We start from the raw sequence: 1104874 nt of genomic DNA on the forward strand, positions 1-1104874 counted from the left end.
CATGTGGTGAAAAGTCCAGATGAGATTGATGTTTAGAAGTTTGAGTATGAATTTAAATTTCTTGCCAACTGAGATGAAAGATGGACAAAGCCATGACACTATTTTCTGGGGAAATCTTTACATTACAGGGAAATGTGAAAAAAGTAAGAATGCTTACATGCTTCGAAGAAATATCAGATGTTTAAAAATGGGCTCATTCCTAAAGAGTTAGGAAGAGTCATTGTAAAAAAAATCAGAAACATACCTGAATTGATGAGAAAATTTTATTTTGCCATCAGTGTTTCCAGTGGATATTATCAACAGTTTACATCAAAAACTGCAATAGTAAAGGTTCCAAGTACAGATGCCAGCCACACAAGGCTCTCAGTTTTGCTCCTCTTGAAGGCCAGACATTTAAAACTTCTCTCAAAAGAAAATATTATACCATTGTTCTGTCTCTGCAGGCGAGTAGTACTGGCCATAACTGGTGAACTCTTGCTAATAGGTAAGACGGGTAAAGTAAGCTATTAACTACAAGCTACAATTGAATAAAAAAAGGGCAACACAGTTTCCATCTTTAGATGTTTATTCATCATCAAAATTTTTACAAAACATTATCTGACAATAATATACTCAAATAAGAGCCATATTTTTGCGCTTGGACCAGGTCTCCACAAAAATGCTTTAGGTCTGATTACAGTAAAAAAGGAAATTAAAAAGAAAAAAAAGAAAAAGGAAAAAAAAAATCAACAACAAACCAACTACCAAAGAAAACAATGCAGAGCATATTTACAACCTACAGAAGTTGAAGCTGTCTGCAGGATATGAATGAGGGGGAGACGGTGGGAATCAAAAGATTTATATGGAAAATATTTTAAGAGGCAACAAAAAAACATGGGAAAGGACTTGGGCCTGCAAGGAACACAAAGACTAATTATGATATTGCTTTCTTTCGAGCTCCTCCTTCTTGCTTTCTCATTGCACTGTTAACTGCAAGCGAAGAATGCAGCACATTTAAATAAAAAACATGCTCTCTGCAGTGCCAACATTAAATCCAATTAGGGGTGTAAACGGGCTTTGTCAGACAAACGAAAAAGTGTGTTTCCCCAACAGAGGTTAATGATCATGTCTTCCTTTTCCGTGTCCCCGCTGACATGAGCAATGGTAGAAAAACAGAGTCAGGACAATGTAGGTCATAGGTTAAAGACTTCTTGCTAATGTAAAAGAGAATGGAACAATAACAATCAATGTGGCCCGGGTTGGCCTGAACATCAGTAATGGTAATGCTGGTTCAGAGGAGGTAGAGGAGTAGGTGCTGCTATAGATACACAAACCCACACACACGTACATACGCACACACGCGCGCACACACAGAGGCCCTCTGGGTACATGCGGGGAAGCTAAATTACTAGCAACACTTCCAGTCTCTCTTTTGCATCACAGAAGTTATTGATTCTGTATAAACACTAATGACAGAGTAACAATAACAGGAACGCAAATCTAGAAATTGCAAATGAGGAATATTACCATCATTCTTTTTTTTCTCTCTTTATTTTATTTGAATTTTTTTGTTTTTATTTTATTTTTGTTTGTGGAGTGAGTGTGCGCTATATGGGAACGTCCCAGCGCTGCTTACTAGAAAGACACAAATATATGGCAGAGGAAGGAAAGCTACAAAACCATGTCTGGCTTGAAATTAAATTTTCAAATCAATTTGTCAGGTAATGGATTAGAGTCCACTGTACCGTTTGATGAACTGGAATGGGGGTGTCAAACCCTGCTGTACCTATATTATCCTTTTATTAAGCACACGTGTCTTTTTATGTGTTTGTACATCTCCGTCTGTGATTGTTTCTCCAGCAAAGACTAAGAAGTGGATTTCTGGTAATAGTGTAAATGATAATTCCTTTTCAGATAAAGTGCATCTTTGTATGAGCGCATGCATAATACATACAGTTCAGAGGATGCAAATATGTCGTAGCTTAATCTGTGTGCCATATGTGCCTCTACAGAGTACAGACTGCATGTGTGTTGCAAGTGTGGGAGCATGGCTGAAGCTGTTTGTGTCATTTCTTACAGTGGAAACAAAGCTGCCCTGGAGCATTCAAAATATATCACAACGCTTTCCTTGTAACAGAATAAAATGTCCTCGCACTTACCCATTTGTCCCTCTATGTTCTCCCTATTAAACAGCATCTCTGTCTACCCTTCTCTTCTCCCCTGCTTTTCCTGTCCCCTTGGAGATGTGCGTTTAGCTTTTCCTCTAAGCATAAACACTGAAATATAAAAGTTTTTTACTGCAATTCTTCAGACCTTTATTCACCCCACCCGAAGCAAGAAGAAAAAAAGGAGAAATTTGAAAAAAAAAGAAGAAAAAAACTTTTCCCAATGGGGAGTTGAGCCCGAACACAAAGAGTGATGGGGACTGGGGAACTCGGGTAGTATAAACCCACAAACAAATGAAGCAGAAGAGAAAACAAAGCCTACTGGCATTGCAGGGCTAGCACAGACGGTCCTGGAGTTCAGCTCAAACATGCATCATTAGCATGCACCGCTTGTGCTTCCAGCTCTCTGATGGCAAAATAAATGGACAAAAGACTGAATAATTACTGGCAGCAGAATTCAAACATTCCGCTGAACATATCTGATTTTATCTGGGAGGTAGTCATGATCAATTGATCATTTATTAGTAGCTGATTTAATTGTGGAAATACAAAGATGGTATTTGCATTTTCTAATTACACATGAGAGCAAAGAAGCTTTGATCTTTATGTTCAGACTGAAATCAACTATAATCACTGTTCTGAAACCTGCATTAATTACTATGCGTAGGGTACTAGGCTTAACAGGAAACTATTAAAGGGAATGCCTGTCCCCGGTGTGAGTGCTCGACACAAACCTCTTTCTCTATTTAACAGCCTACAGTGCCAGGGAATTCTACTTTAGTCGAGACAAGGGCATGAATGGGTCAGCAAACAAGATGCTTTAAAAACAGTGAAGTTGTCCATGACATGTGCTGCCGGTTCTAGGGCACTCCGGACAGGAATTATCTCCCGTACTGTTTGTCTCTGGTTCAGTGCTCCTCCCTAAATGGGCACAGTTTCCTAAAATATCAGCATGCAGACAGAAATAGAACATTGTTAAACAGGTTCACCCGAGTCACCAAGCAGCAGACATGAAATTCAGGCCAAGGAGTTATCAGGGGTGATAATACAGCAAGGCAGGACAATACATGGATAGAATTGAGAGAGCTCCCATTTTAAAGACATTGGCACAGCTGCTATTACAAAGTAAACTCCACCAGCACTATTAAGCAACCGTACTGAGCGAATCAACTGCTTTTTTTAAAAATGCAATGTCCTGTACATGAAGGGACCGAACCCTTCTTAGTTGTGATATCATGAAGCATTTTGGGTTGGTTGTTTTTTTTTTTCTGTTTTGTTTTGTTTTTTGATAAAACATTTAACAAAATAATGGCACATTATAAAGAACATCCTTCACAAGTTAAACTCTTGGTATAAAGAAAATCACACTTCTCCCCGAGTAGACCTTGAAATGGCTGATAGTGTTAAAATTCTTGAACAAGAGGAATGGATGTAACTAACAACACGTTATTTGATTACCACCTGTGAGATGGCTTCTCCAACATGCCTGATGGCAGAACAGAAAATATGAATCTCTGTCAAGTTTGGCGCTTGAAGTACATCACAATAACAGGGCTCAGAATCTTCCCCTCTTCACGTTATTGAGTAAAATGACTGGATTTGAGAAATAACGTCAGTAACATATTTTGTTTTTAATGGTAGAGTGGTAGAATAGTGACGGGAGCAGATAGAAAAATACTTATCATTGAAACAACGAGAGCATTACAGTAGGAACCTCCTCACCGAGTCATCTTAGTAATATATTCCCACTGGAAAGTGAATAAGGCTCCTCTTCTGTTCACAAGCAGTTTGTGTTTCAGAAGAAATGAAGTTCATACCTTTTTTTTTTAAATCTTTAAAGACTCATTATTTACACCATAAATAAGTTCTATTTGATTTTGTCCTTTTATTCGTCTTATAGAATTTCTTGACATCATCTTTGAACACCTCAAAAATTTTCAAGCCAAAAAATATAATACCAAAACAAAATAAAACAAAAACAATGCATATTTGTTTGAATATGCATCATCTTTCTTGGGAAATGTTGGCCCCTTGCAGTTTCATGTGTGGATCAATCAGTCTCTCTGTAGGAAGATCAGGCGTAAGTTCCACAGCTCCCTAGAGTATGACCACTGACATGTAGGAAACTGGTGCACTGCTTGAGTTAAACTGAGGACATTGTTTGACAGGCCATGCAAGCCGTATCGGAAATCCTCAACAACTCCATAAGTCAACGAGCAGCAGTGCTCAACATGGTGGCCAAAGGTTTACTGATTAGGAAAAAGAAAAAAAAAAAGAAAACATTCCTTAATTCCGGCTCACTTTCTGGAAAAAACTGAGATGTCAGACAATACCTCCTGTATAGTCTGTGGGATCATATGCAGGTCAAAGAGAAGTCAACGTGCTGGTTCAACATGCCACCACTAGGCACCATTATTCTCTGTGGTGGAAGAGCACATGGCCTAAGCCTGGCCAACCCAGCAAGATGGTGCTCTTCAAGTAGTCCAGTTAATGAAAGTCAAACATTGACTCAACAATGTTTCAAATGACTGTTTGGGGCAGTGAGAGTGGTTTGACCTTCAGTGAAGTAGACCTTTTCAATAATATGTACAATACATTTCATTCAAATGTTCTTATTTTAGTTTTTCCATGATTGCCTTTTTTTTAAAGCATAGTGAATTATTCAGCTGGGATATAGTCATATACGGTACAATGACTTGTTGTTCATCTGTGTAAAGGGTCTTTATATATTTAATACATTTATGGAACATACAGTTTATGCTGCTTTGAATTATGTTTTTCATAGCAACACTAAGATCACAAGAACTGACTTGAGCTGACGTTGGGAGGGCCAGGTGTGATATCTCATTATGATAAATACTTTCATAAACTGTCAACATGATGACCCCCTTGATTATTCTATTTCTTTAAGACAATTCTAGTCCATTCGAAATCATCGGGGATCTAGTGGTAATTATAAATGTGAGCTGGCAGAGGCTAGTTCAGTGGAACATCTGACTTTTAAAAATCTCCTTAGTTAAAGTACCTTATGTGCAAAAAGAAAGAAAAAATATTAGTAAACTCTTTGGTTTAACATGCACATTAATGTAATTCAGTACAAAATATGACACCCAAAGAAACAAAATATTTATGTAATTAATGAAATTATATGTTACCTTTCTTAATAGTTAGTGAGTAGAAATTGTAATGTTAATCACAGTAAGAAGCCTTCTGCTCTTCATATGCTCTATCTCTTCGATCTTTGATGTTACTGCCCTCACTTGTCGTGAATGAAAACTTGTGTTTATTGCACTTTCCCTTTCACTCTTGACTCAGAGTAAGCTGGCTGCTGCTGCTGTGAACAGATGCCCCATGATGCTGACATGGGATATGACAAAGATCAGATTTGGAAATAAGGTAATTCTTTATGGCATATGCTGAATTAACCTCCCTTGAGTCAGAGACCCTTTTTTTTCTATGAGTTGTTTTGGAAAAGAAAAACAAAATGATCACCCTACTGTATATGGTTGAGACTGTGTGTGTCAGATGATAAATGCCTCCAGGCGTAATTTGAAAATTTTGTCCTCTAGTTCACATCCCGATGTTCTAAGAACAAGGCCCCACTGAATAACCAGCTCGCCTGCCCCTTCATTTCAAAGTCATGGTGAATGAGAGGCCCTTGCCCCACTTCTAACCATGCTCGCTAGCGTCCAAATTTGAGTGTGCCAGTACGCTCAGAAGTAGGAAAAGGACTGCTGATGGGACCCTCAGTTGGTGGTCTGAGGGTCGATGGAGGAGAGCGAGGTCCTGGAACAGGGGCGCCTATGCTGGCAGCAGAGGGCACGGCTGGCAGTGCCACTGTCTGTATAGTGCCTCTATCACATGGCCCAAGGTCCTCCAGGCCCTCCAGGCCCTGTGGGGGTCCCTCATAACCCATGTTTAGCCGCAAGGGTTGATGGGCCTGGCAGTAGTCTACAATAGGCTGTTCATAACGGTAGAAGGTCAGTGCACCCATTTGATGAGGGACCTGTTTGGTAAGAACAGAAGGGGTGATGGAGGTAGAAGACATATGGGATGATTACAGGAGAGTGGAAGAAACAAAGGAAAGAGAATGGAAGAAAAGAGAAAAATAATTAGCCACATAGCTTCAAAACAAATTCTTATTTATCTGTATCACAAAACAGAAAATGAAATTATATCTGTCAACTGAAATATTTCTCCTTTTATTAATCCTGGATATGACATGCTTATGTTATTGGACCTTCAGCCAATGTAAGAATAAATCCTTTCTGGCACTTCAAACATTAAAAAAAAGGGTAGCTTATATGAACACAAGTCACAACAGCCACAGCTGTTTAATTTTTGAATTAATATTACATACTTTTAAGTGTTTAATTTTCTGAAGGATGTAATTTGTTACACTACATTTCATTGTGCCTGTGTGACTCAAAGCCTATAACTCAGTTAGTTTGAAAGCTCACTGCTACCTCTTTGTAATCATTCTCACATGGTGACCACCTGAGCCTTCCCTTGACCAAAACCTACTGGCTACAAAGACTCTTTGAAACATGTTCTACAACAACTGCTGTTTATAGATGTGAGAAGCATCTTAAGTTAAGTCATAGTACTCTTCCAAACCGGCAAGTTGTAATGAATTGCTTATTGACTGTCAGAAGAATAAGAAGCTCTGGATTTGTAGTGATAGACACATATCTATATAACACAAAAAGCTGGGTGGTTTTGTGCTCAGCCTTTGGGAGAACATAGCTGGAGAACATAGGGTCTGTGCTCTCTCTAGTGCCATGTCAACTGTGTCAGAGCCAGAAGCACTCATCACATTTGGCCATGTGTCTGGTCTTGTGTTCCCCCCACAAACCTTAACACAGTGCCAGACAAACAGATGAGACTCTTGTGACACTCTGTCTCCCTAACTTTAGCTCACACACTTATTCACCAATTAAGAGATTTCTAACAAGCCATGAAAACAGCAGTGCAAGATGGCAGCTGACCTGGATTAAACACCCCAGCCTGACAGAGCGAAAGATCATCAGATCTGTACACAGAGGCAATAAGAAACACACAACTTCAGCTACATGATACCTCACCAACACGGAAGACATGAATAATACAACCCCTCTCTCTGAGGCGCTGGAAGCAGAGCAAGTGTCACAACTGTACTTTCATTCAGATTCTTGATGTTTTATTTTTAACTTGTTCCAGTGATGGGAACCAGATCTTAAGAACATGATATAAACCTGTGCTTGACAAAAATGTCATTTACAGGAGGGAGACACTTCTTAAAAAATTCATCTTGGCACCGTCACTTTAGAGTAAAAATAATACGACAATCTCCTTGCGACTAGGAAAAATTTGTGGTTGCCTGGCGATTGCTATTACTTTTTTTTGCTGTTGGCAAGTACAACTAGTTGCGACCTGTCTCCAAACAATCGTGATCCACCTCAATGTGACTGCAATCACTCTTAGACAAATTGGCAAAGGTTTGTAAATAATACTACTTGACAGCTGTGCCCTCAACTCGACTCAACTGGTTGTCATCAGACTGTATTCTAGGCTTTATTCCTATGTAATCGCAAAGTTACCAAGTACCAGTGTCATTTCACAGCTGAATTGAAAATCTGCAAAAATAACATCATTTCTCAAGTTCTCTTTCAAATCTATGTGATTCTAACTGAACTCTCAATGTCAGTAGTTAATACAAATTTCTATTCAATGTGAATTTCTGTGTATGCAAATGGCAACAGATTTGCAATTTTTGACAACTTAGCACAGTTAATTACCACAGTATAACAAACATGCGCATGTAATTTCCAAATTGACCCCATTCAATTGTAAACTGCTAGCAGACAGAGAGCAGGCAGAGTCTGTCATGTTGCTGTTCTACCACTGTCTTGATACTCTACAGTCACTCAACTGTTTGGGAGTGGTCAAAGACCAGGTCCCCATCTTTGCAATTTCATTGCACACACTCACAGAAAATTGTGTGTTCCACAGTTTGCAACTACTGTTTTACAACTCAGGCAGACCAACCTGTTTTTTAATAATAAAGTAGTAATAATAATAATAATAATAACAATAATAATAATAAAAATATTAATAATAAGTAGAAGAAGAAGAAGAAGAAGAAGAAGAAGAAGAAGAAGAAGAAGAAGAAGAAGATGAAAAGTCCTAAAAAATGACTGACTGTCAAAAAACTAACTGTATGACACTTCAAATGACAATGCATTATGTAAACTGCATTGCTACCAATGCAGATTAAAAATATCATAATAATATAAAAAAGACGGTTTTGAATGACCAGGTCAATAACTATGTCTCCAATATGCATGTACCTATATTTTCATTTGAAACTTAACATTCAAAGGAGAAAAAAAGAGGCATCATTCTTGATGTAATGTCAGAGAAGAATTTGTTTTAGAAAAGCAGATAAATGCAGGCTGAGAAGAAAAAAGGAAAAAGAAAAACAGCATGTGTTTGAGCATGTGTGTGTGTGTGTGTGTGTGTGTGTGTGTGTGTGCATGTGTGTGTGTGTGTGTGTTGTATGTGAGCAAAGGATTAGGGCATTCTAAGCCCCCCTGAAAACATTTACACCAGCTTTCTTTCAGATAAATAAATAAATACATACATATTTGGGCTTTACTATAAAGCATTTGATGCAGTGGATCATTACAGTTAGCAACTGCAGAAAGTTGTGGTCACATTGAAATCTGAGTCCTTGTTTATCTGGTCTGGTAATGCTATAGTTACCAATGTTTGTACTTTCACAAAGTTTCATTTCCATAACACACTTTCCTTCCAATATGCCAGTACACCAGTAGAACCACCTCCCCACTTACTTTCTATAGAGCCTTCCTCCTCAAATGGACTCCACTAAGTGGGGCTGATTCATTACATTACAGGCACTCAGTGGATTACTAGCCTCATTCCCCTTTCACTTTAAACCCTTTCCCAACTTTGCTTGTTTAGAACACTTTTTAATGTGTGTGTGTTTCATATCTATCTATCTATCTATCTATCTATCTATCTATCTATCTATCTAGATAGAGATGTGTGTGTGTGTGTGTGTGTGTGTGTGTGTGTATTCCATTTACCATTGAGGTATTTATTGTTTAATCTTTTTTGATAGTCAAAAGGAGTTTGATAAAGGTTATTTTTATTTTATGTACTAAAAGTCCTTTGCAGTCAATTACTGGCTTAAGTGAACAACACATGGAGATCACTAAATGCTGTTTCCTCCTTTCAGATGCCCTAGCACAACTTTGCTATAGCCACCAGTTGTTTCTTGTTTGTGGATCTCTTTATGATCATTTTTGTGTTAGTAACTGAAAGACATTCTCTGTTGAATTTACATTAGGTGACTGGTGATTCAAGAACCATTTCTTTTTCTTTGCATCAAGAAACTCTTGGATTCCATAGATTAAATATGAGCAAAGAGTAGAAACCCGTATACTTCAGAATATATTCTTCCCCTTCTGTGAGCAGTCAGTAAGTGTTCACTAGTGTTTACTGATTATCTATTTTATATGTCCAAAGATTTTTTTTCCAGATCTGGGCAGGTTCTTTTAGATTTAGATAAGATATTTCCTGGCAAAGTTCAATCTGACCTTCCTCTGGTAACCAGGTTTGCAACTTGGAGAAACCCTCTGTATTAACATTCATGATGGCGTCTTTTAAATGTAAACTTTGACATCTACTTCCTTGAAAATGGTCTTCACTTGGTGAGATGTGATGGTATTTTTTTCTCCAAAAGGAAATAATTCTGCAACTATTTCCTTATCTTCTGTGAAGAAAAAGAAATTAAAGGCTTCAGCTGGCCATAACAATACTTCTTGGTCAATTATCCATACTCTTTTGATTCTGTGAAAATGAGGCACTACATATAAAACTTGTAATTCCTGTAATTCCTAAACATTTCATGAAATACTTTTGTTAAACCTCTTGAATTAAAACTGAAAGTCTAAACTTTAATCACATCTTGATTGTTTGACTTAAAATCCACCATGCTGGCGTCCAAAATCAAAATGTGTCATTATCTATGGAACATCCTTCCAAGTTATTACTTGCGGCACATGTAACACATGTAGCAAATTGGCCCAAAGTGCTCCTTATTTCCGTTTTTGTGATAAAAAGAGCTATTTATATTCATGAATGATCAACTTATAAGAAATGTATAGCTTACACAAGAGAAATAGTATCTGTTTTCTTTGTTCCTCCCAAATCAGTAATTCCTCACATTCAATAGTCTGTTGACAGAAAAAAATCATCAGTGTGTTAAACCTGGTCAGACTAACAAATATACAGAAATAGACTCTTCACTCTACTTGCCAAAAGCCTTCAAAATGCATCGTGGGTGGGAGTGAGAAGCATTATTAAGCGAGAGCTTATATATCATTGTGAAATACTTCCTGTTTTTTAAAAAATGCTTTTATTTATTTATGTATTTTTGCTTTCCCACATAATGTATTCAAAATTCATTCATATTGACTGCTAAAATCCTTTATCTGCTGGTTAGATTAGCATCAACATTTTTTTTTAGTAAGAAAGTTGCAACAAAACATGCTGATCCTTTTGAAAAGAAAAAGAAAACCACATCTCTGTTAACTTGCTTGACAAGTTATCTTTTTTTAAATGATAATTTTGTTATTGGATAACAATTTAAAGGGAAATACTATGCTATATATAAACTATGTGGATGCAAAAAACAGTTTTCTAGTTAGAAAACAGCGGTGCAGTAGAAGAATTTGGTGTTTTGTTTTATTTCATGCTAATTTACAAATCAACTCAATAGTGAGATGATTTATATTGCTCTATTTCAGCATGATTATAGTATACAACTGTGACTACCCACTTTTTAACATTTCAGTAAGTAGCATTCGGCTAGTTTGTTTGCATTTTATTCCATTTGCCTTTGTATTTAGCTGCTATGCTCTATCTGTGACAGCAGGCGATCTCACTTAAAACCTAAGGACATAATTTCCTTATTAAAACCTTGAGTAGATATTCCAGTTTTGTGCCTGTGAAACACAGTAAATACAAAACAACAGTTAATGCTTAATACATTGATGGTTTAGCTGTAGATCTTACATTTCAGCATGTTTCTGTTTAGAGTTATTTTCTGTGTTTTCAGTGCACCAGTACATTTAAAAAGAAAATCAACTGGTCAAGGACTTTTGAATGATGAATTTCAGCTTTTTCCTTATTCTTTTTTCCTTGTGTAGTCAGGTTTCTGTAACCCTATTTACAGTTGCTGTTTGACTGAAAGGTCAAAGCTTCCCAAACAATGTTGAGTCTAAAACAGCTTTAAAAGTGGAACTCATAAAGTACCTTTGCTACAAGGTTAGGTGTGTCTGCTGAAAAACAATGATGGAGATTATGTTGCTGATTACATGTGAGAGATTTTGTTTATGTAGGTCCACCTTTTATTGTATATCGTATACTGCGGCTTGTGCCTGTCAGAAGGTATTAGCATAAAGAAAAATGGATCTTTCCCACCATTACCTGCATGTGTTTCATCTGACAATGACTGGCATCCTGCCTCTTAGTGGATCTTTATCTCCATATGCTGGAACACAGCATAGAGTGACCTTAGATGGAAGAGCTTTAGCACAGTTTCCACAGAGATTAAGCCATACAGTCCAGTGTAATCTTTGAAAATCTTTTCTTTAATTGCCTTTGTGTTTGTGTTACTTTTTTGTGTGTGTGTGATATTCTGTTGATATTGTAATTTTCAAAGCTGTCCTTGAAATGAAGCCATTGTTATACTTTGTTGGGACATTTGTCAAATTAGCAATGCATCTCATGCCTTAGCCACAGAATGTACAAACATGACTGTAAAACAGTAAAACCGCTCCTTCTGTAAACAATTAACTCTTAGGTTAAATTATCGCAACAGGTTTAATTTGTTACACGAAACAAAACCCATAAATTTATTTTTCCAACATTCCAGTGCCTCTTAGAAGTTGTGTTTCTTTTTGCATTCATGCTTTTATGAGCAGCTAAGGAGGCAGTAACAGTGCCACAGGCAGACAATGTTAATGGCTCTGTGGGCTTAAGAAGCATTATGGTTCAAAAGTCTGCCGCTATATCGGCCATACTCTTTGATCTTCTCAAGTCACTATATTGTGTCACATGGAAGCACAACAAAGTGAAGAGGAGGTGCAAAAGACTCACACTAACATTTATATATACCTTTATATACAAAATTATATACCTCATATATATATATAATTTTGACTGTAAAAAGTGAGTTAACAGGTAGTCTTTATGCTGAAGAATGATCAATAAAACAAATCAAACAATAATTGTTTATTTTTTTTAAATAACTACAAATGTATTATCATATTAGAGAAATGCTGCAGGTTACTTGAGACTGTATGTAAGAAGACCAGAATGGTGGTTACCCTGTTTAACTGTTTTTATCACATACCAGGTCTAATCTAATAAAGGTCACAGTAGAAGAAGTAATATTTGCGGTGGTAACTGTAGTGATAAAAATGAAAGAAAAAAAATAGTGAGATTTAATAGTGGTAAGCACACATTACTCAGTGAATATATGTTGAATGCAAGGTGTGTAAATATGTGTATAAAAATAATACACATTAGGATGTATGTTTTTCATGTTTTGAAGAATGTGATTGTCTGAAATGAAAAAAAGGCAAACTCTAAAAACAGTTAAAATTTCAAAACAAATAATCCACAGAATCTCCAAATTATGCTTTTGTGAGTGAACACAACATAATAGTTGCACACACGTTCTTTCGCGTGTATGTCACAGGGCATCAGCATGTGGGTAAATACTGTCTTTCAAATGTAGCTGCTCTAGTAAGTGTTGAAAGTCAGCACAGATGTTACTAGGCGGGCATCAATGACGCAGAGCCCACCAGTCAGGTTTCAGCAGAGCGGTGTGCATGGACCTGTCTGAGGAGGTGTGAAGCTAAACACCATCAGTTTGTTTTCAGACAGCATATCCCGAGAGGAAGACTCCCCAGTTGCTTGTCTTTTTATTTGTAGTAGTGTAGATCAGTAATGTTAACATTTATGGTAATTCATGTAATTGTCATGTGTTGGGGTTCTTGGTCTGAAATATTCATACTGCATGTTGTCTCCCATACATGTCAACATAAGTGCTGACCTTCAAGGATGCAAAGTTTTATAGCGGAGCGCTGCATTGTAACAAAATTAGATCTTTATCAGTTCACCTGTCAGTTAATGTTGTAAATTATCAGAGTATATATGTGTGAAAGAATTTCCCAAATCTGAGATATATAGACCATCTTGTTGCATATTTAAGTGGAAGTGGAGATGATGTATTTTAAATATCAGCATGCAAAAGAAACTGTCTGTATGTGTTAGGTAATGAATGCCCACATCAAACTAAAATCTCTGAGCAGTTTAATCAAATGTTTACTGCAATTTAATATTGCCTTCACAGTCAAAATGTGTACCTCATAGAAGGTAAATGTTCCCATTGTCATTTTACTATAAGATCATCCACATCTTGGGATTCACAAAGTCTCACAGGACCACTGTAGTTTTAGAGGCATAAGGGGTCAGTTAACTTTAGAGGCAGAATGTATAACCTTGACTTTCCCTCATAGAGCTGTGTGAGAAAATGAGCCCACATGTCCACATTTTAAGCTAATTGATTCTCTAAACAAGCCGTTAGCCTCCCACTAATTCCTTAATGACTGGAGGTCCCTTTATGTGCAGTGACTCTTGATTACAGGTCTCTGACACCATACACACACACACACACACATACAGACACAATTACAAATACATGCACAACTCTGCTCAGAAAACAGGAAGAACAGTACGGGAGAAATCTAGGGATAGACAGAGAAGGAGAGCGGGACGGAGGGCCCCTTCACGCACCAGTGAGTGCCCACTGTGGGCTCATCACAACCTCCTCCCATTCTATGGTACATACAGTAAAGGAGCTTCTGCAGACCACAGCAAATGGGCCATGAAATGTTACTCAATGCTCAACACGTTCCTCAGTCTGGCTTGTTTTCACACAAACATCTAGCGCAATACACAACTACAATTGAGTGTGTGTGTGCGTGTGCGTGTGTGTGTTTGGGGGGGGGGGGCTGAGTATCTCTCAAACAATGAAAATTAGAGAGCTTGCATTGTCAGTTGTATATGCTAACTGTTAATTTTGGACTCTCGGGTTGCTTTATTTTTGTTGGTACAGATCAGGGATGCAACTAACAATTACTGTTATTCTTAATCTGTTTTTTATGATTATTATTAGTCTATCAAATGGTAAACCTTTGTTAATGACAAGGTTAAATTCAGAATTCAATAGCTGTCACCAACAATTTTTAACTGTCATAGCATAGATGGGCATTATAATTAGCAGACATTAAAAACCGCAGTGGATCATGATTATCACTTTTTTATTTATTTGTGGTTAGCACCAAAGAAAGTCACCTAACATATAGCTCACTGGCAAAAAGTAAATATGTGAACCTTAATACAACATAAGACCAACAGCAGAAACCTTGTCAAGCTAAAGCCACATACATAATTTTATTTTATGTCATCTATATACATGCAAATGCTCAAAGCTGTGACATGCTGATGCTATTTCATGGCCTAACAAACAACCCTCAACTGCCTCCAGCACCACTTATACAGTAAATCTTCTGCACCCATTGAAGAGTGCCCGAATGCATATTAAGAAGGCAGAATGACAGGTTATGTCAAAGGGGAACAATTTGTAGTTCCATTTCTACTGTCCCATAATGAATTCAAAGTTCCCAAATCTCTTGGCTGGTGATGTCTTGCATTATGTGCTGCTTCCAGTCATGGTGGCACTGGCAGTGTGTCTGAGTAATGAGCATGACCCAACATAAATGCTGTGTGGCCAACTTGGCTCTTCACTGGGAGCGTCAGTTGCACTTTAATCAGGGATATTGGGGAGGAGTGTGCCTGGGAAGGTAGGCTGAAGCTTTTAAAGACCTGACTAATAAGACATGTCAAAGCAAGCTGGCCACCAGCCAGAACTGATATGCAGACCTTCCCTAACTGCTCCCGATCCTGCCTCGCCGCAAACAGCCTCAACTGCACTCGGACACAGATGGCCTTTTAACAAAGCTGGATACTCACTGATGCAAGCAAACAATGCAGTGCATCTCAAAGCAGCATGTGGCACCAGGATTAATCATTTTCTCTCTTTGTCTCTTAGCTTTGTGCAGAATTTTTATAGTTGTCTCGCTATTAAGGGTAAAATCTTGTCAAAATCTTAAGGCGTTTCCCTTGTATTAGAGTTGTGGGTAGCAGTTAAAGTGGGCTGAAAGATCAGAAACTGTGTGCTCCTTCAGTTAATGAGTAATTAAATCTGATAGGTAGGTATGAGTATATCATTACTGAATTATCACAACTAATTATTACTGATTTATTCATTTATTTTTTTAATATGTAGCATGTTAAATATATGTATGCATTTTTTAATTTTTTATTTTTAATAAGCTACAACCTGATGATGTTTACAGTGATAGAAATATTTGCTCAGCGATAAGAAAATAATGACCTTCCATGGCCTGCTTACACCTTGAGGACATTTTTTTCCTTCTCATCCCTGTAATGCGTTCATGTTTTGATGGAAAGTTGATGTCATGGTACTTAAGCATCTAGCTAGTTACTGAAGAGGAACGACCATAAATGGAGGAACATTTTTTAAATTGTAAGTTCAACTGCAGCTTTTTAAGGAGCTCAACACATATATAAACACAAAAACTTATTCTATGTAGTTTGTCCCAAAATGTGAAGGAAAATGAGAAATTATCTTCAAAGATAAGGAAAGGTCATCAAGTGAGGTTTAATACTCGAATTTTAAATCTTATATATGAAAATATCAGGCAGGTTAGTGCGGGCTAAACTGGTTAATGATAAAGTGTACAGTCATGGACTACACTTGCTTGGTTACATTTGGGGTACTTATGATAGGTTCATGAAATGTACCTATCATAAGTACATTTCATAAAAAAAGCTAACAAAACAAATTATGTGCGTTATTTCTAAGTAATTATTTTACCCATCTTGGACTGCTAAATCTGATATTAAGGTTCCCTGATGTATGCAACTCCATTCAGGGCCAACACAATGCAATTACATACTAGCAAGTAACTTAAATCAGAGCAAAAACAATAACTTATTTGCCAGTAATCATGATAGATATGGAAATGCTGAATTAGTGAAGAGGCGTATGTTTTCAATTGAATAGGTAATTAGCCGCAGGGCTTAAGTAATAGCAAGAAAATCCATGTCGTTACAGGCAGTCCCCGAGGGGACAGTTTTGCATGCACTCGCAGCAGAGCAAATCCCTCAAGAGAGAGAGAGAGGACCTTTCTACTGAGAAACTCTGACCTGACAGTTCCTTTGAGAATACAACATCTCTAGTCTCAAATTTAATAAGAAACAGTACAAATGAAACTGAAACGTCATCTGGAATTGAAAGAATTTGTCACAAATAACCCCTTTGATCACGTCACCATTGTTTAACAGAAACAATGGGTTGGTGCTTGTTTCATCATTAATTTGACACACAGGAAAAATGGCTCTGTATCTAGCTATGTTTGTATCTATGTGCTTTAACATTATTAGAATAAATGGCAAGACTTTAATTGAGTTCCATAAATCACTTGTCCACATTCCTTACATCTTCACATCCCACTTCATTCAGCCAGGCTCACATGGTGTTATGTCAACACTATGGTTTTCTATGTTTTCCCTCCTGTATTATTACTTCCCTCTAGTTTATTGGTTCTATATTGTAATTATTTTGTAGTTTTGCCCATATGAGACTCAACGTATTTGTCCTTTAGGCGGAAAAAGTGTTTTTCCTTTTGTTTTTTTCCTTTTGAATCAATCTGAATCAAACATCAAATTATAACTGTTGTGAGTTGAGACTGTAAATGATTTGAAAAAAAAAACCTACTTTACATGATTTAGACAAGCTCTACCATGAGGCATCATAGGCAACTAAGAAGCGTTTTAGCTAATGATAGACTTCAACTTGTAATGTATACTAACATGCAAAAATATGTTGCTGTAAGCAGAGACAAGCAAACACAGAATGACAGACCTGTTGGTGCTTGTGTGCTGCCTGTTTAAGAAATTGTAATTAAAACAGCCTGAATCCTCCAATCCCTGATAAATATTTCAGCAGGTGGGCTCTGGCTGGTTGCTATTGTAATGTAATGTAATGTGTGTGTGTGAAAACAAGGCATCATGTGAAGCCCACATTTTTTAAAAAAAGTATTACAGTTATATTCTCACTTTCAAACCGTAAAATGACTCTTGTACCACCTGAGGAATTTTTATGCAGGGCTGCTGCAGGATTTCATAGCACTACTGTTAACAGATGAGATGTTACACAACCAGAATAGGCTGGTCTAGGGGGAATCCAAACCTGACAGATTTTTTTTTAACAACAAAATATCCCTGTCTGGTACACTTTGACCAGCAATCTGTCCAAGCCTAAAGCAATATGTTTCCATGCACTGTCAGGTTAGATGATACTGTATCTTGCCACAACCCTATGTCTCTGTGTTGTCACCATTTTATTTATTTATTTATTTTATCTCTCATCTGTAAATGCCCCTTTTACTGTGCTGTTTTCTTGGTCTGTTCAAGTACAGGATGCAGACTGAAATCAATTTAACATTTCTTTTACTTATCTTTTTATTCAAACGGAGACACATTAAAAATGGTCCAAATTACTAAATATTAAATTCCAAGTGTGTCTAAGTGTGTTTAATTTGGGTATAGGAATCAAATGGTTCCATATCTAATTCCCATGTGACAAAGATACATGTATCCAACTATCTGTTATTTTCCCTGTCTAACATTTATTGGATTGCTAAAATAAATAAATAAATAAATAAATAAAAATAAAACAAAAGCACTGCTGGTTATGGACTATTTCAAGTTTTAATATTGTGAATCCAAAAATAGACTCATTTGAGTTGTTTCAAGGGGCAAACATTAAAGAATGAAAACTTAGGACTAACACCTGCAAGAAGTGATGAAGTATATCCACAATCGACCTACCATGGCTTAACCTGTAAAAAGTGTTGTGTTTTGTATGAATTCTTTAAGACTATACTATACATAGTACATAGTCATGCGTCTGAGTGCACCAAAGGTCCAAGATGAGACTATTGCGGATACTTAACTAGGAGATAAGTAGTTCTCATGATTTCGTTTTCTGAACGCAAAGAAATTTAGGAGAACTTTGTCTATTCCGACAATTACGTCTATCTTCCAGAGACTGCAGACATAACAATAGCTCTGGTAAGAAGCATAAATATCAGTAGATGTAGTTGTAACACTTGGAAGCAATAAATAGTTTGGATGTAGTGTCTAGATGGTTTTCGGTGGTTCTGTGAACACAGTTTTCCCAGTCAGCTGTGTCAGTCCAAACTAGATTGTCTGTAAGTCATGTTTTGTGGAAAGAGCTTTATAAATAAATATTGCTTGCTTGCGAGCTTGCCATTTGTCTTTAGTTCATTTTGCTGATAGTAGCAGCAACCCTGCCAGTGCACAAACAATCAGGCAATAATTCAGCCAAATTGAAAATTCTCAAAATATTGTAGATTAATATACTTTATAGGCATACATTGTAATGTGTCTGTCATAGTGGATTTCAGACTTGCATTTTCTCTTCTAAACAACAAAATGTGGTTCTACTGACATTTAAAAGATTGGCAGATTCCCCAAGACAAACACAAAACTAGACTAAGCAGTCAGGCTTAATTTGTATCCTGGCATGTACCTCAACAGATTTTAAAACTAGCAGATGTAAAATAACTGTCCAGCTCTGCCCTGACTACCAAATCAAACGTTATCCACATCCGTTTTACTGTGCAAATCTGCATGAACAGGACTAAATAAACTAAGAGAGAGAGAAAGAGAGAGAGAGCTATGTGCTATACACCTTATGCACTGATTCTGTCCTTTGTATAATCAGTAATCTGCCCACAGTTATATTCCAGACAAATGCGTTGGCTTGTATTGTTTACACATATCAGGGAAAAGTAAAGAATTTAACCTTCTTGGTTTAAAATAGATGCATATTTGTTATAGAGCTCCAGTTTCAGTTTAAGGAAGTACTGATAATTATTATCTTATATCTTTTCCCTAATATCACAATCTATTCTGCATGTTGACTTATAAACCGGTATTAATAAAATACATATTTAGTTGAAAAAAATACAGTCAGAAGTTATGAAGGTCCGTTCTGGGATTTAAAAGCTCCAAAGCCTAATCTGCTACAAAAAATATACATAATGGACTGGACAGAATGTGTCAGATTCATGTCAGCTAGACATATCACTTTGTTTGAATCAGCCCCTTATCGAATGCCAGATACTGGCTCTATTTGATGTGCAAGCTGCTGGTGTACATGACATGCCATCTACTGATGATGTTAAAAGAGTCTTATCACATCTAAAACCCTCACAATGCAGCACATTGTGATATATGGATAAACAAAAGACTGAGGACAGTTCTTCCAGTCTCCCAGCCTCACTAATGCATGTCAGTGTAGACATGAAAGCAGCCTGATAGCTTTTGCCTTTTTACTGCGTCTTTCCCAGGGTAATTGCAGTTTCATCTTTACTTTTAAAGCCCTGCCAGTCTGCCTGAACTAAATGACAGGCTAGTCGTAACTGAATTACAGAGAAGGGAGGAAGCCAAGAATCACCGTCCACTAACTTGCTTGCTAAGTGGTCTGATTGCATGGTCAAGTCCTGGGCATTAAACTGACTGTTTCCATGGCAATTCCTCCAGACACATGTTGATGTAAAATCCACTCAATTAATGCAAAGTTTTTTTTTTTAATGAATCACAGTATTTATATGCATTCAAATCACCAAAGTGTTACACACATTGTGGAATCTGGATGATTAACCCTATTTTAAAATCACCAAAATGGGACTGAAAATGGAGAACACGTTCTTGAAAAATAAATGCTAAAACAGTAGTGTTCATTTTGAATGCCTGGAAAGAAAATATGCAAAATTGTTAGGAATGTTTGTTATTGCTTTTTTATTGCAGTGTCATTTGTAGAATGGTGTTTGAAGTACAAAAATTTGCCATCCTGGATTAGCTGTCATTATTACACTGTTTATGCATAGTAAGTCAGTGTAAATGTTAAAATATCACTTCAGTATGCTTCAACAGCAAGAGACTTCTGAAATGACTATAAGATATCAGGTCTTCATATTAAAAGAATGACTAAAAATCACTGTCTTAGGGGGTTTACGTAGAGAGTTTAATGAGCTCATTTTTCCTGAGAGATTGACAATGGAATAAAATATTTCTTGCATTATTCTTTTTCCCATGATCAGCTGTTTAGTAAATACAGTTAGTTTTGGACTGTGGATTTAAAATCATACTCATATGACTGAAATGCAGACTTTGAGCTTTAATCAAGGGGTTTAAGTGGAGTCTTCTACTATCTGTTCAAGAATTACTGCCATTTTATACATATTAACTCATTTTCACCAGCTTGGAAGTAATTGGGCAATTGACTGACAAGCAGTCCCATGGCCAGGTGAGGTCTTTCTCCTCATTATTCCATGCCAAATTAGCCAGATAAAGTATCTTGACTTGACTCTAAGTATTGAACTTCCATTCAATAGCTTTTCACTGGAGCTGTTAGTATGATAACCAAAGTGAATTCCTTAGACTTCATGGCTTGATTTGTGCCCTGACATGCACTGTCAACTATAGGATAGTATATAGGCAGGTGTGTACTTTTCAAAATAATGTCAAATAAGCTGTACAGGTGGAAAGTTCTGACAGATGATGTATATGTATATACATATATGTATATACGTATTCACAGCCATATATATGTTGCTGGGTTTTTTTTGTTTGTTTGTTTGTTTTTTAAGCTGAAGAATGACTTTACTTTTAGTTTTACTTTTTAGTTGAATTTTGGAATAAGGCTGCAACATGAGAACATGTGGAACAAGTGAAGTGCTATGAATGCTTTCTGGATACACTGTACAACAAGTTGTAAATCAGTGGTTACACTGAACAGGAAGCCCAGATGATCTGAAAAAAAAAAGAATCAATCTTTTGACAGATGAAACCAAGAGCAGACTGATGGGAAGACAAAAAATATGGAGAAGGGCAAGAACAGCTCAAGATCTGAAGCATACATATCATCTGTCAAACATGGTGGAAGCAATATTGAGGGATAGGTATGGATGACTGCCAGTGGAACTGGGTCACTAGTGTTTACTGACGATCTTTCAGCTGATAGAAGCAGCAGGATGAAATCTGAAGTGTACATGGCTATAGTCTCTGCTCAGATTCAGCCTAGATTTAGCAAATACTGAAGAAAAGACCAGATTGGCCTTTACAGTGCAAGTGGATAAAGGACCTAAAGCACAGTACAAAAGCAACCCAAGAGTTTCTCAAGGCAAGGAAATTGGATATTCTCCAGTGGCCAAGTCAGTCACCTGATCTCAACCTAGTAGAGCATAATATTTATTTACTGAAGGCAAAAATGAAGGCAACAATTCTTATATTTAAAATTATGTGAGTTTGTCCAATTTATTTTGAGTAATAGGGGACTATGTATAAAAGTGGCTGTGATTTCTAAACCATTTAGGCCTAAACTCCTGGGTCTAAGAAGCTTGGAAAGAAAAAAGCATCTGGACTTCTTAATGCCCACTCACATCCTGGGCCTTCTGACCTCACGAAATCACATGATAGGGTGGGGCTAGGTTTCACAATGAGTTCACCCGAAACCTTGGCTCATTGTGACCTACACCCGTTTATTAAAGGGTCCATTTCCCCCCTTGGGGGACACTCCCATAGGGCTTAAAGCTGGGACTCTCCACCATTTGACCTTAGAACTGAAGAAGCTTCTGAGATGAGAGGTGACACGTCTTCAAGCAACTTAAAGAAGTCCAGACGCTTTTTTCTTTCAAGCTCCTTAGACTACAATGACCTGAATGACGGAGAACCTTTACAGACTTAAACTCCTGGATTTACAACTAAATGTCTGCAGGTCACATCTGAGGTGTTTTATTTAAAATTCAGTGGTAAATATCACAATATTTCAGTGTAACTACCTCCAACCAGTTGACAAGTAAGTACTGTAAGACATCATGGAGATTTGGTATGTCACACTGCTATGTCACCTATTTGTGTATATACTGTAATATGTTGCTCCCCTTGCATTAATGTGCATTTATAAGAAAGACTTTGTGTGGATATTTTTGGATTCTTGCCATGAAGCAGTGATTTTTTTTTTTTTGTCTTGTTTTTATTAGTTTTTATTATATATGCATTTTATTATGCAGCACATAATTCACAAGGCTAGAGAAAATGAAGCTAAATTAGATCAGGAAACCAAGAAAATTGCAGATTAGACAAGCATGCCAAAGGCAGCACAATTTAAATTTAAAAATGGATTATTGTTGTAAAGGCCTTTGGGTATTCTTAGTAATTTTCTCATTTTTAGTTGCATTTTTTCACTTAGGTGATAGCTAAAGAACCTCATAGCAGCATTTAACCATAGGTCACATTGTGTGGTCATTGGGTGCATCATTATATCACCATATTTACTAAAACACAAAATGCAACCAGTCCAAAAACTGTTTTGAGATATAGTAAACCACACCTGTTTTTATGCCTCATTCAGCACATAAAGGCAACTGGAAATATATAAATTACTACAAACAAAATTTGAGTTGGAAGATGAGGTTGATATGCAGAGTAACACAAATAAAACAGAGTGACGATAGAACAAAAACACAAGGTAAGATAACAGAATGAGCACAAATTGGGAACGCTTTAAAGAACAAGAGAAATGCAGGGAGAAGGAGAAAGGAGGGAGAACAAGAGGACACATGAGAATACAGTCGTGTGGCTACTGAGCCGTACTGCTCATGGCTGGGCTGTGGAACTCATTATTGATGTAGTAGAAAATTTGCGCTGACAGGAAACGAAGCTGCCAGCTGTCTCACCCCCACCACGCACACCCGTACACCCCTATTATGACATTATCTCAGAAGGATGGCCAACAGTGGCATTGTATCCTATCACCCGAGTTGCCCCCTGGCATGTCAAGAGGAGATCTAGTCCCACTGTGGACATGGACATGTACACATGTATACATAAACAGAAGCTATGACATGGAAAGTAATTTGAACATTAATTTGCAGAGAGATATATAGAGTCCAGGATCTCTCTCTCTCTCACACACACAGATATATGTACACACACAAAACAATACTTGATAAATCTGAATTAGAACAAATTGCTCTGAAATGCAGGCTGTGATGTGAAGCTATAACTGTAATGCTGTTATTAATGTAGTGAGCTGAAAGAAGCAGAACTGGACATGAGGCACATAGAGAATTTGCTGTGTCTAATGTGCTTAGTCCATAATGTCCCTCCAGTGTTCAATAAATATTGACTGTGAATTCCATGGTTGCAAAATTTTGCACACATAGAAAAAAAAGGCAAGGTGAAAGAAAATGGTAAGTGACGTGCGTTTGGTTTAAGGCTGTTATTCTTTTTTATATATATAAGAGTTTGCTTGAGAAACAAGTTTTGAGAAGGCTCTTATCTGTCTCAGAGTAGGAACATCCTGTTACACAAATTGAGTGTGGAAAAGCTTGAAGGTATATTGTGTAGCAACAGATGGGCACTGTTACAAACCCAACTTTCCCAGACTTGGTCCCTCCTCCTCAAGAAACAGTGAGAGATAGAGAAAGCAGAGGTGGTTCAGAAAGCAAGAGAATTAATGCTGAGGAAGCTGCACTGGTGAGAACAAATCACTGACTCAGAGGAATACATTATATTTCTGAATGTTAAGACCAGTTACATTCTAAAGCACAAATAAATATGCCCAAACCTCTGCACAAGCCATGAGGAAAGGTGCTAGATTACCATATTCTGTGTGAATTCAGGTGAAGTGCACACTTCACCCTGTTCATTTCGGGCTCTGTGCTCTGTGTGCACTCGTGATATAGATAGCAGAGGAGGGAAAGACAGCGAGCCAGACTGGTTTGCGGGTATCTGGAGTCCCATCCAGATACCCCGCACAAAGTTATTGTTTACAGCCTAATGCTCAGAACATAGCAAAATAATATGTGATTTTGCAGAAGAATCAACACCTCCCACTTCTACCGTGTCATATATACTTATGTAAAGCAAAGAGTTCCAGTACAGTCAAAAGAGAACATAATCCAGAACTACAGAACAAACTGAAAAAATGCATGACACATGTAATACTACTGAGAATTCAACAGGAGGATCTAACAAAGGACAAAGCAAGAGGCAGTTCTATATATAAACAAGGGACTGATGATACAGACAGACACAGCTGGGAAGAGGGCGAAAGTGAGACAATAAACAGGTGAAAACAATGTGGGCAGGTCAAAAAATTATAAAGCTGGGAAAATAAAAGAAAGCATAACTTCAGCTAGACACAAGAGAAAACTAACTTTCAAAGTAAGTCGGGAATTAACCAAAAGATAAATGCCATTGAGACACGAAGACTAAACTAAAGATGACAGAGACAGGGGAACACGACAAAATGAAGAACACTGGAGATACTGGAGTAACATTTAATTAAAAACAGGATCCACAATGCATCTAACAAAAACAACAACAAAAAAAGCAAGAGACAAGTTACAAAGTTTTTGAAGCTCAAAAACATCACGATAACCTGGGACCATAACATGCTTAGTCAGAAAAAAAACAAAACAAAAAATTACAGTGGACTAAATAACCCCAATGAATGTGTATATGACTCAGTGCCATACTTTGTTTTACAGTTTTCATTAAACATTTCCAGGTGGTTTTGTAAAGCTGTTTTCTCCAGGTTAGCTTCTCATGAAAATGAATGCAGCGGGTCAGCCTCATGTAATTACTTCAATAAACTATACTCAAAAGCACTGGTTGTCTACTTTAAGGAGCAGTAGGAAGCCTGAAATATAGATCATACAGGTGTCATTGGTAAACGCCAAGAAACAACCCAGTTTGACATTTAAGTACATAAAGACGGAAAAAATGCAGATTTGCGAAATCTAATGTTCTCAGTCAATGTTCCTTTAGAGCAGTCATTTTCAAACTGTAGTACGCGTACCACTGGTGGTACGTTGGCTCCCTCTGGTGGTATGCGGGAAGTCTCCAAAAAAAAATTTAAGATTAAATAATATACCATGTTCTGACTGAGGGATTTGTGAAAAATTAGAAGTACAGCTCTGCTATCACTTCCGACATAAATGAAGACAGAAAACTAAATAGCAGTGACATTTTTAGGGTTACTGAAGTTGGGCTAGCTGGTATAAAATGATATGCTACGTGGTGGCTAGCGACACAGCTATGGTTAGCATAATATAAACACAGCTGGAGGATGAATGCTAACTTTTTTCCTTTCGATAAAAGTTAACCAAGGGTTCCCAATGGTTAGGGACAAATGCAATCGCAGGATGCTGTAAACAGACCAAACTTCAGTCAGGAGAACAACTGAGGCAATCCATCCACAATACGAGGTTAGTCATTAATATACTGCTGCATGGGCTGGGCTGTAGTTACATCGTAAGGTTTTAAAATCTGAGCTTTAAAACGTGAGCGAGACCGACAGTGATCACTGACTCTATTTTTACTGGCTTGTTCAGATTAAATAGAACAAGATACAAAGCATTAAAACTTGTTAAAAACACAACAGCCTTAATAAAAGCAGAGTAGTTTGGACCCGGAAGCAGGCTTCATACGTCATCACTTGAAGAAAGGATATTTCACCTGCTGTGAATGTTTTAATGCAGTACAGTTGTTATTATTATTATCACTTGGCACATCCTGTTTATGACAGTTAAAATAAATAACATTCATATAAGAAATAAAATTGTCTCATGTAAACTGTATGTGGTTTTAAATAGGCCTGTACTACTGTACTTTAATGTCGGTCATAAGGGTGGTACTTCAAGAGCCATATATTTTATGAGGTGGTACTCACTGTGAAAAGTTTGAGAACCACTGCTTTAATAGATAATGACATTCTGTGGTTGAAGTACTGAGACAATATGAATTTGAAAAGATCAAAGCGACTGAATATGTGTGCCATGCCGACACAAAGTACAAGCAATGTTAAGATCTTGCAACAAATTGTGGCTCACTCTGTTATCATGTTCAACAGATAAAGCAAAAATCTACAACCATTTCTACATCAATACAAGGGGAAATGAAGTGACAAAAAATAGGTTTCTAAATTTTAATAATATATAAGGAATATATTGGCCGAGTAAGGAATTATATGCACATAATAACACCACCTTGGATGGAGGGACAGCACACCATTTGTACATCTCCCTCCACCTTATGTTTTATGCACATACTAATGAGCTTCCTCATGCCGAGATGGTGAAGGTGATGTGTCTGTTTGTGGGCTGGCCTCATTAAAACAGAAAGAGAATGGACTTTTCTGGTAGTGCCTTGGCAGCTTCTGTTACATTCCTGCAAACACTTGCAGGTATAGCTGACATCTTGTAGAGCTGGAGCTACCACAGATGTGCCACATCTTGATTTCAGCTCTGCCCAGAACCAACATGCACTGCAGATTCAGTGGGCAAATTCGCTTCTGGGCCAGGAGACTTCACCCAACAGGACAGATGTTTGCATAGCCACATGTTTTTCTTAAAAATTATACGTTATTAAGACCCAGCATTCTTAAATCCAGATTAAATGAGAAATTACACATTAATTTAATACTGTTCCCTGTAAAGAAATTGCTAACAAAACCTTTTTCTCCAAGTTTTTTTGTCGCTTTGACTACCACTGAGTCATCAACCAGGGAGACGAGGAAGCATTTTCTCATTAAAATTTCTCACTACATCTACAATGTCATGTAGTGACTTTTCAAAATATCTTCACTGCACTGCCCAGTGAGACCAGAGAGTTATGCTCTTAAGTGCAAAATCTCGTCATCACTGAACGAGTGAAAGTAGTTGCTGACCTCTGTAGTGTGAATCCCTCTGGTACAATACAAGGCTGTCAGCCTGGCTTACACCAAAGGAAACACAGAGGCACACCATGAAACTCCACCATGTAAACGCAGACGCAAGCAAGCACGCACACACATACACACACAGGTCCAGCTCATAACCTCAAGTTTTTCTTTTATTGATGGGACTTGCAGTATATTGGCTGATGTGCATTTTTTTCACCCCATTTTCAGATAGAAGCTATTTAAATGTGCTGAAAAGGTCTTAGTATAGTAATAAGTTCACTCAGATCTAAAGAAATAATTCACTGTATTTCTGTATTTATTTTCTAATTGATGTCTATTATGTGGTAGACTATAATCAAGTTCCTTTGTTGGCACTGATACTGTAGATTGCTCCAGCCTCTGTATATTACATTGTGCAGTTTAAAATTTAATCACTTTTATTATATCTGAATTATCCTCTTTAGAGGTGAATATTGCATCAAATTTTATTGCTGAATTAATCTTTGAAACTTTAATTAATCAGATGGTAAGACAGCTCCTCATGACTAAAATATCTGAAGATGTATGAACTGCCACAGAATGTTGCCCTTTCATTGTCCACAAAGAATGAAACAAAGGATGAAAGTGAAGTTTTGCCCCCATCTTTTTCTTTAGCATCATCAAGAAATAAACATTTTACTTGATTAATATCTTGTTAGTTGAACATGTTCGTCTAATTGAAACCAAAATTAAGATTTTAGTGCCACTGTTGACATTCAATATGATTAGGATTAGTATGACTGAAAGAAATGTAGATTTATTCTCTAATGCCATAAAATAACATGCGTGAGCCTCTCAATTGTTTTCAATTTTACAAAAGAATTATTAGAATACCATTACTGTTTGTATTATGTAAAACATTTTTTTCTTGTGCCCTGTATCCTGTGTTCACTGCATGAAAAAAATCAGCCTCTTAAGGATAAAAAAAAAAGTTCTGCCTCCAGAGTTCCACTAGCTATCCAAGGTCAGTAGGAGTTTTTATTAACTTGACAGGTCCCTTAACCACTTGATTTAGGGGGACCAACTACCTTACAGCCACTGTTCTGTATAGCCACCTCAACAATGGAGTTACAGAACATGATCCACTCGTGCTCATTATCCCCAGCTTACTCGTCTGCCAGACACCCCAGTCCTCATACACATTGGGGCACACCAGGATCCTCCCCTAATGACTGATCTAACTCACCATCATGTTGTGATGGGTTGACAGCACAGCTCCTCCAAGACATATGGTTGCAGATCTGATCAATGATCAGCCTATGACCGAGTGGGTTGTGGTGCCAGGTGCAATCTTTATGCTTAAACATAGTTTGCTATGGACAAATTATGTTTAAACATGATTCCAATAGTGCAACGCCAGTTGGATCAGGTAGGCCATTCTTCCAAATCACATTACTCCAGATCTCACTTTTATTGTCCATTTGAGCACTGAAGTACTAGCAGAGCAATTAAATCCCCAGATGGGGCATCTTTTTGCACAACACCGAGAAACACCAAGAACGCCAGGTTTTCTGATCTGTCATTAGGGAAACGCATTGTTCTTAGTAACAAATGAAGTCCAATAAGGTAGACTGTCATCTGCAAAACACATGAACCCATTTCATTTGCTGAATCTGTGAAAAATGCAAAAGATAATATAGTCTGACAGCAATAAAATAGGTTTTTTGCACAACAAGGTGATTTGTAAAAAGTGGTTCTTGGTATGGAGTGCAGTGTATCTTTATAAAAAAAAAAAAGAAAAAAATGAGGAAACCGGACAAGTGAAGAAAAACCGTGGCAGGTCTACAAAACTATCTATAGCAGCTGAACAGTATGCAAAGGTTATGTCCTTAAAATAGGGAACAAAAATCTAGCGAAAAATCTGCTCATTCAATGTTTACTGTTCACCAATGCCTCGTCAGAAATGCTCTCATTGGAAGGATGGCTATCAAGAAGCCATTCTTAAGGATGGTAAACAGGCAGAAAAGGCTGAGCCAAATTACTCAATAATTAGACTGAAAATCAGTGGCAACAGATCTCTGATAAATACAATTTTAAAATTTCAAATTTTCTTCAAGTCTTTGTCAATCATTGAGAAATTCCTTTCAATATGAATGGAGGAAGTCAGGAGAGAGGCACAACTGTGAGCGTCTACAGCTGTCTATGGTGGAGGCTCTGTCATGATTTGGGCTGCATTGAGGCCAGCGGCATTGAGGCCAGTTTAACTGAATTTTGAAAGCAGAAAGGTACAGTCAGATCTACCATCTAATACTATCTAGAAAGTTTCTGTTTGACAACAACTTTATTTTTCAGCATGACAATTATCCCCAAAGTACTGCCACATCACCAAAAGCATACCTAGATAGAAAAAAACACAGTAAAACAGTATCAATCATGGACTGGCCACCCCAGAGTCCTGACCTCATCATTCTTAAAGTATTGTGTGATCATCTTGAGAAAAAAATGGAACAAAAGCCAACCATCATCAAAAGAAGCACTTTGGAAGGTCATCCAAGAAGCCTGGAGAACTATTGATGAAAACTACTTGAAGAAATTACAAAAAAAAGCTTCAGAGTTGCCTTATATTGTCTAATAGTTTAAACTTGTTTGTGCTTTTGTCTTTAATCACTAGCTTTATTAAATTGCTGTGCATTTTCCTCGCAAAGCATAAATAAATAATGGCTTGTTCGACACCTTTGCACAGCACTATAAATGGTCAATCTTTCTAAATAGAATTACATTGGATGTATATTTGGTGGTGGTGGCAATGGGGTGGCTACCCTATTATTCATCTGACATATGTTAATCATTCTGTTAGTCGTCCCTATAGTTACATCGAGCAGTAACTGCTCAGATGTCACATTCCACACCAAAGTTAGAGTGTGGATTATGAGACTCGGTTCATAGTAATAATTCAAGCGCAATAATTGTTACAACAAAGGGTCGATTAGAGGGTCATACTAAGAAAAAATTACAATGCCAATATATACCTTTCAGTCACACCGTTTCTCTTTTGTACATATTAAAAACTGGCTAAGAGCATTGTTAAATCTGTCCCTTATCCTATATATGTGTTTGTGTGTGTGTGTGTGTGTGTGTGTGTGTGTGTGTGTGTGTGTTATGTTCCAGTTTACCTGAACACATCAATAATTGCTTCAAATACTTTGAAAAACAAAGAAACAAAACTAGAGAGAGTGAGTGGGAACTGTCTGGTTTCAGTTCTGTTGTATAAAGAAATCCTTCTCACTTTTTACCCCCCTGCTATTGGGCAAGTTTCACATGGACTGTTTTTGACTCTCTTTCAGTCCCACGATGCACAAGAGTGCATTCTGGAGGTCCAATGAATAAAAATGCCATGTCAACTAGGAAAGAAGAAAGAAAATCTCCACCCAGAGCTGTCAGTGATTTTCTCTTCTTGCCTTTACTATGGAAAGCTAGTAAAAAGTTCACCTTCCTCCCATAAATTGGCTGGGAGATTTATTTCTTCCCTGACATTCTCTCTGGAGATGCCACCAGGAACCTGGGCATCTGCTCTTTGGAGAGAGATGACAAGGCTATTGTTAGGTGTAGTCGAAAGCTATTCTCTTGTCTCATCCCCTCTGCCCCTTCTCCATTTCTTTTCCTTCTCATTCTCCTTTCTTATAAAACCTGTCAAAAAGCAACAGCAGCCACTTAAAAGGTAAAGGCCAACGCTCCCATCTGTCTCTTTCACCTTATTAATTTCAATATCATTCTGCTTTATCAAATTCAAAAACCTTTTAGACAATCCAGTCAAGTCACTGGTGTCCATTGTGACAGATGGCAAATGTGACACTCCCTGAGGTTCAAACTACTCTGAAGAGCGATTATCTCGCTCTACCTACCACCAGTCTTCTACTTTCTCATCCTTAATAAAAATTACATTTAGATCATATATAAGAGGGAAAATCGAGAATATGCAGTAATCCCTTTATTTTGAAGGAATGCAGAGGCATAAGAGCCAGGCATTCACAGACTGAGCCGCTATTGTATTCAGGAATCTGGCTAACCAGGTCAAACTGAGATTGTTACTCCTCCAGGGCAGCTGAAGCCTCTGGGAAGACGGTGCGGGTGTCGAGGCAACTGGGAGACACATGCGGATGTTGGCATGGCCAGATTAGGAGAGTATGACAGGGCAGACCCCTAATCCATCATCTGGGAGATTACAGTAACATGACACAGTGCACCACCAAATCCCTTTAATCATCCAAATGTTCCATTCTCAGCCAATGGCAGTATTGGAAGAACAATAAGGGCTCAGGGGAGAGAAGCTGTCGCAGAATATTTTCTCCGGGGCCTTGCTGGCTTGCCTTATGACACTCACAAGCAGCTTAGTTTTCAGTAATATGGAAGAGCTTCTCTGGATGGGCCAAGTCAATTAAGACAGACCAGTGTTTTTATAAGTAGGAATGTTAAACAGACAGTAAGGTTGAGCAGACGATGCTTGTCTTTGATGTCCCGTGGGCTCTTGCAAATCCCTCTGTTGTAGGAAAGGGCAATTAGTCTGATGAAGTGGATGTGTCATCTGAGCCAATCTTATTACACCCTAAGAAAACAGACTGTCTCAATCATTTTTCTTCAAGAAAAGATATGGTTTGTGTGTTACTTCAAAGCAAGGGATTGTGTTTACGTAGTGTAAAAGGAAACAGGAACAACAGAAAAAAAGGAAAAAAGATTTAGGACAAGTTTCAAACATGGATGATGAAATGTTGTAGGTGGTTTTAGTAAACAAATACTAAGTTAACGTTTTGATACCTGAAAAATATGCCAGTGGTGTACTGTGGTTTCCTAATATATATAGTTTCAAACATAGGTGGTGACATGTTGTGGGCATTTTAGTAATCAAATGCTCATACTAATAAATACTAAGATAAAGTTTTGAAAATATGTGTTCATGAGATTTCCAGATCACTGCATTCTTTTTTTTCTTTTTTCTTGAAATTGGGGTTATTTATTCAAACTAAATCTCTTCTGACCTTCAGCACTAGGACTGCTCTGTCTATGGGATCTTACTTTGAAAAATATGCAAAACGTACATTATCATGGACTCTTTACTCTTATTCTTTCTCTAATATACAGCGTATATTCCTATAGATAACTTCTAAATAGAAGGTAACAAATACTGAGAAAAATATATATTTTCTCCTCTCAGTTTTAGTGCTATTTCTGCATCTGTTTCCAGATTAGGAATGAACTCTAGCTTCAATTGTTCATAAGTTGAAGGTTATCTCTAATTTAACACCCATGATCCACTAAGCTCTGTTACAAATTATATGAATCATGCGTTTGTAAAGCTGTAATGTACTGAACATGTCATAAGGTTAGCCAAATTAATGGCAAATGTTTGAATATTATCACTTGTACGAGTGATATATTTTTCACATACTCTGCCTTTGTTTGGAAGTCAATTAATGCTTTATTTTTATCAAATAAATGCATTTAAAGATATTTTATGCCATGACAATGATCATCTGTTGTAAAATTTAACAAAAAGATTGTATCCTGTGTATTTTTTCTGCATCCTTATGATTGCACATTATTGTTGTATCTAGGGATGGGTATCGTTTAGGTTTTATCTGATACCGGTGCCAAACCGGTACTTTTGAAACGGTGCCGGTGCTTAAACGGTGGTCAAACCGGTGCTTAAAGAATGGAGAACACAAAATTGATCCAAAAACCTCTCATGTTCAGCTGGTTTTTTTGTAAAAAGATAACAATGTTAGCCTTTTCTGCAGCTATAGGGCATATATGGTCTCACTCTTGGCTGGAAGCAGTGCTTAAACAATGGAAAAAAACACAAACTTTGTCCCAAAACCTCTCATGTTTAACTGTTTTTTTGTAAAAAGATAACAATGTTAGCCTTTTCTGCAGCTTTAGGGCATATATGTTCTCACTCTTGACTGGAAGCAGTGCTTAAACAATGGAAAAAACACAAACTTTGTCCAAAAACCTCTCATGTTTAACTGTTTTCCACTTTTTCTTTGGTCATTTTAGCCTTTTTGGCCAGGGTGAAGGGAGTATCTGCCATCAAACAAGAAGACAGCCGCATGTAACTACGACGGTGTTTGCTAGTTCACCTTACATGCATTAATGTAATAATGTGGTTAGCCTACTCAACGTAAATTACACACGAACAACATGAAGCTATTCACCCAGAGAACGGCTGCTGCTGCCATCATCATCCGTCATCATTTCTGCTACGCTGACAGGGCTAGGGGCCAGGACTCTACTCTTTTGGGGGGATGTTGCTAACTCCGGGTCCGCTAACAGGCACCACACCCGCAGTAGATGTGCACGGTGTGAGGTCTCCAGCAAGCTATCAAACACGGCAAATTTCTCGGCTTTAAAAAAAACCGCTATGCGTCGCCAGGTGTTTCATCAGATTTGAGGTGTTACCTCCTTTGACAGTATCACAGTATCAGCTTAAAGCACTTGTTGCAGGCTGCTGAGTTTGCATCTTTTGCTGTGAAGTACAGCCAGACTTTTGATCGCTTGGCCTTGGACATTTTTAATCTGTAGCTCTGCTCTGAAAGAACGTACGTACCTGGCCCCGCCTACTATCCTCGGAAACGTAAAATGATTGGCTAGAATTGGCTCAGGAAAAAAAAAGCACCGAAATAAAGCACCGAAATGTGCGCTGCTTTTCGGTCTGGTTACTACCGTTTATGTCAGAACGGCACCGGACACCGGTACCCATCCCTAGTTGTATCCATCCAACTTGTATCCATTTACATATCCAATTGTGTTAAATTAAAACTTTTATACTGTGTATGAATAGGTAATACAATTTTAGTCAGTTGCTTGTCAGTTTCACACACGCACAGACGCATGGCTCAGGCAAGTTTGATCAGACTCAAAGAGGAGTCCTATTAATGAATCACCCAGCACTTTGAAGCTATGCTGCAGAAAAATAGCAGACAGACAACTATCTAACACTTGTTTCTCAAAATGTTGGTGTGCCCTGGCGGCATTAATTTGAAGTGAGCATATACTATTTTTCAAAATGAAAGGACATTTCTCAAGTTCAACATTTGTTATGGTTTCCTACTATTTTTAGAAAGTAAATAGTTTTAATTGACTTGAAAATCAGTGGGTTCTATTTTAATCGGCAGTTTTCACAGTACCCCTACTTTTCAGGCGGAAAATAAAAGCAGGAAACTCTAAATAGTGCATGGTGAGTGTGACTGTTTAGATCAAATCATATTCTTTTATTATTTCAAATCCATGTGCTTTTGTCTGACACAATATGTTTTGGTCATATTTAAAAGTTCCTTGGCCTAATAGGCCATGTGTGGCACCATTGTAAATGTAAGCTGTCGGAAGTCTGCACTGGAGAGAAATGCATTCTCTCACTCTGGCTTTTACAGCTATGTATATATATTTTAAATGTACATAAAATCACATAAAATATCAGAGACGGATGATACCATCAGCTGCCTAATTACCCAAATGGCATTATGTGTTATGCTGTATTACTGTGTTTAAAATATATCTAATAGTGATTCAATATAATAACAGATTAGTTTGCTGAACTATTATGCATTTATTTATTTATTTAAAGCCAAAGTTCAGTTCAAACTTGTGCCTTTTTACTACAGATATCAAATATGTCTGCTTAGGACAGTCTGTATCCACACAATTAACTGGTGCAATCTGAGGAAGAAAGTGTGAAAGGATCAGTGCTCAGTTTGTGATGGACTGGAGTAGTGCTGGGCGATATGACGATATATATCGTGTGGACGATAGAAAAGTTTCTATCGTGCCATTTGTCTTCTATCGTTTCTATCGTTTCTAACCCGAATTTTACAAATTATTACATAAAATATATCATTAACCCTTTAAAACCGGTCGGAGCAGGCAAACTCCGTTTTCCCTAACTATTTTTAAATCCCTGTAGAACTGTAACCACGTAAGGTAGCGCAATAATGGTTTTTTTTGCATATGAAACGGTAGGAGTTGTACTTACATCTTATTCCATTAGCTTGCCCTAGGTCACGGTTTCCTTCCACACATAGCTTTGCAAAAATTGCATAAAAAGCACTTCCAGCAACAAAAACATAATATTCCAGACTTGCAGCAACAAAAACATAATATTCCAGAAACAGGTTTTGCCGATCCGATCAGCTGTTCATAACACTTCCTACGTTGGAATATAACTCAGCGCGAACTATCGCATGTCCGCCATTACATGTCCGAAACCGGAAGTGATGTCATTTTCGCGGAAAATGTAGTTTTTTAAGCTTCAAAGCCTATGTTGGTGTTTTTAAAAGTCATGTTTGACTTTATGTTCTTCTGTATCGTTTCTGGGATGCTTAGAAGTCAAATTACACTGCTGTAAATCGTTTATTTTGATGCACATGCTGTGTTTTTGCAAATTTGCATTTATTTATTTTCATTTTTCCTGTAGTATATAAAAATTTGTGTATCTCAAAAATAAAACTATGAAGACACTCAAAATAAATCAATTTTAAGATGAGCTCTGGCGGACTTGGTTCTATGGTAGGTCTTAAAGGGTTAAATAGCCTGTGGCAAATATATTAGTGTTGTCTTCTCACTTTACATACTCTTAACTTTATGCAAGAGAAAATAAAGTATAAAAAAATGACATTTTTCACAAAGAAACTCTGTCTTGTTGTTTTGCAACATGGTGCTGCTTTACATGCACCCGGATTTGCGACATGCTTTACAGTAACTCAAAACAAAGACTGCACCCTCTCCACTCGCTGTTTAAAGACTGCATACTTTCCAGATGACCACAGGTCAGGTGGTATATCGTGATATATATCGTTATCGTGATATAAAATAATTCATATCGTGATAAATATTTTTTCCATATCGCCCAGCACTAGACTGGAGTTACACTTTAAATTCTCCTTGAAATAATTTAGAGTTTGTTCTACAGGAGTATAAACTAGAACTGTGATACTGTATACTGGTATCTGACTGCTTTAAAGAAAATCTTTTCTTTTTTTTCCTTTAATTTGGAGCTAACCACAAAATAAACCCTAAAAGAAAATCTATAAAGGTTGGGTTTCAGATTAAGCAGGAATGAAAATAGATCTTGAACAACAAATGTTGGTAAAGTTATTAAGGAAGAACAAAGAACAGTGAGCCGCCCCGACCTGCTGAGAGAACCGAGCATGAACATCTGAGATAACCGCATCTGGGGTCGCCTTGGATGGATTTCAAGCCAAAACATGTTCAGATTACAACACATCACCATTTACCTCGCCTCTTCTCCATGTGTTTGTGCAAGAGAATGTGGTTATGTAGGCACATGTGAGAGCGTGGGTGTATGAGGGACAGAGAGGAGAAAGACAGATAGAGACAGAAGAAGAAAAAAGTGAAAAGAGAGAGAAGGTTAAAGAAAACAACAAATACATGTATGCCTTCTCCTGGTGGTATGAAGCCATGGTTCCACATCTTTCCACAGGAATAACATGTAATGGCTAAGCAAACACAGACACACACATTCAGATAGATAGATAGATAGATAGATAGATAGATAGATAGATAGATAGATAGATAGAATGTCAGTGTGTATATAAATGACCTGATGGTAGTTTAAGTAATGGAGAATAGCTTGTGTGGGCCCTGCAGTGCCATGTGACAAGGGAGAATCTGCACACCTGTGCTCTCATCTGCTCCTCCGTGGGAGGACTGATATTAAGTCATTACTGCAGGCGCTGCCAGCATACTCTGATTGCGCACATGGCTGCCAGGGTGAGTGTGCTGCCATTGGATCATATAGGCTGTCTTTTTCATTTGTCCAGCCTCCTGAGCAAACAGTAATGAAAACAAAACTGCTGAGCACAAAATGTGCTGGGCCTTTAGTAAAGGAGGGGCCAAAGAACAGGATATGTATGCTATGTTGTTACCGATTTAGTCTCTTTTTTTTTTCTGCATTGATAAAGGGCCAGGTAAGGTAGATTGATTTTCAAAAATACACAAACATTGCCCCTAAAATGTGCATGGTGGAGCTTACTACAACAATGAACTGGATGCAATTAAAAAACGATGTAATCATTACTGCAAGGGAATCACACGTCACCTATCATACAAATAAAAAAACCACCCAGTTAGTGTGAATGAAGAAAAAAAAAGATCCTGCTTTCAACAAATGTGCTGTATGTTAACTACCCAAAACACTGCACTGGAAGGCATACACACGACTGAAAACCCCCCCCAAAAACTGAAACACAGCAAGTACTAGCTGCCCTTAGGCTAACGATTTCAAGGATCATGATGACACCATGATGCCATACCTCTTCTCTCACAGATAGATTACACAACCATCCATTGAAAAGAAATCACTTTAGGGATTTTGCTTCAAAAATGTTTCACAGCAGGAAAAGACTTTGGGATACGGTAATGTTTTCAAGGGAGTTTCGTGAGTAACAACATACATTTAAAAAGGAGATTTAAAAGTGGGCATACACAAAGCGCTTCTGCTTTAGCTTCCAGCCCCCCCTTTAGAGACGTGTTCCTTATGTTTACAGTAATTGTGTTCCCATTTCCAGGATTCAACCTCTGGCCATACAATGGTTTATTCATGAGATGGACAGCAGTTTGGAAGAGATGAAAGAGAGAACATGACACATAAAGTAGGGGAAGAATTCCTAATAGAGATAAAAAGTAAACACAATCTCTTGCAATTTGACTATCAATCAGAGCACATGTCTCTGGGAGATGGGACCTAATTACAGCCCAAATGAACATTGACTGTTTTCTAATGGAATTATTCAGACATCCGATGTTTGTATATGCCAGTCCTTTATTTGCTATTCTCATTCATTAAGACTGCACATTACACTTTGGTGGTCTTTGGCAAGCAATATTTTTTGCATGATACAGAAGACAAATCATCCTCAAAGAGGACCACCCTGTTAACGCCCTCTTTTTTCTCTCTTTTCCCCGGATGGCTTTGGCAGGATTGACCACCATTATTAATGGTCTGATGAGTTAGGCAGAGGATTATGTCTCTGTCTCCCACTCATCGAGGAAACGGTCCTCAATGAGTGAGTTTTTGTCATAATGCGGCTGGGGTAACGGAGAGTATGCTTGTCCCATGGAGAAGGATTTAGATGTGGAAAATGGGGTTGAAACTAGGTGCTGTGCAAGAGTAAGGGACATCTTAGTAGGGGATAGGGAAGCCAGAAGAGGAGCTACGCAGTGTGAACATTAATGAGCTGAGGGATGCAAGTAAGAGTTCGAATCTGTAGACTTCTGTCACCATCACTGTAAATTGTTCTAGGAACCAAACCTGGAGAGAGATGGCAAGTTGTGGATATGCGCACAAATGACAGAAAAAAGGAAGAGGAAGGGACTGAAATACAATATCCCAGGCCTCATTTATGCTTTTGGACTCCCCGGGCCATTGCTGCCGACTGAGTACATCTATTGTGCATACAGTATCTTCACTCTGCAAAATGACCTCCATTTGAGTTATTTCAGGAGCAGTGGTATGGTTCAAGGTGGCTTCAGGCCATGTTTCACTAAGTCTTTTGGGAACCATGTTCTTCCAGTTTCATCTCAGAGTCTTTAGTGGTGTATCTGGGCGTCAGGTTTTGCACACTGAGCAACACGACATCCGTGTTTGGTGTCGAAGGGGCTTTGTGAAGCTTGATGAAAGTCATCATTAAAGTTGTATAATGCTTCTTGACTGCCAACGACAATAACTTATGACATCTGTCTCAGTGTTTCATGTTGGCTGTCACAAGCAGTTAAGTGCCAGTTCTTGCAGTAATCACTGCAAAGATGGATTACTAGGGATTTTGGAAGCCACTCCTACATTGTTTGCTGTCATATGGCAGGAAGATTTAAATATTATGAATAGAAAGGTAACACTGTCAGCTTAGTAAGACACTGGCAGAGTGTGCAAATACATTTCTGAACAGGCTATTTTCACACATTTTCAAATGATGCATAGACATGATATTTGAACATTCATGGTTTGTTATAATATTGCTTTCTAAGGAGAAAACAATAGGAGAAAAAATATTTACAACTGAGTAGTTAACATATACAAAGCAAGCAGAAGCCTTCACTGGTTAATATGCATATTTCTTTTAAAAAGTTACAAAAGATTAATGGTACCTCTGAGATCTTACAGATGGACTATTATTTATGTCACTCCTTCAATAAATGCTTCTCTCAAGTTCACCATGATTCTAAAGAAAGCTAGGCAGTCACAGATGAAAGGCTTGGGTAGGGAGTGAAAAACATACCCAGAAACAGGAGTAACATACCCAGACTTTACTATGGGGAAAGGTAAATCTATTTACAGTGACAATGTCTTGGGAAATAGAAGGGGAAGTGAGCTGGGGGAAGAAAGACTTTAGGAAAGATTTCACCAATGTACAAGGCAAACAAACAAAACAAAGAACAAGGAATTGAAAAAACTTCAAAGTCTTCTGGTTGATTTTCAAAAAGAATTTCATTAACAGATTGTGGACTGAAGGACATAAAAAAATTGCATGATGAAGCCAATTACAGCAAGAGCATTGGTAGTAATAAAATTAGCTTATACTCTATTGATAATATTAATCAAGCAGAGGCTAGAGGCTCATATAGAAGTAATATGGCAGTGTATCAGTAAGAATATTCTGAGCTTTAAAAAAACGGAATTCAAATGCAGATGAAGCACATGAGAGCCATTTAGTAAAATTATTGGCACTATATTGAAGAAAATGCCTAATGCTCACTGACTGAAATACAAATCATTTACTCTCCCCTAAAAATAATTAAAGACTGTCACATCCATGAAGACAAATGGTACAAAGAGATGCTGCCAGGGTTATGGTCTGAAACAGCAGCATGGCTGTGTTTTTCTCTCCGAGTCTGCAGCGTCTCAACCCTCTCGCACTCCATACTGACTTCACAGGCCAATATGTCTCATTTTAGCACCTTTCCGATGTGTTTCTGCAAGTGGTGTGGATATAGTAGAGCTGTCTTCTTCTGTTGGTTACACATCTTAACCCTTGCGGCTTAGTAAATTAGGGGGTTGAGAATGGCTGTATGCAATTTCACTATGTTGGACAGATAAGAACCGGGACAATCACAACTTCTACCATTTCCAATCTTGAAATTAAATGGTACCAACTCTTCTGTGAAGCACCTATGCGAGAAGTGACTCTCTAGCATTTTGGCAGATGTCTTATTCAGAATCTATCAGCGAGTAATATCCCAGAGCAACTACAGTATATCTGATAACTGACGGTGCACAACCCCTCACTTCCTCCTCCATTTCCTGAGAGGAAACCTTCAGAGGGAGTATTGCAGAGCTGATAAAACTCAGACAACCTTTTATTTGCCCGGTAAAAGATTACCAGACCAAAGAAACATTGTATAAATGGATGACTTTCGTGGCACTGCAGCAGATGTGAAATTTCTTTGCTCACCTGGAAAGGAGACTTTGCATTGTTTTTTCAGGCAGTGCACGCTACAGTGAAAATAATGAGATGTGATGCATCCCACTGCCACATTTTCATGGCCAGCAACACACTTTTTACACTCCTGATAGTACCATAGCCAAGTGTAAAATTCAAACACAAGCAGCCACAAACAGAGACATCTATTGTACACCATGCTTTCAAGTACATGATACAGTGTGAACATTAGCAGATTTAATATGTATCCACTTGAGTCGTCATTGCTGGCTGCTACTGTTAACTATTCTTTGAGGGAGAGAGAAAGGTCTCTTGCAGAATAGATGACAGCGGTCTGTGTGCACAGTGCACAGGAAGCAATTTTAGATGAAAACCCACACAGGGCAAGGCGTTTTCTTTTTCTGTGTGCTACATTTCCCTTTGACATCTTAAAAGCCATTAGTTCAGCAATGCACACCAATGCTTTACACAAAAGGACTTGAAATGCTGCCTTTTAGACATTATATGGGGGCAAACAATGGGGTACATGCATAGGGGAATGCACAGAGAAGACTGAAATAAATATAAAAGAATTCAGAGTGAAATGACTGAGGAAAGAAAAAATCTTTAGAAACACAAAAAGCCTTGAGATTTGTCGTATCCAGCCAAATCCATTATCTTTTACAAAAAAAGAATATCGTGGGACAATACACCTCATGAAATCTGTAAACCATGATCACTGTGCTTATTTACAGTGGCTTGCAAAAGTATTTGGCCCCCTTGAACTTTCCCACATTTTGTCACATTACAGCCACAAACATGAATCAATTTTATTGGAATTCCACGTGAAAGACCAATACAAAGTGGTGTACACGTGAGAAGTGGAACAAAAATCATACATGATTCCAAACATTTTTTACAAATAAATAACTGCAAAGTGGGGTGTGCGTAATTATTCAGCCCCCTTTGGTCTGAGTGCAGTCAGTTGTCCATAGACATTGCCTGATGAGTGCTAATAACTAAATAGAGTGCACCTGTGTGTAATCTAATGTCAGTACAAATACAGCTGCTCTGTGACGGCCTCAGAGGTTGTCTAAGAGAATATTGGGAGCAACAACACCATGAAGTCCAAAGAACACACCAGACAGGTCAGGGATAAAGTTATTGAGAAATTTAAAGCAGGCTTAGGCTACAAAAAGATTTCCCAAGCCTTGAACATCCCACGGAGCACTGTTCAACCCATCATTCAGAAATGGAAGGAGTATGGCACAACTGTAAACCTACCAAGACAAGGCCGTCCACCTAAACTCACAGGCCGAACAAGCAGAGCGCTGATCAGAAATGCAGCCAAGAGGCCCATGGTGACTCTGGACGAGCTGCAGAGATCTACAGCTCAGGTGGGGGAATCTGTCCATAGGACAACTATTAGTCGTGCACTGCACAAAGTTGGCCTTTATGGAAGAGTGGCAAGAAGAAAGCCATTGTTAACAGAAAACCATAAGAAGTCCCGTTTGCAGTTTGCCACAAGCCATGTGGGGGACACAGCAAACATGTGGAAGAAGGTGCTCTGGTCAGATGAGACCAAAATGGAACTTTTTGGCCAAAATGCAAAACGCTATGTGTGGCAGAAAACTAACACTGCACATCACTCTGAACACACCATCCCCACTGTCAAATATGGTGGTGGCAGCATCATGCTCTGGGGGTGCTTCTCTTCAGCAGGGACAGGGAAGCTGGTCAGAGTTGATGGGAAGATGGATGGAGCCAAATACAGAGCAATCTTGGAAGAAAACCTCTTGGAGTCTGCAAAAGACTTGAGACTGGGGCGGAGGTTCACCTTCCAGCAGGACAACGACCCTAAACATAAAGCCAGGGCAACAATGGAATGGTTTAAAACAAAACATATCCATGTGTTAGAATGGCCCAGTCAAAGTCCAGATCTAAATCCAATCGAGAATCTGTGGCAAGATCTGAAAACTGCTGTTCACAAACGCTGTCCATCTAATCTGACTGAGCTGGAGCTGTTTTGCAAAGAAGAATGGGCAAGGATTTCAGTCTGTAGATGTGCAAAGCTGGTAGAGACATACCCTAAAAGACTGGCAGCTGTAATTGGAGCAAAAGGTGGTTCTACAAAGTATTGACTCAGGGGGCTGAATAATTACACACACCCCACTTTTCAGTTTTTTATTTGTAAAAAATGTTTGGAATCATGTATGATTTTCGTTCCACTTCTCACGTGTACACCACTTTGTATTGGTCTTTCATGTGGAGTTCCAATAAAATTGTTTCATGTTTGTGGCTGTAATGTGACAAAATGTGGGAAAGTTCAAGGGGGCCGAATACTTTTGCAAGCCACTGTATTTTATTTTTTTACCCAACTACCTTTTAGAGAACTTTTACATGTAGACATCCTTACCATACCTTTGTGTGCTTTCAGAGTAATAATAAAATAATTAAATGAATGAATGAATGAATGAATGAATGAATGAATGAATGAATGATAAATAATAACCACTAGGAACAGTGCAGAAACTTTTACATTTGAGAATCTTCTGACATATGACACATTGAAAATGAGCAAAGTCAGAGATCAGACGTGCGGACATATTGTTGTTGGCAACAATAAGTATTCAGCACTAATTAAAAGCTACTTAAATCTTGAACCACTCTCATATTTTGAAATGAATAACTTTTGTTTATCTTATTTTTTTCTGAATGTGTCTTTCTTCCTGCCTCTTTGTTGTGTGGGTATAAAAGGATGCCCCAGATAGGGATTACTAACACTAATAACATTTGTTTTTCCATTTACTGATACTGAGTGAGTCAACACAACAAGCGAAAACCAGGAAAGAACTTTGTTTTCTAAGGTTCAATTGTGTAAGCAGTTATGCAATATCAATTTCTGATTTCAAAACAGACCAGTGCAGATTTATTAGTTTCATCCTGCAGAAGAAATCCAACAAACAATATTTACATCACATTTGGAAAAATCCTTAATACCTGTAATAATCTTGCGGTATCATTTTTGGTGATAGGAGGAAGACTGATGAGTGACATTGCCATGGGTGCGTGTTTGGTGTGCATAAATGTTAAAGTGGTTGGTACATTCAAGTAATGTCCATTGTAACAACCCTTTTGGGTTATAGCACCACTAGAGGGGGTTGCCCTACTATTGTAGTAGTTGTGGGAGTCTCCTAGTGGGTGTGCTGTTGTTAGCGGCAGCCATTCCATGCTGCTCATGTTCTTTTCTCTAAAAGGAAAACCTTACCGTTGTGACCAACTGGCGACGGCGACTACCGATCCCCGCACATGTATGTACGGACAGAGTAGAGCTGTGGAGACCAGGCTTGTATGGTCTTATGTTGCTGTCAATGAATAAAGGTCTGTTATTGGATTTAACCGACTGGCTTCGGGTATTTCAACTAACCTCCACACCACATGCCTGCTGGACCTGCTAGCCGCTCCCGCCTCGCCAGACTGCTGTTACACCATGTAAATGCCACAAACCAAGATTTTTCAGCAAAACAAAATAATCAGTGTTCATTATTTGTCAGTGATTTTAATGCTGTGGTGGATTACTTTTTGTACTTCTTGTACTACTTTTCTTTGTCATTTTATTGTTCCTGATTGGATAGATACAATTTCCACAGATCAAAAGAAACACTATAAACAAGCTAAATTAGTGTGGAAGGCCCAGTATTGTATTGTCTAATATAAGGCTGTTTTAAAAGCATCCTGAAAAGTCTTCAGTGGATCCAAAAGATCACAGTGAGAGTACTAATGGAGACTAGCAGGAGAAATCATATTTCTCTCATATAAGCTTCTCTTTACTGGCTTCCTGTCACATCCGGAATTGAAATTAAAATCCTTCTCCTCACATACAAGAATAATCAGGTGCCATCATATCTTAAAGACCTCATAGTACCACATTATTCCAACAGAGCAAAGTCTTCAGCTATCAGGCACCTCCCTTGTGGACCCAGTTCCCAGCTTGGATTCAGGAAACAGACACTCTCTACTTTTAAGACTAAACTTAACATTTTCATTTTAGATAATGATTACATTTAGGGCTAGATCAGGTGACCCTGAACCATTCCTTAGTTAGACTGCTATAGGCTCAAGCTTCTAGAGGACTTCCCACAATAAACTGCATTTCTTTTACCCTCCTCTTTTTTACTCCTCATGTGATTGTATCTCACTACTGTATGTCATTAACTTTTGTGTTCTCTCTCACATAGTGTGCCCTTGTCTCTGTGATCTCTTTTTTTTTTATCTTCTCTTTCCTCTCATCCTTCAACTGGTTGCAGCAGATGGCTACCATTCCCTGAGCATGGACGTGCTGGAGGACTCTTAATGTTAAAAGGGTGGTTTTCTTTCCCACCATTGCCAAGTGCTTGCTCACAGGGGATCTTTGAGCTAGCACTTGTGAGCTCTGATTGCTAGGCTGTACCTTAACTGTATAATCGCCTTGAGGTTTTTGTGAACTGGTGCTGCATAAATAAAATTGATTTGAATACTGTTTCTAAACAGATGCATAAGAAATAAGCTGAAGGCATCCTAAAAAATAAACTAAATTTAATAAAAGGATATCCAAAGGACAGAGTAAAGTTATAGCCATGTAAAAAGATTACCACACATACCCATAGAGCGGGAGAGAGAACGATTTTTGGATTTGTAATTTATTTAATTTAGGATATGCTCAACTGAGTATTCAGCAGTGTTTTGACCAGGCAGCATCATTTGATCAACACTTAATGGCACTTAACACAATCGCTTCAAGACTGCCCTGCTTATTAAAAGTGGAACAGATGTTTTACAAAAAGTGATCTTGCAGTTTTAATTAGTCACTGACACTAAAATGCATTAGCACTAACAAACGGGGCCATTTGAAATATAGCCATGTAGAAAATGTAAGGAGAATCCATGGAATTACTAAGACATAGGGAATAAAAGAAAACCACCACTGGAGGTTGTTAAAAGACTAAAATTGTGGGTGCTGTCACAAACAGTGATTTGACCATATACTCAGTCTGTCATCCGTGGGTTGAGCTGCAGTTAAGAAGATTCATAGCCAAATCTACACCACTGAAACATCTGGTGGTTTATCTATGGAATGGGGCCCATGCTGTGGGTGCGAAGAGCATCTCTAGGAAGGAAACAATCACCATCTCTCTCCCCATACGACCCTGTTTAACAGCACCATATTGCATTGGCAGTAATTCATTCAAACAGGTGTGCTCATGAGCCCAGTTTGAAACTCAAGAGTACAGATGGCTGCAGCTGAAAGAATAAAAAACAAGTATCATTGACTGCAGAATTGGAAACCTATAGCTCAATGAAAACAATTCCAGAAGCCCATGACACCACTAGGTGCCATACACTCAACACTATCAATTTACAGTTGAGAAATATTGACCGGTCTTATGCTTGACACCGAGACTTTATTCTAACCACAACGAATTCTGAGGGGATTTTCCAATAGATGTCTGCTGAGGCTATAATGCCAGTCCATCTACAGCAGCACACTCCAGCTCCCCTGAAAGCAATTCTCAATGCCATACACAACTCCATTCTCTGACTGATCCCCATTTTCACTGGTGCAGGAGTGTCTGCATCATACACACACATGTGCACACGCAAACAATGGGAGCACACAACTGATTGCCTTTTGTCCACCCCTGAAAGGCTGGCCACCTGGACCCTGCTCACCTTCAATAGGATTCATTATGGTGGCTGTGCACCCATACAGCTGCTGCTTAACACTAAAGACATGGATCTGTCTTTCTGCTTCCACTGCTGGCTCTCCTGTGCTCATACAGCTCCAAACCCTTCACCTTGTGTTGGCCTGTCATGCCACAAAAGGCCCCAGTATTCTTTCCAAGCACTAACTGCCTCACCTCTTGTCTCTACTTCTGCCCCCAAGGCTACATCTTCAAGTAACATCACAATAATAGCCATCCCTCCTCGTCTAAGGATCCTTAGCTTGGTGTCTGTAAATTATATATGGCTGATATTAGCCGTCCTCCTTTAAAAGTGACGGAAATGAATCCCCTGATAGAGATTACTGTGGCATGTAACAACTCTCAAGCAGTGTGGTTTAGAAGGTTTAACAAGGTCAAATGAATGTGCTGGGATGGTTAGGGAATGAGGTGAACAGGGTTGCCATGGGACGCAAGAGCGAAGGGTATGGGTTTGAGTTTTGTTGTCTGAATTTGTAAAAGCATGATGATGCATCATGAGCCTTTATAAACTCATAAACACCCCACCACAGGCAGTAAAGTCAGAGCGACAGGGGAACAACAGTAAATGCAGCATAACAGACTCTGGGTTGTTGGCTGTCCTCATGTAAAAGCAAACATAATAGAAAGCTTTTAATAGGAAATGTCCCCACTTAAACATTAATCTACCAAAGCATAGCATTAACCAGATCTGGTAATGACTCGAAAATGGTCATGCTGAAGTCACATCATGAACAGGACAAAAAGCTGCAAAGCCCCTCCCATGAGTTCACTCGGGTCACTCACTCACTCAGTTGATGTTTTGGTCATTGTCACTGAGTATCTCTCCCCCCCCCGCTTACAGGGATTAGAATACTTAAACTTGAGTGACAGAAGAGAAATGCAGATTTGAATTTGCATTTTCTGATGTGGTGTAAATAGAAACATACCTTGGCCCCTCCGCCAGTTTCTCTCTTTCCTTGTTACTCTGTCTCTCCTTTTTTGTGCACACGTTACCCAAACAGATAGAAAGAAGCTTTGTCTTTTTTTTTTCAATAGTTTCTTTAAACAAATCACTAGGACACCTTAAAATATTAAGAGTGCTTTCACAGGCCTTTCTAAGAAAACCATGCTTTTCACAGGCTTACTCAGACTAGCCTAAAGGAGGGATAAGGATGAAATAAATTAGTTTCCCCTTGTCGTCACACTGTCACTTCCTTTAAAATAAAGCTTATATTATTATTCATGAGTACGCATTCACTTTTTGTATGTTATTTAAGCTGAGCTTTGAAATGTGTCCAAAAAAAATAAAATAATAGTAAGTAAATGTACTGTATATATTTCTTAAAATATAGACGTAAAAGCACAATATTCTAAAGACAGAGAGATAATCCCCTAACATCCCCAAAAAAACAAACAAACAAAACATTGTTGGAGTCAGAGTGTTTGCCACTATGTGTGTATTTTTCTCCGGAGTGAAGTCAAATTGATACTGTGTGTGTGTGTGTGTGTGTGTGTGTGTGTGTGTTTGATGGGGACTGTGATTGTATTTTCCTTTCTCCTGTCCCCTCAGGAGGTGACATGGTTGGTATTGTAATTCCACTCTCATTTCCTACGTTGCAGCGGCGACTGCAGACTTGTCACTCAGGAGGTGCAGAGAATGGGCCTGTCAATCAGTCAAGGACCCATTACCAGAGCAATGTCTGAAAAGGCTGCATTTGCCCTTCTCCTTGTTAGCATAACTAAATCTTAACACTTTGTCCATCTGTGCACACCACGATTAGTGAAATGGACAACTTCAAGGAAATAATTGGGGGGGTAAAGCTGTTAGAACAGAGAGCCTGATGGGGGTAAAGAAGTACAAAAAAAGGGTTCTTATTAGATTACATTGTCTTTCTCAAAAGACAATAGTGTAGAGAGAAAAATGTGAAAGTAAAATTTAGAAAGTAAAAATAAAGCCCTGTGAGCAAACTGAAGACAGTTTACAGATTTATAACCACAAAGAGTATTGTATTAAGATTTTGCCTAGTGATAAAACGATAACAACATGTATATGAAAAGAATTAAATTAATGGCTTGTCGCATGGAACCATCTGAAAAATTCAGGGGAAATGTGTGAAAAAAAACAGTCACTTTAAAAAAAAACTTCACAGCTAATTGGATGGGCCACCTGTTTATTGTTGTCTATCTCAGGCAACTTTAAATAATCAGGTTAATAAACCTTATGATGCAGTATGATAGTACCAACAAGAAAATCCAGAATTCGATTTTCTTGTTGGTACTATCTTTTCTTGTTAAATCCAGAATTGAATTCAAAATCCTGCTCCTCACATACAAGGTCTTAAATAATCAGGCCCCATCTTATCTTAATGACCTTGTAGTACCATATCACCCTATTAGAGCACTTTCCTCTCGCTCTGCAGGCCTACTTGTTGTTCCTAGAGTATTTAAAAGTAGAATGGGAGGGAGAGCCTTCAGTTTTCAGGCCCCTCTTCTATGGAACCTGTCACGGCCAGGCGGATCAGCTGCACGCTGATCAGCACTCTCTCTCTTCCTCTCTCCTCTTCTCTCTCACCGGGGCGGAACTCACTGTGGGTTCACGCCCTCGGCCCACGCCCTCGGGAGATGAGACACCTGGGTCTCGTTAAGGTGATCAGCACTTAAGCCAGGAGGTGACTGCTGTTCGTCGCTGGATCGTTGTCTACCACGCGTTAGTGAAGCCAAGCTACAGCAAGTTAGTTAAGAGTGTTTTCCTGTGTGCGTCGTACTTAACCCTGTCTCCCTGTCTACAGAGCTGCCTGGATTTTCCCCCCGTGTGATTCCCGTGTGGCAGTGTCGGAGTGTGAGCCTGTGATCGTGTGAGTGGATATTCTGAAGAACGCGTGCTTTCCCCTGAACTTCCCTGGAGACCCCTTCTCCCCTCACTCAGCTGTATATAGCACCCCCCCGCACATTCTTGTATATACACCTGGTGCATTGTAAATAAACCCTTCTTGTGAGCATCAGAACCGGAGTCCTGCGCTTGAGTCCTCCTCCAAACCGTAACAGAACCAGCTTCCAGTTTGGATTCGGGAGACAGACACTATCTCTACTTTTAAGATTAGGCTTAAAACTTTCCTCTTTGCTTGTAGTTTCCTCTAAAGCTTATAGTTAAGGCTGGATCAGGTGACCCTGAATTCTCCCTTAGTTAACACAATAGGTGTATGTTGCTGGGAGACTCCCATGATGCACTGAGTATTTCTTCTTCAGTCACCTTTCTGACTCACTATGTGTTAGTAGACCTCTCTGCACTGAATCATACTTGTTATTAATCTCTGGCTCTCTTACACAGCATGTCTTCTATCCTGTCTTCCTTCTCTCACCCCAACCAGTCGCAGCAGATGGCCGCCCCTCCCTGAGCCTGGTTCTGCTGGAGGCTTCTTCCTGTTAAAAGGGAGTTTTTCCTTCCCACTGTCGCCAAAGTGCTTGCTCATAGGGGCTCATATGATTGTTGGGTTTTTCTCTGTATGTATTATTGTAGGGTCTACCTTACAATTAGGGATGGGTACCGGTGTCCGGTGCCATGATGGCACCGGTTCTGACATAAACGGTAGTAACCAGACCGAAAAGCAGCGCACATTTCGGTGCTTTATTTCCGTGCTTTTTTTTCCTGAGCCAATTCTAGCCAATCATTTTACATTTCTGAGGATAGTAGGCAGGGCCAGGTACGTGCGTTCTTTTAGAGCAGAGCTACAGATTAAAAATGCCCAAGGCGAAGCGATCAAAAGTCTGGCTGTACTTCACAGCAAAAGATGCAAACTCAGCAGCCTGCAACAAGTGCTTTAAGCTGATACTGTGATACTGTCAAAGGAGGTAACACCTCAAATCTGATGAAACACCTGGCGACGCATAGCGTTTTTTTTTAAAGCTGAGAAATGCGCCGTGTTTGATAGCTTGCTGCAGACCTCACACCGTGCACATCTACTGCGGGTGTGGTGCCTGTTATTGGACCCGGAGTTAGCAACATCCTCCAAAAACCCAAAGAGGAGAGTCCTGGCCCCTAGCCCTGTCAGTGTAGCAGAAATGATGACGGATGATGATGGCAGCAGTCGCCGTTCTCCTCTGGGTGAATAGCTTCATGTTGTTCGTGTGTAATTTACGTTGAGTAGGCTAACCACATTATTACATTAATGCATGTAAGGTGAACTAGCAAACACCGTCGTAGTTACATGCGGCTGTCTTCTTGTTTGATGGCAGATACTCCCTTCACCCTGGCCAAAAAGGCTAAAATGACCAAAGAAAAACTGGAAAACAGCTAAACATGAGAGGTTTTTGGACAAAGTTTGTGTTTTTTCCATTGTTTAAGCACTGCTTCCAGCCAAGAGTGATGCCATATATGCCCTATAGCTGCAGAAAAGGCTAACATTGTTATCTTTTTACAAAAAAAAAGCTGAACATGAGAGGTTTTTGGACCAATTTTGTGTTCTCCATTCTTTAAGCACCGGTTTGAGCACCGTTTCAAAAGTACCGGTTTGGCACCGGTATCGGATAAAACCTAAACGATACCCATCCCTACTTACAATATAAAGCGGCTTGAGGCGACTGTTGTTGTGATTTGGCGCTATATAAATAAAATTGAACGGAATTGATTTGAAAAACACGACAAGAAGCTGAAGCTGAGCAAATGTTTAAAGGTCAGTGGTTCTCGCTGTTTGGACCAGCTAGGCCCTATGATTCTTATCTAACAAATCACAAGAAAATCCAGTTGTCTCACAAGATACATGGATTGGGACTTATATAACATTTTTCTACTTTGTTTGACCACTTTCTTACTTCACTCCACACTCACCCATTCACACAAATGCTTTTCTTTCTATGTCCAAGCATTGTTTAACCCAACATTCACGCAGTAACACTCCAAAGGGTGCTTCCGGGGCATTTCAGGCCTCTGTATCTTGTTCAAATATGGGGAGCAAACCATCAACCTCCCAAGTTCGCCAACCCAGCCTTAGCCATAGTTGCTCAAGGTAAGAATCACTGTGCAGTGTAAGACAATAATGGACTGTCCCCAGCAGACATATAAACAGCATAAAAATAATGCCAGATGAAAGTGGAAACCCAGAAAATGATGTAACACTAGAGAATATTACTTTCAAGCAGAAAAGGCAGTAAGAAAAAAATTAAATAGTAATGAGTGGTGTGACCAAGGTACAGTGTGTGACAAGTAAAGTGGGAGATGGTAAGGTGTCTGCTCGCTCTAAATAAAACAGAAATCAAAGTTGGATACCATCCATCAAACAGTTATTAACAAGTGTGACATGAGAGGCAAAACCATCCCATGTACAACATAGCACAAAGCTAAATTCAAAAACAGCTGTGAAAAACATGATCTTAGATATAATAGAAACCTTAATCTGTTAGAGCCCTTTTCTGTTTCTTCATGGGTTCTGTTTGCATTTGTGTTGCTTAAAAAACTGCTATTATTCTGTCTGGAAACCCATTAAGTAACATGATGCCCTAAATTAGTCATATACAACAGTATGTCATTAAACAACCAAAATCATTTAAATGGTGGGTGTTTACAATTCATGACATAAACTCGTGTGAGCCGTGGGGAAAGTGATTGTTTAGCACTGAAAGATGGTGAACAGTTTAAACAGTTATTTTAATGGCATTGTTATGCAAAATAAGACAAAACAACACTTTTTTTTAGCACTAACTGCCAAACTGCTTGTTGAACAAAGCACACCAGTGTTAATTGCTCAAAAGGCCCAACAATTATGATTTCAGTACTGTAATGAAGGCAAGATGAATGTTGTTTCTGTGTGTGCTGGACTGAATGAGGCCACATGCTATGAAGTCCCAGTTTGCTATACTGTAAAGTACAAACAAGCCAGTGTTGGGATGGAAAGAAGAAGAAGAAGAAAAAAATCAGGTATCAAGTGTGTATCTCCCAGGATTTTAGGAGACAAGATACAAACTAGCCTTTTTGAGGAGAAGCCTCAGGAGCCATTAGGTTGAAGAGCTGCAAAACACTTAACCCTTTCATCTGCTGGATCTCATTCATCGCCTCCATCCATTTTTGTATTCAGCTCCCATCTGTGGTTCCCTCCCTTCACATCATCTCTCCCTGGAGGGTTAGTCCCTCCTCTATTTCTCCTTTGTATGCTCTTTTCTTCTCTATTTCATTTTTCTCTCTTGTTCAATTTGTCACTGTAACTCTGTCTTTCTATCTCCCCTTATCTGCTGTTTCTAGCTCTCAGAGCAGCAGGCTCCATTGGGGACCAGTTATCGATTGAACTGAGTCAGCTATGTCCACTTTAATTCATTAAACTCCCGCTGTCAATGCTCATTGGACAATTCCAATAATGTAAAGGAACGAGGCAGAACCTATGCATAGGGGTTATGCATAGGGATCAAATGAAAGCAATATAGAGCAAAAAGCACACTGGTGGAAGAATTAAAATAGATATGTTGAGGCATGGAAAGCAAATCTAATAACATTTTTTTCTGACTTAAGGGGATAACAATAACTCAGCTGAATAAAAAAATGCATATGATAATTTTACATGCAGCTCTCTGCTTGTACACATGCATTACAATTCACAACTACGCCATACAGATTAAAACAATGTATTCTTTTTTGCTGAAATTTAGTTAAAAATGTATTGAATGTATTATTATGCAAACATGTCAGTGTTTTATGGGAGACTTTTAGTTGGATAGGCAAATCAAAAAGTAAGAAGAAGAAACGGAAGTATAAAAAAGCCAACATAAAGAGCACAGCAAAGCTAATCTGAGTGGATTTATCTTCAATCAGGATGATGCTCTGTTTTATCTCTTTCTTGCTTAAAAGGGCGAGTGGTATCACAACCACTCTGATCCCTCTCACAAGCTGCTCTTCCTGCTGTGTGAAAAAGAATCTCAAGAAAATAGAAACAGAGCTGCCTCCATGCAATCACATTACACACTTGTCAGCTTAAAAGGTCAACATATTAGTTTAGAGCAACTTGAAAGCTGCATTTTTAAGTCATCATGCTGACGCGCCACTCTTGTTTTCAATCTTGTGAAAACAAACCAAAAAAAATGGACGTGTTTTGCATTTTCTAGGAGTATCTGATGGTATTTACTATATTTCATTGTTTTTTGTCAAGGCAGTGTCAGCAGGAAAAAAACAACAACAAAAAATCCCAAACGCTGAACCATTCTGAGCTTCGCCTAGCTTTCACGCAGACATGTTTAACAGGCATTTTGACACAGGATGTGTCAGTGAGTAGAGTGTGACAGCAGCAATCCAAAGAGGGCATCACAGCAAGCCCTCATCCCTACTACTTCCAACACTCCAGATCGATAGCAGAAGCAGCCACAGTACGTGTGAACATTATGTATGACTCTACTTCCATCTGCATTGGTCAATACGAGGCAGCATTCATCTTTCTCCATTACTCTCCACAGATGAGTCTCCTTTGCCTGAAGTGCCACCTCTGGAGGCGACACATCTTGCTACACTCGATGCCTGACTAATATAAGCCCCGTGCTGTGCACACTGCATCTGCAATCTCACTGTTCTTTCCCAATCCACATTATCAGTGGGTTCTGTGCTTGACATGTGAGAATGTGAAAGCTCTCTTGTATTCACACTGCCCACCCTTGCAGCTCTTGTGTGGACAGTAATGGCTTTACAATGCAGGGAAGGATTTCACTGCTGGCTATGTCTGCCAGCTACTTAATTTACCATTTATAGATTTACTTTTGAAGTAATTTAATATCTAGAACACGTCCAGTAGTGTAGCTTTATATCTTTATAAAATGTAGACATGGGTTTTTATAAACCCAACATCGTTCTGTGTACACTAACATTAATACACACCTACGAATGATTTGTGCCTCCACCTCCCTCTGTATACTTTGTACGCATGTGGCTGAAGATCTGTGAATGTGTGTGTTCAGCTACCCTGGAGGATGAAGCAGTGGTATTCAGCAACCCTTATTAAAATGCCAGTCTGGCCTAACAGAGTTGGGGAAGGCACAGGCGGCTGTCCTTGATTTTTCCCATCACCCTTCAACCCCATAGACACATTCACATGCACTAAACTTTCACACCTATGCACTCACACACAACTCCCCCAGCATTCACTTTACAGAAGGCCAAGACCTGATGAACTCTGTTGTCTTCTCTGTGTGCCCACTTCTGTCTCTCTATTGCTCTCTTTGTCATTGTCTCCCCCTCAGTACAAAACAAGAAGGTGAAAAGCTTGCCAAAGGGAATTAATGGGCCTGTTAGATGCATTATATATAGTCTGCTGTGATTCCAACATACTTAATTTATATGATAAATGATTAATTCAATATACATTCATCACTGGTACCCCTTATCTGTCAAATCAGTGGCTTAGTTTACATCTACACTAGTTTATGAAAAATTTAAACAAGCAACAGCACGCTCATATAAAGACAGCTGAAATTTTCATTAACAGTTTTTGTTTATAGATGTGTGCTAAGAACTCCTTTAAGGGGAGCTACTTTTATTAAATGAAACTAAAAATTAATTCATTTTCTGTAAAGCTTTCGTGATGAGCGTGGTGGCTATCCCTTTTCTCAACCATTTTTATTATAGTTATCTTTATAACACATATAAATGCAAACAAGTGAAGTGTAACTAGGGGGCTCCTCCATGCCATCAATTTCCATTTCCACAAATGACCTCTAATCCCAATTAATTAAAATAAAAATGAAAATATAATGGGTGACTTCTCTTGGGATTATACTCTGTTGGCCTATATACATATTTACAAAAGTTAAGCCAGACAGGGGTACATTCTCTGGATTCATGTTTTCTAGAAAAAAAAAATGTTTTCCCAGTCTGGTGTTTAGTTTTTTCCTCAGTGACTGTTTGCTTTTGGACAGTCTCTGTAAAAAAGTCAGAGATACTAACAGATACTAAAATTGTCTGGCTGTACCTTAATTCTCAACAGCAGCTAAGATAACTGCCTTTTATCACACATACACAATTAAAATGTGTCCAAATATGAAGTGCAACTTGTCATCTAAAACACATAGTTTACATATACAAAAGTGTAGTGTAGTGCATTAAGTATACAAAGTATTAAATTAAAAATGCCTGAGCAAATACAAAGCATATGCTAGCCATTTGACACTCGTTCTGCATAACATTCTGGCAGTCTATCTCTATTTGTCAATTTACTTGCACAGAGGAAGACAAGACCATTTAAAGCACCACATCCTTTCACATAGAGCTCACCTACATAGCCTAATGAACATGTTGAAATTCAATCAATTTTAATTTGCCTTCATATTAGGACAAGGGGTAAAAATGAGAGAATTTACTACAAAGAAAATTGAAAAGAAAGGGCCCCCTGTTGGCTTCATGAATGTTCTCCATGAAACGAACAGGAAAGAAAGAAAGGGAGAAAGGAAAAAAAACAATTAGCTTTGGAGCTATAATCTCTATCTTAATGGATGGAGAGGTACTTAAATGGGAGTCTTAGCTTATCTTTCTTATTCAGTTCCTAAAGACAAAGAGGGAGAAAGTCTAAGTGACGGGAAGAGAGAGAGAGAGAGAGACAAAGAGAGAGAATCTAAAAGTAGACAGCAGGATTTTGATGGTGGTGACATTTTTATTTTACTCTATTCATATATTTATTTATATGTTTTTCCCCACAGGGTTATATTTTTTTGAAACGATGCTCTCCAAGGAAAAACAAGGATTCTACAACAGACAGAATTTGACAGGAAACTGCCTAAAACACTTAAACCGCCCGATACAAAACGTGACTTTAATTTGTGTGTGTGTATTTTTTTTCTTTTCTCCTGTGGTTGTCATTCTTTCGCTACATGTTTTCTGCATCTCTTTACAAGACATCATTCATATGTGATGTTAATATTAACTCTCATCCTTGACAGAACTAATGGTAATGCTTTATAACAACCATGATTGATAATAGTTGTTACTAAGTAAATTCATCAACTTATTTTATTAGTGTGGAATTGCAAGCACTGTTCTGAGTGGGTGCGATCAGCTCCAGTGCCCGCAAGCCACACTAATGTGTGTGTAGTTAAATATACTTTACTTCATGCACAATGTACCGATGATGCTGAGGCTGCTGCCTGCCTAAATACCTTACAAGTTTTTTCAAACATAATTTGCAACATTACAATAACCATAATACTTAAAACTCTAAACTTAAATTGTTTACAAATAAGCTAACAAAACCAACCAATAAGTAACTAATAAGTACACATTAATTAGCTTTTCATTTATCAAAATAAAAATAAATGAACCATCAACTTATCATTTATTTATTTATTTATTGTTCATCAAAATGCTCTGTAAACATGAGGACAAAACAAACAGGCTAAAAAACACAATGTCCCTCATCTGTACATATAGAGGTTTCAGATATAGTAGCATCGTTCTAATTAACTACTGGCCTAGTAATTCTACATTCTACAGTTCTGTCAATAAAGCTCCCTCTTCCTCCAACACAAGCCACGGGCTTACCCTGGAAGGATATAAGACATTTTTGAGCACCCCACTTTACTTCTACATGGTAGCACCTCTCAATAGTATCCCTGCAAGGAATGCAAGTGGTACAAGTAATTGTTAAACCAGAGAGGATATCAAGCTTAATCTGCAGAGAGGCTGGGCTGCAGGTAGTAGTCTGTCACCTGCTATAAGGCAGGCTTTGTCACTGGGGAGTGTCAGCATGAATCCTCACCTGTGAGTCACATCCATCATGTGTAACTATCAGCCAGAGTCAGTGTCTCACCTCCTCCTGTTGCCAACTTCCTCTCCTGCCTTACTGCTTTTTGGAAGTTGGGAAGCGAAACCAAGTGCAGGTAAGATGCATACAGTCTTGCAAGAGATTTCTCGTAAAAAATTTCTGCTGAAGCATACTGATGTGTAGTAGCTTATTGCCATGATCTAGTCATTCAGCATATTTATCTGCACCATACATCTATCATGTCTTTGCAAAAACCGGGTAAAAAGGCAGAGCAACTCCACAGTGGAAATGGATATAGTAATAACTTGATTTCAAGAAAGTTTTGAAAAGACAAAATATGTATGATTTTTTTTTTAAAGTGCATTTGAAGTAAGATAAGATTTCATTACATAGCATCGCATGTTACATGTTACACGTTACACTGAAGACAATAATTGCAAATAACTGGTAGCTACTTACTGTGTGTTAGGCGACAGAAAGATTAAATACAATACTAAAAACAATTAATACTCTCTTGTGCCTTTAAAACCAATTACTTCCTGAAGCTGTCATTTTTCCCCTCTTCAGTAGAAATGTAGCTCTGTTTCTGTGGCAACTCAATTTTAAAGCAGCAGTGCCCGTTGCCAGACATTGCAGAATAAATGAAGGTTATGTAAGTCTGATGTCCAGAAATTATTGCAAATTGAAGACTGGTGGGCAGAAAACATACTAAACAAAACAAAACAGAAAAAAAAGAAAAAACATTAAAACATCCTGATGACACACAATAAAAACAAAGTGGAAACAACTATACATGTGTCATAAAGAACAATCACACTGTTTTACTCACTATGGACCCATATTTGATTTATCTTGGTGAGGGCTGTACCCTGATGACACCAAACTCCTCCTATACCTCGTTCTTCTTCTCCTCCCTCACCATCCCTTCTTTTTGTAGGAGTGAAGCAGTCCTCCCACACATCACACAGCCCTCCCTCTCTTGCCCTGTTTGCTCCTCACCCACTGGTAAACATTTCATCATTCCTCAAGGAGAGCCATAAAACACAGTGGATATCAGTGGATGATGTGGTCGGAATCCACCTGCGCATAATTTTCTATTTAAAGGTGGAGCCTGAATAAATTGGTGCACATTTAGGTACCAAAAACAAGAAAAAAAAAACATTTTTTGCAAACCTTTAATTTTAAAAGTAATACTGAATGTTCCCTGAAGCGAAAGAGAACAAGAGTTAGTGAAAGAGATGGAAGGAGAGAAAGGGAAATGCTATGTGGTTCTCTTGTTGCCTAGATACAGGAAAAATGATGGTCATCTCATCTTACTGGTATCTAATGCTTAAATTGAAATGCAATTCCCTGCAGAAACTGCTCACACAAGCGTACTTATCTGCTTTAGTTGTGGGATTACCTTCACATTTGTATCAGGCCTACAAACCCTATTAAAGATGGTATGCCATCTTTAATAAACTAATAAACTGTTGTGCTACATACAGTATGCCTACAGTATCTTCATATACTTTTATAAGGTGGTTATTGTTCATCAAAATAGAGTGCAAGATGCTTGTACAGATTAACACAACTTCCACAAACAAACAATCTAACCCCCCCTCCCCTCCCAAGTCTCTCAATGGTACATATTTAGAGTGGGAGTCTTCTTGCATGCTGCTCTCACTCATGTGTGAAGTGCTGATTTCTTGCTGCTGAGCCCAGAGGAGAAAGGAGCTCATTACAAACTCTGAAAGATTTACGAGCTATTACAGAATGACTCTAACTGTTCATTTACTTAGATGCTTTTATTTGTTTACTTCTGTATTAAAGCATGGATTAACGGATTAAAACAAAACATAATGAAGGTTGCCGTTTCTCTCTGTGGGGGAAAGAGGACTGCTGTGTACTTCTGTACCTCGGGTTGTAAGGGACTGGGATGTGGAGCCAGCATGACAGCTTTATGGTAGAAGTAAAGCTTTACTGAGAAAGGGAAATCATGTGCTAAGCAGTTAAATTAGCATCTAAAGTGGCCAGTCTTAATTTTTCAGTGTCAGATGAAAATGTCGAGAGTGATGAAGTATGTGGAATCTCTGTGGAATTGACTTCTTACCTGACTTACTTTGAATTACATCTTGTTTGTTGGAAAGCTGGTCAGACATCTGTTTTGTAAGCGGAAACAAAATTGTACTGTAATTTGCTAAAAAAATTTGAATACTGATAAACTGCTTTGTGAGTGTCCACAGGGAAGTTGAGTTTTATGTGCTATAATTGTTTCTCACTGATACAGAAACCTGCTTCAAACAGGTCTTGTGGGATACCCAATCGTTGATTAGGTAGGTACAGTCTGAAGTCTTTGAGGACAGATTTAGTTCTGAGGAAAATTGGAAACAGGGAAAAAAACTGTACGGTACTAATTATGCTTCTTTTTTAATATATTAACAATAACAAGAAAGAGAAGAAGAAGTTTGAGAGAAATCATTGTCCAGTGACTAGTCCACTGTTTACTACCAGTTACTCAGACAAGTCTTATTAGAAGTAAATGCTTTGACCTGTATTCCACTGTGAGTCAGATCATACCACCGCAAGATGACCAGATGCTATTTAAAAAATTCTACCCCTAGAATTCTAATATTAAAGATCCAAAAAAGTAATCAACCTTTTATTTGAGTTATATTTAAGAACACCCATTTTTTTTCTTTATGAAGAACAAGTATAATATTTTGTCAACCTATATCTGGAAGCACTACAGAATGACTTCTCTAGTGGGGAAGCCTAGAAAATAAGACTTTGTTGTGATACCCATATACTGCACACTGCTTTTATCATTGTTTTTCTTTATCTCACCCATATCAGCAGATTTGAAACTATTCAGTCAAAATTGTATTACAGTAATTAAATGTTAATAGTCACCCTAATAGCTCTATGTTTCATGTCATCCAGTAGCTTGATAAGCAGCTTACAATGAAAGTTAAAAAAAAAAATTACAATCGTATGATGAGAGGAAAACAAAATCAGACTGGAAAAAGTAAGCTGAAAAGGGTAGAAAATGAACAGAGAAAAGGAAAAGCTGTAAGAAAGGAGAACGAGAGGGTAGAGAGAAATGTTATAACTCAGACCTGCTCTCTGGGGTAAGGTCTGTAAATTACAGTGAGATGTGGACAGCTTGTCAATGTTGAGTCCTGGGCCAGAGCTTCCTGAGCTACACCACACACACTACACTCTTTTTTATAAGCCTGCCTGCATACCTTCCTGTCTGTATGTCTGTCTGTCTGTCTAATATCAGTATGTCACAACAAAATGCAACAAAAGCGTATCTGTATTTATTCATGCAGGTAACACCCACATATATCTACTGATGTAGAAAATTGGTTGGTCTATCCAAATTCCAAGTGTTGCAAAGGTTTTCCTGACTCACCTGGATATGGTTCATCAAGCTTTTATCTTAATAGTCATCCACAGCCATAGTTAAATCAAATGTGTTAATATGCTTTAGTTAAGTTTCCATAATTTGACTGTATAGACACATTCAAATGAGTGCATCTCCTAACAAAAATCAATTTTAAATCCAACCTCAGTGTACGGGTTCAATGAGTGCCATTTTTTTCCATTCAGGCAGCTTACATTAAATCAATAGGATGACCTCAGCATAGACATTGTGTATCTACTGCAAATTGAAATGGATATTGGGCTTGGATCAGATATTGTTTATCAGCATTACTCATGTCGATATTTAAATATATATTGAAATTGTGATGTAATCCTCTGATTCAGTGAGTTTTCAAAACATCTATTTAAGAATAAAAACATGGCAGTCCCAATGCCACAACTGATGAGAACATTTATTACTTTTTCTGAAATGTTTTATTTCAATGTAACTTTTATTTATTTATCTATTTTTCTCACCTGCAAAAAGCAACCAGGAGGGTTTGTGTATAAGAAGAGAATGAAGCAAACCTATAGAAGTGCAACCTTTGCAGTGTTATTGCAGTGAACACCTAAAATAGACTTTTTACTAAAGGCCTCTTTTTTGTGTGTTTGTGTGTGTGTGTGTGTGTGTGTGTGTGTGTGTGTGAGGGGGGGGGGGTAACACTTCTTCCTTCACTTCTATCTTCAGTGCAGAGTTGATAATTTACCAATCACCATTACAAAACAAGCAAAAAAAAAAAACCCTCCAAGTCCAATGATGTAGACAGAAAAAAAATAATTGGAACATATAATTTAATACATGGCTGAGTCTCCTACTGTGTTCAAAAAAAGACCATCAGGCCTTGCTGTTTTGCTGCAGGTATACATCTCTATTTGTTCAATAATTCATCAACTGAAATGCTTTATTTAGTAGAACCCTTCAGCTCCATCTAATTCTTACTTCTGCCTTTGGAGCTTGGAGACAGTATTTATAACTGCAACAAAAACTCCCTACACCCAGGGTGGTGGTGATGGCGACTCACAGCATCCACATGTTTATGGAAAAAAACAAAGTGAGAATTGACTATCCGAGTTCGCACATTCTCTGCCAAAACATTCCAGCAGTATTCATTATTTCCAGGCTCAGTAGAGAAAAACAGTGGTGGGCTGCTGCCCTGTCGTTTCTTCCAAAGCCAGCCATCAACCAGATGGAAGACAGTCAATTAGCCTGGCACCCCCCTCTCTCAGCAGGCTCCTAGTTCCTTTAGTGTCAATCAATGTAGATAGCTGTCAGTCTCAGAAAGAGTCAATGATGACAAAGAAAAAAAAAATCCTGAAGAATCCCATAATACCCCTGCTGTGGCTAAAGGCAGCGTGAATGATGGGAGATGCTGAATCAGAGCGTCTAAGGCCTATTGGCGCCTTGCCTCAGCCAGCCTCCACCATTCTATGCCTGCGAGTCTGCTCTTATGCTCTTTTACAGTCAGCTTGTGTTGTTTTTTATGTGGTCCATTTTTTCCCAGCCCTGACACAGGCTTCCGCACTGGCAGCCAGCTCCCTCAAAGAGGAGTTAGAGATGGATACCTGCTGGGTCAAGCTAAGCTCCTCCATCACCAGCCTGCTGTACCATAAAAGACCACAAAGGACACCCGGACCCCATAGCTGCCTCTCAGGGATCAGACTCTGTTGTTTTGACTAACAAGAACAGACAGGACACACAATTTCTAAGTCTGAAAAGTTGGAAAGAATCTTACTCTACAATAGTTTTATTTGAAGAAGTTTCGAGCTTTAGAAAAAAAGGATGAAGATGCAACAGATGAAAATATTTCATCCTGCATAAGGTGCAAACAAGGTTTAGCTTTTTTAGACACCAATCCCAAAATGTTGGGACATGATAAATGTACAAAAATGTCAGATACAGTAAAACAAATGTTCTTTCTGTGTTAAAGTTCACACTTCTGATTGTGTAATAATTCTATTCTTTCTACATTTTTATTTGCCTATATCTGCTTATAGTACTATCTACTTTAAAGTATCTACTTATTTCATTTACTCAACTATAGAACAATGCACACACCTACACACACCAGTGTTTTCTACACATTACTTTAACTGGATGGGATGCCAAGGGATATTATCTGTTGACTCACTTTAGCATATGCTTATTTTCATCTTTTTATCTAAGACAGCACGGAGAGCAATGTGATTTACTAGTTGTCAATGTCCTGGCTTTTATTTCATGCATATTTCATGCTATCCAGCTAGCCCAAGCTCTTAGACTGCCTTGGATTGCAGTTGCTGATGACTGTCCTTGCTCTGGTTCACTACAAACAGAAAGGACCACAGCAGGTGAGTTCAAGCTAGAGTTCTGGTTAGAGAAATCACAGCGGGTGGGTCTCTACATCAATGGGGAGCAGAACAATGAGCTCTAGCTCAAGACAAGGTATGCTTTTACTAGCCCAAGGGTATTCTTTACTACAGTGGCACTGTGTTTGCAATCATTGTCGTCCTGAAAAATGAAGCTGTTGCCAATCAGACATTTTCCTCTTGATATTACATATTGAATCAAAATATGACAGTACTTTTCTGCATTCATAATTTTATAAATTTTGAAAAGATCTCCAACACCACTAGCTAAATGCAGTTCCAAATCTTGACTGAACCTCCTCCTTCCTTCCTTCCTTCCTTCCTTCCCTACCACTGGGACCATTTCTGAAGAGGCTTTGGTGAACAGTAGATTGATCAACTGAAAGGCCATGAGATGCATCTCTCAAGTCCTGTGTCAGAACTCTGGTGGATTATTTTCCTATTTCTTATGGATGCAATTTTCATATATTAAATATATGACTTCTTCTGTCCTCTACTTGTTTAGTGTCCTCAGTGTTTTAAGGGAACATTGTAAACGATGCTGAGATATGCCAGATTATATAGGTAAATGCTCCTTGGTGCAAATCTTGGCATTTTTCATATATTTAAATGAAGGAACAGGAAGAAAAGATTTGCTTGTTCAACAGGCTGCAAAGTGGCAACCTAAAATTTTTGCACAGTACTGTAAATAATTTTTTGATGTAGTCACAATTCAGTTATGTTTAGTGCCCCTGTTGATGAAAGTACCGTATTTTTCGGACCATAAGGCACACCGGATTATAAGGCGCATTAAGCGAAACAAAACAGTCAGATAAGTCAAACTTTACTCAACTCATTCTTCTTGCTTCCTCCACTTCTGTACAATTGATTCATTAATGTTGAATTCTGTTGCAGCTGCTCTATTCCCCTGTTGTTGCAGTATATTAATGACTAACCTCATATTGTGGATGGATTATTTCAGTTGTTCTCCTGACTGAAGTTTGGTCTGTTTACACCATCCAGCCATGCGATTGCATTTGTCCCTAACCATTGGGAACCCTCACTTTAACTTTTATCGAGTGGGAAAAAATTAGTGTTCATCCTCCAGCTTCACTGTGTTTATGTTATGCTAACATAGCTGTGTCACTAGCGATCACATAGCACAGTCTTTCTCAAACTGTGGTACGTGTACCACTAGTGGTACTTGGGCTCTCTCTGGTGGTACGCGGGAAATCTCCAATTTACCACTGTGGAGGTATGCAAAGACGACATGAGAGTTTCCAAGGCTGCTCTGGGAGCTGGAGTCAACCAGAAAACGTCTCCCCAAGCATGAGTCCTGAATGAAGAGTAGCCTTTCCTTATCGCCAGTGGTCGCAGCCGCTACAGAGCGCTGGCTGGCTCGTTTCCCTGGGCCTTAAAACTGCAAAGGTGGCACGGCACGCTGATGGCGCGGGAGATGCCGTTGGTGAGTCGGGAACTATCGCCTGGATGCCGAAGAACTGGTAGCCAGGAGAATGTGATCCGCTTCTTCTGCTACTCCCTCTCTGCATCAGAGAGGGAGTAGCGCCGCAGCCGCAGCACCTTGAGAGCGGTGTATTTCCCTTGGGTGGGGGGATCCCGGAGAAGGGTCATCACACAGCAGGTAGACAGCGGATCCAGCGAGGACACCACATGATGGTATTTCGTGTTGTCGGCTGAAACGCCACACCATGAACCATGAAGGAGGGTCGTGAAGCCAAAAATCCGGCAGCTTAACCGCCACAGCAAAAATTAAAACATACAGCTCTGCTATCACTTCTGACCAGTGTTGGGTAAGTTACTTTAAATTAGTAACTTAGTTACATTACTAGTTACTTCTCTAAAAAAGTAACTCAGTTACTTCAAGTTACTCGTTACTTTCAAAGTAACTAGTTACTAGGGAAAGTAACTTTGGTTTTACTCAGAATTCTCTTGTTAATGTGTTGCTTCCGTAACTGGATACCCAGCCAGATTGCCAGTCTTCTAGCTTGCTTACTTGCCACAAGTGCACTGTGCCACCTACCAACAGAAAGGAAAAAATAATGTGCACATTTCCACGAGAGAAATCCCACGCCTGGACCGTCGTTAACCGCCGACATGATTCTAGCCTGCTTTTTACATCCAACACAAAAACTGCAGTCGTGGTGCTTTTGATTGTACTCAGAACTTGGAAATTCTGCCTTCTGAATAGGAAGATGTAGGTAACACCAGACTGCAGATGAGCTGCATACAGGGCTGGACTGGGACAAAAAAATCGACCCGGGCATTTTGACTAGAGACCGGCCCGCCATTATAGGAAAAATCATAAAGCCTTTGAATGAAAATAAACACTGTTGTGACAGTGATGTACACTGTTCTGATGGTATATATGTATCAATCTATCAATTGTTTGTTGTAAGACTCAGATAATTTTTTTTTTTTTTAAAGCGAGACATTTTAAATGAGAATAATAAAGAAAAGTATTTCCTTGTCCCCCCCTTTCCCTGTTAATGCCCTACCTGGCCCCCTGGCAACACTTGGCTAGACCCGCCCCTGCACAGTTACCAGCTGTCAGCTACTTAGAAAAGGATCCTGGTGTTATTTGTCTCTCAGAAACAGTTCATAACTTCCCTTCAAGTCATTCATGTCACCTAAAAGGTAAACCTGTTTCTACATCACCTGTTCAGCTGTGATGATTCAGTAAGGACATCTCCTGGTTTCATCTGCATGTTTCCCTCTCACCAGATAACCAAACCGATATCATGACCAGCAGCTTTACAGCTGTGGCTCCAGCAAACATCAGCTGATACTAGAAATTAATATTAAATAAATTCTAACAACAGCTGATCAAGCTTAAACGTGCTGCTGTTGTTTAACGCGACATCCGCTGGTTTCCTCTTTCTGGCGCAAAGTGGGCGATAAATAAACAAGAGAGAAAAGCCGATCAGCTGATCATTGATCAGTTTCGTGACTGAAGTAGAAACAGGAGAGAATGAGAGAAGAAGAGGCAGCTGTGCAGCTTCAGCTTTGTGTCTTTTTCATTGTAGCTGAAGTCCGGGACAAACTGTGTTCCTTTTCACCTCAGTACGAAACGCGTAATATTTTCTCTGAATACCAGACGATTCTGTTTTTTAGGGGACGGTTGGCAACTCTAATAATTAACCGTATGAACAAAATAAAGTTCAACATCAGTAACATAGCACCCACACAGCTGTATAGAAACTCCGTCATGCTAGCTAGCATGCAGTACGAAAATGTCAGCATACCGAAAATAAACTCCACCTAAACTTGGTTTATATCTGACTCAGATAGACTGCAGGTCATAACTTCTTACCTGCCGCTTCGGGTCTCTCCTCTTGCCTCTCTTTTCCTTCATCCACCTGCTGGCTTCCACCACTTGCTAATGTTATTGAATCTGTGGAAGCTCCGCGATATCCACCACACGAAGTAACGAGTAACGAGCCTATCTAAATCCCAGTAACGAGTAACGCGTTCCTGGTTTTGGCATAATAACTAGTTACCGTGCTCGTTACCACAATAATAACGTAGTTACTGTAACGCGTTACTTAATAACGCGTTAGTCCCAACACTGCTTCTGACATAAATGAAGACAGAAAACTAAACAGCAGTGACTTTTGTAGGGTTACTGAAGTTGGGCTATCTGGTATATAATGATGTGCTGTGTGGTGGCTAGCTACACAGCTATGGTTAGCATAGCATAAACACAGTGAAGCTGGAGGATGAATGCTAACTCTTTTCCACTCGATAAAAGTTAACGTGAGGGTTCCCGAAGGTTAGGGACAAATGCAATTGCATGGCAGGATGCTGTAAACGGACCAAACTTCAGTCAGGAGAACAACTGCAATATAAGGTTAGTCATTAATATACTGCTGCATGGGCTGGGCTGTAGTTATATCATAAGGTTTTAAAAACTGAGCTTTAAAATGAATAGTGATGATAAAAACCGAGACAGGTCGACAGTGATCACTGACTTTTTTAGGGGCTTGTTCAGATTAAATAGAACAAAATACAAAGCATTAAAACTTGTTAAAAACACAACAGCCTTAATAAACGCAGAGTAGTTTGGACCCAGAAGCAGGTTTCATCAGGTCATCACTTAAAGATTGGATATCCCACCTGCTGTGAATGTTTTAATGCAGTACAGTTGTTATTATTATCACTTGTCACATCCTGTTTGTGACAGTTAAAATAAATAACATTCATATAAGAAATAAAATTGTGTAAACTGTATGTGCTGTTAAATAGGCCTGTACTACTGTACTTTAATGTCGGTCATAAGGGTGGTACTTCATGAGCCATATATTTTATGAGGTGGTACTCACTATGAAAAGTTTGAGAACCACTGACATAGCACATCATTATATACCAGCTAGTCCAACTTCAGTAACCCTACAAAAGTCACAGCTGTTTAGTTTTCTGTCTTCATTTATGCTGAAAGTGATAGCAGAGCTGTACATTTTAATTTTTTCAATAATTTCTCAGTCAGAACATGGTATATCATATTTAGGTGGAAACTAGCAAGCTAACTTCCTGCTAACTTCTAACTCCGTTAAATTTAATAAATTCTGTTTTCATGGATGCCTGGATGTTAAACTTAATTGTTACACCTGGTAAAGCAGCAACACTGATCATTTTTTTTTAAAGATGAAAGAATTTAGACAAAGGAACTCTCAGTGATGCTGAAGTGTTCGTTTGATTTTGGGACCTGAAGCGAACGGAATTTTGGACCCAGATTACTCTGAGTCCGCGAGGCTCCTGACTATGGTAGCCATAATGCTCCGACAATCCATCAAGTGTTGCAGCTTCGTAGCTTACCAAAGTCGTACTAAAACATTTTTTGACAGATTTTTGAGCGCTGTGTACCACATAAAATCGGTTCGAGGTCAGTAAGCACAACCACAATTCATACATAAGGTGCACTGTCAATTTTTGAGAAAATGAAAGGATTTTAAGTGCACCTTACAGTGAGGAAAATACGGTAATAAGTTGGCCCCGTTGCTGAATAAAGAAAATATTTAGTTGCAAGTTTATCATAATGGCATGCCAGGATGCATTTAGATTCAAATTATAAACCTATTACACTATTGTCCTTTATTTGTGTGTGTGTGTGTGTGTGTGTGTGTGTGTGTGTTAAAAGAACCGAACTATGGACAGTCTGTCCATAGTTCGGTTCTGCCACTATGGACAGTGGCAGAAGGAAGAAATAAGAAAACCATAGAAACGACATGAGCTAAATGGCATAATCTTTGCATAAGAAACAATTCCTGTGGAAACAGTAGGGAGAGTAAGGTGAATGTGAATTGGGAGTAAGGGCTATTAAAAATGTCTGAAAGAGAGAGAGAGAGAGAGAGAGAGACATACAGATGCCACCACATTGCAAGTTGCCATGCACCAATATGTCTTCCCATCTATTTATAGATTGAAAACTGCAAATTTTGTTGTGTTTAGAATAGGAACGGTCAGCTGAACAACCTAATATGTTAGTTGCAGCCTCACAAAATGTTAACTCACAAATTAACCTCAGAGCATTTTTCTTTGTGAGTAAGTTTTTGTTTTTTTGTGTTTGCAATTCTAAAAAAAAGTGTTTTTAGAATTGCAGGTGAAAAGGGAGTGGGAGGGGATCCTTTTCATACAAGCGCTTATTAGATACATCAACTTTGTGCCTGTCATAACTGAGCAGTGTACCTTTCTACAGCACCAGGGACGCGGGGCCTACACTGTTTACCTCACACCTTGCTAATGGCCATCTGTGGTCATTATAGCCCAACAGTGAGTCATAACAACGCTCCTGAATGGAGCCTCTGCTCCTCCAGGGCCAGTGGGTCTCTCCACAACACTACAGCTGCCACTGTTGCCACTGTTGTTGCTGTGTACTGTAGTTGTTATTGATGTTGATTCTCTCATTCTACCCCCTCAAACACATCGTACTGACCCACCAGTATGCCTGCAGTCATGCAAGGCGTTGTTTATCTACCAGCAAGATGGTTGAGATATACACATACACAAGCCAAATATGGGCTCTCTAATGGAAGATCCTCTCACGCTGTTTCTCCTCAGAGAGTATATCCTTTTCATTCCAGTTCAATTCCTCGCTCTTACTCCACATCTCTTATGTTCAGCTCCTTCAATCTCTCTGTCTCTCTGCCCTCTCGCTAGTATATCAGTAGATGTCTGTGCCCAGCTGGATTAGATCACCATGGGTAAGCCCATAGTGATGTTCCATCAGGCCCAAGAATGGTGGGACATTTCATGAAAAAAACTAATGCACTGTAGGCGAAGGCCCAGCTGTGCCAGGACCGGGATATGTGGATTCAACTACTGCTGCCCCCGATAACACCCAAGCAGTCCAAAAAAAAAAGAAAAAAAGAAAAAAAAACAAGCCATAAACGGTAGTGGGGGGAAAGTTATCGGGCTGCAGCCTGAACCAATGGTGACTTTATCTATTTGTGTGCAGAGGTGGACAGCTACATTTCCACAGTGTGTGTCTATATGCCCCACTGTTTGAGGATGCATTTATATGAGTGTTTTTCACTATACATTGTGTGTATGGATAATAGTGTCCAGTCGTGTCTCAACATCAGTGCCTATACATGCATTTTTTCCTTGAAAGTTTGTTTATCAGCTCTTTTGCTCGGGTTGATGAGGTTACCAAATGGCAGCATGTATTTCTCTTCCTTCCCACCAGTGGGCAGCTCCCAGCAGCCTTTCTACAAAGTCTAAAACCCAGCTGCCTCCCTGTGGCTTCCATAATTACACCACCCATCAGGACAAAGAGAGATGAGGAATACCAATGAGTAAAGAGGGTTAGAGTCCATGCTGCAACAACAGCGTGGACTCTAATTTATATGTGTGTGGACAAAGCTTCGTCATGAGCGAGGAGCCAGCTCCAAAGATGAAACCACTCATGGCCAATGGAATACAACAGCTATTCCATACAAATACAATTACACACTATTCGGCAGTAGGAGGTAGACAAGGCAAAAGACCCCCATGAAGAGAAAACTGGATGTCAAATTAAATTTTATAAACAGGACTATGTTTTTAAATCTCTTTTATACTGCACAGATTTCTCATTTCAGCTCCCAAATTGATAATTGTGGCATGTTGCCAGTTTTTGGCAGCTGAAAATACAAACAGATATTGTAATGCAAGATGACTGTGAGGATATATCTAGTCAGTCATTTCAGCTCAGAGAGGAACTATATTCCAAGCAGAGGAAACCAGAAAAGAGTGATGAGGCAGCAATCATACAGAACGTCCATCTGAAGCTGCCAACTTCAAGCGCCAAGGCCTGTTGGGAGAGTGAAAGACTCATCTGAAGTCTTAGACCATTATCTGGACGATATTCTGTAACCTTAGGGCAAGATGTTCAGTAATAGGTCCATCCCGAAGGAAAATAGTAAGACAGATAGGAACGGAGATGTATAAAACTCAAAGAAAAGAGAAATTTGAATCTCTTTTTGACAGAGGTGATACAGAGAACGAGTCCTGTGTTTTCATTGATAAATGGTTGCGGAGAGTGAGTGGGCATTGTGCCTCACTCTATCATCCAAACAACAGTATCTCTCTCAGGGAGTCCTTCCGTTTCCAAACCACCCCTACTGGCTGTGGCTTTGGACAGATTTGCCAAGCCTTCTCGCGTGTAGCCGCCAAACACAGAATTATCCATTGCCTGTCTGCTCTTTCCCTCGTTCCCCTCTCTTCTTCCCCTTCCTATTTCTCTCCTTTAGTGGAATGAAGCCACTGACAGGCAGATGGGCAGATGGGGATCGACAGTGTTCTCTGGGCCGAAAGCTAATTGGGAGAGACTGGGAACGGATTTGGATCTGCTGAATGGTCCTGACATGATGAGAAAATCGATGCACACTTCCAGTGTATTTGCATCATGCTGAACTGAGAGACCACGGTCTAATGCTGTCTCTGCTGGTAGTCATTAAGAGTTTTGTTTCAACTCTGACCCCTCAATGTGACAACTCAGCTCAAGACTGATTGAAACGAGCGCATCAGTCCATGTGGGAGATAGGGCAATATACCCAGTGTTTCTGTCCATTTCTTATGACAGCCAAGTGCCTGGTATACTTGACTTACTACACTTACTGTAAAATGACCTTCTGGGCGTCTATCCATAACAACCATAAAAAAAAAAGTACATGTCATAAAATCATGACTTGGCAGTCCAGTGTGTAGTTTTCTCCCTATGCCTGTGTCAGTTTTCTCTTACAGTCCAAACACATGTTTCTTAGCATTTCTTCTAAAAGCTGATCAGAACAGCAATCTCAGACACAGGTTCTTCCTGTACGGCTGGCTTAACAATAGTAAGAAAACAAATAGCATAGGACAATTGTCATTTAAAAAAAAAATGGAATTCCTTTAAATGTGATAGATAGAAACAGAAACTGATCAACAAAGTTTCAACAGCAAGGAGAAATAAAAGGCTAAAGTAAGGGTTTTTTGGTTTTTTTTTTTCAAATGGGTAATGCTTTGGCCTCACTTCAGCTTACCCTTGGTTGCCTTAGAAAGACTTAGAAAACTTTCTTGGCAGAGAATACATTAATTACAAGTACATTTGTTACCTTCTCTTTGTGTTTTCACAAATATCAGAGTATTGATGTCTTGAAACAAATAAATCTGGTTAATTGGAAAAGATTTTAGAAACAATTTGTATAATTATAAAATCGTCCTTTATAAGAATATTGATAAATTTCTGCTGTCAAGATGTGAATCACATGTGATTAATAATAATAATAAATGGCTCATGTGTAAATGAGTGTGTCGCATATCACTGCTTGGTCTCAGTTATCTACAAGTTGCAAACATCTGAACAATGACTGCACCTAAAACTAAAAATTCTGATGAGTTACAGTTATAGGATGTGATTCATCATTGAGTTCATATGTCGTTGTAAATCTGAATGCCCCACTGAGGTTTAGAAATGTTATGTAATATTTTAAATTGTGCGCATGTGTGATATTCAAGAAAAATTTTCATCTTCAACAAAACACAATATATCTATGTAGCACATAATTTGCTTCACCGAAGGTGATATGGACCTCCGATATTACAGATGAAAACAACCTGCGGTACTGCAGGTCCGTTCATACTTTGAGAAAGAGTGTTGGGGGGAGAATGGAGAGTAACCATTCTGTGCTCAAGAAAAAAGCCCACCTGCAGTTTCTAAAATGAGAGATGGTGGAACATAGCATAAATGCAGTGCCTCAAAATCTGTAAGCCTACAGGGGACTGTCTTTCCCTGCATGGAGCAGATTGCCCTCATAATTTTCCAACTGTGAGACAATAGAAAAGTGGCCACTGATTTTCCTAGAACTCCTTTCTTCTTTTGTATCAGGTCTGATTGTATACTACCTAACAACATCTCAACAATACCTGCCACACAATACCTTGTGTTCTGTTTATTGGAGATACAAACTGAATCTTTGCAATCACTGCCAGACAGTCTGTGATAGAAACTTGTCATAAATCTCATAAATCCTGACCCCACTCAAAGTGGCATATTTTTGTCAGCGACCGAACATATATTAATTACACACACACAGACGCACACACACACACACACACACACACAGACATATATATATATAGTAATTCATAACACTTGTTGTTATATTACTGTCTTGTCCATGAAATGACCAGAAATGTATTGTCTCATAATTACAACTTAACAGTGTCAAGTTTAGGCTACACACCAACACAAATCTCTATCCTAATGAGAACATGTATACAATCTCTATTTAAGTGTTTACATATGAACACAAAGTCGACACGACAATGTAAAGTTCAAAAGCAGCCCAAAGAGATTTTTCAGTGATCGTCACAGTAATTCTACAGTAGAAGCATGAACATGTAGACATGGAGGTTACAATGCTGCCAGCCTGACTTTAAATCTCTGCATTTCTTTACCGGGGGAATTTCAGGGTCTGGCTGCTGGGCTGGGGTCAGCATCACCATCAGCTTTATCATCACGCTGAGTTTTTGGCTAGCTGTGTGTATCATGCTGTGCAGATACTTCCAAAGAGCCAAAGTTGTGTCAGCAGCATAATCCAGTTGTTTCTGTCATGGACGCACACACCCAAAACTGCTCTTCACAATTTAAAAACCTAGATGTACAGTTACATTATAGGCTACTTTCTAAGGAAGGTGAGAGCCCTCTAGGGGGTGAAACTGAACTGTGTTACATATTCCTCCTTATAGTATTTAGATGGTGAAATAAAGGTCAGAGTTGAACATCACAAACGCTCACCCTGTGACGCCAACATAGACTGCATGGATAGACACAGAAACATTTTGTGGCATGGGTTAGCTGTTATATGTGCCCCAAGTAACGATAATTTTGAGCAGATGGGTTTAGGATGTGACTTCTTTTTTGCAACATTTATTAAATCACTCAGATGAACTCAGTTACGGCAGTGGGAGTATGCAGTCTCACCTTATCCAGAATCACACCTGTGATACATTTGATCCTTGGGATTTTGTGGATAGTGCAGTAAATGTCATAAACATGATGGCTTGTTCTTATCTTTATAGACAACCTTGAGTTCTTAACCTGTGTATTTGTTCTGTTGGACAAAGTAAGATTTCCAGTGCCCCTTTTTTCAGCACTTAGCAAAAAGACCTGGCAAACTTGGGAGTGTCTAAGGATGTAAGACTGAAAACTTTGGCCAAGATGTTAAACAAAGATGTTAGCTATTAGAAGTACAACAGACTATAAGTTTACCCTCCCTCCCATTGCTTTATAAGGAACAAGCAAGGGGAAAAAATAAAAGGTGCAGAATTTCTTAGCAGCTGAGAGTTAGAGATGAAAGATACAATGCTGCTATCGCTGCAAGGACAGAACGAGTATCCCTTTCATTTATGGCATGGACAGAACAAGTGTCCCTCTCACTTATTGCTGTGTAGGGGGAGCAAGTGCTTGCATAAAGGTTTTATCCCAGGCAACAACTCAACATTAATCAGAACAAGGGGTAAAAATTTCCCAGTTGTCATGGAAACATCCACTGCCCTGGTAACATTGCCCTCATTGTGACAGGCACTTCTTTTACAACGACAGGTGAAATGAAAAACAGCCAAGTCTCATTCTCTGCCAGTCAGCCATTATATATGAACCCTGCTCTCCCCCTCTCTCTCTTATCCATTTCACATCTTTTATTTGTTGCTCCCATCTTAGGAAGACAAACCTCCACGTCTACCTTCTTTTTGCTCAAAGAAAGCCAACACAAACTCAGAAGTTGTTTATAGTGCACAAACAGCTTGCTCCTGGGGTTGTGGTGTCCCAGAAAGCCTTGCAAATGAAGTGGGAGATTAGCTTTCTTAGATCCCCCCCAACCCTTTTTTTTTAAATTCCATTCCAAAGACAGAAGAAATGCATGCAAATGTGTGAATGTTGATGATCACTGTTTCTATGAATTTTTTTCCTTCTGTGTAACAAACCATTTAAAGAGAAATACTGAAGTGCCTCGAAAGAAAATAAGGAATAGCATTTAGGTCAACAGGTGATGTATATAACTGATAGTGCTTACCCAGACGCTTGTTCAATATAGCCAGGATGTCTTTCTGCTACCTGCCTTAACTTAACATAACATCGTCAATGAGGATAGGGAGTGACACCAAAGTGGCTATCAAGTCAGTTAGTTAACATAGCATTTATCAATCTAGCCATCACATGAAAGGAATGGTGTTGGCAGGATCCAACAAATCATAAATATGGATTATATTGGTGACAGAATGTTTGATTTTTCAATAAATAAATAAATAAAAATAAATCATTTAAGGAAAATATGAAGTGGAAAAACACAGCACACATGGTCTAACAACACAGCTGCTGTAGACAGATCGGAGGTATGAGTCTTTAGAAAAAGAAGGAAAAAGCACTGTTCACTGGTATAATATTCAAACCAGGGTGTAAATGTGAGTGTGCTTTAAGCACTTAAGGTCAATAGTGCTACTATATACAGTATGAATAAAGTTTCTCCTAAAGTTTTGCAGGGAAGGAAAGCTAGCAAAAAAGCTTACTGTATAAGTTAACAAACATACAACAATCAAGACTTACAAAAATCAAAATTTGATGGATTATAATTGTTACAACTAGACAAAGACAAACTAATTCTTAATAGAGCAAACAAGGATTAAATTCAAGCAAAAAATTAAGGAAATTCTCAATACTCTCACCACACATTGAGGACTAATAAGGGGAATGGGGCAGGGAAGAGTAACAAGGTACATGTGAGTATAATCACAGGAAATGACTGACATGAAGTAAAACTAAATTAAGACACAAGGAAATAAAGACTAAAAAATACAACAGGAAACAATAAATGAATAAATAAATGATTGGAATTGATAACTGGGAACTCAATTAAACTAAATAGTAACTAAACTAGCCTAATACCTAATACTGCACTAACCTAATAAAAAGTGGCACCACTGAATACTAGCTGGAACAAGAAAGTAAATAAATAAAACACCAGAAACTAATAAATTGTACAGTATGATGGACAAAAGGAAATCTCTAACTAAATCACAAACTACAGGATAAAAATCAGGAAACAGAATTCCTAAAAGAATAAATTTCAAAACTCAAAACCTACACAAAGCCATAACAAAATTATGATTTGGGTAAAAATAAGTTTTAGTTTTTATTCTTTTAGCTGTCCTCTAATGAAGAGTCGCATGAGAAGTTGCATCTAAATATCTATATTTATGCCTGATGTTCATCAAGGAAAGGCAAACTATTAAAAAACTGTACTTAATTTTTAATGGTTACATTTAAATACTTTAACCCTCCTGCTCTCTGCACTCAGAGGTCCAAATAATCTTCCAGGAGTGGTGTCACTATTTTCTGGAGAAAACAGCATTGGTTCATCAAACTGGTCAATAGGTGGTTATTTCATAGCTGCTGATCTCTGATTTGGAGTATTATCCGCTTAGGAGCAAGTTAAGTCTGCAATATAAGTTGTCATGGCTATGTATCCAGGTAAGAGGTGAATGCCTTCATAACAGGATTAACCCTGAAGTTAGCTGGATAAGCTCAAATCCAGTTAACAGCACAGGCCACTAGTGAACAACATTTACAGTATACTGAGAATAGTATTTGGCTTATAATCAGTTTAAAAGCCTGAACAGGAAAAATAAAAACGCCATACAAAGAAACACTAAATAAAAAACAGCCTCAAGTGAAATGAAATTTCAAGCCACTGATGACAGATATATGCAGCTTAAAAAATACAATAGCACCATTTTAATGAAAGTTGGGTTACTCCTGATGCACAACAATGCCTTATATGGTGAAAATATGAGTGGAGGATGAAGGAATTGATACCACTGACAGGCCTCCATGGTCTTATTACCTAAAAACTAAAAGAACACGTCTGGGATATTATGTTTCGGTTCATCTGATGTGATTGTTACAAGAAGAAAAAATACATTGACCGACTGTATCCTTCAGTTTCTCATATCACACAGTATCAGACCACATTAAGTCACGTCCCATCTACATTGTTCATTTAAATCTTCAATTATTTCAGTCTGTCAAAATCAAAAATGAAAAAAAAAAAAACGTGTCTGTAACTCCAGCCATAATCTTGACCTCTGTCTGTCTAAGGCAGGGGTCCCAAACTCCAGCCCGGTGTCCTGCAGGTTTTAGATCTCACCCTGGGTCAACACACCTGAATCAAATGATTAGTTCATTACCAGGCCTCTGGAGAACTGCAAGACATGTTGAGGAGGTAATTTAGCCATTTGAATCAGCTGTGTTGGATCACGGAGACATCTAAAAACTGCAGGACACCGGCCACCGGGGCCTGGAGTTGGGGACCCCTGGTGTAAGGTATAACATAAACTAAACTAAAAAAAATAAGTAACTTTACAGAACAATGAAAGGAAACAGATTTTATATATTTTGAAGAACTAAAATTCAAAATAACTTCTTAAAAGCACATCAAGAAATAAACTCAGTTTATATTGGCATAGCTGGAAATCAAAATAGATGTACTTGTGTCACATATTAAACTTACATGGTTCATTCAGTACGTTTCTAAAGCACTAGCCGGATCTATAAAACCAAAGATTTGCTAAAGTAACTTATATTTTCTATTGTTAAACTTGTGTCCAGTGACAGTACTGGATTACTAAAGATCTGTAGCACTACTAGTGATACAGAAGTGTCCTAATTACATCAGCGTATTTCTTTAAACGAAACAAGCTCGTGTAATTACTACATTAGGGTCTCTCTCTTTTATACTTTGTTAATTCTTTTAACCCAGCAGAGGTGTACACTTCCTTGGTCAAGTTTCTGAAGGCAGGTGTGGTCCTGCATAACATGTATTACACAGATCAGGCCTTAAGTAGATCAGTTCATTCTGGAAAGTCCACTGTTAACTGCAGCAAGGGAACTGTTTAGTGTTCAAGTGTCTACTTGTGGGTATTAACCAAACCTCATATGGAAAGTAGGCCATGCAAATGATGCCGAGCAGGCCTCTGGAAAGAGAAGGCTATAGAAAGACACAGATAGAACCAAAAACCCACACAGAAAAAATGGGCCACACTAAACCACTTAAAAATAAAATTAAATAAAATAGGAAAAAAACCCACCAAAAATATTCCTCAAAGAGAAGATACAAAGCCAATGAAATAGAACAAGAAATGCGGGATAAAAAAAAACTGTAAACTGGAGCAGACTCAGAATAAACAGATTTATGCTCACTGCTCAAGGAGTGTAATGGTTAAGCCTGCAGACTGCAGTGTAGTGGTGACTCACTACATACACCAGTTAGAGCACAGAGCCTTGAAAGCTCCAAGATCTCAGGCCCACACAGCCTTGGAGTAACCTGGGATTACAGACGAGGGTAAGGAGCTAGAGGCTCACCAAGCTGTTACACAAACCACCAAAAGCTAACAACAACTGTGTTGTCCACATTTTTCCTAAAGAGGGATCACCCATCCACTGGTTTCCCAAAGACCAAGCTACAACCAGTATACACCATAATATTTCTAAATTAGACATGTTAAACTACATTGTTGAAAATGTTCATATCAGTAATAAACCTTTATATTTCCACTTTAAATTTAAAGAAAGATTGTGCCATCCAAAATAAGCTGCAGGATTTTAAATCTAATCTGAAAAGGAAGTTCATAGGAAAATGCCAGCCAAAGCCTCATCTAATATGGTGACTAAGGTTTGACATTTGAAGCGTTATTATGAGGAGGGCATGAAAGTAAAGGGGATTTTTAGCATCTAGAATTCAAAGGACATCTTTACATCAACCCTTTCATAGTCTACATACAAACTATCCCCTCCAATTTGAAATAACTGTTAAGAAATGGAAATGCTGTATCTAGCTTTATATTTGCATGTGTGTGTGTGTGTGTTTATATATATATATATATATATATATATATATATATATGGGTAAATTGCTAGGGATGAATTGAATTGAATTCAAAGACACCCTGAAAATGAAATTGAATTTTGCTGAAAATTCATTTAAGCAGCTCAAAATGATACTCAGTAGTTTATATGGCCCTCATATCCTCTGTCTGTTGCAAAAACACATAATTTCTTCCCGCTGGTTTAGTTAATCTACAAAAACAGATAAGAGATAATTTGACAGGCATAAAATAATATATTTATGCCTGTCAAAACTTTTTTTTAATAAATTTGGTTCTTTGTTAGTTTGGGGGTGTATTTGAATTTTGAATGTTGAAAAGAACCATCAGATTTTGCCCTGCCATGCAATACCATGGCCATCACTCATCAGTTGACCTCCCCAGAGCCTGCACCTCAAGATTTTTGAAAAAGTGTGAGATCATTTTGACAAAGAAGAGAACAAAACACAGCCAACATCCAAAGAAAAGCTTTGGAATGTCTTTTAGAAGTCTGGGGAAACTTCTATTGCATGTTGCATTATATTAGTGCAGTTTCACGTTTCCCTCTTCTCTGTTGCTCTCAGTTTATATATATATATATATATATATATATATATATACACATATATGTGCGCATATGTGTGTATACACCTTTGAGAATGACAAGAGAGAGGGGTGGTTTGGGGGAATAACGATTAAAGACATGGAGAGAGTGAGAAAGTAAAAACTGGCAAGTGGTGGAAGTGCCGCAGGGATGCAAGATGACCTTGATACACAAATAGTCCATCTTTACTTGTGAAAAAAGGGAATTTGATGAAAATCCCTTAAGATATGTATCACCTTATGGTCCACTGTTAGTAAGGTAGTTCTGTTTCAGGTAATTTTCACCTTTAAATCAATCACTTTTTCATGTCTTTTCTTTTGAACCTGATGAAAATATGGGAAAGGAACTGACTATGACACATGTGCACTATTAACAAAAACCTCATTAACTTGAACTTGAATTGCTTTTAGGAGTACAGTACAGTGTATAGTAAGTTGTGAAGCAAAACTGAGAGACAGTTGAAGAGACTGATGCCTCTTTATAGTCACTGCATACTATATCTGGTTCTACTTATCATTTCAGCAAACAGATTTTTTTCCCACTTATCCAACAGAAAGAGCTCAATAGTAGCATAGATATGGATATGATAATTTGTTAAACCTGTTTTAAATTGAATATTGAGCACAGTTTTAAGATTTAATTTAGTTTCCACAAACTCCTGTGTAATATATTTGCCTCTTGCCAGTTGTATATTCTTCAATAACTATAGTCCCCAGTGTTTAATTCTTACATGTGGACAGGTGGTGTACAATTGGAAGGGTAAAATTTGAAAAAGTAAATGATAAGAGAAATTGTACTGAGAATAACAACAACAACACCACCAATAATAATAATAATAATAATAATAATAATAATGATAAAGCCAAGAAGACGTAGACAAAAAACACTAGTCTACTGCTTAAAAACAGGATTATTTTCAGTTTTATCAAATCAAACAAAATCCAGTGTTTTTGGTTAATTAGATACATCAATGTATGAATTTTGCTTTGTTGGTAAAAACAAAAACGGATAACGTAATTATACAGCTCATTATAAAATCAGCATAGTGCATGAGAATGTCAACAGTTAGTCTTGATCAGTATTCACAGCACAGTCATTTTGAATGGTCATTGCCACTAGTGGAATAACTGTCTCATTATTCTGGGCACAGAGCGAGTGGGCTGGGTTTCGTTGCCCAGCGTCATTAAAGTCAGCCTCTTTGGTTACAGTTACTGCCATATTCAATTTTCCAACCAAGCTGGAGGGATGCATCCAGTGCTCCTCTGTGCCAGTGTTTGCAGATTAGGGTTGTGATCTGCAAGCAGGAGGTGCATCGTTTGGGCTATTGTCCCAGTCATCCAGTGACCACCTGCATTGTGAGACACTACATGCAGTACATCAGTACATAAAGGTGTGCAGGCAATCTCTGCCGCCTACAGGTGTCAATTTGTATGGTCCTCTAGTGGCGACACAGGCAACAGCAGAGACAACCGTAGCTTTGCCTAAGCTGCACTCGGCAGCACCATGTGTTTGCTTATCACCTCGGAACATACTGCCATTCGATGAAGCCTAAAAATATGGTAAAACAGACAGAGCAAGAGACAGCAGGAGAAAGTGACAGAGAAATTTAGATGCAGCAAAAAGAATAGACAGCTTATGAGGAAAAAAAGAAAAGCAAAGAAGGAAAGGAAGCATCAGAAGATTGGTAGGTACGTCATGGATGGGAGAGGGACTAATTAAGGAAGGCTGGATTAATTAGGCTTCCAGTCTGCCTCCCTCTCATACTCCCACCGAGCTTCATGCCAGCTCAGGCCCCAAACCAACTCCCAAAAGCAAGGCCTTGTATTGTTCCACAGATTTCCCATTCATTCAAAGGAATGTGTGTTTTCACTCTCAGTGAAGACCACCTTGGGGCTTAAAAATATTCTGGATATGTGGTACATTACAGTAAGCACCTAAAAAAAAAGGACAGAAATAATCTCTCATTAATTTTACTTGCATATCTACATAAAATGTGTTGGAAGCCACATTTGGTTACCTTAAATTTCAGACACACAACATATCTTAATTAAGCCCCCAGACACACACACCTAGGGACAAAAGGTTGCTAAGAAAAAAAAATGTCCTCCCTGACTGATTGGCAAGTGGCTGCTGGAGGTTGGAAGTTGCTAGGTGAAATTGGAAAGAGGGTACTGCACCAAAAACCTCCTCCTTGTGATTGCTTTGGCCACTAGGGGATTGCCACATTCAACTATAGTTTACATAGAAGAAATTGGAAATTTACAGCATTTGCCTTCAAAATAAAAGTTGTGTCTCACAGCTCCAGCAAATAGTGTTTTTTTATTGCTCTTTTCACAATTTCACTACTGTTCGGGGAGCATTTGGTGTGTGTTTGCATAAACATCACCATCCTCTATGCAAACTGTAGACAAAACTGGCAATCTGTTAGTGACCAAAGTAACTGCAAGGAAGTTATTTGTGTACGACTGTGTAACAACGTGTGATCAATTTCACCTTGTAACTGCATGCAATCTCTAGCAACCATTTGGTGGATGCACATTTTTCCCAAGTGACTTGTGGTTGCGAGGAGGTCACTGACCACTGGCTTGTGGATTGATTGATTGATTGATTGATTGATATAGTGGGGCCAAAAAGATGTGTCCTGTAATTTGCAACTATACCACAATTTTAATATTTGTATTAATATTAATATTGCATGAATAACATATCTAATAATACTATTTGTATATTTTATATGTATTTATATTTTTACACTCTTTAGAGATTTAATATCTTTGGAGACTCTCTTTAATCACCCTTTAATCACCATCTAATAACATATCTGGAGTAGGTGGCACTCATAGGGATCATTCTTTCCGTGGAAGAAGAGGCATGTTTTTTCCCCTTCAATGCCTGATGCCACATTTCAGGGCTGGCAGAGGCGAGGGCTGAGATCTTTAAAAGAACTATTCATTGACGGCACGTTTGCCTCATTTGAACAGCTGACTGATAAATACAACTTACCCCCCTCTCATTTTTTTAGGTATCTACAAATACGACACTTTCTTTCAGGCTCTATCCCAGGGTTCCCGAATAAACCCCCCAATGATGTAATGGATGACATTATGTGTTTTAACCCAGTTAAGAAAAAGGCCATATCATCAATACTTGTTCTGATTTTGCGCCTGGGTTCTTCTTCTATGTCTGTAATTAAGCGATCCTGGGAAGAGGATCTTAGAATCTGTATTACTGAAGCAGACTGGGCCAATGTTTTAAGTAATATCCACTCGTCCTCCATGTGTGCAAGACATTGCCTTCTGCAGTTTAAAATAGTGCATAGGGTTCATCTCAGCAAATCAAAATTGGCAAAGCTGTATCCTCAGATTGACCCAACGTGCGAAAGATGTAAATTGGCAGAGGCCACCTTGATCCATATGTTTTGGTCCTGTCCCAGAATACAAAAGTTCTGGACGGATGTCTGTGGGGCTTTGTCATGCATATTTGGAATGAGAGTGTCACTCAATCCACTTTTATTTTTATTTGGGGTCAATTCCGATGGTCTGGCGCTACCAGCAGGTGGTCAAAGACTTGTTGCCTTCTCTACACTATTGGCAAGACGTCTAATACTTTTGAAGTGAAAGGACGCAGCCCCGCCCACGGTTTCGCATTGGGTTAAGGATGTATTATTTCATCTTAAATTAGAGAAAATTAGGTTCGTTTTGAGAGGCTCTGTAAAGAAATTTAATAAAGTCTGGAAACCCTTTTTCATATTTTTTGACCAACCATCTACACAGGTTCAGGAATGACCTTTATTTATTTATTTATTTTTAATTACATTTGTTTGCTTATTTTTTCTTCCTTCTTATTCTGTATATCTTGGCTGGTGTTATTTTGCACTGATTGAAAGTTTTTTCCTTTTAAACTTTTGATTACTTGACAGCGAACAGGGGTGTTGTTTGTTAGGGTGGGTTTTTATTTTATTTTTTCTCCCCTCTTTTACTTTTATTTGATGCTTTGTTTTTTTGTATTTCATTGTGAAAAATAATAAATATATTAAACACTAAAAGCTGGGTTAGCTTAACAAGTTGATAACGAGCTTTGTGTGACTGCCTATTCTGATTGCCAATGTAAGGGTAAGTGAATCCAGATACGAGAAAGATACCCTGGCTATTTTGAACTTGCTTTGTAGTATAGGGCCCAGGTTAGGTTCCAGAGACAGATATGGAATCACCGTTTACTGATTAATTTGACCAATTATTTTTTAATAATTGGATGCAGCTCAGAGAATAAAAAACTAAAACAGTTTCTTAAAGATTAATTCAATTAAATTCTTGATTAAAATCCATAAGATTCTCCCGTGTCTTAAGATACAGTTGTGATATCATAATTCTGTTAATTTCTGTTAAAGTATGACTGGTCAGTTGTTGCTAACATCGAACCTTTTCATGTGACCAAGCTTGCACATATATAGTTAACCCAGGGTTTCCCAATCTATGTTTCACACAGATGCATGTTCTTGCACACAAATTAGAGTAAGCCTTTGTAGCCTAGTGCCACCCAATACCAATGACATTCCCTTCCTTTGAACTGACCTTAAACTTCACAAGGCCAGTTTCACAAGGACATGTGGAGCTCCTGCTTCATGTGTCCTCTTTTTTTAATTAACACATGTTCTTGTTGCATGCAGAACATGCAAAGGTTGATTAATTTCTCCCAAGATAAACACACATACAAACACATTTCCTTCTGTTCTTAATGGATTTAGCTAGACTGCATAATACAGTATACTGTATATTATGTGTTGTTTTATCACCCCTTTGATGCGTTGACTTCACATGCTCTGTTTGCAGTGGAATAAAATTTAGTGTTTTTTTCATTTCATTTAATAAACATTCACTGATTTATCTTTCTATCCATTCATTTTAAAATGGCCCCAGTTTTTTAAGACTATTTTTTGAGACACCATAACACTTAAATAAACATAACTCTAAAAACATGAGTGTGACTTGAAGGAGCATTGCTTTTCCTTCAAAATGCATTTGCTGGTGTGTTATTTGACATATTGAAAACAAACAAACAAACAAAAAGCAGACTCACAAATAGATAGAAGTCTTTACACAGCTACTGGTCCTAAGAGAACTTTTGCATGTTGTGCTCATCTTTTTTCTTCTCCCATTCACCTGTTTTGCACATTGAATTAATTTAACACCTGCTACTCATGATATTGAACTAATGTACAAAGTGCTAAAAGTAAGCACAAAGTTCACGATCCAAAGTCAATATGAAAATCATAGGTGTGGTGGGTGTGTGTGTGTCTCTCTTAGTGTACGTGTTCTCAGCAATACATCTCTTGATGTTACCCCTAAATTCCAAACTCCTTGATGTTGATGACAGAGAAACCCTCTCCAAGCCAGAATGTAATTAAAATCTGCCTTTAGCTTTCCTTCACATCACATCCTTGGCTCCTTCTAGGATGGAATATGATGGGATGAATATTTATTGTGGGTCTTGTCTCTGAAGGGCTGCATGGAGAGGCTTGAGTAAAACAAAGTGGGGAAAAAAGCTGGTTTTGCCATTTCTGGCCTGATTGACGCTCCAGCTTGCAGCAAGTAATTCATTCTTAGAGGGAGGCACAAGTACCCCGCTCCTTCTCCCAGCACAAGTTTATGATAATCCTAATAAATTATGATACGCTGCACAGACATTAAAAACTGTGATTGGCACTAAATCAAACAGGCTGTGCCTCTCAGGTCAGAGAGAGCTGAGTGAGTGAGTGTGTGTGTGTGTGCCCTGCTCCCCCTTCCAACTATCAATTTTTCTACGTCCTTAAATCCTACATCACTCCTAGTCCACCTACCGATTTCTCTCTCTTCTCTCTTTTTGTCTAATCCTGTCTTTGGCTCGACTTGTAATTTTCCATTGCTTTTCTGTGCCCTTTCAGTAGCACACCTTTCTTTGCAGCTGACTTGATAAATCTAGGTGACAGTGTAAAATGTTCCACTGGAAAAGAAAAAAAAAGTCTGAGAAATAGAGTACCGCCCTCAGTACCCTGGGAGTGTGTGTTACTGTACCTTCTCCGTATTTGTCATGATTCCCTGCACTGCTCTGTATGTACCTTTATCCTTTCTGCAGCTGATTTAATTCATGGTTGAATGGATAACCAGATTGACACCCACTACTTTAATCTTAGTCAAACACTCATGTGCACTCTGCAGATTATTCTACCTTCATCAGCTATAGCGGTCATAGGTCCAAAACATCAATTTGTTGACGCAAATCTGGTTAGCCTGATGTTGATTACTGCCCTGTGCTGGCCCTTATTATGAGGAAATTGAAAAAAAAAATCTTCCACCTGCCTTGATTAAAAAGAGCGAGCAAAAAAAAAAAAATCTGCTTAACTGTTTAATTTGTGGGTATTTCATCACTAGAAAAAATGTGGGAATGTAAAATTTCATTAGTATGGGTCAAGTACACAACTACTTCTGTAATGGTTCTCTCCTCTGAAAATAGCACTGCTAAAAGTTGATTATGTCACATGCGAGAAGCTGATCAGACAGATAGTTGGATTTAGATTTATATATATCTTATGCATAAGTTCAAAAAGGAAGAGAATCACTTATCTGCTTGCTTTCCTGCTGCTTTTCTGTTGTTTACATGTCTACCACTTTCCCACGCTGTCAATTATAATACTGACATCATTACAAGCCTCAGTCTTCATCATCACCAACACCAGCCTAAATATGTTAATTTCTCTATCTCGATAAATCATGTTGAATTCTTCCAACTGATCTCGCGGATGCTATTATCTATAGACACATACAGACACATAGCTTAAGTGGATTTTTCTAATCATCATCAAGATCATCATCGTCATTACCTGTGATCATTATAACATCTGAATTGACATTTGAATACAGGCTGGGGCGGTGGTTCCTAAGTAGCGTTAGCAGCTTCATGGCACAATCAATCTTTAACATATCCATTGTCGGTTTTGTCAATAAGGTGCTTTTATTATCTTGCTAATGTGATCGATAAGAGGGACCATTATATTTTACAGTCCTGCTGTTTACTGCTGAACATGACCTCAAACTACATGACATTTGATATGTTGACCATGCTGTACTGTAAAGAAGCTTTTGGATGGACTTGGTGTAATGGGAGCAATGTTCTCTCGTTCTCATTTGTTTTTCATAAATGCCTTGATTTGGACTGGGACCTATTAAATCTCCCTATTAAAGACAAGAGGCAAAGCAGTGCAAAGAATTACATATCAGTAGGTGGGAGTCAGTAGCCTACACTGGGAAAGAGAAATCAATACATATTAGCATGTGCACTATTGAAACATTTGGATAAAAAATCCTGATTTCATCTGGGGCTCCTAAATTGCTAAAACTGGTACTGGATGACGCTCTTTTTGTGTTTACATGATTTTCTTTACTGCTTAGAAATGTGGGGTCAGAATACAAAAGTGAAGCAAGAACAGAAGTGCTCACTCATGAGAGGTGGACATTTTCATGCAGTAGAAGACAACTTGATTCAGGATTAAGCAGTAAGACCACAGTGTGGGATGCTGGAGGATGACAGAGACAGGTAATTAACTAAAAATAATATGTGCTTGACACAGCAGAGAAAAGGTCTTTAAAAGGAAACAGGAGACACAACGGAATGAAACCTCAGAGAATAGCATAGATGAAGGTTACTTTTGTATGTCGACATGAGTGGATGCAAAACATGCAGGCAGCCTTCTCAACCACCTACATGCTGGAGAAGGATCAGACTTGAAAGGAAGAAGAAATTTCATTAGATTTCCACATCACTATATTTCAGCTACCCACACCCCTTCATGTACATTTTTTATGTAATGTACAGCATAAAAAAAACAGCAGTACATCACAGAAGCATCAGGAATTTGATGTTTGATTGCTTTTGCTACCTTGTTACATTTTTGATGGTCTGGTGCAACAGGTAGAAATGGAATTGCACTTACATGTGCACATGCCCTTTGATTTAAATTATGCATGTAACATGATTTGAGTGAACTGAATTTGAAAATGACAAAAAGTTAAATGTTCAAGTGTTCAATTTATTTATTTAGTTATTGATTTATTTTATTTATGTATTTATTTTTATTTTATAAATTTATTTATTTATTTCTTTTTTTTGGGGGGGGGGGGGGGGGGGGGGGGGGTGTTCTGATCATAATTAATATAGGCAATGTTTATTTAGTCTTTTGGTGAGCATACTGCGCTAATTGTACTGACTTTAGCATTATTTACACCATCTCTCTACGTCCAGCAGCAAATTGCATCCACTTTTTCCAAACTGCTTATCTAATTTAGGGTTGTGAGTGGGGGTGCTGGAGTCTGTCCCAGCTGCCTCAGGGCAAAAGGCAGGGTACATCCTGGACAGGTTTCAAGTCAATCACAGCCAACACAGAGAGAGACAATCATTCACGCTTACATTCACACCTGGTCATCCATCCATCCATCCATGTATGGTCACTTTAGAATTACCAGTTAACCTGGCATGTATGTCTCTACACTATGGGAGAAGGCCTGCATAGTCAGAAAGAACACAAAATCGTTTCAATCTCAGTTAAACAAAAAATAAAAAAATCCAACTTTGCAATGCAAATTCTGTTCCAAAGTGCCCTTTAATATAATAAGGACATGGCCACTTTCCTAAGTGCATTGAAAGTTTGATATGGCCACATGGCCTTAGGTTGGGTCTTGTACTGGACTTACTTTATTATGTTCAAAAAAAAGAAAGAAAAGTTTAGAGCCATCACTGATCAGAGGATGGACAGCTGTCGGTGGACAAAGGCCTGTGTGTCTTTGTGGACACACGCCTGCCAATCTAGCTGTCAGGTCTGGATGACTGCCTGATTTCTCTGGCTTTCTAACTGCTTCTCCTGTCTGCCTGTCGATTGCTCCATCATGTTGAATGTTCTTCTCTGCCAGGTTCACTTGCCCACCTGTCTTACTCCACTTCAACTCAGAGAGCCTGCCTGTTCTTTTTGCCTGTTGAACTTGCTGGACTTTAATACTGTCATCACCAGTGAAAGCAGTGGAGAGACAAGATGTTTGGTTACAATAGCTTTACCCCATCATTGGTTGCAGGTTGAAACTATTGGGATGAATATTCTTACCACATCCATTCAAACTGAATCATGAGCTTATGTTTCATTGCATGGTTCATAGGTAGCTATAAAAGCCCTACACAACAATACAAATATTTACTAAGAAGTACAACAAAAATACCCAGAAAGACACTTACATTTAATGGATGCACAGACCTGTGTGATTTTTTTATACTCTTACTGTAATATGCTCTTAACCCACACCACACTAAAAAGATAAAGCCTCTCTTTTCATTATAGCAGTTAGTTAATTAGGATGAACTGTAATATCATATAACAACTCTTTCAAGAAGTATGGAATTGAGACTTTTGTTCCTTGAAAGATGCAGTTTTAATTCCAAGTAATATTCTTGACACCAGGCCCCAAGAAACCTATTAACACAAACTATATAACTGACTTTGGAAAGTTAAAATATTTTCATCTGACAGCAACGTTATGCTACGATGACGGCCTAATTATACTTGACTTATTGTCAATTCATTAAATAGGACATCATTTTCCAGCGAGAGCAAACTAGCCTGCATAACTTCTGCAGAAGTGGTTGTTTGAATGGAGATTGTTTCGAAGAAGAAAGAAGAAAAGAAAAGAAAAGAAAAGAAAAGAAAAGAAAAGAAAAGAAAAGAAAAGAAAAAGTAATTAAATATGCCCATCACAGAGTTGGCTTGGATGGTTTTTATTTCTTCATTTTAAAGCATTTTAAGCCTGAACAGATGTTCCACTGCTGGTACTTAGTGGTCTACTTACATGCAGATCCATGGATGAGTCATCTTCATTTTCATATTACCTGACCCTAACTGATTTACAAAAAAAATAAAAATAAAAAAAAGATTTGAATTGAGTTACTAACAGGCAAAGTGGTTTTGGGTTTTGGGGCAGTTCAACCTAACTGAAAATGATACTATTGATTAGAATTTTAGATTGATTTTTTTGCTTGTTTTTTGTTTTTTACAAGTTGTTTGTATAGTGAAATCCCAAAATAAGTGTAACTACAATATCTCACTTCTTTCAGTCCTATACTGTATCTGAGTGCTGAATGAAGATTCACTTTTTCTGATAATAGTGAAACAGCTTGCCCTATGTTTAAGAAACACACAGAAAAAAAAAAATACTCATTAGGCCTGATGGATAAAATCAGCTACTAATATCATTATATGTTTTATATGCTATGCAAAGCCACAGAAATCACCAGAATCCAAATGAGAAGAAATATACCCTATAGCAAAGTGATCAAATTGGTTGTAAGGTTATGTCATACCATACTGCATACCAGTGTGACAGTTAGTAGATAGGAGTTTAACTGTATAGAGTCAAGCTAATGATTGATTGATCTTGTTAATGTAGAAGTCTTAGAAACTACAGCATGAAATGGTTCAAATGGGTAAATATGGAAAAAGGGAGAAAAAGTGTTTTCAAAGTGTTTTACAATATTATAAATATAGATTAGATTTATGTTAATTGCTGCATTTCTGTAGCAACTGAACTGTTTCTTTAATATGAATAGTTATCGATATTGCATGTTTTGGGCTCAGAAACAGTATGTGCATGTATTGGATAATAGTTACAAACTTTAGAAGCATTTTTTAAATTGATGTAACTGAAAATAAACATTGATAATTTTGGGATGTGATATTACTTGTTCTCTTCTAAGTAAATTGGCTGGACTTTATAAAGCAGGCCATTTTTCAACCACAGAGGAGTGAGGTGATGGTGTGCAGGATGGTGGTGTCAATAGCAGAGGATAGTAGTAGCTGGTAAAACATGCAAGACACTTCTGTAAAACAAATGAGCTCTGCTTTGATAAATGGCTTTGAAAGTGAACGGACCAGTAGGAGGAAAATAATAATAAATGCTGTGCAAGAGGGCACAAAGCAAGTACATCAGATCCAAATTGTAAAAGATTTTTTGATGAGTTTCACAAAAAGAAGAAAAGATAACAAAGGCAATGTATCAGGAAGCTTAGCATTAATGATGCACTTGGGTTGCTTTGTAAAAATTGTGAGGAAAAGAAAAGTGGCTTGCCTCTTTTCCAGGTAATGTAATTGCTATATTGGTGCTCTAACACCCTCATTAAGCATGGATCAAACAGCAGCCGAGAAAGCAGCAGCATGGAACCAGAGTGTGAAACAGACAGGATTAGTGGATGAGAGAGATGTTCTCTCACGCGCAGTGCATGTTTGAAGTCTCCCACATGGCTAATTGTAGACGGAAGACACTAGCATTGAGAAGTTCAGCCTCCCCACTGAATCACAGATAGCTCACTTGCCCTTGGCTAGCCTCCCAGTGTTTGTGTTGATTTTTTTTTCTGAGCAATTAACAATCTGACACCATAACCTCGGACTGACAAGAGAGGGAAAGAAAACAGGGAAGGTACTTCTTCCATTTCAGTGCAGGATCTATTAGGACTTTAACCTCTGAAATGTTGACATATTCTAAAGGAAAAAAAACAAACATTTAATTTTGCAGCTTTTTAGTATGCTCTCTAAGACTCAAATATTCCACAGAACACCAGCTATAAAAAAATATTATAATCATATTACAGTGATTATTATAAAGTTCAAGAATGCAGTGCATATAATTAACATGTGTCTAGTATTGATTTAACTCTCGGTTAATCCTATATAATTGGCTACAGATGTTAGATAGTTGCCCTGTAAGAGGCTGTCCAGGGTGTACTCCAAGTTTAGGCCAATGACAGCTGGTATAGGCTCCAGCCCCCTGCAACCCTAAATTGAAAAGCAGCTAAGAAAATGGATGAATGATGGATATGGTTGTGCTTCACTATTCCTCAGGTCTGGACTATATCTTTTTCGTTTGGTTGGTTGTTTCTTTTTGTACTTGATCACAGTTGTTGTATGAATTATGAATTATGAGTTCTTAATAACTAAATGGATTACAGATTATTAATTTTCTTAATTTTCTTTATTAATTTTTACTTAACCAATTGTTTAAAACAACTGATAATAATTATTAATAAATAGATTTAAAATATTTTCAAAATAAGTAAATATCATAAAAGATAAAGTAAAGAAGAAGATATCATATAATTCTTTTAATTTGTATTTTTTTTTATTGTCAAATATGTCTGGGCAAAACAAAATAGTAATGCAGTGATAATCAGCCAGGGTGACATTATAGTAAGTGGGTAACTGTAGTTTGGAAAAGGTCACTAGAAGTATCAGAAGAAGGGATGAGGAGGGTGAGTCAAAAGGGCATGTAGCACTCCTGGTACCAGGAATTAGTTTCAGAAATTGCTAAGAAAGGGAATGCATGAGGTGTGCTGGTGGTATAATCAAAATCTGTATCTAAGAACAACTTTGTGTACCATGCAAAAAATGTACATATATGTTGTTTACTTGTGATTTTCGATGGGTCAGCAATGCAGAAAAAAGTGGCCAGATCTTGATGTCAGACACTAAAAGCAGAGTGAGCCACTGCCAAGATTAGTGCTGCCATGGATGTAATCCACCATGCATGGTCTGCAAACCTATTGGTTTGGAGATGCCATACTTATGATGACTACTAAATATGATAAGCTACCAGTGAATCTGATGGAGAACCCTGGAATACTATGCATAATACTATATAATACTATGCTCAAACAGTAGTGATTTCTCAATCACACCCTAAAGCATACTGTGCTTCATCCTCTATTCTGTTTTACAAAATAAACACGCGCATTAATGAATACCATACTCATCTGAATATTTTTACTTAAATGATCAATCAAGTGAGAAGTACATAGAATGATAGCATGGAACTCTAATAGAGTAATATGATATCGAACCTCTTTTTAGCACTTTAAGGCACTTTCATATTGATTTTTTTTATGTTAATACATTATCCATTTTTATATACATTCTCAGAGTGCAGCTAGAATGGAGGAGCTCAAAGTATGTTGGAAAATTGCTATTGCACCATCTTCAGGCAATTCACTAAAAAAGCTCCTAAGCTCCAATTCGTGTCAAGTGGACCTGGAAAATGATAAAGGACAATCATGTGAAGAGGTCCTTGGTTACTATATAGTGATGGAATAGAATCAACTATATAACAGAAATGTTAAGAATAAAACAGGAGGAATAAGGAATGCCCCCACACAGGAAGGATGAACAGACATGAGTTGCTATATCCTCAAGCCAGAGAAGAGGAATTGAGGCTGCAAGGTGGGCAGAGTGCAGCTGTGCTGCTGTGTTCTGGCAAGTGATTTATGTCTATGCAAAGGCAACAAAATGTAGAAACAAGATTGGAGCACATTCTGAGATGAACTTAGGACTTTGTGGATGGCTGACTGATAGTTCCTGTCTCCACTCAACAATGTTCTAAGATAGCCCAAATAGATAAGGCTGAAGGGAAGGCATTTTAAGTATAGCTTAAAATTGTTTAAACAAACAGTTCAAACTATTTTAAGGAATATAGCTGCAGCTAAAAAAGCTGTAGAAGCCTGAGGCCAAAATGGAATAATTTGACATTAACTATTCCCTATAGGTGTGGCAAGTTAATTAGGAGAATCTAGAATGCAGCAGCAAGAGGCACTGAGGAAGGTTTGAATGGAATATAATTAAATAAATGCACCAGTAGACACTGGAAATGATCACAACAAGGAGTCTATACTGTTACATATGCTACCTCTTCATATACCTAGCTTGAATGGGATATTTAGATCTGCATGTTCTAAATCAATTTTTAATGAATAATTTTAACATATAGTTAATATTTTTTAAGTAACTAGTATTTAAATTACACAAAGCAGCAACAATAACACCAAACTACATGAGATCCAAAACAACCCTATAATAAATGTTAACTCTTTAAACTGAGTATTTCAGTTTGGGTTGAAACCGTAAAATGGTTCAAAAAAACGCAATTCAAATAAATAAATGTAATAAAATTTAATACATTTAAAAATAACCAGGTCAAAGTCAATATAAATCAGTGTTATAGAATGAAATGCGTCAAGGGGAGGTCAGGGACAGTAACAACATGGCAGCTGCTCTTCTTGTAATCAAACCCTGAGAGATACCTGCAAGAATCACATGTTACCAAGTGACCTGCATCCAGGGAAGCCAGATAATCAGTAAAATAAATGAAAAAGAATGTGGATGATCAAGCCCATTTACTTAAAGTTGAAAACTCTGTATAGAGTCATTCAATCAGAAACAACCTGCAACCCACTGAGTAAAAATATTATTCAATGGAAGAGCCAAGAAAAAGAAAAAAAAGTGCTAATAATGTCACAGTGTAAAGAATTAAGCTATCTCCTGCACAAGATCACCCTGACACCCATCCTTAGCCATATGTTAAAAATGCCCTGGTTAAACAGTCTTTGAAAATACTGTATATTTCAAAGGAAGCTTTGCTTCTGAAGAGAAATAAAAAAAGTTTAACCAAGAATGATACCATGTGTTAGGTACTCAAGAGTGTTGAAGCTACAAGCAAAAGGAGACGACCAGCATTCCCATACTATTATAGTCTGTAAATACTGTTTTGAAGAAATTCACTTGCCTGTGTAAAAGAAAATTCAAAGGATTCTCACTCCTGTTGGGACTATCAAAGGCTGTTTTTTTGTGTGTGTGTCATTTTTTTTCATTGCCTGTGTGAACTGAAGTGTGAAGTATGCATATGGTTTATGCATGACTAATCAATTAAGCAAAGGAGTAAACAAGTGAGTAACTTCAACAACTCAATAAGAAAGGAAGGTGGAAAACAGAAGTTCTCTTTGGGGACAATAAGATTAAGTATTTTCCACCAACCTCTCAAGTCATACAAAAATGTGAAGTCACCAACTCAAGGAAAGCTCTCTTCAGTGACAAGAGTCTCTATTAGCATTCACATCCGGTGTCCATAAGTGAATCTTCCCACCATTCGGCTATTCTCTACTCACAATACTTCTCATCAAAAACTGAATAAAGGTAGAGCAAACACACAAAGCAGAAAGTCTGTGATTTGCAAGCAAACAACTATCTAAACACGTACAAATGTCTAACCACAAACAGCGTAGCTTAATCTCAAGATTACGAGGAACAGGGTATGTAATCAGTCTCATTTATCTGTATTTCTGTACCATTCTGTGGCAAAACAAACATTTGCACCTCAGCAGAGATTATGGCTTAAGCAAATACACAAACAACCATGTGAAAGCAAGAGATAACTTCTTATACACACAGTAATGCTGAAGCCATCTCTTTTCATTCAGTAATAATCCATGGGAATACAGTATTTACTAAACCTACTGGGTTAGGTTAAGTAATCAAGTACCAGACTAATTTTTTATTAAAGCAGTGTAAACAATTACCTCTGGTCGCATCATTGTGGACCGAGTGTTTTTTTAGGAGTAGTGGCGGTGGTGTGGGTCATACCTCGCATTCTCGAGAGCCTGAAATGGTATAGGTGCAGGGTCCGGTCCCATTGACAAGCACATCCATGGCCTCAGAATTGGTGGGCTTGTAGTCCACATAGTACTCCTGCAGGGGAGAGCTCAGTGTGCGCTCCGTCTCTCTAGTTTTCTTGCGACGTTTGCGAGCTGCTGCCGAATGCTCCTGCAGTTGCTTGACACTGCTAGGATAGCGCTTCCATGATACATATATTACTAACAGGATCATCGCAACAGAAAGAAATAGGGCAACACTTCCAGCCACAATCTTGTGGAAAGACACAGGCTCCAAGTCTTGCTCTGGGGGTAGTGCTACAGGTGGAGTAACTGCTGAAGATGTAGGACCCCTAAGAGATCCCTCACCTCTCTTTCCAGAATCAGTGGGTGAAGCAAGGATAGCTGGGCGATGCTCAGTTTGGGCAGGGACACTAGATGGGTTTGAAGGAATACTCACTGTGAGTGTTGTTGCTTGGTTTGATTTACAAACACCAAAAGCTTCAACTGCATCCATCACTTTTTCACCCTGGGCTTTCTTCGGGGAGGCGCAAATCATGGTGGTTTCCTTTGCCCCTCTAAAGTTTCTCAACCAGGCCACCAATGGGCAGATGGCAGGGCCACAATCCCATACATTCCCAGCTAAGCTAATCATAGTCAAAGAGATCCAGGCATCAACAACCTCCTGGGAAACATTGGTCAGCTTGTTGGAATCCAAGTTGAGTGTTTGCAGGTTGGGTAAGCATTGGTAAACTGCAGCATCTACTTCTGTCAGCTCATTCCCCGACAGATCCAGTTTCTGGATGGAGGCCCAGGTCCAGGTCAGGCCCTGGTTCATAGAGCGAATCCGATTCCACTGCAGGTAAAGAGCCCGCAGATTGTAGAGGCGAGGAAAGTGAGAAAAATTGATCTTTGAGAACTGGTTATGCTCCAGATGCAGCTCAGTGAGTTTGACCAGGCCGGAAAATGCATTTCGAGTGATACTGCGCAGACGGTTGTAGCCTAAATCTAGGAACTCAAGATTTCTGCAATCTTGGAACAGACGCATTGGAATAATTTTAAGAGAGTTTGAGCGTATGTGAAGGCTGAGAAGCTTCCGTAGGCCCTGGAATTGTCCAGGCTGCAAGGCTTGCAGTTTATTATACGACAGGTCCAAATTACGCAAATTAGGGACAGGGTGGAATGTGGTATTGTGGAGAGATGTGATCTTATTGGAACTCAGGATCATTTCTTTAAGTCTGCGGACCCCCTGGAAGGCCATTGCATCCACAGATGCAATGTAATTATGGTCCAAATAGAGCCAGATGAGGTGGTTGAGTCCTACAAACTGGCCTGCACGAAGACTGGCGAGGCTGTTGTATCGTAAAGACAGGCCCTCACAGCCTCCTGAGAGGTTCTTGGGGACATCACGAAAGGCGCTTGACTCACAGTAAACAATTTTTCCATCACAGCGACAACTCTTGGGGCACTGGCGCTCACTTAGAGATGGATTTGCTGCCAGCCACACCTGCATCAGGAGTTGGACCACTAGCCAGCGACGCCGCAGAGCAGAGCCTATAGTGAGGGAAGGGAAAGGGACAAAACAAAATGGAAAAGAAAAAACAAAAAAAGATGGGGGGGGATATAAAGAAAAGACTTAATACAAATTCGAAAACATTTAAGCCATATTTTTTAATTAATTTGATAAACAAATAAATTTTTTCTTTTTGTATGAGTGGACAGAAAATCTATTTATTCACACCCAGATGGCTTTTTACCCATGAACAGGGGCCACAATCTTAGCAGTTTTAGCAACAACTTCTGATGAAGTGTCCTCAGGTAAACAACAAGTGCTGTACCTGCACTTATACATTTGGATGACTATTTTTACTTATGAAGTCAGTATACTAATACAAAAACGGAACCTTTTGACCTCCATAATAAACACAGGAATTGTTGTGGATGCATCTGAAGGAAAAGTCCCTCACAGTACAGCAAAAATATTTAAAAAAGGTTAAAACCAACTTCACCAAACAAGAAAGTCAGGACAAAGCATAAGTGCTGTTAAGGATGAAGGATCCATTTTCTTAGCCACTCATCTGATTTACAATTATGCAAAAACAACCTCAGATGAACAATAACACTAAATGTTATTTCTTTAAAAGCCTAAATGCTGTGCAGACTACATGCAGTGGAGAAAAGTACGCTCTTACTGCTTCCATAGATTTCAAGAGGGTAAATTGCTGCCACATGCTACTAATCGGCAACGCTTGATTAATTGATATGCATTGTAATTTTCCTACCAAATATTTGGATAGCTGATAAAAAATGTGCGAGTTTGGGGTTTCAGAATTTTGCCTACGGACATTACAATATGCAGACTGGAGAAACCCGACCACTGACCTTTGGATTAGTGGATATTCCACTCTACCTTTTAACCTTCTCCAATGATGTAGGAAATATTTTCGTAGCACATTTTGGGCCCATTACTACCAGTTATTTATCACGTAAATGCCACAGCTTGCCTGCGTATTGTTGCTGACCATGTGCATTCCTTTATGGCTGCAATTTTCTATCATCTAATGACTACTTGCAGCATAATAATGTGGACCATGTCATGACCAAAAGTCATTTCACTTCAATGGTTGACAGTGAGTTAAATGGATTTCAATGGCCTTTCCAATCAGCAAATTATAATCCAGTAGAATACACCTTTGGGGTGTGGTACAATAGGAGATTCAGGGCTTAATGTGGATGTGCAAATCTGGATTTTATGATACAACAATATCACCGTGGTACACAATCTCAAATCAACAATTATTTTAATGGACCCCCACATTGCATTATTGTGTTCCTAGACAACTGAATAGTGGATGCATATCTTTGCAATATGCTGGCTTTAGTACAGAAGCACCTTCCTAACACAGCACCATAATTTCTGAGCTATAAAGGAATAGCAATCTATTTTCAAGATCATTATCTTAGCTTCTACTATGAGATTAAAATCTGAAAAACACATAGAGAAGAGAAAAGGACAAATTTCAACCTTTCAACCAAAGAATAATTTAAGAATGCACTGCCTTAAAATCTACTTTTGTTAGGGATTCCATTATCAATAAGTGATATAAAGAAATGTTATTTACTTCATGGATATATAGTTTTGATGTCATTGTCTCTGCAAGTTTACAGTGAATACACACTGAAAATCAATGTCCAGAGAAGAAACTTTACACAATCATATCTTTATCTGCATTTATATTCCATTGTCCTATAAGCAGTCATTGTACTAAATGCAGGAACAGATAAGTCATGAAAGGGAGCCCGCAAAGAATAAATTAACATTCAAGAGCTTATGGTTGTGTATGCAATCCTGGAGGCGTTTCAATTTAGACTCCAGACATTTCATTTTTAACCAAACAGAGCAGTACAGATTTAGTGTGAATCATCACTTCTGCTTTCCACAGGTCCAAATATAAAAATCTGAATTAACCCCATGGGAACACACAGCTCACCTCTGGTGTAGAAAACAACCACCTGAAATCCAAATGTATCTGTGGAGAATGTCATGGCCCGCATGTGAATGATGCATAGAATTCTTAGTTTTTAAATAGTCGGGTGTTGTGAATGCACAGAATTCTTGGTTTTGGGGTTAGATCTTCTGTTTTAAAAACTAGTTCAAAAGTGAAGAAAAGGATTAAGTTCTGTGATATCACGCCTTGTTCTGTGATGTGACCGAGTTCTTTCCAGTACAAACATTCCCCTTTACAGAGCCAATAATGATCTGTTGTTAAGATACACTGATTTTCTCTTTGGCGAGGTAGTATGAGGGAATTCACTTCTTTGTGTTTCTCAAGGCAAGATCATCAAGTGTGGACTTGATAACAATCATCACAATGAAAGAGGTTATTATGTCAGGACGGAAGTTGTCCATGGTTTTAAAATGTAGAATATGTCTATATGGCATAGATGTGTTAAAACATGGAAGACTTTGGGGATAGCTTTGGTGTGTTGGTGATTTAAATTTTGTAGTTTTTTTGTAATCATAACAGGATTTGTCATAAATGAGTGCCTGACATAAAGTGGCTGAGAGGCGTCATGTAGCATATGGTATCTAACATAGCCATTTTGCTCCTTGCCAAGCATCTGCCGATCCCATATGGGTATGGTATGTGTATTTGTCTGTGTCTAAGAGTGTGATGGATAGAGACACATTTATTGTTTGTTTTCAAAAGAATCTTTCATCATTTCTTACAGATGGAGGGAACCATAGAACACTGCAGATAATTTGTGCTGGCTATTGATTATACTAGCAGATACATCAATCATGTTTCTTCATCTTGGATCTTACTATTGTGATAGGTAAACATAAATACTGCAGAGAGAGAAAGATGATGATCACAACATGCAGTATTTCTAAATGCAGACAATTTGGTTTTTCCTTTAACGTTTGTGAATGTAACTTTCACTTGTCATTACTGTCATGCCTCAGAGGCAAACAGAAAAAAAAAGACTGGTAAAGTAAATAGACAAATACTGATGTACAAGAATACTCATGTGTGATGTTTCATGTGCATTCAAAGGTATTTTAATAGACAACACTTTAGACTCGGAGGTTATTGAATCTATGTTTTCTAAATTATGCATTTAAGCATAAAGAAGCAACCCCCACTGTTTTCCTCTCTCATGTGCATAATATGTTTACTTTATTAGAAGAGTCATCTCTTAAAGACTAAAGCTGCCTCACACAACACCCTTTTCCCCTTACTGACACTGTATGTGGTTTAATGAGAGCTCTATGCTCTAATGCCTCTGTAAGTCATCTCCTTCCTCACTTTACTCATCTAATCATATTCACAAAGGAGCACAAGTCACCCGTTGAGGTGTCACTCAAAGGATTGGTGTTTCTTTTACATCTAACCTGATGTTCCCCTCACTATTACTGTTCTTCTGCTGCATCAAGATGAACAATTTCTCCTTTATATTCCATCGTGTTTAAAATATGCTGGTTTCACATGCCCTTGAACCCTCAGTACCATAAGAATGTATTTATAATGTGCCGTCCATTTTATATATGTGGTCAAAATCATCCTCTCAGCCCTTTTCACTTCCCTGCTTGATTTCCATTTTCACTTCCTAGCCATGTTCTTTTTTCTTTTTTCTTGCTTGCGTTGAGAGTCGCCATTTATGATGAACATTGTTCTTGGACAGAGTTTATTGTTCTTTATAATGTATATATCTGCGCTTATCATTTTTCTCTGTCACTCTGAGAAGTTTTATCTCAAAATCTAATGGAGATGGATATGTCACAGTTAAAGTTTGTCCAAAGGCATGTGTGTAATGCTTAGTTATGTAGCAGACAGCCCTGCTGTCCTCAGCACGAGAAGATAGCTATTTCTGCCTCTCAACCCTAACACATAGAGAGAGTAAGTGCACTTTACTGCTGACCTAAAATAAAACCAAATGTAGCTTAATAACTTGGCAAATGGACTCGCTAACTGGTGCACTTTGAGTGCACACAAGTGGTTCATTGCTATTTGCTGCCTGTCATTGACAAAACTGCAACCAGACTAAGTCTTGACTGCGCACAGAGACTGGGGAGTAGCCTAAAACATAAGGAAGGACGTCCCCAAATCAGCCTAAGCCATCCTATTAGTCTCCAATTATCTTTGAGATGATAGCAACGCCTGCCAAGTTGGACCCATTTTAACAGTTGTTGGAAAACATTGTGTCCTTGTAAGCCTGTCTCGTGTTTGTTAGAAACCAAGTAGAAAAGCACTGGGGGGAGTATTGTCAAGAATACCGTGTGCAAACAAACACACATAGATATGCGTATATACTGAGACAAATAGACCGAAAAAGAGAGAGAGAGACGGAGTAAGAGAGAGAGAGACGATGTTTTGTTTTTGCCCCTTGTCTGATTCCTGATTTCCCTTGGTGGCTATAGTTCCATGAAGGTAGTCGGAGAATAAGTAATCAGTCCTCTCTATTCACTGCAGTGCAGTGGAGTAAGTCTCTGGCCATATCAAATTCCTCTCTGAACTCCCTAAAGTGCTTTTCATTATGGTTACTGTAACAACACAACATATTGCTGCAAGTAACGGCATGTAACCAAAATTATTGTGGTTGCAGTGATATTTTGAGGGCAGCAAAAAACTAGTAATACAATTTCTGTTTTAAGTTCAATACAAATTTCCCTGTAGCCTCATACAACACTGTGCTTTCTATCATCTTTTATGTCATCTTAACATAGCTTGTATGGATTAATTGACAACCAAACAAGGAAAAAAAACCCCCAAAAAACCAAGCTCCACACATCATATTTTTAACCCATTACTCCAGTAAGGTTCCTTAACATGCTTTGTATTTGTCACTATTAACCTAATGCAGCAGTAGAAAATATACCCTTTTGCACTGATTTAGCTACCTTAATATCATCAATAATAGTTCATTGTTTTGATGTACCTAGGAGAACTTAGCTCTGTCGACTGGCATTCTCACATCAAAACATTTTTTTTTCCTCTTTTCCTGTTGAAACTTTGTGCAGCAGCTGTTTTAAGTGCCATCTTCATAAACAATCAGACTGAACCACATGGGGTCTGTAACTTTCTTTTCATTTCTGTTTGAAATTTGGCTTGTGAAACAAAACAATCATGGCTGACTTTGTGTGACAATTGTCTACAGTTCTAAGCACAAGAACTATCTCAAGCTGTAGTCAACCAATGCCTACCATAAACAGGTATTGATATTGATACTAGATGTCAGATCAAAAGTCCATCCTGCCATTGAATTTTTTCCTTTTTAAATTGCAAAATCTATGGTGTTAAAGAACTGCTGCCCTCAAGGGCCTGTGTAGCCTCTCTGTTTACCTGATTCACCTGAAGTGCACAGGTCCAACAAATGTCATCTGTTGCTACACTAGATTACTACTTGGAACTTGAAATCAAAGACTAAAATATAACACAAACTAACAGCTAAACAATTTTATTTCTTGTTTACAAGGGCAGCTGTCTTTTTTACTTTTTTTTTGTTTTTGTTAATGGAGCTCTAGATAACCATATGCAAAAGGTTATCTAGAGCTCCTTAACCTATCTTAAGCCCATGCAATTCCATCTCAAGCGGTGGCTTTTAGCTGTCCCTACCCCACTGTTCCCTTTCCGAAAGTAGATCTCTAATGATATGGTCCATGAAACATAAGTACATTGCATGCTGTTAATGAAGAGCATCCCAGTCAGCTAGACTGGTGGATGAGTGAGACTACAGTGCCATGTAATCATCAAATAATAGTGGGCAAAAGTATGCTATGTGGTTGACACTTTGTACAAGAATTTCTGAAATGCATTATTAAATTAACAAAAAAGGAAATAAAACAGATTTATTCAATTAGTACATCAGTACATCTAATGCACAATGCCGCTGAGCTCCTGCAGCCTTTGTGTGCTCTTGTAGAATATATCGATGTGGTGCAGTACCCTACTGTGGGTTGATATATCATGTGGTCTCACAATTAATGGAACAGCCTTACCAGTGATCTTGTTCATCTGTATGGTAGTTAAGAATGTGGACTTTGCCTGCTTCTGATAATAACATCAGATGGAGGAAATGCACTAATGGCATTTGAGGAATTGTAGTGACGTGGAAAAGAATGCAAAAATCTAACTGTTAAATTCCAAGAAATGGACAAATGGAATAGGAAGGAGTGGGTGGTGGGTATGGGTTATGAGCGTGTAACTGTGCGCAGGCGTAAGGGGAAAAAGAACAGGGAAAATGGTAAATTCTAATCAGAAGTGAGAACAAGATGGGGAAATATATGTGACTGTGCATTAGTGAAGAGGGGGAGACAACGCGCACTCTCTCTCTCTCTCTCTCTCTCTCTCACACACACACACACACACACACACACACACACTCAAATACATAGTAGGCTACTGATACACAGACATACAGCCGTATGCCCAATTTGGAGATTCCCTCTTCATGGCAGGTTCACAATACCGGTTGTCTGAATGGTTTGCAAGGAAAAATCAGCAAGACCGGATGGACTCTGATTAGAAGAGTTTTGGGGAGCAGTGACTGCGACTGGACAATGGGCTCCATGCATACAGATCAGACAAAAATGATTATGCAGGACCACGCTTTATAAAGTTGACTGTCTTCCAACATTTAGCGTGATTAGCATTCAGGTCCATGTCAATGAGCCAGCCACTCTAACTAGTAAGGAAAACAATGGACAGTCATCACTTGGGCAAACATGTTTAATTACTTTGCTCTGATTACTGCACCGAATCTTTTATCGTACAGTGTTGAAAAATACGAATTAACTATCATTAGTCTGTAATAAGCCACACCGTCAGGAAATGGAGGAAAAGCACACTGCAGCTCTGCGACTAACAGGCAACAGCACGGGTTTCAACCACATTCCACAAGCTTCACGAACCACTTAATGAACGGCACCATAACGCTTATTGGATGTTAACACGCTGCAATTGAAAAGACATGCGTTTTTAAACGTCAGATTCAGAGCAGGTTCTATTCTGGAAAAAAAAGAAGAAGATAATTGTGGTCTGTATTAAGAGGAAGGAGAAAAATGAGTGTATTTCACATAAACTTACGCTATCGAAAAGACTGAGGCATAAACAAACTTACCCATATCCGCTTATCTGTTAGCTCCAGCCTACAGGTTTTAACGGCTTCTAGTGCGCGACATCCGAGTCCGCATGACGCGCTCTCCACAGTCAGGTATCGTTCTAATCCACTAGCCCTGTCTCTCCGCGCAGCCGCCGACTCCAAAGCGCACCTGCCCTTTACTCTCCCGGACCTGGGTGCACTATCCGGTTTAGTTCTGCATCTCTAACCGTGCAAATCAACCGGGGCGAATGTCATTTACTTCCAACTCCGAAATAAAGGGATATAAATCCGGGTTCAGAATTCCTTATCCATCTCTTCGATGCAAAGGATCACTCTCTTTTTTTCAAGTAACAGCCAGAAAGAGTACTGCATTAGGTGCAGATAATACCGAAGCCACATCCGAGTAAGTCATGTCAGTCTCACACATGCAGATTTTGCGAATATCCAGGTAAAAAAAAACTTCACAGTTACAGTGACGGTGTGCAAAAAAATGCGGGATGTAATGTTCCAGTAGACTCAGCCGGCCCCCAGATTCCTAATAAACCTCTGCGTCTCTGTTCTCAGAGATGCTCAGTACGATCCGCGCATAGCGCGCAGGAAAGTAAGGCGAGGATATCCCCAAGTCGTTGTAAACGCTGTCAGCGAGTATCACCGGATAGTCAAATCTTCAAATATCCACCTTTTTGTAAACCTTTGATTCTCGTTGTTGCTCGGTTTGAAATGCAGCATGACGCTGTTGTTAATCACGTCTACATGTCAAAGCAACTTTGTCAGGCAGAATCGGAATGCCCTCTTCTGGTGAGAGAACGATTCAGGAGCTCGTCCAGTGTTGCATCACGATCACGATCATGCTTTGGTGGCATGATTTTAAGAAACGGAACGAAACATCGCAGTGAATCAAAAAAATAATGTAACATAATGTTTTAGTTTATTCAACCGGCCTAAAATATATTTTTTACTAAATATCACCACAACTCCTACAGTACTATTATTACTTATGAAAGCCAGTTCACACTGATAGTTTGTACTGCTAGATGATAACTAAATGGAATGAATTTTAGTATTCATGTTTCATGTATGTGAATTTTGGACTATATTCAGAAATGGTTGTTGGTTAGCACTTTGCTTTAGTTGTTTTAATTATGCTTGAGATCCTTTCTAGGGTTCTTATTAAGTTTGTGATACGAAGCTAAGAAATGCAAGTATCCTATACATATATACATAACTATGAGAGAATGGGCACGTTGCAAAAGCAGCTCTAATATATTCCCATACGGAGGATGCAAACTGCTGAATGATGCTGTCCATGGTGCTGAATTTAAAGATTGATGTTTTGTTGCTAACTGATGCCTTTCTAGAACTTTCAGGACTAAACTCTTTTATCTCAGTTGACATGCAACATTATTAATATTATTATTATTATTTTGCTTAATATGTTACAGGAAACGTGTCACCCCAAAATACCAGAATTCTTAAATACCACTGCATTTTCAATAATTTGCATTGAAAATGCAGTGGTATTTAACTGACATCTTCTCCCTCTGCATGACCCCGGTGGCCTTTTAAAGCTTTTGTGTGTTTAAGAAAGAAATGGCCAGCTGAATTTTTAATGTCCATTGCATCTGCTCTGGGTTACTAATACATGGTTGCCCTTTCTTCAGACATAGTTAGCTGCATTCTTATACTGACATCAACTGCTTTAGTAACTATTCTGACCCCAATTTTCTTTTGCACACTGCATTATAGATTTAGTTTTACTTGAATGAATAACATATTTTCATATAAATTTCCACCTATTAACCCATGTCACACTAACATATTTTTAGGGAGATTTTACATTTTTAAAAATACCATACATTTTTAATATCAAGATATTGACAAAAGTTCTTGGCCACCTACACATTGCACCTACAGGAACTGCTTGACCATGGAAAACCAAGCTATGCAGATTGTGGTGCAGTTTTTGTATAGATGTTAAAGCCAGAGGAGCTGGAACTCTGCAGTTATCGAGTCATGAATGCTGATCTTTGGTGACATATGCAACACCACTCTGTAGCATTTGTGACCAAGTTGCTAAATACTAAATACTAATACTTTCACTTTACAATAACACCACTTACCCGAAATAATACCACTAATACCAGTTAATGGTGGAACATCTAGGAGGAATTTCACAAACTGACTGCAATATTGCAAGCTTGTTAGAATGGCCCATTCTTTCAAAAATGTTTTCCAAGGAGACTGCATGGCTTTCTACTTTTGTCTTTATAGTGTATGTTTTGAACTTTAATTCAGACCTTCATTTGGTCTAAAACACAACACTGCTTTTAGAAGTCAGTGGTGATGCGTTAAGAGTGTCTGTGACATACCGTAAATTCCAGTGGCACCTCTGTTCCTGTTTCTTTGCAGTAACCCTTTTCTGCGAATTTGAAATATGTCATGATCCCTACCCACAGTGTTTCATGTGCCAGTTAGATCTTTGAAAAGGATCCACTTTTCCAATTTGTAGTGCAAGACAAAATTTAAGTTTAACTCTTTATTGTCATTGCATAGTCATGTGTTGTAAATAGTACAAAGGAATTGTAGTGCTGTCCCACATCAGTGCTAAAAAGGGCAAGCAAAACACAATAAATAAGTAACATATATACCGAATGCAATATACAGAGATGAAGAGGTCATGTAGATTTAATTGTGTTTAGAGAAAAGGGCTATGGTACTGTCATAAAGATTTGGAAAGAAATTGTCAGATCTTACTTTTACCAGTTTATTCCAGCTATCATGGCTGGAATTAATCAGTAAAATTGAGATTTATTGTGCCAGATTCAGATTTATTGCTATGCTCTACACCTGTTTTCAGGATATCACTTAACATTTCCAGACAACCTCCAATACCATCTTAAAATTAAGCATCTTGCACTGTGGTTCGGCCACTGTATCTGCGCCCATGCAATTTGGCTGATGACTTTACTTCTGGATTCAGTTCAACAAGCAGAGGCCATTCTGCTGACGGTGCTGAAACAATTAATACCCTGTGAAGTTATGGAGATACAGGCTGTGCCAGCCCATAGGCTACAGCTGTGATTTCTCTTCTAAAGAACTATAACTGTAAAGTTTACCTTTACCTCTTTACTCTGCCAATGAATCACGTGTTGATTTATGTGGCTATTGGATAGATAGTATTTGACAAGTAAAAAAGGTGCAAAAACAGAAGAAGGAACTTGAGTTAGCTGCTTGGACAGAAACTATATCTTATATTTTGTTTTCATGTAAAATACTTTTTATTTGTTTTGACAATATACAGCCAAGTGTAACCGTTCACTGCCATGGGAAATTGTGGCAACCTGGAACAAAATGTAGTTTTAAAGGTAAAATTTACCAAAACATTCAACCATGGCTGTAACTATGTTTGTTGCCCAGCAACATTCACACTGAACAATTTTTCAGGTCGTTAAATGTCGAGGTGATTTCAATAGCACTGCTTTTTGAGCTCCCTCACTATTATCCTTCACATTCTAAAGAAATGCATTTATCACCCTCTTTCGAGATTAGCATTATCCATATAACATTATAAAAATACAACAGGATCTCAGTGTTCTGGTGTGAAATATTCAGTTTAATGTGAGTGTATACTGTACACATTCTAGTGATATTTGACACAGGAAATGACTTGTCTTATAAATGAGTGAATGCAGATGCAGAGGTAATCTTTATTGCCCGAAAGCTGTCTGTAAGCCTATAAGTTAATCTGCTGGAAAACAAAATAATACAGAAATATGCGTACATGCTTATCTGTATATACTTAGTTTGACTGAAATGGCACTTATATAATTCTACAATAATTCAATACTAAATATTAAAACGAAAGCTATTTTGCAGGGATTTGAATACAAGATGGATTAAATGACTGTGGATGGTTTGGTGACCTACCTGTATGGGTAAAATGTGTGGCCCTAACTTGTGCACTGTGTTCTTTCTAAGTGATTCTGACAACAGAAGATATTTTCAGGCTCTCTCCAGGGTGAGAGACAGCGCCGTCCTGTCCTTCCCATGTTCACATTAGACTGGGACTTGTTCTCTAGTGTTCTTTTCTTTTTCCATTTCCTCTGATCTTAAGCCTGGCAGAATCATCTTAGCCTGCCTCAAGGCAATTTTCAACCTGACACTGAGTTTCTCAGGTTCACCTATGAATGTGAATCATTGAACAAATATCCAGGGACAGCTTATATGGTGAACACTGAGCCTTTTGAAAATAAAAGTTTTTATTGTAGCCCCATATTTAAAAAAATGTTTTTGGTACAAAGAATGTTACATTGCCAAGGTTGCCACAGCAGATGTTGAAAATCTCTGTTTTGCAGGTTGCTTCCATTAACCTTTACCCCAAGCTGGCTTCCAATCTGGAGTGCTGTGTTTCACACACTGCAGTTCAGGTTGGAGCTGACATGTTTGGGCTTGAACGTACATGATACCAGACATAGGTAAAGTGTTTGAAGCATGTAAACAAGCAGGATAAAAGGCTTCTATTTGTATTGACTGCACAAGGATAGATCGAGTTTACATGTTGTGCTAATGTTCTTATGTTCTTATGGTTATTAAAGACCGTGTCAGTGCTGGAGCATGTTCCAGGCTACTGACTATATACAAAATCCTCTATATATCCTGGTCAACCATTTTCCAAATCATGGCTCTGTCTTTTTGAAATGCATGTACATTTTATCCACCACATGTAGGCATACATATGGTACTAATTGGGAGGCTGGTGGTTTGATCCCATGTCCACATGTTAAAGAGTCCTCAGGCAAGATATTGAACCTCAAATTGCCCTTAATGCAGCCATTGTGTGTGTGTGATAGATAAAAAGTGCTTAAAGTGCACAGAATAAAGTGCTTTATGAAGGTGAGTGAGAATAGGTGAATGTGGCTTGTAGTGTAAAAGTGTTATGAGTGCTCAGTAAGAGTAGAAAAGTGCTATGTAAATACAAATCCATTTGCCTTTAATATCTGTACAAAATGAACATTCATTACCAGTGAACATGAAAATGAACATTACATTTTTTTTTGTTCTATTACTATTAATATTTTTGGACTGTGTGAGTAACTTGTTACGAAGAATGTGATTTAATTTTCAATTATGACTGTTGAAATCATAATTACTTTTTGGTTATTAGCTTCTGCATTTTTCTGTGTAAAATTAGGTCATTAATACCAGTTTTTAGTAAATGTTCACATTCACATTGCTTCAAATCAGTTTAGATTTTCATTTTTCAAAAATGCAAATATAGGTTTGCAAGTTAAAAAAAAGAAAAAAAAAAACTATACCGGCTGGTGTTGTGCTCCATGTTCTTCTAAGACTTTTAAATTGCAAAGGATAAACTCTGAGTACTCCAAAAATGTAAAGTATACCTGATCATAACTGAAAAGGAAGTGTCTGCATAAGCATTCACATTTTATTGAATTTAAAAATTCAGATTATTTACACTTTTAAATCAATTTTCCTTAACAGTACTTTCACACACAAAAATAATTGCATGGTGCTGTACCAGACGTGACAACAGTGACGGTACGAAATTCTGCTGATTAGACACACTACAGCTTTGCACTGTTTCAGTGTTTCTCCCCAGATTTTGTTCCCTCAAATGTTTGATTCCATGCCTACTTCATGTGTTTTGTCTTGGCAAAGATGTGAGAGATAAGAGGTGGGCATCTGTGTATGGCAGTGCCTTGCCATCTGTCAACTGCCCATGGGGTCTCTGTGGACATAAGCTCACATGGGTAGAACATGGGTAGGCAAAGAGAGTCTCCAGTAATAAAAGAAAATATGAGAAAAGATAGAATTAGAAAGACAAGAAAAAGAAATACAAAATTCAATATAAATTCAATTGTGCAGAGAAGATAAATGTACACAAATTACCCAAGTTCACTTTTGCAAGTACACCATATGTTGTGAATTTTGTAGCCATGATTTCCTCTATACCGACAACCTTTTTACAACTATGTGGGGTCAAAAGCAAAGACACAAGGGTGTCTTTTAATGCTCTGCGAGGAGGAAAAATTTACATAATGTGAGATGATAAGGATCAATAAACCCAGCGGATCAATGAGGTCCAATTACAGGCCACTGGAGTTTCTTATCTGCTTCAGTTTAACTTTGTGCTGCCTGTGGTCCTCCACTTTCATTAAATCCCCAGTGTGATTAGACTGGTTGATTGGCACAAGTTGAAGATTATCGCAGAATAGGATCACTGTTTGCCTGCTTACTTTTGTGTTCAAAGACACAAGAAAAGCATCCTCAAGGACACATTTTATGTTAGTGACAAATAGTACTCCTGTTTCTGTAGAGGCAATATCATTAAGCCATTATTATATTGTATCTAATTATTTTCTGTAATTCCATCAATGTTAATGAATCTTTTATACTTTTGACCTTTTGAACTCTGTCCATAACTGTAACAGAAAAAGGTTATTATGTTTTTTTGGTTTCTCCTCATCTTGCAGGTTTTGGGGACTGCACCTTTTTTAAAGTGCGTTCACCTGTGACAGAGCCAAAGCCATTGAAGGTTACAGCCAGGAGACAAATGGGGAAAAACTGGCTTTTTTTAAAAAAAAAACATGTACACACACAAACACCTCTACGGATTTCCTGAATAGTCCAAAACACTTTTTTCATGCCTCTCTTTCATCTACATTTGTTATTCCAGGACTTGTGCACTGTAGAGTCATTTTTATTGTCTGATGCTTCCCATTTGACTTTCATCTGAGCTGAATGAATAGTACTTGACAGCTGACCGAAAAAAATCTTTTCATCTTTTCCATCAACTTTATTGTTGACTTGTGGATTACAGACTCAGTGCGAGCATCTCTTTGGTGAAGATGAAGTAGACAGTGTTTCCTGCACATGGTGTTTATCGTGTCATGGTGACACTGTAGTAGAACACAGATTAGTAAGCTTCACAAGAGCGCTTACATGTGACTCAGCATGTTTGGCCAATTACTCACCATGCTACCCGTTCCCTTGACACACCCACTTTGTGCCACATTCCAACAGCAGTGGTAGATCGTCTGACTCCGTCCCCTTATCCCGCTCTCTCCCCTCATTCCTCTATTTTTGGCATCAGACATTCTGGGCACGTAGGCCTCAGCACAATGTAAATTATTCAGCCTGGCTTGCCAGAGGCTGGGAGCAAATCATAAATCGCAGATGGTCTCAGGCTATTTCATACGGGTGACTGTGGTTAAACACCAATGCACAGAATCATTTTCAAACCCACACAAATATAAGGTTTCATTACTTGTAGCTCAGTGAGAGAGTATTTGATTTTGAACTCACACAGCGTGGCCTTTTTGTTGTATTCAAATCTGCACTGTGTGCTCGTAGCATGTTACACGTGGAAAACCTCTGATTTTTGGCTTGACTTCAAATAAGATTTCTGCAGAGGTTACTCAACCATCAGGGAATGCAGAATATGTAAGGTTTTTCCAAATGGCTTTGTTGCTTTTTTATCTTTATAGGACGTCAAAAAAGCTTTACCACAATATTCACACGTGCTGTTTCCTACGTCTTTACAGTGAGGAAACTGGTTAACAATGACGATACAAACAGAAACAAAAGATCTGTAAATCAATTCCCACTACTTCAACATTCACCATTTAATTGTCCCTGAAAGATTTTTTTCTTGTCTTCTCTTTTTTTTTTCAGATGATAATAATTGTAGCTCTACCAGACAAAGTAGTCTACCCAACAAGATCTCAAGACATAGTAACACTCAAATTTGTGGGCTAAACAAATTCTTTCTTTCTTGAAAAATATAAAGATATCTGAAACGAGTTGGTAGCTGAGTTTTATGGAATGCAAAAGAACTAAAAGAATTAAGAATACATCATGTAATTTCCAATTTCATTTTATTTTTAAGGAATACATAAACCTTGTCTTCAAAGTCTGCTCTTTGCTGGCATCTATTAACTGGCACCTCAGAGGTCTGGCAAGCACATTATAATTAGGTATTTTGAAATGTGTTACTATAGCTGGAAGCAACAAAAATGAAAAAGAAAGCTTTTCTCTGTGTTGTCCAGCGTTCCTAACTTGTAACATGTCAGGCTGATGCAGCATGTAGTAGCACTTCTCCCTTGTTTTGTTTGTTGAGTTCTTTGACAGTCTGAGGAAGGCCATGAAAAATGGCCGAAGGAAGCCGGTCTGGTGTCAGGCACAGATGCCAGAGCGAGGAGGTGCTCAGTAGGGCAGCACCATGTTTAGTGAGGCAGTTTGCTGTTTAATTACACACTGTGGGAGTCACCTTGCTCAGACCTCTGAGATCACAGGCTTAGGCCAAGGGCACAACATACTGGCTTTTATGACCTAGATTTGGATGACATGGGGATAAACACCACAGATACACAAAGACAAAAGCGCATAAAACAGCTTAGCATACTTTAAACAAATCATTAACTTAAATTCATACCCTAGGTGATGTCAAAACCTCATCTTCACGTTAAACCTGCAACCTCCTCTAAAACAAGCTGTAAAGGCATCAGTGATATTGTGTTACGTTTAAAGGTAATGACAAACAAATGCCTGTTTGCACATTTAAAAGAGCATTTTCCCATTTTAGAATCAAATTATTGTGTATCACAAATGTGTCCATAATACAGTCTGACTTCGACACTGCCTCATCAGTGTGTGTGTGTGTGTGTGTGTGTGTGTGTGTGTGTTATGTTCTAAAGCATGTCAAATACGAATTCCACTAAGATAATATTGGCATGTTTCTTGATAAACATTTAATTTACTGAAAGTGTGCCCATAGTTTAACAAGGAAACATAACCAGAATATTTTTTTTTCACAAAATTAGCCCATATCTCAACAAGACTATTTATGCAGACATATATTTGTATGAATTATTCTTTCAGCGATACACTGTTGTTTTCCAGTGTGGTGGCTCACCACAAAGACATGTCCTAGGAGGAGGAGGAGAGGAAATCATTAAAGGAAATCATTGAACCAATAGTAAGACTTTAAGGTACAGGAGTTTCCCCCCTGGAGCCCATCCCTGCATTGTACACTCACATTATGGCCTAACGTCTCAGAATTATATGATTAATCTAGCCGTTAAATTCACACATTACAGTACATCCAAGGAATAAGGAATAATAATACTTTCCTAAAAAAAGAGTCATATGTGCTTCCATATGAGCACTGTTCAATGGAATGTGTGTTTCCACGCAACAAAACACAAATAAAACGAATTAAAAAGAAAATACAGTAGGTGGAGTGTTTGGTATTTTCTGCTTTAGTTCTCATTCCTCTTTCTCTCCAGTTCATATAATCACAGCATCACTGCAAGGACATGCAGCGACATAAAGTTCCTTTCCTGACAAACCTTAAATTGATGTTTTACAATCTGACAATGATCACTGTGGTAGCAGACTATGAAGGTGCCTTTAAAGAGAGTGGCTACAGTGAAAAAGCATTGTCACGTGGTGTCCAGCTACCACTAGAATCTTGCATTTTATATTTAGCTAATATTAGAAAGTATTAGGAAGTATATACAAGTATTGTAAAAATATTTTTTTCACAGGAAACTATGCAGTGTTGTGAAAACAAAACAAAAAGCACACCATCTAGTTGTGGAGCCATAGGACCTACTCAAAGTTCTTCTAAGAGTTTTGCTGTGTTACAGGAGCTGAGCTCCTCAACATCCCACCATCTCTAAGAAGAAGCCCAGACACCCTTCAGACGAAGTTCATTTCTGATTTTTTTCACAATTCCATTTTATTTTCAGTCACTACCATATGCTTGTGACCATAAATGAGATCTGGAACATAGATCAACCTATCAGTCAGCACCTTCAGGGTCAGCTCTCTCTTCACCACAGCAAATTGGTAGTGTGTCCACATTGCTGGAAATGCCACACCAGTCCGGTCAGTGTCACTCTCCCACTTCATTCTCCCCTCACTTATGAACAAGACACAGAGATACTAAAAGATCTCCAATTGGGGCAGCAACTCATCCTTGACCTGGAGTGGGCATGCCACCCCTTTCTAGCTTAGAACAATGGCCTCAGACAATAGTGGGCCTAATTCTCATTCCATGTGATTTACACTTAGCTGTAAATTGCCCCACTATGTTTATGTTAATCTATGTTCCAGACCTCTATGGCCCCACAATCCCAAGATCACTGAACCTTCTACTATCCACACTCTGGCTGCACCTACAAATTCTGTTCATAAATTATGAGATTATGAGAATAACCATTGGACCAGTTCCTTCAGCCCAGTCTGGCTTACTGTTGGCAGCGTTAACCAAGCTCACACTATGACTGTACAAAAACCAGAAATTATTAAAAACAACTAAAGCTATTCAGACACAACAGGCAGTTATATCACCCAATTTGCCTCGTGCTATGGTGGTTGTCAGGGCATGCTGGCATGTTACAGGACAAGCAAACAGGTGCTACCTTCCTATCTGTGATTCATGAGGAAAGATAACACCTCTGTGGAGTAGATCTTCCAGCTGTGCACTGGAGAGTCAGCAGGTGGAATTTTCCTCACTTCCAGGAGGGTCATTGCTGCTCAGATTGGGGCTTGTAATGTAGCAGTATCAGCCCTCCTTTTCATGTGTGGCATGACCAGGGCATGCCCTAGTTCTTTCAAGTACAGTACAGTGACATCTCTAGCGTTCAGATAACTTCCAGTCTGGCAAGCTCGTATCCAGATGATGGAGACACACAGTGTGTTACTTTACTTTAATGCATGAATCATGGCAAATGTTAAGTGAACAAATAGTTTACTGGTATAGGTGGAATTGGGTCCTACTTTTAGCAAATATTTGAAAGAAAGTCAAGACTATAAGATAATAACTTCTTAAGTTTTAAGTTTTTAAGTATTGTTATGTATTTACTAATAATGACATGTTTACCTCCATACTCAATTGAACCCCTTTTCCTTTTGCACTCATAGTCACATGTGGCTCATTTGTTTTGGAGAATTCACTTTGGGAGCACTTCTCAATTTTTTTTTTAACACATCATCCACACTCACTCCATCCTTGTTCATGCTAATTTCCACTAATGATTAGTCAAGGATAAAGAAACGATGGGGCTTTTCACACGTTGCTAACAAGTCGAAGGCTCTTACCCCACAAAGATTAAGGGCAAGCTCTTTTGTGCACTCTGGAGTGAAGCCCAATAAATCCTCATTGATGTTCCAGGAGTGTAATTATCACAGGACCCAGAGGCAGAGATCAAATCACTGAGTGCTATTGACAGTGTAGCTTGATACAAACAGGTATGTTAGATAGGGCCACCAGAGAAACCACTGTGGGGTTTATCAGTTTGACATATCAGTCCTTGATACCTTTAAAATCTCACTCCTCTCTTTTATCTGTCTCTCTGGGGTTTTGGCATATCCATTGTGGCCAATTGAAATGAATGATCTATAAATGTGGAAGAGATATGATGTGTACAGCAATCCACAGAGACATGGTTAGTTGAGAATACAAAAATGGTGGCTATCCAGGGAAACGTACTGCTGGTAAAGTAGGTGCATACTAAAGTTCCACATTAACAGAAATATGGATTTTATCTGATGCAAGAAACTTGCAAGTGTAAAACTATGTCACCCATCAAGCAATTGAATGTATTTGTTTGCTCTTATTTTCCTGAAAAGTAAATTTATTCTTTTTTTGTTTGTTTTGTTTTATCTTACTCTACATCTCACGCTGTCATACAACATATAACATAATATCAGCTGTTATTTTAATACTGTAGAATATTTATAAAAACAGAGCAAAAATGGATGACTGCTTTCAACACAAATCCCAGCTTGATGGGGTTTGCCGCTGTGGAAGAAGAGGAAAACAAGATAATCTTTGAATGGCATGAAGCATTGAGGGGTTGGAGAGGCAGAGAAAGATAAACAGCCAGAGAAAAAGAAAAAAGGGAGACAGAGAGCAATAGAGAGAGTGAGATTCAATTCTTTCCTCGTCTCATTCTTGGGATGTGTGGGGTGTCTGCTCTGTATGCATTTCCGTGCCTCCAGAAGGACCGGTGTTTGTATGCACACACTGATGATTTTGACAGCTAGGCTGTATCAGCAAAACAAGGCCTTATAAATTGCACTGGTTTAGATGCTCCGTGCAAGTATTGACTGTTAATATCTTGGCTCGGCCTCTGTGGAATAGCACAAGAACAAAACAGACACATAGAAATATCGGCTATCTCAGAAAAACACTGTAACTCTACAGGAGACATGCTGTATGTGCGAATATGCTTGAATGCAACAAGCACATACACATACATACAAATAATATATACCTTAACACCTTGTGGATACAACACTTTTCATAATGTACAGTATATGTTCATACATACTGCATGCCCAAGTACTTGTGTTTGTTTGAAAGGCTTTGTGTTGCTGAATGTGAAATATTAAATTGAATACAAATTACCACATTTTCACCATATTTGCACATTCACCAAGGCTTCACACTTTGCAAAACAGGAAAACCTTAGGGAATGCTTAATAATTTGCTTTTTTGGGTGATTGGCTAATCCACTTATGCAGTGCTTGTAAATTCACAACATCAAAATCAATCATTATTAAAAGGAAACACAACAACTATTCAGGAAAAAATGCATCTTAGTAACGAATGTATTTTTCGTCATTGTGATTGTGTGCTACGAAGATCTAAGCACTAAACCATGTTTACTACTTCTTCAGCCTTTGACAATGTAGAAGCTGATCAGATAAATAATTTCTATAGTAGTCATGAATATATGTGTACGTTGTAACAAAGTAAATATAAAGTCTTTGCTTGGCTCTCCTCTCACCTCAGCCACTCAAGGCAGATGGCAGCCCTCCTTTAGCTAGGATCTGCTGCGGGTCTCTTTCTGTCAGAAAGGAGTTTTTAACCAGACTGTCATCACACACTAGGTTAGGGGCAGTCATTGGCTTTCTCTCTAAGCTACCACAGGGTTTTATCTTATTGTTGTTGTGAGCTGGTGCAAGCTGAATTGAATGTGACACAATTATTTTCCTACTTCTAAAAGTTATTGGCTATTTTTCTTTCAATAGCATAACATAAGCAACATTATTAATACTAGTACTACTAATAATAATAATAATAAAAACAACAACAACAATAATGATAATAATAATAATGATAAGAAGAAGAAGAAGAAGAGCAGGAAGAAGAAGAAGAAGAAGAGCAGGAAGAAGAACAAGGACTGGATCTTTCTGGGTAGCTGCATACACAAGACCTGTCAGCAGGGAAAGTAATGAAAATCTCAGTGACATTAAATAAACTGTATTCACCTTTAAATCCAGTAACAGATACTTTTAAGACCAAGTCAAGTTGAGAGGCTGCAGATCCAGTCCATGTTGTGGGGATCACAGCATTTCAAGACATCTATTAATTCTCATTAATGGGATTCTCACAGGCTTAGGACTGAGGATGATCCCTTCTAGAGGATGTTGCTCTCTATCTGCAGCCAGCTTGGCCGACCAATGAGTGGATGATGAAGCAAGAATATTGCCAAGGCAGTTCATCAGAGGCTTGGCCAACATTTGAAATTTGTTATTATTAGACAGAAATACTTCATGGAGTTCTTTTCATTAAGAAAATTTGTGGTGTTACTGCAGGTTGGCTTGATTTAATTTTGAATTCTATGGGTGTTGTCTCCAAACACACCGATACGATTCTGTAAACTCTTAACATCCCTTCTTTCTGTCTCAATGTAGCTATCTAACTTGGCCCTATGTTTAGTTTCTGAATATAGGGATTTTAAAGCAGAGGAAATACAGTTTGTGCCCTATTTTTGTGCATAGTGTCCTAAAGCTGGCCATTAATTTTCATTAAGTGCTGTCAGTAAGGACCATTAACCAGGCAAGAGAATAATCACCTCCCAGGAGTGGTGACCCGTTTATGGCACAGTTAAGGGTTAACTGAAACAACCCACCTTAGATGTACCAACATAAGACTTGCAGTACAAAACACAGTAAACATTTAGTTATGAACCCTTTTTCAAGATAAAATAAAATTAGCACCATGCTTGTAATGCTTGACATTGTGGAAAATTTACATGTTCAAAATATAATTCTCTGACAAACAAACGGATCATAGATTTAAGTCTTACAAAGGTTAATATGTTGACTGTATGGAGCATTATGTGAATTTGAAAAATGTGTCACTCTTTAAATACTTAACCATGTTGGCACATGCCAACACCTAAAAGCCTGACCTTAATCTACTACAGGATCAGAGGATTATCTCCTGTATTTCACACTACCACGAGGATTAAATTAAGCATTATTTGACCTTTTTTGTGTCAAATATATATTTTCATTGTGTCATAGTCCAGGCTGAGTGTCAGGTTGTGAATAGTGTTTTTGCGTTCCTGCTCCTGAATCCAGGTTCCACCCTGCTGGGCGGAGGGAGGATGACGACACACCTCTGTGTCATCAGCTCCAATTTTGTGCCAACATTTAAGGACCAGCTTGAGCCTTTATTCACCACCAGATTGTCTGTTACCCTTTTATGGGAAATTAGTGCTCATTTTGCAACCTTGTTGTTCAGCCTTTCTTTGTGTTAACTTTGGAATCTCTGTCTTCAGTTGTCCGAAGCCTAGGCTGAGTATCCACATCTTACCTGTTTACTTACCTGGTTTCTCGCCTGGTTCTTTGACGAGAATCTGACACTCACCTGCCTGTGCTCCTACTCATCACCATTCTCCGGTGTTTGGAAAGGACAAAACTGGGTTTGGCTCCAAACTCTTGCTCCACTGGACACTCACCTGGCTACCTCTGTTTCACAAGTAAGTCATTCAACCCTTCTCATTCTTCAGCAAAACATCCTCCATACTCACTAATACAGAACAAATAGATTAACCCAGTTCTCCTCTCTTTCAGTGAATCTTTCCCTTGTGAAGCTCATGCCTCGTGATTACCTGTTACCCAAGTTTCTCATGATAAATAAAGTCCTTGCTCTGCTCTGATTAATCTAGTGCCTGTTTTCTGTTTTTGAGTCCAAAACTTGGTATCGGCTTGACACATTGTCCAGACTATAAGGTCATACATTTGTTTTTCCTGCCTCTTATTGTTCATCTTTACCTTGTTTGAGACATATTGCTACCATCATAATCAAAATGACCTCATGAAATGTTTCAGTTTCTGTTTAAATACACGTTTTGAAGGTTACCAGTTGGTTTCAAGTGAGTGGGTCTGAACATTTTGTTTTCTATGTTTTAGTGTTGGGAAACTTTAACCAACAGCTCTAATGTCCCTAATAAACACAAAGCAAACACTGGATATAAAGAGTAGGTAGGTTGCAGCATTACATAGACAATCTGGTACATTAGAAATAGCTGTATCACCTATGTTTCACAGCTGGAAATATGGCAGTTTATCAGATACTTAAGAAATGTGATCAATTTGAGTACATTCTACTTTATTTATAGATAAAATAAAGTCATCAAGAACTTTGAGTTTAACTGAAAAGAAATACAGATTTAAAAAAAAAACACCTTATTTATTTTTGGGGGTTGGGGTGGGGGGTTGCATCAAGTAGGATTTTTGTGAATAGAAAAAAAATTGAGGTTGCCAAGCGCAGTATCATAAGGTGATCCCAGGAGGCATCTCACCTTTCAGTCTAAAAGACTTGTGGCAAGTTGTGTGACACACATATTGTGAAATTTTTTTATATAAAGCCTTTGGTTTGAGGGGAGGTGACATCTTCTTTATACTACAGTAAGCTGTCAAGCCCGAGGCTGTGTAAGAATAGGTTCTACCATTTTAATGCGTTTTTCCTGCAATCTTTTAGGAGGACAAGACTTTTTATTTCGGTGAACATGACAAATGTTTTTGAATTTTTATCGTTATCCTTTTTAAAAAAAAAAAAAAATCCATGCTGTAATGCTTTTAATCAAATGCTATCAGTAAAATAAAGTGAAAAAGGAAACTTGGAAAAATAGTTTCATATGATTAAATCATGCCAAGAGTATATAACAGGTTTGTGAATATTTTCACACTTAAGTTCAATCGTTCTCAGTCTTTGCAGTAGTTTCAGCAGCAGAATCAACTTCAGAGACCAGGACCACCCCAGGCTGCACCATGAGCTCTCCCAGGCCAATCACTTAGTTCTCTCCTCAGCAGTCCCTGTGTAATCCCAGATCAAAGGTCTCAGAAAATCAGGACAGATTCTCTTGGGTAACACCCACATGAGTGATATGAAGCAGCATTTTTACTCATTCTCTTGCAGGTTATTGCTCGATAGCTGGACAATATTAAATATTTTTTTCCTTTTCTTTTTCATTATGCCCAAACTTTTCACTCTATATATAAGTCAGCATTTACTTACAATTAGTAAAGTGACATTTAGTCCCCACTGTACAAATCTTTAGTGTGAGGTTTTATAGACATTTTGTTTTTTTCCACTTCCCTATTAAAGGAATCTGTGTGGTGTGGGATGTACTCAAACCTCTATAACTTTATAACGATGTCACTCTTTAACATTACTGTCACTGGGTTCAGCAGGAGGCTTAGAAATGTCCTGCTGAAGTCAGGGCTCCTGAGAACTGGGGAGGTACACAGGTATTTCAAGGTACTGAAAGGTTTCTCAGGTTGCCCTTTTGATGTAACGCGGTTTCTATGGTTCTTACTGGTCAGAGTTGTGATTGGGGCTGCAAGTGTTGCAAACTGCGGCACAACCAACAAGTCCTATGAAGGACTGTACCTCATTTTTTGTGATTGAACCTCCTGGAATCCTCAGACTTTTTGGTGGCCAAGGTAACCAGCCTAGGTGAAGGTATATGTAGTTTTTATTGTTTAAAGGGCCTAGAACATTTCAAGACGATTTCTGAGTCATCTTGGTATTCATGTCTATATATCCTGTAAGATGTTTTAAACCAATAGGCATCATAGATAAAAAAAAAAATGTATGATGTCTATGAAATGTAAGAAATATGTGATTATAAATAAATGATTAGATTTTCATTTTTTTAATCTATAAATTTAGTGCCTTCACATTAATAACCTAACAACTGAGCCACTTACTGTCTGATTCACTGTCTCTTTATCTGTTGATTAGAGGATAAAAACAGTGAGTAGTTTGTCAACAGTTCAAAGTTTTAAATATGTGAGTGGGTGGAGAGTGGCAGTAAATAGCTTCTTTTTGCCTATCACCAGATTCTCCTATGGCTCTGAGCAGATGTGCCATGCCGGAGCTGTTTTTCTTAACTTGGGAAAAGGAATTTGACGTTCTGCACAGGAAAGTCCTGAGCTTGCCAAACACACAAACACGCACCATCCATACACACACAAACCGACCACCATAGCTTGTTGTGTTGTAAATCATTGGCCTCTCTCTGGTCTATTAAGATATGGAAAGCACCACATGGGATTTATACAGTCAATCTATTTTACTAGTCTTTGGTCTCAGTGCTGCCATCAGGTTTGTTCCTTAAATGCCTTATCAGTTAAATGCAGCTGTTATCCTATGTATTCAACCAGAAATATGAATGTGACTTCAGTATGAATAGAAAGCTATGTATACTATATTGCATTCCTACAGGTATAACATTTATACATTATGATTATATATATACTATCTTGAATTAGTTGTAAAAATAACGATAAAGGTCATGCATCTGTTTTTATATATGAAAAAAATGATAATATATTTATTTCCAATTTCCTTTTTCCTTTTTATTTTATTTTTATCTTTTGTCACTATATTGTTATTGTTATTATTGTATCTTTATTTCAGACATACAGAAAAAAACGATATATACAAGTACATATACTTGCATTTACATGTACAAATATGAATATATATGTAAATACACACATGTATGTGCTCAGACAAAACAAAAAAAGAAAATAAATAAAATAAAATAGAGTCTAAATGACATGAAATTACAATTATTAAGTCTGAAATGGAGTAGGAAGAAGTATAACATACTTATTAGTCCCTACCCCATGCTCAACATTCTATTGAATCCCACTATTCATTGTTACCCCTAATTCCAACATCACTTACCCCACACAATAAACAAGGAATGAGGGACATGTATTAACATAGCTACAGTGAATCTAGCGTAGTTACATATACAATTGGTGATCAACTTCATAAAAATGTTTCAAAAACTGCTTTTGGAAGAATATGAAACTGATGAACTGACTACTGCTTGAACATTGCTGTAGGTCCACATGAAACCTGTTCCACAGTTTTACCCCACAAATGGTAACACATAAGGTTTTAACCTTTGTCCGTGCTTTAAGAATCTTCAGATTTAATTTCCCCCTCAATTCATAGTCCCCTTCTCTGTCAAAAAACATCCTCTGTACATTTCCTGGTAACATATTATATCTGGCTTTGTACATCATTTTTGCAGTTTTATACTTTACAAGATCCATAAACTTCAGAATTTTTAATTTCAAGAACATAATGTTAGTGTGATCTCTAAATCCTGCTTTAGTAATCATCCTGATTGCTTTTTTCTGAATTTTACATAATGGTTGAATTGAACCATATATCTGTCACATCTGTGAATATAAACTGTGTTGAAAATAGATATAGGTTTTATATCACACCGTAAATATATAATATACTATAATAAATATAATTATATTATATTATATTATAATATATAAAAAATATATAGTAATACATGGACTATACCAGCAGCAGCCTACCTGTCAGAGAAGAAAGTATTGTGATTTGTAGGGCACTAAGAGCAAAACAAACTTTTGTTGATGTTAGCATATTCGTGTAATGAATGTAAATTAAAATTGCTCCTCTCTCATTTACACAGAAGGATGTTCTGTTTTTTTAACAAATCTGATCTTTTAACAGTCTTTGCTAAGATAATTTAGTGAAATCATTCTTTTTATTCTCTTGGAAAGCTGCTGCATCTCACTGCAGCTTCAGTGATAAATATTATGTTGTTAAGGCAGAAGAACTATCACATTCTTCTGTGATTTTGTGAAATATAATACATTTAGTTAAATATAATAGTATTACTATATTAAGGGTAATAATTATATTACTAATCCAAATTCCAGTGTTATTGCTTGAATAGCTGTTGGACTGCACAGTTTGGTATTTGTACTCGTACAGGTTCTCAGTTTAACTGAGTAAATCCAATGAACCCTAAGTGAGCTCCCAGATCACTTTAAACTCAAGATTAGGCCTATGTGAACACTTCTGCATACAAAGACTAAGAGTAAACTTACATAAAGAGAAATGTCTGTGCCAATTTCACTTAATACGAACATCAATAAATAAAAAGCTCTATAAATTTGGCAAATATTAAGCCCCACTTTCTGCTGGTACCATCTCTTTTGCTTTAGAATATCCATCTGTTCTTTCTCATAATACAATTTGGAATAAAAATCAAATTATAAACCATACTAGACTTTTCAGGTGTGCTTCATGGATTTCAGAGGGGAGCACTTCACAAAATCTTGCATACATCATTGATCCAACAAATGATGTCACCATGTCTGCATTTCATTTCTTGTCCTCTGCTGGCTGCTCTGACCAAAACAGCTTTATGTGAGGCATGACATTACAGTCTGCTGGATACTCACTCTGCCCTGCTTATACAAGGTCTGGTACTGTTCACTGTTTTAGGATATTTTTTTTACACATCCCGAAGAAGGCAGCTGATGTCCATCCACCCATCCAAAGTTTTTCTACTGCTTATCTGGGGTTGGTTCATGAGCCACCAGCCTAAGCAGAGAAGTCCAATCCTCCCTTTCCTCAGCCATCTCCTCCAGCATATTCAGGGGAACACCAAGGCATTCCCAGACCACAAAGAAATGTAACCTCTCCAGAATGTTCTGCACTCTAGTCAAATACCCAAAACACATCAACCCTGTATCTAAGAGAGTCCAGACACCCTTCAGAGGAAGCACATTTCTACTGCTTTCATTCACACTCTCTAATTTCTTTGCTTACTAACCAAAGCTCATGATCAAAGGTAAAGGGAGGAACATACACAGACCAGTAAATTGACAGCTTCACGTTTGCCCCAGCTCTCTCTTCACCCCAATGGATTGATACAGTTTCTACATCACTGCAGGCACCACACCATCTTGTCTGTCAATCTCCCACTCCCTCCTCCACACATTCTTTAAACTCTATTTCAGCTGAAAAATATGGCCTCAAACTTGGAAATGTTAATTCTCTTTCCCCCTGACTCACACTTGGCTGTTAACCACTCCAGTGTGAATTGGAGGCCCAAAAAGCCACCAGAACCACATCATCCACAAAAAGTGGAGACAAGATCCTTTGACCACCAAAGTGGAAGCCTTCTGCCACTTCTCTCTGCCTAGAAATTCTGTCCATAAAAATTATGAACAGAATAGGTGACAAAGGGCAGCTCTGGCAAAGTTCAACACCCACCAGGAATGAGTCCAACTTACTGCCAAGAATGCGGACCAAGCTGTCTCTGCAGCTTTAAAGGGACTGAATGGCTTGCAGGAATGGGCAAGATACCCTCAGAAATCTCACAGGTTCCCTTTAGGTACATGGTTGAATACCTCTTCAACTCCACAAAGCCCATGTAGACTGATTGGGCAAACTCCCCCACGCATTTGAATACAATTAATTTGCGGGTGTGTGTCCAGACAGCTAATGTGTGTTAAATGTATGTAGTTGCCTGTCTGTCACAGGGCTATCACGAAGAATCACACCTTTAGTCTATTTAGATTCACCACTTAACCTAACCCCATGCGTGGGTTTTGCATGGAACCAGTGTATCAAAGGGAACCCACACAGACACTGGAAGAAGATGGAAGCTCCACACAGAAAGACTACAGACTGGACTTAAACCCATGACTTTTTTGCTTTCAGGTGATATTACTTTTCAATTATCCACCATGCTGCCCTTTTTTATAGCATTATATTAATTCTAAATGATACAGAATATTTTGATTTTCAATATTTTCTTTGCAGTTAAAGTATTAGTTTAGCATTTTCCTTAAGGACAAAGACACAGGAATGCATGTCCTATTTCTTCATCTTCTTGCCACTGTGGCTGCTTTACATCCATCTAATCCTGTCACTTGCATCTTTTTCTTTTCTACATATCCTAATTCACAACATCCATAAATCATCTCTGTGGGTTTTTTGTTTTTTTTTGTTTGCTTGCTTTCGTTTTTGCTTTTCCTCCTGCCTGGTAACTCCACATTAAACATCCTTTGACTAGTATATATTCTGTCCCTCTGCACATGTCCAAACAATCTCAATCTTGTCTCACTAACTTTGTCTCTAAACTACTCAACCTGACCTTTCCCTGTGATGTATTCATTGATAATCCTGTCCATCCTGGTCACTCCCAACATGAACATTAATCCTGCCTACACTCTATTCTTCATCTCTCTTGTGCACTGTCTGTTGCTTTACATGGTTAACCCCAGGTATTTAAACTCATCCAATTTCATTACCTCTACTTCCTGTATCTTCACTATTATAACTGCCTCCCTGTCATTCACATGTATATTCTGTCTTTCTTCTATTGTCCTTTATTCCTCTTTATACTTCTCCAGGTTCTTTTCTACAGTAGCTGCACTTTAATCTCATAACAGATCACAATGCTGACTGAGAACATCATAGTCCATGCTGTCTATATTTTCAATAGTATTCTTAAACTAAATATTGCAGCTATAGTGATCACAGCCATACTTTGCTCACTGAGTATCACCTCGTCTTAACCCTAGCTTTGGCACATCATTCATATTATGGCAAGCTGAGGAATCTTAACAACAAAGGAACCACACAGAGATTGAGACTGTTATTCCACCCCAAGCAGGAAGGAGGAGCTCTTTATTGAACACCTTATTTTGCTACACTGTGCTTCCCGCGTATAAACTCACTCATGGTGTAACATCTCTTTGTATCAAAACAACAACTATCAGTGCCATAACAAATGCAAATACACAGTTTAATCGTCTTAAATGGCATCACATGTTCCCTAGGCATGATGGGAGATAACTAGCCACTCCCAACATGCCACAATATTAACATGCTACTGCTTTAATTTTAGCAGCTTTAGCACCTGTAGTTACTACTACTTTGTACATCACCCTTATTCTTGAGACTTATTACGTGTCCACTTCTCCAATCCGCAGGCATCTTCGTATTGTGTTAAAAAATCTGATTAAAAGGTCCACTACCCTACCAGTTATAAACTTGTATAGGCTGCACAATCAGTTCTCCATCCCCTTCTCAAAGTAATTTTTGACCACCTTCTTTCAGTCTGTATATAACCACATATTATTGTAACTTTACATTAAACACAGGATAGAAAGTGTGTTGACTGTATCGAAGCCCGTTTCTGCCACTAAAAAAAAAAGTATCCATAACTCAAAAATTCAAGTTATCTTTCTTGAAATTTCAAGCTATTTTCTCAAAATTTTGAGTTATTTTCTCAAAATTTCTACTTTTTAACTTGAAATTTTGAGAAAAGTCACTTGAAATTTCGAGTTTCGAGAAATGACGTAATTTCCTTTTTACTCGGAAGCTGAAGCCCTCAGCTACAATGCTACAGCTAAACTACCAGTATTACAGACAGTCATGAATGCACAAATTGCTGAGTATTTTCAGCGTGGCTTCACAAATGATGAAATCCTTGTGTTATTAGCTGAATCACATGGCATTACTATCAGCAAACGTACTCTTGAAAGCGCCAATTTGTTGCAATCCGGTTTTGAGTGTGCATTCCTCTGCGCCATATCCTTCCGGGTAACAAGAAAATGACGTCATTCACGTAGATTACTAGCTAACTCGAAATTTTGAGTTCTTTCTTTTTTTTTTCTAGTGGCGGAAACGGGCTTCCATATATACTGTGAAAATAGTATTTCTATGTAATAGAGAATATATATATTCAAAAGTGAGTCAACCAGGGGAAAAAAAGAATTCCAGTCAAATCACAAAGGTGCGAGTATCCTTATGAAAACTGGATGTCATGCTGAAGCCATTGATCACATTCCCCCATGCTACGAAGTCAAACTTATGAAAGCTCCCATTCCTGTTTTCTCCTCAGATGATAAACTGAGCTGAGGACAAACAGAATGGAGCCTGAATCAATACCTCCATTTACAACATGAAAATTACCTGTGAAGAGAGAGGGTGAGGAAAAACAAACCGATAATCTTCCAACTGTCATTCCCCTTGTGCAAGGAGAAATCAATCACTTGTTGAACTCCATACAGTGTGCACCTTGGAAACTACAATCTTTCATCACAATATGTACATGCTGAGTGGCGTATGATGGACAACAAACAACACATACAAAAACTTTCTTTGTTGCCTTCCTCTTGATTGACTCATTGAAATTCAACTTTTCAGAAAGTACAGGAACCAAATGAAAACAAATGCATCTTTCCTTTTCATGCTCGAACAACCCTATCAAAAGGTTGTCAAGAAGTAAAAAAAATAGAGCTTTCATTTGTTTGTTATGTATCCTTACAGATCTAACAATGATAAAAAATAAAAATAATGACAATAAAATGGGGAAAAATGATTCAGTCTGGATTTTAAAGAAATGTAAAAGGGTGTTCATCGAGACATGAAACCATTCTGCAGTTCATTTTCTATCGTTTCTCTTCTCAACTTAAAAGACATCAATTGGTCTGGTGTATAATCAACAATGCATTTCTTTCACCCTGAATCATAACCTGTTTAAATGTCTTTTCTATTCTGCATTCGGTCATAATTTAGAAAAAGAGTGATATGTTGCATAAGCTAAGGCTTAAAACGAACAGATAAGCTCTTTGGAATCATAAACTCCTTAGATAAATGTTTTCTGTGGTCATACTTTATTTTCATCTTTTATTTATTTATTTACTTTCTCCCCAAACATAGCATTGGCTTCCCTTTTGACACACCCATCTTTTATATATAGTCTCTTGGTGTTTCTCCTAATTGTATGACAGTTGTATTTCCATTAGCAGCTAACCTGTTACTTTGCTACCTGATTATGGTGACATGATATAAGAGTTGAAGAAAGTGAGGGCTCAGACTGCAAAGGAGCAGAAAAGCCTAAAATAAATGGGAAATGTTGCACAAAAATAGGTCACTATTTATCTTTTGAAAAATGTATATTTTTTTTTACTATAATTTGCATATTCCTAATTGTTTTCATTGGACCTGAATTATATGAAGTAAAGTCTGTTTGATGTGGAGGAGATTGACTCTTGCATTGTTGTTGCTGTAGTTTACTTACATGCTGTGCTCAATGCCTTGTCATTCTATTTGTCACATAGTGTTTGTGTTACATAGACTGACAACCACATGTGCTTAACTATTCCTGCTTAGAAGATGTGGTTTAAGCTAATATTTGCATGTTGGGACTATATCTATATGACAGGATAGAGGCAATGTTTTATTTAAACATGTGATATTGCCTGTTTTTTTGATGTAGCAATTAACTAATCCAAGATCATTTTTCATATAAGTAATGTTATCTTACCTTTGTGTTGTTGCTTCTATACCTATAACAAACATTGAGAAGTTTGTTGTAGCTATCTGCCTGAATTTTAATTCTTTCTTTTGTCTTTTGTCTGGTCTCTTTAGGGGTCACCACAGCAGATCATCTGCCTCCATCGCACCCTATACTGGGCAGACTGATCTGTCACACTAACACTGTGCATATCCTCTTTAACTATATAGTCAACAATAGATTTAAAATATAACTTTTTACCACTGTAATCAACATGCTTTGAAATGCATGAGTTTTACCCTGAAGTGAAACTGTCTGTCTCAGTTTGACAATGAAAGCTGATAGTATTACACATAATTTAGTGATGTGTGAAAAGACAGTCAAAGCTTTTACACCATTTAGGCAGCACTACTGCTGAAGAGCAGGTGTACTCATGTCAATAAATATTTTAATTAAGTCCGACAGTATAGATATCACAGATACATCTTTGTGGCATTCCAAAATCGTTTTAGCCAGCACTAAAGAAAAACCACACAAAGAAAAAAGCTTGAGAACAAAAATTCAACCACTGTGCTGTTGTGTGTTTAATCAAACCCATAGCACCACATAAACTTAGCTATGACCTCTTTGACTTCCAGCAGCCAGCTCTTCTCCTATCCACAGCTACTATATTTTACACATACACACCACACCAGCCAAGTAATGCTGCACTGTTCTGGCTGGGTCAATCTTTTATATTGTTCATGATCTGTACTCTCTGCCAGAAACCACCTTAGTTACAAGCCAAGCTCTCCCAGTGGATTTATCAATTTTAATATACAGCATTGCTATTGTTTGACGCCTTTACATTGTGTCGAGTGCCATATTTCAAAACCAGTGCAGGTCCATTTAGGATGGACATGGATAGAATCTCTGAGCTGCTGTTCCTGCTCCACTAACATGTTTCTAACATTACACGTTCACTGCTGATCCAGCGTAAGAATGCATTAGATGCGTATTGTGACTTTATTAACTTATGTTTTATTATGCTGAGCTTCAACCTGAAGTTTGAACCTGTAACTTTTCACCTTAGACTTCTAGTTTACTAATAAAGACAATGAACCACATCATTTCCTTGCTGTGTGATGCGTGGTTTATGTGAATGTCATTGTGTTTTATGTTCTTCAGTGTACAAATCATTGCATAAGAAAGCATCATATCTCAATGTTACCCTCTGCCCCATGACTCAGAGTTGCCCGGTATCAAGACTTTAGCTTGAGGGCCAATGTCATCTTCAGTGCCAGAAGAATAGATGTGGCATGCCAGCTTCATACACCTCCCACTCACCATGCTTCACTAGTATCTCATCCTACTGTAACTTCCCTATGAATAATGACCATGCTCCTGTCTGGTCCATGTATGTATGCACATGTGTACATGCCCACACACACAGAAAGAGACAGACAGGGGAGACAGTGTGAATGTAAAGCTGTTGAAATCAGTGTTCTTTATTTATGCAGCAGTCAGATTTAGGAGACAGTTGCAGATAACAAATAGTAAAAAGAGAATGTAAGCTGACAGACTTTTTCTTTGTTTTGTTTTTTTCAATTTTAAGTTCAGTTTTATCATCTTTCAGTAATATACAACTTAAATTGATTAGTACACTTCACAGAAGTAAAAAAAACAAAAAAAAATCTCTTAGGAATATTATTTCCAGCTGGGATAGGCTCCAGCACCCCTCACAACCCTGAAAAGGATAAGCGGAAGCGAATGGATGGATGGATGGATTATACATTATTTTGTATTTAACGTCTTGTATTTAGATCACCAGTGTGTTTCAAATTTGTCTTTGCTACTAATTAATATGACTATTAACTTAGAGCAATAGACAGTGCACAAGAGAGGTGAAGAAAAGAGCTGAAGCTGAGCGGAGGATCGGAGACAAGTGTCAGTGGTGATTTGTGAAAAAAAAAGATTGCAGCAAGGGTAAAAGACAAGATTTACAAGATGGTAGTGCGACCTGTTATGATGTATGGTATGGAGACAGAACCACTGACAAAAAGGCCAAGCTGGAGGTGGCAGAGCTGAAGAATCTAAGATTGGGAGTGACCAGGATGGACAGGATTAGATATGAGTACCTCACAGGGACTCCTCAGGTTGGAGACAAACTTATAGACTCTAGACAGTGAATGTATTGGATGAAGTTTGTTGAACATGGAGCTGCCAGGCAAGGGGAAAAGATCAAGACCACAGAGAAGATTCATGTAGTGTTGAGGGTTGGTCTGAGGATGCTAGGAATTGGGTAAGATGGAGGAAGATGATCCAGTGTGTCACCCCCTAAAAGAAGCATATAAAAGAAAAATAAAAGCATCTATAACATGATGAAAAGGAAATTTCACACTTTTTCTCCGATCTCAGCCTGTCAACAGTGCAATACCCCTACATGACTATGGCTTTGACTAGGATCTTGCAACTTGAACAGGTGATTACAACTGACTTACTACAGACATCTTTAAAAGTTTGTTGAGTGAATAAAATGACAGTTCAGGCGGTCTGTTCAAAAGGAAATTCACTGAGCAAAACCCAACTGTTGCTGTGTTGATATACTGCAAAACTCAGTGATTTATCATTGAATACATATAGATTTCTCAGATTTCTGCAGAAGCATACATATGTTACTGCTGGTATTTACTGAACAAACACACAGCCTTTTTTTGCTCCCATTCTATTCTGTTTTTAAAAAGGCAAGTTTGAGATATGAACTCCTGGTGTACTGGGATGAGGAAAAACAGGAATGAGGAAAATAGTTCACTATGGTTGAGATGATAAAATGAGGTGCAGCTTGGCAAAAAGAAAGTTGATAAAATAACATGTGAGGTTGCGATAAGTTATTTCCTTCAAACAAATGTTAGACCCTTTACAAAACTGTTTTAGTTGCTCCATGTCTGCCATTGCCATGAGAGGTTATATGGGATGAATTTTTCAACAATTTTGTAAATAGAAGCTCATGATTTAGCTGTTCGATATATTTTTTTCCTAAAAAGACAGCTCATCAAGACAAATAACTCACAAAACACTTAAATAAAGTTAAATACATAATTCTAAACTTACATTCAGAATTAGATTTGATGAATATTATGAATTCATACAGCATTTTAGAGTGACACACAAACGGCAGCAATACCAGCAGCAGGAAGTGCTGTTTATGTACTTGTATTTGTGCTATTCTCTTATACTCACACATTCCAAATAGCCAAAATTATACCAAAGCATGCCTAAATATAACTTAATCACTTTCTGCTTTCTTGTTGCTAGCCAGCATTTATGTATGCCACTCACATCCAGAATGGGCATAATTGCTCACAACAGTTTCTCTCTAAAGTTTTTCTGTGTGAAATATTCTGAACACAGTCTAAATAAACTACTGAGAAGTAGACCTTCCTCCACAGCATCCAGGCATTTTTTCCCCTTTTTTTTGTTTTGTTGTTTTTATGGTCAGTCTGTGCTTATATTTATTATGTTCTTATAACCTGTCATTCACACCAACCACTGTCTTAAATAAAATTTATAATAGGCTCTGTGTCAGTGATCTTCCTGCTCTTGCTCAGTTCATGTTTCACCCACTTACATCCCCATTAAGCCTTTTCCACCTGGTACTCTGTATCGAACTGACTTCAAATGTCGAACTAGGTAAAATCTCCTTTGGGAACAAGGAGAACTTCTTTGACAGTGACAGTAGAGAAAGCATTTTGAAACTGAGGGAAGTTAAATGTCATCATGAATATATGAATGTACCCTGAGTGCTTTCATCAGTCCATCAATCTCCTGCTCGTTTTTGACGCTGTTTGACGCACTGCTTGTTGTGTCTCTTGTCACAGTAATAATCATTTTTGTCTGTTTTCCTCATTGCAGTGTCATATGCAGCTTGTCTTATTTCTTTCTAGTAATGTCTTATTTACCTTGTATATGGCTGCACCTTAAGGTGAAATAAACTGATAAACTAAACAAATGTAATGAATTGAATCGTGCCAGAAATGTGAACGCTGAAGTATTCATTTCTTATATCAGATTAACAATTACAAGCTGTAATTACAGCTTTACAATTTCTTTTAAGTAATCATTTGCATTGCGCTAGGTAGTACCTTAGAGAATGTCGAGTCCATTGAAATTTGAATTACAAATACACTTGCTTGCACTTATAATTCAATTTATTATGTCATATTTGGCCAAACTACTACCCACACTGTTGTACTGAGGCCATGTGAAGACTTTTAAAGCTCTAAATAGAGAGAGAGACTTCATCATGTTTATTAAGTTTGCTTGGCTTCATGTGCAGAATTGTGCTCTGTAGCAGCCTACAGGAATGGTGTAGCATGAAGCTGAGTAGATGTGAAATGTGGGCACAAGCTGTGGGCGAGATCCACTTCCTCTGTCTCCGTAGAGATGACAGGGAGACAGGAAGGCCCTCTGCACACTAGCCCATCACTAATTCAAGATGGCATCCACAGTCAGAAGAGCTGGCATCTAATGATAATGTGTCTGAGGAGGTCAGTGCTGGTGACAACAGTGCAAAACATCTGTTTGTAGCTACTATGCGAAATACCTTGTATCATTTTCTGCTTGATGGAACTTTGTCCTCTGCCATCTGTCCATAATCTAACATTTATCAGTCATACACATTTCGGAAAAAACAAATAGAAATTGACCATCTGCTTATGAGAGAAGGTCATTTACTTTTACTTCTTCTTTATGACAATAGTTTTTTCACTGCAGTAGTGACTTTAACTGCTTCTACCAAAATAAAAAAATAAAAAAAATCAATAAAAATCTGTCACTTAAAACATGCTTTTTTTCATAAATAGGCATTGACTCACTATGTAATAAGCACAGTTCAGTGATAGCAATCACTTTGTCACTGAGTGGCAAAGGAGGAAGACGGGTGTTGGGACATCAAAGTAAGTGCTTGACAGATCTTCAAACAGTGTGTGGAACTATTTCCCCCCGAAAGCCTTTGCAGTACTGAAACTGGTACTTTTTGCAGCTTTTCAAATTGGGTCTCTGCGTGTGTGTTTGTGTGTGTGTTTGTGTGTGTGTGTGTGTGTGTAGGTGTGTGTGTGTGTGTGTGGAGGGTGGTGGTGGTCTCATGAATGTTTTTTCAGCTGACAACATCAAAAAGTATTAAAGATGATATCAGACTAGGTTAATGGCATGCGCAACCTGTCCCTAAACCTATAAGATGTTGTTTGGGGGGAGTTGGCATGTCTGGGCTCAGTGGAGACAACATTATTCACTCATAATTAATACACTGGGAGAAACTAAACATGGCGTTGTCCTAATTTGCTCATTCTCACATGTATCATACAGAAGCAGATAGTACTCCTGTTTCTGTGGGGTCTTTACCTTACAATACAAAATCCCTCGAGGCAATTGCTGTTGTGATTTGGTGCTATATAAATTTCGTTGAACCGAACTGACTATACACCCGACCATTACCTGTCTATTCTCAGATGACCACAGTCAGACATCACAGGTCTTCAACCTGTCTACTCCGTCTTACAAAGCCTGTTTGTAATTTCTGATTACACACTGCATTATATATTTACATTCTCAAATGTATCTCTAAGTATTATTTAGGACTGGGCGATATATCGAGTTTTTAAATATATCAATATATTTTTATATGAGATATGAGATGTGACAATATCGTTTATATCGATATAGTCTATGTTACGTTATAATTATACTTGTGGAGCCGCGGGTTTGCCTCTCTTTTGTCCACTTTTGTCTCTACACAACGTTACTCTGCCTCGCCTCTCTCCTTCACTGAACACCACTCCCCCTCCCCCATCGCTTCACCTGCAGGCAACGACCAGATGGACATGGCAGCTATCAAAGAGGAGCTGGTCGGTTAAAAGTAAACATTTGGAGATTACTATTTTAGTGCTTTTAGCCTTAATCTTGTTAAAATGACGTTAACGCCATAACTGCGGCAAATCTTCGTTAATGAGTTACCGCGGATCGCCCTGTGCGTGGGGCTGGACGGGGTCAACACGTTAACGAGCTAACCGCGCTAACGCGTTGATGCCATGCAGCTCCACACACGGGGCTGCACGGCCTAAAATCCTTTCATTTTCTCAGAAATATGACAGTGCGCCTTAGCTATGAATTCTGGTTGTGCTTACTGACCACGAACTGATTTTATGTGGTACAGGGCGCTCAGCAATCTGTCAAAAAATGTTTTAGTACGACTTTGGTAAGCTACGAAGATGCACCGCTTGATCGATTGTCGGAGCATTACGGCTACCGTAGTCAGGAGCCTCACGGAGTAATACGTACTCTGCTTCAAGATAATTTTACCGTATTGTGTGTATAAGGACCACAAATGGCACCTGTTAAGAGACAAGGTTACGAAGCGGATTTCAAACTCCAGGCTGTCAGTCACGCAGTAGAACTTGGGAACAGAGCAGCTGTGAAATCTGTCTATGTTATTATGCTCAGCGTCTTTTAGTTTACATTTGACTGCACAATTGTGAGCTTTTTGTTATGCACAAAAACAACATTGTTTTCTTTTATTTATGGAGCATTGTTATTTAATAAATGCTGATAATTTATTTCTGAGTAAGTTTTTTCATGTACATCTACACTGTATGTTAATAAAAGTGCCTGTGTGAGATCTGGGACACAGCTTTGACTAAGAACTCTCTTTTTGTTCTTACTTTATGGCTTTAAAAAAAATATCGAGATATATATCGTATATCGCCATCCAGCTAAAGAATATCGAGATATGAATTTTGGGCCATATCGCCCAGCCCTAGTATTATTTAATGGTACCTAATAAACCTACATCACAGCTTTTCAATTGCATAGCAACAGATGACAAAAAAGAGTTACATGGGCAGGATGACTGACAAACAAAAAAGGTAGATGCAATTTCCCGTAACTGGGATGTAGCTAAAATGGTTATGCAGTATAAAATTAACATTTCTGAACTGCAGGTATATGAAGATAGACTTGAACTGGAACTAATTCAGGAAATGCGAGGGCAGGATTCAGTTGCATAGCAGCTGCTGGGAAGTGTAACGTTGTGAGTGTGACACCCTGCAGTGAACCTGGCTCATCGTGGACCTGTGTTCAAGGATAGGGTGTCTACTTTTATAAATGGGCTTTTCCACTCTCACTTGTACACTGCCAACTGTTCTCCCTGAACTCTACTCGTCTTTGTCTCCTGACTTCAAAAGCCTAGTTTTCTCAATAAGACAAGATCAGTCAGTGTATGAGTTGCTTTGATCTTTATGTGATTCCTGTAGGGAATAAAGCTTGGCACTCACACTGCCTATCAGCATGTCAGAGAAGTGTATATTTATGTGCTTGACCTTAATAGCTGTGATTGGATACCCTCCATTTAGCCCTCTTCCAGCATCCTGTCAATAAGTCAAGAGTGAAAAGATAATGGTTTGACTGTTTCAGTCCAAAGAGGCCCACCACTGGGAATAGAGGAATGGAAACACTCTGTGAGTGACACATCTTTTACAAATCCTTTTAGTCAAAAAGCGCTTTAACATGAGTCATCAGAGTATGTGACGGCCTCAGTCGATATTGAGCCAACATCATTCACCTCTAACTGGTGGAGCCCTGTTTTGTGATGCTATTCTTGTTATTAAGCCCACAGAAATAAGGAGACACGCAAGAGAGAATGGAACATAAGAGGCACTGACTTGACTTGGACTGTTTTCTCTTTGGTAATCCAAAAACAGGGAACAACAGAAAAACCTGATTTGATCCATGCTAAATGAAGGTTTGAGGTCTTTAACTGCTTTTATTGGTTTAATTTGATATAAAGTCAACTTGGATACATATTCATCAGTTAGTTAACAAAGACAAAATAGATCTACATAATTCCTTACTGAAGTGTATCACATCCTTTCAGATTTCATGAGCTTTTGTTCATTCTTCATGATTTCATGTATTGATACTGTATATATTGCATTTTGAACTCATTTTATATATTTATTTTTCAAATGTTCTATCTGAAATTAAAAAGGACCAATCTTAAAATTATTATAAGTTGTATCCTACCTCACACAAAGTAGAAATTCATTGAAAATCCAAAAAAGTCCTTTCATAAAGGGCAGTTCCACTCTTATTAAATTGGATAGAATTCATATGAATATATCTTGAAGGCAAAGTTGCAGTTGACTGGCTAATTTAAGAGCCGAATGTCAATTTCAGAACTATTAACGGAAAAGAAGAGCTTCATTCACCCTTTTTGAGCTATGCTGAATCTAATTTTTAAACAAGAGAGCATGATAAAAGAAGTGCCGGCAAACACCTTTTCTAAAAGGAATGTTTATGTTCAGACATGTGAATTGCTGAGTGCAACCACAGAAATTTATGGTTCACTGTCATTTCATTTCCATTACAGCTGCCTGCTGTGACTACCATTTGTGGAAAATATTGTTAAAGAAAATTGGATCTGAAATTTGGTGTCAGGACCCTGAATCAGAGGTGTGTTTCTTGATGTTGATGAGCAACAAGACTTGCAAGAGAGAGAAAAGGAGACAGAGCAGTAAGCCTCACAAGGATACATTTTCTGTTCACTCCTCCTTTGTCTTTTTATTCATATTCTCTCCTTATTTCCCTCAAATGTACACAGTTCTTTGCTTCATAGAGAAGAATAAAAGAGCAAGGCATAGATAGGAGGCCACATAGCAACATTTTTATCTGTGTTGTGCTGACTCGGCTGGACTCTCCCTCTGAGAGGCTGATGAGGAGGAATGGCCTTGTGGAGGAACCATCCGGGTGCATCCATAGCTGTCATCATCATCTGAATCCAGGACTGCTGAATCTGCAGCTTTGGCCCCCTGCATGGATGGGAAATGACCTGTCTATGTTCGCCTGACACCCTCTTCTTCTACAATGAAACTTCTCATCCTGCTCCCACAAAAACACACATCTCAACGCAGACTTGTCAACATGGGTCGGCAAGTTCTTTTTAATGCAAGCATTGGCGTGTCATGCCTTAAGACCTTATCTTAATTGTTCATCCATGCCTTCCGTGACAGCCTCCATGTTCCCTAAGGAGGGAAGTGTGTATCTTTTTACACATATCTACAAAAAAATAGAAATAAAAATTCTGTGTGTGTACAATCTCTGGACCACTGACAGTCTTGTTCTATACTCCGCTATACAGTTCTCAGCATAATTTAGCACTGTATTCCCTTTCTCATGATAAAACCACTAATCAGCTTAAAAATATAAGCCATTCACCTAGCTGTTAGCCTAACCTCATCAGACATTATACACACTAGGATTTGTTACAGTATGTACCAGCTAAATAACATCCAACATTGCGTGCTTGACACCTTTCTAATCTAATGCCTGTTTAGCTGTTCGGACTTTGTTCAACATCAACATTCAACATGAGTAAACTGTGCACTGATACTGCTGCTGGTAGAACCTCAAAAATTTCTTCATAGTCAAACTCAGTCCATCATATAGTGACATAGTATGTGTTAGAAATCATTTTGGAAACACTGAAAGTACCTTAGTTGTATCTGCCATGTCAGCTCCTAGCAGCTTTAGCTGTCACCATTCTGGGAAACCAGTGATGTAATTTCAGGCTAAACTGGACACAACACAGCCTCTCCAAGTCTGCACATCTGAGTTAGACATAATCATATCACTGGTTCCTGCTACAGGTTCCAGAAAGTCACAAAATGCCTGCAGAATCTGAAGAGAAAATGTGCCAGAGTAATTATTGTGAATGTTTAAATACCCCCAGACTTGTATGTAAATTAAATGCATGAATTACACAAAGCACAAAAAGCCAGTGGAAGAAGAAATTTTAGTTAGCAATGAAGAATAAACTAATTAATGCTGTAACAGAAAACATGCGTTTGTAAATGCCAAGAAACATTTGTATTTAGAAGAGAGTTAGATTATGTGGAAGTCTAAGTGTTAAGAAAAGGATTGTATAGATGAACAAACCAAACAAAAAATCATACATGCCTTCAGGTCCACAACTATTTAGATAGTTATGCAATCTTTGTAATTATGCCTCTGTTCACCTCCACAGTGGATCCAACAATCAAGATGTGACTGAAATCCATCTATGGGGTTTAATTCAAGCGGTATAACAAAAAGTATTTTTCTAGTTATACATAGCGCCCTGTATTCCAAGGTTCAAACATAACTGGAAACTTTTTACTAATTTTAATTTTATGCAGCAAATAATGTCCTAAAGTCTACAGCTCATTTTGATGTTGTGCCAAGTCTTCACCATGGCTACCTTCAGTTGATGCTTTTTTATGCGTCTCTCTGCCTTCGGTTTGTCTTCAGTAATTGAAAAGCATGCTCTATTGGGTTGAGATCAGGTGGCTGACTTGGCCATTGAAGAATATCCCCTCTCTTAGGCTTCAGAAACTCTTGGCTTACTTTTGCAGTATGCTTTGGGTCATTATCCATTTGGACTGTGGAGCTCTGTCTGATCAGTATTACAGCATTTGGCTGAATCTGAGCAGAGTGTACAGGCTTGCACACTTCAGAATTCATCCTGCTACTTCTATCAGCAGTCACATCATCAATAAACACCAATGGCTAGATTCCACTGGCAGCCATACATGCCACAACATTGCCTCTGACATGTCTGACAGATGATGTTGCATGCTCTTTTTCTTCTACATTTGTTTTTTCTTGCCATCATGCTGGAAGAAGTTAATCCATCCAAAGACTTTTTTGTCTGGAAAAGGCAAGCTCTTTTAGGTGCTTTCTGGGAAAGTCTAATATGGTCTTCCTATTCTTGATTGTAACCAGTGGTTTTCTCATTGCTGTAAATTCCCTTCTTCACAGGGTTTTACACTTTTACAGTGATATGCCTATCTCATTCGCTGGATATTTTACAGAGTTTAACTCCCCTAGCTTCTTTGACGAATGTATTTTTTTTTAGCCTTTCTGCCTCTTTCAGTTGCATCATCATTCCTTTAGACTTTATATTGAGTGTTCCAGTGAACTAAATGCAACTGCAACACTTGGATTCAACCCCCCTCCCCCAAAAAGCATTTTTATTTTGGGGGGGGGGTTGAGTGCATGTGTGTTTTATTGCCTGCCACAGATATACAGACTTTTCAGTGAACAGAGTAGTGCCATTAGTTGTTATTCATTCCTTAGTTTGTTTATTTATTTTCTTTACTTATTCACCGGTCAAACTCAAAATGCAAAATAACATCATCTCTCCAATTACAACCTGGGGGCAGCACCGAAGGGTATAACTCTGTTTACCTAGTCACAGACAGTCAGTCACAAATTATATTTAAATAAATGTAGAAGTGTCCCTCAAGCTCACTATTTCACAGTTCAGTTTAATTTCAGTTTAATTCAGTTGTATTAATATAGTACCAGTTCACAACAACAATTGTCTCAAGGCGCTTTAACTTGTAAGGTAAAGACCCTACAATATTAACGACAGAACCATAATACTCAGACAATCCCCTATGAACAAGCCTTCAACAACAGTTCCAAGGAAGACTGTTGTTATTTTCTCACAAAAGGTTGTCTGCCTGTGGTCCATCCCAACAGCATTGTAGATATTAGTTTCTCCTTGTCTAGCTGTAAGCAGACGGGTTTGGTCAAGACAAAAGCATTACAACTGCGTCATACAGCCATAAGACTGCACAGTTTTGCAGTTGAGCTTAAAATATAGGTACATTTTAAAAGACCCCCCCCCATCATTATTATTATTATTATTATTATTATTATTAAGCAGTTATATAATTTTAAAGAGGTCAGTGTGTGGTCACAATCACAAACACTGATATACATTCAGTACGCCTTTGTCAACACCTACATCTCTCAAGTTCTGCTGTGTGCAGAGCCCTTTACTCTCTTTCACTCATTGTTCAAAAATTTAGCACACAGCTTGACTGCTCTGAACTTTCCCCTCGCTTCGGTGCTGCAAAGCAATGAGGTTACAGACAGGTGAATTTGTTGCTTTCTTTTCTTCACTCATACACCTTTTATAACCACCTTGAAGGATCATACCGGTGTTTTTACATGCTTTGTCGTGTTTACTACAGTTGATTTGAAACATATGCTGCAGGCTGTGACTTTGTAGCTGACATGCTGGTGTGCTGCAGTGTCATCACTTGGTGTAGGAGAATCTTATTTCTAGGACTTGTTTTGCTGATCAAAGAACACTTTTGGGTCTTTTTTTTTATAATAAGTTGCTGTTTTCCAAGCCTGCACTTTTGAAAACTAGTACTTCAGCATTGCATTAGGATATGGATCTAAAACTGTGCACAGTATTTTCAGCTCTGGCCTGCTCTTACAGTAAGCTGTAGTTTTATACAAATTACTTTGTTTGTATGATTTGTTGTATTATGTGCTTGTGTACCCCATTGTTCAATCTTTCATTTCAAAAGTATTCTGGGTCATTCCATATGGAAAAAATATCACCACAAATCACCACAATGATTATGATAGAGGTTTGAATGATTCATTTTGTATGTGGCAACTTGCCCCTGGTAGGGTCTCCCGAGGTGAACTGGTCCTCAGTGAGAGGCCAGATATAGTGTTTACCTTTATAAAGAGCATATCTAGGATTCAAGTACCTCCACCTGGAGCAGGGACACCAGGGCCTGCCCTGGATGCACACCTGGAGTAAGGTCTTGTTGGCGAGTGGCATGGGCATCTGGCCAGGATGCTTCCTTGATGCCTCCTAGTTGAGGTATTCTCGGTCTCGGTCAGCCCTGGAAGGAGACCATAGGGCTAACCCAGGATATTCTGGGGAGATTATTTCTTTCAGAGCTTGGGAATGCCTTGACGGCTGGGAATGTCTTGACACTCCACTGGAACAGCTAGAGGAGGTGGCCGAGGAGAGAGAGGTCAAGGCAACTCTGTTTAAACTGCTTTCTCCCACAACCAGTAAAAGAATGGGTGTGCAATAATTTTGGGATTTGTTAATGCTACGCACAATTTTAACTTCATACTATAATAATTTTCTTAGTTACAGGCATACATAGCGGTGTGTTTAATTAGCTTTTTCAGAACTTTGGGGGTCATTAAAACTTCTTTCAAATTTTCAGGGCTAAGAATAATAATTGCTTAATTGCTTCCTTGTCAAAACAGTTTTCTAATAGAATCATATTTTAACAGTTGGTAACATAGGTTATTGCTGTTAGACGAAGAAACAACAGTGTTCACAGTGTGTAAAAATGTGGACATATCACACCAATCAAACTACATTAAATCCTGAACATTTAATTTTTCTTTCTTTTTTTTCAAAATCATTGTAATTTCAGCACTCAGAATGACTATGGCTGTTTTTATTCTGAGTTATGACAGACAAAAAAATGCTGACTAAGTGTGGCATTTCAAAGAAACTGCATGAACTTAGTTAGGATGGTTTTATTCATTTTACTAAAGTTGATGTATCCAGTGACTAGATATTTTAATCATCCATTGTCTTCCATTAAGCCTAACCTACCTCTCAAGGGGTGTAGCCTGCAAAAGGCAGAAAAGCCTGAGGCTAGATTTGAACCCAGGACCGTCCTTCTACAAGTTGCCAGTGCTAACCACCATGCCACAAGGAGTATATATAATAAAATCAGTTAATTCTGAAGTGAACAATAGAGCAGCAAATCCTAATAAAGGGCCATTTTTAATTAAAAAAATATTTGGAACAGGATGATACAGTCAAACACAAGGAATAATAACTGAAAATCAAGATGAAAACTTTATCTTAACAAGGTTAAAATATATTATTTTTTCTTGCACAGCTAACTCCAGACATTTTTTGATCCATGATGCTTTCATAAACCCAGTTGGATTGAGCCAGTGGAAGCCTTAGCTTCCATCTGCTTTGGGCCGCCAAGCTGGCAGTTACCTGAGATCTGTGGGGAAGCAGGAGGTGGAGAAGACAGGTGGCTGCTTACACACCTTTATTAAAGTGTGTGTGTGCAGTCGAGAGAGCAGATATGTGCATGAATTGGTATCTATGAATGTGAGTGTTTTTGTACTAGTTGTGAGTCTTTGAATGTGTGTTTGGGCAATGATATAACAGCTTATTCTGTGAAAAATGAAAAGCAATGAACTAAAGTCTAGACTCTTGGGAAGGTTAAACTAGTTCAGACACCCAGGAAAGTGCTCATAAGGAGAATGTGCAGACTTTGTTGCTTGGCCTATTTACAGTACATATTGTTTGCCACTGAAAAAAACATTTTTTTAAAGAGCAGATGAAAAGCAAAAGATTAAAGCACATTTCTGCAGGGCTCTGTATGAAAAAATACAGATAACTTAAAGACAGTGAGAGCTCCCACAGATATACAATGTGCATATGTATTGACTATAGAAAAATAAAAACATATGATTTGTGAATCTTTTGATTGCAGTTTCAGTGCCCCCTCCATATGAATGTATAACCAGTATCACTCCTATTTTAAGCAGAACTGTGAATCAAATGTTGTCATACTGAAGCTCATTAACAGAATGCTAAAAAAAAAAAGGGAAAAGCCCTACATTTCATCAAACTGTGTGTCAGTAAATGGCAATAGTGTAAGCAATGTCAGTGTTATGAGACTCAAAAATCAAATCTCACTGACTCACAGGATATATGACGCTATAATCTATTAACCCTTGATACCTCTTATTCCCAGTTTCCTTTTGGTCAGTGTAATTTTTCCATTTCTTTGGTCATTTGATGATTAATGAAAATGCTTCTTTTTAGCTGATCATGCAGTTTTAAATAACAGTTACACAAACTTTTCTACACAGGAATGGAACAAAAGGTCCCCCCAGGCAAAAAAAAAAAGTTTCTTATAGTTGAAATAGTTGCATTTTAGTGCTCTGTTGTGGTCATAAAAGTTAAGGAAAGGAAGGAAGCAGTGTATGACGGCATATTAGGGCCACTAAAAGTAGGAAAAAAATTAGGGGCAGCGCGTAGAGGGGGGTATAAAATTCTGAGAAAAAAACTCAAAATTTTTGACAATAAAGTGGCAAATTCATGAAAAAAGTGGTGCATTAGTGTTGTACTGCCATCCCCTGATGTTGACTTGATGTGGATTTGACACACTATACCATGAGGATTGACTACTGTAATAATCTGTTAGATTGTGTCCTGCATATTGCAAATCCCATTTGACTTGCTCGGAGATGTAACCAGCGATATCCTTGTGTCTGTCCAATGTGCTGTCGTTCTTGATATACAAGGGCTAACACCTCATTCAAATCAGTGGGCTGTTTTCTTCTGAACAAAACTAGTTCATGACAATGTAACCCAGCTGGAGAAATGAGATAAAATAAGATACACTTTGTAAGTTATTTGTTTAGTCATAGAATCATTCTTTTATTTTTTATTTTATTGTCACAAGAAGTGATAATGTGAAAAAATGTGTTTTAGTTCCGCACTTCCTGCTGTGCCTAGCAGGAACTTTTATTTTGAAGGTTTGCCAGAAGTTGTGTGTTAACATGGCGTTGTTACCATCCATTTGAAGGAAAAAGAGAAAGCGAAAGCTGTCTTGATTAGCAGCAGAAACTGCCTCGACAAAGCTTAATAAAAGTATTCAGAAGATATTCGCTAACATCTCAGTAGTGAGGTGAATGTTAGGCAGGGCTGCCGAAATCAGCAGAGGTGGCGGCTAAGTTAATGGTGTTCCACGTGTCTCGGTAAGCTAACTAAGGCTACGTCCACACAAATGAGTCTTTGTTTGACAACGCATCATTTTCTCTCCGTTTTAGCCTCCTGTCCACACTGAGATGGAGTTTTCCTCAAGGAAAAACACAGCGTTTTGGAAACGCTCTCGAAAACGCATACATTTCAAAACGGAGCTGTCCCGTCGCAGTGTGGACGCTCGAAAACGCAGACTTTGTAAAACGATGACGCATTTTAGTCATGTGATGCAGTCATGTGACCAATTAAACAAAGATAGCAGAGTGCATTATACAGCAGTTGTTTTGATTGCTCTTGTGAAGGGATATTTTACTGTTATTTTATCATTGCATCAGAATCATATAATAAGCATTGCATTAAAGCATTTATTGAAGCTATTGACGTTACATTAACGTTTGTATTACAGTGATTGTTATAACCTCATGTTAATCTTCTATTTACAGGTGTTGGTATAATCATATAATCTTTCATTACAGGTGTAACCATGATCATCTTTATACATATTGCCGCTTGGTGCTTATTATGGAGTTGTGCTCACGTCAGTAAGGGTTAAAAGCTACAGTCAGTGGGATGTCTGGCTGATCTATTGAGGGAAGTGACGCAGAGCGTAGAAGGCCGCACATGCCTACAAGACACTTACATCATGTTATTTTATGATCCTTTATTTAGATATAACTTTTGTTAACCTTTAAGTAGTGTGTATTGGCAATAATTACTCATTAGTTCATTTATGTATCACCATCATTATTAAGTGTTACTTCATTAGAGAATTTCTTTAGGCTGTCGGCCTTATGTTACAACTTGTATTACAGGTATTGTCATGATTCCATATTAACATTTTTCTATTACAGGTGCAGTGATAATCCTTTTGTATACACATGCGTTGTATTTTTTGTGCTTGCCAATGAGGGGGGCTCGGTCAACTAGTGGAGGGTCGGAAACTTTGTTCGGCGCGAGGACTGAACAATCTATTGTGTTAAGGATCTTGAGCTATAGAAAGAACACGCTTACAAAACACATATATCATGTTATTCATCATTATCCTTTATTCATTTATACTCTTTTTATTAAGCTTTGAGTAGTGGCATTTGATTAGAACATTTATTCAACATATTACATGTATGGTTTCGGTTAGGTTATTGCACACATGCAGAGTTGGCCTCTGTCCTTATAGACAGAGTGAATGCTGAGGTCGAGGCACACACACACACATACAAGCAGCAGTTAAACTCATGTAGAGGGGAGAGTTCAAACATTTAAATAATAGTTTGCAAGGCCTTGTAGCTGTTTGATTATGCTTGCAGGAGAGACGGCATGTTCCAGGGGATAAGCAGAGTTAGTTGATTACTGGGAAGGATCTGGCCTCGGGAAGAAGAAGATGTTCTTTTAATGTGTTAAAAGTTGTCAACATTGATTGTATTGTACCTACTTTACGCATGAGGGGGCGTTCTAATACCCTGATGTTCATAAAAACTATTGTTGTGTGGTTTTCGGAGAGAGATCTGGTGCTGTCTGCGTACAGTGTCCCATCTCCCACACGTGTGCATTAAAATCATCGTTTGACTTGACCCGGCCGGACCAGTGTTGTTATTTTGGTTTTCCTCCTGTATCCATCCCCAATATTTTGAACCCGTGACACTCTCAATTTTGACAGCCCTAAAAAAGATTAATATCAGTTTGTACATGCTCCAGAAAGCTTTTCTTCAAATTCTTTAATTCTCACTCACTTTTGCTTTTGTTATTTTCTTTTTGTGGGTTGCAGATGTTACGTCTGATGATAGTTGATGCATAAAATGCTGTTTTCTACTGTATCTGTCAATGATGAGTGCTTGTGTCATGAGGGAAAAAATGCAATTTGATAGTTGTTGTGCAGAATTTAGTGTATGTTCTAAAGAAATTTTAAGCTACGACATTTGTATTTTATTTGTTTAATTCGTGTTACGTGTGTGTATCGCAAATATATTGGTTAGGCAGAAGTTCTAACAACAGTTACATTTCATCTGTTAACTGAAGGGTACCACACATTTTCAGGATTTAAATAAGTAAATAAGTTATTGTTTAATTGTTGAATTTATGATTCACTTGAATGCTGAAAGAAGTGATAGATCAGAGACTATAAACCTGTTTCTAAATACAGGTCAGGTCTTTTAGTGAGCTATGAGTTCCATGAGGAAAGACCAGTGATGCCAGTTGATGGCGAGCCTCCCACTGTGATTTCCAGGATCCAGATCTGCACAACCAGTTAGACAGCCAATGGTTTATCTGATTTCTGGTAGGATTCCACCAGTCATCCCGGCTGGCAACAGTGAACAGACAAAAAGAGTGCACTCTAGACTATAAATAGACCAGGCATGAAGCTTCTCTAGACTTGTGAGTTGCTGACTGACAGATAATTGCAGACCATTCCCTCACCTGATCCGTGCTTTGACTTGACTGACCCTCTACTCTATAAAACTCTGAGGAACAAACTGAAATGTAAGGTTGCAACCTCACAAAATACCTTCAAAGGGACAATTCAAATGATTAAGGACAATGCATTTTATTTTCATTTTATTTTGTAAAGGGCCCTGGTTGTTATTTTTGTTGTGAAACTGTTACCTGTTTAAAACTAAGTCACAGGTAACTGAAATTCCTCAGTGGTATGATTATCCACACTCATGTCCAGCTCCTCCCCAAACCTAGAGTGAGGTGTACTTACCCAGGGGTGGGTCACAACAACATCTCATCAAAGTTTGGTGGCTTATGACAAATTTGTGATAGACTATGTGCACCTTAGCATATGCTACTTCCGGTGGGGAAACTCCTGTATAGTGTTTCGTTTCCGGTGTGATATTCGCTCCTTGTTTACGGTTGAGTTTTCCACAACAAGTAAACCAAATGGATGAATCAAGAGGCGATTTACATTTCTCAAGATGTCTTGGGCTTCTACCGAACATATCTGTAGATGATGTTCATCGTCTTGTCAATATTTTTTCCCCCGCGCCTCAGAGCAAAAGAGAGAAAGGATTCAAATTTTATATTTCTCAGTATTTGTATACAGTGGTCCCTCGTTTATTGCGGGTGTTATCTTCTAAAAATAACCAGCGATAGGTGAAATCCGTGAAGTAGCCAGCTTTATTTTTTACAGTTATTTTAGATGTTTTAAGGCTGTAAAACCCCTCACTACACACTTTATACACTTTTCTCAGACAGGCATGAATATTTTCACACTTTTCTCTCTTGTTTAAACACTCACAAAGTTCAAACCTTTGTAGAAAAATAATAGAATGAAACCAAAGATTAAACCCTGTTTTCAGGTCCAGAACTTGGGAATAGAGCAGTTGCCAGAGAATTCAACATTAATGAATCAATGAATCAGAAGTCCAATTTTTTGTGTGATGGTTATCTTCCTCTGCCTTTTGGGTGCTACCGCAGGTGTCTGTGACGGTGCAAAACGTTTCGTCGACATTGTTTTTGTTGGGGAGAAAAGTACAGCAATTCAGAGTCACACTGCTAGTGATCGATGTAGCGATTCTGTACTTTGAAGGAGAGACAGCACGGAGGCGATCGACAATGGCCTACAGCCGATCAGGATGCAGAACACAATGCGCTGTTAAAAAAAAAAAAGCATGCAAAATTGCACTAAAAAAAAATCCGCCAAACAGCGAGGCCGCGAAAGGTGAACCGCGTTATAGCGAGGGACCACTGTAATTTTGAAGGTAAGTCACAACATACCCTTCGTAAATACTAATATATAGAGACGCTTACCAGCAATCATTCATTTATTTTTTTCTGTGGCTTTTTTTCACGGTTTGTTCACATGCTTTGTAGGTGTGTATTTGACTAGCTGATATCGACATAACAGGGGAAACATCTGGCTTTGACTATTGTTCACCTGTAGTTTAAATGCTGAACATTTGCCTGTTTAACTCATAAGAACTGTCACTATACAGAGATGTGCTTCTGAATGTGGACGATGTGTCTTCCGATTTTGTAATGCAGTTCTGCTTGTGTTGAGTGATGTAAACAACCAATCGATCTACACTCTTCAAACATCAAAACTGATCATTTGATTTTTTTATGACACAGTAATGGTGAGTGTTCCCACCTTCTGCTCTTTGTAACTTAACGTGATCTTTCCGTTTTCATGTTTTGGACATGATTTTGGAGTCCATCTTCACAGTAGCCGATTGACCGCAAAATAAAGCTACCAGAAATATACAACTCTACATCCGGTCTTAAAACAGGAAGTTAGCATTTTCTTGTGCACAGGGTCTATTTTGGGTTAAAATCACAAGTATTCATTTGCTGCTACATCCAATTGAAAAGCATAATTCAATTAGCTAATGTTGTCATACTGCACAGCAAACCCGACGTCAGTTTGTTTGACCCAAAAAACTTATTTTCCAAGTTCCTCCTGGCAAATTTGTAATTTCTGTTACAAACGTGCAACTTTTTTTCTAATAAATTTGCCATTTCAATCTCAAAGATTTGAAAAAAAAAAAAAATTCTCCAAAACTTTGTTCTCACGTTAATGTTGAAAATTTGATTTTATTCTCAGACTGTTATATACCCCCACCCCATGCCCTGTCCTGCCCCTTATGTTTTTTCCTACCTTTTTTGTTTGTTTTTGATGAATTGTGGTGGGGAGGAGAGGCACTATCAAAGGAAAAAAAAGGTTTGCACTCCTATTCAGATGAACTCTCTAAGAAGATTATGAATTAATTGTATACCTATAATTAATTCTAGAGATAAAAACCAATAAAACCTTTAATCTTGAAAAGCTATTTATAAATGTTTGCATTGAAGGATGCATTTCATAAACAATCAGCATTTTGCAACTGATCAACTGAAAAATAGAGAGTTTCCAAAATACAAAATTACCAAGGATTTTCTGTCGTCACTAAGTTTTATTCCTATTCCTTACTAGATCAATTTACAATTAAGATAAATTATTCAGACCTCTGCCTTACAGAATTATTGCAGTGTTGTAAATGAGCTGGAATGATATTGATGCCCATCCCCCCATTAATCCTTATCAATATCTTCAGTTACTCAGCATATCCTTTCAAAACTAACTGAAACATGTCATGTGCTATCATGTGCAGACTATGATTTGAATTTGGAAGATGAGAGGTTTCATTCAAACTGGAAATAATGGAGTTAGTCTTTTTAAATATATCACATTTGCGCTATTGTTTAGCTCACTGCTTTTCAGAAGTTGTGCAGATTTTGTCAGATTTCTAAAGTTCTATTCAATAAAGCACTCCTAAAGTTTGAGGATTGGACAGTTATGCATTATTAAAAGGCTGAGTATTAAGAACACGGTGACTAACCATCAACTTTACTACTTTATAAAATCTGTTTGATATCACCAACAAACTTCATTCCCAACTGGTTCAATTGTTTACAATCTCAGGCAAAGAAAAAAGTGTTTCCACCAGGGACAAAATGAAAGTCTCTTCAATGACTGAACCTGCACTTTAAAAGGTTTTTTTTTTTTCTGTTTTTATTCACAGTCTTCATCAAAGCACAAGCGTCAGAATTTCATTTCAATCAAATACAATGCAAAAATTGTTTTAAAGAAATTTGTAGCAGTTTGAAGAACACAGAACAGACTATATAGTTTTTGATTCCAGCAAATGTTGCATCTCCTGGAGCAAAAAAGTATAAACCTATTGGTCCTGACAAAACATATATACAAGCAAGAGGCAAGCGTCATGTCGGAAGGTATCACCTCAGAAAATAAGAAGTTATGACATCCTGTCTGAAAGAAACCAACGTAGAGGTACAGCTAAAATATTAGCAATGAGTTTCTGTTATTGTGGTGTTCTTGCTGTTTTTGTCCTAGGTAAAAGTGAAGCATATGAAGCCCAGCCAGATGAAAAAAGGTGAGAGACCGGCTCTCCGATTCTGCAAGATCGAACTGGCTTAAACAGTTATCAGCTCAAAGATATTGATGTATTTCACCTGGGCACAACAGACATGACATGATTCACTGAGAGCTGCACACAACGCTTGTCACTGTGGCATTATGAATCACAAGTTGAGCATTACTAAAGTTGCTATAAAATAAAACATTTTGATATGTTTAATCGCATAATCATGTATGGTTTCTGGATAGAATAAATTAAGCAATGGATGACCTCAAATTCTGAATGACAGAAAAAAAAATCTTATTCGTTTTTAGTCTATTTTTCTGTTTAAAAAAAGTCAAGCTCACACTGGTGTATTCATAAGAGTTCAACAAAACCAGTATTAATTATATTAGCTAGAGTGGATACCATAAGTCACACACACTTGTCCATGACTTAAAAGAGTATGAGGAGGCTAACTGATATAAGTGATGCTGATCGAAATAATTGCTCTCTTTTTTTCACGTACTTAAAAGGAATTTGCTCATGTTACTGGTTAACTTGTTAAAAACCAGGGGTGGATTTGGTAATGTGTTACACCTGCGCACACTGCGTGTTAGCATAAAAAAGTACTCTTGGTATTTACAAAGACAGCACAGTGTCAAGATTGAACTGATTTTTTGGGGGGAATGACCTTTTTTCATATCAATTTCTGGGAGTTCCTTTCTCAAGGTGCAAAATACAGGAGAATATTTAAATGAAGTGTGCAAACTGATTTAATAATCCATCCAACATGCAATTTACTGCTAATTGCGCCAAGAGTTGATGCCAAAAAAAAATTAAAATCATGTTTTATTTTTGGGGGAGTCACATGGAAGAGCTGCATGGAGGAGGCATTGCGATTTTAGTGTACGCTAGATGAGTGATATATTTCTCTGCACATGTCAATTTATTTTGGATGCCCATTTTTCACTTTTATGTTTTGCATTGTTTTCACAGTTTGATCAAAACAAAAAGAAACAGCATTTTCAATGGGTTTATGTTAATAAACTTTAAAAACACATTTTTCCTTAATAAAGTTTTATTAAACTTAGATAAACAGTGAAATATTAGATTAATTAAACCGTTATAATTTCAGGGCTAAGGACCGCACACATGGTTTTTGCAGGTTTTCCCCATAATCTCATGAACTCTGCTATCACACGTGACTGTTTGTAGAGGTGGATCTACAAAATTCAGCAGCATGCAAACACAAAAGTCACTCATGAAATATGCAAATCCTTTTTTTAACTTATATATATATATATATATATATATATATATATATATATATATACAAAAAGCAACATTTTACAACTTCAACCTAAAGCGCTCTATCTATGCAAGATAGCACAGGGTGCTGTGGAGTAAAGTCAGTTTCAGTCCACTTCTATATATATATATATATATATACACACACCCTGTGAGCACTAGGAACGCTTTATACAACTTGCCTCATTCACGCAAACACTTTTTTCTATGTAAGCGCTTTCTACATTCACATACAGTCATAATCCTGTGGTTTTAAAGAAGGCCCAACAGCGTCTCCACTTTCTGAGAATCCTCAGAAAAATGGACCTGAAGAAGGAGCTGCTGACCGTCTTCTACCGCTGCTCCATTGAAAGTGTGCTGACATATTGCATCAGTGTGTGGTTCTCCAGCTGCACCACAGCACACAGAAATGCACTCCAGAGGGTCATCAATATGGCCCAAAAAAATCACTGGACATCCTCTTCCCTCCCTGAAGGACCTGTACAGCACTCGCTGTCTCAAGAGGGCACGCAGCATCCTACGGGACTACACACACCCAGGACACCGGGTGTTTAAGCTGCTGCCGTCTGGCAGGAGGTTCAGGCTGCTGAGGTCCCGAACAAATAGACTCAAGGACAACTTTTACAACAGGGCAATAGCCTTAATCAATGCAAATAGCTGACCTGACTGGCTACCTACCTGGACTTTTTGGGAGGGGAGGTAACAACGGTAAAAACAGTAACAATAATAATATTTATATTTATAACAAGGTGCAATAATAATTAATGTGCAATAATAACAGTGTGCAATACAAATACACTTATTCTTCTTTTTTATTACTAAGTTATTATACTGTGTTGTGTTGCTTGTGTTGCGTTGTGATGTGTCGTATCGTGTCGTGTTGTGTTATATGTAGTGCTGACGTAGGACAGTTTTCCAATTTCATTGTACTATTGTACTATGTATGACTGTGCAATGACAATAAAGAGTTATCTTATCTGAATCCGAGAGCAACTTGGGGTTAGAATCTTTCCCAAGGATATTTGGCAAGCAGACTGGAGCAGTCAGAGATCGAACCACCAGCCTTTCAATTACCAGATGACCTGTTCTATTTCCTAAGCTACATCCATTTCCGGTTAACTTTATCCCTTGAAGGGAAGAAAACTGTCTTATGCCAAAAAGTCTACAGAATGTGAAAACACTGTCCTATGGCATACTGAAGCCTATTTCAATTATACTAACTCTCTCTGCCAGACTCCACCGTAGGCCTATATTTAATGTACACATGTATGACCTATATTTCTACAACTTTTGGATTACAATTAACAGGCTGTCATGATAGTAAATAACCCATAGCTTAATGTCATTTCTTGGTTTGCATCCTTGCAGTTTTCAGCACTATTTGGGGATTGTGGCACTCACAAGCTGGTTTCTCCTGTTTAGTAAATGTGAATATTGTGAATATTTCTGTCTTGCTATTTGCTCTATAGTAAAGATGTGCCAGTTGCCTAGTAGTCATTTCTTCTTGTGACATACATGTTACTGTGTAAAGGAATAAATATTTATTATAGCTGTATTTAGTTATTACTGTCAAAAGCATTGTTGTGATATTTGTGACATCACCTAAATGTTGACAAGATCCAGACCCTGGTCTGTTTAGTTCTGAATACACACAGATATAACTAACTAAATGCTTATGTCTAACTGAATTACTTTGAAATAAACATTTGAAATACATTGTCACCAAAATGAGGACTGGGGATTTTGTACCTTATCACTTACAGCTGAAAAATTGTGGATGGAGGAGATTTTTTTTGTTACTTTATGGTGTTACATTTTAAAATAAGCAAGCAAAGTGACACAGAAAAGTTCAAATGAACCAAAGTTGTGTTTTACTGCTTATGAACTCAATATTTTAGTTGTAAGAATAGATTTATTTATTCATTTTTTTACCAGTATTAATAAAAGAAAGATCACAACAAAGGTTGAATCAGTTTATGTTTGAACAGCTGACTAGAGACTGTAAGGGAATTAATAATCAAAATGTTAAACCCTGACACCTCTGGGATCCCAAAAGATATTTCAAGGATGTTAAAATTCAACACTTTAAATTTAAAAAAAAGAGAGAGAGAAATCCCACCTAAGGCCAGTTCCCTTGGCACTATCTGTATTTCACTTGAATGTACTCCTTGGATGAAAATGAATATTAATTAATGAATACTGCCTATTAAGTGGACAGCCCTTTTTTGTCAGCCTTACTCTCATTTTCCCTTGGTGCCTGAAGTGATAAAAGCAGAAAAAGAAGTGTGAATAAGAGGGAGAACTTATGCTCGGAGGTCGGTATTTTAATGAGAAAGAAAAAGTTGGATGGAGGTGGCAATGAAGGTGCATAATGTAAGAGAAGTCTTGTTTTGGATAAACATGCAGCACACAACAAGTAACTTTTCTGATACTGTTCTCCCTTTTGTAAACATGTGGGAGGGAGTCCAGCAGGAGCGGCCAAAACTGTGATGGTAGCCCTCAGTGTAGAATGAGATGAGTGGAGCAGATGGTGAAGAATTCTCAGGGTTTATTTCATCAGAGTTCATCCTTTACGGCTCATATCCTGACTTAATTATTAGACAGAGGGGATAGTGAAACCCTGAAAGTAGGATATAAAGAAGCAAGGAAATCTTCATTAAGCCCATAAGGAGAGACTAGCATTCATTAAAAGGACTTTGCCATCTCATCAGCACCACTGTAGAGGGCAAAAAGTGTAGCGATAGAAGTACTAAAACTGGGCAGAAATATGTCCTTATGCAAAAAAAAAAAAAAAAAAAAAAATACCAAAGACTTACAGTTACATGATGAGGAAACGAAATGAATTCTAAAATAATAACAATTTTAGTAAACTCAAGTTCTTCATTTGCTTGTCTTTGGTTTGCATGTATATTACTTTTGCTTTGATTTTAGAATTGTGTGAAAGGTTATCCATTCAGGAATAATATTCAATAATAGTATATATGTGTGTGTGTGTGTGTGTGTGTGTGTGTGTGTGTGTGTGTGTGTGTGTTTATCTAATAATAATACCCAAAATGATTGCACAATGCAGTATAGCTGCTGACTTTGCTAAAAGTAAAAGACAATTATTCCAATCAGCCTAGTCTTTCACTGAGAAAATACTTTGATGCATTTCAGATGTAACTGCTCTCTGTTGAAGAAAATATACACTGTTAAGAGAATATTTTCAGGATTGTAACAAAGTCTACTAATTAATAAAGAATTGTTGTGGAAGTTTTCCATTTAAATAAAGCCTGCAGACGAGCGGTGAGCGGTAGCTAACATTCTTTAATCAAAACACACAAAGAACAGACAACCAAGCTTGGTGGAGAGCCTACATGACCACGGGGCAGGTCAGCAGAGTCTCACTGAGCCTAGCATGGCTCTCAGTTAAATACCTTCTCCAGGAACAAAAGGCAGTACAAAGCTGTTTCACACCTTAAGGTTCACACTCCCTTGGTACCTCCCAGAGTCCTCAAAGAGACAAAGGACTGGAGTTGTCTGCTTCCCCCAACTTCCTAACTAGACCCCCACCATTTGTCTTACAGTATTGGTGTGAGACATGTTAAAATCCAGTGGCACCAAGGCATTATACAATAAAATAATGTGATTAATACATAAGTAAAAGAAATTCCTATACAGAATATCAAAGAAAGACTCCCTACAGTCCTTGCTCTTGGACCATTCTTTGATGAAGAATGCACATTCTGTTACTACTTAACCAGAGGTTTGAATCTACATGAGACTGTAATGTCTGTAGACTCTGTCTTATCCCTAGTGTGTTTGACTCTTTGATCGCATCATCCCATGATGTTACTGTCACCTCCACTACCTGTATAAACATCATCCCTCCTTATATCATCCCTTCCCATCTGTAGAAAAGTAGGGAGCATGCTTAACCAGAACCACCTTTGAACAGGTAGATGCATGGTTTTGTACCTATACAATATACCTATCCATGAAAAATTGCCATGTCTAGCAATTCATTCCTGCTTGCTATATTATCATGCTGTTCCAGTTTGCTGTCCAGATCAGGTCAAAAGCATTCTCCCCTAGCTGCCACTGAAGTGATGTCCACCCATGTTCATTGCACAATAGAAGTGCCCCCACAGCTGTGATAGACTCCAGTAGGAGGTCCATGTATATAAAAAACTCTGTGCTGAAATATAAGTTAAAACTGCTAAACACTAGACATATCTTCATAAAGTCTTCCTCTACCAGTCCAAATAAAATAACACTTCTAGTGAGAATATCTCAACCACATTAGGATCAATGCAAAAAAAACCATCACATCAATCAGTGTCATCACACAATCATTACATCAAATGGAGTTGAACCTTAACAATGTTTAGAGTGTTAACAATGTTAAGATGATGACGACGACAACAACAACAACAACAACAACAACAACAACAACAATAATGATGATAATGATAATAATAATGATAATAATGATGATAATGATAATAACAATGGTAATACAATTATTATTACCTTTTAAATGCCGCTGCTGATATTTTATTCTTAATACTCTATCAATTATTTGTACCTGCTTGGTATTTTTTTTTCTAATTTGTATTTAAGGTGACTGGTGTGCTGCTGGAAACACAATTTCTCTGAGGAGACCTCATCAAGGGATTAATAAAGTTCCATTCTATTCTATTCTATTCTATTCTATTTTATTCTATTCTAAAATCCTACCCAAGTCACTTACAAAAGTCTCTGTAGAGCAAACATAATATTGATCATAACTTGTATCTTGTTTCTAATGCAGTCACTGGGTGTCAAGTACTTAACACTTTAAAGTGTTAAGTAGTCAAACTATTTCAGGGCTGCCCTGTTAAATGGGTCATGGTGGCTGTAATCATCTTACGTTTACTCAAAAATTCTGCAAGGTTAGCAAATGCAAATGTGTCAGCAGGTCTCTTGATTATGCAAAAACCTCAGAGATTCAAGAAAGTCTAGATTAAAAGAGAACTGGATAAAGAAAATATTCATACAAGCAAAAGATGCACAGGGAGTTGGAGAAGGTAAGTGAAAATGGTGGACAGCTTTGGTGTAAGAAATTTCAGTAGTGTCTAAGAACTGCTTATTTTGTTTATTCAGTGGGAGAATAACTTTTCTCATAGTTTTTTTGTAAAATTCCTGCTGGTAGATGCATGTTGCTGACAAAAATACGCACAGCATCTTACTTCTGCAGTCTGGCTGTGTCTTTGAACTTCTGAACAGAAACAAACTTAATTGATTTTGTGATGGGTCTATGAGCTGCTGGACAACTGGTCTCTTCCATCCTTGCTCTCTAGCTCATCAATTTGTCCTCTAATGTCACTCTAATTGTTGACAATTCCTCCCCATAGGAGTGCAATTACACCTGGAAGTCACTACTGGTGGTGACCTGAAACTAAAAGGCCATAAACCTTGTGAGTTTCTTCACTCTTGTGAGTCCAGAGTGAAACTTGGATCTAAGTACAAAGGCTCCACAGACACAATGAGTTCAAAAATTTTACTGAAAATCACACAGTGGGGTACGAAGGATAAATAACAGACATATATGTATAGACATGTGTGTGCGCGTGTGTGTGTGTGTGTGTGCAGTGTTGGGAAGGTTACTTTTAAAATGTATTCCATTACAGAATACTGAATACATGCCCCAAAATGTATTCTGTAACGTATTCTGTTACGTTACTCAATGAGAGTAACGTATTCTGAATACTTTGGATTACTTAATATATTATCGTGCTGTTTACAACTACGTGAATGTACTATTGCTGTGATTTATTACTGTTACTGAAGGTCCGCGGCTCCGAACAGTAGTAAAGGGACCTCGGGCTAATACAGTGGGTTCCGTGTCGGGCTGGTAGCCGAAAACTAGCTTTACTTTGTTGTCTGGGTCAACTTTGCTTGCCAGAGACAGAGAGAGGCGTTGAAAGGCTGCTCCAACGGAACTTATTTTTTCCGGAGGAAAACACGAACACAGTGTACAGTCGAGTCTTAATAGCTTACTTACAGCTGGGCTCGTCAGGCACTCTTCTTGGCTGCAGTGGTTATTATTATATTTACATGCTTCCAGCTCCCGTTTTTGCTCCGTGACAGCTCGGACTTTTCCTTTCTCTCCCTCCCTCGCTCACAGACACATAACGTGTATGGCAGTCCATTCTCGCTGCATGCTACATTCTTTAGGGCCATGCCTGTAGCATTCTGCCTTTTAGCTTAGCACAACAACAACAACAAAAAAGCGCTCTCTCACCCAGGAAACACGCAGAGAGAGAGCGCGTCACCCTGTAACCATGGCAACCGTAACGCTGCCGCCTGGAACAACAGAACACAGCTGTCAAACAAACCCAAACAGTCCTGACCCGCGACAATATGAAACAGGGAAGTACCGCCGTGTAATCCATTTATTTCACCAAAGTAACTGTATTCTGAATACCACCCTTTTAAACGGTAACTGTAACGGAATACAGTTACTCATATTTTGTATTCTAAATACGTAACGGCGGTACATGTATTCCGTTACTCCCCAACACTGTGTGTGTGTTAGTGTGTGTAGTTACCCAGAATGGCTAACTGAAGACCGGACAGTCCTGAACACAAGGATCCCCAGAAGGGACTGGTCCCATCCAGCTACTGGCCAATTACCTGCCTGTACCACATGGAAGCTCCTGTCAGGCATCATAGCAGCTAAGATGAACAGGCACATGGCTCAATACATGAGTCGGGCACAGAAAGGAATTGGCAGGAAAACCAGATGTGTGAAACACCAGCTACTGGTAGACAGAGCAGTCACCCAAGACTGCAAGACCAGGTTCACCAACCTGTGCACTGCCTGGATTGATTAGAAGAAGATCTATGACTCGATGCCCCACACCTGGATCCTGGAGTGCCTAGAACTGTACAAGAGCAACGGGACCCTAAGAGCCTTCATCAGGAACTCAATGCAGATGTGGCGTACAACACTAGAGGCCAAGTTCAACCCATAGCACAAGGCGCCATCGAGTGTAGAACCTACCAAGAAGATGCTCTGTCTCCACTGCTGTTCTGCATAGGCCTGAACCCCCTCAATTAGATCATTGCAAAGTCTTGCTATGGATACTGGCTACGGAATGGAGCAATCATCAGTGACCTCCTCTACATGGATGACATCAAGCTGTATGCCAAGAGTGAACAAGACATAGATTCACTGATCCACACCACCAGGATCTACAGCAAGGACATCAGAATGCCGTTCAGATTGGAGAAGTGTAGTCGGATCCTGACAAAGAGAGGGAAGGCAGTCAGAACTGAGGGGATCAAACTACCAGAAGGCAGCATTGCAGACATGGAGGACAACTGCAAGTACCTCGGAATCCCACAGGCAAATGGGAACTACAAAGAGGCTGCTAGGAAAGCTGCAACCACCAAGTACCTGCAGAGAGTAAGGCAAGTCCTGAGGAGTCAGCTGAACGGTAAGAACAAGATCTGGGTTATCAACACCTACGCCCTGCCCATGATCAGGTACCCTGCTGGGATAATAAGCTGGCCAAAGAAGGAGATAGAAGCCACTGACATCAAGACCAGGAAGCTCCTGACCATCCCGGGAGGGTTTCACACCAGGTCTAGCACCCTGACACTGTACACTAAGCAGAAGGAAGGAGGCTGGGGACTACTCAGTACCACAGTCCAGGATGAGAAAACAAACATCCACGAGTACATCAGGAAGATGGCCACCACAGACTGCATGCTCAGTGAATACCTCAGGCAGCAGAAACCCAAGAAAGAGGAGCAAGAGGAGGAGCCATCCTGGAAGGACATCTCCTATACCAGCAGCAGATAGAGGAGGTGGCTGACATCCAAAAATCCAGAAATCCTACCAGATAAAGAGCAGCCAAAGCTGTACTGAAAGACAGCACAGAGGCACTAATCATGGCAGTACAAAAGCAAGCTCTCAAGCACAAGATCCATAGAGGCTGGGGTCTATCATGCCAGGCAAGACCCCAAGTGCAGGCTGTGTAAAGACACCCCTGAGACAATCCAGCACATAACAGCAGGGTGCAAGATGCTAGCAGGCAGGGCATACATGGAACACTATAACCAAGTGACCGGCATAGTATACAGAAACATCTGTGCCGAGTATGGCCTTATGGTCCCGAGGTCAAAATGGGAGACCCCCCTCTAGGGTGGTCGACAATGACCAAGCTAAGATCCTGTGGGACTTCCAGATACAGACAGACAAAATGGTGATGGTTAAACAACCGGACATTGTAGTGGTGGACAAGCAGAGGGAGATGACCGCAGTGATACTGAAAAACATTAACACCAGGAAGAAGGATCACAAGAAGCTGGAGTAATACCGAGGGCTCAGAGAAGAGCTTGAGAAGATATGGAGGGTGAAGGTAACAGTGGTCCCAGTGGTAATCATTTACATTTCTGCCATCTTGTGGTGGCAGTGGCCTATTGTCACTGAAAGTCTTTCTTATTTCATCTCATAGTAAAGTGTAGTCTCTGAGGGTGTGTCCATGTCTGGTTAATAATGACTCGAGCGCTTTTTTCTGTTAGTTTATGCATGCACATTGTGGATGAACTACTGGTCTTTGATGGTAAACAGAGGGAAGACCAGAGTGGGAGATCAGTTACTAGCTGTGTTTAATAACTCCTTTAGCACATTAACAAGGAAAGTTGTGGCAATGAGTAAGAGGGGACTGCAGCCCTGACCATGTACAATCTAATAAAACAGGCAAGTTGAACAGGTGCAGGCTCAGCCAGGACTTTAAGTTTAACATCTATGAAATTGACTGAATGTAACATGTTTAACCAACTGTTTTCCCAATACTCAGTCTTCATTTGTCATTCATATTTCAATTCCCCCTGGGGATATTGACAGTTAGCCAAGTCACACAGTACACAAACAGCTTCACTCTGGCTTCCGTTCATTTCATAGTACAGAAACACCTCTAGTAAAAATCACTAATGATCTTCTGCTTGCAGCTGTCTCTGGACTCATCTCCATCCTCATTCTCCTTGACCTTATAGCAGCTTTTGACACTGTCTCCCACCGCATCCTTCTTCATAGATTAGCATCTATTGGCATCAATGGTACAGTACTCGCCTGTAGGGATGGGTACCGGTATCCGGTGCCAACGGTAGTAACCAGACCGAAAAGCAGCGCACATTTCGGTGCTTTATTTCGGTGCTTTTTTTTCCTGAGCCAATTCTAGCCAATCATTTTACGTTTCCGAGGATAGTAGGCGGGGCCAGGTACGTACGTTCTTTTAGAGCAGAGCTACAGATTAAAAATGCCCAAGGCGAAGTGATCAAAAGTCTGGCTGTACTTCACAGCAAAAGATGCAAACTCAGCAGCCTGCAACAAGTGCTTTAAGCTGATACTGTGATACTGTCAAAGGAGGTAACACCTCAAATGTGATAAAACACCTGGCGACGCATAGCGTTTTTTTTAAAGCCGAGAAATGCGCCGTGTTTGATAGCTTGCAGCGAGTCCTCACACCGTGCACATCTACTGCGGGTTTAGCAACATGCCCCGAAAACCCAAAGAGGAGAGTCCTGGCCCCTAGCCCTGTCAGCGTAGCAGAAATGATGAGGATGATGATGGCAGCAGTCGCCGTTCTCCTCTGCGTGAGTAGCTTCATGTTGTTCGTGTGTAATTAACGTTGAGTACGCTAACCACATTATTACATTAATGCATGTAAGGTGAACTAGCAAACACCGTCGTAGTTACATGCGGCTGTCTTCTTGTTTGATGGCAGATACTCCCTTCACCCTGGCCAAAAAGGCTAAAATGACCAAAGAAAAAGTGGGAAACAGTTAAACATGAGAGGTTTTTGGACAAAGTTTGTGTTTTTTCCATTGTTTAAGCACTGCTTCCAGCCAAGAGTGATGCCATATATGCCCTATAGCTGCAGAAAAGGCTAACATTGTTATCTTTTTACAAAAAAAAAGCTGAACATGAGAGGTTTTTGGACCAATTTTGTGTTCTCCATTCTTTAAGCACCGGTTTGAGCACCGTTTAAGCACCGGCACCGTTTCAAAAGTACCGGTTTGGCACCGGTATCGGATAAAACCTAAACAATACCCATCCCTACTCGCCTGGTTTACCTCTTATCTCTCTGGCCACTTACAGTTTGTTGAATTACTCACTAACAGATCACGATCTACTCCAGTTAATTCCGGTGTACCCCAAGGCTCTGTCCTTGGTCCTTTACTTTTTATCATTTATCTCCTACACCTAGGTAATATTTTCAGGAAGCATAACATCCGGTTTCACTGCTACGCAGATGACACCTAGCTCTACCTGTCCTCCAAACCCATGGCTACTCTCCCACCCACATCCATTTCTGACTGTTTAAGTGAAATCTAGGTCTCGTTTGCTAACAACTTTCTTAAACTTAATGGCAATAAAACAGAATTCATTTTAATAGGCACTGAACTGAAAACTGACCCAAGTCCCAACCAGAAGTCTTTCATTATCCATTGATAACTCTGTTGTCACACCCTCCCGTCAGGTTAAGAGTCTTGGTGTCATCCTTGATAGCACTCTTTCCTTCACAGCACATATAAATAATATCACTCGGTCTTCCTATTTTCATCTCCGTAATATTAACTGCCTTCGTCCTTCACTCACTCCAAACGGTACCGCCATACTTCTCAATGCTCTTGTCACATCTCGTTTAGATTACTGTATTACTTACCTCATAAATCTCTCCATAAATTGCAGTTAGTTCAAAATACAGCTGCTCGTATTATTTCCAGAACTAGATCTATGAACATATTACACCTGTTCTTAAACAGCTCCATTGGCTTCCAGTTCACCTCCGTGTCAATTTCAAGATCCTGCTTCTTACTTTCAAAGCGCTTCATAACCTCGCTCCTCCATATTTATCTGAGCTTCTCCATACATACTCACCCCCTCGCTCTTCTTCAGCTTCCCTTCTGTCTGTTCCACCTGCTCGCCTGACTACCATGGGACTCAGAGCCTTTAGTTGTTCTGCCCCAAGACTTTGGAATGCACTTCCACCAGATCTCCGGACCACAAACTGTCTCACCACTTTTAAATCACGTCTCAAAACCCATCTATTCAAAATTGCATACAGCTGATTCTGTCTTAGTCCATTTTTACATTGCTCAGCTTTTAGACTTGCTTCATACTTTCATGCTTTTTTTTCTCTTATGTCTAAATTTTATTTTGCCATGTTTTATTATATTGTATTGTTGCTATTGTTCTTGTGCTATTGTAAGGTGACCTTGAGGGTCCTAAAGGCCCCTATAAATAAAATGTATTATTATTATTATTATTACTCACCCTTTTTTAAATTAATCTTAAATATTAAACTTTTTTTTTAAATCAAGATGCAGGCCTGTGTTCCTGAGCTTATGAACAACTGATTTTTATTTTTTTTTAGTGTAAAAAAGTATGTAAGTATATAAAATTAGCTTAATTTTAAACAAATGCAGCAGTAATTTTAATCCATTTAACACATTTTTCTGCAGAGCAATTCAGTCAGCATCTCTCCTTGCCTTTTTGTGAAAGTCACCACACCCCACTGATACTGGCTTATGTGTTGAGGAAGCAGGATATACTGATGAGAAGTGGGTTCCTGGGACAGGGCATCCACGGACAAAAACTGATAACATGGATATAATGCAATGCTACTACAAAATTTACCAATATTGCATTTTTTTCCTAGCTCGCAGAATTAACTCACCCACAGAGTGCTAACCATGTTAGGTTGGAAAGAAATCCTACCAAAATCTATTTGTTGTGTATTACCAAGGTGGCCTTCCTTAAGGCTGTACATATTTCAAACAAGTCAGCAAATTATAAGGTTTTCTTTTATTCTGAAATCAGATAAAACCTGGACATTGTCTAGTATTGATGTGTTCATCACTTTAGCCAGCATACTTCTTAGCTCAGTAGCTAAGTAAGCCACCCCACTGCCTTAAGGTGCCTATTCTTACCACCAGAGTGTTTTCGTTTTTTTTTTTTCCTTAGTCGCTGACTCACGACTATTTTTAATATATCAGAATATATTGTTTTGTTTCCCAGTGGGTGCAATCAGTGATGGTATACACATAGGATGCTTAAAACCTACCCTCCCCCATCTAAACTGAAGTGCATGTAGCCGTCGGTCTCTCTTGCAGATTTAGCCTTCATCAGATAGCTTCCTAAAAGTGCTGAGCAGCACTGCCTCAGACAATTACTGCAAGTTAACGATGAAAAGAAAGGTCTGCCTGAAGAAATTTCAGATGATGTGCTACGCAAAGAAGGGAAAAAAAGCCAACAGAGAAGATTAGATGACTTATAAGATGAAGTTATTTTAGTGGATAATATAAATAAAGTAAAAATATTCACAGAGCACCACTTTAACTATGAAGTAACACTGAAGCAAATGGTTAACTAAAATTAAAACAAAAGGCAGTAATGTTTGTAACTTCATCTTCATAACAGATATTTAGCATATTCAATATGAAAAAGGTTAACAAAAGTAGTATAATATGAAAATTTCTATAAAAATTTCCATTAAAAAAAATGCCTGTCAATATAATGTACTAAATTAGGGTACAGGGTTTATTTATTTATTAATATAAAATATACCAGTAGTTAAAATTGTACTTTAAGCTTAAATTTCAAAACTTACATTTTAACTACTGACTTTATCTACTGCTCTGATTTTATCTACTGTTCTGATTTTATCTATTGTTTTCATTTTTGATTTTAAACACTGTTTTGTTTGTTTGTTTGTTTGTTTGTCTTAATCAATTTTAGATCATGCTTTTTATTTGTTTTTGTTTTTAATGTCTCTGTAAAGCACTTTGAATCACCTTGTTGTTGAATTGTGCTATATAAATAAACTTGCCTTGCCTTGCCTTGCCTTGCCTTACTTTCCAATTTTAAGACAATAAAAATTATAATGATTTCATGCAGCAGTTAGATTTGTTTCACTTTTAAAGTTTTTGCATATTAACTTCTGGGGAGAAGCAGGTTGGCTTATTTTCCACAGCTGCCCTCTCTCTCATGTAGCACACGGCAGGAAATAATCTGCCTCAGATGCATTCACACTGCTTTGAGTGGCTTAGATGAAAAAGTTGCCTGGGTAGAAGATACAGGAGGCAGGACACATGACATCTAGTTGCTAACAATAAATGTACCGGACTAATGGGTTAATGGTTAGACATCGGTATATGTTGACATTACTCTTTGTCCTAGGGAGGTGGCAAATGAAAGACTGGTTAATGTCTGATGTGAGTATGTTAAATATTTGTATTCTCACTTGCAACTCAGCCTCATAATAATAATTAAGGGCTGCAGGCCATGTATGATGTGCCTCACTCTGTGTGAATGTGCATGTCCATCTGTGTTTCAATTACAGATAGGAAAAGCCAGCAAGAAATATTATATACATATTTTATTTATCAGAATAATTGCAATCCTACAGCAGATTTTAAGAAAAAAAACAGGCCAGCAATTACTTGCTTATCCTGTGCATGTAGGTTCTTCTTCAAGGGTGGCCTTACTTTCAGTGGAGGCTCTGTATCACTGTAAAATGATGCCTGATGCCCCATCACCTTGAGGTGAATTTGCTAGGGCATTTCAAAGTTGCAAATAATCTGTTTCACTGTAAAATGATGGACTTATTTGGATATGGCCTTATAATCTTGCCCATTGATGGCCAAAAACAACTGTTTGTTTAAGGTCATTGCTGATAATCAGTCAATCTACTACATTTGATTAACAGCAAAACCGTAGAACTGAAAGAAGGTGCAGTTTCTTTTCCTGACTAGAATATTTTATAGGCTTTTAATTATAGGTTACTAAAGTCTGTAATTAGCTTTCCAACAGGAGCATCCAATAAATTACCGTGTATTCTTCAGTAAGTTAATATTTCACGTGACAGCATAGCACAGACTTTAAATGTGTCATTTCATTTGAGTAGTTCACTCTCATAACATGGATCATTTATTTTTAATATGAATTACCATAATTATTCATTTGAAAGTTGGGTTAATTGTTTAACATGTCAGCATTGTAAGTGGTGGTTTTGTTGTTGATATGAATATTTAACAGGTGGTGGAAAAAAAGTAGAGTAAATCAATTTCACTGAGAAAATTATATCAATAAAATAAAAAGCCAACCACTGTAAAGAAATTCTTGCTATTCCCAAACATGCTTTCATTTGAAAAGTATAATTAATTGTGTCAAACACAGCCTCACAATCAAAACTGATGTTTAAACTGCTTTTGCAGTAGTCAGCATTTGCTCAACTTATGTTTAGAATGGGTCTCTGTATTATAGAAATTCAAAGTAAAATTTAATTATATCTAAATGTAATAGCTCATTTTTAATTCCTTAATTAGCCTGAAAAATGCAAGTTCCCACACATTGTGTCCAGCTTTCTAAACACTAAATTCCCTTACTGTCCCTTAGCTTCTGTGAAAACTGTATATATAAAAAAAAGTTAGGGTTTATTTTGTAATGAAATCTCTGTTATTCTATTTTTAATACCTTGCCATACAGTTACAGCAATGTGAATATAGTATAGACATTGTCATGACAACTAATATTTAATGTATGTTGACGTACAGGTCTGTTTTGGATCATTCTTCTGCATAACCCAAGTATATTTGAGCTTCAGGGCAAAACCTGATGGCTGGACATGGAACCATGTTGGAATTCATGGTTCCATTAATTATGAAAAGTCATCCAGGTCCTGAAAAAACATTGCAGTCCCAGACCATAACACCACCACCACCATGTTTGACCACTGGTATGGTGTTCTTTTGGTAAAATACTGTAACATCAGATGTAACAAAACATAAACCTTCCAAGTTCATCTTGTCTCATCTACATAACTTTTTTCTCAAAAGTCCTGGAGACCAAGTTTTTCATTCGGAAATGTTAAATGAGCCTTTCTGTTCTTTATGGTCATCAGTGGTTTTCGCAATGGAATGCTTCCATGGGTGTCATTTTTTGCCCAGACTCTTTTCTTTTTACTGTTAAACCATAAGTGCTGGCCTTAAATGAGACAAGTGAGGTTTCCAGTTCTTTAGATGCTCTGGGTGTCTTTTGTGACCTCTTGGAAGAGTTCTTGATGTGCTCTCGGAGGAATTTTGGTAGGCTGCCCACACCTCAGAAGGTTCACCACTGTTCCAAATTTTCTGCGTTTGTGGATAATGGCTCTTGCCATGTTTCAATGGAATCCCATTATTTTTTTTCTCAAGACCTGGAGCTGCAGTCAAATAGTATGTGTTATGTGTAGCACAATTCTGCACTGTTAGTGCTTGGAAGATGGAAAAAAAAAAAAAAAACAATACTTAATTTTGAAGCCTTAATATGAACCAAGAGCACCATATTTTGCCCCTCACTGGAATTTCTAATTGATATATTTCATGTATTTTGATATTGGCGTATTGGTGTTAGTACTTAAAAATAAACTCACTGCATTTATTTTAAAGAAAATGTATTTAAATGGTTTTTGTTTTAAAGCAAGCTTACTGAAATAGCAGGTAATATGGAAAATTATATATACTCTGATACACTCTTCTTGTCTATTTACTTATACAGCCCAGTCTCAAGGCAATTAGTTAAATAATCACAAAAAATAGTCTTTTTTGAATGTTCATTGTCATAGAATATGACTTTTATGTGTTAGCTAACACAAATTTGTAACAGATTTATGTAGGACACATATTTCATCAGTAGTATACATTTCTTTAGAGAAAGCAGGGAATTGTCACCATTGTAACTAAGAAAATAACGTTAAGCATATGTAAAAAGAATGTAGTCTTTTATGCCTAACACTAATCACTTAGTTTTTTAACTCATACACCTAACGGAGCAACATACTTAATAATTAATAACATATTTATGCGTGATACATATGTTATGTGAAAAACTTTGACATGACTAGATGGCATTTATGACTCAAACTTGGGTTTCTGGTATCAACGTCAAGATGATTTGGTGCTCCACCTCCCCTCTGATTATGGACTTTTTTCCTTTTAAATCGGTACCTTACACTTGACAATTGGACTGATGTGTTTAGGGACATGCTAAGGAACACAAAAAAAAGAAAAACGTTTATGTACAGCAACATAAATCACTCGATTAAAGTTGGTAACTAAATCACAAACTACCATGACAGCAGGTTGACCTATAATACTTTTTAGTTCAACAATAAAAGTTCAAAGAAGAAATTTATTTATTTAGTGAATCTTTAATACAATGAAGATCAAAAAAGACTAAAAGAAACTCCAAAAGAAGGATAGTTAAATCATATTCAGTGCCTGTTATTTATTTTTGGAGGGGCTCAAATTCTGCTCAGTTATTTATCTAGCAGAGCAGACAACAGTTACTCACTATGATATGTCAGGTCAGTGTTCCCTTTAACTTCAGACCAAATGCTCTTCAGCATGGCTCACTCTCTGCCATTACTAGAGTGGACAGTTGTTGCACTGTATCATCTTGTGCTCTTCCTCTCGTTTCTTTTTTTTTCCTACTCATTGGGCTTGCCTTATAACATTCACAGTGTCATTTGTACAGTACATATGGGTTGTCAAACCAGATACTCTCAGCTAAAACAGAGAGTATCTGGTTTGACCTTCAGTTTTTCACAAAAATAAAAATAAAAATCCTGCAGTGTAACAGGAACAACACACAGCATGCTCACTGTGACAGATTTCATAATTAGCAGTGTTAAGATATAACAGAGACAGGAACAGCAAATGAGTTTGTTAGCAGTGGGATGTCCAGCTTTCTCTACAGTGAATGCTTGCTCCTTTTTTTCCCAGTTCTTTGATAAGATCATATTTCATGTTCAGCACAGAGTTTCCCAGCATTATATCTGTATTGTGGTCAAAGGTTCAGCCTCACATTCTATTCTATCTAGTGTGAAACCTGATAATGTTTATGTCTTTCACTTTAATATACAAAACATACCTTGTATACTACTGGTGAGGTTATCATTGCACTTAATATGGATATTGATGTTCTCTGTGATCACTTTGGTAAAATAATGCCTGCCAACACTGACAATTTCCCCACCACCTACATTTTGAGTCATTGCATACAACTTGAAAACTCCACACAAGATTTCAATAACTGTAGAGTTGCTTGCTTCCTTTTATTTATTTTTTGGGAGAAAATTCACATTTTTCCCTAACATAAACACAGCAATTAGCCTTGCTTCTGCACCTCTCCCAAAGATGGCACGCAATAGGAAGGCTGAGACATTACTGAACATATTGGGATCATCAATCTTTGTGTAACCCTTATGTTATTGTCAACTTCGTAGTAGTTATTTCCACTAGTACTAGTCCATTTTTAAATTAAGATTAGTGATTAGAGATAAGATTTAGTTTAGATTAGTCCTTGTTGAGACATGTCCTCATAATGTAACAAATACTGTTAAACTAAAATGATGTAATAATTACATATAACCCAAAATATCAAAATCAGTGCAGTCATTGAAACGTTCTACATATCATAGTTTCAGGTGTGTTTATGTGGACAACTGAAAAAAAAGTGTTCTCAGTATCTGTCTGTTGCACTACTGTCAGTTATGTACGCTCTGAGGTGCTAAATTGAAAAGGTGTGTCTGTTAGTCTCTTTAAATGGTGGCAGAAGATAGGCAGAGTGAGTACTTTGCTAAATTTACACAACTGTTCAAATATAGTACATTTCAAATATGAAACGCTTCATTTGCCAATTGACTTGTCCACTCATTTGGCTGGTATTTAGAATTCAAATCACTCTCACAGTGGTCTATTAACTAGCAGTTGATATGGGCTGAGTAAGAAGATAAGAGTCACCGAAAAAAGAAAATGTCATTACACAAAATTAGCTGCTATAAATATCACCAAGTGAGTTCACAACATAGTACCTTCCACACAAGCAGGATAATGATTGCACTATTTTTGCATAGTTATATATTGGACAAATCTGGACTAGTGTGCTTTGGCATTGATTGAACTGATAAAATTAAAAGACCATGCTTTTGTTTATTTCCTTTCAAGATCACTGCGCAAAGACATGTATGCTGACAAAGAGAAATTTTGGGTTTTTTTCCTATGAATGTTTCCACTGGTGTGAGGAAGAATTCTTGTTGTAATTGTAAAGTCAGGAAGCAGAAACTTGTATTTCAAAATAGATGAATAAAAACCATCTTAACACTATCTTAACTATGTCTTTTAAAAAAAAGACAGATGCACTTCCTATGAAAGGCGACTCTAGTGTGTGCTTTTAACTCTAGTCATTTTGACACCTCTTAATGCAAGAATGTCACACTTATTACCCAGGTAGTTGCTGTTCAAGCATATAATGCCTATCCAAGTGAACTTGATTTGCACTTAGTGGAAAAATTCACGTTTACTCTGACAATGTAAAAAATGCATGTTAACTGCCTTAGGGCTAATGGATGATAAAGAAAAACAGATGTCTTATCTGATGAAACATAGTTTATTTGAAATGGAAATTTGTTTCTGAAAAACTCAATGATTTATTTATTTATTGTAGATCATGATCAAGCATTGTGAATTTCTTAATTCAGAAAAAAGCCTACTGTAGAACTACCCCGATTTTATTCTCTTTTCACTGGGTCTCAGTTGATTTGGATTTGTTTTTAAGTTCTCACACTGACATACAGAGCACTAAATGGGCAAGCCCCAGACTACTTATCTTAACTTCTTGTTAAGCACACTGCTGCTCGCTGTCTTCACTTACAAGGTCAAAGTCTATTAGTTGTATCTTAGTTGTTCCTAGTACTATACTGAAGACTACAGGGGAGGCAAAACTTTTCAGTCTGTGGCACCAAGGCCCTGGAATAGTTTACCAGTCCTGCTCCATTTCGCTGATTCTGTGAAAGAACAAACAAAAAAACAGTTAAAAACACTTCTTTTTAATGAGGCCTTCTGCTGACATTCATTTGTTATTGAATTTATTTGTATTCCATTTTAACATGGTTCTCTTTTGGTATTATGTTTTATTGTTTGTACAGTGATTTGTTACTTAAAAGTGCTATATAAATAAACCTTACTCTACTTGTTCTGCCTTGAGTTTAGTGCCCCCTACTGAGCCTTGTAAATTGTTGTTAATGTGACATGCACTTTGACCCAGAACAGGAAGTCGGCCATGTTAGTTGGGGTAAGCAGGTTCACATACTGAAGAGTTCTTTAGTTATCCAATCCAGCAATCCTATTTCTTGTTTGTGCCTTCGAAAGCATCATCTGTGAGTACTTGTTAACTTAAAGGTATAGAGCAAAATTTTAGTAACATTTTGGTAGGTTTGTGTTCTAAAGCCTAAGTTTGTGTATTAGTATATTGCTAATCTAACTACATGCTTGTATACATAGGATGACCTATTATATGAATTTGTCTTTGTCTTTTATTGCTAACCTTGACTTGCTGTAGAGTAGATAAGGGAATTTGAAGGCGCTTTCATAATGGTATTCTTATATTTAACATATTACAGCTTCACTTCTCTTTGCTTTAACATTGTAGTAGTAGCTATGCGACCCAACTTAAACATTCCCAAACAGATGCATACACAGTTTTAATATATCATTATATTAATCACCTTACTATTGTATTGTTTGTTTTTATGATTTGGTTTCACTCTGATTCAATGGCGTATGGCAGTGCAATGTAAAATGCAGCACCTGAGCTTGGACGCTATATCCTGACTCCCATATTCTCTTGAATGGAGTTTGGCTGGGTGCTGAATTGTGTACCTACATGCACATGCACACACACAAGGAAAGCAGTACACTACTTTTCTTACTTAAGAACTAGTTACTGTTATCTGACTTTCTAAATGTGCATGTCGTAATTTTAAAATAAAATGGTTTGTCATACAAGCCGTGCATATTAAATTGAGCACAATAATATTATGTCATGCTTCAAACATAGAAGCAGGGCATGTTATTATCTTATTTTTATTATCATATTTGAATATTGTAAAACTGTTTTTATTAAAACATATAATAGTAAATTTGATCAGGATATTCATTTCCGAAACTGCTTGTGATGCCTAGACATGAGAACCTAACAATTACAATTAAGGTTGTTTACATTATTATTCAATAAAAAATATTATGATATAACCTTACAGAAATAATACAGCTTTAGCAGAACCTTGTTGATCAAGTAGACACAGTCTTGGCTTACAAATCAGCCCCCTGAAGGCAAAAGTTCTCTGTTTAGCATCACTGATCCTGTCATTATTCGAATCGGGGAGTCTGTTGTAGTGGAAATGATTTCACATACCTTGGCTCCAAAATCTCAAGCACAAAGATCGCTGCATCTGATGAGGGTGTTACTCATATCAGCAAGGCAGCTTGTGCTTTCACTCACTTCCATTGGTGCAGGTGATCTAGCACAACCACCTCCCTGTGAACAAAAATGTGAGTCTACAATGCAGTTGTTATTATGACATTTCTATATGGTTCTGAGTACTGGATCCTGGTGAAGGAGGACATGGACAAGCTTGAAGCTGAGGTGCCTGCACTAAATCCTAGGTGTCAGTCTTCTCAGTCAGTTCACAAAAACCTATATCCATCAACACTGTGCAAAAAAATCAACTGTTGAAACTCTCATTCAACAAAATTGAAAGAGTTGGTATGGGTATTTCTACCTATTGGAGCCCTGTCACTATGCAAAGCACTTGCAGATAGAAATGTCCATAAAATCTGAGTGGAAAAATCAGATTTTAACTGACCCTGCATCATCCCTGACATAAGTACATCAGTTTCAACAAAGTGTATAAAATATCACACCCGATGGAAGCGATGCCATTTGTCGTGACCTTAATTCAATTCAATTCAATTTTATTTATATAGCGCCAAATCACAACAAAAGTCGCCTCAAGGCGCTTTATATTGTACAGTAGATAGCACAATAATAAATACAGAGAAAAACCCAACAATCATATGACCCCCTATGAGCAAGCACTTTGGCGACAGTGGGAAGGAAAAACTCCCTTTTAACAGGAAGAAACCTCCGGCAGAACCAGGCTCAGGGAGGGGCGGCCATCTGCTGTGACCGGTTGGAGTGAAAGAAGGAAAACAGGATGAAAGACATGCTGTGGAAGAGAGACAGAGATTAATAACAGATATTATTCAATACAGAGAGGTCTATTAACACATAGTGAGTGAGAAAGGTGACTGGAAGGGAAAAACTCAATGCATCATGGGAATCCCCGGCAGCCTACGTCTATTGCAGCATAACTAAGGGAGGATTCAGGGTCACCTGGTCCAGCCCTAACTATATGCTTTAGCAAAAAGGAACGTTTTAAGCCTAATCTTGAAAGTAGAGATAGTGTCTGTCTCCCGAATCCAAACTGGAAGCTGGTTCCACAGAAGAGGGGCCTGAAAACTGAAGGCTCTCCCTCCCATTCTACTTTTAAATACTCTAGGAACAGCAAGTAAGCCTGCAGAGCGAGAGCGAAGTGCTGTAATAGGGTGATATGGTACTACAAGGTCATTAAGATAAGATGGGGCCTGATTATTTAAGACCTTGTATGTGAGGAGCAGGATTTTGAATTCAATTCTGGATTTAACAGGAAGCCAATGAAGGGAAGCCAAAACAGGAGAAATATGCTCTCTCTTTCTAGTCCCTGTCCTTAGGGGTGTCCAAATTCAGAGGCTGCATCCTCCTGAGGACTCGGCCTTCACGGTCTACGTGGGCCAGGTCCTCCGAAGGCCGGGTAGGCCGGAAGTGAGCGGCTGTGAAATTGGACAGTCTGGCCTTCAGTTTTGCATCACCAGCTGTCTCGATGAAGTTTAATAAACTCAGCCGTCTGCTCCTTGCTATCTAAAATATAACAGGACACTGGAGTAAATTCTCCATCATCTCACACTTCTGTTTAATCAGTTTTCCGTTTGATGTTTATTCAGCTGTAATCTCAGCCAAACCAATTTACTCACGAACAAATGAAACGCTGAAAAAAGCCAAACAATAACATTTTTAATTTATCTAAGTGACTTATATATCATGTTTAACCTGAGTAGCAAAAGACCGTGGGGGGTTTGAAAACGCTGTGCCAGGAGTTCGCTGACCGGGGCGAGAACAACGATCGAGCTGGTGGGTAACAGACGTCTCCGAAAACGTCGGGGCACTTTTGCAAATATGTGATGTCTTGATAAACCAAGCAGATATTTGAAGTTTACACAGCTACATTCTCGCCTGAAAATATCTTAAAAGTTTATTTTGTGACCCAGAAAGAGTAATAAGAGTAATATTAAAACTAATTAGCTGCCGTCATTGTTGGAAACTGGAATTGGCTGGGCTGCGTTACGAATTCTGGGATATTGTGGGCCACGAAGGACACATCCGACCTATCCTTCAAATTTGGGGAAAAGGAGGACGCATTTGTCGGCTGCATTTGGAGGAGTCTACAAATTTGGACAGCCTTCGTCTCGCCGCTGTGACGTAATCGCTCTACAAATGTGGCCTCAGGAGGATGCAGCCTATGAATTTGGCAGTGTTGGGCAAGTTACTTTGAAAAAGTAATTAATTATAATTACTAGTTACTTCTTCAAAAAAGTAACTGAGTTACAATATTCTAAAAGTAATTAATTACTTGAAAAGTAACTATTGCGTTACTTTAAAAAAACGTTTAACCCTCTGGGGTCCAGGGTATAATTGGCCATTTTTAACTACTTTTGATTTTCCCTCCACATTTCACCTTTAAAAACTATTTACTTTGCCTTGTTTGGTATCATTCTTTTCAGCACAACCTCACGTGTCTGAATTTACAGTTATGTTTTCATTTTGACATACTGTATTAACACAATTGATCTAAAATCAGAAAAAAAACATAAAATCAGAGTAGAAAAAGTAATATTTTTTACTGTAACAACCACAAACATGTTTAATGAATCATATTTCATAACTTTAAATGCAAATATAAATTGTCAATTTTAAAATCATACGCACAAGTTTTGCAAGCAACAAAGTTATTTGCATTCATTTCCCTTTTACCTTGATTTTTTAAATAGCCATTTCAAACTACTTAAAGAACAATCAGCTGTTCTTCAATAAGATGCCACACAAATTATTTGTGCCACTCCAAAAAAATAATTTCTGCCCACTATAAAGGAGAACATCACAGCCTGATACCTGCAGGTCTGACAGCAGCAGGTGTATCACTCCTTTTTCTACCTGGAGACAACAGTCGCCTCATTGTTCTGACACACTATCCACAACACTACACACTAACTACACAAGATAACACATTAACTACAAACACTACAAACACGCTAAACGTCACAAATCTCTCACATCTCAAAACTCGCTCTCTCTCTTTCTCTGCTCTCTCTGTCTCTCACCGTCACTCCTAGAACTTCCCCTGTTTTGTTTTTTTTTGTTTTGGTCATAAGCAGAGAGTGCTTGCTAGCGCTGTCCTTAGACAGTAAACGTGATGAAACTATTGAGGAAAAAACACATGTATATATTGTAGCGGGCCAGGGCTGTTCGGCGATTTGTTATGGACATTTGTGTTCTGTTTTGCAGTTATGTTTGTTTATGTTGCCTTGGTGACAGGTGACGCCCTCTCGCTGCGACGAGGTGGCCTTCCGGGGTCAGAGGGCGCCCTGTGTGTTGTTGTTGTGGTTGCAGCACGGAGCGGTTTGGCTAGCGGCAGTGCTCCTGCGCAGTTTTAAATAAACGGCTGTGCTCCAAAGAAACCTTGTCTCCTCCGTGTCTGAGCTCGCCACATTGGTGTCAGAAGTGGGATAGCTCACCCTCGCCGGAATGGAGAGAGACACTCAGAGGCTGGAGCAAGCCGTCGAGGAGAGTATTCGCTGCTTGGGAAGGGGGCGATTGAAGAGAGAGGAAGCGAGCGGCCATGTAAGTCCCCGACGGGTCCCGACGGCGCGAGCGCACCGCGTCAGCGGTCCGTGGCGACCGACGCTAGGACAATGCTTCATGGGCTGCTTTTGTCGACCGACATGCCGGGCCCCTGACAGCGAGCAGTGATGCCTGCAACGCCAGCTAAGGTACCGAAATATAATGGGCTAACCCCGCTAGAGCCCTACCTCTCACAAGTACGGCTAGCCGCGAGACATAATGGCTGGAGCGACGAAGAGGCTGCTACACACCTAGCGCTAGCATTGGAAGGAGATGCACTGCAGGTACTCACCATAGCACTCGAGAGGCGATTTGGGCAGCGGCACTCCACCGATCAGAGCAGGGAGCAGCTGACCAACCGGAGCCGTAGGCCGGGGGAGAGCCTGGGCACCTTTGCAGCGGATGTGTTGCTGTATGCTCGTCGTGGCTACCCAGAGTTCCCAGCAGCAGCCCGTGAGGAGCTTAGCCTGCATGCTTTCCTGCGAGGACTTTTTCCAGAGCGACTACGCCAACACGTCCGCCTGGCCATGCCTCAAACTCTCCGTGAGGCACTCCTTGAGGATGAAAGGGCCGAGCTGGTGCTCACCTCACCACCTAACCAGCAGGTGCCCCCCCCAAACTACCCTCAAATCAGAGCCGCAGACTACGACAGGGAGGGGGAGGTCCCGGAGGTATGCCAGCTGCAGCCCTCGGTGCCCTGGAGGCGTCCCCGTCGACCGACCGACCGCTGCTACCGGTGCAATGAGCCTGGCCACATGGCGCGCGACTGCCTGGCGCCCGCCCCAAAGGCCAGAACTATGTGGCCTCAGGGGGATGGGAGGGGGAGCGGTACAGCGAGGGGACCACCGCTCCAGCTTCCTGCCCCCCTCCAAGAACGATGCACGGTGGCGGGCCTAGTCGGGCATCTCAAGGGACTCTACCTGAGCTGCTGTGTTGAGGACCAGCCCTGCCAGGCCCTGGTGGACACGGGGTCCACCATTTCCCTAATACGACCTGGTGTGTTTCCTGGAACATCCGGGCCGCTTGTGATGGGTTGGTCACCCACCGACACCCAGCTGATGACAGTGACGGGGGAGAGAACTGACATGCGGGGGAAGAAACCGTTGCGGATCCGAGTGAAGGATCTGGAGCTGGTGCACGACTTCTGGCTTGCTGACATCCAAGAACAGTGCATCATCGGCCTTGATCTGCTGACCCGCTGGGGGGCCTGTGTTGACACCGCGAAGCTGGCTATCACTCTTGGTACAGAGACTCTGGCCCTCCAGTGCGGTCAAAAGCAGGGAACCGGAGACTGCAGGCAGACTCGGCTGGTTCAGCACACCACCGACACCGGCTCTGCTCAACCCATCTGTCTGCGCCCACGCCAGCTGCCCCTCTCGAAACAGCAGGGAGAGCGGGCCCAGGAGGCACGGGGCGTGGCTACTGCTCAGGCCACAGCCGGCGGAGGGGGATGGCTCTCGTTGACCATGCAGCAGCTGAAGCAGGAGCAGGAGGCTGATGCAACGTTGGTTCAGGTGGGGGCCTGGCTGGAGGCAGCACGACGCCCAGGCTGGACAGGGGTGTCAGGACAGGGGCCCGAAGTGAAGGCCTACTACTCCCAGTACAACAACCTGGAGACCCACGACGGCCTCCTGTACCGGAGATGGCGGGCCCCCGGGCAGGGCAGAGATCTCCTGCAGCTGTTGGTGCCTCGGACGCTGCGGTCGCAGGTGCTCGAGCTCGTCCACGGCTCGGTGGGGGCCGGCCACTATGGGAATGCCAAAACTCTCCGCCGTCTCAGGGGACAGTTCTACTGGCCTGGTTGTCGACGGGAAGTGGAACTTCATGTGCACTGCTGTGACACCTGTACGGCACGGAAGGGCCCCACTCAACGCTTCACTGCCCCCCTACAGCAGCATCGGGTGGGGGCCCCGATGGAGAGAGTGGGAGGAGACGTCCTAGGGTCTTTCCCCGTCCCCGAGGCAGAGAACCGGCGCGTGTTGGTGGCCAGGGACTGCTACGGGAGGCTGAGGGAGCGGCGCCACGCCCAGGTCAGTGCCGGAGTACGACAGAAAAGAGCCTGCGACACCAGGTGCCGAGGGGGAGCTTTCGTGCCTGGCAACAAGGTTTGGGTGTACTGCCCGGTTCACAAGAGAGGAGTGTCCCCCAAACTGTGCAGTCACTGGCAAGGGCCGGCGGAGGTCGTGGAGCGGCTAACGGAAGTGTTGTACCGTATCCGCATGCCGGGCCCGGGGCGCATGGTGGTGTTGCACCGGGACCGGCTTTCACCGTACCGACCGCTCGCTCCGGCAGACGCCGGGGCAGGGGATGCTGGTGACACCCCAGGTTCTGACCCGAGTGACTTTTCCCCGCCGGTCGGGATCGGCCGGCGCGCCAGAAGAAGACGCCTGCACATCTGCAGGACTTTGTGTGGGGTAATGGGGTCGTCGGGGACGACTGACCCCTTAGGTGGGGGCTATGTAGCGGGCCAGGGCTGTTTATTGTTTATCATGACTCTGGTTTTACGTGGCCTATCAACACAATTTAAAAACTGGTATATATCACCTTGTTGCTTTGTCATCTTAAATTGGTCATGTGATTGGCTTACCACGACTACTTTATTCTTCCTCAGTCAAACAGCAGCACTCATGCAATTGTTTTGCCCCCTTAGCTCCAGGTGTTGTGCCAAAAAGTGATCGTGATTACCGTCCGCGGGAGCGCGTAGCTGCTTAAAGCTGTAGCGTCCAGATTAGTTACAGCTACTTCCGTGCAACTGATATAAAATCCGGTAAGCTGAACACAGCTTCAACCGTCTGTTTGTTGAAAAATAGTAACGAACCGCATTTTCTTGTTAGTAACTGTAACGGCGTTGTAACGATAGGAATAGTAATTAGTTAGATTACTCGTTACTGAAAAAAGTAACGGCGTTTTGTAACGCCGTTATTCCCATCACTGGAATTTGGACACCCCCCTGTTCCTATGAGAATGTGGAGATACTATGTCGAGGACATTTACACAATAATGAGATGGACAGAAATTGAATGATTTTACAAGGGTGATGTTTTTCAAATGGGGGTTCTGTACCCAAAAATATGCAATTAAATACAGAATATTCAAATAAAGTTGTTGTAAAACAAATTTATTTCAATATTTCAGTATAAGTTGTTACTTTTAGGTTCAAAGTTGATGATTAGTGTGTCATAAATGTACTTAAATTTCTATTCTTGTTCTTCCTTGATTCTTTTTTTTTCATCTAAGATTTCCCTATCATTCAGTAATTGTGGTACATTGTTATTTTCTGATATAAGCTATATGTTTTCCTAACATAAAACATACAACAGTGTTTTTGATTTATTATTTTTAGATTTCCAGTATTCTCTTGTAATCAGCCTTTGTGACGCAGTAAACCACAGAACATTGATTGCATGGATTGTGCTAAGTCAATCCTTCCTGCATATCCACCTATCGTTATTAACAGCTGTTCTCCAAAGTACCATAGACACAAACAAGGCCATGCAATGTTGCCATAGTAACCAGCAGTTTCACTCTAATGTCTCTTTGTTAAAATGCAGTGGGTGGGGGGATTAAAACTAGAGTGACTCCAGGAAGGCATGACTGCTTTTGTTCAGGTCTCATCACATTGTACACGATGGGTGTCATCCACGTTTGTTTTAAATCTTCTAGTCTTAAAATGACAAATTGTTGAAAAAAAGTAAGTGTGTGTGGTGGTGGTGGTGATGGGGGGGTGAAACCAGCCTTACAGTTTCCTAGAGAAGTGAAGACATTACACTGTGACATTTCAAGCATCATGTTCAGTCATACACTTTTCTGTCCTAATGGTTATTTACTGTATACTGATAATGGAAATGAACTCTGTCACATGATAAGCAGTACAAAGACACCACAGCTTTCAGATTTTCCTCCCATATCAAAAACAATAGTTTTCAAAATTACCGTGTTCTATTCTTATCAGTATCTCAGGAGTTCAATTACCTACAATGGCACTGACAAAAGCAATTGGTGATGTAATCTACACCAATCAGCCATAGCATTAAAACTCCTGACATGTGAAATAAATAACATTCATCATCTTGTTACAATGCAGTGTATTGCTGGGAAACCTTGGGCCCTGACATTCAATTGGATGTTACTTTCTAATGGCACTCCCAGACAGTATCCACCCTCTAACACAGCAAAAACTACTCAGCAAACATGACAGAGCCCACATTATCCAACTTCCGCACTCCCTAGATACAAGTCTGATTGACTATGTGTGAAATGCCAGTACAAGCCCAATCAACAAGGCCCCAGCTTCCAATCCTAAGAACCCAAAGGATCCACTACTAATGTCCTAGTGCCAGACACACATGGGGGATTTTCACAATATTAAACAGTGTCAGTTTTTAATATATGTTGATCCATGTAATTGTTGATAGCAAAAAAAAATAAATAAAAATAAATAAATAACATATACACACACACACACACACACACACACACACACACACACACACACACACATATATATATATATATATATATATGTATGTCATACTGTACTTGAATTATCCTATGGCATATTTGTCCAATAACCTGGAGAAATAAAATTATTATCTAAAACCCATGGTTCCACTCAGCAGCAATGATTGCTTTGTTTATTTCTTAAAAGCATGATATAAGTTTTTTTTTTTATTTAAAACATTAAGAAGTAATCTAAAGTCATCAACAGGTTGTTAGGGATAAACATCATCCCTAACAACATGCACTGGCTACCAACATCCCAGAATTGAACACGTGCTCAACAAACTTTGATTAACTGATTGTTTGACTGTTTTATTTTGAAGATGCAAATATAAATAATAACAAAAAAAAGAGAAATCATTAATAACAAAAAAAAAGTAAAAAGCTGAGATTGGATGTTGCTGTGTGGTAGCAATGTCTGGCACTGGTAGGCACGAATACTAATTGCACTGTTAATGCTTTGTGTGTGGGTGTGTGTGTGTTTGTTTTTGTTTGTTTGGTTTTATGGATTCGAAAAACGCTAAAGGACAACACACAAATTATCGCTGTGACTGAGTAAAAATGATAGTTTCAAGTGTATCCTGCAGTTGTTTAATGATTAAGCTTTACAAGCATTCAGCAAGTACAGGGAGTGCAGAATTATTAGGCAAGTTGTATTTTTGAGGAATAATTTTATTATTGAACAACAACCATGTTCTCAATGAACCCAAAAAACTCATTAATATCAAAGCTGAATGTTTTTGGAAGTAGTTTTTAGTTTGTTTTTAGTTTTAGCTATTTTAGGGGGATATCTGTGTGTGCAGGTGACTATTACTGTGCATAATTATTAGGCAACTTAACAAAAAACAAATATATACCCATTTCAATTATTTATTTTTACCAGTGAAACCAATATAACATCTCCACATTCACAAATATACATTTCTGACATTCAAAAACAAAACAAAAACAAATCAGCGACCAATATAGCCACCTTTCTTTGCAAGGACACTCAAAAGCCTGCCATCCATGGATTCTGTCAGTGTTTTGATCTGTTCACCATCAACATTGCGTGCAGCAGCAACCACAGCCTCCCAGACACTGTTCAGAGAGGTGTACTGTTTTCCCTCCTTGTAAATCTCACATTTGATGATGGACCACAGGTTCTCAATGGGGTTCAGATCAGGTGAACAAGGAGGCCATGTCATTAGTTTTTCTTCTTTTATACCCTTTCTTGCCAGCCACGCTGTGGAGTACTTGGACGCGTGTGATGGAGCATTGTCCTGCATGAAAATCATGTTTTTCTTGAAGGATGCAGACTTCTTCCTGTACCACTGCTTGAAGAAGGTGTCTTCCAGAAACTGGCAGTAGGACTGGGAGTTGAGCTTGACTCCATCCTCAACCCGAAAAGGCCCCACAAGCTCATCTTTGATGATACCAGCCCAAACCAGTACTCCACCTCCACCTTGCTGGCGTCTGAGTCGGACTGGAGCTCTCTGCCCTTTACCAATCCAGCCACGGGCCCATCCATCTGGCCCATCAAGACTCACTCTCATTTCATCAGTCCATAAAACCTTAGAAAAATCAGTCTTGAGATATTTCTTGGCCCAGTCTTGACGTTTCAGCTTGTGTGTCTTGTTCAGTGGTGGTCGTCTTTCAGCCTTTCTTACCTTGGCCATGTCTCTGAGTATTGCACACCTTGTGCTTTTGGGCACTCCAGTGATGTTGCAGCTCTGAAATATGGCCAAACTGGTGGCAAGTGGCATCTTGGCAGCTGCACACTTGACTTTTCTCAGTTCATGGGCAGTTATTTTGCGCCTTGGTTTTTCCACACGCTTCTTGCGACCCTGTTGACTATTTTGAATGAAACGCTTGATTGTTCGATGATCACGCTTCAGAAGCTTTGCAATTTTAAGACTGCTGCATCCCTCTGCAAGATATCGCACTATTTTTGACTTTTCTGAGCCTGTCAAGTCCTTCTTTTGACCCATTTTGCCAAAGGAAAGGAAGTTGCCTAATAATTATGCACACCTGATATAGGGTGTTGATGTCATTAGACCACACCCCTTCTCATTACAGAGATGCACATCACCTTATATGCTTAATTGGTAGTAGGCTTTCGAGCCTATACAGCTTGGAGTAAGACAACATGCATGAAGAGGATGATGTGGACAAAATACTCATTTGCCTAATAATTCTGCACTCCCTGTATAAGGCTTAAATATATATTATAATACTATATATACTGCATACTATAAATATGAAAAAAATGGCCTTCTTCAGATTACAGCTAATTTTAACCACCTGCAAATTTTTCTGTTTAATTTAAAACTGATAACAAAATGGATCCTCATAATGAGATCTGCAGGAACACAGTATGAGTTACAGTAGCTCCTCAGTGAGACTTGAGAGATTTTTAAGGTCATATTTCTGATACAGTTTTGTTTTTTAAATTAATGTGGCCCTGTGCATCAAGGTTGCTAGGTAAAAATAATTTACATGTGTAAATTATATGTAAATAAACATAATTTGCTCTGAGGGCTTTTTTTTCTTCAAAAAAGATCTTAATCTTTGAGGTGTCAATGTCACTTCTCAGTGAGACTGCTCAGAAAGAATCCAAAAATGGATTTACTAAGAAAGTTCATATACAGATTAATTTATTATAGAAGAATATAATTAGAATTTGGTCTCTGTGTAGGCATATCCCCAATTTTGCTGTATCTCCACCACCTCAGCTTCCACTGCTGGTGGAAATAGCAAGTAGCAATGCAGGTCATCAGCAATACTGACAAAGCAGAGGAAGAGATAAGTAACTTTGCAGCTTAAATTTTCCATATTCTGTGTTATTCATTGTGTGTAGAGTGAAGCAAGTGGCTACAGTATGGAACAGGCCAACTTGAATTGCCTGCCTGCTATGCCTTACATGCTTTGCTCACTTTAAAGCAACTGTTACAAGGTTAACATGTGGGAGGGGGCAGTTGGGGAAGGGGTAATGGGGGTGGGGGGTCAATTTGATTGTGACACTTAAAGAACCAGGCAGTCTCAAAGTTAAACAAAATGTAAAGGTTCATGTTGAGTCTGTTTCTGTGACAGTCTGGAGACAGACCTGGCTGTTGGCTCTCAATCTCATCCTTCTCTGGGAGGTGTGTGACAGAAGACAGGGAAAGCAGACAGCCCTCTGAGGCAGGTCTCTGTGGTGTTCTTCTAGAAAGGTCACTTGTGCTTTCAGATAAATAAAACAACACCTGGCTCTTAGAGAAGCTGCCGGCTCCACGCCAATTCCTGCAGAAAGACAGGGGTCCCAGGTGCCAAGCACAGCAACCACTTTGAGCTGCCTGAGGCTGAACATTACACCTTTATCCTTAGGATGGGCTCACTACACATACACCTGACAACAGCATTTTATATTTTCACTAAGTGAAAACAAACAACAGAAAACAACATTAAAATTACAGAAGCAGAGATCGTTCATGAATGCATAACGTGAAAAGACACAAACGCCTCAACATTCACCTGTGTTGTTGGGGTGCACATCATATGTGATTCAGGGGATTTAACGACTCCTTTTCAATTGCTGAATGGTATCATAAAGGAACTAAGCCTATACATTATCGAGTAAAGACATGCCGTCCAGAAAGCTGCGTGCACCACAAGTGGGGGTATACCTACATTTAACAATTGCACTAAAAAACACTTGTCAGCCTTCTGAGAGGCATTGTCTTTGGTTCAATTGCAAAAAATAATAGAAAAAATACATTCTATATAAATGGAAGTTATTAAAATTTCCTTCTTTGAAGAATGCAAAGTCACAGTAGTCTCAGTTACTAGCTTTTCACTATTGGCTTCTCATGAAGTTGTTTGTGGGATTAAAAATATCTACACTAGACATTTGTAGATATGTATTATTGATACATCTTAGACAGTTGTCTAGTATTTTCATATTGCAATAAAATTCAGCAAAAGAGTTGCTAAATTAGTTATGAATCCATGAAGAAAGACTTATCAGATTAGGATTTTTTTCTATTTTCTTTCTTGGCTTGGTTTAATTTGGAAAATTGTAAAACCTACTAAAGGGGAAGGAGAGACAAAGTCTAGAGCAAGAGAAGGAGAGCTGCTTATAGAAAGCGTTCAGACACGTCAATTCAATTCAGCTGGTCTGTCAACCCCATCATTGGTGCCGTCATGCATGTAGAGGCATCATTCCTTTGTGTGCAGTCATTCCTCTGTACAAGGCAAAAGCAGCCATGTTTTATTTATGTATTTATTTAATTTTATGTATTTATTTATTGTTACAAAAAATTCAGTGGATGGATAGGAACTAAAATAATTATTTCAAGTTATCAAAACTTTTTTAATATTATTTTTTTAACTTTCTCTTTCTTTGTGGGCTGTTGTTTAAAGTTCATTTCTAAGCAATAAAATAATATCATTAGAAAATATGCAATTCCGTGCACCTACTTATCTTTCTAAACTTGGTAAAATGATGAAACATAATTCTTCAAATGAGACATTTGCTCATTTGAACATCTCCTATAGAAACTCAACTGGGTTGAGACCTGGTAACAGCAAAGGCCATATACAGTGGCTTGCAAAAGTATTCGGCCCCCTTGAACGTTTCCACATTTTATGCACACCCCACTTTGCAGTTATTTATTTGTAAAAAATGTTTGGAATCATGTATGATTTTCGTTCCACTTCTCACGTGTACACCACTTTGTATTGGTCTTTCACCTGGAATTCCAATAAAATTGATTCATGTTTGTGGCTGTAATGTGACAAAATGTAGAAAAGTTCAAGGGGGACGAATACTTTTGCAAGCCACTGTAATACTGATTAAGTCATTCAGTGAAACCTTGTGTGCTGGTAATACTCACTGTTATTCTGAAAGAGAACATTGTTTGTTTTAGCAGCATGCAAATGTTTCTTTACAGAGTAAAGTTGTTGTGGATGTATGATAGAGGTATAACCTGAAGGATGGTAAAAACAAAGGCCAAAAAAAGATAAAGAAACAAACAAACACTCCGCAATAGTTGCTCAAAACTTGTTTTCAAATTTTAATTATAAACATGAAAATCTAAACAATATTGAACAGAAGGAAGAAAAACCCGTTTCTCACACAGACATCTTATTGACAAAATGAATTACAGCATGGTTCGGAGGATTGTGATTGGTTAAGGTTGTGAGTGATGCAAGGACAGCAGCAGCTGTGTGCTTAATTTAAAGAACTGAAAAGAGAATTTATCATGCACTGAAAGGACAAATTTGTAATAAATTTATTCTTTGATTTTCACGACAACTAATCAATCCTCATCTGCTCTATTGCTCCCTCAGTACCTTTTTTCTGCCTGCACATGCACACAAACTCATACATCCTCTATGAGCCATATATATATATATATATATATATATATATATATATAATGTTGGGTAATGGTCATGCAAAATCCTTTGTTTCATTAGATGGTAATCAAAGCAGCTTTCAATACCTTTCCTTTAATGTGAAACACAATCATGATGAAAAACTAGGAATTTGGTTCATAATTATAAGGTAGGAACCAGGAGTGGAGTTTGAAAATTAACACATAAAAAATATAATAATAAAAAAAAAAAAAACCCACATATTTTTACTTTAGAGGGATACATCAAAAAACTCATCAGCCTTTTTGTGCTTTTTTCAAAAATAGAAATACCAGTGATATACTAGATTTCTATTTAATTTGAATTTCTTAATAAATAAATAAATAAATGTTTGTTGGTTTGATGTTTTTTTACTAAAGGTCAAGCTATGTAGTTTGATCTGACATAACCTGCCAACTTCCTAGTGCAAAGTCTGGATCTCCTGTACAATAATTTTCTTGACCTTATCCCAACAATTTCTGTAGTTTATGTGAGAAAATAACTTCAGAGAGGTACATATTGCAGGAAACTGCACTGGGTTGACCTTCAGGACCATATGACAGTAGATATGAAGGAGGAGAATCTGCTTTTTGATTTGTCAGCTTGAACACCCCTGAACTTTTGCTCTTCATGGTTTATTGTAGTATAAAGTGTGCACTGACCTGGCAGTTTATTAGATGCACTGAGCTACAGCCAGCATATCCTGCCTTCAATAAATCCTACCTTCATGAGGCTTATCAGGTGTTGTTGACACTGTGTCAGAGAGGTGTTGATTTAACCATGTGGTCAAGTCTGTGGAGGCTTTAGACCAATTTGGTGGACAGTTTGTCTCTGAAATTGCTTAAATTCATACATGGGACAGATAGTATTTCAATAGAAACACTAACACAAATGCAGTAAAATATACATTCAGGCCAACCACTTTAAATATGGGAGTGTGCTATATGTTAGCAGTTGGCCATGTATGATCATAATCAGGCGATTTAACAATCTGCATGACATGATACAAAGCATGATCACCATGACCACGATCTGTTTATAAGGTTGGGGAAACATGCAGTCAGCTGAGACTTAAGAAGTTATTTGGATGAGTGACAAAATGTTTCTCCTACTGAAAATGCAAATTAAGCTTACGCACAAGTTCAATAAGAAAGATCTGCATTCAATCATCTCTCTGCTTTCCCAGGTGTGCAGCTGCTAGTCTATTCTTTACATCACTTCCACTTTCTCGCACTGTAAAACTCAATGCAGACATCAATGCTGTTACTGTAGTTCAATCATATTTCTGCCCACCTTCTTCAACCCAATCAGCCTCCACTCTGCATACTTTAAATTGCACTGCTCATCTTTCATTCCCTGCTGCAGACTCCTTTGCGCAACTCACCTCCTCTTCTTCTCCACCTCAAGAAAGTCACTCCATCTAAGCTTCCATCTTATCTTCACCACCACCAGTATCTACACTCTGGGGAGTCTAATTGCCAAATAAAATAATTGAACTATGTATATCAATAAATTATGTTCACATCCTTCTAATGAACTCTCCTTTTAAACTTCCAGATGAACAGAATCAGTTTTTTAGGACCTCCTTACCTGGGTGATTGAGCATGCATCAAGACATGATAAACCATCTTGCTTTAGCTTTAACCACAGAACAGCTGCTTTGAGTCTGGTGACCCAAGAGATGTAGTGAGTGAGTGGTTAAAAGCTCTTAGACAAATAAAGGCAAAACCTTTGATTTCCATAAAACCAAACAGTAAAATCTAAAAAAAAAAAAGTTTTTCGAACTTAATCTGTGTAACACATTTTTATTCACTGAATTTAAATAATTTTAGCACGTAGTAATAGATGCTATTCTATTTATTAATGGAAGCTTGTACAAGATTACACACTATTATTAGTACAACTGTAATTTCATATGACTTTAAATTCAGTGCGTTCATTAAATGTATTAAATGGTAAGTGGACACAGCAGAGAGTGGCCATTTACCAGTTCTAATAACTGATGATGATTTGTGCTTCTTGTTGTGCCAAGAATGTCAAAATACATCATACACAACTCCCAATGCCCTCAACCCATAATGCATTATGATACTGTTATACTTTCCCTGTGCTGGAAAAAAGGAGACAGACTCAGCAGCAGAAAGAGAAACAGAGGAAACAGTAATAGGTATGTCAATAAGACCATAGAGCGAGCTGGTTCACTTGGGATCCAACTAGCTCTAGTTCTAGAGAGCACTTTCAGCCAGTTGTGGGAAACAGCGCCTGTTAAGCACCTATTCTTTATGATGATGTATTTGCAACACATTCTAGGTTTACATCTGGGCAGACGAAGGCTAACACTAACACAAGCAGTGTAATTGGAAAGGTTATATTTTAATTTGTTTGCTTTGATAGATAGCATAAACAGAATGCTACTTGCACTGTGCAGTGGTTTCCGAGGAGAAAAATAACTGGGGCTGAAATGATCACACCCTGTGGTTTATTAAAACATACTGTATCACTGAAGAACTCCACATCATAAATAATGCTGTTGAATTTTAACAATATGCTCCATTTGCCATTGGCTTCCAGGCTTCATGAATAGCAGAATCCAGCTTGGGGCCTTGGCCTACGCTGAAAACTTTAATATAATAATTCACAGTGAACTTAACCGAGATCTACAATGCAAAGGGACACTGATAGTTACTCAAGTTACATCACCTTCTGCAGTAAACTGCATATGTTACAAATCATCCTACTATAAATGAAACTATAAAAGGCTTGTTTATCCTAATCGTGCACTCTCATTGACATGTGATATAAACAAGGACAATGGATAACTTTAAGCAATATAAATCTAAAGGTATAAGAGCATAAATCAGTATCATGAATGCAAAGTATAATAATCATATACTAAGAATCATTTACTCACAAAGCAACGCTGTCCTTTTTTTCTATAAATCAATCTAGAAAAATATAAGTGGATGGATAAGTTTTATGTGCATAGTTATTTCACTAATATTCGTAGCATTAAAAGCATTAGGTATTGTTTGGAGACCTTGTTGATTTTGCTTGGACATTTGGTTTTGAAATTTCGATTGATTCATGGGGATTATGGCCAAACAGATGAAGCCAGTCTTGGCATTCACCTTTGAACAAAACACAATTGTGGTAGTGTTTATTCAGAGTTAAAATTACTGTCGAAAAAACAATAACAAAAAAGCTACCCTTGAATCTAACCTAGATAGGAATTACTACAATATATTACTTTTAAAACAGTATTAATAAATAGCACTAGCTGTATATGTCACGGCTGCGGCGGCAGTCGTGTGGAGTTGAAGGGAAAAGGGACCAATCGCAGGCACTGACGATGCAATGAGTGAGATTTATTTACATGAGGTGATAATACAGACACAGCAGAGATGGGACGGATGGAAACTAAGAACAAACCTAAACTGGGAAAATCTAACCAACAAATCTGAAATCATAACTCACAGGAAAACATACAGTGTGGAACACGGGATGACACGTAGAGGTAACACAGACCAACCAGTAACAAGCAGAAGAAAACACAGGGCTTATATACACACAGGAGCAATCAGGGAATGGGAGACAGGAGGGAAACACAGCTGGGAGAAATCAGAGCTGACGAGACAAGGGGAAGCAAAATCAGACACACTACACACAAGACAGGGACTATCAAAGTAAAACAGGAAATACAGACGCAAGCTTAACACAAGACATCAGACATGGCAACAGGGAGGGAACACACGGGCAGACACAAAACAGAGGAAGCACGGAACCAATACCCTAAGAACTAAAAAGTCTAAACCCAAATACATAGGCAGAATACACTAGAACACAAGATCATAATAATAAACACCAAATGCTGGGTCAAATGACCCAGGACCATGACAGTATAAGAATGGTAATTTTGGTTAAGCAAAGTTAACACAGTGATAAAGCTTCGATACATGCAGAGCAGCAGCACTGAATGCAGTTAAATCCACACTACATGGACAAAAGCACTGGGCCACCTTTACACCTTAGAAGCTGCACAGCCATGGAAACCGATGCCTTGAAGCTCCTTGTTGCTGCGTCGATGTTAATGGCAGAAGAGTTTTGGAACTCTGGAGTTATTTCATTTGCAGAAGGCTGGCAACTTTTACACACTAGGGAGCTCAGTAACACTCTTTGTAACATGGTTTGCCACTTTATGGTTCCCAAGTTGCTATGGTTCCCAAATTGTTCTACTCTGCAATAATACCACTTAGGCTTGATCATAGAATATCTAGAAGAGATGGAATTTTTCAAACACTGGCATCCTATTACAATACCAAGTTGAATTCAGTGAGGTCTTTAGAATGACCCATTCTTTCACAATTGCTTCTAGACTATAGGCAGGCTGCATGGATACAGGTGCTTGACATTTGTGTTGCAATGGGACTGAAAACACCTCAATTCTGACCTTTGAATTCTTTTGCCAATCTAATGTAGCTGACAACATTATTATGTTTCACTAGGAATGTTTACTTGGCATCAGCTTCTTAACGGCACCCAGTAAAACACAGTGATTCTTAAATACATAGTACTGATTTTAGGCAATATTTGGTTCAAATTTTGATGATATAACATGTTGATGAGTTCACATACTTAAATATAAAGGATTCTCTGTATTCTTCATATGAAGTACCAACAATTTCCCCTGGCATTCCAAAATATATCAAAGCAAAAAAGATGTGCAGCTGAGAAAGACTTTAACCACTCCAACTTTATTTAGAGAGAGGCAGTGAAAAGAAAGCTTCTTCATTTACTGTAAAAACATAATTTTCAATATGCTGGAGTTCTTTATTTATTACACCTAGATTACTATGTAATTGTGTACAGTTGTGGACATCTGAGCACTGGGTAAAGTTTTCAAGTATTTTTGGTGGCAGCAGATGGAGTGTTAGTGGAGGACTTACACATTGTTCTTAAACAATGTAAAAGCTTGTATTTCTTCATTTTAAACTTAACATATTCTTCTTGGCTTTCAGACATGGTTAACATGTTGGTGTGTTCTTCATAAAGAAGTAATTAATACATATATTAATGTAATAATTAATATTATGTTCTTGGAAACACAAATCCAGCAGTCATGGAATTCTAACCCAAAATAGAAAGGTCAAGCAAAGAAACCCAAACAGAGTTCTCTGGCTTTCTCTGAGCTGAAATATTAGAAATGTACTGAGCTGTCAATAAAAGATTCAGCTTCAGGTTAAGGTTTTCTTTTCAGGGTTGACATCAGTGGTCATGTAACACCGTGATCCACGTGGTAGACAGAGTCACCACAAAGATAATGTGTTTGTGCCCTGGCTCTACTCTCTAGCTGAAGTGAAGTTTTATTTTGTAACAGCAAGTTCTAAAGGACCCCAGTGGAGCAGTGGCAGATCTCCCAGAGCTTCTGCATGGTTGATATAGGGCTAGGCTATTTGCTCTGACACATCCTTATTAAAATCTAGTGCGTTTGTCCTTATTCTTCCAACCCTCATCTCTCCTCTTTCTCTTTTTTCCCCACTATTCTCTCACTCCACCTCAACTATAACGCCAGAGTGGGGGTGGAGGACTAAGAGGACATAAATTCACTGAGCTGCTCCAGGCAAGGTCTTCATCAGTAACTCATTTCTCATCATTTTACATAAAGTCAGCAGAATGCCCATATAATTACACCAGATTTTAGTGAATACATCTAAAGCAAACCTGTGCCCATTCTCTATTGTTACGTTATTTTGCACAGTAAGGGTTCTAAAGAAAAAAAAATCACTACGTTGATCTGTGACAGAGGAATTGCAGCTGCAAAGAATTGGTAGGAGAAGAAAAAGTCTCTCCATTGCATTAAACATGAAATGGTCCCATTATGTAAAGTTGTAATAAATTATGAAAGTGGCATACATTTACTGTGTAAAACATACTTTAAATACTGCATAACCACCAAGACACATGCATTTATAAACCTGTCTGGACTAAATCTTTGCTCTTAACTTTAACAGAGCAGATATATACGTGTTTTAGCTACATTTGATATTGATGAATAGTAAATTAAAGAAAAATGTATGAGCGCTTCCCCTCTGGAGCTGATGACTTTGCAATCCCCCTTTGTCCTTGTTTCATTAGTAATTAGTCTCCCACTGAAATATTAATTTTGTCTTTTTAATCAGTAGTCGTTAGAGACTCGGGTTATGATGCTCTGTCAAAAAGGTCAAATCAGTTGAACAAATACTAGTGACCGAGACCATGGTTAGATATGTTTACCTAAATCGGCTCTCGCTCTGAAGGACAAGTGTGTGTGTGTGTGTGTGTGTGTGTGTGTGTGTGTGTGTGCGTATGCACACGTGCTCAAGTGTGACTTTGCAGTGATTAATGTCCTACGTCCTCACTCTGTGAGAGGGAGATAATACAGAAGGCTGTGGCCTTCGTGTTCTTGGTTTGTGTTAATGCCTGCACCTATCAGGAGATTTCAAAATCCCTAAAGAATCACATTTACAAGGATAGGTTTATAGATACACTGTATTGAGCAAGAGCAAGAAAATGGAAGAACTTAGGTCTTATGTATGAATAAAATGTAGAAAAAAATCTTTATTCACTCAACCTACTGTGTTGCGCCTTTTTAGATCATACATCACATTGGAAAGTTTATATGCAGATATTGTGCAGTGTTTTGCATACAACGCTATCTTAATTTTTTTTAATTACTTCAGTTCTGAATAAACGGTCATATTAATGATAATGTAGTAATTATCATTACTATATTTTTTTTACAACCTGCATTTTTCTTTGTGTGACATATATATGATATATTTGTAATAGGAACACCTGGGCTTTGGTGCGGCTATGATTTTTTTAAAATAACAATTGTAAAACACTTTCATCATGGTTACAGATCATATTTTTCATAGGCAATGCTCCTAAAAAACTTTATTCCTCTTCTAGGGATAATAAATGCCAACATGAGTCATGATCTTAAATCTCTAGACAAGTTACATTTTTGTTATGGATGAATTATTAAATTATGTATCTATTTCATGCACTGTAGTCAAGTGTATTTCCCTAAATGTTATTCTTCTATCCATCCATTTTCCTAACTGTTCATCAAACTTAGGGTCACAGAGGGGTTAGATCTATCTTAGCTGACATAGGGCGAAAGCTGGAGTGCACCCTAGAGAGGTCACAGTCTATCACAAGACTAATACAGAGACACATACTCTCACATCCATACCTACCGTCAGTTTAGAATCACTCACACCTAACAAGCATGACTGTGCTCCTATGAACCATTACCATTAATCTACACAGAATAAAATTCAAACAATAAACACAACTCTTTTATACTATAAATAAATGAGTATCCACAATCATCTGCCAGCACAATTCTGTACACAATGGATTTTGACAGCAAGACATTGTAGCCCTTATTTTATGTATTTAGCTATTTATTTTCTCACAGTGTAAAGTATTTAGTAAATACAGTCTCAAAACCACCAAGTTAAAGAAGCGGGCATGGGTTTTTTGTTTGTTTTTGGTGTGTGTGTGTGTGTGTGTGTGTGTGTGTGTGTGTGTGCGCGAGAGAGAGAGAGAAAGTGAGAGAAAGAGAGATTTCTGGGTGTAAATTCCTTAGCAGTTACGCCTACTGAAAGCAAGCATTTCTGCTTGCCTGACAAATGTGCAAGAGAAAAATTAAATAAATAAATAAAAATAACAGTCACTGTACAATACATAGCAAAACAATGCACAGCAACAAAATGAACACCTCCACATCCCAAGAGGAGTAGGAGAGAAGAAAATAAAACTTTATCAGAGAGAAAACCTCTCTGTATTTCCACTGCCATTCACTCAAGTAAACAAGTACAGCTGGCTACTGTGATAATGAGGGCTTTTACAAATAGTGTACACATGGGGACATACTGTATGACAATTTCATTCCTATGAATAACACTTTAACAAACACTGACAATTAGTCTAAAAGTTACTATGTAGAAGTAAAAAAAAACCCACAGATACCACAAGAAATAGGATGTAGGTGATTGTACTGTAAGTCTGTGTCGGTACATTGTCGAAATGGGTTTATTTTCTTTACATACAACTGAAAGTAGCATTGCTTTCCAAGCATTTTGTATTCATGAGGATACAAGCAGAAAGAAAGAAAGAAAGCCAAAACATTCTGGTAGACCAAATCAACATACTGTAAAGTCAAACAGTGAGACCTGTAATATTTTCTGACTTCACAGGAAAACATTCCTGTGAACATTCCCATTTGGCAAAGTGAGTATCTGAAGTGTTTGTAACGAGACACCCCCCCCCCCCAAAAAAAACCCCAACAAAAACCAAAACAAACGTGAAAACAAAATGAATACAGGAAGGAAATGAAACCAAAAAAAGGAAAAATTGAACAAAGCAAAAAAAATGAACAAAGCAAAAAAAATGGACATGAATGAAAAATGAACAAAAGACAAAGAACAAAAAGATTCCAAAGTTAGAAAATTATGAACTGAAACTATTTCTCTGTTCAGAAAAACAGAAACAAACTATGCTATGCAAAGTGTTTTTTCCTGAGGTAAAATCAAACCCCCTCAGGCTCCAGTCTCAGATGTAACCTCCTTTTAAGGTGTTGCAGTGCAAAAAGGTATATTTGAAAATATTCTGTTGTGAGGGGGGGTGCATTTCTGCAAAATTTAGCTACAACATATTGAAATTTCATTTCAGTTACAGTTGTTGCAGCCTTAACTGAAAGAGATTTGATGATAGAATTCAATACATTTAGTAATAAATTATCAAATTTTACAGACTTTAGCTTTTTTCCCCTCCTACATTTCTTTCTGTAATACTCAGTCAAGGAAATATAAACTGAGTCTATCCTTTACAGGTTTTTTCACATTAAAATGTTTATTACATTGAAAGCGCTTTCAAAGCTTAGAGATTTCATAGACTATTTGGCTCTAATTACAAATGCTATATGTAATTACAACTGTTGCACCATATTTAAAGCCAAATACATCACAACGTTAAAGCTTTTGGTTGAGAATTTGTTGTAACTGATTTATGTATCCATAACAATTAAAAAAAAATATACATTATATTTACACACAACTTTACTTACAAAATGTTCTGGCTAATCTGTCTGACTACACTAGCATTATGGAGTGCCATTGTGCCACTTGAGTTATATGCATGCAAAGCACTTGCTCATATTAAGTGTTAAAAAGTCCTCCGGCCAGGGCATGCGTTACCTACATGGGAGGAGCATGGTTCCCCCAGAGGCCAACAGCCAATCACAGTGCTCACCCGTTCTCTCCTTGCTGTGGCAATTAAAAGTGTAGTCGGAGAGTAACGCTGCTGCAGGCAAGTTGTGGACTTGAGTTGAATCGGACTAAGGCGGGCAAGTGTGCGTTCATAGAACCAGTAAGTCACCAGTAAGGAATGTATTTTATTTCTGTTACTGTTAATGTACCAATGTAGACATCTGTTACTATTGCCTTGAGTTAGCAGCTATGCTGTGGGAATAAGTAAGTAGTAGCCTGGCTCCACAGGATATTCCTTGGTTCTAAGTTGTTTCAGTTATTGTGGAGAGTTAATGTTCCCCAAGAGTTTACCTGTTGGAGTTACTAAGTTAGCATACGAATCCGTTCTTGTTTATAAAGCCTGCATACACATGGCAGCCTTTGAGTGAGCAATTGTGTCCACTAGAGGGTGCTGTTGACTCACAAATGAAGGAATTGGCCTAAATTGATTATGATTCTGTGTTTATGCCATCCTGTTATGTTATTACTCTAAGCTCTGTTTCTGGTATTGGGATCTGCCCCTTTGTAATCTGGTATGGTGTTCTCTGTAATACTGAAGTATGAGAAATGCTAGACAAGCAAGAGAGATGTTTATGTTATTTCTTATTTGTATTAATTACAGAACCACATCCTTACTTGCCAGCGAGAGTGTGTGTTCGATGTGGGCTCGTGGCAAATAAAGTTCTTCCACTCTGACATCATTCCCCGTCTCTGACCAGACGTTATTACCAGGGAACAGTATCGAATCACGTTTCAGAGATAGTGGTCCAGGGCGTCCGCTATAACAAGTGGTCCTTCGAGCCGGATTTGATCCCTGTAATAAAAGCATGGAAGAACAGCGCGCCAGGAGACACCAGGTTCTTCCTGCCCCTCTTCGAGGATATGACTTAAGCGACTATCTCCCCCGGAGTAGATCATCACTTCCCAGATCAGCTCACACTCCCTCGCCACGTCTGAGAGACGAGGAGGAGCCCGGTGGGGCTCATGGATCTCCTCGATCTGAATCTCCTGTCACTCAGGATAGTTTCCATTCTGGATGGGACATCAGAGACCGATGGGAAGAAGACACCGAAATGTTGCAGCAGGAGAATAAAAGATTGAGAAGCTAGCAGGAAGCCTTGCTGGAGGCATTGGACCAGTTGTGACTGCAGAATGCAGAGCTGGCTAAAAAAAGTGACCAGAGAATGGGCCAGCTTCACCCCCAGGCTACAAATGAGACAGAGCAGTTACGTGAGCAACTCAGCCATCTCAGCAGTGTTATTACTCAGTTGCAGAGTGCATATGACACACGACCTCCTCAACAGTTAGAGCAGAAGGACCAGTCTGATAAGCTGGATCGGCCCGGCAGTCCCGGCCATCACAGTGGAGCGGAGTCTGATGGTGGCAAGAAACTGCATGCCGCTTCAATCCGAGGAGTTAAGGGACACATTCTCCTAGGACTTGATATGACAATGCCATATGAGGGGGCTCTGCGGGAACCTGTTAGACAGTCAGATTCAGGTTGTCAGCACCCTTTAGAACATACAGCAACACGTCGGCATTCTCCCGAAAGGTACGCTGTTCGCCCCAGACACCTTACCTGTCCCTCGGAGAGGATGGCAGCATCGGTATCGGACACCCAGCACTCTCGACGTAGAAGTTGTGATTACTTACCTGAGGGTTTCACCTTGTCAGAGAGAAAACAGCATGCAGCATCATTGTGTCACCCTCGCAGTTGCATGCAGCATCATTGTGTCACCCTCGCAGTTTGGACAGGGATTATTACCGTTTCCCAGAGCCACCAGCTGAAGGTTGGGATGGCCCCCATCGTGATTATGGGTCCCATTACCAGCCCCCTCCAAGATCCGTGCACTCGGAGTACTATTCGTACTCTAGATCCCGACCGCCGAGCCCGGTGGGGGGTCAGGAGCGCTACTATAGGGGGCCAGCACCTACGATCCCAGATTTTGTACACCCAAACCTATGAGAGTTTGCAAGGCTGAGGATCGCATTGGAAAATATCCTCCCAGCAGACGCAACAGAACGGTTCAAGTTCCAGATACTGGTAGACCATCTTAAGCTGGAGGAGGCCCTGCTTATTGCTGACTCCTATAGCCATTCTAGGCACCACTATACCAACACAATGGATACCCTCAACCAGGAGTATGGACAGCCGCATCAACTGGCACTCCAGCGGATTGCAGAGTTAATGGACGGGCCACCTGTTATGTCAGGGGATACCAAGACCTTCAGGATGTTTGCACTAAAGGTATGCTCCCTGGTCAGCATGCTTGCACAATTAGGAAGGAAAGGAATTGTGGAGCTGGAATGTGGGTCCCACGTGTCAAGGTTGCTTGAAAAACTGCCGCATGATTTGAGGTCCAGCTTCCGTCGATATATTCATCCTCAAAACATTCCCATTCCTACACTGACTGACTTCTCACACTGGCTTGAATATGAGCTGCAGGTGCAAGTCGACACGGCACGGTTCAGCTCAAAGAGAGCAGCGTTTCCGAGAGGAGAGGAAAGGAGGAAGTTCACCGGTAAGACAACCACAATACTGTTGAACACTGAGCCCCAAGAATCTGGTGCCCCTCCAGCAGCAGCAGCCAAACATAATGGGAAAAAGTATTGTCCTTATTGCAACAGCGTTGATCACTCTCTAAACAACTGCTCCAATTTCAGACAGCTACACAAAGCACAAAGACAGCACTGGATCAAGAGTAACAACCGGTGCTGGCGCTGTGGGAGGACCCACCATGCTGCAGAATGCGATCTAAAGATGCGCTGTAAGACATGCAACCAACGACATCTCCTTGTCCTCCACGAACTCAATGACAGGTCCGCTAACAATGTGCAAGCCTCCCAGGCCTCTTCTGCAACAACAGACTCAGGTACTACACGAGTGGGAGAGGAAGTGTTGTACACTGACAAACCACTAGGAGGATGTAAAGTCCTATTGAAAATCAGCAAAGTTTTACTGAGGAATGGCGATCAAGTCCTAGAGACTTATGCTGTCTTGGACGACGGGTCTGAGCGGACCATCCTTCTCAGCACCGCTGCGCAGCAGTTAGGGTTAAAGGGGCAGCCCGAAGAATTACCGCTGAGAACCGTGAGACAAGATCTCCATGTCCTCCAAGGGGAGGCTGTCTCCTTCAGCATTTCTCCTGCTTCCCAGCCGAGACGGATTTTCAAAATCAATCAAGCTTTCACAGCCAAGACACTTGGGCTAGCAGAGCACACTCACCCAGTGGATGCCCTTAAGCGGAAATATCAACATCTCAGGGGTCTGGCGCTGCAAGAAATTGACAACGCTAAACCAGTGTTGCTAATAGGATCAGACCACCCACATTTGGTCACCCCAGTGGAGCCAGTCCGACTCGGTCCCCCAGGTGGGCCTGCAGCTGTCAAGACATGTCTTGGCCGGACTTTACAAGGGCCAACTCAAGGTGTAGTGCAGCAATTGAGAGAACAACAGTGCTATTTCACCACCTGTCAGTCCCCAGGTGTAGATTTGCTTCGAGATGTTGAGAGACTATGGCAAATGGATGTGCTACCCTGGCGCAGTGCCAAAGTCGGCACCAGGTCACGACAAGACCAAGACGCTATTAAGCTTCTCGAGACTAAAACGGAGAGAGTAGAGATCGGGGGAGTTCAACGGTATGCAACACCACTCCTATGATCTCCTGACATGCGTACCCTGTCTGCGCCTAAGGAAGCAGTACTCCCTCTGCTCCGCAGCACAGAGTGGAAGTTGTTAAAGTCACCAGAGAAGGTCCTTTGCTACACAACTGAGATTCAGAGACTACAACATGAAGGTTTCGTTGTCAAGCTTGAGCCCGGAGCTGACAACACTCCTGCTAGCTGGTATATTCCACACCACATGGTGCAGCATAACGGCAAGAATCGAGTTGTGTTCAATTGCTCATTCCAGTTCAAGGGGCAGAGCCTCAATGACCACCTCCTCCCTGGACCTACTTTGGGGCCAACCCTCCTGGCAGTGCTTTTGAGGTTTCGACAGCACCCCATCGCCTTCAGCAGCGACATCCGTGGGATGTTCCATCAGGTCCAACTACTAAAAGAAGACCAGCCACTCCTCCGATTCCTCTGGTGAGACTGTAAACGTGACGACCCCCCTTCTGTCTACGAGTGGAGAGTACTCCCTTTCGGCACCACATGTAGCCCATGCTGCACTATCTTTGCCCTACAAAAGCACGTGCTGGATCACAGCAACCCTGGGGAAGACGTCCGTGAGACTGTGATGCAGTCATTCTATGTCGACAACTGCCTCCGGAGCTCGGCAACAGAGGCAGAAGCTAAAGTACTTGTGGACAAACTACAGAAGCTTCTGGCTGATGGAGGTTTTGAGTTAAGACAATGGGCCAGTAACCAGCCCTCAATCATCAGCCACCTCCCGCCAGAGCTTCGATCAGACAGTGCTGAGCTCTGGATCACACATGGCAAACCTAATCAGAAAGAAGCTGCACTAGGGCTCCATTGGCACTGCTCATCAGACAGGCTGTACTACAAGCTCCGCACTGTTGACCATCCTCAAGTGACCCTGCGCACAGTCTACAAGGTGCTAGCAAGTCAGTACGACCCACTGGGCTACATTGTGCCATACACCACAAGAGCTAAGATGATCGTTCAGCAGATGTGGGCTTCACGGACTGACTGGGATGACCCCAACCTTCCTAAGGACCTTCTCCAGGCCTGGAATGAATGGGAGCAGGAACTGCCCCAGCTGCAAACCATTTCTCTAGCTTGTTGCTACACCAGTTCCAGCACTGATTCGAGCACCTGCCAACGTGACATCCACATATTCTGTGATGCCTCTGAACGGGCCTATGGATCAGTGGCTTACTTGAGGAGTGCGGATGCAAGTGGCACTGTGGAAGTTGCCTTCCTGACAGCACGTTCCAGAGTAACACCCCAGAAGCAACAGACTATACCCCGCTTGGAATTATGTGCAGCATTAACAGGGGCACAGCTGGCACAGGTGCTCACTACTGAACTAACAGTCTCGCTTCGCCATGTCACTTTATGGACCGACTCTACCACAGTACTAACATGGCTACAGTCAGACACGTGTCAATTCAAAGTTTTTGTCGGGACACGGGTGGCAGAGATACAGGAGCTGACAGACCGGGCAGCCTGGAGATATGATGACTCAGCCAGCAACCCAGCTGACGACATTACACCCGGGAGCCATCTGTCAGACTTAAGTGAGTGGAGCCGATGGTGCCGAGGTCCTCCATTCCTCCAGGAGCCTCCAGTTCGGTGGCCCGAGAAACCACGCCTCCTACCTGTGAATGATGAGGAACTACGGAAGCCATTCACCTGTCTATACATCATCACACCATGCAGCCCACCTTTACCTGAAGACGATCAATTTCAGACATTCAAGGACCTTACAAGCCATCACTAACTACAGGACGACATCACCTGCCTGTGATGGTGACGGCTCCCTCCCAGATGCGCTGAACAACTTCTACGCTCGGTTCGACAGGCAGAACGACGTGGCGGCGAGGAAGTCCACCCCTCCTCCGAACGACCAGGTGCTGTGTCTCACTACAGCTGAGGTGAGGAAAACTCTACGCAGAGTCAACCCACGTAAAGCTGCTGGACCAGACAACATCCCAGGCAGAGTGCTCAGAGAATGTGCTGAACAGCTGGCAGATGTTCTCACCGACATCTTCAACATCTCTCTGAGCAGTGCCGTCGTTCCCACGTGCTTCAAGGCCACCACCATCGTCCCCGTGCCCAAGAAGTCTTCTGTGTCCTGTCTCAACGACTACCGTCCTGTTGCACTTACACCCACCATCATGAAGTGCTTCGAGCGGCTCGTCATGAGACACATCAAGACCCTGCTGCCCCCCTCACTGGACCCACTGCAATTTGCGTACCGCCATAACCGCTCAACGGATGACGCCATCTCCACTGCACTCCATCTTGCCCTCACGCACTTGGACAAGAAGGGCACACACGTTCGAATGCTGTACATAGATTTCAGCTCAGCATTCAACACGATCATCCTCCAACAGCTGATTGGAAAGCTGAGCCTGTTGGGCCTGAACACCTCCCTCTGCAACTGGATCCTGGACTTTCTGACCGGAAGGCCTCAGACAGTACGGATCGGGAACTGCACCTCCAGCACCACCACACTGAGCACTGGGGCCCCACAAGGCTGTGTGCTCAGTCCTCTGCTGTTCACACTGCTGACTCATGACTGTGTAGCAACACACAGTTCAAATCACATCATTAAGTTCGCTGATGACACGACCGTGGTGGGTCTCATTAGCAAGAACGACGAGTCAGCGTACAGAGAGTAAGTGCAGAGGCTAACGGACTGGTGTAAAGACAACAACCTGTCTCTGAATGTTGACAAGACCAAAGAGATGGTTGTCGACTTTAGGAGGACACGAGGCGACCATTCACCGCTGAGCATCAACGGCTCCTCTGTGGAGATCGTTGACAGCACCAAATTCCTGGGAGTCCACCTGGAGAAGGACCTCAGCTGGTCCCTCAACACCAGCTTCCTGCACAAGAAAGCCCAACACTGTCTCTTCTTTCTGAGAAGACTGAGAAAGGCCCAGCTTCCACCACCAATCCTGACCACCTTCTATAGAGGAACTATCGAGAGCATCCTGAGCAGCTGTATCACTGTCTGGTTTGGGAACTGTGCCATATCGGACCGCAAGACCCTACAGCGGATAGTGGGAACAGCAGAGAAGATCATCGGGGTCTCTCTCCCCTCTGTTAAAGACATCTACAACACACGCTGCATTCGCAAAGCCACCAGCATTGTGGCTGATTGGACACACCCCTCTCACGCACTCTTCACACTCCTGCCATCTGGAAAAAGGTACCGAAGCATTCGGGCACACACATCCCGACTGTGCAACAGCTTTTTTCCACAAGCCATCCATCTCCTCAACAAAAAGGGACTGGACTGATAAACACACACACACACACACACACACACACTCTATCACTCAGCTCAACTCAACTACCTCAAAGCATCAACCTGTAAATGCTCTTTTTCCACAATATTATTATGTTTACTGTCCAACACTACCTACATACCAAGTATGTTTACTGTTACCTTTGCACTACCTACCTAGTTAGATAGTTAGTTTTTGTTTTTTGTTAATTTATGTTGTAATTTATGTTAGGTCAGTCTGTCCTGTCTCTAGTTAGCTAGTTTAGTGTTTTTCTGTTAATTTATGTTGTAAATTTATTTATGTTGCATGTAGCACCTTGGTCCTGGAGGAACGTTGTTTCGCTTCACTGTGTACAAACTGTATATGGTTGAAGTGACAATAAAGCCAACTTGAACTTGAACTTGAACCTCCTTAAGGCTACAGCGCAAGTTCTGCGTGGGCCAGCAGATGCCCCTCTGACTGCGGAGGACTACCAAAGAGCAGAAACCATGCTGCTGCAACAAGTGCAGCAAGAGGAGGAATTCTGGTCATTCTTTGTCCCATTCTCCTTTGCTCATTGAGGTTTGTGGAAATTCATTTATACACAGCTCTCTCAAGGTCCTGTTACACCATTTCAGCCATTGTGTTGAAGATTTGCTGGTATGGTTTAGATCTTTGTTTGTTGTATTGTCCAATTTCTTTAGCTGCTTTAGCTTAGTTTACAGCAACTGCCACGTCAGGTCCTGTGGTTACAAACCAAGCCCTAATCATTACTCTTCCATTTCCATGCTTGAGATGTTTGTGCTGATATATTGCTTTATTTATTTAATCATTATTATTATTTTGTTTGCTTTTTTGTTTGTTTGTTTTTTACCAAATGTGCACTTCTGTATTAGGGCAGATGCAATTCTGCAAGCCTAAGCCATGATGCCATGCTCTTTTTTTCAAACAAGTCATATTTGTTTATTTTGCTGTCATGAACTTTAACATTTAACATGCTATCTGAGGTCTCTAGACCTTAAGCAGAAGAACTGTTACTTTTATCCTTGTAATGGATATTGTTACAATTCTATTTGACTTCGTACAAACTCACTTGTAGAATGCTGGCATAGGCAAAGTTGGAATTAGGAACAAGATAGGAGTCTTTGGCAGGTGACCTTGCTAAGCGTTTGATGCATACAGCAACAGAAATGCAACAAAAACACTGAGTGGGCAATGCTGTACTAGTTTTAAGAGTGTCATTTAACTCAAAGTGAATGCCTAAGTACATGTGAACAACTTTTAACAGAATTTCTTTGCAAACAGAATCCCAAAATAATTAGAAAAATGTCTTCTACAACTGGGATGGGAGAGCACTAATCAGACGCTTGAGCAGAGATGACAGAAAAAGCCTTTCCTCTATTACCAATAGCGGTAATGAATCTATTATGGTGCCAGAGTATAATTTCGTAACACTTAATAATTTGCCATCTGTAATCATTCCCATTTGTTTGAAAAGGGATTAAATCACTTAAGTTTGGGTACATTAACATGACACCTGATTAGGATAGACCGATCTATTTCAGATTTAAATTAGGAAAATACAGCATTTTAGTGGTTTCAATAGTGAAATGTCATGCCATACAATAGCAGAGGACAAAAGGCAAAACTGTGTAAGAGGTAGGCCATAGCTTATTTGAAAAAAGAGAGAGAGAGAGAGAGAGAGAGAGAGAGAGACAGAGAAGAATAAGGGAAAGAAAACCCAGGGAGAATCTGTTTTGGAAGATGCTAATAGAATCTTAAAATGTGAATGAGTAGAGGGTACAGTACCCAAATGAGAATTCCACATTGATCCTGACACACAAAGGCCTTGCGGGACAAAAGAGAGACAAATATAACATGCAACAAAAAGGAGGAAATTAAAAAGTCATTCTCACAGGGTTGTGAAAGGCGAGGTTTATAAGCCCTTGTCACGTACTCCCAATAGGCATAACCCCATTTTCATATACAACTAATTTAATCAAGGTGACTTCTCCTTCCTGCCTCTCTCAGGATAAAGACTGGAGTTTGTTGTTCCCTTGTGCCCACAAGCCAGCATATGCTAAGATTTCTGTCTGTGGTTCATCCTCCATAAAAACTCAGTGTGGCATAATCTGTACTGAGGACAGCTCCCCCCTCCTTTGTTCTCCTTAAAAACCTTAGTGTTTTCATGACACCCTGAAAACTTTCCCTATGCCATGTTCATTATCATTTGGGAGTGAGAAAATGGGTTTTTACTTAGTTGACATCATATGAAACATTTATGAAAAATGCTCTGCTTTAATGGTTATATTTAACATTAACTGCTCAAAAAGGAATATAAACGAAAACATACAACCTTAGTACTTTTGTTTGGCTCTCTATTTTGAATTGTTTCTGTACATATATGTACATTTATAGGAAATCAACTTTTTTTCCATCTGCAGAATATTTAATCTTCATAATCAATGCCATGTATAAATCATCTGTCTTCCTAACTGTTCATATTTTCATGTCGGTGCATTCCTGTTTAGATCTTCAAAGACCTATTTTGAGACACAAATTAGCTGTGACAGACTTAACCATGTGACAGAGAGGAAAGAGAGCAAAAATAAAATCAAAGTCTGCTGTGTCAGAGAATGCCGTACTGGGGTTTGTGGTCTTGTACAATTGGCTTGGTAAACAGCTGCTTCTCACACATCAAAGAGCCAATCACACAAGGGTAAAGAATGTTTGAAAGAGGAGCAAAGATCTATTTCTTTATCCTGACTTAACCTGACAGGGCACAGAAAAAGAATGCAGCTCTAACAGATTGATGACCCACCAACTAATGCTCTTTGATATGATAAATACGAGTGTATATTGACTTATTGTCTGCAGCTAAAGCTGAAATTAAAATGGATTCCTGGATGTACTAGTGCGATACTTAAAGCCAAGACACAGACAATTGTGATTCATGAAGCTGATAACTGAGGCCAAGGACATAACCTGATCAATTATTAGATGGTCACTTAATTAATGGTCATTTAAATAATATAGCAGATTTCTTTTTTTCCTGTGCTATCAGCTAGTTTCTAAAATTGTGGGAAAAGCTTTGTTTTGTTGCCATAGGAGCCTAGTGCAGTGGTTTTGACAGTGACATTTAGATATTAACAGCAATGGCATTTCCATGAGCTACATTACAAATATTAGCATGCCAAATTAACATAGTGAAAATTAATTATATACTGCCTACTAAATATATGATAGTGTTTCAGTGCACACTCAGTAAGCTCTTGGAAAAGGTGTAGATTCGTGGGTCTTTTATTATTTTTAAGTGGTTCAATCAGATCATTATACATAGACAATTTGCTGATATATATTTTATTTTAAATTGTTGAAAACATTATCAACAGAATTTTTTTGCCTCCCTTAAACACCTTCATGTTGTAGAGAAAAACTAAGAGTAGCAAGAGCAGTAATGAGGACTTTATTTTGTCCATTTGGGAAACACAAAGATCACTCCACTAATTATTGTGATAGGTTTGTTAATGTATTACCCAGTGTCAATGCCAACATGTAAATTTTTGTAATTGCATATTTCAAATTTAAGGTCAGTTTCAGTTTAAATGTTGATTACAGATATATTTTATACTGGTGTTTATACACTCAGTCTACTTAGCAATTTTCAACCTGTTCTTATAGTAATCACTTATTCCTTTGTGACACTTGGTCAGATACCATAGTCAGGAAGATGGGCTGACATCGAGATTAGATAAAATGAATAAATTATGTGCATAAAATCATAGGCATGCAAGTCTTTTAGTCTTTGTACTTTCTCCCAGGGGAAGGTGGAGACGAGTGCAAGATTTGAAATTTCAGGCATCTAACGCTCTGATGCAGTTTCACCTCAGGGGACCTTATTAGTCAATGGGTCACTACACACTGCACCCCTAACAGAACAGACTCCTGTGCCCATGCCAGAACTTGTCTTGATTAATTATCAACAGAGGCCATATCCAGCTGCCACAGGCGAGAACAGAGACACAGTGAAAGAAAGAGAACATAACTACCTCTAATAGTACCACTAATGCTGCTGCTGCTACTTCTGTTCCTATTTGTGATTTGTGTACTGTCTCTCAAAGCCAATAATCCAAGTTGTGTTGCTTAAAAGAAATACGATTAATAGTAAAATAAAATGACGAAGTAGCTATACAATTTATTTGCCATTTTTGTATAGTTTAAATAAACAATCATTTTTATAAGCTATTTGGTCCGATTAAGGTTTCTTTCCAATGAAACTAGGCTATGTGGAATGAAATTATCTTTTGTTTCAGTTCCTTAATAGCAGTTTTATGTTTCACATTAACAGAATGTGAATTTATCCCAAAAAGGTATGAGAATAAGGGTATACAAATTCTTGCATTTCCACAGATACTGTAGCTTGCATAAATACCCATAGAACATTTTTAGTTTACTTATAATTGCATGTTCAGGCAGTGAGCACTGAGCATTGACCAGTGCAGGGAATAGTTTGCATTTGAAATAAATGGAAGCAGGATCCAGTCCTAAACTTTGGCTTTATCCTGTCTGAATGTGCTGTTTTAGATCTGAGACAAACTATTACATTTTGTTTTTGCCTAAACATAAGACTCAACCCACTGAGGATTTCCTATTTTTCCCCATTAAGCAGGTTTTGTAGGTATAATGTTGGTTTCTATCTTTCAGACTACTCAAAATGAACACTAAGCTTGAGCAGTAAACACTAATCAAAGCCTTTAAATCCATATTCTAATGTCAGAGGTTCTGCATCCAGGTTGTCCACTTGGAAAACAAGTATCAGCCCTTGTAAGAGATGGATCAACCTCCTCCATGTGAACACCAGGAGCTTCCTGTCAGTTCTGTTCAGAAGTCTGTATCCCCAAGTGCAGCAGCTGACCCAGCTTGACTTCCCCCTTGCTGCATGCTGCACTGTCATATTCCTTCAGTCTCGTCTTCTAAAGGCATTTTCACACATACAGTGCAGCCTTAAACTAAAAAATGAATTAGAAATAAATAAATAAATATATTAAAGAATATTTGTTGGAGTCTTTATCCTGCGAGGTCTTACTACTTGTAACAGGTGTAACAATTAAGTTTAACATCCAGGCATGCACCAAAACAGAATCTATGAAGTTTAATGGAGTTCGAAGTTAGCAGGGAGTTAGCTCGCTAGTTTCCATTTAAAGATGATACACCATGTATCATCACTTCAGACATAAATGAAGACAGAAAACTAAACAGTAATGGCGTTTGTAGGGTTACTGAAGTTGGGCTAGCTGGTATATAATGATGTGCTATGTGGTGGCTAGCTACACAGATATGGTTAGCGTAATATAAACAGTGAAGCTGGAGGATGAATGCTAACTTTTTTCCACTCGATAAAAGTTAAAGTGAGGGATCCTGATGGTTAGGGACAAATGGAATTGTATGGCAGGATGCTGTAAACAGACCAAACTTCAGTCAGGAGAACAACTGAGGTAATCGATGTTAGTCATTAATGTACTGCTGCATAATGTACCAGTTAAACCAGTTAGAAGAATCGCAGATAATAGTCCCACAGAGCTGGTGAGACAGTTGCCCTTGCTTAAACCACATTCTCAACATTTTCAGTGGAGAGAATATGTCGGACATGACCTATGTACTGCATGTGCTACAATTAAGAAAAGATGACTTTGATAAATATAGAGACTTGGTTTGCTTTCCATCTACATGATTGATAATAAGTCTGGCAGTTTAAGACTAAACTGCTAACAGCATTAGGTATATATTCTCCAGAGCAACTCAATTAATTAATTTTGATTTTTGTTTTTTTTAAACAAAAAACAAAAATGTTCATGTTCTGGCATGAACTATCTAGGAGTCAGTCATAAATCGACCTTTAGCTTTTCCCTCACAGACAGAGTAATTTTGAAGCCAGGGAGTCCATCAAACAGCCTAAACTGGTTATTGCTAGGCTAAAAGTACCAGGTGAAGCATGAACATGGTGAAACTTAAGCTACTAACTTGTAAAGTGTTACTACCAAGTGAATTAAGTTTTTTTTTTTTCCAAACTGTATAAATTGTAAATAAAACAGAATGCAATGATTTACAAATGTCATAAGTCTACATTTAACAACAACAGAATAGAGAAAATAAATGTCAGATATTTTACTATTTCATTTTTTTTATTCCAGCAGTTTACCAAATACTTGTATGAGTTTTTCATTGGACACCAAGCTTCTGACATTATACTGTTCATGAAGAGTGGTAATCACATTTCATTGTGCCACATACAGTACTGTTAAAAAACACATTAAATTTGACCATGACTACTGCTATATTTTGTCAAGTTGAAACTAAGACACTCTAAGGAAGTACAATTTATGATAAAAAAAAAAAAAGCAGCAGGTATCAGGTAACAGGTCAATGAGGTTCCCAAGACTGTACCATGGCACAATCAACTGTGATCAAATTTTTGATGCAAGCACAGCATGAGCAGGATTTCATCCAAAGAACAACACACACAGTAATAGGTGTTGTTTACCTCAATGATGTGGCAGGGATGTGCTTGTGATGTTTATATATACCTTTTTAAGAGTTGTTGTGCTGGAAAGAATGCAGTATTTTTCTCTCATCAGGTCTACCATCAATGTGTATTTGCTACACAGCTGGTGGTGTATAAGTTCATAAAACACAGCTGAACCATTCTGGAGAGAGGGCTGAGTTTTGACTATGTATTAACTTACAGAATAAAGGATTTCAAATAACTAGGAAGAAGCTACAGATATACTTTATGACTGCATTGTAGTAGTGACATAACAAAGAAAATAGAGAAAGTAGTTTCAAATGTTCATTTTATACATACAAGAGCCATTACATAGCTTTTTTTTCGGGCTTACTCTGACTGACTAATAGACAAATTCTAGTTGACTAACCTGTCTGTAGAGTCTATTGTATGACAAATGTGTACCTCCCAATTGTTATCCACTGAGGGCTTTGCTATGCTTATAGAAATGTAATCTTTTTTTTCTAATATAATGTATATATGTTTCTTTTTTCTTCCCAGAAGAATTTCCATTTACATATTTGATCCCAGAAGAAATTATCCCCAGTCAAAAATAGACATTATGTGCTGAAGTTTCTTATAGGTGCCCTCTGTATACATGCTTAAAGCCTGACTGACCTTAGCTATTACAGTCCTCTCTAGAGGATGGTTCTGCAAGATAGAGGTTGGCTGATGCTGAAATGGGTCTGACTTAAATTGGACTTCAGAAATACAACATAAAAAAGCTGCCTGCATCCCTCAAGGACCTATGCAGCTGCCTTGGGCAAGATGAAGATTGGGAAAAAAATGTCCGAGCATAATAAAAAAAAGGTAATTAATTTCAACAGAACAATAATTTAGTTACTAACAACATACAGCTATGCAGTATTGACAAAATAATTATTATTCTGAATTATCACTAAGGTGCAGTATTATTGTTATTATCATTATTATTATTGTGTGGATTTTTAGTATATCTTCATGTTCCAATCTTCCGGTTTGCTTTGCCAAGCTGTCAGCATATTCTATTCTATAAGCATCATGTTATATGGCCTATGATCTTTCTACCCACGCTCTTTAGATGAAGTGGTTCTTTAATGCTTTCAATCCTGTAATTGCCCAATCAACAACTTCTCCATTACTCCCATTATCTCCAAGCGCTGTTGACAAAGCTACTTGCACTGAAAGGGCAGCTGAAAAAGCTACAAGCTGTTATTAGCATAGCTAAGCTTCTGCAACAGTAAATATGTTTTAACTCTAAACAAAAGGCTTTTCAGAAAACATAAGCTGCAGTATATGAATGAGCATTAAATACTTAAATGTTTTTCTTTAAAAAAAACAATCATAACATGAATCATACATCATATTATACAGGGAGTGCAGAATTATTAGGCAAGTTGTATTTTTGAGGAATAATTTTATTATTGAACAACAACCATGTTCTCAATGAACCCAAAAAACTCATTAATATCAAAGCTGAATGTTTTTGGAAGTAGTTTTTAGTTTGTTTTTAGTTTTAGCTATTTTAGGGGGATATCTGTGTGTGCAGGTGACTATTACTGTGCATAATTATTAGGCAACTTAACAAAAAACAAATATATACCCATTTCAATTATTTATTTTTACCAGTGAAACCAATATAACATCTCCACATTCACAAATATACATTTCTGACATTCAAAAACAAAACAAAAACATATCAGCGACCAATATAGCCACCTTTCTTTGCAAGGACACTCAAAAGCCTGCCATCCATGGATTCTGTCAGTGTTTTGATCTTTTCACCATCAACATTGTGTGCAGCAGCAACCACAGCCTCCCAGACACTGTTCAGAGAGGTGTACTGTTTTCCCTCCTTGTAAATCTCACATTTGATGATGGACCACAGGTTCTCAATGGGGTTCAGATCAGGTGAACAAGGAGGCCATGTCATTAGTTTTTCTTCTTTTATACCCTTTCTTGCCAGCCACGCTGTGGAGTACTTGGACGCGTGTGATGGAGCATTGTCCTGCATGAAAATCATGTTTTTCTTGAAGGATGCAGACTTCTTCCTGTACCACTGCTTGAAGAAGGTGTCTTCCAGAAACTGGCAGTAGGACTGGGAGTTGAGCTTGACTCCATCCTCAACCCGAAAAGGCCCCACAAGCTCATCTTTGATGATACCAGCCCAAACCAGTACTCCACCTCCACCTTGCTGGCATCTGAGTCGGACTGGAGCTCTCTGCCCTTTACCAATCCAGCCACGGGCCCATCCATCTGGCCCATCAAGACTCACTCTCATTTCATCAGTCCATAAAACCTTAGAAAAATCAGTCTTGAGATATTTCTTGGCCCAGTCTTGACGTTTCAGCTTGTGTGTCTTGTTCAGTGGTGGTCGTCTTTCAGCCTTTCTTACCTTGGCCATGTCTCTGAGTATTGCACACCTTGTGCTTTTGGGCACTCCAGTGATGTTGCAGCTCTGAAATATGGCCAAACTGGTGGCAAGTGGCATCTTGGCAGCTGCACGCTTGACTTTTCTCAGTTCATGGGCAGTTATTTTGCGCCTTGGTTTTTCCACACGCTTCTTGCGACCCTGTTGACTATTTTGAATGAAACGCTTGATTGTTCGATGATCACGCTTCAGAAGCTTTGCAATTTTAAGACTGCTGCATCCCTCTGCAAGATATCTCACTATTTTTGACTTTTCTGAGCCTGTCAAGTCCTTCTTTTGACCCATTTTGCCAAAGGAAAGGAAGTTGCCTAATAATTATGCACACCTGATATAGGGTGTTGATGTCATTAGACCACACCCCTTCTCATTACAGAGATGCACATCACCTAATATGCTTAATTGGTAGTAGGCTTTAGAGCCTATACAGCTTGGAGTAAGACAACATGCATGAAGAGGATGATGTGGACAAAATACTCATTTGCCTAATAATTCTGCACTCCCTGTACATGATATTTTCATCTAAATATCATGTATGTATGTACTACAGAAGGTTGTGCGTCATTTTTCCTTGTTCATCTAGTGAAATTCACTCTCAACTAATGTCATACGTTAGTTTTTTGGATACCCCTTTAACCTCATTTTATTTTATTATTTATGTATATTAAAGGTAGAGGTTAGTAGAGAAATTTAAAAATAAGTCAATTAAGTCCTAAAATCGATATCATGGGACTGTAGCCAGATGTTCTGGTGGTACTGCTGCTGAGGTCATTAGTGCTGTTAAGGAATCATCACAGTGTTAATGATGAAAATGGAACAGAAGCATTTTACACATGGGAGAAGTTTGTATTTTAAACCAATCTTATTCCCACTTAACCTGTAATACAGGATCTGTATACCCTAAACTCAAAACTGAAAATGAAATATTTCTAGGTGAATGTCACACTTCCAGTCTCCTCATCTGTTTTTTTTTAACTAGTGCCCAATCAACAACTGCATCTTGAGAAATCAACAACATGCCAGAAAATGAAAAAGGGATACACAGTACAGTACAAAACATACCAGCCTAGCCAAGCTTATTCTGATATAAAATCAAAAATCAATCACAAATAAGCTTAATAATAAACAAAATGCAAAATGCAAATAAGTAGCTACTGTGTACATACACATCTAGCAAGTACTCAGTACACAGCAGTAATAATCAGGCATTGCTGCTTATGGTTATATGTTTACATCTCTGCATGACTAATAATAAGTTTAGAAGACTAAACTGCCAACAACAAATTGCCAACAAGATTCAAAAAGCAGGTATATTTCTGCAAGCAGGTTTAACGAACTTGTTAAAACTCTAATGGGAGTAACTACAGGAATTTTTTTTTTTTTAAAAGATGTCTGACAGGCTGTTTCATTTCCCAATTCAATCCCCATATAAAAGTGTACACTGTATTACAGCATATTAATCTTCTAATTCCAGATGAGACTGTATGAATTCCTCATTAAAAATAACATGTTAAGTGAACAGCAATATGGATTTAGACCAAAAAGTACTAAAATACAGGCACTAATAGCATTTGTTCATAAAGTAACAACTGCAGTTGAAAATAAGGAATATTCCACTGGGGTGATTTTAGATTAAAAAAAGCCTTTGATACTGTTAATCAAACATTATTAATAATTATTGTTTAAAAAAATGCATATGTATGGAACTACAGTGGCAGTATTATCATTTTAGATGACGCCACCCTAATGGGCTGAGGCAATGACTTCATGTAACTTATAACTTCATGTTTGCAAAATCCAATTAAAGATATGGTTTCATTATAAGAAATTGACACAAACCATAAGTCAAGCCAATGTTTGAAAATTACTCACACTACACCAATAAGAAAATTACAATTAATAATGAATTACAAAACGTTAACTGAAATTAAATTAACTACTTCATAAATAAAGTATCTAAATTTATTTGTGTACTATATAAAGTAAAATTCCAAGGAGCTTGGAAACAAAAACGTCTGGACTTCTTTAAGTTTCTTAAAGATGTTTCACCTCATCCGGGAAACTTCTTCAGTTCTAAAAACAATTGGTGGAGAGTCCCAGATTTTTAAGGCCTATTGGGAGTATCCCAAAGAGGTTCATGGACCCACTATTGTTCCTCTGCCTAATCACAGGAGCCAAGGTATGAAAACGGCTGTGGGTCATGATCAACCAAGGTTTTGGGTGAACCCATTGTCAGACCTTGCCCTACCCTATCATGTGACTCAGGGATCTCAAAGCTGGATTATAGATGGCAGACAGTTGGTGTCAGCACCCGCTCTGTTCAAAGATGGTCATTCACAGTGGACATAGATGGCTTCTTTCACTCCTCTTTCAAACCATCTATCTTCTCTTTACAAAATGTGAACATTAGCATCCTCGAAAGAGTGACGTTTGTCCTTTAGATGCATATGTACAGCTGAGTCTTGTCCTGTCGATGTGGCGCTTCTATGCATTTATGAAGTGGCTGTTTGGTCTCTCCAATGCAGAGGTCTGAGTCTTCCTCGCTGGACTGCACAGCATATAGAACTTTGTTAGCCTGTGTTTGGGGGTTTTGTCTTTCCATATTAAGGTTAGCAATGTGAAATAAAGTAGCTTCTGTAAAACATAGTATGTTGTTTTGTATGTTTGTTTTTATATATATATTTTTTTTTCCATTGCACTTTAGCTATTATTTATTTCAAATATAAAAAAATGAACAAAAAAATTGCAGAAGTTTAAGTTAGAAGAAAACATTTAAAATCTCAGCTGGACAAGATACACATGAGATATGACATTGATTGCATATCTCATAACAGTGCCAAAATACCAAAATACATCCATGGATACAATCCATCCATCCATTTTCTTCCATTTGTCATTATACACTATACACATCTATACACTGTGCATTACTCCGCTGACATTAACATAATTGTTGCTCAATAACCCTGTCTAATACATTTGACATCACTGTAGCTAATACTGTAAATTAAAAGGAAGAAGTAGAAGAAGGAGTAGCTGAGGCTGATCAGTTAATAATTGATGTCCCCTTTGACAGCAGCTTTGCTGCTGATTTGGATATACTTAGTTATTATGTAAAAAGTCTAAATGAGGAATGTAGTAGAAATAACTCTAAAAGCTTTACTGAATAACATGCATATAGAAAACTCATATCATTTAAGGCCTATATTTAAGCATATTAAGATTCTCCAACTCTGAAATGCACCCTGATGTTTAACCTATATAGTTCTTCAACTGCAAACTGCCAAAATCATTCATGCTTGATCTATTTTTGCATCTTGAGTTGCTGGTTACCCCTCTTTTTCTCCTAGATAAATTTAAGAGTTATATATTAAATATAGAGTCAGATTCCAGCACTTTATCATCCCTTAAGGAAATTTAGGTCTGCTAAATGATACATGAGTGGACTATGTACTTGAATGAAATTTAAGTGTTAAACTCTAGAGTCTTTTCTCAAATCCAACTGAGGCTCATTAAATGTGGCTGTGTTTTGTGTTTATAAATATATATTCTCACACATGCATATTTACAGTACATTAAAATGGAGCCTTTGATTCTTATAAACCTATTGTCGTGGTGAATTTAAGTATTTTAACTCCACTGATGATGGCTTTTCTAATTCATTATAAATGTTCTTAATCAACAGTAAACATCTTCCACACTAGTTGATAGAACTTACTGTCAACAGCTGTTATAGAAATGCATATATTGTTTTTCTGTAAACAAAACATTTATAGAATACAATTCAAAAGTGATTTGTGGTGCATTCTTGTGAACAGAAGTTATGGCATTGTCAGTGTCATTCACCAAAATCCATTGTGTTTATGAAGAAAAGTGATGAATGAATGTCATTCCCAAAAAAACCCAACATAGGTTTAAAACCAGCTATTTGCACACATTATGTGAATTTTGTTGCATTCCTTGTCAATTGTACATATGCAGCTTGTGCTATTGTCTCTTAACATAATGAAACAATGTGTGTTACATTAGCTGTATGCAAATCAAATATGAATGTCCTTATGCATACAATGTAATTTCGCTCATGGGCTGGTATCTTTTTTTAATATTAAAAATATTTTTTTTGTCTCTTTAACATATTATGGGTACATTGGATTATATCCTTCTTATTTCAACACTGATGTACTGTCAATCCATTAATGTAGTAAGCCTTAGGATTGCCACAAGGCAAGGTAGCATATAATAAAATTATACATTCTTTTCAGTTACTAATCAAAATTTTGTCCTACATAGCAGGACAAGTTTAGTCAACATATAATGATTTGCTCTGCTGTGTTGCTGTGGTCATAAGTACTCTTAACTGTCTGCCTTGGGTCTATAATTAGGTATCCATGGGGCACCGCACCATTGTGCATTTTCTTATACTCCTTCACTGCTATTCTCTAAATTATTGAAACTGTAACAACCTTCCTGGCAACCATGTAGAATTATTCATGGACTGCAGTACAATCAATGGCATCAATTGATGGAGTTTTTGCACTGCTCTCAAATGAACAGTCATCTTATACATGTAATCACATGTTTGGTGACCTTGAAAAGGGGCAAAGATGTAAAAGAATGTAAGTAAACAAACCCCTGGTTTTAATCATATCACCTTGAACAACTGTGCATCCTCAGAAAAATCAATTTCAAGAACAGAAATGGTACAACGGGTCAATGCCCTTTGTGTGTTACCTGCTGAGTAACTATTAGGACAGCATAGCCTCCTGAGGCTGGCTCCAGTAGGGAGGTGACTGGGTCATTAGTGATTCCACAGAGAGAGTGTGGGTGCACTGTGGAAATGTTCAAAAGCATCCTAGGTGTGTTCCCAAGGGTTGAGGATGGAGGTCTTGAGGGGGATTCTCCACACAGCGTTCAGCATGTCTAATCTCAGCAGGTAGACCCTTGTATAAACACGTGTCTGTCTGCAGGGGGACACAGCCAGGGAGGATGGAAAAGAGCAAATGCAAACCTTCATTATGTAAAGAGTGGTGTATATTGATGAAGACAGAAACAACAGAGGCAAACAGCCACCACACAATCCCTGGATGACACCGACCACCCAGCTTGTCTTATTGTCATGCATGCCCTCCTCTGAGTAGTGATGGGGCACTGGGACAGTGGTAAAAGGCAACATAATCAATCAAAGCAGGCAGCCTGACATTCAACATAGCAGAACATTTCAAAGGGGAAATCACAGCTACAGCAGTTTATTTTCAATTTGTCTCTGGCGTGCACAAGTGGACAGCAAACATACTGGTCACTTTCTTTCAATGTTCAGTTGATTGCCTGCATATAATGTTTCCTTTTCCTTTGTCAAGAGGATTATGATTAATGTTGATCTCTTATCATGTCAGACAATAAGTACCAGTTTCCATAAATATAATAAGTACAGAACAGCCAGATGCTTTTCTGATTTGTTTGCTTGTTTGTTTGTTCTTTGATAAATGAAAAAGGTAAGAAGTGGTGCATTTTATTTAACATTACAATTAAGTTATATCTTGGACCGACATTTTTTGTTAGATGCTGACGTCCACTCTCAGCAAAACAATTTGTGTTTTACCCTTGATAAAGTGTTGCTGTTAAGTTACATAGTACTTTTACTGTATGAACAGGTCAGAAAAAATACATGGCTTGACAACCAACTTTCCAGAAGACTAGTAAAAGAAAAAAACTGCCAAGTTATAAGTAATAAAAGCATGTGTTTCAACCTACATCGTCTGAACTGCTCGAGGGACACACACATCCTCTGTCTGGGAAACGGCTGTGCTGTGTTACTCTTAATCTGTGGGAAAATATATTACATATGTATGGACCTGAGATAAAGAAATTAGATTCCAGTGGTATTTATTATTTAAACCTGACTGACTTACTCCATTACAGGAAAAGGGAAAAAAACACCTAATTTAATGCTCAGATTGAGAAACTACCTAGAACTTGGCGCAGTAACTGCTCTCTGATACTGAGGATGGGCAAAAGAACAACCAAAACCTATATTTCACCCTCTTTATATCCCTGAAATTGCTAGACTCAAACCAATTTAAGAGATAAAAAAAGAGCATGAAATAGGAACAGGGTTGGAAGAAAAAAAATATTAAATGTTCTGAATGTATTACATCCCTGAAGAAATTCATAGACAAGACTTGACAAGACTAGGTTGTGTGCATAACTGTCATTTGGTTGTGTGAATAGCTTTCATAAGTTAATTTACAGATGTTCCATCAGTTTCTTTTGCAGCTCCAAAATGACCTTTTTACACCTACTTGTCCCAACAGAACTTCATTGGTAACAGACGACACAAGCTGAATACAAACTGCATCTAGTTCAATTAGTGCCCACCATTCAAAGGAAGCCTTTGAATGTTTTTTAAACTCTACATCTTTAAAGTATGGTATTACTCTAAAGATGAGAAGACATTTAATGCTTTCCTCAGCTTGCACACTTTTAGCTGAAAAGCTATAATTTGAATGCTAATATAATAACAGATGTTTCTACTAAAGCTCTAAAAATTAAGTAAATATCTAAAGAAGTTCAGCTTGTTTGTTCATGTGCTTGTTTGTAAACCTGGGGCTTCCCTTGCTCTGTCCTCTGCTCGACTGACAGCTGTTCAACCCAGCAGGCCCCTGAGGCAGAACACGAAGCTCCATCTGATGTCAGTTTGTCTGGTGTCAGCAGGCCAAGACACTTTGTTTTTCCATCAGCATCCTCACCTCTGGGGCAAGAGCATCTTTGGTGGTAGACTATTTCACTATCAGTAATGAGACATACTGCATGGTGGGAGTCATCCATGACAAGTTAAACAAGTCCACACATAGTCACATAAGTTTTCACCTTTCCAAGTGGCGGTGAAAATTCTCTATATTTCTGGTGCTGAAAAATTGGCATTGACTGCTGGGATTAATGAATCGCTCTTACTGAAAGTGTAGGTGTACTTGTCAGTGACACTGTCCAGGCAGTAAGTGTTCCTGTCAAGTGGAACACAATTCTGTCACATACCTCAGCCTTTAATTATAGTCCAAGCTCTCGTCATCTTGGGCATTTATTAAAATAGAGCAGGGTAGGCTAAAATGGAAGTCTATAGAATTGACTGTGACAAAAAAGTGTGATAAGTCAAGGTGATTTCAGTTTATAATCAGTGATGTTGGGTTTCTTGATTTTCCCTTGGCAATATGTTCTGGTTTCTTACAGTCTCTGCTCACCAGTGATGTGCACTGATGAGGTCAAGTTTGTCTTCTAACATAGACAGTTGAGGCTTTATTTTATGGGATAGTTTGGATCCATCAATCTCTTCCCATATTCATTCTAATGTTTTCAAACTGCAAGCCTTAGTGTCATCTGATTTGGTTCGTGCATGGACCCATCAGCTTCCAGTAATAGGAGGATTTCCTGACAAGACAAATTCATGGAGCTAAGAAGGACTCACAGAAGCCTGAATATTTGAATAACTGATAATCATATTATGAATTAAAGAGAAGGTGCATTGCAAGGCCAGCTATCTGGACTGAGTTGTTGTTGTGTGTCCAAAGATAGATTTTTATAAATAAAATAGTACAGTTGAGCTATTCTGTTCACCAGTAATAAAGGGAATTAATGAGCTAAAATTTTATCTTCAAATGATTTAAATAAAGTGGGGAAAAATGCTACTAATGTAATGACTCTGTATTTCAATGTAATTCTATTAGACTGCTCCGGATTCTTGAGAATCTGGGCATGGTCACATGTGAAGCAGCCTAAGCAGAGAAGCCCAGACCTCCCTCTCCTCAGCCACCTTCTCCGGCTTATCCAGGCCAGTCGCAAGATATATTTTCTCCAGCATGTCCAGCGTCTGACCCTTGGGCCTCCTCCCGACAGGACGTGCTCAAAGTACTCCCCCAGGAAGTGCCCATCCTTATCAGCTGACTAAACAATCTCAACTGGCTTCTTTTGATCTGGAGGACTACCAGCTGTACTTGGAGCACCTTGAGTATAACTGAACTCCTTATGCTGTCTTTAAGAGAGAGGCCAGCCAACCTTCAAGAAAAACAGTGCTATGACTGCTAACATCCCCTACGGATCATAATCAGTCACACCATTAAAGGTGACTCAAGGGTAAAAATGTAAAGTATTGCAAAATATTAAATTGACACTTTTTTAAAAATTCTGATTGGATGTCAGAATTTGAATGTGTTGTGTGTGCAATCAAATTGTAATGTCAGACAAAAAAATGAATTCATTTTTTTCAGAACTGTTTTGATTCAGCCAGACTATAGGTTTTAAAATGATGAATGGTCTGTTTAATACTAGAGCCGATTTACAAATCCCGTAACTCTGTTAAATCATCTCATATTTCATGACTTTTCCTAAAATGGGCTTAATAATCAAATACTAAAGTTTGGTGCATGTGTGATTTAAACAACAAAAAAAAGTAAATACATCAATTTAATTTTAAAAAAAAGAAGAGAAGAAAACGAAGAGAAGTTATAGCCTAGAACCACCGAGAACGCGATTTTAAACCCACTGAAATCAGTGTAAACCATGACTGCGCCACACCAGGTAGCCTTGCAACACACATTTATGTGAAGGGTACTATAAAATGAGGGCACAGCTATTCAAGTGTAATAAATAAATATACAGGGGTAGTTAGGTAAAAGTTAATTTTTACCATGGGGTAAAAATTATGGGGCGATCGTGGCTCAAGAGTTGGCAGTTCGTCTTGTAATCGGAAGGTTGCCGGTTCGAGCCCCGGCTCCAACAGTCTCGGTCGTTGTGTCCTTGGGCAAGACACTTCACCCGTTGCCTACTGGTGGTGGTCAGAGGGCCCGGTGGCGCCAGTGTCCGGCAGCCTCGCCTCTGTCAGTGCGCCCCAGGGCAGCTGTGGCTACAATGTAGCTTGCCATCACCAGTGTGTGAATGTGTGTGTGAATGGGTGGATGACTGAATGTAGTGTAAAGCACTTTGGGGTCCTTAGGGACTAAGTAAAGCGCTATACAAATACAGGCCATTTACCATTTTATTGGTTTTTTTAGCCATTCAGACTTGGTTTGTTTTGGATCATTGTCTTGCTCCTTAAACCAAGTATTCTTGAGCTTCATGCCACAATGACCAGATATTCTTCTTCAGAATTTTCTGGGAAAAGCAGAATTCATAGTTCTGTCAATTACTCTAAGTGATCCAGTTTCTGGAGCAGAAAATCATGCCCAGACAATCATGCTACCTCCAAAATGTTTGACTGTTGGTATGGTGTTCTTTTTATAAAATGCTGTGCTAGTTTTACACCAAATATAGCAGAACTCATCCCTTCCAAAAAGTTCAACTTTTGTTTTGTCAGTACATAGAATATTTTCCCAAAAGTAGCTAATTAAAGAATAAAGAGGAACCTAAAATGAATGAAATAAAACAAATGCCTGTGCAGTTTTAACTGTAAAGATTTTCATTCAGTATAATTCCTGTTAGGCTCCTCTCAGCTTGATTTTCTCAGCTTTAGTCTGGTTTCCTGATAACCAAGTTCACAGGCATGTACCTGGAGCAAGGATAATGTCATTTTTGATTTGAAATCTTGACACAAATCCATCGTCATTTTTGAAGTTGCAGAACCTTTTATAGCTTTTCTTTTCAGGGCTGCAGGTGTTCAGTCATGATACAGCCTCAGGGTTATGAAAAAATAGAAAAGTGATTTTTCTATCTTCTATCTTCTATGGTTCAGTTATTACATCAAATAAATATTAATTTTGCTGTGATTGCTGTGACATTTCATGGTTCACACTGTATTTACCAGACTGTTTCAAAATATCTTTAGGACATAACTAAATATTAAAAATATCTAAATAAAAAGCTTATTTCAATTTCAATTCAATTAATTTTACTGAAGTAGGATGTATATTTCGCAGAGTAAAAATTCATGTGAATGAACTCTTAAAGGGGTAATGAGTAATAATCTGTATGAGATATTATTGTGGAAGAATGGCAAAGTCATTAAGATTATCTTTTGAAACAAGCAGATAACAGTCACACACTTTACAAGGGTTGCTGACAAAATCAATTTCTTGTTTAGTCAATTACAATGCAGTAGGTTGTGTTAGTGCTATGTTTTTATGTATTTGTGTTGTGCTGAAAAGGAGTCATTACCAAGAAGATCACAGTATGTAGCCAATACTGTAAGGATGCTTTCTACCTAATGTCCTCAGCACAGCTATTAAAGTCCACCCAACAACTCAGCTCAGCCTCTATCTTCCAGGTCTGATGGCTCCTCTGTGGTCATTTATCAGTCAGAAAGTGTTACAAGGGAAATACAAGGGCGGCTCAAGGAAGGGACAACCCTGAGTAGAGGCAACTGTGTTTTTTATCAGCTCTCTGCCAAACTTTGAAAACAAGAAACTTGGAAAGTTTAAAAAAAATGTCAAGGGCAGTGCAACATATTATATGTGTCACTGAAGTAATTTTCAATTTAATTTCATTTATATAGCAACAAATCATAACAACAGTTGCTTCAAGGGGCTTTAAATTGTAACCTAAAGCCCTACCATAATAGAGAGAATGCTTTAATCTCCAAAAGTTGAATCTGTTCATCTGGACGTAGCGTTTTTTGTGGGAGAAACGTTTCGTCACTCATCCAAGTGACTTCTTCAGTCTCAGCTGACTGCAGGTTTCCCCAAACCTTATAAACAGTACATTTGCATAATGACTGAAACCAGCCCACTGAAGGAACAATGGGCTGTGAGGTCAGTTCCTTAATCATAATTATGCAAATTCCCATGACCATTGATCAACAATCACCGACCAAAACCCACTGATCAAAGAACACTGATCAATGGCCACGAGTACCATTCACAGAGAGTTGGGGAATGGCTGCAATCACAGCGTTGTAAGATGGCGAAAGATGTACCCTTAGGCCCCCTCCTCGATTCAGAGATGGTCTTTCCCTCTTCACGTAAATGGCCTCCTTGACTCCGGGCAGCGGTTGTCCTTCTCTCCTGGACAACCGATGCCCAGGCGAAAACCTGTAGTGATCCCATATGTGTCAGGAGTATCGGAACAGTTGAGACGCATTTTTTTCTAAACACCGTGTCTCTGTGGCTTTTAAACCCCAAAATACGCTGCGCCAAAAACTGGTCCACCCCAAGGATCATAGTGTACGCTGTTAAGTGCCAGGAGGATTGCCAGGATTTATACATCGGGGAAACCAAACAACCTCTAGCGAAGCGGATGGCACAACACAGAAGAGCTACCTCATCAGGCCAGGACTCTGCAGTCTATTTACACCTACAGGCCAGTGGACACTCTTTCAATGATGAGGATGTACACATCCTGGACAGGGAAGAACGCTGGTTTGAGCGCGGAGTCAAGGAGGCCATTTACGTGAAGAGGGAAAGACCATCTCTGAATCGAGGAGGGGGCCTAAGGGTACATCAGTCACCATCTTACAACGCTGTGATTGCAGCCATTCCCCAACTCTCTGTGAATGGTACTCGTGGCCATTGATCAGTGTTCTTTGATCAGTGGGTTTTGGTCGGTGATTGTTGATCAATGGTCATGGGAATTTGCATAATTATGATTAAGGAACTGACCTCACAGCCCATTGTTCCTTCAGTGGGCTGGTTTCAGTCATTATGCAAATGTACTGTTTATAAGGTTTGGGGAAACCTGCAGTCAGCTGAGACTGAAGAAGTCACTTGGATGAGTGACGAAACGTTTCTCCCACAAAAAACGTTACGTCCAGATGAACAGATTCAACTTTTGGAGATTTACTTTCCTGGATGATTGAGAATGCATCAAGAAGAATGCTTTAATCCTAACCTTAAAAGTAGAGAAGGTCTCTGTCTCCCAAATCTGTGGAACTGGTTCCACAGAACAGAGGCCTGAACGCTCAGGGCCTCTCATTCTACTTTTAAAACAGCTAGGATCCACAAATAAGACAACAGTCTGAAAGTGAAGTGCTCTGTTGTGGTGATATGGTACTATGAAGTGTTTAACATAAAATGACACCTGATTATTCAAGACCTTATATGTGAGGAGGAGGATTTTAAATCATGTTCTTGATTTAATAGGGAGACATAAACATATATGTTGTTTTCATTAGATTTTATCAAGTATAAGGGTAAGCAGCTAGAGAGAACATCAATTCATCATGTTCATCAGTAAACAACTTTTTTTTTCATGGGCTTCTAAACTTTTACTCACAACACCAGCCAGTTGCCCAGAGTGTCTGCTTTTAAACAGCTACTGGAGGCCAAAAGGAAAATCTAAGCCATAACAACAAATATGGCAATATACCATAGCATCACATTTTATTTTTATCAGAAAAAATCTTGATATAAATAGGTGTTTGACTCATCACTTTGTTAATAGCGAGAACTGCTCAGCATCTAGACATATCTATACTTATTCTGGGAGGTGTGTTGATCCATTGGTCAAGGCTCATTGTTTTCTTTTAAGGGGAGGGGGGTGAGTGTGTGATATGTTTTCAGGTGCATCATTAACATCATAGAAAGAAATATTAAGAGCAATCCCTAAACTGATTTGGTGTGCACTGCGTAAAACCTGAAATTCATATTTGCATGACACCACAACATTACTTGTATAACAGAGTGGTGTATGTCAGTGGTATCAATAATTGTTAATGAGCTTAGAAATCCAGTCGTACATCTTGATGTAAAAACTTTAAAAATACACTAAATTTATATTAATGGCAAAAAAAGGGAAAAAAAACGTGGCACAATTAAAAGGCTTGAGAAGTTTCTGATATGGTTAACTGTCAATATCTAGTAGGGATTATTAATTAATTAAATATTAATGAAAAATAAAGGTGTGGCAAAACAGCTGAATGAATTACATTCAGACCTTCTCGCAGATGCAAATCTAAATTTACTGGTTGAGCCTGTGCCTGGTCACCTTGCCTGTTTTATTCGACCGGACGTGTTTAGAGCTGCCATTCCCACTCCATCATCGCCAAAGCTTTCCTTGTTATTGTAGGAAAGAAGTTAACATTTTTTTCACACTCCATCTTCTTTACATCACACATGTTGTTAGGTGTGTGATGTAAGGTGATTAGTGAGAGGAAAGTCATGTGTTACCATGATAAGATTCAAGATTTTTATTTGCCATTTGCGCACAGGACCAACAGTCCGTGCATATTGGAATTCTTGTGCAGAGCTCTCCAGGTCAAGTTACACTTTTTACAAGATAAAGACAAAGCAACTAAAAAAAGGAAAATAGAAATAAAGCAAGGAATGGATATATATATAACAACACTGTACAGAGAGGGTGGTAATACACTTCCTAGTATTAAGGAAATATCACTGAAGCTCATTTACTTGCTAATGCTAGCTACATTTCCACACAAAACACAGACTGTAACTGATCTCAGACCAGTCAAAGTACACCCAATGGCAGCTTGCCTTGCTAGCGCTTTCCCATCAGTTTTCCTTGAAAGACCAGATGTTTACCTACAATACACATGTGCAAACTACAAGAAAAAAGCTGCTCGCCTCTCAGGTTGGCCATCTCCAGTCATTGTAAATGGGAGGCAGGAAGAATTTTGATTCCATTATCAGTATCACTTATTGTACTCACTAGGTTCTCACTGGCTCCGTTTTGAGAGTGACCGCCATCACTGAGCAGCATATCAAAGACATTGCATTCGTGCAAACTAATTGAATGCTTTGTGGTCAAATGTCTCTGCATGTTGGAGGTATTTCCCCTCTTTGTGATCAGTGTTGATTACAAAAAATAAGTAATGTATTACACATATTATACAGAACAGTGGTCTTAAAAGTAATGCTGTATGTTACTTAATTACTTCCAGGATAAAGCAATTTATTACATTTTGTTACATTTGTTACATTATTATCACATTTCTGAAGCACATTGTTTCATATGTCTGTGTAGGGTCTCAGTCATCCATGTCATGGTAATGTAAGGAGCTTAGAAAGAAAGCAAATTGACTGCAGTTCCCTGACTTCTTTCAGTTTCTCATCCGAGAAACTTCTTCAGTTCTAAAACCTAAAAATGGATAGTCCCAGGTATTTACAGTAATCCCTAGTGGGAGTTGTTCCTTAACCCTGTAAGACCCAACCCATCAAAAAATAGCCAGAAAATTCAGATTTTTTGGAACCGAGATGTTTATTAACCCTTTATGGCCAGTCGGAGCAGGAATGCTCTGTTTTGCGTAACTATTATTAAAGCAGAGTAGAACTGCAACCTCATAAGCTAGCGCAATAATTTTTTTGGGATATGAAACTGGAGGAGTTGGACTTGCATCTTATGCATTCAGCTTGTCCTAGGTCAGGGGTCAGCAACCTTTAAGACCCAAAGAGCCATTTGGACCCGGTTTCCACGCAAAAGAAAACACTGGGAGCCGCAAATACTTTGTGACATCTAAAATGAAGATAACACTGTATATATTGTTTTTTTTTTCTACCTTTATGCTTTGTGTGAAAAACTAAGGTGCGTTGCTTATGGAATCCATGAAGTGCTACAGAGAAAATTACATTTTATTTATGCAATTATCACATTTTGAACTCTTAAAGAAATATAACAAAAGGAAAGACACCCAGCTGAACTAAAATGATCTATGTAGCAAACAAAAACTGTTGTGAGCCGCCACCCTTATATCGCCTTTGGGCTTTTGGAGCCTTGACCTGACTTTTAAAAAATAATTGGGAAAAAAGCACTATGCTGCTGAAAAATGAAAAATAGATATTTTAGGAATTCTGCCTAAATTTGAATTTTACCTGGTTAATGTGTGTGGCGGGGCGTGGTCTGCAGTGCCGCTGCAAGGGAGGCTGACACACCTGAGCGGCACCCGCAATCACGCCTCGCCGCCTTAACGTCTGTGCCATTTTTGCTGTTCTGTTGTTGTCGGTACACATACAAAAATATGCTGGTGTTTTTAAAATTCATGTTTGAGTTTATGCCTTTCTGTATAGTTTCTGGGATGCTTAGAACTCAAATTACACTGTTGGAAATAGCTTATTTTGATGCACATGCTGGGTTTTTTTGCAAATTTGCATTATAATATTTATTTTCATTTTTCCTACAGTATATAAAAATTCGTGTATCTCAAAAATAAAACTATGAAGCCACTCAAAATAAATTTCCTGTGGTTGGAAACTATTTTGTGCAACTTTTTTGCATTTACAGTTTTGAGGGATAAACCTTTGAAATTTCTCTAACTACAAATATGTGTAAAAAAAAAAAAAAAGCGATTTGCAATTTTGTTGTAGTCTATTGCATTGCAATGTATGTAGTTACAATGGACTTAATGTATACGATTTAATCATATAATGTATATGATTAAAATTTGGGATATAATGGTTGTATTGATGTATAACAACTTGAAATACTCCCCAAAATGGCACTACAGCATGTAAAAATATAAAGATAAGCTCTGGCGGACTTGGTTCTATTTGCTATATCATGTTGTTTATAATATATTTTTATAATATATTTATGATCTATTTTTTGTATTGCATTTGATACATTGGGCATTTTTGGAAACTTTTTGTTAACAACAATGTTAATTTTAGACAAAAAAAGAGTTTGGTCCATAACATTTTGAAATTATGGAAAGTATTGATCATGTTGATAAGATAGAGATCTCAGAAACTCATGTAGCAAATATGATACAAATGGCATTATAGGGTTAAGAGGGTTGTTGACCCCAATATTGAACATGTGCCTCACCACATGAGCCAAGGTGTATTTAAAAAAAAAAAAAAAAAAAAAAAAAAAAAAAAAAGCTGGGCCATTATTAGCAGGGGTTTCGGGTGAAACCGTTGCGAGACCTTGCCTCACAATCAAGTGACCACTGCCTCATAATTACCGTTGCATTCCAGTGTTTTCTAATTTCTGCTACATAACTTTGCACTTTTGCTGTAACAAAACAAATTTCCCACCTGTGGGACTAATAAAGGCCATCTTATCTTATCTTATCTTTAATAATATGAACCTTTAGGCTACAGTGCCACAAAAATCTCTATCCTAATGAGGACATACAAATGAGCTTTCCCTTAGTATTTAGGGTTTGAACACAAAGCCAACAACACAAAGCAAAGATGAAAACCAGCACAAAGCGATCGCCACAGTGATTCTGCCTTAAAACATGAACAAGTAGAAATGGAGGCTGCAGCTTGACTGCTCATCACTGCTTTTGTTACCTGTTGAAGTTCAGTATGTGGCTCCTGGGGAGCATCCGTCTGCAGTCAGTCATTTTTGGCTTCATTAATGTGCATTATATGATCAGGAACAAGGAACTAGCGATTTTTGCAAAAGAAATGTAAAAACATGACAAAAATGGCAATCATAGTGGTGGATATGAGATCATTTTCAGGAACTACAAAACCGACAGCCTTTTTCCTAAGTTTTGTTTACAGTTTCAGGGAACAGCTACAAAAAAAGAAGGATTTGTGTCTTTCAGTGTGTCTTAATCACGGCTGTGGAAAGTTACCAGCTGAAGGTGATACCTCATAACTCAGTGTATTGTCCACAGAATATGGCTCAGCTTTAACAAAACAACTACCACAGATATGATTCATTTTCAAGGCAAAATAAGCACACTATGTTATCCGAGCTGCTGCCAAGAAATCCCTCCTCTCAGCATGATGATACAAATTTGATGCACCTGTGTACCATCCGCCCAAAATCAAGGTTGTTCTTTATAATAATTCTTCATATATATGTATAGCTATGTCTCAGCATTATCTGTGTCACCTTCTGTTCATCAGTACACAATGGTGATGTATACACAAACAAAGCATGCATGAATTCATTTTGTAAGCTCAGTTAGAAGGTTATTCCTCTTTTTGGGTAGTGTTCAAACAACGTAAGAATGGTGTAGGTGGAAGGAGTTCTGTTTGGTGTTGTGTGGGTGTAAAGGATGCGGCTCAGTGTCACAAATCATTTTAACATCTGTTACCTTATTCTGTTACATGTGGATGGCTGGTGATTAATGCAACCTTTTTAAATGCCCTGCAGCAGTACTGTGGTCTCTGGCTAAAACTAGTATAAGTTTGAATATTACTGTTTTAATCTTCTGTGACTGTGGCAATTAAGGAAGGAATTAAAGAACAATGTCTTTGTTGTCACCAAGTACATTATAAGACCAGGTCAGTTATTTAGTCTTCAAAAAGTGAAATAATTAGATTTTTTTTTATTTGTAATTACTATTTTAAGTGTTTTTTCGTGTGTATTCTTTTCATACTATTTGTATAAATAATATTCCCCAATACTCTACCATGAGGGGCCCTAGGGTAGACCCAGAACACAGAGATTTCATCTCTTGGTTGTTTTGTGAACGCCTCACTGTATGCCATTGACAAGTTGGAAGAAGTGAATGGAGAGAGAAAACGGCTAAATAGAAATGGATAGTGTATTTTTAATGTAATTTTAGTGCATTTAATGGCATACAGGGAGTGCAGAATTATTAGGCAAATGAGTATTTTGTCCACATCATCCTCTTCATGCATGTTGTCTTACTCCAAGCTGTATAGGCTCTAAAGCCTACTACCAATTAAGCATATTAGGTGATGTGCATCTCTGTAATGAGAAGGGGTGTGGTCTAATGACATCAACACCCTATATCAGGTGTGCATAATTATTAGGCAACTTCCTTTCCTTTGGCAAAATGGGTCAAAAAAAGGACTTGACAGGCTCAGAAAAGTCAAAAATAGTGAGATATCTTGCAGAGGGATGCAGCAGTCTTAAAATTGCAAAGCTTCTGAAGCGTGATCATCGAACAATCAAGCGTTTCATTCAAAATAGTCAACAGGGTCGCAAGAAGCGTGTGGAAAAACCAAGGCGCAAAATAACTGCCCATGAACTGAGAAAAGTCAAGCGTGCAGCTGCCAAGATGCCACTTGCCACCAGTTTGGCCATATTTCAGAGCTGCAACATCACTGGAGTGCCCAAAAGCACAAGGTGTGCAATACTCAGAGACATGGCCAAGGTAAGAAAGGCTGAAAGACGACCACCACTGAACAAGACACACAAGCTGAAACGTCAAGACTGGGCCAAGAAATATCTCAAGACTGATTTTTCTAAGGTTTTATGGACTGATGAAATGAGAGTGAGTCTTGATGGGCCAGATGGATGAGCCCGTGGCTGGATTGGTAAAGGGCAGAGAGCTCCAGTCCGACTCAGGCTCCAGCAAGGTGGAGGTGGAGTACTGGTTTGGGCTGGTATCATCAAAGATGAGCTTGTGGGGCCTTTTCGGGTTGAGGATGGAGTCAAGCTCAACTCCCAGTCCTACTGCCAGTTTCTGGAAGACACCTTCTTCAAGCAGTGGTACAGGAAGAAGTCTGCATCCTTCAAGAAAAACATGATTTTCATGCAGGACAATGCTCCATCACACGCGTCCAAGTACTCCACAGCGTGGCTGGCAAGAAAGGGTATAAAAGAAGAAAAACTAATGACATGGCCTCCTTGTTCACCTGATCTGAACCCCATTGAGAACCTGTGGTCCATCATCAAATGTGAGATTTACAAGGAGGGAAAACAGTACACCTCTCTGAACAGTGTCTGGGAGGCTGTGGTTGCTGCTGCACGCAATGTTGATGGTGAACAGATCAAAACACTGACAGAATCCATGGATGGCAGGCTTTTGAGTGTCCTTGCAAAGAAAGGTGGCTATATTGGTCGCTGATTTGTTTTTGTTTTGTTTTTGAATGTCAGAAATGTATATTTGTGAATGTGGAGATGTTATATTGGTTTCACTGGTAAAAATAAATAATTGAAATGGGTATATATTTGTTTTTTGTTAAGTTGCCTAATAATTATGCACAGTAATAGTCACCTGCACACACAGATATCCCCCTAAAATAGCTAAAACTAAAAACAAACTAAAAACTACTTCCAAAAATATTCAGCTTTAATATTAATGTGTTTTTTGGGTTCATTGAGAACATGGTTGTTGTTCAATAATAAAATTATTCCTCAAAAATACAACTTGCCTAATAATTCTGCACTCCCTGTATTTATTAAGTCTGTTACTTATTTCATTTTGGCAGTTTTTGGTAAACATGCTAGTTCTTAACATACTAGTGGAAGTAGGTATTTCTATTTAATGGTGTTTCATCCTCTCTGTAAACTGTAATCTTGGAAACACCAAAAATGATTTATAGCACCTACAGGCATTACAGAGCTACAACACACAGAGAACTGACCTTTTCCAGTTTTGACACTCGATGAGTTTTTTCTCTTGCCACTTTAATCTTTGCTGACAACACATTACACTAACTCAGGGAAGTTAATGACCCCCCCAATGTTTTTAGCTTTTGAAAAATAATATTGATAAAAAAAAGATTTGGGATACGAGCTTAGATTCCATTTACATTCCATAAGTTTCACATTGGATGACTGAATTCAGAATTACCATATATGGGCTGGGTGTATTTGCAGAATAACAAAGTGACTGCAATAAATTTGGTACATTTAGTTATCTATAACCAAAGTGTAATTGAATCCAGTCTGAGCAAGGTCAGAAAAGACATTTGCCCTTCAACAATATTTCCCTGGGTTTCTGTTCATTAAGGTTGTTGCTGAGGTTGATCTCCTCACTTAGGTCGTCATGCAAACATAAAGCTTCACCAAGGGCAACATGCAGAAACAAGGGGGCGAACATGAAAGCAGGAAAAGTGCTTATATCATACTTTCACAAGGCTCTGTTCTATTTTCTTTGAGTAGCGTTATAGTTCAGGGCCAGTATCAATTTTCATCCCTCCTTTTTCCAACCCAGGTGGTCTGCAGAGATTCCATTACTCTGTCTGTAAAAAAAAAAAAATTTTTCTTTCCTGGCAATGTCATGCAAAGTTATGGGTTTTTTTTTCTTCAGCTAGCCCAGTTGCTGCAATTTAGACCTGGAGCAATGACAATGACTTGACATCCTAACTAATTCTCAATATAAAGGCAATTTATTTAGTTTATGTTCAGTATACTGTTAACCACCCAACCAACAGTTTATAGGCTCCAAAGTACAACATTGTGCAAAGATGCTTTATATCCACCGCTCCCTTAAATTAAACTAAAAAAGGGCCCTTTAGGATATCAGCCAAAAGGTTTTAATATATTAAATTGTGTACAATCCAGACCACCTTTGCTCTCAGCGTATCCCTGCTGAAGCCTCTGCCTCTGCTTCTTTAATCTGAGAAAAAGATCCCAATAGCCAAGCACTTTTCATGGGGTTAATTGTATGTGACATCATATAACAGCTTTTGCCAATTTTTATCTTCACGTGGATGGAGAACTTGTTTCACTCTCATGGTAACTTCTTAAATCCTTTCTTTGTATGCAAGAGAAATAACATTAATAATAGAAAAGCTCATTATGCAGTTGTTTTACAAAAAAGCAAATGCCTAATCAATTCAAGATAGGCTATATTGATTAATTTGACCTTTTGAAGTTGGTTACCGTCACAGAAATTATGATACGCTGCTAACATTGTGATTAATACTGATTAGAAAAAGTGAATTCATTATGTTTCTTTGACTTCTAAAATTAAGGAGGCTTGAAAAAAGGAGTGGAAGAACAAAATATATATATGTATTTACAGAAGCTGACATTTCACTCACATACGGCTTCATGCATCACTTTTTTAATGTTTATAGAAAAGAGGGTTGATGATGCTTTCAATTTAAAGAAGATGCCATTGCTTTGGTCTCCACATTGTGCTGGTTGGCTGAACTGCTGTACTAATGACGAGACTTCGGGAAGGCAAACTCCCACAGCTATCTGTGTCCCTTTTATTAAGATGGAGGGGGTAGACAAATGCAGCTGGGAGAGGAACTGATCGGTTAAGCATCATCCTCCAGAGGAACTTTATCTGCAGCTTAGAGCTACAGTAGTACATTTTAATTACCACTCTCACACACAGTACAATATAAATGTGCACACTTGGTACACACCTGTTTTCTATCTATCTGAATTACATGAAACAAGAGGACTGTGGTACAGCTTGTGGGTGAAGTTTATTTCCTCTCAAAGCAGTAACATAATTGGGTCAGTCTTAGACTCGTGGTCACTGGGGCTGCTCTGTAAACCTAAAGTATTACTCCCATTAGCTGCAGTTCTGTTCCCTTGGGCCATGGGGGACACATAGAAGGTAATTACACAACATAATGTTATTAATTACTCTGAGCACTCACGTTATCGTTTGAGCTGAACTCGCTGTAGATGAGATTTCTTAAGTCATGTGGCCACAGAATAATCCCAAAGGTTAAGTGCTCCTTGGATCACTGTCACTGGATGTGGGAAATTGTCTCGACTTTTCTATTTGTTCTGCACCAAAGAGTTTTTTTTCTTCCTACTGTTGCTACCATCAAGCTAAAAAAAAAATTACCCACAGTGGTCCCCTGCAGTCATTTGTGCCCTTACAAAACACACAGACAGGAACAAGAAAAGTTAAGACAGAAGTATAATGTATGTTCATCTTGCTACGGTTTTATTATTATTATTATTGTTGTTCTTGTTTTTATTGTTGATTTTTCTGTGGCTAATGAGACTCCCCTTGTATGTCAGTATTATTATAAACAAATTTCCTCCTGATTAAGGGTGTGAAATATCTCACCTCCGGCATATTCTCCCTCCTACATGTGGAGTTTATATATAGCATAATTTAATCTCATTACCCCAGTAAACCATATGCATGTTGGTAATAATGAAAATATTTAAGTAGACGTTATGTTGTGGTGTAACTGGAAAACCTTGAGCTGAGTCAAGATGTTTATTTATTTATAATTTTCGACTGGGAATTATAATCAACAGATATTTACATCTTTTACATCATTATAGAAGAACAAATTCTTATTCTGTATGTCTTTTGTTTAGGCTGACAAGACCTCATACATATTTAATGAAATACATGTCCATGTTATCTGACAATCAAAGCATTTAAGTTAATCTATTTGTTGCCACATCAATGTCAAATTCATAGCTGTTAAAGCCAAATGCAGCCATTAAACTGCTTGTCATTGCAGCTGTATTGAACTGCATAAAACAGTATGTTAACAAAGCCTTTTAAAGTCTACTAGGGGAGAGGAGTGATACCTCCTTTTATTCACCTGAGACTCTTTGGCAGTTGTGATACATTTACTTACTTACCTGCACAGGAATCATGTTCTTTCATCTCTGTTCATGCCTTACAGAGGATCAGTAAGATACATCTACACCCGTTTGAAGTACTGTTACCTGGAGACATGCTGCTGGGCCACCGTACTGAGCTTATTTGATATACTGAATTTTATGTCAACTGTGGCAATCCACTCTATGCATCATGTCTAGTTTCAAGAGTGGGTAGCGGATATAACAATATGATAGTGCTATTCCTTAAAGCAACATATGCCAGCCTGCCTATTGTTACAGGGAGCAAGGAGGACAAGTGCAGGAAACCCACAGAGATAAGGCAAATATTAGATAATCATTAGTCACATTGTCATTGCATTATGACAATCATTGTCAGGACCATCTGGAACCTAAACAAAATCAAAAAGCTTTCAGCTGTGATCAGTAACACAGTTTGTTAATATATTATGGGAAATATGAGAAATGACAAACGAGCACTTAAAACATCTACTTGTCTTCTACAGTTTCATTAACATTTTAGCTACTTGCCAAACTATTAATATTCTGTTGCTATTATAACTCAAATGCCCACTATCTAATGCAAATAAAGCAATCTAGGTCCTGCTTAGCTCAAAGAAATATTAAGCTTAAAGAGCCAAGAAACGTCTTTATTTGCCTTTGGTTTTGCCTCTGTGGCAACAGACTACATATGGCACCCTTAATTCCCTATTTGTGGGGCGTGTTAGGGTTTTAAAGAGCTTGACAGAAAGCTCCAAAGACACTAACCTGGGGTGAAAAAAGTGTGCCTTCTTCTGCATGCTTTTGGAAAAGAATGATTAGAGTCTCAGACATTTGGTGTTAAATTGTAGCTTGCTGAATTTTTACATTATTTATGTTTTACCTTTGTTGTCGTTTATTTTTTTATTTTAAAAAAGTTAATAAAATAATAAGTAAATAAAATAAGTTTTGCTTTTATTTTTTGCATCTGTGAAACAGAACCTTTAACCTGTATTAGCAGATTTTTACATGCTCGGGGGTAGATTGAACAGGCTGCAAACAAAAGACTGTAATTTATCATATTTCTAATGGTTAGGTTATTATCCAACACTTGCAGCTTTGCATAACAACAAGCCACATCAGTATTAATTTTACTGTGTGTTATTATGTGATCACCAGGTTAATATAAGTTAGACATTAACTGACTTACAAGTTGGCAGAATTCAAAATCGAGTCCATTAGTTAAGTGGAATAACTTGCTGTTTCTTGTATTGGGGAAACAATTACAGATTTAACAGCCAGCAGAGCTTGTCTTCTGTTGTAATTCTGTCATTCTCAAGCTTGTGTTTTGCATTTGGATTGAACGTCACCCCAGGATACCACAAGAACGTATGACCTTATACGTAGGCCAGATAACAGCAGTTTTATTTGTTATAGCAGCACTTTATTCGAGTGAACTCAAAGTGTCACACTCAAGTGTCTAAGGTGTTTGTTTGCTAACAATGCTTAATGTTTCAGTACCTGATGACAAAGTATTGTTCCCTATTGTCATGTTCTACTCCACCTTCTTGAAGCCATTATTTATTTGTTTTCAACCAAGGTAGGTGTTAAATAGTGTGAAGATGAAGGATGAAAGACAACTGTGAAAATGATTGTAACACAGCAACAGCAAAGGGGAGTGCTTGTACTGGAATCCTAATAGAGTTTTTCTATCAGTAATTTATGTTTTGCACTTGTTCCCTTGCTTTACTTAAGAACTGCAGTGTCAGAAATCTATTTTTGATGAAACTGCAAGGCTACAGGCTACAAGGTCAGTTGGGTAATTAAAGCAAGTTGTTAACAGGCCCAATCTCATTTTCATCTGATACATAACATCACTCACTTCACAGCCCTCTTGGAGCTTAGATGTCAATACCTTTTTTTGCATATTTGTAAATAAAATCACGACTCTTCACTCCCTGGAATAATTATTGCCATTGCAGGTCCACTCAGCAAAAGAGGTGAGCCTCAAAGGTCATTTTGCTCTTCAGCTTTGTACCTCAATCCTTGGCAGGTTTATTCTCCAACAAAGGGGCAATGGAAGAGCAGAGCATTCTTGGTGAGAGCCAATTAGGGCTTGTTTATTTCCCTCCCCTGTCTAATAAACGTCACTTTCTACTTTTAATGGCTTGAAGAGAGAGTGTGATTAAAATTTAGACCCGCAGTGTGACCAAATGTGAAACAGAGCCACATTTTCTGCTCAAGCCCTTCATCGTGTACAATGGCTCTTGGCTCTGCATTGTTATGGAAGGTTATGATAACACAAATATTTATAATACCCTAGTGACCCGTGTAGTTGTAGTACAATTGCTACTGCGAGGACAGTCTCTTCTCAGGTAAAAGCAGATAAAACAAACACACCATGTTACACACCTTGTAATTTTTAATATTAGAATTGTAATAAATGTATATGTAGATTTTACTTTTTCATCTGTACATGTGCTTAGTAACACAATTCAGGAGTATGCTAGACTCCAACTGGAGTCTCAATATAGTGTCCAGACTTCAGGTGCTTTATTTGGCAGCACTGCAATCTAAATGATGACTAGCAGTGAAACTAATGAATATAAAGAAAAGTAAATTAACAAGAAGCATAACTAACAATGTGCTGTGTGGAGTATAAACATCATATAACTTCTATAAATTCTGCATATAGTACAATGATTTGAGTAGCTAACCTTGGAAAACAAAGCTAGAAGCTATCGACCTTCTTGAACGCTTCACAAACTCAACGATATACAACACGAATACTGCGGCTATTTATAACAACGGTCTGTGCAAAACTAATAGTTACAAATGATGCTCTTAATGGCATAAACAAAAGAAAAAGAAATCTGCAGAAAATGGTTACTGGCAAATTCCCAAGTCCCACATTCACACATTCACTGACTTTAAGGTGCACTCCTGCTAAGACAGCAAAGGCTTAGGGTTATCCTACTTTAAAATCATGAAGTGCCTGAGGGCATTAATGCAGACAGTTTTAGCCCTTGAAGTACACTTTCCATAATTTTCCATTTCTGCAATCTTTGACTTTCTTTGCCCAGAAATTTACTTTCCAATTTGCTGCATTGTGTCATCAACTCAGAGTTACCAGGGGATTCCCATCAGCAACTAAAAAAAATAAAATAATAATCAGTAAACAGAAAACTTTGCAAGGAACCAACCATGCAAAAACGTTTACATGCCATTTAAGCAGAATATGCATAATTACTTACCAAATTTAGTTAATTATGTTGTTGAATTTTTATTTAATGATGCCATTTATGCTGTTTAGACTGTTATCTGGTTAATAACTTAAAATACTTTAAAAGTTAAGAAGACATTAATTCAGGCAGGCATAAAATACAAAGTCCCAAACTCATGAAAGTATTCAATATATTTTGAGAATAAGTAACATCACATGATTTGCAACATGCTGTCTCATTTCTATTAATACCATTTAAAACACTCATGAACTCACACAGATTTAACTATGCGTACAGACTCCTTTATGTCTGAAAATGTAATGATTAGGCTCTCGGGTGGCCCTGGGCCTTAAAGACTTTTTAGCAAACATGTGGCAACCTACCAAAAACAACTAAGAAGACTTTTTTTTGCTCTGTGTTTGTCAAAAAGTGCTTGTCAAAAAAAAAAAGAGTAATAAGTAAAAGCGGCTTACCGGAAATTATTATTTTTTTCTTGACATGAGTCTCTTTTCTTAGTAACAGATAAATTTGTGTTTCTTTCTGGTCTCATTATAATTGTTGCTGCTGCTGTTGTTTTTCATCAGTGACATTTAAAAATGCTAATAGAATCTACCATTTCGAAAACGTGTGATAATTTATCATATGATGGTCTCATGTCTATTGGGAGTTTTTTCTTGCTCAGCAGTTTACTTTGACACATTGTTTTGTTTATTTTTCACTTCAGATTCAACACTTCACTATTAGTAGAGCAGAGTTACAATTGTATTCTTTACTATATAGTGAATAAAGATTATGGGTGGAACATACCCCCGCGGTGTACAATTGTGGTCTCCCATTGTCAGCCATCATCTATCTTAATACAGTTTCTTTCTATGGCCTAAAAAGAAAGAAGAGGGCTTCTTCTTCTTCTTCTTGAGTTCGACAGTCATTGTGTAGTAATACTGCAGATCACTGGGAGACTTTGAAAGAACCTTGTTCTCGTGCCAAAAAAGGTACATAATTTCCATAATTAAAACAACGCACAGGGAAAGTGTATAATGTTAATCATCTTGTTGTAATGGAATATTTTGCTGGGAAACTTTGTGTGCTGACATTCATATGGATGACTCTTTGTTGACAATTTTTTTTGTCAACAAAGTGCACACCTCCAACATAACCACTTCCCATCACTGCAGCAGCCTCTATCAGAAGGACAATGCCCCCTGCAATGCAGAAAAAAGTAGTCAGAACCAAAGGTGCACACTCATCCTATTTAAGAAGTGGATGAAAAAAAGTGTTCACTTCGGACATTAGCTCTGTTGAAACTTCCCACGTCCATTAAGCCCATTTTGTAAATTTTAGTTCTACATTACAGAAAGGAGGATTTTCCACTGACTAAGAATGTGACATGTGAGCCAACTGGTGTCTGGTTTCACAGACAGACCCATTAGTTGCTCGTCACATAAGGATTCAAAACACTAAAAGGGTAATGGTGTTTTTCATCTTGAAGGTAAGGAACAGGACTCCATAAACCAATGGGTTGCATCAGCCACTGGGCTGGCTGTAGCTCAGCTGGTAGAGCAGATCATCTGCTAATCGGAAGGTTTGTGATTCGATCCCTCCAGTCTGAATGCCAAATATCCTTTGGCAAGATATTAACCCCAAGTCGCTCTCCAATGGTCCCATTGGAATGTGAATGTTAGATCAAAAGCACTTACAAAAAGTGTGCTTGGGTGAATGAGGCAAGTTGTGTAAAAGTGCTTTGAGTGCTCAGATAGAGTAGAAAAGCTCTATATAAGAACCGGTCAATTTAACATCACTATAGATGATGGTAAACACCAGCTAATAGCAGATAACACTGGCAAGAGAGTAAGTGACTCAGGGATAAAAACGTAAAATATTTGACATGTTCTTTTTTTAATACCCAATTTAGTGTTAAGTGTTAACATTATTGACATATGTCAAAATATAGTGACACACACACACATAACTGTTTGCATTATAAGTAATTATAAAATAGTAAGTTAAACTTAAAACTGTGATTTATTTTTTCTTTCACTAACAGTATAAGTACATGTAAAATAAACACATTTTCAGGCATTAAATACAACAAAACAACGGTCCAATGTTGTGTTGTCTTACAAAGGAATGTGAGAATACATGATAACAGATTTGAGCCTTTTCCACATGGACATTTATTTATGTATCACAAAGAGATAGACACCTTCATCAAGTGTTGTGACATGACCCACATGACTCATTCTAAATGTCACCAAAACACCAGACGCAGTCCTGACCCAAGGTAAGTGACCATCAGTCAACAGTTATCAAAAACGCTCCACCCTTGTGTCCTTGTATAAATACTTGGGCATCTACAGCCAATGAGAGGAAAGAGCAAGAGCACCAGACCCCACTTCATGGGTTCCCGTTAGAATTGTTTGATCAGAATCCCAGCATATTCTGGCAACCTAACAGTGCACCTGAAAGCAGGTTTGTAAGCATGCACAACACTGCAATAAAAATAATGGGGAAAAGGACTAGATACAGGGTCTGTTTGAACAGGCAGTCATGAAAAAATGATACTAGACCTTTGAGACTCTGGTTCTGACTATGAACCACTGCCATTACGATGATAACTCAGGATGCCAAAGTACAAATCAAAGAGATTTAAGCTTTTATTTGTTACAGCATCCATCGAGCTGCTGAACTCTGAATCTTTGTTCAATAGAGCAATGCGAAACATGTACACAAGCACCTTAGCACTTTCATTCTGAGAGCGTTTCTGTAAGGCTTTGTGTTGTCAGTGTGAAGAGGTCAAATATTGTATTTCTAAGATGTGAAGCAGCTTGATAGCATCAGGTTAAATACTTCTTATCTTTCAATAGGTTATATATGTAAAGCATCGGAATGTAACACTGTACACAAGACACACTTCCCCTGGGGCAATTCAGGCACATTTGCCCCTATTTTCAGTTTGGTCTCAGGAAAGACTAAATATACATGCCCTACTGTGTTTCAGTAGATAAAAAGGTAAATAAAAAGCCAAGTGATACAGCAGGGATAGTAGAGAAGAACCCCCGTAGGTGATCAGTGAAAGAATTTGTGACATTTACTTTATAACGGGGGTACACACTATAGGTCTAATATGGTCACATCCATTAGATCTAAGTAAAAGCCCAGTGTAGATAATGTAAAATGGTTGATGATAAAATGAGTCTCAGTAAAACACTTTCCAAGAGCTGTTATTCATAACAATAAGCCGGTGATGTACTATCTGCAAAATTAAATGATTGTATTCCAAGCCAGAGTGAAAATGACCTCAAAGTCAGTGAGAGCACCACTGAATGCTTAATTAGGCAGTTAGTGTTGGCAAGTGCTGTGCCTAAATAATGGTGATGGTGCAGATCCAAAACAGAAGCAAACATTTTGCTGAGATTTCAGCTGTAAACCTTCCACAAGCTGCCAAACCCCCCTATCCCAAAGAGTCAAAATGTTGGCCATAACACAACAACTACATCTCTGCCCCACTCATGCATGCTGTCTCCCTCTCTTTTCCTCAGATCAGTTGAGCAAGGCTTTGCTGTTGTAATGTTTAGTTAAAAACATGTGCAAGACACATAAAAATAAAACTGCAAGTTATTAAAAGAAGAACCTAAATAAATCAATATACATTACAAATGCACATTGTTCAGGGCATGACATGGCACAGATTGGTCTGAATATGATATGATTAAAACATAATGTTAAGCAGAATCAAATTAATCAAAAATGACTTATTATATGCTCAAGTCATCTCTGGGTTACCTGGTGTTACTGAGCATAACTGTGGGGTTTTGGCGTTTGGTATCTGTGAATTTTCACAGGAAGCTATGACTGCAAAACAGAATTTAGAATACAAACAATATCTAAACACTATATCTAAACAATATAAATATAAAAACAATATATTCATATATATATATATATATATATATATATATATATATATATATATATATATATATATATATATATATATAAGTGTAAATAGATTTAAAGTGTGTAAAATGTTAAATATTTACTTGACTCAAAAAGGAAGCTATTGTAATCACTGAAAATATGTTCATAGCTTGTACAAAAGATATCTACAAGGCTCCCTCATGTTGTCTAAATCTGCAATAACAGAAACACTTGTCCTGTCAAAAGTTAAGTAATAAATAAAAGAAGCGTAGCATGTTTTAAGCTTTAATTGCTAATACTAGGCTGCTGGCAAGTGAAACATCATCTCTTATTTACTGTTTCACACAAACACCATTGTAAAATGTCACCATTGCTTATTGCTTGAGTAAAGTGGATTGTTCCTGCCAGTACTGTGTGATTTTAGAAACTCTTTAGAGGATGAGTTTAAATGCCTTCCCAAATTTGTACACAATTTTGCCAAGACACAGAAGACAGCGTCAGATACTATAAACTTTGGATTTCCTTGTTAACAGTTATACTTGTAGTATATTTGCTATTAGCTTTTTATTTGTAGTCAAAATGCTGTAGATTTATTTTTTTGTTGTTTGTCAACAAGTTTTCATATCAAGTCTTTGACCCTTAAATGTCGTGTAAAGTAATATAGTGATGTTGCATTTGTGTTTTATATTGCCTAAGAGACTAAGCAAAATCTAGGGGTTAGATTATCATGTTTTTTTCTTGCCCATGTGCTCAGAAGAAGGAAAATTCATGTACAATGAGGTTCAGAAAATCTGGAAGAGCAGGGATTCATCTTCAGTTAAACTGAATCAGACAAAATAGCCCAATTTTACTCCTATTTCTGGGCCAAATAAAGGCCATAATTTGGCAACTAGATTTATCCCAGACAATAATGCCAGTGGCCATCTTGTACTTAGTGGTGATTTTTCAGTAGAAAGGATATATAGGTCTGTATGAAAAACTAACAAACAGGCAAAACTTTATATCCAAAGTGGTAGTAATGGCTGTTAAGAGCTCAGGATGTAAAACAATCTCGATCATTCCATGTGCTTAATAGCAGAGTTAAAGTAATGCAGATGTGAATTTGGATAGTCACTAAATCTGTGTGTTTGCATACGCTTTTATATGCGAGTTATTTTTTGCATCCCACATGCTCTGTAGGGAGCATTCCTCAATATGTTGCTGGTAAGCCTCTGTCAGCTGGCTGGAGCTGCCAGATAAGGGCTGTTATATGTTGTGTAGTTAGTAGTTAAGTATTGGTGTTCTCCACAGCCCCCCCATGTCACTGTGTTATCTGAAGGGTCCCAGTGAGCTCCTCAGGCTCAGCTCTCCAGGTCGCAGTAATGAGAGAGGATAATTGCTGATCACACTTTGCAAATGGAACAGCGGGATGACAGAACCAGTCGAATGAATCACCGCCCCTCTCTAGCCCAAGCAGAAACATACTCACATATTGAATCACATATATACAACTAAGTGTATAAGAATGACACTGAAGCAACTTTGTGTGTCTTTAGACTTTAACAGCAAAGAAATCAGAATCATACTTGTAAAATGATCTTCTACAAATGTGTTACTACTACTTCACAGGTCTTCTTTCAAATATATAGAGGATGCGATTAGTGTCTAGAGTTTGATATACACCTAGAACAATTATATGATTCTCAAGTGTTTTATCCTCTACTAGTGAGGTTGTGAGTGCATGTTTGAATATACAAACAATGTGGCTACATTCCAGTAGCATCCAGTAGCAGAGTAACCCTACAAAAACACCTTATTAGAGTTTGGAGCAGGTCAAATTTTTTATTTATATTGAAAAATGTATCTTGATGAAATATCCTGTGCATGCCAGATTATTTATATTGCTTATTAAAATTGACAAGCAAATGGTTGCTTGATTTCAGTCAGAAAATTGGTATTTTCTTCGTTACAGCAGCTGACGACTAGAATAATGCATCTGATTGAATATGTCATTTTAAGCCAGTAATCTGATGACTGAGGAAGAACTGAATGAGAGGAGAAAGCAAAGACCCTCCATTTTAAAATCAATGCCCTTCTTCTAAGGATGAGGAGCTGACGTCCTAAAAAAGCCCAGGTTTAAGTGGTGACACCGAGTGGCCATCCATATCACCGCAACTGCCCTTGGATATGATAGGTAAACCTATGGAGAAGTAGGTCAAACAGGAATTGAGGGTGATTGATATTAAGGCATTCAATTTCTGCCATCTATTTAGGATGGATATGATGTTAGGAAGCAGCTATAGAGGACTTGTGGTCAAAAGAATAGTCTCCCATTTTTGGGGATAACATTTAAAATAATGCACTACATATAGATAAAGAGACCCAAGGTATATCAAGGTGTTAAGTAATAAGTTTGGCATGGCAAGTGAGGTGCAAAGCCAGAAACAATAAATACCAGTGAAGTCACATTTACAACCTGCAACCTGCAACATTTATTTAGACAGAAGTGTCTAAATAAATGTTTAAATACATGCTTACACACAACTGAGTCAAAAAAGAGACTATAGACACTCTAATCTTAAAACAGAAGAAAGGTGGGAGTTCACAAGACAATACTCTTCCTAAGTCGCTGACAGAAGTTAGTGAGTAGGCTGCTATGGTTCTTGTTTATCCTATTGTGCCCAAAGAGCAGAGGAGTAATTAAACAAAAAAACTACAAAAAACCAAAAGACAAGCAAACAAACAAAATCTTAATGAAGTTCCTTTTTGCTATGTGTGGACAGTGCAGTGTGAAAGTCTACAGTTGGTTTGTTGAAGGCGTATGTAGCACAGTTCTTTGTTTTGGTAAGAAAATGTCTGCATGCGGTGCTGTTTTGTAACGGTACTCTTCTGAATTTTCCAATGCATTCCTGCATCATTTCCTCCTCCTTACAGTTTGCATGCATAGCTTCATTGTTGTTGGCTTTGTAGTTTCTGTGGCAGCTTTTACTTATTGGTGTTCAGCTTGGGCTTGATTGTTTCCATTTCTTCAAAACCCTGTCAGCATTAGGTTTTTGGCAATATATTATCTTGGTCTCCTGTATAGCATTTCTGTGCATTTTTAGTTCTTTTGGAACTACAGACAACAAGGGACCAATGCACCACTCTTTCCAAACATTGTGCCCTGATAGGGTAAGCTGTAGCAACAAATTTGCTATAGTCTTCTAAGTTTACCTGGGTTTTCTTTTTTCACCTACAAACAACAGAAAGATAAGGAAACAATTTTATTTTACCAGAGCTCAATAATAGTACTTGACATCTACTGCTTAAACATAAGCAATTATTTTCAGCAAACCAGAACTATACGTTGCTGTACCTACCAAACCCAGTGACATCATGCTTAACATTGCTGAGAGGTACAACTGGTGCAAATGGTAGCCTCATAGTGTATAACTATGTGGCTGAGACAGTGCTGGAGTAAACCTTCACACATATTTGAATACCACATTTGCAGATATGCCATGGCAGAACGGTAGTAAAGACTCCAAATCATCCCAAAGAGAACCACCAGTTCTTGGAGGAAAACACTTTTCCTTCATGAGTACTTATTTTTGCATTTGCAGATTTCTTTAACTGTTCACAGATCGGTGCAGACACTATAGATGATTTATTTACACATCAATATATGCTAGGACCCTCAAGCTCCCAGGCCTCTCGTAGAGGACCTGAGCTGGAAGGATAGACTGCCCGCAGGGGAGAGAGTGGAATTTATTTTAAATATATATATATATTCATACTATATAAATGTTATATTATAATATAAATGTATACATTTCACATATATGCAGTATGTATGCTGTATATTCTATACAATCACTACTGTTACTGTCATGGTCCGGAGTCTAGTGACTCTGTGTTAATATTCATTGATTTAGTGAGTTTTCTGTTTACTTAGTAATTATTTCTAGGGTTTAGGTGTTTCTATGTCTCAGCTTTCTCGTTCCCAGTTTTCAGGTTTCACGTTGTTTTCTACGTTCCTCGTGTTCTTTTGGTTAGCGTCTCCCAGTTTAGGTTTTCGTTCGTGTTTTTCATCTCCCCTTCGCTTGTTGTGTTGTAGAGTGTTCATAAAGCCATAAATAAAGACTCGCCTTCAGTTAAAACCTTCCTCGGCATCTGTGTCTGCATTTAGGTTCCTCATTCTGTCATCTCCAAACAGTCTGCCTTTGCACATCGTGACAGTTACACTACATATAATGCACTACATGTTCATTAGTCCTCCTTGGTTCTGACGCACAGTTTGACACTGGTTGACACCAGTTTGAGAATGGCATTAGTCCCACTGATCGTGTTGATTAACTAATTGTTAGTCCTCCCTGGTGCTAATCTTTATTTTTTTTTCAGTTGTGAATTGCTTTTCTTTTGGAACTGTGCAGGACAAATTATTCAGGTTTGTGGAGTGGGCCGATTAAAAGGGTTAGACCTACTGTAGAACAAAAAAGCACAGAACATTTTAAAGAAAAAAACAAACATTGGTGACAGATGAGCAACTTATGTTGTTTGTTATTTCTAATTAGAATTTTTTTTTACTAACTTACTTATTATTATTTGCATACATGTGCCTTAACTTAACTTAAGTGTTATGTCAGGTACAAAAATAACAGGAAAACAAATATAACCGCTTTTCAGGTACTGGTGAATTAAGTATTAATGATTGTTTTGTAAAGTGAATATTCTACAAGAAGGATTTTACACAGCCTTTGACAATTATAAAATTTTTGAATATTATGTAATTATAGCCATTACCCTAATAACAAGAACTGGATTGTAAAATTGTTATGCCTTACTTACTTACTTACCTCTTAGATTTAATTTATAACCATAAAATTACGATAAAAAAAAGAATACAAAAATGAAAACAAGTATTTGACCTTTAGCTCATCTCACATCTGCAATAACCTTCTCTTGTGCCTCTAAGCTGAAGACAAACATTTCACAAGGCCAGGAAAAAATAAAGGTAGAGGGGAAACAGAAGACTTTGTCAGATCAGCTAATTGAGTATTTGGCCCAAAGCAGGAACCATTTATAAGACCCTTCTTCCCTTTAGGCCTGCCTAACTTACTCCCATTCTTCTGCCACTGTCCAGCTGTGTGCTGCTGTGACACAAGGTTTTGTCACCCCTGTTCCTGTATACTCCCTGACTCTCTCTCATTCATCACTGCAGAGTGATTTCTGGGTTTAAAGGAAAATGATAAAGTTGCTTGCAGGCTCACTGTGGACACAGCAGGACCCTCAAGGCTAAAGTGCTCTCTGATCAGTCAAAAGGCCTTCTGGGTCAAACTGCCCTTCTGATATCAGACGCAAGGTAACAAAACTACAGGTTAAAAAAATAACAACATAAAATGTTGATCTAGATCCCTTACCCATATCTCACACACACGCACGCGCACACAAACACACACACACACACATCATCATCAACACATACACAGACACACACACACACAGGCAGACAGATGCACAAAAACAATTTTGCCACCCTTGAGTTTGCTACTAATCTCAATTGTTGTACCCGTTTGGACAACAGAAGTCTTTCATTATGTTTGTTGCAGCAGGAAACTACTTCATCTTTTTTGAAGATGACAATTAAGAGCCACCAGTGTGTAATCAGAGCGAGTGTCCCAGAATGATAATAAGCGTCTACATCATCTCCCACCCTTTCCCATTTGAACAGCTGTGACTCCAGCAGTGCTATTGGCAGGCTCCAGACTCTATTGCCTCATTTAGTTGCAGTCTCTGAAGTGGTTGTTTGGAACATTATGGACCTCAAACAACTGAAGATATTTGTACTGTTGTTGTTTTCTAAATTATTGTTTCTTTGGGCTTTTTGACCCCCACTTAAGCCCCAAATAAATAAATAAATAAATAAACAGCACTCTTTACTCTCTTAGTTTTTTGATCTGCACTATTCATAACCATTTTATGCCTATCTTCCATTAGTTATTGCTAGTTAGGAGGAAACCCCTCACTCTTAAATATGAACAGAAAGCATCTCTTCGTAATGAGGCGCTAAGGACATTGTGTTTTTGTCTGCCTTTTAACTGTCTACATGATAATCCTGTTTTGTGGGTGTGCAACAGCACTGACAAGCTGTTTCCTCCTTTTTGTCACACACTTTGGCATGTTTTCTTGCAATTCATCTACTTTTTCTCATTTTCACATCTTGATGAACAAATAACATGATAATCACTACATTTGAATAATGATTTGTAATTTAATTAACATAATTGCTCATACCATAATCTCAACATTTATCACTTTAATTAACCTTCAGCTTCCGAATCATCTGAATTGTAATTTTTTTTTTATATATATATGCGTTTATATCTAACTGTTCCCTGATGTCATTATCAAAACTTTGTTGCTCATTTTCCTTTTCTTTTTTTCTTTAGTCAGTAAAGAAAGAATAGTCAGTAATAGTCAGTAAGGAACAGGAAAGACCTAAGACTATATATTTTGAACTGTAGGCAGTCAGTCCATTTCATAAGCCAAATCTTAAACATTCAGTGAAACAATTAGTCAGTTATGCCTACACAAACATGCTGTTACAGTAGTGCTCAGAGGGATCACTATGAAAAAAAATATCTTTTATCCTTTGTATTATCCTTTGTATCCTACAGAACTGTACTGAATTGAAATGAAAAGTTAAATAGACCTCCGTGGTGCTAAAGTGCACAACCAGGATTACAGATTTTGCAATTGCATAAATGGTGGGCCAATTATAAAGAAAGTTCAGATAACTGTTATTATCCTCTGTTTTCTTCAAACCAATAAAGTACATCTTTCTATATTCATATTCTAAGCAGTGGGACTCTAAACTCCAGAGCTGTCTTATGAAGTCTAAGGTTAAAAGCACATGCAGGTGACTTTGTTGCCTAATATAGGCATCTGAGGACTGTGGGTTTTTTTTAAGTATTATCTAAATATAATTATTACTATACTCTTGACTAACTGAGCACAAGAATCACAGGGCAGCCATATTTTCCTATCTCATTAACAGATACTTTAGCAGATGTTTTTACAGGCCAGAACAGTGCAATGTCAGTGAATGTGCCTGTGGAAGAAGAAAAGCTTCCTCTCCTTGAGAACCCTGAGGACATCCTGTCTAATGAAATGCTGTCAAGGTCCAGTGAGCTGAGCTGCCAGAAGAAAGCTTCACAATGAAGAAAAGCCCAACAACCAGCACAAAGCAAGAGGCATATGTCAACTCTAACTCCTCATACACTTATTACTTTTTGGGAGCCGCACAGGCAGATAACAGTGGGATGCCACCTTGTGCACACAAAAGGAAATTTGTTGCTTTGTCCTGGCTTGATACATTATTTATTTTGCACTTTAACCCCAGCGACTGACAGCAGTAATTCATTTAGATAAAGCAACTGCAGTATCCTCTGAACTGAAGTAGCATGTCCACTGAGCTCTTGGAGCAGGAGAGATCAGACTCACATTGTATTAGGGATAAAGCGATATGAAGCGACAACATCACGCCATTCATATCAGTTTGTGAGTGAAGTTATTTGGTTACTGTCCATAGTTTCCATGCTCAATACCTAAATAAAAACAGCAGTAGGTGTGCACAAATAGTAGAAAGAATTAGACAAGTGGTAATACAGAACTGTACGGTCAATTTAGTACTCCAGGGCGTCTATCACAAACTTATAAAGTTATATGGAGGGTTCAACTGCATGATATGAGTTTAAAAAAATGACATTCTGACATTTTGACAATAACATTTTTTTCCGGAGGGGTGGGGGAAGTTCATGTCTTAGAGAACTGGAAGCTCTGGCTATCTGGACAGAAATAACCATTCAAACAAACCACAGTCCACAGATGCAGCAGGAGTGTATTTCATGAGCTCCACACCTCACGCTGACTTTTCCAGCTAATTAAACAAGAAGCTGAAACCGACCGAGAAAGATGAAGGCTGTGAGGTAGGAAACAGCCTGCAGCTGGTGTAACAGAAAAAAAAAAAAAAAAGATTACTCTGTCATAAAAGTGAGGGGAAAAAATGCTGTTGCTTTTGTTTATAACACTACCTTAATCTGTTGCATTTGGTAGGAAAAGAAAGACTTTACAGGATGGTGGTCAAGACTACTGTTCCACAGCAAGGAAACATCACCTACGGTGATGGCACTGATTTATCTATCACTTTTTTCACTGATATATTTTTCTATTTCAGGTTTAAGCAGATTAGAGAATAGTGCAGCATGAGGGGGCTGTGGTGAAATCATTTTCTGGGTAGGTCTGAAAAAAGAACAAAAAAGAAACCACAGAAAATGTGTCGTGCCATTTCATCTCTAGCTTGGAGTATTCAAAAGAAAAACTCTTTAGAATATAGAGGATTTGATTTGTTGGATGAGGGTGGATATATGGATGAATTTGACATTGAACATACTGTATGCTGTTGGTTGGCTGCATTAGTTATTTTCATCCATTTGATGAACTGTGTGTCAAATGTGATTTGTTTGAAAAAAAAAGGAAAAAGAGTGTTGGATAGCTTTCTCCATGCCCTTTCATATGATATATTACTTGGTATGGTTTCTTGAATTTTTTTAAGGTCAACTTTGACCTTGGGTGCCAACAGTGAAGGTCAAGTTTAAATGCTTAGCCAAACTGTTCCACAAGACCTAGTATATTTTTGTGAAGGCTGAAGACATTTCATTAAAAAAATTGTGGGTATTATAAAATTTTTTACTGATTTTCACATTTAATGTTACCTTGACCTTGATGTGATTTTCACCTAAATTAAATCATCTCAAGCTTGTTTTCAGTTTCAGTTTTCAGTTTTATTTGTCATATGCAAGTTAGCACAGGGTCAAATGTATCCACCATTACAGGAAATCTGAAAATTATATCTTGAAAACTGTGGACTCTAGACTGCTAACAAACCAATATCCATGAAAACAGCAGTGGAAACAGGTTGATTTAGAATTTAGTGGAAAAGTTCTTTTAAGTAAAATAATTGGTCTGAATAAACCCTAGTAAAAATACAATATTGGCTTAAGTTCACAGCCTGAAAATGATGAGCATAGGGCATGTTGTATGATTAAGACTGCAACACATAACCCCAGAGGAGTGGATGAGAAGTATGTTTGGTTTCTTCATCTTACAGTTGTCTTCGTTAGCTAGATTGTCTGGTCCAGTGCATAGGATGATTACAGTTCTCATTAAGGATGGACTCAGGCAGTGTAAATCCCAAGACAGACTTATGAACAAGGAGAAGAACTGACAGAGCATGCCTAGAAGACACACTGTCTGTACTATCTGTCTCCAGAGTTTAATGCCATGATGAGAACAGACTTGGTGAAAACATCTTAATTTCAGCGATATAGTCCTAGTGCAAATGAGTTTACTGTAAAGTGTCATCATGGAAAGTAAGTATCAAGTGAATATGTAATATGTGTGACATCACTTGTGAAATGAATGTAGCTCTAAATCACTCAGCTGTAACTGTACTGTTTCATTTTACTGCAAAAGACATTTAAACAAATTAATCAAAATTGGCAGAAAAGTACATTTAACAACTGTTAAAGATTAGCATGCCACAGGGGGAAACTGTTGTTAATTGGGCAAAATTAGAATATATCTTGAGAGAAAAGTTTAAGTTGTGTCATTTACACACTTGAGACTTGCCCTGAAGATTGATTGCAATTATCTTCCTTCTGGCAGACTCGCAAATTCATAACTTGGCAATTGTGGAACAGCACTTTGGCCATTCTCTTTCCTTATTTTAACAGAAAGTTATATTTTATGAAGGTAGCACTGATACAGCAGGTAGAGAAAGTAGTATTTCTATGTCTGTGCACTATTTTAAATACATAGATTGCAAATAAAAACAACTGCACACAGAGCATGAAAATATTATGCATGTCAAGGATAAAATATTTTTAGGCATGTAAATTTAAAGGTGAGACCTTTCAGTGACAATCAAGCACCAGGAAGTTGTACTTGATATATTAAAAATAAAATTAAAAACTGGTTGTTGAGAATGTTCTTATGATAATGTGGACTCTAACAGGATAATATGCTGTAATTGGTACCAAGGGTACTCCAAGAGAAGAAGGAAAAGCCTTAACCACATCATAGGGTGTTTAGTTTTTCTACTTCAAAGTATATGACCCAATCTTTTAAAAATTATAAAAGATAATTTCAAGAGAAATCAAAGTGGATTATTGGCTTTTGATAAAGTTGAACTTTTTTTGTCTTTGCATATGCTCTACCAAACTTTAAAAAAAGTGTGTAGTGTCCATTTTCTTTCTCATCGCTACATGACAGTTTCTTGTTGTGAAAGATCTGATTACTGAATAAAGTATTTGCACAACTATTAAATACTATCACAGTAGTTTACAATAATATTGAACCATGGTTGCACAGTAACAGAAAAATGACATTGATCAATTTAGTGTATACCAGGTAAACAAATCATCCCAACCAAGCCAATGGCATCCTCAAAGGAAAACAAAACAACTTAAGAAAAGAGAGGATGCTCACCTTAAGTAGGCAAAAAATAAAACACTTTCTATCACGAACTACAACCTAAGCAGCATGTATTGGTTGTAGGGCTGCCACGATTAGTCGACTAGTCACGATTACGTCGACTATTAAAATCGTCGACGACTAATTTAATAGTCGACGCGTCGTTTGAAGCTTTGTAAGATCCCAAAAGACGCAGGAATAAGTAGTAGTATTTAAGAGTGTAATAACGGACTGAAACAGAAGATGGCAGTACTGCATGTACAAGGATGCCAGCTGCCGTTAAACCCCGAAGAAGAAGAAACTGTGTCCCAGAATTCATAGCGCGGCCCAGCGCAGTTGTCAACAATGGCGGCAGCTAGTTAGTTTTAATATTACTCTTATTATTCTTTCTGGGTCACAAAATAAACGTTTAACATATTTTCAGGTGAGAATGTAGCTGTGTAAACCTCAAATATCTGCTCAGTCTATCAAGACACCACGTATTTTCAAAAGCGCTCCGACGTTTTCGGAGACGTCTGTTACCCACCAGCTCGATAGCGAGCCGAGGTTCTAGGCTCATTAGAGTCGGTGAGAACACCGGACTCCCGGCAAATCGTTTTCAAACTCACCGCCGTCTTTCGCTACTCAGGTTAAACATGTAATATAAGTCACTTAGATAACTTAAAAATGTTATTGTTTGGCTTTTTTTTAGTATTTTATTTGTTCCTGAGTAAATTGGTTTGGCTGAGAAATAAAGTTATAGTTTTTGCACAGATGAATAAACGTCAAGCAGACAACTGATTATCAGAAGTGTGAGATGCTCGAGAATATACTCCGGTGTCCTGTTATATTTTAGATAGCAAGGAGCAGACGGCTGAGTTTATTAAACTTCACTGAAACAATCTGCAAATTTCATTAAAAGTGTAATAAACTATCATCTTGTCTTTATTTTTAGTTAGCACATACCTTAAACACTTCAAGCTGTAAGCTAATGATAGTTATATAAGAGCAGACGCATGCTGGTGCAATAAGCTGTACATTTTACGTCCAATGGATGCATGATCTGATTAGTCGACTAATCGCAAAAATAATCGGTGACTAGTCGACTATCAAAATAATCGTTTGTGGCAGCCCTAATTGGTTGCAAACCAATATTTACCTGTTTATTCACTATCAGCACCCTTTCTTTCACTCACTGATGTAATATCTGTCTGTATACAAAAACTGATGATTGTGAAGCTACCTGTTTAAATATCATATAAATAACGAGATGCAATGTGTTTAATTATTGACCTATACAGTGGTCTTGGACACACCAGTGTGCCTTGGCATAGGATGTGGGAACCAACAATCAAAACTAATTAAAAAGTTAGTGCCGTATTTATATTGTTTAATTAAGTTATCCTTCTACTATAGCCTTAGAATACACTAAATTGATATATAACTTTGGACAAAAATGTCAAGAGAAAGTTTTTTTAAAGTTCTTTTTAAAATCCGATACCCAGGCCCTCTGGGCTGGCAAATAGCTTCCTGCCACAGAAAAAAAGTTTTCTGTGACAATTTTGTAACAAGACAAGAACAGGAATAAAATGAATACTGTCAATCCACCCCCCTTATTTATTTTATTAAAAAAGATGAATCAAATATGCCCCAACTGCTCAAAAATAAAGCATCAAAATTAGATTATACGATACACCATGAGACTTCATTGCTATTCTAGAGAAAATAATTATTTGAGATTACTGTCTTTAATATAGCCATGCCTCATTCAAACGGGTCACTATAGAGACAGAGCAATGAGATAATAAAGATATGAATGGCTTAATTTTTTGTTTCCATTTGCTTTGAAATGAGAGTTTAAATTCACAGTTAAAGGCAGAATGCTAATTACACTGATGTTGAAAGTGGAGGCTGCTACACGTCAGGTCTCGCTTTTGACCCTCAGTTAATTTCAAATGAGGCTAAAATCCAATTAATTGGAATCTAGCTTCAGGGTTGGTAATCAGTAGGTTCCTTCTAATGAAAATTACACCTCAAAGGATAATCTATTTCGGGAGTATATTATAACCTTACATAAAACCCTAGAATATAGGTTTACTTCAGTTGATTGCTACTATTTTCTAAAGCAGAATCTATGTTTCTTGAATGGTCTTGGATTAATCATCCAGTTAAATAGTTTTTTGCAGCTTAGTGATTTCTGAGTGAAACGAACTCCAAGCCCTCAACCCCACCTTTAATATTTGGACTTTTTAGAAGCAAAACCGATAGATGATATTATCCAACTTATGACTGACTCACAGTCAACCATCTAAAATTCAATTCAATTCCTATAATTTAATTAACAGAGGGATTTCATTTTTTTCTTCTCTCTTTCTTCTATGATGAATTTCTTTTTAATGAATGGGTGAAGGACTATTTATTCTCAGAATGAATACAATGGGGTTTATTTAATAATGTGTGAGTGTTTTTTGTTTGTTTGTCTTTTTTAATCCTACTGACAGCTCTGCTTTCAAGAGTATAATGGAATCTTGGCTGTAATAGTTTGTTGCAGAAAATGCAAGCATAATACAGAACCGCATCAGGACCCTTCTTTTTAACTTCTATCTCTTTAAAGCAACATATTTACTGAGTGAAAGAGAAACAATTGTAATAGTCCACAAGCACAGCTGATTTTTTTTTTCCCACACTGAGTGAAAAGTAAAGTAAAGGCTGGGTTATGTAAGCAGAAACAGAAAGATCATGTCCATCCTCTTTTGTTAAATTCACTTATGTGTCTATAAAATCTGTACCCAGTACCAGTCATTCCAGCAGTACACATTAAATGTAGGGAATAATGTGATGAGTGTGAAATTTTATAATATCATTTGGTAGAAATACTAATGATAAAGAAAATCAAAATCCATTGAATCAATCAATCTTCCTCAGGTTCTATTAAAAGAAAAAAAAATATTCTAGACTTTAATGTGAATAAAATTTTATTGACTATGCAAGTGTTAGAAAACTGATTTTCTTTCTTTATATCTTTTTCTTGTTCTTTTTCGCAGTGATATGACAATAATAATTTGATAATCTAATGATATTGTTGTTTCTTGCCACCTTAATACATTCATGAAAATTGTGTTTAATTTTACATTCTCAGACAATTTAGCATATATTTATAAAGTATACCTTGTCTCCCATCACAAGCAAAAATCTGAATAATCTAATCTGGCGGTTGCAGCTTTCCTAGTAGCCTCTTTGTGGTTCTGATTTACCTGTGGGATTCCAAGGTTAGCCTTGGTGGAGCTGTTCTCCCATGGTTCCCCTAAGAGTACACCTTGAACAGTACAGTTCTTGGTTTCTGTCTCTCTTCAAGGAGTTAGCCAAAGCTGTGAGTCTTTGCTTTGCAGTTTCTAAGGTCTCAAGTATGGACAGCTTGTTGTACTTTTTAGGCGCCCTTTCTTTATCACACCTTTCTGCAGCTCTGATAGCTGGCTAGCTTGCTTCCATGCTGCCTTGATCTTGGCCTCTAGTCTTCTATTCCATGGAGGGTAATGACTCTTGTGGCTGTTGTTTATCTTACAGCTTAGCAATGATCTTAGCAATGATCTTCTCTTTCAGATCAGCTGCTCTGGTATTTATCATACCAGTTGTTTTGGGGCTTGGTGCCCAGTCTTGGAGTGTAAGAATAATGATTCCCCCCCCCCGTAGCATTTGTGTTGTATCCGATCAATCTCTAGTTATGACAGCAGTTGTTTCTTGCATATGTTGGAACACTGAGCTACTAGTTGTTTCAATATTAGTGCAGATGTTGGCTGTCAAAGAATCCCAAATCCAGAATCTCCCTTTCACTGGAGTTACATGTGTAGTGACTTTCCAACAGTTCCCTATTCTCATCCCATGTCCACTTATTCCATAGCCTTGTTCCATTAGCCCACTTCTCATCATTATTTCTGGTTCTTCAACATCTGACACAAACCTTAGTCTGGGCAACATTTAGGCTGACATGGCTTCAAAGATGCCCCTGAGACAATTCAGCCTATAATATCAGGGTGCAAGATGCTAGTACGCAGGACACAAATGGAACACCATAACCAAGTAGCTGGTATAGTATACATATATCTGTGACAAGTATGGCCTAGAAGTCCCAAGGTCAAAATAAGATACAGTGGTATAAGTATTGAATGTGTGACTAATTTTCAAAGTAAATATATTTCTAAAGGTGCTATTGACATTAAAATTCTCATCAGACATCGGTAACAACCCATCCAATCCACACATACAAAGAAATCAAACCATATATATCCAAAAATTAAGTTATGTATAATAATGAAATATGACACAGGAAAAAAGTATTGAACACATTTGCAAAAAAAGCACGGAAAGTCATGATACCAGCTGAAATCTATCAGTAATTAGAAAGCAGTCCTGACAGTTAATGCAAATTAATGTCAGCTGGTTCAGTCTTAACTGATGGCCAATAAGAAGCTGTCTCATTACCAATGTGTCACCCAAAAAACTTCTCATAATGGGTGAAACAAATGAGCTCTCTCAAGACCTTTGCAACCGTATTCTTGGAAAACATATTGATGGTTTTGGTTACAGAAAGAATTCTAAACTAGGTTCCAGTGAACACTGGGCCATAATCCGGAAGTGGAAAGAACATCATTTCAGGTAAAGAGCATAGTAAAGGGCATCTAAAAATAAATTACTAATGTTCTAAGTAATTTAAAGTAAATCAGATAATTTCTGACTCTATTCCAAGTATTAGCAACTTCAACTTTGCTCATAAGGAAATTAAGAATGTATACATTATGTTGTAGTGACAGGCTTGAATGTGTCACTCTGAACTACCTCTCTGTGGGCGGATGATGAGCAACTATCTTCAGCACTTCTCCACAGGAGAAGCAGGTCTGCAGGTTGTGGCAAGCTTTTCGATTAGCCTTGCTAGAGTGGACAGAGCAGGTTCATACTCGCTCAGCCATGAAATGTTTGCTTCTAAGGCAAAAAGTAGTCTGCTGATGTTGATGCTTTATCTGTTGATGTTGATTTAGAGTCTGAATTTTTACTACACTGGGCTTCAGAGCATGGTTAAAAAACAGTGTAATCTACAGTAATAACCATTTCTCTTATGAATTATATTTCATCACATTTGAGGTGATGTCTGGAAAGTGAAGAAATTTAGATTGGTTAATGATATTCTGATACTTCCAGGTTACTTCAGTACCACAAATGTTGCCTTTTTGTGGTTTCTTGGTGTAAAGAAGTGTTATAATGTGTAGTTTAGCATTTTTTTTTCTCTACACACTGTGATACTCCAGTCTTTTCACCTATTAGCAGGGCATGGTCAAGATAAAACTATTTGCTTTTGCATCTGATCTCTCTCAGGAGAGAGACAATATATTCAGTTGGCCCCGAATCTGTTGGTTTGGGGTTTCCTGTCATGCTGTGGGTGACTCTGGAGTTCTGTGAACTCTCTCTACCACAAGGGAGTCAGGAAAATTGTGCTGACCCAGCAGCTGCAGGGATCAGTCTCTTAATAAAGATTCTGATGGCTCAGGGATGTTAAACATACAAAGGCTTTCAATGAAGTTCAGCAAGGCTGAAGTTCACCCTTTCTTTGGTGAATGCTGTCCTCCAGTGCTCGGATTTAAATCTCAGCCAGTCTAAGTGTTCACACAGAAAAAGGTCCACAAGATAAAACAGCTTTGGTTTTATAGAGTTTCACTAGTTTTGAACAAAGGACATGTTTGAGAAGAGCAGTGAGAAACTACTCCTACATCACAAGAGAGAGAGCTATTTTTCTACGTTTGTGTGATCACAGAATGCCACTTCATGCATTCACTTACATACCTACTCTCTATACTTCCTGTCTGTGTGTTTTACTACCAGTTTTATTTGTTATTTTCACCAGCCAGAGCCTCAATGGTTTTAAAAATAGAAGACAACAAAGTTAGACACATGTTTATGGTCTAACTTAAATATTGGCTGTAGAATTCAGTCAAAATTATACAAAAGCAGATGTCTTTTTTATGTCCAGAGAGAAAACATGGGGATTGTCTGACTTGAGTCATTTACACAAATTTGACCACTGAACAGCCTGTGTTTGTTTGCAGCCAACTGACTACACACACATTTAGCAATTTAGCACGGAGTTCCCTAAACAAAAGAACAAAGTGAGACAAAGGAAAGGCAAAGTGTGGGTGTCTGTGTTTCTGCTGAGGTCTATTTAACAAATCTTTAAACTTACCCCAAACACTGTTCTTCTTGATTTATCCCACTGTTCTTGTTGTTCTTTTTCCTTAAAATAAGGAAAACAATTTCAGTGGCTGAGATTTCAATCCAAGCAAGATGGAAACATGTTTTAACTCAACACATAGTTTTTGTCAGAATTCAAATATCACTTCCTTTTTCACTCTAAACGGAGCATATATAGCCATGACACTGGTTTATTGCTGCACTTCTGTACATCAGTGACTTAAGCTAGATAGCATACTTAGTGCCCAGTGCTAACAAAATGTTATTCCATAAGTATTTTGTTTACTGTACTTTGGTTAGGAAAATTGGTGCTGCAGTTTTCTGCCTAAACTATATGTACAGTTTTTTTTCTTATATGTTGTTCTTCAGCATCACCAGACTACCTAATGGGACAATCAATTACAGCTGGTATCATTCAAGCCATTTAGGAATTTTGCTTTTTTTTTTGTAAACAAGTACTTCAACCCCTCTTCCCTGATTTCCCAATTTGTCTGCATCTCTGGCCATCCACTTTGATCCTGCCTATGTTCTGTCACAGCCACTATGAGGCCTGTACTACAAAGCAGGATTAGATGCTTAGCAGGATAACTGTAGGTGTAACTGCATTGGTTTACAGTGTTTCAGAGGTGGTCCACTTCTTACAGATGTGCCTTGCTATGACAAGTTACAGACCTGGATTGCTCTGAAGCTGGTAACATTCAACATAAGACATTATTACATAAAGAAAAGATAATCTATTGAACAATCAATCCTAAAGATAATAGCATCACCAAACCTATAGGTTATATATAGACTATTTAAAGGTTTTTCTTCTCCCCGATGAGCTACCCTTGTGTAATTTGGGACATGCCAGCCTTTTCACCCCATCTGGTTCCTTAATAATGGGCTCTTAACACGTTCTTGACTTCTACTGAGGCACTAGATGGATCAGCTGAAGGGCCAGATGCATATTTCAGGTCCAGTCAGATCTGGATCTTTTTCCCATTTCTTAAGGATGTGACTTTCAAAAATGGTTTGCTGTAGATTTTTATACTAGTTTTTATACTTACTGTTTAAAGACATACTGCACATGAAGTTGATATTCCAAGTTTTCAGCTAATAGCGCTTTGGGAATCATCTTGTTGGTACAATAATATCATTTTCTGCCTCTCAATCTTTGGCATGGCAGCTTCAGCTAAAGAAACTGGAACAAATTATGTGCGTTTCGAACAGGCTGCAAGTAAGAAAGTCCCTAAAGATAACATTTTGGGCTCTTGGTAAAATGTTAATGGCAATGGTAAGTTGCCCATTATCTGTAGACACACTGGTCGATCCCTTGAGTTAGGTGCATTTTTTTGTCCTTGAATCATCAGTGTCAAATGGTTTAACAAAAAAGAAGGAAATAAAAGAAAATCTTTGGATAATAGTGGAGTGTTTTTTTTTTGTTTTTTTTTTTTTTATGTATGTGCTTCTCTAATATTTCTTTTTTTTCCCCTTTTCTTACTCGTATGTGATTGTTATAGCTACACTGATAAACCTTGGGTCGACAACTGAATGTCTATGGCCGCTTGGTAAAGTGAAGTTAGACAACGATAAGAGAACAAAAGTATGTTCAATTTGTTTCCTCTACCACCACTCTCCCCTCACCTAGCTGTTGTCTTTGTTCAAGTTACCATGCTTTCTGTCAGCAACTTCCTTGCTGGTCTGACTTATTCATTTGCTGGCTTTCCTCTGCTACAGTAATCAACCATCACCTTGGAAAACTCTCTAGCCTCTGTGGACAACCTCACAACATTTAAACTGACAACACTAATAACCTGTGCATCAGACTAGTAGTTGCTTAAATAAACTGCTTAGTTAAACTTAGAAGCTGTTTGTGTTAGTATTCTGCATTCATGCTTTAGATCCGCAACCAAGAGTGGGCTTTTCCTCTCAGGGCCTTAGAGTAATTCAAGTGGAATATGTGGTGTACTTAAGGAAATTCAGACACATTACAAATTTACCTCCATTTTGACTTCCATGCTGCCAGCTGGATCACTGGTTTTCACATTGCATATGTTCATCAGCATGCAAAATTCAAATTATATGATGTCTGACCATGATATGCACTTGTGCATCTGGTGCTGGGCTTTGCTCAGCTCTGCTGCTGCACTGTACAAGATACTGGAAATAAAAGGCTGAAATGTTTTTTAGGTGTGGACCAAATCTCTAAATTCCCCAGAATTCCAATGTACATCATTTTCAGTATTTAGGTCAAATAAGGTCCAACTGCTGTAAGCAAAGCAGTTGAACCTTAACTGACTCTTTGGATGTTATATAGTTAACTAACTTACATGTTAAAGACAGGGGAAAAAAATGCAAGTTCCACAGCTTTGACAGCAAATCTTGCCCCCGTGTTGGATTTATAAAATTGTGAAACTAAGTCTGAAAAATAACACACAATCCAATTTTAGCACAGTTCTATCCTGTACTCCATCAATAAATAAATAAATAATAATAGCAACATGGGTTGCTGCAGAAAACTAACATGTAGCAAAAAAGAAGGAGACTATCTGAACCATGAGGAAGGATCAGCTGTTCCCATAGTTCAAGCTCAAAGTGAAGTGAGTTGACCCTAATTTATGTTGATGGAGAAGCAGAACTGTTTCATCATCTTTTGAGTGTGCGCTAGTCCTGTAAGTACTGTATACTCAAATAATGTCCACTGAGAATTTGGCCATTGAGCACACACTCTCACCTAAATGTTACAGCTTATTGATAAACTTAAAGGGAATTTAAGAGAATTTTTGTTTCATAATGTATTTGTATAGAGCAGACATGCAAGTTGTGCTTTTTCTCACACACACACACACACACACACACAGACACAAAGAGAGAGAGGGAGGGAGAAAATGGCAGGATCACACAGGATGGCTGGAGGACCATGACATAAATTGTTTTATAGAGAACATTAAACGGTAAAAACTATTGATTGCTCATACATTAGCTAAATCCAAATCAAAGGTTCACCACAAGTCCAGATATTATAGTTAGACACATGTGTTTTGAAACTCGTTTAATAGTTTTTTGTTTTGTTTTGTTTTTTTTAATTCTCATTTCACAAGAAGAAATGCCATCACCGCACCAGATGGGATGGTTCATAACACTTGAAAATGAAAATACTGGAGTAATGCTGTATATGTAAGAGAGAATGTCAGTACATACTCAGCAAAAAAGATGAGTTTAATGTACTGTAGATAACAATTCCTTTGTGTTTTTTTTTACATAATATTCTGAATGTTTTACTGTAACTATAATGATATTAAAATAGTATCCAATGACTTTCATAACCATAGATGCATAATACTGTTGTGGGTTTTGGTTTCTCTTTAATCACTTTCTATTTAATATTGTAATATTGTCCTTGGTTCTTCATTCATTCCTGTCAATTTTGCTTTCACACATTGTTTATTTTCCAGCTTTTTTTCTTCCACATCTGCATCCAATCCGTAATCACTCTTCCTAGTGTATGTAATCCAATTTCCCTTTGGCAGTATAATATTGTCTCAGCTTTCTTTGTGCTTTTTCCATTTTCAAATAGATGACCTATTGGGATTTTTTTTTTTTTAAGACTTCACCTTTTGCATGCTCCTTGCCTGATTTGTTTGCCTTGGTGTCTTCAGCACTGGGCCAGTCTTTAGAAAAAGGAAAGCAATATTACTGTCCCACAACTCATATCAATGTACTGTAACTGACAAGTAGCGCATCAGTGAAATGTTAACAATCTGATGCCATAGCTTACTGATAGATTTTCTAAGTATGTCTAATCCTAAAGTAGATGTTAATCCTAAAATACTTATTGAAAAAAACAAAACTTTTGTGTCCAGTAAAAACTTTAGGAAAAGAAGGTACAGTACAATTTCTGAACAATTTGACAGTACTCTGTTACTCCTGTTGAATCTATTGCACAACAAACTCATGGGTGAAATACAGATTTAACTTTTAATCAAATCAGGTTATCTTTTATTACAAAACCTTCATCAAATTTATTGGTTTAATTAGAGGTAGTTATATCCTTATCAAACTGATGGTTGTTATACTGCTCTTCTGTTTGTACTTTGTACTTCTTAATTTCAACCTACCCTACCAGATGAACCTTTGCCTAATTGCCATTAGAGAAACAAGTGTGTGTGTGTGTGTGTGTGTGTGTGTGTGTGTGTGTGTTATGTCTGCAACAAATAATACAAATAAAATAAAATACAAATTGAGTGAGGCAATAATTATAAGACAGTTGAAAAAAATTTCTAATCAAGTTTACACTTTTGTCCAGAATAACTTTCACTCCTTTCAGTCTAGATAGCAGGAGGTCATTAAATCACTGGCTTCAAAAACACAAACAAGGGGGGTCATAGTTTGTCTGTTATAGCAAATATCAGCGAGAGAGAGACCACCCTCATATGACTTACAGTATCACAGCAAGGATACCAACATCCAGCAGTGCAATCAGGCCGAGCTCTCTAATGTCTGATGTCATTCACTCTTGAACACAGAGGCTGTGCCACAGAGGTAGCTTTGATAAGCTCCATACTAAATTACATCTAATTAGTTACACTGCCAGCATTGCCTCTCAGTGATCATAACAATATGGCCAGTGAACAACAAAAACAGTTTTGGTGTGGTCTTGTGCAGTTAGGATATTAGGAGTCCTTTTTCTGAAATGGATAGTAATGACACTTTCAATACTCTCTGCATTCATATATTTATTTTAAGCATCATTTGTGACTAGAGATATCTATTGGTTTGTTTAAAAGTAGGATAACTGATACTGTTACCTGTGACCAAGGTACAAGCAGTGTAAAACTAATGTAAAGCATTCAGTTAACTATATCTAAAAAAGGTTCATGAAGTTGTTTTAACCAAAATACAGGCCTGAATAGCTGAAAGTCTTATCAATTACATAATTGTTGTTGTTGGTGCATTAGCACTGATGCATTAAGGCATAAGTAGCATATTAGATGTTTTAATTTATCGGCTCCTAAGCTAGGAGTTCAGCTTCCAAAAAAGATGTCTCTGTATGTGTTGCTGACACTTCCCAAAATGAATTTTAGATCACTCTGGTCCCATAGGAGAACTTCTGACCTTAATGTCCTTCATTTCAAATTACTCCAATTTTCCCAACTTCCTTTAATATGCCAAGATGAGTTTGCTGTTCAAACAGCATCTGTCTAGCAGAGCTTTCAGCTCCTCAAGGCTTAAGCCTATTTCTAATTAATTTGTCCCTCTAACAGCAGCAAGAGTAGGTTAGAGAAAGGACTGAAGGTGACTGGAGTTTGGTCTTGATGTGTTTTGATGAAAAACTTTCTTCCTTTTCTTCAGTATGGTAAGCCAGGTATTTGTAATTGACTTTGTGAAGTGCTTAATTTAGTTAATGATCTGTTCAATTTAGTTGTGTTAGAAATACTACAGCTTGAATGGCCTGTACTCATCATGCTTAACGTCTTCACTTTCTTGATAAACACCATCACTGTACATTTTACATTTGCAGTTCCAAAAGCAATTCTAATAAACACACCTACCCCTTCTGTGTTTTTGACAGTTTTTAAGAAGCATTGCTTAATTCTGATCAGTGCTATGGTTTCCCATATTCTAAACAAACTTCTGTACAAGGCATAAAAAAATCCTGCTCACTGGGCAGGCGTAACTGTTTCTAATTTCCCTTGTCTGTGTAGCAAATTTATTAGAAAGAAATACAAATGTAAAATGTCAATACAATTGGTAAAATATGAAGATACAAAAAAATGAAAATAAAGTAAATGCATTGGTATAAGAGTTTTTATTTTGACAGGATTTTTAGGCAGAGATAGTCAAGTTTGACATAGGTAGGTTGTCTTTGGGACCAAGTCAACAGTGTCAACAGTGAACTGCCAGCAAGCAAATGCAGCCCAAAATTGATAACTAACATGACTTGTATACAGTAGCGGTTTTAGATACGGGCGACACGGGCGGTTGCCCGGGGCGGCATCGTGATGGGGGCGGCATCACGGGCATCGGCAAAAAAAAAAAAAAAAAAAAAATGCTCGTACTCATGCTGCCCCGACGGAAGCCAGCGCATATTGGGAATGTCATAGGCACCAATCGGTTTTCTATCGCCCATTTGCTGGGAGTAAGGGCGCCCTCCGTTTGCGAGGTGCGCCTGCTGCTTGCGGCACAGGGAGGAGAGGGCGGGGCAGCGGGGGATTCTCTGGCTGGCTGGAGCAGCATTTAATAACCAACTCGCAAAATAAAACAAAATAAAAACAAAACAACAAACACGAAAACACCGGACATTATGATACAGACTTATAATTTGCACCGATGTTTTTTCGAAATTCTATACACGAAAAGTGAGCGCGAGAGCCCTCGGTGCGTCTGCGCGCTGCTGAAGTCAAAGTAAACTTTATTGTCATCTCCGCTACATACAGTCCAGCATATAGAGAGACGAGACGACGAGGCTCCAGTTACAGCAGTGCAAATAAACGAACAATAAATATAGTAGAGTAAGAAAATAAATATACACTTTAGGACTCGGGGTAAAGGGATCAATAACAATTTAAAATTTATAATTTACAGTTTGATGATTTAAAGTCTCACACACAACCCGTCGAAAGGGGAGGGAGACCTGCTGCTTCCAAATAGAGCACATTTCATTCATAATGTTGTAAATCCAAGCCCATTATGTATTCATGATTTGAATCCTGGGTTGTGTGAAATCCCAGAAATACACCCTAGACAAAGTTAATCTGTGAACTAAGGTGTAGGTCTATTAGGTTATGTTGTGGTGATCCTCTGGTTGAGGGATGGGTGTTCATACTGGAGTGCAAAATTAAAACCAATGGAAGATGGACAAGAAAAGTTCAAAGCCATCAGGTGCTCAGTTTAGAAAAAAGAGAAAAGAAGAGGAGGAGAAACGAGCAAATGATACAGGTAAACAGATGTGTCATTGGATAATGGCAGGTCATCCTGAAACAATCAGAATCAGAATACTTTATTAATCCCTAAGGAAATAATGTGGGTTTTAGTTGCTCCAAGAAGAAATGGTAAAAATAGTAACAGTAACAGACTAAACTCCAAACAATACATTATGTTACAGATGTTAATATTAATTAGTCATTGTCAATTGTTGATTTGTCCTGTTCTCATTGTATGACGAATTATGATGGCTGTTTGGTAGCTGTTTGCATACTATGCATACTCTCTCTCTCTCTTCATATGTGTGTGTGTGGACAACAGTTTTATGTTAATGTACAATCCTTAACATGTTTTGTGTGTGTGTGTGTGTGTGTGTGTGTGTGTGTGTGTGTGTGTGTGTTTGGGGGGGGGGGCGCCAGACCGAGTGTTCGCCCAGGGCGCCAAACAGGCTAGGACCGCCACTGCTTGTATACTTACTTCTGTTTCATTTCATTCATGTCATTTACAGGTGAGGTAAGCAAGCAAAAGATGCAGAACGAGGTACCAGTGTAGAGTAGGCAGCCAGGTGACTTTTCCAATTAAGTTTGAATAAGACACAAACTGCTTAGGTTTACAGAAAATCCTTCCATTGTAGGTGAAGAACAAAGTAGTCTTGTGAGTGACGTGAGTCCAACCAAGGCACATAACAAAGAGAATGAGGAGTAGAAATAAGAGAACAAGGTCATGCATAAGAAGATACAAATGAAAACTACTCACGAGTTACCACCACAAACGTAGCAACAATCTGACAAAGAGTGAAGGTTACAGCTGGCCTTTAATTCACATGAGCTAATCATAAACAGGAGCGCTGGCTACACTGTGGGCATCAATACCAAGGCCCTATCCCATCAGATGGCAAGGAATGGCAAAAAAAAGAGAAAGCACGAGAGAGACATGTTTGTGCCTAGTTGGTACCAGGAATACTTTGTAGGTTCCTAGACATGCTTATTGGTGAATCTATTCATATTTACTTAACCTGCATTAGTGGTCATGATTCTTAAAGACAATTGTCTATAAGTAAAATTACACTGTAAACATGGCCTTGATTAAAAATACTTGATGACCAGAGACCTTCAAACATCGACTGTAAATAGGGAGCAATTAACACACAGGAGAGATGGCTGCTCAGGCAAGGATCCTACCTGATATTAGATTGATGATGTATTATTTGGCCAGATGGCAACCTAAGATTGTATCCAGTGGAACTATGATGGTAAACTCATTATAATAATGATCATGTCTCTAAAATCAATTCTTAGTCAACTCTTTACTAACATGCTGCTCCAGCTCAAACTGGGTTTTGCCATTAAAAACAAAACAAAAAAACAAAACAAAAAAAACACAAAAAAATCTACTGTGTATATTTCTAAAGCGAGGACAGTAACTATATTGCATGTAAGAGGTGGCAAATCAAAGCTTTTTGCATATGCATGTCTGGGAGAATCTTTCTCAAGGTGGAAAATATAGGGAGGCGAATATTTGAATCAAGTGTGAAAACTGATTTACTAGCATTTGCAACATGCAGTTTACTGCTAATTGTGCATGTATTTGATGCAAATAAAAATAATTTATTATTATTTGCATATAATATGGTTATTGCTATATGGAGAGTGCACAGCAAATTTAAGAACATGTGCTAGATGAGTCACATATTTCTCTGCAGATGAAGACCTATATAAAAGAAAGAAGACACTTAAAAAAAGACATATACATTTCCAAACCCCACCTACTTATTAATTTGCCCAATGAACTCAGCGAAATCTCCAGTTAAAAGGAGTTGTACATTACCAGCGGCAACAAAACTTCTTACTTTTCAATTTTTGGTTTTAGGTTCTTTTCAACATACTATCTTTTGTGGCATGAATTTCACAGCCTTCACAATGGGGTTCAAAGTGAAATGGTTCAAGAATGGAGAGAATGAAGGGATGACAAAGTTGACTTGGTCTATTATCCTGAAAATGTTTTTTTATATATATCTTTATTCTAATCAATCAGTTTCATTAATAAACTCTAAAACCCATTTCCCTAAAAAACTAAAGTTTTGTAAAGAGTGTAATAAAGTTTTATTACACTTAAATAAACAGTGAAATATCACATTAATTCAATTTATAATTTCAGGACCATGGGCAGCATACATAGTTTTCATCATGGCCTTATCAGCTTGGATTACATGTTTGTTTTTAGAGCTAAACCTACACAAAATCAACTGTATGCACTCAGGTGGTACAGTTAACACTACCAGTTGCAGAAAAAATAAAGTTTTTTCAATCAAGCATTTCCGGTTCATTTCATCCCTTGAAGGGATTTAAGTTGTCTTAATACAAGAATGCTACAGAACACTGTATGAAAATGTTTTCATCTCTTGTTTACAACCTTGCACTAACTTGCACGACTCTTGGCAGATTGGGCATGCCATGTTAAAATGAACTGAGTGCACCTGTGTTAAAAAAGAAAAAGCAGTGCAACTGTAAATAACCCATAAAACTAATGAAACCTATCAGCACTATAGGGAATTACGCTCACACATTATTTGTCCCATTTAGTAAATATAGTCCCTAAGCATTTAATCAATGATAAGATTTTAACTTTTAGACATATAGACCTCATTATGTGCACATTTTCTCGCAGATAATGCTACACAAAAGGAAAATACAGTATACTGAACTGACTTTGTAAATGCTTTACAATTTATAGCAATATGGTCTTCATACTGTAATGTTATATAGCAGGTAAAATATATTTTTATTATATCCTTAATGTCACAGATTACAGTTTACTTTGTCATTTAGTTATGGATACACTCTAAGACCTCTCGAATATTACACACTCAGTTTACCATTATATCATCTGATATCTTGGTCTTGGTTGTACATGTGATAACTACATTAATATGGATGTCATGCTAATTCTGCCCAGTGAAACAATACTATTCTTCAGCAAGGATATATCAGTATGACACATACACAAAGTTTCCCTCATTATATATTATGTGCCCGTTGAACAGCATAATTGCTGGAACCAAGGGAGCACTAGCCAACTTTTCTCACTAAGTGTTCATCCACTCATATGAAATGTAACAGCTCAGTAGTACCTGCTGCCATCCTTTCATTTCTAATTCATGTTAATAATATTGCTCAAGGCCAACTCTGGGGAATGTCATGACACTGAGTGTAATGGACTTCTCTCTCAAACTAAATGTAGGTGTGGAATATTGATTAAGTCTGTATCATCTCATCACACACAGATTCACTAACTTTTCTTTCTTTTTTTTTCTTCCTTGACATTTAATTCAATTTGCTTTTCCCCAGAACTCTACATAATAGCTTGACTAATGCTATTTTATTTTAAAATTTTAAGTCTGATACTAAGACTATATTTGACCTAATGAAATCAATGCATTTTATTTATACTGAACCTTTGATGGGCCAAGTCACAAAGTGCCTGACACCAAAAGCAAAAACAATGAATAATTAAAAAATAATAATAAAAACAAAATTCAGTTCAGTTTTATTTATATTGTGCAAAATCCCAACAGTACTCTCCTCAAACAGAGAAAATCCCAACAATCAGATGACCCCTTATGAGTAAGAGCTTGACAATAGTGAGAAGGAAAAACTTTCTTTTAACAGGAAGAAATGTCCAGGAGACCCAGGTTCAGGGAGGGGCAGCCATCTAAAGTAACCCTTGGGGGTAAGGGAAGGGAGACAGGTCAGAAGACACACTGTGGAGACAGAGGTCAATAATATCTATTGATTAAATACAGAGTGGTTTATAAATACTGTACAGAATGAAAAGAGGTGAGTGAAGAAGAAATGTTCAGTACATAAAGCGAAGCCCCCAGGCCTGGGTCTTTTGCAGCATAACTAAGGATTCAGGGTCAAGTGATCCAGCCCTAACTATAAGCGTCATGAAAATGCAGTATTTCAAGCCGTGTCTTAAAAGTAGAGAAGGGTGTTTGTCTCCTAGATCCAAACCAGGAGCTGGTTCCACAGAAGAGGGGCCTGAAAACTGAGGGCTCCTGCCAACCATTCTACTTTCAAAAACCCTACAAACAACAACTAAGTCTGCTGTGTGCGAGCAAAGTGCTCTATTGGGGTCAGGGCTGGACTGGTAACCTAGCATAACCAAAAATTCCAGTCCCAATTTTTTGTCCCATTCCAGCCTTGGATTTTATGGTACTTCGCAGTTATGGTGTTATTTTTGTGCCACTATTCTGAGCGCATGTAAAAGAAATTTGAGCGCATGTAAAAAAACATTTGCAGGTGCAAGTGTCGCATTTTGAGGAAAAATTTATTTTGAGCAAAGAAAAGCTAAATTTGAGTGAACAAAATTCATTGCTGTGTGCAAAAAATGTATTTCAGTGTTTGCTATTATCTATACACACACAATAGCAGCCCCTCTCGCTCAGTTTTTGCATTTGCGCTTGCTCGCAATGTGTTGCTTGCGCTCTCAACATTTCTGCCCATACGCGTTCAACTCTTTCTGTACACCGTTATATTTGTGCCACAAAGCCAGCCAATCACAGACTTGGATGCAAAAAAAAATCTGATTGGCTGTTTTGGTCTCCAATCAGATCGAAATGCAATATCCCAGAATCCATTTCGTCCAAAACTCAAACGAGGCAGTAGCGGAGGAACACAGAGTGGCGGAGTTTGAAATATTACTCTTTCTGAGTCAGAAAATAAATTTTAAAGATATTTTCATGCGAGAATGGTGCTGTGTAAACTTCAAATGTCTGCTCGATTTATCAAGACATCACATATTTGCAAAAGTTCTCTAACGTTCTTTTTTTTTTTTTTTTTTCTCAGAATTTAACTGTAGAAAATTATCATTTAACCAGGACATGCTGACAGTCAAAAAGATATGCAGATGAGCAAGTTTAGAAAGCTGGTTATGTTGACCCCCACCCTCCCACCAAAAAATAAAACAAAACAGAGCAACAGAATGTAAATGAACTGTAGGATTTTTGTTTCTTCAAAGTAGCTGGTACCTGTCCAAGAGGTGACATGTACTGTGTCAATGGCATGAATCCTGTTATGGCTCCCTGTGGTACACCACAATACAAAACAGTCTTTTTCTGGCAAAAAAAAAAAGAAAAAAAAGAAAATTATGGACAAAGAGCTCCAAACCAAGCCAATCTCATTCAGATCCAATCACACCCATCACCCAGTGTAACATCAAAAGCTGAACTTTGGTCTAAATGAACAAGAATTTAATTAAGAGCAAAACTGCCACTATCTGAACCCATTAGTAACCCTAAAACAAGCAGCTGAACAATACAATACTCAAAATTATAAATGAAATTTCTCAAAAATGTTAAATCTTTCCAAAAAAGACACATGCTACCCAGCAACGTGGGAAGTCAGAAGAAATTGGAGATACAAGTGAAGGAGATTTTAATGTGCTGTAGCTGGCATAATAACATGTAAATGTGTATACCTTGTTATGCACATATTTCAGTTATTTTGCTGTTTTTGCACATACTTAAAGTGCTTTTTTCCTCTTAATTGTCAGTGGCCTTTGACAGTTTGGGCTATTATGACAAATGATGGGAAAATAAAAAGTACTTCCACATATGTTTATGTACTGTACCATAAGCACTCTAACTCATATTCATGATAAATAGGTTTACAGAGGGGAAAAAATAGTGAGACTTGGCTATCACTACTATTTTATGTACTATTGTATAAAATACAGACGACTGTTTGTTGAGACTAACTCGAATGTTTTCATTCTTCACACTTGATAAACACTCATGTATGCATAAACAACTCCCACTGCATTCTTGCAGCATATTGATGAGACTTGATCTGTGTGTTCCAAGGAGATAGCTTAAATCTGATTTAGCTGTTTAGATAAGCTAAAGTCAGACTCAACAGTTTAATGGTATAATGGATTTTTATTTTTGAACCTTGAGATGACTCAGATTATGAAGCAAGTTATTCTCTATAGATTAAAATCATACGAGTTGATTGTTTTGTAATCAAATGAGTTTTAGCAATTTGATTAGATACATTTTAAGCAAATCAGAATATTCATATAGTCACAATGATATAAACTTAGTAAGTGAATTCTCTACCAATCCCAAAACCTTATTGTACTATTGACTGTTGTTTGGTGTTGTTTATTGGATTGTGTAATTAAAGTCTGAAGAAACAAGACATATTGACAATAAAGTAATGTATTTGTTTAACAAAGTAGCATGCGGAAGAACCATCCATAGTCACAACAGTCTGGCCCCTACTCCTCATGCTGGTCACCAGCTTGGTCACACACTGCTATGGAATGGCATCCCATTCTTCAATCAGCATTTGCCGCAAGGCAGTCAGTGTGGATGTGTTGGTCATTCTGGTATGAACAGCACACCCTAACTGATGCCAAAAATGTTTAATGAGTTTGAAGTCTGGACTGTAGGCAATTTCCATTCTCTCTATTCCCAAATTCTGGAAGTATCTCTGATAAGCACTGCTCTCTGGGGTCGAGGATTGTCATCTTGGAGGACCGAGTTCAGTCCCAGACTGGAGATATGGGATTTCCATTGATTAGAAAATCTCATGTTGATGTCTCAAAGCATCGACATGGCCTCTAATGATAGCAAGCCTTGTTTTTCCAATGAGGGGAGATACTTCTGCACATATGACACTGCCTCTACCAAACACTGTTACCCTATTGATTCAACATTGTTTGCTCTTTTTGACTGGGTAGAGAGCCATATTGTCCTGCAAACCTTGACTGCAAATCTTCTTTGGAGACCTGCTTTGTGACCTGTCTCTGACCTTCAATTTGGAAATGGTACTAAGGCTCACTCTGATAATACTGCAACTTAGTTTTGCAGAACACCAACTTGAACTAGCTCTATGCAAGGGCGTAGATTTGGTTTTGGCATTGGTGGGGACGGATGATTCAACCACCGAACCCCGCCCAGTTTCTTTTTTTTTTCCTTTTTGTCTTTGCTTCTTGATTAAAAAAAAAAAAAAAAAGGAGAAATATACTTGCCTACATGTGCTATTCTACATGCTTTTAAACCATTTAAAATTACAATTCATAGTTTTATATGTGAATTATATAATGTTAAATTACTATTAAACAAATGACTGATTTTAGACTTTAGTTTACTTCAGCCATATTCCATATAAATCAGAAATCATACAAAAATAAAAAAAAAAAGCTTCAAATAGAGTCATGACAATAAAAGAATATGACTTTAAGGACTTAACAACATTACTTCAGTTATAGTACACCAACATCTCTTACACATTAGTACTAAGGGAACACTGAATGACCTGCTGGTTTTTGTCCATAAAACTACTCATCTAAGATTACCACAAAGTAAAAGATCTCTCAGCAAAATTATGCAACATTTTAGGCACTATTGCCCCGATCAAATTAGTGACTTTTTATTCTAAACATGAACTACTGTTACAGCAACAGACATGGACTACTGGTGCTCCACACAACAACTCAATGTCCACTATGTGAAGGAGTCTATACTATACTGTCTATACTATACTGTCCTGGTGGACATGGCAACACGTTTTTCATGGTTACATACAGTTTTAGACTGATGTGGGCCAAAGCCTAGCACATACTTGCCAACCTTGAGACCTCAGAATTAGGGAGACATTCAAAGGGGGTTTTACAGTGTTTACTTATCGGAAAAAAATAAGTTAAATGTCACCGGCCTGTTCCGGGGGTGTCCAAATTCAGAGGCTGCGTCCACCTGAGGACCCGGCCTTCGCGGTCTAAGTGGGCCGGGTCCTCCGAAAGCCGGGTAGACCGGAAATGAGCGACTGTGAAATTGGGGGGTCTAGCCTTCATAATTACGTCACCTCTGCCGTCTGCTCCTTGCTGTCTAAATAAAATAAAATATAACCGGACGCTTGCGTAGATTCTCGACCATCTCACACTTCTGTTTACTCAGTTTTCTGTTTGACATTTATTCAGCTGTGTGAAAACCCCGGAGGAACCCTCCCGAGGGATTAATAAAATTTTATTTAATCTAATCTAATCTAATAACTTTAATCTCAGCCAAACCGATTTACTCACGAACAAATAAAACACTGAAAAAGGCCAAACAATAACATGTTTAAGTTATTTGAAATTTACACAACTATATTCTCGCCTGAAAATATGTTAAAAGTTTATTTCGCGACCCAGAAAGAGTAATAAGAGTAATATTAATACTAAATAGCTGCAGTAGTAGTAGCCATTGTTGGAAACTGGAATTGGCTGGGCCAATAAGACATGGTTTTTCAATTTTGTTGTCCGGGTGGAAAATCGGGAGAAATTGGGGAGAATGGTGGCTCCGGGAGATTTTCGGGAGGGGCACTGAAATTCGGGATTCTCGCGGAAAAATCGGGAGGGTTGGCATGTATGGCCTGGTATTGCCTGTAACGTTATTATGACGGACACATTTTATGAGTGAACTTGACTTTAAGTGACTTACAGGTTTCTTTGAAAAATACTTTCTTATAACCAGGTTCTTCCTTTTTGCTGCCATCCTCCTCTCCTCCTTGCAGGTCCTCGCAGCGCAGGATTGCTGCTGCTAAAACTAAACAAAGCTCCCTGAAAGGCACAGCCAATCACATTGGCCATATTTGTCACATGAGGTAGGACTCCAGTAGAGAACGTAATTTAACTCTTTCTGCACCGCTGGGTGAATGAGACGTTGACAGATCTTTTTTTTCTTTCTATCGGGTTTGTTTTTCTTTACTCGAAGAGATCAAATTATTGGTGGGGACAATTCAATAATCGCTGGATATTGGTGGGGACATGTCCCTTCCGTCCATGCCAAATCGACGCCCTTGGCTCTATGACACAGGCCGTATTCAAATTGGTAAACATGGCATGCTTGGAGCACACACCCTCTGACTGTCCTAGCATGGTCCATTCTCACAAGTGCTGCTAATCAGGTACCAATTACTGACCTGATTGGCGGCGCCTGGGATCCTAGAAGCTTAAAACAAGAGTCAAAAGAAAAATAAGCTGTTTTACATTGACAGCGAAGGTTTGGGAAGTTTTTCATAGGTGCAACCCATCCACTCAACTCTGCTGTTAAACCTACAACTGCATTTTTCTTACATATGCGACACCATTTAAAGGAAAAAAAACAGGCTTTCCAATGGTATAGTATTTTTCAGTTTTTGAAAGAAAATGGATTCTGGGCTTCTGTGGTTTCACAGAAATGTTTCATATTAATGGGAAACTACATTCATACATGTAAGACTAATCTGAATTTGTAAAATATATTTTAAAAATATTTTCTGCCTTATGGAAAACCAAGCTGTGAAATTTCATTTAAATCAAAATTATATGCAGCCTTAACAAGACTTTTTCTAAGGAGTGAATAACCAAAGACATACAGTTTGAATCTGCAAATACATGAAGCAAGGATGGAAGATGAGTCATAAATAGGATACAGATTGAAGCAAGAAAAAAAAACTGAATTAAAGTGACATTAGCAGCAACCACAAAACAGCTATGAAGGGAGGATGATTTACATCTAATTAACTTCTAAATAGACCCTGATCAATACATTTTTCTTCTTAATCCAAGTCATCCAATGAATGCCAATTGAAATCTGCAAAACAGTGCAGTGAATAGTGAACTCTGCATGATGCTTTTTGTGAATATGTGAGAAAATCTTCAGTCATCTAGAGCATCACACCATACTGCTAAACTGTGTTTTAACATAAATGTGGCTTCATATTATATAACTTTCTGGAAAACATTGCACAACTGACTAAGACACCCTTAACCAAAGTAAGTGCAAAACCAATAAATTACTCTGAGGAGGAACATAAGTTTTGGCAGGGAGACTCAACTTGCACGTCATTTCCAACTCACTGTGGGAATGCAGCTAATTATTTCACAGAGCTTAAACTCAAACTTCACGTCTTGCTGTTCACAGTCTCTTGTCATTAAAGGACTTAGCCCCCTCCACCTTGCAACCACTGGGAGGTTGCATTTCAAAGTTTCAGTGAATCCGGCTTTTCCTATTCCAAGAAGTCTATGTTGTCAAGACACAGGGGGTCTGTTTACTCAGTTTCTTTGTGTGTTTGCAATTCTTTAAGGATTGTATCTCTTTTACCTCTGGGATACAACAAGTTGGTCTTATGGGTGTAGGTTTTTGTAAGACTTTATTAAGAAAGCCCCCTCCCCACCACCACCAGCCATGCCATCAGCACAACTAAAAATGACAGAATCACAGAGTAAATAGGCTAGTATTTTTGTAGTGCTAAAAGTCTATGAAAGAAGCCTATTGGTTTCTTTCAGTTTTTTACTTCAGCAATCACTGCTACATAACCATGGCAGCAATTACTTGATCAGTTTCACAAAATAAATATCCATACCTCTAATCAAAATGTTACATTTTATCTATCGTTTTATCATTTAATCTTTATCTGACAAAAACTTTACCATATTTCTGAATTTTAATTTAGAAGTTTTTGCATGTATGGAGATATGATAAATGTACAAAGACACACATGAAGAACTTTTTTCATTGCAAGGCTAGTTTCAAAACACTGTAATTTGTGCAGTATTTCAGCTGAGTCTAAGTGCTGGCAGGGGAAAGTAGAAGTTCTGTATTTAATGAATACACAAAGGAGTGACACAGCCCATGGCAAGCCAAATGAGACACCTTTTGGTGAATTTCCTGGTCAAATATACCTTCCTTCCTCTCTACAATCAAAAGTAGAGAGAGACAGTGGGAAAAAAGTCATTTTGCTTTATATATGAGTAGGCCAATGTAACTGAATGAAGAGCTAAGTGACAGCTTCTGAATTTGCCGTTGTGAGAAAACTGTTTGGTGGTCAATTATTAAGGAAACATTTTTAAATGATTGTCTATTATTAGTGGTTAGTTTACATAATGAAAAAAAATGTAAAAAATAAAAAATATATACATAATCCTTTAATTACAAAGAGTCGCCACAATAGACAGCTCTGTATATTTGATTTGACAGATTTTTACAAAGGGTGCCCATACTGGGATATCCCAAAAAGATTTGTGTCTAATCTCAGGATCGAATAGAGGATCTTTTCCTTGTCAGGCTATTGTGTAATCTACTACATAATGAAGTTACCCATACTTATACTGTAAAGTACTGTAAAACCTACATCTGGCTACTGCTTTATTCAAAAGGCTTGACCCCGTTGGGTTTTTCTGCATATTTGATTTGGCAGATTTTTATGATGGATGCCCTAACTGAGGCATCCCACAAGAAATTTGTAAGATCAACCCAGGGTTCATTTGGTTGTCAGATTAATGTTTCAGCTTTAGTGGTCATATGTAAGTTAACCTCTTGAGATTAACCTCAAAGGGTCAATGAGATGGCGAAATGAAAAACAAGTCACTCAGAATCAAAAGGTTTCACAAGATTAAAAAAAAAAAGTAAACCAATATTGGTTTATAAAGTAAAATCAAAACAGTTGACAGAAATAAGGTAATATGATTTTACTGAGGGGTGTGCGGTATGTGGCATGTGGTAAATGCCACATAGCTTGACAATAGAAACTACTCTTTAATATGGCAATCTGAGCAGCCATACTCCTGTATTGTCTGCCTGATGGTAACAAGGAGAATTGCTAGTGTACTGACCCTTAATACTATGGGCCTTGCTAAGGCACCACTGGAGGTAGATGTCCTTAGTGGTAGGAAAGCTCTTGCCAGTGATGCTCTCTGCCAGCTCTACCACTCTCTGTAATGATCTCCAGCTGTTGGCAGAGCAACTCCCATACCAAACACTCACACAGCCAGTAGTGAGCTTTTGAATGTGCTCCTCTAAAAGAAACTTCCTAAGCCTCTTTAGAAAGTATATGCATTGACAAGCCTTCATGGCCACAATGTGTGTGTGTGTGAAGACTTAAGGCAAGAGCCTCAATAATGTTCACACCAAGGAACTTGAAACGGCTGAACCTTTCAACTGGATGGACTAGTGTCCTTATCTTTGTTGTTTTCTGTAGTCTACTATCATTTCCTTTGTTTTGCTGACAGTGAAAGAGAGGTTATTGTCCTGGCAAAAGTTGTTTAGTGCCTCCAGCTCCTCTGTAGGCTGTCTTATCATCGTCTTTGATAAGGCCTATGATGGTCATCTCATCTGCAAATTTAATGATATAATTGGAGGTGTGCTTAGGAACTCAGTAGTGAGGAATCAACTACGTAAGGATACCCATACATTTTTTTATATATTTTTGTCTTGATTAGATAGTGGAACAGTGAAGATTAGACAGGTATGAAACCTCATTACCGCCCTTATTGTTTTCTAACACCAGTTCCTCTAATAAATGGATCAGTTGTAATTTTATTGTTAAACACTCTCTAAACATATTAAGTCAAATCAGGAAATCTCTTAAATTACCTGACCTCTCAGTAAGAATAACAATAACACACAACCATTTGTTTAAACCAGGAAAAATGGACAGGGTGTTTTTAGAGTGGGGGGGGAAGGGGTTGAAACATATTGAGGACTTATATATAGATGACAAATTTGCTTCTTTTTTTCAACTCCAACAAAAATTTCAGTTACCTCAATCACAATTTTTCCGCTATCTTCAAATAAGGAATTTTGTTCAACAAAACTTTTCAGACTTTCCACTGAAACCACTAAATCATACTTACCTTGAAACAATTCTGAAAGCAAACTCTAAACATCTGATATCCCAGTTTGTTAAGTGCTTTACAATTCCAGCAGATTCTGATCGAATCAGGAATACATGGGCTGAAGACCTCGGTGTCCCTCTGTCTGAGGACCAATGGTTAAACTGCTTGTCCAGCATTCAGAAAGGCTCAATAAACGCCAGATACAAACTAATCCAGTTTAAAGTCATTCACAGTCTACATTTTTCTAAACTCAAACTTAACCGGATTTATAACTCTGTATCCGCCCTATGTGATACCCAGCCAACATTTATATGTGGGGCCCATATGGTTTGGAAATGGGCTGAAAAATGGGCCCCGTATAGGATTGTCCGCGGGTTCCGTAATGGCCCCATATTAAATGCCCATATAGGTGTTATATTGGTAAAATCTGGGAACTAAATGGGCCCCAACTGGGCAAAGTACACAGAAACCCACCTGGGCCCCATCTTTCAAGTTTTTGTGGGTACCATGTGGGTACCACAAAGGCTAAAAAGTGGGTTTTAAGTGGGATTGTCCGCGGGTTCCATAATGGCCCCATTTTATAAGCCCATCTCGGTGTTATATTGGTAAAATCTGGGAACTAAATGGGCCCCAACTGGGCAAAGTACACAGAAACCCACACAGAAGGGAACCTTCATCAGCGTTACATCTATAGATGTAACGCTGATGAAGGTTCCCTTGCACATCTATTTTGGCACTGCCCAGTCTTGAATGCTTTTTGGTGCCAAATTTTTACATGGTTTTCAAACCAATTTAGGAAAAAAGTACCACTTGGTGGTACACTTGCTATACTTGGATCTTCTGCCTCAATTGAATCTTTCTCCTGTTCACAAAAACAGATAATCACAATGGGTATGCTTGCTGCAAAGAAACTCATTCTTTTGCAGTGGCGGTCCCCTTTGGCCCCTTGTTTTAAGAGGTGGCTTAATGAGATGGTATCTGTGGCCAGGGTGGAACAGATAAGATTTGACAGGAAAGGAAAAACGGCACGTTTTTGCATGATTTGGCAGTCATTTCTAAAATTCTTAAAAATTAATTGATCTTAATCTTATACCTCCCCTTCCCTGTGCACCTCCCCATTTTATTTATTTAATTATTTATTTATTCATTATTGTTATATACACATATATTTATTATTTTTTTCTTTCTATTTTTTTTTTACCTCCTCAGTTATTTTACTTTTCATTTATTCATTTTTTTGTCCCCATGCTTACTGCAGTAATTCTCTACAATTGAATCTGCATAAGCATGTTGTGTTCAGTTGTAAAAGCAAAATCAAATATATACAAAAAAGATTAGACAGGTAAGGGGGGGGATCTGCAACAGTGGGCAGCAGGTCAGATTGAAACCCAGGCCACCTCATTTTAGGCATGTGGCACTTACTCAACTTGTGAGCTAAACTGGCATCCCATCCTTACCTATAGTAGCGTAGAAATGGTAATATCAAATTTAGTGAAACAAATGTCACTATTAAATGTTTTTAAAAATTAATAATTTGGAGGCCAGACATGACTAAAAATACTACAATTAGGCATTGAGCTCAAACAAATGTCTAATGCCAACTAATTATTTTAGTTTTTAATCTTAAATCTAATATTAAGAAAATACATGTCTTTGTATGCTAACTTAGCTGTCCTTTTGAGATAATCCCTAGATCAGGAGAGAGCCTTGTTTGTCCTTTGCCCAAAAACATTAGACAAAAACTGCAATTTAAAGAGTGTGGCATCATCATCATCTACACTGGGTTTTTTTGTTTTATTTTAGTTTTTGTGTAATTGCATACTTTTCCGTTGTGTGCTTCTACACGCTATCTAAAAATTAAAAAACATAAGCCTTCCTACACTTTTCATTGTGTTGATCACATTGTCAAAAACACCCCAGCGAGCAAAGAGAAGGCGAAGAGATTTGTTTCAACAGAGCTCAGAGTACCTCATTATGTGGTGTAGAGGGAGATTTGAACTGCATTACTAATACTCAATTTACTGTATATTATATGTACTTCCACATGATTCTGCCCACAGGATGTAAACTCAGTGGGAAGAAAAGCCACCAAATATGCAGACCAAATTAAAGCAAACATTTTTTTTTTGAAAGGGAGTTGTGCTTTGATGTCTCTGCATTTATCCATGACCATTTTACACATAGCCCCAGACCATTAAAAGACTGAGCATTTCTTGCCCTCAATTAACCACACTGAATAATTTAAATCATGCTGAATTCTGCAAGACCAGATTTGCTCATGAGGAGATGGATAACACTAAGGAATTTGGGAGTGTAATCAATAAACTATAGAGTGTATAATTATAATTTGGTACCTTTGATCTCATTTAGACACAGATATGTGCCCATTTTCAAAGTAGATATAGCCAGTAATGTGAATGAACATTGCTGCAAGAAACTTCTGGCAGAGACATGGCTCTAGCTAGAATTATTGTGGTAGACATTTGAAAGACTTAAATGTTCAAGTTTATACTGAGATGCATTTATAATTACTACTTCTATCTTTTTTCTTATTTCTCTTTTTATTTCATTATTTTATTTTTATTTAATTTTTTTTTAACTAGGCCTTCACCAGAAAATCCATCTCAGTCCAAAGAGAAGCATAACACTGATCTATCTGAGGAGACAGCAATGGGAGCATGTCCTGTGAAAATGGGTGCAATTAGTGTCCCTGTGCTAGTGCAGCTGCGGGACAGCAACATTCTTCAAAGATGCCCCCCAAGGTCTGAAAACTGCAAATCTAAAAAAAGACAGTGGAGAGTATTAACTACCACAATTATTGCACCAAAAGAACCACATTGTGATAAACAGGTGCAAAGGTATTTGTTGGGGCCATTATCCTTCAGCAGCTTGCCTCTTCTCTTCGTGAAGAGAACAAACTCAGCAAGAGATTCTAGATAAAGTTGTTACTTCTCAAGTGACAGAAAGGAAATGGATACAATGAACTGTGAAGCTCAGCTTGAAATGAGGTTGATATGAGCTATCCTAGCCTTGAAAAAGTCTCCAACACAGCTTAAAGTGTCAAAGTCAGATTTTTTTTGTTGATGTGTTTTTTTTTGTGTGTTTTTTCTTTGTGTTTTATATAATTCTTTTAATTTAAATATTTTCCAATATTTAATTGTAATTTAAATTTATCAATTGTCTCTGTGTAAAATACACAGCCATTTATTAATTTTACATTATCTTGAACCGAGATTATTCTGTCCCTCCTGTTATTTCTAAGGTATGTTTTTTATAAGTTTGTTATATGGCGGGTCATAATCTTCCGTTCTGTAATTAATTGTAGCAACATGTCAGAAAATATGTTTATTCCTGATCTTGTCTGGGCAAAGCCTGCCATCTAGTGGGTGGACAGGGTAGCGCCATGTTAGAGCGCAAGCAGTGGTTTTCTCCCAGCGCTCGACAGGGAAGGTCCATTTCTCTGTGTCTCTGTAATTTCCTGCATCTGGCGCCCTTGAAAAGGCATAATCTGTAAGTGTGGCAAAACGATTGAGTGTTCTCACTTGTTAGTACCTTGTTCAGCAAAGTAATGAGTTTCTTGTGTCTTTAGCGAGTTTGTTACATTACTAGCATAAGCTAGCTGTTGGACCGTTGTTTAGCCTGCCAGCATGAAATATACCAGCATGTGGTGTTAGCTGTATCTCTTGAAATGCTACGCGGGTGCAGTGTTGATACTGAGATTGTGTAGTGACTGTTTACATAAGTCAACAATATTTAATGTAATCTTTGTGTATTTGTATGGAGAGTGAATACACTGTATTCTGTTTCTGTTATTACAGTTTTACAAAAGGAAAATAAGGATCAGTAAAGCTCTGAAGAATGCGTTACGGTCTCCTGAGTGTTTACTGAAGCCATTAATGTTTAGCTCTCTGCATAAGCTGGATACAGACATTCAGCTGAGGGCAGAAGAGTAAAAAGATTGTCTACGCATCAAGTGCACTGCCAGGATCCTGAGACACTCCACTCCAGCGACAGCAATCATGTCCAACCACGGAGACATCTTTCAGCTTTCACAGCTGGAAGTCAGGTCAGAATGCAGATCAGCAGCATCACGTCGGTCAAACAGCTCAGCAGCAAGCCTTGCTGCAGCACGAGCACGAGCTGACGCCGAAGCTGCTCGAGCAAGAGCAGAATACGCCAAATGCCAAATAGACATGGAGGTCGAAAAGGCCCGGATGGAGGCAGCGCTAAATGCTCTGAAGCAGGAGGGAGAAGCAGAAGCAGCACTTGCAGCCGCAAGGGTCCTAGAGGCTGCAGTTCTGGACCAGGCAGAGTCTGTGAAGCCACCAGACATTCCTGCGGCCGTCAGTCGCACTCAAGAGTATGTAGATACCAATTTCCACAACAACACTAATATGGAAGGTGAGTCAAAACAAAGTAGAGAGCAAAAATGTGACTTAGACAACACCCACACTACAGGGCCGGACATATCAGCAGCTGCGCGTGGGTACCCCCTCAGTTCTCCACCCGTTTGGCAGCCCAAATTTCCACCTCCCCATTGGTCCAACCATGTTGGAGCAGCCACACCACAACGACAAGCAGATGTATCAGACCTCGCTAGCATGGAGATCTATGTTTCACAATGCCACTGAAGATTTAAACCTAAAGTGCAGTGAAGAACTTGATCTGCTCACTAAGTGGCTTAGTGGGGAGTCTCTCCAGCATGCTCTGAGAATCAGGGCTGTCCATGTTAACAATCCAGGCTAGACAGGATTTATGGCTCATCGGAAGTTATTGAAGCTTCTCTGTTCAAACGCCTAGAGAACTTTCCCAGAGTTACTCCGAGAGACAATCACCTTCTTCAGGAACTTGCAGATCTCCTCCTGGAACTTGAAGCAGCAAAAAACGAAGGATATCTGCCAGGCCTCAGCTTTCTCGACACTCCAAGAGGCATAAACCCAATTGTGGAAAAACTCCCACATGCCCTGCAAGAGTCATGGATCAAACAGGGGTCCAAGTATAAGAAAGAACACAGAGTGCACTATCCGCCTTTCTCCTACTTTGTCCAGTTCGTGAATAGCAATGCTGAAATGAAAACTGACCCCAGCTTCATTCTACAAAATTACAGCACTGGGCACATGAAGATAGAAAGGCCACTGGTGAGACAATCACATTTTAGAGCCCCGCTAACAGCAAACAAAACACAGGTTGGCACACCCAGCAACAAATCTAACACTCACTCTCTTGATCCCGACAAACAGTGTCCAGTACACATGAAGCCCCATTCACTTGCAAAATGTAGAGGGTTTAGGATGAAAACACTGGATGAGTGGAAAAGTCTGCTCAAAGAGCTCTCGATCTGTTACAAGTGTCTCTCATCAACACGACACAGGGCCAAAGACTGTAAAGCTGATATTCATTGTCTGGAGTGCAATAGCGATGCCCACATCTCTGCCATGCATGCCGGGCCACCCCCTTGGACAAGTGGGAGCTCTGATTCTACACCAGAGGCACACGGCGGGGAGCCAGACATCCCGAGCTCCACAGTGACCACATCTAACTGCACTGAGGTATGTGGACAGGGACAACAAGGACGGTCTTGTTCTAAAATTTGCATGGTGAAAGTATATCACAGCACAGCCACTCAAATAAAAAGGAAAATGTATGCAATTTTAGACGACCAAAGTAATGTGTCACTGGCTCGTTCTCCCTTTTTTGACATGTTTAATGTACATGGTGAAGCATTTCCATACACAATGAAAACATGTTCTGGCACAACCAACAAAACAGGCCGTAGAGCTCACGGCTTTGTTATTGAGGGTTTTGACGGAAAGGTGTCCATACCACTACCAACACTGACAGAGTGTAATCAGATTCCTGATAACAGGAGTGAGATACCCACCCCAGAAGCTGCAGCTGCTCATCATCACCTAGCTCACATAGCCGCACAAATACCCCCACTTGATCCAGAGGCAGATATTCTCCTCCTCTCAGGCCGTGATGTAATTCAGGCTCACAAGGTTCGACGCCAGGCAAATGGGCCCAATGAAGCACCTTACGCCCAAAAGCTTGATCTTGGATGGGTAATTGTTGGGGATGTTTGCCTCTCGGGAGCTCACAGACCCACAGTGAACTCCTACAAGACTAACATACTGGATAATGGCCGCCCCAGTTTTCTCTCTCCCTGTGGCAACAGAATCTACACAAAGGTGAAGATCACAGAAGAATGCCCCCTTTTTGAGAGCACACAGGTCAAAGATGAACTGGGCAAACACATCTTTCAACAAACTACTGATGATGACAAAATGGCACTCTCTGCAGAAGATAAGTCGTTTCTGAACATTATGCACAAAGAGTTTGCTAAAGATGATGCAAATAACTGGGTCGCCCCCCTGCCCTTTCGTCATCCCCGACGTCGCTTACCCAACAACAGAGAGCAGGCTCTCACCTGCCTCATGTCCCTACGGAAGACATTAAAGAGAAAGACGGAGATGAAAGATCATTATGTGGAGTTTATGAAAAGGATCTTCGACAAAGGTCATGCAGAAAGGGCTCCCCCTCTCAAACCCCACCAAGAATGCTGGTATCTCCCACACTTTGGTGTTTACCACCCCCAGAAGCCAGCAAAAATCAGAATAGTCTTCGATTCAAGTGCCCAGTTCGAAAATGTGTCTCTGAATCAAGTGCTGTGTAAGGGCCCAGATCTCAATAACAGCCTTGTGGGTGTGCTTCTCAGATTCCGAGGTGACCCACATGCTGTGATGGCCGACGTGGAGCAGATGTTTCACAACTTCATGGTCAGAGAGGACCATCGTGATTATCTGCGTTTTCTGTGGTTCCGCGATCACGACCTGGATGGAGAAGTGGACGAGTTTCACATGACAGTCTATGTTTTTGGGAACTGCCCGTCCCCCTCAGTTGCTATCTATGGACTCAAGAAAACTGTTGTGGAAGGAGAGAAAGAATATGGCAGGGATGTAAGGGAATTTACTGAGCGCCATTTTTATGTAGATGATGGGCTAAAGTCATTTCCCTCTGAGACCCAGGTGATTGACGTCCTTCACAGAACACAAAGGATGCTGGCTCAGTCTAACATCCGCCTTCACAAGATCTCAACCAACAGCCCTGTAGTCGTCAGTGCCTTCCCAAGTGAAGATCTAGCCACAGGTCCGCAGGAACTCCAACGTGGACAACACGCCCCACTCATGCAACGCAGCCTTGGCTTAGGCTGGGACCTGTCGACAGACCAATTGTCATTTCAAGTTGAAATCAGTGACAGGCCTTTCACCAAACGTGGTGTATTGTCAGTCATCAACAGTTTGTATGACCCACTTGGCTTCGCTGTGTCAGACAGCATCGAAGGCCGCTCCATTCTGAGAGAGATTTCTATGGACATTAGCGAATGGGATGCACCGCTGCCGAGGGAGAAACAGGACAAGTGGCAACAATGGAAAGATTCCCTAAGGCACTTACAACAGCTCAAGATCTCCCGCATGTATACATCCATCTCACTATCTGAATCTCAGAGAAAAGAAATGCATGTTTTTTGTGATGCATCCACAAAAGCTGTTGGAGCCGTAGCTTACCTGAAACTCACAGCAGGCAATGGGCTCAGTGAAGTTGGGTTTCTTCTTGGAAAGGCCAGGCTGGCTCCAAAACCAGACATCACAATTCCAAGACTGGAACTTTGTGCTGCTGTGCTGACTGTAGAAGTGGCGGAAATGGTCCAGCAGGAGCTTGACACTAATATCGATGAGGTGAACTTCTACACCGACTCGAAGGTAGTCCTTGGATATATTTTCAATGAAAAAAGAGGCTTTTATGTGTATGTGCATAACCGTGTGGAGCACATTAGGCATTCTACCCAGACCCACCAATGGCATTACGTACCCACACAGCTAAACCCAGCTGACCATGCCACACGAGCATTGCCCGCTGAGCATCTGTCTCACTCTACATGGCTTAGCGGACCTGCCTTCCTTACAGATTCAGGCCAACGCCAAATACAGAAAGAACCTTTTGACCTTGTTTGCCCTGAAAACGACACCGAGCTGCGCCCAGATATCGTATCCTGTGCCACTTTTCTGTCAAAAAAAGAGCTCACTCCTGCCATGCTACTCACATAAAAGGTCGGTGCGCCCCCAGTAACACCGGGTCAGTTCAACGATCAGGACCTGTTTAGAGCGCAATGGAGACGTGTACAGTACCTGGCCAACGTCTTCTGGGGACGATGGAGGAGAGAGTACCTCAGCGGACTACAGGGTCGTCTCAAGTGGAGGGCACCAAAGCCCAATCTACAAATTGGAGATGTGGTCCTGCTCAAAGAGGGACAAGAAAACAGGATTCACTGGCCACTAGGGCTAGTCACAAAGACCTTCCCCAGTCAAGATGGCAGAGTAAGGAAGATCGAAGTCAAGATCATCAGCAGTGGCGAATGTAGAGTGTACCTGAGACCCATCAGTGAAGTCGTCTTACTGGTACCTAAGAGCTAAGTCTGAAAGACTCTTAATATCCTTTGTAATAGTGGGATTCAGCTTTAGTTGGTGTGACGTCCTGCAGACGTCAGGCGAGGAGTATTCTGTCCCTCCTGTTAATTTCTAAGGTATGTTTTTTATAAGTTTGTTATATGGCGGGTCATAATCTTCCGTTCTGTAATTAATTGTAGCAACATGTCAGAAAATATGTTTATTCCTGATCTTGTCTGGGCAAAGCCTGCCATCTAGTGGGTTGACAGGGTAGCGCCATGTTAGAGCGCAAGCAGTGGTTTTCTCCCAGCGCTTGACAGGGAAGGTCCATTTCTCTGTGTCTCTGTAATTTCCTGCATCTGGTGCCCTTGAAAAGGCATAATCTGTAAGTGTGGCAAAACGATTGAGTGTTCTCACTTATTAGTACCTTGTTCAGCAAAGTAATGAGTTTCTTGTGTGTTTAGCGAGTTTGTTACATTACTAGCATAAGCTAGCTGTTAACCCTTTGTTTAGCCTGCCAGCATGAAATATACCAGCATGTGGTGTTAGCTGTATCTCTTGAAATGCTACGCGGGTGCAGTGTTGATACTGAGATTGTGTAGTGACTGTTTACATAAGTCAACAATATTTAATGTAATCTTTGTGTATTTGTATGGAGAGTGAATACACTGTATTCTGTTTCTTTTATTACAGTTTTACAAAAGGAAAATAAGGATCAGTAAAGCTCTGAAGAATGCGATACGGTCTCCTGAGTGTTTACTGAAGCCATTAATGTTTAGCTCTCTGCATAAGCTGGATACAGACATTCAGCTGAGGGCAGAAGAGAGATCTTTAACCTAAATGTGGTATAGATGATTTTCAAGAAATCAAAACTGAATTGTTACGAGTAGCAGGTGACACCAGAGATTGATTTGACCTTTCAGCAGAAGCCTGATAGAAGATCAACAAAAAACTCTGCAAATTTCAGGAAAAAAAAACAAAAAACAAAACAACATCTTCCCTGTTGCCTCAATCTAGTGTGCTGCTGCTCTGTTTTGCATCAAAGAACTTTCTCTGATCTTGTGAGTTGCAGACTGCTGTATTATTGTTGCTTTTAGTTTCATGCTGATTCTAAAATCTCACTGGAAATTGTGCCTTTGTTGAAGTCAGTCATGAAGCCTTTGTAAGTTTTGGGGAGTTATTAAACACAGTACAGGCTTGTTTTACGTAAAGATCAAGGTGGGTGTTTACGTTTTTCTGACTAGTTTTGAGATGACTTGTAGAATGGAGCAAAAGATTTAACTTAGACAGTGCAAAAGAATAGTAAACATGAATGACACTGATGGAGTAGCAGGCTTGACTGAGTTGATGAGCCTATACGGTGAGCTAATAATTTTTCACATGCAAGTGCATCGTATCTCAGTAGGACAGCAATCCGGTCTTTAAGTGATGATGTGACGAATCCTACTTCCGGGCCTAAAGTAGTCTGCGTTTAATATGGCTTTTGTGTTGTTAACATGTTTAATGTTTTGTATTTTCTTCTGTTTAATCTCAAAAAGCTCCTAAAAACAGTCAGTGATCACTGTTGGCCTCCCTCGGCTTTTGTTACCGCTAATCATTTATTTAAGCTCAGTTTTTAAAACCTTACGATGTAACTACAGCCCAGCCCATGCAGCGGTATATGAATGACTAACCTCGTATTGTGGATGGATTATCTCAGTTGTTCTCCTGGCTGAAGTTTGGTCCGTTTACAGCATCCTGCCATGCGATTACATTTGTTCCTGACCACTGAGAACACTCAAGTTAACTTTTATCGAGTGGAAAAAAAGTTAGCTTGTTTATATTATGCTAACATAGCTGTGTCGCTAGCGGTCACGTAGCACATCATTATATACCAGCTAGCCAAACTTCAGTAACCCTACAAACGTCACTGCTGTTTAGTTTTCTGTCTTCATTTATGTTGGAATTGATAGCAGAGCTGTACGTTTGAATTTGTTTCCAAAACCCCGCAGTCAGGACATGCTATATTGTATTTAGATGGAAGCTAGCAAGCTAACTTCCTGCTAACTTCTAACGCCGTTAAATGTCATAAATTCCCTTTTCATGGATGCCTGGATGTTAAACTCAATTGTTACACCTGGTAGAGCAGAACACTGATGATTTTATTAAAGATGAAAGACTAGACAGTTTTTCAACTCTCAGTAATGCCACAGTGATTGTTTGATATACGGACCTGCAGCGGAGTTTAGGCCCAGAGACGGCTAGTGACGTCAGACTTAAAGACCGGATAGAGATGCAGTGCCTCTTCTATGACAATTTGCACACATCAAATACTACTGGGAACATTTTTTTTCTCCAGACAGCGATGTAACAAGGTAAACATGGCAGTGACTATTGTTGTTGCAATAAGCACATAGTTTAGATTTACAACAGATTATGTGGCTGCAGACACAAAAGGGCTAGTGTATATTTTTCTTAGCTTGCTGCATCCACGATGCTCCCTTTTTATCCAGATTGTTCATTTTTGCAGCCACTGATTGTTTGGTTTTGGCAAAGGCATGCTGTTAATTCTTTGTCTTCACTATGGATCTGCTTATCTGCTCCATGAATCCCACTACTCCTTGTCTACTTGATGTGCCTCCTCTCTTCCCAGAAACTTATTCCTGTTTTCATATTTTCAGAGCTTCCCTTAATCAGCTAATTAATAGGACTTTTTCAAACAAAATAAAAACAAAGTGTGTGGTAGTCAGGTATATTCAGATTATGTTTACAGATACACCTACTCAATATTGCTGCTTTCAGCCAGGCAGCCAACTGTCAGTTCACAGTTGCCTGTTGGCTTGGGTGTATCTACTTTCCACTATAAACACAATCCTTTCACTCAATTGCAGAGTGTAGCCAAGCTATGGTGCTTTTTTCATAAAAACTTTGACTTGGTTAGTTAGCTATAGATGATTTTCTCAGTATTATTGTAGGATCTTTGCCTTTATAATAAAAAGCACACTGAGGCCAGTAAATTAGAAGACTGCTAACAAATGAAGGCTATACAACTATGTAAATTCCATAAATTTAAGGTTTTCCTACTTGATATTCAGTTTTGAAACCTTCGATTTGTTTCAAGGAGGAGAACAGATGCTCTCACAGTTACCCCTAGATAAATTAAAAAAACAACAACAACAAAAAAACCAGATATTCTGATGTTGGAGTTTTCATGAACGTAGTTCTGTGCTGAAAACTGTTTCTCTGACTGAGTCAAATAGAAATCTTCTGGATATTTTTAAGTTGCACTGTTTTAAATTCAACATGATATCACAAAGTTCGCAGATCTATTAACAAGAATTTTAGTCACATACTCTGCGGTGCCTACTTTTAAAAATGGGATTTTAATAGTATGTAAAAATCTAAAAATCTTTTGTGATTAATTTTATTAAAGGATAAAAACCCAAATTATGGAAGTGAATTAACTTATATGAGCTCTGTGACCCCGGGTTGATGCACAAGACATTACCATTGGTTTTCATAAAGGGTACTTAGGGGCATTAACATTTCTGTGTTCCTGTCACATGTCACAGGCGGGGAATATCATTACAGTCACAGATCAGCCGGCAATCAGTCAGGAATCCACCAGGTATCCATCATGGCCCTGTCAGGTATGAGGCAGTCATTTGGCTGTATCTGTAATACATAGAGATGGTTATGTGGAAAAATCTCAGTAAAGCGACAGCTTCTGAAATACTCAGACCAGACCATCCAGGACCATGTCACTTAACTCATAAGTGACAAGGTAACTGATTTCATTTGCTAGTTTTGCATTTGGCTAGGGCCAGTGTCACTAATGGCAGCATGAAGTGATACTTGAACCTATCGAGGTTGCACAGGCTGCATCAATATGTGCCATTGCCTGAAGGTTTGCTGTGTCTCCCAGCCCAGTCTCAAGAGCATGGAGGTGGTCCCAGGAGACAGGCACCTTCTCTAGGAGAACTGGACAGGGTTGTAGACGGTCCTTAACCCATTAGCAGGACCAGTATCTGCTCCTTTGTACAAAGAGGAATAGAATGAATACTGCCAGAGCCCTCCAGCAAGCCACTGGTGTGAATGTCTTTAACCAAACAATCAGAAACCTTATCTTTTTGGATAAGGTTGATGGCCCGCTGTTGTTTAGTGTGTCCTGTGCTCACTGCCCAGCACTGTGTTTGCAAACTGGCATTTGCCATAGAACAGCAGAATAAAGTAGTTGTTTGTGTTGTTGTAGTCAAATTCTTCCAAAATGGAGTAGGCTCCATTCAACACTACTCACCTTTAGAACTTCAGGTTGGTGGTTTGACTCCCAACCTGGGCATGTATCCAAATTGTTGGCATACAGCTTGATGTCATCCATGTAGAGGAGGTGGCTGACAATTGCTCCATTCTGTAGTTGGTATCCGAGGTCTTGTTAATGATCTCACTGAGGGGGTTCAGGCCTATGCAGAACTGCAGCGGAGACAGAGCATCTCCTTGGTAAATCTCAGTGGTTCATCTGCCACTGAGATTGGACAGGTCTGTGGAGAACAGCTGGTTTAGTCTCCTGCCTTCTTTTTCTCTGGTATGCCAAACAGCTTCAAGCGGCTGGCCAAGGCTTTGAGTCTTTGCTTTGCAGTGTCCAAAGCCTCAGGTATGGACAGCCTGCTGTACTTTTAGGGAGCTTCTTCATTGCACCTTTCTGCAACTCTGAGAGTTGGCTAACTTCCCTCTGTGCTACCTTGATCTTGGCCTCGAGTCTCCTTCTTCATGGAGGGCACTGCTCCTTGTGGCTGTTCATCTTATAGCCAAGCATCCCGCTGATCACTGCTGCTGTGGTGTAGATCAGCTGGTTATTCTCGGTAATGGTCGCAGTAGGTATTGTACATAGTGCTTCATTCACACCATCTAGTACATCTTCAGATGGTACTTCATGCAATCCTAGAAACTATCTACGGAGGGTCCAGGTTTCAAGCTTCGCCATGATCCTATCTTTCAGATCAGTTCCTCTCGCACTCAACTCTCCTTCTTCCATCACACTTGGTACCCAAGCAATTGTTTCGCCATCAGCCTGGATGCTGGGTATCGAAGATTCCATAAGTCCCACATCCTATTCGTGTTGGCCCCTCTGCTTGCATAGTAGCATTCCAACAGCAAACCTGTTCTCATCTCTTGCCCATTTGTGCCTTCTTGTTCCAGTAGCCCACTTCACATCAGTGTGTCCTGGTTCCTCAACACCTGACGTGGACCTTGTTAATCCAGGCAACGTCCAAACCGGTATGGCTTCAGCCTACCTCACATGGTCAGCATGGGGGGTCTAGCCGAGGGTATCCAATCCCTTATTGGATACAGACACCCTGGTCAAGAGTCAAACCTCTGACTCCCCCTTCCAAAGGCTGGTACTTTGGAACTCCCATTCCATCCAGCTGCTATTACATATATATATATATATATATATATATATATATATATATATATATATATATATATATATATATATATATATATATATATATATACACACACACACACACACACACACACACACACACACACACACACACACACTATATATATAGTGTGTGTGTGTGTATTTGCAGGTCTAATCTTTCAAGTCCAACCACAAAAGAAAGCTTTCCCTGTTACTCTATTAATACCAGAGATTGCTTGTGCAAATGCTGTGAAGAAGTATGTTGAAAAGGCTATTACAGCAGTGTTTTCCAAACTTATCAAAATGACAGGAAATGATTGAATATTAGCCCATTCAAGTGAGTCTCTTTGTTCAGCCATGTGCACTGGTGTACAGCAATGTCTGACTTATTAGCTTTTTAATACTGTGCATAAATCCATTTACAGGGTGTATGTGTGTGAGAGTGCGTGGTTGCATTTGAGAGCAATTCAACATCCTCACCTCTGCTAGACCCACAAAGTCTTAGGTGATGCAACATTAGAGACCAAAACTAACAATATATTATGGAAAAAAAGTAAGCTATAAAGTAGAAAGAGGTGTGAAAATCTAGAATCATAAGAATTGAATTCATACTGGAAGGTTTTGTACATCAGTACGCTAGATATCCAGAAAGTAGCATGTTCTTAACATAGTAAATGTGAGGATGGCCCATCACATATTTAGTTAATGCCATAACTCAATTCCCATCAGAACACTGACTACTAAAACAAAAGTTTAGTTTTCTCATCACCAGCTGTTTAAGATGTAACAGTCTTTCACTACCCTGAGTTACTGGAGCAATAGAAAATGTTACCTGATGTGGCAATAAGAGATAAATCTTTGCATCATAGAGCTAATTAACTTTCATGTTCTCAAGGTTTTGAGATGGTCTCCCTTTGCCTTTCTCCCACAGTCCAAAGCCATATATCTTAGGTCAATTGCTGATTGTAAATTGACTGTAGGTGTGAATAGTTATCTGTTTCTCTGTGTCACCCCTGTGATAAATTGACAGCCTGGGACCTATGACAGCTGGGATAAGCTCCAGCCCAAATGTGACTCTGAATTGTATAAGCAGAAGAAAAAGATGGATGAATAATTATCACTGGTTCTTCTTTACAATATCACAAACTTTTAAAGTGGGGAGGGGCAGAAAGACTATCAAGAAAACAATCAAATGCTGGGAATTCCACAGAGGCATTTCTCCCTTTTGTTGGGTCACAAACAGTGAAATCCTGAAAAAGATGCAGATGTAGTCATCCACATCTAGTGCAGTCTCACAGTGTGCTATATGAATGCATATGTAATCATATAGGTATGACTATACAACTATGTATGACCCTATGTGTATTCTATTTATTTATTTTTTTAATTGTATGAAAAAATGGATCGCCTTTCTTCAGCCTTAATTGTGACATGGCATGATACTGAAATCTGAGGACTTTTGTTCTTTTGTCTTGACATATAAAAACCAAAAACAAACTTATTGTGACAATAGTACATAAACATTTTCTTACAGCTATGGATTGGGCTTGAAATGAAAGCAATATTTTTAGTGAGGAATTTTTTTTTTCATAATATGCAAAATAGCTGCAATTTTCCTAAAATAAATTATTGTTTTTTTTTTTCCTCTCTGGGATTAAAAACATAAATAATTTTGTTTTGATAGAAAAGAATTGAACGGTTTTGCTCTAAAGGTTCCCTCTCTCTAGTTTATTCTTGAGTAACCCATGGATCCTTGTCAGAACTATTATTATCTCATGTTTCCTAGAACAAGCAATAAGTTAAATGATATTTCAGGATCTGCCTCAGTAATACTTGTACTGAATGTGACTTCACTAGTCCATCAGCACTCTCATTTTGTTAAATGATTATTTTTACAAGAGACCTTGGTTATGTATTATTTGTATGAGACAGACTTTAACTTATTGACAATGTCTAGACAATAATTTTCCAGCTTACTGCTGAGACATTAAACCCATGACAGCCAGAATTGAGGAACTAATTGGGGAATTAATAAGATGCGATGAGGGCTGCTTTTACATCATTGGGTGGTGAACAATCTGTTTAGCAGACAGAAATCCCAGTGTCTCAAGACTCCATCTTCTACTTACTTATTTATGATTTTTGCACATTATCAGCAGTTATGAGATATTTCCTAAGTGATTCAATGGAGAACACAAAGTTTTTGTGGAAATTTGGCCTTGTAACTGGGTCAACTCCATCAGCTTCTACACTCAGGACTATTTGGATTGCACCTCTGCTATTCTTGAGGGTAACCAAATCTACTTACTTAAGGTAAACTACAGTAAAGTAACTAAAAAAAGGTATAAGGCCCACTACAATAATCAGTTTGACTTGTGGCCTGTCCAATAAGGTGAAGACAGAAATTAGCCAGAATGGGAGGCACTTGCTTTACCAAACGATCTACCCTAAAATAACTAAAAGTTTCCTTTGCAGGGCATCTAGTGGTCATCCTTGGAAACAAGCTGCAGAGCTCAGACATCCAGAGGGAGTGCCAAACTGAACCACAGCTCCTCTGTGTCGAGAAGAGACAGATGAGGTAGTTTGAGATGGCTCCTGGAAGTAGGCATTTCTGGCCAGCAGGGAAAACAAAAACCTCAGGGCAGAATCAGAACAAGCTGGGGCGATTATGTTTCCTGTCTGGCCTTGGGAAGACCCAAGGCATTCCCAACATGGAGAGAAGACAGAAGGGTGGACATCTTTGCCTATCATGACATGAACCCAGATATAGCAGATGAGCTAAATCCACCTTATAATAATGACATTTCTAATGTTTAACTAAGCATAATGTGTTAAAACACAAGACACCCTGGCTAGATATCATATGTCTAAATCATGTTGACAATGTTTTTCACTTGCTGTCATCTTAAATTTAGGATGATCACAGCTCCAGCTGGTGTGATGTCAGGGCACAAAAACAGCATGACACTCTTGATCGTGAACTTAATTGTTAATGTCAAGTTCATAATGCTAAAATTTAGAGCAATTACCTTTGTGTGTGTGTGTGTGTGTGTGTGTGTGTGTGTGTACCTTTGCAAAGAATACATTGGATTTAGTCGCTTGGTGATTAAATAGATTATTGTTCTCTCAGGGATTACATTTTTTAGCAGCATTAATCATCTGTTAATAATGATTCTAATCTGTTTATTCCGAATAATTCTGGGCTGGAGTGATAACTATTCAAATCTTTTTGATCAAAAACCATGCTCATTAATGGAAATAAATTTTCTATGTTAGTTCTTAAATTGTCACACAGCTAAAGCACAACCAAACTGTGTTGTTTGTTTGTTTTCCCTTTTGTAGCTGTTTCTTAAAAGGCAGGCATCTAGACCATGTTATGGCACCTCTGAGAGAGAGATATCTTTCCCTCAGTACCCAAGCCATGTGTGGGAGCATTATTCTGCAGTGGCCTTGTCATTTCTGGCCTCCTGTGGGCAGTTCTTCCTGCCTTGAACAGATTGGTGGTGGCGCAGGCCAACAAACCTTATCACCTTTTCCTATCATCTGCACTACAGTTGACTGTTTTCCCATTGACAGATTTTTATCACTAGTGGTGTCAGTGTAGTATGCTCATGGAGCAGATGTCTGAGCAATCCTTTTGTATGAGCAAAAGGTGTGATAATACTTGTGGTTACAAGTGGATATGTGCATGAAAACAGGGTCTAGGTCAAACAAATAATATTCTGCCCTAACTTGATTCCCCTGAATTACTACACACAGTTGGATCTATAATTTTTTGAACATTGGCAAGACTTTCATATTTTTGCCTGCATACACCACCTTTAATTGAAGGGGTTTAAAATAAAAGTATTGCATTAACTGTTTAGGAATTAGAGCTACTTTTACATATTATCCCCCAATATTATGATGCTCAAAAGTAATTGACACAGACAAGCAGTTTCATTACCAACTAAAGTCTGTTTGTCCTTTAGTCCAATGGCAAATAACGCAGATTAAAAAAAATGTTGTGTTGATCTCAAGTGTTGGACTTAAATTTGATATCCTTTCACTATGGGGTCCCCAGGGATTTCCACGCAAGCGCAGGAAGCCATCATAAGGCTGATGAATAAATAAATAAATGCATACATAAATAAACCTACAGAAAGCAAGAGCCAGATCTGTAAAACCAGCAGATCTAGAATATCACAGAAGATAACTAAGTGGCTGGTTAACAAAAACCCTTTCACAACATCTAGCAAAGTGAGAAGCATTCTCAAGGAAATATATGTATCAGTCTCAAAGTCTACAATCGAGAGGTGACTGAGGAAGAAAAAAAGGATTAACTCGTATCATGATGATGTAGACAAAACTGTATGTCAAAGAACAGAAAAAGTTAATGATTTAAAGTATACCACAACATCTGGTGGCAGTGTTATTGTATAGTAACCAGTGGAATTACGTTACAAATGCTTATTGTATTTAAAATTATATTATTTGTCCAATAGTTTGTCCAATAGTTCCTAAACAGTCATTTCAATAATTAATATTTAGCGCCTAAACAGTTCATTCAAATTTTTAAGTTAAGGTCAGTTAAGGTCAAATATGACTGTTCCATTAAGACTTAACATAAAAACTATAATAATACATATGTCATCACTACTTGTTGCATTAGATGATTTTATTCAAGTTCTTGTGAAGTTTTGCGCATCTATTTGTTAAGGGGAAATTATCAGATAAACATAGCAAATTGTTTATCACAGACTATGTTGATTCAAAGTTACCAAGGACATTTGTTTTGAAACCATTTAAAATTTTTTACAGTCACAAAAAGTAAAAAGTAATGCCTGTTGGCTCCCCAGTCAATCTTCATTTTATTTGTGTACAAAAGATATTGTCCCAAAACTACACTTGCACTCTGACACTCCTGACCAAGAGTGTAGGAGGTGAAGAAATTATCACATGTCCGTATGTCCTTAAGATCTGCAGTGATCACTATGCATTTGCTTCTTTTCAGGAACACTGTCTGCAGGTTTCCCAGCATGAACCTGCATTTTCCTGGTATATAACTTGTCCTGGTATGTTCACATGTTAACATGCTCCCCATAGCTTTAGGCCATAAAGATATGGGGATAAAGCTTGCTTGGCATATACTGTTTGAAAGGGCAGCACCCCCTAAAAGTGACTAGACACTCATCCACTGTGACATTTGGACTTGCCTTAAAGATAAGTGGCAGTCACTTCACTCACTTGTCCCAAAACTCTCTGATTGCCTTCAGTTTGTCTTGTTGATGATGGCCTGGTCTTGTATGATGTGACAACATGTGAAATTTATGGAGTGACACGGTGGCCTAATGAATTGTCTGACCAGACTCTGCATCCCATAAACTGCTGGTAGATTCATTTCTGGATCTGTACACACCACTCAAAATCAAGACTGATGTATGCGTTGATGTCTTTCTGGGTTACCTCCTTTCCCCTCCAAGTTGGTCATGTTCACCACCGTGGTGCATTAAGTCTGTTCAAGTTCAAATCAGGATTTGATGTAATCAATCTGGAATACGGCACAATTTGTGTGTCCTCTGGTCATCATTCTGATGACCTTTTCAGATTAAAGCCTTCCTTGATCTTTAGACAGCGATAAATTCCCATTCTTTGATTTAAATGTAACAGTGGTTTTAACATGGCCATCCTCTTCATCCCTTGATTCCTCCTCATCAGTCATTTCTTGGTCTGGATTATATTCTGGGTCATCTTCAGCTTCTGACACTTCCAAGTCCAACCAATCCTCACTGCCAGTTTCCTGGGCTCTCTCTATTCATCATCATGTGTTGATCAAATATTCAAAAGCCTCACTTAGGGTATATCAAGCTGTCATTGTGCTGCCACACAATGACCTGTATGCAGGGGCTCAAAAAAGCATTATAGACCAATACTACAAAAAAAGTTTAATGTTAGTGAAATAATTTGCAATTTTATGTGAGAACTGCCAACATAGGTGCTGTTCGGGTGGGAGAATGGCTCTGTTGGGCAAAGTTTTATGGTTGCCAGGGAACCCAAGGTATATGTGTGCATGTGTGTTTGTGCATGTGTCCGTCTGACAAATGAGGATTTATGTGAGAACCTTTTTTTTTTTTTTTGCACTAATTGTTATCTTCCACATTCATTTTTAATAACCAGATCTTCTTTTGACCAGGAACACAGAGTGTACAAAGATGTTAAATAAAATCACAAAATTGTATGTAAAGGAATACAGTTGATTTTGAAATGCTCTTTAAAAAGTGTAAATAATTTGATCACATTGATATAAGATTCCACCACTTTGTGCACAGAGATAAAACCTAAACCAGTCAAATTTGACTGGAATACAACATCAGAATATAAATCCACTTTTGTGGTGTACAGTACAAATATGTTTGCCCAATATAGACTTTAATTTCAAACACTAAACTCTAAATGTTTAGAAACTCAGATAAATGAGTTTATCAACACAGATATATTAAATCAAAAAGCAATAGTGTCCCTAGATGGTCTACTGATTTAAATGTTATCCAAGTGTGATGTTTTCTAGTGCTCATCTTTGGAAAACAGAATCTGCATAGAAAAAACTTGAATACTGTATTATTGTTATTATTGTTCTGTATTGTTGTTGGGTCTATACCTTATAATATAAAGCACCCTGAGGCAACTGTTGTTGCTATGTGGTGCTATATAAATAACACTGAACTGAACTGAAGTGAATTGGAAGAATGTGGAAATTTAATCATTTTATGGATGTCAAACCTGTAAGATCTTCTTTTCTCTATGTGTGTCTAAAGGGACATTTTGGTCCAGCATAATTTACTAGCCTCAATATGTTTCTCTACAGGTTTGTGTGTGATACACAGAATACAGCAATAATGCAGACCCAGTAACATTAAACCATAAAGGACAGAGCAACAGTAGGGAGAAATAAATACATAGATTTATGGTTTGTGGTTCTTCCATCTTACTGTCCTGCCTATTAGTTAGCACCGACAGGCTGATCATGTTGTTCAGGGCACTTGCCTCTCCATGGAAAAAAAATCCTGTCTGACAAAGACCATCTGGCATCTTATCAGCATTCAGAGCAACTCCTAGACCCCCAGGACAAAGCCTGCCTGTCAAGTAATGCTGAGTGACATGAAAAATTACAATATAATGCTAAATACTTTAGCAAATAAGAGCAGAACATTTCAGAAACCTTAGCAGCTCTAATTTGTGTCTTATTTTTAGTAGAGGTGCAAAATTACAATTTCTAAATTTCTCTGCTATAGAAAAGAACATGCAATTTCAATGGATAATACCCAAGACTGCACTGAGACTAAAGGTTGGAGGATCAGAAACCATTATCTGCCTCTTGCAGCAGATTATCTGCTCATATGATCTTGATGTTTATGTATCTATTTACTCTAGATGTATTCCTCTTTAGCTTCAAGAGCAGACACATCACTTATGAATTTCTCTGTTCACTTCCATTCTTAACATTTTCGTCCATGATTTAAAAATACATTTTAATTTACTTCTCACTTTGCACTCGGCTATCAAAAAAATCCTGTTGCATAGCAGCAATAATGACTAATGGTACTTGTGGTCTTTGATTTCTGTGGTCCGTCACTTACTTCTAACATTTGCAACTGTGCTTTACATTTCAGCAACCATATGATCACAGCCTTATAGTCAGCAGTCCCACAAACAAGCACTAGGCGGGCAGAAAATGAACAGAAAATTTCATCTGATGGCAGCATGTTTCCCTCATTATACAATGCTATCTCTTAGGGAACATCTACAATCAGTTTGCAAACAGTGATACTGTTAGGATAAAAGTTTGTTTTGTGCTTCTTTCCAAATCTCCATCTGTTTATTTTATAATCATATATTTGCAGTTTGTCTAAAATTTGTACTGACAGGTAAATATGCATTGCCTTTCCTACCTTACGTTGATTTAATGTTCACATGAAAAAAATATTAGCATGTGTTCAGATGACCAGATTGAAACTGTATTAAAACCAAGAAAACCCCAGTTCAATTAGACCTACTGCTAGAGAGGATGTTGCAAGAAAGAGATTAAAGCACAATCAGTGGTCTCCTTCGTGTGTCCTTTTCACACAGACAGGTTAATGGTGTTCAGAGGGAGACTTTAGCATTAGACTCCTCGTTAACAGCTGACCTACACTGATCTGTCTGGAGTGTGAGTGAAGTTGACGAGGCAGTGAAATTCAGAGATGTTTTAATGATTCCTTCAATACTGTGTTGAATGTTTGCTGAATCTGAGCCAAAACACCCAGAGTTTGATTAGTAATCTTAAGGATTTATCAGGCTTTAGAAAACCTTACTTGAGGCCAAACATATGATCACAGATGCATGTTCAATTTTTCTGTCCTGACTTACTTTTCCTTCTTCTCATTATTAACTGACAGTTAAAGGTAGTAAGTTTTATTTTTCTGTAATGATGAAGTTATAAAAATAGTTATAAAGTTAAGAAAAAAATCACTTTAAATTTTATAAACTATTTTTTAATTAAAAGAGAAGCATAAAAACACAGTACTAACAGTTGTTGCTGCTTTACCAACATCATAAACATAACACAAACGTGCGTGTGTGAAGGACAGAGAGGAAGAGAGATGGTTACAAAATTAAAATGACAGGGCTTACATCTTTCAGTTTCACATGGAAGGTACTGTCATTTTACTTAAGTTGCATTTAAAATCACTGTAAAGCCATAACCTTTAGACCACAAGGCCGGGATATAACATAATTGTACACTTCATGAAGACAGGTGCTATGGTGTCACAGTTCTCAGTGCGTATGGCAGATCAGAGATGAAGAGAGCAAAGAGGGAAACAAGAGATGAAATCTACCAGAGTCTACTTTGATCAGGGAGCACAAACGTTCTGCAGCATGGCAGCCATGCCTCACCCATCCTTAATCTCTGCTGTGCATGGGAGGGAAAGCAAGGTAGTGCTTGCATTTATGTTGTGTTGAGTGACATGAAAGTTAAAGACATACAAGATTTTTGTCAAAATGTTTTGTCAAAGAGGAAGCAGGTCAGAGGCAAACACATCACACTCAACAATGATTTTGAAGATTAGACATTTTGACAGTTAGGAGGCTTAATATAGTCAGCTCTATGGAGCATTTTATGTTTTCCTTTCATGGCCCATAGCTTTATTGTTTTGCTTTAGTTTCATCTCTATTACCAACTTTTTTTTGCTGCAACAAGCGACTGTTTTAAATAAAGAAAAAAAAAAGCACCATACAGTATAAGCTAACTGATGAGCAGCAAATAAATGCTAAAAAATGTAATAAGGTGACAATATGCCAGTGATGTGTTTGCAGCTTGTTTTACTGCTTTAAAGCATGGAAGAAGCAAAACAATAGCCCACAGTTAATGGACAATAGTCCATAATCAAATATTGACTTTGATTTATGATGTTTTGCACATCAGGAGGGGTGGGATTTGTTACCCTGGTGATCTCAAAAATGAATAGCTTTCTAAGATTGTTTTTGGTTTTGTAAAATATGAATCCAAACCATGAACTTTAGATAGTAGGAGGGTTTTCAATTGAAACACTGCTGCTACATATGTTATTTCAAGAATGAGTACATGGTCTTCCTCATATGATAAGAATAAAGGAGCAATATGAGTTCTAGGACTTAATAACTGTAATGTCAAACTCAAACAGTGACATAAACAAAATGATAGGTTACCACTTTTGGTTAGTTGCTGGGAAATGACATTACTGTATTTAACTATTTTGAAGGGAAATTAGCTTTATTATGGAAAAATAAAATCAGAATAATTAAGACTAACCATTAAACCACTGCAAAGTGACACAGTCTGAGAGAGTTAGCTAAATTGTTGACTTTCTGTAGATATCACAACCGGTCAGTGGGACATAAGCTAGTCACAAGCTGTGGCTTTCGAGGTGAATTTTACTGCAACTGCAAAATGTCTTAAACAGCCATATTCCACTCAGATGTAAACACTTTAGTATCATTTGATACCAAATGTTCTCAGTTTATATTTGATAGTTATCAGTGCAATTCTAAACTATTTTAACATTGCATATACTAAGAAATGTAAAAGGAAACATAATCTTAAAATTTCAAACAATGAAAAACGTTACAAAGTCATATTATTTTTGAAGGAGAAGAGGATAAGCAGAAGAACCAAAAAGTTGATTCTGTTCATCTGGTCATTGCGTTTTCAGTGGGAAAATGCAGGTCCCACTGCAAGCACATCCAGATGAACAGAATAAACTTTCTGGAATTGCCTTACCTGGATGAATGAGCATGTATCAAGATGAGCAGAAGCGAGACATAGTGTGTCTCTGTGAAATATAAAGTTGCGGCTAACTGTACAACCATGTATAATGTATTTCAGTTTTTGAGTGAACTCTTTGCCTCAGTTGAGCAAAAGGTTTTTCACAAGTCACATACTAATATACACTGCATTTCTTCCTTCTGTTTCGTTACCATAGTGGTGGTTAGTGCTTTTGCTTCACAGCAAAAAGTTACTGGCCTTGAATCTACTTTTATGTGTGGAGTATTTTATCCCTGTCCCTGGTGGTGTGCATCAAAGAAACCTCTCACAGTCCAAAGACATGCATGTTATGTTAAACTGTAGGTGTGAATGTGAATGGCTGCCTTTATATGTTAGCTCTGTGATAGACTAATACAAGCCTGTGCAGAATGTACCCTTCCTCTATTTCATGCCGTCACCTGCAGAATAGATTTTTGGTGGACAAGAGTGGCTATTAATCCCCCTTTCCACCATTCCTCTCCCTGAACATCTTGGTTCAAGGAAAGGAAAAAGGATGGGAGGAATGGAATGGCAGCCTGTCTCTTTGTGAAAGACTTCTTTTTCTCAGAGAATGCAAGAAAATGCTGGCCTTGAAGAACAACGTGTCTTGTGTTTATTAAAAATCTGTTTGAAAGCAATTCCATTAAGAAAAGTTTGACCACATGACATTAATCTTTTTAAATGAAAAGTATATTTAGAAGCCCATCAGCTGAAGATAAAGTAGATGAAAAAGCAGTTTCTCACCTCAAAGCTCCAGGTAGATAAGGCTTACACTCCAGAGATGAAAAGCACATTCAAATATCCTTCAGGCCTTCCAAATCACTCTCATGGTTACTATTTGAACTGGTGACAAACCCATGCCCAGGTACTCCTGGGCAGGTGGTATGTGTCAAAGTAACTGTCGTGAATCAATGTGATTTCTAGAAATAAGGGATTGCTATCAGACTCTAAAAGTCAGGTTTTTGATAGTGATCTGGCTATTCAACACTTAAATCTCAAAAAACAGTTACAGAGATGGCACTGAGTCTGTCTTTAAAAAATATTATTGCTGACCTCAGGAGGATGGAGAGTCGATTGGGAAATTTTAATTATGTACTGCGTGAATTTTCCAAGTGTTTCACAAGGTTCCCAATAAGCACAAATTATCATTTTTTTGTTTGTTTGGTTTTTAAGTTGAAGAATATTATCCTGTTTTAATACTAGAAAAAGTCTTGTTTTGTTTTTTTGGTTAAAAAAAATTACCTGTTTTGATTAGTCTGAGTCGAAGGGAATTGGGCTTATATCAGCATTTTTTTTCTTTAGGTGTCACTGGAATACACCTAAAGAAAAAAACGGGTATTCCACCAACAAAGTTGGTGATTCTAAATTGCCCAAAGGTGTGAATATAAGAGTGAATGGTTGTCTGTCTCTGGTGGTTATCTCCCAGTCTGTCTCCCTGCAACATACTGGCAACCTGTCTAGGATGTACCCTTTCATGCTATGGTAGGCTGGTGAGAGAAAGAGAATGGCTGGATAAAATACAGTTAACAAAACTAACATTAACTGCAAATGCTAAACCAACTCAGATATGTTTCCATAGTGATTCATATTATTTTAACCATCATCTTGATTCTTTTTTTTAAACATTAAAATAAAAAATGTATTTTCACTCACTCCAGTCTATATAACTTCAAACACATGAGTAAAGAGTTGCTTTCATATGCTGATATTGGAGTGTGAGTAAAATCAAACTGCCTAAGGCCTGTGAGTCTAAACTCCTTTTTGCTTTTATCCATTCCGATATCCCCACAAGCAGTACATATTGTGGAAATGAAATGGTGAACTCATTAAAAAGCAAATGTGGAAAATGTGTGTAAAACATGCTACTCAGACATTTCCTCATTGTAAATCTATGTGTTTTTAAAATTATTTGGTTAGTGAAAAGCCAGTTGTTGAGTATACTGAATATTTCCAGCGCTACTCGCCTTTGATAGCTAAGCAGGTGTTCCTGAGTTTTAGTGGAATGAATGAGGTTGCCCTGTTCTCAACCTGGTACTGCAAGATGGATGTTTAAAGAGAAAGGGCAAAGTTCAGTGCTGAAGCAGGTCACAGAAGACGATCAAAATAGTTCTAGTATACACACAATTTTATGCTTCATCGTTTTACTCTGTTCAAGTTACTACCCAAGGAAAAATGTAGATGCTCCAACACATATTTCACTGCCTTGCCTTTACGCAGACTTAGTTGGTCCACTTTTTCACTTCACTCGGTGCAAAAATTATACAAGCAAAATTAGTCTTTTACAGTCGAGCACAATATGCTGATTAAAGTACAGTATGCATAAGGGATGCAAAACAGTGTTATTGTTTTCTCCACATCTTTGTATATTACTTTATTTCTTTATTTCTTTATTGTAAGGAGTACAATCCTTTCAAATGGCTTCCTACAAGTCCTTGCATCAGATTGACTTGCTTGAGAGCATTCATGAGTATGGCTGGATGATTGTCAGAGTAAGATTTGGTTTACAAATGCATTATAAAAGTTTCTCTAGCAAAGTTTTAAAGAGAAACTTTAATTCAATTTGATTCATTTTCATTTATATGGCACCAAAGTTGCCTTGAGTGACTGTTACTGTGATTTGCCATGACTGAAACTAAATACACTGAATTGAAAATAAATCTATTTAATATATTTTCAATTAGACATTGAAAATACATTGAATATATATCAGGTACAAGACTGTGTCTATCCCAAATTGTTACCCAACTAAAATTTGGAGTGTCATTCTTAGTAGTCCAGACCAGGAAGAAGGAAGAAATGTAAAATTCTAAAGATTATTTGCAGTTGTGTTTAGAGTAGAATTAAGAATAATGAAACATTAAAGAAGAGAAGACTAAAAGAAGACTAAAAGAAGACAAAATGAAGATGCCACACCTCACCCAAACTTTGTCCAAAATGTTTTTTTAAATGTAGAATAAGAAATTTTTAATTTTTAATCTTCCTTTGTTTCCTTTGTGCTAAAATGTTAGTGTCTTGACTGAAGTACTGAAGGACAACTATATAGGCATGTCATGTTATATATACGTCATTATATTCAAGGTACATAAAAATCACTCTACAATATACAATATATTATTTTTTTAAAAGGCTAATGCATTTGTATAACTTGATTAACGGTCCTGCAGTGTAGAGCTGAATCAATGTTAATGAGCACCACTTAGTGAATAAACTGCATATATGCTTTTCTTGCTGAAAAACTTTAGCAATCAATTCTTTTCAATCATTAAAAAAGTGGAGTTTGTATTCTCTGTAGAGCAGTTACAGATGTCCTTAATTTTGAATGGTGTATTATTGATTGCAGGACAGCTTTATTGCATACACAGACAGCCACAAATCTATTTCATCAATCTTGTGTCCTGATATTTCATAATTTTACAGGTTTTTGACAGAAAGTCAGTATTTTTTTCTTTGTTTTCAAATCTGCAACACTGAGCGCAAGCCTGTGACCTACATGTGACTGTATCAAGAAGTCTAAATCCTAATTCATATCAGCAGTGCTATGTCAGTGGGCAATGAGGATTGTAGGATGGATGTGACATCCCTTGTCATTCTTACACAGTGCAGGGGTTCATTTCTGACATAGCTGTCAGGTCAGATTGGTATATAGGTCATATACTTTGACAAATATGGCCAACTATCAAGAATAATTAAATAAATAAATAACACAACAATAATCAAAAATAAAAATAAAAGTTGAAATAATGGTGCCAATGACTAATCAATAGTCAGTTTAATATATTTTTTGATGCTGAAAAAAATGCTTTTCAGTCTGGTGCAAAGTAATATACACCAAACAAAGAAAATTTAGACAGTGTACATGACTGCTGCACCTGTACAGCTACTCTCAATCTCTTGAGATTTACACACCCACCTCCGACCTTAATGAGAGTGCTAATCATCCAATGCATGGGATCGGCCAGCCAGACAGTACTTTGTCTTTCCTCGGGGTATAGACATGAAAACAATGATTCATTAATTCAAGTTAAGAAGGGTATGTGATTAAATCAATCTTTTTATAGAGATATCCTCCATCTGAACCATCTTTGGCAAACTAACTTTCCCTTACATGGTGTCTTGTTTTCCTTGACTCTGTAAATTTATATACTAGCCAAAAATGATTGCTTATAGATTTAGATTATCAAACCCTAAACCTTGGTTCTGTTTTGTGCATTGCAAAATAATTTGATGAAATACATAGTTCTGTTCAAATATGATACATAGTTTCCTGTTATTAAAGTATAGTGATAAGAAATCAGGTTCAACTAAAGTTGAAAAACAGGGCTTTCTATAATAAATAATAAGAAAGTTTTTTCTATAAAACTTTCATTTTCCAATGCTGTCAGTCCCTTTCATTTTGACAGCACCATTATATAGCACAGCAACTCCTTGGGTTATCACCACCTTTTGCATCTAGACTCATATGCATCCTCTCTGTGTGCCAAAAGGTTGATTCTGTTGATTCTTCAGTCTGAAGAAGTTACTTGGATGAGAGTTTTTAATGGGAGTTTTCAAAGGGAGAAACGTTTCGTCACTCATCTAAGTTGGATGAGTGACTGAAAATGCTACGTCTAGATGAACAGAATCAACCTTTTGGGATTCTCTTACCTGGATGATTAAACATGCATCAAGACATCCTTTCTGTGTCTTCTGTCTTTTTTGGCCCATGTTTAATGGGACCATTTTCCATCGATTTCATTATCAAATATTGTTATTGCTATTGTAAGAAAAATCCAGTCTGCCAGTCAGTCCACTTCCTTTATTGCAACTATTTGAGAAAATGTCATGAGATTGATTTTTAAAATGAAATTTACAAACTTTCAGGAAGCTTGGAGGATGACACATAGACTGCTGACCTTGGTAATTCCCCCTTTACTTTTAGTATCAATGAGACATTGACATTTTGGATTTTTAGTAAGAGGCACTACAAACTATTAGATGGATTGGAGTGGTGACCTGTCCAAGGTGTATCTACTTTTAATGAAATAAGATTTGGGATAGGCTCCAACTCCAACTTATACTGAGTTGGATAAGCAGCTAAAACAAAAACAACAACAACAAAAGCAGAGAGTTTTTGCAGTTACTAAATTCTTTGTAACATTATACATTTTTTACATTGTAGATATAATTTCTATATACAACATTAAAACAAGCAAAACAAGCTATAAAAGGTATAAAAACACTCCAAAACATGCACGTAAAATCATGAAGTGACAGGTAATCCTCTGCAAGACACATTGTAATGCATAGTATGTATTGTGGCAAATGCTATGTTTGGTGATCCTTAAAGCTTGCCCTTTACAGATTCAAGCGCCAGTGCACCTTTTCAACTGTGTTACCTCTCTTTGATGCTACAGGGGTGGCACTCTGTGGCCAGGCTCTTTCAAAAGGTGATAATATTTCCAGTATTTAATACAAGACTAATACACAGATCAGGGCAGCAGCACAGTGTAGCAAGTGAGGAGAATTTGAGTCTAAAAAAAACTTCTATCAGAAACCATCCAGATATCTGTGAACAGTACATTAAATCTTATCAGCTGCCTCTGCCTCTCCACCTTACCTCTCCACAGCTTACAAAGGAGACAAAAAATGTGTGCCTAACAGGGATCAATAAAGTATTATATGAGTCCTAGGTAACTTCTTCCTAATGTTTTCAAAAGTCACAGCGTGGCTTTGTTGAAAGTCAAACAGATGATGTTGGCAAGATATAGGCAGTAAGACGATTAGATATGAAGTGCATGCACAATTCTCTATCCACTTAATGGGTCAATCACACTACATGGCTACTACATGGATATATCTGTCCACCCATCCATTGTGTTTAAATTCAAGATTTGTTTTAAAAAAATTGAAACAAGACATTAATTGCAAAAAAATTTCACTCACTTTTGCTGGTCGTGCTTAGTCTCTTGATAGCTTATGCTACAGTCACATTAGGGGAAATAGTGGTTGGAGACTGAGGTACAGCCATAATTACAGTGAGCATGTGCAATGAAAAATGAAAAAAGGAGTAATTTTGCTAGTTTCAGGACTTTTGCATGCTAGTAGTTTGATTTGTATGGCTGAAATGAGCCAACAATTTTTCAGAAGTCTGCTTTGGAGATACAATGCATTGCTTATGAATTTTGAAATATGACTGGCTTGGTACTATTTCTAAGATGTTTGTATTGTTGTGTTTCTTGTATTTGATTTTTAAACAAAAAATGTAAGCATGTCTTGTCTGTTTATGTCTGTGTTATATGATCACTTTTGCATCATGATGTAGCAATTAACACCTAAAGAAGTAAAGGGCATTTTTTGGTTTTTTTGGGTTTTTAGAATTTTTTTTTTACAGAGATAGCAGGATCTTAAAGAGTGACTGCTTTCTCCACAGCACTCCATCCATCATGCCCCTATTGTACATTGGCTAGACAAAGTGGCTGCTCAATAAAGAGCCCTGGACAGCTTGCCTAGAGTTTGCCAAATGGCATCTAAAATGACTACAACAGCAAGGGAACTCCACATTCATTGGTCTTTTTAGACAAAAAATGAATTATTTGGTCTGAATGCAGAGTGCAGCTGACAAAACCAAAAAAAACACAGATAACATTATGTTTATCCTATGTAATTCAATCCCTGTGGGGAAGACTTACAAAATAACTCCAGAAAGCAAGGCTGTTCAGTACAGAGTTACTTTTTGCTTGGAAATACAAATGGTTTTCTTCTTGCTGGTGAGCTTCGGAGTCCACCCCTCCTCCGAACGACCAGGTGCTGTGTCTCACTACAGCTGAGGTGAGGAAAACTCTATGCAGAGTCAACCCACGTAAAGCTGCTGGTCCAGACAACATCCCAGGCAGAGTGCTCAGGGAATGTGCTGAACAGCTGGCAGATGTTCTCACCGACATCTTCAACATCTCTCTGAGCAGTGCCGTCGTTCCCACGTGCTTCAAGGCCACCACCATCGTCCCCGTGCCCAAGAAGTCTTCTGTGTCCTGTCTCAATGACTACCGTCCTGTTGCACTTACACCCACCATCATGAAGTGCTTCGAGCGGCTCGTCATGAGACACATCAAGACCCTGCTGCCCCCCTTACTGGACCCACTGCAATTTGCATACCGCCATAACCGCTCAACGGATGACGCCATCTCCACTGCACTCCATCTTGCCCTCACACACTTGGACAAGAAGGACACACATGTTCGAATGCTGTACATAGATTTCAGCTCAGCATTCAACACGATCATCCCCCAACAACTGATCGGAAAGCTGAGCCTGTTAGGCCTGAACACCTCCCTCTGCAACTGGATCCTGGACTTTCTGACCGGAAGGCCTCAGTCAGTACGGATCGGAAACTGCACCTCCAGCACCACCACACTGAGCACTGGGGCCCCACAAGGCTGTGTGCTCAGTCCTCTGCTGTTCACACTGCTGACTCATGACTGTGTAGCAACACACAGTTCAAATCACATCATTAAGTTCGCTGATGACACGACCGTGGTGGGTCTCATTAGCAAGAACGACGAGTCAGCGTACAGAGAGGAAGTGCAGAGGCTAACGGACTGGTGTAAAGACAACAACCTGTCTCTGAATGTTGACAAGACAAAAGAGATGGTTGTTGACTTTAGGAGGACACGAGGCGACCATTCACCGCTGAGCATCAACGGCTCCTCTGTGGAGATCGTTGACAGCACCAAATTCCTGGGCGTTCACCTGGAGAAAGACCTCAGCTGGTCCCTCAACACCAGCTTCCTGCACAAGAAAGCCCAACAGCGTCTCTTCTTCCTGAGAAGACTGAGAAAGGCCCAGCTTCCACCACCGATCCTGACCACCTTCTATAGAGGCACTATTGAGAGCATTCTGAGCAGCTGTATCACTGCCTGGTTTGGGAACTGTGCCATATCGGACCGCAAGACCCTACAGCGGATAGTGGGAACAGCAGAGAAGATCATCGGAGTCTCTCTCCCCTCTATTAAGGACATCTACACCACACGCTGCATCCCCAAAGCCACCAGCATTGTGGCTGATCGGACACACCCCTCTCACACACTCTTCACACTCCTGCCATCTGGAAAACGGTACCAAAGCATTAGGGCACACACATCCAGACTGTGCAACAGCTTCTTCCCACAAGCCATCCGTCTCCTCAACAAAAAGGAACTGGACTGATACACACACACACACACACACACACACACACACACACACACACTCTATCACTCAGCTCATCTCAACTACCTCAAAGCATTGAGACTGGACTTACACATCAATCTGAAAATGCTCTTTTTTGCACAATAATTTTTATGTTTACTGTTCCTGCACTACCTACATACCAAGTATGTTTACGGTTTCTAAAAACATCTTTGCACTACTTACCTAGTTAGAATAGTTAGTTTTAGTTAGATAGTTAGTTTTTGTTAATTTATGTTGTAATTTATGCTAGGTCAGTCTGCCCTGTCTCGAGCTAGCTAGTTTAGTAATTTTCTGTTGATTTATGTTGTAAATTTATGTTGCATGTAGCACCTTGGCCCTGGAGGAACGCTGTTTCGCCTCACTGTGTACAACTGTATATAGCTGAAGTGACAATAAAAGCCAACTTGAACTTGAACTTGAACTTGAGCTAAATTCAAAAATATACTAAACGATATAAGTCAGGTCTCAGTTGGCAAGTCCCATTATGGCAGCTTGGCAACATTTTGATGAAAAGCAGGAGCACTAAGGGTATACCAGTTCAAACGTTTGGATTTACATTCAATTTTATAAAAAAATTTAATGGCAGTCAAAAACAAAAAGAACTTAACAAAACAAAAACAATAAGGTAAGGCTAACAAAACAATTTGTGAATGGCTTTTTAATGAGAACACTGAAATCACTACCAGTATTTTTAAAGTATAAGAAATAAAAGATAACCAGAATGAGTAGAAGTTGTTTCACTAAATAAAAATGTATAGAACAATACATAGAATTACTAAATAATATACAACAGTAAGTAAATCTGAAAAAAAATACTTGGGAATGAAAATATATTTTCTCTAGGCATCAGTTAGTCCACACACAGCATTTTCTTGTTTAATAAAGCAAATTACAAACAGTCATCATCAGTATCAATATAATAATGTACCTTATAAAGACTACAGTTATTTGCGTAGATGAAAAAAAAAAAAAAAACATTTTCAGTCCTAGGAGAAAAAAGATGTTCTGTGTGCAAATGCATACTGGTGACATTTAGTAAATTGAACACCATTTTCTTGATAGCACTGACATTTCTCTCATAGGCACGTGACATGTAAAATGAAAAAAAAAATCAAACATAAGTAAAATTTCGACATGTGGCTCAGTTGTTATTCCTTGTGGTACATATTTTGACTATGCAATAATACAAGCTAGAGCAACTGCATATGGCGAAAAAAAGAGTTTTATTAAAACAAAAAACAGCATTATCCTGCTAATTTTCACTCATGAACGATTGAAGGGTTAACTAAGAATGCAGATTATTCCAGTGCATTCCAGAGTGTTACAATATTTTTTCACAGACACAGAAGGTTGTTTTGTTTTCTGCTCTGAGGTGTTTCAAAGTTAACTGGCTGAAAGTGCCCTCCAGAATGTTAGTGTATGTTCAGTTCAATAGATAAGCTCATCTTAATTTACACACTGAACAGGGACCTTTCCATGTTTATTCGTTTACATTATAGTCTCGTAGTGGGTGATGCCACTTCAGCTCATTTGGTTGAAAATAAAATGTGCAATCACAACAATAACCATAGCCTTTAGCAGACATGCACTATGGTATTTGGTTAGGCTCATCAGATTGGTGAACAACTCATAATACAAACCTCATCCTATTCGATGAATGGACTGCTGTGCAGTACTCTCCACATTTCAGAAGGAGAAAAGGTAGGTTCATTCCAAGTTTTAATTAAGGACATCTCATGTGTCCTCCTCCCACCTTTTCCACAGTGGACGTGACTATTAGCTGTGAAGTAATTAAAAGTGGCACAGACATATGAAAACCTTACTAATGAATCCATAAACCTTTCATTTGGGGGGCTATCAGCTGCTCACCCAAGTGTAAGAAGTTCATTGTGCCGTACTGCGAGCTCAAGAGCTGGTGAAACGGTCAAACCACTGCCCAGGAGGCAGAAAGAGGATTATTAGCTGTAGACTAAGCCATTCAAAACACTAAGTTGAGTGGTGTGAGAATGAAACAAAATCCCTTTGCCTTTAAGCTATTTTGTTTACTTTACTGAAAGTAAATTTCCTGAATATATATAAAAATACAGACAGAACATGCATATAAATGCAAACTAGCAGGCCAGCATTAATCCTCTGTACCCCCAAACCAGCCTGGCTGCTTTGCATTTCCCTGTAACAGCTGAGGATGGCTAGCAAATTTCTTTTACTTTCTATTTATTAAAAAAATGCATACACTATGTTTTTATATATTTCATGAGAGACAGTTGACTTGTGCTTGGCTTATCTGGTGCTAACAATGAAGAAGTATGACAATATTGGTAACAAGTAAGCATGTTTATACATGTTTTCTTTTGTTAGAGCTCTGGCTTAAGTTTAGTTTAGTGAGGAGGAAGATGAGGTGAAGATGAGGGAGGAGAGAGCAGTGGAGGAAGAGAGAGATGAAAAAGAAGAGGAGGAACAAGAAATCATGAAAAGACATGATGATATTATCAATGTATAACTCTTAAATGGTCATATATGGTCTGACAAAGCTGAAGCTGAAAACTAAACTACTCCTTTAATAAATATTATTAATTATTAAATATTAATAAATATTAATTCAGAATGAACTAATGTACTATTAAACCTGCAGTAAGAATGCCTTTTCTAACTGTAATAACATAGTGAAAAATATTTTATATATTCTGCTATGTTCTGTGTCTTGTTTCGTGGGTCGTGGGAATTGTCATATAATATAATATATTATAATATGATACAATATGATACAACATCCACCAACTACCTCTACTACTGTGCTTTTTTCCCCATCATTCTCGGGGGCTGAATATTTGTTGTTGTAATCCCGTGTTCGTCCTGTTCTCCAGTGTGTTTGCATCTGCAATTTAAATCTACACATACAGAAATGTGTATGAAACTCCCTTTTATGGGTGGTTAAACGCTTACACATTTATTAATATTTTAATCCCAAATTTAACATTCTAAATGGACTCTGAAAAGCTATTAAGATTTCTTAAAGTCTGAAAATTTAACTCCAACTGCAAAAGGTTAAAAGGCTGCATCCATCCACACATCCATCCATTTCCCTCACTGTTTTTCCAATTTTGGATTGAGTGGCGCAGGAGACTCTTACAGATTAAGAGGCAGGGTACTGCCAGCATGTCTCATGGCTAACACAGAGAGAAAGACATTCATTTATTCTTACATTTACATTTTTCATATCACCAGAATTTTATGTATTTATTTATTAGTCACCCATATGGAGCAAGGTTTGTGATTAAAAGAGACTGTAACCTGTAAAAGTTAATTTTGGATTTATGTTTAATACACAAACTGTAAAGGATACTGGAGCTATAAACCAAACATATTTTAGCCCGACTGGTTCCTTAAATGGTTTCCTTTTACTGGGAAAGAGCAAGGAAAGAAGTGGTCTGTTTATTACTAGTGATAACAATATGCTTTGCCATTGCCCAAGCTTTGCTTCTCACTGAAAAATCTTTACTAGTTTTGACAGATAGCTTTGAACTGTGATAGATCTGTACACAGTTGTCAAAGAATGATGTTGGTGTTCTGTCAATTTTCTTCTAGTAACAACATCACAAGGTTGACATTTATGATTTTCATTGAATTGCATATCTAGTTTCCATGTGGAGCTTGCATGTTATGTGTCTGCCTGGGTTTCCTCTGGGTGCTCTGGTTTCCTCTCACAGATCACAAACATACTTCTTAGGTTAACTGGTGATTCTAAATTGGCTATCACTCTATCGTCACTCTCTGCTAGCACTTGTACACATATAGGCCATTTCTTTCCAGACAGATGTGGTATCAGCACTTATTCTAAATTTATAAACATAAAAATTGTCACTTTTTTTTCATCCAAGTATTGAGTGAGTGATAGCTGTCTTAAAGTTCACAGTGTTGCTCAATGTTTCATCATCTCAATGATCCCCATGTTATTAGGCCAATAGCCCCCTTTAGATGAGGTAACTATCTGGAAAATCTCAAAATCCACCAAAATAGACCACAGACTCTGCTGTCTGCACTGGAGCATCAGCATCTCACATCAAAATAATAATCTCCCTGCTTTGCACGTATCATTTACAACCTGAAAGCTTTTGTGAATAAAAGCAAGTCTAAAATAAATAGAGAGATCAAATAAAATAAAATAAATAATACAGTCACAAAAGGAGCTACTTCAACAGGACACATGTATTTACCATTGTTTTGCTTTGTTCCTCTGCTGTGACAGGAGCAGCTGAAGAACTTAGCTAAAATGAAAATGGCTGCACGCAAATCAAAAGAAACCGAAATGAAATACATTTTTTGTCACTTGGTAAATGAATGCTCTAGTTACCAACAGATTACTAAAACAGTGTTATGTCATTACATTGCCTGTGTCAGCAGAGCAGCAGGTACTGTTATCCCAGTATTGCCTCGATTAATTACTTTAGAGCAATGGTTGTAGTTGTGTCTGCAATGGGTTGATAGGAGTGCAGACTGGATGGCAATCATTTTAAAATATTCACTGCAAAAGACTTTAAAATTAGACCTTGTTAGGAAGGCAAAATTTCATTTAAGCTGGTAGTGGACTGTTGCTAAAAATCAATTTTCTTGCATCTAAAGGAATTTTCAAAAATCAATAATGTAGAGAAGAGCTATCTCATGTGTACCCACTTACAATATTTATTCCCTGTCTAAAAGAAATATTTAACTGACACCTATGTTGGTGCAAACCTCACATTATGCATGCTGCTCACTGCCTGTCATCCACTCTTTGACTCAAAAACATCAGTGTTGTCCGTTTACACTCTCCAGTCTTGATTCCAGAAGTGTTCCAACAATTATCTTTAAGCAGGCCCTGATTATTAAAGTTATCAAACTTTTAAACGCAATACACAAAATTATTCCTTATTAATATGTTAATACCCTGGCATGGCTGTAAATATAATAAAATAAAATAAACACAAAAACAAAAAAACCTTCTGACTCTTATCGTTGGCCTCTCCTTTCTGTCATCATTAGAGCTTTTCTTGATCTTTTTCTTATATCCACTTTCACAGAGATAATTGCTAATAGGCTGAAGTGAAGCACCCTACTGAAAAGAACAAAAAAGCACTCCAAAGGTCAAATATCAAAAACTGTTACAGACAGTTGTCCAGAAATTATTTCATATCCTATAAAGCCAGGTGTCCTCAACCACTAAAATGTTTCACTCTGTCATAACAAAACTGTGGCTGATGATGGATTCAGGACTCCTTATTCTTTTTCCATGTTCTCTATGATTTTGTGTATATTTGGAGAAGGAGAAAAAGGAGAAAAAGCTCCAAATTGTAATTATACTGAAGAGAAATATAGACAGTTTTCATGTTGCCCTGTCTCAGCAGCATACTCAGCAGCATACAGCCTTTAGAGATTGTATATGCTTACTTAGATGTGCAACTGTATGCACAATCAAAGACAATGAGCTCATTAGCTTTTTCCAGTGCCTTCTGTTTTTTCCTATTCAAAGGTAATATCAATATAGCATTAATGCAGTTACACACATAAGCTTAAGCATGAATGAAAGTTTATAGCCAGATTTGGTCATCTATGAAAATCAAAGTGTTTGAGAGAGAGAGAGGTAGATGGGGTGACAAGATTGCAAGGCAAAAAATAATATTCATTATTTAAAAAAATATAGAAAATTCAATAAAAAGCAATATACATATAAAGCAGGGTGATGTAACTGAATAGTTTGAAAAGAATAAAAAAAAAAAATCAATCACATGCTATTCTCAGTGCAGTCATCCGATAAAAACCCAGTTGAAAATTTATGGGAGATTTTTGGCTGACATGCTTGACAGCCCTCTCCATCTGCTTCCTCTCAAATTTCCAAATGAGGATAAATCTTTTTGAAGAATAGTGTGAAAATCCTCTAGTAGAGGAGCAAACAATAGGATCAGAGATTCTTTAGAGGCATGCTAGACAAGTGTAAAGTATTAATTTACATAATGCCTAAAACGGTGTAGTACCTGCTGTGCAAGATGTCAGATATGTTAATGCTAAAATCTTTCCAAACCAGTCTCTCCATTTAGATTCTACCATGTAATATATGTGTGATTTATATGTTCTGTGCATTGAAGAAAGAAGGTCCAAGCTACTCTGAGATGTTTATGTTCTTCTTGTGTTTTCTCATGCACAAGTGATCCCTAATTCACAGTCAAGAGTTCAGCTAGACTCTTTGATCCATAATCCGGTGATTGATCATAGCACTTTAACCTAGAGGGCTCCACTTCTCCTCAAGTGACCCTCAGTCATCTCCGTCATATTCACTTAAATGAAGGGATCCTCTTGCTGTGAAAGGGTGGAAGGGTGTCATGTGGAAGAGAGGCAGCCCCTATACCACTGCGCCACACACAGTGCACTGTAGTGGATGCAGGCTGTAATGGATGTAAGAGGAAGGAATATATTAAACAAGAGATATATTACTCCTCATGTTGCTCATTCACTTAATCAGCCATAAGTGGAACGGCTCTGAATTTTCCAACCTGATATGTTTTTATTAGGTAAAACACACTGGTAGAACATATTTAATTTAGCTGTCAAGAGGAAACTGAAAGTTCATTTACATTTGTTTTATTCCCTCTGCTGCTGTGCATGTTATTTCCTAAAAAGCTGATATTATTCTGCACGGTCTTCTAAGTGTGTTGAAAAGCTGGAAAAAAAACATAATTCTTCCCCAAAGGTATGCTAATACAGATTCTTATGGTCATAGAAAGAACTGTGGATGATTCTTTTTGTTATACAACCTAAAAGTATTATGATTTATGCTCAATGAATAGTGGACTGAACAAGCTGTATTTGATTATCCATTTTTTGGCTGAGGAACACAACTCACTTACAATACAACTTAAGATAGTTTTCAGTAGAGTGCCTGCATGAAGCAAATTTCTGCACTTTGATCAGTGTAATTAGTTTTCAGTGCAGCGTCTTAGTTAACCTCATTTAAATGGAAACGATCAACAGTAAATCTTCTGTTATGATTTATTCATGATATCATATCCCACCATACATATGGAGTGTGGAATCAAGATGCCTAATGATTGCATAATTTAAAGCAATAGTACTGTCTATAATCTACTTAAACTTCGCATGAAGTGAATGATGCTAAAATATTGTTGGAGTAATATGTTCAACATAAGAGTACCGGGTATATGATCTGGCTGGATATTTGAACACTCTTCTTGGCAGAACTGGTAATGTTCATTTTCATGTTTATTGGACTGGGCTTTGGGAAAGGTAGAGGTTTAATGTTAGCCTACTTCATCTATTCCAAAACCAATTTTGATGTGTGTTTGGGATCATTGTTCCTCATAATTGTGTTTAAGTTTCAACTGTCTAATTGTTGAATTGTGGAGAATTTAAAGAATTCAGAGGTAATCCTTCTTCTTCACGATTCCATCCATTTTGTCCAATTGCCGGTACCACTAGCATCAAAACAGCCCCAGAGCATGATGCTCATCAAACTTGATATCTGGTACAGTGTTCTTAGGTTTGAGAGCCTACCCTTTAATCCTCCACCTCTTATAATTGTGGCCAAATAGCTCAAGTGACGACACATCCAAAAACATATATACTTATATAATTATATACAGTTTAAATGGATGATACTGGAATCTGCAGTTGTTTAGAAATAACTCATTAAGCTTCTAGAATGGATTTCATCAAGCCCTGACCTCAACCCTATTTAAAATTTGTGGAAAGTGCTTAAAAGCACCTACTCTAAAAGTCAGTTACAAGACATTAAAACCTTCAAATTATCATGACGCTTATGTGAGAGTTCAGTAAGGAAGCTCTGTAATCACTCATCTGCCTGCTTTCCTGGGTGTTCATCTGTCAATCTCAATACTGACATCATTACTCTACTCCAATTATCTTCTCGTCCACCTTCTTTGAGCCAAGTCAGCCTCCACTTCTCATGGTTTAGATCTGTGTTCTCTCTCTTTTGTGCAAACCACCTCTTCCCCATCTCCACCTCAGAGACTTCAGCCAAAGCTCCATTCAAGCCTCAGTCGTCATCTTCACCACCACCACCAGAGTCTAGACTCTGGGTGGTCCTGTCCTAAATCCTATCAATGGTGGGATTCTGTTCTGCCATGATATGTCATTGGACTCTAAGTGTCAAATACATTAATTTCTCTATCTCAGGAAATCCTGTTCAATTCAAGTGATCTCTCCTTATTGAAATGACAGCCGTGGGTGTGTAAACTTTTGACTATAAGTGTGTCTTTCACATAGATGCGCAGCAGGAAATATCAAAAGGTAAATTCTAGGGGTCATTTTTTTGTTAAGTCGATTTTTATATTTACACAAGTCTCTTTTTCCTGATCTCATATGGAGGTAACCTTGTTAGCATTTGGTTTCTCTTTTAATAGCGATCCCTTCTGTCTGTAAAAAACACAGAAATACAGTATTTCTCCTTAACTGCTTAAAAGGTTAGTGCAGATCTGTTTGGTGCCAGGGGGTTTAAAAAAGCCATTCTTAATCATCAGCCCACAACTGAAATTGTTGGAACCCCTGAACTGTGAAATCAATGTGGTCATGGGAGATGGCACATCATGTTCGTATTTGTCCTTTGATTATCATAAATGGCAGAGATCTTAAAATATCTTTCCAGGGAAAAAGAAAAAAAAACAATGGTACAACAATGGTCATTTGACCAAACACATTGTTATTTGCCTGACAACATGAAAACAGGTAGCTTGCGGTCATGTGAATAATGACTGTTGTCTAGCAAAAGAAAACGTTTAGGAATATCAAACTCCTTTTATCTTTATCAGAGGGCCACGGTGGATGATGTGCAGAGGTTCTGGCACTGAAACCAAGTGTCACGTTTAACCATCATCATAACTGACCTTAATGGCCCAGAGTTTCTTTGTTTTTTTTACTTAAATCGCATAACAAAATAAATGTTACATATCCCAGAGGACTTACAAACAATTTAAGGTTTCTTCATAAAACAAGACGCACTGTTACACTATTAAAATAATGCAGTCAACTCTGTATTCACCAGAAAAGTTGGAATAAACTGGCAGAAGAAATGTGCCTTGCATCCATGATATGAAAAAGAAAGGGATGTTACTTTTCGAGAAATAAACCTTCGTTTAAAAAATTCTGCATTGTAGCTCTAAACAAAGAACAAAGATATATTTAATTTATTATTATTATTATTGTTTTCACAGCAAATTCTCTAAATATTTTTTCTCTTCTATTTCTATTTCCCTTTAACACCAAGTAGAGATTCAAGTAGTTACTGTATATCTTACTTTTCCCTGCCACTTCTCTCGCCTTCTCATGCTCTTCACACAAATTAATGTTTCCCTTTCAATGCTTTAACTAATTTGTCTGACAGTGTATTCTCAAACAGGGGCCCTCTTCTATGATAATGATGGCTCTGTTATCCAAGGAGCACAGTCACATTTCAGGAAAGGAGCCAAGATGATGTTGGAAAAATTCAAGTGGATTTAAAGTACTCTCTTGCGTTTCATTTAGCTTGGACAATGTGAACACCTCCTGTTAGAATTGTTGATGAAATGCCGATGCTCCTCTATCGTGCCGCCTTCCCACGGGGAAACTTATAAGCAGCATGTTCACCATGGGCATGGGCCAGCAGCCTACTGCCAGTAACACTTTTATGATGTTTTTTTCCCGGTGCTCAACAAGTGGATGCAGGCAAATTGAGTGTTATTCATGGACACATATAACTACATAACGGGTGCCTTGAGAGATGTTACCATGGTAATTTTCCTTCACACCAAGGCTTTTGCCAGGAGCACTTCAGCACTGAGTAAGAGACATAATACTAGAAACTGTATTTAATACATTTTTTTTTTTAAAGTATGATTTATAGCTTTACAGAAAGAATGCTATATTTTTTAGAGAAATTGTGTTTTGCTTTTTATTCATGGTCAGTTTTTTAAATAATAAAATTGAGTTACTGCCTTGTGATTGCTTGCCGGCCAAATGTGCATCCATGTTTGTTCAGACTCATACAATTTATGTAAAATAAAGATTGTGGTTTTAATAGATTCTGCCCCTCTGCTGAGCACCCATCGTAGGCACACACTGGTTTCACATACACCTCATGGTACATCCTGGACATATTGTCAGTGATGTACAGGTGTATATCACATTGTCAGGTACACCAGACACCCTCTCCCTGGAAAATCAACTGGGTTGATCAGGCCCGAACTTGTGTCCAGGTAGCATGCTCTGCCACACATCATCCCTCTTCGGTCAGAGCCATCATAGCATTAAATTTAAAAGAGAAATACTTTCTACCTGTTTTATGAGGAAGGAAGTCATTCTGCATATTTTCTAAAACTCTGTGGTATACTTAATTCCATTTAAGGAAAAAAACTAAACAAAAAAAACTCTAAATTTGTGTTTCTTTAGATAAAAAACCCATAGAGTTAAGTTTATTAATATAAAAAAAACACTCCAAAGAATATCTTTAAAGTGTCTGTAATTGACATTTAAGCAAGACCTGTAACAGTGATGTTTAGTGCAAGAAGCTTGTGTATTCTGTATAATCAACAAGTTGATTGCTGTGACTCTTGAGGTAGAGCAGGGTTGCTCACTAGTAACATGGGAGATGGTTTAGGCCTGAACGCCTCTTCTCTGTATGTCTGTGTTCTTGAAAAGACACTGAAACTAACCTTATCCCTGATACTAAGGGTAGTACTGTGTGTAGTCACTCCTGCTATCAGTACATGAATGGACGACAGGGTAAGTGAGAGACAACAAAATGTAATTATGATTTATATTTGAACAAACCTGTCCATCCTTGACTGATTGTTACCTAAATTGATGGCTTAAGATCAACACTAGAAATGGTTGCTAGTGGCTACAACCTGCATAAACATCAAGCTGGACCTGAGGTGAATCCTCTTGATTCATTTTACTGTTATGAACGAGTCCCAATACTGCATCAATATCATCTAGCTATGTATATTTATCATAAATCCACTAATCTACTGCTGAGTGAAATGCAGAGTTTGTGTTGCCAATTCCTAAAAAATAAACTTTCTGTGGATTTAAACTGGCAACAATGGTAATTTTAGGGGTCAGCCATCTTTAAGAAGTAGCCTCTGAGAAAGAGTAGTTTCTATTCCTTGCATGTCTGGCGTTACTTAGACCCACCCCTAAGGAGCTCTCTGGGTCCCTTCAGATAACACTGTGACAGGTAAAGTAGGCTGTGGCGTGTCCAGCGGGGTGGCCTGGGGGGGCACAGGCCACCCCCCCAACCAGACTGGCCACCCCAGGTGCCACCCCGAAGCCGAAACAATAAAATCCAATGAAATATCAAATGTACGATTATGTTTTCACAGTGAAGCTCAGATATCCGAGTGTAAGTGAATGCAGCATCGGCTTCTGCGCTATGAGCATCATGTTAGCAAAGGTAGGAGAGCCAAGCACGAAAGACAGCACCACAGAAAACAGTTTTTCGGCGAAAGATTAACAGTTTAACATAGCTGGACTGGCCATCGAGCATGGCGGAGCTTCCACGGCGGCTAGCAGGTGGATGAGGGAAGGGTAGGCAGGAGGAGGAGAGACCCGAGGCGGCCGCCAGTCCGAGTGTCAGGTGAACTGAACTTCAGGTAAGAAGTTATGACCTGCAGTCTATCTGGGTCAGATATAAACCAAGTTTAGGTGGAGTTTATTTTCGTTGTGCTGACTTTTTACAGTCAGTTACAATAACTCCTACTGCATAATAGCTAGCATGACGGAGTTTCTATACAGCTGGGTGGATGCTGTGATGTTACTGATGGTGAACTTTATTTTATTCATAAGGTTAGTTAGTAGAGTTGCCAACGGCTCCTTAAAAATGGAATGGTCCCTCATTCAGAGAAAATATTACACGTTTGGTATTGAGCGGAGAAGAGACGCAGTTTGTCCCGGACTTCAGCTAGAATGAAAAAAGAAACAAAGCTGGAGTTATTCTGTGTCTTTATGCTGCACAGCTGCCTCTTCTTCTCTCATTCTCTCCCCTCCCTCTCCTGTTGCTACTTCAATCATGAAACTGATCAATGATCAGCTGATCGGCTTTTCTCCCTTGTTTGTTTATCGCCCACTTTGCGCCAGAAAGAGGAAACCAGCAGATGTCGCGCTAAACAACAGCAGCACCTTTAAGCTTGATCAGCTGTTGTTAGAATTTATTTAATAATAATTTCTAGTATCAGCTGATGTTTGCTGGAGCCACAGCTGTAAAAGCTGCTGGTCATGATATCGGTTTGGATATGTGGTGAGAGGGAAGCATGAAGATGAAACCAGGAGATGTCCTTACTGAATCATCAGAGCTGAACAGGTGATGGAGAAACAGGTTTACCTTTTAGGTGACATGAATGAGTTGAAGGGAAGTTATGAACTGTTTCTGAGAGACAAATAACACCAGGATCCTTTTCTACGTAGCTGACAGCTGGTAACTGTGCAGGGGCGGATCTAGCAAAGTTATGCCAGGGGGCCAGGTAGGGCATTAACAGAGAAAGGGGGGCACAAAGAAATACTTTTCTTACTTATTCTCATTTTAAATATCTAGCTTTTATTAAATAATTATCTGAATCTTGCGAACAAAGTTTTTATCTGACATAAAATTTATAGAAATCATACATATACCAACAAGACAGTGTACATCACTGTCACAACAGCGTTTGTTTTCATTCAAAGGCTTTATGGCTTTAATACCTGGTGGGCCGGTCTGTAGTCAAAATGCCTGATTTTTTGTCCCAGTCCAGCCCTGCAGGTTAATACTGGCAGTGTCACCATGCCAGCTGACTGTATTTCATCATCAGCCAGTGTTGTTCTTTATACATCAGTATTACCAAAGTTTACCATAAGGCAGCATAGAAAGTATTTACTTGCTTTCAGGTTTCATTCAAATGTTAGTCTTTTCATTTGTTTCCCCACTTTTTTCCTGCTTCAAAATCAAACACCAGTTTGTAAGAAGATTATCTTCTTTTTTTAATAGGCAGATTAAGTTTTGCATTGGCTAATTTGGCAATTGTATGTTAAAAATGTTTGTATTTTAATATTCAAAAATGTTTTTGCCCAAAACATATGTGCCCTATATGTCAGTAAAAATACTATGCAAATATTGCTGTCCTTGAATGCTGAGTAAACACTGACAAAGCACTGATTGTATCTCTTGTACTTTATCAACGCAGTATCTAAAAACTTTGCACCGTAGTGCAAAACCTCATTCTAATAAGAGTCAAAAGCAAATTCAGTTATTAGGTTTACAGGGTTATTGAATGATGGTTAACTGTTGGTAGATTTTTTTTTTTTAACATTATCTGCCAATTACATCTGCCACCCTTCTCCAAATCTGTGCCCCTACCTGGCCCCCCCAACAAAAATTTTCTAGACACGCCACTGAAAGTAGGGGAGAACACCAATGGCAAACCTGGAACCTCACAATGCACTTCACACAGCAGCCCAGTACACTGCACATCTCCACTACACCTAACTGTCCTTATCTGAATTCTCCAGCCAGCCCTCGGAGGCTTGCAAAACACATATCATGGAATATTCCCTACTGAATTAGAGCGAGTGCATGAGAGTGCACATATGCTTGCAAACTAACACAAACACCATAAATGCACAGTTGTGTGGTGGTTTACTAATTTGCATTTAGATTTCAGAATTTCATTTTCTCTTATTTTCTTTTAACCCCGTTAGGCCCATCAGCTATTTTATCTTTATATTTTTATTTAGTTTTTGCACTCAGACTGGAGCAAAATTTGACCCAGCAGGAACCCAGATGATATGAAGGGAGGTGAGTTTAAGCTTGTATAATGTGATCATTTAAACTTTTACCAAACTTGGGATGATTCAAGAAAATTTAACTGCTTTATAAAACTGCAGTATGCAGTAATAAACTGTGTAATGATTATGTAATACTAGATATTAATAACTTGCCAAATGAGATCCTGCTTCACTTAACCTGTGTTACTGCACAGAAGAAAGATAAGTTGCAACAAGATGCAGTTATGCCAGAACCAGGGTGATTCTACAAACATCCAGATTACAGATCAAACATTTATAGGAGAGCTGCTTGGCACTTTGCATGCCTGAGATATGCTCAGATCAGTGCAGCTAATTGTAGTTAACCCTTAGTTGATCCTGGACATACACCTAACAGATCATCTGCAGAGGAATGGCTTATTTGAAGAGTTTCAGTCAGGTTTCAGAGCTCATCACAGCACAGAAACAGCTTTAGTGAAGGTTACAAATGATCTTCTAGTGGCCTCTGACAGTGGACTCCTCTCTTCACTTGTCCCACTAGATATCAGTGCAGCTTTCGTTACTGTTGCCCATAATATTCTATTAGAGCGATTAGAACATGCTGTAGGTATTACAGGCACTGTGCTTCGGTGGTTTGTATTATATCTATCTAACAGACTCCAATTTGTTCAAGTAAATGGAGAGTCCTCTTCACACACTAAGGTTAATTATGGAGTGCCCCAGGGTTCAGTGCTAGGACCAGTACTGTTTACATTATACATGCTTCCCTTAGGCAGTATCAGTAGAAGGCATAGCATATATTTTCACTACTATGCTGATGACATACAACTTTATCTATCCACGAAGCCAGATAACACACACCAATTAGTTAAACTGCAGGAATGTCTTAAAGACATAAAGATTTGGATAGCCTGCAATTTTATGCTTCTAAATTCAGATAAATGTGAGGTTATTGTACTTGGCCCAGAAAATCTTAGAAATATGGTATCTAACCAGATTCTTACTCTGGATGGCATTACCTTGGCCTCCAGTAACACTGTGAGAAACCTTGGAGTAATTTTTGATATTTCCTTAATGCACATATTAAAGAAATATGTAGGACAGCTTTAGTGGACTGCAATAGGTGTATGATGCTGGGCGATTCCCATGATGCATTGATTATTTCTCCTTCAGTCACCTTTCTCACTCACTATGTGTTAATAGAGCTCTCTGCACTGAATCATTGTTATTAATCTCTGGCTCTCTTCCACAGCATGTCTTCTATCCTGTCTTCCTTCTCTCACCCCAACCGGCCGCCCCTCCCTGAGCAGGGTTCTGTTGGAGGTTTCTTCCTGTTAAAAGGGAGTTTTTTTCTTCCCACTGTTGCCAAAGTGCTCGCTCATAGGGGGTCATATGATTTTTCTCTGTATGTATTATTGTATGGTCTACCTTACAATATAAAAGGTTGAGGCCACTGTTGTTTTGATTTGGTGCTGTATAAATAAAACTGAAAGTGAACTGAATTGAACTGAATTTGTGCCTTTCCAGTTTTGTTTTGTTTTGTTTTTTCTATTTCCATGCTATATTGGCTGTGCTGAATGAATATAGCTCATATTTGTCAGAGGATTTTTTTTTTATTTTAGAATTGTTGTCTCAGTTCCTTAAATTATCTTAAAATGGCTACATTAAACTACATTAAATATGTCCACCAGGTGGCACGTCTTTTTACTATTCAAAGGATGCGGCTAAATTTTAGACTTTTTGCTGTTTTCATGTTTGTGAGCATGTATGTGTGTGTGCACGTGTGTGTGTGTGTGTGTGTGTGTGGTGTTCAGCTTTGAGTCCTTTTTTCCTAGAAGGCCACACTGTGTTATAAACTAATTCAATAACAGTAAATGATGAGCAATCTTTCAGAGTTTCAAAGATGTCTCAGTAGCAAGAACCAAAACAAAATTTGACTATATTTTGGTTCTCGCTCTCGCTCGTTTATGCAGATGCTCTCCAGCCATGGTTAGAAGTATGAGCAGTAGTATACTGCATATTTTGGTCTCCCACAAAGACTGCAATGCTCTGCTACATCCCGGCAGCCAGAAGTTTGATCCCCTGATCTGCACACCATGCCACCAGCTATGCATAGCTATTGATGGATGAAATCCTGCAGCAAATCCTGGCCATGACAGACCTGCATTGGAAACACTCAGTGGCTTATGTGGAGACAGAGGAACTGCAGGCTTATGCAGAGATGTTCATTTTGGACAGTATTTACAGGTCAAAAAATTAATCAATTAAAATCTGCAGGGTGCTGCTACAAGCCCGCCTCATCAGCAAATGTAAGGGCAGTATGACTTTTGTACACACAGAAATAGATGCGCTGGCAGCGCCACGTGGGAAGCTTACATGCAAAAAACCCCAGCCTGTCTATTGCCACCTGAGCTGGAGTCCCTCTTCTTTAAAATCCAAAAACTATCATTAATATTTAATAATTATATTTCATTTGAAGTGGAAAAAAATATTACAGCATAATACTTTTACAGCCATTTGTGGGAAGGTGGTATTATTTTTGTTAGGATGAATTTTTTAGTAAAATAATCTGACACTGTATGAAAATTAAAATCATTTTTCTTGCTAATTATTGACCCATCTTAGTGCCTAATAAAAATATTCCTTGAAATGTATTTTATGCAAATTATTTTTGTTTTTTGTTGGGTTTTCTTTCTTTCTATATGTAAACATACTGGCCTTAAATGGGGCTAAAATCTCCAAAATATAATTTATATGATATTTATGGTTAAAGACTGCACCATTTAAAGCTGAAAAAAATATTACTCTATAATTATTTTACAGCAGTCTTTGGGAAGCTACCATTTTGTGTCCTTGGGATCACGAGTGTCATTTTTTTTAAAAATTGACAAAAGAAAAATGCATGCAAATCAATTTCACTGCCAATTAACTTATCTGAGGGCCTAATAAAATGATAATCACACACTCCTTGTATTGTATTTTAATTTCTCTAAAATGTATTTTAGAGAAATTATTTTTGTTTTTATTTTTCTATAAAAATCAGTGGCATTATGTAAATATACCGGCTCTTAAAGGGTTAAAATAAAAAAAATATATATAATTGATATTTATAGTTCAGGCTGAAGTAGGTTGAGTCATTTAAAGTGAAAATAAACCACTATATTATATTTTTACAGCAGTTTGGGGGCATTTTGTGGCCTTAGGGTAAAAGGATCATCTAAGGGTTCATTTGGGATATTCCCTATATTCCCTGTCCTATTTTAATCTTCTGGTGATTCAACAAATACTGTGCCACCATAAGAAATGTGTTGTATATCCCAGTGCCGTATCAGGGTACTTTGCCTCAGGGAGTGTTTGTTTTAAAAGATTTTGACTTCAAACACAGACTCTCAAATAAAAGGATACATATCAACTTAAATGCAAAAAATATATGAGCAAGATTCAAGCCCAACATAAAAATAGAGTGAACAAGACTTATATTGGATTTCTTCATTAGCTACACTGAAATATGACTAAAAATGAATGATGATGTTTCTGCTACATATACATAAGTAAATCAGTGTTTTCCAAATACAGTAGCCTTGATAGTGTAATAGGGAAAAAACATCTCAAGGTTGTGTGCCAGAAATCAGAATTGACTAAACACGACTTTAAACAAGAAGTAATAACTGAAAGAAAGATACATTGTGCCTTACCAGCACCAAGTTTTTCTATCAACATACAAGATGTTTTGTTTAATCATGGATTTATGATTAGAGGCTTTTTTTTAAACAATTCCAAGACTTCTTGCCAACATTTTATTAATTTTGCTCTATTAACAAATTGATGACAAAAAAGTTCAAATAAACTGCCTCTTGATTATTTTATAGAAATTTAAATCAGGGACCTTTCATATATGTAAAAAGCATTCGCTTTGAATGAAGTCAGACACACTCCCGACAGTAAATCTTCCTGGCTCAAAGAAGCAACTAGGTTATGTTGCAGAGATCCGAGTCTTTCAGATGATAGAACAGTTCCACAGATCCGTGCCTGCAGGCTGGGATAATTCCAGTGCCGATTGAAATCTTTGACTCAAATCCTGGCCCTGTTTGAAGATGCATGCCCTCTCACTGTGCTCGCATTTTCTCTGGGTTGCAGGTGTCTGGTCATGATACCGTCCTAGGAAGGAGAAACAGATAAAGTTAACTATTAGCCACAATTTGATTGAACTGTCAACCTCAACTTGCTCTTGCTCTCTCTCGCTTGCTCCCCCTCTCTTTTTTGACAAAGAAGAACAGACTCTTGCTGTAATGGCCTTGGGGATTTAATAAAAAAAAGACATTTCCTGCATCTGCTACATATATATATATATATATATATATAGCATGTTTGTGTGTGTGTGTGTGTGTGTGTGTGTAAAGATTTAGGAGGATTGCTGTTCATCAGCAACAATAATGTCTTTTGTCCATAACCCCTCAAGAATTTTTAATGGTTGAAAAAAAGGTACTATTATAGATGGGGCTTTAGGTGAAGAAATGGTGAACTGTGCTGAAGAACAACAGAAAAGCATATACTGACTGATGTACGGTGTTTGCAGAAGTAAAGCCTACCCTTAACAATTTACACTTTACAGATTGCAGTGCTGAATGGAGCATAGGCCATCAGAAGATCAAAGCCAGTTTTCTCACAGTAGAGCTTGAATGTCCTTTTAACTCCATCCAACAGACCACATGAAAGATAACTTTCCTTTCAAGGAAATAAAAACTTTGGAAGGACTTTAAACCTCTGGAAAGGTGTCACATGAGTTCTTTCAGGCATTTGGTTCATTCTGATGCTCAACAGCTTTTCGGTGCTTCCTGAGTCTGTTTATAAATGTATCTGTGCACATGAACAGGTAGTTTTGACAAGGCTACACAAGGCAGAGTACTTGGGGTTACATACATAGCTAAACACTTAGTCCCCTGCAGATCTAATGGAAGACAGCTCCATTCATCTTCATTCCCAGTACTGATCCGGTGCACTTTTTTCCACCCCTTTATCCATAAACATCACAGTAAATATGGAATCCTGCTGTGAGGCAATTGATTTTTACAATCTGTGCAGCTTCTTGTAGAATCCTCCAAAGTACAAAATGAAATTGGAAAGCCATTAGTGATTTATTTCATGTAATACACACATGCATAGAAAGCTGCACTATTGCAGTATTTAAGGCAGCTGTCTGATGTACAGATTGAAATTCAGTAACTAAAAATGTGTTTCAAATTGCTTTATTTATACAGTTTTGAAAATCCAATTGGGTGTTGAACTCAAAAGAACAGAAAAGCTCGAATTTTTAAATTCAGCCTACCAAACATGCTAGCAAATGCACCTCAGTAAGGAGAACACCTTAAAAACTAGTTTACAAAATAAAGCACAGCCTTGGGTACCGTAGAATTTCAATCCAATTGAATGCTACAGATTTAAACTAATATTACCCTGAGATTGTTATACACATACGTTATACACAAGGTGCACATGTTGATATCTGGGTGATGTGATGTCTGATGTGTTGCCAGCACATAGGTGAGCTTCTCACAGCTAAGCTGTAGGATTTGCAGGAGAAGAACACAGAGCATCATATACCATCAGAGTAATACTCATACTGCAATATTAAAGTCACTGTAACTGAGGCACGTGCATAAATGTGCACATCACACCAGGTGCTACAAATCTTTATGAAACCCAATATTTCATATAGAAAGACTGCAGCATTTTGACACAATTTTCAACATGTATGTAACATGTAGTTCTGATACTACAGACACTTTAAGAAAACCTATAGCTTTACATATGTATACATATACATAGCTGCTTGTGTACTGCACTGCTGAGAAAGGGCACACAGAGACAACTGCATATAAATATGTGATATGTAAATGTGATGAATATAATAAGGTTAGACTCAAAATTAACGGTAACTGTACCTTCCAGTTGCAAAACTGACACTGTGTCTATTTTTAATGTCACAAAAGAATTTTGCACAGACAGGCCTTTAAAGACTATGTGTTTAGGACGTGTTCTTGTAAATACATTTTTTACATGTATGTTCTTGATAACATTCTTGTTTTTATTTGTTTTATTTGTTTTTTTAGTTAATTTTTATAGCTGTCACACAGTTTTTTTTTTGTTTGTTTTTTGTTTTGTTTTGTTTTGTTTAATTTTATTTCAACCAAAGGTCTTTTCCTTCAATGTTACAGCACATGTTATACCATACATGTTTATTCACATATTGTATGGTTATTACCACTGGGGCAAATGAACACCTGTTGAGCATACCCACGCTGTTGTCTCTCACTAGACATACCATAATGGGCTTTCTGAATGTGTTGCCCTCTTGAGAGCATCTAATGTCTGATGTATTCTAAAAGAGTAATGGCATACCATCTGTTATGAGTCTTATGTAGTCCTTCCTGCTTCTCCAGAGGATTCATGGTGTGTTTATGATATATAATACAGAAAAGCTAGAGCACTGAAGTCATTTTTTTTTCTTTTTTGCTTTCAGTGATCTGAAATAATAGTCTATTTTTATTTAATAGTTAAACTTTATACAATCACAGATAAAAGGGACAAAGGCTTATAATTATAGTTGGCAGATAATACTTGGACTTATTCATAGAGAAGGTTTTGTTTCCTGCAGAAAAATTTAAATTTTTAGATTTACAGTAGGACCTTTGACCCAAAAACAGTCTTGGGGAAAAAGTTCCTGAAAGTATGATAGAAAGGTCTCAGAACATATATAGTGCATCAAAGCTTGAGAGCCCATGCTGACCCTTGTCTATCACCAAAAGCACCAAAAGTACAGTGGGCAGATCATTGTCCAAATGGGACCAGACAGTAATGGAAAAAGAGTGCCTTGATTTAATAAGATAGGTTTTCTTTAAGTCATGTGGATGTGGATGTATCCACACCCTGAAGTGAAGATATGGCAGCAGTATGCACTAATAAGAAAAAAGAAAAACGTAAGCTTGTAGGAAGAAAGCTGTGTGATGCTCTGGAATATGTTCTTCTGTGAAACCCAGGGTTTTTCCATTCATGCAGATGTATCACCCACCTAAACTATGCAAAAGGCCATATACACCTTTTCATGTCAACATGTCAACATGTCTACTCACAGTTATGTTTACTAAATTTGAACTGAAGTGAAGTGTGTAGCCTTTTTAACACCACTGGTCAAGTTGAGTTATTAGTAACTCTAAATTTGCTGTAGATGTGGATTTGAGTGATAATCCTTATTTGTTAGTGCCATGCACCAGCAATCTGGTCAGGTTGTGCCCCTACACTAAATGTTTAAATAAGGGGTTAAGAAAACATGTGAAAAGCCGGGTGTGTACAATGGCATTAATATAGTATGTTTGCACTGTGCCAAATCATTTCAAAATGTCACACACCTACTGGGTGACTGTCATCAGTGCTTTACGCTGCTGGCGTCCATTCTCTTTTGTTTCAATTTGTTCAGATTAAAATTGGACTGTTTGTTATTCAACTGTTATCAGCAGCAGGCGTTATAGCTTCCTCACCCAACCTGCTAAATTCAAGCTGGGTATGGTTCCAAATCCATGTATTTAATACTGATTCCTGATGGAAAAGGTTTTATGTCAACTCAAGTAATACTGTCTTCACCATACTATTCTCTTGTCAGCTTCACACTGACTATGTGTGAGTCTGTATGTATTTGTTGGTTGAGGTTGGAGAAAGTATTGGGTTGACATAGATGAGGGAGGGGTGGGGTTCTACTGGTAAAGAAGCCTGCGTGGTGGTCTGACTGAACTTTGACATGGCACAAGACACACTACTTAATTGAATGCTAGAAACGTTTTACTATAGTACTGAATAGTTTACCACTGCACTCAACCTTTTCTTTATAAAACAAAGTATACATTATGTGCAGAGTTTTGAATTAAAATGTATATAAAAGCATTAACAGGATAGAAAGATTATTGAAGGACATAGTGCTTGATTCAGTCAACTCATACAGCAGTATGTTCACAGACTATCTAGACCCATTTTATTGTAAGAGATAACAGCTTGGTAATATGTATATTTGTAAAAGTTGGATACATTTGTAAAACTTCATAAAAGAGCACGGCCCTCCAAAACCCTGCATATGTTTAGTTTAACATGTGAAAATGATTTTGAGGTTGAAAGTTCCCATGGGTGTATTTAATAAGTTAGAAGAAATCTGAGCCTGAGGGTGGAAATTATTCTCCCTTTTCATTAAAGGAATTTTATCAGACTTGACCAGCAATCTGTGCTGTAATTGGCTGCAAGATACAAACAAACTCAGGCAGTCTTCATGGGCCTTACTTGGTAAGTGTATCCAGAGGCTGTATTGAAATCCACATACCAGTCAGTATTGTATCAGTTGGATATGGTGAAGCCAATATGAAATGTTATATATCCAGTACTTCCAACAACCATTTTGAGGTTTATCTGATTGGACATGCTGCATATGCATGCCCTGATAAAGAACAGCCCTTCAGCTCACAGAAAATACTCCAGAGAACTTAAAATATGTTATGTTCATATGGTGTTTTAAATTACATAAACATTATTAGCATTTTTATTGAAATAATGGCTATATGTAACTGAGACACAACTTGCAGTTTGTGGCTAATCCTGGAAATGTGTTTATTGATATATGAAGTTTCAAATATACAGGATTGATTGATTAATAAACTTGCTCTTGTAATAATACAGCCAGGGAAAATACAGAAAACATCATGCAGATTTACGTGACTAATAAATTTCAAGTTGTTTTCATTCATCATTTTCATCACACAAAGAGCTGCTGGCAGCTTTATTGTTTATGTTGCACTTTTTTCTGTTCCTTGTTCTTCTGCCTTCAGGTTCTTTGGGATGTGAACTTGGTAGATAGCTTTTAGGTTTTGTAAGACTCAGGAAGAAAAAAGAGACAAAAGACAAAAACTGTTGCTTATAAGAACAATACTAACATAAAACTACAGGTTTAAATATTAAAAATTAAATAAATTAGAAGACAAACCAATTGATTAGCGTTGTGCAATTTTTTATACTTTTGTTATTAATGCTTTATTATCATTGTTATTTGCTTTATTTATTTATTTTCATTTTTAGTTGTTGGAACTATGTTTTCTTAGCTGATATGCTAAAGAACAAAATAAGGATAAGGTTTTAAATTTTCCTGTTAAGTTGACTAAGATTAAAATTTATTTGTCAGGTTAAGATGACAATAAAGATTCATGCTTAATCACAAAAAAGTTGATGGTTGTCATATCAGATACTAAAGAAGAAGATAACAGCTATTATTCCAAATATTTAAAGGCTTTAAAAATGCATTAACCTTCTATGCATTTTAGTTATTATACTTGTATTATCCTATTACTATTAATATTTTTTTAATGTCACACGACATGTCACTGCAATAAAATGAAGAGTAAAAGAGAATTTGACCTTTGACCTGGAGATCAAGTAATTGTTTTTCCTAAGAAGCTGGGACACAGCAACAGGAAATGCACTACTACTCCTACTTCTTCTACTTCTGAACTCTATTCATCTTCGGAACATCAGGTCAGATGTTCCAACACACCTGATTCAAATGTTCATCCTGTTATCAGACATCCACAGCATTTAATACCCAGCTGATGATTTGAATCAGCTATGTTGGAGCATGTTGGACCGTAGTCATCAGGATAACCTCTTTGTTAAACCACTGAGGGCACAGATTGGTTACATAAGTAGTCAAAACATTCATTAACATGATCTTATTCAAATTTACAAGAAGAACAGAAGAACTTTTTTGGTGGAGGAAAAAAATATAATCAGACTGTAGGATCATTCCCTCTGTCAGTGAGAACAGTTAACTTGATGAAAGTTTACTGTCCTCAGTTAACTGAGGAAGAGTACACCCCAGAATCAAAAAAGTAGAATTAAATGTTATAAGATTCAGGGGTACATGTCTATACAGGTTGGCTGTAGCTCAGGAGGTAGAGCAGATCATCTACTTGGTTGGTGGTTTGATCCCTGGCTCTCTCTAGTCTGCATGCAAAATCATCTCTGATGCATGAAAGTGTGTGAATTAGTTAGTAAGTACTTAAAAAGCATAGAAGGAAGTGCTTGTGTGAGTGGGTGAATGTTGCATGTTCTATCAAGCGCTTTGAGTTCTCCGGGAGAGTAGAGAAGCACTATATAAGAATCAGTCCATTTACCATATGAGGGGACAGAGAAATACGGAGGAATAAATGCAAAGAAAATTCTATCTATTTGTAAATTGCATTGGGTACATTAATCAGGTGATAAGCATGTTTAGAATAGATTAACAAAATATTTTCTTTCCGTTATCAACAGGACATGAGCTGTGAATATTTTTTGCAGGGAAAAACGGCAGGGGGTGCCAAGGGAATCAGCAGGAATTGGTAATAATAGAGATGTTTTGAGAACTGGTGAAACTCTCATGGGCACTGTGTTTCATTATTGCAGTCATCAGTGTATCCTGATGTGATCTTGTCTTGTAGCTTTGACAAAGCTGAGGCTGAGACTACGCAGAGACTCCTAACTGGGGAATTAAGTTGGGCCTCAGCCCAGTTGTGTGAGAAGAAAGCATAAAAACATAGACCAACAGTTGAATAACAACTATTGGAGAAGGTACAGCAGAGCATGCGTGATGTATGCTACTGTGAGAGGGTGTTAAAACATAATGTCCATAATGTAAAACATAATGAACTCAGTCCATAACTGAGCTCAGAGATTGACATAAAGATGTAATATAGAGAGACAATATTTAGTGGATATGGATAAAGGATGTGGATCATGTGGTCATGTGAAATATAATTATCAGGTGATAACTCTAGGTAGTACATGAAGAGATACCTCAGGAATACCCACTAAAGCAATCGGTTACATAGAAGGCTTTGCTCCAGGATCCAGCTCCCATGAATCCTAAAGTCACTAATGATGGCACATACCATCTGGAAATTCTGAAGGCAGAAAACAATGAGGATTACAAAGTACCCCTAATTTATGAGGTGTGATTGATCACAAATGTCAAACTCAATACCTTTCTATTTTAAAATCTCTTTTATACCTTAAAACATTTTTTCTGTTGTAAGGGATAAATGGATTACAGATAGATCTTATATATAATGGTTGTGATATTAACCATGCCTCAACCTTCAAACAATGCACTGAAATGCATTCATTTTTATATTTAATTTAGCTGAACAAGGTAAATCATTTTATTAACAAGTGTAAATTCATTTTAATTAGCCAGAGTCATTTCAAAACTGTTGACTTAAGGAAAAGCAGCTAGCTTGAAATGCACAGAGCACTACCCGTGATGTCACAGAGGAGAGTGAGAGGAATCCTTTGACAAGGCTGATTCTTTTCATTGCCTGAAACCTTGCTCAGTTGATTCAAACAGGTTGGAAACCCGAGTTATAAATGGAGAAAGGCAGGCAGGAGAAAGAAAACTGAAGGCAAAAAAAGTGAGGTGGTCATGTGGCAAGCCAAGAGAAATGGTGGTAGGTATTGTAAGAAAATCAAAGTAAGCTTACAATATGTGGAGCTCTCAAAGTTGAAATATATATTTCTAAAGTGCTCACTTCAACATGTTCTAGTGAGCCATACAAAAAGGAAAAAAAAGTCAAAGTAAAAATTGAATTTGAGCAAGGCTTGCACAAACACAAAATGTCACTTCTTTGACTGTTTTTAAAAAGAAAGGACATCGACACATTTTCATTATTTTTATGAACATTTATTGTGGATTGTTCCCTCATCTTTGATAATCATTTCCACACTTATTCTTGTACACTGAGTAACTTGTCAGGTCGGGATTTGTATAGTCATATTGATCAACGAAGAAGCTATTTTGCAAAGAATGCTTTGATGTAAGGACCCAATACAGACAGTGTTGCAGATTAGTGAACATTTATTTACAGGGTGCTTTCTGTCCAAACTTTGGCCAGAGTCACTTTTCAGCCTTCCACTCATGCCTGTACAATCCCCTCCTTCCCCCTTCAGGTCCCAGTGTGCTACAGAAAGAGGAAGGCACAATGGAAATAATGAGCCTCAGCTGCCAACCATCCTCCCCTGACGCTGCCCCCTGACCCACTGCTTCAACCTTCTCCTGCAGTCAAGCCACAAACCACACCCTGCCACAATATACTTGTATTAATTTTTAAAGTAATTAGCAAGTACTTATTTGCCATTTTTGTATTTTTTTTCTTAATCTAGACATATATGAAAGATTATTAAGCTACATATAACTTTAAAACCACTAGGAGGTCCATCTCTGCCATCATTACGAGTTATATGTTGAAAAGTTTTGCAAACTTATTCACTGACCTGCAGGCATCCAATCAGTTGAGTAAAAATAGAAACAAGTAACTGCAAAATAAAAAAATGTGGCGCTTTTGTTCCACACTAAACCTGCATCATCTTGCAATGTGTTGTGTTCCTGACAGCAGTGAAATTTCTGTGCATGTACATATATGACAGCAAAAAAAAAAAAAAGGCTGTATCCATGTTCATATACAATACCAGTTCCAAAAAATATCAATATTTTATTAACAACATGATGGATAAATAGTGTTTAAATTGAGAAATTTTGCTATTTCATCAAAAATATTAGAATTTAATTGCATTAACACATCTAAAAAGGAGTAGGACAGCAGCAACTAAAGTCAGAAAAGTAACAGGTACTATAAAGAAACAGCTGGAAGAACAGTAAGCAGCTAATTAATTGGCAACAGGCCTTTAACATGATAATCATAAAAATAGCACCTGACAGAGGCAGAAGTAAAGATGGGAAGAGGTTCAACAATTAGGAAAAAAAAGACATTTTCAGCATCGTGCTGAAAGGTACCTACAGGTTTTAAAACAACATTGGCTCTCATCTAGATGGCTTATTTTTCAAGGAAAGCCTTGAATATTGCAGCAAGACAATACTAAACTAAATACCAACAACAAAAGACTGTGTTTTTTGAGATGTGTTACTGCCACAAATTCAAAATGAGCTAAAATATTTCATTTAATAGGAAAACGTCTCCTTCCTCAACGAGCTCAACAACTTTTATGCTTGTTTTGAGCGAGGGAATCCAACAACTGCAACCAAAGCAGACGTGACTCCGGACCACCAACCACTGACTCTCTCCCCCACCGATGTAGGAGCGGTGCTGAGCAGGATTAATGTCCACTAGGCTGCAGGTCCTGATGGCATCCCCGGGCATGTTCTCAGAGCGTGTTCTGGGGAGCTTGCAGGAGTGCTGACAGACATATTCAACCTGTTCTTGGCCCACGCTGTGGTACCGGCCTGCTTCAAATCCACCTCCATCGTCCCAATACCCAAAAACTCCACGACGATTACCGCCCAGTAGCCCTAACCCTCATCATTACAAAGTGCGTAGAGCAGCTGGTCCTAGCACACTTCAAATCCTGTCTCCCCCGCACCCTGGACCCCCACCAATTCGCATACCGTCAGAACAGGAGCACAGAGGATGCAGTCTCCATCGCACTGCACTCTGTCCTCTCACACCTGGACAATAACAACACCTATGCCAGAATGCTGTTTATAGACTTCAGTTCAGCATTCAATACAATCCACCCCTCACAACTCATCAGGAAACTGACAGACCTGGGCATCAGTTCCCTCATGTGTAACTGGACTTCCTGACCAACCGGCCCCAACATATCCGGCTGGATAACCGCTGCTCATCTACAATCACAATGATGAGCCCTTTCCTCTACTCCCTCTTCACCCACGACTGCAGACCTGCCAATGGTTCCAACACGATCATTAAGTTTGCAGATGACACCACAGTGATTCGCCTCATCAATGACAACAATGAGGCCGCCTACAGGGAGGAGGTGGATCGTCTGGCTGAGTGGTGCGACACAAACAACCTGCTGCTCAACACCGAGAAGACCAAGGAGCTCATCGTGGACTACAGGAGGAATGCTGACCCACATCCACCCATCCACATTAAAGGGACGGCTGTGGAGCGTGTGAGCAGCTTCAAGTTCCTGGGTGTCCACATCTCCGAGGATCTCATCTGGACGACCAACTGCTCCAAGCTGGTCAAGAAGCCTCACCAGCGCCTCTTCTTCCTGAGGACTCTGAGGAAGAACCACCTGTCCTCAGACATCCTGGTGAACTTCTATCTCTGCACCATCGAGAGCATCCTGACCAACTGTATAACAGTCTGGTACGGGAACTGCTCTGCCTCGGAACGGAAGGCCTTGCAGAGGGTCGTGAAAAGTGCCCAGCGCATAACCGGAGCACTGCTTCCTGCCATAAATGACATCTACAGGAAGCGGTGTCTGAAAAGGGCTGGGAAAATCATCAAAGACCCCAGTCACCCATCACATGGACTCTTCAACCTCCTGCTCTCTGGGAGGCGCTACAGGAGCCTCCGGACTAAGACCACCAGGTACCGGAACAGCTTCTTCCCTACAGCTGTCAGACTCCTGAACTCTGCCTCCTGACATCTGACCCACATTAAACTCATGGACTGAACATACACACACCCACAACCACCTACACACACACAATGGCCAAAAACAAACAAATGGACAACTGTACCCTCATACATACAATAACTGTGAAAAGATTTTGTTTATTATTCAAATATGCTTTGCTTGTGATTGTGTAAACTCTGATTGACGATTCACCCTGATAAACATGAAGCCTTGCCTATGCTTATCAAATGCCTGTGAAGACAAGTTCCTGTGTAAAGAGGAACGGAAAGTGCCACTTAAGCAGACGTTTAGTATAGTACGGACAGAATGTTTAGTAAGATATGCATTTGTCAGTTAAGCAATCTATATTCTGAGAACAGGCGGAGACTGCCTCCGTCTGCTGTGTAACCTACATGCCTATATAACCTGCAATAAAGAAGTGTACTGTGTGACTCTCTCTCGAGACGTTCACCCATGTACATGTGATTGATTATATTGTCTCACTGTGTCTCTGTTTCACTTTGGCAGCCTTCTATTTGGGAAATTTCCCCCGACAATAACACTTTATGTAGCCTCTGTAGAAATTATCCACATATTTCACTTATCTTAACTGCACTACTTTAAATGCTGTATAGACAATAATTCTGTACAATACGATAATTATAATTCTACAAATGTTTACACCTGTTTAAAACTGTTTATAACTTGCATAGTTCATATTTCTGTATAGCTTTTTATTTCATATTTCTGTATAGTTTTCATATTTGTATCCTGTTCATAGCCTCTACATAGCTTGTACACCCACTACAGCCTGTACATACTTTTAGTTATAGTGTATTCATAACATACCTTCATATCGTGTACATTGTAACATACCCATAATAGACCCATATTTTGTACCCTTATACCTATGACAGACCCATTTCTGTTTATGTATTTTTGCTGTCATAGCTAAGATAACGGATAATACTAAATTCAGTTAAAGTTAGTAATAGTTAAACTGTCATGTTGTGCTGGGGTAGGCAGGATGAAGGACCCAAACGCAGGACTTAGAGACAGAATAATTAACTAAGGGAGGCAGCTTTATTGCTGTAGCAAAATAATCCAAAAATAAGAGCACTAAAATTCAGAAAATGAGAAACTAGAAACATGGCACTAAACTGGGAAAACTAGAACTAGGACTGTTCAAGGCACACAGAGGAAAACTCACAGCACGGTGAGGGTACGACGAGACAACAAGCAGGGGAAGACTGAGGACTAAATGACGAGAGGATGGGGAACGAGTGGAAACACAGCTAGGACTAATCATATGTAACAAGACAGGGGAAAAGCAAAACTCAAAACACTGAACACAGGACACAGGACAGGACTATCAAAATAAAACAGGAAACACATGACAGGCACAGACACGGAGCACAAGGACAGGAGTGACATGGGGAACAAGCAAATAAACATGAAGACAGAACTAAACCTACACTAAACATGAGGGGCACAGGAAAAAAACTCAAGAACTAGAAATCAAGAAATCAAGAAAGACCGATTTACAACTTAAAACACTCATAAATATTGGGTTTTACATCTGATTGCCTCAAGGCCTTATATCATTCTCCACACTATGCACTTGAACATATAAAAGTGATGATCACCTCTGTCACTGAATTTTGAGTGTTTTAAATCAACCTTGTTACATCTGTGGTGTTCCCGGTCAAAAGTGCCCACCATAGGAAATGAATGGGAATCCACACAATGCCCCCCACCCCATTGACTGAACGGCCCACTGAACTGACTTTGGTGGTGAAAAATGTTTGTTATGCTAATTTAAGAGTTGTTAAAACAGACCAGTTGGGCTAGAGAACTTAGAGAGCTAGAAATACAAAACAGAAAACAAAACACTAACAGTGATAAACCATGATGAAATCAAAAAACTAATAATAACACAAAACACAAAACACTGGGTCACCGACCCAGGACCCTGACAAAAACTTTGGGAAAGACTAAGACAGTCATGATATAAGCAGTTACACATACTCACCCACACAAACACACATAAAAATAAAATAAATTAAATAAATACAAATTTTTAGTTCACTTGAAATTCCTGTCATGACCAGTTTAACTCATATTATTTTATAAAACTGGTATAAATAGACTTTGATTAACAGTGCAATGTTTATATTTATTCTTTATTCAGCACTAGATATAACCATGAAAGACTTATTTTTATAATAAATCAGTGTGTTTTCCTTTCATTTACATTTGCTCAGTTGATTTCCAACACTGGTGTTACAGCTCATCGGAACCACATTTTAACACTTTAATATAAGCATCCGGTAGAGGAGGAATTTATTTTTGTTATGAGTCATAACATATTATAGTGAGGATTTTAAAAATAAGCATGACAGGAGTTATTGCTAAAATCCCCCAGGACTGCACTCTTTTGATATTACAATATTCAAAAATGAAAATAAAAGTAAATAAGCAAAGTGAAGGACCTGATGTGTTGCACACAGGGACCATTAGTTACAGGTGATCATTTCTAATGCTAATGTTAACATTTCATTTTAATTTCTTAAATCCTTTGTCCTATTATATTAATGAATATTTTATATTAATTAATTCTCTAACCTACACTGAGCCCCTTGTTGAAAGAACATGCAGGCCTGTATGTAGAATACAACCAAACAGCATTCACACACAGATATATCATATATAACTTACTAGTTTCCTAGCCTGTCTATATTAAAAAAAAAAAAATGCTGACATTGTATCAAAGACAAAATAGCTAAAAATATATAATTCAGTTTAGTATGAGGTTATGCCTCCTAGTTGAACCATGTATTGTTCTTTCATTTTGTCACACTGTGTTGTTCCATCATTGTTTCCGCTATGAGCACATAAAAGAGGTAAACTGCTTTGTTTGTGAATACCTTTTATTAAAAGGTAGAAAGGTGCAGTAAATGTCATGTTGCAAGATGAGTATCCCCCCAAAAGCAAAACCCCATTAAATCCTTTTCAAAAGGTTACACTTTTCATAGAAGTGGCCTGAAGGAAAAATCAAAATCAGGGATAGTGATTCCCATGGGGTCCTCTGGAAACTGTCACCCTCTGATTAGTTCTTGTGCCTCTGTCCTCTGTGCCAGACAAAGCTTCCCTGCTGTGAATAATTAAGGTGTGCAGGCACTCTGCTCTTGTATTTTTGCTAGAAGACCACTACAACCAGCTTATATTTTCTTTGCAATTGTTCCAGATTTTACTTGCTAAGATTGGAGATGTCGAAAGAAAGGACAGACATTAAAGTCATCTCCAAAAGCAAACCTTGTTCAGTCTACATGCTTATAAACAATAATTCTACTGAATTTGTTTTCAGAATCATACCTATTCATCTCAGCCAATCGGTGAAAACAATGACAAACCTAATAAATAATACATATATAAATTACACTTTGGCAATATATGACTATTTGTATGGAACATGATCTTTCAAGAACCTCATATGTAGCTCATGACAGATCTATGCAAACATATTAGTGTCATACTGAAAACAGCAATGATAGCAACATAGCAAAATCTTATTTATTCAGTACCCCCATCATTTTTTTCTGAAGAGTGACTAATAACAAAACATGAACTAGAAAGTGAAATATTTACATCATGGATATCACCAGAACTGACACTTTTTGTTGCCAAAATTTTGAAAGCTCAACATTACTTATTACTTTTTGTTTGTTTGCTTGTTTTTTTCCAGTACTATAGGTAGCATACAGCAAATATAACAAAGAAAAGATTGTCAAAGAAAAGGATATTGGAATACTAATCAATATTAAAATTACTATTAGATTAGGTACTCATTTGCAACAATTGATACCAAAAAGTAATGCCTGAAGTTGTCAGCTCTTATGGACTGACACCTCAGCCTTTATGACAACTTTTGTGAGGTCAGTAAAGATGCTTTTTTAACAACATTTTAGTATTGAACATTTACGTAACCTGGGCAGTGCAAACATTATTGTTAGGTGCTTAACTATTAGCTATTACCCACGTTAGCCATCATGTGCATTGCACATAATTCTAATCTAGCAAAGGCTATAATTTCTGTCTGTCTGTAATGTTAATAGACAGCATTAATTTAATAGGATAACACAATTATTTGTTTCTAAAAAAACTGTTACATTTTATGTCTAAAGCTATCTAGAACTAACAGACTAACAGCAACTAATGAGAAACAGCAGCAGGGTCTTTATAAACTCTCTTTGATCTCTCAAAAATATGGTTCCTAGTCACCAGAAGCACAGGAAACAGTTGCATGATAAATGTGCATGAACCAGTAATGTTCCAGTCTCCATATAAAAAATTAATTAATTCATTTAGTTTTGTATTCTTTCCCCAAAACATTGAGTACTTCCCTAGCTTTTGGTATTGAGTTTGAAACTCCTACATTGTGACATCCGTTATCTGTTGTGCAATTGAAAGCAGCATGAAGACAGAGTTAACCCAAAATTGTAGCTACTTACTGTACTTTGTTGTTGTTGTTGTTATTATTTTCAACTATCTGCTAAATTCTCCTAATATGTGAGCTATTACAGGACTGAAGTCATACTGTTAAATTATGTCAGTGCATTATTTTACAGAACTATTATTTATGCTGCAGCAGTGTAAATGTATAGTTTTGTCACAAGCGCTGAACATAATTAGGCCAGTAGGTGAAGTAAGGAAAATAGGTCATAAAGACTGAGTCTAAAGAATTTATTGGAACGTCACTCAGAGTATCTCACTTTTTAAGCGTTCTGCATTTTTGGGAGAACATGCCCTAGCACTCTGTTTAAACATGTACAAGTCAGTGCAGAGAAATGCCCTCAGTCCTTCAATTTTTGCCCGTGTTCTACAGTGTGATGAGAGCTTTTGCTGTACAGAAGTAAAAGTGGAAAACAAGTCAATAATGATGGTATTCTTCCTAAACTCTTCTATCTGTACCGAAGAACAGCAGGGTACATCCATGCAATTTTGTTTTGTCCTACGTTAGTGTATTTATTCAAGTGTTGCTAGTGGAGTATGAATCATTGATGGAGAAATCACTGATGTTCCTCAAAGTGCAACAGACATTCCAGTTGTTTTATACATCTATCCATGCATCCATTTTCATCTGCTTATTCACGGGAAATTACTATTATTAATAATGGAAATTTTAGAAAATGTATGTTTATTCTGGAACCAGGCCAGTTTCTGCTGAGTATTAGTAGGATATTTTTAGTATAACCCCATTTCCCCCTCAAAAGTTGGGACACTGTGTAAAGTGACAGCGTTTGTTATGCTTCTCTTGCCTTGGGCTTCCCATGTATGCACAGGGAAGGGCAGGAAGGTGTACTGTCCTCATGTTATTCAATATGCAGTTAGAAGAGTAGGGAAATAGCAGTACTGAGCCACACCAAATACACATTACTGTAGATGGGGTATGTTTTGTGGCTGAGCTGCAGGGGAGGGGTGGAGCAAAAGGTTCAGGGAACAGTGTCAGGAGAGGCTGACCGACACACCTGATTTTCATCATAGTAATCACACTTTATCCTATTGCAGTAGTATTGCAGTAACAAAGTGTTACAGTGACCCCCGACTTACCAGCGCGACATGTTGAACCCACTTCCCATATCCTGACGTGTTTCAGGCTATGGCAGATGCATGCCAGTGGCCTCCAGATGAGTGGGCATTGTGACTGCTGCTCTTCTTGTCAGGAGAAGCCCAGACGGCAGCAAGTGTTGAGGGGCCACTACGCGGATGTCCGCAGGGCCATCCTGGATCGGGTCTCCCCAGAAGACCATCATCGTCGGTTCCGGGGTGGCCGCATGGGAGTAAAGGGCTGGCCCTGGTTCGGCCAGGGGCATTGTTGGAGGCACAGTGTCAGGGGATGCTGGCCGACACAGCTGATTTTCATCATACTAATCACGGGCTGAAAGCAGACTGCGGACCAGAGGTGGGCTGAGCAGGAGAGAGATCCAGAGCTGACCAGAACAATTAGCTCTGGACAGTATGTAAATAAACATCAACTAAAATTGCAAATGAGAATTCTGTTCGTGTGTGTGTGTGTGTCATGTGAGGGTCAGGGTAGCAAAGTGTCACAGAAAAATAAATTCATAAATTAAAATAGCTTGTTAAAAGCCACAATTCATCATGGTATCAGTCAGAATGATCAGTGTTTATAGCATATGTAACTTTGTCTTATGGTTCAGTGAGCTTACAGATATTTCTTTGATAGAATAGAAGAAAAGAATATTAATAAGATTATGTATGTTATACTTCTTCCCCATGCAATCTTTCAAAGAGTACTGACCCCTCTCTGAAAATGGGGGTTTGAGAAAAGCACTAGAGGTAAAGCTAATCATCATGAAAGGTGCCCAGTTAAATATTTGTATGAACTTTTTTGTTTAAATATGCAATTGAAGCAATATCTATTTTAAATATGCATCAGTTTGCATTTTCAAGTAGAAATTCAAACACTGGGTAAGGCATTTAACTTTGTTTTATTTTGCTGCCACATTAGAGTCAAAGGTTTTAAAACTTGACAGTGCTTTTTTTAAATTACTTTACAAATCAGAAATTACTCCAAACATACACAAAAAAGTTGTTTGTTTTTTTTTTTAACAATCTTTAAGAAATAAAAATAATCTTTAAGTCTGGCTGTCAATAATTTAAGAACAAATCCATCCAAAAGCAGAGTACATTCACTCACAAGCCACTCCATTACTTACACCCTACTAGTACTGGGTTGGACGCCCTGTTGCCTTCAGTATTTGTGACATAGATTCAAAAAGGAGCTGTAAACATTCCTTAGAAATTTTGGTTCATATTAACATGACAGCATCACACAGTTGCACAGATGTCAATAAGAATTTATTCTTCTTCCTGCTCCTTTTCATGCATGGAAACAGTGTTACTTTAATTGTAAGGAAGGTTGTGTATGGGAAATGAATTACTGCTGTACCATGTGTGAAACAAAAATAAAAATGAAATAAAAATGAAATGAATGAAATGAAATTACTCAAATCTCTCAATCCATCACATCTCAAGGGTGACCTGTGTATAGTCAGATTGGGATCTGGTAACTGTTGAGGCCAGAGAACAGTAAACTCACCGTCATGTTCAGTACAATAGTTTGAAATGATTTAAGCTTTGTGACATGGTGTGTTATCTTGCTGGGAGCAGTCTTCAGAAGATGGATATACTGTGGTTATGAAGGGATGGACTTGGTCAGCAACAATACTCAAGTCAGCAGTGGCTTTTAAACAGTGCTCAGTTAGTCTAATGCCCCAACATCCAAGAAAATAGCCCCAATAATATTACAACACTACCAGCATCTAGAACAATTATTACAAAGCAGGGTGCTTTCATGCTTAATGTAGTTTAGGCAAAAGTTTTTGACTGTATTGTAGTCTTTGTTGGCTTTATGTTAAGATGAGCCTGGACATGAATTTCTGTTAATGTAAAGGCATCTTGCTTATTTTTGGTATGGTGTGTGACAAACAGTTTCCTTAAATTGAAATACTTCTATTTCGGCAGCATGTCTCAGCTCACTACAGTGACTGTTGAAAACAGCTATTTTCTCTCTGCTCATCAAATCAGTCTTACATTTTGTATTGCTGTGTGCTTAGAGGGGTGCAGCAGCTCCCTTTTCAAACCTTCAAAGGCTTACTGTATGCAGTGTTATAAGACATGAGTCAGATGAGCAGAATCAAAGGGCACTGACAGTAAAAGCTGTTCCATGGTTTGTGGTCTTGTTTGAATTGTCCTAGAACACAAGTGTTCCTCAGACATCAAAAGGCTAAAAATGCCAGGGTGAAATGTGCTAGAAAATGTGTAAGGTTTTGTTTTTTCCCCCAAGACTTCGGGGAGGAGGATGGCAAAGTCATGGGAGATTTACGAGCTGGTGTTCACTGCTCTTTAAAAGGATGCATAAGGGAGTGTGCTTAATGATTTATTACCTCATGCCACCTTGGAAATCAAAATGGATTTTAGAATCTGCTCAAGTCTTAAATGCAGACCTGGAGAAATGTGATTTATGTAAGTGATATCAAGAGCCCTGTATGTTCCGCTGTGTGTCTTAGCAAGCATGTGTGAAACAGCATCTTGGCCTCATTAAGCACATTGAAGTTGTGTACAATGCAATGTGCCCCCCCGTATTACAGCGTTTCACAAAATGCAACAACTCCAGTATTATTATGCAGTTTAACAAGGATGGATCACTAACACATGAAAACATAAACATTGTCGATGAGCTGTATGCCAAGTTTTTAGTTATTTTGTCATGTTAATTGTTGTTTTTTCATTTAATCTATTCTTTAGTTGTACACTTCTATGAAAAGTGTAACCTTTACAGTTGTATGACAACTGTCACCCCTTTTTTTTCTGTTTCCATTTGCCATTCAGCACCGCATACGACCGTATGTGTCAGTGCTCAGGTGAGCCATCCATCCCTGAGCCTGGTTCTTTCTGGTTTTCCTTCCCACTGTTGTCAAAACATTTGCTCATAGAGGTTCATCTGATTGTTGGAGTTTTCTTCTGTTTTTTCTGTATTATTCTGTAGGGTCTTTAACTCACAGTATAAAGCATCTTGAGGCAACTGTTGTTATGATTTGGTGCTTTATAAATAAAATAAAATTGAACTGAATTGAATTTTTCTTGGTTTTGTTTGTTATATTTGGGCACTTTAAGCAATGAATGTTTTGTTTTTCTTGTGACTTGTTGCATTATCATTTTCTTATAAAACTACATTACAACTATATGGTAAATCTTCTTCCAGTGTGAATAAACTGGTACTTCACAAAAGTATGTTTTCAAAGTAGTTTCCCCAACACTGGTTATTTTATTTTGACCAAACAAAAACTGCAAAGACACTGAGGTCAGGGACAACTCTACCTTTCAAAGAGATGATTTAACAAGCAGAGTGATTAAATCTATTTTTGTTTATGGTTAAGGTTTAGAAATGTTCCCAGTGTTTTGTTTTGGTATTTTTGTTCTTTTTCTTCTGGGCCCTCTCGTTTGAAATAAACACCTTCCTTCTGATTTCAGACACTCCATTCAAACAAAATATCACCAGGAAATGTTTTTTTTAATCCAAGAATTCTAATCTATAGTCACTAGTTTTCATTGAAATACCACTGAACCCTTGCATATACATTCATCCCTTGCTCATCCCTACACACACACAGATATATATATATATATATATATATACATATATATACACACACACATATATATCCTTCCATTCCAAACACATAACTTTGGGTTTTGGGATTCTCTACTTTTTCTCAGCTAGCACTGCTAAGTAAGTTAACTAACCTTTAATGTCAAAATAAACAAAGTAAGAAAGGTGATGTTAGTGGAGGTTACATCCCACTAAACTTTGGACGTTACTAGACGTGTTGGTCATGTCTATATTGGGTCTGTTGGTCCATGACCAATTCTGGACATCTATACGACACCCAAACTTTGTCCACAATTTGATAGCCTATTGATTTATTCAGTACATGTAGGTTTTTATTTATTTTTTGTTATTTTATATTTTCCTGTTTTTCTTAAACCACTTTGTTTATTTTAATTAATCAACTTATTTGCTTGTAACCAGGTTATAATTTTTCGTATAGTGCCTGTGAGAAGCTGGGGACATTTATGCTCAAAATCCAGCATGTAGCCGCTCACTTTTGTTTTAGCTCAAAAGCCCACACCATCTTGGAGATGTCCGCTGATCAGAGCGTCTTGAGGTGACTCAAGATTTGGAGCTGTATAAATAAAATTGAATTGAAAATGAATTGAATTGATCACGCTGCATTTCTTTACACTCTTTCTGTACAGAAATCATACCCTCAACCTACTGGAAACATGGGACTACAGAGCCTATACATGTAGAAGCATTATAAAAACGATGTCTAGTTAGTGTGTAAGTTTGACATTGACCACATTTGGACTACAAAAAGCCCATGCACGGAGGTCTTATGGATGTCAGTACTAGAAGTTCAATATAATTAGAAAAAAAGCTGGTGCCTTGAATTACAAAACAACCCCTTCAGTGAGCCAAAATTGTACATACAAAAATGACTTATAAAACATGTCACTCCAACGTCACTTTGCACAGTGGGATTATTCAAGTGTTGGGTTTGTTACGCAGCATTAGAGTGGGGTCCAGTGGGATCCCATTAGGGAAGTCTGTTCTCTCCTACTATCATTTCAGGTTTTGTACATTGTTAATGTTGTTGTTTAAAGTTAGCCAATCTTCAGAGGCCCCCTACTTGCCTAGGACTGCAAGCAGTTGCCATGGCATGCCTTGTGGAAGTTGTACCTCAGATTTTTGCTAAAAGGGTTCTCAGTGGACTCTTAAATCAAATGGCTGTCACGGAAATCATATACTCTATAAGGGTATGACAATCTAATCTTTTGGGCCATGTGCAAACCATTTGCCCATGATGATGGCAGATGAAAAAAAAGTCAGAGGTGTGGACTCGAGTCACATGACTTGGACTCGAGTCAGACTCGAGTCATTAATTTTATGACTTTAGACTTGACTTGAAAAAAGGTTGTAAGACTTGTGACTTGACTTGGACTTTTACACCAGTGACTTGGGACTTGAATTGGACTTGAACCTGTTTACTTGAAAAGACTTGATATTTTACCCAAATCTAAAATTTAACATACATATTATATAAAAAGTGCGGACCATTCATTCACTTTATTCATTCATTCATTCTTACCACACTCCGTATGTATGTGAGCGTGGGCTGTAGCACAGCCAATCAAATTAACCAGATTTGAAAAAAACAAGAACAAAAACGCTCGAGCCAAAAATGCTTCCAAGAGTAATTTCTTTCGGGTACATAAACTACGAAGTAGTCAACAAAAAACGAAATGCAATATGCAAAACATGCAAGAAGAGAATCACAGACGGAGATGGAACAACTTCCAACTTTGTCCGACATTTGAAGTTGCATAAAGAACGGTAGGTGGTGCTTTTTTTTTTCTTTTTGCTACGATGAGACAGCTGACTTAGCTAACTTCATCTTATTAGCAAATGTTCTTCGGGCTACGTTGATGATACTGTTTGGCTTTAACAGGTATGATATGTTTGTCATGCTATTTTAAATCCGGTCCTGCAAGCGCATCCAAGAATAACATGCAACTTGTTAGCTCAGAATTGTCGGTGAATGGTGAGCAGGGTCCGTTTCAGAAAGTGGGTTCTGTAGCTGTACTCAGTCTCTCTCCGTCTCCTCCCCATCATTAACCCTGTAGATTTAACCCAGTTTAGACTGACAAATATTTATTTTACCATCACATCACAATTCAAAATCACTGTGTTTAATTTGCAATTAGTGTATGGTCGTGTTTAACTTTTGCATGTCTGAGCCAGGGAAAATTTTTTTTTTTGGTTAGAAAATCTGGCCCACCTTAGTGTGTAATTGAGTAGTCCTGCTATACATGGCCTTTTTCTTCTGTCATTTATGTCAATACATCAAATAAAATACTTTGATCTTATATTATTAGCTGTTGTTTATTTGCAAAGGTTATTCTCAACAGGGATGCTAGACAAAAATGGCGTTTGCTACAGACAGCCTAGCATACGCTCTCCACTTGCGAGTGAAAAAAGAAAAGAGAGAGAGAGAGTGAGACATTAGTGACGTTTAGCGTGTTTGGAGGCTATAGTTAGTTTGTTGTGTAGTTATTGTTTTGTATTGTGTGTCGGTTAGACTGCTGAATTTCATATTTGATCTAAAAAAGCTGTCAAAGGCAGATTCCAGTGTAAACGCTGACTCCACATAGAAAACTGGACTGTTGCACCTCCAGTTGTCAGACCTGCAGGGTTTAGGCCTGTGGTGTTCTCCTCTGTCTTATACTGAACACAAACTACATTTTTTGGACTGGCACAAATAATTTGTGTGCCTTCTTATTTGATGCAGCACACCTGATTGTTCTGTAAATAGATTTAAATGGTTATATAAAAAACGCCTGAGGCCTTGGCTGCATTTTTAGGTAAATAGTACCATATAACTTTGTTGTTTGCAAAACTTGTGCATAATTTTTAGAAATGTACAATTTCTATTTGCATTTCAAGTTATGAAAATGATTCGTTAAACATGTAAAAAAAAATATAACTTTTTTCTACTCGGATTCTGAATTTTTTGTCTGAATTTAGATCAACTGTGCTAATATAGTATACCAAAATGAAAAAAATAACTCAAATTTCAGATATTTGAGGTTGTGCTGTAAATAATGATACCGAACAAGGCAAGAAAAACATATTTTAAAAGTGAAATATAGAAGTAAAATCAAAAGTAGTCAAGAACGGCCAATTATACCCGGGACCCCAGAGGGTTAAAAAAAAGACTTGAAAGGACTTGAAATTCAAAGTTTCGGACTTGGACTTGACTTGAAAGTTGTCTGTCTTGACTTGCGACTTGACTCTGACTTGCTTGACTTTACTTGAGACTTGACTTGTGACTTGAGGATAAAGACTTGGGACTTACTTGAGACTTGCAAAACAATGACTTGGTCCCACCTCTGAAAAAAGTCATATTATAAGAAAATGCTGAAGGGATTTCATTGCACACCTGGTCCGGAGGTCCATGTGGACTCCCCAAGGTGAGTTACAAAGAGCTGAAAATGGTTGCATTTGCTGTTCTTTTACAATGGTATGTAGCACTGTGATCCCAACCTACATAAAATTCACAGATGAATGTTTCTACATTTAGTGAAGCAGTATGGTGATGGGCTGAAAAGCTGAGAGCCTGGCAGGGATGTACAGGTGCACCACCAAAAGGCATAGTATAAATCCACCTATATGTATATTATATATACATATAGTATATGTAATGAAAATATAAGTTGCATTATTTTTGATTATTTCATTTTGCTTCAGTTATATTTTTGATTAGATTAGCTATAATGAAAGATTCACATTCAGGTATATGCACATATATGTTTTATAATCATAATTAAGTAAAGAAAGACAAATATAAGTCAAACACATATTTTTACTGACACACATACATATAACATTTAAAGCCCTTCTTTAAAGTTTTTTTTATTTTTATTATTATTATTATTATTATTTCTATATGAATAGAGTCACAATTCCACAGTGTGATAGGGATAAACCCTGCAATATCTCCTTGAGTAAAGAGTCAATGATGCTCCACCTGGGGAGACTTGGAGACTTCAACCGTCGTGTGGGCAATGACAGTCAGACTTGGAGGGGCGTTATTGGGAGGACCAGCCCCCCGGATCTGAACCCAAGCGGTGTTTTGTTACTGGACTTCTGTGCAAACCACATGAACGCCATGTTTGAAAATAAAGGTGTCCATAAGTGCACGTGACACCAGGACACCCGAGGGCACAGACTGATGATCGATTTTGTAATCGTATCACTAAAACTGTGGCCATATGTTCTGGACACGCTGGTGAAAAGAGAGGCTGAGCTGTCAACTGATCACCACCTGGTGGTGAGTTGGATCAGGTGGCGGCTGAGAATGCTGAACAGACCCGGCACACCTAAATGTATAGTGAGGGTGTGCTGGTAAAACCTGGCAGAGGCCCAAGTCCACGAAATCTTCAACTCACACCTTCAACTCGCAGAGCTTCAGTCGCAATCCAAGGGAGGCTGGGGACATTGAGTCTGAATGGACAATGTTCAGCACCTCCATTGCCGAAGCTGCTGCACTGAGCTGCAGCCGCAAGGTGGGTGATGCCTGTCATGGTGGACACCAGTGGCGAAGGGAGCCACCATCCTGAAGAAGGAGAACTATTAGCCTTGGTTAGCCTGTGGGACTGCGGAGGTACTGACAGGCCAAGGGGACATGGCTCAGGCAGTGGCTGAAGCAAAAACCTGGAGGTGGGAGGAGTTTGGAGAGGCCGAAAAGACTTCGAGACTGCCTCGAAAAGATTCTGGCAAAACGTCAGGCGACTCAGGAGGGGAAAGCGGTGCTCTACCTGCACTCTGTATAGTGCGGGTGGAGTGCTGCTGACTTCGACTGAGAACATTGCTGGGCTGTGGAAGGAATACTTTGATGACCCCCTTATTCCCACTAGCACGTCTTCCGTGGTGGAAGCAGAGTCTGGGGATGACTTGTCTATTGATGACTTGGGGGTGAGGTCACAGTTAAACAACTCCTTGGTCACAGGGCCCCTGGAGTGGGTGAGGTTCACCCTGAGAACAATTTTGTCTTGGTCGTGGACCAATGGACTAGCTCTTGATAACACTCAAGGATACTTGAGGGTGCATAGTAGTTTGCCTAACCAGTCTATATGTGTTTTGTGGACTTGAAGAAGGCGTTCGTCCCTCGGAGTGTCCTGTGGGAGGTTCTTTGGGCATATGGGGTGTCTGGCCCTTTGCTACAGGCCATTCGATCCTTATACAACTGTTGCAAGAGCTTGTTCTGCATAGCTGGCAATAAGTCGGACTCGTTTCTGGTGGGTGACGGACTTTGCCAGGGCTGCCCTTTGTCACTGAATGTGTTTGTAATGAACTTCTGCAAGGCAGAAGGCCTTTACTTGGGTAGTCTCAGAATCTCTTCTCTGCTTTTCACAGATGATGTAGTTGTGTTGGCTTCGTCAGGTGATGGCCTCCTGCTTGCACTGGAACAGTTTGCAGCCGAGTGTGAAGCAGCGGGAATGAGAATCAGCATCTCCAAATCAGAGGCCATGGTCCCCAGCCGCAAAAGGGTGTCATGCCCACTCTGGGTCAGGGATGAGTTCCTGCCCCAAGTGGGTTTAGGTATCTTGGGGTCTTGTTCATGAGTGGCAGGAGAAGGGAGCACGAGATCGACAGATGGATTGGATTTGTGCTTTGGCTGCAGTGATCCGAGCACTGTACCTGTCCATCATGGTGAAGAGAGAGCTGATTGTAAAAGTGAAGCCTTCAATTTACCATTCGATCTACATCCGATCTTCACCTATGCTCATGAGCTGTGTGTAGTGAGCGAAAGAACGACATCGTGCATACAACCGGCAGAAGTAGGCTTCCTCCGAAGGGTGGCTGGCATCTGCCTTAGAGATAGGGTGATAGGGTGAGGAGTTCGGCCATCCAGGAGTGGCTCAGAGTAGAGCCCCTGCTCCACATCAAAAGGAGCCAGTTGAGGTTGTACAGGCAACTGACAAGGATGCCTCCTGGGTGCCTTCTGGGTGAGATGTTCAGGGAATGTCCCACCAGTAGGAGGCCCTGTGGCAGACCCAGGACATGCTGAAGAGATTATAGTTTTTTTGATGGCCTGGGAATGCTTTAGTGTTCCCCCCGGACAAGCTGGAGGAGGTGGCCAGGGAGAGGGAGGTCTGGGCTTCTCTGCTTAAGCTGCTGCCTCCGCAACCAGGCACCAGATAAGTGGATGAAGATGGATGGATAGAGTTTCTGAATGTGTTATCTTATATGATGCGTTTCAGCCGTTTGTTCAAGATACATTTCTAGCTAAGGAGACAATAAATTATCTATTCTGAATCTGACTCTAAATATTTCATGCAAACTACAGGTGACGACGACAATCTCCTAATGACACAGCAGAATGCACATCTTTAAGATAAGAGAAGACAAGATGACTCTTATCTCACTAGAAACTGGAGGTTTCCAGGCTTCATGCCTGTGTGACAGGGGCCTTAGTCAGTTGGGGTAAGAGAAAAGATGAATACTGAGAAATAACAAACAATGTAACAATAAATAGTGAACAAGTATATGGAGCCAGTAACCACAGATCAGACACCTAGACTTCTCAAGTTAGAGATGATTTTCAGACATGATATAGAGACTATATAAAATGGTGCAGAGCATTAAAACAAGGATAATAAAATGCTTGGAGTGGTGCAGCAAGGAAACTAGTTATCCAACAGCTAAGAAAGTTTGTCATGCGTTTAAACAGCCGATCAACCATCTCAAATTTCACTGTGCAGTTTATTCAGCATCATCTTTCTGTGAAAATGGCTACACCAGAATGATGTAAATGTTCTTCTTTAATTTGATCATTATAGTTGCAGCTTTTAAGAAGAGCTGCACGCAGAGAGACAGGACAGTTAGCAGATCCCACTGCTATCCCAACAGACACCATCTACTGTTTCATCGCCTCTTTTTCTTTCACTACTATCTATCTCCTCACAGCTTTCACAGAGGGAATAAGGAGGAGATGAGGTAATGCGCCTGAGACGCAGTTGTTTAGCAAGAATTTTGTCTCTGATCCATTGGACACTGGAGGAAATTCATGCAAACAGTAACAGCAGGCACATCATTTTGCAATTACCTGTGCACTTGCCTTTGAAGAAATGACACTTAATGATAGTGAGGGCCTTATGAGGGTCATAAAGAAGCTCACAAGTCAAATTATATTCTGAGAAAACACAAGGAACTTATGCTCATGATTTATTTATTCATTATTTTTTGGAAGTGGAAAACAGAAGAATATCTTGTGTAATTAAGAAAAAAAATGTTTAAAATGCAATTATACATTAATGTATGAACAATATCATTTATGAACTACACAAGGAACAGATGATATTTGGAATTGCAGCTTCTGGGTTGTTAAAGCCCAGTCAGATGAATAACATCAGATTTATTCATTGTTCATCACATCTAACAAAATTGAAACTATTATGAGACATTAAAAATACAGAGAAAAAGCAAAAATCTTCAAACATAACCCTACTGCATTACTCATTCCAAAAGCATGGTAAAAGGAAGAAAAGTAGAAGCCTGTTACACCAGACAATGATAGGAGGCAATATGCAGATTGAGTGCAAATTTGAACAGCCAGTTAAATAATATAAATGCACAAAAGTTTTGACTGTGCTCCCACACAAAAATACTGACAGTCAGTTAATAAGCAAACAGTTCTACATGAGAGAGCTGGAAACCAAACACAATTCTAGATAACTGTGCATATTGTCATAAGGGAAAATAATAGCTCAAACTGATGTTTTGCTTCACAATCACTCAACAGTACAACTAAATGTTACGGTCAGTTTAAGTGTTTATAGACCTTTGACTTCACCTAGATTTCGACACAATAGGAATTTCAAATAGTGTGTTTGTATTACAAAAAAAATGGGGAGGACAGAAGAAAGAAAAAAACAAAAACAAAATCACTGACATTAAGGGACTTAAATAGATCAACAAAACAGTATTTCTATATGAGTAAGATGGGGGTTTTTTTTGGTTTTTTGCTTCTTTTTTCCTTTTATACAAATTGGTTACATGTTTGCAAAATCACCGGTAAAGGATTCAAGATGAAATTCTGAAATCATCACTGAACTTTCTCAGTGTTAAGACTGTATGTTGGCTGTTTACTTGTTTGGAAGAAAATTTTACAATAGAACATGTTTTATATGTTTTTAAGCACTATGTTAGTGTATTAACATTGACATAAGAGAGCCCACTCTTAAGAAAGGCAGCAGGAGCCCAAACTGCTCTATCACTCGGATTCACGGGGCAAACCGCTGAGTAATCAGAATTTTGGTGCTTTCATCCTGGATTCCCATGTTTTGCATGTCAAAGTGTCTTTGCAGCCATCAATGTTAGTGGTCAGTAAGAGTAGAAATTTGTCATTTCTGTACCAGTTCACTTACCAGTCGTTTTAAATAAATAACAGTTGAATAAATAACACTTTTGGAATGTTTGTATTCAGACAGCTTAAGGTCTTTTTTTTTCAATCAAAAAAGGACTTAAATGTTTTTTCTTTTTGTGCTTTTAACTGCCAACAAACAAAAGGAATACTTCTATAATTTTGCAGGCCATGCCAAGAATCTCATTGGGTATACAAGCATCAACTTGGCATTAATGGACTTGTCTCTGTGTTTGTGACCATAATTAAGAATTCCACAGGCAGGAATTTAGCAAAGTTTGCAGGCCCCATTAACTCTGACTACACCACACGCTCCATTTGTACATTCCTGCATTCATAATTTAGATTTTTTTCCCTCAGACTGTTTTTCTGTTGCTTTGAGCCCTGATATTCACTCACAGATGTACTCCTGTGTGCAGACCCACATTAACCACACACAGATGCACAGATGCATATACTCTGGCCCTGTTTTCGAGAGTTTCCATCTTATTTTTATCTCTTTTTTAAAACTTTTTGCCTTTTTACTTTGTTAGGATTTGGTTGCTTGCACTTGGATTGCATGTTCATATTCTCCTTTGCCTGTACAACCTTCTGAACTTCTTGATTACTGTCTTAACATTGTAGTCCAATCTAACCTCAGGAGACCTTATTACTTACTACACACTTCATACAGAGAGTGGATTAATTATAACACAATATCTTATGAAATAGTGACTGTAATGAACGGAAAGAGAACATTTCAGTTCATGTGTCCAGTTATTTGAGTTTATTGAGATCATTAAAGGCTGGGATGCAGGCACAGGGCACAGAGAAAAATATAACTATTTTAAACTGCAAGTATCAACAAAGACTAAAAAACAAGGCATTACAAGTCATTGTACTACATAATTGATTAAGCAGTTTCTAACTATTTATGTTTTCCTGAGTTCCTTGTATTTGAGATATGGATCTGTTTAATTTAATGAATAATAAAAGCAATTATAGGGGGAACAATATATCACACCACAGAACACACAGAAATATGATGAAAAGTTGCACACTAAATTTGTACCAAGTTTCCATCTGGACCCTCTATTGTTGCAGCCCACTACTACAAAACGTAAATTATGCTTAATTTTGTCTCCATTAGCAAACAAGCCAACTTGAATGCCATCTGGCTCCCAGCTTACCACTAGCTACAAAATACTGTCAGTCAATTGCCAGGAAGGAAAATGAATCACTGGTTACATCAGTTGTGCAGATGCCAGTGAGCAGTAATCCTGCCGATATCCTGCAGCGGTAACAACAAGAAGCAACAGGGAGCTACATATATTGGACAATAGCAACAAACAATAGGATTTGTTGCAGGAAGTAAACAGTATTCAAGTGGCTGAACAATTACTCAAAATTTACATAGATAGCTGGTATATGCCAAATCAAACAAAACCACAATTACTGGTGAATAGCAGATCTGGCATCCATCTGAATAAATCTGAATGATGAAACTAGTGAATATACGATACACTGAGAACAAGAACTACAGAATGGCACTTTCACTCATCTTATGCCTGTAATTAAAACATGAAATCCCCTAAGTTAACTGGTTGCACAAAATCCACTTGTTGTGTTACAAACTTCATATTAATGGAAACATAAAGACTATACCTAATATTAACATGTTTATGAAAATCTGCATTAACTAGAATGTGTTGCTAGGTGCCATTTTAGCACAATTTACAGATCTTTCATTCTGCAATACATGTAGACCTCATATGGCATCTTGTGGCCCTGTGTCATTATCTGTATCTGCTCACACGTCTTGTGCACATGAGAGCAATTTCTCTGTAGAGCTTTCTTCAAGACAGGCTCTCTGAGTCCTGTTGTTGAATGGTACACCATCCATCTTCTTCAGCATATCCAACTCAGGGTAGTGGTGGTGGGTAAGACTTATAACAAATTAAAGTCCAGTTCAGTGCTTTTTTATAAAAATGATAATTAGGTTTGTTTTCTTCCATTCTAGAAAATATTGCATGTAAAAACCAGAAATTGGGAGGATTTAGTTAGCATACAAAAGATGATTAAGCAATGCTCTAGTATCATGACATGATAAAACTATGATTCCAACTGTATAGGTTGTGTTTTTCAAATGGTAAGCCCACAAAGTGTGTCTCTAACTTTACATGTAATGCAAGTATTGCAGTTGCAGAAAATGAGGCTTCCTTGGTAGCCAAAGTAAGATTGAGAAGCTGTATATCTGTCTCACATTGTGTAATACAAAGTGTAGTGTGGTAAGTGATTAAACATTTAATCAGTTAAAATATCAGAATTATTTTAATACACTTATTTTTAAAGACCTAGCTGTTAATAAGTTGTTCTAGTAATTCCATTAACTTTATTAGACATTGTTTATTCAAGAGGCTTATCTTACAAAAAAAAATATTCTTCAACTGACAAAATGAAAGATTTTGTTTATAAGATTTGATATACTCAATACATCCTTTATTGGCTTTGGTCACTTTAGTTCATTCCCATGTGATGTCGGCTGTTTACACCCTCTGGACACAAGTGTTAAATTGCATCATAAAGACCATTTCCAGCATATCTGCGATCAACATGGGACATTAATCGCTACAAAATGGTATATAGCACATCAGGAACCACAAATGCATGGAGATGTGAAAACAGCTGCACTCATGCCTGCACTTTTATTCAAACACAATTTATTAATGAAAGAGATTTTAAAAATCGTTTTATTGTTTTACAAAGTTACAGTATAGATTAAATTTATTTTTGAATTTTTTTTAATGTTTTTTGCTGTGTCAGTGTAAAATTGAGGAAATATGCTTGGTTGCTACAGGCATCCTCAAAAAAAGCTGCATTTGAATATGTATTCCATTCAAAATGACTTCTACCATTGACCTCCGTGCATATGCATTGTAACTGAAAATGACTTCTTGTTAAATATCCCCCAATTTATCTTGGTAGGATAATTAATGAAGTAATTAAGCTCTCAGTGTGTTGCAGAATCATATTTCAACAAAAAAAAAAGTAATGGAAGAAAATGAAAGAAAAATCCAGATTTTTTGTGCTTATCTGTTTCTCTGTTCTCTCCTTTTTTGTCTCTCTTTTCTACCACATATTATTTCTTCTGTGCACTCAGCAGTTGTACGTTCCAACAAATCGATTATTTTGTGAAACTGTTAAAAAACAGCAAAGCACAGAACAGCTATTAAATCTGCACATGAAACACATATAAGTGTAAAATTACAGTTGAGCAGAGGGTATATGACTTAGAGAGACACCCAGTGTTAACTAGTTGAGACGGATAACTCTTTTGCCTTGCCTTAGTCTGTGTACTGTATAATTTAACTTGTATTTGACAAATGACAGATTAGAAAATAGAAAACCTTGTGAGGTAAAGCTGTTACTTAGGTTATCACAGTGTAGCTTTATGTTACTGAGGCAAGAGTTTAAGGTCAAATGTGAGGTTTCTGGGTTTTTCAACCTCATATCAAAACAGCAAACAAACATAGGATCTGTGCTGAGGGGCTGAATCACTCCAAAATTATGACCTTGAGCAATGTTTACAAGTACTGTTTGAACACCATGACCTTACAGCCATGCTCTTGGCTCTATGAAGTTGTATTGAGATACAGCAGTGATTTTAACTAGTGTTTGAAACAGTATATATTTAAATGCCGGCATGTTAAAATAACTTCACATATCTAGAAATCTAATTGTATTTATGCACATTTCTGACTACAACTGTTTTAGGAAATTTTAGGAGATGCATCCCAAAACGAACGTTTGCTGGCTAATAGTGAGTAACTCATAGATGATCATCAAGAAGTCATATTCTTTTCAGTCATTAAACTATGTAACATTAACCCAAATTATCCTACAGTCACAGACACATTTGGAAGCTATCAACCTCAGTATGATCCCTCCTAAGAAATTATTTTTTCTGGAATAAAACAAAATGTGAAATTTTCCACTCACTCAGCTAGACTATATAAAGCAGATAAAGACCTACTACTTTTGCTACAAAAAGAAGAAAGTATGGTTAATAGTTTTAATTTTGCAACACTAAATAATATAACGAAGGTAATGACTTCCATGTGAGTTCATATCTGACAAGTGTTTACCAAAAGTTTCACTAAAAGTCGACCTTATCCATAAAGCCCAATTTAAGTGAAAATTTGTGTATTTATGTATTTTGCTTGTCATTGGGAATGTGGTGTTTGTATGGTTCCTGTTTGCCCACCCATCTACCACTCAGAACTCATCAGTCACTCTTCCATCAGAAATCCAAGCCAGTAAGTCCTTTCTAAACCTAATGAAAACACATGATTTCTGTGAGAGCCATACTGATCCATGATATCCCACTCTGGGACCTATTTTGTAAGGTCTGGACTGAGTTACCGTCTAGCAGACGGTCAGTGTCAGTATGTTTTTTGAAGCATTTTTTGATAGTAGAGATACAGTTGAGAGTTACTGGGATGCGCAGCTTCAAAGCCATTTAATTATAACTGCAACAAATCTATTTAAAAAACAAACAAAAACAAAAAACAGAAATTCAGATGCCTTTTCTGTTTGTTGTTGTCTAAATATTTTGGCAGGTTACTACTGAGGCCAAACAGTGAAACAAGTGGGTGTTGTGGTATGTGGTAAGACGAGTATGACTCATGAAATTTCCTGAGTGGGCATAATGTGGGCATCTTTAATCCATCCTAGATGATATAAACCGCTAATTTTGGCTTTCATAGCGGATTTGCCCTGCTGCATAAGATTTTCTTTATAGAATATAGAATAGAATATATACTAGTATATATATGGTACTGCTATGGTATTTTTGAGCCAATAAACAACTCCACAAAGCCAGTCAGATCAGTATCTGCTGACAGATCTTCAGTTTTTAAATATTCTTACAGCGCAGCTATTATTCACTGACCTACAAACAGCATGTGCTATTTTACTATAATCTTAAAGTGCCTTCCAAAGGATTTGATAAGTTCAATTCCAAGAAAAAAAACAAAAACAAAAAAAAACTTTGCGTTCACTCTCTGCTGCATCTTAACTGCGCTTGCTTTTACAACACACACACACAAACACACGCACATGCACACACACACACACACACACGTAGTCCCTGCATGGCAGACCTCCCCTGTTAACTGAGCTTGTAAATCATGTGCACAACATCAATATCAGTGGAGAAACATTCATCACCTCCAGCATTGGCCTGACTCAGCATCTCTTTAACTGTGCTCAGGGCGCATTGAGTCACATGGGAAGGGGTGCTGAAGAGGTCAGGGGGTTGATTTTAAATAGGTTAATCAACCTGCAGTACCAATTCCGTTTCATGCCAAATGGGATGCTATATGAGGGGAGGCATTATACGTATACGTGAACTATATGACATTAATAAAAAAAAGCCACGAGGTTCTGTTAAGAACCTGGTAGACTGGTAAATATATCCATTCTAACCCACAGGATTCACACATTTCTCCCATAAATTTTTGCCTGGGGTGATCATAACATTTATCCTCAGCATATGATAAACCTGGACATATTACCTAAGATTCACTATCTTAAATCTAATGAGGATCATCGTTAACCTCCACGAGGCTGACAGCTGGCTGGGATTCTTTTTTTTTTCTGTCCTTCTAATAGACATAAGTAGAAAATTGCCTTCTGTGAATAACAGCTGAATAATGAAGCTTAATTAAAAATTTAAAGCAATACTAATTGACAAGTGCCAATATTGATTGATTCTCTGTGAAAAGTAGCTTTTAAAATGGATTGCCCACTGCATTTAGTTATGATTTGCTTGTTAGCCCTAAATGCTTTTAGTATCATTTTCTGATACAGTTTGTTAAGGAAATATATTTAATAAATCAGAAAACACATATAATTCATGCAAACAACAAGTTATATTTTTATTTGAAGTGGATTTGCTTTGACTTGCAGTTTAAAACTGCAAACCAAAGCAAAGGCTAGAAGCTAAAAAAAAGAAAGAAAAAAAATCTCTGTGCAGCTCCAAGGAATGAAATTGAATATCCTAAAGTTTGGAAGAAACTGAATGTCAGTCGAAAAAGAACTACTGCATGGCACAAAGTCACTTGATTTCTAGTCAGAGCACATTTAACAACAACAAATGTAGTTGTTGGAAAGGTTGTTTTGTTGTTTTTTGGTTTTTATAAATACCTAAATGATTGTGAGAAAAATCGTTAGATGGACCATAATCCACTTAGCTATTATATTGACATATTTGTTTTGAGAAAAGCAGTCCTAGAATTCATTAAACATAGACTAGGCGGACTTGTAAACCTTAAAAAAACAAGAGGTTTTTGCAGCTTTACCTCCCTTTATATTCTAAACCACCTCCCCTCTCAGGTGTTCCCTCTCAACTGGTCCACTGCCACCATGTGGTTTCCATGATAACATTTTCACAGACTATGTGGTCAACCCCTTTCTGCTTGGCCCTGCCCCACATTGGTTATCTGTGATGTTTAGTCTTCCTGTTTGTGCCATCCAACCCCCCACCTAACTGTCAGCAGCCTAGCAGCAACCAGGGTGGGATGTCTTTAATTAAAAACTAGTAATGATAAGAGTGTGTAAGAGGAGGGGGGGCACACTCATTACACTGAGAACAGATGCTCTCAGCAACCTCTGCCAGACTGCCTTGATGCCCACAGTATGAATACATACATATAGATTGCTCTGTCTCTCGCCTGCTTTTGGGCTTATAGTGCTCAATGCCAAGGCAGCCCACGCTTGGCTGGTGTGCGTCAGTTTTTCCTCTCACTCTGTTATTGAAACATTTTCAAGGTTTTGTATCAAAAACTATCAGAAATCTGTCTTTTTTCTCTCACTTTTTCTCTAACATTATTATTCCACATCATAGCTGATACCGGCCTACACTTGGCACCCTTTTTTACAGTCACACCCACACTGTATTCTGCTCATGCATTCAAACATGAGTTTCCACATGAACTTAGAAACTCAAGCAGCATTCTTCAGACAAAAAAGCTATATCTTTAATACACATATTTGTTGAATAAATAGCAAAATCTATTACAATTAAAGTTTTATCTATATGTAGCCTACCAACCTAAGCTTGGCTAACATTGTCCACTAAGAAGTTTATGTAGCCCAATTTAGACATCATGAACAATCATTTTTGTTATTGTTGTGGAACATATCCATATCAACTATCATTGCTAAAAATATAAGTGAATATTAGTTGGGGTCATTGCCATTTAAACTGGCAGGTGTTTTTGACTAAGGGTGTTATTGACAGTCGCTATCTGCTAAGCCTTACCTTGCGTAAATTAAATTACCTAATTGGGGCTGGGGGGGACTGCTGTGTACTTTCACAATATAATGCACAAACAGAAAAAGTAATATTAGACAGATTTTTTAAACTCAATTTAATATCCATAATAAAGCTACATGATGTAGATTTTTTCTTTCAATAATCTAAAAATTGCAAACTTAACATTTTAACTTCTGGGGGGAAAAGAGGTCACAAATCAAGGAGCCAAAGCTGGCTAGTGGTGGCTACTTAACAAATTTGTGTTCTTTTGACCTTACACAATCTAGGTGGTTGGCTCAGTTGCCGCACAATGTTACATTATAACTCTGCACTTAGTTGTGATTACAGTGGATAAATCCGTGGTTAATAACCCTTTGAATATTGAAAAACAGAAGTATGTTCTTCTGTACTTCTGATCGGGTCACTGAAGACTGAAAACTGCTTTGTTTGCTGAGTCATGAGTTATTTGTTTTCTGTGTAAGTCCATGGTAAAATGCGAAATGTGCATTTGCAGTTGCCCAGAGAGCAGCAAAACCAACAGCACAGGAGTGCATAAGGAAAAAAAGCTGAAAAGCAAAATCAGTCAAGTGCAGTTTTTTGCAATTTTTTTGGCATCTGGTACTATAACTGAAGAGTTGGGACATCCCATATTGCAAATGCTGCTTAATAGCAGTATAAACTAAGTCACCATTTCAGCGCCATAATCAGAGCACAACACTCTAATCATCCCCCCTTGTGTTGCCTGCATTATAAATTGTCATGGTTAACATCTAAGCTTTAATTTATAGCTTGATGTTGTCATTAAGGGGCCAAGGCCTGCACTGGCCTCTGCCATCAATCTGATAGCTTGCAGGTAATGGCCAAGTTGCCTATTGTCACAATTCCAATACATTATTTACTATAAGACATTAAAAAGTAATGTGTATTAATAAACAGGCTCAAGGCCAGAGGGTACAACCACATTCACTCTAGTCGTATTTCTCCTTGCTTTCATCAAGGAGACACTTTATAATAAATGTATGGTTAAACCAACACTCAAGGGCCTTTTCTGTTGCCAGCACTCCTTCTGTGATTCATCATGGGCACCACTGCATTCTTATTTGCTGAGACATTATTTAATTATTAATTCTGACTGTTCTGTGTTGTTTTGAACTATGTCATCATGGGTTTCTCTCCCTGTTCATTTTCATCCTAAACATGTCCGGTGACCTATCACTGTTCTGAGTTAGCTGATACTGGTCCAATCTCTGGAATGAAAATGGCTGTGTATAATATTTTTCAACATATTTCTCTTAAACCACTCAAGAAATAATCTAATCTCATCAATTCTGGGTGAGTGGTTAGGTAAAATCAAAGAATCTGAGGATCCAAATATATGCTTGTAAACTTGTGACTTCAAATTGGACCACAAAAAGCCTCTAGGTACTAAAAACTTTATCATTCAACAGAGCAGATCCTTTCCGGCTCAATGCAAGAAGAACGAGACTGCAATAAATACCTAAAGCTTTGATAATTTGGTTCTCAGTATCACAGTTGTGGATGACCACAGGCTACTTCTGACATTAGCTTACTGGCATTCAATTATGTTTCAGAAATTGAAATTTTAGCAGGTCTTCATTGCATATGTTACATGGTTTGACTATTAAAACTGTATACCTTATAAAAGCAACACACATTCAAAGAAAGGCAGGTGTAATACTGTGGATGTGAAGAAAACCATGTATATTGCATTCTGATTATTTCAGACTGTTGTAACAACGCAACCATATGCACTGTTGTATCAGTCAATATAGGCATTGTGGCATGTCACTGGCTGGTTATATATGTAACACTTTACAATGCGATTTACTGCATGTTATTGAGGGAGATTAAAAGTTCTAAATAGTAATTACTTATATAGCTAGGACCAGTCTCTTTTCAGGACTCTCAATCCTCTAAATCACTTGCTTAGGGCAAGTGCACCAGCTGAAAATCCCTTGTGCTTCCTGGATCAATATAAAAATAATGAAATAGACCACATCAACCGTCCATGTGGCTCACTACCCTTTTTCAGCACATTCAAATATTTCTAGATGTAAATTGTTTTTGAATGTATAGGTTAATGTGAACTGGGAACAAAAGTTATATTTACTGTGGCTAATCTGGATCAGTGCTGTACTGAAAGGGATGATGAAAATTAAACTATTATCTTTTATGGACTTTTCACACCTATGCAAATCTGCAGTCTGCTAATGAATATCAATCATTAAAGCTATATAGGTAATGGAATAAATGAAGCAAAATGATAAACATGTTGTTGTTTTTTTCTTCCAAAAGGAAACATCTGTGTCCTTGTTACCCTCTGCTTTATGCCATTTTTATGCTGGGCAAACGCTGTAAGTGCTCCCACATCTGCCACAGTTTATATAAGATGCAGCTGCATCATCTGCTGATAGAGAACCCCCTCCATGCTTGAGTTAAGTCTCCTCATCATTGATTCATGCTCTTGGGGAAAACAGACAAATTGAACCCCTTGCTTCTGTAAAAGGACCTTATGGATCTGGTGAGGAGTGTGTGGTCAAAGCCTGACATCAAAGTCAAGTCTGTGGATGACTATGTGTGTTCGAGGAGGGAAAGTTCTCAGTAGTGTAAAGTTACTGTGTTTGAGTAAAGAAAGACGAACATGTGCATGTGTTAATGCCTCCAGTTTGGTGGATTTTTCCTTAAGGGATTTGCTTAGTGTTTTTTTTTTTCTCTCCTTTGTCTTCAAACCACCAGAACAACAAAACAGAAACACCAAAAGCATGAACATAAAAACAAGTATACACACACACGCACGCACACACCCATAGTAGACACAAATAAGATATATTTGTAAGCCAACAGAGCTGAAAGAAAGACATTAAGGAACAAATGAAAGTCAGAATGAATTTAATGAAAATATAAAATAATGTTACCACTATAATGGCTTCTGAATTTCTTCCATTGTTCCTAGTCATTGTAAGGTCAGCAGGTTTGATACAACTTTGAAGTTGAGATAAATTAACCATAATTTAAAACATACAACATCCAATTAGGGGTTTGCCACTTTGACAGGCACCAACAGCCTTGTAGTTGTAGTTTCATACAGTCTCCACAAGAGCAGGGGTACAGTGGATCCTTCAGACTCATTTCTGTCAGTTTGCATCCTCACTGTATCTTTTGCACCATCACTAATTGTTTAGGTGTTTTGAGCCTGTCACACCCTTCTGTACCATCTGATCCAACTTACCACCAGGTGATGATCGGTTGACCGCTCAGTTCCTCTTTTAACCCAAATGGCCAAGTCATATGACTATAGATCAGATGTCATAATTAAATAAAACAATAATGACTGATCAGTGTCCTATGCTGTAGATTGTTGTGGTGCAAAGAGCACTGTCCTGCTTGATAGTGGTATCCATTAAAAAAAAAAGTGATTCAGATCTGTCAGGCCCCAAGCCACATCCCTCTGGATTTCCATATGAGAATGGAGATGCCCAAGTTGAACAACTGAGCTCTAAGTCCAAGACAGGACACCTTACAACAAGAAACCCAAGGACCCCCAAGAAGACTTAGGACCCTCAGCTGGTGTTTAGGACACAAGCTGAAAGCAGTAGTGAAAATAAAAGGCATATATGTAATTTTTTTTCTATGCTTCTCACTGTGATGGTATATGAAATATGCAAAAAAGACCATGACCATGATATAACATGGAGAAAAATTTATTTATCACTCTGACCTTAAAAAATATTAAACTTTAATTTCAATGTGTTTTCCCAGGAAGCACAATTGATTATGAAAAAAGAAATGTTTCAGTTGAAGTGAACTTGGATTGATATGCAGTGAGGAAGCGACAGCTGAGGTTGCAAAGGTTATCCAGAGGGTTCAGTTCCTATGGAGCTGCTAGTTAGTGATGCGTAGCTACAGCAGCAGTGCAGGTGAAAGCACTGTGTGCTCTATGAAGTGTGACACACCTTGCTCTAAGGGTGATTCCGGGAAGATAGCAGAGGTGGGAGGGTAAAGATAGAGCAACATTGCCTTCTGGCTTATCGTGCGCAACTGCCCTGCTGTGCACAGTCACCATCAGGGTCTCTTCATCTATGGATAATTTATGGAGTTGAAATGTTTGTACTGAAAGAACTAAGCATTAGTCAGGCTGTGCATTCAAAGATCTTCTGAAACATAGAAAAAAAGAACAAAAAAACATGCTTGAATCTAAAATACAGCACAATAACATGATCACAGTGGAGAAACTGTGTCTTTTGTAGTCAACTAAGTTGAACTGCATTGCATCATATGTTGCAATGTTCCTCTTGTGGATATCAGTTAGCTAAAAAGCATCTCCTGCTGCCACACAGTCGCCTGGATGAGACTTTCTTGTGACAGTGAGCAGAGCTCCCCAGTGACTTCCTGTCCACTGATGTGTTTGCTGCGAGTATCATGAGTAACGGCACTCAATTTCCATGTTTTGACATAAGAGGGGACGTTTGATAAATAGTTGGAGGACCTGAGCACATAAATGAGGCATAAATAATGCATAAATTAAGTGCCATTTTATGGAGAGATGTCAGTGCATTTCTCCAATAACGGGAAGATTAATGACCTGACTGTGGTGGGGGAAATACTGCATAGGAGAGCGACAGAAAGATCAAGGGATGAGTCCTCACTGTGACTGTTTTCAATCAATATACCCGTGTATTTACACAGCCTGGATGGATGATGCAAGCAAAGCAAACCTCAGCTGAAGTTTTTGGGAGGAAGAAAAAGTAGTCACTTAAAATGACGACTTACTCAAGAGAAAAGACTCTCTTCCTCTCTCTTAGAGCTAGATATTTTCTTGGGTGCGGGGCTTGATAAACCAAAGCAATTTTATAAAACTGATGTGTTGCTTCACATAGCTTCATTTATGTCAAATTCTCCTCCACAGCACAATTTCAAGACCAAAAACAGTGGCTGACAACATGCAAATATCCTCTGTGTATCATACATGTGCTGCAGGCAAATTTTAATAAGTTGTCAGTAAAATGTACACTTAAATTTGATTTGGTGTGATGATTTTACTCAAATCCACAATCTAATTATACTTTCTCTCATAATATACAGTACAGGAAGTCAAATGCTTCCATCCTGTCAAATTCTGCTAATATCATAGACATATACTGTATGCACGGCATCCATTGTCATGTCAGGTAAAGGTCACCACTGGTTCTATCATCTGAAAAATGTGAACAGGGTGTGTACTTAGGTTGCAAGCCAAGAAGGTCTCACTATGAAAGATTTTTTTTATGCCATTCAAAAGGCAGAAAATGAACTAGCTATTTTTGTTTCAGCTGAATTGGAAGTAAGTGAGCTCTGTTGTCACCAACTGTCAGAGGGTCAAATGGCTAACCAACCTGATGGCCTTGGTGTGCCAAGGCATTGAAGGTATTATTAGAACTTAACACAGTCTGGCATGTTCTTTATAGTGCCAAATAAAAAAAAACCCCAAAACATCAGAAGTGGATAGGTTCTCTAAATTAGATGACAAAACATGTTGCCCAGACATCCGTTGTCTGGGACTCCCAAAAATAAAACCAGTTACAAAACAAGATGGGGAAAAAAAAAAAAAAACATATGTAATATGTAATAAATATATGAACTAATAGTGTACCTTACATATTAGGTATGCTTGTGTTAGAATGAGAGCAAGAAACAAAGAAATATGGACATGCCATATTAAGCTGATTATCATTTGTTTGCCATCTTAAACCTCCAACATGGTTGCCATGCATGTCAGTATCTCCTAGTTGTAGTTAAGTATCATTTCTTCTCTGGCATTGCAACTAGAGATTCATGTCCATGCGACTCCAAAGGTGGTGAGACTGTCAGTCATGCTAATGTCAGCAGACAGCTATGTGTTTGTCTCTTAGCCATTTCCTTTGAGCTGGGGCATTCAAACATCGGCAGCTGTCCACTTTGGTTTCTATCCCTGGAGCTCAGACAGGACCTGACACTGTGCCTCACTAACACAGAAACCTCCAGCACTCTTGGCCTTTTCTCTGGCCCAAAAACAAAAGAAATAAAGAGATCTCACCAATGGAAGGTCATGAAGAATGCCCCCACCATCACTCATAGCAGATCTAATGTTCACTGTGGCATAACTGATGACTAATGTAATTGACATTGCATACCTAATCATACATATTCCACAGAGGCTGATGATAGTTTCCCAGCAGATGAGCTAAAAAGTTTAGAAAGTCTGAACACTGCAAAAGGTGACCTGCTGCTCATGTAATCTAAATACCAGGAATGACACTAAAAATTCATGGGGACAATCTCTGCAGTCTTGTTCTTGACTTCTTTCTAACTCACCAAGGAGAGACAGTGTGATAGCAAATTGAAAATAATTGTAGTGATAATGGCAAAATCTGTAATCTTCATTAAATGTAGGTCAAGGGCAAACATCATCATTGGTGGAAACCCATTGTTGGCTCTACCATCTTTTCTAATTAACTGAAAGTTTTGGCATATTATGGTATCTGGACATTTCTCAATTTATCTTACCTGCCTTTAATCCATAACTGAACAGGTTTTGTCTTTTTACAAAAATTAGTATAACAACTCTTCAAATTCCATAAACTTTTTCATGCAAAATGTGACAAAACGAGATGACATAAAAATTCTAAAAACCATGAAGTCTTTGTTAGTGATAATATGTTTTATACTTGCAAGTTTAACCTTTCATCTATTTATCCTGATAAATATTGAACTTGCCAGATGCCACCTGCCAACCTACAAGAGGAACTTGAATTCTTCCTGCATGACAGCAAAAAAAAAAAAAGAGGAAAGAAAAAAAATCAAGCTGGAGTCACACACTGTTTGAATTTTAGAAAATGCTAAGAGTATAATACACCAGTGAGCTTTGTCAGTGTTCCAGGATTTTAGTTTCTTCTTTTTGTTGTCAATTTGACAACCAAGAGAGACACAAAAGAAGACTGCATACATGGCTTGATTGAGGAAATAATTTGTGATGGAAGAGTTTGAAGGTTTTATTGGAAAAATTCCTGAGAAATAATTGAAATGAATCTTTTTTTTTTTCATTACAAATTGCATCTACTGTTGCACTCTCTTTGTGATTGTGGATTATGTTGGATAGGAAGTAGATCAAAAAATGCTGCACGTGCATTTATTAATTAATCACACCTGACAAGCATGCTAAGTGATTGAAATCAAACACATGTACAATCTGTTGCATGAGCAACAGATACACACTGAGTCCAGCTATCACGATCTGGGTTAATTCCTGTAATGGTCTAAATTTAATCCATTTAGACTATGGAAAAGAAAGAAAGTTAACCAACTGTATTTAAAATGATAGCATTAAAAAAAACTAAAAACATGTAATGTAATAGTGTAATATGATAGAGCTACATCATCTGTACACTAAGTCAACTTCACATTGACTGATTTGGGAGCAGTTTTGGGTGTAGAGGAGTTGTACATTTGCTGTGAGTGAAGTGCTGTGCTTGGGTATTGATTTAAAGCAGGTGTGTCTGAGTGTGCCTTCACTCTCGTGTAATTAAGCAGCAAAGGCTGTCTTGCCTTTTCTGTGTGCAGGCCTGTCATGCAGCTAAAATTCTAGTGAATACTTCCATGTGAGACGGTCATTCTTTGTGATTTTGTCTGTCGATTCAACTGAACATTTAAATGGATCTCTCATTCCTTTCTCTTTCTGTGCACAGGGCAGGATAAGCTAGCCTGTGGTTATAAGGCAGAATTGGGCTCCCCAAGGGCTGAAGTGATTACTAGCTCAGTTCATGCATGTGATTGGCCAAAGAGTGCAGCTTCCAACTCTAAAGGTTGTCAGTAGTCTGAGGAAACAACCAACCAGCTGATCTCTGACCTTAAACTGTTTGAGTCACTCCTCGTTTAGTGGGTTATCACTGGATGAAATATACACAATAAATCTGCCTATAGTATTTAACGTTTACTTTTCTCTACATGCAAGCTCACTTAGTGACACGTCCCCTCTGGTTTTGAACATATGAGGGCTATGCCCAGTGTGTCTGAATTGCTGAAACCTTTTGAAAACCTGTGTCTTTTTTGCAACTGGGACAATACAAGGAGTGTAGATCAGAGACCCAGCCATCTTTTTTAATGAAAGCTCCTCTAATGAGCCAGCATTCAGGGGTTTCTTTGATGACGCACAATGATGGCTCAAAGGATCTTTCAGGAGCTTTTTTAGCAGGCTTCATACTGAATATAAGATTTTATCACACGACCAAGATCCATTGAATCCCTCTTGCAAGTTTTGAAACTTTTAGAGCATTTCAAATACATCCCTTTAATGTAAAATAAAAGTGTAAATAGCATCTATAAACTTCTCTGTCCTTATTCCTCCTCCCTCAAATCTAAAAAATTCAAATTGGAGCACCTACTTCAAAACTCCAAATGATGAAGAGCTCATTTTCACTGCTCTAAGTGTCATCACACTACTTTGCTTGTATATAATTGAGCTTCTATAGACAAAGCATTGTTTTACAATAAAATACAATGAAATGTTTTGCACTTTTCTTTTGGGGGTGGCTAATGGTTTAATTACTTTCATATTTGATTGAAGTCACTTCAGTAGTGCACTTTTTCCTCATGATATGTCTTACTGGATGCTAAATCATTTGTATGATATGTACAAAATAACATAAGTGTGTCAAATGACCACTTTAATACATGATTACCCATGATCACCCAACTATATCTAATCAATGTCAATTGTAATATAGTTTGGTAAACATGCATAAATGGCAACTGCAGGAAATAAAACAAATAATAAAAAAAAGCCTAGCAAGAATCTGTGTTTACTTGTGCAATTAGAAACTATTATAAACTCATTAAAATTATTAGTATCAGTTCATATTTATCCAGGACAAATAGGAGATACTTACCCCAAAAGATAAAATAATAAGTGCAATAACAAGGAATCCATTCAGTTTGCGGGATGGGGCCTGCCTAGCAGCAAAAACAAACAGAATTTGTGGCATAGCATGACATAAACTGAGGGGGTATTTTTCTGTTTACTATACAAGTGCTGGAAAATTATGAGATATTTGAGAAGAGCATAGGGCAGAAAGTAATAAAGAGATCATTTCCCAAAGGTTTCTTAAACTGTAGATGCAATCCCTGGCTGTGGAGAATGATGACAATACCACTTACCACATTACCTTGCTGTAGTACACCTAAGCAGTTTCACTTGCCTCACATAGAAAACTGATACTGCCTGCCATATGTATATGAAAAAGAATGTGAATGAGTTTCCATGACTGATTAAAGTGTTTCCAAGACATTTTTTTATATATATATCAATATAAAATGAATTCATAAAGTGGGAAGTAAGATTATGTTTCCAGGTGCTTTATCACTTCCAAATCCCTGTTTTGCATTGTCAGAATATAAGTAGATTTTCAGGTGCAGAGTATTTTTTATCAAAGATCTTGGATTCTCCTGGTCTTAATGAAGATTTCCCTGCCTCTTTAAATCCTCCTTCCAGGGGTTCATTCTCCCCTCTGTCTCATAATTAAGTCGGGATATGAGCCGTAAAGGCTGAAACCTCCTGAAATAAACCCAGAGTATTCTTCACCATCTGCTTCACTCTTCTTGTCTCCACTGCTGCCTCCCGACATCTAAGCTTGCAGGCGTGATGAGTGTAGGAGCATCCACTGAAACGCCACGCATGTACTTCATGTATTTCAACACTACAATTAAGAAATTCTACATTTTCATCTTAGCCTGTTAGGCGAATGTGTAAACCACAATAATATCATATACCTTATGCATAATATTATTAAGGCAATATATATAATCACTGGCCACTTTATGTTCAACTGTGTGTTAATTGTTTGTTAATGCAACCATCTAATCTGCCAACTATATGGTAGCATGAAGGCATAATCAACTTGTTGAAGTTCAAACTGAAGATCATAATGGTGATTTAAGCGACTGCAGCAGAAGACCACACCGGGTTCTACTCGTGTTAGCTAAGAACAGGAAACTGAGGTTACAGTTCATGCACAGGCTCACTGGAATTGGACAACAGAAGATTGGAAAAACATTGCCTGTTTTGATCAATTTGAATTTCTTTTGCAACATTCAGATGCAGAGATGGGCAGTAACGCGTAATGTAAGGGATTACTATTGCAAAAGTAATTAGATTACTGTTACTTTCCCATAAGCACACTGCGTTACTACATTACTAAACAGTCGTGATTTTATTTGTGAGCGTGTCTCATGACGATGACATAAGCACGTGCAACGCCCGTGGCAGCAACAGACGTGTGTAGATCAACAATGGATAATTTGGAGTGCGGGATAGAGTACGACCATGTAGCGTTTAAAGCGTGGACGTACTTACATTACTTTAAGTTTTAGTTTTTGTCACTTTAAAAAGTAACAAAAACATTAGTGTCCGCTGTACACTCTGCGTGGGAAGAAACTTCTTTCTACAGCGAAAAATTAAACTTCAAATCTGAGCAACTACCTAGCAAGCCGCAACAGGAATGTGAAAGAGCGACGGGACTCAGTGCCGCTGAATCTTTGATTTTATTTATTTATTGCTGTTTTTTTACTTGCATCTATTTGAAAGAGTGAGTGTAAACACAAAACATTATTTTATTTTATATGCTGGAATATGCAGAAAATAGGTTAAATGTTAAAGAATTTCTTCAAGTTAAAGAGTTGCATATAATTTAATTTTTGCTTAATGCAATGTGCATAATGCTAAAAGATTAAAACTCATAAAACAATTTTTAAAAAGAGGCTCTCCATTTGATTCAATTTTATATGATGGATTATGCATTAAAAATAGAACTGGGCTGAAAGGTCTATGGCTTTATTACGTATTCAGGTTGTGCATCATGTTTTTAAAAGTAACTAAGTAACTAATTACTTTTGAAAATAAGCAATCAGTAAAGTGACAGGATTTCTTTTTTGGAGACGTAATCAGTAATTAGTTACTAATTACTCTTTTCAAGTAACTTGACCAACACTGTTCAGATGTAAAGTGATGTCAAGTTGATGTAAACAATGTGAAATAAGTGGTGTATCCTACCTGTATCAGTGGTTCTGGCTGCTGCTGGTGGTGTAATTGAGTGCACTCAATTACACCACCAGCAGCATCCTCCATGGAGGATGTTTGTCTTAGCACACTTTACAAGGTCCTTATTACCAGATAAGAATTATTTCAACACTATTGTTTCTGACCATGCACATCACTTTATAATCACAATGTACTCATCTTGTAATGGCTTATTCCAACAGGAATTACCTTTTTGACATGGCCATCATCACAATGTTCAAATCAGTAAACCACAACTGGGCTCTCGATCAGAACAATTCGTTGTAGTCAAATGGCGCCCGCAGTGACCATGTCTTAGGCTAAGAGAGAACCTTTGGGATACAGTGGAATGAAAAAAAATTGCATCATGGACATACAGCCAGCAAGTCTCCGCCAGCTGCATTATGGTATGATGTGTATATGGACCAAAATCTCTGAGGAATGTTTCCAGGACCTTGTTGAATCTACACCCTGAGAAATTAAGGCAGTTCTGATAAGAAAAGGGGGATCCAACTAGCTACTAACAAGGTGTAATTAATAAAGGACCTAGTGAGTGTACTTGTAATTATAAAAAATAAGAATAACCCTACTAATGAATGTAAAATATTTAATTAAAATTTTTTTAAATGATTTCAGATTTCAATTCAAGTACTTTTTTTCTTTCAAGTTTTTCAAGTTTCAAGTGGGCTTGGAATAAATTATAGAATTATGAGAATTGGCTTTGCAAATCCATATTCTGAAAAGAACACCCTGCACAGTGTTTTTTCTCTTTTTTCCCCGCTTCTTCTTTTCCCTCCCCGCAATCACTTTTCTTTTTTCCACACTTCATCTCTGGTGTTGAAATGGGTGAGAAACTGAAAGCACAGTATGAATGAATGGGCTGTCTCCTGCATAATTGGAAGCGCTCATTGATTAATGATTTTGTGCATGCAGGCGTCAGAATTAGCAGCTCCTACTGAGAGGGAGGATTCTGTATAATCAGCTGATTTGCCAGCATTCTCATCCCTTCAGAGTGCCAAGCTTGTCAGGTAGTGACAAACTCACATTGTTTAATATGAGGCAATCATTCCCTTCTTCCCATCAGAATTAAAATGCCCCCACATGTTACATAAAACTGAATCTTCCCCATTCCAAGATTGATGAGAAGGTTTTCTGTGGTGCACCAAAACTCATTTAGATCTCCCTGAGGCATTGTAGCAGAATACTAATGTCAGTTTCCAATCATTCAAAATTCTGTGGTTTTGGAGAAAATTGGGTATCATGAGTTTCAAAATTTGATCACTAGTTTTTTTATACTGTAAATTTAGATGTTTAGATTATTATCAATCACATGGTATCATCAAGAAGGCATCTAATCAGTCCCAAATTCATGCTGTAGCATCACATATCTGTCAAACATATCAAGATGGCAATCACAGAGCAAAATCTCAATATCATTATTTTTTTATATTGTAAAACCATACTGAGGACATCAGGACTGTGAGATTTATTCACAGTACAGTACAGTACATTTGGAATAGACTGCAGTAACCAAAAATGCTTTAACAAAACAAAACCTATTTTTTCTGCTTATTTTTGCTTTTATAATAACTGTCATTTTCTCAGCCAGCTTCATGAAGTTGTCACCTGAAATACTACCAGGAGTCTTGGACGAGTTCCCACAAGTTCCTCCCCACTAATTGTATGCTTTTCCAGCACTCTGCAGTTAGGTGATTAGGGAGACTAGATCATACAATACAGGGATCATACAGGGATTAAAACTAAAAAAAAGAATCAAACATTTGATATGATACGACATAGAACAACAAGAGCCATTGCTGCCCTCCAGGTGGACTTAAAGGAACACAATTGGAATGAGGTTTTTGCAAATGAAGATTCAAGTAGTGCATATGATGCATTCCTATCAACTGTAATTTTACTATATGAAAAACATTGTCCTTTAATGAAAATCACTAGAAAGCATCACAGATCAAATAAGCCATGGATCACAAAGGGGATAGAAGATGCATGTAAAATGAAAAATAATCTATATAAGAGATTCATAAAACTGAGGACAAAAGATGCTGAAATAAAGTACAAGCTATATAAAAATAGATTAGTAAATATTATAAGAACAAGTAAGAAAGAATATTACCACACATTACTGGAGCAAAATAGAAGTAACACACAAGAAACATGGAGGATATTAAATAGCATAATCAAAAAGGGCTCAAAAAATAAGAATTATCCAGACTATTTTAAAAAAGATAAAGATATTGTGCTTGATAAAACTAAAGACATTGTAAATGAATTTAATGATTTCTTTGTAAATGTTGGCTTTAATTTAGCAAAAGAAATTCCAGAGTCAAGAAATAATAATGACCTAAATAAACATATTACTCAGAATGTGTCCTCCATGTTTATTGGTGCTGTAACTCATAGAGAAATAATTAACATTGTGAAGACATTTAAAAATAAAAAGTCCACCGACTGTTTTGGTATTGACATGAAATTAGTTAAGAGTATTATAGAATATATAGTGCAACCTTTCGCATACATTTGTAATCTGTCCTTTCGAACTGGTGTGTTTCCCTCACAAATGAAAATAGCAAAAGTTATTCCAATCCATAAAAACGGAGAGAGATGTCAGTTTACCAATTACAGGCCAATATCACTACTCCCACAGTTCTCAAAAATTTTAGAAAAGTTATTTGTTAATAGACTTGATAAATATATAGAGAAGCATAATCTCCTAAGTGATTATCAATATGGCTTTAGAGTGAAAAGGTCCACTTCGATGGCAGTGATGGAACTTGTAGAAGGGATATCTAATGCAATAGATAATAAGGAATATACTGTTGGTGTTTTTATAGACTTACAAAAGGCGTTTGATACAATTGACCATTCTATATTAATGAATAAACTAGAGAGATATGGCATAAGAGGGATAGCATATAAGTGGATGAAAAGTTACCTGGATGACAGATATCAATATGTTGAAATCAATAATGTAAAATCTAATCAGTTGAAGGTAACTTGTGGTGTTCCTCAGGGCTCTGTGCTGGGCCCTAAATTATTCATATTATATATAAATGACATATGTAGTGTTTCCAAACTGTTAAAATGTGTATTGTTCGCTGATGATACCACTCTGTATTGCTCAGGTAAAGACCTAGAACAGCTTCTGACTACAGCGGAAAAGGAGTTAAATATATTAAAAAACTGGTTTGATGTAAATAAGTTATCGTTAAATATAAAGAAAACAAAATTGATTATTTTTGGCACTAGACAAATGAAAAATGTATCTAAAATCAGGGTTAATGGAATTGAAATTGAAAGAGTGTATGAAAATAAATTTCTTGGAGTGATAATTGATGATAAGCTGAGCTGGAAGCCTCATATAAATCATGTGACAACAAAAATGTCAAAAACCATTGCTATTCTCTACAAAACAAAGCATGTCCTGAACAAAAAATCATTATACACACTTTATTGTTCTCTGTTGCTTCCATATATGACTTATTGTCTGGAGATATGGGGTAATGCATATAAAACAAATACTCTTCCTATTTTCAAGTTACAAAAAAGAGCTATAAGAATTATAAATCAATCAAACTATATAGAACCAACTAACATTTTGTTTATTAATCTGAATACCCTAAAATTTTATGATTTAGTCGAATATAAAATGGCACAGATAATGTATAAAGCACAAAATAACTTGCTTTGCCGCAGAACTCAGAAGCTGTTTAAAGTCAGAGAGAGTCAATATGACTTAAGGGGAACAGATGTCTTTAAAAAAAACAAGATAAGGACAAACATAAAGCAGAGATGTGTTTCTGTTAGAGGAGTTAACCTGTGGAATAGTTATGACAGTGATTTAAAAAGGTGTAGTTCATTTTCCTTGTTTAAAAACATGTTTAAAAATAGAGTATTAGAAAAATATATTAATCAAGAATGAAAAGAGCAAAAATAATAATTCTGAAACTCTTGATTGTTTTGCTTTGATGTAGTTATCTAAGGTGGAAAGTTTTTTTTGTGTTTGTTTGTTTGTTTGTTTGTTTGTTTGTTTGTTTTTGCTTTGTTTTATTCTTTGCTTCGAGCCCTGTGTACAGGAGCTGCATGCAAAAGATTTTTTGTTAAAAGGGTTGGCATAATAAGCAAATGCTTCAGCCAATACCTTTTGATTAGCCTTGTCTCATGATTTTTTGCTTTGTGGTAATCTTTATTTTGTATTCTGTATTCACTGAGATATTTAAATGCTAATCAATAAAATCAATCAATCAATCAAATCAATCAATGCAGCAGTCCATCACCTGCTTCTTGGTCAAAAGTCCCTTAAATTGTTTGTTAAGAAAACAAATGATGGTTCTGCTACTCTGATTTGCAGTACAACCCAGTAAAGCTTGTTTACTACTAGAATGGATGTGGCAGCCATTCTGTTTAATTGCTGCTTTGAATTCTGTATAAATTTCTGTCACTGTCAACAGCAATGTTCTTTAAAACTTTACATATTCACCTCCATTCTTGACCAGGTGATCCACACATACAGGTACCATTCATTTCTCATCTCTGCATCTCACAAAGAAATAGTTCTGAAACAAAAATCAAATGTATAGATTGTTTTCTGGTGTTTGTTGTTTAATTTTGTCACACTTTGCATATATTTTGGCAGGCCTATGCTGCTATTAGGGTGGAAACATAAAATATCACAAAATATTTGTGCAGACAGTGATAGAAACTTACTGGCTGCTATGAGCTTTAGAGGGTTAACACCTTAATAATTTGACATTCAGCGTGTATTCATTCTGAAACCAAAATTTACATCTCTTTTAATTATTTATATATAAATAAATAACAAAAGCCTATATATACAAATACACAAATGCACATTGTACTGATGATGAGTAGTCCTGGTTTAGCACAAAAGAGGATTTAGAAATTATATAGTATTATGTTATGTGAGACTTCTTAGGTCTAATCTGGATAAGTAGTACATAATATGCTATATCTGGATTTGCGAAATGGACTAAATGTGGAGTGGGAGGATGTCATCACTGTTGTCACTAAGAGCCCTTTTGTAACTCTTACTCAGCTGGAAACTTATCATTTGCTTCTACCTGTCTTGCGTCAAAAACTTCTATGAGACAGGTCAGCACCACAATTCATCCAGCCTCAGTTTAGAATCTAGTTTGTTATATAGAAAGGAACAGTGCTGCACTGTAATCTACTTTCCTCACCAATTTTCAGCATATTGACACTAATGCAACATGGTGAAGTTGCAAAACAACTTGGAAAGTTTCTTCTTGTTTCAGTTCAGTCTGACTCTGCTGGCAGGTATTCTGAGTAAGATTTCTAGAGCACTGTTGAGAACTCTGCAAATCATCATCTTCTGAATTCAAAAATTCAACAGTGACCCACATGGACTGAGATTTTGTCCAGTCAAGAATGCAATTATGGCTTGAGTAATATCTCACTAGGTGTGTGCTTGTGCATGCGTGTCTGTGTTTGAACGTGAGGCTGTGTATGAAGGGTATCTGTGGTTGGATGGATGACTGCATACACTGTATTCACATTAAAATCACGCATCATGAAATTAAAGCCCCCATGAGCTCAACAGAAATAGAGCACAAAATTTCCAACAGGCCAATTCACAATTAACACCAAGTTGGACTGAGTGCATTTTGCACACCTATCTAATCGTTCACATGCACATTCAAGCACACACAGTCCTCAAGGCCAGGTATGACTCAAGAACAGATTTAACTGTGAGGCACTTTAACACAACAGTAAACTGTTGATGCATATGGCCATGTTATCGCCACAAGAAATTATGTGGTTGAGAATATAAACAGTAAAAATTCCATGTTTAACTGATCCATTTTATTTAGACCATACTGGAACAGATCTGATGAGATATTTCATGCTTAGGTAAAACTGATTTAATGTTCAAACAACTCGCTGTTTAACACTGAGCTTCTAATCAAATTCACCTGATGTGGTAAATTATCTTTGCAATTAAATATCATCTAACTGAAAATGTATCAAGTTGCTGCATTCTGTTTCTCCCAGATTTCCAATGTTTATCTGTAGCTACATCAGTCCTATTTTTACAAAACACAGCCGTTGTTCCAAGGTTGAAATTACTTAAATGGGGCTGGCAACGATCCTAATGCAGTCATACGTAATGTCCCAAAATATGCAATTATATTATATTATATTATATTATATTATATTATTGAAGTGGGGAACTAGTGACCTGTTTTCTTGTCATTTTCTTAGAATTCTTACTGGACTTCTGTTTATTTTATATACCCTGGATGTTCTATGTGATTAATAAACCCTATAGAAATTATTGTATTTGTTTGCTTGTTTGTTTGTTTTCAGTTGTGCCACCTTCTTTTTTTGTGTAACTAAGAATTAATGGTAAGGATAGAAAATTAAATACAAGAAGCGCCTGAGTATTTTTTTCTTCTAAATAATGGTGAACTACTGGTCTTTTGAGCTGTTCATATACACATACTGACACACTGATGCTGTATAGATGTATCTACAGTATGCGCATGCAACAAATGGTACAATTATAAGTAGAAATGTTACTGCTGGGCAAAAAACAAAGTGAAAGAGGAGTCATTTTCATTTATTATGAAATACTAGAGTGTAGACAAATTAGAATTTCTTCTTGCAAGGTATCGTGTTACTACAAATACAATAATATTACATTGTATTGTACCAAGCTGTATCATATTGCACCACATCATCCAGCAGACGCCAGGACTGAATCAAATTGTATTGATCTGTTGTCTGCTTGGAAAAGTCTCAGTAGATTAGGTTCACACCCCGAGACATAAGCAATGCTTCACAACCAAGGGCAAAGGTTTCATTGCACAAAAAGTTACCCATTAATCAATCTATATCAGTAAACTAAAAACTTCTAAATACAGACAGATTCTAGTCAATTTAAAACACAAATTTTAAGAAGAAAAAAATGTAACTTCAAAATCTGCGGGACTCAACAAGTGCAATAATCTCAGGGATGCAATACTTTTTTAATTCATGTGACTGAATACTCAGAATATATACATACACAAACACACGCGCGTACACACACACACACACACACACACACACACACACACACACACACACATTTTTTTGATATTACAGCTTCACGCTTGACATTTGAGTGGTGTCCCTCTTGCTCGCTCTCTCTCTCTCTCTCACTCACTTTAATCTTCCCTATTACTTTAAAGTCAAACCTAAAAAAAAAAAATCTATTCCAGAGTTATAACATCAACTATTCTTTTAATCTGCTCTGCTCTATTTTCAAGTTCCAGCCTGCATGATTTTTTTCTTAGTACTTTTCATCATATAGCACAATCTAAAAAATTTATATTCCTTTCCACGATGACATCCATGTGTGGGTGGGAATATTGGAAGGTCTAACATATAAGTGCATAAATTCAGATTGGTTAAAACAAAACAAAATGAATAAAGGTTAATCAAAAATATGAAAAGCAAGAAGAGACTGACTGATAACCCCTCTGACATGTGATAGAAAACAACTCCCACAGAGGGAGAGGATTTGCCCACCAACAATGCATGAAAAGTCAAATTGGATTAAATACAACTGTATCATTCATGTCTTTTAGATATTGTTTTTTTAGACAAAAGGCAGTGTTTTCAAAATGAGTTCTATCATCCAAATCCACAAGCAAGCTGACACTTTTTTGCAAGTTCTGTGGGTGTTCTTGCATGGATGCCTTTTATTTGGGTTGCACTCACTGATTCTATTCCTGCCAATCAATGCTGCCTCTCTGCAGTTACGAAGTGAAAAAAATGTAAGTCAATGCTACAGTAGTATCGCAAAAATAAATAAATAAATAAAAGGGTTCAGAAATAAAACAGCAGGGAGGATACAGCTTTGCATTTTAACACAGGAATCAAGCCATGGTGGCAGAACAAGGAGAAGACACTGAAGAATCCCAAGTTGGCAACTAGAAAGTTTTAAACTGGGACAATGAACAAAACATCTAATTACAATATTTCTGTGTGTTCTCTATGTTCTGATTTATTGAAATGAAGGCTGTTTTTAATACTGGGAGAACCTCTGCTTTGGTAAATAAGGGTGATGCAGACGGAAGTGACCACTTTAAATGCCTTTTTGGGATGCAAGTATTATTAGTGGTAATATTAAATATATGTATAGTGATAAAACTGTACTATTTTTGCTGAAACGGGTAGCAAAACAGCAAAATAGTTACATACAATGTATACATGTCACCACTTGTGTTTTGATGCAAAGCACTGTGTGTGTTGGTGGTCTTTCCTTGTTCACACTGCAGTCAGGTGCTTCTTGCAGCTGACACAACACTGCCTTGGGAATCCCTAGGAACCCCATTACCAGTGCAACTGGCAAGAAAATCCATGAGTGCCAGCGATTTCTTCTTTTTTTTTAACACACAAAACGGCTCTATCTAAACAGTGCTCAGATACTTTCAATTTTCTGTTTATTCACTCAATTTTTAAAGGACAAATTTGCAGCTTTTGCTGTGTAGTGGCAACAGTGGCATCTGGCTTTAATTACAGGATTTAGGGGCAAGCCTGCCCAAATACACCCTATTTATTGCTAATACAGTAAACACAAAATCATCTTTTAATACAAAACAGCAATGCTACTGCCCACGCACAGAAACAGGCAAGTGATTAAAAGTTTTTATCTTGCACATCTGTAGTTTAGAATTTAGTTTAGCTTGTACTATTCACCCGTGTTACATAAATCACAGACATGAATAGCATTTTCAAATTGCTATTTCATCACGGATCACAAAAGAAGCAAGTTTAAAAAGTTGTATTACCAGCTAAGTAAAACCAAAGCCATTCAGGGACATGCACAACAGCTTCCCATTTGCTTTTGAGCGGAGGTCAAATTTACTGGCGCGTAAACGAAAGACCATACCAAAGTTACCAAATACCAAAGCAAGTAAAACAGGAGGAATGAGAATAGAGGCAGAGCAGCTCATCTAATAAATGGAAGGTCCATATGTTGAGTCCATATGTTGAAGTGTCCTTGAGCAAGTTCCTGAGCAAGAACTCCAAATTGCCCCGGCTGTATATATGTGTCTGATGCGCAGCAAGTGGCTGTTTTGTTATTAAAAGCACTTGAAGTGGCCAGAGTAGAAAAGGAAAGTTGATATCCAGTTTGTTGTATTACAATCTTTTTGAAGCTGTAGTTTTTGGTTAAAATAGTTATGTCATTGCTTTAATAAATGATACTTCTGCTGCTATTAATTATGTATAATAAGACACATTGCAATAGAATCAAAGATTTTAATTCATAGGAGAAAACAATGGAAGAAATGACATGGGTGGAAGAAAAGGCTGCTAAATGCAGTACACAAAACGCCCAAAGGAATCGTTTGATGTTTCCCAGACTATAATAAATTCAATATGTGAAGCTTGACTAAATTAGAAAATGGAGTAAATAAAATATTTATTTACAATCCACTAACCTTTCCTGGATGCCTTCCAGTATTTTGTGGAATATTACAAAGTCAGCATCTCCAAAACTAAATAATACTATTAATCCTAACCTTTTACTGACAATCTAAAAACAGTTTCTCTGGCATGTCCAGTTTTAAAATAGCTTCTATTGTGGAGTTCCAGTGTCTGTCAAGTGCCATGAGAGTTTTCCACCCAACATATCATTTTTATTCTAATGTGTATGCGGGCCACCAGTCATGCATTTCGCTAAAATACAGATCCTCTCACTTATTCAGCATTCTGTCAGTGAGAGCTGCATGGCAGAATTCAATTTACTGCTCTGCACAGCCTGCTGAGGGCAAAGAATGTCGCCTGGCTGTCGCTTATAAATATGGATTTGGCCCACACTAACTGCTATCAGAGCATTTTGGAAAGCCCCAGTTTTCCCTTAAATGTAGTAACTGTCATGTGTGTTTACTCATAGGAAGTCTTGGCATGTGAGCAGGACATTTGAAATTGCTGGTCAGAGCGATTAAGAAACCTCGGATTACTTTCACACATTTTGGTCTCGCTTTCCCTCACACGGAGGGCATTTTTCCCTCCACACATGAGTGTTAAAAGGCCGTGCCAAAAATACTGAATCACTGACAGGCACGATGCCCAGAACAACTTTACGTGATAAGTTCCTCCTATCTGCCACACAAACCCAAGCCAATTTGGCATCTCTGAGCAGATGGGACTGGAGACTTCCAAAGATGCCCTCCTGCTGTGTTTCTTGAAAGCATCATGGATCAGACACAATAGGTCAAAAGACAATGCAGCTGTTGTTGCAGAGTATTTTCTGTCTTACGACTCTGTGTGAAGAAGGTCAAAAGGTTGTGATAGTTTGTGTTGAGAGAGAGTTTAGGGAGTCATATGGAATTACAGGGAACTACCATCAGGTCATTTCCCCATCCATGCTGGGGACTGAAGCTACAGACTCAGCAGTACAGGATTCAAATGATAACGGCAGCTATGTATGCACCCAATCGCTTCCTCCACAAGGCCATTCCTTCTCATCAGTCTCTCAGAGGGAGAGTTCAGCCGAGTCAGCGCAACACTCATAAAAATGTCACCATGTGGCCCGTGCTGTTCTTTGATACGTTATTTTTCAGCAAAGAACAAAAGACGTGGATTCTGTTGAATTTTTGACTCAACATCATCTTTTTTCTTCCCCTATCTCCACAGGTTCTAAAAATGTACTTTGTAAATGCACACAGTGAGAACCTATTTGGGAATTTCTCTGCATGTATACACGCTATACCCCCAGTGAGCAAAGACAGAGTTCTGCACGCTCCCACACATTATGTATGGTATATAAAAGAAGCAACCTTGTTTTTTTTTCTGCCTCTTGATTAATGATGTGCAAACAGAAGCTATGCCTGTAGAGGAACTGTTTGCTCTATTTTGTTTGGCCAAGGAATGAAATTTTATCTTGCCTTCCTTTCCTTCAGCTCACTCCAAATAAGGCAGAACTTATATCTGCAGATTAGATTATTCATTTCATTTTTATTAAGGGGTTATGGGTTCACTTTTTAATGACGTATATGATAGAGGTCTGATATGAGTATTTGCTTGTTTGAGCTAGAGACAAATCTGGCCATAATATTAAATAGATGAGGAACCTGGATTTTAAGCCTTGATTTGACATTTGATATGAATGAGGAGTTGATTAGCTGTCAGTGGGCAAGTGCTGCTTCTGTGTTCCGGATTCAGGATCAGACTAATGAGAGGAAATTAAGCATTGGGGCATCAAAAGCCTCTCTGCTGATTTCCTGGTCTTTACCAGCTTCCTCTCTTCGCTTTTTCTCTTTTCTCAAATAAATGGACAGAACCCTTGACAGAGTTACAGAGGAGACTGATGAAGCAAGACACCTCCATGTTTGATCCAGCCAGATTAGTGCCACAGAAAAGGGCTTCCAGTTACAGGTGAATGATGTTGGCTCAGTATTGACTGCACCTGTCACACAGTCTAATGACTCATGTTAAAGTACTTTTTGACTAACAAGATCTATCAAAGATATGCCAGTTCAAGCACTGTTCCATTTCCTGAGCTCTAATGGTGGGTCTTTCTGAATGAAAATGGCAAAATCACTGTCTTCTTAAACTAGATTTATGGGGAGGACCTCAAAGACCTGATTGGAGTTTTGGGCCTTGTAAAGACAATGGAACAGCATTTTCCCAGGGGAAACTAAAAGTAAGCAGGGTTTTAATGTATCTTTTTTGTTTGTTTGTTTTGTTTTTTTAATATAGCATTGACAATGTATTTTGTGAGTCACAAGTTAATGTCCATATTGCATATGTTCGCTGTATTATCAGTGTTGACAGGATAGCATAAAACTGTTTGTTAAGACTTGTGGAAGAAGCCTCATTCTGCGAATTTTATTGCAATGAGAGCTGCAGACTGTGGAAAGTAATTATTTAAGTTAAATAAAAGTAAATGGTAAATGGCCTGTATTTGTATAGCACTAAAAAGTAAACTAAAAAGAAAAGAAATTTTGAGATCACATAAGATAACAGTCTGCATTTTCCTCCACAAATAGTTGTTAAAGATTGATTCCACTGTGATTACAAGGCTACATATATGTATATATATTTATATTAAAAAAACACCCAGCACGCCCCTGCGGGCGGTTTATCCTTCAAGCTCGGGTCCTCTACCAGAGGCCTGGGAGCTTGAGGGTCCTGCGCAGTATCTTAGCTGTTCCCAGGACTGCGCTCTTCTGGACAGAGATCTCCGATGTTGTTCCCGGGATCTGCTGGAGCCACTCGCCTAGCTTGGGAGTCACCGCACCTAGTGCTCCGATTACCACAGGGACCACCGTTACCTTCACCCTCCACATCCTCTCGAGCTCTTCTCTGAGCCTTTGGTATTTCTCCAGCTTCTTGTGTTCCTTCTTCCTGATATTGCTGTCATTCGGAACCGCTACATCGATCACTACGGCCGTCTTCTTCTGTTTGTCTACCACCACTATGTCCGGTTGGTGAGCCACCACCATTTTGTCCATCTGTATCTGGAAGTCCCACAGGATCTTAGCTCGGTCATTCTCCACCACCCTTGGGGGGGTCTCCCATTTTGACCTCAGAACTTCCAGGCCATATTCGGCACAGATGTTTCTGTACACTATGCCGGCCACTTGGTTATGGCGTTCCATGTATGCCCTGCCTGCTAGCATCTTGCACCCTGCTGTTATGTGCTGGATTGTCTCAGGGGCATCTTTACACAGCCTGCACCTGGGGTCTTGCCTGGTGTGATAGACCCCAGCCTCTATGGATCTTGTGCTCAGAGCTTGTTCTTGTGCTGCCATGATTAGTGCCTCTGTGCTGTCTTTCAGTCCAGCTTTGTCCAGCCACTGGTAGGATTTCTGGATATCAGCCACCTCCTCTATCTGCCGGTGGTACATACCATGCAGGGGCCTGTCCTTCCATGATAGTTCCTCGCCTTCCTCCTCTTTCTTGGGTTTCTGCTACCTGAGGTATTCACTGAGCACTCAGTCAGTTGGGGCCATCTTCCCAATGTATTCTTGGATGTTCGTTGTCTCATCCTGGACTGTGGTGCTGACACTCACCAGTCCCCAGCCCCCTTCCTTCCGCTTAGCGTACAGCCTCAGGGTGCTGGACTTGAGGTGAAACCCTCCATGCATGGTAAGGAGCTTTCTTGTCTTGATGTCAGTGGCTTCTATCTCCTCCTTTGGCCAACTTATTATACCAGCAGGGTACCTGATAACAGGCAGGGCGTAGGTGTTGATGGTCCGGATCTTGTTCTTACCGTTCAGCTGACTCCTCAGGACTTGCCTGACCCTCTGCAGGTACTTGGTGGTTGCAGCTTTCCTAGCGGCCTCTTCATGGTTCCCATTCACCTGCGGGATCCCCAGGTACTGGTAACTGTCCTCTATGTCTGCAATGTTGCTTTCTGGTAGCTCGATCCCCTCAGTTCTGACTACCTTCCCTCTCTTTGTTATCATCTGACTACACTTCTCCAGCCCGAATGACATCCCGATGTCATTGCTGTATATCCTGGTAGTGTGGATCAGTGAATGGATGTCTCGTTCACTCTTGGCATACAGCTTGATGTCATCCATGTACAACTGCTCCGTTCCGTAGTCGGTATCCGTAGCCAGTCTTGTTAATGATCTCACTGAGGGGGTTCAGGCCTATGCAGAACAGCAGTGGGGACAGAGCATCTCCTTGGTAGATCCCGCACTTTCAAGCTTGGCCATGATCCTATCTTTCAGGTCAGTTCCTCTCACACTCAACGATCCTTCTCCTATCGCACTTGGGGCTTGGTACCCAATCTCGGGGGGTGATGATATCTCCCCCCTGACCTGGCGTCCTGGCTCCCCCTTGCCATAGCATTTATGTTGTACCTCGTTAATCTCTAGCGGTGAGAGCAGTCCCTTCTTTCGAATGTTGGAACACTGAGCTACTAGTTGTTTCGCCGTCATTGTGGATGTTGGGTATCGAAGAATCCATAGGTCCCTCTTCCTATTCATGTAACCCCTTCCGCCAGGGTTACTTGCGTAGTAGCATTCCAACAACGCCCTGTTTTCGTCTCTTGCCCACCGATGCCTTCTTGTTCCAGTAGCCCACTTCTCGTCCGGGTGCCCTGGTTCCTCAACACCTGATGCGGACCTTGACCTGCTCCAAAGGCGTGTAGTCTAACCACTACGCTATCCAGCTGCTATTATATATATATATATATATATATAGAGCTCGAGAGGATGTGGAGGGTGAAGGTAACGGTGGTCCCCGTGGTAATCGGAGCACTAGGTGCGGTGACTCCCAAGATAGGCGAGTGGCTCCAGCAGATCCCGGGAACAACATCGGAGATCTCTGTCCAGAAGAGCGCAGACCTGGGAACAGCTAAGATACTGCGCAGGACCCTCAAGCTCCCAGGCCTCTGGTAGAGGACCCGAGCTTGAAGGATAAACCGCCCACAGGGGCGAGTGGGGAATTTTTTTTTTTATATATATACGCTATCCAGCTGCTATAACATATACATAGAATAGAATAGAATAGAATAGAATAATCCTTTAATTGTCCCACAAGGGGAAATTACAGCAGCCAAAAAGACACATATACAAACAAACAGTACACAGGACACAGAACAGAAACATACACAATTTTTCTTAAATATTTACATTAAGGACAATGGTTACTATAAACAGTACTGCACAGTTATTAAATTAAATAAAAATAACTACAAGTAAGAGGCAAACCAGGTTGTAGTGTGAATCGATTGATTAACTTATTGCAGTTACAGTGCTGATGTAAACATCTATGATTATTGGGAGCAGTTCTGATTGTACAGTCTGACAGCTGCAGGGAGGAAGGACCTGCGGAAATGCTCCTTCATGCATCTAGGATGCAGCAATCTCTCACTGAAGGAGCTCTGCAGTTCAGCAACATTTACATGCATGGGGTGGGAGACTCTGTCCATCAGAGATTTTGGCCAGAGTCCTTCTGTCTCCCACCACCTGCACTGGGTCCAGGGTGCATCCCAGAGCAGAGCTGGCCTTCCTGATGAGTTTATCCAACCTCTTCCTCTCAGCTGCCAATAAACTGCTGCTCCAACATACCACACTGTAAAAAATGACAGATGCCACCACAGAGTCATAGGTCTTTAAAAGCGCTCCCTGTACTCCAAATGACCTCAGCCGCCTCAGCAGGTAGAGTCTGCTCTGACCCTTCCTGTAAAGAGCATCAGTGTTGTGGCTCCAGTCCAGTTTATTATTCAGGTGAACACCCAGGTACCTATAAGAGTCCACTATCTCAATGTCCACTCCCTGGATGTTCCCCGGTGTCAGTGTGGTGGGTCTGCATCTCCGGAAGTCCACCACCAACTACTTGGTTTTCCCGGCGTTGATCAGCAGGTGGTTCTGCTGACACCAGTCCACAAAGTCCAGAGTCCACTGTCTGTACTCTGAGTCGTCCTCGCCTGTGATGAGACCGACTATGGCAGAGTCGTCAGAGAACTTCTGTAGGTGGCAGCGTGGGGAGTTGATGGAGAAGTCTGCAGTGTAGAGGGTGAAGAGGAACGGTGCCAGCACAGTTCCCTGTGGGGCCCCCGTACTGCAGACCAGTGTATCAGAGACACAGCCCTGTGACCTCACATACTGTGGGCATTCTTTGAGGTAGTCTAGTATCCACTGGGACATGTGGTGGTCCACTCCCGATAACTCCAGCTTGTCTCTCAGAAGTCGTGGCTGGATGGTGTTGAAAGCACTGGAGAAATCAAAGAACATGATCCTCACAGTGCTTCCAGGCTTCTCCAGGTGAGTCAGAGCTCGGTGCAGGAGGTAGATGATGGCGTCCTCCACCCCAATGCCAGGCTGGTAAGCAAACTGTAGTGGATCCAATGAAGACCTCACCAGGGGGCGCAGATGGTTTAGAACCAACCTCTCCAGGGTCTTCATCAGATGTGATGTCAGGGCTACCGGCCTGTAGCTGCTGAGGTCCTTGGGATGGGAGGTCTTTGGTACCGGTACCACACAGGAGGTCTTCCACAGCTGTGGTACTTTCCCTAGTGACAGGCTCAAGTTGAACAGATAACCTAGGATGCCACACAGTTCATCTGCGCAGCATCTCAGGAGTCTGGAGCTGACGCCATCTGGACCTGCAGCCTTCCGCACCTTGATCTTGCGAAGCTCATTCCTCACTTGAAGTGCTGAGATAGAAAGAGTGGATTTTGGGGGAGGGGTGTGTATGTTGGAGTCCACAGAAGCCGGGGGTGGGTGTAATGACTGGGAGCTGGGAGGTGTGAAGCTGAGAGGTGTGAAGTCCTGAGATGAAGGACAGGCAGACATACATATATATATATATATATACATATATATACATACATACATACATACATACATACATACATATACACACACACACACACACACACACACATATATATATATATATATATATATATATATATATATATATACATATATATATATATATATATATATATATATATATATATATACATATATATATATATACACACATATATATATATATATACACATATATATGTACCAGCACACTACCATCAGTCTGAATGATGGAGCTATGTTGTCATCATGAAAGTTTCAAAACTGTCAAGAGTTCAGTATCTGTGTCCGATGTAGGAGTGTTGCTTTTGCAGTTACTTGGTTGTCTTTCTTTTTGCCTCAAGTTCCACTTCCAGTTTCTCATCTCATTCCTCTTGTCATGTTACTGAAAGATGCTAGAGACAAATTTCCATCTGTCTTCCCATCCTTTTAACTTATCTTAAGTACTTTTTGACTTACAAGATCTAGCAAAGATAAGCTAGTTCAAGCACTGTTCCATTTCTTGAGCTCTAATAGGGGGTCTTTCTGAATGAAAATGGTGAAATCACTGTCTTCTTAAGATAGATTTATGGGTTAGAGCTCTAAGAGTTTGCTGATCAGGATTTTGGGCTTAATGATATTTGACTGAGGGAAACTGAAAGGTTTTAATGTATCATATTTTTAGTATAGTACTGACAACATATTTTATAAATATAGTCAATTGCATAGACTCAACAAGGAACTAGCGACCTTATAGGTCATATTGTGGCGGACCACCAGATGGCTCCACTCACACCCAAGTGGAAGGGAAGAGCTGGGTGGAGATTTTGGCGCTTACTGTATCTTAAGTTCTGAGAGACAGTGTGTGAATAAACAGTTGGAGTGAGACACAGGAACCTCTCGTGTCGTTATTTCTTACCTCCACATTGGTGACCCCAGTAGCGAACATGCTAAGGCTCGACGACGAAGCCAGCTCCGGCCTGGAAGCATCGGCTGCCGCCGGATTTGCACCTCCGCCGATGGCTGCGTTTGCTGTGGCGCTTAAATTGCCGGATTTTTGGCTTCACGATCCCCCTTCATGGTTCGTGCACGTAGAAGCTCAGTTTGCTCTTCGTGGAGTTTCAGCCGACGATACTAAATACCACCATGTGGTGGCTTCTCTTGACCCGCTGTCAACCCGCCGCGTGATGACTCTCCTCCGGGACCCTCCAGCCCACGGCAAGTACACCGCTCTCAAGGCGCTGCTGCTGCGGCGTTACTCCCTCTCTGATGCTGAGCGAGCCGAGAAACTCCTTTCCCTCGCGGGCCTGGGCGACGGCACCGCCCTCGAGCTCATGGAGAGCATGCTGTCCTTGCTGGGCGCGGATGATGGAGGATTTCTCTTCACCCACCTCTTTCTCCGACAGTTGCCGGCTCCAGTGCGCGCTGGCCTTGCCAACTCCCCGCTATTGGCCACGAAGGATTATCGCTCTCTGGCGGAAGAGGCAGATCGCATCCTCCTTGCTACCAGGAGTTTCGGCGTCCAGGCGGTTGCTCAGGACTCACCAGCGTTTTCCCCTGCCTCCTCACCGATGCTCCAGGGACCCTCCGACTCGTCCACGGTGGCCGGAATCGCTGCGCGGCAGCACCGCGGAAAAGGGCTTTGCTTTTATCACCAGCGTTTTGGAGCGAAGGCCCGGCGCTGTCTCCCGCCTTGCAGTTTCCAGACCCAGGGAAACGGGCATGTCAGCGCTCGGTAGCAGCCGCGACCGCTGGCAACAAGGAAAGGCTGCTTTTCTTAGAGGACTCACGCTCGGGGAGGCGTTTCCTGGTGGACTCCGGCTCACAGAAGAGCCTTCTTCCCCCGGCTGGCTCGGACGGGCTAGCTGAGGGCTGCGGGCCATTGCTAACAGCGGCTAATGGCTCTCCCATCAAAACCTTCGGCGAAAGGTTGGTGACTGTTTGCTTTCATGACCGTGACTTTCAGTGGAACTTTGTTGTTGCTGCTAGCTCTGTGCCTATAATAGGCGCTGATTTTCTTTGTGCTCACGGACTACTGGTTGATGTTGCTAACAGACGTTTAATTGATGCTGTGTCATTTTCCTCATTACCCTGTTTTACTCGGGGTGCTCAGCCCGTGGTGCATGCTAACTCAGTGGATTCGGGTGACGTTTTTCAATGTTTGCTTTCTGAGTTTCCCTCACTCACTGTCCCCACTTTCTCGAGCACTGTGACGAAGCATGGGGTGGAGCATTACATAACTACAGTAGGGCCCCCGGTTTTCGCGCGCGCGCGTCGCCTCGACCCTGCTAAACTGGCTGTCGCTCGGGAAGAATTTGCCACCATGGAGCGCCTGGGCATCGTGCAGCGTTCGAATAGTGCCTGGGCTTCTCCTTTACACATGGTGCCTAAATCTGATGGTCGGTGGCGACCTTGTGGGGATTTCCGCCGTCTTAATAACGTCACGGAGAACGACCGTTATCCCATTCCCCACATCCAAGATTTTTCCGCCCATCTTGCAGGGACCTCTGTTTTTTCGAAGATCGATTTGGTACGGGGATATCATCAGGTTCCCGTGCGCGCGGAGGACGTCCCCAAAACCGCCGTTATTACACCTTTCGGCCTTTTCGAGTTTCTGCGCATGCCGTTTGGCCTGAAAGGTGCCGCCCAAACCTTCCAGCGGTTGATGGACTCTGTCTTGCGCGGGCTGCCCTTTGTTTTTGTATATCTTGATGATATACTGGTAGCCAGCAGCTCGAATGAGCAGCACCTGTTCCATCTGCGTCAGGTTTTTCAGCGTTTGACGGAGCATGGACTGATTATTAATCCGTCTAAATGCCAGTTTGGGTTGCCCGTTCTCGATTTTCTTGGGCACCGCATTTCCGCTGAGGGCGCGGTTCCGTTGCCTGACAAAGTCCGAGCTGTTTCGGAATTTCCGCGTCCTGCAAACGTTAAAGCACTGCAGGAATTTTTGGGGATGGTGAATTTTTACAATCGTTTTCTCCCCAGGGCGGCACATCTGCTGAAGCCCCTTTACGGGGCGTTAAAAGGTAAGAAATAACGACACGAGAGGGTCCTGGACTGAATAGAGACCTAACTGTGTGTTCAAGGGGGGGTATGTGTGGCGGACCACCAGATGGCTCCACTCACACCCAAGTGGAAGGGAAGAGCTGGGTGGAGATTTTGGCGCTTACTGTATCTTAAGTTCTGAGAGACAGTGTGTGAATAAACAGTTGGAGTGAGACACAGGAACCTCTCGTGTCGTTATTTCTTACCTCCACAATATTCTTATTCAGCACTTAGTGTAATGCACCAAGAAAATGCATTTCTGGTTGTCTGGATGGAGGAAAAAGTGACTTAAGCAACAAGGCTGACATAATTAATACCTTAGTACCTTATATACCTTAATATAAGGTATATAAGGTATCACATATAGAGTGATTATTAGCATTTAGACATTTTAAAAACATATATATTATAAATCCCAATTCTTTTGATTTCCATAGACATTATTTAAATTTTGTCATCCCCCTGCTGTTGCTTTCTCTGTTTGTGTTTGGTTTTATTGCAAAGGGGTGGGATTAAAGTGTACTTCTTCCCACTCCCTTTCGATATGTAACTGAATCAGAACAGAAGCAATATTGAAATGTATTAACTTTATTTTGTATAGTATTTTTCTCTCTCTCTCTTCTTTTCTTTGCTAAATGTACCTGTATATTGTTTACATGATCGAAATAAATTAACAATACATCAATATAGATATGTCAATACGTGTCACAGTCAGCATACAACCCCTGTATGTAACTTGACGGTCACCATACTTGGCTGGTACATGTACAGGTTTTTGCTAGTAACAAAAAAATAATGTGTATAAATGTATTTTCATTCCCTCATTCACAATAGTCAGTCAAGAATAATAGCCATACCACATTATAATTGCCCCCCCCCCCCAAAGTGTGTAATGGATTGACTATTTGGCATGCAAGTTTATGTTAGGTTGTTGCGAGTTACTATATAATGTACCACATTAACAGAGAAGACGAACAGATGCTATAGTGACAGCATTTTTCTTCCATTAATTAACATGAAAGCTCTTTGACCTGGGCTGCTGGAGGAGGAAAATGGTTTTGCTCACACCTTATGCCTAAAGTAAGTTTTCTTGGACATAAGTGGCACGATCCCTGTAGACCACAAATGAATGCTAGTCATAAAGACTTAATACACTAGAATTTAAACCTCTTTATCTGGGATGAGTTCAGCTATCAATGAAAGGAAGATGATTTGGACTTTGCAGAATATTGCTGATAATGGACAATGATCAAATAACCAGTGAGTATATATCTACAGTTTAATTTCATGTAGTGCTCCAGATATGGCGCTGCATGAAATACCACCAATTTATGTGACTTAACAGAGATAATAGATGTGATTTGTTTTTTACCTCTTTTTATGTCAACGATTCCCTTCTTTAAGCGGCACAGAAAGAGGAATGACCTCTCATATAAGCCTAATTAAGGAAATGTTTGAATAAGCACAGGAGCTTTGTGGATACTGATGGAGATAAATGTCTATCCCTTCAAAGCCAAGCTGAAGGTGAATGTTGTCTTTGAGTCCAGATAGCCAACTGTGTCATTATTCCAGAGACAATAGAGGAGACACTAAGCTGTCGCTTCCCCTGGGAAAAAAAAAAAAATCAGTAATGGGCTTCCAAAACAGTACGTTTTGTAGCCAGTCTTCTTCTGGAGAAACGAAACGGTGCCAAGTATTTGATGAGATTCAGAGCAATGCACTCAAGCAGACACTTTGACAATTCATTCCCGTAAAGCCAAAAGTAATGTTTCCATTTGTGTTGAAGACAGACTATCACCATTGACATTTGAGCTACAATTCCTATGGAACAGCTTGTCTATTCGCATCAAGGGCACGAAACGGCGTGTCTTTCAAAGAACGATGTGCTTTAATTTGACAGTCACAAACATGTTTCAAAAGCGGGACACTTTAGAGTTGTGTCAGGTTTATTCCTCTCTTCACGCACACTGGAGAAGCCAGAATATACTCTTTGCTCATGATGCTAAATGTAGACAACTATGGTTTATCACAACCCTGACTTTTCAGGCTGGAATATTCGGTGTTGTGCACGCTAAGAGAAATTGAAAATACATTTATCAAAACTCTTGATGATATAGAAATATACTCACTATTTCATCCACTCCATGTCATGAGCTTTCATAAGATTATTCTTTTTATGAGCTTGGGTTTTCCCCTTCCTTTAATAGCCTCCATACTGAGGCGCTAGATGAGCCTAAATTTCCACTCAAAATGCTATCGCCACTCTCATTAATTATTTCTACAGCAACCTCAATAATTCCTTACTGAGAAGAGAAAGGCAAGGGGGGGGGCATAAATCTAAGATATCATCAAGAAATATTAAGAATAAGGGAATGCAAACACAGGTCTGTGATTATCAGATGGTGTGACTAGCAAAATGTGGTATGTAATTTGCAGTCAATTTTTCTTTACAGATAAAAAAACTTGGCAGATTCACATGGGACTAAGAAAGCATACGACTTCAGGAATTAAACAGATAATACAAGGACCACAGGAAAATCTGATAACACATACATGAATAATGCTTCGATAATTGGTGAGACACTTGATGTGTCCTCTTTGTTAGATACTGTCCACACCCTTCCCTAACATCACCGATAATCATAATATAAGTAAAATATAAAGCTTGCACGGTATTTGTGTGTTAATGTGTGTGTTTGTATTAATTATTGTAGATTCAATTTAGTACTTATTAAATAGTGTAAGCGATGCAAAGCAACAGCTCTTTGCAGTGTCAAATATGCAACACAGATTCCACTGCTGAAGATTACTGGACCATGCAAAACTGGCTTTGCACCATCTGGCTCCATTATCATAAAGAATCTATGAAACCACTACTGACTGATGATCACAGGGTACTTCACATTATCAGACTTTCTATCACTTTGTGTTATCATTCATTTTTTCTTCAGTGCCAAAGAACCACCACCCACAACAGATCATTGTTTCTTCCAGGGCAAGAAAACCGCTGTCAACCTCAGTGTTCTCCCTTCACTCCCTCTTCTTTGTTCACTTCTAATTAACTGAGATTTTGCTTGGCTGAATTTCAAAAGGCCATTGGAGAAAACAGCTCTGCTTGGCTGTGAGTCACTCAATCTTTCATCTGAATTATGGGTTTTTAAAAGTCAAGGCATTATGAGATTGCTAAATGGTGAGGATAAAATACAACAATGTACCAATTATGCAAAAAAGTGGAAGTTATGTGGTCTGAGTTCATGGCTATAGGGCCATTCTAGTGCAACTCAGGAGTATAAAACCTACTGTGATTATAAATGAGTATTAGCACATCTGTATGAAAGGCAATTTAAGAGTACCAGTAGATTCATGAACTCCATTGGTACATGGGGAAAAAAAGTAGCTAAAAAATACTGCTACTAAGGTCTGTGTGTTTTATAATATTATACTTATGCCATGCATTTTACATAGTAATGCTGTCTCTTGAAATTATATGCAGGACTGTGAAATAAATTTAACCTGCTCTCAAAAAGAAACATCATGGTTAAGCTTGAAATAAGTACAAATGCATCAAACAATTGACCTGTCTGAAATCATCCAGGTTTTAGCAGACTGGTGGCCAGCTGAACAGCCATGGATATATCTTATTTTGTGTCAGTTCCCAGCAAGCTCAACATTCACCTGCCCAAAAATGTAAGTGTCACACTGCTGCCACAACAACTCTGATTGTTCCGCTTCATAAGAATATGCTGCATAAACAAAGAAATTCATATTAACACCATATTGATTTGTGCAAAGATATTTCTTACTGTGGAAAAAATAGTAAAATGTCATGGGTGATGGTTTTCATAAGTCTGCCAGTATAAACTCAATAGAATTAAATAACAATGCTATTTTATCTGTAGCCTGTAAAAAACAAAAAAACAACTGCCCACAGTCTGATCACAGTTACTTCAGCTATGTGTCACAGTAGTCACCAAGAGTGGTGACTGATTAAAAAGGATTATTAAATTCATGCAATACTTGCAACACTCATACCTGTGGAATGTTAGATAGCTGAGATCCTGTTATTCGACTTGCAATGTGGAATATTATTACATTTATTATTACATAGTGATGTGTCTGTGAGGGCTGGTTGATGGTCAGGTGGATGTTTCTCAGTTCATTACCCTGTATATCTCACATGTAAAGGAACTCAGTGAAATATGGACACACGGGGGCATACGTTAAGGAATGCATACATTGCAGTTCAGGCATTTTATCGTCACTCTCATCCTGCTGTGTGCAGCCTGGTGTTTGTTTGTGTATATATAGCTGAAACACCAAATATCGACTCTGTAAATTATCTATATTCACATAAATAAATTGGTCCCATGTGGATTGACTGATTGAAGCAATTCCTTGCTGGTTTTGTGACATTGTAATTATTGTCAACTTTCACCCATGCTTGGGGCATGATTAAGTGACGATCTGTAATTGTTTTCTGTTTGTGTGCCTTCTACGATTCTCTTGTTTATTTTCATTTTTGTTTTTTCCACACCTCATTAAATGTTCCCTGAAATTAATGCAGAAATCCCACCGCTGATGACTGAACTTGCACAATTATTGTCATGCACTGATCATGTACAACATTATTTACACAATGAGGAAGAGAAAAAAAACAATCTTTACTTTTGATCAGAGGTTTTTCAGCATCAGAGGGGAGTTCCAAAGTGAGAGGTACTATGTGGCAAGTGTATGTTTTCTAACAGAAGAGTAGTTAAACCACGTAAAAACTGAACTCATTCAAACCAGAACACATAAACATGGTAAACGTGTGTTTAGATACACTGAGATTCCAAAGCACTTTTCAAGATGATTCATATAGAAAATCAATTTGGCATGGTTTAAATGTTTCCAGTTTTCATAAATGTAAACCACTTCAGTTAGCTTCCTCGCTGCAAGCTAATTGGAGTTACAGTAATTCACACCTTGTTTACAAATCATGAGAAATGCTGTTCCAAAACTTACGAGAGGTTTGCTGTGCAGGAAGAGCTGCAGCTGTCTCAGTCTAGTAACTCATATTTTAAACACTCCTGACAAATAATAAACAGAATTTCAAGAATTCTACCATCCTAACAGAGTACTAATAAAACGTAATTTTTTGTGTTCTTATAAATTTTTCATGATGGAATTGAATCATAGCTTACACTACATTAGTTGCCATATCTGGTGTCGGGCTGTTAGGTTTGCAATATGTTGATTAGACATGTTTTGCTCTGACATTTTATCAGTCAAAATCAGCACGCTAGACATTATGCTAAACGTTAGTTTATGTGCTTGTTTTTCTTAGGCTCTTTTCCCATTCATAGGAAAGAGTGAATCCCACAACTGTGACTTATGTTGGAAAACTACTAATTGAATTACCAATGACTGTGCACACTTTGGGAGTTGCTGCCTACTTTCATTTCCTAATTCAGAGATAAAAGTAAACAGCTACATCCTTGTAATAGTAGAAGTTTGGGTCTCAAGTGTGTGTGTTTTTTTTTTTCAGCACTTAAGCACTCATAGTGTCCATCAATACATGTGGAATGATGTGATACCTGGCTAAAAATGTGTGTATATAGCGAGGACAGAGAATTAATGACAGACAGGCATCGCTGCATATAGCACTTAGATTACTGAAAACATTACATCTGGAAATTTACCCTCTCATGTGATGTTCACAGCCAGTGAAGTCCCTTTGAGTACCTTTCTTAACAGTGGCTGTTGACCATGGGAAAAGTGTTAGCCATTCATTTTCCTTAGGTGATTCATGGATTTGAGCCGTTGACCTCCCAATCAGAGCTGTACTCTTTTTATCCTTTAGGCCATACTACTTTCAAATTGTATAACAAGCTGTAATTTCTGCTTCTTAGCTGCATTCATGTCCACCCCCCTCAGCAAGTGCTTCATCCTGCCACCACAACACTTTCATCTTACCTGCAGGGCTAAATCAATGAATCAAGTGAAAAGACGACAGGTGAGGAGGGACAGACATCATGAAGAAAACCAAGAATAAGAGGTTAATCCTCACAGTCCAGTGTTATTTCATATGTGTTACAGCCCAAGGTCAAGGAAACCCTGTCACCCTTTCACTTAAGGCCATCTTGGAATCCATGTTGTGGCTAGCTGGGGCATGCCATTAAAGGTCATTCGGCTAATGCTTTTACACACATTTGTCTCCTGCTGTCGATGCCTCTAGTACAGTGCTTTTATTTATCTTGAAATTCAACAGATCCCTTCAACGTGTTCTCTGTTATACTTATTTCTTTTGGCAGTTAACATATGTGCTCTTATCTAAAATGTAACACGTATCAGTCTGAGTTAGTTTGAATTTCCAATTTACCCTTTTCTGCTCCTTCTGAAAATTTTATATCAAATTGTGCTTGCTTTTATGAGAAAAACATTTATCATGTCAGTTTTTTCCCCTGTATCATATTTATTTCCTCTTCACCACTTGTGATATTATATCCAAATTTCTGAGATTGCAAAGTGAGTAATTTAATTGAAAGAGATGTGTGTCTGAGGATGCATCATCTAATAAAAGATTCAAGAGGAGGTTTTTTTTTTTTTTTTTTGTTGAATAATGAAAGAGTACAGTAATGGATATTTAAATGAGTGTGTTGAAGTCAAACATCTGTAGAAATGACACAGCTTAGTCCGCATTGCTTTATTCCTACCAAATAACTGGGTCAGTCTCATCTCTAACCAGCTGGCACTTGCTGCAAATGATTATCTAAGGTAGCTTGATACATATGGTACAAAAATCAGAACAGTTCAGAGGTTTTGGGTTCATGTTTTCCACTGAGCTAGAGCTGCATTCAGGCATATTTAATGCAATATATTTGCAGAATGACTAAATAGCAATGGTTTGCTAGCTGTTGGATTGTTTCCATATATAAAATGCTGTGAACAAGTATTTGCCCCCTGTCCGTGACTTTGTTTTATTTATTTTTTTAAATGTATGTATTTATGTACTTTTTAAATTTATTTACTTATTTATGCATCCCCCTTGTTAAGTCATCAAATCATCATCAGCTAAAGAAAGGAGCACAGAGGCTTGTCTCACATTTGCCAAAAAAACTTCTTGAAGATCCTCAAACTTTGAGAGTTTTTTGCGTATCTTCTGGCTATATCCAGTTATATATGGTATAAAACTAACACACCGAGAACAACATCATACCAATAGTCACACATGCCTGCGACGGTCTAAGGGTGCTTTGCTGCTTCGCGGCCTGGATGACTTGCTGTAGTTGATGGTAACATGAATTCTGCTATGTACCAGGAAATCTGTACGGAGAATGTCTGCCATCAGTTTGTCCCCTGAAGCTCAAGCACTCTTGGGTTATGCAACAGGACAATGATCTGAAACACTAGCAAGTCCACCTCTGAGCACCTAAAAAAAACAAGATGAAGGACTGGCTTAGTCAAAGACTGGACTTAAATCCAATTGAGATGAAATTAAAACGTGTCATTCATGCTAGACAACACTCAAATGAGGCTAAATTAAAACAATTCTGCAAAGAAGAGTGGGACCAAATTTCTCTATAGCAATCTGAATGACTCATTGCCAGTTATCACAAATGCTTGAGTTCAGTTGTGATTAAACGTTTTTTGCAGGATTGTGCTGTGTGTTTTATACAGTGGCTTGCAAAAGTATTTGGCCCCCTTGAACTTTTCCACATTTTGTCACATTACAGCCACAAACATGAATCAATTTTATTGGAATTCCACGTGAAAGACCAATACAAAGTGGTGTACACGTGAGAAGTGGAACGGAAATCATACATGATTCCAAACATTTTTTACAAATAAATAACTGCAAAGTGGGGTGTGCGTAATTATTCAGCCCCCTAAGTCAATACTGTGTAGAACCACCTTTTGCTCCAATTACAGCTGCCAGTCTTTTAGGGTATGTCTCTACCAGCTTTGCACATCTAGAGACTGAAATCCTTGCCCATTCTTCTTTGCAAAACAGCTCCAGCTCAGTCAGATTAGATGGACAGCGTTTGTGAACAGCAGTTTTCAGATCTTGCCACAGATTCTCGATTGGATTTAGATCTGGACTTTAACTGGGCCATTCTAACACATGGATATGTTTTGTTTTAAACCATTCCATTGTTGCCCTGGCTTTATGTTTAGGGTCGTTGTCCTGCTGGAAGGTGAACCTCCGCCCCAGTCTCAAGTCTTTTGCAGACTCCAAGAGGTTTTCTTCCAAGATTGCCCTGTATTTGGCTCCATCCATCTTCCCATCAACTCTGACCAGCTTCCCTGTCCCTGCTGAAGAGAAGCACCCCCAGAGCATGATGCTGCCACCACCATATGTGACAGTGGGGATGGTGTGTTCAGAGTGATGTGCAGTGTTTTCCGCCACACATAGCGTTTTGCATTTTGGCCAAAAAGTTCCATTTTGGTCTCATCTGAGCAGAGCACCTTCTTCCACATGTTTGCTGTGTCCCCCACATGGCTTGTGGCAAACTGCAAACGGGACTTCTTATGGTTTTCTGTTAACAATGGCTTTCTTCTTGCCGCTCTTCCATAAAGGCCAACTTTGTGCAGTGCACGACTAATAGTTGTCCTATGGACAGATTCCCCCACCTGAGCTGTAGATCTCTGCAGCTCGTCCAGAGTCACCATGGGCCTGTTGGCTGCATTTCTGATCAGCGCTCTCCTTGTTGGGCCTGTGAGTTTAGGTGGACGGCCTTGTCTTGGTAGGTTTACAGTTGTGCCATACTCCTTCCATTTCTGAATGATCGCTTGAACAGTGCTCCGTGGGATGTTCAAGGCTTTGTAGCCTATGCCTGCTTTAAATTTCTCAATAACTTTATCCCTGACCTGTCTGGTGTCTAAATCCAATCGAGAATCTGTGGCAAGATCTGAAAACTGCTGTTCACAAACGCTGTCCATCTAATCTGACTGAGCTGGAGCTGTTTTGCAAAGAAGAATGGGCAAGGATTTCAGTCTGTAGATGTGCAAAGCTGGTAGAGACATACCCTAAAAGACTGGCAGCTGTAATTGCAGCAAAAGGTGGTTCTACAAAGTATTGACTCAGGGGGCTGAATAATTACGCACACCCCACTTTTCAGTTATTTATTTGTAAAAAATCTTTGGAATCATGTATGATTTTCGTTCCACTTCTCACGTGTACACCACTTTGTATTGGTCTTTCACGTGGAATTCCAATAAAATTGATTCATGTTTGTGGCTGTAATGTGACAAAATGTGGAAAAGTTCAAGGGGGCCAAATACTTTTGCAAGCCACTGTAAATTCATTGACTTAATGAATGATTCAGTTATAATTAAAAACTGACATTTGATGTTTTTTCATGATTAGTTGGGGCTCATGGGGCCCTTGTAATGGGACACAGTCTGATTTGAGGTCTGATTTGAGATTTATTTTTTTAAATAACACTTTTTATCAATATTGTATAGAGATGGACCGATCCGATATTACGTATCGGTATCGGTCCGATACTGACGTAAATTACTGGATCGGATATCGGAGGGAAATTAAAAATGTAATCCGATCCATTAAATATCAAAAAAACACCTCACAAAACTTGCAACATGGCGTAACTCGGCTCATAACCGTAGCACATCGGAGCAGTATGCGTCACGTGATAGAGCGGCTGTGTGTATTTGTAGCCTCGCTAGCAATCCCCATTTCATCTCCGAGGAAGCTATCCCAGAGAGAAGTAAAGCAAGTGTGTAAGTTCATCTCTGAATGTTTATAAAGCATTCCCGCGTTAAGCTTAACAACCAATATATGGAGCGACTGCCTCTCTCTCTCTCCCTCCCTCTCTTGTTGCTACTTCAATCATGAAACTGATTAATAATCAGCTGATCGGCTTTTCTGTCTCTCTTCTTTGTTTTTGGCCCACTTCGCGCCAGAAAGAGGAAACCAGTGGCTGAACAACAGCAGCACGTTTAACCTTGATAAGCAGTTGTTAGAATGTATTTAATATTACTTTCTACACCAGGATCCTTTTCTACGTAGCTGACGGCTGGTAACTGTGCAGGGGCGGATCTAGCAAAGTTTAGCCAGGGGGGCCGATAGGGAATGAACAGGGAAAAGGGGGCACAAAGACATACTTTTCTTTCTTGTTCTTATTTAAAATATCTAGCTTCTAATAAATAATTATCCGAATCTTACACCCAAAGTTTTAATCTGATGTAAAATGTATAGAAGTCCATTACTGAATATAGTAACTATAAAGTCTAATATACCCTAATAAGCTATACTACTTTTTCCTTTGGGAAGGTACCATCTGTGCAGTCTGCAATTCTGTTGAAGAAAGATGTTGAATCTATTTAATTATTGAATTATTCTTGAAAAATAATTGATTTCTGTGCTTTTTCTTTTCACACTGCATCAAATTAAAGTTGATTACGTCGATTAAGCATCACGAGGTGGAGGGTGGGTGGTTCCCTTTTTTTTTTTTTTTTTTTCTGCTGGGAGTTTTAGAACCCTATTAGTTAGGTTGCTTACTCTTTAAAATACCAGAATAGGGAGGATGGAATAGATTTAAGTTTATTAGATTGATCAGTATTGCTGAACTATGAAATATTTTGGGTGCAGTGTATTTTTTGCATACAGGTATAACAGAATAGCTTTAGTGTTTTGGTTTTTTTTTAACTTGAGTATGAACTTATACAAAAAGCAGCAAGATATTAACAAAACAGTTTTATTGATTAAAAAACACACTATATCGGATTCATATCGGTATCGGCAGATATCCAAATTTATGATATCGGTATCGGTATCGGACAAAAAAAAGTGGTATCGTGCCATCTCTAATATTGTATAATGATCTCAATTAAATCACCACTCATGAGTGAATGTCCACATGCTCTACCCCAACCCTGGTCTGCAGTAGTTATCTACACTGTGTACCTTAAATAGTGTTTGCATATATCTCACTTCCATTGCAGGCAGGATGTTTAATGAAATTCTCTGCATGTTGCCATGTATTTCATGATGATATGCTTTACTGCAACAGCAGGAATGATCACTAAGAACAGACTTGTTTTTCCACATCAGAGTATACTGTGTGCGAGAGTATATTAATGTCTGCAATAACAACATGTCCCAGAGGGTGACATTTTTTTTGAAGTATACTAAAATCAAATAAAGTGGAAGGACTAATAAATGATACAAAATGTTTACCAGGGCTGTAATTCAGTTCCAGCTGGTTTGGGCATTTTTTTTTATCTCATTAAATGATAGGTCTGTTTGTTGTATTAGGGAGGACTACAAAACTCAGAATATGAGTCACTGCACATAAATATGAGGAAACAATAAAAAATATGTAGATTTTCAGGAACTACAGACCTAGAGAGATTAACTGGTTTAGAACTATGCTGTGGCAGCCATGCTAGTTCAGTGTGCCTTATGTTTTGAATAAATCCCCAACAGTGTCACCAGCAAAGCATCCCCACATTATCACACCTTCTCCTCCATGCATCACGTTGGGAAGCATGCATGCAGAGACCATCCAGTCACCTTTTCTGCGTAACACAAAGACACAGTGGGTGGAACCAAAAATCTCAAATTTGGACTCATCAGACCAAAGCACAGATTTCCAGTGGTTTCCAATGTCCATCCCTTGTGTTTCTTGGCCCAAACAATTCTCTTCTGCTTGTTGCTTTTCTTTTATAGTGATTTCTTAGCAGCTATTTGACCATAAAGGTTTGATTCTCACAGTCTCCTCTGAACAGTTGATGAAGAGATGCGTCTGCTACTGGAATTCTGTGTGGCATTTGTCTGGGCTCTAATCTGAGGTGTTGTTAACTTGCAATGTCAGAGGCTGGAGACTCGGATGAATTTATCCTTAGCAGCAGAAGTGACTCTTGAGCTTCCTTTCCGGTACTCGTGTGAGCCAGTTTGAATTTGCCCTCAAGTGCAGTCACAAAAACAAACAAAGTTTTAGCAATTTTTCAAACTAACTGACCTTCAGTTCTTAAAGTAATGATGCACTGTCGTTTCTCTTTACTTGGCTGATTGGTTCTTGCCATAATATGAATTCTAACAATTGTCAAATAGGACTGTCAGCTGTGTACCAACCCGACTTCTGCACAACACAACTTTCACCCCATTAAGAAGACAAGCAATTGCACAAATGAACCCTGACAAGGCACACCTGTGAAGTGAAAACCATTTCAGGTGACTACATCATGAAGCTCATTGAGAGGCCAAGGGTTTGCAGCGCTGTCAACAAAGGGAGTCTACTTTCAGGAACCTATCGTCTTTCAGTAATTAGTATCTACAATGTAGAAAGTAGTCAAAATAAAGACAAACCATTAAATGAGAAGGTGTGTCCAAACTTTTGACTGGTAGTGTATATTTCTAACCTGGCTTTATTTTAACCATTTCAGCCTTACTGTATGTTTTACAACTGTCCCTTCATTTGTTTATGTATGGGGGGGGGGTTGAAAAAACAAACACATTCTGGGTGCTGGTTTAGCTCAGTGGTTGAGCAGGTGACCATATTTCGTATGGCCAGAGAGCAGTAGGCCTGAGTTCAAGTCTGGCCCGCACCCTTTGCTGCATGTCTTCCCCTCTCTCTATATATACTTTCCTGTCTATCTACACTAGATTATGGTCAGGTAAGGGTCTGTCCAAATGCAAAAAATAAATAGTTGAAAGTACTCCTTTGGTTTCAACTAAAGATCACAATTTAAAGTACTCCCATTTCATATAAAATAATAATAATACATTTTATTTATAGGCGCCTTTCAGACCCTCAAGGTCACCTTACAAAAACACATGAGCAATAGCAGCAAAAAATATATTAAACATGGTAAGATAAAATTTAGACACAGACAGTCATAAAAGTATACACGTAATACACGTGTAAAACACGAATCACAAATGGTTACAACACAGTGTGTAGTTAGAGGGAAAAGGACAATAGAGAAATTGTTCATATAAGAAATATTTCCTAAAGTTTATTTACTAAGAGGTAGAACATTGATGTATTTCTTCTGCAAGTGTCTGTTTTATTGCTCTTGCTACTTTCAACCCTAGTTTCAACCCACACACTGCTATTAAACATTGTTAAATCGTAACTGTTGGTTGATATATGTATTCTGCTTCATTCTATTAAATTAAAATGATGAAATCAATGATTACCTTGACGATTTGTATTCACGTATGATTATCATAAATCATACCTTTCCCTAAAAATGAGAGGAAATAGTGTTGAAAAGAAACAATTTATCAGCAATTACTGAAACAAGCCCTTCAAGACTTGTACAGTTATGCATGGCAACACATCTATTACGTGTCATCTGTGAAGGTTCTCAGTCATCTGGGTCATCGTGGTCCAAGGAGCTTGGAAAGAAAAGCGTCTGGACTTCTTTAAGTTTCCTTGAAGAAGTTTCACCTTTCATCCATGTCAACGCGTACTACGTCTTACGGACCAGGTTTATCTAAAATAGCTTCCAGCCCCTTCCAGGCGAGTGTTTACTTCTAGAAACCCTTCTAAAATAGCTTCCAGACCCTTTTTCAGGCGAGCGTTTACTTTTAGGAATGCCCCCTAAAATAGCTTCCAGCCCCTTTTTCAGGCGAGCGTTTACTTTTAGGAATGCTACCAACCCCTCTGGGCGAGCCGAGCCTAGACGTTTTACGCGAGGTGTCTGAGTGTTAATATTCACCTGGTTGCTGATTCACTGCCGGTCTCTCAGGTTTACCTCATCGACCCCCACCACCGTGGACCACTTATAAGAACGCCGGCCAGAACCCGAATTCACGTCTCTGGACTCTATCCTGTACCTGGACAGGAGCTGTCGACAGACTTCAGCGCGGGCTTCTCACGACGGCAGGACTCGATGAGGCTTTCCTGTGGGGTCACACAAAAGTGCTGTGTCCCATCCGGCTCGAAGGACCAAGAAATGTCAGGAGTTTTCCTGTATTGCAACTCAGGTCGGAATAAAAACGCTCAGACAGGTTTAACGTGTACACGGGTGAGACTCAGGGAGACTCGCACCGTGCAATAGTTGTCAGCCTTTTTATTCATAGCATTCTCAGAGACGTACAGGAAGAGATAAAATAGAACTGCAGGCTTCCTGTGTAACTTCCCCATTTAGGAGTATGCAGAGAGTGTGACTTCCCCATTTAAGCTGAAAGAGCAAACACATTTAGATAATGAAACGTACTTTTAAGCATAACATAATAAAAATCCCAAAATCCTAAAAAATCTCTTAACAATCCAAGAAGCTTCTTTAGTTCTAAGAGCAGTTGGTGCTAGTTGGTGGTATTAGTTGTCAAAACATTTCAACAAAAAATACAAAATTAGAAAAAAAGTTTAGGTGGAGTAAGTTCATGAGTCAGAGGTCAACCAAAGTCAGTCGAATTTATGCAAAATGTTCTCATGATGGCAATCCATCAAACTTGAGTTAAAGTGCTGGCCATGACTACCTGTCACTAATGTTTTGTCATTGACTGAATAGATGAGTGTTGTTTCATAACATGCACAGAATGTTTAATATTGTATCAGTCACAAAGATAGTCCCCTAATCTCATGACAGTAGTTATTTTAACCCCAAAAAACTATAGTTTCCTAAACTTAATCACTTTTTAATTATGTTGCCATATCCTATAACAGCTTTATTACACTAATTTAAAATTTTATGTTGTTTTATACCAGTTTGTGTTTTTATTTCTTTAATTACCCATGCCTTCCTTGTTGTAATGTCTTCAGTCCTTCATACTCAGTTTGTATTTTTTTTTCCAGTTTTCCAGCTTTGAGTTACTTCATGTTTTTTTGTAAAGTTAAGTTTTCTCACCTGGCTTGTTTTAGTTTTACTGCCCAACATAATCTCCTGTCTCCTTAATGATTGTCTGTCCTACTTTTATTGTCTTCACCTTTTGCTTTTTGCTTTCAGCTGCATATTTTCCACTACCTGTGTTTTATCACTTATACAAATTTGTGTGCATCATCCTGTCTTCCCTTTTGATTTTGTTAGAGTATGTTGGGCTACTCGTTGGTCTCCAACCCAAACTGATGTTAATGTTCAACTATTTTTTTGAAATTCTTTTTTTAAATGTAAAAGTTTTGTTTGTTTTTTTGTTTGTTTGCTTTTTGATTGTTCATTTTGTTTTCTTTCTCCAAGTTGCATTTGGGTCATCCCTCCTGAACCATGACAGAAATTGTTTTGGAGGGCACACAAATGGCATATTTTGTGGTCGAGTTTGAGAGACTTCTTTCAAGGTATAGAGTCAAAAAGCTCCTTTTCTTTGTGCTAGTTCTCAGTATTTATGTCTTACAACTGCCCAAAGTAGAACCCATAATTTTTGCCACACATTTCACACTTAGGGAGAATATGGTAACCAGTGCAAGAGCGCCTTAAGCATATTCACGCTATCTGAACACACACAGAAGAGTGATGACAAGCAATGCATTAACACATGCAAGTGGAGTGATTTGCAATCAGAGAGAGTCAGTTAATACAGTTGGTATGTGTATTAACCATGAGAAGATATCCATTCCTAGGTGTAAAATATATAATAAATATGTAGCCTTGGGCTACATTTTCTACATTTCTGAAAAAGCATGATTGTGTTCTCCATCAAACTGTCATGTTACAGAAATCAAACCTTTGTATGTAAAACACTTAAAAATTGGTATCACATTCATTACCTAAACTCGCACTGTGATATGCTACAATATATCCACCAATTTGTTTATAATGTTAGGGTTCCCACTGTGTTTATGAAAGTTGTTAGCAGCCTAGTGGAAGGCATACCACCTGCTGAGGTAAAGATGTTTTATAGTGTGAAATTTTCAGGAGGGGTGCTAATTTGCCCTTGCATCTACCCACAGAACACAGAAAATAATTCCCCCTTTTTTTATGAGTACTAAATTTGTACTGGGTAGGAACATGCAACGTTCAGAGCACATACATTATTAATGTAAAATTACTTCTAAAAAAAAATAAAAAATAATGGAGTAGAGTTCACATAAGGTTGTATTAACTGAAACACTTTCAAGTCGTATCACCATCATATTTGACATGGACTATAGTGTGTGTGTGTGTGTGTGTGTGTGTGTGTGTGTGTCATTTGTTTTGTTTTTTCTGTCTTTTATCGGTTGCCATTTTTGTTCTTTTTCTTTTTTTGCAGTGGGAGTGAAGGAAACATGAAAAACAGTAACTGATGCTTTATTGACTCTGTTTGCTTTTTAGATTTGTCTGGATCCATCTCATGTTTCCTGTTGCATTTCTTTTTGTCCTCGTATACCCCCTCCATCATTTTAGATCTAGCTGCCAGTCAGCCCTTCTGATTTTCAAAGGCTCCGGAGCATGAAACAGAGACTCTGAGCATTGGCCAGATTTTCATTCTGTGATCTTCCCTTCTCACTTGCCTATATCTCAGTAAGCCTCTCAGTTTTTGTCTCGTTCTGTTTTCCTGATAGTCAGCAAGCCAGACAGGCATTCAACAGGCAACTATTGAATCTTGGTACCAAATTCTTTCTCATTCCTTAGGTGTCAAATATGGTCATTTTGTCAAAGGCACTGCCACCTCTCCTTTGCTACAGGTGCACTGATATACTGACCAAAGCAATTTTGGACACTGAAAAAAAATGTTTCTGTTTTAAAGACAGATCTTTATAATGAGGCAGAAGTCATGGAGGTGGTATTAATGAAGAGACTATCAACCAAAAGAAGAAACTTTGTGTCCTTCATAGGGAGATTTGTTTCTGCACGTGTTTTTTTACTTTTTCTTCTATTGTGTTTTTTTTTGTTTTGTTTTTGCGTTCACTCCCTGCTTGGTTAGGTTAAGGCACCAAGACTAATTCAACTGGTATTGATGAGAGCAGAATTTGATTACACACAAAATGCATAAAAAAAACTTGCTGGAAAATGTGCTAAATCACCATAAACAGCACAATATGTCAGTAAAAACGTAAAGTAAAAGCAGAATAAAGGAAATACGCATGATAACAAATAAAGGTGACATCTCATATTGGTAGAGAAAACTGCTTACCAGTTAAAAGTCATATTTTGTTTGGCCACCTATTCCCACCAGTGTCCTCTCATTGTGGACTTTGGGGCAAATTTAAAAAGATTATGCCATTACCCATTTGGCTCCCTCCAGGCTTGAGAGATAATTCCCATGGCCATCATCCCATAGGATGATGTTCTAAACAAAAAGACACTGATAGAAAACTGTGTTTTGCTGTGTGCTATTAGTTAGGATTTAATGCATATGAATAAAGTCATCATCTTTGTTGTAACCTACTGGTTTGACACCTTATTCTGTTTGAATTTACTGCCAACTATTTTGCTTGTCATCAGTTGTTAACTCTGGGGAGCATGAAAACAGGGGGCTGAAAACAGACATCAAATGTCCGGAAAGACGTTGCGGCCTATCTTCCTGTGTGTTTTGCTACGAGCAAGGCCCACATCATGACAAGCTCTATCTCTCAGTGCACTGAGTGAGCTAACCTGCAGAAGGAAGATAAAGAAAAAAATGGGTTCAATTTCTTCCATCTGAGAAAGTGTGCTTGTTAGAGCAGAGAATCCATTCCCGTTCGTTTCTTTGGGACCTTTGATCTGGGATTACACAGGAAGCTCTAAGATGAGAGCTCTACGTTTGGCCTGGGAGAGATCATGATATAGCAGCCTGAGGTGGTCATGGCCTCTGAAGTGAAAACTGCTGCTGAGTCTGCTGTGAGCCAAGCTTCCATGCTTGTAAGTGGATTATTACATGATTGCCAATTCTCATCAGTAGAGAACAAGAATAAATGGTAAAAATGTCTTGATTTAAATGGCCCGTAGTAACAATCCAAGAAGAAGAAGAAGAAAAAAGTCAATTTACGTGAAATCCACAGGATGTAACATTGTTCATTTAGTTCTTTTACATTTAAACTGGAATTTATTTGTTGTTTTACAAAGCTTTCAACATTTGTTTCCCCTTGCAGCTGGCTTTTTTTGGACTACTATGTGAAAGCTTATCAGGATTTAGAGGACACACATTATTATGATATTAGAATTGGAATATGGCACATTAGTAAAGTCCTGAGTTAATTCAAGTGATTAAAGTTTAGCTCACTTGGTTGATTACTATCTGCCCCAGGGGTAGGCTACATAAGAAACTGGGACTCTTGTGGAAGACCAAACTAATAAGTAACATAAGTTGTTCTTGTCAATATTAACTTTATCTCCTCATAAGCTTATTGATGTGGCCCTTAACAACAGTCCCGGTTTTTCATACGCCCCCTTAGGAAAATGAACTGCCCATCTCTGACCTACTGTATGATACCAGATATATCCCAGACTCCACAAATGCTGTACTGTTGTAAACCTTTCAAAAGGTGTAAAAATGTTGTTCTATGAAAGAGAATCACAAATAGTATAAAAAAGCACAAGTGGTGTTTTATAATTATTGTGAAAGCATATTTACTGTATATTGCCTGTGTCACTCTGTGGTTTAACAAATGTGTCTATTTAGCCAGCACTTTTTAAAAAAAAAATTCTGCTGTTGAAAGCTTCCTGCCCAAGATGATAATAACTAAGATAAGCTTTTCACAGCCACAGTGCAGAGAGTGCCCGGCCTATTGTTAGACAGGAAAAGTAAGCATCTGCTCAGACTCCATATCTGATGTGATTCAGATATGCCTATTGACATCCCTGTCTCCCAGAAATAATTTCAGCGTGCAACCACTACTATAACTTACGACTCAGGGTTAACCAGTTTTTCTGTGTTGATCTAAATGGTATGCACAGCTTGTTTGATAAATACTGAGAGAGCAAACTGTTTTGGGAAAAGTGTCAAGTAGTAAACAAAAACACTGTTCGTGTGGACAAAACAAAACAGTCTTCTTAAACTTTTTGTTCATAAGAAGTAGTAGCACACATCACTCCCAATTCCTAAACCACTGCCAGCAGCCTTTTAATACCATAGTTACTTTTTTCTCCTCTAACAATGGGGCAGAAGAATAATGCCTCAAAACGCTATAGTCTACAGCTACAAAGTTTCTACAATTATTGATATACCTGTTACCTTTCTGCCCCAGTCTCTCACTCTCTTTGTTCCCTCCCCTTTAAAGTCCTCCCTGTGTATTCGTGTTGTGATCTTAACATTATAAATGGGTTCTCTTGCAGAGCTTAGATTAGATTTGCTTCTATGAGATTCATTCCAGCCCTAACTCTGGTCTCGGTGCTCATGTGGCTTGTTTTCTTGATGAATTCCCCCTGCTATGTCAACAGTCATTTGCAAGATCTCTTCTCATAAACTTGTCCACAGAGGGAGGCCAGAATCCTCCCTACTGAATCCATACTTCCTTCCCTCTGTGAGCCTAACCCTTCACTAAAGTCATTCAGTCATTAACAAGCAAAGCATAAATATCTGATTTATAAATAAGGTATTATTTAAAAAAAAAAAATTCTATCTCGTGGGACAGGTGGTGTATAGCCACAAGGTTTCTGCGTATAGAGTCAGCGTGGGTGATTGGGTTTTGATTGATATGTTTGCTCTTTTCCTTGGGGACCAGAAAGAGGAGTATTTAATGGCTATTGCTTCATATAGACTAAAGTATTGATCGCCATGGTCTCCATCTTGCCTTTGTCACACACTCATAGATCTGACAGCTCCCATTGCTTCAATAAAATGTCATTATTTCTCTGTTAGTGGACGCCATTTTCAGGTCTGACAGTGTCTTTTGCTCTGTTCTGTTGCTCTGTTCTTGAGATAAAAGAAGCAGATTTTGTGTTTTTATCACTGACATACCCTGAAGAATCCAAGCCAACAATAAATTTATCCTACTAACAAGTACTGCCCGTGTAAGCACAGCTTTATATAGCTTTTGTTCCACAGAACTCCACTGTTAACCAGAATCTATTAAAAAGACATTGCAGAGCCATACTGCTGCAGCTGGTGAAACAGCCTTTTACTGCAGTAAACATGGCCACTGTGGTTTATTCTGAAACAAACATGACTGCGGTTTCAGTCTGTATAAAAAGCCTCCCGTCACAGGAAGATATCACTTGGCATGCTGAAGGACACAGCTCTACTGACATAGGTGAGCGAAAATACTAAATTCATTGTAATTGCTTTTTTATGTCTGAAGTATTTAAGAAGAGCAGCCTTTTATTATGACTCTGATCCAACAAAATTGCCTTGTTCGAGACTATCTTAAGTGGGACTAATTCCTAGGGCATTGTGGGTAAATTAATAACGTTAAACTTGAAAGGCGACCAACTAAGCAACTGCTTCAAGCTGTAAGCTAAGCTATTTAGTGCGGCAGGAGTGGGGGATTTACGGATGTTTTAATGAAACAAGTCAGCCACAAGTGCAACAACTTCAAAGAAGCAAACAAACATACTACTATGAGCTAATATCTCTCTATAATGTTCTTGTTAAGTATTGTTCTATACCATTAAAATGATTCTGTTTCACTACTTCAACGGGCTCAAAAAGAAACTGATTTTTTTTTTTTTTTTTAAAATAGGTCTACTTCTCGGTGACTTTTATCAGTTCAAAGTGAAAACATTACAAGGTCCAGGGTCCTAAGCCAAAGCCAAAGCACCTAAAAAGAAGCTTTGTTTTTTTGTTTTTTTTATTTAGAGCTGTGTTTTTCTACTGTCAGGTGTGTAAGTCTAATTCACTGATGACGCCAAACAAGAGTAAAAGAAAGAGAAAAGAAAAAAGCTGGGAAAAAGCTCTGCTCAACCAGGACAGCGTTTGCAAATTCAAAACTGAGGCATGTTTTCCGCTTTTTGACAGCTGTCAGCCAGGTATTATTGACAGGAACACAGTTCACAGCTCTGAGACGAGTAGTGGGGTGAATTTTTAAGCTTAAATTCATTTTTGTACGTGCATACTTGCCTTAGATTGGCAAACCTGTGACTGGTTGAATTGTCTTTAGTAAGCCTGATTTTTCATGTTAAACATGTCAATATTCATTTAAACACACTGACATTCTTTGTGATTTTAGTGCCAGACTATTTTATATCTTTTATATCTTTTTAATAGTAGCTTACCACATCTGCTATGCTTTCACACCATTAAATAAGCATCAAGCTTTGAGATCATTGGTGCAACAAAGTTATGACAGATACAAGCAAGGACGAAGAAACAAAAGTGGAGAGGAAAGGAAGAAAAGAATAGACAAGGACTACAAAAAGCTCTCAGACAGTTACAAAAAATGCACTGTGGTCTGTTTCTGGCACCATAGCAACTAGCAGACAGTGTCATTACATCTTGTTCAAACACAAATCCAATGTACACAACAAAGAGGCAATTCTATGGTCTGCCTGCTTTAACGTTCCCCTAAGACAGATAAAGAATTCAGACCTTAAGGTGAGAAATGGCAACTTTGACGAACCACACAGGGGTAAAATGATAGCCCATTTCACTGAGCTGAAAAAAGATAAGCATGTGTTTGTGGCCACCGAGGTGTGATTCAATCAAGCTCACAGAGCATAAAACATCTAAAAGATGACAATGTCGTTTAATTTTATTGAAAGAAAAAACAGTTCAGAGTGATTCAGTGTGAGGTGGCCTGAGGTGAAGCTGTGCTGCTGAGGAAAATGATGGCTATTACAAGAAAATGAGTTATACTTACATTAGACAAACTATTGACATCTCTTGTTAAATAACTAAAGGTTTATCCCTTTTACGGTCACAGTGGTCGCAATGTCAATCTGAAAAATAGACAGTAATTACACACAACAAGAAGAGGGGAGCGTGTGAAAAAATGTAAATAACTAATCCCACTTAATTCCCCAGGGAGAGGTGTGCATTTCTTTTCCTCTCTGTTGAGCTAATGGGTTGATTACATTGTGGGTTTGGTGTCAGTCATTGATGGTCATTTGCACATCAGTGATATCAATTTGCCATTTTTTTCATAAATATTTTTTTATTTGTTTTCAAGTCTTTGTTAAGTCAACATTTTGAGAGGTTTGTGGTTTAATTAATCATTCATTGTTAAAATCTGTTACTGTGTGTAATGATGAGGGTTGCTCTTAATTAGAATCTGTGGCCAAACACCTTTTTTCATATTATGATGACAAAGTGAAAAATAAGTGAGAAAATAATCACTCAGAATGCTTCAGTTAATAATTTGAAAGTCGTGGGTAATGTCAGACTCAAAGAGAACAAATAGTGGCATTTGTCAGATCATGATAAAAAAAAAGACCTCAATTCTCAATTTAAATTTGGGACATTTTGAGACCTAGGCTAATTTTTCTAATATGCACTTTCTTTCTAGTCAACTTCAAAAGTGTATATCCCTGAAGAGAATAAGAGACACTTTTTGAAATACTCAAAGTCTCCTTATCTTGTCACCAGGAATGACTGAGATTGTAGACCACATATAAAAGATGGACCTAGTCACTTTGACATCAGTCTTTGTAGTGATCACACATCATGCAGGACCTAGGACTATTTATTTAGAGTAAATAGCATTCCCATTTTGCTAAAATTACATCAGCAGTGATATTCCTAAAAGTTGCATGCAAACTTCACTACTAAAATCGCTGCTTGAATACAGCTGCATACACACACACACACACACACACACACACACTTACACAATCCCATCTAATTAAAGAAAAACATCATTAAAACATTAACGATGTTTTCTATAATCAAAAACTAATTCCCCTCACCTTAAGGGGAATGTATAGGAATGTCTTGGATGGAGCTTGCGGTGCTTAAGTTTTCTGATTTAGAGAGATTCATCTTCTGCATGCTGGAGTGGAAGCAATATGCTTCATAGCCTACATAGGATTTGTTCGTGGGTGGACAAACACAACACATCGGCTGTGTAATTGTTTTTTCTCAATTGTATAATACTCTCGAGATATTAATTTGAAAAAATGCCACACAGTATTTCATTTAAAATTTCATTTCAATTTATTTTCCAACCATTGCAATTTTCAACATTATAGAATTAGCCCCTCTGAAAATTTAGAAGATACCTGGGGTTCCTTCTCAAAAGTCAAGAAATCAAAGTAATGTGTTAATATGCATTATAATCATGTATTTGTGTGTTAATAGGGGAACTCTGTTATGATAATGATTCAGCATGTGCTAAGTAGAAGCTTCATAAATATAAATGGATGGCCATCTGTTGGTATAAACCCCTGAAGTGGAAACAACTAATAATTAATTGAACCTTGGCACATGCTAATACTGTACAAACTTTAATCTTTTGGATAATTATTTCTTCTTAAAACAAAAAGGCCAAGCTGTCATCTTGTTTCTAGCTTCGATTTGAAGAAGGTGCTTAAGGTGTTTTTGGTTACAGATCACTGGTTCAAATATAATCCCCATCCCCTATATTTTTTCCAACCCGTCACCTGTACACCAGCCAGTGACAGAGCTAATCTGATGACTCAACTTTTTTGCCAGATCAACCACACCTACACGTTTTAGTGGCAATAGTTCTTAGACTCTAAAAACCAAGTATAATCAATGGCTTTTCCTGTCTGGAATACCTACAGAGTTATATCTGGGCCCTATACTATGAAGCAACTTTGACATACCCAGAATATCTTTGTCTAGTCTAGCTTCACTTTCCTTAACATTGGCAATTCTGCTAAGTGGTCTTATCAACTTGATAAGTCAACCCAGGGTTTTCCAATTTAGCTATGAGGGCACTGAGACAAAAGAGACGGTGTTGGCAGGATAGACCAATTGCACACGATCAACTGGCAGGAGAGTGGCATATTTTAAAATGGAACAGGAAAAAGTAATGTTAGAAAAGTCAGAAGTGTTAAAATAGATTGTACAGGCTAAAAGCAACACCCCTGGAGTTATAACAGTGCCAGTATGATAGGGAAAGTGCTTTACCATATGTAAGCTACAGTATATCCTAATACCAAATATAGCTGTATGAATTTGTGCGACCTTTAAATACTCTGAGTGAAAGTCCTATGTTATTATTTTGAGCGAACCTCCCAGGGATAGTTAGTCCTCCAGCAAAACTTACCACAGCAATGTGCTCTGGTAAGAGCTAAAACACATTTGTGGCAGATAATATTCAGGGTTAAACCGAAAGTATCCTCTACAATTCTCAAGCGCATGGTACTTAGCTTTTCAAAACAGCTTTACTGTGTTGCCTCCTGCCATCATTGGAATTTACAGTATATAAATCACTGCTTTGAGATAAGATTCGATAAAACAAAGCAAGCAATGCTAAAATAGGAGCTCAGTTAGACAGGACATACAAAAAAGAGTTTATTAAATTAGAGTCTATATATGACAGAGGACCTGAAACAGATGTTAGATTCAGTTGCAAGTCCAGTAAGTGGGGCTGAGGTAGTTCAAACATTTGCATCAGCTGATGAAGGAATTCAAACAGTCTGTTGAGTAAAACTAGTTTCAACAGCAACACCACTGAGAAAGATGCTAAGCAAGTAATACATATGCATTCCTCAGCTGGCAGTGCTCAGTGCAATGTTATGTCCACAAAAAATGTTCCTTGTCAGTAACATGTCTACTACTTTTCAATCACAGCTAGTATATATAGTATTTTTGTATTCATTTGAGTAGAATTTATATTATTAGCCTTCAATCCAGTCTTTGGTCATTTATGTATTGCATAATTTGTTTGGTAATAACAGCTACATTAAGGTTGGTGATGAATTGCTCCATACTTTCAGCAACAACCCAACGTTACCCAACATTTGTGTTTTGTAATATGGAAAACTGTTCATCTAAATGTGTGTTTGTGTACAGAATGTACTCTGTCTTTAATTTATAATATTTTTGTTTGTTTATTTTCATTTTATTCAAAATAGTCTTCCAGAATTCTGTTTTATTTTTTCACCCACTACGTGTACCTAAACACAATAGGGCATCCACACATGTCATGTATTCTGCAGAGATACTGACAAAGGTCATTGCAGTCTTCATTTCAGCCAGTCCCAGCTCTTCTCTGCTTCTCCCTCCAGACATGATTCCATTCCAGTCGCTTTTTTAATGTTTCACCACTATGGGGATAACTTGCCATTAACCATGGAGCAGGAGAGGATTGTGCCAATGTTAGTTTGCTCAAATAAGGAATGATGCCAGGGAGGTCACTTATCAACAAGTAAAATGCAGGCCAGACTAAGATAGTAACACGGAGGTGAAACCCTTAGAGTATGAAGAAATAAAGGTCTAATATGGTTGTGATGTCCCTAGGCCAAAGCCATCTGGCAGACTGAGAGTGATAGCTTTGCTAAGGCAATCATACATCACTTTTCACCTGTATCAAACCAATTGGCTGGCCTTCTATGGACAGATGCTCCCTTGCACAGTCTTTGACACATTGATGGATAATGGATAGACATAGCCTCCATATGGCAGATATGGAGCAGATTTAGACGATCTAATCCTAAATCCGTTTTTCAACCCTCACCAAATTACTTGGAGAGCATGTCATATACACATGATAATCCATGCACAGACTAGTGAGAAGAAAGTAGCAAATATAATCCTTCAGATCCGGTCTCTGAATTTTCTGCAACTATAAAGATCCCAGCTGTCAAGTGGGCTATTATTCTAATCAACCCCAACTTTGTTGAGATAAAAAGCTGATTGGTTGTAATGATAGCTGCTTTATCATGATAGCAAAGTTCTCTTGTGAAACCTGCATGCTGATAATGCTGCACTTGAGCTCTATCACACTTTGACTGCATGCTGCTGCATGTATTATCATCAGGGACAGACAACAGAGATAAAAGTACAAAGAGGAGCTGTTTTCATCTCTAGGAATTCACATGAATTATAGCTGGGCATCTGGGTTAGTGTTAGTTAACATGCTTTTTTTATGACTGATACAAGCAAAACTTGGTTTCACACTTAACAGAACACACATAATATCAGTCATTCCTCTTCATTAGGACTGAGTGGGCGTGGTTTGATTGACAGCAATGTAAGCAATATAACTCCACCGCTGTCATCAGATTTAGTAGTCAAATGTTATTAAACTCTAATGGATAGTAATGGATGAATGAATAATGTACACAAATATGAGTCATCGTTTTCTAACTCAGTGCAGAAAAAAAAATAATGGTTGAAAAAAAATCATAAAAACAGAGACAAATTTAAAGACATTTTTAAAGTGTAACTAAAATTTGGAGGGAAAAAAGTTTGATTTGTAAAGAAAATAAAAATAAAAAGTGATATAATCCTTACATTTCTAAAATGTTTAAAAGGTAATGTATCTGATCAAGACTTTGTAAAGCCATAAAATCCTAAACCTTACACTACCTTACACTCCATGAAATCCATCCATGAAAATCGTTTTTTATTGTTGTTTGCTTGTATTAATGTGTCTGAGCTCATTTTTGGATTAGTTTTAAGGAGAAACAACATTTATTAAATAGTGATTTTCCCAGATTCTAGGTAGCTAAATTTTTAAGAGTTTTTGCTTATGGAAATCCAATGCATTGCTTAAGGGTTAACGTGCTATTCACGTAATTATTTTTTCTATTTAGTCTTTAAATTGTTTGTTGGTTTTAAACAGAATAATGAAAATCTCTTGTTTGACGAGCCAGAAAGATAGCATACTGTATGACTAAAGGCATTTATTTGCCTGAAAGAAACTATAGCTGCTTCTGCTAGAATAATAATTTATTTTACTTAGTTTACCTTAGTAAACGCACAGTATGATCTGGAAGTTCATTACACCATTTAGTTGGGTAGCAAATACAGAAAACACACAGCACATCTAAAGTGGGTGATCTAACCCACTTCAGATGTGCCTAACCCTCCAGTCTGTTTGATACATGATGGAGTAAAGAGAGCCATGCAATATTTATTTACTTAAATTGAGAATTGAGCAACTTGAGCTTATCTCCCCTTTTGGAAAAGAACATTTGATTAGTGAGTCATAAATTTCATAAGAAAATTCACCATCCAAAGTGGTACTGCAGTGTCATAATCGAGAAATAAATTGCCAAAAGTGTTTGCATTATCAAAGGAATACACCCCTCTGAAAGGCCAAAGTAACTAGCCTAAATGAAAATGAATGATTAGAGAATGCTTACCATGGTGTGTGCATTATGAGTGTTGTGTCACCAAGGTGGACTGTTTCTATTAACCCTTACCTGTGCCATAAACAGGTCAGCTCTCTAGGGAGGTGATTATTCTCTAGCCTGGTTAATGGTCCTTACTGACAGCACTTAATGAAAATTAATGACCAGCTTTAGGACACTGTGCACACAAACAAGAAGGCTACTTCCTTCATCAATGTGTATTTATTGCCATTGTTTAACTACAATTCATTGTGGGGAAAGTGATTATCTATATTATAACAAAAATATACATCACAAGGATTCATTTGCAACCCTGAATTGCTGATGTTTGATGTTTGATGTTTTATTTGTTTTGTTTCTCTCACAATGGTGATGAACATAGGACTATCTCTCTTTAGGACATGCCTATGCTTAATACAACGGCCTAGAATATAAGGACATTTTATACACTTCATTAGGTTTCCATTATATTTTGCTTTGGGTGATAAGGCTGAAATGAACAGTCAGATTTGCCTGTTTCTGTCAGTGATATACAGACAGCAAGATGACATGATTAAGGGGTCATTTGGTTAATTGCACAATGCTGCCAGTATGTTCCATTCTTGGAAATGAAATAGGTGCCAGGGGCTTAGTAATTCATGCGAGTCACATCATGAAAAACAAGCTGAGCAAGTTATCATTGCTTTTAGCCTCTTGTTTTTTTGTCCTCTGTCCACTGTCTGTATGGCAATGATTTATAATGTACACGAAAACATTATGCATTAGTGTGCATGAAATCTACTCAAAGTGAGTGTGGAGGTGGCATGCAGGAAGAAACGGGAGGTGCTGGCGTGTGGATGACGAGCATACTGTAGCTATTTATTGCACATTTGCACAGTAATAATTTAGCATGCCACCTGGACAAAAGTCTCATAGGTTGTAGGATCATATTTGTGTGACATTCACAATGTTATCAACAGGCATTAACAACTAAATTACATTGAATTCACGTGCAAGTCTATGGATAAAATGGTCCAAGGCCATGGTAGGAGCCTACAAATTTGCCCACCCATCCCTCACTGCATCCTCATCTGTATGAAACCAGCTGTCTGTTCCTATCCACTCCGTCTCATGTGTTCCAGCCCCTTTAATCTCTGTCGTTCACACAATCTGCCCTTCTGTCCGACCTCCAACCTTCATTCCCATTTTATCCTTCTGACACCCCATTGTTTCCATTCATTCCTCTGATTCTCCTTAGTCTGAGCCAACCCTGTGGCAAGACTGCCATCTCTGGTCAAGTCATTATTTTCATTTTGCCATTGTCTTCCTGTTTGTCTGACGATGGATTTCTCCGTATTCCCTAGAGTGTCTTCAAAATCAACCATCCAACAGAGTAATGAAGCTAGACTGCCATCTACTGCCCACTGGAATGTTACCCCTGTCTCAAGACCTCTAGGTTGTTTCAGCAAAGACAGAGCAACATTGCCATCTACTGTGCGTGCAGGCTGAATTTGTCAGTTAAAATCAGTTCAGTTTTTTTGCATTACATTTTACCTTTTGTAAATATTTCTGCGGTGGCTCCAAGTTTCCCTATTAGTTTGCAGAAAAAAGCTGTCTAACTTGCTGTTTAATATGATTATGCTTGCAATATTTCTTTCTAAGAAAGACCAGTTGAGGGTAAAAATACCTAATTTGGTCCATTCTGAACTGTTTTCTGCTTGTAATTTTCTGTCAAGAGCACAAAATGTGTTGATGTCCTCATCAATTTGTGTCATGCAAAATAGGAGAGATTAGAGTAAATGCTTTCTCTGGTTTGACACGACACTGTTGGATGAGACAGAATACACTTTCATTACACCAGAATGCATCAATCATTGTTTATTGCAGCTTTTAGGTACATGATAAATAATCCTTCAAAATAGTGGATAGAATAATAAACGTCATATATTAGAATAATAAATGTCAAATTTTGGCACATGCTCTATAACTCAAAGAATGCCAACTTTATTTTTCTTTCTTTGAAAAAAGGGTTGTGATTAAGCTCTAAGGAAGTCTTTGTGTCAGTCACATTTTTGATACATGGCTGCTGTGCTGAAGTTTCCTTGCTCAGCTTCTATCACAATGATAAACCTCAGTTTTCACTCTTACAGTTCCACCTGAAGGTAAACCTCTAAGGTCAATCAGCAAAATACACCAACACAATGACACTGATCTGTATCTATTTTATTAAAACATTTTTTTTCTGTTCAGCCCACACAAGCGTAGATGTTACAGCTGCACAACAACAGACATACAAGCGATTCAGCTGTTTAAAAAGAAAGTCACAAGGTGCCTTGTAACTTAAGACTGATTTCAAAAAGTTGCCATAGGAGCAACCTATTTTACCGAGAAACTTATTTTACACAGGCATTTCAGTTTATGACTGGTACACTGTAGCACTGTAAACTCAGACTACACCTTCCTATCTTTTAAACCACTTCTATTGCACTGTAAATATTTAGATGTTATACTATTCACATGTCACTGGATTTAGCCTGGTATTGTTTATCTTCTAAAAAGCAGAACAGGGAACAGGCCTGATTCAAGCAGTGATTGCCAAAATTATTACGGCTTCAGTTAGGCCAACATTTCAGCCTCCGCCCATTTTAGTATCTGAATGACCATGAGTTAAATCGTGCTTCCTTCTAACTGTGTGCATTTTGTAGCAGGTGTGGATGTGAAGTTCTAGTGTTGTCATTGCACTGCAATTTCGACTTTGATATAATATGTAGAAAAAAATATGTCAAATGGGAAAATTGCAGAAACGCTGAGGATAGATCCTTATGAAAAGATAACAATGGAATAAAACTGGAACAATGCTGTAGCATGACAGCAAGATACAGCACCATGACTACGTGAGTGATTGATTGTGTGAGAGAAAGCAGGGTTTTGTGGGCACCGCAGTGTGCATGTCAACTTGTCAGGTTAAGAGAGAGTGAGAAATTGAGTGGTATTATTGTATTGGTTTTGTACTGTGAAAAATATGAAACTGCTTAAAACATTCAGCATGGAAATATTCATATTTTTGATAACATTGTAGTGTAAGAGGTGTATTTAAATAATCAGCATTTAAAGTATCTTACAATGGCCTTGTCTAGATGTAACAACGATTTAAGCATGCATTGTCACTGAAAGAACATACACATAAATGCATTCATAAAAAATGTTCACTAAAATTGTTGTGCTTGCTGCTAGTATTTTAATAAGGACACATATCTTTTTAGATTTCTTGGAAGGATCATACCTTCCCTACTTGTACAAGAGTCCATGCAGGTAAAGATAGGAAGCCATGAATATTGGAAATTGAGCAGGAAAGGAAAGAAAAGATGGCAGCTTGCAGTGAGGCTGAATTTTTTATTTTAGTTGACAGAGTTTCCTGAGGTTTTTTTTTTTTTCTTTCCTTTCATTAAGATTTTTCTTAATAACTGGCACATTTTCTTTTTTGCACATACTCTTGCCTTAAGACCTTTTTCTTTAATATTACTTCAAAGTTTTCTGGAGCCAAGCAATAGCAAATGTACCTTATATGTTTATATGGGGGTAGGAAAAGTTGTTTTTACACATAAACACTGAACAATTTAGACAGAAAAAAAAAAGTTTGGGATACTTTCTATAGCTATCCTTTCCCAAATGTCACACACTTTTACTTTAGAGGTGCCCACACATCCACACAAGGAAGGGTGGCAGGAGGAAACACATAATGCCAACTCATGTGTGTGAATGCACTTCTTTTGAGTGATTTCTAGAAAGAAAATTGTAGGGGGGCTCAGTTTGTGTTTTGAAAAAGCACTATATTGTCAGCTGGATTCTTGATTTGTTCCCATAGTAATTACTGCGGGAAGTAATTGTCACTTGAATGGAAACATATGCACTTACTCTGCAACCGTTATTCTTTTCCTGTTTAAATGTATCAGCAATAAAATGTTTAAGCTAAATGACAATATAAAGCTTTATATATAAATACAGGAATTTATAATGAAAAACAATTCATCTTTATCTGACATTCATCACTAGATTTGCTATTATGGTTTCTGATTTTATTGAATTTGTTGTACTGTAGATTTAAATTAGTACCTGGTTTCCACAACCCATTTTAACCATGTATGGTGTGTAATTGTGGTTGTGTTTGTTCTTTGCTGACATTGAGAGCAAAAGCACCTTTGGTCACCTTTGCAGTGATTTAGGGAATTGAATATTCAGTAAATGTCAGCAGCATTTACATTTTGATTGCTATGCAGTTAAACCTTGCACAATCATTCAGTTTGCATTGTAACACTACAAGTGCCAGGGGTTCATTTTGTGATTTATCCAGTAGTTAAAACATCAGTTTGTGTTTATTACCATCGATAAGAGTACTCATATTGTGTAAGGTACAATATGTTCACACTTTCACTTTTTTTTTTCCTTCGCATCGTGTTGCAGCTTGTCATGTATACTCCCAAGCTGGATAATAACCCTGTTATGAAGTAGGAGCCAAAATCTTTAAGAGTAGCATATAATCTGAACAAACAAAATAATAATAATTCTGCTTACTTGCTATCTGAAATTGAAGTCAATCATGAAAATGGTGGTGCAAATACACAACTAAAAATGACAGAAATTTTTTGTGGTCCAACAACAGTTACAATATGTGATCCCAGGTCTGAAGCTTTTACAGTCACACGAGTTCAACATACCTAAAATATATTTTCCTTTTCCTCCTTTACCTAACATCCCCTATCAGGCTAAGACGTCACATGATAGTGTGCTTATCAACTTCATAAGCAAACCCAGTGTCTCCCAATCTACTCACAAGTGCATTCATGAAGAGGTGGAGTTTGGAAAGGGCTACCAGCATCAGAGAAATTGATTTTACAATGAAAGATAGAACTATCATAATAAAAAGATATATGAAGAAGTTAAGCACATAATACAGACTGAAAGCAACACAGCTGCTGCAGCCAAAGAGGTGGAACCTGGGAAACCATTAGTACTGCAATAAAGTCAAATAAAGTATTTGAAGCCAGGAAGGAAGGCCAGTAAAATCCAGACTGTGTACATTAACAGACTTTTCAGTAGTAAAACTCTGTCATTAAGACAAGGAGAGTCTAACAAATTACAATAAATAAACATTTGAAAGTGCATAGATGGTTTTAGACTTTTTTTCCGCCGGATGCCGCATTAGTGGTGTTTAATGGTCTAAGATTAAGTTTAAGGACTAAATATAAAAACATAATCCAAATGTAAGCTGTACTCGCAAATTTGAGGTCAGCAACTACAAATAGGTGCCTGTTTTAGGAGATATATTAAGTCTTATGGTACTTTTTTTTTTTTTCAAAGAATAAATTTGTTTCTAATAATGCATTTTTTGTACTGATGCTCACCAGGAAAAGACAAGGACTTTACAGACTGTCTTTAGACTATCTTACTATCCATGATGGTTGCACTTTTTTTTTCTTTTCAGGAGAACTGATTGGTCACCGATTAAGAAATGATTAGACCGTCACTTCTTAGTTTAATATAACCTTCTCTACCAAATGTACTTAATGCCTAGGTAAGAAGTTACCTCGATAAGCCTACTGTAAATCCTGCATCATAGTTCAGGCCTCAGGTTACAGTGTGCAGCATGTATATTTAATCAGCTGAATGTAAGATCACTGTAAAACCGAAAACTGACTGGCACCTAAATGCATGTGTACACTGCCACTAATGGCCTTGTCGCATTTTGTGTTACAGGCATTGCAACTGTAACTGTGCATCTTGAATTGTGATGGCTTTGGGTTGTCTTGTGCCTAAAATATAACTGCAGACTCTTCATTATACAGTGTACTACTTCCTTTGAGGTAATTTTAACTCTTTGCCCCTTCAGGTAAAGAGAAAATGAAACTCAGCCTCAGCCCTCATGCAGTAAACATTCAAAGTCCCTCTACCTGAAATCTAACTGCCACACAATATTGCATTAGCTTTTCTCATTTTGCTTTTTCTTCCACATTCAGTGATTTTTTATTTGTGATCTCAGTAAACAAAACAATGTAAATTAAGAAAAAAAAATCATGTATTTTCCTAATAAAATTGTTTTGAACAGTATTAATGCCTTATGTCTGAATTAGCAAAATAAATGATACGTTTTTTTAAAAATCCCTGAGTATTGGGTAATTAAAATATGAAAAAAGTCCTCCTGTAAACTCGACTATCTAAGCAGACAAAAAAAAAAAAAATCACATCACAAAAGTTAACTTGAGACAATTTCTGAATAGTTTTTAGTTATACTTTACAATAGTATAAGAATACTGTGGAATAGTAGAATACTTTTCCACATAAAAGTCTTAGTCACAAAATTAAAGTAAATGGATTAGGGGGTTAGGTCTACATTCTGTCATATTTGCACAATGCAGGATGTGTCATGGCGGGGTACGCCGAGGTGTTGTGAACAGGACCCAGAAGCAGATGTGGAGAGTGGAGTTGCAGGTAGAACAAAAAGCGAGCCTTTATTTGGCTGCAAGTTAGCAGTAACATGAAACTAAGAAAATCTATGAAACACTGTGAAACTATGACAAAGACTGTGGAGACTATGGTAAGTATAACAGACAACCTGACAATGAAACACAGAAAACAGAGGACTTAAATACACATGAGGTGATCAGGGGAAGTGAGAACACATGGGGAAACAGCTGACTGAAATGAAACATAATGACATCACAGGGAAGTGAAACTAAACACACTGACAAAAGAACACAAGACTCTTTCAAAATAAAACCAGAAAACATGGAAACATAGACATAATAACACCAGCTTGGCAGACCTAAAATAATAACAAAAGAGATTCAAAGATACCGAATAAACTCAAACTGCTGGGTCAGAGACCCAGCCTGTGACAGGATGAAATTTCAATGAAAATAGCATTTTTGCTCCTAAAAATGGTTTTATTTCATAATATTGTGAAATTGACCAATATACCATTCAAAAATTGCTACTAGTTGTCTTATGCAATGTGTTTTTATTGTTTGTTTATTTTAGTTTAGGTTTGTTTTAGTGGGTTCTCAAATATGGCACATAACAGGAAAGGCTGAATTTTTATCATATTTGATAGTAAGAAAAACTTTCATTGGACGATGGACCATTTTTCAACAAAATATGTTTTAAAAAGTATTTCATAAATGAAGTTAATATTATTATTGCTGTAGTTGTCAGTCAAACAAAATGCTACCAACAGTGGTTTTTGTTGCAACCACTAGAGGGTGCAAGTCTACTAGCTAACTAAGCTTCGAGGCATACTCCATCTCTGTACTCTTTTTTACCTTTACCAACATTAAAGTGAATACATTTCATATTTTTTATGGCTACTGTTTTCTTAAAGGTGAGTTGTCCCCACAGAAATATCAAGAACACATTGCAAGAGATTTGTATCGGTAAAGAAACATACCAGCTATATGCTTGAGTGCATCTTTGTAACTGAATGTAACTTTGTTCTCCAAACCGATGTTTAAAAATGTGGTGTATTTGTTCTCCACACCTGACAATGCAATTTTCTCCCAGGTGTAACTGTATTGTTCATTTGGGACACATTGATATGATTAACCAAACCAGGCACTTCATGCAGATGTTCACAAGATGGCTCTCTTTACCAATTATTGTCTTACTCAACAGCATGACGCTATAACTGCTATAACTATGACATTTTGGAAAACTAAAAAATAATCATTGTACACCAGCTGCTGTTTTGTATTGTTGAGCATTTGTTATATATGGTATCATTTTGTTGTTAATATTTACACTACAAAACTTGCTCACTGGAGAGTGCTCAGTATAAGAGATATAAGCATTAAGAAAGATGGTAATGCTTTCAACATGGAGGTTGTTATTCCATATTCTGCTAATATCAAACAATGTTTTCTCCTAATGATGTGTTCTTTCCTTTCCTTCATGTGCATAACTCCAGCCAAACATTAAGCACTAAGGCAACAGATCAGAACACAGTTTCATCATAGGGTTTGTGAATTTATATGTGTTTGTATGTTCATTTCTGTCTCCTGAATTTGTGATGCCCTGATGGTAATCTCCCCCAGCCCATTAGTCAAAGCTTTTCTTTGGCTGATTAACACCAAAGAAGATGGCAGAAAGCTGGAGGGAGGACAGTAATTTGGTAAAAGAATGTTGCTGAGAGAGGGGAGAGGAGGAGAAGGGCATAAAATGAAGAAATTATAAATAGAGGCCTCATTACAGTTGTTTTTTATTTATTTATGTAAGGATTGATAGGCAGCAGCTTCTTTGCCAGCTGAGAACACAGGATTTTGAAAAACATGTAGCGGCACTATAAATCTAAGGGACATATGGGAAAAGTATCAATAGGAGAGTGCTGTAAAAATTATGAGTGACTTATTGCGACATGTTCACATTTCCATTCCCAGCAAGACATAAAGCAAATGGCACCATGAGCTTACTTTAACACACTCACCCACAGTCTATCCCGCTTCCCAACACCCCCCTTTCCCTCCTCTGGACCCCATATTTTGGGGCCTGACTGTGAGTCTGTGGCGCCACACTTACAACTGACAGCTTAATACTGCAGCAGAAATTGGTTTTGTGGAGTGGGCAAAAAATAGATGGGATTTTAAAAGGCTTCTTTTTGGGGTGGGCTTTGCTGCGCTGTCTTCCTCATCATCTGTCATATTTGCCTGTTTAATGATCTTTAATAACAGAGTAGGGCACAGCACAGAGAGCAAGATACACTGCCAGCTATTGTGCCTTCATCTGCCTGATGATGACTTGAGGTAAATGTTATGACGCAGAGGAGTATTTCCACTCACAGGCAATAATCTTTCGAGCCAAGTTAACTGTCTGTCAAACAGATTCCAGTCAAGAATCAGTTTCTCACCGCTAAAAGTATGGATTTTATAGGTCTCTTTATATTACGGGTTATTTCTGTATCTACTGTTTATGTGTGTGCTACTGTAAAAGTGTTCATGTAAAACTACCCCAATCCTGGTTTATCTTCAAGTGCACAGATGTCAAGCTAAAAACAAAGCATTATTATCAAGATAGAAAGTCCACCTCTGCAGAAAGCACAGCTGTTTTTACTGTATGAGAGTGTGCTAAAACATGTGCATATGCATGTCTGATTTAGAATGCAATCTCCTCATGTGTAGGCCTTTGAATATGATATATGAATGTGCTTCTAAGAGAGCACATGTGAATTCATGCCCTTCAACACTCTTCAGCACAGTTGGCTCTTTCATTGCACACAGTTTGAGTCACAGAGCCACATAAATGCTTCTCTTTTCTCTTCACAATATAGCCAGGAGCCAGAGCCTAGCTACAGTTGAAGCCTTTAATTATTACAAGTGAAGCCTGTGGGTGCATTAATCATATTACCTAAAGTGATCCAAGACCAGTCCTATCTTGTAAATAAATGCCACTTTCCACAAGTCAGGAAGAGTGCAGACAGGTACAGCTTCCACATTGTATTGTCTTTGGCAGCAGGGCAGCTTTGTGCACAAAACCCTCTTTGTCTCACTCACAGAGATGGTACTTGAGTGGAAAGTGGGGTTTGCTCAGAAGCAGTAATGATGTAGTATCTGTGTTTTCCATCAATGTGAAATAATGTTGCGGTGGAAGCTTGCTGATGATTGCCATCTTTACCATTAAAGCTACATGTTATGCTATTTATGTTCTGCCAGAGGTGCTTACAACCTCATAGCTCTGGCACAGTTTAATATTTTAGGCCCTTTTTTTCAGTTTTTTTTCCATCAGTTTTTAATTAACTGTATCTATATTCACCCATATTAGCTTCTCGTCAGTGACTACCTGTTAAAATAAAAACGGAATTTAAAAATCCTTCTTCTCACTTTCAAGGTTTTGAATAATCAGGCCCCATCACATCTTAAAGACCTCGTAATACCATATTGTCCAAACTGAGCTCTTTGCTCTCAGACTGCTTGCTTGCTTGTGGTTCCTAGAGTTTTTAAAAGTAGAGTGGCAGAGGCAGAGCCTCCCGCTTGCAGGTCCTCTTCTGTGGAACAGCAGACACCCTCTCTGCTTTTAAACTTCATTTGCATATCGATAAAAATAATTCTATCCAAAGAAATGTAGACCAGTAAGGGGGAAATACCTCCCATCAAATCATGCTCCATATATAAGCATTTTTAATACAACAATAAAGGTTTCCCTGTAATTAAAATCTAATACCACTTTTGAATTTGGTTCCATCAGTGTCTGATTTTTTTTAGTCTCATGTTAATTTATTGTGACTGCTAAAGCATTCTTTGTGGGAATGAAGAGTGAAGATCAAAGATGTGTTTAAAGGATGACTCTTTGTATAATAATGGTAACTTCCCTTTGGGTATGAGATCAACCACACATTTAAAAGCAATACTGAATGTGAGGAAAACCTATCCTCCTCTTTTCAATTGATTGGAGCCAAATGCAAATCTGCTCTCAACTACAGTACAATAAAATAAATTGTCAGCAGCAGGGGGTCTAAGCCCTGCAGGTCGTAGGTATTCTTATGGTGTGGTTGCTTCATCTCAGTCTGTGCTATGTTATCTTCCTCTCTTTCTTGGCAGATCTGATAAATGCTAGAATAAGACAAAGAAGCTCTGACAGGGTTTTGAAGTTGGGGAGTTTCTCAGTGACTCCTTCATTTATCAGGCTGTCTTTAAGAGTATTGTACTTAAATGTCTTGCACTGATTGTATTGTAATGTGAAGAGGGATAATCATCCATTTGTTCATAAATCTATTAGAAATCTATTAGTGAGCAAATGCCACTATTTTTGGTAAAGGTTTGGGTTTGTGGATTAATTCATTCAAATTTTTCATTTAAACTTGTTGAATGCAGACTTAAAACTTAAGCTGTGAGAAAATACTTAATTTCACTTTTGAAACAAATTCAACTGAGGTATTCATAAAGGTGCAAAGAGAAGATGTTTTTGATCTTCTCTGGACTAAAGCCAGAAACCTTTGGAAGATTTCCAAATAAGCTAAGATTTTGTTTCTCTCTACTTTTTGAACCAGGAAATGCAGCTTTGCAATATGCATTGCCTACAAAGGTAGAGGATCAGAACAAATGATTCCTGATACCTGAGCCTGGCTCTGCTAGTGAGCTCTTGCTATTAAAACAGAGGTCTTCCTCCCCTCTGTCGCCAGGTACTTGCTTAAAGCGGATTGTCAGTGGGATGAGTGTTTTTGTAAACCCAAATAAAAATGAGCTTAAAATTGAATTGAATTGTATCATCAAGTTTAAATATTATGTGAGTTGCTCAGCATTACTTCTGCAGCCTAAAACATATTTTACCAGGGAGCACAATTGCAGACTAGACATGTTTATTTATTTATTTGTTGCTGTTAAAACTAAGTTTTATTTATTTGTTGCTGTTAAAACTAAGTTTTATTTTTGTGACATTATTACAATGTAGAATCTACGGATCGAGCAAGATTTATACAAAATTAAGTATCATAGATAATGTATACTAGAGTGATTTAAACCTGCATTCTTTCTAATGGCCAAAATACAGTACAGACTTCTCTGGTTACAAAAACATAGAAATCACTCTACTGCTTTGTTGATTTATTACTTCAAAAATTTTTCTATGTGACTTTATGTTTTAATTTTCTAGTTTCAAGTCTTCTTCAATACAATAGATTTTGTTAAGTATGTTCAATAAAATGGATAGAGCAAAACTAAACATGTGCTTTAGGTTATGTGTTGTTGTTGTTGTTGTTGTTGTTGTTGCGATTGACAAAAAGCTCATATATAAGGGGGTCCTTAGTTCATAGACTCTGCATTATGATAATGTCCTTGGTCTCATTACATCAGCTTTCAAAAAGATGAGAAGGAAAAAACAACATGGTACCTCGAGGCCAGTATGGAAGACAGTAGTTCAAAAAATGTTGTTTTGTGTAACATTAGCTATCTTTTAGCTGGGAAAGTGTAAATGAGCATGTAACATTTCTGATTGTTTATTTTTTATTTTTAACATAGTGAGTGTTATTTTTGACATGCAGATATCCTTAAAACACTGTAACAGCGAAAACGGTCAGTGACATTTTAGACTTTGTACATAGCCACAGGTGCTGCCTTGATATACCAAGGGCACACGCAGCACTCCCTATAAATGTCTCTTTTTGTGAGAAAGAAAAAAAAATAATACGGGCCTCCAAACCACATTACTGTGGGAAAGAAAAAAAAAGTTATGATTTTAATCAAGGGTAGCACCAGGCCACAAGTATAAATAAATATATACAAATATATAATTCCCAATATATTCCAAGTCATACTTTTTTAAATGCTTAGCCTGATTCATTTGTGAGCTCAGTGGTCATGCATGTGACTAACACCAATAAGTTACAGTTTTAAAAATACAGTTATGAATCAACAGGTAACATTTTTATGTAAATCAATCAAATACTAGTTTTTTATACTGTTTTAATACTAGCTTTGTTTTTATGCTTTTAGAGTTTGCATATATACACTGCTCAAAAAAGAAAAACTTGAATTGAATGGAATATTCAAGATGAAAATCTCTGCTGACATGCATTTTAACATTTGTTGAGAATAAAATGTCAAATCTAATGATATATGTAGCAAGTACATCTCAAATTCTGTGTTTTTGGTTATCATATAGTTTTGGGTATATAATCTTTATCTATAATGATAGCTTATGTTGCATACAAACATTTTATAGCTAGTCTATATCTAATGTGTGATAGCAACAAGTTTATGTTGGAAAAGACATCAACAACCCAAGCAAGATTTTATCTGTTGTCCAGTATACTAAATAGAGAAAATTTATGGAGCTAAATAGATATTAAGAGAGAAGAGTCAATGTCCTATTGTCCAGTGACGTTATAAACATAATGAAAATGGTGTAAGTACTGTAAGTACTTCTGTACCTCTTTCCAGTAGCAGAGTACTTTATTTTCAGTAGTTCACTGCAATACAACCTTGCAACTTACTGCAGTTTGAGGGAAATTGTAAGGTTTAGTCCTTTCTTTTACTATGAACATGACATTTTGCACTGACAAAAAGCTGATTTTTGCTTGTATATGCTGTCAGTTAAACATAAATCAGCAGGCTGTGGGGTTAATCTGAGGTGGCTGCAAGCCAAATGATGTGACGTAAGCAGGTTCAAGTTTAGGCTTCATGACCTTAATATGATAAGGTGAAGGGTCGGGAAAATGTCAGGAAGCTATTGTTTTTAGAAATTCCAATAATTTGACCGTTTTAGTCAGTTGGGGTTTGCACCCCCGACCCAGTCATCTGCACACTATCATCACAGTAAGCACATATGCGCCAGAATGCTGGAAGAGTGGAGAAGGAAATACAATGATAATAAAATGAGAGAGTGTTATAAAGGCAACGACAGGGTGACTGTAATATAACTTAGGTCCGAAACATAAATTATGAGTTGCGCAATGTTTGTGCGATTGGATATCTATTATGATATTACTGCATGTAGACTCTAGTGTAGTGAACTTGCCACAGTGCCTTCATGCAATATTGTTTGCTTTGCCCTTAGAAGACAGAAATCCACAGTTAGGGGGCCACTGTGTAAGTTAATAGTTGAAGCTTTTTTCTCCAGTCATTTCATGTTTTCTTTTTTTACTCTTTCATGCTACTACAAAAGCTGTTTTGTAGTAGATGTTTTTCTTATAGCTACTTTCTTGTTACAGAAGGCACAAATAAGCCCTGGGTTCGCCTAAACATTAAGGACTCTCTTGTGAATCTATTATCTCCCCAAATGAGCGGTTAAAGATCCCAGGCTCTATCTGACCTGTTTTTGCCCTGATTTCGATATGTGCCGATAGACCACGGACGCAAGTACTGAAGCTTGTATCGTATGGTCTGCCAATATTCAACTTTTAAACAGACAGTTCACCAGAGAGACAGAACTAAAAACATTCAACTCAATTTACAGATAAAATTATCTACTGACATTTGACTTTTGATTGACTTCTTTGGCTCAAAAGAAGACATTCAGACTCCAGCTGCTATGTTTCAATAAATTGTGCGTGCTTTAGTACGGATCGTTTCATGTGCAAACAAACTGGGAAAGGCAATAAATAAGATGAAAGGACAGTGGTAGCCATATAAAGGTACAGCAGAACAATCTGCATAAGACAACACTAGTACAGATCTTCAAGAATCAGTGTTTATCAAAGACACTGGCCCTCCCAAAGGATTCAACATCCGGTCCTCTTGAGTGCAGCGGCGACTCTTGTCCCGACTCCTTGTATCTCTGTTTCACTCTGCTCAGTTTTCTGTCATATACTGTAGATATTGTCGAGCTTTGAGCTCATTTACCAATAATATATATCTGATAAGTTTCAAGTTAAATAGTAGAATAGGATCAATGCAAAAAGGACTTTTGACGTAAAACATCGTTTTAGTTCTATCCCTTTAAGCACATCCATTTTCCATATGCATTTTCTTTCTTTTTTTCTCTTTTTTTTAAACCTCAACTTCGTGTAATTCCTGAGGCTACATGGCCACATTCTGAAGTGGGCCTCTTGTTGGAAACACACGTTTTTCCATTTATTTATTTATTTTTTTTACCTTGGCTTTTGGACAGGCAGTTCCCCTTTACCCCTTTATTTTACTCTGCCAGTACCACAGAAACCTCATCCTTCTGTTTAGATGACTGAATCAATACAAACCAAAAAGCAAGAAGCCTACGTATAGAATGAGTCTTTGCAAATTAATGTAAAATTTTACACTTCCGAAAAATGAAAGCATATTTTGATCATAAAAATGAAAAATGCAAAATGAATTCAACCTAATAAATCTGTTTTTTATAGCATACATTTCTTTGTCATATCCCATAATGATTATGTGCATTAGTTCCATTCTTGTTGCTTAATTCATCCATAAAGCCATCTATCGTATTACAGTGACTCAGCCTGTGGTATGCAATGCACTTGAGATGTGCTTTGCCATGCTTTTTTTCCTTCTGCCAGTGTGATCAATTGTGGTGAGTTTGGCATTACCCTTATCCACTGCTGTGATGAATGGAAAAGTGATTCTGCCGCATATGTCATATTGATTCAAATCAATACTGAATCTGAAGGAAGAAGGCAGCGGGCGCTCTCACTATCTCTCTCTCACTTTTTCTCTCTTCATGTGAATAGCAAATGTCATAAGAGAGATTTAAGCTATGTGCATCATACAAGAGCAACAATGATATAGAAAAAAAAAAGATTTCAGTATTGATTACGTTAGCTACATTAAAGCACCAACCAGGTTTGACTTTGCAGGTGAAAAACTTGATGTGTTAGTAGATATTCATAAACAAGTAATTATAACAGAGGCACAATACAGGTTGAGAAACTAAAAGATACTTTTTTTTAGCACTGCACCTTATTTATTCAGCCTGGCTTCTGTTGCACAAAGGACTTGTACAGAATAGCACAATTACTGTGAATGAATGAGTGGGGAAGTGGGCGAGTGGAGAAACTGGAGAAAATGATGATGCTATTCATTTTAAAGTTACATGTAAAAACAGATGAAAAAAACAAACAATTTCACTGTCATCATATGTAAAAGCAAACAAACCATTTTTAATTTGTACTAAGATAACAAATTGCCATGTTGGGTAAATAATTCAGCTGTTTTGTTTTTTTTCGTTTTGTTTTGTTTTAATTAACACCACGCTCATCAGAGTTAGTAAAGCATTTCTAGCTATTGCTGCCCTGAATCTTAATTGTTCTGTTCATTTATTAAAACCCTGGACCTCACAGTTAAATATCCTCATTCAATTTATCATTTTAAATAATATTATAGGCAGAGTCATAAATTTTTCAAGGTTACTTAATAGAAAAAAAATATGTACAATAACATACATCCATTAGTGTATAATTACATCCAACAATGAATGCATTCTAATAAATATAAGTCATGAATTAAAGCCATTAAAACACACAGATTTGGGTGCTAGTTTATAAAACCTCCATGCTGCACTGCGCCATGTTGAGTACAGTGGCCAAGATGGATATCGCTATTCTGCCTAATCACATTTTATCTATGTGACTGGAGACTCGCCAGATGTATAGTACACTTCAGGAGTTATTTTTATTTTAAAGATTACCATTTTTTAAGTAGGTACTCTCATAAACAGTTTGATTCCATTCACACATAGTATGAAGGTTTACTCGCTAAGCATCCAGCTACTTCAAAGAAAGTTTTACTAATGCTTCGTAACAACAGCCAACAAACACCAGCGAAACCAGCAGTACTGACAGAAAAGTTCAAGATAACCTCAGCAATGATGTAAACAGTGAACTGACAGCCTACACTCAATACAGATGAACAGTGGTCAGAGTTATTGGTCCTGTAGCTAGGATTATTCACTTGAATTAAGAAGGACAAGAAAAGAATTCTGTTGACTGCAGTCTGCCATCTACCGACATCTACTGTAGCAGTGACATTTTACACATTGTAAAGAAAAAAAACTTGAAAAAGACCTGTCATCAAAATTGAGTGATTAATTTGCAAATACTTCAATGGGCAGTGATAAGGACGGGACACTAACCAAAAAAAGTAATTTAAAGTGAGCTTAGGCAAAAAATTCCACTATTGCAAACGAAACACCAAGAAGATCACAAATTGATCAGGCTAGGTAAGCAACCATGAGTCACAGGAACAAAGACAAACTAGTAAATACATGAGAGAAACACAGGTCTATCCTAAAAGAGAAAAACGTAAAACTGGTCATAAGCAAAGGGCACTAACACTGACGTGAAAACTAATGCTTAAAAATGCGCCAGGCAAGGAAATACAAATGGACCGAGGCCTAAACACAGAAACCAAACAGAGAACAGGTATGGCACACAGCTGGAATATACAAATCATGGGGAGAGGTGGACTTGAAAAATTGCATCCTTTATAAATATGTGTTGATTTAGTTGTTTAAACAATTACATTGTCTTTGCATCTCTGTGCAAATAAAGAAAAAAGTTTTATATCTTGTCACATTGTGCCATGTTGTGAAAGTTCGCCTAATCCTTAACTAGCCCCCTACACTTACATCTCTAGTAAGAACGACTAAGATGAGAGAAGTGTCGAGGAGTGGAGTGGAGGACATGCAGTCTGAGAAATAATAAAGTATGTTAGTTTTTGCTTTTTGGCATGAAAAATAACATCATGTTTGGCAAAGACGGAAAAGCTAGAATATCAAAAAGACTACTGGACTTATAGAAAGACACTTTTCACCTTAAACAAGGAGCTTGTATTGTATGTCATGCTGCCTCTTATTAAAATAGTTGTTGACAACATAACTTGATGTAAGTATACAGAGTTAAACATTCCTTTCATGTCTGGTACAGGCGCTGATTTCATTTTCGGAGCATTTCAGATATTCACTTACCACTTGCACAACATTTTCAGGGCAGGACAACAATTCACTCAGTCATGCATGCAAAAACACAGCTGTACAGGATTGGCAGAGACACACCACAGTGCTACAGGCACAGTCTAGATGTCTGTGAATGTTCATTATCCACACTCCTCCTTAAGAGTCTCTGCAGGATGTAATTTTTGAATGCAATCCCACGGCACCCCACACCCTCATCTGAATAATGTCTTATGTATTTGATACCAGTGCTTGTAAGTGCAACTCTTCAGGGGGCATTTGCCACACAAGGGGGTGGCTGTCAGCTTCCCAACAGTCTGTGCACATTTGCTGGGAAAGCAAACATTTACTATAGGAAGAGAAGAGCTGTCAAGGGGTATCAGAGGGAGGGAACGGGTAAAGGAGAATGATGATGACTTTATCAGCAGCTTTCAGGTTGGTTGCTGTAACTAGAATGGATGGAGGTTAAAGTGAAAAATAGACTGTGAGGAGTACAGCAGGAAATTGAAAGAAAACAAAGAGAAATAAGAAAAGAGAACAAAAAAGAGGGAGGCATAGGTTGAGTAATGTAACAATTTACTTATCAAGAGAAAATCAAAAGCAATTTCAAGCAGGATTTACTTACTTTCCTCTGTTACGAGCATGCCCTAAAAGCCCACAGTATAAACTACAGATTGTTTTGTGCTTGCATCATCTGCTTGCAGCATGTGTGCAAATGGAATATCCATGTTGCACTGTTTCCAGAACTTTCAGTTTTACACTACAGGAAAGCCCTCACTTCCTGTCTGTTTTGACACTTTTGGTAGATTTTTGTGATCTGCTCAACAGCTCCTTTTGGTCCCAGTTGTTTTGATTTTTGCTTTGGGCAGAGTACTCATAAGGGCTTGTGGTGTGAATGATCAAAATCAACAAGGACAAAATAGTGTGTAAAAGAAATAAAATGTCATCATTATTTTATTTTATTTATATTCCCTTTCATCACCTCCTTCATCTTTTTAACACTCTTTATGTTGGCCTATATGACAGGATGTTGTGTCATTCCTTTTCCACATCACTCTTTATGTACACAGAACTTCAAAACACTAATGTTGAATATAGTTGCAATTGTGGAAACAAAAATTACCAGTTCTTATAAATCATCCTTCTAATAACACAGGGTTTGCTTACTGAATGACTGATAGACAAAAAGATAAAGAAAAGTAACAAAAATGGAAAATGGAGCATCTCTGCTTAAACTGAAAACATGTGATATAGTTAGAGAGGTAATTGCCAGGTTTTTAGTGAATTTAGTGCACATTTAACACAAATATACAGAAATTTGATAAAACAAGAAAATACAGTGTACATGTTTGTCTGTTGATGTTTGGGTAAACAGGAATACTAATTCTTCAGTCTGATGCACCTAAACCACTGCAGAGAGCAATTTATGTTTGATTCATGGGAAGATTAAAGAATACTCTCTGGTTCCCACAGAGATGGGTATTTTAGTCTGCTGTCAGTTTTCTCGGTTTTCTCCAATCAATCGAAACTTTTTTCTTTTGTTTTGTTTTTTTTTACCTTAAGAGAAAATGCTGTGTTTGAATTCATTCTTTACTTTTCATGCATGTCTTGCTCAGTTTTCATTTTGTCCATGGACGTAAATGTTAGTAAAACTAAGGGGACTGAAATAGTACAGTGATCATTTTGAGGATTCTAAAAAAAAATTGAAAATTTACCGAAGGAAAAAAAAAACATAAAACAAAGAGGGTGAGTGTTGCATATTTCCGGTGGCACCCTTAAGCCTTTGGGGCCTATTTAAAGAGCTAATGTGTGGGTCCCTACCCCAGCTGTATAAGCATAAATCACAATGTGAGCAGGCACAGAGAAAATCAAGTGGCCCTTACCCATCCAAGATCAGTCCAGGTTCCTAAACACATTCATCATAATAAGGTAACACAAGTGTACCTACCTGAATGCACCACAGTTTCATCATACAAGACTTACAGATAATGTAACAGGCACTAACGCAAACATTAACAGCATCACATAACTTGGCAGAGTGCCGTCATACTCACATAAACAACCACCTGACAGATACAATAGCTTCATTAAGGTTTTCAGTAGCTTGGTATGAGTAGAGTAATAGGGCCACAGGACACAATTTATTGTGAAAAATCCGCCGCATGGGTGTGCGTCGAGCATCTTAACAAGTGATGATGATGCATGGGCAGTATTTGAATTGGCTTCTGCCATCACATGACAGGTACCCTATTTCTGGCATGTAGTGGTTTATATAGTCACTGGAAAATAATGTGAAAAGTCACATGCTGCTGCTGACAGGGAAAGTGCTGAATTAGCAGTCACATACTCACCGTTACTGACAATCATAATGACTGGCTAAGGAAGAACCTTTGGAAGCTGAATTTCAGCTGAATTCTCCTCTTCCTACTCTTTGCAATCTGTTAATCCTCACTGAAATCAGCAAACAAAAAGCAGGCTCTTGCTCCTTTGTGCAGATTATAACTAAATGAAAGTGTTTGGGGGGGGGGGCTACCTAAGTACAACATCAGACATCACATGGTAATAAATGAAAGAAGTGAGAATTTCTTTACTTCCCTTTGTTATGTAGTCAAATAATAGACACTGTGCGTGCATAGATATTGTGTATGTGTATGAAAGTAAAGAATGAGGGAATTGTTGAATTCTTGCTGGTCAGTAGCAGCTCTGAGGGCGAAGTTCTTTGGCTAAGGCCTACACTTGACATTTCATTTCAAAAGGAAGAGCTTAAAAATTGGGGTTGCATGTAAAAGATTTGTGATGGAAATGAGAAAATGATATTCCACCAGCAGTCAGCATTACGTCAGTGTTTCTTATTAACAGACAGAAGATTTAGGTAGGCTTCTGGAGAAGGTAACACACAAATTAAAGCAATTTTCTTTATCCCTGTTCTACATTTTGTTATCCCTCTGTCATTTTCACTCTCTGCCTGGTGCTGGAGGGAGTCCAAACCCTTTAAAAAAAGCTGCTTGCATCATATGCAAGAGATGACTTTTTGGGAATTTGGAATACAGCAAGCTGATGATGGATTAAGAGATTTTAGACGCGGTCTCAAAAGGGTAAAGCACTCTTAGTTATCGATATGTTGTCATCACTGTGATTAATGAAGATTTAAGGAATTACATTCTCTTTATATTCTGTTTTTTTTTTCTTTATAAACCAAGAAGTTTGCAGTCACAAAAGAGAACAAATTCAGTCATATCCAAATTAGGATTGTTTGGTATATAACATTGTGTCACAAATCTTGAGTATCTTGGGTCTTATTATCATACCATTGTCTATCTTTCACCTATCACTCTGCTTGTGATCAGATGAAGTAATCTTATTTACTTGTTTTGACTTTTTTTTTTTTTAGCTGAGATGAATCTAGGGACACAGGATGCAGTGTAGGAACCAGACCATTTGGAGAGCTATTTGCAGCTCATTATATGTTCATTAGTGTTCACTAGACTCATCACGCTGTGCCCCAGAGGAAAATGAAAGATTCACAGAACTTTGGCAGATGTTAAATTTTAATCAGAGTCTAGTCTAGACTTACACAACGCAGGAGTCCTCAGCTTAAAGAGGAAGATTTGTATGGTGATGGTCTGTACTGTTTCAATTTACTGGTAAATAGTGAAAAACCATTAAACTATAGAATCCACGTCTGGCATCAACTACCCATCACCAGAAAAGGTACTGAAACAAAACTAAAACAAAAAATAAAGAATGATGTAAAGAAAAAAAACAGTGTATTCTGCAAGCGCAAATTTTTTTTAATAGATAAATGGAGAAAAATAATTGCCATGTACAATATAAAACTTGTTGTTTCTCTGCACATACACCACACAGAGGAACACAGATATGCCTTCTCTGCCATGCGGTTATTTAAAGTCCACTATATACCTACTCTTCCTTCTAGGAATAAGCTTTTGATCTCTACATCTTGCTAAGGTTTTGAATACCATCGTTAGACACTGGCTTCTTTTGATCTCGGCTTTATGCTTGGCAGGTAGCATGCAGCATGCCTGCTATATAAGCTTGAGGCAACTACTGAAAAGTTTTATTCTGTGGTTCAGTGAGGCTCATTTTAATTCAAACTTTTTACAGTAACTAAATAGTAACTAGAAGCAAGTGAAAGCTGCACCAAGCTTTAGAGTTTTTCTAAGTCCCACAGTTGGAATAAGAGTATAAGCAACAAGCAATACTTTTATAAGATAAGATAAGATAAGATAACCTTTATTAGTCCCACACGTGGGAAATTTGTTTTGTCACAGCAGGAAGTGGACAGTGCAAAAGTTATGAAGGACAATTAGAATAAAAAAAATAAAAAAGAATAAATACAGTACACAACTGTACAGAATAGAATAAAAATAGAATAATATATACAGTAGAATAAATAGAGTAAAATATACAATAGGATAAAAATAGAATACAAATGTTATATACAACAGAGTGAAAAATACAACGGTTGCCAGAAAGATTATTGCACATTGTGTTATTGCACATTTGTGGATGTGTGTGATTGATCAGTTAAATGCTTTATTGTGGAGTCTGACAGCAGTGGGGAGGAAAGACCTGCGAAATCTCTCCGTCCCACACCGTGGGTGCCGCAGTCTCCCACTGAAGGAGCTGCTCAGTGCTGTCACAGTCTCATGCATAGGGTGGGAGATGTTGTCCAACAGGGATGACAGCTTAGCCACCATTCTCCTGTCACTCACCACCTCCACTGGTTATTTATTTCCTTGAAATAAAATCTCAATTAAACAGTTTTTTTTTTCATATTTTAAAAAAAGTATAAGCAACAATTTCTTCTTTATAATAAAGAAACAGTATAAAACATCTATTACCGCTTCACTCTGTTAGAAAAAAACATGTAAGGGAAAAAAAATTTAAAAAACAAACAAGGTACAATAAAATGAGAGTACTGATACATAAGCATGTGGAATGATAATTAATGTAACGTCAAACCTAAACTGCAGTTCCCTGCAATGCATATGCCTCCCTTTAGTAAAACTCTACTACTTATTCCCCTTTGTATTGTCTTTCTCTTCTGGGTTGTGCCGTACAGATCAAGAACGACAGGTGATTGCATCCCAGCTAGAATTCAGGACGAGGACCATTACCCAGCTGTCCTTGAGGGGGAGGGTGGAGGATATCCTTCTCCCACAAGAGGAGTGACATGGCCAAGTGAAGGTGATGATGTTATGAATGAGGGTGGTTGGCAGCACAAGGTAAGGCTGCATACTCTGTCACTCAGGGAAGAGTTGACAGGGTTTATGTATAGACAAGGAGACGGGCCTTGGGAATGCAGGCAAGGTTAATCTGAGTGATATCTTGAATGGATAGACTAACCATCCTCAGAACACAAGGATGACTATAGGGTACCACAGGGTCTTATAAGAAATAATGCGGAATTCTGGCAATGCGTGTGTACCTGTATGGTATAGCAACTCACTGAGAGGTAAATGTCTGAATCACATTTCAAACCATGGTTACCAGCTCACAGATAATTGGCATGTTCGAGAGACAGTAACCAGGAAGATATCCCCAGCAGAAAATCCTATTTTCCTTGATGCCTCAGAGGAAAGTAGATTTTACTCACAGCTAGCGAGTTTGATCTGCTATGTCCATTCGTTTTAATACCTCCCTCTGGCAGCACAGTTTATATGAGCTAAGCTGGTAATGATGCCACAGCAGCATTTTTCAACAGTCTGTCCCAAAGAACTGTTCCCAGTGATGGCGACTACCTGGACGAGAACAGGTCTACTGACTTCAGCAGCCATTTCACACCTAAAACTGTCTATTTGGGTTCTATAGCAAGAAGAATTAGATGTCAAGACTCAGCACCGTGAAGTGCTCAATGGGCAAACCTTTCTCCACCACCTCTACCTCCCCACCCCCCCACACTCATCTTCTCCTCGCATGCCCAGCACCGGGGTCCTTTGAGGTCGGTTAGCAAATGCTCAATGGCTAGCACGTGCTGGGTGTGGTGGAGACAAACTTGTCTGAAGCAAAACAGGCAGACGGTGCCTTATTCTGATGTGTGGTGCCTGTGGCTGATGTAATTGAAGTGGGCAGAGTGAGGATGGGATGATCCCCCTCCCCCCTCTCCTGCACTCCCCTCACAGAGACACACTCATCTCCCCAGCACTCCGTCCCTCTGCTAGAACTGCTGTGCAATAGAGCTGTCGAGTAGTGAGTCTACTAATGGAACACCCAGCTGGCTAGAGACTTCATCATGCTGCTGTGAATTATTCAGCTTCCAGAGGGCTCTCCTCAAATTATTTAAAAGCCCACTTTGGGATTCCAATGAACTAGACCGGGTCTTAAAGAAATGCACAGAATCTTTTTTTAGGTTTTCATGAGTTTTCCCTTCAAATGTCTAAAAGAGACAACTGAAAGGTAATTTGCTGAGACAAAGATGTTTATTCAAGCTTTGAAAAACTTTAGACTGCTGAGTAAGCCACAGCCTGGCAGTGTCACCTTGTACACATCAGGCCACATGTTTAAGGCAACACTGCCCCGCAAGGCAAGTTTCACACTCTATTGCTTTTATAACATTAAGTAAGCAGCGAATGTCAAAAGATTTGCCAACCTACCCTTCATATCTTTGGATTTGAATGCTGTAAGACACTATGGGCAATGACAGAAAACAATCTTGACATACAGCCATTAATAGTGAACTCTGTTCTCTAATCCAGAATGTGAGGACCAGTTTCATACTGTTGCAGAAGACAGCCTCAATTCATCATGCTTTCAGGGTAGGTGTCCTGGCAAGATTCACTGATTGGAATTCCATGTCCATATACATCACACTCTGTCTTCATCCACTCACCAAAGAGTGGATAAATCACTGCGTCTAGGCCGTCCCTCAGCAGGCCCCAGAAAGCCTTTAATAACAGGCACAAGCTGCCTGCAGTGCTGGTCTCTGATTGTTTTGAGTGAAAACAGATGTGGTTACTTGCTTCACAGTGCAGCCTGCTCAACTGAGGTTCTAAACAGGCCTCTGTCACAAGGCCCTTGCTGTCATATTGCCCTATTCAAACATCCGGCACCAATAGGAAGCCACCTTAATTCCCTCCCTACTCCCCATGGCCTCCGTTATTCCAGCACTTCCCTATTGCCACACCCTGTTTAAAAAAAAGATTTCAAACAAGGTGGAAACAGGCTTCCCTCCTCTCCCTCATAAAGACCACTTGAGAGTCTGGATGAACACATTAATGCCCCAAGGCTGTGATGAAATAAAACCCCAGCGCCATGCCCTTTATGTGAGCCAAAAACACTGGCCATGTTTATTACATCTGACCATCTGGGTTTTACACGTGCATGTCTGCTAGACAGATCCACATGCACTCACACATATGTCAGAGGTCCTACAGACAGCCAATAGCTTATTAGCTGTATTCAACTTAAAAGCCAGCTACATGCTATTGCAATAATTTTGCAGCATGGTTGCAAGCACTTTGACTTAATACATTGAGAAATGTCTCTCACTTTCTTCCTACTTTTGCAAATGACAACATAGTCAGTCAAGTGGAGACAAATGCCTGTGCAGCAGGGTAAGAGACTGAATGACAGCAGGATCCCAAGTAACTGATATTCTTCACTGATTTGTTTAAACAGTTTCAAATTTCCTACATTCACTTCCCCTCTATTGAACATGTGGTGTGTGTGTACTTCTGGAGCCCCAAGCAATGGTCAAGAATCCCTCAAGGCCAGAAATTAATTGAAGCAGCATGGACCTTGCTTTTTAAGATGATTGACATACAGAGATCTTCCTTGGGCCAATCATCCATACATTAAGAAAACAACCAACCAGCCTTTACTACTTCTTTTATCGTTTTTTTGTTTTGTTTTGTTTTGTTTTCCTCAAACAAGTCTGTCTGGCTCAGCCCCTGGAATCCAAAGCCAGTCTGTCCCACCCAGCTGAGTATGCTTTGCTGAATCAGGAAGGAAATATTTACCCAATGACCGTGTAAAGGGGTTGTGACCTCCAAGTCAAGCTGTAGGTCAGAATGTGGGCGTTAAAGGTATGGTAATATATAGCAACCACAGGAAGGCATGAAATAAATTATCAAAAGTTAGTGCATGGTTTAGTAACATCATGAATCAGGGGTTTTTTTGGGGTTTATTTTTTTTTTTCATGGCAGTTCACCCAATGGGGTGAATTAATAACTGACTGCCCGCTAATTTGCAGAAAAGACACAGGTTAGTTGATTTGGTTTATGATATTGATATAGTCCAAAAATATAAAGTAGTGTACTTTTGATTTTATTCTTTAGGCCAGACTATGACAGTTATTGTGTGCTCAAACTTTTGTTTTGTTTTTTTAATGTTTGTAATGTTATGTAATAGAATTTTTGGTATTCCTATTCCAAAAATGTTCAGATATTTATTCTCAATGAAATTCTATTTTTTGCAATTTGTATTTCACCAAAATAACTGCAGCAGTTTGCAAGGAGGTGCTGGTTCCAGGGTTTGGATCATTAGCATAGGTGCCACATGCACATATTTATTTTACTAGGTAAGTTTCATTTAAAAAATCCACAGACAAAGATATTGTATACGAAGCATCTTCAGTAGTGTGGATGCAAAGAATTTACAAAAAAATATCAGCAGAGCTGATAGCAGCAGCTATAAGATAAGTATATACTTTTGATGAAAGAGCAGAGAAATTATTTGACATAAGGTATAGTAAAGACACACGGCAAACATTATGAGTATTAAAGAATGAGTTCTTGATATTGCAATGTTGGATGCAGCAAGGGGAGATATTGAAAATGCATTAAAAGTAAATATGCATGAAATATTTTATACTTAAACTGTATTATTTTTAAGTGAAAAATTGTTATTTCCCTGCATGGTGAATATATTCATCTATACTTTGATTGACAACAAGTATAGGACATTTGTGAATATCACAAAATGTTTTTAATTACTGCCACTTATGATTAAATTGCTTAAAAACACTTTTGGCCAATTACTGACAATTGCTGACAATCGGACAATTGACTGACTAGCAGTGTTATAGACAGGTGAAGCTTGCTCACTTGTTTTTTTATGAGAAATGAAGCAGAAATAACATCTTAAGTGCTGAATTATATAGATTTTTAACTGCAATTTTAAATATGAGGCGCAAAGAGATGTCAGGGCAAACTGATGATTACACTTAAGAACAAGATGAACAGGATTAGACCTGACAATTGACAAGAAAACACACACACAGAATCTTCACAGAACCTGTATCCATCTAAAAAGTACTTGGGAGGATGAAACTGAGAATAACTTGTAGCAGAATGATAGGAAGCAAAACACATGGAGAAGGGGGTAAATGTGGGGTTTCTTAAGTCATAGAGATTGTATATTCTTCAGTGGTTATGTCAGCCATCTGATCTCTGCCTATGGAGCATGCTTTTCAAATATTACATAGAAAAACTGCAGAGAAAAATGCAGAAAGACCTACAAACAAGCAGAAACTAATGGTGGCTGCAGGAAAGTCCTAACAGAGACTAGAGCATTTTCACTGACTGCAAAGGATTTTCATCCATATATTAAAACAATCCCAATAATTAAAATTATGGTAGTGTATCCAATTCATTTTGAGCCTTAAAAAATGTGGGAATTGTGAATAATTTATGTAATGCCTAAACTTCATCACATTGCAACACTTTTGTAAAATCCCTTGAATAAAAGTTGGATCTCACTGTACACCTCTATGGATGTTGAGAGCGAATAGGTTTTGACATAGCAAGGATCTCAAATATTAAAAGCAAATTCACTATGGATTAAGTGACTGCTGGAAATGAACATGACCCAAATGACAAAATGATGGAAGGGAGGAAAAACTACCTTGATTTAGAGTATAATCTAGTTCTGAAAATGAACACTCTAACAATGAACAAGAAATCTAGAAAGACACAATAAACTCATTGAACTGGGCCATTGCTGTTCAGGGACTGAACTGCTAACCCTGAGATGTCTAAATATCATATAGGTTCATACACGTCCATGGCCTTGTGTCACAATTTATATGATGGAATGATGTTACATATCATTCCAAGACTGCAAACTTGTTTGACAAATGACCTGTCCACCGCCTTAATGGTGGAAATTTTATTTTTCCATATAAGGTGTAACTTTTGATGTGAAACTTTTATTTGAAAACTTATTTTATTAATTTATTTGAGTCTTAATTGTTCATTGGGGGGATTTTCTTTTTCTTTTACTTTTTTTTTTTTGCATTTTGGATTTTGCATTTTGTAGTACTGGGATGGTTTTATATATATATACAAATTAGCATGTACCATCAGAGTGTGAAGCCCTGATAATATTCATTATTGTGTTCTTGTATGACGGCATGCGCAGCGCAAAGTGGTGTTGAAGCATAAAAAAATAGTAAAAACAAACCCCTATCACCAGTGGCATTGTCCTGGAAGGTACCAGCAAGCATGAGAAAGTCCTGTTTAGGAGTTTAGCCATGCACTGCTCTCTTTCGATTGCTTTAGAACCAAAGAAAGCCAGGATTTCCTAATGCCCAGAATGGAGAGTTCTAAACAGATTGATCTGCATCAGGGGACTGTCCATTCTTTGCAAGTGAGCTAGCCAGGAAAAAAAAAAAAAATTTAAAAAAGAGTTTGTTGGGAGAACAGTCTGACATACATAGACCTTGTCAGATCTCCGGAGCAAGTTATCACCTGAGAGTGGAAGACGGAATTCTAGTCTGTCTGGCAGAGACAGCTCACTATGGACCCCTTCTCTCTGGACGTTAGCATGGGTGAGTCAAGTAGAAGTTTTAAATATCACACATCACAGTGTATTAGCAATAATACAGTTTCTTTTGCTATGCAGAGTTGTGCTTGGCATATCAATACTACTCTTTTCTTCTTGTTTCATTTTTTGTGCACGCATGTCTATGCGTAGTATGCATTCCTTATTTAAGTTTGTTGATAAATCTGATGTGACCCGGCCCTAATTATAATTCTGACCACTATTTCAACAACACCTTTCAAAGTCATTAAAACCTCTAGCAGGATTTTATAATGATTTGAAAGTAATTATAAATGACAGAATGTATTTGTTTTGGCACTGAGCCGTACACAGTCTTTGTAGTTCAAAGGTGAAAGTCTGACTTGGAGCTACTCTATTCGTGTTTGTGGAACAAGGCCGAGTTTGGGCACAAGTCTGTAAGCAAACATTTGGATTTTAAACATCTAAAAAAAAGAAGATACAACTTTATACACAAGTTTTGGAACCAAGACTTGGCAGGATGGAGAACCCTCGTACCACAGAGAGGCTCTGGTGTGCTTGTTTGTCAAGTGAGACTGAAGATTATTGATTTTGCAAGTGTGTCTGTGTGTGTTCCTGTGTGTCTGTGTGTATGTGTGTGCATCTCACTGTATGTGTGTGTTTTAAGGGCAAGCTGGCTTGTAGCCCTGGAACACAAGTAGCTGATGTTGCAACAGATATGGTAACTCTGACAGCAGGCTACACTATACAGACTAAACTCCATGGTTGTACTTTTGATTGCCTCATACATATAATTTCCATAGAGACATTTGTACTGTAGGCGAAAGGTCAAAAACCTTCAGTCTTCCCTTGTGCATCTTTAACAAAATGAATATACTTCAGTTTTGCATTTACACATTCTGAAAGTAATGTTTTGAGATGAGGACACTGTAGCTATTCATCAGCCACAGCTCTGCTTTAATTACAACAACTTAGTTAAACTGCTAACCTTAAATCTGTGAAAATGTTCAACGGTGCCTCAGCACTAATAGTCCTTCAGAGAAAGAGATTCCAACTCTAAAGTCAAGGTTTTTAAAGTTCAGCTGATTTTATTTGGTGTAGTTTTTCATTCACAGTAAGCAATAAAAAATGGATAAACGTAATTGAATTAAAGCATATTTAACTTCATTGCTTTTAATGTGTTTCTTCTCTTGCGAGTGTACATTGATGTGCAGTTAAAGATCAGCTGTAGCGTAAATAGCATTATTGTGTATAGACTCATCCAGAGCTTCCTAAGTTGAGTCCTATGTCAAAACTTTTTGGAAAGGCTTAAGCATTCAGGTTCTGAGCTATAAATCACAGACTTTGAGCAAGAATTGTTGCAACAACTTGTAACATTTGCAAAATATCCCTGCTTGCAACTTTAGCAGGCAAGAGAAAATAAATGTTCCATTTATGTGGCGCCATGGACAAAAAGCATTAAATAATTCCAAACTGTGGGAATTTGTGAAATAACTTCAACACTTTACTGTTGCAAAACCCTCTGATTTGTCTTTTGTCACTGTTGCCAACAAAGCAGGAATGAACAGACATTGCGTTGTCACTAAAAACGTTATTGTTCCCTCTTATATCCTTTTCCACGCTATACTTTTACTGAGCCTCTTTGTGGTTAAGAGTACGAAATAAACAGGAGTGTGTTGCACTAACACACTCTGTCAGGAGGCTGTAAGGTATTGATTGCAGGAGTGTATGAAGATGATGGTTTTTGACAGCCCACTGTGTGGACCTGAGCTGAGTCAGACAGGAGCCTGTTCTGTCTTCCGTCTGTAAGGGCCTAGGGCCATGTTGGTGAATGACTGCATCATTCCATGCGCATGAATGCTTTCGGACACAGGCTTCAAGGCATCAAGGAGACAAGAACAAAAGAGAAATATGGCTCCAATCTTTAACATTTAGATAAGAGCATCAGCTAAATGTCGACCTTGCAGTGAGAATAATTTCCCAGCGTATAGCCTCACTGCCAGCTATCAGATTTAAAAATTGAATTCAGTAATCGTGTTGTGTAATCCATTCTTCAGCAAATTCCTTTTTAACCTGTCCTTAGAGAACATGAACATGAATTAATATGTTGGTTTAAGTGCACATTAGAAAATAATAAAATTGCCAATCTTACTTCCAGAGCCAACAGCACACCTTATTTTATCCAATCAACACTCCAAAACAGTCCAAAACCTAAGTGCAGTCCCGATCAAAAGTTTCAGGTGCATGGTTGGATCTTAACAAGCTTCCAAGTAATGCTTCAACTTGCAACAAGAATAAATGGGAGTGGCACAAAACATTTTTTTGAGCATGCAATTTATTGAAAACAACACTTAAACTGAAACAGGCGGTTTTACAGCTGATCAAAAATTTAGGACCACATGCCTTTAAAAGACCAAATCTATGCAAAAATGTGGATTCACTGTCATGACGTTCTGATGGCAAAGGCAAAAAAAATGTCCCTTTTTGAACGTGGTTGGTTGTTGAACTGCATAAGCAGGGTCTCTTACAGTGCACCATCACTGCTGAGGTGGGACCCAGTAAGACAGTCATTTGGAATTTCTTAAATGATCCTGAGGCTTATGGAACAAAAAAGTCAAGTGGAAGACCCCAAAAAATTTCACCAGCACTGAGCCAGAGGATCCAACTGGCTGTCCGTCAAGACACTGGACAATCCTCGACCCAAATTAAGGCCGTTACTGGTGCCGACTGCAGCCCAATAACCATCAGATGGCATCTGAGACTGAAGGGCTTCACAAACAGAAACCGTCTTCAAAGGCCTTGTCTCCTTGAATGCCACAGAACTGACCGTTTGGACTTTGCAAGAGAGCATCAAACATGGGACACTGAAAGGTGGAAGAAAGTTTTATTCTCTGATGAGAAAAAAATGTAACCTTGATGGTCCTGGTGGTTTCCAATGTTACTGGCATGACAAGCAGATTCCACCTGAGATGTTTTGTACGCGCCACAGTGGAGGGGTCTGGGGTGCTTTTCCCTTCAGTGGAGCTTCAGGAGGTGCAGGGGCGTCAAACGGCCGCTGGCTATGTCCAGATGTTGCAGAGAGCATCCCTCATGACTGAGGGCCCTCGTCTGTGTGGTAACGACTGGGTTTTTCAACAGGACAATGCTACAGTACACAACACCTGCAGGACAAGGGATTTCTTCCAGGAGAATAACATCACTCTTTTGGACCATCCTGTGTGTTTCCCTGATCTAAACCCAATTGAGAACCCCAGATGGCAAGGGAAGTTTACAAAAATGGACAACAGTTCCAGACAGTAGATGCCCTTCGTGTGGCTGGCTTCACCACTTGGAGAAATGTTCCCACTCACCTCATGGAAACGCTTGCATCAAGCATGCCACAATGAATTTTTGAAATGATTAACAATAACGGTGGAGCTATTCAATACTGAGTTCATATTTGGAACTTTGATTTCTGTGGTCCTAAACTTTTGATCAGCTGTAGAACAGCCTGTTTCAGTTTAAGTGTTGTTTTCAATAAACTGCATGCTCAAAAAAATAATTTGTCTCCCATTTCTTCTTGTTGCATGTTGAAGCTCTACTTGGAACCTTGTTGAGATCCAACCATGCAAAATATTATTGATTTTTTGCCATTTTTCAAGTGGTCTTAACCTTTTGATCGAGACTGTATACTCAAGTTACAGTCCTGTTCTTCATTGGTCCACCTATCTATAAGGATTAAAGTAACTCAAAACAACCCTGTACACTCAGAGTGTGCCTACATTCACAATTTCCATAGATTTTCAGAAACACTGGGAGCCATGTTTTTCTAGGAAAGTACAACAATACTGCTGTGGAGTGGATGTTAATACCGTCTAACTTTAAACCCTTTTGTGCTTAGGCTTTTCATTTCTATTAAAGGTAATGGTGGAAAATGTGTTTCTTGGAGCACAGTGATGCAGTACCATGTACAGGAATCAGAGACAGAGGTAGTCAACTAACCAGCTATGGGCTAAATACTCAAAGTCTGTATTTAAAGGTACCACTGCCCTAAGGTATTTTTGATACTTTAGTTCTGCATGTGGAAATGTTTAAAGAGAATTTCCAAGTGGATATTTGTTTATTACTGACAAGCAAATGTTGAACCAAAAGCCTTTGCTTTAGTCAGAATTTTGCAAATACTCACCATTTACCTTCAGACCAAAAACAGTGACAGCTTACCTTCAAAGTAAAAGCAATGCCTTTCATTCGTCCATCCTCTTCCCCTGCAACAAAATACATTTCAAAAAGCATAGGTTTTACTTTGAAGGTAAATAGTTTGTGAGTGTTTGCAGTCATGGCAGCACCTTCCATGCTGCTATCGGCAACCACAACAACCAGCAACTCCAATATCCACTTGCTAGTTGTGGAAAACAAATTTTTCCCAAGGTGGTGGTGACCAGAGGGTCACTGACAGGTCTCTCGCCCCACGTGAACAGCGCTTTAGCAAAGCAACCATTTGCAGCTGATTGGGGAATACACATTTTTGCCTAGTAGCCAATGGTTGCCATATGGTTGGCTGCAAGTCTCCAACTTGTGTGAATAACCAGCAGGTTTAAAATATTCTGTCTGGCAATAGGATTGCTCAAATTATTACACATTTTTCAATTATTTCTAATATAGGCTTGGTGAAACATTGGCAGTAAAGCTTTTTTTTTTTGCTTTTTTTTTTCTCGCTAGAGTTGCCTGAAATGCTACCCACATATTGCTTTTCAAACAGCAGAGTGATGTTGAGGACATGTGCTATGCTTTCTGAACATATTAGGTGTTCTGCTTTAGATTTGTGCTTCTACTGAGTTATTTATGTAGAAATAAATGAAAAGTAAACCCTCTGGCATTGGCGGCTCAGCGCAGGCCCACAGTGAGTAATCTCAGAATGTGTACAATCCAAGGCTCAAACTAATGAGCTGGACTGAATGAAAGCTTTCATCAAATCCACTTTAAACACTGTAAGCAGTGTTTCAGTCTGTTGGAGTCACTCAGCATGACTGGCTCTATAATGATCTCCAAATGTGTTTTGTGTGATTGCTGCCTTGCAGCCTCAGTCTGCCCCACACTCCCTCCTTCCTTTCACACTAACCTCACCTCAAAGGAAATTTGTACTTACTTGTTTGAAGATAAATATGTGGTCTGTGCATTAAAGAAAACCTGACTGTGGTGAATGAAAATATTATGCCGCTTCAAAAAAACAAACCAAAAAAACATCATAGTTATTTGTCTTCAACATGTCTAGTAACACTATCACATCTGTAGAGTGACAATCAAGATAATCTTAGTAAAATAAATAAACCAAAATACATCAATATGCACCTGCTAGCTTACATAACATGAGAAAACTATTCAAAATATTTAAAAAAATGAAAGCATGTGGCAAGAGCTAAGGCAGGTTAGAGAGGGTTAGAGCAGCTAGCTTGCCACAGCACCTCAACATTGCAGTTAGCCTGTTAATGATTTTCTGATGCGCACCACGCAAAGCTTTTTTTTTTTTTGTATTAAAAAAAAAAGAAAATCACCATTTACACAAAAGTACAACAGCAGTGATAACAGCCTGTAAACATGATTAAATTGAAAATAGTAATATGTTGTAGATATAATGTTTTCCCTGCTCAACATTCCGGTTTAGCTTGTTAGCAAAATGACATCTGTACAGCTGAGGCTTAAATTGATGTCATAAATCAAAGTACTATATGCATTTCACTGTTGAGTTTGGTTCCAAATGATAAAAAGAATGATCAAAGTTATTACAAATCACCCTGAGCTTGATATAAATGTGTATTTATGAATGCAAAAAACACTATAACAATGCACCCAGTACAGTCATTGTCAATAAATTTGACAAAGAGGATCTTCAAAGCCCATGACCATGAATGCGAATGTAAACGGTCATAGCAATGTATCCAATAGTGAGATATCACAGTGGCTTTGAAGAAGGAAACTAGTCTATATCAGATTTTTTTTTCTTTCTGTCTTTTTTGGGGTGAAACAAAAAGAAATGCAGGTCTTACTAGAAATGGGCTGTTCACATGGTTCACATTCTGCAACCAACAAAAACTCACTTTTTTTTTCTTTTTTACAGAATAAAGATGCTAAGTAAAGATTCTCTCTGAAGAATAGTGTTATCTTTGACAAGATAATATTGATCTATGATGAGCCATCACAGCTGCGATAAAGCATACTGTCTCTAGTTCTGCTGAAAAGAAGACTCTTGCTCATGCTGTGATTATAAGGAGTTACTGCAAGTTGAGCAAAGCAGACATAGAATATAATTCCATGCTAACAGCAATATATGGTAATAGCCATGAAGCATTGTGAAGGACAAACAGTGAACCCTGTCAATCAGTCTGATGAGGGCATTATTTACTGCTGATTTACAGCTTCTGTCTTTTTGTCTCTTTTGGTTATTTCTTTTAATATGAATTGTGACAAATTAGACAGTGTCCTTGGTTTCTTTGGAATGTTTCTATCAACTAGGGTCGCTACTCACAAGAAAAAGGCAGTAATGAATTATATGTACAGTTTTTTTTCAGCTGTAAACAGAGATAAGGTCATTAACATAGACTTTGTCCTGGCAGTCACTGACCCAGTCTAAACAGACTTTCTGCACAGACTTTGACTCTTTCCGTAAGCAACATATAAATGTAACTTTCTGCAGACATCCAATATTATTAATAATATTTTCAAGGTTGTTATATTTTAATGGCATCCCGAAGGTGTGGGAAACAGGTTTTTCTAATTCATAACATGGTCTCATGGGTGACATACTGAATGGTCGAAGCACTGCGCACCCGAGTGAGAGAAAAGAAGAGGCATGATTACTGTTTGAAGTGGGAATGTTAAAAAATCCCACAGAAATTCACTGTAATCCCAAAGAGTAATGAAGCAATTAGTCACTGCTCATTAATGACTACATGTCCCATATAGCGGGCTCCAGCTGTCACTGTACCAGTGACCCAGTCTTTTTCTATTTGACATCTATTTCTTATTAGAGGGTCAGTGAAAATTTACATTAAAGGAAAGTTGTTATACTAATGGCATAATCCATGATATGAATATAAATAATGCTATAGCTTTTTATTGCACTGTATAAAATTATTTGGGGATATCTGGTGATAAATAGGGAATAATATTGAATGAGCAATATTATTTTACAGTGAAAATAACACACATTAAAAAAGAAATAAATAAAAACAAATGGCCTAAAATAAAAACTACTTGTTCCTTTTTTCAAAAGAAAAAAAATCACCTTGAAAAAGTATTCCTTGTTTTGGTTTGTTATGTGTTCTGTTTTTTAATATTGCTGAAAAAAGAACAGTGATGCTTAAAATTAGGGGCAAAAAAGAAAAATATAAATAAAAGTCAGTTGAATTGTCAGACATTTTTAACATAAATGTTAATGCGTGTTATACACTAGTAGATACCACCTACTTTCCACGCATTTATCCCCTAAGTACACAGTTTGTTTGTTTTTTTTATTTTGTTTTTTTTTTTTATTTGTTTGTTTGGTTTTCTGCAACATACTTCTTATCTCAGTGATTCTCAGTTTTACCATACACCTTGTAGAACAGTGTCTGCTAAATACAACAGTTGGCCTTTAAAGTATGTAGTTTTCATTTCTGGTCAGTCTCATGGGTCCTCCGTGTATTTTTCTCTGTGGTTCTTTGCAAACAGAGCAGGCAACAGGACACATGAGCAGCTCTCCAGTGATCTACCCCTGGAGCTCTCAGGTGATCTGCCTACAGTATGTGGATCCATTTACCAGCCGAGCAGCTGCCGTGGGAGGCTTGAGCCCTCTTAAAAGTCCACGTCAGGCTATGGTTACAAACTGCAAAGTTGGTGGGGAGGCGGGATAGCTTAGGGCCAGGGGGTGCTTGAGGCCTCCTGCTGCAAGTTCAAAGAGAGGGCTTCAACAGCTGTGGATGTTCACAGGGCTGTTTTGGCAGTGAGAAGAGTGGTGTGTAAGGTCACATGGCAACTTAATATAACCTCAAAACCCAAGTTGGTGTATTTGTCTTAACTTCCAATTTTTCGAAAGAAAGACACACTTCTTTGATTTCATTACGGAAAGAATTAGGCTAATTGGGCCATTTTTCATGCTCTCCTAGAGTACAATTTATTTACTAGGCTACACATAGCTGTACTTTCTGAAGTCCTATTGGGTGCAAATATTGTATGCCACAGCTCTATAACATAATCACTCAATGCTCAATAAGTGGGTTTACAAAGGATGTTATTTTGCATGAAAATGGTTATCCACATAACCATAGTACTGGTTTCTGAAAGCATTTTGAATAATAAATATAGGAAGTTTCTTCACAACATCTCCAAGACATGTCTCCATTTAAACAGGATTTGGCATAATTCTGAGGATTTCAACTGGCATTTAAAATTGATGCTGTTCAAACAAGTTCATGTTGGAACTGAGAATTCCCTTTACATGAATGCTGAATTCAAAGTTATTTAGCAGAGACATGAACAGACAGTAAATGTAGTACTGTTTGTAGTCCAGACAAATATCCAGCTCCCTCTTCTTTTTTGCTAACGTTTGGCAAACGAAAAAACACAGTGCTTTGCTTAACACGTTGCACCAGCACATTTTATTTCCATTTTATTTCACTCTTTAATATACTTATTGTCTTCTCTGATCTGAAAAGACCCATGATTTTAAAGCCAGAAGACAGAGCCCCGACAAGGTGCATACGTTTATCTACTTCTCAGACTAATTTGATACAAAAATAGGCTATTTACCTCAGCTTTGAGTGTCACAAATAACAAATCCATTTTGATACATTTCTTTATATTAGTCACTGTAGTAATACTAAAACAGGTGATTTCAACCAGTATCAATACTACTTTATATGTGCCATCATCTGACAAAAATCAAATAAGCGTACCCTAAAGTGAGTTAAAGATAAATTACTGCTGAATGACCAACATGGGCTTTGTTGTAGTGGCCAATCATTGAAGGCCAAAAACATTTTAGACACTATTCACCTATTCCTCTTTTCATTTTCTTAATTGATCATCCAACTCAGGTTTCCAGGAGACGTTATTGAGCAAAATCTTTTCATGTAGACTTTCTTTTATATGTTTTTGTTGCATTCTTTCATCCACTCAAAATGTTCCCGTACTACGTTGTAAAGATTGATGTGAAACATTTTTACCTAAAAGAAACTGATACCAACAAAAGCAAGTTTGCTTATTTTTAGACAGATGGACAAAAAATAAAATGAAAAGGCATAAGAAGAATTAGTAATGAAGATGTTTTCATGAAGTGCACGACACTCACATAATGCAAGCAGTCACCCACCTGGTAATGGGCTGCACATGTCTGGATCTGCTGTTCAGAACTGCTTTTCCATTGCTGGATGCATGCATCCTGCAGCTGTGCAGTGGTCAGTGGTTGTGGCTGGCTCTGATGAATACTTTGACCCAGCATCTCCACGGCATGTTAAGTAGAAGACATATCAAGACTAAATACTGACCATGACAGTGTTTTGAACACTGTTTTCTTGTTTTTACTACTTTACCACCACTCTGGCAGTAGAGGGGCATGCATTTTTTGCCGAAACAGCCAAGTTCAAGTTGGAGCTCCTTATTATAGTATTACTTCAGTCTGTTGCAGCATGATGGGACTAATAAAAATGTTGTGCATACACAGTGTTTTTGTGTGTTCTGGGAATACTGGCTTGAGAATGCAGTAAACTTAACCAATTCTCAAGTGTACGAGTTCTTTTTTGTTCAACAAACACATTTTTTCATTGACTAAAAGCAATAGATCAAAACCAAAAACTACTCACAGAATATGTTTGGGTTTTCTAAGAGTTTTAAATTATATACTTAGACATGAACTTAGCCTACTTAAACAAAAATATCAACTCTTTGGAGATAATTGAAAACCACTAAATGCACCTGTCTTCAGTCCTCGGTGGAGTTTGTGCTGCTGGGAACTTAACACATGATGTGTAGTACTACAATAAAGTATTCATTATGTGTTGATGGTTGATGGCAAGTGCTCTTATCGTCTCAGTTTTAACAAATCACATAAATTGTCAGCTGAGTGCATGGTGACGTACCTAACAGTATAAAAGCTTTCCAGAACTCTTCTTCTCACAGTACCCTAAAAATAAATACTCTTTAAGTTTTAGGGATCAAATTCATTATTGCATTTCCTGAACTTTGATCAGTGAGTGATCCAAAAGTAGATCCTTAGATAAAGTAGAATTGGAGTACATGTGTAGCTGACTTTTCAATCACCCTGCCTATTCTTGTCTCCTCTAGTTAGAATGTTCTAGTAACATTATACTGTATAAATATTTGTCCGACATAACTGCAGGCTCATTCAGCTAATCCTGTGGCTTCAGCTCAGGCACAATGGACCCTTATCCTGACCAAGTAACTCTACACTCACCTCCCTGGTCATTATTGATGGCCTAGTAAGTGTTACTGTTACAAAGCAATTACTCTGCCATTAATGTTAGATGAGCTGCTCTACAAGTACAGCTCGATGCTTATCAGTTTTCTTCTGTTGCTTGCCTCTTTACTTTCACTAAACTGCACATCGTTTCAGTCTGTAATAAGTGGGAGGTGAGAATGACAGCTGGCAGTCTTAAACTATATCAAGGGAAATTTCTCTAAGTTCAAGAGGTAAAAAAGTCAAAAGGTGAGCAACATGGCCCCAGTGTGACTTTGGGAAATCTGGTGACTCGGTAAAATGATATCACACCACCGAAGAGAAGAAATAGGCAGGAGGAAAAAAGAACAGCACAGAGGTGTAGGGATCGAATGAGCTGTACTGCCACCTCCACATGTGGTTTTACCAGTGCACAGAAACAGTGCATCTCCAGGTCACTGAAAGGTAGAATATGCACATGCACACACACAGCAGTTTTGCCCCCCCTCCCGCAGATGTGTGGAATACTGGCTTGTATTGTATAAAAACGATGAATGATTAAAACAGGGAAAAAGCAGAACTTCATCTTTTACAAAGAGAATTTAGAAATGTCTTTTTCAGTAGCAGAGTATAGTGGAGGAGTTAGTGTTAACGGAAAAATGGAAACAGCCTTAGCAAGCATCATTCACACATAACAGATGTGTGGAAACTAATATAGAAACCAAGGAAGGTTAGTTAATTTTGTGGTCAACTGTTGTGAAATATAATAGTAATTTGTTTTTTTGTTTTTTTCCATAACTTGAGCGTTTTTTGTCAGTAGCCTACATGGGGTTATCAGAGCCAATTGTGCCAGTTTTTGGGTTTTTTTTGGTTTTTTTGTAGTTGGTAAAAGAGCACAGCCTTTCCACTATATAGTCTTTATTCAATGGCACTGTTTGTCACTGAAAGTGACCAGTAATAAAATAGCCGGTTCCTGTGTTTGCTTCAACCCACAAACTTTATCAAGTCTGGTCGACTGACATGGGCGATATTTGATTTTATAAAGAAAGTTACCATTGAGAACATGTATCCCCTTCAGCACTCACCTTTTGTGTCTGTAGCGGCTGCTTTGTGCATTATATCTGACTGACCAGTAAAGAGAATGAAAAAAATGTCAATTTCCCCTTGATAATGATGTCCTTAGTGATTTAAATGATGAATTATCTCCTTTTGAAATTCTTCACTAAACATCAGTATCAAACTTAAGTATTAAGCTAATTGAAAATAATATGAATTGTGAAATTATTAAATGTTACCTATACTAAAGGTGTTTTTATCATTAAGAAAACCCTGATAGAGGTGTTTGAGTAAGATGGAGAAACTACACTTCTTTTTTCTTTTAATTAAATTCTTTTGGGGGAAAAACAGCTATAAAATGCACCATTCTGTCTCTCTGTGTGTCTCTTTCTATTCTTTATCTAACAGATGCACATAAGCACTCACACATTACCTATTTGTCCGTAGGTGGTGGTCATAAAACCATACATCAGCAGCTTTTCAGAGGAGCATGTCCTTAAGAATATGATAAAGAGGAAGCAGGCATTTCCTTCTTAAGAGGGATGTTTTCCGCTGCACGTCCTGTCTGATTAGTGAGACCAGAGAGTCTTCCTCTCAACTGCACCGCTAAACAATCTTTTCTAGATATTTACATAAAAAGTGGTTTCATATTATAGACATGTGTAAAAATGGTCTCTGCACAGAAAATATTTCTGTTACCCATAAATGTGTCCTAGCTTGCCATCTATCATGAAACTGTCATGACAGAGGGTAGTTTCGTATTACCCACCTCTAGCCTCTACACAGTTAGCTTGCTATTTTTATAAAGTGATTGACTTTGGTGCTTAGATTTAAACGCTAAGGCTTATTGGCAGCCCAATAAATGGTTTATGTTTCCCAAATAAGAAAAAAAAAAAGCTAGTATTGCTGAACAATAAAATATTTTCAGCAGTGTGTCATATCAACATTGTACAAAATTTCTCCAACATGAATTATGGGCTTATCTCCAATGAAAGAGTCTGAGAAGGAGCTGTTTAGTTGTGGGGAAATTTCCTCATCTCCTCTCGAGTCCATATGGGGGCTTTAGTGGCAGAGATGCATTATCTGAGTGTCCAGCGAAAGTAGGGGGAGAGTGGCTAGCTGAAGTTTATGGAGATTTATTGCTCCTTCCTCAGACCTTAATTGCCTCCTCCTCTGTGGGTACTCCAAGGAGGCCTGTGGTGAGCAGCGACCAGCACCAGGGTTCTTGCAGGTGGGCCCACCAAAGCGCTGTTCACTAAAACTTGTTATGGAGACAAATGGTGTCATGGAGCACTCCTAAACCAGACAACAAACAAAGGAGAGGAAGAGAATAGCACAGAGCTGGACAGTTGGTTAGTGAAAGGGCTCAGGACTTCAACTTGAGCTTTAGATGGAAAAAAAAGCAGAAACCTAAGATTTACTTTACTGGCAGCAATTAAATATCAATCATTAAGGAGTACTGTTATAAAATAGTGGCAGAAAGAAACATCTGAGCTTCATTTCAGGACAGAAATTTTGCAATGCCTAATCCAAAGCCAGAAATTAATCTTTTGCTTTGAAGCATAAATCTTTTCTTTATTTTTTTAACCACGTTTATTTATTCAGATAAAAGACAGCTGGTGAAGAGGTCAGAATAAAAGGACTGTGGATATAAATAATTTGCAGTAACCATCAAGCATGCTTATTCATTTACAAGTATATCGGTTTTTTAAAACACAAAAAAGCATCTGTGCAACCAACAATGTACTGCTTAAAATTTGACTTTAATATACTGAAAACTATATATTTTACTGAAATATAGTTTTCAACTTCTTTTTTATATTGTTGCTTTAGAAAGGAGCTGCTTCATTGAAGTTTTGGATTTTTGTTGTTGTTTTGTTTTTTGTTTTTTAACCAAATGCATTTAAACACAGAGTACCAGTATTGTGAGTTTTAATTAATTTGTGGTTTTTTTTATGTGCTCCATTATAGAAAGATCGGTCAGAACACTTCTTTGAGTGATCATCTAGAAATAGGGTCTAACAGACACTCTGATGGTTGAGGAGGACGAAGTGACTATTGAAGTTAACTCAGAAAGATCAATGAGATATACTGACCACTGTTTTATCTATGCTCTGACCTTGCAGTGACCATGATTCATAAGTGGATGAGCTAAAAATAAGAACAAGTGTAGCCTAGACAGCGTTCTTCCTGGAAATGTTAAGTAAAAGTACAAAATAAGTATAAAATAAGTGCTTAACAATAACCTAAGAAACTTAATCGTGACTCTTCAGGAGCCTGCATAATAATATTAATAAAAGTGAAAAATATTTTCTACCTCAAATGTTCCACCTTAGTTGAGCTTTTTAACCAACTGCTTTAACCATTGGTTTTCCACCATACAACCACATCAGTATTTTCCATTTGCTGTTCTTGTTGCTCTTCCTGTCTTATGGAGTCCAACTACTGAGTGCAGCTATCAATGCTTGCTGTCATTTGTTTATACACGGAGTGCAGAATTATTAGGCAAATGAGTATTTTGTCCACATCATCCTCTTCATGCATGTTGTCTTACTCCAAGCTGTATAGGCTCGAAAGCCTACTACCAATTAAGCATATTAGGTGATGTGCATCTCTGTAATGAGAAGGGGTGTGGTCTAATGACATCAACACCCTATATCAGGTGTGCATAATTATTAGGCAACTTCCTTTCCTTTGGCAAAATGGGTCAGAAGAAGGACTTGACAGGCTCAGAAAAGTCAAAAATAGTGAGATATCTTGCAGAGGGATGCAGCAGTCTTAAAATTGCAAAGCTTCTGAAGCGTGATCATCGAACAATCAAGCGTTTCATTCAAAATAGTCAACAGGGTCGCAAGAAGCGTGTGGAAAAACCAAGGCGCAAAATAACTGCCCATGAACTGAGAAAAGTCAAGCATGCAGCTGCCAAGATGCCACTTGCCACCAGTTTGGCCATATTTCAGAGCTGTAACATCACTGGAGTGCCCAAAAGCACAAGGTGTGCAATACTCAGAGACATGGCCAAGGTAAGAAAGGCTGAAAGACGACCACCACTGAACAAGACACACAAGCTGAAACGTCAAGACTGGGCCAAGAAATATCTCAAGACTGATTTTTCTAAGGTTTTATGGACTGATGAAATGAGAGTGAGTCTTGATGGGCCAGATGGATGGGCCCGTGGCTGGATTGGTAAAGGGCAGAGAGCTCCAGTCCCACTCAGACGCCAGCAAGGTGGAGGTGGAGTACTGGTTTGGGCTGGTATCATCAAAGATGAGCTTGTGGGGCCTTTTCGGGTTGAGGATGGAGTCAAGCTCAACTCCCAGTCCTACTGCCAGTTTCTGGAAGACGCCTTCTTCAAGCAGTGGTACAGGAAGAAGTCTGCATCCTTCAAGAAAAACATGATTTTCATGCAGGACAATGCTCCATCACACGTGTCCAAGTACTCCACAGCGTGGCTGGCAAGAAAGGGTATAAAAAAAGAAAAACCAATGACATGGCCTCCTTGTTCACCTGATCTGAACCCCATTGAGAACCTGTGGTCCATCATCAAATGTGAGATTTACAAGGAGGGAAAACAGTACACCTCTCTGAACAGTGTCTGGGAGGCTGTGGTTGCTGCTGCACGCAATGTTGATGGTGAACAGATCAAAACACTGACAGAATCCATGGATGGCAGGCTTTTGAGTGTCCTTGCAAAGAAAGGTGGCTATATTGGTCGCTGATTTGTTTTTGTTTTGTTTTTGAATGTCAGAAATGTATATTTGTGAATGTGGAGATGTTATATTGGTTTCACTGGTAAAAATAAATAATTGAAATGGGTATATATTTGTTTTTTGTTAAGTTGCCTAATAATTATGCACAGTAATAGTCACCTGCACACACAGATATCCCCCTAAAATAGCTCAAACTAAAAACAAACTAAAAACTACTTCCAAAAACATTCAGCTTTGATATTAATGAGTTTTTTTGGGTTCATTGAGAACATGGTTGTTGTTCAATAATAAAATTATTCCTCAAAAATACAACTTGCCTAATAATTCTGCACTCCCTGTATTTGGGTCACACATCACCAGCTAGTACCTCCTTCTTTGTAGCCTGGTTGTACTCAAAGCTGTTTTGAAAGAAGTTTGTTGTTTCCACATTTAATGGGAAACATTTTCCTGCACACTTTGCAAAGTTCGGTGCTTTGCTCAAGGTTGCTGAAGTTTCTCCCTTTTAGGTAATGAATTGCCATAGGAGGCTGACACCTGGCTCTCACTCTCAGAAATGTCCAGGCTTGCCTCTGTGCTACATGCAGTAGGGAAAGTAGATGTGCAGTGTTTCTATAGCAACAATATTGTGCAGATATGGTACAAACCTACTCTTAGATATATCTTGTAGCCCTCAGGAGGAGTTTATAATATTTATTTATCTCATTCAAAATTCTCACGTCTCAATAAGACTCATAGCACCTTTTTCATTTTTAAAGAACTTGAAGAGGTGGCGGTTTGTGTAAGGTGAAGGGATTGTTAGAACTGATGGACTCATATTTATTGCACGAGAACATGTCTTGCGTTACTGGCTCTATGATGAGCTGCCGAGTGAGATGGCAGAGAGGCAGTAAGTGCACTAATGACTGCGAATAGTCTGGCCTCTTAAACCATGAATATTGAATGCCTATATAGCACAGTTATACCTCTCCTCCTACCTGGTTCATGAAGCTGATGATCTCAACTCTTTACTGAGTTGAGATCATTTACAGAGAACACCACATATATTGTCATGAAGAGGGTGTGAAGAGGAAGGAATGGTGGAAACTGTGACAATAATTGACTGAGGTCTACAAACAGAGATAAAACACAGAGGAAAATTATTACAGTGACAAACTGCTGCTTCAGTATGGAATAAATGCATAATCCCCAATGTAAGAGTGATTTAAAGGTAAGAAAAAAAAGATATCATTTTATAAGAAAACCAACAAATAAGTAATAATATGCACATTCACTAACATTTGTCTTTGGAAATAAAAAAACAGGCATGCTTATCAGCCACCACCTGGCTCCTCAGTAAACCTACAGCCCTAGAAAAATAACAACCTATTTCTGTGTTGCAAAATTCAGTGGAGTGGTCATTAGAAGATTAATCTCTGCCATTTTGTTTGTGTGAGAGAGAGAAAACACTCGGAACATGGACTAGGTTTTAGTTAATAAATGAAACAGGTATATTGGGCCATCTGGTTACTTTTTTCCATTTGCGGTGAACTGGAGACTGGACTTGTCCTGCTCCATTATTCTGTAGATATCTCAGATCATCATGTCAGGGCAATTTTGACAACAGCTGCAGGAGTAAATTGTTTATTGTTCCCAACATAAAAAAAGGAAGAAAATGTTTGTTACACATACAGATTTAGTTTGCCAGTAAGAAGTGTAAATTTACTAAATTCATTTCCCAGTTTTTTTATGTAATTACTTCAAGTTTACAAGACAAATCACGCAGTTATACCAAATGTCCACCTCTCTTAAGAAAGGACCACCTCAGTTAAAAGAACATCTAATAAAAATAACCAAAGGTTGTGACCGCTCTTCAGTGTAATATTGATTTTACTTTAGCCAGAGCTTTTTCCACTTTTCACCTTCAATGTGTTACATCACATTTTCTGGGCTCTACAGAGGAAGCCTCCATCACTCACCACACTGTGTTTACTTCTAGGCTGCTTTGTCAGTGAAAGGATTTCAAACTACTTCATCTGGATGCTTTTTAAACAAATAGATGTTAAATGTCTGCATTTCTACTGCACTGGCTCTATTTTTATTTAAAGTGTCAATGGTCTTGCACCAGCATATTGAGGTAGATATGCATATCCATTTATTAATCACTCTTGACCATCCCGTGGTCAAAGCTTATTTCAAAAGGAGGTTGTGTCTCTGCTCCTGTTGCACAAAGACTCTGGAGTGATCTCCCAGAAATGCATTATCCTTTTTTTCAGAGTCGCGGGGGGTGCTGGAGCCTATCCCAGCTGTCTTAGGGTGAGAGGCAGGGTACACCCTGGACAGGTCGCCAGTCTGTTGCAGGGCTAACACATAGACAGGAGACAGCCAAACGCACTCACATTCACACCTATGGGCAATTTAGTGTTCCCAATTAACCTGTCCCCACTAACTGCATGTCTTTGGGCTGTGGGAAGAAGCCGGAGTAGCCAGGGAGAACCAAAGGCGAAAACAGGGAGAACATGCAAACTTCACACAGAAAGACCCCGGCCTGATGGCGGAACTGAACTCAGGACCTTTTTGCTGTAAGGCAACAGTGCTAACCAGCGTGCCACCGTGCTAATTGTATATAAACATAAAATTATTTAAATATTAACTTTACTTACTGCAATCAAACATTATTTAAAATATGTTCATTTTTTTGTTAGGAATGTGAACCAGGAAAGTTCAGCACAATTAGAGCATCTCTATTAACTTTTTGCTTACTGTACCCATTTGGTTTACCTGAAGCTAAGTTGTCTAACTAAGTCTTTTAATTGTAATCAAATATTCATCGCCACAAATCTGAACTGCTACTTTAATTTCTAATCATATTAGAAGATTCTTACAAATGTACATTATGACAGGTAACATTGGCAGAAACACAAAAAGAGTCTGTGTTTCACAAAATGAATGAAAAACTTTCTCAGATTTCCAATTCTAAAGCACACCAAATACCAGAATATGAGGTTCCCTACAAGACAGCTTTATTACATATATATGTATTTTATAAATAGATATAAAAACTCAAGTGTTGTCTGGTACCCTCGGTAATCTTGTCATCTACACATAAGTCCACAGCAGAGCTATTGAATAAGAATAGCAGCAGCCCTTATTCTAGTCCTATTCTCATTATGCCATAGTCCCTCTGGCAAAGAACCCCCCTGCCTTCCCCCCATTCCTCTCTCTAATGAGGACCAGAGGAGGGAATATCAGGACCTCAATCAGCCACAAGTCCACTTCACATATGTTTTGATGGATCTCTGCTTATGTGCCGAGTCCTCCCAGCTCAAGGGATCACACTGCCGAGCCTTATCGGCATTCCTCAGAAAGCACAGTCAACAAAACCACATGGCCTAACAGTGACAGGGAATGCCTTGACAAAGACAGGCAACATCTCAGTGTTTGATCATATGATATCGTAAGAAGTCAGAGCTTGACTGCATAGTGTAATTTGTTAGAGGGCTTGGTGAAGGCTTGGGTCTTACATTAGAGTTAACGGAGGATTTATTTTTCAGTATAACTCGTGTCATTGATGCAATTAAAGGTTCATGAGGACATTTCCCTTTAATTTAGCAATTATATTTTAGGTTATCTTTACTATTATTTTGCATATATTAACATGTAGAGTAGTCTGCCTGGTTCGGCATTAAATGTGAAATGATGTGAAGAGGTGATGTTTTTTCCCTTTTCTGTCATTGCACCCCCAAGAACATATGTCTTTGAGTTTTTGATTGTTACCAGTTTTTGGACAACAAGTCTTATCACTTCTGACTACAGGAGTTTTTTCATAAGCAACTTTTCTCTCTCCTGATAAATATAATCCTATATTATACAATCGATGTATGTGTAGTGGGACTAGAGCAAATGTAAGATATCAGTTCTACATTTTAAAAAAAATTGATCTTTTAACCCATATATGATGTGGGAATGTCACAATAAATAAATAAAATAAATAAATAAAAAATCAATAAAGATTCGCCTTTAGACAATAATTCTGATGGCAAAAGAACCAAACGGGACAGGCAAAAGAAAAAAAAAAACAATAAAGATTCTCCACTGGTTTAAGTTATAGATATGATTAAAGTTACAGAACATTTAAAAGATTTGAAACAGACTGTTCTCCCTTATTGTGTTCTCGTGACTCGGCCAACAACCCCAAAAATATGGTGATTATTTTCTCCCATATAAACATTAGACACTAGGGGGCTAAATATAGTCTGCTAAAGAAAAATGTATGTAGCCTTTCTAATATCGCACACTGGTTTATCAAGATCAAGATCAAGATAAACCTTATTATCCCCAAGGGGCAATTTGCTTTGTAGCCAACAGCATAACACAACACACAGTTTTGACATGTTATGTTCAAGCAAGCTTAAAAGTCAGTGTTTGGTATGACTGCCTTTGTTCCTCTTGTATTTTTGTAATTGTAATTGTAATAAAAGATGATTTCCAGATGTTACTGCATGTTTTTTCTGCATTCAAAATTGCATAAATTTACACCACTGGCTGAAATGCAGCCCCAAAGCATCACAGAGCCTCCACCATTAAGATACAATTTAAAGAAAACAATACTCTAAAAATGATCAGATGTAAGGGCTGTACCAAAAATGAGTGAAAAAGCGAACAGTTGAATATACATATTTATATGTTATACTTTTTTATAGTGCTGCACAGAGGTTTAAATTAGCAATACTGCTCATTTTCAGGGAATCGTTTTCTGACATGTGTTACAGAGAAGAGAAGTAAATGCAAAGAGGAAAGAAAAATACAGAACTGATAAAGGGAATAATGAAAAGTGATACAAAAATTCATTATTGTCTGCTCAGGTGGTTTCATAGGGCGTTATCATTAAGAAAAATCTGATTTGTCGTATGTCCTTGTTGCTATGCTGCTATGTCACAACCTGCCCTATAATCAATAAGCTTTTGGATTTTTAAATCAGAGATTCATTAATTTCACCAGCAATGTAATGGACGGGTAATTAATAGAAAAACAGTGCTATTAAACAAATGATCAAGGCGGCACTGGTAGGATCGCGAACACACTGCTGCTTGACATCTTCCTTGGAAACAGGAGCATTATCTTTTGCATGAAGTATCACATTCATTTCTCAGCTTTGTGAAAGCACTGTCGCTTTAAAAATTCTTAGAGGTGTTATCCACAGAAGCACATTATACCACTAAATGACCTGTACACCTTTTCTAAGTAGGAATAAGACAAGTTCTGAGGTGGGAGAAACATTCACACTTCTACTTGGAAAATCTTGAAAATTTTCTTTATTAAATAATAATAACATAACAACTGTACAAAAACACACATAATGGCTTAAAGACTCTCAGTATTGCATTCTGTTTAATTACCCTCACATGTATACATGTATAAACAGTATATACTTTATTTGGTTCTAGCCTAGAAGTGGCAGGCACATTTGAGAAAACAGGATGTTAGCCAACTGAGTGGTTTCTTTCTTTTGTCTGCACTGCACTTTAACCCATAGACGGAAATAGAGCTATGGAAAGTGTGACTTGTGCCACAGAAAAACAAAATGTTCAGAGCAAGTAAAAATAGAGAAAAAAACAAGCCGAAGGTCTGTTTGGTGTAACCAGCAAGGACCTTAGTATAAGTAACTTTTTCTTTCAAATTCAGAATCAAAATATTTAGCCAAGCAGTAAAAAAATATACATGTTTCTTGTGCATTTTAGCTTTAATCACAGAGCCCAAGTTTTAGCCAGTCCTGCTGGATTTCCACAAAAGGAGGCGAGCTGAAGTGAAACCGCTGTCTCTAGCACTCTGCATGGCTGCATGCTGTTGTGCAACAGTCACACACTCTATTTACTTGTATTTCCTCTGCCAGCTTGTTATTTTACACTTTCAACATCCTGCGTGCCGGGTGCCACGAGAGGCTGACACTGCTGTTTAACAACTGCTTAATTTAAAGTGTAAACCTCCTGCTTATTATAACAAAACCTGAACAGAGGAAGTAAAACATGCTTAAAAACAGTTTTATTAATAGCAATTTTTTTGCTGCCCTTTGTGATTATTCAGTGTAAGAACACTGTGATGGCACTTTGATGGCTAAGAAGTAGAAGACAAAAATGCATGCAAACACACACACACACACACACACACACACACACACACACACACGCGCATGCATAATAGAGATGAGTGCATAAGTGAGCCTGCAGATAAAGGTCAGAGTCTTCAGTAAACAAATGGTTATTTAACCATAAACAAACCATTGTGGCTAAAACAATGAAAGATGTTACCTTGGGTGACATGACTCTTTAGGTTTGCTTATGCTTCCTTAAATAAACACTGCATCTAAGCATGTGTTACTATCTATCATCTGTAACCTAGACTACAATTACAGTCTAATTTTCTAGTGTCTGGCTGTGTTCTCCTTGTTTATACTTTCCACAAGCATTAACTTTTTTTTTCGGACCCAGCAATTTACTTTCAGGCTCTAAAGAGTTACAGAACTTCCTCTACAGCTTTTTGAACCTTTTTATGGACGGAAGCCACAATAACATGATTGTTATCTTAAAATAGTATATGGCAACGTATGGTGAAAGCATTCAGCTCTGACACGTTCCACAGAGGATGGTACCTGCTCGCAACTTTTACAAATGTGTGTCTGTGGTTGATTCTGTGTGGGAGTGTGTTTTTGGGGTGGAAGTGTGGCTTTTTTAACTAGGCGGAGCTAGTGGGGTTTTTGTGAATAGAGCATCGAAGCGCTAACTTGTGGTCATGGGGTATGTTTGCTGTTTATTTTGTTCTGCTTGACTTGGTGGATGGGGGTGGCAAAGGGCACAAGGCTAGGAGGTCAAAACAGGCAAGACTCTCCAAATGTATTTTAGTCCCCTGTTTGAGTCTAACGATACGCATGATCATGTACAAAGAATCACTGCACATCAAGATACTTAAATATTTGGTGGACTATAGTAATTACAGTTGTGGTCAAAAGGTTACATACACTTAGTCATGGGCATGAATGTCATGGTAATCTTCGGCTTGTAATACAGTGGTCCCTCATTTATCCCGGGAGTTATGTTCTAAAAATAACCCGCGATAGGTGAAATCCACGAAGTAGCCAGCTTTATTTTTTACAATTATTATAGATATTTTAAGGCTGTAAAACCCCTCACTACACACTTTATACACTTTTCTCAGACAGGCATGAACATTGTCACACTTTTCTCTCTTGTTTAAACACTCACAAAGTTCAAACCTTTGTAGAAAAATAAGTCCAGTATTATAGAATGAAACCAAAGATCAAACCCTGTTTTCAGGTCCAGAACATGGGAATAGAGCAGCTGCAAGGGAATTCAACATTAATGAATCAATGGTACTGAAGTGGAGGAAGCAAGAAGAATGAGTTGAGTAAAGTTTTACTTATCTGACTGTTTTGTTTCGCTTAATGCGCCTTATAATCTGGTGTGCCTTATGGTCCGAAAAATACGGTAACTTCTACCTTCCTTTAGCATGTCCTGAAGTCCAACTTTTTGTGCGGTGGTTAGCATCTTCCTCTGCCTTTTGGGTGCTGCCGCAGGTGCCTTTAACAGTGCAAAATGTTTTGTGGACAGTGTTGTGCTTGTTGGGGAGACAACTTACAAACATACAGTACAGCACTTCAGAGTCACACTGCTGACGATCGAAGATTTATGTAAATCTGACAAGCTGAATGCATTCTGTACTGTACAGGGGACACAGCACGAAGATTGATTGACAATGGTCAACAGCCAGTCAAGACGCAGAACACAATGCGCTGTGTTCTGAAAAAAAAAGCATGCAAAATTGCACACAAAAAAAATCTGCGAAACAGCGAGGCCATGAAAGGTGAACCGCGTTATAGCGAGGGACCACTGTACGTTCTTTGAACTTTAAGTAAAAAAACTAAAACTTACAAAAAAGAATTGGAAGCACAAGTCTGAATTTTCTCTAATCCACACAGGGTGAAAAGTATAGACTCAATGAGTTCTGTACACACTCACTTAAATCTTTTAATAAGTGGTGCTGAACGTTCTACAGTGTCTTTTAACTTGACAAAGCCAAGGCCTATTAACTTCTCATTAGTGACTAGTTTCAGCTGGTAGTTTTTTCTACCAGCATAAAAAGAATTTGTTTGACCACACTCAGTAGAATGAACAATTCACTATGCACTATTTAAAAAAAAGCATTTGCTTATCTGCCTTTGCACACCTATAAGTTTGAGTTGCATTCTTAATCCATAGATTTAATATGATCTCCACAAGGGTTAGGAATGTGTTTATGGGGATTTTTGACGATTCTTCCAGAAGTACATTTGTGAGGTCAGATGTTGGATGAGAAGGCTTGACTCACAGTCTTTACTCTAATTCATCCCAAAGGTGTTCGATCAGGTTGTGCGTTTTTGTGCACCGGTGCAATGTCATGCTGGAACGGGAAAAGCTGTCCAAACTGTCTTGGTATGATGAAGCATAAAGAGTTTCTTTCAGTGGAACAAGGGGCAGAGCCCAGTTTCTGAAAAACCACCCCACACCATAATCCCCCGCTTCACCAAACTTTACACTCGGGCAGTGCAGTCAGACTACTACTGTTCTCCTGGCAACCACCAAACCCAGACTCTTCCTGTTCTCATGGAAGTGATTGGAAGACTTGAATTGAGTTATTTGGATGGGTAAGTAAATACTTTTAGCAATATAGTGTATATTGTTCTAATTATTAAAATGCACAAAAAAAAATTCTTGTTGCACAGCGTAGTTTTCCCGGTCAAGCACAAAGCGCCAGTAAGTACCAGCCTATTCATCTGCATGAATCACTTTGGAGCTGACATATGGTCGCTTCCCTACATTCCCGTGTCCAGTTGCCTCGTTGACTGCTATATGTCAATAAATTATATCTTGCACTCTCATTCATTATTTATCTCAGGATCGCTCACTTTGCATCAAAGGTGTCTTGTTGGCCGTTTGGCTTGACGTCACCAAATATCATTGACTCTCTGGGGTCTCTGTTAGCTAAGTCACTGTAAAACACTTCCTGTATGAACACATCTTCGACCATTTCAAGTCTCCATTATCTATTCTCTTGGCAACTTGGTCGCAACAGAAAGAAGAAAACAACACTGTCATTTATCATCTTTTGGTTAAAATGGCAAACTGGTTAACGAATGAATTTGCATATCAAGCTGTTACAGAGCAACATCAGCGTTTATTTGGAGCCAAAATTGTTTCTCATAGCTAATTTCTACTCCCATATTAACTGTCTTATAAATGTGTGTTTGATTTATGCCAGGTCTGTTGGTAAAGAACTCTTTCTGTATCTCTCCTCATAATTATATCCCTGTGAAATGCTCTGCTGCTTAGCAGAAAATATCTGCTTGATGCACCTTGACTGAAACAACACTTTGCTAAATGTTACAGTGTACATATATTTTGTATAGTCCAGACCACAGACACAATGAAGCCAGTATTTTCACTTCAGATGGAGAAAGACAGACATAGCTCATATAATGTTATAGGAAGAAGAATCCATCAAGGACTCCGGGTGCATCCAAACGTTATTCACACATAAGGGTGATGCTGGTGAGGGGAGGGGGAAAATGAATATCCTGTACTGTTTTTTTCACCCTGCTAATGCATTTTTTTTTTTACTTTTGAAAATAAATACTTTTTTGTCACCTACCCCCAGGATTTTGTTCATCCTTTATTTGCATTTTATTGAATTTTATGCTTAAAGCCCAAATTTGTCCTCTTTAATTTTTGATAATCATATAATATTTATGCTCCATAAACAAAAAAGGGGGAAAAGACGAAAACAAACTCTAAGACCCCACCCCTGAGGTCTTGAATTATCCTGTAAACAATGAAAATACAATTTCCATGCTTCTTGCTGATTGTCCTTCAGGCACCTTGCCAAGGCGTGCCTGGCCTGCGTCCTGCATTGTCAGACAAAATGAGTGGGATGACACCAACACTGATGTGACCATGCCGCAGGTTTTTGAAGCATACAATCACATCATAAATCAACCACCAAAGCACAGAACTTTGTTGTCTAAGAATCCCACTGAGCTTCAGCTAATGCTTGTTATGTGTCAAGAAAACACAACAGGCGTTGTTCAAGTGTGTGGGAGATGTGAATGAGTGCAGCTACTGTCCAAAAGTCTGGGGGATGTTGTTGTTGTTGTTGTCACAGTCTATGTGGATTTTGTGCTGCAGAGTTGATATTGTGGACACTATGCTCTGGAATCATACAAAATGTAGAAAGACACTCAAAAATGTTGTATAATAATTAAGTAATCCAGACAAAAAATACTCTAGTTTGTAATGTAATTTGCTTTGGACTGATCCAGTCTCTACTGTAATACTGTAAAGATAGAAAAACAAGCCACAGATATATATACATATATATATATATATATATAAAAATAAGTACATCTCATTGAAATTGTTCTGTTTTATAAAATTATAAGCTCGCCATTGGCCCCATCCCAATCCCTATCATCAGTTTGCTGAATAGTTTAACAACCTCTTTATGCTAAATTCCTTGAGATGCTTTAAGATGTTTTAAGGCCATTTCGTTTTCTTCATTTTCCATCTATTTATTGACCATCCACTTCTACTTCACTTCACTCAGCCTTACATCATCTTCAAGCACTCTTTGATATGATGTAGAATTCATACTTGGATAAATGACAACAAATCGCCTAGTCCCAGCAAACAAACCCCCCAAAACCATAACATTTCCACAACCATGTTTGACAGTTGGTATGAAGTTCATCTCCTGAAAAGTTGTCTTTGGTCTGCAACAAAAATGTCTGGTGCTACTGTGAACAACAACGTTGATTTGTTTTTCCCAGGGCACATTATTCTAAAAGACTTGATCTTTGGCTTTATATTCACTATAAAGTTATAAAATAAAACTGTAGTTTTATCTAATGTTCTCTGGAAAGCAGTTGACTTTTCTCATGGCAGGTACATTTTGTGCAATCATTTTCAATTGTACTTTCACACAAAAAGCTAACTTAAAAAGCTTCTATGTGATGCCATTGCGGGGTTCTTCTGGGACAATATTTTGAAGGTGTTTTTGAAACTTCTGGCAGACTCACAGACATTCACAGCCTTTTTTTCTGTAAATCTTGCTGTGATTACGCCACATATTTCTGTAGTGGAGAAAACACTAAACCTTGAATGCTCCATCTTTAAATAACAAAAGGTCCACCTGGGATTCCTTAAAGGGTGTTTTAGCCCTTCTTCCCGAGCTGTCAGATGCGAGTGCCGTCGAGCTGAGCGCAAGTGGAAAAAGGACAAACTACAAGTGTCATTTCAGATGCTAAAGGACTGTTGGCGTCAATATCAAAAAAACTGTAAAAGATGCCAAAAGAAAACACTTATCTGACATTATTCTGTCAAACTGTCACAACCCACGTGTTTTATTTAAAACTATTAACTCTGTTCTTAGTGCACCACATACTGACTGTATTGAGCCCTCGTCTGAAGCCTGTGAACATTTTTTACACTTTTTTATTGAGAAGGTCTCCTCCACCAGGGCTCAAATCTCTCCTTGTGTTCATGACCCCTCAGTCTCTGCTTCCTGCTCTGCTATCTTTGACAGGTTTGAGCTGGTGACTCTGTCCTTTTAAAGGAGACTGTCGGTCGTTTTAAGCCTGCAGGGTCTCCAAATAATGCTGTCCCTCCTCGACTCTTAAAAGAGGTGTTACCAGCAGCTGGACCTTTGGTTCTCAAGCTGGTAAACCACAGTTTGAGTTTTTCTTTCCAAAATTCTTGAAAAGATAGTTCACAGCCAATTAATGACCTTCCTGGAAAAGAAAAATGTTTTAGATTTTCTGGTTTTAAAACTTTTCATAGCACTAAATCAGCCCTTTTAAACGTTTTTAATGACATATTTTTAGCTACTGATGCTGGGGACTGTGTTGTTCTGGTGCTTTAGATTTGACAGCTACGTTTGATACAGTGGATCATGCCATTTTACTCTCTCATTTGGAGCACTGGGTGGGCATTAGGGGCACAGCACTGGAGTGGTTCAGGTCCTACTTGGCCGGGGCAAACTTTTTGTGTCAGTCTCTGTGACCATGTGTCGTCCTCTGCTCCTCTCTTGTGTGGTGTCCCACAGGGCTCAGTTCTCGGCCCCATCCTGTTTTATTTATATCTGCTCCCTCTTGGGTCTATACTGAGAAAACACAGCATTGCATTCCACTTTTATGCTGTTGACTGCCAGATCTATGGCCCTCTAAAGAAAAAAGGCACATATTTCACACAGCCATTACTTCAGTGTCTTGATGACATTAAGGCTTGGATGTCTCTGAACTTTTTAAAATTCAATGATAAAAAGACTGAGGTGATGGTTTTTGGTAGCCCCACTGAGACCCCAAATGTATATTTAGATACCTTGGCCCAGTATGTTAAACCAACTGTCACAAACCTGGGGGTCAAAGTGGACTGTGATCTGAAGTTTGACAGTCAGATTAAGGCAGTAGTAAAATCGAGCTTCTTTCAGTTCAGGCAGTTGGCAAAAATAAAGCCAATTTTTTCATGGCAGCACTTTGAGACAGTAACCCACGCCTTTGTTAGCACTCAGCTGGATTTCTGTAATGCACTTTATATAGGGGTTAGTGCATCATACATTACTCATCTACAGAGGGTGCAAAATGCTGCAGCTCATCTTTTAACTGGCACTCAAAAGTTTGAGCACATTTCCCCTATTTTAGCTTCACTTCACTGGCTGCCCATTTCTTTTAGGATTCATTTAAAAATTATTTTATTTGCTTTTAAAGCCCTCCGTGGCCTAGCCCCATCTTATCTCTCTGAGCTGCCACAGCCTTATACGCCCACCAACTCTCTCAGGTAAACTGATCACCTACTCCTGAATGTACCCAGGACTGAGCGTAAACTTAGAGGAGATCATGCTTTTGCTGTAGCAGCTCAAAAACTGTGGAACAATCTCCCTTTAGAGATTAGTCAGGCTTCTTCCTTACCTGTTTTTAAATCACTCCTGCAAACCCACCTCTTTACCCTGGCCTTTGACACCATGTGAGATGTTGGTTTTTATTTTTAGTTTTATTTTAGTTATTTTTAGTTGGTTCTATGCCGTTTTAATTTGTTTTTTAATATAGAGCTGTTTTAATTGTTATGTTTTATGTGTTTTATTTATTTAATTTTGCTGTTTTCTGTTATTCTATTGTTTTAACTTATTTTCTGTACAGCACTTTGGTCCTGTCCTGGGTATCTTAAAGTGCTTTATAAATAAAACTGGATTGGATTCTAATTTTAATGTAGAGAGGGTATTCTTTTATCTGTTTGTTCTGTTTAACAGATCTGTTTGTTTTTTTATTGTATAAAACTGACTAAAAGCTATCCATTTTACATCTTATATTTTTCTGTATATTAGCTTGATTTCATCAGATGTTTACCTTATTATAATTTGTGATTTATCTCATTTATTTAAGTCATTTATCAAACCCTGTCACCTTATGGCAAGATGGCTTCGAGGTCAAATCTCCTGCTAGCCTGAGGCCTTTCTGTGTCACATTTGCATGTTCTCCCACTGCCTACATAGGTTTCTTCCCACAGTCGAAAGACATGCTCGCTATGTTAATTGGGAATACTGAATTCACCATAAATGAGGATGTGAGTGTTTAGTTGTCTGTCTCTCTGCATTTTCCCTGTGACAGATCTCCATCACAGGGCTCGGATAGCATCTCCATAGCTGTAAGAGAGATGGATGGATTTGTGGATTGTTAGTGAGACAAAAGATATTTCAAGGTATCACACTGGACTCCAGCACACTGTAGTGCACAGTTTAAAGCTTTAAAAGACTGATAAAACAATAAAATAATCAGTTTATTGTATAGTTATGGTATAGTTACTTAGTTAGATTGTTGATGACTTCACCCATAAGATCAGTTAAAAATTACAAAGGTTTGTTTTTTTGCCATTTTGCTTCTCTTGGTTGTTGTTTGCAGCTTGTCATTCTTGACATTTGAATGCTCAGGTTTGAATCACACCTCCAACGAGGTGTTGACACAGTATGAACAAAGTGACAAAGGCTAATTCCTAAATTACACATCACATAACCAAAGGTAAACCATTTTCCTGAGTTATCAAGTGCAGTTATACAACTATTTAATCAATTTCCTTTATTTTTTTGGCAACTGCCTGCCTCTCTCATTTTTCCTCTCAAGAAAATGTCCAAACAGAATGTTAAAAATACTGTAAGTGAATTCAGACCTGCTATGAAAGTATTTGTAAGCTCCAGAATTATTATTTCCATTACCGAAGATAATCGTTGAATTTCTTATGTCCTAGTTGGAAAATAAATAAGTCCTTATTGGAACTGAGCTGTCTCAGGTCTATTTTAACATTGAAAGGAAGATTCTAACAAGGATTTAATCAGTCATTCATTCAACACAATGCTTTTTCTTTTCAGAAACACTGCTGCATTTTATTATCTCTTTGGTGTCATCTGGGGTTGTACTCTGTGGTTTTACAAAAACAAAAAACAAAATAGAAAGAGAGACAGCAAAAGAGAAAGAGAAAAGAGTTCTGCAAACTGACTTCAAAATAAGTCAAATGTGTTACATAACTACAGTACTTTTATAATCTGTTCAAATAACACTGCCTATGAAAAGTTGTTTTTAGAGCATGGGGCTTATTTCTGAGAAGGAAAAGGGCTTCACATGAAAGTAATAAATGGTGTTTCCATTTTGAAATCCATCCTGTGCAGACCTGAGTGGATGACAACCAATAATACGGTTAAATAAACACCTATCTGCTGCGAGTCACGGACTATAAAAATATAATGGTCCGTGATACATGCTAAACACCCACATACACCTAAGTCTAGACTTAGCTGAACCACCATGCACCGCCATTTGCAGCTATTAGTTGGCTATTCAATGCCACTTTCTGTCAGCTGGTTCTTACCCATATAAGATGCACCTGAATGGATCTGAATCTGTTTTAGTCATTTAGATAAAGTCATGCTACTATAAAATATATTTCTTTTGTGTTAAATCATCATATTATGTTAGCTAACCTACTTTAGTGATAAGAAAGATCAAAATGTAAGCTTAAAGTTGCTATTTTGTTTGTTGGTGTGTTCTTTGCTGTGTTGCATGGTGCAGTATGTGCAGAAAAAAATGCACATTTAAGCCTAGTGTTTGTTTGGTTTTCTTTGTTTGTTTTTTCAGAAAGTAGGGGCTATGAGGTTTTGAGTGTGAAAGACAGCAACCTTATGGTCACATTTTTTTTATTTTTTTCACACACACAGATTTGTAGTTTTGATGCCTAAACCAAACCAAACAGTGAAAATGGAACTAAACACTAAGTAAACAAGTCTTAGAGCAATGCTCCCAAAGAGAACACATACCAAATTCTCCTGGGTCACAGTCTTATGATTTAAAACCCTCTTCCAACCATCCTGTCTTCTAATATGTTTTTGTCAGCCTTTGCACAGGACTGTTTGCTTCTAGTGTCTAATATAATCTCATCTAGTGTTTTAAGGCACTAAGGTGTACCCTGAAGGCCAAACTGTGCAAATTCGATGTCATGCCAGTGAGAAAAGTTTAGGTATTCAAAAGGCATTTAGTCAATTTTATCCTTTGGTCAACATGGATAGGTACAAAATTTCAGTTCAATTTGTATTATATTTTTCAAGGTATTTCAATAAAAACAACCATGAGAAATGTTCTTTTAGGAAGTAACTAGTTCATTCTTTATAGCATGATGGCTACATGCTGTAAAGAATAATAATTTCACCTAAGGATTCATGACAATACTGAAATATGGAGGCAATTTGGTCTTTACCTCCAAGTGGTGGGCATACTAAAGCACCAAGGCAGTTTTGGCATCATAGATTTTGCTGTTATCTTTGCTTCTGTATGCATGAGGGACAGGAATTTAAAGTCTTTTATAATTTTGGAAAAGCTTTGGCAAGCTGGTCTGAGTCATATCCAGTATGCAGGAGCAACACCAGCTACGATGGGAAGCATGAAATGGGATTTTTAGCAGCTGGTAACTGCCAGTCTCACCTCTTCTGCACCACTGCCTCTCATAAACTATCACACCTTGTTGAGAACTGCTCCAATCTTGCAAAGAGAAAGTTAGAAAGAGGAAGGGAGGGAGGAGGTGGAAGGGAAGGAGGGGAGGACGGGCAGAGGCTTCCTCGCAGAGCCTGGAGCTGTAACTGTGAGAAAAGACTGTTACACTATCTTCACAGAACTCCCTAGACCGAGGAGGGATTCTATCTCTCAGTCCTCTGGGACTAGAAAAGGCAATAGAAGGTTATTTCCTGAGAAGTGAAGCAAAGCTGAAATGAGTGGGGAGAAAGAGAGGGAAGAAAGAGGTGGGAGAGGAGACTTTCTGTATTTGCAGGATCCGGGATGGAAAATGAACATGAGTAAAGGAGCAACTCAAAGTGACAAAAACGCAAAGCAACAACAAAACATAAACAAAGCCCATTGTGGTAACCCTCTGTCCCACCTTTTCACACTCCAATTTCCACAACAAAAACATCCTCACTGCGTCTGAGGCACTGCTAGGTCACCGTCTAAGATACACAGAGTTAGTTTCAGGGAAAGAAATACAGTACATGAAACATTTTTCAGACTTTAATGTCCTGCCACCTTCATACAAAGCTTTTTTTTCATAGTCAAAGCCACACAGAACAAACATCTATCAAAGGAGAGTTGGAAGGCAGAGGCGTAACGAGAGAGCGCAAAGAGAGAAAAAAGCCTTCAAAGAGACCAAAATGCATGGACCCAGCTTTGGATCTGGGTATTCCTTCTTTCCCCCAGTTACATACTTTACACAGCCTCTGGGTATACCCTACCCAAAATCACTTTCTTTTTACTATGTGGTGCATAATATTTACAGTGACTGGTTTTATCTGTCCAGTGTCAATGTATTCAACATATAGTACCCTCAAAAAAGTCAACAATGGACCAAAAAAAGGGGCAGTTTATTGCTGTCTCACTACTTTTTATTCACTGCTAATGCTCATGCTGTAATCCTCACTGTGATGCAAATGAAATAGCAAGTGTTGTATTAAGCTAATCACTTGATGTCTCTAGTGTTCATAAAGTGAAAAATTTAGTGACTTTAACCTGTTGAAAGTTGTACCTCATCCAGGGAATTATGGGGCTTAAAGAGTGTGGATGACCTGTTTTCAGGAGGTTACTGACTGGGCAAACAAGAATGGAGAAGAAGGGAGAATGATGGAGTTATGGGATCACATTTAGGATGACTACGGATAGAGTGCCCTTGGATAAGTCAAATCCCAATTTAATTAGGAAAAGTATCCGAGATCTCGAGTTATCATGAGCTAACAGTTCAAAAACCACTGACATTTTTTAAGATCTTCTGCTCTTTAAAAATCCTTCACTGTTTGGGATTAGACTGTCCAGATTTAATAAGCAAGTTGTGCTTTTCTCAAAACTACTGGAGCATCAGGTTCTTGGACATTATTGAAACCTACTGAATTTGAAAAACCAAGCATAGCTGGCACAAATATAAACACTAAATATTGCTATAAGTAATGTTTTTTTGTTGTTGTTTTTGCTGTTGATGTTAATAAATAGCAATTACTCTAGGCATTATTTTTTTAATATATCCCTTCTTTCAGTAACTACAATATTTGCACAGCATTGTATATTCAATATATACGATCTAGGTTAGTTAATGTTAAAATATAGGTTAGTTCAGGCTGCAACTGGGTCTAAAGTTGATAACAAGAGAAGATGACTACCTATATCTCTTTCTTTTGAATTAAATTGGTATTGCCATGCATTAAATACCCTTTGATCTCAAACTGAAAGTAATGCAGAGAAACACTTAAATGACAATTAAAACAAAGTAACACAAGTTATATATATATATATATTGCAGATCTGATTTAAATTTGCTCACTATTGTCTTTAGAGCGGTCTCCATATGAAAGTGCAGCACAGCTTCCTGCTAGATTGGACTTTAAGTCCCATTACTGATAGAAACCCAAAGACAAAAGTATTTTGTGGAAGAGCCTGTAGTGTCAAAGCCTAAAGAAGCTGCATTGAGTCCATGAAACCAAAAACTTTGCTTTCTATTCTGAATTGAGCAATTCCATAATAACCTACCAGGCAAAACAACCTAGTAAGCATAGAAACCTAAGTAAGTAAACCTAAGACCTATCTATTAACACTAGCTAAACAAAGCATTATGGTCATTTTCAGCTCCTTATTTTTGTTCTTGGACTCTATTTGTTCAAAATAATTACTAAAAAAGTTTGTTTTGTTTTATTTTCTTTATCTTATTTGCTTATTTGTCCTATTTGCAGCAGCCCCTCACAGCCGGGCATTTTGCCTGTAAATTCCCATCCTGTCATTTTAACTTCATCTGATCCACGGACAATTGTTGCCTAATTCTTAGATTGCTTTTTAACAAAAATAATAATGTTTCAATTATTCCCTGGAACACTTGGTTGTTTTTTAATACATTTTATTAATTCTGGGACCACAAAATAGGTCTAAAAAATTCAAAGGTTTTCAGAACATGCGACAATCCTGCCAAGTTATCTTGCAGATTGCACTTATGGCAAAGAAAGACATCCAATAAAATAACTATATAGCTAACAAAACTGAACTAAATTTTATTCCGGTTCTGAATGGTAATGTTGACAACACTGATTTTCAAAGAGCTTCTGTTTTCTCAGTGGGTAAGATGCTTCATAAAAGACACAAATATACTGTGGTGCAGGAGTATCTTTAGCAATATGGGAGTAGTTTTGTGAAACATTCAGCTGCCATCACTTTGCCTTTAAATGTCATATTCAGGAATGATTCAGAGTTTTTTGATAAATACTGTATGACTTTTGCATCACAATCACAATTCATCACTTAAAAGAGCTACAAACAATAGGAAAGCATGAAATACACTGCAGTTTGGGTTGAATCTACAGCAGTGTAGGGCATGTGTCTGGATGCATGTGTTTAGGAGGAAGGGCAGGGCGGGGTGGGGGGGATCACCTATCTATTTCTTAACATCCCCCTTTCCTTCCCACTACACACCTCCCCTTGATATCCTGAAGCAAGGGTGACTTTGAGTGTGAGATTTACTGTTGCTGCCAGTAGCAACGCAGCAGATGACAGGGTGCCGTCTCCTTTCCTCGTTCATCAGAAAGAAAAATGGACGGGAGCAGTTGGGTGCAGACAGAACATTCATCTAGGCAGTAATTATGCACAAAGCCTCTACATGTCTTCTTGTTGCTCTTCCTACTGTGCTGGGATCAGGACTGTGTGGATGGATGGAGTTATGGTCACTGCTTCTTGAGCATGAACACCTCCACCCTATAACTGTTCAGTCATTGATGAGAAAATAAAAGTGGGGGATAAAAGCGACCGTGGTGGGTGCGCCATTATGTTGGATGACCTACTCGTTTAAATCTGTTAGGTATATCACTTATTTTTTACTTCTCTGATACTCCTCAGTATCTCTGGGGTCTTTCCAGTTTTAACCAATATATTGGTTATAGGAATATTTCACATTGGTTGCTTGAACAGCAACACCTATGTTTCAGGAAGTCTGTGTTATTATGATTTAACATTGACTAATGCATCAATATATTATCATTTTTTTTCTACTCTACATAACTCTATAGAAACACAGTCCCTGTATGTATGAACATGTAGATATTATGGCATTTTCTATCTTCGGTATTTGAAAAGCAGACCTATTTTCATGAGGGGATGTAAGAGAGAAATACAGAAAATTCTCCCTTTTTTTCACTTTTCCTTTATGTATGCTGTACTATATGTGACAGGAACCTTCAGGAGCAGTTTTAACAAGAGTTTCATGAGGCCTTCATCCCTCCACACACTGCTTCATCTCTGTACTGTTCATTCACGCAGGCTTACCAACCATTTATATGTCCACTGTCACACTTTAGAGGAATTTTCCATATGTTTGATGTGTGGTTTGGGTGTCTTCCCTTTGCAGAATATTGAATAGAACACTTCTTTCTGCATGGCTGCTCTGTTTCTGAAAAACCTACTATACAGGATGCTACTTGCCAACAATGAGCAGACACTCTGTGGTGGGCAAACAAAAGCCTGAGTCAAACTGTATGGGAATTCAAATAGAACAACCCTATAAGGTCTATATTCTCTTCACCCCCACGCTGTAGCAAAATCTTTAGAAAGAGGACAGCAGGAGAAAGAAGATGGGTTAAAATTCTGTCATGTGTTTCTTCTCTGGATCCTACCACAGAAAACATGATTAGCTTTTGTCCAAAAGTCCTTGTGCATGAGTTATTGTTCCTCTGTATTATGGCTAATCTTCTTTTTTTCCATTTCTTACTATTCTTTCAAAACATAAGAACAAAGGAAATGTGATGTAAAACCTTCAGCTTTTATATTTCTGAGCATTACATTGTCTATTCGAAGAATCTGAAATAGGCAAAGAGATAGTTAGAGTGTAAGAGGTCAGGGTTGAACCATGTGGCTGAAACAAATAATACTGTGCATTTGTTTCTGTCTGTATGCCTTAGATGGGTGTAGAATGGGATGTCAAGGCAACGACAGGCTTCTGAGGATTTGAGTTATTATGCATTTACAGAAAGTGCCTACAGACTAGATAAATATTCCAAGCAATAAACTGGTAAAGCATCCTCTAAAGTAAGTCATTCTGTACATATATTTTTTTAGCACATATGGATTAACAAAGCAAGAAAATGAGAATAAATTAAATAAATACTGTTGTTGGTATAGCAAAAGGACTACAAAGGACTCCAGCCCCGCAGAATATCTCTACAGTCTGTCTCTGACTAATTTAATTGTTTCCATACAAACAAAAGCAAAACAAAAGAATAAGTCCGACTCCCTCCCATGAGCTCACAGCAGGCGAACACAAGGGAGACAGCAGCAATCCATGGCCTCCCTGGCTGCATGCGCAGCACAGGGTCTGACACTTTTTTTAATCTTTTGAAATTAAATATTCTCTCTCATCCCTGATGTGGAGCTATAAGCGCTTCAGGTTGAGAGCAGGGAGGAAGGGAAGAGGATAGAGTGTGCTGTTTTTTCTTCCCCTCTTTAGAAAACCAGATATATTTAGAAGGTGATACATTAAAGAATAAACCCTCAACACCAAAGACACAAAACACTAAAATCCCATCTCTGATAAATCACATTATGAGAAAACACTGAGTAGAAAAGAACACCTGGGAGGGATATTTATACGCAGACTGAACGTTTAGTCCATCTCCTTTGAAATCAGTTCCTTGCAGGTGCCTCAGTTCTGGCTTCTACAGCTCCTAACGGACCTTTAGCCACATATGTCACCTGGCTGAATCTGCTGATGGCAGATGTTTAAATAATTTTGCATTCAGTGTAACTGTGTGCAATATTTTTCTTGCTTGTGACTGCTCAAGACATTTAGTTGCCTTGTGTACAAAATTCCCCTTTATATACATCGGTACTCAGACACTTAATTTTATAGCCTCATTTTTACAGTACAGTTAATTGAAAATGTTGGTCTGAAGCAAGCTGTGAGTATAGGCCAAAGCTTGTCTTCCTCCTTTGGGTTACATAAGGTTATTTAAGCTTCTCGCAGAGCTGGATTTACACTTTCACATCATCCCATTTGAAGTTTTTAAAAAGGATTACACCCCTTGTGAAAAGTATACCGTTTAGATGGTAAACTTCATATAGTGTAGTAATTTCTAAAGTATGAAGATAATTTAAATATCACCATCATGAAGATAGATGTTTTCATTTTGTTTTTGTATCTTTTAATGAAAAATAGAATATCTGATTTAAAATGCATGTTTTGGGGGGGTTTGGTAAATAAGATGAAGTTCTGGAGAAAGGCACAACATGCAGTATTAATTTTTTCCACCAGTGGAATTGGTTTACTTTATAAAACTCCGTTCTGTGGCAGCCCATATTTGCTTTCAGTTGAAACTGCTTCATATAAAGTGTTGGGAATGACCTATCACATTACATAATGTACGCATGCGGCTTGTGAATAATGAATGTTTCTGCTCCAACTGACTTGATGCCAGAGGTGGAGCAGGACCGCTTTGTGTCCAGCTTTGCACCTCAAGTTGTCATTTTTTTCCAGCATCCATCAGCTACACAGCCAGAAAACACGTTAAATAACGAGACCTCAACATGACTACATGTTGTTTTTATTAATGTTGTTTCGTGTTTGGGCGGGGCGGGGGGGGTTGTCAGAGCTCGTATTGTGCCGCTTTCCCCCTGTACAGCAAAATAACAAGAAAGACATTTGCTTCACACAAACTGAGGAGTCATCTTTTAATCCATCATGCTGTTCCCATCAGACTAACTGTCTATGTTAATGTTTTATCAGCCCTTTTGGGGCCATTCATCACCAGTCTTTGTCTGGATGCCAATGAGGTATCAAACCATGGGAACCCAGTGTTTCTATAGCCCCAGAAGCTTGTTGCTGGTATCTGCATGAACCTGAGCTTTATTAATAAATAAAAGCTGACGTGTTTGTGACCTTAGAATCTAAAAGTGACCCCCCAGAAGAAATTTGCCACGACAGGAGTCGGGTAGTCACAACCACCAGTGGTTTCATTAGCTGTGGAGCAATGGATCCCAAACCAGCCCGGGGCTGCTCATCAGTACTTGTCACCAAGTTGGCTTCATTACTCACTGTCCAGATGACAGGAGCTCTTGTAAAGGATATCTCACCCCCTGTGAAGAGCCAAGTGTCCTCGCAAATAGGCTGCTGACCTCCAAAGCGTCTCAGGTCCTGAGGGTGCAGAGTGGGGAGGTGGGAGAGCTGAAGATAAGGACAGGCTAGGAGTTTGGTGGTAGTGGGGTGAGGGACTGCAGACCACAGGGCAAAGCCAGGCCAGAGCCTATCCTTTCTGGACAAGCCTGGGAACTGACCTGTCCCTGACCCCATCTGTACAATGAAGTTAGCTGACTGGTGACTCCCTCATACTCCGATGAAGTGGCTGATTCGCCCAGAATAAAAGAGCGAAAGAGAGAGAGAAAAGAAATTCTAGGGGCCCCTCTGAAGGAGAACTGGATGCCCAGCAGTGACATGCTAATCTGCTTGGCTGATGATTAGGAGTTGGGGTGAGGAGAGCGAGGTTGGAAAGGCAGAAATGAAATGATGGGAGGGGGAAAAAAACTCTTGGCAGCTTTTTGATGTGTCTGCTTTTGATTCTGTCTCTCTGGTGAGCTATGTAAATGACAGCAGTGCTGTCAGAGTAGAGGTATCTGTCCAACAAGTGGAAGCATAACGGGTGACGCTTTGATGTTGAGGTTGTGTCTGGCTCTTCAGTGAGACATGGTACACAAGTGCTTTTTGATATTCATTTAATCCACTTCTTTACAATTGAGTTTACTTTCACTGAATTACCAGGAACTTTAATGGTAAGGTAAAATCAGACCGAAGAATGCTCAGCTGTAAATTCTTAACCAATTCCATTCATATCTTGCCCAATATCATTTTGTTATGTGACCTTTGTCAGGGACTTTTACTTTTCTAAAACCTGTCTTTGATTTTGTAGCTGTAGCTACAAAAGCTGTTTTAACCAGAATCTTTCCAAAAGTATTACTCTACACTTCACTTATAATATACTGGAAGTCCTGCACATGACAGTTCTTGTAGAGCGAGAGAGTGAGAGGCGAACAAGACAAACAATAGGGGGTAAGAATCAGAGGGACGCAGTATAAGGAATAATCCAGCAGGCTGTTCTCTGCCCTTGAAGTAAAACACATGTTTTAAAATATGTACTCTGCATGCCTGATCGCTTGCACATTAACTCCAACCGTCTCTTATTAATGTGCCCCTTTGTGCCTGCCACAAATAGTGTGCACAATCGCATTATCATTACAGAGGAAATCACTCATATTAAGCCTATGCGCTGTCACTTGCCCTGCAATCTCAGCTGTGAGCTGCCAAGCAAGCATGGCAGGACACAAGACGCATGTGAAAAGAGATTTGCATAAACACTGTTACTCTGTCATTTATTTATTTTGACCCCACCCCCACCCCATCTGAGAGAAAGTAAATAAAAGATGCCAGCTGTTTGCTGTATATGTCCCCATGGGGTGCATCAAACAGGTGTTGTTACTGGGTTTGGGACTTCATTGACGGCATTAGCGGAATAATGACATAATGACCTCATCACACTTTCAGACGTAGGTGGTGAGGTAGGGGAATTCAGGGGGGGCAAAAAGAGCATGTGAGCAGGTGGCATCCCATTCTTGGGCCCTTTGAGTGTAAATCATTACATGGCTAATGGGCTCATGACATCAGTGTTTTTCCTATTAGCAAAGGAAAGGTGGGAAAGAGGGGGCGTGAGCTAATTTCTGATCAAAAATTTAGACGGCAGAGGAACATGACTCTACCACCCACAACTAACCACACTGGGCCTTATTTATAATGGAAAAAAAGGACATGAGAATTAGTCATCGGCATGGCCGTCACACACTGATTCACTAATGCTTGGATGTTTGCTTTCTTCTTCAGCATGCTGATAATCTGTTTTTGCTCTCAAAACCTGGAGTAATGGATTTGTCAAAGGACATTCATTAAGGCTCTGCAGCTTTTTATATCATGTCGAAGTCCTGTAAAGTCAATAGAAACACTCACAGGGACTGCGTTGTTGTTCGTTTATTCTTACCTTTTTTTCATTATCACCGTCATCGTACTTAGCTTTTGTTTTTTTAACTTTTCACAAAATAAATGAATAAATCAGTGGAATAATAGCGTTAACTCTTTGGCATTACAGTTGTAGTGTAGTAGTTGTGGAATATTACCAAAATAATATATTATAAAAATTCATTCACTTTACAACACAGATTTTAAATATCACACTACAACAAGGTTAAAAAGAATAATGCATAGGAAATAGATTTAGGAATACTTAATGCATTAGACTCTTTAATTGTTGAACTTTTTTTGCTGGAGGTCATACTTGGATGTTGTAGAATAGTTGCCTCATAACTGTTTAGTCTTGTGCAGTCTGTATACAATATCTACAGTAGTATGGACAGGATTTCCTATATTGATTTGGGCTGCAGATATGTTATCCTGAATGTGATTCAAATAAAATATTTTGAACTTACATGATGTAAAGTTCATAGTACATATGTTTTCTTACAATGCCCTATTGTAGTCTAAAATTTCTGTTAAGCAGGTAGACAGACTCTTAATATATACAGGAAATAGTACAAACAACCATTTATTTAGGCTGTGTTATAAAAAGATACATCCCGATATAAAAGATTTTTGTTGAAATCCTCTAGAAAATGTGCATCACGTTAAATGTTAAACATTAGCACATTAGCACATGCTAGTTAAAAACGTGATACTGGTAAACTGGTGATTTCAGTGACTCTATAATTGAGTGGTTTACGCATTCACATAATAAATGAAAGATCCCCAGTTTGATCCCAGGAGGAAATACAAATCCCTTTGGGATTGTGTCAAGAAGAGCATCTGGCATATAAAAAAATATCTGCCAAATCAAACATGTGGAGGTTCCTGCTGTGGTGGCCTCTTATGAATAAGGAAACAGCTGAACGTAGTTCTTGTACTGATGATTGTATTCAGTGTAGCCATGCAGGTTGATAGAGGCATTTGTTTAATGCAACTAATGTATATCAAATCTTCCCTAACCAATTAATTATTACCAGCCAACAAGCCATACCACTGTAATATTTTGACACTTGTTTTTTAATAGATCAGAATTCAAAGACATTTGACAGCCACAGCTTGATTGGCCATATAAAGTTTTTCAAAGAACGTTACATCAGTGTCCTCAGCTGGAACCCAATATAAAAAAGCCTGACTGACAGCAAGGAGATCAAGCATCTGTGTGTGCTTCTACATTATTAATGATTGCGCATGTGGCTATGCGTACATTTGAACGTGCATGTGTGTCTTTATGTGTGTATGTGTGTGTGTGTGTGTGTGGGTGTGAGTAGGCAGGTGGTCGTATAGTTAGCCTGCATGTGTCCTTTTGTGCGCTCAGGGATGATTATTATGAGTATGTGCTTCATTTGTGTGTGTGTCTCCTCTGGGCATGGGTAGACTGTACAGGCTGGGACTTCAGCTGGAGGCTCAGGCTATGGTCTGCTGCCCCAGTTCACTGAAGGACCCGTTTGCTGCTGACAGCACACCCTCCTCCCTTTTTCATCTGAAATTTCATAGATGTATTCGGGCAGCTCAATGACAACACGTCTTTATTCTGGCTCTGAAAACCTCCCTGCACCAAGCAAACTGCCTTGCTAAGCTGCAAATTGGCATGCTGGGAATATCGTTTCACTCATCTTGAAGAAGTCCTCTGGTTCTAAAGCCCTTTGAAAACTTTTTTCTTAAATTGTCATTGGGAGAAAAGTTTTTTGTTTAAAGGCTTTAGCTTTTATACCTAGCATATTGCAGGGGAGGAATGCTGTAACTCCTCAGATTAACTGTTTTGTTTTGTTTGTCTTCACATTATTTGTAACTGTTTATTTACCCACAGTGTTTACAGGTCTGAAGCATTATGTAAAGTTTAGCCTATGAGCCTTTCGGATACCATTTTCATCCTTCTATGAATACATTTACTATTTTGCTGTTAAAACAATTTATACATTTGGGTTTCTTTTTTCTCAGTTTTAACATCTGACAGCTATAGTATAACATTAATGGTTATTTCCTGCATGGGGAAGGAATGGCAAATCTGGAGGGTTCCTTGCCTCAGAGGTGTGAAGGAGGCCCTTCTTTTCCCTGCAGCAGGGCCTCTTTTTGGGGGAAAAGGAGACAGAGTTTGGAAGCTGTGTGCAAGGGGTTGTGGACAAAGAGGAAGAGGGTTAATCATGTTTGCAACAGGACAGGCTTCCCCTTGAAATGGGAGACAGTGGTAGGAAGTGTCCAGATTTATGGTTCTTCGTAGCTGTTCATTGTAGCTGCCTTTACTGTGGCAGTTGACCAGCAGACAGAAGGGGAGAGTGTGAGAGGAGCTGTAAATCACAACGAGAGTGTGGCCCAGACACACACACACACACACACACACACACACACACACACACACACACACACACATACACAAACATCGCCTGGGCTCACAGTTCACAGGCAGATAATGTGTGAAGGAAGAGCAGCTCTCCAGTAGTCAGCTGACAAGATAAAGCTGTTTTTAAATGAAAAGTCTTGAAAAATGGGTGTTTGTTTCTTGTTTTCTTTTTTGACTTTTGAAACTTGAAATTCACTATATTGCCACTGGGTAAAATAACTTGTTCTTTGCTGAGTCACTCTTACTTTTACCAAAGACTCATGATGTTCTTAATTTTTAATGTTACAATGATACTTTTAAGGATTTTTTGGTGTGTGCATGAGTGTGTGTAGCTAGAGTCAGAACTGAATCAAAATATGAGTAATGAAAGCCAGCTATACTGATTGGCTTATGGTCTCCGTGACTTTTGAAGAATGCCAGAATTCCTTCAGGGAAGAAAAAAAAGGCTTTTGCACAAGCAAGAACTGTGTAAAATTAACCAGTTAGTCAGAGTCATGGCCTCCGGCTTATACCTACCAATTAAATTTTTTGTTAGATTACTGTAGTGACACATGCAGACAAAATGCCAATGTAGTGTTCATATATGCAAGTGTATGGATGAGAAGAGTTTTCCAACAAATTACCCTGTGTTGTATCGAGTAATAACTTACATTTTACCCATGACGGGACATTATAGGAAAGAAAGTAGCTGCCCCTCAACATACCATTGAAATAAATCTGTATAATTATATGTAAAAAAAAAAAAAAATTGCACTGAGGGAACTGCTAATTGTGTAAATGAAATATTGCATTTTTTTGTGTCTCTTGCATGCTTCTTGATGTTTGTCTATGGAATGTGAAAGTTTGTTTCTACAAAAAATTCTCTACAATACAGTTACTCTCTGTAAATAGGTACTATTTGTTTTTCTTTTCTTACTGCATGTAAAAACAGTTGCCTTTATGTAACTTAGTTTATAAATTTAGAAATAAATGTCATTTCAATTTTGAGAAATATATTTAAACGTAATAAATTCCAAGAAAAAAGTCGTATGTCTTAGTCTTAAGTGTGTTATCTAAAAAGACCCTGAGATCTTGCTGCTTTGTTTGTGGATGTGTAAAGCATACTGATATTTTGGACAATATTGTTTACTTGCAGTATATGTATTTTATTATTATCATTGTGTCATATCATTTTATCTTAGAATTATACTGAAGAGAGATAATTATTCTTTTCTGTGTACTTCAAAAAGAAAAAAGAAAGGAGAACAGACAGCAACTTACTGTGAAGAAGCTGCTTGCATGTCTCTTGGTATGTTTGCCTTGGCGCACTTGGTTGGGGCATTTCTGAGACTGAGCTGTCCCTCCCATTTCATTATTTTGCAACTAGAGTTACTGTTGCATCAGTGCCAAAGGAGACCATTGAGGAGACACAGGAGTCCTCTCCCATAACAGCATCTTTTTACCTGGACATTACACCCTTTTTTGTTGCTAGATAGATAGATAGATAGATAGATAGATAGATAGATAGATAGATAGATAGATAGATAGATAGATAGATAGATAGATAGATAGATAGATAGATAGATGGCTAACTGGACTACCCACACACTAACACTGAGGCTTATCTCCACAGGTTTCCTTTCAGACCCATGAAAAATGACTTTGATTTTAGCAAATAAAAATGTATTATCGGTGTCACATCCACCACAGTTGATTCACAGGGGTTTATTATTAGCTGCAACTGCCGGCACTGGTCTGAAGGTGGGTGTGCAGGAAGCCAGAGAAGAGGGGTCCTATCACTCTACTTCATTCTAATGTTGCTTTCAGTGAAATGACTCTCTTTCAAGCACCATTGAGTCAATTTCCTTGTCTGGGAGTCTGAGAATCTCTCAACGTGTGATGTGTGCCTTTTGCATCTTTGTAAACAGGCATGTATAAGCAGGCAATAGGTGTGGAGCAGACACATCTAGACCCCAACCAAAGCCTGTATCTGTTCATCGGGGCTTAATGGTTTCAGCAGATGGGGTGGTCTCTCGTCATATTTTGACTGTTCTGCCCACATGGACTCTGGCCTTGTTATACCATCCATCCTCACAGCGGCTGTGAGGCCCCCCTTGCTGAATGTGTGCTGTGCCCTGTGTGTACACAAGATCTCTGGCCTCAGTAGGGAGTGTTTACCCAGCTGAAGTCCAACAGAGTCACACTCTCAGTCAGCTGTACTGTGCTGACTGGAAAGGAAGTCACTTAGAACACATAAGAGTTTCGAAGAGGGTTATAGCCATATTAAATAATTTGAAAATGTAAATCCTTGCTTTAGACCTAAATATTTATTCATTCCACTTACTTGTTATTTTTAGATTGTAATGTGTCCAAATCGGTGTATTCAGTTACCCCACATGGACACATTTGCAGCTGCAGCATGTTAAAGAAGTTATTTGTCACAAAGATTTTTTTTAAAAGATACAAGTATTGAAAAGACTGTTATCCAGCTAATCGAATGCCACCTCCAAATCATTCAAACTGAGTGGGACCTATGCTTTGTTGCAGGAAATGCTCTGATTTCAAGTTACAATGCTGCAAATCAAAGCAGGATTAGGAAGCAGGACTGGCAACAATGCAAGACGAAGCAGCCAAGCTTTGCAAAACAAAATGGCACACTGCATTGAAAAAAAAATCCTTTTGCAAAATCTGTTCAGTGAACATATTAATGCTGCAAACAACAAAAGGATGTGATGGATAATATAGTTGAAATAACTGCTGATCTAGATGGCTGTCAGATCTGCTTTATGAGTCTGTGCAGATAATTTTTTTAACCACACTTCTTAGTTTCTGTGCACAAAAGACAGACGGGTTCTCTGTTTTGGATGGATTACTGGTAGAAATGGGACATCCTGCAGGTGACAGTTCATGCATCTATGACTAAGGGGAGGAGGAAAGAAAATATGGCTTATTCTGTCAAAATAAATTCATATTTTTCATATTTTATTGGAAAATAATCAAACCTCATCACTGAAAATAAAATCAAATGCATCTATTTTCTTACTTTGATCATCCTCATCCAGACCATTACAGAGGAAGAAGAGGATGGTTAAAAAAAAGAAAAGAAAGAAATGTTTGACTACACCTTCAACCCTTTGCACAGCCATAATTTAACCTCTCAATCTGTCGGCTCCAGGAGCACAGTAGCTCCATCATCATGCAATAATGCTGGATTCAATCGCAGGTGAGAAGATGATGCTCTTCAGGGAAGGTGATTCTCCCCTCCAAGATAAAACCTGTTTCGGCCAACTGCATATGAGATTTATCATCATGTCTGTTTAAATGTAGCCAATTTCACTTTAATATGATATTAAAGAATGATGCATGTCTGAGCTTCAGACTGTTCCATTGAGGGAGTTTCATCTGCCTGTGGCAGCATTCAAAACCCAGCATGGTAAAACAGTGATAGAGCTGATGTAATGTTTAGTATTGATAACAGCCCTTAGCAGAATGTGCTGTAATAATTTAAGAAAATACTGGGGGGGGGGGGGGGGGGGGGTTTCTTCAAACTACCATTTCTTGGACCTATGCCTAGATTCATTCCATCTATCAGTTTGATTTGATGGGCCGATATCCACAAAGCTTTTATCTACCCCAATGAAATGAAAATAGAGTGCTGAAAACTGGCAATGTATATATGGGATGAAATGAGCACTGCAGACGTACGACTGAAACCCAACGATTGTTTCAAAATAGGTTTATGCTTTCATTTGTGGTTTGAAAGGAAAAGTGCATTATGAAATTGCTGAATCAACATTGCTGCTATCATACACACACACACACACACACACACACAATGTCCAACTGTAATCCTGGTACAAATGAAGGTAAACGTAATGATATATGTCTTGTGTACACATCACAAGCATGACTTCTTTTTTGTTTTAACTGAATGAAAAAGGATGGATATGTGGACTGAATTTAATGCCTTCAAACATACACACACTCTGGTGTTATCCTTTTACACATTTCCTTACAATTTGTCTCATTTTTTTTAAGAGAAAATAGGCAAGATTGACCATGTATTTGCTTCTTTGTGTGTAGTGGTACTTCTTCCTGTCTCTCTGAGTGTCTCCAGCCTTCAGTGTGTCAGCTGCTCTTGTTGATTTCCGCAGGGGAAGTTGCCTCAGTGCTATCCTCAGACAAAGCCCTGACCTCGAGGGTTAAGGAATGTGAACCCGGGGCTGTGACGATCAAGACCTTCCCTTGGGGCAGACAATGCTGAACACCTCAGCAAACAGGCTAATGATCTAAAATGCTTTTGTGTTCTTCGTAGCACATCTTTCCCCCCTGTCTTCAATCAATTGGTCACTTTTAAGTGAAGTCAGCTTTAAAAAAAAGAGAAATCTTACTTCCTCTAGATAAAAACAAATTCAACTTTTTGTGTGGCTGCTTGCTTTATTTTATTTTGTTAACAGCCTTGGTTTAGTTTTTTGTTTATTTATTTCACCAGTCTTAAAATATTTAGTTTCTTTCAGACCTTCAGGATCTGATGCTGAAATATTTCTCAGCAATAATCATTTCTGAGATTTTATAGCTTACCAGTTTAAAAAAAGAAAAAATCTGTATCTATCTGTACAATCTTCAGTTTTTGGTATCGATTGTCATTGTCACTAAAAGATGCCATAATAACTTTTATGGATGAGTTTGTTATGAATGGTCATACTATAAAGGAGACCAAAAGGACCTTGTCTCATTTATCACTCATTTCAAGAGAGTGGGAAAGAGGGGGGAGGGCTGTCAAAGCAACCACAGCGGAGTGTATCATGTCAGTGGTGGTCTCTCATCCCCTGAGGTCCGAACACACATTGCATAAAGCAGAGAAACAAAAGCAGAAGGCAAGAAGCAAGAACTAAACCAAGACATATTTAGAGGAAAGTGTAGACTCAAGGCCTCTAGGAGGAGAGGTGTGACAACTTTGGAAGAGCCACAACAGCCTCCAGAAAATTTATATGGATGAAGGTTAAGGGTCAAAGTGCTATTAATCACAGCCCAAGCTGAGGATTAAATAGCCTGCTCTAGCGGGAAGATGAGAGAACCCAGTCTGATCGAGGTGTTTAAAAGGATCGTGTTATGTCTGTCTTATATTACACAGTGAAAGCCCAAGGCAAAACTGTCTACTCAGCTAAGTACAAACAGGATGCCCAATTGCTCTCTCCAGCCCCTTCTGGTGAGCATTCACCCAGTGCGTCAACTCACTTAACATCCTCAGCAGTTATCAATAATCAGATGGAGCTGTGTTTGCATAATGTGGAAGATAGTTGATAGAAAAATTTACACAAACACAATGGACAATCTTCTGGGCACACACACACACACCACCCACTCCACTGTACACCTATACAGAAACATAGACGTTCTCTTTCACACACATGTGCACAAACACACCTCGAATCAGTGCCCAGTCAGACTTAATTTCTCTCCCCCCTTTTTTTGCACAACTGTCTTTGATCTTTGATGTGCCATGCATTACATTAATTATGTATCTTGCCTCAGTACAAACGTGGCGAACACCTTCAAGTTCGTAACAGGAGCAGGCTCATCACAGAGGCCTAGAGGATGGCTGCAGGAGGCGTATGCCTACACTCCACAACTCCAATATGCACCGCATAAGGGAAAATGCAAAGCTTGCATCTGAGCTACTCCCCTCTTTCAATCTGTGCCAAAGAAAGGACATTTTTCACCCTCCTGAAACATGTTCCTGGTTCATGTGTGAATGTTGAGGGGGAGGATGAGCACACAAGGTGGATGTGACACGAATCCACTGGCAGTGCACAGATATGGCACGGAGAACAATAACAGAGGAATGATCTAGACTGCACATTGAGCTAATGCAGTGAGGGTTATGCAAATGAGTGTGCTGCTGCTTGCTGTAAAGCTACAGCCTAGAGGGGATTCTGTGAATCTACCCTAAACTTTTTTTGTATCTGTGATAAATCCATATTTTGTCCTTTCTAATTTTCCCTTGTTGGAAAGCTAGAGTAGGAATTTAATAAATATGACCAGATGTACAGTGGAAGGAGCTGAGGAAAGTAGTGAAAAGTCTTCCCTTGACCCTTTTTCTTATTGGCCTTCAAGATGTATAAATATAATAACTCATCGTTAAGTGTTGGATTGTGTAATAATACTTAGTTTCCTTTTTTTCACTGGTTAAAAATTGATTTGTTGAGTATCTAGTGGCAGGGAAAGAACTATATGGTTTTGGTGACTTTTTCATTCACCATTTTCATTCTCCACGCAGGAGACTGAAAGAAACACGTCAAATGTCCTCTTACCAGAGTTCCAAAAACGTGACTTAAATCTATGAAAGCAGATTTGAGATGGGACTTAGATTGGATAAAATTCCACTAAAATCCCAGTCCCCGTTGTGTGGCTTAATGTGCTTTTCGTGTTTTCATTTCGTGTTCCCCTCGGCAGTGAGTAAATGCGGTTGAAAAATGTGTCTGCTGAGCCAATAGCCGAGGTTCAACACGTGTGACCAGGTTAAAATAACATGAGATAAGCGGTGGAAAGAGTAAGTATCTGCTACTCAGCTGCTGAACACTTGATTTCGAAAACTTGAACCTCGAGGAAAGTGATCGACATTTCATATTCGGTATGGACTGCGCCGTGTGGTTTCGTCCACCCTTCTTCACGCGCTGCTCATTTCAAAGTTCACGCAGCGAGCCTCCAGTTTCTCTCCGTGTCGCTGCAGCCCGGTCTACGTTTGTGGGAGTACCCCCTGCGCAGGTCCCTTTTGCAGTGCAGATCCAGTAGTTGGAGTTGTACACCGAGCGCGAGAGGGAGAGGAAAGGAGTGTGAGCGCAGCAGCTGAGTGAGCAAACAGAGGTAGAGACATTAGGTTATCTTCGGAGACCATCACACATCGATCTGTCACTTTTACCGCTTTGAGCAAATTCTGTCTTCTTCGAGAAGTCAACAGCAGCAGCAGCAGCAGCGCCCTGGTCTGGTCTATTCGAGCAGCCGCCTTTAAAAAAAAAAAGAAAACTCCCAAACGCGGTGGTTTCAGCTGGCATGAGCTAACCTACGAGTCAGACATGGAAACCAAACCATTCTTGTCATTGGGTAAGTTTGTTTGTTTAATGACATTGCCTCGTTTTAATATGAACGCGGTAGTTTTGTGATCGCACTTGAGTCCGTAGATTAGTGTGCAACGTGTCTTCGCTCTGCGTCTTTTTTTCTTTTTCTGTTATTTTTTTGCCCCCTTTTCTGTCTTTTGACAGCGCGTGGAGCGAGTTGCCAAAATGCATCAACACGTTTGGGGCTGTTGACGCGGCGGAGCGGCCGTGGCTGTACAGAATTTTACCTCCGACGCGGACTTGTAGTTTATCTTTGAGTCAAAGCAGACTTATCCTCGCGGTGTTGCGCTTATAATTCAGCTGTTTGAGCTGATGACATTTGGCTGTGATACAGAGTGACAACGCTCGCTGTAGAGCGCGCATTCCTCGCGTGCGCTGCTTTGAAATCAACTCTAGAAAGAAAAAAAGAAGCAAGAAAACTTTGCGCTTTGACTTTGGCCGTCGACACTTTTGTAAGTTTCATGAGGGGAAAAAATGCACACCGAGGTGAAGCTTTAAACTACGCCCGCAAGCGGGTATTGATAAATCATACGCGTAACAGACACATGTACCTTTCAAAGGACGGTCAATGTATTTATTTGTTTTTTGTTTTTAACTTATGTTACCATCCTTAAAGCAGCATATGCCTCGTTTTTGCGCTGTGGAAGTCTAGTGGTGCGTTGTGTTAAAGTGGCAGCCCTTAATAAAACATAAAGGAAAACAAAAAAAAACGTGACTTGGTTTACCTCGCGGCTAAATTGACTTCCGTTTGTACTTGTGGTTTAAACAGGCAGTATAAAACTTGGCTTCTGAGCTCAAAACTCTCCTAAAATTGCCTGACATCTCCTAGCACACTGCTCAGGTAAAAGTACTACTGGCAACCTGAGGCCAGGCACACACAGGTGATACAGGTGTGGGAACCTCTGAGTATAGTTTTGTTTGTGTTATTTAAAGGAGGTGAATTTTCCAATTAAGATCTCAGTTTGTGAAGGGTACTGTATGTGACAAATGCCACATTAGTCACATTAATTTTTCCAGAAAATAGAGGAGTAAAGGAGAACAGGGTATTTATACAGGAGTAATAATTTCTAGTAGCTGATGCAACATATTTTTAATAAGTGCCTGTGTTTTTGTTTAGATCTACGGTTTAAATATTTGGGTCATTTACATTTCCATCTTAAAGACATGGAACAAAGTAAATCATTAATTATGACTGCTACTGTAAGTTTGTCAAAGTGAATGAAACAGACCCTTGTCCCCTGTTCCAGACAGGCACAGAGCTGTAGGCAAGCCGTTTTTATTGTGTCTACTGCACTTTCATGGGGGCATCGTGTTACACCTTGACACATATCATCAGCTGCTTGTATGCACCAAGGAGATTCACAGGGACTTCTGAGGCACTGGGCGGCTTTCTTCAGTTACAGGGCTCGCTTGCTGACACTGTTGCCACAGCGCCCTTTATGTGGCTTCTCAGAAATACGCTAAACCGCCAGTGTGACACACACTGACAGGCTGTTATTACAGGTGCAAGTGTATTGTGTGTCCATGCTGAAAGTGATTCAAGTTTCACTTTACCTAATTGAGCACCAGAGTGGTCCGTGGAGTGTATATGGAAAACAAAGTGGTATCTGAAAGTCTGTGGTATCTGGTTGGTGTAAGGCTCAACACTTTCCCATCAGAGTTGGCCCACATCTTTCCCTTCAAGCTGCTCTACATGCTGTATCAGCAACTTCTTCATCGCCTATAGTCTTAATCTGTGTGTCCTTAAATTGCCGTTTATTTTTGCACTTGCTCTATCAAAGGTCCACTTGAGCGCTGATTGTTAATTCAAGGACGCCGTTATCTGCAAAGTCCTTGAATTTATTGATTAACCGCTTACCCGGGTAATTATCTGTCATACCGCATTAGAAATTGTGATATGCAACTGTTTCAGATGACACACAGTACATTTTACAATTATAGATCATTTGTTGGCTGTAATGACGACACCTCTCTTTGGCACCGTACGCTCAGTACAGGATGCTCATGCGCTGCCTAATCCCACTGTCTACCATCCTCCATTCATATCTGGCAATAAACTGTGATGACTGAACGGATGACATTAAAAGGAGAATGTGTCCTTTTGTCCTAGAATTACTGGGCTGAGAGTCTGTCAGTGAAATAAACATTTTTCCTGTGAAAGGAAAGGAGAGGTTTTTAACCATGCCGAATTCAGGTCTTTTTTCCCCTCCAAGTCATTTGCTCCATAAGTATTGAGTGTCTATTTGGTTGATTATTTCATGGCTAATATGTCAACATCTAGGAAGTTTTTCTTAATGAAATCTCACCAGCTAAATGTTGTGCGTGCCCAGCTATTACTGGTCATATTGACTTTTCTTTATCATTATTTATATCAGTGGTCGAAAATGAGAAGGTGGTGTAGAGTATGTTATTCACAGTGTAGTGCATTCAGAGGCACATTTGGACAATTAAATAAAATTGTCCGGATTACAGTAAGTCACAGACTACTGTAAGAAATGTAGAGCTGGATTTATAATTAATTGTGTATTTGATGCATCAAATATATGATTTCATCTGTTTCCAAACAGAAAAAAAGTCTTTAATAAAATAATTGATTTAATAAAAACAAAATAAAACAAATTGACAAGTATATCAGTTTGTGGTTTTCACATTTGCCTAACAAGTGAAAGATTCCTGGTTCGATCCCGGGAGGAGATCGTGGGAGCTGTTCACAAGGTGTGGTGACTCTTTGTGAATAAGACAGCGATAAAGTTCCATCTCCTTTTTGCTAATTTTAACCTGCCTCTCAGATCACTCAGATCAATTTTTAAAATAATTTTTGGCCCGCTTCATTTTAGATGTCGCCTGTCTAGTGCGTCGTGCTTCACAGAAACCAAAACCAAGCAGATGCAGAATTAAAAAAAAAAAAGTTTGGTGATAGACGTTGCATGTACAGTGCAGGGTGTTACTTTTTATAATGAAACTTTGTTTTATTCAGACATGGTAGTCAAATTACTGTCTGTATGGTAGCGATGGTGTAGAACTGAAAAAAGTTCAGTCAGACCTGTATTTCAAACAAGGCTACCTGGGCATACATTCCCAATAAACACAAGTATATTCCTAAACTATGTTGATGTAAAATTCTCATTTCCCTGTGTAGTCGTTAATGGGACTGAATTTGATGCACTTTATTTAAAGCCATGGTTGCGTGATGCTTTGATCACAGTGCACACGTTTACGTTTGGGATGGACTTGACTAGCTGCATTCTTTTCCTAATTAATAGGTGTCACTACTAACAATAATACACTACTGCATCGTTGGAATGACAATAGAGAGAGTAACAATATGAAGTACATCATTCAGACACATGCACATCTTTAGGTTTTCAACAGTTTTCTACAAAAAAGTCTCATCTTTTCCAGCTGTTGCAGCAGTCTCCCTCCATGACTCATGCACCGTTGCCTTTTGCGCCACCTTTTCTGCGCACGAGGGTTCAAAAATTGGGAGATATCTGGCCAGCCAAAGTGGCACCAAAGTAAGCTGTAATCACATTACATGGTTGCAAGCACAAACTATGCTTAACACTATTGCAAAGCGTCTGATTGCTCACTCTAGGCCTGCTGAAGAGGTGTTTGTTGTTTTTCCCGAGTTCAATGGAGCTGAACTCTTTGGTGCTTTCTGTGTGAGGGAGCATAAGGTACCCCCATCATACAAAGTCACAGATGTGCACAATCAATGAAGTTCATGGTGTTTGATGAAAAAGTGAGATTTGCGGTGGTAGTGGTTGATGAGGGGGCGGGGTGGGGGTTCTGAAGGCTACATTCCTTTTCTGGTAGTAACTCAGGAACAAAGCGAATACTGCAAGAAGCTGTGCGTCTGGAAGGACGTGTGTGTGTGTGTGGTAGTGGTGGTGGGAGTGGGCTGATGGAATTACACTGCCAAAAGCATTTGGCCAAGTTTGTCTTTTATGGCCGTCCAGTTTTTTGTTCCTGATGTGATGCTTTTGCTCCCCTTTTGAGGAAAAAGGGGCTGCAGCTGTCATTTTTATTGGAGGGGTTTTATTGCAAGACTTAATGGCTTAAAGTGACATCTCTCTCTCTCTCCAGCTCCTTTCTCTTTTTCTTCTCTCTCAGTCTCACCCACAAGGCCTCTAACTCAAGCAAATCAAAGAAAATGTGCTCACCTTCTACGTGCCTGCCCTTCACTTTCCCACCCATCACCCATGCCATCATCCAGACCTAACTATATGAGAGGAAAAAAAATAGATTTATGTTCAATTATGAGCACACCAAACACATGTAGACCAGAAAGGTTTTTTTGTTTTTTTAAAGGAACATCTGTGCTGATCAGTAATTATATTTCATGACTAAGAAGCCGCACTGGCTTCAGATAAAACCGTGCATATTTAGTCTGTCATGCTTTTCTCTCCATCTTTATTCTGCAGCCCACACTTGTTTATGTTCTAAACATAGTATGAATCAGAAAGTGCTTGGAGCCTTTCTAATGCACAAATCATGGAATGATTCAAAGGCTCGTTAATTATTTGTGTAAGAAGCTCCTTGCTCACAGGAGGTCTTTATTGATCGTGGCCGCACTGAACTTTGCACCACAGACCTTGACCTTTGCTCCCCATATACTTGATCATTTAAAGAATTTGCCTTTGGCATTTGATCCGGCCTTTAAAAATTTTAAAGACAGTAGCGCGTAGTCTTTCTTCATTTTCTTCACCTTTCTTTTTTGAGTATCTTTTTCTTCATTTTTTTATAAACTAAGGATAAACTAAGGATGAGTCTATTTATAAAATACTAATAGATGAGCGCCACAGATGTTCAGAGCCCAAGGTGACCTTGACCCACTGCTTAAATGTTTTATTCAATCAAAGAGCTGAAAGCTTAAAAAAAAAATAAAAAATCAATTTCCAATATATAAAAGCAGTAGCAAAAAAGCACGTATTTTGGGCGCTTGAATGGGAGAATATTTCTATATATTATTCATGCAGCCACTAACTGCTTAATTGTTGTTGATTAAATCTACTTCATCATTTACAGCCACACTTTAGATGTTAGGAACTTGGTCGTTGCTGTGAGCACTTATGTGCTCTGTATTGCGATCTTGTGAGCTCGACTGGTCTCGGGGTTTATTGCAGGTCCTGAGAGTGTCTGAATGGCTTTTCTGTGGGCTGGCATTATTCAGGGTGCGTACAGCCACTCTTTTGAAGTGGAAACGGAGTCTCTGTGGGGATTTGACCAGATCACACTCATAATTCGAATTGAGAGCAAGGTCGGTTTGCCCTACTCAAGCCAAAACTCTCTTTTCTGTGTGCATCACAAAAAAGAAAAGGACGAGAAAGTTAATGCAGGGTGAGACGGAAACAATTAAAAGAAGGAATAACAAAAAGAGCGCTGGATGTTAGGCTTCTGTTATGAAATTAAGATGCTACGAGAAAACGGGGGCTGTCAGAAGCTAACTACCCTGTCCTCTTCTGCGCATCCCTCAAGTTGGCATATTTGCAGTAATGAAAACAACTGTCGACTCTGCTTCTGCGATTGCAGTAATGCATGAAAATAACTTGGCTGTTTAGCGGTTATGATGTGTTTATTAATTATGCTATGAGCACACATGCTTTGATGAGTATTCGCTCGGGAGTGAGGACGAAAGGAAAGAATCCTAGATATGCTGTGCTTCTCCGTGTCATTATACTTCCTCGTGCCCACTTGCTATTCCTCAAGCCACTAGTAATTGGCCCCAATGAGAACCACAGAATTTTTATTTATTTTTTAACAAATTGCTTAATTTGTTGAGTTTCATTTATACCTTTTTTCCTACAGATCCTTGCTTTTTATGTAGTTGGATGGCTGTATTACCATTCATTTGTTAACTGATCAATAACCAAATGTATCTGCGCAGTCTTTTTCAAACATGTCCCACATGCGTCCATATGTATAATATGTACATGTACACACAGGCTGCCACAGCAGAAACAGAGCAAGGTGATTAAGATTGTCTCATGCTGCTCCATCGCAGTTTCTTTTTGAGGTCACGAGCAGTGAAAGGTGTCCCAGCGTGTCCCACGCTCTGCTTTCTAATCACCAACACCACCACCAACCCTGTTACGATGTCTGTCACCTTGCCAGATACCACGGGGGCGGACTTTCATGCACTGCTGGGCGCAAGGCCACGGAAATCCCAGAGCACGCGAAACACCCTGGTTATGTTCTGTATGTGCAAGTATGACTCTGTGTCAGTGGGCAGATGTTTGGGTGCAAGACAAGGCAGCAGTTTTGAGAGCAAAGAGTGAGAGTTATGTCCATTCTCACCTGTGCACCATCAAATGTGTATCTTGACTGACATCGGCCTCCTCTGCTACCTACTTTCTTGTGCTTCGGATTGCCTTGTTCGGCTTGTTTATTTAAGCCTAATGTTCAAATGCTGTATTTGCATATGTTATATGCATAGGTGATGGTTTTTAAGTTTATTTTGTATTTTTTGTATTTTTATTTTTTAAGTTTATTTACTTTTAAGTTTACTGCACTCTCTGTTTAATGCTGGTTTTGTCAGCATCACTAGCAATAACAGGAATAGCTGGGATTTTTGCTGCAATCTGATTTTTTTAGAGAGTGAAGACATAAATGTATGTATCAGCTGGTGCTCTTTGAGCATCTAGGATCTTAAGCTGTAGTCTTAAAAGTGAAACTGGTGATGTAACCATTACTTTCAGGCAGTTTATTTCACAAAATACTTGAAAATATTAGTAACACAACATTTCATGAAGCTACCAGCTGACTCCACACTACTGTCCTCTGAACCATGTGCTACTGACTGAAACTACCCCAAACATATTATTCTACATTATGTCTTGTTAAAAAACATATAGTGTGCATGTGCATTTGTGATGCATCAGTCTTATATTTGAACTAAATATAGAATATAGATAGATATTGTTCTGATCCTGATTTCCAAAAGTAGAAAGTTTGGGCCTACAAAGCTGTACATCAGCAGTAGGTGCAGGTGAGCTAGTACAGCATGGAGGGTGACGACAACAAAAGGCTGAAAACAGTTTGGCAATATTTCATGGCTGCTTTTCTTTCTATGCTTGCAGATTGAGCTTAACTGAGTTGACATGACTGAAAAGCTCAGACGATGATGTTTTTCTCGCCGGGCTTCTCTCTATCTCACTCTCTTTAAAATGGGAGTAACACTTTTATTACACTTAGGATTACATAATGAGTTTTTGTTAACTTGATTAATGTAATTTCACTTCCTCTGTCTTTTATCAGCTTCACTGCACACACGGCTCATGTGTTGGAGTAACAGTGACAGTGAGAGTAGTAAAAAGAGAAAGGTGCACTTGTAAATGACAGTCAGTTGTAAATGACAGTCGTAGTCACTGCAGTAATGTGACTCTCACTGAATAAATATCAATTCACAAATGTATATGTTTGGATATAATTTATATGTATATATTCACACATAAAAGAATGATCCCCAGATTTTAATTTGAATCACAAACTTTATCCCTCAGTTGTTGTTCTCTACTGCCATGAAATGAAATGAGCCAAGCTGGACTCACAGTGTCAAATCTGAGACAAGCTCTCAAACTCAAACTTCAAATTTAGTAATTTCTTCTTTTTCTGAGAGAGACAGAGAATCTGTATATGCTTGCTTTGAACACACGGAGAAGCTTTTGAAACTGGAAAATTAACTTATGCGAATAGTCAGAATATAAAATAGACCCAGACAGAATAAGGCGTAGTGGCCTATGGGTGCAAACACGGGTACCTTATAATAGCCAGTGACTCACTTCTCTAAGGTTGTGTTTCTGCTGTCTACACATTTTCAGGGGACCTCATAGATTTAATGTTGTCCCAGTGTTAATCAGAAAAAATGGTATTATCAAGTATTGTAATATTCCCACAATAAAAGAAAAGTTCCGAAGCTTATTTTCTTCCCTGTCTAGAAAACTCGTTAACTCCTCATAAGCCCTTTTTATTTTAACAGTTCTTCACCTTAGGAGCTCAAGCATCTTTTCAACCAACTTTTATTAGGATTTATCCTAAATTTTAGGGGGAATTGATGGAACATTGTATTACTTTTTGGAATTGCATCATTAGCACTAATTGAAGCACTATGATGCCGCATTGTACAATCATATTACGAGACCTACTCATTAATAATTTGTGCTATTGTATCAGAACAAATGCTTCTGCTTACTTGACAAATATGACATTACGGATTTTATTGGCCATTTGTTTGGAAAATTAGCAGTGGTCACTGTAAACAATGAATGTCCTCATATCAGCTAAATGACTGTGCTTGTTGTTCACAACAGCCTCAATTGCAGAAAATGATTATATTGTTGATAGTGGCAGTTTTACAGTAGCCACGAGCAAGACTGTTCTTTTTTTTCCCTGTATTGATTACTATACCCTATACATTTGCTCCCAGTTGCCACACACTCCAAATGTCCACATTTGCATTAACTGCCATTCTGTTCAGTTTCTCTAAATATGGAGATTACAGCACTCTATTTTCTTTGTGTTATTGTAGGGTCATTACCTTACAATATAAAGAGCCTTGAGGCAACTGTTGTTGTGGTTTGGTGCTCTATAAACATATAAAAACAAAAATTTTGAAATATAATATATAAATATGTAAAAATTGAATTCCATTGAATTGAATAAATCTTAAAAAATAAAAGTGATTTTTATATTGCCAGTCTTGTGTTGCCAGTAACTTAAAGAAATCTATAGTTTATTATTTTTTTTAGTTCTTTTTGTTTTTCTTTTCCTTGGAGTCTTTCCTGCTGGAATTGAGGATAGTTGAAGCGACTGTCCAGCTAGAGTAGTTTCTCATCCTATAACTGTGAGCTCTCAAAATACCAGGCATTAGGAAGTTTTGTTCCACTTTCATGCCCACCTTAGAATAAAAGAACTGGATTTGGGCACAACTTCTGCAGAGGCCCTTTAAATCTGCCTGGAAGATTAAAGGCTGTGACTGCAATTATGATAAACAGTAGATCTATTACAGGAACTACCTTCCAGTCGGTGTTACTGATGAGTGTGAAGATATGGAGGGATATTAGCATACGGAAGAAGATTGACAAAGGTCAGCTCAGATTTAGACTCGCAGCCTAAATATGTTTGTGTCTAACAAGTCGGAGCTTTCGCACTATTTCCACAGATTTTCATGCATGAAAGATACAAGTGCAGAATGATAACATGTGAGATAACAGGGTTCCTCTGTAGGCTTTTCGACCGCCTGCGGTAGTGAAAGACCGATTAACTGTTTGTTGACGCCTACAGGTCTAGCATGTTCATACATCCGCCCAGACTGTGGCCTCCTGGCTTAACAACACACACCTGTGTGCATGTGCACATGTAGACATGAACATGTGCAGATAGTCTGGAGGGTTTTGTCACCTGTGGTTACAGACCATGCTACAGCCGTCTGGTTTTAGGAATGTACTCAATGGTGCAAAAGTGGAAGGCTGTTAAGAGCGGAGGGGGAGGAAGGGCTGTCTATCTAGAAAGGATTAAAACACACACACACACACACACACACACACACACACAAATTGCAGTGCTAGTATCACATAAAGACAGATGGATTTAGTGTGCTAATTATTCCACTTTTGAAAAGCACCGCATGCTTTCAAATATAACATTGCTCTACGAGTGACATTTCATCAGGAGCACTTAGGTGGCTGTTCACGCCCTTCAGCCTCAATATTCAGTGTATTTATTATAATCTATTTTAGTATTTTACTGTCCCATTTGGGAAATTTGCTTTGCAGACAGGCCTTGCAATAAAACCACACTGTAGAACCATTTAATACAAAACAATAAGGCCGCATATAACTAGACAGCCGTGAAACGCATAGTAAATTGCTCTAATATAAACCCATCTTGACCACGGTGAGTCCACAATGCTGGGTGCACTTATTTCTTTTTTTAACTGAGCAAGGCTACTTAGCTACTCTAGAGTAGAATGAATGAATGCAGAAAGCGCATCAAGTGAATACCGAGTTAAATGCCTATTTAAAAACCCCCTCATTGTGCAACCAAGGAAAACATTCAGGATAATGTAAATGGATTATATACATGGCTTTACATCTCTGCCTGAGTACGGCAAGTAAGGTTTTTTTTTTTTCCTCTTTCACTCTCCCACATAATCTAGAATATTGTTTGTGCTATTTAGGGGAAGAGTGTTGAAAAACCAGGTTTACTAGACAGACAGACAGCCAAGCGTGCAGGTGCTGGCCGTGTCTTTGTCGTCAGCATTCTGCATACCAAAGTGCTGACAGTTGCCTGCATGAACGGCTCTGACAAGTTCAACTATCATTTGGGATGCTTACTTCTGTTTTTAGCCCAGAACTGGAAACGGGAGAAGGCTGACGATTAAACAGAACTGATCTGAGCGTTGAGTTGTTGTTATTGGCAGGGCAGTGTTCAGCTGTTTAGATGTGTCTGTGTGCGCAAGCATGCACTCGGTCTTCAGCTTTCATATCAGATATTGTTCACTATATACATTGACTCATGTCAGTTTTTCATGACTAGCTGAAGGTGTTAATCTCGCCACTATTTTAAAAATATATTTGAGGATCCAAAAGCGGTTTCTGCCTGTGGTTGAGCATGCACATTTCATTGTGTACAAGTCTGCGCATGTTGGCTTTTGTATGCCGTCGGGATGATTAACTGATGCTACAGCGTGTATGTACTGCGGGAGGAGTCCCCAACGCTGATTCATGAAGTGGTATATGTGGAGCAGATGGGAATCAGTGTGCTGTCTGGGAGAAGTAAGGTCAGGGGTTGTGGCTGGGTCACACTCTGTGGGAGAGGAGCATGCTCAGCAGAGATGACAGTGATTGTATGTAAGTGAGGGGAAGGGAGAGGTGATGGTAAGGGTGAAAATGAAAAAAAGAAAAACAGATCAGTGTGAAGTCAGGGAAGAGAAAGCAGGAAGCATGTTGCCTTTATTTTGGTCCTGCTTCGCTCAGTGCATGACTTCTTTCCTCATCAGCGCAGCTATTGTTAGTAACAGAGTTAATTGTTAATTGATCCAAAGAGCGATTAAAAAGAGACAGCTAATCTCCGTCTGTGTGACACACGCACACACACTCACACACATACGGACTGTAGAGAATGAGAGTGGATGTTTATTACAGGATCTAGTGGATGCTAAGGTGCCGTGGGGGCTATTAAAGCCCTCACTTAAAAGGGACTATCAGGGAACAAAGATGTGTGCTGCTTGGAGGAGGAAGGGGTAGAGGGGCTGGAAAAAGAGAGAGAGAGAGGCCAGGCAAAGAAAGCAAAGTCCTTGGAAGAGTGAGCAGAAGGAGGGAATAAACAGAGTGAGCACATCTGGATTGCCTCAGCAGAATATTTGTGCAACATCTGGAAAAATTCCCTGGAATTTAAGGCTCCCCTCCTTTCATTTCATTTTTTTTTCTGCTTTTAACTTCTGTGTCTTTTTTTTTCTCTTCTTCTTTTTTGCATCTTCAAAGTGTCTTACCTTCTTGCAGCATGCATGTAAATACTCCCTAAGTAATGCATGTGGAGCCCTTGTAGACTTTATAGCTGCCCAAATTGGGCCCATGTGACCAACTCCCCTTTGTGCCGAGCTGGGCTAATTAAGTGGCAGAGAAGTGAGAGGGCACCCGGCTGTGGATCCAGACTTAGGCCAGACCCGCGCCAAACACAGCTCCTCATAAAAACTAAGGAAAAAGGAAAAGAATTCCTCCACTTTTTAAACTTTTACTCGTAGTGCTAAAAAAAAAACATATATATGTATAGAAATAAAGGTGTTGATTTGTTCTCACCCGAACTACCGTACTTTTCTGGTATAGCTGTGAAAGGGCCACTGTATGTGATGACAGAAACACAAACAGGCTTTGTGTTACTTGAAAAACATTTTCTTTCTTTTTTTCTTTTCTTTATGTGGTTTGTTGTCATTGAACAAAAAATACGAAGAATGTTTTCACAAGCCTTCCTTTCAGATGTAGTGTCCAAAGTCGGCCCGAAAGACCTTAGTATTTAATCAGCGCCTCAACTTGCTTTGTATCACTTAGTTTTCACAGAGTCTGCAGTACTCTGTTCAGCTAAGAGGCCCTTACAGTACATTACAGATGCACAACCAGGCTTTTGTCTGTCTCCTCGGTGAGATCACAAGAGCGGTTCTCTCCCCTCTCATCACTGGTGAAGCAAGCCTGTGTTCATTAGTGATTAAGATTCAGATGGGCTCTAAGCACCTTCTGTCTTACCTGAGCGAGGCTCCTCGTGGGTCGGCGGCGCTGACAGGCAGGTAGCTCTCTTAGAGTACAGAGGAGAGCACAGAGGTACATGCTAATGTGGCAACTGGGCTGATCAAAAGGGATGCATCGTTGGGCTCCTTCTGATGGGCTTACTTATGTGGGGCCCCCTTGAGAGCTACAGTATGCACAGGCAGGAGCAGGGCAGTGATCAGTGAAAGAAAGAAAGGGGGATAGAGGAAGAGAGATGGTGAGTGGAGGGGAAGAAAGAGATACTTATAAAGAGGGGGGGGATAAATGACAGGCATTTCTCCCTTCATCAGGAAAGATGAAGGGAGAAATGTAGGGAATACAGAGCAGTTAGTCTCCAATCAGTAAGGTAATGAATCAACATAGCCTTTGACTGAAACGTTCTCAGTTTTAGGCCTTGGAAATAATCATAATTATTTGTTACAGCTATTACAATCATCTCGCTCAGCCTGTTTTTATGTTGATGTAGTTTCCTTTATTATCTGGTGTCTGACAACAAATATGCTGCCAGTCATTTGTGTTTCTATGAGGACACTGAGCTGATTTTGTCTTCTTTTTTCTCCCCTACGTTACTCTGCAGCTGAGCTACATCTTTCTGCCTGGCTGAGCTGACAAGTTGCACGTCCTTCTAGGAATGCTGATGTTGATGATACTAATGTGTGTCTGTGTGATGTTAGCTTACAGTGCATTCTAATACTTATTTTAAATATTGATATCATTTCGTAGTGGAGGAACATGTAAAAAGAAAAAAATAGAAATGTAGTGAGTTTAGTCAGAGGGTTGTGCTTTCTTTAAAATTTGAATCTAACGGCCTGAGGGAATGAGGATGAGTGGACATACACACTACCTTGACATCAAGCTACACTAGAAAACATTGTCCACATGCCTTAAGGCCATTGTATTTAAACACATCTCTGCGTGGTCCTGCAGAATGACCTTGTTTTGGCTTGTCCACTTGCCCATCCTTTGATCCAAATTAACTTTGCTCCTTTGGACCCCAGTTTTTGAAAGGGGGCACCGCTGCTCAGCGCTAAACCAATATGACGGTCTGTCTCTCTTGGTCAGTAATTGTTATTTGAGATAAGAGTTTTTACCCTGGAAGGCAGATTTAGTATTTTTGGAGCAGTCTTGCGCTTCACTGGCTCATCATATCTTGCGGTTTCTGCAGGTAGACATGCGAGTGATGTCATCCATGGCATTTAGGTAGCTTCCGAAAGGTGCCTCTCACCTATTAACCTGGAGCTCCCCACGCTATCAAAAAAAGGGCTTCGTTCTTATTGATGTCGTTTTTTGTGCACCTTAGGGCCTGTGCTTAAACACACATACAAAACACACACACGGTAAAACTTCAAATAAATCTTTTAAGGTTAACCAGAGAGTTTTACTTTTACATCATAAATGACTCTAATATATACACCAAGTCAACTGATTGTTTAGATTTGGGTAAGTAATTAGTTATAAACCTTAAATTCCAAGGCTGTACATGCTGTGAGGTGCAGATCTGTGGAAACATAAACAATGTCAAAATAAAATATTAGATTATATCTTGCAGTCTTATTTTTAAAAAATTCAAACAAAAAAACAAAAAACTCTGGTTTTCCATTCTAGTATCCCTGTTACAACTAACGAAACATGCTTTTGGCAACTAAAGGATAAACATGATGTTGCTTAGCAGTTAATATTTATAGTAAGAAGAGTTTCTGTTTAAGAGGATTAAACAAAACTAAATTCCTCATTAATTTGTTGGAAATCATTAAAATCTAAAAATAGATGATTATGCTTTGTTTTCATTGGAACCATTTCACTTTATTTAGAAAGGTAATTAAATGGACTGGCACTTATGAAGCACTTTTCTACTCAATTTGAAGTTCTAACATTCACACCATCCGATGGATCAAACCACCAACCTTCTGAAACGCCCTCTCTGTCTCCTGAGCCTCTGCTTCCCCAAATATTTGTGTCAGATATGTCACAGATGAATAATTTCTTTGCTGTTGTTGTAGATCTGATAGAAAATGCACAGAGCTGGGCCCCTGACCTCAAAACCTGAGGGTCAAACCGATCAGAGCCAAAGGGGCACATGTTGGTCTGGATACTGGTGTTACATTACATCACATCGATTGGCTTTCATTTCCTGGAAAATCTCCAGTTAGACAGGAAGTGACAAATTTCAGTCCATTGACCAGCTTTTTTCTCTCTCTCTCACACCCACCCACACACACACATACACACTTATGTTTCCGCTGTGTATCTCCTCTTCTCGACCGACCACAGAGTCACAGTGAATGAATGATTGGTATTCCACATACTGGGCTTCAGGGGATTGACTGAGCTTATGACCAGCTTAGCCTGCAGTTCTGTGCTTGATTGGCAGCTGCAGTTTCCTCTTTCAGTGGAGTAGGGTGGATGGATGGTGGTGGAAATGATGGGTTGATGGGGTACCAGTGACATTTTGCACATCATGACATGCCATCCTGCATTACTCTATAAATGTCTCACTCATATTATTGCATTCAGACAAGCTCCAAGTAGTGATGATGCCAGATCACTATTGAACTGCTTCATTTGGAGCCTGTTTTAGTCAGTGAAAATTTCACCAATTTTTATTTCCACTGTTAACTTCTTAACCTTCTTAACTATTATGATTATGACTAGTTTTGACATTTTTTTTTTATTATTATTTTGTGGCATCTGCAATTGGTTTGCTAGTGGGCAATCACCTTGCTCTTATTTTGAAAGTTAAATTACCTCAACCCAGCCAGCCCCTACCTGCAGCCTGACCGGGTTCCTGTTGTGCCGACCTGCGGTGGGTGTGCCTCCTTCTGCACACACATGCATGCAGGCAGCACCAGAATGCACCATGCTGTTTATGTGGTGTGTTTTGCATTTAGCCTTCGATAATATGAATATGAATCAATATATTCCTCAAGACCTAGTGTTCAGGCTTGCCGGCACACTTTTGCTGTCACACTGTAAGCGGTTAAAATACGTGACATCTTTGTTTTTGTAACATTTCACTGTCCTTTGCATTTACCCAGGATAATGGGCAGTGTATGTTACAGCCATTAGCCTGTCACAATGGAACCGTCTCCTGCTGGAACCGTGTCCCCTCCTGTTATGATCATTTTCATGCTATCGCAGGCTTTCGCTTTGTTTCCTGTCTCAGAGGGAACGGCTCGCTCAAGTCTTTAATGCTCTGTTTTTGTGCTCATTGAAAAGCCTCGCTTCCAACCAGCATACAGAGTAGCTACACACTTGCTATGCTGAGCCTCATTCCCCCATGGAAGAGAAATAATTTATAAAATGAAATCTACATTTGTTGTGTAAATGACCACATGCTGTAGGATATTTAATCCTGCCTGTAGTCAATCCCAGTCATGTGACTTGACCTAGTTCTCTATGCCTCCCACTGCCTGTCTCTCCCCTTTTTCTCTCTTTCTCACTTTCTTTTTTTCCATTGACTTGCTATCCCATTGTTTTTTCGCTGTCCATTTTTCACTTGTTTTTGCCTCTTCTTTCTCATTTTATCTCCCAACATGTGGTCCATCCACATGTTGGCAGCTGCTCCTTTACATGACTGATCCAGTGACTTGTCTTTTCCTTATGATGTGTCAATATCTTGTAACAATGTAGCTGACAATTTTGTCCTCGATTATGGACTTAAAACAAACCAACTTCAAAAAATGAGACATTTCTCATATGAAAGATGTGACGCCAACTTAGAGTTATTACTGAATTTATGACTTGTCCTTGACAGCCTACTAGAGTTTTTTCCATCAGCTTTTTTCTTATATGCACCATTTAACTTTGTCACTACAGGTGTGTTGGAAACACACTTTTCTCCAAGTTTTCTCCTTTTTCTCCTTTCTCTCTGTAAAAGCTAAGCTGAACTGTACACGTCCATCTGCCCTTAAACAGTATCAATAAGCTTGTTCTCCATTTGATTGTCATGCACGTGCATGCAAATGGAGTTTTGTTTTCTTATTCATTTGTAGACATTTTGTACATGTTGTCAGTTTTACCTATGCTAAGCTAAACATTGTTGTCAGAAGGTTTTAAAGAGAAAAAGGAAAGGGGTGGTGTTTTTATTACTTTTCAAACAATACCATTTAGATTGGAGGATAAGATAGATGGATAAACCGACACTTATCTGGATGAAAACGCAATTCCAGCCAGCTTGGCATATCCTCAACTGGAACGATTTGGTTGCCTCTTGGAATGTGTGGCATGCATCCGTTCCTGAAGAGCATGAGAGATCACTTAGGCTTTGGAATAATACTCTAACCCATAACAAGCCACGGCTGTTTTACTCACCCATGGAGCACTACACCCTTTACATGTCAGTGAATTTTGCATATTATGCCTCTGCGCATATGAATCAGCGTTGCTTTGGTTTTCAAGCTTTCAATGTAAAGGCTTTATGGACAAAAATGTGTTTTTGTTTCTGAGAAAATTAGCAGAGGAAGAGCCTATTCTTTTATTTTTGTATTTGCCCTGCATGGATATTTCCCATGTGCTCCAGCTTCCTTCCAAAGTCTAAAGACATGCATGGTGAGTTAATTAGTGATTCTAAATTGCCCATAGGTTTAGAGTGTGCTTGGCAGTCTGTCTCGTTCTGTTAGCCCTGCAATGGCCTCACGACCTATCCAGGATACTCTCCACTAATGTCAGCTGAGATCTACAAGCAAAGGAGTGCAATCGGTGGATGGACCTACCAAGTCTGAAATGAAGTGTAGAATTAGAGATGAAGCACAGAAAATATTATAAATCGCATGCAGTTGTGGTGCTTGTGGCTTGAGTGCAATATTTGTCATGGATTCTAGATGTAAAAAAAACCCCAAACCATTCCTGTAAAATGTAATAAAAGTCATTAAGATGAACCTGTTTGCAGTTGAGAGTAAGCATTTGACTGCTGAACCAAAAGACTCAGGAAGGTTAGGTTCCTCATAGTATTTCACAATTTTTACATAACACGTGTAAAGATCCAAAGAGCAAGTTGAGATCTTTAGCCAAAGCTTTCCTGGAAAACTGAACCTTTCCAGGTATTTGGTAAAGATCAGAGGATTACTTAGGCCTTTGGTGGAGAATCAGTTTCATTAAAGTTTTCCAAAATTTATATAACTGTTCATATATGAGCACAGACTCTAGTTATATACTTATATATTATATATGTATATATAAAATTCATGTATGAATGAAGAACTTTGATTTGGTATGAGTTTTCTGGTAATTCCAGTATATGTGCATTTTTGCTTGTCCCTAAGGTTCAGCACACTTAAGGTATGTCCATAATATCGGAGCTGATGCATGAAGGCTTATACTAGAGAGAGCCCCGTTGTCTCCACTGGTTATTTTGGCCCAAACTCTTCATTCCAAAACTTGACTTTTCTCCATAAGCACTCTCTTCCTGTCCAATACTTTCTAAGTCCAGCTTGGGTCTTTCTGAAATATTGATACTGAATGAGAGGTGTGTATTTTAGAACTGATTTAATGTTGAATTGAAAGCCTGGACAGGATTATGCAAGTATTTTTTTTCAGTCTGGAGTCGTCTGCTCCCTAATGGAGCTTTGCCGTCAAAAATCTGGAATCAGTATTGCTGGTTTTGAAATTTGCCATTCATATTTAATGGCTCCAACTTCAAGAAGCATTTTAGACCAAGTGTGCACTATCCTTGTTTTTGAAACTGTCCTGCAAGTGGTCTGCCTTGTGTAATTCTTATTCTACTGTTTTATGAATTTGACTGTTTTTTACTGTTATGCTGGTTTTTAGTGCACACCCATGCAGAGCAGCTGGAGCACCAGATGTTTTTGTTTCAAGTTTTGAATTATGTACTACTACTTCACATTAATGTATTTCATATAGGAGACTCAGTTTCTCAACATATGTATGTATTTTTTGTTATTGAAGTATTTATGAAATGTTGCTATAACTTATTTTTGAAACTGATGTACTTATTCATGAGGGTCTAAAAACATCCAAATTACTTTGTGTGTGTGTGGTGGTTATAGCAAATTATTTCACTGATGATTAAGAAAAAAATGTGAGGACATTGTACAATCTTTTGGTTGCAGGCTGTTAAAAATTGAAAATAATAATTTCTGGATTGTTAAAGGCTTTTTACACAGTCTTGTGAAACATTCCATGTTTAACCTCTTTTATCAGTAATTTCAGAAGTAAAAGCTTCTTCTTGCCGGTGAAAAGAAGACATGAAAACACTAAGCTTTTCGCTGTGAGTTGGTTAGAATTTGACTGTGTCAGCTCGAATAAGACTGGAAGTACCAATAACGGAGAATGAGAAAATGCTAATGCAAGTCTTGACTTAAGCAAGCGTAAAGCTTGATTGTTGAATCTGGGTCAGAGTTATAAAACATATTGTTCAGAAGAGAAGAATAGATGACGTCGGTGGCAGCACAGGTCCTTCCTTCTGTTTTGACCATCGTTGTTTGTACATGTTTACATCCTCAGCATGTGGGTTGAAGATGTACTAGGCTGAGGCAACAGGAGGAGGTTAATGGGAGACTGTGTGCTCCTGTAGCGATGGAAGCGTGGGCGTGTGGAGACAATTTAGCAAGCTAACAGGAAGCGTGTTCTGGGACCTTCCGCTAAGACTCAGGCAGACAGTGAGTGGGGCACAGGTCGCTACACAGTACCACACCTTCATTTTGCCAGAGAGCATCTCTGTTTGGCTGTTGGTGCGTCAGATTTTCCCTGCAGAATGTTCATCTGTGTACCATTGTGAGCCAGGTCCCACGCTATGATAAAAGCTAGAGTGTATCATAAAATGAAACTGGGCTTGAGTTCGTTGTATTACTAAATTTATACCAATACCTTCTGATTAAATTAATCTGTATTTTACACAAAAATTGTCCCTCAACAGGTATTTATGTCTGAAGAAAAACAATAAAAATAAAATGAAGGAGAGTCACTCTTTCTTATGAAATGAACTAATGTCAAAATTAGTGCATGGGATAAAGATTTTCAAAATAAAACACCAGGTCTCTTAAGTTCTAACCGTTCTTTCTTTCATAAACAAAACTCTTTCCTTATACCTTTAAAGTGGTAGGCATTCACCTTTTGAATGCCTACGGGTACAACTAAAACAGTTCTCATCAACTTAAACCACATTTGTACCAGTGTGCCTCGACACACACATTTACTTGTCCATATTAAACCTGAAGAATAGTATTTGTTGGCCTCAATGATAAACCTTAGATCGGATATAGCTTCTGTGTCCGCTCCCACAGGTTCAGCCTTTACCACTCGTCCCCCGATTTTATTAGCATGAACTGCTTCTTTTTTCAATTCTTTTTATACACAAATCTGAATAATTTCAGCCATTTTTTTACATTACTGCCTAACATAATTTTCTTTGATCACTCTAAAATGTCAGCTATGATAAGGAAAAATAAAATCGAGGCCCTGAACTTAGGCCAGAACCGTGTCCAATTGCAACTATTAATCATAGCTAAAAATAGCACTTTTGATGCTAGACTGAAGCAGTGCAGACCAGGGTGAATACTGCAAAGTATGGCCTGAATTTCCACCCATGATCCATTAGAGGAAGCACATAAAACAAAGTTTTATCTTTCCCTTTCTGGTGCTAATATTTCACAGCTGAGAAAGGGCCAGTGTGTGCTTTGCCAAGGGCTGCTGGTGTGGGCAGATAGTCCGTCATGTGAACGGCTACTGTAAAGATCAGCAGAGGGATAGTAGATTTTTAAATGCTTCCTTGTGTCCGTTCCTGTGTGAAAGGAGCCTCTTTTACCGTTACAGTCCAATCACACAAATTTGATTAGAGTCGTTTGCCCAAAGAGCTACTCTGGCTGCTGGGCAGCAGTGAGGCCCTTGTTCCCCTATTTGCCCCGGAGAAAGGTTCTGATGTACACAAGTAGCCTTTGAACCAACTCCTCCCCCCCCCCCTTTTTTTTTTCTTCCCCTCTAACCTCATTTACCGCACTCAGTTTTCCTTCCTCCCTCTGTCTGTCTGCTCATCAGAGGCCTTCCACTGGCTTCATCAAATCACACTAAGTGAAACCAAGAACGCAGTTCATGATCACTAGATGTGATCATGAACTGCTGCATTTGTGTCCTCTCTGCTGAACACTACTGCTTTGGGATGTTCTATGCAAAAAAAAAAAGAAAATAGCACATGCCTGTTGGAAGCTGTGAGTTAAGTTTGGGTGATTCTATAAATATATTGGCAAACAGTGCATGGCTTTTATTTTGGGGCTCTCTGCTAACTTTATTCCTGTGGAATTCAACTCAACAAGTAAAGAAACGTAAAGCAGAGTCGCTGCTTGTTGTGTTGAGCTCCGGTTGAGAGTTATGCGCAGACATTGATGCACATTCTTATCAGCATGACTAGCAAATGTAATGCCGTGTGATTATAAGGTTGATATGGAAGTAAAAGAAGCAAAAGTGTTCTAGTCCAACACATTTAAGAGCCAACAAGGTGGTGTAGATTGTATTGCACACTCCTTTGCAAATATACTGGCAACCAGCAGCTGTTGGACTGATGGTAACTGGTTAGAAACCCTACTGAGTGGTCAGGTGAAATGGAGGCTATGCCTAAACACATCCATCTGTCATTTGCGTTGAGTTGTCACACAACTCTTGTGTCAGAACATTAAAGTTTGTGGAAGGAAAATATGGCACATATTGAGAACAACAATCAGTCCAACAGCTTGTATTGGTGGAGGTGGTGGGTTTGATTACTTGTACCCAGATTATGTATAAATGAAACAAAAAATAAATATGTCAATTATTGCTTTTGGTTTTGTTGCTTAACATTCCAACACCAACTAGTGCAATTACCTGGGTATTTTAGCTTTCTCTATTGATTAAGTGAAAGTTTTTTCCGTCAATAGTTTTTAGAGAAAAAAAGTTATCAAAACTAGAAAAAGGCTATAGGTTGTAAACAGACAGGCTTCTCAATAACAGCCCTAATGTTACTGTTTTAAAAAAGGTCATTCATGTCAATTTCTATAGAGGCTTTGCAGCTTCGAATGTGACACCAGGGCAGCTAGCAGCTTCATTATCCTGACTGTGTGAAAGTGCAGACTCAGTTTCAGACAAAGTAGGTAGGCATGTTTTTTTTGTTTTTTTTAAAGAACCGTTACAGAAAGGTGCTCTTGTTCATTTCAAAAGCGGCTCAGTTTAGGTCTCACAAAACAGTCGCTTAATAAGTCATTCAATAAAGCTGTCCAGTTAACTTTTTTATTGCCAGTCCAGACCTCAGCAGCAGTTGGTTTTGTGACTCAGAACTTAAAAGTTAAAAAAAAAAAGGAGTTGCAGATTTTAGTCACTGTTTTTTTTCTTTCTTTGTTGTTGTTGTTGTTTTTCAGTTATGATTAATCAACTTCCTTCCAAAGGTAGTTTTGCTACAAATAATCTTGGCTTGTTGTGGCTGAACCTGAAAATTATGTCTTCCTGCCAAGGTCTTCATGGGTGTGTGTGACAGCAGATTTTGCCTTAACCGTTCATTGTGACTAAAATAAGCCTCATAATCGGAAGGAAGAGCAAGTCATTAACCTACAGAATCTACAGCCTACAATTTTTTTTATATAGATTTCAGTTTCTCTGCTTATAAGCCAAGTCAGCACTGATAAAAGGAACTTATTGTTTTAGGCTAGAAATTAAATACATAGCAGAGGCCTGCAAATCCTACAAGTGTGTAGGATCCATACAAGTGTGTGTTCACCTGAAATTTCCAGTGACTCAACAGACCCCCTTCCACTGACCTTCTCTTCTGTCTGGTTTGGATACTCAGGGACCCCTGAGGTTTCAGTAACAGGGGGATTATATTCCAGGGAAGTAGGCATTCCTCTTATACTTTTTTGTCCACAAGTCCACTTGAGGTCCTGCTAAAAAGGTGCATGTATAGTGCCTGTTCAGTCACCAGACGTTAAAGGTTAGACAGAGGTCTGCTCAGAAGCTTGTATTCACTAAAATTTACCCACTTGGACCCAAACGGATGCTTGCATACTCACGAATGTGGAAAGTTTAACACCTGTCTAACGTGGTCAAAGCTGAGGTGTAATTTTAGCCCAGAGGTAGTGTTTCTGAAACTGAATGAGGACGTGTAATCAATACAGAGAAGCAGTGAACCATGTAAAAACAACAAGTGCATTATTTGTAAAATATGTCATAGCTATTTTTCTAACAAGCATATTGCTATTATCAGCAAGTAGGTATGGCTTCCAGAGATCATTGATTTTTTTTTTTTTTTTTTTTTGCTTTGTTGTCGTAATAGATCTGCCCAGACTTTGCTCTGGCTGAGATAAATGCAAGTTTAATGACATGTTTAAGTACGGATTTCTTCTTCAAAATAGATTTCATCTAGTGGGAGGGAAGACAGTTTGCTGATGAAGCAAATACGCGCAGGGACAGGCAGGGCGCTTTCCATGCTGATGATCAACAAATAAGGGCTGCATTCCTGTCATTTCTGAGAGGAATGCTGCAGTCAAGAAATGTTTGATTATCAGTGGATGGATCCTGCGTCTTATATCTCCAAACAGATGGGCTAAAAAAAAAAAAAGATTTGCATCAGTACACAGGATTTGTTTTATTGAATGGTAACTACAGGCATAAGGAGGCGATGTAGGTGGATGATGGAAATTAGATGAAAGTAAATAGCTACGCTTGATGTGTGTCATTTAGAATACAGTGTGTTACAGTAACCTCTGACATAGTGCTAACATAAGACTGGGCCAATTATTTTCATGATTAATTAATAATTTAAAAAAATACATTTATATCATGAGCACAGAAAAATGACCATTTCTTTAGCTTAAGGTGGGGCTTCTGAATTGCTGGTATTGCTGATCAATAAACTGATGTAAGACAACCAAAAAAAAAAAAAACAGGAGGACACTTGGAACAGCTTATCAATGTAACTGTGTGCTATTTTATACACAGAGAATTCAGTAAAATACATATCTCAAGTACATGTGGGCAAACACAATTGAACAGTTGAAATCTCCTTCTTCTGCGCATGGAGGTTTGAGGCCTCCTTCAGCCAAAGGTGCCAGTCATGATGGTAACAGTAACGGTTGATGGCCCCCGCTGTCCCATCCCTCCATGCACTCTATCAGGATCTTATCCCCTGAAGTCCCATAAAGGAAGGGCTTCTTTTATTGCACCTTGGAGTTGCATTAGGGGGCCAATGAACTTTGACCTTGGGCTTGGTCACCCTGGCAACATACTGTAGGACATGAACAATCCTTACTCTTCAGGAGAATTCAGCTAGGAACCCTTAAACTCATAAATGCTTGAATGCATTTTCTTCAGCAGGCCCCAGTTTGTGAGGTCTTGTAAATTCTGGAAGCCTAGTCACTGGTTTATCTGCGGTAAATGAAAAATGTGCTTAAATGAAAATGCTGCAGATTTCTCCTTATCAGTGGGTTTTGTTATAACACCACATTTACACACCTTTGTTTCATTAGAACCTTGTCATTAAGCCTTTCTTTTATTAGCTTTATATCAATAAAAAGCCCTTCTTTCATTAGCAGAACATCTCAAAGGCTTGCCTTCATTAGCACAAGGTTGTAAATGCTGGATGGGATTTCATTAGCAGGCTGTCTTTAATGAGGAAACTCCCAGCGTGTTTACATTGCTCTGATCCCCCATGATGGCTGGTAAGGATAATGCCGATTGGCTGTTAAAGGAAGGTTTTGAGCTTGTCCCTGGAAGATTGGATCATGCAGTTATTAAAGCCAATGAGATCCTTGCCGCTTAGAAGTGAAGTGCAAGATCAAACACTTTAGTAATCAAGATCCTGCTTGAGTATATGAACTAAGGCATAATGATACAGTGCTGGAGAAGATTTAATGACGAGACATGTACCAACCTTACCTCTTACGACAGCAGATCCGGAACCTGCACATACATGTCGTACACTTTCATCATGTCCTTCAAGGTTTAAAAAGTAAAGCCCTTCACTCAAAACGATTTATCGAGCCAACAGAAAAAAATGACGGATTCCTGTCAAATGTATCATTCTTGAAGTATTTTTATAGCTGCCAACTAAACATTTGATGATTCATTCCTTTTAATTATGTTTTTTGAGATTTAAACTCAAGTTGTTTATCAATAGCAACTTAACCAACTTAGTTTTTCTTCTTTCTTTTTCTTTTATTTTTTTACACCATTTTTTGATATATGGTAGGTGTTTTTACAATACACATTAAGGTGTTGAGATCATTTTCAGCTTCAAACAAATTTGTCTCTCTTCCTTATTCTGTAGTGAAATTTCAGATTGCTTTAACATTATTTTGTCCCGTGGGAACATTATTCCAGTGGATTGCCTTCAGTGTAAGGCTTTTTTTTTGTGGTAGGTGGGTGTTGCTGTCTCCTTAGTTTACTCCTGACTTTGGAAAAGTGCAACTTGACTGGGAGGTAGGGCTCATATGGAAATACTTTAATGTTTAGTGACATTACTCGGAGCACTATACCATGTGTCACTGTTTGGCCTCCAGCCCCTTTCTTCAACCAGGAATGTGTTGTGCTTTTGAAGAACTTAATTTGGCAAAGATGGGAAAAATATGGTTGAGTATGGCAGAACTATTGTGTTCCAAGATTCACTCCCTCCCCCTCTCTTGCACCCTTCTCCTTCTCCGTGAGTACTGACACAGTTCCTTCTGAAGGACTACTCTTGTGTGCATGTTTGGTTAAAAAAACGGTGTGGTTGATTTATTTTGATGTCCTTCTATTACGCTTGGAAAGAAAAGAAAAGTCATGTTAATTTATTTCATAGTCTACAATAGAATATTCTTATCTGTAATTAATAAGGCCATAAAAGTGATTTGAGTCACTGTGTTAGGGTGGTGATGGGATGGCTTGCACAAATCTATAATCTGGTATATCATATTGAAATGATCTTAACTCATACTTGGCTTCCAAGCTAAGAGTAAAAGATTTTTAATTGCATTATGGGTTGAACTAATCCCATTAAATTGACAGCGCACTTACAAATCAGAACTTACTCACACAGACACACACACACAGAGTCTGTTAGGCTATTGTTTTCTGAATTGCAAACATTTTATTGATGCTCATCCAAGATGCCTGTAATCTTCATGGTTCCCATAAAGCGGGGCTCGGGACTCTTTGCTGTTATTTTAAGATGACATTTTCCAACATCTGATGACAATAGCAATATGATGCTCATTAAACAGTGATATAAGTGATATGTGTGACATGAGAATAAACAGGCTTTATTTTAGTTTCATGTGTTCCTCTTTGCCTGTTTTTATTTAATTTGTGATATTCAAGATGACCTCAGTCTTTCTCTTTGCTCTAACTGATCCAGACTTGAATTATCTTGCCAGTCCCTGAATCATCTCTAATACTAATCAAAGCTTTGATGAATGTGTCGAATAAGAAAGCCCCACCTGCTCACATGTCTATATGATTGCACATGCACTTCCACGTGGTACACACTAACGCCTGCACACCCTTAAAAGCAGAAAAAAAATATCAGCATCTCAGACAGCTTATCATGGGGAACTAATTCAATATCTCTTTGCCTGTTTTAAATGTCATTCTCTGAGCTCATCTGGAGTGACATGTTTTTCATGGTGGAAATAAAGGAGCTTTATTGGGCTCAGACAACAGCGATGGGGAGGGCTCTTCCGCTTGCTGCTCTTGATGTTTGCAGAAAATCCAAAAGTCCTCCTAAGGAGTGAATAAAGTTTGGATTTGCAGAGGTCCCCTAATGCCAATAAGATCTGCTTGAGCTACCCTGTCAATAAAGATGGAACGACTGCTTCTCTGCACACACAGGTTTTCCTTTTGGCTGCATTGTAGGTGAAGCAAAATACCACTCATATACCACTTTCAGTCCATTTATAAGAAATAATAAAAAATGGTATCATCATCAATCATAAAGGTTAGTGCTACTCAGTCTGGGACATTTTTGTAATTTGATATTAATAGATTTGTAGTTCTTTAAGCTCCATCATGAACCTCTTGTATTCTTATCTATTTTGTTTTAAGTTATTCATCAAATCGAGGACGTTGGGATAGTATTAGGGTTCTATAATTCAGGACAGATTTCTCCAAACATTGCTGTTTTGAACAATCTAGATTTGTTTGTTGATCTTTTCTTTGCTGGATGATGTCAGTGACTGGTGAGCACTTGCCTGGAGGGGATACAGCCTCCTCAGTTGCCTCATTGTGTCAGATAATGGCTTCCCTATTGAAAATGACCACTGTGACCCCTGAGACAGACAGTATGACGGCCTCCTCCATCCCCTTCAGGCACGCCAACTTAATCTGGCATTTTGACCACACAGAGCTGCTAACCTTAGTGCTGTGCCCAAAAGGCTTTTGCCTTTCCACAGGCCAGCCCTAGCCACCACTCTGCAGGTTCTGTCCACTCTGTGGAGCCTTCAAGGCTGGATAATGGCTCAGTGCCACAAGAGAGGTGTTTAGGGTGATGTACACTTGATTACGAAGCTATACATTTTGAGCAGTATGCTGGTTCTGATAATGACCCAATCACTTTAATGTCAAAGTTTAATCTACTTTATCATCTTCTCCATATTCCTCCTGTCCTTTGTGTTTAATTTCTCTTTATTTCTTTCATTACAGGGTTCTTGAAGCCCCAGTGCTCTCTAGCTCCTCCGATGCAGCGAGGTCGCTCAGTTGACGCTTGTTCCTGTTTTAGCGGCGTGTGCCCCCTCCATGACCGCCGTCTATCCTCAGGTAACACTGACTTGATAAACTTCTTGTTGATACTTTGTTTCTTTGTTCTTTTGTTTGATCTTGGGAAAAATATGACGGAATACACTGTGCAATCTAACAGGTAAGAAGTCATCTCCAAACCTGATGCACATACACATGTTTACACCTCACAACCTCTGGTTTGAGGTGTGGCTCGGGGGCCCTTTCAGGAGGCAGTGTTCCGTCTGGTTTTTATGATAAATGGTGTCTTTGCATGTGGAGCCCCAATGATGGACAAGTTAACAGAGGTGCTCTGAGAACGCCCCCCTTCCTCCCACCATCTCAGTCGGCCCTCTCAGGCAAGCAGAGGCTGACATCAGTGGGTATTCTGAACTGAACTGTCTGGTATGTGGCTAATGAATAGGGGTCCAAACTGTGCAGAACATGTGGTTAATGCTGATACATTTATCATTCCATCCCTGAGGCGCGCTCCTTCAGCATTATCAGTGCTGTTACCAGCTGAGCTGCCTGCCTTGTGATGAGAGCATGACTTGTGTGCTAGGACAAAGTCACTTCAACATACACTATAAAAAAAACAACCTCTGAGAACATCTGTTTGATTCTTCTGCACAAAGTAGAAGCGTTCTGAAATTATGTTTTTATTAGTTCTGAAACAATTTCCCTGAGCAAGGCCTTCATATTTTTTTTAGCTTTCTGTTGTTGGAGAATACAAACATTTTCTAAAAGAAATCTGTTTCCTTTTAGAAACAAATTAGCTCAGAGTTTTGATTCTTTTGTTTCATTTTGCACTGAACTGCAAATTAATCATAATTTTTTCCTGTTTTGTTTGATTTTTTCCCCCTTTTTTGGTTTTTAAGTGCTCTCAGATGCATCTGAGGAATTCATTTATTGAGGTGGTATATTGGATTTAAAAAATAACGAGTAAATCTTATTAAACATGCTGCTAAATCAGTCGACCACTGTTGATACGTTTTCAAAGCTAGGGAAAACACCTCATGTCCAAAAACTCAAATAGTTCTATAATCAGTAAATTTGTGTTTTTTTCCCTTTTTAAGGATTGCCAACACAATTCGAAACAAAAAGTTCAAGGCTTTGAATCATAAGTTTCGCTTTATAACAAAATCTGATCAGTCTTGTTGTACATCCTGAGTGTGATAACCAAAGATAGTATCCATGCATGTTTCTTTCAAGTCTGCATCAAAATTGCCTTTAGGACTTTCCACGTTTTAAATCATCTTATTATATCTGACAGTGAGCCATTAAAAAGAAAAAAAAAAGATGCAATCAAATTTAATAATAAGATTACACTGATTTAATTCAGCGCGCATTTCTTTGTCTTGTTGTAGTTGTTACTGCAGTAAATGTTTTTTCCCTTGAGAATGAGACACATTGTTGTCCTTGAAACACTGAAAGAGCTCAAAAGAAGTGAAATTTTGAATGGAATAATACTGATGTGTTGTATACAGGTTTTATACCTCAATGCGAATTGTGACCTGAGCTTTGTGGGTTTTTTGTTTCTTTTAGTTGTCCATCTGCATGCTATTCTCATATTATTATATTTCTTAAATAACGTCATGCAATTTAGAACAAGCAGTCACTTTAACTCTTGAGTGAAATGCTTAGATTTTCCTCATAAGCGGTCAAGGTCACTGTCACCTCATGTCTGTCACACTCTTGTGCAAACCATGAACGCCATGGAGAGAATTTCATTACATCTGGCATAAACGTACACCATGTGCTCAAAGGTAAACAGGTTTGAATTTGGTGGTCAAAGGTCAAGGTCACCGTGACTGCACAGAAACATTTTGTTGGCAGTATTGAATAAATTATAGGTGAATTCTTGCAAAATTTTACACTGCTAACTATTAATGTAGAATCTTGAAGAGATGGTATTTTATATCCAAAAATTCACTGGCCAGGTGTTCACGGAGAGAGTCTGCGTTTTGTCTTGTTTTTTAACCATAGTTTGTGTATTTATTTAAAGATTTTATTGGTTTTTATATTTTTTCAAAATCAATAGTAAATCTTAACTGTCTTCTTTTCTCTTCCTGCTCTGTGAAGGGAGGAAAAATGAGAACCCACTACCCTCTCTTTCACAGGCAAATACTTTCATATGGACAAGTTTCAGCACGATGAGGTGCACAGTTATTCCACCAACCTCGCCCCCATCTTTGTGTATTTTGCAGAGTTGTCTTGATTGATTGCAACATATTTTACTGTCAGAGTTTAATAATGAGGGTGGATGTGTTTTCTGAACAATTGGGACCATCTGGTTAAGTTGTGTAGTCTCGCTGAAGTACGTTAAAGGTTTTGCGTCTTTGTGTTGTGGCTATTTTAAGACTTGTAGGACACCAGGTTACAAGTAACATTAGATTATTTTGTCTGTGTCAGACTCAGGGGCAAATAGAGAAGAGAGGAGGAGTTAGGGGAGTGAAGTTTCTTTTCTTGCTGCTATTCTCGCATGAGTTGTTAAAGTAAATCGGTGGTGTGTTAAGCAGCCAAGAGCACTGGGTACCTCTAGAGAAAGTTACCTAACTGTTAAGTCATAGCAGCAGAGGGGTGGCTAGCCGCTCTGGAGTCTAAGTTTATAGACTCTGTAATAATCTCTGGGTCTAATTATGGAATATGTTTCTATAAATTCACCAGTGCCCCTAGATTGTGTGATTGTCCTCCAATCATGATGTTCCAGCTGCCCAACTATAGCCACAATGACAAGTTGCTGTGGGAGGCGTGAGGCGTGTAGGGGTGACCAAGCAGGAGGTTTCTGGGAAGGCTTGCGAGCCTCGCCCGGGGGAGCTGTATTCAGCAGTGATCTGCTGAACTCCGGGCAGCACACTGATGTGGCTCGGCTCCGGTTTCAGTGGTTTTACATTGTTTGGGCTTTTCAAAAACAAACTCTTACTGGAAAGGGACCGTGAGAAATGTAGTATTCAAGACCTCACTTTTCCACAGGATAATGTTAGAAAAAAGGCAAATCATTTAGGGCTTCTTTTCGCTTTTTTTTTTTTTTTCTGTTGCTTTTTAATGAGAACAAGAAGTCATGATGGGATTTTTTTTTTTCTATTTTGGAAATGTGGTGCATGAGGTGAGCGAGAAGTGTAAAAGAGAGACAGCATTGAAAACAGAGCTTTTTGAAAAAGGCCTTCACAATGCAAGCCTTGTGCTGTGATTTGGTCTGTCCTCACCAAGCTGAGCAGAGGAATGGAAAAGATTATCCACAGGAATGTCTGGGGTGCCCTCAAACGGAGCAGGCCTCGTGACTGGCCAATGGGAGAGAGGCCTGTAGAGCGGCGGGCTAATTTTTTCCTGATGAACTCAGCTGCCTGTTCCACAATGCAGTCTGATTGCCAGGGCTGAACTCGCATATGGTCCGTGTTTGGAGGGTCCAAATGACAGGACCAATTCTGCCTGGAGAGAAAAGGGGGTGGGGATGTTGGACATAGATGATCACGACTGGCTCCCTCTCTTGTTATTTCATTAGCTCTGGATGTGACTGATGCACCAGAAACTCAATCTGAGTATCCGGCACTACCTGCAGAGATTAACCCACCAGGTGTATTGTTATCTTGTGATTTCTAACTGTCTATTGATTATGTTTTAATAAGTAACAATTACACATAATACCAAGCAGCATTAGTGTTTAATGCAGCCCTGTTTCATTACAGTGCCTCAGAATTATCTCACTGCCTCACAAATCCTGCCAATTCATTTGGAACCCGTTTTCTATTCTGAGTATATGGAAAGAGGCTCCATTATCCCTCCACTTAGAACCAGCCCAGCGTAAACTGTAGGGCTAGTGACACAGCTCCATCTCCATGCAAGAAATATGTGTTTACTTGCTCATTGTTTTTTCTGTGTGTTGCTTTTTAGAATTAGTTCTGCAGAAATACTCCATGTGGTGGGCCTCTGGAGAGAGGCAGCATGTGTTTGTGGACCTTGTGGTCACACAGCAGGGTTTTTGAGTAGCGGTTGGGGTGGGGAAGTGGGGTTAACGTCTAGTTAAAGTGGCTCCCGGCTCCTCATATTTCCCATCGTGGGGTCCTGAAGAGGTGAGGAGGGTCATAGGGAGGGAGCTCGTTAGCCTCAGTGTGCTTCGTGCTCCCTGCTCTCTAATTGGCTGGCTGGAGTCAGTGCTGTCCCCGGCTGCTTCCTGCTAGGTCAGAAGCCAACAGGGCTAGAAGCAACCAAGCTGCCGTTTATAGGTCCTGAACCCCATTCATCGGGACAGACAAGTTATTTTTGTATTTTTAATACACAAATTCCAAGTATCACAACTCATCTCATGCTAAGCCTAGCGTGTTTTTAGTTGTATGTGGTTTACTTATAGCCAGAGCACTGGTGTTTGTCCTCACTATGATAAGAACTGCCAAACTTTGCAGTTAATTAGATGTTTGAGCGTGTGTGTGTGTGTGTGTGTGTGTGTGTGTGTGTGTGTGTGTGTGTGTGTGTGTGTGTGTGTGTGTGTGTGTGTGTAATATATAGATGAAATGCAATTGGTGTACAGGGAAAAATTTCACAATGTTAAGGCTACAATATAAAGAAACTAAAATTCCCACGATTAGCACCTTAGTTAGTTGAGCCATCAGTTCCACCATAATTGATATTTATGTATTGATTTTTGTGGCAGGAATTTTTTTTCTCTGTGTGTGTGTGCGTGTCCTCACATGTGCCCTTCATGCTCTTTTTGTATTGCTCTCTAATAATCTCTCAGCTAGTCCTTTTATCTAAGGAGGATTCACTAAATACCCATAATAACTGTCCATCTGGTCACATGGGATTCCCTAAAGTGACATGGCCCCTGGTGGCCAGCTGCCACAGCAGCTAGGATGCATCTACAGAGGTGGAGGTCTCTGTGCTGGTACTGAATGCCATCCGCAGCCATCCTCGGTGGGTCACTAGAAATCAGAGTGACTAAGCCTTTGATAACTCTCTGAGCCCTTAATCCCAGAGCAGCACCATCAGAGTGAAATGCTATCTCATTGTTACAGCTCAGACCCATTGGAGAGTGAAAAGAGCGGGCAGCCGTGGACATGGGGGATGGACAGGAGTTGTCATATCGTTGCTGTGGTGCGGTCATTATCATCTCCACTGTGGAAATGTGGGTGCTGGAGTTGAGGACTGGGAGTTGAACTTGAATATTTACCTGAGCTCAAATTCTCAAAGGCTCTGAGTTTAAATTTAAATCTTGGTTGTGCACTCGAAGCAGCATTTAAATGTAAATTATCTGGAGTACAGAATAATTTAATGCCTAATTAAGCTTACAGTGGAATACAAATTTATCCATTGTTCCTTTTTTTCCCCTCTTTAAAAACAGTGAGGAGTCGAGCAGAAAGCACTTGTTCTTTTTGTTTTGTTTTGTTTTTAATCTACTGCTGCGTTATATTTAGACTATAGATAATATATTCTCTCAGAGACAGTTTACATAGATAAGGTGAAACTTCATCCTGCCAACTGTCCTTGGAATTTATTCTGACCCCTTGAGTGAGATTAACAGTACAGTATGTGAGGCTTTGCATCTGCATGAAAAAAAAAGAAACCCTGCATTTTTTATTAACTTCAATTAAACATGAATAAGCAAGTTCTCATTCTTGAGGCCCCACGTTGCCTAACACAGAACAGTATGTTAATGACAGCCAAGCACGTCGGTTTCTTCTGGAATATATGGGCAAATTAACCAATGGCATGAATATAAATGAATGCCTGCATCTTGACCCAGATATCTCACTCCTGATTGTATCTCTGCTATGGCTAGCTGATAGAAACATCCGAATCAGCCTGCAGTGCAGCTTTCTGGATCCTTGAGCGTGATCCAAAGTGCCCTGTTTATATTAGAGAGGCTGACTAAGTGTTGAGGGGCACTGGCCTCATCTAACCACACACAAACATCAGAGCACCAAGATACAAGAAAATTGCATGTGTCATTTACAAAAGGACACTTAGCCATTATTTAATGTACTATACTCTTCAAAAAATCAGTGAGAATTGTGTTTTTTATGTGCAGAATAATACGTTACAGGCTTGGATAAATCATGCAAGTACAATGGACAAAAAATATTTACTCCCAATGGAAAAAAGCCATGTTTGATAGATAACCATAATAAACAATGAGAGTGAAAAGACATGATTTTGAGGAATACCATCTGTTGTGGCGCCTGTTTTGTTTTTTCTCTGTTTTCTAAGATGATGAAGAATCTTGAAAGCTACCATTTAGCATCTGGATCAACCTAAGATATTTGGACGAGGCCAGACAGAAGGAAGAGGTCAAAAGTCTTATTTTCTCTCTGAGCCATGGTTTGCCTGTTGCTATGCTTCGCTTGCAACATCCAACATGGCTTAAGTCACGATTGAAAATAACAAGAATGCAGGAGCGTTTAATAACCTGTAATGTGTCTTTGCAGTTTCATTGTAGAGTTTGACTTTGTGGAGGTAGACATTCTCATTTTGTCTGTTTTGTCTATTATGAACATCTCCATCATAAACAAAAATCAGATCCAGCGTAATGTTACAGCAGACTTATTCACTTCTTGTTTGTTCACTGGCCTGTTTGTCAATGAGGTGGTGAGGGAGCTCAGGTGTCCTTTCAGAGTGCACTTGGGGCTCGGTGCTGTCGGGGGCAGTTCTAGCCATTCCTCTGCTCACTATGGTCAGTTGCTTCTGTCCTTGTCAATGGGATTTTGGAAAGGCAGTGGCAGCGACAGATCATCCCACTCTGTGCGTCCCCCTCCACCCCCAGAGGAGGATAAACAGAGGGGAGAGAAAGGGAAACGGACAGTCAGGGTTGTTGGGGGAGAGAAAGCGAGGGGTAAGGAGTTAGCAGGGGAGAGAGGACGGGGGAGATGACTGTTGGTATTTTGATGCTAAAGTGATTCGACATGCTTGGCATTATAGCTGGCTTGGTGGTGGGGGAAGGGAGAGGCAGTGGAAACGAGGACTTGTATCCGAATGTCAATGAAGCCGATCTCATGAAGTGGAAGGTCAAAAATGTAGCACTTGCCACCTCACCTCGTGCAGGCTCCGCCCTTGGACTCCTGCAAAGGGCAAAACAAGAATTGATGGGTGTAGGTTAGAGAACGAAGGGCCAGAGAGGTCCGTGAAAAATGTCCGTTTGTATGTGTGTGTATGAGGATGGTGGGTGGAGGCAGGGTGGCAGAACTCTGATATCTCAATGTCACATGTCCCCACTGCACAGCAACAGGCCCATCCGAGTGTGCTAATGCAGGCCAGCACATGCTGGGATGTGAAAGGTGGAGGGAGAAGTGTTTGCAAGTCCTCCGTGCTTTCTCCACAGAGAGCCACTTCCTGAGGTGCATGGAGAAAGCAATTGACGGAGTGATGGTAATGCAGTGCCTAATGGAAATATCTTGTCGGGACATGGTGTTGGTCTGAGAAGCTGGTGGCCCTCTAGGAACTGGCTGTAGCAGCACTAAAGCTTTAGCCCCTGTTTTGCCAAACAAACAGAACAACAACTGAGATGAAGTCTCATGAAGACCATGGTAATTGGTTTGATTATGAGCAAAATCAAAGTATTAAAGCTAGATTATTACAATTAACATCCAAGTTTCATCCCTCAGTTATGTACTCAGCAGAGACTAGAAGAGCAGGAACATAATCATGCATGTTGTAAACACTCAAACACTTTGGCCAGATTACTCAATCATTGTTGCTGATGGCTTAACAAGCAAGCTGGTGGACTTTGTGCACCTAAAATGCAATAAATTGAATTAACAACCATACTCTTACCCACTGTCTTTGGGCTCTGAGTGCAGAGAGACCTAGGGCATTAGTGAGGGAGCTGTTGCAGAAAGTTGACCTTTGGTGTCTGCCCGTGCAGATGGCTCAGTCAATGTGACTGTGATGGAGTAGGGACAGTGGGGAAATAGCGCACCAAACGCCATGGGGGCATTGTGTCCAAAAGTCCGTTACAGTCACTGACATTGAGCTAATCGACTGGTATGGTTGTGCAGCAGTGGTGGCATGACTTTATAGTGAGGACGGGCAAAGGAAGAGTCATATTCAGAGCTGGTGGCAGAGATGGTGAAAGATTGCAGAGTGAGGGTTAAAACTCAATGGTTTAGCATTGACACACCATTGGATGTTATTTATCAGATGGTTTTGCTGTGCAGTTCAGTTAGCCAGACCTTTATGAATCACTATAACAAGTTCACAAACATTTGGGAAGATTGAAAGGGGCAAGCTAAAGCAGCGCGATGAGATAAATTAAAATGAGTCCTGTTTAAAACATGCAGCAGATCCAAAACAAGTGCCACGTGCTCATAGGTGCCTGTGTTTGATTTAGAGTAGTGGAGAAAAGAATGAGGTCATTCATTGAACAGAAATTGGAAACAGTCACCGGTCCAGTCTTCTCTGTAATATTGTTTTGTGTTTTTTAGGGGCACAGGGAGGTGGGGTTTGGGTGGGTAGTCAAAACAAGACAAGGGATATTAAGGCAATCATTGTAAGTTCTGCTGTTTTGTTTTTCCTCCTTTTCTGACACTTAATATGTGTCATGGGTGTCATATCACATCTTATCCTCTCATGGCTGAAGTAGGAAGGAGTTGATCATTTACACAACAGTTTTGCACCACATATTATGAAATAATCTAGAAGACGTGGGGCATTTAGTGCCTATCTATTAATGCTGGTCAAGTTAAGAGCTCCTCAGCATCAGAACAAGAGCTTAGTGCCAGAAAGAAAAAGCACTGCAGGCCTAAAGCTTTGCTTTTTCCAGGATCAGTCGCTGTATAGCTATGAGTGTCTTTGTGTGCTTGTATTTATGTCTTTGGACTCAAATGTGCACGTACACGTTCACTGATGTGCTGATGTACTGTATCTATTGTACTTACAATGTTGTGTTCCTTTCATCTCTTTGCCAGCTGTGGCAGATTGCATTTTAGATTTAGCATGTACCATTCAGGGGAGTGATTAGAACAAGCTGAGCCCTCGCATTATTTAACCCCACCCGTCCACTCCCAATACCCCGCCGCATCCGAAATGACTCGTTTGGTTGCCATGCTGTGATTTGGTTTTCACCCTTCTATGTGAAGTGTTCATCGGGATGCGATTTTATAGGACATCTATGTCAAAGGCAGAACGAGCGGCAGCAGCTGTCTGTAACCCAAGCTGATAATGAGTGTGTATTTGTGTTTATTTAACACCCTCCCCGCCATCTGTTCCATGTATTGTGATACACAGACGGGGCACGTGTGTGTGAGCCTGATGATTACACAACAGCCGGGCTAGTTTTGTGGTGGCACTGTCTCACCCGACACCAGCGCGCCGCCAGTTCCATTATTCAGACTTCGCTCAGTGGCATGACGCGCAAATCGAAACAAGACAACCAAACAGACTATTGAGTGTCAAAAACACATGTATCAAAAGAGAGAGACACAGAAAAGCTGCACACAGAGTGTAATTTTTATGCTGGTGTGTGCGCGGATGCATACACCAGCATAAACACTTGGAGATGTGTTGAATGTGAGCTGAAGTATACTTAGAGGACAATGTCTATAGACATCATCATGTTTAATACAACAACAGCTTGCTGTGCTTTCTGGCCTCCATCTGCCTTGCCAGAGGTCACAAGGGTTAAAGGAGCATTTAGAGCTTATGGAAAAACAAACAGGTCTATTATCACCGGTTTTGTTTTGCTGTTATTCAAGCATTTTTGCTACCTGTCCACGTAATGGTTATTTTTCAACGCAACACAATTAGTATGTGGGAGTGCAAAAATTAATGCCTAACCACAGCAGTCCTGCAGGTTACATAATGAGCACAACCCTATTCTCTGAGCAGCATGCCAAAAAGTGTATTTAACAGTTTTACAGCACTTTGTTATCTCACTGCATGAATTATGACTTAAGGTATTGATATTATCTGGAGAAAGTATGAGAGGTTAACTTTGACCTGCTCTCGGTGTTGTGAAACTGCGTTATTGATCTTGTATTTCTCAGAATATGACCTAATATGTGTCACAAAACCTTATGCAACCTGTAGATGTATACCTTTTACTTATGCTGTCTTGTTTACAAAAAGATTTCTGACGTGTTCTGTACTTTCACAAAAACAGATTTCACATATACTGTACGTTACTTTTAAAAGTAAGTGCAGGGTTTTGTGAAATGAGGGTTAATATCTAACTTTAAAACATGTTACATTATTTAAATATGATCATTGGTCAGTTCTGTTAGTAAAAAATAAAAACAATGAAAAAGGATCATAGTCTAAAATCAACATCAGGGAGATCATGTCTGACATCATGTTTGCAGTGGTTGCAGAGGTCTTCAGATCCATTTATTGCTAATCTTTCCTTTTCAGGATTTAGTTTTCTTTTACTTCATGTTTGATCCACTACACTAAGGGTAAATAAAAAATAAAAGGAAGTTTTTCTGTTTAAAATTTTAATCGTCAGGTCCAAAACAAGATTACTGACCATACTGTGTATTGTTGCTCAGAACTGCCTTCAGTTACAGGGCAGAAGGCAGAAAACACCATGAACAGGTTGCTAGTCCATCACGGGGCTACCTCGTTGCTTTTATTAGATACTAGTTACATCAGGGCATACTAAAATCAATTTTGAACAACAACCCCTGAAGACTGATGTATGGTGGTGTTTACACACAATTGCAAATTCGCTGGTGTCAAAGAATCCAAAAAGATGCAAAAAAATACTTTGCCTTGTAAAGTTAAATAAAACATGCTAAAGATGGAATTCTTCTGACATGAGCAAATAATCTGTTATGGCTTTTCAGGTGTTTTCTCTAGCTCTGCCTCATTACCTCAGACATCAACAGGATCTGAAGACAAAAACAGCAGCAGCAGTAAAATATTAATTTTTTTCCATTTCAATTCAATTCAATTTTATTTATATAGCGCCAAATCACAACAACAGTCGGTAGACCCTACAATAATACATACAGAGAAAAACCCAACAATCATATGACCCCCTATGAGCAAGCACTTTGGCGACAGTGGGAAGGAAAAACTCCCTTTTAACAGGAAGAAACCTCCGGCAGAACCAGGCTCAGGGAGGGGCGGGGCCATCTGCTGCGACCGGTTGGGGTGAGAGAAGGAAAACAGGATAAAGACATGCTGTGGAAGAGAGACAGAGATTAATGACAAGTATGATTTAATGCAGAGAGGTCTACTAACACATAGTGAGTGAGAAAGGTGACTGGAAAGGAAAAACTCAATGCATCATGGGAATCCCCCAGCAACCTATGCCTTTTGCAGCATAACTAAGGGAGGATTCAGGGTCACCTGGTCCAGCCCTAACTATATGCTTTAGCAAAAAGGAAAGTTTTAAGCCTAATCTTAAAAGTAGAGATAGTGTCTGTCTCCCGAATCCAAACTGGAAGCTGGTTCCACAGAAGAGGGGCCTGAAAACTGAAGGCTCTGCCTCCCATTCTACTTTTAAATACTCTAGGAACAGCAAGTAGGCCTGCAGAGCGAGAGCGAAGTGCTCTAATAGGGTGATATGGTACTACAAGGTCATTAAGATAAGATGGGGCCTGATTATTTAAGACCTTGTATGTGAGGAGCAGGATTTTGAATTCAATTCTGGATTTAACAGGAAACCAATACAGGAGAAATATGCTCTCTTTCTAGTCCCTGTCAGTACTCTTGTTGCAGCATTTTGGATTAACTGAAGGCTTTTCAGCGAGTTTTTAGGACTTCCTGATAATAATGAATTACAGTAGTCCATATTAGGACATGTGCAACCACATACTATCTGCTAACATGTATTTGTTAGTGGATAAGTGGATTTCCAAGGAATTGTCACTGATTAGAGTGAATTTAAAGAATGACAAGAAAACACGTCAGTGCTCCAAGAAATATTCAAAATGTCCAGCAAGTATGGATGATTGTAAAAACGCCACTGCTGCTTTTACTGGGTGTGCCATATCAAATATTGAAAGATGCCAGGGAAATTTCACATAGCACAGCATGCAGTTAGGCAGACCATCATCTGGATTATTGGCAAAAAAGGTTTTACTAAGTAAATGGGGAAAACCCGTTTCCCGCACAGATGAAACATGTGATGGGAGATGAGGCTCTTGCTAATATCATCTGTTGGGGAAGTAATTATTAAAATTCAGTAAATGTGGAGTCTAACATGCAAAAAAGGTCTACATGAAGGTGTGTGTATATGACATATTTTCTATTCAGCTGAAGCGCTGTAATGGAAAACATATATATTTATCAAAATATGATAAAAATAAGCTGTAAAGAAATTTGAACCAATGTATTTTCATTTGCTATCTTCTTGTGGATATAATTATTATATTTATGAAGCAATAATAATTTTTCAAGCAATATTTGTTCATATGGCTCAGCTTAGATGACATTTAAGTTCTTCTGTGTTTACCCACCCTGCAGTCTTTTTAGTTGTGCAAATTGAATTTATGCATAAAGACAGGTGGAGGAAAATGCTTTCAGTCTCTACTTGCCCCTACACCCTTACTTTTCCCCCCTCTTTCTTTCCATCTCGCTTCCCTTTCCTTCCCCGTTTCTCTCCTCTGCCTCTTTTTCTCCATATGATTAGTCCTGAATCATATTCCAGTGGATGTACTTCTCGGCCAACTAAACTAATAAATATGCTCTACATGATTGATCCTTCTGCCTGTCTTGTTTACACAGTGTGCGCTCCCCTGCGCCAAGAGGCGTTGACCTTTCACACACAGGGCAGCTCACCCTCTTTATCTCGCATCATTGTGCAGCTGATGAGTAGATCGCAGCCAATCACGTGGGAAGGTTTCGCTCACTATAGCAGAGGAACACACTCAGATCTGCGCGAGTGGGGATGACAAGGGGAAGATGGGATGTTTTCCTCCTCTGTTCACATACATATACTTTCACCGCCCCTGGCAGAAGGCTTCTTTATTAAAGGGACCAGATGTGGCAGACAGCAGTGGTTTGTAATGTAGCCACTGTGTCATGAATCAACTGCTCTGTTGATCTTGTGACCAGCCGTGCCCCCCGGTAAACTCTAGAGTTCAAAGGTTGTCTCTCAAGCTTGTCTCTAATCTGCACTCCAAAAGAGAGGAGAGGTCTAAATTGGCCCTCTGTTGGCACTAAACTGGACGTACATTTCTGGGCTCATGTTTGACATTTTCTGGTACTAGCTCACCAGCTGTGAAGGGTGTCATGTTTTTCAAATTGTTGTCCATTTCCAGCTGTCACCTTAGCTTCCGGGTACTTATTATGGGTATTTTACACAGCTTTATAGTATAAGGAAGTAGTCAATGACAGTTATTGTTCTTTGAAATTTTGACCAAAAGAGCCTCCTTGAAGGAGTTTTTTCCTCCTTGAAGGAGTGTTAACAGAGAAATAGAATAGCAGTGATGTGTAGCTCAAATAATGGAAAATCAGTGACACTTCAAACTGTCAAAGTTCTCTGAACTTTGACACAAGCGATTGAAGCAACAACCAGTGGGAGCTAAGTATACTGTTGATTGACATATGACAGAGTAAGACAGGTTACCTACACAGAAATGTCTGCTATAGCAGCTGTTAGCTGCAAAGTGATACTTGGCGGGGGGAAAAAAGCCTTACATGTGGAGAAGGTAGGCACACAGTGTTTATTAGACCTGCAGTTCTATGAAACCATTGTAGAAAAATTCTGCTTTCCCATCTCTGGTTTCCCATCATGACATCAGCTATTCTTCTGACACCACCCAGCCCCCCAACATTTGACCTGGTGACAGCAGGAGCCTGTCCTTTTCATCTACTTTTAATCTTACCCTCAGTATTAATATGAGTACTTTGGACGTTTGCTGCTTTGAACGGAAGTAACCCACTGCCAGCGGCCAGTCCATTCACATACATATTTGAAGAATGTTTCTGTTTCTTTATTTTTCCTTCTAGCAATCTCCCTAAGGTATGGAGGAAATGGAAAAAAAAAAAAGTGAGGGAGAAAGAGAGAGCGGAGATATTCTAGGGGGGATTGTGGGAACCCACTGATAAAGGCGTGCATCTTAATCCATCCTAAGGCCTGTCTTATGCTATGCTCTGAGCTTTTATGTGATCATTAGGAGTGTGTGCCCTCACGCACATCCACATGCATGCTTTAGGTATAAGTGTGTGTATGTGGCTTTGCATATTTGATATGTTAATGTTCACTGATGCGGTGGTAAATTCTTTTTGAATCTTGTATATCAAGGCTCCTCGAGATCCTTACAGTAGATGTCTTCTATAGAAACATGGCACACCCACTCGTTTTGACAACAAGGTAACAGTACTACAAGTGGAGTGCATAATGACTTGTTTTATAGCACATAAGTATATTAAAAGCACTAATTAATGCTTTGCAATTCCTCTCTAATGCTTTGCACTAGGTAGGGATTTTCTGTGTGTGTCTCTCTCTCTGAGGTTATGCCTTCAGCTCCCTTGTTCCTCCTTGAGCTTTAGTGGAATTTGGCTGATGTGCGCCAAGGGGAGGAGAGGAAGGAGGCGCTCATCTTGTTTCAGTGCTTTATGAGTCTGACGTGTTCGTCTGTAATTGCAGTTATGGGTGATTAAACTCTCAATGCCCCTCAGGATCCACAGCCAGCTATCAATCAGCGTCGGGCCGAGCTGCACAGCACTCAGATTGGTTCCTCTGTCTGTCTGTCAGATATCCTGCTTCATGCCGCTCTGTAACATAGCCATATAGCGGAGCTGCAGTTTGCTGTTTTCAAAATAGGCAAACACATGTTGCATTTCGAGTTTAATCAAGTGATTGTCAGAAAAGGGGAATGAACTGCACTTTTTCTATGAGGTGTCATCCTCCCTTGTTTATATTTTTCTGTTTAACAAAGCTGAGGCTTAACAAGCCTTAAGATAAGTCGATTTGTGAATTCTTGACTTTACAGGTCACTTGCCAAGCAAAAGAGCCACTTAATGGTTTAAATTTTTAACATTTTCTGATGTATTTTTTGTAGTTACATAAATACATAATATGCCATGTGCATATTGAATAAATTGAGTGATTAATTACTGTTTTCACTCTTTTTTAATATCCTCCTCGTCTATGTGTTTTAGATACTTGCTGAAGCATATATGCGAGGCAAATCATCTTTTATAATTTAACTCTAAAAGCTGATGTGTGTGGGTGGGTGGGTGTACATGGGGCTTTTGAAATTAATAATCTGTTGATGGCTTCATGGTATCTTTTATGTTTATGTATTCATACCCGTGCTGTCATGCATGGCAAATCATTGCAGTGTGTTTGCATGTCTGGTAACATATTTATGACTTAAAAAAATTGGTGGGTAGATCAGCGGGGGTGGAACTGAGGCCTGCTACTTGCTCGTCTAATTGGTGAGTGTTTGCATCTGTGTGTGTTTATGAAAAATGTGCGACTTATCTACAGAGGCAATATACAACCGCGAGAGTCTTGTCCTCCTCACTATCCTCCTCTGACACTCCAATGGCAAGAGGACAGCATTTTCTCAGCTGAGAGAAGATGGCAGCCAGGCATCTGAACATTTCCTATCGCAAGGATTTGAGTCCAAGCAAAACACTTCAGCATGTGTGTGGTAATGAGGAGTGTGCCTGTTTGTGTAAGTTATCTGCAGTGGCCTCCTCCCATTAGTTTGCTGACTTGGTTGAGCCCTTGTCTTCTGTTGAAGGTTGTGTGTTTTCTTTTCTTTGCCTCCTCCTCTGTGTTGTACTTCTGAATGCAACAAGGATAAAGAAAAGAGTAATTCACACCCTCGTTGCCCTAAGGATCCTTGTTAGATATGGCAGAGTGACCTCACAGTGGAGGATGCAGTGCCAAGAGGGCAGGAAAAATAATTTTTGTCAAAGCAAAGGCAGAAATATGAAGAAAAGAAAATAGACTGAAGTGAAGAAATGACTCCTCTTGCACCACATCTGAAGCCTTCGCCTAGACTGGACTATCTGTCTGGGTCAGTTCAGGCCAGCCTCGGTCTGTAGTGTAAAGGGCGAAGTCTGTAGAAATTACAGGCTGATTAATGTGTGAAAGCCCACATGGACACTAAACAGTATGAATACACTAAGACCTCATACACAGTGCCATTTTATTTTTTGCATACTTGTCACACTAACATGTTTTAGATAATCAAACAAATTTTAGTATTAAACAATGATGACCTGAGTAAATACAAAATGAGATTTTAAAGGATGATTTCCTTTATTAAAGGAATAAAGCTCCAAACTTACTTAGGGCCCAAGCCCTACCTTGAAAAGCAATTGCCGCTATTGTTAAATCAAAGCTAACCACATTTGTTTCTTGGAAAGCTGAGTTCAATTTCACTAGTCACAGACGTGTTGAAATCACGTACATAGAACCTGTCCGATAAAGTGAAGTAGGCTAAAAGATCGCAAAAAGCAACCCATCATGCCACGAGCTAAAGAAATCCAAAAACGGGTAAGAAACAAAGTCATTGACATTTATCAGTCTGGATAGGTTTATAACACCATTTCTGGGACTCCAGCGAACTACAGCGAGAGCCGTTATCTACAAATGGAGAAAACTTGGAACAGTGGTGAACCTTCCTATGAGTGGCCAGCCTACCAAAGAATGTCTCAATGGTCACGAAAGAACCCAGAACAACATCTAAAAAAGTGAAGGCTTCACTTGCCTAAGTTAAAGTCAGAATTCATGATTTAACAATTAGAGATTTGGCAAAAATGACAAAAACAAAACACTGCTGGATTCTGATAATTCTTGAAATCAAAAAGAGGTAAAAAAAAAATGCAAATATGAATCTCATATTTGCTAAAAAAAAAAAAAAACATTGGTGGTTCCCATCAAGATGGAAAAATATTCTATTGACGACGAGACAAAACTCAAAGATTTTATTCCTGTTACGTCTGGTGTAAAGCTAACACAGCATTTAAAATTAAAAGCGCATCGTACCAACAGTCAAACATGTACCTGAATGATTTGCTGCAACACACCAGCAAGTATACCTCTGAATCACTAAAAAAAACCCAACCCAAAACCAAATGAAGGTTTGAGAGTGGTGCTAGAAAACCCTCCAATATGGTTGAATTAAAACAATTCTACAAAGAGTGGGATGAAATTCCTCCACAGCAATGTGAAAGACTAATTGTCTGTTATCCCAAATGCTTGATTGCAGTTCTTGCTGCCAAGGCAGGCACATCCAGTTATTAGGTTTAGGGGGGCAATTGCTTTCTCATTTACAGAAAGGTTGGTCCTGCGACTGACTAATGACTCCAAGGTGTACCCCACTGTTTGCATGGATTAAAAAAGAAGGAAAAAAATTAGGAAGTGACAAATACTTTTCACAGTACTACAGACTTGGTGTATAAGTGAGTATTTAAATTTTGTTTAATAAAAATAAGAAAAAATTGTAAGTGATAGGGTTGAGTGGTATGTTAAAAGTTTCCAGTCAGCCAATGTTGGTCCATCCCAGTGTATTTGCCAACAGCTAATGTATTTATCCTCTTAACCCTAGTATGCTCTATCAGTTTACTTTTGCTTTTCAGTGGGCAAAGAAAAAAAAAAGGCCTTTAAGTTGGTGGAAAAACCCGAGCTGAAGCCTCTTTTGAAAGTTTTGCTGGGCAGCATGTGTTTGTTGGCAGACTGCCAGTGAAAATGCAAGAGAGGGGAAGTCAGCAGACTGGCTGTCTTCTGTTCACTGTTGTTCAGATTGACTCTGTCAGGCTGGCCTTTGAGGCCTGTAATCCAGGTGGTCTGTTCTTTGCGGCGCCCTCTTCCCTCCTCATCCTCCCTCTCTCCCTTCACCTCCGCTGCCCCGTGCCCACAAACACGCCTGGCATCAGCGGCTTCCTCTCTGAGCAGTGGTGTCTTCCTTCCACCAATCACATGGCTCTGCAGTTATGGGCACATTGGTGTAAGCCAATGAACGACACCTGTTTCTCTCAAGAGTGCTTCTACATGCCAGTCATAACACCCACTTTATTTGGCCTCTGTCACAAAGCCAATCTCAACACGTAATTCACGGGCATCCAGGCCATGAGAGGCACAGGCAAGAAGAAATATGGATTTTAGCGATGGGGAAAGGACCTTCTCGAAAATTACTTTCCCAGCACAAATGTCACAGAAAATCTGTGTTGCATCATTGCATCATCGGAAAAAAGTATCATGCAGTAAAGGAACCTTTTGATAGGACTGAGGGATCATTGTTCGGTGGTAAGAGTGGAAGAATTACTCATTTTCTGCCTGAAAGCCTGAAAACTTTTCCCATGTTTCTGTGTACACCTGAGACTAGTCGAAGGGATCACATGTTTTAGCTTTTCCAACATGTATATGTTTTATTTTATTACAAAGATTTTCCTTTTTCAAGCCTGGTTAAAAAACATATAGCAACTGTCACTTAAGAACTGCTGCAGTGTTGTCAGTCGATGCCATTCAGATTTCTTTGCACTGGCCAAATGCAAACAAATTCCTGAAAGCTTTGAAAAAGTCTTTGTGCTTCACCAAATAGCTTGTTATAAGGGTTTATTGTCTGTCGTTTTAATTTTTTCTTAAGGTCAAGATTATGTATCAGATGTCTGCTTTTACACAGTAACTTTTTTTTTCTTTTCATTAAAGTAAAATGACAGCAACCTGTGAATTTATGTGGTAAGTTTAATCTGGCTCTTCAGCCTTCGGTTTATAATACTGTACTAAAACCTCACCTTAATAATACAAGTATTAAAGAAAACATATAAATTGTATTTCTTTACCAAAATGGAGAAAAAAAACATTTGCATTAAAAAAACAATACTTTTTTTGCTTAAACTGTTGGTTAAATATCTGACCCTATTGTAACCTACTCAATCTGACAAGACTTAATTTAAACTGGTTGCTTGATGGAGGTCATGGTTCACTAATGTTATGTTTATACGTTAAACATAACATTAGTCTATTGTTCTTCCCATGATTCTATTTTTTTCTTAATCTATATTCTGTTTTATTTGGTATGTCTTCTGCTTTGACTGTGTTATTGTACAGTACTTTGGTCAACAACTGTTGTTTTTAAAAGTGCTATATAAATGAATAAACTTGAAACTTAAAACTGAAATATTAAGCAGGGCTGTGAATCTCTTGGAAATAAAGAAGCACTTGCAATTGTATACAAGCATTATTGGAGGTTTTGCTTTACCTTAACTCCCCTTAAATTTGGCTGGTCTTTGGCTTTTCCATCAACATTACACATTGTTTGGGGTGTTGGGCTGCATATTTTTTTTACATTGTTCCTTGAAAGCCACAATCTTCTGGACTTTCCAAGAATGATGTATAGGAAGGCAGAGAAATAACAACCTTTGTGTGATTAGTGGTTTTGTTGCTCTATTGGGGACTTTTTTGTTTAACATGAACTTTTTAGAGTCCATTGTAACCTGGACTAAAATAAATATTCAATGGTGATTTTTTTATCTTGTGATTTTGATTTGAAAAGAATTCGGCTAGAGTATGGTATACCAATTGAAAATATGCAAGAATATATTTTGGGGGCAGTTGTGGATGACAAATAAATCTTCAGTGACCAAGGGCAGCTACCCGCCTTGAGTTGCTGAAGTTGATAACAGTAAATAATAGTCCTAGTTGCATGAACACAGCTTTTAGAGTCATTTCTATTACATTCTTGTAAAATGACCTTGACTGGGCGCTTTAGAAAACATGCAGAGCATACATAAGTGCATAGAATCAGTCAGTGGCAGATTCCTCTCCAACACCTCAAGAGGCAACCGACTCCATTGTGTTTTTGTTTTGCTGATTCTGTGTAAACACAGGCTAGTAGTGGTAACCGCATCCCTGGCAAAAGAAATGGGTTTTATAATGAAAGAACATGTTCAAAAGCACAAACATTAAGAAATAGAGAGAGAGAGCGGGAGACAGCAAGGCTTGGAAGCTGATCGAGGTATCAGTAGAGAGGAAAAAGAACTGGCAGCACTCTAACCAGTGTGTCTTCCCAGGACATAAAAGACTTGCTGCTCCGAACTGGGATTATCCTCCACCTCTGGGGAGTCCCTGTGATGAGCAGCAAAGGCAGAATAAAAGATGTGGAAAGAAATTGAAGGAAACAGTAACAGAGGAGAGGAAGTATGGGGAAAAATTAAATGTGAAAGCATGTGCACTGGGGAGGGGTAAGACACATGCATCTATAGACTCTGATCCACATATATGCCAGCTCCACTTACGGACCTGCAAATACTCAAGATGCTTCAGTTGACCATGTTTGTGCTTTCTTCTTTTTTTTCTCTTTTTTTTTTCTGCAACCTCTCCTGACCCCATGAAAAATGGCCCATGCTGGTAATTCAGCCATGAGCCATGTCCCTGTTTGATCTAGCGTCTTCCTGAAAATCATCTCTCCAGGCTCAGACATTTTAAATCAAATGTGATCCTTCCTTTCTAGCAGAAAATACTTGTTGGAGATGCAGATTGCAAAGGTCTACACTGCAAAAACACAGATCTTAATGATACCTGAAGAGAAATCATTTTGTGGGTAATGGGTTTAATGCATTCTTTCTTTGCACGTAGTCCACCTCTCCAACATGACATTGAAATTCAGCATATTAGTCTTTGCAAAATCTTGCTAATAGGCTGACAAAAACATAGCATATGGCCATGACAGCAGCTTGGCTTTCACCTTGATTTAAGAACAATTGTCTCTTTCATGAAATTTCCAAAGTTGTCGCTTGTATTCTTCTGGAGCAAATTTGCTACACAGGGCAGTGTTTAGATTTTCACTTGCTTAAAGAAAATATGAGTTTTAGAACCAGCAGTGTCACTAAGCAGCTCTTTTGGGACTTGGCAGCTGAATTAATTGTTGGTTTGAAATAAAGCATTCAGGGGAGAAACGTTACGCTGTTGACACAAGCTGTTTGAGTTGTCCATCTGACTTATTTTGTTAATAATGGGCCAAAAGGTAATTGATTTTGTGTGTACTGGACAGACTGTCTGTGTGCAATAGAGCAAGAGAAGGGGGCGGATGGAGGCGTGGGGGTGGTAAGGTTGGGCCTCAGTCAATGCAACTATATTTTCATGATTTTGCTTGTTTGTCTTGGATACAGCGTGCCTCCGATCCTCTGGCCTGCAGAATTTTGTGTTTGTTTTCGGTGAGTCAATGCACTGATCCAAAGTACACTCCTCCAGTGACAGAACTGACAGAACACACATGCGTGTTCTTCAGGACATACAACCTCTGGTCTTATTGGAGCGCGTGTGTTCCCACCCAGTTTGCGAGGCCTCTTCCTGCAGCACGTACACACATAGTTTCCCATCACCCTCCGAGCGGCCCCCAGTGTTTTAAGCTTTCTCTGAGAGACTTTCTCGCACTTTGTTTTCCTCCCCCATTTGAATCTCTGCTATCTATTTATGAATCTCTAGCGCTCATTCTATGTGTTCATCCATCGATCAGTCCATCTCTACCCATCATTCCCGTTCCCTTCATCTCTGGCTTGTTTCCCAGAGGAAGAAGGAGAAGGAGTGGGGGGTGGGAGTAGGGCAGTTCCAGCTTACGGCCAGCAGCCAGCTCCTTCTCCATTTGGATTTCATTACAAACAGACCAGCACCTCACAGCTTACAACAAAAGAATAATAATTATAAGGGCAAAAATGAGAAGAAGAAAAAAGGTGGGTGGAAGACATCTAAAAGGCTTGTAATACAGTCAGTATATTTAATCTTTCCGCTGGGGCGGGAAATAAAGCTTTGGTGTTGATTCTGTGTCTCAGAACTAAATGTGAACCATATACTTTTGTATTTTTGTATTTAGATTTGTGTAAGAGGACAATTACCATTTTTATAGGCTGAATACTGACTCGGCAAATGAATGCAGGGAGGGTGGACATAAGGCTCTGTATGGGTCAACATCTGCCTTGGGCTAATTCCAGGTGTTGCAGAGAGTAAACAGCCACATAAACAGAGCCTAGACACACAGTGTTCAGCTTTTGAAGTGTTTCAGTGGTTCCTTGACACAAATGGAAGTCGTCAATCGCCCACTGTCTCCAAACACGTTAGGAAGTGACAAATTCCTCATCCTGATGTCACCAAAGGGTAGGGACAGTTTGTTTTTGCCATCGTGGTAATTGGTATAATTAGTCATCAGTCACTGATGGCTTTATGACTCCAACGTCAATACAAGACACACCTTGTGGAACAATTTCACTTCCACTCCTCCACATATAATGCTGTATTTTTTTTAATCTTGTGCATTTACATTTATTTTCCCTGCTAATGGTGTTTGTATTGACATTTTAAAGACTGCTCTTTATTATTTACTTAGTTGTGATGACTTTTTTCTGACTTTTATTGCAGAAATTGCAGAAAAAGATCAGTTAAAGTTTCTGGATTCGTTTTTGACTAGCCTGAAGGTGAAATACAGAAATCCATTCAGCTGTTTAGTTGGTTTAATTATATGACTTTATTATTTGTAGTGTGGCTCGCAGTGTTCTTAAAAAGAAATACTGGCCACACAGACCTCAGATAACTTTAGTTTGTGTAGTTGCACGGCATCATTGAGCAACCATTTATTATTTTTAATGTTGACACTGGTGCTTTTAGGCCCCTCTTATAGTCTATGCGCAAAAATAAACCACTTTGTTCTCTAATATTTTTCTGAGTCTAAATATATATATATATATATATGTATGTACTTCATGCAAAATTTTCAAGGTTTGTTTTAGTGTTTTTCTTTCTTTGTCGTTCCACAAACCATTTTCATTTTATTTCATAAGCGTAACCTTGCAGAAACGTGACCCTTGTTTGAAATAATGAATGATGAATCATTATGCCCAGCTAGATATGAAAGTAAAAAAAATTGATCTGATTCTTTGTACCTGGTCTTGCTAAATTGCATTCAGTCATGTGCTTTGCTGTCAGCTCATTATCTCTCTGTGTTTGTGTTTGTAAGTATATACTCGGTCGTGCGCCTTCAAGTGTGTTTTGGCAGTGAGCAAGTCCGATAAGGGCCTGTGTTGTGATATTCATCTCTGGGCTCAACAAAAGAGGAAGTTCAATGAATCAGAAGCTTCCTGGCTGTGTTGTATTTCCCCAGTTACATGTATTCATAGCAGTCTTGGGCATGAAACCTTAAATGTCCTTAAAAGGTTTAAATACTTTTTTTTTTTTTTTTGCTTTGCAAATCTTAATCATAGAGATTTATAATATAATAAAGCAGGTGGTAAAGGTAATGTTTTCTCATCATCTTTTGTCTGCGAACTTCAAGAATCGCCTCCAAAACCTCCACATTATCTGATTAGGGTCATTCAAAAAGCCTGTCAGTCTTTACTGTCTTGAATATTACTGACCTCTTTTGACTTACTAAGCTGCTGTGGTAATGAATACTCAAACAGAGCCGAAGAACATCAGTTGCAGTGTAATCTTCTTCACCCGACAGCTGCTCTGCAGGCTGCAGAAGTAATTATCGCTCAATGCCATGTCTTTGATCAACCACTATTGTCAGTTGCCGTCTATGACATAAGCCGCTGACCAAAGCACAGCAAGTGAGATATAGTCACTATGCTGGCTGTCATTCATTTGTTGAGTACATTTCCTTCACAGTAGCTGTGTTGCCTTCATTCTTTGTGCCCTTGGCCTTTTTACTCCTTCTCTTGGTGTACTAGTTTTCTCCTCACAGTGAGAAATGTGTGTAAATGAATTTGGTGTGTAAATAAAGCTACCTGCTATAGGTAGTACTTCCAGTGTGTTTGCCTTTCTTCAAGTAAAGCAAATCACTGAGCATGACTGAATTTACAGTGCAGTTGACAAACAGCCACCAAGTAATTCCATACTTAAATAAAGCAATATGGGAAGGATAAGCCTGGTGATTAGTAGGTTAAAGAAAACACTTTCCAACTTTCCAAGTGCGCTCAGTCACCAGGGTGAGTGGCATTCACATGAGGCTCTAAGCATGGAGCAAGGTTTCTAAAGTGTGTCTTTACCCAGTGAAAAATATGTTAAACTAAATTTGATGCTCACATTTCCTTTTGTAATTTCTCAGGTTGTTCAACCAGTTGCATTTGGCTTTGCTTCACACTCTTCAGAAATGCCTTGTTTAAAGGTTAGACCAGAAAGTTACAGTAGTGTGTGAAATGATCTGTACATAAGAATTTGGCCCAACCTCAGTCAACTGCACCTCTGTGCACGAGCTGGTTGGTGCGCTGCGTGGAGCTCCCAGGGAGAGATGGTATATCACCTCAGAGCTAAAGACAACAATTAGGCCATAACAGCAGATCATAGTGTTGGCAGCCGGGGCACTGTTAGCAATAGTGCCAGTAATCTGTGGCTTAGCTGGCACCTAGCCACATCCAGCCACAGCTTCATGGCCTCTGCAGACACTTAAGAGTCACTGAGGGCACCAGCATGCCCTAGGAGCTGGCTCTTTTATCTACATGCTATCAGGGAAATGAACTGAAATGGGAGGAAAATAAAGCCTGTGAGAGACAGAAAGGAGTAAAAGGGAGGTGGGAGGGAGAGAATTAAGTCTTTAATGAGGGCAGTTGTTTCAGCAGGCAAAAAGAAGCGGGTTATATCAACACAGTGTATCAAATGATGGCTGTTAGCAGCCCACCTACTGTGAAATTATGGGTGGCCTGTTTTGGTTCTTTTCTGCCACTTATCCCACATTAAGGCCTTTATCTGTTGCTCCTACACTCTCTTGTTTAATCTACAAGTTGGTTCATGAATCCCAGCAGATGCGGGCTTAAACAGACAGTATAAAGAGAGTCTGGATACTTTTGATTAGCACTGTCATAAAGATCGAGGTATAGTTGCAGCTGGCCTGTCTGATCATATCTTGTCTTGTTAAAGTTCCCTGATCACCATGTGGCTCCTTGCACTGTCCTCAATCCTCACATACTGTATTGAGGATTGAGGACTTAACTAATAAAAACTGAGATGACAAAAACGTGTAAACATGGTATTTTGTTTTATCTTGTAGCATAGTGTTAATTGTGCAAGGACCATAATGAGCACAAAGACCACAGGAAACAAAGGACTAAGAACAAAAACCCATTTAATGAGCCTATAATGCACCTTTCTAAATTCATAGTCAGCAGAGATGCTGATAACATTCTTTTGTGTGCAACCACTCGTTTCTAAAAGTAAGACAGCGTTAAAGAAGTAACAAGCAGGCGTGTGTGAGAAATACCATCCAAACTATTTTAAGTTATAAATGCTTTAAAAGCTTTCCACTAAGATTTACAAGAAGTACAGAATATATAAATTCTGTGATTATTTATTGACTAATTTATTGCATCAATCCCACTCACTGAGTTATCAAAATCCTCAGTGTGCAACTGGAAAACACAAGGTCAAGTACCTGTAGAAGTTCACATCAACAGAAGAAAGAGGGTTTATTTCAGGGTAAAATAGTTGGTATTTGAAAATAAGTAATATTTTTAAAAAATCTGCTTCACTTAGCTACAATATAATGACTAACTATTTGTTAGGCAGTTTCACCAGTGCAGTTTTATATATATGGTGCCAAATAATAACAACATTTGCCTGAAGGAGCTTTATATTGTAAGGTGAAGACATTAGAATAATAGAGAGAAAACAGGAACAATCGAAAGGTCCCCTTTGAGCAAGCACTTGGTGACAGTGGGAAGGAAAAACTTCCTTTTAACAGGAAGAAACCTCCGGCAGAACCAGGCTCAGGGAGGGGTAGCAATGTTCTGCAACTGGTTGGAGGTGAAGGGAGGAAGACAGAACAAAAGACACACTGTGAAAGAGAGTTGGAGATTAATAATAACTAATGATTGGTGGAGCTTATCCTAACTGCCCTACGGTGAGAGGCGGGCACACCAAGTCACCAGCCTGTTGTGGGGCTACGGAGAGACAGACAACCATTCACATTCACATTGTTGGGCAGTTTAGAATCACTAATTAATCTAACTCCACATCTTTGGACTGTCGGAGGAAGCTGGAGTATGCCGTTTTAAACCGAGGACCTTCTTGTTGTGAGGCAACAGTGTTAACCACCACGCCACAGTGCTGTATGAACAGCTAGTGCTTTTATTTATAGCTTAAATTACTTGCTTACTTGCATTTTTTATTAGATAAGAGAATTCCTCGCTTATCCATATTTTTTGCATCATTGCAAATAGAAGTTTTCAGATTTTTACTGCTCCAGAGCCAGAACAGGTTGTTTACTAGTGGAAAATGCAACTGGGAATTTTTTCTGTCCAAATTTCAGACGTTTTATAAACATAATAAGTTTGTAAAACAAAACCTTTTTTTAGAAGTGTGCGCCGATTCTATGCATAACCTGTTGATATTTCATCAGCCAATCACAAGCTCGCTCCCTACACCATCTTTTACACACAATAAACACACACACACACACACACACACACACACACACAGCCCCACTTCCTCTCTCCTATCTACAGAGTAAACATATCAGACTCAGATATTTACACTTTGGACATAACTGAAGGCACCAGATTAGTCTGTTTATGTAGTGGAAAACAGTAGACAGACATTTCCCAATTAATGAGCACACATGCGCACACACAGAAAGTGTGAAGCTTAATGAAAAAAAAGAACAATGAATAATGATCTAGTTTTTGAAGCACATACACAAAGTGGTTTATGGAAGATTGAGAAAAATATCAGCCCGCTGTCGTCATGGCGATAGAGACATCAGCAGTAAAAACTCTAAAAATGAAGCCGTAATACCAACTCCCATGTTATTTTGGGCTTTGTTTTTTGTTTTTTTTCCCACAGCCCACTGAATCTCCTGGGTTATTTAGTTGAATCTCTTTTTCCCTCTTCTCTCTTCTTCCTGAACACATCCGGAGAAATGCTAATGACTAGTGTTTCATTCCGGCTGCGCTCTGTGCCGCTCTGTGCTTTTCAAAAGTGACTCACCTAGATGATGTCCTAAAACGTTGTTCCGAAGAATTTAAAAAAAGAAAGAAAAAGGGAAAAAAAATACTGCTTGGTGCCTCAAATCAACAGAAGGTGTTGGGTGGAGGGATGCATTAAAAACAGGGCCCGTGTTATTGTTGACATGCCACGCTTTCATCCAGTTTTTTCTTTGAAGATGCAGTTTACTAAAGTGCTGCAGTGTAGGTGCAAGTGACTCATGACTGCTTCGTTTATTGCAAAGTCGGTCTGTGAAATGATCGTTTTTTTCCTGGCCAGTCTCTCACCTATGCCATCATTCCCCAACTCAGCCATAGCCAATCACGGTTAGTATAGAAAGTACGTCGTCTGTGCAAAGGATCTACATCAAGTCCATTTGGATATTTTTTTTGTTGGTTTTTGCATTTTTTTCTGCACTGAAAGCCTGAACAAAGTCTTTAGAGAATATGGGATAGGACACAAGCTATAGGGGTATTAAACTAAAACTGGCAGTGGTGTATGCATCCTTTTGTGAGCACAAACACACAGAAACAGAGAACATTATGATTTTTGCCTACGGACAGTCAATTCTGTTGATGATGATTCAAGAGATTTAATAGCTAAAAGGCAACTGGACATAAAGTATGTGATTTACTGAGATTTATCTGTTCTCGCTTTCTGTTTTTGTAGCATCCCACGCCCTTGCGTTCTACTAAATCTCCACTGTGGCACTAGTAGATGAATAATAGAGGAGCAGAGTTAGGCATGGAATGAAAAATGAGCATCTGTCTGCCTCTGTATAGGCACATGGCTATGATTGTGAATGTGTTTTTAAAAAGGTTAGACAAAACAGGTTGTTCCGAAGTAAGGTGAATGAGACGCTGAGAGGACAAGCACATGAAGCCAGAGAAGTCATTTGTGAGACAGCAGTCTAAAGAAAGGAAAGACACACTTTTCATCGGCTCTCAGGATTGTTCAGACTATAGTGGTGCACTTTCCATCTATAATGCATCATCCCTTACTGGTGGCAGGGGCAACACGAGCTCATGGGCTCGTTAGGGAATGGAACCAATGGTGTTAGCTCTGAAGGCAGCTGAGTTATTTGTAGTCTTTATGTGAGAACAGTGGTTGCTTATCTTTTCACGTTGTCACAAGTTCCTATGTGCATCAGCTGCTGAAAATTGAACGGCAAGGGTTTTGTTCGTGCTTGATTGTTTTACTTTAATGCTAACAAGCAGACTGATCCAGCATGTTGTTTAAGCTGCATTGAAAATGTTTAAATCCAAGATGTACACACAACATAGGCAAGTAAACTCATCAGATGTTTAATCAGGTAAACCTTGCTAGCACTGCGTTAAGCCCCCTTTTACCATTCAGAACTGGCTTATCTCTTTGTGGCATGAATTCAACAAGGTGCTCTGAACAGTTCCAAACAGGTCCACATGCTTAAGATTTCTTTATATTTGAATACCTGTACCTCTGAGACATGATTTCAACTACCAGCAAATGGAGCAACCATCCAAAATTTGTCCGTGTCTCGTAAACGTAACTTCGTATGGTGCAGTATAAGTTATCGATTTTTTTGATATGGCTCCAGAATAGGAGTAGGAGTGGTTAAATTTATGGAAGTAAAGGTGATTCAATTAAACTATTGACTGTTAGAATGAGACTATATGAATGGGATTTTGCCCCTGCTGTCTACAGTTACAAAACAATTAGTTAGCTTACACGAATGAATAAAATGTGCTGTCTAGCGTGTGCTAGCAACCAAACCCATCTCCGCGCCAGTTAAATCACACCGCTTTTAGCATCCCCTTCACTTTCATCCTGTGCAGACCAGAAATTCTTTGTACTGTTTGCACCAGTGCTGTTGTGCAGATAACAGATGGTGTCTTTTTTTTTTTTTCTGTAGAGAGGGTGGTCATTAATCACAACTGCAGCAGCTCACCTGTCAGAAAAAATGTAAACAGGTTGTTTCCAACATGTTCCTGTTTTTGCGTTGATCTGTCATCTCATCATCCCTTCTTATCTGATTCTCATCCGTTTATCATCTTTAAACACACAAGTGAGTAACAGCCAGATAATAAATTGGCAAAATTCCCCCCTTGTAATAACACTGAACAGCAGAATGAAAGAGCAAGAAAGGAAAGCTAAAGGGAGGGAGGCATTGTTTAGATGTAGGAGACTTTTGAATGGAGTGGAGAGGTGATAAGTAGAGAACTTTGTCTCTGTCAGCAAAACAAGCTGTAATTTGCTTATTTGTAGCTGTCACTTGTTTTTGTGTGCCCAGCGATTTAGACAAATTGACAGGGAGAGCCTGCAGACGGCAACGCTCTAAGTGGCTTTCAGCTGTGAGTCACCCTTTTTATAAGTTGACACTAAGAGAACCTGGACAGCTGCCACTCATTTCGTGAATGCTTCAGTAAGTTTTATTTTAGCTCTTACCTGCCCTGCCCTTATTCAGTGATTGGCTTTACAGTCACTCTTATCTTTTGAACAGGTTTATTTCATATCTTGCATACAGTACAAACTGCTGCCAGAGGTTGTTTTTCCAAGAAGCATATTTCTATTTCAAGTTTAACAGGTTAAGATGGAATTGGCTATATGAAGAAACACAGGCAGGAGTGGCAATGCTGCTCGCTTTTCTCCCCCCCCCCCCTTCCTTTTTTTCTCCATTTTTTCCTTGACCAGTAGGGCTTAAAGTCAAAGTGTTGGTTGAAGATTTAACAGAGATTCTTTGAGTTGTATTTTTGTATCCACATGACAATATTTATAGTTAACTGATAACAGAAACTGGAATTTGAGATGTTGTTGTATGAGCCGGGACTTTATCTTAAAGAAGAACTTGGCAAAGCTTAATTTAAACCTAAATGCACATGTCTCGTGTATGTACAGAGGAACCTTATTTCCACCTTGCTCCTTGCTTACTTTTCTTGTCCAGTCGAGTCATTTCTTTCCTTTCTTCTCTGTCATTCTTCTTGGTTTGTTTCTTCTTGATTCCCCTTCTCTCCTTGGATCTTCTTTACTGCCTTTTTTTTTGTCTTCTCCACTCTTCTGTCGTTACAACCACTGTTTGTTTCCTTATCCTTTCTTTCCTTGTCTCCTCTACTCTAATTTTCTCTTCTGCTTTCCTCTCCGGGGAGGATTAGGACAGAGTCCTTTTCATCCTGCTGTAATCCTACACTGGCAACCCAACTCCAACAAGAGTAAACATACACACGCATACTGTACACACAAACGCACACAGATATTTCGCATTGAGAAATCTTTATGTTCTGGGAGTTTTGTCCAAACAAGACCATCCACATACAATCCAGTGTGACCACATGGTTCGCTGCTTGGTCATAAAGAGGGGGAACAGTAGAGGGGAAAAGTGTTCTGCTTTGGATTTTCCTCTTCTCCAAAAGCTGTCGGAAGAAAGAGGGACATAAAGAATGAATGGGAGGGGAAAAAAGAGACATAACAGGCGGATCTACCTCCCAGCCTGTCTCTGTCATCCCCCCCTCTAGGTGGGGTCTTGCTGGGATTCTGTTTGCTGAGTCCCACTCTCCCCCACCCTCCACCCCCACTGAGAGCTACAATGGCAGATTGGCAACTCTAATACCGCCACTCGTTTTATCTGCTTGAATTGAAACCCAGTTGGAGAAGGGTTATGGGAATTGCTGGCTCCAAAAGCGCTAGCTAGCTATTTATTTATTTATTTTGGAGCTATGTGTGTGTGGGCACATATTTTTGGAGGAAAAAAATCTAATCATACAGATAGAAGCTCAAGAAGTATCAGTCACGGGATTCAACACTGAAGTAACATAGCTAGATACAGAGCTGTTATTAGCCCTTTTTTTTAACAAGGATGTTTGTTTATTTCCCAAAGGATAGGGTGTTTCTGTGTGTGTGTGTGTGTGTGTGTGTGTGGGTGTGTGTGTGTGTGTGTGTGTGTCTCGTTTCTAACAGGAAGTTCTTTTGAGTCAAGCAAGATGTGCAGGAAGTATTTGGTTTGACTCAGCTGAAAACTGCACTGGTACTCAGTGCAGAGTGCTGCTAAAACCAGTGCTCCTGCAAATGTATTTTGTAGCATTTTTTTAAATGATTTGAGTTTGTATGGCTGTTACTTTGGCCACGTAACAATAAAAAGGATGGTGAGAACTCCCAAAAGAAACTAAAGTTGCTAATCTCTGCTCTTAACTAGTTTAGCTATCTGCTTTTGTCCACTGTGCGGAAAATAGAGGAACCTGGTCACGTACGAAATGTGGGAGCGTGATAGACAAGCCACACTCCAACTCATTACATAACATGTGTCCATGCTCCCACTGGAGAGAGCAGACAGAGCGAACTTGCAGTGTCAAAATAGGACAGGGTATAAAGGAGGGTATTTAAGGACATCAGAGAAACTGATGTGAACCTCAGCTCTCTAATGCCAGCTATAAAAATGGATTGAGAAATTGTTGTAAGTTAAAATACAAAAAGGAGGGAATGTCTTTGGAGACACTGAGATAGGTCATTATTATTATTATTAGTACTATTATTATTATTATTATTGTTATTATTATTATTATTATTATTATTCATGGACATTTTTGCAACATTTAACTGTTCAGCATTTTGCTTGCAAAACTAATTATGTGAATCAGTTACCGATAAGGCCACTGTTGTTTGACAGATTATAATGTCTATAAATAAATTTATGTTCAAAAAGCTGGTGTGTCTTAAAGGTGTGTCCCTTTGTGGGACATTTAATGAATAAAAATGGGGTCGATGGATGTGAGATTATAAAAACAAATTATGAAAGCAAAGGCAGGCTCAGTCATAAATGGAAAGTATGCAAGACTGAACTGCAGTGTTGAAAGTTGAGACAGGAGGTTTGTTATCAGTACACATACAACAAAGTTGCCAAAGTCTCAGTGACATAGCACAGTATATCAGTACTTCTTTGCTAATGTTCCCGCCTGTCTCATATCTTCTCTGTTGACAGCTGATGGAAAGATTAGTCGCTCAGTCAAGATAAAGAGTAGCTCTGATGGGGGGGGGGCGGCTGTGAGTGCAGATGAGCTTTTGTACACATGACCTTATCCTTATCATTCTGACTTCAGTCTCAGTCACTGCAGGATTCTCCTCAGCTGTGGTGCAAGGTCATGCTTGTCATTTTCCTGAGCCCACTACTACCCCATTCATAAGCTATATGCAATATAAATCCAGTGTATATCCCTGACCTCATAGATGCCTCAAGGAAGGACTTCAGTTTACCAGGACGAAGCAGTCTGTGAGAGAGCAGCAGAACTGGTTGGAAAGATAGACAGTCTTTTTAAGTGTTTACCATATCCATGGCCCCTCATATCCATAGGTCTCTACTGTCTTTTATTTCTTTTAATGTCATACTTGTTTCTTTCTTTTGTCTCAGTTTCATTGTATATCTACGTTTGCCTTTACTTCACTGTGTGCTCTGCTCTTTGTGTTAAGCATTATACACATAGCTGAGAACAGGACTGACTTTTTAATAGAAGACCATAGACAGTTTAAAAGGGGTATCTTGCCACCAGGACATCACCTACTGGTTTGTGAAGTCCCACTTACATCTGTGATTTCAGCTTTTTGGCCATGGCCATCTTGGAAACCAGATGTGGTGACTGAGGGATGAATGAGATTGTGAAACTGTGCACTCGCTGGCTAATGATTTATGGATGACAAATCATTAGCCAGCAAGCCTTTCCTGAATTATTCTCCTTTGTGACTCTTAGAAGGACCACAGTTTAACAAATGGATTTAATCTTCTGTTCAGTTTGACCTGACACCAGCAGGGGAGACTCATCAGGAAAGTGTTTAATGAAGTTGCAGATTAAGAAAGCTGAATGTCACTTCCCATACACTTCTAAGCAACCAGAGGTGTTTTTTGGAACTACAGGAGTTTAAGGCACTTCTACACTGGCTTCACTTTTCAGACCTGGAAACTATGTCCATCTATGGCTGTTATATTACTTGGAAGTTTTCCAGGATATGTTAATCCATCAAAAATGATGGTGGAGAAAAACAAAAGAGTAAAGAAAACCAACACGCGGTTCATGTACACAAGCGCTTCATGACATTCTGCCCATACCCACAACCCTGGATTTAATTGTCCTAAGTGTTTTTGCTGAATTGTCCATTTTCCTGCACAGCACTCACATTAAATAACTGCCTTCACACTTTACCAGATGTGCTAGGCTTGTGGTGCCAACGACCCTGGCTGGGAGAAACCAAGTGTGAGAGTGTTGTTTTGAAGAAATCTGAGTGTTTATTCAAAACTTAGTTATCAACGTGGCTTTTTGGTCCAAATTGCGAAGTCTTGCATCAGGTTTTTCCTGTCTCATTTTGAGTTGAAAATCTTATCATGGCAAAATCAAAAGACCTTAATATCATAAGAAAATATGACGGGATGGTAAGAATTAAACGTGTTTATTATCAGTGATTTTCTTTGTTCATTGGAATCTTCAAGATAAAATGTGTAATCTTTATGGGGTTTTTTATGGGTTTTTTTCCTGAACAGATTCATCAGGCCAGGTGACCTCTTCGCCCTTGGGATCACCTACCTCCCACCGTGGAATGCACCCATCTCTACTCAGCCCAACGTCCATGGGGCCCTCAGGCCCTCTCCACTCTCCCATCAGTACGCTGAGCTCTCCAATGAATGGCCTGGCTTCACCCTTCTCTGTCATCAGCTCACCCATGGGCCCTCACTCCATGAACTCGCCTGGCATGGGCTACGGTCCTAGCGTTAGCCCCCAGGTGAGGCCTGTTAAGAGACTCACACTTTTAAAAGTATACATTTTAAGGATGATTACATATAGAGTAGTAAGCATACTGACAACAAGTTATCTGTTATCTCACTCTCTGATAAACCTAAAGATATATTTCTTTCATACCCACAGCCATAGCTGTTGCTTGCACTTTCTAATACCTGAAATAGTTTAAACTTGGAACTCTCATGGTTAGGTTTATAAATCTGACAAACTGTGGGGAGAGGTCCCCAGATGGAGTAATGAAGTTTCTCATGTGATTTGTTGTTAGCAAAAAATATATATATTCCCCGACTAGTAGTGGTTCCTGGAAGGAACTGGCTGGATGAATTTGGTCACAGAGAAGATGCTGGACCGAAGACGACCTACTGATAGCTTTAATTGCTAGCATAGTTCCATGAATGTCTGTAGTTTCTCATGTTTGTTTGCAAAAGCTTGCTAAATATTGGCCAAGCAGCAGTATTACTAAGAAAGTGCGAAAGAACGGGTTGTGAAGTTGTGCCGACATGTTTCAAAACTTTTGGTTTGAAGGCAAATGGTCTCCATTTCTGGTTTATGTCACACTTTTCACAGTTTCAGTACAGCTTGGAGAGCTTGGACGGTGTTTGTAGACAGATCCATCACTTTCATTCAAATTATAGGCGAAAGCAATATGCAGGTCTTATCTTCCCAGCAACTTTTGATCAACCTTCAGCAACTTGGAAGTGGTCAGGGAGTGCTAAATTATCCCTCACAGTGAGCGGTTGCTAGGTGGTCACTGAGCAGCCTGGTGTGACTGGGACCTTATTCACTACATCTTACACTGTCAGCATGATTTTCACATCCAAAATGGTCAACAGGTGTGTGGTCTGCAAAATGTCAGTAGAACCACTGCAGGATCAGTGTGGTTTATTTTTGTATAAAAAGGGGAAGGAAAAGGTTTGGAGAACTTCTGTGTTAGACTGCTGTCTGTATGTTCTGTTTTAATAAAGAACTGACAGGTTTTCTTGCGCTATAGATTGATGTAATCTCTCATTAGAGACCAAATTCTGATTTTCATTAGTTTTAATTACATTTTCATTTAAGGTTTGAGAGTCATGCACATCATGGGTTGCTTTTTTATTTTAGGCAAAGTACAATATTGCAAATTTACAACATTAATAGAACCAATTCCACCTGTTTCCCCATATTAATTTAAATATGATGTTACTCCAAAATGCATTAAGTTACTTTGTAATTTTATTATTGTGTGTTTTAACTAATGTTTTTTTAAAGTTAGCTATTTTTGGAAGAAATGTGTTGAAGGAAATTAAATATCATTACATTAAACAAATATTTTTTAAAGTGGATTTCATATATTCTATAATTGTAATTCAAATTAAAAACAAAGAAATAAATGAGAAAAAAGTGAGTTACTAGTAGCTGGTTGTTTTGCTGGGGCCAACAAGAGGTTAATGACCCTTCCACAGTTTTACCTACTGAAAGCTTTTAAGATTTTTAATTCTTCTATATAGATATTGTTGACCTAAAGTTTTGCTACTGTCCATTTTTAGCGAGGGGCAAAAGCAGATCTCTGTAAACGTGAGGCATGGACTGTATTTATTACACAAGATCAAGAAAAAAAAAAGCCTCATAGCAAGAAGCTGTAGTGTGTTTAGAGCAAAATGAACATGCATTAATCCTACATTTTTCATACTCTAAGAAACCAGAAAGCCTTCATCCTAGGTTTCATGAGGTTTTCGGTGTGCTCCCTTCCAAATCACAGCGAAGTACAGTTGCCCTAAGCCAACCAGAAAAACCATTTATGTATATCATGTCTTGCAAATTGCAGTCACATGTTTCAAAAGTGCAAATTACAGTCAAAACTTGCACACTCACACATATATGCACACATATCATTTTCATAAGCCAGGCCCCAGCAGACAGAGACCCTGCTCTGACCCTGTGGCACAGTTAATCAAGTCCTATTCAACTGGGATTCCACACTACTTTGGCTCTGTCACTCTTACTTCTATATCTGAGGCATATTTTTTCCCTGCCATATCTTGCTCTCGTCTCTTTCTATTCATCCATCCTTTTTCTTTGGCTGTCCACTTCCCCAGTCTTGTTCTATCCTTGTCTCAGTCACAACATCTCCATTTTCTCCCTTTTCTCTGTCTCTGTCATTTTCCATCAATAAGCTTTGGTTTCTTTTATTAAACACACACACATACACAATTAAGACATCAAAGCATGCAGCGGCCCAGTTTCCATTTGGTGCCATATCTAAAATTGAAATAGTTTCCCCCCAAAATGTGGTTGCTGCCCTTCTTTATGTTTGTTGATTTTTTTTTTTTAAGTACGCAAGCAATGTGATGCTTTTTTTGGATGGGCTCTCCTCGCTATTGTTGAGCTTATCTGTGCCTTCTTAGCGAAAGTGTCCCACATGTAATGGAGTTTAGAGTGGATTAGGAGCACTTTGTGAAAGCAGCCAAAATCTTTCATTGCTAGAAAGCCCCTCGTCCTTCTCCCCACCCTTCTCCTTCTTATTCCTGTGCACTTTATGATTCCAACACTTTCATCTGCACTGCCATTTCTGTCCTGGAGGGGTATTCTTTATTTGCAGGTTCAATTTTTAGTTAGCAAAACGCTTTGGTGGGTTCAGCTGAACCTGCAATGTTTGTCACTGAATTAAATTGTGATGATAGTGAGGCACATGTGTGGGGGTGGAGAGCTGATATTAGACTATGGTGGATTTTTAATTTGTCCAATTATGGGACAGGAGACTTGAGAAAGCTGAATGACACTGAGGACCACACAACAACAAACTGAGCAGAGAAACAAAAAGAGCTAGTTAGCAGTTAGCTCAATTATAAACCAATCAGATGCCTGAAAAATTAAAAATAAATCATGAAATATACTTAAGCAGCTGTCAGTGTACCAGTTTGTGTTTTGATGTAACTTCTTAGGTGTACACATTAATCTTGAAAATATGTTTACATTATGGCATTCATGAAAAATATCCTGTGGTGTCAGCATACAGGGGTATTTTTGTACCACCTCACAGCCAATCCTACCATTTTTAGTAGCGGTGTCAAGAACCAGTAACTACAGATTCAGTTAGTGCCAACTGTTTTAATACTGCACTTACAGTAATTATAGCTGGTTTAGTATTTACAGTGCTGTAGTGGTTAATTTGTTGAAACAGGTGATGTGAGGGTAGATGCGTCCAACAAACCGAAGGTTACCATGCTGGTGTGATTTAATTGTTTCTTTATTATTCAAAAAATAATGAAAATATATTTTTTTGTAATGTTAAAATATCTTTAGATAACAAGAAAAAATATCATTTTGCTGACTTTTTTGATTAGTCTGTCTACGAGAAGCAGTATACACACAAGTATTATGCTTAACTTAAGGTGTATCTGCATACTCTATCATTTATATTGCAAAACTTTTAAAACAAAAATTATATTCCCATTTCATTAATGCTAAAGAATAAAAAAAAGGAAAAACAAAAATGTTATTGTTGATACCTGTGTTTTACATATTTCGAATGCCACCCAAGCCCAAACTGTACAGGTGGTCTCGTAAACGGTTAACTGTGAGTGATTCCATAACCGAGATTGTTGAGGCTTCTTGCTGCTGCTCAGCAAAGGTGGGGAACAGTGGTTTGATTTGAAAGTGCACTGGCTTAGAGCATAAAGATGGTGGCACTGCCCTGTGGTCGTGAGGCGCGGCACTTCTGATGAGACGTGATTTGAGTCAGACGGCATATGCCACTTACACTTAACACTCGGCTGACTTGCTTTTGTCAGGAGCAGTTAACTGGAACGAGGTCACAGCTCAGCCTTTTTCAGTACTTAACCGCCCAGACCAGTGCGAGACCCTGCCTAAGCTAACGGCTCACAATGCACAGGCGTGGACACACACCAAACTGCATATACTGTACTTTCTTTCTAATGATCATACATGCATATGTAGTATTATAAAATACAATAATCACAAGAATACCTTATTTGACCCTCAGCTGCACTCAGCAGCATCTTCCAGTAGAAAGATTAGATTTATAGATTTATAGATGGACATGCATGGTCAGGTGGTAATCGGGCTTACCTACTTTGCCCTAAAAGTTATATATTTTTCAATAAAAAACTAGGTATAAATGAAAAGCAGCAAGGTTTAACTATCCTCTACATCAAAGGTTTAATTGAAAACATGATGAAAGCTTGGGAGAAGATGAACAAAAGTCCTATTCTTACAGGAGTCTCACATCCTCAGAAAAAAGCTAACCACATGTAAAGAGAGAGACAGTCCTTTATCATCAGCCAGTTCTTACATCTTGAACAACAGTACTTCGCCTCAGCTCTGTCCCGAGCATCCAGACACAATGACATACTGCGGTTATGTTTTTTCTCCTTTTTTTTCTCCATTGAGAACTTTTTTTTGTGTATTGTCAGCAAACATACTATACATAAAAGATATTGTGTGTTATTTGAAATGCATACTTTGTCTTTTATTTTGTGGTTTTGCCAGGGTTGTCAACTCATATTTTCTGGAGTTCTATGAAGGGAGAGGTTGCAAGACATCTTTTGAGCTATATGCTCTGGGTGTGTTGCCAGACCGTAGTCGTGCTTCTTAGTATCAAACTCATCAGTGGTTATGTCTGTAGGCTTGAACTTACTGAGAAGACAGAACGTCCCTCGATCACAGACACCGCAACTACCCAAACACATGGAAGGGATTATAGGCAGTGGTTGGAACACAGTTCACACTTGCAGTGACAATGAGGAGAATTGTCTGGCTGTTGGGAAAAAGGGGTTCTTTATCATAGAACCATGGCTGGCTACCATTTTCCAGACCCAGTCTGTACCCCTCTGGATTCTGTCCTCCCACTGAAACCTCGCGGCAAATCCTAAACCAACAACAGACCAGTGTCTCACAGTAAGGCTTTCAAAATACATATTAAGCTCGACTGTTTCTGGACTCAAACACACAAATGTGAAAAAGGTGTAAATGTTTTACAAGAAATGGAACACGCGTTTAATAAATTATAAATGAGCGGCGGCTGTGATGTCATGTGCCACTTTTCAGTACATCGTGTTCAGGCGTTTGTGTTGCTAGGAGCCCGAAACACAGCACATTGAAGCGAAGGAGAGAGAGAGAGAGAGAGAGGTGGACCTTAGCCCCTTTCTCTGTGGGAGTAATAAAGGTCCCTTCCACTGCTGTGGTCTTTGATGGACTTTGCATGACATCATGGCTCCATGGCTGTAGAAAAGAACTGTGTGTAAGGTCTTAGGGGAGCAATCAAGGCTCTCTAACGCCAATCAAAGCTTAGATGTGTTAAGGAAAACTTAGAAACCAATGTAGCGCTCACTTTTTCCCATAGCACTATAAAGGTAAAGATGCAGTGCAGTTCTGACAGAATTAAAGCAAATGATTAATACATTGTGTTAATGGGGAGAATGCAGATTTTACAGAAAATAGTTTGACAAAGAGTTACGTTAAAGCCCCTCTCCTTTGTTTGCTCTTTATTAGTGATCTTATTTTTCTTATTTTTTCCATTACTTTTTATTTTACAAGCCTTCAATAGCTGATGGATTGTGTGATAAAGCTTGGGCCTTTGTGTGTTCTGCTTGTGTCGGGCCACACAGGAGTTGGGCCATTTAGGAGGTAGGAGCTATAAGGGATTGAAATGCTAACATTAGGTTTAAGTTTCACGGTGCAGCCTCATAGTGCAGGCTCTAGACATTGTCGTTTGAATGCCTTGAGGGCACACTTTTATTTTAAAGCTTGAAATAATCCCTTCAGGGTTTTAATTGCATCTGCTGGTGTGATATTACAGCAACTCAATGCAGCCTGTGGACAGACATGTACACTGTGGTATGTCTGTGAAGTGTAATGACACTTACTGTATGACTAATTCTACTTTTGTCACTGCCCAGACGCCTGTAAAACTTGAAGTCATCCACAGATATTAGTCATTTTATATTTATACACTCTTTACAGTCCTATAATAAATTATTTTCTTCAGCATCCATAACTAAAAATGAAAGATGTGTTACACAAAGAAGGCAAGGCTGACATTTTCTATGAAAAGAGTGTTGAAACAGATTAGTTTAATCTTGCAAATGTCAGATGTTCAGTATCAAACCTCATTCTGGCAGAATTGGTGTTGATCACCCAACATCTTGTTTAGGATTAGGGAGCTAATCAGTCGGAAACAGTCATCAATAAAGTACTTGTTTACTTGTTGTCGACCATGGAAAGTAAAAGGGAATCCAGTTGCCTGACACTAATGCTATTACCCAAGTAAAAGACTCATCATTTAAAAGCAGTTGGATTTGTCATCACATTATCCGCCAAACGGTGGAAAATGGAAATATAACTAAATGACTTGCAAAACACTGCTAAATTCATTGGTGGTTTTACACTGAAATGGTCTTTAAATTGCTGCCAGATTATGCGTTATTTGATAAAAGACGTATAATTTAGTTCATTTTTATGGTGCACAGCAGGAAACGCCTAAAAAGCCACGCTGATAATGTAATCACTAGAGCATTAATCTCTGGACTGGTGCCTGTCTTGCAACTAAAAATATGTCTTTATCCATCTCGAAGTGAAATGTAAGATAGAGACCCGTCTTTACAACAAAGAGGACATGCCAGTGTATAGTTTTTGCCATATTTTCTCACATAGTTTGTGATATGGGAATACTGAATGGCAGACAACTCAAGCGCAAGTGGAGCACATTATTCATACATTTTCTGTAGAAATGCATCAGTTGCAATTTTCTTGCCAGATTTTGATTTCCAAAGTCTGACCAGCTGACTAAATTAGAAAAAAAGTCCAAAATACATTCAAACTTGTGCCCCCATTTCTTGTTTTTCTTATTTGATGTTACAACATATTGCAACAAAAAGAACAGCTCAGATAAATCATTAAAAGACTTTGTAGTCACCTAAGTTTATTTTCAGTGCTATCAAAATGAGGAAATAGGAAATGCTACATTGTTAGATTGTTGGCTGTTGGCATTTGCAGTTTACATAATTCAATTTGTTGTGTTTAATTTTTTATCTTTTGCACGGCATAGTTCCATCTAGCACAGATATTGCAGTTGTTGTGACATATTTTCCTATATTTAGTTACATTTCTGGACAAGTGCATGTCAAGCTATGATGGAATAGCACAGAATCTTATATATCTGAGATTAATCAGCCTGTCACAGCCTGTCAAATACATATGATTCTAGTTGCTAGGTGATCATTTAGTGCATCTCTAATTTTCAATAGTCAGGCAGTATTACAGCATGTAGCTCATTTTATCAGTTAGAAATACTTGTTTATTCAAAGGTTGCAAAAGCAGTGGGGTTTTTTTTGTTTTGTTTTCTTTGTTGTTGTTTTTTTCCCTTGGAATTACACAATTTTATCATTGGCCATTATAAATGTATATATGCAGAGTATTTGCATTCTAGGTCACACACTAATCAAAAAATAATAATTCAAGTTTTATGCTGCATATATTTTCTGAATTTCATGCAAACTCAATCAAATTGATTATTAATTAAAATAATTATTGAAACTAAATTTTCGTGGCTCTGATTAAAACATCGTTGGGTGGCACCAACAATTTCTCTACGCAGGAAACACCCTGGCTTTTGCTGTATGCTCATCAACACCCACGCAAAGCCAGAACGACACAGTTACACATGCACATGGAGACAAAATGATAATGCACGCTTGTGCTTGCATGTAACTCCATAAATGCATATATCCACATAGACACATAGATCCACTCATGCCGTGAACCCACCCCTGTATGTGCAAAAACTCCAATAGATTCCAAAAACACTTAGACAAAACACGTGCCCAGCAGTGCCATTCTGAGGTGAGACAACAGCTGAAAGTTACTGTGTGTATTCCAGCTTCACTGCTGCAAGGCTCACTGCTTCCATAGCACTGATAGGCTTAATATCCTCTTTTTTTCACTGCAACAAAAGTTTCTGTCAAAACACGCACACACACACACACACACACAAGCTGGCAGTGCTTGCAATGATTCATTTTATCTGCTATGGCACAGCATGGGGTGAGTGTTAGAAACCTCCAAGCTGTCTGGAATAATGTCTGCTTCTGCTAAATTCTACTGGGAGAGAGTAGGGAGAGCGTTTTAATAGAGCTTAGTGACAATAATCACGGAGCTATTTTACAAAAAGACATACTTAGGAAGGATTTATATTTTGTAACCAAAGGCTTTATTAATGGTTGATAAATAATGTATGTATTCACTTAATAAGCTATTAAAATACATAAACTATGGCCACGTTGTGATCCCATGTGTAAGTGAGGGATCTTTTTTTTTTATTTTTCATTGATTCCTTTCATTCGCTGAGACTTTTGAGGGAGACTTAATTATTCACTGTTATGCTAAAAGCCTCCATAAATACAAGGTTTCCACATGCAATCATCAAGGCTTCAGCTAAGTAAGCAGTTCAAAAAATAGTGACATTATTGTTTCCTGGTATAGCTTTGTTCTTTTTGAAATAGGCCAATGCAGTGACTATGTAGGTGTGAATATAATGGTAACACGGTGCTTTTTAATTGCTGTGTATTTAGAAAGCATAATGTAAGTACAATGTAAGTACACATTATGTACTGCAGTCTTAAGAAGCATAAAGTATACAGACATTTTTCCATTACATAGGCCAAAAAATGTGTTTTTGACAGTAATTCTGAGAGTGCTGGATGTAATCATGATGGTCATACAGTGCATACTGTAATAGCTAGAATTCGCCTTTCCTTCCTGTTTCCTCATCCTGAGCATGACTCATGTAATTTGCTGTTACATGACAGGACCTATGCGCAGAGGATCCCAGAGTTCATCCACAAATAACTGCATGAACTATGCTGTGCATGTGTCCGTTGATTAGTTTTTGTTATGTGAGCTGTGTGCGTTCAAAAAAGGTGTCTTTAAGATCTCTCATAAGTTATCTAACTGTGACTAAAGCCCACAGGCTACAGAAGAGGGGTCCATCACCACATCCTCCCTGTGTGAAACCTGATACCCCATCTCTGTTGATGCATGTCAAGATAACGCTCACACACACAACACAGTGATGAGAGGAAAGTTCTCACTCATTCCACCCATGCTTTGCAGGAGTCCCAAGATAAGTGTGCTTTTGGAAGGAAGTGATTGTCACGATGTGTCAGAGGTGAAAGGGGACTCGGGGTTATCATTAGGCTAGATCATTACCTGATCCCCTGTCCTCACCTCTCAGTCGACAGCTGTTTAGGCTTCATCTCATGTCAACAGCAGATTTGTATCAGGTCCACTCACACTTCCTTGCTTTTACATTCTAGCTGCAGATAGTTTCAGTTTCATGCCTTAAAGCAGAAACAAATTAAAGTTACAAAAATTAATAATTCTTAAGCAAAGCTCAGTAGAGGGAGCGAAACAAGTGTCAGGAGTGTGATCGGAAACAGTGGGTTGTGAAGTAGAACATTCAGTTCCTGGTCATGTTGTGCCGCTCTTTAATGGAAAACCTTATGAAGAAATTCTATAAGGGCGTTTTTGAAAAGACCCAGTGAAGATAACTTTCTCTGTATTAACAAAGGTGCCCTTGAACAGCAAAGTAACTGAAGTTCCACATGAGGATTGTGCATTAAGGAGTGGTGCACGAGGATTTGATGTCTCCTTTTGAAGTATCTTTACGAGCAAACTCGGTGCTCTGACTCTCTGAATCGAGCTAAGCTCATCTTAAGCACAGGCCTCTACTGTCTCTACTCTGCTTTCTCTTTTGTCCTGTGTTCGCTCAGGGGCCGCTCCTTTCTTTAGATTTCCACCGCCGTGTATTGTCATAGAATATTAATAGTTCACAGGGGCTGTTCAGCTGCCAAGAATATTCTGTTATTTCTGTTAAAATGAATTATGAGTAATGTGAGCTGCACTAATACAATTTTTTTCCTTCATTGTTATTTTGTTGAACTATTGTTTTTTTTTTGTTTTCAACAATAAAATATTATAATTTATTGTATTGTCATTTATCTTTTTGTAGTATTTATTTATTATTTATTTTTTGAGATATCTTCACTGGTTCATGATTGAATTTTTTGTACTTTTTAACTAGAGTATAAATTAGTGTAATAAAGGCCATGATGTACTGTTTTTGGCTGCTGTCACATAGTAAAAATTTGTTTTTGCTTAAAAATGAACTGATTGCAGTTTAATTGGCCAATTCCAATTTTTATTTTCAAAATAAAACGAATTATTAAACTACAATTTGTACTGATTTATGTAACAAAGCAAATGTCAGGTGCTTAAATCATTTTCCAGTGCGTTTATTCCTTTAACAGATAACAGGGCAGGTGCTTCATTGTCAAATCTTTTCTATTTCTCACTTGTTTCCATAAATTTCTGCTTTCATCCTTTGTTCTTACCACATACCTTAGGTTGCTGGCTTGTGTCTCACTTTGAGCTCTGGATAGCTTTAGTTTTAGCCACTTTTCCTTTGTAGTTTTTTTAAAATGCACAGGGGGTGATCAGGTATGTGGTTTGTTGGTTTGAGCGTTTTTGTGGTGGTGTGTCACAGTTTACTTTGGGTTAACTTCCACACTAACATGATAGTGTGTGGCTATAAGCGTGTGTGTGTGTGATTTACCTGCACCATTGTGTGCATGTTTTGCACCCACAAAATGGACCAGTTCGTAAGTGTCCATACTGGAGGCTAACTGGTCAGAAATCGTCCCGTGTTGATCCCGATTGGTGCACCTTTAGTTTTTTTTTCTTCATTGTAATGAACCACACATATCTGTTGCTATCATGAGCCAACATTAAAAAAAACAACACTTGTTTGACATAATGTGTCATAGCGTTTTTGTAATTCCAAACCAAAGTAACACTTATAAATAACTTTTTATGCGCTGTTTTTTATATATTTCCATGCAGCCGCTGATACTTTCTGTCACTTTTCCATTCATATTTGTAGAACTATTAATTCATCACCTTTAGCCTAATGTTTGAATGTTACAGCAGTATGCTGTAGCCAGCAGGTGGCACAGAACATATAATCATGCATATCAGTTCAGTGCAGAATCTGACACCCTCAAGCAGACACAGACCCCCACTGTGCTGGATGTATCATTGGAATGCCCTCCACAACATGTTATGTAACACCCGCAGAGAGAAAAAAAGTGTGTAATTTAGTTAGAGCATTTCAGGTCTCTTTTGTTTTGTACATTGTTCTGCAGGGAATCATGTCTTACGTTAAAAAGTCTTGGATTTTAAATGGCCCTCGTCTGTTTTAAGCTTTCTTGTCCTTAAAGTGTCTCTTCGGTGTCTAAGGCGAGGCTTGTCAGTGGGGTTTCCCAGAGCTGTACACACAACTGGCATACCTCCCTGCAAAGGCTCACATGTGTGTGTGTTGTAAGGGCGGGTGCATATATTCTATTTCCAGAACTAGTCCTGAGCCACTTTAATCTCCCTGCCTTGTCTCCATCGCCATGGGCAGAAGGAAAAGAAAAGCCCCCCCCTAGCCTGCCCACCCCACTGTTGGGGAGCAGTGTTGCTGAGATTGAGTTGCAGGTTCACTGAAAATAGATTGTAAGAGGGAAGAATCTTTTCTGTCAGGGAGATAGAGGGTTTGATAGAGACAGTCTCAGTAAGGAAGACAGCTCTGTTAGTGCTGCACTCCAGGGGAAAGGACTAGACTCAGGCGTTTAACTGAGGTAAGACCTCATGATGTGGGTTTGTGCATGCATGTGGATAAACTTGCATAGATGTGGGTGTGTTCACGTGCTGCCAAAGTGATGCAGGTATATCCCTGTACCGTCTTTGTCCTGCAAATTTGAGGCTATATCCAAACTAATATCTTTTCTATTTATTTTTTTCACAGTTACCACTAGCATCAACACTAGGTCTTTGTTTTAGGACCCCTTAAACCATGGTGTTCCACAGACTGTGTGACAGGCCCCCTGGTGGGGCATTGAACCACAGTGGGAGGTTGGGTTTTTGGCTTGCTTGGATAACCAGGGGAACGATATGAAAAGAAGTTCATCTGAATGAATATCATCTTATCATTTAATGATGGAAAACAAACAGGATGTTTTTCTTTTAAATGCAGTTTTGAAGATATTTATTTTAGTAAGATTCTGCATGGATTGGTGGGGCTGGAGTTGCAAACTTTTTTTTGGGGGGGGGATGTTGAAAGTTTGATAAGCTCTGCTATAAGTAGATACACAATGAACACTGACATTTTTTTAGCTTGAAAACCAGATACAAAAATTATACCAACTTTTTCTGGCTGATTGCATCTGGTAAGCCACTGCATATCCTTCACTGATTCGCCACGCTCCGATCATGTGGCCTTATACTGGAAGAAAACAATGACATCAGCTTTGACTCCCAGGAGTTGACTCAGATATTGAATTGCATGCATTGCTGACCTTTAGTGTCCAGTGAAATTCTGCATTGTATTGTGTTTTTCTACAATGTTTCCTTTTTAACCTTTATTTGATGTCTAAAGTACTATAGGAAGCTGTGCAGGATGGCAACCTTTTTTTTCCAACTGAGGCTGTCTGTGTATGCCTGTGTGTGTGTTTGTTTGTGTGTGTGCATACAGTGTGAAGCTCAGGCCAGTGGTGAGTGCCAGGGTGTAAACTAAACATTTCCTTATGGTGAAAGGGGGTTTAGCCTTTTTAACTCACTCATCCCTCCCTCCCAAGTTAATTCATCATTCACACAGCCAAACATTCTAACTTATGTAAGCTATAATTTTGAAATTCAACTCCGTTCCCCAAGTTCCCATGACACCCCATATGTCACGCTGAATTCTCTGGAAATATGTGTAAAATGATGCAGGAGACATCTAGCATTTCCTATTTGATGTGATGGCAAATCACCATGGGCTTGAATATTTCTCTCAATGGAAGCATGGTGTATTGTAGCTTCCAGCAATATGTATGTATTTGGCACAGCTAAGAAATTTTTTCAGCATTAAAGAGGGATCAGATTTTAGGGTGTGCAAGCTTTTGAAGGTGAAATGCCACAGTGGCTTGTATACACTTTGTGCAGTGCAGGTGGTATCTTGGCCATGTGTACTTGCAATTTGAGTATGTAGTTATTTACATATTTACATATAAGCTGCATATAAAAGTCTTTTTGTATGCATGTCTTATCTGCCTTATCTTTATGATACATGATCTGTAAAAATACATAGTGAAATAAAAATAAATTGGATGGATGGATGATATATTGTCCATGGTTCTAGAGGAGCTTTGTTCCTTGACTTTATTATCTTATGAAACATGCTGATGAGTTCAAATATGGGAACTCTGGACTCGAGGGTTGTTGGAGCTTGACCCTTCACTAAAAGTCAGTATATCTCAGCTACAGCTCCTTTGATTTTCAGACCGTCTGTTTCTTTTAAGTTCTCAGTATGATTTTGCTTTTAACAATATGTGGATCAAAAGTCCATTTGGTGTTCACCGAGACACACGTGTGTATCCAGTAAATCTGATTTAGCAAAAACTTAAAACGTTTCTTTTCTTTCTTTTTCTTTCCTGAAAGTTTTTTAAGTCTACCGCCTTTACTCATGTACTCTCAATAAAAACAGAATAATACCCATTTTAATTTCAAGGCATTTTTAGCTAATATCCTAATTAGTTTCATGTATAATCTAAGTGATATTTGTTGTAGCAATGTAAACCTGAAATTCTGTAATTCTCAGTTATAAAGATATCACACAGCTACAACTGGAGTTGTGTATTAACTTACCAACATCCATATTAACTCAGTGGCTGTTTGGATTATGTCCTGTGCGTCTGATACAGGGCATTGTTTGCCCTGATGTATACTTTTCTATGTTCTTCCATTATGCTCCTAATGTACTTTTGTCAGATGAGTGTAAACACTGCTTAGGGTGTGTTTTAGAGTGACAAAATATGTTAGCCTTGTCATTATAAGATGTAAATGGCTTTTCTGTCATTCCTAATCCCAGCAGATATAGACAGGGTTTCTCTGCAACAGTATGAACTTAATTTTAACTCTGAAAGTGTTTGTGCTATAAGACATTTCTCATGTGTGGTAACTTAATAAAAACACATCTGGCTCTGCTCTGCCAATAGTGTTCTGTCTCTCATCCCTCTGTTATGAATGTGCCTGTGGAGAATCTACTTGTCTGACTATATGCAGTTTTCCTTCCCCCTTTCTTACCCCCATGTAAAATTACTGTGGTTTTAGCACAGTCAATCAGACTAGTGCTTTTACTTTTTTCATGAAGTGATTTTTTTTTTTCACTAATGGTTGGCTTGTTTCTGTTCCATCCACTATATTTAGTGGATAATTTATATATTTCCCCTTAACGTTTATCTCCTCTGGAAACAGCGTGTAGCTTGTTATAATAATTAGCCTCCCCCTTGCTTTTCACTTTCAGCAGAAAGCAAAGAAGGGTCATTTTTGGATGAATTTTATCAAAGCTCCTTCAGAGAGAGAGACACAGGCAACTATTGAAGTTAGACTATTTAGTTGCGCTGCTGCTAAAACAAATGCTGTCTCTTTATTCTGCTGTACTGTTCAATTTTGCAGTAGAGTTATGCTAGCGCTGAACATTTTGGAGCCAGCAGGGCTTGTTGAGAGCATGAATAAAAGAGTTCCTGGGGTTGAGTGGTGCAGGATCCTGCTGCGCCGGATTTAGATCTGAAAACGAGGGGAACAGGAGGGAGGGGAGAGAGAAAGGGAGAAATGACAGAGGAAAAAAGAGGTGTTGCTAGGGCTGCTGACCATCTATATTATGCATCGGTAGTCTTAATATGCCTTTTATTTTGTACGTTTCAGATTGTTCAGTACTCCCTGAGTGACATGACTCCAGTTTCATGTAATGTCCTTATTGTGTATAATCTTCTTGGCAAATTTGACCTTAAGCTTATGTAATTTATTTGACGGTGCTTGTGCGATGTTTTGAGTTTAGCGGGCTGCATTGTGACTTGTCGGCGTGTGTGTTTCTGTGTGTTGATGTTCCAGCTGAACTCTCCAATGAACTCTGTCAGCAGTACGGAGGACATAAAGCCCCCACTGGGCCTCAACGGTGTGATGAAGGTGCCTGCCCAGCCCTCGAGCACAGCTCTGTCACTCACCAAACACATCTGCGCCATCTGCGGTGACCGCTCCTCAGGTGAGTGACATCAGACTGTGATGACTGTCTGCAAAGGAAGCATCAAAATAATTCAATGTCAGAATTGACTTTCTCAGAAATCTTTTTGAAAACCGGTAATTGCTAAGGTTATTTTCATTGGAGATTACTGTTTGTAAAGGTAGGTATGCGAAGGGGGAAAATCAAAACATAGGAACTGGAAACTTTCACAGAGAACATCTGTGCAGTGAACAGCAACACCAAGTTCACTTGGGAGGATGTCAGTGGAAATGGATGGGGCTTCTTGGACTACACATTTTAGAGAGAAGCTTCAAATTGGAGTATATGAGTTTATAGGAGCGCTACACCTCAGGGATAAGAAGGGGTTTAGAAGAGTAGAGGGGAACAAGAACCAGAAACACACAAGAGAAGCACCTGAAATATGTAGTTACTCAAAAGGGGCCTTCTGATGTCTGCCCCCAACTGGATGCAGTCACATCCAACTGGATGCAGTCATATTAGAGAATAGGCAGGCAATGCTAACTGTAGGACTTTAGTGGCTGTGATGCACTTGTGTTGAAGCTGACAAGAGTAACTAATGGCAAAAACAAATGCGTAGTTGGCTCTCTGTGTCACAGTCAAAGATATGTCTGAATAAAGCAATGGGGTCAATGGGGAAAGTAAAATTAACTTGTGTCTGAATGATTGGAATGCCATTGTTCCTCAACAGATTGATGAACAATGAATGTTGCATCTCCTGCATCTAAAAAAAAATTAACAGCTGCTTCAACAGTGTGCAGCAGACACAATGGAGTCACCTCTACTCTGCAGTATTTAAAATTCTGGGAAATTCCCAATAATCATTTAGAACTCCAGATGAGAGGTGAAACGTCTTCAAGTAAGTCCGTTTAGCACTGCTTTGCACTTAGGTGACTATTTGAACATGTTTACAAATCACTTCCCAATCAGAAATTTCCAAGAGTTTTATGCAGTTTTCTAAAAGATTGTAGGGAGACTTGATATGAGATGGATTATTTAAAAAAAATCAAAACAGCTTAGACTGCATAACATTGCACTGTTTCCAATTAAAATAAAACAGGACTACACAGCATCTTGCCCAAGCCTGGGCTCTAACCACATGGAGAAACCTCCGGAGAAGATCCACACATGAACTTCGGTCAGAAAACGGCCCCACAGTGTGCTCTGGCAGAACTACATACTGCAGCTTGTTGCAGTGGGAGAGCTTCCTGGAAAGACAACAGTCATTAGAATTCTTTAAAAATCTGGGCTAAATGGCAGGGAAGCCAGAAAAAAGCCACTCCTGAAGAAAAGCATGTGAGGACAGCAGCAGAAACGCACATGAAAGGAACCTAAATCATGTGGCAAAAGATGATCTTGATTGGATGAAACCAAACCTTGAATCGCTTTTTTACTGAAACAAGAAAGCGCTATGTCTGAAGGCGACCATGCGCAACTCATCATTCATCCCTACTGTGAAGCAGTCAGTACAATGAATAGTGGGACAAGCAGAGGCAGATTTTGGAGTTTCCTGATTTTCATTTCAACACAGTTAAAGTTCAGACACTGGCAAATTATACTCAGATAGAGATACAACAAATATTCTACAGTGTGTTCAGGAGTAACAATGTGGTTTTTGTCTTGATCGTGGAACACTGGACAAGCTGCTTATCCTCTTCGGGATATTTGAGGGTGCATGGGAGTTTGCCCAACCAAAGCGTGTTTAGTGCATTTGGAAGAGGTATTCGACCGCATGCCTTGGGGCATCTCTTGGGGAGTGTCATGGCAGTATGGGATCTCTAGGATATCCTATAGTATTTTAGACATCTGGCCACGTGGCCCCTGTAAAACCACTGTCAAAGCTTTCTTCACATTTCTAGCATTAAGTCAGACTCATGCTTGAATGGACGTGGAATCTGCTAGTGTTACTCTTTGTGACAGTGCTACCTGGTCATAATTTTTGCAGATGATGTGGTTCTTTTGGTTTCATCAGACAGTGACCTCCAGGTCGCACTAGGGTGATGCAGGACTTTTAAGTATTTCAGTCTTGTTCATGAGTAAGTGCAGAGTGGAGCAGGAAACTGAGAAGGGGATTGGTGTAGCAGCTAGAGCCTTGCAGATGTTTTAGCTATTGTTTTGTGGTGAAGAGAGAGTTGATCTATGTTCCTACCCTCATCTGTGGCACAAAATGGCAGAAATTAGAGTATACCAGCCACTCCTCCACTTGAAAAAGAGTCAGTTAAGGTGTTTTGGGATTGTGGCTAGGATATGTCTGAGGTAAGAGGTTCAGGAGGAAGCCCTGGGAAAGACCTGAGACTAGACAAATTACATTTCTCGGCTATCTTGGAAATGCCTTGGAGTCTCCCTAGAAGAGCAGAGACGGGGACCAGGAAGAAGGAGGCCTGGATGTCTCTCCTTAGACTCATGGCCCCGTGACCCAAACATGGATAAGCAGGGATGGACGGATGGATGGACAGATAGATGGGTGGGTGGATGGTCATTTAAGGCTATTTTTTGATTAGTCTCTGAAAAATGGTAAGGATAACAATAAAGCAAAGTCAATATAACATGTTACAAGAAAAGGCATAAAATTCCACTTAAGTCTGGCACCCTTAGTATTTCTGTAATCTTTTTTTGTCCCAAATCAAACTTTCTCACGTTGCACTTTAGGTTGCACAATTGTAAATAACCTTTTTGGCTTCTCAAAGAACAATAGTTGCTCCAGAGTTTTCTTAAACATCGGCTATCATTTAGCCAACTTCTAGCTTAACCACCTGAACCACAAGAACATTAACCCTGGGTGAACAGATAACCACGGGTTAACTGTTCGCCCGTGGAAATGACTCTCACAGCACTCATCTTTGTAGAGTTGTCTTAAATCTCTTTTTTTCCCACACTGCCAACAAGTAACCATGTGTTTCAATTTTTTCAGGGGATAACCATGAAAAGTTTGTAGCCTCTGGATAAAGGTGGATATCTAATTCATTGGACAGTTTTACTGTCATCCTGCGTCATTGGTGCTGTGTGCACCCAAGGGGGAAAATCAAAACAATGTTTAATAGCAAGTCATGCTTCATTTAGCTGTGCTCGGGGGCTTTATTTATCTTCTCTGGTGGTCTGACCCAGCAGAGAGCTAACAAAGAAACAGTTTGATCAACACTGGAGAAACCAAATGGACTCCATCCGTCATAAATAACAAAAAAGAGCTGTTAGAAACAGGGTCAGACAACACCATATTAGAACGCCCCCCCTCACATATTCCCTTTAGTGAGCCACTCTTTTCCTTTTCCTTCACCACCAAAGGGTTAGGAGAAGGGTCTGTGATCATAATTTTTATTTTGTTCTTTCAAAGTGTTTCCCGTGTATTTGTTTGTGTTATTGTAACCGCAGAATGGTAAATAACATGTTAATGAAGTCACAGTAAATTCCGTGAATGTGTTGTAGTTGGCAAGGTCATTGGTGTGTACTAATGAAGAAGCAGCAAAGCAGCCAACTCAGCCAATTCCATGTGTACTGTGTCACCTTGTGTTTCCAAAAAAAAGATCAAAAACTAAAATTAAGCAAACAATCTCTTTTCCATTTTCCTCAGGTAAACACTATGGAGTCTACAGCTGCGAGGGCTGCAAGGGTTTCTTCAAAAGGACTGTCCGCAAAGACCTGACCTACACCTGTCGTGACAACAAAGACTGTGTCATTGATAAACGCCAGAGAAACCGCTGTCAATACTGTCGCTACCAGAAGTGTTTAGCCATGGGCATGAAGAGAGAAGGTACAGCACATACCGTTGAGGATAATGTCTCACTTTCCTTTCCTTATCTTTATTAATCTTCTTTTTAAAGGCTCAATTTTGGGGGAGTGAGTAGCTGAGGAGTACAGTCAGAAGTCCATATGATATGTATTTTTGACATTTTTGTGAGTAGAAATATACCGAATTTTGAGATTCCAGAATTTTGGGGTATTCTGAATTTGGTTTACACTCAAACTGCTGGTGCGTTTGACACTGGCGCACAAACGGTATTGGAGTCATTACTTGAAATGAAAGTGCAGTACATAACTGTTGCACTATTCAATATATCAGTTTCACATTACTCATCAGTAATGTGTTAACAGTATAGTTAACGATATAACTTAAGCTACACCAAAACAAATCCCTATTCTAATGAGGACACACATACGATCTTTCTTTCAGTATTTATGTATGAATACAAAGCTGAAAAAAAAAGCAAAGTTGAAAAACACCCCAAAGACACTTCAAAGCAATTGGCACAGCGATTCTGCTTTAATTCTACCATGCACAGGCTGAAAAGGAAGCTACAGCGCTGCGAGCCTGACTGCTCATCACTTCCTTTGTTACCTGTTGAAGTTCAGGGCCTGGCTGCTGGGCTGGGGTCAGCACGCACTCAAATTAATTTCTGGGTTCTAGCTTTGCGTTAGCATGCTGGTTGCGCAGACTTTTGCAAAGAGCCGAAGTTATGTTTGTAGTACAAAGCTGTTGTTTCCTTCCTGGATGCAGTAATGTCCATCTCCACTCATCAAAAGCTGAAGACCACTTCGCCATTTTTCTGCTTCTAAAACACAAACTGAAATGATCTGATTATAGCACAAGTTCACAGGAAAAAAAAGAAAGTTTGATGTTTTATGTTTCCCCCTTTCTATCTGCCTCCCATGTAGATAGCTGAAGAACTTTTAGTAACAACGTCATTTTAACAGTAATCTAATGATAGAATTTAGTACAAGAGCCCGTTACATTACTGTGTTACTGAAGAATGTAATTTCATTATAGTAACACATTACTTTGGAATGCATTTCACCCAACACTGCACACAAATACTCATTTAAGCTACGACTTCATTAATGACAGAGCTTTCAAAATACCCTAGAAGTTGACATAAAATACTTTGACATGTCAAATATAATCCTTCCTTTTCGTTGCAAAGTTTCCACTTCTTATAGGCCAAAGAAAACAAAAAACAGAATACTTTGATAAACTTGGCAAGTGATGCAGAGCTGCAAAGACCAACTGTATCTCACCCAGCAAGCGATGTCAAGGTTAACTGACGTCATATGTTAGAGACACATCAAATTTTTAGAAAACCCTGCATCTCAAATGAAAGAATTTTGTGCTTGCAGCATTAGTTTTCAGAATGCATTCATCTGTTGCAGCGCCATGAATCAAACATGGCTGTGCGTGGAAACCAAATGAGGGTTTGTGAGAGCAGGCAATCCACACGGAGACTTCAACTTCAGCAATGTAGACTGAAGAAAAACATTCTCGGTTAAACTATGAAACTATGCGAGTTTATGTTTCCACTGTATTTCCTGGAATCCTTTTTTTTCTTCTTCTCCTTCTAATGATTTTTGGATATTTACATGTGGTGTGGGGAACAGCTTACCTAGTTATTGTAAGCCACCTCATTTTTCACACAGTGCAAAAGATGGATGCTGTACTTATGTTGCAAGATATGTGAAGTTTAATCAGAGTACTCCAACTGGATGATGTCTTGTAATTGCACAGAACGATGAAAAATTTGCACCACATTCCTAAAGTTATAAGCTGCTGATGGTGTGCACATAATGCTGTCCTTTTGGAAAACATTCAGAGATTCGATCAGCCACATGGGACGAAATATAGGGCCTATTATTCGAACCCAGTTTAAGATCATTATTCAATTTCTACCATTATTCAGTCATTTTTCAATGTTAATGTTATTTTAAAAGGAAACCATTGCCTACACATAAATAGATATTTATTTTACTGGGACTGCAGACTTTGACCAGAGACTTTGAGCTTTAATTCAAAAGGTTTAACAAAAGTGTTCTTTTACCTGTTTAGGAATTACACTCATTTTTTTCCATAGTCTCCCATTTTCAGAGGCTATTAACATGGACTGGGTCTGTGCAAATGCAAATCCCATTTTTCTTGAAAACAGAATCTTCAGCTCCATCTCCTTTTTTCTTCTAAATCACACGTTGGTCTTTAAGACTAACAGATTTAGACGTCTGCAGTCAGTCTTTGTCGGGGTTACGGCATAACCAACGTAAGTAGCTAACGCCGTTGCCATCATTCATGCTTCATTTCCGTGGTGTTAATTGCCTTGTGGTCGAGCCCCAGTGTTTTATATGTGGTGCCAGCCACCATAGAAACAAATAAACTCCCAAGACTTTTTGCACCCTCCTGGGTGCCAATTCTTTGTTGTTGTTGATTTTTTGAAGCAAACATAATTTTCCACTTCTTTGTACTTTCTGTCCATTCCAATAATTTTGGCAATTTCCCTCCAGGGATTTGCTGACATCTGTGAGTTCTTATATTAAGGCAATGATTATTAATCTCTCTGATCCATTCAATAATGACAGTAAAAGCACTGACTCACAGTCACATGGAAGTTGTTGCTGTTATAGCACACAATGAAATTAAGACTATCAAGTTCTGAATTGGAACAAGAAACTGATGTGCTGCAAATAAAGTTTCTAGCTATTTCTCATGTTTAACCCTTGTCCCTTGTTGGGCTTTTAATATTCACATTACACAAACAAAAGTACAACACTTAATTAATCAATTTCGCGTGACTATCTGGTGTCGTTGTGTTTGGATAATAATTGCCTTGTACTTCCGAGTGTTAAAGAGAAAAACCACCCGAAACAAATACATAATACAACTTAGGCCATGTCCACACTAATACGTTTTCGTTTGAAAACGCATCTTTTTCTCTCCGTTTTGGCCTTCCATCCACACTAAGACGGCGTTTTCGGTCAAGGAAAACCCAGAGTTTTGAAAACGCTCTCCAAAACGGATACATTTTACAGTTTTACAGTTTTCGCGTCGCAGTGTGGACAGCGAACCCGGAGACTTTTCGAAAACGATGACACATTTTAGTTATGTGATGCAGTCATGTGACCAGTTAAACCAAGATAGCGGAGGGCATTATACAGCAGTTTTGTTTGCGCTCAATTTTGACATCCCTATTAAAGATTAATATCAATTTGTACATGCTTCAGATAGCTTTTCTTCAAATTCTTTCATTCTTAATCGCTTTTGCAACTTTGTACTTTTGTGTTACTCGCAGCAACAACTCCACCTCATTCTTAGTCCATTTAAAAAAACTTGGTGTTTTTCCTCGACATTTTGCTGCGACATTTCAAAGAGCCGGAAAGTAAATAAACGGCAGACAGAAATGAGGCAGGCCGAATCGTCTTGCGTTTCACGCATGCGCAGTACTGGAACGTAACCTCACCCATGCACTTGTTTTTATATCAAGTTCTCATGTCATCTTCAGCTTCTTTTATTTTTTTTTAATATGGCTATATTGGCTCAAAGCAGTTCAAGAAACCCAGCAACACAACGTGAACATTGAATTGACAGATAGCTTTTGTAATTCATTATGGAGCAGCACAGTAAAGCGTCTCCAGGGAATGCTTACAGTGGGGTTGAAAATGGTTTTGTTGTCTGAGGGGAAGAAAAACATTCTGTGAGGTGTGAATTTTAACACTCCATCTAGGTGTTAAAAATATTAGCCCTTTCAGCGGTGCTGTTAAGCACTCTTTTGCACGTTGAACAAGTCAGTCACTGCCTTTCTTCATCAGGGCAACCATGTTTACTGAAAAGAGTGCATAGATTACACTACTTGATGCTTGGAGATGGCTAAGAGATCTAAGGATGCAAAAACAGCAGCATGTGTTAACCAGGTGTCTGTGGGTGGTTACTGAAGAAAACGCAGTTAATGAGGAGAATAGGTTTCTTCTTTTCATCTGTATATTTTGGAGGATATTCTATCTAAGGCCATTTTTTCCTGACCTTTACTTGGCCTCCCATCTCCTCCCTCTTGTTTTTATTTATGTCATTGTTGGGCTCTTTACCCCTTTCAAGGATATTATCATTTACTGCCTTCTGCCTCACTTGCAATGCTGCCTAAGCCTCCCCGTGCAGCCCGGGGCTGTGGTTGGAGAACACGGCAACAGTAGCCCAAAAGGCTGAGCGAATCCACAGAAAAACAGGATTAAATGAATTTATGCTCTCCCAGTCAGGAGAGTAGAGGAGGAGGAGGGGAGAATAAAGCTAACATGATTTCAGCCCTCCTCACCTCTCCCTGACTCCAACACAAGTATTCTACCCTTGAGCTGACCTCCACTGCCAGACAGCAGTTCCTCTAAAGTGGGGCCTCTTTCCCTCTCCTCCTCTAACAACCCCTGCTTTCCTTTCCCCCCACAACAAGACCACGGCCTCTCTGATTCGGGACTTGGAATAGAAACCAGAGTAAGGGAAACTCAAGAAGACAGATCTTCAGTCAGATCTGAAACCCCATTGTGTGCGATAGTGTATATATCTGTGTGTGTGTGTGTGTGTGTGTGTGCGTGTGTGTGTGTGGCAGTGCAGCTCTCCAGGTGTGTGTATATAAACCTGCATGCTGACTTTAAATTTCCAACAGCCCTTTATCACACAACACATTATGTCAAGAGCTTTTTATTAATCCATGGCTGGAAGAAAAACATATAAAAAAGCCACAGTACTTTTTTCGGTGGTGTTTTGAATTAAGTGAATTACAGCCTTTTGAAAAGACGGAAAACACACAGACATGCGTCTTTTTCATTTGCACTTGAGGGTGGAGGTGCGGTTTCTCTTGCCTCGGCCGCAGTGAGTCTCTGTGTCTGCTCGGCACACAAACCATTTCCTGTGTCTGCTTGCCAAGCCAATGGGATGACAGAACCAGCACGGTTGCATTTGAATGTGTTTTTAGACACGACAAAGTCTTCATTGATTTGTGCTGAGACTTTTTCTTTTTTTTTAAGATGTTCTGGCTTCCATTCATGGTGTAACAAAAGAGTGACAGGCCAAATGTTATTTATACATCTAGAAATGATCTGTGTATGTCAGTGAGCACTACGTAAAGAAGACTTATCTTTGATAAGGAAACTGGAAGGTGTCCTTGGACATTTCCATGCTGCTTTGTTGTGCATAATGCAGACCCAAGGTCTTTCTGTTTTCCATCCTCACTGCTGAAGCAATTATTGATGATTGAACTCTCTCGGCTATGTTTTTGCTGGCATAGTACATTCGGAGTTATGAACTATTCAGTTGCTTACCAAGATGCACTTAATGTCGAACACTAAATTACACACTCAGGCAAGCACAAGCAGCCATGAACAAGCACCAGATATGTATTTAGTTCACTACCGATGTAGAGCCGAATGTGGACAATTATTCTCACAAACGCAGCAAGAATTCAAGTGATTAATCAAAGGGGAAGATTCAGCACTGAAAACAGACTCAGGCTAGATGTTTGTTCACTAGTTGCAGGACCTGCGGTGCACAGTTTATTTATCACATTGAACCAAACTGTGAATGTGAACCAAAACAGCTGCTAAGCTTCACAGTTGAAACCCTATTAGCTTGCATTTTTCTTTCTTTCAATGTGTGTTTTTGATCACATACTGACCTTGTAAAACAGCAGTAGTGACCGAAACCAGTTTTGTTACATGCAGCCGTTCAGGAGGAGCGCCAGCGAGCCAAGGACAAAAATGAGAACGAGGTGGAGTCTACCAGCTGCGCCAACGAGGACATGCCCGTGGAGAAGATCCTGGAAGCCGAGGAAGCAGTAGAACCTAAAACCGAGACCTACATCGAGACCAACCTCGGTGTGCCATCAAACTCGGTGAGTTTTTTTGTGTAATGCAGATTCAGATTATATGATTTTGTGTATATATTTACACTCATAGGAGCACACACAGTGATTTATCTAGACTTACTTTGGATGGTGGGTCAGTTTTTCCACCTATTTAGTCCCTCCATTTGATACATGGTTACTGTTTTGAGTTCTTTTCTCGTTTTCAGTATTTTACTCACTTGACAGGATGATTATCTGTTAACTGTTTCGTCTTGGCTGGCTTCACAGCTTCAGTCACGATCACCTGAAGACATTCAGTATTCTAATCTTGTTCTCAAGAAAACCAAACTCATTCAAATGTCCAGATTGAATAATCTCTCAGTTTAACTGGTTTGGGTTCATCGCAACTTGAGGATGTGAACTTATTCAAATATTTCTCCTTCCTCACCGATTAAACCTTTATTATGCTTTCCATGTCTGTGAGTCTGCTCGGTTCCACTTGTGTCCAAGTGCCAGAAATTTGATCATCGGACGTGACCGTGAGGGTCCGTACGGACATCCGAGTGCCCGTCTATTTTTTGTGACCTGATGGACTTTTCTGCTGAGAATTTAGTTTACAGTGCACCAACTATTCATGTGCCCCAGGCGGTGGACTTGAAAGATATATAACAAATATAACTACTCGACCGTTTCCAGCTATATGCGTCCATGTCAGCAATGGAATATAATCAAGGCATTATCCAAACTAAGCAGTAGCAGGAGGAAGGGTTTGTTGCAGTCTGGCTAAAGTGAGTGAGTTCATGAAAGATTGATGTGTCACAATCATATCAGAGTTTCTCTTGGTCCAAAGCCAACTTGTGTGTTTTAATAGACACCATAGGCTTGTTTTCTTTGAATAAGCGAGACCCATCCAGTCGTGCACTGTTTAATGATATAATACATTTTCCTAATTTATTTAAGTTATTTTGTTGACCCCCTGGCAATTTTGATTGGATTCCACTGTAAGAATTAGTGATATGCACCATTGTTATACCAGTGATACCAGTCATACTTAAGTATTAATTTCTGATTAGCTGGAAATTAGTTGTCATTAAAAAATGCCTTAACATTAAGCACAGGTTGATTCATTTACAGATCTTCTCTACTGTTTAAATGAGTGTGAAAATGTCTTTTTTTATTGTATTTATTGCTTAACACTGTGTCAGTCTCAGTATTTTTCACAATTTAGTTTGTTTTCAACAAATTGACTGGAAGCTTGAAAAACACAACATCTCCGTTCCGACTTCTTTCATTCTTCTGTCATTTTCTTAAATGTGAAAGCTTCCCAACAGCTTTCACTTAGGAACTCCTAGGTATTGGACAGTAAATACAATGAATTTCAGTTAAAAGGCAACTTAAAATCTCTGCATATGCATGCTAAATACTAAATGTAGTGGTTTGCAGTTAGTATAAAAGAGCTGTTCACTTTTAGATTTATGGCTTATGAGTTATATTTTAGAAATTTATGCTTCAAAAGACTCACTGGAGCTGCTCCACCATTGTCCACAAGTTGTTTTAATTCTTTCCATGTGTGAGTGCTTCATGTATTTCAGTTCTGCAGTGAAGAGTGCCAAACGTATAAGTCAAGTCAGATTTGCCTGCATGTGGATATGCTTGCTGTAGTAATGTTTCACATCAGCCATGTTTTAGATAAATTAAATATTTTAGTTCCATGTTTTTTAAAGCTTGCGGCTGTTTTTGTCATCTGATGGTAGAGATGTTACTGAATATCAGATATAAATACCTTTGTTATCTCCTTTGGGGCTTTTTAGGTTACAGCTTGTGGACTAAGGAACTAGCTTACCTGGTCTATTAGCTCCTTCACTCAGCTGTGTGTTTCCTCATATATGCCCCTTAGTATCAGCTGGGCACTGTGGGCTGTCTTTGACACAGTGGAGACTAAGAGTGATGAATAATGCAACAGACAGACTGTTCCTGAAAGCATACCACAAAGCCTCAGCTTTCTCAGGAATTCTGCTGGAACATGGGAAACAGAGGAGCTGTGCAGAAGCCTACCAAAGGAGGCGGGGAGGGGGGAGAGATGGGAGAGTAAATGAGGGAGGGGGAGAGAGGGGACTTCTTCTGGGATTCATCTGCTTCGGGGGAAGGAAATGTCTTGTGAAGTAAAGGTAGAAATGTGAAGGCTGTTATGTGAGTAAATGGGAGCTATTTTCGGGGGGCCAGATGGAAATGTAGGAGATGAGCGTTGGCATTATAGGGAGAGGAAGGAGGAGTAGGGATTCATGGGGGAGCGGCTAGCAGCTCAGACATACTAATGCACTGAGTGTTTGGGCTCTGCCACGCTGGGTCCCTCGATGCCCGCTGCCTGCCCAACACCAAGAGGAAGATTTCTAAGGGCCTCCAGAACAGATTAGAAAACTGCACTGAAAGTGTTTAAAGGCTTGCTTTAAATGTATTCTTTGCCAACTCCTGAGCAAAATCACATTGGAATCATATGAATATGCTGAAAATAGTTTTAAAAATTAAATGTAATGCATTACACTGATGAATGTATCAAAGGCAATTTGGGATTCAGTATTCTGCCCAAGGACACTTTGGTCATGTGAAGTGAAGGAGCTGGAGAAACCACTAACCTTCTGATTGGTAGTCGACTTGCTCTACCTTCAAAGCTACAAACGGATATCTGCCTCTTAAATACACAGATATTCAGGGTCATCAAGGGTCAAGAGCTCTTTGGTTTCTTTTTGTTGTCTGTTTGTAGCCGAAGTTTAATCGATGCATGGAAATTAAATGTCTGCATTGAAAGCAAGACAGAGGAAACGTATTTATCGAAATACAATCTCGCGAATATTAGCTATTGTCAGAGATTTAAATATTTATCAGCTGAATTAAATTAATCTGCTCTCATGAGCAGTGAGTGGCTAATAGAACAGAGAGTCCAATATCCTCACGCTGGAAGCCGTGAAAAATCCCCCATTGCCCCCAGAGGCAAAGTCATCATACTAGTCAATGGGCTTAGCAAAAAGATAAAGTGTAACAGAGTCTAACAAGGCTAAACACTGTTGCCAGAAGAAGAAAAAAAAGTTGTTCTTTAATTATCTTCAACCATAAAAAATCTTTCATAATGTTAGCTGTGTTTGCACTTAATGTTACCAAGCTACTGTAAGATATATGTGGCACAGGGCTTCTTCATGATGATGAAAGCAGCAGAAAACCTCACAAAGGTGAACTGGATTCCAGGCTATTGGTAGGAGATGCCTAGCAACAATTGGTGTCACTCAGTTTGTCCACCAACCAAGTATTGGTGGCCTGGACTGTGGTGGGCATTTAAAATTCTTAGCCACTACTGCATATAAAGCCAGGACATTAAGTATAGCTGGATATGGCGAGGAATAAAAAATGAAATATAATTTTGCTTTTTGATTTGAGTGAGCAGAGCCTTTAATTGAAGTGAAGCCTGCAATGTTGGCAGAGGCTTGGCATGCATTCTGTCCTGACCACAAGGACTCCTCTGCTGTCCAAATGCTGTTCCCCTGCCTCCCCCCTGCCAGGTCTCCATTGAGAACCAGTGCTCCATGTTGTAATTAATCACAGGACCTGGGTCATGAGTGTACACCATGAATAGGCCACCACCACTGTCTAATGGTCTGGGTCTGGCCAAGCTGAATAAAGTGTGTTTATCTCATGCTGACCTAGAACAGGAGTTAAACAGTCGTTAGTAATATGCCTTTAGTCAGTGAGAGAGAGGTCTTCTTCTAAGTAGGAAGGGCAGAGGGGAAAATGTTATCATTCACTAATCCTTAGGGTGTTTGTTTACTTCCATTTTATACATCCCATTTTCCTTCTTTTTTGTGTCATTTCTTGCTGTTATTTCTACTATATTTGAATTACTTTATGGAGAATTTTTATTAAAGTTCTTGTCTTTCCATTAACTATAATTATGACATATGAAGAAAGGCTTTTTTGTTGATTTTTTAAATCTAAAAAAAAAGTGGGACACTTGAGTAATTCATTTTTATACTGATCTGTGTGAGTACCCAGTTTTCTCTCTGTTGGTACTCTAGTACAGTGTGGTTCAAGCACAATAATGAAAGACTGAAGGTTAAATCTTTCGTCTCCCCATGAAAATTTCATAGGGAAGAATGCAAGTTGCTGGAGTAATGGACCGCAACGGTGGAAGGTGTCTTGGTATAAACACTTTGATTTGCCTGGATTGAAGACAGTTTCGTTTGTGGCAGACGTATAAAAAAAATATGCCTAAATGAGCTACACCCCCCCCCCCCCCCCCCCCCCCCCCAAGAAAAAAAAAAAACAGTAAATGTACGTTTATGTCCTTAGTCTCTGGTTTTTGGTGTTCTTGCTGTTTTTCCTCCATATTTTTTGCCATTAATCTCCAAAGTAGAAGAAAAAGAAGTAGTCTTTCTACCTGACCTGTGTCATTTTATAACAATAGAGGTTAATGTTATTCTTTCATGGGTCAGGGGCTGATAACATCCCAAAGTCCTCTCTTTGGTTTGAACAGTAGGTACAGTAGATGTAATGCCTGAGAATTGTTTGAGGAAGTTGTAAGCTCCTCTCCTCGTCATCTTCTCAGACGGTGACAAAGAAACCAGGTCAGTGTAAACACAGCTAAGATAGCCATGCAACATTCATAAGGCTTGCCATGTTTAACGAGAACCCTGGGACTTGTATTCTTAGGGGGAGCGGTGGCTCAATTGTGGCGCACGCTCAAGCCCCCTTTGGTTTTTATTTGTTTTTTGCTGGGCTGTGCCCTTTGGAGTGAATTAACCGGATCTGTTTATGTTTTGGGGAGGAAGCGCAGTTCACGAAAACTGTCGTACTGAGCTGCGGCGTCCACATCTCCCACGGAGATCAGATGCTGAAATATTCATAAGGTGCCTGTTTTCTTTCTCTCCCTGAAGAAAAAAAAAACAAGATGACTTACAGTTTTCAAAACAGTGTAGGCTTTGTGTCTGGTTTAAGTTTTTCAGATTTGAGCTGCGTATCTGTGATGCTCTGCAGTCAGTGTTAGTTTCACACCGCAGGGAGGGAATGTAGTGGAGAGGATGGGATAGTCTTTGCCCTGTGTTTTATAAAAGGAGAATGTGAGTGAAGAGATATTTTCTCCTTCATCTTGAGCTAATCTTCTCTGGAGAGCTGCAGTTGATGTCAGGATCCTCCTAGCTTTTAGCATCGATCTGTGGGATTTGGAGGAGAAGTTGGGGAGAAGTTGCTAACTGTTTTTGTCAGAGGGCGAGTTCATGTGGAACTACTTAGAATTTAGGGATGCTGACTTGATTTAAAATTATGCACAAAAAGCATGTTCACAAAGCCTTTGTTTACACATACGCATATCAGGAGTAGCATATGTACTCTTGGGATGGCTGTGAATTACTTGTCAGAGAAAGGCAGTATTGTTGTGGATTTTTTTAACCCAAAGCCCAGATGGAGTTACAGTTTACTGAGTTAGTCATGGAGCATGTATGCATTGCATTAGTATTCTACCGCTACTCCCCAAGGGTCAAAGAACAATACTTTTGAATCAAATGTGACAGGACAGTTAAGGAGAACAAGTCCTTGTCTTTGCAATTTTGCATTCATTGCATGCAGAAGTTGTCTTCTTCTATAAAGGACACACTTATCATTAGATATACATTACCAGACAAGGATCAAATCTGGCTTTGTTTTCACCTCAACTTCAGTTTGTATGTTAAAAAATAAGCTCTAAATAAAAGAAATGCATTTATTTAGGCTCATACCATTATTTTGTTGACTAAAGCTAAAAAGGTGCACACATACTTTTCCCTTCATTTTTTTGGTGAGCGGGAAACGTTTGTTTTCAGGAATTAAATTTTGTCTGCTGCTCTATCAATGGACAAGTTTTTATTTGCTTTCAGTGCAGCTATGACAACTTCTATAAAAGCAGTTTTGGCAGTTTGCCGGTCTGGAGCTTTCAGGTGCATGTTAACAGAATACCACAGTCTTCCCAGTGGGGAGCAGACGTCCCAGCAAAATCACCCCAAGGACAGATGATGCACTGCACAAAAATCTCAGACAGGCCTCAGTTAGCGTGCTAAATGTTGAAGTTCACAACAAAAGCCCGACAAGTATGGCCTCTTCACTCTTCAAAGAACATGACAGAATGGCTTAGGTCTGTGAGGTTGCAATTGAACAAACCACGAGACGAAAACCCCAAGCAATGTCATTTGGACAGAGATGTTTGGCCATAATGCACGGCATCACATTTGGTGAAAACCAAACACAACACCTCATACCAACTGTCAAGAAAAGAAGTGGAGGGATGATGATTTGACCTGGGGACCTTTCTGTCATTGGGTCAACGATAAACTCTCGATGAAATGTGAGGCCATTTGTCCGACTGCTAAAGCTTCCAGTTATATGACCGAAATGTGGTCGTATATAACTGGCCAGCAACAAGACCACAACAGATTGGCTGAAAAAGAAAAGATTTCAATTGCTGAATTGGCCCACAAATCTGATATCAACCCAACTGAAATATTGTGGTGAGACCTAAAGAGAGCTGTGCATAAACAAATGCTCTTAATGAACTGAAGCAACGTAGTGAAGAGAGGACCCAAATTCATCCATGATGATGTTGAGAGGCCGATACAGTTATATAGAAAATGATTACTTTAAGTAATTTCTGCCTAAGGTGGTTCTACAAGCTAGGGAATTATAGGGTGTACTTAGTTTTCACAGGACTCCTATGAAAACTTTCTTTTTCACATGACTTTTATTTAATAATTTAGGACTCAAAAGAAAACTGTTATTTCACAGAAAGAATAGTAACATATACTGTAACATGTATTAGCCAGCAGTTTCTAGAACAGTTTGCTTAATTCATGAAACACAGTTGTTTTATCTTTTTCCAAAATATGTTTTAAAGCTTAGAACATTTTGTGAAATTTTTATATTATGTCAACTTCTTTCAGCAGACAATACAACAGAAGGTTTCTTGGTAGTTGAATTTGGTCACATGATTATCAGCATAGTTACACAATCGTTATTAGAAGCACTACTGTGAGCACGTTGGTTTAACATTTTACAAAGCCGTTCCTGGTGCCGTGATAAAGTCCCCTTTGAGCTCCTAACCACTTGCTCTGAAGTAAAGTGTCAGTGGAGCCTCTCGAGGGCCTCTTGAGCTCTACTAGCTGTCAGAGAGGCTGATTTGTGTTTTGGCTAAAAGGTCCCCAAAGAAAGAGTCAGCTCAGCGAAAGTTGTTTTTTCACTGGCAGCTCTCTGCAGGTATTTCCTCCACAAGCTGAGACAGAATCACTGTTTGTTTTTTCGCTGCACTTGCTCCTCTTTAGAAGATATTATTCACGGCGGGCACTCATGTTGGTGTCAGTGTGTGTGTGATTTTGTAGTTATAGGTACAGTGCCATGATTTCTTATTTTTTCGCACTTTTGTCACAGTTACATGTTTCAGATCATAACACAAATTTTAATATTAGACAAAGATATACTGAGTAAATACAAATGGAGTTTTAAAATCAATATTTTAAATTTACTAACCCTTTAAAACCTGAACCATGAAATAACTGCCAGAAATCTCTCTATATAAATATATATAAAAATATTTGATATATTTTAATATATATAAATATATATAAAAATATATCAAATTTTAATCTGCATATGTATGAGTTTTAATTTGTATTACATTTGCTACATTAGCCATATTTTTGCAATTTAGTCATTAAAAATGTGTTATGCCATTTATATTTTATAGGGTAAAAAAAGTCACGCTGATGATATAGAAGTCTCAAAAACTCACAAAAACACATGTATCAAATACAATACGCTTGGCTTTAAAAGGTTAAGGAAATCAAAACCTTCCTTGCACCATGTGAAAAAGTAATTGCCCCTAAACCCTAATACCTGGTTGGACCACCATTGGCAGCAAGTGTGAGAAATATGCAAAAGAACTAAGACATCAGGAAGGGAGGGGAAATACATTTTCATAGCACTGTAGCTTAATTATGCCCTAGCACAAGGCTCTCAGCCAAAAGACACAAAGCTAAAATTTCAATCTTATTTAATTCACACAGTAGTTGATTTTCTGACTTTTTTTTAACCTGTTCTATCTTTGTCTCTTGTCCCGTGCAGCCCAACGACCCAGTGACAAATATCTGTCAAGCAGCTGACAAACAACTTTTTACCCTGGTTGAGTGGGCCAAAAGAATCCCCCACTTCTCTGAGCTGCCGCTGGACGACCAGGTCATCCTTCTACGAGCAGGTCAGTCGAGCTGACTTAAGTATTTTGCATGAACTAACCAGCAAACAATTTGCAGTGATTGGCAGTGATGATATATAATTAACAGGATATGGGCTGGAATCAATGGTCATTGTTATATGAATAAATTTAATCAAATTTGCTGGTTCAACAAACCACTGATTACTCAGTGTAAGATGTATTGTATTATGCCCACTGACTGTGTATTAAAAAGGCAAATAATTGCTATCTACTGCTGTTTGAAATAACAAGGGTTAAACAAAACAAGAATAAAAATAACAGAATCACAGGACATTGTTTTCATTGTTAAATAAGTCACATTTGTAGATACAACAGATGCCCATGAACATTAATAAAAAAAGAGAACACTAAACTACTCTGGCCATAACCTTGGATACCTCTCGGTCATGTGACTGACGCAAGAGACAGACCCAGAGTCTCTTCATGCATCTGCTGTATGAGGAAAAGCAAGCATCACAGAAGCAGCGACGTAAAACGGAGAGTGAATCATCTGTCACTTCTGCTACAGTCACTAATGTCACATGCAGGAAGGTCTTTTGGGTTCTCCCAACACATTGCCCTTGTTGCTTGCCTGTCACTCTAAATTACACCATTATTTTCTAAATCCTCCTCCAGGAAAAAAAAAAGCTATAACGCACCCATCCCTTACCCTAAAAAAAACCCCAAATAAAATAAATAAATCCTCCCATCATTCTTATCCTTTGCACATATAAAAAGATGGAGAGACTTCAGCAAAGCGGAGAGAGAGACACTATTCGGCAACGCTCGTCTCTGCTCTCAGGTTTTCTATAAATAACCGCTTTAGTTCTGCTGTATCACAGATAAAAGCATCCCGGCTCCTCTCATACCCAACTCAACTCTGGGGAGAAGAGGCGAGTGTTGCCAGGCAGAACAGTTAAAGGAGCCCTGTCACTCAAAAGGCAGCGTCTTGTGTCTTCGGCGCTCCGTGTCGAGCCCCCTGCTTTGGCACATCAAGCCTGTTGTCTTTATTGCGATGGCAGGCGCAGTTCATCCCTTTTACACGCTTGTCTCTTTAGAAAGCATGATTCAAATGTCTTAGTAATAACCTGATGCCTGTGCTTGAGAAAGCTGCATGCTTTTAGTGCGCAGCTTAATTGATTCATTGGAATTCCCTCCTTTGTTGTCAGTTTCATTTTGCTCGAATGCTGTGTGAACTTTTGTACTGGGGATTTCGGAGTGTATACGTGTGAGTGGTTTTATTTCTCATACTTTTTTTCTCAGTCCCTCTCTTCATCTCTTTCTCAGGTTGGAACGAGCTCCTCATTGCATCATTTTCGCACCGTTCGATAGCGGTTAAAGACGGGATTCTGCTGGCAACAGGGCTGCACGTTCACCGCAACAGCGCCCACAGTGCCGGAGTGGGAGCCATCTTTGACAGGTTACTAAATTTTCTTGGGCTTAGTGACATCTAAATTCATGTAGAAACTGCACCAAAAACTTTTATAAATAATATATTAGGTAGCACTTGCTAAAGGTGTGCTCGAGTAGCATGTAATGCAACCCGAAAGTAGTGCTTTGATAATATTGTCATTTATAAAGGTGGCCTATTTTTTTTAAGTTAAAAAAAGTTAAAGAGTTAAAAGTATTAGAGTCTTACCAATAGTCATATTTAGTATCGGCCGATATTTTTTTTAACATCAAGGGCCACAAAACATTTGTTAGGTGTATTTATTTATAAGTCCTTACTAAGATGTTGTAGAAATTTAAAAATAAACTTGTTTCATTGTTACAAAAACATTTGGATTAGTCGTTTATTCTCTGCCCAACTTTTGTCAAATCAGCTGATTACTATGTTTTGGCAGTCTAAACACATTGCATTAGAGAAGTTTTAGAGGGCCCCCTGGTGGACAAACTATGCAGCATCAATCGCGTAACATGGTTACGAGATTGATGCTGCATAGTTAGTTCTCCCGTTTCTTCATATATTTTAAAATTTTTATTTATCGGCTGTTTAAAAACACTGATATCAATATAATGGCAAATGAGTAATATCAGCCAATAATATCGGCTCATCAGTGTATCGGTCAGTCTCTCTACTGATAACACGTTAGCATTAGAAACTCAGACTAAAACTCAGATTAAAGTCTTTGCCAGCTGTGAAATCCCATGAGGTTTTGATACAGCACAAATATTGCCAATTTGGAATAATAACTGTAACAATTCCAGTGCATCTTTGTGAGCTGGATGTACACGCTGTTGTGTCGTACAGGCTCCCTTTAATTGGCACTTGGACAATTTACATTGGCAGTTGTTTTTCTTGCCCTTAATTCATTAATTATACTGCAGTTTGTGGCATATTTTCAGTTGGTTGAAAAGCTACTTGTGCTGCTTTGCATTTCAGATGCAAAGCAGCGCTCTTTTACAGCATTCTGCCATTATGATTTGTTCTTAACATCACTTGCCCTAAATCCAAATAACGGATGTTGATCCAATTCAAGAGACAAGCTCCTTGCTTTCTGCTGTGCCAGACATTGGATTTTTGTTGTATATTTGTCTTTTAGTCCAACTTCAAGCTTTGTGCTGCAGGGACCAGCTGTGATTGGCAAACACAGACACATGATCAAGTGCTGATTTAGACAGCGCCTAAATTGCTTTTGCTTTGCGTTTTATATTGGCAGAGTATGCATTTTAAATGTCACCCAGTTGTGTTTATTTTAATTGTGGGAAGACAAAATTCTGATCGAGATTAAAATTCAATTAAACGTCCAGCCCTTGTAGCATATTTCATGTAATATTTAATCGAAACAATGAAATATTACACAAAATGAAGAATAGTGGAAACCGCAGGTGGGCTTTACAGAAAACCAAGCAGCACAGGCACAATTGATTGACTCCAATATATAAAATATTTACGCCTGTACACAACAGGGGTCGCACAGAACCTCTTATATCTTATATAGACAATCCATGCACCATAGAGTCACAGCGCAGCTGAATGCAGGAGCCACCCTTATGAAAGTTTGTCAAAAGTATAAGCAAAATATATATTACATTTTGTTTGTTTTGGTTTGGGATTTTTTGTAAATATATATTTTTTAAACCACATTACTCTTGAACAGTTCTGGTCATGGATTGTTATTATATTTTGAAAATTAAAAACTGCAAATGAAGCGCATGTTTCCTTGCACAGTTTTGGAGTCAGCAGAGAATTTGCAGCTGCACGTGCTGTCATCAGACTCAGTCAAGCCGCAGTCAAACTTTGAGTACTTTCTTTGTGTCTCCCTTCTTGCGCCTCTGATCAGCAGCCTGTGCGCTCAGTCATCAACGTTCACAGCCACAGGACATATTCCATCTCTTTATTAACTGTGGCAAGCATTAAGATGCAGAGAACTGATAATGTTTCTTTATCTGGTCCACTGTCTCTTCTCCATACAAATGAAGAGACTGATCAACTTAAACGCTTGAGTCCCTTTTCTCTCTCTCTCCCTCTCTCTCTCTCTTTTTTAAGCTCTGTTGTTCCTCCTTAGAGCAAATTGAATTAGAATGAGCTAAGAGCCACAATTGACTTTACTATCCAGGCGCGAGGAGCAGAAAGAAACGGAGTGAGAGGGAAAATAAAGAGTGCCAGGGAGAGGGTGTGACCGAGTCAAAGTGGGGTGAGGAGTTCGAGCGACTCCACACGCCACCACTCCCACCCGTGATGTCACACACAGACAGTGGGAGCACTGGTGTTAGATTACAGCTTGTGTTTACTCTGCGGCTTTCATTTTATGAAAACCATGTACTAAATATAATTACTTTGCAGGGCTGTAAACTTTTCCACTGATCTAACTGTGCCAGTGTGGGCTCAGAGTAAGCTTGTGTGCATGTGTTTTTAAATAGAGGCAAACTTGAAAGTGGTTAAAACCGTATTTGCAATGCACCAGTCAAGAATAGTGTGTCATTTGCAAAAAAAAAAAGAATCCAGTTAAGTGTGATCTTTAATTTTCTGCCACTGGTTTAGTTTCATTTTACACAAATATTGTCTATTAGCCAAGAATTAAATATTCTTGACATAGTATTTTAACCTGAGTAGCATCTCTGACTGTCTCCTGTTGCTTTTGTGCAGAGTGCTGACAGAGCTGGTGTCAAAGATGAGGGACATGCAGATGGATAAGACAGAACTGGGGTGCCTTCGAGCTATTGTCCTTTTCAACCCAGGTAACCATTGTGTATATTATATAAAAGCTTTCATTTGCTGTTTGTACAATGCAAACTCCTGTTTCTTTTTTTCTCTTTTTTTTAGTTTCAACTTTCATTTAAACCAAAAAAAAAAAGATTCAGTAATCTAAAATGACTAAAAATCTTTTAGAGAAATGGGTCATCAAACTACCGCACTGTGTAATTCTTCCTTCAGAGCAATTGTTTTATACTGTCTTTTTTTGCTTTCTGAACATCAGCATATTCCAGTGAAATGAAACTTTTATTAAAAGTATAAAGATCTTGTGCAATGTGGCGTGGTGCTGCTACCGTTTCTAGCTATAATCAGCCGACACAAGCATTGCAGGAATAGAATATGAGTCATTGAGGACTCGAAGCGTAACGCTTAGTCAACACAAACTCTTCAACTTTGATTATTAAACCTTATCCCACAGCAGGCTTAAAATAGAACTTGAAAAATGTGTCTTATCCTCATTGGCTCAGCTTTAATTTGGCTTTAATCAATTCCAGTGGGAACAACTTTTCACATTGGGGAAATGGTTTCAAAATGCTGCTAGACTTTTGTTAAAAGTAAATATAACGTATTTAGATTCAAGGAAGAATATTATCCTGAAGTGCAATTTCTTTTCTTTTTTTTAAATTTTTGACTGATTGAATCTCCTATGATCACTCCAGTTACTCTTGGCTTTGCTGTTGCGTTGTGCATCACTTATGTCTCCGCTCTGGTATCTCAGCTTGTAATGGAAACTATCTCTTTGAGTTGACCTTGATTCTCTCAAGACTTCAAAAAAGCACCATTTTCACTTGAACTCGATGAATTCGCATTTATTTTGTAATTTGACAACCTTGTGTAAATTTTACTACATTCCCCCGCAAAGGTCCAAAGAAAGAGTAAGCGCTCTTTAATTGAGGCCCGTGTCTTGCCAAGGCACTTCTGCTATGAGTGTGCTGTTCTGTATTTAAACCTTATCCAAATGGAATCTAAGTGGACTGAACTAACCCATGAATGTGACCCAGGTTTTCAGTGACTCAGTAAGGGAGGCTCCCTGAATCTCTCTGGGGCCACTGCGGATCTGCTCACTCCGGACACACTGATCCTCTGTGTTTCACATTTTGTCCAGGCCATACCCAGACCCACTGGCCCCTGTTCACTTTTCCGCCTGATTCCTTGTTAATTAGGGGTTTGCAAGACTAGACTGACTGAAAAAAAACATACGGTGGTGGGGGTGGGGGTGGAGGGAACAGCAAGGCAAAAATGGCCCTCAGTCCTTTTCTTTCCCACACTGTGTGATCTGGTCCAGCCATTAACAACCAATGTACATTCATTGTTTGTCAACTGCACAGCGCTTTGTTCGTCAGAAATGTTAATCAAAGATGAGTCCAGTGAAGCTTAAATTAGTGCAGCTTGGGAATTGCGGTCTTAATTGGACTAGCCCAGAATGTGGAGATGCTTTTCCATATTGAGGTATTCTAGTTTTTCCACTGGGCACAAGTGCAGATTTTAAAGCTTTTTCACGCCTACTTGTTTACTTCTTTGGGGGTTTTTTTTCTTTTTATAGTGAAGAAGAATGTCCAGTTGTGTACAAATAACAGCAGCACAGCCTATCCATGTGGTGTAGTGAATTTTTTTGTTCTTTCTGCCGCTCTCCGCAGACTCTAAAGGTCTGTCCAACCCAGGCGAAGTAGAAGCTCTGAGAGAGAAAGTCTACGCGTCTTTAGAGGCCTACTGCAAACAGAAATACCCCGAGCAGCCTGGCAGGTAAAATCATAAACACCGAGCCCTTATTGTTACATTACCAGTTTGCGGTGCTGAGAAAATCAAGAGCACGAGTGTGTTTATTACTGCAGCCGTTATTAATATTTAAAGCCTCAACCCAGACAGCCTCTCATGAGGTAGAAGTCAAAGAAAAAAGCTTGAAGTACATCCACACAAGAAATGTGTTTTATCAGTAGCTTTGAGTTCACCGTGTTATCAGTTTTGACATAGACTGTATATTAAAAATGGATGTTGTGAATTGGTATATGAATCATTGACAGAATTCCTGGATTTTTTAAACCAAATGTGACCGTATTAGTTGAGTTGGTACAGTAGATGATGTATCAACTTATAGTATAAGCTTGATTTATGTGATACTAATTCATTGTGGGGTTTTTTGTGGCATTTTTCAGCTTGAAAGTTTGCTGAAACCCATCTACAGCTGCATAAAAAAACTATTAAAATTATTATTGTGTGATGGTTTTGCTCTGAAGTTTTGCCATTTGCTCAAAACAGTTAGGTTTTTCTTAGTGTTATATTTAATGTGAGGCTGTGTGTGCAAGCATCACCAGTCCTCTTAAATCATAACTTGCAGCTGGATGGATGAGCGCCTGCTTATGACAAGGTGCATATTTATGCCAAAACTAATGCCCCTGAAACTGCAAGCTTAGAAATACTTAAAAATCATTTCTGCTTTTCATCCTGTGCTAAATTTTTGTTTTGTGTTGTGACAGATTTGCTAAGCTGTTGCTGCGATTGCCTGCACTGCGCTCCATCGGTCTTAAGTGTCTAGAGCACTTGTTCTTCTTCAAGCTCATCGGTGACACGCCCATTGACACCTTCCTTATGGAGATGCTAGAAGCCCCACATCAAATGACATAATAGCAGTGAGGGGTTGAACCCTCTTTACCTCCACCCCACCCCTACTCAAACCCTCCTCATCAGCCTTGGATCAAGAGGGGGGCCTTTTTCTTTTTTCTTTTTGTTTCTTTGTTTAAAAATCTCCAGCAAGGGACAAATCACAAGACAGCCTTGGATGGAGAACCTCCCCCTTCCTCCCTCTTTTTCTCCTCCTCCGTCCCTTGTACCCCTCGCCTCGCTTAGATGTTTTGAAACAATGAATCTGTCACGCCCATGGGTCTGTTTTATACCTTGTAAAAAATATAAATATGAATAAGAAATATTATATATGAAAACCACGCAGCAAGACGAGTGACAACAGTGGACTGAAATGAGGACGGACAGAGGACAAAAGAAACATATTGAGCCATTGTTTTCATCATCGCTTTTCCTACACCTTGACAAGAAAAAGCCGAGATGATCAGGTTTTAACACATAAAGACAGATTTGCTCTTGCATATACATATATATATCTATATATATATATATATATAGATATATATATATATATAACAGTGATGATGTCATAATTGGACACTCAACGTTGTGATCGGGACAATCGTGGGCTCTCGAGAGCCTTGGGCTGTTTAGACTTGGACCTGAGCCCTCACTGTCTTTCAGGACTGAACTTAATTAAGAGGGGCGGGCTGGTTCGGGGAAATAAGTCTGCTTAAAGGAACTTGTCTGTTCCTGCCTGACTCAACTAAGCACGTCAGGTCTTGCACTAGCTGTGTTTTTTTTTCAATGTGTGAGCTTTCTGGAGAATTCAGAGGTGGGTTAACAAGGTTGCAAGAGCTCAAAACCCTCAGGTCTCTGCCCAATTCCAACAAATACAACCATGTCTTACTCTAAACACTGTGCAACACTGGGGAGGATGTTGTGGTAGTTCACTTATCAACCCTTCAGTTCGCGTATTGCTCGACAGAGAGTTGGGAAAGTTTATGTACAATCTACACACAGGACCATTCAGGCTGTTTTAAAGTACCCAACTGTAAGCTTTACAGCGTCACTGGATGCTCTGAAAGGCTACCAGCACACGGAGGAACAACATATATTTTGGAAAGTAATTCAAACATTTGGCCTTCATCACGACAAGCTTGGACGCCTGGAAAGTTTGTGCGCACTCACACTGTGGGGAAAACGTCCTAGTTTTGCCAGCCTCTTAGCTCCTTATCGTCCATTCTCCACCCTCTCCACCTCGCGTTTCATGTGAATTCCAGCACACCATTTACACCTCCACACTCTGCTCAGCACAGCGGGTATTAGCTTTTCAAAACACCTCATATCTACCTGTACAGAAACAGTATTGACGTTATTTTCAGTTTTCACTTTTAACGACAGCAATGCACAATTTACCTCTGCCTCCATCCTTCGGACCTTCGGTTCTTGACACCCATTTAGGATTAGACCATATACAGTATGTGAGAGATGTACTTGTTGCTGTTGCAGCAGGAGCCATTATTTGTTTGTTTGTTTGTTACTTGGCACTTAACCTCATGACCGTGGAGTCGGGTTTCTAAACAGAGAGCTGATGTCGATGTAATTGACCTCTGAGGTGGACTCTGGCCCCGACCCAATCAGGAACGCCACAATTGTTTAACACCTCAGAGGAACACACACACACACACACACATACACACACACACACACAAACACACACACTCGCTCTCTCTGCACTTCTCTGGACAACCAAGTGTCATATAAGTTGAACTGAAATGTTAAATATCCATGTTTCCACATATATACATGTTGTGTATAAATATGCTTTATGCCCATATTCTGCTTTTCCCCCCTCCTCTGCTTTTCTGTAAATGCTGCAGCTGCTGCAAAACTATGCATCAATTGCATTTCCAAAGATTGTCCACAGATCTTTTAAAGAAAGTGTGTTTGTCAAATGTGGGTCCACTGCAAGATTTTTACTGACAGGAGAAAATAATACCAAGGGAGTTTTTTTTGGTTTTTTTAAAGATATTTAGAGGTTATTCAGCTCTGGTTTACTCAACTTTGATTGAAATTAACTCGAACTTGTATTTAACCAGGCAAGTTATTAAGAGAAAACTGCTCTTTACAGCGGTGGCCTGGCAAAAGGCAAAGCCTCTCAAGTAAATGTGGCCATTATAGTAAGGGCTAAAACAAATTCTGACATGGTAACCCTCGATGACAAAAATCTGCCCAGAAACAGAAGGACATATAAACACCAGCGAAAGTACTCAAACCTAAACTTTGTGGTAGGTCACACTACAGCAGGTGTCACCAGGATTTCAAACAAACTCACCAAGTGTAAAAAACCAAATTTAAAAAAAACCCACCAGCTTTGCTACTGCAGATGATAATAATACTTACGATGGTTAAAAAGATTTAAATAGGATTTTCTTTCTATACCTGCATCTTTCCTACTCTTTCATAAGCACATTTACACTATCTGAACCTGGGAAACGAAAGAAAAAAAAGAAACCCGAGCACTGTGTTTTCATTACATTTTGATAAAAGTCAGATTTTTAATGGGGTCTGAGGAAATGTATGGAGTCTTGAGAGTGTGCCCTTGTGCTTGATAGTAATGGATAAATGAAAATCTGAATTGCACTGAAAATGTAAGTAAATTAAGTGTATGAAATAAAAGATTTTTTTTTTAATGCAGTCTTGATCCACGCTTAAATTGATAAAACATTTTTTTTAATCAGCTGGTGTTTCATGTATATTTCATCATATCCTGTCTCGCAATTGGTTTATGAAAAATGAAACTCGTGGGAAGCAATGGGAGCTTAGTTTAGCTGTCAGCTACTGATGTTGAGTTTATTAGCACATTAATCAATTATAATCAAGTTTGAGGGTCATCAAGACTCCATAGATTTCTGACTCAGAAAAAAACAACAACAAACCCTTCTGTAAAATGACCGTATGTCAGTTTTTCGTCATTATTTGGTGCTAGTTTTATAATAAATAGCACGCGCTGGGAGAGAACTTGTAAATGTCATTCCACCTCTGTGAAACTGATCCCCCAGATGGCCAATGATCTCTTTTGTCTTACGATGAAAAAAATCAAAAAGTCAGTTCATACACGCCGGCTCTGAAATGTCAGATGCTATACACCTCAAGCAGGACTGCAAGGTTTACTTTGGGTGAGGGAGAAGTTTGGGTAAGAGGAAAGGGAGGGATGTAGTGGCAGTTTAAGAGCTGCGAGCTCCCTCTAGTGGAAGAGAAAGAGCACTGCAACATAACTTGAATTTTTGTTGTCGTTGTTGTTGTTGTTTTTGTTGTTAACAAAAAGAAGGCACTTTCTAACCGCATTACTATCATCAATATTCCTTTGGCTCAGACAAAACCTCAGTATCTGTGCTTATTAAAACTGAGTAAAGTAGCAATAACGTCAAAAAGATCTATTGGCTTTGTGTTTGATTCTTATTCTCCATTTTCATTGAGGTGGCCTGAATATTACAACCTATCCATGTGACAGTATTGACTGCCAGCTTGAGCTTACAGTATTTATACTATTGAAAAAAAAAATATATATATATATATATATCTATATATACATACTTGTTTGTCTGTTAAATCAAAAACGTTCATACATTTTCAAGGGAAACTATTTTTAGAGGCTGATTTTGATCAAGAAAAGCAGATGATAAAACAATCAAATGCTCGTTTTCCAACCGGGTGACCCAAGTGTTAAAACAATTATTCCCCTGTTCTTTTGAGTCCGACGTCTCCTTCTATTGTGATTAGTGACAGCAGCTTTCTTAAGCCATAAATTGATCTTGACAAGAACGAAATGGTCACCTGCAAAGAATGATTACCTTCATTGAATGCTATATTTTGTTAATATGTATATGTGTATATATTTATAAATATATATATCGACAGCTCTATTCCTTAAGGATTTCCAACATTGAAAGAAGGAGACGAGTGATTCAGACCAAACGGTTTCACAGCAGGTGTTCTTCAAGCGTTTTGTGGTGTTCGTTCCCCCTCTGAGGATTTGTTTGCATTTTGACCTTAATAAAAAAAATCCTGATCAACCAGCAGAATTGCAGCAGTTTGAAACTCAAACCAGCTTCTCAGCAGTTTATGGGACCTTAGTAAACTATGAAAGAGAGGGGAAAAAATGGTTAAGATTTGAAACCCTCTGAAATGTATGTGTTGCTTAGCAATTGTATGTTCAAAAAGAAAAAAAAGTAACCAGGAAAAGCTGAACATGTGACACAATCACGGCTTTCTTTGTGGCATAAACAGTAAAATGTAGTTAAAAAAAGAAAAAAAGAAAAACACTTGGAAAAAGCTCTATTTTTGTACAAAGGTAATTTTATCCCTTGCTTATGTACTCTGTTCTTTCCCTTCTCACTGTGGGCTGTTATGTACATTGTGGAAAAGCTTATTTGACAGCAAGAGAAAATTTTCAGATTGAAAATGTAAGACGGGAGTAATAGTAAGCTTTGGCACTTTGGTAACTGTGTCGCTTTTACTTTGCCATTTTTCAACCTGTTGCTGCAAGATGGGAGTATCTTCTTTCATTATATTTTGTCTATTTTTAAGAAAATGGAATTTTGTCATCTGTTCTTTGTGGGTTGTTCTCTGATGTTCTTCGTTCATGGACAGGAAAAAAAAAAAAAGTTATTAAAAAATTTTAAGTGAGCGTTTCCAGTTGATTTGTGTTACAAGGTGTACAGAAATAAAACTGTCAGTGACTCGGGCTGAAACATACAAAAACTGTTTTTATTCAGATGTGAGTTACAGCTGTCAGATGCGAACATATTTTACATAGAATCCAGGTTAACTACAGGAAAAGCAGCCTGCTGGCTTCATGTGCAGAACTATCAGCTAGTCAAGCAGAGAACATAAAAACACAAAGACAGCTAAAGTAATCAAACTGCGACACATGGCGTTGTTGTATGTACAAATACTGGAACACAATAACTGCATTTGGTCACTGATGTGAACTGTCAAGTGTTAGTAAGTACTTCTTTTTTTAAGGGTCATTCAGTGCTCCAATACTATGGTATAAAGAGGGGGGGGGGAATTAACATTTTGATTTTTGTAGCAAATCTTGAAGAATTTTAAACATTCTCAATGTTTGCACATATGTCAAATTCTGGTTTGTTGCCCTAAAAAAAAAAAAAAGTTTTTAAAAATATCTTGTTGGGGCATAAAGCACTCACTTAAGATCCGGAATCCTTAAGTATTTAGTAGTTGTCCTCAGGTATACCGTCACCTCTTTAAAGTCCTTGATTGTAAATGGTACTACTGAGTTACACAAAGGCAGAAAATAAAATGACACAAAGGACCAAATAACCATTATATTCATTGTACAAGACTAGAATCGTGCTTGTGAAGACTTATGAGGCAGTGACATCGAGGTTAATGCAGTGTTTAAAAAAAATAAAATACTGAAGCACCAGAATATTGCTGCAAAGTAAAACGAGGGAGAGAGAAAGAAAAAAAAAAAACAATCACAAATTTCCATAATGAGACATCGAAATCTGGCACATGCTTTGATGAGGGGATAACGTCCGCTGCAGAACTGTGTGTGGATGATGTGTCTGGTTTGGTTCTCCTGGCTGAATGTCACGACATTTCATGGAGTTTAATTTCATTCTTCCAATCCAGCAGGAGCTCTCTGTTAGAAAACAAAAGTCCTCCTGTCTTACAATAAAATGTAGGAAAATTATATATATATAAAAAAACAAAGGAACACAAGTGGCCCAAAAGATCCAAAATGGCTTAGCAGTCGCTTTTCCATAGCTTGATGGTTTTGTCGTTTTCTAAAGCCGCAGATGCGATGATGTTCTCTGTGGGGTGGCAGGCAGTTGAAATGACAACGTCTGAAAAGAGTAGAGGAAGAAAATTTAAAGAACGACAATATAAAAGAACAGATTGCACCAGAACACAATATTTAAAACACAGCTGCAAATTTCTGTCTTAAAAATGAGCTGCGTCTTCAAGTATTTAGTTAAATAAATCCAAAGTGATTTGAAAAGACAACTGATGCTGGCTTAGATTTTCAGTCCCCATACAAAAATGCTATTCTATCTGCGTTTTCAGTCACAGTGCAGCTGTAGTACCTGTGTGGCCCTGGAGTTTCTGCACAATCTCCTTCGTCTGCAGGTTCCAGATATAAACCATGTTGTCTTCTGAGCCCGACACGATCCACTGCAAAAGAGCAGCGGCACTTAGGCTCAGAGTTATGTTTGCACACATAAGTGATTTCACAAGGACCATTTAGTAACTTTAAAGTAACACTGAAACTCAAAGCACCAATAAAAACAAAATATAAACATTCAGTTTCTCAAAGAAATGATCTTACCTTCCCACCAGTGACAGAGAAATTTGCAAATATGCAGTACTTCTCATTTTTATGGCCCGTGTATGTCTTCAAGCACTGAAATGTTAGAAAAACAGAAGTTATTTGTGTGTATTATACAATCAAAAATGACAAAACTGTAAAATCTGCACAGTTTTATTCATTACTACACAAACATTTCACATCTTAAAGCAAAATAAAATGCCATCATTACTGAGGCTAGGACACTACTGGGAATGTGAATCTATGATTTAAAATTTCTGAACTCTTAATACATAAACACTGACAAATAAAAGCATTTAGAATAAAAGAACGGAATGATAATCAAGGCTTTCAACAGCTTTCAAAGGCAATTACCTTTCCTTTGCTGTAGTCCCACAGCTTCAGCGTGCTAAAAAAATAAAAAATACAAACAGAAGTTTAAAATCGACAGTCAAATAAACAGACAGCAGCTCACTGTGATGTTGTGCTGCCTCCTGCTGGTGAAATCCAAGTAGTGCTTTTGAAAAACTGTCCAGCTCCTTAAGAAGTCAATTCAGATTTATTTATATAGCACCAAATCACAACACCACTCACCTCAAGGCGCTTTACAGTGAGAGACCCCAACAATCGAGCAACCCCCCCCCCCGATTAGCAAGCGTTGTGCGATAGTGTGAAGGAAAGACACAAAACTGAACAACGTCTATACTCACTTATCCAGTGTAGCAGCCAGGATGTATTTCCCATTGGGGGAAAACTTTACAAACGACACAGGAGGGTTGTCGTCATCTAAGAAACACAAAAAACAAGAACGCATTGATCACAAAGACACGTTTAAAAAAACAAAACAAAACCGAAAAAACTCAAAGCTTCAACCTGATTGCATTTTTCATGCCTCAATACAAAACTAACTAATTAGATTTGCTGTCACTAATCAATCGTTTAATTAGCACATTCTGCAACAAATCAAATCAAACGAGAAAAATTGGAACACGTGTGTGACTGATCTTACCTATCAGTGTCTTTAAACACTGTCCCGATGCTGTGTCCCAGATTCGACTGTGAATGAAAGATAACACAATTAACTGAGAGACGTTTCTGTGTAAAAATCACACACCAGATGACTAGAAAGTCATCCACATCAGCTACAATGTGATGATAAGGGATTCTTTTTAGCTCGAGCACAGAACAAATATGCCAGACATGGAGCATTTCCAGTTCTTATCAAAGGCAAGCTTGTTCTTTTAAAAAGCACCCATGTTCCCTGAACTGTGGCCAGAGAGTCTCAGGGGGATCCAAGTACTCACCAAAGGCCATCGTAGCTACTGGACACGATCAGAGAGCCGTCTCTGTTGAAGTGAACCTGCAAGCCGAGGCAGATCATCATGCCTTTGATACAGTGTTAATATTAAATCCAGAACATTTGTCTAATTAATTATAAAAATAAACTTACAGCAGAGACTGGATCAGAATGAGCTGGCAGCGTTTTCAGACATTTCCCAGTCTTCACGTCCCATATCCTTACACTCTCATCGAACTAGAAACAGAAGAGAAAAAAAAAAATCATTTTTTGGAAAACCACTCAGAAACATGCTTCTAATGCTTAAAGTGAGAGCTTTCGCAAAGGTCTAACATCTGCTTTCCATTTAGGTAGGACTTGTTTCTTGCCAAGAGCTTGGTACTCACCGATCCTGACACAATAAGATTGGACTGGGGGTTGAAGTTGCAGCAGAAGACGTAGTTGCTGTGACCTTTCAGAGTTTTTAAGCACTTCCCCTGGATTAGAGAGAAAATTGGTCGAAATGTCACATTTCTCACCCACACTGAAAAATCCAGGACCATCTTCAACTAAACCACACTACAAGTGCAGCTTTAAATGTGATACAATTTTAACATCAGCAGAAACCACAGATATGAACCTAAGAGTCTACATGGATTTTATTTTCATACTTCATAAAAGTATAATGATAAGAGACACTGCAGCGATGTAGACCGAGCCTTACCAAATCACTATCTAGCCTTTTTTTAACAGCAGTACACCGCATTTCCAACACACTGAGATTCTATTACAATTAGTACTCCCAAATAAAGCCTTCTCATTTACATATTTTTCCGACTCTATTATCAGAAAATAGGCCCATATAAAATAATCCATTAAGACATTTTAATCAGCAACTTCCAAGCCATTTCCAATCTGCCGCTCTGCTAAGATCCTAATTTGATAAACGCAACATCATCTGACAAAATCAGCACATGACTTCAGCTAAATTTACAAAGAAATTTAGAAGCAAATCTAACTTTAAGTAAGCATGTCATAATGTCTCTGAACTTCTCTGAAAAGAGCATGTGATATCTTCTCCTGATAACAGAATGAGAATGTGCAGGAAGAGTAAATAAAGGGGAGATTGCCCACAAGTTAACCAATCATGGATCGCATTGTTCTCTCAGACAGCAGAAATAGTACGTCCAGCCAAATGATCATGAGATGCTCCTCCTTGGATGTTGGCTGCCCTTTGTTCTGTTCTGTCAAAATGATCCTGCACTGCTTCAATAATGTCCGAGCTCTGTGGAGGGCATTTTATGATGAGGCTTCAGCAAACAGTAGATCAACTGAAGGCCCAGATGCATTTCTCAGAGTCTGTTTCAGGACTCTGTTTCAGATATTTTGATATTTACTCTGTTATAGATAGTTTTAAGGCCTGCCACTTCTTTTGCCCTTTACTTGTCCTGTTTCCTTTTTTTTTTTGTAAAGGACACTCTGTACACCATGCTGAGATATGCCAAGTTTTCAGCTAATAAGTTCTAGGGGAAATCACCTGGTTGGTACAAAAATACTATTTCATCCCATCAAACTTATATTTGGCATTCCTCAGATTCAACAAAAGAAATGGGCACATATTAGCAGCTTTCGTGACAGGCTCTTAGTAAAAAATAAATAAATAGAGATAAAAATTTAAAACTGGTTCTTTTCCAAAGTTGTCTGTTAAATATAAGATAAGAAAAAAAAAAGGTTCATCCCTTTGAGTTATGTGGCTTTACAAAAGCAAAAAACATTCTTCTGAAAATGGTCAGGAACAAGGCCTGGACTGAAAATGCCCAAAGAAAATTTTGAATGACCTTCAGAAAGCCTAAAAACACAAGACCTTTTTAAAAATTACAAGAAAGTCTCGCTCCAAATATGGGATGGCTCAAGAGTTTTTCATAGGACTGTATATTTTTCCTTAATAATGTTTTTTAGATGTTCCAACTCTTTTGTGCTGTGCACATTTCATTTATATAAAAAAATGACAATCAATTACTTACATGAACTAACCTAATAGTTGTAGTTAGTGCCACTACTCTTCAATCGCCACGCTGATACCTGCCAATCACTCATCCAAAATCATGCTCATAAATGTGCCACAGCCAATCATGCTTTTTCTTATTTATCTTTATAATTCTTCTAGAAAGAAGATCCCATGCCAGATAACATCACTAGACTCCCTACTCCTGGATAACTAAAATAAAAATAACCAAAACTGTTGGTCAAATATTCTATGATGGTAATATACCTGTGCAGCTTGCTAAAATGTATGCGCAGCAAACAGAGTTCAGTATTATATCACACATTTCAGCAGAATCATTTAAATAATCTCCCATCTTACCGAGCTAACGTCCCAAATCTTCAGGGTTTTGTCATCTGATGCAGATACCAGGAGGTTGGAGTCAGAGGACCAGGCCACATCAGATATACCCTGCAGATTCATGGGAACTGATCAGGACTTGAAGCTCTGAGAACAGCTAGCATGGGGCCAATGTAAGAACTAATGGAACCATGGCTTGGCTCTTAGTAACGACTCCAAACATCTGATCCCAATTGACTAAACATCAAGGATGCTACAGTTGCTCTACGTAAGTCCAGCCAATAAAAAACAAAACCATTAACACGGCAGGAGTATAGCTGAGAATTAGTCAAACTCACAAGTTTGTGTCCAGATATGGTTTTCTCAAACTTGCCGTCATACGCGCCCCAGATTTTGATCAGTTTATCAGCAGCTGTAGAGACAGAATGAATACGCACTCAGCATAGGTAAAAAAACAAAACAAAACACATCATCAATCTTAAAACTCAACAAGAAGCTGCAATAATTTATTGATAATTATTAAGTTGTGAAAAAAAATTGGTATTTCCAGCAGTGATTTTTACTCACATGAGCTGGCGAGCCATTCTCCACTCGGACTGAATTTGACAGAGGACACAGCTTTGGTGTGGCCCGCTAATGTGAACTTCAGGCTGTAGTTTGGCTTTGCAGGTGCCGACTGTAAGTGAAAAAGAAATACGACATTTAACAACTCTTGGCTGAGATGTGACAAATACACTAACATTCATCTAAGTCTATATTAAACAAAATACATTCTCTTATGAATCCCAACTATGGCTATTTCTTGGCCCTAAAAGGCTACAGCTGGAACAGAATAGTGATACTCCAAAAATTCAAACCTTGCTTTGGCTGGCAGATGCTGACGGCGCTACTGGAGGTTTTGTGTCAGTCTCTGGTTTCTTGTCTTCAGTTGCCATGGTGAGGAAATTAGCATTTACTGTGTACTATCCTAAAGCAGAGGAAAAAATAAATATTGAAATAAATACAAGAAGACATTCTTTATGCCACTGGTGATGATCAGTATATCAGTTATAAATACCAATGAACACATATAACAGCGAGCCTCAGTAACCTTTCAAGAGGTTTGCATGAACAATATCACTGACAGCCTGGATAATATGATTACATTTTTCAAACTGTCTCTTTCACGCTCAGACACTTGGTGACTGACAAACAACTAGTTTAAAATAAGTTTAGCCAAATTAAACTTCCCTTTCAAAACAAAAACTCAAAAATACTAAAGCCACTTTTTGAAGTGATAAAAGAAAAGATTGTATTTATAAACTTCACTACTGCGTCATTAACTTGATTTATAACTACTACTGTGTAAATGCCTGTCAATGTTTATGCCTAAAATAAAATAAGACACATTATACAATACAATTCGTTCGCTATTAAAATGACCATTCAACACATGTTTCTAGCTGTTTTTTCATTGAACTTTTTTCAAATCAACTATTTTATGCACCCAATAAATCTTACATCTTCGAAAAAGCTATTCTTAGTTTCTGATAGGTTTTCAAGCAGCAGATACACTGGCACACTCAAAATTTCTTCAGAAATTTTCTAGTTTGTGTTTATTTATTTATTTACACGATGACTATGCAATTTTTTTCTAGTCTCTAAAATCCTGATATTAAAGTTAGTCAATGTAGACCTATAAATACATACATACATACATACACACATATATATATATAGATATAGATATATATATATCCCTGCATTAACTGCAACATTCCTTGACAGTCAAGTTGAAACGAATTTTAGACTGAATATAGTCGACATTTAGTCTGATAGTGGTATTAAAATCCAATGAAAGGGCAAACCTCTTTCTCCATCTCACATGACAACAATGATATATATTGCATAACGCCAAAAATGCACAAAGTATATACGAAACCACCTTGGTACATTAACTTTACATTAACAGCAGTTTAGCTCACGATGTTTCCTTTTAGTTTTATGTCCCTCATATGAGCTGCAGTTTTTGCTAAACGCCGCATTTAACCCAGTTGGTACCGGCTGCAGCTATTTTTTCTTGTTCGTGTTGCTGCTTTCTCATTTAGCTCCAAGTTTAGCCATTTAAGCTAGCTTAAGCTAGCTAGCGTTGCATTACTTCGTTGTGGCTACTTAAAACCACCAAACAGAAACGCATATGCATTCAGCTAAGACTAGATGGCATCTGTTTGCAATATATTAACATGAATTCGCGTTTAAATGGAACAAACGTGCGAGAAAAGAGAATATCAAACAAAGGGCGATACGGACTCCCTTGGCTGGAAAAATTCAACTCTTGACTATGATCGTATTTGAACGACAGCTAGCTACGCTGTTATATCACTATTCAGATGTTTAACCGTCAATCATAACGCCACGTTAAAACTGGTGGTTTTATATAAACGCTAAAGGGTATTTGATGATGCAGCCGCCGCTGCTCGAAATGCACTGGTGCTGTTGACAAACTGGCTGAGGTGCCATGGAGGGGCCCTCCATTCACACAATGAGGATTCAGTCATAAAGACGATACTCACAGATTAATGGAGCTTCACGGTCAGATTGTTACTCCTCGTAAACACACGAAAGGGTAAAAAAACACCATGTATGTGTATTCAGACGATCATGGAGAACGTATACAGCAAGTGACTTGCTCTTGGATGATTGCCTGTAGGGAAAGAGAAGCGGGGAATGTGGTGTGCTGTGGCTTTGCGCATGCGTGTTACGCTCTTCTTCTTCTTTGGTTTTCACGACGGGACGCAAACCAACGTGTTTACGCGCATACTGCCACAATCCATTAAACAGAGAGTTTTGCATGTCATTCATTATTATATCTTCCATTTTTATAAAACAGTATTAAACAACTGTTGATAAAGACGTTTAGAGAAGGTCAGGAGGAGTTCCATTGTTTCTAGAGAATATGGGGCATATGATTGGGTACAAGAGATGAAATGTGGCAAAGAAATATGTTAAGGTGGTGGAGGACATCTAGGAGGACAACAAGACAGTGGTGTGGTGTGCAATAGGAGTGACAGATGGATTTGAAGGAGGGGTGGGATTATATCAGGGATTGGCTCCAAAACCACTTCTTATTTGCAGTGGTAATGGACAGGTTGACTGATGAGATCAGGCGGGAATCTCTGTGGACTATGCTGTAGAGAGAGTATAGAGCAGGTGGAAAAGAGTCCGGAAAGGTGTAGGTATAAGATAAGATAAGATAAGATAACCTTTATTAGTCCCACACGTGGGAAATTTGTATGAGCATTTAAGTCCGTTTGAAGCAAGACATATTAAATATGTGTGAATGAGAAGGAAACACATGTAACATTGAAAATCCAAAGAATAAAGGTAGTGAAGGTGGATGAGTTTAAATGGTAGTTTAAATCAGTGCACAAGTGAAGAGGAGTGTGCAGGCAATGGTGGGATCAGGATAGCAGCACAAGTCAAAGGGAAGGTTTAGAAGATCATAATGAGACCTGCTATGATGTATGGTTTGGAGATGGCGGCGCTCATAAGAAGACAGGAGGTTGAGCCGGATATGGCAGATGTGAAGATGCTGAGATTTTCATTGTGAATTACCAGAATGAACAAGATTAGAAATGAGTACCTGAGAGCAAGGTTGATCAGCTTGAAGACAGTTGAACAGTGTGTAGAGAAGGGGTAGTGGATATACTGGACAAAGGATGTTGGAGATGGAGTTGCCAAGCTGGAGGAAAAGACGAAGACCTCAGAAGAGGCTAATGGATGTAGTGAAGGAGGACATGCAGGGTTGGTGTGGCAGAGGAGGAAGCTAGACGCAGGGTTAGGTGGAGGCTGATGATCCACTGTGGCGACACCTAAAGGGAGCAGCCGGAAGAAGAAGAAGAAGAAGAAGAAAATCAATGCTCTTCTCTCTTGGGATCATTACACTTTCGGTCATTTTGGGTTTATTCTCGACACCCTCCGACACAGCAGGCGGCGGTATACGCTGTTAACTTTGGCTAAAAAATTGGTCACAGAAGCCTTCGACGAAGGGGAGCTTGTTACTTGAAGCCATGCCCGCAGCAGGTTTGTGTGGAAGTTTTCAGCTGGTCTAAGCGCAGCCAGGAGTTACCGTATCTCGACTTTTTACTCTGTTTGGCCTTCGGTGCGGTGTGAACGGTCTTAAATAGAAACTATCATTTCAAAGTACCTTCATAAGAAGAAAAAACGTGTTGGTAAACACTCGTGACTCTCCCGTCATCCTCTGCGAAACAAGTTATGTGGTACATGTATGTGTTGCCGTTATCTGAAGGTAATTGCGAGCGTTCAGGTAACAGCGACTGGCGTCCCTATAAAAACTTTGTAAGTGGTAAGTTAACCGCGGCAGAGCAAGGCCCAACTGTAATAAACAAACCCCAGTAGGCACTGCACAAGATACTGTGGTGGGTTTTTTATTGCTCATTTGCAGTGAAGACTTATATTGGCCATGCGCCCATATAGGTTTACCTTAACCTGCTAGCCAAGTGAAGCTAACGTGCTGAACGTGACTGGTTAGGTTTCCCAAGAGCTGGCCTCCTGATTATTTAACTCTGTCGTGCTCATTTAAAACTTGACAATCCAATTCTTCCTTCTTACTCCGTTAAGTTAGCATTATATTAGTTGACTTGTATTTAATGGTATGATATTACATGAGCTAGGGTTGAGATTTATACCGCGTCTGAGATCATGCAAACTCTTACTGCCTTCTCCAGTGGCGATGTTTAGTAAAATGAGCAAACGAAATAAAATTAGATTTAAAGAAACATTTGATCTGGAATAAAGGAAAAATAGATTTAAATGTTAAAATGGATAAAAAGTAATATCACCTCACTAAAACTTGAAGTTAAATACATGAAATGTATTTAGTCTTCCCCAGTTTGGTTTTATTTATTGAGAAAAGGATGCGTTCACAATAATATGTCTTGAAATATAATGTGTTAACTTAGGCCAACAAAATATAATAATATTTGAAAAATAAAGTTTTGTAAGCTATTTAAAAACTAAACTGAAATGAACAAAGCCTCTCTCAAAATTAATTGAAATGCATTAGAACTGCAAATAAAATTGAAATAAGAAAAAATCGAAATCACCTGCTCCTTTCTGCTGCTCCCTTTAGGGGGCCCCACAATGGGTCATCTCCCTTCATTTCACCCTATCCGTAGCACCCTCCTCTGTCACACTAACACTCTCCATGTTCTCCTTCACTACATCTAAGAATCTCTTCCTTTGTCTTTCTCTTTTCTTCATACCTAGCAGCTCCATCTTTATCATCCTTTGTAGCAACCTCAGTCTAAGCTGACCCTTTCATGTACTCATTTTTAATCTTGTCCATTCTAGTCAGTCCTAATGACAATCTTAGATCTTCACCTTTAACGCCTCCAGCTCGACCTCCCGCCTTTTTGTTAGTGCTCCAAACCATACTTCATATCCCGTCTCACTCCCATCCTCTAAACCTTCGCTTTCACTTTTGCTGCTATCCTCCTGTCACAAATCACCCGTGACACTCGTCTCCACTCACTTCCCCCATCTTCACTTTCTTCTTCACCTCTCTCGTGCACTGTCCTTTGCTTTTAATGGTTGACCCTCACTGTCACATGCATCCTTGTACTAACTTTGATTCCTCTTCTATCCGATGCATACCTCCATCTCTCCACCTTCTCTAAATATTAAAATTAGAATAATTGCAGGCAGATTGCTAGACAGCTAAATAAACATAGCTGATTCCAACACCATCAGTGAAACAGCCTCTTAAATTTTGTCAGTGTATTTGCCAAGAAAACATTGCTCAGTTCACATGCCCACTAAACCTTTATACACCCTCCGTGTCTTCTGCTTATCTGAAGCCGGGTTGCAGTATTCAGACATCCTTCTCCCCAGCCACTCTTTCCAGTTCCCCATGGGGGTCCCAAGGCATTCCCAGGTCAGATGAGATGTATAATCTCTCCAGCAGGTTCTGGGTCTACCCCAGGGTCTCCTCCCAGTTAGGTATGCCCAGGAGCCTTTCTAACTAGATGCCTGAAATGCCTCAACTGCCTCCTTTCAGCATGCAAGGAAAAGAGCCTTTATACAGTCATGTGCATTAATTACTAATCAGATTGTTTTACATAATAATAAAATGAATGTGATAAGCTTCAAAAGATATGAGATATAGTCTGTTTTTGAAACTATATCAATGGTGTGAAGTAATCAGTCGCTTCCTCTTTTTAGAGTTTTATATTTGATATTTGGAGAACCACATGATCATAACAGTCTATTCTTTTATGTCAGCAGGCCACATTGTGTGGTTTGACGATTCCCCAGCCTGCGTCATGCATAGTTTTCACAGTGTGTGACAAGCTGTCAGGTGAACACTACATGACTTACAGAAGATAACAGAACCCAGAAGAATTCGTGCAGCCACCATGTCCGCAGACACCAACCAGGACCCTCCTCAGCTTGTTAATCCCCCACCTCCCGAGGTGACCAATCCCAACAAGCCAGGCCGGAGGACCAACCAGCTGCAGTATATGCAGAACATAGTGATCAAATCCCTGTGGCGGCACCAGTTCGCCTGGCCTTTTTACCAGCCTGTCGATGCAGTTGCTCTTGGACTGCCAGTGAGTAGTTTGCACATGTTCAGCTGACAGGGTTACAGTGCATCAAGTCATTTTTATGGGTTTTTCACAAGTCATGGTACAAAAATGACTTCAGCCTCAGGATTGCAGGGCTTTTCTTCAGTTAGTTGCACAAGTAAGTCATAGTTTTGCTCATAATGAAAATATTTTTTATTTTTTAATTCCACAATGTCCCCGTTCTTTATGCAAAAGTGATGTTAACTGGGCATGATCATACTGTTATATGATCTATTTAGCCATTGTTGTTAAATATACATTTACTGGTAGCTGCCAGCAGTTTTTTCCCCTAGGTATATATAGATATATTTTTTGTAGTTTTCAGATACGCTAACTTGCTTTGTGCTGCTGGCTCTGTCTGTTCTTCTTTTCTGAAACTACTAGATCTTCTTTTCGTTTTGTTATTCTCTCACTGTTAATATTAATGTTGTCTAAGATATTTTTTTGTTTTTCCTCCCTTTTATTTTTGTTCCTAATTCTCACGCACAACCCACATACCACAGTGAGTATAGAGATAATGGAATGCAGTGTAACTCTGTCTTGCATCTTATCCTAGTTTTAGCCATACTTCAGTAAGAAATGACTCAAACCTGCCGACATGTCCTTGATCCTAAATTTTAATACATCAGCAAGAATGTGTATGAAGTGAAACTAATTTGTTTACCCAATTTAGTGCTGAATCTAAAAATGCAAACAATTAAAAAAAAATCATATATTGATGTTAATTCCAGCCCGATTATCTGACTCACTTCAGACAGTGCAAAAACGCTAATCTTGGTGATTTTAATGTGGTCGCGATCTAGCCACCTCCATTTTTGCCTTAAGTTCCAAATACTATTAAGTAGTTTGAATGATGCCGTTTGACTCTGTCTTAATAAAGTAATTAACATTTAGTTAATATCAAGTTTTATAGAAAAAGATTAATTAAATTAAGATCCAAAATGAATAAACTGGAAATTGTGCAGTGTAATTGTTCTCCATTAATCAAACTTTGGCAGAGCCTCAGTGTGGGGCAGTGCAAAATGTAATGCTATATTCATCTGACATCAACTCTTTCTCTTAACCAGGACTATCATAAAATAATAACATCGCCCATGGACATGGGAACCATTAAGAAACGACTAGAGAACAACTATTATTGGAGCGCAAGTGAATGCCTGCAAGACTTCAACACCATGTTTACCAACTGCTACATATACAATAAGGTGAGGAGCTTTGTGATTGCAAATTCCTTCCTTGTTCCCTTACAGATACTAAGCGTGTCCTCACACTGGGCAATATATGCCATGCCGGAGCGTGTTTGAGCAAGAGTCGAGTTTTGTATACTGGACCTGGATGCAGTTAATTTGGCCTTCGGCGTTGATCGCCAACATTTTCTCAGAACAGCATTCACTGTGAAAATTCCTTATTAAACTAATTACCAATTCTCTAAGGCAGGGGTGTCAAACTCAAATACACAGTGGGCCAAAATTCAAAACTGGAACAAAGTCGCGGGCTAACGTTAATATTTATTGAAATATATTTATTCCTCCAGATATAAAAATGAATCTTTTCTTATGGACTCAAACACGTTTTGCTGAAAAACTGAATATGGAACAAGCAAAGCTTAATACTAAACAATATATATATTAGCTGTATAATACCAGTAGGCCAGCTCTAATAGTAATTTGGTATGGCTTCGCGGGCCAAATGTAATTAGGCTGCGGGCCAAATTTGGCCCGCGGGCCAGAGTTTGACACCTATGCTCTAAGGCATGCAAGAGGACATTATGTCACCGTGTCCAAAATTGGCCTAGTTGAGCTACAAAATGCATAAAATCATTCCCTCTGTCCTCTTCAGCCTACAGACGATATTGTCCTGATGGCACTTGCCTTGGAAAAGATTTACTTGCAAAAAGTTGCCCAGATGCCTCAAAGTGAAGTGGAGATTGTTCCTCATGCTGCCAAAGGGAAGGGCAAAAAAAGTAGCACACCAGGTAACTCACTTAAAAGAACTTGTAACACTGACTACTTATTAGAAGTAAATGAGTACTTTGATGTTCGGTCGCATGAATTCAGCAGACTGCATAGGCTAGCACATGGAAGGTGTCACTGATAAGATGCTGAACCCCTTGTATGTAATGCAGTAACCAAATATGAGATGAGAGGGTGCAGGCGTTCATGGAGAGTAATGGGTTTTACCGTTACTCTCCAAAATCCTGGCAATCCAGACTTTCAGTTTCACAGCTATGTGTGCTTCTTATCCACTTATTAAAAGTCTAAAGTTTTAATAAGATTGTAGATTAGTTTTAGCAGCATTTTCACTTTAATTATTTTACATCTTTAAAAACTCTAAGCTAATACAGGAAATAACTGGAAGGAAATAGGGCAGATAAGAGAGAGAAAAAAGGTTTGTTTAAATGAACTAATTGTAACCAATTAATTGAATTATTCTTAGAAAGCAGGAAGAAGCGTGAGAGCTCAAGCCGTGCCAAGAGCGACTTTGAAGAGGAGTCATCACAACAAAACACTGAACCCTGTGGCCTTAGTGAACAGCTGAAGTACTGCAACCATATCCTGAAGGAAATGCTCTCTAAGAAACATTCTGCTTACGCCTGGCCTTTTTACAAGCCTGTAGACGCAGAAGCTCTGCAGCTACATGATTATCACGACATCATCAAGTACCCCATGGATCTCAGCACGGTTAAAGTATGTTTGCCTATATGCCTTTATACATGCATTTGCTATGTGCCTTGATACACATGCTTTATTTGGTTACCTTTTTTATTTTCAGAAAAAGATGGATGCAGGAGAGTACCAGGATGCACAAGCGTTTGCTGCAGATGTTAGGTTAATTTTTTCTAACTGCTACAAATACAACCCTGCACATCATGATGTTGTTATTAAGGCCAGAAAACTTCAGGTGGGTTTGGAATTTATAGAATATTATTATTATTGAAAATGGGTGGGAGGGGGGAAATTTTGGTCGCTCTGCTTTCTATTTCACTCTGTTTTACTCTGTTTGCTTCAGGGAATTTTCGAGCAAAGGTTTGCAAAGATGCCAGACGAACACGTGGAAGTGACCTCACAAGCAGGTGGCAGTCTGGAGAAACCAGAGTCTGCAGAGGAGCGTACCACCCGACTTGCTGAGTTGCAAGAACAGGTGGGTGCAGATCAGGTGGGTTGCTGCACAGATGTTTGCCTCATGTATTATTACTAGGTGCTATGAAAAAGTTGTGCAACACATAGCAAAACAAAGCTCATATCTGATTTAAGTTTGTCCACTGTGCACAAGGAAGTAGTCTCCTTGGATAGCACCATTTCCAGAGTTGCTTCTACTTTTAGATTTTCCTTTGTGATCTAGTGCACATCAGTGTGCAATCTCCTTCACCCCACCACGACTATAACCCTTACATTGCATTTTATTTTGAGGAATTAAACACTTTAGAGAGCAAAATGGCAAGCTGGGCTGGCAATACACTTGCCTTTTTGATCCACAGTTCAAGTCATTTGTGCCAAATATACCACCTTCACAGCTTGCTCTTATTCTGAAAACTGCTGTCTGGTTTCTGAGCTAAAAGTTGCTGTGTGTTCAACTTTCCAAGGTCTGCTGGAAGGCTACTTCCAGGGAGCATGGGTGTTAACTGTGTATTGAACATTCCTACTGATTCATCATTCTCAGGAATACAAGACTTCTAATTTTTGTGGCACGTTTCTTCCCAGCTTAAAGCTGTTCATGGACAGCTTGCTGCTCTGTCTGAAGCCCCTGTGAGTAAACCAAAGAAGAAAAAAGAAAATGACAAAAAAGACAACAGCCGACAAAATGTAGGAGTAATGAATTCCAGATGTACATCAAATTCCTGTGCTAGGTATGATGTTTTGTTTAGCTCATGAACTTTTTTTATTTTGTGGTATTACTTTTTAACAGAGATTTTCACTGCTTTGTCTTTTTGATAGATATTCATGGAAAGGGAGCAATGAATGGGAGTCAGAGGATGAATCTTTGCCAATGACTTACGATGAAAAGCACCAGCTAAGCCTGGACATTAACCGGTTACCTGGCATGAAACTGGGCCACGTGGTGCACATCATTCAGAGCCGGGAGCCCTCGGTGTGCAACACCAACCCAGATGAAATCGAGATTGACTTTGAGACGCTAAAGCCATCCACTCTGCGTGCTCTGGAGCAATATGTCAAGTCATGTCTCTGTAAGAAGTTTAAGAAATTTCAAAGTAAGTACCAAGCACAGACTCACTTGAATTCATTTGACATTAAGGCGCAAATCACCCATAGATTTTCCCTGCTATCACCATCTGTAGCATTTAATCGATGATGCCGCCTCTTTTACTCCCCTTCATCCAGAGAAAAGCCGTCAAACTCCATCTCATCGCACCACCACCACCAGCAGCAGCAGCAGCAGCAGCAGTTCTTCAGATTCTGCCAACACCAGCTTCACTGACTCTAGCACAGAAGACAGTGACTCATGATCACTGTATTGATTTTATTTATTTTTGCTATTATGACCAAAAGACATTTTGTCAAATGTATTAAACCTCTCTATTTTGTTACCTGTTCATTATGTTTAAAATAAAAATTCGCACTGAAAATGTTTGTACTGTATTTTAAATAACGATCTCTCTGGTGTTTATCAGACTATAAATCTGCAGCAGAGCCGGTTGGCATTCTGCTTGGGTAAGAGTAGATTTCATTACATCAGTTTCAGACGATAACGTCTTTGATTGACCATTATGCCATCTTTTTTTACATTTATTTTTTTCCTTTGCTGATTTGGAAATATTTCAATTTATATTACTAATATTAAGTGCTGTAACTAAATTGTTTCTTAACCATTTATTGACCAAGATTTATACAGGCATGGTGGACTTATTTTGGCTGTCAAATCAAACACAGTAACCATTTGAATTTTCTTAAAAGCCCACGAAATGGTTGAGAAGTACAGTAATGTGAAGTGCACATGGTAACATCTAGGCAGATATCCCCATAAAGCTTTTCTACTCTTCTTTATGAAATCACTGGAATTTTGTCTTTTCACCACAAACGGTAATGGAGTTACGATCATTTAAAAGTGCCTGTAAAATGGGCCCATGGTAAATAAAGGGTTAATTTAGCACTAAATGCATTTAGGTGTACCATGCAAGAATAATGCACGTTACATAAGACTGATGAATTATCAGGTCTTAATAGTTTTCTTATTTTTATTCTGTATGAACATGAAATTGAGCAGCAGAGGCCAAGAACATTATGAAACACTGCAGTTTGCTTTGGGGAACAGTCCAAACAGTGGGAATGTAATTTCCCATGAACAAATCACACTATAAAAAATGCTTTCCAGGAACCTTAATAACAAATTTTAGAGATTTTCGTGATGGCAAACAGATGTAATGGAGAGTTGATTGCGTGGAATATGAACAGTGCTCGTTGTTACATACTGATTTGTTTTCAGCTTCCATTCCTGTAGTAACTAGTTCGTTTTTATATATTTCTTTGTTCTATATGAACTAAATCAGAATACCTGAAAATAACACCTGTCTGCTTCCTAATATTTTCTTTCTTTTAATATTAGACAAAGATCACCAGAGTAAAACCAAAAATCAGTTTTTAAATTGTGAATGTATTTATTAAGGAAAAAAAATCTATCCAAACCTACCTGGAAAAAGTATTTGCACCTAACATCACGTTGTGCCACCCTTGGCAGCAAGAACTGCAATTAAGCATTTCTAATAACTGGTGATGAGTCTGTAACACCACTGTGGAGGAATTTTAGCTCACTCTTCCTATGCAGAATTGTTTTTAGTTCAGTCACATTGGAGTTTTTGCAAGCATAAATGACCTGTTTAATGTAATACCAAAGCAACTCAGTCAAATTTAAGTCCAAAGTTGGATTAAGTTGGATATTTTTTTTATTGAGCCAGTCAGAGGTGGATTGTTCTACTGTGTAACCCAGGTGCACTGAAGGGAACAACAGAAAGCTGGACGTTCTCCATCAGGATTTTGTGGTAGAAACATAAATTCTGCTCTCTATAAATTACAGCAAACTGTCCAGATCCTGAAGCAGCAACGAAGCTTCAGACTATCACACTACCTCCACCATGTTTGATTTTGTGTTTGGAGTTCTTTGTATAAAATGCTGTTAGTTTTACACCAGATTAACAAATACTTGCACTTTGGTGTCGTCCATCCACAGAATAATTTCCCAAAAGTCTTGGTGATAGAAATATGTTTTGGGAAACGTAAAGCGAGCCTTTGTGTTCTTTTTGTTCAGCAGTGGTTTTCATCTTGGAACTCTCCCATTAATGCCATTTTTGCCCAGTCTCTTTCTTACTGAATCATGAACGCTGACTTTAATTGAAGCAAGTGAGGTCTGCAGCTCTGTGACACTCTTTAGGCCTCCTGTCTGTGGCTGTGGAGATAGCACAGGTTGTCTACTAATTAAAAGGTTGGTGGCACTATAGAAGAACCAGTCTATTTACCATTTCTGGGAAGGTTCACCACTGTTCCAAGTTTTCCTTATTTGTGGATAATGGCTCTCACTGAGGTTTACTGGGGTCCCAAAACCTCAGTGGCATCAGTGTTTTGCTTGAGGTTTGTATTTTGGCTTTTTTTCTGTCTCCTGGGTTCTTGGGTTAGGTTTTTTTTTCCACAAAAAAAAAAAATCTTACAAAGCTTAAAAACCCCTTCAGAGTGGATGGGAAATGTTTATAACATTGTCAGGAAACAGCTAACAGTGAAAGAAAGCTGCCTAAAACATTAGCTCTACTTCCATCTGAACGTACAGCTGCTTTGCAAAATTGGCACAAGCCCAGTGCTGCCCGGTTTGAACAGCTGGTGCTTGCACCAGATTACACTCATCAAATCTCAGTGCAACTTTCAACATACATCAGAATGACAGGATATATGGAGTTGGGAAGGTTTGTGTGAGAAGCCTTTGGAAGCAAAGCAAAGCTTACTGGCAGAAAATATAAATAAAAAATGTGCAAAGTATACCTGTGGCTCAGTTATTGAACTCACCAGTAGATGGCCATCATGTGCCATCTTAATCTTTATTCTTTTTTTCCTTGCTTTCGATTTTGACAGTGTAAGTCTGTTTGTCATTTCATAGAAGAACGTTTATCTGATTTGTAAAAATCAGAAAACCACTAAAATGATTTAAAAGAATGCAGACCCCTTTTTGTAAAAAATGTTAAGTTCTCCACTTGTATGTATCAGTTGTGTACTAGTGCTGGAGAGGTTTGTGGTGTTTGTGAGGCCATTCATCATTTAGCCTTTTCTTTTTTTCTCTCTCTGCCACACCAGCCTGCTGTCCTTGCAGTGTGCATGTTGCTGGGTGATGTGATCTTTGTGACCTGCATTCCTGTCATGCCACATGCAACATACCATCCAGCAGCACTCAGCAACCTCAGGGCATGATTGATCAATGCCACAGCTCCAGTGACAACTAGTCATTTCTGCCACTTCTGGCCATCACTCAGTGCATGAATATAGTGTTAAGAAGACCACACACGTGCATCTCTACAAACACATTGCACAGTTCGCTTGATTAATGGTTGTCTGGTTTTCTTTTTTTTCTTTCCCTACCCTTCTTCTTTTTATCACCTTGTAGAAAACCCAGTAGAAATTAATACAAGTGAATGATTGTGGTTTCATATCAATGTCAGTTTGAATGAACTGTACAGACTGAGTTTCATATGCATCCACTTTTGTTTGGTAAACGATTTATGCTAATGTGACATATACCATAATTGCAAATTAGCAGATGATGTTCTTATAGTGTGAGCCTCTTTTTTGTAATATATCTTCAATTTGTAACAAACTTTATGATTCTAGTTAATCTATTCAAAACCATTACTTACCCAGCGAAATATTTTGCTGAGCATGATATTTTTGCAGTACTGCACTGCATTAAACTCACACGCCATGTATTATCTTGCACTATATCGTTGTGCTTTCTATCACGATAAGCATGATCGTGCTAAGGTTCACGTGCCTTACTCGAAGGTACTCCAGTAGCACCTGTGCAAGGAGAAGGCCTGTTTTGTTATTACACAGACGTCAAGCTTAATTGTTTGTGGCATTTTTAGATTACTGCAACTTTAGCTAGCACATGCATCCACTTCATGATTTTTTTTATATCCTGCATGTGCCTTTCTTAAATGTTATGTTACGAAATGCATGGGGAACACACACACACAAAAGAAAAAGCCATAACTGGATGTTCCAGCAGGTTTCACTGAAATGTGCTGACCTTTATTTATCTGTCTGGATTGGATTTTAGATATGTTCTTTTCTTCTATCTCTGTAAAAGATCACATATTGCCATAAGTGAACTTTAAGAAGTAAAACTGAAAAATTCCTCCAAAATTAAGCCTTTTTTTCTTCTTCTCAGAATCAATGCCAGGACTCCATTTGTCTTGCTTTTTTTCTCTCTCTGGAATTTGAGAAAGCATAGCAACACTGTCCTCCACATAAAAAATGCCCTGCTTAAAGATTTATAGGCCATATTTTAGGCTGATGGAACTGTTCAAACAGTCCTTAAAGGTTAAGTGATCTCGTGGCTCGGAACCCAAAGGCCAAACTCAAAGACCATTTGTGCATCACAGAATGAATTTTACAAAGCATATTATCAGCGTCCAGTTTTGTTGCTCATATAGTTTTATATGGACTGTGTTGTATACAAGATTACAACGCTTTGTCTGAGCGAAGTAAGATGGGGGCAAACTACTAAATGCAGATCTGGTATAATGGTATAGTGCGAAGCAAAGTGTTTCACATTAACACTCAGTCTTATATTTTTTTCTGCTGATGCTTCTTGCAGATAGGAAGTACATCAAAGAAAGTGCTTTTAAGATCAGAAAACCACAAAGTATGAAATCTCCAAATGTCCACTGAGTACATATATTTGCTCTTTAGAAAGGATAGCAGGTTTTAAAGAGGGCAGCAGAACCTCATCTTCACAGAGCCTTTTCTCGCTCCAAAAAAGGCGCAGTACTACTGAGGCTTATCCTCCACATAGGCCATCTTGCCTGCCTTTTCATATCAGTGCAATGTCTGCAACCAGAAGGAGATGTTTCTCTGTTTAGTTGTGAAAGATGTTCAATTAATTCAGTATTAATCAAACACTGATGTCTCAAGCAGGGTAGCTGTTCCCTTGGGGATAGCATAACTTGTGATGCATTATTTTATTAGAAATGCGGTCTGCACATACACTGTATATAGAAGATGTAGAAGAATGTGTGCCTTGAGCTTATATATCCTGTTGCAAAAGAGCCTTTCCACTCATTTGATCTAGCAAAAAGATGTTTGATCTATACATGATGTGTTCCTGAAGTTCACAGTTGTGGTCAGGAGCTTACTTACACTCATCATGGGCATGAATGTCATTGTAATTTGGGATTTTTAACGGTTTCTCAACTGTTCTTTATCCAGGGCGGAATGGTTGTACAGCATACATCTTTAATTACTTTAAAAAAACAAGAACTGGGTAAACAGTTTGAATTTCTTTTGGATTTATTTTAGGATGTATTACCACTTTGCCAAAATCTGGAAGAAGTCCCAAACTGTTACACTCAGATGAGAGGAAATTGGTTAGGATCTTCAGTAACAAATCAGGGATTGTAAAAGTCTTAAGTGTGCCATGAACTGGAAACTACTGGAACACCAGCAACAGTGTCCAGAGTCAAGCAAGTTTTACATTGCCATGAACTAAGAAGATGGTGACCAAGAAAGAAGCCCTTATTCTTAAATCAACACCTTGAAGCCTGACTGAAATTTGCAGCTGCCCACATAGACCAACTAAATGCCTTCTGGATAACATTTTTATGGTCAGACAAGACAAAGATTGGCCACAGTGTCAAGAGATATGTGTAGAGAACTAAGGTGAAGCTTTCAAATCTAAGAACACTGTAACAGCTGTCGAACATGGTGGTGATAGCGTCCTCCTTTGGTGCTATTTTAATGCCGTTGGTAATGGTACAATACAGCAAGTGAATGGAATAATGAAAGAAGAATACCTTCTTGAACTTTAATTAAAGCAACAATAGGACAATGATTCCAAACGCACATCAGAACTGGTTTTTGTAAGCAGGATAACACTAAGCTTCTGACATGTCCTTCCTAAAGGCCTGACCTCAACCCCCTGAAAATTTGTAGAACCAGCTAATTTAAATTAACTTTACCAATTCGGCCAAGAAGAGTGGTCAAATATCCAGTCAGAGTTATGCCACAAACTTGTTCATGGTAACCAAAACCATCTGGTTGAGGTGCAGCTTGCTAAGGGACATTTAACCAGGTGGGAAGATGTGTATTTACTTGAGCCTGTATGTATACTTTTGAACCTGTTTGGTTTAGATAAAGTCCAACATACATTTAAACTTATACACTCAATTCTTGTCTTTTTTTAAGTCATAAAAGATATATGCTGTACAACTATTCTATTGTAGAAAAATAACAGTTCAAAGCAATCATTAAAAGCAAAAATTACCATGACATTCATGCTTATGATGAGTATATCAAAACCTTTGATGACAATTGTATATTTTCATGTCATGAAACATCTTGCAAAACAAATTTATACAAACATTTTGTTATTCAAAGATTGAAATGAAATACAAGGCAGTTTAGTGCAGGCAACAATGGGTCATTTTCAGGACTTTGGTAAAGTTTGCAGTACTGATCTATGGTTGACTGTTTCAGAGCAGCTGTGGTGTTCATGGTCAACGTAACGGGGTAACAGTCATAAATTACCAATTTTAAACTGGTGATTTACTCACTGAATTCTACAGATACACTAGCTTTATGCAGTGTAGGGGTTATAATTTTGTTAAATTCAGCTGTCTGAATGCACGATGAGAAGTGAATTTCAGAGCAGTACCAGCATAGCCTGTACAGAAAGAAAAGTCTACTGGATTACACAAGACAAATTATTATGACTTATGTCTAATTAATTCTTTTCCACACACTACACTGCTACACCCGATCGTAGGGTCCTCCACATGCTAAATCTCACTTCAAGGTTCAGTTAGTTTTGCACAAAAAAATGAATGTCTTCCAAAGAGCTATTTTTTAACTTTTATACCTTTTTGTGCATTTTTATTCTCTGAGTACATTTCAGAGCCTCTACTTTTTCACTTTTACTTAAGAGTAAAGAAGTTGAATCAGTACTACCAGATTATTTTTCACCCAAATATCTGTACTTCTACCTGTACTTAAGTGACAAATGTTTTTATTTTTGCCATTCCTGGACTTCATTAACCAATAAGTGATGGCTCTGTGGATATGTCCATGTTTTTTAATACAGTCTATGGAGCTGCAGCTACCATGGGAATGTTTGATATCTCCATTAATCTGTGAACAGTCAAAGCCCTTGTGTCACTTTATGAGGTAAACATGGCTGCAGATGGAAGAAAGGTGAAGCTTATAAAGTCCCGACAGGGAGCTAGATGACAAGAAGATGGTGGGTTTCTGTGAAAGGTTCTGTTTAGCTGCTCTTTGTTAGTAAATATTCTGTCCATGTCAGCCTTTACTGCTACCTTTCAGGGCGCCATGCATAGTACAGGCGGAGAATACTATGAGAATTCACTACCTTCTCCAAATTCTTAAACAAACAGGAAACACATAACTTGCTCTGGTGGTACATTTGCAGTGCCTTAAACTGCTCACTTGCACAGAATTTGCTGTATTAAAAAAGAAAAAAAAAAGTCATCTCAAGCCTTCTGAAAACCAAAGCCTTCCCCGGTTTCTATATGGGTGATTTAAGATCGTATGGGTCAGCAGCTGTGCAATCTTTAAAATCTTTCAATTTCAAAAGGAGCACCAGAAATCAGGTTTTGCTCTGCTTCTCTCATATATGCCCAGAGACAAATTGGCTAAATGTGTTATGTCCCTGTGGGAATCTGGAGGTGGGAAGGTGCACTGATGACTGAGCTGATAAAGTAATGAGACATGACAAAGGGGGTTTAACAAGAAACAGGTGGCATATTGAGGTTGGTGACAATTAAGAGATTAATTGACCAACTGTGATTATTTTATTAACAGAAGATGACATTGGCGAACATTGCAGTAGAGTGGGAGGATATGGAAATGAGAAAGGTAAGTGCCCAATTAAAGAAAGGAGCAAAATCAAACCCAAAATATATATCAAATGACAAATCATAACCAAAACATTGTTTGTTTGTTTTTATTTCTGTGAAATAATAAAACATATTGACGTGATAGTACAAGACTGAATTGCTAACTTAAACATGCATGACCATACTTTGCATTTGCTTTGACTCCAACAGCTCTTGAGGGGGACACATCTGTCTCTTTGCCAGGTTAAAGGTTTACTATGCACACAAACTGCTGTCTTTCTTTTCTTGTTGGTGAGAAAAGCTGCCCACTGTGTCTGGAAACAGAACCGATGAGATTGGTTAGTAGCAAGCATGTCGTCTCATTTTATGGAGGTGAGGCCATCACTCTTTGTAAAACTGAGGAAAGCCGTATCCACCAGCAAATCAGTTTTTGTCTGTCGACTGTGAAAGGCTATAGAACAGTTAGCCAAAATGCATGCTACCAGGATCCTGAAACTGGAGTACTCAAAATTTAATTTGCTGTCTGTGTTTACATCTGTGCTGGATTTTAAATACAATGTTCTGGTCATTTCCAATCTGGTCATTTCCAAGTACTGTGAACTCTGTTTTAAACACATTTTATTGCATTCCCAGAAACAAGAGGTAACCTATTACTGAACAAGTTATGACAAGCCAACTGCATTTTTCAGCCTTGAGCATTTGCAATCATGGTACATGTGGTTTGTAGTGGTAGGTGTGTGGGTTTTATAAATAAATATAATTAATCGTAGTTTTACTTTAAACTAATCCGCTGTTGTTTTGTAGAATCAGAAGTCGCCCTTTTACAAACAGCTAGATGTTGTTTGAGGATGACTGTAGACTGTGGCTAATGGAATGAAAAAATAGCAAAACTGCATTGTAGGTAATTGATTCTTCTTTTGATTATAGACACACGGTCACCAAAAATCAGCCTTTTTAATAAAACAAACAGATGTTCTTAATGGTTTCTCCTGACATTTACTCAGAGAAACTACTTCATAACTTCATAACTTAAGAAGATCATATTAACTAAACTGACATATTATTTAAATTGAGGAATAATGTTAATATGCACACACTAACACTCCTGTGCAGCAAATTAGAGATAATTATAGCCTCTTGCTTTTTTAGGAGTATGTTTTCTTCTTCAATTACACAGATACTGTGAGTTTCTGTCTTGCAAAGTGTCAAATACCACAGAATTACTGCATCAGAATATCATCAGTGTGCTATTGTGAGGTAATGTGTGATTCCCACCTCTAGTGGATACTGACAATAATCCAGCAAATAAAATTTTCCCTCAATTACTTTAATTTACTAAAGTACATAACCCGAGCTCATCCGCTTTTCATGTTGAAGTGTTCTTAGGCAGTGAACACTAAAAAATGTCTCCAATGTGTGTCAAGCTGAATGACACTGTATGCATGCAATAAAACAGGGCTTTCTGGAAGGATGACGGTGGCTTGCTTTGAATGGCGGCTATAACTAGAGGAGCATTAAACAACATGCAATCCATTTACCATTTAGTTAGTTATTAGTTCCCAAATCAAGGTGTGATAAGGCGTGATAACAACTTAATTTTACACCGAATTTTAAACAATTTCACACAGAAATTTCTCATCCGTGGGATAATAAAGGTTTATTCTATTCTATTCTATTCTATAAGCTCCCTAGAGTGAGTACAAACTTCCTTACCAAAGGTTTACATATTATTTCCTCTTTGACCTCTAACCACTCTCAGTTAATGTTTAGATTCTGTGGAGGTGTGGGGAAGAAAAAGAGCTTGCTTCTTTGTTTATCTTTATTTCACTATAAAACAACTTGTATATTTAATTACTAATTAAACATATAAAGGCATTAAGTGCTTTTGGCTTGAGAAGCTGGGAAATGCTGTCTGAAAACCTCTGACCTAATTGTCTATAAAAATGGCTCCACCACAAAAGCCTGCGTTGGTACTGCTTTTGTTCATGCATCGGTATTCACAGTCTAAAAATGTAGCTAATACCACCAGCCACAGGAACTAAGCAAGAGCGTGAGAGACCCCACTGCTATGGACATAAATATAAACTTTTATGCCTAGTTCCCTTAAAGTGTAACCCTTTCCCAGGCAGGGTAGTCATGTCCCTTTGTTTTCTTCTTGTAAAAACAGTTTTCTGGATCACTCTTAGTCTGCCCCCTCACCCTAGACTACTCTGTCTTAGAAGACCCTACGATGGGCAAATTGTTCCTGACAATAAAGGAGACAGTTGATGTGGTTCCGGCATTTGACCAAGATGCTGGAAACATGTGGGAACTGCTAGGATGTCTCCTGGGTGAGGTGTTTTGGGCATGTCCTACCAGGAGAAGGCTCCATGGCAGACTCATATCTCTCAGCTGGCTTGGGGACCCTACTATGTTCCCCCAGTATGAACTCAGGAAGGTGGCCAGAGAGAGGGAGGTGTGGGCTTCTCTGCTTAAATTCTTGCTACCCTGACCCAAACGCAGATGGATGTATTATTATTGTGTACTTGTGTTGAAGGACTGTATTGAATAATCGACCCAGCAACATGAGAATAAGCTCCAAACGGACTTTACTTATATACAAACTGCAGTGTGAGACATTTAGTGACAATACATTTTGTTTAAGTGAAAATCATTATTCTCATGTTACTTTTACTCCAACTGTAACACTTTAACTAATGGAATATTTGTAAGAAGTCTTTTCAGAGAGACAAAGAGTTTTTGGAAAGAATCCACCTCTGTGTGGGCACTAACTGTGTTACTGTTATAAAGAATAAAAGTGTTCAGATGGTAAGACTCAAACATAAAGCAGCTAGATTTGGATTAGAACAAATTAAAAGTTATAGCATTAGTCAAGTTGCTTTTCATTCTTACTCTCGTGATGGATCAGAAATAATAAAAAAAAAATGTATGGTGTTCAGAAATTAAGGATGTCAACATCTGAACAGTGACTGAAAATTCAAACCTGTAGGTTACTAGTGATCTGCTCAAGACTCTCGACTTACAGTACAACTACCAGGTATAAACCTAAAAGAGATTTGGCATGTCATTTCGTGCACAGTGAAATTCCTGCACTGGAAATAACAAGTCCAGAAGCATTCAGAATAAATAAATAGATCGCACAGCAAACATAAGAATATATCTATATCTATATAGATGTGTGTGTGTGTGTTAGTTTTTTAAAAATCCCCTTTATGCCAATGGCCCTTGCAGTGTGCGCTTCACCCATCAGAGGGCGCATCCTAACGCTTAGTTTAAAAATACTCCCTGAAACCCAAATTCTTTTAAGAGTAGAGCTGCTAAAGCAAACTACCCGACTTTTAACTTTACGTGTCTTAATCAGCACATAGGGGCAAGTTCAAACTCTTGGACCAATACCGAGCCTGAAGCCTGGTCTCCTTTCAAATTTGAGCAGCTACGATCGGCAGCTGGGATCTCTAAACATCTCTGTCCGAGAGGGAAACACGGAGAGGGAGACGTGAGAGCAAGGACGTGAGCGGAAGGGAGGCAAAAATCAGAGAAAAGCTAAGCTGGACACACTGATAACGCTGTTTTTGGGCGTGCGTAAAGGCGCGAAGCGAAGTTGCATTTACAGGATACATGTAAACACAGATTCCCCCCTTTTTTTGTTTCCCAGACTGGACATGTTTCCGCTGCTGGAGAGCGACGTTTAGACTGTTGTGAAAAGAGATTGAACCAAGGGTTGTAGAGAGTCTGGTCTGTTATCCCTTTCTCTTTATCTTTCGCTTTTGTGACTGAGTGGAAGTCCTTGTTTTTGACGCTTAGAGTACTGAGGAAACGATAAATGCAAATGCGATTGGTGACTCCGTGCTTTTATTCATCGTCTACAGAGACTTGAAAAGCCGCTTTTCCCACATTGCACAGCAGCCCGTGGTGTTTGGTTCACTGAAATGTGAAACACTAGTGAAGTCGATACATGACAAACTGCTGCATCCAGCTGGTTTGTTTGTCTCTGCTGTAAACCTTTTACGCCTTTTGGATTGTATGTGTTGAGTAAGAAACTTTTTAAGAATGAAGAGGAGAAAATTCACGTAGCACGTCTCCGTTTTCTGCTTACATCGTCGCTGTGTGCCGAAGTGGATCCCTGTTGTTATTTTAGTCATTTTCGAGCCTTCACGTTGAGGAGACAGGGGAGCTGACATGCGCCTGGACATGGGGATATAGTGCGCTGACCTACTGCGAATAATACAAAGTTGTGAAATTGCCTGATTTGCGTACACAGTGAATGATCAAGACACCCGGAGCCGGTGGGAAATCAACCATAGTGCCTGCTCGTGCGCCGTGAAACAACGCTTTTCTGCTCGCACTGAGCCAGTTCGAGAACTAGGTTATTTTGCGAGGAGAGACTTCGGAGCAAGATATGGAGGAGTGGAGACAATGTGGACGGTGGTTGATAGACTGCAAGGTCCTGCCCCCGAACCACCGGGTTGTGTGGCCCTCCTCGGCCGTCTTCGACTTGGCACAGGCCCTGCGTGATGGGGTGTTGTTGTGCCAGATGTTGCACAATCTCTCCCCGGGATCAGTGGACCTGAAGGAGATCAATTTCAGACCCCAGATGTCACAGGTGAGTCCGCCTCGGTATACATTTTACACGACCAAATGATGGCTTTGATTTACACGCCCCCCGGGCAAACTTTTATATGCACTACGCTGCTACACATCCACACCCTGGGATTCCCTGGGTAGACACTGCCCACTGAGATGTTCCATGATTTGCCTTGATTGTTTGGAAAGCTTTTTTTGTACCACATTTCTCTGCCTGGATTTCCCCAGCTGATCTAGAGATTTTAACCAGAAACCTTCCTGTCACAACAAGCCCATTCCTTGGCTCAGTAAAAAAAAAAAAATTCTATCAGTGTATCTGTGATAATACAGCAGTTAAACACATACTGTGGGGGGCTCTATGTGTTAAAACATGCAAGGTTCCTTTAGTTTTTCCTAGGTGGAGAAAAGAATGCAATTATGCCCACCAACACCTTATTCTGGAAGTGTCACACCTGCATCCATGTGCTGATATAGCCCTCAAGGTTGATGATGAGCTGTTCTGCTGGTGCAGCTGTTCCAGGAGCACTTAAAAGTGAATTCAGTTCATTTCATTTTTTTTCCCCACAAAAGGTTAAATATTTATCTACCCAGTATTTTATTTCTGGTCATGCAAGTATCAGCCCCCCTCCCCCTGAAATTGACATGCAGTTGGCAGCTAGAGCATCTTCACATTCACTTCCAAGGGTGCTAATTGAGTGTTATCTAGACAGTCTAACTCTGTGTGGAAGTGAGCAAAGATAATAAGCTTCTTATGGAAGAGAAAATCGAGGACACCAAATAAAGTAAAAGCTATGGAACGTTAGAGTGATGCTCTTCCATGCTTGATGATTTAGTATACACCATTTATCTGGTGGTAGCAGTTTTAAAAGGATGCTGAACTATTTGCTTTTAAATTTTTACCTGTCTCAAGTTGAAAGGGAAACGGCAAACTGGAAGAGACTCAAAGAGAAGTATCCCTGTGTGTATGTAATTAAACTCAAACGAAACCCAAGACTTCATGGCAATGAGATTAGAGGTTTTGAACTGTAGCTATTGCATGCCTCTGCTTCTGTAAAGCTCCCTCTGCACTTCAGCTCATTCATGTTTCCAAAGCCAATAAGAGGAAGTGTCGGGTGCCACAGGAAGTTTACATGACCACAGTGGTGGAGTAGAAGTGCTCTGTGGCAAACATGTCTATTGACTTTTATTCACCCTGATGTCTGCACTGAAATACCACACAGCCTCCGCTGCACATGGTGAAGAAGTCTTGGCACTGGCACTGTGACATATTTCAATTATTCTTATTGTCATACCTGCGGGCTTTAATAGCTGTGTTAGGAAGCGATTCCTCACTGACAGCAAATTTGTCTGATATGCTTGGCACACCTTCTGTGACCTCTTTCTGTCATAATAATGTGTGAATGTGTGTGTGGGTCTACTGTCTGTCTGTCTGCTTTTTTTGCTCTGTCTGTGTTGGGTGCCGTTTTCTAGTAAACACTCCTTTCTTTGTCCTTGATTAATTCAGGAAAAGATAAATTGGTTAGCCAGATCGACGAGGAATTCATTTGCAAGTGTGGAAGATATTTCAAACGGAGCAAAAATGCCACTTCTGTCTGTGTTTCCCGCTTATCAAATGGGATCATTTGTAACTGTTGAACAAAAAAAGAATGTCATGTAAGATTCTGCGCCTTGTGGTGGACATTTTAAGCTATTTGTCTTCCATTTCAGACAATAAACACTTAACAGAAGAAAGAATTACATATTAATCAATGAAAGTAAATGCTAGTGGCATCGCTATCCGTCCCCCTCTATTTGCCTGGTAACCAACAGCGGCCTTAACTTATCACCTCCAGAAGCTACTGGGTTCAGTGATTACAAGGGCGAGAGAGAGAGACTTGGATGGCATGCTTTGATCCGCCCACTAATCCCGAGCTCCCAGTACCACTGAGTGAATCTGCAGTGAGGGTGGAAGTGGTGTCCTCGGTGACAAATTGGGTTAAACAAAATCCTGGCAGCAGAACAGTAGTATGTGATTTATGATAAGGAAAAGGTCAAAGCTCACGTGCTTTAAAACCGAGAACACACAGTTAGCGGCTTAACCAAATGAAGAGGAGATGAAGCAGAGCAATTATATTGTTTGCTCGGTACAAAATTTCTCTTGTATCCAGTGGATAAACTTACACGGTGATTGATCGGTTTGAAATTGAGTTTTGGCTGTGAATATAACTAGTTTCTAACATTTAGTTATGACGTCCTCAACACATGGTAGTAGGTGTAGAGTCGATGCATCGTAATGGTGGTTTATGGCGAAAGAAGAACATAAAGACACAAAGTATGTGTTTCTCCTTTTTCTATTGACCCATTACTTCTACTGCTAACAGAACCTGATCACAATAATGCTTTTCAAGTTTGGCATTGATCCCAGTTTGTGGTCTTGGTGCTTTTGTGCATTCTGCAGACCTCAAAGAGAATTCCTGGTAGAAACACATATTTTTTCTCAAAACACGGCATGTCGACAGTTAATGAAATTGCAATTGAAATTCCACTCAGTGTGCTTTTCTACCTTGTATGTTATGACTTGATGATGCTTTCATGGTCTTAAGATGAACATTTTGACGTTTCCTGAACATGTGTTTCATTTGACCCACTCATACAGTGCTCTGCAAAAGTCTTGAGCCACCCCTCATTTCTTACATATTTTGCTAGTAAAATGGGAAACAGGTGCAGTGATGTGTTGAAACCTGTGAAGTATATAAGGCAAAAACAGAGACCTGTTGCCACTGATTTTATTTTATTATTCCAGTAAAGAAATTGGCTTACTTCAGGCTTTTTTTCCCTGCTTCCCTTTTTAAAGACTAGTTTCTTGACATCGATTCTTCCATTGAAACCGTTTCTGATGATGAACACTGGATCAGTCAAAGGGGCAGATGTATTTCTCAGGTCCTGTGTCTTTGATGGATTTTGTTTTCAGTTTCTTAAGGCAGTAACTTTCAGACCTTATCTGCTGTAGATACTTGATCTTTTATCCTCTTCATCTTTTGCCTAGGTTCCTCAATTTTTGTTTAAGGCCACACTGCACGCTAAGATGTGCCAGATTTTCAGCGAATAGCTCTTGGGGAGTCACCTTATTGGTGCAAAAATGACATCAAACCCATTATCTTTGGCATTTTTCATAAATTCAACTAAAGAAGTGGGAACAAATGATGTGTTTTTGCAACAGGTTGCTAATAGCAAAATACCAAAGATAAAATTTCACATTGTTTTTTTTTTTTTTGCTAGCTTGTAGGCACAACACTGTTTCATCCCTTGTGTTAGGTACCTTTTTATGTTTATTTTATTCATTCATCATTCAGCGACTGAGTGGCTTAACAAACAAAAACACATTCCTATGAAAATGGTTAGGTACAAGGGCTGGGCTGAAAATGGATGAAAAAGCAGCCAATGTTCGAGGATAAACTTTAAAAGACCTTCAGAAATCCTGGAGCGCTATTGCTCAAGACAGCTATAAAATTAGAAGAAAGTCTGAGTCCTTGGAAGCAAAATATAAAGAAAGACGGGGTGGCTCAAGAGTTTTTCACAGTAAGGCACGTGGGATGCCAGCTCATGGCTGTGTGTCAGACAGTAGCCACTGGTTTTTAGATTACGCTTCCGCAAATTCCATCTTTTGCTCTTGACAGAGCGGTGTATGTAAGCCTGGATCCTTTGAGCATGCTGAAATGGCACCGGTTGATACTACTTTAACTGCAAACCAGAAAGCTTTCAGTATTTCATCTGTTTTTATACAGCGGAAAATTCAATATCTGCTTTTTTTGTATTGGTAATGAACAAAACAATATGAGGGCCTTGCCAGCTTTCATCTTCAACTCACAGATCTACGAATTCTGTGTAATTCTTAATTATATATTCTGGTAATAGGCAACAGGATGAGCTTTACAACTTAAACATTATAGATAACTTAAAAAAACCTCTCAGTAATAAAATCACTTGCTATATTGCTGTATATTTTTGATGGTGTTCACAATAAGCTGGCAAAAACTGGACAAAGCCCTCTTTTCTCCCAGCCTACTGTTTTGCTAAAACAAAAACGGAGCACTTGTGATAACTTAATTGATAACATGTAGGACCAACTACACACTGCGAAACTAATTTGTCACTGTCCATTTTGATTCCTAGTGTACTTGGTTAAACATCATGGCACTAACCTCATTAATATTTCTGTTATCAGATTTGCAATTACAGAGTTACATACCAAAAGAGAGCATGACCAAAGGGGATTTAACATTGTTTGATTTTCTCTTTCTTCCCCTTTGTGGACAGGAGAGGAGGTGGAGTAGTTCTTGAAAGGAAGCTGTGAAACTGACCTTCATGTATGTGGTCAAATGAATTCCTAATTGTGTTTTTCAGCATTTGTTTGCCTTTACCTCAAGGTTGTAAACGGGTGGCTAATGAGCGCTGGTGTCTGTAGATGCTTCAGAGCTCAAAGTGTACTTATTCAGAATCCAATGCCTCAGGCGGTGTCTGAAAGACGAGACTGAGCCTTTTGAGTGTTCTGCAGTTCTCTCTTCACTTCTTATTTTCTTTTGTTTTGTGTTAGTTGTGAATGCCTATGGGATGAGCAGGTGGATATATATGTGTGTGTGTGTTTGTGTGCGTGTGTGTATGTATGTGTGTTTTTGCTGTGCTTTTGTTTCCTTGTGTGACCGTGCACTTGTTTATTATGTTTGTAAGTATGTTACAGTACCTGTGTTCAGACTCAATCAGTATTGAAGCTGGGGAGCCTGCAGAGCTGCACTGAAGTTTCTCAGTACTCCGCAGGGCTCCAGATCCCACACAGAGCCTGCTGCTTCCACTCAACATAATTGAGGTTCTTCCTCTTTGTCCAGCTCCCACCAGAAATATTGGCTGCTGATGGAAAGTAACCGGATCAGATCTGAATTCTTTTTTAAAAATTCTGCCATTCCTGCAAACCTGGATTTCCATGACATTGGTGTTATGCATCATTCATCCGGTTCTAAAAATCACACTATAGAAAATTGACTGAAATGTTTTTGCTGCTAGGATTAGAAATAACTACAAATAATAAAGACACAGCGATAACAGCTGATGTGGACGACGTGTTAGTTGCCTGGCATTTATTTGAAGTTGTTTTTCTTGCCACTTGACAAACTGTATTTTCATTCACCTTGTAGGTCCTCTTTTGTCTCTACCAGCTCTTTGGAAAGTATGTGGCTAGCTTTGTGAACTTTCTTCAGTAGCTGTATGCTGTCTTTTTCTAGATGCTGTTTGATGCTAACTAGGTAGACTCGGGGTAAATAACAAGAGGTTTGTGGTATAAAGACATCCTTTTATTTATTTTTTTTAGGGGCTCACAGACTGAAGCCGGCCAGTGAAATTTCACACAAATAAGAGGATTCAAAGCCACCTTTCATTGAGAAAAAACAGCTTCTATGCTGTGTTAAACAGTTATTTTCTGCACGCAGGACTTTGCAGTCAGATCTTCAGCTTCAGACAAGATGGTTTTTTTTTCTTGTTTTCTTTCCTGTAACCAGGAAGTGGTGCACTTTAGATTAAGTATCTCTTTTTTAAGTGCTCTGGGCCAAAACAGGGGAAACCATGCGAAATTCACATAAAGCTATCTGAATGAGATCCAAAATATGTAAGCTAATTTGTTGCTTATGTCTATTTTTAAGAGCCTTTCCTTAGTGCTGAGATTTGCACATGTAGCTTAATCTGTAAGACTACAATGGGTACCAAAAAAATGTTTGCTAAAAATATCTGCATTCTTCTGCTTTATACCTGTTTAATGAGGCAGGAAAAGTGGTAAAAGGCTATAGAAGCGGTTGTAGTACATCAGACTAGGGTGTTGTTATTGTGGTACTTCCTGTGCAATCTGTTTGTTGCTTATCTTTTTCTTCATTCATTTTTGCATCCGTCATTCTTTTTCTGTGCTCCTTCTCTGTGACATGGCAAAACCTGGACAGCTGCATTGAAATCCCTAATCAAATCCTGCTTCATTTTGTCTTCATCAGTCATGTGATTACAGTATACATTCATTGTTCACTGTAGGTCAAACTTACAAGACTTATTGCCCTGTTTCCGATCTGCGTGGTTAAAAATGAGATCAACGGGAGTGTATGAACCAAACAGCATGTTAAATGTCAGTGCACTTTCTACTCTGAAATCTCTGTTTATGGCCAGAGTGGGTAGGGGGGTAGTAACCACTGTAGACACCTACCCACCCACCCTTTTCTCCCTCTGGAGTAATTTAATCTCAGTGTTAGGTCTACTGTTGACCCCATGACCTCAGCGCTCGCCGGATGCAGGTAATACTGCTAATGGAACTCATTAGGGATATGTCTTGGGTTGAACAGCTGAGACTGTGCCGCTGGAAGCTAATGGGATTGACAAGGAGAGAATGGGTCTGGGCCGGTGTATTCTAACCTTTGTGTAAGGTAATCCTACTCCTGAGGTCACAAAAATCCCCTCAAAATTTTAACGTCTGTGTGGGTTGAGCGCTGACATTTGCAGGACTGACCTATAAATAGTATTTGTTTTTTTATTTATTTCCTGGAGGGACTGGAAGTGGCTTAGTCTCAACCTGTCACAAAACTAGATACAGATTCCAGTGTACTTGTTGTTTTAGTTAAAAAAAAGAAGTTACAATATCTAGTTATCTGATAAGAATGACACAGACACAGTGGTAGCTAACGTCCCAACTTAAACCAGCCAAGCTGTAAAGCATTTTACTAACAGTTGTTGCTTCTCTTTGATATACGTTAACCTGACTTGTTTTTCTTTTTCCTTTGACTGTCAGGTAATCTTGTGCTGCAGCTGCAGGATATAAAAACAAAACAAAGAAAATACTTACAGTCATTCTTGTTTTTAATTATGTGAACAGATTACCTAAGGGTCACAGAATAGTATTGCTGGCTGAGTAATCATCCTTCGAGTTATCAAGACTATCACTCCCACAAATATTTCATTAACACTGAAACATTTAAGCCAGTCGTCTACATTTGTTCAGAACAGTGTTGTCTATGGGTCATTTTTTTCCCTTGCCAGTGCCTGTAGTGTCAGAGATAATGTGAATGAAAGATTTGATAAAGGAGTCATTGTGTGAGGAGCTTAACAAATGTGGGCATTTTATCAACCTGAAGTCAGATTAAGAATGGAATCAGTTATAGGACGTTTTTCTTCGTTTGCAAGTGTAATTCTTCTTCATATATGTGGCGGTTGAACTCGTGTGGTCACGACCATGTTGTTTTAGTAATATTGCACCACCTGTGGTTTAACAACGGTGATATTAGAACTATAGAAATGTTGTTTAAAACTATGACAATACTTCTGAAAGTATTATATATTTCAGGCAATATAGCAGAGTGGACAGCAATACAACAATACATTTGTGCATGCTAGGATTATCCCTCATTCTCAGCAAAAGAAGTTTTTATTGTTGAGTATTTCCCTGGGCTGCTGTTCTGTAAAGCAGGCATTCACTTGGAAACAGAAGCAACAAATTTAAAAACAAATGGAGACCATTTAAAATTTTGCTTCAGCCCAGCTGTTCCTTTTCAAGTTGGGACAATTTCTTCTGAGCTAGCAAAGATGTATTGCCTTAAAGTTAATCCATGCGTCAGCTGTACAAACAAAAGCAACTGAATATTACTAATGGCCCAAAAGGGATTCTTACAGGGCTGACTTAAACAATGCATGACATTTAGCAAATGAATGGAGCAACTGAGGTACAAGAAAATAGTTTACTTTGAAACTACAACCCTTGTCGCTTGTTTTAGGTGCCGTTGTTATGATTGAGTGAATACAAAGGTCAGTGTTTAGTGGATTTACAAATAACGAAAGTATCTGAAAATGGTCAGGTACAAAGATTGGATTGATTTAAGTGAAATAGCAGCCAGTGTGCAGAGACAAACTTTGAAAAACCTCCGGAAAGCCTGGAGAACTATTGATCAAGACCAGTTAAAAAATGCAAGAAAGACTGGCTTCTTGGAGGCAGAATATGAAGCAATGAGAGGTGACTCAAGACATTTGCACAGTACTGGACACAGATGGAAAAAAACTCAATTATGTTTTTTTTCTTTGTGAGATTCTTTATTATTTTTCTGAAACATAGCTTAAAGCTAAAAGAACAGTCATACAAAAGGAACACATAAGGTGAGCTTTTCTTCACAGTCATTAATTGGATAACATCTCACTGTATGCTGTAGACTCTCATAAATAAATTATTATGAGGCAGTAAAAGCATACAACTTGCAGTGCTGCGTGAGAAATGATGCATAGCAGCATAGGAGAGCCATAAATAGGAAAACGGTTAAGTACTTACATTATTCAGCAGATGAATAAATGCCATAGTAGTTGAAGTCAATATTCATTAGGTGCAAATGAATGGTCACATGTATACACATTGTAAGTGTGTGGGCCTGCTGCTTATGCAGTTGCTGCTTGGCACATCTGCAAGTAGTGTGTTTAACTGAAATCACAGCTATAATAGAATGTGGTAATGAAGCCACTTACAGAACAACGCAAACATTTAAAAGTCACTCCAGGGAATAAACTGACATTAAAATATTTAAATCTAGAGTTAAGTATGGCTTAACCATAAATAAATATTATCCATCCATCTATCCATCTTTTTCTGTTGCTTATCTGTGTTTGGGTCTACCTATTCCAGCTCATCTAGGGCTGGCTTTCCAAGCCATCGAAGAGATAATCTTTCCAGCATGTCCTAGGTTTGCCTCATTGCCTCCTCCCAGCAGGACATGCCCAAAACACCTCACCCAGGAGGTGTCTAAGAGGCACCCTAGTCATGTCTTCATACCACCTGTCTCCTTTTGAAGTGTAGTAGGAGTAGGAGTAGTGGTTTTACTCTAAGTTCCTTCTGAATGGCCAAGCTACTCACCCTATCGCTAAGGGAGAGCCTAGCCATCGTGGCCATCATTGTATATGTGATCTCTTTCTTCCAGTAACTACCTAGAGGTTGTGCCCTAGGTAGAAAGGGTAGGAACATAGGTCCATAGGTAAATTGACAGCTTGGGGTTTATGCTGAGCTCCCTCTTCACAACAACAGATTACACCAATTTGTTTGTCAGTCTTGCAATCCACTCTCCCCTCACTCGCTCACTTTTGAGTAACGCCACCAAACTCTTAAATTCCACTGCTTGGAGCAGCACTCTGGCAGGCTGTTCCTCTCAATCACACCCTTCCAGGTCAGTCAGTCATTGCCTATGTGAATGTTAAAGACCCCCAGTAGGGAAACAGAGTAGGGCCACCAGAGTCCGCAGGTGGAACCTCAACACCTTATCCCAGTGACTCCAAGAAGGCTGTGCACTCTGAACTGTCATTGGGTGTAAATGCGCTCTGAAGTTGTTGGGAGGGGTCCTCTCATCCATTGGGGAAAACCCTGAAATACAGGCACCAAACTGAGGGGGGATTACAAATATACCCAATCCTGCCCACTGCTTTTCACCTGGGGAACTCCAAAGTGGAACACAGGCCAGTCTTTGTATAGCAAACTGGTACCAGAACTCCCAAGACACCAAACCCCCAAAGCTCATCCTGTGGTTGGTGGGGACACAGAAGAGCAGACCCTGTGACTAGTAACCCAGGATGGGACCTGGTATACCTGATCTGGCAGGGTAAATTGGTCACTTGATCTTTAGGTTATCATAGGGATCACTCTCCATCTAACTCTTCACCAGTGGTCCAATTACCCTAGGAAGACCCTACCAGGGGCAAATTACCCTTCACAACAAAGCTCCTGGAATAACTGCAACACTTAAACCACTGCACCACAATACGGTGGGACTTCACAAAGATGAAATACTGCACATGATTCGGTATTATTCGGTACTATGTAATTATAGTTATAAATTCAATTAAGAATTTTGTTCTATAGAGTCCAGTTTTAGTCCTTCACTGATACACAGCATTACCCCTTCCCCCGAACTATAAGGGCTGTAATGGTATGCATCCAAATGCAAACTGTGAGCACTCAGCTTTTTTGAATGCGGGCAATGTGTGTGTGACAATTCAAGTGGAAAGGCTGCTGCAGAAATATCAGGGGCTGCGTATTTGATTTCAAAGTCCTAAAATCACCAGAATAGGTGTGTTATAGGGATGTGACCATGTGTTAATCTCGAGGCTCAGTTTGATTGATCACACGACTAACAAACAGGCAAATGAAGTGTTGTGGGTGGATAGGAAATGGGAGGATTTTTATTTCAATTCTATATTAGCATCTCATGGTTGTTTAATATGCTTCAGCATAGGGCTATAAAAGGGCTATCTTTTTACATAGCCAGAGAAAATCGGTAATGCAGAGGTCTGCTTTTTACAAGTTAGAATTCAGTGCTGAATCGTATCGTGTGATATGGATTGTAATAAATCTTTTTCTTGACTGTTTGAATGTAGTTTCCTTCCCTTTTGATTAGCTCATTTGGGATCCGCATGGAAGGTATGGTAAGAATGGTTTAAACCCACCTTGTTAGCTTGCTGTAGTAGTTGAAACGATACCAAATGCTTCATGATGCAAAGTAATAAACTTTCATAGCACTGCACTGCAATGATATGCTTCACCTCCGACATTTGGTATTCTGTAGTTGCTTGAGCATGAGTCAGCCAGTCTTCTGCTAAGTTTTTTTATCATGCACAGTTAAAAACTGCTCCACCTAAACAATGTGGAACAATGATATGCCTCTTTTCCCTTTCTTTTGGGTTCCTCGGGGAATGCTTTTAGTCTGAATTGTGAGTGCAACGTTTATGTGGGGAACTCCGAGTTGACCTAATCTTTGACTGAGTGGGAGAACTCAAGTGATGTCATGTAGAGGCAGATTACCGCAATTCTTGTCAAGAGCATTTCAGTCCCAAGAGTTGAGAGCATTTTTATAACTGACAGTAAAATTACCTTAAATCCTTCTGTCTGAAAGCGAATCCTATGGTGACAGGAATTATTCTGTTGGCATCCTCTCTAATTATCTTACCTAACTAACCTTTAGGGATGCATTTCACTTTGAGAAGCCAGATCCTCCCAGACAACACATTGCCAGTTTTGCCATTCCACTAGAGATGGACAAAGAGATCATGCAGCCTTATGGTCACCGTCTGATTTCCAAAGAGGCTCCATCTGCATGGTGGTTGTTGGGGGTGATTAACACGGGCATGCAGTGGAATGGCGCCTGAATCTTTTCGGAGCCAGCCATGCTCTGCTGGGCGCCATCACTCCACAGAGAAATGAGAAAGAGGAGGCCATAGTTCTGCCTCTGTAGTGGTTAGCCAGATGGCTGAATATCTGAATTTCTCCCCTGGAGTTCTTCTTATGAAACCCGGACACTGAAGATCTTTTTTTTTTTTAGTTGTTAATCTGGTGGCGTCTGTCTTACCATATGGAAAAGAGTGGTAATAAAAACTTGTAATATATGATATTTTACATGTCTCATTATGCTGTATGAGTTTATCACACTGCATACTGAAATATAAGACGCAACATCTCTTTTGTATTGCTTTGTCAGCTGGTGTCATTAGCCTGCTGCATGTTGAGCTGCTGTCAGAGCAGAACCATTGCCAGAAATCTTATCTGAGTTACTGTGAGGTAGACTTGCTCTGTTTCATGCTGGGGTTTTTTTCTGAGGACATGCACTGCTTTCCACTTCCTGCTTTGGGCACACATCTCATTACCACCTCACACCATCACTGGGTGGCACCTAGACAGAGGAGAGGTGTTTAAATGTTGCACTGGCTATGGATTTTTTTCAGGCCTTTGCCACAGAAATCGCCACAAGAAGCGCCAATATCCCATTAGTGATGTGTATTGATCATATCACATAATTAGCTCTGGAACAGGAAGGGCACAAAGGTAGGGTTACAATGTTAGACACGGTCCCATAAAACTTATTGATCTTCTCCACGGCTGAGTCTCTTGTTAATCATGCAAACAAAGTGGAACAGTGTGTTGTGGGCTGTAGAGCGTGGAAGTGATCATTTCCTGTTGCATGGCTTCGTGACTCATAATTTCAGCTTTGCAATTATAATCTCTCAAAAACGCAGTTTTATTTTTATCTATCAGGATCAGCTGAACATGCAGTATTTCTGTTAGGGTTGTGGTTGATTGATTAGTGAATTGATTTGCTTTTTAATTAAGTGCTTAGTCCTTTATGTATCACTTTTATGTTAGTACTCATAAGCCTGAAGTATAAAATGCCCCTCCCATTTTCTTTATACAATAATGAAGATTCATTTTTTGTATATATGAAGTCATACTCACAAAGTATTTGCAGTTTTCTTGATTAAAATAAGGAATAACCATGATATTACATATTATCTTTTTGTCCTACTAATCAACTGGTCTTTTTAGCACTAATGAACACATCGCCAATTAACTGCACTGTGTGAGCCTGGGCCTGCGGATTAAAATTTGTTATTGGATTTGGTCCAGTTTCCCACACATGAAATTAGTCAGATAGGTGATTACAAGCTTAAAGAGACAAATCTAATAATATCATGCAGGAAGAGAACGCCTCCAGTGTTATGCTCAAGGACAGGCAGTCTTGTCAGAAGGGACTAAAACAGGTTGTGCAGTTGGAGGTTGGACTGTTCAACCACTGGTCAGAGGCAAAGAGAGAGCAAAAGTAAAACATGTCTGTCTTTAGCAGACATTCATTTGTATTCTTGACATTTTAAACCAGCCTTTGGAGACGCTAAAATTCTTCAGTCTTTTTCTTTTTTTCACATTAATGTATCACAACTGGGCTGCTGCCTTGCATACAAATGAAACTGTAATTGTCACATTTAACAAAGGCCAGGAAAACCTGATCCATAGTTTTTGATTTGCCTTGGAAGTTATCTTGCGGGATTTATAGCATTTTCGGAAATGCAGGAAAGATGAGAGAGGCTTTAGGGAGGGGAACTAACACACGAGGCCCAAAGGAGACAGAATACTGTTGGACTGTAAGGTGTTGCGACATTGACATAAATTCCTCAGAGCTGTTTTTTATTACTTGTATTTATATTCAGTCCCCAGTCGCATGTTGTTTTCTTTAATGCAGATAATGCATTTTGTGTCAGACTGACATTTGTGGTGCATTTGTGCAATTCAAACTTCTGCAAAATAAGACTTCTGGGGCTGTGCTTTGGTTATGGTTAGTCATTGCATAACATGATGAAATAATGTTTTATAGTTTCCAGCCTTTTTATTTAATGTCGACTTTTTTGCTTTCTGAAAGTCACACTTCTTTTTGCATTTATCATCACTCTCGCAAGTGTAGCCATACTGTATGGTTTAGCTGGTGAAAAAAGAGACTGATTCTCCTTCTGTCTTTCAAACAAAATCGACTATATCTGTGGCTTTTGCAACACAGACATGTCATCCTATCGTCCTTTGATTGATGATATATCTAAAAAACAATTTCTCATAAGTGCCAGTTGCAAGAAAGGGAGGTGAGCGTCCTCAATCCCATCTAAAGAGGTGAGAGAAAACATTAAAGCTGCCACCAGTTTGGTGTTAGCATAATGAAAGCAGCAGAGTGTGAAGATGGAAGGCTAAACAATTTGGAATTAATGGCGGAAGCTGCTGGGGAAAACAAAGGGACAAGAAATGCAGAGTTAGAGAGAATCAGATTGAGAGGAACCTTTTCAGTGGCTTTCTCTTGTCAAATTGAGCGTATCCATCGCACTGATGTATACCGCTCATCTGGTCAACTTACCCTCCATTAGCAGACAAAGACTTGTGTTAACTACACTGTGGTGGTGCCTTAGTTGTCAGTAGCTTTTCGTAAAAATGTCTTTGTACTAATTTGGTTTTGTACTAAGCAAAACCAAATTCTCAATGTTTGTTTGTGAAATTATCTTTCATTGTAATTATACCTGTAGTCAGTTTGTTAACATCTATAAATCAGAAGCCAATGAACTTAACCAGGTTGTTAGCTGAAGTCAGTTATTGATACAGACATTGATTAATACTCTGATATCATCTTATCTTTGGAAATGACACCCAGATCATATTCATATGAACCCTGATTGGATTGGATTGTTTATCATCCATCCGCTTATCCAGTTCTCGGTTGTGGAGGATTAAACCAATCAAGCTATCCTGGGCATAAGTTGGAGTACATCCTGAACTTGTTGCCAGTCATCACAGGGCTAAAACGGGGAATCAGGGAACCATGGACCATAGTGTTTAAAAGCAATGAACCTTAAATTGTGCTTGTTTTGTGTCTTTTTAAACTAATGTTATAAATACAATTGTTGGCTAAGATTAGGTTGAATTTTGCACTGAAGATTACACATCAGTGATTTAAAGGGTTCTTCTGAACTGGAACTTATGTTGTTGTTTATCAGAGTCAATTGTTTGAGGCAATGAGCTTATTTGCACTTGATTATTATGGGTGCCTCCTATGTGTTGTATGTTATTATGGGTTTGGCATTACTGTGTCCAAAATGTTATTACTCTCTTTGAGCCTCTGTGTTTTGCTGAACACATCCTAGTTAATGCCTCGTCCACTGGTTTTGCCTGCAGGATCCTATTTTAGGAGGCACACATGTTAGATTTGCTCTGGAAGTGTTTTGCAGGTAGAACCACCATGCTTTTAATAATTTATGACAGAAAGGATAATGCTCCTATAAGTTAAACGTGGTCGTTTTCAAGACTATACAACAAAACAGGATAAACCAAATTTTCAAAAAACCTCAGTATAATTGTTTCAAATGAAAGTAACACTAAAATGTGTTCCTTTTGTTAGGAATACAGAATGATAACCAAATTGCTTCAGAAAACCCCCCAGTCAAACAAAAAGTGTGCATGGCTGTGAAATGCTATTGGCAGTGACACGGTTGATTTATCTGTCTTTATCTGTTTCTCCATTTTTCTGTTTTTGTCTTTCCTTTTCTGAGGACATGCACCACTTCCCACTTTCTACTTAGCATAAGCACTTGATGGCTTAGAAAGTGAGTGAGAGAAAGAGCTGAATAATTCCCTCCCTTTCCCCCCCTAAGTTAGCCAGACAACAAGAAACATCTGGACGGAGAACAGAGAGTTCAGAACGCACCCATTCCCACCTTGGCTGAGTCCAACAATGCTTGGCTCAGATTGCGCACTCGGAGTCTGGACACTGTGCTGTTATCCTACCAAACCCTGTGCAAGTGTTGCATTCTTATCATAACTTTGCTCATTTCTGAGAAGAATATGTGGGTGTTTTCAGCTGTTGAGTGTTGTGCAAAATGTATAATTTTCTTTCTCTGACTGGGGCAAAAGGTGTTATTTTCCTCTTTAAATTTCCATCATCGTATCCTCCAAATCTATTTCCAGAGGAGTCACCAGCCTTTAAGGTGTTTTCACACTCATTTTTAAATCTCAAGCTTTTATTTTGTAAGCTTCCAGTTATCTTAAAAGAAAAATCCCTAATTTTTCTGTCCTGTAGTTCTATCATTAAAAAAACTGCACTCATGCCACGAAGAGGTTTTCTACATCACTGGTCTTATGTGAGTGTGCAGTGCAGGTGCTATAGCCAGAATTAGAGCTGTGGAATAAGGTGGACAAACTTCTGCTTTTATAAGACTTTAATATTTGCCTGTTCATTCAGCTGTGTCTGTTTCTGTTTCTGCTCTTTCCTGCTCATGTTTGTGACTGCCATGTCAAGACAGTGGTTGGATGCTGGGGATACAGTTCCCCAAACTCATGTAAATTATTTACCATGTCTGCTTTATCGAGGGATGTGGGTGGTGTAGCGGTAAAGAGTAGCTGTTATGGTAATTGTGGCCAAGGCCAACATTTAAAAATACATACTTACAAAAAATTGTATATTCTGATACTGGGTAGAATGATTGTTGTACCAGAAATCAGTTTATCGGGACATGGCATTTTCCAGTAAGAGAAACGCTATGAGATTTCCTTACCTGAGTTATTGAGCATACATCATGCCAATAATGATCATAGTTCATATGGTGTCAGCAGTCTGGTGCTTGTGGTCTTTGCTCTTAGTTGAGATTTGCTTGGTTGAAGAAGATGTGTGAGTCTATGAAGCTAGCGTTATTGTTGCAGTGTTGATGTGTGATCAACTAAAATCTCAAATGTCTAAAGAAAAGCAGCCTGAATTCAGAGTCCTCTATAGAATGGCAATTCTTTAGACATTTGACAAGTAAGGTTTCTTAAGCTATTGGAAATGCTAATTTTTATTAATTTGTTGGTTTGTTGGTAACCTGTTGGAGTATTTGTATTAAAGCTGAGTTTTAGAGAATAGTTTGGCCTTTGGCAGTTTTTGGCAAAGAAGGTATTTGACAACTTGGTCTTAACTGATACCAAAAACTCTACTGGAGCAGACATTTTGCAGACTTTATTATAGCCTATCCTTTAACAAATATTGTCAGTGTACTGTTCACTTTGTACATAATCCATCTGGGATGAACTTGACACTGTTTAATTGCGCCGATTACACAGTTATAGGCAAAGCTGTATCTAACTTAAATTCTAACTCTTGGTTATTCAAAAGGGCGTAATTCTGTTTATAAGATCCAGATAACTACAACGTAACTAAACATCTACATGTTCTTCACCTGATCCCAAATCTAAATGTTGCTGAGTTTTACTCTTACAAAAGTATAATGAGCAACAAAAGGTTAGTGAGCATCGTCCTCTGGGATTTTTAACGTTAAAATATTTATTTTTAACCAGGGTTAAACTTTAACCACCACGTTTTAGACATTCTAGCTCATTGCATTCACATTGGTCTGGGTCTTTGCCTCCCTTGTGTGCTCCATCATGTATTCATTAACTGAATGAAAAGGCTTGTGCAACAAGGCAAATTTCCTGAAACCTTCTATTGTCCCTACCTTGGAACACCTTCTTTGCCAAGGCTGTAGGCTTTATTATAAAATGTGTTTGAGGATTGCACTTGACTTAGCTAAGGCTAAATGTATGTGGAGTTTGACCTGTTCCTCTTTGCCTCTGGAATTGCTCCTTCCTCTTTCTCATTCTTCAGTTGTTTTTCCAAAATGACTTGCCCTTGACAGTGGAATATGGGGGTGGTAGCAGATAGCATTTTCCCTGACCGCAACCTTCAGACAGGCTTCTGAGATAATAAACGACACTGCGTGATGGCATTCATCTTTGCCACATAAACCTCCTTTTCGTTATACATGTTGATCTACACCCCATTCTCTGGGGTTATCTTTGTTCCATTTTATGTCGGGAGGAAATAAAAGATTTAAGTGGGTACAAAATTAAATATTAGGTTTATTATTCCAAATCATTTTCCAAATTACTTTGGCCGCTATTCGTGGAATACCAATTAGTGTGATGTGCATGCACATTATACACATACTGTTCTATAGTATTGTTGAGAGAGAAGGACAACAGAGTTTATAGCCAAGTTCTGCCTTGTTAGAAGTGTGCTCCCACTTAATCTAAACAGCGTATTGGATTTAGAAGCAGGTATTTAATTGTCTTTAAATGTCAGCACGAGTGATGACACTATTGGGAGATCATTATAGGGCTCGCTGGCTTAAATGAGCTTACTTTTAACCAGACGACTGAATGGCACTGCTGATTGGCTGTTTGACTGGCAGAACTGATGTATTTTTCTCCTGCTGGAATTTAATTTGTGTAATCATAGAGGCAACCTTTGAGAAAACAGCATTGTTAAACCCCAGCTTTGATTGATAACTAAAAATCTGCTTAGGGCTTCAGGCTGTCAGTCATGGCTTTGTTGGGTAGTAGTAAACAAAATAGTACACCACTGAGCTAAAACATGTTATTTAAACATGTAATTTATTTTCAGCATGCATACAGGGGCTGGTTTTCATAAATAATAAGGTTGATTAGATTAATATTATTTAATTATGGCATTTACAATTCCAAAGCACACTAGTTGTGTGGTGTGACTTGAGCTAATTTCCATAAGAGTCTGCTGGTTTACATGTCTCAGTATTTTGGTCATGTAAATATTGCTATTATCCGCTGGAAATCCTGTTATGTGTGTGGTTTTAACCACCTTGTGCCGCAGACAGTTCCATTTAAATAATACTATGTTGTGTTTATGAGTCGTGTTGCACTTTTTTTCAGTTTGTCGCTCAAAGGTTGAATGCTGGCAAGAATATTGAGACTATTGATGTTGGAGTCACATTTGAGGACAGCCCAGTAGAAGCTTTTATTAGTGAGAACCTCTAGCCATGCTAGCGGCTGGTTTGATGGATGGCACTATCTGCTAGTCAGCTGGTCCACCTTTTTGGTCCAGACTGAAATATCTAAAGAACTTTAAGATGAATTGCCAGGAAATTTTGTACAAAGATTTATATTTCCCCGAGGATGGACGCTATTGACTTTGGCGATCCACTGCCGTGTGCTGTTGCACCACCATCAGATTGTGCATGGCTCCCACACAATGCACTGACTACAAAAGTTGCAGATTTGACACCAAAAGCCTGCTGATATTCCTGGCCTCAGATAAAACTAAAATATGAATGTGAAAAGGATTAACTATGAGTAAAAAAAAAAAAGGTTTTATTTAATCGTCTCCATTTCAATAATCAAATGTATTTTTGTATCTCTGTTTCTTTAAGCACCTACGTGCTCAAAGGTGTCAGTACATGTGAGACACTGTAAATGTGTTAGCTAGTCCCTGAGGAGGTTTGGATGAAGGTGATGTTTGCCTGTCACCCCACATTTCTGAGACTGCCAGAAGAGCCAATAAGTGGGGGTAAAGGTTTTCAGGGTGACAAAGGAAGCTTCCTCTGTGAGGAACTTCATAAAACCAGACAGCTGAATGTTAGAGGCCTCCAGCCTCTTGCACCCCTGCTGACAGTCCTGTCATCTGTGCTTCCTCCTCCATTAATTAAAGGAGGCCTGGCTCCCATCACTGGCCAGCAAAGGAACGACTACTGAAATATTTAAGTTGAGTACTTGTACATTACCCCTGGTTAAGGGGATCTGAGAGAATATTCAAATATTTACAAGTGTTCCCAAATGTACAGTTTTCAGATCTAAAAGTACCGCATAAAACTCTAAATTTATAGTTCTTAGTTGATGGGCAGATAACAAAAAATAATAAATTGAGGATCCACTTTCAATACGGCAGTCATTCTTTATACGCATGTTGCAAGATTTGTATTGTACATTTACTGGCTTGAATACATATTGCCTGCATCCAGACAGCAGTATTACTGGCTATTTAGTCACCATTAGAAATGATTTAAAAGCTTTAAAACGAGTGTCCTTTTATGGCAGCTATGAAAAATGTAGAAGTGCAGCAAATCAGCTCTTCACAGAGCTGTTTGTGGCAGGTGTACTTTTATCAAGGTTATGAGACAACAGCAATTATTACCTGCTCTGCTTTGCGTCTTGTGGAGAGTGAGAGAAGCAGGAACATAAACACTACAGCCACTGAAAACTTGAAGTGCTTCATTAAGAGTTCACAAGGATCTGAGGACAAACGGGATTCTGCACAGAACTTTTCTTTTCAGAAGTGCAATCAAACTACCAGAATAAAAGAAGACATTTCCATTTTCTCATCTACTTAATGCCAGGTTCCTAATGCCTCGGGGCATATGAGAGCGCAGTAATGAGAAAAACAATAGGATGCCTTGCTAGACAACATAATGTGATGGGGAACACAGGATTTCCTGCCATTGGGTTTTATACTGACTTTTAACGATACACTTGATTAATTGGCTATTTTGGCTTAATGTGGTTTTAGGAGCACATTCTATTGCAATGGCCCAGGGTAAAGAAACTTCAAACTTAGCTAACAAGTTCAGAGATAGTCACACTGCTGTGTTTTACACATCTGTGTCCCCAAAACTGTTGATTAAGGTAGAACGTCCTAGAAAAATCTTTTTTCTGCATGCCTTTACTCTTCACTGCAGCATATGCTCCCTAAATTATTCAGCTACCAAGGATCACTGGGTCAGTTACTGGCTTGCACATAGCAAGAATCACAACTGTCATTACAGCTGTCTGAGGCTCACTTGTTGTTGAATAGTCTGCAGTTAGGAAAGTGTCATTTTTAATAACTACTCAGAAGGTTTCTTGGGTTTTTCAGTTCGTGACAGCTAAAGTGTTTATTGCTTGTTTGTTGTGACATTAGCATAAAAAATAGTCATTCTTACTGGCTGACAAGTGTATGTTAATGTGGTATAAATCATACCTCACACAAAAATCTCGATTTCACACTAATCTAATCATGAGATAAACTGACTGCAAATAGCTTTTTAAGGGCATTCAGAAGGTCAGTGTTGATAACTTTTTTTAAAGTCTGGAAATGCACGATGATCTCAAAAAACATTAAAAAAAAATTGAATGTGCTTACTTTCTCTCATTTTCAGGGCTTCAAAGAAGCTACACAGCGCCCCCCCTGCTGTGTAACATGACCATTTTTTTTAACTCAAACTTGGGGTGTGAAACTGTGTGTCTGGCAGACAAGTGGAACTGTGAACAGAAGGTGTCAAAGAAATGTATCTGTGAGGGGGGAAAATGTAGATGATGATGGGTTTTTAACCTGCCAAATTTATAACGAACCTAAGTGGGGTAGAGGACCGCCTCAGTGAATGCCGCAGTGGTCATTTATTTAGGTTAATCTTTGTTTAATCAATTAGTCTCATTAAGACTCTTTTCCAAGGGAGACCTAAGAGCAAGAAATGTTCACAAGAACCCAATTAACAGACAAAAAAGGACAAATAATAAAAGGGGTACACAAATCATTAGATTAGATTAGATCTCAAAGGGGAGTATAGCTCTCTAAGTGGAAGGAAGTCTTTCCATTGAAGGGTGCACGGCAACTGAAACCAGTTCTGGCAAGGTTAGCGTGTGTATAGGAGTAAATGGCAGATGTTTGAAAGCTTCAGCAGTAGTGCTTTATAAATGAAACCCATCAGAAAGTGTAGTCAAAGTATTGCTTTTTATTCAGAATATATATTTATTTATTGTAAGGGGAAAACGGAATGTTGTCGGGATTATGCATTATGGAAACTCTATATACTCTATACCTTATGGGATGTTTAAATACATGTAATCCATCCCATCTCTTTACCTTTAGTTTATAACTATGAATTACATCAAAGCAAATTCTGCAGCTTTTTAATGTGCACCTCAGCTAGATGACTTGCAGTCATAAATGTGGTCCATAGAGTCAGTGTGAACCACAAACCAGCTTTTCAAGTTTATTCTCAAAAACATTAATAAGTGCTGACTTTTTAAGTAAGCTCGCCACTACGCAAACTTGGATGACTTTTTGTTCTTCAGCAGTGCCTTCTGGTTCTAACTTCAGCAGTGTTTAAAATAAGACCATGAATTTTTTAAAAGAGTACAATAGGAGTTTATGCAATTCCAGATATACAGTAAGTGCACATTTTCAGCTGTGTGCCTGGTGCTCGAGCACTCACCGGTCGCAGTGGCAGAAGTGTAACAGATTAAAGTTTAAGAACAAAGTGAGATATTATTGGTTTTGGAAATTTTCAGACCATTCACACCTTACTTCTGCTCTCTTCTGTGCTTTGTTTAAGGCTAACTGGAGCCCTTAGCAAATCAAGTGTGGGCTGGTTGTCTATTTTGCATTTCTATCTTATTTGGATCAACCAAAGTGCTTGTGTGAAAGATCTGACTGTTCATTTGTTGAATATTAAAGCCATATGTTGGCATTTGCTTCCTCTGCAGGACATCCCCCTGTGATGTGTTGTGTGTTTGCCATTCATTACATAGCACATAAAACACTCAAACACTCCAATTAGATTAACGCCCCAGACTGACAACACAGTGAGTACAGCATACTGACATTTGACAGGGTGGATGTGAGAGTTCTGCGTGTTAACCCATGCGCAGAGTTTTATTTTCTGTAAATCTTAACCCTAGTTAAAGTTATTATGAACCCTTTACTTTCCACCTCTAAATCTTTATTTTATTTTATTTTTAACTTAAGATGTTTTTAGATTTATTTTTAATTTATCCGGCAAAACATACCTAAGAATTACAATACAGCTTCTTTAAAACAAATATAAACATAGTATGGACTTTCTTTAAGATAAAGCCATTTCAAACATAGTTATAGTTATCTTTTATTTCAGCTGTCTGCAACACTGTGCAAAAACTTCACCCCTCATTTCTTTTTGCTAGGAAAATGGGAGATAGTTGCACCAATTTATTCAGACATGTCCAAACATGAATGCAAATGCAGTCTAAAATGGACTATAAAAGGCAAAAACACAGTTCTGACACCTTGAACCACATTAGGTAAGCTTGTAATTATTTAAAATAGTCTTCAGGAACATTTAATAGTCTAAGCACATCTCTCAGGTCTTCTTGTCAAGTTTACTGAATTTTTTCCTATTTCTTAAGGACAGAAATCTCAGATACTGTTCATTTGCTGCCTGTCAAACTGTTATTTTAGCTGTTAGAGCTAACTAAAGAAATGGGAACAGATTATGTGTTTGGTGACTGGTAACAAACGATAATGTGCAAGGGCTAGCCTGAATACAAATGGAAAAAAGTTGCCAGTTTTTTAAAGAAAAGACTTTGAAAGACCTTCACAAAGCCGGGCGAGCTATTGCCTTGGTAGTAAAACCCGAAGAAATGGGGGTGGCTCAAGATTTCTGCACATCACTAGCACGGTGTCGGATTGTGATGAATAGTTTAAAGCCTGAAAGTAAACATGATGATTGGTTGCTGTTGGTCGAAGGAAGGAAAGCAGGCAAGCTGTTCACGACACAGTTAGACGCGGAAATTGATCAGAAAGCCTGACCAGGCGGATCCGGCTCAAGGTTTAATGAATAATTTAAATGTGGATGATGACTCAGCACTAATGTCTGCCCCTCTGGAAATATATACAGTAAAATGTAATATAGTTTGTTTTGTTTAACGAGTGAAGTGTCAGAAAGGAAGGCAAAGTATTGGTGATTGCAGTCCAGAATTTAAACTAACTTGCATTTTACAGCAGCTACATTTGAGATATTTTGCCACATAGTCTTTGTTGCTAGCCACCCATTAATGGTGGATGATCAAAGACAAAGGTTCAAAATGTTAATGTTAATGTTTCTATTTTTGTATCTTAATATTAAGAGTGAGAGGAGATGTCCTTAATGTGGTCCTTTCAGGCGTGAGCACAGGCACCCCACATGAGCCCTGTTCCAGTCTTTTGCTTGTGAAGGACAGCCAATCCCCTTGTTGCTTCTAAGAGAAGAGAAGGGGTGCTATTATAGCATGTTTCAATGCATGGAGGATGATTAAGGATTATTTTGAACAGTGAATATTGCAAAGGTACGCTTGTGGAGTCAAAGAATACAATTATGGAGCTTTAAATGAACATAACAGCTTGCAGTAGATTTCTTGCTTGTTATAATTTTCGGGGAAAATAGGTTTTCTGCTGCGTACCGGCTGTAGAAATGTTTAGATCAACATCATGTAAATGAAGTACAATTTGATAACTTTTTTTTTATTGTTTGATTGTTTTCTGAAGTCATTCAACATTTAGTATTTTGTATCTTTGGGTTTTGAAACATTTAACTATTTAGGCAGCAGAAGATGTTATTTAGGTACTTATAAAGCCAGGACTTGCTATTCAATTAAAACTATAGTCAGAAGATAAATAATGTTAACAAAAATCCTTGAATTCTTGTTGATTACCAAAAATTGGAGTAATCAGACAAGGCTCTTGAACCTTGCATCACTGTTACTTGTTATACAGTAACTTCACTGCAGGTAATTAGGCAGATCTGCTCATTTTTGTTAAGAAGCCCTCTTTATTCTATTATAAGCTATAAATAAGGGAGTTCCCACAGTGTGCCTTTCTTCTTTTATCTGAGTGACTGCTGTGATTTAAAGCTGGGGGCTGTTAGTCCCTCCTTGCCAGTCATGTCCCCTTGCTGCAGGCACGAGTCTCTTAATGGATATGGAGGAAAAACAGCATCTAATGGCTGAGCCTCTAGAGTAATCCTAAAATAATCAGGAACAGGGAGGAGGGATAGGGGTGAGGGGCAGTTTCCGGTTTGGTAAGGATGCAGAGGTTGATGTGCCGAACTATGGGGTTGGAATCTGGAAGGGATGTGTCCTACCTCCCCAACAACATGCATGCATGCACGCACGCACGCACACACGCACACACGCACACACACACATATACATATGCAAACACACACACACTCCCCTGAGTGACCAAGGGAACTGTTAACCCCACTGGGAGGAATTTGTGATGTAACTCTGGTATGAAGCCTAATGGATGGGATAAGAAATGTTCATGCATCTAAACTTGATATTTCCTTTGGTTGAAAGAGACTTTGTAGTATTTTGCTAGTGGAAGACTATTAGAATTAACAGATTAACACAGAAATAAGATTATTAAAAACAAACAAATCAAAAACAAACAGATTAGCTCCACAAGTTTGAAATTCTTTGTGTTTGTGTTTAATCTTTGTGTTTGAGTAGGTTCTTTGAAGCAAGCCACCCCAATCAATAAAAGTTATAGTATTGAAATATTATGACGTTTCAGTTATTTTACAGTGATGTTTGGGTGGTTGCCACATTTTAAATTAAATTAGTGATTATTTGACCAAATTAGTGATATTTTAGAACTTATTTTTAATTCAGTCTTACCCAGGCCTCGTGCCTGTATCATAGAAGTGAGGACAGATTGTCAGCTTGTTGACAGCAGTCCAGCTTGTGGCGTTCTTTGCTCTCAGAACTTATTTTCAGACATGATTAACCAAGCTTATCCCTATCGTTATGCAAGTTTATTGGTCAGCCGTGAGTTTCAGCACTGCAGACGGGCTTTTGTAATGGTTCTTTTGCATGAGTGCAGAGGAAGTCAGGACAGAGTGCTGTTTATTTATAGGGCAGGGAGGTCTTTTCCCTCTCTGTCTCTGTCGACTAACAGCCAGAGGAAGCTTCACAACTGATTTTGTGTCTAGGGTAGTGGCTCATTTTACTCATTTCTTTTCAACTGTAGCTGGTATACAGGAACTATGCCTGTAAAAGTTTGCATTGCTTGCTCATGGGAAAATCCCCTCTCTGTAGCTGACGTTGTTTGAACTGCCTGGATTTTCATTTAGTTTTTACTTTCTTTTTTTTTGCTGACAGTATTACTAGTTTTTTATTAAGTATTAAGTTTTTCATGATAATGACCTTTTATGTATGACCACTTTATTAAGAACAGAAAGCTTTGAGTGATTGTTACTCAGCAAAGCAGAAAAAAATAAAACAACATTAACCCGAACTCTTCTAGCAGGAGTGAAATATCTGCAAAGGAGTGGGCTCGATTCCTATTTTTGTAATTTAGTTTTTTGTTCTGATAAGATAAGGGAACTCAAGCTGGGAGTTCTGCATGTTTAAATTGAGGGTACCACACAGGCAGTCACGCCCAGACAGGTTTGCCCCGTTACAAAAAGCACACACTGTGTTTTCAATTAGCATTCAGTAGCTCACTGATTGGCAAGAGTGCTGTATAGTGCAGTGCAGAGACCTCCTCTGAAGGATTAGTGGACAAAGGAAAATATACACTCAAATTGTTTTTCAGGTTTGATTCATTTTCCTCTGGGCCACTTCAGATGATCTGCGTTTTATTGTATATTAACGGTAATGGTGGTATGTATCATCTGCGCCTGTAAACTAAATCAGGTGGAAAAGATCTGAACCACAGTGGCCTTTATGAAACCATTTGCTCTGCTTTACTGCTCTGCTTTATTGTGCAAACAAAGACACACACCGAGTACACATCATCTGACACATACGTGAACATGCACATACACAGCAGTACAAACACACTGTTGCCTCTGCTACCTAACTGATATAATGGATTATATTTACATAGCAGTTTGGATAAGAGAGTAGTACCATTAGAAAGATGGATTGTTGCAAACTGGATGAGGATTCATCATGAAGCCAGAGCCCTGTGTGAAAAATGAGGGATGTTTCTTTTCTGATCAGCATGCTTCCATTCATTCAATGACTCTCTTGTGTTTGCATTTTTTTTCCTGGGTGTGGCCTTTGCAGCTGAGTCATGCCTGCGCTCTCAGCTCTTCCTCCAGCTGATGGACAAGCTCTTCAATTATAACAGAGCCCCACCGCATGTCTGAGACTCATCATCCTCATTTCTTCTGCCTCATGTGGGCCTCGCACGGCCCCGTGTGGTGCACCTATCTTAAAGATGCAAACCGCCCGGCAGTAGTGTGTGTGTGTGTGTGTATGTGTGTGTGTGTCCTCATATGTGTGTGAGGTTATCACTCTCATTCTTATCTGGTCATTTGCATTATCTGGGCACAGCTACTGCATTGTGTTGGATTAGCTGTTTTCTGGCAGGGAGATGTTACTGTTGTTGTTCCACATAGATGGATACAGTGTAAAGGGACAGGGTGGAGGAGGAGGGACAAGGAAAGGCCAAACCATTGTCATGGATCAAAGATCAAAGATTGTCTTTGTGATGATGGAGTAGCAGTTAAAGCAAATGGGCGCATGAAAATTCTGGGAGCAGCTTTCCCTTCCCTGAGGCTTTTAGGCAATTTGTGTGTTTGCGTATATGTGTGTGTGTGTGTGTGTGTGTGTGTGTGTGTGTGTGTGTGTGTGAGAGAGAGAGAGAGAGAGAGAGAGAGAGAGAAAGCGAGAGAGATGAGTATGGGTTCTAAAAATGCTGTAATATCTAACTTGGGTTTTATTCCTCTGGCCTATTTACAAAGGAGCAAATAGACAATTTCAAAGCAGACTGGTTTAAAAAGGCAGAATTCACACCCATTAAAACCATTCAGACCTATTTAATCAAGTACTCTAAGTAACTCTAATACCCTCACCAAAGTACATGTGCATTACCCTCAACCATTTAATAGTGTTGACTCTCGCGCCCGAATTGGCTCCCGATGCTGATCCACCAACTTGTCAATATGTGCACTGATATCAGTAAAAGCACCCCTGGTGTTAGATCCATTGCAATTGATCAGCGAGTTAGATAGAGACACATCTGCTTTGGCAAGCAGGATGAACCACAGTCGGGAATCCGTTTTGTACCCCGTAGCTTTCCAACTAATATCACTTAGCCAGGAGGTAGATTTTAACAATATTTCACTTTAAAATATTGTTAACAACTATGGATTTCAGATTTTTATTACTAGGGCTAAAATCAACTGACAGATGATTCGTGACAAATTTAATCAGTTATTTAGTCAGTGGAGTGACAGGAGATGAATAATAAACTATTTAAAAGAAGGAATCATTACAGTCAGTCATCTTTAAACTTTGGATTAGGTGAGGTAAAACAAGTGCGAGTCAGTTTTTTGTAGCTTAAATTCAGATATGATGAAAAAATAATATCTCCTTTCGTCCTTGGCTCCAGCAGTTACCTTTACTCATGTCCCTATACAAGTGAGTTGTCTCAACCTATCATTTACACAAGAACCACTAAGGAGCAACTGTCTTCTTTCTTCTCAAAACCCTGTTGTTTCTATCACTTCTACCTTTCTTCTCTCCGCTGCTGTGATCCAGGTTTTCAGAAAAGGGAAAGGTGTTGCTCTGATGTTGCCAGAGGTACTGAATTACCCTACATGCTATTGCTATTTTCATCCCCTGACCCGTCTCAGAGCTTCTCTAACCAAATGAGGACTGGCTGGTTACTCTGGCCAGTTGGGAAAACTGCTCCATTAAGTTGGCTGAAGAGCCTTGTGGGACTTCTTTTTAAAAGCTGTCTGGGGGAAAAAAAGTCTCTTGCCTCCAGAGCATCTTTGATCTAATATTGGTTGCACTGTGTTACTAGTTATTTTATTTATGCAATTTAGTTACATTTTTTGTCATTAGATTTTTATTAGGTTTTTAACCCCAAAATCTTGCTTCAGGTTTAAATAGAAATCTTTCCTCTCAAGTGAGATGCTTTTGTGTTTGACATGCAGTTTCCAGGATTACACCTGGTTTTTGTACCTGACATAAGCAGTCTGAGCCACTCCAGCCAAGTGCCGGAGAGAGAGAGATTTGGAGATGCACAGAAAGAAGGAAGTCACGGCACTGCACATAGCAATTTAAATTTTAATTGCCTAGATTTATCTTCCCCATACAGTGTGACGGGCTGATAACTAGGGCTGATAGCAGAGGGAGCCTGTTTGTTAAAGCTTAGCAACATCCAGATATCTGGGCAAGAGCCACGAGAAGGAGAAGAATGGATTTATTGCAACATTTCCTAACCTGCAACAAACCGCTACGTTCACAGTACAATGCACAGTTCAGCCAAGGTTTAAGTGGTGGGTATACTCTTAAAGCCAAACAAATTGGGCCATTTCAGCACGTCTATGGTACTAAATCACTTACACTAAGTACAACAGTAAATTGCTGCAACACTCAAGCCAGTAGTGTGCCAGGGTAAACTTTTCTCAGGTTAGCCAGTCAGGTTTTAAACAAGCATTTAGTTGTTTTTAGAAGCAATCACCCCCTTAGTCAATCCCAGAAAGTTTTTAAAATCCTTACCTCACCTCCCGAAATCCAAAATTGTGTGGTAATGGTATATTTTTAGTCTTACCAAGGTATATTGTGTCAAAAAGGCAAGTTTTCATTGTGTTGAAGAAAATCTTGCAACCAGCTGTGGATTTGCAGGTGGTTGGTGGTTCCCTACAAGGATCAGATCTAGTGTATTATATCTGGAAGAGCAGCTGAAAATAATAGATGGTTACTTGAGTGAAAAAATAAAAGACTGTGGGTTAGAGCAGCTGATCAGTAACTTGTAGGTTGCTGGCTCGAGTCTTTGGATGTAACAAAAGTAGTGATCGTAAAGACAAATTTAGATACGGAGAATAAAAATACCATAAATACTGAGTCATTTACACAAGTTGGAGGAGGTTTTACATTAGTTACAAACAAGTAACAAGCAGAAGGAATATGCATGTGTTTGAATTGTTCATAGGTGAGTTCATAGCTGAACAGTTCAGCTCAAGGACTATGTTTCCTCTGATTTCTCTTAGTCCTTCTGATTTACTGACAGGCTGATATTAGTTATTTGCCAGTCTGGCAGTGTTGGCATTTCTAACAACTGATTAAATGAAAATTACATATTATATAATTATATATTATATATTTTATTATAAGTCTTTTTTTCTCATGTGTTGCAGAAAAATATTAGCGATTATATGGGAATCTCTGCATGTTTGCATGTGTTAAGAGAGTGGACGGGTCTCTAGAGGCCATCCAGTCCATCCAGTCCCACATTAGAAATGGTAATCGTGTTTTCTGTGCTACTTATCACTTTGGCTGAACAAAAACAATAATTTGTTTTCTTTACTTTTGATTGCACTGTTCAGGCACCCCAACCTGGCCTCCCTCCATACTTTTTTTTTTTTTAAGAAATTTTAAGAAATTCACACTTTTAGTATTTAAGCTGTGAATAGTGTAGTGACTTACACATTTGGCTAACGAGCAAAAGGTCCTTGGTTCCCTCTTCAGGTGTAGACATGAATTCCTTTGGGGTTGGGAAAGGAAATCCAAATCAAACCTAATAGTTTCCAAATAAAGGAGTGGTGTAGCTTCCCTTTATTTGCTATGCGATTTGTTTAGACAGCATAACAGCTGCAGACCAAAAGCATATGTCACACGCCAGAAATGACAAAGATCAGCTTGTGTCAGCTTAATGATTATTAGTGAAGGACGTAGTGTACCACAAAGGTTTTCACTACCAACAAAATACGAAGTTATACTTATTTCCAGAGTCAGCAATAGCAGGTGAACTCTTTATTTGTGAGCTTGAGAAAAGGGCCTTATTAAACTAGATTAAACTAAACTAGATAAGGCATTTCTTGTACAGGTTATTTTGCAGCTGATAGATATAAAAATAAAATCATATATGATAAAACAACTAAGAATCTACTAAGAAGTACATTCTTAGCTTTAGCTGCTGTATATCTCATTTCAGTGGCCAAACCAGCAGCCTTATTTTGACCTAGATTCTTAAATGAGAACTGATTAAACATTAAAATGTTAAAAGTTCTGAAAGTTTTCTAAGTGCATAGTAGCTCATCTCGCTTGCTTTAAGGCATGAAGCTAAAAACTCTGTGATTCTTTCCTGAAAAACCTGAGACATGGTTAATATTCTCATAGCGATGCAGATCCGGTTCATAGTCGAGTGTAATGTTTCAGTCAAGTGCTGAGAACAGGAGCTCCATGGCTTGTCACACAGCACAACCATCATCAATAAGCCCCCCCTCCATTTATTTACTCTTTCACACTTTTGCTCATCTTCCTTATCATCCATCCATCTTTCCTTATCATCCCTTAGCCCCCTCCGCAAGTGCATGCATCACTTATTTTTCCACATCTTTCACCACTCTGTAAATCTCCCCTTGCTAGTCACATTTTGTAAGTCAACAGTCAACATAGAGATACTTGACCTCCATCTGTGCATTTTCTTCTCCTTCTTCTCCTTTTCCTTTTTCCTCTCTTTACTTCTATTAATGCTTTATTCCCAACTGCCATTAAGATTCATTTTCAGACAAACTCGAATCAACAAATGCAATGTAAGTGTAATTGAATAATTTTCTTATGGGACACAGCGGCATAATGTGTAATTTCCTCAGTAAACAGTGTGCCACCATGCTGGTTTGTAATATGCTCTCACTCAATAGGCATTGCGCCCTGGAGTTGCATCTCAGATTGTGCAATATGAAACAACAGCCCAAGTGGGTGATGCTGTGCAATATGAATAATCACATCTTTTATGTTTCTTCATATTTCCCCAGATTTTCCTTCCCCTCTGCCAATTGTCTAACAATTAAAACCATACAAATGTACTTAATTAACTACAATAACATGCATTTAACTATCTGTTACTCGAAGTGTAATGAACCTTGTCTGTGCTCCCAAAAAATGGAACAATCTCAAGCTGAATGCTCCAGTTTGATGCTGGGAAGTTGAGGAAATTGTGGAGTAAAGAAAGAAAGGAGCAGAGGGGGAGAAATTGTGATTCCTTTAGATGACGAGTGAATTAGCTTGTCCAGGAAGTTAATTTGCTAGCGAGTGTTGTGGCTTTTGTGAGTGATGGCCTTTGGATGTGCAGTATTGAGTGGAATAATGACTGGCTGCTGCAGAGAAACCTGAGACTTCCTATGTAATTAGCATCAAAATAGAAGTTCACGAGAGTTCTGGCTTCAAGTATAAGATGCTATGTTTATGGATGCTTATTGCAGTTTATTGCAATAAAAAAAAAAGATTAGTAGGACTGAATATGTAAGTTCAGCATAAATTCATAGAAACGACAAAGCCTTAGTCATCAAAAGATATTACCCGGGATGTATACTTTTTATGGTGCACATCAGCAATCCTAGGATCGCTGTATGTGTATAACCATCACATTTGCCTGCCTTGATCTGCACACCATACCACTTAAATGACTTTGAGATTTTGTGTTTCTCTGTGTCTTAAAAAAGAGGACACACTCATAGAGCTCTTAAGGTTAACTGTTTGACTTCATGCCGCGTGATAGATGGATGGACAGTAGTATACATCTAATTGTCATTAACCACCTGGAGAGAAAAGCCTGCTGTAATGGAGAATCTTATTACTGCAAGCCTTTATCAGTGAATAGCTATCTTCCTTCTGTTAGGCTAAGCCAATATGGAGATGACTGTCTGTCTTTCATAGAATTCCTCATAGTTGAGAACATTACAGTTAAGTTATAATCGCTTGCTGATTGCAATTCTGTCGATTTAGATAACTCTACTGCTATTTTGCACTTGAGATCTGTTAAAATGAGACAATCTCTGGCAATCTCTTCTTTCATGACTTCTTCTAAAATGCGCTTAGCCACTGTATAGTCTATTTTAGAGTATGTGGGATAAAAAACAAAGACCTTTTATACCTGCATCTACCAAGCTGGGGCATTTTGACCCACATAGAAATAAATATAAAAATGCTATGCTCAACAACTATGATATGTCTCGCTCCCTAGGAAGACATTTTGTTTGAAAAGTATAAAAAATGGTTGTAGCTGTGATGTAACCCATTAGTTTGTGAACTCCTGTTTTGAAGCCTTGAGATGCAGGTGTTCTTAAACCAGATGTAACAAAGGAGTAGCAGATCTGACTGTGAAACTGTCATTGGAGGATTATCAGGGGGTGTGGTCACAGACTAAGGACTTGTGATTGACAACTCTTTAGCCAGTGGCCATACCCCTGATAATCCTCCTTCTGAATCTTAGAATTTACGAAATTATTCAGTATGACCCAAAATGAATGACTTAACCCATAAATTAATCATGAAAAGGTTTCTGGAGGTCAAATCCGAGGGATATTTTCCAATAGACTTAATGTATAAAGAACCAGAAGTCTTGCAAACACCAGTATCCCCACCCCCACCCTTTCATTCCCCACTCCATTGGTGGCCATTAAAAAGAAAGCAGGTTTAAGGCATTTCTGTGTTAGACCGACTGCTAAGACCATCTGTTATACTCTGTATGATTGTTTATATAGATAATTGATATGAACGCAGCTATATTGTGAACCATAGCCAGCTAGATGTCATTTATAAGTAAATATTTAGCATGTAGAGTTCAATTCCATGAAGAATTATAGCTGGGATGAACAGGTCGGGGATATTGCGATATAATTGGAATACTGAGTCAGAGAACAGCGGGACAGAGTGTGTGAATAGACAGAGTTCGGGCTGTGGTAAAGTCACTGAGCAAATAAAGAGTGAAATCCGGACCAGAGTAGCTGGATCAGTTTGAGGTCTGAGCAGCAGAGGTGAAGGTTTTGTGGAATGTTTGTGGTTCTAGTGTTAAAACATTTAGCTGTCCCGAGAATGCTGGACTTTGGAGCTTTGGTATTAAATGTCAGCATGAGTATTTGACAGATCACAAGAAGGTTATGCGTTCAATGTTGGATTTCCAAACTGAGAGGATACATATTTCTAAATAAATTATCTGAAATTTTGAAACCGATTCCCCTTACTTTTAAAAGAAATGTATCAATATGTAAAAGATGTAAAGATGCAATGCAAGATTCACAACATAAGATTCACTAAATTAACTGTAACTATGAACACCGTGTACTGCTCTCCTTGTAGTCACACTGCATTTTCACGCATTTGCACTTAGTGCAATATACCACCGTCACCATGACGTTTTACTGAACCCCTTCGATGGATGTCATCCCAGATCCGTCATCCTAATGTAGGCCAGATACATGAAAATCAGGGTTCAGTTCACAGGAGTGATGAAGCAATGTAAAAAATTATTTTGACATGCTGTTAGCTTGCTAATCTTAGACGCTAGCACAGATCAAAGACCCAGCTACTGGATATAGTGATAAGAAAATGAATTGAAAGCAATCTAAACCTGACTGTAGAGGGGGAAAAAATGGCTTTCTCATTGCTGATATTGGACAGAGTGAAAAAAGCCTAGTGAAAAGCATGCTCAGAGGTATCCACATTGACATAGTTCTTTTAAAAATAGCTTTCTTTGTACAATACGGTGCATGCAGTCTTTTTATGTAGGCACGTAGGCTACATTTGGCCCTTGGCTGGTCTGTGTTTCTTTACTTCCAAGGAATCAAAGGCATGCAAGACAAACGATCTTCCTCTGGTTCCAGTATTCACTTGCTGCTCTTTAGTGTTTGTATTTTTCAGTTACATTTTATTCTCATTCCTTTAGTGAGAAGTGTGGATGTCTGGCACTGTACTGATATTTTGGATGATCCCAGGGTATAGTTGGTACTACTTGGGGTTAGAGCCTCACTTTTGGTTGTACATTGAGACATTGCGGATAACCATTTAGTACATACGTAAAATATTTCCTTGTCTATCATTTAAAAAAAAGCTATGACTGTATGCCGATTCAAGTGTCATAGTGTGCACTTGATCTCTAAATTGTAGAGGTGATCTTTTGCAGCATTTTACCTCAGGTTTTGCTACATTAACTATCACAATGAGGGCTATAAACTAAACTCTATGTTCAGTTTGCCAGCTCAGCTCACCTGAGTATACATGTTCCTGTAGTATATCGACCATTCTATTGAGTCATTAAAGAGTAGAGTCGCCTTGAGGGCTGTGTCTGCACCACGTGTATAGAGGGATAAAAGTTTGCCAAGTGGAGTGTGTAGCTATATTGAGATAGTATCTGGGGTTTATTTGCCTGTATATATTTTCTCTTAGTCAGCGCGATAACTTCTTAGATAATGCTAAATGGACCGTTTGTCTCCTTTGTTATCTCAGTCACATCACATTGGACACACATACTGTACTTGTGTGGACGGATCTGTATGCACATACACACTTGCGACAAAGGCAAACAAAACACACTCACCCAATCACACTTAGAGACAGGGCATTTGGGGCAGTGATTCCAGACATATTTTTAAAAAATTTGGGCAGCCCGAAAAAATAATCAGTCGCACAAGATGAATTTTAATCTAAAAATTGAACCAAGACGCTGAAGCCAAGATTTAAATTAGGTTATTCTCATTGACGAAAGTGTACAATACGCATATTGGCCAACATTTGACAAAATTTTTATAGATGAACATAACATTTGTCCTGACTGCCAGTCACCATTGGCTGATGCTGAAGATCAAGCAAAGCTATGCAAACATTTTGGTCACTTTAAATATTTAGTATTTTATTTATCAGCTTATACCACCAGGAAGTCCCAAAATCATTCTGCAGTGTCAACAAGCCCAAAGAAACAGCAAGAGTCATAGTGAGCTAGTTTTACAACTAGTAGAGTTCTGGAACATATTTTATGCCCCTTGGGGTCCTGATGTCAACACTGTGTAGTCACTCTAAGAAACTGGAGCAACTTACACAGCCACTACAGAGAAGAACTGTGGCGTAACCACCAAGACACCTTGAAAGAGATTGCGCTAATTTACCTCGAAGTACTGGTGTGTTTGTAAATATACCAAGTAATGATGAGTATGATGTTTGTATGTGAGTATGATGAACAAAAACTATCCATGACATGACATTTCTTCTTTCTTCATACTCTTACATTATAGAATCCTAGCAACAATATTAGTGATTGTCTGTTTGTGTGTGGGCAAGCACATGGTTACGATAAGATTGTTCTATGGTTAAATCTGGAAAACACAATGCTGATTTTAAAACATGAGCTCAGTCACTTGAACTTAGTTAATAGGCATCCAAAAGCCGTTGTAACTCAGGATGTGAATCTCACTATGTCTGATTTGTTTAGCCATTTGAATAACCTCCTGTGCCATCTAATGTGTCTGTTAATACTGAGGTAACCTGGTATAAAAATTCCACCGAATTTTGTCGGGAAGTGCTGTGAAGGCTGAGCAGACAATGAGATATTTGTGATGTCAAACACACCTGTTTTTTGGGTTTTTTTTTTCCTGAATAGCCCGTCACAAGGTAGAGTTGACTTCATTACTGTTACCAATAACATGTACACAAGTCCCTTTATATTACATTTCAAAAACATAGTTAATTAGTTTCTGTTTAGACTGTAAGGCATAAAGGGAGCTGAGGTTGTAATATTGTTTCATCTAATGGCAAATCCATTGAAAGAGTACATGCATAGAAGTATTTGGGTATGTGGATAAGTGACAGGTTCATGTACACATTGCTAATGTTGTTAAGAAGCTGAGTGTGAAATCTTGCTTGCCTTTTTATTCTAAGAAAAAAAAATGGACTTCCATTTTTTAGCTGTTTTGAGTTTGTTTGGATACTACATTAGGCAGGCCTCCCTGAGCTATTAGCCAAAAACTTGGCATTTCTCGACATGGTATGCAGTGTGTCCTTTAAAATTCTTTATAAAACTTAGGGAAACTGGACAAGTGGAAGACAACAGTGTCAGGCCTAAAAAACACATATAGCAAATGAACAGTATCTTAAAAACCATAACCTTAAGGAATAGGAAAGGAAAGATCAAAGCTCTGACACGGGACCTGAGAGACATAGTTGACTCTTCAGTTGATTCATTTGCTCTTCATGGAAGCCTCATCTGAAATGGTTTCAGTGAAACGGTGCCTGTAAAGAAGCCAGAAGGAAAGGCTGAGGTATTCCAAATTACACAAGAACTGGACTGAACACTGACAACAGGTCTTATGGAGAGATGAATCCAAATTTAAAAATTTGAAAAACTGGTTCAAATTGTCATCAATATGTAAAGAGATCAGGTGAGAGGTAAAACAGAGAGTGTCTAGAGCTGTCTGTGACAAACTTTAGAGGCTCTGTCATAGTTTGGGGCTTAAATGCAACCCCAGAGTATTGGGGATCTTGTCAAAATTCATCCCTACATCAGGTTGATGGAACTGTGAATGAAGTACCATTAAATTTCGATCTACCATGTTCCAGCTGGAAGGCATCTGGTTGAAAAAGGCTTCATTTTTCAGCATGACAATGCAGTAAAAGCATACCTAGATAGAAAAACACACAGTGGAACCCTGTCAGTCATGGAGTGGCCTCACGAGAATTTGGATCTCAGCATTATTAAGGCAGTGTAGGATCATCTTGACAGAGAAGATCTTTGGAATATCCTTCGTTTTACCATTTTCCTATCAAAGTACAAATAAATGGGGGTAACTCAAGACTTTTGCACTGCACTGTAGATTTCAGCCATATCATCCAGTCATCGCTGGCATGAGTGGACATGAGTGGATGGTGTGAGACAAGTAACAGGACCTCAGTAAACAAGTTGAGATTTTTTATTATTTTTCTTATCAGCTGTCAGCCTGTCAGATATGTTACACATCAACAGGAAAGGAGAAGGAACATCTTGGTGAGGACTTATTTCTTTCACTGTGTCTAAGGGACTTCCTCAGGTCTTAAAGATTGTCCCTTATATGCAAAAAAAGCAAATCTGGCCAGAGAAAAAGGAAAAAAAAATCATGCACACTGTATGCTCAATTAATTTTTTTTCTCTCCGTTTCCCTACATCAGGTTGATTAAAATAGAAAAAAAGAAAGGATGGTTGACTTGTCTGACATCTAGATATTATAGCCAGAGTGTTTGAGCTGTTGTGCTTTCTGTGCTGATCAAATATTCCATTACTCTGCCTGCTCCCCTGCATGTAATAGAGTGGACCATATCCATGTTCAAATAGTATTAGACTGTTAACACTCCCACTCTCTCACAACAGTATCCAAATAATTGCCTCTCCACATCTACCCGCTGCAGCTCCAGTTTTAGCTGGTGGTGTGACACCCAGTGTGTACAGCGGGGTTGATGGAAATTATTGTTTCATCATGGTTTATTCAGAGAATGCCAACATCCATCTGTCAGAGCTCGAAGAGCAATATTGCTTTGCATCAGGTTTTCTTTATTTATTTATATTTTTAAATTGCTATGTACTGTTGATGATTTGCTTTGTAGAAGACTAGGAGATTTTCAGCAAAGTGGAGAGGAATTTATTCAAAATGACATTTTATTGATCTTAATGCAGAAATCTTCAGGCAACTCATGCTCAAGAGTTTAAAGGTCATCTTATTACATTGTTTCTATCAGGTGGTTTTTTTGTTTTCTTTTTGTTTTTGTTTTTTTGGTCAAACCAAGAAACAATTCTGGCCATTCAAAAAGCACAGTTCAGTTTAACTGTCCTCGTTTAGTTGCAAGTTTGTGCACAGATTAATCTTAAGTTTGACAAAGCACCTGCTCACAAATCAAACATTTGGTTAGTCATAGAAGATCGTGTGGAGCTCCTTTTTCCCTGACAAGAACCTATAGACTACAAAACAGTGAGCTTCTTATCTTTGTAAGCTGATTAAAGTACTATTGACCTATTCAGATTTGTAAGTCTACTTAGTAGTTTGAATACACATGCCGGTGTAATCTACTCCTTTTAGGTGTGTTGCTTCCTAACAATTATGTAGGAAAGTGAATTTTACAGTAAGTTGGTTTTATTGTGAGTGAACATGGAAATTGTTTTGTTTTCTTTCTTTTTTCTTTTTTTGGTGATGGCACAGTTTGCAGTTGGTTTCACTTGTTGCCTGTGGGCCTTCTGCCTCAATTGGCTAGCTTTCTACCCTTAAAGAGTATAGCTGTTTTCTGCCTTTGGAGACAGTTGCACCACTTTATAGGCTTATTTGTTTGTTTTAAGATTGCTCTCAGTTCCTCTGTTTCTCTCAGGTTTTCATAGCATGTTGGATGTTGTGCCACATTTTTTTAGATTGGGACAAAGAAACCGATTTCTCCACCTTCATCTCTCCCATCAGATGCACTTCTCCATGCTCTTTCTCCTAGTTCACTGCCCCTTTCCTCTCCGAAGCAGACGGATCCTCTCTTAACAGTGTATGAGAATAACTGACATGCTTTAGCAATTTTCAAAAATGAATACATAAGGAAATTCCCATAGGTGTGTTGATTTTCATACCTCATTATGGAAGCATTTAGAGAAGCTGGTAAGCCTGTAATTCAGACCAACAAACACATGTTAGAAAGATGCCTCAAGGACACTCGTCATGATGGCTGATCTCATGATTAATGATTGTCCTTGAGGACAGCTTGTTTGTGATATGATTTACCAAACTGACTGTGCATAGGCTTAACTCTCATCGGGCTTGCATGTTAATTAATTACAGATAGACTGATTGCAGTTGAGTTGATTGCTTCACCTTGCTCCCAGCTTATAGGAACAGTTTTATCAGCGCTGTGTGGGGTTGTGAGATCTTTATAGCTGAGCTGTTTACTGCTGGCAATTTCTGCAGGGGATGTTTCTCTATAGAGATGTATCTATACTAAGATGTATTTCTCAATTGCTCTTTTTTTATTCATTTTTTGAAAATATCTTTGATATATACCTGGATCCTTTTAGCTCGCAAATCTCGCTGGCGGGCTTAGATGATAAGTGCCTACAAGTGAAAAATAGATACACAGATCAATAAAAGGTTTGGTGGAGTAATACTTCCCAGTGAGTTCCTTACTGAACACAACTTGCTCCTTTGATGTTGCTAACCTGAGCTGGATATGCTGACATCTAATAGCAGTAAATGCCACAGAATATCATCTTTACATGATAAGGCTGTAATCTGCCTCTAAATAATTTCTGTCCCTGTTTTCTTAGGTCGCCACACTCTCCGTTCCCTGTTTCATGTGAAGCACTTCACTCTGTCATTCAGCAGCTTAGGAGATGCCCCTCCCTTCAACCCACTCTCCTTTTTTTGCCATCTGCTTTGAAATTAATGCACATGTTGAAAAGTAGGCTAAATCCAAAGTGACAGCTTTTTCTCCCTCCTATTTTTAAAGATGTGCTGCAGGCAGTGTCCAACTATGTGGGAGATGGAGTGGAGAGAGCTGGTTTATCAAGCTGCTTCTGCCTCTCAGATTCTCTCACCTCTGCCCTGTGGGATGCTTCTGAGACCATAGCTCATAGCATCACTTTTCTCAGTTTGCGATCGGCTGTGTTGCTCTTTCACTGAGCTTTCATTTTCTTGGCCATATTTCTGTTATGCATCAGTCAATTAAAATAACACTAAACTGTTCCTTTTCCATTCACATTCAGTCAGTTCCTCTAGGATTTCTGTTTTTTTGTGATTATTGAGGGTCAGCACGAATGGATTTGATGAAAATAATATTTAAAACTAGCTGAAATTTAATTCTGTGCTAGTTTGCAGTAAATTGTAAATTGCAGAGGATATAATGGCATGTTAGTGCCATAGAGTCACTTAGTTTCAGGAGAATCATTTTTTGGGGAGAGGGCTTGTGTCAGTCACTGAAAGCCTCTGTTGTAAGATAGTCAGACAGCTGAATGCGCCTATGCAGCCGTTTGTAATGTTAGTGTTTTTGATGGTTTTAGAGAGAGGCGTCAACAATTTTCTCAAAAAAATGTAATGCCTTGGGTGTTCATTTGTGATAGTTTCAGTTTTCGCTATTTTAAAAGCAGTTAATAAGAAAAAGAAGGATAGCCAGGTTAAAGCCTCAGAACCTGAGTAGCTTCAAAGGAAAGAAATAAAAAATGGTTTTTTTTTGCTTGTGACTCAATATAATTTTTACAACCTCATTTAAAAAATGAAATGCTGAGTAAACTGTAAAAAAGCAAGAACAGAAGTGACAATTTGCGAAATCAAACTAACACAAAATTGACATGTCTATTTATTATTATTTTTTAATATAAGATAAATTCAAGTTACAGGTGAATCGTTATGCTTTGGTTGTGTAACTTTTCTTTTTTTAACAGCTACGAAGAGAACGTTTCCCCAGTGTTTCTTGACATGATTTCAACTGCATAACTGTTTCTGGTGATTGTCGAATGAAGACAGGCAGGTTTAGAGTACAATCTTTTAAATGGACTGGTTCTTATGTAGCACTTTTCAAGCACTCACATTGCTTTTTACTACAAACCTCATGCACATAAGTGTTTTTTGCACATAAATGTACACACACTTGGACTCCTGGTTCAGTATCTTGCCCAAAGATACCATGACATGCAGGCAGGGAGGGATTAAAACAATAATCTTCCGATGAAAACTCTACCTTCTGAGGCACAGCTGCCCCATCTAAATTGCTGATGATCTATGTTATTTAGCACTGTCTTGCTGAAATAAGCAATACTTAACTGGAGGAAAAGAAAGATGTAATCTAGATGGAAGCATATGTCAATCCAAAGTTCTGTATACCGTGTTCACTGAGTCATTGTACACTGGATTAATGCATTAATGCATGTAAGTTCAACTAGACTGGTAGTTTAATACATTCATAGTGAAGTGTGTGATCATGAAAAAAGCTGTTAAAATGTGAAGGAAACAGATTGATTTGTCCTAATGTTCTGTTTCTGGTATATTTTTAAAGCTAATGTGAAATATTTTATAGCATTTCACATGAAGTGCGCTGCGCCCATACAGTGGTACAGAAATATGCTGAATACCTAAATAGACCACTCATATTCATATCTTTTGAGGTATGAAAAGAGGTATAACCTTGTATTTTTGGGGTCTGTTTATATTGCTGCCATGTTGTGGATTACAGACACTGTACGTGGGCTAAAGCCTCCAATTAAGGAACAGCCACAGTGTTACATCTGAAAGGCATAAGCAGCTACATATGGCCATGCACACTCTCTCTTTCTCTTTCTCTCTCTCACACACACCCACACACATAATATACACATAGTCTTTCCATGCTTGAGGCTTTGGGCTGTGATCTTTCCAAAGGTTTCCTCCTGTGGCCCGTGTGCCAGACTGTCTGGAGAGCTGTGGAGGGGCTGGCGTCGCCTCGCCTGCTGGATGAAAAAGCCAGTAACATTTGCTTTCCGTGGCACAGCAACCAGCTTCCTCTCTTCTCTGTTCCACCTCTCCTGCCCTATCTCCCACCTCCCCTGCTTCTCCTCTTGAGGAGGATTACCGGCAGAAACTGGACGTTTGATCCTGCCTTGCTATCCACCATTGCTGTATCCGTCTGACAAGGCTCTTTGTTTCTTTTACTCTTCCAGACTTCTCTCTTTCTTGCTCTGACTGTGTTTAAAAAAAGATAAAAGTTAAGCCCTTTTGCTGTCTGCTTTTTGATGTCTCAGATTTAGCTCCGGTCTACCTCGAAGGACCAGGACAGGTGGATCACAGATATGCAAAAAGTTAATTCAATTTTAACTGGAATGGAGCACAGAAGATCATAAAGACAGTTGATAATTTATGACTGTTTCCTTTGATAATGTAGAACGAGCAGTGTAAATGGATAATTAACTGTCATGAAGTGACAGGTTTTCTCAAGCAGCAAAGCTCAGAAATATATAAAAACAGTAGACGATGGCTTGCATGCTTTTTAAGGGCTTTTTTGTCTGTGTTTTTCTTACCGCTGTGACAGTGTTGTTCATGATTAATTGCGAGGGACAGTGCCAACAAGCTTTCCTTTGTAATTTGCAGCAGAGATGTAAACAGGAAGTGTGCTCCCAAAACATAATGTTGTTGACTCAACTACACAGCGTGATCAGGGCCAAAAAATGTTGATGTCATTGTGATACATTGTGACAGAGGACAGGATTCACTGACCTTAAGCTGTCAAGCTAAAGTGTAAACAGAGTTGCTTCATTAAGGCCTGACGGTTGCGTGCATAAGTTGAGGAAAGCCACCCCCCAAAAAAAGAAATAACGCCCCTTCAGTGTAGGCAGTAATTATAGGCATTGCAAGCATCTCTCGAAATTCAAGCTAACTGCGATTAATTCGTATTGACACAGGTCACGGTTGCTTTAAATATTTGTCAAAATAAATAAATGCTGTTATTACAGAATATTATATAAGATCAGGTGGACTATATCAAAGGAACTGTAGAAGTGAAACATACAAGTTAAAGTTAGAGTACTATTTATAAATATTTATAAATATTTATAAATGTTAGTTTTTTTTCTGTGACATAACCTTGTTTAAAATTGCAAACCAGACATCATATAGATCAAAATGTATATATTTTATACACATTTTTGATAGAAAACAACACTCAGTGTTTATCAGGAGCATCATTTCTGTCTGAATGAAAAGGCTGTTAATATCCAGTCCTTATTCAGATGGTAATGGGCAAAGCAGAGACCAAAAATACTTTGCAGTAAGAAGCAATGTGCCTTTCCTTCTGCTGAGTCTAAATAATAATCTATTTATCAAAGTTGGGCAATCATAAATAGGTGTGACTTTAAGCTGTGAGTAATTATTTCCTATTATCTTAATAACGAAACTGGACATTTCAAGGGAAAAAAGTACAATGGATGCTGAAGGTCTGGTATTTTATATAGAGGAACAGCTCATGTACCAATCCGAGTTGATGGCTCCATCCTCAGACCCTCTAGTCTTGGATAAGATACTAAACCCTGAGTTACCCCTAATGCATCTGTGTGAGTGTATGAACATTAGGTTAATCGCACTTAGGCATAGAAAAAAAGTGGATGTGTGAATGGATAAATGAGGCTTGTAGTAAGAAAGCGATTTGAGTAATTAAATAAAGTTGAACAGCACTAAATGAGTACCATATTTTTCTATGGCTTTTTCATGAAAGATATACATTTACGTTGGATACTGACTGACTGATTAGATGCATGCGTTATGTGACCAAGTTGTTTGCTGTTCAGGCAGCTTTTTGTTAAGTTTGTCGTTGTAAAGGGAGTGCTTCTTATGTAGTGCTTTTCTACTCAGCTTGAGCACTCAAAGTGCTTTATCCAGAATGTTTCATGAACCCGTTTGCACACATTCACACAAGCATTTTTATCTGCATCTCAGTGCTTTCTAGCTAACATTCACACTCATCTTTTAGCAAAAACCCAAGTTACTTTAGCATGAAATCTAGAGCAGCCACGGATCCACCAAGCTTCCAATTAGTAGGTGACATGCTCTACCTCCTAGGTAATGGCCACATCATTGCACTTTTAGGTCACCATTGTCCAGTATATCAATTCAATTCAATTCAATTTTATTTATATAGCGCCAAATCACAACAGCAGTCGCCTCAAGGCGCTTTATATTGCACAGTAGATCGTACAATAATAGATACAGAGAAAAACCCAACAATCATATGACCCCCTATGAGCAAGCACTTTGGCGACAGTGGGAAGGAAAAACTCCCTTTTAACAGGAAGAAACCTCCGGCAGAACCAGGCTCAGGGAGCAGCATAGCTAAGGGAGGATTCAGGGTCACCTGGTCCAGCCCTAACTATATGCTTTAGCAAAAAGGAAAGTTTTAAGCCTGATCTTGAAAGTAGAGATAGTGTCTGTCTCCCGAATCCAAACTGGAAGCTGGTTCCACAGAAGAGGGGCCTGAAAACTGAAGGCTCTCCCTCCCATTCTACTTTTAAATACTCTAGGAACAGCAAGTAGGCCTGCAGTACGAGAGAGCGAAGTGCTGTAATAGGGTGATATGGTACTATAAGGTCATTAAGATAAGATGGGGCCTGATTATTTAAGACCTTGTATGTGAGGAGCAGGATTTTGAATTCAATTCTGGATTTAACAGGGAGCCAATGAAGGGAAGCCAAAACAGGAGAAATATGCTCTCTCTTCCTAGTCCCTGTCAGGACTCTTGCTGCAGCATTTTGGATTAGCTGAAGGCTTTTCAGGGAGGTTTTAGGACATCCTGATAATAAAGAATTACAGTAGTCCAGCCTGGAAGTAATAAATGCATGAACTAGTTTTTCAGCATCACTCTGAGACAGGATATTTCTAACTCTATCACTGAGAGTATGTAAACTATATCTTACAGCATCCACCCGTCCAATCACCTAATCTGTAAATTGGCTGATTGGTGCATTGTGTGTCACATCTAAGCTGTGTGATGACTGAACGATTGTTAATCCAAGCTGTATGATGATTGAAGCGGGCTGAGCTCGGTCCCACAGCCAGTTGGGTAATTAACAGGCTGTTCTCCATGTTAATAGCATTAGTCACCTTGGAGATAATCTCAGGCATCTAGAGCACAGAGCTGCAGCCCCTCAGTGTACCTGATAGCCTCCTTAAACAAAGAGCAGACAAATAGACAGCACTAGCATGTTGACTTTTGGCATAATGTATTTCTACAAGTAGCATTTCTGGCTTTCAAATTTTCTTAAACTTTAAGGTGCCCAGACCCTGTAGCTGCAAAAGCCCAAACCCTCCACCAGTGTGCTTAATGGTTGGTATAGGGTGTTTGTGCTGATATATCGGGTTTGGTTTTCTCTAAACGTGCCTCTGTACATTGCAGCCAAACAAGTTGTCTCTGTGTTTGTCTGTGCAAAGGACATTGTTCCAGAGGTCCTGTAGTTTGTTCAGATGTAACTTGGCAAACCTAAGCCATTTAACCATGTTCTTTTGAGAGAGAATAGGCTTTCTCCTGCCAATGCTTCCAAACAAGCCATACTTTTTCAGTGTTTAAAAACCCCCCAAAACTTTTAACATGCTAACCTAGGCCTATAGAGTCTGAGATGAGTTTTTTTAACATTTCTCTGCACAGTCTGACTTTGCTTTCTTTGGTAAGATTGTGGCATAGTGTTAACTCATACCTGAATGCTTCAGACCAGAAAACTGCCAAAATTTTAGGTTTTGTATAGGTGGCCACGCTTGATGATGATCATAGAGAACACATGACTGCATAGAGTTCTGCATTTTTTTTCTCCCTTTTTTTCTTTTTTTATTCTGGGATTCATTGCATGTGTGACTAACATCCTGTAATTTGGAAAAATATAGAGACATATCAAAGCTTATCAGTATGTTTCACACTCTCATCTGTTTGGATTGGTTGCCAGAAGCTCATATGGTGATTTTGGCTTCCAGTAAAACATGATTCATCTGTATCTGATTCTGTTTTTCAGTACAAGCATAATTTGTTTTGGGGCCACAGAAGTGTTTTTGATTAAGTTACTTATGATGAATCTGAAATGTTAAGAGAATGTTAAAGTCGTTGTATGTCTGCTATGTAAAAAAAAAGAAAAAAAGAAGTCTATACAGATTTCAATTCATAGTTATTTTTTCAGCCTTGTTTGAGACAGCCTTGAGGAAATGCAGCTCTGCATCAGATTATACAAGGCAGTGACTTAATGAGCCTAACGAATGTAGCCATGTTCGGTTAAGTTAGGATCATTTTGTCTAAACTATGCATGTAAAATGAGTATTTGTTTTGAGCCTTTGTTTTGTGTGGAGAGAGCTAATGGGTGATTTATCTTACTGTGAATCTAAATCACCACAATGAGTCTTTAAGTTGTGAGGGAAACTCACAGGGGAAAAGATAGATGCAGTTCTCCTCTCCCTGGCCTCGTGTCATAAATTACCTGGCCATTGATCCATGGGTGTCTAAGATTCTCGGTGGACCTCCTCCACACATTCATCAAGCTTTAAGTCTGCAGCTAAGCCTGAGTGGAAACGCCTCAAACACATACTCCTCTCCGGAGGGTCAGCAACATGGCCTGTTGCTTAGATACAACACAGATTTGTATTTATATGAAGAGAAGATTGTACCTGGAGGGCTGCATTATGCACTAAGATGTTTGAACATCTTGGCCTGTGTTAGATTTTTGGTTTAGTATTGAGAAGACATTTTTCATACGCGTAAAACAGTTTGAACAACACCTGCAGAAAGGAGGAAGAAAGCCTCCTGTCTGCCTGATTCTTTGAAACTTAAAACATAAGAAAATATAAGAAAACATATCTTGAATGCTGTTTGAATCACATTTGGGGGGTTAAAAAGAAAATCTGAAATAGAAAATTCAGGTAATGTAGAATTAAGAATTAAGTGGCAAATGCATTTGTTCCTTAACTCGTTCCCATTTTCTCTGTCAGCTCTGCGCCAATCACATGTTCTCATTTCCTCTGCAATATTCTTTGAGCAATTTTTGTCACAAATGCAATCAGTGGCGGAGTTGTCACTGCACAGTGAGTGCTGATGACTTCATAATCAAGTTGTGTTGATGCCAATCATTATATTCATGCAAAGTTTTTAACTCTAAAGGCACATACAAGTTGAGCTGGTTGCAAATACAGGTCAAAGCAAAGAACAAGCCTCTTGTACCAACAATAAATTTCAGTTTTATTGCCCTGCATTTCAGTTGTCAACAGTGTTCATTGTTGCACTTTGCTGCTTTAAGGAGTTCTCTTCTTGCTGCCGACTCTGTTTGCAGTGGTCCATCTGGGATGAAACCTTTGAGAATATATGTACAAAAATTGTGCCAGTCCATTCAGGAGATGTTGCAGAGGATGACCTGGCCTGTAGTTCTGGGGGAAAAGTGAAGGAATCAGTAAAAACATTAATTCCATTCTCTATAAAATCACAATTCTTGAAATAGTTATACACATGCAACAGTCTAGATGAGAGTGGTTAACCATGTGACTACTGAACAGACCACTGTTATGAACGTAGCGATACCGAATGACAGCAACATCAGGAAGAAGGAACACGAGAAACTTGAAGTACCAAGGACTCAGAGAAGAGCTCAAGAAGATGTGGAAGGTAACAGTGGTCTGAGTGGTAATTGGAGCACTAGGTGCAGTGACTCCCAAGCTAGGCAAGTGGCTCCAGCAGATCCCAGGAACAACATCCTAGATCACTCTCCAGAAGAGTGCAGGACCCTCAAGCTCCCAGGCCTCTGTTACAGGACCTGAGCTTGAAGGATAGACCGCCCGAATGGGCGAGAGGGGAATTTTATCTTTTTTATATATATATATATATATAATTAACATAATGACGTGATAATCCATAAAGAATAGTATCCCATCTTGCACTGCTACTAGTAATTTTAACTCATTCATAAGTTGTAGTTAAGCTCCCATTTCCTCTCTCAGGCCATTATCCATGAGAGCATGTTCTTTGTTCCTAGCTTTGGTCATTTCCACATCAATAGGAAAAAAGGAGGAAAGTGCAGTACCTTAAGACACACCATTTCTCCTTTTTTCAACATTACCTTTAACTCTCTCCCATTGAAAAAGGCTGTTCATTCCCATGAAGATGTCCCCTTTTTTTTTTGTTATCTTCAGGTTCACTACTTTCATGTGGCAAGCATGTTACTGATGGCTTGTTACGCTTGTGCGACTAATGCATTCTTCCTCACGCTGTGTGCTTCTGATCTCATACTTACCCAGCGTTAGTGCTTGTGTTTTTACGAGTAGCCAGTGTAAGGGTGAAGGTAGACTTGATTAAATTATGCTCTACAGCTGTGGTGACTTTCTTCCAACGGAGTCTATGATGCTCTAAGCTGAATTATCTTCCTTTGTAATGGAGATTAACCTCACTAAAAAACACGTATGTAGCCTATTTAACTTCCATATTTTAACATGGGCCACGTGAGCCTCACTAACGAAGCAGTTCTGCCTCAACTGCTAAGGGTTGTACAAGATTTAAAACTGTGGTCAATCCTTCCCTGCTTACAGGCTTTTAGGGGTAATAGGATAAGATTAACACATTTGCATACTATTGCCATGCATTATTCATGCAGTGTCCTCTTCTGTAATTTGCAGGAGCAGGGCCTGTCTCCTCATTGACTTTAACATCTGGGTGACCTGGAAGTGAAGCAAAAGAGCCCCAGTGCCTATCAATCCACTCTTAGTGTCACCTGGCACGTGCCATCCTTGTATTAACTTGGTACTTACTATAGCTCAGCCAGCCATGTGCACTAGGGTGTGGATTGGAAAAACTGTTGCAATTTGAGATAAAACTATGGTTTACTTAAACATATTATCCAAGTATTCAGAATGCATTCATTCATTCATTTATTTTTTTATTTAACTTTCGTTTTGCAACCATTGCATGTCTGCAGCCCTGGAAACTCAGATGAATCATTGGCTCTTTTAATGTTCATCAAAGCAGACATTGATCACAAATAAGGAAGTCCCAAGAACACAGAGAGGAACTTTGCACTCGTGTTCATATTGATTTTTTTTGTTCCTTTTTTGCATGTTTAAAAGAGAATAGATACAACATGACAGCCTGACAGGAATGAGAGCTTAACTCACTGGCGTTGACACTGGTAAGACCTCATGATAATTTGTGGGGCATATGCTAAAGACTATTTGGTATTCAGTTTCCACATAACAGCTATGTAGTAGTCTGATAAAGCCAGCTAGCAATGTAATATCTTTGCAATTTGCTAAACTGGTAATTATGCTGAAAATTATGGGATTAAAAAATGGCTCAACACAACAAGCTGGAGATCACCTCAAAGTGACTTTACAAAATTAGATGAAAAAGCTGTTAAATTATATACCCAATATTAGCAGTCAATTAAAAATAATAGCATGCAAGTTTTCGAACTAAAGTAGAATATATCCGTTTTCTTTGTTACCTTTTATTTTGGGTAAATAACCATTAATATTAAAGATACCATTAACACCGGGTGTTTCCTGGTTTTTGGTTTCTTTCTATGTGTATGTTTCATCATTTTCAACTGGAACAGCCTCTCAGGTTGAATTTCAAACTCTGAAAGTCAGAACACATACAACAGGCCCAACTGCCAATCTTAGATGGCGGCTGTGAACATAAACAGTAGTAAAACTGTTAAACTTTTACTCTGTCGTGCATTTGTGATTTGCCAAACAGGCTTTTTGTAGATCATTGACCAGACTCTACTTGTGAATGTGCTGCAGCAGTGTTTTAATGTGCAAAAAAAAAAAAAAAAAAAGAGCATTGTTTTGTATTGCTAATGAGTGGCTCAAAATGTTTGGTATAAACAGCATGTGTAAATGAATACAGCGCTGAGAATTATGAGCATTATGTAACATGCATGTGCTTATGCTGCTTATACTAGGCTGAAACTATTAACTTTGTCTGACCCTTTTGGTTGTTTTTAGGTTATAGTCATAACCATCCATCATTTATTATTATTATCTACTAAATCTAGTAATATATGTCAAATATTTTACATGTAAATATTAATTTATCATTTCACAGCACTAGCAATCTGGTAAAAAATGTTTTGTGAATTTTTGAAGCTCTTTTTTCAAAGGCTTTCCCCTCACCTTGTTCCTTTGTTGGCTAGTGATTTAGGCTGAATGGGGTTATTACACAGCTGGTGTAATGGAGAGTTTATGTAGAGTTGAGCACTTGAATGAGGCATATTTGGAAAGACTGAGTGCTGATCACTACAAAGCATAGTCATTACCAAAAAGCATTTGCCTCCCTTGCTTGCATCATTAACAAAGTATTTGAGATCCATGATCACCTTTGCGTTTGGATTCATGCACGTGCCTCTTGGTAGGTGTGCAAATGCGTGTGTTTAGACAGCTTAGTCAGCCTTATGCTTTAGTCATCTGAGCTCCTTTTTGCTGCTCTCCCTCACCTGCTGATGGCTCTCTTCCTGCTGTTGTAAAGGTACAGAATGATTCACAGCCTCTAGTCACAACATGGGGCTCCCAGCTCCCAGACAGGCATCAGTCTCTTTCATTGACTGCAGTTCTGTGACTGACTGTCTGAGTATCTGATGATCTGATCTGACTCACCTCAGTATGCTGGTTATAAAGCCCTCTCCTCTCCTCTCACCATTTATTTCTCCTCCTCTTTGACTTGAATTGCTTCACGTGCTAATTATTACTCTTCTTCTGAAAGTGCATGTATTGGTAAAGGCATGCCTCCCCAGGGGTAACGGTTCTAAAATGTCCAACAGTGAAAAGTATACTCTAGTGAAATGAAAATATAATCCCTACCATGGGAAATAAGGTGAGCCAAAGGCACAATACTGTGTTTGCAACCTTATTTGCAAGCCATACCTAGTGCTTGTTATCGTGTCTGGACTCACACAAAATTGTTTATCTGAACAACCTACTGCATTGCGTTGTTTTTGAACGCACCCTGGACTTGTTAGATGTGCCTTGCTGCATACACTGCCAAGTTTATTAGAAGCAGTTTTTCTTTTTTTTTAAGTTCTTCATACACTTTTTTCTGTGTTTTAAAGTGTATTCTCTTCTTTGTTATATCATAATGGTTCTGTTAAAATACATTTAGATTTATATAACATTCTATTACTGTTGTTTTGGTTTCACTGATGTCACTGCCTTTGCTTAATGGGAACTGGTGCCAGACACAACTGGTGCCAGACACACAGTATCTTCTTTCTTTCTTTCTTTCTTTTTTTTTTAATGTTTTGTTTGGAAATTTGCATCTAATTTGTGAAGATTGTGAAGATTTGTGAAGCGATAGGGGCTAATTGATTCAGGAAACCGGTTCTGATCAGATCAATTTGGAAGCAGTTCCTCTAAATTCTCAGCCTTACATACAACCCCGTCTCTTTTTTATTATATCTTCCCCATGTGCTGTGATCTCTCTCGGTATGCCCCACCTCATTCCCCCTTTTCCCAGACACCAAAGAGCTACAGTTTTGGGGGAAAAAAAGCAAAAAACAAGTCACATTTCCCTGTTACTCCTCCTCTCTCCTTCCATATTCATTTGCACACTTTTCTGCATCCCATTTCTCTAATTTGATGTTGTGCGGTTCCAGGAGGAAGTTCTAATTTGTATCTTCTTAGATATGAGCATGTAGTGGGTGTGTGCAGATAAGGACCACCCTCCCACAGGAATTAATGCATTATTCTCTGTGTGATGTAGCGTGGTGATATGGTGGAAGGGCTTGTCAAGGATGTGATGGGTCTTTGTTACCTGACTTTTTCCTTTTTTTTTTTCCTGCTCTTCTCCTTCCTCTTGCCTTCTATCTCGGCACTCCTCCCTGCCTTCCTGACAAGTGTGCCTCTTTAAAGAGCTGTTTGCTGTTTGACTGAGAAGTCAAAATCTGAACACTGCTCCAGTGGTGCACACAAACCACCTTGTAAAAAGCCTCATCCCATCTCTCTCCCTCTCTTTTTCGAAAATCTTATTTAACTTTGCCATATCTGTTTTGCTTTTCACTTTCCGTTCCTCCTAGACTTTCACTTTCTAAACATGTGATTTAGTTGATATATTTCCACTGATGCCTGAATCTGATTATTACTGAACTTGCTTCTAGATTGAACACCTTTAGAAGCACGATTTTCAAACTAAAGTAAAGTAAGAGGAGTGCTGGGTTGACACCACGTTGCCTTCAGGTGGCAAAGACTCAAAGCAAACAATAAACACACTCGTGTGCTCAACAGAAATACACACAAGCTCATTTGTTTGTTCACAGTTGCATTTTTTTTTCCTGGTATGTGGGGGAGGTATTTATGCAAAATACCATGTCTCTATTTCCATCTTTTTTTTTCTCCATGTAAAAAGATTGTTTTGTAGGTTTGAAGGATTCTTAGACATCAGGTGCACGCAGCAGAACAAACACCGTAACAGCCATTGTTTTAGTCATACAGCCACACGTGGGAGTTAGCTTCTTTTTGTTTGTGAAGTTTTGGAAGTAGACTTCATAATCAGTGAATATGTATTTAATGAGTCTGTGCTGGAAAATAGAGACAGATGCTTATCATGGAGGCCCTAGAGCATAAAGGTAATGTTGTTTGGTAGTGGCTCCACGTTATAGTGGTTAATACAGTTGCCTGAGACACAAAAGATCCCTGGTTCGAGACAGTTAAAGTGACTGCTTACCTCCAGGCTTCCCTCACACAAGACACTTTCAGTTTCTAAAGCATTGCTTGTATTAGTTCTATTATTATTATATTTTGTTACATACTAGTCTGGTGGGAATAATGCCAACGTAAGGTCGCTTTTTCAACAAACTCAAGTCCCGAAGTTCTCTCCATGGTGTGAATGCCTGCCCAAGGTTTCACTCTCATTTCACTTTTGTTTTCTGTCTAACTCACATTCTTTGCCTCCTTTAACACCGAGTCTTTTGTTTGCTCAGAAGAGTTTTGACAGTTTCTCCGATTGTTGCGCCATTCAATATTTCGACTACATGGGGAAGGCTATCAGTGGCTAACAAAAGCACTGTCCTCCAGCCTTTCATCTGGTGGCAGACACACAGACAAACAGAACTGCATGGCTAGCGTGACACTTGTATTCAACCAGTGTGAATGCTGATGTTATTATTGTTATCATTATTCAACGACCAGTACCACTAGATTGTGCAGGCAACGTTAAAAATGATGAATTAAAGATTGCTTTGAGTTCATGTAACTTTGAATTCTCCTTAAATTAATAAAATATACATAGTTGGTGAATTTTAGTTAAAATTCATGTGTTTCTTTGTTATATGTGTCTCACTGCGAGATGCACTTGCAACCCTCTAAATAAAATTCAGGATTTTCTGTGCTTCGCCTTGAATTTGTTCCAGACACTGAGGTAATACTAGATAGATTGTGCTGAGGGCTACATCAGCTTAAGGGGATGACCATACTCTGTTTCTGTTCAAGTGCACCCACTCTTCCCTCTCTAGGAGAAAAAGTATATGTATTTTATTTATTTACTTTTTTATCATTATTTTTAGCTTAGATCATAGCAACTGTGCTTATTCCCACAGTGGTTTTCTTATCGCCAAATATACATTTGAATGTCAGACACATCTCCTGCCTGCTGATCCATATCTGTAGATTCTCTCTCTTTCTCTCGTTTGTAAACCACTCCAGCAAATGTTACCTTTTCATATCTGAATTGGGAAAATAAGCTTTTTTTCTTCACCCCGTTCACAGCACGTGTGGATCTGTAGACAGGATAACCTTGGTTGCTGAACTGTAAATGTCACTGTGGCTCACTAGCCAGTTGCATTTCTTTTCACAGGCCAGTGTGGCTCTCTTATGGGGGCACACCCATGACACCAGGAGTAAGCAGATGTGCACACATGAATGAGAATGAGTCAGCAGGGCTCTCACTGTTGACCAGGAGAGGCTGGCTGAAATATCATTAAATGCCAGAAATACCTGATAGATGAAAGATTATCAAAGAGGTAATAGCAAAAAACACGATGTGCTCTGCAAAAACAAACACCCCCCCATCCCTTCAGGGTGAAAACCAAGGCTGAAGAAGGTGATGTATCCCATGACCAGGCATAGCACCAGGACACACTATAGCTCATCAAGCTGCAGTAAGGCACAATGCACACCTCTCAATGCCTGGAAAATGGATAATAGTGCACCTGAAAACCCACTGGAGCTTATTGTTGCTGCCTTTGAAAGGATTCTAACATTAACTCGACATCAAGTGTGACTTGCAAGGTTTCTGGTTAATTCACTGGTTTTATGCAACAGCTATTACAAAGATGGAGTACGTTGTCAACGCTTTTACTAGAATCAAAGCAATCAAGTTTTTTTGTTTCATACATACTCGCTCATTCACGTCTCCTTTTGTGTGTTCTTTCTGCTTCCATGGCCATCAGTTTATATCGCTTGCATGCAGAAAATTGAAAGGGCATATCTAAGCAGCATCTGGATTTGCATGCTAGGTAATTTGTTCTTCACACAGAAAGATGGTAGATGGGAGGCGGTTATGCTTATTAATATTTCAATACTGCGGTTATTGGTCTGCGCCTCAGCCCTCAAGGTTTATCTGTGTGATGGCGTATTTTGGGGACTGAGACCATCAATATTCGTGGCAGGAGGGTATTATGCAGTTTATTATGAGCATCCTTTGCCTGCTGTAGGTTCCCAACCATTGCCCCCAAATGGGCCTTCAGTCTCAAGATCACTAACTTGTGATCTTGAAACAGTGTTCTGCAATTTTATTTTTTTTTTACTGCCAGTGTAAAAACAGAGTGTGCCTGACTGTCATGCATTAATTTAGACTGGCATACTGGCCAGGGTAGTTTAGCAGTCTGCAGGGTAGTTTCACGTGACAACATCTGTGGACCTTGCTTAAAGTGTGTAGTTTAGAGATGTTTTATGCATATACACTTTATATAACAGGTGGAGTATTAGGTTATAGGTTAACTCAAATGAACTTGGTTAGCAAAGGTGTATGAATCAACTGTATGGTCCATTGCCCATAGGTCACAGATAAAATACTAGAATTTCACTTGCCAGAAATGAAGCACGGTCTTCTTGACTGTACTGTTAGTAGCATTAATGGCATTAGAATATTATTATGATAAAAAAAAACCCACCAAAAACCACAAAGTGTGCAGTTTTGCAATAAAACAAAAGTGTTTAATTGGATCAATTTAAAAAAAAAAAAGGAAAATGGGAAAAAATTAAAAGGAAAGGAAAATGACCTTCCCAAGCACAGTTTTTATAGGCTGATGATGTGTTAGGGAATCTTGTTTGCTTGTGCTGTAAAGGCCATTGTGTTGAGATCAACTTTTAAATCCTACCTTTTTTTGTGGAGGGGGTGGTGTTTGTCTGTGTCTGTGAGGGGGGTCCTCCTTTTTATATAAAAAAGTGAACAGATTAAGAAGCTGAATGCTGTTTCCTAGCAATTCAGAGACAACATCATTGACTGCATGGACTCGTAAGACTGTGTCTCTACCTGTATATACGCTGAACATTGGAATATTCACATTTCTGTATAATTTGTAAGTTGTACATGACTTTTTAAAAGGCATTTCTGTGATTATTGTTGGACACTCTTGTGACCTTTCAGTATGAGGTAAATGTCTGGAGCCATCAGGTCGAGTGTACCTCGGAGCAGGTCTTTGCTGCTGGGCTTGTCCAAGGACACCTTGTCTCCTCTCTTTGCACTCCTAATCTCAGTCTGAGAAACAGCCCATTAAACTCAGGAGAAGCAATCATCAGTTTCATATTTGGTGCTGAAAACCGACACAAACAAATTGGGAAGGGATAAACTGGGGCAGCCTGGCCATCATTAACCAGGAAATTATCTATTTCCAAGAATGCTGTGGCACTGAATTATAATATTACACTGACAACATGTTTCCAAGGAAAACATACTCCTTGTTTAGTCATGTTGATAAACACCTAAATGAGTCCAAGATGTGTGTTTTTTTTTTTTTTTTGTGTGTGTGTGGTTTTTTTTTTTGCTTTTATATTGTTTTGTGAATTTATAATTAAATTATTTCCTTTTTTTCCTCTGGTCTTAGTTCCTGTGTTTGAAGAACATCCGGACATTTCTGAAGGTGTGTCACGACAAGTTTGGGCTCCGTAACAGTGAACTCTTTGACCCTTTCGACCTCTTTGATGTCAGAGACTTTGGCAAGGTGAGTTAAACGTTACAAAACGTGGATGCATGTTCAGCTGTTTAGTCTCCAAAATGTCCTTTGACATTGCACAGGACAGAAACAGTGCTGCCCACTTTAACAGCGCTGGCTACTTGGAGACATGATGTTGCTTGTGTTTCTGATAATATCAATCAGGCTACAACACATTCAAGTTGTGGCATTTTTCTGATTAGATCTTGTTCTACAGGCTGGAGTTTTATGAGTCTGGACTTTTTTCAGCTTTGCAATGTGGAATTTGCTGTGTTTATCACATGATACTCGTTTTTTTTCTGTTGTTACTAATGCTTGTTGGGAACGTATGAATACTCATTTTGCCCTCAATACAATGTGAAAAGCATGTGTAGGAGACATGTGCATTATAGCACAGCGTGCCTGTAAGGCTTGCATGAGTTTAAAGGTAGTTCAAAGTCAAACTGGTCAGCTGGTTACATTAACTGTCATTGTGGAGCTGAGAGCTCAGCTGAGCATTTGGTGTAACACCTCAGGGTCAGCAATCTCATCTCGTGCCACTAAGTGACGAGAGTTAAGTGCAATACTCTTTCCTAACATTCTGCAATCTGTGTCTACAGTAAGGTGGGATATGTGTGTTGGCTAAACAGTGAAGATTTCTGACTCACTTGTGCATAGTATCAGCTGATGAAGAGCTTAATGAACATTTGATTTATGGAATATTCAAGTGGACTTTTAAAAAAATGGATTTAGTGGTTAACCAGAGACCCTCAGAGGACTTTCCTAAATGTTATCTTGGGCAGACTGCAAAGCTACATGTTGGCTCCTTGTACCTGGCTTGACAGCGAGACATCCAGGAAGGAAAAACACTCGAGGTGGTTTAACATCAAATCAGGATTTCTTTGAAGATGATCTTAGCACTTCTACCAATTTGTTGATCCAGAAAACTCAGGAGGGGATTATATTTTTCCACCAGAACTGGGAATGCCTTAGGATGCACCCAGCTGTTGTACATATCTGGGGAAAAACACTTCTGGTTACTTTCTTTCATCTGGTCCTGAAAAAGTTTATCATCAAATCGGCCGGTTTAACTCCAGGTTTATATATCATTAAAAATATCAACATACAGTGTGTCTGTTGTATAACAAGACAATCATGCCATGATTAACATATCGTGTTGGTTTCAGCCGCTGAAGATGTAATAGCTTTGACTGCACTGTGTGTGGCTACAGAGCGAGCCATGCATGATGTTCATAAATTAGATGGTGGCAGCTCATGCCATTGTGCCAAGACTTATGTGGTATGTGTTTATGTGATGTTAATACTGTAGCCTTTCAGCTGATTGAAAAAGCTGCATTTATACTAAAGCCTTGAGAATATTCTGTAGAGGTGATGTATGAATAAACTATATTACATCATTTTTGAATGATGACAATGAGGAATGTTATCTACTCACTAATCTGTTAAATTCTAGATCTTAAACACTTTCGCTCATCCTGCCGTGGGCTGAAAAATATTGGCCCAATGAAAGAAGAGGAAAAAAGGGACGAAAGGAAAGTTAAAGGAGACAAGGACTCATTTGGCAGTTTGTAGATAAACCACAAGACGATGTCTGAGAGTCAATGAGCTTTCAGTGAATGGTATTAAAATCCAACGGCAGTCAGAATCAATCACATAGGCCCTCCATATGTCAATTTAGAAATTGCTTTTGTATGGTCTCAGTGGTGGCAGGCTTGTCTCACCATTGATTTTCCATTAAGGGCCAAACATCACATTATAATATATTGAATTGAGCAGATCCCAACTAATGTGACATACATTTAAATAGTGAGCATGCCTCATAAACGGAAGATAAAGGGGGACGTTTTATTCATGCAGTTTATATGAGCTATCCTCTTTTGTTACCTTGACCAAAAAAATGTCATTGTGTCCACGTCTGATACAGAACAATGGGACATTATGAATTAGGTCCTAAATATGTGAATAGGATACAGTGAATACATCTCGTTCTTCCCTTCTTTCTGTACTAGTTTTGGTTGAAAATGCTTGGGATCAGAGTAACAAACAGGGCATTCTGCTAAGATACAGCCCTAATGGTTGGTTGGAACTACAGTGAAAGCTATAATTTAAGAGTGGAATTAAACCAGATGGGTTTGGGGAGAGGGTTTTTTTTGGTGGCAGAGCTTCTATAAACATTAATCAGCCCCCATCCACCTTTCATACCTCCACATTTGCTGCCAGGGGACCCAGAGTTCATCTCCCTTGGCCTCTGGTCACCATCTCTTCCTCTAATGATGGCTTTCTGCAGGTCACAGGCAGAGAGATTCAAGGCCAAAAGAGCCCAATGCTATTACAAAGTAATTGTGCCTCCAAAACCTCCCTGCTACGCTTTCCAGCGGGGCTGGTATTGAAACAGATGAAGCAAATAACCAACTCGATGCTTTCTACCGACTTTTATTTTTTTATAATCAAACTAATTTCATCCCAAAATCAATCAATCAAAGCTTTATTCGTCACATGCAGGTTGCCCTGCAGTGAAATGGGACCCCCCCCGACCTTACACATACAACACAGACATTACATGGGGATACCGGTCGGAGATTGGTAGCATTAGAGAAAAACATTGAAATGTACATTACAATGGGAAAGTACAAGAGGAAAAAAACACCTTCGGCCACATCCAACTTCGGCTTATGCGCGCTTGTTTTGTGAAGCCCTTGTATGGTTTCATGCACATATCGCCACACTTTGATTCTTTGCGCTCTAACCCATCCCCCATCATTAGAAATTCATTATGACATCATTAAACCAATGAAATACAGCTTATTACAGTAGACCCCAGAGAACGCTTTTATTTAAACACCTCCCTCCATCCGAACCCAGCCGCCTCGTTTCCTTTCTCCCAACCTATTTTAATTAGCCACCAAAGGAACATTGCTGTCATTTAAATGAACATGGTAATCAGTTTATTTGGCTGTTGCCATGATTAGCATAATTAGCCTGCACCTGTTAACCATCTATCAACAGTTTGGTAATTTTCCATGTGTGACTGGAGAGCAGTGGAGGAAGGAAGCTTTCTGACAGATTTGCTGTCTTCATTAAAGGAAATGGCGTCATTTATTTGAGATGCAGCCAGAGTTGCTTGGATCCATTTCTAGCTTGAAATAGCCTTGGAGCCATGACTGAGGGACTTGTGAAGTGTAAAGCTATAAAAGTAATGCTAGGTGACTTGACAGTGAAGTGTCAAGGTGAATTTCATTTGTAGGCTGCATTTGAATGGAAAGTGGATGTTCAGTATGTCACGGTCCCCCATTTGTGACCTAGTGTTTTGAGTTTTGTTGTGGTTTCATACCATTGCATTAAGAAGACGATTTAAGTTCAAGCTTTGTATGAATTAGCGCTGACTTGAGTTCTTTTTAGTGTCTCTGAGTTTATCTATATTTCTTGTTCATGGTGTCTTGTTTGAAATTAGGGTCTTTTCATGTCTTTGTTTCATCTCTGTGTCTTGTCCTCAGCATCTCCTGTGGAAGTCAGTCTTGTCTCCATGTTTATTTACCTTTGTTTCCCCAGTTGTCTTTGTCTGTCTCTCTGGTTTCTCAGTGTCCCTCTCTCTCCCACTCCTGTCCCCAACTCTCTAGCTCTTTCTCTTGTCTCTAGCTCGCTGGGTCTCTCAGTCTTTCAGCTTTGTTATGTTTCTCGTACTTCCTGTTTTATTCTGATAGTCACTTGTCCATCATTGTGTGCTGCATCATGTTTCGTTTTCCTTTCCCTGTCTCGTCAATAAGATTATACCCAGCCGTGTTCCCCAGGTGTTTCCCCTCTGCCCTGATTCCCTGTGTCTATTCATTAGCTGCATTTCCCTCTGTTCCTCGTTGCGATCTCTCTCAGTGCTGTGTGGGCGTTCTGTTCAGTGGTTTTCGTTAATGTGCTCTGGTACCTGCCAGTTCTGTGTATTCTTGGAAGTTTAGCAATAAAGCTCCAGTGATTCCAGCCCTGTAGCTGTGTTCTGCCTTTTGGGTCCACAAGCCTGCCTGCCACACAGTGAGACATGACACAATGTGAGTTTGTGTTTATATGAATCACGTATCACTTTGCAGAGGTTATTCAGATGACAGCAAGCACATTTTTCAGTGTGCTAACAGTAACTCTGTGCTCATTTTCCACCTCAGTTAAATTATCCACTTTAGAACTTTGGAAAAGTATTTGTGCTTGAAATTTGCTTGAATTTAATGTGCTTTAGATTAAATCCTACATTTCATAGTAGGATATCACCAATATTTGGACAGCATCACAGCCTATAGCCTAATCTAATGTCAAATACACAATACAAACCCTGAAACAGATGGAGAGCAGTAATGTGAAGGAATCCCAGCACAAACACGCACCAGTCTCCCCATTTCATTTGTACCAACTGCTCCTTTTTCCAGCAGCCTTTCTTTTCCCTCTCACTTCTCCCATCCATCTCTTTCCCTTCCTCACTGTCCTCTTTTCCCACTCATTCATCTCACACCACTTTCACTGTGAGTGTGTTGTGATAAGACTTAGCTAGCTGCAGGCGAGCCACAATTGTGTCGGGACGCCGTGATTGCCATTGGTCGGCGGTGTTTGATTACCCTGTCTGCTGCCCTGAAATCTTTGCACACTGAACTCTGCTCCTTTCATTTCCTTTCTGCGCTCTGTGGCTGAAAATAGCTAGTTGCTTAGCATCCACGCCCAGTGCTACTAACATCTGGAACGTGCCTCAACCACTGCTGGCCACTTGCCTGAATGCTATTTACTGAAGTATGTTTTAACCTCACTTACACACCCTTGTGCTCATTTGTAGCCAGTTTGTGAATATGTCATACATACAGTATAAAATATACATTCTAACCCTAAGAGCTCTTTGCAATTCTTTTCATTGTATTAGCAGGCTTCCTGCATTTCATGTACTCGATGCATTATTTTGTTATGATAAGTTAAACTACTCAGAAATTGCCTAGCGTATGAAATTCTTTGGCTTCATTTCTAGTAGATTTGAGTAAAAGAAATCATAGCTAAGACTTGATTTGTTGCTTAATGTCACTAACATTACAACTAATTTGCATGAAGGAAAGTTATTGTGCATTTGGAGAATTCATAAAATGTGTTTGCTCTGACATCATAGGTGTTTTATTTATTTAAATTTTTACCAAAGCTGGAGTTACAAAGAGGTTCCTGAGGTTAATTATCCCCTGAAAGCTTGTGTTTGTGTTTAGCAATGGAAATTATATAAGGCTCAATTCTCCACTTAGTGTGCAAGCTTCCATGCTTGGTGCATTATTGGTATTGATTCACTAAACTGCAAAATGCGTTGTGATCTGTGCCTGTCAGGCTCAGGCCGGAGAGAGTGTAGTAAGTGATAGAGGGAGGTTTGAGGGTCAAGTAGCCAATGTTGGCAACTCGGGTGAATGCGTCAACTTCCATTACTGACCCCATCCTCAGCAACAGTCCTTTACCTGTCAGGGACTAAGTGGATTTTCAAAGCTAAGATTCTCAGTTACCTCATCCTTGTGGAGGAGATAAGGTTTTGTGTGTTTCTTGCAAAATATATGCTTACGTATGTTTGTTGCTGCAACTGGGCTAGTTTCGAGGCACTGCAGTCACTTGTGCTTATAGTTTAATGATAAAGTTGATCTCGAAGACACTGTGGGGGGGGGGAAGCTCCCTGTTATCAACATGTAAGAGTTTTGTTTTTTAAAATTATTCTGTAGTTTCCTGGCATTCTTTAGCATTTAACTTCCAGTTACAATCACAAAAAAGTACCTCAATATTGTATATTGGCTAAAATTGAGTATCAAACAGGGGGGTTTTGGTAATATGCTGCCTTAACTGTTTGTAGGAACTATGGGGAAATCTTCACCTTGAAGTTTTTATGCAATATTTAATCACATAAAAGAAAGATAATTTATGCTGACATTAGATTATTACTACCTACATGTAATGCATCAGTATCATAATAGAGATATTTCAGCATTAGTAGGATGCGTTGTGTTATTTCTGCTTTTACTTGATCTAAATTCCTCATCTACCACAGCCTATCCACCAACAAAATATCCCTTGATCCGGGATTACCCCTACTGCTCCCAGAAGAAAGAATCTATCCCTATAACCTTCAGTGAAAACACTCCCTCCTGCCTCAGCAGACAGGTTTGTGGCTGCTCTTTCCATCTCTGTGCTCTCCCTCTTCACCGACTGTCCATCAAGACCCCCCAACTGCAAGTTTTTACATAAACCTTCCTAGATAAAATGAATAATTCATTGTAAATGCCACGGTGCTGATGATATTTCTCCTAACATTAATTATAAATGAAAACTTCCTCCCTCTTCATGTGTTTAGACCCCCTTCTGTCTCTCCTTCCCGTGCCACACTCCCACAGCCTCATTACTTCTGCAGCTCGTTATTGCGACACCCGCCAGAACAGGTGGTTCAGCGGAGGGGTGTAACGATTCTGAGGCTAGGACCAAAAACATCCACAGGAAAGTACCATACTGAGTAATGATGTGGAGCTGTTGATGTCTACTTAATTTATTAGTCAATAACAAAGTTAGCACCAGGTAGTTATGAAAAAACTCTGTCACGAATTCATGTTGAATTCACATTATCGATATCTCGCTCTTCAACAGTGACAACGATGCTTACTTTAAACTGCGATGCAAAATATTTTTTTGTTTTATTTGATGAAATTCTGTTGTTGCATTCACAAAGAAAGAAAGAAAATCTTAAGGCTATTCAAATGTTGAAACTGAAGAAGCAATACCTTTCTGCATCTGGCGATATCTCACGTAGCTTAAGTGTTTTGTCTTTGTTCCTTTCTTCCTCTGCAATTTATTTTGCTGCTATTCTTCCTCTGACAGCATTGAGTAGGAGTGTCATTTAAACCACACGCTAAGGGAGAAGAAAAAAAAGCAAAGTGATGGGCTGTTTTAAAACCGTTTATTGAACTTTTAAAGCCCGGTTTAGTGTGAATCCCACTGTGGAAATAATTGGCCTCTTTTGTTTTGGGTGGCAGTGAATGTTACTGTACGCTGCTAGAAAAACACTGACAGGGAAAAAGAAAAGATCTGATTTGGTTCAAGCTTCGTGTTCAGCCTGGCCCTTTTGAAGATTCTCAGCTCACTGTTTTGCGTTGCTCAGTACCCAAAAGGCTGCTGATGTGTGATCACAAGTCTCTCTCGCGTTCGAACTGTGAGTCATTGGTCACTGGAGGGTGTGTCCTTGTTGCGAGAGTGGTGTCTTGGAGCACAGCACGACTAAACTAAGGGGATAAATAGGAAGGGACCCCACAGAGCAAGGCTGCCTGAATTCATCGCAGCCGGTGTGAGCTCTCATTATTTCCCCTCCCCCAATTTTTCCACCCCTGAGGCTTCAGAAGCACAGCTGTGATGGACAGGTATTTCCTCTGAGGTATAGTCACTGGAATGAAAAAAAGACGTCACCAAAACTGGTGTCTGTCCTATTTTTTTCCCCCCTTCATTACAGCGATTACTTACAAATGGCACTAAAATACAAACCCACTGAGCTCATAAATCATATTTATTTGAAACTGGATTTCAATATACACTTTCCATTATGTAATTGTGACATACTTGCTCTCAAATTGATGATAATTTCCCAAACCTTCAGTGTTATGGCATAAACACTGACTCAGCACCTTATTATTTCAGGAGACATTTGGCACTCAGAATGTCAAGGTAGATTTAGAGAAGCAGGAGAAATAAGCTACTTTTTAAAAAGCCCATTAGGGTTAACAAATGGCAATGTGTGTCAGAGAAAAGGATTCATTTGTTTGTTAACAAGGTGGGCTCACTAGGAAAACTGCAAATACTCTTTCTCTGCACTTCCAACACCAGTATTAAGTAGTATAAAGGGACAGAGGCACCAATAAAAGGAAAAGCTTTTCCAGTTAGTTGCATCCTACCAGCGTTAATGGACCCCGTGTTTACTGACGCACAGTAAAAGTCGGTCATTAGGGTTCGGCTCAGGGTCTAATAGTGAAGATCTCAGCTATATAAACATCTAATATTTCAAATTAAATGATTTTAAATGAGAATTATAATTTCAAGTACATACTATACACAAACTGAAAAGATGTAGCTTCACTGACTCTTCTTACGAAAAGCAGTTTCGCTTAACTGTGCATTGTCCCACATGTCACATAGAAATCGAAGATCAGATTTATTACTTTGATAGTAAAAATGAAGATTTAATTCAGAGAATATTTTTATGACAGTATGATCTAGTTTTGTTTTACAAGTTTTATGCAAATGTTATTGGCTATTTTTATATGTAAGAGCAGAGACAATGCTTAGGTTGCACTCTATTGATTAGATATCAGCTTTCCTTTAGTATCATTGAAGAGTAACCCTCAGGGATTCTGCAGTCACTCCAGCCTCTGGGGACAAATGTATAAATCAGTAGAATCTCAGACCAGAAAGAAAATTATACTCAGAACTCAAGTCCTCTGCACTATTTAATTTAGAGCACTTTAAATTTGGGCTTATCACTTGCTTTGCCAAAAAGAAAAGTCACTGTGTCAGACATGCATGACTGTACAAGTGGAAAAAACCACTTCACTCAGTTGGAACGTTAACAGTGCTGTCTATGGAAGCCATTAAATTTGTCATTGCCTTTTATACGGTCCAGTTCATCAACAGGAACACAAAGTGCTGAATGACACACACACACATACACACTAGTGTGTGTAGGTGGACACTGAAACCCGCACATTTGTGCACAAACATGCGCACACAGATTGAAGCTCAGGGCCATAAAGTCTCTGCTGGAGCCTGTGCTCTCTGATTTCCCCTTATCAAAGGGTTGTAAAATGGAAATTAGCCTGAGTGGATGACATAGTTTCTCATTACCTGCGGCATGTATTATAGAAAGTCACAGCAACACATTTAAGTGTGATAGCGACAGCCTGATATTGGCAAGATGCTCAAGCCCACTTACCTTTTACTGATCCCATTAATACACCACCTTCCTCCTGTTCTACCACATTTCTCTGCCAGATTCTGCAGCATATGGTCAAGATGGTCTTTCTTTTTTTTTCTTTCCCAGATTCTAGTGTTCCTGCTTCCCTCTCCCCCACCCGTGTCTCACCTCTAATCCATGTAGGTCAAAATAATTGTGTTTTTACCTGTGGGTGTACCTTGTGTTCAGCATGGCACATGGTAATTTGATATGGTTGATAAAAAGCTAGCAGCCAGGATCCTTATTGTGTGCTGCTGGGTAGCTTGCCAGGTGTTATAAATGCCCCCTGCAGCGACCACTAAACTGATTCCCTCCTCTGTGCTTCTGTTCATTCATTTCTCTGCGGGGGCATCGTTGTAGGTAGCAAAGATGCACAGACCTTATGTGGCTTGTTCGGTGGACTGCATGATGTGCTAGTAAAGCTAAAAGTTTGCTTTCTTAAGGGAACATGGAGTGGCTCAGGAACAAAAATAATTGGCTTGATTGGATGACTAAAGACTGTTCTTACAAAATCTAAATGTTCATTACATGAAAATATTTTTTATGGCAAAATGTGCAGCTTGTCTTTTTTTTCTGCAAAAGTCTCGAGCCATCACTACATCTTTTTTTTATATTTTGCTTCCAGAAAGATTTTGTTGTAATTTTTTAACGTGCTCTTGAGCAATAGTTCTCCAGGCTTTCTGAAGGTCTTTTAAAGCTTTTCTTTGGATGTCAGACGTTGGATGAGGCTTTTTCCACTTATTTTTAGTCCATTCCTTGTACCTGACCATTTTCAGAGGAATGTGTTTTTTGTTTGTTAAACCACTTAACACTGACCTCTGAAGCCTTAAGCATAATAAATCTATCAAACTCAAAGGACCAATGTTGTGTATACACATAACAGAAAACTTAGCAAAGAACATAGTATTTTTAGGCACTTTGTTACTAGCAGCCTGTCACAAGAACAGATAATTTATTTGCATTTCTTTAGCTGAATCTATGAGAAATGCCAATAATAAGACAATTTGAAAGGAATAAAATAGTGGTTGATTCCCAAATTCCCACTAGATAAGTGGAGGCCAAAAAAAGTGGCAGGTTAAAAAACTTTCCAGTAGATGAACAGTGTGTGAAAGTTTTCAAATTAATATTCCACAAATGTCTTAGAGTTCACAGCAGTTTGCATTTAGAAATGTCAAAGTAGGCTCATGAAAGGCCAGAGTCTCTAAAGCAATGAAACAAAAGACTAAAATTAGTCAAGTCAAATATTCCCATTGCAAACATTTTCTTTAGAAATATTAGTAATGAGGAATTTTATTAAATGCTACCTTATGTGTCACACTTGAAGAAAAGATGAATTCATCCTGGAATCTAAGCCCATTTCTGACATTTACTTCCATATCTGATGTAGTGAGACACTCCTGAACATAATTCTTAGCTTCTTTTGGATTTGAGCGTGTATGCACATCTACACGCCTTTCCCCCATGCTGTGCCCCGTCTGCCTTGGCTGCAATTACCAGCAGAGAAAGTGCCCATATAGCTACCTGCTCATCATCCCAGAGCCAGGGCCCAGCCCTGGACAAAGCACATACAGCAGCTCCTGCCAGAGACTGCATTATGGAGATTAGGGTGAAAGCTTGACAAAGGGGAAGGAGACGGGCTCGATGTGAGCAGTAAGTTCAGAGAATGGATATTAGTTTGCTTCTGGATGCTCCCGTAAGGCTCAAGCTCAAGGAGAAGTAGGGAGAAAAGCAGAAGGATTAGGATAGGGGAGGGGGAGAAAAAGGCAGAAATTGAGTGAGGGACAGAAACAGACTAATCCTGTCAAACATGTCAGTCACTGACTTCAGAGTTGCAGTTTTATTTTTATGATTTCACCTTAAACAGTAATTTGGGATTTTATTCAAAATTCTTGGCGCTTTTACTGGAAGCTCAGAAAAAAAGATTGTGTTTTAAATGATATAAATATTTTTCAGAATTTCCTTTTGAGCGGGGGTTTCTCCAGGCTTCTGTGAGCTTGATGAGACAAGTCATCTGACTACGCAAGGTTCAGACGGACAGACAGAGTGATGACGTGAGAGGACACCCGCAGAGAACGGAGGGTCGCAGACTTGGCGCAGGCAGGCATAGAGACGAAAATGCTGGCAGACAGAGGTCAAGTGTTTGAGAAAATAATGTCTGAAAAACTCCAGAGTTTTAGGTATGCATTTAAAGAGATGATGAAGATGGATTCTAGAATGTAAAAGAAAAAAGACTTGAAATGAAGAGTGACATTGCTATCATTCCTGTTGTGGTTGGAGTTTATTCACTCAGCTGGCTACCTTAGTGCCCTTTGTGATAAAGGAGAGTGGTTTCAGTGGTGGGAAGATAGAAAGCTAATGGCCGGACTGGACCTGTGTCAGCCTTAATGGTAAAAATCAATAATCCCCTTAGTTTTTACCTTGAGAGGTCTGGAGCCTGAGCTGGTGTGGTTGTGGCTTTCTGTATGTTCTCATTTTCTTCATGCACTGCATAAAACAGTTTTTCCTGTATACGTTTGACTCGTTTTATAACTGGGGCCAGGCCAGATATATTTCCAAACGCTTAAAATCCTAACATTATTTTCCCCATACTTTTATTAAATAGTAAGCCCAATGATTTTACACCACAAAGCATGTTTGCTGGCTCATCACAATTTTACTGTTTGCTTCCTCAAGCCACCAGTGTCCTGAATGCTAAAAAAAACCCACCCCAAAAACCTGAAAACCACGAGACTATGAAAATAGGTGGTTGCAACTGAAGTTTGGATGGACTTTAAGGCAAGACCCTCCAAAAATAACTCCAAGTAGCCCCTGCAGATATTAGTTTGCAGTCACACCTTCTGTGGGGTATAAAAAAATTCCAGCCAGAGTTGTTCATGTAGTCCAATTTCCTTAGATGGAGAAGCATTTGGTTGGTAAGTTCAGCACAGTGGGATTTGCACTATGCAGCCAAAGGTGCCAAGCTGTGCGCAATATTAAAGGTCAAAGTGAAATTGCCGACTGCCCACACCTGCAGCACGGCTCAATATGGACACCAGAGTGTTTTTAGAAGGCCAACACACTCTCTCACGTACACACACACACTGGAGACTTTGTTAGCTCGCTGGCACAGTCAGACTTCCCGGTACAGCATGTTTCCACCCTGACTAAAACAGTGTGGTCGTTGTGTGTGTGGTTGCAGCATTGTGTGGACACATGCATGCAGTTAATAGTCACACTGGATTGTATTCATCGCAGAGAGATGGTTGTAGACAATCCTCGCAGTCTGGAAAAAAAAAGAAAAACGAGTTCATGTTCTGAAACTGGAGTGACTCCCTATTTTGCAGCTTTGGACTGTAGCTGGAATAAAATAAATAAAATGCGTTGGAACTCTTTTAAATGTAGGTTGTACTGAGAAACCACAAACACGATCCAAGCATTCAGAGCCTTTTGTGAAAAGAAAAGGAAACAACCCTACTAAATCTTGCACTGTTAGTGGGCACATTATAAAGCAACTAAAGAAATTACAGAGGCTCCCTAAAGCCAAGTCTCTGCCACTCACATGTTCTTTTTTCTAGAAAGGGAACAAGTAGCAATGCTGCACTGTTCTGTTGGCAGTTTAATATATCACCTCCTCCTTCTGGCTTTTCCAGTATTGGTTCTGTTGTTTTCAAAAGGGTTTCTGAGCTCATTCGGTGCTGCACTGAGGGATACTTAACAGCATCTGAAAAGGCCGGATCATTCTTTCTTTTTTTTTTTCTTTTTTTTATTGTAGGTTCAGCCGTGCTCCCAGAAATGGAAAATCATTCTAGTGCAGAAAAGTCTGATGGACCATAGAGAGTTGTTTCCTTTTTCCCCCTCAGTGTGAAAGTTGCGGCATTGATCTCGCTCCCCAGGCGTCCGCACTGCACAAGTTGTAGCCAGAGCAGAGGCAGAGGGGTGACGCTATGGCTCATAAGCACAGGGGCACACACAGACTTGGAAAGCACAGTGCAACAGAAACAGACACGCTGTACGCACATTAAGTAGCTGGATTTAATTTGGTTGCAGTGATATCTTCTCATATGGATACATGCAGGAAGGAATTCATCCATTCACTCTCTGACTCACTGCTTTTGACAAGATTTAATTTGACTCAAGTGACTCAGCTGTTGCGAGCATGATGTCTATAGCCTCAAGTGTGTGTTAGTGTGTGAATAACAAGGAAAGGTCTCTTTGTATATTGTTAACGCTGGAGAATAGTGAGCTTGTAGGAACACTAACTAGGAGTTGAAGAATTTACCATTTGACACCATGTGGCAGTTTGCAAGAGGAAGCTGAAACAAAGGGAGGAGGAATTAACCCTTACACTATAAGCAGACTAAAATTACTTGAGAGGACATTTGAATATTGACAGGAAGTTCTTTAAAATCCACTTTTATTATTATTATTTTTCACAAAATGCAAGTCATTGTGCCTATATATTCAGTACAGTTACACAGCAGTAATTCCTCTTTCCACTGCTTTGGCCTAAACTGGAATATGTCAAATGGAATGAGTTCAGGATGAAGTGCTGTGGAATTTTGAAAAGATATTCATTGACCTGGGGCATCCTGCTGGTTTTGGGAGTACTATGACTTTTCCTCTTCTCACCCAGTGAGTTATCTCTTTTTCTGACATTCATGTTCACTGGTTAGTACAGTTTAATAAGTCAACATCATTATCATCACCATTGTGCACTCCTTTGCTTCTTTGGCACCTATAATATGAATGATGTTTCCCCTCAGTCTTAGCTATTAGATAGGTTTGCCATTTAAGATTTTCTGTGCTTTAGCATGTTAACATTAACACCAGGAAACACTAGCAAAGCCGTCCAAAGCTGCTAACAACTTCAATGAGCCTCAGTAAACCTCCTACTACTGACCTCAGCTCATTCCGCCTTGAAATGAATACCACACATTTCCTTTGGGCAAAAACGGCACCATTTAGAAATGGACCACTTTTGGAGAATCTTTTAATTACTGAGGACTTGTATGAAAGCTAATACTCATCTGCCACTAAGCTGGAAGTAGAAGAAATTCCCTACTGTTTGAAAGTTATCCGTCTAACTCAAACCTGAACCCTTCCAACATTTTTTTTTATGTTCAATAAAATAACCAAGAGAAAAGGAGAAAAGTTAATCTATTCAAAGACTCATATCAGAGTTGCTATGTGAACTATTTTCATTTGTCTTGAACAACAGCGCAGATTCCTTTGTGATGCTCAGCACTTTGATTTAAAATGCAGTGATATTTCACCTTATATGCTGCGGCACTGTAGGGGAAAATAATGAGTTTTATGTAGCTCTGAGAAATGAAGAGCTTTTAGGTGTTTCAAAGTCCCGACTTCTTGTTTTTGAGTATTGTGCTGTGGCGCTATCTCTCCTTTTATTTCTTGTTTCTTTTACATAACTTCTTTCACTCCTGGCCCCCCCCACCGCGCTATAATGTGCTCTGCTCTGCTGAAAGTAGTTGAGTGAGAATTTATTCATAAAGTTTAGAGTTTTGAGATAAGAATGGGCATGCATTACGGCATGCATTAGTAGCCCTTGTATAGCTAGAGATTGCTGCAAAGACATTTTGCATGTGTTTGCAGGGGGCCGACCTGGGTCAGTTAAGCTAAGAAAATCTGCATATTGAGGTAGGGTAGGAGCTGGCCCTTGTCCAGAGGTCAGGACCCACTGCAGCTATGTCCATGTGGAAAGCTGTATGTTAGAAGAAGCTCACACTGGTGTCTCAGCATCCCGCTGAATGACCTCGACACACTTTCTGATCGTCCTGTATACCAGGTTTGCTGAATTAGCCTGAATGTCTTCCAGCTGCTTTTATTTCTTATTTAAATGTCTGTAACGTGAAGATGAAGTTACCATCTCCTAAGGATGATACAATCATTACACCGTTTAGGGCGAAGGCTTAATACTTTTGTTGTTACAAAAGTTGGAACAGTCATATACGCACTCTCCAAACCCAGTGGCTTAAAAAGTAATCTTCAAACCTTTGTAGTGCACAAACCTTAATATTGTGAAAGTTCTAGTCGGGTATCCTTGGCCTTTCTGTTTTGTTGTCCTGCTGACAGACTGAGGAGTTGCTGTTGTGGCTCTCTGGAGACTTTCTTGTGGTCGGGCTGACTCGAACTCCACCTTTCTTGTTTGCAGCTGGTGTGGTCATCCTTTTTGTGCTCTGGAGATGCACTCTGAGCTGGAAAGTCAATCTAACCAGAACCTGCAGCAGGTGGCTGTAGAGCAGAATAATAGCTACCATCTGCTCTCTAAGAACAACTGGCCTCTAAAGACAGTGGACTTGGAGTGCACAGTATCTTTTCAGAGGAATACCTTTTAAAACAACCTTTAGACTATTTACTCTTGTCACATTGTATACTTTTCATATTTATTTTTTCCACATTAATGTAATACAGTGTTCAGTTTTCTTTTAGTTTAAGTTCTGCTGTATCCTGTATGTAAATTAACAGGAAGTTCTACATTTTAAAATGTTTTTCCCAGACAAAACAGTTATTCAAATGAGCAACGTTATATTAATAACGTAGTTGATGTTGCAAATTCTCCTATGGTACAGTAAGTTCAGATTAGTAATAATGCTTCACATTTTTACATCTTCTGCCACAAAAATCACCCAAATCTGAAAATGAGGCCCATGTAGAAGGTATATATATTGGTAATAGTGGTAAGCTTAAATGTCCCTATCAGTCAGCCCAAGTGTTTTGTAATTATGATAAGTATTTCGGCAGTGGGAAATGGATTAGTAACATTTGCATGCTGATATGCTGCACAGGCATGATGTTAATAATGTCAGTGGCTATCAAGTGTGTCAGAGTGATTGCTAGGAGCAGTTCTGTCTCACTGAGGATGTTGGATGCTGAAGACAGCAGTGACACGGACTTCGCTGACAGTGACGAGAAACAAAGAGACAGCGCACATCTCAAAACGCTGCAGATTCACATTAACACTTTTTTCTGTTTTTCTTCTTCATCTTCGCCTTTTTACTTCTTTATCCCTCATTTTCCCCGGGCCCTTGACCTTAATAGAAGCTTCTTTCTTTTGTGACTGGGAGATATATAATCCAATAAGCACAGCACCCTGCCCGTGGGTGGGACTGTGACAGGCGCACAAGTGTGCAAAACCTTACAAAAACTCATACAAACAGATGCTTGTGCAAACAGGAGTGTGCGCATTGGCTCATCAAGCTGACCTCTGAGCGCTTTTTTAGCACTGTGTGTACATGTCATCTCGTGTGAAAGTGCTGCGCAAGAGGAAAGCTCTGCGGGGAGAGGAGATGTTGTGGTGAAACTTATTTACAGTTCTCTGGACTTTTCACTTGAGCGAGGGACGGAAGAGGATGTTGCCTTTTCCTCATCTGCTCATTCTTCCTGCCAACAAAGGAATGCTTTCTGTTTGTGTAACCCCTGGCCTCTGATGTTCTGAATTTGCCCCCGCTTGGTCAAGAAAATTCTTAACCTTAAAGAGCCCTGTACCATCTTCCCATTTAAAGGCCAATCATTTCTCACAGCTTGTCTGGCTCTTCTTGAATCCTATGGGCTTTGATAAAGTTCCCCATCTGTGGGCTGTGTGGCCTGTGTGTTGTGTTTAGACTAACTACACTGGCGACAGGGTACCGACTGCACTCTACCTGCTATGCTTATTAGCCTAATTCACATTAGACAGTTGTAGGTATTTTATTGTTTCTTCGATCGTTGTACTTTTAATATGTTTGCCTGAGATGGGTCTCTCTTGTAATGTGACTGCCTATATAAATAAAGATTACATGAAATAAAATAGTTGGATTAAAAATGTATCTAAAAATCTGGTATTTGAAACATCTGTCATTTTTCAAAAAACTTTATAAAAAGCTTTTTTAAAGCATTAAAAAAGGGGTTTATAGGAAACCATCTTAGCATGTGTGCAAGCTTCATTATAATGTATCTGAATGGTCTAACAGAACTGCATTAGACACAAATGCCATCCACCTCCAGCTTGTCCTATCTGTATAAATTATGTACATCTAGATGCAGGCAGAGAGTAACGGGGAGATGCAACAGGAAAATAAATGAGATGATACAAGGCCAAAGGAGAGCCAAAGAAACTAAAAAAGAAGCCACCTCCCCTCATTCTTTCTGACTGAGATACATGTGTTTTTCCTTAGATGCACAAAAACTCGCACCCACAGATAAGGCCTCCAGTGGGTTGTTTTTGACACAAATGAATTCAAAATCAACAAAAGCATTGGGTTGTTTTCTAAGGATCCTGGTTGAGGAGGTGGCAGATAGGTTTTTGTCTTCCTCTTACTGACAACATCTTTTCTTTTGTAAATAGGAGCTGGCAGATTCTAGAAACATGCCTCACAAAGCAGCCTTCTCTGATATTGTTATATAAAGCAAAAACAGACAATATGGCAGGGCGTTTTGTAACTGATTAGTTCGTTTTATTATTGGTATTCATGGGTTCATAAAAGTAAAGTTCATAAAGTAATACTGATGAGTATGAGTACTAGCCATAAAGTCTAAATCTATTGTGCTCTGAAGCACTACAAACTATAAAAGAAAATGCTGCATCAGACATCATTATTAAAGCTACCAACCATCAGCAGAGAGTGTGAAACAAGGCGTGACCAAAGATATCTCATTGCTGCAGTAATCATCAAATGTATTATTAAAACCTGCCCTGCCTAATTTCAACTAATCTGGCCTGAATTGGCCAGGTACACTTGGGAATTGATTTGTTGAGCCTGGGAGCTGTCCCATAAATTGCAATGTTAATGGTGGGGCTGAACGGGCCTCCATGCCTGATAAAGGCAGATTTAGAGGAGATATTTAGCATGGAATCATTTATCAGGGTCTGACAGATAGGCACTAAGACTCCCATCCCCCCCAAAAAAGACACACACACACACGCATAAAATGGTCCAGGTCCTTGATCTGTGGTGACACAACTTTATCTGTCTACAGCAGATTAACTCGACTGTCTTTGTTGTGAAATTAAACAAAAAATGAAAAAGAGAAAGTAAACCAGTGCATATGCATATCAGGGAATGGATGATTTTAGCAGTGCTGAGGTGTGACTTTGGCCAGACGCAAAGGAAAACATGCGGTGAGATTTTTTTAAAATGCTAGCGGTGATGCAGCTGAAGCAAGCTATAGATCACTGATAAAATCTGTCAGTTCAATAACTACAGTATGAGCGCAGCTGAACGCAGAGAGAGAGAGAAAGGCATTGCTATGCAGGTGGTGCACATGTGTGCTCATGTTGGTGGCATTAATAGTCTTTCCGTGTGCAATTTTATTTGCAAAGCTTATGGTCCGTTCAAGGATTTTAGGGTTACCGTGACTTTTTGAATTGAAATGTTGTGTAACAGAAGCACTGGCTGCATATTGTAACAGCCCCACAAAAGCTTGTTCACTCAGCTGTGTACACTAAGTCTGAATTGCACATGTTCAGCCCATTTTTATTATTATCTGCACCTGCAAAACCCTCCCTCATATCCATGCTTTGTTTTAGTATTTTCACTGCCTCGAGACACTGTTAAACCTGCATAAATTTTACGTTTTTATCTTCTGTGTCAAACACATTGGGTTTAAATTTAATGAAATGTGCTATATAAATAAAATTGCCATTATCATATATTAACTATAAGCTAAATATTAGGTTGACAGCTCAATTATTTTATTTTTTGCTGTGATTTGGAGTAAATAATCTTTCTACTGCATTATAGAACCACAGGCAGAACTACTATTAAATGAACAGATACTCTGAATATAAAAAAAGAAAACAGAAGGCATCATGCGGTGGCTCCAGTGTCTCCAATAACATTATTGCTGCAAAGTTTTTTAAACTTGCACTTATGAATTGATCCCCCCCGTAACAGTAATGTGTCAGAGCTAAAGGACTTGGCCAATCGCAGTGACTGAGGTAAGATGAACTTCCAGTTTAAAGGAAAAAGTAGAGTTTGGCTGAAACTCTGAGGCCCAGAAAGAAAATTGGATTGGTTTTACGTGCATTATCTGAAGCTTTGGTTAAAGAAGCCAGTTGAGAGAAAACAACAAAAAAGCTGAACACATAAATGAATAATTCATTATTTAGGGGAATAAATCCCAGTGTGGCTTACAGCATGTAACTGCAATTTGCTCACTAACCTTCTTGAAAGTAAAACAATTTATCTTATAAAGCAGTAATATAAAACCAAGCGAGATACAGCAGATATTAAAAAACACAAAAACGTAACCTAGATAGTATAATGGGTTTTAGAATGATGAAACAGCAAAATAAACACATTAAGAGCCTGAGGTGGAAATCAAATGATATAACAGCTTAAATGACACAGACAGAGGGCAAAGATCGTATTTCAGTCAGTTTGAGATGCATACTTACTATGCCTAAGGATGTCTTTGTTGTCCTCGGTATGACCTCACCTGACCAGAGCTGCCACATCATCCTTTGTTCATCTTATCTGTGTGTTAATAGTGCTCCCGGGGGACTTGACTATGCTCTCTGTCTCCCTCTGAATTGCCTATTTGCTTTGTCCACCTCCTCCCAGTCCATCTATTCCTGGAACTTGTGATTTAATGAAGAATTCGGTCACCATGAGTGACCTCTCTCATCATTGCTGTCCAGTCATTTTTTCTTATTTGTGTCTTCTTCTTTTGGTTAGATTACCTTCAGCAAGCTGCAGAACTTAAACAGTTTTGTATTATTGCATTTTCTGGTACTGCAGTCAAGCATAGATTTTTTTTTTTAAGGGAGAGAAAATCAGAAAGTCTGTGCACTCGTACAGTAACAGTGCCTCTCATGTGGATATTTGCCTACCTACGATACCTAAATGTATGTCTATAGATTTGGGGAATTTCAACTGAGGAGCATTCTTGATGTGATGTGACAATGCTAAACACCGTTTCACTGTGCCAGTCTTTCATAAGAGCTACATTATTTAGGAAAAATTAGTAATTTCAACGGACTTTCAACAGTGTGATTTTGTGCTTAGAAAGCTAATTGGCTTGAGCCATCGAACTAATAGCATCTATGGTACGTAGATTGCTCTTTGTATCCTTTGAAGCTAACAGGGTGGTACTATTATGTGTAATCTAACACTGGAAAGGTTTCCGCTCTCCTGCTGTCAAGGTAATGCCCTGTAATTGGCCTTCTAATTCTGTGGTATAATGAGACTAGAAGTGGATGGCAGAGGCGATGTTGCTGTATTTACCTACAGTACCAGACAATTAGCACCGTAATGCTAATCGTGGGCTGGCAGGTGGAGCTTTTAATGAGGCTAAAAAAAGGATTTGTTCTCACTTCTTTCTTTTACAGTGTTAGCAGGACTGTAAAAATTGGTTATCAATTGATTACACATGTTTTACAAAGGTCGCTCTGTATGCTGCACAAAAGATACATTTTCAGTAATTATAAAAAATGTTCATGTAATTCCTTATATTAATTATATTAATTTTAGATTAGTTATAAATAAAGTACAATTTAGCACACAAACACTAGTGCCATTTTCATTTATACAAAAAAATGCAAACTGAAGTACACTGCATGTAATGCCTATAAAGAATTGCTTATTGCAGCTGAAACTGATGGAAATATCATTTATTTAAATGTTTAGTCACAATCACAGAACTTTGTCCTATAAAAACTTTGACCTGGTATTGATATTCTATAGAATGTAAACACATATTTCAATCTCAGCATAGCATTAGGCACAACCTCAAGGGAGGTCTGAAGTAATTTAAATGCATAACCTAGGGATAATAACTCAAAAGCTGAAGGAAAAACAAACAAAACATAGAAGCAAAATGCAAAAGCACTGAGTTGCATTGTTGCCTGAAGGAGGAAAAATCATTCCAGGTGGTGCTGCCACAATAATCTGTGGTCTTCAACCATTGGTTCTTTGTCCAAAGGAGAGAGACATGGTCACTGGCGAAATGCATTGTCTGTACAGTGGTTAGCACTGTTGCTTCACAGGTTCAAATCCACCATCTGGCTGGTGTAAAGTTTGCATGTTCTCCACTTATCTGCGTGGGTGTACTCCAGCTTCATCCCACAGTCCATGCAATTAATGGGGTTAGCTTAATAGATGTGCATGGTTGGCTGTATGTTTGACCTGTCCAGGGTGTATTCTGCCAGCTGGGATAGGCTCTAGCCCTCTGTGACCCTGAAGGACCCTGAATTGGGTAAGAGAAGAAGAGAGAAGGGAATAAATGGATGGATTCTGTGTCCTTCACAGAAGTCAACTTTTTTTGAGCAGACTGAAGAGGATAAACCTTTAGGGATTCTCAGAGCCACCTACTATCTAACAGAGGGATGCTGATTAAAGTAAAGCCCTCTCGGGTTGACAGTGTACTGACAGATTTGTCAGCTAACACCAGCCCCTGTAAATTGCCAGTTACAGATCCTAATTTAGCTGTCTTTAACCTTTCCTAGAATTCATCAGCTGGAATCCCTCTTACGTTTTTGACTCTGAGGAAGGTTAGAGTAGAGGTGGCAGGGTTTGCAAGAGGCCTGACTCTGTAGCCTAAAGCTGAGAGGGGTGGAAACGATAGTGGGAACTTGTCTTTGTCACGCTCAGTCTCAAAGCAGAAGCAAGAGGACAGAGTATGGCGAGAGGCACGTCAGTAGCACTCTGCCTTCCGGACAGCATATGCTCCATATAATGTGACTGCCCATGCACAGAGGCACGTCCACATGTGCGTATATATTAAGCACAGGGAGACATGCTTGTGTGCACATGCTGAAGTTGATTCAGCCATCCTGAATACATGTAAACAATCATGCTTAATATCATGCTCCAGCTTTCACCTCCGTATGCGTGTCTTTCACTCATCACATGTGCAGCTGTGCATTTATCTTGTGATGGCAGGGAAGTAATCAGGGAGGAAGTTGTCACAATTGCACAAAGAGGTTAATGAAAAGCCAAGATACTCATTTTATTCTAATATTCTTGCTAAAATATAGATGATCATTTTTGTGCAAAACGAAGACACCAGACTTATTTAGAGGTTTTAAATAGCCCTACTGTGAAGTAGAACGCTATCTTTTAATGTTTGATTCTTCTGTCTTATAAACAGCACATCCAAGCATTTAGATGTAACTCTTTTGTCCTCCATAAAACTCAGCTCTTGTTGGCTTCAGCGCCACGCTTATGAAGTCCATAACTTAAATACTGATTAGATTGGACACTGTGGGATCTTGGAGATTATGAGAACAAAGAGCAGGTCTTATCAGTGTGTGTGAATGAATTTGTGTTGGCTGTTTATTTGCTGCCCTGTGTGAGATTGTGATTTGTGAGGCTCCTCCTGCGTAAAGATGAATAGAAATATCTCCCCGAGAAGCGATAACCTCAGGCTTAAACACACAACACAGTGGCAGCATTTGTTTTCATTTACTTTCATTTATATATTTTCTTTGTGCCTGAGCAAAGAAAGCCATTGTCTGTGCAGGACCATGAAATAGGAATAAATGGCGGGCTATAATTTGCAGCCCCAAGAAAAGATCCTTTTAGATCGATCTTCTTGTCATCAAAACATTATTGGAAGCCTTGACTAACGTGTGTGTGTGTTTTTTTTCCTCCTTTCTTTACTTTTATCAGAAGGACCTTGAAACACTTATCTAAAAACAGGTTGAAAGTAGTTCACATGAAGAGGTGTGGCAAAGGAGTTACATGATAACATTTAAGAGGTAATTAAGTTACCTTTATTATTTTTGACAACTCTGGCGTCAAAGTCCAGCCACTTACGGTATATCATTAAGTTGTTTTCCTTTGTGAAGCTTTTCCTGCTGGATTACTGTACATCCACATCAGTCTTTCCTCGTTTCTAGGTTTCTGTGTTTATATGAATGCACATTCTGTCAGTGTCCTGGTTCTGTCGTAGAAAGCTGTAATGGTACCCCAGGAGTACAGGAAGGATGTCTTCCCACTTGGGGCATGTCCTTGTCAGAGAGCAAGTACCAAGTTCAGCCCCACTTCTGTCTTCAGGGAAACAAGCCAGTACAGTTTCAGCTGTATAATCCGTCGTGCCCTTGTCGCCCTCATAACTGTGATGGTCATCTCTCTTATTGCATTTTCCCAGAGGGCCTAATGTGCCATCATCATGCTGGCTGCGATGACGGCTGTTTGTTGACAGCTGGTTTCACATGGGAGTGGAAATCACGCGTTTTCCTCAGACATGTCTGCTTTTTAATGACACCAGCCATGCCATGGTTTTCGAGTGGTTAGCTCACGATGGGTCTCATCAATTTTTATCCTGAAGGGGTGTTTTTTTTTTTTTGTTTTTTTTTAAATTTACAGTCTTTAAATTGTGTTTGCAGACTATAAGACTATAAGTCAGCCACGATTTGGGGCACAGCTGAATTGACTTACAGGTGGATGCTTTGCCTTGGCTAATTTTGCACAACTTTGTAAAAATATCCCATCAAGAAAATCTCTCCTCCAGTTTTTGACTAACTAGCCTATTGCTAGATGCACTGGTACCCATCCATAGACTGCAAGATGGCTTAGCTCATAACCTAGCCCTCCACTTTTTAGTCTGACTATGGGCATTTTTTCTCCAAAACATGAGCATGGCATCATCCACAAATTCTTACACTCCAGGCTTTTGAAATGGGACGTTACAAGTCAACTGGTATTGTCACAGTAGCTACACTGAGTTTTGAATGTAAAGCAGTTATTTTTGGTATCAAGCAAACACAAACACTGGGGTTAAGATGAAAGCTGTCCTTGTCTTCTTGAGAGGATGTCCGCCATTAATAGTAGCTGAGCAGTGAGAAAGAAGTTGATAGACAATATTAAGAAGAAACAACAAATATATATTTGTGAATGCAAATATATTTTGAATGTGCTCTGTCTATACAAAGACAGGAATAGAGTTGGATACCCTGTATGCAAACTTGTCAGAATCATTCTAAAATGTAGATTTCTGCAGAGTATTCCTTTGAAACTGGAGCTCGAAAGCTAAAACTTTATCACAAACTTGAGGAAACATTATGGAAGCACTTAAAAAAGCATTTCTGTTGAACTGCAAGCTCAAAAGTGGGAATGCAGTGTGTTAGTGGGTTTAGAAAGACCTGCTACATTTATGCCTGCAGCTTTTGTGTAGCTAGCCAAGTAAGTCTGAGCCCTTCTGCATGTTGACTGCCTCTTTGGGCTCGTGTTGATTCAGGATTAACACATAAATGACCCGCGATAGCGAGATAATCTCAGTGACCTATTAGAGTAATACAGCACTAAAACAAACAAGCAAGCACACCCTGACAGTCATGAACAAAGCACTCTTTAATTGATTTGCTGAGGTTATTTGTTTTGTTGCATGCTTATTTAAGAGGAAAGGGTGTTGTGCGTGCATGCAATAATGATAGTTGATCACTGAGGTTGTGTTTGCGAGGGAATAATAATTGTACCGTATAAGGGGACGGTGGGTTTGGCTGTATGGGCGAGGGAGCTAAAACTACAAAGATTAAACTGCGATCCGTAAATGTGTCACACTGAAACACTAATGGCCCCAGTCAATATCATATTTTTGGAGATTATGTTGATTGCATTCTGGGCTTAGGCTCTGTATAACATTAAGCTTCAACGATTAGCAGAACAGCATGGCAGTAAGTCCCAAATAATACTGTAATTGAGAATAATATGATAATTGGAGACGAAAGAAACAGTAGACACATAGACACAAACAGGCAGTCTGACAGTCAAGATTTATCAGCACACACAATCTGTTTTTTGGAGTATGTGCATCAAAGCATTGCCGTCTACTGTAAGGCACACAAGGCTGAGCATCCACAATTCTGTTTGTACCAATGAGAAAACTTTTTTTTTCGGTAGGATCACAACAGAGGGAGGCAGACAGAAAGTGGAAGTACAGAGAATTTCAGTATATGTTTTATGGGAGACTCGAATGCCTGTTGTTAACTGCTGTTACAAACCAGATAATGGCAAATCAACAGGCTCTCCTTGACATGCTTAGCTCCTGCACAGCCTCAGAGTGCTTACATTGTCCAGTTAATCAGTAATATTTAATCGAACACTGTGCAAACTCAACATTTAATACCCTTTCGGGTTCTTTTTTTCTTTTTTAATTTCCCTCGTGCTCTGCTCCCGGTGTGCAGGATCACAACTTGAATTCTTCTGCCACTTTTTTTCCCTGTAAGTCTTTCTCACAAGAACTATTTCCTTAATTTAACATGCACATATAACACACACTTTATTGGAAATTATCTTTGTTTGCGTGATATAATCTGAGGGATTGCAGTGAGCAGGAAGTGTTGACTGAGGCCAATTTGTTCCTTGTGCTACATTATGAGTAGCTGGGGACTCTGTTTCTCTTTTTTATGACCTGAGATATGATATCATGTCAAGAGCAGCCACCATAATCCCTTCGCTAGCTGACACATGGCCCAGTCCGGGGGAAGAAAAATCGCTGCACTCACCATGCCTCAGGCACGCACACCTGCAAGGCTTTGCTGAAAACAAATAGCTGGTGGGCACATATTTTTCAGCTTTTAACTGTGATTTAAAATACATTCATTTTTAAACGCATCATTTAAACCCCATGCATAAAGCATAGAGTTATGCAAAATAATGGATATACCTGTAGAACACTGTCAGTTTAGGCTCATTAATTACAATCTCAGTCACATGCAGTCATATGATCATGTTCCTCAGATGTTAATCATCATGGCGACTAGAAACCACCTATCTACAGCTGCTGAGAGTACTCTCTTCTAAAATAATGACTCCATTAATTATCAGGCGATGTTATTGCAAGATGGTGCTCTCGCCACGCCGTGTTAATTGAATGTACCAATAATGGATTTACAGCAAAGTCGAAAAGCTCTCTGAGCTGCCTGTTTCAGGCCTGCCTTGTTCACCTAAATCAAGTCAAACTGTTTGGGTAAGACGGAGGGAGATGGGAGAGGAAGAGTAGTAGTACAAAGATAGATGGGCGTAAAGTCAGACTAATGATGACGCATGAAACGAGCCATCTATGTTTGATGAATGTTAGCTGAGAGACTGGAAAGTGAGATGATAAAAAGATGAAAAGGAAAAAGTCTGATGAGTGCAGTCCCACAAAGAGAATTGGGTGATTAAGCAGATATCAAACGCAGATGCACAAGGGCAAAGAGTCCAGATAAACAAGATGCACTCCCCCACCCCCAAGAGTGGCTCGTTCCTGTTGTGTTTTCACTCTGTTCAGCTTTCTGTTTGACTAGAAAGCTGCTCTTTTACAGTTTGAAAACACAACAGTCTAATAAATGAATTTTTAAATTGTTAACAGATTAAATCATTTAAATGTATAAGCTGCATCAGGTACTGCTGCATCATTGCTGTTGCCTCACAGTAAGAAGATCCCGAGTTTGAAACCACCGTCTGACCGGGGCCTTTCTGTGTGGAGTTTGTCTCTGTGTCAGTGTGGGTTCTCTCCATAGGCTACTCCAGCTTTTTCTCACAGTCCAAAGACATGCAGTAAATGGGGTTAGGTTAAATGGTGATTGGGAGTGTGAAAGGTTTGTGAAAGGTTGGCAGTCTCTCTGACAGACTGGCAACCTGTCCAGGTAGTACCTGTCCTGGAATAGACTCCAATTGCCACAGGGCTTGGATAAGGAGAAGAAAGGTGCTGGATAGGCTGTCATCAGTGTCAGTAGGTCAGTGGAAAAATACATGATTTAAAAAAAAGTGATTAAAACATACCCACACAATAAAGCTACTTGTGCTTCTTCTGCTTGAAGTTTGACATAAATTAACCTTCTACTGTTTCTCTGCCTGTGTCTAATCAAGTCTGCTTCTCTGTCTATAGAATCATATGACAGCATCTGGATAGTTCCATATAAAAAGTCTGCTACATTAAATTATTTTAAAAATAAATAAATCACTACCCGCATGTAGTGTCTTTAGGTAAAGGGGGAGAGATGTGTGGCTATCTACAAGTCAGGGACGATCCTCAGGAGAATCATGCCTAACAGTATGAACGATATGGAATAATTAGGGAATTTAACTAAAAAAATGTGTGTGTGTATATATATATATATATATATTTTAGAACACAATCAGAATAATAGCGATTGCTCTGGGCTAATGATATGAGCAGACTCAATTTGATTTAGCGCAAGGTTTAAATTAGTCCTAATGTTGCCCTCTGCTTTGAATCCACCATCTGCAAGCTGAAGTCTATATCTTCCTCAGTGTAACTATTACACAGCTTGTTCAGCAGCACATTTTGCCTGGTGTGAAGGTGTGCTATATGACATCTTCACGGTCATTAGTGCTTTAGTACAGACGCTAATGGAGTGGCTAGCTTGCTGCGACTCTGCAGGCCTGGTTTAAAGCTTCGGCGGTTTTTAATGTCCTCCAACTTTTTCACCGCACAGTTTACTTTGTTCTTTTACATCTCTCTTTTCCTCCAACTGTACCAGGCATGTTGTCTTTTCAAGCAGCCTCTCAGCAATTAAGCTCCCAGCCGCCACCCTTTCTGTGTTTTTCTCCCCCATCCGTCAGCTTATGGCCGAATCGATCGCTGAGGGTGTGTAAGATGCAGTGCAAGCTCTCTGCCTATTCCACTCACTCACACCGAGATGAATGTTAATCAATTTGATGTACGGTGGAGGAAATGCTTTAAAATCCACCGTGTCTTCCCCATTTGGGATGGATATCATCTTTTTTCAATAAACACCTGAACGTGCTCTTCCAGTTAAATTACCATTGCTCTGCATCTCAGTAAGAAATCGCGTGCTCAGGTGTACCACGCAGCAGCACCCGCAGTTTACTGCCGCTGTTATGTCATGTTATCGACATTCTAGAGGAAGTGTACAACGTTTAATCTTTTAAATCGAAAATATACTTTTGTACAACATGCAGACAGGGGTTTAATTGTCTTATTTATCCAACACTTTACAGCTATTCAAATATATTGTTCATGTTTACATATGATTGATAGATCGGTTAAATGACTGGTAGTCAATGTAGAACTTTTATGACTGAATCATCATGTAGGATGTTTAGTTAGGGAGCAAACCCCCCAAATGTTCTGTTTCTAGCCCCTCATGATGCTAGTGACTTTCTGGAAAGGCACCCACCCTTTCTCAGTGTCTCTTTTTGCACCCAGTCTAAATAGTTTTAAACTGCGTTTATTCGTGTTGGTTAGTACTCCCTAAGATTGTATTTTTTGCAGCCGTCTTTTGAGCCCCTCTAGGTGACATACTGTGACAGAAGTAATTCTTGGCAGTGTGACAGATGATTCGATTTTTCTGCTGCAAAGATGTCAGAAGATGATCACAGGGTTACTCATGGTTAAAATGTCAACTTTTAGGGCTGACTAACTGCAGCCCAGTGATTGTAAACAGTCTCTCAACGTCACAATATTGAAGTGGGGGGGCTGCACATTCACAGCGACAAATAATTAGTCTCAGCTATGGTTCAATTTTGAAAGTTCATTTTTATAGGGTATTAAAACAAGTAGCATAGCTAGGCTGTAGGTTACCAATCTAGACATTTACTGGATGTCTTGAGGGTATAATTTGCAATTTGTAGTTTATTGCATTAAACATGCAAAACCATTATATGGTCCTTGTAAATCTGAGACACAGACATCTATTGTCTACAGTAATCACTTTCAATTATGCTCATTTTTTTTTTTTCTTTTCCCACTTTCTTATTATTACTCCTTTTTTACATGTGGCTAACTTTTGGAGCTTATTCTCCTCCTTTGAGGTTTTGATTCATTATAGATCAGTGATAAAGTCGTGATCCCCAAGTTCCAGTACAAGTCAATGCCTCACCTGCTCTGTTCTTTCTAAGCATCAGTCCGAGGAAGATCAATCTCCATAAGTCAGTCAAATAGCCCTCTAGGGTGCCTTCCTACTGAGCGGCTCCACCACAGACACCAGACGGCTCGCAGACAGTTTAGTCCACTGTCTCTGTCGCATTTAGCAGATCTCATTTGTCAGAATTCGTCTCTCCTCACGGGCGAAGGCAATATTTCACTCAGTGTGAATTTATTACGGAGGCACGTTTTTGATTTGATCTTTAATGAAAATAGAGTTGATGGCATGAATGTCGCCACGCAGCGAGAACAAAAGAAGCGATGCCAGCCTCTGTAGTAAGGACTGGGTGATTAGGAGATACTAATCTAAGCTGAGAGTAGGGGACACAAAGAGGAAGTGGAGAGAAATAAGTTGGAGATGTGTTTGATGCAGACACCTTTCAGCTTCATTAACTGGCACTATTACAACTCCCACCTCTGTGGACCAGTGCTCCTGTCTCTGGGCCATCATTAATATAATACAGCACAGGTTTTTAGAAAGGCATTAAGAGATTACTGTGGCTGAATAGATCACATTTAGAAGTACTCATGGAAAAGGGATTTGTCCTTTCATACTCATTCAGTCCTTGTCATTACAATAAATTCCAAGGTGATGAAAATTTCAACAGAGTTTATCCAACTTAACTTGTTAACCCAGATGGCCAAAGTAGCAGTCAGCTAACTTGTCACCTATTATTTGCTTCCGCCTCTATTTAATGATAAGATTTTTTTTCTGTCCTTTTTTTTGCTTTTGATCAGATAAAATGGGATGATTCATAACTACGGCTCACTCCTTTCATGTGTAGCTGATTACTCCTTCATCGTTTTATTATTTGTGATACTTTAGGTGACCTGAGAGTTTTTCTCTTGTTAAATATTTTATCTCTGTTCGCATAGAGCTCTGGAAATTCTTGAATGGGGCGAGGAGTAAAAAAAAAAAGATGCGATCATCATTATCCTGGGCTCTGGTAGTCGTTGCTGCAAGAAAGGATTTTAATGAGGGTCGTCGCTTAATCACAGGTGTAAAACAGAATGCCTACGACACAGACAGATACTGATATGCACTACTAGATTCACATTACATATAATGTGGGAGACAGTAAGACCTAATGGGCCGCTGCGGAGTCAGATGTAATGCAGCATAGAGGACAGGACATGACATCAAGCAAACACAGCGGTGAGGCTAATGCACCATCACATCATCACATCAGAGACAAATCAGAGGGACAGGATGAGTCATGAGACAGCTGCGGGTCAGCACGCTAGAAGGAGACAGAAAAAGAAAAAAAACAAAACAACTTTTACAAAGTTGTCAACACTATAACTACTCTATCTGTATGTGTCCAAGGTCACCGCACTCTCTTTGCAAAAAGATGCCCTGTAAATATTCTTGGGTGTTTCTGTAAATTGCTGTAGCTCAGTAAAATTTGAAAAAAACAAAATAGGATTTGAAGAAAAGAACAAAAAAGAAAATCAAAGTAAATCAAAGAAGCTACATAATTTCTTTTCTGTTTCACACACTGGACAGCAAATTATTGGCTGGAAAACACGTTCAGCACGCTGTTGTAACCCAAGGACGGCACTGTGCGTCTGTAGCAGGCCGCAATTTGCCAAACCAGTGCGGCAGAATGATGCCATCACCGCCCTGCTGCCTGCTTGATGTAAGTTGGTGCAGGGTGGCAATGTGCTACGGAAAAACAAATCAATCAACACCTGCTGTTATTATTTTTCTCTTTTGCATTTCCTTCCTCTTTTGGACATTTAAAACATCATCTGTGCTCAGTGTCAGAGGTAGGCTGTAGATGCCAAGCAGCAACAATGCCTCTGTTATTAAAGTGCATCTTGCTGCAGCTAATTGAGGCCTGCAGTATGCAGGCAAATCAAAACACCAAAATAACACTGATGTCTAGCCAAATGGGAAGGAAAGGACAAAAAAAAACCAAGCCATCATATTCTTCCACCTTTTAGGGATTAAAATGATGAATTATTTATACTTTAAAATTTTTACTCTATATACTGACACTAGTTCTATAAACAAGCCATCTAAATCTAGTGAGATTTTCTCCCTGACATCCACCTCTGGGCTGTGGAGAACAGAGCTGTGACCTGTCAAGGTGGCACACAGCATCCCATATTGACTCTTGTCAGCTTGAAAGTCTCAGTTTCTCCTGTGCCTCTTCCTCCTGGGATTACCTGGAATTCACCAGACTGTCAGAGAGCAGACGTACCGACTTCCATCTCACACCTCTAACGCTGAAATACACAGCCGCGTCTTCCAGGAAATATACCATTTCTGATTGGAATGATTCAAACAGAGCTCCTCAGAGTGAATCTTTTTTTGTTTTATGCTTTCAGTCGTCCCGTGATGACAAAACAGCCCTCTGCCTGCTGCCAACGCTTCTGCTGTTCACACAATTCATGTAGAAAATATTTGGAAGATAAAGTCTCACTTGGGATTTTTTTTGGACAAAGTGATGTGAATTCAGATCAGGCTGGAAGCCTGAAAACAAGATTTTTTTTTTTTATTTTTTTAATTTTTAACTGACACAAGAGTAGAATGTTGATGGGTTCTACAGTACTGATTCTTGTAACTATGAGGTTTAAATAGAAATGTTAATGGCAAATGACCTATTTCTAAGGTTTGGAAGCATTAGGCAGCTAAAACACACCCAACCCCACTCCTCCCCCCAAAAAACCCCTAAGAGCACAAGTATTAAAAAAGAACATTTTGACCAGATGATGGTGGTCTTAAAATCACCAAACTTCACAAAAACCATCTGGGAAAAATTTCATTAACCCACAAACCTGCTGGTGGTGCTTAACTGAACAAATCTGGCACTCAAAAGAAATTTGTCATTTTTCCCATATGTACGTCTTATATGCACGCGAATCAATATGACATCTGTTTGATGTCATTAAAAAGGATGAGGTGGGACATAGATTGAAATCTCTGCATTGATGTCTGATGTACTTCAGTCTACTTCCCTGACCTCCACACCTCCACTGTCCACATTACATTGACCACTTAGCTTCCTGCACTGGCAATGAACATTAGCACTAGTATGATACATAATTACACAGTTCTTATGAATACTGGGTTCTGCAAACTTCTATATGAACTAAAAACAGTAGCTCCAAAGTGTCTCATAAGCTAACTACCCTTAGAAAATAACTACTCTGCTAACAGAAAGTACATTTTGCTAACTAACATACGCCCTCAATCCAGTCTTGTTTGAACCGTTTTTCCTCTTGGCAAACTGATGCACTTAATGGCTAATAATGCTGTTTACATACTGAAAATGGGTCATTTTAGTCCATTGCTAAGTGCTTGCCAAGCAGTGTGATGGCATAATAATCTATCAGTCAGTATTTGAGGTAATACTGTAAATGAGATGTTCGTGGTGTGACATTAAAATGATGGATTTATCTATAAGGTGTTAAAGGTGCATAAATACTAAAATGGGTCATTTTAGCCTTTTTTATTGAGTTGCTAGGCAACATTATGACTTTATAATATATTATTTACGTAAGATTCTACAGGTGTGTAAGATGTACCCACAAGTTTGGTTGTTTAACTCAAGTTCAGGGACAAACAGACAAACAGATGCACAGACAGAAAGATTTTATAGCAAGATACTGCTGCACTGATTTTTAACAAAGAAAAGAGTTCTGGGGTGAACGTCATGTCTGGGTAGTGAAGGCTTACATCTTTAAAAAAAAAGCCCTTTAAAGTCTTGGAGCTAAAGTGCTTGACAACATTGGCGCAAAGTGCTGAAACTGCTGATGCGAACGTCTAAAATAGAGACACCGTGTCCGTCAGCACTCACTGTCTGTTGCTCGAGGCTGATGGAAGATGGCCTTGTTAATTATAACTGCTGTGTTCTGTAGTTTGTAACTGACTCTATGGTGCTTGTATACAATGATGCAACGGGATAATGCTCACCCTGGCTCTCTAGGTTTACATAACAGGGATAAACACTGTGTATATTTTAGAATTCCAGTATTTAAAAATGTAAAATTAGCAATACTGTAAAGCTATGAGAGACTATTTGGCAGTGCTGTAAAGAGCCAGGCAGAGACGTGCAGGAGTTTACTGTTACAGAATATCCAGGGGATTTTTTAATTTCTAAAACCTGGTAGTGTCAAATACGTATTTAGAGTACATAGATTTTTTTTTTCTTTTTTGAAGGAACCAGACCTGTAACAAGTGGGAAAATGCAGTGCCATCTTTTTTTTTTTTTTTTTAAATAATGTGTAACTTCAATAAAAATGATATTTTGCATATATCAAAGTGACAGAGCAAGAAACGGTGGCTGAGGCACAAGAGGAGAACCTCTTCAGAGAGCAAAAGCAGATAGAGCCGTGGTCAAAATGACTAATTTCCCTTATGAAATCCACCCTGTAAGACCTCCTGGAATAGAGAGTTTATTAAATGGTGGCTTATCATTACACTCTCACTATAGATAGCCTTGGAATCCCTTATAGACCTTGCTCGCCTACTTTCAGCGCATCAGAAAATGTGACTGAAGAGTGGAGCAGGTTTTTCCTGCTCTCCGATGGTTTGACCTCTGACCTGCTTGTTTATAACTGCGAAGGAGGTGACAGATTTTCTCATTGGATTACTGCTGGTTTTTGTCTGTTTGAATATGACATGCATCTATTTTTTTGGCTTGGCTTGGCTTGGCTGAGGAAAACCTGCATTGTGTATTAGTTCAGAGATGCTTAAGGGAGAAAACAAATCCCTTGTAGTTCATGGATTTATCCTTCTGCTGTCTTCAATGTAAGTCTGCTGCACATTGCATTCTCCTACTGGTAAGACCTTTGCCCTGTCCTTGAATGCTGTTTGTGTGTTTTAGGTAGGTATATATCTTTGTGTCCAGTGGTTTTTAGCAGGACTGTATTCCAAGTGCTCCCCCACTGCTGCTAGAGTAATTTTGGTTGTATATAGCCCCACTTGGTTGCTTGTCTTCTCACCACTTAGCAATCGATTCCCCCTCACTGCTGGACTCCCCGCCCTCTCTTTCCACCCCTACATTATCCCAAAAGACTGACTGTCAGAATGAAGGGGAAAGGGGGTACCAAAAACACAGACGAGAGCGAGTGAAACAAAGAGAAACGCGTGTAAACAAAGAGACTGAGGAAGAATGTGAGGGGAAGTCAGAATATTGAACAAGAAGTAGAAGTGCCATTAAATGTAAATAGGGGGGAAAAAAGTCAGCTATTGTAAAGGTGATGAACGCCTTTACCTCATTTTACCTGTCATATATTAGATACAAAAACAGTGTAGAGTGAAAGTTCTGAGCAGCATTTAAGGTTGAGTAATTAAGAAGTGCTAATAAATGATGCCTGATTTCATTTAAAAGTTTATTGACACATTAGATTTATTTAATGCTATATATCGCAAGGACAGACAGAAGAAAACTTCTGTGCGGTCTTAAACAAACAAAGAAACCCCAACAGACTAAATTTATTACACAATTACTAGAAGAAGAGTGAAATAGTTTTTTGGACTACAGAATTTGGCAGACTTTGGAGCATTCATGTAGTCCAGCATCAGTGTTTTGGCTCTGGGCTAACTCTAATCACCTCCAAATTGTTGCGAGTCCAAACATTTGCTCACACACTATAACATGCCAAAACTAGACGGCACTAACGCGCACCAAACCCACCTATCCGCAGCCTCTCTCCCTCGCTTTTACTCCGCATCCACACACCTGCCCTCTGACACAAAGTCGGTCTCCCAGTCCATCCCTCCATACCTTAATGAGGAAGCTCATTATGGACAAACATGCTGCTGCTCCTCTGAATAAGCAACTAGGACAGCTACGCTGCTCAGCTGAGTGTGGAGCCGCGGGCTGAATATTTTATTGATTCTGCAAGTCCAGCTGTTGATCTATCTCGTGCATCCTTGTCATTAATATAGTGAGTGCAGAACAAAGGCCTGCGTCCTATTAGTTCATCAGACTGCAGTAATTGTTAAGTGGTTGCTTTATTGTGCTCTCTCTGCACAGGGTCAAGACATTTTGGTTACACTTAAACTGAGTTTATGATCTCTGCTGGTTGTTGTAGTTTGATGCAGTGTTTATACATATATATTTATTCATAGATCAATTATTAGTTAAACGTGATAAGCAATTGTGCATTATTGTGCTTGGGGATTTCTTTTAGTGCTATCTTTAATGCTTTCAAGGAATAAGGCAGCACGTATGGATTCCAGTAGACTTACACTGGGGTGATACTATGCAAGAAGAAATTGTGGTTCAGTTTCTTTGCTTTGTTTGTGCTGTGAAGAAGAGTTCAGAAGACTCTTGAAATTCTAGTACCTGCACCAGCCAATCAAATCGCAAAGTAAAACTATCCCAAGAGAGCACGATTGTTACTGGTGCAGTTTAATCATAATGGAGAATTGCCCTATTTTATATGCCAACAAGTAGGTGAGCTTTTGCTAACTGCTAATGGAAGCTCTGGGTGTGAGAACAGTGGTAGCTGGAGCCTGCTCGGCCTCACGGCCACTGGTTTGAGCTGTTAAACTGGACCTTACTACCACGTGTGTGCTGTTTGTGCCCTTTAGGTCATTTTTAGAGAATTGTCTGACTAATATTATGACTTGCTGTGTGGTACAGTCCTTTAACTGGAAGTCTGTGCTTTAGTTTTGGTGAGTGAAGCTGTAGTATTTTATAATATGTGTATTTCTGAATCAGGCTCGCTAACCAAGCTACCCAGCATTAGCTGATGACTTAGCAATGACTGTATTTCATACAAATATAGCCACTTGGAAAAAGAACAATTCAGATCCATACTTTATGCTGCTTATGAACACAAGCTGCAGAAATCTGGGTACCAATAAGAACCCAGAACAAGTTAGTGAAAAACATTGGTAGGTGTTGTTTGCATGGATTTGCAGAGGCTTTAACGATGCTCAAAATAATTACAAATCAATTTTCTTGTCTGTCACTGGGTTTCTGTTATTGTTAGCTAAACACTAAAAACAGAAATTATGATGTTTTTGAGTTGTCCTGGGTATCTTTTTATTACCAGTCTAAATCTCCTAGAGAAAAATTACACATTCAAGATTCACTCAGTCTGCAGATAAAATGCAGACTTATGTATCTGTATAAAGCAGTTTCCAGCTTTATAAGTTTCTTTGAGGCTGTAGAGGTCAAAAGCCACAATACTTTTCCCATGCCATATTCTTTGGTCTTTACTTCTCTGCAGAGTTGAGCACTTAAATTCATACTTCGCTGATCCTGCATCACATTTTTATATGGCACATTATTTCTGCCACTCTGTGGGGTTAAATGAAGCTGTGTTCTTTAAAGGACACTTGCTATAAAAGTAAATAGAGATGCTGTTGCTAATTTATTTATTGGGAGACAAATTTTGTCAACAGTCCCTGGAGCCTAAATGCAACAAACTCAGGGTACAAATAGCAATGTGAAGCAGAGGGAGCTAGCTTCCTAAAAAAAATGGTAAATTTTTACTATTCAAATTAAAAATGTAGTTTTATCTCCTTTTCTAGATAAGGAAAACAAAAATCTTTGAGATTTTGGGCCATAAATGTGCTCTTCAGACTGAGGTGTGTTGAAGCTGCGGCACAGTCATCTAATGAAGTTTCTCCTTCTAATGTAATTAATTACAGCACTTATCTGACCAGACAAAAGCCAGCTCGATGGATTATATTAGGATGCAACATCTCTGCCCTGGATGGCCGACTGGGAAATGGATCGTGATTATCTCACAGTTAGAACAACAGAGACACACAGAGGCCCATCGCTTCATATCAGATCAATTAGCAGTAAGGCTGTCTTCCCCTGCGCTACTCGGTGTCATTATAGCACCATTTTCCAGGCTCCAAAGCAACTATTTTGCTATCATAAAGGAGCTGTAACTCTTTAACGGAGAAATGCTGCAGTCATTTCTAGCAGCTCAAAGCCAGATCGATATTCAGGGTTTGAATTCTCTAGGACCCCCAAATCATATTGCGCTGTCTTCATTGATTTCATATGAAGGTAAAGCATGAGCAGAAAAAAGACACTACAAGCATCTAAAACTTCAAATTTTCAGCATGATCAAAGCAAATCTTTACTTTATGTTGTACAGGAAGAGAAACTGAAGGAATTTAACAGATAACTACTGTCCTTGAATTAAGCAATCCGTTCAGATCTGTGAAGCTACTACATTACCTCTTTATTAGGGATGAACGCAGAGGCTGTGCAAACAGTCAATATTGCCTGTACTGACTGAGGTGAAAATTGGCTTCTCAGTAAGTGGAAAAAAAAAAAAAATCCTGAATAACTCTCTAAATAATTTAAGTTTGTAGAGGGGATTAGTTTTACAGTCCACGCATTCTGTCACAATCAGTGACCATAGAGACATCATCTGTCTCTGCTGGCTAGAAATGTGTGCACTGACCATCTGTGTTTGTGCGAAAGCTCCGGAGCAGATGGATCTTAAAACTTCCAGTGATTTTCCTCCAGTTTCTTTCCTTTTATTTCAAGTCTCTGTATTTTGATGGTGTTAAACCATGCAACTTCAGGATGAGGGCAGTTATTTTTCTCATGTTAAGATATAGTAAAGTCGTGCTATATCGCTCTTTGTTTTTTTTTTAAAAAACAAACAAACACAATTTTATTACTATATTAAGCATTCGCACCACATGTGAGAGTTAGTCCATTGCAAGTTTACTGACATCATGTTGCTCACACCTCCCTTGACAGTTGGCTGGCTAAAGCCATGTTATGTACGGTCTTTTGAAACTGGGAACTCTGACATGAAAGCTTACAAAGTGCAATATTTAAAAAGTTTCATACTTCTAACAGTATAAGTCTTTACACCAACAGCAGATTCTCGTGGCAGCAACCACAGTCTGTGTGTGAAAAATGCAATACCATCCTTCCCTCCCTCAGGGGAAGAGGCATCTTTATCTCCTACTGGCCGACACTCTCCATATTCCATTGCTAAATTACTTCCTCTGCCTCTGTGATGGAGAAGTAAAAGGAAACGATAAGTCTGAAGGGATGAAAATGGAATTTATATACTGTATAAACGGCAGTTTCTTGTGGGATCCTTTCAAGCCGAGCCTTCTGAAAGATTGGAGAAATGACTCTTTAGGGTCCTGTGAGAGTTGACGGGAAGAAACGGATCTGCGTAGGGGTGGGATGAAAGCGAGTATAGCATATACCTCGTGTTTTCATCATGTGTTATGTTGTCATATTGTATACTACACTATACCTGGTGTGTGTTGGTGGAGTAATTGTATAGGCTACTGTTTACTGGCAAGAAGGGAAACAAAATATTCCCCAGCATAGAGGATTAACAACTATGGGAGTGACAGAAGTTTATAACAAATACAAAATGAGAAATGGCTTTCTACTTTAAACAACAGTTACAGATTCACCAAATGTCTACCCTGGCTTTCTCTCCGTGTTTAGTTGTATTTGCTCACATTTCTACATGAATCATGCACATATTAGCCCATTTATTCCTAAAAGAACTATTCTTCTTAAAGTACTTGTCAGAGTAATTATCATTCTCTTGACTTTAAAAATTTCAGCTGTTCTTGAGTGGGGAAAAAAGCAGAAGTTTATCTGTGCCTTCTGCTGTGACAGATCCAAAGTTGAAAGCTGCTGTTGTACTCAGTTTCCCTGGTTTACTTTTCTTCTGTTTGAGTTGACACCAGGTTTAGTTGCTTGGCTTTGAATCTGTATGTGGTTTGTTGATTTTCAGTCACCACACATCATTTCTCATCTGCTTCCTTCAGAAACACCAAAGCGACAGGAGTACAATGGAGCATTGTAATATTAAGTTGAAAAAGAAAAACAGCAGTTGTGGTGTCTCTTCTCTCTGTTTTTTTTTTTTCTCCTTCACGTTTGCTTTTTTTAAAAAGTTGTTTTGGATTTACAACTGTTGTATCCCTTGGTTGGTGGAGTTTAAATTAAGTCATCCAACTGTATGCAATGGAAAAGAAAACAAGCCTAGAATTTTGTCTGAAAGGCATCTGCATGTGGTGAACCACTTCACGGCCCTAGTTGTTTGCATATCGGGTCTTTTGGGCTGTACATGGAGTGAACTGAGTTAATCAGCTTGACATCAAGGCAACAAAAATTTAAAATAACCCCAGGTTGGAAAACAATTCCTCCAGACACATCAAACTGATGTAATTATTTATGAGACTGTGTTAGCATTTAAACACGCCGCTTGAGTCATGGAGATATGAGTGGAATGCTGGAGCATGAGGCATTATATTAAACTTGGTTGTTTTATCCACTGAGAATGTTTTAGCTGCAGTAAAGTAAATTGATCTCATACACAGTGTTCAAGTTGTTGGGATCCTTAGTATTAAAAGCAGGTCTTGGTTATTTGCACATCTTCTTTTTTTCTTTTTACATAAAAATCCTTTGAAATGTCTGGTGCTATTAATGGGCAATATTCACAGTAAATAATTGAAACTACAATTTTGATGGAAGAGTGTCTAATTGAAGAATTGTCAGATTTATTTCTTAGAAACTGTTATTTTTTAGAAATCAGCATGCTAAGCCTGCAAATTTGTGATTCGACAGACTGGACCGACACTGCAGTGTCGTTAAAAACAGCCAAGCAATAAAATATTTGACTCAGATCTGAATGTAGAGACTCACATTGGCTTCTTTCTGATGTCCTCTATTTCTAAAAGAAGTTGTGTGCAAAATGCAAATACAAGTGCATCTTGTTTTAACAGGGTACCAATATAAAGCCAATCCGTGACCATAACGTGCTGAGAGCCTTCTGACAGAGATACTCAGCTTGACCCTTAGAAATGTTGGTGATAAGGAGCAGCTGCCTCCCCGTGATTCCTCTCATATCCTTAGTATGTCTGGGGTTGTTATTGTTGGTCGGCACCTTCCAGCAGATGCACACTCTGAGGTGTGAGGTACAGCATGCTGGTCTACTGCCCACACAGACTCACTTAAATACCAGCCAATGTGGCCTGACAGCCTCCACGCGCAGCTTGGGGGCACCAGAGCAGCATCATCAGGAAGACACAGATTAAACATCTTACACATCAGAATGGTTTATCTGTGCGGTTGAAGTAAATCCTTCTTAGCACTTAACTTAGGTGAACTTTGACCTGCAAATTTGGGCTTTTGAATAAAAGCAAGCTGTTTTCACAGTGCTGACCAGGGCCTGAAAGTCCATAGTGGACTATTAAGCTTTGTTGTATATCAGCTTATATATATTTGTGAGAGGAAACAGAGTTAAACAAAAGAGCTACAGTTGCTACTGTACAATCTACAATCCTCTTACGTCAATATTGTATTATGAGCAAAAGTGGTATTGCTTCTTAATGTAATAGTCAATGATTATGTGATCAGTACATTCCTGCCCTCGGTAAGAGCTGTGGGTGGTGACAGTGACCTTCCTGTGAAGGACGTTCGAGTTCACTCTTAGAGATAAGTGTGAGGAGGGCAGTCGTTCAGGAGGGGCTGAGAGTAGAGTTACTGAGCTTCCACATTCAAAGAAGCAAGTTGAGGTGGTTAGGTCATTGACTAGGATACTTCGTGGATACATCCTAGTCAAATGCCCTAGTAATTGCTTAGACTTGGACCCAGATAAGCCGTACTTAGTGGATGCATGGATGAATGGATGGATGCCTACACACACAAGTCTGGGATATAAGGTGACTAATGCTGTGCAGACTGTAAATCCCTTTTATTTCAGTCCTATACATGAATATAGTGCACTATACATTATAATTTTTGCTAGCCATGTTATAAGATCATGACAATCTTTGAGATGATCATCTTTTACCCACCATCATCATAAATCAGTGTCATCTCAGTCCTGTTGTCAACACATGACCAGTTGGATACAGCTTGCGTATGTGTGTGTGTGTGTGTGTGTGTGTGTATGTAAGAAAGAAAGAGTGCGTGTTTATCCATGGGGAACATTCTGCCTCCCTGCTTCATTTGAACAGTTTAACCCCATGGAGGTGCTGAAGTAAACCCCATGTAACCTCACAGATGGCGTATGTATGTTAGTACATGTTTACTTGGGGGAATAGCCCTCTTGCCGTACTTCTCCAACACTGGATATTGGCGAACTTATACCAGTAGTAATCTCACTTCATTTTCCATCAATTAAACTTAATTACCCCTTACACAGACCCACTTCAGGTCCATTCAAGAGACGTGTATAGATTTCTGTGCAGCTCCTCAACAATGTGAGAGGCAATCTGAAATGATGTTTGATAATGCTCTGATTAATATTGCATGCTTCATCTCGCTTTACTATTAATGTATTCCTGCTTGCTTGTATGGTATCTCTGTGGCCCATCTCTCAGACGTCTCTGCTTGTTATGCTGTTCCCATGTGTGTTTATATCTGTGTGTGTCGGTGCTCAGACCCCCCACCCACACACACACGCACGCACGCACACACACAGAGCAGATAAGAACTCATTCTCATGCCCAGGGTGAGTGACAGGGAGGAGACAGTAAAGGGATAAAAGGAAACAATGGGCCACAGATTTCTTTCTTATCAGACACCAAAGAAGAGGAGGCTGAATGAAGCAGGCAGAGTGGTACAGATATCACCAAAGTCAGAAATAACCTAATTAATCCCAAAATATTCATGTAGACTCTCATGTTATGGTCACATTACTGTTTCGTTACCGAACTGACCAAAACTTGTGGCTGATTTCTGTGTTTATAGATAAGAAATCTCTTATTGTAACCTTCTGCAAGGATTATCTATCTTATAGTTACAATGAACTAAGTTATATCCCATCTTGTGCCCTTAGGATTAGTTTCTATGATAAATGTGATCATTGTTTTCAGTCTCTACTGGTGATAATTTTGGTGGTGATTATGCTTTAAATTTCATTCAAAATTGTAAGTGTTAACATTACCAGACTTGTTTGTTGCATATAAGTCTTGTGCATTCATTTTTTTATTCTATTATCATTACTTTTTTTTGGTTAGTGGAGCAGTTGCTATTCTCTTGAGGGGAAAAAAGGAAACCATTGTTCAGCTGGAAACAGTTGTGTCTTAATTATGTTCTTTCTACTGGAAGTGATGGGAGCAACTCAGCCGCATCTTTTCTTATTAATGCGTGGGCCAACAGTCTGCACGAAAGCACATCAGTCCTGGGGGAATTGTTCCATCTTGACACCCCCTGTGGAGCAGCCAAGGATGACTGGAGAGAGAACAGGAGCACTGAGATAGACACACAGGGGTGGACACAGGCCAGACACCCCTTACGGCTGTTTGGGTTTCCTGTCGCTCATGCGGATGTCAGAGAGCGCTGACCTACGCACCGAATTGCATTTCAAAGTTTGAAAAGTTTGGGATTTTAAATTTTTTTTAAAAAGCATTTAGGTTTGATAAGATCACATAAATGTAAACTCTACACACCAGAGGGTGATTTAAAAGGTTTCCCATGGTTACAAAGAAGTGGAAGAATGTTTAGGGTTTAGCATGGAGGAAGCTTGGCATGTCCCAGGGCAGTGTGCAGGATTGTACTTGGACCAATCTAAGGATTTTTCATGCTTTGTGTCAGCTTATCAGCTACAGTGCCTGTTGCTATTTGAAACTGGCCAGATTGTAGCTTGCAATTGTGTATGTGTGTCTGTGTGCTACATGCATCACAAATATACTGCCTTATATATGGTGGTTTCCTATAGTATTACTGTGTGTCTTTGATGCATGTTTTGAATCCATTTAATTCTGCATTTGTATCATGGGTGCATAATGAAACAATCAATCATAGCGGAATACATTGCTTCCAGTCTACCGAATCTAACACAAATCCACCATCATGGCACGTTCTACAGAAGAATAAACAAACAGTCACATGGTCACAAAATGCAGGTTTAAAAAGTGGATGTGAAACTAATTATTATTATTGATTGTTTGGTGTCTGTATGTGGTTTCAGGTTTTCAGGTTTCAGTTGAATGCTCAATCTTTAGAACTTTTTCTTTGGGAACTTTAAAACTCCTAATCCCAAACTGTGCTTATGGTCTCTGAAACAAAACAAAAAGGAGAAGAAGAAGAAAAAAAAAACAGCGTTTGTACAGTGAATTCAATATTTCTCATACCCCCAACCTGGAATGGAACATTTTCTTTGAATAATTTGTTTTGTTCAAACTCCAGCTGCTCCCAGGCTTCTCCACTGAGATACTGTCCTCTCCCACTGTGGAGGGCACCGCTCAGAGTGATGGTTTAGATGGCCTTTGATGAATTGCCTCCAGAGTGATATCCCTTTATACTGTATAAACTACAAAGCTAATCATGCTGCATGGAGGTCATCAGACATTTTCTGTCCTTTTCTGTTCTTCTTCATCGTATTTGGTGGTGGATATCATCATTATTGTGGTTGCTCTTTTCGCCTACTCATGTTTGGAGGCTGTCTGCCTATTGCTGCAACTCAAAGCTCACATTTTGAACATTTTTATTTACAAACTGAAACATACTGGCACAGATAACTTGAGTATTTTAGAGTGCATTGTGGAATACAGTATAGCATTTGAAGGATAGTGTAAACTGACACAGTGCTAAAGAACTACAAACAATAGAAATTGTGTTGTTGTAGTGACATTTTTGTGTAGAAACATACTTAACACTTTAAAGGTGATGGTTGATGTGATTTCCATTTCTGTAGAAATCATTCTGTATTTTTTCTGTATTTTGTTCTGCAAGTTAATATGACAGCTGTTTTTGCATGTTGTGTGAGCTAGAAAGTTTTGTTTTTTGAACGCAAATGCAAAAGTTGTGCGCCAATGAATTAAATTCTCTGTTCTTTCCAGTGCAAAACCCAAAGTGTGTGCATGAGAATAAATTCTGCCATTGAGCTTTTCCTCTCCCTCGTGTATTTGCTCCTTTTCTCTGCAAACTGTTTGATCAGTGTGATTTGTACAAACAGAATGTGGCTCTCTTTGTTTTCGGGCAAACTTTTCACTCAACAGGTGGCGTATCTTAGTTTACTTTTCATTTATTTTTAATGGTTGGTCCTTCAGGCACTGGACTCATGAGCTCTTATCCTACCCTGGTTTGCTATTGGATTACCCCCGTGGGAGGGCTCCCTTGAGGGTAAATGGCTTGTAGCTAAGGTCATGCTTTCATTAAGCATGATTCTCTGACTGCAGAAGCCGCCTTGCCAAGCTTTGAGGGCACTATGTGTCACGATAGAAGAGGTTTGTGTCAGCAGCCTCCCTCTAATGTCTGGACTCTAATGCCTCATGGTGAAGAAGCTGGTGAAGAGCAAAAACAACCAAACTTCACAATATATTAAATACCTACCTGATGAATAGGACAGAAAAAAGCAGTACCAATTTTTTTTTTTTTTAAAGCATTTATTGCTCTCTGTATATTGTAGAGCAATAAATGTATGTTTCAAATACTTGATGCTTTTTTTTAACTTTAGTGTTTTAATTATGTGTTTAAATTTTACACCAAACTACAGGGTTTACTCGCTTATTAACAGCCACTTTGATCATAGTATAAACTTTAACTGATACCTATGATCTCCTCAAGATCAATCAGAATCTCTCCAGAATAGTTTGAGTGGAAAAAATTCCTCCATTTATCCGGAGAAATATGCATCAGCATCTGCTGGATGTATTGGCACACAGTTTGATACAGATATTCATGGCTCCAAAGTGAGATATCCAGATTACTTTGGTGATCCTAATCCTTTGAGGTTCGCATCAGCATTTTTGAGTGAAATGTCTCAACACTTACAAGTTGATTGAAATTTCATATGCACATGATGAACTATAACAGTAATGAGAATCTGGTGACTTTCAATCTACAGTAGGAGGACTATCAAATGAACATTTTAATTAGTCCAGTAATTTGTTTTTTTTTTACCGTTTTAAATCTTAATCAAATGTTTTCTTTCCTTTAACAGTCTCAACTGTGGATAGTAAATGTGAATGTGTTTCTTTGAAGAACAAACAAATGACTGTTAATCTATAAGTGATTGAATGAAACATACAAAACAAACATCCAGTGTCCTGATCCACAGCATTTGATGATTCTTGCAATACAGACACATGGGGACAGAGGTCTCTTTTCTTTTAATACAGTATGATGTCCCAGTAGAATATGCCAGCAACTGGTGCAGCTGCCTCACTGACTCTTTATAAAGCTGTTTATATAGAGCTGCTTCTGTCCACTGCTTTCCCTCTGTCAGCACTGGGTCTCTAGAAAAGGGCTGGGAGATTTGGTGACCATAGAGCTGTCATACATATATGCTCACACATACAGTACAGTAGCCCAGTTGCCTTTAAGCCCATTAGCTGACTTGCACACAATCCATATAGTGCAATGACAGGACCTCACCAAGTTGTAAATGTTTGTGTCTACATGTGCTGTAAGTGCATTTGCCAACTTGCAAGTCAGAGGCACTGAAGTAGAGCCATGTGAGGTTACTACTAAGACGGGGGTTTTTTTGCAGTACAACCCTGTCAACAGCCACTGAAGCATGCTCTCCTGTCTGCTTTAAAATTAAACATTTTTCCTCAGGATCAGGTCGGGCTTTATGAGTATACTGCCTCATGCTTCAACCTGCCAATTAGTCCTAGCCTTTTCAAAACCCTCCACTCCTCAGCACCACTGGTATAAAACCCAAAAGGATTTTCGAGAAGGCCTTACACATTCAGAGCCGTGTATTTGCCCCAGCTGTACCACATTCTGACCAGGTCATGCTAGTTGAGAGCTGCGCAGCAGTGTAGGTGCTCGTTATATTTTTACTCTTCCTTTTACATCATTTTAATTTAAATTCTTCTTTTGGCCACAATTGGCATCTTTGGGAGCCCAGTGGAGTGTGCTGTATGTCTCTTGATTGTTTTCATGAAGCAGCACCAGAAGGCTGAAGTTGGAGTGGCTACAATTTGTATGCACATAATTTGCCTGACTTTGAAAAATGAGTTGACTTTTGGATTTTATGCATCACACTAACTTCAGAGCACCATAGGATGTCAGTCATCTTACTGGATTTTCTGCCATTTTGTCATTTAGGACAAGAAATAAGGAATAAGGATACTATTTTTTTCCTAGCTCTTCTAAGAGTTATATAAATGCAGTTTTAAATGTTACAGGAAGTTACTTGAAAGTCTATAAATACTGTATTTGAACATCCAAATCACTATTTTGTTGGTAGAATCTCACAATAATGTCCTCCAGCCCTTTTCTGCTTTAAAGAGCAGTATGTCACTGTAATAGAGCGGTAAATAAAAAAAAGATTTGGTGTGCAACAACTAAAGCTGCCTTTGTGAAATATCTTTCAGGCATTTAAACCTCCTAAACTGATGCTTGTCTTCAGAAGGGAAACTTAAACGTTCCTTACCCTTTATACCAATTTTGGGAGGGAAAACAACACAAAGAAAAAAACAATGGAAAAAAAACACTTGAATGAAAAACATCTTAAAAAAATATATAATCAATTGATAGGCGGATGAAATAGCTTATTTGGAAGGGTCTGATAATACTATTTGGCTCGGAAACCTGTGTTCGCCTGGAGATAGCGGTTTCACACTAAATTATGCAGGGCATCAAGCACACCAAAGCCATCACTAAGCACTCAATAACTGCCTACAAAGGCTTTAATGGGCTTAACACAAGTTTTAGGTCTGATATATTTTAGCGTTTCTTCACTGGAAATCTCGAGAAGCTGTCGCATTTCAGAACAATGCCGAAGCCTTAAATTGTTTGGCTTTTGTACTCCATCAGAGTTATTCAGATGAGCCTTTAATTGCAGCACTTGGGTGTATTATGTGTGTGCTTTACTCCCCCTGATCAGTAGGGAACTTGATCAGTCGGGAAAATGCCCTCACGAATGAATTAGTCATCTGCAAAAGATTACTGCTGCTGTAAAATGGCAAGCGTCTCATTTCGACCTTCGTAGCCATGTTAAAAGCTCCGTGGTCACCTACAGTGGCACAGGTGGAGGGCTGGGTGGATCCAGAGCTGGATTTATTCTGCTATGTCTTATTTCATCTTCAATTTCAGAACATAATCAGAGTATACCTTGATGATTTCAAAAATAGTGACTATAAAACTACTTGGAATGACAATGAGCTTGGCATAACTGTTTTAATAGGATCGACAGTCATGCTTTTAAGAAAGGCAGTATTTTTTATGTCTTATGTCATTAACATTAATTTTCTAGGAATATTTGAAAAGATCCATTGTTGTGGTTTTTAGGAACTCCCCGAAGTCAAAAGCTGCACTTCCCCTGAAAGGCTGCATGTTTTTAGCTTGTTGTTTTAAGAGTTTTCTTCCGTATACAGTTATTTGAAACAAAACAGACACAATTGTTAGCCTTCTGTGACGATGATAACACAAGGGGGTTAAACAAAGAACTCCTGAGCAATGGAATTGCTTATAAGAGTTAGTGTATATCAAGAACGAGTGCATATCTGCAAGAAGCTGACATATGTTTTAATTTGTTTCTTCTATTGCACTCTGAATAAAAACATCCATCTTTCCCTTTTATGAGTTGTTTCCAAAGGGCCCGCCACTATAAAGTGTCACCGGCATTCAACTGTCTCCTATTAATGCACAAACTCCAAACCCATGTGAGGAGCTTGCCTGGAGCAATTGGCTGTGCGCTGTGTGTTTCTCTAAGGAGCAGAAATGTCACCGAGCAAGAAAAAACAGCAATCATCTCACCCCTTGCTCTTTCTCTTTTTCAATACTCTGTGAGGTCCAGGAAGCAATGAATAAACAATAGGGGAAGCAAGTATTACATGCACAGCCCAGAGCTTAAACGGTAGGGCACATACATCTGCTGTTCTTTTCACATGCCCGACTCTGTCATGACTGCCCTGGCTTGTGTGCCTATTTGACAGATAGTATGTCCTGCACTCTGCCTGATCGGGATACACAGTCTTCCATTATCAAAGGGGTACAAACAAACCAAACCTACCAACTGCTTTTATCTTTTATTTTTCTTTCTTTTTTTTTCTGGTGGGGAGAGAGAAACAACGATATGACGATATGGGTGGGGGGTGGGAGTAGAGAAAATAGGATGAGAAAAAAAAATAATTGAAATGGCTTGTAGCCCATCGGCCTGGAAACACTATATTATTGCTTTTATGTTTCCTTCCATCTGCTGTTCCTCATGTGGCACTTTTCTTTAGGCACACCCCTTCTCCTTCTATCCAAATGTTACGTCAGTCCTTTTCTTCCAGGTACATATAAGCTAATGTACTATTTGAATGACTAAAGATTTTAAATATTTAAAAAAATGCATTGTCATCATCATATCTAGGATATAAGTCATTTAAAACCTCTCTGCTGCCAAAAACATATCGTGTTGTTGCAAATGATCAGCTTTGATTTTAGACTTGTAGGCAACCAAATGTAGCCTTCTTCTTCTTCTTCTTTTTCTTTTTCTAATGAAAGATATCCAGTTTCCATTCTTGCCATTTTTCAGTGGAATCTGTGAGTGCTCCCTTGGGACAATAAGAGGAGAAAACACATTATTGTAATAGCTCACCCTGCCTTTTAGTCTTGTTTGTGTCCCCTCAAAAAAAACACCATTAAACAAATTACTTCATCTTTTGCTAAGGTAAAGCTTGTAAAAGATGCTTTTCAGAATGCTAAACCAGTTACCAGAGAACTTTAATTTCTTTGAATAGTGGGGAGCTAAAGATGCTGAGGTGCAGGCCTTTTACATTAAATGAAAACGGTAATGGTGGGGCAAAGAAATTAAACTGTGTATCGAACAAATGGAGCTGACCAAAAATCTAATTCCTAACTTTGCTTTGTGGGACACTTCCCTAAAGCAAAATGAAAGTCAAAAGAATGACAGTCAAAACGTGGAAGCAGGCTGGGTGATGGAGGCAGACTTGCAGGTTTGACCTGTTGCACTTGGAGCTCTTTCTAAATTAAACGTGCTTGCTCACTTAGAGAAATACACACGAGAGATCGGCCGGTCATTGCTTATTAGTGTGAGTGCGTTTACACCCTAAGGTGTAGTTGTGTGAGGACACTTGAACTAAAACCTTCTCTTGTCAGATACAATACAGCACATGAGACTCCTTTCATACCGCAGCTCACAGTGACTGCCTTTATCACAGCTTTGACCGTGGTCCTCATCACTTCAAGCTAGAAGGCTCGTGGGAAATGTGTTTGACCTTGGTAATGCTTCAAGTTCATTTTAACTGCACAGATCTCCATGAGCAGTATTGAATTCACTACACTAAGGCATTTGAAAGAAACTGACCAATCAATCAATTGCTATCCTTAGATCCCTCTTGAGAAAAGGTTAGCCATGCCTAACATCAGAAACTTAGTGAGCAACAACTCATTGTGGGTGTTAATAGCCTACCATTACCCTTAACCTTTATTCACACTTATGAAAACAGCCCAGGGCAGCCAACCCCATTTACAGACTGCAGCTTTTTCCAAAAAGATATTTTGGATTAATCCACTGGACTTTATGTCCAGCAGGTTCTGCCAAGCAGTTGGCAAAAACTATTTTTTCATGATTTGCTGGATTAAAAGAGAGCTAAATGAGAAGTGAACCTAGTAAAACTACATCAAAGGTAAATGCTTATGTGTGCCCTCACATACATCATCTTTGAAATATGAGCTCAGAATGTGCTAGTCAGCTTGTTTTGGGGATGCTATTCTCCTAATTTCGTCCAAAGATATAAAATAACCTTTTTTTTTTTTTCATAGAAACATGCGTAGACTTATAATCTTGATAAAAAGATTTGTTTTAGGTTCAAGGTTCTAAATTTGAGCAAAAAAGTAAATTTTTGCAACTGGCTTGACTTGATACAATCTCTCCTCTAAATTTCTCTGGAGGCCGTTGTGGTTGCCAGATCTGTCCACTGGTGTCATGTCAGCTGCTTCCTGACCAGAATATATCATCCTGATGCCTTCCCTGTAGCAGTGATATGCATGTTGAACTAAGAAGTCACATAAGGATGACACATTGGCTATACTGTGTTTGGCAAAAGACATATACACATGTGTCCACCCAATGGCTGATGTAATACTGACTGAGTAATCAAATCGTATCTTTGTTGTGATCTTACAGTTTACTCCAGAGACTCAATAAGAAGATTGGTAATAGTCTTGAATGTGAGTAGTCTCCAAGTCCTGATGTATATGACAGAAGTGCTTGTCAGATTCCTCCACATCCATCAGATTCAGGGTTATTGAGAGTGTCACTGTCGCTTTGTGTTTGTGATTGGGCGTGTGCGTGCAAACACACATGCAGTTGGATGTACCTCTCTGAAAGCCTTTTTCTGCCTGTGTGTGCATGCATGCTTAGCACTGCAAACTTTCGTGCCCATGTGCGTGGCTGTCCTGTCCACTCTAGGCTGTTGTGATTTCACCTCACAGTGAAAGATTCTGAGTGACATGCACTGATAGCAGTGAGCAGGGATGCTCAATAAAAATGCCCCCAAGTGGACAGTAAAAGTGGATTTGAGTAGCACTAGTGTGCGTGTGAAAAATGAACAACAAAGCAGACGGCCTGGTTTTGAGAATTCAACACAGTAAACCAAACTGAATAATTCATAATTTATTTGGATGGCTTTTCAACCCAGGCAAGGATTAGAGGAGATGGCTGGGCCCTGTTTTTGTGGGGGCCCTGCTGCTACGTGTCTTACATTATTAAGATGTGCACGCTTCTATGTTGGTCTTAAATGGTACAAGGTGATGGCAGGAGGTTTTGAAAATGGTCTTATGAGGTAATAGTGATTCTATGGTCTTTCCTGTGTCCCCTAATGGCTCTGACGTTATGGAAGAGAGCATGGTTTAGCAATAAAATAAGACAGGTGAGATGGGTACGGGAGTTTTCCAGCACTTTGTGACAACTGACAGCTTAATGGCTTTCCCTGGTTTGAAAGCCCTGTTTAAAGTCCCGCTGCTGTTATTGTTGGAAAAAAAGACAAAACTGGTGACTGTGCTGTGAACCTGCTTTTCTGTTTGTATTCTTGTCAAAAAAAACCAAAAAAAAATCTTTCCAAGAAAGGAAGTATTTCTCTTTTTGGATACAGCCAGGGTGAAGTGATAACTGTTCCACTGTGCCTCTAAGAGAGAGTCTGAAAAAGGACAGAGAGGATGAGTAAGCATGACAGTGGGTCTTGTAGAGAGAAATTCACTCCAATAATGTCCCATGACGAGGCCAAAAAAATAAATAAATGTGTCTTTAGCTGAACATCATATCTCTCTCATACAAAAAAAGGAGCTGCATTAACAATTGAGACCTCTTACAGAGTTGTGACAACCGAGATGACACTCGCTGTTTTGCTGGAAAGTTCTCAGAAGGGGGACCTGTGAGACTCCCTAGTTAAGGGCCCAGATCCTGATTGAATGACCTTGTCCCCCACCACCTTTATCTCAGCTCAGGAAACTGAGTAGCTGATCTAGTAATTGAAAGGTTGGTGGTTCAATCCCTTGCTGCTCTGGTCTGCATGCCATCCTTGGGCAAAAATCCTGAGTTGATCCTGATGCGTTCATCAGAGTGTGTTGCATGTTAAAGAGAGTGTGTGTGAATGAGTCATTTTATATAAAGTGCTTTGAGTGTTCAAGTAGAGTAGAAAAGAACCAGTACATTTACGATCCTGAATTGCCTGATGTTAATGAATTTTACAAGCCCCATCCAACCAAGTTAATGAACTTTGGGTTGCATACTTGTTTGGCTTTTTTTTATATTCCATTACCTTAGTGGGGTTTTGAGTTTCAAGTTGAAAATATCCACCTTTTTGGCAGTAAGGATGAGCAAGTGTATATTCAAAACATTGGTTGTTTAGAATATGATCTGTATAATCAGGTTTGGTGTGGCACTTTTCTCCTATTCTAATTGATGTTTGTACCACTCTTTTGTTGATGTCACTGACACACTAGGAATCCTTTCTCTGCATCTTTTCATTTTGGAACTGGGAAAAAAAGCCACATTGTGGTTCCCCTTTTCTGTGTCCACTCCCCTCCCCCAGTCTACTCCATGCTGTCCCTGGTGAGACATGCTGAATGGAGACCCATAATGAGCCCCTGTCTGTTTCAGCTGACATAGTGAGCTGTCTGAAGCTGTGATGTGTCACTTCTCCCTCTCTCTCTCTCTCTCTCTCCCTCTTTCTTTCTCTCATTCTGTCTGTCTGCAGAATAAAGGGAATCCTCCCCAAAAATGCTTCCAATTTCCACATAGAAGAGCTTCATTCCTCCTTTAGTGAGGTCCCCGTGGCTTAGATTTGAGTTACACACACTATCACACACTTACACATCAGTAAAGATGGTTTTTTTTCCCCTTACTGAGACCTAACCTTGCTCTGCTTTCATTTGAAAGAGAGATGATGAGGGAAAAAAAAGACTGCTTAAGAGTTTCATGTCATTTTCACTGCAGGTGTTTTTCACTTTTGGGATTGCATCATGAGTTTTCGCCCTCTTTGTAACAATTACAGCAAATAGTTTAGTTTGTTGCAGGCCTGTCACTTTCTGAAGCTGCGCTGTGCATTGGCACAAATTGCCTAGTTCAGAATCTTCAACCGTGGTCCCTCTAGTGCAAGACAGAGTTTGTTTTTCATCAGGGTAAGTGGCGAGAGCACATATGGCAGGAATAGAAGCAAGCACGACAGCCTGTCTCTACATGTGAGGGAGCATCCTGATAAACCTGGGTCTTTTTATCATAAGCTACAGAGTGCATGATACAGAAAGATGTTAAAAAGGCCAGTGATATTATAAGTTCTCAAAGGGAAAGGTAGTTTTTCATAGATCATTGCTCCTCTGTAATCAGAATAAATGAAAAAAATAGTTTCCACACAGGTTGATTCAGTAGGCTTTTGCACAAATAGCCCACTTTGAAGTGTGAAATCTGTAGCTGAACTCAGGTGTGGTCTACCAGACAACTAGTGTAACATCCTCAAAATGCTTATTGAAAAAGTTGTGGTGCAGCCCAGTAGGTCTGCACCAAATAAGAACCGCCAAAACACACAGAGGGTGCATGACACATTTGACACTGTTAAACATTCAATTTGTTATTGTTTTTTTACAGCTTTTTGCACATCCAGGTCATATTTTGAAGGATTTTAGAGAGTAAATGAAAGAAGGATGTGTTTTAAGCTTGCATTCTTTTTTAATAGCCAGCAAGAGGAGACTTTTGTATCAAACAACAAAAAAAGGATTTGAAGTTCCTAAACATTATGTCACAAACCAATGGCTGATGCCATGTTAGCAACTTCCATGTTTAATATACAGCCTATTGGCATTCACAGAAATTCACCCATTACATATACTCAGATATCTAAACCAAGTGTATAATTACATACATTTGTGTAGCCATTGCAGTGTAGAACTGTTCAGAGATATCGGAGGTTTTCCACCTCTAAGTCTTATTCCTCACTGAGTTAATCGACAAGGAGAGCCGCTGTATTTGTACACTGAACATCTTGTATGATGTATTATACAGTGTTTATTGATCATTTACAGAATGAATGCCATCCCAGGACATTGACCGGTCCAGAACGTATGGAGAATGGATTTTTATGTTTGAATAGCTTGCCCTAATGCACCCATTTTATCTCTTGAGGCATTCAAGTGCGGTGTTTGTTACTGCACTACTGTGTGTGGCCTTATTACATGATGTAGTAGTAAGAGCTAGGCTTGATTGGGGAGAAATTTGAAGTGAAACATAATAACAATAAATCCACATTTAAATTATTTTACATTTTCTGTTTGTGACCTTATTTCTTTCTTTTAATAGATTTCTGCCTAGGGTGGAGTCTTGGAATGGTTGACACATGCTGCTTTTCCCTAGGAAACACGTAGCAGTGTTTTCCAATGATTTTGGTTGAAAAATATATGCTATTCTAAGAGAGCTAAACATACATCATTCTTTGTTTTTCGTAGACGATGCCATATATGTGGAATCAACAGTCAAACAGTGATGAATCCCTTGTGTTTTGTTTGTTTTTTATCTGTCTAAGACTCTTCCTCACACATCTCACATGGACAAACACACTCATATGAAAATTTGCAAGCACACACACTGTCACACATGCTCGAGTGCACACAAAGAAGTGAAAACACACCAAAAAGAAGCACTACCCACATCCTGTTTAGTGAGCTCCCTGCAAGCCATGGTGAGTGTTTGTACTTCAACCACAGAAGCCGTATGGAGCCTCAAACTCCTGCACTTATCTCACCGCACTCTGCTTAACCTGGCAAACCGTCTGAAAACATTCCCTTGATACAGCTTCACCTCTACTGTGTTACGCTCCACAACAAACAGGGCTCAAACAGTTTGGCAGATACATGATGAATCTCTTTCAGCAGCAAAGTGGATTTGGGTTTTGAATCAGGGAATGAAAAGAAGAAAATAAACTTGCTTTTTTTGCCTGTTTTGAAAATTACTTTATGGAAGTTTGATTGAATTATTATGGAATCACATTTGCCCAAGAATGTTTTAAAACAAATAATTACGTTTTTTCTGTATTAAAATGGATTTGCACACTGTTTTTTTTTTTTTACCATAAATTTCAGTATAACAAAATTGTACAACATAACTAAGCATGTGATTACAAAGCTTATGTTTTCTGTTTATTATGTTAGTTGCCTTTCTGAGTTGACAACACATGTAAACTCTCATGTACCTTTTAATCAAAGGTGCCTGAAAAAGTCAACGAAGATGGATGACTCACATCATTTCACAGATAAAGTTCTGTATTGATGATGATACACAATTCTTTTTATCCCACATAACCAGCTGTGCAATCACATATTTCACAATATTTTTATTACATTAATAATGAAGCAATAAATAGTTTGTGTTGTTATATGTTAGCCAGGGAGCAAAACTGCATTTTGATAGAGCTGGAATCTCCAGTAATAAAGCTGCTATTTTTGTGCTTTGATTGTGTTACAGCTCACAAATCATATACATACAAACTCTACTCCAAGAACCAATAAATAAATAAAAACAATAAAATAAAGCAGAATAAGGCCAGAATGCTAATTTATAGCAGGTGAATGAGTGTCTCTTTATGTAGGAAAACAGAGATCTAAGCTCAGCTGTGGCAACAACAAAATGCCATGGTGTTTCTGAGTGACATGGAGAGGCATTAACCTGCCTCATGAGAGGGAATTATTCACCAGTGTAGAGCCTTGCTATGGTGGCCACCTAACTTCCAAGCCCCAGCCCTGTCCCTTTGCACCACCCTCATCAGCATGCATTATTCTTTTTTTGGTGTCTGTTCACATTGGCTGACAAGCTCAGTTTGCTTGGCGGAGCCTGGAGGTCCAACCACATCACACATACAGTGCTCCCGTTTCTCTCGCTGTCGCACGGGCTGTTAACAGTGGTTTCAGAGTCAGGGAATGTGAAAATATTCAGCGTGAAGTGGAGGGTGGCGGGGGTGGGGGTGGGTGGGATTTGACTAAAGAGAAAAAGGACTGGGGGAGGGGTTGGGGGACTTGAAAGTGTGACACCACACAGACTTGCCAGTGTTGGCTGATGCGTCTGGCCATCCTGAAAGGTTAACAGGCACCAACCTCCCCTCTGTCCAATGTGACATGACACTCTCTCCGCTGCCGTCGCCCGCTTTGATGTGACGTTCGCTCACAGTTCATGAACTCTGGGGGCCTTGAGTGGGATCTTTCACTTTGTGTTGTGTGGGACATCATAAAGAGTGGCAGCACAAAGAGAGCCCAATTAACTATTTTCTGGATTTTTGCCCTTCTTTGATCTGTCGCATACAGACTCATGACGGAACTCGCGCGCACACACACAAACAATCGCCCATGCAACTGTAAACACATATCCATGCTGCACACTCGCACACAGTGTTATGCATTTGGTCCCCCCCCCGCCCCGCTGAGAAACGCATTGTCTCCCTTCAGAGCGGACATTAATAAGAAATGAGTCCTTTTGAAGCGTAGCTGTGGGTTGTCAAATCTCTAGCGACATCATCTCACCCAAGAATAGCCTCCTCCCACCTTTTAGCATACACTCCTACACATTCAGCCTTCCTTTGTGCATATGCAACACTGTAAGAAGAGTCTGTATCCAAAGGTGTCTTAAATTATTAGCAAAATTGATTCAATTCCTGGAAACACACTGGATCCCCACACTTCATGTTTATTGCAATGCAAGATAGTAACACAATTTTTGGTCTCTCTCTCTGACGTTGCCTGCACCCACTGCTCCATTTACTTTGAACATTGATTTGTGGTATGTTGGCTGGATGGAGAAATCAAAAACCAAATCACACCTGTAGTATTGTTTAACTGTGTGGGTGTGATCAATTTATTCCTTTAGTTGAAGGCAGAAGGGTAGAAAACAGTTATCCATACATCTGGAAGAAGGGTGGGAACCCCCCATTTCTCATATTTACAGGGTTTTTTTTCCTTTTTTTGATGTGATGTGAATGCAGGGTTCCCTCCATCCCAACTTACTTTTGATGTACAGCATGTGTTTGAAGCTTAGTCTGTCTCTGCAGTATCTCTGGTAATGTAAAGCACCCCGTGCCCTCTCCGTCACCCTGAACAACCCCCTCCCGACTGTGCACACACTCTCACCCATGGCGGATTTGATTCTCAGTTGCTTCTTGCTTTGATGGTGTGATACAGTTGTTAAAGCCCCTCACTCTTTTTTCGTGCCTTCACGATGTGATTAGGTGTTCAGTGTTTCCTGTCAGGTCACAAACCCAGTTGTTGCTTTGCTGTCAAATTGCATGACTAGAACTAATGCATTATGTGATGACAACATGTCCAAATTAGTGTTATTTGTAAAAATAAATAAATAAATACTTGATTTTACATAAGTCAATGGCCTGAATACATTTACACATTAAACAAACTACATTATATTCAGCCTTTATGATTTTCTGAATGCAAAAAAAAAAAGTAGATTATAAGAAGTCAAAAAATTCAGAGAATTGCTTCCAACATGTGTATACTGCCACTCACAGTATGTCACGCCATGGAATCTATCTTATAGATGATAGCGAACTAGCTATCTCACCCTCAGTTCATACTTTCCGACATCCTTGTCTCTCTGCCTGACACCTGTTATACTCATATGAAAGATGTGCCTCCTACTCGGTGCTGCAGCTTTAAGATTCGCTTTGTGCCGCCGGTAAAAGCTGCCTCAATACACAGTCTGAAAACCTGTAAATTATCAGTGTGAACTCTGCACACAGACAAGATTATGTTTCTTTTTTTTTCCAGTAAAGATGTTTTACCATCTTCTCTTGGAAAAGTATCCTAACACACTGCATGTTGCCCATCTGTAGGAGTGGATCGGTTATACAGGGTAGACCACCACCGCACACTCACCAGAGAAAAATAAGCAAAAACAACAATGCTCAATTTGAAATTGCTGTCAAGCCTTTAACCACGAGAGAACTGTAACTTTTGTGTTTGCACATGTCACCAACAGATCTTTAATATAAATGTGCTGGGTGAGGATTCATTGTTCATCCTTAGTTGATTAGTGTAGTTTATTTTATGTAACACATTTCTAAATGCTAAATGCGCTCTCCCATGTGCACATGTAACCCTGCCATTTATTTCCCCCCTCTGTCGGCCCTCTTTTATACAATCCATGTTGACATGTACACGCCATTTTCACCCATCTGTTCACACAGGAACAGTGTATTCATAACTAACTGACAGACAGTAAATGAGCTTGTAAACTTTGTGGTTAGTGTCTGACTTCTTTTACAAACATCGCTTAATATGGAGCCATATGCACCCACGAGGCAGATACTGTATTGTCAGAGTCCTCTGACCCCATGAATGAATGTATTAAAATTATTTTTGGATATTAGGGCATAACCAAAGCTTTAATCTGCTTTTAGGCTTTTTTTTCAGGACGTGCTGTTTTTCTTTCTTTTTTTTTCTCTTGCATGCAGCAGGATACATTTTCCAGGAAATGTTTTCTAGATTTGTTTGTGAACTCGTTGAATATGTTGTTCGTACACCACAATAAAGTTATTTTGGGAGCTATTAATGGTTAAAGTGCTTTACACCGCTTTGTGTTTCATTCTGGTCTCTCTCTTTCCTGTTGATTATACTCTTGCCTCATTTGTCACAGCGTTTGAAAAGTGTGTCATTTCCTGTGTGTTCGTGGCCTGACCCTATTCCATTTATCAGCTTTTTGTGAGACTCTAATTGTCATTGCTCTTGGCACAATGTTGTAGCCTTCTTTGTCCTCACCAACAATTATTTCATATTCAACCTGAAATTTCACTTTCAGTTCTCCATTCTGCAAAGCCATTAATGCGCGGTTATGATCAAGATCTCCATCATGACAAATGACATGATTCATGTGTAACTTCCCATAAAGCAGCTTCCCATTTATTACTGATTCATTATGAAGTCTGTTTTCTCATGGTATTACCAAGTCTAAAATATATTGTAAGTATCTCACAGATTGAGATTATAGTAAACTTTGATCGTATTGGCTTATCAAAGAGGTCATTGTAGATAGGAAGTGTTAAATGCCACAGTGATAAAAAGACAAGGAGAAAAGAGCACTTACAAAAATAAGCACACTGTACTTTGGCAGTTTTTCTTTCAGTATTATTTTGACATGTGGTCGCAGCAGTGAATGGAATCTGCTCCGATAGTTTAGATTGCTCCCCGTTGCCTTGTGCTCCTCTTCATCTGTCAGCAGCATTAGGTGTTCCCCAGACAGGGTCTTAATAGTGGCAGAGCGCAGGGGACAGGGCCTGTAATGGAAGCTCTTTGTCCAGTTGTCACTTTCACTGCTCCCATGGAAAAATCCTGCTGGCCATTGCGATGAGCCCTCTAGGTAACAGCCACAGCTCTTCTGTCACCGCTTGACTAAAAGCATGTATCACACTAAACTGTCTTAACTTTGTTCTGGCTTGTTTTCTCTTGATCTCACTTGTTTTTCCAGCCAGTTGGGGTTTTTTTGACAAATGTACTTCATATATGGTATAAGTCATGAGCAAGTTAGCTTTTATGTCATTTGAAACATGTGAAAAGAAAAATAATGCTTTTGTCGTTGTCTCACCCGATATGTATACAAATGCTTTGTTGTTGCATTGCCAAGATACGGTTCAGTAAAGAAAGGAATAAAAGCTTTATGCCATTAAAATTCCTTCATGTCTCAGATGCCAGAGTTCCCAGCTTATCATCTCCTTGAAGTGGTTCTGAATACCTCCCACTTGACTTTGTATTAGTTGAATATAAAGGGAGCCCTGGCTACATGCACCTCTTCCTCTGGGTAAACATTGTTGAGTGTGATAAGAATTTTAGAGAGAAATTAATATTGCCACAGTTCAAGGAAAAGGCCAGAAAAAAAAAGCGTATCGCAGCAACCAGTTTAAATATAAAGCTAGGGGGTTGCCATAGGATTCATCATCTGCAAATACCACTTCTCTCAAGACGGGACATGGAGTCGGACCGGGGAAAGCTGCCCATTTGTGCATGAATAATGAGACCAATAAGCTTCAAACCCTGAAGTTGCTTCAGCTCCAAGAATCTGTAGTATAGGTTAGCGTGAGTGCCGATGAAGGCATGCGCATATAGTTATAGAATTATTTTGATTGATCGTATTCATTGAAGTATCATAGATGGCAATACAATCTACTGTATATTATTAGGTCATGTAAACTATATTATTGTTACTATCAAACCAAGTCTATATGGAGTAGCATGCTTTCTGGGATATGGCTTTGTGCATAAGCTTTTTATCCTGGTTCATTTGTGGACAGTAATGTGGATATGTGCACACAAATGCATACCTTTCTTGATCACTTTGAAGGTAGTTGTACACTCACTTTTTAAGATAACTTAAAATAAAAATATTCAATATTCTCTGGGCACTATTTGACCATTCTTTGAAGACCCATACCGGCTCTCAAAACTGCTTTTAAATGACTGTGCTGGACTTTGGATATACTAGCTGTACTTGAACTTTGGATGGGGTTTTTGGTGTTTAATGGCACATGACATAGAGCTTCTGTGTGTAATACTGGCACCTTCTGGTTATTGTAGTGTGGTTTGTTATTTTATGTATTTGTATGTTTTGCAGATTTTTGTTACATATATAGTTTTTTAAAGAGGCATTCCAGTCATTTAGCAATGCACTTCCACAAAGATAAAAGATGCACAGACCTTTTATTCCACAAACGCTGGATTCAGCATTTAACATATACAAAAGCAACCTTGAGCATCTTGCCCTTATCAATGTATTCACAATACAAACAAAACATTTGACTATGAAATCAGTGTTCCGTTTTGCAGTAAGTTCAGATGTTTGCATAATGTGGGGGTTTTGCCCATGCCCCGCCTTCCCCCAACTTTCTTATCTCCTCCAGCAGAGGGTTGTGGGCAGACCTCCCTCCCACAGGCCAGCTGGATTACGCTTGTTGGTTTAATCCCATTCATTCTCTCAGTACTCTGTGTCAAACCGAAACCTACTGGACCATCGTGTGCCTTGGTCTTGCTTACACATTTACACGCACACACATGCACGCGGGCATACGTACACGCACATGTACTCAGGTGTCTGTGTTTGATAAGGCCCGTGTGGAAGTATTAGCCCCATCAGCCCAGCTCCATCACATCATGGGAAATCCCTTTTCCTCCAATGATCCCCAGTCTGCCCTTATCACCACATCCTGCTCTAAAGCCCTAAACCCTTGTGTCACTACACGCTGCTTTTGTGTCAGGGATCATCTCTGATATGCGTGTAGAGCGACTAAAACGGAAAATGCTGTTTACATGTCAAAATGACTTCAGCTTTACAAGATGATTTTAAAAATGAAATGTTTACAGTAAAAAACCAACAGGAGATAGATCTCTCTCTTTTTTCCCCTCTTCACATGTCTGTGTGCATCATCACTAATCAGTTTCATCTCGTTAACTTTATCATCATAACTTTTTAATGTTCCTATTATTTGATTTAGCAGTATTTTTTTTTCTTTAAAGTTTTTAATATGTTATTAGGTTATTTTACGCTTGCATGGAGCACAGTTTTCTTGCATTGTTTTTCCACTGCAGCTGGAAAAAAAGAGGAGGAAAGGTTGTGTAATAACTAATAGATTTGCTGAAGACAGCAGCTGTTTGCTGTTGAGTTGTGAGCCAGACAGTGTTGTATGGCATCTTGACTGGAAATGCTCTGCAAACAGCCAGCAGACTAAACAGATTATAGATCTGACAAGCAGAAAAAAAAATAAAAATTGCAACATCAGGAGCTTCAGACAGTCACAGACATAATGCAAACTGTACATCCATTTTCTTACAAATAGTGTAGATGTGTGTATATCATAGAGTATTTGGTGCAATAATAGTTGTAGTTTGGGTTATACGCTCTCTCCAAGATAAATAATTAAGTTTTGGGGTCAGCTTTCTTCAAGATGACCCCAAAACAGATTCTGCTTCCTCTTTCGGAGCCATTGTACTTTCAGCTATACAAAGTATAAAGCCAATAATCATACACTAACAAAATAAACTTGCAGCAATAGTTAAATTTGAACAGTGGATATCATTTAATTAAATATATGTCTCTCAAGCAGTATGATAATATCACTCATTTTAAATAGTAGAACATCTTTAATCTAAATTGCTCAAATTGTGCCTGTGATTTAACACACTTTACTTCATTGCACTCTATTGCATCTCAACATCCTTCCCACAGCTGTTTGTGAGACATTAAGACATTATTCTTAATGACACATTCTGTCACAGAGTGCCCCAAATGCACGTACCCCCTGATTAAAATGTCATCGACGGCCTAGTGGGTTGGACAGTTCATAGTCTACAAACAGCTGATGAAAGTATTCGAAACATGACATAACACATGGGAAATTTCCATCGCAGCAGGGGGTTTAGTCACTCTAGCATGCAAATGTCAGACACATTTTTTTTAGGAAGACAAAAAAAAAAGAAGCGGGCCAGCCAGAGCAGGCACATTATCCTCATCTACACTCACATACACATTTTCTCATTTTCTGTTCAATTTTTGTGTTAACTGAGTCCTTTCAGCACTTAAAGGAGGGATGGAAGTTTTCCTCAGCAGAATGCTAAGACCACAAGAAGAAGATTGTGTTTGTTGTGTTAGCTTTTGATATTAAGTGCCAAATTATTTCTGTCTCAAAGATGAGCTGCAGGCAGGGCAAAGGTTGATCCACAACTGATAACCTACCATGTGTAAAATCTTCCAACGTGCCTCAGAGATGCTTTTTAAAATCATTTTTCTCACATTCAGTCACTTTTGCTTTTTAGTTCATTTTGAGATCATCAGAAGCGTCAGCTGAGTTTGACTCAAGCATTTCTCAGCAGGGGGAAGGTTGTTCTACATCACTTGCTCTCAGTATGTGTTGTTTTGACAGCATGTCCCAAAGAGCTGTTTTAGTCAAACAAGTGTAAATGTAGGTGTCATCCATAATTTGTTGAGGGCAGACTTGTTGTTTTGTTGCCTTCATGCTCTGAGAGGTGATACACTGTTTTTTTTTTTTGTTGTTTTTTTTACTCAGCTCTTTAATTGAACCCTTTGGGCAACAAGTGATCGAGGCTTTATACGGTCTCATATTCGACTTTATCATTCATCCACCAAAGCCTTAGATTAACCTTTCATTAAACTTTTATGCAACAAATCTTCAAAAAAAAGTTGGTTTGACATCTTTGGAGATAGATCACGCAACTCTTAGACAAGGATTTATGAAGGATTAATGTCACTGACATCCTCACATATTCCTTATGATGCTCTTTAAAGTGACATTTTTAAAAAAAAAAATTTTTTTTAGAATGAATCTTTTTATGTAAAAAAAACAAAAAAGTAAATCAGATAAAGAGAAACTCTATAAATAGAGATTTTTTTCCCTGACTTTGTTAAGGCATTGTCTTTTATTTTGACCTACTCACCAGTGGTGGTATGTACAGTCCTACTCTGAGAGGCTGCTGTGCTACAGCGGCCCTGAGATGTCAAACGAAATGCAACTTAAGAAAACACCAGCAAATTGACAAATGCTGCAAAAGCAAGCATTACAACAGAAGTTGAATAAAATGCAAGAGAAGTAGAAAACAACAACAACAACAACATCTCACAAAACACGACAGAAATGTGGTCCCAATAACCTGATGGACCAGCTGGGGAAGTGACAGAAATCAAAAAATGTGAAGGACTGCAATGGGACAGGCTTTAAACAGGAACATCAGGGTTGTGAGGGGTTTTGTTTTCTATTTCCATTGATTTTTATTCAGCTTCCGTTGTGTTTTGTGTGCTTCTGCAGCGGTTTTCTATTTGCTAGTGATTTCTTAAGCTGCAGTACATTTGACCTCTCATGGCTACCGTAGAGTGCCACTGACATAGTTGGACCTACCGATCACATCTCAACTTCCATCTGTTAACATAGCAAGGCATTTTTGAGCCTGCTCTGCTGGGATGTTCAGTCGAACGCTTGTTGTTCGACTCTTTCTGCGGAATCACTAAAATGTCTTCAAGTTCCTCTCGCCACCCACTCATTCCCAAAACCCCATACCTTCTTGCTCAGCCTTAAGCTAAAACACTGCTGTGATACTCTAAAACACGTTCCCTCCTCATTTATTATGAATGGTCTGGCTTTGCAACAAGTAAGCTGCAAGAATATTAATCCTGATTGAGTGCTTTCTGGTGAGTGCAGAGGCACCTTTTCTGCTATTGTTGTATGATCAGTGTTGCTATGCTTCTTGGTGCACGCAGGTTAAGTGCACATTTATTCAGCAGTAATGCAAAGTCATTTAGACGGCCTTTCTGTTTTTCTTTTTCTTTTACTAAACCTTTTAAGTTGGTCTAAGGTGAAAAGAAATGCTGCACTCAGAGACCATCAATCCATAGTGTCTCCTGTAAATGTGGGTAAGGAGACAGAGTGGGCCATCTACTAATCGGAAAGTTGGCAATTTTATCCTTGGCTCCTTCAACCTGCATGCCTGTGGACACAGTACTAAACCCCCAGTTGCCCCCAATAAAACAGTGTGTGAATGTCAGGTTGTAAGTGCTCAGGCACTGAAAAACTTTGATGGATGTACGTGTGCATGGTTGGACGAGGCTTGTAGTAAGAAACCACTTTGGTTATAAGTACCAGTCCATTTACCTTTTTTATATGATTTGTTTTGGTGGTTTGGCCTCTGTGGTTTATATAAACTCAGATAAAGACATTTTAGCATGTTAACACTTACGTCCACTTTATTGTAAATGTTTAACACAATTCTGGACTTGTTTTCAGGTTCCCTGAGATGAGTGTTGTTGTTGTGATTATATGTTGTGCTGGTATTATTAAAATTGAACTGAACAGAGCTGAATTTATTAAAAATAATTGTCTCCAAGTCCTCTGTTCTTTTAGCTGTGAAGCATATCAGCCGACAACAACAATAAATGAGTTTCTTCTGGGTCTTTTTATTATTTTATTTTATTTTGTTTTTGTCATTTTCAGTTTCTGGATAAGTTTCCATTAAGCCCCCTTCTTGTTCACTAATATTACATTATTTACAGGCTGGTGCAGCATTGAGCTGTTTCTATTACTGTGTGTGAAAGAAAGAGGGGAAAAAAGGAGGAAAATGTTTTCATGCATGGCCCATCTTGAGTGTGTGTGTGCTGATACACACATGTACAGCATGCACAAAACAGGCATAGTCACGCATAAGCGAGCAGGCCCATGTCTGGTGATATAGCGTGAAATGGGGCAGGTCATGGACATGGCTGCAGCACATCGGCAGGTGTTGACCAGGCCAAAGCGATCTATTGAGTATAATTTGCACATGTTAGCCACTGTTGCCCTTTTCCCTTCAACAGCGCAGGTTCAGATCAAATCGATGTTCAAGGTCCTTAAACCTAAATAAGCTCTAAAATTGATTTGTTGGTACATTTTCACATCAATAGTTCATTGGTGGTGGTAGGATATGCATTTCAAAATAGACAAAAAAACCCTCAGAATTACCTGCGTTATATTAAGTTCAGTCAGTGGGATAGGTAGGAACGATGTGCATTTCATGTGTGGGCTAACTACCCTGAAAAAAGCTTAGAGCCATTTTGTCTGGCACCCATAGTGCTTGGGGTCCTGAGGGTCAGCAGCAGCACTCTTTCAGGCCCGCAGGCCAAGCCAGAGGCTTTTCTTGCACCGACATACCCAGTAAAATCCCCTGTAATCAAGCAGCTGGAAGGTCCACATTGAGGGGATTTAGTGCAGTGTGGCAAGTGCCAATCTGTCTGCAATCAGGATTTACACAGGCCCAGCTCCCGATGGCATTCAGTAATTTCTAGCACGATGCTTGAGACTGATCACAGCGAGTCATGATGTCCCTTGAATAGAAAGACAATGCTGGTCAAACACAGCCCATAATGTGTGAGTCTGGAGAATGGTGAAAGTAGAAGTAAGGATTGTGATATAAACAGAGCCAGTATTTTATATTTTGTGTGTACTTACTTTGCATTTTATTAAAAATCTCATACAGCATGCCCTCAAAACTACCTCAGTTACTATTGCTTTTAATTGTTTTACAAAATATACAATTAATATAAATCTTTGTGATCCTGGTTCATGTTGACTTGATTGTTTAATTTCATAATTTCTGCAGATTTGTCAGCTGCACATTCACGCTCCCAGTATCTTGTTTTACCACCTCTCAAAGCTATTCTATTGGCTGTAGATCTGGAGTTTGGGCAGAATACTGAAGTACACTCATTGTCATTTTTATGTAAGATTTTTAAGGTGACACTTTCTTTGTGAAATTATCTGATATCAAGCTGGACGTAGCCATGAAAAGATTCTAAATCATGTCCATACACATGGTTAGCAAGCATACATAGAAAGGCTGTGGCATTTAAACTATGATTGATTGGTATTAACAGGTCCAAAGACTGCCAAGAAAACATTTCACGCACCATTGGTGAGCCTTTGACCACTGCAGCCTCAAATTTGTATTCTTGGCTGACAGGAGTGGAACACGACATGGTCTCCAACTCTTATCAACCATCTGTTTCAATGTTGGACATTATGTGCATTCTGGGATGCTTATCTACTTAGCAGAGTTGCACAGAGTGGTTAACTGAGGTATTCTATCAGCACCATTCAGTCTCGCAATTATCTTCTTACCTCTTATTGACAAGGTATTTTCGCCCAGAGAACGGTTGGTCACGTTTTGTTGTTGCTTTTCACATCATTAACTGTTTATAGAGTTTACTCTCTATGTGTGAAAAATGCTGAGAGATGAGCATTTTCAGAAATGCATGGAACCAGGAGATCTTGCACCAACAAACATTCCACTCTCAGATCACATTTTCCATCATTCTAATGTTTGGTATGGAAATTAATTGAAGCTTCTAACTTGTATTGACTTGATTTATATGTGTTGCACCGCTTTAACATGGTTGGCTGAGTGGTAATTGCATGAAAAAGCATGTGTACAGGCATTCTTAATACTCTTGATATACAGAAATATCAGTGATGTGTTCCTGAATTCTTGTTTCATTTAAATATTTAGATATCTTGTATTGCTTTCTTCTGCATAACAGTATGGATTGTAGCAGACTGTTGCCATCAGTGCGCTTCTGTTAGCTGAGAATAAGTGTTTACTTTCTAGCCCGCTTAATTAGGCTGTTACCCAATATTGTTGGGCTCAGCTTGATTTATAACTGGTTTAATGCCCTTTCCTCCTCCATAGTATTTCTATTTATATAGTTTGTTTCAGTTGTAGTTTTGGATGTTTGATTGAAGTTAACTTATTTCTTCTTTGTCACCTTTTTTATTGTCTTGTGTACACAGAGCCCCTATGCAATAAAAAAAGTAATCAACTCTTTTGGGCCTCCCAGTATGAATAAATTCCAGATCTTAATACATAATAAAGTTTAAGTTATGTGTGTGTACACTGCACACTGGTGTTTATCGCTCATATATAGGATATGTGACGGAAGCTTTTCAGGAGAATTTTCTGTGAATTGTGTAGAAAATGTAAAAGAGAACAAAAAGGCAAAGGCGGAGGTGGGGAGAGGATAGGAGGAGGTTTGTAAAATGCTGAAACTCCCAGAGGCAGTGGGACAGTGGGATGGACACACACACACACACACACACACACACACACACACACACACACACACACACACACACACACAGACTCTGCTTTCCCTACTTTGTGTGTCTATTATTGATGGGCACACAGGGTTCCCACTCAGCCATCTGTTCTCAGTTCTCCCACTCTGTGCCCCTTTTGGTTTTTGCCTACAACTTTAGCAGACTGGCATGAGCAGAGCAATGCTGTCCAATCAAAGTGTGAATCCTTCATAAATATATCACAGTATTAGGGAGTTAGCTGTTTGAGCAGGATCCCAGTGAGAGAAAAGAGAAAAATAAAAGTAATGTCCTGAATTTTTAATTAGTTCGTCCTCTTTGCTGGATAGCTTCCAATACTTTCACTGATTTGCAGCAGAAGATATAATCATGTCGTAACTTCATCAGATCTAAATATAATTGGCAAAGGGGTGTGTGTGTGTGTGTTTGTGACGGACTGTCTTCTTGTGTTCAGATCTTAATCAGATCACAGCCACACCCTCCGACTGTTAATAGCATATGGCTGCAGTTTTGATTTGATCAGTGCGGTAACTGATGACCATGCATATTTAGTCGAGCCCCGGTTGCCAGGGGGAACCCGTGTTGTGCAGGTCTTTTGATTGGCTGCAGGGTGGTCGCATGCGGTGTCGCTTGGCGCCCAGCTGGGACACAGGCCACATGTGGCGAGTCTGGAGACATGTAAGGTTGGTGTGTTTGCAAACACTTGGCTTCGCCCCGTCGGTCCACAGATGCAACCATTATCCCCTCTCCCCCACCCTTCCCTGCTCTCTCCTCCACACATACACACACATGCACCTTCCTATGCAGTAAACAGGCCATAAATGTTACATTTCAGTCACACGCAGAAAACCGTGAGCACAAGTTGAGGCTGTGAGACTTAACGTGTGTCCTCAATTGCATTCATCTCGTCTGACAATAAGGGTCAGCAATGGGTTAGGGAATGCCAGGGGCTTGTTGGGGGTGATGATTAAAGGTGAGATCATGGTTTGGGGGCTTTAAAAACCTGCAATATTACTCCATCGTGTGACTTGTATTTTCCATATTCCTAGAGGGGCAAAAGAGGCTTTATTCTCTAGCGAGCAGTAGAGTTAGGATCCCCCGGGGAGTACAAGATGAGAGGGGAATTAATAATGTGCGCGGACTCAAAGGCTTTGACTGAACTAAAGGATCAGAAGCGGCTGAAGAGAGTGTATTAGAGGTAGAATGGAAAACAGAAACATGGGCAAAGAGAAGAAAGTAAGAGAGACTGACAAGCAACCTTTGAGCAAAGGCTGGAAGCAGTAACCTTATAAAAGAGATAAAACAAGTCTGTTTCTTAAAAAATGAAGAAGAAGAAGAAAAAGAAAGGGGTTTTTAAAAAGACCAGCTATTAAAGGGATGCTCCCCTGAAGTTATCCTTTCAGTATCACTTGTATTCCTTTTATAGTCTTACAGCTTTGTGATGTGTTGACATCAATAGTGAAACAATAACTGTACGTTAAATAGATTAATAAGAAACATAATCCTCATTATAAGCAGTACATGAGAACAGTTTTTCATTCCTTCAGCTGCCCTGAAAACAGATTGCAAATTAGCATTTCTTACCAAAGCTAGCGTGAGTCACGAGCTGCCATGGCTCCGAGTACTGAGAACATATTTTTCACATTATGATGTGTGAAGCCAACATGAACTAAGAAAAGAGAACAAACTTCCTCATGTTGAGGAAACTTGAGATTTAACATTAATAGACTTTACACTGTGATGTGTGAAAGTCACGCTAGCATGCTCAGTGCTGGCGCACACACTCTCCTCAGGCCACGCGGGCTCTGGCCCTGCTGTGACCTCTCTGGCTCGAAGCCAGTGGCTCTGCTATCCTTTGAACCTGGGCAAACCTGGCTCGAGGCAGCTGTGTTTAGCCAGATCTGAGTGCAGCTGATCACGGCAGGCAGCATGAAATATTAATTGCTATTAAATGCCAAGTGCGTACACCCGTTCACCCTCTTGTTTCATTCGCATTTTACATTTTTGTCTTTGCTCTGTCTTTAAACTTTATCATCTGTCTCTCACCCTTCAACAAAGAATATGTAGGCTCATAAGACCAAAAAAAAGAAAAGAAAAAAAAGAGTCAATAATGATGATGGGGCAGTTTGCCAGATGCGTTCCCTTCCTGCAGCTTTGCCAAGTGGGCAAAATGCCACCAAGCAGCACAATGGGTTTATCCTCAGTGATTTCTTAAATACCATAAACACAGACACCTGAAACAAAGACACATAGTAATCTTTTCTATCTACTCACTTGCTTCTTTCCACATCTTTATCTGTCTCTTTTTCCCTTTTGGTCTCCATCTCTATTTACAGTAAACAAATAGGTGTCAAGTTAAAACAAAAATACAATCCCTTAGTCTCTTCATAAAGGGGACCTTCACAATATAGAAGCCATACTGTTATCTTTGTAGTCTCTGAAAAGTCAATCCATAGTTGTTCTCAGTAATCGCTTTTATCCCATAAAGAAACCAACGCTGTCCTGAAAGCCATTTTTAGGCTTTTCGGTGGTAATCAGCCATAATAATTGCAGCTTTGCCCTTTGCATCATGATTAAAATACTAAATTAGGGATCTTTTAAAAGAATGCTTCTGCCTCTCAGTAGACTTCTGGAGACATTCAACAGCAACTTGAATTGAAGCTGGTCAGGCAGCATGTGGTGGCCTAACACTGCTGTATCTTTCCTTTAATTTCCTTTAACTGCAAATCTATATGTAAGGAAGGTATATAATGTTAGAGTGACCCCGTGTTGAAACCATTAAGCATGACTAAAACACTCCATTACGCAGGTCTTTAGCAGCTCAGAGAAATAACCTCTTATTATCTGGTTGAATAACAGGATTCCCCCCCTAGAGTGGTTTGATGTAAATGAATGTGACATATATGCACTTCGTGTAACTGATTATGTTAAAGACAAGAACACCTTGAATAGAGAGAGTGGACAACAGCACTTCAACACAAGCACTCCACAGCTCGAAATTGATGGTCTTCGCTTCATAACAGCCATTAACATGCGCTCAAGTTGAATGTTAAATACTAAAGGCGTTGAGGTTCCACATTGTGTGTTTAGAGAAGAGGGAGTTTGATGAGACGCTGTCGATGGCACACCTGCCAAGGAACAGGGGTTTAGATAACAATTTTGTCCTCCCTGTCGAGGAGACATCTGGCATTGCCACGGTGTTACAACCCGAAATACACCCAGGAGTGGGTAATGAGGCATAGGAGACAGGGGGTTGTGTTTTATTGTGTGTGAGTGTGTCTGTGTGTGTGCGTGTGTTTTGGGGCGGTGGTCCTCATCTTCCTGAACTAGCCTCTGTAGGGCCTGCAAGCACACCATCTGCAGTCCTTAGCTGTAAGCCCACTTGCGTGTGACTCATAAGCAGCAACAAATCAACTTAAATGCATGCACAGACACATTTGAGCTTTTAAAACTAAAAAGCTAATAAGTATGGAGGCTTTAAAAAAAAGCTGCCAGCCACCTAGCCGAGGCTCTGCACCACATGTCTTTGAATGTTGCTATTAACATGGTGGCCTGCATTATGTTTACACACAGTCCTGTGTGGAGCTGCATACGCATGAGAGGGGTTGCTAAGAAACGCTCAAGTAATGTTCGATAATCACCCTCAAAGAACAGAGGAGCTGCGAGGAGTGTGTTTTGTTTAACTGCAGCATATACGATGGAAATGAGAGTGGCTCTTCCCCTCTGGTGTCTTTTACTTTTCTTTTTCTGTTGTTGCCTTTGATTTTTTCTTTCTTTCTGGAGCCTGTCTATTAAAATCCATCGAAATGGTCACAAACGATCAATCGCTTAAATGATAAATCATAAGTCTTTCGATTCACCTCCTACATCGTTCCCTCGCTCACCTGGAGACCGCTGGGAGCACTGTGAGAATCATGTTCTTTGATTTCTCCAGTGCCTTCAACACTATTCTTCCCTCGGTTCTGAAGGACAAGCTGGAGAACTCTGGAGTGGACCATCACCTCACTACCTGGATTCTGGACTACCTCACCGACCGACCACAGTATGTGAGGACTCAGGGCTGTGTGTCGGACAGGGTCGTCTGCAGTACGGGGACCCCACAGGGAACGGTTCTGGCTCCGTTCCTCTTCACCATCTACACTGCAGACTTCTCCCACAACTCCACCCAGTGCTTCCTGCAGAAGTTCTCTGATGACTCTGCAATAGTCGGCCTCATCACTGATGGGGACGACAAGGAGTACAGAGGACTGACTCAGGACTTTGTGGACTGGTGCCAGCTGAACTACCTCCAGATCAACGCCAGTAAAACCAAGGAGCTGGTGGTAGACTTCCGCAGGCACAAACATCCTCCACTGCAACCACTGAACATCCAAGGTATGGACATTGAGGCTGTGGACAGCTACAGGTACCTTGGTGTTCATCTGAACAACAAACTGGACTGGACTCATAACTCAGACGCCCTCTACAGGAAAGGGCAGAGCAGACTGTACCTGCTGCGGAGACTCAGGTCGTTTGGAGTGGAGGGCCCACTCCTGAAGACCTTCTATGACTCTGTGGTGGCCTCAGCCATCTTTTATGGTGTGGTCTGCTGGGGGGGCAGCATCTCTGCTGGGGACAGGAAGAGACTGAACAGGCTGATCCGAAGGGCCAGCTCTGTTCTAGGACGCCCTCTGGACCCAGTGGAGGTGGTGAGTGACAGGAGAATGGTGGCTAAGCTGTCATCCCTGTTGGACAACATCTCCCACCCCATGCATGAGACTGTGACAGCACTGAGCAGCTCCTTCAGTGGGAGACTGCGGCACCCACGGTGTGGGACGGAGAGATTTCGCAGGTCTTTCCTCCCCACTGCTGTCAGACTCCACAACAAAGACTTTTGCAGCTGATCAAACACACAAACCCACACATGTGCAATAAGACTGCTATATGTGCAATTCTTCTTCTGACGAAGTTGTGTTTTTGTATTTTCCTACTCAGTTGTATATAGTATTTGTATTTCTATTTTATTCTATTGTATATATTATTCTATTCTATTTTATTCTATTGTATATAGTATTTTATTTTATTTTATTGTATTTTATTGCATTCCAGTGTTTTCTAATTGCTGCTACATAACTTTGCACTTTTGCTGTAACAAAACAAATTTCCCACCTGTGGGACTAATAAAGGCCATCTTATCTTATCTTATCTGATTTATTATTAGAATAAATTACGTGGTGCATAAGAAGAAACAAAAACGGAACACAGTATAATGAAGCCGTCTGGAGCTGCTTTAGTGTTAGAAGACTGCTTTCGACAGTATTATGGAGGGATGCAGTGAAGATGTCTTAATGGTGAATTCTTAGCATATCAGAATGTATTGCAAGAAAAGGAGATAGCTGTAAATGTGTGTGATGCTTGTGTTTTACAGAAAATGGTGGATGCAGCCTTGTACATTGGGGGTGGGGGGTAAAGGTGTAGCGGTATGAAAACAAAGCATTTCACAGCCAGCCGGTAAAGTTTAAATTCAATAAATAAGTAAAGTGCTTCACAACAAAATGCCATAACACAAAAACAAAAGTTGAAATATGGAACACTGTGCTAACTTTTCCTCTGACACCACTGAAATGGTGTCAGAGGATGGTGTTAGTGCGTTTCTACTCTACTTGTATATTCAAAGCGCTTTATACAACATGCCTCAATCAACCAACACTTTCTCTTTTACCTTTTTCTATCTAGCATTCCTAAACATTCACAGTCTGATGAGAACATCACAGAGAAACTTGGGGTTCAATATTTTGTCTAAAGATACTTCAGTATGTGGACTGGAGAAGCCAGGGATCAAACCCCCAACCTTCCAGTTAGCAGATGACCTGCACTACCCCTGAGCTACAGCCATTCTACAAATGCTCAACAGAGGACACTAGTGTAAAATAGGGAGCGAGGAGCCTGTAGGCCACACGCTCCCATATCTCAGATATGTTGTGCTCAAGGACAACAGAGTTGTTACCTGCAGCACAGAGACTTATGGCTGATTTTGCCCTGATGGCAGCCTTACTTTGATAATCACATTTGGAAGTAATCAGCTATTCACTACAACCTTGCCTTGTAGTGAAAATTGATTATCACTGTGGTGCTTAGTTCTCATGGAATCAAAGGTTAAGGGACACGAAACTGGTTACTGCCAAGTCAACAAACTGGTTATGTTCTGGTATTCAGTGTGATCACAGCCTTTTAAGATGACATCATGAGTCAGTTACTGTAATCTGTGGTTACTGTAACTGTAAATGGATGTTTAGTTCATTAGAGGTCTTCAAACATAAAAGTAAAGATGAAAGAAATTTGTAGTTTAATTGTTCTAACGTTTCATGTCTTTGTTTATTTCAGGTAATCTCCGCACTGTCGAGGATCTCCCACCACAGCATTGCACAAATCAAAGGCATCAGGTATGAGTCTCATTTCTCTCTCATTTGTCTTTTAGACAGCTGAAGCACCTCCAAATATCAGAGTCAAAGAAGCCATTTGGAACGATTCCACATTTTCTTACCAGCCTATTTGAAAATGGATGTAGCTATTAACGTCTGCTGCTCATTTGAAATTCAATTTACATTTTAGGCAATTAGCAGCAGCATTCAACCTCCACATTATCATGCAGGACAGAAATGACTGACAATACATTCCCATCTGTCACTCAGACAGCGCTGTGTCATTCGCAGTCAGAATACTTCATTCCATGCAAGAGTAGTCATTTTTAGTCTCAAGTAATGGCGAAGTTGAGAGAGTTCTTCCCATTTATTGGAATGGGCTCCTAAGTTCTCGTCATTTGCTTGATCTGCTTGGAGCTCGGTGGCTCACCGGCAACACATAAAAAGACATTTTATCTGTCTGAGTAATGAGTTGATGGAGCACACCCGTTAGGAGCCGTGCCAGGAAATGAAGGGAGGGGAAGGAAACGGGGAGGGAGAGAGTGACAGAGAGAAAGCAGGTCCCCTGCCATTAATAAAAGCAACATAACCCGCTGACTGCTGGCTAAATCACTGCTTGTACATGCTGACCATTTTGCTGTGAGGTGTCAAAATCAATGCTCATTTGACCTCATTGTAAATCACTGGACTTTCTATTCTCAACTTATTTTACTCTTAGTAACTTTTCAGTTTTTTGACTTTCACTACTTTTGGAGTGTTTGCCCTTTAACTGATTGATCAGCCACCACAATGCTAAAGTCACAGTTCTAGATAGTTTTGGAGGTCGTACCTCTTTTCTCTGCTATAACCGGGGACTATAGAGTCTATAGCTATGTTTTTAAAGACATTTTAGCTTCTGCACTATGTATTTTCTTAACATAACTGTGACTTTGGGTGATGTAGGCATGATGTGACTGATCCAGACTTTAGTCTACTTTAATATAAATTTAACAACAGCACTTTGAATACCCAGGCTTTATTAAACTTTACTTTTGTTTCAGTGAAATATGAAAATATTCACTACAGTCCACCTTAACTTACTGCAAGGCACCAACCAGGCAGTGGATAAATACAGAGGGAACCTGAACAGGATGAAAAAAAACTATTACAAGAGAATAAAATTAAGAATCGATGCATACTCTGAATTATATCACTTCAGATGTCTTACTGTAGTCGTAGTGCAAAAGCAGACAGAAAAAAAGCTTGAAAGGTAAGCAGTAGGTATTTGCCTGTTTGGTCTAAAAGTAACTACTGATCTCTTAGTCTGCTCCCCAGCAAAACAAATGAGAACTTATCTGCCTCATCACAATGACTAAAAGATGACTTTATTAAACAGGGTCACATTTCACTGTTGGCCAGAACAAAATAATATTGATATTAAAGAGTACACTCATCTAAATCCTAAGGGAATGTGTCAGAAGAGGAATGGCATAATACAAATGATAGTGTTGTCTTGATAAGTGGCTGTGAATTAAAAGTAATGCCAAGATGCTTGGTAAAATTTTGTTATGTTAACGTGATCTATTCTCAGAACAGCAAATGACAGTTTTAAACTTTTGCAAAGATAATAAAGAGTTAATTGTTTTTAATATTATTATTTTATTATTTTTCAGTTAAATAAATTATCACTCGAGTAGAAGTCTTTTTGTTCCTCCTCAAGCTTTTTAGAAATATTTCTTAGTCTCGACTCTGAGTCAGTGCTTTTTTTGTCATTAGCATTGTATCATATATTTAGTTTAAGCAAGTATGTATATATGAATATAAATCTTATCTGTGGTAAATTTGTAGAATATAATGACTTGAGAAGTAATTATTGAAAATGACAGTCACAAGAACATTTCAAGCTTCAGCAATGAGGAGTGCAAGCAAAAGCAAGTCACATACTTGTGATGTGCTTTTACTTTTTTTTTTTTTTTTTTTTTTTTTTTACAGGTTTTTAACCTGTATCGATATGTGTGGGTAGGATTTATCGTGGCACACTGTTTTCACTCCCTCAGAGCTAACTCTTCAGACCACCTCTAAAACCTAATAGTTAACATTAAAAAAAGAAAATCCCAGAATGCAGAAAATTAATACTAAATGCTAGCCGTAGATGTGGTGACTTAAATTTACATTTCACAGGTGAGTTCGAGGTGAATATTAAAATGAACTATCAGAGTAGCAAACCATTGATTTTGTTCCCCTTAAGTGCAGCACAAACAGGGGTTTCGTCAGTTTTGTCATTTAAAAATAATTGTAATAGCTGACTCAATATTAAGAAAAGACATTAAGAAAAAAAAATCCTGACAAACCTCCTTTCATTATTTGACTGTGTTTTGACTTGATATATTTGGATTGAATTAATTGCGCTACACACAAACAAAAGCAGTGCATGAAAGGTTGTTTTAGAAATTGGATTGAGAAGAATATTGTGGAATGGAGGTTTTTTTTAGAGAGCAATTTTAAAGCTCTTTTCCAGCTTAGGGTCCTCAGATTGGAGGGCTCGATGTCCACATGGTAACTCCACAATCTTAAATGCTCATGCACAGACACCACATTGTGGCGATGCATTGAACTGTAGACCGATTGGAAAGTTCCTCATTGTGTTAATGGTTTGATAACATTGCCACAGGCATGACTTTGATGTTTTGTTGAAGCACATTGATCTTGTCTGTTCGCTGTAATCAGAGCTTAGTAATTCATGTCTTTGGCTGGAATGCTGACACAGAAACAGAGTCGGGCATTAAGGCTTTATTTCTCCATGCGGACACGTAATTGCACAGAGATGCACTCTGGATAAAATCACTCAGCATTTCACACATTTCCTGGAACCTGCTGATTTTCCTTTGGTGTAATTTCTGTCTAGAGTCACCCCTCATTTCTTTAAATTTTGGTTGGGAAATGGAAAATAGGTGCAGTAATTTATTGAACGTGTAAACATTTATGGAATTTACTGACTTTGTATCATTCTAACAAGCCTGAAAATCTAAATTTGGTATGACCACCTTTATTCTTCAGCATATCCTGAACTCTGTTAGGGAACCGTTCTTGTATTTCCTCTTCAGGAATAGTTCTCCATGCAACTTGAAGGACATTAAGTGCTCTTATGTGTTTTACATTTCCAATGGGACTTTTCCACATTCATAATTCCATCGATTTTGACAGTGTCCCCAACACCACTGGCTGAAATGCAGCCCCAAACCATGACAGAGCCTCCATCTGTAGACACTCACTGTTGTATCTCTGTGTACCTCCTCCATACAGACAGATCAACTGACGTATCTCTCAGGTCCTGTGTCAGGTCTTTACTGGACATTTCTAAGAATATGGCATTCACATGCTGTTCATCTGTTGTAGATACAAAATTTAAAATGTGATGATGCATTATTTTAACCCTCTCCTAAAACATATTTTTAGCACTAAAACCTTAACTGGTCCCATTTTATTTTCTATTTTATTCCGTTTGCCTTCATGATTGACGTTGTCTTCTTCAGTAAAAAAAACTGTAAATCCTCTTTTTTTTAAGCCTCATGTTCTCATCTCTTTGTGTGTCATACATGTTGACCTTGGCTTTCTTACAGCTTATCTGCAGTATAAGCCTGCATCATCCTCTGCCCTGTTGTCACCCCCAGCCCCCTCCAGACAGTCACCCTACCGCCCACACACACTATCCTCAGCTAACCCTACTGTAACCTTCAACCCGCTTGTGCTTGTGTCCTAATTCATCACTGATCCCTGCTGTTTGAGTGTACAGTATCTCTGAGGGATCAGGTCATAGAGTGTGGGACACCTCAGATCACCACATAGACTGATCTGATGAGGAAGTTGACATAATATAATGATCCTCCAGTGTGATATCGTCACATGCAATGTATATACATTTGTGAATGTTTATTTTTTAAATATTATAGTAGCTTCATGGTGTAGTGGTTTGCACATTTGCCTAACAAGCCAAGAAGCCATGGATTGATAGATTTTTTTTTTTTTTAAAGATTTATTTATCTTGGTTAATCATATCAGAAGTTTGAAAACTGAAAGTTTTATGGCTTCCCTCCAGGCAGTCACAAATATTTCATCAGATTTACCCAAAGTCTTTCTTCAGATCACCAAAACCCAAGTTTAAATTGAGTTAATTAATCAGTGTAATAAACAAAAATAAAAATCAGACTCTGTAATTCAATTCAATTCAATTCAATTTTATTTATATAGCGCCAAATCACAACAAAAGTCGCCTCAAGGCGCTTTATATTGTACAGTAGATCGCACAATAATAAATACAGAGAAAAACCCAACAATCATATGACCCCCTATGAGCAAGCACTTTGGCGACAGTGGGAAGGAAAAACTCCCTTTTAACAGGAAGAAACCTCCGGCAGAACCAGGCTCAGGGAGGGGCGGGGCCATCTGCTGCGACTGGTTGGGGTGAGAGAAGGAAGACAGGATAGAAGACATGCTGTGTAAGAGAAACAGAGATTAATAACAGATATGATTCGATGCAGAGAGGTCTATTAACACATAGTGAGTGAGAAAGGTGACAGTGGGAAGGAAAAACTCCCTTTTAACAGGAAGAAACCTCCGGCAGAACCAGGCTCAGGGAGGGGCGGGGCCATCTGCTGCGACTGGTTGGGGTGAGAGAAGGAAGACAGGATAGAAGACATGCTGTGTAAGAGACCCAGAGATTAATAACAGATATGATTCGATACAGAGAGGTCTATTAACACATAGTGAGTGAGAAAGGTGACTGAAAAGGAAAAACTCAATGCATCATGGGAATCCCCGGCAGCCTACGTCTATTGCAGCATAACTAAGGGAGGATTCAGGGTCACCTGGTCCAGCCCTAACTATATGCTTTAGCAAAAAGGAAAGTTTTAAGCCTAATCTTGAAAGTAGAGATAGTGTCTGTCTCCCGAATCCAAACTGGAAGCTGGTTCCACAGAAGAGGGGCCTGAAAACTGAAGGCTCTCCCTCCCATTCTACTTTTAAATACTCTAGGAACAGCAAGTAGGCCTGCAGAGCGAGAGCGAAGTGCTCTAATAGGGTGATATGGTACTACAAGGTCATTAAGATAAGATGGGGCCTGATTATTTAAGACCTTGTATGTGAGGAGCAGGATTTTGAATTCAATTCTGGATTTAACAGGAAGCCAATGAAGGGAAGCCAAAACAGGAGAAATATGCTCTCTCTTTCTAGTCCCTGTCAGGACTCTTGCTGCAGCATTTTGGATTAGCTGAAGACTTTTCAGCGAGTTTTTAGGACATCCTGATAATAAAGAATTACAGTAGTCCAGCCTGGAAGTAATAAATGCATGAACTAGTTTTTCAGCATCACTCTGAGACAGGATATTTCTAATTTTAGAGATGTTGCGCAAATGGAAGAAAGCAGTCTTACATATTTGTTTAATATGTGCATTGAAGGACATGTCCTGGTCAAAAATTCGAGTAATCATCGTTTGAAATTTGCTACATGCTCATGGATAAGCATTCATAGCTCAAAGGATAAGAAAGAGCCTCCCTGAAAGAAGACTTAAAGAAACATATAGAAAAATTGCAAGATATGCTAAATGAAGAAGCAACTGAGACCAAAACTAGACTATAAAATTTTTAATCCTTTGTTTTGTGTCAAGATCTGCAAAATGAGGCATTCTTTTTGAAGTTTCCTTTTAAATTCTAGACATGATACAAAAGGTTGGAAAAAAACAGCTATGAAAATTTGTCCAACATTCTCCTTCTTTATATGCAGATGTAGATCCTTTAGCCAGTCAGCTATAGGCACAAACGACGGAGAGAAGAGACAGAGCAGGTTAACAAAGATGATAGAAGGTGTGTGTAACAATGTTTAAACAGCATAGTTGCTTTCTAAATAAGGATTTGGTGATGACATCTCCATCTCTGCTTCTTGAGAACTGCATTAGAATATTGATGTATGTTCTATGATAATTAAAAATCTGAAGAATATGGCTAGCTAGCTTAGTTTAGCATAAACACAGAACAAAGGGAAGCAGGTAGTTCTTGCATCTGTCTAAAAGTAACAAAATCTGCCTGTTGACATATGTATTAGCTTATGAACTTATCTATTGTTATTTAGGTTATAAGGAATAGTAAAACACACTTCGTCTGTCTTTCTGTGCTTATTTTGTGCCCCTTTACACCACTGAACATCACGCTTATTAGTACGCAGTCATCATGCTGCATGTCCGTTTCCGTTTTTGTCGTATGCCATTTGACTGTACTGCATGTGCTAATTTCACTTGTAAGCGCTGTGAATCCAATTCACATGTGCAGAAAAAAACCCTCCTATTCACATGCTGATTGCACACACTGCCCCTCCCCAGGAAATGAAACTGTAGCAGTAGGTTTACAGGGAGAATGGGGAGATTTATAGACAAGCATGGTACAATAAGTAGCAAAGTGCGGAAGCTTGCTGGAGCTCCAGCGATTTATCGACCCCTGCAGAAATGAAGCCGTGTCCTGGGACATGAAACTGCTTCCAGTGCTGACCATTTGAGCTGCTTTCACACATAACAACTACACTGTTGTTCTGCTGTTTGACAATAATGGATCAATGGGACTGGTTCATTGCGGATTTGTACAGGACACCTGCACTAACAGTTCCCATTACACCAGAAGAGTGTGGAATAAATTAGACATGATCACAAAGACATTGGGGTTCATTACAGTAATGTAATTCAGTGAGAAAGGAAGAAGAGCTGCAATGTGTAAAATGAGAACCCTGTGATTTATGAAACATGTTAAGTAAAAAAAAACAAAAAAACAAAGCAAAACAATGCTTTATTTGTGCTTAAAGAGATTTTTTACCTCTTGTGGTTTGACCATGTGATGTTTCAAATCAAATAACAAAAGCGACTATAATATTTACACAAGTTGAATCATCCAATTCCTCATTCACCTGCTATGAATTAAAGTAAAAAAGCATTCAAATAAATAAAAAAGAAATACCTCAATGGTTAAAAGCAGCTGAAAGAAAAGAGGCAAAAACACATAAAGACACCAAATTCATTGGTTATACATAGCTGCAATTAAAAAAATATTGAATCTCTTTTAGTCTCATTTCAAAGTGTTTTTAAATTAGAAAAAATATAAATATAAAAAAGATATAGTATACAGTGCTTAACAAATTTATTAGAGCACCTCTTATTCAAAAACAAAAAAAACACAACACAGATATTTTTGAACTCTGGGAAAAACGTATTTAAAACCAAAACTTGCAGCAGTTACTGAACTGACTTTTATTTTTTTTATTTTTTATACCCAAATTAGAGTCGGCACACTGAGAAGTCAAAAATGAATCAGGCATAACATAAAACCATTTAGACTAATTTTTCTGTTCAGGAATGCAAAACTTAAAAAAAAAACAAAAAAACATAACTGCTGTAACAGTAACTTCAAGGGTAACAACAATAATTATATTTTAGCATTATAGATACATTTGGGTTAAAGAGGTTGTGGATACTGTTGGGTTAACCATTAAAGAAACATATAATATGTTTTTTTGTAATTACTTATACTGTACATTTAGTGCAGCTGTGACATAAACGTTACGCTGGGTGATGGTCTAATAAATTTGTAAATTGAGATGTACATATATATATATAAATTCTACATTTGAGATATATATATATATATATATATATATATATATATATATATATATATATATATATATATATATATGTATATATGTATATATATGTATATATGTATATATATATGTATATATGTATATATATATGTATATATGTATATATATGTATATATATATATATATGTATGTATGCTTAATAATTAATTTCTTCCAGGAGAAACATTGCATGCAGAGACCCCAGGTCTTACTGCTGTAATGTTTCTTCTTCTATTTTCTTTTTGGATAACAACAAAAAAATGAAAAACATCTGGACAGCTGTGATGAAGCTCATGACTCAGTGTGTGGATGGCGACTAACTAATGATTAGACTACTGCTTTTAATCTGTGAGCAGATACGTGATGCATTCACAGGCAAAACTGAAATTAAAAATATATCTGCAGGCAAAAAACAAATCTTTAACATTTTCTAAACACAAATTATTCACCAGCTCCCATTAATGTGGTGTCCATTGCATTTTTACATTTTGGAGTAAAACAGTGAAATGAGGCGAATGATGCAAGAGTCAGTGACATGAAATTGTAATCATTTTCCAAAGGTAATGTGCTCCTCAATTAACCATTTTCTATGAAGTCTGGAAACCAGTTGGTGCTGAATTTATTTTTTTTGGGGGGGGGGAAATAAAAGCCTTGCAGTCTTCCCCCTCTAAAACCTCTGTTTAACATGTAGCAGTTTTTTTTCACCAGGGATGCGCTCTGAGGCTTCACTTTATTTGCAATGAGATTAGTTTGAGCAGCTTGAGAAGGCGAGACAAAGACTGAAAGCAGGTGTCGCACTCCTAAAGCGTGAAAGTTGGAAACCGTGCACATAATTGAGGCTCCCCCCTCCCTCCCTTCTAGCACTGAATAGCCAAGAGACAGCTCATCAGAGGTGTACTGATGAAATTATGAACATAGTTCAATTGTACCTCGTTGCACCATTAAGAGAAATGAAAACAGCAGCACCGGACAGAGCTTGGCTCCGCAAAACAACACAGAGGTGATAGATACGAGTGCATATCTCCACAAACTACTATGTAATTAAATTTTGCCCTGCGGGACTCCATTAATAACTTATAATATAATGCACATTTCATTGGAGGGGGCCTTCAGATGTGGGTGTGTTATTGCACTCTGGAGGAAGCACCCTGTGTGCTTCATAACAGTTAGCGAGAAGGTAACATAAATCAGATGAGGCAGTTTTTTGTTAGTAGTACTTGTAATTGTCTTTTGAAAATACGCGTTTTAATGAAGTTACAGCACTTAAGCATGGAACAGTTAGCAGAATAAATAAACCAAAGCGGCTCATGCAGTATTGTGCGTGTGTGCGTGTGTGTTAGTTGACCTTTGACTATCTAGCTTAGCATTCATTACCCTGAAGGCTGACACGTTCTAATTACACAAAGGCTAATTACTGGTGTCACACATACACACAGCTTCACAGAGACGCAGTCCACTTCAGTTGGCTTTTTAGGAGGGCATGGAACTGAGTCTCACTCATCTGATCATATCATAGGATTAAACACAGTCAAAGGATTTGAAAGCTGTGCGCTAACAGAGAGGAGAGTGCTTTTATGAGAGCTTTGAAGGTCTTGTCTTGTAACATCACTGAGTCCACATCAGCTTACTTCTCAGTCTAGACAGTGACATCTTTTTCATTTGCTTTCCCTTTTGTGCTCTACTCTAATTCCTAAATTCTCCCACATGAAAATAACCATCACTTTATTTGTTCATTTACGACAAGCCGAGAAATACTTGATCCCAGATTTGGGAAATGATGCAGCAGTTAAAGAATAAAAAATTAAGTTAAATGAACTGAAAATGACTTAATAAATGTCAGTAGAGTTAACTGCTTTAATTCTACTCTGTGTTTAAAAAAAGGCAAACAGAGAAGTGAGGCTTACTGCCTCATAATTGTACAACAATACCTCATCACATATGAACGGCTTTAATGTTGAAAGAGGAATAACATGTGATTCACCTGAAACTAAAATGCGATGCCTTCCAAGTGAAACCACTTACAGTGGCATAAAATGGAGGGGTCAAGGTCCAGTTCTAGTGCTCTGCTTTTTCTGGGAAACCAAAAAAGAAACCATGCTTTACTTTTCTAAAAGCTGTTATCATTGTATTAAAATAATAATAATAATTGTAGTATTTGTGTGAGCTGTAAAACAACATGAGTGTGATGGATTTGGAGACTTACATAAGGTTTACTGTTTGTTCTAGGGTATAGAGTGTGTGTCATAATACACAAACCGTTTCTCTGCCATTTGTGTTTTGATGATTAGCACTGATCATGACCTCAGTGACTTTAATAGGTTTCAGTTGTGCACAGCATTAAGCTAATAGGCTATAATCTGCAGCAGTCACAATCTGCTCTTTGTAAAAAAGAATATTTAACAGCGTTGGTCGTTTGAGATCTACACTGATCATGCATTTAAGAGTGAAGTTGGCAGAAATCTTGGAGATAAAGATATTGTGTTTATTGATTTAGCTGATTAATCTTCCACTTCTATGCTCTGCCACTCCTTTGGAGGATTGTTTGTTGACAGTGTTTGCAGGAAAGGGAAATTTCAGTTGATTCATGTAAGCAGTGAAGGTCGCATTCAGCTTGGTCATTTTTTGTATTTCATATTCCTTTACATTGCCCCTGAGGGTCCTTGACAAGCTGTCCAAAAACCCTGTGAGAGGATATATGAGCCACCTGCCTAGCCATCTGAAGAAAAAAAAAAGTGCATTCCTTCCTGAATTCCTGAGAAGGTTGGCTGGTGGAAGATGGCAGATTTTTTCTTTTTTTTTTTATCTGCCAGTAGCAGTATGTTGATGTGTTTTGACAATGTTGTTTGTGACTGATGGGGTCCTCTGTTGAATAGATTCTGCCCCTGTGCTGTTGAAATGATGGAGCAAAGAGTGGCAACCTGACAGATGTAACATGACGTTTCTGACTAGTTATTTTTCTACCTGGAACACTGAGGTGTTGCAGTGATAAAGCATTTTGTACTCTGTCTCACTCTCTGTTTTTTCTTTTGTTTTTTTTTGTGTGTGTCTGCATATGTGTGTGTGTGTGTGCCAGACCTTTTCCATCGGAGGATACTGCTGAGAATGAAGATGATGTGTACCGGAGCCTGGAGGAGTTGGCAGAGTAAGTCTTCTTTTCACCACAAACTGTTTTTCGTCACCTAGGGGGACTTTGTGTTATTTCTCCGAAGACTTTTCCTAACCCTAAATGTAACCATGAACACCATATATCCTAGCAAACGCTAACCCAGTCGAGGGTGTCCTACTTAAAGAGTAGGACATGGACAACCAGGGGGAAATGTAGACTGAAACTGAGTTCTGTAATTTAGATTTTTGTGGCAAAGATGAACACAAAAGGCATTGTTTCAAAATATTCAGATTTATAAAGCTATTTAAGTTTTTTCATTCTGATTTTATGTTGTAAGAAATCAGTAATATACATTTTATAGTACTTTTTCAACCGCTTTTTCTGCATCTACTAAAGTGTGAGTGATAATACAGCATATGGTTGTTTTTCATTTGTTCTTTACTGCCATTTTTATGTAAAGTTTTACATTGTTTTTTCTAATCTGAATAGGCTCACATGAACTACCGGTTATATAAAAAAAGCATCTGACTATGTAACAGTGCTCTACCTGTCGGTTATATGTGACGCACCTCGCGAAGTTTAAAAGTGAACTGTGATTGTCACCTCCGCCAATTTCCTCTAACTGCTTAATTACATACGCATAGAGCCTTCTGTCACTCTTCCTGTTGCCACGGTAACACCAGCATCACTCCAGGTTTGGCTGCGTCTATACCTCCTTCAGTAACGGGTTGCCTGGTTTGGTGCATAGTAGGTGGGTTGGTGGGTTTTTCTGTCTGTGAAAGATGCGCTCAGAGTTGGCAGCGATGACAGCAGCCGCTCGACTCGGATTAATGGAAAATAATTAGTTAAAGGCTTTGAGATGGGTGTCATTCATCACAGAAAGATAGGAGGGAGGAGAGTGAGTTATAGAAAGGCGAGCATGCGAGCTATAGATATATGCCCGCTGAATACATAATCATCCTTTACCATCTTCTCATGCTAGCCAAAAAGGCTAGTAATGGATTTAATTCCAGATATGAAGCCCTGAAAACTTGGAACATGGGCTTTTACCATGGAAAATAAAAGAAAAGGAAAAAAAAGAAAAGAAAAAGAACATACTGAGAGGCTGCTTTCCTTTTTTTGTTTTCCTTTTATTTAGAGAAGGAGTTTTCAAGTAGTGAGACACAGAGGCAGAGCCAAGGTGCACAGATACGGCGTGAGGTGAAAAGGACAGCGTGGATGCAGGCTTTCTAAAAATAACACAGTGTGCTCGCAGATTGGCACACAAATTGTACTCCTTATCTAGTACAGAGCAAAGAACAATGATAAATAGAGATAAAAAAGAAAAGAAAAAGTTGGATTACAAATGACAACCAACGAAGTGCAACAGCTTGCAGCAGGAAAAGAGACCATGATGCATGGCAGCAGCTATTTCTAACACCTAACATTATCATTAGGAGCCCTGCAAAACTGATTGCAAATCAATAATTGGCTATAATTTTTGTGAACAGTAAATTTTATATATCAATAGATATTTATGTAAATAGAAAACAGCAGGGAATACTCCGTAAAACTGGCTGAACTGTTATATTGAGCCTGTCTTGTTCCAGTTTATCCACTTTGTGGGCTTGCCTCCCTCCGATCTCTGTATTCATGGTGTGTAGCGTGAGTGAGGTCGGTGCTTTTCTCTCTTCACATTCTTCTTTATAAACTCCAATTCTGTGTGTGGGAGAAGAACTTATAAATCATGTTTGGAGCCTACCTAAGAACTTCTGAGGTTCATCAGAATACCGCATGATTTTTAACCAGAGAATTTGAAAACTTGTGGAATAATGGCATGAAACCCATGAAACAAAATTTTTTTTGTGTGTATAATAATATAAAAAAGTCAATCTTATTCAATGCTCCCTGTGTTTACCGTGGTTCTAAATACACCTGAAAAGTGACAGTGGTGTGCACTGTCCAGGTTGCTGAAATTACTGCTGAAAGATGCGCTGGTTTTAGTCAGTGTGTACCTCAGTAGCAACAATAGCCCAGCACAGCAAATAGTCACAGGCGTTCCATTTTGACACTTGTTATCGACTGCACTAGTGTCTTGCCTCTAACTTTTAACCTCCAAAATGTCCTTTCTCCACTGATGGGTTTTAGCCTCTGTAACCATGGCAGCAGGTCGAGTTAATCTTTTCTTTTTCCTGAAATGGTCAGTGGTGTTGTAACACTTTGCTCTTTGTGTAACCTGTAGGTCCAGAGGGCTGGGTCTTATTAAATTAATCATGCTGCTCTCTAGTGCGGCTGCTCTTGACCTTTTCCACTGAACATCTATGCATTTAGTTTCGCCAATGGACACACGCATAATTGATTCATCAGCATGTCCTTCACTTAATACAGTTGGACACAGTAGCACATAGGCCACGCTAGCAATAACCCTGCTCTCAGAGGCTTATTAATTAGTCTGAAATATTGATGTGCACGTGATTTACGACGGGTGCGTGACTGAACTGCGAGAGTGAGAGAGAGGACAGCGATAATCTTCCCGCAGTAATAATTTTTATGGATGTAAAACTATTCTGTGCAACAAGCATCCCAGTGGAGGAAAATAGTGCAATGGCAGGACATATGGTGTCATAAAAACAGTAGCATGTAGGAAATAATACTGCAATATTGTCACCAAAAATATTAAGTGTGGAAAAGAAAAGCTGTGTGGGAAAAGTAAAACAGAAATAATACAGCAAACAATAGAAATCAATCAAACTGCATCATTAAGTTTGGTGGAGGCTAACCGCTTTTGAGCGAAGTCTGTAAAAATGGATTTTGACTTGAGTTTTAAAAACTGACCTTATGTCGGCTGAGATGAAATGGCTGCTCTGGCCGTTCATGTGAGAATGAAATCAACCTTTAATGACTTGGTGAAGTTCAGAGATTGTGTTTAATGTTTTTTTTCCTAATTCGCAGTTGTCAAAGCTTTTGCAGGTGATAGGGCCTCTCCTGAACGCAGTGAGGATGAAAAAGAACACGTTTCTGCTTGGCTGAAGTTGTTTTCACTCATGAATTGCAGACGTCATCACGTCAGAGCGGTCAAGTTACCCTTTTTTACACGTAACACACAAGAAGAGAGAGAGCTCACATCAGGCATTTTCTCACCCCTGCAAATACTGCTTGACGGGTGCTGCTTGGGTAGAGTGAGGCAGCAAGACATGTGATGCCCACTTCTCATGAAAATTTCATGTCTAATTTTAGGCATGTGACGGTTTGTCGCAAGAAGATTTCCATAATTACAATATCATGGCCGAAGAATGTCAAATGATACTTTAAGCTGTCATTATGGGCTAACCCAGAAATGTTTAGTGCAAATGAATGGAATGGAGATTCCCTGATAGGTGCACTTATGGTTTATTTGTATATGATGATTTGGCATTCTGCTGGACTGTATCTGTTTCCACAAGTATACTGTATGACTCGGATAGAGGCCAGCCTTCATCCTAATTGAGGTCTCACAGGTTAATATGTTAAACTTTGTGCCTCTCCCCTCTGGCCTTCTCAAGTCAAGTCCTCACATCGTTTAGCTGAGAGTTCTTCCCATCTGGAATGACTCCATCCTGGAATTGACAAACCATGAAATCAGGGTGGATCGGGCACAGTCGCCAAGGGACTCTTGCTCTGCGAAAGGAACACATAGATTTCCATTCCGAAGCATGCACTGTCACAAGCCCTTTGTGTCACTCTTTTGCAGTTTATTTTGCTCCATTAATCCCTCAGGCAGGTTGACATGAAAAGTCAATAACATGAAGTGAGCTCAGTTAAGGTTTTTTTCCTTTCTTTTTCTTAATGCAAGGTATTAAGTAGCATCATGTCTCTAAATTGACTGGTATTACGTAGTAATATAATTTATCATATTTCAATCTTTACAATCAAGGAGAGAAACTGTGCTATTAATGATATCATATGCATTGCTGCCTTTTTGGAAATAGTACAGTATTGATTCCTCTAAGGTTATCAGAATCTGTGCCAGAGGGTGGTGATATCAGGTGCTTTCCCAGTTTTTTCCGTCAAACTAATGTTTTATATATAGCCAAGATTTCTTTCTATACATTTCCAAAGTATATTAGTGTCCCCATGATGCAGTATTTCATGCAGTGTAGTGAAACTTTCCCTGCTCATGTGCACATGATCAAAATGCAGTGAATGTACTATAGTGAGGCACATTTGTGGACCTGAACCTTAAGAAAAGTTCCAGGTTCCATTTATAGTACCTTGCCCCAATATCTGTGCTCTCCTCTGTGGTATATGTGCCAATCCCACAGGCTTTTTTCCCCCACATCCCAGCGAGCTAAACTACTGCCCCATTTATTCTGATTTTGAACCGCACAAATGCAGTTTGGTAGCTACAGTGTGGAGGGCCAGAGCTGGAGCTCCTGAATGCAGAATATTGAAGCGGGAACAAAGAAAAACAACTTTTGAAATTTAAATAAAAATACACAAAGCAGCCAAGCCTTCAGAGACATGTGCTCAGTAGCTCAGATATGATGAGTCACGTTCTACTACCCCCATTCAGTAATGTTAACTCTATGTCATTGAAGGCCGGAAGCACATTACAGCAGGCCAGTTGCATGCAAGCACACTAGACAGCCTTTAGCCTGTCACTGTGCAATCAGAGAGAAAATCAGACCTAATTTGTTAGTCCTTAGGTCCTCTACTTCCATTCCTTAATCATTCACTGTGATGGTTACACATGTGCGCATGCACATAAATGCAATTTTTATTAAGTATAAAGAAATAAGCTGTATAATTCTCATGTGACTTGCTAAACTGGATAGAAATATGTTCCTGTTTTCTTGCTCTCTCCCTTTCTAACAGTGTGTGTACACACAGACATACCTACAGTGTATACACACACAGATTTGATTGATTACACAGACTATGTTGAACAGCCACATCATTAAAACCACCTGCTGGGTGGGTATATTGCTCATATTGGACCAGAACAGCACAGACGGTCCCACCTGGACGTTTGCAGCCAATGCTTTGACGTCTTGCGTCTTGTCAGGCAGGGCCTCTGTGGCTCAGGATTGTACCCCCCAGTCTTCTCAATTGCATTTAGATTTGCAGAGATTGGAGGCTGGATCAATGCCTTGGGCTGTTTTGTTGTGTTCCTCAAGCAGTTCCTGAGGAGGTATTTGTGGTGTCCTGTGCTTGTAAAACCTTAATAGCAGCATCCGCCCCCAGGGGATGTGCTTGTTCTTGAACAATGTCGGTGGGTGGTGCATTTCAAAAGGAAAATACATACAAATTCCTGGACCCAAAATTTCCCAGCAGAAAAATGCTCAGCAGTGTGGTGATGATTGCTATTCACTTTACTTGTTAGTTGCTTTAAACATTAATGATATGACAACTGTTGTAAAACACCTCCCTTCCAATGTTGTCTCAATGCTATTTTGCAACAATCTGTTATAATCAACAAGGAAAATGTCATAATGAATATTGGTTGTCTAAATGCGAGCAAAATAAAATATTGTATATCTGTTGGTATATAAGTAAAACACATATTAGTAAAACTTGGCGTGATGTTTTGAATTTGGATCGAAATAAGAAAGAGGAAAAGTTTAGCTTTCATAATCAGTTATGCATCTGGTGCATCAGTGTAATGCAGTAATTACTCATTAATCATTAATAAGAACATGCATATATTTTGAACTTACTTGCTAAAAATGATCAGTGACAAACTGAATAACTAAGAAGAAGCTAACAGATGTTAACAAATGTTCCAGTGAGCCAAGCTTCCTCTAATAGATAAAAACGAACCAGATATTACAAACTTTCTATTCGATCTCTTAACAGGCAACATTCATGTCACTGCACTAGACCTCCCTCATATAAAGCTCTTTCTGAGGAATTAAACAAAAACACATGTGAATTACCTGCTTTCCAAAGAGCCTTTCTGTCATGCCGCTCATCTGTGTCTGTGGAGAGTACTGTAGTCTCAAAGTTCAGAGAGGAGAAACTGAAGGGACAGCATCAGGTGGCCATTGTCCTCCCACGCAGCCTTCTCAGTATTCAACATGAGACACTTTTACTTAATGAAGAAAGATGGAGAACAGTGCTGATAGTGAACCAAGTCACCTCAATTAAAACTTCAAACGCACCTGAGCACCAGCATTACGGTAAAGCTGCATATTTGATTGAGGGCATTTCTCTCACTTCGCTTTTTTTTCTCCCCTGACAGCTCGTCTGTTCAGACTGAGTGAAAGCAGCGATGCCATTGCCTTGATGGCAGGTGTAGAAGGTCACATCACAGTGGATGGAATCCACCAACCTACAAACAAGATTTTTTTAGACCTGTGCTACAAAATCTCATTTTCAAATATGCATGAATTAATAAATCTTATGAAAGCTCAACAAAATAACCAATTTCAGTGATCTTAAAGGGGAATTAGGATTTTGTGCTCCGGATCTGGTTGTTTTGGTATAACGGCAGCCGGGTTATGGCCCCCATTAGCCAGACTGCAGTGAGGTTTGTGCTTCACGAATGCACAGACAGGCAGGTTTATGTGCTAGGGATCACATGCACATCCATTTGGAGGATGCAGCATTCATCCAAGAAGAGCAAACCCTCTTCTTTCTTGTTCTCCCTCAGAGAGGTCAGAGTACAAAACAGCATCCCCTGAGCTGGTGTTCTGCTCAAGGACATTCAAAAAGAGCGGATGCTCACTGAGCCTCAACCTTAGGCGTCCTTTTCCTGAGGATTTCAGGGCAGCGAAGGTTGGGAACTATAAGAAAAGATGCAGGTGGATGGTACATTTGTGTGTCCTGGTTGTCAACCCTCACAGAAACTGGAGTTCAGCACAGAGCGTGGAAGCAATTAAGATATTTTTTTTCCTTTAGTGACTAAATTTGCATCCCTTTTGGGAGTCAGACCACCATTAAAGTTAATAACACACACATATTTTTAGATGCATATGATATTTCCCATGTTCACCATGAATAAATGTCCATATATTTGTTTAGAAATCACGATCAAAGCATCCTTCAGAACCAAGTACAGTAATTAATAGCTTATTCATCATGCTCTAAACTAATTACAAAAGAATGGGCTTCACCACTGAAGTTTGCTGAATCTATGGCAACTTATTGTAATACAAGAACATTACGCTCCCTGTGTCTGAATACTGCCTTTTACCTCGATTGTTTGTTTAAACAAGCGAGCGAGTTCAAACAGTTGCCCTCCGTTATTTACCAGGCAACTCTACCTTTATTTATTTACAGTATTTAATCATTTATTTCCCTTTTGCGACTTAAAGCTCCCTTCTTATTAACTGCATCGACATGGGCCCTTTGCCAAAGTGTTTTCCTGCTGCGGGATCCCTGCCGCCTCAATAAGTTTCCCAAACAATAATTGCTTATACGGAGCAGGGGGAGACACAGTTTTGGCTCACAGAGCATGAGAATCTTTCCCAGGAGATCCTCCTCTCCACAGTAACTGTCGGTGCTCTGCTGGCTGCTTGCCTAATTAAAGGTCAGTGAGCTAGCTGGGTGCCAAAGCAACATAAATACATTAAAGAGAGATGCCACTTCATAACTTATTGGAGCTTTGTGAACACCAGATTCTGTGTTCCCTTGCCTGGATCACTAGTATCCTTCAGGCAGGGCTTGTTAAGGATAACAAGCTGGTTCACCTGCTCTGTGCACTCAAAGAAGTTTGACGTGGAGGTGTGAGAAAAGACTGTTTATCATTTGGTTTTGAAGGTTGGTGGTTAGATGGACTTGTTCATCTAAAGTGCATGTGTTTTCCCCCAGTGAACATGACTTGGGTGAGGATGACATCTATGACTGTGTGCCATGCGAGGATGATGGGGATGACATCTATGAGGACATCATTAAAGTGGAAGTACGACAACCCATGGTGAGAACTCTGCCCTGTTTTATTATTAGGGACTTTTTTTCTTTTCACAATTACTGATTGTGTTTTTGTTGTTGTTGTTGTTTTTTAATATACTGTACAAATGTGCTACGTGAAGGTCTATGACTAAATCACTGCAACTCTCCCGACTCTTTGGAAGAATTTTCTTTTGCATGATTTCATTTTACCATAACGAATTGCATTACAGGAATGCAATGAACTAATAGTGCCAGAGGAAACACCCCCACTCACTTTGAACTAGCTTTAGATTATTTCTGTGGTCGACCTTGTCATTGTCGTATGGTATCTGCATGACATCGTGTCTCTAAACTCAACTGTAGCAGATGTCTCTTTCATAATCAGTGACAAATTTTTACTTCTGACTTGCTTTGCTTTTCTCATGCTGCAGATCAGATACATGCAGGTGAGTGCCACTGTGCTTGTGACTCACAACACCCTGTCAGCAAATTCCCTCCACCACCTTATTTAAAACCAACTCCTAGCATCCCAAGAGAAAGATCTGCCAATTAAGTTACTGACCGTTGGACCGATGGTGAACGATACCCCATCTGGTTCAGTCTGACTCAGAGCTAGTGACTTCAGCTCTGTGACTGCAGTGCTAACTGACTTCAGCTACCATTGCCAGCTGCCAGACTAAAGCAAATAAACAATATCCTGCTGGCTTTGAACCCTACTTCTCGGATTGGTTGATCCTGTGCTGGCCTAAGGCCTGGACTGGACTTGTATTTTTGCATTGTTAGTGCCAGTTTTCGTATTACCAGCACTGGTTATCAACAGCCAGATCTACTCCAGATGGCTTAGATATTAATTCCTCAGTCAGGGTGCTCATAATCATACTACAACATAAAAAAAGAAAATCTATGGAAACGAAGCCTATGTGTGTGGGTGTGTTTCGCCATGATCATCAGGGTTTCTCACTTACAGTATACTGTTCTTTCAACAAAGCATGCACATATATACACATTTGAAGATGGAGACATCAGGCCCTCTGCAGAAGTTTGACTCTTTGTCACATCTTAACCTGGCTCCATCACAGCATGCCTGCTTGCATTGTTTTGCCTTGACAAAGTTGGATTCATGTACACATGTCTTCTTAAACAAGCTAACCCACACATACAGCGACTCTCAAAAACTCATTATTTTGCATCCGTCTGTCATAGCCATTGTCATCACCATCTCTAGCCATGGCACCAGCTGTGCTAAATATTTAGAAATTCATCTTTGACATAATCAGATACATTAAAAACATCTTGCCCAAAAGGAGAAACGTTTCATCACTCATCCAGTCTCAGCTGACTGCAGGTTTCCCCAACCCTATAAACAATAGTTACATAACCACTGTTTGTAAAGTTGAGGAAACCTGTGGGAAAAACTGCATGCAGTTGAACAGAATCAATTCTCTTGATTATCGAGCATGTATCAAAACATGTATCTAATTTTACATTTATTTCTGCTTGTTTTAACAGAAAAACAACAATAATTGGGTGTTAGATTTTTGGGGTGGTTTAGATTTGTTCCTATTCTCTCAGCTTTTAAAAAATGTATTTCTTAAGTGTGGAAAAATCATAGGCTACATAAAAAAAGATGTTGATGATGATGGGTGGATCATCCTGGCAAAGGAAAGCACAGCTGACTATAAGTTGTGCAAACTGTCAGATGAAGTCTAAATTCATTTTGTCAGTATTTCATTATGTTTACAGAGTAAAGGAGTTTACATGCAAATTGACTAAAAGTGACTGTATTGGAAGACTGCACTGCATTATCTCTTGCTGATAACGCAAGTCGACGGCCTTGATGGATTACGCGACACAAACACTTTGTCATAAGTCTGCTAATAGCTTTCCATACAGTTGGGAATTCATAAAAACAACAGTCAGCTGTTATAGCAGTAGTTTCAAGCACAGGTTGAAGTAAAGTGTTGCAGAATTTGACTGAAACATCAAAACATTGTGTGGTCTTTTAAATTGCCAACTAGTGATGCTGACCCTGTTATTTTAGCCTTTAATGTTCTCTAAGTAACATGTAAAAAATAATCACTGAAACAATTAGTAATATATAACTGTTCAAAGCGATTGTCGTCACTGATTATTTTATCTGATTCTCACTACAGAAAATGGGTATGACAGAAGATGACAAGAGAAACTGCTGCTTAGTGGAGATCCAGGAAACTGAAGCAAAGTACTACAAGACTTTAGAGGACATTGAGAAGGTGAGTTTACGAATACAGCTCTATTTGAGTTTCTGATAAGCGTGCATTTTCACATTGGCACAACCATGCAATGCTTGAATTTTCCTTCGTCACTTCTTTGTTGGTGGTTCAGACCTTTGGGCAGGGTCACAGCATGGAAATGTCATATATATTTGAAGACAAATGTCATGGACGTAGATCAATATGATTATTATTATCTCAGCTTCCAAGGATGACACTGATCCCTAAGCCTTTAAGTACACATCACATATGAGAGAACATACTCTATATGTGTCGGGGAAAAATAAGTATTTCTGAAATAATTAATCCTAAAATTTGTTTATATGCATGCTTCTCCACCCACCTTAAAGGCGTTTTATTCTTTGTGTGTTGAAGTTTATCACAGGTGATTGTTCTTACTCCACACAGTATTTGTATGAAAGAGTGTAATGATCATCTCTGACAAAGAGAAGGGAGCAGCGTCGGATTATATTTATTCACAAGGCTCTGCTGCAAAGATTGCCTGCTCTGTGATTACATTTAAACACAGTAATTATATCAGGTCATGGTAACATTAGCTGTGACTTATTCACATCGAGCTTAGAAAAACTGATTAATACTTTGCTGCCTATAAAGGGAATATACTACAATAAAAATGAAGCTATTCATTTTTATTAATTTTATTTTTTATTTTATTTTTATTTTACTCACGTATTCCACTAGAACATTTTAAAAGGTTATATTTATTTTTCTGCACCTACCCTTGCACATTATTTTCTTATTGTCTTTAGTGCTGTGCAAAAATCTTGAGTCACCTTCATTTCTTTACATTTTCTTTCCAGGGAGCCAGACTTTTTTTTTCTTTCTATTTTTTCTATTTTCTTTCTTTTGTGTGTTTTTTTTTTTTTTTTTGGTCTTGAGCAACAGGTCTTCAGGTTTTTCTGCAAGTGTTTCTTCTTTGGACAGTGGCTGTCTTTTGTTTTTCAGTGATGTTTTTAGTACGGTCCTTTTAGCTGACTGACTTTCAAAATAATTTGAATAGTTATTTAAGTCACTTACATGACTAAAGCAAAAAATAGTTCAGGCATTAAAAAGACACCTAACTCGAGAACCACTGCTGTCTGCACATAGCAGACAACTTGGCAAAAAAACTGGTTTAAAATGATATCTTTAGGCATTTTGTTAATAGTAATCTAGAAAAACTAGTAAACAATATCAAAAAAGAACCACGTGAAAATAGAATAAAAATAAATGAAAACATAAATAACAAAAGAATGCCAGAAGGCCTAACTGAGAAAGAAATGTTTTTAACTGCTTTAAATGTCTTGCAAGAAGCCCTGAGAACATCCTAAAGACTAAAAGTATTACAATAAAGCTTTTCTAAGAGAGTTCTGTCTGTCTTGAATTATAAATTTGGCCATACCAAGTACTGGCTGTCAAGTTCAGCAGAATTGTACAAACCTTGTTTTTCCCCTATATTCTATATTTCCATTTATGTTTGTGTGTTTCAATAAATCACTATGCCTATTTTGGGTTTTCCTAACAAAATATAAAAAAATGGATGCAAGACTTTTTTTTACATTACTGTATAATGTGTCTTTGTGGTACATGTCTGTCTGACTAATTAAAATAAAAAATAATAATAATATTTAGCAGCTGTAACACAGAAAGCTAGAAACAGCCTTGACTCTCACCCTGCTGACACAGTTTCTTTAATTGAGTTAGCACATTTAAAACATTCACTTTTATGTAATTGTAGCACAACTGGTCACAATTCATTTTAGCTTATTAGGGAATGACATTGAAACATTCTCACAGTTATCCAGGACTAAAGTCTCGGTGTGTCTTCTGAATATGAGCCGTGAAGTTTGCTGTTGCAGAGAGGAGATTTATCACAGGACACACAACATTTTACAAAGTAGTATGATTACCGTTTACCGAGAAAATCAAAAACAAATATTCTGTCTATAACAAGAAATTTTCTATGCTCAAAGACTCAGATCCTCACACATGCACACAAATTCACGCATACGTTTGAGCTTTCACGGTGTAGTAATAAACCATCGCTGAGATCGGCGCTGCTATCGCATCAGTTTCCGCGTTGACAGATTTCATTCACGATTTCATGGAGCGCCACAAATCATCCGCTCCGCTAATTTCATTAAACTAAATGTGCATCCTGTGTTTCCCACACCAGTCTAAATTAGAATAAATAACCTTCTTATGATCAGAGGACTCGTTAGGCTTAATTGAGTTGGGGTTAATAAACCCAGTCATCTTTGCGTTGCTTCTTAGTTGATCTATTTGTTATCATTATGATGATGAAATGTGACAACCATAAAGCAGCGTTAGAGAAATAAAAAGCATATTTTTTTTCCTCTCTAAGCATAAGTGGACATCGTAAACAACAGCTGTATGTATTTATTGCACACTTAGCCCTCAAAATGATTTTTTACAACACAAAAAAATCACTGATTTTCTTTTTTCTTTTTTTTTTTCCCCTCCAAGAATTACATGATCCCACTGAGGCAAGTCTTCAGTCCACAGGACATGGAGGCTATCTTTGTAAACCTGGAGGTGAGTAACCAATCTACAAGACAACATAATGCCAGTGCGGCACACCTGGATGCGTTTCACACCAAGCGAATAACTCGATATGTGTATGGATGGCTGAAAGAATGATGGGATCTATTGTTTATATTTACTGTATATTAAGGGTGCAAAGCTGTGAAAATTCATGCTTTGCTTTGGGCTGAGTGTTTTGTCATTTCTCAGTGTTTTCATCACGGCCAGAGTCGAAAACAGTCAACATTCCTGCCGAGAAAATATGCCTCATTGGTGTAAAATACCACCACGCACTCTGGACCACATGTGGTACAGAGTTGCATTAAATTATGTTAATGAGTCACACTGTTTTCCTGACCTGTAACAAACAAAGCGGCTGTAGTTTATTTGAGTCTCTCCTGTAATGAGTATTTATAGTTCAATTTGGCCCTGAACTGTAAATACTCATTGTGTTTGTTTTAATGTGTGTCAAAGTATTCCCGATCAAATTCTCTATGAGCAATGACCAACATTTGCTAGAAATTACATTGCCCAGCTTCTCCCAGGTTTATGCATTATGAAAGCTGCAGACTGCTTATGGAGATTTGAAAGTGGCGATAAAGTAGCAGGGATTTTGACTTGCTTGTTCATGAGAAATGTTAAATAATCTTGGGTTATAAAATATATTAAATAACTGTAATATGCTATAAATGTTTAGTCACCTTTGTGAAAAAAGTCTGTACTGCTGATCTCCTCTGTTCTCTTTTTCTGGGACATAGAAGCCACGTAGACACACAGCTTTCCGACAATTAGGCAGCATAACCTAAATAGCAAAGATTATCACATTCAGAAGGAGTGTGTTCTCCGTCTTTCCTAAAAATACAACTTCTCAACTATATCTTCACTTAGCAATCTGAACGAATTAGAGTTTATTAGCGAGGGCAACAATGTGTACTAAATGTTTCAAGATGAGTTCTTGTATCAGTTAATTAAACTTTATTTGTCCCTTTCATCCTGGTTGCACTTTGAAGTGCTTCACACAGGACCAAATAGCTGAATATCAGACAGAGCATTAATGCAAATATCTAATCAGCCACTCAGATGGCAGTAACGCAGCACATTAAGGCATGTAGACACGGTCAAGACCTGCTGAAGTTTAAGTAGAGCACCAGGGGCTGAAAGGTGATTTAATGGACTTTCAATGTGGTATGGCTATTAGCTGCTGGACCAGTTGGTCTTGGTATTTTAGAAACTGCTTATTTGGTGGGATTTTCCCACACAACCATCTCTAGGGTTTACAGAGAATGGTCTGAAAAAGAGAAAATATCCAGTGAGCAGCAGTTGTCTGTGAGAAAGCGCCTTGTTTAATACCAGAGGTCAGAAGAGAATGTTCGGGCTTTTCAAGCTGAGGAAGGCAACAGTAACTCAAATAGCCACTAGTTATAACTAATGAATGCTGAAGAGCACCTCAGAATACAATGAACCTTGAAAAAAGATCAGCTACTGTACTAAAGCTACAGTTTGCACAGCCTCACTAAATTTGTATAGTACAAGACTGGAAAAGTTGTCTGGTCTGATGAGTCTCAATTTCAGCCACAACATTTGGATTGTAGGATCATAAACAACATGAAACCATGGATCCGTCCAGCCTTGTATCAATGTTTCAGGCTGGGAATGATGATGAAATTCTACTTTCTTTTTCTTCTTATTTTTCCTTTAGGATGTGATCAAAGTCCACTTTGCTCTCTTGCGAGCCATTGAATTGAACGTGGTCAGTGGAGGAAGCGGCCTGGGGAAGATCTTTCTCGACTTCAAAGAAAGGTTGGTATCCTGACATTGCTGTGTGCTGTTTGTTCATAGACATCCTGTGCTTTTCTGTGTTCTGTACACGGGATGTTAAAATCCACTTATAGTTTAGAGGCTGTGGCATTTTTCTGCCTTTACTTTCAAATTTAGGAAGCAGCATCAAGTTGAGGATCCACGGATCAGTGGATTGAAGGGATTAGTGTTCAAGGAAGAAGTCGATTAAAATGAACCGGTTTAATGAAAAAGCTGAGAGAGCATGTACACCATTGTTGTCCATCAGAGTGTGTACTCAAAGGATTGCATTAGCTTGTCAAAATTATATTACTTTGTATTAGTCTTTCCACTTATTCGACCACCATCTATCTGTTTTACCCACGTATTAGCTGTTCTGTGATTTCTACTGTCAGGTGCACAGGAGGTGGTTGCTATACATATATATATCTCTTCACATTTAAAAACAACAGAGCTGAAAACTGCCTAAACATTTAACAAATATCTTAATAAATGAATATCTGTTTGAAGCAAATCATAAACAAATTCCCAAGGGCAGTAAAAATAATTTTCTCCGTTTCTGCAAATAGGTCTCAGTCAGTATTCAGAGCTGTTGCCAAATATCTCATTGTTTCACTTGGTTTAATAAAATAATGTTTTACAAATTAATACAGAAATGACTTGATGAGAAGGTGTTTCCAGCAGTGTGGAGATTATGAAACCCAGTGAACAGTTAAAGCTGGGGGTTATTGGCAAACAGGATTTTCTCTCAGATGATCTCAATCTCGCCCAGCTGTGGAGCAATGTGTGGATAATTTGCATCCCTGAGGGGAGCAATGATCCCCGCTAAGGCGACTGCTTCATAGCTAATGGTAATGATGATAGCTTCTGGTCTCGTTTATGATTCCATACAGTGCTATGGATGTGGCGCTCTTGCGAATAACACAGCCATTACGGCGTGAAAGCAAGTCACACAATGCAGCGCATGTGTTACCTGTCCCTGCGTCCATAAGTACATTTTCTATTCCTCTGCACAGTGACAGCACAGATACTTTTCCCACCTCTCTGATGCTTTTAACCGAAAACATTCACAGCACTTCTCTGGGTGACATCAGTTTGCATAGGTAATAGGCTCTTTTCAGGCCTCTTCTTTAAGCCTTAAGGGACCATGTAACATAAAGTCGGTTTGACAAAAGGGACTGTATTCCTGTTAAAAGGCAGAGACAGGCACATACTCTCTCCCTCAGCCTCATACATGCATCCACAGTCCTACTGTTTCTCCATCCTCATTAAGCTCATCTTACTCCCTGGTCTGATTCAGCAGTGGTAGGAAAACTTAATCTGGCCATAGGTCACTAAAGGACAAGGGGAGGTTGTCACATGATCAGACGTTTGTGGAGGCATGCAGAGGTGTTTTAAAAGGGAAAGTACAGGAAGGGAAATCTCATTGGAAACATCTGTAGTTACACCAATTCTATTGTTTATTGAGGAAATATGGTTTAAATTTCTTGTTTTTATATATACGTATATATCTATATATATCTTTTCCATCTGTATACATGCTGTATCTATACTGGATAATATACTAATATTATAATAATATACTGGAAGAAGAACATGAACATGCCTGCAGGCTTGTCCTACCCATTAAAGTGCCTGTAACATTGGTCACTGTAAGATGATAAGTCTAACAGTCAGAATTACAGTTTATTGTAAAAGTGTTGGATGGAACATTGGACAGGCGGGTCAATTTATTTCACACAAAACTGGGAAGAAATCAACCTGTCTGTACACGCTATGCTGTATGATGGACAATGTTGTGTTGAAGCAAAGAGCTCCATGACACTAAAATCAAATGTTGCTCTACACTAAGACGTCCACTCTTTTGAACAAACAGAATGGCATTAAAGGGGCACATACAGTGCTGTAAAAATTAAATTCAGTTCAATTCAATGTTATTTAAACTGGATCACTATATAAACACATTTTATTTATATAAAACCAAGTCAAAGCGAAGGGCCTTATTTTGTAGTGTAAAGACCCTGCAATAATACAGAGAAAACCCCAACAATTAGACGAACCCTTTGGAGCAAGCACTTGGCAACAGTGGGAAGGAGAAACTCCCTTTTAACCGGAAGCCTCTGGCAGAACCAGGCTCAGGGAGAGGCACCCTTTTTCCAAGATGGGTTGGAGGTGTATTTGCCCCCTTGCTGATTTTTAAAAAAATTTTTTTAGTAATAGTCACACTTAAATGTTTAAATCGTTAAACTAATTTAAGGGAACAAGGAAAAAAATATCTAAATCTACCTGGCCCTTTGTGAAAAAGTAATGTCGTCTTGTTATATCTGGCATAAAACTAACACAACATTTCATAAAAAGAACATCATATCAACATGGTGGTGGTGGTGTGATGGCAGGCGGCTGCTTTGTTGCTTCAGGACCTGGATGACTTGTGAAGCTGATGGTACCAGGAATTCTGTCTCTACCAGAAAATTCTTAAGGAGAGGCTTTCAGTTCAAGAGCATTTCCCGTTATGCAGCTGCACAATGATCTGAAACATCCCAGCAAGTCCATCTCTAAATGTCTAAAAAAAAACCCTCAAAAAACAACCAATTATTAGGTTTACTTTTTCACATAGGGAAAAAGTAAACCTTTGGGATAGCTTTTTTCCTCTTGATAAGTAAGATCATCATTTAAAAACTGCATTTTCTATTTACTCAGGTTTAAAAAAGAAATCAGAGAGGGGACAAATACCTTTTCACAGCACTGTACAGTCCGCATGTTGTTCGGTAAATGGTTTTTAAACTTCGGCTTCTGCTTCGTTCCATTTATATACAGATTTCCTAATGACATACGATTCATTGCTACTATTTACCATTACCAACATTTGTCACAAAAGAGATGCTGGGTTATTTTAAGACCATTCATTTGATTTGAGGAACCTTTACGTCAGAAGCTTTGACTTTCTCACTATGATTGACATGTAGACCGTCCTCATTATGAGCCACAGTGGTGTCTTGTCTCGCCATGGCGATAGACAACAGTGACCAGGGGATTTTTATTCACACAGCAACGCTCTCTTCATTCATCTTGGCAATTTCCTAAGGACCTGGCTTTGCATAATAAATTTGGTTATCTATGCTTGTAAGTCCCTGTGACCTTTACAACAATGTGCTTGTATCGTTTTTTTGCCTCACGTTGGTGCCAAAGATGAAAAGCTTTTTTTTTTTTTTTTTTTGTATTGGTCTGAATGCCATGCTGAAAATGTCACTGGTTTATATGCTCAATTCTTAAACAGTCAGAACCAGGCAGAATGGAAAAGTACACTCAGAGGAAGCTCTATAAACTAAATGGGCATCTAAGTGCCCTCTTGTTGATGCACTCATTTGCAACATTCCCCAACTCATTTCCGGAGTAATCTGACTCCCTGATATCCAAGCAGTGCCTAATCATGGCCATGCTATGAGGCTCTTTAGTGGAGGTCTTTGCTCTGTGTTCTCCTCCATTTGCTGTGTGCTGGATATGTTGAGTAGAGGTGAGAGGGTCCCAATGCCATGTGTCAGAGAATATTAGCTAGTTCCACAGCCTGTCACTTCTGCTTTGCTGGGAGGTTTCCTCACTTGCCTGACTCGCCTCGCAGGGCTCCACAAGGGTGGGGGTGAAGGCTCGGAACACATTTACTCAAAATTGCATTTCCTGTGAGATAACATGCACGATGCCATCAGAAGAGGCCAGCACAGCAGGGCAATATCACCTGCACTGAAAAGAATAAAAACATGAAGTTTCTTCCTGCACTTGCAAACTCCTGTTTATTTATCTACCCTTTCCGTGATGTTTTCCTTGCGTGGGCTGCTGGAGCCTGCAGGTATGCTAATGGCACAGAGGGAAACTTACCAAACGGTCATTTAATGAATAGAAATATCATTATTTTTCAGTGAAAGGTAAGTATTCACACTGCAGATTTTGTGGTTGACCACTTCTTGTTTCCCTCGCTGTAATCAGCTTTATAAAAGTTGTTGATGTTATATCTGATATAATTTTTTCCCCAAAAATTCATAGTCCTATGTACTTGAGAAGCGCAGTTAAATGGGGAGGGTAGCATCAGGCAGGGCAGCCAGCCATAAAAATTTTTCCAAATGAAACATGCAGTTCATCAATAGTACATAAGAGGAACAGCTTGGTTTGAGCAGTTAGGAGACAAAGTTAGAGAGACGAGGCTGAGATGGTCAGACATGTACAGTGGAGGGATAATGGGCAAAGGATGTTGAATATGGAGCTGCCAGGTAGGAGGAAAAGAGGAAAACTGCATAGAAGATTCATGGAGAGGGTTGGTATGGCAGAAGAGGATGCTACGGTTAGGGTGAAATGAAGGCAGATAATATGCTGTGGCAACCCCTAAAGGGAGCAGCTAAAAGAAGATGATCAGGTTTTTCTCAAGTCTGTACAGAAGGAAAAAAACCAACAACAACACAGTATTCATCAGTGTGCTTCAGCATTAATGGCAGATTTTTGAATGCAAACATTCAAGCACAAGTCGAAAACTGGTAGTAATGAATTGTCACCAGTTTTCAGCAATTTGTTAAGAGCCGTGGTTAAGCATTGAGTGTATTTATCACCACATCACAGACTAATTAGAGCTGCCTGGGTGAGAAGACTGCATGGATGCTTCAGTGTGCTTGTGTGTCACTAGCAGTTTGGTTTCACTATCTCAGTTAAAGAAGATGACAACACTTTCAATTGGCCTCTCACAGTTCAGACAAAAAGCTTGTTATTAAAAATGTTCATGTATCCAAATTTTGTTGTGTCCAAATATAGTTTTTGTGAGATTTAGTAATTGTTGGGGTGATATTTTGGTCATAAAAATAGATGTAGACAATCTTTTTTCATTTATTGTATTTTATTTTATATACATACAGAATTTAACTGGTTGCCTTTTCATGATGCTGAACACAAACAGGCTGATGAAATATAGCAATGTAATTGGAAAATAGCAAGAATATTGTACTTAACTTGACACTGTTGCTTGTTAAAATAAGCTTTAAAAACTGTTTGAGTTCCATAAACTTCATTAAAGCTTTGTATAATTACATTGGTACCAAAGAACACTACACTAACCTAAAGAGCACTCAACCCTAGAAATATGAACGTGATGTGAAGCTAGTGTTTTGGAGGGCTAGTAGGTGCCGTGGGAGGTACCAACACTGAGATTAAACTCGAGCTACTTGGCAATGAACAGGTGGCCTAGATAAATTAAATGTGCAGCAGAACCAAAGCTCGTAGCTAAAATAGTCTCAAAGACTTGCACACTGAAGAATGGCCTTCTGTTAAATCGACTCACACGAGAAAACAAATCAGTCTTTCATTAAATCGCTTTCATTCACTTAGTTCTTGTTATTGTTCTGAGAGAAACATAATTTGGTCATTGAATAGAGTTTGTTTATTAAGGCCATGGATTGGTAATGAAAAAGAAGCAAGCTCTAGCCTTCACAGAACAGGCCTTTAGGACAGTGTAGCCACATTTGCTCGCTGCATAACTTAAAGAGTAGCCATTGTTCTTCATTTTGTTCATCTTCACCAAGTTTTTAAATATTTCTTATAATTCCCATACTGAAATTAAATTGCGTCATTTCTTATGCTGCTATTACAAAGTCCTTCATGTCCCATTAGGAGCTGATAGCTCACTATAAGATTTGTGACCTGGCACGTACCACTACGTCCTCACTATATCGCACAGTCTTAAAATTGATCAAGGCCACCATTAATCTCAATCACTGCGTCGTCAAAGAGGAGCTGGAGCTGAAGAGAGCTGTCTCCCAGGGTGTGGATCACATCTTAATCAGGGGCTTGTTAGCCCTGGGCTTAACCATAGCTGGAGCCTGCAGGGGGGGCCTTACTCAAACCTCTGTCTGGACTCCAGTTGAAACTCCAGTGATCATCCCTGGTTGATCTCTGTAGAGCGGAGGATAATCAAATGCTGAATGGGTTTGACAGAAATGCTGCTTTTAAGGTGAAGATGTTCAGTGTTCAAAGTTTCAACACTGAAAAAACGTTTTGTAGCCATAACATTTTAGAACCACTGGAAGAGAACAATTAATCATTTAAAAGGAGACTTTTTGCTTTAATATTGGAGATTTGTGTTTTTAAATGCAGAATTTTTGAAATACCCATTAATGACAGTTTAAACATGAATAGAAATGGGTAACCTTAAGTTAAATATAAAACAAATACATAATATGTATCACTATGTAAAACCAGTTTTGTTTCCTGATTGCATCACTACCAGAGTTCCCTGGTTGGTCTGTTTTTGGTGCCTGTTATTCAAAGCTATCAGAGGCTTGATTAGACTTCAGGGTGCCAGCTCTCTACACCGCCTCGCTGGCTTAAGATTCAGATTAAGAAGCCTATGTGCCAACTCTACCAAGCTGGGGGGAGGGGGGTTGCACTATACCAGCCTGTGCCAGTGCCCTACTTTGACTGAGTAAGCGCAAAGAATGTTTGCCACGTGCAGTGGCATCCTCCAGGCAAGATGACTTTGAACTCCCTCCCAGCTGAACCCGTAGATCTATGTCAGTGTCCCATTGTAATATCTAATGAACTCAGCTCTCATATCCTCACTACTCAAAATTAAAAGATTTTTTTCTCTCACACACTGATAAGAGGAGCTCTGCAAACCAAGTGATATAAAGCCCTGACTTTCATTAGTACGCTATGATTATAGCTTATTGGCAAGAGCATGCCGCCCCTTCAAATATTTCCCTTGGATGTGAGTATATTTTTAATCATAATACATTTATTCACACATGCATTTATCTGTACCCGTTAGTGCTAAATGACTCTTACAGTGACTTCCCAAATTATATTAATAATCTTAAAATGAATACGTTGCCTGAAGGTCCATATACTACCAAAAGATTCTAGTTTACAGCTAATTGTGGACAATTTTGACCTGTGTTTTAACAAAGATATTATAAATGTCATAATATTATATGTTAACACGAGACTTATTAGTCCTTATGAATCCTTATTTTTAGACTGCAAACACTACACTGAGATTAGAGGTTTTATGAGCCCACTTTCTCTTTTCCTCACAGAGGACGAGCAAAATTATGCAAATTATAATCTCAAATGTCTCCTAGAAACATTAATGTTTTATTATTTGGACCTCCAGCATTTCTAAGGCCACAGTGGGACATTTGTGAGTGGATGTAGCCATGATCCTTAAAATAAAATAGCTGTAATAAGAAAGCCTAACATTTCAAAATATTGCTTTTGTTGTGTTCGAGATTATTCTGGGAATTATGTGATGTGAATGGGTGTGGCCACATTGTTATCCATACCTCTTTAATATACAAATGTAAATGTTTGTGTCCTTGTACTGTTTCTTTCGAGAATATCAACTATAAACATTTTATACAGTCTCCTCATATTTCTAACAGAGTAACTGGATTAATGAGTTTTTCACATCCCCAGGTTGCTGATCTATGGTCAGTACTGCAGCCACATGGAGAATGCCCAGAAGAAACTGGACGAGCTAATAGCCACACGGGAGGATGTCAGGATTAAAGTAGAGGTAACATCCATCTCTACACACGTTTAAAATGAATGTCGTACTCAGAAGGCGTGGTATTTGGTACCAAATTATCTGGTCTGAGTTTGCAGACAATGACACAAAAAAGTAAAAAGATGCTGTGAGTAGCATTTGTCAGGGTGAAAATACTTTCTTTATGCCAGAGGTCAGAGATCATGGCCAGATTGTTTTCTAGCTGATAATAAGGCAACAGTAACTGAAAAAAGCATGTTACAACCAAGGTATGCAACATCTTCTCTCAATCCAAAATGTGACCAACCTTAAATCAGATGACCAGACCATGTGCCGCTCTGGTGAGTCTGGATTTCTGCTGTGACACTTTAATGACAGGATCAGAATTTCGCTTCAAAAATAAGATGGCATGGATTTATCCTGTTTGTGCCAACAGCTAAGGCTAGTGGTGGTGGACTAATGGTGTGGGGAACATTTTCTTGGCATACTTTGGACCCCTTACAGTACCAACTGAGTGTCATTTAAAAACCACAGCCTACCTGAGTATTTTTGCTGATCATGTCCATCCATTTATGACCACAACGTGCCTGTCTTCTAATGGCTGCTCCCACAGGATAATGCACCATGTCAAAAAAGCTCACCGGGTTCCAGAGTGTGGTAGCCAGCAAAATTATATTTACAAATTGTTAAATGTTCCTGCTGACTCCTGGCACCAGTGTGTGGAGATACATTATTATATTACAGCTGCTGGATAGTTGTCCACCTGTTTTGATATGGCATTATAGCTAGTGTTTTGCCCATGCACCATGTGCAAACACCACAGGAGAAGAGAAACATATTTCGGTGTATTGCATTACTACTAAATTCATTGTGTGCCAACTACAGAAAAAGGACAAAGTGATGCAGTATTTCTTTTAGAAAGTATACTCAAATCTAACATTTTCTATCAATCCAGAGTTGCAGTCTTACAGAGTGTATACATGTTCTGAAGAGTTGTACCAACAAAATAGGCTGCTTTAGAATATGGCCGTTTCACAATCAAAGCCCAACTCAAAAGTAAAATTTACCGTTGAATAAACAATGACGATGAGTAAATAATGACTCAAATAAATTCATCAGTGGGGCCAAGCTTTGCCTTTGTTAGGCAGAACCTATAATGAAGTCAGATGTAATTTGCATATTTGCCCCTAGAGCCTTAAAAAATTCAGAACATTTTGTTATACTGAACAAAACGGAATATTAACCAAACAGGGATGGGTTGTGGTGGATCTTGATTATATTGTTAAATTTCCTTGTGCACAGGAAAAGATGAAACGAGAAAAGGCACCTTTACTGTGTAAATCTGGGACATTTTTAGAATCTATGTATACAACAAGATCTCCCCCTCAGTATGCTGCTATGATTTTGTGATGTTATACAGACTGAAAATCCTTAGAAAAGGAATGCAGAATAGAGCGGAATTAAAGCACATTTGCAGTTAGAATGGGAGGACAAGGCGGCCGTAGAGCTGATGAGCACAAAAGCAATACATATTGCTATACAGGGCAGTAGTAACTGAGATACCCCATTCAAAATAAAGGAGCTTTGTAAAAGGCTAAATCAGCCTGTTATTGGCTCAGTATAGAAAAGTACTGTTTGTAAAACAGGATAAGCTTTGCTGATATTGCACACTTAAAGAAACTGAGTGAAGAAAGATGTACACAGACACCACTGTGAGGGAACCTTATAGGATAATACTAACAAAAGACCGCTTCTTATGGAGCCGAGGCAGAATTTAGGGATGTGCACTCATTTGTCAGAGGATGTCCTCAGTCAGTATGCTGCGTAATTGTGTCACAAATAGCTGGCACAACCAGAGTTTTTGTGCCCTGAAAGAATAAACCAGCCTCATTGCTAAAGGAGTGCCCTGTGAATGTGTGGAAGCAACAGCAGCAACATGAGAATGTATTCTTAAACAACAAATGAATACTTGTTTGTAGGAAATTTGCAATGCTGTATTATGCAACATGTAATAACTGTGCCACTGCTTGTGTCACTCTTCCACAGGAATGTACAATGAAAGTGCAAGAAGGAAAGTTCAAGCTCCAAGATCTTTTGGTAGTTCCCATGCAGAGGGTGCTGAAGTATCACCTCCTACTAAAGGTAAAATCCAAATCCGTAAAACCTGTTTATGTGTTTACACAGTTTCATTCAAATGTAATTAAGATTTTGGCTAAATAGCCGTGTGATAACATACACACTTGTTTTATTTTTAACTTCTTACCTTTTAAAAGTGCATCTCAAACGTCTGTGCTGCTGTATCTCTGTGGCACAGCTAGTGTATGTTGCTAACTTTCAGATGTAGTTCGAGGCGCAAAAAAAAAAACTTCTTCTGGAGTTAACGGAAATGACGCGTCTCTTCCGTCCACTGGTTCTGATTTCAGTAAACATGTTGCCTCTTTCACTCTTGGCGCAATTGACTCTACACTTAAGGTAAGCTAAATAAGGAATATGCAGGTTTCTTTTGATTTGACCAAATTTGGCATCACAGTCTAACTCGACGTCTAATCACCACTCATCAGCGCGTGCTTCAGACGCTGCTAAATCTGTGAAATACAGTATATGCTGCACCCACTTCAAAGAACTTTGTATGTGAAATTTTCAAAACCGTTTTCTGACACCTTTTTGACACTCAGAGTTCAAGGATTTGTGCTGTCTATATTTCAGAAAGTTAATAGCTTTCCATCCTGAAAAGCAGATCCGCACTGTAAGATTTTCTTCTTGAGACTTCGTCAGGGAGGCTATGGTTCATCTCTGCTCTGATTTCAAATGATGCATAACACCTCTCTCTTTTATTCTGTGTCTAATGGTGGTGTCAGCTGTCTGGATTTGGTCAGTGTTGTTATGATTTTTCAGACTTGTACCCTCGTCACATTAACCTATTTTACAAACTCATTTCTGCCCTTTTGAAAAACTGTTATTTGAAGTGTCACTGAGGCAACACATATTGCTTTGTGGACTTTAACTTAATACACCTCATCAATGTGTCTGCCTTTGCACATTTTTCACTTATTGTTTATGTTGTGTTTTCTGTGCCCTTTAATTCATAAATGTCATTGCTAGTCGCAATTTGTCAAAACACAAATTTGCACTGTTATTTCTTTTAATCATATATTTATATTTATATATCTATATCTATATAAATCTAAATTGTTTGAAATTATTAGCAACAATTGATCTGGTGCTAAAATAATTGTAGTCGACCACAATTTTCATGACTAATTAATAATTGGGTTAAAAAAAACATTTTTAACCTGATATTTACAGCAAGAAATCATAAATAAATACAAAAGCCACTGTAATACAATATTACCCATGATTAATTGACTTTGCGTCTCAATTACGGATGAGCATATGGGTTTATGATGCAGCTTTTAATAGCCAGGGGCGGAGGTGAGTGCCTTCATCAGGTGATTGTAGGTCCACACAGAGAGCGCCGTGGCATCTGTATTAGTTTGAATCGAACCCCTGCAGGAGTCGCACTGAGCCACTGAGGTCAAATCAACCGTGCAATAATCAGATTAAATACACCCCATTTCACTGCTTCCTGCAGCTTCGCAGTGAAACACTGCTGCACATGAGGCCTCAGGGCATGTCAGAGTGACAGTGCTTGTTTTGTTGTGTCTATGTGCGTGTTCAGTCCCTCTGAAGGGTACATCTACAGTTGTTGTTATATAGATATCATCTCAAGAGTCTGAACCTTATTTGATGATAGCGTGCATGGCGCTTTTCTTCATTCTTTTATGATAGTTGAACTTCATAGAGCAAATTCAACAATTCTCAGAAAACCTAAATCATGATCTTGTGCTATACATTTTGCTGTATATGTTTTGCAGTACAATTGTTTTTCTTTTGCAATTGTAATGCACCTCTTTGGCAGAAGGTTACTCAGATAATACAAGTTACAAGTGGAGCCCAGATGAAAGCACTTTTTTCTTGGTTTGGTTTGTCAAGCACCTGCTGATAATATTTGAAGTAGGCATGAAAAGCCAGTGAGGGAAATGTCCTGTATAGTGAAGCTCATTGTTAGTTTGAAATTGGAAGACCTAAAAACAGGTGATCTTGTCCGTGTAATAGCATAAGCTTCAAAATATCAGACGAATGATCCATGGTTATGTTATAGGTATGTTAGTACGGGTTAAATGAAGTACTATGGTTATTTCCTAATTTACATCCGGACTTATTTTTCGACCTTATGTATACAGTGTGTTATTCTTTTATTTTCCCACAACTTTACATCCACATTAAGCGATCCTAGCAGTTGCTGATAGTTTGGAATTTTTTGTTGGTTATGCAGCTAGCAGCTAATGTTGCTGCTAATGTCTCTTCATACTGCTAACCTCAAACAGAGAAGGTTTACTTCTTTTTAACTCCATGCTAGTACCTGCCAGCAGTGAAATCTACCATGAACACATCACTGTAGTGTTTAATGAAATAAACAGAAACTTCAACATTTTTTTAATATGAAAACTAATTGACTGCCTTGTTTCACACTGGGTTATGGAGCAGTAACAGGGGCTGCTGTAAAGGGAAGCTGCCATGCCATTAATAAACGCTGAATCTTTCTGGGTTTCCCTTCTCCAGCTGGTATTGCACAGATTGCCATACTCATATTTGTGTTTTTGTTTAAAAAGTTCCTGGACTTACTTTATTTTTATATTAACTTGTTTGCATTTGTCTGTGTAATTTTGAGATTGAATTACTCAAAACTATTAATGTGTAGTGATTCAGTCCAGAACCTGTTTGGGCTGTGGCTTACCCAATTAACCAATCAGGCAGTACCACCTAGTTAAATGCTAATTGGTCAGTTTGTTTATCAGCGTTGGTCACCTAATAAAGTTTTTTCCTAATACTTTAAGTGTCGCTGCAGTCTTCACGTCATCATATTTTTGTTTCAAACTCATTAAACTTTTGGGAAAAAATTACACAAACAGTTAGCAATACATGATCAAATGATTAGTGTGCAGAGGGCATCAAGCTCTGCTGGCATTAATGTGGAGGTCACTATTAAATACGGTGTTATTTCCTAGCACCTGAACAGTAAACTTCTTTGTGAGTAGCAGGTTGTTTTACAACACAACTTTGACCGATCTCCACTTTATCAAGGTAACCAGCATATATATAACCGGCCTACCAAACCACAAGCAAATCTTTACCCCTAAGTGCAAGTAAGAAAACTTGCATATTTACCTTTCACATTTGATTAACTTAAAGACAACAAAGACACAAAGTAACTTGTTAAACTGGAGTAATACTGGCCAGAAAGCCAAGTTAAAATTGGCGATGTTAGATGCAGAAAAATGCATTTGGCAGAAACTTTACTGCCTCAGGCTTAGTTTTGATTATTTTTTTAGATAATAATCAGGCAGAGTTCAAAATCTGAACCATTCATAAGACTGTCTTGTACACAGCTCTAAAACAAAATTGCAATGCAGTCTCATTATGTACACACCTCTACAAAAGGGTCCTATGGTCTGAAAGTTAGTTCTTTGCATTTAAAAAAAACAAAAACTAACCAGAAATCTGGGGCTGGGGGAGGGGCTAGTAAAACAAAAAACAAGCTGAACTTGGCTGGTTCCTCTCTCTGCTTGCACTCAAGTTTTAAAGTGTACTTTTTAATGTGTTGTTAATGATTTCATATCTGCAGTGCGCAGTTGTCAGATTTTGCCAAGACAAACAGACACACCATTGGAGTTTGGTTTTTACAGTTTCTCAAAGTACAAGAACATTTTTCTAACAAAATAAACTCCCTCCGTAGGAACTTTTGAGTCACTCAACTGACCGACCTGAGAGACAACAACTGAAGGAGGCTCTGGAGGCTATGCAGGTGTGTTTGTGTATGTGTGTTTGTGGGTGCTGTTTAAAAAAAAAAAATCTTGCAGAATCACCCTCTTAGCTAAAGCTGCATAATTACATACAGCCACTGTGTTGCTCAAGTGTTGTAAATACAGCTTGAAATAGCAGATGTCTGAAAGAATGTCTGGTTCTTCCAGGACCTGGCCATGTACATCAATGAAGTCAAGAGAGACAACGAGACACTGAAAAAAATCAGCGAATTCCAAAGTTCAATAGAAAATCTTGTAAGTACTCCACACTTCTCTTGCACTTGTTATCTTTAGAGCAGCTAAGAACATTTCAAAGGTTGTTTTTTAATATATACTGTACATACCAACACATTGGCATGTTATCAACAGGTGTTTTTGAAGTTTGACAGAATGATTAGTCTGTCCTCAGGACACCTCTATCTTTCAAAATGCTTTCACATGTCATGATCCTCAGCCACGATAATGCCCTTAACAAATCATTTATGTAAACTGCAAACTGCTCACTTTAATATTTCGTGTAGCACTCACCTTTTTTCTCGTTTTTCTATCTCTCTATCACAATATCTTTTGTTGTTCCTTGCTGATATGCCTATTCAGTTTTGGTTTGTGCATGTGGCACATATACAGTAATGCCTACAGTAAAAGTGCTCTGAATAATTTATACATGTAGCCACTGTGTATGACTTTGAAAAAAAAGTCAAAGGGAGGATCGAGGTGTAAGTGTAGAGCAAATTCATCGTTCATCGTGGATATTAATTCTCTCTGAAATTAAAAGTCTAGCAAAATTATTTATTAAAAATTGCAGAATCCATTGGTTTAGTAGGCTGCTTTTTTTTTTTTTTTTTTTTTTTGCGACCTAAGCAGCAGGTGAAGCTGGAGGAGTACGGGAGGCCAAAGATAGATGGAGAACTGAAGGTGTGCTCCTCTACGAACCGAACAAAACAGGACCGGTGAGTCCAAGTTCTGCAGTAAAACTAAACTAAACTATAATAACCTTCAGCAACATTTTATCGCTGCCAATATTCAATAAAAATGTATGATTGTCTTCAGGTATATATTCCTCTTTGATAAAGTGGTCATTGTCTGCAAGAGGAAAGGCTATAGCTATGAGCTCAAAGAGATTATTGAGCTGCAAAATCATAAAATGTCGGATGACCCGACGAACAACAGAGACATGAAAAAGGTAAGAACATCACGGTTTGAAATGAGACAGAGCAATTTCTTCAGTGAGACCTTTGTAAAGGTGGCCCGGCCGGTGTAGGCGATGAAGCGGCATGTGTAATCATTACAAATGTTGCCCTTGAGCTGAAGGAGCTTGTTGATGGTAATTTCTGATGTGATTTCAGATGGGGTAATACACTGATGTGTCAAATGTGCATTGTGTTCATTCGTGCTTGTAAAATCATGTAAATGCAATGAAGATCATTTAGGATTCATGAAAGCGTACTGCAGTGCACTGGGCATCCGATCTAACATGGCTTTTTTGTTTTTGGATCTGCATGTGTGCGTACATGTTTGCATGTGTAACTGGGTCTTTCTCTGGTGTCTTTCTTTTTGCATGCTTACCAGTCCTGTGGAAAAATGGTAAGCTCAAATGATCCCCTTATTTAACACATCTCCTCATAGTGGCCGTTTTTTTTTTTTTTTTTTTTTTGGCTGTGGTGAGTTTTGGGATGTAATACCTTGATTGCATATGCACAGTCTGAGTCTGTGACCAGCTTCTTATCCAATTAATTGCTAAAGCATGTTGATGATCTTTTAGATCTGACTTGATTTGACCATCTATTTGTTGGAACTGCTGATATCACGTGCCTCTTTCTTATCTCAGTCTGCCATCCACAAACCTTTTTCTGCCATCTGTTCAACACTCACTTTTTCTCACCAGTGGTCTTATGGTTTCTACCTGATCCATCTGCAAGGGAAGCAGGGCTTCCAGTTCTTTTGCAAAACTGAGGAAACAAAGAGGAAGTGGATGGAGCAGTTTGATATGGCCATGTGAGTATGACTAGTTGGATAAAATGTATTTTATGTGAGACTAATTGCCTTTGCCATGTTATTTTTCACTAGCATGGGAAAAAATAAAGAATCCTAGGTAGCCTCGGTTTAACTGGTTTATTGAATTTCATATCATTTACTTATCTAGGTCCAACATCAAGCCAGAGAGAGCCACAGCTAATCAGCACAACTTTGAAATGCACACATTTGATAAGAATACCAACTGTCGAGCCTGCAAGATGCTCTTGAGGTAATGACCCTGACAACCCCAGCGCTGGTATCTCTAGTGCAATTAATAATGCACACCGAATACATCCTTATTCCAGACTCTCTAGTGACTGTTATGTCAGCATTTAGTAGCAACAGCATTTTTATGTGTTACTTATCCAGACAAACTTGCAACAGTAGAATTATTAATAAGCTATGATGCACAAAAAAAGAAGTTTAAACTGAATGTTTTCACTGTCACCATCTTGGTGTTTTAAAACCACATGTGTCAGCAGATGAGCAGGAAACAGAGGACATTCTGTGGCTAATCACTTGTGATTGACAGTTTGTCAACCAACGAGCATCCTGGATAATCCTCCTCTCTGAGTCCCTGACTTATAATTTACAGAATAGACTTAATGTTTTATTCAGTGTGTCATGAAAATAGCAACTGAGCCCAACAAAATGATCAGGGAAGTGTTTACCGAGAACACAAAACCAGCAGAGCCGATGGTCTTTTTGGCAAAGAAGCACTGCTGTCAGGAGACCTTTTCCAACTACTCCCACATTAGCTTCACTTTTTCATAAAAGCACACAAAAGTTATTACAGTTAGGTAAGTATTTGGACAACAACACAATTTTTGTAATTTTGACTCTGCACACCACAAACAGAGGAGAAAAAAATACCCTTAGAGTGGAGTATACACTATAGCAGTACAAATATAAAAATACATAATTTAAGTAGCATTTGGTAGTGAACAAACAAACAGACTTAAATCACAGAGGGAATATGTTTTTGGCTCGCATAACCCGTCATTAGTGTGAAAGCATTCTTTGGAAAATATTCTAGTAAGTGTGACTGCGGCTGACGGATGTTATTTTTAAACATTTCCCGGCCCCGCACCACCCACAGTGTTCCTGAGTACACCTTCTCTCATGCTGCTCTCCAATGCTGCTCGACTGCAGTGGGGATAGCCCGTGTCACTGAATCACCACTTTCACCTCTATTACAGTCAGCCGGCTAAACCCCACTCTGTGTATTGAGCCACAAATTGCATGGCTTTGCTGACCTAAATTCACAGAGCCGATGGCGGCAGGGACCAGCGTTCTCTCTTCCTGCTAGATGCTAATTACTGCTGCAGTCCCAGCGGATCCCATCGTGATTTATGGCACTTACTATTTAACTTGGCAGCGTGCGATGCATGCGGTGTTACAGTACCCGTAACAAATAAACTTCAGAAGTACACGGTTTAAACTGAGCCAGCTGATTTGGTGATTTTTAAAGAATTACAGAACGGGAATAATGGAGGATGTGGATTCGCAGTTGGAACAATTATAGGAACAAGCAGCAGGTCCCCTTGTGTGTTGTTCTTACAGGAGGTTAATTTGTGTCTCAGCCACTTCCTGTTTGCATTACTAAAGTGCATGTTTCTGTGTGTGTGTGTGTGTGCCTGTCCTCAAGGGGCATCTTCTATCAGGGCTACTTCTGCTCTCGCTGTGGAACAGGAGCTCACAAAGAGTGTCTAGAAGTGATCACCATTTGTAAAATAAGTAGGTATTTCCTCTTTAATAGAAAACGTTATTCAGATGACTTTGTGAGGGTCAAGTAGTGAGCAAATGATAAAAAATAGATAAAGAAAAACTATGTGACATATGTCACGGACATGCATGGCAATAATGATGACCCCTGTCCTGCTTGTAGGCCTCTCTATGCAACAGTAAAAGGGAGGCAGGCTTTTTTATTGTGTCAGTGGATTTGGTATCAGAGAGGACAGCAGTATCTGACAACCACAAATTTGCTCAACATGAATTCAGAAAATAATTATGGCCTATTTTCTCAAATTTGAGCCAATTTAATAACTGCTGAGTGAGGTTCAGTATGAACCAATCAAGTTCTTTGATAGTCGAAGGTCATAATTAATCAAATAAATTCTTAAAATAATTTAGTGTGTGTATAATAAGGACCACAGAGCAGGAGTGTAACAATATAGTTTGATGCTTTCAGTTTTATCTGCTGTTTAACGCTCACAGGAAACCAGTCATACTACATTGCTGTTAGTCAGCTTAAAAAAATGGTCTGCATGAAGCTGTGCTGTACATTTTGGCATGTTGATGCAAAGTGCTGATGGATCCACTTGGTAAAAAATTTTCTTGTGAATGCGCTTTGACAATCTTCAATATTTCCTCTTTTCAGATCCTCTTGACCTGGTGAGTAGTTTCTTTTTCACTCAATATACAACAGCTTTCTCTAATTTTCACCATCTTTCTTTGTTAAATAATTACCACAAAATGATAAAAGGTGATGTTTTTTGCTTGCTTATTAACAGTATCAATAATCAGATATTTGTCTCTGTTCTGTAGGAGCCTGGAATATCACCTGGTAAGAGCTAACATTTGAATATGAAGCTGGATATTCTGTCAGCTGTCAACTTTGTTTTGGCTGTAGCTGCTCTTAAATAGCACGGCTCTCTACTGCCATCTAGTGGTTAGCTCCATTGCAGCAACAATACTAACCCTATACTAATCCCTCTAAAAAATTTTAATATTGTGAAAAGGTTTTTTGTTTTCCTATGATTGGATTCTATAATTGGATTCAAAAAGGTAAACTTTAATATCTGTTAGGGAATCCCAGATTCATTTAATAGTAGGCTTCAGGTGTTTCTCATCTTCCTCAATTTGTTAATTGAGGAAGATGAGATTCTCTGTGGGGTTTCAGGTCACGTCAGTTGCCTGGGTAGTCAAACCCAGCATTGTCATAGTCAGCAAACCAATAAATACTAGCTTTGGCGCTGTGGGAGTTCCTAGTTCCTGGTGAAAAAGGAAATATGCTCCATACTTTTTGTCAGGTGGAAACATGAAGCGGTCTATTATCCTAGTAGGTGGTTACATTGAATTTTTACGTGATAGTACAGAGTAGAGCAGCAACCATCAACACCAGCAGATGGCATGGCACCCTAAATAATCAAAGATTGAATTCTAGCATGAGGTTTCCACAAACACTTTTGATTCTGTGCCTCTCCATCCTTCACCCAAACTCTGGAACCTTGATTTCTGAATGAAATCCAAAAAAAAAAACCTGGACCACTGAGCAACAGTCCACTTTAAAGCAGGTACTTGTAAGATGCATCTGATGTTTTCCATTGTTTCAGGAGTGGCACGATTTTAGGAATTTAACAGTTGTAGCTTTGATCCTGAAGAGGTCTACGTGTGGTGGCTGTTGATGCTCTGACTCCAGCCTCGGTCCACTTGTTGTGAAGCCCTTCTTGAGTGGACTTGACAGTCTTGTCAAGGCTCTGGTCATCTCTCTTGGCTCTGCACTCTTCCCGGCCGGTTCATCTTTTCATTGATATGCTGTGATACAGCACTGAACAGCCAGCCTTTTTTGCAGTGACCTTGTGTGGTGTTACGTCCTCGTGGAGGGAGTCGACTATCATCTGGACGACTGTCAAGCTTAGGGTCTTGCCTATGATTGTGGTTGCATGTACCGAAGTAGACCGAGAGATACGCAGTATTTATATAGTTTGAATAGTAATTAATGCAAACCCAAAATTAAATATGCCAATAAGTCAGTCAATAAGTAGCAATACTCCAAATTAGAGAAAGTCTGTAGATATTTAACTTTACAACTAATGAAAATATAATATGTAAAAGTTTACCTTTCTCTATTATATTAAAAAAAAGTAACCTTTTCACAATATAAATGCATTAGTAGAGTGTGCGGAAGAACAGTAGATATACACTGACTGGCCACTTCATTAGGTACACCTGCAGAATCTGATCTTTTCTCTTTTACAGATTTTGTTTTCTCAATGTCAGTGGACTTTTTTATTAGCGAGAAGCTGTAAGCGGTAATGTACTGGACACTGACTGTTATTGCAGGTCCTAAGATGGTGGCAGTGAAGAACTACCATGGCACACCGGTGCCTCCGGGGAAGACGCCTCTCTGTTTCCAAACAGGAGATTTTATAGAGCTTCTGAAGGGAGACCCGGATATCACATGGTGGGAGGTAGAGTAGTCAATCATTTTTAAATCAATCCATCCCCCACTTTGACACACGCAGCTTGTTACGCAGACAGCTGATGTTGGCACAGCACCTCACACAGTGGATTTGAAATGAATCTGTGACTCTCATGTTAAATTCAATTTTTTTTTACCTGTGAGATAGAAAGTATAGAACATAAGTTAAAGTTCTGTCTCTGTTCAAAGACTGGCACTTCCAGATTGAAATAGTTAACCTATAGGATCACTATTATTAGCTCTGGACAAAAACCTTGTTTTACTGGACAGTTGCAATGACTTCCGTGGAGTCTTATAATCAGCAAAGCTAAAGTCTGAGCACACAACCTCCTGTAAAACGGTATATTAGTTTTTATACACACTGTTTTTTGTATTGATTGAACAAACAAGATATAATGTGTTAATTACGTTAACACAACGTTTTGTTGCCTTTGGATAGAGGGGCTATCTATTCCATCATTTCTTTTCATGTTTTCTAACCAGGCTGCAGAAAGCACTATCAATCTTATCCCTCTGGTGGTGAGCAAGTAAAGTAACATACTCCAAATGCCTTTAATTCAAATTGCTGTGGAGTAGACAAATCCCTAAGTGCTTTTTTTCCCCTGTGCTACAAAAAAGATAATTTTTCTTGTCGTTCCAAATCATCATCATATTCCAGCTCACATCTTGTAAACAGAGTTTCTTTGTCACCTTGTCAGTTTAAATTAATAGCGCTTTGGCTTGTGCGTCTCACTAAAATACCACCGGATACTTTAAAGAGTGTTTGAATGATAAACTGAGCCACGCTCGCCTAAAATTGTTCTAAAATCTTAGAGGAAGTTAAAGACTTCTTTGCACCATCACCAATGAAATAAATCACTTTTAGCTGAACATTAGTAGAGGTGTACCTGCAGACATGGAGGATCCTCTGCAGTGAATTAGGCCGGATGATAGGAACTGTGACACTGTTTGCTCCAGGAACTGTTGGCATTCCTGCTGAATCACTGACTCTAATATCAGGCTGGCTTTTCCCGAAGTGACTCTGGGCAACTTTCTGATGACATTAATTGATCTTAGCTATAACAGTAGGCTATCCCTCTACAGCATGGCAGTTTAATCTCTCAGTGTGATGTCAGCGGGTGTGCCGAGTTTAAAATCGATTGCTGCAGGCATAAGATGGTGGAGTCATTTCATCCTCTGTCTGACTTTGATGGGGAAAGTTTGTACAGACAACATCTAGCACCGAAAATATGATGCATAGTGTGTAATATTTATTTAGCTCCAAGTGCATACACTGTCTTTCAGAAATTTTTACTTGCTTACTTTCAGTTTGGTTCCTTTTGACAAAACTAATCCAGTGGGGATAAACTGGCACCACTAGGAGGCACCAACGTTTCACTGTTTCACATTATACACATTAAGCTGAAGAATCTCTGCTTCAGATATTTGTTTATTAATATATTCTTACTTAACAATGATCACTTGCGAGGAGGAAATATAGTTCTCAGTTTTAGTTTTTCCTCTATACACCCTACTTGGTTTTCAGTGTGCCTTAGGATTTCCATCTTTTCTGTATCTACACCAAACTATATATTATCCCTTTTCTCTTTTTTCCCCAGATGTTCTAAAGTATTTCTTTGCCTGAAGTAAGCACAGTTTTGTTTCACATCTAGAAATAAACTTACCCTGTGTTTGTCTTACAGGGAAAGCTGATACAGACACAAAAGAGCGGCTTTTTCCCCAGTTCCTATGTAAAGCCTTGTTTGGACCCAAAGGTAATGCACCCATACACCTGTACAGTGGGTTGTGACTGATTACGGCGTGTATGATTTGAGAGTAGACGAGTTTATACATGTGCATGTCAATTAGTCCTGTGCTGTGTTCTTTAATGAACGGTGTCTGTTATATGCGACAGCCCTTCCAGTCGTGCCGGTCGTCCTCAAGGGATGCAGACTACTATGGCTATCCTTGGTAAGACCCATAACTGTGCATTTAATGGGCCTGTGCACTATAAGGTACCATTAACCCAAGGTCAATATCCTGTTATTAGTGCAGATCTGTTAATGTTAAACTATACTGTTATCTCAAAGCCGTGGTTCAATTGAAAGCAAGTTGACCCTAACCAAAAGATTAATTACTACATGGGTGATTGAAGTTAAGTGTTTTTAAAGCTTTTAGAGTGTCATTTGATGAAACAACTTTAAATTTGGAGGTCACTGTTTTTTTGTTTTGTTTTTTTTCTCTGTAGGTTTGCAGGAAATATGGAGCGGCAGCAGGCAGACAACCTTTTAAAATCCCACTGCAGTGGGACCTACCTTATCAGAGAGAGGACAGCTGAGGCGGAGAGGTTCGCCATCAGCATCAAGTGAGTATTTCAGATCTTACAGGAGAGGAAAATGTCAAGGGAAGGTTTTTATCCATATCTCATGGGGAATAAATATTCTCACAGGGAGCCCTAGTCAGCTTTTTCTGTGCATCTTTTAGCTCCAGCTAATTACTACTCAGTAATTGCTTTTTTTTTTTTAATCCTTTCTTTTTTTGTGCCTTTTCACTGAGAGGATGCATCCTCAAGAGGAAAAAAAAATCCATGAGTTCTTTACTGGAGTTGTCATATAATGATGGGTTGGGAGAAGGAATGCATTTACACATTTGTGTCTAACACAGGTGATGAGTGACTGTGGGGACCAGGCTCAATATAATTAAGTAAACAAATCCGTTAAGAAGTCTTAACTTTAAGAAAAAATACTTAATTTTCATCTTATTTAATCAGATATACTGAAAAAGAAATGTGTGGAGCAGCAGAACACATTAAGTTAAGGGCACAAGAGAATACAGACTCAACAGTAATTTGCAAGATATGGATAAGGAAAATTGATAACAGTGAAAAAACAACATCTATTCTTGGTGATTTCTCTTTACAGATTCAACGATGAAGTAAAGCACATCAAAGTCATTGAAAAAGACAGCTGGATACACATCACCGAGGCAAAGAAGTTTGAAAGTCTGTTGGTAAGTCATATTAAACTGTTTAGAAAAAAGAAAAAAGGTCATATAATGAACTGCCAACACAGAAACACCCATAGGAGCTTGTTGTCAATGGGAAAGCAGAAAAGTTCACCTTTTTGTATCCTGTTACTTAACAGGAGCTTGTGGAGTACTATCAGTCTCATTCGCTGAAAGAAAGTTTCAAGTTGTTAGATACCACACTGAGATGCCCCTACAAGTCGAAAGAACGCTCGCTTACACGGGCCAACACACGCTCACCAGGTAAACCTTTTGAATTTTTCTCTGTTCCAATACTTTACTTTCCACTTCTGCAGCCATTCTGATACCGCATAGCAGCCAAACTCTGCAAACAACACAATCTGTTAGTACCAGAAAATCATATTAGATCCTTGAGCAATGAACAGCTAAGTACAGCCAGCTGATAAATGATAGTCAGTAAGCGTTTTGGCAGAGGAAGGTTTGATGTTTATCGGTTGTGAAAGAGCCTAATATTTGTCCGTCCGTGTTAATGATAACTTAATCCAAGTAACTTAATATGTGGATTTACAGTATAGATTAAGTGACCACGATGCTTATCAGTGTGGTTCTGATGAAGCTAAGTTTTGAGAACATCTTCAGAAGAAAATATCCATCATTATTTTAGAAGCAAGTTTCACTACTTGGCAGGCATCTTTGTAACAGCACCTGGGAGTTTATTCAGGCTAACAGTAAACCCCTCTCTAAATGAATAAGGAGACGGCTGCAACGTTAATAAAAAGCTGCATAAATCACCAGAAAAATCTAATAAAAAAAGGTGACTTTGCCTCATGATATTTAAGTTTTATAAAGTTTTATACAGCACCTTCAAGAGTTAAATTCCACCTCAATCCAGTGTGCCAACAGAATCAACATATCTGGTTGATCCCGCAAGGGCATTTGAACAAATACGAGGCTAATTTACATTATGGATGCAGTAAGCCAAGAAAAAAAACTTGTATAGATTTTGGAATCACTTCTGTCTGTTCTGTTTCAGCTATTATAAAGCAGACGGTTGGCCCTTTGGAGGGAGTAGTAGGTACAAGATTTATTCAGATATTTCTATTCAGGATTCTTTTTAGTGCCATGTCTCTCCCATATAAAATCACATGTGGTTGGCTTTGGACTTGACTCTTAAATACACTTTGACTTGTGGTGGGTGCGCATATCATCCCTTTAACTTTTCTACCACTTGACTCATGTTACAGACCTCATTTCCATTACTGAGCTTTGGGTAATACCCACTGGAAGATGAGTGGAACCACCCAAAGCTCTAACGAGACATCCGCAGACATCTTCAAATGCTAGTGTCAAAGTGGTAAAATGCTAGTGTCAATGTTTTTGCATGGAGTCTGAAGGAGCATTGCATGTTAAATAATGTCTACCTGCTTCAGTGCACGATTATGAAAATACCTTTTTCACTCTATGTGTAACCAAAATACGCTGGTGCAGTACAAATTCAATTTCATGACACCGTGGCTGTGGATACTGTAAGAAACGGGGTAAAATAAATGAGACACACTTCCTCCCACTCTCTTTGTCTTCCCCTGTCCTCTGTTTTTCCCAAGGCCAGTGACTCTCATGACTCATACAGACAAAAAAAAAGGATGGAGGCCAGAGGGGCAGCTGGGCAGAGTAGGAGGGCAGCAGTGTGAAATGATAAAGAGAGTGACAAAGAGAAAGTCAGCTAACTCCAGCCTGTGGAATGACTGAATTGGCTGCCCTTCGTGGCCATTACACTATATGAATACTGGCTGTGTCTTTGCGCTAGCTTCTGTCCTACACTGGCCTCACTTTGTGCGCTCTTCACAAAGACCCAACTGGCCACTATAGTGAGATCATTTCTCCTCCTGTTTTGGCTGAAGTTGTACACGGATGGAGACAACTGGAGTTTTTGCTAATAATGGTTTTCCTCTCAGTTTTATCCTTGTTTATCCCTGTTTCCAAGCACGTACTTTTACTTTGAGATCTGGAAAACTCTATTATGGTTACAAAGAGCCACAACTATGTCCAATTGAAAGAGGTTTGTTCAAAAGCTATATTTTCAGCGTGATAATCTACTGACAGTTTGGTAATGGGCTGAGTTCACACAAACATTTTCTGATAAGTCACATCAACAACAATTGAAGCAGCTGGAAAATATATATATTATATTATATAGTTGTGCGATTTATTTTACATAAAATAAATAGCACAACTACATAAAATAAATAGCACAACTACTTCAGTTTTATTTTTATCGTGTCAAATCATGACAACACTTTGTAACGTAAAGGCCCTGTAATAATAGGACCCTACAATAACCACACGTGACACACAGTCCCCACGACATCCATATTGCATGTAATGATATATTAAGAACTAAAAGCTCAGGTTTCATGTGAATTTCAGTGGAGCTTCATAAGATGTCACCTTTTACTACTACTACTGTTTTCTTGATCCTTTCAACAAGTTGTGACAATTTTACATTCCTCTGTCTATTATTCCACAAAAAAAGGAATTCTGTTCCGAGTCTAGGAAAAGGATTTGTAAACGGTGGTGTGGGATTTTACACATGTGTACAGAGATAAGAGGAAGCCAGTCAGTTTTCCATAGATTTAGTGGCCCCTTTGCTAGGTGGCCAGTGCTAACTCCTTTGCTACGTAGTTCCAGGTTGGCCCCTCCTTTTTGGTTCAAAGTTGCTCCAGATTGCTCAGATGTACATTCACAATGGGAATTTCCTGTCCCAGAATATCCCAAAGGGTGACACTATTTGTTTTGGATCTGGTGGCTGTGCAGGCCATTTGAGTAATCTCAACGTTGAAAAGCTGTTTGAGATGATTTGAGCCTTTTCACAGTCTGTATTATTAGTTTTTTGTAGACCTTTAGGTAAATGTCTATTTGAGAAAAATAAGTTTGAGAAAAAATCAAATCAAATAAAGTGTGACCTGGCCTGGAGAGCTGCAGAGATTTTATAAACACAAGTGACACAAAGTGCAAGTGAGTGAGCACAAAATCAAGATCATGTGCAATTATACATCAAGAACAAAAAAGGTCCAATTTCAAATAAATATCAGTGCAACTCCAAGAGATATCACACTGAACAAGAGTACAAATTTTTCAATCCTTTAAAAGTGGTTATTCCAGAAAAAGAGCAGCATAATTAACGCCTCTGTCTTTAAAATATTAGAAATTAGAGGTTGTAAAACTATGTCTTTATATTTAAAAAAGAAAAAACAACAACCAATTGGATCGTAGTTTAACATAACATGGTAGTAAAACATGAGGAACGTCGGTATAGTGTCCAGCTTCTTTAGGTGTTTCTTGAGTGCATTCATAAAGAGCACTGTATTCATTGCCTGGAGGGAAAAACAAGATTATTCATTTAAAAGAATCTTAATTTAAGTTTTAGCTCTCTGTCTCCTTTTTAAATTAAAAATTTAAATGCATAACACTAAATACTAATATCTTGTGATTATTTCACTTCCAGCCCTTTTAGCAGCTTTTATCTTTTTCTTTATTTGAAAATAGCATGACCTTGGATTTTCCTCCATTTAAGTTGAGTTAAATGGGAACAACATGAAACGCAGACTGCAGCGATTTAAAGGATTTCAGTACTGTAAATAATAGATAACAGTGCCATCTGCATAAAAATGGAAAGCAGCATTTGATCAGTTATCACAAATGATGAAGTCTTGTTAATCCAACCTTCAGTTGGGCTGTCATCGTAATGCCTATTAGTGACATTATATGTTTTTCTTAATATAATATAATGTTGTACAGTTAAATAAACATAACACCAAAATGTATTTTGCAGGTTGGTGTAATACTGAATAATAATGTCACTAATAGGAACAGAACAGACTCTTTCTAAAAAACAACAGATAGTTCCCACGCTGCTTCTGTTTGAGACTTTGTAAATAAATTCACAGTCTTAAAGCAGTCAAACTGCAACACCTACATGGTTAAGATTAAATATAATGAGAACCGAACGCACAGGCACACAAAGCTTCAATGCAAAATCTTTTTATCTTTCTGCTTCTTTGGCTTCGCCTCTGCATGTGTTCACCTCAAACATTTTCCAGCTTTACTTCCTCCCTTGTCTCGCTCTCTCTCTCTCCTCCTCTCAGCAGCCACCTGTGCATCCTACAACTTCTCCTTCCTCAGTCCGCAGGGCCTCAACTTCTCCTCCTCTCAGAGCTCAGCCCCCTTTTGGTCAGGTACTATCTACTTATCCTTTCCTTTCCCCCCGCTGCCTCTGTTGTGTTCTCGCGCCGCATCTCTTGTAATTACATAATAAGCCTATGTACCTCGACCTCATTACTTCTTCTCTGTGGCACTCTTTTCATTAACAAGAACACTGCAGTTCTTCCCAGGATGACATTTCCTCATTAAATCAAGAAAAGAAAACCAATTTCCTCTCCAGTGATGAAACAAGTTGTCCTTTCCCATCGTGCTCATTTGTCATTTTGTGGCAACAGCGTGTCACGCTGAAAACTGACCTGACCATCTCGCCTCTGTACATTCTTCACAACTAATTATTACCATTATGTTCAGTGTGACCTCATCTTACAACCGTCACCCTCATACATAAACATGAATATTCATCAATACCAGTAAATAATAACTCTTGTTTCGAATTCAGTGGTGTGCCATTAAGTTAATTATCTATGGCTCAACTCCTATTGTTATTGATTTTCAGTGTTTACACCTCGAGTGGTCAGCACAGCAGTGGCCAGGTATAACTTTGCAGCGCGAGACATGAGAGAGCTGTCACTGCGAGAAGGCGACATTGTCAAAATCTACAGCAAGATCGGCGGAGACCAGGGCTGGTGGAAAGGAGAAGCCAATGGAAGAGTAAGTAACTATGAGCAAAGTGTTTATTTGTGGATGGGAAATTGATCAGACCCAAGGCATAAAAGCCACCACTGGATTAAATAACTTAATGTTGTAATATTTTAATGTTTGATCAAAAATGTATCCAATTAGCTTTATTCAGTTAGAGATCTGCAAAAGAGAACCATGTCCCCAAAAGTATATTGATACATTTGGCAATTTAACCAGTGATATCGTGGGGAAAAGGAAAAAACAAAACAAAAAGATGTGGTTGAAAGACAAAAACTAGCTGCTGGGAAATGTGCCAGTTTAATGGGATTGGGGTAAAAGGGAATGTGATGTCAGCATTTTATTTTAGGAATGTTCCCTATTAGGCTGTAAATTTAGAGTTGTGCTGTGGAGCCAGAGGATCTGCACAACTTGAGCGGTTGTAAAGCTAAACCTTACCACACTCTGCTGTACAGCCTGGTGTAAAAATGCCATAGAGTCTAGTTTTGATTTTTATCGGTGTTTTCCCATTTTACTTTTATCCCCTCGGGTGGATTGATGGAAATAAGCTTTTAACTTTTTCCTATGAAACCATCATCCTGCACACGCAGTTTCTTTGGATTTGTCTCTCTGTAATGTGTGACCTTGATGGAACAGAAGTGGTAAAAATAGGTAATCTGTATTCAGTCGATGAAGTCTGAAATGTGCCGACTTAAAAAAAAAAAAGCACATCTGCACCTGGTATAACTCAGCAGAAAAAAAAAGTATTTGCTAATGCAGTGTGTACAGCAAATACACAGAAATTTGTGTATCATATACTATTATAACCAGGTCATCTACTTTAGCTGGTTGCAAATCTAATCTGACAAAGCCTCTAAGTTTTCATGAAGTGAGCTGAAGTGTCATGATTACTGCTGTGCATGAGAAAGACATCAAGCTCACAAAATTAGATGCTATTTATTTCTACATTATGAAGAAAGGCCCACCGTAATTGGATGATTTGCTGAATGTAGTGGCTATTAGTGACGACATCAGAGCTGCTGTTTAATGGCTTTTTACTTCTTTTTTTACATTCTTGATATGTATAAGATTAAGATTTGACCTAGGGTGAATAACCTAGTGCAACTGACGAATATTGCCACAAGATGCTATTCATTGTCCTTAATTTGCTGTGTTAAACCCATGACTGAAAAGCTTGACTTCCCAGTTCTGTGTAGACGTGACTTTGTGTAGCTTCTTATAAGGTGAAGAAAGCAGTGTTGCGGAAGTCTCCATTCTGTGTCCAGCAAAGATAAGAAGCTCTCCCAGAGCCTATGCTAAGTAGGTTATCATTTGGTTGGTGGTTTCTCCACAAAGACCCCTTACATATTATGGGTTCTGTACTTTGATCATTTATTAGCACTTGTTCATTTTACAGCTGAAAGGTTTCCATTAGCCTTTTAGTTTTAATGTAGTTTCCTGGCTTGCTGGTTTTGTCTGGTTTCCAACTAAAATACTGCAAAATATGAATTGTTTTATTCCATGTGTGCACATGGGATGCGGGTGTGATGGTCCCTGCAAATATATTTTCATTCCCCTGCTGTTGAATTAAAAATGACCATTTTGAAATCTTTACATATCACGCCAACCCTAACATTCACGTGGAGCACCACAGGCATCACAGCAAATACCATTAATTCAGCCAATATACATGGTGCTGATCTGTGTTTATGGACAGTGCACATGCTACTAATTGAATCACGACTTAACTTGAGCACATAAAATATTATTGCTTCTCTTTTTAAATTAAGACATCTGCTACGTTGAACTACCTCATTTCAGCATTTTAAGACCCAGTCCAATTCAGGAAAATTGAGAGACTCAGGATGAGATTTTCTTTGCACAAAACATACCCACATACAGACCTCAACAGGTATTAATGGATGTCTTCGTATTGCTGTAAATACAACCTTTGTGTTTCTATTATCTCTGTTAGTTCAGTACATGCTTTACAATTCTAACAAGTAGGAGAAGTCGTAGCCTAGCAACAGCTGAAGTAGTATTTGAAGTAGCCTTCAAGTATTTTTTCAGAACAGAGGCAAGGCTGCTACTGAGATGTGCAGTTATCGGAAAATAACGCACATCTTCTGGCAAAATAATATAGAGGAAAGAGCTCCGAGAGCTCTCGGCCTAATGTAGTCGAGCTGCACATACAATGGATTCACGGCATGTAAACAAAACCAAAAAAGCATATGAATGAACTCAATTAACATCTTTTGTTTACATTGGTTGATGTAAAATACTGTGTGTGTCTGATAATCATTGTTTCATGTTACAGATTGGATGGTTTCCTTCAACTTATGTGGATGAAGAAGGAGCGCAGTAAGCCTCAGATGTTGCTGGTCTGGCTCCCTTTAAATCAGGAACCATCTTCTATCTACTGTTCTCAGAGAAAATTACTCAGTCTCTCCAGGAAAATAACACAAGGAAAAAAAAACAAAAAACAAAAACTTTTTTTGTTGTTGTTTTGCTGGATACTCATTTTTCAGCGAGCGTTTTTACTCTGTTTATCTTCAGTTATGCATCAGCTTTTGTCTTTGCTGGATGTCCTGTTTAATTTCTGTACAGGGAAAAAAAAGGAAAAAATGGCTTGCTGTCTGTCAGCCTCTGTGTGCTCTGCAGAGACTTTACTGAGGACTGAGGACACAGCAGAAACTGACTGCTGATAGCTTTACTTTGGAAAAAAAAGGCTTCCCTTTTTTGCAGGTCTACGCAAGGTGAAATAATTGTACAGTATAGATAATTTATTGAATAGAGATTATCATCATTACTAATGATTATTGTGGGGAGTTGATTTTAAGCAAAGAATCTGATCCGAAAAACTAAAATAAGAAAAAAAAAGATGCTGTGTTTTTTATGTTGAAAGATTTTGCCTTAGTTGTCATGGTGATGCCTTGTGGGCTGACACCAGTGGAGGGAATCGACTTTGTTGACTGATTTTACTTCTCCATGTATGCATGTGCTCATATGTGGCCCACATAAACACGCACACGCACGCACACACAGACCAATGTACAGTATGGTGCCTTTGAAGAATGGGTGTTGCTTACTGAACCTCAACTTCAGCCACTCAAGAACATTGCCATGCTCAACAATACTTCACGAAAAGAGAGGAGCTTGAGCCCCCGAAAACAGGATGGTGAGGCATTTATGTCCTAAATGGCCACTGGATGAACTCACTGGATGTGTTTTTCTTTCTTTTCTTTTTTTATAGCCAACACAATACCATACACAGTCTACAAGTCAGTCGTCAGTCAGATGGATACGAAAGGGAAAACTTTCAACTCAACAGTCACGTCACACAGTCTCAGTGTTTTTCATGTGATTTTTCTTGCACAGAATCATGCTTTTTTTTATTTTATGTTTTTTTTATTAAACTGGACCAACAATTTTTTTTTATTATTATTATTTAAAGCCAAATTTAGCTGTATTTCAGTGTCTGCACAGGATTGAATTGATTTATGATTTTTCTACCTTGCCTTACTGTTTTTTTTAAAGAGTTGATCAGGTGATGGGATTTTATCCCCCTTAATTTAAATGTTCCTGTGTGAAAATGATTTTCGTGTTGTGCAGACTGATAAACAGTGTTTGAATCTGAAGAAAAACTGTGTGTGCTATAGACGTTAAACCACAGAAGATGTACTTAATCGCTTTGTGATTTTCTAGGGTTGCGGTGCTTAGTGTTTCCATTTATTTCCACTCACTTCTTCGTGCCATACACACTTAATAGATTTATAGCTATTTACACCACAGTGTGCTGGCATCAGTTTTTCTATTGACAGCACAAATGTACCAGGCAGCTTTCTGAATCTAGTATTGTACAGGTATTAATATTTTTTGAAATATTTGACCTTGGCAATTCTTTCTTTTAAAGGGTTCAGTTGTTATGGAACACGATCTACAGTTTAATGAATGGCTTTCATTTCAGTCTTCTCATTTTCCAAAACAATTACCATGTTGATATAAGCGGACATTCAAAGGCAGTAGACTCTGTCCCTAAAAATCAAGGACTCCTTCAGGGTCATGTACTTGTGCACCTCTGGGCAACTTAAAGTGCTGGTGCTTTTATTAGTTTTATTCTCACAATGTCCGCTTCTGTAGTTTTACCATGGATCTCAAATTGTGCAGAAAGTAGGGATGCGACTGTATCCAACTAACCCAACTTCCAAGCTATCACTGGTGGTGAGAGTTAGGTTTCTGTCGCTGGGCAGATTTCAGTTAAGAGTTAGCAGTTTTCAAGCCCAGAGGCAGCACATCATTCCTGACATCATGGGGCTGCGCACTCTTAAGCTGAATGGTTGCCATTTTGACACAATGTGGGAGACCTAGTGTGAGTTAGAGTGGAAGGGGATAGAACAGGACCCACACAGGGTGATCTAAAAATAGCAGCAGCACTGAATGATTCAGCACACACAACCAATAAGAAAGGCTTTGCTAAAATTTGAATGTATGTAGATGTTTATAATGAAGACCGCTTTCTTGCTGCAAATAGGTCAAAAACACAAGTCCGTCATTACAGCTTGAACCAACTTGACAAATACCTTTGGAAGTAAAGTGCAAACACTGAGCACATCAGCTCTGGCTGGTTCACAAAGGCTTATGGAGCAGAAAGATGCCAAAATGTTTAGATTCTAAACATGTAACTGTCTAAGATGTGAATTGTTCCAAAGGCCAAATGCCCTGGAAAACACAAAGTCCTACCACTGTGTAACGGGGACACACAGGAAGCCTCCTTTTTGTCTGGAATTAGGAGTTTGGGGGACATCAGCTGTAGTCACTTTTTTCTTTAGTTTTGTTCTGGTTTTGTTTTTTTGTAGTGGACAAGAACCCATTGCATGTGGCTATTAATATTTCAACTCCTGTCAGTTCATCCTCAGAAAAAAATAAGTACTTACTTGTGTACATTTTTTGGATGGTTGAGTATTTCCAAATGAGGTCTATCATGAATAAATATTTCTTTTGGTTTAAATTTGAGACTGGGTTCTTTTCATTTTTTTTATTGCAAAATTGTGTCACAAAACACCTAAACGTCAATCTCCAACTTCCACAGTAGAGGGAATTTCTGAATTTCTGGAATTAATGCTCTTTTATAGCTACATATTTTGATGATCTGCTTTATAGACATCCACCTAAATGTTGAATGATACAATCTAATATATCCAAGCCAATCAAATAACAGAACTTCCTTTTACTAAGATTATCTCAAAGCAATCACATTGAACAATGTTATCATAAAATCCTCACAGTGCATAGCTTTGAATTTGGTTAATTAAAGTCTCGGCAGGACTGCCACTACTGCATATTTTCAGTTTCAAGTTTTCAAACTGTCCTGAAACTTCTCTTTAATTCAGCTCGCTCTGAGTGTCACACTGCATATCCATATTTGCTGTTATACTCCGCTGGTGTGTGTTTGACCAGCCTGTGTCCGTGGCTGGTGCTGGAAGGAGTGTGGCTGAGTCCCTCATTCATCACCTCAGTGCCATCGACCTGGCAGTAAGTGACCTGTGGGAGCTGACTGGCGCTCTGGCTTGTGTGACGGCTGACGGGGCGGCTGTCAGGAGGTGGTGCGTCCTCCCTGTTTGACATAAACGTGGAATAGAGGGAGTTAAAGGAGCATTTCTGCAGATAGGAAATGCAGAAGCTGGGCAAAACATGGGTGATGATTTGAACTGAAATACTAATTAAAATATATTAGAAGTTACAGTTTAACATGTTTGATTTGTTACTGTAATTAGTCCAAAACTGACAACTAGCAGTTCTTACTCCTTAGGTAAAACAGCCCCATGCCAAACAGAAGAGAGTTATAAGAGTCCTCTAACTGGCAAACAAATAAGCAATCTGGCTTTTACAAAAATCCTTTTTGTAAAATATTTTCCAGCTGAATAGGGGAGGTTCTCTCTGGATACTCTGACTTCAGAGACATACAGATAGTGGGGTTAGATTAATTGGTGACTCTAAATTGGCCAGTGGTGTGAATGTTGTCTGTCTGCCTTTCCCCTGCTTCTTACCCAGTGGCAGCTGAGATAGCTCCAGCCCCCCTGCAACACTGAATTAGAGAAGTGGAAGAGAATGAATGGATGCATGGATTGTAGATCCACTTTAACTGCTAAGCTTTCATAGTATGAATATCTAGCTTTATTTCCAGGATAAGCTTATTATTTGGGTGAATATGGCCCCATCCAGCCAAATTCTCACTAACTCTACGTTCAAAGGAGAAAGCCACTGCATCAAATGGACTTTCAGACATTATTTCCTTCAGAAAGGACCACCTGTGAACAATAATATAGTCCAAACCAATACTCCACTAGAATCATTAAATGCTGGCTTTTTTGCTGGCCCAAAACAAATCAACACAAGTTGTTGGTCTGGCTGTACTTTCAAAACAGATGGATAAAACAGCAAGTGTAGACTTTGGAGCAGTTTGCATATCATGGCGCAAAAACCAACATAGAACGAAAAACTATAGCATGTCTATGTTGGAATGTTCTACAGCTTTTTAACCTTGAAGGCTTTTAACTTATCAGAATTGTCATATTCCAATTATGTTTAGTATGTCAGTAGTTTTACAAGAGCAAGCACATCGAGCCATAGATTAACCAGCCCCAGTGTAGCAGCAGCTACAAAGAACACCATGCTGCACATGAAGGCTGCTCTCTTATCAGAACAGAACAATAATATTGCCATTGGATTTAGCAAATGCAGTGCTCTGGAAAAGAGGGCTGTTAGCATTATTACTGAACAGTTTTTGTGCTGGGATCCTAAATTGATTTATTTCTATTTGGAAACACTGGCAAGCTCAGTGTGTTGTTTCAGTTTGAAATACCAGCGTTAAAATATATAAGAGACAATGCTGCAAATACTGTCTTTTTAATCTCCTCAACATTTGTTTAGGCTAATAAGGTTAGTGGCTAAAGTAGTAATGTAACCTACATTACTGTCAGTGGTTTGGGTTATGCTTATTGTGAAGGCTATGAACAGTTATATCTCTGTATTCATCAAAAATAAAAGAAATGAAATCATTTAGGAAAAAAACAATGGGATAAAAATTGAAACAGTTTTAGTACAGCCCACTTTAAACACATTGCTATTTTTCATAAATACCACAGTCTTATTTTTTAGTTGCCTTCTATATACTTGAATCCCCCACCCCCACCCACCTGCACACGCACACGCGCACACACACACACACACACACACACACACACACACACACACACACAGTGGACATACGCTATTTACCGAGCAAAATAATGTTTCCCTGTAGGTAAAAGCAGAGATCTTTGTTGTTTTTGCCTATTTGGAGGCTCTTCCCAGGGGTGCCTACTTTCACAGCAGACCTTGCTTTAACTTTCTCCTCTTCTACTAAAGCATAACATTCACTCTGGTGGTGGTTTCAACCAGCAAACACTGACAACAGCATACAGAAGCATACAATCTCTCCTCGTCAACACTGCCAGCTTTCAAGCTTAGCTGCTTTGCATTCTGCATTTATGTAACTTTGAAATACCAGCTGGAATCTGCTTTTCTGTCAAAGAAAACATCCTCACACCTATCGAATTTGGCATTTTCTTCTCTCCTGTGCCAGCCAAGGACTCATATTTTTGTCGGTAAAGGGAATAAACTTACCCTGGTTTAGCAAAAATGGAAAAATTGGGCAACTTTGGCTCTTGGGTGTGTTGGGTGTAGCATCCTATGAGGAAAAAAAAAACTGCCCTGAACTGAATGTGTACTAGTTTAATTAACTCCAATTAGTATCTTATTTCCAAGGTAGTCCCACACCTATTTTAATCTGCTAGTGAAACCATTTCTCTCATAATTTATATAAAGGCTGATTTGAAAACTGTTAACCTGCATACAGAATTAGCTGCAAGTTATTAATGGATTCATACAGATTGTTTTCTTCTGTGCTTCTATTCATTTTCATTCTTGCTGCATAATAATGTATAATGCTGTTTTAAAAAAATCATTATACAAAGGGTTTGTTTCTTTTTTTAATTGACTTCTTTATATCTGCTGTAATTAATGTTCACACTGCTTTACACACTGAAGCCTGGATTATTTGATCTAGGATTGTTTATGTTAAGCCTGGATCAAATGAGTCAACTTGGATAGGCTTCAGCCCCCTGTAGGCCGATAGAGAGACGGATATTTTTGTCAGGTAGATTGACTCCAAATGCATGACGGTTTTGCTTGATATTTGCTTGATGTCTAAATAAGCAACTGTTGCTTTCAAGTTTAAGTCACACTGTTCAATCTACCAATTTCATCCTCAGTTATAGGATCACTGTAGTCAGAAGTATATGTCCAGCAGCAGTGCTCCCGGTGCTTTGATTCAGTGTGAAATGCTACATTCTCCCATGTTTTGGCCATGATGGAGAGCTGAGTCACTATTTTAATTGATATGATTCTCCCTGTGACTAATCTGAACTTTTCAAGCTGCTTTCTTTACTTTTTATCCAGAAAACTCAAGTACCCAGTGGATTTGACATTAACTGTAGTTGTCATCACTCAAGTTATTAGAGCTTTGCCATCTCCCATCTATTAGCATTTCTCTCTGATGACTTGTTCATGTGAAAACTGTTGAACCTCTGTATGTCACAGATATGGAGAACTGTGTATAAGTATTGTGGCTTGAAGTGCTTCTCTGTCTCCTGTGCACAACACTGTCCTCCCACACTGACACTGCACTCGTTTCAATGTCTACTTTGAAAGCATGTGGGCTGTTTTCAACTGCATATGAACCACAACTCCAACATTTCTTTCTTTTTTTTTTTTGTCTTTTTGGTGAGACAATGTTTATTTGCAACAGGAGAAATCCTTTCACAGATGTCAGAACATGAGGTCATCTGCAGAACAATGCCCCTAGAGCAGCACTGCGCTTGGTGTCCCACATGCCCTTTTTAACTAGTTACACAGTTTTCACTGTTCCAGGGGAGAAAACTCCACTAAAAATAATAACCCACAAATGAACAAATTGGATTTTCTCACATATGGATTTTTAAACCGTGAAAATATTTTCACAAAATCAGGCTAAAAAAACAGGAGGATTCGCAATTTGCAGAGGTCTACTGTAGATTTTAAAAAATGTAATTAATGGGAAAATTAGAGGTAGAGATACCAAACAAGATTTAGATTCAAACTTTCAAAACTTGCCCCCATTTCCAAGTAGGTGTGCTGTTGAAAACTGTCTCATCTGGCCTACCAGAAGTGACGATCAAAACATCACAGCCTTTTTTGAACATTGCTGCCAAAGTACAAAAAAACCCCCCAAGAAAATGTAGCAGGAATTACATAGGTAATAATGTGAAAAAATACATACATCCTGTGCATGTTTGATGTATTTGAAATGTAAACGCGTTAGAAGCGAGTTACCTGTCTTATTTAAACCTCTGACATCAAGGGCATGGTGTTCTCTTTGCTGCTGAGGTATATGGTGTCATCGTGCCAACATCTGAAGAGCTCTCTAAGGCCTTAAGTAAAGACATTGTTGATGCCTGTGAATCTTTCATGGGATTTAAAAATAGCTCCAAAGTATTTTAAACAGCAGACATGTTTGACGCAGACCAAAGGCAGCTTTTCTGGAAAGGGACCTTGTACGAACTGTGAAGCATGTTGCTGTTATGATTTGGAGTTGCTCTGTTGCCTCAGGGACCAGACAGCTTGCAGTCATTGATTTAGCCATGAATTCTGCATCATCAAAGACTGCTTAAAGATGATGTGATGCCATCTGTCCAAAAGCTGGAGCTGGACCTTAGGATAATGATCCAAAACAGGCTAACAAGTCCACTAAGGAAGGTCTTAGAAAGAAGGAATGGAGGGTTATGGAATGGCCAGGTTTAAGTCCAGATTTGAATCCCACTAAAATGTTGTAGACAGGGAAATTAGCGTATCCTTCAACATATTGGACAATATGTTGAGAAAAATCTTAGGAAGCATTTCCAGACAGCAGAAAAAATATAATTATTAAACAAAAACTATTCTTGGGGCAGCGCTGTTGCCTCACAGCAATAAGGTTCTGGGTTTGAATCCACCATCTGGCTGAGTCCTTTCTGTGTGGAGTTCACATTTTCTCCCTGTATCTGCACTGGCTCTCTCTGAGTACTCAGGCTTCCTCCCACAATCTAAATACATGCAGTTAATAGGGTTAGATGATTCTAAACAGGAGTATGAATGGCACTGATTGGATAAGCAAAAAATGGAACGATGTATTGAACTCTATTTTCTGCATATTTATTTCAGTATTTGTGGGACACATTTTATTTCACTTTAAATCATTCAGTTCTCTTTAAAAGTGCTTTTAGATGGTTTACATGCCAGTGTTTAATACTGCCTTACATTATGCACTTTGAACATCTTCTGCTTTTGAAATCTGCAGAGAGTTACAGAGGATAGCAAAGTTTTACAAAATCTTTTCAAGCCAGTGAAATGATATATTTGGAGGTAGGATTGACTGACGCTAATAGCAGGGGAAGTTAGCCTTCAGGGCTTTCTACCCGAAAGCCTTTAGGCTATCACGTAAGATAAGAGCAAAAAAGTAAACAAATCCAGCAGGTTGTGCAAAAATGGGCCAAACGCACGACTGTCACCCATGAAAACAGTTCTAAGTCCAGTTGTGGTTCGTTTTAACCCCCCCCCCCTTCATTAGAAAGGTCAGGTGGTTATCTAAATATACTTTTAACATAAATTTCCAACAAGTGATTTCTTTTTTTTCTTCCCTGATTGCATGAACATATTTGGATTCGCTGAGGTGAAATTGTGAATGAGTGGCTCAGAAAGCATTATTTTCATACATGGATTTTGCCACCAAAGAGTCGGGATGTTACCCCCACTGAAGACCTTTGAGATTTGCTGAAGACAATTTTTGTGTTTTGACTGTCCAAACCTTAATGCAATTCTGTGGAGTGTATATTACCTACAAAATATAACCTCTAACAGTGGTGATATCTAAAATAACACATATGTTTACATAAACCTTGATCAGACTTTGGGCTAATATACAGCCTTTTGTGTTAGAAAAAAATCACATCTATCAAAATTCCCTTTAAAACCAGCATTCGCAAAGCTGGGCGCAAGGCAGAGTCCACATCTAGTGGACTGTGCCTGATTTTTCTCTCACTCAGTAAAATATCTGTGTGCTTACAGACAAATTGTGTTTGGCTTACTGGGGATTTAAACATTATATACACCAGTACTCACTGCTATAACATTTTTTTTCTTTCTATAGCTATCTATTTATGATCTGCCACCAAAAAAAAGGCAATTAATGGAATTAAATATTTGTTTCTAGTCTTTACCCTGAGCTTACTTCCTGACTTCCGCACCCTATAATTAGGGTGCGGAAGTCAGTGATCTTATGTACTGATCCTCCTTAAAGCAAAGAATATTATTTTAAAAGCTTTTGCTTGAAAAATGCAACCATGTTCCACATGTTTCTCAGTTTTTTTTAGTAGTAAAAGAGTACTTTTAAATCACATTACCTTGTACCTTGGCAGGCCTTCTCTATATCAAATAGGAAGTCTGACATTCCTTCCAAAATTAAAGCTCTCTAAATTATAATTACAAAAGGCTGCAGAACAAAATTGAATATGTAGTCCCCTAAGGTACTAAACCACAAATACAAAATTACAAAAGATTGAAATATCCTCCAAATTTTAATGCTCAAAGACAAATCTAAGAAACTGCTCCAGACACTTGTGGTATCCACTGCTGTTCTGTATGTTTTAAAAGTTATAAGGTCAGTATGTGTACTATATTTGCATTACCCTGCCTGAATAAAATTAACACCTTGATTTAAGGTGTTAAAAAAAATCTGCATATAAAAGTAATGATGAATGTGTAGAACAGGAATTGAATCATAACATTTTAAAAAAGCTCTGGTGGAGAACAGAGATGTTACCACGTGGAGTGTCATGAAACTTATTTTTTTCCCTATACTTTTGTTGTATTTGCATGTTTCTTGTTTGGTTTTATGTCTGGGATTTATATTCCATTCTTATCTGAATGACTTTGATGTGTGTTGTTTAATATCTTACAGTTTAATTGCCTCTCTGCCTTTTAAAGCTCTGCCGTTGGTGTCGTGGTTTTGATCTTTAAAAAACTGTGCAAGTTCACACAATGTACTATCCAAATGTTCACAGCACGCTGGTAAAATTCAGCACTAATAGAAGCTGAAGTTTAGCAAAGTAAGTTATCTACCCATCATCATCATCTTAAAATGCACTGCTGTATCTGTACTGTACCTGATGTCATTGGATAATTCCTTCTCATAGCGATGTCTGCTGCTCAACTTCCAGTACAGAAGCACAACGAAGACCAGGAAGATAAAGATGAGGAGCAGGGAACCAACAATGGTGCCAACTATCACAGCAGCTCTGTTTGGAGCTGCAAAATAAGTATGAAAAACATTAAATTATTCACCCTGAAGTTCTGTTTTAACATCTTGTTTCAAAGAAATAAAAGTATAAAAACTGTAATTCCTAAACAGTTAATTGCCAGACTTTTGTTAAACCTTTTCCAAGCGGAAAGTCTACAGTTCAGTCACATCTTGATTGATTTGAACTGTGCCTCTGTACACCAGAGGCTAAACTGTGATGTTATCCAATTACTTATGGGCCTCATTCTGTCTATCTGTGTCTGTCTGTACTTGAAAATGGTTTATGAATTTCTGATTTTCTTGAGTAAATGGTTTGAACTTACATATCACTTTAGCTTGGCTCTACAAAATGCTTTCTAACACATCTCTCCTTTCACACACTAACACATGCAAAGTGCTTGGCTGATATACTTGATATACTCATGAGAGGCTTTTTCAAGTAAATTAACTTACAGCCATTGCTCACCTGTTATAAGCACGGCAATCCCTTGGGTTTCCAGCAGAATATTGCTGACTCTGTTTAACTGTAGCAGTATCTTAGCATAGCTAAGAAGAAGTCCAGTCAAATTATTATTCTAAACACAGAAGGGCTCTCTCTCTGTGGCAAATAATGGATAGGCGGAAGGTTTCTAAGGTGACGGTGCATGGTACTCAAGAATCCTTTGCAGAAAGTGCAACAGTTGTATTCAAAGCATGATCAGGCACACCGAAAGTAAGCACACCATCCAAAGATCAATACATTAAGTAGCAGTCCACCTCTCAGGAGGAGAAACAACTCTTGGCGTGGGATGAAATATATCCGGATTTTATGGTGGATGCTTGAGATTTGTAGTGTTAGCAGACAGGTGTGTGAAAGGAGACAAACAGGGGAAAGAATGATACTGCAGTGTATCAAGCTCACAGTGAATGATAGGAGGGTGATTTTACTTTCACCCTGACCGAGGAGAAGTACCACTCCAGTTTTCATAGAGATATGCTACGTGGCATGCTTCACCCTGTGGTTGGCACTCTTTGTGGAGAAGGATTCATATTGTGGCAGGACAATGGGCCCAAATACACCTTAAAGCCATATCATGGATGTTTCATTATTGCACACTGAAACACTGTCAGATCATGCTGGGACATCAATGCCTGTCAGATTTTGAGTGCTGTTATCAGATCAGGAAATGCCACTCATTATTTATTTATTTTTTTTTAAACCACATTGTTAAAAATATCATTTTGTAATGAAAGATTTTCTATTAAACCTGCTTGAGCTCAGGTTTACTGGAGAGCACAGTTGTGCTTTAAATTATGTCCCCATTGCCAATAGTAGACCAAATCAGCGAAGTCCAATGAAAACTACACGTAGGTTTCCTGCGACTTGGATGTAAAAGCATGAATATATAATATATTTCCTGGCAGTTAAAAACAGGATTAATATGCTAGTCTTATACTGTTTCTACCTGCTTTTAATTCTATAATATGGCACTAATTATGTTGCAAATCCTTGGTTGAGGGCCACAAGCCTAAGGGTTGACACTTGGAATAAAAATGAATGACTGTGAATGATTCACTGCTTGAAGCTTAACATCTAAGCACTTATTCAAGGGGGTCTGGACCTGACGAGGTGCATTGGGGCCTGCTCCAGAGATCAAAAGGCCCAAAGACAAACTCATGCTATGGATCCAACGGATGCAGATGGTTGTGTGAGTCTTAAACTAAATGATGATCTCATCTGTACTGGCAGGCTGTAACACAGACTGTACTTCCCACTGGTGCTCTCACTGTCAACAGATTCATTGCCTGTGAGACAGCTCTGCTATACCCCTCATATCTGTCTTGTTTAGATGTATTACTGTACATAGATTGCCCTCATTTAAGGCATCTCACTTAAAATTGAGTAGTGTTTCTGCTTATATTTAATTAGTCCACTTGTTTTTTTTGAAACTGCCTTTGCTTTATTTCATCTGCATTGAAGAAAGCCAACAGGGTCTGCAGACCTGCTGGAAGAAGAATTATCATAGCTTTACACTTGCGTGAATTTGTGATTTAACACCAAAAAAAAGTTAGCGATGAAAAGCAGAAGGCTAAAAACTTTCAGCGAATAAATGTTTTTCTTCTCACAGAAAGCGTCCCTCTCCCATCATCGTTAGACAGCATAAAAAGAACGTCACACTAATGTTACAGTGTGTGAAAAGCACAGCAAAGAGGAGATTTTGGCACAGCTACAAAGAGAGGAGATTTAAGAGGATGAACTCGAACATCCACGTCTTTCATGATCTGATGTGTGCGTCATCCGTCATGCATGTGAACACAAGCAGTCTGTGTGAGTGTGCTTTCTTACGTTTGTTGGCTTTCAGGTTCAGCATGCAGCTTTCTACTCCAACAGCATTGTTTGCTTCACAAAGGTAGATCCCTGCAAAGCTCTCTGAGTGGTTGCTGATTTTCAGCTCTCCGGTCACACTGTCTGGTTAAATGAGCACGCGCCAACAAGCATAGATTAATTCAGGGTATACATACTGTACATTATAAGGTGCTCAAATGAAAATTGATCAAACTGCCATCTCTACATGAAAAAACAAAAAACATGAAGCTCATTAGTATGCAGGTTTGGAGCAGATTTTCATTACGTATGCATGCAAACAGAGTTTGTTTGTCGTTTCCTGCTTATATAAGGCACTGATCAATGTAGTTTGCAGTAAATATGTTTGGGAAGAACAAGGAAATGTTTCTTGTTGTAGAGTGAGAACTAATGGGGAGAAATGCAAGTAAAATGGTAAAATGCCACCATTATAATAGTCTTGATTAAAATAAGCTGCAGGGTTTATGTTATAATCCAATATTGCCACCCAGGAGTTTTGCCATGTAAGCAATCAGCATACAAAATGAAAAAAATGTATTTTTTTGGAAAAAAGGTGACAAAGTTAGCAAATAATGGACGCTCACAAAGAAAATGATTTTCATTGAGTTTTTGCTCACACAGCATCAAATAATACAGTGCCTCAGTCCCAAGGCACCCGCCCCCCACCCCTCCAAACTCCAACACACGCATATACACATACACAGACTCTCGAGCATGCACGTATTCTCTTTGATGTGCAGTATCATTGTGACATCAGCAGAGGTCACACTTACTCTGTGCGGCTCCATCAGGGATGGAGCCAGCTCTTTCTCTCCTCCATGTGTATTTTAAGGGAGTGGAGCCTTTTGCAGACTCGCAGTGCAGAGACACAGGATTGCCAATCAGTTCCCCTCCCTCCACCCAGCACTTAGGTACAGACGGCTTCTCTGAAATCATACAACAAATGGATAATTTTCCATTGCCATTTCCATTCTATTTCTTCAAAGGAAAAGGGAAAGAAAAAGAAATAAACAGCACAGCTTTATAGCTTTAGGATGAAAAAGGGGGAACCTTTTTGACTGAGTTTTGCCACATATACAAACAATATAGAGGGTTTTTTGTTTTTGTTTTCCAACTCAGATGTGCTATAAATTCTATGAATCAACCCAAAAAAAGCACATCTCCAAGACAAATTAATGTTCAAAATCCTTATGGAGTTAAAGCTTGACGGCTAATGATGGCAAGGCTGAACAATTTAGACACCAATGCCATCTTGTTTTGAAGAAATGTGAGAGGATCGAAATTGCTACCCATTAGGGTGAGACTGAAAATGTTACACAATACTCTGAGCATGTTGCACATTTGCACAATTTACATAGTGAAAGAAGAATTACAAAACTCTGCCCGCCAATTTCTCAGGATATTTTTTTCAAACCACTTATGCTATACACGATTACACAAGGAGTCTAATCTATAAAATGAATTGCTCTCAGGACTGCCTTGTGTTGCTGTCAGCAAGAAAATAGCTATGGGTTATCTGCTGACATAAAAGAGTGTGGTATGGATATTTATTTAACAATGTGTACGTTTCATTGAGGAGGGAGGTGATGTTATCTGGAATTTTAGAACACTTAAATGCTTCTTGGAAAATATTGGAGAAATAACACAGGCTATGGCAGATAGGTAGGTAATTTGGTCCCAGGTTGGATAGATTACGTTCTTCAGGTCATTTTCAACCAAAAAAATGTTTTATTAAACTGAAACATTACTGCAAACCAATAATATATGTTATTTCCTTCCTATCCTGAGACCCTAGCTGCGAGATGGCCTGCAAACTTGGATTTTTTGAAGAATGTTTCATCACTACAGTTGTACAATAAGTTGTACACTCTGAGTTTAGACTTTTGGATGTAGGTTCTACAGGACTTCTGAGGGAGTTGGACTGCATCAATTATCTGCTCCATAATGAGACACATTATTTAATACCATACTCAACTGTAAGTCTGGCAGCGAGGTGACTGTCCTCCACCCCAGTTACTGCTCAGTCTTCAAAATAGATGAGATTGACTAAGTAAGTTCCTTTTCCCAACTGGCAAACTTTAAGATTCAGTACACTGACAAATGGCTCTTAGTGAAGTGTCATTAGTTTTAGACAAAGCCATCTTCCTTCAGTTCATTCATTTCCATTTGTAAAATTGCAAACACACCGGCCTCTATTCGCAGCAAACTCCATCTACTGATGAAGACTGATGTCCAGAGAAAGCTAGTAAGTGAACCTTCATTTCAGATTGTGTAATTCAATCATGCAAGTATTCACTATCCCGCAATTAATTACTGGACTCTAAAAAAATATAAGTTCTAAGTGATTGGTTTTGTAATGCGTTATAAAAAGGAGTAAAATGCATGTTCTAACAAAGCAGGGAAACTTTATTGCAGATTAAATGGTTTAAGCACTAGATCAAATCGGCCCATTCAACACAAATTTAGGGACTCACTTGTCATCAGATAAATTATTTTTTCTTACTACTACTTCTTTTGGGTGCTCCCTTTAGGGGGTCACCGCAGCAGATGACCTGCCTCTGTCGCACCCTATCCCTAGCATTCTCCATCCTCAATCACACTATGACACGACAAGGCAATATTAACTTCTTAAATAGAATAGGTGCCTCCTGAAGTACTAAACACCAAGAACACTGCAGTTTGGAAAGGTGATGGACATAAATAATGCAGCTAGCTGACATCTAGGGTAACCCCAAGATGCAACCTAAAGCCTGGTCTTACCCATTACCACCAGTGACATCTTGTGCATGTCCACTCCAGGTGCTTTCTTCACTTTACATTGGTAGGTAGCGGTGTGAGCAGGTGACAGCAGAGCAATCGACAGTGAAGCGTCACCCATCGAGGGATCACCAGCAGCAAAGCTGAGCTCTTTTTCAAATGCATGGTTACCAAAGAAGTACTTAGTGCCACCGGTATAGGATACAAGCTGATGGAAAAAATAAAGACAAGTATAAGCGAATTCAGCAAGTGACTGACATGGTGTTAATGTCACATGCAGTCTTATTAAATTAAATGTAACATGAGTGGTTGGTTGAATTACCACCAAACCTGGACCTCAGAGGGTCTCTAAAAATCTCTTTTAGTTCAGTGTTTTACTTTTAAAGCACGTTTACTGTGGCTCAGTTTCACAACACTCATCAGTCTCATTTCCAGCAACAGCAGGGAGCAGCAAAAAAAACCCCAAAAACCTGCCAAGCACCAAAAGGCATAATAACTAGTTAGTAAGAAATGGAAATGCAGTTAGATTTTATTTTCCTCATTTAACCAAGAACAAATCAGGGAGATCTGTAGCGTATCTGCACATCATCAAAAAGAGAAACAACTCAAAATGAATGCTTTCAGGTTTTGGTTTTATATGGATGACAGGATCTTTCCCATTTGCAAGACTTATAAATGAAAATTGTTTGATCGCACATTAACATATCTATATACACTTTTTGGTCAGATATTAGAGTTGTGTGCTCATTAGCTGGTTGTAAGTTCTTTAAAGTGGACCTATTATTTGTTCCTTATTTTCTGATTTTTCCTTTTTTTTTTCACTAAACATGGCAAAAGTGATGAGGTCACTGAGTAAAAGTCACCTCTATAAGACAAAAACAAATCATGCAATATGTGCTCCACATGTTTTCTACTCTTGTCTCTGTATGATGTCAGTCAAAAAAGATATCCATCATTTCAGTCACAGTTCTAGATCCAGCTCCATCTGCCAGCTGTTCAAACCTTTGTCAGCCAGTCAGAAGAAAGTTGGCTAAAAGGAAGAGTGGCCTGTAAGAGACAGAAACTAAAACTGCTTTTCTTTAGACAGAACTAAAAATCAGTACCAAAGCCCAGAATAAGGCAAATGGTGATTATTGTGAACTGTGAATTATGCAAAACCACCCCCTAGTAAAGAACAAGAATAAAGACATGGAGCTGGAAATGTGCATAAATAGGTCTACTAGTTTACAATTAGGAGCAAAGCCTCTACTACTTAATGCGTAAAACTACAATATATCACATTCAATTTTGACTTGAACCAGAATTTTACAATGTTTTTAATATTGGTACATTATACATAGTAGATCTAGTCAATCATTGTGTCGGCTTTGCATAGGGAGAGAAGTCTTAAACACTAATGACTTGTTTAATTTAAAAGGCAAATGGGATAAACAACTAATTCCTGTGAAATTAAAAGGTAGTGAGAGTTCATCAACTCTCCAGTCTCCTTGAATGAATATTAGTTTAGACTTAGAGGTTTAGGGTGCATGTGCACCACATGAGATTTAGAATAGAAAAAGGTGACGTGAAATCCGAATAGATTAAAAGATTTAGGGATTGTTTTGTGAAGTGGTTTTCTGACACCTAATTAGGGGTGCATGCAGTTTCTGGTGAATAGAGTGATTAATGACAAAAGGCTACCAAAAGGGATGGTGTACAAGATGGTAGTTAGCACAGCTCTCCTATGTGGGTCAGAGATGGTGACAGCTGAGTTAAAGATTGCCAAGATTTGCATTGGGACTGAAAATGATAAGCAGGATTAAGAGCGAGTATATCAGAGCAACAGCTCAGGTGAGATTGACAGATGCGGGAAGGAGTAAGAGAGGCAAGATTGAGCTGGTTTGGAAATGTGAAGAGGAACGAGACCTGGTATGCTGGGATAAGCATGTTGAAGAGGGAGCTGTCATGCCAGAGGAAAAGAAAAAGGCCAAAGAGGAGGTTTATGGGTGTGATGAGAGAAGATTTGCAGGTGGCTGGCAAGGATGTAGAGGGCAGGAAGAGATTCAAACAGATGATCTGCTGTGGTGTAACAAGAACAGCAACAATAATAAGTTGGCTTAGCTGTATTCAGAATTCTTGTTTGAGTTTGGTGAGAGATGTTGAACTCTTTCATTTCACGGACCTTCGTGTTCAAATCATTTGCTAACAATTTCAGATGCTATTATTGAAAATGCATTTGTGATTTACTAATAATTTAATGGGAAAATGGAGACAACATTCAATGCACTTCAGTGAAGGGCATGCCAGTCTTTTTTATTGAGTGCTACAGCTGGTCGAATTGACATGCAAAAATATAGGCATGACTCAACTTTAACATGAAAGAATACAATCTGAAAGAGTTAATGAATAATAAGCGAAGAGTGGAACTATTTAACTGTAGATTTTTTTTTTTTTTAACTGGAATAATCTGTACCAAAGAACATATTCTCAAAAATAACTGGTACTTAGATCCAAAACACTACCAAATGTTTCCAAACATTTGAAATGGCATAAAATAACAAAACGTCTGAATACTGCAATTTAATAAATTCATCCTGTATGCATTTTATAGATAGTATTGTCTGGGTCGATATCAAGTTGCATCTTACCATTTGATCTTTCTGTGTGGTGTCTGGACTGATCACAGACCATTCGATGTCAAGTTCCCCAGTGTCACGAGGGCTTGGTTTGTAGCTGCATCCCAAAGTCACACTCTCTCCCTCTGCCTTACGGATGGTCTGTGGGCCCTTGGATGTCACCTGCAAGCCTTGCGTGTATCCCAGCTCTTAAAAAATTCAGAACACTTGCATCAAAGGAATGCAAACATTAAATAAACATCATAAGGTAGTGCATTAGACGATAGAGCTTTCTGGATTTTCCCCCCCCCAAATCTCTGATTACTCAATTTACTGGAATAAATCTTCTGTCCTCCTATACAGTCACAGTTGGAATGTGGCAGCCCATACACTACCAATCCCATAATGCACAGGTCACATCACATACTCAGGCATCAATGCCTTCCTTTGGCTGTCAGTGCTGGTTGGACTCAGTTTCACTCCACTACTTAAAATAATAAATGATGACCTTGAGCACTGGATCAATCTACCACTATTCATCACAGGCTGAATTCCAATTGTTAAAACATCAATATCTTCTAAAAATAAATTATATAGTCAGTTATCTCAACTCGTCCGGCTGCCAACCGTATAATTCCTAAATACTTTCAAAATTCTACAAGAAAAACAAGACATCAAGAATTAAACAGACAACCCTTCCAAAAAAACGTAAAACAAACAAACAAAAACAAAAGAGGACAAGAAGCACTGTGTTTTTAATCATTTTCATCATAAAATGAAAACGTCTTAAATGATCAGATAACACCCAGTTAGACATCAAACAGTCTGTAAAGACATCTTAGTTTCAGATCAAGCATGCTCCCGTCAGACACTCAAACAGCATTGTTTCAAAACATTAACAGCAACAATAACTGACAGGTTGCACCATCTATTTCTACTCTAACATTTGATGTACACTGTATGAAAAATGTATCACACATCTTCAACACATTTCTCAAATTAATACCCTGGTCTCATTCTCCTGCTTCATCAAGAGGTAATGGCATGAGAAGCAGACATTTTCTGGAATATCTGCAACTCAAATCATCCAGCCAGTCAAAACTTAATTTTGCAGTTATCGTCCCGGATCTTGCTTCTGCATCTTGAGAACTAATAAACATCTGTCCCTCAAAAAAATAAATAAATAAATAAAACAAAACAAAACAAAAAAACAAAACTAAATGAGAACTGAACTTCATCATCATCAGCTGCCAACTTGTGGAATCAAAAACAAAGTACAGAACTTAAATTTAGATTCATATCAGAAATATTACCATATTGTGTACAAAATACACTAGTTAGCTCTGATCACCCTACTTCATTCTGTGCAGCAGCTACACAACTTTGGAAAGACAACATCAGGTCACTCTTTGTCTTTCAAGGCTGCCACTACTCCCCATCCCTCCACCTGCCCAAGAGACATATTAGCAATTTTAACAGGGAAAAAAAGCATAGTATTCAATGCAGAATATCTATATTTTACAATCTAGAACAAAACTGAAATACTAAATCCTCTATCCATCTCCTGTGGAATCTTTGCAACAAACCCTATTCTTAGTAATATCTACATTCCCCAAGGTTTACATATGCCACCTTTATACCAGAATATTTCCACACAAATGACAGCAATGTAAAATATGGTAATAAAAGCACAGCAAAACATTCATCATGATAAACCCTCCACCCCTGTCACTCTGTATGTTCCCCAACTAATCTTTTATCATTATTTGACTTTCTAATGAAATGATAACAGTAGTAAGATTACTCTCAATTTTCTTTTTTTGTCCCACTTCTAATATTCACCCCTGGTCCAAAACCTTTGGTTATAAGAAGGCACACAATACCCTTAGAGGGATTCTTATTATTTTATCATCTCTTGTATAAACTGTATTTGATTGATTTCTCATCAGAGCCTCCTCCATGTATATTGTTTTGCAATAAATAAAGAATTAAGAAGTTTCTGCTAGCCGTTTAATTACAGCCGTGCCAGTTGTAAGTAAAAATAAATTAATTACACACATACTGATTCTAATCTAATCCTTCTTTTTGTTGTCAGTGATAAATATCCTATTTTCACACTTACTGGGCCACAGTTTACAGTCTCCACATCTAATGATTCAGGATATTTTGTTAAAGGAAGGCTGAGTACAAAAACATAATTGTTTTAGCCAAATATCACAAAGGGATATGAAAAGCACTTGGACAAATTAAATTAAGAAATATTTAAGACTGGTTACATTTTTTTTTTTAAAGCAGCCCTCCAGAAGAAAAATGAGATTCAGAGAATAAGTAACTCTATGCTGTTCTTGGCAAAACTAATCTCAAAGAGCTTTGCATCATTGTATTGGCTCTGTCACAAGGCCAGCATATTCAAGCTCAACAAGAAAAACTGGCTTTTGTGGTATGCAAACATTTGGAATTAGTTGCAAAAGGTGAAAAAAAAAAAAACTGCAAAGAAACCTTTTTCTAGATAAAATCCCCAAAATGTATCTGGGATTTTATCTAGAATTGATAGTCTATTTATGTTGGTTGGTTTCCTGGCAACTTAAATGGACTTGGCTTTTAATTGAAGTCCACAAATATTCAGTAGGGTTAAGGTTAAGGTCGGGGCTTTGGCAAGGCCGTTCCAGAAGCTTGATTTCAGCCTGCCTTAACCATTCCAAAATCAGTTTTGATGTGTGTCTGGGAACATTGTCATGCTGAAACTTCTGTCGAAGTTTCAATCATCTGTTGATTTGAGTTGAAGAATCTGAAGATAGAATAATGAAAAATAACTATCCCCTTTCTGCATTGCATGAGTACCACTGGCAGCAAAACAGCCCAAGAGCATGATGCTACCACCATCATGCTTGACAGCTGGTATAGTGTTTTTAGGTTTGAAAGCCCCACCTTTACTCCTCCAAACACACCTTAATCATTCTGGCCAAATACCTTAATCTTTTTCTTGTCTGATGATGAAAGTTTCTCCAGAAGACATTTAGCTTGTCCATAAGAGCAGTGCACAATTTCAGTTGAGCTTGATTGTGTCAATTTTGGAGCAGGGGCTTCTTTCTTGGTTGGCACCCTCTCATTTCATGGCGATGTAAAGCTTGCTTCACTGTGGACAGTGACAGTGGTGTTCCAGCAGTTTCAAGTTCATGCTGCGTCACCCCTGGATGACACACTTGTATACCTCGTACTTATGTACAATTGTTTGATTCCATTGATCCTGGAATCTGTAATTGTTTAGAAATGTCTCTAAGAGACCTTCCAAATTTCTGCAAGCTCAGATCTTAATTGAGTTCCTTGGACTTTCTCATTGTTTATGATATTTGTCAGTCCAATGAGTGATGGCAAACAAGTTTTATGCGGGCAAAGAGAAACCACCCGTTGTAGTCAATCATGATCACTACTGAGAAGTTAAAGTACACTTTAGAGCCTTCAGCACCACTTAATAAAAGATTTAAGTGAATGTCTGAATACATTTGACCCTGTATGTGTACATTTGACCCTGTGAGGGCTAGAGAAAATCCCCCCAAAAATTCTTAAAGGTGCATGCTATATGATCATTACATCCCAGAAAAACAAGAGTTCAAATAAATCATTAAAAAGCCAAAACAAATTACCATGATATTCATAACCATGAGTGCATGTGAACTTCTGACCACAACTGTAAGTGCTTAGGGGGGAAAAGTACATAAACATAAACTACATTTCAGATAATTCTGTTTGTCTATAGTACATAAAATATACTTTTTTAAATATACTTCTCAGTCAAAATAAGAAGACCTGCCCAGTATAAGAGCCGCACCCTGAAGAAGGAAAAACACACACACACACACACACACACACACACACACACACATAAACGTCGCACATATGTGAGTCCCAGGAACATTAGGGAGTCAACAATCATCTCCAAACATAATCTCTGATTGGACAGCCCAGGCACCATGGTAACATGGAAAACTAACACCACTGAGCTCTATGTCTCAGCAGACTTCAATAGAGAATAGATGTGAAGGTCTCAATTACTGTCCATAAAAATATGCCTTACTTAATGTTAGTTTTTCTAAAACAGTTTTATGCAGTAGATAAATACACCATATTTACCATGTATGCATGCATAGGTAGATTCACGTGATTCAGTCTGTGTACTTACCTGAGCTCAAGAGAACTGCAGCACATAACAAGAACACAGAGAGCCAGGGTGGGCAGCTGAGGTAAAATCCTGTTCTCAACTGAGTGCGGCTTTGTCTAAACATACTGTTCCTTTTTAGTAGTCGCTAGTAGCTGGCCAAAATAATGAGTACAGTGTCCTCAAATATATAGTTTATACGTCACATGTAAAAAAAAATAAAAATAAATTAAGTATTCATATAGATACTTTATACCGATATTACCTGAATGGAGGTGCTACACACACATCTATCTGTGGAATACAAAGGAACAACAGCAGTGTGATACCTGTTGCTCTTGCTTTAATGCGAGCTCCTCTTGTAGCCCTTCCTCATTACCATAAAGCTTTCTGATTGGATAGTGACCACTTTAACAAAAGGTTACCTTGATATTGCTATTCAGCTGTTAATACTGCTTTTAACACCCTCCGTTCTTCCCTTTGTAATCACAAGTTAATGAATACAAATTATGTACAATTTTAGAAAACCAATCAAAATGTGCTTCAGGAAATCAGTGTCCAGGCAGCTGAATAACAATGCAATACAATCTCTCTGTAAACAAGAGAAACTGAAGGCGCAAACAATGGCTGGGAAACTCAGGGTGCTAATTTGAAGAGAGCTGAACTCCACTGAAAGCAAATCACCTGCCACAAATTGCTGCTTTGTCTACAGTCAGCTTTGTGTGTTTTTTGTCCAAGTTGTCTGTCTCTGTTCAGTCTCCTATTACCCATTAAATGTGTTTTTATTGATTTTTTTTTGGCTTGTTTTTATACCACCCCCCACCACCCAAAAAAGAACTTCCTGGAAACACACAATAACTGTACACCTTATTTGTTGTATACACTACCTAAACACCTCCCATTTGTCAAATGTCCATGGTTTCAAATTAAAAGCTATTTAAAAAAAAAAAAGAGTACGTGACGTCTAAAGTGATGAAAAACTTTTTTTTATTATTTGCTTTCTTTTTTCTTTCCTTTAAAAAAACCCCTGCAAAGCTCATGTCTGTGCTACAAGAAAAGGTGGGGTACTCTTCAGCAGGCACATGAAGAAAACACATGAGAGGCAGAGGATAAAGTGCTTTATGTGAACTGTATTATACCCTCCAAGGACCTGGCGTCCACATATGTGGACATCACATTTTGGGTTGTCTAGACCAAAATATTAAATGTTGCTCTACAATGGGCTGATATCCACTTACGAGGACTATTATACTGCCACTGTTCTGTCGAAATTTAAAACGAATGTCCTTATATGTGGATCTCATTTTTCACAGAAACAAAATTGAGGTAAAAAAAATATTTAATAAAAAATATTTAAAAAAAAATCAGGTAATTCTCGGTTTTTACATTCATGAGGTCCCAATCAGCCCAAATAGCAAAGAGAAATTACAAATGCATGCCATGAAAGAGTTCAGGTCTTAGGAGGATACATATATAACATATATAACACTTCTTTAAAATCTATATATGAATTTTCTCTGCTATTTTAAATGCTCTGTGCCTGTTTTAAAAAGTCATTTTATCCATGGCCACTATTCGATAAAGAACACTATGAGAAAAAACATCTAAAACCCAGCTTACCTTCTCTTTGACCTTGCACACCCACTCATTTCAAACTTTGAGAATACACTGTAAAGTTTTCTGAGTAACTGCTTTAAAAAAGGAATTACTTGTCTAGAAATAGGTTGGATTCTGTGGGAAGAAATTACATTTAAGGGCTTTAAAAGCATGAAACTGTCACTGCTCCCCTTTTCCAAATTACTTTAATGTGAACCTTTTACGAAACCTGTTCAGGACTTCCTCTGGAATCTACGCACCCTGCACAATGAAGTTAGATTAGATTCAGCATTGCATATCACTCAGTAAGTACCAGTATGATAATATGCTATTTATGCAGAATAGTTTCCAGATAGATACAGAGCAGTTCCTTACTACGCTGTTATATGGTTGGTGAGATGCTGCGTTGGTATTGCTGCAATACAAATGACTGGAAATTTAATCTGACTGATGGTTTTGATTGGTAGGGTACAGGTCACTGGACATTTAGACATGTAAAGTTTAAAAGGAAATTATAAGGTCTATGAGATATTAATGTCTAAATCTCTACAAAAAGTTGCAGAAAATGTTTGCAATAAGTTGCACAAAATTTGCATCCACACTAGTCTTCCTATATTATTCCGTAGAGACCTTTGTCATCATCTGACCAAATCCTTATGAAATAGTTGTTTATCTACAAGCTTATCACAAGAGCAGTGCAGTGTCATCAGCTATTCAACAGCTGCTATTTAGCAGCTAAGTGAAATTGGTCGCAATGAGGATGCCCGATTGAAAACCTTGTGATTGCTTTGGTGGTTTGCTGTAGGTAGCCTATAGTTTGGATGGAAGAATCCAACTCTTCTGTAAATACTTAAGGAACATGTAAGGAGAGATCATTTGGAAGAATTGAACATGATTGGAGATAGGGAAACTGATGCATTTAGCAATTAGACTCTGATGGCCCATTATGGCAAAATGGAATGCCAGTGGTTATAGTTGCTCGTGGTGGTCAAGATGAAGATGGATTCTTGAATGGAGCTCTGAGTGACTCAGATGAAGTGGAAATGTCGAGGACATGGGTTGCATGAAGCCCGTAAAGGAGAATGATGAAGAGGACAGATTTAAAACACACAGAGTAGAGGCTGATTGGCTCAAACAAGGCAGGCAAGAATATGATTGGACAAGTGTTGACAGTATTAAGTTTGACAGGAAGGGAAAGGAGTAGTGAAGTAAAGAGTAGACTAGGAGCCAAACACCCAGGAATAGACTAGCCTTTTGTAGTCATTGCACATGTGCAACGCAATTATGGAATAAAAAGGAGGAAAGATGAATGATTGCAGATCTTCCTTTTTAAACTCACACATAATCTTCATTAAATGAACTATAACCATTTGGGGAACACATATTTTTTCTCATCAACCAGTGGTCTCTAGACCTGTGTGGTTGAGGCCTTCTTCACTTGACCCTCACATATCCAAAGTGCAAGTTACTGTCAGGTAGTTAATGATCAAAAAAACAAGACGAGCGATAAAACCTTAACCATATGTCGATATATTACACCTCTGTTCAGTTTCCTCTTGCTCTAGTGCCATCTACACTGTGATACCCAGTGGCTATATTAAAATAAAGTTGGCTATTTTTTCTGTTTCAGTTGTCAAACTATTTGAACAAATTATAAAATATGAATAAGCGAACAGTAACAACATCAAGATAAAGCCACTGACAACATCTCTGATGTCTATCAATTCATCAAATTAGACGCTGCCCTATCAAAGGCCACGCAACCCTTGATCCTTTGTTTTTGTTTGAGCCATTAATTTGAAAACGCTACACCGTGACAAACTAATCTGCAATTTTTGTTTACACACTGCTAACTACTTTGAAAAGGGGTCAGTTTTAGTTAAGAGGAATTTTTGTCTGGACAGATGGCTGAAAAATGTAAAAAAACAACCAAAAAAACAGATTTTAGAACATCAGTGTACATAGTTAAAGTTATTGTGCAACATTATTATGTGAAGTGATGTGGACATCCTGTCTTTTGTTAACCTGTTTGGTAAGGGAATGAAAAGAGGCGAAGAGGAACCTTAATTTACATTTGTTAGGCACACAGAAACATCTCTAAACAAATGCTTGTCATCTGCTGTAGGTACAAATAAATGTTTGTCTTTTTATTGTCTGGGTAATTTTGTTGTCTTGGAATGAAAACAACTGTAATAAAAAAGTGGAATAAAGCCATTGGAAACCATTCCCATGTGAAGCTTAAACTGTTCATTTATTTGCTCAGTGTTCCAGTCTTCTGAGAACTTGCTTTTAAACAGCAGTGATCATTCTGACCACAAAATAAAATTAAAAGGAAAATAAAGAACTGCCATAAAAATAAGAGTAAACGATGTGCCAGATTTTTGGTTTTGGCTAAGAAATTAGAAACTCTGAACACCTCCATATGAGGTTTGGCACAAATGGAGACAGATGGACTCAAAGACATAAGATCCAAACCAGTACAAGAGGAATTTTCATTGTTTGTACAGACATGCAAGCCCTTCTTGTTCTACACACTTGTTGGTATGGTTTTCACTTGCTGTGTCTCAGAAGTCATTTTTAAGCAGTCCTTTTTATTGCATAATGATCTGAACGTCCTTGTCATTTTAACCAAGAAAAGAGACTCAGAAAGAATCAGGTTTTATTTCATAACAAACCGTAAAAGTTGCAGAGTACACCGTTGTGGCCTTGACTTGACTGAATTTTCTTTACTCGTTTATTTTTCACATTGAGAACTGCTTCAAAGCCTGGACACATTTATATGGAGATAATACAGTTAGACCCACAGGTTTTTGGACAATGACTCCGTTTTTGTGATTTTGCCTTTGTACACCAGCACAGTGGATTTTAAATCCAACAATCAAGAGGTGATTGAAGTATCAACTTTCATCTTTAATTCAAGGGGTTTAACAAATGCACTGCATTATCTGTTTACAGATCACAGCCATTTTTATACACCAGGCCCCCATTTTCAGAGACTCCAAACTAATTGGTCAAAGTAATACAAGGATTATTTTTAATAACTGGATGAAAATCCTTCTCAGTCTGTGTCTGCCTGAAGTCTAGAACCCATGGACATCCCCCAATATTACTGTGCTTCCTCCTTTGAAATGTTCTGCTTGGACTTCATTGCAGCTGCTTTCAGCAGCTGCTTGTTTGTGGGTCTCTCTCCCTTCAGTTTTGTCTCCAGCAACTGGGTGAAGTCTTATCCAGTCTTCTTATCTATTCTTCTCCAAGTTCAAAGTCACATTTTATTTGCATAATATTGCTCTTGCTCTATAGTGCCAATTCTGCTTCTGACTTACAACTGATTACTCCATTCTCTGTATGTATGTATGTTTGAATGTTCCAAGATTCATAGTTGAAAATTTGCCTAAAGTTTTCCTAAACATGGTCTTACAAAGATTTTATATCTGACAATGTCTCTACTGTTCAAGAATCAAACGCTTCTCTTGGCTTTATTTGCTGGAATTTGCACAGCCGACTCTTTGCCAACTAGGTCACAAGCTCACTTGTTCACAGTTCCAAAGTGCACTATTGTGAAAGTCGCCCAGGCTTTGCAACATAAGATAACCTAATTGATACAGAGAAGAAAAGGGAATACAGGCTGGATTTGAGTGTCTGAATCCTCAGTTTACCAGGACACGCTAAGTTGGCACTAAAGAAAGTGGCTTAAACTCAGCTATGACTGCGGAAATTTGGGACGTTATAGTCGTTGGTGCTGGACTTTCTGGACTGAGTGCAGCTCACTGGCTTAAAAAAAGGGACGCCGCTATGAAAATACTGATTCTGGAAGGGAAAGGTTTGTAAAATTTCATGATATTTAAAGGCAACTGGTAACTTGTAATGCAGAATTATATAATCAAGCAAGAATTATTGAACTGTTATAACAGGATTATGTCTGTTGTGTCATGCAGATCGGGTGGGAGGGCGCACAGTGACCGTCAAGTTACCAGCAGCCAATGATGTTGATCGCTGGGACCTTGGAGGGCAGTGGGTAGGAAGGTAATGTTGATCAAATAAATACATTAATACTGAAGGTAGAAACAGAAATGCAGTAGAATTACAGTGAACATGACTCAAATGCAAATGTGTTACTCTGGAAAAGGAAGATGTTTCGACTGAGTCACTGGGATTTGCAAGATTACCCAGAAAATGAAGACCTTAGCTAAACAAATGAAATTTATCCACAATAATTGCAACAGATTGTTGCCTATTGTTGAATGGCCTAGTTGTACAATGATTACCACTGACACCTGACAGCACAGACAGTGACAAATGCTGGCTGAATGAGAGCTGGGACTGACTCCAGCTTCCCATGATCATGTAAAGAATAATATATGTGAATATATGTGAATGCAATGCTTACGGAAACACTATCTTTACGGCACAGACAGAGCATTTAGATTATGATGTTGTTAACACAGGCAGCTAAGGTATTGGCAGATACCCACTTATAAGAAAACCCTTGGATAGGATTGGTTGATGTGAATGAGGTTACTTGATACTGTTTATGTAATGCAATGTAATACTGAGATTACAGGGTGAAAGTCTCAGAGAAACTGATCGCAAAGTGTGTATTGCAGGATTTCTTAGCAGTATTCTTACAGTGTACTACTGAACATTTCATTTTTGTATTAATGCATATGGAGGTGTGATGCATACGCACATGTAACATGTTCACTTTTGCCAGATTGACATCATAACATAAAACTGTATTTTGTCAGTGTAAAGCAAGACTACATGCTACAGTGGCAATAAAGATCCACAAATAAACAGCTACCTAGAAAAAAAAAAAAACTAGCATTCTGCAGGGTTTCATAGCCTTACAAGTATTCAAGGCCAGTTCTCTTTCAATGTTTCCCACTAGCTATTATGTGTTAACCTTTGTGTCCAACCTTTTCTTAACCCTCATATACCGTTCCTATTTTGTGCCTTTGCATGGTTTGGGTTAATTTTCCCCATTTCCAAATATTACCTCAAAATTAGTGTCTATACAAAACTTTGCACTACAGAATATATTTAGATCCTATAAATACCCTATTGGCTAACTCACTAAACGGTACAAGCCTAACCATCTCTTATTAAGTTGCTTATAAAAAATTATGATGAAGTTGAACCTTTTCTGAGGAGCTTTTTCAATGTATCTACCAACACAAACACACGCACACATATATACATAGATATGGTCTTTTGGTCTCTATTTTAATCTCAGTTAGTTGTCATTTTAATTTCAGTGCATAATAAAGGGATTCAAATGTGTTCTATTCAATTGGAGTTGCTTGTAGGTCTAAATGTAACATAATGTACCGACTTTTACATAATTTCTTCTTTAGTTTTACTAATCACTCAAAACACTTAATTACAAGTCACACTTTAATTACATATTCATACAGCACTTTATTCTATAAATGTTAAGCAAATGATCTACCTCTGTGGACTGTGGAATGAAGCTGGAGACTCACATAGGCACAGAGAGAACATGCATGTCCCACACAGCAAGGCCCCAGCCAGGATTTTAACCAGAAATCCTGCAGCTCTGCACTGCTCTATTACAGAGTTTGTGTCTGTGTCAAGGCACCCTTTGCCCTCTGTTCCTTACATGCACCATATATGATCACTCCTTTGTTGTTTTACCATTTCACTGTTTTGAGGTTCCTCAGTGATCCTCCAAAGACCAACAAGCAGTGGGCACACAGACAATTCTTGACAGTGTCAAGGTCCCCTTGACCTCTGTCACCACTGTGGCATAAAACATGCACACAGACACGATGCATAGTGTCACAGTTTCAAGAGTCCCTAAAACCACAATTTTTCTTGATTTAACTCACACTACTGATAGATCTAAAATTCATCAGTAAAAAAGAAATCACACTTTGGGCGTTTTTACTGCTATCAAATGTCAAAAATGGGTCAAAATCGACCAAAACAGCATATAAGGCTTAAATTCAACAGCCAGTATTTCTCAAACTTGCCTCATCTATCTCATTTTCCTACTCTGGCTGTTTTTTTTTCAGAATTCAGTGTTTGATCAGTGATATTGCTGAGAATGATTTTAAATAATCAACTCATACGGTTACATGCAGTCTCTACTTTAAATCAATTCAATTTAGTTTTATTCATAAAGCACCACTTTCAGCACACATGCTGAAACTTTACAATGAACAGAAAAGACTAGGACCCAGAAAACCTGCCAACTTCCTTGGATTCTGATGTGGACAGAGGTGAAGTAGGAAACTCTCCTGCTGTTTCATCTCCAGAAATCCTCTGGGGTAAACAAAAAAGCAGGACCCTCTGACTAATTATCAGCAGACAGCTCTAAAGATAGCACCCATTAGTGAAAATAAAACAAGTGGTTTGCACATATGCAGAGGTAACATTATTGCTGGACAAAATATGCAGACTCTGGAGCAACATTTACTGCCAATCAATCAATATTATTGATATTATTTCAATGCCAAGCAACATTCTGCAAGCATTACAAATACATGGCTCCACACTAAAAGGTCAATATGGCAAATGATTCTCAGCTCACAGAATATGAGGTTATTACAATTTCAGCTAATAAAACCATAATTTCGTTGTTACTTAGTTTAGAAATGTGATCTTGAAACTACAGCCCAACATTGGTTAAGTGAGTCCCTGAACACATGAAAACATCTGAACTCTGAGAAGTGAAATGTAGAAGCTCGTAGAAGTTTGAGGTCTACTTCTATACAAACAGTAAACATGACATTTTGACCATGTATTAGCAGAAAACCTCACAGTAAAACACTGGAAAGACAAAAACAATGGTTTTAAAACAGCATGCTTTCTCTTACAGTACTCAAACACACGTGTTGAAGCTCATAAAAGAGCTGGGCTTGGAAGTCTACCCACAGTTCAATATGGGTAGAAAGGTGCACCACATGGGTGGGCCAACTTCCAAAGTTCGCACCTATAAGACCAGCATTCCTACTCTGTCCCCTGTGGTGCTAATGGACTTCACCCAGATCCTGTGGAAGGTGAGACTTGCACAGTAATATTCTATCATTACGGTACGCCCAGTCAGAGTAGAAGGATCTGGAAATACTACAGTTCCAATCGATGATGTTTAGTTTGATTCATTTCTTGTATACCAAACATATATTTAAAGAATTAATTTTATTATCCAATTAAAATTTAAAAGTTTCAAATCAATATGGTAATGATACTTTGTTTTCTGTTTTGGGATTTCTAGGACAAAAGTGCATTTATCACAAAGCAAAGTACCAGAAAATTTTGAGTCCAAGATAAATGGTTAGAGTACCAGTAGGAAGAATATACTGTGGGGAAAATTGCACTGGCAAAATCATATTTGGCAGCCTTGAGCTATTCTTCTGTTATTATCTCTATCAATGGGATACTTTTGGTTCACAGTGGTAAACCATCATGTGTGGGTGTGATGTGGTGATTTTCGTCTGCATTCAGATTGACAGACTGTGCGCAACAGTACGCGTCCAGGATCCCTCAAAGACTCCAAATGCTGAAGAACTGGACAGCATGACGCTGCACACGTACATTGAGAAACACGCCTGGACTGCAGGTCAGTTTAAAGAGTGCCTTTAACCTTCTCATCGCCTCAATCTTTCTCAAGCAAACATGTCGAGCTCCTCTGGTGAGACTCCAGAGATTCAAGTTTGAGTTCCTCATATCTCATCTTCAAAAAGTAGAAAACAAGATTAGGAAAGAAAATAGTTTCCACTGCAGATAAATGTCCCAATAAAATATGTGCAAGAATTTGCTCACAATGATGCATGCAAGCATAATGGTGGCATGGAACCGTGCTTTAATCCGCTGGGAATCTCCCCCGTCAGAAAATCTGGCATGCATTTGTCAAGATATTGCATTGTGGATGCTGCATAGATTATTAATGATTAAATTCTTTACGCCAAATCAAATGACTCACTGCATCGGCAGATTCATTGAGAGAAAACTAAAAAAGGCATCTACATTTGACAGGATAATTGCAGAAGTGATAATTACCATGCTCTCAGGTAGCTCTTTCATGTGGCAGAGCAAGCTGCATTTTCTTTATTTTTGACAGTGTATTCTGTGTTGGTTAGCTTATTACAATTTTATACTGTCATTGTAGGAAAATGTGTATTATTATCGCATGTGTGAAGTCTACAGTATGTATTATTCCATGACAGAACTAAAAGAGGAAATCGGGCTGTGTAGCAGGTCTGTCTTTGGAATTGAGCCATCCCAGATGTCTTTCCTATTCTTCCTGATGTATGCTACAGCTGCTGGAGGGCTACTAAAGCTGCTGGAGAGCACTCCAGGTTGTGCTCAAGAGTTCAAGATAAAGGTACATACCTGTTATCATTCCCCACACTCAATATTGTTGGCACAAATGCTTTTTCAAAACTTCAGGCCACACTGACCTTTTTATTTATTTATTTTCTATTAAACTTAGCACCTCCCATTCCACGTCCCCAAAATCCCACCGCCTCCCTTTGTCCTCGAAATATTGATTCGCATTTAAAGCCGCAGTCTTGTATTGGATTTTTCCACTTTTTAGTCCTCTGGAAGCATAAAACTTGTGTGATCCATTTTTGTGCTATTGCTTCAGAAACTTCTCTCCCTCCCAACAATGGTCATGTGTAAAAATGGGCTGAGAGCCAAAAAAGGGGCATAAAAACTAATCGACAAAAAAAGGCCTTTTGCTAATTGGTGCAAAGTGCTTGATTTTCAAACCTATGTTTTAGCACACTTCCTGCACTTGTTATCATCTGGAGCTGTTTTCTTTTAATTGCATCCTCGCTATGGCCTGGAATGAGTACCGCAGCATCACTGAACACGACACGGCACCAAATGTGAACTGAAAAAAGCGTTTCAACTTAACAGAAACTTATTCCTGTGGTATTTTATGTTTTTTCCTTCCTCTCGACCTCAGCACTTATTTGTGTGCATGTATTATTATCACTTATTTGTTGTTGTTTTTTTCCTCTACTTAAGCAGCTGTGAACATTTGCTCATATTTTGTTTTACACTGGTGCAAACAAACCCAAAACAAAACAAAAAACTACCTGAAGTCAGTTTTCTGGCTTATGAAGACTAACCAGGAAACTTTTCCTAGAAATACACTTGAGAGCAATTCAAATTGAAATGTATAGAAAAATTGATCATTTGCAGGGGTCAAGCATTTTGTTAATTAATAATAATAGTTTTTAAGCACACCTTGAAGTCTAATATCTGCCTCTCCACAGGGAGGCACCCAACAGCTTTCAGAGTGTCTGGCAGACCGTGTTGGATGGAAGAATGTCCGGCTGGGTTGTGCTGTGACAGCCATATGGCAGGTAGGGTACAGTAACGGCTCACTCAGGGATTGATGAGGCGCGACACAGAGATAACAGCTTCCTCAGTAGGGAAACAGGCTGTCTCATGTGAAGGCCCTGTCTGTTCTGCTTGAATGTCTCCTTTATCCACAGCTGAGAGACTAAGAGGGCTCCATGTAAATGCAGTGCTTCTCATCAATATATTTTCTTGTTTGAACCCCCCCCCCCAAAAAAACCTACCCACCCATAGCTACAGCCATCAACTTTGACACAAAATCTGGGCCGACATAAATATGCTACAAATATTTACTTTGAACAAAAACAAAAATAAAAGAAACACTTCACGTCTCTGAACCACAACTCATAGTCCCCTTCAGGTTGGATGACTATATATGCCTTTCCACACTCTGGGCTGTTTGTTCTCATTTTCACGCCCCATGCTCCCTCAACCTTTCTCAGTTATCACGCCTCTCATTAGTACCCGGTTATCTGCCTGGCCTGGGAGTCAGTCACTAGTGACACAGTTTACAGGCAGTAACCAAAATGTTCTGCATGCTCTGTTAGTTCAGTTAGTTCACTCTTTGGTGATTTTTACAGTTCAGTTGCTCGAGTTGTGTTTTATTTACATTACCCTAGAAAAGTCTTGAGCCACCCCTCATTTCTGTTACAACCAAATTTCCCCCTGTGGGACAATTAAAGGATTATTCTATTCTATTCTATTCTATTCTATTTCTTTGGATTTTGGTTCCAAGAAGCCAGACTTTCTTGTCATTTTTCAAAGTGGTCTTGAAAAGTTGTTCTCCAGGCTTTGTGAAGGTCTTTCAAAGTTTTTGCTTTGAACATTGGTGGCTTTTTCACTCTTTTCCAGTCCAGGTCTTGTAATCATGAATCATTTAAGCATAGTATGTGCACATAGCACGAGTGATGAACCACCGTTATGTCTAAACATAACAGACAACTTAGCAAAGAACCAATCTTAAATTGTACCTTTAGGCACTGTGACACTAGCAGCTTGTCGCAAAAATACAATTTGTTCCCATTTTTTAATTTTTTGTTGAAACTATGAAAAATGCTAAATGTAACACAGTTTGACAGACATAAAATAGTATTTTTGCACCAACAAGTTTATTCCTAAAGAGCTACTAGCTGATAAATCCTGGCATGATTTGCAGTTTTAGAAAACTGGAAAAATGCAGGAGAAGAGAAGAAGTGGAAGACCTTAAAAAAAAAACTCTCTACAGCAGATGAACAGTATCTGAAAGTCATGCCCTCTTAATAAATATAGGGAAAAATTCCAGCAAAAACCTGACACAGGACCTGAGAGATGCATCTGGCCCTCCAGGTGTAATATCTACTGTTGACTGAAGCCTCATCAGAAGTTCTCAATGGAGGCAGACTGTCAAGAAGCCATTCATAAGAAACAGAAAAGGGGAGAAAAGCTTGAGGTAAGCTGGTTTACACAAGGAATGGACTGAAAACACCACCATTTGAAAAACATGTGATTGCCAATGGCGTCATTTTTCAGCATGAAAATAATCCCAAACACATTGCCAATGCAGTAAAAACATATCTACTGTAAATAGAAAAACACAATGGGACACAATCAGGCATGGATTGGCCTCCCCAGAGCCTAGACTTCAACATAATTGAAGCAGTGTGGGATCATCTTTACTGAGAATGGAATAAAAGGTAACCAACATCCAAAGAACAGCTTTGAATATTCTTCAAGTTGCCTGGAGAGCTATTGCTGAACAGTACTTAAAGAAATAACAAGAAAGCTCTTCTAAGAGAGCTCAGTCTATGTTGAAGAATAAAGGTGGTCATGGCTTTCAAGTTTTGTTAGATTTATATAAAGGTCATCTTTGCCTTATACTGTATTTCCATTTATGTTTGCACATCTTTTAATAATGTTTCTGGAGAAATGAAAGGTGGCTCAAGACCTTTGCACAGCACTGTGCTTTGCTGTTAAATACATGGTCCAGTGGGCTGCTGCAACAAACAAAGCAAAACAGAGAACCAGGAAAGGAACCTGCACTTTTATTTATCTTTTTATAAAGATACAAAATTCTTAAATTATGTTGTCTTTCATTGCAAATTTACTTCTTACATGCAAAAAATTTAAAAAGGTACCTCAAGCAAGAAGTTTTTAAAATAAGTGTGTAAAGTAAAACAATCAAATGAAAAATATACTCAGTCCTGATAAATATTAATCACTTAAATAATATCTAAAAGTAAAACTGTATCATTTATGAAGTAAAGGGTCACAAAAAGGCAATAGTGTGTACTAGCATAGCCTGGGTGAAAGACGGGGCACACCCTTGACATTTTACCAGCCTATCAAAGCACTAACACGTATTGACAGACAAACACATTCACACTGACATTCACAGCTACGGGCAATTGGGAGTTTTCACTTCACTTAAGCTGAAGCAAAGCACAGAAAGGAAATGAATACAGGCAAGAGAAGCTCAAAAAACTTCACACAGAGATGTCCCATTTGGTGAGACTGCGATAACACTCAGGAACTTTTTGCCGACAGGCATGTGGCCTTGCCAAAAAGAAAAAAAAAAGAAAAAAAAAACAAGACAAAGAAATCAGAAAACAAAAACATGACAATAACTGCACATGACAAGGGTTAAAATCTCACATTTGATTATAAAATTTTCAGCTGTAACTCTGGGAGTTATGCCTTAGTGAAGCATGGACACAAACGAGTACTACTAAGGACTAAGTAAAAATGCTCACTTCTTAATCAAAATGCCAAGCTTCAGCCTCCTCTGAAAGCATTTTTTAATAACGTTACCCTATTTCCCAGTGTTGCCACTGAACAATCAAAAATTTCAAGTTGAATTGAGGTTCATGCAAACACATATTTGAAAAACTGCTATTTTAACTGAAGAATGTGAAAGAATTCTTCCATTTTTGGTTTTTATAGCTTCATGCCATTGCATGTCTGTTTCTAAAAAATGGTCAATAACAACAAAGTATGCTGAATCAGAAAGGAAGCAGCTTGTTTTTTCCCCCTACAATTAAATTTTAATAAATAAATTAAAATAAAACTCACTGATTAAAAATACATGAGCAGTGCTTTGCAATTGGAGGTCAACCTCTTTGCCTGGAGAGGTAGGTGCACGAGTGAAAGTCATTGTTATTTTTCTTTCTCACACAGTGCAGACGTTCTGTTCTTTCTAACGTTCGCTGAGAATGATTATTTTACACCTAAATGCAGTTGAAATCAAAGCACAGCCATTATCTCTAACTTATGTGTCTGGTGACTCCGTCGGACGCCATCTGAAGTTATAAAATCAGACCAGCTTTAATTTAAGGGATTGAACAAAAATATTGCTTTACCTGCTGAGGAATTAAAGCCATTTTTATATGCAGACACTGACTTTCAGTGGCTCAAATGTAATTGGACAATTGACTCAAAAGCTGCTTCATGGAGAGGTATGGGCTATAACTTTGTTACTTCTTCATACATTAAGCAGTTAAAGAGGTCTGGAGATGATTCCAAGTGGTGCATTTGCATTTGAAAACTGTTTCTGTGAACCCACAGCATGCGGTCAAAGGACCTCTCAATGTCACTGAAACAAGCCATTCTAACAAATCCATCAGGAAGATAGCAGGGACATTTTGATGGCTCCATGATAAAGAAAGACCCCTTTACAACATCCAAAGGAGAACACTCTGCAGGGGGTATGCACATCATTATCCAAGCCTGTCATTAAGCAATAAGTAAGTCAGAGTCATTTTGAATTTTTTATTAACAACATGTAAAGCGCGAAATGGCTACAGGCTCCTGCATATATAAGCTACTGAGACCTTTTTTTGTGGTCAGCCTCTCTAATCATCTGATCTGGGTCTTATATTTTAAGGAAAAAGACAACCGCACATTTGAGGTTTCAACTCCTAAACTTTGGAGTACTGCATCAGATTTACAGAATCAGTGGTTTCTTTTACAAGCTGCTGAAAACTCTTTTTAATAGCTTGTCTTATCCTTAATCATTATTCCATTATTTTTGGCATTATTTTGACATCTAATTTCACCTATGCTTGTGAAAATATGTAGGAATAAATGGAAGACCATATGTTTGATATGACACAATATGTTTATCCAAACTGTGAAGCACTTTGTAACTCTGTGCTTTAAACAGTGCCACAAATAAAAGGTTGTTGTTGGTTTCTTAGTGATTAAGAAGGTAACTAATAACCAGGTGCTGCTAATCAAAAGCATTTGATTAACTGATAATCAGTATGTGTGACCACCTCTATAAAAGCTTTGTGTTAACACAATACCACAATTTTCCAAGTTGTGAACATCCAGCAAATTACGGTCACTGCCACTTGGAGAAACAGCAAAAAAACAAAATAGTGAAAAAAACCCCCTCAAAAAACAAAGAGCTGCATCTCAGATCTTCAGATGTAAATGTCTGCATAAATTCCTACTTCTGATAGTTTGACACTGCCTCTTCTACCTCCATAAACCACCGTTTAAAAGTTGTTTTAAGTTTGTAGCAGTTAGAAAACTGTCAATCAAAACTGAGACTGGTGAGTGAAACTACAGCATGTGGTTAACTTCATTTATACGCTCAAAGCATTCAGTTATCGCCTCTGCCATTATCAATGTAGTCATCATGATGCTGGAAATGGCCAATACCATTAGACTATGAGGATAGAGCTAACCACTCAAAGCAACTTTGCAATGATCTGCTGTGACCCCACCCTCTAAAAGTAGAAATAGACCTGACAGAATAATTACCACACCCCCTTACTACAGGATTTTCTTTTAATGTGCTGTAATGTAATGTACATGCTTTTATATACTGTTTTTCTAGTCTCACTGACCACTCTGTGTAATCCAGACTTTTCTTCATTTAAAAAGATCTCTAAAAGCACATTAGTGGGATACTTAATGAACACAGACAAGTAAAAATGATTTGTCATTTAACAACTCTCCTCAAGAAGTCATTCTCCAAGAACTACGGATCACATAATGTAACAAATATATACAACACATATATAACAAGACGATTATATAATATGGCTTAATGGAAAGCAAAAACCCAGAATTCAACTGTGTTGGGAAAAAAAAGGTAAATCAACAGTACAAAGGGACAAACAACTAAGGGCAAGTAACTTCATTTTGTGTATACTGTATTGGAAATAAATTATATCCAAAATCGATCAAAGAAGTAACCTAAAACAGCTCTACCATATCAAACAAAATGAAATTTAGTTGCAAGTCCGTGCGACTTGCTTTTAAAATAAAACTGTATTTCTGTTTGTGTTTAAACAGGATGCTGAGTGGGCCAGGGTGGTGACTGCTACAGACACCTTCTTGTGCAGAGCTGTGATTGTCACCTGCCCCCCTCATTTGGCAGGTCAGTGTGCGTCTCCCACCTCTGTCAACTTGCTAAATGAAATTCTCAGTGATGCAGAAGGCAAATATCCTTCTCTCTCATCTGTCTGTCAAATGTGGCAAACTGTGCGTCCATGCAGATAAATCTATGATTTTCCTAAATCTTCTTCAGCTCTAGAGTGTGGCAGCCACTTTGGCTGAAGTACACTCGGGTCGCCAGCTCATGGACTGCCTTCATTAGATTTTGAACCACAGCAAATGTTAAAGCCAAAACTTTAACTGGAGTCTAACATGACCTACAACCGTTAGCTGTGGGAAGTTGAAAGTGGCAAAGACGCCATTACCAACCTTTCTAAATTCAGGTTACTAAAGCGGGGAATGCTATACATATTTTGGACTGATGTGAGAAACCAAAAGCTTTAACTGAACCAAAATTCAGAGGAAAGCAATGATATAAAATTATTTTTACAGACAGGTGATTTGTTTACTCGTGGCTGTCTGACAATATATGGGGATTTTTCTCAACCCTTGATTTATTTTCCTCGTATGGAAACAGAGATACCTGCACCCCAGCATCTAATCAGCTATAGTGGAAAATTGTGTTGATGTTGATTTGATTTCTGCCTTCCTGCTGGTGCTTGTCATGTGTAGGACACACACCAAGGGTGGAGTTGATGCAGGTTGAAGTTATGACTGGAAGCACACTTGGTTTTGCCAGGTTTGGAAAGGGCTGAAGCTAAATCTGAAGTGCAGGCTTATACTGAGTCTGTTCCTATTTGTACTAAGCTGGCAAAAGATCTGTCACTCAAAGCCTCATAGTCAGAGCCATGGACCAAAGCCAGGATCCTTAATGAGACAGGTCTGAGAGCAGTGTTGAATTATGCAGCATGGATTGCTCTGGCTCGTATGCCACAGTGCCACACTTTGGCCCTAAATCAGTGTGGGGAGGTTGACAGGGACTCTTGAATGCCAAAGTCAACCCAGTGATTGAGACGTCACCTCTTCCAAAAGAAGTTGGGTGTAAATTTAAGAAAGGTTTGCAGCTTAAAGTCCTCTTTGTGACATGTTTCAGTTTGAATTTTCTGGGAACTGGGTAAACCTGGGCAGCTTTGTGATTTGTGGGTGTGAGAAAGAACAAGACAGGTGGGATTGACGATAAAGACGAAATGATACCAAGTCTCTCTTCGACGGCTGAAGTCTAAAATTATATTTGCTGCATACACTGCACCTCAATTCTGTCTCTTTTACAGATTTTTGGTGCTGACATTTCAAATGAATTGTAAAGTCTCTTGCTTTCAAGTCCAGTAATGGGCAGCTGGTTACAAAATGTGAAAAAACCCCCAAAACTTTCTGAGTCTACAGGATGCCTGGCATCAAGACGTGCCACTATATTCACACACACCAGGATTTGTTTTCTAATACATCATCTTAGACCTGTTCCCGGCTCCTGTATTTACCTCCCTGTTCATCCATCCATCTTTTGTAATGAGTCCCGTCAGGTTTTTTTCTTTTTTCTTTTTGATACTCCTTCTTTCACTCATGTTGATGATTTATGAACTGTTTTGTCACACTGCATATTGAGATTGCTATGCATGAAAATGATGAATGTGGAATTAGGATCTGTTGCCATGTGTTGACTTTTGAAATGTGGACATGTAAAATATTTTTCTTACGAAATAGTTTATAGGTTAGTATGTTTATAGAGTCTGAGACTAGATAAGACTAAGATCAAAATCCTGAAAAGCATTTTTAAATTTCTGTTTGTTTGTTTGTTTTTTTATTATAATGCAATTAAGCATACCTTCCAATATTCAGCAACAGTTACAGAGAGCTTTGCAGCTGCTAAATTAGCATTTAGTTTCACACCGTATTACTGTTCCTCATTTCAGGAAACTCTTAGTAGAACATGCTGTGAGTGCACACGTTTGTGTGGGCTTGTCTGTGTGTATTTATTTTGAAAGCGGTGAAGCTAAAGTTCTCAAAGACTGCAAACTCAGAGTGCCTGAGTATAGCGGGATGCACATCTCGTGCAGGAGGAGCTGCTGTAATTAGAAGAGGCTTGGGCAATGGTGAGGAAGTGTGCCATTCAGGTCTGGTTTACGCTAGTAGAAAAATGGGTAAACAGTGCATTAGCAATGATTTTGACAACTTACACTGCATGAGTCAGGATTCTAGGTCAGTATCTGCTGTGCTGTGAATGAAACTAATGGAGCCTAATTTAGGGATTAAACATGAAGTGGGAGCTAAAGTGATTGTGAAGATAATTAACGCACTGTGATTTTTATCTTGCTGAGTTTAAACTCAGTGGAAATAAATTTCACTCTCTCTTTATATTTTACATCTCTCCTGATGAGTAATATAGAAGGTTTGAAGAACAGACAATCATAGCTGTAATTTTGCAAACCTTCATTGACCAATGGATAATTGCTATGGAAAATTTGGTCTCCTGGAAGGATAAACCATGGTCGATATGATCTTTTGTCACTGGAGATTGACCGTTACTGGATTTTTCTTCTTTTTTTTTTAGGTCAATAGGGATGTTAGTATTTGAAAGATAAAAATGATGATATAAAAAAATTGTCTGAAATGACCATTTAACAAACTACATTTTTGGGGGGGTTAAACCTGATCATTAAAAAGCTGTGGTTAGTCCTTTGCATCCAAACAAATAGAAATTGTCACTAAGGCTTTAATGCACTTTGTGTGTGCAGTGTAGCTTGATTGTATTTAACTGATACAGTATAATCAAATAGGGTTTTTTTTTTTTAATGAAACCACCTCATCTCAAACATGCCGTTCTTCATTTCTGAGCATTTTCAACTGCCATGCCTTTATTGTGGTGGTAAAATATTCAGTGCTGCAATAAATAATAGATAAAACTTGTCTGTATGGGCACTGCATAGTATGCATTTTAAAAGTATGATGGGATAACATCAGCAAACAACACTATACTGTAGTTGCCCTGCACAGCCCTGTGGTACAGTCAAACAGTAATACTAAATACCAAGTAGTTGTTGCCCAGATAAGAGATTACTGCATAAAAGTATGTCTTAATTAGCTTCTCATTTCTATTCAGAAACTGTAAGGCATGGTTTCCTGGCACTAAAATTAGTGGTCAAGATTACAGTCAGGTATTCACAAGCAATTAAAAGTCATTCAATATTAAAGCATAGTTAAATTAATTAGTAAACAAATTGCTTTGGACTCAGAGGTCACTCTCCTCAAGTCCACTTTTGCTTAGACCAACAGCAAAACTCGAACAGTGGTGTAGGTATGGATGGGGGAGGGTGTATATGTCGACTACTGCGCCTTCAATTTCAATAAGTGTCAAGGGGATGCATAGGTAATTCAATAAAGGGTCTGTGCTGTAACATGGCCATAGATACAGACCTCCATCTTTAACATTTTGTTTAAGTGGTTGATGAAGAGTGCTGCCCATCTCTAATGGCCTTACAGATTTATGATAGTAGCGACTGCTATTTCTTTGGTATTCATTTGTCATTATTACCTGTATCTTTTAAATTAGCTCTGGGTATGGATACCTCCCCAGGATTATGGCCAGAACTGTGTTTTTTTTCCTCCTTTGTTTCAATCAAACAGCTGACACATTAATTTTTTTTTTCTATTTTCAGATGCAATTATCTTAGCCAGTTACCTGGCAAGAAGTTGTATGTGTCACTATTTTTTTTCCCCTTTTCTCCACAGCAGGTTGTTGAGGCTTACGCTGTGGACTGCTCTGTTGTTTTTGTGAGGATGGAAATGATTATCTTTTACAGCTTGCAAAAAGACAGGTGGGAACTAAACTTGAGTCATTTTTTTCAAACTTTTTAAAGGATTTTTTTTTGCACCACTCCTCATAAATTGCCATTCAGAAGCTGCATCTCTGAATCATCACCCCTTTGATGTTATGTCTTGATTTGAGTGGCTTTTCAAGTTTCACTTTCCTCATCCTTCTAACAGTCAAAGACACTGAAAGTGCCGGTACCGTATGCTGTGCTAAAAGTTCACAGTGAAAAAGTAATGGAAATTTTGAGGCCTTACTTGCCGAAGGCAAAAGCAGATGTGACTTGTAGGTCACATCCAGAAGAAATTGAGAAAGTGTGGTTACTGTTGTCCAGGAGTGCATTCACAAAAATTAAGTCAGAGAGGATCAAATGCCAGAATTTTTTTTAAAAGGAAGGACATGAAATGAAGACAGACAGAATGACGATGAAAAATTGAAAGGAAACCACTCAGAGGGGAAGGAGTGTCCTCAGATGTCAGAGTATTAAGGGTCAGGAACAAACATTTGTGCAGATAGCTTGGAAGCTATGAGATGCTCTTGAACTTGGCACTGTTTTGCATAGATGACAGTGTAATGCAAAAAAAAAAAAAAAAAGAAGTCTGATGAGCTGTCAAATTAGAGTGCTTCAGAGGACGGTAGATGAGGATGGTGTCAGCATACTAGAAGGAACTTTCAATTTTTCTCAATGTCTGGTCCAAATGTAAATCTTCTGATCTTCAACTGCAACTTTCACTTGTCAAACTAAAGAAGGCGTTCTTTCACTCAAATAGTTTAGGATACTAATTAGCATCATGGCTAAGGTTATTATAATTCTAAATTGAGACCGTCTTTATGAGACGAATATTATTTAGACCACTGAATAGATGTAACACATGTTGCATTTTACAAGGTCCATGCAGGCAAATAGAAACGATAATGTGAGGACAATGACTATCCGATCAAAACTGAAAAGACTGTCAGCCCCTGAGTGTTGGACCCAGTAAGGAACCAAGAGACCATCATTGCCTTATGTAAAGCCATTTATTTAGTACTACTAAAAATGTGAATATGCTACATTTGCACAAACATCATCACCTCTATTAAGGTCTAATTTTACAAAAATGTGTTACTTTCTCAGTTGCTAGGCTGTGCAATTTAAAGGGCTGCCAGCCCAACAGTGTACAATTAAATGCTCTGGAGTCAAGGATATTTTGTTATTGTTAAAGTGGCTCTTTCACTTCTATGTCAGACAGGGAAAATCATCAGTATTTATCCTGTGTATATACTGAAATCTGTGCTGTCAAAGCTTTATGATTTAACCCACCTTTTCAGAAGATGCCAAAAACAAGGGGACCTCCACAGTAAAAAGAACAGAAATTATCGGATACCTGAAAAAGACAAGATAACAGTGTTATTTTTCTTTCTGCTGCAAATAGCTGATGGCTGTCTCAAATAGGCAAATTTGCTCGCACTCGCTCATGTTTATGTAAGTGCATAAATTGCCATTGCATTGTTCCCATTTTATACTTTTACCTATGTCGCCTTGATTTGACTGTGATTTTGAGTTGCGGTAGCAAAGTTCCACTAAAGTGTCACAACAGATTAGCATATTTATGAGCAGATGATAGTGTTTTCACTGCACTTTTGTGTTCAAAAGCGTGAGATGCCAGTGTATGTTGTATTTACTTATCTGCAATTCAACAGCTGTCTGACAGAAATGTGGTAAAAGACGTCCCTTGCCATCAACTTAGCATGCATGGTGTCAAAAATAGTATTATGGATAGATACCACTTGACAGGTCTTATGTCATGTGTACAGTGCCGTCAATTGAATGTCTAGGTGCCCATGTCAAATTAGTTTTGAGCCACTTATCATGTCACTGTTTTTCAATTATACTGCTTTAAGCTCATAAATTTTGTTCTGCATTGAGGGCATTATTTTGAGGTTGCTGACAGGCCCTTGACGGTTTCAAAATGATGTTTCACATCTTCCAGTGGTTCATTCGTTAAAAGCCTGGCTTCTAGCCAGATGTTGGTACACTTGCCAGCACAAGCACAGAAACAGCTTGCCTTCTCTTTATGCGTGACATACGCTAACTCTAACGGTACTGATGAAGTTACTTGACTGCCTTCACATCAGTGAGATTGAGCTTTAACAGATGTAAGCACTGTGATTAGTACTCTGAAGCCAAGCAGCAGGGAGAGTTGCAGTAGGTCATGGCGATTTATTTAGAAGGTCATTAATGCTAGTCAGTGATTAAAGATAAAGCCGTTCTGATCAATAGAAGGATTAGCTCTTTTGTTCTTTTGTTCCTTTACTCTGTGTTTCAAAAGAAAAAGAAAAAAAAACCAAAAGTAGATTAGGTCTATGTGTTATAGTGTGGTTTATAGTAAAGCGCATGAAGTAAGATCAGTGAAAGTGATGCACTAGAGGGCAGTTTTTGGGGCAGCTGTCAGTAAGGAGGTAGAGCAGGTTGTCTACCAATCAGAAGGTTGGTGGTTCAATCCCCAGCTCCTCTAGTCTGCATGGCAAAGTGTCCCTGCTGAGATGCTGAACCCCAAGCTGCACATGATGCAGTGTGAGTGTGTGAATATCAAGTTAAAAGCATTAGGACATAGAAAAAAGCACCTCTATGAATGTGTGAGTGAATAAGGCTTGGAATAAAAATACTTTAAGTGTTAAAATAGATATGAAAAGCACACTGTTTATTTAACTACTAGTCCAGATTAAGATTCATGGTTTACCTTTGTTTTCCCACCAGCAAAGATCAACTACCAACCAGCCCTGCCCAGCCAGAGAGAATTCCTTACTCAGAACATGCCTGTGGGTCATATGATAAAATTCATTATTACCTACAAAACGGTAAGTAAAAAAAAGACAAGAACACACAGAAGCAATGTTTACATGATTAAGGTTATGACGATCTAATCAAGAAGCATTTGTTTTAAATGATAACCCTTTTCCCTTCAAATCTGTTGAGCCAAAGTTACATATAATTCTTTCCAGTTAATTTGGAAGTTGGTCGATAATGAAGTTGGTTGTAGATGAAAAAGCTTTTATGTGAAATACATACATACATACATACATACATACATACATATACACATATACATTGCTCATTCCTGAATTATCATGTTCACAAGATTTTCAGAAACCTTGTTGTTGAGGTTGAAGTCACTAGGGTGAGATTTAGTAGATAGTAGTACCAATTTCAAAATCCTTTATAACTTAGGAACGAGTCAACAAAGTTCATAAAGTTGGGTGTCCACACTACACCCCCCTCCTCCTCAGTGGGGTGTCAACAGTACTCAGCCTTTTATGGCGGGGGTATAAAAAGGTAAGCTAAAAATACTTTGCTGATAGATTTATAAATTTCAAATAAATGTTAGAATCCACAAGGGGTTTCCCTAGAAGTCTGCACTTTGCTTGATTAAAAAAAAATACCATATGTTACAGTGACATGTGGGGAAATTAACAGCTGATTTTAATTGCAGACAAAAATTGTATATCAATAACAAAACAAATTGCAGTTTCCGGTAGAAAAATTGTTTAAAAATATTTATTTGGTAAGCAGGAGTCTCTATCAGACAGCAAATAACTAACTTGATACATTTATACATCAATCTGACAACAATCTGTACAAAAAGCTTCGAGCACATGAAATTTGATTTGTGTAATCTAATCCATTTTGCACTTCCACTACAACACCACAGTTAATTAACAAAATGCTTTTGTGCCTTGTTAAGTAACTGAAATTGTCAGCTGTACAGAACATAAAACAATTTGTGCTCATGCAAACATTTATTTGATCAGTGTCTTGGCAAGATGCACTAAGATTCCAATAAACACACGGAAAAACTGCTCGCTGATAGACAGTATGGTTTAATTTTTACTCTGCTCCTGTGCATCTGCAGAAATTCTATAGTCTCAGATGTATGGAGACCTTACTTTTATCAATTACGATTATGAGTTGTAGCCCAGGAGCCATGGGTCATATGTCTGAAATATACATGTTTAAAAAGGTTAAATATAATAGATGTAAAGCATATACATTTCCCTGACAGGCTGAAGGAAATAAGAGTATAGATGAATGGAAGGGAAACAAATCATCACGAGAAACAAAGTTCATTCTTTGTAGCTCTTGAAAAGAGCACCATTATTTCTTTGTGCACAGTATTATCACGGCTGGTGGGTCAAGACATAGACACCAAAGGATGCCTTGTGCCTAATTTGGCTGCCAGCTGCATCTGACTATTCATGTATAAAAGTAGAAAAAAAGTACATTCCGTGGTGTAGGTGCACCCATTTGCTTTATCAGATGTTTTAACACTACTGTTGTGTGGTCTTACATGTGTATGTACAGCTGCTTTCATCCTGCACTAATGTCAACATGAAAACGCTCTTTAACAACTTGGTGAGGGACAAAACTATCTCATTTTCCCTACAAAATACCACTGTTATTGACCTTAATGGTCGTTTTTAGTATTTTGAACATCTAAATCCGTGGTGGAGTGTTCCATTTCATTTCTGCACTTCATTTTAGCCAATTTCTGGTTGAATCTAGTTTGCTTTATTTATTTATTTATTGGGAGTAGTAATTAAACATTTTTTGCAGTTTTCATAGTGAAAAACAAAAACTAAACAGCTGAATTTCCACTCACCTGTGCTACTCTGGGATTTTGAAATCAAACCTGATTGGTATTCACCTAGTCTTTTTCAACATATACCTTACAGACCTTAGCCCTTGTCATTAATTGTGTCAATATACTGACATAGGTGAGGATGCACACTGATCTAAAGGAACATTGGAAAAAAATGTTACTAAGCAAATACAGTGATTCCCAGTCTTCTCACTGAGGCCAAGGCCTCTTGAGGTGTATTTTCTAGACCTGAGAAAAGCTGTTCATGCTTGAAAACACACAAATGTCATTGAGTGGTAGCAGTTCTGCATGAAGGAATGGGCCAAATACCTCAATAGCTTCGTGAGAGGCTTATCCATTTTAAAGAACATACAGTGAAGGTTATTTATTGTTATACATACAAAGTTATCCTTCTTTTAATGTTTTCCTATTTCTATTTACTTTCTTGCATAATATTCACAAGATAAATACTGAAATGTGCAGAAATGTTCTTTTAGCTTCTTTTTTTTTTTTTACTTCAAATGTCAAGTGAGCTATGACCAGTCAGTCGTCCCCACTGGAGGGAAAAGAAGAATACATTTAAAGATGGGCACCATCTTCTTATTCCCTGACTCCCTACTGGAGACATTTCAGCGGGGAGTGATTCAAAAAACCCAACCCATGACCGGGGGAAATCACAGAGGCAATTTGATAACAGATGGCAGCAGACTTCTCCCTATGAAAACACTCAGCTGATGGAGCAGTTCACTGAAATGCTCTTGCCAGATCACATGTGCAAGTCCAAGGAATTAGCATTTTCAGCATAAACAGATGATTGCCTATTGTTACCTTGCATTATCATGGAATACAGTCTTTAAATCAGAAGAATGTTCCCTGCAGGATCTAAATCTTAGAAAAAGTACTTCAATCTTTTCAGGAGTGAAAGTAGTCTTAGTCTAAAAAAAAAAACAACAAAACACAAACAAACAAAAACTGTAGCATGAATCATAACCATGTTATATAGAAATAGCCTGTGTGCATCCAAGCTCAGAAGTGGATTAGTGTCAGAAATGACTTGCCTTGCGATAAAATGTATACACACCAAAACAAGGTTCAAGAAGTAACTATGTTCACAAGTAAGTGAGATGTAGCAGACATGTAATAAAATAAGCACTTCACCAGAAAAAACAGCGTAGTGCTAGCTAAACTACATTGCCAGAAGTATTTACTCACTCATCCAAATCATTGAAGTCAAGTGGTCTACTCACTTCCATGGCCCCAGCTGTATAAAATCAAGCATCAAGCAGGCTGCTCAGGGGCTCCGTGAATTCTAGCATGGCACCATGATAGGATGCCACATGTGCAACGAGTCCAGCCGTGAAATTTCCTCAGTACTAAATATTCCACAGTGAATTGTTAGTATTATAATAACAAAGTGGAAATTTTTGGGAATGACAGCAACCAAGCCATGAAGTACAGTAGGAGGCCATGCAAAATCACAAAGTAGGGTAAGCAGATGTTGAGGTGAAAAGTGTGCAAAGTTCTTCTGCAGACTTAATTGCTAAAGAACCCTTATACGGCCTTCAGATTAGATCAAAAACAGTGTGTAGAGAACTTCATGAAATGGGTTTCCATGGCCGAACAGCTCTATCCAAGCCTTAAATCACCAAATTCAATGTTGTGACATAAATGATGCCACTACTGGACTCTAAAGCACTGGAGACTTGTTTACTGGAGTGGCGAATCACAGTTCTCTGTTCTCTGTGCCAGACATACTCTGGCAATGCGATGTTGGTGGTTCCCAGAAGAACAGTACTTGTCAGACTGCATTGTACCAAGTACAAAGTTTGGTGGAGGAGTGGTTATGGTGTGGGGTTGTTTTTCAGAGCAAACTGCCACTCCTAAAAAGTGGCAATTGACCTCTAATTCCAGCGAAAGGAACATTTTGGACAATTTCATGCTCCGAACTTTGTGGAAACAGTTTGGCCCTTCCCTGTTCCAACCTGAATGCACACAGGTGCACTGAGCAAGGTCCATAAAGACTTTGTATAGAGGAACTTGACTGACCTGCACAGAGTCCTGGTCTCCACCTGACAGAACACCTCTGGGATGGGTTTAGAGCACAGACTGTGAGACAGGCTGTCTCATCCAATATCAGTACCTGACTTCACAAATGTGTTTCTGTAAGAATGGCCAAATATTCCCTGAAACATACTCATAAACCTTGTGAAAATCCTTCTCAGAAGAGTTAAAGCTGATATAGTTCCAAAGGCTAGCACGCATCAAAGATTAAACCCTTTGGATTAAAAATGGGATGTTACTCCAGTTCATATGTGTGTGAAGGCAGATGCACAAAGACTTTTGGCAATATAGTGCATTTGTCTTGCCATATTCTGCTTTCTCTTCTGATTGTTTCTAGAATAGGAAATAAGGTGAACTTAAACCAGCATATTGGATGCTTGTTTAGCATTTGAATTAGCCTGCCTACACTACTCTAGTGGGAGAGTTGATATGCCCTGTGTAGATAATAGATGAATTTGTCATAAAATATATAAAACATAAAAAATATCAAATATAAGAAATAAAAGCTTAATTGCAATCACAATGTAAGCACATTTTGGTTGAAATCTATTTAGCCTTTTGGGGGTGGTTGTTGGGGTTCTTAGCAGTGAATAACTAATCAAGATCCAAAAAAGGAAACTGTAATTGAAACCAAGTCTTCAGTAATCATGTATTAAGTAAAGTCATTATTTATTTTGAGCAAAAATACAATGATGATAATTAAAAGAGAGAATACAAATTCAAAGCAAGATCCAGAAATATGCTTTCAGAATCACAGTTACCATTATACAATGACACTGATCACAATGTTAGAGAGATGCAGCATAAAAGGATGACTCAACACACATTTAAATTCACATGGATGCAAACATGACAGCCCATGCTTATACAAATGTAAATGCAGAATACATAGTAGCATTAGTAATACAATATTTTCTGATACAGTGCTGCTAGTAGCAGTAGTCATATTATGTTTTCTTATAAAATTCCCCATGTCGCAAAGTGAATAAATTCTTAAAAGAAAAAGTTAAAGTGTTATTTGATGCAGGTTCAAAAAAGTCCCTACTTCCCAAAAGCCTGTAAGAACATTAAAGTTACTTATTATTACATGAGGCTATGAGATTGCCAGAAAGCAACACAGTGTGTGTGTGACAGAGCCAAATGATCATAATTTTATGAAGCATTTGTATTACATTTGTACATCTCGTGCTATTTTACTACCACAGAATGGTCTTCACATACATGAAATGTATTCAAATTACCAACACTCCAAGATATGAAAATAAAATTATAGTTACACATATGAACATGTAATTTGCATTAGCTATGATATATTATACTTGATAATATTACTAATATTATAATATTGTTTAGTAAAACAAAGCTGTCACAGACTGTATATTTATATTAAGCATAGATTTCTTAAAAACAAAACAATAAAACCCACAATTACTGACAGATTTTGGATCAGTTGTTTTTGAAAGAAATTTAATGAGGAATCAATTTAATATTTAATCAGCAGATATCAAGGATTTTCCTTTATAAAATAACTACATAGATGTACTATACAGAGGCCCATCCAGTGATGTGTTACCTAATTTAAGGCTGTCATGTTAAAAGGCAGATTGATCATTATAAAAAGCCTTTGCCAGTAATGGTAATTGCTGATTAAAGAAGCACTGCTTTTTGTTCCCTAGTGTAGTTGCATGTCTGGAGCTTCAGCTTAGGTTACGATAACAGTCTCAAAAGGGGTAGAGATGCAAAGAAAAAAGCCACTCCTGATATTGGCCAAAAAGATCAACATGGGCAAAGGGACACAAAAATTGGATTGGAAAATGTGCTATGAACAAACAGTCTGTGTTTGAGATGTCTGACCCAAAAGAAAAACAGCTGTGAGATGTAGAATAAATACACAGATGCTGGAAGAGGTGGTTGATCCCAACTACTATGGTTTAACATCATTCTAAAGTGAAACCAAAAGCGAAGTTCAAAAATTATGCAAATATTTTTACAGAAGTTGGTCAGTCAACAGGTATTCAATAACTGAGTGGCCAGCACAGGACCTCAACCTTAATACTAAGGTTTTGTGTGAACAGCTTGTCTGTATGGTACATAAGAAGTGCTCAGTAAACGATCCTGATTTCATGAAGGGTATTCTCTCTATACGTCCATCCATTTATCCTTATCAGGGCAATAGATCTGCAGGGTCTATCGCCCTGCTAGCCCTGCAGGATTGCAGGGCTAGCACAGAGACAGACAACCATTCACACTCATGGGCAATTTAGAATCACCAGTTAACCTAACCCCGCTAACTGCTTGTCTTTGGACTGTGGGAGAAAGCCAGAGTACCCGGAGAGAGCCCACGCAAACACAGGGAGAACATGGGAACTCCACACAGAAAGGCGTCAGCCAGGTGGAGGATTCAGACTTGGGACTTTTTTGCTGTGAGGCAACAGTGCTAACCACATGGTGCACTGTGCTTCTTTAATTTTTTCCTTTAATTTAATATTTCACATTTGGATGTGAAAATATCCAGTCCAATATCCCACTGACAACTTCGTGTAACTAAAAGTTATCAATACAAGGTTCTGTTGATTTATCTTCAAATTTGAAGACATTGAGGGAAATGTGAGCACAAAAGAATATTTTTCCCCCTGACATTATCACTTTAATCATGAAGCACAGAAGGTATTCTTTATCGTTTTCAGACAGATCTGTGATAGCTCCCCTCTGTTTTAGCTTAAACAGTTTTTCTTGACAAAGCAGTTTGTTTTTTTTTTTTTGCCAAACCTTCAAATTAATCCAGTCAAAATTTAATGCAATTTCCCCAACGTGTAATCAAGGAATGAGTGTATGCAAATGGTTTGTAGCTTGTTTCAGTATTAAAGTGTTGCCATTATTGATGATGCTAATAATGTTTGTATTTCTTTGCAGGCTTTTTGGAGGGAGAAGGGCTTTTCTGGGGAAATAGTGGCAGGGTCCTCCACCGAGTGTCCATTCTGTGTAACCTTTGACGCCACCAGCCCTTTTGGTAATGCTGCTCTGGTAGGATTCATTGCTGGCCAGCAGGCTTCTCATTGGGAATCAAAAGAGGTAATGGAAAAAATCTGTAGAGAGGCTTTTAAGTAATTTTCTATGCACATGTCACATGACAGTATTTTCAACATGTTTAATAAGCAGAATCTTGCATACTCCTCCACCATCAGGATCATTTGCTTTTACTTGGATGTCCATTGCTAGTAGATATAAACTAAAGAACTCCACAATCATGGGTATATTTAGGGTTAAGTCTTGTTTGCATTAGAGAAAAAAGCCACATAGAATGCATTCTCAAAATGATGTTGTTCAGTGGCAGCATTATAAAACTGCACTCAAGATTGCTCATCAACCGAGTGCAGATAAAGCACTGCCTTTAGACTGAGAATTGTGGGGTACTGATGCAAGCTTCCAGTAACTGACAGTAAATAACAGACAGAAGTGTTTCTTACCTGTATGATAGAAAGAAGACTTTAAGAGCATCCCTAAAAATAGACAGTGGGTATTTTTTGCTGGTTAAGTGTTTAGAAATAAAGGGAAGGTGTTTATAGTTACTGTTACCAGGTTTAAGTTTAAGGTTTAAGTTGTAAAAGGCAACCTACAAAAAAAGAGAATGACTTAACTAAAATTTAAGATGCATGGTTGTTCATGTTATTGGCCAACCAATCTGTTATTTCTTAACAAAGAACATTTAAAAATAAGTCTAGTCTTAATCCTTTAAATTCTTTTCAGCAATAGCTTTGGTATAGGAAGAATGCAGGCTTTATATGCCTTTAAGCGTGTGTTGTAAATGTGTGTGTGAGTATGGTTAAAGTGGTTTGCAACACGCTTTTCGCACACAGCCTACACTCTTTCCTTCTATATTCATACATACATACATACATACATACAGGTAGCAGTGTTTCCCTTTACATAAAAATATAAATATATTCAGCCCCATCTCTACAGTTGTTTTTGCCATTTAAGTCATCCTGACTGGCTAAAGCTCTTGAGTAACTATCACCCTGCTGGTTTATTCTGTGTAGGATGCTAAATAATTAAACTCCACTTCCCCAACAAAAGAAAAAAAAAAATCCCCAAACTATGGTGGTATATGTGAGTAGACGTGGCATCAGACATGCAATTACGCACAGTATGCGCTGTTATAAAGTATGAGTTTGTTATTATTTTATGTATTTTAGCTTTGTTTTTTCTGTATTTTTTTTTCCATTTTCAGGTCTCTTGCACTTCACTGGCTTTCTATTGTTGCAGTTTTAATTTTGTTTAAATGTTTACTTGGATGCTGTTTCTTTGCCTGTTTTTCTTGTAGTATGCCAACATTCCCAATGGAGAAATACAGGGGATTGAAGATTGCACAAAAAATAGTGTGAACTTTACCGTTTATTGGAGCAAATGGGATGACTCCAAAATTAACTTGACACTTCATTCACCTTCGTTGATTTCAAGTCTTTATAAATAAATAAATATATATATAAATAAATAAATTAGAATTAACTACAACGTTCCTGAATTATAAATATTATTGCTCAGCTCATGTTTTATGTAATAGGAGGCCATTCTTTGTTGGTTTTACAGAGAAACTCAAACAGAATGACAGACTGATGTTAGCAGAGCCGGTCAGAGTGTAAAGGAGAAATCCGTGACCTGTTGTGACACACAAAAAATTAATGTATTATTTATTAATTTATTAGGAAACATAAAAAAACTACAAATAAAAATATTTTTAGGAAATCATCTGTGTTTGATTTACATACATTTACTGTAATAGATCAATGTCACTTTCAGAAAAACTCAAAAACATGACATGTTTGGCTTTAATTCTTTTCCTAAAATCTCTATAACACAGGCAAAGTTTAAATGACTTTTATTGCATCTCTTTTTGTTGCCAGGCCTCAGCTGCTCATCGTGTGTGCTAATACAACTGTGAGAATGAGTTGCACAAATTCTTTACTTCTTGTGTCCAAATTGGAATGGTTTCTAGACAATACATTCAGCACAAAGCATGTTGTTACAGTCTTGAGTTACAGAAAGTGCCAAGTTACAACACACATTTCTGTTTCTGTTTTCTGTTTACAGGTTGGAGAAAGGAAAAATGCTGTGCTTTCCAGTCTGGTCAAATATCTAGGTCCTGAGGCTGCATCTTTCATTCATTACGAAGAAAAAGTAAGTGCTAAGTGCCAAATGTCTGGTGAAATAAAACAATATTTTTAGTTTAAGGTGGTTCCGTATAGTGCCAAAATGTATCCCATCTCTCTCTCTCACTTTGCTGTTTTCTGGTTTGTATTCTTAAGGTATAAAGTTTTTGTATTATATTAGGAAAAAAAGAAAAAAATTAAAAGTTATTTTAGACTTCACTGGGGTTTCACAGTGAGTCTGGAATCATTTCCACAGACCATAAATTGTGTCTAAAACCCTCCAAATTTGCATCCCTTTCTAGTTTGGAAAGTGTACAAGTTCTGTTAACAGACCTGCCCTTTTAAATTCCCAATGAGTAGCTGCTGCATTCTGTTATTCTTATTTTCCTGATAGTACTGCTTCTTATTACTCCGCTTTTAAAACATCTCAGCCACAAGCACAGCATGGTTTGGCTCTTGTGTTGACTGCATGAGGAAATACAAGAAACCTGAACTCCCAGCACCTTAGGAAATGAAAAACCAGTGGATTTTTCAGTTCATGGCAATACCACCATAATAGGCAAATTATCTTAGCTTTGATTTACTTTAGAGCACCTCTCTCTCTGCCTAGACCACAATGACGAACATACACAAACAATTAACATGACTGTGTCATCAGCTGTCAGAATAATGAGGAGGAAAGCCAGGATGGAATCAAAAAGTATAGCAGTGACTCTAAATAAGGCTCATAAACAAGGTAATTCTTGACTTGTGACAGTCCCTAGGGACACGCTAAAAAAAGGCCACATTTTGAAAGTTCAATGGCAGACTTTAGATGGCTGCATTAAAAACATGCTGCCAAAACAAGCAGAAACTGAATAAATAAGTCACTGGAAGGCAAGCATGCTGAATGTAGGCTGGGTCTCCAAATGGGGCACAATCACCCATTTTGCATACGAGATACTACATCTTCTACAGTCCTGGGTAAAAACAATGCACATGCAATATAAACTGTCTTTGAAAGATATTTTTAATTTTAATCTGCCTGTCATCCTAAAAATGTGTCAAACATAAACCAAATAGCTCAGCTGCATTACAGGATGTAGCACATTCATTTATGGTCTGTAAAGGAATACATTGGTAAGGCAGATAATTTATTTAAATAAATTATATTTTATTTATATATTTAACATCTATACAGTTTGATGAACTATTTCTCTCTTTTTTATATCCTGCACCACTTTTTTCCCACTTGAAAAAAGAAAAGTTTGCATTTAACCATTTTGCATGTCTATTTTAGGGGAAAACCTAATGTTAACTCATGGTGATGAAATATTCACTAAATATTCAGTCAAGTCATGATTTATGTGTTTGGTTGGCAGATGGGATTAATTTATTGCAGACTGACCTGTTGATTTGGTTCACATAACTGTCAGCATGTGCAGCTGTGGCTACAGCTGTGGCACAGTTTATGGCACACTTAATTCTCCTTTACATGAACAAGGAAAAGGGGAAAGCAACAAAGCAGTGATAGCTAACCAACTCAGAAGCTAGCAGCGTGGCACAAAAAGCTAATGACATGAACATGGAAGAAGTAGACTGGAGGAGCATATGAAGGTGCAGAAATGGGCACCATTACTGGCTGCAGTTAATAGTACAACATCTGAGGTTTTTCTCCTAACTGGAGGGAAATATGGCAGCCATAACAAAGTTGAGCAAGGAGATATGAAGGAGAAGGACTGCAGGTCAAGCTGCAATCATAACTGTCTGAGGATGATGATGCTTCTCTCCACCCCCTAAAAAAAGTATGCTGCAAGTGAAAAACAAAACGTCAAATCGTTGAAAGGAAAACTTCTACATTTAGAGATATTCCCAGACATGAACAACATATTAAATGCCTTAGATGTTTCTCCTTTCCCACTCCAACGTGTTCCTACTCTCAATTTTAGGTTAACTAGTGGTTCTAAACTGGTCATGGATATGAGGCAGATAAAATGCTTTAAGTAGAATAAATTACTGTATAAATGTACAAGTCTAAATTTGACTTGTAGTCTAAATACCTTTAAGTGGTAAGACAAGAGAGTACTATATAATCGTAAGTGCATATATATGACAAACTGAGGCTGGTGCTGACCCCCATGGTCTTTTTTGACATTTGGATACAGGAGGTGCTTGACTTTGACATTTCAATTATTCTGAGCGGACATACTGGGTCAGGGCAAGAAACACCCACTGAGAATGTGAATAATGAAGCTTCTCAACCACAAGCGACAAGTTGATGGTAATCTATGTTGCCTAGGCTAGATTCCATTTTCACATCTACATAAAATCTCAGAATCCCGCAAGCAACCTAAGAACTATGATTCACTTCACCAGCAGCTGTGGAGACAAAAATATGGCGGGATTGCACTGGCACGACCTTAAAGTCACTGAATAATCCACAGAACTTGTTGAGAACATCAGGGAAGTAATGAGTGAGGGCTAAACAGAGAATATACACCAGAAATTTTCTCTGCACTCTGGGCTAAGCAGTGTGACGAACTTTCTAGATATTAAAGGAACAGAGAAATTTAATCTGCTACTTAATAATCCATCTTAGAAAGAATGTTAAATTTAAAAGACGAGAATAAGTAAATCTGCACAGAACTTTGGATACTGACTGATAAGTCCCTAACATTTTTATTTCTATGTTTATATTTAGTTGTCCTTTCTAAGGTGTTATTTAAATGTGTTGTCATGAAGGCATCCTTACTCTTCTTCAACTGGATGACATCCTAGGAGGTGGGCACCCATGCAAGTTGAAAGATTAGTTTTCCTTTGTGCAGATTCAAGGTGTTGGATGATTAGTATTAGTATTACACATTTTCCTCAACAAATAATTCAATATAGTTAACATTTTCCAAAGGAAAAGCAGATGCTACATTTTGTACTTTAGGCCTCACTGGGGCTTAAAAAGAGTCAAATTCTGTATCATCAAAACTCTGATGTTATTATGTCTTTTTGGTCCCTGCCTGAGAATCATTATATATTTAAGTTTTCTCACTAAAATGTTTAATATCGAATCATTGTAATAAGAGTTTTACGGATTTAGGCAGGTTGCAAACATTAAACTAGTAACAGATTATTTAGCATACTATACAGGAATGTCAAGGAGTAGTCCATGGTATCTTCCATGTTCCATGGTTATGTCCTCATAAATTGTCAAAAATATTATGACTGCTATGAAATCAAGCCATATGTGATGTGAAACAATACTGAAAAATATAATTAAATCCATTTTCTCCTGCAGGATTGGGCCAAGGAGGACTACAGTGGTGGCTGTCCTGTTAATGTCATGGCACCAGGTTTGCTAACATATTACCACCCTAGCCTGAGGAAGCCTTTTGGCAGGTAAACACCTGACTAATCACATACACCAGTGAATCACAATACTTATTCTCCCTTGCATTAAAATAACTCATCATCCATCTGCATTTGTATCCACACAAGATTAATAGTAATGTTTTCAAATGGCTAAACGTGTGGAGTTACAGAATTCACAGTTGTAAATGTTAACACAGTACAGAAGGTGACAGGATGAGAGCTGCTGAGTATATTTGCTGAATGTTTATACTATTTTTATACAACAAAAAATAGGTCTGTATTCTCCCTGCCAACTAGGCATTACTCACTAGCACCCAGTGCGTACAGATCATTGACATGAGTCGTGGGAGTGATTACATCTTTAATGATACATAGTAGTCCAGTTCTAAAGAAATGGCAAGAGGTCATCAGGAGGGGTGTTCTCATGGGAAAATGCCCTATAATCCATTTCTAATGGCCTGTTCAGAGATGCACAAAGCTGAAAAACGGGAGAGAGAGAGAGAGAGAGATGGGGAGGGGGATCCAGGTAATGCATTTCCATAATGACATCAAGTCCGAGGGGAGCAGAGGAAGCTCATTACATAACATGACTGAAACAGCAGAAAGGTGATGGTAGCTCTCAGCCACATCCCTACCCCATATAGGAAATTGATTCTCAAGGGCATACTATAACCTTGACACAAATCTAGCACATGTAATGAAGACAAACCCAAGACTGGTTGGCAAAAATGCTGCTGGTGCTTCCAAGGTAATGTATTTAACAATGCAACAAATTTAGCTAGTGTCCCATTATTATCCCATTATGGGATTTGACATGGTCTGTATCTTTATACTGACAATGTGTTTTTCACACTTCACACACTGACTAATTATTCTAGGTTAATAATACGCTTGAATGGACAGCATGGAGGATGTTTGAGAGCAGAGAAGAGGGTATGTGAGATGTGAGAAAAACTAAGACATATGAATAAACTGACCTCAGTAGGTTTTACACCAAGTTAGCAGATTTTGTTTAAAGAAAGATTAATTCTTTAGTATAAATACAAATACGCATTTTAAACAAAAGATCTCTGTTTTTTACCAAGGGAGGAAACATCTGGGATAATATGTCAAATCCAAACAAGCACTGTTGTGCCCCTTTGTGAAAAAGGAGCAACTAAAAGTAGCTTTCTTGGTTTACACTAATTTGATTATATGTTTAATATAATTCCCGGGGCTTGCATCATAGTATCTGGTATGTGAACATTAAATTCTAACAGCTTACAGAGCCATCGCTCTTCATCAGATCTATGTTAAAGTCTGCATCTATTCAGTCATTTCATGATTAGTCTGAGTCCCATCTAAGTCTGACTTAACAGCAGCAACCTCATTCTGAAATATCAGTATGAGTCCCTGTTCCAGTAGTTACAGCCTGAACTTGAGCTAACAGGTGGTTAGCTCAAACCAAAATAATGCAAAGGAAAATAAAGTCATGACAGATTTTCCACAAGCAAACCTTCAGGGCGATCACTTCATTACTGATTCTTTATGTATTTACATGGTTTACAATAAATTACATTTTTTTTTTTAAACAAATACATTCTTTAAGCAAAACATATCCTTCTGAATTTCTGAATCTTGATTTTGCCATAATCAAGGAACACTGATATATGCTGCAAAGTAGGAGTGCTGAAAACATGCAAGGCACCCCCACTCTAAATGGTTGAGAGAGAAAAAAAAGGTACTGGCCACCAGTTCTACCCCTCAGCCTCAGGAGTGTTTTCCGAAAAGTTGATCTCACGATCAAAGGTTTCGAACTCACACAGGCGACTGCACCTATGGGATGAATTTAAAAACCCACGTCACCTTGTTCTCGATTTATTGTGGTCACAAGATTTTTAGAAAACTTCAACTTTGACCATGACACTGAGGCCAAGGTCACCGGGGGTTTAAACTTGTCTGAGACGATTAGTTGCTTTAGTTGGTATCAATTTTAAAATCCTAGTTGACTTCATCATTCCCAGTTTTAGAGACTGTATAAATGTTATACTTGTGCATATCCAGCAGCACCTGTGTTATATGACTGACTTTTATACCACTACTTTTACATCCCACACACATTTAAGCTCACAAAAACAAAACATTTCCTTTATTTTGATAGAGCGCTACAGTTATGACGGCTGTCAGCTGAACGGTTTCACTTACTTCTTATCATTTAATCACCCATTTAAACAAGACACCAATCAAGTTCAATCAGGGCCAAAATGCAGACTTTGTAATTTGACAAGCTCTCGTTCTTTTCATCATAATGCTGCGGCTCATTATACTGTTTACTGCCACCTGCTACGCACGCCACTGTAATGGCTGAGTTGATTGATCTCCCTCTCCACCACTTCTGCATGTTTGATTTTTTTTTTATTCTTACTGGATATATTGCTTTCCTTTTTCATTATCATGTATCCTATATCTCTATGATATGAATCGCTGCTGCATAAATCCATTACAGAGTACCCCTCAAGCAAGTGTGTAATCATATGCTGCAGCCAATTATCCTATAGTTGAGGTGATATCTGGTACCTCCAAACATACATTCTGGAAAGCTAAACTTTACCTCTAAGCTTAGGCAGGTGTGTGTTGTGAGAGAGAGACTCAGCATTAGCAGCTCATTACCAAGCTCACTGACATCTCAGACTTAGGTCTTAAGGTCTTAGAAATTCTGCTGTTGTTGAAGTTGCCTATTGGGCTGGACTAAACAGTCAAAATCCTTATCACATTCACACTGCAGCTTTGCCACACATTGACCCTCTGTTTACTCCTGATTACTCTCTACTCTTTTAGCGCCTTTGCTGAATGGTATTTTAGTTTTTCAATTCAGTGTTCGCATCTATTTGTGGATTTCATTGACATAGCCTGCTTTGCCAAAAAGTATGAATAGAGAGTAAAGACTGTTTGTTGCAAAGACATCAAACACTATTGTTCAGACAACAGAAATTCATCAAGCATATTTGCCAGTTGGTCAGCTGAGGTGAAGCCCTTAATTGCATTGATCAGTGAAAATTGGTGGCTGCTATAGTTTCAGAAGAACCTTAAAACCAGTTAGAAGAGGTTATGTTGAACTGGACAAACATAATTAGTCTAGATCAGTGGTTCATAAAGTCTGTGCAATAATCTGGAACCAGGTGCAAATTTAAAAAAAAAAAGAACAGGGGTATCTGCATGCTCTTGCATGCAGCCACCATGCACAGCTGTCGTTATCTATTGCTCCAGTATCATTATTCCTATTTTTTTTGCATATTTGTCATATTTACATGCTTCAGATCAAACAGATTTTAATATTAGATAAAGGTAACTCAGGTAAAGGCAAGGCAAGGCAAGTTTATTTATATAGCACAATTCAACAACAAGGTGATTCAAAGTGCTTTACAGAGACATTAAAAACAAAAACAAATAAAAAGCATGATTTAAATTTGATTAAAACAAGCAAACAAACAAACAAACAAACAAACAAAACAGTATATAAAATCAAATATCAAAACAGTAGATAAAATCAGAACAGTAGATAAAATCAGTAGTTAAAAAGTAGGTTTTGAAATTTAAACTTAAGTGTGGATTTGGTGGTTTATTCAAATGCAGCTGAGAATAGGTGAGTCTTCAACCTGGATTTAAATAAACTGAGTGTTTCAGCTGATCTGAGGCTTTCTGGGAGTTTGTTCCAGATATAAGGAGCATAAAAGCTGAATGCAGCTTCTCCGTGTCTGGTTCTGACTCTGGGGAGTGATAACAGACCGGATCCAGATGACCTGAGGGATCTGGAAGGTTCATACTGGGTCAGGAGGTCACTGATGTATTTCGGTCCTAAACCATTCAGAGCTTTATAGACCAGCATCAGAACATCAGTCTATCCTCTGACGGACAGGCAGCCAGTGTAAAGACCTCAGAGCTGGACTGATGTGGTCCACTTTTTTGGTCTTAGTGAGGACTCTAGCAGCAGAGTTCTGAATGAGCTGTAGTTGTCTGACTGATTTTTTTAGGTAGACCTGTAAAGATGCTGTTACAGTAATCAAGCCTACTAAAGATGAATGCATGGACTAGTTTTTCCAGGTCCTGTTGAGACATCAGATCTTTTATCCTTGAAATATTCTTGAGGTGATAGTAAGCTGATTTTGTTATTGTCTTAATGTGTTTTTCTAAGTTTAGGTCTGCATCCATCACTACACCCAAATTTCTCGCCTGGTTTGTGGTTTTTAGGTGTATAGATTGAAGTTCTCTGGTGAGGTAAATACAAAAAAAATGTACGCTTGGATTTGTTTTGGGTTTTTTTGTTTCATTATCAAGGGAAAAAAACTGCATGCCCCTTTGTAAGTTAATACATATGTTATTTGTTTATTTATTTTATTTTATTCAGTATTAAAATGCATTTGATGAGCCTGAACATGTAAGTGTACACAATCATTGTGGTAGTGTAAGCAATATCTTCTAAGCTTCTAAGTATCAAAACTGAGTTAGTCTGGCAGTCTGATACGTCTCATTGTGGAATACGTTTTTTCCTTTTTGTTGGTAACCACACATACAAAAAAAAAAAAAATAATGTATGAGAACAACATAAGCAATCATATGTACCAAATTAAATGCATGGTTGCCATAGGAAACCTTAGATAACTCACATCTGACCGCAAGTCATTCACTACCACTGAGGAGGCAAATAGACTTTTTTTCATAGATAATACAAAATAATAGGACAACAATTACTACATAATGGACTTGAAGCACACTTACTTGCTGTAGGGCACTTGAACCACCTGGAAGATGCTCTCTTTTTAACCTGGAGAGGCTGTGAGTGACTCCATCAGGTCACCAAAACGTGGTGCAAAAACATATTATATCCCAAAGAAAAAAATTCATCCACATAAAAAAAAAACCCCTCATCATATCTGATAGTATGTAGAAGTACCTACAGTGTAGAAAGCTGTGAATAAAAAGCTAGAAATCTCCACAATTTCTATTTTTATCTTTACCATCCTCAAAAAGGGGATTTGTCCAGTGAAAGCAAAAATTATCCTACATTTTATTGGTGTTAATGCTCAGTCTTACTGGAATCTATGTTTAAAAAAAAAATCAAATTAACCATCATCTGTTTAAGGTGTTCAGAGTCTTCAATTAGAGCAAACGCAAACATCAAAGAAACTGCTGGCAAAAAAATACATAATCACCTATTTGGGACTAAACATACAAGCTAACAGACACAGGGAGGCAATAAGATAAGGGATATGTCCAATTTTACCTATATATCAGCAAACAGGTGGATAATTTACAGATATGTCCATAAATATTTGGACAATGATACAGTTTTTATAGTTTTGCCTCTATACAACACCACAGTGGATTTTAACTGAATCAGGATGTGATTCAAGTGCAAGCTTTTTTTTTTACTTTTAATTTAAGGCATTCAATACAAATATTGCATAATTAGAGCCAGTTTTGTAAATAGCCCCACAAGCGCTCAATAATAATTTGACAATTGACTGACAAAGAATTTCACAGCCAGACAAGGCCTGGTCCTTTGTTATTTCAAGAATTATTAATTAGTGTTGAACTTACTTTTGGTTGCTCACCGAAAATGTGGAATAATTTCCTTGGTTAATAAAAATGCCTTTACAAAATTTAGCCACATTGAGAACTCTTGCTCGTCTTCGTCAACCTGTATCACCAAGACATTTATATTTATATTCATAAATATAAACACAGAGAGTTTGCAACAAGGTACAAACTACTGGTTACAGTCAAGAACAGGAAAGCAGCCACTGGCACTAGTATTTATTGATGTTTTAACTGCTGATAGAAGTAGAAGGATGAAATTTGATGTGTTGACAGCTACACTCTCCGCTGTGCTCAGATAATGACCCAAAGCATAGTACAACCAACAACCAAGTCAAAAACCTGATCTCAATCTGACATAGCATGTTTTCCACATATCAAAGACAAAACTGAAGTCAGAGATGCCCACAAACAAGCAGAAACTGAAGACAGCTACAGTAAAGGCCTGACAGAGAATATCAAGGAAGGAAACACGGCATTTGGTGTTCCCGATGGGTTCTAGACAGTCTTTGACTTTAGTGGATTTTCACCCAGTTATTAGAAACAATCATTGTCCAATTACTTTTGTACCTCTGAAAATATCTATGTAATGTATATGTAGTATATATTACATAGCTGTAATTCCCAAACAATGGATGCAATGCTTTTGTTAACCCCTCTGAAATCCTGCACTTCAGTCACATTTTGATTCTATGAGCTAAAATCTACTGTAAAGACATGCAGAGGCAAAATTATGAAAGTTTGACTGCCCATATATTTATGATCCTAACTGGTATCAAATGATTAGTGTGCAGTTGTTGATCGTAATTATGACTAAAAATTATTGTTGCATTTAAGAACCAAGCAGATAGAAATGATTGTAGATGCCTTAATAGTCATTTTGTCACTACCTCTTCTGGTGAAAAACAACAGTATGTACAAAATGGCCCAAGTAAAAACTGCTAATTCGAGTCAGCCAATGCTGTAAGCACTCTTTAGACGTAATTATTTACTGAAATAAATTCTCAAGGAGGTGCACAATTCAGTTAAAAAAAAAAAAAGAAAAAAAAAAAAGGACAAAAATTACCTCTCGAAAAAATAGAAACAATTGACTCTGCTAAGCACAGCAGATAGACTATCATCCAAAAGCAACTAGCCATGACACCCGTCCCAATCTGCATTGCATGTTTAGTTTCTGCAGAATCTCAATTACGGGGTCAGACCAGGAAGCGTTACATGTTATTATGTTTGTTTAGGGGCTCATGTTTGGTTTTCCAGACCTTCCAGACAGAAACAGTACTGCAGACAGTTCTTCAATACTATCCTACCTCTTACTTCTATAGCTATTTGATTGGATCTTTGAAAAAAATAGCTAACCTGATGCTAAAGTATCAATGGCAGAGGGTGGATAGTGGCCTCTTTGCATAATGTAGCTGATGATAAGGGATAGTAATGCATGCACTGGTTTAACAGTAGGGCTGAGTATCGTCACTGATTTCTAGAATCAATTCGATTCCGAGTTGCAAGGTCCCGATTCGATTTGATCCACGATTACGATTCGATTCGATTCAAATTATGGAAATTTTGCCTCAGACAGTCAGAAATATTATACTGACACTTGTGAGACTTCATCAGAGTTGTAAGCATCACAGCAGTTGCCTTTGTGTCAAAGTAACTGAGGATAAAACACAGAAAAACATGAAGGAGATTTTCCTGGCCTGGCTTTTTATAGTAGATAGCCTTAAAAATATTCTGCAGTAGAACAAAAACAGAAGAAGACCATCAATCGACATATGAACATTACCTGATGCTGCTGAAGTGAAGCAGAGCAAAGTTACAGAGGTTTTATTAGAGACACAGCTAAGCGTTTTGCAGTTTGTCATAATTTAAAAAAAGTTTACATTTCTTTGGTATTGAACAGCAGAAGTGAGGCTTTCTTGTCAGAAGTCATTAAAAAACAAAAAAAAAACAGCGGCCGACAGCGCTGTACACACGGTAGACTAGTGGGTAATAAGCAAGCGAATAATGCAAAAAATTGAGATTTTTAGATGGGAAACTGTTCTTAAAGTACACAGAGAGGGAGAGAGAGCCCTACAAAGTGTGATTTTATTGTGGTGGAAGCAAAACAGCAAAAGTAGGAGGGAATTCATGACGATGTTTATGGGAAGCGAAATGTGAAGCTTAGTTTGGATCTTCTTTTGCTGCTGGTTCAGTCAATTTTGGTTGGAGAGTGATGAAACCTGCAGCTTCAGACTCAAGTGCAAAAAAAAAGGCGTAAACACAAAGCGCGGATCCGATGCATCAGAATCTTTGAGCTGTCGGCTTTTAGCTGAGAAGGCGTGAGAAAACCCACATCTCACTGATACTGATGCGTCGGGTCCGCGCTTTGCGCTAATGTCTTTTTGCAGAAGCCATTTACCTGCTCTCATTTGCTGTCTAGCTGTTTGGTGGTTGTTGAAATAGTTTTGTGAGGTTGAACCTGAGATTCTGGCATTTCTGACAAAATACATGTATATTTAAAAATCGATTCAGGATCTTAATGAATCGATACCGCTTTATTCAAGCTAAAATCGATTTTAATCGATAAATCGATAATCAAAACCCACCCCTATTTAACAGAGCTTTTGTCTCCTGTGTCTTTGGGATCACCAGATGAAAGCAGCTACATACATTGCCATGGTATCTCTATAGTCTATGACCAGCGTTTGCTTTCCAGATTTCTTTCATTAGATCAACAACAAGACAGCACTTCTTTTGAGAAACCCACAATGATAGACTCTTACCAGTGACATAGCCCTGCAGTCTGCGCAGTCTGGCTGAAGCTTACTTTGACAGCAATATGTTCAAATCCGAAGCACATGATGCGGACTGATGTTGACAATAAAGCTGGATACCATGGGCAGTAATTTGTAAGATTTATAAGACATTCTTGGCCGTGTTGTCATTACATGGAGCAGAAGAGGTGGATGAGGGGCAACATCGTTACTGTGCTTTTCCAGGCAGCAAGCCCTACAGCGCTGAACAGACCTAATCTAATTTGTTAGTGGGAGATTTCAGTGCACAGAGACATAGACCATCTAAGCCAGCAGAGATTCGTTTTATGGGTGAATCTTAAACGGTATCTGTTTGTGAGAGGAAATCTTATCAGTCAACACCATCATATGTATTATTATTTCTTAAGACATCATAAATACATTACTATCATGTATTTACAAGGGCAAGGGAACACCGAACTTTGTGTGTATTCGTATATGACTCACTAAATTTCTTGATTTACAGGATACATTGGGCAGGAACAGAGACAGCCACCCAGTGGTGTGGATACATGGATGGAGCGGTGCAAGCTGGTCAGAGAGCTGCTCTGGAGGTGCTGGCTGAAGTGTCCCACATGACTCTGACCACAGAGGAGCAGGAAGAATTGCAGTGCATTCAAAATGTCAAGAGTGCTTCTAAGCAAAGACCATCATCCAAACTCGTGTACCTGCCTACAAGCAAATCTGTGGTTATAGCAACACTGACAATAGGAGCTGTTCTTCTGCTGGCTCAGCATCAAAACACAGTATTAAAGATCAAAGAGTACTTCACAAATGCCTTTTCACCAATCAAACACAAACTTCTGCTGTGATAACACAAAAACCCTGTAAACCAAGAGTACATTTAAACAAAAAAATAAAAAAAACAATTTAAAACAAGATGAAAAATATATTGGCAGCAGCCAGTGGTATCAATTTCAAAGATTTTCACAAGATTTTCAAAAAACTTGACCTCAGACCTCTGATCTTGAGGTCAGACCACTGAAATTGGAATTCCATCCAAGGTTTTTAGTAGTTGCACCTGTGGTATCAATTTGAATGGTCTTGTTCTCGAGTTATTGCATTAACAAACTTCCACAGTGCCCGCCTGCCAGCCTGGAAAGGTGACAACAATACCCCTTTTTACTCCTTTTATGGCTGAGGGGTAAAAAGCTAAAGGTTTTGCTGGAATCTAAATTATTTTCACTAGCAGTGACTACAAAAACAACAACAACAACACGCCCCCCCTAATGTCATAAGGTTGTTCTTATGACATTAGGACCAGAATGCAGGACTTTTACATGTACCCTCTTTTGCTTGCAAGGTGTAACTAATGAAGTGACTGGTGAATACAGATGTATGTGGTAGAGACTTTGGGAAAAATACCTAAGAAAACTCGAAGAAACTATTTATATAAATAAGAGGAAAAAAAGGTCTGCACTGCAGTTAAAACCAGTTTGTCATGAGAAAATCAAGCACAGTGTATGCCTTTTGAGGTTTCACACAAAGCCATAACATCTGGATGAAAGGTTTGCAGCTATTCCACAAGCATGTTTTTTGACTCACAAAACCATCAAAAGATGAACGAGCGTAAGATGGATGAACCAGTCATACAATGGACATATCCAAGAGAAGGTGATTTAATCGCTATCACTTGATTGCACAGTCGATTGAAAGGATTTTTGTCACTCCCAGTGTCTCCTCTAGAGAGAATCTCAAATGCCCACTAATCACTGTATGGTAGTCTGTGACTCCTTTGGCGCCATGGCTTTCCATTTGTCTTTGTTATCACTAGCTTGCACTGAATCAACTGCTTGTTCTCCCTGCTTTCACTTAAGCCAGCCCAGGCTGAATCAAGGCCAGTGTCCTAACATTTCTGAACATGTTTGATTATTTGTAGCATTTGATTACTGACCCATTTTTTGTTGAGAGTCAAATGAGCTGAAATCAGTGCAATGGTTCTGAAAAGTTCTGAATAAATTCAGTATAAAATGCAAAAAGATGCATATGTACATTTTTCTATGAGTTGTCTGTAATAATAGGCAAAGTGTAGTGAATTGTACTATTTTAGAACTCCTCATTGCTCTCAGAGGTACCTTATTATGATATATGCCATCGCCAGCTCAAGGCACACATGCAGTAATGTACCATCTGGGAGAATGGCAGCTTGCCTTGTCAGTTGCTATTTTTTCCATCATTAGTTGAAATCCAGTTCTTGATTTTAATGATAAATGCATTCCCATCCCCATTCCCATTGGAATATCATGAGTACTAAGTAGAAAAAAGTTGGCCAAACTATTGTGTTGAATGAATATGAATGAATACGTGCAACAGAAGTGCAACATGAGCCTCAAAAATGGCTCAGATTTTTAAAACAAGCATCAGCATACAGTGTCCATGTTAAAGTTTAACAAGTGCAGAAGCATAGATGCAAAAACCTAAAGCTGTAGTCATCACTGATGGCAATGGCATAGTTCATCAGAAGTATAAATCCTTTGTATTTAAAAAAAACGACTGAAGACTGAAGCCACGATATTGTGTTTTGAGAAAAATCCGGAAGACGTTTGTTGATAAACACCCAAAATACAGTACATAAATTAAAAACCAAAAACAAATTTCAGCATTTTTTTTTTAAATCTTAGTAGCTCAGCATTTTTTACTATCTCTTGAGATTTTGCACTGTGGAGTGTTTTTTTTTTATTTTTTTTATATCCAATATCAAAGAAAAAACAACAAAATAACATTTCCAGCAAAGTCTCTAAGTAATGTTCCTGTAATTACTGTAGCCTCTAAACACCTGCCAAATCACTTGCCATGATGTTTGCCTTTGGGCAATAGCACCAACGTTAAAAATTCATACTTTCCAGTGCAGTGTAATCAGCGTGTGTAGCCATAAACAACGCTTTTCACAGGACTAAACCAGAGCTCAGCTAGTTTAAATAGATGTCATTATTATTTATTTAGACACGCAGTGGCTTGTGAACAGAAGTGTAACATTAATGCAATCATTCAACACTGGAAGAAAGAATGCATTCATCACGTGAGCAATTAGTTGACACAATGCCGGCAACTATGTTTATCCTGTCTTTTCTATTGTTGTTATGCAAATATCCTATTAAGAGCCACTGAGTTAATGCTTGCAAGGATTTCCTCGTGGCCTCAACTGCCATTTGTCAGAGAAGACTTTCCGTATTCAACAAACATCATGATTTTTGAGGCCCTTTTAAAACTTGATGAGTCATTTATGCAGCTGCTTCAGCAGCTGTAATTTACTCACTTCAAAGTTAGAGGGCAGTTCGCTTTAGAATTTAATGTATACAAGATGATTTTGTAGCACCAATTTGTACCAAATACCAACATCCAACTTTGTTTTTGTTTTTCTTTGAAGGGAGAAAAAGTCTGGAGGAAAATGATGGGCATACAGGACATCTGACTTTGACGTTGATATTTATGTTCCGCCTTAAACCAGTAATAAGAAATATGCTGTGCCAATTACACATTTCACTCCTCAGAGTCTGACAATGACTCATGGCGGAGGGTTCAAAAAAAAGAAAGGATCAAAATATATGCAGCTTGTGCATCAAACTCTGGTGCTCACAATCCAACTCAATTTGGTCAGAGATACATTTATGTTAAAAGCAGCCAAAGGATCATCAATTCACGAGCCTTAAGAAAATAAATAAGTAAATAAAAATGGAGACTGGGCAAAAGAGCCCTAGCAGGAGTGCTCATTTCTTCAACTTGAATTCTTCAGCAACTTCCATCTGGAGCTACCTGGATATATACTTTTCTTTTTCTCTGACATGTGGTAACACTATCACTGATGTGTGAAATCTGGTAAGCATCCTTCAAAACATAGTAAAGTAAAACGATGTGATGACAATTTATTTTATACATAACTGTTTACATAAATCATGCAATAGAATCTTACAAGACAGAGATGTTTAATCGTTATCACTTGATTGCACATATTTGATTGACAGGATTTTTATCAGTCCTACTTTCTCCCCTGATGAGTATCTCCCAACACTCACTGATCACTGAGAGGCAGTCTGGTGCCATCTCTTGCTATTTGTCTTTGCTCGCTTGCAAAAGATCAACCGAGACTTTTGTCCCGAGTTTCACTTAAACCAGTCACAGCTGAAACACAGCCAGCAACCTAACGTTTCTGTCGCATATACAGGCAGATTTGTACTACGAGTCATAAAATGACTGCAATAGCAACTGGGTGTATAGACAACAACCCATGCAGCTAGACCAAAAGAAGTGACCGTGCTGCCAAGCATTCAAGGGGATTCAGAATGAATCGTCATTCATGAATACACAAGGAAATTAGATACTGACACAGCACAGAAATAAAAACACCCACTGCCTGCACATTTAGCACCACGGACAGTGACAGCATGGACTAAACAAGAAAGCGGGCAAGCGCCGTGTTTGTGAGCCATATACAAATTAAGCCGCAGAAGAACAGAAGCACAATAATGCCAACGGGTAAAAATAAGCTTCACTCACCCTTGAAATAGCTGAAGGCGGACAAAGTCTCAGTTAAGCCGTGTGAAGATAGCATCTCTCCACTCATTAGTGCACTTGCGGTAAGTTCTCTCGAAGGCCAGCTGCAGTAACTTGGCCTTCTGTGAATTAAATCACGTTCACTGTGAGACTGAATCATAACTTATTTCTTATGTGAAAGTCGAGGAAAGAGATCTTTGAATGCTCCATTAGGGTGAACAGCGTTTGCTACCATCTGTCCTCATAATGAAATCTAGTTCCCACCCCTGTCTTTAACAAGGGCATAATCTTCAAAATGACTTGATTATAACTGATGGCTGTTGCCATCATCATCGGAGAGTTGATAGAGCTCGACGTAAAGCAGCAGGAGAGAGTGGAGAGGAAGGAACACCTGTCGCTAATGAAAACATTGCTTAGCTATTAGCTTGAACTGACAGAGGTCGCGATTACAAATGTTTGGTTTTCTTCCCTTTTTTTGCTCCAGCCTGGAACTCCTCCTTCATGTGCTACAGCGAATGCCTTTATATTTGGCGCAGACTTTGTGTCACAGGAAAACCATTTTACAAGTCCGTCGTCTCAGTTAGCCGGTGTTTCGGTGTTGTGCCAAAGCGCCCCATCCACTTCCTGTCACGTTAATTTTCACCTGTTAGGGAAATCCCATTAACAAATCCAACGTTCTATCCTTAGGTACATGTAAGTCCCACACATGGAGATGTATTACTTTCTCCTTTTATTCAATAAAATTTAATTTAACTCTCATATAAATATATACAGAAATTTAAAAAAATGGATGAGTACTGTAGTTGTTCACTCAGAGAAATCACAAAGCAGTCATCGCCGTTTTGTACACTGTTTCAGTTTCAGTTTCCTTCTGTTTTGCAAATATAAACAACAGCTTAAGAAGGTACATCAAGTTCAATACCAATTAGCACTTTTTCAGCTACAAGAGAGATTTTGTAGTCATTTACAAATGATGAGAAATGTTTCAAAACGATGTAAAATGTAGGTTTCACCACAAATTGGTACTTTTTCAAATTAAATTAATATACGCACTTATCACTTTGTTAGGTACAGGACACTTTGCTAGAACCAAGTTGGACCCCTTTTGTTAATTCTTCTCAGATTAGATTCAGTAATGTGTTGAAAATTGAGATTTTGGACCATATTGACATGATGTAAGGGTACCTATAAATAATATTTTTTACTTTATTATATATGTTGGTGGGTGATTCAGTAGGGAGTGGTCTCAAGCTGCTTTGAGAAATGTGTGAAAAGAATGTGAGGCAAAAACATATAACAGCAACATATTCATTTGCATTCATGTGTGGCTTGTGAAAAACTGATTACCACGTATCAAAGTGTGTGAGATAGGGTCCCTACAACCCTAAAGAAAAAGACAGAATGCTAAATTAAATGCTAGAGTAGATGGTTACAGTTTTTGAGGGGATATTTATTTGTTAGAGTCATTTGGCTTTTATAACAAGGATTTTAAACTGATTAAAACAAAAAAAGCATGTTTTGCTGAGAAAAAAAAGAACATTTCCAGCCCATTTCATTTGTCATTCAAAAAAGCAAAAAGGCATTGCACTATCCATGAAAAAAACAAAACATAATGGAAAACTATGAATTGGGCTCCGCAGAGCTCATGCCTTAACATTCTTGAAGCAATTTTTGTTCATCTTGACACTGAACAGAACCAAAAGCAGACGATAACGAGAGAAGAACTTTGTCTTTTAAGAAACTCAGAATATTTGTTCCTGAAGACTATTTAGAAAACTTCTAACAGAGCTCTTCTCTAACAAAGAAGAATAAAGGAAGGCATATAGAACATGGACTTTCAATGTTTTTAGAGTTGCACAAGCTCTGTTTTGACATATGCTTTATTTCCATGTATGTTTGCACATGTGTCAGTAGATCTGTGCTCTTATTTTACTTCACTTTACTAGCAAAATATAAAGAAATTATTGGTGTGGTAGCTAAAAAGTTTGCACAGTAGTGTGTTTTTATTTTGGTTCTTATTTCTAATACTCTTTAGTCTGATGTGTCAAAGACTGACCGAGGCTGTCTCTTCATAGGGTCCACTCAGTCCATTTTTTCATCTCAAATACATGAAATTCTTTTAGCCTAACTCATAAAATAGGAAGTAGGTGCAGCTCTACAATTATGCTCTCTCTCATTCATAGGATTCGATCTTTGGCTGCATTTATGCTTAATATCCTTCCCTCAGGAGACACATCTCATTGATCCCAGTGTGTTTGGGAACATCATTGCTATGTGGAAAATACCCAGCTCTCTTAAAGCTGCACATTTTAGCAGATAATCAATTGTATAAATCCCCTGGGTGACATTGCACAGTGGTGGGACATAATATCAGGTAGTGAATGTGAGATTTAAAACAAAAATCTCTGTTGGCTTTAAAAATGTGCTAGATGTCACCATTACATTTTTTTTTCTGTTAATGTAATCTTCAGTTGAGTCTTCAAGTGTGAAATTATACAAAGTAGTGATAAATCTTTTTTTTTCCCTTTTGTATGTTTTTTGTAATTATTTTACTTCTTTTTTGTTAAGAATATGTCCTACAAACTGAATTATCATATTGGCCTTTTGTCTTTGTTTAAAACAAGTTCTTCAGGTTGCAGTTATTTAAGATTAAGGTTCACGGATTACCAAAGTGAATAACAGATCTATCTCTTGAGTTTGCTTGTGCTGCTTACGGCGACTAGCTTAATTATTCAAGTACCAGTGGAGGTTCCAGCCAATCTGATCTAAATACTCCAAACCATGGGGTGTATTAGACCCCATTCCTACAATACTGGTCAAAGAATTCCTACCATTAATTAATACTTTGATCTTAAATATGATCAATCTCAGCTGTTACAGGTAATTATAGGCCAATCCCTGTTCCCATATTCCCAATTTTAGAATTTTATGTCTAATTCTTGAAAACTAGTTGTAAAAATCCAAATGATCAGTTGCAGAGGATTAGTTTATTTGAAGAGTCTCAGTCAGGATTCAGAATTCATCAAAATACAGAAACAACATAAGTTAAGATTATGGATGACCTTTGTTTTGATTTTTGTGCTTAGAACATGCTGTATGCATTAAAGGTATTGCACTGCGGTGGTTTAAATCATATCTATCTAACAGACTCCAATTTGTTCATGAGGAGTTTTTTCACACACTAAGGTTAATTATGGAGTTCCACAGGGCTCTTTGCTGGGAACATTTACATTATACATGCTTCCCTTGGCCAGTATTATTAGAAGACATCACATAAAATTTCATTGCTATGCAGATGACAGCCAGCTTTATCTATCTAGAAAGCCAGATGACACACACTAATTAGTTAAACTAGAGGAATATCTTAAAGACATCAAGGCCCCAGTGCTCCCCTAAAATTCTTAGAAACATGGTGCCTAACCAGATACTTACACTGGATAGCTTTGCCTTGGCCTCCCATGACACTATGAGAGATCTTTAAGGCTTTTTTCACCATGATATGTGTCTCAGTGTGCTTGATAAACAAATATGTAGGACTGCTTTCTTGCATTTGCGCAATATTTCTATAATTAGAAAAATTCTGAATCAGAGTGATACTGAAAAACTAGTTTATGCATTTAATAATTCTAGGCTGGACTACTGTATTTATTACTGTCAGGTTGCTCTAAAAGTTCAACAAATACTTCATCTGATGCAGAAAGCTGTGCTGGCACCTATTTATTCTTTTTTTTTTCTTTTTTTTTTCTTTTTAATTTTTTTTACAAATTTAACTGAACCCTCATCTTTCATATTAACATCATAATAAAAAAAATATTAATATAACAGAATGCAAACTTTAAGTTAAATTTTAATGAACTCAAACGCCATGAACATGTATTATGTAGAACACAGGCAGAAACAAACCAATCAAACTATTTTAAAGGAAAAACAACAAAGCTCTGTTCACTCTTGCCTACATGCTGAGATACATTGCTCTCTGTGATTTTAGCCAACTGAATTCAATAAGACATAACCAGATGTTTCATGAGCTATCAAGGCTGATCTCCAAACCCCTAGAATGAATTAGAACATTAAATGTAAGATTTAATTTTCAAATTTAATGAATGTCACCGAGCAGACCCTTCCTTTGACAAAAATCTCTCTTCTTATTCTCCTGTCCTGTCTTTCTTACATCTTCTGTCATCTGTGAGTGAAGTTAATTCTTTTCTCTCCCTGGGAAATTAAGCAGTTATACCTTTAGCTAGCAGACATTGTGTGGCAGTTTTGTGTTTGTGCATATTTGTTGAGCTGTTTAAAATGCTGCATTTAAAATTACATGCCACTTAAACAAGTTTTACTCTCGTTATTTTTACTCTGTTTTTAGGGATTGAAATTAAAAAGTAAAATACAGATACTTTAAAATTCTACTGAAGTATAGAGATTTAGTATTTGTACTTTATTACTTCCCAACTCTGCTGCTATTCATTCAAGGGCATTCAAACATCTAATTTATTCCGAATCAAAATTGAGAAGTTGATCATTGTGATGATCAATCATCTTTTTTATGTGAAAGTGCATAACAGTTAGCTATCTGGGCTCATGCTAACTACTAATCAAAGCTTTTTTGCTCAGCTTTCCTTGAGACTGATTACATATGGTTGTTCTAACAATTAACCACTGTGTTGCCCATTATTACTGCAGTCACTTGAGAGTAATATACGATAGATTGTATATACAGTTTTGTTTATGGGAGTTAACCGATGTGACTGATTGGGGTACTGACTTATGTATAAATGCTGCTTATCTGCTTTCTGTTCAAGGAACTGGCAGGTCCTTATCCTTGTGCTTCATCCTCATTGCTGGCTTTCAGTTCAACTCAGAATTGGCTAAAGGGCTTCTCCTGCTTGTTTTGCAAGCTTTGAATGGACTAGAAGGCCTTGACCTTTTAGGTCAGCCCATATAAGTCTCTTAGTGTTTCCACAGAGAGCTCAGCTTTTGAAGTTGCAAACCCTAGACTTTTGAAGAGCTCTCACTGAATAAAATCTAAAAAAACCCCTCATTTTATTCTTAAGCATCTTCATGCAAGTCATGACTGTGAATCTTATCACGGTATTTAGTTCATTTATTTTACAAGATTTTGATTATTGTTTTCATCTTTGATTACTGGTAAACTTGATTTAATTTGGACATAACTACCACAACTATGTGGTTAGTTTCATGGAACAAATAATATGCAAGGTTGTATCCATGTGTTTTTAGGCATATTTGAATTCCAGTCTCATTTCAAATACCCAGCCTCCCTAAAGTAACTTTGTCCTTTTAATTGAGTCAACATTTAAACCCCTTTGTTTTGGAGAAATACTCCAGACATCCATCACTCTGGAGAACATCAATAATGTCATCGAGCACGCGCAGTGTAGTAAACTGTCCAGAAACACCACTTAACAAAATGTGTGGCCAGTGTGCATGGTAATCTCAAGCACCCATGTCCACAGGTAAACTAAAAGCACTGCTTTGCTCTGCTGTGCAGGCTTAAATTTGCTGTAGCATCTTCCAACATAACACTCTTAATTCCGTTATTAAGCTGCCTAGCCTGCTAACAAAGTGAACAAACAAAACAGCTTAGAGGAGGAAAAAGAAACAGGGTACTCCTCAGGGGGTGGTTAGTCATATCAGTTGCCATACTCTTTTGTCTTTCCCTGCTGTTGTCAACACCTTGGTTTTCCCAAAGAAGGGTGTATTATCACCTTAGATGCCGCAAGCTACAGTTAGCAAAAATAAAAAATAAAAAAAATAAGTAAATTTTTATAGTGGGTTGATGTCCTTTGTGACCTGGGTATTAATTTCTGCACAAATGTTGAACTCATTTCAGGTGCTGCTTTTGCATTTTTATTGATAATGAGTTTAATATTTATTGTGGATGACCTAAATTTTCTGTATGGCACTGTCTGGCAGCTCCACCATGATGGTTTTATTGTGGTTTATTGTGCTTGTGCATGAATATTATGGGATACATTGATTTTGCAGGTTATTGTTTCCTCTTGGCTTAGCAGTAGCTCATATGCTGGCAGAATGTAAAGTCTACTGCTGTCTTGCACATAATTGTTTGCCTGTACAATTGGCTTTGTTGGGAAAATCCCTGTGTACAGGAGGTTGTCCTCTTCACATTTTCTCTGCACATTTCATAGTCAGGTAAACATTAGCAACATATTTTATCTGAAATGTGGTCATAGGGAAGCCTGTTTTGATAAATCCATCTAAACTGCTGAGCTTCTTTTAAACTGTGTAAACTTTGCTCCTCAGTCCAGTTGCATTCATAGGTAACCTTAAGTTCAGGTACTTTATGGTGATTTGCTTCTTGCAAACGCTACATGGCACTTCATAAAAAAGTGGCTTAGTGCTCCAAGACAAAGATTGTAGATTTTTATACCCATGAGATGATTATTATCAGCTCCTGATGTATCTTAGCTTTCTGGTACATGTTGTGTGAATTATTCGGTTTAAAATTATTCATTCCAGCTCATTATGTTTTTCCCTGCAGTGGGTGGAGATGCTTTGTTGAGGCGTGGCTTTTCAATGATGCCCCACAGATACACATACCATATAATGTGTTGATGTAAAAATAGCACACATTAACTTCACATTGTATGAGATATGGCTAATTGAGATGCATCATTTTCTTGACATTGGTTAATTGTGGAATTGCTCTAAAAAGACATCATGTAAAGAGATGTCTTGTAATGTAAAGAGGTGTATTTCAATAAGTGCTCAGTTATGTCTTTTAAAGGATCAGTCATACATGGTCATGGTATATGGTGTTTCCCCCCCAAAAAAGAAAAAAGACAGGAGATGGAAGCATGTGAAAATACCAGACCAGCAGTTGGCAACGACTGAAGATGATCTCAACGAGAACCCTGCAGTCCCCCAGCAAGGAGCAGATGGCTTAAGCAGATGATCTGTTGAACGCCACTCCTGGTGTGTTGCGAAAGCAGTGATGTGACTGGTGCTTACATAAAGATTTGCCATTCGTTCACTGAAGGAGTTCGATATTTTAGCTTCTAACTCACTTCTCTCAGGCAGTCGCTGACTAATAGCTCCAGCAGTCGTAATTAAAGTGAAAGCCACCTGGTGAGCTGTGCTCCAAGTTGGAGATTATATGAGGTTATGAGTGATTAGGAGTCATTCCTAGAGAAGCAGACACAGTGCTATTTTAACATTAAAAAAAAAAATCCTACTGTCTGAATAAAACTTCAGATTACAGTGTCACATCAAATTAACATGCCTTACATAAAAAAGAATGATTCGGTTGTGAGTCAGGTTGAGGCTAGGCAAATTTATTAGTGGCACATTTGTTTGAAGTGACGACCAAGAGCAGGGAAGGGAAAAAAAGAATGTTTTCTCATATCTCTTTTCCAATTGGAAGCCCTCCAATGGATGAAAACACTATAGATCAAGGCTCAACAGGGTCTCTCATTATTTTTGTCTCCTTTCTTCTTAAAATTTGCCGTTACATACGTTCTCAGTTTCGTTCTTTCATTTGTCATAGAATCTGAGATCTCTTAAGCTATCATAAATTCTTAGAGTAATGTCATATTTTTAAATTCTCCATATGATCCATTGTCCTACTTGCAGTGTATGTGACTGCATCTGCTTCAAAGGTTTTTCAGATACTTTAAGCTATTCTGTCATATCCTGAGATGACAGCGACGATGTCTGAATGTTACGTTGTTTACGATGTCATGGGATTGGCTTGATGAATCTTGCATCAGTGTATTTTCCTCATAGTTTAACATCTTCTTCCTGGGGCCTTTCTGTGCAAGTGTTATAGACTGCCAACTGTTTGGACTCGGGTCAACAGGGAGCCCAAATCACATGAATTATGCATGGTGTCTGCTCTCAGGCATACAGCCCTGTCTGTGCTGCCACTGCACATGCAGCGCCGGAGACGGAGACTGAGTTACAGAGATCATAGAGAACAGTGGCGAATAAAACAGATAGACAGGGGGAAAAAAAGAGAAGGAAGGGGACAGAGAAATATAGAAAATATGACCAAACACAGAAATGTATAATACACAATAGAGAAGAAGAGGCCATTCAAAGCAATGGTTCTCTAAAATTAAATAATCCTAGTCTAGAGTTTCTAAAAATACAAATGGCAAGGACGTTAAATTGCAACCCTTTTTTGATTCTGGTAAATGTTTACCATTGGTGCCTGATAAATGCTATTTAAATGTTTTCAGACATCATTGTGGAAGTCTATAATTGCAAACAAAGCCGACCGTTGCCGAGTCTCAGATTTTGCATTTGTATTTTCTATAACTGCAAATTGAATATCTTTTTTTTGTGCTCCTGAACTTCACAACACATTTGCTGGAAGGGTTCCTCTATCGTGCCATTTTCTTTTTTGGACTAGATCATTCTATTAATTAATCAAACACACAACTGGGGCATTGATCGATACAAATATTAACTGTTGGATGCAGGCCGACCCCCGTCTCTCTGCGTGTTTCCTGTCTGTCTCTACTGTGCGCTGTCAATAAATAGCTGATTAATGAACCACTCACACTTCCATTCACTCCCACTGTATTTGGAAATTTCACAACTTTGACACATGAGCTGCTGACTTCATCAGCTCTGTGAAGCTACTGCACTCGAATGGAACAGCCCAGAAATGAAACCTACATTATTGAAGTATATGGTGTTAATCTTTTTGTTTTACCCATTTCAAACAGAACTTATTTGCAACGAGTTTTATAATCCGTATAGCTAGATAGTATCAGGAATAAATCTCCTTTGATAAATTTGAGTCCACTGACGCTTTGAGGCAGATGGAGGGGAAGCAAGGATTAAGAGTGAGACTGAGATGCATAGGATTGGCCTTGTATGTCATAATAATGTAAAGAAACTAAAAACAACTCAAGTACGGGCACCCAACAAGGAGGAAGAAAGTGTGAGCGAGGGGGAGTTGCAGGGGGATAAAGGTAGAGAAGAGTATGTGAAAATACCACAGGGACTGCCGGACAGATTGGCCATCTGGACCTCTGAGCTGACAGCCTGACATGTTCCAAGCGCAGCAAACGTGGAGCAAATTCACTAAGCAGGGCCCCCCTCTTGAGATACGCAGCACATTACACAGGAAGCATAATTAGAGGCATGGTGAGGCCGGCAGCATCACCTTGAACAGAATGGTCAAACAGAGATCAATGTTCTGCTCTCTAAATTAATGAGGCTAATGTTGGTGTGACAGCATCGACACTCGGGATCTGTGGGGAATCAGACAGATTTCACCATGTGTGAATGGAGACATGAAACAAGTACAAGCTTATTAAATTCCAGTGCATGCCAACCCAAGAAAAATGATTAATGAATATTTTAATTGAACCAATTCATATTGCTCACCAATAAAGTCATTATTTTCTTTATAAAACATACTGTCGAAAGTGAATAAAGAATACAGCTGCTTACTAAATATCAACAAATTCAAGGGAGGAGGGACAGAAATTTACAATAGAAAATTATCATTTTCTGCCGTAGAAAGGTTATGTCGAAAGGTCCAAAACAAACAATCCAAAACTCGGTGTGTCAAACTCAAAACGAATGAAACACAAGCACACGCAGGAACTACACACAGCAACATCTGCAATCTCCTTTGAGGAGAGAGGCGGGCTGATTATCTTAAGGAAAGTGAAGCATGTATTAAACAAAAGTCATACAATGTAAAGCAGTGCTCAGAGTTATCTTCCTTATGAAGACTGTAATTGTAAGATTTTTTTTTTTTTCCACAAAGACATACACATTATACACATGAGAAAAGCCGATTCAGTAATGGAGCACTGCTGTACGTCAGGGGTGTTGAGGCTAGTTTAAGATCTTTTGGGGGAAGGGGGGGTTATTTCATTTAGAAGAACCATTCCTGGATCTGTTAGGGCCCTTGTTTGGGAGAGCCAAAAGCCAAGAAGTATCCATTTGGCTCTTTGGTATTTGTCAATGAAAACGGCAGAAACACATATATATATTTATATATATAAAGTACAACGTTAACGACATTATAATTTCAGAAAATCACATTTTATCCTTGATAGGACCTTTTTTTTTTCTTTTATCCCCTCATTTGCTTTTGATTGCCCTTGCTGTCCTCCAAATCGTACAAGACAGTCGAAGTTTGATTGCAATTAATGACAACTTAAAAAAATAATTTAAAAAAAGCAAATAAACAAACATCTTCACCAAATGTTACTGGCTGGGGAATAGTTTGCTTTCTTCAGGCAATTTTCCACAAGCTTCAAATGGAGATTCCAGCTGCTTACTTAATTTCCACCGACAGAAGACGACAGACTTCCTCTTTACTGACAGGTGCTTAAAAACTCAGTGACTCGTTCCATAAATTTTCTGCTCCAGTGAGGCACATTTACATCATAGCCTTTGAATAGTCTTTCTTAAAAAAAAAAAAAGTAAAAAAGTGAAAAATGACAGAATGATGCTTCATATGGAAACAAAATATGCAAGCCCACTTTAAATTATACACAGATTAGTTAACAGAGCAATCACCGTTACTTGTTCAGTGCATTTTCATTGACGACTCATTGCTCGGTTTACACTTTTTAAAGCCTCTTGAATTTGTACAGTGCCTCGTTGTCCTCATGGAGACAATAAGCTGTTAATATCTATACAATAAGCTCGGGTGTTGTTCATAATCATCCAGTTAGTTCTCATGAGTTTTCATCAAAAGGTCTACTGTACAACATACAGTAAGATTGTATGTTCACAATCATCAGTGTCAGTATCTGTGTAGTGATGAAGCGATGTGATGGAACGCAGCAAAGCCAATGACCAAAGACCACAGGCCAAAAAAAGACATTAGAAAATTTTAAGAAAAAAAAAAGACAGTAGTATCTCCTTGTGTTGGTCCGTGGTTGCCTTTGTTAGCGTGGAATGCCATTTTAAAGTGTCCTTAAATGTGAACTATGGGAGTAGGATCCTGGTGGGTTCTCTGCATATGTCTATCTCCTTGCGTCTCTGTGGTTTGCTGCATCATCCGAAAGCAGTCCTTTTGAGGGTTAATGGATGGTAGGCAAATCTCCCAACCAGGCACCGGGTAGGGGGCGTGGACATGTATACTCATTCTGCAAGAACAGAAAAAAAATACAATGAAGACCATTTAACAGTTGGCCTGCACCAGTTACAGAGGTGGTGGTTACAATGTAAAGTTAATTACAGTGCCCAGTGATTTGATAACAGTACAATGGGGCTGTGACAGTGCCAGCAAAGCAAATTAGGGTAAGCAATTAAGCAGATGATGAAATCCCATAAGCTTAGATAACTTAGAAGGCTGAGGTGGAGTGACTTCCCAAATGTCTCACAAAGATTAAAAGAAGGCTCAGCACACAAGTATTCTTTTTGAAAATGTTAATTAAAGCTGAAATTAAAATATTAAATTTTTCACTTTAGTTGGTAACTGTTTACTACTCTTTGATGATTAACATACAACTGGATTAATTATTATGACAATTTTAATGAATTATTATGGTTATTGAAAGAGAGGCATTTTCCCCCATTTTTTTCCAGACTCTTGTTTTTAGAACAACGTGTTCCTGAAAAAAATATATAGAGTAACTTGCATTATACATATCCATCCATCCATCTATCCATCCATCCATCCATCCATCAACTTAACCTACATTCATCTGTGTGTTTGGACTGTGGGAGGAAGTAGCTGGAGAGAAGATGTAAATGCCACACGGAGAGACCCCAGACATGATTGAAACCCAGGACTATCTTATTGTGGGGCAACAGTGCTAACCACTACACCTCCATGCTCTGAGTATCTTGATGCATGCTCAATCATCCGGGTATGAAAATCACAAAAGGGTTATTCCTGATCCTCTGGACAGTGTTTTCAGTGGGAGAAATGTTCGTTACGACTAACGAACATTGCCATTGTTCGTTAGTCATGCTAGTTTTAGTCATTATGTAAATGTGTTTATAAGGTTGGAGAAACTTGCAGTCAGCTGAGAGTGAATAAGTCACTTGGATGAGTGACGAAGCGTTTCTTCCACTGAAAAAGCTACGTCCAGATGAACAGAGTCAACTTTTTGGTCATGCTCTCAGCAGCTGTCTTTCTATCCATGTTAAGTCTCTGATGGACCTGGCGACCTGTGCAGAGTACACCCCGGCGGATAAGTGCACGGTCACACCTAAATACAAGGATAATAAAAGGCTCATTTCTATCACACAGCACATTGGATACACTAGAAAAAGTAAAAAAAGTAAATTAGAAATCATCACAGGTGAATAATTTGGAACGTTTTAAATGTCAGTGCTTTCCCACAGGTCAAGTCAACCTTGTTGAGATGTTGCAAATAAGTAAGAGGTTTTTTTTGACATTTTACTCTAACCTGCTATGAACTGATCTCCACACTGAAAAAAGGCAAAGCCTCCTTATCCAATTTTGCCTCTGAGCATTTTTTTCAGACCCTTTACAACTTAACCTTTAAAACAGCCTATTTGTGACTTGGCTACAGGTAAATCCACATTGCATTAATAAGAAAAAATGCTCAGAGTTTTGACAGGCTAAGCAATTTCTAAAGCTTTCTGAATCTGCTCAAAATTATCCCAGCTCAACTTTTTGCTGCTCAAGCTGAGATTGTTGTCAGTGTGAAGCAGATCTCTGTAACAAAGGGCTCAGTCGAGTATGCCCCGAGCAGAACTTTGATTTAAACGTTATCAAACAGGCTGACAAGTCTTCACTCCACTCTTTATCTACCTCTCAGGTGGATGTGAAAGAAGTGGAGACAGCTGCACAAATTGTCATACCTTAGACAATTTCAACACAGCACAAAAACAGAAACAACTTGCAGCAAAACCTCAGACTGTGCATCTCTGAATACATGTGTAGCAATAAAGTGCACAACTCTCTGCAGGCACACACCTAAACGGAAGGAAACAATCCTATCAGGTACTGAGCCATCAGATCATCCACTCAGTAATTTCTGCCGTTAATCAGTATTGCAGACTTAATTTATCACATTGCAAATGGTATGCAGAACATGCGTGCCATTTGTTCATCTTGTAAAACATAATCAAATCCTGGCAAAGTGTACAAGTTACTTTATACAGATTTCTAAAAAAAAAATACAATTATATATGCATAAACAAGCACTGAATTTCAGCCATCAGTAAGCAAGATATATGAAAAGAAGGTCTTGAATAGGTCTTCATAAATATGCATGTAACAGATGTGCCTGCAATCCTGGTAGATTAAAAAATGCACTCAGTTGATGTCCTCCCATGCATCCAATTGGCACATATCATTTTTAAGTTGCTTTAGCGTGCCTATAGTTGCTGCTGTGGCTACAAGCCACTTTGACACTTACAGTAACTCTATCCAAAGTCTGTTGTTGCAGATGCCTTCTCTGTTCTGTACCTGGGGCTGTTATTGCTGCTGCTCTCCTGCTCTGTGCATTGATGGGCAAAGAGGTCCCATAACAGCACATTACAACCAAATATAAATTGATGCAGAACTGTAGTGGTCCTGATTACAGTTTGCATAGTCTGTACTTTGCATTCCAGAAACAACTTGGAACATTACAGAATGTGGTCAGAATGGCTGTAATTTTAATCTGTATTCAAGAGCTATTCTTCACATAGCTCCCTGAGTGATGGCAGAAGTGAGGACTGATGATGAAAGCCCACAATTTCCACATGTTAACTAATCAGCTTTATGTTGTTGTCTTGCATTTGTGCAAGACAACAACATAGTTTTGTTATTGGCATTATGCAAAATGTCCTCTTTTTAGCACAGTGCAGACTTTCCTTCACGACTACTGACATCTGAGCTGAGCTATTGCAAAACTCATTATGGTCCTTCAAGACGATTTTCTTGAATTGCTTGGGCAAATGAGTGCTATTGTAATAAACACTTAAGTTCATACCTCTTCAAACACTTCCAGTGCAAACAGCTATTAGATGGTCAGTGGCTTCTAAAGCTATACGTTTTATATCCTCACATGCTGGATGTCTAAGAATATCTTTGTTCCCAGACTCCATCATTCAAATCACTTCTACTGGTGAAAAAATAAAAGATCATTAACTTCCTTCACAGCAACAGTGAAGGTTGCCGTTACACAGCAATGAAGAGGTTTCGTCACCAGTCATCAGAAAAATGGAGTTCACTTAGGCAGTTGACTGAGAACCTTCACAGACTTAAGCAGTTAAGTATTTTCTTGTTGTAGAAAAATGACATTTTTTTCTCCTATTGCTTTCCCACCATTGTTTAGCAGGACAGCTGGAGAGCAATGCTGACTTTCTTTTTTTTTAAACCAGAGCAAAATGTATTTGCAGGGGCATTTGACTTCTTCACCTGCTTGTTAAAACCTCTGCAGGAACTACTGGTATATTCAATAAAGCAACACATACATTGGTGTGCTTTCTTTTTTCTAGTAGCTTCCTCAGAGTTTAAAAAAGGTGGGAAAAAGCTCAATAAATTCTATATTCAGGGGTCCCTGCCTCCCACCACTGAAAAATGGCAATATGTGGTAGAAGTGTAGCTGCTGTTTACTTACAACTGAAAATCACAGAGAACCTATTTCACTGTGCCACAAACACACACACACACACACACACACACACACACACACACACACACACACACACACACACACACACAAAATCTCCCCCACATTGCAGCACTTTCCAGGCATCTGAACTGACAAACTTAATGTCCACAGAAAAGCCAGTAGGCGATAAGATAGTCCAAAAGAGAATCCAAAAATTTGAGGAAGATTTTTTTTTATCCAAATGACACGTCTACTTTGTCATTTTAGATCTCTTGCCAACCCATAACCATCCACCCTCTTGGACGCTTGTGCAGTCCTGCTAGTTGTTCAGAAAAGAAGACATAAGAAGCTGGCGTTGATCCTGGTGGTTTCAAAATGGACAATTTCCCCTGAATACACAGAGAGAGATGGCTTGGCTTTTGTAGCACCAACCTCATCAGTCCCCCTATACAGATTTACTGGGGACAGAAGTGATGTGTGGGGTTCAGCATGGGATGGCAGCCTCTCAAGGAGTACCATTCTGAATAGGCCTGGCACAGAAATCTAGGGCTGTCTGCTGTAGTGGCATGCATTACTTTGAAACACAAAGCATGTCCCCAAAAGTAGTACTGTATGAAGGCTCATGATTTATTCATAGTGAATCAAGTCCCACATTTCAGCTCACGTACTAAACAGTTGTGGATGATATTGTTGATAAGTATCCCCAGTACTCTAATCTTTTACTGTCACTCTCGATAACAGTGAAATTAATTTTCAGATGAAGCCTGCTTGTACAAGAGTACTTCATAATCAATGTAAGTGTGACTTAATAATTTCTTGAAAAATTATGGATACAACCAGAGCCCATAAGTGTGAGCCCTTTGCTTGTATGCTTTCTTTTTTTGAGTAAAATAAGTATTGCACTACACTAACACAGCTATGAATAAATTCAAGATAGCAAGAAGGTTTCTGGGTTTCAATCTGCTGGCTGGGGCTTTCTGGTGTGGAGTTTGTATGCTTCCCCTAAGCCTGGATGGGTTCTCTCTGGATATTCTGATTTCCAACCACAGTCTAAAGATATGTATACAAGGTTAAGTGGTGATTCTCAATTGGTCATAGGTGTGAATGTGGTTGTCTCTATGTATTAGCCCTGTGATGGACTAGCAACCTGTCCACATTACTCTGTCTCTCAACCAATGACACCTGGGATAGGCGCCAGCCCCACTGCATGCCTAAATTGCATAAGTTGTTAAGAGTTTCTATGGCCTTCTGTATTTAATTAGTAGTAAGAAATTAGTTGTTCCAAAAATGACTAAGTTGTTAAAGTGTGTACAGAAGTATTTATTCAACGTTTGATAAACCGTTCTTATGTATCTCTATGTATTTATTTTTGTGTTTTGTACTTTGTGATCTTGGCACAAAAATCAAATCCATGGTGAAAGTCATGTTTAATTTCATTTGACGTTGTGACTACAAGATTTGAAAATAATGGTTAATTATATTTGAGCCTGCTGGTTTTGACTTATCAGTTATATTTAATTTCAGTATATAATTTTAACAGTCCCATCGTGTGGATGAATATTAGATTCAGATAGAATGCGATGCTAAAATCTTGACACTAATTTAACAGACTGAAAAGACTTCAAAAACAGCACAAAGGGGATGCTATAATAAAGCGCAGAACGTTTTTGTAGTTTTTAGGCTACAAATACATCTAATCTAGTTCTAAAATCATAATTTGACAACCACTAGGCCTACAGTTTTAATAGTATTTGAACCTTTAATCAAGTTTTTTGAAGGCAATATGGGTTTCCAAGGATTGTTTTATGATTTTCATCATGAACTGACAGGTGTTTTAATCCAACCTTTGAGCAAGCTTTCTACACGCTGTGAAGTGTTTTCATATTAGGCTTGCTTCTGTCTTTCGTCTCCGTTCACTGACATGCGATTGCTTTTTTCAGCATTTGGACCTCAGTGTCAGAAGAAAGCCAGTACAATAATTTCATTTTAGAGACCAAGCGAATCCAAAGTTTCCGGTCTAGTTCCAAAATCCTCTCTCTCTTAACTTTCACACCGACCCACTGCATAACCCCCATCTCTGTGGGTTTGGGACTGCCGATTTCAGAATTCCTATATCATCTCTTGCACACGCACACACGCACACACACACACACACACACACACACACACACACTTCCATCCCCCACACACCTGTAAAGCCTATATTCTTGATCACTAGTTGGGACTTATAATTGACACTTTATGTTGTGAGGGAATGTACTGGCTGTGAGTGCTGTGAGAGTGAGTTGTGTTGGCTGCATGGTTGCTGGTGTGTGTAATAAATTCTATTTTATCACTCATTCTTGCAGAATATTATCTGAAACCATGCTCTGTAAACAAAGTGCTGCCAAATGACTTCATTATTTGGCTATTTGATTTGTGTTAGAATCATAGTTGCAAAATCAGATGGGTGCAGGATGAAAAGAGAATGGGTTTCCATTAAAGTTAAAGTTTAATTTTGAAAAAAATTCCAGATAATCAACAAAAGAAAATATGACTTAAAATGCATTTCTATGAAAATATCAGTCCTCTGTAATATGCTATTTATATTCTCTCTTTATATATGCTCTGTGGAGGGCAGATGTCAGTTTCTATTTCAAGGGTTTAAACAAAAGTATTCTATTAACTGTTTTGGAATTAAAATCTGCTCAAACATAGTCAGACAATTGAATGACAAGCAGTTTCACAACCACTTATATTGCCACCTATTATCCTGGGACAAATTAAGCGGATAAATGATCCTGAGTTGATTCCAAGCGTTTGGAATCAGAAGCTGCCAATTTGCATTTGGTAGCTGTTCACTGGAACTCTCTGTGAGGTCCAAAGAAGAGATGTATAGCGATGAAGTACAAGCGAAGGAGGACATCTTTAGACCAAAAGACAAAGAGATATAAAAACTGTAGGAGTAGATAAACAATCTTGTGCAAAGAAGGGAAAAATACTAGCCAGCTGATTAACACCCAAAGGCCTGAAAGATCATTAAAGAAAACTAAAGTGAATGATCACAGAATCCTTTGGCAAAGTCGCTGTCAAAATCTGCAATTGATAGATGCTCTCATGTATGGAGTACAGAGAATTTACAATAAGGTACAAACTACTGGTTACATTCAAGATTTGGGAAGGCCATATTGCACGTTGACAGAAAGCATGTAAAAGAGTCCACCCAGGATTGGAACAGCTCATGAACTGAATCTTACCAGATCATCTACTAATAGAAGTTAGAAGAATGAATTTTCTAAAGGGTATATTCTCTGCTCAGATTCAGCCAAATGCTGCAGTACTGCCAGGACAGTACAAATGGATGATGACCCAAAGCATATTGCGAAAGCAGCCCAAGAGTTTCTCAAAACAAAGAAATGGGATTTTCTTCAATGGCAAAGTCAGTTACCTGATCTTAACCCAACAGAGCATGCTTTTTAGTTACTGAAGACAAATCTGAAGGCAGTGAGACCCGCAGACAAGCAGCAACTGAGGGCGGCTACAGTAAAAGCCTACCAGAGCATTTGAAGGGAGAAAATACACCAATTTTGCAATGACTTCAACAAGTTATTGCCTGCAAAGGTTTTTCCAAGTGAAAAAGAATGGAACAAAAACCTATATATTTCAAATTAGGTAAATTTGGATAATTGGATAATGTGAAAATGTGGGACTATGTACATAAATGGAAATAATTCCTAAACAGTTAACGCAGTACTTTTGTTAAAGCACTTTAATTGATCCTAAAGTTCTGCATTTAAATCCTGCCTTGATTGCTTAACACAGAATTTGGCTGTGTTGGCATACATAGGAAAAATTACAAAAACTGTCAATGTTTATTAAGCTAGTTTACATATTAGCCTACATGTATAAAAATGACCTGAAAGAGCCAAAAAAAACCAAAAACACCCCAGACAAAATATATTCTATCCACTTATGTTCCTTATGACTTAGTCATTCCATCTTTTTCTCTGCCTCGTTCTCTTCTCATGCATCTGAGGTCTGAAGCAGCCAGAGCTGCACCTAGGCCTACGGCACACAGCTGTTCTGATTTTGACACACAGTGCATACTGTGTGTCAAAATCAGAACAGGGGGTGGATAGTGCTCAGTTAACCTCCCCACAGCCCTGTCTCTAACAACCTTTCTGGTTGGAAATCCAGCTTTGCAGTGTCGCTCAGAAGACACACAGCCGCTGCTGGTGCTGCCTTTTTCTTTTTCACAATGGAATGTCTAATACTTTAAAAATATTCATTTATGCAATCAAATTTAGAATAACATGACAGACTGTACTGTGCTTCTATTAGCCAAAGCCTGTCCAATCAGGGAACTAATAACCTCTCTGTTTTTTTATTTACAGTCTATAATCATGTAGCCATTGATACGGTTGACAATATTGTCCAATATTGTCGCCCTTAAAGGGCTTTTTCTGTTAGGGTAAGGAAGTTTTCCTTTAACTCTTCTCTGACCTTTGGGGTTCTGCAAGGCTGAATCCGAGTGCAGTTATTATTCTCTTTTTACATCCTTGCTTTAGCCAGCATCTCAATCTTTTTTTCTGTCATTTCTTATCATTTTTATGCAAAAGACATTTAGCTGCATATGTCTTAAGCCTCACCAGCTGGATATGCTGTCCAACCTAGTTCTCTTTTTATCCCAGATAACTGACTGGCTCTCCAACAATGACCTTGTGTTAAATTCCAATAAGACTGGGGTCATGATTATGGCTCCTCTTGAAATGCTTTTAAGAATGAGTGCAGTGATTTCTTCCTTTTGTTCATCTGCGAACTCCAGTGTTTGCAATCTCAGTGAAATATTTGACCACATTCCTCTCTTTCTCTGACTTAGGGGGCATTAATTTGGGAGCTATAGTCTGTTCCCCTGAATTGGAGAAAATTGTTTATGCATTTGTGTCATTGCATCTAGATTACTGTAATACCCTATTTACCATAATAGATAAATCATCTCCTTCCCATCTCTAAGCGATACGAAATGTTACAGCCACACTCGTTACATGTTCTAGCAAACAAGCTGACATTACCCTAATTTTATACTCTGTACATTGGCTTCCAGTTATTTTGAGAATTAATTTTAAAATTCTCATACTTTCATACAGAGCATTAAATCGACTAGCTCCAGACTATTTATCTAATCCTAACCCTAACCCACTTCTTGTTAAACACACTGCTGTTTGCAGTCTTCGTTTGCAGGCTCAAAATTTATTAGCTGTTCCTTGTATGAGATTTAAGACTAGAGGAAACAGACTGCTGCATCTAGACTTTGGAATAGTCTACGACTCCAACTACGTTTGACTCTGTGGACTCAGTTCAAAACTTCTCCCTTTAACCAGGCCTTCTTTTTTAAATCCTTTTTTTTAAAAATATGGTTTTGTATTTCTATTAAGTGTGATTCTATTACCGTTCATATTTTATTGTGATTATTCCTAGCATTTGCTTATTTTATTGTAAGGCGCTTTATGTCTTTGAAAAATATTCTATAAATAAACTGTACAGAGTTACTTATAAGTAAGTAAATAAATAGTGTGTTTGTGTGTGGATAAAGCATGCCAGAAAAAGAATTTAAATCCATGTATTTGTACTGAAAAACAAACAAAGACAAGTACAAGTAATTTTAATGAAACTCTGAAAACAGCGTGGCAAACTCACACAACTCTTTCTCTGCTTGTATATAATTGCACAGAAAAAAAAAAACTACTAAAAAACACCATCATTAAAAGCTTCATAATTATAAATGTTTCTCTTATGCTACGTAGGCATACCACTGAACAAATGAGCACTTTTAAGACTAAGTCCTGGTCTTTTCAAGAACACAGGTTACATGTCCAGAGCTGAACCTACTTTCATCCACCCCCCACTAAAGCCGTTATGTTTTTAATTAGGATACTAATTAGCATCGTGCAAACATGATGTAATTAGTTTGCTCTCAGTTAGGACAGCTGGAAGTAACACAGACATATGCCTGCCACACTCAAAAGGATCACAAGCTTCTTACTCCACTCAGTGCACCAATTACCCTGTTCTAATTCTCCGCCCTGTTTGTGTGAAGTTGCATGTTCCCTTCTTTTGCTAAAGTCCCTCAAAGGCAGGCAGACAATATGAACTTGACAGAATGTGCCAATTGTGAAATATAAAGTTAATGAGACAAAGGATATATAGTTTAATTTTAAGTTATCAACATACTAAATTTATGTATGAAAATAGCCACTCTTGTGTGTTCATGTACGTGAATGGAACACCTCTAACCATCAACAAGGCAGGAAAACTAAAGCACCACAACCAGGCATATTTTTACTCAAAGAAAAACAAAGAACAAAACACAATAACAATTAAACAAGGGAGCTCTTTCTGGGGAGCTAATGCCCATATAAGCTCCTGATCTCTCCAACATGAATACTTACAAAAAGCCCTGAGTCTGACTTTCTTTCTGGAACACAAACAAATACTCAATCCTCTTATTCTTTAAGAACCAATCGTATTTCTTGGTTAATAATTTGCAATACTAATTCTGCATGAACATGACAATATAAAAGCCACTGTGATCAAAGATATCTGTAGATGGTTTGAAGTAATTAGGATCCTGTCTTTATATAACAGTGTTCAATGGAAATAAAAGGTAAAAGGTAAAATAATAGACTCTTCACTAATGACTTGAAATTCATCCATTAAGAACCTCTAATTTAGTTTTTAGCGAGGTCTATCAAATGTAATTTGTTGCTCACAGTGTTACCTGGAAACTTATTACATAGAAACATGGGGATCTAGGCAACTACACATACTGTCTATAAAGCAAAAACAGAGTTTGTGCAAATGTAAAAAAAAACAAAACAAAAAAAACAAAAACCTAAGCAACTTTGAAGTACATATTTGGAAATGACCAAAATGTTTCTTGTAATTTCTTTAAGCACTAAGTAGTTCTTGGATAATATTCAAAGAAACTGGCTGCCTTTTGTTCCATTCTGTGTCTAGATGATCCCACACTGCTTCAATAATGTTGAGATCCAGGGAAGAAATTCATGCCTGATAGCATTCCATTCTATATTTATTTTTCTATTTAGGTATGCTTTTATTGTATTGGCAATATGTTTGCAAGCTGAGAAATGAAGCTTCGGCCAATCAGATGCTTTCTAGATGGCACTGTATTGTGGGTCAAAATCTGATCGTATTGTTCTGCGTTCAGTCTTAACAAGATTCACAATACCACTGGCTAAAGTACAGCGCAAACTCTTTTTTTTTTTTTTTTTTTTTTTTTTAAACATAAGGCTGCAGACATTCACTGTTGTACACCTCATCCATACATGTTTACAGTGATTTGAAATGTATAAATGTAAAATTTGGATTCATGACTCCATAGGAGTTGTTGCCATTGATTGTCAGTCCAGTTCTTCTAGACAGAAAATTAATTCCTTAAGAATGACTTCTTGACAGCTGCCATGATACCATTTCTGATTAGGTTTCAGCAAACTGTAGATGGGCCAACAGATGCATCTTTCAGGTCTGATGTCAGTTCTTTATTGCACTTTTTCTATTCCTTAAGGACATGACTTACAGATACTGATCATCTGCTGTAAATAGTTTTTGAAGCCTGCCACCTCTTCTTTTATCCTCCACTTGTCCACAGGACTTGTCCACACCATGGCATGATATGACAAATTTTTTACTACTAGATTTTTGGGAATCAACGTTGTTAGGGCAGAAATACAATTTTATGCCTGTAAAACTGTGTTATCATAGGCATTTTTCATAATTTCAGCTCAAGAAATGGGAACCAATGGCGTGTTTTTGTGACAAACTGCCAGTATAAAAAAATACCTAAAGATAAAATATAAAAACTATTCTTTGCCAGGTTTTCTGTTATTCATAGACACAACAGTGGTTCATCTTTTGATTTAGGTAACCTTGTTTACAGTATGTCTGAATGATCCATAAGTCAGTATTTAGTGGCTTAACAAACAAAGAAAAACATGCCTTTGAAAATGGTCAAGCCCAAGGACAGGACTGAGAAAGGGTAAAAAAAACAGCCAATATCCAAGGAAAACCTTTGAAAGACCTTTAGAAAGTCAGGAGAACTGTTCTCCTGAAACAAGGTGTGGCTCAACATTTTTGCATAGTACTGCAAAGTAAAGATATCCACTTTGAAGTAGGCCAGTACAACCAGAAGTAAGAGTAAGCTGTTCTTACGTCACATGAAGCTGAAAAAAAACAAACAAACAATATTCTATTTGTACAAATTAAGGGAGGCATTTAATCCATGGTCTAAATGTAGAGCTCAACGATTTCCCTGAGCACATCCGATTCAGTGATTTGTGGCTGGGAGCAAAGTGAGCACATCCCTAATGAAATATCTCAATGTGTATGCATATTTATTTAAGTGTATGCACATGCATGTTTATCTCTGCTTGAATGTTATGATTTATGATAGCTGTGATTCAGGCAGGTGATGGATGACCGCATTAGGAGCAGCAGTTTTTTCCCTTCAGGTCTTTCTCTGTATATATTATGTGGTACGCAATAAATTCGACTTCACATATCTCAAACAATAATACATAAATAAATAAGGCAAGTAATAATGTTTGACCTTGTTAGGTTACAAGCATCATCTCAGCAATCATACTCAAAAAGGAATGTTCTGCTAGTGTAATGAAGGACGTGGCCACAGTGTCGTACATTATTTGTGTTATTTCACTGCAGGACTGCAAAACAGAAAATCTTCTCACATCTCAGCATTTGAGTCTTATATCCAAATGTTGGATACCACCAATATTATTTCCTGTGCCTTAGAATGCAACTCACATTAGGGTAACACCAAAGGGCCAGCTTGGCAAGTGTGACGAGGTTAGATTGCAAGATTTGACTAATTTTGAAGTACGTTTCATCACATAAAGCTTCAGTGATTATCTGCTTTGAAATCATGAATATACTTAAACTAGAAGAATGAAGAACAGTGTTGCATCACGAACAACAGGATTTTCAGACGGTCTTTCACTCTATTGCATGCACAGACTCACCTCACTCCCCTTTTCTCTACCTTCCGTTGTCAGAACACATACGGTTACTTTCTCTGTCTCCTTGTCACAGTTGTTAACGCTCGTCCTTCATCTGTCAATGTAAAGCCTCAGCAGTTTCAACAACACTTCTCCTGCAGCTGTCTGTTAAACCTGCCAAACACTAATGCAAATGGTAACAAATTGAAAACTTCATGAATTGCTTGTCTTTTTATTTTATCATAGAGGCACGTGATAAAATAGAACCCCTTTTCAAATAAATTCAAATTTACTGATTTAGATTTTAATTAAAAATACATTCTTCTCATTCCAGGGTAAATCCAATCTGTTTCTGCTGGACTGATGTGCGCTGATGATACTGCAGCAGCATGTCGGTTCACCATCATTGATCAAATGGCCTAGTTGGGAGTGGCAAGGTACTATGTTACACAGCTAACTACTACTTACTAAATTTCAGCAAAACCTTGGAGCTGGTTATAGAAAGCACAGCTGGATGTTCTTGAAACTGCTTAGTTCAGAACCATAAAACTACCCTACCACAAGATCTACTACTCTCCACTCCACCTCATAGTGCAGAACCAAAACTAATGGGATTACAAAGAATCCTCTACATGACAACAGTGACATATGCCAACTTCTGGCAAACAACTCTGTAGCAACAACTGCACAATGGAGACAAAAACAATAAAAAAACTAAACATTAGGGTATTTTTTTGTTTTCATTTTATAGCTTTTGTGTATTCTTAACCTTATTAACTGCTCTGTCTTCACTGAGCCCACTGGATTGTTTAGCAGACTTGAATATTTCCTCCATCTTTGAAAAGTGAATTTGTACTGCTTGATTTGAAATTGCAACATATACATACTACATTTGTACATATATTTGTTATTTTTAATTTGATTTTTTTTTGCCTTTATTGGACTAAAAAGTCAAGAGTAGACAGCAAAGTAAGGAGAGAGCAAGAGGGAATGACAAAAGTGAAATGGTCAGCAGAATCAAACCGCAGCATGTGTCATCTCCTCAACCACGTGAGCTAAAGCAGCACTCAAAATTATCATTTTTTAAACATCACACTATATGGTGATAAGCAATTTTTAAAACTTTTCTAAACAATAATGTATGTTAAATAACCTATAGTCTATATCGGTAATGTATAATCAACACACTTACAAAAAATACAATTTCTTATTTACAACAATCAAACCCCATGGCTCTCCAAATTATAGTCAGGTGTATCGTCTTTGCTTCAGTTATCCTTGAGATCTGTCAAGAACTTAATTAATAGTTCCACTGTGGCTAATTAAATTCTTTAGAAAGGTACGCAACTGTGCATAAAAGGATGCGTGTCAAGAAAAAAAATAAAATGGCACAGTGAATATGTGAAACACACCTTAGGGGGAAGGGTTGAAATAAATTCTAAAGCTGAGTATTCATAGGAGCACCTAGAAACGATGTTCTTCATCAGAGTAAAAACCAAGAGCAATCACATTCACGCTAATAGAGTTTCAGGAATTCTCTGCTGAGACAAAATAACCTGACACAAGGACGACCATGTCAACAACTCGCCATCAATAAATACTTTATCATGAGTATGAGTGCAAGCATTTAAAACAACTCTATGAGCATGAGGAAAACCATTCCTTGATCCATTGAGTCAGAAACTGAAATATTTGGATGAAGCATGTGGCAGCATGATACTATGGGTGTGGATTCCACTGTTAGGTACACAGTGAAAGTGGTCAGTTTAATCTGGCCCAACTACAACCCAGAGGGAACATTTGAGACCTGGAGCTGGATGTTTCCAAGCACTTTGACAATATCAGTCAGGAAGAATGGCATAAACTGCCCGATTCCAAGTGTGAAAAGCCTATCGAGACTTATTTAAAAAGACTGATGGCAGGAATGGTTGACAAAGGGTCTTCAAGTAAATAAGAAATTTCAGGTTTTGTCTCAATTTCATTTTGAAATTGTGAGCTGTCAAGTGAAGATGTGTAAGGTGTATGAATTTAGTCATTTTAAAATTAAACACTAAAATGTGGGTAAAAAGTAAAATGATTTGGATATGTGAAGGCTTGGCATGATTCCCAACTCTCCCTCCTTACTGCCCTCCTGTGCCACCTTCCTGCATCACTGCCTACTCCACCCTAGCACGTTGCACATATGTGCAATTGTCTCCCCTGTATATTTAAATTGCATTTTCCCCCATACCTCTGTCCAATCATTAGATATATTCTTAGAGTTCCAGCAGTTTATTAGTCTTAGCTTCCCCATATATTTGACCCAGTTCTGTCTCATTCTTTTTTACCTTGGTCTACTCTTTTTTTGTGTACTGAACCCATCTTTACCTCAGTAAAATGCTTAAACTCTTACCTGGTCTTGCTGCTGTCACACTAGTCATAAACGAATATTTTATGAAGTGACTAGAAGGTAAGGCTATAATGATATAGGAAAATTCAAGGAAATTGAATTTAGATGTTGTTCCCAATGACCTACATACCTGGAAAATACAGTTTTAAAACTAGCATTACTGGTAGTAAATCTGTGTCATGATGGTGCTATTCTGTTGTATATTTACCTTAAGCGATATCCAAAGATGTTGGGTTGCACTTGTCCCCTTCATATGCATTGCTGCAAACTGATTTTTCCTAACATCTCATGCAATCTCTGTGACAATGTCCTCTGACTGTCCAGCTACAAAAATCCAGAAAAAACCTATCGCAGCAGCTGATGCTCATCCTAGCCCCATCTGTTTACAACAAGGATGTCTAACAGGATATCAGTTGAAGATGAGGTAGGAAAACCATCTATCATCTGTATCAGGGATGTTAGCTTTATAAGTAGAAAGAAATTACCTGAGTTTAATGTTAGCATCAACCTGACTACTCGGTCCTCTTTTGTTAAAATTTACCAGATACTGGATATCGGCCAGGTGTTCTGCATTAATCCAAAACCTAAGCGGAGATGAGTGCAGTTAAACTGGTAGAGTTTCACTCCAAATGAATGTGTCAATGCAGGATTTAATAAGCACAATCAGCCAAACAGCATCGCTAAAAGGCAATCTTTTGTTCCCCCTCTCTAGAGAATTCTAAGAAAACATGATACATATTCCCGCCAAAGCCATCAGTCTGCTGCTCTATCAGCTGTCACTGATTCCCACACTAAAAGTCTAAAAACATGTCAAACACAGAGTCTGACAAATAGTTATTAAACAGTCAAGAACACACAGTAACAATGTGGGCTGTCTTGCCGCACAAACAAGCATTTATTTCTGTGCAAAAGCATCTACAGCCGTCATAAAATCCATATCTCTTCTCAGACTGGCGGAGCTAATAGGGAATTTGATTAATAATAGTTAATTTGGTCATCTTAAATTGGAGTGAATGTTTAATCTGCCAGTTCATTTGTGGAGACAAGCCTTGTTGTTGCTTCTGTCTTTTCAAATAGACTGTTGAGATCAGGTCTCTGTTGAGGTTGTACAGTATGATACAGGAGTCTTAAGAGTAGTCAACAAACTCTAAACCTACTACCATAGCCACACTGCGAAATTCACTTGAAGCAACTCAGATGCCTTCCAAATGAGGCTACATATTGTAAAAATCTGAACATCTTAAACTTTTGTACAGCAGTGCGGATACAGACAAATGGGTCCACAAGCCCTCGGCAGTACCTACAATGGCTTAATGAAACCAGACACGGATATAATCATTAGGAACACTACAGCAAAATCTCAACTGACAGTTGACACATTTTCTCATAGAATTAATGTTATTAGATCACACAGTTTGGATGTGCACTGGGAGGTACAGTGTTTAAATCAAAATCTCCCCGTTTTTCCCACACGTCTTCTGGGACCCTGCTGGAAATGCAGGGGCTCTTCTTTGGTCATGTTGGCTCCCCGCAGATCCTCTCATCTCAGAAATGGCATTTCCTTAGTTCTTCTCTATAACACTCAGCTTTTACAACCAGGTTTCTGCATTTGTTTGATTAAAAATTAATTCGTCCTTCCCCAATGCCATCTTACTTGTATTTGTCTAGGTCATATCTCGGTAACATGGTTACAATCATGATTATTGATTTCTGCAAGAGTGACACGAAAGGGAGGTCAGTTTTCCATTTTCCTATTTTAGACCTTTATTTATTTATTTATTTTTTACATTGGGAATAAGACTGCAGTGACTCACTTTATGAAATATTATCATGAAATAAAATAACTAATATAGGGAGGAGAGAGTCACCCTGAATCAGAGTTCAAGTGTTTTATTATGTGGTCAGAGACAGTTCAATTAATCAACATTTTATAAGCGTGAATAACTCATTAGCAAAGTGACACAAGGGAACCAACAGTCTGCTATGTCAGTTCATGTAATATGGTGTAAAACTGTGCTGCAGCGAGTCTTCTGAGCCTTTGCTCAGTCTTACAGAATATTTCTAAATCTGAAGATATGAGAAACTGTAATTTGCTTCTGTGTTTCCTTCACAAACTGACTTAATAAATATTTTAATAGGGAATCGTGATCTGTAGTCACTGACTAAATGAAATTCAAGTCAGGCCTGTCTGATGCAATACAATACATTTTAATATGATTAAGTATGATAGAGATGTTGTAAACACTTTTATTATTCAATTATTTCATCTGGACAGTAGTTTGGCCAACGGTTACACAAGGGAGGTTTTGGCATCAGTAAGAGGCAAAGATGTAAATTAAAATGGACTCTTTCATAATGTAATGATCATGATAAAAACCTTTTTAGATGATTAATTGTATTGTGTTTAGGCAGTGGTACAGTTTCATTTTATAAGAGGTAAAAAAGAAATAAGTCAACTCAATTTAAGCCTTTCAAACAGCCCATTGTTTATCCATAATACCAAACTGCTATGGTTTATATACTGCATGTGCAGTGTTTACAGTAATTGATTTCTATCATGGTTGGAGGGTTTTCTGTACCACTTACCCAGCGCTATAGTCCAGACTGTACACTTTTCAGTACTATTCAGGCTCTGTGCTTTGGCAAATTAATTTTGACATAAAACAATGAAGTGCACATTCAAGTGTCAAGTCTCTGCTTTAATTTGAGTAGTTTTCAATATAGAAAGAACTGTTTGGGAGCCCTTTTAGCACATAATCCCAAAGTTTAAAGCTTTAAAAAGTAATTGGGCAAATACACGATGTCAAATTATGTTTAAAAATTTGTGAAAAATCTTTTTGATTGTACAGCTGCCTGAAATCTTGAACCTTCCTCAGCAGACACTTTCAACGATGCTTTCACTGTAGCTACAGTAAGCTTGTTGTGTGATCCCTTTGCCTTTGGTTTATGCTTCTGTAAGTAAATGAAACCAAATTATTGGCTGGCCAGTCAAAGACCTACTTTGACTGGTCAGCCAGATACTGTCAAGCTCTTGGGTTACTATGAACCCATGTTTACAATTAATGGTCTTGTAAATGATGAAAATTATCCATTGAATTTTGATGTTGAATGTTGGCTTAGAACCCTGAATTCCTTGTGTTGATACTGTCCGCAGTATAAACATCAATAAATGCCAGCGTGCCAGTTCCATTAACAGTCATACATGCCTAAAAGATGACAGAACCATCACTATGTTTAAGTGATCAAGTGGTACAGATTGGTTGGGGTGGTTTATTCCATTTTTATGCCAACCCTTCTTTTTGTTAATGTTTTGATACACTAACATTTAAGAGACTGACAGAAGTCTTAACATGATATGAAAGGAAAGATGTTCATTTCTAATTTTTGGGTGTGTAAAGCAGCAATTTCTAATATGTTTATTTTTGGAATTTTATAGGGAAAAAGAAAAAAAAGTTGGCTAACTTTAGGATTATGTCAGAGGACTTTAAACCATCTCAGGCTATCAGTTATTAACATCCGTATACCGATCAATGCTTTTAAGGCAGATAGGGAAGCTGTTCCATTTCTAGGAAGCACTGGTATAAATAAAGTGAAGATTTGAGACGAGGTAAGGTTTGAGATTAAGGGAGGCTTAAATTGTGTTTTCCCTCAGTATATACAGAAATAGTTTGAGGTTGATTTGAGACACAGTCTAGTGTCAGGTTAAAGAATCAATTTCTCCAAGAAACATATTCTAACTGTACTGAAAAATATACAGTAATCAGAAGATAAATATAATGATATACATTCATATGATGGGTGTACTGAACTATTGTAGTACTTATCTGATCCTGGATTAGAGGATTTAGTATATCTCTGAGGATGGGACATGGACATGATCCTGTGAAATGAACAAAAAATTTTATCTCATTTTGAATACAATGTGCCACAGTGGATGTTAGCTAGAGGACATTTGTTAGCTACTAAACCATAGCTAAACTTTTAATGTGTAAAGAGTAAACTTATTAAACAGCTTTGGGAACATTGTTGCCAAGTATTCGAGACTGACTGCAGTGTCTTGTGAAATGTGTGATTTCCGATCTGGGATTCATATACCATATGTGCCTTATTGCAAATAAACTTTAAGTGTAAGAAGATCTCATTCTGATTTCATCACCCCTACAATTCAGTTGAACTGACTAGTGTAATGGGGCCGAAATTTCAAATTTATCTCCATTCACTATTTCACAGTATAAGCTGTATTTCTTCTCACTCATGTATGCCTTCTGTAACCCATATTTAAGGATGGCTTGGATAAAATATACCAAAATGAAAAAAGGACCATTAATCCTAGCAGTACACTCTGTTTATAGTGAATAAGCCATAGGTGCAGCAGTTAAAGAGTTAACTGCTCTGGTGTAGGCGTGTGTTGCTCTAAGCCAATGAGCTGCTGAAATGTGGTGCAGGGTCCCGCCTGCCATCTCCGTCTGAGAGAGCACAGGCTTTTCCTTCTCTCTCTCGCGAATCCTCCATGAGCACGCTAGCAAGGAAAAAGACACGGCGATTCACTGAAACGAGGTATGAAAAAAAGTAATATAAACGGGAGAGTTAGCACTCGCTGCTTATGAACGATCGTTTTATCGTATGTGTACTGCTAAAACAAGTAATTAGCTGGTTCGTTTTTACATTGTTTGGTCGACGAAGGTCGGGAGTTAGAGACGACGCCAATTCATCATTCCTGCGCCATCTCGCGCTGCTCCGCCTTTCTTTTCTGAGATCGGTGAGCTAAGTATTTTAATAGTTCATTTTTTATCTGCACTTTTCGTGAGTTCTTTGCAAGCAGAATGTTCCAGTGTTTATTGGATAATTGTTTAAAAATATTTTGTGGAAAACTTTATTCAATCTACTGAAAAACAGCATTTGAAGCAAATGCACAGTGTGTGTTTTACTGTTTATTTTCAATTTGTAACATGGGTAACGTTGCAAATAATACATTTTAGGTGATAGGACTTTGAACTGTGATTATATGAGAACTTAATGTGTCCTATGACACTGTCGTTGACAGGTCAGGTTTTTTTTGTTTCCCTTTGTATCTTCCTTTTGATGCATTGCAACGGATCCGGTAATCGATGGCGAGCCAACCCCGTTGATGGACCAATTGACTTTGTTCTGTGCTGCACAGCAGAGTGTGGTAGGCCAGTTGCAACAAAACAAAAACACACCACGCCACTTTGAACTTACTGTTCCCCTTCTTCACACACATCCCCCTGGACTTACGGACGGTTTATTTTAAGGACTTTTCACGGACTCTATACATCCCACGAACAGGAAGGGAAGTGGGTGTGGGCGGTTGGATCCATGTTTCCAGCTTAATGGTTGTTGTACTTTATTAACAAAGTCTATGAAGATACAAACAAGTGTTGTTATTTGGATTTTGCTAATTGATATTGTAGTTCATTTTGGAAGTGAACTTTGTACATTTAGAAGGGTGCACCCAGGTAAGTTTTCTTTTTGTAAAGTGATTACTGTGATTGTGCCACAGGGTTGTCACTGAGGAAAATACTGGTACCAAAAGGAGACTTTTATTTGTAATGTTTTGTATGTTTGTCATATTTTCTTTCTTTTGTTTCTCGATGAGTAAAAATACAAAGCTGGCATTTTCAAAACTCACAGTTGCCTGAGTCTCATTCAGTTTGCCTCTCCTGTACGTAGCCGAACCTACTGGTCCAGAGCAGTGAGCTCTTTTGCATCAAATTTGGGTGAAGTACCTTTTGGTCTTAGAGTATTAGAGACACATGAGTGTTACAGTTGGCGAGCCAGCAGCCAGGAGTTATTGTGAAACTGCATGAGACTCATCTTATTAAATATTACAACAATAAGAAACAATCAAAACTGAAGTCTGTTAAAATGGACATAGTACTTAAAGAGGCAATTAAAATCCCTAACTCAGTAATCATAAAAGGGCTTACCAACAGTGACCTTGATGAAGAAGTAGCTATTTACCTGGGTAAACACGGTTCAGTTAACCGTCACATCCGCATAGATGATCCGCATTCTCAGTTTCACAGGCAGATGATAGCTGAGTTCAATCATGCCAGTGCAATGGACACTTTAAACCCCCTTTTGCCACATACTATCCAAAGCTCTGCTCAGCCTGAAATCACATTTGAAATCAGGAGTTTAGCTGAGGTGTATGCAGCAAATGCAAGGGATGTCACCAGAGCATACATGAAACAACTGTCTGAAATGGCTAACCTGAGTGGACACTCACTAGAGGATATGCTCAAAGAGGGGCTAGCTAATTTAAACGCGCCTCCTCTATCCTCTCAGCCTACAGTTTCTCCCCCTGCTAACAGAGGTGAGACAAGCTCGTATGTACAGGGTGACCATTTCTCCGATCAACCTGCTGTTGATTCTTCACAGTCTAAGGATCCGACTCCAACCTTAAACCAAAACCTGATCGATCTTAACTTGCCGACACAGTTCTATCCCACACTTGAGCTTAATCCGCCAAGTGTCCAGCGGGTAGTAGTTGAACATGTAGTGCGCAGTAGTGAAATCTCTTCACACTCGCCCATGCCAAGTAGGTTTAGAGCCTTCTCTGGGCGCATCCCCCGCCCAAACAATGAAGCAGATTACGATACATGGCGCACAAGTATTGAAGTCCTCATAAATGACCCAGCCGTTTCTGACTTGAACTGCACACAAAGAATACTTGACAGCCTTCTGTCGCCTGCTACAGACATCACAAAGCATTTAGGCCCAGATGCTAAACCCTCTGAGTACCTGAAAGTACTTGACTCTGCGTTTGGAGCTGTCGAAGATGGTGATGAGCTTTATGCGCGATTTATGAACACGCTTCAGAATGAAGGAGAAAGACCATCAGCCTATTTGCAAAGATTACATGTCTGTCTGACAAAAGCTATGCGTCGCGGAGGTGTCAGTGCGTCAGATTTTGACAAGCAATTGTTAAAGCAATTCCTTCGTGGCTGTTGGGAGGACAGTCTCATCAGTGACCTCCAGCTAGGACAAAGGAAAGAGAGTCCACCTTCGTTTTCTGAGTTACTCTTGCTTTTACGCACGGAAGAAGACAAGCAAGCTTCAAAAGTCAGCCGTATGAGACAACATCTTGGTCAGAACAAACCTGGCCCTAACAATCCAAAGCACCGGGCCATGTCAAATGTACAAACCATAAGTAGCAGTGAATCAGACTTTGATGTGTTAAAGAAACAGATAGCTGATTTGAGTGCACAACTTAACAGTTGGAAAATGGAAAGTCAAAACCAAAATCAGCCCAAGCAGTCAAAGTCAAAGTGCCAAACAATTAATGCCAAAGTTGAGGCCTGCCCCATGAAAAAGAAGGTTTCAGCCACACAGAGTCTTGCTAAAACCAATCCAAAACCGCGCCCTTGGTACTGCTTTTACTGTGGTGAGGACGGTCACATTGCCTCATCGTGTGAAAACGAACCAAATCCGTCCTTAGTTGCCACAAAGAAGAAACAGCTGAAAGAAAGACAATCCAGTTGGGAAGCTTCAACTAGGGCCAGTGATGAGCCACGTTTAAACTAATCCCAGCCTCCAGTGTGGGACAAGTGGGGGCTGCGGGAGACAACTCTCGTCCCAAACCACAAAGGGCCTTTTTAAAGGAAACTCAGTCAAAAGCGCAGTCTGTAAGCCTTCCAAGGGGTTTGGTTGGAACCAGAACTTCTGCTACTGTCATTATTGCTGGCAAAGAAACAAACTGTCTTTTAGACACAGGGTCACAAGTGACAACAGTACCTCAGAGTTTTTACGAGCAACACCTCTCAGACTTACCTATAAACCCACTGGGCGATCTCCTGGATGTAGAGTGTGCAAATGGCCAATCCGTCCCTTATCTAGGTTATGTAGAGCTCTCAATCACTTTTCCCAAGGACTTCGTGGGTTCAGATATTAATGTTAACACCCTGGCATTAGTTATCCCCCCACTGCGAGCCGAAGCGCGAGAACAGATTTTGATAGGTACAAACACTTTAGATGCCCTTTATACTGACTTCCATGAGTCCAGTGCAAACTTTCAGCCAGTCCCCTATGGCTACCGAACACTCCTTAAAATCCTTGGAATACGTCAAAAAGCAGCTAGCAATTGCAGTCTTGGGTGTGCAAAGCTAACGGGTAAATGTCAAACTGTGGTGGCAGCAGGGCAGACGGCAGTTTTGGAGGCCTCAGTGTACGTTCCCAACTCCATTAATGAGAAATGCGCAGTTGTCGAACAGTCATCAGCCTTTCCCTTGCCCAGTGGTTTGCTTGTATTAACTGCTCTTGTTAACCTGCCAGCCAAGCAGCCCTGTAAACTGCCGGTTGTAATAAAAAATGAAACCGATCACGACATTGTTGTCCCTTCAGGCCGTGTGCTAGCTGACATTAATGCCGTAACCAGAGTCATACACAAAGAACAAACAGAGAAGGTATCAAACTCCTCAGACCAGTCAGAAGATCCTTCTCAATCTAAAAAGATCAGTTTTGACTTTGGAAATGACTTACCTGATGAATGGAAAGATCGTGTCACAAAAATGCTAAATTCAATGCCGGAAGTGTTTTCGCAGCATGAATTAGATTTTGGACACACTAAAAAAGTACAGCACCACATCAAGCTCAGTGATGAAACCCCAATTAAATCCAGACCCCGACCAATACATCCACATGATGTGGAGGCTGTGAGGAAACACCTCCAGGAACTACTCGACACGGGAGTGATACGGGAATCTGAATCACCATTCGCCTCCCCGATCGTAGTTGTCAGGAAAAAAGATGGTTCTGTTCGCTTGTGCATCGACTACAGGAGGCTAAACCTCCAAACCATAAAAGATGCATACGCATTACCAAATCTGGAGGAAGCATTTTCTGCTCTGGCAGGGTCAAAATGGTTCTCGGTCTTGGATCTCAAGTCGGGATACTATCAGATTGAGATGTCAGAGTCAGACAAGCAGAAAACAGCCTTTGTGTGCCCTTAGGGTTCTGGGAATTCAATAGGATGCCCCAAGGGATCACCAATGCACCCTCCACATTTCAAAGGCTCATGGAGCGGTGTATGGGTCCGATGAATCTTAAGGAGGTCCTTGTCTTTATTGATGATCTCATCATTTTCTCATCATCTCTTGAAGAACATGAGCAACGTCTGAAGAGAGTCCTGTTGAGGTTGAAAGAGTTTGGGTTGAAACTGGCACCCGAGAAGTGTAAATTTTTCCAAACCTCGGTTAAGTATCTCGGCCATGTAGTGTCAGAACGTGGAGTCGAAACTGATGCAGAGAAAATCAAAGCCCTCACAAGTTGGCCTGTCCCCACCAACCTTAAGGAGTTAAGGTCATTTTTGGGCTTTGCTGGGTATTACCGGCGATTCATCCAGGGCTACTCTAACATTGCAAGGCCATTAAATGAGCTAACCGCTGGCTACCCACCACTGAAAAAGGGGAAGAAAAGACCCACAAAGCAACAAAACTCTGCATACTACAACCCAAAAGAGCCATTTGGTGAGAGATGGGCTCCAAAATGTCAAGAAGCTTTCGGACAGATCATTGGTAAGCTAACCTCAGCCCCAGTGTTGGGTTTCGCAGACCCCAAACTCCCGTACATCCTCCACACGGATGCTAGTACCATTGGCCTCGGTGCAGCTCTTTACCAACTTCAGGATGGACAGTTGAGGGCCATAGCGTTTGCTAGCAGAGGACTTTCAAAAAGTGAAATGAGATATCCAGCCCACAAGCTGGAATTCTTGGCCCTTAAATGGGCCGTCACTGAAAAGTTCTCAGACTACCTTTATGGTACAGAGTTCACAGTAGTGACTGACAGTAACCCGTTAACGTACATTCTAACATCTGCAAAACTGGACGCAACGAGTTACCGTTGGCTCTCAGCCCTGTCTACCTTTTCATTCCAACTCCAGTACAGGGCTGGTAAACAAAACGTAGATGCGGATGCGCTGTCTCGTCGCTCTCATGGTAGCCCAGGTGATGATCCTGTATCACAGAAAGAAAGTGAAAGGATCAGGCAATTCGCTCTCACTCACCTTAGCAGCGATGACAGAGAAATGGTCTCCAGAGAGGTCGTACAGGCCATCTGTGAAAGGCACTCAGTTAATTCTGTAGGCCTGGATCCAGAGTCATTTACTTGCCCAGGCTTAGCCTTAGTTGAGTCTTTAGCCCTACATGCTACGGCTGTTCCTGATAGCTTTGAGGAAGAGCTGTTAGGTGGTTCCCCTCTTGCCCCGCCTATAACAGAGGATGAACTTAGACAGAAACAGAGGTTAGATCCTGCTCTTAATGCTGTAGTCACTCAGTTAGAAACTGGCCAGACTCCACCTCCCAGGCTTAGAGCAGAACTACCCGAGCTCCCCTTGTTACTGCGTGAGCTCAGTCGTCTTGAACTTCAGAATGGAGTTCTTTACCGAAAAAGGCAAACCGGTCCAGACATTTCCTTTCAACTCGTGTTACCTGAGGAGTTAAGACCAATGGTCTTCCAACACCTCCACAATAACATGGGGCACTTAGGGAATGACCGTACTATTGATTTGGTCAGGGCTAGGTTTTACTGGCCAAAGATGCAGGTGTCAGTTGAGAAAATGATCAGTACGTGTGAACGTTGTTCGCCGAAAGTGTAAACCTGAGAGGGCAGCTCCTCTCATGAACATACAGACAAGTAGGCCCCTCGAATTAGTCTGTATAGATTATCTATCTATTGAGCCAGATCAGTCTAACACTAAAGACGTATTAGTTATGACTGATCACTTCACTAAGTTCGCGGTGGCCGTCCCTACACCCAACCAACGAGCACGCACTGTTGCAAAGGCCCTCTGGGAGAACTTCATTGTTCATTATGGGGTCCCAGAGAGACTCTTAAGTGATCAAGGCCCCGATTTCGAATCAAAGACAATAAGTGAACTGTGCGAAATCATTGGCATGAAAAAGATACGCACAACACCGTATCATCCCAGAGCCAATCCAGTTGAGAGGTTCAATAGGACGCTCCTCCAAATGCTTGGTACCTTGAGTGACAATGAGAAGTTGCATTGGAAAGAGTATGTAAAACCTCTAGTACATGCATATAATTGTACCAAGAATGATGTGACAGGCTATTCGCCCTATGTGCTGATGTTTGGAAGGCAACCAAGGCTCCCCATTGACCTAGTATTCGGGTTGCCTGTTAATGCCCAGAAGAAGTCACACTCACAGTATGTCAGTGATCTGAAACATAAGTTGGAGGAAAGTTTTAAGATCGCAACCTCAAACACACAAAAGAATGCTGAGCGCAATAAGACGCGTTTTGACAAACAAGTGGTTGACTCAACTCTCAATGTGGGCGACAGGGTCCTCGTACGTAATGTTAAACTGAGGGGAAAGCATAAGTTGGCAAACAGATGGGAGGATGATGTTTACGTGGTTCTGAGAAAAGCAGGTGAACTACCTGTCTATACGGTTAAACCAGAAGCGAAAGAAAGACCAGTCCGAACATTACACCGAGACTTGCTCCTTCCTTGTAGTTTCATATCTATCACGGAGTCAACCGAAAACAGTTCCCAAAAGCCCCATGCTCAGCGGAACACAAGGCAAACTGTTGTTCAGGAGGATGATGACCTTGACTCCGAGTACTTACCAATACCTACCTGGATACCAATGTCCATTTCCAGCTCTGCCAAGCCACCTGAAGTGTCACCAGCTCTTGTTGTTCCCCGTACTGAAAGTGTGCAAAGACAGTTTTCAGCTTATGATGAAACCGAATGTGACAATCCCACCGAACGTGACAATCCCACCGAACGTGACAATCCCACCGAATGTGACAAACAAACAGAGGAAATTAAGGAAACTGAAACTGGAAACTTACCTGAACGTTCAAACTTACCTGAGCCTAGCTTGCTGGGGACCAACATTCAAGTTGAGGATCCTGTGGAGAAAACCCAGCAACCTAGCAAGCAAATCCTGCCCAGTGCAAATGCAACAATGCCAGAGCGTCTCAATGACCACGAAGCAGTCATAACTGAGCAGCCCAGTGCACCTGCTTCACAGAATAGCTCTCAGGAAAATCATGACGTTCTTCGTCGATCCCAAAGGTCACATCAGAGACCAGAAAGGTTGCAGTATTCCAAATTAGGTAACCCCTTACTGTATGTTGTTAATGCAGTATTCAGTAGCCTAAACGAAGCCATTTCAAGCTCTATGCAGTTTAGCCATTTAGGTGCACAGGGACGTGCATACCATCAAAGTGGGGAGGGTGTAACCCATATTTAAGGATGGCTTGGATAAAATATACCAAAATGAAAAAAGGACCATTAATCCTAGCAGTACACTCTGTTTATAGTGAATAAGCCATAGGTGCAGCAGTTAAAGAGTTAACTGCTCTGGTGTAGGCGTGTGTTGCTCTAAGCCAATGAGCTGCTGAAATGTGGTGCAGGGTCCCGCCTGCCATCTCCGTCTGAGAGAGCACAGGCTTTTCCTTCTCTCTCTCGCGAATCCTCCATGAGCACGCTAGCAAGGAAAAAGACACGGCGATTCACTGAAACGAGGTATGAAAAAAAGTAATATAAACGGGAGAGTTAGCACTCGCTGCTTATGAACGATCGTTTTATCGTATGTGTACTGCTAAAACAAGTAATTAGCTGGTTCGTTTTTACATTGTTTGGTCGACGAAGGTCGGGAGTTAAAGACGACGCCAATTCATCATTCCTGCGCCATCTCGCGCTGCTCCGCCTTTCTTTTCTGAGATCGGTGAGCTAAGTATTTTAATAGTTCATTTTTTTATCTGCACTTTTCGTGAGTTCTTTGCAAGCAGAATGTTCCAGTGTTTATTGGATAATTGTTTAAAAATATTTTGTGGAAAACTTTATTCAATCTACTGAAAAACAGCATTTGAAGCAAATGCACAGTGTGTGTTTTACTGTTTATTTTCAATTTGTAACATGGGTAACGTTGCAAATAATACATTTTAGGTGATAGGACTTTGAACTGTGATTATATGAGAACTTAATGTGTCCTATGACACTGTCGTTGACAGGTCAGGTTTTTTTTGTTTCCCTTTGTATCTTCCTTTTGATGCATTGCAACGGATCCGGTAATCGATGGCGAGCCAACCCCGTTGATGGACCAATTGACTTTGTTCTGTGCTGCACAGCAGAGTGTGGTAGGCCAGTTGCAACAAAACAAAAACACACCACGCCACTTTGAACTTACTGTTCCCCTTCTTCACACACATCCCCCTGGACTTACGGACGGTTTATTTTAAGGACTTTTCACGGACTCTATACATCCCACGAACAGGAAGGGAAGTGGGTGTGGGCGGTTGGATCCATGTTTCCAGCTTAATGGTTGTTGTACTTTATTAACAAAGTCTATGAAGATACAAACAAGTGTTGTTATTTGGATTTTGCTAATTGATATTGTAGTTCATTTTGGAAGTGAACTTTGTACATTTAGAAGGGTGCACCCAGGTAAGTTTTCTTTTTGTAAAGTGATTACTGTGATTGTGCCACAGGGTTGTCACTGAGGAAAATACTGGTACCAAAAGGAGACTTTTATTTGTAATGTTTTGTATGTTTGTCATATTTTCTTTCTTTTGTTTCTCGATGAGTAAAAATACAAAGCTGGCATTTTCAAAACTCACAGTTGCCTGAGTCTCATTCAGTTTGCCTCTCCTGTACGTAGCCGAACCTACTGGTCCAGAGCAGTGAGCTCTTTTGCATCAAATTTGGGTGAAGTACCTTTTGGTCTTAGAGTATTAGAGACACATGAGTGTTACACTTCCACTCTTGAAAAAAAAATCTCCCATATTGTGTAGGCATTTGCATTTGAACATGATAGTGCAGAATGTAAAATTACATGGGGGCAGGCTCTGAGTAAATGGTGTCTCATTCAGTTATATTTTTGGTACTTGTTGAAAGAGGGGAAAGCATTACTCATACACGTTTCCTCCTCTGAATCTACAGTGGTTCTTTCGATCAAAAAGCCTACGTGTCATTTCCTATTGGTATACATAATTTGATGACATATAATTTTTATCTCTATTTTTCAAAAATAGATGTACTATTTACAAGCCACACATAATTATCCATCATTACTTTCCTCACTTCAGAGCCTTAAACATGACGTGACAAAATTTGTTTAATACAAAAAAAGTCTCTAATAGTAACAACAGGCTGTGGAAATTTAAATGCATCTAAATATAGTAGGAATTTGGCTATTATTCCTTTTACTACCGGGTATTTTAGCTTAGTTAATTCATTACGACATTATTGTGTTTTTTTTCTTTTTGTTTTTATGCAAAACATGTTCACATGTTCCAAATCACTTTTGACTGTCTGACATAATAAGATTTTATCCTGATGAACTGCCAAACAGCTACAGGAGATATTGTTTTCCTTTCCCTTTTTTCTACTGAAGTGGCTGTTGACACTTGCCAGAGGGTGCAAAAGTGCAAGTAGCACTCCGAATGCAACTACTAGTGACAGTGTCATACTCAGCAGTTAATAAATGACAGCCTCAATGTGACATTTAACAAAACTTGAATGTACATTATATTATGAACCAGAATATAAAACTAACTTTACACATTCTTATCCAAAAACGATCACCACTAATAATGCAGGAGAGTCCAAGAGTTAGGCAGTTACTCTAGAAGAGCTGGACAGGGCTGTAGAAGGTCCTCAAACCATCAGCAGGACCACAGCCATCTCCTTTGTATGGGGAAGAATAGCATTAACTTTGCTGGAGGACTACAAAGTTACTTTCAGCAAGCCACTGGTGTGAATGTCTGATCAAAAAAGTCATAAGCAGACTTCATGAGAGTTGCATCCTCTAGTGGGCCATGTGCTCACACCTGGCACCATGGAGCCCGATTGGCATTTGCCATAGAATACCAAAATTGCTTTTCACAGATGAGAGCAGGGTTCACCCTGAGAACATGTTACAGACATGAAAGCAGGCAGTCCCTGGAGGATGAAGGAATTTTAACCATTGTCAGGCCCCCAAGCTCCAACAGATATTAGAACACCTCTGGGGACATTATGTCCCATCATATCTGACATCACCAGGTTGCACCTCAGACTGTCCGGGAGCTCAGTGACCGCCTGGTACAGATCTGGGAGGATATCCTCCACGACACCGTCCGTCATCTCATTAGGAGCATGCCACAACATTGTCAGGCATGGATACAAGCACATTTTATTTTCATCAAACGATGTGGCATCCTTTCATTCCTAACACACTACCCGGTCCATATCAGGATAGACAGATATGCAGCATGTTTGTTTTGTCTTGTTTTGGTTTTTGTTTCTTATTGAGATCTGATGCATTTTTAAAGTGTTAAGAAGTGTATATGACAAAGCTGTAGGAGGTCTGTGATGCTATCATGTCAAAATGGAACAGTGCTGAATCAATGCAATGAAGAAGAAAATGCAGTTATAATAAATGAGTGTAATTAGATAAATATTATAAAAATAGCTCCATAGCTCCAGTCATCCTCAAAGTCAGGGAGTCGCTGTGCCTAACTGACACTGGGAAAGAGGCAGGGCTCACCAAGCACAGGTCACTACTCACATGGGTAACACAGAGAGACAGATTACCTACAACCATTTTTGAGTCACTATTTAACATACCAAGTGCCAGTTCACCCTGTTATAAGACAGTCACACAGGGTGCACCACAGGACCATGGAAACAGCAATATAATGACGGAAAGTGGGATTAATTTGTACACAGAGGATGTCTTCAGATAATATGCAAGATCAATTAGTGATAACTTATTAAATAGCAAAATTTATTACAAACAGTAGCCATGCAGCCATTACTCATAGAAAGCACAGGGCAACGTAAATGTAAGTGGTGTGTGAGGTATAGGCTATAGGTATAGGTATTTTATTTAAACTTTTTAAACAAACATGGGTCACTTGGAGTAGAAAAGGCACTTCAGGCAGCATGGTCTACAAAGACATGCTTTTTTCATGGGTGGATGTGGATGTTCTTAGATTCTGGAAAAAGAATATTGTGCCTATAGGGAGCCATTTAAAAATATGTGATCTCCACAAATGTTTCTGTTCCCTTTAGGAAACCACACTTTAATGATTTAAACATTTGTAGAGAAAGAACCAGCAACTTTGTGCAACTGAACTGAAGGAGCAAAAGGAGAGAAACAAAAAAAAAAAAAGAAACCACACACACACACGAGCGCGTGCGCACACACACACACACAAACACACCTAACAAAAACAACAACAACAACAACAACAAAAAAAAAAAACAGTATCTCACCCCCCCCAAGTTCTGCACAAAAGTTGCAGTCCTATTCGATTCTTATTATATAAGCAATGCACGAAGAAGGCAAAAATAATATTGTACTTATTGTAAAAAAATTATGTAAAAACAGTTTGAATTGGTTGAATTGGTGATTTTTTTTTTTTTTTACCTGATAGGCCTTGCAGCCCAAAATAACTCTTTGAGATTTCATGACCAAAAAGCATTGTGCAGTTCAAACTATTGAAACACAATTAATTACTCTAACCTATGTCTTTTGAAGAGAACAATGAAGTATTTTTTTATGACTAAACTACCTCCACACAGTTTCAAGGTTCATAGGGTACAGTCTGTCTAGCGCAGACAGCTTGTTAGGATACACTGGTCATTGCTGTAAACCCTCTTATGGTACTGCTCTTCCTACATAGAGGTGATTTCATCGGATTCCTTGCCTGGCTGCACATTAGCCACCAACCTCTTAATGATATAAATAGCACAAATGGCATAGTGCCTCCTTGTTCCACATTTTCATTCCAGCTGACTTCCTTCAGCCTTTATTTTCTCACATTTTCTAAATTCAAATGCTTCACAGTTGGCAATAAAACAGCAATGAGGAATCAAAGGTGCTACAAGGGAAGTTTTAATAAGACAAATGGGAAGATAGTTGTGGATGCTCATTCCCTGCAGAATTAGAATGCTACACTACAGGGCTCCGACTAATGAGTAAAGATTCATTGTGAGGGTTTGAAAGACGATTACAAGGATCATCATGAAGAAGAAAAAAAAAATTCAGCCCCATAAAGTACAGCATATTTAGGCCCTGTAGTGGACGGTTGGTCTGCTGCTTTGGTCCAGACTGAAATATCATTTTTTTTTTGTCCTTTGACATTGGTGTGCATTGCACTGGCTGTACCATTTTCCCTGGATTGAGTTAACTTAGCCAGTTAACCTATAACTAGCAGTGCCCTTGGAATGTTGGACTTTAATATAGCCAACACTCAGGCTGATCAAGACACCAATACCAAAGGAAACCTTGTTAATATCAGTCTGATGCTACTGGCTTTGAAAATGCGAGTATTTGATACCCTTGTGAATGACAGTGTTTCCATACTGGTATTTGCATTAAGCGGAAATCAAAAATGTACATGTGGATTCTGTGCTACTATCACTCCTCATCACACTGTTTGGTAGAAAGACACATGTATTGACTGCACTTCACAATTCTCTACCTGAATAAATGTATTCTGCTAAACCTAATATGAAGAATCAGCAGTCTCATCCCGACAAACCATATGCATATCTCCATCTTGGCAATTGCATGCTCGGTTATTGCTGGAGTTTTGTTCAGCCGCACAATGCTGCAAAGAAAACCGTCTCAAATACAATTGAGAAAAATCTCAACTGAAGGCACCACACTTTATCCCACATCCCAGCATTCCTACTTAATTTGAAAATCTTTTCTCAACACACCATTGTTTCTTCAAAGAATGGAGAATAGCGGATAAAAGTTTCTGGTTAACAACTACTAAGAGTACCAGCAATAAAAAGCAGGGACAACGTCTTGCGTGAGTTGTTTATTAACTACTTAGCCAATCACACAAAGATCTTATTGCTTGACTAGCTTTAGGCCACTGTCCTCCACATCCATTTACACCCATTTACTTGTATTAAATAGGAGCAGGATGAAGAAGTGTGCTGGAGATGAATTGCTGTATTCTGCAAGACTAGCACTGCAGGCAAATGGAAAGTCAATACAAAGTAGATTCATTTTTGAAGTTAATTTCATACTGTGTGGCCTAATTTTAAGTAATATTAAAATGTTTAAGAAGTTAGTTTCATTAAAAAAAAAACAAAAAAAAAACAGAAATCCCTTTTTTTGTGTGATGACACTTAATGAGGTTTTGTGGCTTCTGGCATGAAACAGACACGCTCTCGACTAGATGGGTGTTATTGAAATAAATCCTGCTGACTATGATGGTGACAATAACTGCCCATTCATTTTCGATCTATTGATTGATTCAGTTTAAGGCAGTAAATGGTATGAAACGCATATGGCATATGAGTGTCACATTAAGACAGGTGAATAAAAATATATTGAACCTCTATTTTTTTGCTATTGCTTACCAACTTACATACGTGCCGCGGAAGTCTAGGCGTTTAATATGCCAAGACTGCCTGCTGTAGACTATTACAGTTACAGAAACATTTGTTGCAAGTTCCTTACCTTTTCTTTCTACCGGCATTTTCTTTATCCTTGCTACATTTGTCAGTTGCTTTATTAACATTAAATGCATAATTACTAAACAATTTACCTGTGTCAGTGTGTCTAGTTACATATGTTAATATCTTTTTCAACCCACCTCTGCAGTGAATGTGATGACATAGGGAGTTATCCTTATTCTCATTTTTGTATCTGCACATTTTAGTACGTGTATGTACATGTGCCAGCTTTGCAGTTATTAAGACTGAAGCAAAACAAGATGTTTGTGTGTTTTTGACAGAACAAGTGAGGTGGGTGGGTTGATGCTACTGTTATCTGAGGATGAAGTATACAGTGGCTGCCAAAGCCAACGGCAAGAAGAAGGGGGAGGAGGGGGGCAGGTAGCAGATTAGAAAATTCAATTTAGGGCAAACGCGGGGGTGGATCTTTTATATAAGGTGCCACTGAGCTGTTTTCCCCTTTTCAGTCTAAAACCTGTTTAAAAAATATACTATAGAATCTCCTCTCTGTTTTTGGTGTGATATCCAGTAAAACAGAAGATCCTTATTTGTCTTAGCTTCAGGGCCAAATCAGGCTCCAGATGCTGCTAAGAATACACCACTCACTGGGGTTTGTGTTGAGTATGTATGACTGCATTTCTCCATGTGAGATAGGAGGGAGTGCCTAGGGTGCAGAATCACGTCTACAACATTTTAGTACATGCATCATCATCCAGCACAACCTTGCTGGGAGTTCTTTTGAGGATGACCCAGCAATCGAGGGAAAAGGGCATGAAATTGTCCCTCTGAGAGGGCTAAGAGGTTTGTTGCACTGAAGAAGTGGAAATACTTCTCACCAAGGGGCTTCTTGGCATTGTCATACAAGCAGCTGTTCCAACTGTCCGCCATTTTAAATGATGATAAAGTAAGATGTTTTGCAGCTTTTCTCTGTTCTGTCAACTGGAAAAATACTTGGGCAGTGCAGCCAGAAACACATATCGCTCCCTCATTAGCCCTCCGTTTCCATTAAAAGAGGTTCAGTTATTGGCTGACAGGAGCAGCAGGATCTTGCTCTCTGGAGCATAAGACAAAGAAAGTTTAAAAAACAAGAGAAAACAGACAGAAAGCTTACTATAGACCAAAAAACCTCTTAATAATTCAGTTACTTTAAACTCTATCTTGCTCGATCACAGAAATGATGAATTTAATAATGTAAGACCAGAGAGGATTGCATGATGCACATATTAAAAGCTGTTTTAGTGCCTGCAAGGGAGAATTTGGGGCAGGAGGGGAAGTGAGGGTGCAAATGACTGAACTGGAATCAGGGGTGTGAGACTTACTGTATATTCATTGAGATCTTTCTCAGTAGTGTATGCCTGCTTGCACTTAAGCTCTTAATGGTTCCTTAGAGCTGATGAGGTAAAGGGGAGAGAGAGCGGAAAATGAAAGTGTTCTTCTAAATGGTTTTTGGAAGAACGCCTGTCAAGTGGAACGGGACTAGAGGGGAAATTAGCCAGGGGACATGCAAAGTGTACGCTGGGGCTGACTGTGTGACATCCTTCTCTCTTCAAAGCCATCTCGAGGTAAAGGGTGGGGGTAGGGTACCAGCCCAGTATCTCCCAGAAGCAGGGATCGCTTGAGGAAAGACCAATGAGAGAATGAACTGCCAAATCTACTTTTTCAATTTCTCCTATGGGACAATCAAACGTCACTCGCCTCATGTTGATTTCTTAGACTGTTTTAGCGACTGTTTATGTCAAAGCAACATTTCTATGCACTTTCTATTACTTTCAAAGGTGCACGTGCTATCATAACAGTATTTTAAACACGTATGATTGCCTTTCCACACACATACAACACCAATACTGTACAACATTAAAATCATTACAACTGCTTACCAAAAATACATGTAATGGGCTCTTAAGATCAAAATATCCATTTCCAGTATTATTAATTTTAACTGCCCTGTAGGTATGTGTAACAATTTGTACTATTCTATAATCTGTCAACATGTAGGAGGATCACAAATCCTAATTTATGCTTTGAAGTCTTAAAAAGTGAATGGTTGTTGAAATGCAGCAAAAACATCTTTTTTTTTAAAATAAACAGACGAGATGAACCAATTTGCCTGTTATTACAGCTCACAGACAGAGTCTGTGAATTTCATTCTGTGAATTCAAACTGTGTACTGCTGTATTATAGCCACAGAGCTGAGCAGCATGACGTAATGATCACACTGCAACCATACTCTTGCTGTCCACAACTGTATGTTTTACTACTATCTTTTTCTTATAATTGTATGTCAAAATATGTCTAAGTGACCTTTCACAATATCACTTTATAACAGAATTTGTTAATAAAAGATAAACTGATAGTTAATTAAACTTGAGTTAATAGGTGTTTTACTACTGACAGAAAAATTGCATTTCTTAAATGACATTGATTTTTTTCAGTTTAAGTAATTAAAATAAATTGTGTATTAACTGAGGTATAATTTTTTATTATTTAAAAGGCATTCCAAGGATTTAGAAAAGAATTTTAGAAATATAAACATGTGATTGAAGCGTATTCAGTGTTATAACAAAGACTATTCCATTTTATTCCATAGCCTAGACTTTTTCTAATATTTCAAAGTAGCTGAACCCATCTACAGTGAAATACAGCACTGCGTTGCCAACCGAATGTGATCAGCAACAAAATGAATCAGAAGGCAAAGATTGCCATTCTAATATTTAAAAGAGTCACCCATTTATGCTTTAAACTTCCTGCCGCCTGCTAATGTAATGCTATTATGTAAATTAAACTTCAGCATTCACTATTTTGAAGATTCATGAACATCACTATTTTAGTATAGAAACAAGGAGTCATTAGGCCTACCAGGGCTTTAATAAAATGCCTCAAGGCAAGTTTTAATAAGATAAATAGGATGATAGTTGTGGATCTAGAATAGCAGAGTATACCCACACATATGAGCTTCCTGAAATAAGCTGTATTTAATTTCTTTTTGTGGTAATGCTTACTATCATTTAGGCACCATGTTTAAAGCCGTTGTTTTTCCCCATAGCTGTAAATTTTCCACAACTCCTACATGAAAGACCTGCCCATATTTGAATTCTGTACATGGTGTATTACTGATCCATTTTGGTGATCTCAGCAAACGCCATGCATATCTGCAGCTAACCTCAACCTGTGAAAAAAAAAAAACCCCTCTGGAGCTGCACAGGCTTTTAAGTGTTGAGTTTCTTGCCTCAAAATCTTTAGGATGTAAGTAAAAAAGACATCGACTTGTCTCCTGCTGGGCTCTGATGCCATGCCGTGTCAGTCAGAATACCTCACCGAATTCTAGCCACACCAAAGTAAATGTGTTGTGCTAGCTTTTGTTCCTCCCCATTGCCATCCAAAAGGGACTGCTGGCGCTGCACACAGCAGTAATGAAAGGCACAGCCAGCTGCGCCGACCAGCAAGATGGCACTTTCATCAAACTAAACCAGGCTGACACCAGCTTCTCAATTATTAAACGGTTGAAATAAGCAACAGTGTAGAACGCCCCCAAGCAAACTACTGTAGACACCGTCAGTGATGTTGAAAAGGAAAGATCGTTTTTGAGATGATGAGATTTGGATTATGGTTATGTGGAGAGAAACAATACTTACACTGACACTGATTGCTACAGAAATATTTGCAGTTAAAAGAGAGAATCAGAGCATTGCTTTTGTTTGTATCAAACTGGAGTCAAGCTGTGTGCTGGTGACTAACACAGCAGTCACAAGACACTGCACAAATATGGGTCTCTTAATCTTTTCAAACTGAAGTATACAATACTTTTTTGGGTTATCTTTAAAAGACATTCATTTTTTCACTTCTTTACAACGAACCTAACTCTGATGTTATGGACTTCTTTGGAATTTGAATACATCTATAAAAACAAAACAATGAAAAAAACCCCAACAAACTATTAATCTAAATGCTTTTTACCAAATTCCAAGTAGGAGTTTGAAAGTGAGAATGAACTTTATTCACTGAGTTTGCACAACATTATGTTTTCCCACATTATTCTCTACAGTGAAAAGTTAATAAACTCCTTGTTCAGAAACCCCCCCCCACAAATACTCCACTGAATAAAATCGGCCTAAAGATATGTAAATTTAACATAATGTCCTTTGTTCAGCGTAAATGTGTGTTGCATGTTTGGTGTTATAGCAGGGTAAGCAATGTTTAAAAAACCTTCATATTATGCAAGTGAGCAAAATACGTTTTATTAGCTGGTTTTCATTTGCAACTAATGAGCCCCAGATTCATTTATTCAGAGCAGAGAAAAACTATACAGCTGTGTTTTTGATCTCTGGAGGGTAGATTAGTATTGGTCAAACCCAGGCGTAATCAGGCATGTGATTCTCTATTTACAAAAGCAAAGGTATGTTTCTTTTAAGAGTTTTCAATTGGCGTAGTTTTGAGGTGCTAGTAAAGTTCAGGGGCAAACATGCATTCAAGCTGTGGCTCATTGCACAAAAATGAGATTTCTTCAGCAAATATTACAAGCTTTGGGAAAGAGATATCAAAACACCTCCTCTCTGCCACCAAGACATCTTGTAATTGAAACTGAATAAGCACCAAAGGGGAAGTGGAGAATTTTTGAAAGAAGCCATAACCCTCTGGATGAATAGCATCCTAATTGGCTTTAGATTTGACATTAGTTTCACCCCTTAACCACTGGACTGCACCTTTGAAGTGCTCCTTCATTCATCCTTGAAGTCAGACTGCTTGATTAGCTGCTTTGCTCACAAAAATCTATGCATAAAACTGATCGCCATTTGTTTATTCTGTATATAAGTACATGTCATTTTAACACACACCATTTTTTAAAATCCTTGCAAGCACTTGAAATCAATTTAATCCTAGTACATTTCTCTTTATCGTTACTGCTGACATCATCCATTCAATCATAATGCAATGCATTATGACTGAACTCTACAATAGCCTAATATCATGAAAGTGAATCATGAAAGCAAACCAGCTACATTGTAACTGTCAATATGTCCTTGTGAACACATGCCATGAGGAAAACTGGAATAAAAAAAAACTGCTATAACTGCAAATAAGAGGTTGAAAACAATTTTACAGTAGATGTAAAATGTTAAAAGCTGGAACTGCTCCATTGTCAATATCAAGTGAGTTACGACTTAGAGTATATGGAACAGGCTGATTTGATTAGGTGATTTGGTTGACTTGCTTTAATTCATTCGACCTCCCCACTGCTGTAATGCTGACTTCACCCACAGGGAAGGAAAAAATGTTCTTTTTTCTTACTGACATTTACTTATTATATTATAACTTCACAATGTGAGAAAATTAAGTTTATAGCTCAAGTAAAAACGAATAGTACCTAACAATTTAAATTTTAAAATGAAACATTTTGCTCAGTGAGCCTCTTTCACATTTGAAGCCACAAAGCTTGAATATGAGTTAGGATAACTAGAGAAAAAAACTATTATTTGATGTATTGTATCCTCCAATTTCCCCCTTTTTCAATTTAATTGAAATCAATTGCAAAATATTTAGACAAAAATATTTTAAGTATTTTAATTCACTTAAACTATCTTGGGCCCATTGGTGAAAAACACACAGGTATGCAGTCATTATTTTGAAAGGTAGAATTTTTGTCCCAAAATTAGAGATGTTTTTATGTTGGTGGTTGTAATTACAATGGTTTATACATTCACTCCTTACCAGAGCAGCGGGATCCTCATTTAAGCCATATCATAAGCTTTGGGATTACCATAGTGCCTCCCCTCTATGCAGATTAACATAAATTTCCTCAAGTGAGGAGGCATGCAGTGCGCCAGACAGACTCAGTGCAGATCATCAACTTTAGACATCTATAATGGATGTTCAGCTGACGATAGGTAATATATTTGAACTTTATGTTCTATCTAGTATTGATCAACTGCTCTCACTTTGTGACATGACAGCAAAACTACCAAATTCTTACTTAACAGCATTGCATTTCATAGACCCTTGCTATTTTACCTTAATAGATGCTAAATATAGTAAATTTGGCATTTTTCATTAGAAAAATAAATTATGTAGGCACACGTTTATGCATTAGTCCACACACACACACACACACACAAACACATCATTCTCACTCCTCCTCCAAACACGCAAACCAAAAAAGCTTTAAAACATCTAAGCCATGCAATGCTAATGTGGGGTAGTGTCTACAAATTAGTTAGACAGTTTCCAATTATTCCCTGTGCTTTCAAATCTACATACCATGAAGAACATTTTCAAAAGGGTAGCTTTGAAAAGATCATCCAGATAACAAGTGATATAGAGATAAATTCCAAGCAAAAGAATGGTAATTAAAGCCATAACCAATACAATTCAGAGAACAAAAAATTATGCATGCAATAATTATTGTGTTAATGCAGTCCTCTGAGACCATGATGTAGATTTCTTTTCCTGGATCAGATTAGCTGTTTTGTATTTTCCCATTTAGAGTCGGTTTCAAAATAAAAAACTGGAATAATTGGAGACATCTAACATTTGGAGTCAGGCGTGCTTTAAATGAAGAGTTAAGGGTGCTTAACTGTGATTAGTGTTTTTACAGTACATACTTGATAAAGGATTTACCTCTCTGTTGGGTCTTGTATTTTGATTTTGAGTTTTTATTTTTAGGCTGATGCGATCGATCATACCTCACACTCCCTGGAGCCAGAAATTGTGCAAGTGCAGGAACCGGTGCCATTGCCTAGCACCTCCAATGCTTCCGGTGTTGCAGCAGGATTGTAGCTCATGTAATACTCTTGTAGCTGGGAGCTGAGGTTCTGTTCTGGCTCTGGACTCTTTTTGCGACGCTTCCGTCCCACCATGGATCTCTGCTGCAGCAACCTGGTTGCACCTGGGTAGCGCCGCCACAAAACATAAAAAATTGTCAAGATTAACGACATGGTGAAGAAGAGCGCTACGCTGCCCACAACCACTTTGTGCAGAGTCATGTGCTCTATCTCTGGGGGTGGTATGTGAGTGGGTCGAGGGCGAACCACTGAGTCTCTGGGATCTTTGCTCATATGCCCGGGAAAGGTAGGATGAGGAATGGGTCGAGGTCTAAATGGTGGGAGAGGACCAAAGGTACTTGTCGGTGGCATAGGTGGAATGCCACTTGTGGGGCCAAAGGTTGGTTCGGCAGTGGCTTCAGAAATGAGCTCTGATGTTGGTGAAGGTGTTTCAGTCAGAATGTAATCGGTTTCCTCACAAATACCGTGGCTCCTTGTAGCATCCATGACTTTTTCTCCCTGGAGATACTTTGGGCTGCTGCATATCATTGTTGTGTCTTTACTACCCCGAAAATTTCTCAACCAAGCAACAAGTGGGCATATCCCAGTTCCACAATCCCAAATATTGCCAGCAAGACTTATGGAGGTCAGTGAGATCCATGCTGACACTGCCTCCTGAGACACATTGGACAGCTTGTTGGATTCCAGGTTTAAGACTTGCAGGTTGGGCAAGCAGTGAAACACAGCTGGGTCCAGGGTCTGAATTTCATTTCCAGACAGATCAAGCTTCTGCAGTGTATACCATGTCCATGGCAGACCCTGGTTGACCACCCTAATTCGATTCCACTGCAGATAAAGTGATCTTAGGTTGGCTAAACGTGGAAACAAAAAAAAGTTGATCCGAGAGAATTGGTTATGTTCCAGATGTAACTCCATCAGCTTCTGTAGACCCAGAAAAGTTGTACGGGTAAGAGCTTTGATTCGATTGTAACCCAAATCCAGAAACTCCAAACTTCGACACTCCAGAAATGCTCGAATTGGGATGTTGGAGAGACCATTGGAGCGTAGGTGAAGGTTTTGTAGTTTTCGTAAGCCATGGAATTGACCTGGCTGTAGGATTTCTAATTTGTTGTAGGACAAGTCCAGACTTCGAAGATTTGGAATTCCATGAAATGTTGAATTGTGTAGGGCTGTAATCCTGTTGGAGCTCAGTATGAGCTCTTTGAGCCTGCGGACCCCCTGGAACGCTCGACTGTCAACAACTGAAATCTGATTGTGGTCCAAGTAGATCCAGAGAAGCTGGCTGAGGTGAGCAAACTGATATGGTAGCAGCGTATGCAGTTCATTGTATCGCAGGGAAAGGCCCTGGCAGCCTACTGAGATGTTTTCTGGAACATCTAAAAATCCAGATGAATCACAATGGACAGTTTTTCCCTCACATCGGCAGCTATTGGGGCATGTTCGCTCACCAAAACTGAATAACAGGGGAGCCCGCAAGAGAAGAAGCAAAGGGAAGAGGAGGTGTGTCAGTCGTCCATCACACAGCAATGGACCTACAAAACATTATAAGAAAGAGATACAGAGAGAAAAATGTAAAGATTTGAATGGTGATCAAGTTATATTTACAATTTCAAAATATTCATGCTGTCAAACAAAAAGGACTAAGAAGTATTATTACTGATTTACCATGCAAAGTCAGCAATGTGTTGCTTGGGCTGGTGCAACAACAGCTTTATACATGCATTGAAAATGACTTATTTATATTATATTATATTTTAAAATATAAAATCTCTTCTACAAAGATCTCAGTAAGTTCAAAATTCGAGACTGGCAAACATAATCTTTTTTTAAATTGTGGGTTTTTTGTTTGTTTGTTTGTTTTAAGACCCTGTGCAGCCTGTCAACATGTCCTTAGCACAATTGCTGCCTGTTGCTTCAGTGGCAGCCTCATCTGCCATGCAAATGCAGCGATTGTCCAAGTTTTAAAGCTGATCTTAGATCTTGGCACATTTTTTCCCACATTACCCTACATTTTTGGGACATTCAGCAAGACAACCAAAACAAGTCCACACCACTCAAATTATGTAAACACACCCTTCATATCAATGCTGACAGGCAGCCCTTGATTTCAGATTCGGCTGCAGTACGAAGATGTTTAAAGATGTATCACTGTCCTAACACATTCTGGCTAAACTATATGTCAAGGGCTACATTCTTGACCCAGGAGTCTGAGTTATGCTCAACGAACAATCCCATTTTATAAGTTTTGAGATTATTTCTTTCCGGAACCTTGAGGACAGACAGATGGACAAACATCATTAAAGGTAAACAGATATCATAACAACAAGTACAACAACAACAATGAATTCCTTTTGGTAAATTCTTTGAATTAAATCTGAAGGTCTGCAGTTCAATAAAATCTTGACTGAATATTTTAAAACCCTGTGTGATTTACAAAAGTAGAAAAAAAGCCTTACTGTCCAAATACTAAGGGGCCTGACTGCATATCCTTATCCACACATAACTGAAGTCTCTAGAACTACCAGCTTTCAACTATCCAGTGCTGTCAAAATTGGGCACATCCTGTATCACAGTAATGGTGAAAAAGTATTGTTTGGCATGTCTAAGGTGGTAATCCCTGTGTCATCCTTTAGTAATATCGTTATAAGCTCAGGCTGCTATGGGGACCTCCCATAATGTTCTAAGTATTTCTCCTCTACTCTCCACACTTTAGACTTTACTTTTACATTTAATTAACTCTGTGATATTCTCTCTCCTGCAGTTTGTGCCCTTTCCTCTCTGTCCTCTTTCTTCTTGTACCTTTCTGCACGTATCTCTGGTTCCGGAGCTGCACATGTCTTGTCTGTAGTTACTGGCCCCAACAGCCTGCTCAGTGTCTGCTATCTCTTAATGATCAACCTTTTTTTCCCCCTCTTTGCTCTCCTCTCACCCCACCCAGTTGAGTCAAAAAGCTGTCCTCCCTGAGTTTGGTGCTGCCCAATGTTTCTTCTTGTTAAATGGGACTACTTCTTGTTAAATACCTCCTCACAATTATCAATTGCTTACTCATGGAAAGATCACAGGGTTTTCTTCTACAACACTCCAAGGTCTTGATTGTACTGTGTAAACTGTCATGAATGATTTAGTGTTACATTAACGAAACTAAAAACATGCTGAATAAATAATTTAATTGTTTATTACTAGCTTCAGAATATACAATTTTTGTACAGTTCAACTCTTGCACTTTCTCTATACTAACCTGCTGCTGTAAGCTGCAAAGTAAGAAAAAAAAATAGGAAATTCTTCCCCTGTGCAGAAAATATTAGTATGCATCATTATTCCACAACTTAGGGGTTGTCATACAGCACAGTGACAATTTCATGCTAAAGTGGGCAACAAACATCCAATGTCATACATGAGCTGCCACCACAAACTGCAAAATGCAGCTATGCTATACTTCAACACTGGCAGGTAACTTTTGACCTTTGTGGAAATTACATTTAACCAGTGATTTGATTTACTCCTGTACGCTTCCTGAATCAGTGCTGTTTTAAATTTGCAGTGTTTTAGCAGTTTTTGCCATGCCTTCCTTGGAGGAATTATGATAGAAGAATCTGAATAGACTAGCACGTTAAATTAATATTTTGATACAAAACTTAATTTACATTATTCCATTACATTCAATAAAGAAACATGAATGGAAATTGCATTGGGTAACCTGGTCGACAGCTCCTGTAAACATGAATTTGTCTATGCATCACTGTATGCATTAGAGGACACCATTTCACTGTCTTAATGTGTTTCAACAACAATTACCTTGTGGCCACTGGGAGTGCACACACCAACTTTGAGAAAGTGTGTGTTATCAGAATAATACAAAATGTCAAGAAATCATTAATCTGCATCTTGAGAGATGGGTACAGATTTTCTTTGAAGTAACGTATCTGGTTTCAGCATCTCATCCAGCCTTGCCCTGTGTTTAATGAGTTATGTGACTGTTAAAAGGAAAATCATTCAAAATAATACTTTTCAGCTTTCTTATATATCCTGCTATGACCCAGACAGGCATACAAATTCAGTTCAGCTCTCAACTTTACATTTAATTATATCATAAAATAGCAAAAAAGAAGTAAATATATTTCAAAAATAAAGCTACTTTGTGAATTGTACAGCAGGTTATTGGGGGAAATAAATGGAAGCAAATGAGTGCATGAAAATAAGTCAAGATAAACGCAACAAAAAATAATAGTTTCATAAATAAATCACTCTAACCCTTGAAGCAAAAGATGCAGTGCCACTTCCATCACCTCCTGGAACTACTTTGTGAACTCTCCAAGCATCCGTTGCACTACACGCAGCCATCAGTTTTCCCTAAATGATAATCCCATTGGAACATCGGCTGTGTTGTAAACCCCCAGGGCAACCTCACAATGTCATATCACTAAAACTACATCTGGGATTTCATGTGCATGTGCTCCTAAAAAAAGAATAGCAAAATATGAAAAAACAAGAGGAGGTTATTAGATGGCAGAAAACTCAAAGCTATGCAGCCACAATAATGTGCCACTGGGCTCATAGACACCTACGCATGACAGCGTCTTTAATTAGCACACAATGGTTCAGCATGGATTTCTGCATAGAGAGAATAGTAATAAGAGCCCCTTGGACATGTGTGCGCTAGGTTCCCATGAGAGGCTTTATAGAATACAATGAAGAGAAATGTTTACTCTCAGAACAGTTTCATTAATCGGTAATTAAATGGGGTGCTACGTGCAGGCATCTACTAGGCTTCCATTGATTTCACGTATTAGATGTACACCAGGGCATATGTAAATATATCTATGATAACTATTACAAATTCAAGAATATAAAATATGTCTTTCAATATAGCTGTGTTTGTGTCATTATTAAAGTAAAAAAACAAACAAACATTAAAAATCATATATAGAAAATCATTAAGTTACAACCTTTATCTAAATACAGCTTAAATAAACTAGAGCTGCCACAGGTTGATATTAAATCCATTCCCCTGCAGATCAGATTTGATATGGGATTTGTGGTAAGCTACAACTTTCCAGTAGCAAGGCTCCTTCTTCTCAGTAGAGCGCGACCAATCACAGCCAGAGGCTTTTAAAGATTTTGTATCTTGTAGATTTAACATCTTGGAGATTTCAACAAAACCAGTATAGTGCAGCAACACCAACATTGCATTAGGCTCCAGTTTGTCACTATACCACCTATTTTACATTAAGTACGAAGAGCAGTAGAAGGAGTTTGTTTGAACGGAGGTCTCCAGGCAACAAGTGACATCACTACAGACAATATCAGATCAGATTCTGTACAAATCCCTATAAGCCAGAAAATACTTGTATTAAACTTTGTGCAAATGTCTTCTTATAACCTCTGTAACAGCCTTGTAAAGTGTATTTCACCCTTTAGCTGAAGTTAAGTTTCTCTTAGTATTTGTTTACAAAATTATAAATTAATGACTATCACAAGTCTTAAAGACAAATCAAAACTGACCTTGAAAATGAGAACCACAGTAAATCTCTTTGTACTTTTTGTCAACACATAAAGACTAAATTCAAAGGTCAGAGAAAGATAAACAGATGAACAGTTTTATTTCCAATGACCTCTGGGTACATCTAAATTTCAATCTACATAAAGCCGATGATTGGTCGAGCTGGAGTAGTAGTAAAATAGTAGTAGTCTTCTACCCCAAAATATATTTATATATTTTAGTGAATGCATTAATTAACCCAGTTTACTGATTCAGTAAGGATAATCTAGATTAGATTTCCTATGTACTCAATGTACACAATGACTCTCAACATGTACATAACAGAAAATGTTTCAGCAACCAAAACTAGACGCAAAAGCGCTATATAAATACAGGCCATTTACAGGCCATTTACCAAATATAATTTTTGTTGCCTCAGATGGCAACAAAAATCAGATGGCACAGTATCAAAAATGTCTAAATGACTAAACTCATACCAAATTTAACACCACCTTTATTAGTTTAGCATTTAATTAGAAGATTTCTTGCAATAGCAATAAAAGATTTTAAAACCAGCTTTCTTATAAGATGGAATTGTACTCTTAGTCAAGTATGTAGGAGACAAGTAGAGCTGACTGCAATTTCTTTTATTTTGTGCAGCAACCAATGCTTCAACACAATTTGCAGCTGATGAAAATGCAATTGAAGACCATAAATATCAATTAAGAAACAGGTTCTGTGCTCCAGTATCCCTGGGGCTCAACAACTTCCTGAACAGAGGTGGTTTGCTGAAGTTACACTCAAATGTGCACACTAAATGTCAGCTGAAATGGGCTTCGAATGCAAAAAAAGCAAAAGTTATTACACAATATCCTAAAATATATATTTTCCCCAATTACCTCACCCAAGGCCAGGTTCCAGTGGCAACCTTTCCAAAATCCCATAAAAGTGACACTGCCCCTCCCCCCAGGACAGAGTGGTCTCTGGCAGGCCCAGCAGAGTCAGCTGTCATCTTCCTTGGCGGTGAGACAAGTTGATATTTCATTTGAATGCACGGTGCTCAGAGCACTGATGCAAAGGCTATTACCCAGAGTGCCCAAGTGGGTTGGCCAATAGCGCTACATGCTGCAACAGGCCACATGCTGGGGCACTTCAAAGAAATGAAAGTGTGGAGAAAAAAAAAAACCCTAAATATTTCTTATTAAATGTTCTACCATATAAAAGATAATACACATTAAAAGGAGGGGTGTATGAGGTGGCTTTTAAAGGTTACTGAGTGGCAGAAAAGTATAGTTAGCTTTTTATATTTAAACATTCATTGCAGCTGTGCCTATTTTAAATTGGAAAAAAGAAGACCGTCTACACTATAGGCTTAATTGTCACTTTCTCTTTCTTTCTTCTCTGTAAACATGCCAACATACTAAACTAAGTAAAGATAGGATGTGACTGTGAGAAATACTGATCCCAATATGAGGCTTTAGTCTAGAAATAAAAGAGTATAATACATTCTAATCTGTATTTTTGCATAACCTAAAGCTTCAGGTAACAAGATTTCTCCCAGTCCTACTTCCTGTGTATCCTTTTTTACCTGACACTTCTTTTCTGACACAGGAGAATTTTAAAGTGTATGATGTGTGATTGAGCTTAGGCAAGCAAAACTGTAGGGTACTACAGCATGTGTGATATATTACACTATTGAGTGTGTTCACTCAGATTTAAGGCACATAGAATTAAAAATACTTCCAGAGGACAGAAGAACGTGACATATTACCAGTCACGGGGCCTATCATGCAACTGTGATTAATTGGACACAGTGGCATTACAATATTGAAATGAAGTACCTTTTACACACTTAAAACCCATTATTTTACAGCCATTAATTTGAAAATTGGAGTCAGCTGTAATTTCAACTCACAGCGAAAGCATGAAGCAGTATAAAACAGCTGATTTATGATAAAAGCTTATTTTACTACTACTGGAGCTGCACATACGTGCATACAGACGAGCAGCCAGTCCTACATACACAATACACTGCATATCGTGAGCAAAATATATGTAAAAGTGGAGCTTAATAGCAGTAATAGAAAAATACAGCTTAAATGGGGCAGCATCCATTAAAATTTTAAATGAAATGAGCAGTCAATTCTGCGAGCTCAGTTATTCTGTCTGGATTTGTGGGAGACGTAGTAACTGAGGTCTATTGAGTCCACGACCTACTCAAGCATAGCAGTTAAATGGGGAAATGAAGACAGACAGAGCTGCTCTTGCTGGAACCTTAACTAGGAAAAGAGGCATAGAGTTGTGTGCATGAGTTCTGGCAAATAGAAAAGAAGTGCAACCACTGCAGCAAAGAATTAGCCAAATGTTAATTAACTTTTATGTCATTAACTTGATAAATAAGGGTGAAGACTGATGAGTGTTCCACGTAGACCGCATTTGTGCATCCACTCTGTACAGTTGTTTGAGGGTGTGCTTTGCCATTCTGCCCAGCAGATGCAAAGCGTCATCTGAAAGGCTTCTTTGTCTTCGAGATCTTCTGCATTTTGACTTTTCTTAACTTACTTCTAGTGGCCATGTGAACAAGTGCATATAAAAAAGTAATGATAAATTCAACATCTTGGTAACTTAACAAATGTAGTATGCATTCAGGATTTTAAAGCACGTTAACCCAAAACAAAAGTAAGGTACATTTGCACCGCCCTTCACAAATGTAGATTTGGACAGGGAATAGATAAAAATGCTCTTCAATGCACTTTGAGAACTCTTGCATCAGTTGCTTCAAACAGGAAAAACAGTGGCTGATATGATGTTCAGTTGATAGATTGGTTGGCTATTTGTCAAGGAAATTTCAGACAATTCAACTGTTTTGGGAGCATGACCGAATAATTTTGGTCGATAATCCGTTGCTTACGCATTGTTAAGTTATGAAAGGTATGTGCATTCAGGAAGGCAGTTCTTGTCATAAAATAAAAAAAAGAAACCTGTTGCTGCATGGGGTTGTGTTTATGCCTTTACTCTTTAAATATGACAATACAAAATATGTCATTTCCTCATAGGCACGCCTATAGATTAACTCTTTAAGACCTAATTTTGTAATCAGGATTTTCTAAATCTAAAGAAACTGAAGTCACTTGTTGGCAACCAAAGAACACAGAACACACGGCAGTCAAAATAAGCATGTCAGCATGAAGTAGACGGGTCCCAAGTGAAACTTTTCTCAATTTTGGGGTGAGCAATTAAAGTGACTACCAACAGGAGGGAAGGCCACTGTTAATTAACATATATCAGGGTTACCTAGGCAACTGGAGCCTGTAGTGACATTCTAGGCAACCAAAGGCCAACACGCCTCCTGTGTGAATGCCCCTTAAGCATATAATATTCCAGATCAATAGGATGAGTAACATAATTCCCTGTTTATGCATTTATTATTTATCCACAACTAACTGTAATAAACATCAATACCCATTTATAAATACTGTGCAGAGGTGCTGAAAGTAAAGGCTAATGATGGATATGCTGCTTCTACAATTCTTGATTCTGACCGGCAGACAGTAAAACCTGAGATCACAGTTTGTAGACCTAAATGAAAGAGCTAATATTAACCTGCAGTTAGAGACAGCAAATTCATGGCTTAGTCAAAGAATGTCAGGACGAGGAAAGAGAACTTTTCTTTTGCTAGCTACAGTGAAGAACGAGCCTGTGGGTCTAAGGGACTGCTGCAGGGGAAAGCAGAATGTAAATGTAACTGAAACCCCATGGAAAATAAAGACATTTGGAGAAAGTTGCCAGTAAAGTGTGGCAGGGAAAGTGGTGGTGCAACAGAAAGTTAACATCTCTGGATGTCTGTCTGACAGACAGAAGCAGGGGAGGGGAGGGGAAATAATGTCTGTGTGTGTCAGAAAGAATACCACAGTATCACAGCTGGAATGGAGAAAGACTGGTTGTGATCTGTATTGTTTTAATTTGAGTATGTGCCAACAATTAGTGAAAATTAACTTCAGGTTTTTCAAATTTGATAGAGCTTTAAATCTATGAGCCAGAGTGTGTGAAACATCATGTCTAAAGGTGCGTGTTGCCTAGCAATGCGAGCAGCAGGATTTCACCTTCCATTACATTTTAAAAACAGAACAGAAATTAGATGAATACAAAATGTTAAATAGTTAAATGGTTTAAAGCAAGTGGCCATGGTGTAGGGAGGATCCTACCAATGAACTTACTTCTTTAAAAATAAATGAATCTTGTTTATGTTTCCATGAGCTAAAACTAAAGGGTTAAGATCATTTTAAATTATTTTCTTTTTCAGCAAAAAAACAAAACGGATGTGCCGGACCACATCAGGTCAATTGGCGATCATGTTTTAAAAAGGAAATGAATTAATTCTTTTACTTTTTGTTCTTTTTTGGAGCTGTCTACCAATTAAATAATCATTACTACAGTTTAGACTGGCGCTCTAACCGATGTCATTTAAGCGAAGGAGCCCAGCAAATAAAAACATGACAACTAAAGTGATGTCTCACACAAGTCACAACCTAATGTAGAGTATTTGTACACACTACATTCTTAATTTGCGAAGAGGAAGACCTTTAAAAGGGCTAATTGGTAATTTTGAATGTCAACATTTTTATACCAGCAGGTTTTTGTGTCCATGAAAGCTGCCCGCTTTTGAAAAAGCCAGCCTTAATGAGAAGAGTTGGATGGAAGTGCTCTTAGCCATGTGACTTTTTAAAGTGAGCTTCAGCCAGCCCATTCTGGTCTGGTGCCTACAGTTTTCTCTCAGCCATACTGCTGGCCTGATATTGGTGTGACTTTGAGCCTCATGAATATCCATAAATACACATCTGTTTATGCATGTGTGAATAACCTGTTTTTCTGAATATCACAGACTATCACAAAAATGACATATTGAAAACTGAGAATAATAGATGGAAATCTGCGGTACTTAAGAGATGTCAGAGTACTGTTAGACATCAACTTTAATTATCTGGTGGTTGCAATGTTTTGATCTGACATGACACGTCATGTCTTACGAAGATCCATGAAAGACAAGAAGCTGCAGGAATGTAATTAAACTTATCCAACAGCGGACAGTTTTTATTATACCTTGATATCTGCTATTTTATCTAGCTATTGTACTCTTTATCTTTTCTAGTCTAGTGGAAGAAGTTTAATTCCTTGGTTGGAAAGATACACAAAATTGTAAGTGCAATTTCTTCACAAATAATAAAGTAGAATATAAAGTAATAAGCAAGTTTCACTCCAAAATAGATTTTTCATATTATTTTCCTTTGGCCTTCAGCGCTACTTATCCATCTACATTGTGTTGGTGCGATTTGTCCAGTTTGGAAATACTAGCTGTAGAACTGTCTGTCTTCTTTTAACTATACAAGAACTAAATGAATTTGCTCTTCCAAAAAAATAAACACAAAACTTCCCTTCCAGTAATCATTACATAGAAATCCAAAAATCAGCCAGCTTATGTGACACGATGTAACCACTTGATGATCTCCACCTTATCATATCAGTAATATCAGTAATCATATCAGTAATATAAACTGGCTGAATGTTTCTATTGGTTGGCAGATACTGTTTGTCAGAAAGACAGAAAAAGTCACTACGTACGATTGCTTGGATTAACTAGGTCATGACTTCTGGAATGAGATATTGCTGCTGAGTTTTTTTAAATGTATTTTTTGGCACACTGCACATCACAAGGTCAGTGCCATTTAGTTTGATTATGTTTAAAAGAAAGAAGACATCTTCATACAGTGGATACATCCAAAATAGGGCAACTCACACCAAAACAATCTTGATGGATAAAGAGATTTACGGGCCAGAAAAAAATTTACATAAATATGATTTTGGGATGAACTGTCCCATTATTATGATGGAATTTACTGTTCTGGTTGGGGTGGATCTGCCTTTCATTTACCTACCTATATAATTTTTAAGAATCAGCATTTAAAGAAAAATCTTTGTGTCTAAAGTCCAGGCAGTATCAAACTGCATGAGGCAGACAGGCTGCTTCTCAAACTGTTCCACCCAATAAATCAGCCATATCACAAAGTCTTCCATCTTTACACCCACAGCGCTTTCCATCTCAGGCTGTCAGTGACAGCTGAAACTCTTCACAGCCCCATAACATCGTACATATCAAGAACTTTACTGCTCCTGCCTTTCCTATGGGCCTACACACTCACACACATGCACAACTTATTGGTTTATAAATCGGTGCAGAGAGCCAGAGAGCTCTGCAGATCAATATAAGTGCTGATGTCAAAAGATCAGCACAAACTGAACCGTTTAAGCTGGCCACTGCAAAGCGTGTCTGCTGTAAATGTTGAGGAATTGACAACAGAGATGATGTTAATGCATAAGTGTGTGTGTCCAAATGCGTGTGCATGTGAGTGGTGGCATGCTAGTAATCAGCAAAGGTCGAAAGCATTGTAGGTTACTTTCATCCAAAATTGTGGCAAGATACATTTGTGTTTAATCAGAATTCAGCACTTTGTGCCAGTGATTAGTCAGTCCCAATGCGCATTATAATCAGTTTAATGATTTCTGTTGCTCATGCTGTAACCAGCTCATTTTACTTTGAGAAAGCTATATTGCATTAGATATCTGAACTCTGGATCGTGGATTCTGCCTTCATCATTTTAACTGCTTCTTACATTGGTTTTCACTGGAGCCAGTTAAAAAAAGAAAAAAGGGGGTAGCATAGATAGTTGAAAACAAGGTGCATTTTCTTTTTCCAAAATTCTTTTGCTAACCTGAAAATCAAGACTCCTGGCATAAATTCTTCAGAATAAAGCACCAATTGCGCAAATGGCTCTGAATAAAACATAACCAAGGCACAAAACTGGCATAAATTTTATCTGAACAGTTTCTTCTTCTCTTTATGTGTCTTCACACACATGAAGATGAGCATACACAGGGATGCTGTGGTAGTCAGAATAAATGACAGTTTTGGTCATTACTTTTCATTACTTTAAAGCCCCTGGAAACCTAATTTCTAAATCAGCCTCTTACAGGTCATATGAGCGATGGGCTACTACATAAATTAACACTTTCTCTGCCAAAGTTAGAACCACTGCAGGTTCTTTCACATAACAAATTTTCATCATGTGCAAAGGTCTGGAGTGTGGGGGACATTACTGGAATAAAGTGATGTCATGTACTTCCATGCAGGGAGTGCAACATAGTCATGAGTTGCATTTTACAACTGAATTTATCGTCTGCCTAATGCATAATAGTTGCGGCCACTTTAAGAGGATACGCCATTAGTCAACAACAGAGACACAGGTTTCATCCAGATTTTTGTTTGTGATTTGGGCAACGAAATTTCTTTGGTTAAGCTTAGAGAAAAACTGTGCTTTTAGTCAGCTGAAGCAAACACCTCTGTCAAGTCATCATAACCTTAACAACTCTCTATGAGTGTCTAAATATAACCATAAAAAGTTGAATGAAGTTGAAGATTGTAGGCACTGCAAGCGGATAATGTGATGGAAAACTGGATTGTGGGTAGAAAAAAACAAAGGACACAGTCAAGACATTTTCAACAACAATATTGTTATGATTTGCCTAATATATTAACTAGAAACCATTACTTGTAGTATCAAGATATATAATATAACTCAATACAATAAGAAGTATAGAACACAGTCTTCAATCGTTAAAAATTGATGACAAACACATCTATGCTCAGCAGCCACGACACTAGGTACACCTGTTCAACTTTTTGTAAGGTACATAACTAATCAGACAATCACATGGCAGCAACTCTATCTATTTAGGCATCTGGACATGGTTGAGATGACCTGCTGAGGTTCACACTGAGCACCACAATGAGGAAGAAAGTTGATTTAAGTGACCTTGAATGTGGCATGGTTGTTAGTGCCAGATGGGCTGGTCTGAGTATTTGAGAAACTGCTGGTCTGCTGGGATTTTTCCACACAACCATATCAACAGTTTACAGAGAATGATCAGAAAAAGAGAAAATATCCAGTGAGAGGCAGTTCCTGGGTGAAAATGCCTTGTTGATGCCAGAGGTCAGAGGAAAATGGCCAGACTGCTCTGACCCGATGGGAAGGCAACAGTAACTGAACACTCATTACAACCAAGATGTGCAGAAGAGCATTTCTGAATTCACAACATGTTGGACGCTGAAGCAGATGGGCTACAGCAACAGAAGACTATAACAAGTACCATTCCTGTCATTTCAACTGGCTCGCAAAAGCTGGAAAATGAGAGGATTTGAAAAACATTTCCTGGTCTGACTAGCCTCGATTTCCCGCTGCTTGCATTGTTAGCCTCGAAGACCACATTGAGTTCACTGTACTCTAACGGCATCCACAGTCACCAGATCTCAATACAATACAGCACCTTTGGGATGTGGTGGAACAGAGAAGTCACATCTTGGATGTGCAACGGACAAATCTGCAGCAACTGTGTGATGCTGTCATGTCAATATGAGACAATATTTATGAGGAGCTGATCAAAGACTTTAGCTATGTTTGTGTTTTTCTGTAAGATTTGAAGTCTCTGACCGGTCACAATTAATTTAGTTTCTTACATATGTACTGTTGTGTTTGACAGTACATATATCATGTTCAACTTCTGACAGAAAATAAGCATTTAAGGGAAAATTAACCGTATATCGTCACATCTAAATATCAAGCATAAAGAACCTTTAAGCTTGACAGAAATGTTGTTTTTATTTCTCAAATCACTGTTTAAAGTTTTCTGACAAGTGACCTCTTGTGGCCACATGAATAATGACTGTGGTAACTGAGTAAGTGGTGTTTGATGATGTCATTGTCGGTTTCTTTTAACCAAAACCCCGATCTCTTCCCTATTTACCAAGTGATTTTAGCTGCAGAATCGTAGCAGATCAGAATCATTTTGGATAATTAATTATCTTTTCTGTTGCTCAGGCTGGTGGACTTGCAAAGAAAGCAAATCAAGCCAAAATATTAAGAAGCCTGCATAATCAAATGTAAAACCATGACAACCAAATTCAGGCCGTGATGCACCTCAGTGGCATAAAACATTATCATATGCCTCTAGCTGCAGAATCTTTTTCTTCTCCAAGCTCAGCTCCCACTTCTTACTGCCAGACTTTGTTCTCAGTTTTGTGTGTCTGCCCATATTTCACTGTATCAGTTCAATGTGCGGGACACATTGTTTGGGAAAGCCATTCACAGTTGAAGTCATTGCAGGATTTCAAGAAAAGGAAAAATATTGGAAAAGGCATTGCTTTTCAAAATAGCCCAACAGTCTGCACAACAACAGGGACAAAAACCCTTCAAATCAATGACCTGGAGGTACACTGAAGAATCTGCTATATTATGACAGTTTGATGGCACGAGTGGGAAGCAGTACAGAACATATTACTAAACCTCAGCAAAAAAATGACTAATGGGGACTTTCAGTCATTCTCGGAATAAGGAAAGATTCCTCACAATGAGAATAATTCTTAGTGATGGCTTCAGCAGGTTTTAAAGTAGCTAGAGCTACAACTGTTTAGACTGTTCAAAGTCAGACTTTTTTGTCTCTACTTTTTCTATAAAGTAGAGACAGGGTTTTGTAAAAGTCATAAAGTCGTGCAAAGTCTAAAGAAAACTGCAACAAGTTCTGTTATAGTTTTAATCCATAGGGCAGAGAGACCTTGTCTTTTACATAAACTTATTTACTATATTTGATTTAATTAAAACTTGGCAGTATTACTGGAAACATGAATTCAAGAAGCTGAGGAAAAAAGTAGACTGCAGGAGCTGCAGGAAAGTGGATGGTTTACTGCCAAGAGCAACCTATAAACAACAGTAGATCTCCTAATTATCTGCACTATTATAAGCCTTAAAATGTGAAATTTTAAAAAAAGCTGTGCACACAGGTGACTTCTTCTTTTTTCTTTTCTTTTTTCTTTGTTTTCAAAGACATTCAGTTGAGGCTTTTCAAGAGTGCTCCATGGACTAATTAGTGTCTCAGTCTGCTTGAGGAAACTGATGGATTATTGAATATAAGGGACGTTATTTCAGTCTAACGGCTCTGTTGCTCTTGTCTGCTCAGTTCTGCTACAGTAGATGAGTGTGTACGGACAGACTGGTGAACACCGAGATGGCGTGTCACAGAAACTCTTGCTTCACTCTTCGAGCTGAAAATGTAGCTTCCTTGTTTCATTTATTGTTGTGGGATGATTACAAGTTTCACTGCTTGGGCCATTTAGAGGGGAGTTCACATCCATCACTGTTTAGCTGTCAGTGAAATTGCACACTGAGCAATTATGCATTGTAAAAATATTACTTGATTGTTTGTTACCAGTTTTGAACATGCAATGGCCAAAAAGAAAAATGTGAGATGTGACATTTTACTACATTTCTATGTTTTTGTGTTTTTTTATCAATGCAAATTGAATGCATTGAAGCTGAGTCAGTCTGGCAAAACAGGCACAGTGAAGGAAGTTGTTATGGGAATTATTCACAGTTAGACCAAGCTATTGATTAATGAGAGGACAATTGAGCAATTTTCTGTAGATGCTACACTGTTCAGCTGCTAGTTTTCTGTACATCATATTAAGATAATACCAAGTTTTATTGTTGAATTCACAAAGAAAACTTCAGCCCTGCCAACAGCATAAACTTCCCCTAATTAATCAGCCCCTGAATGAAGAAAACAAGGTGATGGGTGCGACTGGGATGTGAGAGAGCGCTTTAGTGAGAAGTGTGGATATCCTAACAAATGCAGCCACTTATTCTGGGTTATAGTAATTGTGATGACATAATTAAAATGTGCTCATTAGCAGCACTAAGCTCCTCATTACTTGGGAAAATGCCACAATTCTGCACAGATGTGTAGGCACCATGATTTCCTTGGGCCTGTTTCAGCTTTTCATTAGATTTAGTAATACAAAAATAAAAACAAAGAAAAGGCGCATAAATCCAAAGGAAAATCAAGTCAAACAAAAAGAATGGCTGCAGTGTTAGGAAGAGTAAAAAAAAGAAAACGACTCCTATGGGTTTCAGTGCACCACATGCTCTGGTCCAACGGTGCGTGTAAGCGCTCGTGCATGCCTGGATATGAATAATAGTCTTTCACTGAGCTATTCAACAACAAAAGTTGCACTGAAAGGAAAGGACATGAAACATCATGAGGTTTTCTGTTTGAGCAGCTCCAGACTGCTTGAAAGTGACAGCATCATTTCATCGCATATTCAGTGACAATCCCAAACACCCACAACTTGTTTGAGGACCCCAAGTATATGCAAAAAAAAAAAAAAAAAAGTGCTGGAGCTGCAGAACACGAAGAAGCCCCTGAAACACTGAAGAGAAGTGTGGGTTTGTAAGGCTGAGGAGTGAATTTATCTTTGGAGCACCCACAGTCAGTAAAATGGAGGAGGTGATAGGCAGTGTGGGATGAGATTGTAGGTACCCAGAGCTGTCAGGAGAAGAGGGGCAGTCAAAACATGTCAGTGCTTAGAAAGGAGAAACAAGAGGGGGTATGAGGTGGAAGCCAAAGAAAACAGGCACATCTCACCACCACATTTTGCCCGTTTCAGGTCAGGTTCAGATTGGGTGAACAAACTTGTCATTGCAGCTTAAAAATCAAGGACAGTTAATGAGCTGTTCAGCTTCAGCTCGTGTTGCAATGTCTCGTCGACTGATTCAGATTAGGGCTACATCACTTCCACACCAATAAGGTGACAGTAGTCTTCTCTGTCTCCTCGCCTTGATATTCACAAGCATGAACTCTCCCGTCTGTTTCTTCCTTCCTTTTTTTCCCCTCAGAAAACGAATAGAAAACGAAAGCCGCTTTTTTTTTCAAGTACTCACACAGATTCTGAGCGAATAGGACAAAAGTAGTCTCCTGCTCTTAAATAAGGGAGATGCCAGCTTGCTGCGCATTAATATGCCACAGAAGACTTGGGGATTTTTTTCCTAAACGTCTACACATTCACAAAGGGCGGGAATCGTTTCAAAACGACACAGTTCTCCACTTACTTACCCATATTGTCTCATCGGTCCGTTCCCTCCGTCCTCCGTAGCGCTATCCACCGCACAGATCACGACTTCTTCTCTCTTGTCTTTTCTTGCCAGTACCTGGAGAGCCGAGGAGCTCTTTTCGCCCCTCACGCCACGGGTGACTCACCTGCCTTCATTCTGAAAAACTGTCTCTCGATTATAAAAAAGCTTTTAAAGTTTGCGCACATGCTTCCTCACACGAAGCAACTTTCCAGACCTGTCGCGAATAGCCGTGTCATCAAGCCCTAAGTTGGAAGCCAAACGCCTGGCTCTACAGGGTTCTTTTACCCTGATAGACCCTTGGTCTCGGAGCAGGTGCCTTTAGTAAAAAAAACAACCCAAAAAACAAAACTACAACCAAAAAAACAAAACAGTCACGCTGCAAAAAGTTGAGAGGTTAAAACGAGCATTTACCACTGGGATCACTTGCAATGAACGGCTGTGCGCCAGGTGTCCTCTGCGCAATCGTCCAGCGGAGCAGCAGAGGCGCTAGGCACGGAGCACAAGCAAGCACGGGCACTGTCGGGGGCTCCTGTGCAGTGCTTTGGCGAGGTTTGCGTGTGCGCGCACGGCTGCGCGAGGGAACGTGTGTTCGCGCATGTGGGAGAAAGAAGAAGAGAGGGAGTGGGAGAACACGTTCGACGCAGCATTTAACAGCTGCAGGCATATTTTTGGTCATATATGAAATTTTTATTTTCTTTTGTTCTTATTGTTTTTTCTTTAGGTTCATCTGCTTCTTCCACCGCCATCACAAATCAGCGGAGGAGCCGCCCCCCATTTAACATGCTTTTCCAAGTCTATTATGCAGGTGTGGAGGATATGGTGAGGGCTATATGTGGTCGTCATTATATCATGAGTGGGTAGCCTGCCTGATCCCACCTCGTGTTGCATAATTATTGCAGATAGATCGACGGGAAACCTGTTAGAGCGGGAAACTGTTGGACAGGGTGTCGGGCTAATTAAAAATAGAGGAATAAAGCAGTGAAACATATCCAGATATTTCTCTGTAGGATGGCATGACACTACTACTGAGAAACCAGAGAGGTAGTGGTTGTTTGAGTTTTGAGTGATTGTAAAAAATTACATTCTGATATGGCATTCCTCTCTTACATTGTAGTGGAAGATACCAGTTTATAATGATTTCAAATGTTTGATTTGGTCCTTCCTTTTCTGACTCACTTTACATTCTGACTAATTCCTGGGATGGTGTTAAGTCACCTAAACGGTACTTCCTTTATTTTAGATGATTCAGACACGAGAGTTAAAAAAGCAAGATCAATTATAAAAATGTGCCCATTATGAAATAGCTTTAAGTTTAGGCTTGACAGACTGTAGGCTAAAGTGATTCACTGAACGTTTTATAACACTATGACATTGAAAGTGCGAGGTTTACACACATCTTTCTCTCGCTCTTGTGCAAGTGCCTTATTGAGGAACAGTCCACATTTCAAGAGCCTGAGAGTCAAAAGTTAGAGTGTTGTAGTATTGTGTAAAAGTCTCGAGCTGCTACTTGTTTCCTAATATTTTGCTTCCAAGGATCTAGAATTTTTTTTTTTTATTTGTTTCCAGGCTTTGTGGAGGTCATTCCAAGTTTTTCTTTGGAAACTGCCTGCTTTTTTACTCATTTTCAATCCTTGTAACTGACCATTGTTCTTCTTGTTGTTACAACACTTAACACTGACCAGTGAATCATTTAAGTATTTAAAAAAAAGGACCAAACTCAAGGGATGAGCCAGTGTTGTGTCTACACATCACAGACCACTTAGCAAAGAACCAATATTAAACTGTCTCTTTAGGCGCTTATTAGCAGGTATTAGCAGACTGTCACAAACACATAATTTGCTTCCACTGAGTGCTTGAAAAGAACAACTGACTTCTTCCTGATTTGTGAGTTCACCTTTCATCCAGGAGGCTTCTTCTGTTCTAAAACATCTGAGAGCCTCTGATATTTTACCCGTAGTTGTTCTGTTAAATGTGGTCCTGAGGGTCATTGCCACATAAGTCAAGGAGTACACAAACATAAATTACTTAAATTAGTGAAGCTGCACAGGAAAGAACCTCAGACATTAATGATGGAGAAAAAGGGGGACTAATGGAACAAGACTGTCATCTCTTCAATGGGATGTTTGCCAGAGGAACTCAGAAGAAATTTCTTCAAGCATAACATTCCAGGGCACTTCAAACACAGCATCAAGCTCAGAGAAAACTGGTTAGGCTTCAGTGAGGATCCTTTACATGGGAGAAACCGAACGGCCATTCAACAAACACAAGGCATACCAGCTACATTAACAGGACAAGACTCAGCTGGACGCCTGCATCTAGAGAAAGGACATTGTTAGTGTTGTAAGGATGCTAATGTTCACATTTTGGACTGAGAAAATGAATGAACGAGTATTGTTGAACAGAGGCAGTGACTTACAGTTCCAGCCAGCAGCCACCTACAAGTCTTGAGATCCATTCCCAGGTGTTTCATCTCCCACTCACACCTTCATTTATGTGACCACAATAGCGCAAATGATGGTGGTGTTGGGCAATGTCTCATACAAGAATCACACCTCTGCTCTGGTGATGATAATGACCCACACCGTTGTTCACATCTTGTCTCATGTGGCAACTCACATGATTGTTAGTGGGCAACAACACTCAGGACCACCTCCAATGAGACAACAAGGGGTTAAATACCCAACAATTTCCAACAGTTGTTTTTATGTTGTTGGACCCTGGGCGCAAATGTTTGGTGGGCCTTAGGGTACTTCTTTTGCTGATCAGTTTTGTTTTGTTTTTTCTTTAAAAATTCTATTAGAAAATGTATAAGGATATATTTAATATTTAATCTGTCTTTGCACACACACACACACACACACACACACACACACACACACACACACACACACACACACACCTGTTGTCTCTTTCCTCCCTCACCCTCTTTGTGTCTCTGTCTGTCTCCCTGATGATCTCCTTCTTTTTCTCCTTACATCTCGTCAGTACCATTTCTCTCCCTCTGTCTCTTGCACTTGTTCACCATCCCTTTTCCGGATGAGTGTCGAAACAATAATTAATGCAAAAGCATTGCTCAGTGAGATTTTCTCGGAAAAAGCATGCTTTTGGGACGTGTCCACTTACAAAAGCAATAAACAAGGTTTTTTCTTTCTTTATTATAAATAAATAAATAATGCAGGCAACATGGACGTATTCCCTGGATGTTTGCATTTTTGGTTGTGAAGGACAGCGGGCCCTCCGCTGATGTGAGCAGCCTGGCTTCTTTATTTAGAGCCTACTAAATTTTCTGTATATACGTTATATATATCTTCCACTAATTTCCAAGCCAGGGTTCATGTGTAATAAGAGGAGCAAAAACAATCTCAATACAAACTGGGCAACGCAGATGCAGAGCAGCATGGTTTCCAACCTCTTTGTTTGTTCCTCCTGTTGCTAAGCTGAACAGCTGTAGAAGCACAGTGATATTTTATGGATCAAAACTTCTTTGAATGTCAGATATGGTCATTTTCTTTGAACCAGTTGTAAACTAACAAGAGCGCCTTTATTTTATTCATTAATTAATTAATTTATTTAGATGAATTTCAACTAGCAAGCTGACCATGTCTCCTTGAAGCTCCCCAGGCTCAGCCTTTCAGCTCTTTGCATACCACACAGCTCAAAAACATTCATCTAGCGCTACATGTTCCATAGCTTTTTGCACATTTTTGAAGTGGAATCTGCCGATAACACTTTGTGTGGCTCAGACAGAGAAAACGCTTGAGATTAAGAGTGAGAAGTACTGTAAAATTTCATTTAACAAGCATATTGAGCAGCAAGTTTGAAGGTTTGAAGCTTCCTCCGTCACCTGGAGCCACAGGCACAAGGAGGTGGAGCTGTAAATCAGAAGGGCTTTAAAGACCTGATGCACAGTCCCTCCTCCTTCTTCTTAACAGCAGACAAGGTCTTGATGCTGATAGTGAGGAGGAGGAGGAGGAGGAGGATTGAATTGCAACAAAGTGTGGTGTCAGCAAAGAGATGTCATGTGGATACAGATAGAAGTGTCCACTATGACAGAGTGAGGATGGTTGATGGAACTAGATGAGCTAGTGGATGGTGGTAAGAGTAAGGGTAAGCGAAGACTTAAATTACCAGACATGATAAAACATGCTATTACTTTGACTGTAGACTTTATATAAAGATGGACATAGCATTACCCATTATGACTGAAGTCCCATCCCCCTCCTGATTTTCAACATTTAATATGGTAACAGCTTGTCAAACACAACTCCATAATTTACACAATTAATATTATCATGTATTCAGTAAAAATTGAAACTAGAAATGGAGACCTTAATTTTATTAGAAAAGTGTTTACCAAGGTTAGAGATAATGTGATCAATATCTCATGTCGTAGATAATGTGAGCAGAACGTTTATTTCTATGTGAGTGGACTTATTAGTGGCTCCTCCAGAGTAGAACAAGCACAAAGGGAGTTTTAAGTACTCACATGTCTACATCTGCCTGTCTTTGGGGATGAAATTCTGTACATCAGCCAAGCAAGGTATTACAAATATTAAGCTGAAACTAAATTCAGAGATGAGAGAAATGTTTTTGTATTACTTTCTTGCAGTGGTATGTAGACCCTTGAGACAACAAAAAAACACACTGTTCAGTCTCTTCATTTAATGTTCAAAAATGGCACATATTTTACATTTTATTTAGGCTAGTTGTTTGTTTCTGCACCAACAACAGACACAAGCCCTGAGCTGGCAAAGGTGTGTAGTTAGCAAAAAGTGGGGCCCAGCCAGAAACAAGAGTCTAAATTAGAATGATATTCTTTAATTGTTGAATTTATAAGTTGAAAACTGGTTAAAAACAAATTCCTCATTTCAAAGGTTATATCACTCAGTCAAAAAATCCCCCCACCCACCAAAAAACCCCAAAACAAAAAACACACAAAACCAAACAAACAAGTCATACAATTTTAAGGAAACTGCAAAAAAGAGATTCAGTCAAGAAACAGTATTGAACATGAAGCAGTCAATGGTATGTTTTGTGTTTTTGTGTCTGACTGTGAACTCCTCAGTGCTATTTTTACTTCCATTTCTCCCAACGGACATGATTCATAACTTCGATGGCAACAGAGGTCTTTTTCACTTTTAGCCTTTATTTAAAAGACCTGTTTTTTATTGGAAAGACAGATTCAGTGGGGGTACTCGACTAATACAAGATGGAAACTGGACTGACATTCAGTATTGATTGAATATTTAATTTGCAATATCGATTGGCAGGCCAAAATGAGCAATATAAATGCCCATCTTGCAGGAAATACTATTAAGTAGTCAGTGAAACCAGTATAAATAGTGTTTAATTTTAAAGTTAATATTCACTTAATTTCCTATAAACGGAAATGTTTTATTTAGTAAATGCTTCAGTTTATACCTCATTTCGTTCTGTATAGGTCTAATTCCTCTTGGACCGACAGATGGAGCAAGACGTTTTAAAGGAGGAAGGATTGATTGGAGCACTAGAGTGTCAGGTGTGACTGTGAGGCAATCGCAAATGATTTAAATGACTCATGGGTCACTTAGGAGAGCTCCTGAGCAAAATTATGCCTATACAGGGCCCTGGGGAGGTTGACTCTGCTCATGAGCAGAGCGCGTGCACCACATTTTTCCATTCGCTTATGTTTTCATTCATCTTCATTTTATTTTGGACAAGGATATATTAAAACCCGGACAAATACTTTGGGTTAAGGCTGTAAGAGGTGAAGTTTTGTAATCTATGTGAACAGATATTGACAATACCTATCATGGGCATAATGCACAATTAGCTGTTGTGACATCTGCTTATATTTATATCACATCTGCCAAACTCTCACAAATTAAAAAAGGAAAATTCTCCTACATGGTCACTGGCCGTATATAAAACTGAAAGACTAAAAGCCTGCTCTCATTACTTTTTATGTGGCATCAAATTTCTCTCGATCTTTTGGCAGACTGTTTTTTATTTAATTAGAGTAAGGATCTGTACGTGATTCTGCTGCTGCAAATCAGTTGCAAGTCGACGGTGAAAACTTTTTGTCATATCTAGGACAACAACATCTTGTACTGTGAATATGAAATGTTAAATGTCTCAACTTGGCAGCCATCTTTCTTGATCACATCACCCTGCTGTTGTAAGGCATTACTGTCTGCAAATGAACTTAGGAGAGTCACGACTCTGAAGTAGACAATCATGAGAGACGTTTGCATTATTAATGTAGAAACTACACTTTAAACTATTTATAGTTGTTAAATTTAACTTTAATTTGTGATGTAAGTCATATATCAATTAACTAATTCCATACATTTGTCTGACTTTTCAAATAGTGGAATAGGTAAGATAACATTGACAGGATTACTTTTGTAGCTTAGCTGCAACAACTGAATGTTTTGATAGATTAACATTCTCAGCTCTTTTGAAACATCAGACATACATGGAAGCTTCTGGTGTCAGTCCCTCACAGGGAAAGATTTCTTGTTCAAGAGGCAGAGATGAAAATACTGGGAGCTCACAATACTGTGCTGCCACCAGACAGTATTATCACAGACATGCCCTCATATACACCAACCATTTGACTTGCTGGGAGTATTTATGTTGCCACTCTTCAACCTTTTGATTCACCAGCTTCATGTCTGTTTCTTGTAGAAATGTGGGAACTCAGTAACTGAAGTAGAAATGAAAGGACAATGCCATGGAGTAAAGGCTGCAGTGAAAGTAAAGTAATAAAATAATTTGCATGACACAGTTTAGCGTGTTCAATCTGAATAATTAACTTCAGCAGTCTTCAATTATACACTGTAGTTTAGCCGTGCAGAGATTAGTGGCTTTACAATCACAGTGGTTTTTACATAAGTGTTCTGGTCACTATTGACTGCTGAGTCTATAATGTGACATCAACCAACGACCAACCAACAGACAACAACATCATTCCAAAATCCAAGTTGAAATCTCAAATTTTGTTGTTTTGGACACTTTCTTAGGTATACCTTACTAGGACCTTCTTTAGCCTTCAGAGCTGTATTAATTCTTTTTGGCATCAACACAGTGGTGGAAACATTCTTCTGAAATTTTGGTCTATATTGGTGTGATAATATCTTGCAGTTACTGCAAATTTGATGTCACTGTTTCATTTCACCATATTCCAAAGGTCCTCTCGTCCCAAAGGATTGGGAGCTGTGGATTGGATTTAAATGATACTTATTTAGTACTGAAGGGTCACAAAGCCTGACACTCCATTACACTATTATCACAAGTATACAACAAAGCATTAATACAAGGCTGGATGGATGTCATGTTATTCATGCCAGAATATCATAGCAGAAATAAGATTCATCAAACCAGGTGACATTTTTTCAGATCCTCTATTTTCCAGTTTTGTTCACTCTGTGTAAATTATAACCTTCCTGTTCTCAGCTGACGGCTGTGGCACCTGGTGTGGTCTTCTACTGCTGTGGGCCATCTGCTTTGAGCTGTTGCGCATACAGAGACGCTCTTCTGCAAACCTCGGTTTTAACAAGTAGCTATTCGAGTTTGTGTTCCTTTCCTTTTAGCTTGAAGCAGTTTGGCCATTTTCCTCTGCTCTCTGATAACAACAAGGCATTTTGGCCAAGAGAAATGCTGCTCACCAGATATTTTCAGTTTTTCAGTCCATTTTCTGTAAACTGTAGAAATTGTTGTATGATAAAAGCTCAGTAGATTTGCAGTTTCTGAAATATTTAGAAATACAGCCTGTCTGTAAGCAACAACCATGCCACATTCAAAGTCACTTAAATCCCCTTTCTTCCCAATTTGGTTGCTCAGTTAAAACTTTAGCAGGTCGTCTTGACACACCTAAATCACTTTTGCTACAATATATTTTTCTGATTAGACAGTTGTATTAAAAATAACAAACAGGAGTTTAATTTAACAGGTGAACCTAATAAAGTGTCTGCTAAATGTACATTTCAGAATGATGAAATTGACTAATTCTGGTTTTGGATTGCAGGGGTTTGAGCCATTCTAGCTCGAATTCACTGACTGAAGAGAAATCTGATCCCCCGTTTTCACTGATGTTCTTCCCAAATTCACTTTAATATGAGGTGTTTACAACTCTCAAATTCTCTATTAAACAAAAGTCATTTTATTGTGTTGTCCAAGATAAGGACAATGCTGGACAGTTCCTCCCACCCACTCCATGATTTGCAGGCCAGTCACAGAAGCATGTTCACTGAGATTACCCAAATATACCACCGAACAACACAGGAAATCATTCCTGCCTGTAGATCTCTCTCTCAGCACAATTCCTAACTCTAAAGCACAGTACACACTACAATAGTTGCACACCCATAATATCACTTCCTCTACAGAGCAAATGACAAAGTCAGTATAATAAGAGGGGCACCTCAATGTCAACTATTTATATTTAATTATCTGCAATATACTGGAATATTTATAATTAGAGCTATTTGTATTTATTAGAGCTTTTTGTTATATTTTGTCACTTTGTAATATGTTGCAATATTAAATTTAGTTTAATTAATTACTGTTCTTACTGTCTTGGAGAAACTGTGACCACGTAACCTCTTCTGGGATTAATAAAGTATTCTGATTCTGATTCTGATTCTGACTGTGATTTAGCCACACCACTGATAAAAAAAAAGTATTTGATATTTAAGGGATAAAAGCTGGATGATTGTGATTATATGAACAGTTTCTCAAAAATCAGTAAGAAAGATGGAGACAGACGTGAACAGCGGATGTTTGAAATGGCAATCAGAACTTACTGTGCAAATGTTTTGTTTTTTTGTGAAAATGTGACAGTGGAGAGTAAAAACTTTCAATATGTAGCAAAACACACCAGGATCTCAGTGTTGCCAAGCAACAGTAAATATTCTAGCCCAGAGGCAAAGACCCTTAAGAAGTCTTGCCACTGGGCAGCCATCTTCAAATGCCCCCTGCACCTGTTTGGGCAGTTACATTGAAAGATTATCTATATTACTTTCTGTGGACACACAGACATAAATAGTGCATGCAATCAGCAGTTAACGTGATTAAAAAAAAGCTAAAACGTTTAAAAAAAAAAAAAAAAAACCTTTCCCCCCCTGTTGTCATTACATTTTTATCATCATCCTTGCTGGGTTTTAAAATCTCCTATAAATTTGTGTTATCTGTCATATACATGACTATGCTAAAGTCATGTATATGACAGATAAAGGACAGGTAACATCTTTAATTCTCTTTTGTTCATCGCCTCTTTATAACCACTTTCTCATCTACAAAACATTCAGCATTTTGTCTTTTTTCACTCCAGTATTATTGATACTTGTCTGTTAGTAACATTACTACATTACTATTACTACCTACGCATTCGTTAACATTGTTCATGAATGTGTAGCAGTTTCTCCTCATATGAGTAATGTAACCTGACTCCAAAACTGATAAGGACTTTAAAAGTACTGCAGTTTGAGCCTAGCATGAAACAGTAAATCCTTACTAATTTTAAGTATGTCAGAGCTATAATTAAATATTGTAAAAGGATAAACACTCAACAGCAATGGACTTTTTTTTTTTTTTTTTTTGCCAGAAAAGTCTGTGGACATAGGAAGGACCTCCACTGGTTTCCTGGCAGTGTTGGTAAAAAAAAAAGGCTTTGGCAAGACAATGTGCTCAGATCCTGAATGTCATTACCTGGAGTGAGAAATAGTAAAACAATTTTAAAATGTAGCCTTTATTTTGTCTTTAGATTTAACAATTTCAGTGTATCTTGCCATAACACCGTCCATGGCTTCGATCATTTCATGAACTACATGGCAGTTATTTTCGACTTCTGAAGAAGTGTCAAAAGTTTTTTGTGGTAGTTCTTTAGGTCCCTTCAGAATACAATTGGCCATCATGACACTCTCAGTCTCTCTCTCTCACACATACACACACAACACACACACAAAGTTAAAACAATGCCAGCCACATTGGTGCAGCTGGTAAAATGTGATACAGTATTAATTAGTGAGCTTTAGAGGTGCTGTATTGTTGAACTGTTAAGAAAGCCAGACAAGCTGTTATACACAGACTCAAGTCTTCTTGCTGAGGTACGATTAACAACTCCCAAGCATAGCTCCATTAATTCATATTGTAGATACGAGAGTGATGTCAATCATCTTAGACAAAACATGTCTATTAGCAAAATTCTGGACTACTCCTCTATAGAAATACTTTGCTGGAAAGTTACTCCTTGGCCAATTTACTGACTTGTAACCACTTCATTCATTTACATTGGTCTCCTAAATGAAATATCAACTGAGTTTTATCAGCTCTATAGCGGATCTGTTTTGCAGCTTTCAGGGTCAGTAGCCCTTAAAAAATGCATGCGGTAACTGGTTTTTACCACATTCCTCAGATTATGTGATGAGCTTTGAGTGGCGTGCTGGTATATGAGCTCTGCATATCAGTGGTTTTCAATTTGAGCTCTCAAGGTGCAGAATCCTGCTGGTTTTCTATCCCACTAGGCTGATAATTACATTTGTGTGGTTTCCAAATTCATTCTCAGTTTTAATGACTTAAAATATAGGGATTCACTGCTGCAAGAATAAAAACATAACTGTCTGTAGTTTTCCATCTCATTATTGTAGGTTATTGGTCTCTTCATAGTACAAGTATATTTACTATTTACTAATATATTTATACAGATTTTTGCTTTTATTTCTTCTCTATTCATAGAGAGAAACTGGAATTGGTTACGTAGTATTTTACAAATAGAGATATGAAAGATTTAAAAGAAAAGGACTGAATCGAGACCTTGGAAACATCTAGTATCTAAGCTGCAAAAAGGGAAAATTTAAGTGCTTTCATGTTTTTGTACATCAGTTTAAAAATACAAGAAAAGGCTTCAGGCTTTGTATGATTCTTAACTGGACTAAACGGCGCATGTTAAATTTGATATAAATTGTAAACATGCATATCAATTATTCAACAGTATAAGTAGAGGTCAATCAAGCAGATAAGGTCACATTATCATAATAAGACACCACTTATCCTGTCCAGTGAAGTTTTATCAATACACAACACTGAGAGCCAAAAATTATTTCAGTGCATGAGCGCAAATCAGTGTATAATCCAATTTCTCAAACACATGGCTACATATATAAGTGCTATTCAGTAATTACTGAACCTTTACTGGGATATAGTCTTTTGACAGTCTTTTGATACTGAAAAAAAATGAACAAGTATGGTTTCTCTTTTTTTAACTTTATTTTTGAGGGGCCTTTATTGGATAATGGAGCAGTGAAGATACACAGTTTGGAGTCAAACCAAGGTCACTGCACTCAGGCCACGTGGCACATAGTATTTGCAACTATTTGGAAGGATTTCTAAGAAAAAGCCTCTTCTCTATGAAAAGAAGATGGCAGCATAGCTTAGGTTTACAAAGTCGCACCTGAACAACTTTGTAGACCTTTTGGACAGATGAGGCTAAAGTGGAGACATTTTGCCAAAATTTATAGTGACACCATATCAACACAAACACCTCATATCAACTGCCAGTCACAATGGCAGGGGAAGGGTGATTTGGGTTTGTTTTGCAGCTTGCAGTCCCTGAATCTACCATAACCTCCTTTTAAACCAAAGTATTGTAGAATCAAATGTGAGGCCATCCGTCCGACAGCTAGAAATTTGTTAATACAACAGAATGCAACCACAGAATGGCTGAAAAAAATAAGCCCAAAGTCTACTTCAGACCTTATAGTTGTTCATAAACAAATGCTCAATGAACTAAAGTAAGATGATAAAGAAGAGTTTGCCACAATTCCTCCACACGATTTGAGAGACTGCTAAAGTTATACAGAAAATGATTCATTAAATTGAAAAGTGGTTCTACAAGCTACTGAATGGTGGGGTGTAAAGTTTTTCCCGTGAAAAACATTTTTAACGTGAACATGTTTGTCATTCTAAAAGTGTATTCACTTGAGTAGATTTTCACATCAAAAACAGTTGGAGAAAGTCATGAAACATGTTTGCTGTTATTAGAGTCAGCACAAAGATGCGATGTAGAACAAGAATCTCTGCTTATCTCTATGTCCATCGTCTACTGTAATTTTCACATTGCCTAAACATGAGAGGTCTAATGAAGGTTGGAAAGTCATATCATTCTACTTGGATTTTTGTTTTTCCTGTAATATTATGATAGATAGAAGGCCATTATCAGGGCATGGTGGATGGCCAAATTCAATGAGGAAATTTTTTACTAAGTTTTCTACCAAACTTGCTTGAAAAAGAGAAAAATCACCAGCTGCTCTGCTGGGAAACAGATATCTTTATTTTCTTGGATTACACCATAAAACTGCTTGCGTGGTTTTATCTGACCATCGTATATAAAGGCTTGCTTCACAGCTTTATCAAATACATGACCTGGAAACACTGGGAATTGTGCCAGCAATATGTGTTTTACAGTCAAAATTAGCACTGATGTTTGTCCAACTCCCTAGATGCTAAAAAAAAGATGTGTGGAAAGAGACATCACGAAGGGTCTGAGGCCCCGATGATTGCTTCCAATATGCCACATTGGATTATGACCTATATACCTCTATATACATTTGTTATGTAAACATTATTCACTTGACATAACTCCATCTGCCAGCATGCGACATGCACAGACTCAGGACATTATAAATGATGGAACAGAAAAACAGCAGAGGCTCATGGAGTGAGTGCACAACCTGCGGTTTCACCTAGTGACAAGTCAATGCAAGGAAACATCTATTTTTCAAATACTATATATGAGGGGGAAGGAGTGTATTCCAACCAATACAAATAATCATTGGTCGGGAACTCTTGTTTCCACTATTTTCCGTGTCATTTTTAGCTCTAAACATGGGTACTTGGTGTTGAGATGTTTGAATATACATTTACTGAAAAAGCAACAGTTGGTGTCATATCAGGCTTAAGAATACATCCCCAAACCTTTTTGATCCACTTCTGCATTTTGGACATTCAGGACATTGTCTACTCCATATTACACCATTTTTCCTTTGAAAACAAAGACAGAAAGAGCTCACAGGGTGTACCATATCCTGTGAGACAGGGGATTGAGAAAATGTAAAGGATATGATTTGAAGTTAAACATGTTTTAGATCTGCTTCATGAATATAGGTAAGGCTGCCACAGCAGGTCTAGAAAGAACCACTCTGTGTAGTTCTTTCTGTCAGTGCTTTGCTCCTCTCTGAATCCGACAGATAGCAATTACAGTTCATGCATGCATCCTCAGCTCCTCTGAGCTTATCATTATCACAAGAAGACTATCTATCATGGCCATACACATGATGAGTAGGGGCAAGACAAATGACACGCACCTTAAGTGCACAATACTTGCAGTGAAAGAAAACAACACTTGAAGATGAAGATCGCTGAGAATTTCCAATTGAAAAAAAATTCCCATTGATTTTATTTTTCTATAGATAGATAGAGAGATAGATGTCTGTGTGTGTGTGTGTGTTTATCTATAGCTGTATATCTATATATAGATATACCTATAGCTATAGATAAACACACACACACACACACACACACACACACACACACACACACACAGACATCTAACTCTTTCTCTATTTATATAGATAAAGAGTAACTATTACTATTAGTAACTATTTATCTATAGAAAGATAAAATCAATGGGAAATTCTCAGCGATCTTCAGCTTATATATATATATAAAAAAACAAAAAAACACCCATCTCGCCCCTGCGGGCGGTTTATCCTTCAAGCTCGGGTCCTCTACCAGAGGCCTGGGAGCTTGAGGGTCCTGCGTAGTATCTTAGCTGTTCCCAGGACTGCGCTCTTCTGGACAGAGATCTCCGATGTTGTTCCCGGGATCTGCTGGAGCCACTCGCCTAGCTTGGGAGTCACCGCACCTAGTGCTCCGATTACCACGGGGACCACCGTTACCTTCACCCTCCACATCCTCTCGAGCTCTTCTCTGAGCCCTTGGTATTTCTCCAGCTTCTCGTGTTCCTTCTTCCTGATATTGCTGTCATTCGGTACCGCTACATCGATCACTACAGCCGTCTTCTTCTGTTTGTCTACCACCACTATGTCCGATTGGTTAGCCACCACCATTTTGTCCGTCTGCATCTGGAAGTCCCACAGGATCTTAGCTCGGTCATTCTCCATCACCCTTGGGGACATCTCCTATTTTGACCTCGGGACTTCCAGGTTATACTCGGCACAGATGTTCCTGTACACTATGCCGGCCACTTGGTTATGGCGTTCCATGTATGCCTTGCCTGCTAGCATCTTGCACCCTGCTGTTATGTGCTGGATTGTCTCTGGGGCATCTTTACACAGCCTGCACCTGGGGTCTTGCCTGGTGTGGTAGACCCCAGCCTCTATGGATCTTGTGCTCAGAGCTTGTTCTTGTGCTGCTATGATTAGTGCCTCTGTGCTGTCTTTCAGTCCAGCTTTGTCCAGCCACTGGTAGGATTTCTGGATATCAGCCACCTCCTCTATCTGCCGGTGGTACATACCGTGCAGGGGCCTGTCCTTCCATGATGGTTCCTTGCCTTCCTCCTCTTTCTTGGGTTTCTGCTGCCTGAGGTATTCACTGAGCACGCTGTCAGTTGGGGCCATCTTCGTGATGTATTCGTGGATGTTCGTTGTCTCATCCTGGACTGTGGTGCTGACACTCACCAGTCCCCGGCCCCCTTCCTTCCGCTTAGCGTACAGCCTCAGGGTGCTGGACTTGGGGTGAAACCCTCCATGCATGGTCAGGAGCTTTCTTGTCTTTATGTCAGTGGCTTCTACCTCCTCCTTTGGCCAGCCTACTACCCCAGCAAGGTACCTGATCACGGGCAGGGCGTAGGTGTTGATGGCCCGGATCTTGTTCTTACCGTTCAGCTGACTCCTCAGGACTTGCCTGACCCTCTGCAGGTACTTGGTGGTTGCAGCCTTTCTAGCGGCCTCTTCATGGTTCCCATTCGCCTGCGGGATCCCCAGGTACTTGTAACTGTCCTCTATGTCTGCAATGTTGCCTTCTGGTAGTTCAATCCCCTCAGTTCTGACTACCTTCCCTCTCTTTGTTACCATCTGACTACACTTCTCCAGTCCGAACGACATTCCAATGTCATTGCTGTATATCCTGGTAGTATGTATCAGTGAATCGATGTCTCGTTCACTCTTGGCATACAGCTTGATGTCATCCATGTACAGGAGGTGGCTGACAACCGCTCCGTTTCGTAGTCGGTATCCATAGCCAGTCTTGTTAATGATCTCACTGAGGGGGTTCAGGCCTATGCAGAACAGCAGTGGGGACAGAGCATCTCCTTGGTAGATCCCACACTTGATGGTGACTTGTGCTATGGGCTTGGAGTTGGCCTCTAGTGTTGTACGCCACATCCCCACTGAGTTCCTGATGAAGGCTCTTAGGGTCCTGTTGATCTTGTACAATTCTAGGCATTCCAGTATCCAGCTGTGGGGCACTGAGTCATAGGCCTTCTTGTAATCAATCCAGGCTGTGCACAGGTTGGTCAGTCTGGTCTTGCAGTCTCGGCTGACTGTTCTGTCTACCAGTAGCTGGTGTTTTGCGCCTCTGGTATTCTTGCCAATCCCTTTCTGTGCCCCGCTCATGTATTGACCCATGTGCCTGTTCATCTTAGCTGATATGATGCCTGACAGGAGCTTCCATGTAGTACTGAGGCAGGTTATTGATCGGTAGTTGGATGGGACCGGTCCCTTCTTGGGGTCCTTGGGAATCAGGACCGTCCGACCTTCGGTTAGCCATTCCGGGTGTCTCTCGTTAACTAGCAGCTGGTTCATTTGTGCTGAAAGACGCTCGTGGAGTGCAGTCAGCTTCTTCAGCCAGTAGGCGTGAACCATGTCGGGCCCTGGTGCTGTCCAACTCTTCATACTGGAGACCCTTTCTTGGATGTCTGCCACTGTGATGGTTACTGGACCCTGTTCAGGGAGGTCGCTATGGTCTGCCCTCAGATCCACTAGCCACTGAGCATTGCCGTTATGGGTTGCGTCCTTCTCCCATATGCTCTTCCAGTATTGCTCCGTCTCCAGCCTTGATGGTGCTGTTCTCTTATTGTTCCCTTGCCACTGAGAGTACACCTTTGCTGGTTCTGTGGAGAACAGCTGGTTTATTCTCCTGCCTTCTATCTCTCTGATGTACCTCCTCAAGTGGCTGGCCAAGGCTGTGAGTCTTTGCTTGGCAGTTTCCAAGGCCTCAGGTATGGACAGCTTGCTGTATTTCTTATGCACCTTCTTTGTCACGCCTTTCTGCAACTCCGTTAGTTGGCTAACCTCCCTCCGTGCTACTTTGATCTTGCCCTCTAGTCTCCTTTTCCATGGAGGGTACTGCCCCTTGTGGCTGTTCAACTTGTAGCCAAGCATCTCACTGATCACTGCTGCCGTATTGTAGATCAGCTTGTTAGTGTCGGTAATCGTGGTTGTAGGTATCTTCCGTAGTGCTGCATTAACATCATCTAGCAGACCTTCTGAGGGTACTTCACATAATCTTGGTAACCGGCTACGGGGGATCCAGGTTTCAAGCTTGGCCATGATCCTATCTTTCAGGTCAGTTCCTCTCGCACTCAACGATCCTTCTCCTATCGCACTTGGGGCTATGTACCCAATCTCGGGTGGGGGTGATGATATCTCCCCCCTGACCTGGCGTCCTGACTCCTCCTTGCCGTAGCATTTATGTTGTACCTCGTCAATCTCTAGCTGTGAGAGCAGTCCCCTCTTTCGAATGTTGGAACACTGAGCTACTAGTTGTTTCGCCGTCATTGTGGATGTTGGGTATCGAAGAATCCATAGGTCCCTCATCCTATTCATGTAACCCCTTCCGCCAGGGTTACTTGCGTAGTAGCATTCCAACAACGCCCTGTTTTCATCTCTTGCCCACCGATGCCTTCTTGTTCCAGTAGCCCACTTGTCGTCAGGGTGCCCTGGTTCCTCAACACCTGACGCGGACCTTGTTGATCCGGGCGACGTCCGAGCCGGCATGCCTTCATATTTATCTGTCTCGCTCATGTCTGCGGTAGGCTCGCTTAGCATAGGGGGTCTAGCCTTAGGACCCTTACTGGATACAGATGCCCCAGGCGGGAATCGAACTTGCGATCCTCTGCTCCAAAGGCGTGTAGTCTAACTATATATATATATATATATATATATATTGGCGGCCAGTGTCACTGCTGAAATATATATGAAAGTTTGTTCAGGCTTATACTGTGTACATATGTCAGAAAAAGCACATCACCCTGGGATTACTTTCATTATTAGTGATCTCAACAAACATTTGGTTTTCATAGCAACCATCCAATCATCAGCTACTTGATAGCCTGTGTGAATAGATCCTCCTGAATATGAATGCCATGATTTGAGACAAAAAGATCTCTTTTACTACCCAAAGAGCAATAATGCTGGGAGTGAGTTTTGGCGGAGAGAAGGACGAGGTAGAGAGGATCAGATAGATTCATGATTTGATTTATATTTAAGAGTGAGAGGAAGTTATTGCTTGGGATGAAGTCAAACAAAGCAAAACTAAACATAAACCCCACATCTTCTGCTTAAACTCAGCTCCTTCGAAAAAGAAAAATCTAGCAGTTTTCATAATTCTCAATACTCAAACTAATCTGTGTAGATTTACAATAGTTATATTTGTCACAGTCTAAAATGACCTTTTATGTGTAGTGGAAAGAAAACATAAGAGCCAAAAGCAAACAGGAATAAATAGGGAGGACGCCAGATTTGAAGATGGAAAATCTTGTCAGATCAAAGACCGTCTTTTTTCATGGAGCATTCAAAAAGATTTTTTCTGCTCTTGTAAGAAAAGGTGAGAGCAGCATTTGCCATTTATCTCTTTTTCATTGCAAAGACATTTAAGACATTTTTTTTTAAGCAGGATGGAAATATTTAACCCTATTTTCCATTTTAGCTGAATTGTCATTGTGTGATGTGGGCTAAGAAGCAGTATCAAAGAAAAAAAATGTAAATCTGCCACAGAAAAGATGTGAAAGTGATGCACCAATCAAACAAAGAGAAATATGCAGCATGAAAATAATCTAATAAAAGTTGTGGCCTTCACAGTTAGGATTAAATGATGGCTGATGATGGGTTGCTACAGACATCAATAGCTTGTTCAGATTAGCTGCTGATCAAAATACTCTATTCTTGTTCACATATGGTAAGGTTTACTTTTTAGAGTTTGTGTATAGTCAGTGTGGTCCATTATGTTGGTAAAGAGTCCATGTGGAAAGCAAAAATTGGATGGCATTTCATAAATGGAGTTTTGAAACTGACTAATTCTATAAATACACCATGCCTCCATTGGGTACTTATCAAGATATATCACAGCATCTTTTTGGCACTAATCAAGATCCATCATCACACCATAAACCTCCACAGTCTCATTGTGAGTGTTTGCTTTTAAATAAAAACATGTAAAAGCAACTATTTTTATTTACTGGTCACTAAGACCTCTTGACTGTTTTAGATGTAAGTGCTGAAAATGAAATTCATGTGAAAATAAAAGTTTCCTGTAAAAAAGTTTATTCTTTATTTTATTATTATTATTATTATTATTATTATTATTATTATTATTATTATTATTAATTTTACAGTTTCCTATAAGATCAGCTATTGGATAGGATGGCTTGTAGAAGCAATAACATGAAATATCTTTATCAGTTTCTCACATCGTCATGGAGACATTTTGGCCAACTTTTCTTTGGTTATCTTTTTTGGTTTTCACCAATGTTACACTATGCATTACTGCCAAACATTTCTACTTTGGTATGAGGTGTACAAAAGACATTGTTCCAGAAGTCTTGTGGTTTGTTTAAATGCAGCTTTGGAAATCTAAGCTATACGACCATCTTCTTTTTATGGAGAGGAGGCTTTCTCCTGGTAACCCTTCAAACAAGCCATCCTTGTTCAGTCTGTTTCTAATTGTACTTTCTTGAACTTTAACATTTAGCAAACTAACTGAGACCTGTAGAGTATGAGATGTAGCTCTTCTTGGGTTTTTATGTTATTATTTGAGCACTGCAGAGTGTGACCAAGGGGTGGATTTGCTGGGACATCCACTCCTCAGAATTGTGGTATTGTGTTAAGAGACACCTGAATGCTCCAGAGCAGCAAACTGCCAAAACTCCTGCTTTTATAGAGGCGGTCACATGCACTGATAATCGGTTAATCAAATGCAGTTGGTTAGCAGCACCTGGTTGTTGCATAACCTGTTTATTTTAGATGGAGATGATGAGAGTGTACTAGTCCTATAAAAACTTCGAAAGCTCTTACGTTTTATAGCTCAAAATATAATGTCTATTCAAACAACTGACCTTCAGTGAGTCGTATTTAGACTTGGAGTTAGCTGGTGACATAGCAGGAACAGCAGTCCCTCACTCTACTTACAAATGTTAGCATTACTGCTATAGTTTCCCACAAAGTGCAAATTATTATCATTTTTTTTTAAAAAAAAGAAAAATACCTCTTATAAGAGAAAAAGCCCTAAATTGGTTTGCAGTGAAAAGGAGTTTAACAACAACTGCTGCCTTCACCTATTCTCACAAAGGGAAAAAAAGTACTTTTTTAATATTGCCAACAGTCTTTGATCTGACAAGGTTTTCCATCTTCAAATCCAGGGTCTTACCAATTATACTTGTCTCTAACGCTTGTGTTTTCTTTAAACTGCCTTTCAGCCTATATTCCACTCTTTTCATATTCATCAATCTGTGCCAGAAGTTTTGCTTTATGTGAAGAGTCCTGAGTTTGAAAATCAAAGGTATACTTAACTAGCATATTTTCTTATAGAAGAATTACATCTATTCCCAGGCCGTGAAAAATGTTTTGCCAAAGCAACTGGTGTCTTAGAGATACACACATGGCATCCTTTGGCATCTGTGCTGTCATGGACTGTGTTATGGCAATTGTGAGTCACTCCCAGTGTGTTTGTCACTCCCAGCCCTTCGCAATTTCGTCATTCGTAAAAGACCTCTCTGCATCACGTGTACATACATTTGAAAGCCATGAATTTTTGGACAAGCAGGCATAATATTTTGAGGGAGCATACTTTTACCAAAAAATAACCAAGCTTTCTGGGGTTTAAACCTGACCAGCAAACAAATGAAGGCGAAGGCATCTAATATTGCTGTGGCATAAGCGCACAAAGACCCATAATGCTGCGTGCGAGCTGGGATTGAAAGAGGCAAGACAAGCCACTAAGGATCGAATAAATGAAATGTGTATTTAAGAATGGATGGAAGATATTGCTCAGGACTTATAACATTTACTCAAAAAAAGAAGAAGAAAGAAAAGAAAACAAGGGCAAACAACAACAAAATCTCCACTTCTGCAGTTCAACTTTGGTTAGATTTAATTTGGCCACAGCTACTTTGCTGTATACCGAAATCAATTTTCAAACTATTCCGTGCAGATTTACATTGCCAATGTGTATATAGTGTAACCACAGAAAAAATGAGTGTGATGTGTAGAAAGGTGAAAAATTGCTTTGATTCAAACTGAGGACTCCAGTCTTGCAACCTCTGGGAACTGGAAAGCACTGACGAGAACTGACTGTTGAAAAAGAAAATACATGCATCACAGTCTAAGAAGCAGTCCAAAGAAAACATAAGCCATTCAGCCAAACATAAGAGTAAATAGGTAAGACCCTGGATTTGGAAATGGAAAACGCTGTCAGATCAAAGACTGTTTTTCTTGCCCTTGTGAGAATAGATGCAGGCAGCATTTAATCTTGCTTTCATGGTGACCACGTTTAATGCATTTTTTTAAAACATCAACGTGAACTTGTTTTTCTGTTGGAAATATTTAAAGGCTAAGTGCGAAATTGTTGCCAGAAAATGTATCGACGTGGTGTGTGATACTGCAAATTTTGGTATTATAGATCCAAAACATGGTAAATACAGGACCAGAATTGCCGATATCAATACTTTCAACTTATAAAGACAGCTTATTTAAAGGGGAACATTGTGTTATGATTTATAAGCGAAATTTTAATCATCAAATTTAATCACCATTAAATCACTGGGAATTTTGCTTCCTATAATAATTCGTTAACACACTAAAACACATCTTTCAACGTTGAATGAGACCTGGAATGTAAATGTGTCTGCTAATGCACTTGTTGTTTAAATGCACGATATAATATGAAATACCTGACCAGACATTCAGTACAAAAAGGTTAGTATAGTGAGACATTTTTCATAGTTCGTGTTTGAGGTATATTTTTTTCCATTTCCAATAAAATTTATTTAACACAGTTCAGTGGGCTGAATATATTATCTGAATATCTGAGGTGATTGCTCTGCTACAGTAGGCAGTTGGCCTAAAGTAACAACTACGACAATTGCTGAAGATCCAGTGTCAGTTATGACTGAGACATTACTTTCACCACTGAGCTACCTGGTTATTCTTTCCCTCTCTGAAAGGACTGTGACAATGGGCTCTGTCTCTGGTTTGGGGGTCTGGGTCTGTCTGATGGATTTCCATTTTTTTCTCTCTCATTTTCTTTTACTACTTGTTCTGGGACAAAGCTCTCTTTTTCATGGTCTTTCATGTCTTTCAATAAGTTGGTGGTGTTGCCACCTGGAGAGGGGCTGGACTCTGTCTCAGTCTGGAGTTGCCCCTGGTGAGAGGCGGCGGGCTGGGGTGGGTATTCTAATATCCCTCGGCTTGCTGCCGGTACGTTGGGGTTTTTCCCAGTGGATGAGAGGTTTGTTCCCTGCGCCTCAGGGTCGGGGAACGGGTCCTGACTGTCATCTGCGCTTATGCGCCGAGTGGCGGGGGGTGCTGGAAGGTGCCCCACCTGGAACGTGCCCCACCTGGAGACTCTGTTGTCCTGCTGGGAGACTTCAATGCTCACGTGGGTAACAACAGCGAGACCTGGAGGGGCGTGATTGGGAGGAATGGCCTCCCTGATCTGAATCCGAGCGGTGTTTTGTTATTGGACTTCTGTGCAAATCACAGATTGGCCATAACGAACACCTTGTTCAAACATAAGAGTGTCCATAAGTGCACGTGGCACCAGGATGCTCTAGGCCGCAGGTCGATGATCGAATTTGAAATCGTATCACCAGACCTGCGACCATATGTTCTGGACACTCGGGTAAAGAGAGGGGCTGAGCTGTCAACTGATCACCACCTGGTGGTGAGTTGGATCAGGTGGCGGGGGAGGATGCTGGACAGACCCGGTGCACCTAAACGCGTAGTGAGGGTGTGCTGGGAATGTCTAGCAGAGGCCCCAGTCCGCGAGATCTTCAACGCACACCTCCGGCAGAGCTTCCACAGCATTCCGAGGGAGACTGGGGACATTGAGTCCGAATGGACCATGTTCAGCGTCTCCATCGCCGAAGCTGCTGCATTGAGCTGTGGCTGCAAGGTGGTTGGTGCCTGCCGTGGTGGTAACCCCCGAACCAAATGGTGGACACCAGAGGTGAAGGGAGCCACCAGGCTGAAGAAGGAGTCCTATTGGGCTTGGTTAGCCTGTGGGACTCCGGAGGCAGCCGACAGGTATCGACAGGCCAAGTGGAATGCAGCTCGGGCAGTGGCTGAAGCAAAAACTCGGGTGTGGGTGGAGTTCGGATAGGCCATGGAAAAAGACTTTCGGACTGCCTCGAAGAGATTCTGGCAAACCGTCAGGCGTCTCAGGAGGGGAAAGCGGTGCTCTACCTGCACTGTGTATAGTGCTGGCGGAGCGCTGCTGACGTCGACTGAGAAAATTGTCAGGCGGTGGAAGGAATACTTTGAGGACCTCCTTAATCCCACTGACACGTCTTCCGAGGAGGAAGCAGAGTCTGGGGATGAGGGGAATGACCCACCAGTTTCCGGGAGCTAGGTCACTGAGGCAGTTAAACAACTCCTTGGTGACAGAGCCCCTGGTGTTGATGAGGTCCGCCCCGAGTTCCTGAAGGCTCTGGACATTGTAGGGCTATCCTGGTTGACACGCCTCTACAATGTTGCGTGGAGATCAGGGGCAGTACCCCTGGACTGGCAGACCGGGGTGGTGGTCCCCATCTTTAAGAAGGGAGACCGGAGGGTGTGTTCCAACTACAGGGGGATCACACTCCTCAGCCTCCCTGGGAAAGTCTATGCCAGGGTGCTGGAAAGGAGAGTTTGTCCGCTAGTCGAACCTCGGATACAGGAGGAACAATGCGGTTTTCGTCCTGGTCGCGGAACACTGGATCAGCTCTTTATCCTCTCAAGGATACTTGAGGGTGCATGGGAGTTTGCCCAACCAGTCTACATGTGTTTTGTGGACTTGGAGAAGGCATTCGACCGTGTCCCTCGGGGTGTCCTGTGGGAGGTGTTGCGGGAGTATGGGGTGTCTGGCCCATTGCTACAGGCCATTCGATCCCTATACAACCGTTGCAAGAGTTTGGTTCGCATTGCCGGCAATAAGTTGGACTCGTTCCCGGTGGGTGATGGGCTCTGCCAGGGCTGCCCTTTGTCACTGGTTCTGTTCATAATTTTTATGGACAGGATTTCTAGGCGCAGCTAAGTGGCAGAGGGCCTTCACTTCGGTGGCCTCAGAATCTCATCTCTGCTTTTTGCGGATGATGTGGTTCTGTTGGCTTCATCAGGTGAAGGCCTCCAGCTCGCACTGGAACGGTTCGCAGCCGAATGTGAAGCAGCGGGAATGAGGATCAGCACCTCCAAATCTGAGGCCATGGTTCTCAGCCGGAAAAGGGTGGAGTGCCCACTCCGGGTCGGGGATGAGTTCCTGCCCCAAGTGGAGGAGTTCAAGTATCTCGGGGTCTTGTTCGCAAGTGATGGGAGAAGGGAGCCGGAGATTGACAGACGGATTGGTGCTGCGGCTGCAGTCATGGGGACGCTGCACCGGTCCGTCGTGGTGAAGAGGGAGCTGAGTGTAAAAGCGAAGCTCTCAATTTACCGGTCGATCTACGTCCCTACCCTCACCTATGGCCACGAGCTGTGGGTAGTGACCAAAAGAACGAGATCGCGGATACAAGCGGCAGAAATGAGCTTCCTCCGAAGGGTGGCTGGCCTCTCCCTTAGAGATAGGGTGAGAAGTTCGGCCATCCGGGAGGGCTCAGAGTAGAGCCGCTGTTCCTCCACATCGAAAGGAGCCAGTTGGGGTGGTTCGGGCATCTGACAAGGATGCCTCCTGGGCGCCTCCTGGGTGAGGTGTTCCGGGCATGTCCCACCGGGAGGAGGCCCCGGGGCAGACCCAGGACACGCTGGAGAAATTATATCTCTCGGCTGGCCTGGGAACGCCTTGGTGTTCCCCCGGATAAGCTGGAGGAGGTGGCTGGGGAGAGGGAGGTCTGGGCTTCTCTGCTTAGGCTGCTGCCCCCGCGACCCGGCCTCGGATAAAGCAGATGAAGATGGATGGATGGATGGTGTTGCCACAGTAGAGAATTTCCTTCCAGTAGGTATCATTGGTTGCAGTATTTTAATTTAAAGCTGTAAAGCACCTATACACATTGCTTTGCTTTCTCGCTTAAGTCAGCCTAGATGGCTCTGCTCAGTGCCACATGAGTCACATGACCGCTGGACAACTAAACACAGCAGAGCAGGCAAGAGGGGGCAGAACAAAGTGTGCCTGCATGACAGGAACGGAGTGTGCACAGACATGTCTACTTTCTGATGAACAGGAGCAACATACTGAATTTACAGAAGAGAAAAAAATTAAAGCATCAGTCTATCAATATTTGGATCAATCCGCCCACTGCTATGTTCTACTGCCAAACAGAGGCTTCATTAGAATTTCTCATTTTATTTCATTTTGACAGGCTGGGTCACAACATTTTATCTCTTTATTTTCCTCACCTCTTGTTTTATTATTTATTTATTTGTTTTACTGGTAATGAAGAAAAAAGTTGTTTTAGTAGACTGTTTCCTGCTTAAGTATCATTAAATCAAAAATGACAGTAAGTATGGAGGCAGTTTATGCAAGACTAGAATTTAACTGTATGCTCAAGGCTAAAGTTTTGCTCTGATACCACAGTGGACACTGAAACTATTAGTGCCATTTGAGACAAAGTTTTCTAATCAGGAAAAACAGTTCTGGAAGGAGAATGATAATAAGTAAGCAAGAGGAACAGCTGCATTTATGAGGTTATAGTAATCTCACACATACTCCGACACCTGGAATGAAGATTCTGCAAACTACATTTAAAATTATGTTACGAAGGCAACAAATCACCGATCATCGTGAGCTCTGTTTTGTGCAGCAATTGTTATCGTCAGTATTTTAAAAAAAAATAAATATATAAATTCTAGTTCTTTTGATTTTCGTTTATATCATGTTCATTTGAGCAACCCCCATGACTGCGATATTGACTTCTCTGTTTCATATTGGGTTTGGGTCACCATTAAATATGAAATGAAGAATAGAAATACAACTTTTAAGTATCAAAAGACATAACGCTTAACAGATGATTATACTATACTTCTGGTAAAGGTGAAAACTTTTTGATGTCTGTGAACCCCAAGCCAAGTACTGCTAAATTTTACGTAAAACTTTTGACTTTAAAGGTTTTGCTAGTTACCACAGCAGTAACTAGCAAATGTCACTGCAAATGGTAAAAGTCTTTACGGTAACTGCCAAGGGAATGTCTGGTCGTGTAAACATGGTAAGTGGACTGGTTCTTATATAGCGCTTTTCTACACTGAGCACTCAAAGCACTTTACACAACCTCATTCACATAAGCACTTTTCTGTGTAAGTGTATCTAAGTGCTTTGAGTTACTATCTTGCCTAAAGATATTTGGTATGCAGAATGGTGCAGACAGGGATCAAACCACCAACCTTCTGATTAGCGGATGGCCTACTCTACCTCCTGAACTAAAGCCTGTAATATGATTACTTTGGATCATACAATAACTAGCTTAGCTCGGTCAATCTCAACCACCCTAGGGGCCGTATCCCATTTTGACCTCGAAACTTCCAGGCCATACTTGGCACAGATGTTCCTGTATACTATGCCAGCAACTTGGTTATGGTGATCAATGTCTGCCCTGCCTGCTAGTATCCTGCTGTTATGTGCTGAATTTTTTCAGGGGCATCTTTGCACAGCCTGCACCTGGGGTCTTGCCTCATGTGGTTGAACCTAGCTTCTATTGATCTCGCACTGATGAGTACCTCTTGTGCATGCCTCGGTGCTCTCTTTCAGTCCATTTTTTGACTGAAGCCATTGGTAGGATTTCTGAATATCAGCCTTTTCCTCTATTTGCCAGTTCCTCATCTTGCTAGTGGAACCCCCAAGGCAAACTAAAGAGAGGACGCCCAAGAAACGCCTAGAGACGAGACCTCGAGGCAGAAGTGAAAAAGATGGGCTACACCTGGACCCATCTAGAAAGAATGGCCCAGGATAGAAATCTCTGGAGATCTACCTTTGGTGGCCCATACCCTGGAAACGGTGAAGGGCAGTAGTAGTAGTAGTACTGGTTCTGACACTCGTCCATGGCTTCTAGCTCCTCACTTGGCCAGCTTATTATCCCAGCAGGGTATCTGACGACGGGCAGGGTGTGGTGTATTTTATTGCTTTTCAGACTTTTTGTTGTTAAAAAATTCTGTCACTGACAGGAAAAAAAAATATCTAAAAAATGAACTCTGATACCTAGAATAAGTACTAACAGTGTTTTTTAAGACATACAGATAGATTCAGATAGATTTTAATTGTTCAGTGTTTCCTAAAGTTGAAAAAAATCCTACATTTCTAGTGTAGCCTGTTGGCTTGTCAACCTCAAAGTGTTATTGTTACTATACTTGTCACCTTAATGAAAGCAGGGCCCTTCACTGTAAACATTTTCATGATAAATATCTTTATTTTGGTCACTGTGAGAATTGACTCAGTTTATTATTAACAAATTCAAACCATAGACCAATCATTCTCGAAATAGCTTTTCATTTTAGCGCTTATCTTCACTTTCACTGACAAATGCTGGCTGTGGCAGCTCATATCAGCTCTTAAAAATTAATTGTTCGAAGAGAACCTTGTTAAACAAGAAGATTAAATGTTACAAAGGGTCAAAAAATCAATTCAACAGTGACATATATATATATATTGATACAACCACAATTCTTAGATTGTTGAGATTATTATTTTTTGTGTGTGTTGAGTATGGAGGATCAAGGACTTCTTTTTCAGCAAACCGATAAAATAAACCTTAGAAGCTTAGTGTACTTTATTTGGAGCTGAAGATGAAGTTTCACTTTTTCAATTTGTACAATTTCATACAGGTTAATCTTAATAGAATCTTGACTCTCTCTCTTTTTCTCTATATGTGTGTATGTGTTTGAAAAAGCTGAGGCACAGAGAAACACGAGGAAAGACAAAGAGAAAAAAGCTGCTGCTCATCAATCTAGCAATGCTCATCATTTGTATGGTTTTCATGTTGTATAGTGTAGCTTTAAAGCAAACAGAATTGCCCGTGTTTGTATGAGATTCAGCCAAGACTGATATTTGCCTTGTTACCTCTGTTGGGAAAAAATGTGAGCTCTGATAAACAATAATTACAAATATCAGACTTTTCAACTCAGGGAATGATTTTGGCTGCCATGTATAACGGTGCATACTTGCAAAAGGACTCTGACTTTAGGCTGTTCCTCATTTTGCTCAGTTTAGACTGCCTTTAAGTGGGTGTCCAAGTCATGATGTAAAGACATAGGCTGCAGATTTGGTTGCTAGGTTGCAGAGACTGAAGAGATAGAAGGGAACCAGCAACAAAGAGAGCAGCAGCAAAATTTCATTTAAGAAGTGCTATTTTCCTCAGACCACACACTGATACTTTCCACATTGTCCACAGTATGCTGCACTTTAAATGGGTTATAATCTTGTCATTCATTAGGTTTACTGCAGGAGATATGAAAGGATTTTCTGTTGCGTTGGATTTTATTTGTACACACAAGCTTTAGACACTTTAGACTTTATGACATCAGAGAAGTTGACAGATTGCATCATTTTGCCTTGTTCTATCTCTTTGGTGATTTATCCTTGGCCCAGATTGGGGCTGAGCGTTAACTGTCATATATTTAGCACCGGCAGGCCCCATTGGCATTGTATTTTTATGCCATGGCTCACTCCCTTTAGTGAAAGTTTTCAGTGTGTAGGGTGGTCTAACCCAAGAGACCTTTAGCAATCCAAACTAAGAGAAGCTTGTTGCTGATGTTGTGAAAAATGTTGCAAAAGAGTCTATTGTAAGGCAATCCATCAGTTTTTCCAAAACCTTACCAAATGCTTATTGTGCCTAAACCTAACCAACAGCTAAAAAAGGTCACATCGAGGTCAGAAGTTGTGTGACAATATTTGTCCCAGCACATTCACGGGCCAGTATCATTGTGCAAGACCCAAAAAGAGAAGCTAAATGACAAATCACATCCAACAATGAATAGAAAAAAAAATAAAATAAAATAAAATCACAAATCATCAAAAGGAACTGAATGTACATTTATAGCCCGTAATCTTTAATTCTCTTTAAACTGCACTGAAAAAAATTGTCAGATTTTTAAGATGTTTATTAATTATTCATGACTTAATCATGTATTTTTAAATGATTTTCCTGTTGACTTTTTTGTTTTCTAAATATTTTTTTTATTTGAACTGTTGATGTATTAATATTTCACATTTCTAAAATAAATCTTTTAATGACTCTTCTTTTAGTTTCCGCTAATTGGTTTGTCTGTTTACTTCTAAAATGATATTTCCTGTTAGAGAAATGAATTAATGTGAATTTTGAATGTTCAATTAGTTGCTAATTAATGAAATGTTTTACTCCAATTTCTACAACATTATTTGCCATCTTAACACAGGATAAAAATTTATGTATATAACCTCTATCTGCAATCAACAAACAGGTCTGCAGGGTGCCTGCAGGCAGGATCCACAGTGGTCCCCCATGCCAGCAGCACACTTCAGCCCCCTACTGCATGTCAACACCACAGCTTCATTGGATTTGAGGGGAATGAAAGGAAAGGCTGAATATGTATATGGTTCAGAGTATAGGTTACAGACCCACTCTTCTTGTGGCCTTTGTTCTTATAGAGTTGAGTATTTATATCAAATGTAGTAATTAAAAAGAACATCTTGAATTACACCCATAACTGGGATGTAGAAATGAGGCAGTGTTTTTAGGCCGTATGTGTGGTTAAAACCCTTTTTTTTCCTCCATCACATCCCACATGAAAGACTTAACAATTGCCACTAGGCAACTGTGAAGTCTTGCATGAATGATGGTTATTTCAGCTCATTTAAATCATTTAATTTGATGAATGTCTTATTTGCTAACTGTTCGGGCCAAGCAGTCAAATCAGAAGTGAAACTCATATTGTTATTACACAAGCAAGCTTCAAGGTATTGGGCCAGATATCATGAAATTTTGAAAAAAAAGGATAACTTACTAACCTTTGAGAATTTGATTTTTCTTTTTTTAATATCCAAGATTAATATTTAAATCTGTGACCAGCCCTGCCCAGGCTGATTTAGTCACATAATTTTATTACACAGTAACAAAGGTGTCACTGCAATGGGAAAAGCTAGGAGAAAGAAAAGGGAAACTTACACTGTGCTAGTCCTCATCCACAGTTAAGGTCCACAGATGTAATATTAAATATTTCAATATATACATATATTGAAAACTTTGGCACAAGCCGAAGCCAATCTGTGAACTAAAAAAAACCCCCCAAACAATATACTTTGTTTAATTATCTGATTGTTTTATTGTTATTGTTTTTATGATTTACCAGGGTCATATATCCCAAAGACTGAACCAGGGATGAGGGCTGCAAATTAGCTAAAAGTCCTGCATACACTGTGTTGATTCATTTCACTTAAATTTAAATAATGTTGACATACATCTTCGAAGTTCATATAGTTAAACTAAGGGTTCTTAAATAAAGCTTTGTTAGAAATGTGATGTTTCATACTTGAAGAGCTGAGCATATGTGACTTGTTATAGTGGTATTTAGTGGTATGCAGAATATTGTCACTTCAACTTTTCTATGAATGAAGTACAAGTGTAAAAGTCTACATTGGATTAAAAGTCCAAAATAGCCGATCCAGTGTTAGATTATTGTCATGTGTGGTTTATGTCTGTAAAGAAATGTTGCCATGGCTCCAACAAGATCTTTTTTTGTGGTTCTGTGTCTCTTCTTTTTCCTCTTCATCCTTGCTCTCAGGTGAGTTTTGGTGGGGTTCTGTTGTTGTCCTACCCATGGATGGGGTTGCTCTTGCATCCTATTCCAGCCATCACACCTGTTCCTCACCTACTCATTATCCTGTCATTCAACAGGCCACCTAAAACCTCAAGTCTTTGCCAGATTATTGTTAATGTTGTGGTGTTCTCCTTCTCATGTGGGCTTTAACTGGATGAAAAACAGAATTTACAAATCGACAAATTTGAGAAGGATCTACCAGGAAGGCCTAGCTGGCCACCAGTCATCTCACTTACAGTACCTGTTGAAACTTTGCCTGCCTCCCCCAGCTGGAAACCCACCAGGAAAATTCAAGGAACTCACTCAAGCATGAATGAATAATTCAGATTCAATAGTCACCTGGAAAAAGCACTGACCTTTCCCTTTCACTTGTCTGGAAGTCTTCAATCTCCACTGCTTGGGCTTTGTGTTGCAGTACTTACCAGTACAAGCCCTTACCTTCTGTTAATTAGGTAAAACATGCAGTGATTTTTTTAATCTTGTGTTTGAATCCATTTGTTATTGTGGATATGACAATGATCTACATGATGACTATGATCCACAACATCAATGCTTCTGAACTTAGTCTGACTGAGGTTTTTCTTGCAAGAAGCATTTATATGAGAAGAAATAACAATGTGTAAAAAAAAAAAAGAAACAGAAATTGACTGATAAAACAAAGTGTAGCAGACTTGTGACTGTTTGCTGCCCGAGCTGCTGACATGTGACGGTAATTAGTTTTAAATCTTTTTTTATTTAAAATTGCAAACTTTGTTTTTACAAAATAATTACAAACTTAAATTACAAACTTGTATTAGTGGACAAGTCAATACTGAAGACCTAACGAGGAGAGTGGGAATCTTGATTAGTACCATATAGATCAATACTAATGATTTTCATCCTAATCTTTCTGTTTTAGTGTCAATTTTATTACAAAGGGTTGGACATTTAGACTCTGTAACTTGGGGAATATATAATAGAAAGTAAATAACCTATCATCAGAATTTAGTTGAAATAATAGCTGTTTGATAAGTGCCTCTCATTATCACATGCTAATTACTGCTCTCAGTGAAACAGTGGAGAAAAGGAGCAAGGTGCTTCTTTGGTGAAACAGTCCTGTATCACTAAGTCATATCATTGTATATTTTGAAAGGCTGCATGCAGAACCAAACTTGTACCAAACAACTCAATCCATCAGTTAAGCATGGAAAAGCCGGAGTTCTGTACCTGGAAAGAACCCACACAGAAAAGCCTCACCTGTCTGTGGATTCAAACCCAGCACTTTCTTGCTGTTAGTCAACAGTGCTAGCCACTTTACCATTGTGCTTTCCGTCCTATAGATGATTCTCAAAAGAATATTCAAGGCTTACAAAGTTTTTTTAATTTAGATTTTCAAAAAAAATTATTCATATCTGTATTCGTATCAGGGATACCAACCTGTTTTACTTCATGTCATATTGAAGATAACTGATATCTTGCACAACTAACATTTGAACAGAAGATCAGATCAGATTATGCAGCAGGCAGGAAAGCAGTGTAGGTAGGTGTGGCTGGACTAAAATGACTAAAGTTACAGCAGAGATGTTAAATGACCAGGGCAGAATAAATAAAATAGGCTAGATCATGACAGGTATGTATGATATATTAAAAACAAAAACCCTAAACAAACAAGTTGTTGTTTGTGATGGGAAGTGTGCCAGTCAGCCATAACATTGAAAGCATTCACTAGTGAAATGAATGCCACTGATCATCTCATAATGCAAATACCTGCTGGGACACTTTTGATCATGACATTCAAGTGGATGTTAATTCGACACAAAGTGTCCACCTAAACACGCCAGACCAAGCACACTCCCCATGACAATCGTATTCTCTGATGACAGTGACCCCGCCCAGCAGGAAAGTGATGAAATATATATGTATATGTATCTGTATCTCCCTCCCTCTCTCTCTCTCTCTCTCTCTCATATATATATATATACATATATATATTAATAAGCAAAGATGCACAAAGCTGCAGTGAACAAACACATATTTGTATGCAGAGCTATTCCTGCCTGTGTTTCTATTTCAGGCAGTTTTGCCTTCATTGTTTCTAACGTTGATGCTAGAAGAGATATTGCGGAGACCCCCAAAGGATGTCAGCTACGCCACATGAAAACATAAACACAGACTTAGCACATCATTGAGAAAAGAAGCACAATGTAAGTTTGATTTTGTTTTTATTGTTTTTCATGAGGACTAGATAGCAGTGTGTGGACACCTTTGGAGAACACTTTCTAAACTATATATTGATAACAGTTTCTGATAATAATAATGGTTAAGTGTCTCTTCATGAGACTAAGAGTCTATTGGTTGAGACCATTTACTGAGAGCCATTCTAGATTGAATTTATATTAAACATAGAAGTGGTTAGATTCATAATAGTTTTTCAAATCCTGTCATACTGTGTCTTGCAAACACAATAACCCCACCCCCCCTTCCCCAGTCCCTCTTCATCCCCGTTGGTGTCCATTTACGTGCATTATTACTTTTGTGTGACCTTTAAAGAAGCACTCAGAGATGGAGCAATAGAGCATTTTTGTTCTTTTTTACTACACAGACTGTCAACTTTTCAGACAACATGGAAATCCACTTTAGAAGTGCAAAGATGACCTGAACCTCTCTGTCCCTGAACTATGGGATGGAAGTAGAAGGAACATAAGTTTTATTGTTCGCCTAGACGTACCTGTAATGTCTACTTAGTCTCAGTTTTCTTCCTAATCTTTCTAACTAGTAATTCAAAATAAATGAGTTAATAAGTAAGTAAGTAATAAGTAAGTAACCTAAGGAATAAGAAATCCCATCTATACCATAAGCTATTAGAATAACACGCATATTATATACCTGGTAGTTCCACAGAAACAGGTTAAAATATGTTTGGCATAGCTCATGTGTTATTAATATCTCTACCAAAGTAAAACAGGAAATGAACAACCAAAACTCAGTTGCAATAACATGAGCAGAGATGTAAACACAGAAGGATGAAACAGAGGGAAACACTGAGGGGGATAAAAACTATAAATACAAACAGTTACAGTTAACTAAAACTAAAATCCAACCAGGACTAAAGGCTCTGGAAACCAAGTAAATCTAAATCTAAATCAACACCATAAAAGAACTAAGGCCCAAAAAAAATCGAGACATTGTCACGATATTCCTTCCTTCTCTACTTATTTAGTTCAGGGTCATGGGGAGGTGGGGTGAACCCTGGACAGGTTGCCAATTACAGGCTTTTGTGTCACAGTTTTTATATAATCAGATTTCTTGATAATGGTTTGGATTTTTGTATAAGGCATCCTTTGTTTTTGAGAACAGCAGGTTAGTCAGACACAGATGGTAGTGCTAAGGTGCTGAATGATAAATATCAGCTGGAGAATGCTGTTCTCTGTCTTTTGTGTGCACTGAAGACAACAGAAGTTGGAGGCTTTGAATGTGCCTCCCTCCACAGTCAAAGTGGACTATAGATGGCTTGCTTTCTGTTGTCACATGTGTGAGAGAAACAGTGGATACAAAACCGAATCCAGAGAGTTTCCAAGCTGTTTACCAAAGCACAAAATGATGTGTGAAACACTTCATCTCGCTCCATTTACTGCTCTACATGCCCACAGGCCACCTCAGCATTTCAAAGGGTGTGCTCCTGCGCATGCACACCTATCCCCTTCTGAGTACTACAGAAGTGAATTTTACAAAGTACTTAATGTTTTGTATACACAGTTTAGAGAAAGGTTTGAGCTGAGGGGAATGCAAATGATCAAAATCTGGAATCTTGGCTACAAAAGCTATAATCAAGCTCTAATCACACTGCCTGAAAATACACCAAATACAGTTTAAAACAAACAAAATTCCCTGTCTAGCAGCGAAAGTATGGGTACTCTTAAGGGGATTGGACCAGGAGACCGTGGCTTTTGATGAAACACTCCACAGATTGCTTCCTGTTGTTCTTGTGTCATTCTTTCAGCAGAAGCTGAAAAGGGTTTTAGCAATCTCTGAAGGCTAAAAGGACAAATGTAGTAGTATTATGTCACAAACATGCTTTAATACAGTGTTGCTGTCTGTGACATACAAAAGGAGCGGCTAAACAAGTTTTGATATAAAAATAACCGCTTAATAATTTTGCAGAAAGAAAAATAAGGGTACCTTTAGTTGTTCTGAGCAGTGAATATGGCCAGACTAAGCTGAAGTGATTGGCCAGGGTACAAATAATTATGTATACATTTAAATATATTGACATATGATCAAGCTGCTTTGACTATGTGATGCTTTCTCAGAACAGAATATTAAATACTTTATTTATACTGCTTTACATATAACCTTGAACTAAGTATAGGTTCAGTTTGTCTACTTTGTCCACTTGTCCAGTGTTACTGTTGTAAGTTTATATTTAAAGTTTAAACACTTGTAAATTAAAATATAAAAAACGGGAAAAATACAATTTAGTCTTGGAGTTCTGTAGTGCTCATACAATATTGTTACTACATGAAAAAATGTTGCATAGTTAGTAAAAAGTCAGAACGAAGTGCTTAGTATTTAAACGCATCGTAATTTTGTATGTTATGATGTGAAATTGTAGAACACCGAAGCAGACATGATATTTTTCAAGGTTTATTACTAACCTCCTTCTGTCAGGTTGACAGAAGCTAACAGCTTAACAATTACCCAAAGCATGCAGCTGAGACAGTGACTGGGTAAACTAAGGACAGATATCTCACTGTGTTTGATTGACCCAGGCAATGCTGAAGGCTAAACCCCAAAGAGCATCGTCAGAGACCTAAACACCATATTTCACAGAAGCTTTCTTTCCAGTCTGAAGGAACTTGACAGAGGGAATGAATGGAATCATTTTGCTCAAATTCAGATTTGAAAACCTACTCAAGAATACTCAAAGCTGCCAAAGTGGCCTCTGCAAGGTAGCAAATTAAGGATCTGAAACAAATCTGCTTTTGTAAATGAGATATTTTGGATGAACTTTTGAATACATTTTCAAACCTTTCTTAAAAGACATGTTTTCACTTTTCCAGTATGTTGTTGACTTCTGACTATCAAGCAAAAAAAGTTACAGAATTTAAGTGATGATTCAGTTATTCATCTATTCTACTACACAGCCTGGTCTCAGAATGGATGTTTCCACATTTTTCTCCTGTATCAACATTTGCTTTTCACAGGTGAGCTCAGCTGTGCCATGCAGCAGCCAGATCAGGCCATCACTGCTTGTACATCCACAATGCATTTAAGTCTGCATTGATTGCTTGAATCATGGTGGGGTTTCACCTCAGCAGGAAGCCGGCGCCCTGCTGGCTCCATGTGATTGGTACTCAGTGGAGTCCGTTAGTGGTGGTACCGAGCAGGACTCCTGCAGACCCTATCAAACACACTTCTCCCTGCATCAATAGCCCACTGACCAGTTTTTCATCACATGCCAAATGTGAAGGCTGAGGTGTCAAATGAATACAAAGCCCTGCTTTGACAGAAGCTATAAATACGTGTATGTGTGGCAGCACAGCTGTAAGATCGTGCATGCCATTTGTCCAAAAAGGTGTTGCAGTTCTCCTCACTTAAAATAACAATGTTTTCAATATTTAATATTATGTCCTGGAGCCACTCATTAAAAAAATACATTAAATATAAAAACTTCAGTATTTGCGCACTACCCTGAAGCCTTCCATATTGTTGAGAATAATTTTTTAAACAATTTTTCTATGAATTTCAATTCACTCAACTGTACATGTACTTAGGAACATACTCTGAACCTTTGTTTGTCTGAAAACATCTCCTCAAATCTTGAAGCGGTGTATCCAGTAATTAGAAATAACAACAACAACAACAAAAATATGTTGTATGGTGAATTTGGGGAGCAAACACACAACAATGCCAGGTGATAAACTATATAGAGGCCAGACAGATGTTTTACAGATGCCCCCGATGGTAACAGTGTCTGGTGTGACACTGTGAGTTGATAATGCACCGAGATCACACTCTATGTGGGAGGAAGCACGAGTCCATTTCTGAATATAACCAGAAGGAAGACAGCTTGCATAGATGGTGCTCATTATTCTAAATACCCCTGTTTTTATACGAGTGCCTGGTGAATGGTATGCAGTGAAACAGCAGTTAATTGTCAAGTTGTGAATCCACAGCAGGCATAGTTCCAGTCAATACTGTGCCTACAGCTCAACTTTCAACTGTCACTCCAACCTGTATAGGCCTTTCTTATCGCCTACAGTGTGATTCATTCATGTTTGCCTGACACAGATGTCTCTCCTTTTTCTGACACAGAGTGATCAGGAATGTGAGTGTACCCTTTTTGCATGATTACAGACCATAAATATATCCCTAGACAAGGGAAGTACATTTGTTGACCAGAGACCCAGCAGCATACAACTAGCCTGCCCATGTATCCTAAAGCACACACCTAACTGCTGTTCCAATCATGTGACAGCAGAGCAGACAAGATAGTAGCCATTGATTTTTTCCCCTTGATACTGGCTGAAAGGAGCACCCTGACCTGATATAATTGCACTGGGTCTGTGCCTCAGAGGTTTTTAATATCATGAGCTAGCAGATAGGCTTTAGTGCTGAATGACTAATACGATACACACTATTCAGAGTCAAGTACCCCTGTAAACTGCATTCACACTTATTTGCCTCAAGGCAAACTTACATGCCTTAAATAGAAGTTTAGGTAGGTTTGTTTAAATGATATCTATCTATCTATCTATCTATCTATCTATCTATCTATCTATCTATCTATCTATCTATCTATCTATCTATCTATCTATCTATCTATCTATCTATCTATCTATCTATCTATCTATCTATCTATCTATCTATCTATCTATCTATCTATCTATCTATCTGTCCTTCAATTTGTAAAAAGAGTTTGTTGGCTGCTTTAGGATCTTACTGTCTTAGTGGTTTTATACAGTCCCTTTTCCTCATTATTTAAAATTGATGTAAAAACAAATGGCACATTTAATCACACGCTTTTATGTATTTTTTTTTAAAACACCAATGATTCTTTTTCCCTCACATTTCTTCACATCCAGATATTTTGGATAAGGGAGAAGAACGATGGCCTTAATGGCTTCACATGGGACCTTCAAATGAAATGTATGCTTTCATAGCCTTTAAACTACCAACTATAATGTGCTTAGGGATTAAAATGGGCCAAAACAACACATACGCATTTCAGCACCTTCAGATAATGAGTAATTCAATCTGATAGGTAGATAAATGAGAATCAGAATACTTTATTCATCACTAGGGAAATTATGTAATAATAACTGATACAAAATACTGTTTAGCCAAGGCTAAACTCAATAGTTAGCGGCATTGTGGCATAGTACATTATAGTATAGTACCGTGATCGATTGTTTTGTACTGTTGCAGAGCAGATTGTGGGATCCATGGTCACAGCTAGTTTAGGACCTGGGGAGAAGCAGAAGCATTACTGAAAAAAATTGCAATTGTAACCTATGGGAGAGTTTTGCAGAAGTAAAAATTGCGGTATAAGTTGTATAACTTCCAGCGAATCAAGCATTTAAAACCTTATATGTATGCAAGTCAGCAAACCTTTAAGCACTTTTTATCAGATTTGACCGGATATATATGCAGTTGTCATACCTCAATGACCATTGAAATGAAAGCTATTTTAGATAATGCTTTAATATAACTGCCCAAATAAGTGCAAAGATGTGTTTTAATATGCCTGCTGACTCACAGGAATTGGTTCTGGAAGCAAAGTGGGAGTCATCAGTTTGAATTTAAGCTGATGATGTTTTTTAGTACACTTATAGTCAGGGGTGCACATAAGTGGTCCACAGGTGCGCATTCGCTGTCAAAATAAAAGACGCGCGCCAGATAAGAAGTTGCAACGCGCGTTTGCGTACATATAAAAAGCACTGTTTCTGCCTGCTAGAGTGGGATTTTCACGGCATATTCTGCACCACATCTCTGTGCGTTCATCATTTGTTTGAGGCCAGCTCACCTCCTGCAACCACTTTTCCGAGAATACGCGCTTCTTTTGCGGTTTGGACTCCTTCTGACATTTCTGTGGAGGTGGAGGAACACCAAAGTAATTGCTTAAAGGAGCTTGCTTTTTCGACATCTTTAAGAGTTCTAAACAAATGTCTTTCCTCCTCCAGAAAATCTTATGTATGCAAACACGCGTTGCAACTTCTTATCTGGTGCGCGTCTTTTATTTTGACAGTGAATGCACACCTGCGGACCACTTATGTGCACCCCTGCTTATAGTGGCAAGGAGTTACAAAAAGAAAAAGTAGCCTTTGTGGGCCATGAAGCATGGATTTATACACTTCAGAATATCACTGGCTAAATCAAAAGAGCAGTAAACCTTGGAGCAGAAGCAGCAGGACAAGTCAGCTTACCACAGCATGTCCATAAAGAAAACAAATCTACTTTAGCTCGCAAGAGAAATTATTATGTGATTTATTTCTAAGTGGGTCATTTCCCCGCACTGTATTGCTACAATGGGACTGCCAACCACCTGCCAAATCCCACAGCCCTGTAACCATTATTTTGGATGTATGTGGGAAATATGTGGGCACCAATTCTGAGCCTAAACCTATGTTCTTGCTGTGATTTGTATAAAACTTCAAAGAAGCTGCTTTACATATGCATTATTCAGCTGGTGCTCCCTGTCCATTTTTGTCAAATACTCTCCTTTTCAATCCAAATTTTCAAAATTTAAGGATTCCTTTTATATTTATATTTTAAATTCATAAAACACACCTACACTGCCAAAAACAAGATTGCTATAATCTCTTTTGGTAATCACACATTTTTGTATACACTTCTGAGAGATACTTAACACATGATGAAAGGATGAAAGTACTAGCAATGAAGGAGATTAGAGACACTGCAATTTCATGAAATACATTAATTTATTCATAAAGCAGCTATGGTGGTTTATGGGTTTGTTTGTTTGTTTTTTCATTTTTGCTTGCAAGAAAATAGATAGATATACTTACAGTGCATTTAGTGATATGTCTAAAACAGAATATCTGTTTTATTTTTCTTTCTCTTAAAAAAACCCCCACAGTTCTTGGCAGCAACTTTGTTGATCAACGGCAACGGGTCTCTTTAGGACTTCTTTAGCATTTCATGGAAGGCATTGTGAGCCAATTTTTAGAGTTTAGTCTTTTCTTCTTAACAAAGACAGAATGAAGCAAAAGGAAAATCGTGAACATTTTTCAGTGAAAACACTGGCATGAAGTAGACCAGAACATTCATAGTATATCACTATATTTGAGTGAATGACTGTATATAACAGATGCTCTGAAAGAAGACCTTGCGTTTCTCTTGCATTAGCCTTGGCAAGTCAGTGTTTTGTCAGTAAAAGTTAGATTGAGGTAAAATGTCTCTATCTGACTTCACAGTCATGGAACATGGATATTGCAACCAGGGAATTAAAAAAATTATCAAATGCCAAATCATTGAGGGAAATTTAAGAAAGAGCAAAGGTCTCAAAATAGAAACCATTTTGTTTCTCATGCTGAGCTTATTACAAATTGGGAATATGCGCAAAAATGGGAATATTTGCAAACCAATACACCAAATGGGCAAAAGTACTGGACAACATATCCATTGCACCTATGGGAGGTGCATGCTTTGTAACTTTATGTCATCTGCCACTCATTCAATGATTTGCAGCATTTCCTAAACACTTCCCTTTTTTTCCCCTAAAAGATCACTTACAGCTGATTGTGGAATATTATAAATTTCATGAAGTGAATTGTTGCAAGTTGATAATCTCAAGTTCAATGACCTCTTTAGAACAACTCATCCATGCTTTTTGTACCACTTATTTGGGTTCGGGTCATGGGGGCAGCAGTCTGAGCAGAGAAGTACTGACTTTCCTCACTCTGGGGACCTCTTACGGGGGGGGGGGGGGGGGGGGGGGGGGGGGGGGGGGGGGGGGGGGGGGGGTGCTCCTAGTCACATAACTGAACCACCTCTGCTATATCTCCTTTCAATGTGGAGGAGCAGCTGCTCTACTCTGAGTCTGTTTCGAATGACTGAGCTCCTCACGTGATCTCCAAGGGAGAGTGTGGCCACCTTTCCTTAGTGCAGTAGAGGAGTTTGAGAGTTCCATTGTTCCCAGGAGCAAAGTTGTTTAGGGCAATTTGTCCCTGGTAGGGTTCACTGCACTCTAGGGTCAACGGAGTCTTACCTTGGAGCCAGGCCTGTATGAAAACAAACCTGACAACGTATAACAAATATGAAAACCACTTTAGAAACATATACAAGATGAAATGGAGGTTACAATGGTACAAGACTGACTCCTCATTTCAAGACTGAAGTTCAGGCTCTGGTTGCTGGGCTAAGGGTCAATATACACTCAGCTTTAACTTTGTGTTCTTGTTAGTTTTGTGTTAGCATGCTGTCTGTGCAGATGCTTGCAAAGAGTTGTGTTAACAGTATAGTTTTGTAGGTGTTTTTGTCCTGGACAAGGTTTACACTTTACCGCCACACTCTTGTCCTTTTGTGCAACAAAATAAATGTAATGTCCATATCCCCACTCCTCAAAAGCTGTAGACCAATTCACAATTTTCCTCCTCTTAACACATAAACTGGAATCAGTTGTAGCAAGTGCAAGAAAAAAAAACATGTTTGTTTGATTGTCTTTTTTCTTTCTGTCCACCCCAACTGCAGGTCACTGAAAAACCTTTGTAATGCAAATAATTACATAATTGTTTCTGCACTGTAATTGCGGAATGTACAGTAATAAATTGCTTTATTGCATTATTAAAAATGTATTGTAAATTTCAGCAGAGTAATGTGTTACTTCCAGCACTGCTCTGAACAAAACTGACTTCATGACACAATCTTGCCAGTTACTGTAGGTATTTAGTTTTCAACTTTTTCAAAATGTTTGCAACCTTTGCATAAGAGCTGCTTCTGTGTCTTTAGTAGCATCCATAAGGTTTGTGCCTTTAACACATTTTTTGTTGCTTGTGTTTACTTTTACACTCTAAGACAAAAACAACAAAACAAAACAACAACAGAAAAAAACCCACATGCTGTGCACTACTTCCAATGGCCTACTGGTCAGAGGAGCTACAGCCTCACTTTAGCATCGCTTGGGTGCCTTACCCCCCCCCCTCCTATGCCTACTTGCACCCATATTGTGTTTAACGACCTGGGCCCAAGCACACTTCAGTTTGTCTCGGCAGCTGAACTACTCTCTCTTTCATGCTCTCTCTTTTACACAGACAGACATAGCTCTCTTGTGGGCACAATGAGGTTCATGGTTGTATTTTTGTGTGTGTGTGTGTGTGTGTGTGTGTGTGTGTGTGTGTGGGTGGGTGGGGGGGGGGGGGGGGTCATAAGGGTCATTTTGAGAAGTGGCTAGACATCATCTACTCACATCTTTGATAGATTAATTAATCATTTAACATGGAAACTTTCACACAGGCAGCTGTCATTGAGGAAGAGTTGGACTTTCATGCTCGGGTGTGAGAGATTCCACCTAAAGTCAGGCCCAGCTCTCCAAGCTTACTTGAGCATGGCACACTTAGTCATATTATGCATATACTTTTTAATAGTATGGCCTTTAATGGTATTCTTTCTTACTGAGTGATGCATACTTGTACTTATATAGATTTACAGACCAAATAAACAACACACAAACAAACAAGTCATAAACTGAAGAAGTGTCATTGACCTCACTAATTTAATCTTTGATATCTAATACCTCACATATGTTTCTGCCTTTTATCTATATTCAGATTTTTTTGTATGTTTGTTTTTTTGATTATCTATAAATGTGATCAACTGCAGAGACTGCAGATGAAAATTAGTCTGTATGGCGAAATCTGTCATATTTGCATGAGTAATTCAAATGCTGATGTTGAATAATATTACTCTATTTTTAACAAATAGAAACATAAGGATCTCGGCATGATGTGTAGCGATCACTCTGCTTAAACAAACTACACTTTAGAAGTCAGAGTGCTTGGCATGGATCACCTAGTGTGACCCCACCTTTAAACAACAATCAGCAGAACACAAAGACATGCTACACACTCCTGCTCTTTGTTTTGCGTCTCCTCCTAGGGGCATGACTTCCAGTACACCACAGCTAATAAAGAAAAGTGAGTACTCAAGCAACATAAAACACCTGTGCCAATTTAACTCCCTCTGTCTGGCCTAGTTGCCTGAATTACTCCCATTACATCTCCCTCTTTAACTGAGTTCTAACCATGCTCTGCTTCCATGTATGTATTCTTCATAATGCCCATACTGCATCAGTGATTCATTATTATTCACAGCATTAAATATTGAATACAGTATGCATATTACTATGGAATACTGGTGGTGAATAAATAATCCTAATGTTATCACTGTTGATTACAGCACTGCTTATTTGGGCTCAACAAGATAACTTACTTTTGCAAAGTTTTAATTCTTTGTGAAAGCAGCATTGGTGATTATGATGATACTGGGAGTATGAATGTTATGCAAAAAGTAAACACTATGTGTCATTACTGATCCCTAGTGCTCCAAGCAGGTTAAGATAAAGACATGAATGCTGATGGTATTCAAGTGATCGCCTTCGGATCTGAACACATCAGAAGACTAGTGGCTTGATTTCTAATTAAATGTTTTAGTTGAGCAGCTTCCACCACTGCATCTCGGGATACACACTGACATATTTACCGTGCCATGTAGGAATATTTGTGCCCCTGGCAGCTTGGCTTTTCAGCAGCAGTGTTGTATAGAGGATGCTGCCTGCTCTGTGAGGGTATTTATGCAGCTTCTAGTCACTACCATGTTTTTATATTATATATATATATATGACTCTCAAGTGAGCATGAACCTCCAGCCTTTACTCTATGTTCAGCTCAAAATTTAACTTTGATACCATGACCATTATGATCCCATATTCTAGTATTACTTTTCATAGTTTTCTAAAACTTGATTTTGAACTTTTAGTTTGGAAAATTAACTGCTTTTTCTATAAAGCTGATGGGGGAAAAAGAATTACATTGCAACATGACCATGTTCTTAAAAAATCTTATCTCTTCAAAAGCCGTGCTGCCTTGCAGTGTTGATAAGCTTGCATGTTTTTCCTGTTTCTCATTGCAGTACCCAAGTGTGTCTGAAAAGAACACACAAAAGGATTTTCATAATTTTGATATTCTGAAGATTTTTATCTCCTGCTCTGCCTATTATACAGTCTGAATAACAGCCTATAGCTGTTTAACAAAATTAGATATTTAAATCACTTTTTCATATCTGGGATATTCTTGGCTCTTACTGCTTCTAATTCTGATTATACATGCTTTCTGGTACTTCAGCTCTACTGTTTCAAAACACCACCAAGAAAACTATCAAAACAGTTTTGGTGATGTAAGTTTAATCTCTCAGCATTATTCATATACAACACTTTGGCTCTATTTCTGTGTAAAAACAATAAACAAATTATTCTTTGTGATTAGACTTTAAAACACATTTTAATTAAAGGAAACCTTTCTTTGATATCATATGACACGTCTGCGTGACAATGTTAGAAGTTATTAATTTTTTTGCTCCTTTTGCTGTTATGTAAATTATCTTTCATCTGACAAGTGCAATTAAGGCAAAGTTGTTGTAAAAGACAGAAAATTTAGCAGCCTTGCTGGTGAACTAAGACGACATTCATGTCAGCCCAGTTCTTCACAGCGAAAATGTGTTAGTGCAGATGTGACAAGTTTCATTAATAACTTTCTTACTACACCACATACATTTCCATTGCATGCTTGAAACACCTAAAAAAGCTCACTTATTTATCATAACTGTTAAAAACACTCAAATGGACTGAGTACTCTGGACAGCAACATTAGAATGAAAATGCAGTGTAAGTGCAGACTCGAGTCTTTCCAGTTACTTTGAAACTGAATTCCTTGTTAAAAAAATGAGAACAGATACAAGTGGAGGAGTTTCCACACCTTCACTGAATCAAAGTTACAAATTCATACATGACATTTGAAGCATTTCAGATACAATGACAACATTCTCACATCATCTGGTACCCAATAAAAAGAAAAAGAGACGATTCAAACAGCTTGGTTAAGGTCGAGGAAAGACTGTGATTATGTCAAATGGCAACAGTTATTAAGCACAAGGATAAAGGTCTAAAGGCTAAAGGCTCTGTCATGTCCTTACAGATTACAGACCCAATGAGCTAAATTTTCAAGTTTTGATTTTGGTCTATTTTTAAATGCCAGTCATTTACGGTATCATGAATTTAATTTTAGGGGTTCCACAATAGGTTTATGTGCTTTAATGTTAATACAATTTTGTCTCATGTGTGTTTATTAAGGCCCCAATCCTGGAAAGCTCAGCATGCTCTGGTTGGTCGATTGGAATGCAAAATGTGAGGCAGCACATTAATCTAAAAAGGGCTTTGTTTGTTTTGTTTCATTTTTGCTCATTGTCTGACAAGATAAATAGAAAAAAATGTAAATGAGAACAGCGTTATGGGAATTACTCTGAATAAAATCTAGCACACATGAGCACTGAGAATACGTAAAGGTAAGTAATCCGCAGGGTCCTTAAGTTACTTAGATGCTGAGAGTGCGTGAAGACCCTTCAGTTCACTCTTGCAGCCAACAACAATGCATTTGTGGTACATTTCTCACACCAGAGGGATTTTTACAGTGAGCAATGGTGGACCGTGAGGCTGTTTGTGGATTTAGTTGATGCAGCTTTTCCTTCCATTTTGAGGGTGTGCCAGCACTTTCTGTGAGAAATAATAACTCCCAGTTGCCTGGAATTTGGCCTTTTTTAATCTTTAACATGGACAAAATGGGGGTTCATATTATTGTTGGGTTTTCTCTGTATGTATTATTGTAGGGTCTACCTTACAATATAAAGCGCCTTGAGGCGACTGTTGTTGTGATTTGGTGCTGTATAAATAACATTTATGAATTGACAAAATACACTGAAAACAAAAACAATCAAACTGAGATACTTTAGCCGATTACAAAACTAAACACCAGGATACGGTTAGATACAGTCATGGTCACAAGTTTACATACACTCAACATTGGCATGAATGTCATGGTAATTTGGGACTTTTAATGATTTAGCTGAACTTTTGTTGTGGTGATTATACTGCAGTCACATTTAATCAGTTCCAAAAACCTACAGGTAATTACAGGTGCCATAGGGGCATTGCTTGGGATAGTTTCTCTCTGTTCCAAATTATTCTTCCTGCAGGCACTCTCCTCCCTTGTGGCCAGAGCCTTGGGACTTCTCGCTCTTTAACCAGACACACCTGATCATTGTCTCCTTCATCAGCATCAGTATAAAGGGACCAGCATAACCATCCAGCCTCCACCAGATAGCATGCCTGTCATCAGTGGAAACAGGCCAAAATCTGTTCTCTGTGAGCTTCGACGTGTTTCCCTGTGCTTACATGTTTTTTCTTTGTTCCTAGTTCTCCCCCTGTCGGCTGAAGAGTCTGAAGATGTTCGGTGCCAACTCTTCTCTAGTCTCAATGGTGGAACTCCATTTTTCAGGGAAGTGTCAGAAGAATCTTTAACAAAACATTTAAGACCACAGAGTCTCAGAATCGTGTTTTCAATAAATGTACTTGCAGCAAGGAGTCATATAGAGTACAGCAGTGTATAGAGTAGGACTACAGCATGCAAAGTCTTGGCTTTATTTATAGTGGGGTTCATCCTGAGTTTACAAGTACTTAATGTATGGAACCTTCCACTGCCCACGCTGACATGGTAAGAGCGGTGGTCTTATCTTTATTACCCCAGCTATCCTGCTTTCAGTTCGTTTTCTTTTCAACAGCCTTTTTCCTGTTTCACAGATCCCCTTCCAAGTACCCCAATAATTAACTGCTCTCCTGCAGACATAAGTTGAGATATGGTTTAACAAAATTTCCCATCAGGAGCTTTCCCTTTTTGGCCCTGGAAGGAAACCTCCCTGAGTGGTCTCTCGCTCCTGCTTTAATTAACCTGCCCCTGCTCGAGTCAAACAAAGATTTTGAAACATTTATCCTGTGTCTTGCTTGGTTCTGCTTCTGTGAGTCCATCTTAGTTATTTGGCCACACGACCGTGACAACGGGCTCAAATACGCTGAGTTAAATCTTTTATAAGTGGTGCTGAGGGTTCTACAATGTCTTTTAACTTGACAGCCAAGGCCTCTTAACTTCTTGTTGGTGATGATGATGATTACCTACAACTTGTAGTCTCTGTTTGCTAGAATAAAAAGGATTTGTTTGACTGTAGTCATCGGATTAACCAATACAGGGCATACCAATTCAGAACATTTGGGAAATCCAAGGAGAGAGATCTAAGAAGGAAAACTGTAGATTTAACCAAAATGGAAAGACCTCTTGAAGCCATTTCTAAAGAACTGCAGATTCCAAGATCATCAGTTCATCATCAGTTCATATGTAAGTGCACGTTACTCAGATGTGTCACCACTTTGCCAAGATCTAGAAGAACACCTAAACTGTCACTCTTAGATGAGAGGAAAGTAGGATGTTCAGAAAACCACCAAGGAAAAATGACCTGAAAAATGCTGGAACACCAGCATCACGGTGAAGAGAGCTTTTAATGGCTAGGGACCAAAAGAGTGCCAATCAAGTAAGAAACAGCTGCTCCATATTGAACCTGTTCAAGCTTTAGAGCTGAAATTTGCAGCTGTCCATATGGACAAGCCAAATATTTTCTGGGGGAAGGTTTTTTGGTCAGATAAGACAAAGATTGAGCTTTTTGGCCACAATGAAAATAGATATGTTTGGAGATGTTTGGAACCTTCCCAAAGCCAAAAATTTCAGCATTAGTGGGGGCGTACTTATCACTTGCCACACTCATTTTGGATTCAAATCATTAAAATGTTTGCTGTGCAATAATTCCACTGTGGAAAAAGAATAGTTTAAAGAAATAATTAAAAGCCAGTTAGTTGTAATGTACAGCACTTTGTGTCAGCTGCGGTTGTTTTTAAAGTGCTTTATAAACAAAGATGATGATGATGATGATGAAAAGCCCAAAACTACCATGGCGTTCATGCCCATAGTGAGTGTATTTAAGAAACCACAACTCTAAATATAAATACTATGGAGGTTATTGTTATTAAGAGGGCATGATTTATTCATTTTTCTGTAACTGAACTTAAGCATTATTCCTGTTTACGGAACTTAAATCATCCACCACTCTGACCTCCACACTCTTATTTTTTCATCTTCCCACACAGTAAATTACTGCTTTCTGTATTTGCACAGAATGTTGGCAGTGCACTGCTCACATGAAAATTGTGAGGCGAAAACTTGTTCAAATTTAACACGGGCTTAACTAAAAAAAACAAAAACAAACTGGATGCATCTTCTCATTTTATATACATTTGAATAAAATTATTGATTTACACTGGCAACTGCAACCCTTCATGTATTCTTGAGAGCCACTAATATGCAATATTTCATATATTTTATGAATGCACAACTTTTGAAAGCATGGTTAATTTTTTTAAAGCTGTATTTCAAAAATATAAAACTCATCTTATAAGTCAAAAATGACTTGGCAAAATTAAAAAGATTAGATTAGAAGCCCACATAGCAGACAGGTCTGGCCCGGATCTGGCATAGATGGCACTTTTTATGTGATGGCATGCCATATCTGGCCCGATTGTGGTTTGGTTTATGTGGCCCACGCTCATAGAAAAGAGGTATGGCCCGGATCCAGCATCAAGCTGGCACTTCTGACTGACTGGTGTCATGGCGGGGTGTATGTCAACCAGATGTGGGCCAGGTCTGGCAATGATGGCACTATTTATGTTCCTATTTTCCCATTTTAGTTAGAACACCCATTGCCATGTTACAATACTATACTGCTATGGTAGCCAACGTTTCAAACGCAGGTTTGACAGGTTTGTGAGTGTACACTTTCTCCAAAACCTAGTGAGGATTTACTCATGTTTACCACTGGGTGGCTGTAGCTCAGGCGGTAGAGTAGGGTATCTACTGATCGGAAGATTAGTGGTTAGATCCGTGGCTCCTCCAGTCTGCATGTCAAGAGTGTGAATGTAGTTAGAAAGCACTCAGTTTAAAGAAAGTTCGTGATTGGGTGGCATGTTGTATAGAGCACTTTGATTAATCTGCGAGAGTAGAAAAGCGCTATATAAGAATCACTCCATTCACTGTCTGAACACAGTTTTGTCATGTTACTTTTTCACTATTATGTTCCAGCACGTGTTGTTATTAAATGGCTTGATTAAGGTACATATTAGGCTGAGATCTGGGGCCAGAGCTGAAACTGTTCTGGGTCAGCACAGGGCCAGCAGTGTGTCTGCAACTGGCCCGTGGCTGCACACAACTTACACATGGCCCACATACCACAAAGAATGACGGGCCTTTGGTGGCCCAGATCAGGTTTGCCAGAGGTAGTCCACACATGGGCCAGCACAGGACCACCAGTACATCTGCAATTGGCCTTGTGCTGGCCCATGTGTGGGCCACCTCTGGCAAACCAGATCTAGGCCACCAAAGGCCCGTCATTCTTTGTGGTATGTGGGCCATGTGTAAGCACATCGTGTGGGCCAGATCCTGGCCATACCAATTTTGCTATGTGGGAGAAAGTCCTCCCTACGATTTATGAACAGAGCTGGACAGAACTCCAGAAATATGGACAAATCAAAAGAAAATAATAACTCATAAGAATGTTAGTTATGCATATTTGTAAGTACAATGTAAAATTGCAACACAATAAATTAAAAGCAATGAAATTACATATAAATGTGTTATATTGCACATTTTATATATCTACTGAAGTAACTGCTAACCAGCTATCACTTACCATGCACGTGTGATGAATCATTTTGTAACCCAACGCTAGGATAATAAATTTGTTCAGCCTCTATTCTGCACTCAACATTGCCAGAGAGACGTTGCCCATGGAGTTTTCTTTTATTCTGTCCAAATAAGGTTTCCTAAAGTTTTGATGACTGAGTGACAACTTAGCGAGCCAGTATATGATCACAGAATGCATGAATGAGAGGGAAACAGATGTAACAGTGAAGTTGGAAAGAGCAGAGGTTGTGATGGTGGATGATTTTAAAAGCCTCGGGTTAACCATTCAATAGAATGGAGAGAGATGTGAAGAAGAGAGTGTAAGCAAGGTGGGGTGGGTGGAGACGATTGTCAGGGGTGATTTCTGACAGAAAGATAGCAGCAAGAGTGAAATGGAAGGTTTATATGGCAGTAGTGAGACCTGCCATGTATGGTCTGGAAACAGTGGCATTAAAAAACAAAAACTACAACAACAAAAAACAAGAGACCGAGCAGGAGGTGGCAGAGCTGAAGATGTTAAAATTTTCATTTGGTGAAACTCTTGGCAAGTGATCATTGGAGATCACAATTATCTGGATAGCCAGCCAGCTAGAGTTAGTACCACTGATTCTGGCATACCATGTAATGCTAATGGCATCAGGAGATGACGTGGTCTGCAGGTCTGATTGCTGCAGCATGTTGAAATGATAATTCAGGTTAGTTGTTGCTTCATTTTTATTATGTAGCAGCAAAAATAAATAATAGTGGGCTAAAAAAGTTCAAACTAGCACCAGCAGTCTATAATAGAACAATAGTAAGCCCTGCTGGAGTAACATATTCTGCATAGTATGCCTTCAGAGGGATCCAGTGATCCAGCAGAAGAGAAATGTCTCATTTTCCAGGACCTTTTAAAGTAATATCTGGAAAACTATACCACAGCAGAGGTGAAAACAATATTTATAGATGTTCTCTGCAATGGTTGGCCTCTACTTAGAAATGAGGTGAGGTGACATATTTGCTGCTTGTTTGCCTGAGAAGTCCAGTGACTCATATGTAAACTGTTCCCTGGAGGAATTCTGCATATAATCTCTTGGAGGGGTTAACCTTTTCACCCAAGTGTAACTGTTTATAAAAGGAAAATAATATTCAGTGCCCTGGAGTAGAACAGAAGTTATATGAAATCCCATTTGGATGCAATAATGGTGTTTGGTTTTTTTTAAGTTAATGTAGATTTGTTGCTCCTGAGGTTTTAATGCCTTCATTAATCTAAGTCACTTCAGTCACTGAATTTACTTTTCAAAGGCCACATCTATCTTTTATGTCCTGTCTATGCTCAAAACTGCATTCTGTTTGATGGCTAATAAGGAGCAACCTTCATAGTTGCAAAAACAAGTCTCTATACAGACATCCTTTCAGAAAGTGAACTGACTGATCACTTTGTCTCTGACCTCAGTAAAAACTTTCCCCAGTAAATCTACTGAATCAACTGAATTCAAATTATGTCATTTAAAAAACTAAAAACAGTCAAATAGATGGTAAATCAGGGCATACATTAGGGTGGACACATTTTGTAATTCACAAGTTACAAATATATGTTTCTTAGTCAGATACACTAATTTTTGTTAAATGAAGTTTCAAAACACTAAGACAGCACTTGGCAAAATGTTCATCTCAGTGCTTTAAAAATGGACTTCACTCATCAATAAGTGACGTCTGTGGCTATGGCCATCATTTATATACAGTTTGTGTTTGTTAATTGTGAAAAATTATCAGCATATAAGAGAAATGTTGGTCAAATAAAATAGGAGAGCGTTGGCAAGTTCAGTGACTCTAGTTGGTGTTATATGTCCCTGAGTTGGTCTAGGGGTAAGGAAGTAACAGTGCACAGGGTGGAGAATTATGAGGAACTGCTTGGTTCTGATTGAAATTGTTTATTTCAAACTGAATCAAACAGTTGTTTTGTGGGAAGCATCAATCAACATCAGGGAGAGTTGAGGCCAACACAACAAAACAAAAACACCATCAACTCACTAAATGTGACAAACGTAGTCACAAACATGTAACTCAACTCTTTACCATCTCAAGGAAAATCAGCAGAAAATAGTGGTATCAATCTAAAATGGTAGCTCTCCTCTGCAAGTTTTCTCAGACAAAAGTAACACCAAAAAATGAAACAAAGGATGACTAAAACTAAAAGCAACAAGCAAAACAAGAAGACAACATATCATAAAGCAAAACCTAACAGAGAGGTCTTAAAAAAGTAAATTAAAATGGTTAAAGGCAAAATGCAACTTCAAACAGTTTATATTAGCTCCGGAGGATACTCATTGGTCTGCAAAGGCTCAAACCTAAGTCACTTACATGAAAGACAGGAACACCAGGAGCCAATAAGAGAAAAAAAGGAAGAAATACAGTGACCTAGACCCTTAAGCAGCACAGTTCATATTAACCCTTTCCATTTTTTAGACTGTGACATCCAGACTATGCAAAGTAGGCTAACTCAGCTCTATATAACCCCTATATAACTCAGCTCTATATACATAATACATATATACACAAAAATTAATTATTTTCTATATAATTCATAGATAGATAGATAGATAGATAGATAGATAGATAGATAGAAAGAAAGAAGCTGTCAAAGCATCATTTTTTCTGTGAGAATGTTTTACAATTGACTTTCTGCTCATCATCCGCGATAGCTGTAATTCTAAACTGTTTGACAGATTTTTGGTTTATTTCTGCAGGAAAAGCACCAGGAAATGCTATTAACTGATTTTTTTAAGGATCATTACTTCTTCAGTCACTACAAAACACATTACAGGAGCTATCAAAAACTTTTTAGAAAAGAATGAAACAATTAAAGTTGTCTGCCTCATTGTGATTCACTTAGAACTGTTCATGCAGGTGTCTTCACTAACACATTGTGACTACAGCACTCTCACAGTGTAAAAAGCAGATCAATTACCCATCTAAACTGCAGAACAAAGGTGGTGGCGGCAGCGGAGGTGGCAGTGGCGACAACAACGACAATGATAACGACAATAACGACAACAAAGCTTTATTTTTGTAGCTGTTTTTATACTTTTCAAAACATACTTACAAAATCCTTTACAGAGTGCAATAAAAGATCAAAATCTAAAATCAAAAAGAGAAGTATGCACAGTTAAAATACTAACAAGAAATAAAAATGAGGCATACTGTAAAACCAATACAGTGAGAATAATATCACAGGTGAGACAAATAAATGAAATAGAAATAAACAGATTTGTTAAAAATGAAGATAAAGACATAAATAAAGAAATAGTAGAAGTGGAATGAAAACTGTTTTATCGCAAAAGGTTAAGTGAGAGCAGATTGTGAGTCCCCTATTCTTCTGGGAAGAACCACAGCTGTGAGGCTCTAACAGAATACCCCCACTTTCCTTTGTAATGATGCAGGTTGGTACTACTACTACTACTACTACTACTACTACTACTACTACTACTACTAATAATAATGATAATAACACACGAGATAATCTATTGATTTGATATATAGGTTAAAGCAAAGCTTGGAATCTCAGATACTTCTCCCCCCATGGTTTTCTCAGGTTAGGGGGCTTAATAGAAGAACCTGCATCCATCTATCCTTTTCTAACACTAGGGCTAACACAGACGATCATTCACACCTATAGACAATTTAGAGTGACCAATTAACCAAACCCCACTAACTGCATGTCTTTGGATTGTGGGGAGCCAGAGTACCCAGAGATAACCATGCAAACACAGGGAGAATATGCAAACTCCACACAGAAAGGCCCTGGCCACTTTGAACTCAGGACCTTCTTGCTGTGAGGTACGACAGCCAGCATTTGACATAAGAGAGATAAGCCATAAGATTTGACTTTGCCTTTATGTTACAATCTGTCAGTGGAACATAAAGTTACATATCATCTGCATAACTGTGGAAAATAACTCTGATCCAATAGAAGACAGAGAGAAAATAAACTGATCTGATCATCAGAGAATGATTATGTTAAAAGATTTGCTGAGACCCAGGCTTCCGAAAATGTTTTCTTCCAATGTTTACAATGTACTATAGGCGCAACAAGCCATGGCTTAGACTCTTTATAGAATACTGCAGCCAGTGCAGCAGGCAAACTAAACTATTTATTTTGTTGTTTTTTATTTTACAAATGCAACACTGATAAAATTATATATTGAAATTGTCATTACTATTATTTTTCATGACATTTCCCTCACCACAGCAAGGCTGTGTGCTTTCTCTTCCGTCTGCCTCCAGCAATTTGCCATGCAGTTTTATGCTAACAGTATTTCTTAAATAAAAGGCCAATTCTTTCAACACTAGAACTGGCCTGAACAATAGAGAGCTCTGAGCACCATAAGCAGTTAAGAAAATACACTGAAAAAGAAAAAGGCCCACCCTGTGCACTTAAGAGAAAAAAAAAATCAGCACATTTTTTGATACCATACTTACTTTGCATTCAAATTAATAGAAATAAATTTGAATTTGGTCTCAATTTTTTTTTTTTTTTTTAAAGATAGGTTTTATTCTCACCAATCAAATCTGACTTGAACATAATTTAAATGGCCTTTATTGCAAATGAGCATGGTTCCAATGAGCACTACTCAGAGGTCCTTCAGAAGGCCATTAAAGCTCTGTGCTCATTTATACTACATAATGATTGAAAGTGCGATAGGTACTATATCAGAAATGTTTGCCACATTTCCAGGATTCTCAGGTAACCTGACTATTGCTATCAATCATGGATGACATTTTCTGTTGTATATTAATGCGCTGAAGTTTCATTACTGGGTTCCCCGCGGTGATTGATGCAGCACATTGTCCCCATATCCCCCTCATCACTGTCCTACAGAGCACTACATGAATAAGAGATCTTCTTCCGGTCTCACTGTGACACTGCATTGTATTGGTGGGTAGTTTTTCCACCTAACGACAATCAGCGATAAGCATGTTTACACATTTAAATGATATATTTATTTATCTATTTATTTATTTTTCCCTTATGGTTGCATCTCAGCTGGAGCTGCAGTAATAGTTTTGTGTTGCTTTGCTGCTGAGTCATTACATACTTCTTGAGAGAACTTATCACGTTCTCCTATATCTGCTCATGCAATCTACATAATCTCCTGAAACTGTCAGCGGCATGTGTTAACACAACACAACAAATATTTAGTATACAGCTCTCATTGCTTCATTACGTCCACATCTTTCTTATGCATACCAGATCTATCACATTGTGGCAGATTTTCTTTCTACAGAGATGCAGTCACTACTGTTTTTGTTAGACATTTTTTCATTGTTTAGTAATTTTTTTATTGATTTTTTTTATCAGCAGAAACTGTTATTTTAAAATGTTTGTTTGTTTTGTCCAGCCAACAGTTCAAGATCCAAGGTTATTTAAACCAAAATGGTTCAATTTAAGAAAAAAAAGGGTAATGACAGCAAATCATCACATTTCAAAATGTTCAAAATGTTTAAATGCTTAATTTCCTGTGAAACAGCTAATCAAATTATAATTTAATGAGCCTCAGGTTTTCAATCTGTCAATGCGCGATTAAATTGTTTACTACCACCTGTGAGTCCTGCTTGTGAGCTTGCCATTGTTTACTTTTTTCAAGACAACTATAGCTGATGCCCTGATATTCAACTTGTCTGCTGAGACAGATCCCTGGGCCATTGGGCTGATAAAAAATTCACTTTCAAAGTCCAAACAGGAAATCTAGTGAACAGCTGCACAGATACGGGGCCAGCTCTCCTACAGTTGGGTAACAGAAGGTGGTGGAGATTTTTTCTACCCCTATTTCTTTTTTTTCTCACCCTACTGACAACACAGACTCACAACACATTTGTGTCATCAACATTTCACCCTTTAAATAAGACTTTTTGTAAACATAGTACGAGAGCTATTTAATTTTATTCTGTTGTGCTGTAAAACAAAACAAAACAAAAAAGATCCAACTATAAAGACAGCATCCTATCCCTCCATTGTCTGTGTTGTGACCTTGCTGTGTTGTTGATGTATTCAAGCCCAAACTTTATTTCTTTTGTTCATTTTTTGTTCTTCTAGTGGTTTTTGTGAATTCTTCTGAAAACTATTGAACATTATTCACGTTTCTAGTATTACATGAGATCTGTTGCAGATAAAATACATTGTAGCACCCTGTTGATTGGGAAAAGACAAACACCTTTTTACCTTTGTAGGGCCTACTAACTGCCAAGCTTCAAAGCCCAGCATTAATTTTTCCAAAACTTTAATACTTTTAGTAATAAAGGTGCAACAGTTAGCAGCAAATGCCTCACAACAATTTTGTTTGTGGAGGGTTGTGCATGAACAGTATGTGCGTTTGCTGTCACTGCATTTCCCTGAGGATCTTCTTTCCTTGCCAAATCAGCATATATTCCCTGCCTGCACCTCCTTGTCCTTCATGCACTTCACAACCTTATGTATTTGTATCTTCTGGTAATAAAAAGAATAGAAGAGAAGAAGCAGTGTGTGAATAATGTTCACCAAAGTAAAGGTTCGGGAATACATTATTATGGATTTCTGTTCAGCATATATGCACACTTAAAAAATAAATAAATAAAATAATCCAGCAATTATCAAACAACCCGCAGGGTCTGAGTAGCTGTAATAATTTAATGATGCTCACAGGTTTGTCTACTCTGTCATTTAAATGAAATTAAATTTGTTTGTTTTTTGAAACAGATATTCAGATATATAATTTTATCAGACCACCCATAATAAGTAAAAATAATTAAAAAAAACACTAAAATTACATATTTCCAAATGTGGACTTCTTTGTGAAGCATAACATTAAGCCACTACAGCTATTTCTTTCTGTTCAGAAATGCAAATAATGCACTTTACAATACAATTATTGCTAATACAAATGAATTTTAAAATGTATTGTTTTATAAAAATCTGAAAAAACAGAAAACACATTATTATATTTCTTTTATTACATACTAATGTTAAAAATATCATTTTGATTAAAGAGCTTGTGCATACAATCAGATGTACCATTACAGAAACAACAGAAATATATAGTTTGGTAATTACCAATAATGTTAATTAAGGGGAGCTGTGGAATAAACCTTACGGGGGTGGCTGTAGCTCAGGTGGCAGAGCAAAGGTTCCATCAGAAAGCCACTAATCAGAAGGTCGGTGGTTCGATCCCAGGCTCCCTCCTGGCTGCATGCCAAATATCCTTGGGCAAGATACTAACCCCATGTTTGCCTACTGGTGGTGGTCAGAGGGCCCGGTGGTGCCAGTGTCCGGCAGCCTCTGTCAGTGTGCCCCAGAGCAGCTGTGGCTACAATGTAACTTGCCATTGCCAGTGTGTGAATGACTGAATGTAGTGTAAAGCGCTTTTGGGTCCTTAGGGACTGAGTAAAGCGCTATACAAATGCAGGCCATTTACCATTACCATTTATATTGGGAGGTGGTCTAAGCACTGTGTTTTTCTTTTTTCTTGATGATTTTTTCACCTTTACAGCATGGATAATGCTTAGGGCTGATCTTATGATCTGAGTATGGAACTTCAAGTCATTTAAAGTCCATCTGTTATCATGTGACTAAAGCTGTTGATTTCCTCTGTCCATCTACGCAGCCATGACACACTGCATTTAAAACTGTATTAGCATGAAAGAGGAACAGTCACAATCCTACCATCTGCGACATTGTTTGTGATCTGAAAAATGGAGCAGATTGTGAACTGCAGCTACATTAGCTTTTCAAAATTCTTGAAAATGTCTCGTCAAATCAAAGATGAGCTTCGACTTATAGTGACGACTGTTGCTACCAGTAAATGAAATGCAGATATCAGTACCAGTCACCTCGATCTGTTATTGATCATATTTGTTATCTCAAACAAAATTGTCCAGATTTTGTGCTCTTTTGATAGTCTGAACAAATCTGATTGGTCTATATATCTCATGAAATATCTCTGTGACTATTGAATGGATTACTGTGACCTTTAATAAAAACATTTATTGTTTCCAGACCTTCCTTCGAGTACCATAGTGAGGTCAACATTGGTTGTTTTGAGGGGATTGTCCCAAAAACTATTAAGTGAATTGCTGCAAAATTTAGTGCAGACCTTCAACAATCCTGCTTCTGATTATTTTTTTTTCATTTAGTGGCACTATCAGTGGTCAGTGTCAGTTATTTACATGTATTTATTTGCCCAACCTTTTTGCAAAACTAATGATATCCATCTAAGATGTTTTCTGCATCTCTCACCAAGATGGAAATGACAGCAAGTGCTATAATCATCTTATTAGCATTGCCATTATGAGCATAATAGTGTGCTGATGCTGCTGAGTGTGTGTAGTCTCAAAATACTGCTAGCATGGCTGAAGACTGAAAGTGCTGTTTTTTTAATTCTCTTGCTAAGAAAATTACATTTGTCTCCAACTTTTAAGGTTAAAGGCCAGCTTTTTCAGGTTTGATAAAAAACTGCTGCGTTTGACCCTGCTGGATGTGGGCGTGTGCACGCTTTGCTTCTCTGATGGCCGAACTTTCTCGGGCCATCAGAGAGGCGAAGCGTGCACACGCCCAGAGAATCCACAACCACTTCAAGGACAGCGGCGACACACGGCGCATGTGGCAGGGCTTACAAGCCATCACTAACTACAGGACAACATCACCTGCCTGTGATGGTGACGGCTCCCTCCCAGATGCGCTGAACAACTTCTACGCTCGGTTCGACAGGCAGAACGACGTGGTGGCGAGGAAGTCCACCCCTCCTCCGAACGACCAGGTGCTGTGTCTCACTACAGCTGAGGTGAGGAAAACTCTACGCAGAGTCAACCCACGTAAAGCTGCTGGACCAGACAACATCCCAGGCAGAGTGCTCAGAGAATGTGCTGAACAGCTGGCAGATGTTCTCACCGACATCTTCAACATCTCTCTGAGAAGTGCCGTCGTTCCCACGTGCTTCAAGGCCACCACCATCGTCCCCGTGCCCAAGAAGTCTTCTGTGTCCTGTCTCAACGACTACCGTCCTGTTGCACTTACACCCACCATCATGAAGTGCTTCGAGCGGCTCGTCATGAGACACATCAAGACCCTGCTGCCCCCCTCACTGGACCCACTGCAATTTGCGTACCGCCATAACCGCTCAACGGACGACGCCATCTCCACTGCACTCCATCTTGCCCTCACACACTTGGACAAGAAGGACACACACGTTCGAATGCTGTACATAGATTTCAGCTCAGCATTCAACACGATCATCCCTCAACAGCTGATCGGAAAGCTGAGCCTGTTGGGCCTGAACACCTTCCTCTGCAATTGGATCCTGGACTTTCTGACCGGAAGGCCTCAGACAGTACGGATCGGGAACTGCTCCTCCAGCACCACCACACTGAGCACTGGGGCCCCACAAGGCTGTGTGCTCAGTCCTCTGCTGTTCACACTGCTGACTCATGACTGTGTAGCAACACACAGTTCAAATCACATCATTAAGTTCGCTGATGACACGACCGTGGTGGGTCTCATTAGCAAGAACGACGAGTCAGCGTACAGAGAGTAAGTGCAGAGGCTAACGGACTGGTGTAAAGACAACAACCTGTCTCTGAATGTTGACAAGACAAAAGAGATGGTTGTCGACTTTAGGAGGACACGAGGCGACCATTCACCGCTGAGCATCAACGGCTCCTCTGTGGAGATCGTCGACAGCACCAAATTCCTGGGAGTCCACCTGGAGAAGGACCTCAGCTGGTCCCTCAACACCAGCTTCCTGCACAAGAAAGCCCAACAGCGTCTCTTCTTTCTGAGAAGACTGAGAAAGGCCCAGCTTCCACCACCGATCCTGACCACCTTCTATAGAGGAACTATCGAGAGCATCCTGAGCAGCTGTATCACTGTCTGGTTTGGGAACTGTGCCATATCGGACCGCAAGACCCTACAGCGGATAGTGGGAACAGCAGAGAAGATCATCGGGGTCTCTCTCCCCTCTGTTAAAGACATCTACAACACACGCTGCATTCGCAAAGCCACCAGCATTGTGGCTGATTGGACACACCCCTCTCACACACTCTTCACACTCCTGCCATCTGGAAAAAGGTACCGAAGCATTCGGGCACACACATCCAGACTGTGCAACAGCTTTTTTCCACAAGCCATCCGTCTCCTCAACAGAAAGGGACTGGACTGATAAACACACACACACACACACACACACACACACACACACACACACACACACACACACACACACACACACTCTATCACTCAGCTCAACTCAACTACCTCAAAGCATCAACCTGTAAATGCTCTTTTTGCACAATATTATTATGTTTACTGTCCAACACTACCTACATACCAAGTATGTTTACTGTTACCTTTGCACTACCTACCTAGTTAGATAGTTAGTTTTAGTTAGATAGTTAGTTTTTGTTTTTGTTTTTTGTTAATTTATGTGGGTAATTTATGTTAGGTCAGTCTGTCCTGTCTCTAGTTAGCTAGTTTAGTGTTTTTCTGTTAATTTATGTTGTAAATTTATGTTGCATGTAGCACCTTGGTCCTGGAGGAACGTTGTTTCGCTTCACTGTGTACAAACTGTATATGGTTGAAGTGACAATAAAGCCAACTTGACTTGACTTGACTTGACTTGACAAAGCCATCATTGTTAAATGGGAGGATTTTAATCTGAGTCTGCATTAATATTTTTAAAATGTATCAGAGAGCGGCCACATACTCCTATAAATATTTTATTACTCCAATTATTATTTCACAACTGACACCAGTTTATGCAGAATACGTGATCTCCATTTTCAGTCTTTGACAGGACTTTCTCCATGTGTTGGTGTTTCCCCCTTAATTTTCTTTCCCTTGTTCCCTCTGGATCTCAGAAACGTATGTTCTACCTCACCATAAACCCAAGAAGCATTAAAGTGAAATAACCACATAAATAACACACCGCTTGATTCCAGACTGTGTAGTCGTGTTCACAATCTTTGATGCACATTCTTTTTTACTGTTTGCTGAAGAGAATGAATTTGGCGATTTGCTTTGTTTTTCTGGCAGCACCTCACAATACAAGTATATATATATATATATATGTATATATATATATATATATATATATATATATATTCCACCTATTATTAAATATGTCAGCAATGAAATTAAAAAAACAGGTAAATTATATTTCCGGTTATTTTTCTCTAAAGTCAGACAAAGAAATTGTCAAAATAGCAGCAGAAGAAAGCTTTATAAGAGGCTGAGATTTACAGTCGAAACAGATTTGATTTTCTGTGCTTCCAGAAATGAAAATGTCAATGAAATGCAGGAGGTAAAAAATATTTTGTTTCTTGTTGACATAAAAATCCCTTCACACATTTAGCACAAAAGCATCGATATATTTTTCACTAGTTGCTTTACATCTGATTTTGAAACACATTGGGTCTAAGAAGCTTATCGCAAACATCAGACAAAGAAAGAGATTTTCGAGTCTTTTTTTTAACCACAGTAATTTCATTGTGTCAAACTGTGAAAAGACATTTAAATTTCAGTTATTAACATTTCTCGGAGATAGAACCAACATATGTCACCCCGCACCATACACACAGACACGGATCAAATCATAGCATACATGTTACTGGCACAAGTTCAGGTGTTTCATCTCATTAATGTGTGATAATGATATGTCAGTGGTGTCCAACCTTTCATCCGATGTCTAAGAATAGTATGTGCAATGGGGCAGAGAGAAAGCATGGGGGTGAGAGTGACAGAGCTGTTCTCATTCCACCTAATGAGACAGGAGATCAACCTGCCATTGATAATACAGCAGTTGGAAACACTGATCCAGTCGCACACAAACTTCAAAGCATTCCCTAAGGCCTTTAGAAAAAAGGTTGTGGATGCTTATGAGTCTGGCAAGGGATTTAAAAAGATCTACGAATTATTTTAAACTAGCGCAGTGCCCACTGTCAAGCATGTTAGCGTCACTAAAGTTAAATGTCACAGGAAGTGAAAGTTTATATTATCTGAACTAGTGACATGAGGTCCCACGTGATGTCAGAGTGCCTTGTTGATGTGGCCAAGCAGAAGAAAGAAAACACACACAGAAGGCACAAAACATGGGAGCACCTTTAACTGAGGTCTGATGTAAATAAGATGAACAGTTTTTAAGTTGACAAAGAATAGGCATACACACAGATTCCCTGAATTTAATTCAGTTTTATTTTATTCCTATAATGCCAAATCACAGTTGCCCAAGGTAAAGACCCTGACCCAGAGAAAACCCCAACAATCAGATGTCCCACTATGAGCAAGCTTGGCGACCGTAGAAAGAAAAAAAAAAAACCATTTAAAAGGAAGAAACCTCTCCGGCAGATATAGGCAGAGATCATGAATAACTAATGATTAAATGCAGAGTGGTGTATGAACACATGATTAAATGCACAGTGGTGTATGAACACAGTGAGTGAAAAAAGGTGGGTGATGAAGAAACACTCACCGCATCATGGGAAGCTCCCCAGCAGCCTAGGCCTATTGCAGCTTACCTAGGGGAAGGTTCAGGGTCACCTGATTCAACTCTTTATCAAAAATGAACGTTTTAAGTCTAATCTTAAAAGTAAAGGGGGTGTCTTTCTCCTGAATTCAATGTGGGAGCTGCTTCCACAGAAGAGGGGCTTGAAAGCTGAAGGCTCTGCCTCCCATTCTATTTTAAATACCCTACGAATCACAAGTAAGCCCACAGTCTGAGAGTGAAATGCTCTATTGGGGAGATATGGTACTGAGGTCTTTAAGATAAGATGGGGACTGGTTATCGTGACCTTGTACGAAAAGGATTTTAAATTTGATTCTGGATTTAACAGAGAGCCAATAAAGAAAATCCAATATGGGATAAATATGCTCTCTTTTTCTACTCCCTGTCAGTACTCTCCCTGCAGCATTTTGAATCAACTAAAGGCTTTTCAGGGAGTCATGACAATAATCAAATAATAATGAATTATAGTAGTTCATCCTAGACATAATAAATGAGTGAACTAGTTTTTCAGCATCACTCTGAGCAGGAAGTTTTCTCATTTTTAGAAATATTGCTCAAATGCAAGAGAGTAGTACTTGTTTATTTAACGTGCACCTTGAAGGACATACCCAGTTCAAAAACAAGTCCAAGATTCCTTGCATCGGTACTAGAGACCAAGGTAATGTCATCCAGATTAAGTGTCTGGTTAGACAACATGTTTCTACTGCAGGCCAAGTGCAATAACCCTTTTTTTAATCTGAATTTATAAGCAGGAAATTAGAGGTTATCCAGGTCTTTATGTCTTTACAACATTGTTTCAGTTTAACTAATTGGGGTGTGCTATCAGGTTTCATGGACAGATAAAGGTGGGTATCATCTGCGTAGCAGATGACGTGTATACCATATTATTATGCTAAGGAGAGCATGTACAATGTAAACAAAATTGGTCCAAGCATGGAACCCTGCAGAATTTCATAATTAACCGAAGTGTTTAAAGAAAACTCCCCATTTACATGAATAAACTGGAGGTCAGGTCAAATACTGAGATGAGGCCACTATCAGAAGTCATACAATGATCATTTGTGACCGTTACTAATGCTGTTCCTGTACTGTGATAAATTCTGAATCCTGACTGAGACTTTTCAAATAAACCATTCCTCTGCAGATGACCAGTTAGCTGTTTTACATCTACTCTTTCAAGAATTCAGTCAAGGGATTGCTTTTTAAGTAATGGTTTAAATCCTACCACTTTAAAGGCCTGTGGTACATGGCCCATTAATAATGGACTTGGTCTTTTAGGGATCGAGTCTAATATACAGGTTGATGGTCTGGAGGAAGTAATTATTAAAGTTAACTCAAAAAGATCAATCAGAGAGAAAAAGTCCAAAATAAATATCAATAATATTGAAAGTAGCTGTACATAATGATACTTCTGTGAGGTGGTTATGAGTATTTTTATTTTCCAATACTGGCTGTCAAATTAAGAGCTAAAGTAGGCTGTTTGAGTGCATCTACATCCAGAAATAAACTGCACAAACTTAACCTGCAAAACAACAGTTTGACAGTGAACATTTTGACTAATGTGCTCCGGACAGATGACTCAAAGATCACAGAGCTGTTAGTAACAGCAGAGATGTTTGGTGCAGACCAGTGGCAGCTTTTGAGACAGTCCTCATTCCAAGTGTGAAGTGTGCTGGTTGACTGCCTCAGGGAGTGGGTAGCTTGCAGTCTTAAATCCACTGTGAAATCTGAATTATATTAGAAAGTGTTTGAGGATCTGTACAAAAACAAAAGTTGAACCAGAAGTTTAATTTTCAACAGGCCAATGATCCCAAGTAAATCCACCAAGCAAGATGAAGAAGATAAGATAAGAGACGCTTTATTTATCCTGAAAGCTGGGAAACCACTGTGTTACATAATAAATGGCTTTAAAAAACTGAGGGTTATTGCATGGCCTTTACAAAGCATAGATCTAAATCCTAAATCTAAAATGTAGTGCATATAATGAATCCATTATAACACTTGATTAAAAGTCAGTTATGTTTTTGTCTCTTTTACCTAGACTACATTGAACATGGACTGTCTGTCCTTTTAAGTGGGAATGCCTGCTAAAGGGTTTTACAGATGGTAGAACACACCAACAGGACTGTATTTAGAGGACGTAGAAAATTCTTTTTTGATTGAATTCCAAAACCCATTTTAAGGAAATTTCATAATCTTTAACAATTTATTAAAACTGCCAAACATCTGCAATTGTCAGCATCTTAACATGTTACCATTTAGGCATTGCTGTTTACCAAGGTACCCTATGAATTTTTTGACCAATTGTTGCTCTACAGAAAAATGCGTTTATGAGTGAACACAGTGAACAACCTGGCAACACTATATACATTTCATCAGCAAATTTATAGTCTGCCAGTTGACAGTTGTTGGCAGTTGTATGTAATAGCAATAAACCAACAAAAGTATTTAGTGAAGCAGAAACCCAAAACCTAGAAATATAATCATCAGTGTAAACAGTGTATTATGTGAAATACGCTTTGTACAGAAAATAAATTCTGCAGTGCAAATATTTCATGTTAACAGAAATTAATTTATCATAATACTCTGGCCTCAGGAATACACACTTGTGTGTGTGTGCTATGTGTGATCATGTTTGGCTCTCCTCTGGGTACTTCAGCTTCCCCCTACAGTCCAAGGACATGCATGTTAGGTTTAGTGGTGAATCTAAATTGGGCTTGGGTTGTGAAAGGGTGTGGTTGTCTGTCTCTTTCTGTTGGCCCTGAGTTGGGCTGGAAACCTGACCAGGTTTCACTCTGTGCCTCGAAACAAATCAGCAAGTGGAAAAAAACCAATAATAAAACACAGAGGTCCAATGGGATGTGAACCATGGACTTCTGGTGGGCAAACCTATAATTTATGCCATCACCCTCATCCAACAGTCAAATTTTGACATTATAGGTCTGAAATGGGGATGTTATCTCTCAGAAAGCCAATATTACTGTGGCCCATGTATCAAGGCGCCAATGCAAAAGGACAGCAGGTGCTATCTAAAACAAAAAATAAAAAATAAAAAAAACATAATTTTGTTGTGCCTTCGGACAAGAACAAATATGTTGTGGTACAGAAGATGGAACTTCCCATGGCTGTGTTATGTTCTTTATCAATTTCTTAGTTACATACTTATATTTCAAAAGGGGCTCACCTCATCTCCCTTCCTTTTTTTGTTTCTCTGTGTTTTGTTTCTTCGTATCTTCTTGTTTCATGTTTCTGCTTTTTAATTCTCCCACTGTTGTTGCGAGTGATGGCAGTCACCCTTCCACTCGCTTTCCCGCTGCAGAGGTACACGCAAAGTCATCACTGTCACCACTGTTTTCCCTCCACAGCAGGCAGCTTGTGACTGTTAGTGAACAGTGTGCTATATTCACCACTTCAATTTAATTCACACTGCAGCTCAAACTCCACAATGGCACTTTTCGTGTGGGGAGGGCACGTAGGAGGGTGATTGTTTGTGTGTGGGTGTATGTGCGCTTACATGCATTAATTTCCCATATTTCTGAGGGCTGAGGAGATGTCCTCAATCCAGATTCATCCAAACGCCAACACACACATGCACGCACAACCACACATACGTGCAAACACAAAGAAACAACATCCACATACAGAGGCTAAGCTGGTGAAAGCCACTGACAGGCAGCGTGTCAGTGCAGCGTCTTTTTTTGTTTTGGCAATGCTGTATTTCAGGATGCTGCTGCTGTGCATCAGCCAAACGCTACAGAATGCAGCCATGGAAACTCTATCAATACCAAATTTTTTCTTTGGCAGGTAAGAGAACATGCAGCCTTGAAAGATTTTTTTTTCCAAACTCAATTTGTTGAGTTGTGTGAAGGTTAGACGGGATGTCATAGTAAAAGCAAAACAAGTAGGTTAATGGCTTTGATAAGGATGTATGTACCTATAGAATGAAAGCCTCAAACCTACAACTTGTATAGTGGAGAAAAGAATGGTTGCGTAATGGTTAACTAAAGGGGAAAAGAGAGGAAAAAAAGGCATAGCACAAACAGATGTACCTGTAAAGCACATGTATGTTTGATAAATTCAAGTGTTTCAGTTATTCTGTGTGATGTAGTGTTTCAGTCATTGCTCAAGCACAAACCCTTTTGGTTAAACTGTTGCTCTGCATACTGTATGCCGGTGAGCTGCTCTCAGTCATCCCTCTGCACCCATGAATATCCTAATGAATACTGCTGTCTGTTCTCTGGAGAAAGCACCCAGTGTTTCTAACCATTTCAGAGGAGGAGGCAAGGTGCTGCTGCTGGCTCTCAAATACCCACCACTGAATATAGAGCACTACAAAGCTATCTCTGAGGGATTCATGCACTTCAAATCCAATTAATGGGAGGTACAAGTTAAAAATGTGGAAAACAAATAGCCAAGAGGTAGACAAGATACAAATTCATTGTACCACCCATTAATTAAATCATGTATTTTAAGGAAAGATTAATATAGCACTTAAGGGTCAAAAATGGCTAACATAAGTAGGAAAACACCTTGTGAGGTGGAGGCTGTGTGCAAATGTGTTAAAAAAGTGTGAGATAAAAGAAAGTGATGCACAAATATCTTGCTCCAAGTAAGGTGTCCTGTGGTCTTGTTAACCAGTGAGAGCATGATGGAGCTTGAACTCAATGGGTTGATTGGATCTGCAGTCAAGATGTAGAGCTAAACAAGAAGCTCTGGCTGGAGATCCTAATTAATTAGTGCATCCCTGTTCCCAGCCCTCAATTACCGATGTAAACTTTAGTTAGTGACCAGCAAAGACAAGCCATACTTCCAGAAACCATTTATATTGGTAGCTGGCTCAGCAGCAAGAGGGTCCTGGGTTCAAACCTGGCTCTGCCAGCACCAATATAGCACCAATTCACAGCAACAGTCATCGCAAACTGCTTAAAACTGTGAGGCTGAGACCCTGCGATATTAAAGGAGAAAACCCCAAACAATCTGAAAATTTCATATGAGCAAGCACTTGATGACAATAGGAATGAATAAATCCTTTTAACAGGAAGAGACATCCGGCAGAACCAGACAGAGTGGGACATCGATGTGCAGTGGTTGGAGATGAGAGAAAAGTTAAGTGGAAAAAAATGGGAACACAGAGAAATACAGATGTAAAACTGCCTATGTTTGCCCAGGAGACTCTAGCTTAATCTAATTAGTATAGCATAATTAAAGTAAAAAATAAATAAACAAAAAATTACACTTGGCTGGAATTAGGTTTTGAAGGTGTCTGGGTATCTGGAAACAAAAATGAAGAATCACAAGGTAGAATTTCTGCTACTTTTCAGTTTTGCATTTCAGTCTTCAGTTAATTTGTTGCAGTTCTCCTTTATGTTGTGTGCATGCGTATATTCTAAAGAAAAAACTGAATATGATGTGGAATTTTGATGAGAACATGTTTCTTCAGTGCAGAAAGAATACTTTTGACGACTCAGCATTATTTTTCTGTGATCTGCCCGGTACCAACAGGATAGAATAGATAGCCCTTTATTGCCATTGTACACGCACAACAAAATTATGGAAATTATACCAATGACAGGGCAACCAAACATATTTAGAAGTCTTTTACAAATCAGTCTGAGGGTATGCATCCACTGTGAGCATTTTTGTTCCTTAGACAAATATTGTGTTTATTCCTTCGTTCAGATGAGACACGCCTATTTACAGCTCAGCTTTCTGAACCTCACTTTGCTGAAGACACAAGTAAGCATAATAAGACAGATACTAGAGAACAATATAAAAGCCACCAAGGGAGACAAGCACCGGAGAAAGCCTTCAAGGCCAGTACTCATGTCACAGAGCTGAGGTTTCACTCATTTAGGACCTTTCCAAGAGAAAATGAGAAGTATTGTATAACAATTCTTATCACAATAGAGCAAAAACCCCTACTGGTTTGAACAAATCTATTTGGTGACTTGACATCACTTGGATGCCTTTCTGTTATGTTTTTTTTTCCTAATCTATTGACAACTCCCTAATAAGCATTGATTTTGTAACAAATGAACTTTGCCTATAACAAGCTCAGACTCCTTTTTAAATGAGCACTTTTTAAAAGATTCCAGTCAGGAATCAATCACAGCAACAAAAGACATTATTAGGAAGATTATACTGTTTTATTATTTTTAGACCTTTTAGCTGCTTCTAATCATGTTGTTCATTCCCCAAAGTATCAATTAACTAGAAAAATGGGTGAATTTGACAGAAACTTCTTGAGTCATTCAAGTCTTACCAAAAGGACAGAATTTTCTACTTCTGTGAGGAATGTGAAGGGTTAGTATGAAATGTAGTGTCTGCAAGAGGTATACTCTTAACCTTTTATTGTTTAATTGCTGCTTTTCTACTTCTTTTCACTATTTTGGTGTTCCTATATTGAGATATTATGCAGAGATTCCAGTAAATAAATTCATCAGATCTCTCTGTCACATCTTTCACACCCTGGCTCAGTGCACAGTAACTATTAATAATGCAGACAAAATTTAAATGATAGTCTCTGGCCGCAGGGAGTGCATAAAGGAGACTTCTGTCACTTTGAACCTGGACTCTGAGAATAAAAGTCCATGTGTGATTTTTGATTCTGACCCAAACTTCTCCTCCTTTAAACTTTCATTACACTCTCTCCACTCCAACCCAGGCCTTGGAGTCTGCTTATCATTTGTTGACCCTTCCTCAGTGTAAGGTTCAATGGTCGATGGTAACTTTATTATCCCCAATGGGAAATGGATTTGCAGAATGTCCACACATCAAACAACACATACATTAAAAAAAAAGAGAGAGAGAAAGAATAGCCCAAGTTTTATCAAGCTTAATCTCTTGGTCTTCACTGCAGGCATTTTATACCGATGACCTGAGGGAAGCAGCTGAAAATCTCTAAAGAGAGGATGGTCTGAACATAACATGACAGAGGTTGCCTTCCTCAGCACCTGCCTGTTATGAAAGTCCACAAGCTGGACCTGAAATCCTGCCTGAAATCTGTTGCTGATCTGCTTCTGTTGGAGACAGAGGGAGGTCAGCATTTGTGTTCTTGAGTTTGAAGCGCTAAATAAGGCAACACTGAAATGTAGAGATTGAAACTGTTCTTCTAATGTCCACTTGAGGATGCCTCCAAAAGTAAGTCAGTTTTCATAGATTTCCATGTTAAAATGGCCAACGTCTGCTTTGAGAATAAACGTGTACAACCAGATCCTGTAAAAGACTTTTAGTCTCTATAGGTTATTTCCAACTTCTAACTACTGCACTTTATGGTTTCTAGTTCTTCACCCACGGCCGTTACAGTTGCCGCTTGCTAATGAGGTATATTGGTGGGATTGAGATGTTTTTATGAAAATATTATGAATGTTATGAAAATAATTTGCATACCCCAGTTGGCTTATACAGACTCCTAAGCATTTATGAAATAAGTATGAAGTTTAATAATTTGGAGCATAAATACTAAATCCGGAGAAATATTACAATCCATTTTCTAGAATTTAAATAATCAACTAGTGCAATATGTATTTTCATTTTCATGCCTTGCCCTTCTGCTGACATACAGGAATATAACCAACAAAAGAACAGGTTAAATGTTAAGCTAACATGACAGTGAGTGAAATACTTTACATCGCCAGACAAATTCCTTGTTTCTAAATTTGCAAATTAACCACACAATTTCATCAGGCAACATGTCAATATAGAAATACACAGACTGCACTACTTGTCAAGTGAAGAAAAAAGACTTTCATGATGCACTTCTGGCTTCTTTTACTGCTTTCAAGAGGTCATCCATGGCATACTGCCACACTTTCACCCACATCTCTGAAAATCTCCGGCAACGAAGGAGGCAACCCCTGGTCCATTTAGTGAGATTAACAGCAGACTGTTCAGCATGGAGATGTGCATTCTGTTTCTGCCATCTGTGAGAATATGGCTCGTGGCACTGAATCCTCTTTTATACTTGGCTGCTGACACAGAGAGCATGGAGACAGTGGTGAGCACATTGTGCTGATTCCCCTCTGTAACACTGTAACACACTGTGGGATTGGCTGCAGCATCAATAACGTCTTGTGTATGGTGAGAGGTTTGTCATCTGCTTATAGGATGTGCTCATCTTTATCAGATGGCCTTTCTAATGGATTTAGTGGCTGCAGCAGAAATAATTCTGTTGTCATCCAGCCTGTGCTCGGTGTCGTCAGCCATGGAAATGAAAATCATTCATGGAAAACGTCTGCCTTCTGATGGTGCTGGTCACTTGACTTAGACCAATTCGGCCATTCACCGTGTGAAAAAGCGAAATGCTTCCATTGGTTATCTTGTGGATATATTATCAGCATGGTAAACTGTTTTAACTTTAAAAAGCTGTCTCTCTGTGTTTTATATGTACATAGCATGGTTAAAAAACAAAACAAAATAAATACCTTAAAATAACCAAAATGATCTGACTTGCAAAAATACAGAAATGTTCCCTAATGTTCTGTAAAAAAAGTGTGTAAATTTAATGTTACAGTGTATGATGTAAAGACTATGAAATTACCTACCTACAAACACTGCTGTAAAACAAATAGGCAGGCTCAAAATTGCAGAAGATTGTACTTATTATTTGGTTGTTATCATGTAATTTTATTAATATTTACTATGAAATAATATGAAAAATGATATTGTGCCCATAAGAAAAGCACTTGTAAAAAACCTGGTTTACAATTACTAATCATTTTTAATCATATCAACTGTAATATGGCTTTTTATGTGTAACTTTACATAGAAATCTGTTATATTTAATAGATGTGTAGTGTTAAAAAGTATGCCCCTACATTATATTATGATATATGGGAATATTTTAATGGATTTCCCTTTAAATATTTTCAAAAACATGGAGGTCCAGCACCCTGAAGCTCTCTGAAAGGGACACAGGAAGGTCAAGGATGGGAGTCAAGTGACAATCCAGGATGAAACAGACTTGTGCATCTATGAATATATCAGAAAGTCCTCCCCCCAAGACGACCTGATCCAAGAATAACTCATGCAGCTGAAGACGGATGGTAATGAGGAACAGGAAGATAAACTATTGTGTATGACCAAACCACTGACAGATAAAGGAAGAAGCAGACATCAAGAAATCCTATCAGTGGCTAGAGACAGTCAGCCTAACGGCACAGAGGCTCTGATCATGGCAGCACAAGAACAAGCCTTAATGGCCAAATCCACTGTGGCAGGAGTCTACGACAGCCAACAAGCCCCGAGTTGCAGACTGTGCGAAGGAGCTCCCTCAAGAATATCTAACACATAGTAACAGGATGTAAGATGCACGCTGGGGCTGCATATACTTAGAGTCACAACCAAGTGGCTGGGATAGTGTAAAGGAACATCTGTGTCGCATATGGACTGGAAGTTCCCAAGTCCCAATGGGAGATGCCACCCAAGGCAGTTGTGAACAACAGGGCTAAGATCCTGTCAAACTTCAAGTTCCAAACAGACAAACAGCTGCTGACCAACCAACGACACATAGTGGTGGATGACAAGGAGCAGAAAACTGCAGCTGTGAGAGATATAGTTTGAGAAGCACGCACATTTTGAGTGGGTGTGAGAGAGAGAGATTTAAAATTACAAAAGTACTTGTAAGGTTAAATGAAGTTGATAAAACAAATAATAATAATAATAATGGATTGGATTTATATAGCGCTTTTCAAGGCACCCAAAGCGCTTTACAATGCCATTATTCATTATTATAAGATAATAAATAACATTAAGAACTTGGAAATATTTGTGCTGAAGTCTTTGTTTACAAATCTGTACAAAGCCAACCTGGAGCTGTGCTCTCACAGACTCTGAGATCAATTTCTCTATATTTCTACAGGGGTAGGCACTGAATTCACTATTAACTTTTGTCATCTTTAGAATTGCTTCCAGTATTATGAAAACAGCCATGTGATAAACAAATTAATGCTTCTTCATGGTAGATGTTGAGAAAGAATGTATCTGACGAGTTTTTGATGGTTCATTAGCTCAGCTGTCATTTTATCTCCAACAAACACATATTCTGCATATTCTGAAAGAATGCATCAAACATCTTAGGTTTTACACCACTGGGTTGTTACATTTCCACCAGCTGTGGCTGAATTCTGAAAAAGGGGTCTTTTGGCAGATCATATAAGCACTACACATGTAAATGGCCTGTATTTGTATAGCGCTTTATTAGTCCCTAAGGACCCCAAAGCGCTTTACACAACCAGTCATCCACCCATTCACACACTGGTGATGGCAAGCTACATTGTAGCCACAGCCACCCTGGGACGCACCGACAGAGGCAAGGCTGCCGGACACTGGCGCCACCGGGCCCTCTGACCACCACCAGTAGGCAGCGGGTGAAATGTCTTGCCCAAAGACACAACGACTGAGACTGTCGGAGCCGGGGCTCGAACCGGCAACCTTCCGATTACAAGATGAACTACCAACTCTTGAGCCACGATTGCCCCATGTAACTCTCAGATGCTCTTAAAGTAATCTAATTGTGTGTTCTTTACACAGCCGGGGTGTTACGCGTTGTCTTTTCCACTGTTGTCTCCAGTCTTCGCTATAAAATTTGTTTATCATACAGCACTGGCACTTTTCCTAGATTTGTGCTTTTATGTTAGTGAAATTTCAATATGGGCCTTCCTTGACGTCTGTCTGTCTCGAATGTTTTGTAAGAAGTGAAACACATTTAGCATTCAGATCCTGAAAGCCTAACAATACAGGCAAAACATTTTTTTTTGAAAGACCAAATGAATACCAAAAACCTAAAATAAATAAAACAACAAAGCTTACAACAAAGCTCCACAGGGCATATTTGATTAAGAAAATCAATATAAAATTCAATTATTTAAAAAAGAAATTATTCACATGGGGATGGATGGATAAACTTCAGTAATACGGAGATAGTTTTACCATTGCAGAAAGACACTTATACATAAACAAGCCACAGAGTCAGGGTATATACATCTGTTCATAATATGAGGTTAACTGGCTCACAGCCAGGTATTATGGGCAATCCATGAAATAAGTCCTAGCAGGGAACCTGGGCTAAAAAAATAAAAGCCAGCTGAGCAGATGACACAGTGCAGAAGCCCCAAAGCTGCCTTTCCACCCACTCAACCAGAGGAGGTGTCAGTGTTAACATCACTGTGCTTAAGCATCACTAGGTTTAAGGGTTGGTTTAGAATTTGTGGTTAAGATTAATTAAACATTTGCTTGTTTCTTTAAATCGTTTTTGTGTTTGTAATTGTAGAAATTCCAACTGACGTTTCAGGTCGATCCGGAGTCATTTATGACTTTAAAGAAAATGCTAACCAAACGGCTGCTGAGAAGCCAGGAGCAAATTGTTTATTGAATGTTTATGTGTTTGCAGCTTACTGTTGCTTAATCTTTTTTGGTTCACTGGACCAGTCAGCTACACAATCTGTTTTAACTGGAACCTCGTTGAGATGCAATAGTCTGAATGTGTGTATGTGTGCTTGTGTTTTCTTGTTTAAAACCACTCGAGTTGGAGAAGTTAAGAAGTCTTATTAATCTTGACAGCGTGCTACATATTCTCTGGTGTTATATGTGCTTGCTTGTTACATGAATGGGGTAATGCCTGATTTTTGGGTGACATGAGAAGGCTTTGCAAAAAGACATTCTAGTTTAATGGAATTATATGGCATGTTCATAATGCATAAGGCCTTTTTTTTGTGTGAGTAGTTCACTGTACACTGCATGCAGCTGATTTTCACTGATTTGATTGTGGAATTGAGTCACTGATTTGAAATCACTACAGTTTGGAGGTAAATATTTGGTGGATAATCGCCAATCTAACACAAAATGTGGGTATTGTTGGGCAATTAAAGAAATGTTCAGAAAATAATACCGTGTGTTCAAAATATACAATTTCTTTTGATTTAAATTAATCAAGGCATGATAGAAACAGCATGCAAAGTGTGCATTGTGTACAGTATTTGACGGGAAGGAGGCATATGAAAATGAAAGCATCATATTTGTTTGTAGGAGGAATGCATTTTTAACATTGTTCGTGTTTTCACCCTCATTTAACATGAGTAATTATAGCACAGGATGAAGTCACAAACAATTTGTCTATGAGATACTTCATCTTCAAATTCAATTAGCATTACCCAAAGCCTGTGAGCTTGTTTCAACACTTGCCTTGTTGCATTATGCATGACGATTAGCTGTTTGCATAAATTAAATGTGAAAGCATGATGCTGTTTTCTTACGCCTAACTTGCAGGGGAATTGAAATCTGGGACTTGATTTTTAAACTTTGTATGTGCAAAACCAGGGACTTAAACATGTCACGTCCCATGCAAAATTTTGCGTGCAAGATTTTGTGTCTTTTTGTGTGTTTTTTCTCACAAATCTTGCAGTAAAACAATTATATCAAGACAGTCCTAGTTGGGATCTGCAAAAGCAAACCTAACCAAGGTCTTTTTTCTAGACCTGCTAAGCTGTTTTTCCATGTCTACACGTAACCATAGCTTATTGTACTTAAACCTATGAAATTAGTTTTTTATATTGTAACCCTAACCAGTTTGTCTTTAAAGCCCAAACCGAAATCATTTTATTGATAGTCTTTACGGTGTTTTAAAAGAATAATGTATTAAATGTAGTAGAAATTAAGTGTAAAAATCTGTCAAATGCACAACTTAAACTGTGGTCTCTGTTGTAAGTGATGAATTCATTCACTCCACCATCACACCTACAGCCTCAAATTTCAAATTTAACATCAAATTTGGCTCAGCAGTCTCACCATCATATTCACTATGCAGAAATTAGGAGAGAGAAAAAAAACTGCATGCCACTGATACTCGTAGTTTGATGTGGAGTGCGCTCTGGCTGTTGAAATGCAGGATGATGCCAGAAGGTCTGGCTTTTCCTTTCCCCTCATATTAATCAGAATATTTTTTTTAACCTCAGCCATGTTAATTAGGCAAACTGATAACATTATCATCATCGGTTGGAAAAATCCAACATAATATAAAAAAGCTTTAGCAGTTTTCAGTAATATCCACTAATTCTGTGCGTTTATCACCAAGAAGGATTTTAGTTTTCATAATTTAAATGTGCGCCTTCAGGCACTCAGAGCGAGCTGCAGACATCACAGTGGCTACCACGCACACCAAGCACATCTTCAGAACCTGCATATAAGGGCTGTACAAATTTGCAGCCTGAAAATAAAGGCAGAGACAGCTCTCGCTGAGGCAATGCTCTTCATATACTCATTATGAGCCTTAATGATAATTCAAGCCATGTTTGCGACTGCTAATACATACATAAACAGGAAAGTGAGGGATACAGTGGTGGTAAAGTGTAAAAATCAATCAGTCTAACCGCTGTAAACATATAGAGTACTTAAATGATACTTGCAGATAGTGCTGCAAGATTAATGCACGTTTTGTTGCCTCTGTACAACAAAACACTGAATTCTAAATCAAGCAATCAAGATGTAATTGAAGTACAGACTTTCAGCTTTTGTTGAAAGCCCTGTCCTAAAGCTGAAAGTCTGCACTTCAATCACATCTTGATTATTTTGTTTTCGAATCCAATGTCGTGTCGTAGAAAAGCATAAAAAAGTGTCTCTGTCCAAATACTTATGGAGCTGGACTTGATTTCTGCATCAGAAGATTTTTTCCCTTGATCAGCAGCCTGCTTTCTATGCATTAACATTCATGAAGCGCTTTGCATTGGCCAGTGAATGTGGGTGTGCAGAGGTCAGGATATAAGCCCATGTGTGCACATTTCCAAGCTGACTGTGTTTTTTTTTTGTTTTTGTTTTTTTAAACCCTCATTTCAGGCGTGTTTGTGCAGACTTTTAGAAATCTCATTATCTTCTGGCACACTTTTAACTTTTTGGGTGTGTATATTTTTTGGACTGATCCTTCACACTGAAATGCAGAATCATTACAACAAATGAGTAAAACGTTACAAACCAAAAGACACAATCAAACACTGATCATGTACATATACAAGAACATTTTTATGTTAGCATATATAGTGTCTGCACTGTTTATGTACTACTATACTAATAATGCCATGGGCAAAACTGCTTTGTTTACTATTTGTTAATTTCCAATTATTCATAGGATAATTTGTAACCCAGTGTGTCCAAGTGCTTTGTTCAGTCCCAGCAGTCAAAAACTCAGTGAAAACTGTCTTCATTTCAAGCATATTAAAAGGCAAAATCATTGTAACCATCATAATGTGACAATTGCAGCAAATAATGGGCTACTTTGCCAATAATCTTGTAAATATTGCTTATTTGAGGGAGTTTTGTACCTTAATGGAACATAAAGCTCCGTCTACATATAAAGCACTTTTTCTGAATGCCAACAGCTGACATTTGGGCGCTTTAGTAGACATGCCATCATTGTCTCATGGCAATTCCTGAAATAGTCTCTAATCTATTGATTTGGGTTTCTGGGTTTCTGGAATTTGGCAACATTATTTTTGCTTTGCTGGATCTGAAATGGTAAGCTATTTTCAGAGAGGAATTTTTTTGGTTAGCAGATTACTCACCGACTTATCGGATCTACTCTTATTTAATATGTGGTGCTCTTGCTAGACTGCCATTGTCAAGATGAACTGGCTATGACTATATAAAAGAACCACTGTGAGTAGATTATCTACAGTTTCCCACTTCTATTGGTGTCGTTTTGCAATTGCAGCATTAGAGCAGTAAATCTGGTCCATATTGTCCAAAGGACATTTGATGAGGGTTGCTGTGGCCTAACTTAATGGGAAAAAAGGTAATGAATTGCAAGGTCACTGACTACAATTCTCTGAATAAGGTGATTAGATTCAGCATAGAGAGTCGTGATCTTCTGCTTTGGCAGATAATACAAAGATTTGGGTAGCTGGAACTTGCAAGTATTTGAAAACTTTCACTAAACTGATCATCTAAATTGATTCTTAATCATTTATTACAACTAATATGTCAGTTCTAAATGTTCCATATAGCTTGAAAAAATAGGCCATATTATTCATTTCATTCATTTTTACTTCTCCAAACATTCATCAGCATCTCATTTACTGTTTTGAAATAAGACTTTTTTGTACTGTATACTTTCAATGTGACTTCGATCGTAGGAAAGAGTTTCTTTAAACAAAATATACTTCCTACTTGCTTATAACTAATCAACAAATGTCAGGAGATGCTTTGCTACACTTTATAGACTCTACAGATTGTCTCTTTTGAATGCATCACCACTTTATTTCATTGTGCCTTCCTAACTTACCTACCTTCTCAATTGCTGTAGTTGGACTTGGACCATGCCGGACTCAGTCTCTGTGTCTGTAGGCTCACTATATCGAGAGATTATTTTCAAAAGAAACATCCGCTGTTCTGTTTCTTTTCTGTTTGACCACCTGTCTATATGTGTGAATTTTACATGTAGATAATTAGTCACTGTGTTCAAGAAGTTACTTATTTATAGCCAACACACAGTATTTACTGTGTTTAGAAAAGAGAGGTCGAGCTACAGACACACTCAGTTCGAATCACAGTTGCCGGTGTCCGGGTTTGGGTTCAGTTGAGTTAATATCTTTCCAATGCAAGAAAATGTTTTTGGTGGGCAATTGCCCTGCCCCTCTGCACAGCTTACAACTGTGCAAGTCAAGCTGACTACTACATTTGCACATATAGTGTTCCAGCACTTATGTCACTATAAATTGGCTATTAGGCATGTTGGTTCTTTATAACCATATATATATGAAAACCATCTAAAAAGTTGTGGCTCAAACTTTTTAAACTGCACAGTTCAGAATTAACATGGACAAACAATTCTTTCTATGAATAATCAGTACAATGTATCTTCCTCTCATCCATGACCCTGTAGGCTGGCTGTTGAGTCTCACCACCTGTGAATAAAAGCTCTTCCTACAGCAGGTGGTGTGAGACACGATAGTGTGCTAAAAACCCTTATATGTTAGCAAAGTAGTAAATAGATGATGACTTGGGTGATAATCTTTGATAATGAAACTGTTGTCTTTTTTCTGCAGTATATCTTTGAACTATAATAGTGACCGTGTTAGAATGCTAAATACATCACCAATCAACAAAGAAAATAGTTTTTTTTTTTAAAGGATATGGTGGCACATGGAATTATTAAATATTTGGTAAACATTTCTGTTTGGTGTCCTACAATATGCAATATCCAAGATCTTTGTGGATTACTTATTCTCTAACAGACATCCATACAAGAAGAGCTTTTGTTATGGCTGCCGGTGGCATGTCAAATATATGAATAAGAAATCTTACAACATTCACAGATGCTGACAGTTTCAACAGCACTACTACTGATACAGTAGATAGTGAAGGTATAATAAAAGTTATGAAAATCTGTGATAGTTTTCTTGACAGACAAGCTATTTTCTTCACACCACAGATACAGCTTCTAGTCTGTAGTCCCAGGTATAGCCTCCTTGTTGATATCGTGAATCAAATGAATCACAGTGTGCTCCCAGGATGTTGGCTACACAGTTAATGCTGGGCTTTTTTCTCCATGCTGGTTTTTTTTCATCCCGTCCTTTTGTGGCTTACTTGTGCACTGCAGCACATTGTTAACTAACAAAAACAGATTAATAAAAAATGTAAATATATATGCATAGAATTTTGTATAAATTCTTCCAAAGTGACAATGTGTTTGCACAGGAGTCCGTCATATTCTAGCACCTACTTGGACCTTATCACCCTGCATGGCGATCATTTTGTCCACCTCCACAACAGTATGTGAGATGTACTGTAGAAGAGCAAGAAGACACACCACCAAATGGCACTTTAACACTTTCCATTCACACTGTTTCAACACTGGTGCGATAGCACTCCAGAAATCCATGAATGACTCCTATTAACCTTTTGAACCCAAAGCTGTCTTTCACTCCCTTTATTTCTAGGGCTATGGTAATTGCATGTTTCACCCAAGCATGCCATATATTGCTATTTTCCCAGAAATGGCCTAATTTGGCAGTTCACTGTGTTATTCATGCTCCTGGCCTATGTCGAGTTTAATTGTTCAACTCTTTACACACAGCTCAATGCATAGAGAAAAAAAATGTTGAAAATGTAAAATAGCACTGCTATCTGGAGGGGACAAATATGATATGGTGCAGTGCCTCAGTAAATGCATAAACCCATAGTATCACATATGCAAATCATCAGATAAAGTGGACCCGACTCCACTCAAACAGAGATAGACTGGCAGGGAGGTAAGAGAAAATGGTAGTTTAATTACTCTCTATAATATAACAAAAAGCACTGCTTGTTGGCCTAGGGGTGTCCAGAGATGAAGACAAACCCCAAAAGCAAAGGGGAGAAGATATATAGAGAAGATATAGATGCAAGGAGTGAAATAAAATGAAGACTAATGAGGAAAACAAAACTTAAGGATTACAGACCATCAAAATCTCTCTCTCTCTGTATGTATGTCTCTATCATCTTTAAGATATTATTGACATTAAAAGATATCTGAAAAGTCTTTCTAATGTCTGAGCTATTTGATCTGAACATATCAAAAACTGATTGATTATCCTGACTGATACTAACTTTCTAATGTTCATGATGAAGCAGTTTAAATCACTTCAATTATAGTTCTAGAAAAGTGTTTTAGATCATGTTTTTTTCTGCAGACATGTCAAATAGATAAATCAGCTTACATCTGCATGTTTAGAAGGCTTTGTTGCATTTATGGGCAGCTGCATTTCAAGCTGTGGGACAATGCAAACCCTTTCAAAGTCATTTAGTGTGGTACAAGAAAGACTTTGTTGTGGTTTTGTAGTGCATCCAGATCCATCCTCAAAGGAGGACTGCCTCCTCTTTTGTTCTCCTTCTTCCATCCGATCCTAGCCACTTCCCGAAATTTGAAACAGCTCTTAAACCTCCAATTTGCATCAGGAAATGATCAATATGCCTCTCCCTACCCATCACCATGGTCCACTGGGTTTAATTCCCTTCCCTCTGGCTAAAGTCTAAAAAAAAAAAGAAGTCAAATCCCACTTGTTGCTCTGACAATGCCTTTTAATATATCTCTCCCTGCTATGTCTTTTCAACATGTCAACTCTGTTCACCAGCAATATCCAGTCATTCTCAAACTTTAAATATAAGCCCTGGTAAATTTCCCAGGTTCCTTTCCAGCCTAGCTGCCCCTGACCAACCACTGACATCACAGTAGGTGCCACAACTCACAACACAACCCGTGTTACTGCATTTGCAGAGCCATCTACTGATGGCTCCAAATCTCCTCATCTTCACAGCCAGAGCCTGGAAGACACAGTTTTTCTCAGTCACAGTGGTCATTCTTATTACTCTTAATGCAGTTGGACATATTCCCCTAACACTCCAAATGCAGTTCTCAAAGCAGTTAAGGTATTTCTCATAACACAGACTCACCTATGGGAAAGACACTATAACAATTAAAACCTTTCACCACTATTTTTAGAATTAGACTTGAGAAAGAATCCTGCAATAAATGTAAACCTAATGAAAAGTAAAAAGCGTTACGAGAAAAAGGAAATCTGAAAAATTTATTCACACAATATAACTGCTGAAATTGATAAAAGCAACATACAAAAACATAAAAATGCAGACAGTGTGACATAAAGTCACTGACCACTCGTTACCACATAGGGATGCAGAAGAGCATCTCTTTATGTGCAACACATCGGATATCAAGGCAGTTGAGTTAAGGCAGTTGAGGACCACACTGTGTGTCCTTCCTGTCAGCTAAAAACAGGAAACTAAGGCTACAGTTCACGATGGCTTGCCAAAACTGAGGAACAGGAGATTAGAAAAACTTTTCCTGGTTTGAGTCATGATTTTGGCAAGATCCAGATGGTAAGGTCAGAATTTGTCTGAAACAACATGAAAGTATAGGTCCGTCTTGCCTTGTATCAATAGGGCAGGCTGGTCGTGGGTGTGTAATGTTGTGGGGGATGTTTTCTTGGCACCTTTTGGACCCCTTAATACCAACTGAGCATTGTTTAAACAGCACAGACTACCTGAGTATAGTTGCTGACAATGTAAATCCCTTCATGGCTACAGAGTACCCATGTTTTGATGGATGCTTCCAGCAGGATAATACACTATGTCACAAATCTCAAATCATCTCATCCTGGTTTCGTGAACATGACACTGTACTCAAATGACCTCCACAGTCGCCAGACCTCAAACCATAGAGCACCTTGGGGATGTGGTGTAACAGAAAATTCAGATGAATAGTTGACAAAACTGCAGCAACTGTCTGATGTTATCATGTCAATATGAACCGAAATCTCCGAGGAATGTTTCTAGCACCATGTTGAATCTATGTCAAGAAGAATTAAGACAGTCCCAAAGTCATAAGAAAGCCCAAACCAGGTGTACTTATAGAGTGGCTGGTGAATGTATACGCATTGCCTTTGACATGCACCTGTGACACAAGCCTAAGAGTATGTGTTTCTATCAGATTTCAACTGACAGTGTGTTTACTGGCCTTGCTTTTTCATACATATTTGAAAAAATGATTTGAAATGATTTGAGTAAGAACTCTCAAGCAATACAAGGCAGCATTCAGGAAAGTCTGAGCTCTGTAGTTCGGATTAACAAAACTACAAACTGTTTTGATGAGTTGTGAAATTTTGATGAGAAATACAAAAATGCAATGACAAAACATCTTTAGTAGTGAATTATGTATGAAAACAATAGCAGTGTGTACAAACACAATTGGAAAGTTTAATGTGGGGGTGAACAAATGCATTCCTGAATTGAGAACTGCATAAAGAGTGGTAAGAATGGCATCCTTGATGTAAGAATTGCATCCAAGTAGTTGATGTAGTTATCAAAGATGCATTTTTCAAAGATAATTTTAGTGAGCCAAAATCTTGCTTTTGAATAAGGGTACTTTTATAGTTATTCTCGATTGTTTTGGTATAATTTTCACATCAGGAATGTCATTCTCACTACTTTTCATGTAGTTCTTAAAACATTTAATTCATATCATACTTCACCTGTGCTAAAGACACTAAAACATTCAAAACCTTTTTCACATGTGTCAAAACATGCAAAGTCAGTCAATCACTTCAACTCCGTGACCAATAAATAAAACCCCTTCACCACCTTTTAGACACAAAATGGTTTTTACCCATCAGCCTTAAAAGGCTTATGGCATATTGCCGGCAGCCCACCAGGCGGGCAGTACGAACACCCAAATTTGTGAATGTGATAACTCAAGGACAAGGCAATTTTGAAACTGATACCATCGGTATCAGTACCATCTACTAAAAATCTCAGACTTGCTTGAATCCCAATCACCTTGATCTCAGGGTGAGGTCACCTAGGAGTTTGAAATTAATATGAAGCTTATGTATAAGTTCAGTAAGAAATATCTTTAATCCCTCAGCTGCCTGCTTTCCTGGGTGTTCAGCTGCTTTTCTGTTCTTTACATGACTACCACTTTCCCCCGCTGTCATTCTCAATACTGACGTCATTACTTTAGTCCAGTCACCTTCTCGCCTGCCTTCTTTGAGCCAATCAGCCTCCGCTTCACATGGTTAAATCTGTCCTCTCCGTCATTCTCCATTCCAGACTCTCTTTCGTGCAAAGCACCTCCTCCCCATCTTCACCTCAGACAGTTCACCCAAAGCTCTATCCGAGCCTCAGTCTTCATCTTCACACCGCCACCAGCATCTAGTCACCGGGGGGGGGTCCTGTCCTAAATCTTATCATCACTGGGAATCTGTTCTGCCACGATGGGTCACTGGAGTCTAATCGCCAAATAAATAAACAAATAAAATATTTACAATTCAAGAAGATAGTATCAACTACAACATACAGTCCAGTAACATTAACCTTCATATGGGTTATAGTGTCAGAAAGCAACACTGGATGGCACTCCTGTCAGCTAAAAACAGGAAACTGAAAATGCAATTTGACTTACCAAAATTGGACAATGGAAAAGCGCTGCACTTAAATGCCCTCCACAGTCATCAGACCTCAGTCCAGTAGAGCACCTTTGAGAGGTAATCTAAGGAGTTTGGAAGGAAAAGGGACTGGACTTCTTTAAGTTTCTTAAAGAGAGATGTTTTCACCTCTCATCTGAGAAGCTTCTTCAGTTCTAAGACTCTTGTAGTTGTAGTGAGAATGACGTTTGTTATGTGTGAATTGCACCAAAGTGATTGAGAAAAACCGTGAGTGAATCAAGGATACTAATTCAAAGCTATGAGTGAATCTGTTGTTTAAGTTTATGATTATAATCTTAGACATTATGTGGTACTGATTTACATTTAGCACGACACCTACCGTAATTTGTAGTCTGCCCGTGTACTATGGCTGTACTGGCTTCTATTGCTGTTACAAATGCTTCACTAAAACAGCCAACTTCTTTCAACCAGTGATAAGATTTTTTGCTGCTAAATTAGTATTCGTAAACAGTGTTTCATGGTCATCCTGCTATTTCAGGTAAAGGTTGTAAACTATCTTCTCAGTCCTATCATCAGTCCCAGGCTCAAGCAAACACCTCAAACAAAAATATTTGCAGATTTCTGAAATGCAATTTTCTACTTGCTTGTATGTTTTTTCAGAGACATCCACTTAAAGTATGTGTGTCCTTGCCACAGGCCTCATGTTTTGGTAAAGATAATTAATAAATCATCCTTTCCTGTACAGTTACAAGACCTCTCTGAGACAGTGAAGGACCCAGACTACTGTTCTGTATTTTATTTATCGTTCTATTTAATAAAGGCTCTTTTTCCTGTTTTAGCCTTGTTTCTATGACTAAAGCAGCATCATATGGTTTTCCAAAAACCACATCATGCCTTAATTTAAAATCTGATCAACAAATTCGGATGCATGAGATAAGCTCCTTCTGAGAGAGGTAGGAAAAAAGGGTAAAATATTCTGCTTTTAGCCTTTGCTAAAAAATGGACTGCATTCCTTTCTTCTGAATCCATCCATGTAACTGCGGAGGTGAACCGTGAAGATTAGTTAAGCCCTTGGTCACCGTGGCTTCACAGGCTTAGCAAACCCCAAATCTGTGATCTCTCTTGTAAGCTCTAAACAACTCCTCCTGTTACCATAGTGCTGCAACTACTGACTAATTTCATAGGCGTTAGGCTTAGGGGTTTGCATTTTTCAATAGTTCCCTTTTTTGGAACTCATAGTCATGGACCTGTAGTTGTCCGGAGCATTTGAAAAATATATCAATGTAAACTATGTCTTATGAGTCCAAACAACCATGAGTACAACTACAGTATGAAGAAATCTTTGTGTGGAAGGAATAAGGCTGAAAAACCCACGTTTGTGGACTTCAATCCACCATTGCAAGTTAAAGCTCTGTCATGCAAAGAAGAAGCCATATGTGAACAGTATCCAGTCTTCTTTGGCCATCCTCTGTACTAAAGAGGAGAAGTATGATCTAACATCTTATGTAGATTTAATTCAAAAGTCTGCATATCAGATGGTATGGGGTCCATTAGTGCCTAAGGAATTGACAGCTTGTGCATCTAGAAGTGATCATCTGTGAAAGGCGACAGGTTTTAGAGCAACATATGTTGCAATCCAGGTGATATCATTATTAGGGAAGGCCTTGTACATTTCAGAAGCGCAATGGCAATCGACATACAGCAGCTATTACAATAACAAGGAAGAAGAGTCAGTAAAATTTTTAAAATAATTTTAAATAGTTAAATCTGAGAAGAGCTAACTATTGTAAATATCAGACTCTTTTTGGGTGGCCTGTCGGGAGGGTCTCAGTATTTGTGTGTCTTGCTTGCCCAGAAGGCCCCATAGCATAATTCAAGCAGAGAAAACCCAGAGCCCAAATGTAGTGTGTCATTATTGAATAAATAGTTAAATGTGAGTGTCCGCTCAGAACAACATTACTCAGTTAGCAGCTTTATTTCCTGGATTGTATTTGTCAGTTCTTTTGATTCAGCAGAATTTGTCAAAGCATTATCTGAAATCTTTCACATTTGGCATTTGTGCATGACAAAAAAACCCATTTGTGATTCTTTGTTAGTGTTTAGAAATGTTTTAGCATATCTGGGCAATGATTCACCACAATTTTCTACAATTTGAACAATTATTGGTTGTACATGTCTTTGTGATCAAAACTGTTTGTTTCTTCTCAAGTATCTAAGCATCCCATCCAGAATATTCCATTTGGTTGTCAAAATCTGCCTTTGCCATGGTTGTAAATCATGAGTCTGACTATTGTTAAAACATTTTGAACTCGAGCGCAACAAAGTTGAAACAATTTGTGAACACGGAGGCTTCTGCTCAAATAAATACTGCTTGGTTTTTTGACGGGGTAACAGCCTGCTCATTAAAGAGTGAATGAGTGAAATGAAAAAAGAGGGTTAAATAGCTTCTGCTCAAAGGCGCAGTACTATGTAAATTATCATATTTCCCCATTCACGTTTTGTTCTGTGACGATTGAAACTCACTTTTAGTTAATTGAAACAAAAAAATATTTTTTGAAAAAGAATCCAGATGAACTGAAATGTTGTTTTGAACTTGGAAAACCAACTTTCATAATTATTTAAAAAATAAAATAAAATAAATAGTAAACATATTTGTAATCACAGCCTGACTGATGAGGCTTTGACAGACCTGGCTATTAAGACTTTCAATGTGAGCATATCTTTAGGCCAGCTGTATTCAAGTGCTTTTTTGTTATTATATTAACTATTATTTTTCTTAATCTTACCTCTGACCAATGTCAGTCTCTGTTTGTCATTTTTATAACAACAAAAAGACAAAAATAACAAACTAAAAGAAGAAAAAAACCCATACAAAACAAAACTGAAAAGGACAAAGACCACTCTGAAAACTAATTGAAGCTAATGAAAGAAAATGAATAATTATAATAATTCTGGTGCAGAGCAAAAGAAATATTTCTCATTCTTTGTTAGCATTATTATTATTATTATTATTATTGTTGTTGTTGTTGTTGTTGTTATAAAGTTTTATTATAGCTTGTAATCACAAACTTTGCTTTCATAATAATCCCTGTGTAAGTCATAACATGCAGACTTGTCCATCTAATTACACTGTTTCTCAGTCCCTCTGATCCAAAAGCATCAGAAACGTCATTCTCACCACTGTTAATGCATTTCTCAAATCAAAACACATTTCCCACCTACATTAGCCTTTCTCATTGTGTTTGAACACAGTGCTGTTTTTTTATACATACTTTGCTACTAAAGACACTCATTGGGTTAATATGTTTCTCATCTGATTCTAACAACTCATCAAAGCTATCTATACTTTTGTCAAACAGAACTACATATCTCTAACTATCCATAATATGCTTTGGCATTGCCTTAGTGTTTTCAGTCAAAAACCCTTTTTGACATCTATAAGAAAGAGTGTCAGTGGTAGCGGTTAATGTTGGCCTCCATTTGAAAGCAAATAAAGACGTGTTTATTTCAAAGGCGCACTACACAGCACTGCTTTTTACACAAAAGAATATACTATTCTATGATGTAGTGTGATTTTACTGTATTTTACTGTAGTAGGTGTTTCAGGGGAAGAAACACTTTTTGTTTTGGGGGGGTGTTTGTGTTTTTCTTTTTGTAAATTGTGTAACTATGTAAATTATCAGTTTCCCAAGTTTAAATATTTTCTTGTTGTCAGCTTTCTGATTCACAGATTTTCAGGGTTGATTTGTGACAAAAGGATAGCAGCAAAAGTGAAAGGGAAGAGAACAAGAGAGTAGTGAGACCTGGTGTGATGTATGGTTTGGAAACACTGGCATTGACAAAAAAAATTGGGATTGACCAGCAGGGACAGGATTACTAATGAGTTTATCAGAGGGACAGCTCAGACTGAATTGTTTAAAGACAAAGTTAAGGAAGGCAAAGCCAAGATGGTTTGGACATGTGCAGAGGAGGGATAATGGATCTATTGGACAAAGGATGTTGAAGATGAAGCTGTCAGGGAAGGGGAAAAAACACAGAAAAGATTCATGGATGTCGTGATGGAAGCATGCAGACGGTTGGTGTGACAGAGGAGGATGCTAGGGGTGGAATGAAATGGAGGCACATGAGCTGCTGTGGTGACCCCTAAAGGAAACAGCCACGTAAAGAAGATGGAAAAAGAAAATGATTTTAGTTTTCTTGACTTCAGTAATTCTATTTTGTAAGGTTTTAAAAAAAGAAACTTTCAGATTTCACCTTTGTGTCTAAACACTTTTTATTGTACATTAGGCCACACTTTTTGTGGTACTCTTACAAAATCAGTGAAGTTTAGCTAAAACCATTTTTTGTCTAATTATGAAGAATATGCACAAGTTCAATAAGGAAGATCTGTACTTACTCATCAGTCTGCTTTCCTGTGTGTTAGGCTGCTTTTCTGTTCTTTTGGTTCTGCCACTTCTCCATGCTGTCAATCTTAATACTGACATCCTCAGTTTAGTCCAATCATCTTCTTGCCCGCTTCTTTTCGCCAATCAGCCTCCACTCTGCGAGGTTTAAATCTGCGCTCACTGTCATTCTTCCTTTCAGACTCTCATTTCAGACTCTCATTTCCTCTCCTCCCTCCACCTCACAGAAACCTGAGTCAAAGCTGTGTCCAAGCCCCAGTCTTCATTTTTACAACCAGCAGCAACTAGACTAGATTAATGTCTCTATCTCCACAAATCATGTTCAGTTCTTCCAAGCAATCTCTTCTTATTGACCTTACACTGGTGAAATGTTTTTATTCATTGGTCACAAAGTTGAAGTGATTGAACTACATTAAGTTCTCAACTCTACAGATTTGAACATTTCCCAAAATTGTTCATACAATCGAGCAAAACCCCATAGATAATCCGCTTTTCCAAACCCAGTAATTAATGTGTCAAATTATGTTTTTTGTGTCAATCAAGGAATGACTGTCACTTTTTAACTCGAAATAAAGTTTTCTGGTTAACCAAGAACAACACCAAGAGAATGACAGTCATTCACACATTACCAAAGTAACATTTATGTCTTTGAATTGTACCTGGATTAAATTGATTGATGATCTGCAAATGTAATAAAGCTGTATTTCTAGTCACAATTGAACAAGATATGTAAAATTTTTATACTGCAAAAATGTACAATTTTAAGAAAAATATTAGCTCCCAAAGGTTGAGATGGGGGAACAAAACAATATTTTGCAACTGTTTAGCTTCACCGGCAACAGGTCAGTAACACTACTGTCTAATAAGAGAATTTACAGGTGGCAGAGTTTCTCAGAAATAAAAAATAAAAATCTGCATATACAAACTGTGGATCAGTTTCAGAATAATGTTGTTTAATGTAAAACCAGAAAGACTTTCTTAATATCTAAAATATTCAGCGAATCTGGAGAAATTGCCATGTGGAAGGGACAAGGCCAGACATGAATACTGGATGATCTTCAGGTGTTCAGGCAACACTGCACTGAAACAGACTCTGATTCTGTCATGGAAATCACTGCATGGGCACAGGAGCACTTCCACAAATCATAATCTGTGAACACAGTCCACCGTGCCATAAATGCAGGTTAAAGCCAAATGTGAACATGATCTAGAAACACCACCACGTTCTCTGAGCCAAAGCTCATTTTAAATGGACTGAGGGACAGCAGAAAACTGTCCCGTGGTTAGACAAATCAAAATTTGAAATTCTCTTTTGGAAAACGCAGACAGCACATCCTCAGGACTAAAGACAACAGGGAACATTCAGCGATGGTGCACTTTTGCTTATTATTGCACCATCATCTTGTACATCTGGAAGGACTGTTGATGCCATCAAATTCAAAATGAGACATCATTTTTCCTAAAATTCTACATAAATAAGGGTTTATGAGATCTGCAAATAATTTCATTCTGGTTTTGTTTACATTTTTCACAGTATGCCAACATTTGTAGAACTGCGTTAGTACGTCTTTTATTTTAAAAAGTTTTGTCCTGCATATTTTCTCTGACAGGAAATGTCTTCAGTATCCTGCTATTATGAATTCTAATAATAACTTAGTGTGTATCATATTGGGAATCTTCTTTTGATGATGATTTCGAGAGTACTCGGCTTTATTCATCCTTTTTTTGTAACAAAAGGGGAAAAATATTTTTTCTCTCACAACGCATGCAAATGTTTTTCTTCACAAATGTAAAATCTTGTGTTTCATTTGAATACACAATGAAAAACTGCAGTGAGTGCTACTTAGGCGTTCAGCATTGATGAGAGCTTGTAAGACAAGAATATTATGAATTTAGGAGATGGCGAATGTGCTTCTAGACACTAACTGTTAATCTAAAAAAAGTGTTAGCACCTGTAAGGTCTGCTAGTATATTATTTTTTAGGACATATGCTATTTTGTGAAATGCATCTGCAAAGCTGAGAACTTCAAAAATATTGCAAGACATGCGCCAAGACCATTTAGAAGAATTAAAAAACTTTGATAAGATTATAAGATATAAGATAATAAGATTATGCCATAACTCAACATTTCTGAAACTTTACAGCTATTAAATAGGCATGTTTTTTTTTATTATTATTCTAAAGACAGTAATATCTGATGTTGACAGCAATGATTGGTGATCTCCCCTGAGAAGAGATGTGGGTGTTTTCATTCTAGTATCCCTTTGCCGGCTTTCTTGCCTCTGCAAAGCTGTCCAACTCCTGTCTCACTGGAGTAGCAGCAACAAGGGAGGAACAGGCTAGGGCAGGGATTTCTAAAAGCCTAATGCAGTGAACACCATTGTGGCTTTGACCCCTGGTGTGACAGAAATGATGGAGTTGATAATCTGGGTGACAGTGGGCACAGACTCCTTTGATTCTCCTTTCCTTCAATTTACAGCTATGTGCGCTGTCAGTCAGCACTTTGCAGCTGCTCTTTCTGTGCTTTAGACCCTTTGTCAGCTAGCTTTAGCCTTGTCAGCATAAATTCTACCAATATTTAAAAAACAACTCTATAATATGACAGAGGCACATTTTTTGATGGAGGAATTTAAGTTAGCGATACTGACATGCAAAGAAAATATTATACCAACATACATCCATTAAGATATGATCTGAATGACCCTTTCTCACCTTGAAAGACCTGTTGTGAAACTCTGTTCCATTCCGATCCATTAATGACTGATTTGTTACATGGCTAAAAAGTAATGTGCGCAGTGAGTGATAAACAGCATCATTATGCAGATTACATTATACATTCTATACGAGTCTGTCAAATTAAAAAAGCAGAGCTCTGTTGTTGTTTGAATTTTACTTGTATAACAATGTAAACAATGCAGCCTCTCTGTTTTTACACCTTTGTATTTTAGTCAAGTAGAGCAGCAATGTTTAATTAACATCTAACCAGTCAGTACAGATGGTGCTAATCTCAGTGACTAAAGATCCATTACTAATCAAGCTTTATGAATGCTTAACTTCTCACCTTGCTCTAGCATTTCACATAATTGTTGTCTGTTGAGAGGATACGGTACAATAAACCTTTGATGTAGTAATTGATCCTCTATAGTAATAAATTAAGCAAGTCATCACTCGTAAAAATGTTTACATCACTGTCAATTTTCAATGAGTAATTTCTTCTATATAGATAGATTTTTATCATCACTTTAACAGAAAAAGCAAGAACACATCTTTTGTTTTTACTGCTTTGATTCCTTATGTGTGCTTACATCAAAAGTCTCGAGTGTGATAGCAGGGTCTGGTGTCTCCCCTAACAGCAAAAACCCTCTGAAGTGCATAACTCTGCGTTCATGAGATCTCCTCTGGGTCCTGGCCAAGTCGAGGAGCTCATCAATCTTTTTTTGGTAGTGATCTCACTTTTCTCATCCAGATAAATGGAGGGTATGCTTTAAATCTCCTTTGGTTCTCCCCCTCTCTCTTCTTGCTGCTTTCACTCCTGCTCTCTTCTCTTTCCATCAAACAAGCAGCTCAGTCAGTAGACTCCTTGGGCCTGGCACCGCTGCCAACACCAATGTGATCAGTTGCTGCCAAATGTGAGGCAGAGTGGAAAACTTAGCTAGAATGTCCATTTTTCCAGAAAGTCCGTTGTAAGTCTTTTTATCAATTGTTGTTGCTGTTCTGTTAAGTTTTCTGCAAGGTCAGCTTTTGTTGAAATGAAATACTACAGAATGGGATTTATGATGATCCATTATGTCAAGTTGTATAAACTTTTATGCAGCTGCCACTGTTCAGAGTAGGTCTACGTGAGCGCATTCAGTGACACAGGACGTATTTGTTGGAAATGAAAAGGCTACATGAAATAAAATGCTTTTCAAGCTAGCAAAGGTTTGATTCAGATAAGAACCAAAAAATAACTAAAGAAATAAAAGATATAAAATCATTAGATGTAAAATTGCTAAATATATACACATTTATTAGTACTAAATATATCTATAACACAAAAGGTTCAAATAACAGTTGAAAATAAAACAGTAGAAGTCAACCTTTACCTTTACCTTACCCTAAAACCATTTTTAATATTTTTACTATTATTTTTACTGGAGGAAACGTGCTTCCATGTGTATTGATGCACTTTACAGAACCAGATATAGGGTAACATCTCCTCTGGGCTTGGTCAGCTGTGTGATTTTTCAACACCAAAACAAAAGTTTTATGAACTAAGTTTAAATGACTCAAGTCAGCTGTATTTATATGTCATATTTTTACACAGGATGTACCAAAGTGGGCAGCAGCACTGATAGATTTTTACATTACAGCTGTCAAAACAAATGAAACCAAAAGACATGAAATGATAAAAAGATATTGATATTACACTAAACGTAAAGAAAATATATACTGGCCTAAAATGAAAAGAGAAAAAAATGGACAATAGGTGAGGAACAAAATGTTGCTTTGTCTGAATTGAAAAATGGTACTAAAGCCGACAATAGCATCGGTATATACTACTACTACACTACTACTATATACTACTACTATACTATTTGCTTTCATTGAAGCACTACAACAATTAAGTCCATTATCCTTAACCATAGATTGGCGCACACACACACACACACACACACACACACACACACAATTTCTGCCAAATCAGAGGTGATTTAACAACGAATGCCAACATAGTCTTTTTGTTACAGCTGTGTTTCATAAATAGATCAAATAACTGGCCATCATAAACATATCTTCACACGTTCCAAAAAAGAAGCTTTTTAAAGCTTTTGACTTCTTTAGAGCATGTATGAAGGAGCAGCTCTGGGTCAGAAGGGCAAAATGAAGTCTGCAAACTGTTAGGGATTTCATGAATAAGATTGTGTTCCCTTTGAAGAGAGTGGTCTCAAACCTTATCATACCATACTGCGTTTGCTGTTGATGCTCACAGTGATGCTGGAGGATTGTGCAGAAGAAACCTATGATGTCTAAGGTAAGTGCTTTTTGGCAGGAAAATGGTAGTAGGTTGGGGCTTGGGATTGAAGGTTTCAGGAATACTAATGTTACTTGCTTAGTTTTCATGCTTTGTTCTGGACCTACTCTGTTAAGTCTCAGTAAGGAAAACTAATTAATGCATGCTGACACTATTTAAATAGTCAACATATTTACCATTAAATCATCTAAGAACTGTATATAAAGCCTGCAATATAAAGCCAGAGAAGCTACATAGATGATGATGAGATTTCAGGGCATTATTTCAGCGATCAACATGTGGAATGTGAAGTGCTTGACAGTAACAGTGATACGTTCACTCTTACTCAAAAACTCTTGTAAGTAACAGAGTTTGAGTTTGAGCAACAGGAATAAATGTTGAGCCACTGCAGAGGTTTTGAAAAATTCTGGAACCTTTACTGATAAGGAACATTACTGTGGCCTCGATATCAAGTTGCTAGCTATTGGAATGTGTTTATATTACATGTTGAGAAAATGAATCATTGATGTTGGTGTTTGAACTGAGTTTGAATCAGCATACTGTTTAGATTCCTCCACCAGCTGACAAAGGTCATCCAAATTACTGTGGCTGTGGTGAATGCCTATGTATAATTAGCCTCACCAGGGGCGATTCTAGGATCAGAGCTTTGGGGATGCTGAGCACCCAGAGAGCTGCCCATCCAGGCAAGGAGGCAAGGTAAACTTTACTCGTCATAATGAGACGTCTTCCCTGTCTCTGTAAGTCCCTGCATCCTTAAATGTTTCCAGTTGTCCCGAGTTCCCTCTGACTGTCTCCTTGGTGCATTTAAACCCCTGTTCCTCCCTGTCCTCATCGTCTGTTGTCTTCATCTCCGTTATCAGTCATCATAATTTTACCCTCTCTGTGCAAGTCTGCAAATTTCTTTATTAAATCATATGATTCTTAAATTCATCAAGTCTCTCTGTGCCTGGGTCCTCGTCACAAAACATAACATCACTGTTTTGTACATTTTAACACAATTTAATCCCCACATTTGTGAAAGAAAAGCAAAACACTTTTTTAAAGTCTGTAACAAAACCATCAAATCTGATAAAGGTTATTTAAATGCTGCTAAAGACTACTACTGCCAAAGAAGAATGGATTGGAATTTAAAAAAAACCCCAAACATATCCTAACCTTAATTACTGCGGGAGAATAATGAATGATGCTCACAGTGAGTAAAAAGTAAACTGAGTGCATTTTTTGGACAGAGATTCACTTTTAATGTGTATGTATAATACAATACAGATACATAAAAAATACACTCCAAAAATAGAAGAGTCCTTGAAATGTACAAAATATTATTAAAAAAATAGAGAAATGGAGACACCTTGGCCTATGGTACAATGTATACAATGTATGAAAAGATCTTTACTGCAGATACTACTATGGCTCTGCAGAGTTTTTCTTTTCTTTTAACCTATGTCGCCTCACCTTGAGGTTGATAAATCTGTCTATCACATTTTGGTGGTCAAGTCTCTCAAGCATCTCTTTCTCAACTGACATCACAGCCAGGTGCTGGAGTCTGCTTTGACCCATGGTCCATCTCAGCCAGGTATGGAGCTGACTCAAGACACTAAAAGACCTTTCACAGCTACAGCTGCTAACTGGGTTTGTTAGGGCAACCTGAATAACAGTTTTCAGTGTGGGGAAGATCTGATTATCCAGAAAATTGTACAATGTTAACATATCTGGAATGGCACCAGCCTCACTCTTGAGCTTCAAAACGTTTTTGGCAACTGTGACTTCCTCTGACTGAATTTCAATATGGTAATGCAGTGCCAGGGCTGACAACCCAGTTTGTTTTGCAGATTCTGTATAGCAGCTTTAATATGGAGAACACAACTTACTAATTTTATGAGTAAAATTAGTTGTTGTTTTTTTTCTTTGCCAGTTTAACAGTTTCTGTTTTGCCTGTCACTATTCCCTGTCTGTTTTCTTACCTGGTTCTTCCTGACCTTGTACTTTCTCCTCATGTTCCCCTCTTTCCTCTCTCTTTCTTTGGACTGACAATCATACACAAATAGATTGTATTCAATTAGATTAAAAAAAAATACTATTAGAAGCACTAATAAAAAAGTCCTCTCTCAGTGTACTTTCAACCAAAAGGCAAATAACCAAACCACATGTACATCTAATAAAAGATATAAATATTGAAACACTGATCCAACAGTATTCTTGATAGATGGATCATTTGATCTTACACTTTTACCTGAATGTGGCTCCTGTTTTTGAAAAAACTCCCTCATATCCATTATGAACCTGGCTGCCTCTCTGTACACACACACACACACACACACAACAGGAGTTATAAGGTTAATGGGCATCCAGTCAGTTAGCTAGTTAGTACCTTGGGTTCAATATGCACATATGACAAAATAACCAGTTTCTCTCATTACATTTCAAACAGGACAGTGGTAACAACAGCAGGCTATGGATAATGTTAAGTTTTAGATTTTAAATAGGCTGTTGTGGCGGACCACCAGATGGCTCCACTCACACCCAAGTTGAAGGGAAGAGCTGGGTGGAGATTTTGGCGCTTACTGTATCTTAAGTTCTGAGAGACAGTGTGTGAATAAACAGTTGGAGTGAGACACAGGAACCTCTCGTGTCGTTATTTCTTACCTCCACATTGGTGACCCCAGTAGCGAACATGCTAAGGCTCGACGACGAAGCCAGCTCCGGCCTGGAAGCATCGGCTGCCGCCGGATTTGCACCTCCGCCGATGGCTGCGTTTGCTGTGGCGCTTAAATTGCCGGATTTTTGGCTTCACGATCCCCCTTCATGGTTCGTGCACGTAGAAGCTCAGTTTGCTCTTCGTGGAGTTTCAGCCGACGATACTAAATACCACCATGTGGTGGCTTCTCTTGACCCGCTGTCAACCCGCCGCGTGATGACTCTCCTCCGGGACCCTCCAGCCCACGGCAAGTACACCGCTCTCAAGGCGCTGCTGCTGCGGCGTTACTCCCTCTCTGATGCTGAGCGAGCCGAGAAACTCCTTTCCCTCGCGGGCCTGGGCGACGGCACCGCCCTCGAGCTCATGGAGAGCATGCTGTCCTTGCTGGGCGCGGATGATGGAGGATTTCTCTTCACCCACCTCTTTCTCCGACAGTTGCCGGCTCCAGTGCGCGCTGGCCTTGCCAACTCCCCGCTATTGGCCACGAAGGATTACCGCTCTCTGGCGGAAGAGGCAGATCGCATCCTCCTTGCTACCAGGAGTTTCGGCGTCCAGGCGGTTGTTCAGGACTCACCAGCGTTTTCCCCTGCCTCCTCACCGATGCTCCAGGGACCCTCCGACTCGTCCACGGTGGCCGGAATCGCTGCGCGGCAGCACCGCGGAAAAGGGCTTTGCTTTTATCACCAGCGTTTTGGAGCGAAGGCCCGGCGCTGTCTCCCGCCTTGCAGTTTCCAGACCCAGGGAAACGGGCATGTCAGCGCTCGGTAGCAGCCGCGACCGCTGGCAACAAGGAAAGGCTGCTTTTCTTAGAGGACTTACGCTCGGGGAGGCGTTTCCTGGTGGACTCCGGCTCACAGAAGAGCCTTCTTCCCCCGGCTGGCTCGGACGGGCTAGCTGAGGGCTGCGGGCCATTGCTAACAGCGGCTAATGGCTCTCCCATCAAAACCTTCGGCGAAAGGTTGGTGACTGTTTGCTTTCATGACCGTGACTTTCAGTGGAACTTTGTTGTTGCTGCTAGCTCTGTGCCTATAATAGGCGCTGATTTTCTTTGTGCTCACGGACTGCTGGTTGATGTTGCTAACAGACGTTTAATTGATGCTGTGTCATTTTCCTCATTACCCTGTTTTACTCGGGGTGCTCAGCCCGTGGTGCATGCTAACTCAGTGGATTCGGGTGACGTTTTTCAATATTTGCTTTCTGAGTTTCCCTCACTCACTGTCCCCACTTTCTCGAGCACTGTGACGAAGCATGGGGTGGAGCATTACATAACTACAGTAGGGCCCCCGGTTTTCGCGCGCGCGCGTCGCCTCGACCCTGCTAAACTGGCTGTCGCTCGGGAAGAATTTGCCACCATGGAGCGCCTGGGCATCGTGCAGCGTTCGAATAGTGCCTGGGCTTCTCCTTTACACATGGTGCCTAAATCTGATGGTCGGTGGCGACCTTGTGGGGATTTCCGCCGTCTTAATAACGTCACGGAGAACGACCGTTATCCCATTCCCCACATCCAAGATTTTTCCGCCCATCTTGCAGGGACCTCTGTTTTTTCGAAGATCGATTTGGTACGGGGATATCATCAGGTTCCCGTGCGCGCGGAGGACGTCCCCAAAACCGCCGTTATTACACCTTTCGGCCTTTTCGAGTTTCTGCGCATGCCGTTTGGCCTGAAAGGTGCCGCCCAAACCTTCCAGCGGTTGATGGACTCTGTCTTGCGCGGGCTGCCCTTTGTTTTTGTATATCTTGATGATATACTGGTAGCCAGCAGCTCGAATGAGCAGCACCTGTTCCATCTGCGTCAGGTTTTTCAGCGTTTGACGGAGCATGGACTGATTATTAATCCGTCTAAATGCCAGTTTGGGTTGCCCGTTCTCGATTTTCTTGGGCACCGCATTTCCGCTGAGGGCGCGGTTCCGTTGCCTGACAAAGTCCGAGCTGTTTCGGAATTTCCGCGTCCTGCAAACGTTAAAGCACTGCAGGAATTTTTGGGGATGGTGAATTTTTACAATCGTTTTCTCCCCAGGGCGGCACATCTGCTGAAGCCCCTTTACGGGGCGTTAAAAGGTAAGAAGGCTAATGACGCCGTCGACTGGTGTCCAGAAAGCATCCAAGCGTTTTCTGATGCTAAGTCAGCGTTAGCTAATGCTGCCCTTCTGGCCCACCCGTCCCCCTCAGCGCCGATTGCGTTGACCACCGATGCGTCGGACATAGCGGTGGGTGCGGTGCTGGAACAGCGAATCTCGGGTGTCTGGCAACCGCTCGCCTTTTTCAGCCGTACGCTGCGTGACAGCGAACGCAATTACAGCGTTTTTGACAGGGAGCTACTCGCGCTCCACCTGGCGACTCGCCATTTCCGTTTTTTTCTCGAGGGTCGTCACTTTACCGCATACGTGGACCACAAACCCTTGACGTTTGCCATGTCCAAGGTTTCTGATCCATGGAGTGCACGCCAGCAGCGCCAGTTGGCAGCCATTTCTGAGTTCACAACAGACATTCGGCACGTGGCTGGTAAATCCAATCATGTGGCTGACTGTTTGTCCCGTGCGCTGGTTTCTCCTGTCTTTCTCGGCATAGACTACTCCGCCATGGCTGCCGATCAGAGCGGTGACCCGGACATCCTCGAGCTTAAATCCACCCAGACGGGCCTCATACTGGAGGACAGACCCATGCAGGACGGTGGTCCTTTCCTGGTCTGTGACGTTTCCACCGGCCGCCCTCGCCCAGTGGTTCCCGTTTCCTGGCGTCGTCGGGTTTTTGACTCGGTACATGCTCTCTCTCATCCGGGGGTCCGGGCCTCTGTTAAACTGGTCAGCTCTAAATTTGTTTGGCCAGGCCTTCGCAAATCAGTTAAGGAATGGGCGTCGGCGTGCATTCCCTGCCAGCGTGCGAAGGTTCATAAACACATCAAGGCGCCTCTGGAGCAGTTCTTTATACCCGGCAAACGTTTCGATCATGTGCATGTCGATCTGGTGGGTCCTCTGCCGCCGTCACAAGGTTTTACGCACCTTTTGACAGTTGTTGACCGGACCACCAGGTGGCCGGAGGCAGTCCCCCTGGCATCCACTACTGCAGCAGTGGTGGCCAGGGCATTTTTGTCAACCTGGGTCTCGCGTTTCGGCCCGCCCGCGGACATTACGTCAGACAGAGGCCCCCAGTTCATTTCCGAGCTTTGGTCGGCCATGGCTGATGGACTGGGGCTAAAGTCCACCGCACAACCGCATACAACCCGCAAGCTAATGGGATGTGTGAACGGTTCCACCGGTCGCTTAAGGCTGCTTTTCGTGCCTCCTTACAAGGTGGCAATTGGGTTGACCGCCTCCCGTGGGTTTTGCTTGGGCTGCGCTGTGCGGTTAAGGAGGATCTCGGCGCTTCCCCAGCTGAGCTCGTGTTTGGTCAGCCCCTCCGCGTGCCTGGAGAATTCTTGCCGGAGAACCCTCCCCCCTGCTTCGATCCATCAGTGCTATCGCTCAACCCACTTTTGCGCTCGCTTCGGGTTCCTGGTCCTGTGCACCATTGCGTGCCTGACACTTTTGTTCCAAAGACTTTAGAGACTGCTAAGTTTGTTTTTGTCAGGCACGATGCCCACAAGACACCGCTGCGGCCGCTGTATGACGGCCCATTCCGGGTTATCGAACCGGGCCAGAAACATTTTGTTTTGGATTTTGGGGGTCGAAGGGAGACTGTGTGTGTTGACAGACTTAAGCCTGCACATGTTCTTCCGGACAGTAATGTAGTGCCGGCCCAGGCCCCTCGCCGTGGCCGCCCTCCTTCAATGGGGTTGACAGACTCTGGTTTCCCCCGCAGGACTACCCCCGGACCACCAACGTTTGAGCCTCCTTCTGCCTTTCCTGCTCGCCTTCACCAGCCTCGTTCACAGGATGGACCTTCCTCTGCCTGTTCTCTCCCTCCCAGGTTCAGTCGTTCGGGTCGTTTGCTTAGGCCCAGGGTCCTGGACTGAATAGAGACCTAACTGTGTGTTCAAGGGGGGTATGTGTGGCGGACCACCAGATGGCTCCACTCACACCCAAGTTGAAGGGAAGAGCTGGGTGGAGATTTTGGCGCTTACTGTATCTTAAGTTCTGAGAGACAGTGTGTGAATAAACAGTTGGAGTGAGACACAGGAACCTCTCGTGTCGTTATTTCTTACCTCCACACTGTATAAATTTCAATGGGAGCAACAGGACGGTCAAATATCGCTGATTTTACTACAGAGCAGGACGGATTGTAGGGTAGCAAACACGTTTCCAACACTGCAGGGTACCTGGGTGCAATATTTTTCAGTTAAAAAGAAACGTGGCCTGACTCCTACCTAACCTAACTATATAAAGAGTAACTGAAGGTTAAATGCAGCTAATATGTCCTGTTTTAAACCAGGCACTCACACCTCCACTCCCCTGCGTCTCAGTCACTATGCTCTGGCAGCAACGGCGCTAGAGCCAGAGTAAGGGAGAGGCGAGCTGGAACAAACCATTTTGGGAGGGGGGAGGGGTTATCTATGCTTTTGTTTGTAAAATGTTCCATCTCAATTAAGTACTGTATGCTTTTTATATTTTTAGTAGTGTGTCACACAAACAACAAATATTGGCAAAAAAAGTAAGAAATCTTTGGGGGTGCTTTGATTCATTTTGGGGGTGCTGAAGCTGAAGCACCCCCAAAAATGGGCTAAAATTGCCCCTGAGCCTCACTATCCTCTGCAAGTACTGAACATGCAGCTGAACTTTTTCTCTAACACCTGCTTCAGATCTGCAGCCAGAATTTTTGGAGTTTTTTTTCTCTTGTTTTAAAATTTTGTAATTAATCTTCTAATTTTGTGGATCTTTTACTTTTCAGGCAGTTTTGTTCTGTGGTATCATATTTATTCTAGTGAGGTAAGCCATTTTTTCTAAGTTGTTTGACTGCTGTAACACAGTAAAATCCCAACCATGGGAATAAATAAAGCATATAAAGAATATTGTAACGGGCCAGGGCTGTTCGGGGATTTGTTATTGACATTTATGTTCTGTTGTCATGTTGCCATGGTTACAGGTGACGCTCTCTCTGCGACTGTGTGTTTCCGGTGAGAGAGTGCCCTTTTTGTTGTTGTTCTGGGGTTGCCGCGCTGAGCAGTGAGGTAGCGGCAGTGTTCTGGGCCGGGTAAATAAACGGCTGTGCTCCCAAGAAACCTCTGTCTCCTCCGTGTCTGAGCTCGCCACATTGGTGTCAGAAGTGGGATAGCTCACCCTCGCCATAATGGAGAGAAACACTCAGAGGCTGCAGCAAGCTGTCGAGGAGCGCATTCGCTGCTTGGGAAGCTGGCGATTGAAGAGAGAGCAAGCGAGTGGCCATCTAAGTCCCCCGACGGGTCCCGACGGCACGAGGGCACCGCGGCAGCGGCCCGTCGCGACCGACGCTGGGACAGTGCTTCATGGGCTGCCTCTGTCGACCGACACACCGAGCCCCCAACAGCGAGCAGTGATGCCTGCAACGCCAGCTAAGGTACCGAAATACAACGGGCTAACCCCGCTAGAGCCCTACCTCTCACAAGTACGGCTAGCCACGAGGCATAATTGCTGGAGCGACGAAGAGGCTGCTACACACCTAGCGCTAGCATTGGAAGGAGATGCACTGCAGGTACTCCTTGACCTAGCCCCGTCAGAGCAGCATGAGCTCCAGGCCCTCACCATAGCACTCGAGAGGCGATTTGGGCAGCGGCACTCCACTGATCAGAGCAGGGAGCAGCTGACCAACCGGAGCTGTAGGCCGGGGGAGAGCCTGGGCACCTTTGCAGCGGATGTGTTGCTGTATGCTCATCGTGGCTACCCAGAGTTCCCAGCAGCAGCCCGTGAGGAGCTTAGCCTGCATGCTTTCCTGCGAGGACTTTTCCCAGAGTGACTACGCCAACACGTCCACCTGGCCATGCCTCAGACTCTCCGTGAGGCGCTCCTTGAGGCTGAAAGGGCCGAGCTTGTGCTCACATCGCAACCTGACCAGCAGTTGCCCCCCCCAAACTACCCTCAAATCAGAGCCGCAGACTGCGACAGTGAGGGGGAGGTCGCAGGGATATGCCAGCCGCAGCCCTCGGTGCCCTGGAGGCGTCCCCGTTGACCGACCGACCGCTGCTACCGGTGTGATGAGCCTGGCCACGTGGCGCACGACTGCCGGGCGCCCGCCCCAAAGGCCAGAACTATGTGGCCTCAGGGGGATGAGAGGGGGAGCGGTACAGCGAGGGGACCACCGCTCCAGCTTCCTGCCCCCCTCCAAGAACGATGCACGGTGGCGGGCCTAGTCGGGCACCTCAAGCTGCTGTGTTGAGGACCAGCCCTGCCAGGCCCTGGTGGACACGGGGTCCACCATTTCCCTAATACGACCTGGTGTGTTTCCTGGAACATCCGGGCCGCTTGTGATGGGTTGGTCGCCCACCGACACCCAGCTGATGACAGTGACGGGTGAGAGGGCTGACATGCGGGGGAAGAAACCGTTGCGGATCCGAGTGAAGGATCTGGAGCTGGTGCACGACTTCTGGCTTGCTGACATCCAAGACCAGTGCATCATCGGCCTTGATCTGCTGACCCGCTGGGGGGCCTGCGTTGACACCGCGAAGCTGGCTATCACTCTTGGTACAGAGACTCTGGCCCTCCAGTGCGGTCAAAAGCAGGGAACCAGAGACTGCAGGCAGACGCGACTGGTTCAGCACACCATCGACACCGGCTCTGCTCAACCCATCTGTCTGCGCCCACGCCAGCTGCCCCTCGTGAAACAGCAGGGAGAGCGGGCCCAGGAGGCATGGGGCGTGGCTACTGCTCGGGCCACAGCTGGCGGAGGGGGATTGCTCTCGTTGACCATGCAGCAGCTGAAGCAGGAGCAGGAGGCTGATGCGACGTTGGTTCAGGTGGGGGCATGGCTGGAGGCAGCACGACGCCCAGGCTGGACAGGGGTGTCAGGACGGGGGCCCAAAGTGAAGGCCTACTACTCCCAGTACAACAATCTGGAGACCCACGACGGCCTCCTGTACCGGAGATGGCGGGCCCCGAACAGGGCAAGGATCTCCCGCAGCTGTTGGTGCCTCGGTCGCTGCGGTCGCAGGTGCTCGAGCTTGTCCACGGCTCAGTGGGGGCCAGCCACTACGGGAATGTTAAAACTCTCCGCCGTCTCAGGGGACAGTTCTACTGGCCTGGTTGTCGACGGGATGTGGAACATCATGTGCACTGCTGTGACACCTGTACGGCACGGAAGGGCCCCACTCAACGCCCCCCTGCCCCCCTGCAGCAGCATCGGGTGGGGGCCCCGATGGAGAGAGTGGGAGGAGACGTCCTAGGGCCTTTCCCCGTCCCCGAGGCAGGGAGCCGGCTTGTGTCGGTGGCCAGGGACTGCTACAGGAGGCTGAGGGAGCGGCCGCGAGTGGTTCATGACTACACCTGCCAGGCCCAGGTCAGCGCCGGAGTACGACAGAAAAGAGCCTGCGACACCAGGTGCCGAGGGGGAGCTTTCGTGCCTGGCGACAAGGTTTGGGTGTACTGCCCGGTTCGCAAGAGAGGGGTGTCCCCCAGGCTGTGCAGTCACTGGCAAGGCCCGGCGGAAGTCGTGGGGCGGCGAACAGAAGTGGTGTACCGGATCCGCATGCCGGGCCCAGGGCGCGTGGCGGTGTTGCACCAGGACAGGCTCTCACCGTACCGCCCACCCGCTCCAGCAGCCGCTGGGGCAGGGGATGCTGGTGGCACCCCGGGTTCTCATCCAAGTGACTCTTCCCCTGGTGGTCGAGATCGGCCTGCGCACCGAAGGAAGACACATGGACATTTGCAGGACTTTGTGTTGGGTAATGGGGTTGTCGGGGACGACTGACCCCTTAGGTGGGGGCTATGTAGCGGGCCAGGGCTGTTCGGGGATTTGTTATTGACATTTATGTTCTGTTGTCATGTTGCCACGGTTACAGGTGACGCTCTCTCTGTGACTGTGTGTTTCCGGTGAGAGAGCGCCCTTTTTGTTGTTGTTCTGGGGTTGCCGCGCTGAGCAGTGAGGTAGCGGCAGTGTTCTGGCGCAGAGAGAAATAAACGGCTGTGCTCCCAAGAAACCTTTGTCTCCTCCGTGTCTGAGCTCGCCACAATATAAAGAATCAAATATTCAGAATAATAAAGAATGAAATCCTTACAAAATGTTGATAACCACTGTCCTAAATAAATGCCATGTGCTTTTTTATCATTTTTACAGTATAGCTCAATTATTGCAAAATTCACATCTCAGTGATTGTGATAAATGTCTAGGCATACTTTTGATCTCTGCACTGGAAATGCCTTTCTTAAAATATATCTTACTGACGATCACTAGCAACATGCTGTAACTATTCAAAAAAAAATACCAGTGGTGTTTAGTGTTTAGTCTTGAGTTATTGCAGTCACAAGAGTTTTGAAAAACTTGACCTCTGACCCCTGACCTTGAAGCCAAGGTCACTGAGATTCAAATTTATCAGAGATTTTTAGTAGATACACCTATGGCATCTATCTCAAAATCCTAGGTGACCTTCTTCTCGAGTTTCACAAGATTTTCAGAAAACTTGACCTCTGACCTTCACCTTGAGTTCAAGGTCACTGAGATTTCTAATAGATACACCTACGGTATCAGTTTGGGTAAAAAAAATTAATTCATTTGTCGGAATTCTTTTTTTTCTTCAATAAGTATTTCATTGCCACCAAATAATAAATTCCTTGGACACTGTGAAAACCAGGGTGTTCACAGTCAATGTTTTGTCAGAGCAAGAGTGGATTCTACAACTGCATTTCCTGTCATGTAATGTCCTAAACGTCTTCTGCTACATGTTTACTCTAACACACTACTTTTCTTCAGTTTTTTTTTTTTTTTTTTTTTTTATCTGTTGTTGACACAAATCCCTTTGGGTTTGTGTCAACAAGGGCAACCAGTGTAAAAAAAAAAAAATCCACATCAAACATGCGGACCTACAGGCTGCCACGACCCCTCGGGAATAAGGGAGCAGCTGAAAGTAGCTTTTACACTATTATATATGGAAGTGATACCTTTCAGATGCTGATTTTCAGAGCAGAAGGTTTTACATTTTCCTTTCTGAAAAACAAAAACAAAAAACTGTTATTATTGAATGAGTTTTGAGGGGTGGGGAGGCTGGAGGGGAATTTTTCATACTGTGGTTACTCAGTATATTGAAGTTCTGTTACAGTAATTGAAAAAGAATATTCTAAAAATGACAAAGAAAACAAGATGAGACATCAGTACCAAACTATCTGTGTGTGATAACATATCATAGAGATTAATCTGGAAATCAATGAACATTGTGTTGAACCTGTTCCTTCTCACTAACCTCATAACCAGTGTTGGGAAGGTTACTTTTAAAATGTATTCCACTACAGATTACAGAATACATGCCCCAAAATGTATTTTGTAACGTATTCCATTACGTTACTCAATGAGAGTAACGTATTCTGAATACTTTGGATTACTTAACATATTATCATGCTTTTTTTCAACTACATGAATGTACTGTTGCTGTGTGATTTATTACTATTACTGAAGGTTACTCGCCATAGAAATACCAACTAGATTTTAAATCTTAATATAAAATGAGTAACAGTAGGGTGGACATTAGGTAAGGCTGCACTTTTTGCAGCAAAACTATTCCGCGTGTATATAAAACCGGTCCGCGGCTTCGAACCCTAGTAAAGGGATCTCTGGCTAATACGTCGGGTAGCCGGGAACAGCTTTACTTTGCTGTCGGGGTCAACTTTGCTAGTGAGAGACAGAGAGAGGCGTTGAAAGGCTACTCCAACGGAACTTATTGTTTCGGAGGAAAACATGAACACAGTGTACAGTCGAGTCTTAATAGCTTATTTACAGCTGGGCTCGTCAGGCACTCTTTTTGGCTGCAGTGGTTATTATTATATTTACATGCTTCCAGCTCCTGTTTCTGCTCGGTGACAACTCCACTCTCCTTTTTCTCCCTCCCTGGCACTCACAGACACATAACGGGTATGGCAGTCCATTCTCCCTGCAGACTACACTGCCCATAAGGCTACATTCTTTAGGGCGATGCCTGTAATACTCTGTCTATTGCCTTCATATTAAATCATTTTTTAAAATATTTCTTCATGTCATTGAGACACAGGCATTAGAGCCTCTCAATGCGTGTTTTGTTTGGGTTTCCACCGGTGTGGAATTACCAAAAATAGAGAGGGCATAGCCTAACATATTGTAGCGGGTCAGGGCTGTTTTGGGGTTCTGTTATTGTAGTTCTGTTTCTGTTGTTATGTTGTTATGGTGATGAGTGACGCGCTCTCTCAGAGACTGTGTTTTCCGGTGAGAGAGCGCCTTTTTTTGTTGTTGTGTTGTTGTTGCCGCGCTGATGAGGGAGGTAGCGGCAGTGTTCTCGGCAGAGAATAATAACGGGTGCTCCCAAGAAACCTCTGTCTCCTCCGTGTCTGAGCTCGCCACATTGGTGTCAGAAGTGGGATAGCTCACCCTCGCCATAATGGAGAGAGACATTCGGAGGCTGGAGGAAGCTGTCGAGGAAAGCATCCGCTGCTTGGGAAGCTGGCGATTGAGGAGAGAGGAAGCGAGTGGCCATTAAAGTCCCCCAACGGGTCCCGACGGCTCGAGGGCACCGCGGCGGTGGCCCGTCGCGACAGACGCTAGGGCAGTGCGTCATGGGCTGCCTCTGTCGACTGACACACCGAGCCCCCAACAGCGAGCAGTGATGCCTGCAACGCCAGCTAAGGTACCGAAATACAACGGGCTAACCCCGCTAGAGCCCTACCTCTCACAAGTACGGCTAGCCGCGAGGCATAATTGCTGGAGCGACGAAGAGGCTGCTACACACCTAGCGCTAGCATTGGAAGGAGATGCACTGCAGGTACTCCTTGACCTAGCCCCGTCAGAGCAGCATGAGCTCCAGGCCCTCACCATAGCACTCGAGAGGCGATTCGGACAGCGGCACTCCACTGATCAGAGCAGAGAGCAGCTGACCAACCGGAGCTGTCGGCCGGGGGAGAGCCTGGGCACCTTTGCAGCGGACGTGTTGCTGCATGCTTGTCTTGGCTACCCGGAGTTCCCAGCAGCAGCCCGTGAGGAGCTTAGCCTGCATGCTTTTCTGCGAGGACTTTTTCCAGAGCGACTACGCCAACACGTCCGCCTGGCCATGTCTCAAACTCTCCGTGAGGCGCTCCTTGAGGCTGAGAGGGCCAAGCTGGTGTTCACCTCGCAACCTAACCAGCAGGTGCCCCCCCCAAACTACCCCCAAATCAGAGTCGCAGACTGCGACGGGGAGGGGGAGGCCGCCGAGATATGCCAGCTGCAACCCTCGGTGCCCCGGAGGCGTCCCCGTCGACCGACCGACCGCTGCTACCGGTGCGATGAGCCTGGCCACGTGGCACGTGACTGCCCAGCACCTGCCCCGAAGACCAGGACTACGCAGCCCCAGGGAAACGGGGAGGGAGCGGTGTAGAGAGGGGACCACCGCTCCAGCTTCCTGCCCCCCTCCAAGGACGATGCACGGTGGTGGGCCGAGTTGGGCACCTCAAGGGACTCTACCTGAGCTGCTGTGTTGAGGACCAGCCATGCCAGGCCCTGGTGGACACGGGGTCCACCATTTCCCTGATACGACCTGGCGTGCTCCCTGGAACGTCCGGGCCATTGGTGAAGGGTTGGTCGCCCACCGACACCCAGCTGATGACAGTGACGGGTGAGAGGGCTGATATGCGGGAAAAGCAACCGTTGCGGATCCGAGTGAAGGATCTGGAGCTGGTGCACGACTTCTGGCTTGCTGACATTCTCAGCGGTCATCAAGAAGGCCCAACAGCGGCTGCACTTCCTGAGAGTCCTCAGGAAGTACAAGCTGAACTCCAACCTGCTGCTGACCTTCTACCGCTCGTCCATTGAGAGCCTGCTAACCTACTGCATCACGGTATGGTACGGCAGCTGCACCAAGGCAGATAGAGTGAGGCTTCAGAGGGTGGTCAAGACAGCACAAAAGATCATCGGCTGCCCTCTCCCCTCCCTGATGGACATTTATTCCTCCCGCTGCCTCAGCAGAGCAGCAAACATCATCAAGGACAGCTCCCACCCTGGTTTCAACATGTTCAGCCTGCTTCCCTCAGGGAAGCGCTACAGGTGCATCAACACTAAAACCCACAGACTCAAAAACAGTTTCTTCCCCAAAGCCATAACCACCCTGAACTCACACATGCACCGATAACACAGTGCCCCACTTCCCACTTCCTCTATGGACCACCACTATTTATACCAATTCTATGTGCAATAACTGTATATACATAAACACTATTTATACCAATTCCATGTGCAATAACTCAACTGTACATACATAACACTATTTATTACATATTGTTTACGGTTTGTTAATTGTACATTTTATATATATATACATCTTCTTCCCTATGTAAATACTGTCCATATGTATATAGCGCTGCAGAACTGTACCCCCCCCCAACATGTTTACACTGAGTAGGAGATGCTCTGTATCTCATTGTACAGCTGTATAATGACAATAAAGGCATTCTATTCTATTCTATTCTACATTCAAGACCAGTGCATCATTGGCCTTGATCTGCTGACCCGCTGGGGGGCCTGCGTTGACACCGCAAAGAGGGCTATCACTCTTGGCACAGAGACTCTTGCCCTCCAGTGCGGTCAAAAGCAGGGAGCGGAGGGGACGAGAGCCAGACGAGACAGGCGTCGGGCAGCTGCTGCTCAGCAGATTTCGGTGCCGGTGGCTCCGGGTCATCTCTACTCACCTCAGCCCCGGCCTCTCAGCCCGACAAATCTCCCTCGACCGAGACAACCGAGGCTGTTGGTGACCTGTGGCAGCGCAGCAGCGTAGGTCTCAATGTTGACCAGCGCCAGCGGTTGAGGTGCCTCCTGGACGAGAATGTGGACATCTTTGCCGCCAGTGACAAACACTGCAGGCAGACGGGGCTGTTTCAGCACACCATCGACACCGGCTCTGCTCAACCCATCCATCTGCGCCCACACTGGCTGCCCCTCTCAAAACGGCAGGTGGCGGAGGAAAAGAGCCGTGAGATGGCTACGGCTGGGGTGATCGAGCCGTCCAACAGCCCATGGGCGGCACCCGTGGTCCTGGTGGGGAAGAAGGATGGCAGCCCGAGGTTCTGCGTGGATTTTCGCCGTCTCAATGCAGTCACCAAGAAGGACTCGTACCCGCTTCCACGGATCGACGAGGCCCTGGATTACGTTACCGGCTCCAGCTGGTTTGCTCCCTCGACCTACGCAGCGGCTACTGGCAGGTGGAGCTAGCCCCCGAAGCAAGGCCTAAGACTGCATTCACCATTGGACAGGGGCTGTGGCAGTTCAGGGTCATGCCATTTGGGCTCTGCAATTCGCCAGCGACATTTGAGCGACATTTTTTGCCACCAATTCCGCAAAGGTGGCTGCGGTCCGGGACTGGCCGACTCCCTTGAACATCAAAGAACTGCGGAGTTTCCTGGGCCTAGCCTCCTACTACCGTCGGTTCATAAAGGGGCTCACGACGATAGCCAGCCCCCTCCACCGCCTGACTGACAAGGGCCAGCCGTTTGGCTGGGGTGATGCCTGCGCTGCGGCTTTTGCACAGCTGAAGGAGGCCCTCACCAGAGCCCCAGTTCTGGCCTACCCCGACGCCCGGCAACCTTTCATTGTGGACACTGACGCTAGCAATGTAGGAGTCGGGGCGGTCCTTTCCCAGCAGGGCGAGGCCGGAGAACGAGTGGTGGCATACTTCAGCCGTGCTCTGGGGCGAGCCGAGAGGAACTACTGCGTCACCTGGCAGGAGCTGCTGGCCGTAGTGCTAGCGGTGCGGCACTTCCGGCCATACCTGCATAGCTGCCGGTTCCTCCTGCGCACTGACCATGCATCTCTGACCTGGCTCCTGAACTTCAAACACCCAGAAGGTCAGGTGGCCCGCTGGCTGGAGGTCCTTCAGGGCTACGACTTCGAGATCCAGCATCGGGCAGGTCGGAAGCATGGCAACGCTGATGCCCTCTCCAGACAGCCCTGCATGGCCGTCGAGTGCCGCTACTGTCTGCGACAGGAGGAGCGGGCCCAGGAGGCGCTGGGGGTGGCTACTGCTCAGGCCACAGCTGGCGGAGGGGGGTGGCTCCCACTGACAACGCAGCAGCTGAAGCGGGAGCAGGAGGCCGACGCGACGTTGGTTCAGGTGGGGGCCTGGCTGGAGGCGGCGCAACGCCCAGACTGGACGGGGGTGTCGGGTCAGGAGCCCGAGGTGAAGGCCTACTACTCCCAGCACAATAACCTGGAGACCCATGACGGCCTCCTGTACCGGAGATGGCGGGCCCCCGGTCAGGGCAGAGATCTCCTGCAGCTGTTGGTGCCTCGGTCGCTGCGGTCGCAGGTGCTTGAGCTTCTCCACGGCTCGGTGGGGGCAGGCCACTATGGGAACGCCAAAACTCTCCGCCGCCTCAGGGGACGGTTCTACTGGCCTGGTTGTCGACGGGATGTGGAACTTCACGTGCACTGCTGTGACACCTGCACGGCACAGAAGGGCCCCACTCAACGCTCCACTGCCCCCCTTCAGCAATACTTGGTGGGGGCCCTGATAGAGCGAGTGGGAGTGGATGTCCTAGGGCCTTTCCCCGTTACGGAGTCAGGGAACCGGTACGTGCTGGTGGCGATGGACTATTTCACAAAGTGGCCGGAGGCCTACGCGGTGCCGGACCAGAGTGCGACGATGACGGCAGAGAGGATGGTGGAGGAGATGTTCGCCCGTTTTGGGGTCCCGGCTGAGCTCCACAGTGACCAGGGGCGCAACTTCGAATCGAAGGTCTTCGGGAAGATTTGTCGGCGGCTGGGAGTGGAGAAGACGAGAACCACACCGCTCCACCCGCAAAGCGAGCATTTTAACCGCACACTGGCTACCCAGCTCGCCATTCTCACCAGCTGCCACCAGCGGGATTGGGACCGACATCTGCCCCTGGTCCTTTGGTCGTATCGGACTGCGGTTCAGGAGTCCAGCCAGTGCACGCCTGTCGCTTTGATGTTTGGGCTGGAGCTCCGGACGCCTGTGGATCTGGTGTTTGGGTCCCCCCCCCGAGCCGGAGATTGACGGTGGACCAGAGATGGACTACTACAGGAGGCTGAGGGAGCGGCTGCAGGTGGTTCACGACTACACCCGCCAGGTCCAGGCCAGCGCCGGAGTACGACAGAAAAGAGCCTATGACACCAGGTGCCGAGGGGAAGCTTTCGTGCCTGGCGACAATGTTTGGGTGTACTGCCCGGTTCGCAAGAGAGGAGTGTCCCCCAAACTGTGCAGTCACTGGCAAGGGCTGGCGGAGGTCGTGGAGCGGCTAACGGAAGTGGTGTACCGTATCCGCATGCCAGGCCCGGGGCGCATGGTGGTGTTGCACCGGAACAGGCTTTCACCGTACTGACCGCTCGCTCCAGCAGACGCCGGGGCAGGGGATGCTGGTGACACCCCAAGTTCTGATCCGAGTGACTTTTCCCCCACCGGTCGAGACCGGCCGGTGCGCCAAAAGAAGGCACCTGGACACTTACAGGACTTTGTGTGGGGTAATGGGGCTGTCGGGGACGACTGACCCCTTAGGTGGGGGCTATGTAGCGGGTCAGGGCTGTTTTGGGGTTCTGTTATTGTAGTTCTGTTTCTGTTGTTATGTTGTTATGGTGATGAGTGACGTAACGGCGGTACATGTATTCTGTTACTCCCCAACACTGCTCATAACTCATGTCGCTTCAATCCTTTGTCCAAGACTGACTATTATACGTGTAAAGACTCAGAAAATGATATAAATCTGGAATATTTTAAGAGCTCAGTTCATAAAAAATTCTATTTTAATCACAAAGACATGTGAAACCAACATTTACTAAAACTGTCAGGAGTCATGCATAGTCTTTAGTCTAAATGCCCTAAAAAATAAATGAGAAATGGTATTTCTGAAATGCAAATTTAAGAGATCATTTGGAAAGATTTCACGTTATTTTTTAAATTTCACTTAGCATTCCAAAAAACAGAAAAACTGCAAGTAAAGATAACGATCTCAAACCCTCATCATCATGATGTCTCGATTGTGTGGCTTTAAGCTTGCTTGTCATCTGTTTACTCCTCTGCCAGGGTGGTATTTTTTATTGATTTTATTTTATTTGGGGGGATTTTTTTTCTTTTGTTTTCCTTTTTCTTCTTTTTTTGTTGTCAGTTTGTTTGTGTGTCTGTCAGCAAGAGTACACAGAAGCCACAAAATCATGTTTCACAAGATTTGGTGAAAAAGTGGAGCATGAGCAAAGAAAATCCTGGTGATGATCCAGATCATGTTCTATAAAAGTTAGTGACAGGGCATTGGCCTTGGCAGAAGACTAGTCAAAATTTGATATTTATGAAAGAATAAAGAGAGGAAAATAACAGAAGTGCATGTATGCATTGTGTGTGTTTGTGGGGAGGAGTGTGTTGAGAGTAGGGGAATGAGGATTTTACAGTCACAATCTGAGAGAAATTGTGACATATGGTTGTAATTTTATGGTTTGATCATGCTTCTTAGGAGAACCCGTTGACAGAAGCAAAGTGAATAATCTTCCCACAGCGCCATCTAAACAATCTCTATTGACTCACAATTTGGGAGCAAATTCAGTTAGTCTGAGTAATATGACAAGATGGATAAGTGGATGGCGGTTGTAGTCAGAGCCGCGTGAATACTGCAGTCCCCGAACAGGAGTGTGCTTTGAAGTGACAGGATTTTGGGAAGAAGAATCCAATGCTGCTGTCAGTAGCAGTTTATCAAACCCTGCTACTACTGTAGTCAGATAAACCAAATATGCTGTCAGGTCCTGCAGCCAAGGCACACATAAAGATTTAGAGCTTGAATAATGCAGTTAGTCCTTATTAATGTCTTTTGGTAAAAACAGCCATCAAAGAATGGCACACAGTAGGGTCCCTCTGAATTAACCTCAGCAGTAGACAATAGATTTGAGGTTCATCAAAAAAATGGTATAACATTCAGAATATGACAAATTTGTACCTGTATGTATATTAATAGCTTTTGATCACACTTGGCATTTTCATTCTTTTTGCCTCCAAAATAGTGTTACAGTAATGAGTAGTGACAAGCAAGGATGGGTGTCATCCACTATGCTAGTGGCACAGCTAAACCTAGCCTAATGATGATGATGTCAACATGCTCAATTACTCACCATGAGAATTCTAATACACTAACACAGGTATAACACAGGTATAAGACAGGTATAGTGTATAATATTTACCATCTTGGTTCAGTTTGTTTGCATATACACAAAATTAGAGCTGATGGAAATTTCATTAGTTCTTTGTTTACCCTTAAAGACATATATATTAGCCAATTAGTGACGTAACTACATTCACTTTTTACATAATGTTTGTGGTGAACATGGCAACATTACATTTAACTTTAAATATTGCTGTGCCAGAGAACCTTAAGAACAAGTTCAGCCTGACAGAAGCGGTCCTGTGAGATCATAAAACATCAAATATTCATTTTAACTTGACATGGACATGGAAATTGGACTTACTGAAAACAGCTAATTGATTTTTGGGTTTAGTCTGCCACATTACCTTCTTTCCACACAGGATCTTAGCTCACGGTAATAACACAACAAAATGTAATCGATCCGAGAACACTGAATCAAATTGCAGAATATCGAACAACCAGCCAGGCATGAAGCGCTGTCTCAAAATCTTTCTGGGACAAAGCCATAACTCAGTGTCAATGACAGTACAACTTACAATAAAATATTTAATGCAACTTAATGTTAAGTAGAATCCTGTGAGGGATGGAAGATGATGAGTCTCAAAATGTAGCTCTCACAAGATGGTTTTGTGCATCAGAATATTCCCAGTGCAGGGTAGAAGTAAAGGATAAAAGGAGAGAAACATAAACACGGCACATTTCCAAGGATGGCTCAGTGTATGAGAAACAGCTCTAATCTCAGATGTCAGTGTTAGATGCTGTCAAGGCAGGAAAACAGGCACAGGGAGATGTGTGGATGAGCATAGGCTCTTCTATTTGATGCTGGATATAGCACTGTCTACTTGCTGAAAGCTTCTGGCAGTTGATTTGGATACTCTCTGATTTACGCCATAATATACCTAGGGAACTGGATTTGTTTGTGACATAAAGGAGTATGTTGAAGCATGATCATCATAAAAGGGGTTTGACTTACTGTATACGGACAAAATAAAACAAAACTTGTGAAAACGAGAAAATTAGTAATAACAAGATAGCAGTGAATGCAGTTACCACTCACTTTAGAGAGAATAGCACCCATTCGTGTTTAGAACAGTTTTGATTTTCACAAAACAACATTCAAGCACAACAGCATGTGCATACAGATTAAGATTTAAGAGTGTGTCTTGTTTGGTGCAGGTCAGTGTGCAATGTTTCCTCTGAGATTCTGAAATCCCCCCATAGGTGGGTAACACACATAACACACAATTCGACTCTGTGACTACTTCTGCTGCTGGCTTAACGTCAAAAACAATGCTCCTCCCATTCCATGTTGAACATCTTATACTGAAAAGCACGGCTGATTAACTACACAGCATTTACAGCTTCAAACTATCAGAAGAGACTTGCATACATGTAGGAGTTTTTCACGTTTTGCCTGTTACAATCCACACCATAGTCAGCAAGGTTTTAATGATAAACATTTAAACTGTAATACTAACTACCTTTGTGACCTTGAAGATTGCTAACCATTTCTTCCCTATTTCCTTCTTAAGTTTTTTTGCATTCACCATGCTGGTGTGACCCTTGGTGACATTTGAAATTAATTGCTTATTTTTCCATTCAAAAGGCCAGGCTGTGAAAATACAGTGACAAGCTGGGACGACAGCTGCAGCTGCTTGAACTGTGCCGGCTGAAGCTCTGACTCTGGATATGGTTACTGCCAGGACTTTGGCTGCATTTGTGGTTGAATCAACAGCATCTGAACACAGGATTTGAGCCCGGAGTGGTTTTATCAGATATGACAGATGTGTTACAGACTCACCACAGGAGTACGGGATTACTGTTGCTTCTGTTCAACACTCACTCAGTCAGAACAACCACGCCAGGTCACTATGCACACACTACTGCTGCATCTAGCTAGCGTTACACCTGTTATGAGCTAATGTGTCACAGCCAGAACCTAAGCAAAGCCATGGCTCCAGTCACCCTTGCTGTGACAGCATCAGCCCATGGCCACAGTGATAATCACAGACAATCAGCCTTTCTCAATCAGCCTTGAAAACAGTAGGTTACAAACCTAGGTTAACTACGTCCTCTTGTTATTTCTAACTCTAACAAAACAAGTAATTACAGACTGACTGACTTTTCTCATTTTCCCCCTTTTTAATTTAAAGTTATTCATTCACAAACACATCCTTACCTCACCGCACAACTTAGTGGAGATGGCAAATATTTTATCAGTTGTTGCAACTCATTAGAGCCGCAGTTATCTGTTTACTCAAAGTACTGAAAATCCTTAAGTTATTATTTCAGCTTTGGAGGCCTAGAAAAGACTAGCAGCGATGAGCTGATCAGATACCATGGTATGTCAATTTTGGCAACTTGCAATGATGGCATGCAAAGTAACCACTGGTGACACAAATTGGCTGAGTTCCCAGTTAAAAAACAAACAAACAAAAAAAATAAAACAAAACACTGAAGCTATGTTACTGAGGTCACTGCCACTGGGAGTGCAGGACTGGTGACAGTGTGATAATTGAAAGGAGTAACTGATATGTCTTAGGGTTCGGTTGTGCCTACAATCGGATTTGCATGTAGAGCCAAAGTAAGTTGGCCCACAAATATGCAACACTGACCAGTTGCAAACTGTCTTTAATGTATTTCCATTTTAGCAGAGGTGGCAAATAAACAGACTTTCTTTACTCAGACAACATTTAGGTGGGGAACCCTGACATCTATGTAGTGGCTCAGCATAGAGAAAAGAATCACAATTCACAAGCTCAGCCATACTGAGGTGGACCTGCAGAATCAGTAGGTTATCTTTGTGTAATTAAATTTTAAAATAATGACATCACATGTAAGCTTTAAATCTGCATTTTATCAAGTGTCACTGAGCAGTCGTTACATTTAAATCTAGCCTTTCTTCTTCCTCTCCTGTCCTGTCTGGTCTCCCACATCTTTCTCCATCTCTGAGTGAAGCTCTCACTCTTTTCTCTATATACAGCAGCTGGACCTTTAGCTACTGAATTTGAATTTGAAGTTACCTGCCACTTAACAAAACGTCACTGTCTACTTGCTTGCTCATTTTCTGGAGCGCTAGCTAGGTTCTAAAGTACAGCAAACACAACGTACAGACACCAGCACTCCTTCCAGCCCACGAGTATAAACGCTATAAATGATACCGTTGAACCAAGAGTAACAAGTCTGCTTTTAAAGATGTAAGAAGCAAAAGTACAGATATTTGTTTCTATATGTAAGGAGTAAAAGTAAAAAGTTGTCAGAAAATTAAATACAGTTACCTAGAAATTCTACTTCAGTACAGTAGTGTTTGTATTTTGTTACTTCCCACCTCCTCATTTAAGGTATCAGATAAAAATATAGGAAGCTATCATTGAATCAGAGTTGTGATTTCCACATTTTAGTTTTCTGCTCTGCAATAGCAGAGCTTTACAGTCTAAAGGCAGCTCGAGAATTTTCTTAAGTGCACTGATTATTATTACTAGTTCAAAAAGCAGCTAATGAAACATGGGATGTATATCTTGTAAAACTACTGATTGAGTCCACATACCACAGTTTGTCTTTTTTGTTTGTTTGTTTGTTTGTTTTTTGTTTGTTTTTTTAAAAGTTGAAGCATAACTTTAGAAAATGCATCACTATCTCTCCTGTACTTTGGCTCTGTGTGAGAGAGCAGGATGTTACAGCTTCTCAAAAAGTAATGAAGCTTGAGTGCATTGTCCTGTCGTGCTTTGATAAATCAGTGCTTTTAAACCTTCATTTGGAATAAGTTTGCTCCCTTGTTTATTTCCCTCAAGCATCATCATCAACAACAACAATCACATGTTGACAGAATATACAACTACTTTTGTTTAATGTATGCACCTAATCCCCATACAAAGATTTATCATTCATACTTCCTCTTCTCTCATGCTCCCTGTTGCACTACCTTTTAAATCAAAGCCATAACCATAATCAAGCAGTGAATAGTATATTACAGTTATACAAGTTAGTGTGTCATTAAAAGCTGGTGTCGAGTATTGTACATTTAGGTAATGTCAATACAAAAGGAGAAAACCTTTACAGCAAAACACACTCATTGTATGATTGTTTCTCAGTCTTGATAATAAATGGCAAAGCACAATGAGCCACAGTTCAACAACAACCTGAACAACCTGATTTGAATTCTTTGAGATTGATATATCTAATTAGGTAACGAGAAAACCCTGTTTTTGATTATATATTAGTTTTTTCAGTGGGAAGTGGCCTGTTCCATAACATGATACAAGTAATTCAGTTACATACAGCGCTATCAAAAATGCCTCTTTCATAATTTAGTTTTTGCATCTTTGTCAGACTTAACATTTCAGATTATCAATCAACTTTAATATAAAAGACAAAGGACAAAGGTAACCCAAGTAAATACAAAATGCAGTTTTTAAATGATGATTTTGTTTATTAATGAAAAAAAAAAAACATTTAAACATACCTTGGCGGCAGGAACTGCAGTTGTGATAACTGGCCATGAGTCTTTTACATCACTGTGGAGGAATTTTTACCCACTCGTCTTTGCAGAATTGTTTTACATCAGCGACGTTGGAGGGGTGCTAATCATGAATGACCTGTTTAAGGATATGGCAAAACATCTCAACTGGATTTAATGGATTTAAGTCCAGACTTTGACTAGACTGCTTCAAGCCCTTTCCTTTTTTTTGTCTTTTTTTTTTAATTTGAGCCATGCTGAGGTGGACTTGCAGATATGTGTCAGATCATTGTCCTGCTACATAACTTAAGTGAGCCTGAGCTTTAGGACATGAAATGATAGCCACACATTCCACTTTGTTTTTTGTTTGTGTGTTTCTTTTCAGAGAGCAGATTTCCAGGTTTTTCTCCAGGTCCTGAAGTACCAAAGTAGCTCCAGACCACCATATTTGTATTGTCAGTCCACAGAATATTTTCCCAAAAATCTCAGGGATCATTAAGATGTTTTTTGTCAAATGTGAGACAAGCATTTATGTTCTTTTTGGTCAGCAGTTGTTTTTGCATTAGAACTCTCTCAGTGTCATTTTTGCTTTATTATTTTTGAATCATAAACACTGAACTTAAACCCCTTTCCAGACTGACAGATGACTTCATTTCACATCTGTTCTTTAGTTTCTTTTGATCGTGGCATCATATATTGATTTTTAAGATCCTTTAGTCTGCTTCGTATTGTCAGACAGGTTCTATTTAAATGATTTCTTGTTTCACCAGGTCTGGTAGCAATCAGGTCTGGGTGTGGCTCGTGAAATTGTACTCAGCTTTCGAGAAAAATTGAAATCACATAATTCATGATTTAACAGGGGAGGCAATTACTTTATTTCAAAAAGGACCAGTGAGGTTTGGACAGCTGTTTTCCCTTAATAAATTAAGTTATCATTTAAAAACTGCATTTTGTATTTACTTGAGATATTGTTGTGTAATATAATTTTTTTATGATCTGAAACATATAAGTGTGATAAATATGCAGCAAGAAATGTGTATAAGAAAAAGACCAATACTAATGAGAGAGAGAATCCTGATGACCTGAATATCCCCTATGAACAGCGAGGGGCCACTATCTACTGTGATCGCATTAGGATGTGAGGGAGAAAAAAAAGAAATGAGGTGCACAGAGTGGTAAACAGAATGTAGGGAAAAACAGAAAAGTGTACATAGTGTCGCAATAGTGGCATTAAAAAGGATCACTAGTTTAAATAATCTTTTTAGTGTCTTTTTGTGTATTTGTTTTTGTTTGCATGAATATCCTAGCTTTTTACATTCAGAGTTTTACATGTCTATACAGTACATACACCTACACGCATACAATGAAAATCAGAATTCTCCGTGGAAAAATAATACTTACTTTTGTGGGCCACAAAACGCATTGAACTGGTTTCTGGCTGTCATCTCTGATTGGCCAGGAAACAGACAGCAGCCTCCAGGAGTGCTTTGTTCTTTTGGATTTTGTTGCTGTATAAACATTAGGCTTACTAACCTGCACTTCAGAGGGTCCTGCCAGCGTTAGAAACAAAACAAAGGCAAGAGCCTTTTGGCATTCAGGAATCATATCTGTACAAAGCCCACAAATTATAAATATTGCCAGAAAGATAGAGGCACACAACAACATTTGTGATGACACATAGGCAAATACTTCGTCAAAACAAAGCACATGCCCATGCACTTACTGTGTTTTTCTTTTTTCTTTTTTCAGTAAAACTAACAAGGGACAGAGAAACTCCTGGGAGTCTGAAGGAGATGGTGGGCACGGCTTAACACAGTGGATTTCTTGGCTGAGGATGACTGCTTTCTGCCAAAATAGCAGTGTATTTCAAGCTAAGCGACACGGCAGGAAGCATTTCATGTTTTGATCTCTCTTTTTTTGTAACCGGCTTGAAAAGCTGAAGCTGACATGTGTCATAAATAAACCGCTCATTTTAGGATGAATTACACTGGAGCATAATTTTATATTTGAAGAAAAGATTGCATCAGTCTTTAGGAAAGTTTGAGAGACTTTCCTGTAATGTGTGACTACCTCTGTAGGTCCAGCACTAATGTAATTCAGTGATTAAAGCTCTTCTTATTAACAGCATTTTTGGATGTGGGGAAAACACTGGAACAGACTGGAAACTGATTTAGATTTTGATTTGTGTTCGGTTCATTTAAAAATAGTAATTGTGTAGATTTACCTGCCAGGTTAGATAAAAGCAATAAACAAGATGGGAGTCTTTGCTTTGATATTAGAAAAGTTCAAAGACACTAAAAATCCATGCAAAGCTTGTTGAGCAGAGTGTTGTGCACCCTGCTTTAACTTCTGAGTGCAAGACGGGAAAAAAAATTATACATTTTCATTTAAAAAAAAAAATTTGTTATAAAGAGCTCTACCATGAACTCTGCCATGAATAGTTCTCCTGATTCTGCATTGTGTATTTTCAGAGTGGCCAGAAGGTTTCTTTTGACTGGTCCTTTACAAGTCAGAGCACTTCTAGCACCCTGTTGTGCAGTAGTAATAATAAAAACTATTGACCCATAATGAACTGCTTTTGCTTATTATAGAGGTGCTAAATTGAAACACAACCTTCCCGGTGGATAACTAATGTTGTCTTAGGCCAAGTCAGAAAAGCCTACACAAAATAGCTGAACTTGTCATATTCCAGGTGCGCATGTCATAAAGGAGGCATGGCATGTTTGGAGAGCCACTCTACACTGAGAATGTGAAGAAAAAAAAACGAAAAAAGAAAACTTTGCTGACATTGGCCTTTGCAAAAATCCCCAATGCTAATGGTAGAGGGGTTAATACAAATGCTAACCCCTCCACCCCTTCCAAAACCCACCTATCATGACCCAGCTCATTTCTCCCATACTTCCAATTACAAATGCACAAATGAAGCAGAAAGCAGTCTCCAGTTCCACTGCCTGTTACCCACGCTGCCTCCCTTCCGTCTCTCTAATTCGACATCTTGCCCTCAGGAGAAGCCTAGCAGATGGAAAAAAAAAAAAAAAACCTCTGCTCAAACTCATAAGAACTAAAGTCACAGTGTAATGCCCGGAGGGTCTCTGTCTCTCTACAAGCACTTCTCCTTCATTTGGTATGGACCCATGTCACAACACAACTGCTGTGTGGGTTCCAAGAACAGTTGTATTCTAAAGACAGTCATTAAGACTAACATAGGGGACATTTCTCCTCAAGCTACTTCTCTGCCATCTCAACACTTTACAACTGCATTATTAAACACCAGATTGCTTACAAATAAGATCTTTTTTATATATAAATTGTGGGAGCCAAAATTAGGTACCCATTTATTTTGTGTGGGAGGTTTGATACTGAGAAGTTGAATCTCTGAAAAAGGAACATGATTTTATGAATATCTTAGTCTGCTTGCCCCGCTTTTTCCTTTAATGACAGCTGCATTTAAGCTGCAAGGACTCCCAAGTTTTGTGGGAAATCAGATAAAACATCTTATACCAGCATGATCTAACAATGTTTCACAGAGTTTCTTGTGATGTGAAGATATTAAAAAAGACTGTTTTTTATATAGTGCATTTCTTTTCGTACTGTGCAAAGTGCTTTTTAGATGACAGACAGCATTCATCTGTTCACACATATATTTGTACAGCATTACATTGGTACAATGTATACCTTTGTATACTTCTTTTTTAAACCTATCATGCGTATGTTCATACCATGAGGCAATTTGGGGTTCAGAATCTTGCCTACGTATACTTCAACATGCAAATTGGAGGTGCCACTGACTTTCCTCCTCTACCTCTTAAGCCACTACATCCTGCAACACGATTGCATTTAATTAGCTCTTAATTGAATGAAATATACTACAGATACAAATATTGTGGGACAAACAATACTAACATACAATTAAAGAAAAACTATAAAAAGAAAAAATGCAGATTAAACAGTTCAAATCACTGAAACACTTTAACACAATTTTAAAAAAAAAAATCTGTTTTACATATTATTTTAGGTTTCCACGACTGAAATAACCAGTCAGACTAAATGTGGTCAGATGTTTACATAAACTCATCGTGGCTGTGAATGTCATGGTAATTTAAAATATGTTTGTACTGTACTCACCTACTTACTTGGAGCACAAACATACAATTAAGTGAATGCTGTAACTCTATAAAGGAAAATAAACAGCCTAAATCACTTGAACAATTTTAACAAACTCTAGTTAGCATTTTACTTTAGGTTTTTTATGATTTAAATAACAAACCAACCTAAAGATAAAGATGTGGTCAGAAGTTTACATACTCTCGTCATGGGTGTGTGTCGTGGTCCTGCGTCTGTCACCCAGCGTTTTTGTGTTTGGACTTTTGATTATGTGTTTTTTTAATAGAGGTTAAGATTCTGTTCCTTGTTTTGGTTATTTTAGTTGTGATCCCTCTATTTATATTTGTATTCTTAGATCTTATTAGTTCGGTAATCAGGTTTGTAAACTTCGACTGTAGAGGAACACTTCATTTATTACTCAGATAAACACTTTGGTGTTCTTTGAGTTATGAATCCATCTGTAAGATGAATCCACAACATAAAACTGAGGGTGAACAATGTCACAAAGCATGTCAAAAAAAAAAAAAATGGAGTGCCTCTTCATGGTCAGGGAGGAATTGATGTGTCCGGTTCCAATGGCCAAATACCCCAAGGCTTGAATATTTCTCCCCTATGTTTCACTGTGAGTTTAATTCACTGCTGTATTAGAGGCTTTATCCTGCCACCCATTGTGAAACGCTGCCTTTGTTCTTGTTTATTATCCTGGAAACTGGGCTACTATTTGTCATCCAAGGAAACTACACCTTCTGCACACTTTTGCTAATTTGAGTCGTGCTTTCTTTAGTAAGCATTTTTAGTAAATCTATTTGCTTTTTTGTTGTTTTTTTGGGTTTTTTTGCCTTTTTTAGTAAACAAAGCTTAATGTGTCGATCTTCTCATGGATCTTGTATTCCTTGTCATGTTTTTGATTGACCCAGTTTTTTCAAAAGCTTAAACTTTCTGATTTATGTGGCCATATGACTTTTCTACCCTGCTGTTAATTGGAAAGATCACAGTTGTTCTTACAACTGCAGCTGAATCCTACAAAAAGTTCTTGGAAATTACAAAGTTACAATGATGATGTCTTGGACCAGATCTGGAACCATGAGGCCCACATTCAAGAAACTATATCTGTACAGAGACTTCTTAAATAATTACTTTACAGCTTGAATGAATCAATCAAATGAATAAATCAAAGGAGATGAGTTACATAAATATACTAAGTCAGGTTTTAGTGCCTACCAAACTGTCACTTCCAATTTGTTTTACACCCCTGGGGACATTTTGTAGTTGGATGATTTCTGAAAAGGCACTGACAAAAAATTAAAAAAAAAAAGAAAGAAAGAAAAAAATTCTTTGTACTACTTCATAATCGTTCCTGTTGTGGAAATCATTTATTTGCAGTTCGAGTGTTTCAACTCTTGATATTGATGATTTGGCCCACACCTCCCTGCATATTATAATTATTTTCAGGCTGCACACCATGATGAAGGTCTACCAACAGATTTTCACTGATGTTCAACGTGTAGAAGTTCTATATCAAACACATGCAATTTGGAACAAGAATTTGTACAATTTTATTGGAATCCACAGCATTTCTCGTCTTTATCTTGGACTGTAAACAGCTCTTTTATCTGAAATTACAAGCCACATCCAGTTGTTGCTCTGCATATTTCAGCTTTGGAGTATGTGACGAGGTCACTTGTTTCCTTCTGATTATTTTTCCACGTAGACCCTGTTTGTGAAGTAAGTCTGTGTTGGTGACTGGTGCCCCACTAGAACGCTCAGCAGATGTGCTGGGCAGAAACACGGAGCAACAGATGTTTTTATTTCATTAACTGGATCAAATGATTTATCAAATACAGTGTACAATTGTCATTAAGAAATGTATTATTCTAGGTACAGTATAACTTCTGAAAGTCAAAGATTTGTCAAAGCTCATTTTTACTCCTGGGCCATAAATCAAAAAAGAACAGTTCGGCTGCAAAATAGAGAATTCAGGCTTGCAAGAGAGATTATTAGACCCTGATCTGACTTTCAACCTCCAACTACAGAAGGTGAACAAAACCGATTTTTATCATCTTAAGTAAGAAGGTGCACCCCCTTTTTATTTCAATATGTCAAGCAAAATTCAAACTTGCTTTTATAACTTTTTGACTTGACTACTGTAAGGCCCTTTTGGTAACCCTTCCTAACACCTTGTTACACATGAACTCAGAACTCTGCTGCTAGACTTTTGAGCTGAAATAAAGAGAGAGCACTTCTGGTTGTGTCTTTTAAAATAAACATTTTGGAATAAGCTTTGTTTTTGTTGGTTTGCAATTATTCAAATTGCTTAAACCTTTAACTCGCGATACTCAAGCAGAAGGTCTTAAGTCCTGAAATATCAAGACCCTCTCTTATGACAATATTGAAGATGCAGCTAGCCTGTGTCTATGTCTGCCTACCAGCAGATATCAAACAGACCACGAGCATTTTTTTGTGCCCTGACTATAAATCATTTATTGAATTAATTTGTAATGAATGGGTCAATTTTTCAAGTCTTTTTAAAGCTATTTGTTGATTAAAATTTCAATGCTTGATTTAGTGTACTGTCTGATTTTAGATTATTTTATGTATTAGTCTTTGTTTTAATCTAAACCAATTTGTAATACATGAACTTTGCTCTTAAGATATTTTTTACTCCCTATACTGTCTACAGTAGTGTATGTTTCTGACATAACATTGTTTTTATGCAAAAAAAAAAAACCCTCCCAAAGTTGATTACTTTAAGATTAGGCAAATTGAACAATGTTTTCTTAACGAATTTTAAGGTAATTTGTCACCTATTCTTGCATCTGGAGCCACAACGTTGTTCCTATGTGAACTATGACTAAACCCTGTGACATCTGCCTTCCTCAGTTGCAATGTGGTAAACGAAGCCACAGCACAACCCTGTCTCACGGCAAAATGTGTAATTGTCCACTGTGTCCATTTCATGCTTTGCCCCTCCAAATGGACATGCATGCTGAAGTTGCATTACCAACAGGGGGAGATAATACATTTAAATCCAAGAAATCAGTGGGGGAAAAAAAAACGTATAAAGTACATTTCAGGGTTCTTAATCATCAGAATCACTCTTTTGTATTTACATAGAAATGTGTTAATAATGTCTTTCCCGTGATTTTTTTTTTATGTTGGCTTGAAATAAAGCCAGCATCTCCCTCTGCTGTTACTGCAGATTACTGCAACTTCTGCATGTGTGGCTTTTTCATGCTTTGGAGAGGCAAAGCGTGAATTGGACACGTTGGACTGGTATGGCTATTACACGTTAACACATATAACAATGTCCTTTCCAGTCATCCTGTCATCTCAGCCATGAGTGGATAGCTAATACTGTAGGTGTTAATCAATGCTCATTGAATCAAAATGAGAACACCTATCCTGTTGTTTCTCTGAAGGCAATAGACACATATAAAAATACCTATGAATGGAAACCTGCCATGTGGTTGGTTCATCTCACTGCACAGCTTCTGAGAAAAGGCAGATGCTAAAAAACTGAAGTTGTGGGTGTTTTTTTTGACACATTATTATAAATACATGAAGCTGACATCTAAGGCATCACTGCTTCCACTCTAATAATCAACTACATTTGGTGAATTAGGACAGCATGTCACCTTTGTACACTAAAATATTTTCAGTTGGTGGCGAGACGCTTCTTGCTAAGTAGGTGCACAGAAGTGCTTCTTCCATTAAAAAAGAAGACTTAGTCGTACTTTATGACAGACCAGTTCAACAAAAACACTATAATAAGACATTTGTGCATTAACTTGTAAAAAATGTTTTCCTATATTATATTATATTCTAATATTTCAGGTATACTGGAAATGAGACAAAAGACAATCAAAGCTGCAGCTCTGTGTAAACATGTACACAAAGGCTAATATAAAGAGCTAAACAAAGGGATCCACCTTAAAAAAGCATCCAACTGTGAACTGATGTCTGTGTAGGTTCTCAGTCATTGGGATCATGGTAATCTAAGACCGTGGTTCTAAGATGTCCCAAAGCGGTCTCTCCACTCTTTGGTCTTAGAATTGAAGAGGAGGTGAAACGTCTTCAAGAAACCTAAAGAAGTCCAGTCACTTAAGTGACTCAGTGTAAGAAATCCAGTATAATATTTGTATAGAGGTTCTTCTACAGTGCTTTACATCTTTTCAGAAAAAAATTCATATACACATATGCACAGACGATATCTTTTCAGATTAAGCTCTCTGCAAGATTGCTACTGCTTTCCTGAGCTGCCTGTGGTACCTATAATTTTCTCTAAAATAACTGATGCTTTTTGTTGACTGCTCTATCTTGGCCCTCTCAGAATGATGTGCTCTGGAAATATAATTAATATGGACCACTATAACATTATAATACAATGCTATGACCATTTGTTCAGAATCAACAGCATATGAATCATCATAGGACGGAAAAAATATTTTGAAAAGAAAAGTAAGCGGAAATTTTGAATCTCACAATGGAGGTAGAATCTATCAACAAAATCAATTTCTGTGTCTCTTTCTAATTTCATAATTAGAGTTAAGGTAATGACGGCAATTATGGATAAAGAAGTCCTTGTTTTGTTATGCTTTGTTAACATCATTTGAATGGACGTCTTTGTTACTTAAAGGTCGGCATATGTTGGTTCAGGTTGTAGGCAAAAACAAACAAAGAAAAAAGAGGATTCTTGTTTTTCTTGAGTACACCCTTGATAGTCTTGTACCAATGCCTTACGCACACTAGATAGAAGCAACAGCAATAGAATTTCAAGAATAGATTTAACAAAAGAAGATATGAGTCAGGGACACACTTCTAAGTCATCCTAACCTGAAGACAAATCTGGCCAGAAGAGAAGAAAGAATACAATTCACTTTTCATTTTTCTGTTGTAAGATATAATGAACTGCACTTTCTGAGCAGATGCTGTGGGGATGTGAATGTATACATTTACACGTAAAAAGATCAACTCTTAGCTTTGCAAAAATTAAATCTAATTATATTAGAAATGCAATTTTCTTGCAACGCTAAATGTAAAAATTATGCACAACGTGTGGAGTAAGAGGTAAAATAAAAAAAAACAAAACAAGAAAAACATCTGGTACACTGAATCAAACTGCTACATTGTCTGAAATATTTTGAATGGCTCACTACACATAAATAAACCAACCATCCATCCCTCCACCCATTCATCCAGCCATCCATTCTGATTTCAGGTTTGCTGAGTCTAAGTAGTGACACCCACCCTGGCCACCTCCTCCAGGTCATCTGAGGACACTCCAAAGCATTCCCAAGCCAGCAGAGAGGCATAACTCTTCTAGCATGCCCTGGGCCTCCCCCAGGACCTTGTCCCCATGGGACATTCCTGAAATACCTCACCTAAGGAGGCATCCTTTCGATGTGGAGGAATAGCAGCTGTACTCTGAGTCCGTCCCGAATGACTGAGCTCCTCACCCCATCTCTAACAGACAGCCCAGTCACCCTTTGGGCGTAGCTCATTTCCCTTCACTTGAATTTGAGATCTCATTCTTTCGGTCACTACCCAGAGCTTGTGGCTCATAGATCAACCAATAAAACCCCCACTATACCAACCGTAATGGTTGCTTAGCTCGCTGCCACAACATCGTCTCATAGTCACTTCTATTTATATATAATTAAGGAGCAGGAAGCAGCTGCAGTATTCTGAATGATAGGAGTCAACACTCAGAAATTACCAGGACAGAAGTACTAATATAAGAGTAGAAGAAGTTACAACCGGAAGCCTGGCTTCACTGTGCTTAGCCTCTTGGTAACTGTCAGCTGCTTCCAGAGTCCCACAACCAACAAACCTCAAACTGACTCATTTTTCAGTGTGATGGCACGAAATTTTGAGTTACAGCCACAACAGACACCAAGAAGGAAATCCGATACATAAAGACACATATACATACATTTGCTACGATCATTATAGTAAGATTAACAAGGCACAAATCCTCTACTGTGTCTACAGAACACTCTTAAAGAGTCATGTTATTTTCATTGAAGGCTTCTTTAAAAGGTCTGCCATAATATGGGTAAAAAAAAACTGCCAATAAAAAGCTACCCAAAACTGCAAAGTTTACAAATGCTATGTCTTCCATGTTCTTAATCTTCTGTTAGAATAGAGAAAGACTGAGTTCCCTCCAGTCCTCTGTACCTGAAGAAAACACACACCCTCACACACACACACACAAAAGAAGCTGAGCCAACACATCTTGAAGTGGGTGACAGCGAGCTAAGCTCAAGGCTTTGCTTTGACTGCCATTAGCAAAAATCTGTACACTTATTCATGGACTAATGATATGCTGCAAGATATATCTCCATACTCTTGGTTTCAGCAGAGTGAGCTGAGCAGAAAAAAATTAGAATACATTTCACATTTTTACCAAAGTTAATAGTTCATTGTCAACATAGGTGTCATGGCTGTCTGTAAAAGCCTGCATCCCAAGTCAAATGTAATGACTGTGTCATCTTATCTTCCTGAGGTAAAGAAAGGGACTCTAGAGGGCATTTCAAAGACATCAATCTGTGTAGTTGAAGGGCTGGAGCAGAGTTGCAGTTGAGCTATGAATCCCTCTGAGGGAAGCACACAATAATCTCATAGTGACTTCATTGCTTTCCTCACAAAGTGGACATGGTCATATGCAAATGAAACAAGCATTACATAAATGTTTCTATAATTGAAAGCATTTCCCTTAGAAAAAACAATTTTACAGTTTCCCAACAACACAGTGCCTGACAGCTTGCAATAATAAGCTTCGGGAGAATGTGGGAGCTGTTGTTTTAGCTTGTGCTGTCTGAGGGCATACTAATTTAATTTTAATGCATCCATCTGTGCATTAAATGGAAATAATGATGCAAACAAAGGACAAACAAATAAGGTGTGGACAATTGCAGACCTTATTATCACATGTTTATGTAAATGAGTTTGTGAAACTTTAAGACAGTGCACAAAAGCAGTGGAGTAATAGGAGTTTGTATACTGAAATGTATAACCTGAGGTAGGAAAGAAAACAGAAACAAAGCATTTTCCCTACACAGTAATTAGAAATCCTTGCTTTTCCATTCTATTTGATCCAATATGCAGTAAGCACTTTAGTTTGTGAAGTCCTGCTATTTATTCGTCGTACTTTAGAAACACAAAAACAAGGGATTTGTAAAAAGAAAAACACTTTGATAAAAAGCTTGTCAGGCTTGCATGTTTTAAAGGAAACAAACAAGAGAACACGTAGCAGAGTACAGAAAATCACATTAGAAAAGTGACATAAAAGCTGCCAAAAAATAACAGAGGAACAGTGACATCAAATTAAAAGTGAAAAAATGAAAACGTTTTTATCGCAAAGAGGCTTTTTTTTGTAATATTCTGAATATTAAATCTGATAGAGATAAAAGTTTTTGTATGGTCTGGGTCATTTAAAAACAGGAAATACCTATTTATCATCTTGTTTTTCAGATTTATTTTTTTTTTAGAGAACAATTAGAAGACAAGGGACAGCTATTGCTGAATCATTTTTTTCCCACTGCTTTTGATTATATTTCAGTGAACTGTACTATCATTCAAAAACCTCAAAAACAACTCCCTATCATAGTGTGTCAGAGGAGAAAGAACCCAAATGCATAATGCTGAAGATTTATTGCAAAAAAAGGGAACTTTATTACAAGACAAGACAAGAGATGGAGATAGAATAGAGTCCTCCAAAAAATATGAAAGACTGAACTAAAACACAAAGAAACAAACTGGAGAAAAACACAGGGCATGAGCTAGAAAAACAGTTAGCTAAACCAAGGATTATAACCAGACCATGTGACAGGGAGAAAGAGGGAAGTGATTACAAGACAAGGCAAATCTGGGAGCAGAGGGCAGGGGTAGACGTTCAGGGTAGGGATAGGGCAATCACAAAAGAAGGAAAGGCAACCAACACGACATTAAAGAAATCTAACCTTTAAATAAGCGAAACACAACTAAAGGCATTTATACATACCAGACACATAAAATCTGCGCAAATATTTTGTCCGTTAAAAAGATTTTTCTAACTCACCTGATCAAATTCTATTTATTCGATTTTCACATGCAAATAAGCAGATCTAACCAATGAGACCGCTGGATTTGGCAAAAAGTGCACTTGTAGTTCAAAACACCCACTGAATATATGGAAATAGTAAAATTATACTATTTTACACACACAGTTAGACGCTGCTCTGGGTCAGTCGGCTCTCGGAAACGATTTCTCCGCCTCCTCAGATATGGTCCCAACTCTGCCAACAAGAGCTCAAACTGCCCGACTCCCATCGTGTAATATGAGCGAAAGCAGCGTGATACAGTTCCTGGATCAAACCATGACTTGAGAATTGGATGAACCCAGAACTCTGTTTCCTCCATTTTTCTTTAGAAACATCAGGACAAGCTCATCATTGTTTGATATTGACTTCAGTTTAACACGTTTTTGTGTGTGTACGAATTATATAAAGGCGTAACACTTTTGGTTTAAACGTCTTGATCTGAAAAATTTGGTGTAAAGGCCTTAACACTTAGAGACAAAATATAATAAAAGAGAGGATACAAACATGTAGCTGGCAGGGAAATGCTGAGGGAATCAAAAGAAGAAAAAACAATTAAAATGGGAACCAAAGGTCACACTTAAACATTGGAGCATTAACTTAATCCAAGCAGGGATGAAAACATCAAAACTTCAATAATAATTAAAAAATAAAAAAACAGGAGCATGAACAGAAAGAATATAGCAAGTACTGAAACTCAACAAAGATAAGGACACTGATAGCTCCGTGATTAAAATTGTTCGTTAGACAGAACACACTACATTTTAAAGTCATCCAGATGAACTTGTTTGGACATACTAAAGTTTTTCTTTATTTCTTCTTTTTTTTAATCAACATCTAGTTTCCAGTGTTTTAATACGTAGCAGTAAACAGATACTGTTTTAAAAAAATATGATTACCATATTCATACTTTCAGCTTTCACAAATATCAAAAAGAAACTGAATGGAAATGGCACTGAACTCAGTACATGCAAAATAGCTCCACATTTCCCTATATGTCTTTATTTGTTTGGAAAAGGAATACTTGGACAAGATGTTATTGATGCTTTTACAATGACGGGTAAGTAAATTTGAAAAAATGTAATTGTAATGAGAGTAAATTATTTAGAGTGGAAAAGCAGTGTCGTCTATTTTTCAAGCTCAGTAGGCCATTTCCACCCTGACAATAACATTTTGTTATTCACACAGTGATACACTCTGCTGTGCCTGGCAGGAAAAAATGAAAAACAAAAGAGAAAAAAAAATGGTATTATGTCGAGGCAGGAGCATCATGCTCAAAGGGCCATAAACAAAACTGGATCTACCCATCATTGCTCAGATTTTCTTAAATCAACTGCTTGCTTGCCAAGCACAGCTGTTGCCAACTTTGCAACTTTTTCTCCAGATTTGGCAACTTTCTGGGAACCTTTTAGTGACTGAACATCAAACAAGGGCCAAGCAACAAATCTAGTGACAATTTCAGTAGGCATCAGCTACTTTCTCGCACCTACTCAGAGCTCTCCTGATCACATATCATGCCGGTTATGAAGCTGACTGAAACATGAAACGTGAACTGCCTCTGCAAAATCAACTCGTACTGATCTTGAGGAATATTTTGGTGTGTTATCTTTGAGCTCTTTTCATGAGAAATTACACAGAGAAATTACAGCTCAGTACACGGCAAACACAGTGTAAGTAATATACGACACACTCTTACCTTGATGGACACTTGATTACACACTATAGTTCTGCCCTCTGAAAACAGGATTCAATCTAAACACAATCCAAACGTCTTTTAATAACAGCAAAATTTACCTTTTATCTCATGCACATCGATACTGTTTGCAGACTTATCTAGCAATGTAGATATTCTTTTTAATCTTCTATGTAATCCTTTGGGTAATTACCTTATGATAGAGTAAATACTAGAAATCAGCCCCCTCCTACACAGTAGTACTTGTGGTCTTTTTATTGCAGTCTAAAGGACAGCGCATAAATATTTTAAAAACTGATTTTTATTTATGTGATCGAGTTCGCCTTGTAATCGGAAGGTTGCCGGTTCGAGCCCCAGCTTGGACAGTCTCGGTCGTTGTGTCCTTGGGCAAGACACTTCACCCGTTGCCTACTGGTGGTGGTCAGAGGGCCCGGTGGCGCCAGTGTCCGGCAGCCTCGCCTCTGTCAGTGCGCCCCAGGGTGGCTGTAGCTACTATGTAGCTTGCCATCACCAGTGTGTGAATGTGTGTGTGAATGGGTGGATGACTGGATATGTAAAGCGCTTTGGGGTCCTTAGGGACAAGTAAAGCGCTATATAAATACAGGCCATTTACCATTTACCATATGTTTAATTCATATTGTCACCACTTATGGTTAACAAAATCATGTTGAAATGGCCTTACATGTATCAAAGATTTTCCCTTTTTAGGTGAATTCAACCCAGTTCTAAGCTCAGTGCCTACACGTCAGAGCAGCTAGTAACCATCAGATCAGTGCTTCTGATTAATATTGTACACTTTATGGCATACTTCTAGCAAAACAACAGTTTATCAAAATTTTCTGTTAAGCCTTATTAATACTAAATTGAATAAGTGAGTTATAACAAATACATTAAACAGTGGTTGATGCAGCAGTTAGACTATCACCTCACAGCAAGAAGGTTCCTAGTTCCTAGTGCTGGGCAGCTGGAGCCTTTCTAGAGTTTGGATGTTCCCCATCTAAGGACTCTGGCTTCCTCCCACAGTATGAAGACATGCTTGCTAGATTAATCTAAGGTTAATCAAAACTGGCTATACTGTAAGTGTGAACGATTATCCCCACATGTTACAGTCTTGTGATGAAGTGGCAACTTGTGTATTACCTGACTTTTGTATCATGATGGCTGGGATAGGCTCCAGCCCCTTCTGCAACCCTTAAATGCTTGAGCAGTTAAGAAAATGGAGGGAAAACTCCTACATGATGTATCTTAATTTAGCAAACAATACTGTGTTTTGCATTAAACTGATCCAGAACTTCAGGGATTAGGAAAAAAATAGTACAATTTTACACTCTTTCCACTTTTCACCAGGTGAGTAAACTGTGTTACATCAGTAGACTGAAAGAGCTGCATTTGAGCATGAAACCTTATCAGAACTGTCTTAGGATGATGTGATCCTCTGTTGAGCTCTAGAAATCCTTTTATCGCTTGCCCCTCCACGGATGGGTCAGTACTGCCAGAATCTGTTGGAGTTCAGGGACTCTTCAAAGTTTTCATTCTGCCTGTTAATACAAAAAAGTAAATTAAATATGTGGTGACATTCAGTAGTACATTTATTTTTTGGTTTTTTTGCTTTTGCCAACCTCGAGGCACTGAGCAGAAGCTGTGAACACAACACTAATATAAACTTTTAAGCTGATATAACAAACCTATTGGCAAAATTTAAACATTGAGCAGATACCAAGCAAATTAACACCCATTTGGAGTGTTTTTGACCATCTGGCAAATATGAATCCAACATTCATTCCCTTTTTAGCTTCAGTTTAGTCTGCAGTGAAGGACATCCTCTGGTCATTAGCTGCTAAATGTTCCGCTGTGCTTGTCAGCTAGTGCCATACCTAACCCATGCTGCTGTATACTTCTCTATTTAAAAAACAGCTAGTGAGAATGGCGAGAAAAAGGTCTTAAAATACATTTTACTTAAAACTATTTTTGTCATTGACTTTATGAGAATGCATCTGCTTGTGTTCAGAGGCGTCCAAGTGTAAATTGTGTTTTGAGAGGGCAAAGTTTTTATAAACACAATCTGGAAATTGTGAAATGTTTCAGACACAAAGCCTGGAAAGTTCCACAAATGTAATCAACACTTTGAATTTCTTTTTGCTTTTTTCTTTTATAAGCACAAAGACTTAAACATGCCACCAACAGGTGGTAATTCCTCCGTCTACAAACTATCCTATTGCTCATTTTCTCTCCTAACGCTATTTTTAACCATTCTTTAATCCACACTGATTTGTTCATTTTTCAAACTTCAGTCCCACATAGAGACTTCTTTATGGCTGACATACTTCATTTCCACAGATCCGCATCTAGATTTTGAGATCTGTTTTGAAAAAGCCAAATTGGTAATGGCCAGAAGTTGTGCAGTTGGTGCATACTTTTAGCTTTCCCTAGCTTTAATCATTAAATTATTGAAATGTAACAGTTAAAAAAATGTAACCAGATGTTTTACGTAGCAGATCAAATAGTTCAGTTAGATTTGTTACTTCCTCAACAAGGAGAGGATCAATATAAATGTTGATTTCACATCATTTCAGAACATGCTGCTAACCTTTTTAAATTATTCCCTTAACGTCAAACATAAATGGGCACACATGCAAAAAACGTACAGCTGCTGGGGCATCTTAAAAAATAATCTTCAAAATAACTTTTTGCTTTCCCTCGTTTTAGATTTAATTGGCAGTGGTGCTTTAAGGAGGCAGCTTGATTGGCAGCCATTGGCATGGCATCTTTAGATTTGAAACAGAAAGCAACAGAGTTGGGGGTTTTGATACACTAATTAAGAAAATAAAAAAATAATAGTAGTGTTTTGAGACATAACATCTGCACAGCAAATATCTGTCTACTGTAGATACAACACAAGCATAGGTATAACTTATATTTCCCTTTGACATGCACACTTATGACCAGAAGAGAGAGCCCTTATTAACAAATGAGGGTTGAGTGTCTTGCTCAAAGACACTTTAACAAGGATCTATAGGCAGATTGATTATTGTGTGGATCACACCTGTGACTTGCCAGGAAACAGCTTCTCACCACTAATTGTTTTGGCTACAAGGTAAATTGAGTCTTACGATAACACTTCTATTACTGCTAGTTTCCTGCATAATTAACACTATTGACCCCTACAGTGGAGCTAATTCAAATTCATCTTGCCCTCATTTGTTTTGATGAACACTTTCCTAATGCAGACTGCTGTGTGGATGATGTAACTGCAAGGGAGAGGTGTGATAAAGACAGAAAATTATAGCTGCCAGCATACATTGGATGTCAGCTTGTACATCAAAGTTTGCCTCTCTGCAGTACATAGGCACACACTGCCTGTCAATATACAAGCCTACAGGCGGTATAAAGTCACTGTATACAGTTCATGTAATGACTGGGGAAGATAGTAACATCGGGGACCAAGCCTGGAGAGCAAAATAACTTGGACTTACACAAAAGGATACGAAATATAATTTACACTTTGTTGTTGTGACCTTCCATCTCCAGGGTATATATAGTATTGGTAGCAAGGAAGAAAGAGAGGCAGAAACAGTCTCTAGTTATATAACACTGACTGCACTATAGCTGCAGAACTGTACTGGAAATCATTCTCCTGGTTCATTTTTGAATTAACCTTAACTATAGTATCAACATAACCTATGAAAAATAATCAGTTTGTTGCAAAAGTCTTGGAAATTTGAATCCTGCAACTAAATTGTATTTAAAATGGTTTTTTTTCTTTTATAAAGCAGTAACATAAAACCATTCAGATCTTCTAATTTTATAGGACTCCCTGTAAAAGCATTTTCAAAGTAAGGCAAACCAGGATGTTTTATGGGTAATGCAAAGGCTAATACACCTACTGTTATCTTCCGCTGAAAGCTTTTCTCGCTAAGATTTCCTTGGACTGCAATGTGCTTGGTCTGCATTTTTCTTGATTTAGGCCCAGCTTATCTTAAGCTTATAGAGATGTCAGCAAAACCCCCCTTTAATAGCAGAAGGCTCTTAATTCATTACCAAATGTAAACTTTCCTGCAGAGGAGTGCAGGATGGGCTGGGGGAAAATTAGAGGGTACATTCTACTCAACTAATTACTCCGTAAATTCAAGACCCCCTTGAGAGAATAAAAAAAAAAAAATCAAAACACCCAGACATTTTTGTCTCCATTTAATAAAATCTATGTACCCAAAGGTAATTTTCACCATGTCTTATTAGTTGCTTATGTTGTTCAATACAGTGACAAATTGGTTCTTTTGTTAAAATAATAACAAAAATATTAACCATCCACGTATAACAGCATTGCTTCTGTATTAAACTTGGTCATAAACCAGCTACGTCAGACAGAAGAAGAGGTTAGTGTGGATAACATTATTCAAGTAGCATTATGAATATGCCTCCAGACATGAGCTATCAAAATATGTTTATTGCTCAAGGGTTTTCTGCTTAATGATGCTGCCAGGGTCACAAAGGGGAAATATCAAGCTACCTGTCTGCGATGACTGTGATGATTAAAACCTTTGATGCAGAGCTGTCACCCTGTCTGGCTAAAGGCTGATGTAGGCGAGGGCACAAATCCCTGCAAACTGGTCATTAAACAGCAGACATCACAGAGCAGAGGATAAGCCAGACCAAGTGCTCCTCTTCTCGGTGGCTCCCATCCACACTCTTATCTTGTCGGAAGAGACAGATTTCAAGGTCAGCCAGTGACCTCTCAAATGTCCAAGCTGTCATGCTGCCCACTTCACACACACACACACATACACAAGTGCACACTCACACATACACTCAGAAACCACCTAAGGACACATTTTGGTCTGTGTCACTGTTTGTTTAAAGGCAGGCTTTTGGGTGGCCTTTAAAGACTGCATGAAATAGAGTTTTTGACCTCCTGAAGTCAGAAAATGTTATAAAGGAAACTCCACTGAAGAATCTATATGTAAGTAACAAACACTCGCCCTTATAGGCTTAAAAACTGCCTCTAAAAAGGTCAGACTGAATTCACACTTGGGTAGAGAGAGGAGTGTTTGATTCCCGGGGCATGGGTTGTGGTGCACTATTCCTTGGTAGTGTCACAAGCAGGCTTGAATATATTACCTGTGATAAAGCTTTAGGGATTGCATGGTTTATTTGTTGGTCAGGCCACTTAATTTGTGTGGGATTGATAGAAATTGGCAGGTATCATATTATTGACAATGGCACTTTTATAAGATATGAAGAGCTTATATGCCCTGACTTTTTTCCACTGTTGAAACCAATAAGTTCTTAATAATGAAATATACTGAATAAACTGTCATAAAGTTGACAAAAAGCAAATACACTGTAACTGCAACATCTTGACTTGATTGTTTAGCACAACAGGTCTTACATTCATCAGAGACAAACTGCCACAGTTTGGAACATTTTAACCTTGATGGATCATTTGCCACAATTCAAAATGCAGAATAAAGAAAAAAGAAAATGTTTTAATTCCATGGAGTTATATATAATTATTACTGCTGTTCATGTGGCAATTAAATATGATAAAAATTAAACATGATTAACAGAGTTACACTCTTCAGAAAACACACACACACACACGATATGAGAGCATGAGTGCATGTTATCACCTCACTCTGCTCAGCTGTAGGTTAGAATCATCGCAGGGACCCTGTGGTAATTCTGTGGTATATTTTTGGACTGCTTGCTGTGGGTGGCACGAGGAGCTTTTGCACACTGTATTTTTTCAAATATATAACATACCAGGAAGGTTAAAAAATGAGTACAGCTGTTATAATAATGATGATAAGCAGAAGAAGGTAGAAAAAAGGGGGTAGAAAAATAATTTCAAATGTATAAAGCAGTTTAAAAAGATGAGTTTACAAAGAAACAAACAAAATGAAGAAAAACTGGAAGTTAAAAAAAGGAAAACTTATTTTAAGCAATAATGAGAATAATAACAATTAAAAGATAAAAGTGGGGGAGAGAAATAATAAACAAGACAATTGAATGATCATAACCAGACAATAAAAGGCTATAAAAAATACATAAAATTTGACATCAAATATAATGACACCACATTATTGTAAAATCTCTGAATCAAGGGATTTCTGAAGGGAGAAATACACTCATCTTTCATCTGAATCTTGAGCTTTGGAGCTGGAGTGACCATTAGAGTACCACCTGAGTATGCAAGGCTGCATAATGGCAAATGTGGGATCACCATTTCTTGTTTGGGGGTATTTTTAAAGTGATCAGTAGAATCTAAACATCAATACTAAACCACACAGTGAGTCAATGGAAGGAAGCCAGCATCTGGCTTGATGTAATGCCATCTGCAGTAAGTTATAGCATGACGAAGGCTTCCTAATGGATCATCATTGTCAAATCTGTTCAGCTGAAGTCAGTGTATGTTTTCATCAGTGCTCATTTACTGTGGCACAGGTGGTAGAGTGGGTTGTACACTTGTCACAAGGTTGATGAGTCAGTATTTTGCTCCTCCTCTCCAAGTGTCTATGGGTTAGACTGAACCCAAAGTTGTTCCAGATGGCAGGTGAGCACCTTACATGGCAGCGGGCAGGCTATGGTGCAGAATCTAGGAAATCTGTTGTCTGAATAATCAAAAGAGCTCAACTTATGCTCAACTTCACTTGCCTGCAGCTTTGAATATCCTTTGCAAGATCTTTAACCCCAAATGTCCACCAATGCATGCATCAGCATATGTATGCGTTGGATAACTATGGCTTAAATAGAGGAACTTGGCTTTTAGTAAAAAACACAGCAAGAGGTAAAAAATCTAAAACATATTATGTCCATGTTTACTAATGGCTTTGCATGTCACCAGGTTCTGCACATGGATACAATGGATCCTTGAGCTTTTCTAGATATTACATTAGAGTTGAATGAGACCACATTTCATCTCTACCTCCTAGTAGAAGGTTCCAGTGATGTCTGATTATGCAGATGTGAAAACAGTGCAGGCAACTGCCTGGCAAATACAGAGCTAGTGAGTGATCATCTTCTGTCTCGCTTCCTGTACACTGTACTTAGGCAGCATCCTCGCTGTATCACAAAGTATGTTCAGTAGTGAGGAGACAGCTGACTACAGCACTCTTTTGATGTGTTCTCAATGGAAGAAAGGACATCCTGATTCTCTCATTTTCGCCAAGTTAATATGTGAAAAAAAGATTAGAACTACTTGTTATTTTCAGAAAGTATGACTTTCAGGAAGTATTCTGCAGTCCATTACTTTATTGGTCACACTTGGTACACCCAGTAACTATATAAATGAAATGCATTTTACTGTATCATGCAGTTTTCCTTTGGAGGTCAGTGAAATTGTTAATCAGTCTTTGTTCAGTCAAAAAGAATTATTTCAGGCTTAAATTAAACAAAAAGAGGTATTAATGAGAATGTAATTGGGCTTTTAGATAATTGACATTTTTGGCCTTGATGTAACGCATTGTCCTAGAAGCACTGTTTAGATGAGAGGGAGGTTTTTGCATCAGTGATCCACCTGAAATAAGACAAAGTGAGAGTTTAATCATGCAGTGGAACTATAAGTAACCTTGATACAATTAGCATGCACAGCCATTAGGATTGGGCTTCTCCCCCTTGAATAATAAAGACCCCAGTGCTTTACCGTGACAGCTTGAGGAATATTTTTAATTGCTTTCCTTGTGGAAATATTTCTAAAAGACTGATGACAGCGAAGAATATACAGTACATGGATGACAAAATACATTATAAATCATGTGTGGTGACAGTGAAGACTTGAAATGAATCCCTGTATGGCTGTGTCCACTTAGAAAGAAGGGAAGTCAGGAGCCTGTTAAAGTTTAAAAGTTATTTTTTCCTCCGGCAACAGTTATGAAGTTTATATGTAAGTACCTCCCATAGAAACTATGATTTTTTATATACTTTTAAACATAAAAATCACTTATTTGACACAATGATTAATCAGTAGATGTATTATTCCTCTGTGAAAAAGCAAGTACAATATTGGCATCAGAAGCTAGTGTTTACCCATCAACAGGGAACAAATAAAATCTTGTTTTACTTGCATGCAAGTTTCATTTACATCAGTTGAAATTCAATTTCTGAGCTTAACTTTTTATTTCTTTCTAAGATATTTTTTTTATCTAAACCATCATTGGTGGTTGTGTTAATGTGCTTTTATTATCACAGTGCTATAGAAAGGGCCACTTGTGAACTACATGTTGATTGGCAAAGATTTTTTGTGTTCATTTTTGAAAAAAAAAAGGCCTTTGAATTTAGTGAAGAACCTGATACTGTAGTAAAAAAATAGAGCTGTGTACTAAAAGATGGACTCAGACATCTGGTATAGACATGAATTCAAATAGTCCTGAAAAGTTTTCTAAAGGTTACCTAATGGACACCGTTTGCACGTGTGATTTGTTTGCATATTTCAGTAAAGATTTAATTCATGAGAAGATACCTGCAAAACAAATCACACTGGCTTCAGCTTTCCATTGGTGTTGTCATCCAAATATTAGCATGATGACATGGTCAACTAAGATCACGGTGATCATAGTAAATACCGCAATTTCCCAGCACTGGCATTTAGCTTGAGAAAAAAAAATCCTCTGCTACAGGTTTTGTTGGAAAATGTGAGAAAACCTCTGAAAATAAATAAAATAAATTACAAATAAATTACAAAATTGCGGGTATCTAGCTTATTTTAAAAGGTACATTGATCCTTTAAAGAATATGATGTTCCTAAAGACAAGCTAGAAATAAAAGGTTTGATAAGATGGTAATTTGAAAGTTCAAAAGCAAGTTAGTAGAAGGGGGACTGTGGAGGAGAAAGGCTGAGGTAACAACAGAGAAAGAGAAAGAAAAAGGATGAAGGAGAGTGAGAATTGAGCTTTTTTTTTCATCAGAGCATGTCAGTGTGAAAACACGTTTATTTTCTATTTGCCCTTTTTTCAACTGTTACATTGGCATGAAACCAAAGTCTTGACTTGAATCCATGTGTTCTGTCATCATCTTTATAAAAGTTTGATATAGTGGTAGGGAAGCACACTATTCCTGATGTTGACTTTTAATTACAATCTGCTTGTAAAGTGTAAATAGATGCCTTTATTTGCTGCAGTATTATCACTGAAAGCACCTTGTGCGGTGAGTCATACTGCATGCAGAGCATGTGGAGCTGTTGAAAAGAAGGGAAAGGGAGTGAGAAGAAGGAAGGGTGGGGGGTGAGAAAAAGGAATAAAGAGTTATCTCACTGATGGGAGCAGAGATGCCTTGTCTGGAGCAAATTACCAGCTGCTAGGAGGGGAAGTTGCTTGTGCACACGGGTCTTGTGATGTGAAATCTCTCCAGTGGTTTGTTGCCTGCAGGGAGCCATATGTGGACAGGAGCAGGGCAGTGAGCAATGAGTGGCAAACAAATAGTTCACTGAGTGACACACAGTGTACGCAGCATGGACAACCCAGGCTGGAGGTTAAAACAGCAAGAGCAGTGAACTCTCCAGGGTGGCAGGAAAACCAGCGAGACAGAGAGAAGTGGGAGTGTGTATATGTGACAGGTGTGTGTGTGTGTGTGTGTGTGTGTGTGTGTGTGTGAGAGAGAGAGAGAGAGAGAGAGAGAGAGTGTGTGTGTGTGTTTGTAAAATCTCTTGCAGATTTAATCTCTAATTACATTTGCTATTTCTTCTGATTAGGTATATTTTTTTTATTTGTTAGACTTCTTAGTGTTTATGCAAAATAAGATTAATTATAATTACACATAATTATACATAATCACAGAGAAAAAAAACAATTTGGAGAAATTTAATATTGATTTGAAATTTGTACTGTGGTTGTGTGTGTGCAATTTGATGGTCTTTAATTTTTTCTACTGTAAAGAAGCAAAACTGTTTGGGCACTCTGCATCAGCAAATGTTTACATATCTAAGATGGTGAACCAGATAAATAGTGTGAACTTTCTTAACATCGCATAACTTTTTAGTTCAAAGTACAGCTGGAGCTCATGGAAGTGTAATTAGTTAAGGTCCTGGGTCTTTGACCAGTGTTTTGAGTTGTGGACAGCTAAATTCATGTTTGTTTAATATTTTGAGTCAGACTTAATAGTTCTAGTTTTTGATTATAGTTTGAGATTTATTGTTTTCCTTATTCCTTTGGATTTCCTTATTCCTTATTGCCTTGTTTTTAGTTTACTTGCTCATGTCTCATTAACAGATTTAGTTTAGCTGTGTAGTTCCCAGGTGTCTCCACTCTGCCCCCATCATCTCTTACGTATTTAATCACTTAGACTGCTTGTGATCTTTGTTGTGTCACATTGTTTTGTCAGCCTGTGAGTTTTTCCCCTTGTGTTCATCCTATTTGGATGTATCAAATTGTTGAACATCAGCTAGACAAGATAAAGGTTCATTTTTTTGTTTTTTAAACTCTGCATTTGGGTCCAGAAACTGACACACTCCACACATGACACTTAATAGTGCAATATAAACACCAAAAAGGAACCATCCATGTTTTTAGATTTCAACCTCAAAGGAACAAAACTGTGTACACCAAATGTCATATTTAATCCAACATATATAAGTTGAGACATTTTAGTTAAAGCCAAATGTCAAGCTCACAGTTGCACTACGTTTAAAAAGTCCCAGTGATAGCAGTTTCATTTTCTGGCTACTTTAAAAAGAAATTTTGACAGATGCTGACTTGCCTCTAGCATGGCAAAAACATTAAGAAAAATTTAGCAAGGTACTGGACCACCACATGCTGCCAAAACAGCTTTAGTGCACCATTATCATGGATTCGACGACTATATGAATGTGAAGAAGCACCATTCTTCCTAATGAGGCTCATGCGTAAGTTCATTAAGGAAGATCTGTAATCACTCATCTGCCTGCTTTTACGGATGTTCGACTGCTAGCCTCTTCATTGCATCACGTCCACTTTCCCACACTGTCAAACTCAATACTGACATCATTATAACAGTTCAGTCATCCTCTTGCCTGCCTTCTTTGAGCCAATCAGCCTCCACTCTGTATGCTTTAAATCTCAGTGCTCTTCTGTCATTCTCCCTTTCAGATTCTTATTCATGCAAACCATCTCATCCCCATCTCAGCCTCACCTGAGACACTGAGAGTTCCACTGAAGCCTCCATCTTCATCCCCACCACCATCACCATCTAGACTCTGGGGGAATTCTGTCCTAAATCTTAATACTTCTGCTAAGATGAGTAATTGGAGTCTAATCACTGAGTTGATTAAAAAAAAATTTCTATCCCAGTAAATCATTTTCAGTTCCTCCAAATGATCTCTCCTTATTGAAATCATATGCCTTTATTCAACCCAGTATCACGGCAAAATGTGCAACAGACACGCCAGCACACCGTGTTCGTTTCACACTTTGCCTCTCCAAAGCGTGAAAAGGACACACATGCCGAAGTTACAGTAAGATGGTAGAACAGCTGTTCTACTGTGATGCAGAAGCTGTGCTGTTAGATGAATAAAGTCATTGTTAAAATTATTTTTCTCCACCCAACCAGCCCAAAAGACAGGTGAGCAGGAGCCAGCCCATCGAGAAACCACATGACTCTCCACCCAATAAGTCACACTGTGCCTGTTTATGATTTTAGTCGAAAACGGTCCAACCAGAGACACTGCACAAGGAGTAGAGATGGCATTCAAAAAATGCTTAAATCAAGCACCGCTGGTGACTCTATACATGCAATCATTATGTCCCAATGACCAGTGAAATTAAAGCTAATTTAGATAATGCTCCCCAAGTGGGATACTTGATTCTAGTCCTGCAGGCCAGAAAGGTTTCATCAGCGGATTGAAGTGATCACTCACAACAAATTTGCATTGATTTTCAATGATCTAGTGTCAGAAAAATAGCCACTGGATTTCCTCATTTTAGGATAAAACATTTAAGGATTTTTTTTCTTTAATTTATCAACTGTCTAAAAGTCACTTTCTATATTTCAGACATTTCATTTTGAAACAATGTTCTTCTATAAGGCTGCACATTTCTCTGATTATCCATTAAAAACCCTGAAAATCATTTCTCCAACTCAAAAGGTAAATGGAGCAGTTTGTGAGGCAGTTTAGCTCAGCCAGTGTTTGTGTTTAAAAAGGTTCCTTGATGTGAGCTGATCAATGCTGAAAGTAAAAGTGCATTATGTGTGCACCTTTTAACAAATACCTGCCAAACTTCACTCTTTAGGTGTTTTGACATTCAGTTAAACTAAAGAGCTCGAAAGTGAAGTAATGGAGTCACTAGAAATACTGGACTGAAAATCAGGTATTGAAGCAGTGTCAGGGGTCAGAATATAGACAGCTAAATAAAAACACTTAAAGCTAAAAGCTTGACATTTGACCAGCCGATCAGATTTTAAGATCTTTATTCAAAACAGACACAGGCCAATCTTAATACTGGGTGAAAATGGTGTTCTATACAGTTGCATTTAAAGATAGCTAGCACTGGAGGATTTAATGTAACACTGTTTTTTAAGGAAGCAAATTGCAGCTCATTTGCAAGTAATTAAATTGTGAAAAAGACCAATGACTAAAATATAATTATTACTGCAGCTCTTTGTCATCCATGTTATTACCACTGTTTGTTTTTGCTGCTCATGCCTATAGCTGTGACTTAGTGTAGTCTAGTAAAAGTAAAATAAATACTCCCTTTGTCAAATTCTTCTGTGCTAAGTTATCCTTGTTTCTTGCATTTTGAAACAACTCAAATGTGAGACTGAACTCAAATATTCATGTGATGGTTACAAGCTGTCACACAGAGCAAACTAAGCGAGTGCACTTCTGCTCTGAACACTGGATTGAGTGTGCGGTGGGGAGGTGCTGATAGGTGTGATACAAACTAGTTGATGTGAGATGCGGGAATGGTGGCTTTCCTTCCAGCCTAGTTGTCAGATATTTGGAGTTGTTCTTGGAGGGAGTTAATTGGTGGGGGTTTACGGTCCTTCTCTATAGCAGCGTGGGGAAAAGACAGCAAGAAAAAGAAGCGTGAACTGTCACCAAAGGAGTTTTTCTGGATCTGCAAAGTGCACTGTGGTGGTACAAATTTAACTCGGTCTGTCTCTCTTTTAGTAATTCATTTTAACCTAATTTATTGCTTTGAAATGTTCCAGTAGGTGGGCCGTCTATTTTTATCAATGCAAAGTTCAGTAACTACTCAGTGCTCTTGACAATATTTTTTTTCCTTCTTTATTTATATATTTTGTCCCTTTATCATTCAAATCCATACACAGCCACTACCCAGATGCACCCGAAGGCTCAGTTTCCCTTGAAGCAAGGCCTCTAAAACTGTTTTAAGTTTTAAAATCACAATATTTTTTTTTTTAAATTTCACCTTGAAAAGGGAAATTTGGAATTGCACTTCTATCTCTGTATGCACTCGCATGAGACAGATTTGAGGTAAAACTAAAAGTGGCTGAGGTGGATATATTCAAACTTTTCCGTACCAAAAACTCTAAATGCCACAATTTAAATACTGCAACACAGTGCCACTCTTTCAAATTCTTTGCTTCCATCATAGACTGTATTTAAAAGATGGATGTAGCCTCATGACATGAAAAGGGAAGCCAGTATAAAAGGACCTTAACACTAGAACGGCAACATGAGGGTCATTTTGACTCCTTGGCATTTTTAAATTAGTGCAACTCTTAAAATAAAAACCATCATGTCATATTTCCTGACATTTGCTGAAATTGATTTATTCCTCATAAAGTGAATTTTGGGGCAACCATTTATAACAAGAAGCCCCAAGGACACCATACTGACCCCATAGAACTGACCGTAAAGTGGTGCGCTCAGCCTTTGGGTCTTGCCTGGTTGCCTAGGAACACATTTTGAAGGCTGCTATCATATGAGCCAGAGCTAGCAAGATCAGTTTGATAGAGTTACATATATAGGGGACAGCAATTGATGAATAATGAAGATGAATAATTACTGCAGACTGAACAGATCATGAAGTGCCGAATGAGTTGCTGGCTTTGCAGGTCAGCAGAGGGATTGTGGCTGACCTGAGCAGAGGGCCCAGAGTGTGGACGAGTAATCTGAGTAAATATAGAGGGAAATCTGGAGCAGAGCAGCCTAATGAGAAGAGTTTTAGATCTGAGGAGCAGAGCTGAGGGGGGCTACAGACTGAAGTGAAGCAGAGTAGACTGAATGAGAAAGGCTGTGAGGCTGGTGAAGCAGAAGCAGCTGTGGACAAGATGATAAACGTTCTTTGTTCTACCTTTATAATTAATCTTATGACTACTTTTATTATGATTAATTTATTAAAATGCATTCCTTGTTTTGTTGTAGCCAACTGTGATGTCAATTTTAAAATGCAGGCAATGCAGGCAGTTCAGTCTGTGTCACAGTGAGCGCTCTGTTTTTTTGTTTTTTCTGGGGGGGTTTTTTTATACCATCTTTTAGTTTAGCTTAACTAATACCACTCATTTTCCACAACAATTTATTATTTTCAAAAGTTCTTCTTCCAGAACAATTAAATTCTAATTAAATTCTAAATCATTTGCAAAACTAAGATAATCCTAAAGTTTAATCACAAATGCTACTGTTGCAGGATGGGCTCAAAATGCCCTCCCACCTACCAACTATTACAAAGGTGCTGTCATACAACTTTCAAGGTCAGCTTAAAAGTAACACATAGAGCCTTTTGTTGTTATCTGCTCACTGAATGTAGAGGTACTGTGACAAGCCAGTGATTCATAGCATATGCTACTTTTTTTCTTGCACAAGCAAAGGAAAAGAAGTCACCTCTGCACCAAGGAAGGCCACAAGTGTATGAGTGTTCTTGCTGCTACTGCTGCCTTGAAGTATCACTAAAAGCTCCATCTAGGAAAGAAAAAGCAGGACATCAGGACATGCTGCAGCTTGAAATGGATACCTCATTCACTGAAGGTCCCCTGAGCCTAGGCAGTACTATTCAACCTTTCGCACTCTAAAACTATGTTGGCACAGAAGGAAAAAAATGTCTCAAGAGTCAGCTTAGGCCTGTCATAACCTCAGAGAGCCATCCACAAGCTATAAAGCGCCTGATTTCTTTACCTCCGGAGATCTGAGTTTAGTGCACTGAGATTTTAAGGATCTCTGTGACGTAAATAAGTCTGTCCACTCACAGCTGACAACAGCAGACATCCCTGTCTTCCTTCTCCGGAGGGCCATCACAAGCCCCCTCAAACACAGCAGCTGTGCCCACGACCTTCCTGCTGAATAATAACAGTGCCACACAGTAGAAGAACAGGTGTTTATGTTCTGCTTTATATCTCCTTATACTTCTTATAGAAGCCGAAAAATAATAAATACATACATTTTTAAAAATGCTGGCGAAATTCCCAAAGAGGCTCTTGGTACATTGTGCTTGACAGAAATAACTGCATAAAAAAGGAAAGTTATTTCTAGACGTTATTTAATGACTGTGAAGGCTAAAAGGCCAAGTTAGAAACTAAAGGCCAAGTTTTAATGGAGTCAGATCTTGAAGGCTTTTAGCTGGTCCTTGGATGCTTTTATTATGACATGCTAACCAACTTTAAAACAAAATGTTATTTCATAAGAACAAAAAGCATGTTTTGACTTACTACTTATTTGGACCCAGAAATCCAAAATTTTATACATTTACTACATTGAGTAATGTCATAAATCACAAAGTATATGAAGCACTGATATCAAATAACTAGGAATAAAAACCACATCAAAACCTCTATGAGATTACATTTATGTCCTGCTGTTTGAATAGGCCTAGTACTGCCAATACTGTGCTGCAATCCCCTGAAATGGAGGGGGTGGGATTTATAACGACATTTATCTTCATCACAAATGACCACAACAAGCCTCTATTAAATTTTAAGCAGCTGAAATGCTCTAGAGGTTCTGCTTAACAGCGTGTCAAAGCTTGTGGTGACACGGGCGCTGCATCTGGGATGCTTGGGACACTTTGGTTCTAGAGTTGCTAAGGTAACACATTACAGTTAATGACACAGTGTAGAGGTGAGGAAAGATGACAGCATCGAAGCATGATGAGTCGTAGCAAGAGGATTGTAATTTTATCAGCCACATTAGCATGAGCTGACTTACTTGTCCAATACGAAAGACTTTTTTTTTTTAGTTTGTTACAGTCTGTACGATATCAAGAAATCAAATATGTGGATGTTTTGGGGTTTTGTTTTGGGTTTTTTCTAGATTTTACTGTTAACAACAGGGGTGTAAAACAAACTAGAGTTGGTCCACCAAAGGATCCAGTCTGGCTTTGAAGAGTCGAAAAGTGACAGAGCAGAAATTTGTGACTTTTCACTGTATTTCACACAAAGAAGAACTGTGCTGGAAGTCTTTAGGATTCATGAGTGGGTGTCTGAACTGTTAATTAGAGCCAAGATATAGGATTGGCCTTTACTGACAGAAAAATGGAGTGGTCTGTTGAGATCAGCTGGATGTGTACAGTATGTGACCCGTGAAAAAAAGACAACCCAACCCTATAATTTTCCACTTTTTTGCATGAAAATTTAAATGAACAAATTGATGATGGCACACTGAATCTAAAAGGAAATTGGAAGGTTGTTGACTTCCTCGTTTCCTGTTACCTGTTATCCAATGTGCCGTATACTTGCAAACTCTCATAAAATGAATGTTGAATTGTTAAGCGTGGCATTGGTCTCTGTTTTACAATACACTGAAAGTTTAAAGGATGTAGAAAGCAGTAATAAAAACATTTAATGTTTCCACAAACTGAGCTTTCCCTCCATCACATCATAATCGTGACTGTGATTGCTCAAGGACATTTTGAAAATAGCCTTGAAGAAGCCTTGTGCTCAATTTCATTAGTGGTTCCTGGTTTAATCCTGTAGCACTGCACCATATGAATTATCTGCCAGTGGTGCCAAATTGCTTTTGTCCCTGTTTCAGCCAGCAGAGCACTGCCAGCTACAGTGCAGATAAGGACAACCATTGGAAACTTTTACTAGAAGAGATTTTACAAACTATGTCATACTGTTGCATCTACATCAGCATTTTTGTTTCCTTACATCACTATAGTTTAATTTTAAAAAAGAGTTTTATATTCTGATTTGAGAGTAAATTGGATACACTCCTATCAACATCTGTCTGATGTCCTTTCTTGGTGGATTGAAGTTATGGAAGGGCAAATGTTAAAAATGATGACATAAATCTTGAAAAAGCCAAAAGGCAAGAAAATAAGAAACACATTCAAACATAAGAAGTTATATAAAGACTTGAAAGGCAAACTCAAACAGCTGGTACGATAAACACCTGGGAACATTATAGGATGTGCAAACCACAGGTGTCAGTTATCATTAAACCACTATGCAATAACACCTACACAAATGTTAAAGAAGAAACTGGAAAATAAATACAGCAATTTTTTGAAATACGTAGAAATATAAATGGAAATAGAGAATATAAGTCTGTAAAATTAAACTCTCTTAGATGATTTCTTTAAGAATCTCTGTAAACAGTTTCAGGAATAGCTCTCTGTGCTTCTTGGAGGACATTGCAAAGCTCTTTGTCAAGAGGAACACAACATGCTTAAATGACCACCACAGCAGTTTCTCTTTGCATCCTTTTATTAAGAATGGCTTCTTGACAGACAACCTTCTGCCATTTTTGACAAAGCTTCAGTAAATAGTAGATGGATCAACTGAAAGGACAGATTCTTCTCTCAGGTCTTGTGTCAGGTCTTTGCTGGAATATTTCTTTATGATTTTTAAGGACTTGACTTTGTTTGCTTATATACTGGTCAGTGTTAAGTGGTGTAACAAAGAATAAAAATGTTCTTCTGAAAATTAATGACTGGACTGAACATGAGTGAAAAAGCAGTCAAGAAACAAAAACAACAACAAAAAGTGAAAGACCTTCAGAATTCCTGCAGAACTATTGCTCAAGACCAAAAAACAAAGGGGGAAATGTTCCCACCATGTTGTGTCACAATGATTTTTACTTTTTTTGGTGGTTTTGAAATCACCATATAAAACTGACAGCCTGACTACATATCAATGCAGAGTTCATTAGTGATGATATACGACTGCATAGGTGAGTAGCATGGGTAACATTGCACATTTGTGAAGTCACCATATTTTTGGCATGGCTGTGCTGTGCATTTCACAAAATTGTTCTACACAATATTACATCAGTGATCTTTTATAAGTCCAGTCACTAAACTCATCTACCTGCAGCCCAGAGCTGCCATCCACTGAATACATTTGCAGCATTAAGAAATAATAACTTAAAACAAAAACACTGCCTGAATTGTTGAGCAGCTGAAATCTTATAACAAGCAAGAAAACTCCATTGACCTTAGCATACCAGACTGATTCCATGCACTTTTATCTCATTTGCTTTTTTGGCCAACACATTTGGCCCCACTAACCTGTTTCTAATCAATTAGACTAATGGAATAATCTATTTGTCTGAAACAGTAAACAGTCATTGTGTAAGCCTATTGATGGCCTGCATTTAGAGGTGAAAAGAGACCATTCACGGTGTAATCACTGCACTTCATACCTCAAGCCATGGGCTATGCATTAAAAAAAAATAGAAAACGTTTAGTTTTATCACATTCTCATCCTTGACTAGCGATTATGAAGTATGAGGCAACAACCAAGCTGTGCCTTTGTGCATTCCTGCAGGACATTTTGCTTGTCGTCAGTGTATGACAGCTCACACTGACACCAGTGCACTGCTATTTTTCTGTCACATTGGCATCACTTAGTTTGCATCAGGCATTCTAGTCTTTGAAGAGGTTTGTCTGTTGTGCGAAGCTGCTAGCAATCAACAGATTCTATTTCATCATACTGTATACACATCACAGGCAAAGTCAAAAAACATGTCAAGGACAATCTTTTCACTGGTGGTTTCTGTCTGCTATTTGGGACGTTTTGAGGGGATCAAGAAGACAGAACAAATCAACAGGTGCAATATGGAGATTGTGGGGACATGTGATGTGCAGCTGCTCCGATCAAAATGAACAGCTGCAGGCAGCATCCATCTTATTTGATTGAGGGCAAACCATCATGGCAGTGACAAGTCATAAAATATCACAGTAACACCTTAAACAGGAAACAGACCTGAGAATTTCTGAAACACTGTGTACTCATATACATGTTTTTTTTCCATTGCACTTTTTTCATTCTTGACAGTCAGAATTGAGAAAGGTTAAATGTCAAAATGCAATGGACAAACGTGTTATGTAGCTGCACTGCCAGAGTGCACACAACAGGAAATATATCACAATTTGCCTCCAACGTTTTTTTCTAAAGTACAGTTATCTACTAGCGTGGGAATCAGTCCGTACGGGGATTCAGGAAGTGTATTTTATCATATCTAGTTTAAATATGCAAAAGAGAGAGAGAGAGACTAATTAATAACCAATTTTCAGTTCATGGAAAACCATGGTCATGAACACAATGATTGGGACCATGTGTAATGATCATGTTGCCTTTGAAATGGTTGCTTTGAAAACAGGGAACACTTTACAACAGATTACCATCTTTTATTTATTTGTTTTAACCTTTACCTGTAGAAACCATAAAACACGATAGGGTGGTCTCAGTACAGAGTCATACCAATAAATATAAATGACTGTAGATGAAAATAACAATATTTCTTAAATTATAACTGAAACGAAGTTCAGTCGATAGGTATCTGCAAATTTTATATGTGCTTTATTTATAGATACAGTAAGATATGTATAGGTATTTTGACTTTAGATCATCTTCATTAGTGATCTATGATGATCAAACTCCAGATGAGATGGAAAGAAGCAGATGAAAACATGAGTCATGTCATCTGAGGCTTACAAAACTGAATGCTCTAAACTTTAAACACACAAATTCCAAAAGTTAAACTGAAAAGCTCAACTTTCTCAACAAGTACTTGCACTTGTTTTATAGTTTGGGAATTTACTTTGGGTTTAATTTCTATGCCAGTCATAGTTCTCCCAGAAAGCCCAACTCTTCAAAGGGTTTGGATCAACAAAGTTCAATTGATTTTGAAAGCATTTATGTATGCAAATCATTCAAAATGAGCAAAAGAGAATGCAAATCAGTTTAAGAATTCACTTTTACTTCCCTGCTGTGGGAGAATCAAATCAATGTGTGTGAACACCTTTTGTCCAGTAAATGGCAAACAGTGAAATGCAAAGAATGTGTAAAGTGGAAAAATCTAACGATGTACAAGAAAAAAAGATTCAGGATTGTTTGTTAAAATATGACTGATGAGGCAAAGACCTCAACATAGTACTCATTTGCACACAAATGTCTATAACATTAAAAAAAAAAGTGGACAAACAAAATCACAATATAACACATTATTATAATCAAATATTTACACAGAAATCTGAATGTCTGACATAAAATACAACTTTCAAAACTGAGCAAATAACTATAGATCATATTTTTTCATGACAAAATAAACAAGAAATCTTCAACTATTATTTAAACATCAAGATGAACTCTGTTAAGTAGTTACAGTCACTTTTGTAAACATTATTGCAACTTTGACAACATGTTTAACAAGGTTCATGTCACATATCACAAGGTTCATATCAGTCATAATTGTTGAAAAGAAAATAAATTCAACCATATAAATCTATATATTGTCCTTTTAATGATATAGATGCATATATTTTCCTCATAATAAAAAAATAAGTCTCCATTTTTCTAGTCTTAGCTTCAGAAGTCTCGCATACAGTTAATTCAGTTAATGAAAAGAAATCCATTAAATATCAGTCAAATATAACGGTCATATTTCAAAGCCCTAAAAAGTGCTATATCACATCAATAGTGGTTGTGGAAAATTAGGCTTACTTATCTTTATGGTAAATGTTTCTTCTCAAGGACACAATAAACCACCCCATATAATAAGGTCATCAATTCTGGATGAACACGCTTTGTAATCAATGAAAGAATAAGAAACACCCACTGCAAGGTTATTGCCCTTGGGATAACAAGAACACAGATGTTTTTCAAAACCTCTGTCTCTTGGGTAAATGCCTAATTAAAGTGAAATAGGGGTTAAGAAAGATTGTGCTGTACAATAAAAGCAATACAACAGAAGAAAAGTCATTCTCTCCCCTGATGCTATTATTCCACTCTCTGCTGGGAGGCATTCAGAGAGGTAATTAACTTTGCTGACATGTTGTGAATTCTTGCCTCTTAGGCTGAATGCTGGATGTGTAGATAGACTGATTGAAAAAGTCCCATTTAGGTTTCCATCTTTAAATTATCCACGTCCAACCATATTTCCATGGTAATATTGCTGATAATCGCACTAATTTTACACTTGGCAGGAGATAATAGCCACGGCTTATCCTCAACAACAAGCATTAATTGCCATCCTCATTCTTTCTGCCATGCAAAATAAAATACCTGCTGTAGTTTGCTTAAGGATGAAAAAGCACAAAAAAATAATTATGAATGTCTGCACATCTAAAAACCTGGATGTCGTAGCATGAAAATGCCAGAACACTGAAGCTAGAAAGTATTAACCTGCATTTTACGTGGGATGTTTGTTTTATTTTGTAGCTCTATAACATAATATCTAATTATAGTTATCTTCATTACTATTATCTATTAAGTGTTTTGTTTTTTTCCCCAGTGGCATGTTAAATATAGAATACATACACACATGCACAATATATATAGATATTATATATGCTTGTTTTATCCAGCTTGCTTAAGCCCAGATTTACAGCAGTGTAACACTACAAAATAAACACATCAACACTTGAAAAGGAGAAACCACTCAATTTTTTAGCTTTTCTGCTTGTTAAATGACTTGTTAACTGACAGGAGTCGTGATATAATGAACTTTAATCTCAGGGTGACCCGTTTGTCTATTTTAATTATATATCTAATCATAGTTGTAAACCCATGTTTCATCTAGCCATTTAAAAAGTACACACTGTCCACTTTTAATTGAGCCTCCAGGTAAAACAACTGAAGATCACTCTCAGGTCCCTTCAGTAATTGCGCTTTGAGATGGGCATGAGTGAGCAACTTAAGATAATGGAGAAAAAAATAGATTCTACATGAAATTAGTCTTTTTGAAAAGTTGCTGCAATCAATAACTTTGCAATGAAATTATATTAAGTGAAATGACTGACACCTGTGTGGCAAAGTAAGAGGGGCTACTCATAGCTAGTTGTATTATTTGCTTTTTGCGTCTACGTTTCCAAAAATACTGTCATAACAAGGTTAAGATGGCTACGAAATCAGACATGATTTTTCATAAATTCACGACAGCTGCCACTACTACACAACAAAAGTATTAAACTAGTGAAACTAAATTAAGAATTACCATTATTAAAGGTAGATCTGTTTAAATATTGTAGGGAATAATAAAACAAGAAGGCCAACTACTGCTAAAATAAATCAGAGATTTTGCTAAATCAACATGTTTTGCTGCTTCAATTAGTAGTTGCTACTATGATCCGGCACAGTGGCTGGCCTTGGAATTGTAGTATAATACAACAAGTGCAATACAACACTTGCTGTTATCACCTAAAATGACAGTTACTGCCAAAATCAACCAGGAAATTCTGTTTCTAATCAAGCCAGAAGTCAATTTAAGAATAGAGAACTCTGTAATGATACTATCGGGTTATTAATTAAAAGATAATTAATAGCTTGTGTTAATTACAAGGACCTGTAACTAATCAGCCCAACAGAGGAGGTTAATTTATACAAAAAATTTTAAGTTATGACGCACATTTAGTATTCAATCAATAGGCCAGTTTTTACATTGTCAAACAATTTGTTTCTTACCTAAAGTCAGAGACTGTGCAAATGATTAATTCACACCACTCTGGTAAAATGATGTCAAGTTTTTGTCATTTGAATGCTACACGTGTTTTCTTTTAGAAGAAGTTGTTGAACTACCTGTGCACAGTCTGCACTCGTACGCACTCATTATTGCTTTCAGTGTTTGCTCTTTGCATTGTGAAATCTTTATTCCGCAGCCAGAGACAAGAAATACGTGTTTGTCCCACCCCATAATCTCTGATGTCAAAGCGATATAAAAGTCTAAATAAATGGAATTGCCGAGGATTAAAAAAGATGACTGTGACATTACCTCAGATCGTTTCCTCAGGATGGAGGTTGTCTGGTGCTGCGGTACTAATACCATTAGTATAATTGAAAGCTGGTTCATATGTAATACAAGTACTTTATCAGTCAGTGAAGTCAGTTGCCCACTCAGTGTCAAACGAGCAGAATGGAACTCAATATTTGTACACCATCACAGATTGCTTCTGCAGTTTACATTGTGCAAATGAAGTGGAGTGAGAAGACAGTTTTACTCCTTAGTCTCTGTGAAAAGCAATTTATATACAAAAATTTAAGGTGTACTTAGTATAGCTGATTTATGCTGTTGTCCAGTAACAAAATCCATCATCATTATCATAACTGATTATGCTAATGATAAAGGTAAGATATTATGTTGTCAGCTTGCCTGGTAGTTTTTAACCAACCTTAAGGCAGGGACCTTAGAAGGGATTAACTTTACCATGGCAAGGAAGGGCAACAGTGAACACTTCACATATACTCACAAATGCATGTAAAAAATTTAGTAACAGAATTGGAAATCATTATGTTGATTTTCTCAGGAAAATTAAAACTGCAAACTAGATCAGATATCCTTTTTCCATCTAAGGACTTGGTTCATAGATTTATGAAGAGGGGTTTTGGGGGGCTTGCCGGTGGTATGCAGTCTCACATGGCTTTTGCTATTCAGTCTTATTCTTTTTATAGAAAAATATTTAGGATTTGATGCCACATTTTCAGGGGCTATGTAAAACCTGAAGCATTGATTAATTCAGAGTTTTTGCAAACTTTTTTCTTCTTTAAGAGTTTGAGGTGTTTCTGACCATTAGAAGGACACTGGTTCATAATCAGGAGCTTATTTGCATTTTCTCTCCATTTTTATCTGGGCTTTGCATAATGTATATTTTAAGCTGTCAGTGCTGTACAAAAGACTATTTTCTATGACTTGTTACAGCAAAAAAGATGACAAATGTGTTTTGGCAAACTTGAATCTAAATGGAACTCAATTAAACATGTGAAAATGTTATGACAATATCCCTTAAAGCCATAAATATATGTAGTGTTTCTTAGACTACAAGCCAAAATGCAATACTCGCTGAACTGAACTCATTTTTCTACAAATCTTTGCCATTTCAGTATTCATTCATTGTATAATCACACAGTTGCTTTAAATGCAGAGCATCCCATGATGGAAAGTTTAACTTTGATATTCAATAAACAAAGTCTCCAGTTACTTTCTAGCAGTGTTGGGAAGGTTACTTTTAAAATGTATTCCACTACAGAATACTGAATACATGCCCCAAAATGTATTCTGTAACGTATTCCGTTACGTTACTCAATGAGAGTAACGTATTCTGAATACTTTGGAATACTTAATATATTATCGTGCTGTTTACAACTACGTGAATGTACTATTGCTGTGATTTATTACTGTTACTGAAGGTCCGCGGCTCCGAACCGTAGTAAAGGGACCTCTGGCTAATACAGTGGGTTCCGTGTCGGGCTGGTAGCCGAAAAATAGCTTTACTTTGTTGTCTGGGTCAACTTTGCTTGCCAGAGACAGAGAGAGGCGTTGAAAGGCTGCTCCAACGGAACTTATTTTTTCC

At 38.9% G+C, this 1104874-nt stretch overlaps 9 protein-coding genes and 4 long non-coding RNA genes across 46 annotated transcripts; 7 read left to right on the forward strand and 6 right to left on the reverse strand.

Moving 5' to 3' along the window:
- Window positions 1-547: 547 nt before the first annotated feature.
- LOC100707965 (leucine-rich repeat transmembrane neuronal protein 4) lies at window positions 548-103592 on the reverse strand. Of its 2 annotated transcripts, none has more exons than XM_005470374.4 (3): window positions 102809-103591; window positions 94179-95740; window positions 548-6150 (listed from the first exon to the last, which is right to left on the reverse strand). In XM_005470374.4, exons 1-3 carry the CDS (start codon window positions 102810-102812, stop codon window positions 5827-5829), a joined length of 1890 nt encoding a protein of 629 aa, XP_005470431.1. In that variant the 5' UTR covers window positions 102813-103591; the 3' UTR covers window positions 548-5826. The 2 variants fall into 2 exon arrangements, 1 of the variants encoding a protein (XP_005470431.1); XR_003221065.1 differs by having other exon boundaries at window positions 6033-6150; window positions 94115-95740; window positions 102809-103592.
- Window positions 103593-192961: 89369 nt separating this feature from the next.
- LOC112847322 (uncharacterized) lies at window positions 192962-193727 on the forward strand. Its single transcript, XR_003220805.1, has 2 exons — window positions 192962-193147; window positions 193649-193727. It is a non-coding gene; the product is annotated as an uncharacterized LOC112847322 (long non-coding RNA).
- A 251366-nt stretch (window positions 193728-445093) lies between these two features.
- On the forward strand, window positions 445094-599096 carry rxraa (retinoid X receptor, alpha a). Of its 8 annotated transcripts, XM_025908859.1 has the most exons (13): window positions 493970-494383; window positions 494471-494620; window positions 498037-498149; window positions 521484-521597; window positions 554855-555093; window positions 570069-570228; window positions 573794-573973; window positions 579667-579851; window positions 587934-588063; window positions 589348-589480; window positions 592151-592242; window positions 593896-594001; window positions 594733-599096. In XM_025908859.1, the coding sequence occupies exons 3-13, from the start codon at window positions 498065-498067 to the stop codon at window positions 594878-594880; spliced, it is 1572 nt and encodes a 523-aa protein (XP_025764644.1). In that variant the 5' UTR covers window positions 493970-494383; window positions 494471-494620; window positions 498037-498064; the 3' UTR covers window positions 594881-599096. The 8 variants fall into 8 exon arrangements, with proteins under 8 accessions (XP_005470432.1, XP_025764644.1, XP_025764643.1 ...); XM_025908858.1 differs by having other exon boundaries at window positions 493970-494620; XM_005470375.4 differs by lacking the exons at window positions 493970-494383; window positions 494471-494620; window positions 498037-498149 and adding an exon at window positions 445094-445367.
- Window positions 528212-532463, reverse strand: LOC112847347 (uncharacterized). Its single transcript, XR_003220853.1, has 2 exons — window positions 529317-532463; window positions 528212-529014 (listed from the first exon to the last, which is right to left on the reverse strand). It is a non-coding gene; the product is annotated as an uncharacterized LOC112847347 (long non-coding RNA).
- A 491-nt stretch (window positions 599097-599587) lies between the features above and the next one.
- On the reverse strand, window positions 599588-607536 carry wdr5 (WD repeat domain 5). The gene is made up of 14 exons (XM_003440103.5): window positions 607348-607536; window positions 605653-605762; window positions 605363-605471; window positions 605134-605207; window positions 604817-604906; window positions 602859-602948; window positions 602626-602709; window positions 602480-602535; window positions 602185-602231; window positions 601886-601961; window positions 601551-601584; window positions 601197-601271; window positions 600955-601042; window positions 599588-600714 (listed from the first exon to the last, which is right to left on the reverse strand). The coding sequence occupies exons 2-14, from the start codon at window positions 605728-605730 to the stop codon at window positions 600614-600616; spliced, it is 1002 nt and encodes a 333-aa protein (XP_003440151.1). The 5' UTR covers window positions 605731-605762; window positions 607348-607536; the 3' UTR covers window positions 599588-600613.
- A 1151-nt stretch (window positions 607537-608687) lies between these two features.
- On the forward strand, window positions 608688-616006 carry LOC100707428 (bromodomain-containing protein 3). Of its 11 annotated transcripts, none has more exons than XM_005470379.4 (10): window positions 608688-608857; window positions 611078-611406; window positions 612489-612626; window positions 613261-613396; window positions 613858-614108; window positions 614194-614322; window positions 614431-614577; window positions 615123-615268; window positions 615357-615631; window positions 615762-616006. In XM_005470379.4, the coding sequence occupies exons 2-10, from the start codon at window positions 611212-611214 to the stop codon at window positions 615884-615886; spliced, it is 1542 nt and encodes a 513-aa protein (XP_005470436.1). In that variant the 5' UTR covers window positions 608688-608857; window positions 611078-611211; the 3' UTR covers window positions 615887-616006. The 11 variants fall into 11 exon arrangements, with proteins under 11 accessions (XP_005470436.1, XP_005470441.1, XP_005470437.1 ...); XM_005470384.4 differs by having other exon boundaries at window positions 614431-614562; XM_005470380.4 differs by having other exon boundaries at window positions 611081-611406.
- Window positions 616007-626765: 10759 nt separating this feature from the next.
- vav2 (vav 2 guanine nucleotide exchange factor) lies at window positions 626766-813856 on the forward strand. Of its 14 annotated transcripts, none has more exons than XM_019361277.2 (31): window positions 626767-628088; window positions 683248-683364; window positions 756492-756550; window positions 767259-767327; window positions 775062-775167; window positions 775574-775588; window positions 777296-777394; window positions 779882-779950; window positions 781638-781738; window positions 789185-789284; window positions 791301-791396; window positions 795052-795120; window positions 795287-795373; window positions 795980-796068; window positions 796169-796301; window positions 796688-796702; window positions 797004-797113; window positions 797262-797363; window positions 798783-798871; window positions 799515-799528; window positions 799682-799700; window positions 801200-801327; window positions 803021-803092; window positions 803233-803288; window positions 803566-803682; window positions 804239-804326; window positions 804461-804584; window positions 805336-805377; window positions 808448-808537; window positions 809020-809174; window positions 811459-813856. In XM_019361277.2, the coding sequence occupies exons 1-31, from the start codon at window positions 627885-627887 to the stop codon at window positions 811504-811506; spliced, it is 2682 nt and encodes an 893-aa protein (XP_019216822.1). In that variant the 5' UTR covers window positions 626767-627884; the 3' UTR covers window positions 811507-813856. The 14 variants fall into 14 exon arrangements, with proteins under 14 accessions (XP_025764635.1, XP_025764638.1, XP_019216822.1 ...); XM_025908849.1 differs by having other exon boundaries at window positions 808451-808537; XM_019361278.2 differs by having other exon boundaries at window positions 627885-628088; window positions 795983-796068.
- Window positions 813857-814288: 432 nt separating this feature from the next.
- vsig8a (V-set and immunoglobulin domain containing 8a) lies at window positions 814289-888633 on the reverse strand. Its single transcript, XM_005470395.4, has 7 exons — window positions 881493-888633; window positions 829282-829457; window positions 826658-826862; window positions 824671-824823; window positions 823880-824002; window positions 821420-821561; window positions 814289-814755 (listed from the first exon to the last, which is right to left on the reverse strand). Exons 1-7 carry the CDS (start codon window positions 881647-881649, stop codon window positions 814545-814547), a joined length of 1167 nt encoding a protein of 388 aa, XP_005470452.1. The 5' UTR covers window positions 881650-888633; the 3' UTR covers window positions 814289-814544.
- Window positions 838546-878830, forward strand: si:ch211-127i16.2 (probable flavin-containing monoamine oxidase A). Its single transcript, XM_003440238.4, has 12 exons — window positions 838546-838820; window positions 838936-839023; window positions 841842-842022; window positions 842468-842582; window positions 843190-843347; window positions 844249-844338; window positions 849614-849698; window positions 856201-856301; window positions 863054-863212; window positions 865232-865318; window positions 868559-868659; window positions 877465-878830. The coding sequence occupies exons 1-12, from the start codon at window positions 838703-838705 to the stop codon at window positions 877808-877810; spliced, it is 1629 nt and encodes a 542-aa protein (XP_003440286.1). The 5' UTR covers window positions 838546-838702; the 3' UTR covers window positions 877811-878830.
- LOC112847348 (uncharacterized) lies at window positions 845902-848681 on the forward strand. The gene is made up of 2 exons (XR_003220854.1): window positions 845902-847764; window positions 847874-848681. It is a non-coding gene; the product is annotated as an uncharacterized LOC112847348 (long non-coding RNA).
- Window positions 853964-856260, reverse strand: LOC112847346 (uncharacterized). The gene is made up of 2 exons (XR_003220852.1): window positions 856184-856260; window positions 853964-854827 (listed from the first exon to the last, which is right to left on the reverse strand). It is a non-coding gene; the product is annotated as an uncharacterized LOC112847346 (long non-coding RNA).
- A 2190-nt stretch (window positions 888634-890823) lies between the features above and the next one.
- On the reverse strand, window positions 890824-950735 carry lrrtm4l1 (leucine rich repeat transmembrane neuronal 4 like 1). Of its 2 annotated transcripts, none has more exons than XM_013268468.2 (3): window positions 950127-950735; window positions 932487-934182; window positions 890824-892591 (listed from the first exon to the last, which is right to left on the reverse strand). In XM_013268468.2, the coding sequence occupies exons 1-2, from the start codon at window positions 950128-950130 to the stop codon at window positions 932546-932548; spliced, it is 1641 nt and encodes a 546-aa protein (XP_013123922.1). In that variant the 5' UTR covers window positions 950131-950735; the 3' UTR covers window positions 890824-892591; window positions 932487-932545. The 2 variants fall into 2 exon arrangements, with proteins under 2 accessions (XP_013123922.1, XP_005470454.1); XM_005470397.4 differs by having other exon boundaries at window positions 932552-934182; window positions 950127-950733.
- On the forward strand, window positions 910828-916385 carry LOC109202828 (zinc finger CCHC domain-containing protein 12). 2 transcript variants are annotated; one of them, XM_019361282.2, is made up of 3 exons: window positions 910828-911980; window positions 912107-912182; window positions 912468-916385. In XM_019361282.2, exon 3 carries the CDS (start codon window positions 913310-913312, stop codon window positions 914969-914971), a length of 1662 nt encoding a protein of 553 aa, XP_019216827.1. In that variant the 5' UTR covers window positions 910828-911980; window positions 912107-912182; window positions 912468-913309; the 3' UTR covers window positions 914972-916385. The 2 variants fall into 2 exon arrangements, with proteins under 2 accessions (XP_019216827.1, XP_025764642.1); XM_025908857.1 differs by having other exon boundaries at window positions 910828-912182.
- Window positions 950736-1104874: the final 154139 nt, after the last annotated feature.

This window comes from Oreochromis niloticus, linkage group LG7, assembly GCF_001858045.2.
Source record: "Oreochromis niloticus isolate F11D_XX linkage group LG7, O_niloticus_UMD_NMBU, whole genome shotgun sequence".
Lineage (NCBI taxonomy): Eukaryota > Metazoa > Chordata > Actinopteri > Cichliformes > Cichlidae > Oreochromis > Oreochromis niloticus.

What these genes read in the sequence shown, in the direction of transcription:
- LOC100707965 (XM_005470374.4), bottom strand. An exon ending in CAGGCTCTCGAGAATGCGAG is followed by an intron (nt 6,151 to 94,178) that starts GTATGACCCACA and finishes CTTACCAAACAG; the next exon opens with GTCCCTCATCAAATGGGTGC.
- rxraa (XM_019361283.2), top strand. Translation starts at nt 542,888, where the DNA reads ATGTGTTCATCCATCGATCAGTCCATCTCTACCCATCATTCCCGTTCC. An exon ending in CTGCGGTGACCGCTCCTCAG is followed by an intron (nt 570,229 to 573,793) that starts GTGAGTGACATC and finishes CATTTTCCTCAG; the next exon opens with GTAAACACTATGGAGTCTAC. An exon ending in CATGGGCATGAAGAGAGAAG is followed by an intron (nt 573,974 to 579,666) that starts GTACAGCACATA and finishes GACCGAAACCAG; the next exon opens with TTTTGTTACATGCAGCCGTT.
- wdr5 (XM_003440103.5), bottom strand. Translation starts at nt 605,730, where the DNA reads ATGGCAACTGAAGACAAGAAACCAGAGACTGACACAAAACCTCCAGTA. An exon ending in CATCTGCCAGCCAAAGCAAG is followed by an intron (nt 605,472 to 605,652) that starts GTTTGAATTTTT and finishes TTTCACTTACAG; the next exon opens with TCGGCACCTGCAAAGCCAAA. An exon ending in GGGACTACAGCAAAGGAAAG is followed by an intron (nt 601,272 to 601,550) that starts GTAATTGCCTTT and finishes CTAACATTTCAG; the next exon opens with TGCTTGAAGACATACACGGG.
- LOC100707428 (XM_005470379.4), top strand. Translation starts at nt 611,212, where the DNA reads ATGTCCGCAGACACCAACCAGGACCCTCCTCAGCTTGTTAATCCCCCA. An exon ending in CAAAAAAAGTAGCACACCAG is followed by an intron (nt 613,397 to 613,857) that starts GTAACTCACTTA and finishes AATTATTCTTAG; the next exon opens with AAAGCAGGAAGAAGCGTGAG. An exon ending in TTAAGGCCAGAAAACTTCAG is followed by an intron (nt 614,323 to 614,430) that starts GTGGGTTTGGAA and finishes TGTTTGCTTCAG; the next exon opens with GGAATTTTCGAGCAAAGGTT.
- vav2 (XM_019361277.2), top strand. Translation starts at nt 627,885, where the DNA reads ATGGAGGAGTGGAGACAATGTGGACGGTGGTTGATAGACTGCAAGGTC. An exon ending in AGCCTGGAGGAGTTGGCAGA is followed by an intron (nt 767,328 to 775,061) that starts GTAAGTCTTCTT and finishes GTTTTCCCCCAG; the next exon opens with TGAACATGACTTGGGTGAGG. An exon ending in GAGCAGTTTGATATGGCCAT is followed by an intron (nt 797,114 to 797,261) that starts GTGAGTATGACT and finishes TTACTTATCTAG; the next exon opens with GTCCAACATCAAGCCAGAGA.
- si:ch211-127i16.2 (XM_003440238.4), top strand. Translation starts at nt 838,703, where the DNA reads ATGACTGCGGAAATTTGGGACGTTATAGTCGTTGGTGCTGGACTTTCT. An exon ending in GGAGGGCAGTGGGTAGGAAG is followed by an intron (nt 839,024 to 841,841) that starts GTAATGTTGATC and finishes TTTCTCTTACAG; the next exon opens with TACTCAAACACACGTGTTGA. An exon ending in CTCATTGGGAATCAAAAGAG is followed by an intron (nt 863,213 to 865,231) that starts GTAATGGAAAAA and finishes TTCTGTTTACAG; the next exon opens with GTTGGAGAAAGGAAAAATGC.
- vsig8a (XM_005470395.4), bottom strand. Translation starts at nt 881,649, where the DNA reads ATGATTCAGTCTCACAGTGAACGTGATTTAATTCACAGAAGGCCAAGT. An exon ending in CGCCTTCAGCTATTTCAAGG is followed by an intron (nt 829,458 to 881,492) that starts GTGAGTGAAGCT and finishes GAATTTTTTAAG; the next exon opens with AGCTGGGATACACGCAAGGC. An exon ending in GAATTATCCAATGACATCAG is followed by an intron (nt 814,756 to 821,419) that starts GTACAGTACAGA and finishes TATGTCAAACAG; the next exon opens with GGAGGACGCACCACCTCCTG.
- LOC109202828 (XM_025908857.1), top strand. Translation starts at nt 913,310, where the DNA reads ATGGACATAGTACTTAAAGAGGCAATTAAAATCCCTAACTCAGTAATC.
- lrrtm4l1 (XM_005470397.4), bottom strand. An exon ending in CTGGCTCCAGGGAGTGTGAG is followed by an intron (nt 892,592 to 932,551) that starts GTATGATCGATC and finishes CTGTTCTTGCAG; the next exon opens with AATGAGTATACATGTCCACG.